General features: G+C 37.1%; 1 protein-coding gene across 6 annotated transcripts; it reads left to right on the forward strand.

The window, feature by feature from the left end:
• The first annotated feature begins 260,086 nt into the window (after nucleotides 1-260,086).
• PCDH9 (protocadherin 9) lies at nucleotides 260,087-971,178 on the forward strand. Of its 6 annotated transcripts, XM_072850104.1 has the most exons (4): nucleotides 260,087-260,630; nucleotides 261,841-265,010; nucleotides 707,359-707,434; nucleotides 970,612-971,178. In XM_072850104.1, the coding sequence occupies exons 2-4, from the start codon at nucleotides 261,975-261,977 to the stop codon at nucleotides 970,983-970,985; spliced, it is 3,486 nt and encodes a 1,161-aa protein (XP_072706205.1). In that variant the 5' UTR covers nucleotides 260,087-260,630; nucleotides 261,841-261,974; the 3' UTR covers nucleotides 970,986-971,178. The 6 variants fall into 6 exon arrangements, with proteins under 6 accessions (XP_072706205.1, XP_072706210.1, XP_072706208.1 ...); XM_072850109.1 differs by lacking the exons at nucleotides 707,359-707,434; nucleotides 970,612-971,178 and adding an exon at nucleotides 494,291-494,324; XM_072850107.1 differs by lacking the exons at nucleotides 707,359-707,434; nucleotides 970,612-971,178 and adding an exon at nucleotides 443,700-443,915.
• The last annotated feature ends 182,255 nt before the right edge of the window (nucleotides 971,179-1,153,433 follow it).

Genomic DNA, 1,153,433 nt, shown 5'->3' on the forward strand with positions numbered 1-1,153,433 from the left:
ATTTAATTCTTACTAGCCATTCTTAGTCTGTCTGCAAGTTGCATTTACTCTACCTTGTGAAACTAAAACAATGGGCTAAGCACACATTCTTGAAAAAGAAAATACAATTCACAGCAATTTTTTTCGTTTTACAGCACAAAGTCAATGAAACTTTTGTGCAACAACTCTGTGTTTCTCTGTATTAGAAGAGGTGAGTAGTGGTCAAAATACATTTATCATCCAGTATAAAAGCAGAAACTGATTTTCTAAACACATGTCCAGTGGTTGCGGGGGGCTCCATGACACCATCTAAACAGGAGAACTTGGCTGCTCATTCCAGGGTTATCCCTCAAGACTGTGTATCTATCTCCCATATCAGACCTGACTTTGTGTGTGCACCATTCCTCTCCTCCCTAAAGGCTGAAATAATCCCCAATTTACACAATGAAGGGACAAAGACAGAGAGCACATCACAAGTCATTTAAGATATAGTCTCATATTTATTATGCAATCAACTTAAATTGTTCGGGCATTTTGAGACTTCATTCTGTTTGGAGAAATGCTACTGGACATTAATAGTTGTTTTGGTTAAGCAAGAGTAAACCAAGCACATTATTACAGATCCATGAGATAGCTTCAATGTTTAATTTAGTGTAGTACAGGGTACATCTATCTGTAGGAAAAACAAGGTCAGGAAGTGAGATCAAGTATTGGATCACCAATTAATTAATACTGGTTAATTGCTAACTTACTGTCTCAGCCTATATTGGATCACTCTAACTAGCTCTCTAGAAGACATTGACAAGTCACAGTTCAGTGCAGAGTTCACAGCAGGGCTCCTCCCTAAAGGCAACATAGACAAGATTGTAATAGGTACTCGGGTCCTTTTTATTTAGCAGCTAAGATATAGCCAATAAATAATAGTGTTCATGTTTGCATGGAGTAACCCTCCACAAACAAACAAAATGGGTGTGTATCTGCCATATATACAAGACAGAAAGAGGGAAGGAGAGTGTGAGGGAAGAAGGTATGAAGGGAGGAAAGAAGAAAAGAAGGAGGAGAGGGAGGGAGGGAGGGAGGAAGGAAGGAAGGAAGGGAGGGAAAGGGGAAAAGGGGGAAAGGAAAAAGGAAAAAAGCAAAGGGGAAATGAAAATAAAGAAGGAAAAGGAAGAGGGGAAGGGGAAAGGGAAAATGAAGACAACAGTGAAAGGGAAGGGGAAAGGAGAAGGAGAAGGAGAAAAGGAAAAGGAGAAGGGGAAGGGGAAGGGGAAGGGGAAGGGGAAGGGGAAGGGAAAGGGAAAGGCGAAGGGGAAAGAAAAGGAAAAGGAAAAGGAAAAGGAAAAGGAAAAGGAAAAGGAAAAGGAAAAGGAAACAAGGAAAAAAGGACAGTAGTATTGCCAGACAGCAGTATTTCTAAGAACTAAAAAGGAAAGAAGACATGAATATCTAATAAACTTATATTAATAATTTAGCTTGAAATAAATTGAATTTAGGCCTTTTTAAAAAAAAAACCTTCCAATTAAATTTAAGGCATAGTTAACTATTATTGTCTACAGTATCATTTTGTAGTCAATACAAATATTATAAAGTGGAAATTAATAAAGCTGGTGGCACCAGAATTCAACTCAAACAAAGATTTTTATCTACAGAAAACTGTTTCTTCGATGGTTCCTACAGACTCAGTATTCATTATCACATTTGTTGTGTTTGAACATATTTTTATGTAATATGCCGTTTCCAATCCTTTAGTTGAGATAAGCAAAGCAAACAAGTGAAACGTGATATAGCTCAGAAAGAGAAATGGAACAGCGTCTTAAGAATGAGCACTAAAGTGCAGTTGCAGATAATGAACTTTTCATTTTTTTTTAAAATAAGGATTGTTTCTATAACAATTAGCTAAAATTACAATTAAAAAATTAAAATTAAATAGAAAAAGTGAAAATAAGGGCTTTCCACTTTTTTTTCACTCAGGAATGTTTTTTAATGAATTTTTATTTCATATTTATTTAAGTGTATTTACATGCCAAATGGAACTTCCAGAAGTACTCAAGCAGCTCTTCTGAAAGCTTTAGGTGTGTAGATACTTTGAAAATGCTCCCAGAGGTAGAATTCATCTGTAGACTGTATACACTTAACACTAAATAACTACACTTATGTAGTAGAATCGAAGATCCTTACACAATGAGGTCTAGTCACTGAAGCCTGTACAACTTTCCTTCTCACCTGAAATTAGACAGGTCTAGCTCAATGCAGTTGGCCAAAAATAAGCATTACTGTCCTTTTGGACACCCTAGGTTATATGAGACATCTACTCAGGGCTGTAAGATGTGGTTGCAGTATCCTTGGGAGACCTATGTTGTACTGAAGTGGTGGCTAGCCTTCCGGCAGAGCATCCAGTATGGCACATCTCATATGAAATTTGACACCTATGGATTAACAAGTAATTACACTACAATTTTTGGTCAGTACTAACCTATATTTAGGTTTCTACAATCTGAAACAGCATACCTGCTAGAGTCACACTTCACTTGCTTATTCATAAGCATCTCATCCTTAATGAGGCTGTAGGGCATCCGAGACATCCCCAGGGAGCTGAGAACTGTCTCTCAGGGCCTTTGGGACACCAGGCCATTCTAGGGTGGCAGCTGGCAGCTCTGAGTAATGCTCAAGCTAGTGCAGGGTTACTCTGATGGATCTAGATATTCATGAGTGAGGAACAGAAAGAAGTCTGGGTTACCTGTGTTCACCTTCAGATGAAAACACCCTTTTGAGATGACCCTTTAAAATTTGGTCTTTAGACATGTAGCAGCAGCTTCAAAAAGTAAAGCAGTCGAGTCCAGTTCTGCAGTATCTACAGTTTAGGAGTTTAGCTCCAGAAGCTGAATTTTTGATTAGGCGTTTCCCAGTTCACAGAAAGCAGAAATGGGAAACTTATGTGCTGAAGTGTAGGATTCACACAGCTCTCTATGTTGTGCTGAGAGGTAGCTGAGCTACCCAAAAAGAAGGCCAAATGGACTGGAATAGACTGAGTGTGTATCCCAGATACATGCATGCAGAACACTGACATGGCTACACAGACGGCCACAGACAAGGCGCTGCTTCCAGCAGCACCCACATTGAGGACCCACACCAGACACAGGCACAGGCAGCCACGTCCCCTCCTCCTCTTGGGCTGGCAGAGGCAGAAGGTCACTGGTGCAGCACACACACCACACTCTCCAGGTTCACAAGCACACTCACTTTCGCGGATCCCCCAAGCACCGGCACGGCCCCTCTGTGTGCCCAGCACCCCTACCTGGATCCCAGCCCCCCTTACCTGCCTCACGGGTCCCTGACTCGCTGGCTGGTCCAGCTGGGTGCTTGCTGCAAATGCTCCCCACAGGCACCCCACACTCGCAGGTCCCCCTGAATATCAGTACTGACCCTCCACCCTCCTGATACCCCTACCCAAACCTGGGACCTCCTACTCACTGGCTGGACCAGCTTGGAGTTTGCCAGTGAATCCACACGCACAGCCCATGCACACCCAGTTTGGGGAAGGTACAGACACTCACCTGCAGCAGTCGGCACCCAGCACACGGGCTGTGACCCATGGTCCCAATGCAGCTCTGAGCCCCTCACGCTGGTCCCTCCCTAGCAGCTGTTTTTTGGGACACACACTGCTCCCGCTCCAGTCTCTGGAAGTTAAAGGCCCCACTGGCTTCAGTAGCTGATACCACAAGCCAGGGATGCCCACATCCAGGTGGGCACCCATGCCAGCAATGGGCAACCAGTCCCCTCATGCCAGTCCCCGCAGTAGCTGGCAGTGAGTCCTTGCAGCACTGACACACATGGAATAGAGAGTGAGATTACACAGATACATTATTAAGAAAGGATTTAATAAGAAGACGGGACAGACTGGGGTGATCAGCCGCTGGGCTCGGTCAGATAAGTGTACTGACCAGCGTAGGTTTACACACGAGTGACCCCTTTTATACCACTTCTGCCTGATCCTCCTTTGTTCCTCCCCAATCCCCTTCCCGTAAACATTCCTTCATAAACTTTGCACAGTCCCATAGGCCCCCCTCAGGTATCCTAAATCCTCATATTCCTCTAGTTTCCCCCCTCTTATCAGCTGCAAAGACCAAGCTGGCCCTCTCCAAAGCTGTGCCTGCAGTTTCTCAATGGCCATCAATTAATAATTGGAGACTTCGGATTTTTCGCATTGCCTCCATTATCCCTTGCCTACCAGGTGTGTGTCCCTGTGTGGTTTTGTTTATCACTTCCCTCTTTACTTACAACTGAACATCCTTTTATGCCTTTTGGTCCACAGTTTCATTGTTATAGCTGTTACCTACCGTATGGTGCGATAATGAAATATGACAGCCAGTGTCAAGTCAAGCCTTATGGTGAGGCAACACTGAGTGATTCTGGTTCCTTGAAGAGCTAGAAGTCAAGAGAGCTTCTGGAGCACGCAACCTAGGCCAGTGGGCAGTCCTAAAAGTACGTTCAAGTTTCCAAGCTGTCAGTGATGACCAGTGACAGAGGCAGAGCCCTGAACATGCCTCCAGCTGATGAAGGCTCAGGAACATTAATCTCTAGTCTCTAGTGTCTCCCTCTTCTCCTCCTCTTCTTCTTCTTCTTCTCTCTCTCTCTGTCGCTCTGTCTTCTGTCTCCACCCCCAATATTACTGGGGTCCCCATCTAAAATTTCTTAAACCCCAAAAACATTCTGCAAAAAAAGTCTAGCTCTTATGACAACCATACAAATTTACATCTGCAGCTAAAATGCGTATGTCAGTATATTAATCACTAAGCTGGGGGTTTTTTTACATTACTAATCTAATACCACTTATTCCAAGTAGGCTAATATTACTGGATTTTTCTCAAGAAATATGATCTGGCCTAATAAATATGACCCGAAAAAAACAAATTTAAGGAAAAAAAAAAAAGAGAGAGAGCTCTATCCCTTCATGACAAAAAAAAATCAGTTCTGAACATTTTCAGGTTAATATAAATACAGTATATTGTAATATAATAAAGGTTTACAGGCAGACTGCCACAGTTATGTTTCAGTCAGCAGTTTTATAAATGAAATGTCTCATCAGTTTGCAATTCCATTTCCAAAATACAATCCGTATTTAGAGGTTTGAACTTGAAAGAAGGTGTTACAGAGTTTTCATAATCATGGGATAGCTCTATTAAAAGAACCCAAACAGATATTAAATAACAAATTGTATGAAAATAACACTTTAACACTGATGTTACTTTTATTATTCCTGTAGTGAGATAAATACATATTTACAATATATTTATTAAATCCACAAAATTGACGGTGGGGGCGGGGAGGAAAAAAAACCAAAACAACCAAAGTTAAAACTGAAATCCCAGACTATGATCTCAATTATATACTTTAATCAGTTTTCATTTAAATCACTTCTAGTGACAGTAGTATCTATTGATAGAAATACCTTGTAAAGTATTTATTATGACTAGTTTTAGAGAGTATATACTAGTCTCCTCTTCAGACCAGTTTAAGCGTTCAGTTATCTGGAATAACTTTACTAAGAATATAATTAGCATTATTTAACTTTTTTCTTTTTTTCAACATGCTTATTTTTATCATAAATTGACCAGAAACAGAGTTGAATATGGAAGAAGATTAAAAAAAATTACAGAAAGCTCTGAAGAAATCAATACATTTGCTCAAAGGCATAAGTATTTAATGTACAAACTAGAAAAATATTTTTTCTTGCTTGGTATAAAATCTTTATTTCTATAGACCTAGAAACACAAAATATGTATATAAAAGGAAGAAAAAAGTGCCAGTTTTATAATAAATTTCATCCCATCAGGAAAAAAAAAAGAGCAATAAATTTACAATTTACATGCATTTGGAATTCTGTTGCTTTGAAAAAATAAAACAAATATATATATATATATACTCATTCTGCACAGATTCTTCATTGAAGTAAATGAGCACAGCATTACTAAATAGAGCTACGGCCAGGTACACTGAATAATAAAGTTCTAAATAACAATCAGACAAGAATCAAGCACTGTCCTAATTCAAAAGGGTACACAAGACTGGAGGCATACCAACTCATCAAATCCCATAGCTTTTCTGACATTTGTGTGAGAGGAGATGTCTTCAGCACATGCCAGATCTGTACAAAACTACATCTAGACTACCTGCATACTTCTCCGTGAACACCATTTGTACTTAGACCACCAAGAGCACGCCTTGGTTCTCAGAGTTGTAATCCCTCTATTTGACACACACAATGTGTGCCATGCCAGAAGATGTCTCTCTGACCAATTTTGGAAAGCAGGATGAAACTGCAACCCTTCCTCATTGCATTTGGCCTTTTTTGTTTTGACAAAACATCCATATTTCTGCCTCTGGCCTCAATGAATTTACTTAGGCAATCTGAATTTAGAATCATATTTAAACTGGAAATGGAGAATTTTGCCCAAGGATCCCAGTAACTTTGCCACATATTTCTAAAAGTGGCAAAAAACTTTGAAACTGTGAGGACTTCCAAGTCAGGAATAAAAAAGAAAAGGAGTTAAAAGTGCTACATGGTGGGTGGAATTTGGCTGAAGATGAATAGATGGGGTTTTCAACACAAGAGGGAACAATACAATTATATCAGTTTCATTTTGCATGTGGTGGAGCAGGAGTTTCCTACAGGGTGTCACATATCTAATAAAACGCAATATGGTTGGCAATTTGTCATTGTTAATAACTTAGCTGCTTACCAGACCTTGGCAGTTTTGCTGACCTTATTCTGTGTTTTTGAGCAGGAAATCTGATAGCTCATATTCACATTTTCTTATTTTCATTCCTCTCTCATTTTTCTATATTAACTTAATTCTGAATAAAATACTAGTATATATTTTCAGAGAAGAGTGGAAGTATAGCAGTATATGGTTAAAAATGTGACTATAAAAAGAGAGTTGTGGCTTATTGCCTGCATTTTCCAGTTTTTCTGCATGAAGAGTCTAACGCCACCTGGGTCAAGAAAAGCTAAATACATGTACAATAATAGAGTCACAGAATCATAGAATGATGAAGGCTGGAAGTTATTGCTGGAGATCTAGCAAGGTCAGCTAGAGGAGGTTGCTCAGGGCCATGTCCAGTTAGGTTTTGAGTGTCTCCAAGGATGGAGACTCCACAACTTCTCTGAGCAACCTGTTCCAGTGTTTGACTACCCTTACAGAAAAAAAGTATTTTCTGTGTTTCAGCAGCATTCCTGCATGCTCAGACAGTGTTTCTATTTTTCTCCCTGGTCACCTGTTCCTGAATTTGTTTCTTGTATATTTTCTTTTTATGTTTAAGCTTAGTCAGAATCTCCTTGTTCACCCATCCAGATGTCCTGCTGTCCTTGCTTGAGTTCCTTCTCATCAGGATGGATTATTCTTGATCCATGAAAATCAACTATCTGTCCTCTACCCCGCATTTTTCCAGGACCATATCCCTTGGGATTCTTCCAAACAGATCCCTGAACAGGCCAAAGTCTGCTCTCATGACATCCAGGACTGAGATCCTGCTGTTTGCTTTGCTCCCTCCTCTCAGGATTATGAACACCATCTCATGGTAACTACAGCCAAGGCTGCTTCCAACCTTCTCATCTCTGACCAGTGCTTCCTTGTTAGTAAAGATGAGGTGCAGCAGAATGTCTCCCCTTACTGGCTCCTTGACCACCTGTGTCAGGCAGTTGTCATCAGTATACCCCAGAAACCTGGATTGCTTGTGTCCTGTTGTGTTGTCCCTCCAGCAGATATCAGGATTGTTGAAGTCCTTCATGGCGACCAGGGCTTGTGAACGTGAAGCTTCTTCTGGTCATCTGAAGAAGGCCTCATCTACCTCTTCTTCGTGGTCAGATGGTCTGTAGGAGACACCCACAACAATGTGTTAGACTGCCCTCTAATCCTTGCCCACAAGCTCTCAGCTGGCTTGACTCTTATCCCTAGGCAGAGCTCCGTGCATTCCTGCTATTCACTCACATACAGGGCAATTCCCCCCTCCTTGCCTTCCTCAATTAAAAGAGGAATTTGGTCTTGTGGTTTAAAATATCACTGAAAAACTTGTTCTACTCACCTAAATACAATTATTGAAGTTAATTGTCTTACAAGAATATTAAAAATGCAAACAATAATCTTGATCCAAATGAGTAGACAGAGATAGGACTTCATCACTGAGTCCATCAAACTGTGTATTAACATATGTACTTCCACGTACAAATACACACACAAATTAAAGCATATGAGACAATCTGAATGACATTGCTTTCTGAAATGTTTAAGGCAGGAGACATTTAGAACATAGACTCATAGACTCATAGAATTGTAGAATCATAGAATGATTCTGGTTAGAAGGGACCTTTAAAGACCACCTAGTGAAATCCCCCTACCATGGGCAGGGACATCCTTCACTAGATCAGGTTGCCCAAAGCCCCATCCAACCTGACCTTGAACACTTCTAATGATGGGGCATCCACAACTTCTCTTGGCAATCTGTTCCAGTGTCTCACCACCCTCCTCGTAAAGAATTTCTTCCTTATATCTAATTTAAATCTACCTTCTTTCAGTTTAAAACCGTTGCCCCTCGTCCTATCACTACAGGCTCTCATAAAAAGTCTCTCTTCATCTTTCTTATAAGCTGCTTTTAAGTATTGAAAGGCCACAATATCTGATCGATGACATGCATAAAATCAAGCCAGAGCTATATTAGTTTATCTAGTAGAATCCTAATGAAACCAAAGCTGATCTCAGAAAAGCAAAAGTGGTTGTAATCTTTCATTATCTTGATTCTAGACAAACCACTGTTACCAGAAAAATTAAAGTCAGTTAAAACAAATGGGGTGTAGGCTGGTCATGGTCATAACAGGAAAAACTGGAAGAAATGTAAAGGTTGAAACAAATTTGCTGAAGTAGGCATTCATAGGTTTTATATTGAAAAAATAAGCAAGCAAAACCGCTAAAACTTTAAAAGCGATCAGCCAAAGTCAATAACACGTTATTGTTATTGGGTGGAGACAAAAGCTCCAGATACCTAAGTCCCAACTTTTCTATTATCAGGATGGCCCTAATATGAAAAAATTACTTCCACCCACCTTTCTCTCTCTCTCCTCCTGTGGTATGACACAGTGAAGTCTAAAGATTTGTCTACTGCATCATGAAGAGAATGGTTTCAAAGGACCTCCCTATAGACCATAAAGGAGATAAATGGCACATAACATGCTCTTGTCAGTTCTTCAGTTTCTTGAGGAAATGGTGATGCCTCAGAAGTCTCTGTTTCATCAGGGAAAGTTCTTCTTTTGCACTGACACACTTGTAGAGGTAGCAAAACCAGCTTCACAAATTTGATTGCAATGTGTCACACATCAGAACATACCTCCTATCCAAAATGTACGATATGTTACCACTGTAAATAACTTTTAGGTTGACCCAAGAAAGAAAAGGCTAGGAAAGGTCAAAAAGATCTTATGATGATTATCCTATATTATGCTAGCTCTCCCTGGAGCCTTTCTTTCTTCGTTTTTTGGGGGTTTGGTTTTTTTTTTTCCTCAGCAGGATTTTGTCATAATACTGAAGAACACAGACATTATAACAATGTAAAGCATTATAAACAATGTGAGCAGTGTGACAAATTGGGGTTAATAACTATGTCAGTTTGTGAATAATAATCTTGCTTTCTGATTATCCTGGTATCTTTCAATATCTATTTTGAATGTAATTTTAGAGTAGCTAAATTAGTTCAGCATTCATTTTGAAGGTGGAATTAGAATTAATATACAAAATGTTAAGTACCTGAAGTTGGATGTCTAAATCTCAGGTAGCCACCCTAGTCTCCCATTGTAGTCAATAAAGAGAAATAAGAATATACATTTTTTGAGCTCATATGAGCATAAATGAGCATATATGGTTTCTGTCTCATTCTGAAATTTGTGTCTAAATTGTTGGGATAATCTTATTTTCCAGGGGATATATTTAGCTGCTCAAACGTATTCATCTACTGCCATACGAAATTTTCTAAGCATCCAAGGCATCCATGACACTTGGAAAATCTGACACACAGGTTGTAGGAGAGCTGCACTTTCTGGACCAGCAGCTAGAGGTCAGATATAATAATCAATGGCAGCTAAATAATGCTGAATATCAAGAAAAGTTAAAGCCCTTATTATAGGGGCAAGATGGCCAGAATGCAAAATCCTCTTACACAAAGTAGGTGTCACATCTAGGAAGCAGAGCAAAGAAGAAAGCTTGGGACATTTAGTAGCATGGGGATTTTGATAGAGGAATAATTATTGAGAAAATAGGACTCAGGTTGCAGAATCCGGAAAACTACAAAAACTGTCTGAACAGATGGCCACAGATGATTTACCAGAAGCATCTTAACTTCCTTTACCTATTCTTAGAACAGCATCCTCTCTAGGGAGCATTTGTAAAAAATAATCAGTCTCAGTACTATACATGAATGAAAAACATGCAAACAACATCAGTGGTTAACTGGGTTTACTAAAGTAACTGGGGAAAACCAGATATTTTTCTTGTTGAATAAGCATTTTCTTGAGGTTCTTTTTTTAAACCTTTGATGAAATTGTAGTAGGATTTAGTGATATGCAAAATTTGAAATTTTCACAATATGACTGCTATGGATAATTGTATCTGAGATCTGTAGAAATTTTGAGTACCATTTTAAGCACCTGAAATACTTAAAATATTTTGATCAGTTACATTCTAATATGAAACAAATTTAGGATATATAATACTTTTCTTGTGTAAAATTTTAATGAGACTGAACTTAATGCTCCTTTTACAATAACAGCATAGCATTAACTATGAATTTCTTAGTAAATGAGTCTATTGTAACCAAAATTGTAATGGACTATACACTTTTACCAACTTTATTCATATTTTGCAGGAGAAAATATAGGTGAGCACTGCCTGTGTTCATTGGATTAAAACTAGCAGAGTTATCCCCATCCATGCTATAAAGAGCTTCTCAGTTTACTCTAGACATTGCCTGTGGATGTGGCTACAGTCTTGGATGTGGCTGGAGACTCAGGAAAATAAGTTCAAACTAAGACTGTGAATTTAAAGTGGATTACTTAAACCAGATTAAACTCATATCAAAAGAAATTGAACTTATCTACATTTATGAAGTGGCCTAAGTAATCCACTATAAAAAATATTAAAAAAATTATTTAGGGTGGTTTAATTAATTTACTTTGAATGTTAATTTGAGCTATTTTTTTCTGAAAGATCACAAGTACACAAGCCTTTAAAGTTTAAGAAAACCAATATTTGATACAGAATACTTCAGAAGTCTCAGGTACCTATGTCTGTGTAAATCCACAGAGATGCATATCTATGTATAGATGTGAAATATAAATATAAGCATTTGTTTATTGTTATCATTAATTATTAAATACAAGGTGGCAAACTACTGAACTGAGAAAGTTTTATTTGATTCTATTAAATACAAATCATTCTAAGGAACAGACACACAGTTCAAACAATGACTAGTTAGCAATTTCCTGCCATGAACATTTATTTTCATTGTTTCTAAAACACAGCAAGAAAATTACAGCACATCCTGCTGAACTATGTAACATTTCATTTGTATTTTGTGTCACTCCATAGATGTAAATAAATTGCTTCAGGGTGCACTGTAATACTGACAACTTTTTGCATAGCAAGCAAGGTCGAATAGTTCAATATACAAGAATAACATTGATTCTGTATATTAGTAAATCAAAAGGTAATTCCTACAATTTTATTAAAATAAAATCTCTACATTTCCAGGTTTCTTTGATTTTTATATTCTTCCCTTCCACTCTTAACATAACAGATAGATGCACAAAAACCTTGTCTCCTAATCTCTTCTCAGTCTTCTTGCATTCTGAAAAATGAGGCCTTATTATCATGTCCACTCACAGAGCTAGGGATGTGACCATCCTACTCTACTCGGCACTTGTCAGGCCACACCTGGAGTAGTGTGTCCAGTTCTGGTCCCCACAATTCAAAACAGACACAGACAGACTGGAGAGGCTTCAAAGGAAGACCACAAAGATAATCAAAGGGCTGGAAAACCTGCCCTATGAGAAAAGACTGAAGGAGTTAGGTCTCTTCTCCCTGGAGAAGAAAAGGCTCAAGGGGACCTCATCACAGTATTCCAGCGCTTAAAGGGAAGCTACAAAGAAAATGGAGGCTCTCTCTTCACAAGAAGCCACATGAAGACAAGGGGCAATGAGTACAAGTTGCTCTGGGAGATGTTTCATCTTGATATAAGAAAGAAATTTTTTACAATAATCAGTCACTGAAACAACCTTCCCAGGGACATGGTAGAGTGCCTATCACTGGAGATTTTCAAGATGCAATTGGACAGGGTGTTAGATAATCTCATTGAGGCTGTCTTTCCCATGAAAGGTTGGACCAGATGATCTTTCGAGGTCCCTTCCAACCTGGGCTGTTCTACGATTCTATGATTCATTGTGATTTCAAAATTCTTCCTATGTTCTACACAGGAAACAAATTCTGAGTTATGCACTATACTAGTATATTTCATTTAGATACTTAAAATGGGTACCACTAGGGCCAGGGCTGTTTTAAATCTGTTTCTACCTATTGTAGATATTGTACATCTTTCTTTGTTGTTCCTTAATGCATTTCCAACAAACAGAGTAGGTACAATACCATTTAGCCTACTTTCATTAGCTAACACTAAATATGTCTTTGTTGACACTGTTTAAGTGAAATTGATGCCATTGCCACTAAATGTATTTGTACTTTTCCTGTAAACATGCTAAAGAGAAAATTGCCCTACACCAGTGATACATGGCTTCTGAAAGAAGGTCTCAAATCAAAATAAGCATTTTCCTACTTAATTATATTCATCTTCCATGTCAAATTTAATAAATTCAATACATTGTTTTTAAATTATGCCACTGGAGTCTTTAGAATTCATTATCATTTTTTATTTCTCTGTAAGTAGTCTTTTAAAGCAAATGTTGCTTGGGGGTTGAAATATATTTTAATTGCATATAATTAAACATCTTGGTATTTTATATATATTTAAAACTCCTTACAATGTGTTTTAGATCCAGCATTTTGTCATTTTAAATAACTCACCTATTTTAGATCCACTTTTAAATACCATTTGAAAGTTATTTTCTTTAGACAGGCCTTGTTTATTCCAGCCTTTATTTTACTCCAATTTTTAACTTAAGTTTATTAGATGGAAACTCTAGGTCTCATCTGTTTCGCTTAGAAAAACATTGATCCTGCAGTCTTAGCTTAAATTTCCTATTCTGCCTTTAGCAATTAGTCATTAATAGTACAGAAGTTTTAATACATAATTTTTATGACTGAATATTCATAACCCAGGCAAGATTTTTCAAGTAGTTTTCACAATTCTTTAAAAAATAGAATTGTTGATATTAATTTTCTGAAAATTGTAGATTTTATCCAGCTTTAGTACATGTATATGTAACTTTGTAAATATATTTGTGGGTATATACCACACAGTGCATACAGACATGGCAAAATCACAGTCTGACTTCCACTTCAAGGAAGGGTGCCAGGGAATTTGTACTGAAACATTTCTGTTGAGCAGAATACATGTAGAGAGATCACAAGATCCCCCAGAATATTGTAGTCAGTATCCTGTAGAGGTTCAGCCCACTAACATGTCTGGTATTATATAGGGTCGAGCAATGGCACATAGAGGAAATTAAAAAAAAAAGAACAAGTGCATAACATCAGCATGGCTATAGGATGGCTAAAATATTTAAAAGAGATAGTACTCAATTCAGTTATAAAGACATATGTGCCTAATAATATTTGAGATGCCTTGACATATCTTGCCTGACTACCATGTGCTAGCCTAGAGAGATGTGGCTTTTCCATAGTTCCTGTGTCATATTTCCCAGACTTTCATGAATGGCTAGGATACTCCAGGGGTATGTAGAGAGCATTGTGAAGCTCATTATGTGGTATTGAAAAGTGACTCCATTAGGTAGCTTGACTGTGTTTGGAATTTTGGCTGAAATCCACAAACTGGACACCTCAGTTAAGCACAGATGTTGGGCATCTAGCCTTAGTACAATGATTGAAGTCTCCTAATACAAGACCTTAGAAAGTCAATCACAAGTTCTTATTACTTGGAGTTACTGTCTTAGATGACTCTCATTCTTCACTGGCTAAGCAGAGAAATGGTAGAAGCAAGGCACCTATGTCTTCTTGGGAGCCAGTCTGTCTAGCCTTTCTCTGAAGTCGGACACCTGGTGAGGTATAGCTGGCTTCTTTTCTGTAAAATGTGGCAGTGACCATGATGCCAAATAGCCTTTTGCTATTACAGTAGTTGGAGCACTTTCATAAACTACTCCAGCACTCATCTCACCTCTGTGAAGTAAGGCTTTCAGCCATCACTCACTTCACCTCCATGCCCAATAAGATCATGAAACAGATCCTCCTGGAAGACAGGTCAAAACATATGGAAGACAGGGAGGTAATTAGAGACAGTAAACATGGCTTCACCAAGGGAAAATCATGCCTGACTAATCAAGTGGCCTTCTATGATGGAGTGACTGCATCAGTGGTCAAGGGAAGAGCTATGGCTGTCATCTACCTAGACTTCTGTAAGGTCTTTGATACAGGCCCCCACAATATTCTTGCTGGTACATTGGAGAGATGTGGGTTTGACAGATGGACTGTTAGATCGATAAGGAACTGGCTGGATAGCTGCATCCAAAGAGTTACGGTCAATTGCTCAATGTCCAAGTGGAAACCAGTAACAAGTGGTGTCCTTCAAGGGTCCATACTAGGACCAATGCTATTTAATATCTTCATCAATGACATAAGTAGTGGGATTGAGTGCTCCTACAACAAGTCTGCAGATGACACAAAGCTGAGTGGTGCAGTTGATTTGCCAGAGGGAAGGGATGCCATCCAGAGGGACCTGAACGAGGTTGAGGAGTGGGCCCATGTGAACCTCATGAGGTTCAACAAGGCCAAGTGCAAGGTCCTGCACCTGGAGTGGGGCAATCCCCAGTATCAATACAGGCTTGGGGATGAAGGGATTGAGAGCAGACTTGTTGAGAAAGACTTGGGGATACTGGTGGATGAACAATTAGACATGAGCTGGCAACGTGCACTTGTGGCCCAGAAAGCCAATCATACTCTGGGCTGCATAAACAGAAGCATGGCCAGCAGGTTGAGGGAGGTGATTCTGCCCCTCTACTCCACTCTTGTGAGACCCCACTTGGAGTACTGAAAGCAGGTCTGGGGTGCCCAACACAGGAAAGACATGGACCTGTTAGAACGGGTCTAGAACAGGGCCACAAAATGAGAGCAGGAACACCTCTCTTATGAAGAAAGACTGAGAGAGTTGTGGTTGTTCAGCCTGGAAATGAGAAGGCACTGGAGAGACCTTATTGCAGCCTTTCTATATATTAAGGGGGCCTATAAGAAAGATGGAGAGAGACTTTCTACCAAAGCCTGTAGTGACAGGACAAAGGGCAAAGGTTTTAAACTGAAAGTCCAGCCCCATGGCAGAGGGGTTGGTCTAGATGATCTTCAAAAGTCCCTTCCAACCCAAACCATTCTGTGATTCTATAATTCTGTGAAAGTAGGTCTCAATTCTAGATTGTATCATGCTTCTTAGATAAGACTTTTCCTACAAGCAAAACATTTAAATAGAATATTGTATTAATTGACTAGTAGAACATCTTTTTTCTGTGCCTGTTCACTGAAAACTGTTCACCACCTTGGGCAGAGTGATCACGAAATGACAGAGTTTTTGATACGTGGAGAAGCGGCGAGGGGGGTCAGCAAAACTGCCACCTTAGACTTCTGGAGGGCAGATTTCGGCCTGTTTAGGAGACTGGTCGACAGAGTCCCCTGGGAGGCAGCCCTAAAGGGCAAAGGAGTCCAGGAAGGCTGGACACTCTTTAAGAAGGAAGTCCTAAAGGCACAAGAGCAGGCTGTCCCCAGGTGCCGAAAGACGAGCCAGCGGGGAAGAAGACCAGCCTGGCTGAATAGAGAGCTCTGGCTCGAACTCAGGAAAAAGAGGAGACTCTACGACCTCTGGAAGAAGGGGCAGGCAAGTCAGGAGGACTACAAAGGTGTAGCAAGGCTGTGCAGGGAGAAAATTAGAAGGGCCAAAGCTGAGCTAGAGCTCAATCTGGCTGCTGCTGTAAAAGACAACAAAAAACACTTCTTCAAATACATTAGCAGCAAAAGGAGACCTAAGGAGAATCTCCAGCCCCTAGTAGATGGGGGAGGGAACACAGTGACCAAGGATGAGGAAAAGGCTGAGGTACTTAATGCCTTCTTTGCCTCAGTCTTTAATAGCAGGGCCAATTGTTCTCTGGGTACCCAGCCCCCAGAGCTGGAAGATAGGGACGGGGACCAGAATGGAGCCCCCATAATCCAGGGGGAAATGGTTAGTGACCTGCTGCACCACTTAGACACTCACAATTCTATGGGGCCTGATGAGATCCACCCGAGAGTACTGAAGGAACTGGCAGACATGCTCACCAAGCCCCTTTCCATCATTTACCAGCAGTCCTGGCTAACTGGGGAGGTCCCTGCTGACTGGAGATTAGCTAATGTGACGCACATCTTCAAGAAGGGCCGGAAGGAGGACCTGAGGAGCTACAGGCCTGTCAGCCTGACCTCGGTACCAGGGAAGCTGATGGAGCAGATCATCCTGAGTGCCATCACATGGCATGTAGAGAATAACCAAGGGATCAAGCCCAGCCAGCATGGGTTTAGGAAAGGCAGGTCCTGCTTGACCAACCTGGTCTCCTTCTATGACAAGGTGACTCGCCTAGTGGATGAGGGAAAGGCTGTGGATGTTGTCTATCTAGACTTCAGTAAAGCCTTTGACACAGTTTCCCACAGCATTCTCCTGGAGAAACTGGCTGCTCATGGCTTGGACGGGTGTACTCTTCTCTGGGTAAAGAACTGGCTGGATGGCTGGGCCCATAGAGTGGTGGTGAATGGAGTTTACTCCAGTTGGCAGCCGGTCACAAGTGGTGTTCCCCAGGGCTCTCTGCTGGGGCCAGTTCTGTTTAATGTCTTTAACAATGATCTGGATGAAGGGATCGAGTGCACCCTCAGTAAGTTTGCAGAGGACACCAAGTTGTGCGGGAGTGTTGATCTGCTTGAGGGTAGGAAGGCTCTGCAGAGAGACCTGGACAGGCTGGATCGATGGGCTGAGGTCAATTGTATGAGGTTTAACAAGGCCAAGTGCAAGGTCCTGCATATGGGCCACAGCAAACCCATGCAACGCTACAGGCTTGGGGAAGAATGGCTGGAAAGCTGCCTGGTGGAAAAGGACCTGGGCGTGTTGGTTGACAGCCGCCTGAATATGAGCCAGCAGTGTGCCCAGGTGGCCAAGAAAGCCAATGGCATCCTGGCTTGTATCAAAAATAGTGTGGCCATCAGGACTAGGGAAGTGATCGTGCCCCTGTACTCGGCACTGGTGAGGCCGCACCTCAAATCCTGTGTTCAGTTTTGGGCCCCTCACTACAAGAGAGACATTGAGGTGCTGAAACGTGTCCAGAGAAGGGCAACAAAGATGGTGAAGGGTCTAGAGCACAAGTCTTATGAGGAGCGGCTGAGGGAACTGGGGTTGTTTAGCTTGGAGAAAAGGAGGCTGAGGGGAGACCTTATCACTCTCTACAACTACCTGAAAGGAGGCTGTAGAGAGGTGGGGGTCGGTCTCTTCTCTTAGGTAACAAGTGATAGGACAAGAGGAAATGGTCTCAAGTTGCACCAGGGGAGGTTTAGACTGGATATTAGGAAATTTTACTTCACTGAAAGGGTGATCAAGCATTGGAAGAGGCTGCCCAGGAAAGTGGTTGAGTCGCCATCCCTGGAGGTATTTAAGAGACATTTGGATGAGGTGCTCAGGAACATGGTGTAGTGGTGGTCTTGGTAGTGTTAGGTTTACGGTTGGACTCGATGATCTTAAAGGTCTTTTCCAACCTATACGATTCTGTGATTCTGTGAAAATCAGAACACTATGCAAAAACTTTGTTTATAGTCTATATCCTTGGCAGTATCACTCAACCCTTTGAAACTCCCTGTTCCCTCTATTTCTCCATGCTTAAATCAAGGTCCTTAGCCTCTCAATGCCTTACCTTACCCTCTGTATTTGCTCTTATTTGTTGTTATTAACTCTACTCCAGTCTCCAACTGATCAGTCTCAATTGCTTACTTAAATTTTTTAAGAAACATTATCTCATATTTGAGAGGTACTCCCTGAATACTTCTGAAAAATATTTCTTTATTATTCCCTGATCTGCTGTAAAAACTCTCAACAACAGTTAAACTGCTAGTTTAACAATACCACATGCTGACTTAATACAGTGCCTCAAATTAACTTTTCTATGTGAAACCAGGTGATAAAATTCGTCTTGGATTTTGATGAAGAACTTGTAAAACAATGAAGCACCCTTTAGTGCTGTGTTTGTACAGTATTTAGTCCCATGTGGGCTAAAATAATAAGGACAAATTAATACTAACGAAAATATTACTAAAAAAGCCAAGTTTAGATTTCATATACATATGTGTGTTTGATTACCATGAAAAAGTTGTGATTTTGGAAAGATGTTACCTTACACTTTGAATATTGGTTTGCAGGATATTCCAGTTGCTTGGAATAGGGAATTGATTTACATTTGAGTATCTATCCTGCAAAATAAAGTACACTTCCCACCAAAATCATCTTATGATCAGATGTTTTGCCAAAATGCTTCAATGTAAAGAAGGAAAAGAAACAAGGGTACATTTAATTGGCATTTTAATTTTAAAATATTTTGGACTGTGGACATTACAAGTTATGAAACTTCATAACTGAAAGCAGATTCAGTTTTTTGCCTGGAAAGGTACAGAAAAACATGATACTTAGTCCAGCACTAAAAGCCATCACAAAGCGAGTATTCCAATTAATTCTCATAACCCAATGAAGCCAACTATTCAGCAAAATTTGTGCATTCTGTTGAATTTATGCATAGGGGCAAATTTCTTCCAAGGAACATTATTCTGCTATAGCTTCAGTTAAAGTTGAAGGTGTTTCTAAGTTTCCTAGTTACATTTTATTTTGTTGCACTCTAGTGTCCCCAGACAAAATTAAAGAAAATACTGAAAGTAAAGTGTTAGTTATATGTTGCTGCTGAAAACTTGGGAGGTAAGAAAAAAGACACCTAATATAATAGGAGGAATATTTTTCTGTAATCTGTCCATCAAAGGGAAAAATAAAAATACTTTTAACTTATCTTCCCACATTTTCAATTGTAAATCATTGCATCCCCTTTTTTCCTCTTTTTCTTTTTGTAGATTTATGGTATGTTACATTTTGTTTTACCTTTGCTACTTCACAATTTCTCCAGAATCTAGACTTCTTTTTTCTTCAGCTTTCAACACATAGTCAGAGACTCCAAGCTGTTAGCAACCAGAAGTCGTGTTTCATAATCCTTTTCTTCACTGCACAAAACAAAAGCTGTCATGGCATTTTTGTATTTATTCATGATGTTATTTATCTCTGAAACACTCAAAACAGTGCTCAGGAGAGTTAGTTTGAAAATGATATCAAGTTTTACTATGCAACAGCATAATGAGTGTGAATGAGATACAATGGTAAGGGATAAAAACTATTTGTTGATTTTTTTGCGGGTTTTTGTGTTTTTTTTTCTTTAATTTCAACTTATCCTTTTGAATCAGAGAACACAAAGGAAACAGTAGACAGTCTTGCTTTTACAGAACTTACGACACACACAGTTAAAATTTTATACTGTCTATAAAAAAGACAATGCAATGTATTGTGTAACTTAGGAACATCCTACATGCAGTTTGAACACAAAATATTCATACATCATTTATGTTTTGATTACACTCTAAGTGCTGACAAGGTACTGCATTTATGAATAATGCAAAGAAACTGAAAGAAAGGGCTTTTTAGATTCTGTTCTGAGCCTCTGTTTTTTCAGCCAAAATGATTAACAATGTAAAACATATGTCATTGATGGAATATGATTAGAAATACATTGTGTTCTTGACAGTTAACAATTGATTCCTGTGTGCATTACTGATGCAGTCATAGCAGATATAAAAGCTAAGTGTCAGGTATCTCCAAAAATATAAGACCACAGTCATTTCAGTAACACCTAGTACTTCTAACTCTATCTGCATAATGTTTTGCCATTAAAACAAATAATCAGACAGGAAAATTAAAATATAACTCTATGGTCTTTCCATTGATCAATTTAGTAAGCATTGAGAAAAAAAATGCAATCACATTAGAAATCTATTCCGAAGCGCAGTGCCTGATACGTAATTAATTCAAAAAGAAACAAACAAAAATAGCCCCCTTAGGAACTCATGTACCCCCATCCTGAGCAGTGAAGCTTAAAACTCTGAAAATTTGTTGTATTTTTAATTGAAATGCATTGCATGATTAATCTTGATTTATGAAGAATCTAATGTCTGTGCTCTTTTCATTTCCCTTTGCTGAAAATATCCTTAATCACCTTTTTAGTCAATATTAGAAAAAAATCAACATTATCACAGTTACAGTAGGTTCCCACATAGCCTAGCTCCAGCATAAGCAAAATTCTCCAACTGTTGAGTATTTCATGTTGGGCTTCACTAAGCAGTTAACCCCCTTCAATGAACAACATTTCTATGTTGAAGGATTATTTGTTTCAAGTGACCTAAACAGTTACTATAAGTTTTATATCCACAAATGAGACAATCCTTCTCATTAAAATTTAATGAGAGTGTTGTTTAATTTAGTCACTTTAACCCTATGGCGTCTTCTGTTGTAGGATGTTCCTCAAGGACTTCTATTCACGCCATTTAATTAGGATATAAGTCTATTCAGAGCTACATTCTATAATCAGAACAACACCAAGATGTGAATACCATATTCAGAGCTGGTCATAGCTACAAGAATTTCTGTTTTTTAAAAATAAACCAAAAACTGAAGCAATGTGCCTTGCGTGGGAAGGGAAAGTACTGTGCACAAACTATACCAGCACACTAAGACTTAGATAGGTATGTTAGTGTGCCACTAGACACTGACCTAAAAAAAAGGGACAACTTTTTTTATTTAATCAGTTTTTAAGAGTTAGGATGAAATTTACTCTGTTCTGCAAGTGTCTGTTCCTTTAAGGGAATTCTAGACCCCTTGTTCAGATATAGGTGTCTGCACTGTAGAGGTCTAAAATTTGGCAGGATTCTGCTGATGACCTCCTACCACAGATGAGTTCATTCCTCTCAGTATTCTTAAAGATGAAGGAGACGGTGCATTGCTAGGTTATGATGTTCATATACCACGGTGATATGTTAAAATATTCAGAATCAAACTGCTTTCTATTAGATACTTTTGAAGAGGTGCACCCTTGGCAATACCCAGCAAAAGAGGTTTAACTTCCCATTTCTACATATTGCTTAAAATAGTTCTGAATTGCTTGTTTGGGAATGCAGAGCATCAAATGCAAGCCATGGGAAGGCAGAGGAGTGTATTTTACACCTTTATTACAGCTTGCAAAAAATCTGCTTTCATTCTGACTGTGTCAATGCTATGGAAACCCTTCTTAACTCAAAAAGAGCACAGAATACTTTGGAGCCAAGGTGCAAGAAAATCAGAAGGGAGGATGGGACCATCAGTGGTGGCTCTAATGAAAAATGTATCCTCTAAGAATTACATGGAATATATGTTATTTATCAGTTGTGAATGGTAGACAGAGCTCTTCTTGATCAAATTCACTGAAAGTCCCAGATTTTGTCTTCTCTGTAACCTCCCAAGTCTTTCTGCAAGGAGAACCATCTACCTTGGAAAGAGGTTTAAATAGATTGTGATCTTCCTGATAAAGCAAGCAGGTAAATGCCTAACCTTATTTTGTGCCTTTTATTGACTTTGAGGTATATTGTAGTGGTAACTCTTTTATATTTTCAACCATTGTTTGTTTCCTATGTCAAACAGGATATTAGATTAATCAGAAAATCTTTGAGCATATGCTACAGGATGGAAAGGAGCTACCCAAAAAGTGTCTCCTGATTCTCAATAAAATTTGCTTTCAGGCATGAAGGCTTTTTCTAATCTTATGCAGTAATTAGAGATAAAAATATAAAACCTTCTACAAAATTAAGGGAAGAAAGGGACAAAGAAGCTAATTTTGCTTTTATTCCAAATAAGTCAGTTCCTCAACATAAGAGGAACTTTGATACATGTACAGTACCTGTTAATTTTTTTAACACATGTGTAGTTTTATCTCATGGGTAATGCTCCTTGAGATTATTCCAAATTGCTCTGCAATACCCCTTTTTATTTTATTTAGTTTAGCTAAAATCATATACTAGAACTGGTTACTAATCTCCAGTCAGGAAGACTTTTCCTGACCTGTAATCATACCAATACATTCCAGTTGAAAATGTTTGGAAAACTGTTCTCAAGACTCAGCAAGGCTTAATTTAATATCAGAATTTTCTACTTTTTTAAGCTATCAAATCTCCAGCAAGAACTGAATTTAATTTTCATGCAGTTCATTTTGTATTTATATTTTTCACTCAGAATGCACAGAGTCAGCAGGAAAGAGAGATGTATTTGAATAAGGGGGAGGTAAATACATGATTAAAATTGTTTGGTTTCACATTTTTCAGATGTCAGTCTGCAGTTTACTTTATAGTCAAAGTTAGCATGCTTTAGTTAGACTTCATAAAAACAGGTCTTGCATCTCTAAGATATCTCACATTAAAAAACCAGAAACAGGTGATGTGTCATCTTTCTCATCCTTTGTACTGTTTCTTTTGAGATGAAATGATCTTTCATTCTCACTTAACACCCAGCTGTTGCTCCAGAAGGGCAAGGACCTCCTTTAGGTCCTGCTCTGTATATGATAGACCAATGTGGATGGCTTGGACATCTTGTGATGTCTCCAATGGCAGTAGATGCCTGCATTTCAGCAACTGAACTGGCCCCACGAGTAAGATTTAACTCAGATTGCAGACAGCTTAAAATAGATGTCAATGTACAGGTGTTTGCATGTAAGCTAGAGCTCTAAGTTCCCATTTTTGGGCTTGAAAGGGAGCCTCCGATTAATGAACCTACTGGAATTCTGAAGAGCTACTCAGTGCACTCCAAAAAGAGGCATCTGTGTTTAGCCAGATGTCTTCTCTCTCAGTTGTATTTCCTATATTGACAGGATCTCCTGGGTTTTGGCATTTAGCTCCTATATAGACACCTGCCTTTAGACCCCTACAGTTAGTTATCAACAGTGTGGAACAGATTAACACCCCAGCAGCGTGATCTGTTTTACCTAATTTTAGCCATGGAAAAAACTAGTTTACTTGTCTAGACTGGTAGCCTACTTCTTTCCATATTAACAGATATTCCAGTCTTCAAAGAATCAATTATATTACTTGTCTTAAGGCAGGAGTAATGGCTTCCTGGAATGAATACTTGTCATTCATTGCAGAAGAAACATACATAATTAGGTTAGACTAATGAGGCACAATTAGGTTAAACTTCAGGAGACACAGGTGAGATGAGGCCAGTGATGTGTGTTTCTTTCTGTGCTGCTACAGCTTCTTTATCAGTGCACTTTTATGCATCAGATGTAAATTCTATTTATTTTTCTTCAATTATATGTCAGCTGATGCTAAAAAAAATCAGACTTTTTAAATTTTTACTATCAGTGATCACAATTCAAGGTTTTTTCCTGTTAGATATTATCATTAATGGCATCAGTTATCATATATTAAGACTTTTAACTGACTTCTGGATTATATACAAGTTGTTTCAAACTCTGACTTTACCAAAGGACAGGAACTTTTACAGAAAGACTAATTTGGATGTTTAAATATCATATGTATTTTATTCCCCAGTTCATTCTCTCACAATATTACATTTGGAAATAAATGTCTTCTCTGAGATAGAGCCATGATCTTCTTCCTTAATATTAGAATTAATGAATCTAAAGCAATATTGGAATAACACTATAGCAGAAAATGATTACATATCTCACTACTGAAAGATAATATGATTTGTATACAGAAAATTTCACCCACTAACTTATTCTTATATATAGCAGTACAAGATAACAGAATAACTGTATGAAATTGTCTGAAAAAAAAAAACCAAAAACAAAAAAACCCCACAAACTATTAAATTTTTATCCCCCCAACTATGCAGCTCCTTCTGCAGTATTTCTTTTTTTCAGGTTTAATTCTCCCTGAAAAAGTTACTGTAAATGACATCTTCATTTCAAAGAGCTATTTCTTCCATATATTCATTTGTAAACTCACATAACTCGGCCTAGATACTGAGTTTAGTAAGGGAGGGGGAAGAGCAGAGGGAAGTGACCTTAACTTTTTTTAGGACCAAACAGACACTCCAGGAAAGACACTGGAAAAATAAGAATAGCTGAATTCATGTCATTCAGGTCATAATCTGAACATGGGGTTGTACTAGTGACACTCTGACCCTTCTCTGTGGAAGAAAGTACATTCTGTGTCAGATCACAAGAGCTGGCAGTAGCAGAAAAGACAGTTTCTTGTTTGAGAAGTGACTAAGTTGAATCTTCAGCCACTGAAAGGTGAGAAAAGGAATCCCATTATGTAATTTTTTCAGTCATTTTCTGTTACTGTAGTATAACTTTTTTCTTCTGTAGGAAGCTTTTAAAGAAAATAAAGTTTTGTATATCATCTCTGATTTCTGTTGAATTTACACATACTTAATGAATTTTAAAAAATACTGATAGCTATTTACCTAAAAGAAAAATTCCTCACAAATGTCTTTCTGTTACAGAGAAATCATTAACCCACATATGATGTTCTTACTTTCTCAGTCTAAAGCCAATTATTCAATCTATTTTCAATAACACTGAATTCAGTTCTTGGGTGTTCATGAAAGCAATGTAAATGGTTACTACAGCAAGCATACCATAATGCACCACATAAATCATGCCCATAAAATAATGTAGGATTAATGACAAAGCATAGACAAAAGCTGAGATCAACTCCTGACAATTTGTGTCCTGATATTTATTAATGGGACTAGATAAAACAGAATCTAACTGTTGTCAGACTTGATCCCAGGCACTTGTTGGCTGATTCCTGAAGTGCCAGTATAAGGCAAAGGCTGATCACTTAGAAACCTTGTGCTATTTAAGAATATCACTACTAGGTCTGATCAAAAGTCCAGTAACTTCTGTTGAGCAGCACTAATGTAGCAGATACTTAAGGGCAGAAGTTACGTATGGATAGAATAAATTCTTCTTATTTTCCAAAAAATAGTAGATTAGAGACTTCCTGGGCCAAAAGCTGAATTCAGTTTCAATTTTTTTAGGTCCTTTTTAAACCCATTTGTGCTTTGTGTCTCCACAGCATTCTGTGGTGTTCAGTTCCATGACTCAACTGTGCTGTAAGGAAAAGTATACTTCTTTCTCTTTGTTTTAAACATAATGCTAGAGAATTTTGTTGCATGTCTTCTCTTCTTCTTTGGGGAAAAATATTAGACAATTTTATTTCTGGTGCAGCTTTTCAAACATTTCTTCCTTTCTAGATGTCTATTTCTTTATAAATACTGTGTTCTAAATCCCAGCCTCTTAAGTTTCTCCCCATACGGAAGTTATTATAAAGCTGACTTGCTTTTGCTCTCCTTTTTCTAGTTTTCTCTTTGAAGAGAGGATGACCAGAACTGCACACAACATTTACGATATGGAGGTACCATGGATGCTTTGTACCGTGATAATGGAGTTCAGAAAAACTAACACCTGTGTGGAAAAGATGTATTTTTACTGGGGAGATGAAAGTCAATGAATCCTTCTTGATGAAGATCAAAGAAGGGATGCATGGAAAAAGAAGCTAATATAAAATGAAGCCATAAAATTATATGTTTCTCCAAAAATTAAAATTCCATTCTTCCATAAGACATATAGGAAGCATGAGGAAAAGGTTTAAGAAAGCAAGTAGTTTTCTCTACTTTTCTGGAATTTCATCAAGCAATCGCAGCTATTTGAGTTACAAAATTTAAAGGAAATTTTAATGGTGCATATTCTATTTTACTGCAATTTTTTAATATATTACAGGGTTTTGCCTTCTTTTGTATTTTCAGTTAATGAAAGTCAAGTTTGATTTAATATTTTTGTACTATTTTTGCATAGTTCTGACACTTTTTCTTCAATGATGCAATACCTGTAAGAAACCTTGCATTTCACTTTCATAGTTATAGCTTCCCTGTGGTTTGAGACCATTTTTCATCTTAACAATATAGCCTAGCCCCAATATATTACATGTTTGTCCAGATTTTCCAGGAACACAATTGCTTTGGTCAGTCAGTTGTATTATTTGAAGGTATACTAATTAAGCTTTAGATAAATTAAATAACATTTGAATGTAAAATGATGTAAGACCCATTCTTATCAAAATTATCCTTTGAGTAATGCATCATCATCACAGGTCATTGCTCTGATGAAATTAATCTGCAAAGCCACCTGTGTGACAGAGCTAATGATATATTAGTTTGATTAATCATTAGTGATCATCAACAGCCGATGATGTATTAGTATGTTGCTCCAAGGATGGCACTATCCAGAAAGAATGAAATTCTATAATTAAATTATGGCACAGAAGTCAATGACAAGACCATAGTCTAACCCAGTCAACAGCAGGTAGGAACACCGGCACTAAATCAATTTCTCTAGAATTTTTTCTCTTGGCTTACTAGTGGCAGCTTTGCAACTTTGTTAATCAGGTCTCATTACCCTTGTGGAAAATTATATTTGCTCTAGTTCCTTCTCCAGTAGCATTTGGCAGCACTTACACTATTAAGCCCTCCAATACTTAGAGAGGGGAACATTTTTCACATAATATAAAAAAATGCAAAGCCTCTTGCCAATAGCACTGCTATGCTTTTCTGTGAAGGTGGCAAACTAGGCATCTATAAGAAATTTTTACAGTACCACATAAATTAAGTTAATAGACACTTTCCAGCTTTGCCAATTTTTATCTTTGTCATGGTAACGGTCAGCAAAAATTAGAGAGCAGCAAACTAAGACAGACAAAACATGTTGGATGAGTAGGCCACTCAGACCAACCTAATCATTTTAGTTTTAGGATTAGGTCACAAAATTCAGTTTGGAATAACAGAACTATGACACCATAAAATTACATTGTCCTTCCCTTATATTAGACAAAAAGTCCTCTGGAATTCTGCTTCTACTACTCAAACACCTTCTTTTCATATCCCACCTAGATGATAGGCACCTGTATCCATTTTTTTTCAGAATCATCCTTCCCATTTTAAGCTTCTCCCATTTCTTATGTCTAGATCCTTGGTATAACATCTCTAAACACGTGACAAGACAGATCCCTGTTTCTATGTTTTGCCCAATGTACCATGTGCTTGTGGTACAGACACACCACTCTTGGTATCTAGCTTTCTGTCATTCATCCTTCTCTTTCAGTCAGGTGGACTAAACTTAAGGACAAGACAAGAAAGCATTTCCCAAGGCCACCCAAACTGTAAAGCAAAAATTCTGTAACTCTTCAGAATAGTAGTTTGCTGGTGGCCTTGGTTACTGACTGGAAGAGGAAGAGCCTGTTTTACTATAGCAGTTAGGTCACAACCCTCAGGTCCTGCAGAGATTTATGTACAGTACAGGTAACCTAGCCTGAAATATGTTGGTCCATACTTCCCTCTCCTACTTCCAAGATCTCTGATATGACCATAAGCACTTTGGTACGCATCCAAGAGGTTTACATTAAAGTTTATGAAGAGCATTGTTTCCTATAAGACTTGTACCTCAAAGCCCAGAGAAGAACAGTCCTTTTCCTCTTCTTTCCCCTATTTTCTAGTGTTCAGCTTTTGAAATTTGTCCCAGGAATTCCTCAGGTTGCATTCAGGACACCCCTTCATGTAAATAACATCTAAGTTTTCTACTTCCAACTCACAAATTAGAAATTGCCAGTAAGCAGCACTGCTCCATATACTCTGTCCATCCCATCCAGGCATTACTGAAAACTGGTGGTGATACTAATAAAATCAGCCTTTATCACAAGAGAATCTGGAGGCTTTTTCACAAAATTCTGGGCACACATGCATCTGAAGAGGTCAGCTGCACATATGACTTCTAGGCCATAAGGGAAATCTTGTTGCACATACATGCTGAGTATATCAGGTCCCGGGCTTTTCTCTGGCTCCTCCAGATTCTGCTGCTTTTCTTTTTATCTTTTTGCTTGTACAATTCTGATCTGAGACCTCACAAAGTTAAGAGACTTTCTCATTAGTCTCCTTTTGACTGTGGCCAAACTGGCCATCAAAAGCAGCAGAGGACAGAACAGAACTTTGAGGTCCATTTCCTGGAAAAGATATTTTCATGCCCCCAAGCAGACCATTTATGGCACCTTGCACATTTCTGTGGAATCATATAGAATAGAATAGAATAGAATAGAACAGTTTAGTTCCAATTGGAGGGGACCTACAACGATCATCTAGTGCAACTGCCTGACCACTTCAGGGCTGACCAAAAGTTAAAGTGTGTTGTTAAGGGCATTGTCCAAATGCCTCTTAAACACTGACAGGCTTGGGGCATCGACCACCTCTCTAGGAAGCCTGTTCCAGTGTTTGACCACCCTCTCGGTAAAGAAATGTTTCCTAATGTCAAGTCTGAGTCTCCTCTGGCACAGCTTTGAACCATTCCTACGCATCCTATCAATGGATACCAGGGAGAAGAGCTCAGCACCTCCCTCTCCACTTCCCCTCCTCAGGAAGCTGTAGAGAGCAGTGAGGTCACCCCTCAGCCTCCTTTTCTCCAAACTAGACAAGCCCGAAGTCCTTAGCCGCTCCTCATAGGACATGCCTTCCAGCCCTTTCACCAGCTTTGTTGCCCTTCTCTGGATGCATTCAAGGACCTCAACATCCTTTTTAAATTGTGGGACCCAGAACTGCACACTACACAAGTACTCAATGCTAAATACAGCGGGATAATTACCTCTTTTGACTGGCTAGTCATGCTGTGTTTAATGCACCCCAGGATGCAGTTTCCCCTCTTGGCTGACAGGGCACACTGCTGACTCATATTGAGCCTGCTGTCAACCAGCACCCCCAGATCCCTTTCTGTAGGGATGCTTTCCAGCAACTTCTTTCCCAATTTATTCTTTCCCTTTATTATTTTCCCAATTATTCTTTCCCAATATATGTCCAATGTTACTCCATCCCAGGTGCAGAATCCAGCGTTTGTTCTTGTTATATTTATATGCCATTGACAATTGTCCAATGCTCCAATCTATCTAGATCCCTCTGCAAGGCCTCTTGTCCCTCAAGAGAGCAAACAGCACTTCCCAGTTTAGTATCATCAGTAAACTTACTAAGAATGCATTCCACTCCTGCATGCAAATGACTGATAAATATATTGAACAGAACTGGTCCTAGAATTGAGCCTTGAGGAACACCACTGGTCTCCAGCCAGATGTAGCCCCATTCACTACAACCCTTTGAGCCCTGCCGTTCACACAGTTCTTCACCCAGCACACCATTTACCTGCTCACCTCACAGTTAGACAACTTGTTCAGAAGGCTACTGTCAAAAGTCATACTAAAATCCAGAAAAACTACATCCACCACCTTCCCATCCCATCATCCACTAGGCGGGTGACCTTATCATAGAAGGATATCAAATTAGTTAGACAGGACTTTCCCTTTGTGAACCTGTGTTGGCTGTGCCTGACAATTGCATTGTCCTTTAAATGCCTTTCAATAGCATTTGAACTATCAGAGTGCTCTGCTTTGAGTCCCTGATGGTTTTTGAATCTGACCTCATCTTGATCTCTTTTTCTTTTTCTTCCCATTTATTACATCTGTATTTACATGGATCTCACTTTTGTGTCACCCTCATTTGGGGAAGACTTTGAGCTTGACAATATTCTCAGGTGAAAGACTCTCCTGAGAAATGGAGTAGAAACAATGGCCAGAGCAAAAATAAAGTAAAAAAAAAAGGCAAGTGTAATTGATAAATCTCCCAACTTTTAACAAACTACAGCTCTGGGATTTCTGAGCTGCAGCTTGTCCACATCATCAACATAATGTCCACATCACTATGTCTAATAGCCTTTAATGAACTTTTCTTCTGTGAATGTGTCTAATCTTTTCTTGAAGCCCTTTAAATATTTTTAAAAAAATTTATGGTTTTGAACTCGTTTATATTTTTGGTCTCCACAGCATTCTGTGGTAATAAATCTGACAGTTTAATTATGTGTTGGGTGAAGAAGTATTTATTTTTGTTTATTTTAAGCTTGCTGCTGTTTTAAAGTTCTCTGACCATCACATTGAAGCTGGACCATATTGTAGTCAGGAAGAGATGAGTCAGTGCTGAAATAAATGCAAGATTCATGGAGATGGAAAGGCATAGAGCAGGAAGGTGACTGGTTCAATTCCTTACAACTAACAATTGTTTTTGGCAAAGGAAGTAATGGGTTTCCCATCCTTACTCCTGGAATTTCTGCTACAATTTATGAATTATTTTAATAAAGAAACAATCCAAGAGCCATAGCACTCCAAAGTAGAAATGCCTACTGATTTCACGTGCCTGTGGGAGTCAAATGGCATTTGACAGTACAAAATCTAAATCACTTTCTCAAATGTAGACAGTCTCCACTACTGTGAATTCATTTGGCTGAATGTGGATGTTTACAAGACAAATATCTACATCTGAACTAGTCACCTTCCGTTCTTTTTGTTGTCAATGGGAAGAGAAGGAGTAACTTTTAGAGAGCAGTTGATTTCATCCTAGATTAGACATCCATATTTTATCAGATGAATCACATTCTAAAAGTGTCAGTTCTCCTACATTTTAGAGTCCTAGACAGAACACTAAAGTACTAAAACTTTCTTAAAACCATCCCTACTGTCTCTGACAATGAAACGTCTCAGGTAGAGAATCTGAATTTATAGCCCTGATAAATTCTGTGATGAAAACTGACTACATGGGATCATGTTGACCAACACAGTACTCTTCCAACCATATATGCTTGGAGGAATTGAAAAGGTGAGACTAGAGTAAAACACTCCTCAGATACACGATCTGGCAAATACCTATCTTGTGAAATGCCTAATAAACAGAAAGGAGGATGAGTAATTAAATATTCCCATCTTTCAGGTGGGGAAGGTCCTAAATCAGAAACCAATTACCAAAGACATTCCAAATCTGAATGAAGTCAGTTTGATCTAGATGGATCACAGCTGTCAATACAGACTCAAGTTACAGCAAGATGACTTTTTGTACAATTTTATAACTCTTGCTGAGAAGTGTGCCACTTCCTTTTCATGGAGAACCCCCTCTCTTCTTTTTCTGACATGGGTGGATCAGAGAAAAGAAAGGGGAAGCCCAGTGAAGACTAATGAAAATACAAGTGCTTATGGGAGGGGAAAGATACAAAATGAGAGGGAAAAATGGTGTGGGCACATGTACCTGAATGTACTACATTTTTGCTAGTGGGAAACAAGTTAAGTATGCTCCGGTACTTTCAGAGGAAAAGTGAAGAAAAAAGTGGACACACAAGCAAGGGATAGATAGAAAAAGAACATACATCCTTTGGTCTTCTCAGAGAGTCCTCTCCTAAGCTAATTGTGTACCTTTTTTTTCGGTGACAAGAGGCCTCAAGATGTCAGGAATGTCTTCCTTTCCTTCTTCCATGGAGAGATCCATTATTTCCAGATTACATCAGACACACAGCAAGACATATGGCCTGCATGGTCCCTGTGGTTGAAAGGCATGCAAGAATGTCTTCCATCCCTCCATCTATCCTGAGCTGTCAGGTGTAAAGTCCTAAATCCTGACATGGTCTTCACTTTCCTGCTCAGTATTAATCTTATCTAAAAATTCTTGCAGAGGCATCTACTTTCCTTACTAAGATAGGAAGAGGTTTGCTCTTACATTGTTCTTTCTAGAAGCTTTATGAGGTGTTCTTTCTGCTTTGATCATGAAAGTACTTTTGGTGCATTACTTTGGCAGCATAAATCACAGTTCAAGGTACAAGAACCTAATTTTTAAATAGTCTCAAAAAAGTACAGACAAATAATTTATACTATATGAATATATCCAAGAGATCTTACAATAGTCTGAAACAAAAGAATGGCCTCTACAGACTTTAAACCTCACTTGTCCTGTCTTAATGAAGGAAATAAAATTAAAAGAACCCTGAAATCTCATTGAGCTGGCCTGCTTTCCTCCCGGCTTTGTAAGATATTTTATCTTCAAAGGAATATAGAAGGCACAAACCCTGTGCACTTGAATTTACATAGCAATGAATAATTGTTCATCCTCAGAGGGAATAATCCAAGTGATCCTGAATTTGAAGTCCAGATAAAATTATCAAATTAAATTAGAATAGAAATTCCTTAAAATATGGCTAGTATAGGTAAAAATAAGCTAAGCAGTATAAACCAGATTATGATTTGGTTTTCAACAAAATAGCTCTAAATGGACAAGATAAAAATGGAAACTGAAATTACAATATGTCAACAACAAAGAGAGGATGCTATGAACTGAATAATTTATTTTTTCAAGAACTGACTGTGAGAGTCCAACAGCAAAAGAAATACTGTTATTGATATAAATGTTGGGACATCGAAGGAAAATTGCATCTTTTCTAATTTCTTTCAAATTATCTTCATTTCTAGTATGATATCCTGAGAGAAAATTCAGTCTTTTCCAATATCAACTCTACTATCAATGCATAATAAATATGAAATAGCATTCATTAAGTTTTAAGCTGCCAAAACTATATTCATAGTCATGTGAGATGAAAAGTAGAGGAGATGATACATCATACATCATAGGACTGCTCTTGTGAAAACTTTTTTGACACACAGCTGCCATATGTGAAAAAGGGGGAAACATAAACATCATAACCATATTGTCATACTTTGGTAAGTACAGTTAATTCTTAATAGACTCAGCATCAGTAAACAGAATAATTATATCAGTAGGAGAAAGATGTAAATCTGAGAAAAATGTTAGAAAAATACATGACCATACTGTAAACTTTGCTTTGATCTTATGAACTCCATGTGTTGTTGTAGAAAACCAGTTCCATCTCTCTAGAATAAACAAAAAAAAAAGGTGTGCCACGATTCCTCGGAGGAAATTACTGGCATTAGAAAAGCTATGGCAGGCAGGCAACACAACACACTTTCATAATACTGGATTCCTCTATTCCTGTTAAATGAAGTGTGACTAGGTCAGCAGGCCTAGCAGAGCAGATTCTGTCTTATTCCATGAGGTCCTGAACAGGCAAATTATAAAACAGAGCACTCAAAAATGAAAACTGTTGGAAAGAATACATGTGGTTAAGCCATGTGGGTATCTATGGCAACTGAGGTTTGGAGTCTGAAGCATCTCAGCCAGCAGACTTCCACACATGAAGGGATAACAGCGAAAGAATTGAAGGGAAAGGCAGAACTGGGGCTTACTCTTCTCAAAAAGCAAAAAAGAACAGAGATTTACTGTTTGAGATCTAAAACAAACAGCTTTGTGGGTGTCCAGCAATCCTACTAGTGCTGTAAAGCCAGTATTGAAAAGATTCAGTGTGGGTGTTTATCTCTAAGCTAGAAAATCGGACTCAATTTTTCTTATATATGTTTCAGCCTCTGTAGCCTCTGCACTACATAACAGCAGTCAAATAAATATTGGTATTCTTGTCTCAATATTGTGAAACTGTAAACTGTCTTTGTGTTGATTCTAAAGGGAATTTTAATCTCCTTTAGCACCCTACAGTAAATTTTATCCATACTTTATTATTACATCAGTAGATCAGTTTCATAGTGACAGGGGATGTCAAATATATAAACTGAAAATGTGATCGATCAGAAATTTGTGTTTAAATTTAACAACATTTCAAGCCAAAGTACATTCAAATTTACAATATGTTTATTTATACTTCTGTGTCTGTTGAAAAGACATACGAACTGTGCAATGTCAAAGAAAGTGAAGAATGCTCTGGATATTTATGTTCTTTCAAAGCACACACTGTAACACAATTTTTACCAGAAATTTATAGTCTTCCTCAGTATCAACACTTACTTTCAATACCCCAAAGTTAAGAAAAGGTTTAAAGACATTAATATACAAACAATATTGTCTCCTATAAGGTATTTTAAAAGTTTGATTCAATATTTTAAATGTTAAACTATCACTAATAACTCATCAAAATGAGTAGATTTGTAAGTCACATAAACCACTGTAATCAGTATTCAGTTCTTATGGATGATTTTCATATTTAAGTAGCTGTATTAATATCAGAAAAAGTAGGAAAATTTGCTAAGATTAGTTATTTTCATATCACTCAGGCACTAGTAAGAATCTGGAAAAGAAAACAGGTTGTTCATGGATATGCAATTGTCGACAAGGACTCTAGATCACCCAGTTTCAATTGTAGAGTAACTATGGACCCCTTCCACTCCTTTTAATCCAACTAGAGTGGCACCTGAAGGCAGTTCCAACTTTTGGCTTCACAGTTCCTAAAAATTATGTGTCTGAACAATCATTCAAAGAGTTACAAATATGCTCTAAAAATCTGTCTATAATGCATGGCAAAGTTACAGACTTCAGACATCCGCTAAGTCAAAACTGCTGAGGAGATCTGACTGCTAGAGCGCTCTACTAGTCAAGAAGAAATTATACTATAGTTAAACTCCCAGTGTTCTCTAAACAATAGGCACTTTCCTTAACGTGGGAGCCAACAAGTAAATTTTTTCCAGAAAACTGGAGGCCTAAGTAGAGCGTAACTGGAGAGAAAACACCAAAGCAAGGCAAGAAATGAGAAGAATTGACATCTATCTGCTTATTAAGTGATCAGATTTCACAACAAGGAAACAGCTGACCTAAATTCTAGCTCAGATACAACTCTTGAACTTGATAGGATTTGACCCCAACCCCAAGCTCCCACTTTTCAGGAAATATTCTTATTATATATGGACTTCAACACCCTTTGTTGAATCTGGGAGCACTTACAGTCCCAAATACAAGAGGCATGGAAGCGATGCAGAGATCTACTTTATATTTTCAAATTCAGGGCATTTTTTCACACATTTAACATTTCCCAAAGACACTATAACTTATATAGTTTGGATGACGTCCTTAAATTTAGGCAACAAAATTTCAGCCTCGCTTATTTTAGACTCCACTATAGTCTTTCTGGATCTGTTCCAAAATCTCCAGGCCAGCTAGTAAGTCATCTGTCATTGTCTTCAATTATGTGTATCATACTTGTCTAAAACAGTTGTAAGAAGGAAAGTTGTTCTACATTGATTTTGAATTTTACCTCAAATTCCCAGCAGTAAGTGAACAACATAACACAATCATCTCCAAACATTTTTGTTGTTAACAGAATGCAATATTGGTAATTGTTAACAAATAGTTAATTGCAGTTAATTACTGCAATTTCTGTGAATTTATATTCACAAGACCTCTACTTACATTGGCTTTTACTGTGATCCTGACTGTTCTTAGTTGCTTAGAAAGGTTGAGGTCAGCTCAAGTGGAAAGCTTCCAAGAAAAAGCTAGATGGTACAAGAAATAGTACTAGTGATTTAGTAGGCAATATTTTCCCCTCTGATTCAGCACTGAATCAGTGCCTCTGCTTTTAAGGGGCACTCTGCAGTTGTAAGGATGATATTTCAGATGAAAAATTAGTTCTAAGAACTTGACTTCACTATTTCTGGTCAAATAAAGTACAATCGCATATATTTATCTTGTCTTCCTTGCCAAATTGTCTCCTGCAGAGTTACATTTTGTTGTATACTTCTTTTTGTATTTCATTTCAATAAGGGTGGGGAGGGTTTTTTTGCTTTTCACTTTATGGCTTAAACTATTGAGTATCCACTGGGCAAAGTTACTTTGCCCCTTGAAAGAGCTTTCATGTTCTATACCCTTTTCAGTGATGATATTTTTCTAATATAATTTTTACTGCCTTATGGGTATTGTAAAGCATTGGAACAATGTTCTTAGGGACACTATAGAATCCCTTTCATTGGTGGCTTTTCAGAACAAGTTAGACAGACTCTTGTCAGAGACAACATCGGTGCACCTGATCCCATTTCAATACAGAACTGGACTGAATAGTGAGTGGTTTCTCATGTTCTTTCAAGCCCTACATTTGTCTTATTCTCACTTTTAGAGTTGATCAGAAGTGTTCATTGAGTGCTTTAAATAAAGTTGCCTCTATCCATGGAAAATGCCAGTAATAGTACAAATAATAAAAAATAAATTAAAAAAAATCCAAGTGACTAGTCTTCAAGTGTTTCAAATGATAAAAGCCTGAAATGAAAGAAAGTATAATTGTAGAAACTGTCAAGCAATTCCATACAGGTATGTCACTGAGTTGAACTTTGACAGACAAATACTGCTGACTTATGGTACAGTATAAATATATTGACCATCTACATAGTCACTTTTTCTTCCTGAGCAATAATTGCACTTTCTTTCTGCAGTACTCCCTCAACATTTATCAAAACACCAGAGGAAACAGGGAACACAATACCACAGCATCAGCCCTCAAGAATAAAGTTGATGCTGACAGCAATAACCACATAAGTCACTTAAAATACACAAGAGTTCAATACTAATATTTCATTAGCAAATAAAAGCAGTTAAATAGAGTCAAGATAAATTCTATACAAAGAATTTTGGGCAATAAAGTGTGTGTTTTCCTTCAAAAATGAATGAAACCAATATAGTATAACATAAATGGTTATGTGTGTGTAAAATATTCCCAATTTCTAATTTAATTTTGAGATTGATGTATATTTTGCCAAGCTAAATAGCGTCACTTATTTGACCTCTTACTTTAGGTTGTGCAGCATTAGTTCATTTACTTAATAGTATTCCTAAATATATTTTATTACTCCAGTGAAAATGATTTATCTACTAAAAAAAATTATGTACAAGAAAATATCTGGGGCAAGATCTAAACCACACATCTATCAAAATTGTTCTATTAAATTACATGGCAAGTAGCCAAATTGTCAACTGGTGTGAAAGACCTCAGTTTCATGAAAATGAGCTCCACCAACCTGTGGAATTATTTGGAGGAGTTTCTCTAATATTTCAACAGGCAGTAAAAGTGAATAAAACATAGAAAAGCATGAGAAAACAAGAACCAGTGAGGGGAATATATATATATACACTTTATATATATATACTTTATATATATCTCTCTCTATCTCCAGACAGTGTGCTAGCATAATACTTATGAGACAGAGAGTCAAAAAGCAAAAAATTTAACTGAAAGATGAATTACACAGGCTATCTTGCGTACTAGTGCTTGGTAATGACAAAATCAAATTATTGGATTAATACAACATGGTAAGAATAATCACAGTGGTCAAATTCTTTGAAATGGAATGGCTCCATTCCTCCTTTCTAGTGCAAATGACAGAATACTCTGTACGCTTATAAACCATTAAAGACTATGAATGCTTATAAACAATTAAAGACTGTGAATGTGTTTCAGCTGAGCTTTCCTTATTTTTGTTTGTCTTCAAAGGGTATTCTGCAGAATGACTTTATATCTGGAAAATGAATGGGAAAAACAAACTCACCTGAATTTGGGAGGAAATTAGTAAGTCAGTACCACAGGCTGACTTTAACACTTACGCTTATCCTGTCAGGAAAGAAAAAATTACTGTGTGACCTTCATGTCCAGTGAAAATAAACCCATACATCTCAGCTTTATACACTGGAAAGTAATATTGCATATATAGAGACTAAGGAATACTTTATAAATTACTCCTTTTTTTAAAGTAGTAGAACATAAAAGACTGCTTATGATTAGAAATGAGAGACAGATGAAGTTAATTGAATGCATTCCCTATCTGAAATTATTCACTGAGCTATATAGACATTAAGACTTCTGGCAGCTGCCAGCAAATAAGGGCAGGATTAATCTGCCTTGGTTTCTAGTCATCTGACTACGCATGTATGTTTGAGCTAATCACTCCAGGCTTTTCATAGTCTGTGGAGAATGATCAGTATCTACAGAGCCAAACCATCTTCCCTTAGGCATTTAAAAGAGGCCAATGAATCATCCTTAGCTTGTTTCAATCTACTATCTCAAAAAGGATAACCAGCTGAGGTACAGACCTGTAAGCTTTATATACCTGATCCTATATATACCTGAACCCTATATATAGGGCAGAAGAATGTCAGAACTAGTTAAGGAGTAAAAAAAAAAGACTGACTGAATTAGAAAGATGGATGAGATTTGGTGTTTTCTATAACAGCAATCGTGGGCACTATCAGAAGGAAAAGGCTTGTTCATCTTTTACTACCTGCTTACTTTTGTCCTTGGGCTATAATCTGTCAAATGGATTTGCAGACAGTATGACCCAAATGAAACATAACTGAAAATTTCACAATTTTATTTTTAAGCAGAAATTCAAGTAAAAATGTATTTGATATATTCCTCACTTTAAATGCATCATTAAGCTTTCATTTTATGCCAAATCCTACAGCTCTTACTTAGTCCATATCCAGATAATATTTGTTTTTGAAGTCAAGCATTTGGCAAAATATGTAGAGCCTGAAGAGACACGATGAATACTCCCAGACATTTTTAAAAATTAAGATGCCAATGGGATCTGTACTCTCTCACCATTTCAAAGGGACCATCAGTAGGAGCTGTAAAAGGCTTGGTTGTCCTAAAACATTAGGCTTTCTGCTGAAAGCCAAAAGTTCTGTTTGAGAAAAACCCAGGAATGACATCCTATTCCTATGTTCATGTCACAGTGGCCTTCTCAGGAGTTGCTATTTGAATCCTTATGTTCCTGCCTCAGGTTTCTGCAGAGTGAGTTACAGAATTTCCCTGAATCTCTTTACTACTAATGTGACCTTGGAGGAACTGTGATATATATAATCTAGTTCTTTTTTCCATTTTATCCAAGTTACATTTTTAAATATTCTGGCAGCGACAGATGTTTATATTCCAGACAAATATCTAGAACTGGCAGAGAGTTAAAAGTTTTCAATTTATACATTTTAAGGAAAAAATGGAAGGGGAAAAAAAAATATCTGTTCTTTAATTTACTTTGAGACTTTCTCCAGAACCTCACAATCAACAGAAAGACATTGACTCACCTTCAGTATTTGTCTCTGGAAAAGAGAAGGTTGTCCTTGTGGTTTATATGTACCTGGAATACTGCCTATTTTTCCTTGAGAAATGTTGGGCTCCTTTTATTGAGCTTTCAGAAACATTAAATCTTATGGTGCTATAAGTTTTCTATTGTTGCTTTGACTGTGTAATTTCTTCCATCTAATCAGTAAACTTCAAATGTTCTTCACCTTTACATCCTTTTTTGATCATACTCTAATACCTCAGCATTACTTTAAAAAAAAATTTTTAAAAAGCTCCATCTTCATCTTAGCCCTTGTTTCTAACCCCTCCTCCTCAAATGCTCTGTACACTCTTCTTGCCTTGCCATCTGCTTTACCTCTTTCCAGTCTGAAAGAAGTTCAGCCATATTTTAGCCGTTTCAGATGGCTAAAGCTTGGTTGCCAATTGCTCTCCAAGTGTACTCACACATCTTTCTTTCTTTTGTATTATATTGATCATGAGGAAGGAATTTTCTCTGATCTAGAGGCAGCAATACAAAGGCAGGGATCCTGTAACATTCACAAGAATACTTTCACAGCCTTTGTTAACTTATGAATAAGTAATACAGTAGAGCTGGCTTACCTTTCTTGTTTAAAAAAACATGTTGTTGTTGTTTTTTTTCTACAGGAACTACATTGCACTGGCTGATAAAGCGATTTGGAACCAAAAGCTTGTCTATTTTTTCAGTTAATAAAGATCTAATGGAAGATACTGCTTCTTCTGGCACGCTCTGCCTCTAAAATTCCATTAATGTCTTTGAAAAATGACTTTTCTTATTTTTTCACAGAACTATTTTGATCATGTTCTAGAAAGCAAAGTAAGCAAAGAAAGTAGCAAATCCTTTAAATATGTCCTCATCTCTCAGGTTATTTATCCCGTTTTCTTGCCTGTATCCTATCTCTTTACTGGTCTGGCTTCTTTGGCAGCTGGAGAAGAAATTGTTACATTAAGTAACATATCAGCTATATACAATAAGCTATATATCAGCATTGTTTAAATATAAATGATAAAACTGAAATTGAATGTTTTTTCTGAAGATGAAGACTTTAGAAACTGCTATAGAACACATGGAAAAAATTTGTTATAATGAAAAATCAAGATGAAATGAAGACAGATTTGAATAGGTCTAAAATATGAAATATAATACAGCAACATGTTGTGATTGGACACTAAAATAATTTGTGGGCCTCCACACTATAAGCCAAGGGCTAAGAAGTAGGTACAGAGAGTGTTTATTTTTCCGCTATTATTCCACTAAAACTACTCAGAGAATTGTTGGGTAGAAAATGCGTTACCTGTACGTAGGGCACTCGAATTGTCATAATCTTAAGCTATTTTGAGAAAAGAATGTGCTGTGAGGCAGAAGATTTGTAGAATCCTGTTAGACCTTTCTAATTGTCTTCAAGGTTGTTATAAAATTTTGAAAATAATTAAAAGAAAGTTATCTAACTGGGCCATCATTCCATTTATAATGATGTGGCTCAAGAGACACAGTTCAGTATTTGAGGTCTAAATCCTTTACAGAAGAATTTTGCAAAATAGTATCAGACTTCATTGTTTTCATTTAGTTAAATTAAATTTGTTATTTTCATTTAGACTACTACAAGTCATCTAAGGAAATTCTTCTTTTAAATTATAACAAGATTTGTGATTTCCTTTGTGCAAACTTCCCTATGTTGACATGGTGTTTAAAAACTATAAATGTTTTGAATACTGTTAATTGAACCATCTGACAATCTGGATGAATTATTACTTATTTGATATGTATGTTCTGTAGAATGAATTCAATTTGAGCTCATGGTAACGCATACTATCTAGGTTATTACCTAATCAAATATGGCTACAATAGTGTCCTGGTTTCGGCTGGGATAGAGTTAATTTTCTTCCTAGTAGCTGGTATAGTGCGGTGCATTGGATTTTAGTATGAGAATAATATTGATAACACGCTGATGTTTTGGCTGTCGCTAAGCGGTATTTACATTGGTCAAGGACTTTTTTTCTTCAGCTCCCCATGCTCTGCCAGGTGCCCAAGAAATGGGAGGGGGCACAACCAGGATAGTTGATCCAAACTGACCAAAGGGCTATTCCATACCATATGATGTCATGCCCAGTATATAAACTGGGGGAGTTGGCCGGGGGGTAGCGATCACTGCTCGGGGACTGGCTGGGCGTCGGTCAGCGGGTGGTGAGCGGTTGTATTTTTTTTTTATTATTTTTTTTTTTTCCCTCCCTTGGGTTTTGTTCCTCTTTCTCTCTCTCATTGTTTTCCTTCTCATTATAATTCATTATTATTATTATTATTATTATTATTATTATTATTATTATTATTGTTATTATTATTATTATTATTTTGTTCCAATTATTAAACTGTTCTTATCTCAACCCACGAGTTTTCTTACTTTTGCTCTTCCAATTCTCTCCCCCATCCCACCGGGGGGGAGTGAGCGAGCGGCTGCGTGGTGCTTAGCTGCCAGCTGGGGCTAAACCATGACAAATAGAAATACAGGTATACTGGTTCCATTGCTTGATTTGCTATTAACTATTTTTGACTGAGTAAGATTACTTTAACAAAATATAAGGGGGGGGGGGTAATAAGAACATTTAAAACTACTGACATTACTCAAAAAAACTTTCTGTGTTTAAAAACATTTATGTCTTATAGGTATGAAACATCTAAAGATAGAAGCAACTATTTAGCACCATTTACTGTAATAAGTAGTCTGTAGTAGTCTGTAGCTTTTACATCCTGTTTTTTAAAATCTCCTATAGCATGTACAGTTGAAAATAAATATTTAACTATAAAACAGAAAGGTAAAAATTGATTCGATACCTGTTCTGATGGCTGAGATATTTCATAATTAATTTTAGATATGTAATAATTAAGCATCACTCTAAGATGACTAATTTTAAAACACCTACCATAATATGTTCTTGAAGTAATGTCTTCTTGTGTAGATTTTAATGGAATGGGCAGTTTTATTATCCTCAATACAATAGCTGGTAATACAACACCTATTGCTATATCTATGTTGCTGTAATATGCACTCTAGTTCATCTATGTGTGTATCGCATTTGTGTGTCTGCTGTATTCTGATATAATGACATATGGTTAGAACTAATTGAATGTTTAAAACATGTCATTTAAATGCAGAATAAAATAAGTTAGGAGTGCTATGTCTTGCAAGGCTGCTATTGTCATTCATCTGAACCAACTTTTTTTAATTATTATTTATTATCTTACCCTCTGATTCAATTGGTACAGCAGTCCATTTTTTGTATGTGTTCATTTTCAAAACTGTGAGTGCATGTATATGCATATTTTCAATAAAATGAAAGACAATTCACCAACAGAAGCATTGCATAGCAAACTACATGTTCTGTTGCATTCAGAACAAGTAATCTGAATGCTGAGGATCTGCCAAGATTAGTCTTTGAAATCATATCATGTTGTCTCTTGTGCACTTACTGTATAATAACTTGCCGTAAAGCAAAACCTGCAGCTCAGAATCTTAAAAGCTCTTACAGTTTAAACTGGTCTGTGGATAACTCACTTAGATTATACTGATGTCATTTTCAAGAGTGCCTGATTTGATCCAAAACAACATTTATTTCTCAGACTCTAATTTTCCCAAAACACATAGACAGTAATAGGTAATTATTTTGGGGAGATAAATCTGTTTCCTTAGTGTAAATACATGTACTTTCAGTAAATTACATTCAAGTTTAAATAATGTTACTTCACTCATGAAGGAAGCAGTTCAAATATTACTTATTCATCTCACGATGGTCACAGGTATTTTAATGTAGGCACTTCTTAAAAGAGTAGAGTAAGACATACAAAGTGGAATCGCCTTCAGGAAAACTACAAGGCCCTTTCAGCTGGGCAAACCCATGGGAGAAGTAATTCTGTGGGTACCTGAATTAGATGAATAGGAAAGGCTGAGAGTCAAAAACCTAGTTAGACTGAGGGCTTGCAGTTCATCACTCACCGTCATTTAAATGCATGCAAGATACAGGTAAAGTTCTTGCTGGAGAGTCCATTTGAATGAGAATTGTGTACATGGCCCAGTAAGTCAGAACTGGCGCTTAGTATCAGGTTAAATATGGGCTGGCATGACAAGAAAGAAAGAAAAATTACTATCTGGAGTTTCATAAAAGAAGAAATTCAATTATAAAGGCATAAGTTTTAGGTCACTGAAGAAAACTGTAAGCTAGTTGAAATTATACAGAAGCAGAACTGGCCATGATCGAAGGCAGTGGCAAGCCAAAAGACTTGTGATAGAATGACAGAATAATAGAATCACAGAATAGTTTGGGTTGGAAGGGACCTTTGAAGATCTCCTAGTCCAATCCCCCCTGCCATGGACAGTGTCATCTTTCGCTAGACCAGGTTGCTCAAAGCCCCGTCCAACCTGACCTTGAACACTTCCAATGATGGGCATCCACAACTTCTCTGGGTAACCTATTCCTATGTCTCACCAACCTCCTCGTAAAAAATTTCTTCCTAATGTCCAATCTAAACCTACTGTCTTTTGGTTTAAAACCGTTGCCCCTAGTTCTCTCACTACAGGCCCTGGTAAAAAGTATATCTCCATCTGTCTTACAAGTCCCCTTTATACATTTAAAGGCCACAGTAAGGTCTCCCCAGAGCTTTCTCTTCTCCAGGCTGAACAACCCCAACTCTCTCCAATAAAAATTGGTAGTTGCTCATCAAAACTATTGTATACCTCAAATTTTAGGGAAGATGGGCACATTTTCTTACCTGAGAGCTGATAAAGTTTTTAAATTCATGTTAGGAAGGTAACTGTTTTTACATAGGAACCCACGCAAGGGAAACCAGTCAAGCTAGTCACTAGTGCCAACTTGCAACAGACGACATGTTCTTTGTAAGTATCTGGTGTATTAGGGAAGAGACAGTGTTTTCACACTGGAGAACCTGGCAACAGCCAGGTTGTTACTGTTTACAGCAAAGTGCCTACCTTTTTCACTCAACTTTTAACCTTGACAGGAGGAAAAGTCAATGAGGTCAAAGCAAAGCTAGGCACCTGTTACGATGGGTCACAAAAGGTAATAGCAGCCATTCACTAGGTAGAAAGAAAGAAACAACAAATGATGACCTGCAAAATATTTTTTGCCAAATGGCTCCCAGGTGAGTAAATGAAGTTGTGTCCTAATTTAAGTGTATGTCCTCTTGCAGAACAGTGAACCACTAGAAACAACAGTCATCTCACTTTACAATCTTTCACTCAGCCTCTTTTCAAAGGGGTATTTTCTCCAACTACAAATGCAGTGTATTTTCACACTGATTTTTTTTCACCTTCAGTACCTTAATACTTGTCTAGGATTTGCAAGTTCACATTATTTATAATTTATTGTGCTAGCAAATTATAGTCAACAAAAGAGATTCTTTTTTTTGGCAGCTGAATAGTCATTTGAAATTTATTTACAATCAATAAAATGGGAAGTGGAGCTCAGATTCACCAGTTAGTCCTTTGAGTTCACCTGCAATAATGGTGCTCAACAAATGCCAAAGAAGGAATGAGGTTGCAGAATGAAGGGAAAAAAACCACCACAAAACAGAAAGATAAAAGAGGGAAAGAGAGAGGAGAGAGGAGAGGAGAGGAGAGGAGAGGAGAGGAGAGGAGAGGAGAGGAGAGGAGAGGAGAGGAGAGGAGAGGAGAGGAGAGGAGAGGAGAGGAGAGGAGAGGAGAGGAGAGGAGAGGAGAGGAGGGGAAGGGAAGGGAAGGGAAGGGAAGGGAAGGGAAGGGAAGGGAAGGGAAGGGAAGGGAAGGGAAGGGAAGGGAAGGGAAGGGAAGGGAAGGGAAGGGAAGGGAAGGAAAGGAAAGGAAAGGAAAGGAAAGGAAAGGAAAGGAAAGGAAAGGAAAGGAAAGGAAAGGAAAGGAAAGGAAAGGAAAGGAAAGGAAAGGAAAGGAAAGGAAAGGAAAGGAAAGGAAAGGAAAGGAAAGGAAAGGAAAGGAAAGGAAAGGAAAGGAAAGGAAAGGAAAGGAAAGGAAAGGAAAGGGGAAAGGAAAAGTGCACTAATTCATACATTTTTTGTTTCCTGTGCGTCAAATACAAAGGAAATCAGTGGATAACTGGTATTCCAGAATACTTTTTCTGTTTTTCCTTTTTTTCCTGCATTTATTTTTTCCTTATCCAAAATCAAATAAAACTGTTTCCAAAATGACAAAGAAATTTCAGTTATATCTGTAATTGTGTGTTGACTAGATGTTTGACTCAATGTGGAGAGTATTATTAACCAAAGCAGGAAGAAACAATATCACTGAGCTATTTAAAATTTTAATAAATTTCCCTGGAATTTATACACATTTGATTGATAGAAACTCAGCAAATCATGGCAGGAGTTACTGATGAAATCTCAAACAGGTTTTATTATCACAGGCCCTTTTAGCTGCTGTTCTTGCATGCAAGGTAAGCAGATTAATGCAGCGAATACAGGAAATGTTTGAAAGCTGTTGATCACAAATTCTGCCCTAAACTATGTATTAGAGAGGTTGACAGAAACCCTTTTTTTTTCTAGGATTTTGCTAGGATTCTGGTAGAACTGTTATTGACTCTTCTGTTCTGACCACAGTTCCACCCAACACTATTTAGTGTGTTCTGATACTGTCCCATGACAATAACCATAGTTATGACCTCAGGCCTTAAGATCCAGTATGTATTTTCCTGCAATTCCAATGGGTCGTTTTGATTATGAAGTCAGGAAAACAAGCTTCAGGTGCAAAGCACTGGCCAGTTTGTATGATTTCAGCTTGAAATGCTTGTGAGCATCTGAAACTGAGGCACAAAGAGAGCGTGACCCTGAGCTGTGATCACCCAGAAAACAGGCAGAAGGGGTAAAAACCCTTCATCAACTGCTTCCTCAGTCTCCACTTCAATATGTCCCAAAGAATAAAAGCAAGTCAGCGGGATACTTCTCTTTCCTGTGCTTCTACAACACATAAAAGGACACATATGCCTCAGTGATGCTATCTCAATACGAGTAATGAATGATAAGAAAGGCAAAGAAACTGGGGCAGCATATTCAAGAGTCAAGAAAACTAAGCATTATGTGATTTATCTAACATCATGTCCCTCCTCTAACAAAATTACTCCAAAAGATGTCTCAGTATTTGGCTCACAAAATGTGCACAGAATGACCTAAAAGCCACTGAAATACTGAGGGAATTCACAGTTTCTAACGTATTTCATCCATTATGATCAGTAATTAAGCATTTTAAGAAACTTCATCTTTTCAGTAGGTATTACCCCTGTTTTGGATAGTTCCGTTTGTAAATGTAGTAGTGATGCCATCTACAGGTTAAATGGAGATGAATCAAAATACCCCAATATACCTCAAACCTGACATACTAATTTATACAAACTGAGGGTTTTATTAAATACATAAAAATAATAAGCAAACTAAAATATATTGAGTTGTCTAAAACACAAAAGAGAAGAAACTTTACTTTTCTATGCAGACTACATTACTGATAGGCATTTCTTCACCACTAATTCTTCGAGAAAAAGAGGATTTATGAATATGCATCTCATATCTTCATATTGATCCTCAGAGGTCAATTAATACAGTTTAATTAACCTATTCTAGTTCTCATTGCTACTACAATGGTGTCCTGGCTTCATCTGGGATAGGGCTAATTTTCTTCCTAGTAGCTGGAATAGTGCTGTGTTTTGGATTTAGTATGAGAATAATGTTGATAACACACTGATGTTTTAGTAGTTGCTAAGTAATGTTTATGCTAGTCAAGGACTTTTCAGCTTCCCATGCTCTGTCACGTGCACAATAAGCTGGGAGGGGGCACAGCCAGGACAGCTGATCCAAACTGGCCAAAGGGACGTTCCATAACATATGATGTCATGCTGTCCTGGTTTTGGCTGGGATAGAGTTAATTTTCTTCCTAGTAGCTGGTATAGTGCTGTGTTTTGGATTTTAGTATGAAAATAATAGTGATAACACTCTGATGTTTTGGTTGTTGCTAAGTGGTGTTTACACTGGTCAAGAACTTTTCAGCTTCCCATGCTCTGCCAGGTGCACAAGAAACTGGGAGGGGGCACAGCCAAGATAGTTGATCCAAACTGACCAAAGGGCTATTCCATACCATATGATGTCATGCTCAGTATATAAACTGGGGGGAGTTGCCCGGGGGGTAGCTCTTCAGATTCACTCCCCCTTCCCACCGGGGGGGGGGAGGGTGAGTGAATGGCTGTGTGGTGCTTAATTGCTGACTGCAGCTAAAACATGACTGTCCTTTTTCACACCCAATATGGACCATGAAGGTTTTGAGATAATAACATATTAACCAGAGAGTGTTAAGGAATTTATATCCACTAACAGTTGCAGGTCACTGTATTGCTTCATCTGTTCTCAATATTGGTTTACCTGATCTGCACCATGCTCATTTTTTTGCCATACATGTTAAAGATCAGTGTTGGTTTTTGCAGTTTGTGGTGCTCTGCAGTCATTAGTGATGTTTTGCCTGGGAGATTTGTTATTAAAACACTGGTCTTGAGCTTAATCTGGTATTTGAGCTTTGTACTGAAGCCATTACTGTACTTCAGGTACCACCTTGTGGAGACAATTAACAATTATATTTCTTCCTCTGAGAGCTTTTTTATGGAGGAAATACAAAATGGCACCTTTGCTACCTTCTTCTGTGATGTTTCCTCCTTCATTACCATAACTTTTCAGTATCTTGAACATCCTTGGATAGTTAAAATATTTCTATGGATATTTCTTGGGAATATTTTTTCAGTTTTGTCTAAGGTTAATAAGCAAGTTAAGAATATCATCCAGAGATCTGCCCCAAGGCTGGGTAGTTATGAGTGGCGAGGTCTGTGGGATAGCATGGGCAAATGCCTAGGACGGTGGGCACCTCCAGGGTTTTAGAACTCCACCCCTGAACAAGTGCAGAATCCTGAGAAATTAGTAGAATATTTGGAAAAAGTATGCTGTCACCCTGGCAATTCCAGGGAGACACAAATCACTGCAATGTGCTGGGGCCTGGCCCATGCCTACCGAGCCTTGTTCAACACTATTCAGTACCCTGAAGGGGAAGAGAAGGTCAGTGGATCTGATGACAAAACGACAGGCATTGTGGCTACTCCAACCTTGGCGACAGGTGCTGTGACTACTCCAACACCCGCGATAGGCACTCCAGCTAGTCCAACCCTGGTGACAGGCACTGTGGTTACTCCAACTCCAGTGACAGATACTACAGTTACTCCAACTCTCGTGGCAGGTACTGCAGCTGAACTCGTGCCCATATCAGTCACCCATATATACAAGAAGAAATCTTGGAAGCAAAAGTCACCTCATTTAGAAAGGGATCATGAAAAAGCAGGGCCATCGCAAGGAGAGGAGGAGGAAGAGCAAGAACTCATAAATGAGACAGAAACCATCCCATCCCTGTTCCTGAGTGAGCTGCGAGATATGCAAAAAGATTTCAGTTGTTTTCCAGGTGAACACATTGTCACCTGGCTGCTCCGATGCTGGGATAACAGGGCCAGTAGCCTGGAAGTAGAGGGTAAGGAAACCAAACAGCTGGGAGCCTTTTCTATTGACAAAGAGATTGGAGAAGGAGCACAAGCCTTCAGCTTCTGGAGGCGACTACTGTCAGCTATGAAGGAAAGATATCCCTTCAAGGAAGATGTTATATATTGCCTTGGGAAAAGGACCACCATGGAGAGAGGTATCCAGTACCTGAGGGAATTAGCTGTGCCAGAGGTCATTTATAGCAACCTGGACAATGAGCAGTTACCCAAAGATCCAGATGAAGTCCAGTGCACACGACCCATGTGGCAGAAGTTGGTACAGAGCGCACCAGCATCATATGCCAACTCATTGGCAATACTGACCTGGAAAGATGCAGAGGCACCAATGGTGGATGAAGCGGCTAGCCAGCTCCAGGAATACAAAGAAAGTATCGCTTCCTCCCTCGTCTTGGCTGTGGAGAAACTCTCCTGGGAATTCCAGCAACTCAAAGAGGATAGCTCCTACACTCCACCTGTACGGACCAATATGTCAGCTATTAGGAGTCAGCATTCTTCTGCTGGAGAGGGAGGATATAGAAGGTACACACCATGGGGCACCCTATGGTTTTACCTGCGTGACCATGGAGAGGACATAAGGAAGTGGGATGGAAAACCTACCCCGAGCCTAGAGCCACAGGTACGTGAGTTGCAAGGAAAAACAGTCACACAAGGGGGTTCTTCCAGGAAAACTGCTGCTCCAGTTTCCAGTGAGCAGTTCCCCAGACAGAGTAGAAGGGCTGATCTTACTCCTGATCTTAATAGAGGGACTTCTGATTCATATTTAAAAGAAGCTGGTAACAAATACTATGACCAGGACTAGAGGGGCCCTGCCTCCAGCCAGGTGGAGGAAGGGGACAACCGAGTTTACTGGACTGTGTGGATTCGATGGCCTGGCACATCAGACCCACAGGAGTATAAGGCTCTAGTAGACACAAGTGCACAGTGCACCCTAATGCCATCAAGCTATAAAGGGGCAGAACCCATCTGTATTTCTGGAGTGGCAGGGGGATCCCAACAGCTAACTGTACTGGAGGCCAAAGAGAGCCTAACTGGGAATGAGTGGCAAAAGCACCCCATTGTGACTGGCCCAGAGGTTCCGTGCGTCCTTGGCATAGACTACCTCAGGAGAGGGTATTTCAAGGACCCAAAAGGGTACCGGTGGGCTTTTGGTAGAGCTGCCTTGGAGATGGAGGAAATTAAACAGCTGTCTACCTTGCCTGGTCTCTTGGAGAACTCTTTTGTTGTGGGGTTGCTGAAGGCAGAACAACAGGTGCCAATTGCTTCCACAGCAGTGCACCAACGGCAATATTGTACCAACTGAGACTCCCTGATTCCCATCCGTAAGCTGATTCATTGCCTGGAGAGCCAAGGAGTGATCAGAAAGACTCGCTCACCTTTTAACGGTCCTATATGGCCAGTGGAAAAGTCTAATGGAGAGTGGAGACTGACAGTAGACTATCATGGCCTGAATGAAGTCATGCTGCTGCTGAGTGCTGCCATGCTGGACATGCTGGAACTTCAATACAAACTGGAGTCAAAGGCAGCCAAGTGGTATGCTACAACTGGTATTACTAATGTGTTCTTCTCAATCCCTTTAGTAGTAGAGTTCAGGCCACAGTTTGCTTTCACTTGGAGGGGCGTTCAGTACACTTGGAATCAAGTGTCCCAGGGGTGGAAACACAGCCCTACCATTTGCATGGACTGATCCAGACTGCACTGAAACAGGGTGAGGCTCCAGAACATCTGTGATATATTGATGACATCATCTTGTGGGGCAACACAGCAGAAGAAGTTTTTGAGAAAGGGAAGAAAATAGTCCAAATCCTCCTGAAAGCTGGTTTTGCCATAAAACAAAGTAAGTTCAAGGGACCTGCACAGGAGATCCAGTTTTAGGAATAAAATGGCAAGATGGACATCATCAGATCCCAATGGATGTGATCAACAAAATAACAGCTATGTCTCCACCAACTAGCAAAAAGGAAACACAATCTTTCTTAGGCATTGTGGATTTTTGGAGAACGCATGTTCCAAACTACAGTCTGATTGCAAGCCCTCTCTATCAAGTGACCCGGAAGAAGAACAATTTCAAATGGGGCCCTGAGCAACGACAAGCCTTTGAACAAATTAAACGGGAGATAGTTCATACAGTATCCCTTGGGCCAGTCCGGGCAGGGCAACATGTAACAACTGTGCTCTACACTGCAGCTGGGGAGAATGGCCCTACCTGGAGCCTCTGGCAGAAAACACCAGGGGAGGCTCAAGGTCGACCCCTAGGGTTTTGGAGTCGGGGATACAGAGGATCTGACGCCCACTATGCTCCAACTGAAAAAGAGATATTGGCAGCATATGAAGGGGTTTGAGCTGCTTCAGAAGTGATTGGTACTGAAGCACAGCTCCTCCTGGCACGCCGGCTGCCAGTGCTGGGCTGGATGTTCAAAGGGAAGGTCCCCTCTACACATCATGCAACTGGTGCTATGTGGAGTAAGTGGGCCTCACTAATCACACAACGGGCTTGGATAGGAAACCCCAGTCACCCAGGTATCTTGGCAGTGATCATGGACTGGCCAGAAAGCAAAGATTTCGGAATATCGCCAGAGGAGGAGGTGATGCATGCTGAGGAGGCCCCACTGTACAACAAACTACCAGAAAATGAGAAGGAATATGCCCTGTTCACTGATGGGTCCTGTTGTATTGTGGGAAAGCATCGGATATGGAAAGCTGCTGTATGGAGTCCTATATGACAAGTTGTAGAAACTGCTGAAGAAGGTGAATTGAATCAGTTTGCAGAGCTGAGGGCCACCTAGCTGGCTTTAGACATTGCTGAATGAAAAAACGGCCAGTACTTTATACTGACTCATGGATGGTGGCAAATGCCCTGTGGGGGTGGTTACAGCAATGGAAGCAGAGTAACTGGCAGCACAGAGGCAAACCCATCTGGGCTGCCGCATTGTGGCAAGATACTGCTGCCCGAGTAGAAAACCGGGTTGTAAAAGTACATTACGTAGATGCTCACATACCAAAGAGTCGGGCCAGTGAAGAACATCAAAACAACCAGCAGGTGGATCAGGCTGCTGATCTGGACTGGCAACATAAGGGTGAATTATTTATAGCTCGGTGTGCCCATGACACCTCAGGCCATCAAGGAAGATAGGTAACATATAGATGGGCTCGTGATCAAGGGGTGGACTTAGCCATGGACACTATTGCACAGGTTATCCATGAATGTGAAACATGCGCTGCAATCAAACAAGCCAAGTGGTTAAAGCCTCTCTGGTATGGAGGACAATGGCTGAAATATAAATATGGGGAGGCCTGGCAGATTGATTATATCACACTCCCACAAACCCGCCAAGGCAAGCGCTATGTGCTTACAATGGTGGAAGCAACCACCGGATGGCTGGAAACACATCCCGTACCCCATGCCACTGCCCCCAGAACACTATCCTGGGCCTTGAAAAGCAAGTCCTGTGGTGACATGGCACCCCAGAAAGAATTGAGTCAAACAATGGGACTCATTTCTGAAACAACCTCATAGACACCTGGGCCAAAGAACATGGCATTGAGTGGGTATATGACATCCCCTGTCAGAGTGGGTATATCACATCCCCTATCACGCACCAGCCCCTGGAAAAATCGAACAAGACAACGGACTGTTAAAGACTACATTGAGAGCAATGGGTGGTGGGACATTCAAACATTGGGATACACATTTAGCAAAGGCCACCTGGTTAGTCAACATTAGGGGATCTGTCAATCGAGCTGGCCCTGCACAATCAAAACTTTATGTACTGTAGAAGGGGATAAAGTCCCTGTAGTGCACACAAAAAAATGCTGGGGAAGACAGTCTGGGTTACTCCTGCCTCAGGAAAAGGAAAATCCATTCATGGGATTGCTTTTGCTCAAGGACCTGGGTGCACTTGGTGGGTGATGCAAAAGGATGGGGAATTCTATGTTTACCTCAAGGGGACTTGATTTTGGGTGAGAATAGCCAATGAACTAAATGGTATGACGTTAATTGCTATATAATACTGTATGTTATCACTGCTATGGTTCCTACATGCCATATCAATGGTATTACAGTAAGAATCACCCAGATTAATGAAGAATGAACTTTAATGGAACTGGACAAGCGCAGCAGTGATGGAACCAGAACTGGCTTCAGCATGCAACAATCCAACACCACACACCACCTCTCTTGCCCTGAAGGACTGTTATGACAGATGCAGCCCAAACTCATGGACTAAATGAACTCAATGGACATTTTAGAGGGATGGCCCATAGACTAAGGGAATGATATCTGTGTATACATATCAAAAGACAGGAAATGTGGTGGTGATTAATTGGAATGTATTGGAACAGGTAGGACCTGGGCATGACATAGAAGGTATAGAATAAGGGGTGGATACTGCCCTGGTTTTGGCTGACATAGAGCTAATTTTCTTCCTAGTAGCTGGTATAGTGCTGTGTTTTGGATTTATTGTGAGAATAATGTTGATAACACACTGATGTTTTAGTAGTTGCTAAGTAATGTTCATGCTAGTAAGGACTTTTCAGTTTCCCATGCTTTGTCATGTGCACAATATGCTGGGAGGGGGCACAGCCAGGACAACTGATCCAAACTGGCCAAGGGGCTATTCCATACCATATGATGTCATGCTCAGTATATAAACTGGGCAGAGATGTCCTGGGAGCAGTGATCACTGCTCAGGGACTGGCTGGGCATCAGTCGACAGGTAGTAAGCGGTTGTATCACTTGTTTTTTCTTGGGTTTTGTTCCTCTCTTTCTTGTTTTCCATTTCATTACAATTTCTTCTTCTTCATCTTCTTTTTCTTTTTCTTCTTCTTCTACTTCTACTTCTTCTTATTATTATAATTATATTTTATTTTATTTTATTTTATTTTATTTTATTTTATTTTATTTCAATTATTAAACTGTTCTTATCTCAACCTACAAGTTTTCTTACTTTTGCTCTTCCAATTCTCTCCCCCATCCCACCAGGAGGTGGGAGGGTGAGCAAGCAGCTGTGTGGTGCTTAGTTGCTGACTGGAGCTAAACCACAACAAAAGGTTACTTCAAATAATTTTTTTCTGAGAGGGGAAACCTCTGAATGTTGTCCATGGAGCTGAAATTTTATTGAGGCTTTAGTTATGTCAAAAGAATTAAATATTTATACAACGCAGAGGAAATGCATGCTGTTTATCTTTAGTGCGTTTCTTTTTATAATATGTAGGAGAACATGACTAAATCCATATCCAGACATCAGAACTGTAAAAGTAAAGTGGGAAAGACAGCAAGGGATGGAAGTTATGTGGAAAACAAATAACTATGATACCAAGTGAAACACAGCTAACTCATAACCAGTTGTGAAAATTAAAAAGCTTTCAGAAAGATTATTCCAAGAAACCACTCTATGATGCTATGAAACACTCAAGATGTTATTTTGGCCCCCTTTAATAATGTTTTTCCATTGGAATCAGTGAACTCACAGCTTCACCCTCTCACACACATTTAAAAGGACTTGGAATATTTCCCCCCCAAAGTTATAAGGACAACACCCTTCCTGTTTAAATGTGAAAAAAATATAATCATGTATTAAATATTTACAGGCTCTTTTACATTAACTGAACTCCTACGACTATGTAACTTTCAGTGCAAGTCTCTAAAAGACGTAGGTAATGCTGCAGATAGGAGCTGTATTCAGCTAAATACATTTCTAATATCACTTGGATGAGGGGCAGAGGAAAGAAAGGAAGGTGAGATAAAGGCAAGCTTTCCCTCCAGTAGACCTGGCTTTGCTGGAAAAAAGCTTCAAAGCTGTTTTTAAATCTGTTTCTAAAGAAGTAGGTTTCTCTAGAGTGTTTCCAAACCTTTATGTTGAAATGGGTTGTTAGGCAGTGCCTGAATATCATTATTCTGGAACAGCATTTGCAAAACATTTTCCTTGCTATCCCAGACCAAACAACTTTTCTGCATCAAAACGATCCTTTTTAATGAAAAGTGTAGATGTTTTTGCATACTTTTTTAACAGCTTGATCATATCTTGGCGTAATCAGCCTTGATGTAAATCTAGTCTACCTCTCAAAGGAGAGTGTTATACTGAATAAAAAATTGCATAGACTCTGGTTTCCCATGCACAGTTTTAAAAATAATGGTAAAGAAAATTATACAGAACTGTGCTGTTTAGGCAGACTTTTAATGAATCCAAGTGATTGATAGGATTTTCTGTAAACAAACAGCCACACAGAAGCAGTAAAATGGAAAGGAGGATTCATAGAATAGCATTATGCTAATCCCAGGAAACTAATTCTAGTGATGTACTACAACAGCCACTGTATACGTTCCATTCACCCAAAACAAGAAAATATACTGCAGAGACCACTCAAAAGTTTAGTGTTACCTTGCAGTGCTTTACAGCAAATCAATATAATATGCATTTCTAGTGCCAATATTAGGAGTTTGTAAGCAGCTATATAAGTTTGCCAGTTCCAAAAAGAGATGGACAACCAGTTTCTCTTAATTCATGGAGGGTAATATGGCACACATCTTTCCTAATCTACAATTTCTAATCCTAAGGGAACTTTCTCACAGCAATGTAATATAAAACAATCCATGGTTGCACGTTCTATGTGAGCACAATCCCCTGCATCCTCCTCTATTTGTCTTTCCCAAAATATTATTCTTCTCTCTTCCTTTTGCTCCACCACACATTACTGAAAACTTTTGAGCTTTATAAAATTTGCCACATTCTAATTTCAAAACTTACCAAAAAAGGAATAGACCGAGCCTTTGTAAAAAGCTTCAGAACATACATCATTTGTATAAATCTCCATTATGTATGCAATTTGGTTGGAATGCACACTCTGGTCTTAAACACATCTATACTGCTACAACAATTATGTGTTGTTTAGTGTTACAGTGCAATAACATATGTTTTTAAATTGATTAGACATTTTAACTATCACTCTCTGCTCTTCTCTAGCAGCACTTAGAATTGTAGAATCATAGAATCATTTAGGTTGGAAAAGACCTTTAAGATCATTGAGTCCAACTGTTAACTTAACACTGCCAAGTCCACCACTAAACCATGTCCCTAAGGGCCACATTTACACATCTCCAGGGATGGTGACTCAACCACTTCCCTGGGCAGCCTCTTCCAATGCTTGACAACCCTTTCGGTGAAGAAAATTTTCCTAATATCCAATCTAAACCTCTCCTGGTACAACTTGAGGCCATTTCCTCTTGTCCTATCGCTTGCTACTTGGGAGAAGAGACCGACCCCCACCTCACTACAACCTCCTTTCAGGTAGTTGTTGTAGAGTATAAGGTCTCCCCTCAGCCTCCTTTTCTCCAGGCTAAACAACCCCAGTTCCCTCAGCCGTTCCTCATAAGACTTGTGCTCTGGACCCTTCACCGGCTTCACTGCCCTTCTCTGGACATGCTCCAGCATCTCAATGTCTCTCTTGTAGTGAGGGGTCCAAAACTGAACACAGCATTCATTGTGGAGATGCATGATTAACACAACCAGTAGTCACATATCACAGCAGAGAATGTGGGCCTGGAGGGGGAACAAACGAAAGCTGCTGGTCAAAAATGCGTGATCAAAGTAACCAGAGATTTCAGGGACTTCTGTTAAAAGACAATAAACAGAAAAAATAAATGCATACACACAAAGAGGTCTGCAGTTAGAATTTGCATATGCAGAATATAGCAGAGGGAAAAATTAGTTTTTAATGTCATATTTCTCTACAACCCTATGTGGTAGAACAAATTCCTTATGTGGTACATCTATATAGGTTATGCAATTATGAAACTAAGTATCTTAATTATTAACCAGCTCTTATTCCCCCACATCTGTGAAACATCTGTCTTCTTTTATGTCATGAGGGCTAATACAAAGAAGAGGCCAAGCAAATTCTTCAGATGAAATTATCTTATTAATAGCATATAAAATACCATTAAAATATTTTGGTTTTTTATTAATAGCAGTAAAACACATTGTAATGAAGAGCTTGTAAGATGGCTTTAAAACAAAATTTTAAAACAGAAGATCATTTTTAAGGTTTGAAAACCTGTCAGATTAGAAACCGCAGAAAGTGTATGGACTGCTTGAAGGACCCAAGTACAGAAATAAGAGTATTCCAAGGGATTATTCCCCAGCAGTTGCTGTGTAATAACTATATGCTAATTACATATTAATAGATTTTAAAGTTAAAATGGACTTCTACCATCAACTGGCCTTGATGTGATACAGTTTACTGAGATTCTTATTCTCTGTGCCACTTTTTTTTTTTTTTTTTTTACATTCGATTAAAAGTTTTCAAGAATGAAGAGAATGCACCCTAGTTTCAGGTAACCTATTTTGTTGAAAATTGCTCTTATTAAAAAAAAAAAAAAAAAGTAATTGCAGTATGCATTCAGCTTCCAACTAGGCATTCTTGATTTGCTTTTATAGTTTAGGGTAATCTTTAATATCATAAATCCTATCTCTAAGTGACTTGGAAAGGTGCATTAAGTTACTTCCTGACCTTTTTTTGATAAGATAAATAAGATTCTCAAATCTGTCTGTAAGATATATTTTTCAGCTTCTGAAATACCCTGAAATCTCCCTTACAGCTGGGGAGAGCTTAGCTTTAGTTGTCTAATATTATCGACACCTGTACATGAATTGGCAGTCTGACATCCTTTTGCAGCTAACAGAGACAAATGGGATCACTAAAGGTCCAGTTCACCTGACCATTTTAAGACCTGTGTTTTGCTATAAATGCTGATAATAGAAATCTAGTTAGATTTAGTTAGATTTAGTAAAATCAGTCTTGCACTACATACATCTTCGTTTTGACAACATGGGTGACCAATAACTTGTTAACAATTCTTAACTGCTTTTAGATCAGTATAAATGACAAAACTGTTACTGCTAGGAATCTGCAGTTATAGCAAGTACGTGCCTGAGAAGAATTGAAAAGGGCATTATGTTTAGGTTGTCCCGTGAGCTGTCTGGTACGTGGGCTTGAGTTTATGGAAACCTGGGCATGTGTGTGGTGTATGGTGCACATCTTGGATTTCACCTGCTTGTGGTGGGGGGATGTGTCTGAAGTGCACAGCTGAGCTTTGGAATATGGTTGTTCTTCAAGCACTAGTAATATTTAAAAGGTCAAAATTATGACATTCACATCTGATCTGAATATGTTTAAAATATTTTCCACTATTTTAAACTACACAGCATGCACATTATTGTCTTTCAGGACAACAGCATACACTGTTCATAAAGGGAGTTATATGTTCTGAAGAGTGCAAAGATTATTTTAACCCCTCTGGGAAAGAGATCTGTGCATTCTTCAGAGAATAAGAAATTCCTTCAAAGGAACTCAACAAATTCTGTATCCAACCTCTAAGACAAATATTTTTAGTATTTTCCAGTACAATAATCACTAACAAATTCTATTACAGTGGGTCAATATGTAATACTAATCTATGCATAGTCACAAACTCTTCTCTTGAGCACTTTGGCAATTTCTTACAACTGGCAATGCTTATGTATTTATATATTTTAGAGACATGACAGAAACAGCCGATCATAAATATGATTTAGTAAATAAACAGGTCATATAACTTTGGTAAAGGTTAAATTTCAAAATGTTGCTTATTCCTGAAAGAAATACTAAAAGGAATAAAATACTTAATGTTTCCTTTTGCAGTTCATTTTTAACTGATAACTCTTAATGTAAGTCTATGCTGGACATGTATTTTCCTGACTTTAACTTCCAATCATGGAGTCTTCTTTGGCTTTCTTGTGAGATTAATCATCCCTTTAGGAGTCTATATTTTCTTCTCTTTGCAGTACTGAACTATATTTTCATCACTGGGTTTTTGTTTTGTGGGGTTCATTTTTTTGTTTGTTTTGGTCTGGTTTGTTTTATGTTTAATGTGGTTATCATAGGCTTTGCCTGTGCAGTTTTGAGGTAGAGAGAAGCTAGGTATGCAGTAGAAATGTTTTGCTCTGTTCCTAGTCTGCAATTTAGAGTCCTTTTGTTGAGATAATGGTCTTTGGGAGCATAATCAAACAGATAGTTTTCTGCAGGTGTCCTAAGGTGCCTACATTGCGTTTACAATAAATTTGGAATCACAAATTTATTTATGGTGAATAAAGAATTTCCAAACCAATGGAAAGAGTCAAGAGGTGTTCAGGAAGAGTGAACTGTTTTTTCATCTCTCAGAAATATTATGTACTTTCCCTTAGATTACCATTGGCTAAAATGCCAAACACATATCTTGGACAGGAAATGAAATAGCCTATACCATTGGTCAGTGAGCTGTATAATCATATGTCCTTTCTCTGTCATCTGATGACTAAAAAAGGGTCCTAGGACATTGAAGAGGTAGATGAACCCCTAAAATTTTCTCCCAGATAACTACATTAGTATATAATAAGGCGGTCAATAATTATCTTTTCCTTGAGATTTTGTATTGTTGTTCTGTTATATACACTTGCCACTGTATACTGAGGATAGTCAGAGCCTAGCCATCAGATAAGATCTTCAAGAGATCTAGATCAGTGAAATACCTACTCAAATATACTCTTTACATTTAAGCACCACAACAGCACTGAACTGCTCACCCTTGTCAGGACTATTCCGAAACATACAACTTGGGGCACATAATGAATTCTGCTAGGTGTTTTTCCGTGCGCTTTTGGGTTAGTTAGTATCTACATTACATTTAATTTCTATTTTTTGTCTTTTTGTGGCTCCTTAAAAGATATACCCATCCACTTTCCAAAAGATTTTTAGAACTAGAACAGTAATAGTCCAAAACTAATTATGACCTTTCTTTAAACTCATATAATGGTAATGTGAAACCAATATGTGTCAGGCAAAATCTATTTCAAACTCCACAAAGGATGAATTGACAAAATGGCTTAATATTTTCTAGTTTCTAATTTTTTGTATTAAACTCAATTATATTGGCAAAATATTCATATCAAAACACTTATGCTAATGAAAAAAATTAGTTCCGAGCCTTTAATTTTTATAACATAATTGCTAAATGACAAAGAATGTGGAATTTACATATGAGTCAGTTAAAGCATGAAGGACTCCGTGTTCTTAAATTACAGAATGATAATAAAAATAATAATACCTTTCATTTTTATAGCATTTTTCATCTTGGAGTATCAAGATGTGTAATAAATAGTAGTGATTCTTTCAAAATAATTTATGCAGTAAAGTTGCTGATAAGAAGTCACTATATTGAGGTAAAAAGTATCAAAAATCCTGGCATGGAGGATGCAAATCCAATGAAGTAAATGAAGTTCCCCTGTTTTTTTAGAGTAGTCCTTACATCAGACGCTTATGGGAAGTTCTCCGTAGTGGCACTGATGTGACTGAGATCATAGCAACATGAAATACTGAGAATGGACTTTATATACAGATTGAATTTTCAACAGCTACCAAGTACTTACAGCCATATGCAGAATGTACGTATCATTGAATGACTACTTTATACACAGGAAAGAATGTTCTACAAACACAAGACTAGTTAAATATTTGGTTCTAGGAAATTCTGTTAACTAAATTAACTACAAAAACATTTATGATCCATTTCAGATATTTAAATCTGAATAGATCTCATTTACAAGATGACATAACTCTATGTTCATGTTGCATTACTCTTGTCATGTATCATTCTCCTTTTTCATCCTTTTCCATTTACCATCAAAATGTTAGTGACTTTTACATATTTTCATGCAGAAGAACAGTATCCAATTCACTTTCAACTGTTAAATGTCATCAGTGATCCCTTTGGAACGAACAAAAGGGTAATTTGTATAAAGGGTAATATCTCCCTGGATGTTGTTTTATGACATGTCATGACCTGATTGAAAATCATAATTATCTTTAGGGAATAACTGCAATCTTTTGATCAATAGGCTTTCATGAGTTGGAACTGCTTGAAGTTTGGGCTCAGATTTAGATCCCTTTTTCAGAAAAATAAATCATATATTATACTGAGTCTGAGGAATTAAAATTAGTTTGAATTTAATATACTAGACATCAAAATAGAGACCATCTTTCTTGAAATTTTTAAATGGCCTCCTTTCACTGTATTTCTTTGAAAAGGAAGAAAAATCTTGCAAGAAAAAAAATCTTTTATTATTGCTTAAGATGACTGAAAAAACAACTCAAGCTTACGAATAGAATCATAGAATCATAGAATCATAGAATCATAGAATCATAGAATCATAGAATCATAGAATCATAGAATAGTTTGGGTTGGAAGGGACCTTCAAAGATCATGTAGTTCAACCCCCTTGCAATGAGCAGGGACAACTTCAATTAGGTCAGGATGCTCAGAGCCCCATCCAACCTGACCTTGAATGTTTTCAGGGATGGGCATCTACTGCCTCTCTGGGCAACCTGTTCCAGTCTTTCACCACCCTCATTGTAAAAAATTTGTTCCTTACATCTAGTCTAAATCTACCCCCTTTTAGTTTAAAACTATTATCCCTTGTCTTATCGCAACAGGCCCTGCTAAAAAGTTTGTCCCCATCTTTCTTATAAGCCCCCTTTAAGTACTGAAAGGCTGAAATAACGTCTCCCCAGAGCTTTCTCTTCTCCAGGCTGAACAACCCCAACTCTCTCAGCCTTTCTTCATAGGAGGGGTGTTCCAGCCCTCTGATCATTTTTGTGGCCCTCCTCTGGAACTACTGCAACAGGTCCATGTCTTTCCTGTGCTGAGGGCTCCAGAGCTGGACACAGTATTCCAGGTGAGGTCTTACCAGAGCAGATTAGAGGGGCAGAATCACCTCCCTCAACCTTCTGGTCTGCGAGTTGGCCTTCTGGTCTGCAAGCACACATTGGCTGCTCATGTCCAGCTTTTCATCCACCAGTACCCTCAAGTCCTTCTCCACAGGGCTGCTCTCAATCCCTTCATCCCCCAGCCTGTATTGACACCAGAGGTTGCCCTGACCCAGGTGCAGGACCTTGCACCTTGCCTTGTTGAACCTCATGAGGTTCACATGGGCCCACTTCTCCAGCTTGTCCAGGTCCCTCTGGATGGCATCCCTTCCCTCAGGCCTGTCAACTGCACCACTCAGCTTGGTGTCATCTGCAAGCTTGCTGAGGGTGCACTCAATCCCACTACTTATGTCATTGATGAAGATATTAAACAGTACTGGTCCCAGTATGGACCCCTGACTTGTCACCGATCTCCATCTGGACATTGAGCCATTGATCAGTACCCTCTGGATACAACCACCCCACCAATTCCTCATCCACCGAACAGTCCACCCATCAAATCCATATCTCTCCAATTTAGAGATAAGGGTGTTGTGGGGGACCGTGTCAAAGGCCTTACAGAAGTCCAGATAGACGACATCTGTAGCTCTTCCCTTGTCCACTGATGTAGTCACTCCACGATAGAAGGCCACTAGGTTGTCAGGCAAGCCTTGCCCTTGGTGAAGCCATGCTGGCTGTCTCGAATCACCTCCCTGTCCTCCACGTGCCTTAGCATAGCTTCTAGGAGGATTTGTTCCATGATCTTCCCAGGCCCAGAGGTGAGGCTGACAAGTCGGTAGTTCCCAGGGTCCTCCTTTCTACCCTTTGTAAAAATGGGTGCAATGCTTCCCTTTTTCCAGTCACCAGAGACTTCACTGAACTGCCATGACTTTTCAAATATCATGGAGAGTGGCTTGGCAGCCAATTCCGCCTGGGCTCTGGGATGCATCCCATCAAGTCCCATAGACTTATATATGTTCAGGTTCCTCAGGTGGTCACGAACCTGATCTTCTCTTACAGTGGGAGGGACTTTGTTTTCCCAGTCCCTGTCTTGCAGTCCATCCACTTGAGTGGTGTGGGAAGAGAGGTTGCCAGTGAAGACTGAGGCAAAGAAGTTGCTGAGTACCCCAGCCTTCTCCTCATCCATTGTTACCAGTTTGCCAGTCTTGTTCATCGGGGAGTACACTTTCTTTAACCTTCCTCTTCTGATTGACATACCTTTAGAAGTCCTTCTTATTATTCTTTGCATCCCTTGCCAAGTTCAGCTCCAGCTGCTCCTTGGCTTTCCTGACCCCATCCCTACACAACTGGCAATGTCCTTATACTCTTCCCAGGATACCTGTCCCTGCTTCCACTGCCTGTGCATTTCCTTCTTGCCCTTTAGTTTGACCAGCAGGTCTTGACACAGCCATGCTGGTCTCTTGCCTTCCTGTCCTGATTTCTTACACCTGGGGATCGAGAGCTCTATGGAAAGCATCCTTAAAGTTCTGCTCCCTTGTCCCTGAGGGCAGTTTTGCAGGGGGTCCTACTGACTAAGTCCTTGAACAGCTGGAATTTTGCTTTCTTAAAATAGAGCGTCCTGACTTTACTCTTTGCCTGACCCATATCCCTCAGGACTGCGAACTCCACCAGTGTGTGATCATTGCAGCCCAGGCTGCCTCCAATCTTGACGTCACTGATTAGCTCACTTGTGTTGGTGACCCTCAGGTCCAGTATCACATCCCCTCTGGTAGGGCTGTCTACTACCTGGCTTAAGAAGTTATCCTCAACGCACTCCGGGCATCTCCTGGATTGCCTACAGCTTGCCATGATACTTTTCCAACAGATGTTGGGGTGGTTGAAGTCCCCCAGCTGGATGAGAGCCTACGAGTGTGATGCCTCCTGTAGCTGGAGTAAGAAGGCTTCATCAATAGGCTCCCCTTGATTGGGCGTCCTGTAGTAGACACCAACCACAAGGTTCCCTTTTATTGCCTGAGTCTCTAATTGTTACCCATAAGCTTTCAACCTGCTCGTGGCTATTCTTCAGAGACAGCTCTCCACAATCTATCCATTTCTTGATGTAGAGGCAACCCCTCCACCCCTCCTTCCTCGCCTGTCCCTTCTGAACATCTTGTAGCCATCGATAGCCACACTCCAGTCATGGGATTCGTCCCACCAAGTTTCAGTAATGGCAACTAGGTCGTAGCTTTCTAACAGCACAGTGGCTTCCAACTCCTCCTGTTTGTTGCCCATGCTGTGTGCATTGGTGTAAGGGCACTTCAGGTGGGCTGTTGGTCGTGTCACCTTCTTAGAGGAACACACCTTAATTCCTTTGAGGTATTTCCCCGGTGTTTCCGTGTTGGCTCCTATTACCTCATGAGCCCCTGGCCCACCTCTGTAAGACTTCAAGTGTGCTGCAGTGTACCCAGCATGTCTGAGAGCAACAGGCTGAGGGCCCTTGCTAGAACCCCATCCCTCTAACCTTGGCATGTCATCCCACAGCTTCTCATGGGCAAGCCTGATATTATCCCCCTCCCCCTTCAAGTCTAGTTCAAAGCTCTGTCAATGATCCCCACTAGCTTATGAGCAAAGACTCCCTTTCCCCTTTAAGAAAGGTAAATCCTATCTGACACCAGCAAGCCTGGTGCCCTGTAAGCCATCCCATTATTGAAAAACCCAAAACTGTGGCAGTGACACCAGCCGCAGAGCCTTGTATTAATAGACAGGGCCCATCTGTTTCTGCCAGTGTCACTATCTGCAACTGGAAGGAGAGCGGAAAAAATAAACTGTGCTCCAGATTCCCTTACCAACCACCCCAAGGCCCTGAAGTCTCTTTTGATCACCCTTGGACTATGTGTTGCAGCTTCATTGCCACCCACATGGAAGAGCAGTAATGGGTAACAGACCGAGGCCCGTACCAGGCTAGGAAGTTTCCTAGTGATGTCCTTAACCCAGGCCCCAGGGAGGCAGCAGACTTCCCTAAGAGGAGGGTCTGGCTGGCTTATTGGACCCTCTGTTGCCCTCAGAAGGGAGTCACCTACAACTATAACCTGTCTTTTCTTCCTCATGGAGGTGGTCATGATACGGGGGGTAGGCCTTTCTGACCTTGGTGACACCTCTGGTGTAGATGGAATAAGAGTATGAAAGTTTGTCAACAGATCTAAAAAATGGGCTGCATGTTGTCTCTTTGGTTAGTGAAGTTCATACCAAGAGGGTTTTGGTTGTTTTTTTTTGCCAGGAAAAGATCACTGGCAGTCAATGCATTCAAATGCAGTCAATGCATTCTGTACATCATCTCTTGGTATGCAACCTCAGTAACTGAAATGAAAAAAAGCTAATGATTCTAGAAATCTTCAATTACTGTCATGCCGTAGTCATCTTATTCTCCTAGAAATGGGAACTTAATCAAAGCTCTAATGACAAGTTCCAGACATGGTAATAAAAGTAGTCTGAGTCATAGTGGCAATGTGTTGTCTTCAAACAAAAATTTTCAAATCCATTCTGCACAGATTTCCTCTTGGAAATCCCCTGCTGTAATCAGGAGAAATATGCAGAGCCAGCTGTTAAGGCACAGTGTAGGCATCTCTTAATTACATTCTTCTCTCTGTGGTTGCATTTAGCATTCTTCTAGTAGGCTGTGAAATTCTTATATGCACACAGCTTCTATATTTACAAAATACAAGTAGTCACACACAAACATCAATGAGCATAGTTTCTTATACTTAAAAATATAACAAAATATAAATATTCATATATGGCATCACTTCTTGTCAATTTGGTATTTCAGATTGAAGAAATAGTATGTGGAATTAAGTTCTGGAAGGTTACAGGATGATCATTTTTCTAAAAGACATCCTATTCTGTATTTCTTCTCAGATTTTAGTAGGTTTTTTTTAATCCAGAGATATTCTTGTCTCAGGTTGTAAATGTCTTCCTACAACATAGTCCTTGTCAAAATAGACAGACTACCAGTTCTACCACTAAACAACAAGGGAAACATACATTTGTTAGAAAAAACTAAGAAATATAGTAATAAAATTACTTATTGCAGTTGCCTCTTTTTTTTTTTTTTTTTCCCAAAACTTTTTGCCAAACATGTCTTTCATGGACTTTCTGTACTTTCAGTACACTATAGAGACAGATGATGTGCAGAATCAGAGCATATACTACTGTTATTTACAGGAATGGTAAGTCCAAAATATTCTACTGCTGCTCTGTGTTAGCAAAGCAGGTCTCCAAGACTTTTTTTTCTTTTCTTTCTTTTTATATGTTATTAGATACTTAGCTTTTTGAAGAAGAAAATTAAGATTCTATTACTTTTTATAATAAAACTATAACATCAGGTTTTCCCCAGTATACTGACAAACATTAGTCTTTAGTAATGTCTATACAAATAAATAGGAAAGGCCATAGGCCTTTCTCTGACCCTGGAGGAAGAACCATAACTCTTTTCCATACGATTAAAGTGTCTCCCTCTCCCTGAGAAGGACGGCCTTACCGATAACGCTACTGGGTAAGGTCCCTGGTCCATGTTGTTCCCCAAACTGTCCCTGTGTATTGTGCATAAAAGTGCAAAACCATGGATCATCACATACCAGTGCTCTGGGGCCGTGCCTTCACTCTGTTTTCACTAGCATAGATATAGTCTCTGGAGTATACCTGGAATTTATGTGAATATTCATGGAGATATTAAGTGCTAGTTCTTTAAAAGGATCATCGAATTTTAAACATTTTTTGGAGCTGAGTAAGTCTGTAGAAGTTCAATGGCATATAAGAATAATTACTTGCTACAATTGTCTCTTCTGATCTTAAAAGTACTAGTGTTTTAATGTTATCTAATTACAACATATACTAAGATATTAGTAATATGCAGTTACAATTGACCCATGTAACTGCATACACACACCCAAAAAAAATTAAATTTTCACTTCTGATAGCATAAACAATGCTCAAAGAATGTAGTGCTTTTATTTTGTCATTTGATACATTTACTTGAAAGAGTAACCTCAAACTTTTCTTTTGCCTCAGAAGTCTGTATCTTGTTTTCAAGGAAATATCATGCTTACTCTGTGCTTCATAGTAAAGACTGGATATTTTTGGTGATTCAGTTTCCTAATATGCAGGAATTAGCAGAAAATTCCTGTGTTTTGACTTTCAGCCTTTAAAATTAAAGGATAACTTATGTCAGATTCAAATTAATCAAAATAAAAAGTCTTTAACATGTTCACTAATATATTTTTTTCATTCTGTTTTTTATTGTTATTGGCTGTTCTTACTTTTTCTGACTTGATGGAGAGTACTGAAAAATTATTAAATACAAAGACGTTTTGAAAAGAGTAAAAAAATAGATTTTTCTCATAAAGTAATTTGCTCATTTTTATGTCTACTCTGGCCAGATGACATCTGTTTCCTAATTAGATGTATAATTCTAAGAATTGAATGTAGGGGACAAATACTCATATTTTAAGGTTCAACTTTCATATTCCTTAACGCAGGCTTAAAACTTGCTTTCGTGAACATCTTGCCAATAAGCTTATTCAATGAAATATTTACATACATCTAGCACAAATGGGATGCAAACTCAGCTAAGAATGCTTCTAGCTCTGATTTAAGCAAATACATAAAGACAGTTTTTGAGGTATTAACCAAGCTATACAAGTCATTGACCTATATAATTCACAGAACGGTACCAGAGCAGACTTCTGTCAGTGGCAGATAAACTTGTTGTTAAACAGTCCATCAGTTAAACAGTCCACAGCGAGTAAATCAGTCTGAGCCTATAGTAGGAGTATCTGACAACAACAACCCTGTCATGCTAATTGCTAGACCAAATTTTATGTTAGCTTTATGTGGAGATAAATTATTTAGAGCAAATAACTTGGATCAACATGAGCTGGCAGTTTAGAGTGCTTTAAGGAAGATATTTACTGAAATTAATTTACGCTTTAAGAATATGAACAGCCAATCAGAAAATGTGCACAATATAAGATGTAATTTTTATTTTTGTGTAAAGCTTATACACCAATTTTCATGTTATCTTTGTGTCTAAGGAGTCATCCAGAATCTACTTCTAATATAATCCCTAAAAAAATATAATTAAGAAAAGACAATGTTGATATTTTGTTTAAGTATTTTTGTCCTTATCTTTTTTCACCACATAGGTAGTTTAACTGTTAGACTGCCATAGGATATTTTTGCTTTTGCTAGGACTATGAATAAAGGTTATGTCAATATATAAAATCTAAAAGATTAATTGATCAAAGAAACCAGATATTATGTTCTTCTAGAGAAGTTCAAGTACTTGTATGAGAGAATATAATTAAAAGTTATTGCTCTTGCAGACCAAGTAGACCAACTGTAATAAATTGTGACCCAAATATTCTCATTTATAGATAATACTCTCTCTTACTTCCATATTTATAATGATAAACTAAGAATGTTTTTAACCATAAGATTAAAATAGGTCTTCATACAGTATGATTTTTATATAAAGCTCAGTTAGATTTTCTGCAGTTCACATTGCCCACTGTATCACTTAGGACATGAAGATCTAAGATAGTCTTTGGTCTGCACTGGTTTATCCCACAGGGCTAGACATCCGGCCATGGATCAAGATATGAGAGCCATGTGATTTTAATAACTCAGCTGCTTTCCCACCAGCACCTATCCAAGAGACACATACTTTTTATTTTAGCTTCCAGTTTCACATTCTGGGCAGGGTTTCACCACCTAGTATTCATTCTTGGAAGGCAGACTCCACAGTTCACCTCAACCCCTGGAATTCAAGTACTTGCTTTTCAGATCTGCATTTGATTTGTAATATCCCTTCTTCAGGAATATCTGATAGCTGGAACAAAAAGACAAAGACTGCTCAGAAGTATTCACAATGTGATCTTTCTGCCATTAAGAGCACAAAAGATACACATCGTTAATCTGGATGATTATCATGTCTGAGGGATTCCTGTTGGAAACACTGCAAAAGCCTTGCTTGCTTTCTCCTTTAGAACATTCCATAGATGGAATACCTTCCCATAGATGGATTTTTGATACTGAGGGAGCTCACTTTACCTTCTTTTCCCCTCACCATAAAGTTTTTTATTCATCTTTCTGTTACATTCCTTTTAATTAGCACAGTGTTGGCTCCAGCTTTTGTTTCTGATAGAGCCTTCTCCAGATAAACTAGTAGAATTTTATACAACTTGACTGTAAGAACTATAATACAGCCTCCATACAAGATTTAACTGATGCAGTTTAGGCACTGCATCAGGATTGAAAATGATAGTGCAGATGGTCAAACTGGGAAAGCAGTGCTTAATTTGATTCCAGTATGGCCTTTGTAACACAAGGTGTGTGAGACAATGGCATGTGACTATTATTGCCACTATCATTTCTAATGAGTGCTCAACACAGGGGCTTATGGATATATAAGTGAGTTTTTATAGCATTTTTTTCTTGATACTTCACACCCCACCCCACACTGATGCAGTTTAGACTAGCTAATGGCAAACTCGAAAGGGCTAAACTGGTTTTCTTCAGATTCAATACAAGTTTGCAATAATTTATTGTTATAATCTTGCAAAATATTTTTCACATTTCAGGGGAACATCTATAAACTCAGTTGCCTCATGGTCTATACAGTATTTTTGACTGCACTGATACTGCTTACTCATCACATTTCTCAAAGCCTAAGTAATGTATGGGTTTCTAGAATTTCTTCAGTCTTTTAATAGGATTTTTTATTTTTATTAGCTCATTAGCTGAGTTTCTAGTGCTGTTTGATTTTCTAGTAAATCTGCTTCAGGTTACTAATCTACCTTCTTTCCACATCAGCATCTCACCATAATTTTTATTCTAATCAATTGCAAAGATTAATTGAATATGCAGTCTTGTTTTTTTGATTAGTTCTCAAACCCCAAAACTTTTCTCCTTTTAGCAATTTGATGTTGGTGGTGTGTGTATGAACAAACCACAGTCCAGAAAAATGCTTTGCTCCTAATCTTTGGTGTTTACTGATACTTTAGTTCCTACACCCTCAATAGACAAAAAATAAAGAAAATTGAATACTGCTTCAAAAGCAGCAGTCCCTAAAAGTCAGTGTATATCACTTCCTTTTCAGAAATTAGCCCTTGATAGGGCAAAGGAAACTCTTGATGTGACAGCTGTTTCCTGAGGTATGCTGACAGCTTCTTCTACTCTCCAGTATCAGAGACAAACTGGTGCAAAACACCAGACCTTTCTACCATATCCTTTCTACTATATCTACTTATCTCAACCTCCCAAAAGGTCCTGTGTTTTCTGTAAACGGGATTTTCCTACCTCCTGTTCGGGGGAAGGCTTTTTCTTTTTCCTTCCCCTTCTCCCTAATGTATCTGATTAACATTTCTATTGTATACAGTAGGTTAATTAGCACATCCTTGTTTTCAGGCTGCTTGGCTCTGTTACAACTTTCTGAAGGCACATTGTTAGAACCATGAATATAATTTTAAAGAAACAGTAAATGTGCAGCCTTCTTTCTCAATTTATAATTGACATTATTCTGTAACAATCACCTGATGGCCACAAATGTGGTAAACAGAATGGGAACCTCTAGCTGAGTAAATCTCCTTCCTTCATCATCCAGTCAGTCCTTGGTTTTACATCGTCTATTCTTGGGGTCCCTACCACAGGAAGCAGACAAGGTTTCAGTTTAACTTCAAAAAGGATAGAATATATGCAGATTCTTAAGGACAATTGCAGTATAGGGATTTCTCTCTGAATACAAACCTTAAAATGTTTTGTCAAATGTAAGTAGACATTATTCTTTTAAGTACAGAAGAAAGAAGCTTCAAAAGGCCTGGAAGTGTACCAAATAAGCTTGCTACAAATCCATTAATAACTAAAAAGTGAAAGAGGATATGAACTGTTACAAGAAATATGTCTGACCTAACATTGTCATCCTGCTCACAGCCTTGATTCAACAAGATCTAAGTTCCATTGGAGTAAATGGGACTGCTGCATGTGTCTCAGAGCTTTACACTTTTTATAGTGGAAACATGAATATAATGAGGACAAGTAATCTTAATTAGAGTGTTACTAAATTGAACAGTACATAGGATTACAAGTGGCAATTCTGTGTGTGGCTATGAAATCTAACATATTAACATTCTTTGTTTCATTTTTTTCTTAAAAGTTTCTAAAGGATAGGGAAGAAAAGTTTTAATTTGGCTGACCACTTTAACTTGAAATCTGAAAAATATCTATTAATTGGAACTGTGTCATTATGAAACATTTAAATTTGGAAGAAAAATTATTGGAATAAATTTTAAAATAAAAAGACACATTTCATATGCAGTCAAAGAAATAGTTTCATGTAGCTTATGATGGTCATATTATAATAGCATTTCTTTCTTTTTTCTGTTTTGTCAAAAAAAATTTACTTTCACAGATTTGTACTGACTGAACGCTAATATACATATGTATCCTGATATAATCAAAGACACAAATGCAGAAGCCAAAAAACAATAGAACAATAGACATACTGGCTTCTTTAACTAAAATAAACTACGATATAGTGCAATGGTATGCATGTAAACAAGAAATATCAGATATTTGAAAAATATTTCAGATATCTCCCAAAATTATGATTTTTTACAATTTTTGTGTGACTTTAAACAATTATTTTTTTCTTAAAAAGTTGGCATTGAAGGTGGACCTGATAAGGAGCTGAGCCCAGAAGACCAATTCAGGGGTCAAGTTCAAGGTGAGTTAAAACCCTGCCTAATTCTGTAGGTATTGGAAAGACAGGTATTTATTTTTTAACTAATAACATATGCTACATGCCCAGAGTTCTGCACATGGTTATGACTAGAATTGTCAAGACTCTCTTCTGCTTATGACTGCATCACACTAAGTAGTTGGTTTTGTGTCTATGTCTTGAGAAGTGTTTGAACCAGTTTTTGACCACAGCTAACCCACACTGTAAGAGTTAATTAATCTCAGAGAAACAGTCACATCCATTTTTGTGTAAAATCTCTGGTCGAATAACACCTGGTAATATATAAGGCTAGTGACAGTGATGTAGCTGGGTTTTGTGCTCAATTTTGCATGAGAGATGAGTGGTTATAGTTTATGTTCAAGATGGAAAAAAACTAGATTCTGTGTCTTCTTAAGTCTGGATACTTCCTCTGGATTCAGATCTTAATTCCTCCTTCCCCAAGAGAAGAATGTAACCACCAGACTGGGAAAGAAGGAATGTATGTTCTCCTCATTTGTTAAATCTGTAGAACCACACAGAATGATATGAAAGACTCTTAGGAACATAGGGAAGGCAAAAGAGGGGGCATGATCTAGTAGCCTGATAAGCGGACTACTAATTTGGTAGAAAGAAAGTCCTTAAATCTGATTTCTGCTCCTACAGCTGCTTATGTGTTTTCCTTTTCATAATATACAAATAAAATGCAAAAAAGCCACTTTCTCAGATGAATGGTCCCATTAGTGGGTTAAGAGTCAAGGAACTTCTTATGCTTATACTCTCTCATCCCATAAATCTTAAATTCTCAGTGTCAAAGCTCTGTCAGAAGAGCTGGAGAGAAAACTCCCTCCCTTTCCACTGGTTAAGTCACTCTCCTGGGAAATGCAGGTTTGAACAGCCTCAGGCTGAGGAAGCCACAGAAATTAGATCTGTTACATCTTGAACATGTGGTCTAGGCTATCATATGAAAAGTGGACAACACTGGCACTTCCAAATGTGTTTCAAAGGAGGCAGAGGGGGGAAAAATCCCGTTCTCCACACAGAGAAAGACTGTCAGCTTAAACGGAGAAATTTTCACCCTGTTAATTGCCACCTTAAATAACCAGTGAATTTTGGGCAGTGAAGGATATGCCCGAGTTCCCTCTGCTGTTTTCTATTGGTTGTTTTGTGTGTTTCCCTGCTAACTGTAGTGACTAATGGAAATCTTGTTTCCTGGTGTTGAACTATTTCCCTAAAATGTAGATGGAAGTTAAGCAGCTGATGAGAAATTATAAATTTTATTCTGGGAGCCAAATGGTTGCATATGGATATGAGCCCTCTCTCTAATTTCCCTAGTATAATTCTGAGACTGTTTTTTTATTTTCCATGTGTGTGTTTCACATGAGTCTGAAGAATTCACAATGCACCTCTAGGTCCACTTTCTTTCCCTGACAGATTACTTGTCACAAAAACTACATTTACCTAACCAAGACTGGATCTCCTGCTACCTCTACGGTCAATGGAGACAGACTGACAACTAGAGAGCAATTCACCTCACCAATAGATTATTTTATCAAAGTCACTGTTCAGATATGCTTAGCTCTCTTTCGGGACTATAGAGAGTATGTAGACATTTAAACCAACTTAACACTATATGCTTAACTCTGGTATGCTTACATTACATGAATTCTACTTTATGTGCTGTTATATAAATTCATATACAAACTAGGTTTTAATAAAGTAAAATCTGAAACTGATCTGCATATAAACAGTTTAGAACACTCAGTCCTGATCCACTGGAGTAGCTAACTAGTGCCTCTGTACAGAAGTATATAACTGGTTGATATACAAACAGAAATTATACATTATATGGCAGTCAGAGATGCCCTATCGTTGGGATGCAGTATGGTTTTTTAGAGGTAAAAAAATGATCAGATCGTGTTTTTCTTGAATACTGTTGAAAATACGTTATTTTTTAAACTTTTAATTCTCGTTGTTTTCAGCCAGTCTTATAATGTTACATGAAGAAGTCTGGGTTGGTGACAGAGTGCTGAATAATTGCTCAGTACCCTTCCAAAAGAATTGGAAACAGGGGTACAGATTACAATTATTTGCCCTGGTGTTTTGAATTGATATTTGGAATACCTTGAATTGATATTTTTTACAGAGACAACTCAATTTGCAATGAAGAACTGCATCTAATGATTTGTAACAGAGAGAGAAACCATTAACCCATACAATTTCTATGAATTGTCTGCTTGTATATTGGGGGTGGGGGAGAAGAAGAAAGAAACACTACACTCCAGAATGTGTATAGTGCCAAAAGATGGTTGCTTTCTCTGTTAGATGCAAATTCCAAAAGAAAATTCAGGGAGACCTGCATGATACTAAATATTGTAACACTGCAAACAGTGAAACACTGATGCTCTGTGGAAAGTACAGACTATTTGGTGTGACTATTATATTTATTACATCACTACAGTAATGACAACATAATTTGATGGAGGCAAAATTTTACTAAACACTTCTGAAAGCCTATCTTTGCTCTGAACAAATTATTGTCTAATAATTAAAAAAACCCCTAAAAACAAAAACAAAAAAAGGAAATGCTATTATCCCTATTTCACTAGGAATAAGTCAAAGAAAACTAAACATTCTTCTTCATAGCAAAGTCACATCTGTTTCATAACCACCAATGAAAACAGTTTTTCTAAGTTTTAAGCAAAAATACACTAAAAGCCAAATCTCATGAGTCATGGGGTTGAAGCATTAAGGCCTTCTTTATTCTCCAGTTGTTCTTTTTTAAGGTGTTTAGTATTATGAGTGTTGAAATTCTACTTTTTCATAGTTCCATGAAATTGTTCAAGTACAAGCAAATGCATGAACATGAACAAAATAAGATCAGTCTTCATCATCAGGAACAGCAGTGACACTGCTGTGTCACTACACAGTACTAAAAGTGTGTATGTCAAAAGCTCATTTTACACTTGGTCCTGAACACTTCCTTTATGTAAGAAAAACATATCTCAAAACAAAGATTTTAAACATATTTTTTTACCAAAGGAAATCAAAATCATAATCTAATTATGAAATTGTTTAGATCTTGTCAAAGAAACCAACATTTCCTTTTAAATTTTATGTATCCATTTACAAAGGCCACAGCTGTAATTAACTGAAAAGGAAGTAACCATAATCAATATATGTGATTAGTGTATTTATATTCTAGACTGCAAGAGTTTTCAACTAAAGCAAATGTAAAGTTACAGCTGTGATGCTATTAAAGACAGCCTGGCCAAATTATGAATGGTACAGCATTAGCCTGTCTACACCTCCACCCCAGCATGAAACCTCAGAGTGCTGTGTGAGATGGCATACCTTATTTCATTTTGAAATGTGAAGAAAAAATTGTTGAAGAATGATTTTTCAAGATTAAATATATAAATCCCGATAAAAACAACTTCAGAACATCAGGGGTTTTTAATATAAGTCTGTCTTAGGTGTTGAAGAAACTATTCTGCAGGCATCATTCTCAGATAACTTCTTTTTACTCATATCTGCACACCTTTATTCAAGCTCAGTATCTACCAATTGCTGGAGTTAATTGCTTAGGAAGTAGAGTACTGAGTAAAGGCACCCCTCTATTCATGAAAATTAAAAAAAAAAGAAAACAAAAGTGCAAAAAGCTGTCACTTGTACATCACTTAACATGATTTTTATTACAGGTATGAAGGTACAATGCTAAAATAAGAAAAAGGCCATGATTTTTGCAGGTCAGTTGGTTAACGTCAATGGATCACTAGCTGGAGATTGAGTTTTTGTAGACGTGGTCAGCCAGTAAGGCACAGGGAACACAAAACTACATGTCTGACATGGTGGTATCCCCTGGTCAGAAGCCATCAAACAATAACAGTGGCAATCATGAGAGCAGCAGGAGCTTAAATCAAACCCTAACAGCAATGTGTAGATGGTGATCACCCCTGTGGATTCTTCCACAGATGTTTTCTGGCAAATCATCAGAGCTGCCCTTCTTCTGTGGCCACTAATATCACCTAGTCTTACACTCAGCTTGAAAAAGTCCAACTGAACAGCAGAAATTTGGCAGAGCTATAAGCAGTTGAGAACAGTGACTTGCAAAAGCAGGAGTAGTAAAAAACTGGCAGTACTACTATCCTCACATATGACCCAAATGTTGACCAGTATGTATACATCCAAACTCTTCTGTTTCACAGGAATTTTATGCTAAGCTTTTCTAATGAAGTAAAAAAAATAAAATTGGAAACCATAGATTTAATTTCATTTCTTTTGATTCTGCCATTTTTGCTCAGTTCTGCACATGTGTATGTGGAATCAGTGAAGCATGTTGTCCAAAGTGAATGAGGCTTTTAATTAGAATCAGTTTCTCCCTTCCAATAATTTTGCTAATTCCAAGAGCAGACCTGTATCATTTCTAATACTCCAAATGAGTAATATGAACTGGGTGGGGGTACATCCAGTCCTCAGACAGATAGACTTTAGATGATATCTGTATTTGATGTCTACATCTGAGCTCATTGTCTAGATTCCAATTATGGTCCATGCAGATAAAGGTGCAGTTAGAGGCAGTAACACATTTATTTTTAAAATAAGCATATAAAATCACTCCTCTGAACTGACCCTTGGAGAATTGTGTTTCTCTTCACAAACAAAAAAGAGAGTTAAGTTTATTTGCACTAATGACATTATCTGTATAAAAGGTTTATAAAATAATTTGTGATAAATCGTGTTTAAATTGAGATTGTTTTATTTTCTCCCATTAGTAAAATAACAGGTTTTCCCTCACTCTACAAATAGCCACTGCTCTCCTCTCTATCTTAGTTCAAAGTCTCTCCAAATTTACTTTTCATTGTTTTTATTTTTAATAAAATACTACTTATTCCAAAGGCACCATGTTATTTTAAGCGTCTTTCCCACCTTCTTTTTCCAGGTCATATATCACTAGTTTGTGCTTTCTTTAAGGGACCTCTTCTGCTCCTTTTGCTTACCGCTTCCACCCAAAATCTATTTGGTTGCTTCAAGTTTATTGTAAGTTGAAGATGAATTTACAGTCAAGTGATTATTCATCCAAATGTAGAAACTCAACATAACCAGCTGTTTGCCAACTAATTACCCAGATCAGCTAATCTTAATTTAGTTAGATAGTTTCTAAACCTTATACATCTACTACTCTTTACCACAAAAAGCAGCCTATAAACAAATTAGTCCAAACTGAATGCTAATCTCTGCTTTCATGGAGAAAGAAATATCTTAGGATTTCATTACTATTATCTCCTCAGTTCCTTGCCTGTACAAAATAGCACTGCTACAGGGAAGGTAAAAGAAGCTTTGTCTTCTCTCCACTGTACTTCTTTCAAGAACAGAAGAAAGACAGATATCTGTCGCAAGGCATTATTTGGCTGTTTGAAAATATCAGAGGCTCTTGGTGTCAGTTTTCATTTAGGGGAATCCAAAGTTTTAGGTACTTTAAAAAGTATATTAAGTAAGAAATGTGTCAGCATTTTGAGACTTTTTATTCTAGTTTTGTTTTTCCCGTAAGAAACAAAAAGACTTAAAATAATACTTCATTGTCCACAAGTAGAGCATAAAACAAAAACAGCAGACCAGTTCTTCATTAAAGACTTAACTATGATTGCTACAATTAATAGTGGTCAACAGAGTGCTAACAAAATCAGAAGCGGCAGATCAGCCTGTTCTCTTTTTTATGTGATTGAGTAAATTGAGATCCAATATGTTAATATAATTTAGTTAAACTATGATAATCTTCGACATAAGTGAAATATGCTATTACAATTAAAAATATACACACAATTCATGTACTGCATTTCAAATGGACTAAAATTCTCCTATAGACCTTAAAGCATAACTAAATAGAAAATGATCATCAAATCAACTGTTTCTACTGGAATCCTATAGTAATCAGTGTTTTTCCCAGTGCTAGCTTACTTTTTATCAATTGTACTGAGAAAGTGAATGATCAAAAATATTGCAAGAAACATGCAAAATTGACAAGAAGGTTCATAGGTTTGGAAAACCAGGAAGTGTAAAACACGTAATTAAACTGATAGAATTCTGCCCAGCTTTTCAAAGTTGGAGTATAGTGCCTTCTAAATCATCATACTGAATTACAAATCATTAAACTGCCCATATAATTGTATTATGCTGTGTAGTCATTCTTGAATAGTCTGCTACTCTCTACTAGGCCAAAGAACACAACATGACATCAATGGTCATCTCTTTCAAACCAGTTGTATTATTTAATTAGTGATGTGCTCCTTTTGATCACTACAAGAATCATTGTACCATTTCATTTCAAAAACTGTAAGTCTTTGGGTGATTGTTTTCTTAAAGTTTTTCCTATTTGATACATAAAGACTCATTATATACACATATGTTGAGTGGTCTGACTGCTGGGTTTAGCAAATTTTTATATACATATATACATCTTTCTTAGCAGTTACGAGGTAACAACTATGCCAGATGAATCCTGCTTATGAGCTCCTGAGATAAATCGCTATACAACCTGAAATGCAACTTCATAAGCCGTTTCTGTTCAGTCTTTCACACTGTAACGAGAGCTTTCTTTGTCCTTAAAAGGTAGTTGGAGGTCTTCCAATTTACCTATGCTTGTCCCAGTGTTCAATACCCATTATTTAACAGTAATACTACTGCTATGAGCTATAATGATGATAACAGCATGCACTTAACAATTACAAGCTAGAATTGCAATTGTTTAAAACTGTAAAGATTTAGCAACTTGCACAACAACAACAACAAAACAGAAATCAGTAGAGTTCACAATTATTCCCATAACGGCTAGTGTTGGAATCAAACCTGCATATAAATTGTGGGCACCTAGTAAACCAGTTCTCCCACAGGAAACGACTGAGTTCCTTCTGTTTGTCAAGGGAGAGGGCAGCAGTATTGAGAGGTGTACAGAAGAATATTGCATTCATCTAGCTTAGAACTCTGAGTAAGGGATACTGATTCTTACTCTATAATATTAAATAATTATTTTAACATATCAGAAGTTAAGATGTTATAGAAAATAGTTCAGAAACCACATTGCATTAGTGAATTTGGTTAATTTAAATTTAGAATACATTCTTCTTTTTGCTCATGTAAAATACAGTAGATTAGGGCAAAACTATAGAAGATTAAGCAAAACTATAAAACACTAAAAAATTAAAGTTCTCTTTAAGTAGCTGGTCATATACATAATTACCTGATATAATGCTTGTTTGTTTTTCATAAAAGAAAGCCTATATTTTATTTTTGGATCATTTAACAAATCAGCATAAACCCATATATATGTTTCAAGTGCATTAGTTATAGATAATGATTAATTCTACTGATCCACATTAGAAGAGTTTTATAATGGATGCTTTATAAATAGGAGGAAAACGACATTATATTTCTAGCTATTTCAATTATCTGAGTAGGGATAATTTTTAGGATGAAGTCTGAACAATTATAAAAGCAATATTTTTTCTGTGAAGTGTCGTAGTGTATGATGTCCTTAGTCAATGGACACAACTGCCATTGAAATCACTATCAGCTCCCTTGTGGTTAGGGACAATATATACCTTTGTTTGCAACATAGGCAATGTTACACATAAGCTATGTTGTATGCCATAGGGGAAAAAAAATGTTGATAATATGCTTCTAAAATCACAGATTCTTCTCACAGCCCCAAAGAGTAAAACATATAAATTCATGTGGGGTTTTTTTGTTGTTATTTCAGGTACCAGATATCTACGAAATACATTTCTCATCCATATTTAAACCTTGTATCTGGACTGAACTTATAAATGCAGTTTTGCACATTTAAAAAATTATAAAAAAACAAAACAATATTCCTAACTGGAATTTCTAACAATATTCCTAATTCCCTCACTCTCACTTATTTTCTTTATGAAGCTTGAGGGGGGAGGGGGAAAGGGCAGAAAAAAAAAGTTTCCCTTAGGAAAAAACTCCCTCAAAAATAATAGAGACAGAAATTAATTAAACAAGATGTTTCAAAATACTCTGAAAAATTTTATCTGTGTAAAGTTCTTTAAATAAATATCAGGTCAAAAGTGGTCTTTTTGTGTTGGGTCTGGAATTTGGGCAAATCCTTTGTTTCTTCTTTTAATGCTAAGGTAAGGACATTAAACCAAAGTGGTATAAGAATCTGCAGACTACAGTGGCTTTAATTCTTTCTTTATTTACTATAGACTTTGTCATTTGTTCATCATAATTTGCATTTAAATAATCTGTCCTTCACACTTATGTATTTTTTAATTTATTTTTACCAGGCAAGGTTTTACATTTTTGATGACCACTTCTGGGTTAGAAGATTGCATAGATTACGTGTTCCAGCTTTAGTTTACATACAAATTAATGTCACATCTGTAACAAAATGGTATGCTCTCCTATTGTCAAGCACTGTAGGGCCAAGGCTGGCAAATTAGTTAGTATTAGCATATAGACCTTCTGGCAGAAGAAAGTTTTCTACTTGGAGCTGGGCACTCAGCTGGGTCTGTCAACTCAAAGCTGCCACTGGCCTCATTATCTCATTTGTCTTAGTTAGTCTAAATTGGCATTTATGTCTTCATGGCAAATGTTTGTTTTTACAAATGAGCAATAGAGCAGTGAGTAGAAGACATAATATGAGGACTTTTGCCCTGAAATTTAATTGGAGAATGCTATAGCTGGTGACTGGCTTCTCTGATTTTAATTCCCAGGCAGTTTTGAAAGCTATCCTTCCTTTTCCTGACTCAGTAAATGTACTGTAAAGTTATGGAAAGAAAGGTTATGAAACTAATGTTAAATACATTTCTCTTCTCTCTCTTTTGGATTTTTTTTTTTTTAAATAATGTCAACATGTCTTGCAATGAAGTATTTTGGAAACCATAACTAGATCAACAAAAAACATTGCCACAGTCATGATGATGTGTGTACACCTCATTTAACAGTGCCGACAAGAATAGGCAGGCGGGAAGGTTATACATCTTATTAAATAACATCACATTACACTCTGGGCCACAAAATGACAATGATAGAATTTTCCAGTTAATCAGCATAGAAAGACATTGCACAAAAGAGAGCTATAAAAGTTACATAATATGCTTTTATGCTTAGTGATATCTGGCACTGTAATCTCACTTCCAGTCATGTTCTGAAAATGACATTTCTAAAGCCCATTTTAAGTCCTAAGAACAATTTCCTGGCATAAGAAAAGTCCTTTCCCCCCGCTTTCAAATCTGCGCACATCTCTCTTCAGAATGATGAATTACTATAAAGGGCTTTTGGCCCATCTTTCTGGACAATTATGCAAGAGCAAATGAAAATTATTATGCAGAATAGAATTTATTAACCACATTTTTCTGAAATATGTAATAATGCTGAAGTAGGGTTTTTTCCAATGGTACAAAATAATTAGAGAAATAAGTTATTTACCTTTTATAGAATACTTTTATGATTTTATCATCTTTCACTTAAGAAATGCTCTGCTGCCTAAGAGCTGAATTGTAGACCTGTGAATCAGGTTTAGTTCTGTTTTTCATCTAGTGAGTATATAACATAAAATGCATATAGTGCCTGCAATGCATGGTTGCCCTTTCCAAGCAGAGCAGACCAATTATGCTGTTGAATTAGGCCATGGCTTGCATATTCCCATCACGGACCTATGAAAATTGTCACTGCATAACTGGAAGATCTGGAGACAGGGAGGATCCTATTCCAGTTCAGCCTTCAGGCCCATTGACAGCATAATTTTTTGAAACTGAAAAAGTCTTCCTCTGAGTGTTTATTATACATTTATTACAAATTGCCATGTTTTTCAATGACATCTACAACTGCCTTTCATGAAAGACTCAATCTTATTAAGATTTATTAGGCATGCTGCCAGGTTATCTATACATTCAGGTCCTCCTTTAATGTACATATACTTTGCCTAGCTTATAAATAAAACTGAGGCTCAGGCTAAGAGATAGATCCTTGGCTGTTCACACAGCAATCTTGGACATATGCAGAAGTAGAAAATTAAGTGACCAATAAACTTTTAAGTCCAAAATGAGGCAGTATGTCATCTAACATCCAGAGGATAGGAAGCAAGAAAGTATGTTTTAGGTTTTCTAGTTGACCTCTAAAATGTTTTGGTTTTTCTGGAAGCTACTAACAAATGAGGTTTCTGGACAATTTCCTTAAAGTTTCTTTAATAGCAATATTTCTTCAATGTTATTTAAACATAACTTATTTCAAGGATTCATTCTGTTATTCAGAAACAGTACTTTACAGTATTACATAGTGCAGCTTCCTAGAAAGGTATGCATACTGTATTACCAGGTTATGGACTTATGTATAATGTTTCTTCTAAAATAATTGAATAGCTAGTAAGAATTATATGAAATTTAAGACATTTCATCATTTTTGCTATGGGGAAAAGTTAAGGTTGTTAACTTTAACTGAAGTTAAGACAAACAATTTAGTGATTTGTTAATTTTTGACATGAATATTAGTACATAATTAAAGCTTTTCAAATGTCATGTCTCTAATTTAATATATGCATATTTAAAATATATAAGTATAGGTGTGACATTTAAACAAAAACTTTTAAGTAAAGTAAGTAATTTGGACTGTGCTATTTACAAACACCACCATTTTCAGCAAAACAAGTCTTAAGTGGTTTGACAGGGAAAGATATCATCTGGTGATTTGTTACTGAAAAAATTGACTAATCTGAGGCCAAAATGAGTGTTTAACTATTATTAACCTGTTTTATGAACTGATTCTTTAATAACATATTCATTATAATTTGCACTGCCTGACTTCTGATCCCCTGCCTAATTTTTTAGAAGCAGCACAGTTCTTGTAAGATACAGCTTTTCCTGATGATCGGACAAACATGTTAGGACACATTGCATTACTTATTTAACACAATATGCCAAAAGCTAGAAGGATGCACTAGTTTAAAGGTGTTTGTGATTAATCTTCAAGGTAGAAAAACTGTATTCTCTTCAACCCCATCTTCACTGACCTATAACACTCTCGAGTGGAATCTGTACTTCATCCTATCTTCAGGATATAAAAAGAGACTGAAACCATTAGAAAGACAGGATTAGAGCACAAAAGTCAGAGCTAGAGGTAGGCCAACCAAGCAACTCCGTGATCAAGGCGTAGCAGTTGGAAAATAAGGCAACAAAGTGTCGTAAGAGGGGAAAGCTTGTGGAGAGACCAGAATTTGATAAAGTAGTTATGGAGCATTGATTTTTCAGTAGTATACAAACCTTTACAAATATGAGGAATCACAAAGACATGGAAGAAAGTCAGAGGACTCCTGACATACAACCGAGTAAGCAGAGACTTGAAGAAATACCAAGAAGACAGGTCAACAGGGGCAGCACAGGAGAGCACAAGCAGTCCAGAAGGCTTCTGGAGAGCATTGATGATAAGTTCCTAGCACAGATAAACAAGAAGAGATACAGTCTGCTGGACCTTATACAAACAAGGAAGCACTTGTCAGGAATCTGAAGGCTGAAGGCAGCTTTGGCTGCAGCAACCTGACCGGTACCTGCCGCTCCTGACACTTGGTACACAGTCTTGCCAAGTTATGATGACACCCGTTAAGGAACAGGGAAGCGTAACAGCACATCAGATATTCCAGATGGCAAAATCCGTTATTTCCTGGTGGTCAGGGATGCCTTCCGAGTGAGTGACTGTTCACTCAACTCTTGCTCGAATTTGACTAACACACAGCCCATGCTAACGCCTGTTGTATCCTGGCAGCAGCAGCAGTATTAGGTCAAACTGAGAGCAACAGGTAGGCAGGACCAGACATAACAATGGACAGAAAGAGATAAAGATCTTTATGCAGCCATTGCCACCTGCAGCTTGCTGTTTCTTGCAGTTAAAAATTCTTGCATATTGATTGCCTGGCAGCCTTTTCAGAATCCACTAACTTATGGAAATGGTAAAGACCAGACTCCCAAACTGAGAGCTATAAATACATCCCCTTATCCAAAAGGCTTTTGAAGCTGATCCAAGAGCAGCTGGACTGCTAAGGACTTCATGCTTCCTGGTGTGGTAAAGAGGATGCTTGCACCATGATGGAGGGGGAAGGGGGACCACCCTCACTGTTGGCTAGAGTAACTTTACACCACCTCTGCTGTTCTTCCTCCAAGGATTGAGTGACTCATGTAGTTTTTAAAGTCAGAGGCTAGGTTATGATTACTGTATTGCACACTGACTATTAAGAATTTGACCCTATCTGCAGAGAGTCCAGGTGACTGAAAAGTCTAGGTAACTGATATTTTAGGTAATAGGAAAACTATGCTAATTGCTAAAAATTCTGCACTATCATAAGCTATGCTGATTACTAAAATCTTTATATAACAATAAAGCTCTAAGTATAACTGCAACCCTGTAGCCAATTCTCATTCTATCAATGATCCTTAAAAGAACCTGCCTGTCCCTATAGTGTTGGGTAGCTTCGGATGACAACCACCATGAGATGGTAGAGTTCAAGATCTGGTGAGGAGGGAGTAGAGCAAATAGCAGGATCACAGATCTGTACTTCAGAAGGGCAGAAACTGGCCTGTTCAAGAATCAACTTGGAAGAATCTCACAGGAAACAGACCTGCAGAGAAGAAAGATCCAGGAGAATTGATTGATTTTCAAGGATTATCTCCTTCAAGCTCAAGAAAAGTCCATCTCAATGAACAGGAAGTCAAGCAAAGGCGCAGGAGCCTGCATGGATGAACAGAGAGCTCCTGACTAAACCCAAATATAAAAACGAACAATAGAAGAGGTAGAAGCAGGGACAAGTACATCTCTAGGAATATAGAGGCACTGTCCAAGTATGGAGGGATGAAGCTGGAAAAGCCATAGCCCACCTGGAGCTGAATCTGGTGAAGGACATGAAGGGCAACAAGGCCTTCTACAAGTCTATCACTAGCAAAATGAAGACTAGGAAAAATGTGATCCCACTACTGAATTGGGTGAGGAACCTGGTGATAAAGCATAAAGAAAAAAACTACATATTCACTATATTTTTACCTCAGTCTTTTCTGGTAAGATCAGGCTTAGGAATTCTTAAGTCCATGAGACCTGTGTGAAAGTCTGGAGCAAGAAAGACCCTCAGGGGAGGAGGTTAGGGAACATTTAAAAGAAAATGAACATGCACAAGTCAATGAGACCTGATGGTCTGCACCCACCAGTGCCGAGGGAGCTATCTGATGTCATTGCAAGGTCAGTCTTGATTATCTTTAAAAGGTTATGGCAACTGGGAGAGCTTCCTGAGGACTGGAAAAAAGCAAATATCACATCTATCTTCAAGAAAAGCAAGAGTCAAGATCTAGGAAACTACAGACCAGTCAGCCTCACATTGTTCCCTGAGAAGGAGATAGAGCAAATAATGCTGGAAACTGTTTTCAGACACATGAAGGTTAAGAACATGATTGGGAGTAGTCAGCATGGATTCTCAAAATCAAAATCATGTCTGACCAACCTGATAGCCTTCCATTGATCCGACAAATGGTTTGATGGATGAGGGGAGAGCACTGGATGTTGTTTATCTTGACTTTAGTAGGGCTTTTGACCCTCTCCCATAATACCCTAATAGGCAAGCTGATAAAGTATGGGCTAGATACATGGAAAGTGAGGTGGATTGAAAACTATCAGAGCTGCTGGGCTTGAAGGGTTATGATCAGAGGCATGAAGTCCAGCTGGAAGACAGTCACTAGTGGTGTACCCCAAGGGTCAATACTGGGGCAATACCGTTTAACAACTGAATTAATGAAGTGGATGATGAGACAGAGCGCACCTGTGGCAAGTTTGCAGACAATACAAAACTGGGAGGAGTGTCTAAAACACCAGATGGTTGTGCTGCCATTCAGAGGGGCCTCGACAGGCTAGATAATTAGGTTGAGAGGAATCTTATGAAGTTCAACAAGGCCAAACAAGTCCTTCCCCTGGGGAGGAATAACCCCATTCACCAGTGCATGCTGGGGGATGAAAAGGTGAAAAGCTGCTTTCCAGAAAGGGACTTAGGTGTCCTGGAGGACATCAAGTTGACCACAACTAAGCAATGTGCCCTTGCAGCAAGGAAAGCCAACAGCATCCTGAGCTGCATTAAGAAAAGTACCACCAGCAGGCTGAGGGACATGATCCTTCCTCTCTACTCTGCCCTGGTGAGACACATGTGGAGTACTGTGTCCAGTTCTAGGCTCCCTAGGACAAGAGAGATACGGACATGGTGACACAAGTCCAGCAAAGGGCCACAAAGATTATTAAGGGACTGGAACATCTGACATAGGACGAGTATCTGACAGAGCTGGGATTGTTCAGGCTGGATAAGGGAAGGCTCAGTGGGGATTTTATCCATGTTCATAAATACCCGATGGCAGGGAAAAAAGAAGACCAGTCCAGACTCTTCACAGTAATATCCAGTGACAGGAAAAGAGGCAATGTGCACATACTGAAATACAGAAAAATCTGCTTAAACATAAGAAAGAAAAGCTTTTACTGCAGGATCGATTCAACATTACAGCAGATTGCCCAGAGAGCCTATCAAGGCTACCTCCATCCCTAGAGATATTCAAAACCCAACCGGACATGGCCCTGAGCAACCTGCTTTAGCTGACCCTGCTCTGACTAGAGCTAGAGTAGGTTGGACTAGATGATCTCCAGACATGCCTTCCTACCTCAGGCATTCTGTGATTCTGTGATTCAGTGGCTAGTCCAGGCTCTGATATCTAAGAAATACAGTATCATAGACACAAAGCATTACCCTAGAATATGATCTCTAAGTGCAAATTGGATCCAAGACTAGTATGTCATTGTTCAAATTTATAAGAGGCAATTATATACAATTTTGACTCTGGAAACCCCCCAAGTTTAATTGCTATTGCAGCTGGAACACCATCCATATAGTGGCTTTTTAAAAGTTCTAAGAGAACAGAACTTGACCTGAAAAAAAATTGGGTTAGCAAAAGAACAGGCTGGAAAGGCTATCTATTGACCTGAGAAGCACTATTGGACCACAGTTTAGGATCAAGTTAGGAATAATTGTCATTTACCTTTAGATTTAACTAGCAACATTAGATGTTTCTATTCCTTCTATTTTCTGCCAGCTAGTAAATATTTCCTATGTGGCAGGATGCATAATATTGCTGAGCACTTCTGTGGCTTATAGAATTTGAAGTACCTTCAGAATTTGTCTCCAAATCTTTCTGCGCCTGCACTTCATTAAACACAATGAGCACTTCAGCATACCAAGGCCCCAACAAGCATTAATACTTCCAGAATACATCTCTCAAAATAGAGAAGAACTGAATTAATAATATAATTTCTTAGCAATTGTTAAACTGATGGCCATGTAAAGTGAACGTCTCCTCAGAGGGCTTATATTTGCCCTCAGGTACAAGATAAACCTCCAGTGAGTCTGTATCGTCACTAGATCTCAAAGACAAAACAGTAGCAATGGCATTGCAATTTCCACATTGATCATATGCCTTGTCACTGCCTAAAGGAAACACATTTACAGAAGAGAGAACTGTGCTTAATGAATCTTTGGCCCCTGTGAGAGCACTGCCAAAACCAAGTGTGTTAGTTCTTTGTGATGTGTACATCTATAAAGAAGAATCTGACATTGAAACAGTGCCACCACTTCATTTCACATAAAGGAAGGAAATAGCCATCCAATGACAAAGACTTGCAGTCAACAGCAACTCCCTTAAACAGATACCAGAAAGTTGGAACGTCCTACATCCCACTTTCCAGTATCTTGAGCCATTATGTCTCCAGGTCTCTCTTTTCACACACTCAGCTCAGAATCTTATTTTCCTGATAAAAAGCAAACATTGAGCCAGCATAAAAATTGGAATTTGTAACCTTGGAAAATGTAACATTGGAAGATGTAAGCCCAAGTATTAAAAGAATTCTGTTTATCAGAGCAGAAAAGCTAGTTGAAACAAAGGTTCCTATTGTAAATTTCAAAACTCAGGTCCTGCTACTTTTACTGCACTTCCACTATCATTGTATTGGTCTTTGCTTTAGACAATGTTTACATTTTTTAATTCTTTCATATTTCAGTCTTTTCAGAAGACTTCAGAATTTTGAGAGTTTTTTCCTTCTCCAGCAAACTTTGAAATGCTTATATCCTTATTGTCACTTTTTTTCATTTTTGCATTAAGAATGAGTTTCTCTTGATCACAGTGTTTGAAAAAGTAGTTTAAGGACTAATACTGTGTTGTGCTTTGTCAACAGTTGCTGATCTATGAGCCGCTAACTTCTGAAGGTTCCCTGGAGCCACGTTCTTATTAAAGAAGTGTGGAAAAGCTGTGTTCATTGTGGTCACTGTGTTTACTCCCTGTCTTTTTTTTAATAATGATTTACATTACTGAACAAAACGGTTGTTATAAATAAACCAACAATGTGTGTGACTCATGCTGGAGGACAATAAGGCATCGGATTCAAACTCCACAAGTCACCACCTTGTTATATGAAGTTAATATTCCAGTTCTCATTTTAGTTTGTGACAGGGTCTTTAAAGACAGACTTTAGGTGTTAGATCTGCTGGGGCAGGGGGGATTTTTTTTTTCTTTGTCTTTATAATGCTGTGAAGCTCTATTTGTGCTTGCATGAACCAAAGCTACTAATACGACACTATCCTTCAAACTCTATTTTATTTATTCACATTGTAGCCTTGTTATCAGGCAGGGGTTGACTGAGCTTCTCTGAGAAAAGAAGCCTCTGCTCTCCAATATCAAACAAATGTAAGTACTAATGTAGAATATGTCATTCATGTTTTCTTCATCTTATGGTATATCTGAGTCTCAAGAGGTTATGACACTCTTAGACTATTAACAGATCTGAAAGTCTTCTACAAGGATTTACTTACCTTTGAGGTGGAACTTGAGTCTGAAACTAAAACCAAGAGCACAGCAGAATACCACAGCAGAGATTTTAATTTCCACTTGTTCAGCATTCCTTCTAGTATGGACATCTCCAGTGCCCATTTCTTCTTTATGCAAATGCTTGAGCAATGAAGTAGGGAATTCTTCAATTCTTTGTTCCTAGCAGTGTCTTTTCTTAACTGTCTTACAAGAGACTGGAGGCATACAAGTTTGCATTCTGTCTAAATCAATAGTTTTTACTTTTAATCATATAGGTGTTCTCATTAGCGACAAATTACTTTCTGAATCTTGCCAAGCTCTTGGCCTTGGTGATATGATTATCCTCTTTACATGAAGTTCCTTTTCTATGTAGTCAGCTACAGTTCAATTTGAGGAGACATTACACTCTGTATGTGTGCATATATGTATTTACATATATTATTATTACTATTATTATTCTGGAATATTGTTGCAAACAGAATGGAACCCTGTGCTTTGCTTTAACCTTTCCATAACAGTGAACTATTAGAGTGTCTTGACAATGGTACTTCAATGAAAAACAACCTTCCTGCATTCCTGAAAGAAAGGCTTGCTTTTATACTCTCTGAACATATCTGTAGAAAGATCAACATAAATAAAGTAAATAAAACTAGCCATACAGATTCTGTTCAAGATGCCACCAAAACAAAAAAATTAACCTGGAAGACTGAAATCTACTGTTCTTCATCAGACTATTTTGAGCATCTTGGCAGTGAGTTCTACGGGACAAATGTTCATTTTGCAATGATATTTTTTCATTTTTAACTTTAAATTTTCTACTTCTCAGTTAACTAAACATACCCTTGAAAGCCCAAAACCATTTGTGTTCATACAAACCTTTCTACATTATTCACTTATTAACATCTACTAATTTGTCTCTACCTCAATAGTCAACAGAGACTCAATAATCTGTAAAATAGAGATAGATTATAAAAAAAGTTTGATCTGTTCATGATCTGCAACATCTCACAGCAATCTCATGACAAAAAGTACCTCAATTTTCCTCTAAGTCCAGAGAAATCAATGAAAATTTATATGAAATTAATTATTATTTGTGATAAGCCATAAAGAAATAATGTATGAAAAATATTTATGTGAAAGTGATTGATCGCTCTTTTTAAGACTTAAGTGCTTAAAGTGTTTCGTATATTATGCATAATTTTGTTGATCAGTTATAAAATGTTCTACAAATTAACTGTCTCTGAAAGTGATTGTCAGCACCTAGAACTTAATAGTATGCATTATCACTCTTAAAAATTATTGGACAAGTTTCAGTTGAGTATTTCATATAGTTTAAATTAGCTATGAAACAAAACATACCTAAGAATCAGAAAGTTGTAGTATGTCATATACCTATGCTAACATTTAAAACTATGCTTTGGAAGAATTCCTTCAAAAGCCCTATTAAGAAAATATTTCCGAAACCAAACTGTAAGTACTTTTATGAAAACTGAATAATATCTATTCAATATCAGTACTGAGAATCTTTACATTAGCAAACTCAAACTTCTGCCACTTATGAAATTTTCCTAGTAGGAAAGGTCAGATACTCAGAGATGTCTACATATACCTATCCTTGAATACCTGAACAACTTCTTATATTAAAAGCTAGGCGTGAATATCTGGTCCAACGGTAGCAGAGAAGCTTGCATATTCCTTTCTAGTGCTGGGCAACCATTATCCTCTGTCTACTGACCTTTATATTGTCATTAAACTCTTTTAAATCTGTTTCTGTTCTGGTTTTCCCTAAATTGCATCTTTTGACTCATATACCCTTATGACTGCTGAGCTCTCTGAATATGTTCTCAGAATACTTCATCAAGATGGGGTCAGCTTGCTACTGCGTTACTCAAAAAACTCAAAATCAATCCAGCAACTTAATCTAGCTACAGATGGTAACAGTGCTCTTTTCCTCTTGAACTTTGCCTTTGGAGTGAGTTGCTTAAGTTCTCCTTTTCACAATGTGCTGGCCGCATGCAGTCTTAATGGGATCTAGGATCTCAAAAGCAAAGAATCATAAATTCTAGACCAGGGTAACCTTTCACAGTCTTCTCTGCTGTTGGAAAACAATTTTTCTTCTTCTACCAACTTCTAACTACATGATAACTGTCACTTTAGATATATTAAATGTAATTACTTGTAATATGTGCAACAGTTTTTGCCATGATAATAGCACTTTTCATCCATCTCTAGTACCCGCACTATATATTTTTATGTAAGTGCATTGTGGACAGCTATCCCACAGTGCTGCAGTAGCAAGTCTCCAGGTAGAGTGAAATTTGCCTAATTTAGGCACCTAACTTTCACATACATTTTTTCCTGTAGAAAATACCTGATACTTTTCCATGTAGATAGATGAAAGAAGCAGCTGAGTACCACGGAGGAAGATCCTGTATAGCTATATTTAGATACCAAAATTTAGGCATTTAGGTGGGTTTTAATTAATGGCGACTGGAAAACTTCAGATGAACAAAAATAACTGTCTATTTCCCAGTGAATTGAATTGCTCTCTAAACTCCCTTCACTAGTTATTGCTAGATCGTCATTGACTGTAATGGTAACATAAATACCTAGATACATGTAGAATTGTGCACTGAGACAATTAAATTTAATTATATGCAATCAACATCTACAATCTACAATTTGGGAGCTGAATCCAGTCCCCAAGTACGAGGAAAAGCTGCTTAAGAATGGGATTCAACTCTTGCAACATTTAGATGTATATATTGAAGATAGCTCAAAATCTTGTCAATAACCCACAGCAAAGTTTAGATTCTAGATGGATCTGAAGAGCAAATGAAGATTCAAAGGTGCCTCCACAGTTAGTGCAGAGAATTATTGCTGATGGTGTTCATAGTGATGGATAAGGAACACGGAACTGGAAAAAGCAGAAACCGGAGGCTACAAATGCTGATGTATTAGTGCTAGAGAAAATCATATAAATCATAATGCAAAACTGCTCAAAACTAATGTAGTTAAACACTTAAAATCATCTTGTACTCTGAAAAGTTTATAACATCCTATTTTGATCACAGTTTAATTCTTTATCCTGGATGTTTTATGTCTAGCACATCTTACACTGGCTTTGCCCTAATTACCTAAAATAGTTCTCCCATAGTAATGTAAGGATTTCAATTTTACACCTACTGGATTAAAAAGCCACAACAGCAGGCTGTGTATGTGTGATTATTTCTTCAAACTGGATTTTAAATAATTTTAAACAAGCTTAGTCAGTTATTGTAACTGGTTTTTTTAATTATTATTATTACTTGTTACTCCTCTTAGTAATTCAAATAGTCATTTTCAGTAATTTTATATGTACTGTTCAGACTGGCCTCTTCCAGAATTTAACTGACAAATACACGACAAAAAGCAGTCTGTAGTTAGAAAGTTTTCTGTAATATTTCACATTAATATGCTGTAAAATTATTTAAAGCATTATAATTTCCTGCTCTGATCTGAGGAAACTGAGGCACCAATACCTAAAACAGGCATTGCCAATCACTAAACTAGTAGCAGAGACAGGATGAGAACTCTTTTGCTCTCAGTCCAAGAATAAAGTTTTCTTTATGAGTGGCAGAAGTTCTTAACTCATGGGCTTGAGATGTCTGCCTCTGGTTTCCTTATCAACATTTTCTTCTTCATTGCCTCCTCTAATTCTATCCTTTCCAGCTCTGATGTTAAAATTAATTCATCATGTCAGCTGCCTCTCTTTAGACCCCTAAACTGATGTGCCAATCCCCTACTCACAGCCCTACCAATGCGTGATACTCCATCCTGAACCTGATGCTTCAGAAGAATCCTGACTTGGCAAGTGCTGATACCTACCTCTCAGCCTACACTTCTTTTACAGACAATGGAGAGAAATAGTCACATATAAGACCTATTCACCTGACCTCTTTCAGAGCTCCATTACTGGAAAAGATTCTTCACATCTAGAAGTGCTTTCTATCTCCATCAATTATAAAGGGTATTTAAAGTAGCTAGCGCAGATGTAGATGCCTAGGTAGCTATTTTCGTATATTTAAAAAAATGTCACCCTGTCTTTTTTCTCTGTCAAAGTTGCCTAAGCACAGTAACCAACAATCATTTGAGACACCCAGAGATATATGGAAATCCACACGGGCCTGGCTTCTCTGTGTCACAGGACCTATGGGAGACCCATGACCTGTAGCAGCAGCTGCTGGCGGCCAGGCTCCTGGCCTCTGCAGACTCTCCAGTAACACTGGCCTCTGTAGGTAAATGAACTGACCCCAGTCAATCTCCTCTTCCTCACTTCCACTTCTGTAAATGTCTTGCAAACTGTGTTCAGTGAATATGCAAACTGTCATGCATCCCTTTCCTCCTTCTCCAACTAGTCCAGCTGCAGCTTTTCCTGTTCAGCCTCAAAACGAAAATTTGCTCTTCTTCCAATCTCTGCTGAGAACTGACTTCTTTTTGTTTAGCTTCTCCTGCCCTTCAGACCTCAATCTAGACACCATTTATGCAGCCACTAAATTAATATAAAGCTAGAAGTAAAAGAAGATATAAAAAGTATGTACATACCTATAACTTGCATCATATTTTTGATACATTTTTCATTATAAAAAATCCCGTGGTCCCATATTCCCCATTTTGTCCCTTCTCTCACCTTTCACCTTGCATCAGATTATGCTAAATCAAGAACATAAAATCTTTGGGGATTTTGCAAGTTAAAGTCTACCCTTGAAACAGGTCAACTAAAATGGCACATATGGCACTAAAATAAAAACACAGGCAAAAACAATGCTAATGATTCTTTGCATTGTAAAAGCCGTGCAAGGTCTTGAACCACCAGACCACGAGTCACGCACTAGCTTAAAGACAGCCATTCAGGTTGAGGTGATAAGAACATCCTCTTCCTACTTTTTCTATTATGTGTGCCCATTCATTGCAAGGAATACTCATATTCATGCACAAGCCCATGAGCAGCAGCAGCAGCAGTAGTGCAGAAGATCACTATAATGATACTTTTAATATTATCCACTTAATTAGAATTCAGAATTGTTTGTCTCTTGAGGATTCTCTTGACAGACATTAAAGAGAGAGACTACAGCAACACGTTTTAAAAAAAGATTGTTTCTTGAGGTATTTTTATTTCATTGTTATTTCAGCTCATTTCAACAATACAACTAAAAATCTTAAAAGCGTTGTTTCATAGAAATCACAGATTTTGGCCTCAAAATACTGAAGTACCACTGTTAGTTATTCTTTTTTTTTTTTCTTTTTTCTCTTTTTAAATTTTTGATTTAGAATTCCTGTACAGAAGTGGTTTATCAATGAGAGGAAAGGAAAATATATATAAGTATTTTAATTTCCCTGGGCTAATTCCTGGCCCTGCTGAAGTCAATGGAAAAATCTTAAATATCTTCCATGAAATTAAGATCTGACCTTTTTTTTTTTTTTTTGGTTTAAGGAAATGTGTCAATGTTAGGCATATGGTCTCTTCTGTGAGAGATCCGTTCACAGAAATGGTCTAAAGGGAGCTGCCACAATCTTTCTCCCACTCCCAATGCAAGAGAGCTTTCCATTATTGTCTGTAATCAGCAATATTTTGCTTAACAATTATTTTTATTTATTTTAGAAGTTTTAAATATGATACTAGGAAAAAAGAGTGATAGAAATATGGACAATTAGGTACATAGTAGAGCTCTTAGACTTAGTGTGGTTGCTCACACCTAGCAATTTTATCTGTTTGAGATTTCCTTGGAAATCCTGCCCAGCCTCTGGCTGCCATTCCAATAGATTATGAATCTCTCCTAAGTTCTCTGCTGTATCTGTTAGCTCCATATAGATGTCTCAGGCATTTGGGGTCCTCTCAGGTGGCACTAGATGCCTGTGTCTGGACAGCTGAGTCACAGTACTCAGGCAGGATTCTGTGCCAGGTAATGGACAGCTCTAATTGGGGATCCAAGCTTTCCTTATTATTAATGCAGATACTCAGAGCTTGATTCAACTACTCACACTCAGCTGCTCTGGGTACTGACTGAGAGCACTTTAGTCATCCTCAGGGCATCCAAGGCAGCCACACAAGTTTCTCATAGATATAAGATACAGCTTACAAAAGACCAATACCCCTCTAGCATGGTAGGTAGAGGTGAGGTAGGATACCCAAGGACGCATCCTTTGGTCCTAGAAAACTATGTATGGACTAATGAATTGACCCCTACATTTACAGTCCTGCCAATGGGAACTTAAACATCTGTAGTGGGATTCAGTTGACAAACATGGATATCTGATGTCATACAACACATTAGTCTGGTGCTGATAGATATCATAAGGAACCTACAGAAAACTTTCATTAGTTCATATCAGCATCTATAGGCTAAATAGGATGCTCAGCAGTGCTAAAATGACACTAGATGCCTATAGTAGACAACCAAAACTTTCAGTTTTGTTACCTGTGGGGACTCACTCACACAGAAAGTAGAATTACCCAAATAAACATGTCTAGTACTGTTTTAGATTAACTGTGCTATACCTACTGGCAACTGCTGCAGCTGAAGCTACAGCAGGACATCTTTCAGTTCCATGTAGATTTGGATTCTCTTAGCTGTGAGTAATTTTTTTGTGGAACTGAATCCTGCCCCTATACGTAGAAACCTATTTCTAACTGCAAAGGTATTGCATATTCCTACCATCACCTTTTTGAAAATTGACTTGCTCTGTTTAGTACCAGACTTCAGAATAAGGCTATGCAAAGCTGATCTCAGGTTACACAGGTACCTGTCACTTCATTTTGGCTCCCTGCTCTATCAGTCAAGATAGCTGGATGCCCCGTTTAAGTAGACTGAATCTCCACTCATGTGGATATAGATTTTAAGCATTTGCAATTGGTTTTCTACACAGTGAATAGAGCAAGATGGTTGCCTTACTCGAGTGAATTATATCATACGTTCCTTGAGATATCTAGACAACTTCAATGATTGAATCGTTAAACAGGTGTGTTGGGTTGAGATAAATGGCATCCTGGAATACCTATTTTTTTCTATTGACTATAAAAGGAGGGAAGATGAGTAATGCAAATGCCGATACTGCAACACAAATGTCTAAAGTTAGCTGATGTGCATTTTCCTTTGGGTTCCTATTTTTTCCCTTCTGCTCTTCACAGTGAATTTTATTACATGTTCACTAGCTTCTGACATTGTTCCTGCTTATTTTCTTTGATAAAGCCCAAAACCTAATGCTTTTCTTTCAAGTTATTTTTATGGAATTTTTCATAGAATCATAGAATCATTAAGGTTGGAAAAGACCTCTAAGATCATTGAGTCCAACCATCAACCCAACACCTCCATGCTTACTAAACCATGTCCTGAAGTGCCATGTCTACATGTTTTTTGAACTCCTCCAGGGATGGTTACTCCACCACCTCTCTGAGCCAACCTCTTCCAACGCTTGACCACCCTTTCAGTAAAGAAATTTTTCCTAATATCCAGTCTAAACCTCCCCTGGCACAACTTGAGGACATTTCCTCTCATCCTATCACTAGTTACTTGGGAGAAGAGACTGACACCCACCTCACTACAACCTCCTTTCAGGTAGTTGTTGTAGAGTATAAGGTCTCCCCTCAGCCTCCGCTTCTCCAGACTAAACAATCCCAGTTCCCTCAGCTGCTCCTCATAAGGCTTGTCCTCCAGACCCTTCAGCAACTTCATTGCTCTTCTCTGAACACATTCCAGCAACTCAATGTCCTTCTTGTACTAAGGGACCCAAAACTGAACACAGTAGTCAAGGTGCAGCCTCACCAGTGCCGAGTACAGGGGGACAATCACTTCCGTAGTCCTGCTGGCCACACTATTTCTGATACAAGCCAGGATGCTGTTGGCTTTCTTGGCCACCTGGGAACACTGCCGGCTCACGTTCAGATGGCTGTTGACCAGCACCCCCAGGTCCTTTTTGGCCAGGCAGCTTTTCCAGCCACTCTTCCCCAAACTGTAGCATTGCATGGGGTTGTTGTGAGCCAAGTGCAGGACCTGACACTTGGCCTTGTTAAACCTCATACAATTGGCCTCGGCCCATCGATCCAGCCTGTCCAGGTTCCTCTCTAAAGCCTTCCTACCTTCGAGCAGATCAACACTCCGCCCCAACTTGGTGTCCTCTGCAAACTTACTGAGGGTGCACTCAATCCCCCCATCATTGATAAAGATATTAAACAAGACTGGACCCAACACAGAGTCCTGGGGAACACTGCTGTGACCAGCTGCCAACTGGATTTAACTCCGTTCACCACAACTCTCTGGGCTTGGCCATCCAGCCAGTTTTTTACCCAGCGAAGAGTACACCTGCCTAAGCCATGAGCTGCCAGTTTCTCTAGGAGAATGCTGTGGGAGACAGTGTCAAAGGCTTTACTAAAGTCGAGGTAGATAACATCTACAGCCTTTCCCTCATCCACTAGGTGGGTCACCTGGTCGTAGAAGATCAGGTTGGTCAAGTAGGACCTGCCTTTCATGAACCAACGCTGGCTGGGCCTGATCCCGTGGTTGGCCTGCACATGCCTGTTGAGCGCACTCAGGATGAACCGCTCCATAATTTTCTGAGGTCAGGTCTGGTACCGAGGTCAGGCTGATGGGCCTGTAGTTCCCTGGATCCTCCTTCTGGCCCTTCTTGTAGATGGGTGTCACATTGGCAAGCCTCCAGTCTTCTGGGACCTCCCCTGTTAACCAGGACTGCTGATAACTGAGGGAGAGTGGCTTGGCAAGCTCCTCTGCCAGCTCCCTCAGTACTCTCAGGTGGATCCCATTCAGCCCCATAGACTTGTGAGTGTGCAGGTGGAGTAGCAGGTCGTTAACTGCTTCCTCCTGGATTATGGGGGGTTTATTCTGCTCTCTGTCCCTGTCTTCCAGCTCAGGGGGCTGAATTCCCTGGGGATAACTGCTCTATTAAAGACTGATGCAAAGAAGGCATTAAGTCCCTCAGCCTTTTCCTCATCCTTGGTGGCAGTGTTCCCCCCCGCATCCAATAAAGCAGGGAGATTCTCCTTGGCTCTCTTTTTGTTGTTAATATATTTGTAAAAACATTTTTTAGTATCTCTTACAACAGTGGCCAGCTTGAGTTCTAGCTGGGCTTTTGCCTTTCTAATCTCCTCTCTGCATGATTTGACGAGATCCCTGTACTCTTCTTGAATTGCCTGCCTCTTCTTCCAAAAGTGATAAACTCTCCTTTTTTGTCCTGAGTCCCAGCAAAAGCTTCCTGTTCAGCCAGGCCTGTCATCTTCCCTGCCAGTTCATCTTACGGCACATGGGGACAGCCTGCTCCTGCACCTTTAAGACTTCCTTCTTGAAGAATGCCCAGCCTTCCTGGACCCCTTTGCTCTTCAGGACTGTCTCCCAAGGGACTATCTCAACCAGTGTCTTGAACAGGCCAGTCTGTTCTCCAGAAGTCCATGGTAGTGGTTTTGCTCATCCCCCTCCTTACTTAGCCACAAATCAAGAACTCTATCATATCATGGTTGCTAAGCCCAAGACGGCCTCCAACCACCACATCTCCCACCAGTCCTTCTCTGTTTGTAAACAGCAGGTCAAGCAAAGCACCTCCCCTGGTAGGCTCACTTACCAGCTGTGTCAGGAAGTTATCTTCCACACATTCGAGGAACCTCCTAGACTGTTTCCTCTCTGCTGCGTTGTATTTCCAGCACATGTCCGGTAAATTGAAGTCCCCCACGAGAACAAGGGCTAGCGATTGTGAGACTTCTACCAGCTGCTTATAGAATGCTTCATCTGCCTCTTCATCCTGGTTGGGTGGTCTATAACAGACACCCAGCAGGATATCTGCCTTGTTGGCCTTCCCCCTCATCCTTACCCATAAGCACTTGACCTTATCATCATAATCGCTGAGTTCTACACAATTGAAACACTCCCTTACATACAGAGCCACCCCACCACCTCTCCTTCCTTGCCTATTCCTTCTGAAGAGCTTATAGCCATCCATTGCAGCACTCCAGTCATGAGGGTCATCCAACCATGTTTCTGTGATGGTGACTAAGTCATAGCTATCCTGCCACACAATGGCTTCCAGCTCCTCCTGTTCGTTGCCCATGCTGTGTGCATTGGTGCAGATGCGCTTGAGCTGGGCTATCGATTTCACTCCCAACATTGGCATGCCACCCTTCGGCTCCTCTCTAGTGAGCCTGGTTACATCCCCTTCCCCCTTCAAACCTAGTTTAAAGCCCTCTCGATGAGCCCTGCCAACTCCTAGGAGAGAATCCTTTTTCCCCTTTGAGACAGCTGGACTCTATCCATCGCCAGCAGGTCCGGTGCCATGTAAACATCCCCATAATAAAAAAAACCAAAATTCCACCAATGGCACCAGCCTCTGAGCCATGTGTAGAGCAGGTGAGTTTCCCTGTTCCTTTCAGTATTCTTCCCTGCTGCTGATGGGATTGAGGAAAACACTACCTGTGCTCCTGATCCCTCAACCAGTTGCCCCAGTGCCCTGAAGTCCCTTTTGAATACTTTTGGACTTCTCTCCATGACCTCATCATTGCCAACCTGCATAACCAATAGCAGGTAATAATCAGAGGACCATACCAGACCAGGGAGTTTCCTAGTAACGTCTCTAACCCGGGCCCCAGGGAGGCAGCAGACTTCCCTGTGGGATGGGTCTGGTCGGCATATTGGGACCTCTGTTCCCCTCAGAAAGGAATCCCCTACGACAATTACGCTCCTTTTTTTCTTAACAGAGACAGTCGTAATATGTGGGGCTGGCTGGCTTACCCTAGGCAACCCCCTGGATGGACCTTCACCTACATCCTCATTTGCCTGGCCCTCAAGTTCCAGAGCCCCGTATCTGTTGTGTAAGGGCAACTGGGAAGGTGAGGGAGGCCACAGGGTCCGCCTGCCGCCCCGAGCAGGGACCTGTTTCCATTCCCCCCATCTCCTAGGTCCCCTCCTTCTGCTTGGTGGCAAGAGTGTAGGGGATCCTCTGCTTCTTGTGGAGCCTCCATCTGCTGCCTTGGCCTCAGGGATGGTAGGGTGTGGCTCCACCAATCTATCTCCCTCTCACACTCCCTGATACTCCTTAACCTTTCCACTTCCTCTCAGCTCTGCCACCAGGTGGAGCAGATCACCCACCTGGTCGCACCAAAACCAGTTGTTGTCTCTGCTGCCCTCCGGTATGAGTGACAGGCTCAGGGGCTCCCTGCCGCTGGAGACCTGGACAGCTGTATGTTTGCGTGGGAGCTCCGTCTGGGTCGCCACATTCCTTCTGGCGATGGCTTTCGGGCGAGTGGAAACCATAGCTAGGTCCTCTCCTGGGAGGGCGATAACCACTAGTTGAGTTACCCTTTAGGGCCAGCAGGGGGACTGCATCCTACCCACGCAAAATGCCACGCAAACTGCCACGCCACGCCCTTCTGACGCGCCTGGCCCTGTTTGCCCGCCCTGGCTGCCGTGTTCCCTGGGGGCAGCTCTTGTATGTGAGGGGGTTTGGCCACCATCACTTGTGTCCCCGTCCACGCTGAGTCAAGGCTGCCGCTTGTCAGGAGCTCACTCTTTCCCGCTCTGGGGGGGGCTGGGGTACCCTCTCTCTCCCTGCACTTCTGCCCTCGCAGTTTTGCTGCCTTAGGAAGGGTCCCCTGGCATGATCCTCTGCTCTGGAGCCCTTCGCCTCAGTGGCTTTTACACTATTTTACTTCCTAATCACATTCCTAATTTATTTTGTAAATTTTCAAGTTATGCAGTGATATTTTACAAAGCAAAACCAGAAACCTTCTGATTAAAATATCTTTGCACGGAAGAGTTCAATCTTTTAAACAGCAGATATTATACTTGCTACCGTCTCTTTGATCACTTACAATATATGATGCTCATTCTGAGCTGATCAGTAATTTTTGTCTTTTGTAAAGAAGTATTTTATTAATTTGAAAAGTTTTGTCATTTGTATTACACCAAACTATTTATTAGAGATCTACAAGCTGTATGGAAATGATTTAACTCACACAACTTATATAGACTCGATTGCCTTATTAATATTCAACACACATTTGAATTATGGGAAAGAGAGATGCCTATTTCGAATGATCCATTTCCACAGGGGAATGATTTTTCATGAGAGGACGGGAAAGAAGGTAAATGCTGGCTCTGTGGGAAGATTGACTCTGGGTCCCATCCTGAAAGACTCCTTTACTTAATATGCTAGTTACCTCCTCAGCCATCCATATAACTTCTCTATATGAGCTCCTACGTACTGTACTCTCCACTGAGAAGGTGTCAACACATAATCAGTCTCCTTCAGGAAAGTGCTTGCAGTCTGGAAGGTCAGGGGCCAAAGCTACCCCAGAAAAAAACACTTTGCAATAAACTATAGCTGAAGTCTCTGAAGCTGTTATCACATGACCCTGTTTGACTGCCTTTTTGACAAAAATACTTTTGTTAGGTCTGCCATGGATCTACATGAATTTACACAACTTAATAGAGTTCTCATCTGAATGAATAGACATATGCTGGCCTAAAACTGGAATGATACCGAGAGAGATTATGATCCTTGCATACCAGATAGCTGTTCTGGTCAATCTCTGGCAGACATATGTAACAGAAGCTGTTAAAATTGTTCCTGGGGCAAAGCAATACATATTCACTTTTTTTTTTCATATGCAACCCAACCATTTTGTTGTTTGGGTTTTTTTTCATGTTTATTAACGGAAATTGGAGAATAATGAGAGTGCTTCTATTTAGGAAATAAGGGCAAATCATAAATTACAGTTTCTTTAGTTAGAAAGTGGTAACCAAAGACAGTATGGTTTGTATATATTAAGTAAATAAGTATATTTGAATAGCCTTTTGTTACTGCTGCTATTAGCAAATATCACTATTAATGTACTTATTTATACTCCATTGAGCTTTTAGAATCTCAGCCCACTTATACGCTAAAAAGCTATTTGTGTGTCTGATCAGATTGCATGTCTGGGGCTACAGGATGATCATAAATTACAAATTATTTGAAAGGGATGTACCATTGTAATATATTGCCCTGATAGATCCTCCATAAAGCTCACAACTGGCATAGAATCTATTAGTGTGTCTGATCAGATTGCATGTCTGGGGCTATAGGATGATCATCAATTACAAATTATTTGAAAGGGATGTACCATTGTAATATATTGCCCTGATAGATCCTCCATAAAGCTCACAACTGGCATAGAATGAGATCGTGGGGATGTTATTCAAGTTAAAGTTTCCATTCTTACTTGCAAAATCTCTGGAATCTGGCTTCTATTTACATCATACTTAGAGGAAAAGCATAGCAATGACCCTAACAACAAGAATACAGATTTAGTACTTCCCATTATACAGTGCTTTTCAAGATAACAAAGGAAAACTGTCTTAAATTAGAAAAGAGTCAAACATGGTATATATGTATGTTCATGAAAAGAGAAAGTAGGAAAGATGTTTCACAACTATACTGGGCAGTTCCCCAGAACTCAGTTACTAGAAACAGGAAGGAATCCTTTATAATCAGATAGTAGGAAAATTTAAGGAATATGAAAACAGTCATAAGTTTTTGCCTGTGTCCTTCCTTTCTTCTGGGATGGTGGTAGAGAATTAGAATAATTAACAGCTATCTTAGCACAGTAAGACAACTTCTGTTGAAAGTAGAGGGAAACTATAGCTCAGAGAAGAACAAACTATCTATATCAGCATAACTAACTACAAATTTCTGCTTCTTTTTTCTCTTGTAATTTTCTTCAATAAGTAAGCATATTCTACTATTTCTGAATAATATTATATGTAACCTGTTTCATGCCTGTAGGTATGGAAGGACCTGTGAAACAAATACCCTGTTTCCTTGCAATCCAAGGGGCCATACTGGGCCTCTACAGAACCTGCAGCAACTGGTTAGGAAACTAGAGTTCAGGAAAAAGTGGATTCTTTCAATGTCCACTAGCAGCCAGGCAGGACTCTTGACATGCAAAAAAGTTGTAAGGATTATACTGGAACACAGGAAGTATGGCATATTGATGTTATCAGCTTTAGAAGGGAGTTCCTCTTTATAGTAATGATAATTCAATGATATGTGGCAGGTATTTGTGATCTGTTTCAAAGGTTCTGCAAGCTAATGGAACTGATGCATGACAGATCTAGTTATTTAAAAACAAGAAATCAAACACCTTTGATTCATTTAGGAAAAATCTTTGCACTGTGCTCCAAATTTAAGATCTATCATCTAGATCATCCAGATGCACCAAACATATTTTGTTATTACACTGCAGTCACAATAAAATGGAACTGGCCACACACATTCAGTAAATTGAAGTATTCCTATGCCAGTGTTAATCCTTAGCGTGTGCAATTTTCAATTATCAAGCTACATGTAGTTGTACATAACTTTCAGCTTAAAAAAACCCAAAAACACTAAATAAAATCTCTGAATGCCTTTTCTATGATTTATGATGCCCTTTCATCCACAGATGAAGAAAGAACACACAGAATACTTGTATTTGCGACGGATCCCCAAAATAGGCCACATCATTATAAAGAGAAAATGCTTTTCCATTTCTAAACATGAAGACAGTAAACACTGGCCAAAATAGTCAACAGTAGAAGTGTAAGAAGTAGGTATACTATACATACTATATGTATGGCTTTACTGAAATATGGCATTAAATCATATCAAATTACACTGAATTGCACCCTACTTGAGGTAGGGTGTAGGGACTGTCATAGTGTACAGTGTCACCGTAAGTAAGACAATAGGGACCAGATTCTTCTCAGAGAAAGGTAGGCAACATACTTTGATTCCTAATTAAGTTGGTGTCCTAGTTCCTTCAGAACATAACTGGCTCTGTGATAAAATCATAGGGGCCTTATTCTAGACTCTGAGCACAATTGGTCAAGTGGGATTACTACAGGAGTTAGAGGAAAGCAATACTGTGTGTAATTTACCCTCACTTATACAGTATTTAAAGGATAATCCTCTGAAACATCTCATATATAATTAGTATCAAGCCCTTAATTCATCCTTCTGTATGCATTTAGGACATTATCAGTTATTACAGTCTTGTTTCATTGTAATAAAGGGCAAAAATCCCCAAATAAATGTCATATTATGTATAAGTTCCTTTCAAAAACCTGATCTCTGAGTTAGTGCTTATCCAGAGGTTTGAGTGCCACTTACTGAGTCAACAGCACCATTTCTTGTCAACCTGTTAGCTTTTTGTCTCTTTGAGTTTTCCAAGAACGTTCTAGTAGTGAGCAATTTTAATGTTAGCTAACCTGCATAACTGACTGGAATGAAACAACACAGGAGAAATGTTAAAGCTATGAGCCTTAAGAGCCAATCATTACTTCTTTGAAACCCTAAACCAAGTTTGAATTCTCATTTAGATGCTCCATTATAAAATAATTCCTGAACCAAACAAGACACTGAATTAAAATCTGCACTGCTTAAGAGTCTAATGTTAATCCACCAAAATAAATGAAAGAAATACTATACATTTCAAGAGCATTTTTGGACCAGATCCAAGAGGCATAATTTTCCCCCTCTTACAAAGAAGAAGTGGTTCTTCATGCAGCAGTTAGTTTCTGAGCTTCAGTGAAAGCTCTGAACAAGTAAAATGTTATCCTATATACATTGCTGGATCATGGTCCATTTGTTGTCCGCTGGGACCACCAGGTCCAGATATTATATATCTGACCGTATTTCAAATTACAATAAATGTCTTGTTTTACATTTCTGGCAGGCACTGATTTTTCAGAGAACTCTTATCTGTATTAAGTATCTGAAAAGTTCTTCATTTGCTTTCCAGCTGAAAATTAATAAATTCCACCAAGGGACAGATGCCTTGTCTTGCAGTCTGTGAGTATTTTCAATGCTAGAAAGTTCATCAATTTCATATATTTGAATGAGCAATGATGTCACCAAGGGTGTAACTGGTCTGTCTTCCATCAGACATATCTGAACCTCTTGTTTTGAATAGTCAATAGGGAGAAACAGGGAAATTTGGGCACAGGAGTCTCACCTACTAAAAATAACTATGACGTAGATGTCTAGTTAGGGAAGATGAACTACACTCTAAGAATCTGTCATGGGTGAGGACAAGAGTAAGTGGCAACCCACAGTGGATATAGATCCTGGGGTTGATTTAAGAACCAAGCAGATTAGAGCCTTTACTCCACTTCTACTCACGCACTCACACACTCCCTCCCTCCCCTTCAGCATTATGTTCACTAGGTCTGGACATTCTTTCGCTGCAGGGAGGTCATTGCTGGTCCAGGTCCAAAGTCATGTTGGTTCTTGCCATGCTGCTGCTTACAGTCACCAACCTCATGTATTACTGTCCAAAGTCCCTGGATATCTCCCAGCAATTGTCTCCACACAGCTTTCTGATCTCTGGAATCTTCCCCCACTTCCCAGATCTTTCCTTCAGCCAGGATCTTCACCTTCTTCTTTCACAGACCACTTCTTCCTAAATCTAGTCAGCATGCAGAAGCACAATACATGATCAGCCCCCTGACTGGTAGTTCTGTCTCATGTTGCTGTCAGCTGGAGGATTCAGGACATGCCACTTTGGTTAAGTCCAAGTTTTATCAAAGTTTTCAGACACACATACACTCAATTATATGCCATGTTAGCATCCACATTTTAAGCTGTTTTCTTCACCTGTGACAGGTCCTTGCGAGAAATATTAGGGTTTTCAGTTTCAGATCATAATACACTATGAACAACTGTGTAAGAAATGTCAGTATTCAGAGGTAATTCCTCCATGTTCAGAATCGTTGTTCTTCTAAATTTCTTCTAAATTTTTCCTCTGTCTCTGCAATGTTGTCTTTGGCAGAATAGATATAATTTTCTAAAAACTGGATTTCACACTGCAAGTACTTTTTGAGTCTTCATATTGTTTACCATCATTTTTTGCCTATGCCAGATGATGCAGCTATATACTCATAATGAGATAATTTATCAAAGTCAAAGCCATTAACTCATTTCAATATTTAATCACCAAATAAAAATTGACTAAGCAAAGCAGCAGTTAAAAAAAAAAAGATAAAAAGTAAGTTACTTAGTTTCCATAAAATGGTTATATCTGGAAGTCAAGAGTGAGGGTATAACTTGTACTGAAGTATTTTAACTTTTTCATAAGAGCCCTGCAGGGTACTATTCTAACAATAATCATGGAGGATTTCAGATACTAAGAGCTATAACCAAACCTGTGTGTTCAAGTTCAGGGGTTATACAGGAATGGTTTGTGATAAAACAAATGTCAGATTAAGACCTATTTATAAATTTAAATGCCATGATGACAAATTTACAAGTTATTACAAAATATTGCATGACAGAACAGTTGAATTTTTCAAAATTCTCTGTTGCTAAAGCTGGACTGTTCCATATTCTAGACAAAAAGCAGTATCATTTTGTCTCTTAAGAAATTTTTAGTACTTTTATTTTGTCACATTCTAGCACCCCAAATGTTCTGAATGTCAAGACCTATGAAAACACAAGTCATTATATGGCTGTTTGGTCTGAGGGTGAAAAATTCTGCCTACAGAAAACACAGGTACTCCATGAAAGCAGTACTGAAAACAAGGGTCAGAGAAGGCTGACGGATGGTTCATTTGTTTGATGAGGTTCATTGCAGGTCAAATAGATTTGTGTGTATACAGTGATCATAATTTCTCTGAAGCAGACAGACATCTCCGCTTATTTTTTATCTTCTTAAGGAGAGCTGATGGAGAATTTGTATTGCCCAGCTTAGAAAAAAAATGTGCTTTCTGTATCTCATGATAATAATGTATTGGAAATTAGTAGGATGATTTTAATTGCAAAGTCACTCAAAACATCCAGCCGACACTAGGAAAGTTCAGTGAAACCACTTTCCTTCTATGTTCTCTACCTTGCACAACCACAGAACTCAGTATTCTTGCTTCATTAGCCACATTTATAGACAAGTACACAATAAATATTTCTTCTTAAAACGGCCAAATCCTTTCCTGCAAAAGAATCACAAATGAATGCTCAGCTTAACTCTAGGTACACTAGTAGCTGTGTTTGAATCCTTCCTTCCTCCCTTCTTCCAAAGTTTTTGAAAACTTCTGGACTGGCTCTTCAAAAATTACAGATATGTTTTGGTAGAGCTATATCATTTATTCCTTTTATGCTTATTCTTATGATTAGCATTGACAATGCAGAGGTCTGGTAACCTTCAATGGGTGGAAGAAAACACATACTGGGTACTAGCAATGTCTCTTCTTAGAGAAAACTATTTATAAAAGTTATGCTGTTGCAGCATTTGTTTGAAATTCAAATTGTACTCTGCAACAGGTATTTTACCAGTCATAAATTTCAACTGAAGTGAATTACCGCTATAAAACAAATTGATTTTGACTTTGTAAACATATGCCACAAATATTTCACACTTTCAAGTGATGGGCATTTTTAGTGGATTATTATAATGAATATTGATTATTTCTAACATAAACCAGATAAAGTTAGTTTAGAAATGTTTAATGCATGGCAGTCAAAATTCTTAGTTCTTCTAGTGTTATATTTTTATCTAGAAGTGTATGAATTATACTAGCTCTTGAATACATATGCTGGTGGCATGAATGTGTACACCCCCTTTGCAAAATCCCCTTTCTCCTCAAAGGACTTTATTAGCCTACTGAGAAATTAAAGTCTACACTGAGAGCTGATAATGAGACAGAAATACTTAGAAACAGATATTTCTGTTGGAGTGTTCATTTACTGTATTACATATGTGCCTCACTCATTTCTCGTTCTTGCTATCGAGAGGTACATTTTACATTTCAATTTTAAACATCTATTTGTTGACAAAATACTTTAAAATCAATATTTTCTTGAGTGTTCCTCCCTCTCTTCAGTTCTTGGTGGCTTTGCTATTGGATTTTAAGAACTAGAAGGTGAAATGTATTGGATGACACACTCAGCCTTGTCAAATACCTTCTGCTTTGAAGGGCTTATGTAACATTGCAGATTTTAACAGATTTCAACTCAAATGATATTTTAGTAGATAAGTGGATGGATCAGACCAAAGAAAATAAGAGGCTCACATCTGAGACAAACCAAATTGATAAAAAGATTTAATTCAGTTGGGTCATAATTTCACACAATTTATTTTTTAATGCTTCCTTGTTTTCAGAGTATGTTTGTTTGGCCCTTGTGGGAAGGGCATTTGTTTTTATGCTTCTCTTCACTTTCTGATGCATGAATATTGCATGGAGAACAAAAACACCAGGAAAAAAAACACAAACAAAGGCTTTATTAGCTTAATTTCTGTGCAATAACATATAGATTATAAAGAACAACAGCAGCAGGAAACATTATGCAGGGCTATACTGACAACAGTGGTCAAAAAGCAGAATCACAAACTTAGTATCACGTACAAAATCTGTGACAAGTCTAAAATTGTATTCCTATGGAAAAGAAAAAAAAGAGAAAGGTTTCACAGCTCCATCCAGCAAAGTGACCATCAGTGATTATTCATGTTTAAATTAAGGACATACTTTAAATGCTTAGTTAGAGCTGATCTTGAAAGCTCAACTTCTTGTAAGTTCAAGTTTTTAAATTCCACAAAGTGTTTCATATGGGAATTCTGAGAAAAGAACTGTAACTTTGTCATGGTTTAGCTTCAGTCAGCAACTAAGCACCACACAGCCGCTTGCTCACCCGCCCCTCCCTGGTGGGATGGGGGAGAGAATCGGAAGTGCAAAAGTAAGAAAACTCGTGGGTTGAGATAAAAACAGTTTAATAATTGGGGAAAAGTAAAAAAAAAAAAAAAAAAAAAATTGTAATGAGAAGGAAAACAACAAGAGAGCGAAAGAGGAACAAAGCCCAGGAAAAAACAAGTGATACAACTGCTCACCACACGCTGACTGATGCCCAGCCAGTCCCCAAGCACTGATCGCTACCCCACGGCCAACCCCCCCCAGTCTATATACTGAGCATGACGTCATATGGTATGGAATAGCCCTTTGGCCAGTTTGGGTCAGCTGTCCTGGCTGTGCCCCCTCCCAGCTTCTTGTGCGCCCGGCAGAGCATGGGAAGCTGAAAAGCCCTTGACTGGTGTAAGCATTACTTAGCAACAACTAAAACATCAGTGTGTTATCAACATTATTCTCATACTAAATACAAAACACAGCACTATATCAGCTACTAGAAAGAAAATTAACCCTATCCCAGCTGAAACTAGGACAAACTTAAGAGTGGGCCTGTTCACATGTAAATATGTTTTAACCTCCAAAAGTGAACTAAAATAGTAAATCACAGATTGTTCACTTTCCATATAAAATTAATTTCACACTAGACCTTCATAAAATACATCATGTAAATTCACAATTTCATAATTTTCCTGGTGTTGCCAAAGCCAGTGCTCTAAGAGGACCAAGTCAGAAAAGTTCTATACGAAAGAAACAAATTGTTTTGCAAAAAGCTCCTTAAAATTAGTAAATCATCAGGGAAAAAAATAGCCCATTTTTGCCATTGATTACTCATAGATTTTTCATTATTTAGATTTCTATAAATTTGTTATTTTTAATTGTTTTATAGACAATAAATGTGAACAATTGCAGCCTGTGGATTGTTTCCCATAGCTACTCAAAATTTGCTGTAAGTGATTAGTCATCATCGTCACATGGTATTGTTTCTGCTCCTGGTATAGTTGACTGTAAAGAGAATAGCAGAGAATAGCAAACAGCAAATAACAAATATGTTTGTCCATATGTGAATACCTTTCTTCTCATATGACTAAGTATCTATAGAAAAAATGGTATTCCCCCAAGCATCCTTACAAGCAAAAACTTGTTCCTGTAAATATTTACAGTTTGAAAATAAAAACAGTTTGAAAACAGTTAAAGCAAACACCCATCTGGAATTTAAACAAATATTTGTCAACATTGTTTTAATACATTTCTCCATATCTGTTTGCATACATATTTTATCCTCTTAGACTTTTTAAAATGCAGAGGAAAAGCAAATTATGAACCATGGAGCTTTTAACCCAAATTTTATTTTTATATTTTATATTTTTTGTATTTGCCTTATTCACTATATGAAATAGAGCTAATGTTTTCTACAGGGGAGCCTGGATTGTTTTTTTTCTCATTTGTTAATCTTATGTTTTTAAAACCCATAGCAAGTACATCATATCTGTCTGTGAATTTTATCATTATATTCCCTGATTGTTGTCTTATGTAATATGGAAGGTAATCAACTATTCTTTTTTTGTTGAAAATCGCAAAAAGACTGGCATATAAGCTATAAGAAAGTAATTTCCTGAATTCATTGACCTTTCAATTGATATCATAACACAGCATAATCACTAGGCATTCAAATTAGCAATGTAACTCAACATAGATGGGTAACAGTGAAATCTCAAGGGTTTGTTGCCTGAACAAGATCACAGCACTGTAGCTAAAAGGGTAAATGTGCTTCATGTTTAGGGATGACCTTTAAGTCCCACAGCTGCCTATCATACATCTTGTTAATCAGCCCTGTTGTTGGGTTCATCTGCTTATTTTATCCTTTTTTGTGGAAGAAGTTTAGTTTTCAGTCAGGTCCGACACTTCTGCCATAGGTGCAGCACAGATCTGTGTGCTTTATTTTATCTTAATCTAGGCTCACAGTCATCTGCCTGAGGAGAATGTTCATGCACTGAAAAATAATTTAAAAGTACTCTTAAAAACTTGGTCTTTTAAATGAAATGTAAAATACAAGGAGAGTTTCATAATGCTTATTCTTTGACACATGTATTTGATTAATAGTAGGATTCATCCAACAGATTTTTAACTTCCTGAAGATTAAACACCTAACCTAACTGTTTACAGTCTGAATAGTCAACAGAGAAGAACTGGCACTCCCAACTTATTCCAGATATTTTAGTACCTAACCAAAGATGAGGCAAAAGAATGTCTACATAGAGGTGTCTCTCCCTTTCTGTACTGAGGATAGAGAGCAACAGCTTCTCTCTCTGATGGCAGGGAGAACTCCTCGAGGACAAGCAGGGAGAACAACTCCAGGACAAGCTTTTAGAAGAGGTCACTTTTGAGTGCAGAATTCAAGGTTTATAAGATTTTGGTTTTTACAATGCCTCTTCTATTTGCACTTACAGACTGTCTGTGGAGATGAAAGTGCAGCTGCATAATTTCCTTTGTCTGGACCCACAAAATCAGAAGTTTTCAGTTTGTGTGCCTGTGAAACTATATATACATGTGTACAGAGACTGAATACGTCTGGTAGGATCATGGTTCAGCATTAATTGTGTCCCATGGAAACAGAGGAGATACTTAATGAAAAACAAAATTAAAACAAAACAAAACAAAACAACTGATTGCCTTAACCAGTACTTAAGTCTATGAAGTCAAACTTCATAGCCATTCACTGGAAAAACTTTGGAAGAAGCCTAAGGAGGTTTGTTTGATGAAGGACTGGAAAATTTGATTCATTGATGTCTGACACTGGTGTTTGAAATGGGTGCGGGATTGCTTTCCAATCCTTAGCAGACAGGTGCCCACACCACTGAAAACCCTCAGCACCAACAAGAGAGATGTTAAGAACTGAATGCAAAAGACACTTGGACAAACATTCTTATCCTATAAAACACCTCCTCTGGGCATTCACAGCTATATTTTTGCTCCAGTTGAATTTCTAATGTTACTCCTTTTTACAAAATGAATTCTGGTAATCTAAACAAAGCCTATTTACTCAGTATTACCTACTGATTAGCTGATGATTCCCACAAATCTGCGATGTACCAAAGTAACATCCCACATGAGCTGACAATACATGACACTTGGTAGCCTGAACAGCAATACCAGAATGTTCCTCTTTGTAAAGGAACATAAGTGATAAAATTTTAGTTAGTTTTCCTTTTAACTGGGGGAAGAACTACAGTTTTGTGTACACAAATTACTCTGTTCTTTTAATTTTTTCCTCTCTGGCATATAAACTTTTTGAAAATAAGCAGTAATTTTCCGGGTTTATAACACTCATTATCCCCTCTGCTTATCTTGTATAGCAGGCTTGTGTTTTCTAAAAGGACATTTTTCTTCTTGTATTGCTGTTTACTTCTCACACAGTACTTTTACAGAGAAAATGTCACGTTGTGAAGTCTCCAGGTAACCTCCATGCAATGTTTTTTTTTACCACAACTTTATTTTACAAAAGGGCTTTTTAACAGCAAACCCAGTTCAAAGCACTGTAGAGTTTGGAAACAAAACAAAAGTTCCACAGTAAAGAAAAATCAATGATCTTTCAAATAAATCAAGATTAAATCAAATCAAGCCAGCTTTAACAGAGGATTTTAAAGCCAAACAGTGACTTGGCTTACCTGATAGCCAACCACAGGTACAACAGATCAGATGAATGCAGCAGTAAATAGCTGTACCCTCTCCAATCAGATGTTATAAACAAATAAAAAGATATTGAGTTAGCTCCTGCCACCTTTATTCACCATTGGCAGCCACTTATTCCACAGGATGTCTTTCTGATTTCAGTGGAACTAGACTTAAGATCCTATTTTATATAAGATTGCAGAAATTGACTTTTATCATCAATCAGATCTATCACTTTGAGTAACTGTGAAGTACTGAAAGTCAATAAACATATTCAACATCCCAATTAAATATTAGAGTGGCTAAATTGAAATTCAGTAAGCTGTTTCAAAATATGCAGGCCTTAACTACTTCCTTTTGCACAAAACACATGCTAGATAATTCTTTAGAATAGTATGTCTCATTAAACACAATATTTATGCATCAGTCCTAGTGGGGGAAAGGTTTATAGCACATAGTCAGTGGTAGGAGGAAAAATATTTGACTTGAACTTGTACATTTGTTCTTATACTGTAAGTGATTTTGGCATTTATAAACTGGTTCTTGTTCTGGACTCTCTAAATCTCAGCTAAAATGCCAGGTTAGTCATTAGCCATCCATTTCCCTTTCATCCAAGGGCTTTGCCCAGTGTAGAACTTGACACATTAGACAGTGTGGTGACATTCTGCATACATGCACAGTCTCAGTTTATTGTTTTAGTTGCCAGCTAAGCATGGCTAGTTTTGCAGAAAATAGCACATCTGTTTTATGAATTCAGTCATAAAGTATAAAGTGTTCATCATAGCTGAAAGGCATGAAGTTTCTTTTTAAGCTACCTCCAACATTGTTAGCAGATAGCTAGCTCACAGCAACAAAATATTAAGTTCCATCTCTCTATTGATATTTCATAGTTTACGATGTGTCTTGGGTAGTCTAATGTTTTAAATGATCATGAACAGCGTTTACCTCACAAGGGGGAAAAGAAGGGATAAGACCACATTTCACTAATAAAATACTACTCAATGTTCCCAGTGAAACATGTTCTCAGTGAATTCACTAGCCTCCCTAAAAGCTGTCAAACAATGAAAAATTTCTGGATATCTTTATCCATACAAAAATTTAACAGAAAATATGGGATTCATCTCACTTAGCTTTATTAATATAAAAGTTAGGCATCTAACTTTGAGCTAGACATCCACTACATGCTCGGTACTCTTCCATGGCAAGGAAGAAAGAGGGTTTGGATTTAGATATCTGCTTTTCGCATATCAGAATGCAGGTAAGAGGAATCTTATTCCTCATTGTGCAATACATTCGTTGCCCACTTTAAAAGGATAAATATTTTCATCTGCTATTGATATCAATAGATTTAGGAGGCATTTACCTCCATCTCACTGGAAGGTCACACCTCCAGTCACATCTCAAAGTGCTGCTTTAGATTCTCCTCTCAGAGTCCTATGGGTCTAGCACATACCCAGGTACGTTGTGTCATGGAACCTTTTTTTTCAGCTAGACATTGATTTCTATAAAATAAATGATAAAGTTCATTTTCAACTCTTCTATATTAATTCATCTGTATGATTACTCCTTTTCAATAATTTCATCTGGTTAGTGCCTTTAAACAACAGGAGAACATAGATGTCTTTACTGAGCATCAGGCAGGATGGGTCTTACCTTCCTGATTTTTCTGTTCATTTAATAATATGAATCCTCACAAATCACTGTATATTCTTATTGACTCTTACAGAGCCTTTATGGCAATTTGCTATGCGATTAGTGGTAACTTCAGGACAACAAAAATCTTAAACTTCTTGAAGAAAATACTGTTAAATGCCAGTATTTTTCCCAAAGCTTCTGCTCACTGGTGGCTTTTTTCAGTTCAATTTTCCAATGCAGATCATCTTCACAACAGCTGCACTAATAGCCAATACTCCATGCCAGGTCTTATTTTCTGATCCATAGAACACATTAAATCACTTTTACTCACTAGTTTGCCAATTAGGTTTTTCCACTGGATGAGTTTTCTTCATCAATTAAAATTATTGGTGATCATCTAAAGTCATTTCCGTAGTTCATTGCCACTATTTCTGTGCCACTATTAAAGCTGGCACATTATGCCTTTGCCAGCTGCCTTTAATCTGTCTACTGGTCTAAACAGACCAATGCTGATATTTAAGTTACAATGCTGGATCTCAGTCATGCTCTCAGTAACAATTTGGGAACCACTCCAAATTTACCTTTTTGTTCCCTTTATTTCTTCTGCTTGCTGGATCCTTGCTTTTCCCATACCTTGGATCCTGTCTATCTTCTGTCACATTAACTAGATTGATCTCTTATCCCTTCTTGATTTTCACTGGCATGGTTACTGTGTAAGACAGAGACAAATCTAAAACTTCTTTCATATAAATCTTATCTAGCAATTTCATGACATGCAAACCAGCATTACAAGTAAATATAAACAACCCAAAAATAATTATTTCCCCTCTTTTTTTTTTTTTAATGAAGCCAGTCATCAAAAAAAATATTGGGGCATAATCGTAATGTTAGTTGAGTACAACTGAAATATATGTTACCAACCATAGAGTAGTCTCTATTAACGAATTGCAGAATACAAATACATGGAAAGTGTTGCTCCAGCGCCATGCCCATGAATGATAAGTATGATGTGATGGGGTTTTCTGTTTTATTTGTTGGTTTTGGTTGGTTGTTTTGTTTTGGTTTTTTTTTTCTGAAGCACGTTCAATGTTTTTATTCTATTTTAGCTTCCTTTTTTTCCAAAGTCTTTTTAGAGATTTCTGTATTTTCTTGGTGCTTCAGGAATCTGCAGAATCTTGTTCAGTGCCTGAACTGAGAGGAAAGATGGGAGAAGGAAAGTATCATTAAGCTATTTAGCATGAAAAAGCAATGAAGTAATGTTGTTCACTACCCACTGCTTCTGAAATTCATTATAAAACTATTCAAGAGTAAAAATTAAATGAGAGTTAAAAACTAACCTGATCCAAACTGCTTTAAATTGATAAATAGTGACCACATCAACACCACAGGGCAGGTGCACTCTACTGTCTTGGATCTATAAGTATATGATCTGGAAGCATCCCAGATGCATGCCAGAAAGACACCTGGGTATGCATTTTGTCTCTGTACACTCAGGTTTCCTTTGGAAGGAAACCTGGGTACACAGAGAAAGAACTACAATGTGTTCCAGTCCGGATGACTGGAAAAGCAGGTGTACAACAGACCACATTTGCTCAGCAATACAGACAGCAATTCTGACTCAAGAACAAACACCTTTATCCAAAGCCTCTACAAAAGTTACAGGCATCTTTCTCTTACCTTGCCTGGGCTTCCAATCTTCTTTCCAAAAGATAAGATAGTTGCCTCTGCCATTGACCAAGACATATTTTTCTAATATATTACTAGTTTCTAGTCATGAAAATATTGGGGGGATGGGAGTGGATGTGGTGGTCTTTGACTTCAGTGCAATTTACAGTTTCTTTATTCCACAGTTGAAACTGCTAATATTGCTTGCAAAGTGTATGTGAGTGAACTGAAAATAATTTCTTTGATATTAACACACAAATATTACTAATGTCAACTTTTATTTTCTTTAGGAAAGCATTACTTATAGTGTAGACTAGAATTTGTTAATACCAGCACTAATGAATAATTTGATTCAATTTAAAATGTATATAAAAAGTCATTTATGAAAAACCTTATAATAAAAGTCTTTAATGAAGTAGCTTAGCTTCTCATGAAAATGCTAAAGTTTCTCTTTCCTCCTTTCTCCTTTTTTCCTATGCCATTCAATGCATAGGAAAAAGACAGTAAAAATCAAGGCATTTTCCCCCTTTTCCAAAGACTGCTACTAGTTTTTTACTTTTCTTCTCCACTATTCCAAGTTTTGGAAGGTACAACAGCAAAAGGAAAACATACAAAACAACATCAGCAATGAAAAACACTTTTTTACTATACCTACTTTTAGTGGCAGAAACAAGAATTTGGAATATTAAAAAAAAAATCAATGTAATTTAACCCTCTAACTAGAATCCCATATTTTACTCATTTGACTGAAAATATATTTAATTTTTAAAGCACTGTAGTCCCAAACTTCTATTACAGCAAAGAAATTGAGATGCCAAACTTTCTACATATTTATAGGTCTAATTACAGTGGTTCATTGTCACATTCTCAAATCTGGAAATTGTTTTAGGTAGCAGTTTCAATGAAAGTTCCTCTAACACGAACACAAAGATCTCCAGTAAGACAGTTTTCTTTATCAGTGTTAAAGCAGGTTGGCTACCTATGATCATATTTTTTTCTGATATTTTAATCAGAATTCTATCAATTTCTGGTTCAGCAAGACAGAGTTCATTTTGAAACATATTTTATTTAACAATAAGGTATAGAACAATACATCTACTAAAGTAAAGTAATGTAATTATCTAGGGCAGTTGAAATATTTTAAAAGAAACCACATAGTCAGTTTTTATAAACCCAATCATAAATTTAAAGTTAGACTGTAGTGGCTAAGCCACATGTGGTGAGTTGACCTTGGCTGGATGCCAGGTGCCCACTCATCTGTTCTATCACTCCCCCTCCTCAACTGGACAGGGGAGAGAAAATATAATGAAAGGCCCATGGGTCAAGATAAGGACAGGGAGATCACTCAACAACTACTATCACGGGCAAAACAGACTCAACTCAGGGAAATTAATTTAATTTATTACTAATCAAAAGTCAGAGCAGGGTAATGAGAAATAAAAAACAAATCTTAAAACACCTTCCCCCCACCCCTCCCTTCTTCCTGGGCTCAACTTCACTCCCAATTTCTCTACCTCCCCCCACTGAGTGGCACAGTGGGACAGGGAATGGGGGTTGCTGTCAGTTCATCACGTTGTCTCTGCCTCTCCTTCCTCCTCACACTTTTCCCTGCTCCAGCATGGGGTCCCTCTTATGGGACACAGTTCTCCATGAACTTCTCCAATGTGAGTCCTTTCCACGGGCTGCAGTTCTTCAAGAACTGCTCCAGCATGAGTCCTTTCCATGGGGTATACTCCTTCAGGAACAAACTGCTCCAGCGTGGGTCACAAGTCCTGCCAGCAAACCTGCTCCAGTGTGGGCTCCTCTCCACAGGGCCACAAGTCCTGCCAGGAGCCAGCTCCAGCGTGGGCTCTCCATGGGGTCACAGCTTCGTTTGGGTGCATCCACCTGCTCCAGCATGGGGTCCTCCACAGGCTGCAGGTGATATCTGCTCCACCATGGACGTCCATGGGCTGCAGGGGAACAACCTGCCTCGCCATGGTCTTCACCACGGGCTGCAGGGGAATCTCTGCTCCGGCGCCTGGAGCATCTCCTCCCCCTCCTTCTTCTCTCACCTTGGTGTCTGCATAGTTGTTTCTCTCACATATTCTCACTCCTCTCTTCTGGCTGCTGTTGCACAGCAATTTTTTCCCCTTATTAAATATCTTATCACAGAGGCACTGCCATGATTCTTGATTGGCTCAGTTTTGGCCAGCAGCTCTAATGGGCATAGAGGAAGCTTCTGGCATCTTCTAAAAGAAGCCAGCCCTGTAGCCCCCCTCCCCCGCTACCAAAACCTTGCCACGCAAACCCAATACACCACATTATTTCAGAGCAGAATCATTTTCTTCCATGTTTCTAAACAGTCAAATAAATGCCCTTATTTTTCACTGCAGCTGAACACCAATAATGTAACATGATGTCACCGGAAGCCTTGAGTGTGACCTCTCAGACTGTTGCACAGGCATTGGACCCCCATTTAAAAAGCTGTGTAAACACTAAGCCACTCAACAATACAAGGTCTAAAAAGTTACATGACTGATCGGTAATGAAATATCCAACATTAAATTATGTACTTCCTTTCTATTTATATTAAATGAGATCTGGAATTCACAGCAGCCACCCTGGTAATACTTGATAGATCCCTAGCAAACAATGGTAAGTGCCCAAGAAAGGATTTGTCAGTCCTCTCACATCAATTTTCACAGCTCACTAAACGATGCATTTTTTTATTCCTCTCAGACAGGGATTTAAAATTTAAAATTCTTTCAGGAACTCAGGCACTTAAGTGATGCTTTTAGACATGGGCAAATGGATCACTGTTTCTCTTAAATACAGCTCAGGATATACTCTTACACTGTACTTTTACGTCGTACTCTTTGTCATATCTACATCATACTCTTAGCATTAGTTCAGTAAACTGTTTTGTGAGCTTATATGCATTTTTATGCTGGTTTATTATTAGTTTTTCATAGAATCATAGAATCACAGAATGGTTTGGGTTGGAAAGGACCTTTAAAAGTCATCTAGTCCAACCCCCCCTGCAATATGCAGGGACATCTTCAACTAGATCACATTTCTCAAAGCCCCGTCCAGCCTGACCTTGAATGTTTCCATGTTTTCAATATCTTAGATCCTATTTCTCCCTCCAGTTCCCTCATCTTTAGGTTAAATGTAATGCAAAAAATGAGAAAGAAAGGAATAAGGTCTCCGTTATTGCTCACTTCAATTTTTCATCACATAAGTAAGATTAATCTTTCCCAGGATGATAAAAAATAGCCCAAGATTTTCAGTAATTATAAAGAAGAAGTAGAAATGAGAATTGGAACATTTTCACACCATGACAAAGCTATTGCATGTATCTGAGATATTCTAAGAATACTAAGAATTTATTACGTTGTCTTGTCAGGTTGCACATTCCCAAAATGTAAGCATCAGTAGCTGTCCGTTTCACTTTCCTGTAAAAATATTAAATTTGACTAGTTCATAATGTAGACCATTCAGTTTCCAAACATTTTTAAAATGGAAACTGGCTTAGAGATGATATCTTAGAAGATATTGTGAAGCTACTCTGGGAATGGAGAGTTCGGTCCTATTATCACAGATCAATTAAAAACCTGCATATACTTTTTAATGGCTCCCAAACTAAGTCAAACTTTGACCTGTATCAATTGACAAGCTTTATAAACTTAAAAATTCTACTCTAACAATAAGTTTTTTAATAGGAGTGTGGTAATTTCTTTCAGCAATCTCATAATAGAATACTTAATGATCACAGGCACAAATACTATCTGTTGCTACAATTTAGGATGCTCAGTTATATTCCTTCTGATAGTACATACACACTGATGAAGTAGACTGCTGGTCTGGATGTTAATAGCTTCAGTGTGAGAAAGGAACTGATTTTATTCATAAACCAATCTGTTCTTGTAGTAACAGAGAGAGCAAAAAACAAAGATAATAAGCTAGGGTGCTTACGTCACTGCAAAATAAACCTCTGTATTTACAGAAAAGAATAGTTATTTAAAATTATTAAAGGATATGTTTTGATAGTAGTCAATTAACACAAATAGGCACAAATTGCCTATTTGTTGTGTGTGATTGACCAAGCAGGTGATCTGCTATCTAAAATGCAAGCTCCGGGGCCTATTCTGGGAAAGAAAGAAAACAACAAAAAAAACCCTTCATATTTTATATTCTCTCTCTTGACAATGCATTCTGATTTGTAATTAGTTTTCAATCTGATTAGGTCATTTCTTGACTGTAAGAATATCTATGGCTCTATTTCAGCCCAGGCATTCTTGAGTTGCAAGGCTAGCTACTTCTGACAGCTGTATTTCCAAAAGATGTGTGTGATTCTCATGTTTTGATTAATTTAAGTGTGTTTTTGTAGTGGATTGGCCATGGCTAGCAGTAAAGCACCCACTTCTCTCTGGCCCCCAGCCTGCCGAGCAGGACAGGGGAGAAAATATGAAGAGCAAGAGCAAGACAAGTCATGGGTCAAAATAAAGACAAGGAATCCATTCTCCAGTTACTTTCATGGGCAAAAATGGATTTGACTCGGGGAGTTTAACTTAATTTAAAACATTTAATTACTAATTCAGATATCAGGAAACAAAGACAAACATTTAAACACTTAGGAAAAACACCTTTCTTCCCTTTCCTAGACTTAACTTCACTACAAAGACCCTCATCTCTCCTTCCCAGCCTCCACTCTCCTTGTTATCACCGCAGATTACACTCTGTCCCTTAGGTGAGGCGACAGGCAGTGCAGGAGGTTGGGGTCAGGGCACAGTGGTTCCCTTCTGCTGCTCCTTGTTCCTTACTCTTTTCTTCCCTTGCTCCTTCCTTCTTACTCATTTTCTCTGCTCCACCATGTTACCCAAGTGCTGCAGTCACTTTGAGGATGAACCTGTTCTGCCATGGAGCACCACCTACTGCTCTGTCCTCTTGTTCCTCTCTTGGCATTTTTCTACTCTTTCTTAAATATGTTTTCACAGAACCACCATAAACTCCTTCAGTTGGTTCAGAGATGCCACCAACTTGGCTGATGGGCTCAGCTATGTCCTGTGGTAGGTCTGTTGGGGAGCCAGCTGGAACCAGCTGTGTCCAGCACAGGGCAGCACATGGACTCTTCTCTCATAAGCCACCCTGCAGCCACCCTGGCTCCCAAAATCTTGCCACAAACACCAAGTACCTCTTTATGGGACTCTTGTGTTAAATTATATTCTTCACAGTGAGTTAAAATTGCTTTCGCTTAGGCCATTAAAACTTTATGTTTTGGAGTGAGCATGATTTATAGGGACACAGACAGGGTGAAAAAAGGTAGGAGGGGAGTGAATATCAGCTTTTGAGTAGGAAACTAAAGAGCTGGAATTAACATTTCCATTTCTTCTATATGGGAAAATAAGTCTGTTGATTACTTCAGTTTTCTGTAATCTTCTAACATTAATTTTTATAATCTTAGATCTAATGTTTTCTTTTAAAACCAAATGCAACTTTCATCAGTAAGTCAGAAATCCATGAAATAACTATTCTATAGCACTTTGCATCCATCTGTCCTAGAGAGTTTAATAAATCTCAGTATGAGAAATAGTTTTTCACAAATAAGAACATAGAGGCACAAAAAAAGGAAACAAGCAATATTAATTGCTGGGATAAACTCAGATGTCCAAGTCCCATCCTAGAAAACAAATCTTATAGCTGTCACCAAACCAGTTTAGTTACATTATGTCTCTTAACAGTGGATACAAAAAAAAGAACACTTTTTCTGAAACAGCTACTCTGAACAATTTTAATGCCTGCCTTACAGTGAGGTGAATCATGCCCTAGACTCCACTGACTATATCAACCCGATTTTATTGACTATGAAGTAAGACCTGCATGAAAAGCTCAGATAGGCACATCTAAACTCTATACTTAGTGAGACAAATCACACCTAAGACTTTGAAATCATTATGCAATACATTAAACACTTTTTAGTTTCATTCCTCTTCACTAAAAAATAAATTAAAATAATTGTAAGAAGTGTCTTGTTTTCTTAAAAGCTTTATATTGTTGCATGTCCTGGGATTTTTTGTTGGATCTTTGGTTGGGTATTTTTTTTTTTCATTTTTACCAAGAAATTAATAGCCTAAGAAAACCTAGGGAGAGAGGATAGTATAGCAAGGCAATTTTTGATCTTTCAGTAATTAGTTGATATATTTTTCACTGGAACCACTTATAAAAATTATTTTAGCTTGCCTTATATTTGCTAGATAGTTATAACAACAAATTAATTTGATTAGTACTGCTGCTTACTCCTCTTTCTATATACTTTGTTCCCCTTGTGGATTTCAATATATGCAAATATCAGCCTGTAATTTCTCTCTGCACCATGAAACTAATATCCTGTGATGGAATGCTAATTTAATTGAACTTACTTGGAAGTAGATGTTGAGCTGTCATTCCAACCAAAGTTTCAATAAATCTTGTCTAAATCCTGTGTAGTTCCTTAAAGAATAGTCTTTGCAAGCTCAGAAAGCTCTTCATTAATTTATTTTGATAGGTTTAGACATGACAAGAGAACACTTTGTATCAAACACTTGTTTAAACATAAGTTGTCATGATAGGGAAACAAACAAACAAACAAACAAACAAACTTCAACTATTATGTTCTTTAGTTCAGTGTTTCCAAGAACATGAGCATTATAAAGGGTCAATGTGCATCTGGTACTGAGGTAGGTGGCCTCTACAAACCACTTATTAAAAAAATGAACACAAATTGGACTACTCTTATATTGTATGTTGACAAGCATGATTTCTTTACTGAAATTTCCATTTCTAACAGTGAGATCCAAAAACTCTCTAGGAAGATTTTGCATGACCCTGCCCCATAATAGTTGAGATCCCCTGTCCTGGTATCACTTTCTACGACTGATTGGCTGGCTTTGTCATCAAAGTATAACTGACTGACAGCACCAACTATTCATGAGTCTTGGAAAGGTCAACAAGATGCATCTGGAATATATATTTGCAATTGAACTTCTGTTTGAAAGGTGAATTAAAATAATGGTACTGTAAATAAGGGGGTGCAACAGAATATAAATGACTTCTGAGAAGTTTCTTTAGTAGGAAGGAAAATGACTTGTATCTAAGGCATCTATACAAAGATTCATTTCCAAATTTTTCAGACTAAATCAAGCCTCTGAAACATGGTGTTTATCTTTCCAACTTTTCTGCCATAGCAGCCATGAAATGTCTCTCCTATACTAAACCTATAATTACAGGATTTTTCATGTTCAGTGTTATTGCCTAAAATAGAGAAAACTGTAAGAATGAGAGACTTCATTCCCAAACAATAAGAAAGAAATTCTCAGAATATATAGACTTCATAACTGAAAGGCTACCATGCTGAAGTTGAACGTTTCCACTTTAAAGAGCAGTACTTTGCACAGCATCCAGAGGAGAGGGTGATCTGAGAGAGATACTGGTAGCTTACAGACACTTCCAGGATAAATAGCCATCTCTGTACTTGCAGCAATCCTTCAGCAACTAGATCAGCATTAAATGAAATTAATAAAATTGTGGGGTTGTTTGGGTTTGTCCCCAAAGAAATACAGTAGAGATGAGTTGGAAGCAGACTCCTGAGAAAGACTGAGCAACAGAAAGCAGGAAATAAAAAACAAGCCAGAAAAGTGCATTAGTATCAGTATCACATAAAGGTAAGTAAGTCTACCATTTTCTAGGCTTCAGAATTACAGTTATGCAAAACTGCAGCTTTCACACTGACTGGCACAGAATCTTGAGTGTCAAGGCAAGGTGAGCAGGACTTCTAGTACCTCCTACGAAAACTGAATAGCAAGCTGTTTATCCTCAGTTCATCTGTGATATGACTGAGCCCTGACAGGACTTGAATCTGTGATCAAAGGGGGCACATAAACAAAAGTTATTAATGGTATAACTGAAGAAAGTATAAGCAAATCTAAGTATTTCCCCAAAGAGTTTACTGAAAAAAATACAGAATATAAAGTAATGCTTTCCAGCTTTACATATTCCAAAACCCTACAAAGAGTCTATTACAGGTGTAAAGGATTTGTTCTGTGAATACTAAAATGTTGATGGTTTGACTGGCCATATTTTCATTGATTATTATTTCTTGTATCTTTCCACAAATGTTTGAGGGTGATTGAAATACAAATGGATAATTGAGTTCTACAAACAAAGTATATTATATTATATTATATTATATTATATTATATTATATTATATCATATTATATTATATTATATTATATTATATTATATATTAATTACATTTATATATTTGTTATAGTTATTATAGTTCTTGTATTATTTGACATCATATGTGTTTGAAGCTGTGGACCTTTTACATTATATGTGGTCTAATATATATGAAAGATTTTGCTCCTGCCTGTTGCAAACTATTCTTGAATTCCCAAATACTTATATACTTTCAAGGCTTCAACTACCAAAGACTAAGAAAGCAACATTTAATTTTTGCTAGGTTCTCATTAAATGTTTGTAATTAAATGCAACTCTATTCAAGTCAAACGTGCTTCAGGGGAGCACAAATCTGGATGAATTTAATGGAATCTGGATTTCATATATTGATATACTTCTCATCAGTACACTAAATATTGACACTACCTTACAATGACATAAAGAGCTAAACTTTTCTAGGATACAAATACAGCTGACAGTTACATGTGACTGCAAAACAGAAGTTTTCAACTGTGTCTAAACTGCAAAATACATGCTGTATCCCATGGACGTGGTGCCTTCACTTTTCAGATGGTAACTCTCTTCTTGTCAGACTCTTTGGCTGGCTTTCCAGTCCAGCTCATTGCTAATTTTTTAGGTATTTATGAAAGTAAAACTAAAAATTATCATTTAAGCAAAGAAATTATTTACAAATTTTACCTAAAGTAAAATTGCTGTGAGTGCTGCAATATACTTGTCTAATTATATAATGCAAATAATTTTTGTATTAATTAAATAAATTTCTGAAACTTCTAGTTTTGTATCCTTGAACGTTTTTAGCAAGTCCACAATTACTTTTCTCTTCTGCTGATTTTTATTCAGCATAATGAATTGTTAGGCATTTTCCTTGACTTCTACTCTTTTCTAGATTGTCTCCAACTGATGCATAACTTTCTAGACATATGGTAACTAAAATGAGACAGAATATCAACTTGAAAACTTGCCAGTCCTGGGCATGTTAGCCAGTTATTTCATATATCATACAGATTATGCTATTCATAAATCACAATATGATATTAGGATGTTTTTATGCAACAGCATGATTTTTTCCATGCGTGTTCAGCTTATGATCCACAACTACCCCATTATATTTTGTTTCAATACATTGCATTTCTTTCTAGCAAATATCATTCTATGTTTTTCAGACCAAATCACCAAGATTTTCCCAAAATTAAATATGCAGATTTCTGACATATTTATATATATATATATATATATGTATGATCTATTCTACCACTGAAGTCATTAATGAAATTATTAAATTGTACCTGACCCAGAAGATACCATGCAGAATTCATCATAAGAACAGCTACATCAGCCTTCAGTTAACTCACAGAATGGTTGAGGTTGGATGCAATCTCTGGAGGTCATCTGGTCCAACCCCCTGGTCAAGCAGAGACACCTACAGCAGGCTTCCCAGGACCATGACCAGACAGATTTTGAGTATCTCCAAGGAGGGAGACTCTCAAACTCTCTGGGCAGCCTCTGTCAGTGCTCAGTCACCCTCACAATTAAAAAGTGTTTCCTGATGTTCAGAGGGAACCTCCTGTGTTTCAGTTGGTGCCCATTGTGCCCATTGCCTCTGGTCCTGTCACTGGGCACCACTGAAAAGAGCTTGGCTCTGTCTACTTTGTACCCTTTCTTCAGGTATATTAATGAGATTTCCCCTGAGCCTTCTCTTCTCTAGGCTAAAGAATCCCAGCTCTGTCAGCCTTTCCTCACATGAGAGATGATCTATTCCCTTAGTCATCTTTGTGACCCTTTGTTGGATTCTCTCCAGTATGTCCATGTCCCTCTTGTACTGGGGAGCCCATAACTGGACACGTACTCCAGGTGTGGTCTCACCAGTGCTCAGCAGAGTGGAAGGATCACCTCCCTCAACCTGCTGGAAATAATTTGCCTAATGCAGCCCAGGACACCATTAGCCTTCTTTGCTGCAAGGGCACACTTCTGGCTCATGTTCAACTTGGTGTCCACAAGGACCCTTAGGTCCTTTTCTGTGAAGCTGCTTTCCAGCTGGGTGGCCCCCAGCATATATTGTTCCATGGAGCTGTTCCTCCTCATATGTTGGACTTTATACTTCTCCTTGTTGAACTTCATGAGATTCTGTTGCATTAAAAGTTACTGTTGCGTAGGAGTCTGAGGCATTGCTGGGGGGCGGAACCCTCCTGTTGAGTCACGAGGTTCAGACAGGACCCCCTTGCTTTCTAATCCCCTTCTCAGAGAGGAGGACTTAGGTGCGGCTAAATCCAGTCTTAATCTCAGACTTGGTCAACAGTTTATTTCCTAAGGACAGTATATGTAGCCACCCATCAGAGTCAATGTTTGCCTGTCAGAGCTCTCTCAGGGCTTTCACTGAAACAGCTTCGCAAAGTTGATTAAGGCAACAGTGTTAAAGTAATTTGCGTTTTAAGTCCGGTCGCATTCAGTGTACTGAAATATCACAATTACCGATGCACAAATAACACAATACACCTTCAGTCTAGTTGCGTTCCATGAGCTACCACAGCCACACTTAAAGAATCTGGTCGCATTCAATGAGAACTATCACGGCTAGATTAATGCAGAGTGCAGTTTATTAAAGCAAGAGATACACAGGTTCTTTTGGATTACCAGTGATAAATTCACTGTCTGCAAAGCACGTGCAAATACCAAGAGTATGAGTAACACCGCTGGCTACAAACATGTTAAAAGATATAAAGCTACTCTATAGAGGTTCCCAAGTTTCCCGGGGAGGCACTTGGTATAATCAAGTGTTTGAATCTTACCCAAAGGGGTCCCGATGTGGGGGAAGAGAGGCTCAGCCTGTTGACTGATCCCAGAAGTCAGAGTGGTACGTGATGGTATCTTTCCTAGCATTCTCTCTCTCTTAAGCTATTTTATACTATTTTTTACCTTTCAGGTGGAGCTTGAGTGACTCTAGTCATACATACCTTCGTTAGGATTGGTGTAAAATTTTCTTGCTTCACTTTTAAAGGTATAAACTAGGAAAATTCAAAGTGCAAGCTCAGTGAGGGGTGGTCACACCTTGGAAGCGGGTAGCTTTTGGGATGGAGGTGTGTTTTAGTATTATAATGAAGTTATAATGAGCAAAGTTCACCAAAAGGACAGCATTTTGTCAAAAACATGACAGACTGTTGGCCCAGGGTAGCAAATATGCAGCTTATCGGTTCCACGGTACCTTCAAGTTCCCATATTATCACAGAGCCTGGCCGTGGTGTCTCCACACCCCTCCACTCTCCGGGCAGTTTCTCTCAGAGCCAACACGCCAAGTTCCCCTGGTGTTGCAGACATCTAAGGTTGCAGGCCTAGGGAACTTCCGTGGAATGGATTCCTTGCATGTCAGCCGCACTCCACCCAGGCAGCTTCTTCAATGTTGTGCCTTACTTAAAAGTGTGAATATAAGTTTAATTTCTAAGTCACCTCCAGCAATTATTCCACAGATTCCCATCAGCCTGTTTCTCCAGCCTGTCAAGATCCCTCTGGAAGGCAGCACAACCCTCTGGCATACCAGTCACACCTTCCAGTTTCATGTCATCAGCCAACTTGCTAAGTGTACACTCTGCCCATCATCCAGCTCATTAATGAAGATGTTAAACAAGACTAGACCCAGTATTGACCCCTGGGGTACACTGCTAGTACTGGCCTCCAACTAGAGTTTTTTCCACTGATCACCACCCTCTGGGCCAATCCGTTCAGCCAGTTTTCAATACACCTCACAATCTGCTCATCCAGCCCATACTTCAAAAGCTTCTCTATGGGATCTTGTGGAAGACAATGTCAAAGGCCTTACTGCAGTCCAGGTAGACAATAACCATTACTCTGTCCTCATATACCAAGTCAGTCATTTCATCATAGAAGGTGGTCAAGTTGGTAAAGCATGACTTCCCTTTGGTGAATCCATGCTGACTACTCCTGATGATTTTCTTGCCCTTAATGTGCCTGGAAATAATTTCCAGGATTAGCTGCTTCATCATCTTCCCAGACATTTTGATGAGGCTGATCAGCCTGTAGTTTCCTGGAATAACAATAAAAGATTCGTGCAAAAGAACAAAATTAAGGGCAAGTATATAGTTCTACTTCCCCAGAATACTCTCCCAGATTCAAACAACTGGTAGCTCAGGAACTTCCTGAGTGAGAGATGATGTCTTGCTATGCAATATCACACAATATAATTTTATGCCATGGATTTTTCTTTCACTTTTTGAACCTCTGTAACAATCACAGACCTCCTAGTACATTCCTGGATTTTGACAATGAAACATTACAGTTTATTCCTTGATAGCATTTGGCCAATAATCTTCACACGCATAAAGTATTTCATCTAGACTTTGACAGAGGACATTGCTTAGAAGACATTACTTTCCTCCTTTGCTTCTGAGAATATGGGAAAAAAAAGAGTAACATCATATCTGTTGGGGGTTCTGGGTTCCTACCCACAAGGAATATCAACCTGCTGTTGAAGAAAATGAGTCCAAGTCTAGATAGCTTGTTTGCACCATGTCCATGTGGACTACTACTCATCTGCTTTTTCTTCTAAGTGCTTACAACTAGTTACTGATTTTAATCTTCTTTGTAAAGGTCTTCAAGATCAATTAGCAAAAGAGGACTATATAGGAGTGTGGTATCAAAACCTTTTTTCAATTACTGTTTAGGTTTTCCCTTGTGCTCCTGACTGATCTCTAGGTAAATGCAGGGAGACATTAATATTGGAAAAGTGAGGTTTCTGTCAGTAACATATAAGAACAAGGATGCATTAATTCCAGTATTTCTATCATATCTGTGATTTTAAAAATGTTAAAAACCAATTAGAGCAACTAATAATCCTCACATGCTTGTACATAGCTGCTCAGACCAGCTATTCCCTTGTGTATCTTTCACATGCTTGTCATTGTGTAAAGAAGAAAAGATATTAATATAACAATAAGGCTGGAATTCTGATTCAAGAATAGAACTGAATGCAGAACAGAGAGCCAAAGATAAGAAACCTGGGGAGAAATGTTGTTTACTGAGACTCAGAAAAATTAGAAACCCCAACAAACCCAAAACTCTTACCTTCCTGGGGGTAATTTATCAGATATTTCTAAATATCTGATAAATACATTAATATAATAACTCATTCCAATATAAGGAAATTATTGGGGGGGAGGGGGAAGTAAAAAAAATGGTGCTTTTCCTGTGTTTGATACTAACTTGTTATTTGTTGCTTAGACACATTGCATTCCATTGAATTCACAAGTAAACTTTGAATTTTATTGGAAATCCTGCGTAATTTTCCATCTTTAAAGCCACTGGTATGTGTAGAGTGCTCCTGGGTTTGTAAACAGATGTAGAAGGAAAATGAAACAATTTCGGAACACATTGCTGAATTAACAAAATTAATAGAGAAATATAATCTCAGGCTAAGTCTAAATGGTAAGCTGGCCTTGAAGTGTACTCCATAAAATTAAGCAAAAATATGTACGAACTGTGATGGATTTGACCCTAAAATAGACACAAAACATTGCACAGCAGGAAAGCAATAGTAATAGTGATGAATTATTTCAGAGAGTAACAGTTTTGCATGACTTGTAAAATATATAAATGGTAGATCAACTAGGAAACAGCATTTGGACAGTGTGTGCTTTTGTAGGGAAACAGAGTTGCAGCATATACATGTGTGGTTCATTTACCAAAGGATTTCTGAATAACCTTGCAAATGACAACACACAGTCCACTGAAAAATTATAGCAGCTCTCCAGCTGTTTAATTTAGGATATGATAAACAGCATGCTGTTTGGATTTCTTTACAACTAGAAAGGATGAGATTCAAAATCAAGCTGCATATCTGCCTGCTCTTTCTGTAATTTCACAGTAGGGTTATCAGAGACTATTCAGTCTGGACTAATTGAAGAAAAGTTCAGTGCTGTTAGAAATTGGTATCTGTGAAGTAATGTTTCATTTCAACCAGGAATACAAATTGTTCTTTGTTTTATACTTGATATAATCACAGTAACACCTCTACAGAAAGGAGGTAATATGTTAGAATATTCAGTTAAGTGTGATATGCGATAAGTTATCCCTATGAAGCTTAATGCATTCATACAACAGGAACTACATGAAAGACATTTGAGAACTGTCTTAGCATTCCTTAGCAACTGCTGTGCAATGGCAGGACTGATAAACAAATGGAGGACATAACAAAATAAAGTCATGTCTCACAGTAAACAAAAACATTTTTACATTCTTGGGAATGGCAAACAGTTCTGCAGATCTTTTGTTTCATAATTTTATATCAATATCCAGTAATCAGGTTGATATTTTACAAAAGCCTACCCATATGTCTAATCAGTTAACACCAGGAAGGGCATAGACAACCTGAAAGCAGTATATATTTGAAGAAATTATACATGGAAGAGAAGTTTGGATTCACCATCTATTGGCATAAAGGGAGACTGCACATCCTAGATATCTATTTCTAAACCAGAATGATATGAGGCTTTTCAGACTTAGAAGTAAAACCATTTTGAACGGTTTGAAGAATTCTCTTTCCACCTTTATCAAAACCTTTGTTTAGAAGTGCCAATGCCTATTTTCACACAATGATTGGACTTTAACCCATCAAGAGCCAGCAGTTTGAGTAATATTTATAATCACCATCTAAAACAGAGTTTATGTTTAGTATCTTTTCATTATCAGCTGATAGCTTCCAGATACTTTCACTCTCCATAGAGTTAGATGAGGCTATTTATGGGTATTGAGATGGAAAATTGGGTGATATTTTATGCTATTTTCAGATCTATGTCAAAACTTCTGAAATTCTTACCAAACTAATAGAAAGGCATTTTCACAGGAATATGTCTCTGCTTGAAATGTCTGGTTCCTAACACTAAACAAATACAGAGTACCACAAAATAACAGTGACCTATTACTTGTCTGCATTCTTCATATTTTTGTGATCTTTGTATAAGGGAGTACAAGATAATTAAACTCTAACTCCTTGATCCTGACTGCAACACAGCCCAAGAACTGAAGAAAGAGTTCTTCCAGAACTAAAAATTATGACATAAAGAAAGTGCAAGATTTCAGGAAAATTCTTATCTGTTCAATTAGGGAAGGTCATATGGTACTGCTGCAGCTGCTGGAAGACGCATTAACACAAAAGATCTGTTTCACACTCTCAGAAATCAGATGGCTTCATTTCTTTAACTTGGCTGAGAAATAATAAAAACTGACTGCCAAGTGCTGCAGCAATCACGGGTGCACATCTGGGTCTTACTCAAATCTCAATTATACCTGTATAAATTAAAAGCAACTTGATCGAGGTCATTACATTTAGAACAATTTAAAACCAATGTAAGGTTAGAATTAAGCCAGTCATTAAAAAAAAATAAAATGTATCTAATAAGAACGTATCTTGAATAGATTTTTTTCTATTCTTCTTGACTCATTTCCTAAATCCTAAAGATACATTTGTGTAACATTTATTAAATGCTAAATCATGGTATAGTATAGATGAAAATCTTTTGTTTGAAGCTCTTCAATTCTAAATCAGCTAGAGACAACATATGCTTGGCTGCTCCTTTAAAACAGATTTTGGTATTCCACAGCTCAAAATTATATAAATGGTAATTTCAACTCTAGAGACCTGCAATGAAAAGACATGTTAGAGGTCAGATATAGACAAATACCTGAGCCAGCAATAAATAAAATATTTCATTTCACCTGAAAAAGTATGTTTATATCACACCTATGCTTTGACCTCCTCACTTGAATACTATTCATTCGGTACAAAAAACTACTCTTAATGAGCATCATGTATTGGCAAGTCTGCACTCCTTCCCATATCAATATAGCCATTATAGTCATACCAGCTTCTAAAACATGTGGAAGAAATGATGCAGTGGTCTATATTTCAAAATATCCTTGCTCTTTGGTATTTTGTATAATTATAGCTATTTGTATTGACTGAGCTCTTTGGTAATTAAAGACTCTTCACTCCTAATAAAAACTCTCTGCACACCTTCAGAGAGAGCATCAACCATCCTTGTAGCCATCATCCCCAAATTTTGGGGGGTCCTTTCACGTGGTATGTCCTGCCTTATTCTTTTAACATGTGCACACAGACAATATTCAAATGCAAAACAATTTTTCTCACCTCTTATCTTCCACTCTTTTGCTTACCCTAAATCAGTCAAACAATTGATTAGTGCATTATAAAAGTATAACTACAATAACAGTTGCAGTACAGTTAAATCTGAATTGTAGTTAGATACCTTACAAAGGCTATATCTCATCCCTCAGGCTGGAGATTACAAGGGTAGAGATTTTCCTGTGCATAACACTTCATAAATTATTCAGGACATTGTTTAGTATTTTAGAAATATCATTTAGAAAATATAAATAGTATTTTAGAAAGAGTCATATCTTTTAAAAGCATACAGTTAGTAGCCAGTTCCAGGAAACCAAATTCTGTTTTTCTAATATGAATTGAAGAGCAGCCATGTGGCTTTCATTCAAGCTTCACCAGTTGATTGTTATCTTTTCTGGAGTTAAACTGCTTGCTATAATTAATGCTGGCCCCAAGTAGCTGTAAGTTTTACAAATAGCATTTACTCAGCATGTCATCATAGGTCTCACTGGCCATGATAGCAGCATGGGGTCACATTAATACAGATTAAATGGTCTTGAAAAAATTCTTCAGTATTAAATTTATCTCTCCAGCTATTTTCTCTTACAAATAAGTCTGTTGTAGAAATAGGAAAAAAGAAAAAACCCACCAAATGCAAATAATGTTTGTCATCTTCCAATTGTCTTGAATTGCCAAAGTGCGGTTCATACCTATTCTTGTCTTTATTTTATATAGATTCATCTTTCAAGTGCTGTAAATCCATAATAAGGTTTTTCAATGCAGTATTTAAAGTGCCTGATAAAGTACACCATATTGAAAAGGCTGCTCACACAGCCAAAACACTTGTTCAGCTGTCTTCTTGGTTTCAACAGTATGCCCTTCACTATTCTTTCCAGTCCATCACATCTCATCTTGGCCACAGCAATATAAAATTAACAATGCTAACATTTAATTTGCTCTTTTTACTGTACCTGAAAGCACAAAGATGAGGTAAGGCATCTTGTTTTCATCTCAGTTACCAGATGAAAATTGAAGAGCTAATGGATATGTCTACAGAGTTTTTGTGGCCTCCTGGAATAGTTGTATATGTTTGCCTAGGCCAAAGAGGACACAGTACATATACAGTATATCTGATATCTATCTAGACACAGCTGATGTCTATGAGGAGCTGTCACTATTGAAAGCTATAATTTAAGCCATGCCCAAATTTTACTCCAGAGACAGCTAGTTGACTCTCAGAACAGAGAAAGCCCAGGAGTAAACCAGCATGAGTGTAATTTGCACAGTCAATGGACCAATGCCCTGGAGCAAAACTGGGAAAGAAACTGACCATATGGACACACTCATTTCTTAATCCTTTGTCTTCATGCCATATCCACTACCTTGGAATTTAAGACAACATTTAAGTTAGCTGCTAAAAATTGTGAGGTAATTGATACAACTAGTCAGTGACTGAATTAGAATGAGAAATCTGGTGGGTCTTAAGGAGCTTCAGTTACTTTGGCTAATTGGTGAGAAAATTAGTAACTCTTTTGAAGGCTGAAAGACTGAAGAATCAGCTTTCCCAGGAACTGAGGACAATCACACGCCTCCTCGAAGTACAAGATGTAGAAAACATCTCTGGTTTTCTCTATGAGAAATATACAAAACTGTGACCATTTTTATAGATATAAGTGTGTATATAACATAATATTCATAAATGTTTCTACTGCTGGGGAGTGAAAGAGAAAATACATATTACTGAAAGATTCAGACATAAGACATGTATGACAAAATCACCTACACAGCATAGACTATAGAACAAGTTAAGACTGCATATCTCATTTCCAGTCCTCAATACAATGTCTATATAACCTAATTTCCCATCCTTACAGTTTTATCTCTCTTATGATCTCAAGTGTGTTGCAAGAACATCTTCATAATCTAACTTAGTACTGCTAAACACCACAAAATTAGCAGCTGCACTGCTTATTAAATAGTTATTTTTTAAGTAAGTGGGATTTTGCACTGTTGATAATCACTGTGCACCGGCAAAAAATGGGACATTAAAACCATAGTGGTCATATAGGCATCATTTCAGTAATGACTCATGCCATTGCTCTGGTGTTCTGACCTCACTGTGCCTCCCTAGATCAAGTCTGGCATTATGACACTGATATCTTTAACACTAACAGCCCTCTTGAGACCAATTGAGGCAGCTTGAGATGATCTCAGAATATTCAACATTCAAGTCTTGAATAGCTTCTGATTCATGAGGAGGATACTTCCGACAGTCAAGCACTCTCCTCCAAAGTCTCAGAGGTGGTTAAAGAGTGAAAAAAGCAGGTAGAAGTCAGAAAGGCTTGAGCCTCCTTTATATGACACTTGACCTGGTTAATGTTAGTGAATATGTTATGGGCCAATAGAGCAGTCACTCACAAATTCACAAGGCTCTGATTTTGTATTCTTCCCATGAGGCTAGGATAGCTTTTGCAGCTGTGTTAGTTCAACTTTACCAAAAAAAAAAAAAAGAAAGAAAAAAAAAAAAGACAAGTGCCATTTAGGACACACAGGTTATTCATTGCATTGGTGGAGAGACAATATGATGTTTTCAATCTTCCTTTTATGTAGCTCGAGGCCTTGACCAAAATGAAAGTGTCAGTTATTTGCCCTTGTACTAATAATGAAGACATTACAATTGAAATATAGAAGTTAAAGCATGATAAAATCAAGAGTAATTTTTTTTCAGGCAGACAAAAAGGTACAAAGTAAATAGCAGAAGGTTGAAAAAGATTTTGTCTCAGAGCCAGATATTCAACAGTTTTACAAATTTTATGCTAAATGAAACAAAAATGGGGCACGGGGGAGAATTCATCAGTACTCTGTTGTAGAATATTCTTAGCTCATGGTCTTTAAAAGTGGCAAGAGGTTAGTACAGGCCTTTCCACTGGTTAGCTCTCTAGAACTTTAAATTATCTTATCACAAGAATAAACTAAAGCTGAGTTTTAAGTGCTCCTATGGGAATGGATGCCTGAAAGGATTATTATGGGTTTTGAAGACAGTGACCTCTTGGCCATCCATTTGAATCTAATTTGGCTAAGTAATAGCAATAAACTGTTACAATCCAATGAATATTTAATGGCATAAATAAAATTACATGTGTATTGTTATTTTTTATTAATGATCTAAGTCTGATTCTCCTTGATTCTTAAAAAAAAAAAAAGTCATATATCCATGTTACCATTTATATACAAATACATTTTAAAAGATAGGTCTATTACATTCTAAATTAGACATAATAAAGAACTGCTTTAGAAGACATATTAAGGCAAAGAGAAGGTGATACACTAAAGAGAAATGTGTGTCTTATTTCCTCTATACACCAATGTTTTATAAACAAGTGCTGTGAGTGCTCTGCAACTGAGTAGTAAAGTTGTAATCATGAACCTTTGCCTCTTTGAGGCAGTTAACAGATACATCCTAGAAAGAAGTCTTGTGACAGAAGGAGAGCAAAAAAATGAGACAGGTCCTTATTATCTCTTCAAACCTACTCAGCCAACTGAAAATAAATCTTAAATTAAACCCAGTGAATATGCTTATCATATAGGCCATAATTAATTGAAAGTCCAGTCTTCAAGAGGTTGTCTTTTGAGAATCAAAGGTTCCAGCTACTATGTCACTGTCCTTTTTAAACCACATCATTGTTTCTTAGATGAGAATGACTAAGCAAATATTTAATCCATCTCTTTATGGTTTTGATTGTGACAATTAACAGAAATCATCAAAGAACTGCAGTAATTATTGACCTGGCTCTTCTCACTATGAAATTTCAATACCATTGACTGAGGAGATTGTCGTGGTTTAACCCCAGGTGACAGCTAAGTCCCACACAGCTGCTCACTCACTGCCCCCCAGTGGGATGAGGGAGAGAATCCGAAGAGTAAAAATGAGAAAAGTCATGGGTTGAGATAAAGACAGTTTAATAAGTAAAGCAAAAGCTGTGCACGCAAGCAAAGCAAAATAAGGAATTCATTCACTACTTCCCATTGGCAGACAGGTGTTCAGCCATCTCCAGGAAAGCAGGGCTCCATCACGCGTAATGGTTACTTGGGAAGACAAATGCCGTAACTCCAAACGTCCCCCCCCTTCCTTCTTCTTCCCCCAGCTTTATATACTGAGCGTGACGTCATGTGGTATGGAATAGCCCTTTGGTCAGTTGGGGTCAGCTGTCCCAGCTGTGTCCCCTCCCAAAATCTTTTGCACCCCCAGCCTACTCACTGGTGGGGTGGGGTGAGAAGTAGAAAAGGCTTTGACTCTGTGTAAGCACTGTTCAGCAATAAAAAAAAAATCCCTGTGTTATCAACACTGTTTTCAGCACAAATCCAAAACATATCCCCATACTAGCTACTGTGAAGATTAACTCTATCCCAGCCAAAACCAGCACAGTGATGAATAAAATCACATGTTTACAAGGCTTAAAAATGTACCTCTGGGACCTGGCTGGTGCTCAAAGAGATGTTTGCATAACAACGCAAAGCCAATGAATGTGATTCTCAGAAATCTGAGTAGATCAAAGTCTTCAAGATCCTTCAAATCAGCTGAATCCGCAGGTCACTCCATGGCACTTCTGTATTTTATTTGCATAAGCAGAAGAGGCTTGGGGATTTGCTCATACTGGTCACAAACAGAAAGAAAACAATAGTTCCTCTTTTCTCTATATAGCACCTTTTTCAGAGGTTAGGGTGATGAGCAAATTAGCAAAACACAGTCTTTGCAGCAGTTTTTGAGAGAGCAGAATCATAGGACTTCAAGTGCTACAGCATACTGAGAGTGAAATATTGAACAGCAATGAATAAAATGGTATCTTGCACTAAGGTTTACCACACATCCAGTGCTGCTGTACTCAGCCATATTACCTCTTGTCTTTAAGTCTGTAACACACAAAGAATGCTCATAATTGAGCAGCAATTTCATCTTAGCTACTGTCATTGCGTGCAATTTCAAACTGGACATAAATATCAATGAGAGTCAGACACTTTTATTTCTGAATCATTAAGTTTATATAAGGAAGCTCCTCTCCAAAATATAATAGTTGCTGATTTTGGAGATCAGAGATTAAATATATGTAGATTTCTACTACCTGTACAATCACCTACTACAGAAAAAGTGCTTATAAAATGAAAAGTTTTATTTGGAAAAAAGAAAATTCTATGACAACAAAAATGTAAATTTTTATTGAATTCTATTATTCTCTAGTATGATAAAGTATTTTCATATACTAGTATGTTCTATTTTCTTCAAATGGGGGAAGTTTTAGCAATGTCTTCAATACACAAACCTGGGAATCCAGTTTGGCTATTTCTTTTTAGGCAGTATACCTTTAAATACTTCCACTGAAGAGATTTTCTGACAAGAATTTCAAGCTGAGAGGTTTTAGAAAGTGATTTTGTTGTTGTTCTTAATAAAACATAAAAGTCATCTGTATTGAAAGTAACTGTTTTGACTTTTTATGTAGAAAGCAGAAAGACTTTTTCTGTAAGGGCTGTTATTTGAAATATATAGATAGTTCCTGGAACTAGAATAATCATGCCATGGCATTTAAAAATCCAAGCACTTGAATTCTCCCCTTTTGCTTTTCACTGATTTTCCACTTTCTTTTACAACTACACAAAAAAAAATTTACAAAAAAAACAGCAGTGCTTTAATATATTTCCATCAAAAAATCAAAGAATTACTTTTTATTTTTTATTTTACAGACAGTAATGAAAGCAAAGTTGACAGATATTGCCACTATAACATGCTTTCCATAGTCATCTCAAGTGAATGCTGGGGTTGATTATTCACATTATTATAGTTCCAACATAAGAAGCTCAGCATATGGTAGGATATCATAAGTTACAGTCACATAACTCAGAAGTCAGAGGTCTGATACGTAAAGCAGGAATCAGAGATCTAAATACCTCTTTGAGGAGCACACAGAATATGGGAAGGCTTTTAAAAATTTATTTTATTTCCCTAGGCAATTCAGCTGCACCGAATTTATCCAGGAATTCCCAAGATAATAGAGCTTTTGCTTACCATTGTACCTTTGGCTATAATGAAAAACTAAGACGAGACTCAGTATTTCTTTTTTTTTGCCAGTCAGGAGAAGACAGCTTATTACTCACGGCCTGTGTACAACTTACATCTTACTTTCACACAGCTGTGTAAGCACTGACCTACAGAGACTTTGCTAAGCTTTCTCATACATCCTGGATCTCCTTGTTTCACATGAAAGCATAATTTAGAGTCACGAGCTTTTAAAATTCATGACTGTTTGAATCCCAAATACCTTTAAAAATAAACCTTTGTAAATTTCCTAATTAAATTTATTTAGCCTTGAAAATGGTGAATTATGGTGTTCAGAAATCACTAAAAGCTAAGTTCGTCAGCAGACTGCTTTGCTTAGTATATGAGCTTTGGTTGTCACTACTCAATGTGAGCCTCTGGAGAAAAGAAAATATCGTCCAGCTCATTATGTTAGACGAGTTAAGTTCCCTCACAACACACTTTTTAGGCATACAATATTAACTAGTAATCCACAATATTAAAATGTAAAAATTATTTTCTTTTACAAAACATAGAATCATAGAATCATTTAGGTTGCAAAAGACCTTTAAGGTAATCAAGTCCAATCATTAACCTAGCACTGCCAAGTCCACCACTAAACCATGTCCCTAAGCACCACATCTACATGGCTTTTAAATACCTCTGGGGATGGTGGTATTTAACCACTTCCCTAGGCAGCCTCTTCCAATGCTTGAAAACCCTTTCAGTGAAGAAATTTTTCCTAATATCCAGTCTAAGCCTCCCCTGGCACAACTTGAGGACATTCCCTCTTGTCCTATCACTTGTTACCTGGGAGAAGAGACCGACCCCCACCTCTTGACAACCTCCTTTCAGGTAGTTGTAGAGAGCAATAAGGTCTCCCCTCAGCCTCCTTTTCTCCAGGCTAAACAGGCTAACCCCAGTTCCCTCAGCCACTCCTTGGAAGACTTGTGCTCCAGACCCTTCACCAGCTTCATTGCCCTTCTTTGGACACACTCCAGAACCTCAATATCTTTCTTATAGCGAGGGGCCCAAAACTGCATACAGGATTTGAGGTGCAGCCTCACCAGTGCTGAGTACAAGGTGACAATCACTTCCCTAGTCCTGCTGGCCACACTATTTCTGATACAAGCCAGGATGCTGTTGGCTTTCTTGGCCACCTGGGCACACTGCTGGCTCATATTCAGCCGACTATAGACCAATACCCCCAGGTCCTTTTCTTTCCAGCCACTCTTCCCCAAGCCTCTAGCGTTGCATGGGGTTGTTGTGACCCAAGTGCACGACCTTGCACTTGGCCTTGTTGAACCTCATACAACTGGCCTCGGCCCATCGATCCAGACTGTCCAGATCCCTCTGTAGAGCCTCAAGCAGACCGACACTCCCGCCCAACTTGGTGTCATCTGCAAACTTACTGAGGATGCACTTGATCCCCTCGTCCAGATCATTGATAAAGATATTAAACAGAACTGGCCCCAACACAGAGCCCTGGGGAACACTGCTTGTGACTGGCTGCCAACTGGATTTAACTCCATTCACCACCACTCTTTGGGCCCAGCCATCCAGCCAGTTTTTTACCCAGTGAAGAGTACACCCGTCCAAGCCATGAGCAGCCAGCTTGTTCAGGAGAATGCTGTGGGAAATGGTGTCAAAGGCTTTACTAAAGTCGAGGTAGACAACATCCACAGCCTTTCCCTCATCCACTAAGCAGGGTCACCTTGTCATAGAAGGAGATCAGGTTAGTCCAGCAGGACCTGCCTTTCATAAACCCATGCTGACTGGACCTGATCACCTCCTTGCCCTGTACGTGCTGTGTGATGGCACTCAAGATGATCTGCTCCAAAACCTTCCCCGGTACCAAGGTCAGGCTGACGGGCCTGTAGTTCCCTGCATCCTCCTTCCGGCCCTTCTTGAAGATGGGCATCACATTTGCTAACCTCCAGTCAACTTGGACCTCTCCAGTTAGCCAGGACTACTGATAAAGGATTGAAAGGGGCTTGGTGAGCACTTCCAACAGCTCCCTCAGTACCATTGGGTGGATCCCATCCAGCCCCATGGAATTGTGTGTGTCTAAGTGGTGCAGCAGGTTGCTAACCATTTCCCCTTGGATTATGGGGGTTTCATTCTGCTGCCCATCCCTGTCTTCCAGCTCAGTGGGCTGGGTACCCGGAGAACAACTGGTCTTACCATTAAAGACTGAGGCAAAGAAGGTATTAAGTACCTCAGCCTTTTCCTCACTCTTTGTCACTATGTTTCCCCCCCACATCCAATAAAGGATGGAGATTGTCCTTAGCTCTCCTTTTGCTGCTAATGTATTTGAAGAAGTATTTTTTGTTGTCTTTTACTGCAGTAGCCAGATTGAGCTCTAGCTCAGCTTTGGCCCTTGCATAAACTCATGACATCCTTGTAGTCCTCCTGAGTTGCCTGCCCCTTCTTCCAAAGGTCTACTCTTTTTTTTCCTTAGTTCCAGCCAAAGCTCTCTATTCAGCCAGCCCAGTCTTCTTCCTGGCTGGTTTGTCTTTCAGCAGATGGGGATGGCCTGCTCCTGCACCTTTAAGATTTCCTTCTTCAAGAATATCCAGCCTTCCTGGACTCCTTTGCCCTTCAGGACTGCTTCCCAAGGGACTCTGTCAACCAGGCTCCTAAACAGGTCAAAGTCTGCCCTCCGGAAGTTCCAGGTGGCAGTTCTGCTGACTTCTTCTTCCTCCTTACTTCTCCAAGAATCAAAAACTCTATCAGTTTGTGATCGCTATGCCCTTCAACTGTCACATCACCTACAAGTCCTTCTCTGTTTGCAAACAACAGGTCCAGCAGGGCGCCTTCCCTAGTTGGCTCACTCACCAGCTGTGTCAGGAAGTTATCTGCCACACACTCCAGGAACCTCCTAGATGGTTTCCTCTCTGCTGTATTGTATTTCCAGCAGACATCTGGTAGGTTGAAGTCCCCCACGAGAACAAGGGCTAGCAATTGTGATACTTCTCCCAGCTGCTTATAGAATATTTAGTCTGCCTCTTCATCCTGGTTGGGTGGTCTATAACAGCCTCCGACCATGATATCTGCCTTGCTGGCCTTCCCCCTGATTCTTGCCCATAAACATTCAACCCTATCATCACCATCATTAAGCTCTAGACAACCAAAACACTCCCTAACATACAGGGCTCCCCCACTGCCTCTGCTTCCTTGCCTATCCCTTCTGAAGAGTTTAGGGCCATCCATTGCAGCACTCCAGTTGTGCGAGTCATCCCACCATGTTTCCATGATGGCATCTATGTCACAGTTTTCCTGCTGCACAATGGCTTCCAGCTCCTCCTGTTTGTTGCCCATGCTGCGTGCATTGGTGTAGATGCACTTCAGTTGGGCTACTGATCCTGCCACCTTTTTGCGGGGAGAAGCCCTAATTCCTATGTGACCTTTCTCAGGCAATTCTGTGGTTTCTAACACATTCATAACCCTTGCGTCTTTGCTGCATATATGTCCATCCCCTACCTCCGCTGAGACAGCAGACCAAAGGACTTTGCTAGAACACCATCCCTCAAACATTGGCATGCAGTCCCCAGGCTTATCTCTGGCAAGCCTGGCTTTATCCCTTTCCCCGTTCAAATCAAGTTTAAAGCTCTTTCAATGAGCCCTGCTAACTCCTGCACAAAGATCCTTTCCCCCCTTTGAGACAGGTGTACCCCATCTGTTGCCAGCAGGCCTGGCGTCGTGGAGACCTACACATGATTAAAAACACTGAAATTTTGCTGGTGACACCAGGCTCAGAGCCAGGTATTGATCTGCTGGCTCTTCCTGTTTCTTCCCTCATCATTCCCTGCAACTGGAAGGATAGAGGAGAACACTACTTGTGCTCCTGACCCCTTAACTAGTAGTCCCAAAGCCCTGAAATCTCTCTTGTACATGTAGTTCATCTGTGACCTAAAATTAGCTAGGAATGTGAAATCAATTTCTCAAGTGCCTGACACTGTCACATGTATCTGAGGATCTTCCTTTAAAAAAAAAAAAATCACAAAAAAACACAGCTGCTGTTACATAGTAGGTCCATTAGTTCTGATCTTGACTGGTATTTTATTATCAAAAAGAACAAATGATTGAAAAATCTCCAGATCTCCTTTTCCTGCTGGATGATGTTTTCTAGAGCTTGGATCATTCTCCTCTAGACTCTCTCCAGCTGAGCCCCATCTTTCTTGAAAATTCTTTTTCTACTGAGACTTTCCTTAGGCCAGTCATTGCAGAATATTTCCTTCATTTCTTGGAGCCAGAAAAAATTCCTTTTTACTGTCTTTTTCCTTTTTGCAAATTGGAGAGAAACAGTTATTTCAGGGTGAGCTTCATCCGAACCATTTTAGATTTCTTATCTTTGGATGAGATGATATTTGCTTTTAAAAATATTTTCTACACTGTTCAACTCAGACCTTGATGGTACGTTGAAGCTATATAAATTTAGGTGAGATAAATTCCACCTGATGTTCCAGATGACATCCTAGTAGTGTTCTACAGGACTAATGGATTACATTGCAAGCCATACATACTAGTCTTATGTTTACTTAGCTCCCTACAAGGTCTTGAGTAGGAGGACATTATTGACTTCAGTGCAACATGAGATATATGAGAAAAACTTCCTTTTTCAGAAACTTCTAGATTTTATTTGGGCTCTATTTGAATAAGTGATGATTTCTGCCTAAGGTAATACCTTGACTTGCTCCTAATGAACGTGTTCTATTTTTTCAGGCAGTAAGACATATAAAGATGATCTGAAAAACAATGAAAAATATGCAACCATTTACCTGAAAACTGAGTTAAAATAAATATTAAAAATTAATATCTGAAGTGGAACCTAAGTGGATTTTTATGTGCCTGTGACCAAAAATCATGAAAAATAATGAAAGCAATGTACAAAGTGTTTTCTAGATGTTTCATAAAGGTTAGGTGGTCACTGTTTTTTCAAAAATAATTAAATGCTGCTCTAGAAATTGGATCTGGAAGTCCAGAATCTATCCAAACCATACATTTAGGGTGGAAATCTATACATTTATAGTGGAAGATGTTTGCCAACACAATTTGAAATTCAGGAATGAATCCCAGAAATTGGCGGTAAGCAGCTTACGGTCAGTTTTAGCTACCAATTTCCCTCTAGATTTAAAGTGAAGCTTTTCATACCTAACACTAAGAACAGATTTACCATCTTTATTTGAACACAATAGAACATAGTTGTTAAATAATCCATGGCATTTAGAACCAGCTATGATGAAACATTGTTTTTTAACATTCATGTATTACTATGAATAAGTTAAGGTATGACTGCAATGCAGTCAGAGCAGAAAGTCAGGTGTATTGTAAAAAAATCCCAGGCAGCTAACCTACCACCTGCAAAGATGGTAGCCTGCAAAGATATATTTTCTGTATTACAGCAGATACATATCTTTAGTTTTCTGTTTATCACAACAGTTCTAAAGGGCTAAGGCTCACTAAGCTTTTTGAACAATTATGTAATGTTATGCAATACTATACAAACATTAAAAATAAATAAATAAATAAATTTCAATTCTTTAAATTCTTTGTTAGAATTTGTATCTCAGCTTTATTGGACAATTTTGCACAGTAGCACTCTGGGGTTACTAATATAGCCATAGAATTCCAGCATTTATTTTTACCATAAAGTATCCTTTCTCCTCTGCTATGGTAGTCATACTGAGGATCAAAACAGTTTTACTGTCGTCTTCTCTTACACTTTCATTTCTTCCCAGGTATACTTCCAATAACAAAAGCTTACATTTTTTTGTTTAGCTTTAGCCCAAAAGCTATGGCTTTCTCCAGGACTGCCTGGAGTCTCTGGCCACACTCTTTTACTCTCACTTTTCAGAATGAAACATTATCTGTGCAAAAATTACCTGTCTCTCTGCAATAAAATAAATCTGTTGTATTTCCCAGTGATATGTAACAAGTTCTGAACATCACAGAGAAGTCAGAGGAAATGGTACTTTCCAAGAAACTATAGTGTGCATAAACATGAGCTCTAGTTTTTTCTGTGGTCATATGCCAGGACCTGGATGCTGAATCATATTAGAAAATACCTGGCATCAGCCATCTCTCAAAAAATGTTTCTCTTTGTAGCTAAATGAAAAAGCTCATTTTCTAGGTGTTTGCTTCTTTGAGCCTATCTATAAGCATAAGTACCTTGTTTTCTTCTTAATTTCTCCATGATTTTGCACTTTTTCTATGGTTCAATAACAATAAAGTGGATGAAGTAATTATACATTTTTTCTTCAATCTCTGATATCAAGATTAAAACAAAATGTCCTCTTTAACCTCTACTTCAGTGTATGGTGAACTTTCCCAGAATCTTCATCTGTGCTGTCTGCATACTCAGTGGTGGGTTTTTTTTCATTTATGTTGAAGTCAAGTGAGTGACCACATATAATCTAATTATTTGTGGTATAGTTGCTGGTAGAAATTAAAAATTGTAACTTCTTCTATATATTTGCAGATGTATTTATCTGACATACTTATATTTGTGGACAAAATAATCAAGTTAAGACCCAAATAATTATCCTGCCTCATTTTTGTTACCTATGGATCTCTTTAACAGTACTAATGTAATTATTTCTGGCACCACAGTGCCTTTTGTATCAATTTTAATTAGTACAGTTCCTATGTACTTGTCCTGGTTTCAGCTGAGATAGATAGAGTTAATTTTCTTTATAGTGGCTGGTGTGGGGCTATGTTTTGGATTTGTGCTGAAAACAGTGTTGATAATACAGAGATGTTCTAGTTGTTGCTGCACTAGTCAAGGACTTTTCCGCTTCCCATGCTCTGCCAGGTGCACAAGAAGCTGGGAGGGGACACAGCCAGGATAGTTGATCCAAACTGGCCAAAGGGCTATTCCATACCACATGACGTCACGCTCAGTATATAAAGCTGGGGAAGAAGAAGGAAGCGGGGGACGTTTGGAGTGATGGTGTTTGTCTTCCCAAGTAACCATTACGCGTGATGGAGCCCTGCTTTCCTGGAGGTGGCTGAACACCTGCCTGCCCATGGGAAGGAGTGAATGAATTCCTTGCTTTGCTTTGCTTGCGTGCGCGGCTTTTGCTTTCCCTATTAAACTGTCTTTATCTCAACCCACGAGTTTTCTTACTTTTACTCTTCCGATTCTCTCCCCCATCCCACCAGGGAGGAGTGAGCGAGCGGCTGCATGGTGCTTAGTTGCCAGCTGGGGCTAAACCGCGACAGTACTTTTCAGCCATTCCTTCATTGTTATAACATCTTATGAATAACCCTTCTGAACCAATGGTACTTTATCCATTTTGTCAATATGCATGTTCTGTTCTGATACTTGCAATCTCTTATCGTCATGATCATTCCCTTTGTCTTTTCCCAAATGTTGTGTTGGCTTGGTCCTCTGCCGTGCAGTCTTGGATGGACTCCAGCTTTGAATTTCCCATATCTTTCTGTTTCAATATAATTCTTTGTAGTATATTCTCCAACAGTTCAAGAATCCTATCCATTCTCCAGCACAGTCAGTCTTGTTTGGGTAATTTTCTTTCCTTAGTGAAATCTTATTTTGTTATCTCCAATTTGTCTTCATCCAGGTTTTTTTAAAGTTTGTCTTGGTTTATTTTTTATTTTTTATTTGTTCATTTTTATTTCTATTTCATAATAGGGGATTCCAATTACTCCCCCAAATTGCAAGATGAGATCTCATCCATAGATGTGTTACAAATTTCTCTCTGCTTTTATTTTAATAAACTCTATTAAAAGCATCTTTCCATCTATTTTATGTGAAGTGCAGTACTTCTCATTTCTATAATAGTTATATAGTTAGCCTGCTCTGCTTGAATTAACTGAGCAGTATTAAAATCAGGTAATGCTTCAGAAATAGCTGCTTTAGAAATAAGACTGCCTCTAAATGTCTTCTTTTCTGCTGTCACCCATTTATTATATATTTCAAGTGAAGTTTAAATCTTCCACATTTCCAAATACTTTTAAGTCTAGTAAAATTTTTCATTACTCCAGTCTTCTTTTGCAGTTCTCATTTCAGTTTGGTTTTTTTTTGGTGCTGTGTGTTCCTCAATAATCACTGAAAAGTGAAGTGTCTAAGAATGGTGGGGTGCCTTGAGTCACACCAGATTTCTAACTGATCAGCATTATGAAGCATGGGCCATTGCATCTTATAACATTCAGTGACAATTAATTCAAGACAGAATATTCTTCCACATCCTAGTTTAGGCACGTACTTTAACAACTACCTCACCAAAATTTTAGGTATTTGGCCCCATGGAGGCAATTCAGTTTATCTAACATAAAGTTCTCTGCTGAGTCAAAGGAGGGACTCCTTTAAAGACAAGCAGAAAGACATACAGTTCATACAGATAAGGTGCCTGCTTTTTTTCATTAAATGTATAAGGAACCTTTAAATTCGTTCTTTCAAAAAGAAATTCAGTTAATTACGTCAAGTATCTAGCTCTTTCTACTAGAGGGAAATAATTGGAAATTATTATCTCAAGCTTCTTGTAACTCAGTCCATCTAACCTTCTTCACGAAAAGAGTGGAGAAAAGCACTTTTTGTCTAATAATCTACTAGTCTGAGCATTCACTCAAAGAGGTTGTTGTGAGGGGACTTAGTCATTTCCATAAAGGTAAAGGTGGGTTGCAACCACAGTTATATGGAGTACTGCTCTTCTCTCTGGTTAACTTCAGGCCATTGTGAAACCCAGCATGCAAGCGCCATAAGACCAACCAGAGGAGAAAGCCTAATTAATAGTACATACAGCTGAGTGTAAAAAAGACTGATGGTTTCAAATTTGGTCTCAGAATCCCCCTTGTTTTTTTTAAGGGCCATCTAACTGTAGTTTGAAATTAATTTTTACAATTGGACAAAAATTGCCCATCTCATCAGAAAACACATCTCAAGCATGTGTTGACAAACAAAATTAACTACATAAGGCATTTTCAGAATAATGAAAATTAGATACTCAATTAGATGTCTAATGAATTAAAGTACTTACTGTGTTAAGCAGTCCCCTAAGATAGGTGGACTAGGTTTCTCCCTGTATTTTAAGTGGCTTTTAGGGACACCAGATTCTATGTCTACCACTATCTCTAGGTAAATACTCCATTTTAATTTATTTTCTTGGCTTTGCAAGTTTCCTATAGAAATTAGTTCCATACAGTTTATAAGAAAGTATTTATTTTCATAATTTTTGAATATGCTACCTTTAATTTAATTGTCTTCACTGTTCTTGTGTACTGAGATAGACATATTTTTATAACTTTGCCATTCATTAGTTTAATCTCACTCTAAATGAGAATTTTTCTGTGATTGTGATCATTCTTATAATGCTACAGTACATTTAATGCATATTGCACTCTCCAGTTTTCACTAATGTGACATACTTTATGAGAGTCACAGCACAGCTTTGCTACAAGAGAAATTTACTGCTGTTCCCCTGCACACTGTATACAGGTCTATAGCACTAAAATTAACATATGTAATCTCTTAATGTGAAAATGTGTTTTTTATATGAAGACTATATAACTATATAAACACATATGCATAGTTCGACACTGCTGAACAAAAGAGAACCAGAGCCCAAAACTTGGTCCTCATGCTAAGTGTCACATACTAATTCATGTCCACAGTCCTTAAGAATGATACCCTTCAGACAAGATTTGTCTTTGAGTAAACTATTCAAAAAGACTGAAAGCAAAAATCAAAGATGTAGTTAACTATGAAGCAGCATGGGCAATCAGGGTACAGTGATTTCCTTGGAGTTCTCTTGTTTGCAATGCAGTTATACCCAGATTAATAAAAATTAATGTCTAAAGAGTGGCACCCATTTCTGAGTAATCTTGACTCAGCCGGAGTCAGTCTTGCTGGAACCCTGCTTAGAGTGACTGAAACACAGTATGTGACAATGTCATATAAAAATGTTTATCTGGGACAGTGGACTCTGCCATTATTTAAAAACTGGGAGGAGTGTCATAAGTCTCCCTTGTTGTTCTGATCTGTCTTGTTCTTATTTGCTCAAAGTCACTGGAGGTAGGTTTACCCTGAGCAATTTTAACTGGCCAACAGTTAGCTTGAAAATACATTTGAGACTAGTAGGAACATTGCCTTCAAAAACTTGTCCTTTGCTCCAGAGACCTGTTTACCAAGTGTCAATATATTTACATAGAAAACATCTAGTGAAGATAAGACCACACAGTTCCTCACTCAAATATTAATTTAGAAATTGGTAAGAATTAATAAAAATCGTCTTTTTCTGCCAACCAAACAATCAAACAACTTAAACATTCACTTCACTTTGGAAGACATGGGAGAAAGCAGCAAATGGTGCAGAGGCTAACAGTATTGTCTCTCTCACTTTTATTCAGTAGCGTGACATCTGCTACATTTGACTATCTGCAAGTCATAACACTTTTTAACACTTCTGCATAATGTTTTTGGAACAATATGAAGCATCATTAGCGTATTTCAGTTCCCAACATTATTGTCTCATGTTGCTTTATTACCATAATAAACTTGTGAATCATAGTAACTAACACAGTAGGGCTCCCACAGTGAATTCATTTTCATAACCTCTTTTGTTATCATAACTGTGATCCAGAAAATTGTAAAGTCAGCAGTTCTATACAGCTTATTAATAAAGCACATTACAGGGTTGCATTACAGCCTCAACAGCTGTATTATAATGAAACGCTCTACTTATAATTACAATTATGCTAACACTTAATAATAATTGGGCCTCTGTGTTTGTAGCTCATTTGCTCAATAGGAGATTGGGTCTTGTCAGAAGTAGCCATTCCCTCAGCAGGTGACCTGGTTGCAAACATAGCAGAGTTTAAACAGGGCATGAAGTTAGTAACGGCATGAAAAGGGCAGATCTGCAGGTGGGGTTACCATCTGTGAGGAAAAAAATGTGAAATAATGAGATATATGGGCTTCTCTCTTCATGGAGATCAGATATCCAAGGGTGAAAAGAGGAGAAACAAAGATAATGGATGAGAGAGGGAACAAGGTAGGCAGGTGAAGAGATATCCTGACATGCAATGCACAGCTTGCTATCATTAACAATATGTAGGACTACAATGTCAACAGTAAACAACTAGTTACATATGTCCCAGTAATGCTACCAACTTTTCTTCTGAAGTACAAAATTAATTTGAGAAGACTGGGAGTTTATTGTTGAATCTCAGCTTTCTCTTCAAGGGTGACAGCAGGGACCTTGGAGGCAGGTAGACTATTGTCCATTACAGCTTCTTGGCCTCCAACAAAAAGACACTGAAACACTTTTATCTTAATCAAGAAACAGCAGCAGGAGTCAAGCTGCAAAGCTATTCTTATACTCTAGACATGTAGCTGTGTAGTCTGGAAACTCTTATGTTCCTGTGGTGGTAGCAGGTTCTTCACAAGAAGCCAGCACTTCTCCAGTATGAAAAGGAGTGCTTTGCATCCAAGAATTTAAAAGAATAGAGACAACTCAAGTTTGTATGCCTCATTATTACTATCCCTAACAAATTACCAGAAGCAGAAGTGATGCACAGTCTTGCATTGTGAGATGAAGTTGCAGTTTCTATTGCTGTACCAGCCCTTATCTAGATCAAGGGTTACATCTGCTTTTGGACGCATGGTGGAAAGATGAAGATTCCTACTTCCAGTAGGAGAATCTTTATATGGGATTATCCTTTCCCCAATATTACAGATAGGCTTCTTGTGTTTGTATCGTGTAGGAATACACACATTGCGAACTCTTTTGGACAATGTGTGGAAATAGTGACTGCACAAGCATATCTTATACTGTATTCTAAAATTACTGACCTGTTCAAGGAATGTCTTTCATATTTTGTGGAAGAGTGTCTGGGAGTCACTGGAGCATTATCAACTACTGGTCTATTGCTAATGGGACAAAAATGTCCCTTCCATAGTCATTCTCCAAGGTATAGTAAGTGTGGTCTGGTGCATTCATACCTTCTCAGTGTGAGTACATGGCATGGGAAGAGGAGCTTATCTCAAAGTAGAATGTATCCTTTGCAGAATCTTCCATTGCAGTTAAAGACTTGTTGGCAAGAGGGAGAAGGAAGAACTCAGTTCAGCCTGAAATACTGGTGAATCTCTGATTCATGAAAGGAGGGGAAGCTAACAGCATGTTTGTAATTCTCAGTTGCTTTGATAAAAAGTAGAAATAATTAAAAAGGTGTTTTCTGCTCCTAACTTTATGTTTCTTCCTGCCAAATTTTCTTGGAAAAATGTAAGAGGATATAACTGTGGCTTGGGAAAGATCTGAAGGAGCATGAGGAAGTAATGAGGGAGCTCAGGAGGTTTGAAGCACTTAATTTGAAGTATACAGAGGCTGGATTACTGAAATAGCATCAGGTATATAACTTGATGTCACAATTGTGCATCAGAGATGCAGAAACAAGAACAGTCATCTGATTTGGTGTATACATCTGTCTTCAGTTAGGTTGAATGCTCCTTTGGAGGTCTTTATCCCTCTTCTTGAGGAGGTTTATACAACTAGCTTAGACTAATGTTTACCTGTTTAGAAGTACATGAAATGAATCTCACTCCAGGAAAACTGCTGAAAGATGATATAAGAATTAATCTCTAGAAGAAGAAAAATGTATTAAAAGTGGCCTTCAGATACTGAAAGGACAGAAATGGGACCATACAGACCCAGTATTAATTCATATCTCAGCCTTTCAGTGAGATTCTGAATTAAATAATATGAATGTCCTAATGCCAGTCCATGTTGGCCTAAAATAAGTGCTGTAACACCCCAGGTGTATACATTTCTAGTGGGATATTCAGAGCTAGAGAGATCTGGGGTCTTTATTTAGTGAAGCGACTTAGGCACCTTTAAAAAATGAATCTGTACTCCTACATGATGTTCCCACCTAGAACTAGAGTTGTGAAGACACAGTTGGTGATCCCTCAGAATTACTCTTAGATGCTGTTCAATTAAGCCCACAGTATGCCTTTCTTAGGATACATGAATATCACGATTCAAAAAAGCATGCTGGTGATATGTTTCTTTGATGGAACTTTTGAGTTCATCAAAAATTTCTGTCAAGTATTTTAATTTTTGTACAGGGTGGAGATAGCATAAGTGTCACATACCCATGTTGCTTTCAGTAGAAAATATTTCTAAGGGCAGATTCTGCGTGACAATCAGTGTAATGCTAAAGAGTTTAGTAAATCAGCATACTTTAGATGGAATGAGTGTTCACTGTACTCTTGTTTGCTTATAGGGAAATAACCTAGAAAAAACCTCTTTCAACTGTTCTCTGGAAAAAGGTATCTGGACTTACTAAAAAATGGAAGGAGAGAATAAGTTATCATCTCCTATGGAGGAGTGAATAATGGGGTTTGTTCACAGAGAAAAGTTTTCAAAATGTGGTCCCTTTAAAAAGATGAATGTAATTGTATTTTTATTTCTTACCAATTTGATCTTCGTTTTATTACTTAAGCATTCTTATCCTATCAGAGACATTTGTATAAAAAAAATTAACTAGTAGACTGATTTCAGATATTCTTTTACCATATAATATGTCTTCTCAAACTCTCCCACCTAATTCTGTAAGCTTGTCATAGAGTAATCATAGATTCATAAAATCATTTAGGTTGGAAAAGACCTTTAAGGTCATTGAGTCCAACCATTAACATAATACTGCCAAGTCCACCACTAAACCATGCCCCTAGGTGCCACATCTACATGCCTTTTAAATCCTCCAGGGATGGCGACTCAACCACCTCCCTGGGCAGCCTCTTCCAATGCTTCATAACCCTTTCAGTGAAGTAAAATTTCCTAATATTCAGTCTAAACCTCCCCTGGTGCAACTTGAGGCCATTTCCTCTCGTCCTATCACTTGTTACTTGGGAGAAGAGACCGACCCCCACCTCGCTACAACCTCCTTTCAGGTAGTTGTAGAGAGCAATAAGGTCTCCCCTCAGCCTCCTTTTCTCCAGACTAAACAGTCCCAGTTCCCTCAGCTGCTCCTCATAAGACTTGTTGTCCAGGTCCTTCACCAGCTTCGTTGCTCTTCTAATTTGCTATTTCATGTGATTTAGGAAGACAATTAAAAAAAAAAACAAAACAAAACCAAAAGCCCCATACTCTATTAAAATCAGATATTCTTTTCAAAAGACATCAGAAAGTACAATTACAAATACACATTAGTAGAGCATACACTTTAGTATATTTTTATCAGTCAAATTATTTTTGTAATCAGTAGGATAATGTACATGTGACATTATAGAATCATAGAATATCTCCAGTTGGAAGGGACCCATAAGGATCATAGAGTCCTACTCCCTGCTCCTCACAGGATTACCTAAAACTAAACCATAGGACTAAGAGCGTTGTCCAGATGCTCCTTGAATTCTGACAGGTTTGGTGCCATGACCACTTCCTTGGGCAGCCTGTTCCAATGACTGGCCACCCTCTTAGTGAAGAACCATTTCCTAATGTCCAATCTGAACTTCCCCTGATGCAGCTACATTCAATTTCCTCATGTCCTATCGCTGGTCTCCAGAGAGAGGAGATCAGAACCTCTCCCTCTGCTGCCCGCCTTGAGGAAGGTGTAGACTGCGATGAGGTCACCCCTAAGCCTTCTCTTCTCCAAGCTGAACAAGCCAAGTGACCTCAGCTGCTCCTCATAAGTCTTGCCCTTGAGACCTTTCACCATCTTGGTCGCCCTCCTCTCGACACACTCTAATAGTTTGATGTCCTTATATTGAGGCGGCCAAAAGTGCACACAGTACTCATGTGAGGCCACACGAGTGCAGCGTAGAGTGGGACAATCACCTCCCTTGACTGAGTAGCTATGCTATGCTTGATGCACCCCAGGACACAGTTGACCCTTTTGGTTGCGAGGGCACACTGTTGACTCATATTCAATTTACCGTCAACCCAAACCCCCAGATCTCTTTCTGCGGGGCTGGTCTCCAGCCTCTTCTACCCCACTTTGTATGTATAACTAGGACTACCCGGTACCAGCGGGATAATCCTGCACTTGCTTTTGTTAAATTTCATACAGTTGGTGATTGCCCAGCTCTCTAATCTATCCAGATCTCCCTGTAAGGCCTTTCTACCCTCAAGGGAGTCCACAGCTCCTCCTAGTTTAGTATCATCAGCAAACAATATACAAGTGACTCCTTTATCTAGATCAATTATAAAAACATTAGAGAGCACTGGCCCTAAATTTGAGCCCTGGGGAATCCCACTGGTGACTGGCCACCAGCCTGATGTAACCCCATTTACAATAAGTCTTTGAGCCCAACCCGTCAGCCAATTGCTCACTCAATGTATCATGGACTTATCTAGCTGTGTGCTGGACATTTTGTCCAGAAGGATACTGTGAGAGACAGTATATGTGAGAGACATTGATACATATAACATTGAAATATACTATTGGAATATATGTTCTCAATTTTCTTCGTCTTGAGTATTTTCGCTAATGAATTAGTGAATGATGGGAAAAGATTTGAGTAGGATTACATGAAATGTTACTTGCTATGATTAAATTTAGTCTAGACAGGAAATAACCCTGTCATACAAATGTCTTCCATCTGATCGTAATCATTTAGCTTCAGGTTTGAATGATTAAGCCTGATTTACCAAAGCTGTAAGCGAATTGTCTTCTTTTGATTTTCAGGTATTAGAGAAATGTACTTGCAGATTTGTATAACACTATATGGGTTTATTTATGGATTTATGGATATTACGATATTTAAATACATCCTTAAGCTTTTTAGATTTAGAATGGCTTGCTTTATATAAAGCCCTTCTCTGAAATGTGCCAGTGTTCCGTTTTGATTGTTTGCTCAGTAGATTTAGCATTCAAGAAAACATTTTCTTATTAGCTAGACTGCTTCGCTTAGGGTATTGTAATTCCATAGCAGAATTCTCAGTATTACTACATCATTGTTCATACATTATTATTGATTATACAATTTAGGGTCAGTGTATGGCCCTTATGTTTTAAATCTTAAAAATACATTGCCAAGCATTTCACTATTATGATTCACACTTCTGCAATATGGTCAACTGCTCTCTATTACTTGAGTCCATCAAAACTCAATATATTTTTATCCAGAACTGGTAATGGGCTCTTCTGCTATTGCTTGAAGAAATGGAAAAATGTTAGCCCAATAAATTGATTCTAGGATATTTTATAGCTGAAAACATCTGTCACTATATTCTAAAAGGTTTCCTTTAATATTTAATCATCTCTTCATGACAGTTAAATATATTGTTAAAAAAAATACATGGAAAACAGTGTATGCATTCTACTGCTCAGTTTTAATATTGAAAATTATAACAGATTCTAGGGAAATTATCTGCCAAATTCTACTGAATTTCAGGTTAAATTGTCCCATTACTTAAAACTCTTTGCAAGAACTGATTTGTCCTCAGTGTCCTCACATTGCATAGAAACTTCACTCATAGTCATCCAAACATCTTCTGTTTAACTTTTGGAATAACATATTACTCAGTACACATAAAGACATGCAAGTGTAGAAGGGTAAAAAAATAGTATTTTAAATGTCTAAGTTACTAAATAATTTTAAAAAACCTTTTTCTAGCTCTTGATTTTTTTCCTTTTTTTAGTAATTCATTCTTAAAGAATATCTATGTTCTTTCAATGTCACTAGAGACACCATTGTATTTTCTTCTTAACAACTGTTGAAGAGATGGCTCTCATTTTTTTCCTCCTTGCACAGCTTGGAAGGAAAGTTGAGTAATTAACATCAGCTAATTTTGTAAATTAATATATATATATTTTAAATTCAAATAACATGTTACGCTACATTGATGAAATATGTATTACATTAGTAGAAACTTTAAAATTAGTTTCTTATATTGTACAGAAACTGTCACCATACAAAATAAAGGAATTGGGAAAAACTGTGAAGAAGTATGTAAATTCATTTTCCTCCATATATCTTATTAATGCAAACAAGATATGACTTATAAAACTAAATTTTGGTCACAAGGAGACCTCCGATGGTGGTATGGCTCAGAAGAAAGATGAACTAAAAGTAATCAACATTATTTGTAAACTAGTTTCTAGTCAGCAATATTTTATTACAGTTTGAAGGAATTATAGTGTTTACAAATTAAAAGCTTTCAATAATAAAAACTTTCCAATAGGAATTTTTATCATAATTTTAGTGAATTTAAATTGAAGGTTCATTTGCAATATGAAAGGGGAAAGTCACATTTTACAATATAGTTTATCACTGTAATGTTTCCTAACTTTCTCATTATTTCTGAATAGTAAAATACATTGTTTTAAGATTATTATTAGTAATAACATATCAGTATATCAGTATTCTTTTAAAACCATAAATATTATGTAAGGTTCACTTTCATGAATTCTCTATTAAAATAGTGTCTTAATACATAGAACATGGCTCTATAAAAGAACTACGATTTGATTGGTCAAGAGTTCTGATAACATATTTTTAACTTTCCTATATATAAACCATAATATATTCAAAAGACTTCAACTAAATATATTTAACCATGCAACATTCTAATGACATCACTTATATACATTTTGCAAAATACTCTAGACAATAATATAGAAAGTTGAAGTATGAGAAACATATTAAGGACATCCCAGAATGTATATAAAAAATATTGAGATTTCATAATTATACGTGTTATATCTTTAGATGTTCAAGATTTTCTGCACAGTGACTGAAAACAGAAACATCAAAATTTGATAGTTCTTTTGATCATTTAACAAACAATATGCCTATTTTTCAAGCATCACAGGTTTCTCTTAAAATTCAGTAGAAGCATAGGTAAACTCATACTAGCATTACATGATATGAATATATTACAATTGTTATATTAACAGGCACTCTTGGTTCAAAATTGATGTTTTCCACTTGAGTGAGAATATGAATCCTAATAAAATATGCATACTTGAGTACGTAAGACCTAAAGAGCAATTTAACACTACTATGATGAAGTTACTTAATCTCTTACTTTTCTGTGTTACGTAGATGTTCAAGAGACAACTTCAGAAATCTATCTTTTAAGCAGATTTACTGTCATAATAAATGATCAGGTTAATAGCAATTCTGTTTGCAATACACTTTTTAAAATTGCTTGTCTGACTCACAGTACACTGTTCTCTCAGCTTCTGAATTTTAATATTTTATATTAAAAAAGAAACTTGTATCAAAAAGTAAATACATACAGATTTTTATTTATAGCAGTTTCATATTAATTCTTCAACTTAATCAATGAGTATTAAAACTGGAAGTGGCAAAACAAGTTCACACTTCTTTCTCCTTCCAGAACACAAACAGTAAATCATAACCATGCATAATTTCTGCTGTTATATATTGTAAAGGTTATGTTTATACTATGAGCTGCGAATTAGATTAATGAGTTTTCTCAGCACCATAAACCTTCTCCACCAAAACAGGAGCTAAATTGCAATAAATCACTGTTTATGTTCACATATTTATGGGACAGCAAAGATTTAGAGTTCCTCTACAGGGAAAACTACCCCAACACAAGAAGAAAAAAATTAGAGCTTCTGTATTGTAAGGTGGATGAACAGGGGCAAAAGCATGAACATTGTTTTCACTTCACTATAATAATGCCAGTAATTTATTAAAAGCAACTGCTAGAGCAAAGCTTTTTGCCAATGCTTCAGCCAAAGTGACAATACACCAACCCAATATGTTTTCTCCTTTTGTACCACTGAAGATCAAAACTATTAAATTACATCTTTTTATATTATTCTCTGAACAAATATTTCTTTTCTGTCAAAAAAAAATTAGTGATGGTATAAGTGAGCTGTATTCTTTATATACTGCGTACATTAAAACTCTTTACATGAGCTTGAACAGTATTATCTGTTTCTACATATTTACATTGGTGATTTCAGATTGCTGTGGACATGATTTCTAAATGTATTCCTCATAGAAAAGTACTGTAATTTCTGCATTTTCTTTCATCAGTCTTTCATTCTACATTTTCTTTCATCAACCACCCATAAAATTTTCTATTATCTGTCCAAAAGAACAATCTTATTAAGCCCTCTTTAATTTTTAAAGAGGGCTTTTTCCCTGATTTTTTTTAAATATCTGATCTTAAAACAATAAAATCTCATATATTTTTGTGGGAATCTTATGCAAATATGCCTACTTTCCAATGTCTATAGTAATATCTATTTATGGAGAAACACTTGAAATTACAACAAGAATGTTTTGTGGAGCTTTATTTTTTCCAACTGCTTCAAACAGAGGAGCAGTGTAGTGTTCACTCCCCTGCCCAGGCATAAATGCTAGTGCCAGCAATTAAAGGTAGTTAACAGCCACCCCTTTAACAAAAACACTTGCAGAGAAGTTTTCAAAACAACAAAGAAGGGGAACATTCTTATCATACCATGAATTGTTAAACTGTGGAACTGATTTTTATAGAATGTAGCAGATGGCAAAAACTTATATGAAATACAAAAGTCATCAGATAAGTTCAAAAAAGAAAACCATGCATGAATAGGAAGCTTTGTTAATGGAAGTGATATTTTATGCTTCCTACACTACAGCTTTGTATTCCAACACTCTTCTCTAAAGCATCTATTACTTGCTATCAACAGAGATGAAGTATGAAACTGTGTGGTCCTTAATTTAGATCATATGGTTCTTAACCATACAATGGTTCTTATGGTTCTTACTTTACATTCGTATGCAATTGCACTGTCTTCTTCATTTGCTAACCAGCAGGAACCAATCTGCTGCTACCTCAGCTGAGAAATGGTAAAATTGTGGTAGTTACTGAGTTTTTTATATAACAGCAAAGTGAATGCAAGATCTTTCCTAGAAATAAAATTACTCATTTTAAATTGAAGTGATTGGTTAATAAAAAGTAAGGTTTTGAAGGAAAAACTGTTTAGTTTGGATTTATATGCAGAAGGTGGCACACAAAGACACATGACCCCGCAAAGGTGGATTTCATTTTCAAAACTTTGAGAACCACTGTATGCATGGAAACATGTTGCTATGCTATAGATATTATTTCAGGTTTGTAGCTTCTTAGGGACCAGCCATGCCTTTTAAAGAAAATAAATCCCAAACCCTTAGAATCTATACTTTTTAAGAAGAAAATCATTTTGTTGCCTAGTGCAATACATTTCTGTTGCTCTTCCTTCTCCCTTGAACCTCCTCAGCAAGTTTACACATCATAACCTGGTTATTTAAAAAGACTGGAAAATGTCACTTATTTATTATAGTTAATGAAGAGAAATAAGACCTTCTAGTAAACAGTCAGTCTGATCTCTGCTGATTGTGTACTTCAGGATGCTATACCCATGTCCTACACTTGCCTATTCCTTGTCACTGATTGTAAAGGGAGCATACAATCACTATCTCAGACATAGTCATCTTCACTGTGGCAGCCTACATGTAGTCAGGTGATGACTCCCATCTGAGGAACAGTAGCTCTTCAGTACAACATGAAGAAACACAAGTGTTTCTTTTGACATGTAGAGGGTGGAGATTAATGATGTCCACTCTAGAACCAGAATGGTATGCTATGTAGTCTTACTCAGTTAAAAATTAACAAAAAAAACAAAGCAAAAAAAATTTCTCTAGTTAATCACCAATATCAAATGTTCTTACTCAGGTCACTAACTCAGAGTAGTGTCTAGCACAGGCAAGTTTATAGCTACAGAAAAAGTCAGATAAAAGATTCTAATGAGATTAAATTCCTTAGACACACTATAATAAGTCATCTAATTGTAATATTCAGCTACTCAGTTCATCACTTTTACTGGGGAAAAAAAAAAGGTTACTGTTAAGACCCTGCACATCAGAAGAAACAGAAGAAACAGCAGAATATTTTCAATTCAATAATTAATTATCCTCTTGATCTGATACAACAGGATCATTCTAAAGGACTGATACTTCTTATCAGTTTTTAAATGTATTTTCTCCTTGGAGATAGTACCTGCCATGCTAAAAAGCCATGTACACAACTTGAGGTGAGGGATAAATCTATGGATCCCCATTCATACTGGGTAAACCACACTTCTTAAGCAGAGACCATCCTTACACTTTACATCTATATGATATTGACAAAATGTTGCCACAGATGTCACAATTTCTATTCTATAGCTAGCGTTCCCACGCATAGCAGTGCGCATGTTTCAAATTCAATTTTCATCAACATAGCTGACAAATTCTGGAAACATCCAGCTCCTTATGGCTTAATTAAGATACTTCTTAGTCATCTGGATATGCAATTACTCATCTCTGCAGTTTTTCTGTAACAGAGTTAACCACCCAGAATCTTTGAGTTTTTAGCATATAAAGGCTTGCAAAATTTCAGAAATATTTATAGACTTATCAAATTTCCAAACTATGCCTTTTTTTCCCCTGGGATGAGCAATTGGTTATTGCATTCTCTGTCCCCAGAAGAAGCCTTGAGTAATCTAAGCTTTTCCAATTTTTTTCCAGTTCTTAAGTGGTTTGTGCACAAATGCTGACCTGATTCCTAATAGTATGGTTAAATAAAAAAGAAACCTAAAATTCAGGAGCATTGTAACTGTATTTGCTGGTTTTGTGAAAATTTTTTGTCTTTCTCCAAGTAAAATACAAATTTCATTTTTATTACATTGCATAAGAAAGAAGCAGTTTCTTCCATGACAAAGAAAACAAAGAAAAATATACTAATGGCAGGGAAGAAAAAATGTAAAAGTTCTGTTTGTTGACTAAAATTCCATTAAGTTCTGTAACATCTCTTGGTGTTTTGCTTCACTTTGTTTGCTAATCCTGCTGTTAAAGCTGCTATTAGGTACATCGAGTAAAATCATGTTAGACTTGCTCCAGCATAACAAGTCCTCATTTTACAGAGTTAAGGTCACATGCAGGAGTGTTAAAATAAAGAGTCATTTAATTTCCATAGTAACAAGAATAACATTGTTAGAAACAGAGATATATAGATATCTATTGTTGATAAAACTTGTGTCTTTTCAACATAACTTAAGATCATTACACTATTTTTCCTACTTTTCTGCCCTTTAAAAAGCATGCTCAGAAAATAGTCTGCATCCATTTCTCATGAGGAAATAAAGAATTTTACAAGACAAAAGTTTCTTCCCTAATGTTTTTTTGTGTTTGCAAGTGTATCCCAGCTGCTATCTGGAGAACTAGGTTGTTTCTTAGATAATGGAAAACCATATGCAATTTAAATGTCTAGATTGTCTCAACAGATAACGCAGGTATTACACTAAAACCTAAATGTTATGTGACATATATTTTATTATGATTTATGGACAATTATTTGCGACTTGCTGTAGTCTGAATTGTAATGTAGTGATGTACTGATGGGTAAATAGGAGGAAGGATAAACAGTCACAGGATAACAATGCATATACAGAATAGAAATTTCCATTTAAATGATAGTGACCATTCTCTACCCATCCTTTATTAGGCAAAAAAAAAGGTAAGGGAAGTGTATAAGGTACTCTCCAGAGAACTACAATTCATTATGAAATTATTGATTATTAATATTTTATTGGATTTCTAAAAAGGAAAGTTCCTTTTCTTTTTTAATTGTGTTTATAGTTACTTACTGTTTGGTGAATTAGTGCTGTTAAGTCATGCATTAGCTTGAACTTGATTATAATATATCTTTCTGAAGTAAAATGTGAAAAAATAGAAATAAATAGATAAGAATAGTGGAACAATTTGAAGCAGAGTCTGCCGAAATCATACTCAATTCATAGATTGGAGGTTTTAATTATATTAACTACCTTCAGAAGAAACAGAATGTAGTGTTTATACCACAATCCTCTTTGTGAATGCTAGAAGAGGGAAGTAGTTTACAATGTGCGTTACATAAAAAGGTGATCATGGCTGCCGCAGTGCTGCAGTCATCTTTGGCCAAGCAAGGAGCTCTGTGACATTGATTGTTACCAACAATGGCTTTTGAGTGGAATCAGTTCCCATAACTTTTAATTTTCTTCTAGTAAAACTTTTGGAAACAGCAACATTTTGGGCCAATGTAAGATGTGCTATGAGGGCATTAGATCATCTTTCAGCTGGTATTTTTACTTTCACACCAGATATAATCACTAGATTATCACCATTTTGCTATTTTGAATGAACTGAGTCATCAAACTACTTGACAAAAAGATTTTTGACATATTTATGAGTTATGGAAGCTAGAGGATTTTCTTTCTTTTTCAACTTTTTTTCCTACAACTAAGACACTTCCTAGCTAAGTCTTTCTGGATTGTCTCTTTTCCCATGGGGCACTCTCTTCAGGGGTTATTCAGGGCTTCTGCTCTGTTACTCACTTTATTTATCATAGATTTCTTCTGGACAAGGAATTATTAGACAATCTGGCCTATGGTCAGACTGTAACAAGCATGATTAATTTACTGTAATGATTAACTTACTACAGCCCTCTTAACTTACAATAACTATTTGAAAGATTAGACTTCTCATCTAAGCTATTTTAAGTCTCTCAGGAAGCGGAGATAAATAAACATGTAAAGAAAGTAACTTATCCCTTCTTAAAATAGGTGCCTAAGTTGTACAACGCTTCATCTAGGTGGCCTAGCTTCCCCCATTAACCAACTACAGTAGAAACCAAGACAAATAGCTTAGAGTAAACACTTTGGAGCTTTCTAAAGAATGCTATTTATACACCTCAGCATCCTATTCCAACAAGCTTCTTGTAAGTAAAAACCTACAACAAAAGATGAACCTGGTCTTGCTCTGAAACTCTTTATGCTTGGATAGACATATTGCTTTAATTATGAAGTAACTTGCTATTTGTTTTCTGTAGTGCAGACAGTTGTTTTTCAACAACATGGTTCTTCAGTGCAACAAACCTAACCCAGTAACACATGTGTAATCAACACTTCCTAACCTGACAGCTGACAAATTCTTGAAGCTCAATCCACGTAAACCAGTAACCTCTCTGGCTCCCTGAAAGATGCAGTGACAACACAGTGAGGATTATAAGAGTCTTCTCTTTCTTTCGCACAGATTTTGTTCTCCCTTATATTTTCATAGACACCATAAATGACATGAATAATACAGATGCTAGATTTGGCATTTCAAGTGTTTTGTCCCTGGCTTTTGTTAACTGTGGGACTCATGTTGTTTTAAACAACCAGATCAGGTGACAGAGAGAGTAAAATACAAAGAGCATGAAATAATTGTACTAGCTCTCCAGACTTAAATTACAAATGACACTAAAGAGACAGAAAATACCTATGTGACAAGAGAATCTTAATTGTGACCTAGTTGGTTTTATTAGAGTTAATTAGGTCAGTGGAGCTGACCTAATTTTTTAATTAATAAATTGATTCCAAAGGAACACATGAAAATGTTGCCAGAGTTTCATAAACCAGGAAGAATAATTACATTATAGAGATTACAAAAACAGTTTGCAACAACTAATTTTCATTTGAATAACTAGGTTCTTACACAACAGTTTTAAACTATGCTGTAGTGTAGCTACAGTGTAGGTGGTACTTCTTATGGAGTTTATATAAATATAAAACAGCAAGTATGCCTTTTTTTCTCTCCCAATTTCTCTAGTCAGTACTATTTGGGAAAAGTTTATAAGCATCTACTTTTTTATACCTTTCTTATATATTTCCAAATAGAAAAAATACAGATAATTTTAGCAACCAGAGGACACTATCAAAACTGTGGGTAAACTTCCCAGAAGTTTTTTCTAATGTCTTAGAATTAGTATAGTTATTCTTTATTCTCAATTTCTCTGCTGTTATTTTAATTATTTTCATTTTTATACTGCCTTAGAGAAGATTAAGTATTCCTAATAATTAGAGGATATTTTAATTGGTTTTGGATGTTATAAATAAGTCAGCAAGGTTCTTCCTTGGAAGAAAAAAATTGTAGACCTGATGAACTGTTTTATATTCCCAAAGGAATTCTGAACTCATTTAGGTTAAGTTACTGCTAAGATTAAACAAATTTTTTATATGCCTTACAATTTGAAAATTAGTTGTAAAGAAATTAACATAAGGAAAAAAAGTTTGATAACATGAGTAAGAATGTTCATATTACACCATAAATCAGTTTCTTTAGAGGAAATTTTAAAAAATGAGAATGGATGAGTAATTGGAAATCACCTTTTATTAGCACTAGATCTGAAGCCACTTCATTTCTGGCTTCACCTGGTCCATCTCTTAGTCTAGTAAGGTCCATTGCAAATTCTTACACAGTATGTAAGAGATTACACTTTATTGTGTCATCTTTGTGCACAGAAGAAACTATATAATTCTGATTCTGCAATGCCTTATAAAGGCTCATCATCTGGGAACTCCAAGTTTACAAGTTTTTGAGCCTGATCTCTCAAATCCCATCACACAAAACTTCTATTGAAGTCCAGGTATTTTAAGAAGTACAGAATCTAATACTTAGATACATGTAAACTATTACATTCAATTCAATACTACTTAGAAATATCTCATTTCTCTACTTCTTAAGATTTGTCCTGCACCTTACCTCTGGAGAGATTACAATCTTCAAAAAGCTATAAGAGATGTTGCCTGCAATATTTCTGTAAGACAAACATAGAGTCCAGAAATCAAGAACTCTCAATTCACAGATAAATTAACATGTACTCATAGACTTATTTTGGTACACTAACTCTGCTAATAACTGAGATATGTAATGAGGTAGGTATTTATTTTGTTAAATAATCCTTTTTAACTGTAAGAAACAATGAATTCTAAGTATATCATGGAGCATGATATAGTGCACGAAGCACCGGGTTCTGAGTCAGGAGATAAATGTTATGTTGCAGGCTGGATGTTATCATACACAAAATGTTGAGATCACTTCACCACTCTGTGCCTTTGTTTCCTTGATTATAAACTGGAACTTGTCTGTATAAACCAGGCTTACATTTATGTATTAATTTACTACATTACTTCTAAACTGACTATGATTATTATTATCAATTATTATTATTATTATTATTATTGGCAGTATAAAATCCTGGATATAGGCTCACCAGATATTAAAATTAATCTATGAATCTATGATTATCAAAAGACAATAAACCAAATAAACCAGCAATGAACCAAATTAAGATTTATTTCCTTTATAAAAATAGGAAATGATAATATGGGTTTAATGATACCCATGTTGATCTAAGATCTTTTAGTATCTTAATCATTTAAAATCTCCATTAATACTTCCTAAATTAGAGAATTAGTTGTATATTAATTTGGGACCCTGGTCAAGAACCAACAACAATTTCCAGGATCACGGCATGCTTTAGCCTGTGCCCATCAATGTCTTCCCAGTTCTTCAAATTATCCTCCTGACACTCAAAAATGTCACTGGTACAGTTAAAAGTTATAATGCACAGTAATGTGGCAACAGTAGTATGTTGTTTTAGACATACGCTATTAGTGAAACCTACCCAAAAGAACTACTCAGACAAAATGAATCTTGAACTGTATCTGCCTGGTTCCAGCTCTTAAGATTGCTCCAGCATCCACTGGGGAAAACAAAGCAGCAATGATAGTTGTCATGGGCAGGCCTGTCTGAAAGCACCAGCCTGAACTACATTGGTCCTGCTCTAATGGTTTAAATCTGCACAGGAAAGACACACAGAAGCACAGATGAACAGTTAACAACATTACTTCCTTTTAACACACTTGAGGAGAGACCACAGTGTGACAGTCACCCATATAGCAGTTGTTTTATTGGCTTAAGATATGGGGAAAGTCAAGGAGATTGGCCTGGGGCTACGTAAGAGGCCATTAGGGGCTTATCCAAAACAATAGTTATATCATTAGCTACTTGGAGTGGAATTCATCCATGGATGTCCAACACCATGCAGACTGCTAAACTGGAGTGGGAACAGCTGCATGTGGAGGCCAGGCTGCCAGCCAGTCCTCAGCCCCATTGAAAGGTCAGAGTGAATGTCCTGGTCCCCCAGTTTTATGGTGCAAGACACAACTGGACCAGAAGCATGGCTGGCATGAGTACATTTGTACAGAGTGTATGTTTGTCCCAGAAATCTTAGAACAGAAATTACTATACACCCACTATACCTATCCTGCTTAGTAAATAAATTTTAGATTTTATGTTCCTGAATGGTATGGTTTCTTCTTGTAGCCACTCCACTCTGTCTCCCTGTGATGGCATGCTATTATGTGTTGGTGTGTACTTTAAGAAATACTCCTGTATAGAAAGCGGCAATACGGAATTAAGTCTGTATAACTAATCAAAACCCCAACTTCATGGACACTATCTGTAGAGGTAGCCAAACACAATTTAGGGGCACAACAGAGTTTTCCAGTTTCCAAATAAAAGATATTTACCATCATTGGAACTGAGTCTTGGTGTTACTATCAGGAAGCTTGTCAGCACATATACTTATGACTTAAAGCAAGTCCATGGTATAACTCCATTGTTGATGATAAGACCACAGGTTCTTCATTGGCCTAATTGATGATACAAGGAAGAACAAGCATGATATAGGCTTTTCTTTAGAATCTTACCAATTTCTTTTAATTGGGTTTCTTCAAGATAAGTATGTCCTTGGGGAAGCAAAACCATGTGGTAGGATTCTTTCTTTCATAAATCTCGCTATGCTATTATAATTTTTCACTGTCCTCACCCTGACTTCTGACTACATTACTCCCCAGTTGCCCTTTTCATGAACTTTAAATTTTATTCATAACTCCTTAGTAACAGAAAACATCCCTAATCAACAACTAAATGTGAAGTGGAGAGAGAATGAAATGTGAAAGGCTAAAAAGTAGAAGCAATGCTTCAAAAATCTAGCTGAAGTTTTAAGCTGAGGGCTGACAGGCAGGTATATTTCAGAGTTCTGGTACTTACTTCATCAGCTCATAACAGCTATAATTTCCTAATTATATGCTCCAGTGCAATAATGAAACCATTTAGTTTTTCATTTTTTCCTGCAAGAAAATAATTTCAGTATCTGCAATGCTACTGTTTTGCTTTACCTCAAGATTCAGAAGAGAAAGACCTTAGTAATATGTTATCCTTCACTAGCTACCCATCCTGCTGCTGTAACATTCTTAAGTGTCATTTTAACAACTTTTTTTCTTCTTTCCCATCCTTTCCTTGCCAATTATCATAACTTTTCCTAAAAATTTTAATTTTAAAATTATTTTTACACCATGTGCTCTCTTACACTTTGGAGACAATAAAGTTCCAAGTTTCTTTCTGCATGGTGTATCAGCTCACACTATATGAAAATTCAGGAAATTGTTTGCATTAATCTTGATAAAAACAAGAACTTCATCTTATCTGCCTGCATATACTGAATTAATCAAATTTGACTATTGGAAAGAAAATTAATAGAATGTAAGTATGATGTGATAAGGTGCTATCATAGAGAATACTACAAGAAATGGGAGTTAGGGTTATTATGGCAGTAATAATGGGTAAGTTTTGATGGGGAAAAGTCTCGCGAAGTAGCCAAAGGTGTTCCTCCTAACCATGAACCAAGCCTCTAGAGGCTTGAAGCAATTGACCCAATAAGAAAGTCAGTAAGTTGTAGCACATGTTGGGAAAGAGATATACAGAGCACAGAGAAAGCAATCCTATTTCTAGATAGTTGTGGGGTTAATTGGTATGGGGAAAGTTTAGAAATTATGGGAAAAGTAAGTAAATTGTAGCTAGTATTCACAGATATTAAGCTTTTCTTCTTCTTCTTTTTCCTTTCTTTTATATTCCATGAACCTTGGGTGAACCAGTAAATTAGATTCTGTTTTGCAGGAGAGAGTTTTTGCCATTCACAATCAACTACTAACATCAGTGTGAAAGACTTCACAGATGCTAAGTTCTGCTATGCCTGTCATGTTAGTATGATCAGGAAATATGGGGCCCAGTGCAGAGATCCAGCCCACCAGTTCTGGAATTGTATAGTGCTATCCAAAGAGGAATGAAGTGACATAAAACCTTTCCCAAAGGACTGTACTTTAAAGGAACTGAATGAGTCTAAAGTTGTATCTGTACAGGAACTGGGATATGCTAATGGTAATTTCCTTGCTAGTACCACCTCCAATAGCACACTTGTCCCTGCCGTGCTGAATAGCAACCGCCAAAATCAATGCTCCTTTTCAGTCACTGACAAAAACCTCTGCCTTGAACCAGTTTGCAGAACAATGGACCAAGGAGGTCAGCAGCAATAAGCTTAAAAACAACAGTGAGGAACTGAGTTTCTCCTTGTGCTGTTCTGCAACTCTTTTCATGTCTCTCTAACATGATGGGCACATTTTAAACATACACAGATAATTTAGAAATCATGCAAAGATTCCAACTGACTTGGGTACCCAAGTACTCTCTCTCACTAGTAAGAACATGAGCCTCGTGATTCACAGAACAATATGTTACTGTCCTCTAACCAAAATTTTTACTATCCCCAGTGACAAGACAATTTAAAACACATGCAAGTCTACATAAGAGTTCTAATTGCTGTATTTGGCAACATTTTTTTTTTTAATTCTTTATCTCAAATATACAGGATCAGACAAACAAAAAAAACCAACCCCAAAACAACAAAAAACCCCGAAACAAAAAACCCCACTGTTTTTAAAGAGAAAGTGCAGCTTTTAACATTATGTTTTACTTACTCTGGCATTCTTTTTGTACTGTGCAGAGTAAAAATTATTAAGGATTACCTTATTCATGGAACAATATATACTACAAATGAAACATCAAAAGAATAGCCCTCTGTAGCAGATCATATTGTAATGCTTGCAAATACATTGCTACAGCCTAAGATTTTTGTACCTATATCTTCATTTTACAGGCAAGGTTGATAATGACTGTGCATATAATATATTTTATTTGGATTTGTAGCAAGCCTTTGATCAAGTTTTACATGACAGGCCTCAGCTTAAAACTACAAGCTTCAGAGATCCAGGTTAAGACACAGAAAAGGATAAAGAACTAGTTAAAAAATAGACTAGTCATTATGTAGTGGAAAAAAATAACTTACTGTGGTTTTATGTAGGTCAATGTTCATGTCTGAAAGTGTTAACATCTGCAGAATGTGTGAGGTAAGTAACAACACCTAACTAACTGCCCATAAATGCAAAGATGACAGAGAGTAAATGGAGAGGTGGATGGCAGCTTTCCACAGGGATGGTAGTGTGAGGGGAGCTGGGGTACATCCCCCTCAAGAAGCACAGCCGCCTTTTCTCAGGGGTAATTTGGGTGGCACAGGCCCACTGCTGCACTCAGGGGTGCTAGCAAATATATTGGGCATCCTCAGTTTATGACTGGACACCAGATTATCACTATGAAAAGCTATTACCTCTGTATGTGCCTAAACCATTTGCTTTCCTGTTCATTTTGTCATGACCTGTATCATTGGCATGGCCACTAGTGCCATCCCGTATGCTCTGCTGTGGGGCAAGGAGGGAGATAAGGATATGTTACGTCACTGAATTACCTCTCCTGGGTGAATATCCTTCAGTGAGCTGGATAAAGGCTGTTATTTTATGGCACAGAAAAAAAACCCAATAAAATTATATCAAAGTCTATAAGCTTTTAAAAATGCTTATATTTGTTCTACAGAAGTAAAACAGTTCTGAGTTTCTCATTTTCTCAAGGGATCAAGCCCAGCATAGGTACAGGAAAGGCAGGTCCTGCTTGACCAACCTGATCTCCTTCTACGACAAGGTGACCCGCCTAGTGGATGAGGGAAAGGCTGTGGATGTTGTCTATCTAGACTTCAGTAAAGCCTTTGACAGTTTCCCACAGCATTCTCCTGGAGAAACTGGCTGCTCATGGCTTGGACGGGTGTGCTCTTCGCTGCGTAAAGAACTGGCTGGACGGCCGGGCCCAAAGAGTGGTGGTGAATGGAATTTACTCCAGTTGGCGGCCGGTCACAAGCGGTGTTCCCCAGGGCTCTGTGCTGGGGCCAGTTCTGTTTAATATCTTTATCAATGATCTGGATGAAGGGATCGAGTGCACCCTCAGTAAGTTTGCAGATGACACCAAGTTGTGCGGGAGTGTTGATCTGCTTGAGGGTAGGAAGGCTCTACAGAGGGACCTGGACAGGCTGGATCAATGGGCTGAGGTCAATTGTATGAGGTTTAACAAGGCCAAGTGCAAGGTCCTGCACTTGGGCCACAGCAACCCCATGCAACGCTACAGGCTTGGGGAAGAGTGGCTGGAAAGCTGCCAGGCAGAAAAGGACCTGGGCGTGTCAGTTGACAGTCACCTGAATATGAGCCAGCAGTGTGCCCAGGTGGCCAAGAAAGCCAATGGCATCCTGGCTTGTATCAAAAATAGAGTGGCCAGCAGGACTAGGGAAGTGATCATGCCCCTGTACTCGGCACTGGTGAGGCCACACCTCAAATCCTGTGTTCAGTTTTGGGCCCCTCACTACAAGAAGGACATTGAGGTGCTGGAGCGTGTCCAGAGAAGGGCAACAAAGCTGGTGAAGGGTCTAGAGCACAAGTCTTATGAGGAGTGGCTGAGGGAACTGGGGTTGTTTTTCCTGGAGAAAAGGAGGCTGAGGGGAGACCTTATGGCTCTCTACAGCTACCTGAAAGGAGGTTGTAGAGAGGTGGGGGTCGGTCTCTTCTCCCAGGTCACAAGTGATAGGACGAGAGGAAATGGTCTCAAGTTGCACCAGGGGAGGTTTAGACTGGATATTAGGAAATTTTACTTCACTGAAAGGGTGATCAAGCATTGGAACAGGCTGCCCAGGGAAGTGGTTGAGTCGCCACCCCTGGAAGTATTTAAAAGACGTGTGGATGAGGTGCTTAGGGACATGGTATAGTGGTGGTCTTGGTAGTGTTAGGTTTACGGTTGGACTCGATGATCTTAAAGGTCTTTTCCAACCTATACAATTCTGTGATTCTGTGATTCTATGTTCATTTATGTGCATTGCTTCAATGCAAATTAAGTTCATAAATCCAAATGTAGAAATGTAAATAAAAGCAGATCAATTTTAAAGAGGTTTAGGTCTTTCACCTTTCATTGATTTCATCTGTGGGTACCTAGTTCTTAGAAAAAAAAAAAAAATCTGGTGTAATATTTAGGTACTTAAGCACTAATCAAAGAGCTTAACATAGCAACCTGAGCTTAAAAATTTGCACCATATCTCACATGTATACTGTAGTAAAACATTTGCATCACATACGTTTCAACATTTCAGAGATGAAATAGTTTTAGGTTATCATTCTGGGGAGAAAAAACATAATTTAAAGATGTTTGGGTCTGCAACAGGGCCTGAAGGCCTTACAGGAAAGCATGTACAAAGCTTAGGCAAAAGCTGTTTTCTACCTAGCAAATGGAATCAAATTTAGCCAATGTGGTAGCACTGCAATAGTGATTAGACAGAGCAGTTGGGAAGGTGACTTGTAGTTTTTACTGCTTTTGGCTAGGATAGATATCTACTTCTCTATCTTCACAGCTCCTTTAGGATTACACAATGTACTGACCTTATCATGCTGCCCTTTCAGTTTTATCCAGATGAAAGATTTGTGGAAAGATGAGAAGGGAGAATGAAAGTTTTGATGTTCCTGATTTCAGGTAGAAAGACATTTTTAAACTATCTGAATTTTTGTAATTTTTGTTGTCCTACATCACTCTTCAAAACTTTTTCCTTCCCATAGCAGGACTTTCCTCCATTACACTCCTGGAATTAACTAAATCAAATTGGGTTTAGTACCTTCAGAGAGCTTTATATATATATATATATATATATGTATAGTTTTTAAGAAAGCGTGTTAAATTTATTTAAATTTTCCAGCCCAACTAAATAATAAACACTGGAATAAAAATTGACGACACATCTTTGTAGGTGTCTGCCAATTTGTCAGACAAAAATATGTCCATGCATGCTATGTAGCTCATGCACAATGTCTCTCGCGCAGCCAAGATGGTGTGCAATCTGCTGCCTACAGATAGCCCGTTCATTCACAGCAAACCTTATGCACCCTGAAAATCATATACATGTTGTGGTAGGTAGACCTTGGCTGGCTGCCAGATGCCCACCCAGCTGCTCCCTCACTCCCCCCTCCTTAACAGAACAGGGGGAGAAAGCAACATGAGGAAACTCATGGGTCAAGTTAAAGACAGGGAGATCACTTACCAATTGCCATCATGGGCAAAATAGACTCAACTTGGGGAAAAATAATTTAATGTATTGCTGACGAAAATAGAGTCAAGTGGTGAGAAACAAAGATAAAAATAAGTAAAATAACATCTGTCCCCCAGCCTGCTTTCTTCCCAGGCTCAACTTCACTCCTTCCTTCCCAATTCCTCTACCACCACCTGGAAGGGTGCCAGGGGATGGGAAATGGGGTTGTGGTCAGTTCTTAATACTTTGTCTCTGCTACGCCTTCCTCTTCATGCTGTTCCCCTGCTCCAGCGTGGGGTCCCTCCCACAGGATACAGTCCTTCACAAACTTCTCCACTGTGCGTCCTTTCCACGGGCTGCAGTTCTTCAAGAACTGTTCCAGCATGGGTCCTTTGCATGGGGTGTAGTCTTTCAGGAACAGACTGCTCCAGCGTGGGTCCTCCAAGGGCCAAGGTTCCTGCCAGAAAACCTGCTCCTGTGTGGGCTCTCCATGGGCTGCAACTTCCTTCAATGGCATATCCACCTGCTCTGGCATGGGGTCCTCCATGGGCTGCAGGTGGATATCTGCTCCAATGTGGTCCTCCAGGGGTTGCAGGGGGACAACCTATGTCACCATGGTCTTCTCCACGGGCTGCAGGGGAATGTCTGCTCTGGTGCTTGGAGTGCCTCCTCCCCCTCCTTCTTCTCTCACCTTGGTGTCTGCAGGGCTGTTTCTCTCATATTTTTGCCTCACTCCTCACTGCCACACAGCGTCTTTTACCCTTTCTTAAATACACTTTCCCCAAGGAGCCACCACCTTGGCTGAGGGGCTCAGCTGTGCCCTGGGGTGGGTCCCTTGGAGCCAGCTGGAACTGGCTGTGTCTGGCATGGGGCAGCCCCGGCCTCTCCTCACAGAGGCCGCCCCTGCAGCCCCCGCTGCCAGAACCAGGGCACCTGCACCCAGTGCACACATTCATTACTCATGCAGAACATCTTTACTGTAGAGGCACAGTAATCCAACATAATTGTGAAGTTTTACCTTTGTTGTGTGCACAGACCATTTGTATAATGAGTGTGTGTGAAGTAAAACTGAATTTTGCCCATGTGATAGATATGCCTGATGCTGCTGAATGTTTAAAATTCTCAGATACTTCATGGACCAGAATTTGGAGTAGAAATGTGAGACCAAATTGTGAAACAATCAATCTTCCTGTTCAAAGATCTGAGCAGCAGAGCTCTTGTTTCTATATGAATAGTCCAAATTTGGCACACTTAAGAATTCCCTTTCTCTTCTGAGTTTTTTTCTTGTCAGAGCACATTCAGTTCCTCTTCTTGAACACCATAAATGGTTCTCCTTATCTCCAGATGCTTACTATTTTGTTCATTCACTAAAGTGTGAATATTTACACATTTTATTTTCTAATCCTACCTATTATGCATAATTATTCATATAGTCTTTGTCTTAATCCAAATGACATCATCTCATAGTGAGTTTTATTCACCAACTAATATTTCCTCTGTACGCAGTGAAAATTCTTCTTTTCATTGCTTTTTAGTCTATTGATTTTCAATATTACTGGCTGTTCATCAGTCCTTGCCTGTGAAAACAGATCATACTTAAGAATTTAGTTTACTTTTTCTTTATTGTTATTGTATGTGTTCCTTTTAATCAATTATCAGCCAAAACTGCAGTGTCCCACCGTGTTTCTCAAATGCCTCTAGGTAAACTTCTCTCTGCTTATAATACTTGCACTTCATGCAAGGGATATATTACAGTTTCTCTTGGAGAAGTATCCCCAATTCTACTAAGGTTAATTACTTTAGGTAGGTTTTCTTACAAATTGTTTTAGAGTATATTCTTTTGGATTTCTTTTAATCACAGAGCAGATGTGTTCACCTCAGAGTTTCCATGTGAGCAATGTCCTCAATGCTCTTAAAACTAAAGAAACAGCAATATACAGAAAATGAAAATTAGCTCACTTAGGCCCGGAGTCTATGCTTATGTTATTGCACAGAAACCTGAGGCTTTTTAATTGTTCATATCATGGCTGACATTGCCCATTCTGTTTTTAAAAAAAAGAGATGAAACTGTAGAATGCTTAATAGCACAGGCCACAGAACTGTATTGTATTTTTACACATACAGTAATTGGAGAAGGATGTTGTTCAAAAAAAATACTGGGAGAACATTGTTAGAGGTTTGATTAAACCTCTCCAACTCAGTAGGATAAATTGCATCTTTTATCAAAAATAGCAGAAATTATTAAACTTATTAGGGAAGCCTCCAAATTGAAACAAAATAATTGTAGTCACTTAGCCACTTGAGCTTTCTGGACAGAAGACCTCTGGGATATAATGTTAAAATTGCAGAGGTCAGAAAGAATTGAGAAGGATAAAAAATAGAAAACAGACAAAAATGGAGGGAGGAGAAGGAAAGAAGCAATCTAACCATCAGATTAAATGTAATTCTGAGGAAAGACTACAAAGATTTTGGGGCATAATAAGTGAAGGAAACATGTTTCAGCAAGCCAGGAAATTGTTTCTTGTAATTTCATTTTCGTACTATTCAGCAAGTCACCATTTCGCATGGGTTTTTGGAAATACAGACATTACCTGAAGAAGGCATTGTATCCTCTCAGCATGTTCTCCTCCTAACTGTAATAACCTGTAACATCTCAAACCTTTTAGTGTCTCACGTAAAAAGGGGTAATATTACAATCAAAAAATTAAAATTATCAGGTGATATTTTATAATTTCTTTTGGTCCTGCACAGCATTTATATGAGAAAACTGTCTTGCAGCCTTCATTTGGATTTTCATTGGATTCCTTCCCCCTCCATGTTTACCAAAGTTAATCCAACAAGCACTAAAAAGTTAAGATTAACACTTATTCAGGGACAGCAAAAAAGAGTTCTGAAGTATAGACACGTATAAACATCAGAATGCATTTCCATCCCAACAGAATCAGTAATAAGTGAGAGACAACTAAAACTTCAAACCAGAGCACAAGACTTTTTCAGAAATTTGTCCAGCAATCTAAGCCTCTGCAGTATGGCATCTGTCCTTCAGTCTTGCTCTCAGTCTAGAAACCATTCAGTGGTTCCCTGAGTTACAGCAAGCTCTGCATTGTCTCTTCTGAAACCCTAGGAAAAGTCTTTCTTTCCCTCATTTTGAGGAACAGTTATGCATCTGTTCCCTGCTTTTCTGAGATATCTGTTATGTAGGAGAACTGCAGATTCTTACCTCAGGAGCCACCACTTGGTCTTCTTTTTGGCCGCTGTCACCCTGTCCTGACCTGCAGGTGCCTAACCCTGGTGGACAAAAGCTTAGGTGGAGAAGGAGCAGGCAGGAAGCACCATGCTCTCCAGATGTCTCCATCTGACCCAGAGTGCAGGATTGTTACTTTCTGTGGGCTTGCCCAATCTTTTTGAAGAAGCAGTACATGAACAAATCAGATATGCCCTGTTACAACCACATACATCTATAGTTTCATGAAAATATTCCTAGAACTCATGCTTGAAATTGAAGATATGTGGAAAGCTTCAAAGAAACAGTTTTGTCCATTGACTTCAGGAGATGCAGTTATGTCACTGTGATTGTGGTATAAGAAAGCTATTTTGTGCTGACAAACCAGAGTTCAGATAGTTAATTAACAGTACATTACACTGAATCTTCCTTTTTTATGCTTCTGCAATTTCACTTCACCCAAATTATAAGATCTTGAGGCCAAGGATGGATAGCACAGGACAATCAGTATTCACTGAAGTCTGTTTCAGCAAAGGGTCTCCTACATGCTAACCCACAGAGAGTCATGGATGGTGAGGGAAAATGTAGATGCAAAGTTGTTTTGTTTTTCATACTCAGCTTAATTACAGATATATAATGGGGTGGCAGACTCACTGGGTGCCAAGTGTACCTGCAGAGAACAGAGTCCATTTTCAAAATTTGTCTCAGTTCAGTGAAGCTGAGAGAAGAATGACAGAAGTTATAGCTTTGAGAAGAGAAGCACAAGACTGGAATGATTTTCCCTTTAGAAAATAATTGTGATAATAAACATTTGAAAAAGAAAATATCTAAGCCTGAATATTTTTTAAGTATGTATTTGAAAAGTATATAAAAAAAAAAGACTTAATTCTGGTTACATGCACCTCTTACCAATTTGTTGCATTCAGATTACAGAATACTTGAATTCCCACCAGTTACACACAAAATCTTGTTATGTGCAAAAGGAACACATCATGTATACAAAGCTGAGAATTTATTGTTAGTCTCATTAAAGTCTTAACAGTGTAATCAAAGGACTATTACTCCAGTTACATTGATTTTAACACTAAGTCAAGTCATATGCAGGTAGAATGATGTATACACAAACTTTGTAGTATCTACCCCTTTCTCTGGCGTTATGCTCAGCCTTCTACTGCTCCTTTGCATCCTATGGTCAATGGCTTCAGGTCTTGGGGGTTTGGGGTGGCAAGTCATCAGTATACCAAGTCCTTTGATGGAAGAAGTATGATGCTAATGTTAACGGTTTCTTCCTCCTCACTCTAAGATCCACTTGGGGTCATTTTTATACATATATTATCACATTCTACATCACTTTCACCTGCAAGTCCACCATACATCTGAATTTACAGATATATCCATGACCCATACGCAGGACCTTGCACTTGGCCTTGCTGAACTTAATGAGGTTCACACAGGCCCACCTCTCAAGACTGTCAAGGTCCCTCTAGATGGCATCCCTTCACTCCAGCCTGTCAACCACACCACACAGCTTGGTGTTGTTGGCAAACTTGCTGAGGGTGCACTCAATCCCACTGTCTGTGTCACTGACAAAGATGTTAAACAGCGCCGGTCCCAATAACAACCCCTGGGGAACGCCACTTATCACTGGTCTCCACTTGGACATCAAGCTGTTGACCGCAACTCTCTGAGTGCGACCATCCAGTCAATTCCTTACCACCGAGTGGTCCATCTGTCAAATCCATGTCTCTCCAATTTAGAGACAAGGATGTCATGCGGGACAGTGTCAAATACTTTGCACAAGTCCAGGTGGATTATGTCAGTTGCTCTTCCCTTATCCACAAGCGCTGTAACCCCATCATAGAAGGCCACCAAATTTGTCAGGCATGATTTGCCCTTTGTGAAGCTCTGTTGGCCATCACCAATCACCTTTTATTTTCCATGTGCCTCAGCATAGTTTCCAGGAGGATCTGCTCCATGATCTTGCTGGGCACAGAGGTGAGACTGACTGGCGTAGTTCCCCAGGTCTTCCTTTTTTCCCTTTTTAAAAATGGGCATTATGTTTCCCCCTTCCCAGTCAGTGGGAACTTTACCGATCTGCCATGACTTCTCAAATATGATGGCTAGTGGCTTAGCAACTTCATCTGCCAGTTCCCTCAGGACCCGTGGATGCATCTTATCAGGTCCCATGGACTTGTGCACCTTCAGGTTTCTTAGATGGTCTTGAACCTGATCCTACAGTGGGCAGTTCTTCATTGTCCCAGTCCCTGCCTTTGCCTTCTGCGATGTGGGTGGTGTGGCTTGAGCACTTGCTGGTGAAGACTGAGGCAAAAAATTGCCAATATTTAAATAGGTGTGAATTTTAAAATACAAATTTTACTCAGAAAAAAATCAAGTTTTCTTTAGAAACCCTCAAATTCAGCAGGTGAACAACAAATATGGTATGTTTTATTAAATACTTCTGGTTTATACCATCTTTATGCTAGTTTCCTTTTATTGGTCATGACTACTCTTCAAGAGACAAAAGTAATTATTGGCTAACTATGATCTTTCCCACTGAATTAATGAAGCTGGTCACACTATCTGATGTGGTTAGACAATTATACTGAGGACTAGAGTGGCACTGTGAAGTGGTAACTGTTGTGTAAACAGAAGTTAATTTATGAAGTTTCAAGATAAAATAATCCTTCATATTTTCCAAATCACCAGCAATACTATTTCAACAGCTCTACACTATGCTTTCAAAAATGGATGCACTTTCAGAGAAATTTTTTTTATCACTTTGCTATGGTGATAAAGAAAATCTTCAAGATTACAATCCTTGGTTCAGAATATTATAGAGCCTCTGAAATAAGAAAATCAATGCTTATTAGACAAAGAGATGACAGAAAAGAGAGGAAAAGCAAGAAACTAAAGATAAAAGAAACAACAGGAGGTTGCTTGTTGAGCCTAGTGACCTTATTTGCTGCTCTTAATATGCTAAAAATTGTGCCAATCACAGCAAAAAAAGGGGAAAAAAGTCCTTTTAAATTCAATTTTTCAGCACAGCAGTTGGATATTGTTGGGTTTTTGTTTCCGCATCTGTTTTCAGCACTTTTATTTTTTTCCCCTCAGGGTAATACTTTAAAATACAACTCGGTGTAAGCTAAAATGGAACAAAACCCTCTGATTATACATGTGTAAGTTATTACTACTGACATGTATGCAAACTGCTAACTAGTGCTGTGTGCCCTTCATTCAGCTTGTATTATTTCCTTGACAAGCAGCACCTAAATTACTTGGGAAGAGTGAAATACAGCCTTGAACTAGTCTCAGAGCTTATTAAATATTTAATAAGTAATTAGAATCCATCAAAGAATGGACTTTACCTTACCTGTGACAGCTGGAGGCAAGAATTGTTTTACAACTTGGCCTGAAAAGTGATTCTCTATGAAAATGACATGAGCATAAGAGGCAGGAAAAAGAAAAAAACTGTTCTATTGCTAGCATTTAAATATAGAGTAATCTACAAGTAGCTAACTTATTGGCTTTTACATTTATTATTATGGGGCCCCAGGAGCTAGCACCTATGACTGCAGACATAGTTATATGCACTTACCTGTGTCTATGAGTATGCGTTGAGTAACATGGAAGGCTTTGATCAAGTTTCAGCTGAAATTCCATCTTTCCTGCTTGTGCTACCAACTATTTAGACACCATAATATCTGAAGAGTTTTAGTGCTGTTACTTTGCACATAATTAAGATGGAACATGTAGTTCTGTGCTACTTTTGGTGAAACATACATACATTCAGCATTGCATATAACTATCCTTATCCTGAATAAGAAAAGAAGCCTGTGTTTCAGTGAATGTGCTAAACTTAGAGTTTCTTTCCCATAATTCCCTATCTTGTATAAATCTAGATTATCAATTCTAAGACCTATCTATCACTTTTGTAGCATTGGAAACTATTCCTTTAAATATTTTTGGCTGGAGGGGGTAAAAATTGAAGAAGAGATGAAAGTTCCCAATAAATTACAAACTTCAGAGTAGCCTGAAGTAGGGGAATGAGTGGCTAAAAACTGTAACTGTGCTGAAAAATCCCTGAAAATGCAGAAGGTACCCAGGTGAAACAGTGCTTCACCCAGGGTCTCTGAGCAAGAAGCACCAGTGCAGAAGAACACAAAGAAAGCAACCTTATGTCATATGACAACGGGTCCCATTGCATTTGTTGCATTTTTTTCCCATTAAATCAGACAAGGGCTGATTTAATAAGCAATAAATTTTAGAACTCTGGCATTCTGCATATAATTAAGCATGTGGGAGACAGGGTTTCAAACAGTGAAATTAAAAAAAAAAAAGTATAACAAAATTTTTGAATGTCATAACTCTTAAGAGATGGTAGAAGCCATTTATCTCTGAGAATTGATAAGAATTGACCGAGCACTAGAAAAGGGTCTGAGAGATTCCTGAATTAAAATTAACCCTTAGCAAAGTAGCTAGAAATTTATCAAGCAAATTAAATTATAATCAATAATTAAATGTATAGAAAGTACAGAAATACTCTGACAGGACTGAAAATTCTAATTTAACCCAAGAAAAGGCACTCAATATCAACTGAATACACAGTTCAGAGCTCAGGAACACCAACAGTACACCAATTTTATCAAAATGAGTACAGGTTAAGACAATGTACATTAAAAAATTGGAAAAAAAAAAGCTGTCAATTGGATTCATTTGCAAACAGCTACAGTGAGCCCTATGAAGAAAAAAGGACAACTACAATACCTCTAGCAAAGACAAATTGTTTGGTGAAACAGTGGAAAATTGAATATAGGTAAACTATCACACTAAAGCAACCATAACATTTACTTACTTAAAAAGAGACAAAGTTGCCCAGACTACTGTTATAGCAGAAGCAGAATTAACACTAAAATACAAGTAGCGAAAAGTGAAATGTAAAATTCCAAACTTCCAATGGTCTGCTTATTACCACTAAATGTATACATGAGAAAGATGTATGAGGAAGATAAAAATAATAAATGCTTTTATAAACTAGGAAAAAAAGGATGTTGTTGGGCTAAAAATGCGTCTAGACAGATAAAACAAAGGATTGATTTTCATATTTGCTACCATAAAGCTTATATTTTAAACATATGTATTCCAGAATCATGTTCCCTGTAGCAGGGACATGTCTCCAAGGAAGTGTTAGAGTTATAAAGGCAATCCAAATGATCTGTTTCATGAGTCTGGTGGAGCCAGAGAATAAGAAAAACTAAATGTTAGAGTGTATATCTGATCATTCAAACCTCTCCAGTTGTTAAGCACCCCACTTCCGGATTAAAACAGAACTACCAGCCTGCTTCTGGTTTGAATCCAGAACCTGGGATAGACTGCTGTTCAGAACTAACACAGAATTCAGAAGACAAAATGTAGAAACAAATCATAGCCATTGATATAAGCATTCAACTGAGAGGATTTTGGTGTCTCCACCTACTAACTTTTATTAATTTTCTTAATTAGTCAGCAGATAAAATAGTTTCTGATGTTTTAAGTTGCCTAGAATAATATTTTTTTGGCTGAAATATATTACAGAGAGACCAAAAAAAAAGTTAACTGGAAGATCTGGGGAGGTGACAGTAACTTCCAACGAGGGATGAAGGATGGCCACAAGGCCACAAGGCCACAAGGATGGCTTTTTGCCATCACAGTTAGAGCTAGAAAAGGTTGTAAACCTTTGGCTTGGGGAAGGACAGAGCACAGCCTAGCCAGCTATGCATGCAACAAAAACTGTTAAGAACCCTGAGAGTTTGGTCAATATCGATCACTACATATGGCTCCCACTGGACTTGAATTCACTCTGAGCCTTTCACAATGTGTGTAATTCATTGGGTTGACTACACACAAAAAAAAGTATATGAGCAGTATGTTGTAGTTTTATTGTCTAGTAATATAGATAACTTTCTAATGAAATAAGGAATACTTCACATCTTTGGCAGAGGTTTCCAGAAGTCTCTGTGGTATTTATAATGAAGGCAGAAAGATCCAATGTTCTCATGAACTTTTGCACCTTTTAAGTTGGAAAAGTGAATGTAGATATCTCCAAGGGTAAAAAGGCTTAAGCAGCTCCAGGTAGTGATGAAGAGAGTGCATACCAGGGATAAGTTCAACTTGTCTTACAAGATCTAGATTGTTCTCAGACAGACATTGTCCATAATTGTTACCATTCTGATTGATAACTAGTTTAACGGGGTCCTAAGAGGCCCAAAGAAATAAGGAAATCCTCAACAATGTTTAGACTTTTATCTTAAAAAGTTTAACTGTCAATCTTGACAAGTTGATGAAAAACAAATTTCTTGTGCTTTATCAGAGATTATGACTCATACTGTTTTTCCTTCTGCTAAAAATGCATAATTGTTAGTGCTGTGTTAAAAAGCATTGTACATTTTCTGTAAAGTGTCTTAATTATTTAATATATTTCTTAGTAAAGCAGTGAATTTAGTATGGTGTCTGTTGTTTACCTACCCAACAGTGAACAGTAAGTGAAATAGAAACTATTAATGAGTGCAAGGTACTTAGCAGTGTCTCTGCAGGGTAAAGATATGTTCTCTCAGCCATTCTATCTCAAATGCAGAACTGACTCACTGAGCATAAGTAATATCTAAGCTACAGAGACTGAGACCTAGACCATTGCTAACATCTAGGCACATGATTTCTACTGATTTTAATGGAAGTTACGTACCTGTTTCTTGGGATTTGGCCTGCTTGACATACCTGTAATTACATAAAAAAGCACAGTGGCACATGAATGTTTCACATCCAGAACTTGTGTCCTAATAATTGAGCCTGACCTCAAAATTAATTTTATATCCTTGAAAACTAAATTAACCATTTATATTTACACCAGTTTCTGCTGGAGAAACCAATATATGAGACAGATTGCAACTGAACTATCCATTGCAGCCTTCATTCCATCATGGGAGAATTACATACAGGTGACTAAGTCACTGCAAGAAAAGAGAAGAGACCATGATGAAGTTTGAACAGGCATTGTTTTAATTGGCATTTTCTTCACTATGTTCCTCTGATGAAGGTGTTAGCAAAGGCAGCTGATAACATAAAGCTATATCCACACAATTCTGGCAGTAAAATTTAAGAGGAGAAAAAAAAAAGTGTGTTTAGTTTATATTCCCTATACCAAATTTGGCAACAATATGCCTGAATAAATATTACATTTTGTATAAAATGTGGATTATATTGCATTTAAAAAGATTCCAATAAACTGAACATTTTATGTATTTCTGAAAACATAAATGTAAGTAAGAAAGGCAGTACTGTCCTCTTCTGTGCTATTTTTACCTTTAGAAAATAACATCTTTCAATGCCAAGAATGAAGATATTGTTTGTTTGTTGTTTTCTCTTTGTTTTAACCATGTACCAAGGACAATCTTTGTTAGAGAAGCAGATGTGATGTAAAGAATAACTAATGAATTCAGGAGGAAGGTTTCATTGTGTAATTTCAGTAAAAGGAACTTACTTATTCAGTCTTTCAGGACCTGATCCATGTCTCATTGAAGTCAGTTTGATTCTTTACTCTGATTATTCAATACAGAATCAGCAGAGACAAAGTAAACAAGACACATCTTAATAAGTTCCATAGGGGCTACGATCTTGCCTAAGGAAATCAATATAACTTCCGTATCTGGTTGTCTCTCATTGCAGCCATTGTGCAACGAGTACCTTGTACCCTCTGGATTTAGACAATGAGAGCACTGATTTAATCTTGTCATCAGTGCACCAGTTCTCAAAATCCCTGTCTGCTGAGAAATCCCAAATACAGCTGAACTTCACAACCTGCAGCCTTCCATCATCTTCTGTATCTTCGAGTTTCTATCCGAGTTTCTCATCTCACAGAAAATGTAGGACTTCAGCAGAAACATAAGCCTTAGATACATCAGTATCCAGTTCCTTGGGATATGGCCCACCAAGACTTACTGCCTCACATTCCCCATTTATACTGTGCTTGGCAACATAATCTAAACCACTAAGTAAATGGGATGGGTTGACCCTGGCCAGCAACTAAGCCCCCACCCAGTCATTCACTCAATCCCCCCTCAGTGGGATAGGGGACAGTATGACAAAAGTGAGAAAAACTCATGGGTCCAGAATAAAGCCTCTTTAATAAGGGAAAGGGGAGGGGAGGGGAACAGACCAATGCCCAGACAGTCTCCAGCTAATGGCTACTTTGCAAAGACTATGCCCTGGTTTTATTGCTGAGCTCATCATATAGTATGGAATATCCTTTTTGTCAGTTCAGGTCAGCTGTCCCAGCTTTGTCCCCTCCTAGCCTCTTGCCCATCCCTATTCTATGTGCTGTGGGGACAGAGTGAGAAACAGAGAAGGCCTTGACTCTGTGCAAGCACTGCTCAGCAATAGCTGAAAAATTGATGTGCTATCAACCACGTGTTGATAACATAATGGTGTTTTATGTTTGAGAAAACATAAAACATATACCAGAGAAAACTGTATAGTCTGGTACTTAGGGATTCACCTAGGAAAGAAGAGTCCTATTTCCCATTCACAGGGCTGTTTCTGTATTTTAACAGGTATAACAGACTGAAACAATCTTATACTTGCCCATTTCTTTCTTGCCCAGTGAATCTTGAATTCTATATGCAAAATAGCACAGCTTTAGGCACTGCTTCTACCTGTAGAACTCTTTTATCTATTGTTTTAAGAACATGGTTGTGGAAGATGCATGTTGATATTCAGGTTGCACATTGTTTGTGGAAGAAATGTTTGATTTTAACAGAAGAATCAAGAAAATTTGCCTTTAAAGAGGCAAATGGCTCAGAGTTTATCTACATAAACTACAATTGGAGCAGATATATCAGTTTTAATTTATTGCTTTATTTCAAGGTAAATCAAGTGCAGGAAACCATCTTTTTTTGGTAATAACATAATTTGATAAAACATTTTGCTCATGAAGGCATAAGAATCTTATCCTGAGCTGAACCATTGCTCAGAAGCAACAGAACTACAGTGGCTGTTCATGTTTTTTCTTTCCCTTTAAGCATATGTGAAAGATCCAGGGATAGTCTAGCTCTTAATTCTTGTCTAGGTAATTACCTCCTAAATAAGTTAATCAGCTTTCTTACCTACTAAAAGGATGCATAAGTAAAAGGCAATTTTTGACACTAACACCTTGACATGAGGAATAATGCAAAGTGACTGATGGAACAACATATATAGCAATAAGCCACTAAGAAGATTCACTTTCCAGTTCTTGCAAATGTGATTTTAGATCAACTGCAGTTTCATTTCTTCAGCTACACTTTTTTGGCACTACAAAAACTTCTGAAGTACAATTTCTACATCTTTGACAGCTAGTGATGCTATATGCTGTCTTTTGCTGCTAATTATCCAGCATAATTTTCCTGATATTTTAAGACTATTTACAACTTCCTATTGAATCCCTGTTTCCAGCTATTTTTTTGTTATTTTTGGGTGCTGCATAGTAGAAAAACATTCAAAATGTTTACATACGGTAAACTTTATGGGTGGTTATCTGAAAGACTGTGTTCCTATCACAAAAGAGCTGATTGCCACTGTGCTGTACCTTGACTGTACCTTGGCTTGACTCTGAGGGCCACCACTAAGCTGCAGCTGGTGCAGCTGGCAGCAGCACACCTGCTAAGCAGAGCAGGCTAATGAGAATATCTCACACCAGCACACTTTTCTTTATGGTAGATAATAGCGCTCTTCAGCAGAGGAAAAGTCCTTGTCCCTATCAGCAAAGTCCAAACTCTGTGTGGGTCTGCCACAAGCCTGTTCACTGCTTGCCCTGAAATGACAGCTGCAGCTAGCATGCAGCATTACATAGTGAAATCCTATATTTACTTATTTGCCTTCCAAACACTCTTTTGCAATCTTTTGTATACTTTTTTATAGAATTTTAAAATACAGGCATACAAACCAAAACTAAAACTATACGTGTCTCACTACTTTACTTTCATATGTACAAAATGTTATGAATATTCCCCTCAGGTAACAAGTATACAGCTGGTCCCCATAGATTATGAAAATGGTCAGTCAATATTTGCTCACCTTCATTTAAGGAACAGTAGAATGGTTAAAAATTAGATGACTCCAGGAGACTTTTCCATGTCAGTTGTTGATCAGCTCTAAAGAGCCATACATTGGCAAAGTCATACCATGTAAAGTGTCACAAGCCTTTGGAGAAAGTGTGTTTTTATAAAGAACCTGTATATTATCTATGGATATATTTTACAAAACAAACACTTTATTAAATATGTATTGAATAAAATGTGTACAGATTTCTCATTTTCTAACAAACAACTACTGCTAGCATTTTATTCTCATAAGAAAATAGACTATGAATCTCTAAGATTTTGGTTAACAAATGCTTGGGGTGTGATTATGTGATAAAAAACCTTTTCCAATTATTTTTTCGTGTTAGGACACCCTAGGTATTATCTATTTACATAAGTTTTGTGTATTTTCTTATTGTATATAATGATTTCTTACCATTAGTCCTGCATCAAGACTGTTATTAACTAACAAACCCTCCTAGCAGAACAATTTATAATCTTTATGGAAAATGAGACAATATTAGTACTTATGTGTAGAAACTTTGAATTATAGCTCTAGCAAACAGGTAAGTATAATGATTGTGTAAATAGAACTATCCAACATTTCCTTTTACATGATTCACCCTAATTAATAGGCTTTCAATATTAATTGCCTGATATTTCACTTGCAGATTGATTAGGACACTGTTTTCATGAACACTCTGGAATTTTGCCCATATCAGCTTCAGACTTTTTTCTTCCTTTTATACTTTTTCAGCATTAGAAAACTCTGAAGAGACAAAAATGGCCACTTTGTTGACAGAAGTCAAAGTTTCATAACCTCCAGACTGCATTTTTTTCCCCAGATACTCTGTAAAGAGGTAGGGGAAAAGTACAGATTTTAAAAGTTCTTATTAACATACATTAGCTGGCAATTATTGAGTTCAGAATGTCATTCTCTAAAGTGATACTCTGAAACAACTTTGATGTCCTTCAACTTCTTAAATTGTTTAAAATCTGTACAAGTACTATAAAGCTGATTATTACTTATTCAATAAATTAGATAATTATTTGAAAATAATACTTTTCTTTCCACAAATCTTTGAACTCCAAAAGAATAAATAAATAAAATAAATAAATAAAATGTTGAAATTTAAAAAATATATTTGTAAGGCTTTTACTCTACAAAGTAATTTCTGGTTTAGTACTAAAGAAGAAGCTAGAAATTGGATGACTTGTAAATAGTTACTCCAAACCTCTATTGAAAGGAAAAAAAAAAAAATCTACCTTGTGTACATTGGAGTTCATGGAGTCCTCTGTTGCCTTAGACATTCTTCTCCCTAACCTTTTTAAATACTTAAATACTAATAGTTTTGTATGATGTTTCAGAATATTTATTGTAAAAGTAACAACCTGGATTGAAGAAAACATAGGTTTTGTATGTTTAGTGTTCCTAAAGTTGTTTTGAATCATTAGGAAAATATCACTGTGGCAGGAATGTAACTGTTACTACACTTGCTTGTAGTTAGCAAATTTTAGAACATGCCATCACCGACATGCAGATTGTGTGTCACTGCATTTGACTAAACAGAAAAACGATCATAGCATTTTGTAAGTGTTCCCTTGAAAAACTAAGGAGCAAAACAGCAATGCAGTAATGATAGTGTATTTGATAACCAGACAATGCTTACAACAAAGATCCAGGTTGGATGCAGATTTCTGAAGCTGCTGAGTTCGATCAGTTATTTCTGTTACTTAACCATTTCACTTCAACTACCAGAGTAACTAGTTAGAAAAATAATATTTAAATGATGTTTCAACCAAAGTTTTTACATTTTTTAAAAATATATGGCACAGAACTGTCATTCCCTGCCAAAGCTCTCTACCAGCATATCAAGTTTGTTAGTTTATTGAAAAGGTCTTAATGGCTGTCTTAAGTGAGGGACTTGGGAGAACCCCTCTGAACCAAGGCCTCCTTGCACATACCCAGAGGAGGTCAAGATTTTACAATTTCCTCTGTTCTTTATTCTTCTCTTTCTCGTTCTGTAGATTACATTGGAGGAGGCTCAGGCACAGAGAGGGAACAAATTAGCCTTGATCAAGTCCAGCTAGACAGTTCAGGAAGAACTTTAGGGCATGCCTCACATCGCACCAGTACCTCTCCATTAATTCAGTCACCATAATATAGTGAAAAACAAAGCAGAGAAAAAGAGTCATAACACAGTGATTCCTATATCATCAAAAAGATGAAATTAGGAACGGAAACCTGCCACCACTTTGAGAATACCTAAAGACTTTCACTAAAGTTAAATAATTTTACAGATGCTTTACAAACTAGAAACAAACTTTGGTCCTGAAGGCTTTGGTGAAATACATGAAGTTTTATCTGTAACTCAAGTTTCCCACTTCTCTGTAAGACAGTCTAAAAGGTTTGTTCCTACCTGAAATAGGACTTTTAAAAGGTGTCTACACTATGGTTAATTGAAGCTAAAAATAAGTATCTGTTTCTTTTGTAAACAAGAGTTGGCCTTGCCCTTGGTAAACCAAAGTTTACTGAAAATGAAAATGAGTAATTAACAATGTCTTCTCCCTTACCCCATTATAGAAAGCCTTTTATTTCCCAAAGAGGAGAACATAAGCTGCTTTAAACAAAACAGAGGGTAGCTGCAGTAATTTGAATTGTAGGCCATGCACAATTGAAGCTGGAGCTAATTCTGCTTACATTCATTCTCTAAGTGTGTGATGCAAGCTAAGAAAACAAAAGATTTTGAAGTGCTCCACCCAGGGCTGCAAGGGAATAATAACAAAGCCACAAGTAAGGCTGTTCAAGATACTGCTTTATAGTACATGATACAAAAAACCCCATACATGAACAGAGAAACTCAGTGTTTCAAAAGCCGAGGCCGGTACAAGGTATGCAGCTTTCAGCAGCTGTTTCAGAAACGCTAAGTTTCTTTGGGAACATGCCTGTCACAGTGTGGCAATAACTCGTGATTGCTCCTGCTCATGAGTTTGAAAGCACGCAGAAAGCATTGTTGAACAGCGATTGTCAGCGGGAGAAAATAAAAATCTAAACATTATTTTGCTGCATCTTAGTGCATTCAGTAGGTGCACATAAAGCATCTGTGCCTGGGCCTTGTGCTGCTTTCACTGTACTTCAGGCTAGTTCCCACTCACCTATGCTCTCTTCAGTGACAAGAGTGCAGCTTTGCTTACTCTGTTGATGACACTACACATCCCCCCCTGCTATGTAAAAGCCTATTAGCACAGGTACTTAGCAAGTGGTGTCAGGAAAAATCTGGGCTGTATGGAAATCAATAACAAAGCTTTTCATTGATTATAGTGAAGCTGGATTTCACCTTGCAAACCAGAATTCTTACACTTTAGCTTATTGCATTTCTTTTCATCGGCATTCAGGAGCTGAAAGGATTGATCTCGTGACACCTTTTATTTCTAATTTACTTATGATGGAAAATTCTTTAATTAAAAGCTCTTGTTTGGCAAAGAAAGAATTGTGGGAACTTATTTATGAAATGAAATCTCCGTGTTTACTATTCATATACACCCTGGCTTACTGGAAAAGCAGTTAGGACTTTTCTGAACATATTAATATATGTTTAATAAATTCCAAATCAGACTGAGGACATGCAGCTACAAATACTCTCTTGGTCTTGCTTGCTGTGAACATGTGGAAGGGATATATGATAAACGCACAGAGTTACAACCACCACTGAAATATGTGGTTGAAATATCTTTTATTTAGTGTCCTAAATAATGTTTAATGCTTAGTGTCGCAAACACTGCTTCATTCTTGAGAATAAAAGTCACAATTTTTCACATTTATTCACATTCATGGTGTTAATTTCAACAGAAAAAAAAAATTCTATTTAAATGCATTTTAAATAAGTAATCTGAACTGTTTGATAAAGAAACAGTAGATACTGCTGGAAAACTAGTATTTAGAACTGTTTAGAAGCCAATTTGTTTGTTTGGTTTTAGCATATTTTAATATTTCACTGAAGATAAAAGAGGTAATTCTGAATTTAAATATAATTTTTTGAAATTAACAGTCAAAAGAAGAGTCCAAATGCATTCACTATGGATCAAAATAGTGTGTTTCAAGTAATTTGATTTTCTTTACTTTGATGTTATTATTTTATGCATTTATTAATGTACATGCCAATAAATAATCTCACTTAAAGTATAAAAATTTACATTAACATACAATCTACTCTGAAATCATTGTTTTTACACCTTTATTGCCAGTGATAAGCCATTATGAAATATTTTATATTCATAAATACATTTAAACTTAGGACTGTTCAATTTAAAATATTTGAGCCAGACCTTTTTGAAAATTATTAGATAGGATAATGAAAGGAGCCACTCTTGATTCTGGGCCCGATCCAAGACCACTATATTTATTTCCACTGATTCAGTGGTGGGCGTCATCACACACTGGCATGGCTTGTCAACTGATTCTGTCACCTACAATTTCAATACCTAGTTTGAGTTGGCTATTCCAGATTCCCTTCATAGTCAACAGAAAGAAAAACGAAATTTTAGGGTGTGATTCATAGGACCACAGGTGACATGATTTCTGCCTAAGGACTGAAACTGTAACTTTCTTTGCCTATAGTCCACTGATATTTCAGATGTAGATGTGCAGATTTTAAGATTAACTCTATCAGGTCAGATGAATCCTAGCCTCAGTACCCCTTCCTTTATTCAAGCTATCAAAATGAACAATGTTGTACAAATGCCATAGGCCTTCATTGCCTCATTAGAAAGGGCAACAGCCTTCACACCAGTGACCCGCATGTGAAGGCAGGGAGGGAGGCAGCATGGCAGCAAATACCTTGCAGTGAATACAGGGAAGCTCTGAAGACAGACAGATTTCTATTTTCTAAAATACCAAAGTGAGGATAGACTCCCAGGTTCTTAGAGCATTGGCTATAGACACATAATGCACTAAAGTGCTGAGCTGTATAACTGCTGCAGAAAGTCAGTCTTTTATACAGTGCTTCCCTCTGCTTCAAGGTGCACCAGGACAGAAAGGTCTAGCTCTCAGAGCACCATGGAATGAATAGATTCTCAAAGGAGACCCTCATTTGCGAACAGCTTGGCTCATGTTTAAGGTAATTTCTGGCTCACTGCTAGGAAGTCAGTGAAGGGCTGGAGAATATTTATTTTGACTTTTCTCATACTTTTTTTTTTTTTCCTTCTTTTGGGGGGGACCCATAGTACTTAGACCTGGTTGAAAATGAGATTGTTTTCAATGTACTAATAATAAACTAGGAAATCGGGGGGGGGGCAGTAAAATTTCAAAGACTGGCACACATTTCCAGCCAAGTAAGTGCAAAGATCTTAAATACATCTTCTAATCTAAAAAAGCTTTCCACATTTACAGTAACAGGCACCTTTCACTCAAAGCCTAAGTAATCTTAGACCTTAATAGCTTTTCACTGCAACATGAATCATACTTTCCTTTACTCATCCCCAGCAATGGAAATGTGAATCTGAATTATTGGAGTAAGAAAATTATAGGTAATTTATGTTTGTTGTAGTCTTGTTTCTATGATTTTGAAAAAAGAGGGCCATAATTTGTAGCCCTGGTAACAGGGACTGCACATCCATTTGTTAAAGCTGACCCAACAAACTGCTTGTCCCTCTGGATTTTAGTTGGAGGGGGAAAAAAAATGAAAGAAAGAAAGAAAATGAGATTAACTCATCATTTGGGAATTTTCTTCTTGTTGTTATTGTTTAATTATTCAAGTAGCATTAGAGAATGAAATACTATGAAAGGATTTAATTAATAACTGTTTCTGATGGAGCTGTTTTTAATTGTCTCAATCTTAAAGAAAAAAATAAAGTTTTTCTTTAAATAATGTTTCTGGAATATTCAGATGATGACACCAAAAATCACCATCCATTTAAGAACACACTTAATTTCATCATATGCCCAATATCACCTATTCAGACTGTTACCTAAGAGCTGGTTAAACATTTACGCAAATCCAGACCAAAGAGTGAGAGTAACTGAATATGACCTGAAAAGTCCTACAAAGACCCCATTTTTTTGTGAAAGATGTGGATCATGACTCTCAGTTCCCACTGTAGTAAATAGAAATCAAATTTCTTTAAAGCTTACAAGAGGTGCTTAGTAACTTCTAGCATCTTGTCCTTGATTAGCATCAGTTTACAGCTGAAACATTGGTCTGTTAATTTAAATTGATTTGATGTGATGGAGCAGACTGTGTTCTAAATGCTTTTTCCTAAATCACACTCAATTAAATAAAAAGCTTGTGATGCGTTGATGTGATATCAGTGCCCACATGCTGTAGGTTTGTCTGTATTATACAAATGCTTCTTTTTAAAAACAAACCATCAATCTCTGTACTTCTCTATTTCCTTTGTATACCACACTTCTCTATACCTTTGAATACCTATATTCTCCTTTGAATACCACTGTTGAAAACATATCTATCCCCTGAAACATTCCGATTCTAATGACCACATTCCATTATCCACCTTTTCTCAAGCATGTTGTTCTGTGAATCTAGTGTACCTTTTACCCATTACCTCCCTGCATACATCCAATTTCTCAGCCATTTTGCACAAAGTAGTGAATTTCATCCTCAAAGTCCATTTACCACATATTTCTTCAGCTCTTAAATAAAACATTCAGTTACCTAAGCAACTGTCACACCACTGGATTTTGCTAGCCAGAAGAAAATGCATGCACCTATGCACAATCCCCATACTCTTTTTTTTTTTTTCCCCCCCCTCAGGTAAACAAAACCAAACCCCCTCTACTGATACACAGATTTGTCGAGACTATTTACTTGCACTCTATGTCAGGTCTGGATTGAATCACTGGATTCCATAAGTTTCTACGTCTCCTAATCCTAGTTAATGGGTGATATTAATTCCAGAAAACTTTCTTGGACTAAATTCTTTAGTGCAAAAACAAGTTAGATCCTCTTTATGTAATGCAACACAATATGGTGCTGCTGCTAACACTCTAAAACCTGTGTATCAGCCTCCTTGAGACATAGCTGTCTACAAAAATTTGGCTTGGAAATTTTTGACAAAAATTTCTGTGCTGCAGTGTAGTCCGATTTCACAATGGCAACATTCAGGGACAATGCACAGAAAAAGGAAGAACCACTGGCTCAGCTATGCAATTTCTCAAACATGCATACACACTTTTATATTACAAAAATAAAGCACAAATCTATCTAAAACTAAACATCCCAGAAAGTATTTACCATTCCTGTTCCTTTAGCAATAGAGTGGATTCAGGATTTAGGCTATATCTTCGAGGCAAATAACCCTCTGGCCTTGTTGAACTGCTCACCTGGCTACTGAAGAAGGAACTTCCCTGTTTGCACAGAGAACTTTCCCCTCTTAAAGCAGCCTGTGACTCCTTTCAACCCCCTGCGCTTATGCTGCAAATTTTCCAGCTCTGACATGAACACGCACCCTTTCAGCTTCTGGGCAGAGAGTTGTTCAAAGTCAATGGCCCTGCTGCTAGCAAGCCCATTGATCCACTGGTGTAGAGCCATTAAGTGTTGATGGCCCTTGATTGCTCTATCAAAGCTTGCCAGCTATAGTCTCTTCACTATGTGTCAACCTCCTGCTTTAAAATGAATGCTCTAAGCTGCACTTAATGTTACCTTCAAAATGAAGTGTAAAACACAACAGGGTATTCACAAAACACAAATGAAAATTATACATTGACAGCGACATAACCCCAAACCCTCACCACTTTTCTTGCGAATTAAAAGTATGTCAATTACTCTTTTCATCAATTAAAAGAATTTAAAATCTAACAAAGAAAAAGTGAAGAGCAGAGTTTGAAAGACTACCGCAAATGTGAGAATGGAACAGAGAAGTGCATCTCTGAGCAAATGGATGGATAATAGTGCTCTGACTTCATTGCAAAAAGGCCAATCTGTTACTAAGGCTGAGCTAAATGAAGAGCTATAAGAATCTTAAGTATTGTCAATCATGAGACCGAACTATCCTAAGGAGTCGAGTTTTATATAAGACTTTTAATGAGCTCAGCTCGACTCACTCTTTGGCACAGTGCATATGATTACTGATGATTCGCACACTAAATCAATGAGTACATTCTCATAATAAATTATTGACTAATTTCATCCCATTTCATCCCATTTCACCCAGTCAGGCATATAATTATTCACAGTTCTGCAAAAACACGGACTTGTTAAAATCCAAATGTGTATGTAATCACCAGTGCTTCTCAGATTAGTTTTAATCTGTTAACTAATAACATGCAGATTGATGTTCCAACTCAAACAACCCTCTCTTCATTGAAAGTACAGACATATATCGAAATAGCAAATGGATTTTATATTTTATCCTCTAAATAGATGCCAGATGCTCAGCTGGTGTCACCTGGTATAGCTCTATTAAAGGCAATGTCAATTTATACCAGCTGGTCCATGTGACTACATGTCTATGTGAAAGTGAAATTTTGTTATTTGTATACAGAGTTCTTTGTACCACTTACTTGATTCTTCTTTAATGATAGAAAATTAGAGTCAGCTGCATATGTTGTTTTGGTTTAAAAATAAAATGTACAGCCTAACATTGCCTTTATATTTGTCGAAGAGCTACATTTCCAAACAATACCCAGAAAGGGACAGTTATTCCCCCATGAGAAGGAGGAGCAGTTTTCAACTGAGTTAAAAAGGCAAGTGAAAACAAAACAAAAAAAGGTTGTGGGGGAGAACACAGAAAACTGTAGAAGGACTAAAACTCAAGAGCGGAAAAATTCATGCAAAAAGAATTTCAGTAACGAGCAATTGCAGTTAAAATGAGCTGCAATCTCAGATGTTTCCATACACTGTTTTTTTTTCTCTGTGTTTTCAAGAATGGCATGAATATATACAATAGACCAGTCTATCCCAGTGCTATATATGAGTTTTGGTAGGTAGCTTCTTGTTACTGCTTTGCAGTTGTTGTTTTCAAGCTGCTTTTATGTCTCATTTTGATATGCAGATAACAGAGGCTCAAATGTTAAATCACCTACCAAATAACATGACAATCTTATTTCATTCCACCTTTCAAAACATTCTCTTCTGGTTTTGCTTTTTTAAAGGAAAAAAAGCTCTTCCATTCAGATGAGAAACAGGGCTCCTGTAAGGCTCCTGACTAGGCTATGTAAACTAGTGGAATGATTCTGAGATTAAACCAAGTCAAGAATTTAAACACTTTTTTTTTTTTTACAATATTTTGATAAACAGCAAGGTTTTCACAAAGACATAATTATAAATAGAAAATATATATATATACACAACGGAGTGATCTAAACAGTGTAAGATTGCACTGAGACCAAGCCTTCCTCAGAGTCTAAAAGAGCTGTCTCCTCAGTAGATTTTTTTCCTCCTCTTGCTTTTAAGATATTATTTACATATACATGCAGAGAATTATGATAATGCATTTGCAAGTGTTGTGCCCAGCCAGGAAGAGTAAAGTAAATGCATCTGTTACCTACTCATGTGAAGAAATACCATAGGAGTGAATGCCCGATAAGCAGAAAATCCCTATACCACAGTGTGAGAAACTACCCCTGAAATAAGGACTGAGTGCAAGCAAAAAAGCTTTCACAGCACAGTATCAGCTGAAGCTGTGCTGCTGGGAGAACCTCTTGAAAAACACTGTCAATATCACTCTCAATGAATAGTTCCACCAAAGGAGGATCAAGAGAAGTCACCAAGAACTGGTGGCACAGTCACAGGCCAACGCACCTGTGACTATATATATTCCATATGTGTGTGTATATATATATATATATATTCTTGCGACTACATATATTCCACCCAGGAAATTCCGCAACAGTATATGCCGAAAAATCATGTTCTCAAAGCTGTTTTATATTGCCCTTTCTTTTTTAAATGAGCACTGGAGAACACATTCTGCCCAAAAGAACTTCAGTAAGCAACAGAGGCAGACTAGTTATCAGTTATGTCACAATTTGCCAGTAATCAGTGCCGATGACATCAAGGTTTCCTTCTTGTCCTTGAGTAGTTGACATACCACAGCATGCTAATAACTGGCAAATACTAAGGGCTTTCCTTTATAAATAGGTGAATAGCTGCAGGGGCTCAAAGAAAGTCAGAGGCAATATTAAATAGGAAATAATTAGCCATGGTAGAACAATATTTACATAAACAAATCAAAACAAGCAAGGTCCAGCCACCTCTGAAAAGGATCCTGGGACATACTTGAAAGCACTCAGCAAACTAGCTGTCTGGACAGAAAAGGAAGTCTAATACTTTATTCAGTTAAAATTAGCAGATGAACTTCAGGGGGCAGAAAGCAATTACTTGATTTAGAATTTGGCTCAGCCACACCCCAGTTATGTGATAGTGGTATAGATCTTCTGTGGCCACAAACAGGCAAACTTAGTCTTACAATTCACAGAGCTGTACTGGGATTACGGTATCTGCTTATAATTTTTGTGGGTACTTTATAGACTATTCCAATGCTGAAATTGCAAAGCAACTTGAAAATCAGTACATTAAAATTTTATGAAAGTGGATCAAAAAGATTATTTTAAAAGTTCTTCTGGGAAATGTTTATTTGTACATTCAACATTACAATATAAATTACGGTAAGTGAGTTAAAGATTCTAAACAAAGAGCATACAAAATGCTCAAAAATAATTCATTTTCCTATGTCATCACCTGTTCAAGAGGCATCTCTCCCTTGCATTTTTTAAGTGTAGTTGACAGCTAAAGAAATATTGCATAACACAGGCCCACTTGTCTCTTTCTGCCCGAAATAATCACTGACTTCAACTGAGCTCACCAAATTTAGAACAGCAGTGTCCAGAGTAGAAACTGGACCTCAGATATCATAAAATTTATTAGAATTATTTTAAAAAAATGGTATTTTTTGGCAATCGCAACTCAGAAGATTTGCAGACTTCCCAGTGGAGGAACTAAAAAAGAAAAATCTGCTGCTGGACCAAAACTCTGACAAGTATATACAAGATGTTTTTCTGTTACTGTACTATTATGTCTACCATGCATTGGACAATATAATGTAGTCCATTGTGCCTGTAGCTTTCCTCAGCTTGCAGTTTATAAAGTTCTCTGTGGTACTCATTATACAGCCTGCAGCCGCTAACAGTTGCTGAACATGTTTTTGAAGTTCAGTATTTGAGCCTTTCTTGCCCTCTGACAGACATTGAAAATGCTGTCTGTGGAGTCAACTCATTTAGTTAGAAGAAGATGTAGATATACCTAGTGGTACATATGTAGGTTTTCTTGAGGTTTTCTTAGAAACAATGTATCTTTATTTCAGAAGAAACTATATGCACTTCTCAGCTGGAGGGACAGTGGATCAGGCTTGGGGGATAATGAAGTGTTGGCAGCGGAGAGGCAGAGAGATTTGTTTTACAGAGAGTTTGTTTTACAAAGTTTAACTGGGGGAAGTATCTAACCTGACACTGTAAAATTTTTAAATGAGAGCATGTAATTAGGAAGATGATTCTATGATTCTATGATTCTAAGAAATGTAATTAGATCTGTCTGATGTGAAAACTGGATGAGTCATCATTTTCTGTAAGCAAATCATTAGTGCATGTATATTTTAAATATAAAGTCTAAGGAGTACATACACTGTCTGCAATATATATTAATTACTATAATCTTCTAAACGGGTGTCCAGATATTACTGGGGGAGTAGATAAAACTGTAACAGGGACTTGTCATTTTTCACAGCATTCTAGTTAGGGAGTGCAAATGTGGTATGATGACTGAGGAGCTGTCACTCATGGGAGTGTTTTTTTAAATGTTATACTGTACTAGGACGCTTTTATTTTCTACTGCTTCACTGGAGTGAGGTGAAAAATGATATATAGCTTTAAGGGATGGAGGCTATTTGTAACTGAGTGTACAAATGTTAAGGAAATCAGAATAAAAATAAAACGCTTAATGATGTATTTGTATGAGAGCAGTTAGGCCTGCACAGCAATATTTTTGCTGGCATTAATAGGTCAACATTAATGATATGTCCTCTGCTCCAGAATTAAGCTCTCTGCTGTGGGAATATATGCTCCTCCCTGATAATGTTTTTTTCTTCCTTGAGCATAAATTGTGTTCTTTGTTCAATGCACAGTAAATGGCTTTTGTCACTATAAATATTATTTGCTTCAAGACATGCATAATAATGAGTGAGTTTTATAACTGTGTATATATATATTTAAAGAGGTATATAATAAAAAAAATGATCACTTATCATGTCTCCAGATGCAGAAATCACGATAAGGGTAATTCATTTTTCAGCTCCCAGTTGTTTGTAAAATATTGTGTCTCTTTCTTAAGCTCTTTTATACACTTCAGAAAACTTAGAATAGGTTTATTGGTAGAATTGTGGCTTTTAAGTTATGAACAGCAACATTTATTCTGAAGGTTCCACATTTGTATGAACTATTCTATATGTATCTTTTTTATGTAACTGCATGGGATTAAGTTTTCAGCTATACATTCTATTTATATAGAAATATTCATAAATATATTGAGAGAGAAATTCTGAATCTCTAAAAGCAAATAGATGAGAAAATAAATGACCTACAAGTACCAGCCACTGAGTTGGTAATCAAATCTATAGCATCATGTCTTGAAAGAAAATCACGGGATTGCATATTAAATACTTGACATTATTTTCTTTGCTCCCAGAGAGAATATGACTTTCCTGTGCAAAACATTCAGACTGCAGTTTGTGTCCTGTGCTCTCAGCCCTCCAAATTGTTTAAGACTTTAAAATTTAATCAAGGGATTTCTTAATAGACGTGAAGGAAGAGTAACATCAGAAATACATTTGACAAAAGGGTAACAAATTTCTACTTAATTATTTACAATGGCCCTATACTGCTACTTAGAGACACAAAGTAGTCAGACTCCTGAGCATCAGATCCAACAGTCTGGAAGGACAAGGGCATCAATTCGTCCTCACATCATGCAAACAGTTTTCAAGATTGCATCTTGTTGATCTTGATGAAATTACAAGTCTAGGATCTGATGCAGCATGCCAGTAATTTATGATCACAGGTCACTCCAAGCTGAATGTTTTCAGGGCACATCAAGCCTACTTGTCATTTGCATGCAACTCATTTTATCAGATGTTTTTCATCAGGCCACTGGACAGACATTTGCAGTTCTGGGAGGCCTGCATTTTTTAAAAAATGACCTCTTTTCATCCATCACAACATTAAAACAAACATCAATGCAAAATGTAATATTAAAGCAATTAACCTATTATCTTCAGGTCAGGTGTTTGTTATTTTGCCATTTACAGAATGACAAACTCTCCCACTTGGCTGCTGATGTTTGGACTGGGCCAGCTGTCTGTTCTTTCTAAATGCTGTTTCAGTTGATTACTTGACTATGAAGTGCCCTTCTTCCTGCCATTTGGGACTACTCCTAGTTAACTCTATAGCTGAGCAATTTTCCCTACATTGCCTATTCAAGGAAAAAAAAAAAGGTAGCTATTATGTTATATTGTTCTCACCCTGCAACCTTTTGGACAGGTTTTCTTTTCCAGAGGAATCTGTCTAATTCCTAATGTACTAGGTGGAAAAAAATTAAGTTCTTTGATATTGTTATTTCTAATGTCATACTACTCACAGGGATCACAGGATTCCTATAAGAATAATAACAATTTAGAAAAGGAAAGCAACAAAGCAACATTTCTCAAGACATTTCAAAATTAAAGGCTAAATGATAGATGTTTGCCAAGCTCCGTATAGACTTCATGGAAGAATTTTAAATATTTGAATAATTCTAATTATGGGGGGTCGAGAGGAGTTTGCAACAGGAATAGAATTTATTTGCACTAGCTTAGGCGTCTTCACTCTATGTCAGTGCTAGTCATCCTAGTTTCAAACAGCTCCAAAAGGGAATTCATCCCATCCAATGACAGTCATCTAAGATAAATCAGAAAAAAAGCCTCCTGAGGGTTCCCATTTCTGTCTAATGACTAGGGGGGGAGACAGGATGATTCATTCAGATTTAGATACGGAACTGATGGTCTTCTGACATTATGCGGGATAAATCCTGCATCAGGCATATTTCTACTCTAGGTGCAGACTGCCAAGTGGGTCAAATCAGAAATAGTGTGGCCAGCAGGACTAGGGAAGTGATTGTCCCCCTGTACTCGGCATTGGTGAGGCCGCACCTCAAATACTGTGTTCAGTTTTGGGCCCCTCAGTACAAGAGAGATATTGAGGTGCTGGAGCGTGTCCAGAGAAGGACAACGAAGGGTCCTTCATCTAGAAGGGTCTAGAGCACAAGTCTTATGAGGAGCGGTTGAGGGAACTGGGGTTGTTTAGTCTGGAGAAAAGGAGGCTGAGGGGAGACCTTATCGCTCTCTACCATTACCTGAAAGGAGGTTGTAGTGAGGTGGGGGTCGGTCTCTTCTCCCAAGTAACAAGCCATAGGACAAGAGGAAATGGCCTCAAGTTGTGCCAGGGGAGGTTTAGACTGGATATTAGGAAAAATTTCTTCACTGAAAGGGTTATGAAGCATTGGAAGAGGCTGCGCAGGGAAGTGGTTAAATACCACCATCCCCGGAGGTATTTAAAAGCCGTGTAGATGTGGTGCTTAGGGACATGGTTTAGTGGTGGACTTGGCAGTGCTAGGTTAATGGTTGAACTTGATGATTCCAACCTAAATGATTCTACAATTCTATCTTTGCTGTGGCATACTTAGTGCACAGGTTCTGTATATCACAATGTGCTCTAGCTAGCTACCACACTGCAGATTGCTTGCTTCTATTCTAGAGAATAACAATGGAGATGTTTACATGGTCATATAAAAGCATTCTAACACAAGTAAAAAAGGATTATGTCTATAGTGCCCTCACAGTAATTTAAAACAGACTAGGTTCAAAGTATCTAACTTGAAACTATCTCTACTAATGATACCCACAACAGGCTAACTGTTCCAGACTATACTGCTTCCTTGATCCATTTAGAGACTACGCATTACCAGCCTAGAATGATTTTGATCTTAGTAGTCGACCTGGAGATCAAACCTAAGTCGTCAGGTACATCAACAGCAAATTGATTTGTGTCACTGTTGTGATTGCACTAGGCATATTTAGAGTCTCTGATGTTGCTCTCCCCCAGACCCTGAAACAGAATATTCCAAAAACGCATGTGAAAACATGTTTACTGAACAATCTGAGTAAAGTTGCAACCTGACCCTGTTTGGACCCATTTATGTACAGTTTCATGCTTTTTTTTTGGTAATTGGATGTGGTGCATAGCTTGGACTTTAAAGTAAGTGATATGGATGTAGCATTTTAAAATCAGCTCTCTTTTTCCTTCTTTGCTGGTATAACATGTTCTTTGCACAACCTTATGCTTTGTCTGTTTTACCTCATCAGCTTTCATGTTTCAACTACTATAATTAGATTAATATCTCTCTCTGTCCACTTTTTGCTATTCCATGTAATAAGGCAAACAGCTCCACCAAACTTTCTGTCATGTCATCGTATCATCAATCCAAACACAACAGAGGAAAAAAATTCACCTCTCCTGCTCTACTGCTGCCGAAACTGTCATACAGACTTATAACCCAGGTCATATAATTTCCTCCAGAACATTTTCCGTAACATTCATAGGAGATTAAGGTGCAAAGCACATCCAAGGGTGTATTGTCACCTATAGGAGGAATCCAAATTAGTCTTTCAAAAGTGTAAGGTTTGTTCCAAGTTCATATTTTTTCTGAGTGAAAGACCAAGTACACTTGGACAAAGAAGTTATTTCTAACCTCCAGCAAATGCAAATAGATATTACAACAAAAATAAAACATTTTCTCTATGTTCTGTTTTCCTAAAATATATGCCTATCAAGCTCTGAGCAACAGTACCAATTAAACTAACCATAAAAGCTTGACATTTAATGTTGAAACAGATAATAAGGGAACACAAGTGAAACCTTTCAGGGGAGTGAGGAAACTGAAGATGAGTCATAGCACCTGGAAACATCCATTGATTCTGTATGAGACTTAAAGGACAAATTACATGCAGATTATAAAAAAATAATTTTATAATAGATACAGCAACTTGGGTGCTGCAGTGCCATACATCTGTTTTATAGACTGCTGAATAATTTAGTAATGAATTTTAAAATTAGAATATGTTACAAAGGGCCATTAATATTGCATGAAGCATTGTTGAATTAAATGGTATCAAAATTACATCTGTTATAGGGTGTTTCTTCCAGTAATGGTCAACTATGTTTATACATAGTCACTGCTTTTCTTAATTGTAAGTATTTTAGTGATGTTCTGGAGATTGAAATCAACAGATGTTATATAGTATATAGCTCTTCCAGATGGCAAACACTCCTGCTTTAATAGCTTAAATCAGCCTTTTTTTTTATCATCAATACCTAAACCATCACTACAAAACTCTGTTTTTTTCTTGCAACTATCAAGTTGGAAAAAAATTGTCATAAATTTTTCAGCATGCCCTCAGAAAGATGACTAACGTTGAAGCCTTAATCCTGTAAATTTCTACTTGATTATGGTGCACGTCCGACTTTCTCTGAAGTTCCCCAGGGAAAGGTTTGGACAGTATGAAAACTATTGCCGTTGAAGAGAAACAGGCCCTATTTCTTTCTGTATCTGACCAAGTGTCACCATCTTTACCTTTTAAACTGCCATGCTCCTATGTTCTCATCAGACAAAAACACAAGACTTTCTGAAACAGTGAGTGGAGAATAAAACTTCCTCTTTGTTGTTAGAATATAGAAGAAGGATGTCTTATACAGTAAATTACTTTCTACTAATATGATATACAGTATTATCCTATAAGGATGACATTGGCCAGTCTTTATTGCTACGACTTATATTGATTAAAAAATCTTTTCTCATATTCTTTTAGTACATGCTGTCTTCATAATATGACATAATTACTGAAACTATTTCAAGATGCTGATAGACTCTTTCATTAGCATTTCAAAAGTAATAAAAGTGATTGCATCTGACCCTTTCGGTTCAGAAAGGCACAACCTTTGGCACAGCACTGTTGCAAACAGCTACCACTAACTACTTTCCTTATTGAAGCCTAATTACAGAGATTTAAGTATCTGCCTTCCCAAATACAAACCTATATTCATTTTGCTGTGATATTACTGCCAATCTCAGCACAGCTGTGAAATACAACAACCCAGCTTGCTGTACTAATGAAGCAAAGAGCTTTATGTTTAAAAAAAAGGTAAAAGTTATATTGAAGCCCAGATTTTTTTGGTTGATATTAAGGTAACTTCTATGTTTAGTCACCAGGTAACTACTTGGACCACCTTCTGCTTTGCCAAAGCTCACTGAATCAAGTTGACTTTGCAGGCTTCCAGCGAGGTACTTAGCATGGATGCACACTTTTTTTTTCTCCCACTCCCGCCTCAACACACAAGGTCATATCTCCACTCTTCCGTCCCTTGATGGGTACTCTCCAGCCGAAATCTGTTATGTAGCCATCTGTTTATTAACTACCAGTGTTCCGCAAAATGCATCTGTAAAAGAATCTAGATTTTTTAGAGATACCAGCTAGCACTTTAGAAAAACAATTTCCATTTTCTGCACCCCAGTCTTGACAGCAAATTCCCTCTACCTTCTGCCTATTTTGACCTTCCTTATTGAGCAAACATTGATCTTTTCCTTTGAGCTTCTTGAGTGAATAGTGAATGTTCCTCTGTTTCATGTATTTTTGTCTGTGCTCCAAAGTCCTTGCTGATACAATTGTTGTGGTAATGTATCCAAGACTTTCTAAAAGCTGTTTTCTTTCTCCTGTCTGTGACTGAATGCATACTGAGTATAAATCATTAAAGAATTGCAGTGCTAACAGAGGTCCAAATTTTGGAGACTGAACTGTCATCTTTAGGATATTGCAAAGGTTCTTCACTGATATAAGAGGGGTAGAAGGAAAAAACAGAACCACTTTTCTTTCTTTGTGATACTAAAATTTCTGAGATTAAATTTGTCCCTGTTATTAAAATTATAAGATCTCCTTAGTCCATTTGTTCTTGGTCTGATATGTATGTGTGTATAAATATATACTCACACAGAAAACAGGTGATTGCGGGCAACAAACATAGAGTATGAGTTCAGAGTTCAAATTCCTGGGCAGGTTCCTTCAGGTGTTACTGCCTGTCATTCTGCAGTTCACAGTATGTTGGTTCACAGGTGCCGCTCAGTTACTGGCTTTGTCTGGAAGTAGTTATACACTATACATTTTGGCAGTGGCAAAAGTTGGAGGAAGAAAGATGGTGTCCTTTTAGAGGAAGAGAGTGGAAACTTTCCAGGCATGATTCTGGCAGACAGGAGTTTTAGCAGTAACTTACAAGACTGTCTGTAAAAAAACAGATGAAGAAGAGAAAAGTATTATTGCTCATTTGCTATCAAGTATATTGTGTCTTCTTATTCATTTTTTTTAAACACATCATTAAGAATTACTGCATCCTACTACAACCTGAAAGTCTCAAATTTTAAGCCAGTGAGAGAGGGACTAACGTAAAAGATATATTATTAATATTATAAAGAGGCATCTGGTTGATAGAGAGAAATAGGCATCTGTTGTAAGACAGGTGTTTAAGATCAGCAGTATTGCTAACTTCAACGGTCAGATCATAAAAGTAGCTGACTGTGGAAGAGTTAAATAGACAATGAGCTATAGTGAATACACTATGAGCCATACTTATAGCTAATACAGCAAACTAATTACCATGGCAGGTAAATTACTGACAATCCCATGTCTTACATAAGTGTGTCAGGGTGTAGGTAAATTATCTGAATAGGCTATTGAGCTATTCTATGAGTCATTCTAGTTAAGCCTTGCTGAAGGAGACAGAAGGTGGATGGTGCATGCTACAGATACTGACAAAATCCATTCTTACATCCTTCCTTATTCAGGATGCTTGTAGGTAATCCACAATTCAGTGACATCCTGAGTATGAATACTTCCTATACTGCAGCTTAAATTATCATGTAGTCATGTAAACGTATCATATAGCTACGTATCATATAGATTATACAATAATAATTATATTGCATTAAAAGCACCACAATCATAATACAAATGATCAAGAATTCAACATTTTTGCAACCCATACCAATATTCAGTGGTTCTAAATTGTAAGCCTCAGGAACAAAATATGATTTTCACACAGATTATTCACTGTCAGCCAAGGCATTCTCAAAGGCACCACTTGAGGACAAGGCTCTATGTAGTATAGAATATAACTGAAATAAAATATATGAGAACACCAGGGAGAAATAAAGATGTCTTAAAAGGTCTCTAGGCACAGATATTTTTTTATATGCAAAATTGCAGTAAATGTCTATCAAACAATGCATAGAATGGCCTTAATTTTAATTCTTTTATCTTAAATTCCAAATGGAAAAGACATTAGTAATGTGTGTGCTGTTGTTTATTTAGTATAGGTCCATAGCCTTCATTACATTTCAAAGCATTATTTGCTGCTTTCTAGATTTGAATTAGTCTCTCAATCTTTCTCCAACAGAAATCTACCAGCTGTGACCATCAGTAATTCTTCTTTTTTGTCATAACAAAACATGTAGTGCCATATCCAGAGAAAAATTAGTCTGGTGGGTTCAGAGATGGGAGTCAGCAAAATTAAAGAAGGAATGAATTACCTAAGAGCAGAACAACGAGGCTGAGAACAGACCCATGCTGAGAGTGCCGTGGCACGGAGAGATGTGCAATGTAATCAGCATAACAAAAATAAATGCTATACTTCCAGCTGAAGAGACTCCAAAATTTCCATCCAAACACTATAAATGAAAACTACTTCTTAAAATTTCTGGACTTTTTCCATTTTCTGACAAGTTAAAGTACCAGTTATTATTAAAATTATCTCAAATTTTAGCAGGCAGTTCATTCTTTTTGTTTCCATTAACCGCAATAGACATGTGCTTTGCATCCCTACAAGAAGAGATATCCAGTTATAAAAAATAAAAAGTGCTATGCTTAAGAGAAAACATATTTTACACATCTGTCTTTGTCACCACCTCAAATTCAATGCAGCTTCAGAGATGATGTCTTTATGGATGGAACTTACCTCAAAAATTATTTCCATGACATAAAGATCTATGCTGACTTACTTACACTAACTGAGAATCTACTGTATTTTTTAATGGAAGGATCCTTTTCAGCATTGAAGAGAACAGAAGGATCTGCAACTTTATAGACAGAAAGTTGATGTACTGATGCCATTGAGGGGGAGAAAATAAGATGAAAAACCTCATGAGCCGAAATAAAGACAAGGAGATCCCTTACCAATTACTGCCACAGGCAAAACAGACTTATCTCGGGGAAAATTAATTTATTGCCAACTAAAATAGAGCTGGGTGGTGAGAAACAAAGACAAAAAAAATTTAAAGCAACACCTTTCCCTTTTTTCCAGGCTCAACTTCACTCCTTCATTCCTAATGTGTGGATAAACCTGCTCTGGTGTGGTCTTCACCATGGGCTGCAGGGGAATCTCCGCTCCAGTGCCTGGAGCACCTTCTCCCCTCCTTCTTCTCTCACCTTGGTGTCTGCAGGGCTGTTTCTCTCATATTTTTGCGTCACTCCTCACTGCCACACAGCATCTTTTACCCTTTCTTAAATACACTTTCCCCAAGGAGCCACCACCTTGGCTGCTGGGCTCAGCCGTGCCCTGGGGTGGGTCCTTTGGAGCCGGCTGGAACCGGCTGTGTCTGGCACAGGGCAGCCCAAGCCTCTCCTCACAAAGGCCGCCCCTGCAGCCCCCGGTGCCAGCACCGGGGCACCTGCACCCGGTACACAGACATAGGCCGCAAACAGGAAAAAAGGATTTTCACCATCAGAACTCTACCAGATGTGTATCACTGACGCTCTCTCTGTTGTTATGCGCGCAGAAGAAAATGTAGTCCTGCTAAAGGAGACAAAGTAAATCGTGTTAGTTCATAACCGGGAGTCAGCAAACTAGCCCTTGGTACCTCAGCGCAGTTAGGGCGTCATAGAAAAACAGCCTTTCAGAATGGCGCTTGCCTGAACTTGTGTCAAAAATTGCCTTCAGCCTCTGTCTGACAGCAACTCCGCAGTGTAGCGCACACATCTTACCTGCAAGGAAGCAGGGGGGAGAGCAAAACGTCTCACAGGACCTCTGAACCAAAAGTTGTTTCTCAGTAAGGATGTGATCCCACCTCAACCAGTTTTATAGCTCTACGGTATAGATATCTACACCTTAGCTGAACACATTTGTCACCCTTTACTGACAATGAGAGAAACAGGCACTCTTCAAAGCACAATTCATCTTACCGTTGAATAGACCCATTGGTTGGTATTACTGTGAAAAACATTCTCTATTTACCTATAGCTGATTTGGATTTAGCCTAAAAAAAATCAAGTACTGAAATATAAAACAGAAAATTCATGAAATCCAAGAAGCACAAAATCTTTGTACTACTCTGTTATACAAACAGTGTAGTGCCGGAATAAAACTGAGTAACTAGCTAACTGAAAGTCTTATTTTGTTCCGTTATTCACAAGCTACAAGCAGTACATTGAACCCACTAGACAAGTTCAGCCACAACAGAGAGGCCATCACAGTCACGACTGTGTAGACACTTAAACAGTAAAACACATGGCCTCCATCATATGCAACCCAGTTCCTAAACTTCCACGGGCTGCATCTTTCCTCAGTTCCATTTGCCTTTAAAATAAGGAAGAGAAAACAAAACAAAACAAAAGAAAAAAAAATTGCACTAAAAACATATTAAAGACTCAATTTAAAACTGAGAAAGGAGAAGTGTGTCCATTGGTCAGTAACTCTGAAAGGCACTGTGAGAAAGAGATGCTTTGACACACACATACCCATGCTCCTCAGCTCGTTCAATGGGATAGTAAATTTCTGTTAGTCTAATCCAGCGGCAAATGGCAATTCCCTTTACAAAACAGAGCTGTCTTGGACTTTGAGGAGTAGAGTCAACACTCTGCTTTCTTCCTATTCACACCTCACCTGACTTGGGAGGACTAGGCACACTGAATAACATTTATCCAAGTTAGTTTTAGGTATCTGACCAAGCACTGTTCCCGTCAGCCCCTCACGCAGTCAGTGGAGAGCTGAATCACCTATGGCAGCTCTGGTTGTAAATTAGGTTGTAATTAATTTGCATTAATGCAGGCCTGATTAGCTGCATAAAAATGGTCTCCCAAGGCCAAACTTCAGGCATGAAGGTGTAAGAGGGAAGCTATTTACTCCCATGGGCAAAGTTTTTGTCCAAGACATTCAGATGTGTTACAAAACAAATGTGCATGTGTGCGTATAAATATGGAGCTGTTCCAGATAGTAAAGTGGTGGTGCCTTAGCTGAAAGCTGAAAAATAACTGTTTTAATAGGTGAATTAAGGACAGATTCTTATCATATTTTGTCATGTGTTATATAAATTAAAACACAGAATAACTCAGCTGGGTTTAGTAAACACAGTCCTCAAAGTACTTGGTTTTCATAGGTTTTCAACACAAATGTGGGCAATGTTTAGTTAGTCAATATAATAGTGGGTTTTTTCTTGATATACAATAAGTGGCAATATCAGCATAGTGATAAACACAGACCTGTCTTGGCTAGTATTTGTGCCCTCCATTTCTGAATAGTCTGTCAGGCAGCCTGTCTAAAGCTTTCTGATTTTCTGAAATCGACAGTATTATGGAGCTGTGGTAGTCATTCCATGGCTAAGGTTGTAAGTACCTTCCATTATAAGCTCAATTAGGCCCTTCCATCTAATTTTAACATCAGACTGTTCTATTAGAAATTTCTCTTGTGTGGTGTTCTGGAAGAAGATGATTTTTTTTTCCCCTAGAAAGTTTGAGGGTAATTGGACAAGGCATTTGTGAGATTTGAGAGGCTGTAAAATCAGTGGTAATTTGCATTTGTTACATTATCCTAATGTATTTCAGAACAGCATATCCCCAAAACAGCATGTTGTAGAAACGGCAAATGTGGTTTATTCTCCTGTCTTCACTGAGGACTGAGGAGTTTATGAGCTTTACAGGACTAGACAGAACTACCAGGGCTAGGGAAGAAGCAGAGCTTAAAAGGTTCTCAGGAGCTGTGCTACTGTCAGAGCTTTTGTTTAGCAGGTACTCAGCAAAAGGAGGCCTTTGGAGCATCTTCTTGCTTGAGATTACTTTAAAAGACAGAATTAGGAATAAATAGAAATATATTAAGTTTTCTCTTACTAAAAATAACCAAATTCCCTTAAAAATCATTGACACTAATTTTCAGATATGTCTCTCCATTAGTTTAGAAAAAATCTTTATTAGAACATTCTGCAAGAAATAAGAAATTTGAAAGCCAGGAAATTGTAGTATTCTAAAGGAAGATTAATAAAACCTAAAAATCAGAAACTTTAACATTCTTATGTAAAGTACCAACACCTCACTTATTTCTTTCTCCTACCCTTGATCACCATCATGTAGCTTTCAGATATGGTTCAAATACCATGTATTGACCTCGACTTTTAGGTCATGATCATCTACTAAGTAATGAAACACAACTGCAAAAACATAATGTTAAAATACAGGTACAATAAAATACTGAAAATATATTACAAATTTAAGCAAAAAACCCCATATTTTTATGCTGTTCTATCCCCCTTTCCCTAGCTTATGAAGTATCTCGGTAAAGTTCTTAGAACACACATATATATATATCACATGGGTTTATCTTTATTATCACAGGTAATTGATATACTTTCTAATGTAAATCTCATGCTTTCATTTTTCACATTTTACTTTGAGGAAGCTAAGAAATAGATTTAGAGACAGTGCCATATTATAAGACTGTAAACTGCACAACAAAACATAGCCATTACAAGTTGAAGACCAAAATTTCCCTCCAACTAGCATACAGATCAAAGGTTATAATATTATGCACATTATTGTTCATATTAATATTTTATATACCTTACTGTAGGTTTTAATGTACTGTATTTCAGATACTTTTCAGTATTATTCATAGAACATATAATTTTGTCACAGAGCAGAGACTGATTATTAATCCACCTAGTATGGAAGGCATGGTAAATAAATTATTTCACCTGACTTCAGTCACCTAAAATTTAGTCACCATGTCCAAAGTAGTTGTCCCAAACTATTTATCCCATGAAAAAAGAAAACATCTGCAGAAGGTAATTCATCCCCATTGAAGGGTCAAAGATGCAGTTAATTTGCCTCAAAATAGGAATTCTGCTCTGTTTCAAGTGTTCTAGGATACCTGAGGCATCAAGATGGGATTGGCAAACATGACAAAAAGAGACCCCTTTGGAGACCCTTTGGAGTGGCTGCTGAAGCGACACAAGGCATACTGAAATATTTAAAACGTCACTAGATTACATATTTTGGGAACTGAATTCCACCCAGCTGTCAAGCTTAAACTAAACACACAACTTTCTTGGTGACTTGAATTAAATAAGAGTATTGCCACCCACACTCACAGACATAAACATGAGCCTAATGGGTGGGCTTGCTAGTCATGTGACTTTTTAAAAATTGCATTACCTGGAGAAGGTAGTACAGGTCTGCCAATCTACGTCGCAGTTGCAGTATAGTTATACTGTCACAGAGAAATAATAAAGGCATAATGAGTGACTTTTACACTAAGGAGAGCAAGCATAGACAGTTCTCTGAGTCCTTAACCTGTGAAAATATCACTATTTAGCAAAATAATTAACCACGTTCTAAAAACATGGTTTTCAGTCTCATTGACTTTAAGTATATGCTGAAACTTAACAATTGCCAAGCTTTTTCTGAATGAGAGCGTAAAAGATGAAGGATAAACACAAGAGAGATAAAAAGACATCACTGGAAAAAAATTGAAGATAAGTAAGCTAAAAATATTTTCTTCTCTCTAGAGTAATATATTTTCTTGGAAATACATAATGATCTAACTACAGTGACGCTCCTCTTACAATGAAAATTTATTCTTAAATGATTTAGCAATGGCAGTGTATGATGAATAAATTATACATGAAGATTAAGTAAGACAGTATTAGAGTATCAATTGCAACTTTTTTTTTTAACAGAATTAAGTCAAGGATACTTTAATGAGGGTTCTAACATTTGAAAAAGCCGTGAACAAGCTAATAGCACTAATGCATGAATCCAGTTTTACACAGATAATTTTGCAGTTTTCCCCTATATTTATAGTTATGTTCTAACCAGAACTGATATTATTTTATGCATCATATAGAAGGACTCCTTAAAAGAATTTAAGAAGTTTTTTTTTCTTGTGAAGATACAAATCTTGAGGTCTAGAGAGGCTCCTGTAATTGCAGATTTTTGGAAAGTCTGAGGTGCTTTGGGCAAATTTTACCAACCTACTCTTCCTCTTCATGAGTAAATGACATCATATAAATATTTGAATATAGTTACATGTGTCTACACTTAATGGACTACTGGAGCAATCAGTACTAACCAGCTGATCTAGTCTACAGGTTCCTTGTAGACCATGAAAGAACTTTGTGCAGAGATTTGAAGTCCTGTTTACAATTACCCTTCTAATTCAATAAACCATTAGACTCTTGTAGTCTAGTCATATAAACACCAAGTGAGTGATATGTAAGCTTCCTCAGTAATCAGCTGATGGCAATCATATTTTCAGTTAAGGGGATGCCCTGCATGCAAGTGTGAAAAACAGAAAAAAAAAAAATTGCTTCTGTGTTCTTTAATGGTTTCCTAAATCAATATGGCATATTTCATTCCATAGTATCACTCATCTTTCTTCAAACAATTCTAATTACTATCTATCAAAAGACTAACAAAGAGAACCCATCTCAGATCAATTTTTAATGACAGATCCTTTTAATGATTGCTATCCACAGCACACAGATTTTAGTTGTTAAGTTGACACAGAACAGTAGCTCTACTTTTCCTTTAAAATCCTCTCCCACAAACAAATCAACTGGCACTAAATATCAGATAGAACAGTAATGATAGCCTGAGAAACTGTGTTTCTTTAAAATAATATATATTTGATAGACATTAAAAAGATTGTTAAATCCTTCTCCTTTTGCTATTTGACATGAGCAGCCTAATACATTTCATTTTAGTCTACCTTTTTTTTTGTCTGTACATTAAATGAAACTGAAGAAATGCAGGGCAGACAACTCTTCATTCAGAGAACTAGTAATCTCACCAAGTCATAAGCCCTGCCTCAAATGAGCTATTGTTTTTAACTTTTCTTACACATCTGGGAGGCATTAAGCAATTTTTTCTACGAAGGAGACTTCTTTCTTTATCCAAAGGAAGTACTTTCCTTGAATAGTGTCTAAATAACAAGCCACTTTAAGAAAAGTATAAGCTGAAGAGCTTGTGTAATGGAAGTGCTAGATGTGGGTTATATGTGAGTAAAAGCCCATGGTGAAAATTCTACTTCTCAAATTTCTCCTGACTGCAGGAATCCTGGACACGGATAGAGATTCTGCTTTCTTTCTGAAGTTCTGTATGGTTGAGAGTTTTGATCTTTTACCGTAAATCTTCACTTCATCCTAACAGGATGCTAGAAAGTGTTATGTGGTCGGTGATATACAAGGTCGTATAAAGTACATGTTCTGTAGACTCTGCACAGGACACTTACCTACAATTCATAGGGCTTGAACTGGATTATTTCCAGGTCTTTTTCCGTCCTATGACCCTACTACTTGACCTCCAGATGATAGCATGTAAGATCGGTTCTAGAGGTTATACATTTCATCTCTAATACCCACAAAATAGCTTTGTCCAAGTTTTCAGTCCTATCACTGCACCTGCACCATGCTTCTGAAGAAAACTGTAAATTCAAAGGGTTGAAGTTTTGATGAAGTGCTTGAACTAGAGCTGAATCTGAGAAGAGAATCTGGCACTGATACTGAGGAATGTGAAATTCCATGCCTGAAGAAGGATGAGGAGATAGCTGTCTATAGGCACTGATTAAAAAGCATTTTTACAATCAGACACAGAATTGTGCTGCTTTACATTTCATTGCTGAAGTCTGAACATGCACTTGGTTAAATAAAAAATAACATTCCCGTTTATTCCAGTGATTGTAGGACTAAGATCCTGAGAGGACACTTGTCATACTCTTTAAATACAGGGCAAACCTTCTCAGCAGCACACACTTTCACTTACAGTTTTCAGAAGACATTACGTCTTATAGAAATTACAAATGAGAGTTGTTTCTAGTTTGCCATCTCCTGATACAGTTTAGTCTCAGAAATGATAATTGAACCATATATAGCAGAGTGGGTGAAAAGGAAGTGCCACAGCAAGAATACAAAGGCTACCTGATACATGATACCTTTCTCTCTGTCAAGTCACTTCTCATGAAATACTGACTGGTACCTTAAGGAAATTAGTGTGAATTATAGTCATGGGGAGCAGAGGGTAAGAAAGATGTTAAACTTGTCTTTCTTACTTTAAAGGTTATTTCTAATTTTTCATTTGATCTCCTTAATGAGATACCTGTTGTTACCCTAGACATACTTGCCTACTTCAACAGGTGACAGAATGAACCCCAAAGCTTCAAATATTAGAACATAATAGCTAGTTACAGATTTTTTAATAAGAATCATAAAGAAAAAACCCATCTACAAGTGTTCAGAGAATTCAAAGTGTTCAGAGAATTCAAAATGTTCAGGAGTGACCCATTCCTGAATTTTAAATGTTAATTTTATACAGCTGATTTTCAAAATAAAAGCATATATGCTCCAACATAAAGCATTACATGCATATTAAATAGCTTTACTAGTGAATATATGAGGCTGTTAAGAAGTCAGTCTATTTACAGTTTATGGGCTATGTTTCATATTCAGTGCTAGCACATAGTGCTAGTACTAAGTGTCAAGTTGCAAACATCACTTTGAACCTGGGCCTTGCATGTCTTTTCTGCTGACTTTCAGCTCAGCATTGAGCTAAATCCCACAGGTGGTGTTATGATAAATTCTTGCTTTTATCACAGAGCAGACAACAAGAGTCATTAAACTTTGATGACTTAAATGGGATAATGTTCAACAAAAAGATGCATGCAACCCAGAATATTTTTCTTTTAAGTTTGAGTGTGAAAGATACCATTACTTAGTAACAGATTACCCTGTAAAGGCTTTGGTAACTTGTCTGAGAATTATCTGAAGAAGTCGGCTGACAATTATAACAGAAAGGTTTGCTGAGACTCTTCTCTCCAGGATGCATGCACTCCATAATAAACCCCATAGTCCTTGTCCACCAGTTATCCATAGGAGGGGACCTGATGAAGAGCACAGGAGCTTTCTCTAGCCATCAACTTAACTTTCATCCACAACAACCAATGCATCAGTGATACAAGGGCATGCAGGTCTCTTTCCTTTATGCACATGAGGATCTCTCCTGAGTTAGTCAGTTCACATATAGTCTTGTATGACCGGAGTGAGAGAGACGGAAAGGTGGAAGTCAACTGCAGAAATGCAAGGATATTTCATGGCTCGAAGGAAATATTGTATGCCAGAAGAAATGCAAAGAAGGGTCTTGGGCTCTTTTACAAGCTTGTTCCCAAAACCCAAGGGTGCTCACCAGTCACAATAAAACTGAGACGGAGAAGCGTGTTGCAGGTATTTATTGTTTTACATGACCTGGTCTTCCATTAGCAGAGCATGACATGTTTATATATGTCTCTGAACACTGACTGTAAACCCAGAATGTACCGTTATGTTTTTGTAGGAAAAGGTGTTTAAATGACAGTAGAGGCTGAGCAGGAGCAATGACACCAAACAGTGTTGCATCCTGCTTATGAGAAGCAGTAACAGACAGAGACAGAGACCCGTGCCCTGAAAGGATACCAGAGGTTATATCTACACTGCTAAATGCACTCAGCCCAGGGAGTGCTCCCTGCCTACAGACCACGAGGTAGAGAGAGAATAGTGCTCCACACTGCTGAGCACTAGTTCACTAAAGCAGACTGGAGATGTCCACAATACATAGAAATCAGTGCTGGATCTTTTCTGAGACTCATGTAGGCAAGGTGTAATGATCTTTTTTTTTTTTTTTTCTTTCTCCCCAGAACAAAGTGAATAATGTGAGGGCTCTGCTGCAGCTCACCAAAGTGATCTTTTTACAGCATGAAAGTGAGGCCATGTATTGCATGCCCAGGGGTCTGTAGTTAGGGCATGTATGAGGCAGGGATAATATTGAAGGGAGGAAACAAACCTGCTTCACTCCTGTCTACCACACCTTTTAAAAAAATTTTCTGGATATGTTTGGAGGTTAGCTGCTTGATGCATTGTGAGCTTCAGTATGAATTACCATTCATGCAATCTGGAGCGGCAGGGGACCTGCACACTGGAGGGAATTTGGAACTGAAACTGATTAACACCAGAGATGTACTCACAGCGGGCAGTGAGGAAACATATTCAAGCTAAGAGAAGTTTAGGAGTACATATTCCCCTGTGTATCTAGGGAAAATGTACCTGGGATAGGTAATAGCTAATTATCCTTTCGACATGTATCCTTTTCTTTTGAATTCAGTCTTACTTAACACTAAGTGATTTCTTTTCCATGATGATGTGAGGCAAAGTTTAATCCCACCAGAGCCAGTACCAAGCTTTAGAGGGGAATAGGAATTCAAGGAAATAGTGATTATTATCACTTATAATGTTTTATACCAATGTACAAGAGCTTTCTGGATATTTTTTCTTTTTTACCTTTTAAAGTTTCATTACATAGTAACTATATTTTCTCTCCCTGCCTTGCCACCATATATTCAAACCTTCTCTCTCCATCCATCCATTAAGCATTTAGGTAGAAGATGACCTTCACAATTAAAATATCTTTTGCTCTTTTTTCAATGAAGTACAGTCTCTACATATTAGTGCTAAATAGACATAGCCTCTTCTTACTGACAGTGCCCTGAGCAATACAAAATTCCTGTTTGTCAGTAGACATCCCTGCTACTTCAATGCTTATCACTAAAATGAGGTAATAATAATAATAAACCTTCTTTTTTAAGGATGACACATTCCTCTGGCACTGTAACCTCTGTTGACACCATATGATCAGATCAAAATAAGAGTGACTTGAGGGAGTGTGGAAGAGCAAATGATTTACAGTGAATAATTTAATAACATTTAGCCTCTTTTCCATGTGTCAAGTGCCCACAAGTAGCTTAATACTTTCTCAACTATATTCATTACCTGCAACTATTCACCACATATTTTCTCTCAATAACATGGATTTTAAATGGTTCATTTGAACTGTTTATTTAAATGCAATATTATTTTTCTTGACATACAAATTTTGTTCAATGAATGGATAAATGCAAATGAAGTCAGGTATCTGGTGAAAATATCTTAGATTAAAAATTCACAATTTACTCTCTCAAATATTTGCTATGTGAGCAGTAAACATATTTCTAGTAGCAAGTTTTCACTAAATTCCTGCAAAAATTGTGAGTACAAATAGAAGACATTTAATAGCTATATTCTGTTTGTTAAGGTAGTCTCCTAGAAAGGGAAATCAAATCAACAAAAAAGATTAACCCAATTCTCCCCTCACCCCCCAAAAAACACCCCGAAGCAAAATCATGCCAATATTAAAATAAATAGGTCTGATATTAATTTCTCTCTTAAGCCAGTTTCTTCTGGGTATTCTTTAAGGTTTGGGGATAAGTTCTGATGTCTCTTTATTTTCCCTCCCTTTCTCTAAAGCACTCAGATATACACTGAGAAACCTTATCTGTGAAAAGCTATCTATAGCAGCATGGAGGTCAGCCTCACCTCTTGGCCAGGAGTCCTTGGAACAGTACTTTTGTAATCTGACCTTTTTTTTACTAGCAAATGTGACCGTCCTTTGGCAGAGCTCTCATAAGCTCTCCCTCCTCTCATTTCAAAGTACTTTACTATATGTTGCATATTCTTTCTCTAAAAGCTAGTTCAGCAGGAATGATCAAAACACATATTAAAGCCGTTTACCTGTTCTGTGCTTCTTGCAATATTTCATGATGGTAACAAGACTTTCCTTAGAAGGCTATTGAGATGTTACAGTGTTTACTAGTACCTACTGCTTTTTAATCCTATTACTCTTTTGCAGCATGCTGAACCCATTGATCACTTATTTGTATTGCACATGGACTCATTCAAGCATATACAAGGTTGAATTCCTCCAGCTGTTACTACTGTGATTGACCATAAAGGAGAAACAGCTCATGCATGACCCCTCTTTTTGTAACTCTGATGCCTGTGGTATTATTTTTCTTTAATATTATCTGTAAAGGGACTCAAAGTTTATTTTACCCAAAATGCCAAATTCACTGTAAAGCTAGATATGGATTTCTGCAACTGATGGACACAAGGTTAGTAAAAGGGCGAGGGGTTGAAACAGGTCATTCATCGAAAGCCATTGTACAGACAGAAGGCAGCTACTGCTGCTTCCACCTGATACGCTGGCAAAGGCTCTAACTGTTGCTCAGTTTCCTTTTTGTAGCTATATTCACAACTTTTAAGTTGCTGAGACTTGGTTGCCCTTTCCTTTCATGCCTTTTATTTTATCCTTATCACTTCAATATCTTTTCTTGAGATATTTGAAGGAAGGTAATCACTGCAGCAGAATTCTCAACATCTTTTTGTTCTTATCATACCCATACTCTCCAAAATTGGAAATGCCTGGTTTTAGACCAGCAGAACAGGCCTGGTGGTGATAACCAGGATCAGCCAAGAGTCCAGATCCCCAGACAAGTCTGTAGGGATGGGGAACATCCAAGGTCAAGCTGGGAAGTCATCAGCAAGCCATGGCCAGGATCAGGTCTGGAGACAGCAAGCAGGGTCAGACATAGCTCAGCAATTTCTGGGCAGGTCTACAGTGATGAGGCAGGACTGAGATCAAGCCAGAAAGTCAAGTCTGCAGTATGCTGTATTTACCCTTGTTTTACTAAACCTTTTGTTCATTTGAGATTTACTCCAATTACGATCGTCAGCACCTATACTAAAGTGGGAAATCCAAACAAATAGTTTGACCCGATAGACCGTCTCTTTTTTTCTTATTATATACCTAGCCATACCCTGTGGTACCTATAATGAGAAAGAAAAAAGTGTGAACTTTCTCTAGAACATCTTTTTCATAACGTCTTCTTGTTCACAAGGCAAACACTGCAGGTCTGTTTCCCTGCTAGCAGCATGGTATTCCATTTGTTTTGGGTCTGCGTGTTGCCTGATTCATAGCCATATTCTGTACTGTTTTCCCTAAGTATCTTTGGTATTATCCTGTTGAATACCTATTCTGAAGCAAGGTCCCATCTTCCACTATCTCTGTAGTGAGGGGATATTACTCTGCTTCTCATGCTGTCCCCTAAGTCATTCTCTGTTGCCGTTACTGTGTTTTATAAACAACAGATGCTCTGTGCCCCTTGCCCATCTTAACCAATTGCTGTCAAGATGTAGCATCAGAATAGGCCACCTTGGCAACAAACAAACATAAAATCCTCCATTACAAAGTCTGGACTATAGGTCATGCTTTTTCAGTGCTAACTGCTCTGGCTGGAGGTGTGGACATTATTCCAGCTCTTCTGCCTTTTCTCTGGGTTTAAAGAAACAGAGTTCCCAGGACACTTGTAATTCTGGCAAAAGAATTCATTTAATGAATTATGCTCCAACTAAACAAAATCATACATGTAGTCAGTGGGCAAGATTCATACCCATACCAATGCAAAAAAACAGTAGAAAGCAAAGTATGCCCTTTTACTATTGAGCTAACTTTCCTCCTTTCATTCATCCCAGAATTGTTTTGGCCATGAACTGGAAAAAAGAAAAAATCCTCCAGCATAAGAATAGCTGTTTTCCATCTTTCACCAGAGAAATTCAAGAGGTTGTATTTGGTAATTATAGGTCAAGCTTTAAAAAGGCATGTGAAGAAACACCAAATTATCTTACATCTAGTCTTACTGACTTGTCCTTAGGTTCTGCTGGTACTGTGGAAATCAGTACTGTTTTAATTAATTTTTTTCCCCAGGTTTTATGTTCAATGCTTTCTTTTCTCAGTGGAAGTTTTAAAATATAATTGTATATTTTTCTCTTAAAAACTATATTATATACTTTTCATCACATAGTTTACAGACACTTGCAAATTCAGGAAAGCTAGCTAAGGGAAGAAAGCTGTATTGTCAGAGAGTTTAATTCTGACTTTGCATTTTCATTGTGAAAGTGTGCAAGAGGCAGAAAATAAATTTAAAAAAATGACTGTCACTTTATTCCTTCAGTCATATCTATTACAGCTGAATCAAAAATTAGTTCAAAGAGTCCCATGGCCTGTGTTAAGTCTGGCAAGATGATTAAGATGATCTTTTCTGTCCTTAGAAGTTATGAACCTATGAAATTACTTATATGTGATATGTTGGAAAGTTATGCCAGTTTAAGCCTTGTGCCAACAAACTGAGTTTTTTTACATATGAGCATTCTTTTGTATGGATACACAGTTGTGAATTTTCTTTAAAGTGGACAGGAGAAAGCAGATTTGCATGAGTTTGCACGCCAAGGACCCTGAAGACAATACAGGTCAAATAGGCTCACAACTTACTTTTAACTTACACCTTCTTCTTGCCTCCTGGCATAATGATTGCACCAAATTACAGTCCTTTATACATCAGCAGAATGAAAGCAAGTAAAAAAGATTCCAAGTGAGTTTAATGGGAAGGGCTCTAATTTAGACGACCATATGAATAATTTTTGGACTTTTCCCATAGAAATTAATGGTGTGGAATGTCCATTAATTCACCTATTCCATCCCCTACAGTACAATAAATCTACCCTGGCCTTACGTGGGTCTATCTTAGATGAGAAAGTAATGAGAAGCTGTCACAGAAAGCACCTACTTGGCCAATGATTTGGGAAAAATTTCTGACCACGTAGGAGGGGAAATATATAACACATTAATTTAGACATATGACTCAAAAGTAATTTGCCATTCAGTAATAAAATATATGTAGCAATAGAAACCCTTCTAATGTGTCTAATTTTGCTATACCGTTCATAACAGAGATTGCACACAAAATTCAGCCATTTCCACCCATTTCTAATTTTCTAACAACCAGGTGTCACAGTGATTTCACTTACAGAATATTATTAAGATCTTTTTACTTTTACAATATTTTAGAACATGTTATTTTATAAAACAATAAGTGGCTACCATGATCATCTATCCGCTGAAATGTGGACACTAGGAAGAGACTGCACTGTACTAGCTACTCCACCATTGCTGAATGTAGAGTGCAGTCCCAACACCAACTCAGTATTGTTCTGCTTGTATAAGCAATATTCACATCAGTTCTTTTGGTTCAAGTGTCTTAATGGGAGTTTACATACAGCTGATTAATCCTCTGATAAATGAATTTATTTTTCCTCAGTCACGTAGCCCTGGAATATAATTTCTTATCTTCCAATTTATTCAGTGTGTGGCCACACATTTGTACAGGTCTAAAACACAAGTTTGTTTGCTTGTTTCTAGTTTAGAAGCATCCATATAACCTTCTAGCAACATATCATTCTTTCCATTATTTAATATTTTCCAGCCTTTATCAGTCTTATTCCATATTGTAATAGTAATGTGAAATAGATGGGTGCAAAAATCCAAGACTGTATCTACACGTAAGGCGGTCAAGGCCAGATCTCTGTTCCCCAAGCCAAGTTTTATGGACTGACTAATGCCAAGATTGTTTAAATCTAGCCACTTGTACAGCAGATTGGCTACATTCACAGTCTGTGGTATCCCTCTGACCCCAAGGCATAACCACCACTACTACTTAGAGAAAAAAATCAGGTCAAGTATCTGAAGTAATGTGAGGACTGTTTTGCAGCCAGTGAGAATGGTGATTTTATACCATGAAACATTTTGTAGTATGTGCTGAATGCCCTGAGTGTAACCTGAGGACAAACACAAGTATTTGAGAGTGTAAATCCAGCTAATACTCTTGGAAGAATGAGGACAGCACAAGGACCAGGTTCAGTTCCGTTCATATAGCTTTCTTCATAACAGGCCCTTAAAGAGAGCCATCTCTCTCACCATCCCCAGACACTGTCTTGGAGAAAACTATTTCAAGTGGTCTAAAACAGAATCAGTGGCTGATGGATACTAGTAGCACAGTGGCTTGATGATGGTGATTCATTACTTAAAATCACTTTCCAAGTCCTAACAGATTTTTGTTACATTTCATGTATATCATGTTATATGTTGTGGTTTAACCCCAGCTAAGCCCCACACAGCCACTTGTTCACTCCCACCCAATGCAATGGGGAACAGATTTGGAAGGGGAAAAGCAAGAAAACTCGTGGGTCGAGTTAAACATGGTTTAATAGGGAAAGCAAAGCTGTATGCGCAAGCAAAGCAGAATAAGGTGTTCATTCACTACTTCCCATTGGCAGACAGGTGTTCAGCCATCTCCAGGGAAGCAGGGCTTCATCATGCGTTAACGATTACTTGGGAAGACAAACGCCATCACTCCGAACGTCCCCCCCTTCCTTCTTCTCCCCCCAGCTTTATATGCTGAGCATGACATCATATGGTATGGAATATCCCTTTGGTCAGTCGGGGTCAGCTGTCCCAGCTGTGTCCCCTCGCAGCTTCTTGCACACCCTCAGCCTATTCGCTGGTGGGGTGGTGTGAGAAGCAGAAAAGGCCTTGACTCTGTGTAAGCACTGCTCAGCAATAGCTAAAACATCCCTGTGTTATCAACACTGTTTTGGTCACAAATCCAAAACACAGCACCATGCGGGCTGCTATGAAGAAAATTAGCTCAATCACAGCCAAAACCAATACAGTTAGCCTTTCTAATCTCTTAATTAAAAGACCCCATGTGCTAACAAGACAAATACTTCACAAAAAAACCCTAAACAAATTACGTAACACTCTTACCTTTATCAACTGAACATCCAGGATCACCAAATGCAGGTAACAGGCTAGCTTGGCAGACTCTATTAGCTCTAAATCTGTTGATCGGTGTTAATAATATCACTCTATTTAAGTTGGGTGGTGGTTTTGGTTTGGTTTGTTTGTTTGTTTTTTAATATTTGCATCCCATTTTAGCAGCACAGCAATTATTTTTCTCAGGATAAATGTCAGGCCAGCAGACCTATAGTTTTGTAGGTCATTATGGTTTTTAAACATTGGCACTGTGTCTGCTAGTGCTTATTGAAGTATTACCATGAATAATTAAAACTAAGCTACAACTGTCAAATATAAAATCACAGTTTATTTATGATGTCTTATTTTTTTCCAATGCTTTATTTTGTGTCTTTGTTTACTTCAGGCAAAATTCCACCTTATTTATTCATTTATCACTTAGCAGAATTCTTGTTTACTTGTGTGTCTGTGTGCAAATAAAAATAATAAATAATGTGCTGATGCTCCTATTCATAATTTCATTGATGTCTTTGCCATATGCTCAGATTAAAGCACTCACCAGATTTGCGCACAAATTTCCCTTAGTTTGGGCTGTCAGTGACAACAAGTGATTTCTCTGCCTTCCCCTGAAACAAGAGGTGTGGTCCATTTCACAAAATAAACTGAGCATTTACTTAAGAAACTCCTGCAAATTGCAGAGACTTAAGACACAGATGGTTTTGATCTTTTCTTCTTTAATTGCACATAGCAGCTTTTTTTAATATATACTTAAGATCTTACACCAGCTCAAAAGTTTTGTTAAGCATTCTGTGTCTCATGGTGCATAGAGTAGATTGCCAGTGTACTCTTCTGGACTAAAGAAACATTGCACAGTTGCTTGAGAAGGGCAATGGCCTAGTCAACAGCCACACCCAGCTTGGTAGTCTCCTCTGTCCTTCCAAACATACTAGTAATTATTGGGCACTGTACTTTATTAATATATTGTGAAAAAGAAGCAAAATCTACATTAGTTACGGTACAACATCCAAGCAAAATACTTCTATTTTCTGCGTAAGTAGCCTGGCACCTTCTTTTCAAAGAATATCTATTAAGGTCAAAGTTAGCATTATATGTATTTTTAACTGTAGTGAAATCAGCAACTGTATCCATATGTTACTTCTAATTCCAGTCTACAGCTACTGCTTATCAGCAAGGAGATTTAAAAAACATTGACAATGTCTTCCAATGCTAAAAATTTACTGGAAGCTTTTAAAATTGTCAGGTTCTTTGCAGCAAATGAAGTGTACTGCTTAGAGAAAAGCAAACGAAGCTAGACATGTACTTGATATTGATTCAGTCTACACAACAGATGGCAACATGGATGCAAATAAAGTGCTTGTCCTTTTATTATTATTAGTTAATATTTACATCACTGGAATGCCCAGAGGCCTCAGTCAGGAGCAGAGGCCCATTATGCTAGACACTACACAAATACGCACCAGAACATTTTGTTCCAGTATCATCTTTCTCCTGCTGCACACTAAACTCATTGATGACTCATTTGTATTGCCCAGAGAGTCATTCAAGCATACAGAGTGTTGATTTCCTCCAGCTGCTCTGAAAAGTTTATAACCTAAGCAGCGAAGGAAGGAAGGAAGGAAGGAAGAAAGGAATAAATAAATAAATAAATAAATAAAGGAAGGAAGGAAGGAAGGATGGAAGGAAGGAAGGAAGGAAGGGAAGAAAGCAAGGTTCTGAAATGCAAAATTTCACTTTGAAGGTTTTGCTTTGCATTTCTTGTAGCCCAGATATGTTGGAATACCCCTTCTTTCCTGTTTCTCAAGTTCCCTTCTTAGTTTCCCACTGCTCCACCGTGCCACTCATTTTCTTAATCCTGTCTCCTTCCCTTTGCTGCATTCTCCTAGCTTTTTCTCCACTGCTTTCATGGTCTGTGCTTTTACCAGAACATCACCGCACATCCTCCAAGCCTGGTAAGACACTAGGAGCTATATAGGAGTTACAAAGCATATGGTATTCATTGGCCAACAAAGACATCTGTAATTATTAACTAAATTACTGCATTCAATTTTCAAATTCAAAATGTTCTACTGTTTTCATCCAGAGTGTGATGTATTTTAATTATGACAATAAATGTGTTGCTGTATTGTATATAATTAGTTCTACAATACAACTGATTATTGTATATAATCAGTTCTCCACAGAAAAGCCTCTTTGGCAGTAATTTTTTGTCTGAGGACTGTTTCTAACAGGTAACAGGAGCAAGCCCCCCCAAATTCATTCTTGCCCTCAGCAGGTGCATCATTCTGTCTCTCACAATTAAGCCCTAGTGGAGTTTGAAACTAGATTTCAATCAGCTGCTCTCTGATCCTGTGAATGGGTCTCAACTACATTGGTATACAAAGTTTTTTTCTCTCCTCTTTTCCTGCTTTCTCACCTCTTAGAAGGAAAAATTGAAAGACCTTTTTTAGAAGTTTACTAAGTGTTTCAATGTTTAGGATAGAAACAGGAACCCACTATTCAGCTCATTTCAAATATGGTAGAAATCTGACTACCTAAAAAGAAGAATAGTTTTTATGATTTTAAAATTCAAGAGACGGAAAAATCAGGCTTTGTATGGAAATTTTGTTGCAACATAAATTACAAAGTACTGTAGTATTAGCCTTACAAAAAAAAAAATCTTAAATGCAAAATAAAGTATTCCTTTGCAAAATAAAAGCATTTAAACATTCAATTAGTATTAAAGAAATATTATCAATATCAGTGTTCCTGATAAAATGTAAAGGAACAAAATCCTTTATATTTGCAGTCAGTGATCATTAGGGTTCAGAGTTAATACCCATATTGCTACCTTATACCTCTTCAAAAATGTCACAGATAGTGATTTGTGCGTACAGGGTCACAGAGCATTTATTTGATGAAATGTTAAATAGTTTTATTGCTAGTAGTATCTTTTTTCAGTAACTTTTGGGGCTAAAAGAAATATATCTGCACAGATTGCTGACCAGTACAGCTTACTCTAAACTTACACTAGAAGATTCACTAAAACCAGTTAATAAGTATATTCACACTAAGTTTCTTTGGGAGCTATTGGCTAACATCAGGGAGCACTGAGGTCCACTAACAGTCATTACTGAGGTGATCCTTTGATTCATGTTTTTGTAGAGAAGAAAAAAACATGTTGGTAATATCAAAACCGAGGATAATTGATTATGTACAATCTTCATGATGCTACTCCTATGCAAGACTCGTAATACTGTCCCAGTTACTATTACTGTGCTGGACTACTACAGGAAATGAGAAGCACTGCAATATTCCCCCAAATAAAACATGCTGCAAGAATATGCTGTTCCATACAAATACTTCCCTTTTACTGATACTACCTTTTGTCAGGGGCTGTTGCTTGTAAAATAGTTCTGGTAGAATTATTTAGTTAGCTGTATTTACTGTAAATCAAATAGAAACACTAGGTCAAGCTCTCACCTGGAAAACTGGGGGAAAATTATATTAACTGCTTGTGTTTGATAAGTAATAATTCCTGATTCTTTAGTAATAATTCTGGCTTTAAAAAGAACAGGTAATAGTGAATGCAAAAATTAAACTAGAAGTTAAGATAATGGGAGGGGAAGGTTGATCCATTATGGAGTGGCAAATAATAGAACAATGTTATTCGTGGAAGTACCCACCTCAGGATGTTTTGACAACAGATACTGTCTCATGATCAGGAAGAGCTGTTGCTATTCAACCATTAGCCATCAACTATCCTTCCTTGTATCTCCCACAGCCTATTGTCCAGTACTGATAATCCACATTTTGGACAAGACCACCTCTTGTCCTTCTGACACATGCAGTTCCAGAGGATCAAGCAAAATTATTATTGCTCTCTATTTGGCAAGGTTGCCTATAGTTTTCTGGCTTCAAATGAAGCACTCCCAACTTATCTGAATATTGCCTTATAATACTGCCACCTTACTCAGGTCTAAAGCCATTACTATAATATCAAGTGTGAGACTGTAAATAGACACACATGATCCACACATGCTCCTAACTAATGAGATGAACATTTCTCATACCTTCTGGAATAAACCTTTGGATCAAATCCCATCAAGTAGCTCTAGTGGTATCAGTTACCTGACTAGATTCTATTGCCCAGCTCTTTGATTTATCTTCAAGTTTGACGCAAGCAACAATTCTGGAATTGATTTCCAAGCCTTGATTTTTGTAATTACATGTGAAAGTGGTAGCCTGACTCTGCACCAAAAATGCCTTAGAACATGTGCTGTCAACTGCACATGTTCTCCATAAGTCGCTAACACTAAAGCATTTTGGTAGCACAATATGAGTGTTACAGTAAACGCACAGTCAGGAGCCTATTATCTATTTCAGAGCAGTAATCTGAACTCTATTCAGCTGGCATTTTTGGCACACATCTAATCAGAAGTTCTTGCTCCCCTGCTCGTGCCAACTATGGTAATGCCATAACCCCTCACTGACAGCCTTGATGACCTTCCTTTATAGGCAGTCCAATTGCACAAGGTAAAAACCAGGAATGACAAGAACATTGTGTAAGGTCACAAATTCAGATGCTAGCAGTAAATCATAGGCTTCAAATGCCAATAAAGCTAGAAATAATGAATGCCACTGATAGCAGCTCTCAATATGAAAAAGTTATTTTTAATGTTTTTTAAAACAATGTAAGTATGGCTTTAGAAAGTCATACAAGCTTATTCTGGTGATGCAGATAGTAGCAGCCTCTGCAGCAAGGAGGTCAGATTCTATTCTGGTTTATGTCAAGGACTCAAAACAGTATTCCAGGTTGACACTGGGGACAAGGAAGGAAGAATCTGACCCTTAAAAGCTTGTATTAAAGACAGGGCAATGAGTTTATTGTCAAAGACACTTGGTTTCAATTTGTGTGTAGTTTAGCCTGTATTCTTATCATAGTTCCAGATGGTAGACATAAAAATATCACGCTTCTGAACTCCAGTATGACTTACTTTAGCTTTATTACAAACCATGTGTAATTAATGGTTTTTTTTTTCAATATGTAAAAAGAGGCCCAGATAGATTTTTGATGTATCTGTTCTGTATTGGGCTTGATCTCTATCACTGCTCTGTTTTTTATTGACACAATTTAACCATATACTGATGAGTCACTCTTACTTTAGCCTAGCATATACGAAAGAAGACAGGTTCAAACAGTATGAAAAAGCAACTGTAAGGCAGACTTATGTTGCTAGTATGGGTTAGAGGTGTTTTCTTAACTATTTTGGCATTATTTTTGACAAAAAAAGTTTTAATATAGTTTGCTGCTGAAAAGAGGACAACAGGCTATAGATTGTTTTCTGTTACAATACTTTATCAGCCATATAATTTGCCATGTGTCACATTTGTCAAATAATGCTTATTAATAAAGTTAATCTTCAGCTATTGGTTAATTCATCTGAAAATTCCTTAGCACCCACACATGATATAACCTTTTCGTAAACGTGAGTCATTCACTTAAACTAAAGAAATGTTTATGGCAGTGTGAAACATTAATTAGTTATCAGTCTAAAAAGATTCCAGGAATGAACGTTCAAACTCCTTGTATTTTAACAGATGACAAAGAGATTAAGTCAAATAATTAACCTTCATATGACAAAAAAATGTCATAGAGAACAAGTCTTTAGTGTATCTGTTAAACACAGAGAAAGAGCATGCAAAAGCAAGCACAAATCTAAGCAGCAAAAAGAGACGCAGTTATTTCTATACAGAAATATATTTTACATTGGATGTCATTCAAGGTACCTGTAGCCTTCAGTCTATGATTCACATTGCTTGGGCAGCATGTGCCAGTGCCACAGCAAATCCATTCCTTAGATTATAGTCTGAAATAAAACAAATTTTAAATTATGGTCATAGTTTACTAACCCATATTAAATAATATGATGTAGTGACTCTGCATTGCCTTCTATTTTGGGGACTGGCTTGTCCTTGGTTAAATAATGCCCTTGTAAAATTGCAAGGCAAAAATAAACTGTTTTCCTCTTAACTAAACAGAGATAGCCCTGTGATGTGAAATTACTGAAAAGATGTGATTTGGGGAAATTACAGTTCCTTGCTTAGTATGTATTGTGCATGCCCTACAGCCTTCCCTAACCAGTAGCTCCCAATTTCATTTAAATTGTAATGATTTCCTTTAAGGACAATTACGTTGCCTAAGAGCAATGTATGCATAATAATGCTGCTTTGGCATGGTTCAGTATAGAATGAGAGTAATAACTATTTATTAATATGATAATTAACTGTTAATGCTTAGCAACCTAATTATATCTGTTAAATAACTTACATTTTTGAGCCAAATTCTAGCAAAAAGAATTCTATTAAACATAATAAAAAACTATGAATATCATAGTAAAGGCACAGTTACAGTTTAAAGTGTTGGATTTTGACTTCACTTACATGAAACAGATTATGAATTTCTGCATACTGTGAACCGAAGTGGCTGTAAGGCCTTCCTTATTCTAATAGGAAATGTCTCGATGTTAGAATTTGGGGCTTATTTCAGGAAATGTATGAATGAACTATGAATACCATAAAATATGAAGAAATTAATAAAACTATGTGTACTCTAGAGGGTTATTAGAAAGAGTTTAGAAAGAGAAAAACTCTTTCAGCAAGAGTTGCACAAGTTTCACCAATGGTGATCTTAGTAAACTGTATTATTACTTTTCCTTTCTTTGGTTAGCAACAAGAACTGCCTTGATATTGAACAAACACATGGACAAATACAGCCCTGGCAAGGTCTTGGCTAGGAGCAATACAATTTGAATGCCATACCTCAAAAAGGTGGACTAATTGGTGATAGTCTGAAAGAGAAAAATAAGAATGATCAAATGCCTAAACGGTATAACCTATAACAGAAATGCATTTGTTTAGCCTAAAGAACTAAAAAACTGAGGAGGAACATGACAGTTTTCAAGTCAGAAGTTAAGCAGAATTGAGGAAGAATTGAATTGACTAGAGTTAGTGAATTGAACATGAAGAATCATCTTTAACTGAAGAAAGAAATGTTGAGGCAAGGCATTAGAATGTATTTCTAATTATAAACATAGCAAACCCATGCCACAGTTTTTCTGGGAAGACTGTAAAATCTCCATTTTTGGAGGCCTTGAATCTAGTTAAGCAGCTGCCAGGAATTACACAGGCTGAGCTGACTCTGAAGCAACAAGATGGCTCAGTCAACTCCTGGAGATGCTCCCAGCCCTGGGACTCTTTGGTAGTCTTTTCTCCAGAGCAGCATAATACGACTTATTCTTAAAAACATTGCGATTGCAATTTCCATTATCCCTGTTCTGTAGACCTCGGAACAAAAGCTCAGGAAATAATTCACCTCAGAATATCTAGAAGCACATATAATGAATCTAGGTACGCCAAAGACAATGCCATATCATGGGATTCTGTTCTCTAGATAACCCTTTCTGAAACATTTGTTTAAGATGGAAGTGGAAATTTTCCACCTTACTCTGTTTCCTACAGCATCTTCTTTTGTCCCATAATTTTGAGGACTATTATTTTTCACATTTGGTCTCACACTAAGCCTCCATACAAAGTATTATATTATAATAAAGTCTTTTTGAAACCCTGACAACCCCTAATAAACCCAGTAAGAATCTTCTGGTTTTTCCTTCCCCCAGCGCTTTCCACTGTTCATCACTCTTAAGTTAAATAAGAATAGAATAGAATAATTTTATGTGATCCTTTTGATCTCCTTTGGATAGCTCTGAAACTGGTTTTATAACCTACCTCCTATCAGCTTCATTATCATCATCTATAATTTCATTCTTCAGGATAAACAATACAGTATTTCAAATAAGTTCTCCCTGTCAACCAAACATAAGTCATTGAAGGTTTTAATGAAAAGCAACAAGCATTTGAATTTAATTTTGTTCCAGAATTAAGACCAACTGTCATCTGCAGAATACTGTGTCATATTAGCCAATGTCACTTAGTTGGCATAGACACTTATTGAACTAGTACACGTTTTCCCTAGGAATTCATTGGCATGCCAAGGTCAACATACAAGGGGTATGTTGAAGAAGATTAAGGATGATAGGCAATACAGGGATTTATTCAGAATCCACTGTAGTGATCCAGAAGTTTTATACTAACTCACTACAAACTAGATTGGACTTCAGAATATAGACATTACAAATGCCAAAAATTAAAATATATCTTAATAATGGTCATTTGAATCACAAAGATAATGGTAGGAGAACTGACTGACACAAAGTGTACTCTCAGATGTCTTATCAGCCCCACTCTAGAGAGTTTCATTTGTAAGAATTGAAGGAAGCAAAAAAGGAACACTGAAATTTGTGATCTTTCATCACAGCTGGAATAAATCAACTCTAAAATAAAAGGGCATAAGAGTAGCACTCTGCATTCTCCACACTGAGGAACCTCATCTATCTCTTAGAAAAGAAATGGATTCTTGGCAAACTGAGCTGGCTGACAGTGTTCTGACTTGTTTGAGCCAGCTATTTCAGGGTGATTCATTAAGATCTATTAACACAAAATTTAAGACCCTGACTCTTCACTTTTTGTTTCAGAATTAGGGGAATTGTACTTGCATCCCTTCAGTTCTCTGTGATGCAAAGAGAGAAAGAAGAAGATTACAGTTGCTTAAAGGAATCTAAAGCAGTGCTGGTTAGTGCCTATACAATATGATGACTTGACCCTACAGGTCTCACCTCATCCCAGATACAGTCAACTGGCCCTAACAGAGTGGCTCACAGATCCTGACTTAAGCATCCTCACAGACTGTTTTGCAATGACTAGAGACAGCTGGAGAAAGATGATCTACAAAACCATTTTGCAATTGTTAAGGAACTGCGTAAAGCTAGTCAATAGGAAATACTCCATACATACTTCTGGATGCAGACCTCCCTTCTCAGAGACAAGAAGCGTCTGTCAACCAAGGATCAGAGGCTAGGCCCATTCCTGATAGTCTGGAGGCTTAACTGAGCAGGCTTATATTCATTAAAGAGCAGATGTCAGCAGTGCTCTCTGACTGTATACGCTACCCTAGTGGCTAAGCGCACTCGCCTAAACAGTGAGGCTCCTGTACTGAGTTTGCAACTCACCCTGAGGAAATTCACATCCGCATTTTAGTCTGGGTGAGTGCAACATTTAGCTTTCATGTGTAGCTGAATGACCATATGAAAAGGAATGCAAGACTTGTAGTGGCAGGTAGAGAACAGGAGAGAAGGGTAACTCAGCAGCCCGGTTTTGAGAGTGCACTGCTTGGATGTGGAGGAAATTGGGTTCTGGTTGTTGTCAGTGTGCTTCTGATTTTCTAATCCAGTTACCATGCAATGTAAAAATACATAAACAGTTCAGGGCACAAGGATTTGAGTGCAAGTCTCTTTTTATCAGCAACATGTACCATCCACTCATCTGCAAAGCCCAGTTTCCTAAATTCTCTCCATCTGGTCCCAGGAATCTCATGTCTTTTTGCACATTGGTGCAGGTGCAGCAGTGGGAAACATCCATGACAAGTCAAGCTGTCATGGCTTTTTCCTCACCTGAAAATTGGAGAAGTCTCTCAAGAGCAAGGTGTGGGTTTAAATACTAAGCAGAGAAAAAAACTGGCACTAGGTTTCTCATTTCCTCCCTAAACTGCAAGTTGTTTGAACTGGGAGCTACCTGGCTGAGTACTGCTGAAGGGACACCTTTTCTCTGGCCCTGCATTTCAGTGGAAGTGTCCACAGCTGCTACTCTCCAGAGAAGGCCCATACCCTGGGTGTGCTTCAGGAATGCTGCGAGCACAGCTGTAGGACCGGGTTCACCCGAGGTGTCCATCTGCCACCAGCCCAGGTCACGATGGAGCACAGGTGAGTGCTGGTCACCTCACTCCCCAGGGGCCACTTCTCCTATGCATGTGTGGAGCACCTATGAACCTTTACAACTCAAAATTACAACATCAAACTAGAGTAAACAAGTGGTGGATTGTGTGCTTTTGGGATACATTTCCACATATTGGGAGAGGGTGGGGGGATGGTGGTGTTTGGTGCTCACTCTTCCTGGTTTGCACCACATCCTAGTTTCTTAATCTCCAGGCATTAAAAAAAAAAAAAATCCAAATGGATAAAAAATGGCTCTCCCATCCTTCGGCCTCATTCTATGCGGTGGCCTAATACTCTTCCTAGCAAAAATAGGAAAAGATTTGTTTGTATTATCCACAGATTACTGGTCATGTAATTTTTTGTAACTTGTCTGTAAAGCACCAGTGGAGCAATATAAATAACAAGGAGAAAGTAAAAATGAAAATCACTCAGTAGTTGATATAATCCTCTCCACATTGTTTTGTATCATTGAAAATCTTTTCTTGCCTCTCAGCATTTTTTTTCCCAAAAATTAGTAAAGTGGAGAAAGGTCGGGCTGTCATACGTCAGCCTCTCTAACACACTCTTGCTCACTTTCATTTAGTGAATGACATTGGACCTCACAAGTGATCCCAGACCATATTGTCTCTTAGTGTCACTTTGTTGTTATTTATTGTGGCGCTAGAGCCTGTATGCAGCAATTTGTAGAGTACGAAAGGCAAGGCTGCTTGGCACTCCTCAGCTTAGTGAAACAAAAATAATATCATATTCATAAATTAATACTCAAACACAAAAAAGATATACAAGTCCCAGTGTAAAAAGGAGAAATAAAATCACTGCTTTATTTATTATTTATTTTTCTCATAATGTTTTTCTGTCCTGGCAGAGTTTTCTTAGCACACATATAAATACAAACATGATTAAAAGTGTTGATGACTAAAAAAGTGTAGGAACAAAGGCATTGTGAAGAAGACTATAAGGTGACCTGAAGATACTGGGCAATTGGTTGTGGGAAAGGTATACAGAAGTAAAAGGAAAGATATCTGGAAATGGAAGGTAAAATTAATTAAAGGCTTACAAAGCAATATCCTTGTGAGATATTAAAAAAATGCCACTTTTTTTCATAAATATATTTATATATCTACATGAGCTCCATGAAAACAACAAAAATTAATACTGTGCTGATGTTCTCATTCATTTCAAGCTGATGAAGGATTTTAGAACAATAAAAGTAGTATGTTCCTTAAATTTAGGAAGAAGACATATAACATAACAACCCAGACAGAATAAGAAGCATATAGCACTGAAAAAAAAGCTTTCATAGAGGAAGTATTTCCAGTCTGCAAAATGACAAAGCAGACTGTAAAAAATGTAAAAATCAGTTTATAAATAAAAGTATTCATGACGATGTGTAGCTATATTCAAAATCTTGAGATGTTAACAAAATGTTCTCAGCATCTCGTTAATTTTCTACCATAATTGTAAATTAGTTCTAAGCTCTTTTAAAAAAAAATGATATCATAGGTAACAGTGTGTAGAATAATTGTCTCTACACAGCTGAAATTGACTTTATCATCAATCAATGTCACATTTGAGGCATAAATATTTGTACGATGTCACAGCTGTTAAATGATGTCACAGCAACACATTAGCATTATACAACACTAAAGAGTTGAGGGTCACCAAACAGTTTTGAGACTTTACATTTACAACTTTTTGGCCACTTGGAGCCATTTGATATTATTTTCTCCTCCTGATCCACCCATGAATAATGGAGAAATATATTTGGTACCTGCACCTGAGTTAATCACACTCACTAGTCTTGCTTTAAAATCAGTGGAGGAAAACAGAAACTTTGGGACCATTGTTCATCTCATTTTAAAGTAAGCATCTAAAATAGGTCAGAATTATTGCACCTTGAAAGGTCTTATTTCTGTCCCTTCATTAGAAAAGGAGCCTACAAAGGCTATATCAGATGTAGATGTCTCCACTGTAGGTTTCTAAAGTTAAGTGAGATGAATCCCACTAATACATTTTAAATCTTTATTTTTCTGTATTAAATCCTGGTTATGTGTGTTCAGAAGTACAGGTAATGCTCCTGTGAGCAGCAGTGCTCACTCTGCTTGCTTCATCAGATCTCCCAAGATTCTGCCAGAGCAGCATATAATATTCCAAATATATGTACACTGAGTTGTCTTTAACATTTTGGGTCTCAGTCAAAACACTATTGTCTTCAAGGTAATATTTTCTGAAGGGAATTAATTATTCATATCCTCAGAAAATGTTATGATAAGGAAGAACAGCTTATGTCACTTAACTTCAGACATCTAAAAGTTACAGATATAAGACTGAGCCAGTCACCCTAAGTTCCCTTGATAGTCACTGGAAAGAAATTGGCACCTCCAAAGGGCAATCCATCTGACTTATCCTAGATACTGACCTTAGGATGAGATGAATCATTCCCTTGAGGTGCCCATTTCTCTTCGTTGACTATAAAGAAAGAATAGGGTGAGTTAGGCAGAGAAATTTAATTTTTTTTAAGCCTAAACTAGGGCATATTAATCTTACCGTAGGAAGAAAAATGTTAGGCTCCTTTGTACAAAAAGCTCATAACAATAAAATAGGGGCCAAATTGAACTCTGTTCAAAACAGGGCAACAGCACAGAATTTGGTGAATTTCTTAACATGTACTAGGCTGAATATATACTCAGAATAATTGGACACTCAAGAAAACTCAGGAAAACTGTAAACAAGAAGGACTTTCTGATCAAACACAGAAAGAAAGTATCTGTTCCAAAGCAGTCACATATTACATATTTAATGCTAAGAATAATTTTAGGAGTTCAGACTTAAAAAAAATTGATAGATTAAATTTACCTGCACTTTTAGGGTAATAAATTAACCCTTCTGAAACTGGTGTCATACCCAGTCATACCATAGAAAAGGTTAAAGTCAACACCCTCCCTATACGTGGGAGACTTTCAATACAGAGGCACAGGCTTAAAGCCAAATGCAGAACCTGACCTACAGTGAATGCATGTTTGCAAGCTAGTCAGGGTTGGGTAGAGGGAAATGGTAGGTTTGGAAGAAACTGACTGGAATATAAAAGGAATAACAATTTATTGCTCAATTAATTTACAAGAATTATCCTATATCAATTAAATTATATTTAAAACTTGTAATTGAAATTGTTCCTAAAATATGGAAAATTGCTTGTAAAGTAAGGAAATTTATTTTGTCCTATCTTGAATTTCTATTGCTCTAACTTGCCAAATTGGGCATGAAATGATTTAAAGCTTTTTGCCAGGGTTTTGTGGTTGGTTTTTTTTCAGTAATACTAGCTTAAAATATAAACATCACACCTTCATATAAAGTGCAAACAAAACAAAGCATTCTAAATTTTTTAAACCATAAAACAAACAAAAAACTCCTCATGTGATAATATTTAAAAACTATAATAAAGGGTAATGTATGGAGGAAAAAGAAGGAAGATTCCTTACATTCTTCAGCTAGATATTACATAACTAAATATTTTCATAAACATGCATGACTTTCTGTAGAGCAAACATACAGAATATTTGTCCTGAGGTCAGTAGGAACATTTCCAAAATATTGGATAGGGTCAGGCTTTCAAATGTTTCTGGGTGTATTGAGACTGTGTTTTCTACCCAGGTTATTGCACTATAGATGCTCTCTTCCGTCACTCATTCTGTTCATTATACGGACTCTTATTTGCACAACACAAATAGCATACCTGATATTTTACTGAAAAGAGACAGGACTTGCATTGGTCGGGCATGGGGCAGGAAAGAAGGGGCACATGCATGAGCACTAGGGAGTAGGAGAGCACCGGAGTAAAGACAATGACAGACCAGGCTGTGCAAAGTAACACCAACTGAAGTACAAGACTAGTATCATGAATACCTCGACAACTCAAAAACTTCAATATCATTTGGCTTTAAAGTACATTTGACTACATTTAGAGTCATGATATAAATGCAGTATCAACAACCTACACTGAAAAAAGATTTTTTTTGGTCTGATTTTACAAATACATTTCTCTGGTGGAAAGTTAATACTCTAAGAAGTTCTTGGAAATCTCATTAAATCATCTTTGTAAAGCTGTATTAGGTAGGAACAACATCTACCCATTTTTTTTTCCCTAGCAAAGTCAAGTTATCTAAGAATTTGTTTTTAAACCCTGGTGAACATAACTATGCTTGCAAAATGTTACCCAGAGTATATGGCCTGAGGCATTGACAAAGGACAGAAGGAAAAGACTTCATCAAAACCTTGAATATATAGACTAAAGGAAAGACAGCATTATACTGTGATTCTGTGTTTGGGAGCACCACAGGGACACTGGAACTATGTACAATATGAAAGACATGATGCAAGATTCTATTTTTTTACTCTGGAGTTTATCAAAAGTTATATCAATGCTAACTAAATGAGACTAGGAGTAAAATTTTCCATAGTGATAATCTTGTTTCATAATGGTTCTTTTTAAGTGTCTACAGGGGACACTAGAAGGAGAAAGCCGTTCAGATAAGCCACAAGTTGGATACAGTATAGTTATTTTAATGGTGCAATAAGGAAGACAGAGATATGATCAAAAAGGTAGGAACTGAGCATAGAATTCCCCCAGTCCAGACTGGTGCAGGAGCTGAACAGAGTGAGATGGAGAAACCTGAAGGGAAAGCAGAGTAAAGGATATATTTGGCAAACATATCAACATTAGATAGCTTAGCATTTAACTTTCAATATAGCACAGATAGAGGCAAGTCCAGTCAGGAATATTTACCTAACTAAAAACGTGTACTTGTATGTAAAATGTGCTTTTTTCTTACACCAGATTTAATAAAATAATTCAACAACAACATAACATTTCCATTTTACAGATATCTTGGCTTTCATGAATCTTTCTTTTACTTTTTACCTACACACTGTATTCAACAGAATGTACCATGTTCTTTCATACTGGATAAGCACACAAAGGACGTAGACTCAGGCTCCACACCTGGCTGAACTACTCAGCAGAAATGCAGCTGGACTGTGGAAACCAGTTCTATTAAATTCAGCAGGTGTCCCTCAAAGTAAGTAGCTAGGAACTATTTATTTCACTCAGAGCAGTTTCTTTAATTTCATTCTTCCCGTGCACCACTGGTTCCAACAGGCCTCACAAACAACCTCCTATAATGGAGAAGACTTAATGAGAAAATGAAGCCAATGTTCTGGATTAATGCCTTCCAAAGTCTCAGGCTGTTAAGTAGGTGCCCAGAACAATTTTCAGACATGTTCTCTAATCATCAAAAGGTCCTTAGTATCTAAGCAATGACCTCAAGCATGATTTTATTAATGCTTATCATTAACTTATTGCTACTGCATTCAGATTTTGAACAGAAAGTTGCTGCCAATCAGCCTTAAAATAAGCTTAAAAATCTTCCTACTTGTATAAATGTCAGTTAAACTGCTTATATTTGATGGCAGGTTTTGACTATGAAATTAGAAAAACATTGGGTGCTGATGTACTAGTAAGCACAGGACACAATTATAATGACAGTATTTGTTACCATAAATGCTAGGGTATGCTATCAAACACAAAACTTCAGGGCGAAAGCTTAAGAATGAAACATTTAAAGTATGTTCTTTTCTTAAATAATGTACTTTCTTAAATGTAATACACATTTCTTATGATCACTGTAGAGGAAGTTATTCTCTAAAGGAACTTGAATACATAAGAGTTGGTGGTTAAAGACTTGCTGACACTGGAGAAAATCTGAACATGAGGATCGGGTGGAAAGAGTAAGGAGAATAGTGCAAGACGGGAATGAATTGGGTATGAAGGTTAGAGCAGAAAATTGGGGGCAATTAGTCTGGAACACTGCAGAGAGGCCATTGTTCCTGGCTAGGACGTTTGCTGAGACTGCAAATCACATATTTATTTATTTCTGCTGAACTAGCCTTCTAAGTAATAAAGTGCTGCAAGGGCACAGACCAAGAACAGTAACATAATTCATCTGAAATTAAGTCACAGCAACCAACTTATAGATAAATGGATAAAGAGCTACATATTCTCCTGGCATAAATTGGGTGTAACGTCATTGGAGTCAATGGAATTGTGTCATTTTACATCAGGAGAGAATTTGTTCTACAACACAAGCAATAGTTTTGGCAGTTATGTCCCATTTTCAGTAACACCAAAGCTACAGAAAAATCCCATTTGCAGTTTCTTGTTGATCTGTCTAGTAGTTCTGTCTAACGGCTAGAAGGGTCCCCCAAGAATTAAAAAAGAAATCAATTTCCCTGCTGGTGACAGCCAATGACAAAGGTACAGAATGAAATTCTGACACTATTTACACCTGGAAGTTTCACTGAGCTCAACAGCATTTTATGACACATAAATTTGGTACATTGTTTCCTATAGTTCTCTGCCATTTAAATGTCTGAATATTGGTGTAGTAATAAATACAACATCTGTATAAATGTAGATACTTTGACACCTTGATTCTATGACATTTCCTCCATATAGAGCTTGACCAATAAAGGAATGAGCTGGGAAAACTTGTCCAGACTGAACATTTAAACAGTTTTATTCCTTAACAAAATTTTCATATTTTTTTTCTTTAGGCATTTAGAAATTATGTTGCAACTTGCAGCAATGATAATTCTTTATTTCACAAATTGCAGAATTTTACAGGGATCCCAAAACACTTCAAAAATTAATTGAAGTACTTGTCTCTGAAGAGGCATTGCAATTCTTTTTTGCTCATATTTTGTTATGTATTTGTTTCTTTCTTGTTATCATTTTTTTGTCATGGTTCATTCTGATATTTTTCAGGTGAAGAAAGAAACTAAATCTCTTTGAGAACACGGATCTAAGAGCAGCATAAGCCTTACTAAGAATGTGCCTTTTATTCTAAAATATTTCTATATTTCTAATTCATATTTCTGACAGCTCATGGAATCCAATAGGAAAACAGAAATGGCTTTTGCCAAAAGGGAAAGCTTTGTTCCAGAAGGTATTAGTCATTTCCTAAATATTGCTGCATATTTCTTCATGGTCTTTCAACAAGCTACACGGACTTCTGAGAGTCTTGTACACTCTTTAAATTTCTTCTTCGGTCTGCTTAAATGCAGATAAAATAGGAAGAGAATAAGAAATTGTTATTGTCAATGCTGCTTGGATCACAGTCAGCTACTTACAGTTATGACAAGCACCTTTTCATCTTTTTAGTAAACAAGAAGTTTTAAACTGAGGCTGTCCATACCCTGATGTGTAACATTAATGACAGGACAACAGCTTACACCGGAGGCTTGTGGAATCTGGAAACTTTAAGAAAAAATGTAGCCTGCAGTGCTGAAGAATTCACAACAAATTTAGACTGTATGCTAGTGATCTGCCATAAACATATTTTGGTGCTGGAAGTACTGTGACTGTGCTACTGTCACACTAGGCTACATCTACAAAGGGACTTGCACACCAAGCATGGACATTGTGGCTTTATTATGTTGCTCAGAAACCTTGCTGGACTGCCACCTACTTCTATAGGCAACTAAAGACCCATTATTCCTTGTCCAATGATCTCCGTAATAGAGGTCCTGATGCTACCACACTGCTTTGTGCCTATGCCCTGGTAGGGCTGTTAAATGACTGGTCTCACCAGGTACTTCCAGTATGGTCAACTCTCTTTCTTATATGTTTGAACAGCATCACACAAAATGCTTTTATCCAGTATCTTAGCAGTTTCCTAGGACAGAGATTCTGAGGACTGAATCCTCACCTCTAACCTTGGCCTCGTTTGAGATGAATACTCTATTACTATATTGAGAGTGGCTGAGACTTTTCTGTAGGCTTCCTTGATCAGTTTTTATTTGTCAGGTTTTGGGTAGCAGTGTGTAAAAGAGGTGTCTCAGGCTCTTACATAAGAGAATTCTTGTGTCAGAGAAATAATTATGTCTTCTTGAGGAACGGGTTGAGGTCCTACCCTTCTCTATCTTCAGTATTTTCAAAAAGCCTGACTATTTCATGTGAATACCTGTTCAGCTTGCAAGTTTCTGTGACACCTCACTTTACCCATGCATTGAAAAAGGAGAAAATATAGTTTGTCTGCAGAGCTCTCGGAAGTTAGGTATTGCAGTACTTAAATTCTTCTCTGGATCCCTATTAATCTCCTTGATGATCTGGGAAAGAAGGAAATCATGCTGCATTTATATCCAGCACAACATCTGAATTTCAACACATTACTAGACTATAATTACAGTCAGGTAGGTAGAGATGCAGATTCAAGGTATGTATTTCTGACGGCCTCACATCCATACAGAGAGGTAAGTGAAATGTCATAGTTGTGCAGAATATGCTTCCTCTTTGTCAGTGACCAATACACAGTATTTGTAAATATTAAAACATTTTATTTCCAGTCCTTCTCTAGGTAATAATGGTTTTCAAAGTATTAGATTAAATTCACCTTGTTGAAATGTGATAAAACCAGTGGAGTTTCACCAGGAATGTATTTGATTTGGTAACAACAACAACAACAACTTTTAGCTATATTTCATTCATATCAAAGAATTCAAACTACTTTATAAACAAAGGAATGAGTTCAGATACTAATGAAATGCAAGCACCCATAGGTGAAATGCAGCAGATTTCCTCTTAAAAAAAAAAAAAAATAATTACATAACTGTTCAGCACTGGCAGTGGAAAAGAATCTCTGAGATGAGAGAAATTGTCTGCAACTCATTTTTTTTTTCCTCCTCAGAACACAGCAAAACACGTTGTGAAGTTTCAGGGTGAACTACAGCCACAGTTTTAGAAAAGAGGAAGGTTAAATTAGGCCCTTAACACATAAACAAATGTGTGAGAAAATTGACTTACAAAACCACTGATCACTAACTGTCTCAGCTAGGTTGAGAGCTGCTTGATGAGCCACTTATTTGGGTAGGGACACGGGACTGTTACTAACAGAGGTATATGCAAGGAAAGAAAAGGCATTCTCACAATGAAAGGGTTTAAGATATCAATAAAACACATGTTTACGGCAGTAACATTAAGCAGTTAACTGTGATTCACGGTTTTAAAAGCAGAAGTCATTTAGCTTGCTAATTACAATAACAGCTGCAAAATTGAAGAATCCTTCAACTATTTATGAGGTACAAAGACAAAGCATGGAGACAAAGCATTAGAACATTTGAGATCTGACCGTTAAGGGTTTGCTATTAAAACAGCCTCATCTGAGTCCAGCAGAGTCCCACCAAAGGGACTTTAGAAGCATTCTCAGTCTTTCCTGCTCAGTCCCTCTCTTGCATTATAGTTTTAGATCCTGCTGGTCCTTCAGCTGATTGTTTTAGCACATTGGCCAAGTGTTCAGCATGTGAGAGGCCTCAACTGGATATTGTGAATTGAATTCTTATATGCCTGCAGAAAGTTTGATTCAATGACATAGCAAGTCCTTTCACAGGATGACCAGCCCACAAACCACAGATGTCTAAAACAATTCATCTGAGTTGTGGCTTCTGACTCCTTTTCTGCAGATAACACAACCATGAGAAAGTGGGCTGTGACCTATGCAACAATTCCTGTTGGTCCATACCCAGGTCTATTTCCTCCTACTTTATTTTCTGAAATTCACTGTTTGTCTTCTATTTCCTCTGCAGATGTGAATCTGGTTTTGATCAGAATATATTATACTATATAACCTAGCAGATAAACAGCTGGTTCTGCACTGGGGTATATACATCTGGTCACGCCCCTACAAATATGCCAGGGGTGATCTGCACACAGTTTATGCTTAACAGGACTTTGAAAAATTCCCTGTATCTTTTGGCAGCAAGGGGGTTAGATTTCTTTCTGAGGAAACTATAAAAGGGTTGTTACTCTTGTTTTTTGAGGCACATCCAGATAGAAAAATCTAGGAAAGTTACCCTCTGCATAAGGAAGCAACAGTTAAATACACAGTGAAGGAACTTGAAGATGCTTTTACATAAAGCTGATCTATCTCACAAGATTACAAGTTATATTAAAAAGCAGTGCAGGGAAATGAAAGCCAAGGCACAATATCCATCAAAGTAGTGTAGCAAAGTGTATAAACAGCCCTTTGATAGCTATCAAGCATTGGATGCCACTGCAACGGCACTGGCGCTAAATACAATAAAATCCCGTAGTGGTCATCCACTGTCATATGTTGGGCAGTCTCATACTAAGTGGTACTGTGCATGCTATGCTATCCTTAGGAGAACGCAATTAACTCTCTCTCTCTGGAGCCTTGTTCTTCTTACTTCCCCTATGAAAAAGATTTCCAGGGGGAGCACGTGACAGAAGCCACTCCTACAACTGTCTGGACAACACCTGGGCGTTGCTCTTCTGTGGAATAAGTAAGGGAAAGGAAAGAGGTAGCTGGCAGATGCTCCCTCTGTGGCTGGGCAAGAGCACCTGGAAGTCAGGTTTCACTCAGTATATTACCTGTTGCCTATCTGCCATCTTAGCATATTTTTCTCAACAGCAATTAACTCTTGTTCCTCAGGAAGAAAGACTATAATGAAATCCACCATAGGAAACAGTCCTTGTCCTTTCATTTTGCATCCTCATTAGTTAAACATTTTGGGTAGGAAGGGCTACTCTGTTGGACTTCCTTTTCTGTCCTCTGTCCATCTCTTTTTTGCCCACCTGCTGGCCTATCTACATGAATAAAAACCACATTAAATATGTAATGGTTAGTGGAGAGGTAGTGAAGAATTTGCCACTAAATAATGTCATTTAGCTAATTAAGTTAGACTGCTAAGAAAGCTAATGATAGAAACAATAGTTTTGGCAACAAGAGCTGGGAACTGTGGAGAAGAATGTGATTGCTGCTTGAATCATATTCACCTTTTAAACTGCCATTTTGACGTTCATAAAGCAAGTACTGCTTGGCGGAAAAAGAGACTGCTTTCAGAGCTGCATAGATCAGTAATAACTACAGAATCAGTGGATAAAAAAGTCTTTTTAAGATTCTGGGTGTCTCTCATGCCAAACTCTGCGTTCTCCAGAGAGTTCAGAAGCTCACAGCCAGTGTCTTCTGGAAATGTGTCACCTTCGGTTGCTATTGATCAGTAGCTACCTACTGTTGTGTTGGAGATTTAGCTCACCAGCAACAAAGTATTGTCAGCATCAAGGGTGTTGCACAACAGTGCACAGAGTTTTTTGATGACTAAAGTAAAGACAGAGATATCTTTGAATAAGGTCAGAAATTACTCAGTGATAACATGTTTTCATGTTATCTGTGAAAGCATCACCATGGCTCAGTTGACAGAGGTGAGAGACTTCTCCAAAACACTGAGAAACAATCACATAAGCTACCTTGTTTTTTTAATACTGAAGAAAAGAGCTTCTTTCTCTTGTTTTTATCTTCATTTTTATCAAACTGAACTTGCACTATTTTACTTAAGTTTTATGTCATAGTACTTTGTGAAGAATGATTTATTTTTAATGTATCAGCAAAATATTTCCAAAAGGTGGTCTCTTTAAAGTACAAAAAATGGAACTGTGTAATAATTTCTATTAAAAAATGAAAATTGTCTGAGAGAACTATACATTTAAAAAGTTACACCTGTGCAAAAAATAACTAAAGTTATGGCAAATAGGATGCACACAAGTCACCAAAGTACCTACACGTACTTCAATTCAGTTTACAGTCTAGTCAACTTATGGACTTCCTGCCTAACCCCTTTCCTGGAAACCTGTGGGCTGTAAGATTTTGCATTATGTTCCCTCTCGAATTCAAGGTCCAAAACTTGGCTACAAGAAACTGTTATTTTTTGGCATACTCAGTGGAGGGAAAACTGTTATTTTTTGGCATACTCAGTGTGCAGGTTGCAGTATGGAAGCTGATTAAGGTAGCTGAGCAGTGCTAGCTGAAGCCTGTTCACAATACCTCGCTCACAACCTGCGCCTGCCACCTATCTGTTCTTCTCTGCAGCCCCTTGCCATAGATCATGGCAAGCATCTATTCAATCCGCTGGCAGGCAGTAGAAAAGTCCTTTTGAGACCATCGCCTACCATACTCAAGCGGAAGAAGTCCTTCGTGCTTTGAGTAATCATCTGACTTGTTTCCTTGAGGAATCCCTTACAAACCCACACATCTCCACAAACAGAGTGGTAAAGAGGGTCCTGTAGAAAAAAAATGTTGAAGTCAGGATAGAAGACACCATTACTAGGTATAGACAGTAAGATGATGTGTAGGTACTTTATCTCAGGCCAGAACTGCAATGGAATAGATTATTTTATCCATCTGTTGTGGACTTTTCAGAAAGCTGTATCACCATGGACCTGATTCTCTTTTGTCTAAGTTTCTGCAGTTATTTCCCATGTGGTTTCCTCCAACATTTACAAAAATCAAATTCAAATTAGAATAATGTTAGCATAGTCATTATCTAACTGGTTATACTTAACTTTGGGAGAGGCAAAGTTACTGAAAGGCAATATTTTTCTTTCCTATCAGCCTCATTTTTGTGACCAGTGACTGACTTCCTTTTGATTTTACAAGGGTATTTGCACTTTTATTCATGTTTCTAACTTTCCAACAGCGATTAGGAACGGTTGGATAAAATTTACGTCAGTGTCAGGCTATTAGTATATAATTAGTAAAGGTATTTGTGCTTGAGAGAACGCATCTGTGGGAAACTAGGGAATGGGGGGTACGGTTCTTAAAGTCTAAGGCCCAGTCTTAAACATATGCTGTATATTTACTGTAATGGGGAAAACACTGAGTTATTTACAAAACCTGGAAAGTTCTGCAGCCTGCTATTACAGGAGGCAATGTTCAGCAGGCTTCATAAAAAGATGTGCCCTTCAGACTACTCTCGGTTTGTCCTATCATGTCTTTTTCCATCTTCTGCCTTATAACATTTTCTATGCCTTGTAAACTGATAGGAATTCATTCCTCGATGGTCATACACAGAGGTTAATAAGCTCCCAGCAGCAGCTGACTTGGCATTAGAGAAGAAATACTCTCCCCTACGTCCAGTTCAGAAATGTTACCTTCATATCCCCTTCCGTGTTTTGGGAAACTGTACTGACACTAAGTCTTCTTCCACCTCAGTTCTTCTGGACTAGACTGGCAATGCAGTAAGTTTTTCCTCTTGTCCTGTAGCTGAGAGGCTGCTCATTGTGCAAATTGCTGGTCAGTGTGATGTGACATTGAGTCAGCCAGAGCCATGAGGTAGGTGTACCGACATTATTCCTTACGTCAAACCACAAAATAGGGCTTTGAGTGTTAAAAATAATCTTTCATTAGGTCACGGGGTAGGACAAGGTAACTATTACAATAGAGAAAAATAAGATTTTGTGGGGGAAACAGCTTAAACCATTTGAAAACATATCTCTCCCCTATCCACTGCATCTGTCCTTCCTTCTGACCTTGTTCTCCACCCAGCAGTTTTCAGCGTAGATTGCAGCAGACTCCCCCTGACTGTCTCAGAAAGTTTCCTTTCCGTCACCTCTGTGTCTGTGCTCTCTGCATTCTCGCCGGCTCACACACCAGCTGCAGGCTCCCTGCCTGCTCCACCCTGCCTGCACTTGCCAAAGGTTTTCCAGCAAAGCCTCTAAGCTTGCTCTCAGGGAAAATACCATCTCCCTCTCTCTTCAGAGGGTGCAAAATCCAGGACAAAACAAAGCAGCAGCTTTTGACCTTGCTGTCCGGTGCAGCCTTTCAACAAAACACACTGCGCACGGAAACTGTGAACAAACAAATAACTCAGGCTGTTTAACATGTCACAGTGACAGGGTGGTGAACGGTAGGAAAGGCTAAAAGAATTTAAGAGATTATTGGAGGACAAGCAACTAATCCTATGTGTATTTCTCCCACATTTCTTACATTGTAAAATGTCATTCACTTGTGTAGCGAGGAAGCAGAGAACTTGCTTGTTTAAGAAGAACAGATCAGGAAGGTACTGAGGATTTTTATTACTCAGAAGGCTTCCTTCTAAGGTGATAAAAGAACATAGTTATCTACACTGGCACAAGCAGCAAGGTGTCTCTGCCTTGTAATATTAGAGCAAAAATATGACACTTTCTGTGCCTGAAATTCATTTTTTTTTTATCCTCTGAAGACGTTGACAAATTCCACTATAAACTAAATAGAGTTTTGCACCGAGTGTTCAGAATGTTAGAGGTTAAAAATATTCTCTACCTCCTCCTTCATCTGTGCCCTGCCATTTCTATATATTTTCATACATACGCAAGTTTACATTGTAAAATGTTCCTAGCAAGAGTTTGCTGTTAAAAATGCTATGCATTATACCTGATAAAATGCTGTGATAAAATGGAATTACAAAAAGTGGTGAAATACACCTTGGACAGTGTACGATGCTGCCCTAGGAAATGTACCTCACAGGAAACTACGAAACCTGTAACCTAAAGCGTGGCACCAGTCAATCTATGAGGAAAACCAATATGCATGATGCCTGGGTTTCGTGTACTCAGTGAGCATATTCACATGATAAGGCTTTTTATCATTTGAATGTGCTGCACCAGAAATGAAAGGATAAAAAGTACACTGTCACCAATTTGGAATGTGGTCTGTAGCAGTCTGCCGGCAAGGAAGCGGAGCATAAATGGTTGAAAGGGAGATATCTAAATAGGCAAGGCTTTCTAAAAAAAAACAAACGTGGAAGAATGAAGACAATTGATATAGTTGGTCTTTTTTTCCTACAGATTTTTTTCAATTATAATCCTCAAAAGATTTGGAGATGGTAATTAATGTAAAAGTTTAAATGTCCTCAATTTACCTTCTTTTTATTTTCTTGCTCCTTGCAATTTAATACAATAATATGAGCAATGTTGAAGGATATTTTCTACCTTTTCCATTCTTCCAGACCCTCAGTTCCTTAAACAGTCATGAAAGCACCAAAAGAAATATTAAGCCCTGTAATTTTTCTAGTCTGACACTCTTCCAACACTCAGTTCTTTAAAGTTGCAGAATTTCTTCTTTCACCATCATGAAGCTTTCATAGTGCAAAGTTATGAATATAAAAATAAACCCTAACAGAACTATCACTCAGTGCATTGAACCAAATGGCAAAAATAGAGTAGGAAGAGAAAGGACGAGTAAGGGAAATAATAATTATAAAAAAAAAACAAACCCAAACTTTTTCCAAATTACCTGCTTTTAAAATACATGTATATATATACATGTATTTTTTGCTTGTGTGTTTTCTTCTCGTTTGATCTTTGCAGCACTGAAAAAAAACTGCAATATACCATTTATTTATATTTTTGGCTTTGAGCAAATGTTTATCTGCTTTTCAATAAACTCTACTTATAACATGTAAATATCTGTGGCAAAGACCATCCCCCTGGAGTGATACAGGATGCATTGCTAAGCAACATTTTCTAAGTTTGCCTTGGTTTTGTCCTTTTGTTCTCTCTCGGAGTTCTTTTTGTCGTTTGCTTTCTTACCGTATGAATGCCGAGGGAAGTTCCACGAGGGCCTCTTTCTGCAAATAATATGCACACAGCCAGGTAAAGACTTCAGATTTCAGATAGCCCACGCAGAAGATCATGACATTTATTAAATAACTTTGAATCTGATGTTCAGAAGCAGAATCCCACTGGAATGTGGGAATACAAATCCAGAGTATTTCCACTCTAGATTACCGTTACTCTCTGGGTGCATGGGTCTGCTGCAGGCTCAACTCCACAGCAGAAAATGATGAATTTTTCCACTTTTTTTCCTTCCTCTGCACTTTGGATTTTTTGTAAAAGAAATCTGAGCACATAGGCTAGATGAGAGCCACAGAGCACACCAGCAAGGTCCCTTAACTCAGGGATCAGAGGTGAGGACTTGAAGACATGCTGGAGTATGCAGACTTTGACCAACTGTTGACACAGCCTCAGCTTGTCTAAGTCTTACCTAAATAAAGGTAGAACACACATACAACAGCTCCTCATATCATTGAAAAACAAGTATAAGCCTGAAGGTCTGAAAGTGCATCTCCATACCTAAAATGTTTGAAAGTTATTAACGGACATATATGCTCTAAAATTGCCAACCCAAACAGCAGAAATGCAAGCACTCTTACGTTCATAGATTTGTGGTTGTGCAAAGTGTTCCCAATACAGAATACTCTGCCAAAAGCTAAAAACACAAAAGCAAACTTTTTGGCATTTTCCTTAAAAAAAAAAAAAAAGAAAAAAAATTTAAAAATTAAAAAAAAGGTACAAGCTGCTTCTGAAGCTGCCATTTGTGAATATGAAGCTTTTCAGCTCCTCAAATCATAACAAGTCTTCCTGCCTTGCTCTTCTACTGAGACCTGCATTTTCGTTGATGCCAGTGTTACGTATGACACGGCAGCAGTTTTAAATGGGTTTACAACTGACCAGCAGCAGTCAGAAATGGTAAGTTTCCAGATGCTTATGACAAAATGCATCTCTACAGACAAGGAAATCTTATATTGGTATGATACCGGCAGCTCCAAGGCAACCTTGACATAAATTTTCAGCAAACATATTCCTGCCATTGCTAGCTGTGCTATCCTATCAATTCAGTGTGATTATCTAGTCCAATACCAGGAATTCACATTTAATAGATGGTTCCAGCAGCAATCCTCTGACACCATCAGCTAAAGCTTGTTCTCACTATCTTCTTTACCCTCATCTTTATTGCTGTCTGCAAGAGAGCTTCCCAGTTCCATAAACTAGTATGTAAGGGCAGCTATTTGCTTCATAAACTCCTGCTGTTTCTCAACTGTTTGTCGGTGCAATGGGGGATTTTCAATACTGCTTGTAATTAACTATTACTGAGCAAGTAAAAACAGGAGTGAGAAGTGTTTGTTGTTGAAGTGTAGCAGAGAAAAATGTGATTTGTCAGGGTTGTTCCTTCCTACAGTTTTTAAATTGCACCATGTCTCTCCCAAAAATGAATTTATGAAAGACTATGGTATTTTTACCAGTGATTTCTACTTGTGGAAATGGAAATGCCTGGCTGCGCTCCAGAAAAATAAACCCTCTATGAACAGAAACAACCCCCCAACATTGCATATAACAGGGCAGTACTGCAAATGATTATAGGAGACATAGGCATGGCAATGCATGGGTAATGCTTGGACATCCCTACCCATTTTGCTACAAATATTCATTTGTAATGAGCTAACAAAACTAATTTTGGGCAAAAGTTACATTTTGGGAAGTAGTTAGATCAAGAATTTTACTTTGAGGTTTCACACTTGGGGCAATTGTATTTGTGTGATCTTTCCCACTGAGCACAGAAACCATTTTTGCAAGCACTGAAACTATTTGGTGGGGACAGTCTGAGACATTCTGGCAGTGCCTTTAACACTGAACTATATTGTCCTCTAAGGACACTGGAGGTCAAGGCATTAGGCCACTGACAACTTGACGACTGTACAACTTCACTGTGATACTATCAAACATCAGCATGTATTAAATGTAAATATTCGTGTTGAACTGGAAATTAAGCTTGAAAGTATGGTTGTATAACCACCAAATGTGGTTTTAATTAAACTTACATAGATGCTGCTCTCTTTCTCTTTTTGTTTCCTAATTTTTATCCTCTCTCTTGGTGTTGCCTTTGTTTCTGCTTCGTTCTTGGCCTTCCTGACTACAGCCCTTTCTTGTCAGAATACTCCCACATCTTTTGCTACCTAGTGCTCCCTAAACGTCTATCATCTCTACAGCTAAATTGCATAAAGCATTACTTTGCTACCAAAAAAAAAAATCTACTGCAAGGGATAACATTTTCCTATTTGATGCTCTTATGGACCGTTTCCATTTCCCCAGCTATCTCAAGATAGGAAGCCCAGCTGTTTGCTTTTTTCACTTCTTTCATTACAGTTCACACTTTGCCTCCATATACCCTGCCAGAGCAACTGTCTTCTACACCAAAACCCTCTGGAGATTTAGAAACATTAGTGATCATGTTAGAAGTACTAATGTGCAGAAAGTTACCCTGTATTGTGTATGCTGCCTCTCGAGTTCTGCACAGGCAGCAGTCAGTCTCACACTGCTCCTCTGTCTGAAAATAAAATAGAGTGGATGAAATAAGAAAGGCTCTGTGAAACTGCGGGAACATGTTTGTTTGCAACGCAAACAAACGCATTTGCCGTATAAACGCATTTACCAGGCGAACATCCAAATCCATCGGAGTTCTGCCTGACAAAGCACCTGTGCCTGCAAGGCCATGGTTGCTGTCTCTTTAGGAAGAAGCTCTGGATGCTGTGCACTTCTGCTGTCCTCTGCTCCTTCGTCCCTCGTAACTGAGTACGCTATCAGCTCTGCGGTCTCTTCCTTATCTGAGAAAGTGAGGACTTTTGATTACGCAAATGACAAAATCAGTTTGAAATAGCATTTTTAAATTATTTTAATTACTGTTACTACTGTGACTTGATCACAAAGACGACTATGGTCCTATCATCCTTGTCACCAAACTTTATGAGAGAGTCACTAGAATAGGAAAAGCTTCATCTGATTGGCATCCTCTTTCCTTTAGCTTCATTCCTGCAAGGGTTTGCAACTTTTGTCAGGCAATAATGTGCTAGATGCAGTAGTGGTTTTAATTACCTCAGTCACCATTCTAATACTATCATTATTGCCATAATATATGCCCATATAAATGTAAGCTTATTGTGGAATGCAAGTGATGTCAACCTTCAAAATGGATGGTCACTTTAATTATAACAGAATTATAAAAGGAAAATTGCTTTTTAGCCACTATTATCCTGCTGAAGATTTTATCTGTAACTACTTAACTTGACAGCTTTACTGAAACTTTGTTATAATTAAATTCCTGTATCATGTAACTGTCTTGTTTGATTTTATTTCATATTACAGTTTTTAATTCATTTAATTAACATTATAGCCTCATTAAGCAATGGTATGTTTTTAATGCAGCTCATTTGTAAAACAGATACTAAGTTACATTCTAATGGACCCATTGCACTCAAGTTCTATACAGATTGCACTCTTGCTTGACCCATGACTGAAATTAGACACAGCCTTGGATATCTGAATTCTTGCAAAATAATATGAAACTGTGACAAGCAGGAGTGGGATAACACATGAAATTTATCAGTCCTTCTTTGGCAAAGCAGGGATAGCAGAGGGTTGCAGAATGTGATGTTTGTGGTCTAGACAGAAAAAAACGCAGCTTCAGTTAAGGCAAACAATAACATTTTTCCTATCAATTTGTTATTTACATATAGGTTTTTTTGTTTGTTTGGCTGGTTAAGTTTTTTTGGGGTTGTTGGTTTTGTTTCTTTTTCTTTTAATAAAAAAGGTCTGATAAAGGTTTTGGTCCAGAAAATGGCAGAACTGAATTATAAAAAAAGGAGGAGGAGGACCTCTGTAACTCATCACCTGTTGATGGAATGAGGTTTTGTTAATTGTTGCCACTTGCTGCATCTAAGGTTGGAAATTGAAACCTCTTAGTAATGTCAAGTTGTCAATGTAAGATGACATTCAAAACATGCATCTCCTTTAAGTCCTTTCAAAGATATAATTTCCTACCATATGTCCCATACTATTGTTTGATGAGTTAAGAATTATTATTTGCTGGTTTTATTTAAGTTTTAAAAATATTTTTTATAAATTTCTTATAAATTGAATTATATTATATTAAGCACAAGTAACTAAAGGCAATTATTTAAATATGCTCTGGTCAAAACTAAATGATATGACAAATTATTCCCCTATTTTCTATTATGGCAATTATACATAATATTGTGTCACCTTAATTGAACTAAACCAAAGATTCACAGTAATAGTGGATGTTAGTTTAATTTCTTTAAATGCCTGTTATTAAATTAACAGCCTTAAGGCATCCATTTTGTTGTGACAGTGTATTAGGCTTTCTGGTGTCCCGAAAGCAAACTGTAATCAATAATACTTTTTTTAAAAAAAAAGGATAATTACTATGGCAACTGTCTATCTTCATGTTTTCACTTTGCTTGTCAAAATCTTTGTAGAAGAGATGTTGTAGATGACATGCAGTACATAAAAATATCCTCTAGATGACACTGTTTACTGCATTTAGAAGATGTGCAGGCTTTTATAAGAAATGGCTGTAAATTGAATGAAATACATTTGACAAGTATTGTTTGAGCCTAAGCCTGCTCTTTTGACGTCAGTGGCCAAGATTTCAGCAGTTGCAGTGAAAACAAGAAGAGCTTCTATATTTATCTATAAAACTAAACAAAAATCTTGTACTTTTCTTTCAACAGAAAGGACCTGTCTCTAAAATACAATTAAAATAGTTTTCATTGCATCCTAAGCTATAAAATGTACCATAGGAATGCTTCCTAATTACTGAAACTCCTTCTTACATACACACACATACTTAATTATTCTGGATGGCTTTGTTTAAAAATGACACTGTATAAATATTAATCTTTTTTTCCAACTATTCTTTGTTCCATGATCTACATTCATTGTAGCACAGTAAATTTGATTTCACTAGATCAGTTACTGCTATTTAGATGTAAATGTCTTCAAGGAGGATTAATTACTCTCTAATTCTGATTTTTTTTAAGTCAGCATAATGAAGATATTCTCTGACAGTTCTCTGATATAAAAAACCCCAGAAACTCCCCTTGTGCCTTCATATAACACAGTTCACAGTAGGTACAATTTTGGAAAATGTCTGGGTAATTTTTATGGGACTTGAACTAGTAAATGAGGTTAGGTTGAGCTCCAGGAAGCCATTTAGTGGTTGAAATGTCCATGCTCAAGTTGCCTGTCCCCCACAGGGGCACCTTGGTGGCCTCTCGAATATATGGGAAGAGTGAAAAATTCCAGAGTGCTGTCCTTCAAAAATGAATGAGAAGCCACTCTTTCCTTTAAATCAGTCAAAGAAGAAGGAACTGTGACTACCATGGTGATTTATCCACAAGCACAGGTAGAGCATGTAGCTGTACAAGTTGTAGCAATATTTAGAACAACTTTTCAATTTGCACCTCCCTACAGATTCTCTTAAAGAATGAAAGAGCCCTGTTTAGGAAACTGAAAGTAACTGTTAGTGGGAATGCTTTTGAATTACCTGTTATAGACCTCTTAGAAGTGGTAAATGAACTACCAAGTGGACTTGAATCACAGGCTGGAGATTCCTGACAGTTCTCCAAGGAAGCAGGAGAGCCGAGAGGTTTTTCCCTCTGTCCTGTGTGATTCGAGCATGCACCACCCTTCCATTAGCAGAGTATCTTAACCTGCAACTCGTTGGTTATTCGTGGAGGGTCAGGCTTACTGACACTACACAGGATTTTCTTCAGTCACTGTTTCATGCAAGGGATGTACACAGTTCATGGAGTAGGGAATGTAAGCCAAGACTCTCCTTCCAGTCTTATACAGTATGCTTGCAAGTCAGCGCACAGACACACACACACACACACAACCTGTTCCAGTAGGGCTTTAACCGTATTATCAAAGTGAACAGCGTCATCAGGAGACACAGTTAAGATGTTCTTCCAGAAATTAGGAGTTGTGATTTTGAGTCTATAAAGACAAAAACTGACTAAGTGCCTTCCGGGCTAAAGGAATATTAAAACCATTTAAACACAAATTTCATGGTTGTGCTTAAAAATAAGGTAAAACAAAATGCACTATGTTTTACACAAAGCTTGATTTTGTAGGCATGCACTGTTTTATCCAGTGAGAAGAGGAAAAGCATCTTATTTGTAGATCCTGATAGGGCTTGAGATATGTGTTGCTCAGGCCAAGACTAAGAGGCTTTTGAACAGCCACAAAAGTACAAGTTCAGCTTCTCAGAAATTTTAACTATGTAAATTGAAGCAAGCTGTGGAGAAACTTCCTCCAGTCTGATGACATTTAAGTTCAGGCTTTCAGGACTGCATTACGAGGCAGGTGCCTGTATTCTGTTCCTATATTACTTTAGACAACTAAGATCTTTTTAGATCTGCGTTTTGAAGCTCTGGTTTTTTTAGTCATGTATCTTTTCAGTGGTCTTACAGTATTATGTAAGATCTACTTCACATCAGAACAAGCAGTATCAGTGTTAATGAGTTTGTGACAGTATACTTTAAATCAGAGCTGCCTTAGGCTACGTGGGAACACTGACATAATCATTTGTAATGCTAACTTCATACAATTAAAGAAAGAATTATAAAAATGAGCCTCATGTCTGTATTTTGTGGGGACGATCTCGGTTTTCAATATTACTTCCTCTTAACACTACTGAGACATGCAGCTCCTGATCTTGAAATGAGTTCCAAGTATCTTAAAGCCCATGTTCAGGCAGAGCACATTTCAGATTCAATACCATTTTACTTTTTTCCCCCATTTTTAGGAAAACTGAAACATACGAGATTCTGAAAGAGAACCAATTAGGTTCAACTTCTGTAGCCTGATTGGAAGCTTACATCCATTTAATAAAAATAAAAGAAAATAGAGAGATTAGTCTTCAGCCATAGATGTGTCACTGCCAAAGAATGCCAAACTGGCAAAAGCTTTGGCTTTTACATGATGACATTTGAGATTAAATGCTTCCAGGTGACGGATGGGGCTAGCTGAGGAATACCTGGGTAATTGTTCCATAGAGAAAGTATAAGGCACTGACCCATCACAGACCAAAGTAGGATAACAAACACTTTTACCAATGGAATAGAGATTTTCACTCCTGTTCAAAGACTTAGATTCAAGGCCAAATACTTAATGGGAAAGAAAATCGAAGGCTCACAACTCCACTGGTTCTCTCATAGTAGCATAGGTATGTGTACAGAGAAAGATTCCTGCTATACCATCTGTAAAAAATATGTATCTCTAGGGCTAGCAGAGACAGTCTCTTCACTCACTTAAATGTAATCATGTTAATAAGAATTTCATAGTTTCCAGATTAAAAAAATTCTTATTTCTGTCAGTAATGAACAGCATATTATTGTGCTGAATACAACTGGCTACTCTCATCGTATATCCTGAAGTCCTCTGGCACTCACGTTGTAAGAAAAACATTCTCTTCAATAAGATTCCCTGTATTTCTCTGTCAAGAATCATCTGAACAGTAACGTAAGCCAAGCAATAGCTGAAGTTCACTTTTGAAATGAGTGGTGTTCAGTACATGAAATTTACTAAATTGTGCAGGTGTTTTGGAGGATTGACAGCAGTGCAGCAGTGGGAAAAAAAAAAGGCTTTGTAATTACTACTCCTCACTGGTGTGATAATAGCACAGGCAGGGTGGATCTGGTTTTACAGTGACTGACATACTTTGTAATGCCTGAAAGTAAAAGACCTCCCAGTTACAGAAATGAGATAAACTTAGCATTTTTGTATTACATCTTCATGTGTCTTCTCCTAGTATCACATGCATTTAATCTGAGCTTTCAGGCCAAGAAAATCTGTAGGTTTCCCTTTTTGTTGCACAAATTTACTGTCTTCAGTGACAGTTACATAGATATATACTATACAGAAAAAGAATGCCTAAATAGGACTCTGAATAAACTTGAGTTACTGTTTTCCAAAATATCGTATATTGGAAACAAGTATCCTCTCCTCATTGCAGGCCTGAGGTTTGCAAGCAGAGATATAAGCTAATCAGGCAGAAGGCCTTCAGTCTATCCAAGCTTTAGAATGATAAAGGGGAAAGACAGAGATATGAAAGGGAATCTAAGCACTGATCCCTGTAAATACATCTGAAAATAACAACTTTCTGGCATATGTCAGAACAAACTTTGCCAGGGAAAAAAGTATGATGCTTCCAAGCAATTCCTAATATTGCCTTTTTCCTGATTCTAAGGTGTTCTCCCCAGGAGAGAGGATTTTCCTTGCTCACGCAACCCGAGTCTGCCCAAGCCCAGTTGCTGGGCAGAGGGAGACCAGTGCCCTGTTAGGCTTTGCTGTGGACCACTGCAGTACCCTCCTGCCTCTGTTAGGACCAAAAGCAATCTAATCGACCTGTCTAGACAAGGCTTTGCTCTAGTCTGATCCCTCTCTTTGGTGTTGCTTGTGACATCCAGAAGTTTGACAAGGAAAGCAATTATTGATCAGTCTGAGGTGTGTTTTGCTCTGATAATTGTCTAAGCATGACTGAGTGATGCCCCTATAGATAGGTGCTTACTTATTTCCTGAGGCATGTCGTCCTTAGAGCGACAGAAACATTGATAAGGAAGAGGACAAAATGACTAACTTTGATGGAGTTTGTGTTGAAACATCTGCTGCTTGTCAACATGGGAGGCAGAAGCAGTGATTTATTAGTAGTAAAAAATAAAAACCAATGAAACTCTCTGTCTTATTCTTCTCATAAACTATTTTCTGACTATGAATGCCCAGTAAGTTCCCATGAAGAGAAAGTATTGCCCCATTATTTGTATATTTTTACTTTGCTTACATTATAACTTACCACATACATGATAACACATTCTTTATTAAGACTTTGAGTAACTTCTGCCTATTAAGGAATCTGGCCAATAGGTCACTGGCACCGTGAAAATCTATGGAGAAGTCAAATTGTGGATTTAGGGGTTTTTAGATTTTTTTCCTCTTGCCCAGAATCTAAATATTTTTAGGATACTGAACAGAATGTAAATGAATACAAAGATATTTGGTGATATTTCCTATTCCCTGAATGCATACCAAACACAGACTTATAATTTTCCCCCATTGTTTTAATGAGAGTAATTTCATTTGTATTAATCCTTTTTTTCAGGCTCAGCTCTGCATGGGCACTCTGCAGAGTTCTGGCTTCCACATTAAGAGGAGCTCCAAGAGGAATTAGCCCCCAGAAAGCCAGAATTGTCGGAGTACTGCTGCCCATAGGAGGAAGATACACACCTTCTCTTTTTCGGCTCTTGAGCCCTGAAGAACAAAGGTTCTTTGAAAGTCACAGCCATGCCACTGGGGCACAGAAAAGGCATGCGGTTCAGGAATCTGTGCTGTTCCCTTCAGTGCATATGCATGGTAAACGGATGGGCATAATCCACTCAATGAAAGGGTGTAGCTGTTGCAATATTTCTACCATCATATTGTAAAACATACCACCTCCAAAAGATAAAACCTTGAAGCCTTAGATCCCTTGGTTTAACTGGAATATTAAGAAACAAAAGTGTTAGAAATAAGAAGCAATCATAACAGCATAATGCTTTTAAACAGAAATTAGTCATCTGTCTGCCTGCCTATCTGCAATTTAAAGAATGAAGCTATGCCTATGTCAAACGAGTATTTTTTTCCCCAGAGGACATAGAGTTTAATCAAGCTTCACTACCTTAGTAACCTTTTGTAAATGGTGAGGCATGACTGACATCAGAGTAGGACTGAAAAACAGAAGATATTTAGGTTCAAATCTGGATGTAAAGATGTCAATCTCACTAATGCAAGTTAGTGTGAGTATATATATATTGATTTAAATTGAGCATTTTCTATTTTCTGTGCAAGCAAGGAGCAGGTCAGAAGTTGAAAGCAGAAAAACAAAGTAAATGCCTGAAGGAGGTCTCATTCCACGCTTTGGGTCTCATTCTGATCCTGTCAACATTGCATCAGTATAACTCCATCAATCAGATTTACATTACTGTTTTGATGGAAATGAAAATGCTTTAGTAAAGCTTTTTTCAGACATTGTTTTGTCTGAAAACCTTTAGACTCCCTTTCTTTTCCTGTCCTTTTCCTTCTCCCATTTTTAAACAATAAAGCATCAATAAGACATCAGGTTATTTGCAGGTCTTGGAATATTTTCACCTTACACAAAAGCACACTGGTTGGAATCTGCTTCTGTATTCTGATTCACCAGCTACTTCCATCATAATAAATAATATGAGGGTAGCAAAGAATAAAACATTTTTTTTCTTTTTGTGCCGCATGCAATTACATCTCTTTTAAGTGGTCCAATAATTGCATTTTAAATGGCACTTGTTTATTATTTTCTTTTTGCCTTATCCAAATTGATTTTTATTGTTTTACTAAATAGTTACTAAAGCTCTGTGAGGGAGAAAAAAACCCCAACACTTTCAAGCAAACAGTTCAAGTCTGTACATTAATCTGTACCTTTAAATAAACAGCAATAATTAATGGGAGTTCGGCACCTTGCTGTATTGTACAGTGACAGGGATTAAACACTGGCACTGCAAAATGCCAGTTTTCAGCTTGTGCATTTGTAGACCCTTCAGAGCCATGAACTGACATTTGCAATCTTTGTCAGTCAAAAAAAAATGGCAAATTCAGTTAAATTTAGTTCTGCCATTCAAATGGAATAAAGGTCGTCACCTGCCCCTTTTGTGATTCGATTATCCAGGGACTGAGTTTATTTTCCTGAAGAAAAACATATTAAAAGAGCCCAATTCTGCAACTATTGCCCCATCTCAGCAGCTCGATTGGCTTAAATTATTCATCATTAACTGACTTAGCTATTGTTGTTTATTTGAGAGTACAGATTAATATATAGTCCTGAAGTGTTTGCTTAAGTGTTTTTCCCTTCCTAGAGCTCTCACAACCAGTCTGAAAAACAATTAAATACATTTTGAAATTATAAAAATAAGTACATTAAATAAATGTAATTTATAATTCAATTATCTGGCTTTTTGAAATGCTGTAGTTATGTGTGGTTTACGTTACACAAAATATTTTTATTGACTTAATTTGAACTACTCATGTAAATAAAGACTCCAGGTTCAATCCCTACACCCGAGAAGAGAAGGAAACTCTGAAGCAAGCTCCTGAAATCCAAACCATTAGGTGTACAAAGTCTGGACAAAAGCAGCATGCTTGTAAGGAGAAACAAGCTTGTAAGGATATGCAGAAAACAGGGGCTCCACAATCTCCTCCATATGCTGCTCCCACCTTTGTGGCATTCTCCTCTCTTTTGTCTTCATAGATTCCCTGAAGTTTTGGGAGTTGGGAGCACCGCAGATGATAAGCATCACTTTTTGGCCCAGTACTTCTTGTAAGAACTGGATTTCCTGAGGTTACCATGAGACCAAATTGTGGCAGTAGCCCGAGTCAAGGCCAGAGCAATGCCAGTGCTAGTTTGAGCAGAGCAAATGTCTGCCCTGCGGAGGTGGACTGCTTCATGGATTAAATACTATCCGTAAGGGGGGGTGGGTGGGGTGTCCTCACTTCTTACCCGCCACACTGAACTCCAAACCTCTTCTCTTTCCAGGGACAACAACATCAGGAACACCTTGAAAGATCTCAGCAGAACTGGCAATTTGGCCTTGAATATTTCCTATTGGAGATGGGACCGAAGCTGTATTTGCTAATGATTTAAGCAACATTTAAGAAACAAGGCCTCCAGGGATAATATTAAGGATTGCCGAATAGCTAGCACATAACCTGCTATTTGAACACACAAGCGAATGTTTATGATCCATTTTTTCGCTATGCTGCACTGAAGAGGACATGCTATAGGTGCACCATAGGTCAGGTTCCAGTGTTGCGGTTCCATGGCACGAAGTAAAAGAGCTCGTTCATTAGCATATGAATCAGCTCTCCATAGAAAGTGGTAGAACTGCAGGAGAGGAAAAGCCATTTTGCTTTAATAATAACAGCCTGTAAGAGGCAATCCCAGGTACAAAATGATCAAGTGACCAGAGCCAGTTCAGTGAAGAATGATAGCATTTTATGCTCAACACTTCAAGATTAAAGTCTTTAGTTAGCTAAGCATAATGTGAATCAGTTTCATGTATAATGTATCGTGTGAGCCTGTAGCCAGTATGATACAATGTAAGCAATTCCATTTAGTGCAATTTGACTATAGCTAGTACAGAATAATTGGAGTCAGTTTCTAGCATGCTAGAATTTGAGTCAAATATGATATGGAAAAGAATTTGATACATAATAATACGGAGGCAAAGATAACAAGCAATGATGTGGATGAATAGTTAATATGCTATAATACAGAAGTCATTTTAACAGGTTATGATGCGATTACGAGTCCAGTGTTCTTATAAGCAGACAAAAGCCTAATACATCACGGTAAAGAAAGGAGACTATTAAGGAACAGTACAAATAATAGTATGTAGATGCATTTGAGGAGAGCATAACATCAAATACTGTAGTTTTCTCAAATATAAGAGCAAGCGAATAAACATTTACTGGAGGATAAAATATGGCTACTCAAGTGAACATGGGAAATGTTTCAGAGCAGTTCCTCACATTTCAGAGGCAACGTAACGCTGCACTGGGCGATTCCGACTCCTGGTCAGGAACTCAGCCCTTTCTATTCATTTTCTCCCATTATTAGAAGCAGTTGTGACAGTTCTAGCCCCTTTGGTACTCTGGGCCTCAATTTTACAATCTGTTGTGCAAACACTACGGTCTGAAGACCTGCCTCTTCCATGAGGTTAATAATGTATGATTAGTTAAAGAACTACAGCATTTTAAAGCCAGCACATAAACATTAACATGACAGAACTGCACGTAAACATCTTCAGCTTTCTAAAATAACTTCAGAAAACCGCAAAAATATTCTATCACTGTGACTTGTGACCGTGTTGGGTTTAATTCCAACGGCCACTAGCTCATTGAAATTGGACTTTTTTTTTTCTCTTCCTAACTTTTCATGAGGCTAACCCTGTGTACATGAGAAGAGCTCATTTATGAGCATGTGCTAATCAGTTCTGACTACAAGTTAAAGTCATCCCTGAGCAAACAGAAAACTATTCAGCTTAGCAATAAAGTTAAATAATTATTACCAGGCTATGTGATGTGACTACAATGTGACATTGAAATGACTATGGTGTGATTAGAATAAGAATGTTATATGGCTGTGATGTTACTAGAATGAGGCTATAAAACGTCTGTGATGCCATACTGCTGTGATATGACTAGTGTCAGGAAAAATGTGTGCATTATTAACGCATACATAAACACGCTGTATTTCAGAAGCAGACTGCATTACACAGAATGCTAGTAGTTCTAATTGTCTTCTTTATTAATGGCTGTTCTGCTTTGTATTTTAAAAGATGAAAGAGTTGCACACTTAATTCATTCACAGAATTCTTTTTCTAAGTGGTTTGGCAGTAAGGTTGCTCCTTCATGTCACTTGCTTGACTTTCAATGCTGGGGCTCTACCTATCCTTCCTGTATTACATAATGAAAATTTTTCTTAAATTATTATTAGATTCAGTTCCGTTTGCTACCATTACTTGATGTCATCAAAACCAAGATCAATTTTTTTCTGTGTGTGTCTGTAACAGGAGTCTTTTGGGCACAAGTACAAAGCACAGCAAAACTAAGTGTTTAATCTTTACACATCATGGGATTACAGGATGTGCAATGTTCACATACACAGTGTCTGCCTCCGTACGACTAGCAAGGATATGTACATTTATTGGTATGTACCACACAAAACCAAGCCATGCAAATTACTGACCTCTGACAGATACAAGCAGCTTCCACTATTAGTTAACAGTGCGTTGTATGTGCACATGCATATGGGAGTCTAAAGGTAGGAGCCGGCATCTGAAAATGTAAAATCTTCCAGGTAGGAACTTAGATCTTTAGCTGGCCAATGCTATCAACTGAAAATGTGTAAATTATCTAGATATAGTACCGCGTACAGAAAAAGTCAAATGCTGATGTTATCTTTGGGTTTTTTGTATGTTATCTATTTGAAAGGCTTAACCAGAAACAGCAGCCAGCGTGGCCACGTACCCGGGCATACTAAATTGCAGAGGTACTGTGTCATACCGCTTGCAAGTTCAAGCTGAGAAAAGCTAGCAATAAAAGCACAGTCAAATGAAGGTTCATTCATGCTTCAGAAAACGTTGAAAAAGGCACTACATATAATGCACTATATATAATGCAGTATAATCATCTTCTTGTCACACTTTTGAGGTCACTCATATCGTAATACATTGGCATTTTATTACACTGTCTTCCAGGCATGTGACGCTTCTTTGTGGCTAGCTGGATAATTTACCAGTGTCATTTACGGGGAAGGCGAAATGATCACTTTTATTATTTATCAAACCACAGAGAGGAATGTTTTCCAGTTCAATGTTTAAGCAGACAAAACCCAAACCAGCAGAGCAGCTCTCTCCTTCCTTCGGCAAGTATCTCGGCTGACCCTTCGGGAAGGGGAAGGAGAAGGAGAAAGGTGTGCAGGCGTAAATGGGAGCCGAGACAGGGCTGGAGTCAGAGCAGCGTGAATTATAGATGAAAAGACATGTATTAAATATAAAGTCGAACCGCGCGGAGGAGGGCCGGGGCACGGTGTTTCCTCCGGAGCTGCGCAGCGCCGGGCGGCGGCCGCGGAGGCTGCGCGGCCACAGCCGCTCCGCGCCGGACCCGCAACCGCACCGCAGGCGGCGGCGCTTCCCGCTCCCCCGCGCAAGGGGACCGAGCGCGCCCTGAGGCGCCCCCCCAAAAGACCCCGCACCAACCCAAACCCACACCAAATCCCCATTTTTCCGGATTACCCCGGGGCTACTCGCAAGCCCCATGATCCCTTCTGCCCCCTCCGCGCCCCGCGGGGCGGCCTCGACCCCTGCTGCGCTCCCCCCCCCCGCCCTGGGGCGCTGCGCCCCCGCCCGCGGAGCGCCCGCTCGCCGGGCCGCCGCGCCGCGCCTGCCTCCGCGCCCGCGTCCCCGTCCCCCGCCGCGGCGCGGCTCCGCGCATCGCGCCTCAGCCTTCCCCGCGGCGCGGAGCCGCTCCGCCGCCCGGCCGCCCCCGCCGCCCGGCCGGCCCGGGGAGCGACGTGCCCGGCGGCCAATGCCAGGGCCGCGCTCCGCCATCCACCGCCCCCGCCGGCGCGGGCCAATGCGGTGCGGCGGGAGGGGGGGCTTAGCGCCGCTCACACCCTCCCTCTGGGCTTATTGAGAGTTATATCAAGAATTTCAGTTCAGAGAGAGAGAGAAGGAGAGAGCGTGTGTGAGGGAGAGAGGCTGGGAGGGAGGAGGGAAAGCGCCGTCGCTTCCTCCCGTCACTAAAGCAATAACCTATTAGGATTTTTTTTTTTTTTTTCTTTTTTTGAGGGCAGCTATCACCCCAGAGATAAAGAGGGAGAGAGAAGCACCGCCAGACCAACTCTTCTCATTTCCAGTAAGAAGTTGCAGACTTCATGTAGCTGTCTCTGCTCTTGCTGAGAGAGGGATGGAAATTGTGTGCAGTGCAGAGTGGAAAATACCCCCAGACTAAAGAAGTGCACCGGATTTTTGCTTGCTGTTTGTTTGGGTTGTTGCGTGCACGTTAAACACCCGAAGGATCGCCGCTTAATAGAAATGAAACGTGGAGAGGATGACTAACGACAGAACTGTGAATTTGTTCCCTGGAGTTGCTAATTTGCCACCCCGAAGCAACACATATCTCAAGGAGGAGGCGTTTGGCTGCTGCTGATTTCTCCAAAACTGGTGGTTTACCAGATGCATTGTGCTGTATCTGCTGGAATAGATCATTGCTTAGCTGCAGCAGATCGTCAAAGGTAGACAACCAACGTAAGTGCAAAGTTACCCATACACTGTGATGCATTTCATTTAAAGGGGAAAAAAAAGCCAACACGCAGTATATTTATTTAGGGAAAGAATCAGTGTTTCGGATTCAGTTGATGTTGGTGGCAAAGGCTCACCTACTCGCTGTCTCTGCATCCCTACCTGCATCACTCTGCTGGAAGTAATCACGGGCATCAGCTACCGTGCAGCTTAATGCAGATAAGATTAGTGCTTAGGGTCTGCCTGATTTCACCAAACTGTAGGTGCTGGCAGCCTTGCACTCGGATAATTCGCGGTTAGCAGAGCATGCAAACAGAAGTCTGTCTGTCGCTTTCTTTTTTTTTCACCTGCATTATTAGTCTGCAGTATTTATGTGTGGCAGCTGCTAATAACATCCTGAAGGGAGATCAGTGTAAATGGGGAAAGGCTGCACCTTTTTTCCTCCTCTCATCACCAGGAATATATTCCCCCCCCCCCAGCCCCCAAAATCTGTAAACATGCTGGCTGCTGCTAAGTTGTATTTGGAATCTCCAGCCTCCTGATTTATATTGTGTTTAAAAACTAACAAATAAAGTTTAAGGTTATTAAACAGAAGGAGAAGTATCCAACATCTGGAGAGGAAACATTGAGCTGAGAGTGTAAGAAACTGTAAGTCCTGTTATTGTCTCATCAGTTAATAGGGATGTGAAGTAGCCAGTGACGACTGCTGCAGCAGCAGCATGTCCGGGTGGTTATTTCCCAGTATGATAGCTGTAGAGGGGGATGCAAGGCACAAGGAGCAGAGAAAAATCTGGTTTGCAAGAGCTAAAAAATATGTATGGAAGTAAACAACAAATTCCATTTGGCAGCTGACATAACAGTTAGAATCCATAAGTAGTGCGGGAAAATTTTTTACTTGCACCAAATCACTGGGTGGAGGAGGGCAGAGGGGGAATTCACGTTACGGATTACACGGTGTACCAAGAAATTATTCAGAAAGTACGTGTCGAAACTGTAGCTACCCTTAATCCTGCAAGTAGTTATTTCCATTCTCGCTCTGTGCAAATGCAGCCAATGGGATATTGGTGCATTTGTCCGGAAGGATTGCTTGTAAAAGGGAGCAGTAGGAAAATGTACTGCTGCAAGTGTGCACTGCAAAAACAAGTAGTAGTTGGAGATTGTGGATTTGTCATGCCTAAAAAACCAATAATGCTGTTCTGTGTGGTTGTGTTGACAGTGCTGTCTCCAAATAAGAAATGAGATGTAATGCATCCTGCAGTCCATGCACGCCTCCTCTTGCAAATCGCGCATCATTCCTCTCTGGAAACCTTTAAGTCCTAAAATCTGGGAAAAGAGAATAAAAACATTATCATGGACCTTAGGGATTTTTACCTGTTGGCCGCTTTGATTGCCTGTTTAAGGCTGGATTCTGCTATAGCTCAAGAACTTATTTACACTATTAGAGAAGAGCTGCCTGAAAATGTACCCATAGGGAACATACCAAAGGACCTGAACATTTCTCACATCAATGCTGCCACGGGGACCAGTGCCAGCCTTGTCTACAGACTGGTGTCTAAAGCAGGGGATGCCCCTCTGGTCAAAGTGTCAAGTACCACCGGGGAAATCTTTACGACATCTAACAGAATAGACAGAGAAAAACTCTGTGCTGGAGCTTCCTATGCAGAAGAAAATGAGTGTTTCTTTGAACTTGAAGTGGTGATTCTCCCCAATGACTTTTTTAGGCTGATCAAAATAAAAATCATTGTAAAGGATACTAATGACAATGCACCTATGTTTCCATCCCCTGTCATCAATATCTCCATCCCAGAAAACACTCTGATCAACAGTCGCTTTCCAATCCCATCAGCAACAGATCCTGACACAGGTTTCAACGGTGTGCAGCACTACGAGTTGTTAAATGGACAGAGTGTCTTTGGACTGGATATTGTAGAAACTCCAGAAGGAGAGAAATGGCCTCAGCTGATCGTGCAGCAGAACTTGGACAGAGAGCAAAAGGACACCTACGTGATGAAAATCAAAGTGGAGGATGGAGGTACCCCCCAGAAATCCAGCACAGCCATCCTGCAAGTCACAGTAAGTGATGTCAATGATAACAGGCCAGTGTTTAAAGAGAGTCAAGTAGAGGTTCATATACCAGAGAATGCCCCTGTGGGCACTTCTGTAATTCAGCTTCATGCTACAGATGCAGATATAGGAAGCAATGCAGAAATCAGATATATTTTTGGTGCCCAAGTTGCCCCTGCAACCAAAAGATTTTTTGCTTTAAACAATACCACAGGGCTGATTACAGTTCAGAGGTCCTTAGATCGAGAAGAGACTGCTATTCACAAAGTGACAGTGCTGGCTAGTGATGGTAGCTCTACACCGGCTCGGGCAACTGTTACCATCAATGTCACTGATGTAAACGATAACCCTCCTAACATAGACCTCAGGTACATAATAAGTCCCATCAATGGCACAGTGTACTTATCTGAGAAAGATCCCGTCAATACAAAGATTGCCCTAATTACGGTTTCAGATAAGGACACTGATGTGAACGGCAAAGTGATCTGTTTCATTGAGAGAGAGGTCCCCTTCCACTTGAAGGCAGTTTACGACAACCAGTATTTGTTAGAGACCTCTTCCTTGTTGGACTATGAGGGCACCAAAGAATTCAGCTTTAAAATTGTTGCTTCTGATTCTGGCAAGCCCAGTTTGAACCAGACTGCCCTGGTAAGAGTTAAACTGGAGGATGAAAATGACAACCCTCCGATTTTCAGCCAGCCTGTAATTGAGCTGTCAGTTTCTGAAAACAACCGGCGTGGTCTATACTTAACAACTATTAGTGCCACAGATGAAGACAGTGGGAAAAATGCAGACATTGTTTATCAGCTTGGCCCTAATGCCTCCTTTTTCGATCTGGATCGAAAGACAGGAGTTTTGACAGCCTCCAGAGTTTTTGACAGAGAAGAGCAGGAACGTTTCATTTTCACTGTTACAGCCCGAGACAATGGCACCCCTCCTTTGCAGAGTCAAGCAGCTGTAATTGTTACTGTTTTGGACGAAAATGACAACAGTCCCAAATTTACTCATAATCACTTCCAGTTTTTCGTATCGGAGAACTTACCAAAGTATAGCACAGTGGGGGTGATCACAGTGACCGATGCGGATGCCGGGGAAAATAAAGCGGTGACCCTTTCCATCCTGAATGACAATGAAAACTTTGTGCTGGATCCATACTCTGGAGTTATAAAGTCCAATGTTTCTTTTGATCGAGAACAGCAGAGCTCCTACACATTTGATGTTAAGGCAGTGGATGGAGGGCAACCTCCTCGCTCTTCTACAGCAAAAGTAACCATAAACGTCATGGATGTTAATGATAACAGCCCCGTTGTCATCTATCCACCTTCTAATACTTCTTTTAAGCTAGTGCCACTCTCAGCAATTCCAGGATCGGTGGTAGCCGAAGTCTTTGCTGTGGATATAGACACTGGAATGAATGCCGAGCTTAAGTACACAATTGTAAGCGGAAATAACAAGGGTTTGTTTCGGATTGATCCAGTGACAGGTAATATCACTCTGGAAGAAAAACCAACTCCTAATGATGTGGGGCTGCATCGCTTAGTTGTCAACATAAGTGATTTGGGTTATCCCAAATCCCTGCATACTCTTGTGCTTGTATTTTTGTATGTAAATGATACTGCTGGAAATGCTTCTTATATTTATGACTTGATACGCAGGACTATGGAAACACCTTTGGACCGGAACATAGGGGACAGTAGCCAACCCTACCAAAACGAGGACTATCTCACGATCATGATCGCTATTGTGGCGGGTGCCATGGTTGTCATAGTGGTGATATTTGTCACGGTTCTCGTTCGCTGTCGACATGCATCCAGATTCAAAACCGCCCAGAGGAGCAAGCAAGGTGCTGAGTGGATGTCTCCCAATCAGGAGAACAAGCAAAACAAGAAAAAGAAAAGGAAGAAAAGGAAATCTCCGAAGAGCTCTCTTTTGAACTTTGTGACCATTGAGGAGTCCAAACCTGATGATGCAGTTCATGAACCTATCAACGGGACAATAAGCCTTCCAGCAGAGCTGGAGGAGCAAAGTATAGGAAGATTTGACTGGGGCACAGCACCACCAACAACCTTTAAGCCTAACAGTCCTGATCTTGCCAAACATTACAAATCTGCCTCTCCACAGTCTGCTTTTCATCTCAAACCTGACACTCCAGTTTCAATGAAAAAGCACCACGTGATTCAGGAACTCCCGTTGGACAACACCTTTGTTGGTGGTTGTGACACCCTTTCCAAACGCTCTTCCACTAGTTCAGATCACTTCAGTGCCTCAGAGTGCAGTTCCCAAGGAGGCTTCAAGACAAAGGGCCCCTTACACACCAGACAGGTAAACGAGCACTTTTACTGGTCTATAAGTACTGCATACAAGTGCCCGATCAACCAGTATTAAAAGTGCCACTATGTTGTGGGTTTTTTTTGTTTCAGTCTAATTTAATTTAGTTATATTATGGGGGGAACAAAAAAAAAACCAAAACACACAAAACCACTTGACCCCTTTATCATTTATGTGGGGCTTAACCATGCATTTGCAAAATGCCTCTGATGCTTTGGGTTTTGAAGAGTACTGATTGTTAAAGGACTGTTATGCATCCGTACATGTGCACATACATGTGCATAAACAAAACTGAAAAAAAAAGACTTTTTTTTTTCTCCCCAGTATTTAACTGTCCAAATGTAAAAGTTACTGAAGAAGAAAAATTGTTTCCTTATATGCCAAATTTCAGTCAGAAAATTTGACTGTTTCAAGATTGAAGGGATATGTACATTCAGTTTCAAATTTCGAAGTGAGTTGGCTTGAGTTTCTTTTGTAGTTCAAGCTGATTTGGAACCTTGTTAAGTTAGCGTTACTAAAGGGGTTAATTTGTTTTCCTAACAAAAACAGCCGAATTTCCAAGCTACTTCATCTGTGAAGCACGTGGTTTGTTGGTAGGATATAACTAAGCCATATGGAAGTCTTCCTCTGTTTTGAGTTCAAAATTATTTTGTTGTAATAGATTAAAGTTGGTATCGCATAGACAGTTTGTTGCATATTTTTAAAAAATGGCCAAAGCATACTTTCGAAAGGAATGCATTCTCTGAATACACCTGAATTATGCACGAAAAAAACCACCTCAGCCCATTGTAAATATTTTCTCATCTTAGTAATGCATAAGTGATCTGTCATAACTCATTTTTAAACTGTGAAATACGCCATATGAAGAGGGATTAGGAGGCTGAGAAACTCATATTTCAACCAAATCCAGCATTAGTTTTTCTTAGGTCTAATAATTCCTTGCTAATAAAGATTTAAATGCGGCGCTGTCTAATTTATTTTATTGGTGCTTGCCTTTTGCCACCGAACTGGCGTGCCAGCGTCGCCTGTAGATGGCACTAAGGTACCATGTCGCTTACGCTGGCCCGGTGCCAGCCCTGCAGTAGCTGGGAAGCAGGCGGGGGGAGGGAAGGATCAAGCTGATATTACAGCCAAAGAACCTTTTATTTAATGATAGTTGCACCGGAGTGGTCAGTAGTTAAGTTTGCGTGTTTCCGAGGCAGCTTCCTTAGTGCTTCGCTTTCGCTGCAGCGACTTTGTAGGTGTCAGGGAGTCACGCTCGTATCCCTGCTGGCGCTGTACCCTCCAATTTATGGTGATTTGTCTGAATTTATTAGAGATATGAATCTTAGAGAATCAAGTGAGGCACATTTAGGCTTGTCTTTGCAGAAAGATTTTGACAGTAGCCAAGTTTAGGATAAAGTCATCCTCTTGCTGTTGCATTAGCCTTATCTGAGATGAATGTGACGTTCCTAGAACTGTGTCTTGACTTTGGGTGTCTGTAAGGTGTCACACTAACAAGATGCTAAGAATAAAACAAGCACTTTTGAGGCAGTTCTGCTGAAGTAACTGCTCTAAAACAACTCGTACTTACAACGAGACACTGAAAACATCGCAGAAGGTTGTCACAAAACCTTAACCTTTCTAAGGACTTTAAAGAAGGGTATACTCCCAGAGCTGTCTTCAGGCTGTTACACAGCACCATATACACACTGTCAGCATAAGTTAAAAAAAGAACCAATTTAAAAAAAAAAAACCCAACAAATTTATAGAAGAGCTCTGAATAAACTGTGGTTACTCGGCTGAAGTTTTCTCCCCAGTTTTAGTAATAAGATGTAACACCCCCAACCCACACGGTCCTTTTCTGTTCTGAGCTGTTGTTAATTTAGCTTAAATTAGCTTTCCAAACTCTATTAGGAAACTCAGACTTAATCCCCCACAGCATCTAGAGGCAGTTAAGACACAAAAAATTATTTACCTGACAGAATGTATAAGCTCTGCATAACGGAATTAAGTATGAGGAAAAAAGAACAAACAAAAACTACTGGCAGTATTCTCAGAGTTACTTGTGTTCATTACATTAAATATACTGGTTTCAGTTTAATAATAATATCAGTCATTATACCTGTATATGGACCTGATTCAAATTCCATTGAAGTCTTATTGAATCCTTTTTGAAGTCAGCAGATACGCATATCATATGATTTGGATCGCTCCCTGCAAAAGCTGTAATATTATATGTAACTGAAAATATAACTCTTTCTTAGGTAGACAGTTATCTAAACTGAGCTTGTGTCTTTTTATTCGGTTGGGAAGCAGATGGTGTCTTTTTTTTTTCCCTGATGGTAAGTGTTACAGGACGTAACTGTTTTATGCCCCCTTGTCACTTTTGGCTGGAGGAGTATAGCCAGCATAGTAGTAATCATTAGCAGCCTTCCTATTATTCTGTCTGTAATTCCTGAAATTAGGATGTATTTTAGCTAATATTCATTGGCACAGGAGTTAAATACACTTTCATAGGTCTTTTTTTAGATTTGTGATAGAGTATGGCCTTTAAGCAAAGTATTCAGGCTTAAAAATCTTACTGAATACTAGTGTGTGCTAATGCCACAGTATCTGAAAAACCTTTTTAAAAATTCCTTTAGGAAGAGATACTTAGTTCTGTGCCACTGTACTGTTTTCTTGAGGTTTAACATAATTAATTGCTCTGTATCTAATGTTAGAAGTTGTATTAAGCTACCTGTATATTTGGCAAGTTTTCTGTATGTGGTTTGCAAAGGGTGCGGGAATTGTTGTGGAAGATGTTAAGACAGGGAAAGAAGAAATATAGAATAATATATATCTAAGAAATACTAGCATCCTCTGTTTTTACTTACAGTTTCTTTCAGTCCAAGGTAAATACACACGCAATGTATCTTGCAGATACATTAATATTAATAGAGAGCTGAGACCGAAGTCCACACTTGGACTTCATTCAAGCAAAATCCCATTACTTTTAATGGGAGCTTGGCCCTAGAAATCTGTTAGAGCTGGGTCCTAAGTCAGAAAGCTTTTAACATTCAAAAATAGATTGTTCAATACAAATTTCTTAGTATTTTTTTGCTGGGCAATTTCTGTGCAATCGTCAGTAAATTCAGTGGGAATTCTGTGGTTAAGTCTTCACATGTCACTTTGAATTGCACAGGCTGATGTTTCAGAAGTACCCAGTATAAAAACCAAAGCCTTCTTCAAGTGCCTATCTTGCAGTAAACCTGGTGGATGCTCTGAAAAGAGCATTTTTGAATACTTGAACTTGGGATTGTTCTAAATGCTAATTCACATAATTAGGAGTATGGAAAGGATGTTGCACACCAACAGCTCATATAGCTAAGCTTCCAAAATCAGTGTTATGACTCATAAAGAATACTGAAATCTATGCAGGCTTCTCAATCAGTGTTCTTTTCAGTATTTGATTGAACTCTAAAATGCACTTCAAATTAATAAGTCACTACACCAAACAGCTACATAGAAATACAGTAGAAGACATGTTGTATTCTTCTGTGTGAAAGACCTCTTATAAAAAGCAAATAAAGAGACAAAAAACTCCTACTCAGTGTCATTAGACTAACAATAGATTAAATAATAAAAGAAATTAGGGCCAATTTACCATGGTTATCCCAGTTTTAAATGATAACAACTTCATTTAATCAGATTTGAAGTGCAGCAGTGACAAATAACACAGGTTTAAAAATATGTATCAGTATGGGTTATGAGCAAAACCTTAATTCCTAATCAAATAGCATTTAGGCATGTGCTTAACTTCCATCTAAAGTGGTAGGACTGAAGCAGATCCTTAAAGTCCAAATGACTTCAGATGTTGTCTTCAAGAAAGACAGCCGTAAGCACACTCTAAGCACTTTTCTGAATCAAGATGATAATTTATAAATTTTGGAAATGTGCACAGTTCTGGTAGATTCAGGAAAGCTAATTATATGTTAACACTGTCGTTTTATTTCTGTGCTCTGATGGCAGAAATTAACGATTTGGGGCTTGACTGACACATTAAATGCATTCCGTACTAAGGTATATTTTTAATCATATAGTCAATAACATAAGGTCTATGGAGCTTGCTTTACTCCTTTTTCAGTCAATGGACTTTTTGCCTGATCAAGGAATGAGTAGCCAGGCTCCCGCTGATCAATGCACATCACTTAAGCTTTCTGTGGCAAATGTAATTGATGTTATCTTATTCTGGAGTGTTTGAATTTGTAACTTTAGGGTTTATGTAAGAGAAAAGAAAAGCTGAAAACATTAATGACTCTTAATTTGATATGCTGAGAGTGGCAATTTCAAGGTGCATAAATTGATGGAAATCTGCATTGGAACAGCAGTGCAGACTCTATGTCACCTGCAAATATTACAATTCTGTAACCATAGCATTCCATAATTCTGTGTGCAGTATTATTTTTAGTGGCCTTGTTTTACCACTTATTATGAAAAAATACAATTCCATTGTTTCTTTTTTATGCTTTATTTGTTTTATGTGTTAGCATGGATATTAGTCTTGGGTGAGGACTAGTCACCTGGGAAAACATCTGCATGTAAAATTCAATTGGTTTTTTTATTTCTATATATTTATATATCTATACTAAAATATTAGAAATGATGAAAATGTACAGTGTATTTTTTCTATCCTTGTATAACTGAAAAATAGGTTAACAGATTTTGCTCAACTGTCTAAAAAAATTCATCTTTGAGCTGAGACCAAGCATGGAAAATTTCAGCTGAAAAGAAGAATTTTTCAGAAAGTTAAGAGCATGTGAAAACTGGGGGTTATAATGGAAATCTGAACATAACCCTAAGCTATAATACCATTTTCAATAGTGACAGTAGAAATGCTAAACTAGAGTAGGGAACATTTTTTGTATACAGATACAGACAGTAAAAGCTTAGCAAGCTTCATTTCTTTTTAAATGTTTCCCATGCAAAAGATTTTTATTGGAATCACTGAGGTCTCATCTGTCCTGAATGTGCAAAGCCAAAGTTTCACAAATGCTAATAAATGTGTGCCACACACTGGAGTGAGAACTGGATCCTGAGAGTTTAATGCTATTGGAATTTTGTGATAATGTTCTTTTGTATATAGGAACAAGGAAGGATCTTTTTAGTTTCCATTTCAGATTTTCACTTCCAAAGAATCTATTCTTCTAGCACAGCAAAACCATATCAGCCACACTTTATTGACAGCAATTTTATTGTAGCTAGAGGCTTACAGTAAGCTATTTATTGCTGTTCCCTAACTCGGTTGACAGCAATTGGGGAATTAATTTTCTTGCCCCTGATGTGCTTTCTTGGGTATAAACAACAGATGTTAAAGATATGAAAACTGTGACCCATTTGCATTCAGCACATCTTTACAGTCTACCTGTCTGAAGTGCAGGTTTCAAGTCCTAAATAAGATTGCTTCATCAGTTTTAGGATTCTTATTTTTGCAGTAGAACTGTTCGTCTATACATATTCTATACAAGGGCACATACATAACATCTAATGGACCAATCCTCACCTAGGCAAATTCAGTTCAAGAATAGCTAGGTTCAAGTTTCATTTACTTCAGGAGATGCTGTATCTTTTTACTCTAGCATTTAATTGCACCAAACATACAGAATATAACTGACAAAATGGACATACCATGTTCTGAAAGATCTAACAGGAATTACAGGTGGTACCTGAATTTTTGGTATCACTTCTCCCACAAAATATCGTGGTGGTCTGTAAAATCTATGCTCAGAAGTTTCCTCAGTTGCTACTCAAGTACAGCCATCTCACATAAATTCTGTAATGTCCATGTCTTTGCTGAAGGAAAAACAAACACACACAAAATCATATATTACTTTCTTCTTCTTTTATTAGTGCTTTGACTTTCCAGCCTGTGGTGGAATGTATGTAAAATGATTTATCTCCCTAGACTGATGTGGGCATTTAAGCAGTTCATTTCTGGTTTACATGAGGTAACATTCCATTGACTGGAAAAAGATTTCCCAGGCTGTAGATAAGAAATGAATGGATGCTATCATATTTTACTGAAGTATGGGGGGGAAGGGAGCATCTTTTGTTCATTTCCGTTGGTGTCTTTAAGCAAGACATTTGCAACATAAGGGGCTTTAGCATCTTACCTAACTGAGATTTTAAGTGCTTGTCTAGGCGCAAAATGCATATCATCTTAACTGTTCCTTTATAATTAAAATATCATATAAAAGAGTTCCTTCTAATATAGTTGCAATAATTTTGTTGTAATGGATTGTCTTCTAGTGTGCTATAAACTCTCTCTGGAAACAGAAATAGCCATTGCTGACAGAGTACACCTTAAATTGGTATTACTGCACTATTACATTGGTCGTGCGATTATGGAAACTTCAAATAAATAAATAAATGAAATCATTTTGAATAGCAACATTGTTGTAGCCATACAAAACAATGTGCAGATTATTCCTAGGACCTAAGGATTCAGGGAAGCACTGGGGCCACTATAGTTTTGATATTAAATTCATATTATCTTACTAAAAAAATCTGGAATTTCAAATTTTAGAAAGATTTGGCCTGCGTTCTCAATTTCATTTTCAGTTTTGTGAGTACCATGAATTATGTGTGACAATACCGAGAAAGGTGGTTAAAAATCTGGTTTGTAGTCATACTGAGGTGTCCAAGTGGTACCAGTCTCAAAAGTTACCCATTCTTTGTTTCTTCTTGTTGTTTCTTTTGCAGCTAGTGAGCTGGGGGGGAGATGTGTTTTATAGTCTTGGCATGGGTTGTCCTGCATCTTCTGTTGTACAGAAGGAAAATTGAGTAATTCGGCATTTGTCAGGATTTGTTGGTGTATAGTGTCTGTAGTTTCCTATGAGCTGATGTTGTAGTTTTGCCATTTCTTTTGTGAAATGCCACACTGAATTTTTTGTGCACAAATATTAATATTATTACTTGAAAGTTGTTCTGGATTATGCACACTTCTTGCTACAAGAGGAATATAAGGAGCCCTTTCTTAGAGTAACAGTTCAACATTTGAAGCTAAATCCAAAGTGGGGTAAATCTGCTGATTTACACCATCTGCAGCTCTTCCTGGTGTTAACTTCTTTATAAAAGCAGTAGGATGATGTTGAGGTAGTATTTCCAAAATCTAAAAAATATGTAAAATTACTCAGGAGTCAAGTGAATTAAAAATCATTTTATTTTGAGCTGAATTTGATAAAATGTGGAGGATCAGCTGTCAGATTTTTCCTCCTTCCTTTGTTTCCTCCCCCAGGTTCACAGAAACAAGATCTAGGTAGCATTTTAAAATAGCAACCTCTCCCCATTCCAAAAAATTAAATTGGATATTCTCACTGACTGATAGCTGAAAGAGGGTAGCTATTGATACTGATTTGTAAAACACTTAGTAGCCTCAAACCGATATTCGTCCATTCTCCCTCATTCCTTCCAGTCAAATTAAGTGTTAGATACAACTACTTTTATTTGTAATTTTGCAGGATATTCTTAGTACCTCCTAGGCTTTCATGTGTTACTAGTAATAAAATTCTGTAATTGGTTTTCTTAATTGTTATAAATTGTTAAATATCTGCCTGTACAATATTTTTGATCAAATGAGCTACTTTAGCCTATGTCTTATATGGTCATATAGCCTTTAAAACACCGAGAGAAGTAAGAGGAAGACCATATTTCAGTTGTGAATAGTATTTGCCATTCTTACAGCCTCTTGTTGATTGGTAGCTAGCAGTAATATCTCTTAAATGGCTAAAACTGATAGATGCAAATTTCTGTCTCATAATCTGTGCTCCTTCAAAACACATAAGGTTATGGAGGCAATTGTGTTTCTGATGTAAAGGTGTCTGTAGGATACGTATATTTCTATATATGACCTATATATCAGGTTATTATAGGGAGTGTTCACTCAGAATCCATAAGAGAAATAAAGGATTTGCTACTGAACTTAATGGTGGAATACTTTCACCACTGAGGTTTATGTGAGTCTCTATCTTCTCCTACCAGTATTTTTTGGAAGAAAGTTGTAGCAAAAGTTTGGTTTTACAGGAAGGGGTCCAGGAGCTCCAGAAAAGACTGCAGACTCTTGAATTTTGATTTAAGAAAACACCTCCTTCCTGTGTAGAATAAGATGCAGAGCCTGAAGTGGAGTGATATTTAATGCCTGTTTTTAGTAGCTTTCCATTCAGTGGGGTAGGTTTTGGGAATACTGTTGTTATGCCAGTCCCTCTTCTTGCAGCATGCAATGAATATATCTGAACATTAGGGTTGCTTCAGATACCCAACTTCTGATTGTGGGTTTAGCCTAATTTCTGTAAATTATGTTCACAAAAAGTATAATTTCCAACAGTATACTTAGCTGGTAGCACCTCTGCACACAGTACCTGATTTTGCTTCTGTTGACATTATGGTGGGATTCATCTTGTCTAACTTCTAATTGTACATCAAATCTAATCTGCTTCACTGGGTTCATGATTTACTCCACCCTAAATAAAGTATGCTGGTTTAAACTAGTTGCTGAAGGTGATGGATACAGATGGATAAAATGCATCCTACACCCGTGAAGAGTATGATCCAGTGTGATCCGTAGTCTTCACTTTACCAGTGAAGAGCATGATCCAGTCCAGTTTTCTCACTGGAGTCAAGAGAAGGGTTTTAAGGGTATGTATTTCTTTAAGAAAAGGTATTACTTGAATAGTGTATATGTTCACAAAAATACATAATGTGCACAGTTGCCTTTGGGAAAGTCTTCTTTAGATTATGGCTCAAATTCAAAGGCTCCCGAAGCAACAGAAAGAGTCTTACTGACTTTTTATTAAATTGTTATCTGGCCATTCGTACAGCTGTCTATTTTAAGAAGACGGTGCAATGAAACACCAGTTATGTTGTTTTGGTGCTGTGCCAAGTATTTCTGGTTTTCCTCAGCGCTGCACGTTCCTTGATACCTCATTCTGTGAATGTGAGTAAAGAAAAAGGCAGTTGTGAACTTTTGATCTCTACCCTCAGTCATATCTGACCATTCGCATTGTAGTGTAAAAATGCTTCTTTTACCTCTCTGGTTTAGGTGTGTGTCTATAGCAGTGTGAATTTTCAGTCATTTGTCAGATTGTTTCACTTTTGCCATTTCAAATATACAGGTCAAAATATCAGTGAAGTGCTAGTGTTACCAGTAAGAGAACTTGAAATTGCCTTCAGTTTGTGATAACAGTACCCTGAAACATGGATTGCATTGAAGTCCGCGGCATCCAGAGCAGCAGAAGACAGACTATGCACCAACAGCAAAGCCCTAGTCATCTCCCGTATTTTTAACAACTGCCAGATAAATAAAAAAACAAATGAACTCTGCATCTGTCTAAGGACAGTAAACCTTGCCTGTTGAAATTTAATCTCTCCCCTATACAGGAGATGGACATTCCTATTTGAGATTTCATCAGTTTCATTTCAGAAAGCTGTTACATCTGTCAAACATTTCAATTTGAAATGAACGCCTGATTTTTTTGCCTTTGTATGCTACAAGAGCACCAGGTTGTCAATCAGCAGAAATACAAAATGAGACAAGATAGATGATCCGCTACTATGATTGGCATTTTATTTTTATTTTACAACCCTTTTTTTCTTCCTCAAACTGCAATGATTTAAAAATGGCAATGCTTGTCTATACTGTGGAAACAGATGAGAAACATGGATATAGTGAAGGGAAGCCACCCTTGGTTTGCCCCAGTCCTGTTTGTCTTGACTTCTGATGGCCATCCTTTTGAGAGTACTGGTACAGTCCAGGTGGACATTGAAGCTGTAGGTGACTATCGCTATGAATTGTGTGAATGTCAATCTCGTGTGAATTAGATGAAAATATATAGTATGAATGAGATTTAAATACACTTACTTTTGTTTTTCTTCATTTTTGCTATAGAATTAATACATTGCAACAAACCTCATGCAGTCCGGTAGAGAGTCCGGTATTTAACTGGTAGAGCAGGACCACTTCTGGGTGGGCTGTGTAGGCTTTCAAAGTGCCTCCAGGCAAAGGGGTGGTCCAGAACCTTCAGCAAGTAATTTGATTCTTGTAACATTTTTGTTTTCTTAATCTGCTTCCCTGATTACAAATCAGAACTTTTGTTTCTTAATGTGATTTTTCAAATTCTGGACTAAGAAATTGTCAAATGGTAGGTGCTTTTCAAGAGTTTTAAGAAACTGATGCACTTCTGTGGTTCTGTGATGTGTCTATTGATAGCATCCCTGCTGAACATCCCTGGATTTCACTATTACTCAGCTTTGCTCAAATCTAGGCTTTGGCCGCCTTCTGTGCTTTAGCAGTTGATTAAGAAATATTCTAATCCGTCACAGAGTACCAAGAAACTAATGGCTTGTGGAGTATTTTAGTCTTCAAGCTTCCACTATAAATGATATAAAAAATAGTGTCACTTGGCTGATGCTTAAATACTTTCTTTTATGAGATATGGTCTCTGTCCTTTCTTGTTTCTCTTTTTAATCTCCTCTTTCATTCTCTGAGCACACTTACTTTCATAAAACATATGTATGCACGTATTAGAAATCTGAGATTTAGCCTCAGATGAATCCTATCACGGTAGAGAAGTAGCACATTTTGTGTATGATCTGTTGTAGCACACCTAACTCGTAACCACACATTGCTGTAGGTAAGGACTTTTAATGAACCAACTGGCTTCATTAAGATTCAAAGATTTGAAGCATTTGGAAGCGTATCTGGATAGAAGCATAATATGGGAAGTAAAACACTTTCTAAACTAGATAGATACTTGATTTGACTTGTTCTAGTAGATTTAAAAGAATCAAATTAGAATTAATTATAATTATTAATACAAATCTGAGAAGAAAATCCATTCCTGCAATATGTATCACACATTTTCCCTCTGTAGCTTAGTGGCATACTACATTTGGGTGGCAAAACTGAGCTGAAGGTTTGGCAGAGGAGAAACTAGGGCCTAACTTCATAACCATGGATTTGCAGAGATGTTAGCTGGGACAGCTCCTTCTGGTTATAACTGTAACTGAGTAAATGTATCTGACCCTAAGTTGCATGTCAAAATCTGAAATATGTTTAATTTATTGGACTTGTAAGTACTAAAAGCAGGTATAAGATGAACAGAGATGTCTGGTTTTGTAGTGTTATGCACCTGCATTTTAATACTGACCAAATCTGATTCACTTGTAATTGATATTATATAGGCATCCTAGACGTGCATTACAGAAGAGTGAAACTAGTTTCATATGGTATCGTGGCTTGTATGAAACATTTTCCTTCAGAGCAGTTAGCATCTGTACTATAGACATACACAACCAAAATCCTCTGTATCTATCTTCACTTACAGCTGCAGGAGTACTGTGCAGTACTGTAGTACCAGCTAGCCTGCTGGATTTCACCAGCTATTTTTGTAGCCATCCTGTATCTGTCATAGTTAAAACAAACAGACAATTCTTTAATGTATGTTTTGCTTGCTTGCTTTTTTTTTTTAATAAGATTGTTCATACTTTTCTCACAGATGGCATAATGCATTCACAATTTGTAATAGGTGTGGTATCTCACTAAGACTTATGATAGAAAATTGATTCTGAAAACAGCAAAAAATGTAAATCACAAAGCAGAACACTGGAGATTGCAACTCAGTAACTGGATAGTGCTTCTTGAATTCAGCCATTTGAAAGGGAGATTCGGATAAGAGATGAAAATATTTACGTATCTTTACATTTCAAAATGGTTAAAAGCTCAGTGTGGATGCCTGGACTTGTAGGAAAACTTAGTCTTTTAATAAGAAAGCTGGCAGTGGTGCTGTGATATACAGAATGTCAGTGATCCTTGAGTCTGCTTGTTTAAAGCAGCATGCTGAGCACTTTTCAGCAGAGCAGTTTCATGCAATGCCTATTAAGACGCTTTACAGATGGTGCAGATCAGCTCCAGACAAAGTGCTTCTTGTTGCCATTTATGATTTTTATCTGTCATAAATATGTCACAGAAGTAATTCCCAATTTCAGAACTTTCATTCTTTGGATCAGTGGTGACCACATTAAAAAACATTCCGCATTTCACTATCTCACACTTGGTATTTTTTAACATGTTCATATCCTAGTGCTAAATAGAAGCCTAGCTTGTGCTCAGTATTGTTGAATTTCATTTCGGGAAGCCTCTAGCTGCTGAAGAGTGTTATATCCTACTTCCTGCTGTCCTCAGTAAAGATAGTTGGGGGTCAGGAGAGCCCTCTGCACTGTGTGCTGCTGCCTGCTACTGCTCATGACATTTGGAGTCTGATAGGGATGCTGTGATAGCACCTTCAATTAAAAGCCAAAGGCAACAAGCATAACAAAGAGAAGCCTTAAGACTGCTTAACATTATGCTATTGCCTTGACTAGAATAAAACCAGCATGAGAATAAATTGGCTATGTTAGCTTAATTGTGATCTTCACCTAAGAGCTGCCCATGAGACCTTAGAACTAGCAGAAAACCCTAGCTGAAATATCGAGGGTTTTTTTTTGAGATTGCTTATATTTGTCATATTTCCATTAGAAAACACTAACACAATTCTGTTCCAGTTTTAAAGCCTTAAGCTTTTGCTGCCTGTTTTGGGTTTTCATTACTTTTACGTGTATACATTTACACAGATAATGAGAAACCCACAAAACCTGCATATCATTGCATGTAACATCGCTCTGCAACTATTTACCACCCCATTAGTTTTTTGAATAGCAAAGATAAGTAGCATTCTGTCATGAAATTTGAACTGCCACCACATCCAGCTGAAGCTTATAAGCCACAGCATAATAACTTTCACAAAGTGCATTAACTCTTGCATCAGAAGATGCAATCTTGTAAACACAAAAAATTCATGTGACTTTTTATATCTGTGAAGCCAATTTGTTTGAGATTTTCTCCTGTAAATTTTGCTGCTCTTAGAAATCTTTTAAAATACAAAGAGATAAATTCAGTTTTCGTGTTATTCTGCACAACTCAATTGACTGAAATAGACTTGATCTCATTTACATTTGGACTGTGCTGTACACTCGTTACTCTTTAAACATGATGTGCCTTTTTCTCATTTTTGTTAAGGCTTTATCTTCACTGAAAAAAAAGGTGTGTTTTACATCAAGATTGCTATTGTGAGGTATCTATCTAAATGTAAAATCCTTGTGGAGATAAGAGGCAGGTATTTTGTACCTTGATGTAGCTGGTCAAGGTCAGCCCTGAACAATACACCTGGGGTTGATCTCAACTGGCTATGTACAGGTTAAACTACAATACCTTATCATTAGCAGGATTTTATACTGCATTACCTACTTCAGTGTAAAACCATGTTACACTATCTCACAATGTAAAGGTGCCTTTGAGGATATAAATTACATGTGTACTTATTCTAGGTCCTTTTACACTTCTAAAGTGATGCAAAGTGAACCTACTGCCTGGCAAAACCATACAATTTTGTCCTGTGGCTGAAGTAAAGTCCTTGTTGGACTTTCACATTTATCCCTGGTGATATTAGCAGCAGTACCCCTAAAACTTCCTGCCAGGCTTGCATTACCATCTGGTATAATTCCAATGCATTTTCACACCTTCTTCAATGTTGGTGCTACCAATTTGCAAACTATGCACGATTGCATCAATGATTGCAGCTGCATACAATGGTTATAACTCAGTCATCCCCCCAAAGTGGAGTAATACGAAGTATCAAAATCAAACATTAATTTAACACAGGCCATTAAGTTGTGATGGTGATGTTATAGATGTGCCTGTATTCAATTTTTACTTCAGTAAAACACAGTGCTTTATAGGAATCATGGTCAGAATGAAACATTTCATCCACAGTCTACTCCATCTTGACAATAAATTAGTAGAATAGGAACAAATGCCAATTCCTTTGCAAGCGAGGTGAGCAGTCCGGAGCATGAGTTGCCTTCTCCATTTTTTTTGTGCTGTAGTTTGAATCTGCCTGCTCCTAAGAATGAACTTCTCAGTGTATGTCTCCCACCTTTGTTAAAGTGTCTCCTGAAATTGTCTGTAGGTTTGGATTGCTGTCAACCAAAGGGACACCTTTAAGTGTTTATTTTAGGTAAGCAATCTGGATAACCAGTTGTTTTATACCTCTTAAAATGTTCCTTTACTGTTGTCTCATCTCTTCATTTTTGATCTAAACTCAATGACCTTTTTTTGTACTTTCTATTTCTGAACTTTCTAGGTCATTTGCTTGCCTCATATCCTGCACAGATGCTCCACCCATCTAAGGATCCTCTCCTTTTCAATATATTTTTTTCTTCTTCTTCTTTTTTTCCCCCCACAAATGTACCTACAAGACCACATATTTGGTTCACAGTCAGTAGTTACTCAGTGGGAGACATTTCCCATTCACATGTGATACCTGTTTTCTGCTGCTTCCAATTATGCCATATGCTGGAAAGCCAACCTGTTGAACTATTGGAGTCAATGTTATAATCAAACTAGTTATGAAGGTAGCAGTGTGTCTCATAGACTGTTCTGGACATTGTCTGATTTCTGCCATAAGCAAAATACTGACAAGTCCTGCTTTGTTTCGCTGTTTTTTCAGGTGGCAAAAAGCTAGACATACATTCATTATATTGTAAAATCACAGCCTTTGAGGTCTTGCTGAATCTGCCCTACAGCTATTTATCACATGATTGCAGGGAATGAAAATAACATTTTTCCTTCTATTAGGAATATATTGCTAACCTTGAGGCAAGATAGTGCATAATTTTATGTGTGCCTAGTCTTGCTGTTATATATAGACTGTTTTGAGATGAATCAGTGTTATCATTTCCCAGAATTTAGCACAAGTGTTTTAGCAGAGCCAAGGAGATTTCATATACTTAGGCTCTTGGCTGTGACAGTGACCAGGGATCCCAAGTCTGAGTCACATTTATACTAATACCGTTTTATAGTCATGGAAAAAGGCCAAGAAAATGCTAATATAATTTACTCCCAAGTTAAGGGGTTTCTTTGTTGAGGTTAGAGCTGCATGTAGGCTATCTGAGCCCAATTCTGATTTCACATCTATTAATTTTATATGTGTGAAATTACAGCTATTTCAATGATGTTTTTGCTTGTAATCAAGAGTTGAATCTGTCTCCTCATGTCTGTGTGATGATCCCTCTTTCTTCCTCCTACAACCAGCAGTCTGCAGGAGACTCGGAGATCTCTCAGACTCTTTTATTCTTTCCTACGGTACCCATCCTTCTCTTGCAACTTCTTGAGTAATCTCTGTTTTTTAATATGAAGCATTAATTCACTTTAAATAGCAAGAATTAGGGAAACTGGGGCTCAGTCCCTCTCCACAATTACGGGTTTAATCATCAAGTTGCCTATCTGATGCTTTTATAAGCATAGCTCTACTATAGCTATGTACATAATACGTAGCTCTGATTTCTAGGTGTAGTTTGTTTGCAGGGTGACCTGCAGTGAGCAGTTTTAAGCACATTGAAATAATTTCTGATACTTGTTGTGGTTTAACCCTAGTCGGCAACTAGGTACCACACAGCCGCTTGCTCAGCCTCCCCTCCCCGGTGGGATGAGGGAGAGAATAGGAAGAGCACAAGTAAGAAAACTTGTGGGTTGAAATAAGAACAGTTTAATAATTGAAATAAAATAAAATAAAATAAAATAATAATAATAATAATAATAATAATAATAATTGTAATGAAAAGGAAAATAAGAGAGGGAGAGAGAGAGGAACAAAAACTCAGGGAAAAACAAAAAAATACCCAAGTGATGCAGCTGCTCACCACCCGCTGACCAATGACCAGCCAATCCCCAAGCAGCGATTGCTGCCCCCCGGGCAACTCCCCCCAGTTTATATACTGAGCATGACGTCATATGGTATGGAATAGCCCTTTGGCCAGTTTGGATCAACTATCTTGCCTGTGCCCCCTCCCAGTTTCTTGTGCTCCCGGCAGAGCATGGGAAGCTGAAAAGTCCTTGACTAGTGTAAGCATTACTTAGCAACAAGTAAAACATCAGTGTGTTATCAACATTATTCTCATACTAAAATCCAAAACACAGCACTATACCAGCTACTAGGAAGAAAATTAACTATCCCAGCTGAAGCCAGGACATACTACATAGACACTTTCTGCCATGGCCCACTTCTGAGCTACTTATGCATATAGACTGCATTTTTTTAGGTATTGTCTAAAGATACATGTTTCCAGAATGCAATTTCCAAGCTACGTAAATTAAGTTTCAATTTTTAATATTCGTGATACTTTAACATCTTAAGAACTGCAGGAAAGCGTGAAATTTACAGAGAAAAAAATTGAGGAGTATACTGATGAAAACAGTTGAATATGCAAATCAGGCTACATCCACTGTTTTAAGGAATAAAGTACTTCTGAGTGTAGAGTTGTTAGGATCGTCTGTGCCCTTAACAGGAACTTGTACAGTAATAAAATAGATGTCATTATTTTCTAAGCACAGGGGACAAAAGAATCACATTTTTAGTCCATGGATCTGTGGTAATTTGAGGTAGTTTAACACAATGGTGAGATGCATTATACGTAATCCAAACCCACTAGGGCTTCGGATTATGCTGTTCCAACTTGCTGTGTGAATTTTCCTTAGGGGAGTCCTAGTTGATTAAAGCTTGATAAAAACAAACATCAGAAAGGGAGAAGTTTGTTTTTACTGTCTTCTGGATTGGGGTAGCTGTCCCAAAATATAGGTATGAAAGCAGCAGTCCACTTTTGCAGACTTAGCTGAGGCAAAAATATTGTGATAAATTCTGTAGAACACACTCGGGCAAAACGCCCATTTGTTCTATTGAGAATTTTGCCTGATTAAGACCTGTTTTCCCCTTATCTCTGAGTTTCTTGAACAAAATGTGTTGACTCTGATCCAGTAAAGTAGAGCAAGCTTCTTAATCTGGCACATTAAGTAAAAGCTCAGCTGGGAAAGGAATGCAGTATTTTGTCTTTGCATTTCAATTGAGTTGAAACTTCTTATTTTAAGCTTAGGCTGTGAGAATCATCTCCAAGCAATGTAACATCATTTACAGAGTCAGGTGATAGATGTTTGGACTGAATACAAGTGTATAATGGGACACATCTTTCCTGTTAATAAAAACAAAAATAAATAAATGCAATGTTCAGACTTCCTTAATCAGTTCTTTCAAGCAACTCTGTTCTGACTTGCAGCACTCCTGCTGTTTCAAGTCATGGACCTTTCTTTTAACACAGACAGCGTATTATGCTAATCTGCGTGCTGGGCAAAAGCCCAGTTGAGAGTAGCTGAAAGTCTAAAAGAAGTTTCACTTTTGACCGCATCCCTGTTTTGAACCAAGATTGCTAATGTAGAAAGGCTTGCTACCTCTAGAGGTGTGGAGAGGGTCTTGCACCTCTTCCTTAAAACTCTGGCATCCTTTTTTCCTCTCATTTTGCTTCCTTTTCTCTGGGGAAATTACTCATGTTTTTACCAGTATAATAACCAAAAGAGTCGCACTTTTTATTTCTAAAACAAACGAGCATTTTTTTTCCACTTGTACTGAGACTTCAATCTCTGCCAAAAATCTGAAAAGAAATCACCAACTGTTCTGTAACTCTTTAAGCAATTACCATTGAATACACACACTATGGTTCAAAATGCAATAAATACTAAAACTTCAGCAAGGAAAATCTAGCACGAATCATAAACAAGAAACTGATGCAAGTACTAACATACTTATTTTTGATGGTAATACATGTAAATTATGAAATATAAGTACATCAGTTATCCCATGAATGATTTAGTGTATCATCTTATGACATGATGAATGAGGTGAGGCTGCATGTACACTGAATGCTTGTAATGTAATTTATCTCCCAGGAATACTGAAAATACTCAATTTAATATACAGAAGTATTTGTTAAGAAGCTTACCAAAACAATATGGTGGGCTTAGACTAAGATCATACCAGAAGGTCCATCCTTCAGTTCTCTGAATCATAAGAAGAAACAGATTGTGTCAAATGGAAAGTGAGAAATAACGTAATCTAACCAATCTGCACTTTGGCAGAGTCGTTGTAGGCTGGCTGAGGTTTCTTGACTATTCTCAGTTAAGGTAGGTATTTGACACAATAGTGAAGAGCTGACCATTTTAATTGTGAATATGTTTTCCTGGAAAGCAAAAGCTTTGGTAGTCTCAGAGGAGTTTATCGGGCTAGTCACACAGTGCTCCCCAGGGTCAACCAGCAGGGTGAACCAGTTGGTTGCATCAGTACTTGCACCAACCCTTGTTTGGGAACTGCAGTATTTAAGAGAGCCCAGGAGAAAAGAGATACTTGCTTCCTTTACAGTTTTTCACAGTTCCCCTGAAGCCTTCTGTCCATGATTCCTGTTGGTCTTTGAAGTCCATGCGGGTTTTTTTCTGTGGCTTGGGAACTGTCACTTTTTAGACATCTACTGATGAAAGTTTTGTGACTCCTGCTCTTTTTGCTGAGGTTGCAGACTTAGTTTTTCTGTCTCTTTAAGGTGCTTTGGCTTCTCTTCCTATTGTCTAACCAAAGGTAACAAGAGTATTCTTACCGTTTTCCTCTCTCTTGCCCTGACCGCAGGCTTACTTTTTTTTCACCTTTGCTGTATTTCACAGGAGAATGATCAAATACTCCCACAGAGTAACCATTATTTGTTATGAAGTGAATCATATGTCTGTTGCATGTTACTGGCTTGTGCTATTTTAGCAACAGTTAGTATTAACTATGTAGGCTTAATTAGCATATTTGGTTTTGGAATCTTGAACTAGAAAGCTTTCCTGTTTCCTAAAACAATCCATTTGGATCTGCATAAATGAGAGCTATTTCAAACAGAAGAGGCAAAAATACTTATATGGCATATAATGTTGCGTAGCTCCTAAAAATTAAAAAGAAGAGTTTGGTTATATAATTTATATAAATTTTAAAGTGTTTTACAATAGAGAAATATCATTACTGATTATTTCAGTAAAGGGTAGACTGAGGTAGAGAAACAACATCTTAAAGGCAACACTTATTTTCAAAGGCAAGAATAGAACGTGGATTAAAAACTACATACATTAGATGCAGTGGCCCTTATGTAGAATAGTTATTGAACTAGATATAAAATTTTGATGTTTTCATGGAGGAAAATGTAACAGTTTTATAAAGCTGAGAATGCCAGCACAAAATCAGCAGTTATTTGCATAGTATTGTCAGGGACAAATATTCTGGAGACAATTCAGTGAATCAGAGCTGTTTGATTAATCAAATCAAGTCTCTGTTGTAGCAATGCAAAGAGGTTATGTCTGCTGGCAATCTGATTTGAAATCAAATGTTTATGGATTAATGAACACAAGACAATTGCTTCTAAGCCTCTTTTCAAGCAAAATCTTAGGTCTTTAGAAATGTGGATAAGTAGGGAATGATTAGCCGGGTCTGACAGCACAAGTGAGAATTTATCCCCTCAAACATACTCTCTTTACAATTAAAGAAAATCCAAGCAATTAAAAGCAGCCAAAATAAAGCAAAGAACAAAATTTACAAGTTGTGTTTGTTATTTTAGTAACATATGGTAATGTAAGCAAATTGTAATCATAGTTACATTACATTCTAATTGAACGATAAACTTAACAGAGCTATGTCATTTCATATCAACTGAGGATCTATCTCACAATCTGCTTTTTAAAAAGCAGTCCATGCCTCATCTTCAAATGACCCTTGCACTTTAATGTATTGAAAAAAAAAAATCATTCTTTCTTTCTTAGCAGTTGTTGTTCATTACATTATCTTTAAAAACTGTGAACGATGTGCATATTATAAAGGGAAATGTGCAATCCATTTAAGCATAAAAGAAAGTTCTTCTGCTTTTATAGGAATTGACTCAGAAATAATTCAGGTACAATTTTGTGTTCCCTTTGGTCTCTTTCTTCTCTAAGAAGGCTCTCTGCTTTGGTTTGATACTAAATTAGTTATATCTAAATGCCACCTTCGTTTCTTCCCCCACTGAGCTTAACAGTTAATTTTCCAGGCTAGAATAAAGAAATCCTTGCTTTCATTTTTTATCCCATCCCCATGGCGCAGTAGACCAATAAGAAGCATATAGTTCTTACCGAGTTAAGAGAATAGGAGCACTTCTCTGAAGAAAATTGGCTGGCTTTCACTCACTACATAAAAAATCATCAATTAAAAATGGAAACAGCTGGAAATGAAATCTTCTTCTTGTCAAAGGTGAATATTAAAGTGCTCCCTCATTTGACTTTCCCTTTATTTGTTTTAAGATGATCTTCATTATTTTGCAATGACTCTCTTATTTGCTAAGGTAACAGCGATTAGCATTACCTGCTTGGGCTTGTTTTTGGAAAACTGACTATGCGTAGCATTTGATCTACAAGTAGCTGCACTGGCTTCTGTGCACAACATAACTGAATCCTAAGTTCATAAGGGGATGAAATTTTTATCAGAATGGTTTAGGGTTAGCAAAAGACTTCTATTAAAATCAGTGGGAATTTTACAATTGATACTAAGTGCTTTTGAAAAGCCTACCCTTTTGCCTCATGTTAGACTCATGAGGATCACAGAACTAAATCCTAAGGGTGTTGTCTGCTACTTCACCTGAAAGGTGATCTAATTTGGAGGTTAGCACATTTTAAATTGAAACATTAGTGATGACAGTAGCTAATCTGAAAAAAAATTAGCAAGACATAAACTACACTGTCTTAAAACTGTAACAGGTAGGTACTGTTTTGTGCAAGGAGAAACTCTCCATGAACTGACTAATTTGATCAAGTTTCATACTACATCGTCATCTCAAAGTTGTGATTCTTTTACTGTGTAATAGTGACTGTACCTCACATTTTTAACTTCTTACTTTAGTTCTATTAATTTTTTTTTGTTTTAGTTATTTTAGCTATATTAGTTTAGTTAGGCATAAAAATAAATCAAGAAAGGAGAATATAGTATCAGTCATCATGTCACCTTGTCACTATGCATGTGTACAGATATATACATGTGCATGTATGTACAGGATTATATATACTTGTTGAAGTATACTGAGGATTCTACCTTAAAGAAAAGACACGATGCTGGCCAAAGGTACATTATTCATGTTGCCTAAAGAACATGCACTGATATATAGTTAATAGATAAAGAGTCATAAGAAGGAAGTTCAAAGTCATTTTCAACACTTTCAGAAAGACCAACATTATTTCTCTTATGACTAACCCAAAACTGCTTTACATTTTCAAGTTGAGAAGTGAACCAAGTCCTCAGGTAGTGCTCTTTGTTTATGAAAACAGCTGAGGATCTAATTTAATGACATTTGAAGATTTATTTTACAGACTAAAATCAGATGTCAGACACTCCAATGAACCATCCAAAAATCTAGTGCAATTGCAGTCCTAATCAACGTGAAGCTTATCCCACAGAGGCCTATGGTATATATACATCAGAGGTGAATACATGCTGTAGGAATTACTTTAGACAAAAGCACTGATAGAAGGCAGAAGGGATGAACAGTTTGTAACTGCCAGGCTCCTTAGCAGGTAGTTCCCTGACTATATCCCTGCTGTTTCCAGTCTAAATGAGTATTAAAACAGCTAGTGATGTCATTAAGGCATCGGCTAGCATGTGAAGGGAGAGAGTTTCTAACTGGAAGAGATCATGAGGTACCTCCACATGAATATTTCTTACTCCATTTAGGTTTACTTGCATTTTAGTATTTGTTTCTTGACATAAAAGTCTTCAGGATTGGAACAACATGAATCTTTGTTCTTGCAGGAGCTGGGCAGATATTATCTTCAAACTTTCAGTCAGGGAAACACCGTGCTGGTATCGAGAGTGAGCTGTCAGTACCATGATTTCCGTGTGCAGGGGTGTAGCACTACTGCATTGTGCTAGAAGATAAACTCCTTGTCAGGAGCATGGCTTGTGCGGTTGGTCGTGGCATGGTTGGGTCCTGCCCATGCTGATGAGAAGGCCTGTCCTGAGCATCTCCTTAGACAAAGTCCATGTGTAAATGTAGTTTGGGCTAATGTAAGCAGCAGTGCAGACTGTTGTGACTTGTTTTGAAGTACATGGTGTCTGCTACTACTAGTATGACTTTGAGAGAGCTGCTAGGGTCAGAATTGGACACCCAAACCTTCTTTTCCAGTCAAATTTCTCTATCAGATATTGAATGTGTGTTGTTGCTCGGCATGCATTAAGATGTCTTAAACTAATTGCATTTGAGCCCTTTATTTTCATATAAGAAATTGCATTTTGCTAAGTGTTTTACCGTAAGAATGTCCCGCTGTTTTAAACAATGTTGCAAGGACACATGGCTGGTATTACTCATAGATAATTTCTGATTATATTTAGTATTATAGATGTTGAAATTTGACAGGGAAATCTCAACTATTTTTTAAAACTTGTCATAGAAAATAATTCCAGTTTTCCTTTCGGTAAAGAATGCGTTAAGTTTGGGTTAGGCTTCGGTAGTCACACCAACCTTAAATATGATTCTTCTGCACAGTTTTTTCCACATGTTATGCTCTGTGTACATCAACAGAAACAAAACTAGCTCAGTGATCTGGAGGTAGTATACACTGCACCCATGGGTGAGTAAGAGTGATTCATGCAACAGTATGCTAAGAAACGTAAGTGGTGTGTGGCAAGCATGTAGATCATGTAATCACTATCATGACTGCTATTCTAGTAGAAAGGATAAGATCTTGCTGGACTTCTGAAGGATGAGATAGTAGTGAAAGTACAATACTTCCAAAAGGCAAGTCAGCTCTTAGAAATAAAATGTTACAACTTTAAATATCTGAGATAACTAAGAAGAGGTTTATTTTAAGATTTCCTCTATTTTGTGGTTGATTGTGAAGCTTTGGCTGTTTCATTATACTCTGTGATTTATTTGCTTCTTTATTTCCCTATTTATTGTATTTCAGAATTAAAATATCTAAATATTCAGTCAGTTTTTTCTCAGTTAAAGATTGTGGTTGGATATGTCACTGAATACAGGCCTTAGTACAACTAATAAGCAAACAAGCTTTTCTGTAAAGGCTTCACTAGATAATCAATCAGAAATCCTGGCTAGGAGCTTGTAGCTGTTATTTTTTCATGTCAGTAGTATTAAACCAAGGTTTACACGTTTAAATTAATCAAGCTGATGAAAGGCTGGGGTTTTTTTTGTTTGTTTTCCTAAAAAAAATAGATTAATTTGACTTCTGTCTGCATGGGAAAAAAAGATAGGGATACACATACTTGATTTGGGATAGAAACCCTGTGGCTTTGTGCATGTGCATGTAGGTGCATGTGCATATGAGAGAGAGAGATCCAGACAGATTACTTTGCAGTGTAAAAACATGGAATTAAAAAGAGAAATACCGGTGTTTATAGAGAATCTCATATTTAACAAGAGCAGCCCTGGAAAGGAATGCTCCCAGTAATCTCTCTTTAACAGACTCAAGTGGAAGAAAGCCAAGTTGTTCAGTTGCACAATAGGTTGCAATCATGTGGGAGAGTTCCCAGTTGGGAGTTGAAAACTGAAAACCTGACATGCATAAGTGAATGAAGCTAGTGGTGTGTTGATTTAAGATTTTTTTCCCCCTCCTTAAAAATACAGCTGGGCTTCTGTCTTTGTCTGGGTATTGGAGAGCCGACACTTTATGAGACACAAAATTAGTTTAAAATTGACATTTTGGATGTCGGTGATAATTTGTCCTGATGTTATGGCTAGTGGTTGTAATTGTGACAAGCAGGCTTGATCCAAGTGGGCACTGTAAGAGCCAAATTTAATAGATGACCATTGTAATTTTCTGCCTTGTGGACAGAAGAGACTTTCCAATGTTCCTTCACCACAACAATCAGGGATTACTAAATAACAAGTCCACAGGATTGGGGGAGGATTGAAAGGATTAATGGAGTATGACAAAATTGCACCTGAGGGGGAAAATCTGTAGCAGTTTTTTGTATGGTGATGTGGTAGATCAGGCAAATTGGCAATTGTTACTGATCTTTACACATGCATGTCTTCAAATAAAGTGCGTGAAAGTCAAGTGGATGCAACATGTGGCTAAGGCTGTCATAAACATTTATGTCATCAACCACATAAATCACTTAATACTATCATTTTAAGTATTTCAATGATCAACTATATTAAGCATCAGTGGATTGTAGGTACTGTACTAAATCATTTTTTTACTCTGCTATAACCTCTTATCCTGCTAAACTAAATCCTAGAAAAGATTAAAAATGTAGGGTTAGTCCAACCCTTCTCTTCAAAGATAATTAAGGAATACAGTTCCTGTTTAGGAAGAGTGTTTCCAGCTTTAGAACTTAAAAATATGTATATATAAAAATTGGTTTGCAGTCTGCATTCATGTGCTGACCTGTTGTTAAATAAACCCACTCTATCCCTTTGATAAATATCCATTTCAAAACAACAATAACAATCTTAGCTCCAAGTCCTTATGCGATATTAATGTATTTTTAATAAACTTTAGCACTATCAAACATCAGAAGTTTGTTAACAGATACTTGGTTTCTTTTCACACTGGTTTAAACCAAGAATCCCACCACTGATGGCAGTGGATTTACATGAAATAGAAACAAGGAGAAGCAAGAAGAGAGCTATTCAGCTTTATTTTTAAAACTCTAACTTTTCTTTGGAAAGGAACTTATCTATTAAACTTTGTTTATTACCTCTCTGAGAAAAATCTAAACTTGGGAGTATTTTTTTGACTTAAGTGGAAGTTTTAGATCTATGTTGTGTTCATGATAGTTGAACTTAACCTTAGGAGCAAGATACTTTTCCTTTCTTCCCAGTTTGGTATAAACACAGTCTTTAGGGAAAATAGCAACTGGTGCAAAGGGTTAAACTTTTGCCTATGTAGAACTACACAAGAGAGAGAAAATTAAAAAAGAAAAATCACAAACACATCTATGTTACTGTCTGAGGTCATCTCTCAAGTATTGTGAATTGTTTAAGGAAATGCTTCTTCGGCAGCGTTGACTGAAGGTCATGTTGTTATTTAGGCTTTTTACTAGTGGAACAGCAAACGATTCATTAATTCCATTAGCCATCCTTTCTGTGCACTGGGAAAAGCAAATGTAATTGTCAACTATTCCTACTGTATACTTAAGCTGTCAAGGATCCTGGAAAGCTTCAGTTATCCTCTTTGAAGATATGAAAGGAAGGGGTGGGCTATTTTGTGTCTTTAAAACAGCAATAGGGAAAAAATGTGCCACATAATGTAAGCTAAAAGATTTCTTTTTAACCTGAAGTGACACTCTAATACAGAAACACTGGGCAGGTTTCTGATGGGTAAAGCTTCTGGTTATTATTATTATGTTTTAAAAAAAGAAGTCTTATAGTACAGCCTGTCAGCATGCCGTTAGTGTTTTCTCTAAACCTGTCTTGTCTCCAGGAGCCATTCCAGGGACTTCTCATTTCCCTTCCCTTCGGGTTCCTGAGGCAATCCATAGGTCTCACCCTGCTGCTGCGTGTGGTGGACAGGCAAGTGTAGCATGATAGAAGTTGGTGGGCATGCTGCACTCTTATTGCATATATATTAGGCAAAATCAGGGTGCATATTTTTATAGCTTTTCACCATGAAGTTTCTGGTGGGTTAGTGGACAGCAAAAGTGAAAAATATCAGGTGCATCTGCAAAATTATTATCATTTCTTCCTGCTGTTGACGGGGATGACAGCTGAAAGCCTAGTCTACTACATTTAGCATGAAAAAGCAAAGAGAGGTTTCAGGATTAGTAGCCCAGGCAAAAGTGGATTACATCTGAATTGGAGTGTCTGCCCTCTAAGTCATCACTGCTATTAGGTAGTGTTCTGCAGAGAGAGAGTACACTTTTTGTCCATAGAAGAGACAGTTATATTGAAAAGACAGTGAGGGTCTTTGGTGCAAGAGGGCTTCATTTTAACTATGGTGAAGAAGTCCAGGAAAAGTAGGTAAGCAAATCCACATAGGGTGGAATTTTGTCCACCCTCCCCGTGTGCTTAAAAGAAATAGTGTGCTCTCTTCTGCAGATCTTAAAGTCCCAGACATCCTTGGTGGCAGTTAAAAATCCACTGTCGGTTATTACACATTTCAGCATATTCCTTTTATTTTAGCAATAATGAATGCAAAGCTGTCTTGTCCTTTGCAATGCTTTGAGCTGTTCAGATAAGACATTGCAGAGTGGTTGGACACAAATCACATAACCCTACTGTGCTCTGTTTGAAAGGAAAGTACAACTTTTAATTCATTATTGGTTAACTAATTTTCTCGTATGCTTTTCCCACAGTTTTGAGTGACAGTCCCACACCCTCAATACATGGTTTGTTTAATTGTGGTGCCAAAAACTTGACTTTCTCTTTAAAGATGTAATTTTACATCCTGATTGTAAAATAATTGTTTGCTGCTCACTTTTCGATCATGAAAAAGGAAACACATTTTGCATACTTCTCAAGACATAACTTTGTCACTGTGTGATGATTTTTCTCTAAAACATGGAAAACTGTGGAAAAGGAGTTACATCTGTTGGGAAAGTTTTGCTCTGTGTGTGATATAATGTAATGAGTAATCATAAATGTAAAACAGTTGATGTGACAATTTCCTATATAATGATTATGCAGTAGTTAGTAGCCACAGTATACTATATTACTCCTGTTATGTATTTTGGAGGTGGACACTATGGATTCATAATATGGTTTAACTTGTATAAGTAGTATCAGTCCATCTGAGGGATAGTCTTCCCCCAGGTTGAGAATTATGAATTTACAGTGTTGATTTTTTGAATCTTATGAGCCACTACAGAGTGGAAAATATTTAAGGATAGCAGTGTATGTACTTCTATACGTTACTGAGTGTTAAGCAATCAATTGATTGTTAAATAAACTAATATATATAATACATTATATTTATGCAAAGAATAGCTGCAAAAATCAGGTGAAGCATTTCACTTTTATTGTAGTAATAGGCACCATTGCTATGTATTTATCTATGCATAGTTTAGGAGAGAAGAAGATGCTGTCAATGATTCTGTAATATTTTCTTCATTGTAGTGGCCACTGAGTTGAATAAGAATTCACTGATATGTATAGTAATGAATCTTTAAAACTATCATTTCTAATCAGTGTTGGACAGTGCAAACAAACAGGTGTCCTTTCAAAAATGGACCTTTGTACACTTTGAGTAAAGAACTACCTAAAAAGCGTATAAAGTAGTTGTACATTCCAAATGTATTAAATTCCATTTTTCCTTTGCTATATTTTGTAAAACATTTTCATTGTAAACAGTATGCCTCTCACACATGTCAAATCAAACCTCTTTATTTAAAAATATATAACTAATGTAATTGGAAGCTTATTGCACTCTCATGCAATGTATATATTGTGACTTCAAAAAGTCTGTACTGAACTTTGCTTAAACTACTAGTATGTGGATTTCTTTCAAATTTATTTTTAATTAATGATATTAAGGATAAGATCCTTTCTAAATGTACTTTAAAATTCACAATAAAGTTTCAGAAGTTGTTTTGTACAATGTTGAGGCTTTGTGTTGAATTTTCTTATTGAAATCTTTTTAAACTGGTACCTTGACTAAGTTCCACATTCCTTGAGTATGTGTAAATCGGTGTTTAACATAACATCATCATGATTTAAATCAGGTGTGCCATATCACAAACTACAGTATTTCCATTTACTTAAGAGCTGTCTTCACTGAATTAGAGATTGCTGATCTGTTTAACACAGCATCTCCTGGCACTTCTGTAATTTCTGCTGGAGATTCAGTCTGTGTTGAAGAAACTCTCTGTATTGGACTTGAAGAGTGAGATAAAATGTATACTGTATTTTGTGTATCAGCTCAATCCAGGAGACGATACGGAATGAGTTGGATGAAATAGTGGGGAAAACATAGAGAACAACATGTGTTTATTTTAGAATATCTAAAAATCTGATTTATAGCTCCCAATGGAAACAAAAAGTAAATATACAATATTGGAGAAAGATGCTATGGTATGGTACACAGTCAAATGTGTTGCAAGCTGTCATTTTTATTCTCCATATCTTTTGTTTTTAATGCTATTTTATTATTAGATGATTCAGTAGTGATTGAGGTAAAAATGTTAGTGGCCTCAATGGGGAATTTGCCTGAGTAAAAAGGTAATTAAGCTCTGTAGTGTTTGGAATAACGATTATTTTTCATTTCTGTCCTTCCCCATCTGGAAAAAAAGTGACAATTGTTTTGCTCAGAAGTAGAAGTTTCCATTTAGCTATATGTTTAGCAGTGACTGAAAAGGTTAAGCAAGAGGATGGTATAATTTTTCTTTTGAGGATAAAATAGTCTATTCCCCATGAAATTTACTACTATTTAGCTGTTTACTTAACCAAGAGAGGACTAGGCTTTTAATTTTATGGATGAAATTTAAAAAAACATTTATCATTGTCCCATTGATGTCACTATTAAAATTGCTAGTGACATAGTTTTAGGTCATCGGTGTACATGTTTGACAACGCCATATGGCCTACCTGTATTATCATGAGATTGTAATTTTTCAAGATGCTTTCACTGGCACTGTAGATCTGCATATCTGAAAACATACATAGCTTGATAATTCCCATTCAGAAATCCCAGTATAGCTCCTTAACTATGGTTAGCTAGATTTTTGCACATTAGAAATGTAATTCTGATGTCAAGTAAATCTGGTTTGAGAATGAGGTAGAAATCTATATGTCTTTCAAAATCCCCTATTTAACTTGTCTGTTTAAATAGGTAAAACTCTTCTAGAAATTATTTCTCACTGCAAAGCTTCAACTAAGGTCCAAGGCAAAATTAGACCTAATTATCTTAATGGCAGAAAATACTCAGCTGAATACTTTACTTAAGAAATGCCTTAAATTTAATTGTGCTATTCCTACAGAAAATCAGATCTTTCTTTTTGAGTGACTCCTTCATAAAAGACTGAAGAACAGTTTTGAATTGTCTTCAAAAAATAATCTGAAATTCAGGCTCTAAAGAGAGCCCTCAGATCTCTAAAGAGATAGATAGTTTCACCATACTTGGCTATTTTTTTCAGTCTTTAATAACATTTATCTCATTAAAGATCTGCTATAGGGTTAACTCAACACTCAATTACAGTGAAACACTGATACTCCAAATGAGAGAACCATTTTCACTTTTAATTCTGGAAATGGGAATGGATGTTCAAGTATTCTCATGGGAGGAAACACTGATCACCAAAAGGAGGTAGGATCATGTACTTTTCTTGCAAATATAGCCAGAGAACAGAAAAAATACACCAGCATTATTGTACAACAGAATAAACAAAACACTCACTGTCATCAGGAACAAAAGTCAGCGCATTGTCTGTTGCCTGATTTGACGCTAGTCTTCGCGTGCTTGGCTTGCTGGTATCTGAGACTCATAATTGTCTCTTGATGTATGACTTTGTGTCTTTTTGCTAAGGTTCACATCTTCACCTTCTCCATTATGAATGATGAATCTTTTTATTGCGTTACTACTGCCAAAGTTAAGTGATTAGCCTAATTTAGAACCTGATTGTGTAACCCAGGCTTATGTTAGCTGGCAGCTAAATCTGCGAGGGGCCCCATTCCATATCGCACTTAGAAGTGCTCACTGGTGTGCCAGGGCTTGTGAGAGCCAGTGCTGAATAGGTTGATCCCCTGTGCAGAATCTGAATTTAGCGAAGGTCGACGGCCCCTGCCTTCATTTTTAAATAATTTGATCTCAATGACAGAAAAAATAATCCCTGGTGTCCATAAGTAGAAGTCCCATCCTCAGTTTCATTTTATAAAATTTTATAATACTGCAATATCTTGGTAAAATAGTGGTAAAAACAAAGCTGTAGTTGAATTAGGGTATGGTAACTTTCTTCAAGTATTGGGATTTTTTTTAATAGCTACACGTGAGACTGATGCACACATTTCTATGCCATTTATTCATACTGAATACTATACACCAACATAAACCTTGTCTAGCTTAATAAGAGCCAGATTCTGGCAAAAAAAAAAAAAAAAAAGAGAGGGATTGGAGCCAGCTGTAGCAGGAGGGGGGTAGGATGAACTAAAACCTCTTCACTGATAGCTGTCATCAAAGGAAGAAAGAAAAACATAGTTTATTATGAACCCAGGGGAACAATTTAATTTAGTATTTGAACATAGATAAACTCAAAAACAATACCCTACAGAAAGAGCTCTAAATTAAATCTTATTTTGATCTTATGAACGTTATATTTTTTTGTTGTTGCAGGTTTTTCTATATCAAGTGATACAATCAATCCATGAAGTTAGATGTTAAAAAGCATTTAACAGTCAGACTTGGGCTGTTATTCTATATGCATGTATTTATTTAAATTTTATGTTCTCAATAGAAGAAATTATTTTGCTGAAGTTTCAGGAAGTGCTTCAGCATCTTGTCTTTGCAGCTTTCTTGAAGGGGGAATTTTCCAACAGCCATTGTCTAAATACCTGATAAGAGCCTGCTTCATAAGAAATGGAGTAAAACATTTTTGTCTTTGAAAAAGGCTTCCCCTACATTTTTGATGGGGAGCAGATTTGCTGGAGGAACTTGTTTGATTTCATTCTTGCATATTCACTTTGCATTTAATACAAAATGTTTTCTTGCTTGCAACATGAAGCAGGATCTTGTCACAGCACTGCAAAGGGAAAACACATAGTGGGCTTGGCATTCCCTGACAATGTGCTTTCATTAAAACTTTAAAATGTAAATGTATGGAGAAACGCATGTCATTTCCCCTCACAGACCTTCACAGCTATTGCATTCATTGCCACTAGTATGTGGCAGAGTTGTTCTTTCTTCTTTTTATAGCTTGTTTCCCTTGCAAATGTAACTATGTACAGAGTTATTTTTTGGAGTTAATGTTTTGCCAACCTTAGCTAATCAATAGGAATCTTATCTCCAGCTCTGTTAGATCATTAGCAGTTTAAATTAGTAACCAATGGTTAACAGATTTTTGACACTGCAATTTTTCTCCCCCCAAGTTATTTCTCAAACTACTTTGCAGTGCTATTTTCAGGTCACTACTCAATGTCTTATCAAAAGGAGTGGGTGGATTAGAATTCAGATACATGAGAAATGTTAAATGGAAATTGCTCAGTACTGCTTTGACTATGGCCAGAAATATGTTAATTAAAAACAGCGGAGAACATAATCCTTTTCTGAATCTAAATGGCTATGACAGTTTGTACAGTTGGGAGGCATGGGACATTCTTTAACCAGTTACAAAGCTGTTTAGATGGATCAGAAAATATAGTGTAGAAAGATTACACAAGTGAATCCAATCCCAGACGTGTCACATCATCCCTCCTTTTGCTTTTAGTTTCTTATTTTAATGTTAAATACTTGAAACACAATCTATCATTTGGAACATATGTTAATTACAAAATAACGTAAGAGCTCATTTTGCTGTCAGAAGCATTCCTTTTTCGGTCTGATAGTACACAGCAATATGCCTGACAATAGCATTATCAGTGGTTTGGAAAGCTTTTTTTGCTCCAGCTTCTTCAAACTAGCCTTTGCAAAGGCATGTTCAGAGATCACAGAGACAACTCTCATTTCATGCCAGAAAAATCATATGTTCCTTAGTAAGAGAAGGTGACCACAGAGGCCAGTTACAGAACCTATCCTAGGATATTTTTAATTTGCAAACAAGAATGTCACTACTCTGTCCTTCATGCGAGATAGCAGTGGAAGGAGCTGGAGTTGTGTGTGCTTCAATGACAGGACTAGGAGACATCATTTTACAACCTGTACACTTGGTATTTATCTCCATGTGTACTTTTAAACCATGGTTGTAAAACAATTATTTTTGCAATTGATATGCTTCTTTTTATAGAAGTCTCTGATAGGAGACTTATGGCTCTGTGGTGACATACCTGCATGCCACAGGGGTACAGTAAGAAAGCTTCAACAGTGTTAAGCCTCCATGCTTCTTTGTGATTTTATGCTTTATTTAAAAAAGTATTTTGATATGCCTTTTTCCTGGGTTTGTTTTATTGCTGTTTTTTTTTCTTCTCTTATGCTGGCCTAGTCTTTCCAGGCTTGCAAAATATTGATTTTTTTTTTTCCCTAATTAATTTTCTTTCTTAGATAGTCTCTTTTGCTGATATAGCTCTTTTTCAGGATGACACAGTATTATCTTGTTGGAGGCAAATGTTGACATCACCTAGAGTTATACCTTTAAAAGTGGAAATAGTATATTACTGTTCTGATCCAAATCACTATACAAATACCATTGTAAACATCTTTGCTATAGACCATGACAAGAAATTAGGTAGTCTGTCTTTGTAAGTGTGACAAGAATGTCAAGCTATGGTAGAAATAAATGGGAAATCAACATTATTTAAGGGAAAAAATAATTCACTCTCATATCCAAAAATAGCTGGTTGCCAAAAGTAAATATTTCACTTAAGTAAAGGCTTCAAGCCTTCTTTAAAAAGACCTATTTTAAGGATTTTATGCCCCCCCCCAAGATTTAAAATAATAACAATTTATTTAAAATTAGAATTATCAATAAAAATACCAACTTCACTAAGAAGAATCAGTTTTAAAACTCTTTTAAATATTTTCTGTAAAGAACTGGTGGCACAAAATTCTATGTAAGTGGAATAGTTTCTGAGAAAAATGCTGTCCTCTAGTATTATCAGCTGCCTGCTTCTGCAATTATCTTGGATTAAATTCATCTGACTGAATGATCTAATCACCTAGTTATGGTTAGTGGAGAGAAATAAACAATTTGAGGGTTTGATTTATCTAATTTCATCCTAAAGTAGGTGCCCAAAATCAGTCTTGTGAATTTAAACCCAGAGGTTAAGTAGCTTATGTGTAGACATGAGCTGTGACATCCCTGTAGAGATTTAAAGCTAGATGAGGTCAGTTTTTTCAGACCTCCTATTTTTTTGAGTGTTCTGTCTAAGTATTTCCAGCCTCAGTATTTCTCTGTCCAAGGCTATGAGTTCAATATATAGAATAAAATACATTACTTGCAATGCACTTCATTCAGAAATGTGGATTATGGAGCTGAATGTTTTCAGTGATGGCAGGCTGAGGCCTTCATAGTCATTGTGATTGCAATACCTTAACAAAAAGCATAAGTGATGATCCTAGCATTTCAGTTATTCTTTAACAGTAATGTAAAGTGATATATGTGTTTTTATAAAAATTGACCACTTAATGGCAAGTGATTTATATGTTGGTCATATAAATCATCTCCTTTGAAGAAAATGAAGGAGTTAATTCTTAGGATATTTCTAGGAGCAAACCCTCTAACCACCAACTACTTTGACCTATTTTTTAGTTTTAAAAAAAGGCATTAAAATTAAATTTTATGCTGAAAAGTGGCTCTTTTACCTTTGTTTCTTGCAATCATTGTCTTGCAGCCACCTGTGTCTAACTTGTGTCTAGCTTACTCATAAATTGGTATTTTTCTAACGGCTAGCCCAGAAAACTCAAATCTGAATGACAGGCTAGAATTCTTTCTTTCTTATACATCATCACCAATTATGTATGAGTCAGACAAAATTGCTCAATCAGGTTGATGACAATCTATCTTAGCGGTTTTCTCTTTCTCTGAGGAATTTGTGCTTCTGTAAGGGTTTCCTCACAGATTTCTTTTGTTTACTTTTTCTGAATGGGTGGGATTTGCTTCATTATTAAACCCTAGATATTGTGACTGGGATGGAAGAAGCTTTACTGAAATATTTCTGGAATTTTCTTCCAAATTTCACCTTACTGGAGCATCACTCCGGAGGGTATGGATTTTTATCTGTGAACCTCAGTGGCAGCGCAGTCCTGTCCAAGCCCCATCTCCATAACACCTTAAGGCACTTAACACCTTAGGTCTAGCTGGGTTTTTTTAGGTGTCAAGGATGCTGGGGATGGGGCTACCTCAGTTGCTCTGTTGCTCTCAGTATTACAGCTTTGAATCCACTACTTCCATTCTTTTTGTCTCCTGGGTGAAGAAGAGGATTTTAGCTTTTGATGACAGCAACAATAACCATAATGATAAAAAAATGAACAAGGGAACAGAAAAACTATTTCAAGCATAAATTCTGAAAGAGAGACCAACAAGCCAAGATATGTAATTTCAAAGACCTATAGATTTTCAATAAATGCACTAGCAAAATATTTCTTTCACAGCGGGATATGATCAACAGCTTGGAATTTATAAAAGACTCTGAGCTCTCAATCCATTCTTTTTTTCCAGCTGTTCTGCCTTTGGGAGCAGTGGAGCAGTCTGGAAAAGACTACTGCAGATGAATCCAGACACTCCTTTAGGAACATAGCAATGAGCAAAATATATCAGCATTTCTCTACTGACAATATGCAGTAGGTGATCTTTTTCAAAACTCTGTTACTCACACAGTATTAAAAAGACATACAAAAGCTTAGCGTGCCCATGGGGCTTGGGAGTCAGATTATTTCTCTTAGTGAGTTCGCATCCGTAAGTTAAGGACTGTATTCTGGATGTTAGCTTTGTTGGTATAATAAAGTCTCATAAAAGAGAAATATATATAAAACTAGATCCATTACCATGGAAATAGTGAAAGGTCATTTCCATGGAAACCATGGGAAGCTCTCATACAATAATTTTTAAGAAGCCTGTCTTTGAAGCTACAATGCATTTATAAAATGAACCTTGTTTTAAATTAAATTAAATCTATATATGTAAAGTGATAGACATTTTGAAAATCCTAGCTTAGTACAGCGATTTGCTGGAAAGGGAATGAATATCAAAGCCAGATGTGTCATTCATTTGGGCTATGGGGAAGCTGTTTGGTATCTTTTTGTGCCTCGTGTTGTAAATAGCTGAGCTTTTTTACTGAGAACAGTAACCTTTTAGGATTCGGGACTGAGGTTTCTGTTTTCCATGGCTTCCTTTCCTGTCTAAGCCTGATGCCAGAACTTCAGCCTAGGAGAATGCTTTCTAGTATATATATATATTTGTAATTTGAGAGCTCATTCAGGCACAGTGATGAGACAATTTGCAAGGATCTACCTTTATGAAGAAATTCTGTAAAATTAGTACAAAGAGCAGGCCTCTGTAGAAATATCTGTGAAATCCTGTGCAAGCTAATTTACCCTAATTTTTTGTTCCTTTTCATCCATCACCACAATCTTCTTAGATTTTTCTTTAGACAGTCTTGTAGGTAGTCCTTTTTAGAGACTTTTAAATAACATTTCGTAACAACTAAATAGACAATCAGCCTATAGGTGTTGTAAAAAATCTTATCTGAATAAGTAATTCTCCAGAGTGATTTTTTTCATGAGAGAGAATTTACTGTTTCTATAATGCAAGTATGGATAGGTAGATGAAAAAAAAACACTAAGAGATATTTAAAGGTGCTTTTATGATACTGGAGCACCCATACACCTGCCTTCAGTGTGGATTTCCAAGCAAATATGAAGTTAGTTTGTGAAATATTTGAAAGTTTGCTAAACTAGCTTTAAAAAGTAATTCAACTTCAGGATCCTCGAACACTGGAGGGTAAGAATCCTTACTTAAAATAATTTACATAAAATCATAATGAAGGTTGGAGCCAGACTACTTTCTTTTTCTCTTATCTCATCAGAATCACTGAAGCAAAAGTCAGGGCATCTACTTTTACATACCTGCTTTAGATTTGGAACAGCAGTAAGCTTTCAGACATCCTACTCCCCAGGGTTGCCTATGAAGTCAATGGGAAGAGTTAGTGATATCTAAGGTTAGGCAGACTGCACTACAGGTCCTGCCCACAGAAGTATTTAGGAGTCTATGCCCCATTAAAATCATTGGATGGAGTCACTTAAATGTCTTCCCGAGTCTGACTATGCAGTTACTTGATTACAGAGGAAGCCCGGTATTGCAGCCTGGGAGGGCCATCTGAATCACCCTTTATTTTAGGAATAACAGTAGTTATAGGGCTGTGGCTGCACTTTTCTAGAAGAGGCTCCGGATACTGTCCATACTTGCTTTCCTGTTGGGATTTCAAAATGCTTTCCAAATGTTAAACCTTTTGTTATTGTATGTTTGAGGGAGTTAAGGATCAAAAGTGTTAAGGCCAGCATTTCTAAGTTTCCACTAATGTGATGAAGGTTTATCAGTACTCATTTTGAAAAAGCTTGGGGCTGACTTCAGTCTAAGAGTCTAGGAGTCTAGGACAGGGAGTTCTTGCTGAAAATAGTATCCGCTAGCATCTGCATTAACTGAAAATCAATTTAAGTTGTTTATCAGAAGTTTTTTACAATTTAGAAGTGGGAAGGAAGACGTGATGTACTGATCTGATGGACGGGTCACTATGAATAAGGATTTCCTGATTTGACATCCTGACTTCCAAGGTGCAGTTAAACTGAAAGAGATAAATGAAAACATTGTGAGTTTTCTGCATTATTTGTCATGTCAAGGGGACAGCCTTGGTTGGAGTCATCATACAGTTTGTCACAAACTATAGTGCAGCCACGCACTTCAGACTTTGAAATTGGAGATTTTTCAATCAAAACATTTGCATTTTTTTAAGAGTAATATTCAGTGAGGCAATTGCAATGCAAGGTCTTGCCAAGAACCAGCTGGTGTCATTAAATACTCTAAATGCATAGAACACTGTTAAAATTTTTTTGTCATTGTATGCACGTATTGTAATACTCTCCATCTAGGAAAGCAAATACTTGAACTCACTCAGAGCATGTATTTAATTTATATTAATTTAGTTCAGTGATACTCTCCAGGATATCTTATTTCTTTTGCCAGTCCCAGATTGGCCAGATGAAGAGGCGTAGATGCTGTTATGTAGAAAGTCCACTTTGCTCCTTGATTGACTGAAGGAGGTTGCTAAACATTGGAACAGTGTTTTTTTTATTCTTCTTCACTGCTGCTAAGTTCCTCTGCTGAGCAAAGATACAGATCTTGATAGCAGAATATTCTTTTGACATGAGACCACCACAATCTCCCTGCTGAGTGACATTTAGGTTGGGATCTTTCAAAAAGTTCTGCTCACATCCCATCTTTATTCACTTGTCTTAGTTTCATGTACAATACAGAAGTCTCCTTTCATTTTTTAATTATTTGAGGTGTCACCACAATCTTATAGCATTTATCAGAAAGTGTCCTGCTCTACAGATTTGCTGGAAATCAAACCAAAATATTTTAAGAATTAAGTCAACAGCAAGTAAAAGTCTATCTTTTCTATCCTATATCTTTTGTCTTAAGTCTCACTTCTCCAGTCTTCCCCACTGGGAAGTTATGTTCAAAGTTATTATTGTTTTGTCAGGAAAGTTCTGAACTACATTCAACAGAAAGTACATATATACTTTTTAATTTATTTATTTTATTTAACCATCTACTGTTGCTAAGGAACTCTAGTTGTCTAGTATGTTGTCTTTGCATTTGGCCAGATCCAGAGCAAAGTCAAGGGGAGACTCAGAGAAGTTTCAGTGGTCTTTGGAAGAAACTTGTTTCATTTATATACAGCTAGAAATATCAGAAAGCAGTATTTGTAAGAGTTTGCAATGACATGAATCAATCCTAAGGCAACTATTGCAGTTATAGAATTTCAGTTCATAGGTATTGCATATGAAAAATAGCTTTGAAATCAATTGGGATGGAGGAGATGGGAAGAGACACACCAATGAACATTCGTATAGGATTCCCTTTGTGTCCTCCCATGGGCCAGCTTTTAAATATGTAGGTGACTTTCTTATCTTGTGTAAATTATGACTATTTCTAAATCATAATTTGGCTACTTTCAACCTTCCCCACTTCCCCTCCCCCATTTCTTTTTTCCAGCTAGGTTTTTAGAAGACTAATTTAGTACAGTGAGTCACCAGGTAGCAATTGTCAGTTGGCCCAAGCCTCCCCTGACTTTTACCATTCTCACTGGTGTAAAGGTAGTACTTTAAGTCACATTCTTCCATATTTTTCAGCCATTAAAATAAGGAATGAAGCAGGACCAGACCTGTTTGGTCCAACCTTATGGACCCAATCCAAATCTTCTGCAGATTTTCTCAGTGACAATACTGATACCACAATGTACTTTTCACCTTTGGTATTTGGAAGTACTAGATCTGTTTGTTTATTCATTTTTTAAAGGATAAGATTAATAAATGCATAAAAATGGGTCTGCATTTCTAAACTAATAATTTTCATCAAAGGAAGTAGGATATGTCATTTGATATCATTATAACTGACAGTGTTTAATTGACATTTTTGAGATTAAAAGAAAAGAAAAAGTTTTAAATTATTAAAATGGGTCAAATGGTAATTTGGTGTTTTGAGCTCAAGAACAAGAACCAGAACAGTATTTCTTTGTATATTTCTGCTCCTGATGATTTGAAAGTGGGAAATTGGAAAATATAAGTTTGATTTCTTTGGAGGATATTTATCTGCTGAAAGGTCAAACAAAAGGTTATCCTGAGATGACATTTTTGAGTATTATATGAAAAGAGGGATGATAAGGATTGTAGAAAGAGATGCAAGGAGTGAAGAAGCTTTATAAAAAGCATCAAAAGATAAATTATCCGTCGTTTCAAATTTTCAGGAGAATATATGCTAAAATGTCAGAATAAGAACATTTTAATTATCAATTTATCAGTAAAAGAGACAAAATATACCATCACCCATTATTGTTTATTGTCTGATTTAATATTTTGATTACAGACACTGTTTATACAGGCAATAACTTCAAGAGTGTACTGTCACAGCCAGATCCCATGTGCCTTGCTCTCTGCATTTGCAGAACATCTTACAGCATTAGCGCCAATTCTACAGACAATTACTTTTAGCAAATTAAAGTAAGTTGTCTGTATATGTGTTTCAACATCAAGTCCCTGGTTGAGAAGTAACTGAGGAAACCAGAGACAGAATTTTGAGTATGTCAGGTAGTAAACAAAATGTGGGAAGACGCAGCTGGCAGAGAATTTTAAACTAAAAGCTGTCCTCAGTCTGTACGGTATCATATGAATGTCAAAAGTGCTATAATTGAAGTGGAGATCAGAGAAGATTGGGCTTGAAACACAGAAGTTTATCGATATTTTTGAGTGGAAGGCATAATGAAAACCAAAAAAAAAGTGATGGTCATGCCAACGGAAATAAAATCTAGCCTCACCCACTGTAATTTAATGTAATTTATCGATTGTTCATAATATTTTTTTCTTATAGTAGTAATAAATATACATAGTGTGCATCTAAAGATTAACAGGTGTGATAAATGATATGCTGTTACAAAAGAATCTCAAGAAATTCCCTCCAACTCAAAATGTGACACTGGTCTCCTTAGGGGTATGCTAGGTGCAGGAGAAGGGCACAAGTGGGAGCAACCAACAGTAGAGGCATCCATTCATCCTGGACTCATGAAAAGCCCTCTGTCAGTGACACAAATTCGAGCTGCCTGGTAAGCACTGGTTAGGGGGCTGAGGTCGAGAAGAAGGGACCAGGAACTTGTTTCTCATCACCTCCCATATCCTCCCAGGGCACAGGGAAAGATCGAAGCCAAAGTGATTGTTTATTAGTGCCTGCAGTTACTGACACTAGATGGACCCACATTTATCTTTACCTGATTCTCCCCTGACATATTGTACTGCCCAAAGGTCTGACTCAAGTATAAACGTGTATGCAAACTAAAAATCTACCAGCATTTCAAAGTTACCCTTTAGTGGACAGTCATAGCATTGTCTGTGAAGATACAGTTCTTGCTTGTCTACAACATTAACCACACTGCCAGTGCTAAAGGAAGTGATATAAAGTATTTAAGACCATAACATAATCAATAATAATGCAAGATATAAGGCCACTTCTTCTATCACTGAAAAATCTGCTGAAGTCAATAAAACTGTGCCAAGGTAAATTTGGCTTTTCTTGTCCTTTCACAATATGTAAACATAGGATACACAACGAATAGTTACAGGATCCTGAGGATAAAATTCTGCCAAAGATACTTTCAGATCTTTTATAAGTCACTAGCATTGCTGTGCATGAACAATATAGCACAGGATTTCTTTTACTTAATGTTTGTATAGTTTAATTCTTCCTTTAATATTTAACAAACAGAATAAGAACCATTCAGAAGTTTGTTTTGTGGGGTATCCCATAATTTTAGTCTTTATATCTATTTCCACTTTGAGAGTTTTTTGGAAAGTCTTTTTATCCTTTCTATTCTTGTAATAATCCATTTATTTACAAGTTTTTACAGTTACAGCATTACTGGCAAAGTAAACATGTAGGAAATTGGTAATCCCTATCTTATTTTTATATTTTATACCCTTATGTATAATAAACTTGCATAGAACACCCTTTTGAAATCTGTGTGGGTGTGTGTGCATGTATCTTATAATTTAAGTAAGATGATATATTTGGTGTGGCTTACATTTTCCCTGTTCAGGTAAGTAATTTACCTACCTTTTTGTTTCAGAAAATTGTTACACAGTTTTGTGTGACTTCCTCCCATAAGGTTCCAGCTCATCTCAATGACATTTCAGTTTTTGTTGTGCAGGCATTATCTCTGTCATATAAATACTGAAGACTTTAAAACCACTTTTGTGTTGTTGTTGAATTTGTTTTCAAAATGAAGCAACAGCTATCATGTTCCCATTGATAATAATAGAGATTTTGTGAATGATTGCTGTGGGAGCTGGCATACTGGTGTAACACATCTATCTAGATCATCCAAATGGCATTCAGAATCCTCCCAGAGTTTGTTGGATCCATGTCCAATCCAAATTACACAGTGCTATCGGATATAACTAACTACACTGGAATCACTAACTTTGTGGAGCATTGAGCTGATAAGTGTACGAAGAGCTAACATATCTTTGTAAATAAGGATTAGAATTACTGTGTTTGGGATATTTTACATCCTTCTTGATATTGGTTTTCATTTCCATCACTCCAAGTTGCACGCAAATATTTTAGAGAGATAAGATTGCTGGAAATATGATCAGAAAAATTACTCTGAAGAGCCTGTAAAGTTCTGTACTTGCTCTCAATGACTTTCCTGTCAGTGTAGGTAGGAAATCAAAGATGGCTTTTCTAATTGCCAGCCCTGTGAATACAATATCTGAAAATCCATGTTTCTGACTTTCACATTTAGCTTACTAATAAAAATTCTGCAGTTCAGATTTAGATAAATAATTTTGCTGATGATGCATAAGATAGAACAGAAATTCAGCTCACTTTTAAATGATGGGTAATTCTAACAGTAGTAAAAACTTGGTATTTATTATTAAAGGAAACTTGCATGATTTTTAGAATGGCTGGGCAGATAGATCCTTATGTGGGGGAAGGGCAAGAATTGGTCAAACAATGACTTACACGAGTTTACTTTCAAATGCTGAATGTAAAAGACTTGACCTTAAGCCTACTGAAAAGAAGAAGATCCCCTCTAATTTCAGCAGTCTTTGAATGTTGGGCTGATTACATATTATAAAGCATGCACTTCTCTGTCCTTGTAAGTACATTTATGAGAGTTTGTAAGGTTCTACATGTACAATACGTATCATGATAATACCCTGCTGAGACCAGACATTCGAACCTGTCCTCCGTTGTACTTATTCTGGCTATGCAGATGTGAGGTCCAGTTACCAGCTGGTCTTGCCCTTAGAAACATCTTCATCATATTTTCAACTTAATATATTCCAATTTCATTATTCTGTAACAAATTACTTTTTGAAATCTAAATTTGCTAATTAACGCATAAGTTTTTTTCATGCCCTCAAGGAGAAGAACTTTGAATTGAGTGTACAAGGGAGGTATGAAAGGCAAAAAGTCATTATAAATAAACCTTTATGCTTCAAAAATAGTTTGATGGAATCAAACACTTCTTTGAAATAAAGCTTAAATATGCATTTGATACAACGATTTTTAATGGCTAGAGTCCATGGGTGTCATGAGACATCCCATTTCGCATTTCTTGGCAGTTTATAACAACTGATGCCATGTAAGTCAAATCCATCAGAGGACACCTTTCTGCAAATTTCTACGCTCCACCATTGCAGAGGTCCCTAAGGGCTCTGCAGAGACATGAGGAGAGATGTTTATTACGGGCTTCATTTATCGAAGAAAACAGCTCTCGCATTTAGTAGGAGGATCACAGAGGCGCAGTGAAACTCGGAGAAGTCCCTCAGCTCTAGATTTTAAATCTCCCAAGCTTGCTTGTTCTTTTATTTGTCTGTCATTGTGCACAGAACAGCATGACCACTGTTTGCCTCCCGAGCCACAGCTGCCGGCGGGGATAAGCGAGAGGCCCAGCGCAGCAGAGGGGAGGGGAGGATGTTTACACAGACCCAGCCTGCTTGAAGTTTATACAGGATGAACTGCTATTAGAGATGTATAAAATTGTTAAAAGGGAGCATTGCTTGTCATCTATTGGGGAACTTTCTTAACCTCTGCCTTGCTGTCTTTCTGCCTCGCCAAGCGAAGGATTCTCCACCTCCCTCCAGCTCCGCTGAATTTTCTTTAGCTGAAGCTGAGCTCATCAGGTGGTCGGCCCTGGAGAATCTGGTCAAGTGTTAAAACAGGCCAGGTCTGTGGCCCAGTGGGCAGCTGATGAGCTTTCTGCTCAGTGTGGGCAGTGGGGGCTTATTGCTGCTTGGCTGCAGTCACTCCCCCCTTCAGTAGTGTTGCCTCAGAATTTTTTCTCCATCAGTGTTCAAGCTGCTCTGAAAATGCAAAAAAAAAGTCCCTGAGCCCTTCTGGAGCTCCCCCTCCTTCACCCCCAATGGTCACTACAGATTTTGCAGCAATTGCTAGCGTGCAGTCTTTGGACTGCACACTTCGGTTTCTTGGGAGTGGCACACCTTTGAACACACATCCCAGGATGCTGGGTGGCACACACTGTGTCAGTCTTTGGAAGGTACAATTCCATTCTCCTTAGTCACTCAGCATCTTCAGTGGGCTCTTATCATCCCTCCTGGACACCCGGCAGCATAAATAAATAGCAATCTCTTTGCTCCCCTGCAACACCCTGATTATTGCAGTGTCTGTGCAAGGAAGAGGGAAAACCCTGCGTGTGATCTCATGGATACTTCAGTTGCAGCTTGGCCTTTTGCTTCTTCGGATTACCATACATTATGGATTACCAAACATATGTTTGTATTTTTCTCTAATAATATGCTACTTTATGTAAGCATGTGAAATTCTTCTCAGAGGTTGTATCCCCTGAAAGACAAGAACCATGTTCAGAGTGGGGTTCATCTCACCTAACCCTAATTGTCTACAACTTAGATATTACATCTGAGCTCCATATATAGTTGTAAAGAAACAGTAAGTAGGGTGTCACAAGCCATTTGATGTTTTTAACAACACAAGATGACCTACAGTTCCTTATTTTGCTCCACTGACTAAGCATACTGATGCTGTAGCATACTAATATTTCTTGCAGGATCAGATTATTTGGATTTGATATGTTTGCTCAGAGAAGGATCTGGTTCAGTATAACACATGTATGTCATAACACATTCCCCCAGGGACTGTTAATTGCTTTTATAAAGAAAGTTTAAAGTTGGTTTTTTTTAAAAAGGTGTTTGTAATCTAGAGCAGCTATGTTATATGGATACATTTTCCTTAATAGCATGCATGATATTTAAAACTATGCTACTACAAGCGGTGTTTGTATAACCAAGCACAAGCTTTTCCTCAAATTGAATCACTTTTTTGTCTCTTGTATTTAGTTCTTTTCAAGCTTATTTGTCTCTTTCATACCTGACTGTGTATTTTATTTGCCTATGGTTTCTTTCTCTCTATCTGCCAGTCTAATCTGTCTAACCTATTTTAGGCTTTTATAGCAGGCTTATCACTACAGTATCTAGGCATTAAATGCTTCAGTGCATTTCTGAAGGCTTTCATTTTACTTAAATGCCTTTGAACACACTTAGGAAGTGTTATTAATTAGAATCAGCAGCCCAGTACAACTTCAGGTACTAATTAGACATTGCCCTTCCATAAATTCTTTATAACTTTCCCAGACACAGAACATTTTAGCTAACTCAATAATTTGGAGATGGAGAAAACCATTGTATGTGCCTTTGTCAATCTTTACTGCGTGCACATTAGATATGACATGGTTAGATTATGCTTTTTTGTAGAAAGCAAACATAAGTCTTAAAAATAAAGTTCTGTGTCATCCAATGACAGTTCAATGCTAACATTTTGTTTCCTTTCATGTTTGGTATGGTTTAAAGGGTGTGTTTGCTTTTTTGTTTGCTTTATCTCTTTTACCTCATAGAAATAACTTGCCCAGAATATTTTAAACAACATTTCCTTCTTCAAAACAGTATGAATGTACTTATAAAAGTCCTGTAATTTTCAAGCTGAAAACTCAATAATGGAATGGTAAATATAATGTCCAAGCTTTTATGTGAGTATGACAAATTGTTTCATGCATCTGGTATTGTATCAATGTTCCTAGCACAAAACCCATTGAGCAAGCATTTAAATACTTTAAACATCTCAGAAAATATTTTACTGTTTATTGAAAGCTAGGCTACCACTGGGAAATAACAGAAGCTGTCCTTACTTCACTGGAAAATAAAACTTCCTTTGCACTGCTACAGCAGTTAGAGCTACAGAGCTTGGATGCACCTTTTGCCACCCACGGGCTGTATGAGTTAAGGGCAGCGTAATGCTGGTAGGCAAGGCTGCCTTGCCCTTCATCTCTCCACTGGAGCTACATCTGCATGCACATCCTTTCCCCAGAGGTTCAGTGTCAGGGTTGTTACTAGCAATCCACCAGCTGTAATCGCACTTCGCTGGCCTTCTCACAAGATAAGGAATGGATAGTGCTTTCTCCTGGTAGTTGTTCGGATACAAAAAAGAAGTCAAATATGAGAAACTTCAGTTACATACATAAATGCTTTCCTTGGCATTTTTTTAATGTGGTGGAGGTACGTGCAGGACACTTCAACAAATCACGTGCACTTAAGAAAATAAATTGACCTAATGTTATAAACTCAGTGGGGAAAAATACAATATGTGCTTGTCCTGGTTTCAGCTGCGATAGAGTTAATTTTCTTTATAGTGGCTGGTGTGGGGCTACGTTTTGGATTTGTGCTGAAAACAGTGTTGATAATACAGAGATGTTTTAGTTGTTGCTGCACTAGTCAAGGACTTTTCCGCTTCCTGTGTTCTGCCAGGTGCACAAGAAGCTGGGAGGGGACACAGCCAGGATAGTTGATCCAAACTGACCAAAGGGCTATGCCATACCGTATGACGTCATGCTCAGTATATAAAGCTGGGGAAGAAGAAGGAAGGGGGGGACATTCAGAGTGATGGCGTTTGTCTTCCCAAGTAACCATTACGCGTGATGGAGCCCTGCTTTCCTGGAGATGACTGAACACCTGCCTGCCCATGGGAAGTAGTGAAGGAATTCCTTGCTTTGCTTTGCTTGCGTGCGCAGCTTTTGCTTTACCTATTAAACTGTTTTTATCTCAACCCTCGAGTTTTCTTACTTTTGCTCTTCCGATTCTCTCCCCCATCCCACCGGGGGGGAGTGAGCGAGCGTCTGCGTGGTGCTTAGTTCCCGGCTGGGGCTAAACCACGACAGTGCTAAATATGAGCTGCTTTAAGTCTGATTCCGCGCTAATGGGTTTGAAGAATAACTCCTCTGTCTTTTGTGCTGTAAATTTTGAACTGCATTTTTTAACTTTGAAACTGTTACGATGAGAATGAAAATTGAATGTTAGATAGAGTAAATGTGAGGCTATTTATGAGATCAGGCCAAGATAGATTTGCTTAACTTAAACAATAATCTTTTATTTGCAGCGCATTAATCTTTGCACCAGAACTCTGTTTCTGCCTTGCATATTTCTTTTCTAGTGTGAGCACTCAGTATTGTTTCCTCCAAATAATTCTGCGAAAACCTGAGCCGGCTTGCTACATTTGGACAACATTCAGTTTCTTATGACCCATTTTTATGACCTTTTTCTTTCAAATAGGCCCTATACTTCATGTACCTCATAAAGTCAGACAAATGTGAGTATATTCTGTGATTAAAATTGCAGCTAGTATAGTTTAGCCTCTTGACACAAGTTTAAAATGAACAAGTTTTTCAAATTATTTTGGTTTTCATTACTTCAGGTGCTGAAAAAAGAACAAGTAGATGTGCTTGGTTTATTCTTTTGCATGAATCAACATTACAGTAAGGGATATACCCAGCATGTAAACTGAAGAAAAAAAAATCCTTCCTAACAGTAGCACTTATTGGTCTTGAAAATCATAGGAGATTCTTCCCACTATGTTTACTACAAAGAGATCAAGGAAGGAGTTTGCAAGACATTTAAACCTTGCTTAGATTTTGGCTAGAAATTCAGCACCAGCATTTGTCAGGAATGGGCCCACAGTGTTTGCAGAGGGCAGATCAAATGATAGTCATTGTTAAACCCCTGTTTAAAATTGCATCTGTATAATATCTGAAATTAATTTATGAATCTCTAAGGAAAGTGATAGTGCACTTGATGAATGCAACTCCAGAGCAACATGCTAGTTCTAAAGACGACTGTCTCCAGAAAGGTTTGTCTCCGCAGGCTGACTTCTCTACCTGAAAATAAAAGTATCATAGAAAGGTAGCACAGTGATTTATGAAATATAACAGGAACTGAATCTCAGATCTCAGAAATCTCCACATAACCTCTGCATGTCTACAGCTATCCCTGAAGTCATGATGCTGAATCCTAAAGAGCTAGGAAAGAAAGCAAGCTTTTGTCAGAAGTAGAGCCTTTGCAGTTCTTCAGGAAGGAAGCTTTTGTTCAGCTCAGTGCAGTGAGTTGCAGCTCAGCAGAACTTTTTGTACTTTTTTTTTTGGCTGACATTGGACTGCAGCTGTGATACAGATACCTTTTCAATGGATCTTTGCTGAACAAAATGAAAGGTTGAGACAGGGCAAATATTTTTATGAGGTCCTCAAGGGAAGTAGGATCCCTGGAGCAAAAGGAGTGATGATCATAAATTCACATAGTAATCTGACATTCACAGTTCACGTGAAATCTGAACTTTAAACTAAAGGACATATAGGTCACATTTAGTACATGGAGTGTCACGACCACAGCATCTCTCTTCTTTCCTCATTACTTCCAGTACAGCGTACCATGTACACAGCAATCTAAGTGAATCATAGCTCCTTAGAGAGTCAGATTCTTATGAAATAGCTGCTCTTCTCTTAAATAGTATTAGAATGAGTTCTTCTGCCAGCAGACCACCAACTCTACGCTGTCATTCATACACAGAGACTTATATGAAGGAGTGATCTGGAAGTCTGAACTGGGTATGTATCATCCACAGTATAACACACTGTGTGTGCTTCCAGTCGTGTCATTTGACATTGGAGCACCTGTTACTTCTTGTGATGCTCAGAATACATACTAATGCACAAAGAAATGCTATTTGTGTCAATGTCTACATTTAATGTATATTTGTATGTATACATACATTTCTGATAAAATTCAACATTGTAGCTATGCTTTAAGAATGAAAATTATCACATTATATAAACTGTAAACTTAGAAATACCTCACACATTTTCAGAAGAATACAGTTGTATGTATATTTTAAACATGTGGAAACTTCTTTCACTTTACCTAAAAGTGGTGTTGGCTGACGACAGGCATGCAATACAGCTTGGGGCAAATTAATTCTCTGAGGGTAAAAATTATCTGTCTAATTGGTAAGAAAGTTTTCTTTCTTAAAACTGATTGCTTTATTCATTCAGTGTAGTAGAGCAAGTCTTTATTGTGCAAATTGCATGCAAGTTGTTTGTTCTGCCCTTCTTTATTCCACAAAGATTTCTCTTGTTTTTTTACCAGAAAAGACTTTTTCTAAAGAAAAAAAAAACAATAAGAAAAGTAATTCTCCATTTAATCTGTTCCACCATAGTAGAATAGTTTCTCTTGAGTTGAACTTTTAGTTCAGGTTGAAAGAGTAAACCTTTGTTCATTTAAGAAAGCCATTTCAATTTTTAAAATGTATAATGTGAAAAAGAGCTTTACAGCTGAATCCACATCCATCTAAGCATTGCAGGGTTGCTTTCCTACAAGTGTGGATGAAATTCCTTATATTTTAATAGAAAATATGTTAGAAATATATGGGTTCAATGCCCCATGCTTTGTCCAGGGCAAGTGACTTACACAAATCTTTTTTCCAGATCTCTCCAGGGATCCCTCAGTAAGAAGGTTGACAGGGCTAAGCATCCTATCCGAAACATGAGTTGTTAGCTTCTCCATTCCAACTACTTTGCTCCTGGGCATTGTGGTCCTTCTAAACAGATGTTTTCAAACTGTGAGATGAACATGACTGAAAAATATATTCTCTTTCTTCTCTGTGTAATAAATACCAGAAATTCCTAGTAGCAGAATGTTTTCTCTCTCTGTAGGCCTAGCTGACCACTGTTGTAATAGATTCTTGATTACTTATGAAAAAGGGAGCTTTCATCCTCTTTGTTCTTTTCTTTAAAAATTGTTTAAAAGGCAGGTTTTTTGGTTTGTGATGACAGGAAGAATATACAATATTTTTCAAAGGAGTCTCGCTGGAAGTCTAAAACTTTCTGATGTCAATCGATTTAAAAAACTCCACCCAGTTCTCTGTTTCACTTGTACAACATATAGAAGAAACAGCTTATAGTGTCATTCCTACTGTCATACCTGCATCCACATAACTCCTTAGCATGAGAATTTAATGGCCAGGACTCTTGGATGAAAAGCAGTAGCTATTCCACTCTTGCTGTCTCTCTCAGACATTCTCTAGGTAATGTAGTATCTCTTAGTTGACATCATCCTAAAAATGTACCTTGGATGGATTTTTTTTTTTAAAGTGATAGTTTCCTGTACAGTCTGCTACATCCTGGATCCAGTTCAGTAGGGAAGAAGGTAATTTATCATTCTGTAGACTGATTTCATAAGATGGCATGGGTTGGCTCCTGCAAAGTCAAAATTACTGCAGCGTCTGCAAATACTAGCACCTGGGAGCAGTGGCCTTGCAGTGATCTCATGCCTAATGAATCACAATTTTTCCCATTCTAGAATTCTCCAAAGCACACTCATCTTCCAGTCCTCTCCCCAAAAGTCCGAGCCTCCAAAGACAGTACCCTGCCACCGAGACAATAGCTGTGTTTCCAAAACGGACCCAGTGGCATCATGCCATTGCATCTCAATGGATAAGAGGTCACATCTGCTGCTCTGGACCATCACTGTGAGGTCTCCACTTCCTAAGAGGGAAAGACTGTCCTACAAAATGCCCAGGTTCTCTCTGTCCCCTGTTCAGCCTAGAAAGGAGGGAGCGTGGTGGCGACAAAGCTGACTCTCTTAAAGTCTGACAAGATCTGTAATTCTCACTGGTTGGTAAAGGGAAGAGAATACATGCTGTTATGTGACTAACAGTGGTTATGAAAGATCTAAAAGATCCTTCTCCGCAGATTTTCCTGCTACCCAGTGGGAATTAGAAATGGTTGCTTGCAGTACTTTTCCTTATATGGCAGCAAAGCCATCACACATTTTGTTTCCCGACAATTTTGGCTTGTATCAAATGTGAAGCTGGCTCAGAAACAGCTTGTAAAAGAGAGAAAAGTAAGACTCTTAGCTCCAGTAAGTGCCTGAACACTCTTTCTTGTTAACTTGGCATGAGTGTCATGGTATTTCAACTTGACATTGACATGAACATTTCAATGGCTGGACAGTAAGCTCTCTGATAAAGCCATTGTCTGACTAGGAAACAAGCCTCTTTTACAGGGCAGCCTCTTTATAGCAATTATAGTAAAAATTAACCTTTCAGAAGTTAAGTTTCTGTTTGAGGGGCCAAAACAAGGAGTGAAAGCAAGGATTAATTTCCCAGCAACAATCTAAGCTCTTTCCTTTTCAAATGAAAATAAAACTCAGACAGGATTTTATGAGAGGTATTTAGATGCACATGAAAATATCAGTCTTTCAATTTTCCTAATTAGGTTCTGCTTCCCGATATGAACACAAACAAGGAGTCTTACATGTGGAAACAACCCTTTCTCAAATTTTGGAAAATTCAAAGCGAAATAAAGAAGAAACCCACACAGAAAATAATATTTTTTAGAATATGACAAGCTTGTCTTTTTAGGAATAGACTTTGACAAGAATTGCTTCATTATGCTTGGTATTTTTTGGCATGCGGTTTGAACATAGTACTCTTTCTGAGTATGCTGCATAAAAACATAGCTTTGATATGGCTTAGGATGTCTGTTCTGTGGTTCTCTGTTTATTTCTTAGTTTTGCATTAGTTGCCATTGTGTGTTTTTCCAAAATGTACATGCAACTCTCTTCATCTGTCTCTGCTTCTTCCTGTTCTTTGTTTCCTTCCCTTTGGTTATAAGCATTTTATATCAGCTTTCTAGAGTAGTGCCATAAAGTGATATCATCTGGAAGTTAAGTAGAGTCATTATGTATTGAAATGATTCCTAAATCATCTATTCCAAGTTAAGAAAAATCTGGGGGAATAAAATTTCTGTCATGGCTTGTAACTAATGTGTGAAAGACTTGCCCAGTACTGTCAGACAGTAAGTGATATCCACAGTGAGAGTCCATCATATTTAGTTTATTGGTTTGCAGTCCTTTCAGTTATATTTTTTTCTTTTGAAGGTTTATTATCAGTTCCTGTACATTCATCCACTTATTTAGGTTTCAGTCATCTTCCCTCTGAATGTATGATCTTAAACCATTTATTAATCTGAAGATTAATCTGCTTTTAAAGAGTACTTTCCCCCCAATTAGCATCAAGAAAGCCTTATTCCTTGCTGCTTTAGATGAATGCAAATTGTTTTGGTTTGTACGTGATGGCAAACTAGGACTTCTGCCAGTTCCCTTGATTGTTTTAGAGAAATTCCAGACAGCTAGAAAGTAGTAGCTCCTTAATGCATGTTTAGTATTGTAAGTCTCCTATTGATGATGCATTAATAACTGTCATCAGAAGTATCGTATAAAAATGTTGGTGTCAGCAGCGCTATGCCTAATGGCAGTCTCCTTGTGAACAGACTACAGAGAGAGGTGAAAAAGGATAGATGATTGTTTTAGACTCTCATCCTTTATTTAGAGGAAAAAAGGGGTGAGACTGTCACTTTAAATAATAGTTTTCTACTTCAGAACATAGTTTGTTGGTTAATCTCTCTTCATGTTATGCCAAAGTTGATTTTTGTGTACTAGAGACAATAAATGTAATGCGGGACCCTGATACATATTCATAATTTTGCTCTAAGGCTAAAGTGCTTTCCTTGTAAATTCATCTAGCTACAGATATTGTGAGCACCAAAAGCAATTACTTCACCCCATCAGTTTGGTCTAAAAAAGAATACCATTAAACTCCTTGTTCTATATTTATTGTTCTAACAGGGTACAAGAACAACATTCTGCTGAGACACCAGTGCAAGAACCAAAATTAGGATGCTTTTATTCAATTATATTTGACAAAGCTGGACACCTTTTTTTCAATCTGTAATGTAGTAAATTTATGTATCTATCAAAAACAATTCATAGAGCTCTCCAGTGTTAAACTGTGGTAAAAAGAGAAGGCTAGGCAAATTTAGAAAAAGAACAGTATGCTTTCAATTTGCAAAGGAAGACACGAAACTCAGGAAAGAATGCTAATTTTTCAAGTTGGTGTTTCTATTGTCTGTTTTTTCACTATATAACAGCTAGAAAGAAGAACCCATTGACTGGGTTCTGTAAGGAGATTAAAAAGATGTGTCCTGACCTCAACACTTACATATAACACAGAATTAAAATCTGTATAAAATCAAAGGGACAGTGGAAAACAGAAAAATGAGTTATTTTACGGTAAAGGACAATTATAAGTGAAAATTTAAAAAAGAAGAATGGACTGGTTTTCTATGTAGGTAGCTAGAAGGTATTTCGCCAAGCTTGATACATATATAGAAAGGTGTTTGTCTGAATGTGAATACAAGAAAGAAGTTGGGCTCACGGGCTCATCAGAGACAGAGGTCAAACTCTCAGTATGGAAGAAAATTTGACAGAAGGGTGGAAGGTCAGCTGTGAAAGTTCTTGAATATTAAAAAAAATAATAATTTCTATGGTAAAGTAAATAATATGGATGAAACAACCTTTAAAAGGAGCATAAAGCAAGGAATATGATGAAAACATCAGGCCAAGTCAATTACCTTTTGCATAAGTATGTTGTATGACTGCTAGTATGTCAAGATTGCAGTTGTTGAGGCAAGGGGGGACTGTGAAGATGTGAGATGGGGAAAAGCCATATGATAATTCTTCCTGTGTGCTCCAGGAGATATGATGTACCGGTGCTGGCCTGGAACTATCCTAATTCATGGAGCTGCCTACATTAATAACATAGCAGTCACTGATTCACTATGCAGTCAATGGACAGAGGCACCTCCAAAGCACCATCCATCCTAAACCAGGCAGGCAAAATAAATGAAATTAATCATTTTTCAGGGATTCCTATTTTTTTTGCTATAAAAGACAGTTTAGTGACTACCCCAACTTATAACATAAACATCTCATCGTAACATTATGCAAGATGAATCTTAACCAATAGTTGGATGGTAAATGTAGATTTTTACTGCAGTACTGCCAAAAGGTTCCACACTAAGTTACAATCTTGTTGTGCAGGTGCTGTAAAATACAGCCCTTTATACAAAGAGTCACGTATCTTTCTGTGCATGCATCATGCATCTTGCTTGGAGACTTCTGAAGCAGGAGTCTTGCGGACCAGAGGCAGAAGCTTTATGAGGTGAACCACAAAAAGCTTTTGAAGTGTTTCTAAGTGGGCTGAATTGTTTCCAAAGATGTTCATAGACCTTGTTTCTTCTCCATTTAATGGTATAAATTTCAGGAACTCTTTTTCTGTTTGGAATGTAGGTAATGTGAACTGCTGCAAAACAAACTGCTTTAAATATATTTGTATACCACATCAGATGAAATACACAATTAAAATTACATATTTACCATTAAAAATGGTAGTGAAAAAGAAACCTATTTTAAAAACTAATTTAACTGATTTTTGTTTTTTAATGAGTACTCCCAGTTTAGAACTGGTGTATACAGACTTAATATCTACAGTTTTCTTTTTTAAAAATCTGCTCTAAACAGTCTGAGAGTATCTATGAGAGAGTACTTGTAGCTGAAGAAGAATGTAATGCATGTGGAAAGAACATATTTCAAAGTATATACAAGGACAAGCCCCTATTTTTACACAGATTTTCAGATTTTATTCTTTGCTGCCTCAAGACAAAAAGATTTTCTCAGATAAATTAGAATTTTCATATTTAATTGTTTTATTGTTTTAAAAATTAACCTCAGGACAAAGTAGTTTCCTATACAGCACTGGACTTCTGGGTTCACTTACTACTGTGTAAGAGTCTGTATCACCTAGATCTGTATCTCAAGAAAGGACTCTCCAGAGGCTGAGCTACTACATGATGGTGAGGAATGGATGTGACATCTTGGTGGCATCAGAAATTTGGTTAGAAGCTGTTGTTGCCCATATCACTGTACTATCTCAGCATGACAGTTTGAATTTAGCTGTTGTCGCTATCTCCTGTGAAATAGGAAGTTGTTGTCCTTTCCTCTGAGCTGGCAAACATGCTGGATTAAGTGATTTGGCCAAGATGACATAAGAAATTTGTAGCTATAGTAGAAAATGAACACATGCCTCCTTAAGCCTACTCAGTTACTTATCAAACAAGATCATTACCCGTCCTCCCCCCCCATTTCATTTGTTTTCCATTAGGACAGGTGTCTCAGTAGTGTGCATAGAGAAAAGCTTTTAACTCTGCTGAAGTTGGGGTTATATGCCACATAATTCATAGCACCCAGTAGCGAAGATATAGTTTTATAAGATTGGTTAATTTAGGAGGAATGTTTCTACTTGGTGTCATATCTGTGAATAGGAAGTCTTGCCTAACTACCAAGGAACTGGAAAGAGGAGCATGAAGTACAGGGCCTCTAGAAACCCTTGCAATTAATCTAGGAGGGAGCAGACATCTTCATCTTTTTGTCATGGGGTTTTTTTGCTATTTAAAGTCTGAGCTGGTTTTGTATGTCAGTTTTAAAAGCATGACTTCAAATCCTGGTTGGCTTCTCTGTTCCTAACAAAGCTTCCTGCCCGACACATTGCCATCTCAACATGCTCTGTGTCTGGACACCCATTACAAGATCTGCTTCACGTGGTAGGACGCATTGCAAATGATCTGTTCCCTCATCTGTCCACGTACACAAGGGCTTTTTTTCCTGCAAATGCTTTTAGTTTTTTAAGCAAATTCTTGTTGGTGTGAGCAGGATCTGCCTGTGTCAAGGTGGGAGTGAGAACTAGATTTGATTCTGGATGTCCATCTGAAGTAGGTAATTCGAAGTTTAGCTTCTGTTCATCAGCAGTACTGGCCATCCATTAGTATTCAGGAAATATTTTGGATGTTAACCTCTGTTGCTTTAGTTACATCTGTACTAATGAAAATTCCTGTACAAGTTTCACAGGAAAAACTATCACCGGTAAATTTGAGATAGGGAAGCTTTCAATTCAGTGCTTCTAATAAATTCAGTAATATAAGAAATTAAAAGAAATTAGGTCTTTTCTGTGAAGATGCTGTAGTGCAAATAGGATAGTTAAAATGAGCTATTGCAGCCATTGTCAAAACCCCTTTAAAATAAGATTAGATCATTTCATTGTTGTACCATTTTCCATTGGCAAATTGTAACTTTGTTTTATGAGGCCTATTTAATATACAAATTTCACTGGAACTTGAAGGAGTGAAGTAATAGTTGTGATGATTTAAGATTAGAAGTGTTTGGATAAACACAGATGATAGTTGTAATAGATCTGAAGTGTCACCTGAGATTATATAACCTGATTTATCATTTCACTGAAGAATTGCAGATAACAGTTTACAATATATTTTCATATGTGGTCTTGTCATTGTTTCCCTTAGTAAATTATGCTCCTCTATATAACAGAAACAAGAGTTTTATTTTGTCCTGAGGACATGTAAGATTTATGGAAAATAGTTATTTTCTAGGTAGAAAGACTGATATTATTTGCTCATGCACTTTGATACTAGGAGGGACGGTTATGATCTTCATGTACTTGTTTATATTTAATGCATTTTGTTTCTCCTTCATGTTCTGGAGTTGCTAGAGTAACTGCATTTGTGAAAACTTGCAGTTAATTTAATTTCCATTTGCCAAAGTTAATAAAACCACTCTAAGAAAATTGCTTGTTTGTTAACCTATTCTAATGATAACGGTGACTAGACAGGTCAGGTCTTTTAGCTTCTGGAATCAGAGGGAGACAAGAAAGGATTCTGGTAGGAAAGTATAGTCTGTGCATAAGTGTTTTTGTGTAAGTATTTTTGCATAGATTTCCCAGCCAACTTTTCCAAACTTTACTACTAAAATTTAATGGCTTGTTTAAAAAAATTTTCTGTTTCAGTGGTCATGAGTCAGATAGATAGCTATTTTCTCTGCTTGAAGCAGCAGTTTGTTTGACATAGGAGATCTTTTTTTCTGAACACATGATCACAGAGAGCACTGCAGACAAATGAACGCACAGTCACTTTCCATCCTCCTGCTACACGTAAAGTGGTGCAAAGGCAAGGTTGCACCTTATTTTCCTCATTCACTCCAGCCTGTAGCCTTTTCATCAGGGGCACTGAGGTACGTCCAATTTTTGTTTTCTGATGCAGTCTCCTGCTGACTGAAATCTAGGTCGAAACCTTGTGACCTTACTCCACGTGCATTCTTTCTGCTCCTCAGGAGCAGTGCTGTTTCATGGCTGCACCGCAACCTCGTAGATCAGCTGCTGGGAGGCACGTGGCACGGGACAGTTTTGGCTGCATGTGAAACTGTTGTTATAAACCTTTCTTATGCAAGAGCTCCAGAGTTAATGTGCTTCCTGTTTAAAAACATCATATTCCTCCATGAGTGCTGAGGTATTTCAGTAGCGATCCAGCAGTGTCTCCTACAAGAGGAAAACAGCTTTCTGGGGTCACAGCAAAGGTCCTGCTTCTGGCAGTGGACAGCAGCAAGTGTCGAAGGAATGGTGTGATGGCGGGGAGATCACAGAGGTGACCTTCTGAGGTGGGAGGTTACGTATTTCTTGCTGCTCCATTCAGAGCAGTAAGCAGTTAGTACAGGTAGGAATCAGACCTTCTTCATTTGATAGCAGGAGCAGAGGGAGTTAACGCGAAGTAATGGGAAGTAGAACATGAATCAAGCAGGAGAAATATAGCTTGAGTTTCAGAGAAACTACTTAGTGGTAAGCTGTATTACAGAATCAGGCAGCTTCCCAAGGAGAAATGACGGATTTGTATTGCTTGTGGCATTTAAAAGTGAGCTGTGCACAGCACATGAAATACGTTAAGAGGTATCTATCTCACCATCTCTAGCAGAATGACAGATTAGATGAAGATCTCTAGATACAAATGTGTTGCTACCCAGAACAAGATTTAAATTATTTCCAGAATAGTTTAAATAAACACAACAGAAACAAAATGCATCAAGCTTTCTTTGAGACTGTAAAAAAAAAGTTTCAACTTTTTTTTCCTGTTCGTCTTGCAGAAATTACCTTCCTTCTGTGAACCATAGTGTTGCATGTATAGCTTAACTTTTATAACACTTATTCAGTGTTAAAAAGGTCATATAATAATCTATATTTGATTACATACTGTAAGATATGTACTAAAAATATATATGCATTTTTAGAGCACTAGGTGACTGAAAATATCTTGCATCATTTTATTTTACAAAACTAAATTAGTATGTACTGTATTCTAGCTAATGCCAAACAATATCTTACACCAACTCTAGCTCCACGGGAGTAGCATACTCTTCAATCTAAATAAGCATTTCATAACCTGGGCTTTCATTTTAAGCAGTTGAATGCATCTGCCTTGTGTCTTTTAATGAATACTTTGTCCAGAATGTCATACACTCTCTAGTGAATTAAATTCTCCATAGTCTGAAACATTTAATTTTAAAAATATTTAATATGCAGCTGCCTGCTAACATACGCAGCAAATCTCCATGTGAAGCTATCAAGTAGAAATAAGTCACTTAAAAACTTTGAGACATCACACAATTTTGCTATTGAAGACTGTTTAAAGCTTTAGGCACTTAGGTAACTTAATTTTCATACGAGGGAAGAAAGAGATTTAGGTATTCAGAAGAAGATGAAGTCAGAGAGTGCTGTGCCAGGTGTTTCAGCTGCAGGAAAGCTTAAAGCATGGAAGGAGCAACGTAGCAGCAAAGCAGACCTGCTGAATAATTCATCATTGTCTTACACACTTCTGCTGCTGTACCATTTTTTAGGAAAGCATATTATATTGTTATTGATTACAGCACTTGCTGACACGTTTCATTTGCTGGAAGGTGTGTGTGCATGCTTTGTATTTCCGACACTTACACCATCACCAGAGAAACTTATGTATGAGCTCGATTAAAATTTAAGAGGCTGGATGTTATACACATACATACATGCACACACATACTCAGCATTTATCCCTAACACTCCCAGTTTGGAGACGGAGAGCTTGCTTCATGTGTCAGAGGAACAATCTTCCCACAGATAGCGTTTTCAAAGTGATGAAAAACATTTCTTAAGGGAATACAAGCGCCTTTGCCTTTACCATAACACCACTGGGAAAGCGACTCCTTTGTTATACGGACCTGCCACCCTGCAGCACCACGGGAGCATGCCGGAAAGGACCCAGAAGCATCCTCTGCCACGAGAAGCAGCCCCACTGTGCTGTGATCACGGACAGCCCCTCTTACACAAGCCAAACCCCAAGGGTGCCCTTTACTTAGGCTGCTGCAGTTGCTGATACAAATAAACTTTCGCCTGTAGTTGGCTAAAGGCCAGAGGAACTTGGTGGCTGTTGCAGCTAGTACATGTTATTTGAACAATGAAATGAAATCCTGTTCCTTACATGCTTGAAAAAAAAAAAATATATATATATATGCATGCATATGTATAGAGAGAGAATTGAGGATCTACATAGAATATAGATAGAAGCGTATATAAATATAGATATATGCCATTATTTATGCTTTCAGATTTATACTGGAGCATTGTGAGATGTTTCATTTTTAGACTTCGGAAACAGTGAAAGATATTTTCCTCAGTTAAGGAGAGGGGAAGGGAAGAAACAAACCAGAAAAATTTTCTGAAATTTTTTTCATTGTTGTTTAAGGGAAATCTGGTATAGAAAAAAAAGGCATTGTGACAAAATCTAGATTGTCTAGAAACAGTATTGAGAAGATCCCAAGTGGCTACGGTGAGCTTTCTCTCAAATGTTGGGCTTGTAGGGGATCCTGTGCCAAATTTTGAACGGCACTTGAGGTTAACAGAGAATAAACTGCTTGTATCCTGGAGGAAACCCTTTCCTTACCTCTCTTTGCATGTCCAAATCCATAAATAGCAAAAAAAGACTATAAGCAGAACACAAGGGACCCTGAATGCTTTACTAAAAAAATAATCAGGCTTCTTTCCCCATTTTGAAAATCAACTTGGTGGAAATAAAATTCATTTTATACCAGGATTAATCCACAGTAAGATACTGATCTGTTGAAGCAAATGGCTGCTCTCTCAATGATTTCAAAAGAGTCAGGGCTCACTCCTAATAGCCAGTTTTCTCAGGTGGAAAACAGTGATTAGATTCATAAATATTTGTTTCTGCTCAGATTTTGGAAGAGCCAGTTCACATTTAGCAGGTGCAGAAGCTTAGTGGATTACACGATCCCCCATACATACACAGTGTAACCCTGTTTAATGTATGCAAACAGATTTTGCATAGCTTAGATGTTTTTAACTCTCTAAATACTAAATGAGGACTGCTCAGTAGAATACTCAGTGATAAGACTAGCAAGTGTTACTTGCAGGTTTGTTGGTTTGTTTTTCTCTTTCTCTTTTCTTCTTTGCCAGGAGGAGAATTAGATGGACAGTTAATATTTGGTTTTGCAGATTTTTTATTTTACCCCTTAAAACTGAGATGGCTTGGTGTGCTTGGAAGAGAAGATTTTAAATAGATTTCTTGTGGTTTGTGTTTGCAGTGACTGTGTATAGATATTGGATCAATATCTGAATAGAAATTTGTCAATATAATTTTACAAAACCATTCTTCAAAATGCTTGGCCTTTACTATGGCAAAAATGGATTAATGCAGATTTAGACATAGGTGCTTCAAGGTTTTGATGCTTTTGCATCAAAGACATCTCTTACTTCCACTATTTAGTTATTGTGATTTACCTAGAAGAAATCTATACATAGATTTAGTCAGTGCTTTGATTCTTGGCAGATTTAGTCAGTGTTTTGATTCTCGGTAACTAGTTAAAATGAAAAGCAATAGATCTCTGAAACTTATCAAGAATGTTAAAAGGTACAACTTAATCGTTATTTATTGTCTAGAGCTTTTGGTATGTCTGATTCATTTTCAAGACAAGTGCCAAAAAAAAGGAATGCAATGTATCTTTTCCAAAATGCTCAGCAAAACTCGCAATAAAATGGTAGTGATTAGTGCAGAGCAATGCTTACAGCAATCATATAGTGCCAGTAATTATACTTTGGATCCACTATAAAAACAAGCTGTTCCTGATGTGCTCCTCAAAAGTAGGACAAAATGTTCCCCATTAGTCTGTTGCTACTTAACATCTTTCTCCACGTCACGTCTTAATTTTTCTCTCATGCCATCTGCAGAAAAACATGTCTCTCAACCTTCTAGATCCTGAGATGGCAATACTCAGAGCTGTAAGAGGAATTAGGCCATGTGAGAAAAGAATCTTGTCATGGTGGTATTGTAGAGGCTTTTAAAAATATACAGATAAAGAACAAAGTTGCCAGCACTGATTTTTATCTTCAGTAAAAGTAATTATATCATTATTCACATATAAAGTCAAATATAAATTCACATATAAAAATAAAATATAAATCGTATTCTGTGATTTTAATCTATTTTTTGCTGCCAAACTATATGAATGTTTACACCTTTAATCTTGGCCTTGGTCATTAAGTTTTAGAGCAATGTGAGAACAGAATGCATTTTGGGGCCAGCTGAATGTATCTTCTTTCTCTAGAAATGGAAATATTTCATAAATAATTACAGGTAAAAATGTACTCATTGTGAAGTGCATTCTTGTAAGTGTATATATCTTGTATTCCACAAAGAGGGCTCCCACTAGGAGGGAGCATTGTGGACCGATCTGACAATCTGTATGTACTCCCTTGCCAGCATGTCCTCTGCAGCAGAATGCTGATGAGATGAGCCTGGACCCAGGTGTCCTGCTGGACTGACAGTGCAGTGCTGAGCATCCCACCAGCCCTGGCTGTCTCCAGGGGCTGCCTTGTACATTTTCAGCTCCTTTTTGTAGCAGGTGAACAAAGAGCAGGAGTGTGTTTCTGCTGCGGGGCAGCGCTGGAACCTCTCAGGACTGGTTGGTGATGAACATGGAGGGGGAGCAGTGCGGGAAGGACTTGAGTAATACACCTAAATTCATTGGGCTTTTCAGAAAGAGAAGCACTTGCGACCTAGTGACACAGTGAATGGTGGCATTTTTCTATAACATACTTTGCTTCCTGACATGATAACGCCATCTGTGCCCTAAAGACTAATGCCGCTCAGCTACACTGAAGAACTTGGCTCAAGAAACTCAAGGTATTATTCTACCTATGAGAAACAGGGCTGGTTTGGAAAAGATTAGAGCCCTTAGTGGGGCTCAAAACTGTACTCTGTAATACACAGACAAACTTGAAGCTTCACAGTGAATTATAACTGTCATGATTGTAGGGAAGCACCTATGGACAAAGAGGCAAGGCAGCTAGAAAACTTTGAATGTCTTTGCTGATTTGAGAGAGGAAAAAAAATAATGGGAGATGCAACTAAGGATCTTATGACAGGCTGAGACATGGTATGATGTGAAGTTTTGTTGAAGTCAGTGAAAACTGGTGGAGCTGAGCATTAAAGGAACATCTCACTCACCACATGTCCATGTGTCATGTGGCAAAAACCTGGAGACTTTTAGCATGTACAGTATTCTCCTCCTTTGGCTCTTTTTCCTATTTCAAACATGCTCCCTTTCTCTCTCCCCTGTGCCTTCATTTTTCTTTTTACAGTAAGTTTATTCTTTTGCTTAACAGTGACTATTTGATTAGCAGCTACTCAAGTACTATCCAACTTCCACTCCAGGTAGCAACAGTCCTTTTTCCTTTTTTTTGCATCTTTCACACTGGCTTTTTATCCTGGGAGTTTTTATCAATGCTGCATTTTTGCAACTCACTGGCATCACCATTTTCTTTTTTCCTATTCCATTTTACTTTCCATACCATATTTCATTCAGTACTGAGAAGGGAGATTGGCAGGTATTTTATGCCAAAAATTAAAGGGTTGGAAACAAAGGGTTTTACAGAAGCGGGTAGAATTATTTATTGTTGAAAAAATCTCAGTGATCTTTTAAAATTAATTGAAATACCCTCAGTACTGGAAGCCCAAATATCACAAGGTTGTGAAAGAGCTTAGCCTAAAGCAGACTGATGTCAATAGAAGGATCACAAGTGACTTATAGTCAATTGGTATTAGAGCTGATTGGTATCTGTGACACTTCTGTGAAAAATATGTCCCTCTCTCTGGGATTAACTAGCCTTAATTTATATTTACAGTGTGAATATAGCTGCTGTTGCCATAGGATATGATTGCCTTTCATATTCTGCAATGTACTATGTCATGTACTATACTATATTATGTAGCATGGTTTTAAAGATTTTTCTGTTTTCCATTTTACAGTTAAGAACAGAGGCATGCACTGCTTCTATGGCTTGCTCAGGGTAACATGTGGAAATCTGTTTCAGAGCAAGGACTTGAATTTCAATCTTGTGAGTCAGTGCTTTAGCACTCAAACAGTTGCTACTTTCTGACACCTGTCTAGTAATCAAAGACCAAAAAGTGAAGAAGGGTAAAATGCCTATGGTATACCAATCTTTATGTTGAACAAGAAACAGAGGGAAAGGATTAACCTAAAAAAAACCAAAACAACCCTTCTAAAATGTTCTTATTCTGTTGAAACTGGGCCACTTGTGCACCCAGGGATTCAAGAATCATGGATTTAGGACAGCAAACACGAAGGTGCTTCATTATATATCCTAGTGGCTGAACAACTCCCTGGGGACACAAGAGTCTTAGAGATCTGCTCATTGCACTGTTCAGGCATTTTATATTAGAAAGTTGTTAGGTAAAGAAAAAGAAAGGAAGAATAATGGAAATTAATTCCTCCCCCCCCCCCCAATATGCTCAAGTTAAATTTTAGGTATAAATGTAAGGTTTATTCTGCATTATTCCTGTGGTAAGTAGATATCTAAGACTGCTTAAATGAGAGGTTGCAGGCATGCTCAGAACAAATACCTAGAACATGGTGTGGTATGCACTCACAGTACAAATAAACCTGATCAATTTAGGAATTTTTTATCCTTTATGCAAATATTTTATTTTACTTTTGTTTTAAAGAATATTTTTTGTGCTTGCTGTGCATAGAAGAGGTACAATTATATGTATCTGAGTGACAGCTCTCTGCAGTTTACCATGTTACTCTGCTTCTGAACATGATGGATAATGGGTGCAGAGAGAAAATATGGTCAGCAATAATATTGTCTCTTTAATTAATTTAACGTAAATACAAGTACACATGGACATGTGTCTTCATGGACATGATTTCCACATAAGAACTGTAGAGCTATGGAGGAAAAATGTTTCAGCTTTAAATTCCACTGTTTTATAATAAACTAGACATAAAAATTGGGAGCCCTAGTAAATGTGTACACCAGCCTTATTTAAGGACTTGGTGTTGTTACAGAACACAGAGTTTCCAGCTATGAGATGGTATGTTTAGGAAAGCTTTTCGTGAGACACTGGTTTTTGAGAGCAACTATCTGGAAAGGTATGTGTCAGGATGCTGAGACACAGTCATATATGAACTTTACTGAGAAGACAGTCCTTTGTTGATTTTCTGATTAAAATATATGCTAATTGTTTGGGGGGATTTTTTTCTCCTTTCCCCTGTGAATTGGGGCAATGTTGGAATATTTCTAGAATAAAATTGAATTGGATTATCGCTCTTTCCCTTCCCTTCCCTTCCCTTCCTTTCCCTTCCCTTCCCTTCCCTTCCCTTCCCTTCCCTTCCCTTCCCTTCCCTTCCCTTCCCTTCCCTTCCCTTCCCTTCCCTTCCCTTCCCTTCCCTTCCCTTCCCTTCCCTTCCCTTCCCTTCCCTTCCCTTCCCTTCTGCCACTATCTTCTATGTCCATGTATATCTGTAAGGTGCTTTTTTCTATTTTATTGGTTACTCCTTTAACAAATTTCAACAAATATTCCTTCGCCAGTATTCTTGACAAGTTTTATTGCTACACTTCAACCTCTTCCTCCACTTAGGTGTAGAATAATGTCAGTCATATTTCTCTCAAAAATAAATACGGTAAATGCCATTTTTTTCCTCATTCTTCCTTTGGCAATATGCAGTTCTCTGTTTTCACTGTGAAAAAATGCTACTTTTTGGAGAATGGCCCTGGTTTGGAAGATTTCATAAAGAATATAGTATCATGGATTTTATAGATTTGGACAAGGCACAGCATCACCTTGACTGATACAGTGAGAATTTAAGCAATGGCTTGAGTAGATGTGCCTACATTTATGTGCATGTGTAATTTTAGAGCAGGATGCAAAAAATTGCTCTGTTTCAAGACTAGTAAATACAATCATAGACTCATAGAATCATTTAGGTTGGAAAAGACCATTAAAATCATCGAGTCCAACCGTTAACCTAACACTGCCAAGTCCACCACTAAACTATGTCCTTAAGTGCCACATCTACACATCTTTTAAATACCTCCAGGGATAGTGACTCAACCACTTCCCTGGGCAGCCTCTTCCAATGCTTGACAACCCTTTTGGTGAAGAAATTCTTCCTACTATCCAATCTAAACCTCCCCTGGCACAACTTGAGGCCATTTCCTCTTGTCCTATGGCTTGTTACTTGGGAGAAGAGACCGACCCCCACCTTGCTACACCTCCTTTCAGGTAGTTGTAGAGAGGGATAAAATAAAAATAAATAAAATGAAAATAAATAAAAGAGCTAAAGCCTGCTCTTTAGCTCTGAGGACAAGCATTATGTCACAGCTCACATCTATGCAGCTAGACTGTCTTTCCCGAAATCAAGGTGACCACTGTTCTGCAGTTTGGGCACTGTCCCCATTCCAAGGTAACCCCTGAACTATGCCACGGTGTAGTCTATGACAGCAATAGTGCCTGAAAACTGACAAGGACTGTGCCGCTAAACATACTGAATGTGCCCTACTCCTGTTTAGTTTATGAAGCTGGATGAACCTTTCATTTTGTATCATTCAATGACAGTGTAAGAACGCACACTACATACTGAGAAATGAGCTACATACATTATTATAGTTTTCTGCCCACTACACTGAATCTCAGCAGTCTCCTACTTCCATAGGGGTTGATATTTTGGGATTATAAACCCAGAGGATGATAAACCCCAGGGATTATAATCCCAGGGGATGACAAACCCCTGGGATTAATCATGGATATCCAGAACTCAAAGTCTGTGGATGCTAACTCAACTGGGGACCAGGCCCAAAAGGGACGCTTGGTTACAGGGTAAAACAAGCATGACTGACTCTAGGACACCACGTGTGTTTGAAAAGTTGTTATGAGAAAAAGTGGTCATACCTGAACAATTAAAGCTAATATGCTTAATATGCACTGTCTGAACATTCTGCATGTATTGACAGGTCTAATTACAACAGTCACTGTTTAAAAAAGAGAGCTTTTTTTCTTTAGCCATGTACATGCATGCAACCTGGGTGCATTAACTTGGTGGAAAGCTTCAATGAGTGAAAAATAGTGAATAGCAATCAGATAGCTATCTATCTTCTGTATATACTTTTTTAGTTTTGAAAAGGGAAAGTATTATTCAATTTCAGACATCGAGATGTTTTCTCTAATCTAATTGTATTCTTTTGTGGAGTGCTATTTCTTTTTCAGAGGTATCCCCTATTTCTCAGTTTTCCTATCTTATGTTATAAAAGACACCAGTATTAGCAACATATATTGCTGAATATTCCTATGTACTCATGGCTGCTTCTAAAATATTAATGTCTATTAAAATACTTATCAAAAAAGTTATTTTTTGTGCATAAGCACACACGCATTTTGATATAGAAACACACCATATATCTTCCTCCTTCCTTCCCTCCTTCCTGCCTTTCTTCTGTTCTTCCTTCAGACATAACTGCTTGCAGATTGCTCTCCTGTCTTGCCATTCAGCAGGGACATCAATCATTTTGAAGCTGAAGATATTTTCAGGAAAATACTCAGGTCTTTTCATATTGAAAGAAGCTTGATTTAATCAGAGATTTGAAAACTTCTTTTACCTGTCCATGGAGTCTATGAATTTGACTGCCCTTATGTTGTCACTGTAAAATAAAAGCAAAAATACGTATGTTTGTGAAAAAGACATTCCTTCAGTTTTGCTTTTTTATCAATAAAGCAGCTTGAATGGCACAGCATGGCTTCAGATACTGAGGATACATAGCCATGAGAAGTATATTGTTAATTTTATCACCTCAGAGAGAACCAGGCCTGGAATTCATTATTCCGTTTTGGTACTGGAGCAGAGAATTCAGCTGGGGCTGGCCTCTGCGTCTGCTTGGAGCCCCCCCAGAACACTCAGGACTTCATCTCTGAAGCTAGCTGAGGGATGATACTCTCAGCCCAAAGGAAGCAGAGTGTGTTTATTCCTTTTGTGTATTTGGCGTGCTCACTTTTCTTCTGAATGTGATAAAGTCAAATGAGGCAGGCTTTATAAACTCTGTGACATGGTGTGGCTCTTAGGTTTATCTAAGATCATATTTACATAAGCACGCTTGATTTTATCCAAACATTTTACATTCATATCCTGGTTGAAAAGACAGAGTCTGACTGCTTCTGTAGAGGTGACATGATACTCTGGCTGTACTCTTAGTCACCTAACTCAATCCTAATGTGTAGTTCCTAGAAATAACTCCAGTATTGACCTCTACAGGCCTTTCTTCTTCTGTGACTGAACTCTTCCTGAAGTGAGATACTTTTCCAAACTAGCATAAAGTCCCTCAGAAAAATACTTACGGAACCTTCAAAATGAAGTCAAAATAGGAACCTGTGCAACTAACTAGTGTTTTCCCCACTGCTATTGTACATTGCTGCCTTCTTGTTCTGTCCCTGTTGTGTTTCCAGACTAGAAACTGCTGGGGTGAAAAAGCTGGTTTTGTTGTTCCTGTTGCTGTCTGTAAAAAAAAAAATAAATAGTAGTTTATGGTGAGCAATGATAAGTAATAATATCCACTGATTTGGAAAAAAAACAACAACTGTGATTCCAGATTTGGGCAGACTGGTATTACGCTAGATTGAAATCCTTCCAATCATTTAATTTGTGGGATAACACAAGATTTAATAAAAGTCTTATCCTTATTGCATTGAAGCCAGTTCACACTCTCAGTGATTGCTGTGTGAACAGGATCAGCTTTTACGCATGCAATAAGGTACAACTCCTAGAGTGCTTTTTAAAAAAAAAATGTTTACCTCTGATAAAACCAAAATTGAATTAATTCTCCTGTTTTTTTCTGAGACAGTAGTGATGATGAGTCATAACTGTTACTGAAAGTCTATTTAAAAGCCAATGACTACCAACGCTTTAGTATCTCAGTTATCACAGAACTTCTAGGTTCATAAAGAAGGAAAGGCTGCATGCTGCTCTCCTTGAGTCAATGAGAAATTTGCATTGATTTTGATGGAGGCAAGATGAAGGCCCAAGTGCGATATCTTAGATCATACATTCTGGTTATCAATGATAAATATTGACTTCTTTCATGGCAGGAACTAAAGATTATTTTCCCCATTTTACAAGTGACAAAAATCAAAGCTGAGAGGTTAAATGACATATGTTCAGCCACAGGTAAAGAACATGGAAGAACTAATAGGCTCAGGGAGCTCTTGACGGTCAACTCTGAACTGAATCTTCCAGAAATTTGGCAGATACAGCAGGCGGCAGATGAGAAAGGAGGCATATACTAACTGAAGAGCCAGAGAAATGCACAGAGATTCTTAGTGGATCAAGTGAAGCATGGGCTAGAAAAAGGACAAGAAAAATTTCCATGCATTGAAACTGCAGTATATGCTGTTCCTAATGGAGGCATGGAGGAGTCCCTTCAAAGTCAGGACTCTAAGGCTGTAGGACCCCTGGCTGGGGAACCTGATCTTCACATTCACTACTTGATGAGGTTTGACAAGGTCATGCATTTCTTCACTGGCACAGTGGGAAGTAAAATTGTGATGTGCAGATACAGAAGCACCAAGTGAGCCTGCCTGTCTGGTATACTGTGTTTAGGGAGGCTGAGATTGATTTAGCCAGGTTTCTCTAGATGACAAAGTAAGGGAAGGAGCTGAATGAGCAGGCTAGTGGCCCTTTTAACCTTAGAACATGAAACCTTTTGCACTGATCAGCTTTTCCAGAAGGCCTTCCAATGAAAAAGAAAATTTCTTTAGTATTAAATGATGTAACCAGCAGGATGCACAGCACAAGGAAGAGGATTTTGTTAGCCTTTTGCCTAGAAGAGTTTTACTGTCTGGAGTTTCTGCAGAAGGGAAAAGAGGAAGAAAATAGTGGCTATAGGAGATACAAGTTGCACAAGCTAAATTTATATGTTATGTTTCAGTTTTCTGCTTTTCTTTCATGAGGGTTCTAGTTTACAGTAAAAACTATCTATCACGTTAAAATATGTGGTAAGGTTTACTTATACAGAGCTAGAAAGAACATAGTGTGTTTGCCTCGTATTCCCCACGACACATGTAGCATCCTTGTTACATAGGAGAGGAAGGCATGTATGTTAGGTATAGAAATTAGAAGGAGATGGGAAATGTCTGTAATTGGTCCCTAACTGTCTGCGAAAGAGGTGTTTCAAACAAGAAAAATGATCTTGTTAGGCAGTGGTTTTGCATCTTCATTAATAGAGAAAAGGAGAAAAAAAAATCAGAAATTACAATTCCTTTGCAAAAAAATAGTCTGAATGTACAATCATGAGCCATAAAGAAATGTGATATGCATTTCATATATATATATATAAAAATATATATATATCTGTATCCATGCATAACTATTTATAAATTCTCAGAATCACTGAGAGCTACTGGGCTGCTGAGGACTTATGTTAAAAAGATAGACTTGCATTTAAATGCTGATCTCAACTTTCCACTAGGGACCACTAAAAAGTCTTTCAGTAGAAAAGGCTGGGATCAGCAAAACATGAAATCATTATAGCTGCAGACTTTCTAGACCTGCTTTGTATTAAGCTTTTGAAAGGGACATTTGTTTAAGGATAAGATAGTTTTATCCTGCCTCGAATGCTTAATCTTCTGGTATGGCAGAACCGTGGTGTTCTTACAGCAAGGTCACTGAACAAGGACTGAGGCACATACCTGTCTACCCCCTCCAAACTGACACCCAACACATCCTGCTGCAATCTGACTCTTAAAGGATGCCTACACTAGGAAACCTTGAAGTCTGTGTCTTGATTCCATCATTGTTTACATCATTAGCATCAAAACAGACCTGTCTTAAGATGTAACATGGATTTAACACAGGTGAGGGGGCAGCCAGGTGAGAATTTACCTGAGTGAGTGCCTTAGGGGATATGCCAGCTTTTTCCTTCTTCACTTCCTTTACTACTGGCAAAATAAAGGTAATACTTCCACTGTCATGGAGCGTGTAGGACTTTTTCACCTTGTTAGGGTCTTTTTGAATTCCATCATAAATTTGGTCATACAATGATATTGTCATTGCCCTGTAGCAGCTGAGTGAGGGGCTAGCATGAAGTGACCTGCAGCACCAGGGTGACCTGCTATTAAATATCCAAGAACATAGCTCCAGAGAGGAAGGAATGTCTGCCTGCCCTGGATTCGGTTATAGGAAAAAATAAAGTACCTGCATTTATGGTAGAAATTTTTTTATTTGCACAATCTGAAGTGCCACTGAGGAATTACATGGGAACACAAAAGGGATCCCATACCAATATAATCCTGTGGAAATGTGGATGAAGAATTGTAGATCGTCTGGGCTTTACCTGTGAGCTGATTTATCCTCCAGCTGCACTCAGGTCATTGGGACGATTTGCAGACCTGGGTGGTCCCTATAGTCTGCAACCTACAGAAGACAGAGACAATGCTATGAAGAGACAGTTGGTAAGCTGATTTGCATTAGGATTTGCAGAGATAGAAAACATTCACAAAAGCTATACTATGAAAATGAACACTATCTAGAGTAACTTTTTTTTTCCCAGCATGTATTTTTGGAGTTAAAGAAACCCTTTGTCCTTACTTCTTGCTGCAAATCCCTTTCACCTGGCACGAGATAACTCCTCAGTCTTTTCTCACTTCTTCACGATTCTTGAAGAGGCAGCACATTCCAAGGCACTTCTTTTATACATTCCTTCTGGATCATTTTATGCTAATATTTGCCTTAGGTATTAATTTATTTAAAACAGGGATTTTCTCTGGGTAGCTTACCAAATTCACCCATCCAATATGCAAAAAACTGTAGGTGAAAACCATAGCAATCACCATGACTTCATAAGCAAGCTGATTCTTGCTCCCTTCTTCTGAAGTAAGAGTAGATAGACTTCTTCTGATGTAAAAACTGTGAATAAGAATGACAGATACACTAAAGGGTGTGCTAAAAAAATGTTTGCATGTACGTGGTAAGCACAGACCTCAATGAAAGAATCAGTTATCCCATAATAGCCATACACAAGGTCTTTGATTTGTTCATATACAAAACAAGACTAGGAATTCAACACATTGAGAGGGTCAGAGCTGAACTTAAGTTCGGTTGCCTGTTTAATATCTGCATGTATTAAAAATAGCAGCATAGAAGTTGATTGTTTAAGCCACTCATTGATGCATGCCATGTATCTGAGTCTATAATTTGGCATCTGGGATATAGGAACTGTTCTCACTAGAAGATTTGCTTATAATCCGATGATAAATGGCATAAGAAGTGGCTTTTCCTAGAAATGAAGGGTGGTCAAGGAAACCAGCTTTGAAATATTTATTCTCTTCCCCTTTTTTACAATAACTATGAGTCCACTAAAGTATTCACATACCTGATGAATGCTGAACAGGAACATTGTGACAGAAAGTGCTCTGCTTGGTAATCCAAATGCATAGAGGTAGATCGCATCTCCTGAGCTGCTGAATGTTAGCTATGTGTAGGTGGAATGTAAGAAAACAATGTCCGCATAGTTTGTGCACTGGTGTATAATTAGCCAAGTACTTAAGCTTTCCTTTTTATTTTTGATCTTTTACATGTGATAGATAATGTTCCATACATAAAAATGAGACAAAGTGCTCTCTATAATTCTTTCAGAGTATTTCCATTTATAGAGATGTCAGACAGCTTTTTTGTTATAATTCTGAGGAACATGAATGTCTGAGCCTCTGAACTGATTAACATCTCGTGCATGCGAATCTAACACAAAAGAATCTATTTACAGCTTGACTTCACAGCAGATTGCTACCATATTAGCAAACACCTTTAAGTAGTTTGAAAAAGTGATGATTTGTTATTTCCTGTAGGCTGTGTATCTCTGGCTTGTATATGGCTGCTTTTTTCTCTCTTTTAATGATCTCTCCATCATCACCACCACCACCACCAAAAAAAAAAAAAAAAGAAAAGCCTTTAATAGTTGCTCCCCGTGCTCCCCATGCTGATGGATAATATACACAAAAATCTTTTAAGGTGTGGCATGGAAACCAACTACTTCAGTCTATCTGTGGTTGTCTTCTCTAAGTTTTTACAGATGGCTGGAAGACAACCCATAGAATCTTAATTCACATTAGAATTTCAATGTGAATATGACTGACTATGAATAGAGTGTGTAACCAAATCTATCAGAACAAATTAGTAAAGAAAACTGTTTTGAAAAGATTTTTATAACAAATTTCTGTTTAGCTGTCTCTGCTATACATATATTATCAATTTAATATTGGATCGATTCAATTTTTGCTGTATAGGTAAAAATTTATGTGCATTAATTAGCTTACAGACAACAATAAAAGCAAAGCTGAATGAGCATTGAGACTATTTTACAATCTCATGCCTAGGAATGGTTATTTTGGGTCAAGGATATTGTGAAGGAGAGAGCAAGCAAGGACAAACGAGAAAGCTTGCTCGTTGCTCCTATGTTGCGCCTGTTCTAAATTTGGCTGTTTTCAGGGAATTCAATCCTAGCACGTTCAAAAGCATTGCTGAATGAACAAAAGCATGTCTGGGGAAAGGGGACCAGATTCTTAGTTGATGGCTGCACTGACATCAATTAAGCTACTGGTTGAAAATACAATGTTCTAGAAAACACACACACACATATATATTATATATACATATATCTTTATGCTAAGATATTTATATTAATGGAGGGAAAGAGGAAGAGGAATTAAGATAAATGTTTGCATTATAATGGGCATGGAGAGGAAACCTACTCAAAAGTAACACAAAAAAAATTTTATAGTTAAATATAGCTGTAGAAATGGGAAAATAAAGACTGCTAAATGTTTAATAATAAATTTGTAACTGAGCAGAAATTTCACAGTGAAATAGAAGGAAGATTATTTTTAGGACTCCACTCATAACTTGTGTGAGCTGCTTCCAAGCTGTCCAAAACAATATGTTGTGAGGAATTTTTTCGTGTAAGTGTACCTTAGCTAAAACCAATGGCTCTCATTGAAGAGTTTGCTTACTCTTACTGATAGAAAAATTACACTACAAAGAAAAAGTAAAAAAATGCAAGAAAAATATGTATCATCAAACACATATCACCATTATGCTTCAGATGATCATCATCCATCAGATGACGATGATGTGTATTTCCTTGTCTACCACCATTACGCCACTGACACAGTTGTGGTTTGATGGTTGATATTGAGAATGCCCAAATGACAAAATAACATGGTTGCAATACTGTAGTGTTATGGTGCTGTGAGTATAACATGATCCATGACTGAAATAAATTTATACAGCAGAAGTGCTGTAAATCTGAAGTTCTAGGACTGATTCCTAGCCTAAGTAAGTGGGAATACATTGACATTACAGTGGTTGGATACTTAACTTATTGTTTTATTGGTCTGCCATACCATTTAGGAGCCTTAGTCTTGGGGATGGATTCTGTTGCATTAGAAGTTATCCAAGCACTGTTAAGGCCACACCTGAAGTACTGTATCCAGTTCTGGGCTCACCAGTACAAGAGAGGCATGGACATAGAGTCCAGTGAAGGGTCACTAAGATTATGAAGGAATTTGAGCATCTCTCCTATGAGGAAAGGCTGAGAGAGCTGGAACTGTTCATCCTGAAGAAAATAAGTCTCAGAGGGGATCATACTAATGTGTATGATCTATACTACTAATATGTGTATGATCTATACATACTAATGTGTATCACAGAAATTAATGAGGTTCAACAAGGCTAAGTGCAAGGTCCTGCACTTGGGCCACAGCAACCCCATGCAACGCTACAGGCTTGGGGAAGAGTGGCTGGAAAGCTGCCTGGCAGAGAAGGACCTGGGAGTGTTGGTTGACAGCCGGCTGAATATGAGCCAGCAGTGTGTCACCACACAGCCAAAGCCAATGGCATCCTGGCTTGTATCAAAAATAGTGTGGCCAGCAGGACTAGGGAAGTGATCGTGCCCCTGTACTCAGCACTGGTGAGGCCGCACCTCGAATACTGTGTTCAGTTTTGGGCCCCTCACTACAAGAAGGACATTGAGGTGCTGGAGCATGTCCAGAGAAGGGCAATGAAACTGGTGAAGGGTCCGGAGAACAATTCTTATGAGGAGCGGCTGAGGGAACTGGGATTGTTTAGTCTGGAGAAGTGGAGGCTGAGGGGAGACCTTATCGCTCTCTACAACTACCTGAAAAGAGGTTGTAGCGAGGTGGGGGTCAGTCTCTTCTTCCAAGTAACTAGTGATAGGACGAGAGGAAATGGCCTCAAGTTGTGCCAGGGGAGGTTTAGATTGGATATTAGGAAAAATTTCTTCACAGAAAGGGTTATCAAGCATTGGAAGAGGCTGCCCAGGGAAGTGGTTGAGTCGGCATCCCTGAAAGTATTTAAAAAACGTTTGGATGAGGTGCTTAGGGACATGGTGTAGTGGTGGTCTTGGTAGTGTTAGGTTTACATTGGACTTCATGATCTTAAAGGTCTTTTCCAACCTATACGATTTTGTGATTCTGTGATTCTGTATAAATGCCTGAAGGAAGGGTGCAAAGAAGAGGGAGCCAGGCTCATTTCAGTGGTGCCCAGTGACAGAACAAGAGGCAATTGGTACAAACTGAAACACAGGAGGTTCCTCCTGAACAAGGGGAGAACACTGTTTCACTGTGAGGTTGACCAAGCACTGGCACAGGTTACCCAGGGAGGGTGGAAGTCTCCATCCTTAGAGATATTCAAAAGCCATCTGGACATGGTGCTGGGCAACCGGCTCTAGGTGGACCTGCTTCAGCACGGGAGTTGGATCAGATGACCTCCAGAGGTCCCTTCGAACCTCAAACATTCTATGATTCTGTGAAACAGGGCTGCTAACTGGTGAATTTTTGAAGCTTCAGAGCTTGCTTTATGGTGCTGGCCTCTTGCAACAATATGAAGTGTGAGGGCTATGTTAGGTATCCATCTGAATTTATCTACTAGAAGACTTTTTCAAACTGAAGGAAAATAAATGTTTGCCTTATGCTAATGTGAAAATTAGTCGTATAACACTTTATGTACAGTGGAAATTATACTTGTGCAAATAGAAGTATAAAGTATATAGCTCTGCTAACTAACATGCTAATTACTCTTATGGTAGAAGAAACAAACCGGTGAAAATGAAAGCTAAAATTAGAGACTTCACATGAATGAAAAATATTGCAAGACTGGGGTAGTCAGTGTTTCTAAAAAGGTTGTGAAATAGACAGTTCTGAATCTGAAGCTAGCCTTTGCTTGAATTTGAACCTTATCATTCCTCTTTAATTAAGAGGTCTATTTCCAGTAGATTGATGCTATTGAGACCATTCTGTGGTAATAAGAAGGTATAAAAACATTGTGTCCTGGGAAATATTGGTCATATGTGTGAGATTTCCAACGCCCCCAACACTTCTACCCATGAAGTACCTTAAATTACGAAGTATTAAGAGTAGGATAGAAAGAGCAATCAGAAAGAGAAAAGCCTGTATGAGAGGCTGACATCACAGCTTTTTCAGGTATCTCTTGAAGAGACTGAATATGGAAGGGAAGAGCAGGTGTTCATCTGAAATAAGGTCACCAACGAATAGAATACCAGAAACAGTTTTACTAAAATTGGGTCTGACTCATTTTGGAACAGTATGAAACATTTTTTTCTCAAAGGACCAGTCCTCAAAAGGATTTTTCTCCGAAGAGCTGGTTGGTCAGTCTGCTTTTAGAACATCATATGAAGGGACAAGGAGTTGAGAAGTGCTGTCATTACGCCATTCAAGTTTTCATTATAAAACCTTTGGTCTTCCTGTCTTCATGTGAGTAGTGAAGGTTTGCTAGCATGATAAAATGATGCTCAAGTATTTTGTCTTTTCAGTTCTATTATATTCTGTTCTGCCAGTCTTCAGTCTATTGTATGCCTACAGAGCATTATAAATGTATCAGAATATAGTTTGCGGTTTATCATTGTCAAAATATAATGCAGCTGTGATTAGTACCATAAATGCTGAAAGCACTGAAACCCAGTAAATAATACTAAATCTTTAACAAAATTACAAATTAAGAATTTCTAGTTGTTTACAAAATGTAGCCCTGTGTTTATTGTCATACACAAGCACGATGCTAAACAATTTTTAACAGAACAGACCTTAATGGTCAGAGATTTAACAAAGAAGGATATAATAGGCTGCCTTTTAAAAAATAATTTCTTCTCTGTGCCTGTCTGAAAAGTATGGCTATTAATCAGTCAGACATTGTGAATAACCTAAACATTGAGTTAAGTCAGGGAAGAGAGAAAATACACTAGAGTATGGGAGGTAAAAGAGTTTGGACACCTTGTGGTACAGAAAAAAATTGATTAGGAGGGTTTAGGGGTTCCAACTAAGCAAACGAGTTTCCTGTGTGGTCCTCTTTCTGAATTCTTATCACTCATATCTGCTGATGTCCTTTGCCAGCCTCTCATTCTTAATCCTGGTTCTCAGTCAAGTCCTTCAAGATGCTTTGATTAGTTTTCTTGATTTATTCTAGCCTGGTTAAGCTCAAATAGCTGTTTCTCATGTGGATCTGGCTCATTATTTAGCTCTTGTGCTCACAGGTTTAATTTTTTTAGACTTGTCTTCTCTTTTAGAAGAATTGACTAACACTTTCTTAGCAGAGCAAAAGCTAATGGAGCATCTCAAAGCAAGGTACATAGTCTTTTTTTGCTCCATTTTGGCAATATCAGATGATGTGTTAAACAGCTCTAAAAATCTGTTATGGCTGTGTTATGGCTGATATCACCTTTACTGACATTACTTCTAGCTATTCTTGTTTTATTACTTGTTTCAAAATGGAAGAAGACCTCCTATGAAGAACTTCAAAACTAGAACAGTAGAGATGGAAGGGGACCCATGTCTGCATTATTCTGCAAATCCTAATAAAAGTGCAATACTAAGTCCTTTGAAATCTTGAAGAATTTTACGTTGAGACCATTTTTACATTTCAATTTTACATTGATTTACATTTCATCCTCAATTTTGATGTTTTTCAAAGCATGTACATCAGCTACTAATACAGTTATGCTATATCCATGCATATTTTCAGTTTTGTTGCTGCATGTTCGGTTACTGATAAATCACAGAGGAGATCATCCCATGTATGATGTCTTTTACTTCTGATTAACAAAGGCAGCTGTATGGTTCACACTTAGATAAGATTAATATCTGTATACTGTGCTGGGGAATTTTCTTGCTAGCATGTTGAAGAAATCTGTTGGTTTTGTGTTACAGTCATTCACAAGGTTGATGATGGGATTCCTGATGCTACCCATACATAAGATTAATTTGCATTACAAAATACTAGGGACTGTTCTTATTAAGGATGACAATCCATTTCTATCTATTAAAATACCTAAAATGTTCTATCTTGATTAAAAATCTTAAACTATTACTACCTTAACTGATAATTAGTAAAATCCTTTATCAACTCCATTATCTATGTGAACAAACAAATGACAAACCAACAATTCATGATTTGTCTTTTAAAATACAAAAATGGGAAAAGTGGGATGGTATAACATTTGACTCTGTTTGCATTTGTCTTGGAGAAGGTTGATTCAGAAGATGAAACTGGATTTGTCAAAAATCTTTTGTCTCTCATGGAGTTCACTTAGAGCATAAAAATAATTTAACTTGAAGCAAGGCTAAAATCCTAATCCATTCCAAGAAATTATAAGACTGCTTTGGCTTTAGAGGTGACCACTAATTTATCCTAGTTGCCTACAGAAAGAATTTCTGAGAACCATGAATGTAAATGCTCCCAATTCATTTACATTGTAATGACAACCTAATCTGAAGTAATCTTGTAGTCCATATTATTTTCTTCACATATGTATTTTGTACTTTGACATTTCCCTTAAATCTCTGTTTTTAGGAGTGGATCTTTGTGGCTTGAGATATTTCCCTAACAATCACGAGGAGTTTTATTATGAACTTGCTGTAAAATTTCACATATGATTTATCTTCTTTAATTCTTGTATTTATCTTTGCCTGTGTATTTCAGTCAGTCATGTCCTCACCACGGATTCTCTGTCAAGTCTATGGACTTTGGTTTCTCTGTTGGAGCTATGAACAGGAGATATGGTCTGTTTAGGAAAAGCGCTCAGCTGTATGCCAAAAGCAGTGGTTATTATTTAGAATTAACAATGTTGGAAATGCAGTGCTTGTTTTCTTCAGTACATATTTTGGTTCTGTTTGAAGGCACTGGGCCAAAATCAGGAACAATATGAAAAGCTATAATTTTATTGATGTTGGTATATTAAATCCTCTAACTCTGAGGCTAAATTGGCCCATTGCCTGTGCATTTTAACTTTCAGAGGATCTGATCCCTGAGCAATGGACATAGAAAGCATTTGCCTGTCAGTCTTTTTCAATTACTTGAGAGTCAGTATGGTATATTCCTCTATAGCTGTAATTATAGTTCTCAAGGGATAGCCAAGACACAGAGCTTTCCTTTCAGACAATGCTTGTTGCCTCAGGGGGGGAACAATAAACATGCAGATATTCTTAGACAGTCACTGCCACTCACAATAGCTGTTCCTAGATGTATAGGATCATAATGCTGAGGAATTGTATGGTTTGTTGTAAGGATTTTTTTATATAGTTGTCAGCAGCCTCAAACTGCAAACTAGTCCAAAGACTGTATTCATTTATTAAGCTTCATCTAAGATAGTATCAATAGCCCATTGAAATGGTAAAGAGAGTTGCATAATAAGTTCACAAATATGCATACATCGCACAATTAATTTCAAAGTTAGTCTTGTCTGCCTGGCATTTCTCTTTAGATAAGCACTTTTAGATTGGTAGGTCTAGACTGAAGGTGAGAGATGGAGTCTGCTGAGGGTTGTCTTCTCCTAGGTCAGAACTAGCCCACGCACTGGGAAGAGCATAGGCAAAGCCACCCAAATGCTGATGGTCCTCCAGTGCCTTCCTACATTCTCCCTGAGGATCAGCCAAATTTGCTCATAATTGACTAGGAGCAAATGCTGGAACATCTTAGCACAAAGAATCATGGACTCTGTCCTCATTGAATACAGCTGAGTGCAGAAACAAAAGACTCAGCTATTAATGGAGTCGCTTTGTTCAGGATGCTTCCATGCGGGCAAGGTGGCCCTGGATGTGTGGTCTCGGGTGCCAGTCCGTCAGCTCGCTGGCTAGTGCAGATAAGGCCTTGGTGCCAGAATGAGCTGCCCTCTCCCTCTCCCTCTGCATGTGACAGTATGACCTGGCTACAGGAATCAGAGATAGAAATGGAAATAGTCTGTCATTCCTTGTCATAGGCAACTACTGTTCAGAAGGGAGAAAGAAGTGTTCTAAAGTGGAGGCAAAAGTGCATTCCTATTATAAATGTCATTTATTTAAATACCAGGATCACTGAAAGGGTATTTTATTAATTTTCTTGCTTTTGAAAAATTAGAGGAATATGTCTGAGAGTTTCACCTCAACGATCGCAGTACAGAAAGTGAGGAAACAGGTCAGCTGTTAGTTGTCAGTTTTCCCATTACGTTATACATCAGAAAATGAATTTCTCTGTGATTTACCATTTGTGTTGTTTATTGCTTTCATCCAGTTTTGGAAAATCCATTTTTTTAAAATTAATGTTAAAACCCCAGAATCCTTAATTCTGTCAGAATGTAAGTAAATTAGCAGAATTCATAATGAAATTGTTATGACTCCTTGTTCTGAAGGTAGCTTGAGTACTGTTACTAAGCCATTCTTTCAGGCAGTGCAATAGTTATTGGTCCAATAGGTTCTTTATCCAGTACATTTTGTTTAAGGTCTTTGTTCTTTTAATAAAGATAAGAATCCGAGGGGCTGATTACTTGCATTGTCTTAGGTGGAAATTACTAAATGGATGACAAAATTTTTCAGAGTTGTGTTTGAATAGGTTTGGATTCCTTTCACAGGAGTCTACACTTTTTCCATTCACAGAATTCCCACAGAAGCAGTGATCCTAGCATTTTATCTCCTTAAAAATACTTGAATGACTCTGTTTTCAGGTTTGTCCTAAGATTTTACTATGATCAGCCAAGCCTCTGTGTGACTAGAGCGAAGGAAGAGTGAAAGCTCTCTTCCATCTTTTCTTTGAAGCAGTGCATCTTCCTCTTCATGGGACTTTATGTGTATGCCTTTGTGTGCAGGGCAGAAATCGTTTGAGGATGAATACATGCTGGCAAAGGAAAGAGGGATTGTCTGGAGGCCCCGTGTGGTCTACATTTATAAAAATGATGACAAAAATGAGGACAGATGTGAAAAAATGTTCAGGTATTTTTAGGGACATATAATTGCTCCGCTCACTCCTTCTGTGGGTATCTGTGAATGAAAAGGTGGAGGATTAGGCTATGAATATTCAGTATTGCAATTCTTTCACTGTAAACTCTCATATGTGGGTTGTCCACTGTTCTTCTGCTGAGACAAAGGAGGAAAGAAAATGAGAATAAATTAGAGGTTTGCTGTGAAAAAACAATGAGCATAATGTAGTTCTTTTCCAAATCTGGATATTTAGTACTGCATTAAATATCCTTGTTTGAAAGATGAGCTTTGGAACAGGTGAGTTTATTGTAACTTTATAACTGAAAGGCAAGGGAGATCAAATTAGGGCTCCTAAAATAAATATAAATATCTGCCATCAAAATTAATCTGCCTTGTCTAAACTCAGAAGATAAAATTAGCTCAGTGCTGTCTGTCAGAAAAATAGTGGATGGATTTAAGGTTAATTATTCTTATTTTGTGACATATTTTTAACCACTGAGGAGAGGTTTTTAGTTAATAAGAGCATAGTAACTTTGCTTCTCAAGATCTCATCTCCACATCAGGTAAGTCACTAGAGGATAGATGTATGTGCTGTGGGAAAGAAACTAGGCTTATTACACTCATTGTTTATGAATTATTGGTCAAAGTAACCAAATTAACAACTCTTGCTCTTTAAATGAAGAAGACTGACAGTTGCTTTTTTTATTGCTATTTAACTGTATGTGCCTGTAAGTTGCTATTTAACTGTAAGTTGCTATTTAACTGTATGTGCCTGCAAGGTTTGGGAGCCTTAGTGATCGTACATAGTTTAAGTTCCATTTCAGAAGTTAAATCCTTAAAGTCATTTCACTTCTTTTTTATCAGGGGCAGATGAGTGCTGGCTGACAGTAAAATTGAGAGACAGAGACAGAATTTTCTCAGAGTTACTTTGTAATTTGTGAACTCCCATGGAACTAAAATACATAGAACTTGCACTAAATGCATTCTTTATTTTTGAATACCAATTTAAAATATGTGATAAGAAAAATGAAAAATAAATCTTTTCAGATCAACAGAATTTTAAAATTTTGGTAGGTTTGTTTTGATTATGAGCTTCTTCAACTGTTTTAATAATTTTGAATATTAAAATTAAATTTTGAAATTATATAATGAATGCATATAATTTAAATAACACCAGAACTAAAAGTAGTTGGCCAGTCCCTTGGCTTTATAGGGAAGTTTGGTTTTGTTGCATTCATTTGCACCTCTCCTTCAGGGATTACTGAATGTTTCAGTGCTGTAAAGCTGTATTTTTCCCCACCTCTCTCCTCTCTAAACTGTGCTCTTGGGCTGGTTTTAGTGAGTGTGCATAACTAACTTCCTTCACTTTGGTACAAATAAAATAAACTGCTGGAGCCTTTCTTCCCCCAAGTCAATAGCTGTGTAACTGCACGCCTTCTCCTTGTATTTATCTGATTGTACATATTGCTTTACGCAGAAAATACCTGCTTTATATGCTTATCTTCTCAAATATATTTTTGTTTTGTCTTCCTGAGTCTTAAGCCATATATATTTTTTTCTTTCTCAGAAACCATCTCCCAGAGAGAACTAGTTTCTTTAAGAGCTGCCCCTTTCAAGGTGACCCAGTGCAGACATACTCAGAGACTTTAATTTGTCTTTACCTTCCTCGGGCAAAGCAGAGATCACAATTCAGTAGTCTGCTGCCAAGAAAAACAAACAGTGACAACCTCAAGCACTCCAGACTTCTCAGAGAGCATTCAGTGTATAAAAATAACCAAATTCATATTTATTTTGTTTGCCTTTTGGTTTTAGAACATTTTGAGTCCACCTGGGTGATATTTTCAAACTCGTCCCTGCAACTAAGGAGCTGCATGTGTATTTTATTTACAAGCCACATGGCCTTCTTCCCTCAAAATGCTCATTCATTCTTATGACTAAGAGCCGAAAAGCACAGAAAAGGCTACAAAATGTATGATAAATCCTGAAAGCTGATCCAAAGCAAATTTGAAATGTGCAACTTCCCTTGGCCTGACTATTCCTTCCCGTTATTGAGGAGGGAGAAAAAAAGAGGGGGGCATATTTGCAGTTCTTTACCCAGTCATTTCATTCTCACTTCTGCTCCAGCAAAGGTGAGACAAAGGACAGTTTATCACAACAAATAATGTGTTGCTACAACAGGAAACTTCACTTAGTTCAATCAGTCTCATATACAAACCAAAAATTGAAGTTCCCCTGTGCAGATATTGTTTATCCTTATTGTACAAGTCTTTTTTTTTCACTTTTGTGACTTCAGAATTGAGCCTGAAATAAATAAAGTCAGTGTGAGTGAGCATAGTGTTATAGAGGACCACAATATGCTTATTTTAAATGGAAGAAAATTCTAGAAAAAAGACTGCTTACTGTCCCATTGTAGGTACAACTGAAGCTGAGAGAGTTGCAGTAATGCTACCTCTGCCGTTGCAGAATGGGAGCGGGGGAGCGAAATTACAGAAAAGCAAAATTTGAAATCTCTTTAGACAGCAGAGCCTATGAAAGCCAGCTTGCATAACAGGATGGAACTGTACAGACATTTCAAGGTGTGCAGCCCTCTAGTGTTTTAAGATCAAATACTGTGAATAGTGGGACCCAACAGCTTTTCTCCAGCTAAGGGAGCTTTCTGCTGTGCCAAACAACTTTTGCATTTTCGTTATTAGCTGAAGTGTAGCAATGAAGAGACCTGATTCAAGTAAATTACTCATGCATCAGCTGCTTGCAATGATGTTACTTATATGGAACAAGTTACAAGTTCCAGCAGCTTTTATAATCAATGCAGCAGCTCACTGAAGAAGGCATACTTTGTGCAGAGAGATTTTGTCATTTATTCTGTCAGTTCTGTAGTTGCCAGATATCGTATATCACATAAGATTTCTATATTGTGGTGCTTTGCTATAATCCTGAATTTCATTGAATTTCATTGAAAACAATAGAATTGTGCTCTTTTACTTTCAATATGAATTTGACCCATTGATCTAATTTGGTCCATTCTACTTCATCAGCCACTTCATGTACCAACTTTCTGAGGCAAAACGTTTCCATAGAGGTGCCTGCACACACATTATGGAAACTTAACTCAAAAAAACCCAACAAAACCCCACCACCACAAACCCCACACAATACAGAATTTTACCTATGTAAAAAAACACAAGATGAAAACAGTAAAACAGTTAGAGACTGACATGACACATTTTCTTTTTTGCCTCAGAGTGGAAAGGACACATTCTCAGGGCACAGCCTGCGGATCTGAATGCAGTACTTAAAGCATCATATACAGTTAGGGTATTATATGCTTTAAAAAAACCTGAACTAAAAAATAAACAAAAGGATATTAATAGGTATCAAATTAGAGAATTATAATTTAATGCAAATTTACAAGTAATGAAGAATAAGTGTAATTACCTAAATACACACACAGAGGTAATAATCTCCTGTGTTTAAAAAATTTCTTTGGAAGCTTTGGCTTTGTAGAACAACTTTGAGTTCCTAATTTTGAAAGGTTTTTTTTTTTACTTATAGTAGCAAAGTGGTGCATCCATAGTCACTGTGTTAGTCTCATATGGCATGGTAACGGGATATATAAGAAGGTATATATGAAAAAGATTTGATAAACTAATACACTAAGACTGCTTTTTTCCCAACATTTATTTGTAAATCTGTGGTTAAAAAACATTTTGTACATCATATTACTGCGAGTGAAAAAGAGATGCTGAAGATGCCAGGAAGAGAAAAATAAGGCAGCTTTAATTTTTCTCTAAGTTGACCTAAGAAACCAGAACCCTCTCAAGTTCCCAAGTGTGCCTGTGTGTGTTGGCTCTGTGTGTGGGGTGTTTTATCTGTGATGTTGGTAACCTAATGGCAAACATCATAAAAGCTGTACCAAAAAAATAAAAATAAAATTGTTGGCAGAGCATATGCAGTCACCCAGAGCAACAGAGGGGATTGTTCTAGGAGAAGTGACAAAGTTTCTCCTGGTATATACTGATTTGTCACTTCCCTTGGGAAATAAATACGTCAATGCATTTGCCGCCTTATGTGTAATAAAATACCCTTCCAGCCAAAGAAACAAATAAATGCTCCCCTCCTCCTTCTGTCTCCAGTTAATAAGCAAAACTGAAGTCAAATTCACTTTTCGTCTCCCAGCAATCCCTGAAATAAGCAGTGTCCTGTAATTTGATTCAGTTAAAAACTACCCTCCATTCCTTTATTCAGGAATGTCAAATCTAAGCTTATGGGAGAAGGATTTTGAGCGAGGGTGTTTTTTACGTGGGTACAGTTTATTTTGATTTTACATGCAAATGTAAATTTTACAGCAAATCTGAAGTCACGGCAAATCTGAAGTCAGTATGTGACCTGCGTACGTGGGCTTGCACCTCTGCATGGTGTGCACAGTATATGCAGTCCATAAAACAGGGTGCAGTCACACACTAGCAAACGGCATATTCATTGAATACTCACTGCAGAGAGTACTCCTTGAGTGTCCAGCAAAGCTACAAATTCAGCTTTATATTCTGACATGGTCCTCTATAGTGGAGACTACTGTAGAGCTGGACTGACAGCGCCCTTTTCTTGGTCTAGGCCATCTGTCTCTTGGACTTTATTATTCCTGGCATGGAGGAATTTAAGCAAAGATGGTTTGTGACTTTCTCAGTATTGCCACATTGAGTTTCCATCTGTTTTATTCCTGTACAAGAACGCATATTAGTGCTACCCCAATGAATATACGTGAGTTCAGCCTTGTTCTTCAGGTGTGCTTTATGGGAAGTGTCCAGCTGTGCTGAAGTGCTTTAGGTTTCCTCAGTTAGATCATTTCCATATTGCTCTCTTTAAGGAAACTATTGGTGGAATTTGATGAATGCAAGTTGAGTAAAACACAGTATTTTTTTTATTTTTAGTTTCTGGGGGGGGTTGCAGTTGTTGGCAGCGCTAAAAAAAAAAGTCATAAAAATTGGTGTCAAAAATTGTATTCTCTATAAAACCTTTGTTATGAAGGATCAATCTGAGCTTCAAAAGCTTCAAAAGCTTTTTTTTTTTAAGACAATCCTGTATTCTGTTGATCCAAAAAGTGTAACTAGCAGCCATTTTGTTGTATGCTTAGCTTAAAAAAAAAAAAAGGCAGGAATGGGAGAGAACAGTTGTGTTTAGTGCCAATCATTTATTCTTATGTTTCCTTTTGGTTATTGTTTTTTTGTCAGTTACTTCTGTTCCTTTTTGGAAATTTAGTTCAGTTAATTTGTGAAAGTAAAGATAGGGAAAAATAATTATAAATATCTGTGATATTCAGGAGATAAATTTTGCCTTTCCAGTTATGACTTGTTATTTGACAGTGTCTTAGTTCAGAGTGTCGCATCTTGAAAGCTCTACAGTCATTTTAGACCTTTGAAATCTCTTCATGAATACTTAATTCTGCATTTGTAGAAGAGTCTGTGCTGGAGAGATCTGTAGTACCGTTCAATCTGTTGCCACTAGCTCTCAGTGCAGATTGTGCAAGGCTGCAGAATAAATTAGTATTATTTTGAAACACCGTTTGTCCACTGGAATGTCACCCCTTCAGATCTTCGAACCGAGCGTGCGAAATAGCACCAGATGCAGACAGTGATGTATGTTCCGATGTGGTTCTCCCAATTATCGTCATGAAGCTCTCTTGCCTGCATTGATGTTTTGTGAGAAGAACAGAGAACAGCACTGGTTCCTGAATGTATGTGTGTGATGGATGGCATTTATTTTCATTTCTTTGTTCCTCTAAAAAGGGAGTGACTGGGTATGAGGGAGGTAGCTTTATTTTCTTGTATAGGGGAGATCCCAGGGCAGAGGGTAGAGACCACGTGGCAGCTAAGCAGGAGCCTGTAGCACGGGCAGAGGACAGGGAGCTGGTAAAAAGTGCAGGGAGCAGATGTGCTGCAGAAGTGCGGAGGTGATGGAAAGAAAACTTTTGAGGGACATAGAGGGTACTGCACAGAGTGTGCTGCAATCCAGATGAGTGATTTGGTCTGAAACCAAGCCTAGAGAGAAGGAATTACTTTCAAATATATGATTTGGGATACACTGAAGGGAACTTTCTTTATAATCCCGTTTTATTTCTGTTGTTTTGCTTAGCTGATTCTGAGTTTTCTCCGTTAAAAAATATTTGGTCTAATGTTAGTTCAAATACACTGATGATACACTGATACACTTGATTTAATGATTAAGAACCTGTTGGAGTTTTTCGGGTACTCCGTATACTGAAAGGGAGTACCATTTCAATATAAGTAAAGGGAATACTTCAAAGGTCTGGCTGCCTTTGGCTCTTGTCATAACAGATTGAGTTTTTCAGATCAGAAATGCATATTTATTTTTTTTAAACAACCTCCCTGAATTACTTGCTCTAAAAATGGATTCTGTAATCAGTGAGCTATCAGGGTTGGGCAGATGTAAATCAAGAATGGCATAGCCTCTGCCCTAGATTTTTTTTCCCTCCCCCCCTGCTTTTGCTTTTAAATATTTAGACTTTTTCCAAAAGAAAAACAAAACAAAACAAAACGTAGTTAGCATGCAAGATATTACTCTTTATGCCTGTTAGAAGTAGTGTCTTGAAGACCCTAATCTGCTTCTGGAAACTGTAAAAATAAGCAGTAAGAAGGAAAAAAACCAATATTAAATTATTTTCTCTTTTTCATAACTTCCAACAGAATTAACTTGTTTGAGCTATCCGTGTATGGCATCCTTAATGTACTGAATGCCATGCTGTTTAGACAAACCAGAACCCGTAATAAAAACAATTCAATTAGACAAGACACTTAACCACTTTACCCTTAAGTGTAAATTGATATGTGAACTGAACTCAGTGGAATTTTCCCACTGAGCTCAGTTGTGCTGGAATAGATAAAATGTTACTGGTTCGTGTACATGTCTTAAAAGTGAGGGGATTTGACACATGCTGCAGCAATTCTGGCAAACATTCCCTCTCACCCTCTTTTTTACTTTTGAATTTCCTGAGGGTCCTAATTAATAACGTTAGTAAGAAAAGCAGTCACAGTCTATCGGCATCCCTAATGGACTTTCATTAGAAGGGAGGCCAACTTCTTGCCTGTTTCTGATCCTTAGTTTATTGGCTGCACTATCTGGTTTGGATCTGAAGCCTTTATTTTCTTTCAAGATTTCTGTAATAATAAATTCCTTGCCAGACAACTCAATTTTCTAAATTTCATACTGTTAGCCTCTCTACAATTATGTGCTTTTTGGGGGCGAAAAGTTAGGGGGCTTTGTGGTCACAAATCTTCTCTTGGGTCACAACCAAACATCTAGCTTCTTAGCCAGAACACCTGAGAGACACAGAAACCAATATATTTACACAAAATACTGGTTATACATGCCTATAAAATAGCAGTTAATCAGCAGAACTCGTGCATAACCTTGGGGTTGGCTCTGTAAGAATAGCTTGTTTAAAACATCTCAGTGATTAAAAAATAATAAATACCTAGTTCTTACTTTGGCATTTGAGTAGATTTAAAAGCTTTTTAGAGGAGGTAACCTTGACTAACCGTGTTTTACAGATGGGAGGAGAGGGACGCAGCTCTCCTAACTTTGCTGAACAAACCAATAGCAAAGTTACAATTAGAAATTCAGGCCTCCAGGCTGCCTGTCAGGGCCGTCTGTGCTAGATCCCACTTACAGGCAATAATATAAAATGAAAGTTGTCTCAGTGCCTATTCTGGATGGACTATTATTAGTGTTGTGTATTTACAGAGGTTTGTGTCCTTTGACATTTACACACAGGCGTCACAGGTCGTAAGAGGTGCATAATGTAACACCAGCAACAATAAAGCAAATGCAAAGCGACTAGAAATTAATGGGGTTTATGGCAAAGACGCTTGCGTGGCAGACTTTGGCTCTTGTTCTTGCTTCGTTAACCATTGAAAGCGGGGAAAAAAACCCAGCATGGAAGAAGGCAGAAAATTGGCAGTAATCGATAAGGATAAAGAGCAATCACCAGAAATTCTGGAGGAGTGTGAGTAGACCTCTGGGAGCGTGAGGGGAGAAGAACTCCAAAGTTTAAGTGGTCGCAGGGAGAGGGGAAGTACATTGACACTGCAGCTTTATTTGGGTAACAAGAGGGAGGAGGTCAGAATGGAACAGTGACATGGACACTCTGGTTTAAATCAAACTGAGAAACAAAATGCTAAAACTAAACGAAACGCAGCAACTAATATTTTCCTAATAAGGCTATGTGACATTCCTGACTAATTTTAATGTGAAACAGAGTAGATCCCATGGTCAAGGTTTCCATGCAAATTTTAACTAAATCAATGTCAAATTTAAGCTCAGTTATGATAATTTTTCTGTACAGAGCAAGAAGAGTGCGTATCAGGACATTCCCGCCCCAAAACCAGGGGTGGTGAAGAAGTGACTGCTAGCAGATGGGACAAGACAGTGGATTTTAATCTTGTAGTCAGGCTGGGGTCTGAATGTGAGTTGAACAAGTCAGAGTATTGGGTGCAACACAGCACACAGCCAGTTGCTGGCAGCCTGCTGGGCTGCATCTCTCGAGAGGAAGATCAAGCACTCAGCAGTGGAAGGGAGAGACAATTTAGTATGGGAGGCTTAAAACTATTCAATTTAGGCTTCGTTTAACCTTCAGGACCTTTATAAAGACAAGAGACACAGAAAGTAAGAAAGGAGTGAGCAAAGAGAGATGGGAAAGGAAGGATAACTGAGTCAAAAGTGGAGACAAGAGAAAATGACTAGGACATAAGAGAGGATGAAGTGGAGGAAGGGAGAGAGGAGACCGTCTTATGCTAGGGGAGAAATGTGGAAGAAGTTTCCTTTTAGAAGTTTTCCACCCAGCAGTATCTAAGACCCACAATAAAGATTTCATTATTCGTACTACATTTAGCGGTACATACTAAAAGGTACATACTTTTAGCATCTGGGCTTGAGCCTGCCCTGCTGCACAGTGTCCATGGGGTGAGTAGGGGCGGTGAAGGTGGGTGCCCCGAGCACCTTGTCTCTTCCCGGTGCAGGGTGGTTTGCCCCGGGCTGCAGGCACAGCGTGGGGGGGATGCGGCCATGGGCGGCACAGGGCTGCGACCTATGCGGGGACTGGGGCTCAGGGTGGGCTCTGTGCTAGAGCGGCAGCAAGTCGGGGCTCTTGCGGCAGTGGGATGCTAGGGCATTTCTCAGAGGTACCATTCAGAAGTGGAAAGGAAGCAGAAATGGCTGCTGGGTGACTGACTCAGAGAGGCCATTCATACCTCTGCTCCACCCTTTCTCGCAGCTCAGGAGCTGTCATATTTTTAACCATCTTCATTATTTTGCTGCTTTCCTCTGGATGGACCTTTTTTTTTTTTTTTAAATTCTGCTTTTCGAGACAAGGCAAGAACACAGACTATTTAAGGTCACTGTATTTAAAGGCTTTATTTTCATTATTGTTCTCTCTTTTAGTACTCTGAATTCTTCAGGCCTTAATAATATTGTTGGGCTTTTTGACTACTGTTATACATGGAACAAATGGTTTTATTGAACTGTCCAAAATACTTTCCACATCTTTTTCTCTGAATAGGTGCACTTAATTTAGAACCCATTTGTACATAGGGGCAATTCACATTATTTCATCCAGTGTGTATTGCCTCTTGTCTACACTGAATTTTATCTGTTGAGTTTCTTAAGCACATAACTTTGTTCATCTTTTCTGAAGTTCTCCCTGGCCTTCTCTAATCTTGAGTAACCTGTGTCACTTTGAATGTGAGTTTTAAAGGTTCCATTAGTACTTTAAATGGTTTTTAATTTTTTGTTTTGTTTTGGGATTGGCAAGGCAGTATCAGAGGTACATTGAGAATACCTTTGTTCAGCAGAGCTGCAGTAATTGCTTCTGTCTCTTGTAGTTTGAAGAAAGTGAAATAAAGTGAAAGTACCCATTCATAACAAGAAAATGTGGAGTCAAATAGGCACAAAGTTTTTAATATTTAATTTTCCACATTATAAAGCAGACTCTTCTTCTCCGCCTTCCCATAAATGCAGAAATGGATAGGATTAATTAAACATTAAACCATTATTCTTCCTAAAAGAAAAGTCCTTGCTGGTCATTTTTGATATAATATATTCCCAAGGTGATCTTTCCCCCATCTGAAGTTTTTCCATCATTGGTTTAAAAAATAATTAATAATAAAGAAATAAATATTTTGTTATCATATTGCTCTTATCTTTTTATTGGAGGAGAAAGGGGTATTATTTGGTAAACCTTCTTTAATTAAATAATTGACTGGAGGACTGATTCCATAATGGAAATGTTGTGTGACATTCAGTGCAGGCAGTGATTTAGAAATTAGACAGGGAGTCTGTGGAAGGAAAAAGGTTCCTACGTCCTTAGGCTCTAGGGAAGAAGCATATTTACTTTCTAGACTGTTTGCCTTCTAGAAAAGGAGGAGGAGCAGGGAATGAAACCAACAGAATAGGGCCACTAGCATTTTTAGCTAATGGTATGCAGTGTCAAGAAAGTGTTATTTGTATCCGTGAGATATTGCTATGGGCTGACAGAATAAGAAAACAAGAAACATATGAAGTAAACTAAAGAAAGCAAAAATATGCCATCCAGGAAGAAAATAAACCAGAGAATTCCTTTTTTTTGGTATAAAAGTAAGTAAGTCACACTAGCTTAAATTACTTAAGGATTGCATTTTGTAACCATGAGCCTATGAACATAACTATGGCACTGGCTGTATCCTGTATTCTTTAATTTGTCTCTATTACTAGCTTTGTTACTTTGCAGAGTGTGCTTAGGCTAAATGGATAGTTCTGGTCTACGTTTTAACCATAATAGCACTGAATAAAAATGATTACTGACATATTTACACAAATTAATGCGAAAAAATAAACTGTCTTTATAGACCTACAAAATTAGTGGGTGGATGGGGTGCTGAGAGAAGGAGATGCCCATGTAATATATTTCCTGATGTGATACTGGTAAATAATGAATTGCCAGGAACTCTCTGGACTTAGGGACATAGAAAACCTTAAGAAACGGTCTGAGCATTTACCTACCCCCTTTATTGCTCCATGGAAGCTCAGAGGACTTCTACCGATCCTTTAACTCAGACTTTACCTACTCTCTTTTGAGCAATAACTCTACAATTTGTAGCACTTTCTTTTAATCTCCCAATGGTATATTTACTATCTTAGATCATATGTTAACAGCACAGTGAGTCCCAGAGGAGGAAAAGGGAGACCTATTGTTACTTGGATGTATAAAACCTTCTCTCAGGCGACATCCAACAGTAGTTTTCTAAGCTGAAACCAAAAGAAGAGTGGACAAATGATACAAACTTGGGGTGCAAATGTCAGTGGGAGAGGAAGTGAAAAGGAGATAGTGGCCCAATCACTGCTGTGAGTACAAGAATTCAATCTAAGGTAGGGTCTTTCTAGCTCCTGACTGCCATAACTTTGATTAACCTTGCAGTGTTTCAGCACAGGGTCATGCTATCCTGTTGACACTTTTCCTTTGAGATGTCAGTCACATTTCAATAACTTTCCAGTGTGGGCTTGTAAGTCCTGTCTCTTCATTGACTTTGAATGAGGCAGGTTGCTTATGAATGCAGCTTGAAGTGTCACTCAGATATTCTTGCATTGTGTTATCTTTGATTGACGTGTATGGAGTGGTGGAAAATTCAGGGTATCTAACTGCCCCTGTTTTGACAGTGAGGACCCTCTGTTTTTTTATTTTTATTTTTAATTCCTGAGACTCTCTTGCCCTTCTGATGATAATGAGATTTGGTACTGTTTTTTTCTTTACACTATTAACGAGCACAGGAGAGTCCTATCCTGCAGATGTAGCATCTTAGCATTTCTGTCTGGAGTTTAGGTTCTCACAGCATGAAAAGCATAAGCTCCGCTAATGGAAGATAATATGTTAATGATAGCAGAGAAAGCACTGGTTCAGGAAAGGGCATAAAAGAAATTCCTATCGGTTTAGCCTTCAAGATGATAGCTTTTATTTTATGTCTGGCTTGTGTAATTCCTAAGGGTTAGGCCCAAAGCCATTTAAAAAGGGCCAGCAAGAAGGAAGGAAAAGCATTTCTAGTTTTTCAATGTTTATTATTAGCAACATAGACTGTAGCTCTTTTTGTGGAAGTTTCACTATGTAGTAGAAGGCTGTGTCCCAGAACAGTGATTGTTCCAAGGCTGTGTTATTCAATAAGCTGATTTATAACATATGACTCCAGTTATAATCCAAGAGTTGCTCCATTTATTTTAAACAAAATAAATATTTCTCTGCTGTAACCACTTGAGGTTTATAATCTTGTTTTCAGGAGTGCCCTGGCTCTCATAAACAGACTTACCCCTCTTCCAGTGCTAACAGAAAATGCAGGGTCCATGGTGGAGGAGAGGAAAATTCTGTAATATAAAATAGTTCATATCTGTTTCATAGCGTTTCATAAATCTGGTTCCCAGGCAGTGGAGGAAAATGAGTAAGAAGTGGTTTGGGTTTTTTTCAGCCTACTACTATAGCTTTTTTGCTCAGCTGAATGGAAAGTGTATAAAACCAGCTAGTGCTGGAAACTAGATGTAAAACAATAGCAAACAAAAAAGTCTTTAACAAGCATAATCTGTTGTCAGTGAAAGGCGAAGACATCATTAAATTCACAACAGTGCTTATTTTTCTAATGTAAGTTGTGGAGGAAGCAGTCATGCTGAGATGTGAAAAAGGAAGCAAGGGCTGTATCCTGAGCATTGCCATGCCAAACTCTTGCATGCATGTCCGTCTCTGAGGCTGAACCTTGGTGAGATCTGTAGCCACCCATGTAGTGCACAGGGAGAGTGCCGTGTCTGGGGTGGAATCCACAAAATTTACTGCCATGAAGAGGGAGCTATTTAAGCAAGATAATAGCAGGGAGAAGGGGGTGTCTTATGGATCATCATATACGGTTTCAGCAGTAGGAATGAAAAATACCCCATCATAGCTCATAGTCTGATGGCTATAGCACTTTACTTGGCAATAGGAGTTGGAATACTCTTGAAAGACAATTGAACTGTATCCTCTCACGTTACATCAGTGCTTGAACTACTGGATAATTGGGACCAATGGTTCTTCCTGCAGCCAGGTTTTATTTTTTAAGTGGTACTTACAGTGGCACTCTGTATAGACCTCGATCTGCTACAGGTGCTTGAGAGTGCCTTAAGATCAAGCCCTCAGAAAAAGGAGGCAGAAGAACATCTAGCTTATTGATCGTGATGGGGCTTAAGTCTGTTCTGGGTATGAAACTGTTGAGCTCTGTCAAAACTGAGACTCTTCCCAGTGTCTTCAGAAGCAGGACCTTAAATGTGTGAAAATCTTCAGTGTATGAAGCATGGTGGGTTGATTTTGGCCAGATGCCCACCCAGCAGCTCTCTCACTCCCCTTCCTCAGCAGGGGACAATAAGGATACAGGGAAAATAAGATGAAAAAGCTCATGGGTCCAGATAAAGACAGGGAGATCGCTTACCAGTTACCATCACGGGCAAAACAGACTCAACTGGGAGAAAATAAACTTGATTTATTGCCAATTAACATAGAGTTGGATGGTGAAAAACAAAGGCAAATTAAAACAATACCTTCCCCACCACCATCGAGTGGTGCAGGAGGATGGGGAATGAGGGGTTAAGGTCAGTCCATAACAGCTCTTCTCTGCTGCTCCTTCCTCCTCACATTTTTCCCCTGCTCCAGCGTGGATCCATCCCATGAGCTGCAGTCCTTCAGGATAAACTTGCTCTGGCATGGGGTCCTCCACAGGCTGCAGTGTGGATATCTGCTCACGTGTGATCTCGTCCATGAGAGTGCCTGGAGCACCTCCTCCCCCTCCTTCTTCTCTCACCTTGTTATCTGCAGGCCTGTTTCTCTCACTTTTTCCCCTCAGTCCTCACTGCCTGTGCTGCATTTTTCCCTTTCTGAAACCTGTTTTCCCTGAGGCACCACCACCTTGGCTGCTGGGCTCAGCCTGCCCTGCGGTGGGTCCATTGGAGCTGACTGGAACCAGCTGTGTTCAACATGGAGTAGCCCCAGGCCCTCCTCACAGAGGCTGCCCTGCAGCCCTCCAATATCAAAGCCTTGCCACCTGCACCCAATACACCAAGATACAACACCTGAGAAAGGTAGATGGGTTCACAGATACTGTAGAAATTGGATTTTCAGGATTGTTATTTTGTCTTAACTACCTATGAAAAATTGTCCAAGTTTTGTCTTGGGATCAGGAGAATCCCAGTCTGAATTTGTAAGAAATAAGGAGACATTATTTTAATGAACTTGCCTTTAACTTACTATAAGATGTTGGACTAATCATTTAACAATTCTACTCAAAAGTTCCTCTTCCCTTTCTCTCTAGATTTTCTCTAATACTTATCACCAAAATGTTATGAATCTTAATTAATGTTTGCAGAAGCTTTGAGAACTTTGGCAGAACCAGTAAGTTCAAATTTGTCCCAAAACTAGTGCTTTGATCAGAAATTCCACCTTCTTCTTCTAATACACATTGCAAGCAGATATTATGTTTTGTTATGTGTCACTTAATGGTACCAAGATTAACCTTAGTATGCTTTCCTTATGGTTTACACACACAGAAAAAGAAAACTTATATATGAAAATGTGACAGGTACATATAGATATTAGTCCATTGGCTGGCTTGGAATCATGATTTTCAAATGAAAAGCAGATAAATGCATTCATAAATACCTAGATGCCCTTGCTAGTAATTATTTTTTATTATTATTTCATTTCCATGAGTAGTTACATGTGTTTCTTAATACTCTGATACCTCTTTAAACTGTTTGGGAAATAATGTTAACATGTTTTCCTTGTAAGTAGTTTCTTTTGATTTTTATTCGTTTATTTTTATATAACATATTGCATATAACATTAGTGCAAAAAATATGTATGTATGCATATGTCTATATTTGATGTGTGTAGTATAATATGCGTAATATAATTAAAGCATTCTTTCAGCAGCAACATTACAGCCACCCCAGTGATAGGAGCTAATATGTTCAAGAAGAGACCTTTCTAAAACATACCGAACCTCCATGTGATACTGACTTCATTCTTCATTCACCTGTCTTGAAATGTAGCAGAGCAATAAGAAAAAAAGAAAAAAAAAAGTATTTCCCAGTGGAAAACCATGAGCAAAAAGACAGAACGCTGTGACATGACTTGAGATATCACATTGGGGGCTGTTGTCTAACTGCTGAGGTCTGTGTATTATCACAATAAATGTTTGTGGAAAGTCTTTTAGCTATCTTTCTGAAGGAGGTGTTCAGGAGCAATTTTCTAATGTCATCATCTAATTTGTGCTTTAATATTCAATGCCTACTGAACTATTTCTCCTGACCTAAGTGCCTGTATTTTTATGCAGTTACTGAAGAGATTTAAGTGTGTAAGCAGGCAGGATCTCTCTGTAAGCTTGTGAAGGTGCATAACTTCTTTTCATTGTTAAGTTGCTCGTAAAAGCAACCTAACATACTGTAGGAAGTTGGATTTGCCAGATTCTCATAATGTAGGTGTAAATAAGTCGTTAAGTTAGGCTGAGTGCTAAGGATCACATTTAACTAATGTAGTCAAATATGTAGTGAATACTAACTAGAGAAAAAATGAAGGGAGGAACTAGATTTTTATATTAATCTTTGAGTGTATTTTTATTTAATAATCAGAATTTTCTAGGATTCCAACTTTTTAGAATTGTACAAATTCACCAGGAGATTTAGCTTATTTCAGGATGAATAGAAGAAAGATGTTAGAAGGCATCTGCCTCTGTATCCAGTACTTTTTACTCTTTGCAGCTGTCTACTTTCTAGTAGTCTGACTGAATCTCTCTCATATGTGCAAAGTGTCTGTGTTTAAGCCATTCTTGTCGGGAGATCATCTTCAGGTCTCATAGACTTGGTATCATTAGGAAGTCTTCCCTGATACTTTGCCAGCAGGGCTCTACTGAGGCTTGCAGGGTAGTGCTGTAGCTACAGGACTGCAGGACTGTACCACACACAAGCAGTGTCAAGATGGTACACATTTCTGGGATAATGACAACAAAAACTTCTTAATCACTTTGGAAATGAGTGAATAAATTCTTTTTTTTTTTTTTTTTTCATTTTGGTTTAGTGATTCTACCTGACTCTATGCGAGTGCTCTTTGACCACTAGCTGTCATCTCTGAGTTGATGACTGGAGCATTAGCCTACTTTTCCAACCACCTCTCATTTGTCCCTCTCTTCTGAATGCAGCAATGATGTAGTAGTGAAATGCTACTATTAGGTTAAGCTTTTCTTAGTTTAATTCCACTTTACTTCACTGTATAGGTCATATAACTTGTGCGTTAATATTTCCCTGGGAGAGTGGGAAACACTCATCATTTTGATTCCCATCAAGAAAAATAGCTTCAGCCCAGTTCAGAATATGTGCCCTAACCTGTTAGATGAAACAGCAAGAGCTTTTCGTGCACAGTGTCAGATTTGTTAGGTGTGATCCAGGAGTGTTTACTACTGAAACTGATCTAGCAAGCCTCCTTCATGGATTTGGATGGACTAGAGAAGGAGGCACTCAGTCCTGAGAAGGCAAGGGAATGGATTTCATGCCCAGATCAGACATATGACTGAATTACAGAAGCTTCATGGTCACTGCACATCCACTGAGCTTCAATAGCAGACTGTGTGAGTACTCTTAGCCAATGTTAATTGAAGTGTAATTAGACATGATCCGTTGATGTAGTTCAGCTCATGTGTGGTATGTCCCTATACTAAGGCCACTTAAGAGTGTGAGCAAGCTTACTTAGATAAGCAAAAAATACTGATTTGAAATAAAAGGAAGGGTTTTTTTAGGTTAGAAGTTTAGAAAAGCTTTTCAGTGGCAAAGATGGTTAAGCAGCAGAACTGTTTTGTGATATTGCTGTCACTGCGGATCTGGAAGACATGAACATGTTAGACATAGTAAGAATTGTTTTGGTATAAGTAGAGGCAACTTCCAGCTCTAGGACTAAAAGGCCCACAAAAAGAATTTGCTTGCCATAAGCCATTTAGCAGAAGTTATATGGTAAGCCTGTGGTGGAAGGGGGAACCTAATTGTGGTTTCCCTAACCCTGCCCTTCATTTGAACAGAATCTTTGGTCCACAGCTTTTGTTTACAAGCTTTTAGATATTTTTTCAATCTGTCTGACAGTATTTGTATTTCTATCCCATATACACATACTTCTTTCTGAATTCTATTTGTTACTTAGCCGTTTTCAATCCAAATTCTGAGCTAGGGTGGTTTTGCTAAGATTGTGGTTGCCAGAAGAACTGCAAGGAGAAGATACGTATTCTGTTTGAGTTCCTTCATTTAGTCGTGAGGGGAAATAAAATTATTTGCCTTCAATGTTTAAAAAATGTTCAGTATTTTAAGCAGCAGCTATCATTCCTGCCTCTGTATGCACATGTGGCTCTGGACAGAATAGCTGTGAGGAGTACACTTTTGCTGGAAGTCCCAGGGATGATTCTGGCTGGAGTTTCAGTGCCATAGTCAGTCCTGGCTTGATTCTTGCCATGCATTTACCCTGGGGCAAATACGGTTTTAATTTCAATAGCATTTGCTTTTTATTAATTTTACTTAATTTTATATTTTCATTTTAATTTCATTGGGGCTTTCTTCCTACAGAAAAGTTGTGTAGAAACTAGAAAATAAATTAAAAAGAATCACTGACACACTAGGAGACACACAGCTCAATAACTCATTAAGGTTTAGAGATGCTTATTACATATATTCTCAATTTTCATTCACAACATGCAAAGTGCAAACTCCATCTCTCTTTTGACTGTGCACTGTCGGTGAAATGGATTACATTTTTTCCTTGCGCAGGATATATTGTCTATTGAGATCCATGAAAATAAACACAATAAAAATTCCAATGAAATGTTATTGTATAGAATAAGTGGTTGCTTTTAAAGTCTCACTATTTCAGCTGCATTAATTGTACAAGCTACAGAGTTTAATATTTTTTGAGGAAAAAAATTAGGAACTTGTTTGAATTATTCATATTTTGAAAATGGCCTGTATGACAGCTATTTTCATAACTCATTTTTACTGCAAGTTTAGCACATACCAAAACTCCCACTGAATTGAGAAATTAGGTTAGTTATGATTTTACCTAAAGTATTTTCATGCTTTTTTTTAAAGAAATAGCTTCCTTACTGTTAATATGCTGTACATTGTCATGAATGGGCAACTACAGACCTATGAAATCATATAATGCTTTTCTTCAATTCATCAGGCTATAAGATTTTGTCCTTCTTAGCATTAACAGGATAGCTTTCTAATTAAAATATTTTTAATCTCCCTTTCTCTCCAGTGCAGGGAAAACCTAAGCCCCCACATAAATGGTAGTTTCATAATAAACGATGAGGAAACTAGTAGCAAAAAGAACAATATTAAGCCTGAGATACTTTTCCATTTTTGGTCTGTAGAAGGGGAGAGTCAGAAACTGAAAGCTGTCTCACTCTCCTGTCTTTGTTGTCCCTCCTTGGACCACATGGAAATAATTTGATAAGAGGTCTCAAGCACCTTGGATGCAAAGAGGGAGTAAGAACTGAGGGGCAGGATTTTTCTCTTCGGGGACCCATGTTGCCTGATGCATGCAGATTAGCCTGGATCTTGGTTTATTCTTCTCACAGTCTGAATCCAAACACTTAAACTCAGCAGCTCGAACCCTAACATCCTCCTTGGAAGAATGATGCTAGATCCATATTTATTCAGCACCTTTTTAGGAATCTCATTTATGCAATCAAAAAGGATACTTTACTTCCTCTGTTGCAGCAGCAATGTTTTTGTCCCTGAGTACAGCCAAATTAATAATTTCTTGATATATGCCAGGTTATATTGCTCTTTTCTGACCAAATAAACTAATTTAAATATGTTGCTTGTACTACACTTGGATGCTGACCCTAGTAAATTGTGGTGACATCCAGAAAATTACTCATTAGGAAGAGGTATTTAGAATAAATGAGCTGTAGATTGAAGGGGCAAATGTGCTATAAATCTCATTTTTTTAATGTGTTTGATTTAATTTATAGTCCCGGTTCTGGTCCGTCTTCATCTGGATATTTCTTTCTTCTTAAAAAGATTTTGAACAAAATATAAATCTATCTAGCAGGGTATTTTGAATATGTACTTACCTTTGACAGACCCTTGGGCTTTAAAGGAAAGTAAGAAAAGCATGTTTGCTCTAATAAAGGGATTTTTTAAAACAAAAGAAAAACACTAATTTCTAATGAAAAACTGCTAAACATTAAAAAAAAAAAAAAAAGAAAATCATATGCCATATGGCAATTATACCAAAAGATTGAATTTATTACCAAATAAAACTGTTGGCTTGTGCATTTCACAGTTTCCTCCATTCACAACCAGTGTGTTTTTAAAGGCTTTCTGTAGGGTTAGTTGCCCAGACTTCTGCAAAAACAACAGTTTGTCCTTATTGCAGGAGGTGTTAGGAAATCAAATCCAACTGGAGCACGGAATGAAATTACAGACTGGTTTTGTCCCAGCTGCATGACACATGCCAAGAGCTGATTTTTCAGTGCAGACATTTAAAGAAATGAATACAGAATTCTATTTGTTCTCCTACTGAATGAATTATCCTTATTGTGTTTTTCATACTTCAATGTGCTATTTAGTATTTCAGCAAAGTCACTGTTCACTTTCACCTTAGTGAAAATGTTTTTACATGTCATGTTTTCTTTTAATAAGTAATCTTTTAAGGAAAGAAAAAAGTAACAACCTATGTAAAACTTGAGTTCAATTATTAAATAATGTTTGTGTGTGATAGACTTATTGTATCAGTGGTAGCCAGATGATAGCCATAATGACTTAAAACAGCTTCAGATGTGACATGTTTCATTGTTTCTATTGTTTTATTGAATGACATTTTTTCTAAAAAAACCCCATGAGATTTCAGAGGGATTCAGTCACTGGCATTACAGAAAATTCCTGTGAAATTTCTTCTAATGTTCCCTGGTCTCACAGAGCCTGCTAATGAAGACTCACATCCCAACATGATTTTGAAACTTTAAAAATATGTGTTTAATATCTGAACCTTTGTGCCATCAATTTCCTTCATAATCTGTGGTTGTAATTAGGTCACATTATGGAAAGTATTTCCCTTCTTCCTCCCCCTCCCACCTACTGCAGCCGTTCATCTACGAAAGTGGACGTTTGCATTATCACCTCAGATAAGATTTGTACTCTGAAGTTGTGAGGCTGAGATGCAGTTAGCATGCATTTAGCATGCATATTTAGATGACATGCGTACAGAGCTTTCAATGTAGCTTGCATCCAAATTGTGAAACAACATTTTTTTTTTCTGCAGGCACTTACTGAATGAACTTTCTCGGTGTGTTCAGCAGTGCTTACTGCATTCAAATTCTATTGCCAAAAAGAGGGTGAAGGGATAAATTTGAAGACGTGAGATCCCCTCACTTCCACTCAGGCACGCAGTGTGACTCTCACAACTAAGTTGGCAGAGATCCTTGAGACATGAAAGGGAATCCTTCAGCAAGGACAAAGGTGTTTTTATTTGGCAGTAGGAAAAGATGCAAGGGAACACAATTAAGCTCCATACTCTTGTGCTGAATGGTTTAATTCAGCTATGTTCGTTCACCGATATTTCACTCCTGTTCCTGTGATTGGTATGGGGAGGAATACAGGAAAATGAGTCCACAGAAGCTCTCTTCACAAGGACAACTTACTTATCTATAACCTGTCAAATTCGCCAACAACTAGTGTCAGTGTATTAAACCCTTTCTGAATGTACTTGTGCAGTTTGTTCATCAGATCAGTTCTGTGAACAGAACTCATCCTTGAATCTCTCCCCTCTCTCAGGCCTCTCCTAATTTGCCGTCTTTGGCATTTAATGTCAAGGAAATAGTATAATGTGAATTTGTGAAAAATATTTTCAGTAAGTTCATGCTGATATAGAATTTCCCTGAGAGGCAACATTAATAATGGGTTGGCACAACACATTTGCTGGAGTGGGTTTGATGCGTTGATTGAGTTTCCGTGGTGCGTTTGTTGTTGCTTTGGGGAACATGCGGATATTGGGTTCAACAGACCATAGAATTTTGAATTAACCTCTCTTTTTCTCTTCATGAATATAATGGCTTTGCAATCTGTTCTTGCTTTGGCCTTTTATTTAAGGGAAGAAGAGAAGCTTTGATTTAAAAAAAAAATCTGCCATTTTTGAGAGCATTGTGAGGAAAAATAAATATACATAAGGAAGCATTGATTCATAAGAATCTCTTAGGCTACTTTCCCTCAAGAGTTTCCTACACTGATTCTCTATAAAATATTCAGTTTAGCCCTAAAGTGCAAAAGATGGAAACCATTAGCACTAAGTTCAGATATGGCAGCTCCACTTACACCCCTTGTTTAGGAGAAGCCTATGATGATTTTCAAAAGTCTTCTTGAACCCTGTTAGGAGTCTCATTATAGGTAAGTTTCTCTTTTCCTGGGAGTTGTAATTGAATAATGTAATTTTACAAGATGAAGACTGAAAAAAAAACCAGAGAAAAAAATATTTTTTTTTATTTCCTGCTGCTGTGTTCAGAGTATGTTCTGGTTGCCTTACTTTGAGGGTCTCAAAACACCAGAGCAACAGTCTGATCTTTGCATTCTTTCCAAAGCCTAAGAAGTTTCTTTTGTGTGTGTGTTTGTCTGAGAGAGCTATACACTTGGATGCGGGACAGGATAGCTGCTAATAGAAAATAGTAGTTAGAGGCTGTATCTATATTGCAAGGTGAAAAATGCACTCAGGGTTAACTTAAGGGAAAGTTGGTGTAATACTTACTAATATGGTGACTTGTAAACTGAGGCACAGAGTGAGTATGAAATTTGTGTTATTTAAAAATGGCATAACTGGCAAAGTACATAACCTTCTTTGCATATTATTTTTACTCCTTAGATTGTTATATTACAAAGAAAGTAAACATTAAATTTACTCTTTACCTTAAATATTTCACCATGTGTTTATTCTTTAAGCCCTGTTTGCTTATCAAGACACATGTTCAAGTTATTTTAATTTACTAGCTGCTTACTTTAGCTCAATCTCACAGTACTTTGGTTGTTCCTCTCACAAGCAAATGTTTAGAGCTAAGCTTTTAATGCAAAATAATAAAAAAATAGCCTGGGATAATATTATTATTTAAGGTTTTGGTTTTATTTTAAAGAAAATCTATTATGAAAACCTTTTCGAGTTTACTAGTTTAACTCTTCCTTAACAGCAAGCCATTGGCATATTCCTGAATGTTCTTTCTACTTAAGTGCTGGCCATGATTACAAAGAATTAATAAAGCTCTTTCATACCTTAGCGATTTGTTTCCTGAGATCTTCATTCAAAGTTTTGTGGGTTTTAGAGAGCGAGTTAAATTGGGAAAATTAAATTAACCTTTGGGACAGTCTGTCTGTATTCCAGACTTGCAGTAAATAACTTGGGTGAAATTTATTTGCTCTAGGAATTAGCTGAAATGATGCTGACCATAGATTAGCTCTTAAGAAAAAGGTGTTTAAGACTTTTAACATGCTTTTTCTTTTTTTTTTTCCAGATAGAAAGGCCCAAAAGTGGCAGTTTCCTTGCTTTTTTTATAAATCACTACAGCAAGCATAAAAAGGCTTTTCATTGGTTATTGTATGCACCAGGATTTTTTCCAAATTTTTTTGTTCTCCTTATTTTAGCTCCATTTTTTGTAACAGTGAGGAAAGCAAAAAAACTGATAAATAGGTCTTTGCAGCAAGACAGGCTTAAAGTAGCATAAGCATAGGGTGTAGCTGGAGGGAACTAGTTTTGTATTATCAACTGGTTTAACATTCCTGCTCTTTTTGCTCTTGCCTTTGCCCCTACCAGCTCCACAGGCAAGAGTCAGAATTGGTTGTTGAATGGACCTGATTTTCTGAATGGTCAGCACCCGTGAATCTCAGTAGGGTACAGAGAACTGAGAATCCCAGCAATCCTGTAAAAAGATAAGAAACATTTCTTTAATACTGTCTTTTCCACTCGTTTTATCTACCGGGCTCAGCTATAATAGTGACAAAGGAAAATTTTAGCAAAAGTTGTCATGGTGTTGCCAAGCCCACACAACTGCACTTGATTTGGTAATCCAACTTCTTGCATGACACAAAATGTGGGCAGTTTTGGTATCAGAAGATCACGCTGCTTTTTTACACGCAAATAGAAGGCACTTAGCTTGTCACCGTATGGAACAAAAGTAATTACTGAGGATGAAAGGCAAAGCAAGACAATTAGCATGCTTGTTGTTTGTCAAGAAGCAACCTTCTATATCTCAGAATGCTGTAATTCAGTTTTCATGATGAGGGTTTTTGGGAATGCATGAGAGGTAGTGATTTGAAAGATTTATTCATTTATTGCAATGACAAATGCAATGGAAACCTGTTCAGAGGCTTGCTTTATACTCAATTGCTTCTTGTAACTGATTCATTTATCAGGTATTTGACTAGGAGGAACTCAGTATAACATTATATTGATGTAGATCAGTGCAGAACAAAATATGTTGAATTTCATAGGCTTGCCTATACAGCAGAGCTGATTATCACTGTATCTTAAATATCAGGTATTTTCTTTGATAGTGTTTGCCACCTGTTAAACATGATCTTTCTGTAGTAGTCTCATGGCATGGTAATTTATAACGATAAATGTAAGGAAATTGTAGATATATAGAAACAGTGTAAAGATATTGCTCATAGTTTCCTGTCTTCTCTCATGTGATTTCAGTCAAGGACACAAGAGGGGCTATCCTTTTTTCTGTGGCAGAATATTAAAAACTGAATATGTTTTAGAGCATATTTTCACATGTTCTGTGATCTAGATTTAGCAAGACCAGCTCATCTCCATAGGATAATTCAATTTTACAGTCACATTCTTCCTTCATTTGTTTTCTTCTTCAAGGGAGCTTCAGCTCTTAAAATCATAAAGAAAATGGTCTCAACAAAAGCTCCAAGCAGAAGAGTAACTGGCCACACAGAGAGAATAGGTTGGCAGTCTGCAGCCCTCATGGTCCATATTAAGTGCTTTGATGCAACTCTGAGAACTAGGGATGCTGTTTGCTACCACAGGCTCTTCAATCCTGAGTGAAAAAAATCCTTAATGTGACATGAAACTCTCTTTTATCTGGGTTGCAGTCTATCCATTTTCCCCTGCTCAGGAAATGCCCCGGCATTTTCTCCACCCTCTGTGGTACATTGCTTTCTCTTCATGACTCAATGTATTGGATAGGGAATCTAGGGAGAATGAGAAATCTGGAATCCAGTGTATGTCCTTACCTATTTCAGAAGTCTCCATGTCACATTCGTAGGATTTATAGTTATTTTTTCTGAATAATCCTTTCTAATTCTGGGATAATGAATATTCAAGCCAATATTCAATATTCTATACGTGTTTAGACATGATTATGCTATTTTACTCTCCTTCCCTTTTCTTGCCACAAATTTTTTCTTAAATGTACATTTTGTGTGATATTCCCCTGTGAATGTTTCATATATGTAAAAATAAGAAGATGGAAAATTACAAGACAGAAATTGACTTTTTCTGAGCCTCTCTTATCCAGGAGAACATTTTAATAAATTTTGTGGAGCATACTTGTAAAATATTGTCTGCTAATTTTGAAATGATTGAAATATTCTGAAAATAGAAACTATGTAATTAAGTTAAAACTTAAGAATGTGTTGATAATCTTTAATAAAAAATACCAAACTTGATTGAAAAAAAAATTAAAACAGAAATGTTGTTGTATGCAATTAATGTTCTGAAATGGTATGCTGTACGATCATGTATCAGTCTGCTTCAAGCCATTTGTATGCCTGCATATGTATATATCTATTACTTACACAGTTACTATAGTACTGGAGTTATGATGAGAAAGTGAAGCCAGAGAGGATAGGTTATACCCACAAACCCCTGTTATTTTGTAGTTGACCTGGGTGATGTAGCTGTTGACTTACCACTTGCCAACAGAGCTACAGTACATTTTTTGATTGACTTGCATGAGAATGGCAGCAACTTGTCCAAGGGTTGTGTTTTTGTTTTCCTTTTGTATTTCAAAGACAACAGCCTTAATTAAGATTTGTGTGATGACATTAGCTGAATTTTTCTTCATTTAGTCAAAGCCTTTAAATTTCTTAATAGTGCTGTTTATAGTATGCTAATTTGGGTTAATTTTACTACACTAGATGATACACTGATTTAGAAATGCATGCAATAGTCCAATTTTGAGTGGAAGGAGACCCTTTCTTAGTTTATTCTTGCAGGCATGTATTGTCTGCTCTGACCTGCAATTCATGTAATAAATCATTTTTAACGCTGGCACAGGTGTCCTTTTGAGTTTAAGTATGCTTTCTGTTCATATTGTCTGCTATAATTTTTTTCTGATGTATGGCTCATTATCACATCATTCTGTGTGTGCAAGTATTTTTATAGCATCAGCTTTTGTAGCCATTTCTAGTTTCATAACTGAATTTGCTATACTCATTTTTGAGTTTTGTATTCAAACTGTATGCATGAGCTTTAAGATACCATATTCGAATCACTCTTGCAATTTTTCAGTGAAATTTGAATCTGTCTGAACCTGATTTATTCTCCAGTCCAAAAACAAATGGTCTGATCAAGTAATGGTTGAGAAAGTAGCAAAGAATTCCAGAGTTCTCTATAATTTCAGATATAGATAGCTACCTATGGCATTATGGCACTGAGGGCTTGACTCTGCAAAAATGATTTATAGTAGTTCTTAAACATACAGATAGCATTTCTAGCAGGCTGTGTGTATAAAGGACTACAGGACTTTCTCAAAAAAAAGCATTTGTTTTTCTCTGATATGAACTGAAAAAAAATCAGGAAAAATAATATCGTTGATGATCCAGTCCCTTCTAAAGCAAGATCAACTATACCTAGGTTATTCCTGACAGATGTTCGTTTCTTAAAGACACCCAACTGTGGGAACTCCAAAGCTCGCTTAGCAATCTGTTTTAGTGTTTCAGTAACTTTCCTTACTATTAGAAAGGTTTTCAGCATCTTGCTACAATTTAATTTCACTAATTCTTTATCACGGACAAGACATTCATCTTTAGAGGTACCTTTTATACATTAAAAGATTGCTTTCATCTTTATCTTCAGCCTCCTCTTCTTTAGCTTTAACAATCTGAGGTTGTTAAATCTCAGATCTTTCTTTGTTGGTCAACCTCATGATAGTTCTCCTTTGGATTTTTTCCTGTTGGTTTGTATCTCTTTGAGCTGCCCAAAACAGGACAGAAACAATCCATCTCACGTTTTCCCAAAACTGGAGCAAAGTAGAAGATTTATCTTTTGTATCCTGCAGGTAGTTTTCAGTTTTACATATCCAAGGAAGTGTTTCTTGCAACAGAAAGACACTTTAGATTTATTTCCAGATTGGATCTCGAGATCTTTCCATGAAAAACCTCTACCCACCTAATTGCTCTATATCTTGCATTTGTACAAATGTGTTCCTGCCTTTTAGAATTTTGCATTCTAACTGGCTTTCCAACACACTGGCAGGCCCAGTTACGTGTTTTCCTTAAATGCAGTAAGCACTCTCTCCATCACCCACATTATTATTAAACTTTAAACAAGCCTGCTAGAGAAGGAAAAAAAAAAAAAATTTTAGCAATAGCTTAGTCATGATTACACTATACGTAAGTTATCTAATCATTTTTACACCCGCACTATATTAGTACCACTTAAACCAGCTTTCCTTTTTTCTCTTTTTTGTATGTTTGAGAATTTTCTGTGAGGAAAGAGCTACATAAATGACCTTGCTTGCAACTCACTTCTCCACAAGGTCTGTTACCATCTTGTGGAGAGATTTAATTCTGTTGACATGATTTGTTCTTAAAGGATTGACTAAATCTTAGCTAATTGATTTTGTCTGCTCCTTACCTCCTTTTCATATTTCCAGCTACTTACAAATCATGTTGTTCTTTTGTTCTAGAACTTTTCTGAGACTTCATAGCTGACAGACAGATTTGTTATTCCTAAGCTCCTGCTTCCTTACATTTTTAAAGATGAGTATTGCATTTTCATTTTTTCCATTTTATTGATACTTCACGTGTCCTTCACAGACTGCTTTTCTGATGGCAACATGGTTCTGAAGTGGCTTTACCAGTTCTCTAAATACCCTAGGAGGAAGTTCATCAGGCACATCTGTTCTGAAAACTAATTTACTTAAGTACCCTCTAACCTTTTCTGCCTGTATTTTGAATTGAAATAATTCCTTTGTTGTTTGTATTAATTATGCTAGTCACCTCCTCATTGTTGACCTTTTTAATTAAAACTAATGCAAAAAACACATTAAACGCTTTGGCCTTCACAGTGTCATCTGTCAGTAACTTTTTTTCTCTATTGGATAGCAGAACAACATTTTCCTTTGTCCTCCTCTTAATCAGTTTGAATAGATTCAGTTTGGTTAGTGCAGGATGTGGATATTTTAATTATGTTTTATTCTCCCAGTAGGTCAGTCTAAATTTCCATTGAAGGGATTTTTTTTTTTCATTGACCTTCCTGTGTTCATGTTCATGCCAAAAGTCAAATTGCTGTTATTCCTGGAAAGTTTTATACAAGTAAATACACATTATTTTTTTTTAAAAAAAAAAGGTATTCAAGCTAAAATCAGGAAAAGTCGAACTCCAAAGACTTGACAGTTTTGTTTGCTGAGTGACACATTCAGCCCCTCATTATTCACACACAATGAAAGTGAACACTTCAGCAATTGGAAATCACTTTGGCATAATCGGTCAGTCAGAGGATTTGATGTGTGAACATTCCTGATTCTCTAGTCTGCTACTGAGGACCTTTTATATGCTGGAATGGTTTTTAGCACATCTAGCAATTTTCAGTCATAAGTATTCTACCACGAGAGATAAGAGTATTGTGAAACACGATATTAACATGAAAGTGTTAAAAAGAAACAAACAAGAATAAAAATAACATCACAATCTTATCTCTTTCAGAATTAACTTGAACTGATTCTCCTTCACTTGTTTAAATTTCATAATTTGTTAATATCATCCCTTTAGATTTACTCCTGATATTGTTTTAAAAAATTAAATACTTAGCAGATATTCTCCCTGGTATCCAGTTACAGGACGCGTGGGAATGGTTCAAAGCTGTGCCAGGGGAGGTTTAGACTGGACATAAGGAAACATTTCTTTACCGAGAGAGTGGTCAGAAACTGGAACAAGCTTCCTAGAGAGGTGGTCGATGCCCCAAGCCTGTCAGTGTTGAAGAGGCATTTGGGCAATGCCCTTAATAACATGCTTTAGCTTTTGGTCAGCCCTGAAGTGGTCAGGCAGTTGGACTAGATGATCGTTGTAGGTGCCTTCCAGCTGAACTATTCTAGTCTAGTCTAGTCTAGTCTAGTCTATTCTCTCCTCTCAGCACGTATACTGGCCACAGTGAAGGCTTTCTACAATTGAATTAATACAGGTCTTACTAAGCAGTACATTACTGGCAATATGTTTCTCTTTCTCACATTGTCACTCGAGTGGCATGATCTCAGAATGATTTTTATATGAAAATTTCACTAGTGGAATTAGAAATAAATAAAAAATTAAAAATTAGTTTGGTAATATCTGTGACAACACTTTCTATAACACTTCAGTAGCATCTGTTTGACCTTCTAGAAACAACTGTGCCATATGGCACAGCAACATCACTACAAGATGGCTGAAGAAGATGGTTTAAAGCAGTTAAGTGGGGACATTTAGAGAATTTTCATGAAGCAAATCCTTCAAAAATTTCTCTACCACCTGAAGCAGAATGAGGTTTTACCATTGTATGTGCAATTTGCAGGCTGTCTGTGAGCTGAAGAATGGGAAATTTGACAACCAAGAGAATATACTCCTGGATCCTTTTGTCTTCAGATGGGACAAGAGTGTTGAACATGACAATATGGATTCTGATAACTATTCATGTTTACTATTCGTCACTGAAAGAGGAGCTTCCTGGCTAGAGGAGACTGAGGTTTACAGTGCTGAAAATGTATTAAATCTGACCTGGGGAACTTAAAGGAAGACTCCACAGCTAGAGGGGAGATTTGTCTTTTGGTGCGTGTATAGGAGGGAAATGACTGTGGAATAATGTACTTAAGAGTTAAGTTGAATCTTTCAACTTACAATATATGTTCTTCAGAATGAATATATCAAGAAGCTTTTATTGGATATATAAGTAAAAGGACATAGAGTATCAGATACCCATGTAAAATACACTGCTATCAGGTCATAGGAGATTTCAGGATGTTTTGTTGTAACTAGACAACTTGGAAGAAAAACTTGCCCTTTGTTATAATACAGGTTGTCAATGATGCCAGGATTGCTAATGTACCATAAGCACTTACAGGCAATTTACTAAAGCTGTGATAACTAAATTTCATGCCAAAGATGTCTAAATTATTTGTGAGATTTTAACAGCCTAAAATGTAGCTACAATATTTTCTAAGGAGTAGAAAACATAAGAATATATTTTACAGTGACAGTAAATTTAGTCTAAGAGGGGAAAAAAAATTAATTCAGCAATATTTAGATAGCATAATGTTATTGCCACCAGGGTGGGACTTGTTGTTGTTGTTGTTTGAATGCCATGAACTGCTTACTGTTGCTTGGTTAGGTATGTCAGGTGCTAACTTGCTGTAGGCAGCACAGCAAGTGAAATGAGTGGAATGCTGTTACAGCCTTGGGCACCTAACATCCATGCTGTTTGTTAGCATCATCAGACAGGTAATTCTGAGTGTAGATGATACTAACTTATCATAGTCCCACATATCACAAGGGTGAAATCAGTCTCCCCAAGCTAATCCTGAAAGAGTTGACAACATATGCTAGAGTATATATGTTGTAGCTTTCATTATTCTGTTCATCAAATACTGGTTTGAATAGTTTACAATTACAGGCAAACAAAGCAAACAAAAACCAACCAACCAATAACAAAATAAACTCCAGTTTATTTCACTTTATGGCTTTGTATTTCAGAAAACATATTGTGTTAATCCCTCTGTTTTTGTCATATTTACAACATTCTTTCATAATCTTCCAGAAAATTGATAACCTTTGCACTAAATCTAAGAACTGAGTGGAGGCAATAGTCCCATCAGCCTCGTGATAACTGAAAACAATCTCCCCTACCTAAACAAGGCCTCAGATTTCATTGTGTATTTGGGGGCAGTGTGGCATGAGAGGACTTTTCACAAATCCTCCATTCTTCTAAAACCTTGCTTGTGTCTTTATTAGGCTGTGTTTCATTACCAATAGAACTCTTTTGCATTTATCTTTTGATTAAATTGCAGGTTTGTGAAAATGCTAAGTAGAGTTTAGCTGATGCTGAAACCTGCTGCAGATAGTGTGCATAGGGGTCAGTGTAATTCCTGCAATAGAACTTGATGCTAAAATTACTTGGCAATCAAAGTAAAATCTAAGATTTTCAAGGGGCAAATAACTATCTAGTATGTACCACAGTATGTGTGTAAACATTGTTCTCTGACTCAGATACACATTAATTTTAATAACCAATTTCCCTCCATAATAATATTATATTTTCCTGTTTTATTGTATCTACTCAGTTTATCAACCTTAAGCTCTAGGTATTATTATTAATAATAATAATAATTTTGTATGCACAAATGTATTGAGTGACCTGAAAACCAGATAAAATTTGAATTTTTCACTTTTAAAAAGGAAATGGTTGAAGATAAGATTAAAAAAACCAAAAAGCAAAAAACCTCCTATTTGGTTTTATGCAGTAATTTGTTCTTGATAATGCAGTGTCAAGGACAATTGTTAGGGCCAGATTATTACAAAGAAGATTAAATAAACCCCACCAGTTCTTTGGTCCTTTTTTGTAAGGTTGAGAGAGAGGTAGTTTAGTGGTTTAGCAGGACTCTGGAAATTAGGAGGAATCCATCTAGGCCATAGTATCAGGTCCACAACATTTGTTCAATATTTTTGAAAAGGACTGAAATGATTGCACCCTTCTCCACCTACACTCCGAGGTTCTGTTCACTTAACACCCATCCCCACAGCAGTTATGTTACAATAGAATTTTTGAAACTTGCCACAGTTTGTTCCTTCTGCTTCTGGAGGTCTTTGCATTTATTTAGTCTTGGTTCAATATTGTAACTTTTCAAGGTAATTCTGAGTAAGAAATAAAATCAACCAAACTGTGTGTACAATTACAGTAGATATTGAACAGGCTATGCTTGGAATTATCAGTGCATAGGTCATCATCTTAAGAAGATTTTATTGTCATGGGCTAGAATTTAGTGAAGTAAACTTCAACAGTTTGAATGGTGAAGCATTAAGACCTGCTACTTGTATTGAGAAATCCTCTTATCGATTTTATTTTTCTTGGAGGAAAATAGCAATAAAAATGGTTTCTAGAATAAATTTAATTTGCACGTTTTTTCTCTACTGCATAAAAGCATCCATTTTTAACTGTTAAAAAGCTGGTCTTCTTATCCATATTACCAAAACAGAACACTGTGCTGCTAAATTGCAGTTAAATCTCTGGCATAACTGTATTTTTATGGAGGTAAAAAGACAGCTAGCTGAATTGGAAATGAGAGAACATTTCTTTCTTTCTGTGTTGATACAGAGGACTCATTAAATCTCATATCAGGCTTGCAGGCACTGCAAAAGGACAGACATTTCAAAGATCTTCAACCTCTTAGGAAGTTTGGAAGTTAATGAGCCATCCCATAGTTATTATTTTGTGTTTTATCAGGGGTTTGCTCTGGGCTTTTATTTGATTTTCAGATTGTAGTGTGATCTCCTATGTGTGAGTGCTGGATGACATCAGCTCTAGAAATGCTGTGTTTTCCAGTAATGATGGGCTATACCAAAATCTTTTCATGCTATTTGAGTTTTTTTATGATCCTCCAAGTATCCCAACACCATCAAACATTTCAGACAAGTATCAACAGGGGTTCATGGAGTTCTTCACCATGCTTTGGCCATGGTGAAGTCTGTAGCACTAGGATCTGCCAGGTGTACTGGGACCTCCAAATACTCTGGTATCTAGCCATAGCATAAATAATGCTTCATCTCCTTCAGAGCCCCAGGCTACCTTTGGTCCCATGCTTGTCTCAGAAGTGCCCTGTTTGAGGTGTTTTGAAGTCAAGATGAAGGGCAACTAGTTAGTATGGGGAGGAGGGCATAGCTGCCTCAACTTCCTCCCCCTTGTCCCTGGCAGCTTGGAGAGGCCAGCGGGGGAGCACTGCCTCAAATTTAGAGAAGCAAATGGAGAACAGGAAGAAAGGGAAGAAAAAGACACAAAAAAAATTGTATTATCATATTACCGAAGGATCACAATTGAATAATTTTTGTCTTGTTTGGGGTCATTCACTGATGCTACTTCCCTTGTTGTTTCTCCCTCTGAGACAGTCAGAAATGCTTTAAAAAAAAAAAAAAAAAGAAGCTTCTTTTCTACCCAATATTATAAGGCTATCAGAATATTGTTCTAACAAACTCTTCCAGTAAAGAAGTGTATCAGAAGATATTTGAACATCTGGCAAACGTGAACCCACCCTCTCTAAGGCTAACTAAGAGCACCTCTACAGTCACTGGTGTTACACCATTAGTGTAGCTTGATTTATCCAACTTGTTCATGTAGACCTGTAAAGCATAGAAGTAGCATCACCATTAGAAATGATGATTTGCCTCGCCCATGTTATGTGTTTGAACTAGCAGGTCTATGTCACAGGAAACTGAAATTCATTCCTGGATGTCCTGGTTTCAGCTGAGATAGAGTTAATTTTCTTTATAGTGGCTGGTATGGGGCTATGTTTTGGATTTGTGCTGAAAACAGTGTTGATAATACAGAGATGTTTTAGTTGTTGCTGCACTAGTCAAGGACTTTTCCGCTTCCCATGCTCTGCCAGGTGCAGAAGAAGCTGGGAGGGGACACAGCCAGGATAGTTGATCCAAACTGGCCAAAGGGCTATTCCATACCATATGATGTCATGCTCAGTATATAAAGCTGGGGAAGGAGAAGGAAGGGGGAACATTTGGAGTGATGGCATTTGTCTTCCCAAGTAACCATTACGTGTGATGGAGCCCTGCTTTCCTGGAGATGGCTGAACACCTGCCTGCCCATGGGAAGTAGTGAATAAATTCCTTGCTTTGCTTTGCTTGCGTGCGCGGCTTTTGCTTTCCCTATTAAACTGTCTTTATCTCAACCCTTGAGTTTTCTTACTTTTGCTCTTCCAATTCTCTCCCCCATCCCACCAGGGGGGAGTGAGCGAGCGGCTGCGTGGTGCTTAGTTGCCGGCTGGAGCTAAGCCACAACACTGGATTAAACCAAGTCCTTTAGACATAACACTCACAAGCCAGTAGCAATCTTTCCATCTCCTTCTTTGAGCTTTTGATCAGAAACTCAGGGTCGATTTTCTTCAGCTAGAAGCATCCTTTCGGAGAATTTCAAACAAAACTCAAAACTATTCCTCTTCACACAGTCTCTCTCTTACCCTGCAAAAGTCTGTCCTTTATTCAGAGACTTGTATTCACGTTCCTCGTCTTACTGGTTTTGATTACTTAAATAAAACGAGAAAAACAACACCAACCATGCTTTTTCTGAAAATATATTTATCTTGAGTTAAATATATATATCTTTTCAGAAATATATTCTGAGAATATTTTTATATATGAGGTAAAACAAATACTGGAGTTCATTATCTTTTGAACCTAAGTAAGAAGTTAAAGAATGAGAGTCAGTTGAGTGAACTTTTTTTCTTATGGGGGAGGGGGTTAAGGAGGTGAGGAACTAAAAAGATATTTGTTTTATAGCAATCAGGCCTTCTTGTGCTGACATGCAGTGTTTTTCCACTCCAGTTGACATGGTTAGACATCCTCTGCCACCCTGGGGGATGTAAATAAGAGACTGAGAATTTTAGACTTTTTACTCTCTGGAGAAATGTACCCAGTATTTTAATGATTATTTAGCTTTCCCAACTGTACATTTGCTCAGATGTATGCAGGTTTAAATATATATAAATATATATTCCCTCAAATCTTCAGAAGACAAAAACACTTTAGTCTGTATGGCTTGTTATCATTTTCCTATACATTTTCCAGAGGTGTACTAGGAACAGCCTGCTGTACAGCTGTTCTGCTCCAGCTGAACAGGTTCGTAGGGAATGAAGAGCTTCGAGCAATTTGTAGGCAACGAAGCAAAAAAGAAAAATCCACAAAGAAGCAGCTGATGTTAGCAGCTTTTAAAGAGATTGAAAGAAAACGGAAAGAATAGGGAGTCGAATGTAGAACAGCAAGAGAGAACATGATTTTGGAAGAAATCTGAATTACTATTTTTCAAAACCAAGAAGCTACAGTGCTTACCTTATAAGCCATACTTTATCCTTTCATGCTTTTTACTGCTTGCTGAACAATGTCTACGCTTAGAATATGCAGACATTAAGCCAAGTCTTTACTTTCGTTGCACAAATGGCTAGGAGCTTGAGACTGGCAGCCAAAGTTTTGTGTTACAGCTTTGTCACTGACACACACCTAGGCCTCAGTCAGGAAAGTGTTTAGGATGTGTTAAATTTTAAGCACATGGTTAAATCCCACTACTTGCAGTAATACCTTTCTGGAATGAAACCTGCATGTTAAACTCTGCAAACCAATCTTGCAGTGCCTGTTTTCCTATTAGTAGGAAATAATAATACCTACTTCTTATGTCTGTTTTGAAGCTTAATTCAGGGCATTTATACACCACTCAAAGCAAAACTCTTAACATGAAAGAATTGTGGTTTATTACTATATTTCATTAACATTAATAGGAATTGTTATGTGTGTGTAGTTCAAAGAGATAAACATCTAAATTTTCATGGCATTACACAGTATTGAGAATTTTAAAGGGAAGACTGTCAGTGTTAATTGTCATTAAATCAATATCACAGAGTCAAGTTCAGCTCCTTAGCTCACATCAAATCACATGGGGATTACTTCAAGAGATCCTTTAGCGCTTTTTTTATTTTTGCTTTAGATATTTGCTCTCATACAAAGTGAGTGTGAGATATTAACAATCAAAACTATATATCAATATACAATTTATCTTCCAGAGGGGCCTATGAACTAAGGAAAGTGGGGATGAGGTGAAAAAAACTATGAACAAGGTGTAAGAGCAGCTGTGAGAATACTATATATTTTTATTTAGATGTTTTTATGCAGACATTGCTTAGAAAGAAAATAAATACTTCATGATGTACAGATAATCTGATAAATCATTAAAGAACAATGCAAAAAAACTGTGAGAGAAAGAACGAAGAAAAACACTTTAAAATGTTGTGGCTGCTGCATTTTTTAAAATACACGTTAGTGATTTTTTAATTCCCCATAAGAGTACGTTTGATATTCCTGAAGTATGTAATAGATGTGACGCAGTGTCACGGCGCAGAGGGACCCATTATTATATTTCATTGGTTCTTTTATTACCTGAGGGTGAGCACAGGCAATAGAATAAGGTGTCAAACTTACTTTTAACCCTTGGTCCTAGAAGAAGCTAGATGAAGGGTTTAAGTGTATTTTAAGTTATTATCCTTAGAACCGTCTCTCTCCCTCTCTGTTTGCAACTGGTGAACATCAATATTATCCAGTTTGCAGTGCCAGCCCCTTATATTGCATTCCACTTAGACCTGTTGTTTTCACCACAGGTCCCTTCGTGCTTTTTCCTCTGCTTTGTGTGATAAGCTATAGGTTTTGTCAGATAACTTCAACATGATTCCTGGTTAGGGGAAAAAAATGTAAAAAAAAAGAGAAATATTTCACTTTTGAGTGATGGTAAAAAAGCACAAGACTGGCATATTTTTTTGAAACATGCACAGGTCATAGATCAGACAGAGGAGTGTGCCACCCATGCTTAGAAAGAGGAATAGACTGTTCTTAAATACCGGAGGATAAAAAACTAGAGAAAATGACAGAATATTCTTCTATTGCAGAAATATTATGGGTGTATGTTAGTACTTGCAGTGCTGCTAAGCTTGTTCCTAACTGAGGTTCAGATATAAACTCTTTGTGGAGGTCAGACAGAGGGTAAACCAGGCTAAATCGTGCCTCTGCTTTAGAGAAGGCATGTGGACTGTGGGCCAGGAGAGCAGGGAAATTAATTTTACTATAAATTTGGAATGGAATCAGAACTATGTGTTTTCTCCCACTTCCCCTCCTGCATCCCCTGCCACACACAGTCTCCAGTCATCAAATAATGTGAAAAGTAATGATGGAGGCTGATGGAGCAGGGACCAGAGTGCTGATAGCCTTCCCTCTCTTCCCTGAGAAATTTGTGTTTTACAGTAAGATATTAATGAGAGGATGTTAGTGTCTCTTAAGAAAAAAAAATTAGGAGAGAATAATGTGGAGAAAAATAATGTGGAAAACTTTTTTTTAGCAGCTTTAAAGTTTAAGGAAGCAGCTCCAAAAGTCCATTATTATAAGCCAAGGAGATCTCTTCTGTGTTGGGTAAAAAAATATATAAGATCCTCCTATGACTGTGATGTTAGAAAGCACTGAAGGTGCTCATAGCACTAAGCAAAGTGATAATAAATATTTTACTACTGCTAACTGCTTAATTCACATTCACATTCTAGTGTTCAGATTCATTATTTTATTTTCCTTGTCTGAGAGTTGTTTTGGGGTGGTGAAGGATGGAAAGTGCTGAACTATCCTCACTGAAGCTGATGTCATTAAGTGTCCTAGCCTTTATCCCATACACATAATTCTGCCTGTAGTTTTGTTTGAGTAAAGCCAGCTCAGCAACAAAGACAATTATTTTGAGAGAACTTTTATGTTACAGCTCTTTATTTTACTACTGAGGGTTCTCTGTGTTTAGTGACTCCGTCTTGGGAATCCACCTCATTTCTTGGCTGCAATGACCTTTGTGTTTATGTTTCTTCAGTTTCCAAGCAGTCAGTTGGAAGTGACTGCTGTAGTATTAATATATTTATCATCAATTCATGTGACCTGAACATAATTCCTTATCCCCCCGGCCCCTTCCCCTTTTAAGCTCTGCTGTAATGCATTTTGTTGAAATCCAGGGGAAGTATTAGGTTCATTGCTTTTCAGAGAGATATGAGAGTTTATGATTTTAGGCTTCCATTGTAAATATATCAGTTTGCACTTTCTATCGTTGTACATTATTTTTTGTACTACTGCAAGTAGTTTGAACACATCTAATATCTGTTGATTATATCATGTCAGTGTTTCTTCCTTAATTCTAAAATAGTAATACAGTATTCTGCTTTTCTTAATGTTTTTCGACCATAGATCTGACAGTACTTTACAAAGGAGTTCAATATTGTTAGCCACAGTTTAGATATTGGGAAAGTGAGGTACAGGAAGGGAAATTACTTGCCCCAAATTAAACTAAGAAAGCTAAGATAGAACTGGGGATAGAGGCCACATTTCCTAACACTCATTACCCTCTTCTGCTTCCAAAATGTTGAGGTTATTATATTCCCATGCAGATAAAGAAAGAAGAAACAGTCCTTTAATGTGTGAGGAACTATTTAAACCACATCACATTCCTTAATTTTGTCCCTCAGTAAAATACAGTATCCTTGCTTACTTCTAAGGAAATTAACTGCAGGTTATTTAAAATTAAAAAAAAAAAAAAAAAAAGATATTTGTATGGATTTCTCCAAATATTAACACACTCTGTTTAAATTAAATTAATTCAAATTAAATCTTTATGTTGAAAATACCTCTACTGGAGAATAACCAGCTTTTTAACTTTGTTTTTCATTTGGGTCTGGCTTTTTGCTACTTTTACGTGGTAAAGATGAACTGGAATAAGGCCTTTGCTATGCAGCACTATCTGAGAATGTTCCTTGTGTATTGTCTAAATAGCATTTCACAGCACAAAAAGAAAAAAAAAAGAGAACATTTTAAAATCAGCTGCAAAAACATACACACCTTTTTTTGATGTGGCAGTGCTTCTAAAACATTATTTTAAATAACTAATCCTTTAAAAACAAGACCATTTCATTAAAAAAAAAATCCAGTCAGTTTACTAGTGGCATTTAAATGGATTAGTACCATGTTGTCTCTGTGATATATTCTGGTAGTCAAAGTTTAACAAGAAAATACATACCAAAACACAATCCGTGTTTGAAACACAATGAGTTTTTGGTAATAATTTACTGAAACTATATTTAGTTCACTAAAAGCTTATTTATATGGAGACTTTCAGGAAAATTAATCTGTAAAAATGAATTTAAAGTGGATTAGTTAAACCTAATTAAGTCCCTGTATAGATGTTCATTCAGAATAAAAATTGCCTTGATTTGGTTTAACTTAACTCCCTTCCAAATGAATTACGACTACCAGAGATTTAATGTAGTTTAAATAATCTACTTTAAAAATTAAATGCAGAATAATTTTGCTGCATGTCTCTGTGTAGACAAGGTCTCTGGGAGAAATCTGTCTGTCTGACCCTTTCCCAGATGTTAACATAGGTGTAGACATTAACTGAATTTCAAAGGTAGTCCGAAGTCTTGCAAAAGGTATTAAATCACTCTGAATTCAGAAATTACTTTTTAGGAAAGGACAGGATACAGACAAATAAGCTGTTTATATGGTATGAACTTATGGTAGGAGGGAAGGAATATCTTCTGATGGTACCTACTTCCAATAACTGTGGGGAATGTCTTGACTTCAGCTTCCAGGCTAACTTTTGGTGAGGTGAACATGACACCCTCCCCTGAGAAGGAATAAATTGGATAGGGTCATCCTCTATAGGGTGATAGGAACTTGGAACTTGGCTGGTAATTATCATAATTATCTGTCATCTGTTTAGAACATGATAGCTTCTTTATTCTGAGATTCCTGTTTAGATACATCCTGGTAATAATCCTGAATTACCAATAAAGTATTTATATGTTTCTTTGACTGTGTGTTTTTTAAAAGGCTGGTATTTCTTTCAAAATTTTAGAGTATCGCTACATACTACAGTTTTTGAGTGACAAATGACTTAAGCAGACATAAGGCCAGACAGATTCCTAAAGAAAAATAACACCCATTTCTGCCATAGCTGTGCTGTGCTTGAATGAACATGGAAGCTTGGGGGACATAGAGGTATGGTCAAAATGAATTTTGAAAAGACTTCTCCCATGAATGAGCTTCTTAGTGTTTAAAAATGAAGTCTTTTATGGGCAGGAGAGACTTACATTGCAAATGATGATGGTAGCTTTTGTGCAGATTATTTCATTGACTCTTTTGGAGCATTGTAGGTAACTTCTTCCTGTCTTGATTTTTGTCTGCCAGTTATGCAAGATGTTGCATGATTCCAATACTTTGCCTTCAGTTGTAGTGGATTGTATTTTTGTCAAGGGACTTAGGAACCAGCATTATTTGGGGCTAAAATATTTTGATCAGTGGTAGATTATCTCCCCTTACTTAAAGCAACAGAAAGATGGATGCTTCTGTAGGATCTCAGCTTGATAAATTTCCCAGTACATTGAGGATGTTGTCAGAACCACTGTCAGTTAAAAATACTGGGGGGGGGAGGGGGAAGTTATTGAAACTTAGGAGAAAGACTGATAGTTCTGTGTATGCAGTAAGCACACAATGATTCCAGATATAGGTGATTTCATTTTCAAAACATCAGCAGTATTATTGTTCTCTTCAATTGATTTTTACATGGCACAGTTTAAAAGCTGGGTTCATTTCTCTTCGCTTGCTTAGTAACAAACAACAGTGGAGAGCAAACTTCCAATCACTATAACAAGAAGTGTCACAGAAATGCTCATTTCAACACTACTAACATTGCACACTGATTGTACTATTGGATTTTGAAAGAAGAGGAAGGAAAAACAAAATATGGAATAGTAATAGAAGGAAACAACAGAACGATTTTGAGAACTGAGAACTACCTGGTAATATCCTTCACATTTCACCTTTATGTGAAATAAACCACAGAACTGTAATGAAAGCCATTACTGGTGCAATGAATGTACTTCTCTACACATATGGATCCACTCTGGAGTAACTGAAAAAAATTGTAATGGGGAAAAACAAAGTTAAACTGTGCAACTGCAGAACTGCAAACATATACTTGGCCCTTTCAGAAAAGGATCCTCTCTGCTGAGGGTCCCTGGCAGTATGAACCTGCAAAATCTGCCTTGCAGAAGTACCTCCTCCCTCGCCCCCAGGTACAAGTCCCCATCCTCTCCTCTGCCTGACCTCTGGGAGCTGTTGCTGCTTGCCGTGTCCACAGAAACCAAACCATACGAAACGAAGTAAGCAATTTTCTTCCAGCCAAGTGAGCTAAATGTGCTTCCTGGGAGGTCAGATGAACACTGGTACCTGCAGGCGAGGAGGACTGGGAAAATGTGCCCTGAGTGAAGGAGGAAAGGGCAGAGGGCAGTTTAAACCACTTTCGAGTACACCCAAACACTGAGTTCAGGTACAAATATGAAAATGTTTGTTGTCTGTAGAGGTACATATTTTTATTGTTCTTACACAATCATGCAATACATCTGGAGTCATATATCTGTTTACCTCACATTCATAACTTTGGAGTCGAAAATGCTTCTTCCCTTGTTTTTTGTGTTTTGTTTTGGTTTTTTAGTTCAGCATCTACAGTAAATATTGCTTTGTTAAATATTTTCTGAAACCTCTGAATTATTAAGGCATAAATTAGACGATTTAAGAGTAGAACATTGTTTATAAGAGTGCACTTGTCAGTATTGGGGAGGTAAAAAGAAATAATCCTACCATGACAGTAGTCTCCTGGGAAGATCTTACCTTCCTGATACCATCCATGTTTCTTGTGGTTGAGAACACTTGTTAAGCTGAAAGGGGGGAAGAGAAGTGCATGACATTTAGACTTGTTGTAACATAAACCATTTCTTATCTCTTCCCTCAGTCCCTCTCCTCTGCCGCCCTTCTGTCTCCATTTACAACTTCACTATCCCTCCTGCCTCCTGGGACCATAACCTTAGTGTAATCTGTTCTTTTTGCTTCCCTCTGCATATGTATGACAAACTGTTTCTTTTTTTTTTTTTTTAAAGTCTCAAAAAAAAAAATCCACATTTCTCTCAATGTCTGTGCTGCTAGAAGCTCTGTTCCTTCTTTTTTTCAGACTAAATCTTCTCCTATCTCATCTCTCTGCCTCACAATTCCCGTATCAGCCAGCCCATGGGGCTAAAATCCCAGGTGACACTACCAATTCAACCTGCTGGTTCTAGGTTGGTTTTTTGTTTTGTTTTTTTTTTGTCATAAAGTGGGCATTGTCCCATTGGGTTGTAGAACTGAACTCCTTTATTTCTTTTCTTTTCCCAAAAGACAACCTGAGAGATATTTAATTACGCCAGAATGCACTGTTCTTCCAACCTGGACTGTTTTTTCAGTAAGCCTGGAAAGCATCTCTATGCCATTATCAACTTCTCAAATATTCACCAGCCATTTTACTCACACTTGTTAGCATATTTAATGATTTTCATGTTAATTAGACATTTGGCAGTGTAGGTTTTCGTTTTTCAGATTCCCAAGTGAGACAAAAGTTCTTTGTCAGGATTTTCCCAGAAGCATTACTATCCTGGAAGAGAAGTCCAACTTGCACTTTACCCTATTTATATTTACAAAGTAAGCATCCCTGTGCCTAAATCCCATAGGGATCTAGTCTGGATAGGTGCTCTGCAAGGGAGCTTAACACACACAGACGGCAGTGAGTTTAGCTGCAAGTAGTCATGACCACAGCCAGTTTCATTCAAAACACGTTTAGAATATAAAGTGGTGCTGTCTTTCTTTTGGAGCATTTGCCCAGGAAGTAACAGGCTTGGGAAGACATAAATGATGCTAAGTTCCTTTATGGGTTTCATCCTACATTCTGTTGCTTCACTTCTTCAGAAGAATAAGAACAACAATATTCCCATATTTTGCAGAGTGTTTTGAGATCTCCTGTTGAAGACAACTGTTTAAAAAGCTATACGGATTTTAAAAGAAGCTTTGAAGCGTCCATAGTTTTGTATTAATAGTTCTGCAGTAATAGTTTCGAGGTTCAAATTAATGTTGTTATAAATGGCATCACTTAGATATGCCTTGTATGTTCCTAACTATGCAATCACCAAGCAAATGCAGTAGTTAGATATCTTATGGCAATTCTATGTGGGAGAACAACTAAAAGTATGAAGTTAATGCAGCTAAATTAAGGACCATTAAGCCCCTGTATGAAAACTCTTATTGAGAAGTAGAGTGCTTAAGGGAGGATTAAACTACAAAAAATAAAGGCATTTTAATTCAGAATGAGAGCATCTACATAGAGTTTAATGTGATTTAATTTCTTTGCATTAACTTCTTAGTTTTATTTGATTCATTTTAACCTTCCCAACTGCAGGCAGTCCCAAGTGATACTACTTTTTCATAAAAGTATAACTTTGGAAGCCTTCTCTTTAAAATTTTGTCCTTCTATCCCACTCCTTGCAAGTAAGCCGAGAAAATTATTGTTCAAAAAATAAATAAAAAGAAAAATAAAAATATACATTCTGTGGTCAACTGATTATGGCAGCCGACATGACCATCTGAGTGAGAAACTACCAAATTAAAAGAAACATATAAGCTAAAAGTAAACTCATATTTTACAAATAGAGGTTAACAGCTTAAGGGGAATTCAAAAGTTCATGAATGATAGACACAATGGAAAATCACAGAGAGCAGCAAAATAAAGAGCAAGATGGTAAAAGGCATCAAATACCTTCCCACTGAAACTGAATGGCTGAGTTCAAACCTGATGATTATGTCTGAAGTAAAAACCTTGGATGTTTGTGTGTTTGGCACAGCCCATGGTAAAGGACTACATGAAGCTGTGCTATGCCAAAGCTGGGATGCATCCTGTTACTGCATGCAACTTGTTCCCAATAGAATATTTCTCTTTATTTCTGTGGTGTCTGCTCAAGCTTTACTTACTTTGGAGGTATTCAGCATGGCTACCTGGTTGTCATTATATTGTCCCTTAACCAGAAATACCAACTCTGTGCAAAGAAATATATAAAACTGCCAGATAAACCATCCCACATCTTATACTCTATAGTCAATAGAAATTTCTTCTCAGTCATTAACATAGGAATTCTGCAATCTTTTCAGCACTGATAAGGCTGCATCATGGACATGAGCACTAATACTTCTGTTCACTGGAATCAACACTGTATGGGTTAGAATTTGAATAATTAGATTTTGGTCCTATTTTTGGCATTATAACAGACTGACTTAAGTGGCTTCCAAATATTAGATTGCCATTTTTTTTTACCCTGGCATTATTTATAAAATTTCATGGAAATTAACAGAACTGTGGCTATGTCCACTGGCACAGTAGTTGTTTCCAGTTACATTCTTCACTGATGTTTGTGTTATGCTGCTTATAATACTTAAGTAAATGGAAAAACAGCCATAATGATCATAGAATACAGTAAGAAATAGAGGCATCAATATCTCACATACAAAGCAAGTATTTTCTAATTGTAAGAGTTACTACATCTGTGAAGGACAAATGTCGTGCTGATTGTTATTGCTGGTTTTAGATTTTAAAGGACCTTGCTAATGTCTATTCAATGTATTAGAATGCTATTGATTTTTTAAAATAATAGCCTATACAATTAAGAAGATTAGATGATTCCTATCTTCTGTAGTTACTAGAGAGGTTTCTTATCATGCAGTATTGATATATTTGATGCTAAGTAGATTTTTTTTCTGTAACTTGGTCATTATTATTTTTTAAATATTTAATTAGATATTAACAGTAGAGAGTGGGGAGCAATATTTGAAAGCAGTGCAGCATTTCAGTTTAGGGCCACGTAACTAAACTTCAGTGCAGATCTTCACAAAGGTGTCCTGCTAGAAGGGAAGAAGCACAACAGTCTTCATAGATAGATGCCAAATCCCATGCATTTACTTTATCATGAGTTACAGTGGACTGCCAGTCCTGGGGCTAGGGCTTTTTCTTGTTCACTCGTGCATTTTGTTGTTAAAGTGTGTAGACTTGCATTCTCCATTTAGAGAAATCAATGCTTCCTTCCCTCCTCCCCTTTTTTCCCACTGCCGACCATTTTTCTTGTCAGTTTGCTTTCCCCATTGCTGGGTGAGCAGCTTATGAGAAATAAACCACTGAGGCACATCAAACCTTATAAGAAGGCCAGGGCAGTAATTCAGTGGCTGAGTTTTTTCAATCCATTCTCTTTCAAGTGGCTTGTTTAAAAACAAACAACAGAAATAAAACCTTACTGTGTCTCTTGTTGATATTTAACAAAACTATAGAAAGACCTTTTGCCTTAATAATGCCAGTGACATGCATTTTGTTTATCTTTCTAATTATTTATTTATAGTCGACATGAAAATGCTTCCCACTAGACATCGCTGACTGCATGAAACCCAGTTGTGTATTGCTTTTGTGAGACTTTCGTTATTATAGCATGATTAAAATAGTACATTAATTATTCATCCTGCTATAAAACTGGATACAGCAGAGGAAATAAATACATATTAATAATACATTAGTTATTAATCTGTATACTTGTCATTTGCATGAGATGCAAACTACATCTTCAGTTCATGAAGACCACCACTCGTCTGCTTTTTAAGTCCACTTACATCTGACTACAGTAGAACAAATGTTTGTTAAAGGTCACCTTGTGCTACAAATGAGTAGTCCCAAGATTAAGTAGCCAAAACAGCTATATTACAAGTTAAAATTTTACCTGACTGTGAGATATGGTGGTAACATAATAAAGCAGATTGGCCACTAGGCTGGGCCATGTGCAGTCAACTTTTAATCATTAGAAGTGGTAGAGTTTATGGTCATTTCAAGGGAGACACCTTCCTGAAGCAACAAGAGTCATTTTGACTTTTTATTTGTGAGTTTCCTTGTACACTGTAAAGGAAACTTTTATACTAAAGGGAAGCCAGCTACAGTTTGCTGAATTGATGAAAAATATTGTAGTAGTGGATATCTAAAAAACAGTAGGTCTGTTAAAGTACACCATGTGATTGGATTGCCTTAATAGAAGATTGTAAGGTTTTGTGCGGATAGCTCAAATGTGAGGAAGTTACACCTATTTAGTAGTAACACAAGGGGTTCCTAAATCTTTGCACATCAAGCTGTCATTTAGTTAAAGGACAGAGCCAATAGACTAAGAAGTAAAATTGCAGCCACTTAGCTGTAGCAAACTTTTATTAAAAGAAACCATTTGCTTTCTTTTTGGCTCAAGCTAGAATAAAAATTAGTTTATTTAATGTAAGAGCTGCTTGGCAAGATTTGCACCAGGAAATTAAATGTGCCTGGGACTGTTGATGCCAATGATGTCAACTGTCATGGAGTTGTCCATGGAACTGTCATGCTATGTCCATATTATTAAAATTTGCTACTCTACAAAAGAAGGTGGGTGCAGGCAAATTGCCTGTGGAGAATACTGTTAACTCCTAAAGTTTGTCTAAAATATAGTCTGGGAGAGGCCTAGTTGGCCAGGAATAAAAATATGCCAGGGAGTATTTGTGTAATTTAACAGGTAGTGGAGTTTCAGTCCCTTGGTACATTTGCTAGCACTGATGATTTTTCCGGTAGTGGTAGTGTTGTTGAGTGAATTATATTTTCATTCAAGATTTTAGTTCCATCATTAAATGGCATATGTATGACTTTTCTATTGCTTAGAGTTTTTAGATATATTTTAATTATTGGGCCAATGCATGTGAAGGGGAACTTAGATACTTCTGCTGAGGCTAAGTTAAAAACAGATATAAAATCATTAAACTGTCAGCTACATTATGGTTATCTTTTCACATTGTCTTAATATCTAACAACAACAAATAGAAACCTTCATCATGGGTGTGCAGTTTTAAAAGTTGTTTGATTACCTTGATTTAAAAGTTGTGTCAGCCAAGACAGGTTAAAATAATTAATATTAATATTAGTAATAGCAATGCAACAACAATAATAATAATATGTAGCTCTGACTGGGGATTTGCACTAATAGATCTAGAAGCACATGAACAAGAAAGTAAATATTATTTTATGAACTGTGAAAGTGAGACAGGGTCAAGTGGAGTGTCATGACCAGAATCAACTTTTAGGTCACGGGCAGCAACAGGAATAGGATGTAGATCTCTTGAATCCCACACTAAAGCTCTGTTCACTGGTACAGCACCCATGGTTCGGCAGTTAGGTTTCAATTTTTCCCAGATAAATTCTAAAGAAGGTTCTGAGTCATGTAACATGGACAAATAATCTTTAAGGGTAGTGATTAAAAACAATATGTGAAAGTTTATTAAGGTAAAATGGCTTTGTCACTTCCTGTCTCTCCTTTCTTGTATTTTCATATCTTCTTAGTTTTCTCTGACAGAAGACAGAGAAGATCACCCAGTCAAGAAAGCTGTCTGCCAAAAGACAGATTCACCTGTCTATAAACCCTTCCTGATTAATATTTTATACACATTTTAAAAAAAAATTCCAGTGGTGGAAAATAATGGTCTCTTTTTATGTAATCTTTTCAGTCCGTCATTATCCTTACTCTTGGAAAGTTGATTTTCTTAGTGTCTAACCTACATTTCCTTTGCTTTGAGTCCATAGTGTCCTCTTCACAGCTGGCTCTCTTCTTTCCAAATCCATTGTCTTCCCTTTTATATCAACTGTTGATATATTTGAAAATTGTTAATGATCTTAAGTATGGAAAAACTTGACTATCGAGTATATCAAAGACTGGATCTATTCCTTCTTTCACCACTATTTGCAAACCTTTCCATCACTTTCATTAGAACACTCAGGAAATGTCTTAGTATTTTTCCTTGAAAATGTGGTTATTTTCTTCCCTTCTAAAAGCACTCTGTTCATTACAGTGTAGACCCCTCTAGTAAGAGAGATAAAAACACATGAATGCTGGTGAATACGAGCTCACAAACAAGAAAAAAGCAAGCTGAAAAAAAGCAACACATTGATGTTGTAACTATTCAGCTGTTGTACTGCTGAATTTCCTTAATTTTAAAACAATGTTGCACAATTATATATTCACTGTTTGCTTTGTTTTGTAAAAACCCTGGAGTGATTTCTGTGAGAGGAAATGAAATGATCTGGCTGGCTGCTGAATGCTTTGACTGCTTTAGGGCACTTCAGTAGAAGTGGTTTTGCATTAGCTGTTTGGATTTTTTTTTCCCCTTCTTTCTTCTCTTCCTTTCCTTTATTTTCCATGGTCAAGTCATAAATACTTTTAGTCCAAAAATGTGATACCGTAGCATTTCTATAAGAATCATGTCCTGCTATTTGCTAACCTTATATAGCAACAGTGCATTCATTCAATTAGTTTACAGGGATGCTTTGGCAGTGCTGTATTTTCATAAACGCATGCAAATCCTTCTGTTTAAAGCACTAGGTTTTGTTAACTTCTCCAAATACGCTAATGGTGTTGTAGCTGACAGAGCACAAAAAATAAAACAATATCAGAAGAGTTATCCCTTAATTCCCACACTACTACATAGATGCTTTCCTTGTTTAAACTAACTCTTTACTTGTGCTTATTTTGGTAATGTTTATATTTGTAATTAAAGCCCCTCCCAGTTTTTTTGTAAGTTGTTGATTATGCTGCACATCAAGGTTGGTGAGCCGTAGAGAAAAAACCCCTGACACTCCTAGGGGATTTATTGGTGGGGGAGAGGAAGTTGGAGCCATTTCCCTGGGACTTTATAACACTCCTTTAGTTCCAGGAATCTGTAAATTTCCTTCAATTAGACCATTTCTCTAGAGCTACCACTAAGAACTGCTCTCTCTATATACAGGCATTTTAAGGTGTGGGGAAATGAGCAATGGAAAACAATATGTATCTAAAGCAAACCTGAAACCTCTAATTCCGAATAGAAAATGTTCCAGTTGTATCTCAAGACAGTGCAACTTTGATAAATCTTTTCAAAATCCACTTTGAGGGGAAGTTCTGTGGCATCTCTTTAAAATTTGCTCTTACTACACTGAAAGGAACAGTCTGCAAAGTAATCGGTAGAGTCTGGACAGACTAATTAAAAATTATTTCTGAAGATAGAGAAAGGTGAACTGAAGTTTGACAGGCTTCCTACCTTACGCGCTGGTCCGAATTATATGTTACTTGTTTCATAATATCGAGCAGCTACATAAGCTTCAGGAGTTACATAAGCTACAGTTTATGTAGGAGTTACAGCAGCTACATAAGCTTCAGGAGTTAAAGGTTAGGTGGTGGTCATATACGGGATATGAACTGAAGGAATATGGTTTCCTGAGGATTTGGGGTGGTTCTTGCCCTCCCTGCCTTTGCAGCCAGTTAGCTTTCTTTCTCAATAACATCTGTGGCTTCCAGGTTTTATGTGGCTGGTAAGGTCACAGATATTTTTGGCTGGGCATCATCATTACATGTACACTCATACATTCAGACACAAACGCACACACTCTCTCTCTCTGCCTAGCAACCATAGAAGAGATGTCCCGTTGGTCTAATGATAAAATAAAAATGCTATACAAGTGAAGCCACTGCTTTGTGGTTTCTTCATACTAATGCTTTGACAGTATGCCAAGGCATTGCGACTCAGGCCCGAGATACAAACGAAGTCTGGAGTGAAAAAGGAAGGAGAAAAAAAATGACAGTGTAACACTAAAGTGAGCTGAATGTTCTGAGAGGTGCTAGCAACTGAGAAAGGAAACAACGGTCTAATAGTCCTCTTTCATTTTCCGTTCTTGCTTGTTATCTTTCATGTTTGCTTGGAACCCGTTTTTATGAGTGAGATATGCTCTGATAAAGGAAGTGATGATACATGAAGTAGCACTGTGACAAAGCACAAAGTGATTATTGCCCTCACTCATCCTCCCTGCACTTTCACACCGTTGACGGTGTAACTAATAAGACTTACACTTAGGATCTCACCGTTGTGCTTTCTGCAGTAGTGCCATACTTGAAGAGTGATGGTCCCTGCTAAAGCACCGCAAAGTATTAGGTAATTCTCATACTATCACTCTAAACAGACACATCTTATTATTTCCCATTGTATAGGAAGGTTAAGTGACTTGTTTCAGCTCAAACAAGAAGTTATTGATTATGACTGGGAATTCATATACTTTTTTTTGGTACTTAGTTTACTTGAAATAACATTATAACATTAACAAACATGAAAAATAACTGTGCATATTTGGCATTTGAGGCAAATTACCAGACAGTGATAACTAAATTTAGAATTATTTACATAAGCAATTCACTTATCTGTATAAAAGTTTGAATTCTCTTTCTTCTAATATTGAGATTTGTTTTTCTGGTTCCTTCTCTTCATTCCCTTTGGTCTGGTTTTTTTCCCCTCAAAGTTAAAGTTATTTCATCCCTTTAGCCAGGATCTGCTCCTAAGTACTTTGCTTTCAACAAGAGACTGCCTTTTTGTAGCAGACGCCAGTTCCAGTCGGTGGGATTGTAAACAGAAAGTACCCATGACAACTGATTCATCCCCCACAGAGACCACACATAGTACCTAGGAAATGTCTGCACTTACAAAGAGTGGATCCTGTCCCCGGCCCAGGTTTGCAACACAAAGTGCCAGAACAGGTGCCAGGATAATTCCTTTTGGGTTGAACTTTATGAATACACTAATGTATGATGAGGAATGCAGTCTCCATTGACATTGCTGCCTGCATTCTCGCTATTTAAAGAACAAAGGAGCAAGCTTCAGTCCACAACGTGTGATCATTTCCCCCAATACCTGATTTAATAGGAGTAATTTCTACTTACACCGTGTCTTCCTTTTGAGAAGCTCACACTCTACAAACATAAATTAATTAAGCTTTATACTCCCTCAGTGCAGCATAGGTAGACTCAGGAATAGAGTGGTTTAACATTATACTAGTGTGCCAGCTGGGAAATACCAGAAATCTAGTTTTCTTACTTTCCACGTGTCCTGGGGCAGATTCAATGCGCACCTTAAATGCAAGGTCTGAAAAAGACCATGAGGAATGTGGTATTGGCAGTGCCACTAGGCTTACAGTTTGAGACAAGGAGCCCTGCCTGGAAGAGCTGGAGTGCATGTGGCAGTGAAGCGAAGGCTGATTCCTTGTGAAAAGGTGTATGCTAGAGCCTGCTGAGCTACACAGCCTTTCCAGCAGTCCTTGAAGAGACTGTCTGTCACGGTGGCCTGTGCAGTTCTGCCTTGTTGCCTTCTCTCAACTCAAGCCAAGTAAATCAGAGATACATCTTCCTTACAATTATTTCCCCAAGATCAAGATGGTGGCTGTGTGCGGGTATGGATTTCCTGGTGCGGCTGAAAGGGTAAGAGCATTTCCATTTGGCATCACCTGCTATGGCATATACTCCTGAGGTATGTGACAGCGATAAAAGTTCTGGCCAGTCAGACTGGTACTGTGTATACCCCCGGTATGGGACAGAGAACAGCCAGTTGAACTTAGGAATCCTGTCTCCCAGTTTTGTTACTATTAAAAGTTGTCTAATGAATACTTTTTTTTTTTTTTCCCTCTTTGAAGCCTTATTTTTTATGTGCAGTAACTTTTGGTTTTGTTTTTCAGAGTAGCAGCTCTGCACTATGTAAGTTATTACCTCACGCACTAGGACACTGTTGCTAAGAAAGTGAAAAGAGAGACTGTAAATGGGTGTGAGAAAGAAAGGGTTTCTGCATTTTAAGAGTAATGGCTAGAAGACAATTAAGGCCTAGCTTTTAAATCATAGGGCTAGGCCCATGTATACTGGGACTGCAAAATGGAAATGTTGCATTATTTTTAAATGGCTGAATATCTGATGTGGCATCCATAACAATTGCTACTTCTCTAAAGCTGCATAACTTACTGCATTGAAAAAAAGGAATGAAATTTAATCTACCTAAAGAGAATATATCTTGACATTTACCCACCATTAAGTATACATCCTAATCCCATGCTATCCATACACTTTGGTTTACAAACAAATGGCTCAATTAATGTCTCTTAAAGCCTTCTGGGAGGGAGAGCAGAGGACATGCACTGCTTGAGCAACGGTTGCTGAAGGCATTTTGATTACTTAAGCTTGGAATAGGCATAATATCCCAGTGTGGGGGGTCCTTATGCCCTGGCAGTGCTTTCTCTTGTCTTTCTGGAAAGTGTTTGCATGCTCCTGCAGTAACTCAGGCTGTTTACTAATCCCCAAGGGGAGGCTGTGACGATGCTGCCACCCAAGGAGATAGAAGCTCCTCGGGTCACTCAATACCTAGGGAAACATGAGGTGCTCTCCTTCTTCCTTTTGTGCTTACCCAGTAACCCTGTACAAATATCTTTTCCCTCTACAGCATAAGGGGGCAGCAGAAGACTTTTTTAAAAATAAAAACTGGATAAAATCAAATTATTTGATATTTTTAGCCATTAAAAGTCATCATGGATTTAATTCCTGAGACTAGCATTGATCCACAGCTAGTGTTTCAGAGGCCTGGAAGCCACTGATTTCTGAGCCATATAAATGTGTTCCAATCCTACCTTTTCTCAGTTCTCCCAGGTGAAGCTGATCCTCTGCTTTCGTGAGGCTTTTTTATTTTTCTAAGTCTGACAAGCAGCAGAAAGCTGTTCATTATTGTTTTCAGAAGTGTTTCCTCTGCTGGTGGCCGGTTTGATGTTCCAGTTGGCCAGTTATATGTTGTTAGGCTGTTTCTGTGCTCTTACTACCTCCAGCTAGCAGAAGGAACATCCAAAGATGTGAAACCTCTCTTAAGAGCTCTGGTATGCATCTAGCACAGAGTTATCCAGGATTATCAGAGTTCCATTACTCAGTATGGGTCAGGTTACATCTAAATTCTGTTGGCAATTCAGGGTCTAGCCCGAACTTCATGACAGACTAAAGGAGGGAAAAAAATGCAGTAATTCTACCATCAGAGTCAGTTTGCCCATCCAACTATACCATAAAACCGATTGGACTTGTCAGTTTGCTTTGTAGGGGTTCTGCTACTGGCATGTACCAGCTTGTCCTAAATGGAGACCACTGATCTAAATCAGGGTATGTTAAGTTTTAATATTAGCTATTACTTCTGTCACAGAATGAATCCTCCAAGGGAAGCAGAACTCAGAAGGGAAAGAAATACCTTTGAAGTCCTTTATCTGTACGTGTGATCACTAGCAAACTCCTTGAACAACACAACAGGAATCTTTCCAGAAGCTTTTGTAAATTCTAGTTGTGGTTTTACTAAAACTATTTCTTCACACTTCCAGAGCTTCTTGAGCAAGGGATTCCTTGTAATACCCACCAGATTGCTTTTTAGTTTATGCAAATTCACTGACATAGATTGTTGGTAGCTGAAAAAGAAAAAAAAAGAAATGTCTTTGAGTTTGATTTCCTCAAGATATTTCTGAGTTGCTACAGTTGCTACAGTCTGGGCATCTCTGCTCAGTTTAGTTTCCTGTTTTGGTAGGCGATAGCGTTAGGAGGAGGTGCTTGCATTTGTCAGAAAGTAAATTTAGTGTTGTAACTGTGCCATACTGAGATGGACTGAAGTGGTACAAAATGAAAGAGAGAAACCAGAAAAACAAGAGGTTATGATGTCAAATTCCCCAACTGGTTTTGAATTAGAAGCAGAAATATGCTTTGCTTTATAATTATGATTCAGTTCCACCACCGTAGTCCCCACCGCAAAGAAGGCCATATTTATTCTGTTGAAATATGGAAAACTGAAAATTCATTTTGATATTGTAAGAGGAAATAAAAAGGGCTGAAAGATTAATAATAGAATGTCAATGTATACATGTAATCCAGGCTTGAACCTGAGGGCAGTCCTTTCAAGGAGTTGAATGACATCTGTGTGTAATTTAATAAATGTCTGTTGTAACACAAGTGGAGAAGCTCTCAAATATTATTTTTGTGTTGATTGCTCAGTTCAATTACTGTAAACAAATAATGTAACGTTATAATAGTCACTGAAATAAATCTAGCCTAAAAGGGTTGGGAAAAGGTTGGAAATATCAAAGCCACGTTTATGCATAATTCAATGATTCGATGCCAGACTCACCTAAAAATAAAAGGCCATCCTTGTATGAGTATATCAGTAGCAAGGTTACCAGTTTCAAGAGCTTAATGACAACTTTTAGCTGATGGTTTAGATAGATTTTTTTTTTCCCAGCATAAATGTACACAAGTTACTGTACACACTGAAACACTTAGCAACAGGTAGAGGTTAAATATATTAATTGGTAAGCTTTTATTTCTATTTACAGACACTCCTATAAAGAGCTGGATTTACAGAGAAAAGACAGATGAACTAAACTGTAATTTAAAATGAAGCATATTTTTTTTGCCATTTGAAATAACCAGGTGCTCATTAGATAATAAACCAAGTTACTCTGGAAAGTCCAATGTCAAGACTTAACACAGTGTTCTAAAATATTTTTTTTCCCATTCTGTTTTTCCCACAGACTACAGCTGCTTTCTTGTATTAAAAAGGTTTTTTTTTCCAGTAGATCTCCATGTGCCTGAATTTTCATGCCCTTTTACCCCAGATTTTTCCTAAACCTCTTGCATAATTTGGTTACTTCATATCCCCAGCTTTTTCAGCAGCAGCAGCCTTCCCTCCTTCCCACAAGCTAGCCCTACCGAGAGCAATGCACTAAAGCTGAGAGGACAGGATGCAGCTGCCTCTAAAAGCCTGTCAATGATGCTTCTTTTTAAGCCACTGAGAACTGCTAGCACAGCTGCACAGTGAGGTGGATTTACACTTTATACTTTTTTTTTCTATATGAGGAATTTCTCAAAAGCTGTATAGAATAATGAGTTAACTGCTGATGCATGAAGGCAAATGAAGACGCTGCCTTATGCTTAATGGCATCCTATGGACAGCCCTGCATTTTAGAGCCAGTTTTTCTGGGGAGATGTTGTCTAGGTCAGATGCTGGGGTTATTCTTTGCAGGAAATTTGAGGAGTGACAGTGTGACAGTCCTAGGGTAGGAACAAATCTGTCTTAGCATTAAATCTACAGCTTGTAACTTACTTCCTTTGAGCACATAATTGCTTCAATCTTGACGGCTCACGCAGTACCAGTAGACTGCGGCAAAGCCGTTAATTCTGGGCTCTAATTTATGAGTTATGATGCATTTTAATATCAGTGCAGAATTTTTTATGCAGAGCAGTAGCTGGTGGCCTTAGTGACCAGTGTGCCCCCCTTTCCCAGCACTCCACTTTTCCCTGCAGGCTCCATTAGTTACTAGCTTCATCCAGCCTGAGAAAAGCAAAAGGCAAGGGAGCAAGCCTGGCAAGGCTGCAAGCTGATGTTTCTTTGCCTGCTTGTTTCCACTTTCCCTTTTTCTGTTTATTAAAGTTGTAGCTGTCATCCACATGGCAGCTGTGGCTGGTTGGAGGAGGGCAGCGAGGGCAGAGGAAGACCCAGGCAGTAGCAGCAGCGAAAGTGGATGCTGCTGGATATTTGTTGCTGTGGTTAAAAATGCCAAGTTAAAAATGTATCTTAACATTGCAAATGAAAACAAGTCATCGTGGCCTTTCTGTAATTTCCAGCTAGGCTGGTTACAAAAGAATCAAACATTCATTTGATGTGATAACAAACATCTGTCCAAATGACAGTCAGGAAGAGTGGGTGTACGGTTCGGTAATGACTGACTTAATGACTCAGACGTTACCTAACGCAGATATATGGGAAGAGGCTTGAGTTGCCCCTGCCCACATTCCTTCAAACCTGAAGCCAGATCTTCAAAGCTGAGTTCTCATCTTGAAAAAACAACAAATCATGGGCATGTAATTGAGCTTTGCAAGGAATTGCAAACAAAGGATTGTATTAAATTCTCTTAATTCCACAACTTTATTCCTGTAAGAGAATCTATTTGAATTTCTGTTTAGAAATTTATGTTTAATATATTTATGTTTTTCCATATACATCATGTTAAATTTTTCATGATTTGTGTTCTTGTGCTACTGCTTATGACAGAGGAAGTCGCCACCTTTAAATGGGATAACGATTTCATAAAAAAATCTCCTATTGCAGAGATCAAACCCTTTGCCTTGTAAACAGGCTGGAAAAAACATTCCCAAAATGATTAAAAGGTCTTTGAAAATGTAATTCTAACAATCAAAAACAAATTAACTACCAGTTAACACGATTATGTGCATTAAAAAGTGAGTATAAAGTGTGAAACCAGCAGCTTTGTATGATGTTAAGTTCATAAAAAGGAGACATCAAAGAAACCCACAACTATAAAATGTTAACAAAATATTTGGAAAATTAACTGAAAGTTGTACTGTAGGTGATTAGAATTCATTTAAAAATTATTTAAAAGAGATGTTCTGACTCAATTTTAATGAAAACACTTGCTTTGGTGACTTTAATAAATTGGGATTAGTTGGTAAGAAAACATGAAATGTCAGATGCTCTGACATGATAGAAAACATCACCTTTCAAACACCCAGCGGAATTTCAGAGTAGCTACTAATCTGTTACTTTGCCAGTGCTGGGAAGTGATTGCTGTATTTCCAGATGTCATCAGAGTAGTTTGAGTCATGCCATACACAAGTGAATTTCTGAATATTCTTATGAGCTTTTCCAAACAACTGAGTTCCTCTGGCTTTGGCAATTCTCTAAGCCATAGTTTAAATACCCCACAAACACATTGAGCATTTTGGGCTAAAGGACTTTAATCACTTAAATCACAGATTATGTGGGTATGTTCAGCACTTAGACGGGAATGAAATCCTGAAAACTCTTGATAGCTACCATTGTGTTGAAGTCCTCGTGTGCCAAAATATCTGCTGATAAACCTCCAACACTGCTGCATCAATATATGCATACAGCTGTTCATGTACTGAAGCTTCTGGCTTTCTAAAAGCCCTGCCTTTTGCATGTGGTATTTTCAAAGCAGGTATTCTTCCTCCTGGGCCCCTTTTCTCTTGGCTTTCTCAGGATAAGAAGGCAGACTAAGCCTCTACTCACATGTCCAGAGAGGCTGTCACTAGAGCCCCTGCCCAGGACACAGTATGCATGTTTGCATGGAGAGGGAGAAGTAGCAAGGACAGATGACATTCCCAGTTCCTTAGTTTTGCTTAAGAAGTAAAGACATGACATGACTCCTACTCCTTTTGGAGCACTTGACTCCGGAAGGGGGAGGGAGTGTGCTAGGAGGCACTACAACCTGAAGTTAGGTGACATACTATCTGAGAGGTGGAATTTACTCATCCCTTTCTCTTCTCCTTCCTTCTGATTACTTTCTGCATCTCCTTGTTCAGGCTGCTGGCTTTTGCAAAGCTATTCTCAAGCACTTAAAGTACAAGGAGAACCTGACAATGTAACACAGATCTACCCAATCCTGCAATTGGGTGCCAGACAGATAGGTCATCACTGAGTATTGAAAAGGCTTAGTCCTTCTTTCTTTTATCCTGAACTAATTAGCACTATCATTAGAAGAGTGGCTGCAGGCCATGACTCGCACTGCTGTTACCAGTGATGGAGTTAGACCAATATAACAAGAGAAAGTATACCCTTCACCATTAAGCCTCCTGTGAAAAAGGCAGCTTTTACTGGCATGTGATAAAAAAAGCAGTGTCCCTTTCCATGGAACAGCTTTGCATGTTGTTCTGGCAATGTTAGATCAGATAGTGAACCCGCTGAGAAAGCACTGAATGGGATTTGTTGGGGCAGCTGCCTTATACAACTACCTGGGTATAAGGGAAATGGTTACACCTTTCAAGTTTGGTACACAGGATTCCCAGAAGCCGATCACACTAGGAAAAAGGCTCACGTTTCATATACAGCAATATTAATATTGGATTGCTCTTTTTATTAATAAATTAGGTGCTCAATAGGGTGAAGGTTTTTCTTCTTTCAAGGAGTTGGCGTGTACTTTTGTTTGGAACAGATTAGAAATGTGATTTCACAGAGGAACTGTAATCTCATCTTAAATATTTACAGAATGCTAATTTTATGCTTATACGTTGGCAGAAAAACAGAATAGCATTAATTAGTCTGAATTATTTTCTAACAGAAACATGTTCTTTCCCTTTGGCTAGGACTATATTAGTGAAAAAAACATTCAGGCCCATTCTTTGGCCCTAAGATAATGCGACACAGTTTGCATCCATATGGCTGAATTCTCCCCTGTTCTTTAACCCTCCTCCAAAAGAGGATGGCCTGCTTTGTACCGCCAGGTGGAAATTGCTACTGGTTCCTCCTATTTCACATGCAATACTTAGGTGCTACCTGGGAGATGCTATTTGGCATGACTAAAGTATTGATAATTGTGTGCCAGTGCTTGACCCCATGTGTTTTATATGATAACTATATAGAGAGCCTGTGGCAGATGCCACACGACCAGCACACAGGGCTAATACTGAACGAATAGCTAAATACTTGTGCTGAACACAGAACTTAATTCACTGGTTGCCTACATAGATGTTAGACAAAATATAGCATTAAACCATACTTTTTACTAAAGAGACTCTCCAAGCATTGAGATGGGTTATGCGGGAGGCTGAGAAATGCCTGTTTGTGCATGTTTTTAAGTATAGGTTAGGCAGATATCTACTAGGCATACTTAATCCTGCCTCACATTAGGGAGATGGAAAAGCTGATGTCCTGAGGTTCTATCAGCGGTAGCTTTCTATAAAGCTGTGATGTTAGAAGGCTTCTTTGCTGGCAGCTATGGCACGTGTGGAAAAAATTTGCAAGTCTCTCTTGTACTGAGTAAACAGTTCCTAGGTTTTTTGTGCTCACTGGCATGGACTTCTAAAATAGTGATTTTTTTTTTTCCTGATCTCAGAAATACTGATGTTACAAGAGATTCCTTCAGGTATTTTGATACTGAGACTTGCGCTATATCTAGAAACTGATCTACAGCCGTAGATGCAGATTAATTTTTAAATAGCAAAAAAAACCCTTTGGAAATACATGTGTGCATTTTTCTTTGATGGCTTAAGACTGCCCAAAGGAATATTTCCTATTCACATAAGATCCTTAAAAAGATAAAATGGTCGACGGATCCTTTACAAGAAAAAGCCATATAAACATTTGAGTTCATATGTATTCAATATAACTGTTTCTGATCCATAAATTGAAATCTCTTAATCTTAGTCTCTTATCTCCTCTTCCTGCTTCCCCCCCTCCACACACACATAGGCTTTCACATAGGATTGTCTCAGGATACACAATGCTAGGAATTAAAACAGTGTTGCTCTCCCCTGTAAAATTGTTGGTGTTTTGGGATACAGCTAATATGAAATGTTACACTTTTTGGTTCACCGTTATGATTTATGTTTTCCTGTTTTACAGAAAGATTGCTTGAAAACTAAGTGGTAGATTCAATGAAAAAAAAGGATCCTTGGAATCCTAAGCACCAAAATCCTATCCAAAATCAGCATTAAAAATGAACTTTCATTTTTGTGTTAGTTAAACCTCTCACATATTCTATTGCAGTTTTTCTTTTGTGAGCATAAAAAGTTAGAAGCTTCTCAGATGGTGTTTAGTGTTTATAATGCATTTGTCTGGGCAGATGTGCTTGTAAAATTACCAAACCATTCAAAGTTATAAACATAGTTCAAATAAAGCTTCTTTCATCTGTGTGAAGGAGACTGATTCCTTCCTCTCCAGACTTCCTAGAACACAAACATTATTACTGCAGTTTAATGGATGCCACTGTTATATGTGGATTGTGACTGCTGGTTCTCCCTGCTTTTTTTGTTCCTTGGTATGTTTATTTATAGGGGAGTTATGAGACTGTGATTGAAGTTGGAAAAGACGGTCCCCTTGGGCTTGAAAAGTGACTGACCCCAATCAGCAGGGCTTGTTGCCAGTGATGCTGGAATCTCTTCATGAGTGAGTGGAAAGTAGTTTCCTGTCAAGTTTAGTTAGGATTGGGTTTTTTTCTTTTCATTTTTTTCTCTCCAGCATAGACAATCTTTGTTTTTATGTACAGTGTGATTCCTGTGCTGCCTTAAAGATACAAAGAAGAAAGCCTCTGTTTGAAATAGAGAGACTATTACAGCTAAATTTTGGTTCAATGGAGTTGTCACGTAAGAGCTTTCTATGCATTGAGAGATAGATTTCTCCAACAGCGAGTCCTGTAAGGGATCCTTAAAAAGTACAGACTTATGATTGAGTTTCCCATCACAGTCCGGTCTCCTTTATCTTCTGCCTCTGCAGTTTGAAACCAACTTTGATTGTGTCTTTGCACAATATGTTGTACAGGTGATATGTGAGGCTACACCGGTAGAGAGTCGAGATGTGTCTGATGATGCTGTGGCTGGATGAAGGAGTAAAGAACCTGCCTTTGAAGAAGGACATTTTCTTCATTCTCCAGTGAAGCAGCTGAAGGGGAAAAAAAAAGCAAACAAAAAAACCCCTTCAGTTTTCCACACTGGATATGTATACACTCTACAATTAATAAATGTGTGTTTAGGATTGTGGTTTGCTTTTCTTTTTTCATTTGTTGAATAAGTTTACAGAAAAATGTACTTTAGTTGAGGGGATCGGATCCATGTTTGACAAGACACTATTACCCTTTTCAGAGAGTGACTTCTAATTTCCTTTCAACATTCCTTCTGTAAAAAATCCATTTTCCTTTGCAATATTTTTCTTGGTATGATGGTCTGGCATTGACCCTTTACATTCGGCAGAACCAAGCAGATACAGTTCTCAAGTAGCCATTTTATTTCTGGATGTTGCTGGCTATTGTTCCTTTTATTGTTCCAGTGGTGAATGACTTTAACTCCTGTCATTTTCCCCCTCTAACTTCTGCTTTAGGAGAAAAAAAAAGAAAAGAGAGAAGGAAATTACTGAAGGAGAATGACATTTTCCACACTTACTTTTGATGGTCAGAGAATTTATTAAAGTGCTGTTCTTGACAGGATGGTTTCAATTGCAATTCAAGCCTGGCCTCAGATCTGAGTCAGAGCCTGGATCTGACTAGGACAGAGGGGGTTTTGCCTAAAACCTTCTCGCAGTTCCAACTACATCAGCTACAATCGCAGTTTCCTGTTTTTGAAGATTGTTGTCAGACTTGGTTATTAGATTAAAGTGCTCCAAGACAAATGGTGCTCTGTCATAGAAGTGCCAAGTGTTATTAATTATTAGTAAAAGTATTTAATTAGATACCACCTTGCTGGTAGTGATCATCTGCAAATCCAAGGGGCAAGCTCTGAGATGGTTGATTTGTGATTCAGTGATTCAAAGTGATGTGAAGCTTTTTTTTCAGGATTTTGGCCCATTATCACCAGGAATTGTGCTGCCTTATGAAAAAGCCAAAATGCTATAGTATGTCAGAGGATTGCTTTTGTTTCTTACACATCTCGAAGCGACTGCTTCCCTCTCCCTTTGTTTGCTACCTTTTGACACGCTTACAGCGAGGAATGATTGAATATCTGATTAACATCACATAAGAAGCATTTTTGCCCAGTTTTCTGACGAGATGCCGAACCAGTCCAAATCCCTTGAGTCTTATGTGGGAGGTAATCCCACGATCCAATGTCAGCATAATCCCCCCAAGACAGCTTAAATATTTGTAGTTCTTTCTTAAATCAAGAAATCCCTTGAGGTTTATACCAATCCCAATTTAAAAAATGACTTGACCTGAAAACCCTGGAGGAATGTTTGAATGAGGTTGTCTTGCCTCTGGCTTCTTGGCCAACTTGCTCTAGTAAGATATGAATAAGATATACAAGGTCATAATTTATAATATGATATGAAAATTATGCATCCAGTGAAAGGCTAGGGGGAAAAATAAGGGATGGCAATGGTGGTAGAGACAGCATTTATTGTGATTACTAGAAGGGGGCCTCGGTGGGCTGGGATTATTGTACTTTAAGTGAAATTGATTTTGTTCATGATTTGATTTTAATCTAGTTTAGATGAATCAAATTCTACAAGGAACAGATATTTAATTTAGTACATTAGGATGAAAAGGACATCAGTTCAGAGAAGTTTAATGCATATGATGTGATAAAAGCAGTATCTGATTATGAGAGGGTTTTTTATAGTAATTCCTTGTTATTTCATTACTTCTTGGGTATTTTTTTTTCTCTCCACATAATATTTTTATTAAATCCAGCCAAGATTCTAGTCTCCTTAATGATATTTAGGCTGATTGCCTGAGCAAAAATAATAGTAATACTAAAAATTGGAGGAGGACAGGGAGGAAGACAGAATTCCACACTTACCACACTGATTTTTGCTAGAGATCTTCTATTGGAACAAACAGAAGATCCTTGCTCACCTCTGGGGCACTTGCTGCAGGCAAGCTCCTTTGCAGAACGAGTCATAGCTGTCTTGTTACAGACTGCGGTTGTAAACAGAGAGTCTGTAGAAACCAATCTCCTGCAATTTTCCAGTCTACTGTTTTCTAATCTAAGGGAGCTGGAATGCTTTGCAATTTGGAAGAAGTTGGTTGCTGTTGAAGAGAGGTCTCCTACACTTTAGCAGTCAGGACCAGATGGATCTGTTTTCTTAGGTTAACACCAGAGTTGGAAAAGCCATCCATGCTGAGAATGCAAAGTTCAGCTTATATATATATATATGTATAATATATATATATGTTTCTTTTTCTTATAGAATAATTTGTGTCAAAATATTCCTATTTCTTTCTCTCATCCCTGACATCCGATTACTAGCGGCCTCTTGTTGGAGAAGGAAATACTGTTGATTCAGTGGTTTCCTTGCACCTTTTTAGCACTGTACTTTGGGTTGTTACAGATAAATCGTAGAACTAGTTTCCTCACTGAGGAATGTTTTCTGTTTGGATGAACAGAATTAACAAACCTTTTATATGCTTAAGGAAAAGATTTGCTGTGATGGAAAGGACTTTCTATTACCATCTACATTCACAAAGATCGGCATGGGTCACGGTGATCTGCATAGGAAAATAATAAAAAGAAAAAATGAAGGTGAATTCTTACATCATAGATGCAGGGCAGGGGTTGGTAGAAAAGCATTTTAATATATCAGTCTGGGAATGCTTGATTATATGTCACCTTGCTGTGCTTGCTTGTGTTAAAACAAATTATGAGTGCTTTTGCCCTCTTTGTAAAAAAAATATAATTAAGATTTTTCATTTGCTGAAATGCTTTTCAGCAAAAGGCAGAAAAAGAAGGAGAGGTGGAGAAAAAAAAACAACAACAAAACATCCTCTGCCTTTGTCCAGAGGATGGGACCTTCTCTTTGAATGCTTAAATCTAATCATGTGTCTCAGGCAAAACTATATCCCCCTTCAACTCCCCCTTCCGTATAACAAGTTGTTCCAATTTAAAACCAATTTAGTTAAACTGGGACACTGGTGGATAATTGTCAGATGCCTCCTGTTTGGAGGCAGAATTCACTCTAGAGAAATCTCTGGAGACGGGTTTATATTGACGTAAATGAAATTAAGATTTTAAAGGAGTGCACACGATCTGTAGAGAATACATCGGGTTTCCCCATTATTATCCTGTTTTAAAGCTAGTACCTATCACCTATTGCCCTGGCCCAAGAGCTGTGGTCATTGTGGTTCCCCATCAGAGGCTGAGAGCCACCATAGGAGCCATTTGAAGGACACATTGAGAATGTGTTCTGGCATAACAGAGAGATACTGTTTCCCTTTCTGGTTTGGAGGCTTGGCTCTTTTTTGGAATATCCAGTAAATAACACTCCCTGAGAGCCTGATGAATCAGCAAAAGTAGATGTTTTGTATTTTAGTATCTTACATAGACACTGTGCCAACGAGGAGATGTATTGTTTCTTTCTGTCCTTAAATACTTGTGTGTTGTAGGCAACAACTGCAATTTTAGCTTGTTGTTTTAAAGTATAATGCCTTTATCCATCTACATTGTTTTCTTTTCTGTCATTGACTAATTGGCATTGGCAAATAAGGCTGTATTGTTTTGGATCACATGAAGTTCACATGAGGTTTGAATGAAGCAGTGTTAGACATGGTAAGGGATAGAGCATTGAGTTTGGTCCGTGCCTTATCAATAATCTTGGATTTCTACCACCTGCAACAACTATAATTTCACTCCATCTCTTGCTTTTTCCTTGAGATGCTGGGAGTAATGAGAATTTCGTTGTCATTGCTGACTATAAGTCCTGTACTGAGATTGCATCAGTTCATTTAGCAAGAGCTTTTCAGGGACCTACTGGCAGGAATTGATTTCCTTATTTTGGTCCTTCCATTTTGTGGATTCAGCCCAAAAAGCAGTCTTCAGTGAAAGAGATTCTACTTTTATATATATTTTAAAAATTACCAGAACATGTTATGCTAGGGATTTTCTTTGTATGTAAGTGTATTTTACATTTACTGAATGCTTTAAAACATTTTATTTCACATTGCAATGCTAACTAGTATGTCTTTAGGAAGAGAAGGGTAGAAGGGAACAAACATGCAAATCTGGACATTGTGTTGATGAGATAAACTAATCACCTGGTGCCATTAAAAGCTTGAGTATATTCTTATTTTTATAGTAGCATATTTTCTAGCTCTTACTAGGCTTTAAACTGCCTGAAACCATGAAAGGCTATATTCAAAGTCACAGATGTGTGTGCGAGAATGCAAACGGGTTGACATGTACTTGTCAGTGTCAGCTGAGAAAAGAGCTGGCATGGATTGTTCAGTGGAACAATAAAGGAGGTGGTGTCTCCGGGACAATAGCATTAGCTGGTGGAGCAGATGGACTGCTAGCTTGGGAGGTCTAACTAATCCTCTATCAGAACAATGAACAAGAGTTTATGCTTTACTTGGCTAAACTCCACTAAAGTGAAACAGAAATGTTAATATATCAGGAATCCTGAGTTAGGGCCATCAAGTGCAATAATTTTGCCTGTACAGGCTGTTTGAAATGTGCCAGGACAAGTGAGTGTTTCAGCACAGGGATTCTTTACTGTTAAGCAAATCCAGAAAATTTATCCATATAAGCAAACTCTCGTAGGTGAAGTGGTAACATCATTTCTTGAATAAAGAACTTTTCACTAGGAGACTGTCTTCAGTTACTTATAACTTTGCCAAAATTAAGTTATCTGACATTTTCCTTTGCCAAGATCTGCCTAGGCTCAGGTTTTTGAAAATGTCTAGAGAACTATGAGATAAAAGCAAAATATATTACTAAAATAAAAATAATAAAAAACCCCCCTCCAAACAACACTCTTAAAACTGTTAACTAGAGGAAATTTAGTCCCTCTGTGCTTTGGAAAATGAACCTGGAATTAGTAAGAATGTATCTTTTGCTCTTTCTTTGGGAAAAAACACCCACATTTAGTCCACTCATAAGCACTGAAAAATACCTCAGTTTGCCCTGGCTCAGTAGCAACATTAGCATTTGGCAGCTAAAGTCTGTGATTTGTGTCTGAATTGAGCTTGCTTTATTTCTCAGAAATCACTGGTGTGACCTGACTGCACATGAACCATCCCTAAATAGCTGTATCCATGTATACCAGGGTGAGCAGCTCTTTTCTTCCAATATGGTCCTTGCAGAGGGCTCTTGGTCTCCAAAGGGAGATTCTTTTCTGTGTTTTCAGTATTTGTCTACTTGATGTCCAAGCATAACTGAGAATTGCAGTCTAACTTGGTTGCAGTGAGGTGAGGAACAGTTGTGGAGTAGGACATGAGGGAAGAGACACCTGGGTCAGCAGGAGGAAGAGATGGCAGGAGCCACCTGAGCGGCATAGGGTGGCCCATGGGTGGTGCCGGCTGCAGCTGCAGCTAGGCAGGAATGTAAAAACTGGAGATAAGAGCAAAGGTGATGAATGGTATTGGCAAGGTAAGCAGGGCTTATGAACCTGGGAGAGCAGTAGCAGAGACTGGACAGGAACAGTCGCTGAAGAAAATGTAGGTAGACAGGTTGGTGAGTAGCTAAGAGTTGGAAAAGGACTACGAAATAGAAGCTCAGAATTATAAAATATTCATGAGGGCTAATTGGAAGGCTAGAAGCTTGCTTCTGCAGGATTGCTCTGATATCGATGGTGAGAAAGCTAGATCAGCTGCCTGTGCCAGATATGCTGTCGCCCTCTTCATTGGCTGGAAAGGCAATTTAGCAAAGAGAACTTTTTTATGACTGAAGTTAGCCTGGCGACAAGTGACTTAAATGAAGCTCTCATTGCAGCGAAGGCTTGCTCGCTGTGTGTTATCTGTGCAGCAGCCTGCAATGCACCGACTCTGAAGTGCAGAATGCCTCGCGCTTGCCCCAGCAGCTGAGGCCGAGGGCTTTCTGTTCAGAGCCTGTGGGAGGCTGCGCAGTACCAACCACTGGAAAAAGCAAGACCCTGGAGTTCTGAAGTTTGTTTAACACCTCTCTATATTTGGTTTCAGCAGATGCACATCAGCTTTCCTTTGTGAAATATGCCCAGCAATGCTACTGCAGACTGTGATGTTGTGTGGATAAATGTTAATATTTAGAAAGAACTAATATTTAGAAAGCTATAGTGGGTGAATATAATATTTCTAAATTTTTCTAATATAATATAATATTTCTAATATTTATCTTTAGAATGTGCTATTTATATAATATTTATATATATAATATTTTTACTTTTTATTTATACATAATATTTATATATTATTATAATATTTATATAGTTATAATATTTATATAATATTTAGAAATATAATGTTTATATTTATAATATTATGTTTAGAATACAATATTTCTAAATATTTCTAATATTTAGAAAGCTATAGTGGGAGAATCAAGAACCCTTGAGGAAGTTAATATTTTGGTATCACGTCATGCTTTGAACAGCATGCTGGAAAGGGTGTATGGTGTATTCACTGAATAGTGAGGATAAAGTAAGCACAGAATAGCTGCTATTTAACAAGCAGTGCTTGATCTGTGCACTCAGTGAGAAGAAATAGCAGATGTCATTTACGTTTATGTACAGAGAGGGGAAAAGAAAACAGAGCAATTGTTATTCTGTCATTCCCTAATTTCTGGTTACCTGATTTTGTGGTATTAACAGTCTGCTGTATTATTTCAGCAGTGCAGCTTTCACTACTGTTCAGGCTAGGCCTACCTACTCATCTTCCTTACTTCAGAAGGCTTTCTTAAAAAAAAGAAAAAAAACAACCAACAAACCTACCACAAAAATCTTTGCTTTCTGGGAAGGGGTTAAATAACACAGGACTTTTTTCTGTCTACTTTGCTAATCTGGACACCGTGTTAGATTTACAATTGCCTATGAGGTTATCTACCCTGTTAAAGCTCAGAAGAATTTTCAATGACGCTCATTTGTAGTAATACCTGTTGGGGGAAAGAAAGAGCTTGTGCAATTACAACTTCTCTTATAGCCATTGCTTATCTGAGTCTGCCTCCAAGTCAAGGAAGCCTTTTCTGGCTTGAGCAGTGCAGTGAAGAATGACTCTGCTGCCAACAGAATGGAAACTCAAACCGAGATTGAGTTTAAATCCACAGCTGGGACTTGAACACTTGGCACCAGGGATCATAAGGTCATTGCAGTAAGACAGGGAACGCTCATGTGTAGTGTGTAAGAAACACATCGGCTTGCCAGTCCTTACTGCAGATTTTCACTATCTGGTATATGTGTGCTGTACAATAGATGCCCATCTTTTCAACCTGAAAAAAAAAAAAAGTCTGTATGAATTTTTTCTTTTTTATGGTCAGACAAAAATATTTACCTGCAGTAAATATCTATTTATGAGAGTTGTCACTTCCAACACAGTGGAAAATTGATTTTCATATTCTTTTTGACAAATAAAAGATACAAAATGTCCTATGAAATATGATTACATTGCTCAGGATATCAAAACTCACATAAATGAAGGCAATTGTGCTTTCTTTCTTCCTTTTTTTTTTTTTTTTTTTGTAAAACATTGTTTGGGATTCATGTGTATCTTTTAATGCCTTGCACATTCAAGATTATATGGCCACTAAAGTTATTAATAATATTAAATTCAGAAAAAACCCCCACAAGGATTGTTTGCAAAGGTAAAGCTATAGTAATAGATAGCTAGTCTTAAAGATTTGCTTTTCACTGTTTATTCCAGGTTAGGTATATTACCTTGCATAATTCTTGATAAATTCAAATGACCAAAAGAGAAAGTGCTGCTTTTTAGAGAGCCAGTGTGACCTCTGAAACTAGAGGTGCATATTAATCTTACGGCCAATAATCCTGCCTGAAAAATACATAAAATGCATTTTAATAGAATCAGAGGTAGTCGTTTCTTGCTGTGAAGGAAAGGTGAAAGCTTCACTGAGACAGAAAGCAGAGACCAGTCTGGCTTCAAGGACTTAGGGTAAAACTTGGTACTGTACAGGGAAACAGGCATGGGAGCAGATATGGGAATCTGCAGAGGACTGAGTTTGCAGGAATGGAGTTTATGGTAAGAGTTTATTAATGAGAAGAAACATTTAGCTGACATTATTTATAAGCTCTTTGTAACTTTTGTAATTATTAATGCACTAATCTTCTAGACATTGAACATGTTTTGTCTGTCTTCTGATAAATGTGACAAATTTGTCAGATATTAGATGTATGTACTTTACACAGTATATAAAGTATACTTTTAGAGATCTGAGTCCTCACAAGAGAGAGCTGTTGAACTAAGGTTTGAAAAACAGAGCTCGCATGGGATAACTGAAATGCCAGACATAAAGCCATATTAAACTGGGCTTCATCGGTTAAGCCTCTCACAGAGCTGCATGTGCTGTATAAAAACTAGCAAACCAAGCAAGTGGCATTCTAACTTTCACTTTCAAATGACATGATTGATTGCTTTTTTATGGTAAATAGGGAATAACTAGGAGCTAATAATGCAAATAATGCACACCAAGGATGGACTAAATCTATGAAGAAAACCATAAGAACTACAAAAGGTAGAGCTGAAACCTCTATCGCTTGATTTAAATAGCCTGTAACACTGGAGACTGTTAGAGAAAGGAATCCAGATTTGGGAATCCTATGGTTTGGAAAAAGTTCAGTCTGAACTGGATGAAAAATAAACCCTTTTGCAATTTGCTGAATCAAAAATTAAAAAAAAAAAGTTTCAAGAGTGCTGGCACATAGTGTTTTGAATTTAAATAGGCTCCCTGCAGTTGCTCAGTGAAGCTGGCATTCTTGACAGACCAGCAACTTCAGTTTAGTGATCAGCTACTTTGGGTTTTAGGATCTGTGGCTCTGATAGGAATTGGGATTCTTGAGGCTGTCCCCATTGCAGAATGGGAGATAAATACAGCAAGAATTGGACCTCTCAGCGCTTTCAGTCTCCAGGCTCCTTCACAGAGCACCCCTGGCATGACTAACTGCCCTGATGGGAGCCTTTAAAACTCTCTTTTGGATTCATCAGCAGTTCATCTATTGCAGCAAGCATGAACCCAAATATTTTTTGGGGTCAATGAATACACAGTCAGAGGAACTCCTCAGGGAAGCTGAACAGAACTTGCAGTAATAAGGAAAATGTCACTTTTCAGCGACTTACACTGAAACCTTTTTGACTGACAAATCCAGAGTTTATTCAGAAAACAATTTTTTTCTGGCCATGATATGTTGTCTCTTCTTCTTTTTTTTTTTTCTTTTTTTTTTTTTCTCTTGGCAGGACAGCTTTTCTGGCTGCAACTTTTCATGCTTCTCAAAATGGTGATTAAAGACTCACAACTGAGATACTGATTTACTGCTGAAAGGTCATACACCCCGCCTTCAATTAAGTGGTTTATCCATTCCTTATCACAAGATGTGATCATGTCTATGTAACAGTTTCCCATTCTGCTTCCACTTAGATCTGTGTTGCATCATTTGCTGACAACCAAGAACCCTCTAAATAAATAAGTAACTCAGTTTAACCTTCACTTTACACAATGTTCTTATGAAACATGTTTTGTTATTTTAAGGATTGTTCTGCCAAGTGAATAACACCCAACATCTTCATAAGTAAGTATTAAGGCTAGAAATATGGACCTGCGTTTACTTGGCACTACATTTACCTTGGCAAAATGAAGAACAGGTTCTTAAAATATGATAGGACAATAAACATTAAGCTCCCACCTCTTAACCTTTCATTCTGGCTTTCCATCTTTATGTATTAACCACAGTGCTTTCTTTCATTCTGATTTATTTTTATTGTACTTTCCCAGCAGACTTGCAGTAATGCTGCTTTCTGTGGCTCCTGTGTGCAAAACACACTCTTGAAGTAATCCAAATTTTGTTTATTCCATTTCAGGAGCAAGCGGATTTGAAGGGAAGTACCATGATGGCTAATTCTTTTCATAGTTTCTCTTACAGCAGGTTGCAAATTATCTTTGACCTCTATTGTAGGCAGAAGTATACTATAATGGCAAAAGAGTATTGATATATGAAGGAATCCATTAACTGTTTGTGACTGTGATTTTTCTCATCTATGGTGTGCATGTTTCAATATATAGTCTGCCAAACAAACCCATAGCTCATACACTCTACAAAACAGTTTCAGATGGTTTAACTCATACAGAATACTTTTGTCTGCTAAAACTATTGTGCAATTATGCTGCTGACATTTCAGCCATTGAAAATGGCCTTTCTTTGCTCTAATTAGGCAGCTGAGACTGTCAGCTTTTTCTATAGAGTGAAATTTTTATGAGATTTATGGTAGCTGCTTCTTCAAGAGGAATTACCTGTGAAAGACACATCTGAGCAGAAAAACTTGCTGCTGTGCAAACTGTTCAGGTTGTGTTTGAAGGTGTGAGGATTGCTGTTAAAGACACACTGGTGCAGGATGGATGGGTGGTGTTGCTCTGCCCAGCCAGTAAAGGCAGGGTAGTTTCACAAAGTCTTCTTCAAAAATTAATTGTATACATCCCAGGCTTGTCTGTGAGTACAACAGTTAGGGCTATCTTTCGTGGTGCTGTAGAGAGTTTCATGACCGTTGGCAGGGTACACTCTGTAGATTGTATTTAGTCATTGTATGGAGTAGCCTTCTTTTTGGTGCTTTTCTGAGGTTTGAGGGAAAAGGCTCTTCACAGCCCCTTCCTTCTCTGAAGCAGTGCATCTGTACACCACATGGCGGGATTTGCTAGCTCTTGGGCTCCTGGGTACTGTGAAGATGCTGGACTGTGTGAAGAACGAACAAAAGTGTTACACGGCTGAATGCCCCCAAATACCTCATCTACTATTTGCTTCACTTTGAGTTAAGTTTCTACAACTCTTCAAAGAACAAAGCCTGGTAAAGTTTTCAATTAAAATAGACAGGAGGGTGCTATACTAGTAGGAGTTGTTATTTTGTTACTGAGGAAAATAAATGTGAAAGTGATGTATATGAAAATCAGAGCTCAGAGTGTATAGTGTATGTAGTGCTGCAAGACTTACCATACAAGATATATCTCTGCTTGTCAGTGAGACTGGATTTTTAGGAGCAGATGATTTGATATTTAAAACAAGACAACTTGCCAAAGTCATTACTTTAGTATCTTCCAGTAGATACACTCCCTGTTCAAATCAATAAAATACCCATCCTCAGCTTTCATTAAACATGAGCCAAATGTCACCATCTCCTAGAACTGTGCTGTAAGATTACAATATGTAGCTGCCTTCTGCTTATACACAAGTAAGCTTGTGACAAGTTCACTTTAAACCAGATTTTCTTCCTCTTCCTTGCTTCCTCACCCTCCTTTCTTTTTTCTCCTTGCTCATAAGGATTTAATTTTCACTAGCTTGCCAAAAGCATAATTATACTTGCTGCGTATAAATACCCAGTGGAGATCAGAAGAGAAGACAGAGAAAGTAATTTTTAGAATTCTAAAAAAAATTGCAAATGTAAACTGAAAGTACCGACAGGATTGGAAGTATGTGGGCTGGATCACTAATTTCCAGTAGGGCAGGCTTCATTCAAGGGGAAAATATGGTTAAATTAGACACACTTAGGTAATGAATTACTTGCCTATCTCTAATGAGCACTTCAGATTACCTGCTATTAGAATTCTAGTACACCCAACCTAAATTTGGATGGGATACCGCCTACACAACTCTCAATTTCAGAAAAAATAATTCCATTTACTTTTTATTATACAGGCATTTCATTTGACTGTAAGATGTTGTGTATCTTAATCTAAAATGCTGTCAGTTTATGTAGGATTTAACTATACACATACGCAGAAAATAGAGGCTGGATTATGTGAGGAGTCCTTGTTCTTCATGTTAAATCGTGATTCACTGAATTCCGGTGAGGCAACTTTAGCAGATTGAAATAGCAACATCCCCAGAAACTTTTAGCAAGCTCTGTGTTTGGAAAAGAACAGAGTAGTTCTGTACGTTAGTACATACTAATTTTAAAGGTGTCAGGGCATTCGCTTATCACTTTGTGTAACCTTTGATGGAAGGTATGGACTGTAGGTTGGACAATGAAGTCACAGATACACATTTACAATATTTAGAGTTATGATGATATTCGCAGGCTGTATTCCTGTTAGCATGGCTTAAAGAAAAAGAAAATGCCTTCAGATCACCAAGGTGAAATTCGTATGGTCTGATAAGAAATCCCCTGTAGTCAACAAAGACTCCTGTTAATGCAAATGGACTTTATATTAGACTGAAAACCTTCTCCTTCAAAGCTCTTCCCAGCTCTGCAGTCACTTATTTTTATAGATTGCTTTTTCTCTAATTCTCTTTACTACAGAGTGTCTCTTACTGATTTCTTGTTCTCTATTTTGTCCTAATACCTTTCTCCTTCCGGGCTTTTATTCTGGATCTCACTATTAACTTTTGTAGACTTCCATTCATGAGTTAAATCACTGTCTTTTGTCTTCATTCAAATAACTCCTCAAAACTCGTCCCTTTTATGGAGCCTTTAGGGAGAACCCATTGACTTAAAGAAATCTGAAATGCAAATAGTATACTTGGCAAATATACAATATAGTTAATCACTTTCACTGGAAAACTGTGGTTTTCCAGCATACTTGGGAATATTCTTATTTCCCTTGTGTTTTTTCCATATGCCTTTTTTCTTTTTTGCATTCCACACTAGTTTTTTTGTTTACTGTCATTAAAGGACTTCTGAATTTGGTTTATTATCACTAACATTTTAAAATTTTTACACAAGGTTCCTGACCTTATTTCCCTATAATGTGTGCGACTCACACATGGGGTTAATGTATCTGTGTATAAAGAAACACACTAGATCTTATGCTTAAAAATACTTCGCTGCTGACGTACTGTCACACTTAGCTTTTATCAAGCAATCATATTTTAAAAACATGTATACAAATTTATCTGAATGTCTGACCAAGGTCAGAAGTAAAATACATGTTAACATTGCAAACACTAATAAATTGTCCTGTAATCTTTTCTGGTTTTTGAACATTCGTTTTATGTTGCTCCATGCAAGTATAATGAACCTTTTCTATTACTTTCTATGGATATTGCCGAAGGGTTCATTAGAAAAACACTGACAGGTGGATAGGAACACATTTTAAACCTCTCTGAATACACAAAAGATGAATAAACTAGTTGAAGGTAAAATATTTCTCTAGCCTTTCTGTATGCTTTAAAAGGTCTGTCAACCTTTCCCTGTCTGTGTCAGGTCATGAGTGACATTTAAGCAGCAATTTTTGTTCACATGTGGCATATTTAGGCTGTCTCTGGATTTCTCTTTAAAAATAAGAACAACCTCTTCCCCTGCCCAAACCCACAAACCCAAAACAATTCCATAATTACGCCATTTCCAAAGCCCTTTGTGTTGCCACTAGAAGCAAATATACAAGTCATTATTTTGTTATATAGAATCAATACTGTATCTTATTAGCAAGAATTTTGCGTACATGTAAAGATTATTTTGTTAGGATCAAAGATTACTAGCATCTTTTTAATGGTAAAATGTTTCAAATAACATTTGTCTATTATCACCAGAATAATATCATCAGAGTCATTCAGTTTTTAACAAATACAGTTAGATGCTAGATGTTGGTTTATACCTCGTGATACCATCACAAGAAGGGAAAAACTCTACTAATTTGCACTATGATCCTTTTGTGCATATAAGGCTTAAATGTTAAATAACTTTTTCTACTGATATTTTGCAACCAAAGTTGAAAGTAATAAATACAGAAAACATTAAATCTAAAAATATTTGAAATTACAGGCTCTGATTTTGGTCAGCTGAACTAAAGCTCAGAGTTAAATACAAAGGGGTTATTATTAATCTGCTTACTAATAATTGTGATTATCAGAAATGAAAAGAATAATTGTTGTATTTACTTTGCACATGGGTCCTCACAAAACAGCATGTTATCTCAGGACCCATGTGCAAAGTAAACATAACAGGGTACTTATTCTAATAAGACTTACTGAACGTCTACTCCAGCAACTTTCTTTTTTATCAAATGTGTGAAACCAAACACTTATCTATGAAGAAAATATAATGAGAAGAAAAAGTAGGGCTGCTTGGCATAAGATAATATTAAATGCAAGACGCTTGCATGATGTTCTCTTCAAGATCAGAAACTTGTTGGTTATCATTGGGTACGTTTCAACAGGAGGTCTGTTTTTTATTTTTGTCTTGAGAGATGTTTCTCTTTACAGTTGACATCAAGCTTTCACATCAAACCTTCACATGTATAAACAAGATCAAAAGTTTTGAAAAACTTTAAATTCCTCAGTCAGCATCTCTTTTCATGAGCACAGTCATAATGTTACTTTACACAGTGTGGTATAGCTGTTTTCCCTGATTCCTTTTAGTTATTTTTCATAACCATGTGAAAGAATTAATGGTGTTACACCCTGAGAAATGGAACAGCATCAGAAAATGGGGTAAAAGAATGATCTGGATAAAAAAGTCTGGATGGAAAGGTATAGCTTTCATGGATTGATAAGGAATAGACAAAATTATTAGGATTGTCATACTCTGTTGCTTTTCAGTTCTCAAACTGCTGTATTTTTTAAGTTAAAGAACAGTGGATCTTCATGCATAAACCTGCATCTTGGGTAATCTATGCAAAATCAAAGCTAGAGACAGGGGGATCAGCAGCAGGGGTGCTCCTGGAAGGCAAAAGAAGTGGGCTGTAAGAGACTGACAGGAAAGGTACTAAGGAAGAGAGGTCTTTGCATTAAATTCTCCTTGCAAGATCACACATAAGTACTTTGAAGAATCCCTTGTTTCATTTTGTTTTACTTTTTTTATAGATAACCACAGGATCAGACAATGAAAAATCAGTAAACCCTTACAAATTATATGATGGTTTTTGGATACCATATAGTCATTGAAGGGCCAGATGTTTGCTGGTGTGAGCCAGTACAGTTCCATCAACCTTATGGAGTAACTGGTAGCATCAGCAACAGTGGGATTCCAGGGATTTACATCAATTACAACTGATTTTCAGACTGAATTCCCTAGTTTTGTTTTATTTTATTTTGCCTTAATCTGTCCAGAGACTGTTTTAAGTACCATTGCATATTTCTTCCCCATGACTATCACATTTGTCTGACCTTAAAAAAGTTAAAGTTGACACCCAAATAGGATTTTCTTAGTGCACAAGGCATTGCAATATGCATTTAGGTGTTGTCTGTTTCTGTTTGACTAACTTGCTGTATAGTTCATCTAACTTCTCTGAGTTAAGCTGAAAGCCTTGTATCAGGAGCTGTAGCTATCAGTGGAAGTAAATGAGTTGCCACGAGTTACAACACTTTTTTTTGCCCCTTAAGCAGCAGTAGTCAGGAAGCCTGGGACAGGATAAAAAAAAATCAAAATAATTGGTTGTAAGAAATCTGAAAGTACAGCAGAGACGTCATTTTTTTTACAGGTAACTGTAGAATTTGAATAATTTAACCTTTAAAATGTTGTTTATTCTGTTGTGATCAAGAGGAAAAAATGTCACTCCTTTCTTTTGCTGATGCCATTTACAGGGTATGATTACAGATGCATGGTATAGGTGCTTGTGTACAAGGAGCCTTCATCTCAGTGAGGAGCCTTTCTGTGCGAAACAAATCAACCAGAACAATTAAAAAAGAAAAAAATAAAATCACACTCGGATTTCTTTAGCATCACTCTGGGCATTTACAAGGTGAAGAGTTTGGCTTGTGAAACTAGATAGGAAAAATCTGGCATAAACTAAGAAGAGCTTTTGGGTTTATAGCCAAAATCATGACCATTTCTTTGCTTTGTTAAATAAGTATTTGTGGTCACTCCATCTCTTGTACTCTGAAATTGGTTGCTGTCTCGGCACTACGTGTGACAGTGGCTCCCTGCGGGCTGGGGCTGGCAGCTGGGGGTGTCCCCATGGGGGTGGCAGAGCAGGTGGCCCAGCCAGAAGCAGGGCAGGCCAGGGAACAGCGGGGGCAGCCCCAGTCCTGGGCATCAGGCACCTCCCTGGGGACTGGCTGAGGCTGGGCTGGGAGTCAGGACAAGGGCTTGACAAACAGGAGGAGAACTGTTGATACGAGTGGTGATGATGGGTACCTGCTCTTCACAACATGTTGTGCTCTGCTTGTGCACCCTTTCCTGCGTGCGCAGTGGTGCACGCCATTGAAATTGCAGTCGTAGGTGACTAAATCAAAAGACTCATTAGGATGACTGGTTCCAGGTGCTGTAAAATGTTTTACATTTTTACAGTTTGCAACCTCCTGAAGTTGGAAAATCGCTAGTCTCTTGCCTTTGCTTGAGGAGATGCAGTTCAGACTATTGTTGTCTGTCACACTGCATATTAGCAGTGCTATGTGCTGCCTGGTACTAGTCATTGTGGAGCTGGGAAGTTCTTTACTACAAAGACCTTTATTCATAAAGTCATACCCATATGTGCTTTGCCAGCACTACTTCACCACTGGTTGGAAGATGGTGGTGTGCTGGCTGTCTTTAATATTCCTATTCTAGGAAAGCCAACAGAAATGTGTTCATGGAAAAGAGAGACTAAATCAAGGAGCAGATCTTTTACCCAGAACTTTGCCGTAGAACTTTGTGTGCTTTAAAACATGACTGATACAATCTGAAAAGTGGCCTCACAATGTGTTATCCTTGTGCCTTCTAGAAAAAATGTATTTTCTGGAATGTATTGTTTCACCAGGTCTAGAATATATTCTGTTATATGCTATGCCACTGCAGATAGTCCACTGAAAATACTTTGCTTGCCTTATGAAGCATGGCCTGTAGCATGCCTTAGGGCATGGCACTTGTGGGGCTCAAGTGATAGCTGAGTTACTGTATGTGCACTGTGTAGTTGCTTATACTTACTTCAACATAAACCAGCACATTTACACATTAGACAAGCACAAAATGGTCCATGTGGAACTACTTTCACTTGAGGCAAAGTGTCCTTGTAGAGGTCTGAAGTGTGAAGTGAATTTTATCATTTTAAATTGTACAAATAAGCAGAAAATAAAGTTAATTTGTATTCTTTTTCCTGTTTCAGGGCAGTCAGGGGGAAGGTTTTCCCTTTTTCTCTGCTTCTTTTTTTTTAATTTTTTTGGAAGGGTAGGAGGGCTAAGACAAATTACCTTTTTCTTAAGGGTGTAAACCAATTTCCAAAGGTATATAAAATATAATGAAGAATGTGGGAGAGTGAGCCTCTCAAAGCTGACTTGACATGTGTGATAAGTAAATTTATTTTGTGTTTTATTATGTGGAGCTTTTTGTTTAGATGGGTGGTAAGTGAAAAGTAAATAATAGTGTTGTGTTCATGGTCTGGGGTGAAAAAAAGACTATCAGAAAAAGTGCTATGCATTTCTTTTTCCCTGGGAAAGCCCTAGCCATTGGACATACCAGTTGTGTATCTGAATACATTCCAAGACGAATCTTATGGGTTGTATCACTTGCATCCTACTTGAAACACTGGCATATGCAGAGCCGTAGTTCAGTGTGGAATTTATCCCTTTACCTTACAGGTTTTTGGACAGGTTTGCTGTTCCTGAGAGTTTTTAAAAACTTTTTCACAGCTTACAATCTAGTTCTTTCATTCAAAATTGTATTTTTCCCTGAGGAGCTTTCTGAAAGATTCTCACCAAAACATAGTAAACAATTTGAATTATCTGGATTTAGTGATTCAGGTGGAAGTATCACCAGTGTGCAGTGGCAGATCTGAGACGACTGTGATTCATGAACAGCGGCAGTAATTCAGAGACCAAAATCTGGTCCTTTGAGCTTGCAACACACTATGACTTGCAGAGGAGTAAAACTGAAGTCTCTCCGTGGAAGGCATTGGAACTACATCTGAGAATGAAGCCACTATGTCCCAGTCACCATACTACAATAGTATGCTGCAAGTAAAATGCCTGCTGAAACAGCTGAGGATTCCTTTTGTCGCCGTGACTATGAAAGCTTTGGCAGTTACCTTTTCGAACCTAGAATGTCTGAGTTTCACGGAGAGCTCAGAACTGCTTAACGAGGGGTGGTCTCTGCACCTGCCTGGGCCTGAATAGACAGGGCAATCTGGAAATCAGCCTCTCTAGCATGTAGTTCACTATGTGTTAAGCCCCTGTTTTAATTTACAGTCCATGATATAGTTTCTTTGGCAGGGATTCATAAATCTCCATTTCATCTGTATGACTGCTGCATGATTATGGAGGTTTCTCTGGTGCTGCCTCTATCGCCACAAAGCCTGCCTCTTAGGACACGCAGAATTCAGCCGCAGGAATATCACCAAATACCAGTCCTTGCAGACACCTAGCATTATTGAAAATGTGCTGGTACCTCACATTGCTATGCAGGTCCATGGTCATTAAAATTTTACCATATAAACCCTGTACCAAGGAGGAATTGAGATCCTTGGCAGAAGGTGATCGCATATTTTATCAGAATCTTCTGAAAGGGAAGAAACAGCAGGTTCAGAGCAGGAAGGAACCAGAATAACATTCTCTTTAATTTAAATATAATATAATGTCAAAACCCCTGAAACTGACATTTATCTACTGTAGTTCATTTTAACTTTTTCCCCAGAGTAGCTCAGTGTCTGATGGTTGCAGAGCAGTTCAAACCAGTTGCACATGATACAATTTTCCTATGTTTCTCCTGCAAGGCAGACATTCACTGAAGCATGCCACACACAGCTAAAGCTATAGATGATAACATTGGTTTATCAGGGGTCAGACTTTAGATTAGTAGGTTTAGAGGCTATGCCATTTGTGCTTCCTAGCACCAATGCAGATAGAAACTGGCAGGCAGATAATTAATTAGAGTATTCTGCAGGTGAGACAATTAAGAAGTTTCAATTAAAAAAAAAAAAAATTAGCCAAGCCATTTATCAGCCAAAATCTTTTGGTTTGTTAGCAAAGGATCAAATGAAAAGAGTTTGGCCTGCTTGTGGTTTTACTGGGATTAGTTTTTATTCTTAATATTTTGCTTGTGTATGTCTGGTTTCCTTTTCAGTTACAATTAAAAAGTAATTAGAGAAAGAACATTCCAAAAATTAATTAATTTTTAAATATATAGGAAATATTTAAGAAATGCTTATTCTGGATTAACTAGAAAATATATGGAAAAGGTGAATTTGAGCTAAGTTTTCCAAAATTATAACCCCTTCTTTTTTCCCCTACTATCTGAATACATATCTTGAGATAACTGGTATACAGAAATTACACCTAGATCCCACTGAAGACGAAGACAGTCTTTCTGAGTTTCTCAGCACCTCTTATATTAGGGTCTAGTTCCCACAGAAGGAGTATCCAAAATATAATACTTTGCATCCACAGCCTGTTGGCAAACTTCAGATTCACTGGTTTGCCCCTAAAGAGAGGTAAGGTCCATAAGCAAATGTTTCTGGCCCATAACCTGTATTTAGATAAATAAAACATACTTGTTCCTTAAGTGAATAAAGATAACTACAAAACCAGACCTACTGCAGGTAAAAAGTATTTCCATTCTCATATTTCATGAATACATCAACTACTTCAGTGTTAGGTGGACTTCAATGATTAATGAGTTCAGGAAAGGCAAACCCCAATTTTCCTGTGGGTGGAAGAAGAAGACGACTGGCATCTAACTGTTCTTGCTGTAAAAGCTAAAAATGGGACTTTTTTCTGTAAAGCATTAGGACTAGTGCCAAACACTTCAAAGGTACTTAAAAGAAGCACAAGTGTTTTCATTATTTAATGAAATTAAGGAGCAAAAAAATTGTATTTTCTTATTGAGAAGTAATGTTTATCCCTAGAATTAACAACAGTGGGTATTGCATGAATGTTTCTTCTGGATTTCTTACTCTTTAATGTAACATTGGCTTTAGATCAGATGGCTAACTAGCAAGTTCTTACCTTACCTTTGTAAGTGTACATATTGTCACAGTGATTTTATTTCATTTATGAGTTAAAAGTGCTTGTGTTTTTCAGCTCTTGGCTTATCTTCTGGTTTTTTTTACAGATGAGTGCATCTTTGTTTATTTCTATGTCAGGCTAGCTTTGTCTAAATAGAAGTACTTTGTTACGTTGGCTTGCCCCAAGTTTTTTAATAACTTAAGCAATGATTTACATCAGGGAGGGTCTGGACTACAGTGAGAAAATGTTGGGAAACTACAGACAAGCAAAGATCTGTTGATGTTCAAAAAACTACCCGTCCTCTCTGAACAACTCTATATTCTGAGCTACAGGGTTTTTTTCCTTTCCTAATGTTTTATGAGTGAGGGATTCTGCATGTGCAAGAGTTACTCACACTTTTATGATTCTCTTGAAGCTCTGGAAAGAGCATGCGAATGGCAAAAGGGCTGTGGAGCCACCATCTGCAAAAGGAGGAACTGCCTCTTCCAGTGTGAAAATTATAGCCTCACCTTTGTCCAGCCTTGCCTTCTACAATACAAGCCCTCTGAGAAAGGAGGGTGGTAGGTAGATCATGGGGTTTGAAAAGCTTTGGAGGAACCGGTAGGCTTCCAGGAGGGCCTGCTTCTGGTATAATCTTGCAGATCAGTGAGCTTACTCCTATGGGTTCAAATGCATTAGAAATAAATGAACAAGGGATTTTGCATGAAAGATTTCTGTTTACTCTTCGTCTTTTACTGTACTTTGGATGATCTAGCTTTTTATATGGATAGTAATCATATATGAGAGAGGTGAGTATTATGAGTCACCTATAGAAAAATAACAGGTTACTCTTATCTGTTAAAAAAATATCTGCTATCCTTTCTGAATATGAAGAAACTACAAGAAATTCTACCATATGCCTACTTCCTATAAAAATCAGTTAGACAATGATACATCTGATCTCTGGTTAGTATTTGTTGACAGGGTTGCTATCAAGTGTTTTAAATCTGAAATTTGAAAATATTTTGGCACTGTCAAGGTTACTTTCCAAATATTTAGAATATTACTTTTCTTGGTTGTGCTTGTAGGAATGTTTCATATACTCATAGCTGAAGTGTACTTCCTTACCAAAAAAGATATGCCCTATTTTTTGAATGCATATAACCTTTTGAAACTTGTAACTTGATGAAATCTATTTGGACTTTTTTTCATGGATCTAGCAAAAGAGAGCTCTGTGATCTCAGTATTCTTTCTTTGCTTAGTATCAGGTTGTAGCTCAAAGCCTTCATAAAGCTCTTCAGAGAAAGTACTAGAAGAATTCCCATTTTGAGTACTAGCTAAATGACTTGTTTCTAATTTGTTTCATTTTCAAATTAAAAAAAACCCTATTTCACAGAAATATTTGGTAAAATCAAGTCAACACAAAACATCAATTAATAAAAAACCTGAACCAATCATCTGATTCAGGTGACGGGCATAATTGTGGTTTCATACAGTAAAAGTTGCACTAAAGTGTAAGTAAATGAGAACACAGCTTTCCCTACATTCTAGGAAACTTGGCACACTTCACTAAGGGCATTTCTACCAGCTATAATCATCATATTGTTATTATTTCTTGCATTCCCTTAGCTGTGGGAAACATGATGAGTAAGAGCAGTCTCATAATGTATATTGATCACCCAAGTATTAATCTACTCAAAAAATATTTACCACTTGCTTAGCACTTTTCTTTTCTTTAAACATGAAAGCACTTTTAAAAGGCTGAGTGGGTCTGTATTTTTCCATTTTACTTATGGAGAAAACGGAGCAGAGCACGGCTAAGTGACTTTTCCGAGTCACAACCTCAGAAGGGTGAGTGAAGTGACTTGGGCCCTCATGCTACCAAGGCTGGAAGGGGAGACAAACTTGGACAATTTCTTCAACCGTGGTTGTGCCTGCAATTTCTGTAAAGCATATTTTTGTACAAATGCCCCTCTAGATATTTATTCTCTGAAAATAACAGCTTCTTCTGTGCTTAGTCTCTCTCACAGCTTTTTTGTCCCTACCCATCTTCATGCCATTTCTAGCCTTGAAAAACGCATACACACAAATCAGCCACTGAAGCTTTCTAGGGCTGAATACGAGGTTTTCTTGTTCATCCTCTTGATCGTGGCGTACAGTCAATCTTAGGGAAAGGTGCTTGTAGGGAAGTCTAGTTCAGCACTTCAGCTTTACCAGACGTAGTACTTCATTTTTATCTCTTTCTGCCAGTACTCCAGCAGGAGTTTTCCAGGGGGCTGGGACGATGTTTTGCGAGAGATAAGATAATATAGTGCCCACACACTGATTCCTAAAAAGTGTGCTTTCTAGCATACCACATTGATAGCACAGCAAGTAAACAACAATAACTACCTCTCTGGCATACACATCCACAGCTATCGCTAAGGGACACTGCCATCCGAAACCTTTTCTTCCATGCAGTGCTGCACAGCTGGGCATGGGCACTGTGATTTATGGTCCACTGACTGCAGTTCCAGCTAGCCTCCTTTGAACCAAATTTTGCTTTTAAAACAACCAGTCTCTGCTTTGTTCTTTGTTTGAAAAAAAGATCAACCGAGTTTTCCACCAGATTTGTAAAGTTCCAAATCCTTTTGTTTCACTGACAAATACTTCTTCCATTGAGTCCTTTTACATATCAGAGTGGAACCATCCCCAGGGTGATTTAAAGGCAAAAGACAGAAATGGGCCACTCCAGGCTTCCTGTAAACAGTTTAGATGAGAACAATGTGCTAACAGTTCCATGCAGTTTTCAGAGGCGGCTGAATTTGCTGGATTGCTGAGTCACTGACAAGCTGTCGCGTGAACGAGACAATAATTTCTTTCAATTAGAAACTCATACAGGCAGAAATATCCTTCAAATATCGTGGAGGTAAAATGGAAATTCGGCTCCGTTTCAGCGCCGGATTCCTCTGCTGCCGTAGAGCAAGCAGCAGACGATGGAACTGTGCATCTACTTACAGACATCAAACTTCTTTCCTCCTTGTCTTTGTCTTTCTTCCTTTCAGCACTTCCTAACTATCTTTTCTAAATTCATTTTACTGTTGGCTGACTGTCACCAGTTGCCATAGCAACAACCTCTGGTAGCAGCAAGTCTGGGACGCCCGATGTGAGCATCTTCACATTTGAGCCGTGCCAAGGCCAGCTATTAATCCAGGGTTATATATTGGCTCAACACTGTAAGATTGCTCTATTTTTTCCCCCGTTACCTGGCTGCCAGTCTGCTTTTCCTGAGTTGGTTACTGCTCTTTCCTCACATATCTGTTGGGCAATCTGGTGCTAATTTTCATTCTTTGATCTTTTTGTGTCGGTTATTTTGGAGGACTGGTTAGCTGAAATATCTTTTAACAAAATAATATACAACACAATTGCATTAAAGAACCTCTTTTTCAGTATGGTTCTTAATGAAAAAGAAGGATTTGAGGTAATCTTATTCTTTGGACAAATATTCACAGTTTATTAGAACAAATTTCATTTGCAAGCTGTTTAAGTGCTTTGCATGGCGTAACAATGGTTAGTTTTTTATTAGGGTAAGGGGGAGAGAAATACATTTAATGGTAGCATGTTTGGAGACAGGCAACTAGTATGGAACAGATGCTAATGATGCAGCACCTAATGGCAGCAGTGGAAGGGTATAACAGTCTTAAATTTTTTTTAAAACCCCACACCCTCACCATAAAAAAACCCCTAGTAGCAGTTGAAACCTTGCTGTAAAGCAGAAGGAGCAAAGTGGTTAAGAGTAGTTGGTTGGGAAATGAGAGCTGAAAGAGAAAACTGCAGTGCAGTGATTGGTTTGATTTGCTGAATAAATTGCTATGTTCAGATTCAATTTGTATCAATAAGCAAAGCACTGTACACCTGCAGAGCCTGTCACACTTGGTATCCAAAACTCTGACACAGCTAGTCTTAAACAATCTTTTTACTGTTGTCAATAATTAAAGCCAAAAAAACCCCAACCACCCTACCAAAAAAACAACCACTAAACTTACAGTATTTGCGTTTTTATTCCATATACTTGAAAAAAGAGAGTAATGTTTCTTTGGGGTATTTCCTTAAAGAAACACAATACTTTTTATAAATATATGGAATATTGTAGTATTCTCAATGGATTATTTTAAAAGTTGCCAAGGGGCACTGTTCATTCAGTAGAAGGATTTCTCTTTATTAAACGTGACTGAAAGCTAGAAGCATAATGTTCTGTCTCCTTAATACAGTGGAAATTGCACTTTGATAATTTGCAGCTATGATGTAAAATGGGTAAATGTGAAGGCTTTTACATTTGCACCCAGGCAATTGATGTTTATCCCTGTCTGCCATCCTTGTAGCTTTTCAGGATTGAGAATAGCTGGTTTCTAGGGAGTGCTTTTCTTGGGTTTGGTTTTGTTTTGTTTCATTTTTTTTTTGGTCTCAACTTCTTCGGATATGTTTTGTGATGACCAATTCATTCAAAATCTGAACTCTCCTTTTTTTTTTTTTTTTTTTTTTTTAGTTTAGAAAAATCCCTGCAGGTTTTTTTGGAAGTTTGAGTTCAAACTGCTGTGATGAGAGTTTTCAGGAGAAACAGTACTGAACTCTTATAAATGATTGATGTAGAATAATATATCTGGAGAAAGGGCAAGGATGAATCTTGAGAGGAGGTATAATGGCTCCAAGGTGTAGAAACTTATTTGGACCAACCCTAGTAGATTTTAGGGGAATTCCTCAGGTATTTAGAAAGTTGCAGACCTGACTGAAAGGCCTATCAGCTTAATATTTTCTACTAGGGAATTCCATTTATTTCTAGGAGAATAGAAAGAGTGTAAATCAATTACTTGCTTGAGAGAATAAGTAGGGTGAGCCAATGCTGAGTATCTTTTGTCTTGACTCTTTGAGCTGCTACACTCATACCTGATTTTAGTCAGAATCTTGCAGATTCTGTTTCTTATGGTAAACATGCATCTTTTTGTGCAGCCCAGCACTAAGTACAAACTTTGAAATATTGCTTATTAATTGCAGTTGACATTTGTGAGCTTGGGGTCAAGCTACTTTTTGAAAAAATGCCTACATGGCAAATTTCAAAAAACATTTTTGGCAGCTGCAACTCAAAAGACCTATGGACAGTTCTATAAACTCATTTTCAGCCTTCCTTAATATTAGTTTAACACTCTAATGTTTAATCAAAGTGTTTGATATTTAAATATTAAACATTGCCATTTTCCTCTGGAAACTTAAACCAATATTAAAACAGAGTGAACACGAGCATCTTGTTTAATTATTGTTAATGGTCCAGGCAAATTCCAAGATGGAAATATCAGCAGTTATTACACATCTAAAGGAAATGCAATTCTATTTATTCTTGGTGACAGGTATTTTCAGCATGTGAACTTAACTTAAAATATTTTGAGCTGCTGTAGCCTTCTTCAATAGATAATTCCTTTACACTGGAGGGAAGTTTGGTGTCAGGATGAAAATGATGCTCTGTTTTTGATGACTGACAGAAACAATGTCAATTCCTAATATAGATAGGAATGACAGTCTGTGGTCAGAAGTATATTAACAATTTGGAATATACATCACTGAGTAGTCTGGGCTAAATTTTTAAAGACATGTAGTTTTGCCCTGCATCTAATGTGAGACCTTCACATTGTAGGTTAATAGTCTCAAAAATACCCAAATATGATGGAAAATTAGTCTTAGAAATTTGTACTTCCATGCAAAACAATATATTTTAAAGGCCATATGTAACTACTTGGATTTACTGGATCTTCTGCATTTGTAGGGAAAAAAAAACAAACAAAAAAGCAAACAAAAAAAGAAAAAGCAGGGGGAAAAAAATCTTGGTTTTCAGTGGTGAAATCCTGGATGAAATCCAGGAGGCAGTCCAAAAAAAAAAAAAAAGGAGGGTAGGGGAAAGACCTTTGACAGTGGGTCTGACCAATCTGTTAAACTGGGTTAAATTAAGTTCTTTAACCTCAATCTCTAACTTTGTTCACAGACCTAGTTAAATTGGTGGGTAGGCTGGCTCGCCATACTTCCTTCAGGCTACACAGAAGGAACAATTAAACACTCTTTTATGTAGTCGCTGCTGGAAACAGTAGAAGCTGTGCCACAAAGTGTTTGGCTGCATGGCAGAACTTGTAGCTACCCACCTGAAGAAATAAAAGGTATTTCTGAAACAGAAGTTCAGAGGCCAGTGGATTTATTGGCTGCAGCTGTGAAGGTGAGTGGCTAAAAGCAGGAGCAGTAGTCATGGTCATTCGGCTGTGAAGATGACAAAAAAAAAAAGTTCTTTCTGTGTTCTAGTGATTTTTTTTGCTGATAATGTTTATTTCTGAGCATGAAAGCTATATTTTGCTTCCAGTTTTTAGACAAAGTCAAGTGTCCTGACATTTACTGTAAGTAAATGGGATTGTGTGAAGGAAATTTTTGATGACTCCTTTGTTTCTCCTAACAGAAACAGCAAGCAAGTTTTCCAGTAATGACAAAACATTCAAGACAAAATATGCACGACAGCGTTAATTATTGCAGTATATTAAAAACTAGATGGAATGTTATACTCGTGTCATGCCTCAAAAGCATGATCTTTTCTTACATAATTTTAAAGACATCATTGTGTTAGAAATGCCATGGATATGCAGCACTTGCTGTACACAGAGGAGTTTGAGTTCCTGTCAAATCTCTGTTCGTTAATAGAAATCTTTAAGGCACTTAGGCAAAAGGGATTTGGTCCTGCGGTGCTGGTGTATGCTGACAGCTTTTATTGTTTTACTATACCTATGTTCTTGGTGGACAGGTTGTTCCCTGTCTTCCTCTAATTTTAGGGAGCTTTGCTCCTTTCAACTGTGTTGTTAATGAAGGTGAGGAATCTCTTCCTACACATCTTTATTGACTCTCAAGCTTTTGAGTGGAGGAATAGAGTTTTGATTTCTTGTTGTTTTTAGAACAAGCAGCCAAGAAGCATTGACTTATTGAACAAAAGAGATCAGACTTAGATGATGATGCAAATCATGATTCAGAAGAGGTTTTAAATGAAATGCCAATAAATATGATCGCAGGTCATACCTACTCAGCTATTTTTTTGATCAGTTGGCACAGCTCTGTATGTGTTTGCTACCCAAAGCCATTAAGCAATTTGTTTGTGATGAAGACAGTTAAACTGTAAAAGCCAAGTGCCTGAAACAGAATCACTATGCTAGTCATGCAAATATTCCTCAGTTTAGAGACACAGGCAGCTTCCTGAGGCTGTGGCTTCTTGATAGGTAGGTAAAGACCTACAAGTCAAGAAGAAATTGAGAGGATATTCAAAGATCTTTCTGTTTTTCTTGATTGTGAGGGAAAGGATAAATAATGAATAACAGCAAAACAAGTCTAGCAGTAAGAGGCGAGAGGCTTTTTCTGCCATGTGACGAACATTTGCTTCATTCATGCATCATCAGTCTGCAGCTTGTTGTCAGTGTTTTCCTTAGTCTTCTGGTACAGAGCCCTTGAGCATGCCCACACTACTTGTTCTTGGAAGTATATTGAAATAATGACTGTGATTCAGGCTGAGGTGCATGGAAAAGGGAGGGACTTCTAACTTGTAGTGACTAGATAAGTACTGTTCATGAGCTTGCATTTACTTGCTCTTTGCAAAGACTTTTTTTTTTTCCAAGGTGTTACCCTGCATGTGCTGCTTTTTACTTTAAACCAGATAGAGCCATTTACATCACAGGGAGTTTATGAGGAACAGCTCTTGAGGTGTGATTTGCTACTGGCTTTCTTTAACACAGAGTAATACTAAAATGCTAACAGATCAAAATGGTAGTATTTACATCGACAAAATGTAGAAAATAGATGCAAACAAGTAATTTATTAGGAGTTTGCTTATTAACCTCCTGAATGGTAAGAGCTGCATCAGTTCTTGCAGAGACTGGGACGTGTGGTGCTTGAGGGAGTTTACCTAAGGAATAATGTTTTGACACGCCTGGCAGGTGTATTGGTGAGCTTTCTGAGGTGGATAGCTTACACCTGTGAAAGGGATGTGTTTGCTTTCTCCCTTTTTTTTTTTATTTGGGAATGGTTGCAGCTGTCAGCCTTCCTCTAAATTCTACCACCCTAGACAGCTAGTATTACTGCTGTGCAAAACTCCAGTTGCACTTTCTTTGTCACATGCATTTTGGGATGGAGTCACCTGGTAATTCTTATTGACTTCCCCGAGAACTCATTTGCAACACACAGTCATTTTAGGTACTTGACAATGATTTGCTTGGTTATTATTTTATTTCAATCAAATCATATATTGCATGTCGCAGCAAATTGAAAAGATTTCATAAACACCTGTTCCAAGCTGTGGTTTTATGAGTTAAACTTAGATCTAAAATATTTTTAACAATGATTTTTTGTTATCTGTGTTTGTTTTTCTTCTTGTTTCTTAACAGAACTTTTTTTTTTTTTAATTTGCTCTGTTGGGATCTTTCAATTCCCATTAAATACATAGGATTTAAATATAAATTGAGAAATAGAGATGAGCTACTTGTTTATGAATGTTAGGGATCTCAGGTGATGGCCACCTGATTTTTTTAATGTTATATTATTTTTATATTATATTTTATTTTATGCTATATCTTTAATTGCCAGATAACATTATTTGCAATTATAAGTGATGAAGGCAGTGGGTCCCACTAGTGGCAATTACCTGCAACTTGTGCCCAGTTTGCATTCTAATCCATTGCTAGCAAGTGTAGTTCATTTTTTATATAAATGTCATGTGTTTCAAAATTTGTAGTCCAGTAAGATATGCTACTTTAGAGAACATAGGGACTTACAAAATCTTATGCTTTAAAAATAAAGGGAAAGGCTTTCCAAGTTTTCAAGCAGTTCTTTGCAGAGTGAAAGCAAATTATGTACACATCAAGAAAGCGGCGTATGATAGACACTAAGAAAAACCTGGAACACTTCTCTTTTTTTAATCAGATAGTTTGAAAATGTCAAATAAAGGCTATGTTGTTCTTTTTATTTTAAATAGAAATTTCTCAGCAATACGTAGGTAGCAGGAAGAAAATGTTCATGGATTGTTACGTTATAGTCACAGTTTCTCTTATTTCTCAAAATGCACAGATGCTGTGTCATTTGAAGATTTAGAAGTCACTGCATTTATGTTTTAACGATCAATGGCAGCTGTTGATCTGAGTCATTAATGAGATTTTGACTGCATCTGCATTTAAACCTTGTATATTCTACAAGAGACAGAGTATGCTTGGAAAATGAGATTTGTGTCATGGTAATAATAAAGAGTTTTACATGCTCAAGCTGAGAGGATTCACTCTCCTGAATCCTCTGCTCTAGCCTGTGGAAGGTTACACAGTACAAACTTTCTGTTAAATGAGAAGGGGCAGACTGAGAACTCTTGCTGTGATTTCAAATAGAGCCCTTTGGTCTATGAGCACATAGAAAAAGGCCCCTAGGTGAAGGTACCTGCCACTTCTATGTTGAGAGTAAAGTAGTAGGAAAGTCTCTTCAAAGTGAAAAGTGATTTTGTAGCTCACTCATTTATTAAAATGCTATCTATTACTTACTTTGAGGGCAGCAGAGTGCCTTGAGAATGACAGATTGAGTGCATACAGTGTCACTTGGGGGATGTTTAATATAATGTCATAGATATTTGGGTACATAGATATTTTCTCTTAAAAATGGCCAATAATGACCTTCCCAAACAATGTCCCAATTGTAATTCTGTTCTGTAAAATCCCTCCTTATAATTAAGTGTTCTTGTATTTTTTTTTTTAAGGTTGTAAGTATCAGTGGGTTTCTGTATCAGTAATAACTTGCTTACAGGTTAGTAGAGAAAAATATAAATCTTTTTTCAAGCTACAGAGTGAATTTCTAACAGGGTTTGCCTTCTTGCACACTGCCTTCTCTGATGTATGTATTTCATTAGCCTTTCTATCCTTTCACTCAGAGACTTGTTCTACTTCACATTCTTGGTAAATTGTTCTGGTTAATTTCTCCTTACCAATAGGCTAAATTAAATTCCTGATATAACAAAAAGACAGAATTTTCCAAATTAGAAGTGGGTGAATTTCTGCAAGAAAACAGAGTGAACCATGACAAAGTTTTCTTGTAGAAGTGCTATAATGTTGTATTTAGTCCTGTTGAACAAGGAGTAGTTATAGGCACCTCACTGAGTCCTTAGTAAAGCTGTATCTTTTTCAGGTGATTGCTAATTACAGTCTGAACAGGCTAATTGCTGTTGCAAAGCCCAAAGTACTGCCCATTAGGACATGTGAGAAGTAGCTTGGAAGAGCTATAGGAGGATGCTGACATGTAATTGTTTGCAGAATGTTGGGACCAACCTACTATTTCAAAGATCTCACTTTTGTGAAGACTAAATCTGTAAATTAGCCAAGACATTAGATAGAGAAGTAGCACACAACAAAGTAACAAATAAACTAAATACTAGCTTTCTTTCAGATACTATACACCTGCTACTGATTTCTGGTAAGGCAAAGAGTCACAATCATAACCACTGCTTTAGAAAAAATGTGCTAAATCATCCAAAGTCATGAATAACGGTTGCTTTATAGGTTATTCATTATTTGGAGGAGTTTTCTGTGTTGGAATTTGGCTGTCATGGACAGTTTAGGAACAGATACTACTTCTAATTTGGCTAGAGAAATTAAGTATGATGAGAGATAATGTTAAGGTTGACAAGAACAATAACGTCTTTTTGTTATCTCTTTCAAAAATTATCCAGTGCTGAATAAGATTATGTCTTCATCCCATTTGTCCTATACGTATCTTTGATTTGGCCAAATGCCTGCTCTCAGTTCTTCAGCATCATCGTCTCATTTACAGTGGAGAGCTTATCCTTTGGCTTTTGACATACTACGTTGCAATTGCAGCCTGTGTTAGCATTAAATCTTGCCACTTGGGCACCGCAGAACTTAATAACTAGTGAGAATTAAATGATTTCATACAAATAACTACAATTGTAGCAGACTCATTCCCTTGGAGAATTTATGACTGTGATTGTGATTCTCAGTTCTTTATGAGCTTGGTAGAGAACAAAATATCCATAGCCCAAATGTACCTTACCTCATCATGCAGATGTTGAAGAACTCAGACTGTAACATGTTTAGGACTTTTGCCATCTCTACTCCTTCATCCCATGTCAGGAGTTATGCTGGGAAGTCACAGAAGTCTCTTGTGATAATGGTGTCCATTTGCATCCTCTTCTGGTGAGATAACTGGCTGCTTCCTACTTTAAGATCCTTTGGAAGAAACAAGTTAGCTAAAAAAACTGTTCTTATGTCTGAACACTGACAGTTTTGAAGATTAGGAGAAGAGAAATGAAGAAGAATAGTTCAAGAAATAGCTCTGGTTACCATGAACTAAAAACCCAATGAGTTTCATAAACTAAGTAAAAGAAAGATCCAGAATGCCTAGTTCAGCAGTGGTTCAACAAATTCTTATTGCCCCAGAGATTGCTTTGCTTTTTCATAATTCCTCTTACTAGCAATGATAATATCAGGGAAAACAAACGAACAAAAATCCTGTGTAGTAATTGTCCGCTGCATAGCATAAGAGGACTACTCTGTAATGCCCCTTATAAACTTTAAAATTTAAAAGACCGACCAACCTACCTGGTTAGATAACTACTGGCTAAGAGCAAAATCATTATTTCAGGCCTCATCCTACAAACACCTTACACATGTAAGTAGTGAATATCATGGGATTAATTATATGGATAAGGGTTGCACATCTGGGCCCTTGTACATTTAGAAGTCCTGAGCAGAGGCTGATTTTGAGATATGAGTAGCTTTGTGGAAGCCATTACAAATGTGATATTACCTACATTTTAATATTGGAAAACTTTAATGTTCATTCAATATCAGACAGTAGATGTGGACAAAGGAAATAATAACAGAACATATTCTATACAGTAATACCCAGAGTTAAGTTTATGCTGCGACAGTAGAAGCAGAGAATTTGTTATTATTTTTGTTATTGCTGGGACTCTATGGTTTATTTTAGGACTAAAAAAAAAAAGGTATATATGCATAAAGCATATATTTATGTTAAATACAAGTTCCATTTATAAGTGTACTTAAGTATTAGTTATGTTTAGACTTATATTAAGTATGGTTAAGCTTTTTCAATTTTTTAATCATTTTCTTGGAAATGTGGCTTATGTCCTGATGAAAACTACAAAATAAAAAAGCTGTCCTTTACCATTGGTGTCTTCCAATCACACCATTCCTGATTGAAATCTCTGAAAAAAAGGAGCTTTTCAGCCTCAGGAAAACCAATTCAGAACCATTAAGCATAGCTCAATCTCCTGTACTGAGTGGAAAAAAAAAAAAATCACTTTTGGATTGAGGATAAAGCATAGTGTATGCCAAATCCCAAATAAAGTGTAGAGAAAGCTAGGAGCAAATGAAAGAGTTTTGCATAGAATTGAATACGATTGTGTATATTATATAGATAATGCTGTGATAGACTGGAGAGCATAAAACTCAGCACGCCTTTATTTCAGTATGCTCAAGAGCATCCCTAAGTTTCACCTCTGGTACTGAAGCCTAACTTGTAATTGGGTAAACTTTCCAGGTTTGGAAGGTTCACTTTTTAGAAGTGCTGACAGGGGTCTTGTAACATTCTGCACATTCACCTTTTTATCATTTTAAATAGGCATGAATTATCTTTTCTGTTTTGAAAAGACATTTGCCATAATGGAAGCAGATGTGATATACTTCTCATTGGTACATCTTCCAAAACTCATTTTCAAGTATATGGTGACACCAAACAAAACAGTGTGCCCTTTCTTCTGCTGAGCTGCTAAAATCTATCCCAGCCATATTTCATTCCATGCACATTTCTAGCTAATCTAATTGGATCTGAACTTCTAACATGAGAAGATTGTTTTCATGGTAAGAGAAGTGTATTTGTCCATACCAGGCACAATGTATAATAACACATACTCAATATGAGGTATAGGAAAAAAAGCACAATACACTGTTTTGATTTCATATGCAAAACAAGAAGATAGCATGCATTTGTGTAACATGAATGAGGTAATGTTATTGTGGGAAATGTAATTTTGCATAACCATAATTAATTATTTTATCTTTTATTTTAGTAGTTGGCTGACATTTATGCTTCTTTACTAAGAAAGGGAAAGTAAATTATTTGGAATTGTTTTCAGTAATTGTGTAGATTTTTCATATGAAAATACTATTGGACTTCAGGCCACGCTTTTTAGCTAATGACAAAATTTAGACCAGAGGACTTGACTTGAAAAGGTAGGTTGGCAAACTTGAAAAGGTAGTATGGGCATCTAGGTGAAAACTTTTTATTGCAAAATAGTGATAACTTAGCTAAATCTACCTTCCTGATAAGACATTCTGCTACTTCTTTCACAATATGAAATATTGAGAAAGAAGCTAACTTAAAATGAAGTGGTTGTTAGTAAAAAATAAAATGGACAAAATATGGCTGGAAATATGGTATTTATGCAGCATTAGTATTATTTGCATTTATTTGCATTATTTGCATTAGTATTATTAGCATTAGGGTATATTTTTTGCATTTGTGTAGTACTTAATAAGAAAAGTTACAATACACTCTTTTCCCAGTAGGTGGCTTTCAAATTAAAGGTATTTCATTGTTTCATAATTGTGGAATTCTTATCAATGAGAATTAAGTCTTAATTGGTATGTGTATTGTTCTTAATCTTTTAAATTTTTATTATCTTGAGCTCATGTTTGTAAATACTCATAGGCCGGAAACACCTCTTGTATTCCTGTGACACCAGCAGTACTCATACTTTTTATCATCCCACATAATATAGGATCCATTTGTTCTAGGCTTTTAAAATTAAATTCCTTGTTTTTGCTAAGCAGCCCCTCCTCTTTTGCTAATGAACATTGTACTACAATAGCATACTTACGCCAGAGTGTGTTCAGTGCATGTCCTGTGGACTGGATTCAGCCTAAAACCAGTCTTGCAGACTAACTGTAAACCCTCAGACATATCTAAACCATATGGTGAGTGCAATGTGGATGTCTCAAAAGACACGCTGACACAAATATGTAATCCACATGGTGGTTTGTAGCGTTGTGCAGGATATACCAGCTCAAGACGGGAATGGTAGAACATACACTTTTTATGCTACTTCAATATTTTTTCCTGGAAAAAAGGAGAAAATAATCATAGGACCATGTCTGATTAGTGAGGCATGCATCTGAAAGCTGAGAAAAAATGAACAGAACCAAAGCAGAGGCAATTCATAGAATCATAGAACAGCCCAGGTTGGAAGGGACCTCAAAAGATCATCTGGTCCAACCTTTTGTGGCAAAGGGAGCCTCAGTGAGATTATCTAGCACCCTGTCCAATTGCATCTTGAAAAACTCCAGTGATGGAGGTTGTTGGAGAAGGAGAGAAGACATCTTTCTTTGTAGTAGCTAGTCACATCTTAGCTCAATTGGGGCTGCCCATCTTCTCTCAAGTATTATCCCTGGGTCAGGTATCTTCACAGTCTCTCTGCAGTGTCCATTTCGTGAGCACTGTCTGAATTCAGCTTCTCTTCAAGGCAGTTACGTCCCTCCAGCATTTTGTTCACCTAGCCATCCCTACAAACACAGCTGTTCTATGTGCCCCCACCCCCAATATCTTCACTTACTTTCTAGTAACAGGTTTTGTGCTGGGTAGGTGTCAGACGAAAGCAACCGTAGCAGTTAATTGAACCTCTATAAAGATACCAGTATGGTTTATCTCCCTGCTATCTAGTTTAATAGCTTCTGTTGAATGAGACCTGTGACAAGTTGGTTGAATCTGAATCTTTGAAAATTGTAGGTGGTTTCAATGCTATATAATTAAATTGGCTTTTAGTATAATACCAATAATAATAAATAGACTACTACGATTTTCCTCCAAACCCTCTAACAGATACTTATAAAACTTAAAGGTTTTCTCCTCCCCCAGCTTTGAGAATGTAATGAAATTAATAACAGTGGTAGTAAGAATTATTTGAGAATACTGTTCAAAATCAACGATCCTGCTTCTACCAAGTATCTTTCACACTCTCTTTTTGATTCAGTTTTCAGTTAACAGATCTGATTTGAGGAAAAGCTCTTTTATGCTTGTGCCTATCATTATTTACTTTCACTGAAAGTCTTCATATAAGAAAGAACTAGGGAAAGAAAAGCTAATGAATTAAAAAGAAATAGTTTAAGAACAAAAAGGGGGAAGAAGAACACCTTATCTCGCTGAGCAGCAAGACAAGCAGAAAGGAGAAAAAAATGTGGTAAGGAAACTGTGGAGAATAGGAAGCATAAGAAGAAAAGTGTCTCTTTTTTGGAGACATTGCATATGTCTTCCAGCTGCAGGATGTGAAGCAAGATGTCAACAGCATAGCTGGAGGTTAAGGTAGGGCTTGAAGACAATTAGGACACATGGAACCAATTGTATAGCTGCCACAGAAAAAATGTATTTGGTTCTGCATCTAGAAATTTCACAGTTGCTCCAAACACATGCACAGTGCTATATAGCTTATGGCAATGGTTATACTAATTGACAATGGGTGAAAAATACAGTCAGCTAACTGGAATGGAGTGGGATGGAATACAATAGAGCATACGACAATTATTATGCAAAAGGGAAGACCGAAGTCCTAAAACTAGGATTTTGTAGGAGATACTAAGACACTAGGGTGGTAAATGGATCAGAATAGCAATTCATTATTACACAGTCTCCCTCCAAGACTGCCTCTTTGAACAGGAGTTAGCAGGGCTCATTGAAAGAGCTTTAAACTAGATTTGAACGGGGAAAGGGATAAAACCAGGCTCGCTAGAGATAAGCCTGGGAGCAGCACGCCAATATTTGAGGGATGGTGTGCTAGCAAGGTCCTTCGGTCTGCCATCTCAGTGGAGGTAGGGGATGGAGATCCATGCAGCAGCAAAGATGAAAGGGTTGTGGATGTGTTAGAAAATATGAAAGTGCCTGAGAATGGTTATGTAGGAATTAGGACTTCTCCCCACAAAAAGGTGACAGGATCAATAGCCCAACTGAAGTGCATCTACACCAGTGCACGCAGCATGGGCAACAAACAGGAAGAGCTGGAAGCCATTGTGAAACTGGAAAACTATGATATAGTTGCCATCACGGAAAATGACTCGCACAACTGGAGTGCTGCAATGGATGGCTCTAAACTCTTCAGAAAGGATAGACAAGGAAGGAGAGGCAGTGGGGGAGCCCTGTATGTTACAGAGAGTTTTGATTGCCTAGAGCTTAATGATGGTGACAATAGGGTTGAATGTTTGTGGGTAAGAATCAGGAGGAAGGCCAGCAAGGCAGATATCATGGTGGGAGGCTGTTATAGACCACCCAACCAGGATGAAGAGGCTGATGAAATATTCTATAGGCAACTGGGAGAAGTATCACAATTGCTAGCCCTTGTTCTCGTGGGGGATTTCAACTTACCAGATGTCTGCTGGAAATACAATACAGCAGAGAGGAAACAGTCTAGGAGGTTCCTGGAGTGTGTGGCAGAGAACTTCCTGACACAGCTGGTGAGTGAGCCAACTAGGGAAGGTGCCCCATTGGAAATGGTTTTTGTGAACAGAGGACTTGTGGGTGATGTGACGGTTGGAGGATGTCAGGCATAGCAATCACGAAATGATAGAGTTTTCAATTCTTGGAGGAGTAAGGAGGGGGGTCAGCAGAACTGCCACCTTGGACTTCCAGAGGGCAGACTTTGGCCTGTTTAGGAGACGGGTTGACAGAGTCCCCTGGGAGGCAGCCCTAAAGGGCAAAAGAGTCCAGGAAGGCTGGACATTCTTGAAGAAGGAAATCTTAAAGGCACAAGAGCAGGCTGTCCCCATCTGCTGAAAAATGAGCCAGCGGGGAAGAAGAGCAGCCTGGCTGAACAGAGAGCTTTGGCTGGAACTAAGGAAAAAAAGAGGGTTTTATGACCTTTGGAAGAAGGGGCAGGCAACTCAGGAGGACTACAGGATGTCATGAGGTTATGCAGGGAGAAAATTAGAAGGGCCAAAGCCCAACTAGAACTTAATCTAGCTACTGCCATGAAAGACAGTAGAAAATGTGTCTATAAATCCATTAGCAACAAAAGGAGGGCTAAGGAGAATCTCCATCCTTTATTGGATGCGGGGAGAAACATAGTGACAAAGGGTGAGGAAAAGGCTGAGGTACTTAATGCCTTCTTTGCCTCAGTCTTTAATGGTAAGACCAATTGTTCTCCGGGTACCCAGCCCACTGAGCTGGAAGACAGGGATGGGCAGCAGAATGAAACCCTCATAATCCAAGGGGAAATGGTTAGCAACCTGCTGCACCACTTAGACACACACAAGTCTATGGGGCTGGATGGGATCCACCCAAGGGTACTGAGGGAGCTGGTGGAAATGCTCACCAAGCCCCTTTCAATCATTTATCAGCAGTCCTGGCTGCTCCCCTAACTGGAGAGGTCCAAGTTGACTGGAGGTTAGCAAATGTGATGCCCATCCAGAAGAAGGGCCAGAAGGAGGATCCAGGGAACTACAGGCCTGTCAGTCTCACCTTGGTGCCAGGGAAGGTTATGGAGCAGGTCGTCTTGAGTGCCATCACACAGCACGTACAGGACAACCAGGTGATCAGGCCCAGTTAGCATGGGTTTGTGAAAGGCAGGTCCTGCTTGACTAACCTGATCTCCTTCTATGACAAGGTGACCCACTTAGTGGGTGAGGGAAAGGCTGTAGATGTTGTCTACGTAGACTTTAGTAAAGCCTTTGACACTGTTTCCCACAGCATTCTCCTGAAGAAACTGGCTGCTCATGGCTTGCACGGGTGTACTCTTTGCTGGGTAAAAATCTGGCTGGATGGCTGAGCCCAAAGAGTTCTGGTGAATGGAGTTAAATCCAGTTGGCAGCCAGTCACAAGCAGTGTTCCCCAGAGCTCAGTATTGGGGCCAGTTCTGTTTAATATCTTTATCAATGATCTGGATGAGGGGATCGAGTGCATCCTCAGTAAGTGCAGATGACACCAGGGTGGGCAAGAGTGTTGATTCTGCTTGATGGTAGGAAGGCTCTACAGAGGGACCTGGACAGGCTGGATCGATGGGCCAAGACCAATTGTATGAGGTTCAACAAGGCCAAGTGCAAGGTCCTGCACTTGGGTCACAACAACCCCATGCAATGCTACAGGCTTGGGGAAGAGTGGCTGGAAAGCTGCCTTGCAGAAAAGGACCTGGGGGTGTTGGTCAGTAACCGGCTGAATATGAACTGGCTGTGTGCCCAGGTGGACAAGAAGGCCAATAGCATCCTGGCTTGTATTAGAAATAGTGTGGCCAGCAGGACTAAGGAAGGGATTGTCCCCCTGTACTTGGCACTGGTGCGGCCACTCCTTGAATCCTGTGTTCAGTTTTGGGCCCCTCACTACAAGAAGACATTGAGGTGTCCAAAGAAGGGCAATGAAGCTGGTGAAGGGTCTAGAGCACAAGTCTTCTGAGGAGCGGCTGAGGGAACTGGGGTTGTTTAGCCTGGAGAAAAGGAGGCTGACAGGAGACCTTATTGCTCTCTCCAACTACCTGAAAGGAGGTTGTAGTGAGGTGGGTGTTGGTCTCTTCTCCCAAGTAACAGGCAGTAGGACAAGAGGAAATGGCCTCAAGTTGCACCATGGGAGGTTTAGATTGGATATTTGGAAAAATTTCTTCACCAAAAAGGTTGTCAAGCATTGGAAGAGGCTGTCCAGTGAAGTGGTTGAGTCTCCATCCCTGCAGGTATTTAAAAGACATGAGTACGTGGTGCTTAGGGACATGGTGTAGTGGTGGACTTGGCAGTGCTAGGTTAACGGTTGGACTTGATGATCTTAAAGGTCTTTTCCAACCTTAATGATTCTATGATTCTATGTCTCAAGGGAAAATGCAAACAAAACAAGCAAAGCATAAAGTAATCAAATAGTCAGAGATGGGAAAAATCTACTTCCAGGGAACTTTTCTCCAAATTATTTTTAGAAGTGTTGTCATGAGACATGGCACACAACCTCTCTTTCAAAACTTTTTAACAGTTAGTCTGCATAAGATTACCAAGAATATCAAGAGTTGTAAGTGCCAAGTTCTTCTTTGAATCTTGGTGAGGTCTTGACATCAGTGACATCCTGTGGCATTGAGTTCCGTAATCTAATTGTGTTGCATTAAAAAGTATGTCCTTTTATCAGATTTGGAGCTACTGCTTTTCACTTTCACTTAGTGTCCTTTTGTTCCTGAATTATGAGATGCAGGACTACAGAAGCTCCTGATCTATTTTCTCTTTGCCACTTACCATTTTTATCCTTTCATCATATCCCTCCTTATTCATCTTTTTTTCTAAGGTTAACAATTCAAATTTTTTTCAGTCTTTTCATATGAAGGCTTCTCTATATGCCTAATTATCACAATCACTCTTCTCTGAATACCTTCTAATTCAGTAATATCTTTTTTGTGATGGGGTGACCAGTACCTCACGTTATTCCAGAGGAAGGAAAATTGATTCATATAATGACATTATGTTTTCTTTCTTATTCCCCAGCTTTTTTCTTATGCATCTTAACATTTTATTTGCTTTTTTGACTGCAGCTGCACATCGAACAGGGCTCTTCATTGAGCTGTCTGTAGTGAGGCCCAGGTGTTTTTCCTACGTTGGTGCTCTTAATTGAGATCTCTGGTAAAGTGAATGATTTGTTATAGGTTGTTTTTTTGTTTTTTTTTGTTTTTTTCCACCAATATGCATTGCTTTGCATTTAAATAAATTATTTTCACCTCTTTTAATATGACCCATCTGTCTAGGTTGGTCAGTTACCTCTGAAGTTTCTTGTTTTCTTCAGACTTGGTTAACATAATTTTTTTGTGTTATCTGCAAATTTTGCCACATTGCTGTTCACTCTTTTTTTTTTTCACATTAATTAATATATTTTGAACACCTGGTCCTTGTATGGTGCCTTGAAGCACCCTGCTGTTAACTTTTTGCTATGATGAAAATTGACAATATATATGCATTTTTTTAATCTTTGAGAAAAGTTTTGCTTCATTTTCCATCATATCCCAAAATGACTTAGTCTCTAACTGATGTGGAGACTGAGTTAGTCTCTTGAGAGGAATATTGTTCTTGCCACATTTATTTTGTGACTCTAACAAGGTTAACGGCCAGATACCTTCACAATTAAAGCTAAATGTTTGAGAGACAACTATGCTCTTTGTGACCACAACTATGGAAATTAAGGACAGAGGATGGAAAAGTAGTTAATTCATTCAGTATGTTTGGCAGACACATTCAAAATTAAGATGGAGAAAGCTTTTAACATAGCAGTTCTTAACATTGTCTTGGTGAGAATCCTAGAAAACAGGAATCTAATCAGTCTAAACAGGCAGAGGTGTAAAAGTCTACTTCTTACATTCAAGACCTTGTATGAAAATAAGGAAAAAAAGGAAACTAGTGGTAAGGTCTAAGCAGCTGTTAATTTTCCAGTGTTTCTTTCAAAATCTGATATGAACCAAGATATTTTAAGATTTGGAATCCCCATAGTTCTTGTGGAAAAGGGGAAAGGCAAACCTATTTTGAGGCTTTATATGTCCTGACATCCCCTAGGCCTGCTTATTTCCTGCTATCTCTCTCTCTTTCTCTCAAGTGTTCCCCATCCTCTCCCTGAGAGAGTCTGTCTGCTTCATCAACCCTGACTGCCTACAGTATGCAACAGACTCCACCACCTTTCCTCACGAAGAAGATTGCTTGCACAGAGGAAGGCTCCTCAGACTGCTTGGGACACCTTGCACAGATGCATGCCACTGCCTTGAATTCAGAACGGACACTAAAAGAGATCCTGAACATATTGGTGGAAATGTGATCAGCCACCTGCAACTCAGATCCTACCTGTTTGGTAAAAGAACTATAAGGACAACTAGAACTTCTTGTGATATTGCCAAAGTTTTTTCTGAAGGAAATACAGTATTTTCCATACCATAGTCCACCCAACCCCAAAACAAACTATTTTGGGTGAAATGGAGGTTGACAACAGGTATCAAGTCTCTCTTTTCTGAGCAAGCCTATTAAAATGCTAGTAACCTCTCTACAACTAGTACTGGAACCTAACAAGATTTGAGGGTAGAACATGGAATATAATCTATGGCTATCTGTGGACCAATGATACATACATATATATATGCATACACATGTATATCTGTGTGTGTATATGAGTATATATACTATATATATTATTTTTCCTAGAGCAAGCTATTTTGATATAGTCAAATATAGGAAGCTGAATTATAAGAGAGTAACAGTAAAACTTGCCACTATGACCTTTTTTTATGTGCACAGAAACACAAAATTATCAGTATAATATAGCACAATCAAAAACTTAAATAGAGTTTCTTATTTGAAGGAAGAATAGGAAGAAAACTTGGTGCTCTTCACTTAATTTTGGAAGGTTCTAAAATACCACAGTGCTTGTGCAGCATAAGAAAGTGACAGGGATAGAACATAAATTGTACAGTCACACCTATTAATGAACATAATGTTATATTAATGATACTTTTGCATCAAATATGAGAACAGAAACTGTACTGTGTGCCACTTAGTTAATTTAGAGGGGAAAAATGTATACCAAAAATATGAGCTCACTGCAGTGAACAATTCAAAGCTGAATGCTTTTCACAATATATTTGCAAAATAAGCAGCAACATAATAAAAAGTTACTTAAGTCTTTACAGTTTGCTAGCCAAACCTAAGAAAACTACCTAACGTTAGGTGATTGAAGACTGAGTTTTGCAGAAACAATGCGTATAGAAAACAGTGAGAATACTGTGCCTGCTGCTGGCTTCGTACTGAAAATATCTGTGCTTTGCATTTGCTGTGGGTTAATATATCTCTTGAAATGTGTGTGTATTCAGATAGTATTAAGAGATAAATATATGCCTTTTTAATGGTGCATTGCCATTTGGGAGAATATCACAGAATACTTTTCAACATCTCTAGGAGGCTGTCACTCATTAAAAGAAGCCTGTAGCCCACTATTTTTCATGTAAACCCACCATGATAAAATGTATCAATAAATAAGCATTAAAACGCTGTCTGAAATAAATCCGTATCCTGATAATATTCCAGTGCAGAATCGGCACATTTTTTCACAGGATTTTTTTTTTTCTTTTTCCCTAGAACCTATATTAATGTGAACATAGAAAAGATTTATCAGTGCTTTTCAGGCAGGCTTCTTGGTTCCCTCCTTTCCTTAAAAGGCTGTGCATCCACATGCGTTTCCCCACACTTTAACAGGATATTAGAACCCATGAGAGATGCTGCATTTTTCAAATGGAATGTTTTAATACCTTCCCTGCCCCCATCCTGTTAGTGCTTGGTAATGACTTCTTCTTGGGGAGTGGTATCAATGGTTATAATTTGAATGTACAAGATGAGAGAAGCAACACAGTAGGAATAAGCTGTGAGGGATTATATTGGCTAACACACCTGTTTGTTTGGAAGGTCCTGTTTCATATCCTTAAATTTGTGAAAAGAAACCCATCAGCTTCAGGTCATGGGAGTTTCTGTAACTACTGGGAGCAGGCTTGGGTGGCATTTTTAGTACCTCTGCATTTCAAGTTTATATAAACCCTAAAATCATTATGATTTTTTTTTTTTCTTTAGGCTAAGCAAACTAATAGAATTATGAGGCACAAAAGGTAACCTTTCTGAATTTTAGCTGCTTTTTTTTTTTGCCTTTTTTTCCTGAGATTCACAGCTATAAAAAAGTTTCTGTGTAAGATTCTTGCTCATCTATCCTACACTTAATCAAGAAGTGGGACAACGTATTGTTGCTGCTCTTACTGGGGATTTTCCACTTATATACAATCATAGAGATGTCACCAAAATCGGGAATCAAACTCCTTAACACCAATGCAGTATTAAGAAGCAGGCATTCTTTATTACGGCACCAGATGCATGGGGGATCGTTCCACCTAGCGTGCATACCGCAGGTTACTTATGGTTACTTACCAGCCGCAACTTGTATAGTCCAATTACATACATATGCATCAAATTTCCCGGAATGATCATGCATACTCATTCTATTTCCCAGAACGAATTATCATATTCGTGTGGTCATTACACATGCATCTTTGAGCTCCGAGGGGCTTCTGTGGGGGTCTCTGGTGGTCCTTGGTGGTTGTACAGGTGTGTCCTTTAGTTGACTCCTTCTTCTGGACGTGCACGATCCCACCTTGCTTACGTAACTTGCTTCCCTTCTTCATGGTGCATGAAGTTAGAGTCACAATTGTCTTTGATGCATAGTAGCATATCCATAGCCATAGATGTACAAACACAACATTAAAGTATTGTCTACCCCGCTCCTGTCTCTATGTTGCTTAGTTACAAAAGAACGAACTAATCATTTTGGTTATGTCTGGTTACATTGACATAAACATGTGCAATTGTTCTATTCAGTTCTTAAAAATTCACTTAAAGGTAAAAATTCTATCAGTAAAAATCAGTAGGAATTTTGGTTTTTGCTTCAGTGGAACTCAGATTTCATCCAAATGTGACAAAGATGTAGCTGAAAAGCTGTTCTTTATGAACACTCTCAAATCACTTCTGATTTCACTTTTTTTTTGTGATGGCACTCTATTTTTCAAGGACATTGATTTTTTTTCCTGACACTTTTAATTATACTTGTCTATGTAAGACAAACTGTGATCCTCAAACCATCCAGTCAAAATTCTCATAGCAGAATTATGTATGGTTCCCAGAAGGAAACAGCTGAAAACACTAAAGCTAGATGGACAGATACATTAATTATTACATTAACTTCAAATATTTTTTTTTCTGTACCGATTCCACTTTGAGAAATGGAGGATCTATCAAATCAAGTATTTGACAGGTAATGTACAAAATATCATGCCATTTATCTGTTAGAGAATAAAATACTCTCCTAGCTGAATCTTACTAAAAGAAACTTCTATGTCTTCATACTAACAAACACAGATTTCACAAGATACTTAGGTCTTGCCTATGCACAAGATATGCATGCCTTATTCATCCATATTAAGTATTATTTTAAGTATATTAGTATATCGTTAGCAACATCAACAGGTGTGAATGTTGCCCATCCCTAGAGTGGATTGCCTTTTGGAAACATAATTATCAGAGTGCTTCCTTTGAATTTTCCTAATTGATATGGAACCTAGGGCTGAATCAGTGGCAATATTTAATCTTTTCCTATCAAAATTAAATATAGTATTGCAAATTCTTGTGATATATTCCCAAGCTCTTACTGACCATTCATTGTAAAAACATATCAAACAAGAGTGTCATTAACATTCAAGATGTTCTAGTCTGAAGACTTAAATGTTGTATTTATCTTTGTAGTTTTTTGAAAAGGATGCTGCCCTATGAATAATATCTTTATTTTAAAGGCAAGTCTTTAGTGTGTAACTTAATAGAAGTTAACTGCTTTTTCATTTAATAGCAACTGTCATAGCTTCACTCTCTAATTCATTTTTCATCGTTCATCTGGTTTTTGTTTAATTTCAGATCTCACTGATTTTGAACAGTGAAGTCAGATTGGCCTTTAATTTTTAGGTTCCACTTCATATTCCATTGAGCAGGTACAACACAGTGCCACTCATGCAATAGTAAGTTAGGGCTACAGGAGGGGGGAAAAAATAAAGAACAACACAAAATAGCAAAGTAATAAAGTTTGTACTGTCTCTTTCCTTAAAATGTAAAAATATATCAATTCAATTAACTTATTTTTATAATTTCAAAGGTATGTGTATATTCAAGGTACTGGAATTTTTTGTGCCAGAGTTATTTTAGGAAAGCAATTTAAAGATTTAGAGTACAGCCAGAAGTGTTGACAATAGTGTCAATGTTACATCATAGCTTGCTATTGTACAATATATTTTTTTTCTCACCAAAAGAAAAAAAAAAAAAAGCCATAGCACTTAATTTACAAATGAGACAACTGGTAAAAAACATTTTAAACCTGTGCCTAACTGTAAAAGAAGAATTTTAATGAAGCAGTAGTTAGCTTGCATGCAAACATTGCTGAATTGCCTTGTAAATTTTAACCAAATGTTTGAAGTTTGTCCATAACATTAACTGAGAAATGTGAGGTTTAAAATAGAGTATGTTATATAAGCTCTTCCCACCTCCCAGGAACTGGTAAATCCAAGTAAGTAGCCCTATCATGACTGTCAGTCTGTATGCCTTTATACAGATTCAGTTTAAAATATTTCTTGTACTTAAAACCTGCTTGGGCAGATCTTGCATCTTTCCATATCCTTGTGGTTCTCCCCAGATGGTCAATTCCTAGTAATGACTATGGTGGAAAGCAGATCGGATTAGGAAGGAAAGACAATGTTATGTTGAGTAAACCAAATTCCACTCATTTTAAGTAAACTTTTGATAAATAGGAATTAATTGTAATTGCTAGCTGTACATTTTTTGTACATTTAATGAACCATGGATAGAAATGCCTTATTTCTTTCAAAATCATGCTTTGTATGCCTATGTCAGCTAAACATTTTCCTGTACATTTAAAATAGATTTGTTGTCTTTATATTATTTTGTCTATGAGATCACCAGCATGTGTCCCATCAATGGAACTCCAAGCAAAAGCTTAACATTATAGTATAATCCTATAGTCTTTTCCCTACCATTAGTACACAGCACACTGCTTTTTTATGCTGTGGACAGTCCATATTCAACTATATATTGTTTTCATCTTGCATCTAGAAGTTTTGTCTAAATTGCATGCATTCATTTTGCAACTGAAATAGAAAAAAAAAATTTTCTTCTTTTTCTATCTCTCATCACCTTATCACATTTAACATTCTTTAACTAAATAAATTGATAGTTGATAAATATGTTGATCAAGCCTTTTCTTATAGCTTGGTTGAAGGGCAGGCTTTCAGAAGCTGATCTTGAATACCTGGCTTGCAGCTCTCAACATGTTGAATTAGGATGCATAATTTATGGCTGACATAATTTGTTGTGATATGTGGAAACAAATAGTTTTAACATTAAATCCTGATATAAAAGGAACTTGGTAAATTCTTAGATTGCTTAATTTGTGTGAGAGAGATGATAAACTAAACAAAATCAACGATGTACCAGGAAATCATTCAGACATTTACAGTATAAGCTTTTCTGTGTCCCAAGAGATCAAAAGAAAAGCATGTGAGTGGTGCAGTTGCCTGCTTCTCATCTTGAGACTTACCAAAGTAGTTGTCAGTGGAAGATCTGTGTGGAGCCAATCAGGAATCCAGTGTTAAGCAAAATGTATGATCTTTGTCCCCTTGGTAACAGTTGTGTTTAGCACAACACAAAATGTGTTGCTCTAATCATTGCTCTAATTGCACCTTTGTTGACAGTCTCAGAAGAAAGGTCAAGACATGGTTAGGATGTACTGTCTTACAGCTGCAGCCTCCTTGGCTGAATGCTGCAATTTATTGAGCAGCCATGTGCTTTTTAAATTCCACTAATGTTTTAGCAAATTCCATGGGTAAATACCATATGCATTTAATCTTTTTCTTTTCTTTTTTTTCTTTTATACTTTCCTACAGATAGTGTGCTTACTGTGTTAAATCTAGGTGAGAGAAAATGAAAGGTGCTAAACTATTGAAAAAATATCTGCAACCCAAACACTTCATAAATTCACTTACTCTTGACAGGCAGTGTTTTATACAGTGGAATATTAACACCACCTAGGCCAAGCTACTTTGGGTATTTGAAGAAAGTACATATTAGAACACCTAAGTTTAAAAATGCCTATTCCATATATAGTCATATTCTATGAGGTAGGCACTCCTAGAGGGTGATTCAGAGCCCTAAATTAGTTGACTAAAGTTAGACAGTGTGAATACCTCCCACAGTAGCAATATGTTGCAGAGGGACAGAAAGGAGACAAGTGAAGGGAGAAAGGGAGGAACAAAGTGATGAGGACTATAAATTAAGTAAGTCTACAGTGAACTTTAGAAACTGTTAGAAATTAGAAGTTTTTGACAAAAGGGAGATCAGGTTGCTTGGTATAGCACATACCTATGAAGATGCTACTTGGTTTAGAGTAACTGTAACAATAGTGTAGGTATGACAACTTCAACTGTGAATATCCATACATATATTTATTATAACTATATTACAATTGTTCCTGGAGTCCCCAGTCAATACTGGAGGACTAAAGTACATATATAAATAATTCCTGCTTGAAAGAGCTTACAAGAAAAATAGGATTCATAGTCAAAGAATAGGAAGGCAAAGGGGAGAAAGAATAATGAAATTACCTGCCCAAAGTCTCCAAGGATAATAATTCTTTCTTACTATAACATGGACTATAATCTATAATCCCCATGATTTCCATGTGTGAAAGCATTTATAATACACACAACTTTTGGGAATTCATTTGTTTAAAAAACATTTGCCTTTAGTAAAAGAGCAAGTATTTATACTCACAAGTAATGGTACCACAGTAAACAGTCTCATTTATGTTCGTACTGGTTGGGTAGAGCTCTTGAAAACGTAGTCCTTTCACAGTATTTATGGCTCTTCTGTTTTTGATTAAAATAATTCATTTGGGTTGTAGGCACCTTTTTAAAGAGAAATCAAGAATTCTGCATTCATCTGTCTGTAAATTTATTAGCTTATTAGTCACTGTATCAGTGGATGGCAAATCTCAATTTTTCAACCTCAAAACCAAAGGTTACTAAAGGACAGACATCCTACATGTTACAGACTTTCAATTTTTTAATTTGTATTTAACATCCATTTAGAAGTCTTTTTGGCATTTAATGGGATTGCCAAAGAGCTTTCTAGTCACGCATGGACATATATGTACATGCGGACTAATGCTTTGTATCTATCCATTTACCTATCTGCCTATCCATCTGTTATCGTATGTTGTGTAGGATAAAAACATTTGACATGTAATCATCTATTGAGATCCATATATCTCTGAGAAAGTTTCTGTTAGATACTGTCATTATTGTGCGCCTTATAAAAAAAGTATTGTGGTTTGGGGAGAAATGGGAAGCAAATTCTTCTGTTAAAATTCGTAGAGCCATTATTTCACTTGCTGTTCTGTTTGATGGACTTTTACTTTGCTGACTCACTGTAAATTGGCTCAGTTGATAAAGTTTTGAAAGTTCATAACCTTAGTTTTGGTAAAGCTAATATGCAAGTCATAGGCTGTAGATTCAGGGCTTGCCATTTGTAAGTACTGATGGTACCGATAGTCTGATATCAATCTGTATCTAGTGGCTACTTTCAGAGAAGTACATTATATTGGAGTACAGCAATACATTCTTGACAGTGTGTGGATTTCATAAATTGCATCATAGTTTACACTTGGGTTTAGTTTTGGCCTGGGCCAGCTGTTATTGACATAATGGTACTGTATATATTATATTGTGGATGAAATTGAGCGTCCTATGCCAGTTATTGTAAGTCTGTTTGATCTTACTGGACAGAAGGCTTCAGATGGATACCTGTTTACTAGCAGAGAAGTGCAAATTTCAGCTTGCATTCTTTTATTTGGTAACAGGCAAGAAAAATATTCAGGCGAGTTATCTTCTGCCTGAAAATATTGAAATAAATTTATATGGCCATTTATCCTATTCAACAAGAATATGTGATCTTTTGGTTGGCTACAGAAAAAGCACAGGCTGTATTTGATATCTGATGGCTATAGTTTTCTTTAGACAGGCTCATAAATTTTGCTTCTTAATAGAGAGAATGTGAACTAACACATGTTGCAGTGTGACGTATTTAGCAATGTGAGCTTTGTAACTAGTGAATATTGATATTTTTACAGTTCTAGAAAAAGTGCTTAAGTGTTAAAACACTAGAAAAAGATTAAGATTTACTTGTTATTGTAACTATCACTTTATAGTCCTTCCCCTGCCTAACTTCCCATACTTTTTTGTCATTTTCATAGAGAGAGTATTCAGATGTATTGGATTGAGAGTGTATCCTTGGGTAACAACTGCTGCAATCGGTCACTATTTTCTTTGTTCTGGAGTAAAGAGATAAGACCTTTCATTCCAATACTATGAAATTTCTCTTCACTCTGGAGTAGGAGACAGACACTATGAACATATCCGTAGCACTGGACATACCAGCCCTGCAAATACCCAAGTCAGGAAGCACGTTCCCAACACGATGCAAATTTCGTATTTTGGCAACACAAGGACATCTGCCATACCTCTCTTCCAAGTGTCCTGATAATCCTGGAAAGGAAATCAGGGCACATAGACTGGGTAGAAGATGGAATCATGTTCCAAGAGGATAAGTTTAGATGCAGCTGCAACATTTTGAGCTACTTATGCTGTGCTTGATTTTCTGTTCTCTTATAACATGCGTACTAAATATATGCATACTATAATATGCGTACTAAATATTTGCTTGCTTATGTACACACTTACTCTTGCTTAAAAGTGTTAACATTTTTATATTCCTGAGTTACAAAGCAGCGTACCTCAAAAATGCAGTCAAAATGCAGTAGTTTCTTAGAAAGTACTAAAGCAACTGGTTTCCCTTAGTAGCTGAAACTGTGTTTAAAAGAATCTCTGTTGAAAGAACTTCCTTTAAAACTGAGTCTATCTTTCTTTCAAAGAAAGGTGATTTGGTAAGAAAGTATAAAGAAAAACACTTGTGAAATGAAAGTGGCCATTGTAAAAAAAAAAAAAAACAAAAACAAAAAAACCAAAAAAACCACCCCAAAAACCCAAATAAAACCCGTGTTTTACCTGTTACCAGAATAATTAAAAACTGGTTGTGGTTTAATCCCAGCAGGCAGCTCAGCTGCACACAGCCACTTGCTCACTCCCCCACAGTGGGATGGGAAAGTGAATAGGAAGGGTAAAAGTGCAAAAACTCACGAGTTGAGATAAAGGCAGTTTAATAGGTAAAGCAAAAGCCATGCACACAAGCAAAGCAAAATAAGGAATTCATTCACTGCTTCCCTTCGGCAGGCAGATGTTTAGCTATCTCCAGGGAAACTAGGCTTCATCACATAACAGTGACTTGGGAATAGAAACGTCCTAACTCCAACTGTCCCCCCTTCCTGCTTCTTCTGCCAGCTTATATTGCTGAACGTGATGTCATATGGTGTGGAATACCCCTTTGGTCAGCTGGGGTCAGCTGTCCCAGCTGTGTCCCCTCTCAACTTCTTGTGCACCCCCACCCTACTCGCTGGCAGGGCGGTATGAGAAGCAGAAAAGGCTTTGAGGCTGTGCAAGCACTGCTCAGAAATAGTTAAAACATCTCTGTGTTATCCACACTGTTTTGGTCACAAATCCAAAACATAGCACCATACAAGCTGCTATGAAGATAATTAACTCTATCCCATCCAAAACCAGTATAAAACTAAACTTCAAGATATTATTAATCTCATTTGTTTGTTGAACCCTGTGTATTCCTCATATAAATATATACTACATAATAGTTTCAAAACTGGCTTCTGTTCTTGGATCCAGTGCTGTACACTTCACAAAAGCCCACTAATGTCTAAGTTATTATCCTCACAGAATGAAAGAGAAAAAAGGACATATTTGTTTAATACATTTGCCTTCACATTTTGAGTACAAAAATAAAATTTCCATATAAATATGCAGCTTCTGTTATAAACTGTGACTACTCATCTGAGATTATGATATATTTCTTTGGGTCAGCTAAAGATAGATAGGATTTAATATAGTGTAGCTCAACTTTTGTTTTTTGTCATTTTTACTGGTAGCAAGTTCATCTCATGCTTATGTTTCCATGTGACCTTATATCTATGTGAAGTCACATTTCATTTTTTGATGAATAAAGTCCTTCTAATTTCCTCTCACATCATCTGTAGGACTCATAAGTGGGGTGGCAAGTGTCATGTGGTTAGATCAAGAATATAGTGTATTTAGAACTTATAAGCACAATCGTGCACTTTGTTTTGTTATTCACTTTCCTTTATATTGTTTACATGCTGGGAATTTGCTTACTGACTTTCTGGAAAAATGCCAGGCTCAAAGTAAGTTTCAGGTTCCTCTTCCTTTTTACTTTGTCATTCAAATGCTCTTGTCCATTCAGCAGCAGGATGCCAGCTGTGCATGAATGCAAGAAGCACAGACTGCAGGAGAAGACATTTTTATCATAACTCACTGCTCTCTGTGGCTTTGCGCGTTGCTTATAGAATCATAGAGTGGTTTGGGTTGGAAGGGACCTTTAAAGGTAATTTAGTCCAAGCCTCCTGCCACGGGCAGGGCCACCTTCAACTAAATCAGGTTGCTCAGAGCCCCATCCAACCTGACCTTGAATGTTTCCAGGGATGGGGCATCTACCACCTCTCTGGGCAACATGTTCTAGTCTTTCAGCACCCTCATCGTAAAAAATGTCTTTCTTATATCTAGTCTGAATCTACCCTCTTTTAGTTTAAAACCATTACCCTTTGTCCTATCACAACAGGCCCTACTAAAAAGTCTGTCCCCATCTTTCTTATAAGCCCCCTTTAAGTACTGGGATACTGCAATAAGGTCTCCCCAGAGCCTTCTCTTCTCCAGGCTGAATAACCTCAACTCTCTCAGCCTTTCTTCATAGGAGAGGTATTCCAGCCCTCTGATCATTTTTGTGGCCCTCCTCTGGACCTGCTCCAACAAGTTCATGTCTTTCCTGTGCTGAGGGTTCCAGAACTGGACGCAGTACTCCAGGTAGGGTCTCACCAGAGCAGAGTAGAGGGGCAGAATCACCTCCCTCAACCTGCTGGCCACACTTCTTTTGATGCAGCCCAGGATATGGTTGGCTGCCTGGTCTGTTGAGTGCACATTGCTGGCTCATGTCCAGCTTTTCATCCACCAGTACTCTGAAGTCCTTCTCCACAGGGCTGCTCTCAATCCCTTCATCCCCCAGCCTGTATTGATACTGGGGACTGCCCTGACCCAGGTGCAGGACCTTGCACTTGGCCTTGTTGAACCTCATGAGGTTCACATGGGCCCCCTTCTCCAGCTTGTCCAGGTCCCTCTGGATGGCATCCCTTCCCCCAGGTGTGTCAACCGCACCACTTAGCTTGGTGTCATCTGCAAGCTTGCTGAGGGTGCACTCAGTCCCACTGTCTATGTCATTGATGAAGATATTAAATGGACCCCTGAGGGACACCACTTGTCCCTGATCTCCATCTGGACATTGAGCCATTAACCACTACCCTCTGGATGCAACCGTCCCACCAATTCCTCATCCACCGAACAGTCCACCTATCAAATCCATATCTCTCCAATTTAGAGAGAAGGATGTTGTGGGGGACCGTGTCAAAGGCCTTACAGAAGCCCAGATAGACAACATCTGTAGCTCTTTCCTTGTCCCCTGATGTAGTCACTCCATAGAAGACACTCCTAGTCACTCCTAGAAGACACTAGGTTGGTCAGGCAGGACTTGCCCTTGCTGAAGCCATGCTGGTTGTCTCGAATCACCTCCCTGTCCTCCATGTGCCTTAGCATAGCTTCTAGGAGGTCTGTTCCATGATCTCCCCAGGCACAGAGGTAAGGCTGACGGGTCGGTAGTTCCCAGGGTCCTCCTTTCAACCTTTTTTAAAAATGGGTGCAATGTTTCCCTTTTTCCAGTCACCAGGGATTTCACCTGACTGCCATGACTTTTCTAATATCATGGAGAGTGCCTTGGCAGCTACATCAGCCAATTCCCTCAGGACTCTGAGATGCATCTCATCAGGAACCTCGTTATTGGAACCTGTTGTTCTTAGACTGGCTAACAGTCTAATGTGGCAACGTGAGATGGATAGCTATTGAACACCAACATTTTAGAGTTCTGGAAAAAAAGCATGCTATATATATATTTTTTTTTAATTCGACAGCAGGGGGAAGGGGACTTTTCTGGCAGTTTTAACAGTCATTTACAATCATTTAGTTTAGTGTCTGTGGAAATATATAGTACAGCTCAGTTATGCTGTGAAAGCCTTTCATTGCTTGAGTGGTAGTGTTGAGCTGTCCTGCCTTATGTAAGCCAAATGTTTTCAATATGGAGCCTCTTGTGAAAATCTTAGGATGTCTCTGGAGGGACGTGCAAGGGCAGGGGCATATTGGTTTTGACTAAGGAACTTGTAACCATTTTTCCTAGCCAAATTATATATTACTAATGACAGCATTTCTACAGGGAAACACAAGTGAACGTACTGTAGATAACTGCAGAGGAGGGAGAGAATATATCATCTCCCTGCCTTTTGTTTTCAAAGTCTAGCCTTAGAAAATTAAAGGACAGGAGAAAAATAAATTATTAATAGTGCTCATGAAATTTTAAATGTACAAACATATCCTGAAATATAGGAGCAGGAGGGTGATAAACCCATACCCTTTCCACTTTTTTTCAGTAGTGGACACGTCCGTGCAACAGCACTCAAGCACAGCTTCTTACTGCAGGTTCTTTTCCCATTTTGGGAGTTCACTGCCCTTGTTTTGTTAGCCTCAGCATTTTGAAAGTGTTGGCTCACCTGCAGTGCTTGCAAATATATCACTGTCCATGCTGCCTTTGCTTTTTGTATTTACTGGTGTCTTATGCTTCAGGGTTTCTGATGCCCTTGAGAAGCTGTGACCATTTTTTACATCTGAAAGAGTGCCAATTCATTTATTAAGACAGAGTCTGTGAGACCTGGATAAATTTATTCTATCTAACATTTAATAAAACGTTAAATTAAAAATGTGACTTATGTTGTGACATACTCAGCATTACCCTTCCAAGGTTTATATTTGAATGTTGCAGGGCCCCACTCTCCAGAAGGTAACATGCTATCAATCTAGCTCTGAGGTGACAAGGCCACTGATGTTTTCCTGTGGTGGTTGTTTAATAATTAATTTTTCCTTGCTGATGTGTTCAATAAATAGATTGCAACATTTAAGACCAGTTTAATATGTTTATAGGTTCCTTATAAATTCCAGTAATGATAATAGTTAATAAGGGAATAATGAATTTGCACTCAAAGATCTCAAGTTCAAGCAAGCAAATTAAATCTGGCCTACGCCTAAGCTGTGGCTGCTGGGGCGGGTTGTTTGTTTTGGGGGTTTTTTACTATAAAATGTACCCTGTGTGGATAAGCCTATCTGGTGATTTGTTGAATTTCTTAGCGTTTCACTTGTCATATTAATTTAAATCTTTAATCTGAGGACGTGGCAGGCATATGAAGTGGCACATTAAATCAATATTATGTTGCAGACGATGTCTCTGAAGAGGTTGCCATTGTGTAGGGGAATGCAATAATAGGAATAATAAAAAGAAATTGCATTTTGATCTTTCCACATGTTATTGCAATGCTGTTCACCCGTTTTAAAAAACATACAGCTCTGCTTGTAAAGGCAATCCCTTGCACAGCGCTTTGTCACATACTCAAAATACAAAGTAAAAAAAAAAAAAAAAAATGAGTGCAGATGGGCAAGTCTTGTCAGTTACTATTAGGATTCGAGAGCATCAGCTTTACAAAGGGGGAGTCTGTTGCTTAACAGGCATTTGCTTGGCATTTAAAGTAGATGGTTGTTGGTCTCGTTAGAGTTCCTGATAGTCAGAGATAACCTCATTAAGAAAGTTAATAAAGGAGGAAGGTACATTTGGTTTATCTACTTGCTTTATGTCTCATCCAGGGCCTGATTTTCCACTTATTTTCAAACTTTTCTATATAATCACTTCAACTGGGGTGATTCTGTTGTTTCACAGCCATCTTCACAGGTCTTTATTATTGCACACACAGTACACTGGAAAAGGATTCAAAGCACTGTTATTCATTCCTGGCTCCAAAACTATCTTACTGAGCATCCATTCACTTCATTATCCATTTTCTACATCTGTAAAATACAAATCAAGCTGATGACCTCAGTAAAATGTTTGGATTAAAAATGCTGGATGAGAGCATATTATGTGAGATGTAAAACAGTGGGAAATTGGGGCATTCATTTTTCCAGAACTTTAAGATCTGATTTAAGATCTCCTTTTACCAGTTCTTTTTTTTAAAGTAAGTCTGCTTAGACAGGACCTTGCCAAAAATCTGTGATATAACCTGAAAAGCAAGGGGGGAAAAAAACCAAACACACACAACCACCACATCTATTATTATCTAGATTTTAAAGAAATCAACCTTAGGAAAGACTACGTATCTAAACCACCCCCTGGCAACCAATACTTCATGTGACACATCAAAGCATTTCTTTAGCCTTCCTCATTCTTGCCATAAACCAAGGCTACCACCTCTCAAACTTGCAGGAAAGGAAAAGCCAGCGAGGTAGGAAGTAATCATTGCCTGGGCAGCAGTTAGGTATACCTGCTGCTCCAGTTTATCTGCTGAACAACTTTTAGAGAGATCATAGGCTGGGTACCCATATGTAGGTGGAGAAAAGAGAAGGGCTTGGGAAATGTAGCTATTGTGGTTATTGCAGATAGAAAGCTATGCAGCTGGAAAATTATGTTGGACTACTAAAGAGTAGAAATAGGGTGGGAGGATATTGTAGCAAAATGTAAGAGAAAAACTTGGGCATGGGTGTATCATAAGATGATAAAAAGAGGTGAAGGGCTGGTAAACCTCCATTGCTATAAAAGAGTTAATTATTTAGCCATGGTTAGTGGGGACTCCATGTATTTAGAACAGTTACTACTTGTCATTAACTGGCACTAGCCTGTTTCTGGTTTTGCAGTAGCTGATTAATACTAACTGTTAGTGAGGATGTCTATCCTGAGAAAAGTAGGTATTTCACTACTGTAAGCTGATCAGGTGCTGCAAACTGGATTTGCCATGCTGCAACCCATCAGTGCCTCCTGCCATTATTGCAGTATTTGCCATTATCAAATTTCGACACACAATGACTCCTTATCCTGTGGTAAAAGACCATTGCTGACCCATTTCTGCACACAGCAGTTGCCAGTCAGTGGCTGGCAGTGACCTTTTTCTCCCAATGGTGAACGGTCATCACTGAGAAGCAATTGGCACTGGCCAGTGAATGCAAATTGCACTTACTGCATAGCAGGTCACTAACAGAGTATATTCTTCGTAGGCTCTTATTGTGGGGCAAGGAGCTACAGAAAGCAGTTAGTGCTTCCTGCCAGCTATAGGTCCCTAATTAGTTTCTGCAGTGACTTTGTGATTCACAGTGAGTGATGAGGAGCGATAGTTTACTCGTGGAGTATGTAGTGACTTCAGGTAAGAAGCCTGGGGCTGAGGAGATAGGAAATGTAGTAGGAAAATGGGATTATTGTAGCTAGAAATGAATCAGGTAGCAATATTATCTTTTGTAAGACTGAAGACGTAACAAACAAGCTAGTTAAGATTTTGAAGTAGGAGGAGAGAAGAAAGGGGGCAGGAAGAGGGATTATAGCACAGAAATCTTAGGCTGAAATTTTAAGTGGCTCACCCATTCATTTGCCTCGTGCACTCTCATTTAGTCTAACAAATGTCTTGATATTGCTTTGACTGAAATCCACTTAATATTTATACTCTGAAGACCCATTCAATTTCAGTGAAGTGATTCCTGAAACACAGTGGGAGATTCAAACTCATTGCATGTGTGTATACAGGACAGTCACTAAATTCCAAGAAATGCTATTTTCTAGAGGATGGAAGGAGCAATGGTGAGTGGCTTGACTGAAGATAAGCATTCGGAATAGACATGATAATGAGATTTCTCCTTGTTGTACAATAAGTGCATAGAAAGAATGGCAAGAGCAAACCTATCAAGTTGGAAATATTTAGGGGAAAATCAGAACATTTAGAAACTATTCTCTCTCCCAGAAACTGTAGGAAAAATTATTAGTAGTATCTTACTGATGCCTCCATATAGGCAAATGGGATAGCATAGCAATTTGTTTAGTATTTCTTTTTTTACTTCAATTTATGAGGTTAGCAATAACACTGCAGTGATGCAGAATGCTATGTGCAAATGTTTGCATGAATTACTGGCCCTTTAAAATTTATCCTGATCCTGCAGAAGGCAGGCAGGCATTTATTACAGTATTCCTTATTATTGAAGAGAATTTTACTTGATGAGTAAGATATCCTTTTGTAGCTCAAAATAAATTTTGAAGAGGGGATGACTAAGAAGTTGTATTTCATTACCTGTTAGAACTGTGATGAAATAACTCTTAAGAAATCAGCAAGGTGTGAGTTTTATTTAAATTGTACACTCAGTTGATTTCCATTCCCTAGGAATGTAACTCATGTACAATTAAAATTAGCTCAATTACAGTATGGTCACCTCTAGCTCTTGTTTTCTTACAGCTAGTTATTTCAGTGAATCTGGGAGTGACAGTTCCCACTCCTTGCACTCTGCCCAACACTTTGATCTGTGCAGGAAACCTTTTCTTCTACTAAGTGAGAGTCCTTCTTTAGCCTATCCGAAGTACGTTTTTTCTTTCCCTTAGTGCTCTCAGCCTGATATAATCATAACCTTCTCCAAGTCAATGTTAATATTCATTCATTTAGGGTATGGAATCCTATGTCCCTCCTTAAATATCTCCTATGGCTGGACATGCTATTTTAAAAGCCTGGGCTTGTTAATAAAGTATTAACTGTGAGGTCTCAGTTCATTCTATTTTAAGTTTATGAAAAATACCATTTCAGATCTACAGTATTGTAACATTTGAAAAATGCTGACTTGTTAAAGATAACCATTGCATATTTCTGCAGAGAATGCTTTGAGGATATTTTCTTTTAGAAAAACATCAAGTTTTAGGCAGAAGAAATGGTTCTTCTAACTCCATCTAGATTATTTCTTCCATGTTAGTGCTACTTTCAAAGGACTCTGGAGGTGTTTAAATGCCCACATAATAAATTTGATGTGGGTTTTTGGTACCTCACTTTAAACTTGGGATCAACACACTATTTTTCAAAAATAAATTTGCAAATAGAATGCAGCAGTTAGGTTTTCATTCACTGTCTGGGTTTCTTGATTTTCAGGCCATGCCATGGAGAATCAGAGTGGTATTCCCTCAGGGTCCTTTTTTAACAGTAGCCAGTGTCAGAGGGAAATTAAGGGAACTACAGAAAGCTCCAAAATGGAAACATAGCAACATTTCCACTGAGCCTGTTTCTATCCCACATTTCTAGTAGCAGAGATATGCACTGAAATATGAGAGTTTATTTTCTTACAAAAAAGAATGTGTACTGTCCAGTGTAGCAGTTGATGGTCTTGTTATCCATATAAATATCTAAACCTCCTTTGAATCCTGCTGGGCTCTTAGCTTCAGTGATGCCTTGAAGGAATATGATAAAACATGCTTCCTGACATCAACTTTCTCTTCTCTTGGGAATGAGCTACTCATTATTATGAGAAGGAATTCACCATGGTCTTCTGGCTCTGACAGACCTGATCAAATACCTTCCTACCAGAAGTGGCCAGCCTCTTATTCCCTGGGATTGAAAAAAATGTGCTTCTCCCTCTCCACTCTATTAATAGTGTTTAGATACTAATGGATTGATCTTGCAAAATTGAATTCATACCTGCTGACAGCTACCAGCTCAGGCTTAATTCAGTCAGCCATATAGATCATTTATGGACCATGGACAGATTCAGGGCAATGCTTCTTCAAAAATAAGTAAGAAAGTATGGTATGAACTCTGTATAAATCCACATCAGACGTATAACAGGTGGGTTGAAGTAAAAGTAATTTAGAAAAAAGATGGGTGTACATTGCAGGAATATGCAGATTAATGAAGTAATAAGGACAGAGGGCCAGATCCTCAGGGCATTGTAAATCATCATCACTTAGCTGAAGTTAGTGAAGCTGTGCTGATTTACAACACCTACAGAATTGATCCAGTAGCAAATCCTTAGTGATAATGTTGATGTTTTCTCCTGGTAACAGAGCTGCAGGCATCAGGGATGACAGTTGGTTCGTGGGGCAAGTTTAGAACAGAATATAGAGGAAAGACAACATGCATATTTACAGCATGTGGGGAACTTAAGGCTGGAGAAGACCTTCTGGAGTTTCTGTGTTCAGTTCCTTTTTACTGTTGCAAGCAATGACATCTTATCATCCCATTCAATTTTTTTCTTAGAAAGGAAGTGGTTAGTCGAGGGAGAATGATATTTTAAGCACAGCTTTACTCTGAAAAACAGACTGAATGGAACTTTTATCACATGCTGCCCTCTGGTTTCGTTTATGATCACTTTTGCATCTTTCATTTGAAGAAAGAAAATTATATGTTTAAAGCAGTATTTTTTATTTGTGTTTTTTTTTCTTCTTTGCTGTTGTGGTTTTGGGGATTTTTTTGTTTGGGTTTTGCTGTTGTTTCTTCTTTTTTTTTTTTTTTTTTTTTTCCTTAATGCTATTGTTAACCCTGTAAAGCTGGGGGAGTTGTGGAAGAACAAAGTGGATGGTCTTCTAGTTCATTCATCTTTCAGGATGTTAATAATGTTCTCTTTTCAGAGCAAATTTTTGTAAAGGCCGTGGGACCTATATACACTGCCTATGTAGCTAGAACTGGTAGCATTGAAGAACACAATACAAATGCACTACAGCTAGTAAATTGACTTGATGCTGCATTGTACTGCAGCATGGAGCTGCACTTAACTTACTATCTGAAGTATCTGTTAATCTGGGAATGTCCAGCACATCTCAGTCCACTGTGCTGTGTCTACTGAGAGAGGAATTTTGTCTGCCAAATCTTCAGTGCTGGCAGCAATACATGAAGCCAGAAGGACAACAGCTTGGCTTACAAGTAGCACGCTGAGTCTGCAAGGACTAGATAGATTGAAAGACTGTCTATTGACTTGTAAATTCAGAAAATTTGATAGTGAATCCTGTGGCATACTGAAAATGCAAAAGTGTTCTGTTTACGAATGTCATTTACAGATTAGGATTACGCTTTAGGTGAACATCAGGTTTTTATGCAGAAGTTCTGAATAAACTGAAAATTTTTGGTTAGTAATGAAGTGTAACTTCAACTCCAAAAACATTTGAAATTGTGTGTTGCTGTTTTTAGCTAGAGATTTTTACTTGCTTCAGACAGTTACTTGAGGAGTGCATTTGTGACAATGGTGTGTGTGTGTCTGAGATGTGAGAGCAGGAGAGAAAGGAGGGCTTTTTTCATCTTCCAAAATGCGGTTCCTGATAACTGAAAGAGAAGATAGCATGGATAAGCATTTGGTGTTCATTCCCTGAGCTCAATCTGTTTTATTTGAATTTATCAAAGTTTCCCTGTCTTCAGAGAAGAATGAAAATGAATATTTTGCTGAGAAATGTTTTATGATATTTCTAGATGTAATATTTTTCCCCCCCCTGGACAGCTTTGAGAGCCTCTGGGGTCTCTTTTTCTGATGTTTATCACATTCAGTTAAGGTACCATCAAATCTTTGCAAGGCAACGTATACAGAAATTGACTGTTATGAGAGACTAATAAAAGTTATCAAGCTTGTTGTCTTTCCAAAACGCTGTGTTCTTATTTTCTTGGTCAAATACAGCATATTGTGAATGAGAGCTGCTTTATTTATTCAACTAAATTGTTTTGAAAGAACAACAATAACAAAAGATTTCTGTGAAGTGTTTTGCTGGAGAACTGTATTTCTCCTTCTAGGAAAACATTGGGTCTCCTGCAGAGGAATAGTTATCAGCTCTTTGAAGTTTGGAGCTAAAGCGTACTGACGTTAAAGACAGTCTCCCTATGGTAAACAGGTTAAAATATCTTCATATTTAACTGGTGAATTTTTTTTTTTTTTTAGGGGGAGAGTTTTTTGTTTGTTTGTTTGTTTGTTTGTTTAAATACCAGGCTAAGAAATTCCAGTCATGAAGAAGTTCATTGCAGTAACTGCTAAATCAAGAGTTTGAGACAGGACACTGTCACATGCAGGAATAACATAAATTCAGACAATACTTTAAGTATCTGTAGTAGTGCACATGTTCACTGGCTCAGTATTCCTGAGGAGGGTGCACCAGAGCAGGTAAACTCCTCTAAGTATTTAGGAAAGTGGCAGTGTGAAGGAGCTTCAGAGGGATATGGGCCAATTTTATAAAGTGCTGCTTCCATTACCAAACAGTTGCATTCATTACCAGAAAAAAATAGTTGGGGAATGAATTGCATAGTTTCTTAAAGACCTCACACATATGAAAATACAATCTGGATAATGAAATCTAAATTTTGGAATCTGTTTGCTAGCTGTAGTATCTAACTAATGGAAAATGGTATATGTTAAATCAGCAGCAGTAGCAACACCCAACAGTTATTTTAGGATATCACCCAATAAAGGGCACTTTTTAGACTTATACTATGCAATTAAAGTGGTTAATTGAACTGAATTGACTATACCAAGGAAAGTGAGATTAAACTGGTAAACTTGACTATTACATAGATATGTTAATATACTCATTATTGTAGACTGAAACTCCCTTTTCATAGTAGGTTGCACTAATGTGAAGTTGTCCTGGTCTGCAGGGTGATGTACAAACTGTTTTCAATTCCCCTGGCTAGTACCTAGCAGTGAGATTCTGTCTGTGGATGTATTCCTGTCTGTGGTTTATACTGTATAAGACAACAGCTGAAACGGGTCTGCTGTACTTTGTTTATGATACAGAGTTTTTGATACTGTAGATACCAACAATTTATTTGGAACAGCACAATGCACATATGTATGGAAAATCTTAGATGCTTGGTCCAATTGCTTTGTGATTATCTTTATTAAAAAGATATTTAATTAGTCAGTACAAAACTGGTGCTACAAATGTGCTTAAGGACATCTGAGAAAAATGGATAAACAAGTCAAAACCCCTAAAGAATTAAATTAGGCTAACAAAACAAAAAAAAAAGAAATCCATTGATCCACAACTTAATAGAATGTAATCTTGTAGATCTGTGAATTTAATACCATGTTTAGTAGGACATTTAGAACAAGTTATATGATGGAGTCACTATAGGAAATGGTGACGTAAAAAGCACTGTAAAGAAAGATAAAAATCTGGAAGAGTCCTTAGGCAGACTACATTTCCATCCTTATAATAGAATATTTCTATTTTATTTGTTGCAATTCACCGTAGTGTGTTCCTTTAAAAAGATAGCAACTGGGTATTTGAGAAAAAGACTCTTGTTTTGCATTGATCTGGCCTCTGCACTTTGGCTCAGGTGGAATATCTGCAAAGAGAAAGTGTTTACCCCTTTGCTGGGAGCAGCTGGACCTTGTGTAGGAGGAGAGAGGGAAGAGGAAAGTGAAGACGAAGGATGGGACTTGCCACACAATAGAGACCTGGAGTTGGCTGGGCAGAGCAGGGAACAGAGGTGCAGCCAAGTTGTAGGAGGGATGGAGGGAAAGGTTGCTCTGTTTTTTTTCTGTTTGTTTTCTTCCCTAAGGGATAGTCACTTCTATGGAGATTTTTGCAATATGGCAAGCTATTGAAATATAGCTGATCTGAGAGGAAAGCATGAGGAAGAGACGCAGCAGGCAGGAGAGAGATTTGTCTATAGCTTTTTCTTATCTCTGTTACATTCTGAGTTTTTTCCATGTTAATGTATTTGTTTTTCCAACTTATTTTCTAATACAGCTTGCTCTAGAGAAAAAAAGGAAAAAGAAGAAAAAAAAAAAGCCTTATTTTGGATTGTTTGTGGAGCTCACCTGAAGGAAAAGGAATGGGCAGCCTTACTTCCAAACTGTTGCTGACTGAAGTCTAGTCATAGTAAAAAAAAAAAAAAAAAAAGTTGTTAGAGATGCTATACAAAAATTTCCAGATGGTGAAGCCTCAGGAACTTTTAGCTGAATTACAAGCAGTATGGATAACTGACTCTGATAGTTAGTTACCAAGACAGCAGCCACCACATCTGGTGACTTTCTTTCTTCCTTACCATCAAATGGGCTTGTTGTAGACGTAGGTACAGAATGGGACCAGACTTACTGCTGGTGCCAGTGTTTTGGGGGTCGCATGTTTCCTGCAGGGAACTGACCACTGAAGGATTTTTTTCTTTCATAAATGGATTTGCACCTGACACTTTGGGATGGTGGGTTGGGATGTTGTCAGGATATTATCTTGGCATTTATCCTCAAAAATCCAAATCCCGTGTTAGCCAGTTTGGTGCTATGAACAGTTCATGAGTTGGGAGCAACCAGCCATGTCTGACAACCACAATAGCAAGCATGATAACTTGGAAGATGTTTTCAGTATGTGGCATTCAGGTATTTTGACAGCATACATGCAACAGTTTTGAAGTAACTTATATATGTAATACACTTTGGGAAGTGACTGTATAGCCACTCAGTAAGGAAATATTTAGGGTAATGACAGCTACAGGTGAGTTACTGGGTCCAAAAGTGCTTCTGAGGAAACCTTAACATACTGCAGTGTACAGGTAGATGAATATTCTAAGAATAGGACTGTAGAGTCAGCATGCATGTGGATGTCTGTCTTTCTCTCTTTCCATAAATGCTGGATTTAGGGAAATTTTCTCAAAGTTATTCTCTCACTGGAAATGACCTTTTTAAGGTTGAAACAGAACAGAAAATACCAAACTCTTTCTACCTCCCTGTGCACTCCAGTCAGTTCATAAGGGCAGGTGACTCTTTGAGAGGTATTTGAAGTAGCAGGGTTATTTACCTTAGGTATTTACATGATTTCTAAAGCACTAAATTGAGAGTGGATTTTATATATTTTATTACAAAAGTAATTATATCTTCATTTAGATATGGACTGGCAATTAATGAGAATGAAAATGCAGAATGATTTAATACAATTTGCAGCTAGACAATTCAGGGAGTTGGGTAGGGCACGATAACATGTTCTCCAGTTTTTGTGCATAGTATATTAAGTCCAGAATGGGTTTGTGGCTTAAAGCCTTTTCTAGCCATCTACAAACAACAATTTTCAGTCACTATGATTAGGACCGAGTTTGATATGAGGTCAGCAGCTGATTCACTAAGTCGCTTGACCTCCTTTCAGTGTCTTATTTCAATACTGAATCCTGTTCTTTTTATCTTCTACACCATCAGCTGAGTTCACATCTGTTATGCTTAGAGGCTTTTCTACCACTTTGTGTTTTCTGTTTAGTCAACGGTACTCCCTTTTATATATGTACGCCTATAAATACATGTGTCTATTTACACACATGAAATTACTTCTCTTGTGACAATAAGACTTTGTATATTAACTGACATTTTGTGTCTAGAAGGTAAAGATAGTGCTTCCCATGGAAGAGCCAAGCTCAGGTCACATGGATGTCTCTTATGGTGTGTGTATATCTATGCTAAATTGCTTGATACTTACAAGGGATCCAGAACCTTTCTTGCAGTCTCTCTGCAGCCTTAACTCTGTAACAGAATTCTGACAAACTTGAAATTTATGTTTTACAGAGAATTTGTCAAATTGACTTTCTATGTGAATTCCAAACTGGATAGGTAAGACAGGACATTTTTTTCTTTTTTCTGCAATTGATATTTTCAAAATATTTTGGGAAGATTGGAATGAAATTTTTAAAAGGTTGACAGCATCAGGGCAATCTGACATGACATTATTTTATTATACTTTACCAGTCAGCCTAGATTTCATACTTTTTTTTTCTGGATGTCATAACATTTTTGACCATAACTACCTGTGGATAAGCATTACAGGCCTTGCTCTGCCAGTTTACTTTTATTATAGTTTGTGACGCTCAGAAGTCTGACATTGTGCATATACAGATTTTATTTTGGATATTCAAAGTCTTGATTGTCTGGGCAGTTTTTTGCTCTGTAAAATCAGTCTTACTGAAGTCAATAGGATTACTTGTGTGAAGGTAAGGGTTGTGTTCTTTTTCTTTTTTATTACATATATCTATTATAGTATTAATGAATATAATTTAGGTTATTGAACCTGGTAATTCTTAGTGTGAGTTCACAACAAGGGCACATTGGGCTGTATGAAAAGTTGTAAAACTTTAAAATAGTCAATAAACCAATTAATGTATCAACAGTATACACTATTAGGCAGCAGTGCAGTAATACTGATCATACAGCAGTCTTTAAGGTTTAATCTGGAAGAGCAATAAGATATACTGTTCTTTTTTATTTCTGCTGCTAATTTAAAAAGAAAATAAATTGATGTGAGAGTAGTAGAAGGGAAGAGCAAGTTTCTTCAAATTATTCTTTTCGAATAAATCACTTTTGAATAGGTCCTAGCTTAAAAACAACAACAACAAATATAAACAATGAAAATAGTGTAATTTAAGAGATTGCTTCAGCTTCTTAAAATGCAATTTGTTTAGGAAATTAAATGCCTATTATAATATTCTGAGTGCTATCAATGGAATTAAGTGAGGTTTTTATTTTCAGTAAATGACAAGTTGTGTAGCAGACTATGCCACACCCTGCAGTTTCTCTCCCCCTCTGTTTTAAGATTAAGAGCCTCAAGTATCATTAACAATCAAGGCAGGCTTTCCTACAGGAACAGTATCATTACAAATAAGTAGCTTAACACTCTGTGCACGTTAATGCACAGAACAAATCCTAACACCGATTTGCTAGCTCTAAAACCCATTAGAACACTGGCCCCAAAAGGGGAAAATCATTGAAAATGCACTAATTATCAGTCAGGCTCTTTGGAAAGATTTTGGATCAATGCCAGGCATTATTAAGATTTTCAGTAAGTTTAGACTGAGTTTTCTGTTTGGTTCTCTGAAAGAAACTTACAGGTAGAGAATTTGTTTTATGCATGTGTAAATTGAAACCTTATGGATTTATGGAAGTCTTTGTGTTAAAAGAAAATCCATATTTAGTAAGTTCCAGTGTACTGCTGGGTTAGGAAGTGATAGTACAGTGTGCCATCTCTGAAACATATATTCAGCCTGCGCTTGGGTCTTGAACCTGGCCCAGGTTCTATCACCATTGTTACTTGCCTGTCCTTTGTCAGGAAGCTGAAAAGAAGTCAGCATAAAATAATAAATAAGTAAATGTTTACACCAATGTCATGGCTGGTGCACTGCAGACTGTCTGGGGCGGGGAGCTTGTCCATGAAAAATGGACAATGTGTGAATTTATGGCTCTGTCAGGTCATTTTCATGGCTAAGGGAATGGGTATAGTGGTTATCGACCAGTGGAGAATTTATATCTAGGATTGACTATCGTTGTTCAGTACAATGGATTGTTTCTCACACATCTCATAAATAATGTGCAGCTTTTCATTCAAACTGATGAGTATACCAAAAAGTTGTATTTTCTGCTTTCCCTCTGCATGGTGTTGAAACAGTGATGACATCTTGGCACTTTCTTCTGCTGCTTTTACATCTATGAGGCCTGAGAGAGAAAAGAAGATAAACAGCTATAGAAGTGCCTACTTGTTCTTTTTTTTTTAAGCTGTCAGAAGCCATCTGTTACAGGATGTGTACCGACACTGTCTCTCATCCCTGGCTGAGCCAGTGGTGGGACAGGGTTCTCCACACTTTGGCATCTCAGGATGAAAATGTTTCAGGAAGGTGGTAGAAACTGAAGTTTCTGCTAAGTAAGTAAGTGGGATGTTCATTGGCTTCAGTGAAACTTAATTCATTTTTACAGTCCTGGATAGCCTGCCAGGGTCTTTAAAGCACATATTCCTTCAAATAAGCAGAGAAAAATCATCCTATAGCTGTTTAGTCATGTATGAACTGATAAAAGCAACCACTTATGGTCAGGTAAGATGGTGCTACCTAACTTAAAGAATCCATCATTTACCCTTTCTGTGAGAGGACCGTAGTCCTCCTCTCCTGTTCCTTTCAGCTGTGTTCATGAGAGAAGGTGAGAGGAGGAGGAAACAGGATGCTTCAAATAGCCATGGAAATTCAGTGTAGGTTTTTCCAGCCTACATTCTTCATTTGTGAGCAGCTTCCACACAGGTAGTGGCAGAAAATGTTGACTGCCAAACTTGTGGCTTTCAGAGATTATCAGGGAAATCATCAGTGTTAGGTATATAGAGTTATCATCAGTGTTAGGTATCCAGAGCTTCTTGTGGTGTGACTGTCCCTCTGTCCTCTTCAGAGCCAAGGTATTATTCACTCCTTTTCTCTGCTAACCGGTCAGATCCCAGATCTGCCTGTGCACTTAGTGCTTGTCTGACAACTGTGTACTGTGGTGGGACACCTCCATGGCGATACTGCAGCTTGAGTAGACATTCCCAATTAGCTTGAAGTGAGCCAGCTTTGCTTTTGCTAGCAATGTAGCCACGGGCAGCACATGGGAGCTATTTGCTGAAGTGCTTACTCAGCATCTGCTAGATGGGGCAGTCCTTAATGGACTGATATAACGGATACACTATTATGTAAAAATGTGAGCAGTAGCAACTGTGGTATAGTTTACACCACCATGGTAATATGTCTCCTGGGGATTTGCACCTCAAAATGCACTGAGAGCTGTGCAGGGTTTTTTTGGGGGCAGGGGGTGGTGTTGGCTTTGTTCTGTTTTGTTTTTCCCTTCAGCTTCATTCTCCCTCAGAAGAAAGACGTACCCATTCTTACGATGTAAAGCTGTAGCCTATTGTGTGCTTCTCAGGAAGAAAATTCCTTTCTACTAATTTCTAATGCTTTACCTGCACTATTGTACCAATGAAAGTACTGCATGGGTTTATGTTAGAAGGCATTCCTCTTTATAATAAGAACAAGTGTGATTTGAGAAGGCCTGAAGTGGATAAACAAATAGGTTTTTTTCCCAGCGCTTTATTTTAATTTAGTTTAGTATTCTTCAGGTGTGTTTCAACTGCTGTATATTAATTTGTTTTTTTTTTTTTCCTACGTCCTTGTGAAGGCAGTTTGCGGTTGCAGTTGCAGTAGATCACCAATCAACACTAAAATGTTTTGCCTGGATTTTGAACTCTTAATTTTGGGGTTAAAGAATATTTGGATTTGCTTTGGTTTGAATTATTTCTTCCTGCTGTTTGAGGAAAATACAATTAAGGCTGAAGCAAGATCTTTTTTGCTTAATAAAGGGAGAACAGTGTGTTCGATATGTGTATCTTTATTCTCAGATTCTCAGAAGTGAATTCATTAAAAGGGAAACTAAACTAGTGATTCAGTGATAAAGCAGCATGCTTCCATGTGGAAGATTTAAGTTCAAATTTACAGCTTTTTCTTCATGTTTTGGAGTAGCTGTTATTAAGCAGGCATATTGTAATTTCTTAACCATTTTCCCCTTGTCATACACTGAATTTCTGTAATTGAAAATGGGTGCAGAACCTCTATTCAGAGGATGAAACCTATTCAGGAGTTCCTACACCAAGCATCTGCTGTCCCATGGCAAGGGATCATGCTAGTAGAAATGTTGCAGAAGTGCAGGGTGAAACTATTTCTGAATGCAGGTCCAATGTTAGCTGTGTGAGACATTTTTATGTTTGGATTTGGGGTTTGTTTTTCTTGTATTTTCACTTGAAAAGAGAACTTAAGTGTAGCTGAACCATAATACTTTACCAGGCTTTGCTTGCTATAGCCTGCTAGACATAGTTCCCTCAGGAACAGCAGACTCCCCTCAGATGCTTCTGAACAGCCAAGATTTATTTTCCTTGACCTATGGATTTGATCCCAATCGACAGGGATCCTGGAGCGCAAGTGATACTCTGGCCCTTGATCCATCTGGAAGCAAATCCTGCCGCTATACAGCTGGTGGGCTTAGGCAATGTATACACATAGAAAGGTTCAAATAAAAGTCATCACTGACCTTGTTTGCTTATTTTAGCATGATCTTTTGTTATCTATTATGAAACTGAGATCAAATGCACAGTAGTGCTGAAAGCAAAAGGATGTGTGTCCTGTGATGAGGATCAGTAAAAGAGCTACATCTTGCTAGTGTGATAGGGAGTTAAATATGCCTCAAGATCCCATATATTTGAGTGACAAAGAGGCCTTGCCATCCTTTATGAGACTCATCCTTTATGAATTGGTATACTTTTCCCCAATATAGTACCTCCTTGCTGTATCACCAATGCCAGTGTAAATTTTGTGTTTAATCCCCCGGATTCTATCCGTGTGTCTAAAATGCATCCCATAAGCTCTGTGAGAGCTTACATCCAGTATTTTGAATAAGCAAGTAGGATTTCTTGAATAGTACTTCATTTGTAAGAATGTCCATGCATGGTTCTGTGGTTAAAATTGTGTTGATAGCATACAAATTTCTGAAGAGAAGAAAGATTACGTGTTCATGATTTATAAAGAAAAATGATTCTTCTTTCTCATGGTATTTACTTGTGGGTTGTTTGTTTGTTTGTTTGTTTCCCAATAGAACAGGTTGTGTATTTAGAGGAGGCTGTAAATATGTGTATTTTTAATAGTGTAATAGATCTGACATTGTGCAACTCATAAAAACAATATGCTGATAAAGCACTGGGCTGAGATCTGGTGTTCAGTCTCTAACTTCTTTAAATATTTTGAATAACCCTTGGTAACTCACTTATCTCTGTAATTAATTTCACATCTGCAAAGTAAAAGAGATTCTTACTTTTTCCCTTCCTTATATATTTAACTATTAAGATTTATGAGAGAAAGATTATTTTTTTTAAAGCATGTTTCTATTGAATGAATTGAACTAGCTGTATCTTATCTGGGTTTTTCAGATAATCCTCTAATTTAATCAAATGAGAATATTAAAAATAAGAATTAGTCCTTTTTTACTGTTGTGAAACAGAAAGGAGAAATATAGTCTTTTTAAGTATAATACAAATAGGAATAATTATTATGTTTTTTTAAATAGAGAACTTTATTCTTGCATCAGAATGAGGACAAATCTTACTTTCTTTTTTTTCCTTTTACAAATTCATAAACACTTTTCTATTTGTATCCCACTGAACAGTTTGGTTTTTACACGTAAAAGGATAGTGCTCGCTAAAACTAATATATATTTGCATTATATAGAACAGCATATACATTTTTAATGCCTTGCATTCAAATTCTAGCTTAAACTATTTTTATAGCTCTCCTTACTGTGAAAGTCATGTGCCATTTCATCCAGTGAGTGATTCCATCTCTAAGGTCTGGTGAAGAAAATAAACATCTAACAGCACAATCAACAACAATGTACCTTTCAGAACATCAGTATTATCCTTAAATCTCATTTGTCTTCACAGGACTTGATATAAAATAGTGCATTGTATTTCAGTCTCAGTGCGTACTGTTACTAAAATGAGTATTCAGGCAGCTTAGTAATGAGTAAGGGAAAAGCAAAGTTCTGGTTTGTTGTCCCAAAACCTAGCAAGTAAGTCCCTAAATAATCAAATATTGGGGTAAGATCTGGGAATAACTAATGAGCTCTAAACTGAAGGTTCTGCCACAGCTATGTAACATGGACACTTCCAGGGCCTGACAGCATCTGGGAAGACATTTTTAAAATTGCAGTTTTGTACCAAGACACGTACCTTTTACCATAAAAATGTATTTTCTTTACCTATTGAGGTACAAAAACCACTTCAGCTTCCAGCATAGCCTGCAAATAAACATTTTATTTCCAACATACATTTTCTTTTGCCTTTGAATAGGCAGTGTGTCTGAACACAAGTGCTTTCAGTGACTTTAACTATTGAAAGTACCCCAAGCAGGATTTAGATTATTATATAACTTCTGGATATTAGTCTGAAAGCCAAACAAAAATACCAGAGCTAAAATTCCTAAGATCTTTCATCCTATTTGGCAATAGCATATGTATGTGCTTCAATTTCTAAATTTTGGTGCATGCAAAATTGGAGTTTGATATTGTTGTATGACAACCACCTATTCTTTATGCTCAGTGATCAACGTTATTACTGCTGTGTCTGCAATAATGTTTATTAATGCTACTATTATTTTAAAATAAACATTATAGAATAGAATAGTTCAGTTGGAAGGGACCCACAATGATCATCTAGTCCAACTGCCTGTTGGACTTAGCCCCCTGATATAACTCAGGCTAATGCTGAGAGAACTGGATAAATACTTAAAATATGTAAAATCTTTATTTAAAAGGTAGATATTCATAAAATGATAGAAATCATTTCTATACAGACAGTATTTGCAAGCAATGACTTTCATACTAACTCAAAATTCAGGGCATCTCCAGTAGCTACCTGTTGGCAAGGCCAAATTGCACAAACAACTTCAAGCTAATTGGACAAGGGGAACAAATCCAACAGCAAACTGTTTACCTTGCACAGATCACTTAGTTACTTAGCTAAAGGCAGTAAAATACTTTTTGGTGCATGCTGATATAAAGATTCCCTAAAGTTAGACAAGGGTTTGAAAACTAGAGCTAGATTTGTCATTTTGAATTTTTAGTGAGTTTTAATTGTGTAAATGCCAGCTTCTCAAAATTCCTGTTGTTTGCTATAGAAGATCAATCCTCAGCTTGCATTAGAGCAACTATTTCAATATTCATGCGTGTTGCAGCCTTCCAAGTCATTGCTGCCATAAATGCAACCTTACTTTTCTCTCCTCTCTCTCTTTTTTAATATTTTATTTTTTGGTCTTTGTTACCGTGCACATGTTGAGAGTTGCTACTTTCACCTATAGGAATTTCTGTGATTCTTAGTGCTACAGTACACAACCAGCCATCTTAATGTAAAAGACCAGAAGAGATGTTTTGGAAGGTTTTCTACTTTAATTGATTAAGGGGTATTCAGACAATTGCTTCTGCTAGCACTTCTGTGGGATGCCGACATCTTAAACCATTGAAGATGTTACTAAAGTGGTTGTGACTATACCTTTGCAATGCAAAAAGCCTAAAATAGAAGAAAAAAAATCACGTGAGTCTTTTTTAAGGTATTGTTGCTATTTATAAAGATTATTTTAATTTCCTTTGTACTGATTTTATATTACTGTTTCAGATAAGTTTTTGCTGGTAGTTGCTTTCAGGTTCTACTTCAGTGGTATACTTTTTAATGTAAAAAAGAATTACTAAAATTTCAAATTTGGAAAATTTACATTTCATATGATGCTATTTGAATAGTAGTTACTAAAATATGGGTTGTTTTTTTTTTACCTTTTTCTCCTGGAAAGGATGAAAATGAAAGGCTAGCTTTGGAATCAGCTAAGTCTTAGTGTGATCTTACTTTTTATGGTGGGTAAAAATAGAAGGAATATCTTAGTAATTTTTCTTGTTCTGTTTGGGTGAACATTTTGGAATGGAATAAGAGATTTAAGTTGCTGCTTAGAAAACAAGTATCAGTCAACAGATTTTACAGCAAACTGTTTGCTTGTAGAGCCTTTCATGACCATACGCCGAGATAATATGGATAGTCAGTGTCTAGTCTGACCAGCATCTTGCTGCGGTTAATAATCTGAGCCTTTTTTCAACCATTTTTCTGAGTAATGTTTATGGAATTTTTTGTTGTGCAGGTAGAGAAATAGCATGTCTTTGTTGCTTTAAGGCAAGCTGAAGGCAATTACATTGAATCAGGTTTGGGAAAGATGATTGTATATGAGTCCAGTATCACCTACAGCCAGTGTCAGAGTTATTTTAACTTTCAAGTTCTCTCTCTTACAGTAACTTCTAGGTATTTGAGTACTGAGTCTTTTATCTCTGGCAATGTTTGAGATATCATAACCTGTCAAAAGCAAGTGGAGAAATTTTGGAATGTGCCTACAAGTCCTGGTCCACCAAATACATAAATTAGTATCTGTCCATAGTACGGACAACCGGAGAATGGAGTTGTGGGCATGGAGGAGAGATGTGTTGATGCATACTGAGAAGCTATATAAGCATAGAAGTTATAGTCCCTGGTCCCTAGCCAAGATGAGAAGTGAGATTGCTTTATAACTGTAGAGTTGCACTTTTTGTTTTGTGTTATGTTTCAATCTGTTTTGAGAATTAATTAGACAAATATTTCAGTGATACAATTTTTTTTTCAGCATCAATGATCTCCCACACATGGTGAACCATAAAATAGCTGTTATGCTGGTTTGATGGACAGAAACATGATAGGAAAACTTAGGTTAGCTTGGAATTTGCAATTAAATAGTATGACAGCTAACTTTAAGGCCAGTGACATTAACCCAATGCTGTATCAGGAGGAGTGACTTCAAAGAATATGTGACATGTTATTTCAAATCATTTCCTCAGTGTCCAAGAAGATCATCGTCTCTGTGTTTGTATATGTTGAGTAAAATTCGAGTCCCCAGATAGTTTGTCATTATTCATTCTTGTGGAAACTATTGAAACTGCTATTTCTCTTCAAATTTGGCACAATCTCTTGCATGGTTTAGCAGTGCTCTGTTTTAATCAATAAGTTTTTGTTTACTGGTATACTTTATTAATGTTCTTCAGTTAATTTATAAATGAATTTCAGAAGTTTTTGAAAAATGAAAACTTAAAATTGTTCTTTGGAGGATCTGTCCCTGTGTTCTCTCTACTATGCATAGTTTGAGATTTATTTTTGAAATACAGCACTTGGAAGTGTTCCTGTGGGGCTCAAACCATGCTGCTTGTTCCTCCTCTGTCCGTGGGAAGTCTTGGTTAGGCCTCAGGCTTGTCTCACACATGCACCAAATTATCATTCAGAACAAGACCACAGTGAGTTGCTATTGCTCAGAGTGTTAACTTAAATTTTAACATTCTTCAGTTGAAGGTCCTTTAATTCCCACTAACTTGGTGGGCATTTTTGGTAGAATCATAGAAATTAGGATTTATAAAAGCCTATTAGATTGGGTAGCATCAGCCTCTGCTGTAACAGGAATTCTCTAGACTGATTTGAAATAGTGAGAATTCAAAATCATGCAGCTTTTGCCTTTCACCTTACTAGACCGTGTTTTTTTGTGTGGGAAATCTGTTTTGGTTTTTTTTTTTTTTAATCTTTCTTTCTTTGCTTTTGTTGATTCTTAGGCTTAGCCTTCAAACAGCTTTTGTTAGGTATCTTAACTTTTTCTTGGTGTTTTAAGCCCTCACCTTAGAGGTCGATATTGCAAAGCAATGTATTAACAAGAGCTGAAAACATTATTAGATATTGGAACCCTCAGAACAGCAGTGAGATATAATTTTCCTGACTTCAGGGGAACTTACAGTTATTATTACCAACTAAAGTAGTATGCATGTTTATGTTAGTACATAAAAAAGTTTTATTTAAAAAACATTTGTGCTTTCAAAATATATTAAGTAGTATGTAAAGCTATCAGCCGTTAGCGGGTATTTTAAAGTTGTCATATATTTTGAATTTTCTAGTGCTGATGAAATGAGATAATTCATGACGCAATTTGCGGTACAGCATAAGTATATAGCATTCATCAGATAAAAATGGTTGCTGAGGAATTATACCATATTTAGTAGCATTAACTTTTTTGCCCTTTATATAATGGCATAAAAATGCTTCTGGAATGAAAATGGGTCTTTCCTTGAAATATATCCTCCATTAATATTGCTTGTAATTTCTATTATGTATCACCAATTATATCTTGGCATTTTGCCTATCATAGTGGATATGCTGTTACAGTTGCAAAACCATTTCATCTAGAAGACCTGGTGGCCTGGAACAGTGCATTACGTTTACAGCAGAGAGAGAATTTAGGGAGAAATGCAATTTTCCAGAAACTCCTGCTAATGGAGGTTGGATGCCTACCAGAAATGATGCTAAGGAGATCTGAGGTATGAGAGAAACAGAGAGAGAGACCTTCTGCTCAGTTGCCATTCAAGCTGTAACCTGCTATGACAGTTGTCAACATTGCCCTTTCTGATTTCTCCCAGTTGCATTCCATTTATTATAAGCACTTCAAAGAGACGCCTGCTGGGGAATCCAGAGGAGAGTCACTGCAGGAGTCTGGCTAACAGATTTAGTCAAAAGTATCCTTGCCCCCTGCTATGAGCAATAATTTAATGAGCACTTCACTACAACAATATCAAAATAGGCATGCCCCTTGCTTTCAGCGGAGGGAACAGGTGAGAAAAGCGGGCTTCCGAAATGCATCCTGTGTTTTTGCAGCTGGGATGTGGGCCCCTATCTTTTTGCCTTGTTACAGTGAACAGAAGTAAGTTAAAAGCTTGACCTGTTATACAGGTTGTGTAATGTTTGAAAGCAGACAAACACTGTAAGGTTTTTCTCACTGGCTCCCCAAAGATCGTTTTATTGTGGTTTTTTTTTTTCTCTTTGAAAATGAGAGACATGTGAGAAGGCCTGTATCTAAGCAGTTTTGTGTAATTTTGGAGGGAAGATGCACATTACTAAAGCAATAGGCAAAGGGAAATGTACAAATCTCAAACCTGTTTTGCGGAATGTCAGATAAAAATGAGTGGAGTAAACCAATACAAGGCCTGCAGAGTGTGGGAGAGACCTTTATTTAAAGTTAGTAGTTCTACCTATGGGATATCTAAGCAGCTTACTCTGACTGGTTTAGAAAGAGGATTCTTGTGCCAGTACAACCTCTTGCAACTCCATTTTGCTAGAGTGGAAAAAAATACATAGCCAAAGAATCACAAAACATTATTTAGGAAAAAAACAATTTCCTGTCTGAGAGCAGCTGAGCATGACTGTCTGGGTACTTGTTTAGGGGAGCAACATTGGCCCTTCATTTAAAAAGACACTTCTGAAAAGTACATTTTAATCTCAGTTGAAGCAGCGGAGCTTTATGATGCAGTAATTTTCCAAATATTGCGCAATAGTTGTTCAATGGTATCTCCTCCAAACTCAGGTAAAACAACTAAATGACTACTAAAAGAAATGCACAAAATGCACATGTGCACAGCAGAATCATCCACTGGAGTATGAAGAAAATAGCATTACCTGGTGAAGGGTTATGTAGTTTTGCAAAGAGAAGGTATTTGCATGAATAAATAGTTATTTATTTACACATCTAGTTAACTGTCTAAAATACAGATGTCTTAATACCTGGCACACATTTCACAGGCACAGACTTGACTATTTAACTTCTGAGCCACAAAATTTTCCTAATACTAATGTCCTATATACTCGTTATAGATCAGTGCCTGTCTTTTAGATTACTCACTAAAGTTTACAAAATCTGTTGTTCTATGATCCTAATTTAGTTTCTTTTCAAAGAGAAACTGTAGGAGGCCATCACCAGTACACTAATATGGGGCAAGCTGTTACTAATATCAAATCAGAACTCATTAAAACCACAATGTTGGAGATATCAGTCCATTATTAAAGTCAGGTTATCCGAGTGCATTTCTGTCAATGAAGAAGGTGAATAGTTCACTCAGGACTGCTAGTTGAACGTCAGTTCGTTACATCTTTAGACTATTTATGCCCCAGGGGCCTGAAAATTCAGTTTAACATATCATATAATGGAACGTCCCATTACATCCTGCCTTGTTTGTTTCCTGCTTTTTCTTTTCCTTCCAGTGAAGAAGGAAATCTCTTCTTTAGTTACTTACCAAAAAGCCTCTTTTTATGCAGAACAACATTATTGAAATGAACTTGATCAGTCTTATTTTCTCACTTTTTCTGGGTCCTACTATGACTTTTCAGCTTCACAGAGAACAGACAGCTGGCTTTGTAGCTTGTAGGAGTGTGGATATCACTGAGGTCTAGATAACATTAATGTGACTGGGAGTTAATTTGCTTGTCTACGTGCTCTGCATTGTGGGGTGCATCTTTAGGTTTAACAGTTGCGCTGGAAAAGCAGTCTGCCTTCAGAGCTGGGTAGTATGAATAAGAGGAGATAAGAGGATTCACAGCCAGAGTAATTTCTAACTGCTGCTGTTAAACCTTGATTTAGGATATTTCTGCACAGCTTGGCCCATGCTCGCAAAATGAAACTCGTGGACTGTGCTGAGATCATAGGCAGTGATTAAACATTTATAGTTAACCGTAGTATACTATGGTATTGCTGCTGCCCAGAGGCAAAGCATTGTAATGCAGATTCAATATAGCTGCTGCAAGAACTCTGAAACAAAAGGGGTCGTGGAGTCTCTTTTGCAGTACTGACTCCTGGCTGTTCTCAAAACTACGTGCATTTCTCTTCTATTCTTTATTTTAGTAGGAGGGCAGGGGGCAAAGTAAGTGGAGGCTACCAATAATGCTTCAAAAACTGCTGCTTCCATTCTTTGTCCGTCCTTTGCATCTGTCCTCTGCTTAAAGTTTACTCTCGTGTACGTTAGGTTACTCTGCTTTTGTAAACTGGTTTATGCAATTCTCTAACCCTAGTGCAAGTATGTAGCTGTGCTGGTGGTGATGGCTCAGTTGCAAGATAGATTGATTAATTAGAATGTCTGCTTGTAGAGGGCTACCATTTGTTAAAAAATGGGTGTGGACATTAGGATTTTAAATGCATTCCTGTCATATCTGTGATCCCTTTAGGTGTATATATGACAATCATGTTTAAAACAGGGGGGGTCTTTTTGTTTTTAGGTGATTATAAGAAATGATTTCTTGACTGCCAGCAGCAGCTGATATTATTCAAGAGTTCTGTGTTTTGCCTTGTTTGTATTTATTTGCATACCAGAGACTACTGTTTGTATAATAAGACCGCTTCTAGTTTAAGTCCCTGTATGGCTGATTGCACACGCATCGCAATGTGGTAGTTTTTTTATGCTATGTTGAGATCCAGTTCAGCTTTCTGTCTTGCAAAGTGTTGACTTGTAAATGTTCCCTGTATCTGAAGAAAACAGTAGGGTCATAGCAATGTGTTTTTGATGCTAAGTGTCATAATTGTTATGCTGTGAATTTCCTGATGCTGGCAGGTTGGTGGAAGAGGGAGAGAAAAAGAGACTTAAAGGACATAGATAATCATGTCTTCATTATGCACATGTAGCAGTTCAGATAAACAGGGGCTAGTTTACTGCAACAAATGGCATTGAGGAAAGAAAAATGGTTGTCTGCTAAAGTCTCTTAGAGGAGGAAATTCTAAGATGAGTTCCTGTGGGACATACAGAAAATACTTAAACCTTTTTTAGTCTGCATTTACTGTTACAGAATTGGAATTACACTTTAAAAATAACCTGTAAGCATGTATACAATGTTCTTAGAGAAGACTTTTATGATGAAATTATATAACCTGTGGTATGATTAGCTAGTGCCACACCTGGCCCTAATAATTAATATGATTTAAAAAGAAGTACCTGCTGGGAAGGCACCTACTGGAGGGGCAATTATGCGTTGGTAAATTCTTAATTCACATGCAGCTGAATATAAGCATGTCTGAAAGCTGAGCCTGACCTTTTCTCTGAAAAGGACTGAGGATTTCAGCTGGCTTCTTTGAGGAAAACATGGTCCGATTGGCCCCTGTATCAGATAAATGGCACCATCTCATAAAAGAAGTGCTGCTGCTATGCTTACTGGTATTTGTATTTTCTATGGAATTTAGCTGCCCTAAGCATTCCTTGAGTGGCAACCATGTTTCACAAGCACTTGACTCATGTCAGCATTTGAAAAAGGGAAGAAGTATATAGTTGTTGGCCAAAAAAAGCAATAAAAGGCAACACCTTGTTTTAATGCAGCATTTTGAAAACGGGGGTGATCTTTGAAAATTGTATTGTCTTTTTGTTAGCTTATGACAGATTCTATACAAGCCTGATTTGTCACAGTGCAGCGTCATCTGTTGAAGAGAATTGGGGAACCGCTTGCTGTTGCTTATCTTGCTCTTTTTCATTTTTCTTATTTCTTTCTGCTTTTGTGTTTACCCTTTCGTTCAACATAAAGACACCTTAAGCTTTACCCACTGGGAGGAAAAGTGAAGAAGAGGTGCAAAACCACATCTATATGAACATCAGCATGTCAGAAAAATAGACGTTTGTATCAGAGGAGGATTAATGTCTCTTTTCTAGGGCCTGGGGAAAAGGAAAAGGAGAGATGGAGCAACTGCAATACATAGAAAAGGAAATAAGGGCCTTTACTGGTAATGCTATTACAAAGTACGGGTGTGGCTTAAGGGTTAGGGCAGGGGACCGGGAATTAGGTCTCCTGGAGACATATGAGTTTCTTCAATTGACTTATCCTTGACTTTGGTAACTTTTTAGTGTCTCGATTTCCTTGCCCATATAATAGTATGGGGTTTTTTGTTTTGTTTTGTGTGGGTGTGGAGGGAATTGATTGTTTGCAAAATGCTTTGAAATTCTCAGATGGAGCCAAGTGACTCTTACTGGAGACGATTGGCAATATTTTTATACTTGCATTCTGCTGGGAAATGGCAAAGGACAGGTAAAAAGTAACGCCTTTCAAACCTGACTTTCACTGCCTTGCAATGTGTGTAATTGTTTACTGTGGTGTAAAGTGAGTGTAAAAATGCTGCTGAACTAGAAGAAAACAGCATTTTATGCTCATTTTTATCCAGGTACAGATCACTACACAAAGATCAAGACAGTAGCAAATCAGGCTTTTGTGGTAGATATAGGATACCCATGCTGGACAGGGTATGCTGCTATGCCCGCAAATTCCCCTGAGAAACCCTCTTTCTCCGCGAGGAAGATATTTCTCATGGGAAGTTTCTAAGCAATCAGACAACAACTTTCCTCTTTCTGTACAGTCTGCCTCAGTGATGGCTTGAGACCTCATCCTGAAGATGGAGCAAGAGAATATAGCATAACTTTTGAGCTAATGGTGCCTGAATTAGCACTGGTCATGAATCTAGTTTATTGCCTCCTCCTAGGTATGTGCTGTACCTGGTAGAGATAAGGGCTACGTTAGGGTCTATGCGCTGTCTTGCATTGAACAGTAAACCTGTGCTTTCCATTGCTGCAGAGCTCAAGATCCTCTTTTCTAGGTGAAATGACTCTGAAAGTGTGGCCTGACAGAAGAGGCAGTGCTTTCATGCATCCCCTTCGTTGCATACCATATTGCATAATGATGTGGGATTAAACTAATTGCATTCTCTTATCAGCTAGAATCCTTAAATCAGCTTGGACTCCATGTAGCATGGCTGGAAACAGGCCCAGAGAGGTAGAAGGCTACAGGGTTAGCAGAGTCTAGAAAATAAACCACTTTTCCCCAATATTAGTCCCACATGGGATTTTTTTGTTGGGTTTGGGGTTTTTTTTGGTTGTTTTTTGTTTTGTTTCATTTTTTTTCCTGATTATAACATATTGTCTATATACAGTGATCTTTTTTCTATAAACTGTGAAGAGATGGCTTCAGATATGTGGAAAATAGCCTATGACATGAAGTTTTAACTCTTCAGTAACATTATCAATAGAATCTGTGATTTTAAAAATTAAGGTGGGCTAATTCCCATGAAGCTCCTTCAGTATAAGAGGCTGTTAAAGACAAACTGTGTCTCATCCTAAAGTCGTAGTGCATTCTTTAGGGAATGCAAATTTTGAAAGCTTGCCAGGTGTATTTCAACTCAATAGTCAATATTTAGAGCAGATGCCTATTCTATAATTGATTGTAGTACAACAAATAGTATAACCGTGTTGAGAGGGAGACAGGTGATGGACACTGTTGATCAAAGCACTGATATTTACATATGTCTTCTCTGTAAAGGACCCTTTGAAGTTAGTCTTCTTGCTAATTCACTCACCCCTTTCCTTAGAAGGCAGCTTTGAGAGTGGCAGTGTTTAATTTTGAGTGAACAATATTTTGTTTGGTTATGACTGGGTCTCAAACATGATGGGATCCCAGCCCTGGAGGTCAGATTTCTTTGGCCGATAACTGACTCTGGGTGACTGCTTTCTGCTGTGATTCTGTGAACCATATCAGTATTGATCAGAATAAAACTGCTTTCATGTCTGTGATCTCTGACTGTGCTATAGAATAACTTTTATTTTAGCCAAATTGTGCTTGGGTGGTTTGCTGAAAAAGTTTTTCTGTTTTTTTGAAATCTTGCTTTTGTATGATATCTGGTGATATAGCCTATCAGTTTTGCATAAATTGGCAGGCTTATTTTATCAAGCTCTCTTAGGTAGCATAGTAAGAAATTCACCTTTTCCTCAAAAGTTCTCAGTGCCTAGTTGTCCATACACTGTAAGGATGTTTTGGAAAATTCTGTTGAAAGAAAAAGGTTGCACTTGCAGGCATGTTTTTTAGTGTCTTTGGAAAACTACATGTGCCAAAATGACCTGTTGTGAATGTTGGCATGGAGAGAAAGGAAAACAGGTTTGCTACACAATGCAAATCCTCGCAGTGCAACGCTTAGAGGGGTACAATGCAATGTTTAAGGAGATGTTTAATGGATCACCTCACTCTCTGGGATAGCAGGATAACCAGTGAAAGTCAGAGTCAGATTCTGAGGTGATCAGTGAAGCTTTCTGCCTGTGTATGAGAGGAGAGTGTGGCTTCATATTTTCACTTACCTGTGCCCCAGTATTACTGCCTCAGTTGGAACTGCAGTTTTTTAGTGGCTGACAGTGAGATGGCAAGTTTAAATAGGGATGTGAGGGTTGATTATGAAAATGTGCTCCTGAGGAAATTGAAAATTTCTATAGTGAGAAGTCCTCAGATGGAAAATGGTTGTCAGTAGCTACAGGGATGTTTTAGAAATCACCTGTGCCATGTTTAATGAATCTCTCTGAGCTCTCCAGCTGGGAGGATCAGACCTAAAAAATGAGAATGACTCAAAATAGGAAGCAGAAGAGACAGGGCGAACCTACTCTAGTTGTTCAAATAAAGCTTTGTGACTAATTTATTTTATTTCTTCAACAGCTGTAAAGGAACAGTTTGGGAATCTGATAGACCAATTAAGATGCGTGTGTGTACACATTCAATCTGTATTCTAACGGTCTATGGTTAGCTGTGTTATATTGATATATGAGCAAATTCTTTTTCTTTGATTTCTTTTGCTTTTTAAGGAAGTCTAACAGATATGACCCAGATGAGTATGACTTGTTTATTTAAAAAAAAAATAATTGAAAAGATACCCATTTAAAACAAGCAGCATGTTTATATAAAAATATAACCAACTTAAAAGAAGAAATGGGGTCAGTTATTTAAAGGTGAGATAATCTATAAACAGATTCAGAACTTGCTATTAAAATAGCAAAGCTAAAGAAAACACCATCCTTACTCAAGCATTGGCAATCTCGAAACAAATTGTAATTTTCTCTTGGTTCCCTATTGAAATATGTAGTTCTTTCCTAAGCAGTGTGCTACGTGGTTTACAGCTCACAGGTAATAGCAGCATCCTTCTTGCTGTAGAGCAGAAATCTGTTTTTTGCAGCCTTAAGTAAAGCAAATGGCAGCTATAGACAGCAGTAAAGCAGGCAAGGGTGGTCATTTTTTCCAACAAGAATGACTTTTTAACTTTATACTGATAAAAAATACACTTTCATGTAATACTAATGCTGGAAGTTTTTTTGGCCAATAGATGGAAGTGGATTATAAATGAATGTCAGTGAAACTATTCCAGGCGATCATTAACATCTCCATGACAAAGTATGTATTAGCGTAACTGTACTGTATATACACTGGATTTTTTTCAAAAGCTTCTTTGGCTTTGTAGTGGTGTAATGGTCTGTGCATGTTGCTAGTGGAGAATCTTATCCTTAGGTATGCAGTTCATTTAACAAGAAGTGAAGTAGTCAGTTATGTACGTGGATGTGACGTAAATACATATCTTTTAATATATGGAGTTCTCTAATGAGACATACAACATTTCACTGTTTTATTCTGTTCTGCTTTAAAAGTGATTGTGAGGGGATCTTGCCTCCCCGTGTTTCTTCACTATTTATTTATTTTACTGTTTTCTTCTAAGGGTAGTAAGCTAGGAGATGCATATTGTGTATCATGCTGTGTTTTCAGTTGTCATTTTGAGATGATCTCCAGACAGTAGGGTCAGACAAAAAGTGTATGTCAAATGGGCCAGACAGAATGAAGCTGGTCAAATGAATTAAAAATAGAATAAATAGATAAATATTCCAGACTTGTAAAGCAGTTGACTTTAATCTCTCAACCTTCTTTATTGCTTTTCTTCTCCTCACATATAGAGTTCCTTTTGAACTAGCAGGTATACTACACAGTGTAAGAACTTTTCATTAAGGCATCAGTTAAGATTTATTCCTAAATCTCAAAAATATCAGTATATTCATAACTTTATCATCTTACACATTAAAGATTATTTTTAATCAGATTTTGTCTCTCAAATGTATCTACATTGTTGTGTATTTAATTAGCATCTCAAATATTTTTTTAATTTTAGCAAAAAACAGTGTTTCACTGGTTTTTCATCTCTTGAGTAAAAGATGTGCTCAAACATTTCTTAATTAGTTATTCTGAAAATCTCACACTTTTTCAGTGCAGAATAGGTATTCCTATCTAAACATTTCAGCTACCTCATAAGGAATAGGTGTGTCTGTCTAAACATTTCAGCCACCTCATACTAGGAAAAATGTGTTGTACATAAACAAAAAAATTATTGATTTTTCTCTGACTGCATATCTAGGAAGCATGCATAGCAAAAAGTGTTTAGACGAAACTTAAATCTGAAATATAGCCACCCACCTATCTATCTTTTCCTGTATTATTATTTTTTTTTTCTCTCTGGCTATGGTACCAAAGCAGCTTCAGCTGTTACTGAATTTGCAAAATTACAAAAGCTGATACCTGTCACCCAAGCCTCACTGGGAGTGCCACCTTATACGGTAGTGTGAGAGTTTTACTGCACAAAGAGCACATCCCTGGTCATTCTCTCATGTCATATATCTGAACACGTTGACAGGATTTCTGCCCAAGGAGTTAAATTAAGTATCTGGATCCTGAAAGTAGACAGTGATCAGCATCCCATCAGAGAAAATAGCCTAATTATGATATTTTCACATGGCCTGAATAAATGAAACATCTGCAGCAGTATAAACTCACAATCTGCAGTAGCTAAGGGTTAAACACACGTCCAGATGAGAAGAAGGTTATCCCGGAATGCTCTTTTTGTGAGTAGTCTCCTGCCTCTGATCCTCCATAGTCTGCTCCCTCTACTGCAATGACCCCTTTTGCTATGATTTTTTTTTTTTTTTAATAAGTAGGTTATCTGAAGTGCTGGTTGTAAGGAAAATTGTATATTTTTAAGATAAGGGGTTCATAAACTGTAAAATACTGCATAGTTCAGGTAGGTTTGTTTTTGTTTTGTTTTGTTTTTTTTAAACATACATGAACTTATTTCTCAGAGGATAAATTAAATTCTCTGCTATGGAAGTGCAGAAGAAAATATATGATATATCTTGTTTACAACCCTTACAAGTGTGGTGCCTCTATCTTGACAAAAGAGAAACTTTCTTTAAAAAACAGGATACTGTTCCTGCTCCTTTCCTTACTAAATTCCAGTTTGACATGTTTATTCTCCCTTCTGGATCAGAGTTAGATTTTACACAAAATGAAACAGATTTATATTTATAGGTTAAATGAAGATAGGCCTATCTGGAGTTTCAACTTTTAAGACTAGTCAGGATGAATATCCAGCAGAACCCGCTTCTCTTTTATTCTAGCAGTGCTACAAAAGAGAGTAACAATTCATTTTGAAACTGGAGCACTAAAGTATCTTTAAAGATTCATATTTTATTTGATTTGACAAAGGTAGAAGACTGCTTTGCTTGCAAGCTCATGTCAGCTTCTGTTTTCTCTTATAGAGTGGAAACCTAAGTGGTTAAAAATGACCAGTTGCCACAGTTTATTGTTTTTTATGAACAATGAGATCTATAGCACTGAACAGTGGAATGAAACTCTCTCTCCTGCCTTAACTGTAGGACACTAAGACTCTGTGCTGTAAATCTTAGACCAATAGCATTCAAACATACTGTTATAAACTGACTCATATTGTCACTATATGATGAGTCTAGCATAAGATTTATGAAGACACAGGAGTATAGCAAAAGTCCTGAACTGCTCAGTTTCTTTAGGTGAGAGAAGGATGCATTTCAAGCAGGCTCTCATCTCCCCACCAAGTAATCTAAATGGCATTTATTTTAGATTTCGCTGATACAATAATTCATTCCTTTGTCATTATAATGTAGTCACTTTTAAAGATAATAATTTTATCTGAAGAGGTTAGCATTCAGGAAACTTTCCTGATTTCTTAAGTTTTTAGAGATGGATATTCCACTATGGAATAAAATGTGAAGAGAATTGAGAAGTGTGTGTATTTGTTTGTTTTTAATGGAATCCACCATTTCATACAAAATCCACCTATCACGCTACTCCACAGTTGTGTAAGCATGAGTGCCCAGCATGTGGTCTGGGGACTTCCTGCAGTGTAGTAAAAATTATTTTCTCTCCGATCATGCATGCTTGCTTCAGTTCGACCCTTGATGTTTCAGCAAGTTTTTGAAATCTTAGAAACCTGGTCTGAGGAAGAAGGAGAAGGTAGAAGAGCAAAATTTGAGTAAGGTAGGAGATAGAGAAGCCGCAAGAAATAGAACTGATATAACTTATTAAATATTTCAATGGGAATGTCTTAATCATTATACACTCACTCTTCTACAGGTTTTCTGGTAAGCAGCTCTTGATGTGTAAAAACTTGGGAATGTGTGTTCATTAATTTGCTTGTGTTCATAATGGGATACATGCAGTTTCTCAAAGGCAAGTCATGAAGGTTTGAATATTTTTCTGCTGTGTCTGGTAACAGAAACTCCAGTGAGGTAGAAAATAGGAGTTATGACTGTTGCTATCTAACTACCACAAATGCACCAGTATGACAAGGTGCTTACACTTGAAATATATACTTGTATTTCTCCTTGACCAATTTATCTCTTATTTAGAGCACAATCACTTTTTAAACTTCTTTTCTCACTTATTAACTTGATTAATTAACTACTTACGTACATTTCAAAACACAGCTTTGAAGATAGAGATGTTTTAGTTGTCTGTGGAAGCCAGAAGCTGAGGAAGTACCGAATATTAAATACTGAATGTAGTGTTGTTCTGGCATACTGGAGCTAGAAATCCTACTCTTGTCTTCCTCATGAAAAGTTAGTAATCTACAATTAGTACATTAGTAATCTACTGGATTTTTGTCACCTCCTACCATTTAAGTAAGGTCAGAACTGCTCTGTGTGGGGATATCCTTTAATCAGTGGAAGGTTCAGGTACAAGTAATGTGAACCTTATAAACAGAAATTTAAACAGAACAGTTTAAAAACAGAGATATGTATTAAGCTAATAGCCTGGTCTGGCAAACAAGATTTTTTTTTTTTAAATTGGGGCTGGTGCTTTCAGATGGATTGTTAATTCATTTTTAGCAGGTAACTGCCCATTCAGTATTGTGGGTAAAGTTCCTAAAATGCATCTTGCACTGCCCAGGTTCCTTTTAAAGTGACAGTTGGTATTTCATTTACTGTGATTTCAAAACAAACAAACAAAAATTAAAAAGGCAACCCTCCCAACTTTGTTCCGTGTCTGGAATCCTGTTCCTGACATAAGATTCCAGTGACAGTAAAAGGTGATAGTCAATATTCATGTAAACAGTTTCACAGGGGAAAGACTAGTATGACTACTTTAGGAAAGAGGAGGACTCCAAGCAACAGTGGGTAGAAAAGCCATAAATTCTATGAAGGAAAAGTGAGGAAAGCTTTTATATTGCTGTGCTACCTCATCTGTTACTCTCCACCCTTCTTAGGGCAGGATGTTAGGACAATTTGTTTCTAGAAATTTATGGTTAGTAGATTGAGACACTTCAAGATAAAGATAGATTCTTTTGGGAACAGATCAGATAGATATATTTAAATCTTAAACCATAGTCTTATAATAAAATTCACATAGACGGGAGCTAGAGGAAATATCTTTTGAAGAGGTTTTTCCAGATAATGGAATGGGGTCACTGTTTATAACAAAAAAAAAAAAATAAATCAGGATTGTTAACCTGTTCCTTAACAAAACTGCATGCTTTGGTTCAGGAGCTGCAAGATTCCTTGTAGAGCACAAAGTTAAGTATGTGACTGAGCTATTGCTGGGGTAAAGCCTTAGCTCCAACTGCTTCTGGAGATGAACTGTATGTTCTTATGAATTTTTATCTAAAATATCTTTTTCCCTCTTTAGCTCTTAGCTGCATTCCAAGAAATTAATCTGCTTTTTTATCAGACTGAAAGCTTGTGAGGCCTCATTTGGTGTTAACCAGTAAGATCTCTTACACAAATAAACAATTTTTTATTGCAGTAAATTCTATGAAAATAATTATTTTCTTTTTGGAAGGGGAAACAGTATCTTCTGTATCATCTCTGTACATTAGTTGCAAAAAAGAAACTGTTATGCATTAGAAACTCATGACTCCAAGAATTTTCCACTTTTTTTCTGCTGAAGATAATTAGAATTCATGTAACCAGACCTACTGTGAAAACAGCGTAAAGTCTGAATACCACAAATCTGCTTTTACAATAACAACAACATTGTTGCATATATAAAAACTGAGGTATTCATTTTAGTATTAAAAAACCAGAAAATAACCACCAGGTATTAATGTTCCCAAAGGGCTGTCAGTAATGGTTTCTAATAAAGCAAATGACTGTGTGTATAAACCCATACTTTCCCTTTGCACGTTAGGCAGTGAATGGGAAGTGTTAGCTCAGAAGGACTTATTGCTCCGCAGTTCACATGGTAAACACAGGTAAGGATTTGATTAAACAGCTTAAGACAATGTTCCTAAAGCCAGTAACTTCCTTAGGTCTTCTGCATGGTTTTCTGAAAGGCTATGCATTATAGTTGCAAAAATATTGCTTCTGACAGCAATGTTCTTCGTATCAGAGCATTGTCAAAACAGGTATATACATAAGGACAAGAAACAGCTGAAATACATGGCTTGCTGAACATATTGCTGGGCATGCTCAATCTGGCTATGCAACTGCATGGCAAAGCTCAAGGCAGTTGCACAACAGATCTAGTGACTTTGGGCAGTGAATCTATATTGTTGGAATTTTTTTTTTTAATAACTTCTATTGGGGCTTGAAATATGTTGTTAATATTTTGAGTAAGAAGGAGAAATTCATATCTTATGCACAGGAATTCACATTCAACTTTTGTATTTTGACCAACATCATTGCTCTGTACATACTAAATGATGGTGGAAGGTATTAAAAAAAAAAAAAAAGAAAAGAAAAAGTAACCTGTCTTACATTCCATTTCTTATTTGATTTCATAACTTGCCCTTGTAGTCATTGAGTCACACATTTACAGCATGACTGCTTGAGGAGTTGCATACATTATCATGCTGATTAGACAACAAAGAGACAGGACTGAGTTAGCATAATTGTCATATACCATCCGGGTATTTATTCTTCCTTACTGAAGTGAGGATGGAAATCTGTTTTTCATCAATAATAGAGGAGGGGCTTGTTTCAGACCTCTCTCTGAACCATTTCTGACTGTTCATACTCAACTGGGAATCTGGACCTCACGTACCTTCCTTCTTGTCATCTCACAAAACTTGACCTTGTCACTTGAGTGTGTTGTCTTTAACTTCTGCTCCAGGAAAAACATCTTAACATTTTTATAGTCAGGTTTAATAGCCAGCAGAGAGATAAAATTCTAAGACTAACTGATCTTGGCAGAAACTTTTGCTAGACGTATTTGGGTTAGGAGGCCAGTTCTTTTCTCTCTAGGAGGATAATAATAATTAACTTCTGTAGAATTGAAATGGACTTTGGCACTGTAGGCTTTTGCAGTGTCTCCTATCCCAATTTAAAATATGTCTAATTTGGAAATTTTGCACCTGAGAATGCTTAAGAAGTGAGGATCCTTATCTGAGGCCTGTAGAGGCACATGTGTGAACATTAAGTATTTGGATTTCTGAATGTGCAAAACACTCTTCAAATCTGTGCCTTGGTCTTTTTGTGACTTGGTTTACAGGTCTGTAGTATCAGTAGCAGTCGCAACTCTGTTGTTTTGAAGAATAGTTATGGGACAGATTCTCTGAGGGAGGCACAGAAAGTAAAGATTACTTGTTACTAGACAGGATCTGTGTGCCCTGCTTAACATGTAAAGAAACAACCTGTGTTCTTCCTTGGATCTGATTGACTTGGGAACTGCAACAGCAAAAATAGACACCCTGCCGTAAGTGATGCTGTTCCTATCTCTCCAGTGCAGATTCCTCTCTATTACAGACCCCCATTCCCATTTCCCTTCCCACCTCCATCATATCCACACGAAAATAGTTGAGCCACCTGTCGCAGCGTATCTGCAGGAATCAATTTTCATTTCCCACCGGCACGTGAACATCCGCTTGCAAGGTGAGTCAGTGGAAGCCGGCTGCTCCTCTGTTGGAAGCAGTTCATGAATTACAAAGCATCACTGCTGTGTTGTGGAGTGCGGGAAGGGGGGTCATATAAGTGTAAAAATGTCTGCTTTGCAAGCAGTGTTACTGTAGTTAGCAAAAAGTCACACCAGAGTGCAAAAGAGGGATTTGTATCACTGACTTTCCAGCCTGTGAAGTGCATTGTGTTTTAATCTGTAGGAATGGAAGGTATGGTACAGCCACCTGTCAGCAGCCTGCTACTCCATGCAAGAGTAGCTGGTAGAGTCAGTATTCATCTGTGAAAACATCTGTGTAATTAAGCTGAATGCCGAAGAGCATGAGAGTTCAGATGATAGTAGAAAGCATCAAATATACCCTTAGATAGAGAGATTTGATTATCACATGGTTTTCCCAGACTTGGCTACATAACTTAATAAGCATTGATCAATTGATAGGTGTGTATGCCAAATGCATTAAGAACTGTTTTACTGAAGTTAGGGTGGAAAGAGAAAGAAGTAATCTCTTTAACAGATACTTTCTTGTGAATATACATCATCCTCACCTTCTGTTCAAAACGGAATTATGTGGCTTTTTACTTTCCTTTCCCAGTTGCAATTAAAAAAAAAAGTATATTGTTTGTGGTATAAAATAAGAATTTAGTTAAAATAATCCTATTTCTTCTTACAAATAAAAGTGTATTCTAATTGCATTAATAACTTGTAGGTGGTGCATACTCTCATTATATCAGTATTAGATGAAGTATCGGTATGGTGTGCATAGGATGAGAATACCAATGTGTATGATGTGTGATTGCAATATGTTGGTTTTTGCAGAATGGAATTTTCTATAAAATGCCTACAGATGTTTTCAAAACAAACATGATTCTCAGAACACATGCTTTCCTGAAGATTAAAAGTGCATACAGCTGTTGGGGCTTGTTTGAGTTTTTTTTTCCTTTTAAATTATATTTTTATTTTTAAGGGATTGTGAAAGTCTTACATTAAGGATTAAATTGTGCTTAATATTAACTGAGAGTTATTGTTTTCTTTTTTAAACAAACCAAAACCAGATTTTGTCTAAAATAATGAATTCCAATTTTCTCTTATAATGTATCAGATTCAGCTGGGAAGCTAGTGAATATGAACAGATGTGGGATAAGTTTTGTGCTCTGAAGTTTTGTTGGGAACTTTCAATAGGAGCCCATTTAGGAGAAAGCCTACATGATTATTCATTTATTGCCTTTTTTCTATCATATTGCAATGATACTGTTCATGTCACAAAATTCAATTTCTACTATTTACATTTTAACCTCTGCATATAGTCAATTTTGCTATTGAAAAAAGAACTGTGTAGTGTTCCAGTAACTTGTCTGCTAACATAGTCGCTTGGTTTTGATGAATGGACTCAGTCTAAAGGATTCTCTACTATGATGTTTGATACCTCAAACAAATAGAAATCTGTTTTTCCTCAAGACATTGGAAGGAATCATTTATATTGTCACATATGAATGACTTGTTCTGAATGTTGTGTTTCCTCTGTCATACTGAGCTGCTCTTTTAAAGTATGCAGTGAGAACTTACTGGATAAAAACTGCTGTTCAGATAAATAATGATATCCCCAAATATTTAAAGCAAATCAATCCAGTGTGACTTTGTGTTTTGGGTTTTTTTAATAGAAATGACAGTACTGTTTTTACTAGCATTCTGAGCAGTGTTGAAAACTAAGAATAGTGGCCAGTCTTTTAACGTTAAATGTTAAGTCAGTATTATAAGTTAGATACTTTGACATGCACAACAGGCAAAAAACTGGTTTCTAGCTTAAATTTCTGAAAAACACTCAGAAATGTTTATTAATTAGCAATGTTGAAGACTTTTTTTTTTATAAAGACTTAACTTGACCTAGGAAGTACATTTGCAATGTAAAAATGTTTGTGTCTGTATTTCTTTTGTCAGTGGAAGAAAAGCATAATGTATGCACACAGTATTTCTTGTGCAATTAATTAATTTCCTATTCTTCGTGTGGGGTAGAATTTCTTGAAAACACACACACACGCTCGTCTGATTTGCCTCTCATTTTAATACTTGCATAAAGATACTCTAGGCTTTCTGATCTTCTCTTTTACATATTTCATTTTCCTCAGATTCTGAGAAGGCATTGTATTGAGGGAGTCAACTGGTACAATGCCAGCAATTAATGATAAGCCTTCCCTTGTCATTCTTTCTCTGCATCATTGTAGGCATTTATGAGTAAAGTAAAAGAACATAGTGTATCTGTGCTTCTGAATGCAAAATCCATCACTTCACCTTTTCTTCCAGGGAGAAGACGTGTAGTTGAAGAGACAGACCAGGACAACTGAAGTCACTAAGATACACATAGAAAACTTGCTTCTTTTTTTTTCTTTCTCCTTTTTTTTTTTTTTTTTTGGGGGGGGGGGTGTAGTGGAACTATAATATTTGCTCATAATTAGAAAAAGCCTTTGTAATACTGTAGTTTTAGTCCACTTACAGAGGTTTTTTTGAATGGGACTGTGTGAATGAGCCTTCACAGGCATTTAGTACTACAAACTGATGTCAGCAGGGTATCACACTAGATTTAGCTTAATAATGCTAAATGCAGGATCATAATGTTTGAGGAGGTTGTTAAATGTTTGCTTGAAGATCCTGTACAGCAAAGCGGTGTATTTCCTCAACTTCTCTTATACACATGAAGAAAATTTTTAAGGATTGATCTGATCGATCTTAGTGTGGTGTGTACCTATTCTGTGCTTCACAGAAAAGCTCTGAATGGCCCCTGTACAGGTAAAGGTTTTGAATAATATAATGTTTAGGGCTTTATGTAATGCTACTTCCATTGATCATCATGTCTTGTACCAGTCTTCAAGGTCCAGATTAAAAATCCAGTGAAGTCAGTAAAATACTTTCTTCTTGGTTCAGGAGATTTTTTAATTGATATACTCTTATTTTAATACTGCTTCTAGGGTTAAAATTTAAGCCTCTACACCCAGACTTCAAAAATATCTAGAGAGTCTTTAAGGTGACAAGAGATTTCTTGCACTCTAGCAGCTATCATAGCTTACAGTTAATTAGCACTGGCTTTCAGATTTTCAGTGAAGAGAAAAAAGTAAAATGAATCTTCTGATTCAGGGTAAAGAAAAGAGTACATGGACATAGTATATGCTAACTCTGATTCTCTGCTGTAAATGATAGTAATGGCCAGTAGAAGGACCTTTCCCAACTGTAGAATGTGGTTTTGGTACAACATGATTTTATTTAGAACTGAGTCAACAGCATATAGTCCTCTACTAGGGAAGTTTTTTTCTGATTTTTCTTACCCTTTAAAGAAGAGGGACTGTGTCTTAATGATTTTGCAATTGTGTGATGGTGCTAAGAGACCTATTACAACAAAAAATAGAGCTGTTACTAGGAGTATAGCATGACTTGTCAAAAGATTCATTTTCAGTAGATTTAATAGATTTCTTGACTGAAATCTTGACGGATGCTGGGTCTATCGAATTACTAATGTAACCTAGTTGGTACCTAGGTGTGTTATACAGGCTGTGAGGCAAAAAGAATATGACAAAAGGATGCCTATAAGAAAATAACACTACTGTGCCTTATCTTCTCTGGAAAAAATGATATTGTTTTGCAAAATATATATTGCGACATGGACAGTGAGTAGCTTTCACAGATAACCATCACATGTTCAATATAAACAGAGGGCAAGGTGATATTAGTTGATGATTCAGTCTTCTCCACATTGTGACAGTTTGAGATGGCCTTCCAAAATAAAACTCCACGGAGTTACTAGGATGTAACATTTTAAAATAATTTGTTTCTAAACATTTTATAAAATCTAGAATATTATGAGCCACATTCAGATTGCCTACTATACGTGTCTAAATTTTATATTTGTTGAATACAAATGTAGGGACAGTCATAGATAATAATTTCAGTGACTTGCTCTGTTGAACTGACTATCTGCTAGTGGAAATAATACCTGAGTACCATACCTAGCACTTTCAGTGTATTGTCTTGCCATATAATCCTGTTAGAAAATTAAGTAGGTGGATTTAAGTTGCCCATACACCATGGTTGTTTTGTGCATTTATAGAAAAACTTCTGTAGAACTCTTTTTATCTGTATTAAATTCTGTTGTATTTTTCCACTGGAGCATTGTTTGCCAGTTGGTTACTACCACAGATTTGATAGAACTATCAATCAGAAACATTGTAAAAAAGGAAAATAAAAAGCAAACAAAACAACACAGCAGAACTGGCTGTGAACAAAACCTATGGCCTTTTCTGTACTGTGGAAAGGACAGCTATCAGTATGCCCTCATTTGTTTGGATGCAACTGAGCTTCAAAAGGGTGAGACAGGTGTGCTGTTTTCAGGAATGTTAATTTATTATGTGACACAGTTCATAAACCAGCGGCTAAATGTGATAACGGAATGCATTTTGGGGCCAGCTCAATGTATCTTTGCTTTCTCTAGAAATGAAAATATTTCATATTTTTTTCATACTATTAACCTTCCGCACTTGAGATGCTGTGGCATCACAGCAGAGTGGAGAGCCTTTTCTGTGAGATGTGCCAGTATGCTGTCTGCTTGGCTGAGATAGCTCAGCACTTCAAAAACCTGGACAGATGGGGGCCATCTCATGAGAGGTAGCATTCTGCTGGGCTTCAAAGGAGCTAAGAGTTGAAGGTGGGGCACCGTATCCAGTTGACATACCAGTTCTAGTGCTAGCTTGTTTTAACAGCAAATGAGAAGATGATGGCACTGTCTCTCAAATCTTTATATTGACAGTTTTTAGAGGTAGAAAAAGTCTTTTAATAGACCTTTACTTCCTCCATAGTCCTACTCTGTCTGGTCCTAGTCTTTCTGCATGTAAATGTCCTAACCAGTACAAAAAGAACTTTCTTAATCCTCTGAATATCTGAGAATTTCTTCCATTTTTGTGTTTTTGTTACTATTCCTATAAAAATCCTAATGTACTTTCCTGTTTCTGTGGCCTTTATTGAAACATGAGTTGTGCTTCCTGTACTTCTTTCTGTACTATTCAACAGCACAGCTCTTTTTCCTCTTTTTAAAGCATTTGTATAGAAACAAATCAGCTGCATACAAATGGATCTGCAGTGACATACCTTCTGTTTGCACACAGCATAAAGCAGCCAAATTCTACAAGAGATCAAAGAGTTAGGTTACATGGGTAAAGGTGTGCATTGGAGACAGAGCAGCTGCTCCAGAGTCTTTTGAACTTTCATTTACCACCTCCCCTTCACAAGCATGGTATCATGGCAGCAGTTTTTCACAGCCATCAGAGACTGCATTCTTTCCCAAACTGTTACCAGATCTCTGATATAAGACCTCTGGCATATGCTTGCGCTGTATAATTGCAACTGAGCGTGGTTAGGGCTTACGCAGGTTGAGGACTGCATGTTGAGGATTGAGTTTAGCACTTACCAAGTGAGGTCACTGGAAGTGGGTAGTGTTCCTGTACGTGGGAAGGGCTCACTATCCATTTGCATAGCTAAAAAGCAATCACTTCTTCCATTCTTGCCCTGGTATAACAGTTCTGAGTTGTCCGAAAGAAGTGATATTAAAAAATACCACTTTGTATTTTAAAAAGTTATTTAATTTTCTTGCCCTAGGTGCAATTTGGAAATCAACTGGAAGGCTGTTTGCTCTTTCCTGAGTGAGTTGCGCCTACAGCACAGTCCAGTGGCCCCACACTGACATGGGGCTGTGCGCACAGCTGATTGTGACTGGAAATGAAGATGACTCTTTGTCTCTTCTGTCATGTTGAATTCTAGGACTGGCATTTAAGAAGCCCTTTTGAATGAGTAGCTTCAAATTGATCCAGTTTGTTGAAAAGCTTGAGGCCCACTGAATTGAAAAATAGCATTTGGATTGGAAAAAAATGATAGATTTCAAGTCACTATGCAAGCTTTGTGAGACTGGATTTTGCATTGCAGCAGTCATTTAGAGTGTGTAACTGCTTGTTTCAGCATTTTTCTAATTTAGTGACTTTCCTCCCGCTAAACTTAGAACAGAAAAGTATTTCTGTATGTGTGTGTGTATATACATGTCTCTGTGTGTTCATGTATGTATTAGTAACAGCTATATATAAGGAATAATTATTGAAATACCTCCTAATGTTTTAAAAGGGTTAGAAGCTATTTTAATGTGTTTTCTGAACATGTTGCAGTTGTGAATACCATGTGTTATGTATGGCTTTACGCAGACGGAGAAGTTGCAATATGTGGTTGAAACCCATGGTTATAAACCTAAATGCTGAATTGTAAGATTTGTGGATAATCATTTACTGTGGATTACAAATTTATTAAGACATTATCAATTTATCTGCTATTAATAAATACATGAATTGTTAATGGTGTCATGTGAGCACACAATATGATACTTTCATTTCTAAGATTTACTGTTTTTCCTTTCAGGAGATCTTATGACTAGATCTTATAGATTTTTTTCTAACAGTAACATAATGAATCAGCAATTAGCCTTCTGTTTGCAGAAAAACTTCAAGCTGTGCACTTCAAAATAATTAGATGTGGAAGTTTTTTAGTAAAGTTGCATGATGCATTTATTCTCTTTTTTGAAAACAATGTAGGTATGATGAGGACAGTTAAGGGTTACTGCTTAAACATTGATTTAAAGCACATATTTCCATGTGTTGTCCATTTCTCTAGAATTTGTTGGTTTTGATTAGAGGTTAACAAAAGGATTTGGAAAATTCCATTCCTCAAATGTCACAGCACTGATCACAGCCATACACCTAAATATTTATTGTCCACCTTCCCTGTCTGTCTGTTCGCCCGCCCCAAAAAAGGTTGCCTGCTGGGAGAGCAGTCTCAGGCCATACTGACAGCTTGAACCAGAAGTTTTCACAGTCCAAACAGTGGAGAGTTTACAGGGTAGTGAACAATTTGACCATGCGGATACGTACATGCCAGAGTTCAAGGCTGTGACTTGCTGCTGTTCAGATTACTAGGACAAACATAGCCATTGGGACCAGGATTAGCAATTTCATTAGAACACCATGTAAAATTCATATACTATGTCATTTGCTGAACAGGGTCTATATCATTATACATCTATTATATCACAGTTGAAGGAAAAGGAAAGTCAAGTAGTATTTATGTAAACAATATAACTAAAATTCTATAATTTTTGAGATGTCACATCATAATCTTCAGGTTTTATAATTTGCATGAGTTGCCTATGTTTAATCACAGTAACATGCTCCAGGGTGAAATGCTCTCATGGAAAACAGTAACAATTTGGCACTGTAATGTATTACAGTTTGACATAATAGAAAAAAACTCATAAACTCCTAGAAAGTTTGTAGACATTTAAGTGAAGAGCAAGAATAAAAATCATTATGATAAGTAACGCTAGCAAGAATAATATTTGGGATAAAATTCCCCATTTCAAGGTTTAATCTAATTCACTATTAAAAAATATGATGAAAATCTGATAGGGATGAGATGACCTCAAAGGTGCCTAATTGGTACAGTGGGTTTATTCTGCATGATACTGGTAACAGCTGGAAACAAGATGCTGGATTTAAATGAAACATTCATTTGCCTGAAATTTTCTTATCAGTTGCTAAATTCCAGAATGGAGCTGTATTCTGTTTTCCAAGGTGGGCCAGTAAGTTTTATAGCCTACAGACTGGTGTCCAAGGCAAGTCTGTTAAATAGCAAGGTCATTCAGACTTCCAGCTGCTAATAGCTGGTGAAGTTTTCATCTGTCCTCAAAGAGTACAGTACAGTGGTCCAGAGTGATGCTTCTACAGAAGGGAGACACATACTAGGACCATGGGAAAAAAATGGAATAGTTGCATCAAAGTGGTAGTTTACTATGGTTGCAGAAGGCGTATTCTTACAAAGACTGTAACTGTAGTTGCTTACACTTTTTGCATTTATAGATGCAATATGCCTGCGAAGCTAATCAAGGTAGTGACTTGCAATCTTGTGCTTAGTTTATGGGAAATCTCAGAACTGACATTTGGTGGCTACACGTAAATAAAATAATTTGCTCCCAAGAAAAAGTGTCATACTTAAAATTTGATATTTTTCTTTTCAAAATGAAAGAAGCCTTTGGCATAAAATTTATTCAGGGTCACATTTCACCAATAACCTGTTTTTTTCTTTTTCAGACCTGTACCTAGTTACACTTTAATATTTGCAGTCTCTCTAGATTGTCAACATCATTGTATAATAACCAACTTATTATAGAAAGCAGCAAATGCCATGCTGCCAATCACTTGTCCATCACACTAACAGGTGCACTGCCATTGTCAGTGTCAGGCTGAATACTGGGGATCAGTTAGACAGGTGGAGTAATTTACTCATCTTGTAGTGGCAGAAGGGGACACCTTATCAAGGAAAAAAGAGAAGTGGCTTCCCTTGGTGCATTTGGTATGTGGCTATATAACTTCGATTTATAGTCTCTGTGTAGAAACTAATGCACAGACTAAATTTTACTCTAAAGGCGAGGGGGGGGAAGTTCTTTTAGGTATTATGCAAGAATATTTGTTTTTCTTTTCTCTTCACCTTATCCACTGTCATTCTCACCCTCCCCCCTGCCCCCCATCCTGAACCTTTTACTGTTGTCAGTTTAACAGACTGCTACATGCTAAATCCTTGAAAGATCTGTCAGTCTATTGGAGTAAAAAAAAAAGACAAACTTCAATGAGAACTAGCAATTCGGTGCATTAAAAATATTTCCCACTGTGATTTTTTTTGGCAGGCTTTGGAACAGAGGTGGCCAGAGCATGCTTTGCCATTTCATCCAAAGGAGAATAAAAGTAGGAGTTATTACAGCAGTACTGATGCCAGTCTTCACTTGTCCTAATCTCTGTGGCCATGACAGCTTCTGGTTAATACCCAGAAAGTTTCTGGGGGCAACAGAGAAAGAAGTTGCTTTATTCACCTGTCTTTCTCTGTTACTATCAGTGTGCTGGACAAATTTTCCAGTATCATCTGTGACCTCCTGACTGGAGCTTTAAATAGGAGAGCTAAGTCTAGTGTGTTTGTACTTGTAGCTTCTGACTAAAACCGTTTGTGGTCACATACAACCAGTAATTGCCCTGGTCAGTAAATAAAGCTATTACTTATAAGAGGGATCTATGAGTCTTCAAAGTCAGAATGGTAGAGGCAGCCTCAGACTAAACAGTGGGAAGGAAGAATTCATGGTAATGGTTTTGAAACCTCACTTTTATTGCAGCGCAGAGAGCAGTGTCTGGTTGGTATACAAGATACACTGGACGTTAATTCTAAGTTATTCGCAGAAGCATTGCTAGGAGTACATGTACCCTCACACTAGAAAATTTGGGGTTTAAACAAACTTTAGCTTGCTAAAGTGTCAATTTTCTTTAGGATACTGCTAATAATAGGCTTGACCTGTGGGTTGACAGAGGGGTTTGTGGTGCATTGACTGTCTTGTTTAGCAAATGGGTCCCATAATGTCCAATTCCATCATCTAGATATATAGTTCAGCAATTCTTGTAAACAGCAGAGCTTTCCCTTCTTCTCTTCTCTGTCTACCAAAATGCAATGGGCAGTGCTAAAACTTCAGTCGGCCTTGGGCATAGTATCGCATTATACCTAATCTGATGTAATTACAGGCTGCTGCCAACAAGGATGCTCCCAGCCCTTACGCCCTTGTGCTTCCTGTTGCTTATCTTGTATCCCTTAAAAGGAAAAAAAAATGTTCTTTTCCACTAATCAGTAAGAACCAACTATCTCCTAGCTGCAGGAGTGCTGGGAGATGAAGAGAACTGGGATTATCCTTTTCAGTGGCAGGCAGCAATTAGGAGGAGGGTGAAACTGCACCTGTGCAGTCCTTTCCTGTTCTGCATCTGACCCTCGTGGATAGGCACCTAAACTATTTGCTATTATTCCCCATAAAATGATACAAGCCCGTTACCATCATGTGTTAACTTCTGTGATGAGATTTATTGACAGCACTGTAATGTTATCTCTGTTTAAGTAGTATGATGTTTACTGGTATTAAAAAACATTATCCCACCTGAACATTCTGTTTACCAGAACAGCATGCAACCCCAAAGCCTGTGATTGTAAAAAAGATTTTTTTTTTCTTTTTTCTTTTTGATGTAATTTATAAAGTTCAGAGCCATTGACAAGTTTGAAGGAGTTGATCCAGAACATTTTCTTTTAGGTTACTATTTTGAAATTCAAGCTGCTAAGCAGGAAAAACAGGAGAGTATTTTGCATAGATGGAAAAATGAAACAAAAGCCAAACAATGCTGAAAATAGCTCTTTATACTGGACACTTAAAGAAAACATTTTGTTTTCTCTTAAATCCATTTTGTATTTTAAGTTGGCATTCTTGCACCACATTAGAAAAGTAGGCTGAGAAACCACAGATCAGGGTCAGGTCCTGGAAATGAGCTTGAGGCTTTAGCTACACAAAGCCGCAGGGCTGGATGCACTTATTGGCTGGTCACATTCTGACTCTGCAACTAACACAAGACCTCCATATTCCAGGCTTCCCCCCTTTCTAACCCGTTTCTTCCTAGAGAAGGGAAGTGTGGGTGCACACCCTGACTGGATGCTAATCTGTATGATAATTTGGTATATCAGGCCCCTAAGGCATACTTAAATGTATGCAGCCACAAAATTTCCATCAGCATCAAGACTTTTGTCTCTGCATCAAGAAAACCAGAAGCCAGGTGATCCCCATCTCCAGGTGGTTTGCATGACAGGGCTGCCAATATGGAACTGAAGTTCAGTAGAACACAAGGCTTAGAAACAGAAGAAACTTGGTTTTGGTTAAGTGCCATTTTGGCAAAATACATGTTTTAGCAAATGCCACTGCCACTTCTGTTTCAGAAAGTATTTGACATCTGAGAACTGAAACACTAAGAACACCCTCTAAAGGTATAGATCAGGAAATACATTTATTGCTATTTATTCATAATAAAATGTTCAACAACAAAATGACTGCAAATATTTAAGTTAGATAAGAAACCTCTGCAATGACATAGACTGAAGATTTAGATTTTGCGTCCCCTATACATATTTTTCTCTCTTACTTGAATGGAGATTGCAAAGATTAGGTCAGTTATCACAGCTATATTGACTTTCTTTTCATTTTCAGAGGTACTTTTAAAGGTAAATTATGCTATTCACTGACAATAAGCATGCTAGTGTTCTTTGCTGCTTGCAGTTCTCTATAAATGAAAACTGTCTCTAACGCTGGCAGTCCAGCTCATTGCATGACAGCTAAATTCCCCTTTTTTCTCTCACTCTTACAGTTCAGTTTCTCAAAAAAACCCACACCACACCACCTCTCTTTCAATGCCTTTTAAATATTTCTTCTATTTCTGCTATGTAGTACAATCTAAAAGGAACGCAGTCTTTCACCAGTTCTGATATTATGGTTTCCCACCCAGTGATACAATTTTGTCTGAACTATAACCAGTGCTTTCAGATCTGGTGTGTAAAGCTAAGTGTCTGCACCCATAGTGAATTGAATAAAAATTGCAGTTAAATATACCCCATATGGATTCAGGAGCTGAGCCGTTAAGTGTCAGATCTGAAAATGTTGGTCTGTGTGTTCTGTAGCAATGAAGGGGAGAAGGAAAGGATAACATTAAGGAAAAATAGTGAGGACTTTTTTTTTTCTTTTTTTTTTGATCAGAATACATTTATGATGCTGTCATTAAAGCGTGCATGTGGAAACATCACTTTAGAAAAACTGAATTCTTTAACTACATGCTGCTGCTTCAGTAGCGAAGCTCTACTGTAAAATGCTAGGAAGTTCTTCCTTCATCACTGGATTGCTTTTATGTGTTCATAAAAGCTCTAATAATAACTTCATTTTTTGAGCTCTGTACACATTGCAGAATTCAGGTAGTGCTTACCACAGTTCAGAGGAGCTGTATACAGTGTGATGTGTTCAGGCACTGTTTTGTGTGTGGTTTTTGTTTTCTTTGTTTGATACAGCAGTGAATAGAGACACCAAATTTCAAAGGGTTTCTGGTTTAAAGAGTGAATACCTTTTTTCTGCCTGGAAATTTATATTCATAAATCTCATTGGCAAGATAGGGAAAGTAAAACACTTAGGATATGTAACTGTCCTGATGAAGATATACAGACCTCCTAAAAACTTAATCTGGTGCTTAGAGTACAGAAGGCTGAAATTTTGCTTATACAGCTAAAATTGTTACAAGATTGAAACCCCAGAGGCCAACTCCAGAGAGGAACCGTGTGCTCAGCTCATATATGTGTGGTGGTTTATTTTCAACAAATTTTTCAACAACTTGTCATTTAAATGTTATCACATAAAGGCACAGGGGATTTCTCATCTTCTGTTGTTAACTTGAGGTGCCATACTGGCAACTGCATGTAGAAAAATACTTTTTTTTTTTTTTTTTTTAAGAGCTCAGCTCCCTGTTCTTAGAGCATATTTTAAGAGATGTCTCGGTTGCAGTTTTTTGGGAGAATGCTTGTATTGCTGCCAGCTTACATCTCCCACTGGGAGCCACTGTGGAGCAGGGATTACCTCGAATAGGTTTTAGCAGATTAAACAAGCCACCAAAAAAAGCTTGTCTTTATTTTTTCTTCCTCTCTACAAATAACATGGTAGACAGAAGGAGATGAATTACAATTTAGTATGTCAACCATAACCAGCCTGTACCTCAGGAGGTTTTTTTCCAACTTTGCTAACATATAAGTAAGGTATCATCTGAAAACTCCTAAAGATAATAGCAAGTATGTATATAATATCAAACTTGTAGGAAGATGTAGCTTTTGCTAAGTTTCTGCACTGTTATTACATTATAATTTTACATTTCCGTTCTCAGTCAAATGTTCTCTTTTGTTTTGCCTCTGCTTTCTGGGACTGAAAGGCATTTAAATTTTGAAGCAGTGTATACTGACACAAACCAGTGATACTAAACAAGATTTTTGCTAAACAACAAATTTTGCTTGCTTTTACACTGAAGGAAAGAGCTTTTCTTTTTCATTGGGAAAAAAAGAGTAAAGCTTATGCCTGCATGCATGGGCTGTGGTTCTGTAGATGCAGTTGTGATTCTTGCTTGTTAGTCTCTGAGGGCTGTTGAAGTCAGTTGATGTTTTTGCATTTAAGGTGATCATTGAGTTTCAAGACTGAGAAAATGTTGTGTTTATGTACTCGGACCCCACACTTTACCTGGTGTAGAGAAATGCAATCCATGTAGTCTCTCATGGTGTATGGCCACAGATCACTGCCCAGTTTCTATCCATAAATGCCGCTCTGAGTGAATAAAGCAGAAGTGGCAGAGCATCTCTGAAATTCTACTTGGACAGTAAAAGTAAAATTCTATTTGAAAGATAGGCCACATGCAAAAGATTTTATCTTGTTAAATTGTTGCCTCCTGTCCTATCTGTCTGTAACTGTAGGCACTTTTCCACATCATAATACTACCTTCTCTGTTCTAGCTTATTCCCTGTTAGAATCTGTACTCAGTTTCACATTTGCCTCCAACCAAAATCTCTTCTTCAGTAACTCCTGCCATTAAAGGTGAAGTGATGCAGCTTGCTTCACTGATGTGTGATTACGTATTAATCATACAATACAAATTCATATTGTTGGAGACACTTTATAGGATTGCTTGCATTTTTCCCCTAAGTTGATCAAGGATGGGTATGTCTTCTGTTTCTTCTACAAGCTTTACCAACAAATTATTCAAAAAATAATTCCTAAGCCTTTCAGAAAACAACTGAATATCATTAAATTCATAAAAATATTTCCTGTTTCTAAAGAAGTAAAATGTTTAAAGTGTATGCTTAAGGTCTAGTTATAGATTCTCACAAATTTTTTGCAAGGGAAAAAGCAATCACTTAATGCTTTCCAATCCTGAATTACTGTAACAACTGTAACAAGTGTACCCAGCGAACAATATTAGTTCCTCTCAACCTTTGTATTTGTGCACTCCACATATTTTATAATAACATTCTTTATGCTGTCGTTGGTGATATTTTATACTGTAAATAAGAACAAGTGTGAAGCATGATTGCTAGTTATGACTGAATTGGGGAAAAGGAGAAAAACAGGTAATTTTCCCCAAAACTTGGCCTAAGCTTCTGAAAAGTTTGTTTTTAAAAAAGTTCCTTCATATTGTTTGGAAACTAAATTAACCTCTACACCAGTGTAGTTTATTGTGGATGAATGATAATGGGATTAATGCTCATACACAGAAAGCATGACACTGTAAATCATGTCATTCTTGAAATGCAGTCACAGTCAAAAAGGTAACTGTGCAAATGACAGCGTGGAGTTCCATATTTATTCTTTCTCAATGATTTCCCTATTAAATGTGTTTAGCTTGCAAGTCAAAAAAACATTTTTCTAACTGCCAGCTGTTCAAACCAAACTTGAGATCTTAAATCTGTCTCTCATCTCTTACCCACAGAATAGAGTTTACTTATTGAAACTTAGATGGCAGTCCTTTTTGGTGATGGGTGAGGCAGAAAAGGACCTGGCTCATTCTTCCACGTGGTAGTTAGAGTGACATTACAACTGCATTGTAACTAATTATGAAAACTTTGCTAGATTAGGAAATAGATGCAACTCTGTAAATAGAAGCTGTTGTGTGGACTGGAAATATGTAATTTTTGCATCTTACGTTTTGTCTGTGCATACCAAAGCCAGTTAGAACAAATGCAGGTGTCATTATCTTTCCTTTATGAGGAGAGAAAACACAGATGAGAAGTTGGAAGCTGGGTTATCCAAAGCCGTGAAGTCTTTTCATAGGTTAATGTGTACCACTTTAAGACTGATTCTCTTATCTCTATGGCTAGTAATAATCAAATATTTTAACTTCCTGAGTAGTTACCTTACAAGATAGCGCAGCTGTAAATTGAAGGGTTGTCAAACGGTACTTGCTTGTCTGGGAAGTGTATCTTTAAACTAATTTTTACGTGCACTGGGGTCTTTCCTATTGCTTTCCCTTTCATTCCTTACTAGTTTTCCCCAAAAACAGAAACCATGAACATCTCGATCTCTTTCATCTGTCTTCCCTAGAGAAGCCACAGCCTCCAGGTCTGCGTATGACCAGAATTATGGAACTGTGTAATCTTAACCAGGTGGTACATTGTCCATCATGTTTGTAGGCTCCTTTTCTCCCTGTTACCTATCTTCTTTTCCATGTAGCACAACTGGGCCAGTATTTGATTCAATAAAACATAAAGATTTAAAACAAAACTTTCAGTCCACACTTTTGCTAAATATTTTGCTTGACAGAAGCTTCATTACACAATAAATGAGTCTTTTGGAAACAGCCAACTGCTTCATATAAAACAAGCTCCTGTTCCTTTATTGCTTTTGGGGCAGAACAATGAAAATTCACTGTTACTGGCCACATCAACCTGAATGAAAGCCAAATAGGAAAATTGAAAATGATTGTCAAGTTCATCATATCTAATACAATAGAAGCAAATTAGAGTTATCTGCAGCAGCAGAAGTAGCAGCAGATTGCATTATAAATCATCGTATCATTGACAGTCAATTACATTCAAAACTTTTCAAGCATGAGGCAGCGGCAGTGTTTATCTACTAACAAACTTATTCAAGCCAGAAAACACAGTGTGGGTGCATGAGGAGAATTTCTTGGGGGTCTGAAGGTTTTGATTAAAAAAACAGTATTTCAGCAAAAGACATATTCCATGAAGGGTAGAAAGGATGGAGCCCGGTTTGTTGCAAAATTATATCTTTAAACCTATTCTGCCTTTCTTCTTCCACTGCAGTAAACCCACATTTGCCTGTTGTCTGGGAGAGCCCTCCAGTAATGTCAACTTCTCTCCAGTCTTCTCTGCTTCATTACCACTTCTGCTTTCACAATACTTCTAGCTCCCTTCTGAGTTCCCAGCATTTGCCCTCTTCCCTTGTTCTTTTGTTTGTTTGTTTGTTTGTTTGTTTTCAATTTGAAGAACATTTTTAGTTTGTCTCCTTCAGGAATGAAAAGCGTTCTGTAAGTTATTCAAAGTAAGTAACCTTGCATTTTGGGGAATCAGTGACTCACATAATGGATAATGTGATTTTAATTAAATAAATTCTAATCAAATACATTGTATAAAAAATAATATAAGTTGAGAGAAAAGTCTTGACAATATTCTACCAGTCAGTTTATTGTACAAACTCTGAGAATTGGACTGAATCCTCAGAATTCAATGCAATTTTTTCTCTACTGGATGTTACAATGGTTGTACTTTCTGGCTGTTCCCGTGGGCACCAGGAAGAGCATGGAGCAGGAGCAAAAACTTCAGGCCCTGAGAGGAGGGTTTGTGATTTTGCTGTAGTGCAAAAGAAGGGGAGAGTGCTCCATATGATGGTCCATCTACTTGTTTGATAAGCGTAGAAAGCCCTGAAGCAATAACAGAGTGTAGTGCAGGGTTAGTATTGATCTTATATCACACTCCTGTATGGGGTGGGAGAGGTTGTTGGGTTTTGGGGAGAAGGTCTTAAGTTTATATTTATTTTTTTCTAATCAAATCTGGGTAAATCTCCAGAGGGTCTCTCTTAGGATCAGGTCTCTTCATATTTTCGGAATAACTTGAGAAAATTATAATGCAATAGAGCAATGAATTGCTCTAACATTAAATTGGGTAAAGAGTTAAGGTTGAGAGCTGTGCTGCTCTTTTGCAGAATAAATGATTTATTTTTAATAAGAAACAAGAGACTTCAGGTCTGAGGTCTTCCTCCTGCAAGAGCTCTCCTTTGTGCTCCAAGTGCCATTGTCTCCATCCCATCCCAGTCAGCTGACTCCAATTATACTGCATGGAGACATGCCTGCAACTCATTCTCTATTCCAATCCTACACCACCAAGTAATTTTTGTCATTAGTCACCCAGCCCTTGATGTATCTGAGATGAGAGGAGCATGAAGGTGAAGAGCCAGCTTGTTACAGTTGTCACGCATCTCTGCTGAATTTTAGTTTTGCCACACCTGAGAACTGATCTGTGAGTCCCTCTAAAATTAACTAGCCAGCTGAAGCGCTAAACTTAGTGCTTCTTGGATAGTTAAAAGCAAAATAGAGTCAACTGCAGAAGGTGGTTCAGATATTAGGTGGGTTAAATCATGCTGAGAATCTAGAACAAAAACTGAGTTAATATAGGTACCATAGTTAGTTGCCTGAAGATAGGTAGGATGAACCTATTAAGGTTAAGATCAGAATGAACATGAACAGAAATTGTTACACTGGCATTATTTTAAAGCGCTAATAAATTAGCTGAACAGGTAGAAAAGAAAGGCTTGTGCATAATGGTGAAATCAAAAGTATGTGTGTGATTTTACATGTCTGGAAACAATAAAAAAGTCTCTTAGCTAATGTCTGTATCAGGGCATAAGGAATAAAAATGTGGATACTTTGGGTACAATTCAGATGCCTGAACATAGTTGTCCCATGCAGTTTGGGGTGCCCTGGCATACCCAAGTATGCCACTATTCTAGAACGGTGTAGTTGACTAATAGTCCTATGTTTTATCTATCCTATGAGACAGCAGATAAGTCATAATCTGTCATGTGAGGGAGTCTCTGAGGCATTTTAAATGGCATTAGACATCTCTGTTTAGGTAACTGCATCTCATCCAATCTTTGGACTCTTGTCACATTATGAAATGCCAACTACAAAATAGAAAACAATTATGTAGTCAGTGCAGTTTTTTGCTTTTGTTTTAGTAGATGTTTCACTGAGTCTGGGCTGAAACCTACATTTCTGTGGTTAGCCAAAGTTTAGCATATTTTCAAAGATTTTCAGTTTTACTAAGTCCTTCATACAATTCTGACTGTAAATCGTGTCTTTATTTATCCATCTCCTCTGCCTCTTTTAGCTTTTTATGAAACACTCTTGCACTCACTATTGAAATAGTGAATACTAAATTTAGTATGTAAGTAGTTTTGTAGAGGATTATGTTCCATATCCTTACCATATTAAGAAACTGTGGTGTTTGGCTTGCTTGTTTGCTTTTAATGCTTCTTGACAGCTGGGGTATGACAAATAAGCTTTTCTGTATGCTTATTTTTTGAAATTTTTGTATGTATGCTTATTTCTGAATTTTTGAATGTATGCTTATTTCTGAAATTTTTTGGGCTTACATTCTCCAATAGCCATAAATAAGCCCTGTTGACCCAGGTTATTGTACATTTGCTTTCACACATTTCACATACTGAGTTCTGTTCTGTGCTTCATTCCAATGGAATAGGTCAGGGTTAGTAACTCTGTGGGTGATATTATGAGAATCAGTTAAGCCAGAAGGACTTGATTATGTTTACAAATATATATTTCGTGACCATCATTAATAAAATACTAGATTTAAAAATTATGTTTTTGATTACTTGAAATTTATTACCTTTGTGTTATCATGAATACAAAAGCAAACTTGCGATAGGAACATTAGTTAACATCAAGAGTAGTGATTTGATCTCAACAGCATAAAAGACTATTCAAATCACAGTTTGGTTTTTTTCCTTTTAAATCCATTATTCAACTTCATTAATCTTTTGGGACAGTTCTTCAGTGGTTTTCTTTTTAGCTATAAAAAATAAATAATGTCTTCATTTTTTCACCTGTACTGAGCTACATGATCCTGCTAGTATTGACTGAAATTAGTAGGATACCTATCTTGCTTAATGCTGTGTATGATCCTTTATTTTAGATACTGGAATTGGTTTTGGAAACACAATTTTCTGCTTACTAGCTTTAAATGTTTGGTTTGATTTAATGTTCTGAGCAGACACGGACAGGGCTTTTACAAAGCCCTTACAGCACTGACATATTGTTAAGTAGTATTTAGATTGTAGGAACTCATTTGATACTTTGTTCTTGCTCTTTTATTGAAGTGTATGTATTGCCAACTACTATTTGGGATTATGTTCAAACTCTCGAACATATTAAACCCTCAAACCCATCCCATTTCATATTAATGCATCCTGAATTTCAGCCTTATCATAAGACTTTGTATTATAACAGTATCTTTCCTACAGTTACAGGCCCTTGATGTCCATCTTTACTAAATTCAACATGACCCAATTCCTGTACTTCCAAGGAGAAGTTTAAAAAAGCTCTTCTGTTTTGTAAAGTGACGCCATCTTTGTGGGTTTATTTTGGATTTCTTGGTGGATTGGGGTCATGGTGAGGTGAGGGCAAGTTTCTGTCTGTATTTTTAACTGCTTCCCAATGGGAAACAACTTATCTGTAAAAAGACCGATTAGAAGCTACGGAAATGCATATGTTCTCAAAATTTTGTAGTGAATAGACAACATGCATAATTTATGTAACACATTTGGGATTTGCACCTTCTTTCTATTATTTTGTAGGAAGGAAAATGATGGATTGTCAAATCATGCTACATGTTTTAATTTTTGATAGAAAGAGCGAATATGTTTATGCAAGGTCACTCAACTCCTGTAAGAAAGGTTATTAATGTGAGAAATTATTTGCTGAGGTAAACCACCTCTGTTAGACAGCAAAATTCATCACTCCAGTCTTGTTTAGGCATGTACAAAATACACTGTAAATGTTAAAAATTCAAGGGAATTAATGTTTTAGCCAAAATATTTTCAGGCCATCCTAACACTAACACTGGGGATTGATGAGCACTGGTTTTGATGATGTCGACAGAAATAGTTTCTCTGACGTGATCCAAGGTTTAGGTTGCCAAATGTCAGCTACACTGTGCCCACACGTGCTTAAGTGTGCAGTGACCCCGCAGAATGTATTTACCTTCCTCCTGTTTGCAAAGGAGTGAGACCAGGCTTGAAGGTAGTTATTGTGAAGTAGCTAACAAGTTGTAAATTGTGGCAAAGTGAAATTGCACCTTATCAGACAAATTATATGCCTTCTAATAACGCAAGATTTCTTTTATACTTATGCTTTTTTGTTGTTTTATTTTAAATACGTTTGCCTTTCATGTTGTGGTTGCATTTTAAAACACTTCATAGTTTGTCTGGCACCCAAGTCAGTCTTCTAGAGCCCCATTATATTAGTATTCATATTGTTCCATATATCTATTCTCTGTAGTTTTAAGGAAAACAATGTTGATTTTTTTCCCATTTGCTAGCAAGTCTTAAAAACTGTGTTTCCCAGGACTCCTGAATTCAAATTGCAATTGAAACTTCTTCAAGATGGTGATCACGGAACAGTATGCTAACTGTGTCTAGTTTCAAATGTTTTTCTGTCTAGATAATACAGTACTAGTATTTATACTAGTCACGTTTTTGAATGGTCAACTATTAGTACTTAAAGGGGAGAAGGTTATTCTGAGACATGTGGGATTTCCTGAAAAAGTGCAAAAGTTTTTGCAAAGAAAAAGAGAGTTACATGATAGGGTGTGGGGTATTGTTTTGACATTCTGAAGACCTGAGTTTATTAATCTGAGCATGACAATTTTTTGTGACCCTGTCCAACTGTCTAAGACTGACATTTTGAACATATTTGAATAACATGTTTGAATGTTATTTGAATTTTGTTATTTGAATGTTTATTTGAAATTAAATTTTGAAAAATTAAAAATGAAATTTTTATTTATTTGAAAAATGAAAAATGTTTATTTGAAAAATGTTTATTTGAAAAATGAAATTTTGTTATTTGAATGTTTATTTGAATTTTAATTTGAAATTTGTTATTTGAATGTTATTTGAAATTTGAATAACATGTTTGAACATATTTGAATAACATGTTGGAACATAACATATTGGTACATTTCACTCTTATTCCTCACAGAGAGGAAGATGCATAACAGTAGAATGAGGTTGATGGACGTTGACGAATTTAGGGAACAGATAAGTAGGCTCCTTGTGAAAGATCATCTGAGGTATATTGAGAATTGGAGACACAGAGTCTGGTAGAAGTACAGCTGCAAACCCTTTTGATAGGTGCAAAAGGGACAGGAAACACCGTAAAATACCGTTATGACTGCATCAGAAGCTCTTTGATAAACTGAACCAGAAAGAAATAATATAAAAATGGAAGAAAGATATACATAATTAGGCATAAGAATAGAAAAATAACCTGGAAATAAAGATAAAATAAAGTAGTGCAAAGTGAAAACTGTATGTTAGTTAGAAAGTGGTAGAAAAAAAAATCATGAAAAGGCTAGGTCGATCTCATAGACATATAAAAATGAGAAAATAGTATCTTTCCATTATAAAATATAAAGAAGAGAGCAAACATAGGATGATGTAGGAAAAGCTGAAGAATTCAGTGCTGTTGTTTGCTTCAGTCTTCATGCACCGTTGTGCAGAATTATTTGACCAAATAGCCAATGGAAGTGCTTTAATGAGTACATAGGGTACATGAGAAATGTGAGGACATAGGGTATATGATGAGGTACATGCTGAAGTATGGCTGCCTAAAATAAAGACCTTAAAAAATAAAATTAATAAATAAAAGTAAAAATTCATGAATGAGAGCTTTCTCTGAATTGTCTACATTTTGAGAAATCATGGAGGTTGAGGGAGTCCTTAAGGGTTATAGGAATGTAAATATATTACTGGGCTTCAAAATAAGAAACAAAAGAGAACCAGGGTGTCATAGCCAGTCTGACCTGAATCTTTGCAAATAGTCTAGAGCAAGCTATTAATATCTACAAGAAGTGAATTTAGCTCTAGAATGCTTTTGACAGGGTAACAGATCTATAGAATTCTGTAGATGTAACACAACTTGAGTTTAGTACACTCTTTCATTCTGTCCCATATGACATTCCTGTAGGCAAACTTTGACTATGTTTAATCAATATCATGTGATGTATAAGAATCAATCAGTTACTGTTAGTCTTACTTCAAATTATGAAGGCATGTCAACAGAGTCCTGCATTCGTCTGTCCTGGACAGAGTATTCTTTTCAGTGTTTTCATTAATAATTTTGATTATAGACTAATGTATCCTTGTAAAACTTGCAGATAAAATCAAGGTTTTAACAAAGTTCACATGTGTGTCATGGTTTAACCCCAGCCAGGAGCTAAGCACCACACAGCCGCTCGCTCACTCCCCTCCCGGTGGGATGCGGGAGAGAATCAGAAGAGTAAAAGTGAGAAAACTCATGGGTTGAGATAAAAACAGTTTAACAGGGAGAGCAAAAGCCACATTCACAAGCAAAGCAAAAGAAGGAATTAATTCACTACTTCCCATGGGCAGGCAGGTGTTCAGCCATCTCCAGGAAAGCAGGGCTCCATCACGCATAATGGTTACTTGGGAAGACAAACGCCATCACTCCAAACGTCCCCCCCTTTCCTTCTTCTTCCCCCAGTTTTATATTGCTGTGCATGACGTCATATGTTATGGAATATCCCTTTGGTCAGTCGGGGTCAGCTGTCCCAGCTGTGTCCCATCCCAACTCCTTGTGCACCCCCAGCCTACTCGCTGGTGGGGTGGCGTGAGAAGCAGAAAAGGCCTTGACTCTGTGTAAGCACTGCTCAGCAGTAACTAAAACATCCCTGTATTATCAATGCTGCTTTCCAGCACAGATTCAAAACATAGCCCCATACTAGCTACTATGAAGAAAATTAGCACTACCCCAGTCAAAACCGGCACAAGGGGGCTTTTTGGGGATCAGCATTCAAAATTTTGGAAAACACCTTTAAAATGACAAGTTGATATTCATACAAGTTTTGTGGGAAATCTTACACTCAGAAAGGAGAAACTAAATGCACCAAGCCAAAAATATCTGGCTAATCAGGTGATAGTCAGTCAGAAATGAAACATGAATTAACAATGTGATTCTGTAAAATATATTAACAGGATTACTGCATGCAAGGTGTGGAAAATAATTATTCGAGTCAGTGCTTCTGAGGCCATATCTAGTATGTTGTTTAGTTCTGGTCATCATGGTTTAAGGAAGAATTGGGCAAGCTAGAGAAAATCCAAAAGAGAAGAGTAAGAATGATGAGGGGTTTTGAAGACATGACCTATAAAGAAATGTTGATAGAATTTGTTTTATTTAATCTAGACAAAAGAAGACTGAGAGAAAATATGAGGTCTCTGTTATGCAAAAATTTGTTGCAAACAGGACAATGATCAATTGCTTTTTTTGGGCACCGAATGAAAGAGAATAAATTGGGTTAATCTACAGGTTAAGGTTAGGGTAAAAGACATAAAAGCCTATCAGGCAGTAAACCATGGGAATAAATTACCCACAGATATTTTCTTTCCTGGAGTTTTCATCAAGTTTGCCAAATGTCTGACAAATGAGTCAAGTATAATTGCTTTTCTTCATTTTATGTAGTTGAAGTAGATGTTCTGTGAGATCTCATTTCCCATTCATTAATATGAATCCAGGTTTATTTTGCATTTTGGTGCCTCAGTTTCTTAGCCTTAAAATACAATAATAATTTTTCTACATTTGGTAGTTGTGGTGGGAGTATATGTACGTGAAATATTGAGATTGCTTGGATACTGTGACAATGGAAACCATATACGTTTACACTGTAGAGTGATAGACAGCTACTATATGAAGTCATTGTGAAAATGACATCTCTTTGTCTTGAATTCTTGCTTTCTATTTCTGGGAGATCGGAAGATACAGTGGCTTCACAGAGTTGTAAAGGAAGTATCTAACCTCTTGGGACCCCTTGGACAATTTTTGGAGAAGTGTTATTTGCATATCTCCAATCAACTCTTTGGCAAGTATGGGAAAAGTTCCCAGCTGCCAGTTTTGACAGCCACAATTCTGGCAGCTGTTAGTCTTGAAGGGGAAAGAGGAAAAAGAGGAAAAAAGAAAAAGTAATATCACCGGTATTTTTGTAGACCTTGGGTGACATTTAATATTACCTGCTGAAAATAATAAAAATAAAAAGGCACAAATGAGAAGGAGAGAAAAGGGTTCCAACTCATGGAGCAGATAATAGTAATTTAGTATTTTAAAGCAACTCCATGACTATTTCATCTCTGAACAGTTCCACTCTCAGCTTGTTAAATTGAAAGTGGAAATAAGAAATTACAGGCTGAAGGAATGGGGTTAAAAATAAATCCTCAAGTGGGCTGGCAAACTGAAACTTCTTGGGGAAAAGTAGTTTAGCTAATGTCAATTTTCTGTTGTAATTTTCACAAGAAAAGGTTTGGTACTGCTAAGTATTTCTCAAAAGGGAGGTTACTATAATATAGAGGTAAAAATATATAATAATGATTATGTAGAATAAATAATTTTTAGGTGTTTGAAGGATTTAGAGACAAAACTTTATGAAAGGGAGAGATGCTGTTTCATATATTTTATTTGTACTTGCAATATTTTGAATGTACTTCTAAACAATAAAACAGACTTTCTTTAACTTTTGAATTAACTGTGTGGTAGTTTTAAGGAGAGATCATGATGTGGTTTGGCACTGGTTGCTGGTCATTTTAGTGGGATTCGTGTTTTCATTCACTAGGAAGGTACAGTCTTCTGAATGCAAAACCGATGTTATAAGAAATTTTGCTTGAGTAGGAACCACATAATTTGACCTGGAGGTCACATTAGATTTTCTCTTTATTGAAGTATCATGGATAGTATTAATCTGTATTTGTCTTTTGTTTTCTGCTATATGTTATCATGATGCATTGCCATTATAATAACAAATAGCCTGTCAACACATTTACTGGACCGCAAACCTCTTGGGATAATCACTGAATTTTCATCAAGACTGCAATGATTAGTGTTTCTGATTATGATTATCAAATAACTAATTAGCTATCATGTTTCAGAAAAGACATAAAATTAAAAATGTTTTCAGAATACATTAAGACTGAAGTTTTTAGCTACTTCCACTTTTTTTTTTTCAGAAAGCTTAGAGCATGTAGGAAGAAATGGAAGTTCCTAATTTTTATTGAAAAAGAGCTGAGTTGTCTCTCACTGTGTCCTGCTATGTAAAGACCTGTACTTATGTTCCTTCCCCATATTTTTGAGCAGACCTGATTAAAGAATATGGTTAAATTACTACTGGACTCTGTAACACAAGATAGCACATTTTGTTTCTGGGGTTGGTATGTTTCTTTTCCCTTTTTTTAATATTTTGTGCCTTTTTTGTGGATTTTCAGAAGTGTTAAAGTCTGATTAGATGTCACTGTAGAGGCAGAGAGAGAGCTCATCTTCACAGATTGCCTCACAGCGGTGCTGCATTGTGGTGCTGAGATGGTGTTCTTACCTTTATGTGTATTTTCTCTTTTTGTATTTGTACATGATGAAAGCTTGTGGTGTTGTTTCATTCAGGTTTCCTGCCTTCAGAAGTGAATGTCTGACCGGAATTTCTGGGTTTTGTTTTTTCTGTTTTGTTTTGTTTAATGATAATGACAGAGAAAGAAGGCAACACAAGGAACGCTGGAGTTTGTTAAAGGATTCATTACATGCAGTTCCAGTTCCTTGCTTGTTCCCAGAACTATTGTTGGATCCAGATACTTGTAATTGCATTGTTTTCCACGCTGTCCTTCATCTGTGCTCATTTTAAATGTCACAGAGAGAGGTGGTGACGTTATGCTAATTTGTAATAGATTCCAGTGTTACATTGCCCCATTTCTTTCACCTCAGCAAAGAGCACTTGCTGAGAAGAACAGAGGATGATTACCTCCCCTCTGAGCATGAACTAGCTGCTATGGCTACATGACCTTGGATTTAAAGAATAAACTCTAAAATTGCTGTGCAGAGGTTGTACAGGTTTTGTGCCTAAAACAAAGAAAGGATTTCAAAGAGAATTTTTTCCCATCTGTGGCTGAGTTTATAGATTCTTCCTCATACAATATATCTCTCATTCAGAAATTCCCCTTTCTAAGCTTGTGAGATCAGTTTTCAGTGAATGTGAAAAGAAATGTGGCTCACATATTTAGGATATGCTCTTTAAGAGATATCAAGCTTTTATAGGAGAATTAGATGAAAGACTAAGTATTGCAGTTTATTATGAGTTCGTGGCTGGAGTTAGACTGTACCTGTATCAAGATAAGGATCTTGCCTGAAAGATCGCTGTGGTTTGATCCTCCTGCAGCCTAAATGCAGGAATTATTGAGCTCCTGACTACAAAAAGACTCTCAAAGCAGCCCCTGAAACTATATCAATTCTATAGTGCTAGAATATAAAAAAAATGGTGGCAGGATCAAAGGCATAGTTCAGCCATTACTGCTCCTTTTAAAAGAGAACTGAACAGGGTCATGTGGGAGGACCCTATGAATGGTCGAATTGAAGGAAGATTTCAATCTCCTTTTGAAAATACACTGGCATTAATATGATTTTGAAGAGCATGAATAAGAAGCTCTACAGACAAAGCACTGCTGCAGGAGCAGGTTTTTGGCCTTTTTTATGTCAGTTAGAATTACACTGGAGCTCCAAATAAGAGGTGAGTAGAGCCTGAGGACATGATTCTGCATTCATTCCTCACCCAAAACTCCCCCTCACGCTCAGTGGGAGCATAAGGGGGAGGTTTGTGTTATGCGACACTGCTTCAGTTCTTGATTCTGGTTCACAGTGAAAGATAAATCCATTGTGCAACTTCCTTATTTCTCCTGAATCAAACAAATCAAAACCAAAGAGAGAAACCCAGTAAGCAGATTATAATACCTTTTGGGAAGAATAATCTGGTTTTCTCCAGATATGTTCTGGTACTTTGATTTTAAAAGATTAGGTGCTTCACACTTGGTGAAAGTCAGAGGCTATTGAGCTCTGTCCAAGGAATAACTGATATTTTCATGTAATACCTTTGATTTTGGGTCTTGACACTAATTATTTTATTTTCTTTTGATGGTTATCAGATTGTAAATGGTACTGAACTGAAATCTCTAAGACTATCAATGACTTGATGGATTTGGTTTTTTTCCGTCAGCAGAATAGGAAAAGTAAAATTGTGTCCTGAACAGATGCAGAATGAATGTCAATTGTAGGGTACTGTTGCATTTTTCCCTCCATCTTAAAGACAGATCTTATTTGTTCTTGAGGGAACAGAACTTAGCTTTGGTACCCCATTGGGCAAATTTCAGAGCAGGCTAGACTGTTTTGTGGATTGAAAATGAGGGAAAAAACAGTGATCTTGGTAAAAAAACCCAAGCTTTTCTGTCATACTGAATTTCTTCCTGTCTTCATAGTTATTACCTTTTTCCCCCTTGAAGCTTGTAATTGTTTGTTCTGCAAAGTTGGCAGAGAAGAAAGCTTAAGACAGTATAGAAAGAGAATTTTAATGTTCATTATATTGTTATGTTATATTATAGCCCAGGTTCATAAATCAACTTATTTCAAAATGTCATCTTTATCCTGATCTTATCACATTTACTATCCTAACGTCCAAATAAAGAATATGTTCTCTATCTAAAATCTAAAAAGAACACTTATGTGGGTGTGCATACGTATTTGTGCAGGTAATGAACAGGAGGTTTTTTGTGTGCTCAGAACGTCCCTAATTTTAAAGACCCCAATGCATTATTAAAATCTACTAAAATAAATCATATTTCTGTTAGATTTCTATTCCTATAAATTTTTAAACATATTTGAAGAAATATTGTAGTGAACTGTTTGATTACATGTCCAGTCACATCTGTAACAGCTGCTGAAATGCATCTGCTTTTGAGTGGATTGTGACAGGTGCTTAGAAAGGTATCTTCCATTAAAATTGTATTACAGTTTTTGTAACAAGAGGTAAATTTGAACTCTGAGCTAAAATACAGCTACTTTCCATATTTAGACAGGCAATCACTTATTTTAATCAGATACCAGTATTACAGTGTTGTACTTCACCTGTTTCAGAAATAAATTTCTGTTGAAATACACTACACAGGAGGTTGGGGATTTTTTAGCACTGCAGTAAGGTCATATTTCATATTAAATATGTAAAAGGAGTTAATTCTGCAGTGTAAAGATAAGTTCATAAAATTGTACAATACAAATAGTATGTTCACTATGCTTACAACGCTTCAGTTCTTTAGTAGAGTCAGTCTACTTAGCAGCAAATGCAATGAATTCCTTTAGCTATTAATGAAAATATCTGATGTATTCTTCCTACAGAAGTCTTTGCAACAAAATAGCATTCGTATTCATCTGGTTGTAAAGTTACAAATGCCTACATTTCTTGTCTCAATTTATTTAAAGCATAAAGTTGAGGAAATCACAGTGGCCTGTAATACATATCTGTAGAGCCAGTCCAGCATGTTATCCTATTGTAATTTGAAACCTTTCATTGCATTTTCCTTCTATGAAATAATAATTTTTTGGCAAGACAATAACTGTAGGCGAGGAAGTAGCATTGAAATATAATGGTTATGAACCATTTAAACCTGAGAAGCAGGCACAGGACACCTAAAAAGTGTGATCCATACCAAAGTGTTTCTGCATTCCTTTTGCTTTGTGAGTAATGACTTTAAATTGCATCCGGTTTGGATATAGTAAGATGGAGAGATGGATAGTAATTGAATGTGAATAAACTTTGCAGTTGGACTTTGAAATACAAGATTGGCTTTCCTAAGTGCAAGGTTTTGCTTACCATTCTGGAATCACTTGTTTCTCTGCATTTTTTTTCCTTGGCACACTTAATGCTTTGTTGGATTTTAGCTGAACTAGTCTGGCTTGTATATTACAGATCATTTACTAGGAACCTGCTGGGTTACTTTCAGAAAGGATGCTGTTCTTCAGTTCTTAATTAGACCACCAGCAATTCCATTGTAATCGTACATTTAATATATTATTTGCAAACCTTTGCCGGATTATTTTCAATGGGTAACTGAAATAGTGGTTTATTTTATATTTCTACAGTATGATGGCTGTTACATGTGCAACAAATACACTGTTAAACTTGAGTCAGTTCTAATTTAAGTATTATCAAGTAATACTAGTTTATTTTTTCTCTTTCCTAATTCACTTTAAAACAAGACATTTAAAAACAGTTCTGGTTTAAGAGTAATTTGCTCTGATATTTTAGGTGTGTTTAATTATGAATATATGCTGTGGAGCCGAGTGTTCTGAATGTATTCTAATTGGAATACAAAATGCAGTGGAAAAACCATTATCAATATTTGATATCTTTATGTCTCAATTCAGTTTTACGATCACAGTTTCAGAGTTAAAGGAACGGAATTATTCTTATTATGACATATATCCCTGACTCGATTGTCATCCACTGCTGGTTGTTGCTTTCCACTGTGGACACTGTCCCTCTTCCCAGAGGCCTGGAAGCCCTTGTTGGTGAAGACTCAGGCAAAGAAAGCATTGAGTACCTCATCCTTGCTTGTGCCTGCTGTCACTAAAATACCTGCACTGTTCAGTAACAGTTCCGCATTTTCCTTGTTCACCCTTCGCTATCAGCATCATAGTACAAAGTCTTCTTGTTGCCCTTGATGTCCATTGCAAGTGTCAGCTTTAGGTGGGCTTTTGCTCTCCTAACACCAGCCCTTCATGCCCTAGAAGTGTTTCTAAATTACTCCTTTTGTAACTTGTCCCTCTTGTAAATTGCCTTTTTTACATTGGAGCAATACGGTACTGTACAACTATGTAAAGTTGTGCAATATTTCATTATACAAGTTTATGTTAACAAATGAATTTATTTGGGATGGGATTCTGCTGGTAAAATTGCTTCAGACCTAAAGGAAAAAACAAACGTTGACATTTGATTGTTTGGATTCAGTTCACTTTTGTGCTAAATTCTTTCAAATACTTTTCCAAACAGATATACTACTTATTTTTAAATGTTCTTTAGTGATATACCATTTTAAAAACATCAGCCATTTTGCATAATGGAATAAATAAGTTTTTATGGCAACAGGTACAGTTCCAAGTTTGATAAGTTTAATTGTAAGGAAAATGTATGGTATTTTTCTGTGATTCATGCTATTTCTGTCAGCATATCTTCTTTCTGAGACTATCCTTCCAGCTTTAAGAAAAAGTTGAATGCTGGTTTTAACACAGTGTTAATCATCTTTCTAGAGTGTGACATAACAAACTTGTTACTACAAAAAAATGAAACTCACTGCCAACAAAAACTGTGAGTTTGTTTCTGTAGACCTAGCAATTCTTGAAATTTCAATTTCTGTTGGTCTTGTATAGACATGAAGATGAACATTCAGTAGAAGATCTTCTCATGACTTCCTTAAATCATAATTGTGTTGTACATAGTTGCAAGAATTTTTTTTTTTTTTTGCCTTCCACCTAATAATCTCATAGCTTTAAGGATTTATAGATGTGTTTGTGCACACTTAATGCTTCTCTGATTTACAAGTCATTGATAACAATTCTGAATATGACAAGACTTTACAAACCGTATGTGCTTAACACTACTAGTACATGATACTAAAAAGAAATTACAGCTTTGTAAATATTCTGCTCCTTGGTCTATTATTATGTTGTGATGTTTGCAATGATATAAGTCAGTGCATGTTTACTTGTATTTATTTCCTGTCATGGTCCAACAGCCTTTCATGGTATACCTCAGTCTTTGTCTGAGTAATTGTGTGCTTATTCAAATTGGTTGGGATGTATTCCAAGAGTATTTAACATGAACCAAACTTAGTGTGCATTAGGTATAGTGGATAAGAGTCTACATCCTTTTTCAGATAAAGACATAATTTGAGAACTTCGTAAGAATTGTTACTGACAAAAGTTGTTGAATAAGCAAAATGGAAATCACAGTCTTCCATCTTAAGGTTTCAGCCTTACAAATATTTAAAAGTCAGTTATGTGCTTTGCAGTAATAAAATGGCTGTTAATGGTAGTAAGATCCTTTTCAGGTGTAAAACTATATAAATATAGCCACATGGGATGAGTGTGTGTATGTGTATATATTTATATATAAACATACCTAAATGGTTGTTTGATTCCCTTCCTCCTTCCACAAAAGAAAGCCCTGTTTTGATCTCTATTTGATCTTGAAGAAATTTCCCACTTTGTTTTATAAGGAACCTGGAGTATAGTCCTTACCTATTCCTTCCACTCCATGTTCTTTAAACCCTGTTTCCTCACCAAAGGATGTGAAGAAATACATTTCCTGCAAGGCTTTTAAATTTAGAGCATGGGGTTCTTAATGAGGGAGTAGAAATTGGTGGTACTTGAAGCAAATAAATAAATAAAACATGGTTTAATGAGGAATAACTGGTGTAGCTGAGACAGTGCTAACTCAGTCCTGATGTCTGTTGGTATTTTAATGCATCCTGCAGCATAAATATAAGACTCCTGCCTCCTTAATTATAGCGAACACATTTTATAATGGTTCTATTGATCTCTTGTGAACAATGTTGATCTTGTAGGAAGGGTAGGTGGAGCAACTAAATAACAGCATACACTGTTATTGCTCTCCAGCATGGTAGTGGCACTGAACTACTTCTTAAACAAAAATATTCAATTATTTGTGTAATTGATGCAGCATATATTTTCAATATTCTAAAAAGTAAGTGAATATCGTTCTCAATTTCATGACTTGGACTGTTATCGGCTTCTGTCATTCACAGGAAATTACATCCTAAAATCTCAATAGATAACATGTAGCTGCTGTGAAAGCTAGTGAGATGAGGTAATGCTATGTAGGCAGTACAGATTGTCCCTGATTGAATACAGATTGAATATAGCATTTGGAAGAACTTTTGCCAATCACTGAAAATAGTCATTACATAATTAAAATGAAAGAAAAACCTTCCTGGATTGAATGACTTTTTTTTAAAATAAGGAAACTAATTAGTGATCTTAAAATAACAATGTTGTTTCAAAGTTGGATAAACCCTTGCAGAAAAGTGGTAACAAGGATCATAAAGTACAATCGAATTCAAGCTATTCTACTTTTCTTTCAATCACTATCAGCACCTTTTTCCCCCACAAATGCTCAGTTCTAGTACTGACAAGGAAATATCTGAATTTGGTTAGAGAAACTGTGCTTTGTATTAAGCTATTTTTAATTACTGATTAGATATAATAGCTAATCCCGACATACAAAACATAGAGCTCTGTATTTTTTTCCTGTTTTTGCACTGGTTTTGAATCTAATATTTTCTTATTTAAGTAGAGCTTGGAAACACAAGCTGACTGCACAAACTGTGTCAAATATCTCATTCCAAGAGATGGAAAAAATCCTTCTGACATTACTCACAAGGGGTAGTTTTGCATAATTCAATGAAATTGGAAAGAGTATTTGATAATAAGAATAAAGGTCAGAAGCGTGGGAGGAAAAAATGTCTTCCTTTTGCAAACAAAAAGCATAAGTACATTATGTGCCAAATATCATGCATCATTGGATGGGGGAATGAATTGTGTGGGATCTGACAAGTTCCCAGCACTATCTAACGGTATTTTAAAAACCTATGTTTTATTGTGACTTTGCAGAAATACTGTTTGTTACAATTTAGCAGATCCTTCAGAGAAATTGCATGCTCTTCAGGAAAATGAGCAGTTATAACAGGCAAGCATGCTTGCTTGTATGATTGAGGCCTCTGAATTCATTCTGTCTCTCTCACAAGGTAGAAAAGCAGCAGCATTTCAAAAGAAAACATTTGGAGTTTTGCTATACTGCTGTAGAAGTACACTGTTTGCTGGTGAGAAAGTAGAACCTAAGGGTCCTCTTCAGTGACCTTTAAGGCAAAGCAATACCCTACTGAAGTTGGTAAAACATTTTTGAGCATCTTTACCATTATCGAGTATTCTTAGCTTATGTATCCATTGTTAAATATTCCCTATCACAAGAAAAAATGTTGCAAAACTCATGAAGACTTATAACAAGTAGGTAGACTGGGGATCAAGATACCATTTTAGGAGAAGTTCGATCTGGGTCTGGACTCATTCATTCTGAATGAGCAAGGATTTTTATGGTGTCCTTTCTTTTGGTCTCCAAAGTCCTTGTTGCAGTTGTTAGCTGAGAAGAGGAATTGTTTATCAATTTGCTACGAACTAGTGGGGAGTAAGTCCTAACTCTGTTGTCTTCAATGCTGAGTCACACTTCTTCTGTTGATGCATGCTGAGTTCTGGTCTGCCAATAATTTGGATCACTGTAGGGTCAAAACTGCAGCCCTCATCTTGGCCTTCTGTCCTGCCTATTGTGACAGCCCATGACCCAACTACATATTATCTCTCATCTCTTTGAGATTCATATTATTTGAGGGTTTAAAGACTGCTGCCATATGAATGGGAGCCATGATGTAAATAAGTCATGGTATGTTGATAGCCTTTGGATGGGGAACAAGGCTTTGACTTTCAAGCAATATAGAAATAGGAAGGAACAGAATATGTGAGATGCTTGGGTTTATGTGTTCACTTATTCTCTTCAGAATTGGGCATTCACATTTTGTATTACCTTAAGTATTGTAACATATAGCAGTGTATATGGTAAATAACAGTAATCTATTTGGACTGTTTTAAAGGCACATAATTTCCTACATAGCTGGCAGTGAAGACTTTGTATATAGTCAGTGTATAGTAATGTAGGACTAAACAGAACTCTAACAGAGATCCCTGGTCTGGAGCTGAGTTTTTATGAACAATTCAGCTTTCCCATGTAAATTTATAGGACTTTCTAACTTACAGATGATTTTCAGTGATTTCTGTGGCTTGCTTTGTCTGGAGCACTTGATGTTATTTTTTCTGGCGTGAAACTTGTTATTGGTAATCACCTTGAGCTGTGAGTAGCTGACTAGTTTTTCACAATCATTTGGCAGTAAAATTCAGTGCAACTCAGGCTAGAAAAGTTGACAGTATTCTCACAACTGTGCATGAAATCCCTATGTGATAATTTCTCATTTGCAGAAGACTGGAAAAAGACATTATGAGGTATGTTTCTAGGGAGTCTTCATGTTTGTGTCACTGACTTTCTCCTTGATCACTTGGAGGGTTCTCTTTTATGTTGCTGTTTCCTCATTAAGTTTGTTGCCATTTTCAACAATCTGGTTTTTGCGGGGTTTTTGTGTTTTTGTTTTTTTTTTTATGATGTCTTCTATACACCATTAATTTATTAATACTGGTTATATAAAACTAAACAAGGTAAAAATATTTTACATTAATGCCATGAGGTAAAATGGTCCTAAAAATATGCTGCAGAAATACTGCTTTTCAGTCAAGCAGTTCAAAGTACTGATTAAACTTGGCAACTCTTATTAGATTCCATAGCTGGAAATTTGTGGCAGAGGTAGCTTAAGTGCTTTTCTATTTTATTTCTATTTTATTCAGGTTTTGGGTTTTGTTTTGTTTTTTTTTTTTGGTTGTTGTTTGTTTGTTTTTCTATTTAGCTCAGTGATCTGATTTCCAGAATTCTCTGTCAAACGACCACTGAGCATGCCTAGGTCAGCTCACATTACATGATCAACAATGCATTGCAGACACATTGGGCTCACAGTACCTGTCATTGGAGGGGTGGGATAGTCTTCATTTACACAATAATTTGAAATATTTACTTAGAGTATGCAGTTTATTGGCATGTGCAACATAGGTCTTTCATAGGACCTACCAACATTAGCAGATTTGCTACTAGTATCAAACTCAGTCATCTCATAAAATATTGTGATTATCTTTTTTTGGTGTTCTTATCTCATTTGATTAAAGACTTGTCCTTGAATTCAAAGTGCTTCCCAATTCTCAGTCAGAGCTTACTTATTTAACACAAGATGGAGGTATCTCCACTTAGCTTTTTTTCTTATGAGAGAAACTACTTATGGAGTGGGTTACTTAATCTATAAAGGTGGCAAAGCCAGGCCATTCTTATCTATTATTTCCTTAACTTTAAAATTGTTGTGACGAACCTCTAAGTTTCAAATTTAGCGTGGCAATAGTGTCAGTGTAAAACACCATTGTCCAACTATGAAGAGAATCTTGTTTCGACAGGTATGGAATTTCAGAAGATACCTAGATATGGATGAATTTAACTTCTCATTTTTTCACTTCCTTTAATTTGAGTTGTTTAGCCTTGGTTTATCATTTGGCATTTTCAGGTTGTTATGCTTATAACCATGTCTTACCATGAAAGATATTTTATTTGTTTCTTTTATGCAGCTCTTTTGGTCCACAAAAGACATTCAAACATGAAAGGCTTGAAACCTGGAGATGTAAAATTCCAGCACAAACCTGAAAGTTGGAATATATCTTCTGAGTCTCCTGGACTAAGTTGAGCTGCTAGAGTTCATCTACCCATACACATCCAAAAATAGTTTATCTCTGGGACTAGGTTTCTCTAGGAATGCTTAACGAGGCACTATACAGACTACGCAGATCTTCATGGCGATCTCAGCAATGGCAGCAAAGGAATGGGATGAAAAATGCATTGCTTTAGACTGGTCTCAGGGGAGAAGCTCCTAGAGCATAGATTAATTTGAGGATTGGGCTTGTCCGTTATCATTGCAGTTATAGGAGTGTGGAAGGTACAAATTGGAGATAGACTAGCCTTTTTTATTTTCCCCCCCATGTTGGAGGAAGAATAAAAAAACAGCCTAAACACCCCTAGTGATATCTCAGGTTGATCTTATGCTGCAGTCCAACAATATGATTGCAGCATATATATACATGCCTGATCAAATAGATACCAATTTAGCTATGGCAATGTTGTGTTCAGTGTGGGCTGAAATATTCTCACCCCTCATCCTTTGGGAGCTTAGGTAGACTGGTCTAGCAGCTGGAGTGTCCTCAGCTCATTCCACTACCATCATTCCCCAAGCTGCTTAGGTTATATTTGGGATCCAATTGCAGTTGCACGTGGCACTTCAGTGTAGGCATACATTCAGAAATAGTGGGAATATAAATTGTTAAATTTGGAAGACAAATGTGTTTAAACTTCTGGTAAGGAAAGTATAGATTTCTGTTTCAGTGTTGCGTTTGGTTTTGTGGTTTTTGTTTGTTTGTTTTTTTCCCCTAGAACAAACAAAACAGGAAGGATATAGTTGAATGTTCCTTTGGCTCATCCGGTTGTGTTTATAAGAATATGATCTGGATTCCTCTGGATTCCTCTACCCTTTCAGACCCCTCTGTGAATCTGAAGGTACATTTGTCTAAGACGGGAAGGGAGAAATTTAAGAAGTTAAAATAAAATATCCATAATTGATAAGAAACACAAAAGGGTTTCTTTTTGTGTGTGTTTTGTGTTTGATTAGTATAAGTGACTATATTGTGTTAGATGTGTTAAATGTTCAGTGGTTTACAATCTCAAGAAAAATTAAAATCTCTGTTTCCATGTACTCACAAACGCGAAGTGCATTCTATGAAATACAGATTATGAGGCATATATGCCCATGCACTCACTTTCTCTGAAAATTTGAGAAAATTCCTCTCCCCCTGAAAAGTTAGTCTTTTCTTGCATTTTCGCACCTTTGTACAGCAAGACATTAGTGCAGTTCTCTTATCCCCCCTTTTTATTACATTATTAAATGTTCTTCTCAGCAAACCCGGTTGGGCAACAGCTTTTACTGTGTGCTCAAATAAAAAACAGTATGGAAGAGCATACGAACATAGTGTAATACCTTAAAGTGTGAATTAGGAACCTTCAAACTGAGTTTGCTGCCTTGCCATTCACGGAAATATACACAGAGATCCTATTTTAATTGATGACAGTGTTTGCTTCTCTTACATACTTGTTTGTACAGTGAATAAAGGATAAAAAATGGATTTCTGAGGGGATCTGTCCTACCTGTAATGGAATATAAAGTTTTGTAATAATGAGCAGTAAAAATATGTATTTTCTTTTTAATTTTCTTTCCAACTCAAAGTTATACAGGTCTTCTATTTAATATACTCTTTGATCCTTTCTTGAGAAATAAAACTGTTACAGGATATTTGCCTTTTGCTGGTATGATATCTAGGCAATAATAATTACAGATTAAACATTTAACTTTTTTTAATATTGAGTTTCTCATTACTTTGCAGTCGGGTATGTATCATTAAACACCATTCCTCAAAATAAAGTGTGAATGGTTATTATTGTTGTTTTATTTTAAAATAATTACTTCCATGAAGGGTTTTCTTTTTCATTTTTTAAAGAAAGCATTGCATTGATCTTCTGTTTTGTAAAAACTTTTAACAAAATGAATTTTGTAATAAAAACAAACTTTAATTGTTATTTATCTCAACCAGATAAACAAGGAGTCTGCTGATCATGATAATTATCACCAGTCTGAGTTAAGAATTCCTTTTGCATTCCATGTCCTTGAATTGCTATTCAGAAACATCGCTTAGATATTTTCTCAGGAAAAAAAAATATAAAAAAATCCTATCAGTATTGCCAGTGAAGTAAACAACTGTGTCTAAATTGATATACGTAGGATAATTCCAGCTTGGGGTGAACATTTTGCCATATCTCATTTCTCTCAAAGGATGGGATCTCGGTAGCTGCACATGTGATTTTCCATGAGACCAGCACAAATTTTACTCAGTCTCAACACAGACAGTGAATCTTTCTATGAATAAGGATTTCTTCTGTGGTTGAATGTGGCTAAATCAATTCCTTATGATTAGAAGAAATAGAAGACACAATTCAGAGGAAATGAAACCAGATTATTATAAACAGAGAGGGAATTCTATGTAAGGTTAAGCACATATGTAAATGTTTGTCATAGTGGGGCATAATCAGGCAAGTCAAACAAACTGTGGAGATCATAAAATTAAAAATCCAACATCAAAAGGGTTCAGGATTCATCCTGTGAACTCCAGAAGTGCTTTAAATCTTTTTCTAATGTCATGTGGTCTGCTCTTTATCTAAGAATATACTTTTAATTAGGGGTCAAATCACTGCAGAAACTGGGTGAATCACAAGTATTCAAAAATAGAAATCCTTTCAGATTTATAGAATAATGCCTATTTTCAGGAAGCTTAATGGTATGTGAAAGCAGGTGGAAAATTAATATAGTTCACTTTACATCTGGGAACAAATGGAATTTGAGTACAGTGTAGAACTGGCTGGAAAATGAGGGAAAAAAATACTATTGCACTCCCCTCACACCCTTCAAGTGGGATTTTTTTTTTTTTCTTTAATGGAGGTTTCTAAAGCTTCCTCCTCTTCCCCTGTTCCCTTTACAGAGGACCTTATATATTTATTTTTCCTCACTCCTCTTCCCTTTTTGTTAAAACAATTGCATTTTTGGTTTTCCAGTGATTGTCTCTTGGTTTAGCCTGTGTCCTCTGGCAGTTGCCACAACAATATCTGTATTTTCAGACGTTTCAAATAAACAGTTGTGGTGCTTCTTCCATAGCTGCTACCTCATTGTGTTGAATTTAAAAAAGGAACTTTAGAAATACAATGAGTAAATGATTTACTTCCTCCCATCATAACAATTTTTTTTCATTGAAGGTATGAATGAATGAGTGAAAATTTATGTTAACTAAAATAATTTAATTAGCCTCAGTATCCATCTCTTTTGATTAATCCGTTAGCATACATAAGAATGGTCCTACTGCACTCTGGCCAAGAGTTGACCTAGCATATTACGTGGCCTTCAATAATAATAATAAAAAAACCTAGAAAATCAGGACAAATATATTGTGTATGTATCAACTATTTTTGTTTGTGTGGGTATTTTTGTTTTTAACCTTTGTAATCTGTGGTTCAAGTGCCTGCTGGATCAGGGATTGTATTTTATCTTTGTATTCTGTGGATCTTGATAGACTTCCATTCTGCAGTTACACGTGGAAAAAGACTTCTTTTTGTTTTTTTTCTGTGCATTTAGATGTACCAAATCTTATTTTACATTTCACTGAATTCAGCTGACAGCTGAAGTAAAGTAGTTGTTGTTTCTTTGCTATTTCTGTAGTTCTGAAGAGTTAATTTTCATCCGGGAGGTAAAATGCATGCACTTCATTTGTTTTCTGAGGTAGTTTTAGGAAGTAACAACCGAGCAGCGTATATAACTGATCATATAGTAAGGTTTTTGACAAAGCTTTTAAATTAGGCTATTTGATAACTGTTTTGAAATAGAAGACAAAATATAGAATAATGTTATACTGTCCATTTTAGGCAAACATTTTGAACTCAAAGTGTGAAAAATAGCATTAGGTAAAATACTCCACTTTTCCAAATGCTGTGATCTTAATTAAAATCCCACTGGAAGTCACATTAGGCTGTGTTTCAATGCAAGTAGCTGTTCCCTGTCACTGTCTTTGATGCTTCAGCTGGAGTAGTTTTACCAAGTCATCTGGTGTGCAGTGTATGAGTGTCTCTGGTAAGACTTATTCCTTGCAGGGATGAAACCCAAAAATCAATGTCAAATGGAAATCAAAGTTCTCAAAGTTTGAAGGATTGATGGAAAGAGATTTTAATGAGTGTGGATTTCAAGCTTTACCTTCATAAATTTGGCAGAAAGGACAAGCATGAAATTCCTGGGTGCAGATGTCTGGGAGAGATGTTTGAAAATAAGGAGGTTAAAAAAAGTTTAAATGAAAATCAGGAGTAACATTTTGATGGAAAGAAAGAAATATTTTTTTCATATTTTACCTGGAAATGTAACTCAGATTTTGAGGAAATTAAGTATATGCCAGTACCTTTGTGAAACTGGATGATAACCACATTCCAATTACCTCTCAGTAATAAGAAGCATAAAACTTAATTGCTTCTATTCAAGAACCTATTTCTTCTACTTTAAAATAAATAAAAAATCCCACCACCCAGAAACAGGGTTACTGAACACACCGCCAAGTTAACTGATTAAGTTAGAAGACCCAAACAAGGGAAAAATATTTCTGCGAGGTGAGGGAATTTAGCCTACTTTTTTTTTTTTTAATTTCAGCATGGCATCACACAAAATATTCTGTAGGCGAAGGTTAATTTTGTCAGTGATCAATTATAGCCATATGGAAATAAAACCATTTTAATTGGTAATACTGCTGTATCCATATTTTTTAATATAAACCCAATTTTTTTCTAATAGTTCTATTCCAATTTTTTTCCTGTTCAACACAGTCCAATTTTTCTGTGCTAAAAATTGTGTGCTTATGCCATACACTGGATATTGGCACTTTAAGGAGCTAATTTTAAACTATGATGGGCAAATCATTCAAGTGAAAATAAAGGTAGTTACTCTTTCTTCATGTAACAGTATCAAATGAAAAGTGAGTAATAAAAACAAAGGAGAGATATAAATTGGAAGCCTATTCATCACAACAGTTGGGTTCCATAACTACTAATTCTAAACCTGCGATTTACCTCTTTCAAGTATTTACTCTGAAATAAAAATGCAATTAAGAAACAAATGGGGGAAAAGAGTTTTAAAAAATGACTGCAATGAGAAAACCTTTATTGGAGCAGGTTATATGCTCTACTGAAGCAGGAGCTTGGTCCTTTTGATATTCTGGATTATTTTTTTTTCAATAGATATTGCATTGAAAACACATAGCCTTATGATATTTTTCAGAAGTCTGTGATAAAGATGTCCCTTTCGTATATGAACTTGGGCAACAGCCATGCCTGTGTTTTGTGAAGTACAAAGGCTTCACAGGTAGTGAGAGTTTGAAAGAACTCTGCATGCCACAGGCATAGTCTTTTCCCAGGTGTGATTTGAGAAAAGAGCCATTTTGTACTCAGCTGCGTGAAGCTAAAACTGGCAATGGAGAATCTTCATCCTTGGAGATTCCCAAAACTTGACTAGACAAAACCCTGAGCAACCTGGTCTTGGTCTGAAGTTAGCCTGTGCTTTGAGTGGGTAGACTAGATGATTTCCCGAGTTCCCTCCCAACTTAAATTATTTTACAGTTCTAAACGGCACTATATTTTAAAATTTGGCATAATGGCTGTGCTCAAATTGCATTTTCCTGATGTGACAGCACCATGCCCACACTAATGGCCATAGATAAATATTGTGCTTTAGGTCTGACAGCTCAGATGTCTAAAAACCATTGAAATTAAATATGGCAGCTCCCCACGGGCATCCCAGAAGCTTTTGCTCTATAGTGACCTAATCAGAGATTTACTTTCCTTTCTTGTTCCCTTCCACATTTTCATCTTCTTGAAAAAATGCTCCTGCAGTCCAAAGGTTGTCATTTTGAGTGGAGTTTGGCTTCAGCTAATTACGTGTGCTTGTAGTGCTCAGTGTACATGTAGTAAGCTTTGCTGTGGAAAGAAAAAGAAAAATCACAAGAAGTGCTACCCTTTTGGTTGTTATTTATTAGAAATAAGATTTTTTTGGAGAGATTAATACTTTTAGAGGATAGTTTCCAAAAACTACAGTCACAAATACAATGCTAGTTACAGGTATATTAGCCTCTATTTCTAAAAAAAAAATTAGTCTATACTGCCTTTGCATTTTGTGGCTTGTTTTGTTGTCACAGTTGTGAATTGTTAGTAGAGGAGCTAACTGGAAGAGACAAAACTTATGCATAGAAAGGGCTTTAGTAGGTATGAAACACTTCTTACTGAACACTGACAGAGCTTGACCCTCCACTTTCTCTCTACTGCCCGTACTCCACCAACTTTCCTTAGCCATGAAAAAAGCCTTTGCCAGTCCCCCTAAATGAGGAACCAAATGTGACAGCTCAACTGATGGTGTTGACACTGGCAGCAGACTTGACGGACGGCACCAAACCTTGCCATGGCCTATCTCCTGCTAATCAGCTGTTCGAAGGAACTCTGTGTGCCACAGGCACAGTCTTATCGGAAAAGGACATCTTTGTTGTTCACCCTGACAGCTGTGATGCAGCTGTTCATGGAGCGAACTGAGCAGAGAGGGGGAGGGTAGGAGGCAGAGGAGGAGGATTTAGAACAAGTGACAGCTCTGGTGTCTTGCACTGAAGCCGTCCTGAGCTATAATAAACTAGAACGGAGAAGAGAGAAGATGGGAATCTAAATTTATAAAATGAGAACATAGGTTAGGCATGAAACAAGAGGAGGAGTGAGAGGAAGGGAACAGGACTGCCCTGTGAGGGCTCTGTAAGGCAACTGGAGCTGTATGCTCTTGTGATTAATGCAGGCTGAAGGATTTAACATACAAACGTTCATGATTTTCTATAGGTCGTGCGTATGTCCGTGAGTGTTAATGGGGATGCGTGCCTGGAAGTCCCACAACTGAGCAAGACGTGGAGCAGCACGGGCCTGAATAATTTATTGAGGTGCCATAGATCTGATGGCTTTGGAGACAGGCTGAGGGAAGGAGTTTAAAAAAAAAAAAAGAAAAAGTGCTTGCTACTTGCTCTGAGTGATTATGGGTGGGAACGAAAGAGTTTGAGAAAATGCTCCTGCTGCTTTTCAAAGCAAATACCCTTGCTGATGCAGAAACTCTAAGTGGTAAAATACACTGTTGTTACAACTTTCTTATTTAAGCTTGTAATGTGTACCCTATTGACACTTTTGAAGACAGATGTCTAACTTAGTTGAATGTTAACTAGAAGGTACAGAAGTAAAGGTGTGGAATTGAGGATGTAGAAAATTCAGTTGAAACTGTGACATTTTCACTGATGTATTTTTGTTAGTTCCCATTAATTTTTATTTTCTAGTGGTTTGGTTTTGGTTTTTAAAGGAGAGAGTGAGACCACACTTTGGACCTTCTGTGATGATAAACTATCAATTTTAAACTTACCAGTCATTTCATAATATAACTTGAGAGGGGAAATAGAATGCAAATTCCGCAAATAAATTTTAAGATTAAAGTGGGTTTGCAATTTTTCAAAAAGTTGATCTCATTTAGAAGGTAAAATACCAGTTTAGATTAAATAAGTGAAATAAGGATGGCAGCAACATTCCCTTCCCTAGAACTCAGACTAAACACTTTTTAATGCTGAATGTAAAAAAAAAAAAAAAAAGTTATTAAACATTAATTGATTTTCCTCTGTGTTTTCTAGAAGCAGAAAGATTAAGACAAATATTTTGCTTGCAATATATCTGTCCTAGGCAAAGGTAAGGAGCGTTAGATTGCCTGGGAAAGCTTGCTTGTAAAAAGCTTCTGGTATAATTTTACAACTGAGTGGATTAGTTTGTGATAGCATTGAGATTTGGAATGTTCCTGCAAACTAATTCTTTTTAAGGTTTTCTCTTTTTATTGCTGATTACCTATGGGTTTTACTACATGCAACTTCTCTTTTCTCTACTGACATATAGACAAAATAGCTAACAGTATGCTGCAGTCAGTAGCCAAAAATGTCCCAAAACAGATGTTTCTATTGTTATAACAAAGAAACCACACATGTGCTTATACACACCAGTGCTTTGTTTTTACATTTACTACCGTGCTTGCTATTACCTCTTATCCTGCACTGAAGAAATCATCTTGAGTTGCCCCCCAAAAATAACATGTAGGCTTAGAATATATATCAAATATGATTTTCCTTATTTATATATATATAAAAAAACCAAACCAAAACACTCAGAAAAGATGAATTTATACTTCAGGGACTTTCTCAATAAAAAAGCCCATACAGATCCTTGCTCTACTTTATAGCAGGACTGCTCCTGCAATTTTTATTTGTGTGTCTATAATGTATCCTGTACCATATTTAAAGAGACATGCAATGCCTTATGGTGACATTTTGTTTATTTTCACTCCTGACTTGTGAGGTAATCCAAATTATTGTACTTTAGATATTCTTCATAAATATTTGATGTGCCCACATAACCTGAGGTTTATCTTTCAGATTTTATACAAGTCTAATAACAAATGTGAAATAAATTATTTGTGAAAGTGATTTTGCTCAGTAAAAAAAAAAAAAAAGTTTAATTGTTCACTCTAAATGGTTTGTCCATTATTTCAGACCTTTTTGTTAAGTTTTAAAATTTTTAAATAATTCAGCATACCATTTACAAATGAGTGGCTGTTTATATTTCTCCAGCCAATACTTTTCAAAATTGTACAAGATTAGTGTTTTTGAGTGTTTAGGTTTTGACATCTGTTCTGTGTAAATGATCACTCAGCTTAATATTTTTAATAGTAAATCTTATATCAATAGCTGTTCATAACTGATTTAAGTGCTCATTGTGCAACTTGAGATTTGGTAAATGCTTACTGTTATGTATTTTCCAGCTTTAGTGGTAAGAAAGGTTTAGAGGTTTGCATGAACTATCATACTTCTACTATTCCTGTGTTCTGAATTGTGTGTTTGCCATTGCACAGAAAATTGGTATTTTCATACAAGGGGCTTTTTTGTAACTTTATATTACTGGTCTAGTTCACTAAAAGTAGACTAACTTTCCATCTAATGATTTTTGCTATGGCTACATTTTTGTCAGTGGGAAAATTGTTCTATATTAATCTTTTTTTCAGTTGGTGATATAATGCAATTTTGTGTGGCTGGTGCATGGATGGCCACAGCTGAACCTTTGCACACTATGCTGTATTAAAAACATAAAATTAGACTTACTGTTCTTAATGGGTAATTCTTGTACAAGAGTTAATGATATCTTTCACTTTTATTTAAGTTATGCAGAAGCCAAGACAATATTGGTAGGTTCTTAAGAGTTACACCTTCACATACCTTGCAAACTGCCAATGCTTTTGATATTGAACAAACTTAGAAGCTGGGAATGTTAACTAACTTAAAAAAAACCCCAAGCTAGCCTTAAGGTTTAGGAAGGGTTGTGCCCAGAAGATGGACACAACCTCCCAGTCATGAAGAGATGACTTAGAAAGGCCTTTAAGAGTTAATGTGTTTAATAGTCCTGCTGCATGAGAGTATGAGCTGGGTGGCAAAACAGGGGGGTGGGAATTTTTAACCTTGTTATACTGTATAAGTGACAAATCAGTGAGGTGAAAGGAGAATGACAGTTTCTTTCGTTCTGTTTTCACCACCAATATCTGTTGTTTCTTTACTGCTGATGTGACTGAAGGGAAGCAGCAGAACACCCCTCTAGATACTGGCTATTAGACATACTTATGAAGAACAAATACATCAGTAAGAAATCTGATTTTTTATTTAGCATTTTTATGGTAGTGAGTTTTGTTTTGATCTGGGATCTTTTTATTGGAGATGATATGATAATCCACAAGCCACTGATGCCTACTGCAGTCATAATCTTTTGGATTTCTTCTTTCTCTGAAATTAAAATGTTGCCTCTGGATGCTGCAGATACAATCTGTTTGATGGCATGTCTATGAGTTTATGAGTTTCTAAGAGATGAACAGGAAGGAGTTGTTCAGAAAGGCACAGCTTTTCATCTAATATATCAGATACAGTCAGTGTCCATTTCAAAATTGTAAGTATATGTATTTTCAATGTAGGTAATAGATATATATTAGGAATGCAGCTACCAGAAGCATTAAAATGCTTTTTTTTTCTAAATAATGTTGTAAGTAGTAATAACCCATAAGAGGGAAGTTTCTGTGTCTTTTTTTCAGGAAGGGAGTTTCCATGTTTGGTTTCTCCTTGTTTATTTTCCTTTGTCTTCCTTGTGCTCTTCCTTGCTCTCAGTCTCACTTTCTTTCACATGTTCCTCTGCACTATTCCTGTCACACACCTGTTGCACGCAATGTTGCACTCTGTCTTTCTCACATGCATGCTCGCTTGCTCTCATGCTTTCTCAACCGCGCGCTCTTTCATGTCCTCTCTTGCACATGCTCTCACTCAGTGTCTTGCTTGATCATTCTTGCACGCTCATTTTCTTGCACACTCATTTTCTTGCTTACTTGCGTTCTCTTGCTTTCTCTTTCTCTCACTCTTTCGCATGTGCTCTCTTGCACGCTCTTGCTCTCTCACTTTCTCGTGTGCACTTTCTCTTACACTCACTCCCTTTCTCACTCATGCTCTTGCACTCTCATTCTCTTTCTTGCTCCTGCTCTCTCTCTCCCCCCCCCCCCCAACTTATTGTATCTTATTTTTTCTAGAGAAAATATGTCCTTTATGTTACCCAGCAAATGGTCAGGGATTAGTGATACAAGATAGTTTGATCACCAGGGATAATACTGCTTTATGAACCTTCTTAACTGGATTCACAGGCGAGATTTTTTTTTCCCTTCAAGGTGTCGCCCCCCTCTTCCTTCCACCCCCTCCCCACCTTCAATCACATCATTGCTTGGAGGCAAGAGAGTATGGGGAGAGGGGAGAGAAGCTCATTTAGCAGCGCTGGTAGACATAGGCATCACAGTACCAATCAATCAACACACATGCTTTCCCACTGAGACTCCCCTGTGACCTTGAGGAGTGTGACAAATGACTTAGAGGACAGAACAGACAGAAGGTTTGTGATAAACCAAAAAATTATGTTCTTCTGGGTGATGAAGAAAAATACAAATGAAGAGTGAGGGTAGATATATATTTGGTCTGAACAAGACTCGATAAATTCTGTAAATACCTTTTGCTGTACTGGCTGTGGCTAGAGGAGTTTACTGTCATGGTAATCAAGACTTAGTCAATAAACCTCACTGCAGTGTTTACAGTATTTTTTTGTGCAGTACTGCAGTACTTTATGGCTCTGAGCCCTCAAATGTGGCTGGAGGTTGTAGCAGTTATTGATAACAGATTCCAGAGGCAATATATCTCATCAAATTCATGTTGAGGGAAAATAATCAGCAGAGTGAATCACTTAACCTGGATTGACTTGACTCATTCTGAAATCTGCAGAAAGTTAACTCAGTCATGAGAAGGTTATTATTAATCATAAATGTTTGATACATTAATAAGTGCAGCAACTTACAGTCTGGCTGTAGATATACTTTCAGGAGAATTTTAAAAATTATTTTTACATGCATTATATGTTTTTATTTTTTAATAGAGCAGTTGAGTCAGCAATCTTTCTGTATCTATTATGTATCTAAGTATCTAGTGCACTATGGGAGAAGGGTGCATTTTCTTGCACCCACCAATGTGTGTCTAGTCTTAGCAGAAAACAATGTCTGTTAGGAGAAAGATATCTTTTGTCACATTATTCATTCTTTGTGTCTCCTTCAGAATGCAGATTGGCATTTTCATTACTGATTCCTACCCATTCCTTTTTTCTCTAGTTCCTTTGACCCTTGTCAACATGACTATTTGTATTTGTCCCGTGTTAAGCCCCTAGTAACAGCGATCACTATTACATATTTCAGCCAGCCAAATCACTGATACTCCTGGTTCTATACTTAGATTCCTCTTCTTTGCAGCTCAATAAGAAAAGTAGTGACCTTCTTGGTGAAATAGAGACTGCCAAATACACATCAGAGGTCAGTAATGCTTGTTCTCCATAATTGTCATTGCATTCAAATCCATACAGGCCATAAAATGGAATTTCTAATCTCACTGCCAGAGTTTAGAAAACTATTTCCATTCCAACTTTCTTTCATGTTCTGGGAAAAAAAGGTCTATTGTAAGCAAATTTGGAGACTGTATTTTCTCTAATGACAGGCTACACTTTCCAATTCAGGAAAAGGTATTTTGGTTCATTAAGTTCAGTAGCAGTGCTAGTAAACCAAAGGCTAAATGAAAGGAGGTGGCATGTGTTTCAGGAAGCAGGAAGTAAAGTGTCATCATCCTTCTAATGGTATTGAAACTGGTCAGATTTACTGGTAAAATGCCTAGATGTCCCTTGTAGCAGACATAATCCTGTATGTGTCTGATGTTTTAGAGTGCCAGAATTGCAAATCAGAAAAAAATAAAGCATTACCTTGTGGAGAGTTGAAATAATTTAGAGAAATATAAGTTTTATTCACTCCTCCAGTTTAAGGAGGAGTGAATTACAATCACTATAAGGTCCTAGAAAATGACAGGAGAAAGCAGGCTGTTACAGTTTCAAAAGATTTGTGTTAAATTTACCAACAAGGGATGTGCTATCAGAGGGCAGCAGGTACACATCAGGAAAAAATTCAGAAAGCTGATTGTTCCTGGGGCTTTTAATGAGGTCAGTAACCCAGTCCTGTAAAACAATTAATTTCTTCAGCACCTTGCTGAATGTAATTCTGTTTTGAAACTGTTAGGGTCTTCTCCTTCAACAGATGTAGCTGCACTTTTCATTCAGGTAAAGCCAAACTGGCACTGTGTAACTTTGCTGCCCACTCATCCCCTCATTTGCTCTAATGAGGGCCTTCAGAGCAGGTCTGACAATGGAAAATGACAGACAAGAGGGATTATAGATTAGTCCGAGGTAAAAAAAGAAATAAAAGCAGAAGACGGTTTAGGTTGTAAGCCATGAAGTATGAATTGTATTTACTAGGTGCTATGCTCTACTAATATGAGTAAATATTCATAAGTGTAGACAGCAAGACTTTGTATCCAGTAGATATTTATTCTGAAAATACCAGAAAGCCATTAAATGGTTTTCAAGAGCTTCTGCTTTTCTAAGGAAGATGGGTTTTTTGCACTGGATGTCATGTTGAAATGTTGTCTACTTTGAATTAATTTATTTTAGTTGGATCAAGTCTGTCTCTACCAAAAGTAGTTAACTTTAAAAAACTTTTGAAAGTATCTTCAAGGACAGGGAATCATTAGCATCTGGGTATTTTTATTAGTTTGGGAACACAAGTCATGTAGCTTTGTGTCTGAAAGAGATAAGGAAAATAGAACAGAGACTTGAACCCAGGTCATTAAAGCCCTAAGATAACACTTTAATCACTGTACCATCCATCCTTTGGAAGAAGATTATTAATGCAAGTATTTTCATCTTCTGCTTTTAAAAGTCACTTTTCTCATAAAATAGCAATACACCTCAGTGGAGAGTTTCTGCAGCTCCTGCCTGGATTTAATACAAATTAAATAATAGGTTCTTTGTGTTATCAATGCCAAAAGCCTTCAGACTGACTTCTGTTTTGGTTATCCCGAAAAAGAAAGGTTAGCACATTTGAGAATAGAATACATATCTCTTTATAAAATTTGTCTTTATATGGCAGAAGTATGGATCCATTTGGCTCATTCAATTTACTGTTGAAGGCATGAAATACTAGAGGCCAAATTCTGAGACAACTATATAGTCTATTTAATGGAAACACATAGTTTTGTAGGGTGAATATAAGGTCTGAATTTAGCTTTAAAACTAACAGGAACTCTGGGAAGTGTTAAGTATGCTTTTAATGCAAAAATAAACACAATTGTATTGGGGGGGAATAAAATAAGAGTTTTGAGGGGAGAGCACAGTAAAACTGGAGCTTAACAGACTAATCCTGTTCTTAGTGCTGTTGAACAAAACTGTATGCACATCAGTTTATAGATAAACTTCGCTGTAGCAAGATTTAGTTCATAGGAACATTATGAATCATAGTGATGTAATGTTTGTTAGAATGTGGTATTTTAGGTATAGTCTAATTTTGTGTGTCAGTTATGCTTCTCCATAGATTTATAACTATGGAAAACCTGCTATATGTGGCAACATAAAACCAAAACAAACAAAATCATTCTTGTTTTGTGGTATCAGAAAACAGATTTTAGGTTTTTCTTTTTTTCCCCCACCAAAGAAGTCCAGTGACAATGGATCCTGGTTGGTGTTTTGTAACCTTTAAATGATTGTTAAACTAGAATCACCATGGCTGGGTAAGGGTAAATGAATAAATACGGACAAACCGAAGAAGAAGAAGCCAATATATTACTCAATCAATGGTGACATTGATTCTGAATAGAGTTTCTTAAAATAGGTGCTCAGGAATCATGAGACCATAGCTGGAGTTAAGGGAAGGATGTACTGGAGTCACTGCCAGTAAATGTAAATTTAAGATATTGGTTATCCTTTTAGTTACAGATAAAAAACAAGTGGGTTTTTTTTGAAGAAAAAAAAAAGAAGAACCCCATAAAGGTTTGTGATCTGTATGTTCCTGAGTCCACCCTTAAGAAAGAAAAAGAAAACCTCTCGAACTGTAATGAAATGAATTTTATTTTTCACTCACTGGGCCCATGCCATTTCATTTCATTACCAGGACACGCTGAGCGGGCTGGAATCAGCAAGAACTACAGGCAATGCAAGTTGATGATAAGCATTTCATCATGGCCCTAAACATATTAAATTTTTAGCTATAAATTTTATCAGCATCTACATGGCTGGATAGCATTTCGCCCCCTTCTTTCTTCACCACTCCCCCACCCTGTTCTCTTTTGCTTTGCAAATACAACTTGTACTTGACTGTTCTGAAAACAAACTTTAAAAAATCAATAAGTAAAAATACATCTACAGTTTAGCTAGTGCAGTAATTATCATTCAGGCTATCTTCTTTACTTACTGAAAATGAGAAAATAAAGTTACAGCATGAGCAAGGGTAACAATAGACGAACCTCATTAGGTTTTGTGACAGTCTCCAGAAGATTTCCTCCTAAAACTAATAGCATATCCCAGGGGAATGTTTTTCAGTTGAAGACTTCATTCCCAGACATTTGGTCTTTATAGAATACTGATAGTGAAATAAAAGTTATAAATCTAAAAGAAAAGCTTGTAGATTTGATATTTCTAACAATATAGTCAATAAAATTTCACCAATTTCATATGGCTGTAATGGTTAAATGGCCAAAACCAGAAGTATACTGGAGTCTACAATGACATTTTTAATTAAAAGTTCCTGAGGATCAGGACCAGGAGAAAACTTAATCCTCTGCATTACCAGGTGATAACCCAGTAATCAATGACAGCAAAAAAGAGACATAGAACTGTGAAACAGAGGGAGCAGGTGATCATTTTGGTTTAGTCTGGAAAAGGGCTGGTCTTTTGGAGCAGTGCTCTGGGTAACTGTAGTAGCATCTTTAATGATGAGAGAAAGAAAGGTGCATATTTGAGAACTCTCAAGGCATGACAACCCTGGGGCTGGTTAGAGGCTAATTAGTTTCAGAAGTGAAGACTCTATAGAGTAGCTGAGGGAAGTTCTAATTGTGTTAATAATTAATTCTGTTCTTACATAGTACTATAGTACAGTTCACCACTGGAAATGTGATTTTAAACAAATATGTTCTTTAAGTTTTGCCTGATAGTAAATGCTGTCTGAGTGGTCTGCTGGGGAAGAAGGCCACACTCACAGATATGTTGACCACTAAAGCCAGCATGTCCAATTTACTGATGTGACTTGGGAAAACCTGAGAACTCATACATTGCTCCTCCACTAAGCAGTATAAGCTTGTTTTGAAGCTTGTAGTGCAAGAATCTAGGGGGCAAGAAACAGGTAGTGATGATAATTATACAAGCAACTTATTGGTCATGTAGCCGTACAGGGAGTAAGTAGGGAGAATGCTTCAAGATCCTAAAGAAGTTTGTAACAAGTGTATACAACTTCTCTTTTTTTCTCATCCTTTGTAAAGAAATTCATCCTATTCCTGTATCTGGTATTTCTGGTTCTTATTCTTACTGTTAAAAATAAAATATGTTTGCCTGTGAGGGAGTAAGGACTGACAAGCAGTGACAATTGGAAAATCAGTAGGCATACCTGGATATTGTTTAAAAAAACATCCTGTAGTTTGAGAAAAACTAATTGTTACATGAAGCCTGGAAATATGGCTGGGACAGGGTTTTCTGATGGTATCTGCACTGTGTTAATGTCATCATTGCTTACACTCAGAAGTGAAAAAGATGCATTGTTAAAGGAAAAATTATGGAAAAGCGCTTCTGTGTCAATAGTTATGTAGGTTATTAATATTTTTCTTTAAAGTAAGATTTTTATTATTAATTTTACTTCAGGTTTTGTTATATAGTATAGCTTTTTGACTAGATTTTATTGGTACAGCTCATCCTGTGCATATTGCAAAGCCTGGTGTAGGTGACATTTCTACAGGTTGTTTTGGGAAGACTTCAGGAAATAGCAGCTGCTGTTGCAATTCTTGGAAGTGGGGCAAATTATTCTTGAAAGAAAGTAGGGAGCCTAGCTAACTTCTAATATTGTTTTCATCACTGTGGTATCTGAGTGTTTCATACAAGATAGCAATAAAGGTTTTTCTCCTTCTTCCTTTCCTGCTGGGAAAAATGCAGCAATGGCTCTATAGACATCTGGTGCAACATGTAATAAATGATTAGAGCAGTGTCTATGCAGACATTGGATCAGGCCGTATGTGGCTACATTACATTTGTCTCTATGCAAGAAGTTTAGCATATAAGACGCTACTGTAAATAGGGAAGGAATAATCTGTTCTCTATGTTGTGTCCGTGGTCCATGTCCATGCTGCTTAAGCTGCAGCATTGAAAACTCAGGTTAAAATTTTCTTCCTATAATAGTAGTAAAGCATTGTCACCTAAAAATAGATTACCTGGAGACATAGAAGACTTGTCATCACTGGAGGTTTATTAAGGATAGAGTCAATGAATATCAGTTAAGAAAACCATTGACAGAGTTAGTCATGTCCTGGTGCAGGAAACAAGGGGAGGATGTCCTGCAATTCGTTCTAGCCTTTTAATTTCAGGACTCAAAGCAAACACTAACGGTGTTTCTTTCTTTAGATACGCAGTTAGAATTTCAGTTATAGGCATTTTCATACTTCTGCAAATGACAATCTCACTGACTTCTAACTCCTTCTCAACTGTATTGCAAATTCAAAGCTTAATTCTTTTTTTTTTTCTTCCTGCTAACTATTCAATCAATAAATTCAAGAGTAGTAACCGTCAGGTTGCTCAGGAATACTATCCCTCAGCATCCTACCTCACTAACAGATTTCAACTTCATGGCCAAACCACCTCAAAAGAAGAGGCAGCAAAATTTTCTGTTTCTTTCATAAAAATGTTTTGTTTTTTCCTTTCACCTATGATGTATTAATAAATACTTGAACTGTGTCTTTTGCGTACTCTTTCAAGCATCAACAAGGAAAAGTTCCTTCCAGTAGGACCCAAGACAAGAAAACTTTATGAAGAAGTAGCTGAAAGTTTCAGGCAAATAGGTGGTGACTAAATTCAGAGAGTGGCAAGGGCAAAATGAAAAATTCTGTAACCCTATCTAATAATTTCTTTGTTAGTCTTGATTCAGAGCCAGATAAGATCTTTATTCCATATGTCCTTTGATTTTACTGGAATTATTTTCAGTTAAGATACAGATGAAGACTTGTGTGTTCACCATCTTGTGTTGAACTCTTGACATATATAAAGCTACTCTTAGAAATATAGGAAATAACAAATTAAAAAATAAGTACTATTTTTAAAATGAGAAAATTCTTAAGAAACTGAAAACAATTATTTGGTTCAAGAATATTTAAGAAAATAAACTTTACATGAAAAAATAGTTTCACATTCTAAGATGTGAAAACCCTAAGTTTTCCTTAAACTAGCATGATCTTTATTATTCATTCAACCTCTTCCTAAACTCTCCTGTCCTCATTTCTTTCTTTTTGTTTTATTAATATACTAGCCTAGCATTCATTTCTCCTTTCTGTTATTTCTGTAATTTTCACAAAGGCAAATTAAATCTGTTGCATGACAGCATTATGTGACAGTTCAGTAGTTTCACAATTCCTACAAATATTCCAAGCCTATTGCTGTCATAAGTGATGGTCTTCTGTGTGACTTTCAGAAAGCAAAAGCTTTTTATAGGCAGCTGTGCTAGTTGTCCCATTCTCAGCTCTTCAAGTGAGCACAGTGGAAGAATTCTTTTCTGGTATGCCAAAACTCCCCAAGAAATCATCTCATGCACATCACGGATTGTACACCTCCTGATGTTGTGCAATCCAAAGCATCTTTTCAATTTCCACATGCCTCTGCTGTGCCTTTGGTCTCAGAACTTGTTTGTTTTTATTTGCACTGAATGGTCTTCAAACCAAGGCATCTAAATGTATCTGCAATTGCATGAATTTCTCATTATTATCTTATGTTTCCTTCTGTTTTCTTAACAACTTTTGTTCTGTATTACTGATGTTACCATTCTAATAACTATACATTTTTAAATAAACAACTATAATTAGATGTTTGAAGACAATTTCAGTTTCCCCTATTTGTATTGCTTTGTAGTGATATAATTTTCCATATGCCATTTTTAAATATTTAAAGCTACCTGGAAAATATCATTGCTAATTTGTCCCTCTGTTCATTGCTACTCTCATCAATATCATTTGATGAGTTATAAAGAAGTATTATTTCATGGAACGATACAGCATTAGACAAATGAAGCTATTTTGCCACTCTCCAAATGCTGTTTTTATTCACTTCCAATGAAAGATCTTTGAGTTGTGAAAAAGAAATATGAAGTTATGGAAACAAAGTACAGTAAGTGGTGGCAAACCAAATCATCATATTGCAGGCTGTCAACCAGCCATATTTTATCAGAAAATTTGGAAAATGTTGGCCTCTCAGTCTCTGTGTGTCTATGCAAAACTCATTTCTAGATTAAAATAACTATTTTTAGGTCATAAGTCCTAAAACAGGTGTTGTCAGCCGTCACTGATTTAGTAATAATTCTGCTCCCCTTCTGCACCCCCTTGCCTTCAATCTCCTTCTACCCCAAAAATCCTATGGAGATGAAAATTATGGTATATGAACTACAAGCCTCTTGTTGGTATGGTTATGTGGTATTTTCAGTTACCACCTATGTATCCTTATGCATCCATGTGCTGGAGTTTCTAAAATAGTAGTGTAAAATACTGGTAGTGTTGTTAGATGGTGAGAGAGGCCATACAGCCACAAAAAGCATGTTCCTTGGCCCTGGAACATGACTTAAAATAAGGCTACCATCCATCTGTCATACAGCATTGATTGAAGATCAGTACCTATTTTTACCCTTTCTAAATAATCACCTTTGAAAAAAGTGTAGTAATAATAATATATAATTGTATAGTATAGTAATAATAATACACCAGTCTTGACATTACCTGATGCAATCTCTTGAGTTTTTCAATATCCCTCCTCATGCATTCTCAACAATACTGAGTGAAGTGGGATAGTAACTTGTAGCTACAGTGCTCCTAATGTATGCAGCTTGCCTTATTTGCAATGAGATGCACATCCGACCTGACATTAGCCATAAAATTCAGACCCCTTTTAGCAGCGCTGTTATTGAGCCAACAACTTTCCAGTCTGCATGGAATTATTTCTTAGAACTTCACATTTTTCCTTATTGAGTCTCCTGTTTTCTGTTGGTCTAATCAAGTTTATCCAGGTCCTTCTGCATCAAGTCTCTTCCATCTGTTGTGTTAAGCAGTTGCCCATCTTCAGACTTGTTGAGGGTGTAGTCTGTATCATAGTCCAGTTTGTAAATTAAACTATTGAACAATAGGAGACCCCATATCAACCACTGGGGTACTCTGCTTATTACCGTCTGTTAGCCAGATGTCCAGCCTTTGGTTTCACGGCAATGCAACCAACTTTCATCCCACCTAACAATCCTTTTTTCTAGCCCATGCCTCTTCAGCCTTCATATGAAGAAAATGTGGGATGTAACATCTACAGCCTTACTAAAGTCAAGATATACAACATCCATTGCTCTTTGCAGCCAGTCATTTCATCACAGGTATCAGGTTGATCAACCATGACTTACTATTGGTAAATCCATGTTGCACATTCTGATTACTTTCTTGTTCTCATGTACTTGAAAAAGGATTCCAGGGAGACATATCCCATGATATTTCTATAGTCAGGGACCTATCTGAGGCTCATATCACTATCCTCTGAGTCATTTTTCTTGCCTTTTTAAGGATGAATGTAATGATAGCCTTTTTATAGCCATCAGGGACCTCATCTAATTGCCATGCAAGTTATAGACAGTGGACTATAGTCACATCAGCCAGCCCTTACAGCATTCTCAGGAGAATCTTGTCAGGTCTTATGGATTTGGATACATCCAATTTGCCAATATTGTCCATAAGCTTTTGTAAGTTTTTCTTTTGGTGTGAATAATACATAATTTCTTGCCTGTTAATTACGTCATAACTTTGTTTTTCTTTTTGATTTGATACAACTGATTTTTTTCATGTGTTTATGTAATTTAATTTTAGCAATCCATTTTTCATAACAAAACTGTTATCTTGAATGGTATTTTGGCTAAAGTTCTGGCTTCCAGAAACTGGCTTTACAACATAGTTTTGCACGCAAAAATCATGTAATTCATGTGATTTCTTCATGTATAGGTTCTTCTTCTGTTATACCACTTTTCTTTCATCTCTCTTTCTTTCCCCCTCCCCCTCAAGGCTGTTGTCTGTTGTCACCCTGCTTGTAGCCTTGGAACTTTAGCCTAGGCTGAGACCTTGAGGTTCTGCAGTAACCCAAACACTGTTAATAGATCAAATGGCTTGGACTAGTAGGTCATTGTTCTGAAATCATATATAACTCCTGAAAATTCAATTTTTACACTCTCCTATTTTTTTCTTATTATTTTCTGAGTCAGTCAAATGACAGGCAGAGTTGGTTAGCCTGAAGTAGTCTGCAGTGTACTTTTTCCCCTACCCCATTACAATTAATAATTTGCTAGGACACATATGCTACAAATTACATCTTTTGCCTCACAGATATGCAAACATATGGCAGTACATTTAAAAAATACACTTCTAATTCTGAACATTTCTCAGAAAAATCTGATTTAAGACACTTTCACATCTCAACTTTGAACCCTTTCAATGATGTTGCCTGAAGTGTAGATCACCAAGCATTGCATTATCATATGTAAAATTTGATTAACACAGTTGATTGTTTCTGGTAAGTTGTCTCTTTTCAATGGCTTTGCAAAGTTTGTTTTGGTTTGCAATGAGGAATTTTGTAAATGCTCTCAAACCTGCTTTTTTTTGCCTCTCACATTTCTGTTGAAGTACAGACGTCTGCATTTATAGTTACAGGGCAAATAAAGGACTTCTACCATCAGGACTTTAACCATCTCATCTATGGTAGGTGCTTGCTTCTCTTTAACTGACAATATAGACAGACTGCAGGACTCCTCCAGTTGCAAATGGCCCACAATATAGGTATGGCCAGAAACCAGATGAATGTCATTCATACAAATTTAATTAAATGGACACAGATGTTAATATCTCCTTAAATTCTCTTAGTTGGTTGTTAAAGTTCAATAATCCAGTGTGCACAGATCAAACTCAAGGTGCTGATTTTGGTTTAGATGTTACTCGCTCTGGGTTGCTGTTGTCACTGCTGGCAAAATATAATTGATTGATTTGCAAGACAGTAAGATTTTATGTGTCTGGCATAGGTGCAATAAATAGATTTCCAAGATGTCTGAAGAGACAGAATATAATATGAAGAGAAACTAAAAACTGAAAAATAGGTTAATTTCACTGGGACAAGAAGGGAATTGATAAACTGGGGGCATGGGAAAGGTTAGAACCCAAAACTATTAGAAGAAATTTAGTGCGTAATACTATCAATAAAAAATCACCCTGAAAATTTCATCATTTCATCCTTCCTTTGCCCCTCCCCAACCCAAATATCCTTTATAGGAACCCTCGCCAGTCATGGCAAAGCTTTCATTCTGGCCAACACTTGGACATTTTCAGGGTGTTTCAGCATTGCTGGCATCTTTCCTAAAAGTGAAAAGTGACATTTTTATAACAAGACAAAAATAAAAGAGGAAAAAAGTGTCCTAGTCACCCACTTCTCTGTGTAGAGGTTTCACATTAGTGGTTTTAATGCAATTAATCAAAGACTAAATGCATTTGTATTCTCTGAACAGTTAGTGAATACTTTCATATTTTCTCAGTGTAGCAGTGTGAAATGGTGCAGGATGCCAATGGATAATAGTTCTGGGAAATATATCTTTCATGCTAGAACAGTTCTTATGGGTTTTGTTTTAGATGATGGATTGCAAGTTCTCAGTCATTTGCAAGCCACAGGCTTTACATGTGCTCTCTACATTATCAAATTTCTCACTCAGTTTGAAAACCGCAGCATTTTAATTGAAAGGAATGCTAGACCTTCCTGCTGTATCAATGTGGGAAGGTTGTTTAACTCAGAGAAATAACCTTCCCATTTCAGAAAAATGAACAAATACCGTACAAATATTTTTACCTTAATAACCAATGGGGCTGAAAGGTGAGTTGGCACACATTCAAGTGCAAAATATCAAATAGTGAACCCTGTGCTACAAGGCACTCTTTCTAAATTCACTGACTTGGAAGAGATTGAATATCTGAGGGCTTAGTAATGTCTAACAATCGTGTCAGTCTCCCTAGAACTGCCATAGAAAATACTTTCTCCTTTGAGGCTAGTTGCAGTGTACAACAGAGATTACGGGATCTGTTTCAGTAAGAGAAGGGATCAGAGCAAGGGAATTGGGCATTTGTACAGCAGAAGCTCTAAGATCAGATAGGTGCAGCTCATCAAATGGTGGAGTTTAATTTAGCTCAGATCTCACACAGTAAAAGAAACCTCAGTAAGAAGTGAATGCTTTAGGGCCTTGACACTATGAAATGTCTTAAGATAAGCAGTATGTTGGATTTAAAAATAAAATAGGGACTCTATTTACATCCATACTGCCTTTTTCAGTTGTTGAAAATACTGCCTTTTCCAGTGGTTGGAAAGTTACTTTTAGAATGGCAACGCATACATAGTTTACACAATGTTTAGGCATAACTGCTGATGTATGAATTTTGTAGGTAATGAATTTAACTTCACAGGCTGCTCCTGATGTTCTGGCTCCCCTCTTCTTATCCCTGTTCTGAGGACCTACCTTTGACAAGAAAAGCCAAAAGCTTATTTTCATTGACTTAATCTGTGCAGGTTTCTAGAAACATGAAAACATTCTTTAAATGGTTTATTTTTCAGATATATTTATTATTTGAGTATACATTAATGTCTCTAGGGTATAGTCGATGTTTGTCATTATGGCATTTATGAAGACAACAGATTAATAACTGTGTAGATAATAAGGCTGACACTGAATTAGGGAGAATGGCTAACTGAGATTGAAATACATCTGGAAAAGTATCAGGTTTTGGATCTTCACCTAAATAATCACTAGTATTGTACAATCTACGTTTTTCATTTAAAAAAAAAAAAAGATTTAAAAGAAAGGTCTAAATCAGAAGTTTTGACTGCTGTTTTCAGTTGCGAATTTTATAAGATTTATAGAAATGTACTTACCCTGAAAGTACAGTTGTAAGATTGTTTTGTCACAAATTAATCTTTCTGGAAAGAAAGACCACAGTATGTTGTATGTCTCCAAGTCCACGCACTTATTTGAAGAAGCGGTTACTGATACTGTTCAGTAAATATTCAAGGCAAACAGTTTAAATCTGCAGTGTTTCAGTTAAGTAAATTTTCTAGTACACATCCAATAATTGTCAGGGGTGGACCACTGATAGGAAAAATCATTATATTTTATCCTTGAAGGTTCTTTGCCATGTTTTGTTTGAATCAGGATTAGTGTTAAATGGCTTATCCATTTTCCTCATAGAGACATATTTTCATTTTATTTTTTATGAATTGTCTACCATTAATGTGAAATTAGAAGTCATCTGGTAGACCTGAAGAGCAAGCAGTTATAGTTTACTATGAGCACTTTGTTTTGTCTCTCTTTCCTTCTTTAAATGCAATATAGGTACCTTTTATGGGCTTTATTTTGGTAGATGTCTAATGAACCTTTTCTCTAATAGCTCCCAAGGGAACAGCAAAGTGACTACTTTGGCAGGTGCTCCTGACCAAATCCTCTGGTTCTGTGACTACTTGTTCTTTTAAAGAACTTGTTTTCCTAAGTTTTAAAAAGTCAAGATCCTGCTCAATGTGCCCCTTGTGGAATGATAGCCTAGCTTGCAATACCATAAATCATCAGATCATTGTTCCAGATAGTGAAAAAGTACTGGTGTTAGCTGGCTGTATAATAAAGCTAGTTCTAATGGGAATTCATGTTCATCTCATGCTCTTCCAGTTCAGGAGAAGAATACAGAATGAGATACAGCTCCTGTCATATAATATTCTAGCTTTCTCTTTGATCTCTCAGCATCAGTTTTGACCACACTACTGCCAAAAAGGCAAGTTGTGCTCTTTTCCCTGCCTCCAGCTGTCTGTTCCTGCCACCTCTCTTGTGTCAGCACTAGTGATTGTTCAGCTGTTCTGGGAAAAATAATAATTTGGGGAGGCAGGTCTAGTTTTTAGTCAGTTCAAGGAACTGACATAACTGGTGAGCTACGTGATTTAAGTATTGACATAGCAAAGGATGTGCCCAGCAAAAGAGAAGAAAGTGAAGGCTGTCTTTCTGGTGGCAACGCAGTCTGAGATCACATAAACCTCGATGAAAGTTTACAGAGTGAAAAAATTATCTTAAAAAAGCTTTGGCTGGGGTTTGTGAATGTTTGCTAAACTCTGGAGTTTAGTGAATGGTAACTGTTTAATTCTGTTGATATCTGCCCTTGTACCCTGCTCTGTTACTTGCATTTTTGATTTTAGTGATATCTGAAGATTTCTGTTAGAACAACTGAATTAGGTAGTCAGGTTTGGTTTTCTTTATATTTACCAAGGTATGCTGATGCAATTCTTGATTCATTCCTATGTAGGAGTTTTCAAGAAAAAACTAAGTAAGATTTTGCTTTTAGTTCTGAAAGTGCTGAAGCTCAAGTTTTCTGGTGAAGTCAACAGAAGGAAGAATGGAAATTCTTTCTACTACTCTTGATGCCTTCTGGTGGTACAGTTTGTTTTCAGAGGAGCCTGGTTGTCATGGGAGACACAGTGGGAAATGTAGTGTTTTGAGCTAAAGACATTCTGAAGCATCTTTCTGTTGAACTCTGTGATGGTAAGAATATCACTGCATGGACAGAATATTAAATGAATACGTTGCTACTATTTCTATCAGCTGGACTTCTTAAAATTGTGGTTTGTTGTTTTTTTTTTTCTGTTACTAGATGTTTAAAAAGTAATACTGAAGAGTCCAAAATATGTGAAGTTTGAGTCACTAAGTAGTAGCCATTATTAAAGACAGAATTAGAAACAGAAAAATCAAAAACATACCCTAAAGCCTCACACATGCCTGCATCGGCCAGTTCAGCTTTAGCTTATTTCTTTCTACTCTTGTGATCAGTTTTATCAGTTGTTGAAGAAATTATCTTGAATAAGTATGAAATATTGAGAAAAGTTGTGGGTTTCTAAATAGCTACCGGGCTGATTTTCAAATAATCAGAAGCTGGCAGAAATCTTGAGGGATGCTTGCTTATTTCTTGCTTTTCCTAGGGCCAGCATGAATTGTTTGTTGTCAGTTTTGGTTTGCAGTCTGTTTTCTGAAATAAATAACTGCCTGTTCTTTTTTTCTCTAGAATAATGACCGATGCTGAATAATGTATGCACACAAGAAATTGCACATTTATTTTAGACCTGTGAAGGAATAAATCCACTGTAGATCCAGATCACTGAGTGTTCTTGAGTTTGTATTGTGGTCATTTCACAAAAGTTGTCAAGATGGTTGGAGAGAGGATACTGAGCCAGGCAGGTCCTTGAGCTGAACCAGTATGGCTGTACCTCTGGAGGTCATCAGATCCAATGACCCCACTACCTGTCACATGGCACATTGAAATATTTATGGCTGTTTGGGTTTTTGTTTTCTTTTTTTTTTTTCCCCCTTCTACTTGGGGTTACTGTCTGTCAGGCAGAAATGTGATGAAATGGGGTTGTCTTAGTCATGGCACCCTGTTATGTTGTACATGCCTGGACCTGGAAGCTAGGCAGTTCTGATTTCTGAACTTCTGAAAAAGTCTGACTATCTCTGTTGTAATTAGAATCATAGTACTTACTATAGATTATTTAATTTAATGCTGAAGTAGTAAATAAGTGATGTTGGCTTGTAAAACCACATTAGAAAATTTTAAAGGTGAGAGGGTCTTCCTCTTTAGTACCTGATCTTCATAGAAGATTTTAAAGTCGCAGGCAGCTTAATGTGGATCTTTAGCTCAAATTTTAAAGTCTTTTGCTTTCAACTATTGAGGTTTTCCTCCAATCCCCAATCAAATAGAGGCCAGGAATTTGACTTCTTCCTCCTACTTATCCAAATACAAATAAATAAGTAATATATGTATACAAAAGAGAGAGAACATAGGGTGACCTGCTTTATATAATACTTCAAATAAAAGCTATATGGGGTAAAAAGATTTGTGATACATTTGGTGATTAGAATTTGTTTGGGGACTAAAAACAATTAGTTGCATGAGCCATATAATTAATTTGAAGAACTTTGTGCAATACTACTGCAGCAAATGCTTTTTTGTAAAACATACTAGGCAAAATGTATGTGATCAAAAAAGTTAATCTATACATTTCCCTTCCCTGTCTTTAACTTCTAATATGATTTTCACAGTTTCTTTCAGACTTCATAAAATTATTTTCTTTTGGCACTAAACTGATCATTTGTATTTTAAGTTGAGGATTTAAAAAATTATTTTATTTTCCTAAATTCAGAATTTAGAAGATTTCCTAAATTCAGAATTTAGAAGATTCTGTGTAATTAAACATAGGAGTTGTATCAGAGCACTAACTGCAATCTACCTTTGCAAAATCTGACATAAGTAATTATCATGGTAAAATGGATTCTAAATTCTTTGGTGTGCTAATATTTTCTTAGGATAATATTGAATTTTATGAAAATAATGAAAAAGTTATGTTGGATTTCAGAGTTAATAAAAGCTTCAATTATATTCCTGTGTTATCAGCTGCTATATTACATCAGAGGATTCTGTATCACATCAGAGAATACTGGATTAGCAATAGGACACTAAATGTCAGTGTAATATAAAAATTGCACAACTGATATTTTTTAAAGTTGTTAATATAATAGACTAATCAAGTGAATGATTTTTATATTTTGTCAGTAGCTTAATGAAGACGCTCATCTTGGCTGCTTAAACTGAAAATGAGTCACAGAACAGTATCATCCTGGTCAGTCCTAGTTCTATATGATTGTCTTAGGCAAAGAGAGGGAAAGGAAGAGTCATATCTTATTTCTCTGTATTTTCATGCCAGCTGCCATAGAAATGAAAGCTGTAATAGATCTCTAATTTTTACAGTCTAAGCAATCCTTAGATGGTGGGGATCTTAAAGGAGTTTTTCCTCTTCTCTACATGGAATCCCTCACTATAGGAGGGATGACTTCATGATGACCCTAAATTCAAGGATTAAAATTGTTGCCTATTTTAGCATAGTATTACTAATTGTTAAACATCAGCCACTTAAAATGTAAAAATGTTAAATTAAATCAAAACAGGGCAAGCAGCAGTAAAATTTCAACTCAGGCCTAGAAGTAGAAACAGATGACTGACGCATCTGTGTAAGGGCAAGAGAACTTTATCTGAGGGTCAAGGGGAGGATTCTGTTTAGGATGGCTGACACATCTTTTCCGTTTTCTTGGTTTCCCAAGCAAGAGGTAAAATTTAGAAGTCAGAAGTGGTGAGTTTTGTTACTCAAGATTATGATTTCAGTACAATGATTGTGAAGGTATTGATAAGTGGAAACAGAAAATATTTAATACAGCACGTAACGTGAAATTTCCTTCAGAGAAACTGTGTGAGTATACCTGTGAATGTAAATTTCCATCAATAATAGCTGTAGTTAAAATTGTGTGTGCTTTCAAAAAAACCCCCAGAAACCACAACAACAATAACAACTACCCAACACACACCCCAAAAAACCCCAAACTCACACTTCCATTGTGTATTTGCTTTCAGTAACCAAACTGTAAAAATTTGGACTGATATATTGGATGAAAGATATTGGCTATAGACATAACAACTTTTGAAGAGCACTGTGTTAAAATGGGTCCACTGGTTCTTAAAAAATTAGATTAGAGAAAAATCTGTTTTCCAACTCTATATAATTTAACCTGACAAAACAGACTTTTCTCTAACCTCGTATGCATTGTTTCCTAATGTTAAGGATAGCTATTGGCATTCTGAATGTCTTATTAAGCTAATAGTTCTGTTCCAAATGGAAAGTGAATCATATCAGCCACCTGTCTGATGGTATGGACAATATCTTTGAACAATGATGATAAGATCCCTCTTGCTGAACTTTTCGACAGCAAAATGATAGACACTGAAGTTCAAACAACTACACTGGACTCCATCTACGGTAAAAGGAGCAGCACTTCCAGAAGGCAGATCAGCATAATACAAGTTGGAAAACTGAGTTACAGACCATATTTCTACCTTTGCCAATAATGTAGCATTTGACTGTAGGGAGTTGGGCACCCTCAAATTATGGTAGGATATGCAGCAAAAATACATGAATTTCATTTTGTGTTTGGTTTTGATGGGGTTTTTTTGGGTGTGTATATTGTTTTTTAATGGTTTCAAGAAGGTGACTAGTTTAGGACAGCATCCAAATTGTGGTGGACTTCAGAGACTTTGGATCAGACCTAAGATGTCTGTCTGATGTATTGATTAATCTACTCTGTTTTCATTCCAACAGTCCCTGTTGAAATACTGTCAAAATGAGGTTTTGTGCTGTTCAAAGGGTTCCCCCTTTGAAAATGAAAGCATTCGCTGCACTGCTAGACATGTTTTAAAGAAGAAATTCATCCGATGCTGTGGTACCTACAAACCCTATCCCAGCCAGCAATAAATACAAACTATTGAACATATGCTTTCCTGGCTAGCAGTCAGACTTTAGCAGAAATTCTTTTATGCATACACTCCATTTTGAGCTAATGGAATAGTGACAACATGTTTTCTATAGAAAACCTGTGTATGAGAAAATTGCTTAGACATGCATAATTTTTTTCAAAAAGCTGTCAAGGATTTGTATTGATGCTTGATGGTATGTTATTAACATGCTTACAAAACTAATTCAAAGGCAGTACAGCAGGGCTGTATATACTATTTGTGATAATATTACCATTGCTAATTACATTATATTGTAATACTCACTGATACAAATCAACTGCTGGCAATGTCAGGATTAGTGTGGGATGGTATAACAAGATAAGATTTTAGACCTTTGAGTTCAGTTTGGCATCATCTTGTTGAAAAATGTTTTTTTATCTTGTTCTTCAACATGACTGGAACATGCTTGCTATCAAAATTACTGCAAAGACAACATTATTTATTGACTTCTATTTTCACTTTAAGCTTGACTTTTATAGAATTAGAAAAATTTTAAAGAGATTTAAGACTATATTGTTTATTTAAAAAGGTAGTAATATTTATGAAGAAGCACAATAGGGAAGATGTCATTTCTTTTTTTCTTAACATGGTGATAATGGATGACAATGGGATCAATACAGATGAGTTAAGATATTTTAGGGTATGAATCAGCCTTTGACTGACTAGGCATGCAGCTGTGTTAATTGTATTACTAAGTATGTAATGGGTTAAACCTCAGTGCAACCCCTTCTTGTCCTTCTAATATTAACATCTCTGTAAGAACTGGGATAACATTTGTGACATTCAGACAGAAGAGAAAATAAGATCAGACATACTAGAAACAAGGTATATGAATAATTGAATAAGAATGTAATGATGTAGGTTCTTTATGTAAATCTTGACAAAATATTTTTTTCAGTTGGTGAAAGGGAAAAGTTACTAACAGTGGGCTCAGTCAATCATATCCTAGGCATTGTAATCAGGGTAACTTCTGAAGTTTCTTTCAAGCATTGCTTTGTTTCTTTGATATCCTGATGGTCTTCATTAGGATTACTTTATCACTATTCTTTATAGTGAGAAAAATATACTGATCACAATAAACTTCTTATGATTTTTTTCTGACTATTGTCAGAAGTTTACACTTATTTTCTTTGAGTGGCAACAATAATTACCTGTACCCCTCCCCTCAACCAGAAGACTGCTGCTTCCTTCATAATTTGTTCACTTCGTAACAGAGAATTGCTGTGCTACCTATGCAAATCTTTATCAGAAAGTCTCAGTGTGTTGTGTATGTTTATTCCCAGCATGGATTCGAGCTTATAGAATTCACAGGATTGGAGTCAAAGCATTAAATTGGGAAAAAATTAGTACATTGAATCATAGTACCAATTTCAAAGCTGAATCACATCTACCTTTGGGATTTTAGTAAAATGTAGCTTTGCATGACTAAAGAGTCTTCCCACCAGACTAGAGTCCTCTTCTGAGGTGTAAAGGATTATCCTTTGCAACATAATGTGCTTCCTCTGAGAGAAAGAGAAAATGAGAGAGATATTTTATTGCTTTTAAAGAGAGATTCTATTTCACTTCTTTTCTTTTTTTTTTTCTTTAGCATACAGTCACTTACCATTTAGAAATATCTGGAGATTACAAAAGTGTGTTCTTTTTTCTTTTTCCCATTGCATACAGTTTGCTAACTTAATGCTGCAGCTACTGAAACAATCTGTCCCCTGGATGTTGCTGTGCTTTCATCTAATTGACCCTTCTGTAGTTTCACCTGACGAGTTTCACAGTCACAAGAGGTGGTGTATAGAACTTTATAATCCACTTTTGGCACAGTGTATCCACTGAACAGGTGCAATGCAATGAACAGCAGTGTAAAGACCCAGTCACTGTTGGTCAGGTAGTGGTTTGAATCTTTGACCTTTTTAACCTTAGAGTAGTCTACCAATAAGTAGTCTACTTGTGGTTTTTCATAGATAAATCACATCTACTTTGAGCTAAATTGAAACCACCAATTTATTTCATGTAGGAGTAATCCACACAAACCTAAATAGTGGTCGTCTGTTTCTCAAGAGCCATACATTATTCTTTGTCTTATATGACCATGCCTTTCCTTTGCCCTTGGGATGAGGATGGAAGACGTCACAGATCGTAATTTTAGGCAACACTGAAGAAGCAAAAAACCACAATAAATTGCTATTTGCAGGATGATAATATAATCTTTTATGGTTGAAACCAGTTATAAACTGTCATCATTAACAGTCAGTCCAGATCCATTTCAGCCATAAAGAATTGTACTGTACTAGAAATATCAAGAGGTTTTTAGTTAATAATTGGATTATGTTGTCTTTGTGTGGATTGCATCTAGATCTCTGTGTTCAAAATAAGCAAAGTCTTCTGTTGAAATCATATATTCAGTACCTTACATGTGATAAAGTTTTATACCTGTCAAACGGTCTCACATCAGGAGATCAGCATTAATTAGACGTTACATAGACAATAAATAGATGAGAGCAATGAATTGACTGTAGAATATAAAAGGTGAACTTACTGTTATGTTTGCACTGTCTTTGCAGTGTTAGTTCCTCTTTACATCTCATTTTGACAGTTACTAGACAAGTACCAGAGATTTATTTAACAAAGGAGTCTGGGACAAAGGCAGGGAATATAGGTCCATGAGGCAATGGTGACTAAGAGGCATGACTCTAACAGTACAATTTTGATAGCATAGAGTATTATCTTGCAAGTACAGGGTTTGCATGGGGGAATGCACATGCTTTGAGAATAGAAATTGAATTACAAAGTCTCTTTTTGCTTTCTTCTGATGGGGTAGAATTTCTCTGTGATCTCCAAGACATTTCTCTTGCTAGATTTTCTGTGTTCTCTATTCACTGCTAACACCAGTACAGGTAGATTCTAGAGTAGGTTTAAAAAAAAAAAAAAAAGGATTGAAAAATGTACTTGGTTTCTTTATCTAACAAAATGTTCATTTGTCTTTCTAAAAATGTACTTAATTGCTCACACAGGAAAATAATTGCATGTCTTGTGAACCTTTCAGTTCTAACACTGACATTATATTCTTAGTTTCATTCTTTTTAATAAATTACAATTTGCCTTTTAAGGTTTTACTTCATCCTTTAGAAAGTGACTGTGCCTACGTGGGGGGTTTTTGTTGGTTTTGTTTTTGAAAACAAGCAAAATCGCTTATCTCTGTAACCGATGTAGTTGCTGCTTTTACTTTCTAGTGTTATTTTCCTCTTCCATGATGAGCAACCATCACCAGTAGGTATTATATATTTAATAGTTTCCTATGTGTTTTCAAGTCCTGTAAATTAAAGCATTTAAAAATAAAGGCAAGCTGTAGGCAAAAGAATGCTGAAGTCATTTTAAACCACGCTAGCTGGCAAAGAAGAGAAACCAGTGAGTTGACAAGGACTTATCTGGTGCTACTTCTTCAACTGAATATTTACTGTGGAGGTATTTTGTGTGTGTATTAATGTGTCAAAGTGCAACTCAGCCCATCACCCTTATTTCTCCTTCTTTCTGTCATCTGCTGGATCTTTTATTTCTTCACTGTAAGTAAAAGATCAGTAGTTCATTATGTTTGAATTCTTCATAAATGAAGGCAACGTTACAGAATCTTCACAGATATTGCAGCATCTTCACAGGAAGGTATAATCCTATGTAAGAATCCATGCAGAACTGTATCATTTCTAGACTGTATGCTGGTACAATACAACCTCTCATAGGCTCTTTAAATGAGCAATTAAATGCTGTGCTCTCCTGTCAGTTCTTTCTTATATATACACTACTGTGCTGTTGAAGTGTAAAAATGAACAAAGGAAATTATCCTTGCTAAGGCCTATTAATGATCAACCATAAACAAGTCTCATAGTTTTTCTTAGGACACTGTTGTTAGTACTACCTAATTTGATAGGTTACAGTGTATTTTATTTTAATTTCTGTGCAAGAGCCTCCTATACTATTTCAGTGGGAAAAAAAAGAGAATTACGGTGGGGTAATGATGCTACTGTATTACAGTGAAAAAGACAGTAAATTCTTTTGCATACAGAAATTTCTTGCTAGGTTTTGGTGTGTTGGTTTTTTTTTTAAACTGTATAAGAATTGTCATTTTCCTGAAATGAGTGACCAGCAGTCTGCAAATCAAAGTGATTTATTGAGGCATACAAATAAGGATTTAATTTTTTGCCTTTTAGGCACTGAAATGTCAGACATACATTGCAGGTTGTGTGAGGCTAGATGAGAGAAATGATCATTGAACCTCAGTCCCTTAACTCTTTATTTGCTGGGAGTGAGCAACGAGGCTGTTCAGAGGCCCTTATGTTTTGGTCCATTTGTTTCAGAGAGGTTTGCCTGATTAGAAAGTTTAAGCACACACATTTCAGTTTTGTAATTCAGACAGCTTAACTTCCACAGACACTGTGCAAAAACATCTGTACAAACTGTTTGAAGAGGTCAAAATTAAGTATTCAGTGTCCAGGTAACCAAGGTACCTCACAATCAGGGTTTTACTTGTGAAATTGAGCTAAACTTTTGAGGATAGCAAAGTACAGCAGGCTTTCTCAGACAAGGTGATGATTTCTGGTGTCTATATTTTTTAATATATGATCCTAATGGAAAAGGAGAGGGAAAAACTAAGAAGTTTGATTAATGGAAGAAGCTTAGAAAGAGCTAAGTTTGAGGACTGATCTCAGAGCTCTTAGGCTGGAAAAAACGTCCCATTAATTTTAGTGGGAGTTTTGACTGCACAAGGACTTTCAAGATCAAGTACTTTCTTGTTCATTAAAGGATAGATGGTAATTAGAAATAAAGCACAGAAAAGATTTTATATAGTATTGCTTTTGTCAGCTGAAAAAATCCATATTATTGTAGGAGTTTTAGGCTAATCTTCTCTCTCCCTTTCTTGCATAAAATGATGACACAGTAAGTTGTTTTCATTACTCTTAGAGGGCTGTGGTTCTATCTGTTCATTTTATTGGGAAAAAGCAATTGGCAAGTTTTTTCTGTGTTATCTTCCTTGCTGTTGGATTGCAATCTCATCTATGTTGCTGACTTTGTCATTTCCCTCCTCCATCCAAACTGTTTAGCTCAAGATATTCCCACAACATTTTTGTTTGTAAATGTTGGATGATAAATGAAATAAAAAGCCAGTGTGCATTTTGGTTGAAGGATTTTGCAGACATCAGCTCATGAAATAGAGGAATAGTTGGAAAGAAAAAGAGGAAACTGTACTAAATTTTACAGAAACAAATACTGCATGTTTTATGATGCCATAAATTATGTTGACTTTTGAACACCTTTTAGGGAAGAAACTATATATACTTAAGACCTCTTGAATCCAGCCCTGAATTTGAAATGTATGGCAGTCATGAGCCATTTCAGGAATCATGAATTTAGGTCATCAACTGATAGAAGTACTTTCTACACTGACCTCAGGGACAAGGGACTCATCTCCTGTTAGAACTTCAAACCATTCTTTGTAATATTTAAAAATATGTTTCATGTTACTGTTTCCAAACAGCTACTTTTTTTTTCTCCCTGCCCCCTCCCGTCAAAACCTTCTTTCCCTCAGCCTCTATCTGTAATTTATTTAGGTGAAGAGTATGGTCCAATTTTAATTCCAGTTGGAATTGCCACCAGTTGTAAGACTGACAGCAGGAGCAACGTTCTTTACAGCTTTCTACCATGTGCTGGTGGGCACAGGGAAGCTGTAGAAGGATGGGGAGCCAGAGAAGCTGTTGCAAAGCTGTTGCTTCCCTGGTTCTCTTTGCTGGCTCTGTAATATATAATGATCTCAACGATTCCCAAAAGCAAGGGTGAGAAAGACATATTTGACTTTGGATGTAGCAGTAGTCTGCTTTTTGAGAAAGTAGCTATGTAGAAAAAAGGCATCCTATTTAATGATGCCACACATTTGTCTTTTCAATCTACAATTGTTATATGAATGAGATTTTATTCCTGCTCATTCCTGTTTTATTTTGATGGTCTCACTAAGCTTTCAACTAGCAAAGGGGATGGGGGAAGCATTCATTATTTGTTGTTATTGAAATTACTCTTGTGATTCCTTTCCAATTATTTTCAGGAAACAATACTTATTATTTCTGCAAAGGTGACTTATTTCTGTAAAGGTGACTTTCTAACAAGTAAGAAGGTATTTGCTAATATGGCACACAGTGTTCCTTCAGAAACTCATCACTTTATCAAAGTGGATAAAACTGTGGAATATACATTCTAAAAAGAGAGCTTGATCCACAGGGACTCCCTCTCTGCTTTTTTAGCAGTTTAATTCTGTTGCCTTTGGGTGAATTGCTGTTCATTTGTACTCATGTAAATGAGGGAAACAATCATATGTAAAATATCAGAGGAGATACACGCAGATTTTAAAATGAGGCATTCTCAGTGGCTTTTACGTTTCTGTTAAGCTATACTTCTTAATCTCCATGGGTTTTGTAAGTGCCTTTTGATTCAGAGTGTAAGACCAAATAGCATTTCTGCTTGTGTAAAGCATTTTGGGTTTGGTTTTCTTTCAGATGAAATTTTAGATGACAAAGAAGGGACTTCCTGAAATTAGTTGGAATTATGACTTCAGATATCAGAGAATATTTTTGGTAGATAAAAATACTTAAGATGACTTTCTGCTTTCAAGGGGATTTCTTGAAAAAGCTTTCAGAACTGTGATATAATTCTCCAAGAACACAGAACTTATGTGAGATATCTGAGGTACCTGTTGGGAGTACTTTGGAAGAGGCATGTGTTTTCCATTACGAGTAAAAGTACTATTTGATGTAAAGTTTTCTGATGATTTTGCTCACTATGCAATGGTAAAGGAACGGATAAACCATTCTGTACAGAATACTAATGTCCTTTCTGAATATGGTGCACAGAACGTTTGCAATTTGGGCACATAAGTCTACAGAGAATTAATTTGAAATTGTCCGACTTTCCAGAAACATTGCTCTGAATATAATGTTCTCTCTCTGGGAAACTTTCTTTTCTCAAATAAAACAGAACAGTACAAAGGCCTGGTGCTGGGTTGATACCTGGGTTTCTGACTGTCTTTTCCAAATGCATGTGTTGTTCCGGCTTAGACTGTTCAGAATTATTGTGGTACTATTCTGCTGTGAGATTGGATAACCAATTCAGTTCCTACAGCAATATGCCATTTTGAAGGTTCTGCAAACTTGGTAACCTACTGAACTTTTCTTCCACAGTTCTCTTACAGTCACACACAGAGTCCTTATGTCTCAAGTCCTCGGAGACATGATATTTTGGGGTGTCTGAGTATTATACTCAGGAGGGAACCTGAAGTACATAGCACTATTTATATTCAGCAGTTAGTAACAGAGCATGAACATCCATTAATGCTCCCACATTAAACACAGCTTTAATTGCAGTTTTAAAGATCTGCTGGTTTTGCTTTTTAGAGTCTCAGGGTTGATTAATAATATCTTAATAAAAAGCTTAATAGTGCATTAAATTAAAAAAAAAAAGTTTCTTCTTATTATGAGACAGCGATTTCAGTTGGTAGTTCACTAAACAGAACAATAAAAACCCACCTGAAAATCTGTTGCCTGGCTGCAGCAAAATGTTATACAATCAGCCTTCAGAAACCAAACTGACGTTTGAGGTAGCACTTTAAATGTTACCACACATATGTTTGGTAACACTAGGCTATGGCCTCTGAAGTTTGTGAACCCTCATAAAAAGTTATTTATCTATCTTCAGTAGAAATTTGCTCACATTTTGCTTTCTATATTACCAATATTGGGCCACTGGGGAGGTGGGTTATCTGAAGAACTGTAGTAAGAATGACACATCTTTTTTATTTAAATATTATTGCTTTTTAGGCACTGAATTTTGGAGATATGCCGAAGTACTTGTGGGAGATTTGGGTACCTGACAAACCATGGGTGGTAAGATAACAGATCCACTGAAATAAATAAAATAAACATTTAATTTTATGATAGGTATTTTGGGCCCTGCTGTCACTGAATTCAATGGGCAAAACTCCTGCAGGGCTCGTAAGAAGTGCATTACTGCAAATTTATGCAAGTGTGTTTCCATTCTTTTCAATATTGTCACACTAGTGTGAAGTTGAAGTAATGCCTGTAGTGAACTAGAACTGTGCGGTAGTATCTGACAGGGGGAAGAGAGAATTGCTCAGCTGAAGGTTATAATAAGACCTTTTCTCTTATATTTACTCAGACAAATGAGCAGTCAGCTATTGCCCATCAGAGCAATTCATGGTTCACAGCTGGGCCTACTGTACCTTTCTCCAGGCATCCTCTTGTTAGTCTTGTTTAATGCTTGCTCTGGACTCCAACCCAGTAAGCCAAGGAAAATAACAATCTCTTTTTGAGCACCATGTGGACTTCTCAGAAAATGAGTCTGGCAGATGCTGTCTGTCCTCCACTTTCAGAGGCAGTAATCAGAGAAGAACCAGGGTTCAGGGCTTTGATTTCTATAGCTCTGCAATAAGGAGCAGCCATGGTCTATTTAGATGCATAGTTTCTTCTCTGTGCAGAACTCCAGTCTAGTCCATCAGTTTCCATGCTGGTTTTTTTGTATGAAATAAAGGACTGTAGCATCTGTCCACTATCTATGCTTTTTAAAGAGAGTCTCCTTAAACTTAATACCAGAAAACACCATGTAGAAGTTCAGAACTTCCAATTGTTTTAAGGTTAAAAGTAATAAATGCAATTTAAAATTTAGTTGCATCTTATGATACATTTAATTACATTTGTTCAACTATTCAAACCACAAGATTACAGTAAAAAGTTGTTTCCTTTATAATATAGGCCTCTTTCCCCAAAACTAAGCCCTCTATGGCACTTGCTTTAAGCTACACAAAAAGAAGAAAATTTCCTGGAAACTGGAGTTTCCAGTATAAGACATTAAATTTAAAACTGTATTTTCTAACTACATTCTGGGCATTTGACTTTTTAGCCTTAATAGTAGGCTATTTTAGCCTTAATATAGGCATTTCTGAGATAAGGGAATTGCTTTCATTTTTAAGTGTAAAATATTCTGAATAAACTTTGTTGAATCTCTATTAGTGTACTATAAAATTGATATAGATACATAAATCTAGATATCTATCTTATCTATCTCCTCTCTAGTGATAGAGAATGCTGTGGTTCTGTATTAATTCAGTAACACAAGAATTTTGAAGGAAATTTTGAATGAAAAAATAGCCATCATACACAGTTAGGACAAAGTAATTTCAAGTGAACACAATAATAAGTGGGATTCACAGTTGGACTAGATGATCATTGTAGGTCCCTTCCAACTGAAACATTCTAATCTATTCTATTCTATTCTGCTCCAGATGCTAGAAATTCAGGTGTCTATAGCTATATATAAATTCTTATTAAGGCCATGGAGAATGGTTAGACCACACTGAAGTGGATTCAGGCAGTGGAGTACCATATGAGACTAAACATGCACTTAAGCTCTTAGCTCAGTTTTGGGATGTCTTTTTTTTGTATCAGTACTAGAGCATAACGTTTTAGCAGAAACCGTCACTTCTAATATTTTAACTTATTGGATATTAATTACAAAATAAAGAGTCCTGATGTACTGTTTTATTTAAAGCTCTAAGAATGATATATATGTAATGCTTCGTGGTTGAGTCCACTTTTTTGAGGGAAAGTATATTATTCTATATATTACATTGTAAAAGCTGGTCTTTCAAGAGTTACAGGTGTTAGGGAAATCTTCATGCAAGTTGGATGTTAATTACTAGAAAGTAAGTTCTAAAGTAACTAAACAGGAAGAAAGTTCTAAGCTTTTAGGCTGATTTCTGAAAGATTTTATGGAACTCTCTCAGCCTTTCCCTAAGAATTGTTGTTCTTTGTCAGACATATATTTTCAGCTAGGTTCAATACTTCAAGAGAGTTAAACAAATGGTTAAACTATTTCCCATGCCTGTTCTAGGTTTTAAAAAATGAAAATTTATTCTCTTTTCTCTACCAGCAGATATTGGGCATGAAAAACTTTGGGCTTTTTTTTCCAGCTGACAACAGCAGCCTGGCTAATCAGTTTAATTAAAGCTTCTTTTCCATCCACGTGAATGTTAGGCTTTGAAAAAATCTTCCAACCCTTTACTTATGGAAAACATTTTAAGTATTTTAATTTATTTTTATCATTTTAATATTGATAGGTTTTCACAGTCTGAGCAATAACTAAGTAATGTTGATGGTCTGTAGAGTGAATGAGGACTGCTCATTTTGCAATGCATTATTGAGTATGAATAAGGATGTATTGTGTTCTTGCTTTTTAAAAAACAGTTGAATTACCTGTGAGTACTTTGCTCATATAAATAGCAATTACACAGTCTCTTTCTAAAGGATTCTTGGCAAAGCAAATCTCCATTAACATTATATGTAATAGAATCCAAAAAACCCTCTTAAAACAAGTTTCAGACCTAATGGATTTTCTATTTCTTGAAGTTAAATTTTAGTCATTGCCCTTAATGTTGGTGGTAGCTGGACCTACAGATTAAATGCAGAAGTTCTTAGGTAAGTGTCTGGTGTATCTGATTAAGCAGCAGTTCAGACAGCACGATTTTGTGGGGGAACCGGGCTGGGGTGCGATGGATGCAGGAATGGAAACACAACACTTGGTGATGAATAATCTAAAATGTATTTAGCATGTGGGAGGGATGGTAGCGTGTGGATAGCAATTTGCCTTTTAAGAAACCTATTCTACAACACACACACATGCATACACACACACACACGCAGACACCAGTCAAAGCTGCATTTCCTCCAGCCCATTTCAGACCAGAATGCGGTGGTACAGGACACTCACTCCAACTGTGCAACATGTCTGAATCGTGGTTGTCAGACAGACTCTTGTGTGCATGGTTCAGGCGCAGCCTTCTATGTGATGCTGGATGTCTGTGAATGTGTCCACTCATAAACCACTATAAGCCAAGCTAGTGAGCCATGTGGCCTCACTAGTCACGTAGCCTCAGGCCAATCTCCTTGATATCATCCATATGTAAGGCCAACTAGCGGTTGTCACGGAGGTTTCTATCACTCTGGTCTCCCAACCCAAACGTGTTACAGAAGTGCGAAGTCAGTAACAATTATATGATGTAGTTCAGCTAATGCAGCTTTTTTTCCCACCTCATACCAGGTTAATTTGGTTATTTGCAGATGGGCAGATGTAGTCACGGTCCCATTTATCTGAGCAATGCTTTTGGGTAGACTTTATCTTGTGATGTGTGATCAAAATGATCCCTTCTAAGAATATAATAGTACTTGGGCATTGATAACATTAACATCTGTTCCTTTGGGGTGGAAACACTCCCTCCCGCCCCAACACACAAACACATAAATCTGGGAATATGCCTGTATAAGAGGGAGAAAAACTGCATGGAATAACCAAAAGCAGGAGGCAGATTTGTGAAGGATATATTATGAGCATGAAGCTTACGACTGAGCTTGTCCTAAAATAAAAGAATCTTTCTTCAAGAGAGGAAAGAGATGCAGAACTGTAGGAAATGGGCTAACGTTAAAGGAAAGAATCTGAGACTATTCAACTATCTCATTTGAGTATGTTCCATATAAATGACTTGGTTTCCAAACAGTAGATCATGCAGGAATATTTTTTTCCTGTAAAAAGAAGAAAAAAATGAAGTAGCTTTTTCTTTGATGTTCAAGCTAGATGATAATAATTGCTTGAGTCAGGATTCTGAGAAGAGGAATGGTCTATACATTTTATTTTTTGGAGTTTGCATATACAGATATGGTTATTAACCCTGGAAGAAGTTTTCACAATTTGTATTTTGTTCTGATTATAACTCTCTGTACCTAGTAGCTAGTAAAAGAAGTCTCTTAACTTGGATGTAATTCAGGGATGTTGGGCAAACACCAATCTTCTTTGTAATTAGATTTTATTATGACTTTTCAAAAGTAAGCTGCTTTTTAGTTTAGAACTGTCTTTAAAATTACTTATGAAGCAGCTCTTTCAAATGAATCAAAATAGATGCTGGTCAATGAGGTACTACTACTCTTCTGTCTCAAATGTGGTTGCAGTGAAACTGAGCAACCTCAGGTTTATATAAAAATAAATGTTTACATATGTATCTTGACTTCATTTTTCTCCCTAATTAGTAGCATGCAATGTACCATTCTGATTTTTGATTCACTCGCTTGGTGCCTGCACCTCCCCTTAGGGATCCCAGCTGTTTTCCTCTCCTGCTGTAATTGAAATCAAACTTGTTCCAGCCTGTAATTGATAGTGAATCTAACCATCTAATAATTTCTATGAGACAGATGCACAGCAGAAGCACATGAAGCAGCATATGGAAAACCAAGTGCCCTACTGGGGTGAAGATAGATCCATTCTTATTTTGTTAAGCAATATTCCAATACTTTCATCAACTAGTTCACCTACATTTTAGTAAGTTAAGAGTGTGATATGTGTACAAAATTTGGAGTATATGCAATGTATTAATTAAAATGGTTAGGCCAAGTCTCTCTGTCCTCATGAAGAACTGTGCCTCCAGACTGCTCTTACATACTATCCTTACCTGTTCTTTTCTCTTGTGATGTTAAGGAAAAGTATTCTAGTGTCTGTCTCAGCATTGTTATGACAGCTCTAATGGCTCATATGGGAATGTAAATCTAGTTGTTCTCTCTCACCCTTGCTTTGGCATCTAGTGCAAATCATAATCTTGTATAAACAGTGCATCTTTTTGTCTCCGGGTGAAGACATTTGCTAGGAATCTGCCATTGGAAGCAGGATGCTGCTGTCTATCAGTACTTCAATATATTCCTGTTTTTCTTTCTCTGTTAAACAATATAATGCTTCCATTCTTAGTGAATAAAATAATAAGACAATCCTTTATCCTATATCTCTCCATCTCTCTCTCTCTCTCTGTATATAGTATATAAAAGAAAAGAGCATCAGTCATGAATTTTTGTATTTAAGTAATCTTTTTATATTTTAAAACATGTGGGGTGTTGGTTGATTCTTTCCCCTCTCTGTTGGGGATCTACTCTAGTTCCTACACTAGAAGGGTTATATAGTTTTAATAGCATTCTTCCACCTCTAGCTTCTCTTCATGACACAATATACAGTAATTAAATTTAGAACTAAAGAGAAGTCATAGGTTAATAATAACTTCATTGGCTGCTGGATTTCTTGAGATATTTTTGAGGCATATTTTCTTAGCAGAAATAATGTAATAGTCCCCTGTGTGGATTTCCTCATATCTGGTTTTGAAAGGAGCCTCATGTGTTCCTTCCAGTGCTACTGATAATGAGGTGTTATAAGTACATCTGAGTCAGGCAGACTAAGGCTTTGAGCGATTGCATCTGTAACTAAGACTGAAGACCTAGGTCAAGTAAAAAATCGCACTTATTCTGTACTGTTCCTGACTCTAAGTATGGTTGTCCTGTGTAAAGTTCAGCAGGATTTCTCCTGGGGTAGCAAAGTTCCTTTAGGTATATCTACATAAATATTAGCTTTCTGGTGAACACTTATAAAGAGATTTGGAGGAAAGCTAGTTATTCTGTAACTCCTCAGATTATACCTGGTTTCTCAGGGACCTGAGGAAAAATAGAGGTGAAATTAACTTCTTTACGCTGTTCACAATCACAGTGGAGATTATTCTCATTAAATATTTATCCACCATGGAGGAGGAAAAGAGTTGAGTAATCAAACAGTTGGTGTTAATTTAAATGTCATAACCACAATTAGTAAAACTGTCCTTGCAATCAAATTTTATTGTGGTTTCCCAATCTCTGTTCTGAAAATATCCTTCACTCAAGGATTTCCAGTCTGTGGGAAGAGAGTACAATATGGGTTTGACTCATCTTTCCTAACCTTTTTCCCCTTTCTCAAAATTCCATAAACTTTCTGTGACTCAGTGATCCCTTTATAAGATATATTACATTAATTTGGGGTTGTCAGTTGTTTCCTGTAAATAGATTTGCCTCCAACTTGATCACCCTCTACCCTGAAAGAATGATCTGAAGCCACTAGCTGTACTTTCTGTGTGACCTTAATGAAACCAATACAAGTGACAGCAGAGGGAGAAGCTGGTGTGGTTTTTTGATTGGCTGTGGTTGTTGTTTGTTTTTTTTTAACATCTGTTTACTTGTTTGTTTGTTTTTGTGGAGATGAAGCTCAAATAAAAAGTAGTGCAATTTTTTTGATGTTATTACAACATCAACTTATTTCATACTGTGTCAGATTATTTATCTGATACTATTTCTAATAGCATCATCAGAACACTTCAAGTAGTTAAAAATAGTTCTAATATTAACATGTGTAATGTTTAAACAGATTAGCTTTGATGTATGATTAGCTTTTCTGTGTATTACACAGAAAAAAATGATCTATTATCCATTGAATTATTATATAAAAATGACAAGTACTAAATATATTAAGCATGGCTTGTGATTATTCGTAATAGTCTTGCTATATTCATGGAGTACTGTTCTGTTATCATGGAGTAATCTAAGTTGGAAGGAACCTTCAAAGGTCATTTGATACAATGTCCTACCCAAAGAAGGCTAGTTTAGATCTGGTTGTTCAGGGCTTTGCCCAATCAAGTTTTGAATATCTTCAAGGCTATCTCCAAGGCTTGCCACAGCCTCGCTGGGCAGCCTGTTTCAGGGTTTGATCATCCTTGTGAAAATTTTTTCCTTCATATCAAATTAGAATTTTCCTTCTTGCAACTTGTCTCTGTTGCTTCTCATCCTATCACTGTGCAAAAAGAGTCTGGCTCCATATTCTCCAGGCCCTCCCATGAAGTGGCTAAAACTACAATAACTTTCATCTTGAGAGTGAGCACATGCAGGTCTCAGAGTCCTTCTTTATACTCTCCAGCCTCCTGACCAACTTGGTGACCCTTTGCTGGGCTTACTCCAGTGTTTTTCCTGCACTGGAAAGCTCAAAACTGGACACATCATTCCACATGCAGTCTCATACATGCTGAATAGAAAGGACGAATTGCTTCCCTGAGCTTTCTGGCTACATTTTTGCTGATGCAGTTTGTCCTTTGTTTAAGGACACACCACTGACTGATGCTGAAATGGTTGGCCCCCAGGACGAACAGGTCTTTTTCTGCAAAACTGTTTTCTATCCAGGTGGCCCCCAGCCTGCATTGCTGCATGGGGTTATTCCTTCCCGGGGTAGGACTCCGTGTTGCCATTGCTGCACTTCTTGAGGTACCTGTTGCTCATTTATCCAGCCTGTCAAAATCCCTCTGAATAGGAGCCTGGCCTTCCAGCATGCAGAGCACTTGCCCCCAGCTTGGTGTCATCTGCACGCTTGCAGAGGACGCACTCTGCCTCATGATCCAGCTTATTAGTCAAGACATCAGACGCAAAGGCAGCACTGTCCCCATTATCCACCCCTATTAACCAGCTGCCCGTTGGACTGTGCACCTCTGATCACAACCCTTTGAACCTGGCAGTCCAAGCAATTTTCCAGCCACGTGGTAGTCCACCCTTCCAAACCATATTTCATCAAGTTGTTAGTATGGACAAAAAAAAGTGTTGCTAACACCAAGGTACCCCTTTTTCTCCAAGGCAGATGTCTCATCACAGAAGCCAGTCAGGTTGGTCAAGCACACTTTGCCATTGGTAAATTCATGTAGGCTGTTTCCAGTCTCCTTCTCCTCCTTTATGTGCCTGGATGTGGCTTCCAGGAGGATTTGTTAAGTAGTGAGACCAGGCTGACTGGCCTGCAGTTCCCACAATGATCCTCATCCTTCTCTTCGAAAATGGGCAATTTTTCCAGTCATCAGGAACCTACCCCAATCACCCAGACCTTTGTAAGACCATAGACAGTGGCCTTGCAATGACATTGTCTGGCTTCCTCGGCACTGTTGGAGGCAGCCCATCTTGTTCTGTGTCCAATTTACTTAATTGCTTTCTACCTCAGTCTTCTACTGCAGGTAATTCTTCAGTCTCCTAGATCCTGGCACAGGCTTAGACAACCTGGGAGGCTTGAGGTAGTCCTTACCAGTAGAAACTGATGCAAAGAAGGCATCTAGTACCATAGCTTTCTCTGTGTCGTTTGCCACTAGGTTCCCTACCACTTTGAGTGGCGGCCCCATATTTTCCTTTGTCTTCCTTTTGCTGATAGTATAACTTTCTTTTTATGCCTTACCGTCCTCACTAGTATCAACTCCAAGCGAGCATAGGCTTTTGTAATTCAGCTGAGCTCAGTCAGGATTTTCCCATTATCCATGCTGACCTTATGCTGTGCTTGTTTGAGTTCCTGGGCATCACACTGGACTTTTCCTGTGCTTTGAGGAAGTTGTCATTGATAATCAATCAGCTCTCCTGGGCTACTTTACCCTCCAGGGCAGTGTCCCATTAGCCCCCACCACGTGGATTCCAGAAAAAGTTTAAATCTGCTTTCCTAAAATCTAGGTTTGTAATTCCCCCCCTCCTCCTTTTTTTTTTTTTTTTTTTTTTTGAGTAATAGGTCAACTGAGTGTCTCCTCTGGTCAGTTTGTCAGCCACCTGTACACCTGTATCAAAAAAACAGTTCTTGATGCTTGCTAGAAATCTCTTTAAATTTTTGTGCTCCACCATTTTGCCCTTTTAGAAGATGTTGGGGTGGTTCGTATCCCCCCTGAGAACCACCCTTGTGATTGTGAGGCTTCCCTCAGTTTTCTAAAGGAGGCTTCATTTCCTCTTCTTGATCAATAAGTCTTTATCAGACACTCATCATTGCACCCACCCTGATCTTGACCCATCAGCTCTGGACTGGTCACCTGCTCCAGTGCAAAGCTCCATGAATTCAAACTGCCCTTTTCCATAGAGTGCAACCTCTCCTTCTCACTTGTCCTGAGGAGCCTGTATGGGTTCCCTGCAATTTGTTTTCCACTCTGCATGTGTTTGTGTACAGGCACTTGAGGTGACCTCCCCAGCTGCACTGTGTTCACAGGGTATGTTCCTCAAGTGTCATGCCTCACTTGAGCACTTTCTCGCTTTCTTCTATCCCTCCTCTAAGTCTCAGATCTTTTGTCAACCATCTCCACATGTTTAAAGTCCCTTTCACTAGATTAGCAAGCCTCTCTGCAAGGCTGGGTCTTGCCCCACTTTATTAAAAATAGCATGACGTGGAAATATTTTGATATATATTTTTAAAGTGTACATACAAAATATCTATGCATATATTTAGTGTCTGCCCATGCTTAAATACTCTATGCAAGTTTGCATAGAGAACAGACACTGTATATATTGTTATGTGTTTGTGCACAGCAAGAGAAAGAAGAGAATGTAAAAAACTTCTTAAAGTACTGAATAATTATCTTTTTGTTTGGGAGTATTGTCTTCAGCTTTTTATCTCCTACATGCTTTACTGGCACTCTCATCTTTCAGACTGATTTTTCAAATCATACAATGTGGTTTTGGTTGTGTTGTTCTGAACATCATTGAAGTGTGAAACAGAAAGCAGTCTTACGTATGCCTGGCCAATTTGATGGTGATGGTTTATTCCTCTTTGTAAAGAATGTGTTCAAATGTTTTGGAAAGGCTGGTCCTGTATAGGGATTCAAATCACAGGAGTTAAAGAGATACAATAACTTCCATGTTCTTTTCTTTCAGAACTATAATCATACATAAAATAAATTTAAAAAATCATCAGCATATAGTATTATAAACACATTTGAACTGTATTACTGAATTGTACTATCAAAAAAGATATTTTTAAGTACTCCCATGGATTTATTTTGTTTAAAGGATGTTTTTATTTGGGGAAAAAAAATCATTTTCATGTATCTGCATATTTCAAGGAAGATATATCTATTATTTAAAGTTACTAAGATGCCAGTCTTTTGGGGGAAGGAGGATGCCACAGAGGTTATCCAAGTGGTTTTGTTTGATAGTATATTCATATGAGAAGTCTCTTGGACATTCCTGTTTGTATACCATCGTTTATGCTATTTTGTTTTCTTAAACCAATAATTATCACTGTAGGTGGGAGAGGTGAGGAAATATGCATGAGAACAGTTCTTCACAAGTTTTCTTCATCTGTCCTATGCCTATTAAAATAAATTTACTTTCCTTACTGAAGGAAATGCTTTCAGTTGACTTTTCCCTTGGAGGAGGAGAGAATTAAAAAGAATATTATGTTCCATAATTCAAAGGTTTTATGATCACTGTTAAATGCAAAGGTGGAATAGGATAAAAAAAGGGTACAAATGTGATTCTCAGTAATATCAATTTTACTCTTTTCTTTGGGATGTGCATTTCCTTTGATTGAAGATTATGGTGTCACAAAAAGAAGAATTCTTTTTTCTGTTGATGTTTACCTAAGATGATGTTTCTTACGTATCCTGTCTTATATGCTTCTATATGGGTAGTTGACTGTATTAGAGAGCATGCAGCATACTTTATAGTATCTATCTCATATGTTAACAGACCCCATGTTTAGACAACTGAATGAAGTCTTAGTACTTCACTGCCCATAACTGGAGCTTAAACACTTATATTGTGGATACCTAACTTCGGGTGTCTGAGCCTAGAGTTCAAACACAGCTTTCAAGTTCATCCTCGTTTTTTTTTGTTTGGGTTGGGTTTTTTGTTTGCTTAGGGGTTTTTTGTTGTTTTTTCCAAATCATATCCAGTGAATTTGTTAAAGAAACTTGGGAAAACTCTACTTACAGAGATTGAAGTGGTGTATGGATGCCTAACATTTTTGTCCATCTTTTTTGTGCCATGTGATATCAGATTATGCTCACATGGCTGTCACTGAGGGCAGAATTTGATAAGCTTTCAAATGCAGAAATTGAATAAAGACATGATATGTCAGTATAAGCTAGCAAGAGTGTCTTGTGGGGATAAACAGTCGTGATACATAAAATGTAATTCAGCATCATCTTTGTCAATGACTGAAGAAGCATAGATAAGGACACCTTTATCCTGATTAAAGTCAGAGGACATTTGCCATTGACCTTCATAATGCTTCTAGATTTTACCCACTCTGTTTGACTGAACTGGAAGTTGGCCAAGTATGTGCCAGTGATTCCTCTCATCTGTAGAAATTTAGTCTGTTATGGGTAAAAGCCTTGTTACTATTCCCTTCATCGGAGTGAGATATGCAGACATTACTTAATAGCTTTAAAAAGTTTTCCTCATTTGTGATGATTCACCTGATTTGAGCAGAGTAGGATCAAACATTTGTAGTGAATGTAGTAGCATCTGATGAATAAGAAAGAGGTTTCAATTTTTTGCATGCATGATGTATTAGATTAATTGTTTCTGGTTTAGGATTAATGAGGCTTCATGGATCGGGATAGAGTGGATAAGCAATCAGTGATCTTTGTAGGAAAGGAATGGAAAGTATTTTAGACTGAAATGTTTCAACAGTGCTGATTCTTTTAAATCAATTTACTGGGTTTAATACAGTGCTGTTTTGAGCTGTGATATTTCTTCTATATTGCAGCACTGTAAACCCTTACAGCCTGGACCTCCTTTAGAAGACTGGGTATATACGCTTGGGTACGTGAATGTAGCAATCAGGAAACAGCACAAAGTGAAATGGCTGTTACTGCATGTTCTTCAGCATGACAATGTACTGCAGATCACAGGGATTTATTACAAGCGGGGGGGGTTTTAGTTGGTTTTTTTTTTATTTTTTTTTTCTTCTCCAGATGATCTCCACTGTGCTTTTTTTTTATTGTGCTATTGCATTGACAGAAACAGTAAATCCATTAATAACTACCCTTCACTCACCAAATACTTCCTTAACATAGAGTACAATAAACCATTACATTTTGCTTCATACTCTTTCTGTTTCCCCTCCTCCCAACAAACAACCTGACCTCTACCAACTTTTTTTAGGTTCAAAATCAGAGGCTTTACAAAGATGAAAGCTGCCAAGTATATTTGCTAGCAATTCATTTGTACACTTTTCAATTTACAGAACCGGCCCTCAGTCTCAGTTTTTAATTTGGTGCTTTAGATGAAATCCTATTTGGGGAAATCAATGAGAGGTTAACCAAAGCCTAGGCAGCTGCAGTGGCTAGAAGTTGACAGCTTTGATTGCATGCCAAACTGACATCTAGGTTCAGTTTTTCTGTTTTACTTATTCCTCATCCTCCAGCCTTATGCCATATCACATGACATTATTCTATCAAGCTTTGATACTGGGAGGGTAGAATTACTATGCTTAACAGAGCATGGCTTGTTACCTTATCCTATAATTTTACAAAGTTGGAAATATCGAATGAAAAAATATATACAGCAAAAATAGATATTTAACACAGAATTTCTGACAAGGTTCCAGCTGCTATGCCTGTTACTCTGATACCCTTCACTGCTGCTGATTTAAATCACACTGGTGATTAAATCATATCATTTGTGGAAGGTAAAAGGTCAAAGATGAATTTATACAACACAAAATGATAAATACAAAGAAATGCATTATTCATACTCACTGCATACAAAATTAATGTGGGTCAGTTCATGTTTTCCACAAAATTTCTTTATCTTTTTTGTCTTTAAAAAAAAGTTATTGATTAATTAATATGGCAGTTAAACTGAATGTTAACAATGAAATTGAGACAGTTAATGTAACATGATGTAAATTTCCCTCTCCCATCTCACTAATGGATTTAAGTAGGGGAAGAAAACCATAAAACACATAAAGACAGTTCTCAGCTATAATGTTATCTACATATAGCCATGTGTATAGGTTATTATTTTATATATTATTACTCATGTAAAAGCTGGTATGCAGAGATCAGTTAAGAAAGTGAGCAAAGCATCATGGGAAGTCACCAACAGCCCTGATAACAGAACCTAGATTTTCTGTGAGCCTTACAGTTTCCATGTCCATTTTACCATGGAAATCCAGCCTCCAGATATCCATGGTACTGAAAACCAGGCACTGTAAACAATGTATAACAGAACAGCTTTTGACAGTAGTACAGTGACAGAAAGCAAAGGCCAGAGGGACAAAAATTAGAGACCACACTGCTGAGAGAAGGTGGGAGTGATGGGTGCCTGCTTGTAGCAAAGATCCTTTACTACTTGCATGAAAGCCCCTGATGTGCTGTACAATACTCATTGCAGCCATGGGTTATGAAATGTAGCTATGTGTCGAAGGCAAACACCTTTTGATAATGCCATTCCATTACAGGTATGAATAACATGGAAGGCTCTTTCGGGGGACCTCTTATGTCATGCTTTTATTTTATTCCAGTTGGCTGAATCTTTCCTGCTGGAAGTAGGTCTGAAATAAGAGTACCTATTTGATCTTGCTCTGATTAAAGTCAATGCAAAATTGGTTTTGAGTTTAACAGCATGAGTTCAGTTTATAGAGAGAAACCATTTAAGCCCTTCCAGCACATTTAGAATATTTCAAATGTGAAATGGGAACTCAGAAAATGAAAGCTTACGGGTTTTTACCTAAAATTCCTTTTTGCTAGGCATTTGTTAAGCAACCGGAGGTTGCTTTGACATGCTATTATTCACTGTAAGTTTGGATTTTAATGGAATGAAAAGCCAGAAGCAGTAAATTAGATCATCTTTCTGTATTTCTTACTGTACATTAAATACTATGTCAATATTAATCCCAGAACATAAAGCCATAGTGTGGTTTTCAAATGGTGGCCTATAAACTGCTAGTGACCCACTGTTTCGAAAAAAGTATGCAAAGAATAATTAAGAAAAACCTAAGAGGTTAAGTTAGTTATATTAATATTGAAATTATTCATTGTTGTCTGTGATTACAGCTGGCTGTGTCTTTTCCATCTTGTTGTCAAAGGAAGTAACAACTGAAATTAAGTACAGTATCAGCAAGAAGTGTTTCTTTGGTTTTGGGGGCTGTTATTTTTTTTTTTCATGAACATAAAAAATCTCCAATTAACCTATGGGATTTCTTTCCTAAATTTCCTTTGGGGAGTCTTCTTCAGCTAGCTGGGGTAATTTCTTTTTTTTAAAATTACCTAGTAATTTTAAGTTATCTTCTGCCATTTTTTTCTTTTTTTATGACAACAGAATGTACATTCATGTAAGCAGAGAACTGTTTATATATATCAACATAATAAGTGCTTGGCATGAGAATTTGGCTTTTATCTAAGGTTGGAAGTACAACTAAAAATTGGAAAGACTATAGAAACAGTGAGAGAGCAAATTCTGAGACGTAGATTGGTGTTTAAAGAGGTTGGCATCTAAACTGTAGAAGGCAATTCAAAGGAAAAACAAAAAAAATTACTTCATAGCTTCGATGCTGGAGAGTCTGTAAATACCTACGGTTTTTCAGGTAAAGTGTATCTAAAAATCTGCCAGTGTAGATGCACAGAAGCAACACCCAAATTGGCTGAACTAAATATTTTGCTGTCAGACCCGTGAATTTCAAATATGTTTAGGCACAAAGTGGTCGCCCCTGTGAACCATCCCTGTGAGAGGATATATCATCCAGCAAGTGGATTTTAGGAATGCGTAGCATGTGCTGACCATGCTGAGTACAGCATGAAGCACGAACCATCACCATTTTTGCTTGGAGATGGACAAAGGCAGAGCCAACCTGCAATACAGGACTCCAGCACAGTGGTATGCAGCGTTCTGTTGGGACAGAGCAGAGCACCGTCCAGGGAGGAGCATGTGTCATGACCTGTCTCATAATGATCATAGTGCACATCCTTTTACTTCACATGTGCAGAATTCAAGTTTTTAACCTATTTTATTTATTCAGTGAAATCATATTGGGCAATGAATCTGGCATCACAGACACTTAGTGCCTTTCCTTGAAGCTAGTGCAGTTTCTGTATGTCAGGGAACCCAAAATTTGTGGTGTAGGAAAAGAGAGAGAGCTCAAACAAAAGGAATCATGGCTTAGTAGCATATTTTCAGTCATTCTGGCACATGTGTGCTCTTCATTTTCTGGGTTCAGTTCCAATACTGTTATTTGCCCAAAGATTTTAATGCAAAAGCAGTTTTAAAATAAAGATATAGAATCCAGGGCAAAAATTCAGGTTATTAACCTCTAATGCACCTCCCATTAAAAACAAAAACAAAACCAAAAACCAAAAAAATCCCAGGTAATTTTTTTTGTGAACAAATGCCTAGAAGTTAAAAGAGAAGTGAATTAAGTTTTAAACTGTAGTGTCACAGAGATATTTAGCTCAAGACTGGAGGTATGATCAAGTCCAGGACAGAAATATGAATCTATTGAGTGTTTCCTATTGATCACCATTTCTCTTCTCCTCCATGACTAGCACTATCTGCCTGTCCCAGCACACAGTTGCAAATTCCATTCCAAGAAGCTCAATATATTACAGAATTTAGGAGTGTAGCTTCTTCATGAAGTCTGCCTTGATAGTAGGTACCTAGACACCTAATGTCCTTTACAAGTCTTTACAGAGCTCTATGGCATATTTAGAAACAAATTTCTGATTTCACAGGTTAGAAATTTCTTTTGTAATGCTCCTTAAAGATGCGGAAACATGACATTAGGAAGCTTTTGAACAAAACAAAACAAAAAGATGAGAGAAGAACACATGTATTGTTTTTGTATCATTAAAGAACCTAAGATCTCTGCAATTAATATATTCCCCTCCAAGCATTTAATTCCTACATAATAAGTAATACTGATTTTGAAATAAATTTGACAAGTTGAAATAAAGAACTAATAATTCTAAAGATTGTTTTACACTTTTATTGTAGTGACTAGATTGAGACTTAACAACTGATTGAAAATTACAAAGTACATAATCGTGCCCCAAATCTTTATCCTAACACTACAGCATTCAGAGGGCCTGGAATCACTGTCTGCAGATTATGTGCAACTTCCATTAAGTCAATGGCAATTTTTCACATCTTGTGTAATGAGACTTAGGGTGCACAGCTTCAATTCTGCATACATTTTGTTATATTGTGTTATCATGTGATACTTCATGATTCTTGCCCTTGGAACCAGCTGCTTCCTTATTCTATTTATACAGGTCATGCTGTGTAATCCACAAAGATTCTGTTGTCTTTGCTTCTGTGAGGAAAATATAAATTAGTTTGTTGTGAAACCAAAATACAGCTCAGCACCCCTCATAATATGCATTCTGAATTGCAAATGATAAGGATGTTAGGTTTGCAAACACTGGCAGGATATGTCAAAAGGACTGCTGCCTGGGCTCTCTGAAACAAGTTATTGAATCCCAGAATGCTAGCATGAAATCCATGGAAACTTTACGATGATTTTTGTAAAATGTCAAATTATGCCTGAAGACAGATGGACAGCTGTAACTCATAAGCACAGCAGGAACAGATGAATTTCAAGGTCAAATTTCATTCTGCAGTACAGCACTACGATTGATTTTTATTTCATTTTTAACTCCACCTGAAGATTAAAAAATAATGAAATTAGATTTTCAAGCTTATGCATGAGTGTCCATAGAGTGGAAGGGCCTTCTCAGAAGTCTCTCTTTTTTTCTCATGATTTGTAAGTATATATTTTTTGTGGCTATATCAATGAAGATGACTTAGGAGAGTAAAACTTCTGGGAACAGTGAGAATCTGTAATTTTGAAGGAAAGGAATTCATGACCAATTTTCATGCAAGTTTTCTTGTGCAAAATTTAAACTCATACATCAATTGTACAGAATAAATTTACAACAGCTCTATCAACCTGCTCGCTCCTGAAAAACGAAATCTGTAAAAATTATATGAGCTGCACAGGGGGGTGTCACAGCAAAAAAATACATCATATTTAACCCCTTAATATAAGGGTAGGTAATGAACTAAACAATCACCATCTGATACTTCTGGAAGCTTAGATTAAATGAGCTGACCTCTATTTAGGTCCCAGAAAATAAGATATTCTTACTGCCCTTTTGTTTGCTTTTGGCAACCTCTGCGAGGCCAAATGAATTAATTCAGGGACTCAAACATTCCTTCATCCTTTAGATCCCATTTCAGGAATGCTGAATCTGATGCTTGATCCACCTGTTCGGGGCTTGGCACAGGATCTCAATAAGGAGTAAGATTCAAGGACATCTTTTCAATTCACTTGATCCATCAGCTGATCTTGAAACAAAAGCAATCAAAGGAATTGCTTTGCAGTGAGGGGATGTCTAAGCATGGAAGGAGATTGCCTGTAATTTCAGGTGTCGTATTGTTCTGTGGAGATAATTTCTCATCCACTACCTTTTGGAAATTAAGGATGGGCTTCCTCTTTCCTACCTCTCTCTACCAAAAAGGTATTTGTATATTCTAAGCTAGTTATCACAGGCTTTCTCTATACTAGGTGTAAATTTTCAGAGAATGTTTATTTTCTTCTTCAGTAAGTTCTTAAAGATAACTGAAGTGAGGTGGTCCAGGAGTGTACTCGTTTCCAGCAAAAAGTCCAGCTTTTGAATGTCTAAGATCAGCTGAATCTCAGCCTGAAAAATGAATTTAAAACCATAAACGATAAATGCAGTGTAGCTGATTTTAATCCAGAGTTGCTGTCTTTGTTGCTAACAAGTGAAAGCTAGGTATGAAGTAGCGGAAAAACTGAACCAAGTCAAATACTGGCCTCTAAGCCTATTTTAAAATAAAGCAACCATATGGTTTGGCAAGATGTACTCCCAGAGATTATATGATAGACTTTTTGGTGTCGTAGATGTAATTTATTGAGGTTTCTAATTTGGCAATCATAGAATCATAGAGTGGTTTGGGTTGGAAGGGATCTTTAAAGGTCATCTAGTCTAACCCCCCTGCAATGAGCAGGAACATCTTCAACTAGATCAGGTTACTCAGAGCTCTGTCCAGCCTGGCCTTGAATGTTTCCAGGGATGGGGCATCTACAGCCTCCCTGTGCAACTTGTTCCAGTGTTTCACCACCCTCATCGTAAAAAATTTCTTCCTTATATCTAGTCTAAATCTACCCTCTTTTAGTTTAAAACCCATTACCCCTTGTCCTATTGCTACAGGCCCTACTAAAAAGTCTGTCCCCATCTTTCTTATAAACCCCCTTTAAGTACTGAAAGGCTGCAATAAGGTGTCCCCAGAGCCTTCTCTTCTCCAGGCTGATTAACCCAACTCTCTCATCATTTCTTCATAGGAGAGGTGTTTCATCCCTCTGATCATTTTTGTGGCCCTCCTCTAGACCCACTCCAACAGGCCCATGTCTTTCTTGTGCTGAGGAATCCAGAGCTGGATGCAGTATTCCAGGTGGGGTGTCACCAGAGCAGAGTAGAGGGGCAGGACCACCTCCCTCGACCTGCAACCCAGGATATGGTTGGCTGCCTGGTCTGTGAGTGCATATTGTCAGCTCATGTCCAGCTTTTCATCCACCAGTACTCTCAAGTCCTTCTCTCCAGGGCTGTTCTCAATCCCTTCATCCCCCAGCCTGTATTGATATGAGGGGTTGCCCTGACCCAGGTGCAGGGCCCTGCACTTGGCCTTGCTGAACCTCATGAAGTTCACATGGGCCCACTTCTCCAGCTTGTCCAGGTCCCTCTGAATGGCATCCTGTCCCTCAGGTGTGTCAACTGCACCACTCAGCTTGGTGTCATCTGCAAACTTGCTGAGGGTGCTCTCTATCCCACTACTTATGTCATTGATTAAGATATTAAACAGTCCCAATACAGACCCCTGAGGGACACCACTTGTCCCTGATCTCCATCTGAACATTAAGCCATTAACCACTACCCTCTGGATGTGACCATCCAGCCAATTCCTAATTCACCGAATAGTCCACCCATCAAATCCATATCTCTCCAATTTAGAGATAAGGGTGTTGTGGGGGACCGTGTCAAAGGCCTTATAGAAGTCCAGATAGATGACATCCGTAGCTCTTCCCTTGTCCACTGATGCAGTCACTCCATCCTAGAAGGCCACTAGGTTGGTCAGGCAGGACTTGCCCTTGGTGAAGCCATACTGGCTGTCTCGAATCACCTCCCTGTCCTCCATGTGCCTTAGCATAGCTTCTAGGAGGATCTGTTCCATGATCTCCCCAGGCACAGAGGTGAGGCTGACAGGTTGGTAGTTCCCAGGGTCTTCCTTTCTACCCTTTTTAAAGATGGGCACAATGTTTCCCTTTTTCCAGTCACCAGGGATTTCACCTGACTGCCATGACTTTTCTAATATCATGGAGAGTGGCTTGGCAACTACATCAGCCAGTTCCCTCAGGGCTCTGGGATGCATCTCATCCCATAGACTTATGTATGTTCAGGTTCCTCAGGTGGCCATGAACCTGATCTTCTCTTACAGTGGGAGTGACTTTACTCCCCGAGTCCGTGTCTTGCAGTTCGTCCTCTCGAGAGGTGTGGGAAGAGAGGTTGCCAGTGAAGACTTGAGGCAAAGAAGTTGCTGAGTACCCCAGCCTTCTCCTCATCCATTGTTACCACTTTCTCAGTCGTGTTCATCAGGGGGGCACGCTTTCTTTGACCTTCCTTTTCTGGCTGACATACCTGTAGAAGCCCTCCTTATTATTCTTTGTGTCCCTTGCCAAGTTCAGCTCCAGCTGCTCCTTGGCTTTCCTGACCCCATCCCTACACAACTGGCAATGTCCTTATACTCTTCCCAGGATACCTGTCCCTGCTTCCACTGCCTGTGCATTTCCCTCTTGCCCTTTAGTTTGACCAGCAGGTCTTGACACAGCCATGCTGGTCTCTTGCCTTCCTGTCCTGATTTCTTACACCTGGGGATTGAGAGCTCTTGTGCTCATGACTTAATGCTTGTAAAATGTATTTGTCCACAGGATTTGCGAAGTCTGCTCCCAATCTAGATTCTTCAATATCAGAAAGATATTGATATATTGGATGCATTGAGAGAATTGGAAAAAAAAGGGACTGGCATTAAAGGAAAGTTCAATATAAATAAGTATTGGCTACTCATTAGCTTGTGCTAAATGGATATGCAAATTATAGCCCCTAAAAAGGCCTTTTTGGACATCTTTGGAAGGTAGAATTATTTCACTTTTTTACAAAGTGGCATTTACTCAGTATTTTATACATAGAAGGATTTTTAAATGAATTTCACTAAAAATATCAATAAAATGAGTGTTGATATCTTTAAATTGGCTTATATAAATATTGTAGAAAAAAACAATGAAAGTATCAGTTCTTCAGATAACTGAAACTAGATTAGACAAAGTTCTCAAAACTGCCTTGTGGGAAATAATTTCCTCTAGAAGAAGAAGAGCGGTATGGCTATATTTATTTGTTTATTATTCTGTGGTGCTTAAAATCCAAAAATCTATATCTTATAGTTGAATCTCAGCCAAGAAGTGAAACTGCTGTGAGAACTAAAAACCACATCACATTTCATTCCAGCTCAGAATATTAACTGTCCCTTAAATACCAATTTAGGGTCTTTACTCAGTTCATTTTTCATTGTTCTTTTGATATGATACTTGCCAAAGCACTGTGTGTTGCATTCTCCAGACATTAAATGTCTGCATACTAAAAAAACCCCAGGATTTCTGTAATTTATTGAATGGCAATTTGTTGAATGTCTCTTGCTCTTTCACATTAGTAAATGTCATCATGTATGTCCTTTTCTTTCAGGTCTGTTAGGCTAAATGTAGCATACATTCACATGTCTGTAAGGCAAATCCATGACTTACATTTTGTCTAAATATTTTTTCTCACTGTGATTTTTGGAGTAATGTTTGGACTAAGATTCAGAGAAGTAGTAGCTATACTTTTGAAACCGCTGTCATGGTGTCACTCTTTATATGATAAAACAAACTTTCTGAAGTTCCAAACAGTTACCTCTGTAGAGTCTTTATATATTCTGGCTTTTCCGGCTGTGAATCAAGACCCCCTTAACAAGATTTCTTCTGATCTCTATTACTACGTCTGGCACAGATAAAGAGGTGCCTTCTAAGGAAGATAAGATCTAAGCTATAAAGCTCTTCAAAGATTAAAAACAACAACTTAAATACTCTTCACACTGGTCCAGGGTTAAGTGTAGTTTAATCCTTGTAACCACCTCCCCTTAACAAGTGAGTCACACATTTTGTATCACATGAAAGCTATAAGTGTTCTTAAGCATAGCCTGAGCGTGAAGCCATGATATAAATCTAGTTCAGCTGGGCAACAGTATGACTAATTTTTTCTTCGAATTACTGCACAACATTTTTTGCATGATTTCAGGAAAAAAAGTTTTGTTTAGTAAAAATAAAAATAAATTATTTGGTTTCATTTTCTTTCAGTTTATAAGTATTTTTGAAACATAGTGACCATGTTATTTAAAAGAGTATACTGTGGTCAGCTGTCTGGCTCTGTCACTGAGTGGTTCAGGTCAACAGCATTTATGCCTAAAGCCTTCTGTGGCAGATTTGCTTGTAGAGAGATTATTGAAACTGTCTAGAACAGACCCAAAAGGTAATATAGCAAGGTGAATGATCAGAGGTCTAGTATTGGAGGCTGCTTTTATTTGGCAAAATAGTTTACCTAGTGATATACAAATACATTGTTATACAACATGACAAATGGTTATAAATTCTTGAGTAATACCTATATTGAGCTACAGTTCAATAATTAATAAATAATTGCAAAATTAAACATAGGTTAAACCTTTGCTAATTTGCATTTGGCATTTCTTTCTTTTTTTTTTTTTTACCTTGTTGTCTCAGGAATGAATATAGTACTCAGCCCATGTACATTTAATTTAATTTACAAGTTCAGCCTTCCAGAGGTACTTATGCCTGGCTGTTGACTGAAGAGGACACTTAGGCAACTAGTCTTCTATCTTAAGTAAGAAAGGCTGAATACAGAAACTAGTATTTTTCTTTTATTCCCTTTCAGAGTGTTCTCTCATAATCCAGACCATTCTGTTATACAGGTAACTATAACTCATTTCCTTGACAATACACAGAAAGTTATTTTTGCAGAAGCTAGAAGTAGGATGACTCCCATACAGTAATGTGTTCAGCACCTTATAAGAAAACCTCATTCGAAGCACACCAATTACCAACCAGATCATGTAAATATATTTGCCTGATTCCCTCACTATAGCTGCAAACTGTAGTCCCGTATCTAATGAGTTAGTGCTGGCCTACTGTGTTGGCAAATAGCATGCTGGTCCTTTTCCAGTAGTTTGCCAGCTCACATGGCTACCACCCATTCCCTTCCTCTTTCCCCCACCTTACATCTCCTGTATCTTTTTAGTACCCTTGCATCTCCCCAGAGCTCTTGGAAGGTGGTATATTTAGAGAAAGGACAATTTCATGTTCCAGGAGGTTTTAAAACTGTAGCCAACTATGGCATAGCTGGCATGCTGAAGTTTGCAAGAGCATCTGTCTATAAAATATTCTGACTCTTGTTCTTACTGATCTCCGTTGGAGGCTTTGAGGGGAAGCTTGCAGTTCTTGTTCTACAAACTGAAAAAAAAAAAAATCCTATAAAAAAATTTTATTAAAAAATTTTATTAAAAAATCAAGTGTTTGAAACTTGATAGAAAATATATTTTGCTGGTACCAAAAAAGACAGTGGCAAGGCTACTAGTCTATCTTCTCTCTCCTGCTCACCATGATTTATGCTAAGAACTTGTGCCCTCAACAGAAAATTTGGAATAGTCTCTTTTCAGGATGAAGGCTCCGGAAATAAAGACTGTTTAATATCTGAAGTAAAAGTAACACTTCTAGTGTCCAAAAATGAATTATAAAATCTGAAAGTTAAAGTAATGAGCATCACCAGGAAAAAAAAAATAAAATCAGCTGTGTGGGTGTTAGAGAGGTTTCCTTATTAATTAATACTCTTAGATAACATTATAGAAAAGTCTATAATTCTAAGCAAGATCGGATTCCCCATAACGAATGGTTGGCTATGCCTCAAAGGCTATACCATTTACAAAGAAAACATGGGAAAATAATGGGTGTCAGGAAGTTTTGTCATTCTCAGTTTAAAACCACAAAATAATTTTAAATTTAGTCTTTATTTTTAAAAGTATTTACCAGCTATTACAAAACCTTTTGGACATCTCTATCAAATGTAATGACACAATTTTTATAGGCAGAATAAGTTTGGTGCTTTTACATTTTAGCTTATGGTGCACCTAAACTTCATCCACTATTTGCATGAAAAATGTATCATTACGTGAAGGTAATTAGGTATCTGTCATTGCCAGATGCTGTTCCTTTTTAAAGATGGTGACATTTCAGCATTGAATTACGACTGGATTTGAAGAAGGAGTTACAACAGACCTTCTCTACACTACTGCCTTATCATAAAGCACACTGTACCTAAGTAATTGTAGTTTTCTTCATGCCATTTGCAAGGGGTGCTGTTTAGGGTGAAAAACAGGACTAACAATTTGTGAGGAAAGCTGGTATTTTAAAGCTGGCACAAATTAAAGCTGCAGTTATGACTGAAAGTTTGCAGAGGCAGACTATGGAGTAGTTTGCTCCAGCATGTCTATCACTGCACGACTGGCTTCATTATCGGCCAGCAAACAAAGGAATGAAAGCAAAGAAGTAGAAATCAGAGCAATGGTCTTATCCTTTACTTTGAAGTTTTCAGTGAATAAAACCAAGAAATCATATGAAAAAATATCTGATGATCACTGCTTTGATGAATTCCTATGTTCAAATGCAGGTTGCCTGACCAGGTGGGGTTTTTCACAGGGAAGAGCTTCTGACTTACTCTTTTGCACTTCATTGAAACCCAAGATCTTGGAATGTGTCTATGGAAGCCAAGATCAAAAAAATATTTTTCATCACCTCTAGGCTCCATTTGAAAAGTTGATGGGCTATAAAATGTCTTTTTGCTTTGGTTGGTCTCCACAGCACTTCCTTAGCTGGGTATTTGCTTCATGTGGCATTAACAATTCCTATAGGCAATGTTTTAAATCACAGAGACTTTCTTTGAAATAAGATACTCAAAATGCAGGGATCCTGATTTTTTTCTGGATATAGGGGATGTTTTTGTTACCACATGTAACTGAATAAAATGTGGCAGACAGAAGACTGGAAAGAGTCAGAAATACATCTATTGACTTAGTATTTCCAGTTTTCATATATTGAATCCAAAAGACACTTGCTTGGTTCTGCTTATGTTATGTCAAATTATTACGATATGTGTCTCAATCATTTTCTGAGAATTTCCACTGTTGTTGTAAAATTGTTAGCGATGTGTAGGGTTGATACAGTAATATTTCAAAAATAATGAATGGCTTTTATTTTAGTTGTTGATTTTTGCTTTTTAAGCCTGTTTCTTTTTTTGAGTGACTGTGGTGTAGTACTATATTTTCACAGGTGCATAGATATAACGGTTCTTTTTGGATCTCAAAAAGGGCACACATATCCTATCTAGCTTTATGTAACTCTTCTTACAGTGTGTATGAGAGTGAATTGCTATACTAGGCAGAAATGATAATTTACATATGATTATAATGACAATGATTAAAAACTAAATTACACTGGGCCCAGAATATTTAAATATTGCATTTACAGCACAACAGATAAATCAGGAGTCAGTAAAACAGTAAAGGTAATACCTAAAGGGAAAAGTCCTATAAACTGTAAGCAGTTGCTTGCACACAGCACCCTCTCATCTTGTGGTCACTGCTAGATCTTTGGGTTTCTGACCACTTCCTGAACAGCTTTGTTTCTTCATGATGCAGGTGAAATTCAGGTCGTCATCCCAGCTCCAGACTGTGTCTTTTTTTAGGCTAGATATTGAATTTGGAAGAGACTTCCTGTATATCACTGCAGTTCTCACTGAGTTATGGTACCCCAGTAATAGATTTTCGGGTATTGCTGAAAAAGAAGTTAATGCATGAATTTGTTTTTAGCTCTTTCTTAAAACAACAACCGCAGAAAAGTGTAGTGAGTGCAGTAATGCACACGTACAAGACATGGTTTCACCAGATCCATCACAGGATGTTAAGCAAGTTTATTGTTTGACGTATCTTTATTAAAATGCAAATTATGGCATTTTCCCAAGCTGGCAAATTCTTTCCACTCAGCAGTGTGAGGCAATAAAACCCACACAACTGTATTCAGAAAGAATGTAATATTGCCAGGGCAATTTGCTAAAAACAGTAAAAATTTCAAACTTGGATAAAGAAAAATGATCAGAAGATTCTAAAAGGAAAGAAATAAAATCATAACCTGGCTTTCAGTGTTGCCATTCTCCTACCTTTCTTACTTATCAACCAGTATTTTTTTAGTATTTTTACTGTTCAGTACTGACCTGCATGTTTTGCAATCATGTGTTAGAACAAAATGACTCAAATAGCATCCTAAACATTTTTTTACAACAGCTCATCAGTATAAGTAATCTAGCTCATATATATTTGAATATGATTTACATAAATTGGAAGAAATTGTACAGTTACATTGCGAACTAAATTAAGGAAAAAGGGGAAATATTTCAGTAAAAAAACCCTGTGTTTGACTAAGGGGGTGGGCACTGAGGTATTCAACATGCTATGAACAACACAGCTTGAAAGACTTTGCAAAGTGTGGGTTAGTCTGGCCAGGACTGACCTGAGTTTTATTGGACTGGTCCAACATGTGATTGAAATGTGGGAAACACAGTGTCCTCACAGTTACACACGGCAAAGGGACAGGAGTCGTTACAGAGGGAGAGGTATGGCAGGAGGTGCAACTCAGCCATCCGTCAGCTCTAGGGCTAAGAGAAAGCTGATGGAGCTGGATGCTCTGCAGACTAAGGAAAATTAAATTAAGTCAACTTGTTGCATGTGAAATGACTTCCTCAACCCTGGTGTAGCATATTGAATTACATTTCCTTTGATCAATTAATATCTCTGTTAGCAAAACTTTTTTTTTTTTTTTTTAAATCCAACTGACAGAATTGGCTTAATAACATCTAACAAGCAGTTTAATATTCAAAGAAATTTACTATCATTAAATAACTACAAAAGTCAGACTGTGACACCAGTGTGAAGTTATACAAGTTAGAGAACATCTAGCAAGTCTCGAAGAAATGAGATTGTATTTAGCATAGGTAGAGACAGAGGAATAGTTACTGATCAGAAGGTCTCTGTTTTATAAAACGGGTGAAAAAGATATAAAGGGAAGTACTTAATGTTTCTTAACCTGTATGTGCGGGGGTACAGTACTGCAAATGAAGAGCAAATTAGTCCTCAGCCCTGGGATTATGTGATATGATAAGTAGCGCTAATTAATTATAGGTAAGACTGGGCTAAATTGGTTGGTATGCACTGCTGCAATTTATACAGAGAAGTCAAAATATTAGTGTAATGCTAGAATCAACCGAAGCCATTAAAATCTTGTTTAACAACAGAACTAGAAACATTAGAGCTCTTTTGTACAGTATATTTGTTACAAGGCATGCTGGATTGTTTAAAAAAAATTATAGAGCTGCCCTGGCTTTATTTCTGATTTATTTTAGAACCAGATAGTTGTGGGATTTACAGTTGCCAACATGGGAACTGTTGGACTCTCAGCAAACTACTCTGAAAATGGAGGCTGAATGGAAGGACTACTTTTTCTCATTAAGACCAAAAGGATGAAATGAGTAGAGTCTTGGCTGTGTCTCTATTGGCAAAGAGCTAAACAGGATTCTGAAAGAGTTTGGATGACGCATGATAAAAAAGAAGTAATGTTTTAACTAAACATGTAATATGCAAAAAGGATTACCCTATAGCTCCAGTGACTGCTTTTACATTTTCACAGTCAAAGAAGACAGACGGAGAAAGAGGCTGATTTAAGGATTTAGATCTTTATTTCATCCAGAATGAATGGGACTTTCACTTTAGTGGAAGGGCTAAACTTTCATAAGCAACAGCTTAATATTGGGGGTGAAATAAATCACTGCAATTTTAATAATCAAAAAATGGCAGACGAAAAGAACTGTTCAGGCTTTACCTAATAAAGAAAAGAATACCGTAATCATATCCCCATAGAGTCAAAAATATTTAACAGACACTAAAAGTCTCAACTCATTAGATTCTTTTAAATTAGGTTGTATGAGTACTGGAGACTATATTTCATGCTCATTCCAACCTTCAGGAAAACATAAGACATATGCTTGAAAAAATGTGCTGTTAAAATCTTAGAAAATGGAATAATTCAGCATTAATCTGGTTTGATAAAGCAGTCTGATGGTTTGATGATGGAATTTAATGTCCATTTTCAGGACAGCGGTCGTCAATATAGTCTACAAATATATATATTTAAAGTATAGAGTAATCTTTGATGAGGTAGGCTCAATGTTTGAAGATCTCTCAAATACAAATTATATACAGAAATCTAAGACGTTCGTATTGTGAGACAAAACTAAGTGGTATTAGTGGGAGGTTAATCTTCCTTGCCATGGAAGATTATACTTGGCATACATAATGACTGGATTTCTATAACTAGAACAAAAAAATATCAGAAAATGCACTTGTGTAAAATGTGAAGTCTAATCATCACATGATAAGTCTGCAAAACACAGTGACTAATCAGGTATACCAAGTTATTTTGTTAGGAAAAGAAATAAGCTATTGCCTAGAAAATGGGTGAGAGAACCAAAGGAAAACAAACCCAAGATATTTAATCTCTAATTGGCATTACTGACATCAGATCCTAAGAAATTTTTAAGATATTTAAAGTAGAAATATAAACCCAGTAACTATAATTTCAAGTCTTTCTCTATTGGAAGATAAAACTGAGCATTCATTCTCTCTCACTTTTATCAAGACTCCAGACTTCTCATTCCAAGCTGCATGTTTCTAAAATGCATCTTTCAAAACTTGACAGAACAATGGAATTAATCAAGACTAATGTGCCCTCATTTCAGCTAGTTCCTTGTAATCCATCAAAAATATTTCTGTAAAGATTGAATTAGACTAGAGAGCATTCTAAAAAGTTACAATTGATAATGACCATGTGCTTGAACTCCCAAAGTTTAAAAAATGTATATATATATGTATATATATGCCCAAGTGCAAACACACTTGTTTTTCTTTTTAAATTCCACTTTTTGGAGACATTATAATACTTTCGGTAATTTTATTAAATATGTTATAATTTTATTAATCTGTTATAGATCTTTAAAGTTATTACAAAGTAGTGGTCTTTTATATTTATTGTTTTATGATATGAACAAAACAAGCTTCAGTTTTGAGTGTTGTAGTTCTTTTTTGAAGATCCTTATTTGGTCCCTTACTCAGTTGCAGTTTTCTCTTTACCACCATCTTAGATTTCAACACAAGAAAAGAAGTTCCTCCTTAATATTACAGTTTTAGGGTCATAAAAAAATAAGATGTGTGTTCCTGAAGAACCTTGTCTTTTTCCTAGAATGTAACTGTTAGTTAGTTTTTGCACAAGTACTAATCATTCTTCTTCTTAAGAGCCATATATGAAGTAATTTTATTTTGTTTATATCCATTTTTCAAGTATACTGTACAGAATGGTGGCAGTAGGAGATTCCACTATCACTTTCTGTCATCATTCATGTTTGGAAATAAGGTTTTTTTCTTCTTCCTCCTCCATAGTCATCCAAACAGCTACTGCCTATTCCTATGACTCCTTTTTTTTTTTCTCTTTTTTTTTTCCTTATAATTTTTCTTTCTTAGTTACATTTTTATTCTGTTTTACTTTAAATTATTTTTATTATTTTTATTTCCCATTTCCTTTTTCTTTTTTGTTTGTTCATCTCAGAGATATTAGGACTTCTGTCATTAATATATCTTCCACAAGAACAGAAAAAGTTTTACTATTTTCCATTCAACTTGATGCTTTGCATTTATAAGGATATTTGCAGGTATTTTTCATGCCTCCCTTTCTATAACCCAGCAGAAAGCTTATGGATTTTTATCATAAAGTATATATTAGTCTCAAGAAACTGAGAAAAGTCAGTAGGAAGTATGGAACATTTTAATGTTTTAGTCTGGAACATTTTAGCTGTACAAGAAGGCAATGAGCATTATTATGAAGGTTAAACAAGAATAAAGCCTTAAAAAGAAACCCTCTCTTAATCAGTATTTTTCCAGATGATAAAAAGAAAGCCAAAGAGATGAAATTGACAAATGTAGCATATAATGGTCCTTCTTGGAGCAGTACTACAGGGGCCTCATTAGTAGACATTTTAGTACAATCATTTTTACCCCTGTGGCTGTCACTTCAGACTACTCAGAAAAGGTGGCTGTAGGAGCTAATCACAGCAATGCCTTTCTCAATTTTATTTTCCTTGTAAAAATGAGGCACAAGAGAGCTAGTAAGTTCTAATCGAAATCAGAATTATCATTGCCATGGATGCATGCTGTGTCTGTAGGGTATGTTTGTGTCAGTGGAAAATTTCCTTTTCCCCCATAATAAGTTTGGGGGCTTTAGAATTAAATGTAAAGTTGTGTTGAAGTCAGTATTCTAGTCAGTATTCTGAAGTCAGCACACATTTTATTCTGCTATTTTGAATAGCGTTTCCATCTTGCTGAACAGAAGTACATTTGTCCATTTATGTTTAACATGACTAACTGTGGTTGATAAGGGGAGGGGCAGACTTCAAGGAGATGTGCCATTTACATTGCACTTGAAAGTTTGAATGGGCTTTCTCTTGCAGGTAATTCCTTTTCCTTCAAAATTCCTCTATTTCTCTTACAAAAGTAATTATAACTACCATTCGCTGCTTGCAGTTTAACTGCCACCTTAAGAGACACTCCAAGATCTCCATTGCTCAAAAAATTGTGTAAGACCAAAGCAAAGCATTGTAATGATATTTTAAAGTGGGGGGAAAATCTCCATTTTATTCAGCTTCACGGAAGTATCCACCTGTAATGGTCCATCATGCAGATACCAGAAAAAGGGGGAAAAAAAAAAGAGAGAGATTCCTGAAATTCCATTCCTCCCACCATTGAGTTTATATGATAGTAATGGAGTAATAATCACTTGCTGTAGCAAGTATTCAAAATATCTCACCCTTTTTTCTCTTGGAAAATAAGAATTTGTTAGAAAGCAAAACAGAGAAAGAAAAAAATATTTAGAAAGTTTTGAGGTCCTTTGAAGATAGCTTTTAATCTCTGTTCATGTCCTAGAACTTTCTAGTTTTGGATGACTTTCTGGTTTCGAAGGACTGACACATCTACACTCTAAATGGTAAAAAGAAGAATCCCATCTTACTGTGTAAGTAACTGATGAAATATGAAGAAAAACTTGAATAATTTCTCACTGAAAGGGGATGATACCAGAGAGAAAAAGAGCTGAGTCTCTGTGAAAACTTAGGTTGGATAAATTAAACCTTGCTTTGGTTTTAGTACAGCCTTTTGATAATTGAGAAAATGGAGACTATATGTCAAATACCTTTTCACGCAACTTTTTTTTGTGTTTGTGTTTAATCCAGTTTTACCTGTCTTCTAATGTCTGAAAATGCTATTTAGAAGTTACAAAACTTTTATACCATGTTGATTTTTCTTCTGGAATGAATTATTAAATGTTACCATAACTAAACCTCTGAAAGTAAACAGAAACCACATGATTGTTCTTTAAGTCTTAGAAACCAGAAAACCTTTCAGTAAGTTAATGAACTATGATTTTCAGATATAAGAGTAAAGAACCTACTATGGCACAGCAGTTAAGTGTCACTTAATCAAGTGACACTTGCAAAGCAAAGCACATCAAGCAAAGGCGTGCGTGCTTAAAAAATGTGAAAATTTACGAACAGAAATTCTGACAGTATGCCATCAGCAAAATGGTTGTTCACTGCATGTGGTTCTTGCTAAGGCTGACAGTTGAAGAGAAAGGGTGAAGCTGTTCATTGATAAAAGTTGCTATCAGAATTACAACTAAATGCAGACTTTTTAGACACCACCTATAACGTGCCTACTTTATCCATGATTTCCCTATCTTTGGCCAAGGAAGAAAAATTGTGTTATGGAGTAATAACTGGGATAGAGCAGAGGGGTTTTTTTAGTGCTTCTAGTTATCCAGAGTGCTATTGAGGCAACAATAAGTAGGGAGTGTGAAAACAGGTAGCTATAATGGGAACTATTTTTCAACTTTAACTGAAGCTGGTGCTATCACATACTTTTTGTGATACTAACCTCTGTGGAAGTAAGCATCAGGAGTTATTAACCCAAGATGTTATACTGAATGAGGTGAAATTAAGGTCAACGGAAGTACAATAAATCTTTGTTTCATGAACGTCCAAGTCCAAGAGCAGATATTCTGAATACTTTTATTTGTCACCACTAGAACTATCTTTTTTTGGGGGAAACACTATTGTGGTAAAGATTTCCTAATGTTTTACAGGTTTTGGGGAGCTGAGAGAAGCAATTCTAAAGCTGATGTCTATAGGGACAAACACAGCTTCCAGAACAACTCTTGTAATTGAGACATAATTGTTTGTGTGTCTTATCTAACTGGAAAAAACATCTTAGCTAACTGATAGGAAATAACATAAATTAAATTTATTTATGAATTGTGAAATTATTCACCAATCTGCTGCATAATTTTATGACTGCTATATATTTATAAGGAGAAACATTCTGTCATAAAAACACTTGTATAAGTGTCTAACTAACTACTTCATTATGACTGAAGATCTCTCAAAAAGTATAGAGGCAGAACTGATTACTTTAAAAAATGGTGTAAAGGCCTATGCATGGTGTCCACTGTATATCAACTGTATTTTATTAACAAAGCATTAAGAATAGAAAATTCAGTTTTAAGGCAAGGGAGAAACAAGAGGAAGTGATTCTGTTACTATTAAACTTTGACAATTTTAATCATTTTAAGTAAGGTTTAAGTCAGAGATAGAAATGACAAAAGATACTGTTAGCAAGAGTACTTCAAGCAAGTTAGTACTTCAGGAGTTAGAAATGGGAGGCAGAAAGAATTTTTGATCTCTTCACATCAGTATGAGACAAGTATCAGAAAAGGACCAAAAGATGTAGGAATAGTCTATGGGTTGAGAAAGTTTTGGAGGTCATAGAAGGAGCTGGAGTGAAGAAATCAACACAGAAGCCTGCTAATACTGTTTCACTTTTATTGATAGTATGGATGATAATGTCAGTGCTGAACTGACTTTCTAGTCATTTGTCTGGGTTTTGTGTCTGAAAAACTATATAGCCTTCAGACTAATTTGTTCGTTTGTCTGGTTAATCAATTATCTGGTTCCTTCACTCAGTGCAAGGAAAGTAGCTTTCGTATTTTTTTTCCATTTGAGATCTAAGCCTTGTGTCATGGAACACTCTTATCCTTTCATCCTCTGTTCTTCTATGAAGATGGACATAGTGAGAGAGGTATTTGAAGCAGTTCTGTTACGGACAATAAATTACCTTTCCCACTGCCTCCTTCCCCCAAATCCTGTTGTCCATGTGCTATCCTGAAAGCATGAATAATTAGGAAGGCAAATACTGAAATACTGTTAAGAATTGATTACAAAATTATTTTAGAAGAAGAAACTACCTCATTTACAGATGTAAATCTTCAAAAACAAAACGTCTTTCTCTTGACTTTCCTTTAGTTTTTGTATTAAATTTTTCTTCTTTACAGAATAACAGAAAATTCTGAAATGTCATCAGCATTATATTTCTGTACTGAATTTTGTAAAGAAAATTTCATGTTGTCATAGGAAGTTGTATTTACATATAGCAGTGGCATGTTAAAGATATAGGGAATAGATACCATAAGTATTGCATTGGAGGAGCCGTAGATTCTTGCCACATTCTTGTTTCCAAGTTACATTCAGTGTGTCTTTGTGTGCTGGATTTTTGCATGCATGAACACTTTTGTAAGTAAGTAGGACAGACCTCAATGTGGGCTTACATATGAGATTTTAATGATTTTTCCCCCGTCATAATAATTTCTCACTATAAAAATGTTCACTGAGCAGTTTGGGAATATTCTTTATCTAAAAGAGTACATATTTCCTTCCTTTTTCTTTTTTAGTTTTAAGGCAAATAATGTTAATAAATTATGTTTGTATCACACCCCATGAATATCATGAAGGGCTCTGTAGTTCATAGTAATTCCAATTTGTTTCAGAGACTAAGTTTCAAGAGTCATTCTCCAACCTTTGGATAAACAACCTTCTATTATAAACCACAGTGTGTAATGTGTATTATTAATGATGCTCTCTTAGGGCTGTCTCTCTTGAAAAAAAAATTAAAATGCTCAATTGTCAGAATCACATTCAGAGTGAAGGAAGGGAGGGCACTAAAGGACAAAGAACCAGACTCCACACTACAACTCTATATTCTGTTAATGCAGATGTTGTAATTCATCTTTCAAGTCAATTACCCTGCTGGTGGCTTATGGGGAGAGCACAGACATTAATATTTCCAATAAACTTGATTCTAGTCAGATGAAATTTCAAACAGTTTTCAAGCGGGAAAGGAAATTAGGTCAGGAGAAATAGCCACTACAAATTAACGAGCCTGCTGATAGCCTCACCATTAGTATCACTATTTCCATAAACTATTCCGATGAAGTAGAATTAAATATCAGACACTATTTCACTGAATAAGGAGAAAATATAGTAATTATCTCTATTTTTTTTCCTTTTAATACATTGAAAAGTTTGCTGCTGGAGCAAGTGAAGTGTAGATTTTTAAAATCATTAAATACGGGAGTTTTGATGTGGCTCCTTTTTTTCTTTATCTATGCTTTTCTATATGCTAAAGCATTTATTCTGTAGAGAATTAATTGCAGGTTTGTCTCATGGAAGTGCTACTGTGTGATAGCAGAGATATCCAGAAAGAAGAGACAACGGGGGGGAGAGGAGCTTTAACTACATATATATACATCAATCTATTCTGTAAAATGATCGCCTAATAATGATTTTATTTTAGAATGTGAGAGATATGTGAGAACCATATTCTCTGTCTCTCTCTCTTGCTCTGTTATTGAAAAGCATCTATGTATCTATGAAATATATAATAATATATGTGTGTGTGTATACACACATGTATACATTTGTATACACATTTCAAGATGCCACAAGTGATTGTTCATACACTGAGAAATCATCTCAGGCCCAGATAAAGAAATTAATTCTAATATTCCCTCTATCTGATGTATATATGTACATATGTGTACACATATGTAGTAGACTCATATAGGCCAGAACTATAGGCAGTATTATCTTTGCTTTTCATGTCTGTCCAAGGGGATTACCTTAGAATCATTTTATACGGAAGGGAGAAGAAAACTACTGCAAAACCATGGAACTTCCTGAAAACTACATTGCCCTGTAAGAAAATAAAAAAGCAGGTGGAAAAGCTCTGTATGTTTAATGTTGCTCCTTGCCTTACTGTGATGAATCTTTAAGCATTTAGAAAATTTTGTAAAAGTCCTCTGAAAATTTAGAATGTAAACATAACATTGCAACTGAATATAGGTAGATCTCTATATACTAGGAAGTTAAGAGAACAATGTGATGGGAATGTGATGTGAGAAGACTCCAAAACCAGCCAGCTTCAAGCTTCAAAAGGACTCTTGACTGGATTGACTGGATTCATTAACAATGCACATTGCCAGTGGTTAGTACTTAATCACTGTCAATCATCCATAACAAGCTTATCTTAAATTAGTTGCAAGTGTACAATGCCACTGAAGTGATGCCATTTTAGTTTGTACTGATAGCTATAATCCATCAATCCAGGGAACAATTTGAGATGGAGAGCCAGAACAGAGTTTGCTGCCTTCTTTCCTCCCCATCCTTCCCCATAAAACACCATTGATGTTCTGTGCTCCTTTGCCTCCTCCCCAGAAGAAAATTGGGTGATATCAGCTTCTCTTAACACTTATTTTTGGGATGAGGGCTTGTTCTGGTTTTGCATATTCTGCAGGATTATTCTGGTTCCATCAGACACCCTGCCTGCCTGCTCTGCAGGATTATTTTGGTTTTACCAGATTTTATCATTCTTGCCTGCTCTGCATCCTTAGTTCTTATCTTGCAAAGTTTAATACTTGCACATTTTTTATGCACCCTGTTTGTGCTACTGTATCACAACTCCATCTGCTCCTTTGCAGTTAAGGCTATTATTTTTATATTAAAGCTTAGCTGCATTGCAAGATGTTATTAATGTTTTTGCAATGTTAAAATATGCTTATATACTGTACCTGGTTATGCTATTTTAGTGTGCTTATTGTTTGTGTTCCGGGCAAGTAAATACTAATTTTGTTGCTTAGTAGGCATCTAATTAATGCATGCAACAGGCCTCTATTTTGGCTACAGTAAAACCAAATCATGGTTTGGAGTCAAGACTATTTTAACATAGGTTGAAACTCAGTCCCATACATGCACCAAATAAAGGTTAAATCTCTAGTAAAGTTCTAATTAAACTCAATTTATGTTAAAAAAGGAGTGTCTCATTATAATTTGCTTAAGTTCAAATAGGACCTAGGTGGTGTATTTAGGAGAGACAGACTGAACTGCTCCTACAGAAGAATACACAGATATTAATGTTCTGAAAACTTAAGCAGGTATGAACTTTCTTCATCATCTTAGAGCATGAAGCCTAGATGGCAATCACTGAGTTTGAAACAAGACCCTCTTTCCCTGAGCAACAATTCAAAATCATGAGAGTCTTCCTTAATCACGAGTGCAAAGTAGTAAGAATTTTGACAATCACAAAGCTATTTTGAATATGCCTACGAAGACTGTGTGAACACATTTTTTTCTGTATTTTTCTCTTAATATCTATTCATCTAAAGCAGTAAATTTCAACTTTCTACAGATCATTTACTTGAAAAATTGAGGAGAGACTTGGAAAAATGTTGTAATTGGAAGAAATGGGGAAACTGTTGCTAACAGGAGGCACCTGGTGGTATTGAACATGTTGAATCTCCTGTAGCATTTTGCAAAACCTTACAGAAATTGTGTGCATAAGTTAACTGTGTGTGCTTAGGAGACAACTTTACTTAAAATCACTCGAGGCAGCTAAGCAGCAGATCCCCTTTGGCTGTTACTGTGTTTGGCGACATTAGCATGTCATATCTGTACACAGATATATTCAAGCTGTTTTTTTTGGGTTTTTTTTTTTACGGTTTAACATTGGGTACATTGCAGGCTTTCTTTCTCATTTCCCTTCCCCTTCCCTCCTTTCCTTCGTCTCTCTTTTTCTTTCTTCTAATATGGCAGATATGTGGAGTTTTATCTTTTGACTTTTCTATTAGGATAGGGTGGATAACTTGTAAGGGCTCTCACAGGAACTCAGGAACAGGAACAGGAAAGTGAGCAGCTAACAGTGCTTTACATCCTGATTCAGAACACAAAATTAAACTATTGATTTCAAATTATGCAAATTTAAATTTGGATGTCAGCTGCAAATCAGGTTAGAAAAGCTAGAGGTATTTTAGAAAAGTGTTCAAGGTTTACCTGAATGTTTTGTGTTCAAAGCAGAACCTGTTCAATATACAATGAATGCTTGATTGCCAGCCACCTCCTGGTTTATAATATTCTGATTCTTATTGTAAGGAAACATCCTTTACTTACAGCATTACTTGTTAAGGGCAGCCCAATCCAAGATACTTACATTCTTAGAGGTGGTTTTTACACCCAACTAAGTGACAGAAACCCCTGGAGGATTTTTCTGCTGTTCTTTTTCACTATTTCAGGCTACAAATAATTTAACATCTTTGAACCTCAGTTTGCAGATATGTAAAATAAAAGCTTAGAATCATAATTTCATTGTAACACTGAGATGCCCATATGGAATAGTATTGGACAATTTTGGAACATAAGTGTATCAATCAGCGTTTGGAATGATATGAGTTTTTTTCATAATATTCCCAAGGCTAATTGGGAAGGAAAGGGATATTGGCCTTCCCAATATGGCAAGTGGCATGGGGAACATGAAAGAACTATCTGCTTGACCAGCAAACTACATGAGACTTATGGTTTCATAGTCAAGTAAACTCAAAAATACTTATAATTATTATTCTTATAGCACATTCATACCATGGGGAAATATAAATATCCTTGCAATATAGAGGTCTGTCACATATTGGAGAACAGGCTTCATTGGAGTAAAGGTCAAAAATTCTATCAGCTTCAGTGGAACTAAGAATTCATGAAAGATTATCAACCCTATGATGTACATTAAATTTCAAGGAAAAATAAATTCTTGCTATCACCAGATGCTTTGTCCTTTTCTTAGACCAACTTATTGGGATCATATATGTTTTGGGCAAACTCCATGCTCTGCAAGGTGTAAAGTGAAAAATGGAAAGACACAAGAAATAATAATAACAGAATAAGAAACATTTGACTTGTGGCATTTTTCCAGCTTTAGTGGCATAGAACTTTAGAAAAGACTTATTATTTTTCTCCAGAAGTAATTCCAATTTTAGGGAGAACAAAGCTGATTATTCTTACTGTGCCATGAGTCTATCCATAAAATGTATTTTGTCTTGTTACCTAAAAAGTGTTTTCATTAGTAAAAAGTACAGAGGAGGTGAGGACAATAACATTTTGAACATTGGTGTTAGGAGATATTTTCCAGCTTCCTTTCATTGACAGTAAATTCTTTCAACTAAGTTCAAGAATGTGTATAATTACTTGGGTGAGATGTGGCTTTTTGTGGTAGATTGTCCTAGGAAAACAGAGTAGTGTCAGGTGGGAAAGAGACAGGAAAAGTTACTGGAAAATCTTTCCAGTTCAGATTTAAGAGGTCACATTTGAGGAATCACGCTCTGTATACTCTGTTTCAGGAAAACAATTTGATATCTGCGTCGAAATGCATTTTCAGTTAATCTTTGTCTGGAGGCCAGTGGAGTGCTGTGAATGTTGAATGTTCTTTGGCTAAAACACTGAGCGCACACCACAGCCATCCCTGCTGTGTTGAAGACCAGCTGGGAAAAAGATATGTACTCTGAAGTCCAAATAGTCAGAACAGGTCCCCTACTTGATAACAGCTGAGTGCTGTAGTGAAATACAGGTATTGCAGCGGGATTCTATTGATTTATACTGGACAAAACTGGTGCTTTTATCAAACAGTTCTGTGGTTACGCAGCGGTCTGTGTCAAGCCATAGGCAAAGATTTTCAGGAAGTTCCTGGCATCCAGTGAGACAGAGAAAACTGGTTATTATACCAGGCAAATCGCTCAAATCACTTAAGAACATGCCTGCCTCAGTCAGATGGAAAGCATATTCTCATTATTCGGATTATACTGCAAGCCAGCACAGCAGAAAGATTAGGCCTCACAATTTTCCAGGTAGTGTTTAAAATCTTTTCCCTAGCTAAAGGATATAGCTGACAGTTCACACTCCAGAGTCAAGTTAATCTGTAACATTATCCGCCCATTTTGCACTGAGCAGTCCCCAAAGCAGTTTGTAATATGCATATGAACTGAACCATTGTTGTGATCAAATTTTAAATACCCTTGTGAAATGGGAAAAAAGGAAAGATAAAATAAAACCCTGCTGCTCTGGTACTGAAGATTGACAGCAAAAGGAAAAGTATTGCTTCATTGAGTGCGTGGCTCTGGCTACAGTGGCTGCATTAAGTTGCTGGTGGGACTTCCTGTCCCTCCTCTAATGCATGGCTAATAGCTCAGCATTGACTCTGTAGAGTTGGGAGATGAAGCTTTCCTATTTCAGAATATTATGAAATTGCAGTGGTGTGAAATTAGAGTGATAGTTATTGTAAATTTGTTTCGGACAAGGATACTTGGTTAATATAGCTCATGAATGTAGTTCTGTGGGGTAGGTGTTTCACAGTAGCTCACCACTGCAGCAGCAACAAAGCAAAGTGATAGCAATATATATTACATTTTCTGAATTTGATGGCATTTAAAATTATTTCTTGTGCTGGGGATCACACATCTGTTTGAAAGTGAGAGGAGAAACAGAGCACAAGGAAACAATTGCCATTATGGCAAAAGGTAGAAAACAACACATCCTTGTTCGGTCTTCTGCTGGCATGATGCCCTCTCCTAGAGTGGTTGACACCATAATTAATTACATCCATTTGTTTCATAGTAGTGAAATTCACTCCTGACTTTACTGTGTACTCAGAATTGATCCCATTTGTAAAACTATATAATTCACTTTAATAGCCTCAACACCATCAGCATGCCATGAGATTAGTAAAAGCTTCTATACTTTATGACTATCTTGTTAAATTAAAGAGCTCTCTGTTAGTGTAGTCTCCACAATACAGGGTGAGTTAAAAAAAAAAAATCTATGGAATTTGTATTATTCTACTAATACTTCAGTTTCTTCTCTGACTTCCTAGCTATTTACTTTTTCTTATCATTGCCTCTAATATGGGTTATTCTTGCAAAAAGAAAGTTAGAAAAAAATATTTTTCTCTCTTTACCTCATATGGGCTTGGCAATATACAAGTATTTAATCCAAGTTTCCTCACAGAGAAACAGAGAAACCTGAAACGTATTTCCCCCTACTTTTCATAAACTATATTTAAAGTATTATTACAAAAAAATATGTCTCTGTTATTTGACAGAACGTGTTTTAGGAGCATGTTGAAACAATCTTGCAATTCAAGCACAGATAACTGATATGACTTTTGTAGAACTAATACTGGGTATTCAGTACTGAGATGTTTTTAAGGCAGTTTCTTTTCTCCCAAGGCTGCATTAGAAGAAAAAGACATTCAGCTTTTGGTCCTGCAAACTACTTCTGTAAACATCACACAAACAATTAAAAAAAGCTCATCATTGCACGAAAAAGGATGCAAGCAATGATGTAGCTTCCACCTACTATTACACGATCTTGGGCTTAGTGATACAAAATGTATGCTGAAGTCAACAAAAATGTTCAGTATCCGTTTGCTTTTAACATAAATTAGAATGGTGTATGATGCAACTAATATGAATTGTGTGTGATTCCAAACCAACTCCAAGTGCAGTTTATAGAGATAAAATTCTAGGATACTACTGAGTTTTCATAATCATTAGAAATTAGTATGAAAAAATAGTGTTACCTAGTTGTGCAAAATCAGCAACAAAACCATTAGTTTAATAATACTGTGGCATATGTCTTAATTGATTTACTCACTTTATTGTGAAAGGGTTTTTTATGTTAATATTCATGTATTTTGTCTTGAAAGAAATGTAATTATAAATTATGACACAAGTAGTATTTGTTTAGCGATTGGTCACAGAGTAATTCATTAATATTCAATGAGGTGTTAATTTGTGCAGGGCCTAGAGCAATTGTAAACTTCATTTTGCCTTTAGATGGAAATTTGTTGCAGTGCAAATGTAATTGTGTTTAATTGTATTAATCAGTCCCAAAGAGTATTTGAGGCTCAAACATATAGTGTTATTTTATTTTTGGCCTACAGTGGCGCAATATGAAATAGTTATCACGACAGATAATGGGTTTTCTTATATTCTTAACATCCTGCTCTACAAATACAGTTAGAAGCAACTGGGTTATTTTATGAAGACTTTGTTGTCTTTGCTATTTCTTACCTGAGTTATAAATTCAGAAGGATTTTTCCTTCTACTTTCTGCTAGAAATTTGGGAAAAGGGAGAGGGAGAAGGGCATAAAGAAGTTACTTTTGAGAGAGACGTTTTCAGAGCAACATTTGCTCACTCTGATTTTTTGGGGGTCTTTATTGGACTGTGACTATAAAACCTATTTATTTTGGTTTTAAACAGATAGGGTAATTCTTTTGTATGCACCTATACAGCTGAAAATGCATGGAGTTGCACGTTGGCAGCTGGGAACATCTACTTATATTAGGCTTAAATTAATGCGCTTTGTAAGTGGAAGTAGGCAAGTGAATCCCTGAGCCTTGTGATAATATGGATTTCTTGACTTTTCATAGGTAGTTCAGAGGGAGATGATACACAATGTGAAGGAACAGTAAGCTAACATAAATTGAACATGATACCCAAAAGGGTTCTTCTTCTAACAAGCTACTAATGACCTGCACTATATGATTATAAAATGTGCAAAAATAATGCTGAACATGCTGCATATTGAAGGTGCATAGAACTTTGCCACTGCAGCTAGTATTGACCTTTTTCTCAGACCTTATAATCTTCTTGTGCTATATTGTTTCTGGATTGTCAAGAGAAAATGGAAAATTAAGAGAGAGAAAAAGGTACATACACTGCAGAAATGCCCGTATCACCAAAACCAATTTGGGAGATCAGCAAGTAGGAATAACTGCAGTTCTCAGCAGTTCTTCCTGGAAGATTACTACCTGCTGAGAAGAAGAAAAGCTTGTATCACTGTAGGAGGACATCATGGAAGTAGGTCAAATGCCCACAGGTGACTGACCAATATGGATATGTTAATACATGGATCTTGCTCATAAATTTTCTTTCTGTTTGTTAGGGTTTTTTTTCCCTTTCTTTTTTTTTTTTGTTTTAAGTATCTTAATAGTGGGCTCCTTACAGCTTGCTAGCCATCTGTCATTTAGCAGAAGGCTTTTGATACCAGACTACTTGCAGTATGTTGATCCCTGCTTGTTATTCAATCCAAGTGATCTATTACCTGACCTTTAGTAGTAAAAACTGCATACTGTATTTTCACATGAAAGGATAACCTAAAGAAGTCTTGTTTGAAAATGATATTTCATGTTAGAACAGTTAACTGGATTGCCAGACTTGGCAAACTAGGATTATTGTTTTTGAAGCCATAAAGAAATGTAATGATAGGTTCAAAGTTTATTTTTATTATGTAAAGATAACTTGCAAAGGTAATTTCATTCATTGAACTGTTACAAAATGTAGTTCCTTAATAGCTTGTATAAATTTCAGCACTCCAGTTATGATTAACAGGAGTAGCTCATTTAGAGAGAACTGATCAAAAGAATGTAGGATTTTTTTATAGAATGAACAATGGAAGCAGTGATAGAGTTTATGTACGCTCAGGTGTTTGACAGCCATGAGCTTTTGGTTTCATGTGGTAAAACAAATCAGCAAAATAATTACAGCACAAATAGAGATAAAAATCGTGTTTTCAGAGCCGAAGTATACAGACTACAATAAGCTTTCACTGTTATCTAGCTTCAAGCTTTTTGATTCTGTATTCAAGATGGTGGAAATGCAGTTCTGAGCTATTATTTTGAACACTCTAAAGTTTAGTGTTTTTTAAATCTAAAACCTCATGTTGATTTAACACATAGGAAAACTTTGATCTTGTCTGATCATATCTCAGCACCAGTTGTTTAGGGGATCACTTGTACAGATATAACACCCAAATCTCTTTTTCTATCAAGAAATGAGATTCTGTTGAACATCAGTTAAGTTATGCCCATTTATTTTGGTAGATTATTTGCCCACAGGATTTATCAGAGGAACTTCAGTTTTGCATTTCCTTTATCACTCAAGCTAGAGAATCCTCTTTTCTGTTGATTTGAATTGGATTCACCTGTGGAAGACAGAACCGTTTTTTACAGCTAACCTTTCAAATCTGTTCTGATATGTCCAGTTGAAAAAAAGTATCTCTCATAACAATATTCCTTAATTCAAACCTGTCCCATTATATAACTCTTCCCACACGCCTGAAAACAAACCAACCCCAAAAATAATAAGATAAAACAAGAGGAACTCTGTGAAGTGGCACTTCAGAAGTTGTATCATATTAACACTGTGTTATCTGCTTATCAAGAAGATCTTCTCCTTAATCTTTTCCAGTGCCATTTGCTTACCTGTAAATTAATTGCATAATATTTTCAAATATGTCTGTGCCCTTGTCCTCTTTTCCTTTTCCCAGCCAAAGAGTGTGGCTGGTGAACAGTAGGTTTCCCCAGTTTACTTTCCAAATGGGAGACAAGTTTGACTTGGCAATGCTGCCAATAGCTAAAGCAGGCTGGGGGCACAGCCTAACTGACTGTCGCTAATTGAAGGGAGAAGACTAATGGCTACATGTAATATTTCCACAGTAATGAGAGCACTGCGCTGACACTGCTGTGTTGCTCTGGGAGAGAGTAAAATGTTTTACAGGGATGGCAAGGCAGTACCACTCTCAACCCCCTCCACCCACACAGCCTAAATGTCATAATGTAGTGAACAAGCTGACTTGGCTGAGGAATTTCAGACTGCTTTTTTTCCAATTCAAAATGGGAAGAAAATTGGGCCTAGTGGAAAAACACTGGCCAGCTACAACTCAATGCCAGGAGCACTGCTTAACTGACATCTAACGACAACCAAAAAAATGTCCCCATGCAGACCACGGTAATTACAGAGTCCTAGTGATGTCGCATTAACATGATTGCTTAAATTACTTTTGAAGTTATGCTACATTGGTGACAAGACATTGTTTCACCAATAAATAAGTGATACATCAAATTTAGTGTGAAGAGGAAGAGAGGAAGAACCTGTCCCAATGGGTTCAGTGTACAAGGGAAAGACTGGACAGCATCCACCGTCTCCCATCACAGAAATGAACAGGTTTCATTCATGAAGCTTTAACAAATCACTGCAAGATAGAGAGGGGAAAGGGCAGAATTACCTCTTTAGACTGTCCAAAAGCTGCTGTTTAATAGCTCCAGTCTACACTCAGATTTATTATAAAATATTTTTTCTCAATTGTACAGTATACTCTGGCTTAAAAATTATTTTTGCCAACATGAGCATGTTTACCGTTGCTTTCAAACTCTGTAACTAACTGGCTTGGCAGACAGACAGGTCAGCTATGGAGAAATGTGGGACAGCAGCTGCATCTGTCTGCCTGCTTTATAAAAGGAAAGGAGGAGACTTCATCTGAAACTTTATAGCCGCTCAGGGTAGTCTCACTGATCATTGTCCACCCTTACACATGTCCTATTCTAAGGAAAGTAATGAAGAGGATAATAAGGTGTGAATGGTATATTATGATGCATGAGATAGAAAAAAAGAGGAGGTTGTGTTATTCTAGGTAATTTGGAGAGGGTTATACATTTAGATATCTATCAGGAAGTTATTCAGCTAGCAGAAAATTTACCTTTGTAATCTGTTCTCATTGTGTTCCTTTAGACCTGAGGACATTAAGCTTTTAGCAACCAAAATATTACCATTAGAAAGCCCTTGCTGGAATTTTAACGTAGAAATGTATTTGTAATGTTCATTTGGCCCTCCCTGGTTATAGAATTGATAAAGTGCTACTTCCAGGCCAAGTACAAGTCACAGGTGACATAAATGCTTCTTAATTAATACCTTAACATCAGAGAAAGTATAAAACAATGTTTATGTGCCAAAGAATTGTCAAGGTCATATTGTTTCTGGAAGAATATAACTATCAGATCGCGGAAGGGTACTTGCTTGATATTGTCTCTTCCATTTGGTCCTACTGCAAGACTTGAACCTGTCTCATATTTTAGGTTTATATAGGTGCCTAATTGAGGTGCACTTTTTGTTCACTAATAGATAAATTAAGCCTGGATTTTCATACTATACTTATTTATTATTAATCCATTTGCCAAATTATCTGATTAACAACTTTATCAATGAAATGTAATTTAGGATTAGTGATGATGTTATGGCTATCTCTTGAGATTAGAAGTAAGCTTTCTATGGTATAGGTTTGGACATGGTGCGAGAGCTGGTGTTTATATACATGCAGTTTTCTCTCAGTGTACAACATGCAGACATTTGTTTGACAATTATTTGCTGTAACACTTTAAAGAAGTGATAGGATGCTACTGACAAAAAATTTTGCATGAGGGGTAGTTACTAAATTCATGTGGGATGAGGTATTCATAGGGTTAACGTAAAGGACACAGAGAATGAACTGGAATTGGTGGGGTACCCCTAGCTGTTCTTCAGTGTAGATCTCAACCTTAATCCATAAAGATTGTTAGAGCCTCTGGAGGGGCTGGGTGATAGTGGTGACTGTTATCCTAAAAAACAGATGGTAAAGTGAGTGACACCTATAAATGTGCAGGCTGTGTTACTTCACTGACAAGATGCTAAGCCCTTCTGGCACTAAAGTAAAAAGACAGGTGTTTTTGACACAAAAAAGTAGTATTGAAACTATGCCTCAAGCCATGTGGAGAGTTGGAGCCAATTTTTCAAGTAAAAGTAACTAAAAATCTAAATTGGGGTATACATGTAAAAGCACGACAGCTTCAGACCTTTCCCATCGATAAATTTTTGACGAGTTCTAGTGCCTGTCTCATGCCTGTAGAATTAGCCGATCGCCTTTCAAATAAAACTTTAATTTTCAAGGCTTGAATAGATGGTAGCTTTGCTCTGGAAATCTTGTGCAGCTCATTTCCAAGTGAATTAAATGGCAAGCAGTATTTTTGGCTTCTGTGATAAACCCTTTAAGTTTGGTGGTAGAATTCTTCAATTACCGTTATGTCTGCCTTAAATATAGTTTGAAGTTAATCAAGTATTCACATATCACATATTATAATTGTAATTAACAATGTCAGGTTTGGAGATTCGTGTGGCCAACAGGGAAACCACAATGGTGTAAAAACCGATGTAATGAGTATACTTACGTGAAAATCCATTATCACTTCCACAGATTACTTTGTTTAGAAAGGTATTAAAGTTAATAACATTTAATCTACTTGCTTGAATGTAGTAGTATTTTTCAAAAACCAATGAAAATAAAGCTTCAATAATCAAGCACTACCAGATGGTAAAATCTCCAGTGCAATTCTTTCTCAGAGAAATTAGGTTTCTATCTTTTTTTTCTGCTTTCAAATTTAAACCACCTATTTATGTTTATGGATGAAAGGAAGCTGTTAAGCAATAAAAACTGCCTCAGGTATTCACCAAAATAAAATCCAGTGGAACCCACTTTAAAAAAAAGAGAATAAAATGCATAAAAAATAAAAGGAAATGTGCCTTCTGCTTGTTGCCGTGAAGTGAAATGAATTACTTCCATTAGTTAAAAACTTTCTTTGCATTTGTATGACAAGGCTTTTATCTATTCAGTAGTCTGCTTCTCTTTTTCAACAAGCACAATGTCCATTAGAGTATACTAAAATAATCAGTGCCAGAATTTCCTGTTCTACTTCCGTCTTGACCATTTCCTTCATTTAGTCAACGTAGCTGTCTTCTTGGCAAATAGTCTGCTTGCACATTTAGATTTGTTTCGGCTACATAATTTATTATCACAGGTCTGGTGAAAACCGTGTGTCCAGCCACTAAGTGTTACTGATAACAAGGACACTTTAGCACTGTATTGTATTATGCTAAGAGAATTAAACAAAATTGTGATTAGAGGGTATAGCTATTTCAGTGGCAGGTGCAGAACAACACATGCAATGAATGACATGCTGGTGACCATTTGCACATTAAAATAAATCATAAAACAATTTTTGTTATTGTTTCTTATGTTCTCATCCAATGTCAATATGATAGAAAAGTGATATTTAACACTAAAAACATTTATGGGTCCAAAAGAGGACAGCACAAGAGAAAGAATGGCTCCATTGTCTTCTGTTGGGATTACTAACATAGGAGGGGGAAATACATTCAAGACTTTTTTTTACTTTTTTTTTTTCTTTTTCCATTTGAACAGCGTTAGATAAAACCTTGGGAGTAGGGACTGGAGCCAGGGACTTCCCTCTCCTCAGCCTGTGCTAGTACTGTTAGGCTGCCTCATTTTCTCTGCTTTCATGACTAAAAATTCTGCATTCTTGATTTTACAAGAGCTTTCTATAGGAAGAGCAGAGAATACTTATATTCTAGCCTGGTGATCAGGACATCCTCCAGGACTTCAGTACAGACTAGGAGGACCAGGTTTCCTGTTTCTTGAGTAACTGTCATAACCACATAAATACTGTGCTAAAGCTAGCCATCATAACCACCTCAATTTTCCGACAGCCATGTTTAAAAAAAAAAAAGTTGAATTTTTCTAGGGATGACTGTAATTTACTGCATGTCATCTACTGAAATTCAAATGAATGCGTATTCCAAGAAACAGTTTTTCACAGCCAGAAGTTTAGATATGGTGAAACTAATCTGCTTTTACTGGCATTACTAATACCAATAAGTCTCTTTCCTGATTGTTTTTTTTTTACACCTTTTCTTTACTATTTATGCACTTCTGTTACCCACAATAATCTTTCTATTGTGCGTTTGAAGCACCATATATTACCCAAGCTCATCACCGAATATATCTTTTAGTTTGGACTTGTTTGTTTTGTTTGCTTCTTCAAGGAGTGCATAATATATTGACATGTTTGATAGATCACTATCCTTCTTCTAACCCTCAGATAGTTTATTTATTTTCTAATAGTTCCCCAGCCAATAAGTATCAAAAATGTAGTATTGCTCATGAAAAAGTCATTTCCATTTCATGTCTTATAATTTTTGCTCACAACAACATGGAACAAGAGACTTGTTTCCCAGCCATCATTTCTTGTAAGACTGAGACGTGCATATGGATGTCTTTTGGATTAATGTCAAATTTGAAGTATTCTGTGACGTTTGTTCTCTTTCAGTAGTTGCAGATTTTCATCCATATTATCATTCACGGTATTCCAAGACTAACTAGAGGGAAATTCAGCTTTTCAAAATGTGAATTTTTAATTTGACCTGAAAGAACACTGGAATGCTTCTTCATCTGTCTTCGTACTTCACCCAGTTTGGCTTGGTAGACCCAACTCTCGGTGAATGTACTTGTTACCTGTATGTCAAGACTTCAAGTGAAATCAAATCCTTCACTGTGTGAAAAGTCACATTGTCTGCAGGACTACAAGTTTCTAAGACTTCAACCGAGTGTGTAAGCTTTAAAGTATAAAATTATCTCTGACTTGTATTTTTAATGGATCTGGCAGAGATATGCATAAGTAGCAGTCATAAAACTATAAAATATTTTAGGTTGGAAGGGATCTCTGGAGGTCCAAAGCCCATCTCAAAACAGGGAGCCCAAAACTGGACATATTATTCCCGATACGGCCTCACAAGTGCTGAAAAGAGGGAAAGAATCCCTACTCTCTTCAAGCTGATTACATTTTTACTAATACAGCCCAGTATGCGGTTGGCCTTCCATGTTGCAAGGCCACACTGATAAGCTATATTCAACATGTTTTCCATGAGCTCCTCTCTGTCTTTTTTTTTGCCAAGCCACCTTCTATCCAGGTGGCCTCCAGCCTGCATTGCTGCATGGGGTTATTCCTTCCTGGGGTAGGACTCCGTGTTGCCATTGCTGCACTTCTTGAGGTACCTGTTGCTCATTTATCCAGCCTGTCAAACTCCCTCTGAATAGGAGCCCGGCCTTCCAGCATGCAGAGCACTTGCCCCCAGCTTGGTGTCATCTGCACACTTGCAGAGGACGCACTCTGCCTCATGATCCAGCTTATTAGTCAAGACATCAGACGCAAAGGCAGCACTGTCCCCATTATCCACCCCTATTAACCAGCTGCCCATTGGACTGTGCACCTCTGATCACAACCCTTTGAACCTGGCAGTCCAAGCAATTTTCCAGCCACGTGGCAGTCCACCCATCCAAACCATATCTCACCAATTTATCTGTAAGGATAATGTGGGTGACAGTGTCAAAAGCCTTGCTAGCATCACTGTACACCTTTTTCTCCAAGGCAGCCACCTCATCACAGAAGACAATGAGGCTGGTCAAGCACATTGTGCCATTTGTAAATGCATGTGGGCGGTTTCCAGTCTCCTTCTCCTCCTTTATGTGCCTGGATGTGGCTTCCAGGAGGATTTGCCTAGTAGTGAGGCTAGGTTGAGTGGCCTACGGTTCCTCTAATCATCTTCCTCCTTATACTTGAAAATGGGCAGGAGGTATGCCTTTTTTTAGTCATAAAGAACACCGTCATGAGTGGACCACATAAACTTACAGAGGATTCTTGTTTCTTGGAAAGATATGTATGTTAAACCTGAAACAACAGTTGACTCCTATGCTCTTAAATTTATATGGGATTTTTTTAATTGACTAGTATTAAAAAGAAAAAAAAAAAGAAGAAGGTAATTCATATGTAATTCTCTTTGTCTAGAAAAGAAAGGCACGCACTTTTGGTCTAAAATTCAGCCTTGAAGTATCTTTTTGTGAAATTAGAGAACAGAGGCTTGGATTCATCTCACATACAGTCATTTAAGCTTCCTCTGTAGTTACAGTAGTGATGCAAGTGGATCTGAGGATAAATTCTAACACGTTAGGTGGTGGTTTACTTCTGGAACTGTGTGGTTTTTCTCCAAAGTCTAGCTAAGGAGATTATCTAAGTAGTTTACACTAGGTGACTTCAGTCATGACATCTAAAATTAGATGAAATAAAGATTATGTTTGAAGTGTATTTCATTTCACTGACTTCTGTCCTTCTGTATTCTAAAGACATCAAACTGCATTTTCTAATGTTTCTGTAGGAAGCAGCAATGCTTCATTAAGGGTGAGAAGTTTATAGAAATTATTATTAATATTATTTTTTAAAAAAATTAATTCCCAGCTGCTATGGCAATGAGCAGTCTATAGAGTAATTGATTGTGCTGTCGGATAAATGTAAGTTTGGGGATGTCTGAGTTGGGCAAAATTTAATTATGCAAAATGAAGTTTGCAAAGGTCACCAAGTCTAACACCGATAGTATATTTTATATGGGGAAATATTTCATGAGATTTTAAGCAATCCCCAGTGATCTGGATCTTGATTTTCTTTCTTATTTGAGAGAAGGCACATTAGCATTACATGCCACTGTCTATCACCATTCCTTACTAAGCACATCAACACCTTGCAATTTTCTCTTAAACAGAGGTAGATACTGGTGAAATATAACATAACCTCCTGGATTGCTGATATTTCCCTTGACAGTCTTCCATCCTAGTATTTGCTGATCTGCATGGTGTATAATTTAACATTTGATACCCTATGCGGATAAAATATATTCTCTTTAAATGCTGTATTTTGATGTATTTAAATGCTGTATTTTGTCTGTTGGTGATAAGACTGTTAATCTACCATTTGTACTCCTTAATGAGGAAGTAATGCATTTTTATGCATTTATTTAATAATTTCATAATCTTTACACACTATAAATTATTTACAAATAAGTTTATGCTGAAATCAACCTCAGAAACTAAAAACTCTTAATTGCATTTCATTAGATTACTCTGTAGAGTAGTATGAAGCCATTACATATATTGACTAAAATGTTAACTTCAATTTATTTAAACAATGGAATGACACCTGTGTGTCAATATTACCTCTTAAGGAATGTAGATCCTGCCATGTGCACAGACATTATGTAGGCTTTATCTAGTTCAATATTTCACCAAATAAATTTACTAACATATCTGTGATATTATTTCATGTTGTTTCTTGTTTATAAAGACAGGAGGCGCCATGTGATAGTCTAACATGCATTTCTCCATTACAAAGGCTACAGGGTTTCTTCTTATTGGTTGTTCCTTTAATTTGAATCTCTCTTTTAGAAGAAAATAGTTTTGCTTTAAAAATATTCAATGACAGTGAATCTCCTCGAACTTTTGATATTCTTTAATAATTAAACTTACTGTTAAATTAATGTAAATGGCTTTTATTCTGAGTATGTTGATTTTTAGTTTTTAATCATTTAATCTTGCTCTACTCGTGTCTGCCAGACTAAAGCATCTCCTATTAGAAAATTCTTAGTACAATTAAAGGTTATTATTTGGTTCGTTGAGATTCTCACAGGTACAGTTCTTGAGCCTTGAAACTGTCTTCTATAGTTCTCTGAACTCCCTTACCCTATTAGTTTTCTTCCTGATGTAAAGACGAATACCATATTCTAGTAATGGTCACCCCTGCATGAAATAAAAAAACCTAATGCATTGGTCATATTTTGATATGAAAATCTGCAATAACTATACGAGTTTTTTGAATATAATGTAGGTAAGAACCACGTTAGTCTTCTCATTTGCTGTCTTGTATTTGGAGCTCATGTTCAGGTGATTATCCATAACAGCCCTCAAATCCTCTTGGATGTAATTACTTTCCCACCTGTGTAAACATGGTCTGCAAGGTTTTCTGTTTCTTCATTGCCCACCACCGCTCCCGTCCCACATTTACATTTCTTACATCTGGTCATGTTGAAATACATAGTTTGCTTGGTCCCAGATTCCAATGTGATCCAAAACTCCTCATAATCAGTCACTTGTTTTATTTATTCACTTTCCCCTAATCCTTATGTCTTCTGCAAACTTCATCCCTAATTTCTTTGTTTCATCCATTCACGAAAATCTTAAATCACAGTGACAATATTTGGGGACCTGAAGGATACCAGTAGAAATAAACCTGCTTGATAATGATTCTATGTTTACCTTTACATTTTGGCACTTACTAAGTAGCCATTTTTTATTTATTTAATGTGTAAAGACTTGATTTTAGTGTCTAGTTTCACTAGTAAAATGTTGTGGAGAGACAGTTTGGGGTTTTTTTTAAGTAGAAACTGATGTCAATAAATACTATTATTTCTGTCATACAGAAATTAATCTTGTCGAAAAGAATTGTATTAGTTTGGCTGAATTTATTTTTCATGAACATATGTTATCTTATTTCATTCCTACTCATGTCTGCCTTATTTTTTGTATCTAAATCCCTACAGATATGTATTACTTTTCTTAGAATCAGAATGAAGTTGACTTCTGCAACCTTTTATATCTCCTTGCTTTTTTCTGTAAAAAAACCCAAACTGTTTATGGAATATTTTTGCCTTTGTGTCATCTTTGACTATTCCACCATGAGTCTTTTGAATTTAATGTCTATTCTTAAAGATGTTTTCCCTTCTGTTCTAAACTACATTTTAAAATGAGTGCTACTGTCTTTCTTGATCATTGTATCTTTTGGGATCTAGTAAAACATTTTTTCCTTTATCTGAATCAGATCCATTTAAAGGTATCTACTGTCTATATGGTGTCACATATGAATGTTTATGTACTATGCTCATTGCAGAACTGAGTCTTTAGCATAGAAGACAAACTAGAATTTTGGACAATAAACATCTCTTATTTATAGTACTGAAAGATCAAGGATCTTCACAAGAGCATATTATGAATAAAATATTCAGCACAAAGCTTTGCATAAAATTATGGTGCAGCGTCCGGTACATTCGGATAGTCTGTTACTGATTCACCCATACACAACTGTCCCCAACTCAGTATATATGAAGAGATTGCAGAGGCACTTATGATACCTTATTTCTTCCCCAAATGACCCCAAACTTTTCACATTACAGATGGAGAAAAGGTTAGTGCTCTTAGCATAAAGATAGCATTGTCTCTGCAACCCTCTACTCTTGCAAACAAGAGCACAGGAATCTGTAATGATCACAGTTATTCATGACCTCTTTTATTATTGTGTTATTTCCAAAACACAGTTTAGAACATTTGGCATCGTGATAGTAAATTGGCATAGTATTCCATGATGAATGCTGTAACCTGTTCAGTCAAGTATGATAATTCAGTTAACTTTTTTAGGCATAAAATCTGTGAGTTTATAATAAAACTGCTCAAAAGCATAATACCATTAAGCGTATATAAAGCTATTTTTCTCCACTGATATCTGCAGGATTTTTTTTAACTGCTGTTCAGTATGCCACTGAGCACAAACTGCTGCTATGTTTGTTCTGCCTTTGGATGGTCAAAAATATTATGTCATGCTTTTGGCTGGTTTCAGTGAGTATTGTGTCAGGTATAACAGTTGAGTTAGATATTTGTAAGATTGTGTGTATTCTTAAGGGATAGAAAACAGTTATCATAGCTAATATGATATGTGTTCCCCTCTGCAAACTGTTTTCCACACACCAGGGACAAAATTTAAGTTCTGAACTAATAAGCCCTTAAGAGATAGAGTCCCTACTAATTATAATTTCCAGTGCTGCTTTTTTATTCCTTTGTAATCTCAGTAACCATTTTAACACCTTGTCAGGCATTCAGGAACTTCCATCTGTGCAGCCTAGTGCATTTGTGAAATAAACCCATCTGTACAGCTGATTAAAAGTTGGATGTAGTCCATGTTTTGTCTTTATCCTGAAAGAAACAGTATTGCTCCAGCAGTTGTTGATGTAGGGCCTGAATACAGAGTGGAATGCACAAGGCTAATGGAGCAAAATAGCTTTTGGTGTTTTCATTTGTATTTAATAATTGTTTAAAATAAAATCAGAACAAATTAAGTGTGACAAGCAAGACCAATTAGAAAGGCTGCAGAGTTCAAGTCTGCAGTTAGATGCAGGAAGCAACTCTAGAATTACTGTCATTTCAAGTATGTGTTAAACAGCAAGGTGAATCCAAGCAGATAGCAACTTCATGTACTCTTCTTACTCTTCTACAAACATACTTAAATTTATTCTCAGAGTGCATGCATGTTTTTCATTGGTGTGGTAGGCAGTTTTCAGTTACATGTTTTTAGAAAGGTGGAGGAATAGATGTGCAATTCCTTACCTGCAAACTGCGTCAGTAGAATAACTGCATCTGACTACTTGATTTGCACCCATATTTGGTAGTCAGAGGTACCATCTCTCATATTTCTATTCATAATCTCACTGCCACTGCTAAAAGTTTTATGGATGCAAAGCTGTATCTTCAAAAGGTTGTAAGTGGTGTTCCCCAGGGCTCTGTGCTGGGGCCAGTTCTGTTTAATATCTTTATCAATGATCTGGACAAAGGGATCAAGTGCACCCTCAGTAAGTTTGCAGATGACACCAAGTTGTGCGGGAGTGTTGATCTGCTTGAGGGGAGGAAGGCTCTACAGAGGGACCTGGACAGGCTGGATCGATGGGCTGGGGCCAATTGTATGGGGTTCAACAAGGCTAAGTGCAAGGTCCTGCACTTGGGCCACAGCAACCCCATGCAACGCTACAGGCTTGGGGAAGAGTGGCTGGAAAGCTGCCAGGCAGAAAAGGACCTGGGCGTGTTGGTTGACAGCCGCCTGAATATGAGCCAGCAGTGTGCCCAGGTGGCCAAGAAAGCCAATGGCATCCTGGCTTGTATCAAAAATAGCGTGGCCATCAGGACTAGGGAAGTGATCATGCCCCTGTACTCAGCACTGGTGAGGCCGCACCTCAAATCCTGTGTTCAGCTTTGGGTCCCTCACTACAAGAGAGACATTGAGGTGCTGAAACGTGTCCAGAGAAGGGCAACAAAGCTGGTGAAGGGTCTAGAGCACAAGTCTTATGAGGAGTGGCTGAGGGAACTGGGGTTGTTTAGCCTGGAGAAAAGGAGGCTGAGGGGAGACCTTATCACTCTCTACAACTACCTGAAAGGAGGTTGCAGAGAGGTGGGGGTCAGTCTCTTCTCCCAGGTAACAAGTGATAGGACAAGAGGAAATGGCCTCAAGTTGTGCCAGGGGAGGTTTAGACTGGATATTAGGAAATTTTACTTCACTGAAAGGGTTATCAAGCATTGGAAGAGGCTTTCCAGTGAAGTGGTTGAGTTGGCATCCCTGGAGGTATTTAAAAGACGTTTGGATGAGGTGCTTAGGGACATGGTATAGTGGTGGTCTTGGTAGTGTTAGGTTTACGGTTGGACTCGATGATCTTAAAGGTCTTTTCCAACCTATACAATTCTGTGATTCTGTAAGGAACACCTCATCTTTAGAAAAATGAAAAGAAACAACAAAAACCCACCCAGCCAGGTAGGTTACTAAAAATTTCCGATGAGAAGACATGGATAGGGAGTGAATTATCCTCTCACAATTCACATGGGCATGTGGAAAAGAAAAATGAAGAGAAAGGGAAGGGGAGGGAAGTTTAAGAGACAGAATGAGAATCTTTGTCTTGTGGTTTTTTAGTATCCTCAGGACAATTGTTATCACACATCTTTCTCCTCTAGCATAGAAATGCACGCCTACTTTTGCATATCAGGAGGGATATAACAGAAAGAATTAATTCCACACTGAACTAGGATAAAAGTAACATAATGACATAGATTCTGATATATGGATCTGTGAGCTAACGTTAATGCAAGCAAATACATCTGCATCAGATGGCACATCACCACGCAAACATACTAGGTCACATTTTACTGGTACAATGCCAAGGACCTATTTCCTCAGCATTGCATAAATGTGTCTATATTGCTGATTATTCCAAAGGTATTTTGGACAATGCTTGCTCAAGGATACATGTCCTGTGTCCGCTTGTGTTATATGGGCATGCTCATCAATGCTGCTAAATGACAGGAGGTATGATATAGTGATAAAATAGTATTCATCACTGGATGCTCAATGTACTGCAAGACCCTTTAATCCTACTACACCAATAAAGAATGTCATGTGGTCTCATATGAAACCATATCTAGACTTCCTGAGCTATGAGTTAGGTCTATTGCCCTTTATTCCAACATAAGTATAGGACTCATATCCATTCTAACTATCTGCAAGGACTTCCAAAGTCTGTAGACTGAGAGAATTTTTCTGAAGTTACACAAGTGCAACAGAAAATGGAACATGATCTTAGGTTTTTAGGTGAGAAATATGGAGGATTTTAGCTAGCTAAAGATGCCAACAATACTACATAAAGTGCCATAACTCATAAACTGGAGCAACACACTCTTTTATACTGCTAAAAAAAAGAGATTAATAGGGTTTTTCTTTTTTTTTTTCCCAAGGCATTTACAGTAATGAACAGAGAAACAAGACCTTAATTATAATGTAGATGCAGATGATATTTATATTTGGTAGCAGTGTTATATGTTCAAAAACCAAAACAAAAGAAACCCCAAACCTCAGAACCCAGGGTAATGCTAGAAAGGAATGAAAATCCAGATGTTCCAATGAAAGAATAGCATAGGTGGGATTTATTCAAAGAATCAAGATAAAGAATTGTTTAAATATTAAAACTAATCTCCTTAGGTGTTTTGAGGGGTGGAGAAAGGTCGGTTTGGGGTTTTTTTGTTGTTGTTGAAGTTGAAAAGTGAAAACACATTTAATCATGGAATGGGAAATGGCAACTATAATTATACACTGCAGAATTGCTGCCCACTGATTACTGTTTTGTTGAATATGGTTCACTTTTGGTGATAATAACAATACGTCATTTAGTGGATTGTGAACTCCCTCAAGGAATTTATGATACAACCCTGGAGTTGAACAAATCCCAGGTGCTTGTATCTGACTTAAACTAGATAAATGCAGCTGCTTCCTATATAGGAAAAGTGTCACTAAAATATTTTTAAAATACTGTGTTTGGAATTTCAGTTTCAGGTTGTCCAGTTAAATTGGCTTGAATGCACTTTAATTTTTTTTTTCTTTTCCCCCAAGGGCACAGTTTAATAATGTGTAGGCAAAAAGACGATAGACATGGTTTTCCCCTTCCTTTTCAAACACATTGTTTGGTCTACACAGTGCTGAGCCATCAGCTTCAGGTGTTTCATCTTTACCTTCTCACAGGTGCAGAGGGCAATTCATTCAGGTATAACCTCATAATTACCATTATTTGAGGAGGTTTTCCTTAAAGTCAAGGTACATGACTGGTGACTCATATTCTGGTTCCTTTAATAGACTAATGTACAGAAAGCTTTCTCATTCCATGTGGATTGAATGACTAAGGGTGCTCCAGGGAAGTACTGTACTGAAGACAACAGAAAGAATTAATTTAAGCAATATGTCACATGTAAATCCCTGTTGCCTTTTCACACCAGAATGTTAATTCTAGGGATACGTGACCCCACTGGAGTTTGTGTCAGTCTCAGACAGGATAATATAGAGGTATAGCACAACTGAGGGAATAACTTTTAGGTTTGAATAATGCTGACTTCAATATGATAGTGACAAATTCACCAGTGGTTCCAGTGGTTTACACTGGTGTAACATAGGATGTCATTTGGGTTATGAATTGTATAATAAAGAGAATAACTTGTCCCAGTGTTTTTGCATGAATGATAAACAAGGCAGTTTTATATACAGTCTAATTTATTCAGTGCAGTGTCAAATCAAGCTGAATGTGAAAAAAAGGTTTTGGTCATCATGTTTGCAATCAACTAAATTTAAGGGGTTAAGACTTAACATTTATGTTTGCTTCCCCAATATAGTTCCTGAGCAGAAATCTTTTTCAGCCAAACTGTTTGAGCAGCTGATCCAAACTCATTAACGTAACAGTATTTCAGCAAAAGTCATGCTGGTAGCTATTGGTTCATTAGTGCCTGAATCCAGAAGGCATATAGAAATAGTTAGAATCTACTGACAATCTTGGCTTTGAATACGATGCACTTATAAATAGTTTAACAATGTTTTTTGAGATTTTTGTCTGTTTTGAGACATCAAGATTACAGGGTGTTTGATAAGATTGCTAATAGATCTACTTTATTATTGTATGTTTATTTCTCACACCAAGTTACAAATTAGATGCCACTTACTAAGTATGTATTTATTCTTATCTTACTAAGTCATGGTGTTATACCAAATTTATCACACAATTTCATTGACTAAAAGTGACATCTGTAGTTATGTCAATTAATGTATCACTCCATGGTGTAGTTCTAATAAGATGAAGCTAGAGACTTATTTGGCGCTAGGAAAAATCATGAACAAGAAAAGTTGCAAAGTGTACCAATACAAAGAGTAAAGTATGTAAATGGTCAGAGTCCAGAACAATCATCAGAGAACTGGGGTAACCAAGAAATCTGCCAGTCTGTAGGACACGATGACGGGATGCCATTGGTCTGAACAATTTATTCCACCCCTGCTTCATCTTCATGCTAGATTCATGTTACTAGATGGAGTGTGAAATGCAGAAAAGGGAAGATCCTGAGCTGTGGCAGCAGGAGAGAGGAGGTAGGGTAAAACAGACAAGAACCAAGGCATATTCAAGCAGCATCTCAAAAAAAGAGCAGTGGGTGAAATTCCCTAAGATACCTGTTAGCTGAGGTAACCATATCAAGCTTGTAGGAATGTTCTTAGTCTTCAAGAAATTCATCAAGCCTAAATGGATAACTACAGATTAAATTATGCAGGTAGAGCCTGACAGCTGGAACTTGACAGCTTGACAAAGACTGGGACAAGATGAAGTGAATGTGAAGCAATTACAAGAAAGGAATCTTAGACACATTTTTTTTCCTATTTTAATCCAAGAATGGCTTGGATTTTCAGGAATGGCTCCTGAAAATATTTTAGTAAATTGAGCAAATAGCCATGGGCCATACCATGCATATTCAGAGAAGCACCTTGTAACATGTTTACAACCCACTGAAATACACATCTCAGAAACATTCTTCAAACTTTTCTAGATTAGATTTTTAGGGGTGATTAATTGCACCAATAACTCCCTGGATTCCTATGGACCACAGAACTTGTTTTACACCAAAGTTATATGGCAGTAAACACAATCCCATGTATACTCCATGGTATTTTAAAACATTTACAGAATTCAACCTTCTCATCTGTTGTATATAATCTCAAAAATAAAGATGGTCAGTTAGTATTGAAATAGGTTATTTTGCATGCAAATAAAATTTGTAATTGGAAAGAAATTGTCTTTATCTTGAATGTTATAATTTAGGAAAAAACATATGTTGCTTTTAGAAAATATGGAATTTCTTTCTTCTGCAGGTGTTTTCCTACCACTAAAGGGGGATTAAAACAGGAACTCTGACTACCTTTTGTGTTGTATTAGTAAAGCTTTCCTACTGTGCTTTCCAAGTTGTCTAATGGACACACAATTCATCAGCTGGATGCCAAAGTTTCCATGACACTTGTATTATGGTATTAAATAGTTTCCGTTTCAAGTGGTTTAACTAAAATTAGTCCTTGGAGCAATTCTGAGAAGCAGTTACTCTTTGCAGCAGTTTACCAGGTCTTTAGATTCTTCTTCTTCTTTTTTTTTTTTTTTTTTTTTTTAATTTAGTGTGATATTCTTAGGGTAGATTTCTCTTGAAAGACATGGTTTGACTGCAGAAACTATCGTGGTGTATGTATGCATTAAAATAACAGCTCATTTAAACTGTAATCACAGAGGGTGAAACTGTATTTGAACTACTAATGTACAGAGTAGCTACATGTGGTTTATAGGTCAAAGTATAATAGTGTGAGCATTTTTTGATTGGGACAAATTGTAACCACGGTTGTCAACTTGGCTCCAAGAATCCCACGCACTTGGGGAAAAATAATAATGTGGTTTTTAATGATGCCAAAGTAATTCAGGATATTGCTTCACCAAATATTAATTCTTCTGTGCAAGTTCCACTTTCCTCTTAGTGCTGCCCCCAATTAAAGCTTTAAGCACTTAACCTGTAGTTGTGAAAAAAGCGGTTTATGATGGGTGTAATCTTACTCCCAGAGGTCTAATTATCTCAGTTGGTTCCCAATTAATCCATGAAGTTGTTAGGTCTTCCTTTTAATTAGATCTGTTCTTCTTGAAGAACAGTTTTATTTTTCATATTTCACTTTATTATTTCCTTCACTGGAACCCTGCAGGGTGGGAATTCTACTTTGAAATGTTCTTATTTGTTTGATTGCTGGTTGATGCTTAATGAAGATGATGTTCTTTACCCACAGCTTGCATTAAAGTTCAGTTTGGAGATTGGAATGCAAGTCCTTTAAGCATGAAAATTAAATGTAAATATGTACCAAGTGAGAGAGTGAACACTTCCTTTGTTCTAAAGCCATTATTTAAAGCGTGGTTTTTTTCATGTTAAGGCACAATTATCCTTGGTCCAATCTCACAAAACTGAAATTGAGATAATTATAAACACAGTCTGAATTAGCATTCTACTAGGTTTTTGCGGGTTTTTCTTTTTTTTTTTTTTAATTATTTTATTAATGTATATATTTAAGAAGATGCATATATGAGGAAGTTGGATATAAAGTCATGTTTTCCTTCTCACTTTCACCTGTGAAAACTTTTTTTATATAACAGGGATCTGCAGGCAGGAATAGAAGCTTCATTAAGTAGTCACAAAAACATCCAGTAAGTGGAATATTATCTGAAGACTGTTGGGAATTTCACTTACCCCTCCACTCCTGTGTCAGCTCTGCATGATAGAAAGCTATATTGGTTTATCTGACAGTGTCCTTTCCTCTGTTGTCTCTCTGTGATATTCCCTTGCTGTATTCCATCAAAAAATCAAACAGTTTATCCACTGGAACTGTGACTCACTTCTAGGAAAAAAGTGATCATCTGTGGTCTTCTTAACTGTGGAATTTAGCTGGCCAGTGAAACCCTATTTGATGTATGTGTTATACAGTTTCACTGACAAAATATTTTCTTCCCTTGAAGTACAAGTCTTTTTTCAAACCTGCATCAGTTTGGTAAATGTTTATTCTTGTATTAGTTTTACAGATATTGAAATAACTGTCCATTCAGAATTCACTATAGCATTTAAGAATTACTTAATAATCGATTAGTACTTCAATTATAATAATCAGTTACTTATATATAATAATAGTATATATAATAATATATAATATAATAATATATAAACTTATATATTATAATATTATAATAATCAATTACGTAATAATCAATTACTATTTATGCATAAATAGTAAAGTTCATGGATGAAAGCAATATTCAGTAAGACAGGAATGAAAATAATAACCAAAATAGAATCATAATTATTGTTCATAGATTACACTCGTCTCCACAAACATGCATTTTAACATAATTACATAGGCTACATAAACAAGAATGGGAAATAATTGTTATAGAGAGAAGAGGCTCTGATATATTTTCTACAGTAATTGGTGGTAGTGTAGTGTAGTGTAGTGGTGAAGTAGTCATCATTTTGTGGTTTTAGGAGAAAAAGTATATTAAAATACTGGGTTATCTTGTGCCTGGCTGTTAAGAGGTCTTTTTCTTCTATCAGAAATTAAGAACTGTGAAAATAATTTATAACTCCCTCAGATTTCATTGTATCCCTTTACACCTCAAACTTTGCATAGACCCTTTGTCAGGTGGTATCCATATAGAGAAGGTGGTGGTATTTAAATGACTAAAGAGAACAGCAAGGAAGAGCCAAGAAATGTACATTGTCTTCTTCCTGACCTTTAGATATTAGTTAAAGAGTGGAATTCTGAAGGTTTGTTTCTGGTCTTTAGGTTTTGGTAGGTTTTAGGTCTAAGAACTTACCTCACTGATGTTTTTTTCTTTCTTTTGCAAGGATCAGTGTGACTAGTAGACAAGAGACACATGTGGCTAGTCTTAAGGGGCAATGTAGAAAAATGTTATAAGAGATTGTCTGTGAATATTTCTCCCCTAAGATGAAATAATTGGAAATGTGTATGTGGATATGCTGTATCTTTGAAGAAACTTGCTTACTTAAAGTAATCATATGGATTTTGTTTTGAAATTCTTCAAATTTCAGTGCAGGCATTTCTTCTCTGTTCTCTTACCTTCATGTTCTCGTAACAGCTTGTAATTCTGTGACTTCCATAGAGATGGCAGTCATTCTAGAAATGTCTAGCTAAGTCTGTAAAGGAGAAAGTGACTTTAATACTGGTTTAAACAAGCAACATAAAATACTATTAAAAAAAAAAGAATTCCAGTGCCTACATGTAGCATAGGTAATTTTCTGCTGATGTGATGTGCCTTTCTGCTCTGTGCAAAAATAGCTTTATTCTTAAAAACAAACAAACAAAAAAAGAAAAAGCCAATAAAACCTCCTAAGCCTTACTCACCTTCCTCTTTTGTTTTTTTCCTAGAAGCAAGGAGTTCAAGTTTGCTATTTTATTCTTTTCCCAAATATGTAGACTACATCTAATATTATCAAGTAGGGTGACTCAATAGACCACCTTAGAGTGAAGCAACTGATGCTGAGGTCTTGACATCTATACCCTATGAATTTTTAGAAATTTGCTATGTCTGGCTCTTGTCTGGTCCTGTGCTGGATGCCCTGGAATTCAGGAGCTCATCTTACTGTTCAGCTGAATTCACCAGAAAGCCAGTTTGTGCAATTCCAAACCTCTCCACACTGTAAACCAAGACTCAGTCAGTAAACACAAACTGTATATTCATTTCTAAACCTCATTCCTGATTCAAACCAAAATGCTCATGTAGGTGAACCCCTAGACACATGCAGGTTTTAACTGATCTGAATATAATGTGGATTTCTGGCAGTCCAAAAATATTTAGTATAGTTGAACTATTGGTACCACCTTGTTAATTTTATTGAAAGCTGTATGTTACCTGATTTTCCTGCTAATGCGTAATTAGTTGCATAGTCTGCAACTGAAGTAACTTTTTAGCTTCTAAGGGGAATTTTTTAATAAACATTTTAAAAAAAAAGCCCCCCAAAAAAAAGGTTTATGGCCTGGTGGAACTGTGGCAGGAAATTGCATGTTGTTGTAGCTACATTTTTAGGAATGAAAGTGTGATATCACACTGCATTGCTGCCAAATTGTATCTAAATGTTTAAGTGGAAATGGTAGTGAAATGCCCCAACATTTTTTCTTGTTGAACTTCACTTATTCTGGTGGCTGAACATTTAAATGTGCAACCATACTAACTATCCTAACATCAGGTGTTTTTTTTAATTATAGCTACTGTGCGCAACATAGGTGTATGAATATTCTGCTAAACTCCCCAACTGCCAAACCTAATGTAACATGAGGAGAATGAAGGGAGCAGAAAGCTGGTGTTATAATGGAGATTGCTGGTATTGGACCTTGCTCCTGCCTAATCCACAATGTTTTGACCTTATGGGGAGGCCTTCCATCCTTTTCATCTACCCTAATCTTAAACTTTCACCATGTTATCATGATCTCAGGTCTTCAGGCTAGCAGTGATGCAAATATATTTTAGCTAGTGCCATTGATGTGCAAAGCAGGTGGCACAGGGGATGAAATAGTACCAGCTGCTCCACTTTCTGTCTCCATTAGAAATAATATCTTTACTGATACCTATGCAATTGGAAATATTGGAAAAAAAAATAATTTACTTTGAAAAATCATTGGAGTTTTCTAAGACAAATCATGGGATTCTGCTCCATACAGGCTCCATACAAGCCTGGATATAAAACTTGCCAGTAGATGGCATGACCCTGCCCCTCAGTTATCAGTGCTCCCTAAAGTAAATGAAAAGAGAAATCAAGTTCAGCCCCAGAGCAGTGATCCATGAAAGTTAAGTACACTTCAGGGACAATGTGATAAAGCCGAGGTTATGGCTGTTGGCAGGTAGATTAAAAGGGAATGAAGAAAATAGTAATTTTGTGTAACTAGAAGAATTTATACAAATATTTTAAAAAACCCTGATATTTTTAAAACATTATTTTGTGGTATAGATTATTTCTATTAAGTGTGTGAAATTTTTAGGTTGATTTTTATTAAAATGGGGTTCCTAATTGTGAAGTCTAACCTCTGAAATTGCTCTGACAGACCTTTGTTCATTATGCAGTAATTAGAAAGGCACCATTAGCATCTATGCTGTGAACTTTTCAGTGTAGTTCAGGACACATGGTAGTATAGCCAATTAAAACAAAAACATTTAAGTGGGAAGAAAACTATTAAAGCCAATTCATTAGACCTGCATATTTTGGGGTCAGTGGTACAGAACATGCACATCAAAGCAGAAAAAGCTTGAGTTGCTAATATGCCCCAAAGCACTGAAGTGAGCAGCACTGCAGATTGTGAATTTGAGAGGTAGGGCAGCCTTAGGGTACTGATTACATTGATGAGGATATGGTAATGACTTAAGCAGCTGTCAAGACTTACAGAGACCAAAATCCACAAGGATGTGTGGCTAAGTAACAGATGCCTTTAAAACTGTATGTTTTGTTACTGTTCAGTAACTTACAGCAAAACTTTAATGAGGTGACCTCCACAGCATTTTGTACATAGATTAGTTTTTTTCGGTTTTCAGAAGCCAGTTTTTTTACAGCAATGGATGAGCTCAGATATGTCTGATTTTCAGAGCTACCAATACATCTGTCAGATCAGAGAGCAGAAACAGGGGAAGAAGGTGATTTGGAAGAATACTGAATAGTAAATTAATTCAATCAATACAGGGTCTTTTCAATGCCTTATACAAATCCAGCTGAGAGCAGACACCAATGATGCTTGAAGGTCTCAAGGCCAACGCTACACTGGACAAATGCGGTCGGGTTGGTCTAACATCCAGTCATATCACAAATACTTCTGACAATCTGACCAAAGCCTGCAGACTGAGAACCAGCAATAGAAATAGATTGGTCAACAACTTGAAAGAATCTAGTGACTGAAATCATGATTTGTTTTCAGATAAATTTGTTTTTTCTCACAAAAGTTAGCCATCTAAAAGTTAGGTACTAGGTCAAAACTAGTCTTCCCAGGTCTATCTATGGTCAATGTGGAAAAACAAGCATCTCAAGGGAGTGAATCATGCTGCCCTGGGCATCTCATTGCTGATGTTTGAATTATTCTCTGGAGGATCTTTCTCTTTTGTCTATAGAGGTGGACTGAATGAGTAATTTAGATTTGATGCCTAACTTGTGGAACGCTAAAATAACAGGTAGTGGAAGAGACGTTAAATAATAATGTGCCTGTGACGAATTATCCAGTTAGTATGACTGTGTAACTATCTGCCCATATCCTATCCATTTTTCTGTATTCACATATTCCAGGACTTGCAGACCTCTTATTAAGTGTATAGAGTCAACTGTCTTTTTTCCCCATGCTGTAGTTCCTACAAATGTTCCACCAATAAAACTGAATTGTGCTACTTGGACAGTATTGTCAGTAGTGGGGTGCAAAGTGGTATTGGCCTCTGGAGAGATGTGGGGAATCACTAACACCTGACCTCAGTTAAGCTTATATAAAGTGCTGAAAAGGCCTTATACTGATTATAATAATTCTTCAGGGATCACCATCCTTCCCTCCTGCAGCTCATGTGCAGCTCTTTTAATGAGCAGCTCAGTGATCTTGTCCACAGAGAGGCTAGAAGTGAAGATGGTTGAGAACCAATCAGCAATGTGATTAATCACTGTTAACATAAGTGCAGGGTACTGCCGACTGTTGGTACGCATTGTTTGATTTGAATGCATTTATCTGGGAAGGTGGAAGTTTCTCTTTATTCTGACTGGAGCAACCCTGCTGCTTCCAACAGCTGCTGAAATCAGGCATGTTTCATTGCTATTAATTCAATGCAAGAAATCATTATCATTGTGCTGAGGTGATGGACAGCTGTTGTTCCTTCTTGTCTGAATTCTAAAGTCAAATTAAGATGATCCATATGCTCCCAGTCAACTAAACTTTTACTAGGTAAATGGTTTTGTCCTGGTCAGAGTTCAGTGCTGTCATTTTACCTTGCAAAATGATGCAGGAGGTATTCAAACAAGTAAGACTCAAGAGTAAATTAAAAAGTGCGTAGTTCTCCTTTATACCAGATGTGAATAGCTCTCTATGCTGATACTCTGTGATAAAAATCAAGGATTTGCGTATCATTCTTGCATCTCAAAATTACACTGCCTTTCCCTGCTGTTTTTGTCAGAACATTATTAAGAATTTTTTTCTTGCTTTGGCTCCCCAATGAAAATGATGGATAGTTACTTCCTTTTGCTGTCAGCTAGCCAGTGAATAACCAATTGAGAGTAGGAGCGTATAGGACCAAGCTCCTTTCCATTTCACAAAATCTTAGACTTTTAACTGGGAAGGCAAGCATTAAATCTACCTTAATCTATTTACTGTAGGCTGCCGTCCATCACCCTGGTACATGAATGCCTTCTAAATGAAATAAAGGGCAATAAAGAATCTGTAGCTGAACAATAGCACTCTCCTTGTTTGAGATAATTAAAAACCCCACCATGCTTACCAAAGGTTTTTATTGTTTGTGGAATGATTTGCTGCCCTCCCCCCCTCCCCCCCCCCCCAATTATTAAGAAATAGATTTTCAGTATTAAGTTCCATTTGTACAGTGAAAGGCTTTCTTTGGACAATAATTTTGTAGAACTTTATTTTGTAGAATTTTATGAAATAAAGATCCTCAAGCTTTATATTTCTGAGTTCTTCTGAGAACCTCTTTCATAGTCACGCAGTTTCCAAGTGGTATTTTGGATTCATACCTACCATTATAATCTAAGTGTACCTCTTACAAGGAAGGAATTATGATGACATTATGTGGTTTTGTTTTATTGTGGTTTTTTTCTGTTGTCATGAAACAATGAATTAAAGTAATACAGTTTTTATGATAATTTATGCAAACATTATTTTAGATCAAAAAGGATAGTTCTCTAAATTGCTAATGTTTTATTGCTATTTTGACATGATTTTTTATAGCTTGGAAGCTTATGTTTTGTTTTCTGAATAATTAGAAGCTATAAGGTGGTGGTTGTTGTAGTTATTATTATTGTTTTCCTTCTTCAAAATAGATGCTGTTAATTTAAGTTATCATATAGGTGGCATCTGTACTCAACTGACTAGAGAATATTGCTGAGGTGACTGTTTTGTTTGCATATCATCAGGCTACATGCAAAAAATTGTTCTGTCTTCTGCTTTTGATAGCATGTAGCAAATGGGAATATTTGGTTTATGCAGATATTTATGTTTTTTATTTACGATTTCAATTCATGAATTCTTGAATTCTTGTCTTTAAGCTTTCCCTTCATGTGGTATTAGTGATCTGATCAATATAGAATCCACAAAATTTTGACTGTTTCAGGTTGATGGTGACTGTTTAACCAGTGATCTGTAGACTGATTGAAAGAGGTTTTTTTATGATTTTTTCCTCCCTCTTTATTAAAGAGTGATAGTGAGAAATCTATGCAGAAAAGTACGACATAGAAAATACTATAGAAATGTAAATATAGTTTTTTACATTCTTAAAAGAGAAAGTTAAGAAGCCCAGCTATCCTGAATAGCAAAAACAGAAAAGTTAATATAAACATTTATCAATGTGTATCTGAAGTTTTATGTATATATGTTTTGCCTCCCATATTTACTTGCCTGCAACACGTATTCATTGCTACTATTTTTTGCATATCCCATGTTCATTTTCTACTGTGTCTATAGCCATTTAAAGTGTTTTGTTTGTTGCTCTGGTGGTTTAAGAACAGTAAGTAATATGAAATGTTAATGAAGTACTTAGTAACCATAATAGAATACCTGCTTGTACTTTGATTGACAGATCATTATATGAAATAAAAAAAGTCTCAATCAATAAATTCCCAGCTATTTGTCTAGCATAAGCAAAGACAGACTATTAATGGTTCCAATATTTCTTAGAATACCAGCCAGATGGAGACTAGTGAATACCTTGTAAACAAAAATATGACATATAGTGGAATGTTGGCCTGTTGGCATGAAAACTTGAGAGTGCTCCATTTATGCACTGCTGAAATAAACTAATTCAGAAAATTAAGCTCATAAATAGTAATTATTTTGGGGATTACTGGTAGTATCCAGAGCATCAGCAACCAATACCAAGAATGGACCATTAAAATAAAGTTTTTTGTATTATAAGGGCAAATAACCTGTGTCACATGAGATAACAAAGCTGTTTTCATAAAACCTATCCTGAAACATGTATATTGTAATTCTGCTTAGAAGAGGCACTTAATTTAGATGGCTAAGCCAAACTTACATGTCCAGGATAGCATTTTCATGATTAGGAAGTTAGATTTCATTTCTAGAAGTAAGCTTGGAGCCCTGGTCTCCTTCTTAATTCTGTCAGCGTGTATGACTGAGTTCACAGTTCCATGAATCTCCCTGTTCCTGAATTTCCTTGAAGACTCTGCTGACTTGATCGTAGTCAAGCCACGTTACAGAACAGTATGTGGCACTTTGGACAGCTGATGAGCTTTGGCTGAAGTAAGAATTGAGTCCTCATCTAAGATTACATCACAAGAATAACATTTAACATATGGTAAAAATTAGATTCCCAAATTTGAGTGTAGTTTTCAACTCATTTAATTTTACCAGCTTTTGAAAATGTGTTTCTTGTTGCTTAATTTTCAAAATTATGCTCAAATAGGAGCTATTTAATATATTTTAAACCAGTTGTTTTATATAATCATCTAAATCTCAATTTGAGAGACTATTGAAAATGCTTACTACCTGATCTTGAAAATGTTGTCCTATCTTTTAATTTTATTTGGGAAATCACAAATTATAATAAGAACAACCTGTTTCTACTTCAGTATATATATATTCTGAAAGAATCTTATAAACAGTTATTAGACAAGGATTAGTATTTATTTTTCATTTTTTGCTTGTTTGTTATCAAGGAAGTCTTTTGAAAGCAGTAACCTTAGTTGTGTGAGTTTTCCTAATTTTGCGGGGAGGAGTCTTGCTGATAATTTGTGATAGCTATATGGTTACTCCCAAATTTCTTGCATGTTTGAAGTCAACCCAACCATTTCTCATTCTCTGTATTTAGCTTTGATTTGACAATTACCTCTTGACATCTTGAAGTTTGTCAATAACTCTTTGCATGCTGGAATATACAAAATGCTTAAGAACTGCAACTATTTAATGATGCTTCATTAATTTCAGTGGAATGCCGGGAGGCATAATTTCAAAATGACATACTGATATCACTGTTCTGGGAATACGTCATGTTCTACAACAATTACAACATCCGTAGGGCAATAAATCAGATAACTATATTCCTCTAGGCCCAGAAAATGAGCTAAATCGCTGTTTCAGAATCTTTTCCCAAGCTCATTTAAAATGAAAAGGATTGGAAAGGAAACATTAGTACAGGATTAAATTGAAAGGCCAAGTGAGGTATATATAGGTACAATAGAAGGGCATCATGGGGACTGTGAGCAGGACTCTTACTGTCACAGTATACAGCTAAAGATAATGCGAATGACAAAAATGAGCAGTAAATAAGCTATAGCTATGGAGAAAACTGAAATAAGAAAATAAAATAGGTACTTGTGTTCTCTGCATTTTAAACAAGATGATAGCTCCTCAATTTTCTTCCAGCTGTGGGGGTAGGGAGAAAAAATAAAAAAGAATAAAACTCTCTGGCCAATAATTCTTTTAACTCTTGATGTGGCTCTGTCCATAATGATATTCTAAGTTTGTATCAGTTTAAAGGTTTTGATCTCTTTGAAATACTGTAATGTTCTGAAAAAAAATCATAGCATACCAAGGGATATCTCATTCAGGAATTATTCCTTTATTATTCATGCAAACACATACACACACATTTATTATGCATGTGTGTTTGTGTATATACAATTCTATCATTTTTTTGCTATTTGCCCCCCAACTTTCATTTAACTCTGCTTAATGTAAAATGACACAGCAGAATTACCAGGTTGTCAAATAAAGAAAAATAAGTCACTTAAATAGGAAACATTATAACTTTGTAACAACAATCTTTAGTATGGGATATGCTATGAAGTATCATAATAATGTGTTACTTGTGAATTGCTGGTCTTTTATTCATTGTGGGATGTGTGTGTGTGTGCATATATGTCGCTCTATATGTATATACATACCTACAGATGTGAATATATATATGTATGCACACATATCTATCTATCTATCTATCTATCTATCTATCTATCTATCTTTCTCAAGTTTGTTAAGGCTGCCACCTTCTTCAGAAAGTAATACATTAAAAATATTCATGCACCCACACACATATACAGAAAATTTCTAACTTTTTATTAAACCACTGATAGGGAGACTTGTTAAGTAATTTAGTACCTTGAAGGCAAGAGAATTATATATAATATGCAGAAAATATGTCAGGGGTCTGCTTCACCTTTTATTGTTATGTAAACAAAGAGTTTTCAAGTTAAAGACGTTTCATAGTTGTAAAACTATTTAGAATTGTCCAATATATTTAAAATACAGGAAAATACTGGAGCATAAGAAACTGCAAATCATATAAATAAAGTGCATATTTCCAGTCCAGTGGGTTGATTCTAGAGATTGGGAAATGTATCTGCAAAAATATTGACAATTTGCTGTGGTCCTGGAGACTGGGTAAACTGCAAATATTTCTTCTAAACTAAGATACAGAAACAGATTTGGGATGAACAACAATGCCAATATTTCATTGTTTAGTTGGACTGAAGGAAACTGTGAATATGATGGAATCTCCAAAGTACCTGTGCTTCTGAATTTACTGCATTTACTGACACAGTGAGAAATCCATTTTATCTGTAGCTAGTTTAACTCTTGGGGAGAACTGATTAGTATATGTCAATGAGTCCTTTTCATATGTGAAGATACACCTCCCAGCACTGATAACTAGTCCCTAGAGTTATTCATCCTTTCATGGGTATGTCAGAACTGCAAAGGGATGAATCCTGTAGACATAACTGAACTTTCAATTCATTCACTCAGTACTAGGTATGATAAGACCTACATAATCTTGCAAAATGCTTCTTTATGCTAGATTCCCTGTTACCACAGTATGTGAGTCTGCTAGATATAATTAGTAAAGTACAGCTGTGCAAGCTGCAGTGCATATGCAATCCCATGCATATAGTACATGCAAACTATGCAATAACACCTTTGGTTGAAGTATACACATACATGTCTCCTCAAAATTGCACGTATGTAATACATGTAAACATGTATACATTAAAATGATGTCATAAAGCATTAAAGAATTATTTTTCTCTTTTCCTATTTAATCTGCCCTTTTCTTCATGTGAAATTGATTCATAATCTTAAATAGCCTACCTGGCAAACATTATTAAAATTAAATATATATATAAAAGTACCTGTGTTCCAGGATTCTCTATCAGTTAATTAAAAAAAAACATAAAATATTTTCTTGTTTGTGAAAAAGTGCATATATTGGAGCCCTTTACTGGTTAGCACACTTCAGTAACTAAAAGTGTTACTGCTATACCATACTTAATATGATCAAGACCTGAGTCCTTGTAGGTTGTCTTTTGTGTCAATCTGCAATAATAACCCAGATTGTGGTACACGTAGAAGTGCATTTTCTTTTTCTAATCTAACTTTTGAGGGAAATGCTGGCCATTATAGGTTTTCTATACAAAGATTGGGTTGACATAGCATACATTTAATTTCTGATATTAGATAATTGAAAGGATGAGGCTCAGTTGGTGACAATCCAGAGTAGAAAGTTGAAAAGAGTTCACTACAGGCAAGCTATGACAATGAGCAGATGTCTAAAGAAAATATAATCCCTGAGGAAATTTGTAAAGAACGGTGGTTGTTCAATCTAGACAATACCAAACTTGTGTGGACATAACAAGTAAAGAATAAAATCAGCAAGGGAGATTTAGATTAGACATTAGGAAATATCTTGTAACAGTAAGGATGCCTAAGCACTGGCTTAGAGGTTTGAGGAAGGTTTTGAAAACTTCACTGATGAGAGTTTTTGAAATTAGATTGACATCAGTTAGGACAGAAGCAAGTGTAGTTGTTTCTATAGAGGGGAAAAGGGATAGAAAATGTGATCTTCTGAACTCTGTAATAGCCTTTTTCTTCCACTATTACACACTCTGAGTCTTCTCAGGATTTCTTTCAGTCTACTGAATTAGGTAAAATATATAGGGATTTCTTTGTTAAAGGGAGATAAATGTTTTCTTTGGTGTTTTTAAAAGAAATAAATTATATATATATATGGGTCTATTGTCACCTCATGTCATTTCCAAATGGGAAACTGGTCAAAAATGTTACTCTTAAAAATTATTTTGGAGAAGTGTATAAAATATGTTGTTTTCTGTTCTAATGAAATTTGCATTTTTAAAAAATTCCCATAAGCAGGTAGCTGTATTCTTCTATTATCCTTTCCTTGCTGCTTTTTCTTATAGTTCAAAGAGACATGTTTTGATCTGGTTTCTTGTACTTTTATTTTTTCCTCTGGGTACATGATAATGAAGTGTACATGGAAATAAATGTTTGGGCATTTGAAGTGATTAGCTATGAAAAGAATTTGAAGATGTGACTGAAATTTTATTGGTACTTTGAAAAACAAAACATGAAAATAATGATGTTTTGCAGCAGAATTCCCTAGAAATTCCTCATAGACAGAACTGATTTAACAGTGTGGACAGTTCAGTTGGCTCTGAACTGTTGAACAATATGGTACATCTAGGACAAGAAACATGAACCAGCAGCAGGATAGCTGCTTTTCTCTTTCCCATCCTTAAAATGATTCCTAGCCAAAATGTTATGGGAAGAAATATGGTTTATATGTAGTGGATATTAGAACCAGCCTATGGCTGAATCAGAAAGAATTAATTTAAACAGGGAGGCTAGGAGGGAGTTCTTAGGACCTGAGTTGGGTATTGGGAGGTTAAAGGGCTAGAAATGGAAGGAAAGACTGTAAATATTGGTTTGACAATGGATTTACAGTGGTCTTCAGGTTACAAATTTTGGAACTAATAACGTACTGATTTTTAAAAGGGATTTTATGTTATGCAGACATCCTTTTACTGATGTCTGCATTTTTCCTAGTCAAATAATATTCTGCATTAATGTGGCATGTCTGTTTTGATTTGGTTTTAAGGGAGCTGTTCTAGGGATTTAAATCAAGAAGTGAAATTGCTCCTGCGCTGTGCGCAACTTTGTAAGTGATTAGTAAATAATATAAATACCTATGTCATTCAGTTAATTGACACAGGTATAAAGTTGTACAATTGCAGAGACAGAAAAAACCTTCAAGCAATCCAAATGTAGCAGATAATTATTTTTTCAGAGAAGTAGATTATGTCTGAACAGCAAGAAAGTAGACAGAGGAGACTTGTCAAGACACAGAGGGAAAACTATCCCAAGTGGCTGACTGATCACAGAAAACAAACTCTCTCCAAAAATAATGAGATTGTGTGAAAGGATGGAGATGCACCTCAGTTGGTAGAAAGATGATAGATAATCAGAAAATATAATTTGGACCAGCCAGCAACTAAGCACCACACAGCCACTCGCTCACTCCCCCCCAGTGGGATGGGGGATAGAATCGGAAGAGTAAAAGTGAGAAAACTTGTGGGTTGAGATAAAGACAGTTTAATAGGTAAAGCAAAAGCCGCCCATGCCAGCAAAGCAAAAGAAGGAATTAATTCACTACTTCCCATCGGCAGGCAGGTGTTCAGCCATCTCCAGGAAAGCAGGGCTCCATCAAGTGTAACGGTTACTTGGGAAGACAAATGCCATCACTGCAAATGTCCTCCCCTTCCTTCTTCTTCCCCAGCTTTATACGCTGAGCATGATGTCATGTGGTATGGAATAGCCCTTTGGTTGGCTGGGGTCAGCTGTCCCAGCTGTGTCCCCTCCCAGCTTCTTGTGCACCCCCAGCCTACTCACTGGTGGGGTGGGGTGAGAAGCAGAAAAGGCCTTGACTGTGTGTAAGCACTGCTCAGCAGTAACAAAAACACCCCTGTATTATCAACACTGTTTCCAGCACAAATCCAAAACATAGCCCCATACTAGCTACTATGAAGAAAATTAACTCTATCCCAGCCAAAACCAGCACAATTGGTTTTAAGGAATTGTGGTTTAACTTAAGCTTTTCTTCCTTACAAATAATTAAGACTGATTCCTCTAATGCTTTTATAGCGTGCAAAGTTTTAACCCCTGAATTTAATAATCTTGCAGCTTCTGTAAGTTAAACTGTATTTCTCCATCTCACAGAAAAGATTGGCCTATTAATAGTGTCCTTTTCAACATACGGTATTATATTCTGTCTGTACTTAAACAGGACATGTTTCTTTTTTTATCCTGAATCCCACTTGTACTTCTAAACTGATGATGCAGAGTTATCAGCATTAATTTTGTTACAGAAATCTTGCCAGATCTTTCTCATTGCCTAATGATTATCTGTGCTGTAGCTTGTATTCTATCAGTTTCCCAGAATTCAGTGTTCTTTTAACCTTATTGAGTGATTTATTTTTGCACTCAGCAGGCTCTGAATATTCATTTTTTTATATCACAGAACTGGACTTTTACATGCATCCGTTTTTGCCATTTTTAAAGTGCAGCCTCTTTTAGACTGTTTGTGGTCTTTTTGCAGAAATCCTCCACATCCTCTCTGATTCTATCATAGGAAGGATGGAAAGTGTCTCTAAACAACTTGCAATTCACGATTTTTACATTTACCTGGCTTCCTTTAAATAAAAATAAAAATATAAAACTAAGAATTTATAAAATAAAAATAAAAATAAATCTTCCTTCTCTCTTGAGCTAATGGTATCTTTACAACATTAAGGAAATTATGCTTCCTCAAAAACATTCATCCTATTTCTGCATCATCCCCACCTTGCTAGTATTGACAAGCCAAAAAAACATTAAGTTAAATGCCTATGGCTAATCCTTGTATAATTCTGTTGAAGGTTTATATAAAATGCGTAAGCATGCTGATGGAAAAAAATCATATAGCCTACACAAGCAAATGCTAATAAATTAATATTAAGGTAATTAAGGCATATATGGTAGTGTCTGTCAAATATGTCATGGGATAAAGACTGAATACAAATTAATTCATCTACTAGTACATGGGGAAATAGAAGAGCCTATATATGATTTTTTTCTTTTTTTTTTCTTTTTTTTTTTTTTTCTGTAAATAGGATCCAGAAACTTTTCTGCAGATGATCAGGAACTAAGGCAGAGAACTTAAAATATTTGAGATAATAGGAGAAAAGAAGCTTAGGATCTGCCATTATTTGTAAAGAAACAAATTGATGAGCTCAAATAAAAGTTCAGTGCTGGAAGAATTTGAGTACTTGGTAATAGAACATTAAGAGTTTTGCTGGGAAAAGAAAATCCATAGAAGAAGCCTGAAATTGTAATGGGTGATATGATAATGCCATTTCTTATAATTCAATTTGCCAGGTATAAATTTACTCATGTTTTTCTACCAAGGGAGGTGCTGTCCAGAGCAGGAAGAGTAACTGAAGTAAACTTTTAACAATCTTTTTCTGTTATAGACATTTAATGGAGTTTAACTGGAGTTATGAATAGTTAAAATTAATCAAACCAGTGTGCCTATTAAAAGCGGAGGGAATCAAAACTAAAGTCATTCCTTTGATACAGTATTGTTATGACAAGTTCACCAACACAAGGTTAGCAGTAGCTTTACCACACTGCAGTGTTCACCTTTCTACTGACTGATCTTTATGCAAGTTTATAAGCATTGTGGTTTCTGATATGTGTGAGACTCAGAAGTGTAAATAGTGTGGGTTTTTTGGAGGTGAGTAAGACAGTCTTGACCTATGCTTTTGGAAAGTAAAAAGTATAGAAATACTCAAAAGTGTGATTTTTGCAATTTATACGAATACTGTCCTTGTGATTAAAATCTCTGTGGAACATGCTCTAGTTTCTTCCTGAAGATGAGAAGTAATTTTACTCCATCAAAATATTTTAACATATTATTCACAATGTAGGTAGGATATGAATTCATGATTATAGGAATCAAAAGTCATTTATAGTAAATGTATCATTAATATTTGGCACTTCCAGATATTAAAAAATCTTCCAAAACTGTTAATCCCAAATCAGCTGAAGACAAGTGAAGAACCACAGTGATTTTAGTGAACTTCTCTGGCACCCCTAATACACCACATTACAAATTGAAAACCTGTTCTGTTGCATTTTAAAGCAGTTCGGTATCTTTGATATGCCATGCTGGAAAATGTTTTTCTCCTTAGAAGCCAAAGATATTTAGTATGTACTTTTTGTCCTTTACAGCAGTGCACTCAAAATTGTAAGTGTGATTTCTTGTCTGTATCAAAAATATTAGAGATTTTTTCTTACACGCCCACTGGGCTCTTGGACACAAACTATCAGGATTATAAGGGTCTACTAAAGAACACAGACAAGCACAAAACAAAAAGGAAAAATAGTAATACATATGAACATCAAAATCTGTGGTGATTCAGGCTGCAAAGAATTCTTGAAATAAAATCAACTTTTACTTCTTTAAGACTCCAATGCATCTAATGTACAGTATCTTACTCTCTTCAGTTGTTGAGATGAGCAAATTATAATTTTGGTGATGTGACTGAGGAATTGATTCGTATTAATCAACTTTCAGCGTACTTTCATGAAAGGTACGCTGTGGTAAGGTTTAGGTATTTTTGTATAGAAAACAAGCAGGTTTTTTAACTTTTACATAGGAGCCATTTTTCATAACTTTACCTTTGCTCTGCTTTCACTATTTCTTTTATTTTACAACTTTAGGAACATTCCAGATAAATTTAATATAGCTCTGGAAGCATGAGGAAAAGACAGTAACAGATGTTTTCTCACAGTTTCTCACTCAAGACTTTGCATATCAATCTCATATTTTTTAGAATGAACCCACATACAGTCTTTGTCCTTCTCAGCCTCCAACTGTCAGTACAACTATGAGATTAGAGGCTTTTCCATCCTAAAGTATACATTAAAATAGCTTGACCGTTTGATATAGATTATGGCAAAATAAACAAAATTGAGTCCTGGAAATGCATGGAAGCTGGCATGAATCTATCAGCTGTTGACAGATCAGGAGTAGGTGGCTGACTTTTAAAAGGGATTTGTTCTTCTCATCACACCTATTTCCAGTTTTCAGTTTATATTCCTGGTAGATTACATTTCTGAGTTGTTCTGATGTTTCAAAAGCATGGAAAATAAAATCTCTACTACATATTTCATATACATTATTGTTGTCTTTTACCAGCTTGTAATTCAGAAAACTTTCTGTTTATGGAAAAGAGGTATCTACGTCTACTTAATTTTATTTTAGTGTTTGGTTGCTTTTTTGGTTTGCCTGGGTATTTAGCTGAATGTTGGCTGTTAGCTTTGGCTCCTCTGTGGTATCTAAAAGGCTGAAAATTGTGTTTAGAACTGTTACTTGTGCAGAACAATTGTAGAATTACAAATAGACACAAAAAATTATCCCAAGCCTGGGGAATACTAGAAATTTTTCATCTCTTGTTTTTTCTATAAGTGAATTGTGTAAGCCTCTTATATTGTATGTGATCTAGATAGATACTCCATTTTAAACACGTTGATTTCCTTTGGTGTGCTAGTGAGCTTCCACAGCCTTTTAGGATCAAAGACGTGTGGAAAAGAGAAATGTATGATTTTAAAAGCTGAGAGGAAATATATTATTGAGGACATAGCAAGAGATAGAAATTAACTTACTCCAGAGATAAAGAAAAAAAAACTTGATAATGTGGAGGCCTCTATTTCTAGATATTGGAGAAGGTCTTTCACAACAACTATAGGAGAATACACTACCTTGGACTGAAAATATCTTAAAAGAGAGTAGGTGGTTTGAGATAGAGTGCAAATAGTGTTTTAAGGACAGTTTGATTTTTTTAAAAAATAATTAAATAATTAGTAAAATTCTCTGATTAAGAAGTGCATAAAAAGCTTCTCTTCTATTGTGTTTTCCCCCTTGCATCTTCATCATAATGACATTTAAAGCCTCATTATGTTTTTAAAGTGAAAAACTTCATCTTAAGATGTATGAGCATGACAGAACAACGCTGTATGGTTTTCCTTTGAAGTTCTGAAAAAATTCTTCTCATCACATTGTGTGACAATTTCTTAATGAGAAGATGTTGGTGGAGTGGAAGCTCAATAATTTTCTGTGTGAGTGGCAAGGGTTCCTTTGAGTTAAAAAGACTGTGAAAGCAAACTGTAATGTTCGTATTGATCTATACACTATCTATAGCTGTCTTTATTACGTTTGCTTATTTTGCCATAATTTATTTATGACTAAACTACTTGGTGGAGTCTCAGGAAGACCTAAAAGGGATTGTCTGGTTATTAAAAAAAACCCCACAAAACTGAACCGAAAACCTTATTTTAATTGTTAAAAACCTTAATAGTATAAGAGGCAACTCAAAGGGGTAAAAGAGCAAATAAGACAAATATAATATGTAAAAAACCTGCCTTAGCATAATACACAGTTAACAATCAGTTAACTTAGGAACAGATTATAAAATTGCGTGTTGTTCAGTTGAAATCTTATCACCACTAAATTATTTATACTTCAGTTTAAAAAGTAAATAAATGCTAAGGGTCTCATACTTTTTTCTTTTTTCTGAGAAGACAAATATAATCTTTTGCTATCAAAAGCTCTGTATCATTTATGAAGTAGATTTCAGCCTGATTTGTTTTAAATTAAATTGCTTAATAAATTTTATACACAATCTGGAGACCCATGAAGGAAAATAAGTAATCAGTTATTCATTGTTTCATTGGAAAAATGCAGTTTTATAGTAAAAAAAAATTAAAAAATCGTTCAGGAGTAAACTGTTCCCATTAACCTTTGTGGTAACTCTCTTGAAGACAGTATAAAGCTGTAGATCCTGGAGATACAGTGTATCATGATGGGCAGATGTTGGTACTAGCACTTGACATAGTATTGGGCCCTTCATGAACAAATATCAACTCCCTCTTCTGTAAAACCACCGTATAGACAAATGTCTTGAAGTGCTCTATCTGAGCAGCCTTTCCGTGAGGTTCTGGCGCTTGCCAGTCTCAGTCTGACTACCATTGGACTCTTCTTTGCTCTGCAAAGTTAGGCACACCTGTGCAAGGTGGCTGCAGTAGTCTCGGGAACAGATCTGCTCACACAAATTGTCACAGTGCTATTGACTTCACAGGAGCTATGATAACAGTCACTGCCTTATTTGATTGCTGTCTTGTTTGAGTGGATAACCAGGTTTAGCAGTGATTTACATTGTCTTTGCAGGAGTGTAAATGATTACTCAAGGTAAAACACCACAGACGATCAAGTCTCACTTCAGAAGTCTACATTGAAGAGACAGACTTTTTTTATACACATGGTGGAATTTAATATATAAACAAACATCCTTTCAGTGTACATGCTTTCTAATTAGGGTTTTTCAGAGTTGCTGTTTTATAAACAACTTTTTTCATGGTCACACATGATGAAAATCTGCAACAAACAGGAGGAAAATTTTCACAGTGCAGTATCTTTTTGGAAGTATCTGCTTTTTCCCTCATTACATGAGGCTTCAATTTGTATTAATTAAAGCTACTTCCTGGGTGGTCAAACATACAAGGTGAAAATTTCATTAGGATATTTTACACTATAGCTAAACACCCTGGTGTTTTATTGCTAATTTTCACATTTTCGCTGCAGTTCCTCATTGCTTTGGTGAACTGTGAAATTATTGTTTACTCCTATGAAATGAGGTAATATACTTTAGTCTGTTAAATGGGAGATATTTTTTCTGAGTTCTGATTTCAAAGTTCAGTGTTTATGCTGTTTACATTTAAAAATAGTCTTATTTCTACTCTGCAACAAAAGAAATGAATAGATGTCATCCTTTCACCACTTATGCCACTCTGGATGAAGTGCATTCCCTCTGGTGTTAACCTGGTTGAAGTAATGAATGTGTCTAACCCGCGGTCTCAGAATGTACCCATTAACCAGAAGATCCCCTTTAAAGGTCCAAATCAAACAACAACAAAAAAAAATAGAAGTCCAATAAGGTAAGCTACAAAGTAGCTTGTTTTAGAGTTTGCACCATTGCCTACAGGCTAACAATTTTCTACAAAGATTGGCTTTTAAAATCCCAGCAAACGTTCCAAACTCTGTGTTGGTGCTTAGTCTGTGTTTTTTCCTTTGGAGGGCTGTGGAACTAGTTTTGTGATGTGGTTTAAATCAAAAGTTATTAAAGATAAAGGGGACATTGTAAAAGGAAAGCAAAGAAAACAAAGCAAAACAAAAAGAAACCTGACCAACCCTATACATTGCAAAGTTGACTCTTGCATTAGCTTCCCTCTGGCAAAGAGGAGATATTATTTCTCTAGAAATTGGTTGCCTCTGATTAGCCTGGGTAGGAATTGTCTCACCCAACTCAGTTGTCTAAGAATTGTTGTCAAATTGTAAACTGGACATCTAGCTCCTCCTATGGTCGGTGGAATGAAATTGACATCAAGTGATTAATACCCTTCAAAAGCAGGTGTCTGAGAGTGGTGGGAATTGTCTGGAAGAAGTCTTTGGACTGGATAAAAAGGGAGCCTGTATACATAAATGAGACTTAGATGACTAATTTTAGATGGGTAAGGCTGAAATGTTTTGCTGGCAATTAACTTTAATACGTCCCTTGCTGCATATACAGTATCTCATACCTAAGTTATTTTCAAGTACTTGGTATTAGAACTCAGTATCATTTCTCAGTTGGGTTACAGGACTAATTCACAAAAATATTTAAGAATACCTAATGGAGGGGACATCAAGTATTTTTCCTTTCTTTCCTAAAGTACTTCTAAGAAGTTTGCCACCTTATCTTATGTTCAGAATTTCAAAGGAAATTTTGCTTTCTCCTTCCTTATCTATGTGTGTGGGGCGGGGTGTTTGGGGTTTTTTTGGGTTGTTGTTTGGTTGGTTGGTTGTTTTTTGTTGGTTTTTTGTTTTGTTTGGCTTTATCTGTATCTAGTATTCTTGGAAAACATATGCTTACATTGGGAATATCTGTTTTCTGATTCATTTGGTCACAGAAGTATTCAGATCTTTCATATCAGTTTTCCCTATTAGAAAGTATAAGTAATGGATTCAAGTGCCTTTGCCACACAGATCTTTGAATACTGCCATGATAAAAATATTTACCACTGTAGAAAGCATTCATAGTTTTTGCTAAGGAAAACTTGAAAAAAACACGAGTTTGAAGATAAAGGAAAGCTCGAGACACAAACTTCATAGAGGTAATATGCTGTTACATACTAATGGTTAATTAAGAGCAATACAAAGTTATGTTGCATTTTGTTTGTGGTATTAGGCTACCTGTTACAGTTAGTAAAAAGAAACAGCCTTTGGATACATGGGCCCCTTCTTGATCCTATTATGTACAGTACTAATGCAGCTATTTGTGAAAGCTATTTGTGGTAAGCCATGTCTTGTTTTAGAAGCATTGTTATAGTGTCATATGAGTGATACACCTACATTTAATTTCACTGCTGTGGTGGGATAGCCTTGGCTAGGGGATAAACTCCCACCCAGCCACTCAGTCACTATTCCTTCTCTGTGGGACAGGGGGAGAAAATCGTCTGAGAAAGCTGATAGGTTGAGATAAAGACAGGGAGGTTGCTTACCAGTTACTGACTTGGGGAAGATTTAATTTCTTGCCAATTAAAGTAGATTTGGGTAGTGAGAAACAAAAACATATAACAAAACCACCTTTCCCCCCCTTTACCCATGCCCAACTTCACTCTTGGTTCCTCTACCTTCCCCCACCACCACCCCCGCAAGAAGACCAGAAGGATGGGCAATGGGAGGTTGTGGTCAGTGCCTAACAGCTCCTCTCTGCTGCTCCTTCCTCCTCACCCTTTTCCTCTCCTCCAGCATGGGTCCTTCTCATGGACTGCAGTTCCCTTAGGATAAACCTGCTCCAGCGTGGGCTTTTCCACTGGCTGCAGGGGAATCTCTGCTCCAATACCTGGAGCATCTCCTCCTCCTCCTTCTCTCACCTTGGTGTTCATAGGGCTGTTTTTCACCCTTTTTTCCCCCTACACTACTCTCTTGTCCAGTGTTTTGCCCTTTCTTAAATATGTTTTCCGCAAGGCACCACCAGCTTGGCTGATGGGCTTAGCTGTGCCCTGTGGTGGATCCATTTGGAAGCAGCTGGAACTGGCTGTGTCTGACATGAGGCAGCCCCCCGCTACCAAAATAGCACCGCTACTGGGTGCTATTTACACCCAGTACAACTGTTCATAGAAAAAAAAAAATGCCATGTATAGCTACCTTAAGTGTTGAGGATGTTCTGAGCGAATATTTCCATGAGATTTCCTTCCTGGCATGAACAAAGATTTGAGAGTGAGGTTGAAACCAAAGCAATCTAGATTTCCCAGTGCATTTGCAGTATGAATTTAGAATTTAGTCCTGTTGAATTCTCAGACTAACAAATTACCATTTCATCAAAAAGATGTGAATTTAGGAGGCAGACAGGACTGTAAAGTATTTTCAGGTTTTGCAATCATATGTGGTTTTTTTTCCTGTTTTAGATAGTTATCTCTGTGTATGCAAAGAATGAAAGTCTCTGATCCCAGTAAGTAATTTTTCACTCCATTGCTAGAAGAAATGTTGAAGTAATTGCAGTTTCAGTAATAGTCAATGAGTATTTGTAATTGCAAGTTCTGTGACTACTACATAGAACCATATATTAACCAACATATAGAACAACATCCATATTTGCCTGATCATATTGTTAAGAAATTATAGAGTCCCTCAGTCTCATTTAAAGACTCTGTAAAAATAGCCACAATGAACATATCCCCCCCCCCCAAAAAAAAGAAAAAAGAACAGTAGTACTATGACTGTATAAATGGGGAGAATGGCATAATTTACAATCGTTAACCTGACTGGGATTTGACAATTCATTGTAGCCCTCTTAACTGTTATCTTTTACAGAAAGAAATTTTCAATTTGCACAATTCATGAGATTGTGTTACTGTATTGCATGGTAATTTTTTTTCTTTTTTTGCACTTCATGTTATAAAAGGGTAGTTTGTGAATCTAATAGTCAAAGAAGAAGCCACTTTCTGTTATTCATCCCAAAGACAAAAGAAAAGAAATCTTGCTCTTGCCTGTCCCTCTGAAAACAAGCCTAGCCTAATCATGTATATTTAAGGCGGGTGACTCGTGTGCAGTTGACATTTGTAATGGAACATCTTAAAAGCATAAGTCTTTTCCAAAGTGACTTGGTCAAAATTATGATGAAAGTAATAACATGATTAAACCTGGTATTAACATCATTAGTGATAGTATCTTAGAAAGGGTTTAAGTGTTGATGGTATAGGAAACCTTTGTCTAAATCTTAAAATATCTCCATGTTGCAAGACTATGTAATTAAGGCAGTGACCAAACATAGTCCTTGTAAAGTATAAATTGTATTTAAATGCAGATTATTCTCCAAGTTTTGTGGAGTGTTTTTTTCTTCATTGTTTGTGCAAGTTATTTCAGATGGACAACCAGATTAAGTGAAAAAACAATAGACTGAGACATGGAAAACAATCAAGGTATTTTCCCTTTCCTAGCTAACCTTTCTAAAATCATGCTTGATCTTCAGAAACAAAATGAAAAGTGTTCTCTTCCATTAATATTGAGAAAATATTTCCCTTGGTATACAAGAAGTAGTGATAGATTTAAATAACATTGTGCGTAGAAGAATTCTCGATGGGAAGCTTTTATTTCTTCTTGCAAGTAGCTAGTATATTATCTCCTGAATAAGTATAATGGCTAAGTAAGTAATCCATACACATGCACAGCATTTTAAGAAGGTATGAGCTAGTCCACTCACAGAACAGAAAGAGGACACTTGGGGCCCAGATTCATGTCACTTAATATGAGGCACTTAACTGAGACAGCTGAAACACGAGCGCAGGTGCTCCAAGTTTCAGTGGTCAGAGTGTGACTGAGATCTGAATTGACTTATCGAGATACCTACCTGTCATTACTGACTATCCAGGCAGCCTAGGAGGACAAACCTGAGTATTTTTAAAGGCTCAGCTTAGATGTTTTCTATTCCAATGGTTTTTGGCTTCTGCTAACAATGACGGGAATAGAATGAACTATGATTTTTCTTTTCCCCTAACCATCTGATATTGTCGATATAACAACAAAAGTAACAATAACTGTGTTCAAGTTATCTCAAGGAAGTAAGCCTGAGAGCTGTGTCTCTAAAACCACTTTAGTTAAAGGTCAGTGTTCATTAGTGTGGAGTCAACAGCACTCTGATAAACCTCTTCGTTTAAACTAAATGACAGAATAAAAGCTAGTAGTACACTAGTGAGCATTACAATAAAACATGATGTATTGCATTTATAAAAATAAAAACAACAGACTGGAAAACTGGATAATGCTTGCATTTGATATATTACAAGTGCAGTTTTATTCCTATTTCTGCTTGCAGTCTCATATGCAACATTTCTGTTGCTTAAATTGTATAATTAACAAGCACTGGATTTCATTGCTTAAGATAAAAATATGAGACCCAGGTGGATAAAGGTCAGGAAATGCATAGCTCACAATAGCCTGTGAAAGGGTGGTAGGTTTGGAGAGGGGGAAGAGGCGGTGCGTGGTACATTTTCTCGGTTCTGTAGGAATGCATGACTGACTTACCAAGTGCAGGCGATTTGGCAGATCTACTCCAGCAATGATTTAAAGCAAGAAAGGAACTAACCTCAGGAAGAACAATGTTCTCAACACTGAAAACAGTATTAATTTAAACCAAAGGTGAGCAGAGGCCAACTTTTTTTTCTAATCTGCATGCTAGCCTTTCTTCTAGACAGTTATTGGGATCTGAACCCCAGATCAAAAATAACTTTTAGACTGAAAGCAGCCAGCATTTAATCTAGCTAACCAGCATGATAACATTTTCTTGAATTACTTTACTAATAAACTAAAAGCACAGCAATCGCTTTTGGAGGATGAACATGGAATTGGAATGAAAAATGAGAAAATGCTGAGAAATAAGAAGGACCAGACCAGTCTGAAGTTAAAATTAGTTCTGGATTTCCAGTTAGGACAGCTCAAGTTTTATTCCTGCTTTAATACTTCAGGACTATAATTGGTTAAACAATAAAATTCCAATTCATAAGTGAGGGGTTTTTTATCATGGCTCCTGTTCTGTAACCCATGAAGGAGATTATAATGAAAAAAGTAGTTGTTTCATGAGTTGGAAAGGGATCATGAAAAGTGGGAGCTAAGATACAGGTATAAAGATAAAATAAAGCTGTTGCTTTAGTAGTTTGGATCAAATCTCACACATATCTAGCTGTTCACAAGCAGAGGTTAAGTGCCTATTCCAACTCCTGAAGTAATCAATAACAACAAATATTGCAGTCAACTTTCTGTAGTCACTTCAGACATTTCAAACCAGAAGCACGCATAAGAGAACTCTAAAGATTTTTGTTTACATTGCAAGTATAATAGTATTATGTTGATGAAAAATTGATTATGGTTTTGATTATTTGTGTGTCCAGGTTTCCATAATTGCTGACAGTAGAAGGGACTTGTATGTTTCATTTGAATAGTACATTTATTTGAAATAACAGTTTTAAATATCACAGTATTATGTTTAGATTAATAGTTGAGGCCTCTGGATGCCTTTTCTCTTGAAAACCCCAAGAAGTTGAAAATTTCCCCATGAATCTTATTTAACTTTTAGGGAACTCCCACAAATCTTTATTGTATTTTTATGGTTGATCTCCTTTGAGTTGTTTCACCAGGTATGCTGTATTGAGAACTTTGGATTCCTGTCTCATTTTAGATACTTAATCTCACATTTTTACTCCTTGGTTAAATAAATTTTTAGAGCTGAAAGCATGTGAAGGCCTACTTCCTCTCTGGAAGATAACAACATACCAAATATTGTCTGGCTTCCCTATTTTAATGTATAATAAACCCAAACTGGTACACAATAGAACTCTAATTCAAGACTGAGTGTGATACTTTTTTTTTTTTTTTTTTCCCTTAAGAACTGTATAGAACAGTATAAGAATTAAGGACAGAGGAGGTCTGGTGACTCAGCTTGAGGAGTGAGGAGCATTAAAATGGTAGTGTATGACAAGTATTTTGTTGCTGAGTTCCTTCAAAGATGAGAATTAGCTGTGCTTTCAATTGTTTTTCATTTCCGTGTTGTTGCAGTGGAACTGTAATTGCTTTCTGTAGGCCCAGAACTTCATCCTCTCTTACACAGCAACATTGCCTTGCACATATAAATGTTATGTATATTAACATAAAAAGAAATGTAAACACACTCCAAAAGTCTTTTTAGTAAGTACTTCCAATAAGTAGAGCCAAAAGTTACATGTCATTCTTTCTCTATATATATATTTATATTTTATAAATATATTTATATATTTTACAAATACTTAAAAAGTAATTCTTTGTACACCTCTGTATATCCCACAGCAACCACAATTGGCAAGCAATCAATCATTATTTTTTTACAGTAAAACTGTCCTTAAAATTTAAGCTGTTCTTAAAACTGGATGGTGTAAGTGACCACTCCAGTGACTAAAATAAGTTTATTTTAATTGGATCACCTAAAATCAATGGCTCACTGTAGCACTCTGTGAATTTGGAGATACTTTTTTTAAAGTGTTTTATGATGTTCTATCCTCTGAAAATGACATCCGAAACACCTTTTCCTCTAATGTTGAGACATTCTACTTTCATGGGTATATGAGAGTATATGTGTGTGCATGTGTACATTCATATTTTTAGACATCTGTATTTATAGTTTTGTGTATCAATTGATTTTTCAGTCAGTGGGAAAAAATAGAGGTTCCGTAAGCATCATTTGTAGAACGTTCAAACCCAAACTGGTATGTTTTCTTAAAAAAGAAACTCATTTGGTTAACTGGTTAATTTGGGTACTCTGAACGTGCCCCTGTTTAACCAATATGGGCTGTGTTTGAAATTGTTTTTTTGTTGTGTATTTAATACTGGATAGTGTATGGCCAATCAGAGTAATCAGACATCTACAAATGGAGAAAACTAAGTGTATCACTCACACCACCTCCTGCTGCCACTTATTGCATATGTTCTGATGCTTTGCTCAAAGCAGTTAAGTTCCTATACTAATCTTGCAAGATTGTTCCAGAAACAAATTAATGTCAGTGATTAATTTCTTGGTATTATTTTTCTTCAATAGTATTTACCTATTATTTCTACTTACTACAGTGTGTTGTGTTTCCATAATAATTTCTCTACTCCTTTTGCTTTAGTGGTTTTAAATTCTATATAGACTATATGCACACCTCCTGTGTGTTTGTTGCTGTTCTCTGAACTTCCTTTCAAGAAAAGGATGATGAACAAATAACTGAACTACTGTTGCAGTATGCTAGAATAGAAAAGAGAATATTTTCTTTTTATTCCATGGTGCTTTTGTTACTGAGGTCTAAGCTTGCATTGGAAAGCACATAGCCAATTTAACTCTGTTGGAAAGTATTTTTCAACATCAGTGCTAATAAAGTTTTTAGCTTCCATTAAACATCAATGTTTAGAATTATTTTACTCCAGCTGTAGTTATCAAACTTGTTGTTGCCCATAGTTTTAACTTACTTTATAATAATTTCATCTTCTGTTACGATAAGGTCATCTGTGATTTTTGTTACCTATTTACAAGGATAGTAAAAAATGTTATAAATCCTCGTCGTGTTCTGAACAGAGGATATATCTATCTATTATTACTCAAAGTTGGCCTTTTCTTGGACTATACTTTTGTTGTTAAATGACACCAAAACATATTTATCTTCCAAATTTAATTGTTTTAATGTGTTTCCTCACAGGACTTTTCCTGTTCCACCTTCTGGTTTCTTCTCTCTGGTTAAGCATTCTAGCAGCTCTCACATCTTAAGAGGCATTAATAAGGGCCACCTGCCACTGTGACTCATTTAAAATGTCTCTGCACAGTCTAAGATGAGAGATAATAAATATGTCCAGGCCATGGGGGATCAGAACGGAGCCATGAGACAGTGTTGGTCAGCATGATGGGCAGTGGTCTCAGCATGACAGCAACCTAACCTTATGCTCCATTATTCCTCTGTGTAAATGCTCAGCAAATGTCACAAACCTGTATGTACGCTGTAAGCAGTTTGTGGCAAGTACCACATGCTGCTGTAGGTCTGCACATAACCACCACAGTGTTAGCTTTTAACAAATATTTTTTTATACCCTTCAAAATATTTCTGAACAATTGCCAAAGTCTTTTCTACCAAAAAAATCTCACCACTTCTTTTGTATATATTCAATAAAAAGTTAGACATGCTTTTTTATTGGAGGAGAATGGATATGCCTCTCCCTCCTGTAGTTTTGGAATATTAATTCATTCAGTCATACTTCTAGCTCTAAGCATCTCTAGGTAAATTAACTACTTAAACTACTATTCCTTCTATATGTTCAGCACTTTTTCTGGAAAGGTTTTCCCATTTCCTTAGTAACATTTTCTCTTTGATGATAGTACATGTTACCCCTTAAATATACAAAGTGTGTTTGCTTTAATCTAGCATGTAGTTGAAGAGGATACAAACAAGCAGTGGATATAGCTTTGTAAAACCTTTATGTAGTGAAGGGCATGGCAAAGGCACTTGTCTTTGCAGACTAAGAACATGTGTCTGTTTCACACCGAGAGCGTAATTTTGTACATGGCAAAGAATGCATTCTTGTCATATTGTCTCATGTTTTTTTTTTTCTTTTCACATTTTTTTTAAGTTGAAACAAGGTCAGACAGTCTTCGGAGAGTCAAGCTAATGCAGTGCATCTGATTTCATTATGTACCCAAAATTAAAATAAAAATGAAAATAAAACCAGAACCATTATTTAACAATAATGAATTTAAACAAAAAAAACCTCAAACCCCAAAAACACCATAATGGGAAAACACTACTGAGAAGAACTGGATGCAGCTGTACAAGAAAAAAAGAAAATATTCTTTTAATAAAATACACTAAATAATACAGAATATTTTCTTAATTCTTAGATTTCACTTTCTAGCTGATTTGCTGGGAGTCTGATGTATGCCTTCTATTTATTGTAGCATATTTCTTCTGAAGTATTGAAATGTTCCTTTCCAAATGTTCTTGGCATTAGAAGCAAATTTGGAAAATAAAAATCTGAAATGAAGCAACTTGATACCTTAATCAACCCTGAATTCACAAAATGTAGGCCACACAGCAAAGTCACTGCTGTTGAAAGGAGTAGATCTGAAGTTCAAAATACTTCCTGCTTCCCCATATCAACCTCCAGAGAACAAGGATTCCAAAAAGGGCATCAAATTCAGACTCAGCTGGACTGTGGAATAACATGAATCATCATTTTTTTGTGCAATGTGAATGTTACATTTCTGTAGAAATTCTGCCAACTTTGCTTAGATGAAACACTGAAATGCCAATAGCTACAAATTAAGTAGTGTGAGTGGAGTGAAGGCTTGTCTGGAGGAGCAAAAGTTGTACTAGTAAGACTGCTCATATAGTAGATAAAAATCTTCTCCCCAATTTGAGTGCTAGGAATGTTATTAGTCTTAGAAACATTATCTGTCCTTTGTAATGTCTGTCTGACTGTAAAGCAGATGCTGGTTTTATTCTACTTTTCTCAGGCAATCATTTTCTATTTTCTATACTTCTTTCTTTAGGTTGTCACTCATCATTTGGAAATGATCAGAAACATTCCTTGCCGCCAACCCAACCCAGCCTAACACTTTTAGAACCTTCCTCTGTGCCTCCAGAGAGCTAGCAGATAATTTGGGTTATTCAAGTATACTGATTCAAGGACTGAGTGCAGGTGTTCATTCATCTGGCCCATTTCCTTTCTTACCAATAAATGAAAAGATGGTGTTTACCCGTTGGGAAAAATATCTTTGTCAAGTGGCCATATAAGACATTTCAGGTTAAATGTTATTTAACATGTTAGGCGTTTTTGTTTCCAGCCCATGGTAAAAGGGGCATGTTATCAGAAAGACATTTTGTGGTATTTTCCTACTTCATTAAATATTGGTTAGGAAAGGAAAGGGAGATAGTGGGGATTTTGTTTGTTTGCAGCTTCAGCTCATCAGGGAAGTACAGTGTAAGTGACATGTAGTAAGGGTCTCATGTAGCAGAAAAAGGTGGAAGAAAAAGATCTCAAAGCTATTTTATATGCTAAGTTAAGTGCTTGTGACTGAGATGCAGTTAAAGAGCAATTGTATCGTTTGCAACCAGAACTTCTTAGAAGGTTTTTGTCACCAATCCGTTGCTTCAGAATAAGCCTTCTTTTCCTGAAACAGTATATAAGTTGTCAAATGTTATAATCAAACAGCTCATCCAGGCTTATGGCAAAATTAAAAAGCCCTGGGGATTTTCTTATGGCTAAAATATTCTGTCTCACTTTTGATCACATCCCAGAATGTACTGTGACTTCTTAAGTTGTGACAAGACTGCTTCTCCTTTGTCATTTTGTGGAATTATAATTGACTTCTCAACCCAACCACCATAAATTTAGTTGGGGGGCAAGTTTCAGTCTAGAAGCTTAGTTTCACTGAAGCATGTGGAGTCCTGCATGGTCTCACTAGAGCAGGCAGATGCCAGAGTTTTAGCTGTAAGGCAGAGTTTTCTGTATTCAAGGGATTGCATCCTTCCCACTTGGATGTGGTGTCCAGAGCATAATTCTAGAATTAGTCTGTTATCCCCAGGGTATTTGTAATTTTAACACACATTTTTCCATACTGTCCTCCTGTGTATGCGCGTATTCTTTGATACATACAATGTGTATGTATATTAAGTTCATGTGCATGTGTCTACCCACATATATAAATTGCCACATAGGAAGCACTGTTTATTCTTTTCTTTCTCATCTTCTGAAGTTTCATTGCCAATAGAAGTGTCTTAAAAATATCATGTTCACAAAAATGATCAAATAAAGTTTAAAACAGTTTAAATATTTGTCCATTAAAAGAAATCTTTCCACTGTATTTGCTTTCTATGTACATTAATCTCTTTGATTTTCTGTACTTACACTGTTTGACTCTCTTGCTATGCCAAATAAACACTTCTCAGAAAAGACAAGGAGAACACAATTTGAAAAGGGCAAGGCACGTAGACTGAGCAAAGCTGGTGTCAAAATACTAAACACCTGCTCTTGTGACACATCCAGTATGATAAGACTACATTTTCTTTTGGGCTTAATATTAATGTGATCCTCAGAGATGTCCAGTATATAGTTTTTACAGAAATCTGCCTTAGACTTGTCTTGGTTAGGTATTTGTATTTGGGTGAACAATAATTCCTCCCCACAGATGAGCACAGAGAATAACTGAGAAAAGTGTCTGTAGATAGCAACTTCTCTGCCAGATCTTGATGGTTACTCATCCCTGTGTAATTGTTTGTAGTGTTTCATGAAGAGCCGGTTAATCCCTATAGGTTGTGTAAAGTGATTCCCTGTGGATGATCTAATTGAAGTAATTAAGGTGGGTTTATTATCACTGCTTAGTAACTGGACCCATAGTCTTCCTGTTGTATTCTCAAATTGAAACAAATGCTGGCTAGGAAGAGTGATGGGTATTTCTTCTTTACAAGTGTGGAGAGAATTAAGTAGTATCAAAGCTAAGCTGATAATCAGGTGGGTGAGTCAGGGGTTAATTTGCAATTAGAAGGTCTTCAAATTTATTAGCTGCTTTTCCCTTAATTAAATTTCTGTTGAAGGTCAGTTTTTGCCTTGATGGCCTCTTTATTTTATCTGTTAAAAACAATGACTCTGATAAAAGGTTTTGCTGAAGCCCAGAACAGAGCACAAGGAAAACTTAAGGGAGCATATTAGCATGTAAAAGTGAGGGATTCATCTCCAAGGTCACAAATTTCATGAAGTCCTATAGCTTCAACAAAAGTCAGTGATAACTAGGCCTATGCTGGTTAGGCAAGTACTGCATCAGGGCTGTAGCACTGCCCATGGCCTGCTGCCTCAGAGGGACTGCTGACATAAAACTCTGGAAACCTTGGTGCCTCTTGCTCCTTTAAGCTCTACCATTACTGTTTTATTATGTTAACTGTCAGGTATATCGCGTGGATATCTGAAGGTTTGCTTTTTATCCAGTAAAAATATGTCTGTGATAACACACCGTTCTTGTCTTCATACTTAGTCTTTCCTTCTTATTCTTTGGAGGTGAGCTCTGAGCTATAAAATGCAAATACAGGTAGCAGACCCTTTCTGTTGGCTCCTCTAAGCTTATCAGCCTTTAGCTAACACAATTTTAGCAGATTATAGTATTTCTCAGATTGCCACACCCTTTTAAATCAGGTTGGTTGTCCATAAAAATCGCAAATGAGACATTAATAACATGTCAGTAAGAGTCAACAGGAATAAGTGTCTAACATACCTTTGTCAGTGCTTTTGTCAAAATCAGGAGCTTAGGCTGTCATACAAAACTTTTGGGAGGATTATATCGAATACCTGCCTATAATACTTAGTTAAATGCAGTTTTCAGCCTAATAGATCCAGCATGTTTTAGGTCATTGAACTATTATGAAGGCCTTGCAATTTTTGGTAGGCTCCAATGCACTCTTGCCACTCTTTTTAATCTCAAAATGCTATTGAAAACCGTCTATGTATAGTTTGTTGAACTAACTGCAGAGCCACTTGGCCTGTGAACAACCAAGAACTACTATTCAAAGCATGACCCCAAAATAAGACATATCTGTATTCAGGGTCATGTTTTCCAGGGTCCGTATTTCTTCAGGGACATGTTTTCAATTGGAAAACTAAAAAAAGCAGTACAAAAGCTTTTGCTGTGTAGAACAAGTTCTGTTTTTTTAATTGGACTTAGCATTGCACAGTATTAGATAGGACGACTTTTTTTTTCCAGCTTAATTGAAAGAAATTGTCAACATCCTATCTGCAGTTAGTTACATAAATGTTAATCATGAATAGCTGGGTTACTGTCAGAGAAGTTACTCCATATTAACAGTTTGCAGTCAAGAGACATAATTTGGCCTCTAACTGGATATTTTTGCACTCTCAAAGACCTTCAAGCTACAGGGGAAATTGATAGTCTGAAACAATTAAAATGGACACATCTCATTAATGTTTTTAGTCAACTGTTGTAGTATCAGTCCTCTCTTGATTTATCTGGGAAAAAATGAAGTTACTGAATCAGGATTGTCAGAAAGATCTGCAACTTTCTCTTTTCAGCTGTGAGAATACATACAGTTGATTTCTTTTTTTAAATCTCTGCCCGAACCTCCTTGGAATTGAAGTTAGGGACAAAATCAGAGTAAAAAAACCATTTACTATAAACCACTCCTGCTCCTGTTCCTCTCTGAAACTGCAGGTGTGAAAGGAGGGGAACAGCAAAATGCCCGTAGCTGTACTATTTTGGGAAATGTAACACTTTGGAAACCAGCCTGGCTGTAGCTGCTCCCGAAAGAGGTCTTGTGTGCACATCAGAGGGTGTGTGTGATGGATGTCAGGCTTCACCTATCAGCAGTTTTCACTACTCTCACTCTTCGTGGTGGCAGCAAGCCAGAGCTGTTTTCCTTCTGGCTTTCTTTTACAGGTTTACCCCATCCCTGTTGCAGGGTGAGCAAAATATTTGTCTGTCATACTAAGGGCAGTAAAAATTAAATTTCACCTGAAATCCTGAGAAGTGTTGAGATTACTCTGGTTAGATACCAGTGTTCAGCCAGTGTGGTGCCGGGTCCATGTGAACTCATGGCAATAGATGGGGATCTTCTCTTGTGTTTTGCATACGTTGCATAAACTGCTCTCAGGCAGTACACAAAGGAGCACAAAAAGTGCAATAAAGATCAGCACTGCAGATAAGAGCTTTGCAGGAGCATTGAGGAAGAGATTTTTACCTTAATTATATTTTTTAAAATTCTAAAGGAATTTAGACTCCTCTTGGCATGCTTAGATTCTTATGCCAGCCATCCAGAAAGGAGAGGCATGTGCTCCTCTAGGATATGATGAGTCATGGTTGGCATTTTCTTTGTAATCTTTTTAAGTTCATGTAGTTTTGATTGAAATGATTTTAATTTCTTTCTTTAAGAAATAAACTTGAAATATTGTTTTCCCTGATAACTCAGCTAAGGGTTCTTACAAAAGGCAAAACATTTTTTATGGTGATCACTTTGCACTTACTTTCTACATATTATCTTATGAAAAGACAAGCTCAGCATAACTTGCAAACTTGCATTCGTTTGAAGTATTCAATAAAACATGAATGTTCTGTGTGTATATATATATACACACACATATATGTACAAATTTGTATGTATATATTTGGAAGCTTACAGAAAAATAGCATTAGAAAAGGTCTGGTTTTCTTGATCATTGTGCTTGTCACATACAATTTGAGACTTGGCTTCTGTCTTACTGAAATACAGCCGTGTGCTATAGTGAAGGTTATAGCCAACTAGAAAAATTACGATGATTATTTGATATATTCTTTTTATGCAAAAATCAGCAACACGTTTACACATCAGTTTGTCAATAAAAAGTCTGGTTTTTTCATTTAATTAATCTGAAAACAAAAACCCAAAACATTCTTTTCAAGAAGAAAGCCATTAACAAATTATTAAAAACTGAAAAATATATACTAAGTATTTAAAAACATAATTTTAAATGCTGTGTAATATTATATGATAGTCTTCTAAAAATGTAGAATGTCTGTTGCAAAACTCAATTTTTTAGAAAAAAGATAACTTTCCCTTCCATCCAACCCCCCCATTATCTCCGTTTTGACCAGTAAAGAAATAGTATAATAACTAACTCACACTGTCAAATCTGCTATGAATTAATGTAATTAAAACAGTGTGTTCTGATAAATCTTATAAATAGTATAAAAGCAATGCTGTACTTGTTGCTCTTCTAGATAAAGCAATGCTGAGCATTGATAATGGTGTTGGAATGGAGAAACTTTGTTGTCTTTTCTGTGTAGTTCTAAAAACTTTATCTAACATAGTCAAATCTGTTGTTTTACAGCATTGAATCTGTGTTGTCCTAGCCACACGCTGTTTATCCAGGTTTCAGACTGAAGTCAGTTTTCAATTCAATTTTTCCAGTCATATTGAATGACTGTACACAGCTTCTGTGTGCTGTGCAGCCATTTCAGCAGTAGATGGTTTCCTCTCTTTCTATGTTTGGTATTTACAGTTTGCAAGGCAATCAGAATTTCTGAATTAAAAAAAAAAACCCTAAACAGTGTAGAATGCGAAGATATAATATTGTAAAAGAAACAGAAGTGGGATGAGAGAATGTTTTGAAAATTGTCATTGAACAATGGGATTCAGACATAGCAGATAGTTTGTGTGAGATTTGGATTGCAAAGTTTAAGTTTTATGCATCCTGTGTACAAATAAACTTTCAAAAAAGTTGTGAATTTATTAAAAGATTGCAGAAAGTCTGACACCCTTACACTGTTCTGTTCTTACTTTCTTACTAAGTTTCCTTACCTGAATTTAGACATGCAAATATGAGCCAAATGACCCAATCCATGTAAGGAAGTAGGTGCCTACCAACCACAATTAATCTCATTTTAAGATGAGTCAGATAGATCACATGAATCATGCTCTGGACCTACCTGCAAAAGAAGACAAGCTAGCTAGCTTGCATTGAAACATAACTTCTAGACATGTGAAGTGAGATGAATAGTATCAAAGTATTGAGAGAATGTAGGTACATATGCAATATTTATGAAATTTGCATTTTAAAAATTTAAACATTTAGTAATTATTGAGTGGTCTTTATTGGTCTTTGTTGGTGACATTGAGTATCCTGAATTTTAAGGATATTTGAAAGAATCAGTATGATGTACAGCTGAAAAAAACAAAACCACTGGAAAGCATGTCACTTAATTAACTATACCTTAGAAGTTATACTTAGAAGTCCTCTGTGCCACATGCTGCATCCCCACTTCTCAAGGCTGCTGCTATCATACTAGGCCAGTAATTCTCTACATCATCATGTTAGAGTCCATGTAGAATAACTGCTTGTTACTGCTATCTATGCAAAAGTATGGTTCTACCATACAAAGACAAACAAAAGTAATAAAGATTAGCCATAGCCACCTGGCCAATTAGAGAAATTGCTGTCAACTCAACCAAGTAGAACAAAGCTGCAAGTCCAGGAAAGCTCAGACAGCACACCTGACAAGCTGCAGTCCAGAGGCCTCGCAGATTTAGTACAAAGCTTACGCCTGTTACTGTCAATGACAATACTGTATTACCAGGCTACACAGTTACAACATGTAAATGGCAGTGATTAAATGAAATTATGGTAAATAAGGGAAAATAATGACTAATGTGTATTTGACTTTGAAAGAAGAAAGATTCATCCCGTTCATTTTGTTGCTTTACACAAATATCTGCTTACTGCATTACACCACTTGCAGCATAGATTATTTTTATTTTTCTATTTCCTTATATATTACTTAGATATTTTTATGTGATTTTTGACATAAGTATGTACAACATCCACAAGGGGTTGTCTGTAATAAAGGCTCCTAAGCCTTTGATATTACAAAGCATCAACTATGGTGCAACTGTTTTAAGAAGGGAAATGGAATTGCTTATTTTTGGCCATTAAATCAGATTACGCTCTCGCAATTTGAAAGGCTGTACAAGAACAAGTTGTCTGTTTAAAAACTTTACCATTAATGTTGCTATTCTGTTACCGGTTTACTTTTTAAAAGTCACAGTGATCGCATTGGACGTGATTCTTTTCTCACACAATTGTCATAATAATATTAATTTCAGTGGAATTATTCTTCATTTGCCCAGTGTGAGCAAAGAATCAGATTAATTCACCAAAATTATTTTCTTGCCACGTTATAAGAATTTATTATTTTTCCCTGTAAGACATTATCATAATTTTAGTAGGGAATAAGTTAAAATAATCTTCATCCAGTTGGGCAAATAGAGTCAGCCTGCTGCTGTGTTATATAGCCCGTCTGTTCTGCCAACTTATTTTTGATGAGCTTCTTAGAAATAGCTGCTTTTATGCCAGTGACTTAGGGTAGGATTGTCTGTAATTATGCTCTTAGTAACATTGCAAGTATAAAGAAAGAAGGGGGAAAAAAAAAAGAGACATAGGTCTTTTATAGGACCTCTTGTAGGCTTCTGTCTCATTATGTTAACAATCTGCCTAGAGAATGGTGTCAGATTTAGAGAGCAGACGAGATTGATTTACTTTTCAGGCCCTTCTACCCAGCCTAATTATTGCGTTACAAATGGCGATTCTTTCACCCCTCTGAAGGAGCACTTTGATTAGTGTCTGCAATGCAGGTGCCAGGGCTTAATACGGTAAGTGCATGTCAACTAGTTTCTTTCATCACATAGTCAAACTGTATAAAACAGCCATTGCACAGTAGGATCTGATACATGGTTTTACCAAGGCTTATATGAGCTTAAAATTGATAGGGTTAGGACAGCTACAAAATTTGCCATCTTTTTTTGTTTAATGGTTTCTTTTGTTATTGTAGTAAACACAAGAACGATGGGTAGATGTGAAATGGAAATAAAATTAAGGTGAATAGGTAGTTTACCATTGTAGAATTTTATTAAAATTCAGATCAGATTTCTCCCTTCACCCTGCCCCCAAGACAAGATTGAATGGTTTTTCTCACAAATTAAGGTATAGTTTCAACATTACAGGCTCTCTTCTTTGCTCATGTACTAGGTGACTTGACTTATTGAAATTGTTTTATTATTAAGCGATAGTAGAGTGATGTTCTTTTTAGTTGGTTAAAGATTCATTTATAAATAGCATTTTTTAGCAGTTGACAATGACTAGGTAAATACAGCCTTGGATAAGTAAATAGAAACACAGGATTTTATAGTTAGCACTAATTACTTAAAAAATTAAGAATCAACATTCACGCCAGGATCCATCTTAGACACTAGACTTCCTATCAACTTCCTATTACAAGTTTCTCACTTGTTTGATATGTTACCTCATTTGCTAGTGAAACACTTTTATCTTTTTTTTTTCACTTTCTGTGCACTAAAGGAGAAGAACATAGAGAATAGCCAGTGTAAGATTCTTTCCTAAACAAATTTACATAATCTAGTACTAAAAAAAGAAAGGGGGGGAGGGGCAATGGGGAAATTGTAGGAATGCTGCTATTCTGAGTGGCACACAAAGGTGAGGCTTCTGAGATCACTGAAGATAGTGTGATGTTTCTCAAACACCTGTGCAATTGAGTTCTTGGCTCAGAGAACACCAGCTTCTTCCTCAGCTACCTCATTTCCCTTGGATCTTTATTATGGACTCTGTCAATTCTCATCCCACATTTAACCAGCATTGCATGTTAATAGATATCGTTTACACCTCAAGTGACTTTTCCATGTTCAATTTGATACGTGTTCCTTTCACATTATGTCTGAATATATTCTGAATTATGCAAAAATTGTTAGGTCTGCTTCTTAGCTATTTGGTATGCAACGTATTTAGTGTAATTATCAGGAAACTATATCAGTAATCATTGCAATATTTATTACTTATACAACAAATATATCCAATGCCCATTAATAATGCTTGGTAATAATTTGTTTTATCTTAGATTCTTAGATTTTTTTAACTTTTATTTTCTCATTATGGATCATCATATGGAATGTACCTGGCAAAAATAGTATTTGTATTATATTATCACAATTCTTCTAATTTTAATAAAATAAATGGAAAATACAGAGAGAAATATCAAAAGTTAAATTAAAAATATGCAACCTATAGCCTTAGTAAAATATCCCGCAGGGCTAAGATCTCACACAATATACCTATTTATTTTTGGCAGTCCAGTAATTGATTTTAATGTACTCAAATTAAAATTTTGTGTTTTCCCAACTAAAATGAAACAATAAGATTATATTTTCACAGCTGAACTCACTGTAGTTGCCTGTGTTAAACACTATACAGTCTTAATATACATGTAAACACTTGCTGAAACCAGACATTAGTGATGAGTAGGAATATAAGAACTTAGAAATGAGAGCAGACATTTATAGAAAAATATTCCTGTCCACCCATATTTTAAAATTAGACTACCCTCGTCATATCTTAGACTACAGTAATATTGACTACAGACTTTTTACTCAACTTCCATATCAATCTCTTGAGAATTTATTTGCATTTTCTCCAATATCTAGATCTCATCAAACTGCATTTTTTAAACTTGTAGTATAGCTATTCACCCTTCTGTAAGACTTTTCCTTTAGCCTGTGAAGTTATTTACAATATTGTTGATGATTAATTTTATGTTTTTCTTCTGGTTTTTTTTTTGTGTGTGTGTGTGTACAGTATTTCTGTGCAGAAGTTTTTATAAGCCATGAAATCCTGATTTCATCCTCTTCAACTTTTCCATTTTTTTCCCCTGCATCAAGACCATTACCAAATCATGAGGTGACCTTCTTATGGAACTTTTTTCCTAAGAGTTTTTCCCCTTTGTCTATATATTTGAAACATTTTACTAGTTATCTTTGACCTCTTTTCTTAATCCACTTTTACTCACCATGCTCCTCTGGGCTGTGACATTCCATTTCACCCAGACATGTAGCACAACCTCTTTGCACAATTAAATGGACAGCAGTGAACCTTAGTCCTCAATAACTGCAAATCAGAGTACACTGAATTATTTAGCTGGGATCTTCTGTAAGAACTTTGCATGTTGTAAGACTTAACAACTGTAAAAATAATTATATTATCACTGTAGTTATTTTTCTGTTCATATAGTATTTTATTGGTTTAAATCTCCCCACAACTAATGTTATGTCTTTAACCCTCATCCTGTGCCTATGCACTGCATGAATATGGTCTAAGAATTCCAGAAGTGACAGGTGAATTTAAGACACTATATTGCTAAATAAAAGAGATCCAGAGACTGATCACGGACCAGAGGCTGAGTCAACATTTGAATTGTGTAAGGGTATCCCCCTCTTCACAGCAGATTTCTCTTGGACATCCAATGGGTTTGGATTTTTCAAAAATAAGAGACTGAATGGTGCCTGTTTTTAATGTTCCTTGTAAAATCCTGCAAGGCAAGTGCAAGGTATTTTGCAGATTTTTGGGGTTGTCTTTAAGCTTTGTTTTGTAATGTTCCAGAACTACTCATAACTTCCCATTTTCTGTCCTCAATAAAAGTTATGGAATGCAACATAGTGTTATAAAATACTCCCTTTATGTTATATGCCTCTCGTAAAGGAATTCAAAACTTTTATAAGCATGAAGGAATTAAATCTTGCACAAACATATTAGAGGCTTTTAATTTACTTTGGCAATCTGGAAACTGAAGCAGATTAATGTGGTCTGAAACACCAAATAGTTAAAGAGCTATTTAAATGCTAACGGTATATGGAGGTCAACATTTTTCATCCAGTTTAAACAAAAGGCAACGAACAAGCAAACAAGCAGAAACAGCAATATAATTTAGGGGATACAGGGTAAATGCAAAAAAGCCAGGAATAAAAGATTACTATGTGTACTATTGGACATTAACTCCCCTAAATTTCTCTAGTAAAATGGTATCTGTAACCTTATTCTTTTGCTACTTTTTTCTATACTGACTCACTAAGTCATATGCAGTCTACGAGGTAGATAATTTTAGCTTTTGGGGATGGTGTTTATGCTCAGAGTGTTTGCAGAATGTGTATCACATGCTTGAGTATAATTTAAAAAACAACCATAAAGGGGCAGTGCCACTCTGACATATGCATCTTGCAGCAGAATGAGTTTCATACGCTTTTAATGAAGTAGTAGTCAGGAATTTTAATAGACCACACTTTCTCACATATACTGAAGAAAACTTACAGTAACTGGGAATAGAATTTGACTGTATATTTTCAGCATTTTAACTAACTAAATAAGAAAATCCAGCTTAATCTCCAGACTTGAGAATTTTAATTCCAACCTTTGATACAGATTAGGCAATTACTTACTTTTTGCATTTACCTGCTCAAATTAAAGTATGAGGAGTTTCAAGGCTGTAGCAACACATTATCATGCTTGCAACGCTAATTACAATGTAGCTTTTTTCAATAGCATGAGAACACGAAGATCATTTGTGTCATCATTCTTGCTTGATGCATAATTATGACACAGTGCTTTAATTTGAATTGTCCAAAGGAAGGTTGAATTAACCTCCTTGCCAGTAAATATAACAGCTAGGTTTCTGTTAGTTCCCTGCAGAGATCTCCAGGCAATATTTATCAGAAATTTCAAGTGCAAAATAAACTGTTGTGCTACAGCAGTCAGTCTGCCCAGTGATATGTGTACAGCTGTAATAAGTGGCAATATACAGTTAAACAGTGTGAATTTGATCCTGTTAGACCTCTCCTATCAATAATGCTTGAACATTTCAGGTGTTCTGATGCACAAACGTTTACTTCATAAATACTATTTTTATGGGAGTGCGTAGCACATGATTTTTTCCTATGGTAGAAACCAACTATGTTTCGTAAAGTTATTTTCAAAAAGGAATTAATGCTGGTAACAGAAACACTGATGCTTTGTATATCTCTCTTTTCATTACATAATTTATGATTTGAATTTTTATTCACCTGTCCAGATTTGTTAAAGTGCTTTTATGTTCTTATCTTAAGGATATCTTGAAGGTTGGCCATGGAGTCTTGTTCTGGCTTTCTAAGGTTAGGAGGTTTGAAATCATACTGTTTCAGTTGTGCAGAGACACTTAAAAGTAATAACAACGGCAACAACAACAACAACAATAATAATAATAATAATAATAATAGACACCACAGCTGTAAAAGTGAGCTGAGGCTCTGTAGTGCTCAGTGCCAGCCCAGCTCATCTCCAGCGAGCTGAACTGTTTTGTCAACAGCTCCATCTGCAGCCCATGGGCAGCTGAGTGCTGCGCGCTGCCATCCAGGGATGTGCTCGCTGAACACAGTTGTCTGTTAAAATTAGATTTGAAAGGCAACACCTTAAAACACCTTTTTGCGGTTGAAATTTTGGCACTGACAGGTTTTATATGATTTCTGAGCGTATAGCCGTAGGCTCTGTCAGCTGAAACTCACTCGGAAAGAAGCAGGGAGGGAGCAAAAGGAGAAACGAGCTATCGCTGTTGCTGAAGGCCTGCAATCAGGCATAATAAACTCTCCAGTCAGCAAATTAACCTGAATCTTTGATTATTTTTTTTTATTTTCCTTTCCTTTCTGTGAATATGCTTTTGTTTGCAAAGGCCACTTCTAAGCTTTTAGCCACTTGGTACCATCTCCCTTGTGACGTGAGAGTGAGAGCAGTGTAACTCATTCTCCCAGAGCTGTGATTTTAGTTGTTTGAATAACTTGTATTTGCAGCGGTGTCAAAGTCAGCAGGGTTTCCTTCAGGGTGTGGGGCAGAAGTTAGCATTGCTTTGGTCTATTTTTAGCCAGGGTCTGTAGTTTGGCAACACTAGAGGGCTGTAGAAGTCTTTTCTAGTCACCTACAGGTGACAGGTTGTTTGGTTTGGTTTGATTTGGTTTGGTTTGGGTTTTTTTCCGGGGCAGAAAGTGGTGGTGCTAATGGAAGTGCTTGTGTAGGGCAGGAGGTATAAACGCACATCCTAAACAAGTTTCAAACCAGCAATAGTTTTAAATGTCTTTAAATTATCAGAATGCAAGGAGTTTAGTTATGAGTGCAATTATAACTATATCTTTATATGTCCTGACTTTTAATAATGTAGTAATTGTCATTACTTTATAGAATCATTCAGAATAACATTTATCTCTTCCTTGCTTTACTTCATACTTTAATTAATAGCAAGTGAGTGTGGGCTTGCACTTTTGTTTTTTTTTTTTTGGGGGGGGGGTTAGATTCACTTTCATACACAGAACTATTTCTAATGCTCCCGTTTCTGTATATATAGTGTTAAAATGCTGTATGTTGTCTTCAGAACACCTTCAGATATCTTTTTTGACCTATTGGTGCCCTTGACAAATTAAAATGCCATTCACAATGGACAGCAACATTAGTCAGTAGGCAACAGTCGTTCCCTGGCCACAGAAAACAGTACACACAAAACCTTCCCTTCCCCTTTTCACTTTTCATGACAGCAATCCTACCCACATGTCTGTATAGATGGATGGGGTTTTGGTATATTCTAAAGATTAACAAATTTAGATCACTTCAGATAGGTGTGGAAGTGAATTCTGCAGTGAAAGAGCACTCATATACCTTGTCATTAGTTCCCTATCTTTCACTCGAAGGTGCTTCAATGCTGTCAGTAATCTTAACACATGGGGAGGGAGTCAGTCTCTCAAAAAAGCAAGCTTCAAGTCATTTTGGGCTTTATAGGTCAAAAGTAACACTTCAAACTCCGCTTGAAAAACAACAGGCAGACAGAGCAGATTTGGAGAGCAGATGTCAAATACTCATAAAGGGATACAAAGCATATCAAGCAGAATGGCACCTTCCTATACCAGATTGTTTCCAGGTTGATTTAAGGTGCAACCCAATGTAGGGCTCATATCAGTAGCCAGATCAGTTACTTGATAAAGAACTGTTTGCAAATGCTAAATTATGATAGCATATCATAACATGGAAATATAATTATGCATTAAAAGAAGAGAATAGTTTATCCTCATAATTTTGTGTGTTACAAGGTCAAGTAAGATTGCATTCAGAAGGGAGCAATACTGCTCAGTATACTTCAATTTCACCTAGAAAGAAGCCACCTCTGTCCAAAACCCCACTCACTTGGCATTGTTATTACCATTGTCTCTTTGGGAAAGGGGCAAGGATTGTAATATACTTCCTTAGAGATCTCAAATAAGATTGGAGGATATCAGAAGCAGAAAAAATCATTCCTACATATTATTCTGATCTGCTGCAGGTCTTTGCAGAGTTGTACGTTTATGTGAATTATAAGGAGAACTATTTTTTCTGGGAACAATTCCCCTTGCTTTCAAAGATATAGAACTCAAAAATAACTATTCCATTTCAAACATTAGATTTTAAGATCTCTTAATAACATGCTATATGAACAGTATTATTAGTATATTCAGGTTCTGCTCTCTAGATCAACCCTTCCTTTTAGATGCAAATTTTTTTTTTTCCCTTTGTATCACTTTATTGTTGCAATAGATTTCATTTAATTTTATACATCCACGGCATTTTTGGAAACTGCTACAGTATGCTTGATTTGCTTAGATGGCTCAGGACATAAGAACAATCGACAATTTTCATAACACCTTTTGTAAGAGGCCCTAGTATGTTTTATAAGCTCAATCAACACATGCTTATATTATTTGTGAGGCCATTTTACATCATGATGAAAGTCAAATATCTATCGAGTAGAGAGTGGCAGCTCTTACCAATGTGTGTTGACATTACTTGACAGTTTAAAATAGGAAGTAAAGAATGCAGCTTCCAGTCTGCAATATTTCTGGTAACTCTTACTATGGCCAGCTTGTTAACAATGTTTTTTTCTATTGTGGATTATAATCAAATGGATTTTGTTTCAAACTAGCATAGAATAGCAAAGCTTTTGCTAGTGTTTTCAACTGTCAAAATACAGTGCTAGTAGGTTTTGTTATCAGCTATTGCTGCCAGGCATTCATTACAAGAGAGGAAAACAATAGGTACTCAATCTGGACAAAGGGGGAAAAAATCTGACAAAGCTGGAAACATAAATCACAGTTAGCACTATCCCAACAATCCTTCTTACTTTCTTCCTGTTAGGAAAATACTGCAAAACTGAACAAGCAAAGTGGGATGTGCTTTTTCTAAACTGTCCAGAAAAGGACAAGTTAAACATGTATAACAGATTCCTGCTATTACCACAGCTAAAAGGAAATTTTGGGAAAATGTAGTTCAGGTTTGCAAACTGTTACATATTTTATTCCGATTTGATGGTGCATACGGTATCAGTAATGTTTATAGGGAACTTGGAAATCAACTAATCATCTGATTAAGGAGCATCAGGGCTTATTTAATTATAATGATTTTGCTTGGCATCAAGCAGGGCTTAATATCCTGTGAACTGACCATTCTGGATGATCTTGTTGAGCTCTTTGTAAGATTAGTGCATTACTGGTGTGTCCTTGAAGAACTGAAGGTAAAAAGAAATTTTGTGGTACCAGTTATTTAATTTCTTTTATTGATTTATCTGACAATATAGCAGGTTTTCCAGCATCAAGTGTGAATAGCATGACCAAACAGGTTCATATTTGATTATATAAATAAAGTGAGAGCTAAACTTTGAAACGTGAAGAAAATGAACCAAGAGGGCTTTTGTGCTGCATGAGGGAAATTGGTTCTTGTTTCTCTGTTACTTTTTGTGTTGAGGAATTAAATCATAAACACAGTAATGATACAGCTTTCTGGTGCCACATAAGTTGCTAAGTGGTTGGTCATAAAGAAATAAACGGCTAATTCTGATCAGACTTGGTAAACAGATATAAATTCCACTGTGAGCACTGTAAAATCCTGGGAAGATGGACCATACAGATGGGAAACTACTGCTTCAGGAAAGCAGTCACTTTCACAAAGTGAAAACTTTGTGGAGAGAAATACTGGATAAACAATGGAATGTGAGCTCACAAAAGTGAAAGGTTTTTAGAGATGTGGCTATACAAATATTAAGTAAGACTCAACAGATTATATTACCCCGGCTCTTGGCATTAGTATGACTATTTGAATGAATATTGTGTCCTATTCTGGTGCCATCAGTTAGAAAAACAAAACACTAAATGTCAAAGAAGCACAAAGAAATGATTGAAAGGACTAGAACACGTGCTTTGCAATGAAAAGCTGAGATTAGTCTAAAAAAAAAAAAGTGGCCTTAGTAGATATTTGATTAGAAGCTATAAATACCTACATGGAGAACAAAAATTTGTTAACGTTGGTCTATGAAGTCTGTAGGCAGGAAAACGTCGAAGTGCAATGGCTAAAAGCAGAACATAGACCAAATCAAACTAAAAATAAGCTGGATATTTTAACTAATACTGGAAACTACTTTCTGATGCAATTGATAGATTTTCTGTCACTAGAAATAAAAATGTGACCTTTATTCATTTTCTTCTTTCAAAGATATAGTCTAAATCAAGCTTAAATATTGAATTTGAAGCAGAAATAATTAAAGTGTAGTATCTATAATATACAGGAAGTCAAATAACCACAATAGTATTTCCTGTCCTTAGAAGTGCATTAACCTAAAATAGAAAGCATGCACACTTTCTGTTTCTTTTAATTTCCTTTCTATATCCTAACTGTTAAACTATGTGCCAATTTGTTGTCTACTCCTGAAAATACTGTGTGTAGAGAGCTTCCATTTAAGTCAATAAGATTAGGGGATATTAGGGTCATACCCTTAATATAAAATATAATTTATTTGGATATTGGCTATCTTCCAGTTGATACCATAACAAATTCTACTTACCTGAAAGCATACAGATTTTTTTCTTCCACTCAAGAATGTATAGCACTGCACAATTGACCAAGTGTATTATGGGAGAAGTTCATCTTTCTATAGAGGATTAAGTATTACCCTTCCCCAGAGGCAGAATGCCAGATTGATTTGATGGACCAGTTTACCATAGCAAATTGCATATTCCAGAAGCACTTTTGACCAAGAGTTACTGCACCATCTGCTAAAAGTCTGATATCTCTAAATTTAGATGATCAGTGCAGTCAGTTTGGATAGTAAATTATTCATTTGAAAATTGTAGTGGACACTTCACCACATGAAAGCCTGCTTCTGCTTCTGAAATTTTAGTTAAGTAGGATAGAAAACTGATGGATAAAAGCAAATACATTTTTCACTACTTTGAACCTATACAATTACTTACATCCATAGAAAACTATGTATCAGTAGAATCACAATTACAATGTGAATACACTAATTTGACACTCAGCACAATAAGTTAATGAAGAATGAACTCAGGCAGTGCAAACTAATGGCACTGTGATTACATTACTTTGGGGTGACAGTTTATAGGATGCAACATCACACTGTGTGTATCTTTAAACTGTTCTATCCTGAGACTGAAGGAAAGCAACACAGAATGTGCAGCTGTAGATTTTTTTAGTTTTTCTTTCCCGTTACCTATTTGTCCTTGGATCTGATGGGGTATTGTGTAACTCCTTTGAGAACAATGACTGGCGACAAGCCTGACTTGCTGGTTAAGCTGTGTAAATTGACAGTGTGTCTGGGCTAAACTGGTGCTAGGCCAATAGTTTGTGACTGCCCATTGGGCCAAAAAATACAAATTGGAAGTGTCTCATAGGCTTGCCATCAAAACTGAAGTTTTCTTGATTGTGGGATTTGCAGACAGCCCACTCCTGTACTGCAACATGTCCTAAACCCAGATTTAAATGACAGCTGCAGACTGAGCTAACAAGTTAGGAGTTCTCACAGGTATTATGGGGTTTGCTGGTAAAATTTTTCTGTCATTTGGTTTCTAAGTAGCCTATGCACCAACAAATTAGAGTATACCAGGAGTAGTGAGGTGAGTATTTTTGTTTTGTTTTGTTTCTTTTACGCTTCCTCTTGACAGCCCTTGAGACAGGATGGACTGCATCCTCACAGGTTCTGTGCTTCTGTCTCAGCATTTCAGGGTTTGGCTTTTCCAGATCTCTGAAACAGGCTTTGCTGGTACTGTGGACCCATGCAGGCTATCAGCAGCTTCAAAGCCTTTGTAAGCCTCATGTCTAAGTAAAGATGGCATTTCTAAGTAACTTTGAAAGGTAGAATTAAGACATATGTACATTAGGAAATTTCAGTGCTATTTCAGATATAATTCATGACGGAGAATTAAGGAAGTAGCTCAGAGCTGACGCTATTTTTCAGTATCATCCACAGGAGCCAGGGGATGGTTTGTTACTCAGGCATATGCGTGAAAGCAGGATAGGCAGCACTTTTAATGGTAGATGGTAGCTGAATATCACATAATGTACAGCATTCAGAGGCTTGACTGCTTCTTCAACAGTCTTGCATTATAAGTTGTTGATTTTTTAATTCAATTAGGTAGGTGTATATAGTGTTAGGTAGGATAATATAGTGTTACTATGGTGTGCTGGCACTGGGCTCTCTCTGTTGCTGGGGATAGATGTTTCTGAGAGAATTTTCAAATCAAGAACCGTGATAGTTTTAAACTAAAACTGTTTTTCTAGTGAATGGTTTTGTTTGAAGTCATGGGGTGAACACACTGAAATACCCATTGCTGATTTGGATATGTGTGTCACTGATAGTTAGTGCAATTTTTCCAAAGGTATTAAATAAAAATTTAAAGATAATGTACATAGAGCTTAAGTAATCATAAAAGCAGAAGTCAGAATTCTGTAATGTTTAATTTATGTGGATGCCTTTCTGTTTTCTTTCCTTCCTGATTAACGATGAAAAATATTGGTCCAATAAGAAGTTTTTTTATTTAGAATAAAAATGAAAATAACTGTAATGTGTGGCTTGTTGGGGGGGTGTGCTGTTTTCTTTTTTTTTTTAAGTAACTACAGACTGCATGTACATAATTATGAAACACGAATTACTTAAAGGTCACAGAAAAAGTTTCCAATTTTTTTTAATATCCCATGGTTTCCTTTTTATAAAGCATTGTAATTAAATTCCCTATCAACCAATTTCATGTGTTGTCATTTCACTGCCTTATTCTAAATGGAAATATGTAGAATTTATGTTGGTATAGGACTTCTTATTCTGCTATTTGCTAATTTTGCTGATTGACACATGTCTGGAAGACTCCTTAAGAAACAATATAATTAGTCTATTTGCATTGCCTGGAATTAGGTGACCTTTGGCTTTGGCAGTAATTAGACTCTCCCTGCTGTACACTGTACTTGCTGGTAGTCACTAACCAGGCAGAAAAGGAGTCCAAGTGACTCATTTAGTGAGCTACAAAAGCTTTTCAAATGTCATTAAAATGAACAGAAAATTATAATTAGTAGTGTGGTATCATTTTATGGATGTCCCCCACAGATAAAATGTGGCCAGAAGCAGTTATTTACCTAGCAAAAAAACCCCCTTAAAATAAATCAGTATTTTCTTGGGCACAACTTCTGTAGCCTCTAATTCTAAAATCCTTCAGTGCTGCAGCACCTGAGAACATGTGCGTGTTCTGAGTGTTTTCTTCTCAGGAAGTGTGTATGTCGGCATACATACTGAGCTTAATTTTTACCGAAGGTGTTTATAACTTGTTCTCTAAGGCTACTGAAAAATTTATGTAGCTGTGTATATTATTTATATAATCCAAATATACATCTCTTTTATAATGCTTCAATGTCATTAATTACTTTTTCATAGAAGATATTAAAAGGCAATATGGTAAATTTTAGAATAATATTTTTTACACTATTCACAGAGACTAAGAAAAATGACTAAGAACCAAATTCCCAGGTACTTGCAGGCTTGATCATATATGGATGATATCTTTCTGCATGAATCCAGCCCTGCAATAAGATAAATCTGGATTGCCATTACGACAAATTGAAGGTGCATGCTTTCATTTCTAGCAGTTAATTGAGGCACCCAAGTTGATAGCCTAGATTAAATAGACTCCTAGTTTAGGTCTCGCTTCTGTGCTTCAAGCGCATGGTAGAATGAATCAAAATTGTAAGGTACCCGTAGTAACTGACTCACCAGAACTGAATTTTACACAGAATATCAGGACTGTGTTGAAGATTCACCAGTAATGACTGCATTGCATCACTTGGTTAAAATAATTGATCTATGTGTTTTTGTGATTGGCTTGTAGCACTGTAGCGTTAGAAGACAAATGAGGCATATTTACAGAACAGTATTAAAAACCAGAAATTACCATAGTCAACTAACTTCCATGATATGCTCTCCTTTCATTGATCATAAAGGGTGTGAGTTAAAGTCCTATAAATTCAGGAATGCTGAATACCAACAAAGAGAGGTTTTTTCAGAGGATAATTAAAACCTTTTTCTGGGGGGTTTGCAAACATCAGTCCTCAAATACTTTTGTGAGATAAGTATGCATTATCCATTTTTATATACACGTCAGAAGACTTATTGTCTTAGTTGAGTGCACTGTATGTGTACTATAGCCTTGCATGCAATTTTATGTCTCCTTTTTTATAAATAAGCACCAGATGTTGAGAATGTCATTTAAATTCAAATTAATGTTAACATAATGTAGAATTATATACATTTGAATTAAGTGATTTTTTTTAATCTAAAGCAACAGATATGTTTTTCACTGCTGGCACCACTGCTTCAAATCCTTAACCAGCAAGTTGTTTGGAAAGATGAGCAAGGTGATTTTTCTTCTTAAGTAAAAGATTTATTCTACATTACTTTAAACATCTAAGTCCCACACCTTAGAAGAGTCATCTTTCTGTGGTCAGAGGAGATAAAATAGATACACTGTTCTGTAGAGATGCCTATTTCTCTCTCTAACTACTTTTGCCTCTGAATAAAAACTTAAGGGTAAGTTATCCAGGATGTCTAATTTCAACTTAAACATCTGATTCTTAGATTTCAAGACTGAAATACTTTCATCACACCATTCTCTAAACTTTGACAGCTGTGTCTGAGTATCATCAAAGAGCTCAGCTGAAAGAAAAGTTAACTTCAGTACCTTACATTGCAGTTCTGTAGTGGAACCCCACACTGAGTTCCCTTAAAGAAGGCTAGAGCCCCATGTTACCATGCTACCCTTGTCTTTCAGTTGTTTGGGTTTTTTTCCTTTTAATCAAGAGGCCAGTTTATTAGAAGTACATGTACAGGTGTTCCTCACTCTCTTGTCTGAAAGAGTTAAAACTTTACAGTGTCGCAGCTAAGATTTCTGAGCACTCAGAGAACCTGAATCAGTTTTGACAGTAACAGTAGACGGGTGGTCACAAAAAATGAATAAATTCATTTAGAAAATTCAGGATTTGCTATTAAAAACAGAAGATTGACAACTTGCAAACTCCTTTTTCTCAGGCTTAGAAAAAATCTTATTCTTCACATTTCACAGTCTTTTGAAACATTGGTTCAGTGAGATGTCAAACTTGTAAAGGTAACTTTCAATACAAAATGGTTATTTTCACTTTTTATTCTGTATTAGTAATTTTGCCTTTTTAAAAAATACCCATCACAGAAACAATCCAGTTATCAATAAAATTACATCATGTGGATGCACACCTCAAATACTGTTGGCAGAGGGCTAGCTTTTAATAGATTCAACTGTCTGAAAAATTAGGCACCTTACAATTTTCTGATGAAGTAGAAAGATATAGGCACCTCCACAGGCTGCTCAGTGTCACCCATTTTTGATATATTTGTATCTAAATACAAATACATCATAAACTTTGTTCATTTTTAATATTATTTTTTTACAATATATATCATCAGTTACATTGAACAAGTTTAGACAATTAGCTGAGATTGGATCCTTAATAACTACTGTTAGCTGAGATGTGTGCTGCTCCAAAAGTTTCACATTGTTTAGCTGCCAGTGGTAAAATGTGTGAAATTTTGTCTCTCATTCAAAGTATAAGAATGGAAAGCAGCCCCTATACAATGTGATTCATCCTAGAGACACTGACATTTGGTTGTAGTGTTTCACTAGTTCCACAAAATATTCATCAATCTCTATACTGAAACAACAAGAAATCTGAAATTCTTAAAGGATTCTTAACTGAGGACTGCTCTGAATGATCTCCTCTGACCAGACTTGGACAAACAGACACTACTTGGCTGATAAAAACCCCAAAACAAAACACAGATTTTTTTCTTTCATTTTAGTAACTTGATAGTACCTCTCAAGTTTATTTTAGAACTTTCACTATCCAGCCACACATTTTAGTTCATAAGTTGCCAAACATGATGATGATGTTTCATTTTTATAGAAGGAAATTATATAGTACAGAAGTGAGGGGCAGGGAGTAAAGCTTTAGACTAACTGATTCAATGCCATGTCATGTTACCTTCCTTCATGAACAGGTTTTTCTGTTTGTCATTTCAAGTTTACTGAATCTCTCATTTTGTGAGCTGCTAGGCAAAAGTAAATGATGTTGATTTGCCTACTTTAAAACAAAATTATTAAAAAAATATTCAACAGAAAATATTTGGCTAGCTGAAGGTTAAAGAAATACAGGCTGGTACTCCTTTCTACGTATATTATTATTTTGGCAGTGTTCCGTGGATCTGTGGAAAAATGAAAAGAAATACTCCCCCCTCCCCCCCGTGCCCTTTTTACAGATTCCAAAACTGTCATTTCAATACCTTCCTTGGATAATGAGACAAAAATAAAGATCTTTACGAATACTTTGTATAATATAAAATCTTTGTGTGCATTTCTAGAGTGTGGTCTATCTACCTACCCATCCACAGGTTTACAAAGACATGTAAATACACAGACCTGCTGTACAGATACAGATACGTTGGCTGTGAAACTGTGAAGTCTTTTGTCAAGGGTATTTTAGGCCAGTTTTTTTATCTGAAGTTGTAAATGAAAGCTAACTAGATGTAATTAGAATTTATTTTTTTTTTAATATAGTGAAACATAAACTTTAATACATTCCATGTATGGTTAAGAAGGATTTGAAGGATAATGTTGGATTTTATTTGTTTGGTTTGGGGGAAAAAGTATATTATCCATGAGCAACTTACCTGAATTATGGATGATGTTGGTGTCATAGTTATATTAATGCCACACCTGTTAAACGTGTTAAGATACCAGGTGCAGAGTGGGGGTTGGTTGAGCATGGAAAGTGTTTGCATTTCATGTGCACAGCATTTACTATTTATGCAAGTTTAAATTTGCCTGGGACAACTTCCATACAATTAACATTCAGTATTTTCAAATTCATAAAGGGCAAAAATACTTTTCATCACTTTCAGGTTAGACTGTTTCTAATTTATTTTCCTAATCAACATCTTAAAATATAACCTTCTTACTTATAAAATAGAACGTGAAATTGTCTCTAATTGTAGCCCACAAAAGGTTCTGAATGTTAAACCTACTAGAAAACTACACAAAGTACTATCCACAGAGAATGGCCTTTTCAATTGCTTTATATTTCAGAATTGTTACAGGAGAAACAGTAACAGGATATGCTTGCATTTAGAAGTCCCAGAAGTACAACAAAGATGGTTGTAGATTTTTTTTTTTTTTCTGTGCATAAGGGATGGAAAAATTTTCCCCCAAAAAGGATGAAAAAAAATTCTGGCTTTAATGATTTTCAGAATGTCTCTAAGTTCATTTTACTTTAACCACTTAAAAAAGACAATAATTAAATTTGTTGCAATAGCTTTTTTGAAATTTAGTTTCAAAAGTAATTTGAGACAGTGGGAAATGTAAAAGAAAGACTTCGTGTTATGCCACGAATTTTCTAGTACTCTAGAAATACCCACAGATGCATTTATGATGATATCTCTAGCTCAGAAGGATTTGTAAATTACAAACCTGTGAAATTAGGAATTTAGAAAAGAAACAGTTACTGACCCTTAGCTACAAAGGTATCTAAATCCTTTATTAAATTCACTGTTAGCATTATAGGCTCTGGAACTATTGAGAAGAGGATTATGACTATAGTTTGGCTCTGGATTAGATTTTGAAGTTATTTACTAGCATTATCTGAAAGGTGTTGCAACCCGCCTCCCTGCAAAACAAAAGAAGTGTCAATATCAAACATTGTTTTATCCTCAGATTTTAGTATTATTTCTAATAGTATTTAATAGATATTAATATTTCTAATAGATTTTAGTATTATTTCTAATAATAAGTAGTGGAATTTGCTCTAGCTATAACATAGATGCATATGAGCTATCAATTCTATTTTTATACATAAATATTGTAATTGGAGTAACCCATATTAATTTGTATTATTTATAACAAACAATTCCAGCCTGTTGGCTGTTCTTTTAATCTGCATTAGTTTTAATTACCTAAGAAAGGAAACAGGGATAGAGTATTTAATCTGCAAACATTTTTCCCTTCTATATTTCTCATTTCTCTACCAAGAAAGAAACAGAATACTTAGAAGTTCTTTGGAAGTTATTAAAACAAAGTGTCATCAACAGCCTAAGATGTTAAAATAGAAAGTTGTCACTGACATTTTATCTATGCAAAAAAGATTTCTAATCTCAAGATGTGGAGGTAAAAATGACAGATAAACGGTAAATAGAAGTACAGTATAAAGGTGTCACTTCTCTTTTGCATCCCCAGCTGCTTTCCTCCTCAGCCTTATTCAAATTTATTGCTGATTTTTTTCAAGGCTATAAAATCCTGGAGTGTAACACAACCTCACATAATGCTTCCCTCAACTTTTATAGCAGAGGTATGATTTACTATTGCAATAAAACTCTGCTATCAAGTATTTTCTAACTGCTTTTATCTCTTCTGTTGATGAATAAAATGTAAAATGAGATTCCCATCTGAATATATAATTGAAGACAAAGTTACTTATTGCAAACTACTTTGGGAAGCAAACTAGATTTAGGTGTGTTAGTTTAACACTGACACAAAAACGTCTCACAATGTATAATTCTTATCTAGGCTTTGATACCCAGGAGCTTCAGAATTTAAGCAGACTGGTAAAACCCGCAAGACTTTGTAATAGCAGGGGCATACAGTAATTTCTGTGTTTGACTTCTGCATCAAACAATTGGATCTTTACTGCTGTTTTCATAATAGAGTTCAAATCTGATCCAAAAGCAATATTGCCCAAGCTGTTTCTATATATTCCAGTTACGCTTCACTTTTTTTGATCAAGATCTACATTTCTAAATGCTAGAATTCTGAATTCTTTGCAAAGAAAAAAGGCATAAAACATTTCATTCATACAAAATATTGTCATGCACCAACAAGCAAAATAGATTTTACACCTGCTCACTTTCCCTTTCATTCAGTACTCATTAGCTTTGCAATACTTTTCTCAGCAATGTTGCATGAAGATAAAAATAGAAGTATAAAATGAAGAAAGAAAAAAAATAAAGAACAATACTGCATATTTCCTCCAGATGTGAGTGCTTTGAATGCCACATCTTAGAAGCTTTGGCATCCATTAAACATGCTGCCCCCTGTGGCTTAAAAGGAAGTTTAGTTGATATTAAATTCAGTTGAGTTTTTTTCACAGGCCTCTATGGTGGAGTTGCAGTTTAGCATAAAATAACAGCTTGTAGTCTAAAATGTGTGGCATGCAGAAACTGTCAGATGCGCAGTGTGGACATAAAGAACGGAGTGTGTTCTAACTTCCACGTGCAGGGATTTCTGCATGCAACTAACCTAGGCATGAATGGAGATGATAGCATACCCTGCTGAGTTGACTTTTGTGCTTTTATTGCAGTGCTCTTACCAGACTTACATACTGTTTCTCTGCTGGTTTCTCTTCTCAGATGAATAGTGGGAACTGTGTTTACTATTTGCTACCAATTCTTTCTCCTGTTTGCTGCCCTGTCAGATTTATTTGAAAGAATTTTTGGAGCAGTGGAAGAAATGTTATAAAAAGGCTGCCGTTTATAAGAAGCATTTTTTATTAGAGCTTTTTGAAACCCTTTTTTTAATTTTTTCATGAATGATATCAAGCTTTTGAAATGTGTCTTCCTTCTGAATTGGAACCAAGTCTGAAAATTCGTATGAAGGGATTTTAAAAAAATAATTTCAGATTAATTGCTTTTATTTAAATTCGATTTTGTACTGTAATACACAGAATAATATAAATAGAAAATAGAACAGGATGACATTTCATGGCTGCCTGTGACAGCGTGGTTTTGGATGTAGACCTCTTTCAATTCTATGAATAGTATTTTCAAAAGAAAGGATTAAAGGCAGTTGACATCATCAGCTTTTTGCTTCTTTGAAACAAAATTTCAGCAAAATTACAACACTCTGTGAGCTGTTTCACTGTTCCAGTAGAAAATGCTTCCAACATTTTATTTTTCTCCAAAATACTCCACATGTTTAATATATGCTTTAAAAAGTTACTTGTAAAAGTAATTAGACTGCCATTTTGTAAGTAAGGTGTACACAGAACAGCACTTTCCGTTTGTGCCGCCATTTTTCTTCAGCATGATTTACTAGAAAGTGAAATTGTGCTGCTAACCTTAAATTGCTCTTATAACTCAGTAATCCTATAACAATCCTCTACTTGCATTTTTCTTCCCCTTTCTATGGGGTTTTAATTTCAATTGAACGAATGGACCATCTCATTTTTGGTGGCAGCTATTAGTGAACTGTGACATTAGCAGACAGAAAAAGGCAGGGTGCAGAACCAGAAGACTGTGCACTTACTGCCTCGTGGCCTCATGGAAGCTAGCAGAGGATTTGAATTAAGAAAGAGAATAGCAAACAGCAATGCTATACTAAAGGACTGTGCTACTCAAGCTTTTCCTAACTAAGCATTACTTAAAGAAAGACAAGAGGTTTATGTAAGTACTTAATAAGTCGATCTCATGAACAGTGTAATAATAAGCCTTTAGAAAGGAAATTTTAATTACAACTATTTCAGAAATCAGAACCTGGGGCAAACAAAGGGGAAGAGGCTTGTCTGAAGTCAGCAACCAGAGCAGGGTATAAAATTCATGTTTCCCAATTTTTAGCCACTACAGCAAATGCCTTCTTAACACCAGAGAAAGTGTGTATAAATCACTTATCTCACTTAATCAATTGTCTGCCATTGCAGAGGAGTTTGGATTGGTAGCATCTGTTTTTCTCATTTTCTGTCTGCCTTTGGCAAAAAGCTTAGTCTTCTGAGAACTGAAGTGCTAACTAAAGTCTTTGGGCTTAATTTAAGAGCTTGTGGGTGACGCTTAATGGTTTATGATATATGGGAGGTCAGAGCAGATGATCTAATAGTCCCCTCTCACCTTAAACCATATGAAACTATGTAGACTCCTGAAATATGATAAAGCTAGTACCAATGTCACAGATCACGGTGATAAATGCTGAACTAAACCTTCTGCTTGGCTGCAGCCTGAGAACAAGACTGACTATGAGCATCCCAGTGCTGTGAGGAGACTCGGCCTCCCACTGCATGCCAGAGAAGACCAGCAGCAAAGGAATCTGAAATAGCTGCACCTAATGTTATAGCTGGCATGCTTTATAAAAAAAGAAAACTGTTGGAAAGTAAACTCATACTTGAAAGAAGTATTCTAAACAGTACATTTGAGAGTGTGGCTCGCCTAAATGAAAAGTTCACAGGTTTTGGTCTCAGGAATGAGAACTGTTATACATGGAGGACGTTAATTCTTTTTCAGAGTCTTTTGGTTTTGGTTTAGCTACATAGGCTGTGAATAGGTTCTCTTGAAAAAGGTTATTACTGAGTCTCAAGGAAGGGACTGAGTCCTTTATGGCCACTGCGTTAAGGAATTTCTGGAAACCAGAATGTAAGTGGGTTTCCAAAAGGGTCTAAAACCATTTTAATGTTATCTTGCACCCTAGTGCAGGATACCAGTGAAAAATTCTGCTTGAGAAAAGGGTTGCATGTCCTTGATGACAGATTGAACAGTATGTTTCAGTCACAGCAGGCTAGAAGTGGAGAATCCATTGAAGTTTGTTGAAAAACTACTGTGGAATAGAAGCTAATTAGAAAATGCTTCAGAGGTGGGATAATTTTGCTTGTGTGGAAATACGCCTGCTTTCTGTATGCATATTCCAGACAGGAAAACAACTGCTACTCTCAGATGTGTAGAGGCAAAATAAAAATAACTGAAACCAGATTTAGCTCCTGAGATATGTACAGAGGCATCAGAATTGCATTCCACTCCAGCTGTTGTCACCCTTTTCCCCATGCCCTCTCCTTCACTGAGCAGCATGACTGCTTTTGCTATTGCTTTGAAGATTTACTCAGCAGGTAGGTCTTGTGATGTGGGATGCTGCACTGCTAGCTCTGCTGCCCTTGTGCAGTGACAAGAAGGGCCTAATACCTTATGAAGATCAATAGAGATGCATTTAGGGGAGAAGAATTTTGTGGATAAGCTTTATTCTTTTCTTCTCTTTTTAACTCAAATTCTCATATACTGTCATTAAAACATAGGTAGGGATAAAGCAGTTAGATGATCATTGTTATATTCTCAATGGAAATGAATGGAGCAGGACTGCATTTTATAAAGTGTAAGGAAAAGATGTTGCTGTAATCAAGATATGAGATAAAAAGATGGATAGAGATTTTAGTTGTGTAGACATAGCTGAGAAATGGCTTTTTAAATCTGTGAAACAGAAAGACTCCTTAAAATTTAGGCAGTGTCTGCATGTAAAGACTTAGAGAAAGGAATCTAGAGAGAAACATTATTTAAAATATCATTCTTTTAAGTGACACAATATAAATAAGGAAAGCAATCAGAAAATTGCAAAATAACAAGCAACTAGCAAATTCAGTTCCCATAGTTCCTACATGCAAACACAAATTCTAAATCCACAGAATTCTTCAGATGGAGATTATAACATTCTTAAGAACTAAAGATTAAAAAAGAATACTGTCCTAGCCAAAATAAAATTGTTTAAGGAAAAATAAATCCAATACACATTTATGTTATCAAACACAGGTTCTTTCAGGAGCACAAAACTTTCCCTGAACACCCATATTGACTGAGAGACTGTAAATCTCTTAGTCTCAGAAAGAAACCAAAAATATAAATGCAGCTTCATGGAATAAATTCTCAACTGGCAAAACTGGGATTTTGATGGGGTTTCAACAACATATGCTTGGCTGATGTAAACTTATTCTATAGAATATTGTTCTGCATCTTACTCAGAGTTTGTGCCTAACCAGATCTTTAGATTGTTATCCAGCTTCCTTCTTTCCAGTCTCAGTGCAGGTGAAGACCTGTGTCATTTGTAATCTCATTGTGACTCTACAGCTCCGTTAAAATCTGTTTGGAGGTGCTAATGCACCTTCTGGCTATATTAGAAATGGATAATTGAAACAGTAAAATGAAATTGGCTTGTATGGTACAAACTCTTTCTTCTTATAATCATATGGTTCTGTTACAAATATTTTATTAAAAGAATGTCATTACTATGAAAGGTGGGGGGCTTGGGGGTCTTTGGGTTTGGGGTTTTTTTTTGTTTGTTTGGTTGTTTTTTTCCCCCAGGCAATTCAGCAGTATTCATATTTGTCACTATCCAAAAAGAAAGAAAAATAATCTACATAAAATTGCACATAAAATTGAAGAAAACTAAACCACATTTTTACCTACACATTAAAACTAAATGTTGACTTCTATTTATGTAAATGCACCAGAGTGCAGAGAAATCTTATGCTTATATGTAGGGAAATCTTATCCAGCTAAAGAGAATGAATATCATTGAAGGACATATTAAAGCTCCTTTTGCTTTTTTAGCTTTGCTGAATATTAATCAGGGGGGTTAAGGGTTTCCCTAGCAATGTCACACTAACTAAGGGAACCACATCCCCCCCCAGTCAAACACCATCACTAAAATAAGTCAGTCTTGCCATGATTTTGCAAAAGTTACTCAGCCTGGCACACTATCTCTTAGATTCCAGGAAGAGTGATTTCCCTTTCAGCTCTTTTGGTGATGAGAGGTTTTTTCTCACTCTTTGTATTTAGCAGGCATCAGGCTACGAAATCACTCTCAGCTATGTAGTTGGGATTGACTTCTTCTGTCAGCATTATGTCACTTAAGTGTGTCTTCACTGAAGAGGTTTTGGGTGTATGTGGCTTTTATATCCAATCCCACCTTACATTTGTAAGATTTAAACCTCACCGAGGCATTCTATAAGTGTAAATCAGTTGTGATATAGATCTCTGAATTTTCCTGAGAAGTCCTCTCTTGCTTCCCCATAAATGTGATTTTACATTTATTAATAGCCCTTTGCCATTTTCTGCCCAGATAGCATATTAGGTTTTCTTCTTATGACTGCTGACTGCAAGGAAATAGTTAACCTAATGTGAAATACTAATTTCCAGCTATAAAGTATAGCTGAATCACAGAGTATAGCTTCTTTATACACTGAAACTTGTATTTTGTGTTAACATGCATATATTGACAATCACAGGTTATGCATGTAACTTAATAATAAGTTTTGGCTGAAATAACACATGTTGGTAACCGAGCATTTTGAGGTGATGGTGGGTTTAAGCACATAAAATTTAGCCTTCACTCAGAGGAACACAACAGAAAACTTAATTAGGTTTATTTCTAGGTATGACACAGAAACTAATGACCTTGTGTTGATAACAAAAGACAACCCACTTTTTACATAGACAGTGTTGTATTTGTTCAGTGCCCCCTGTATTATTAATCAAGAGGTGGAGATGGAGTCTGACAGGGGACAGATGAAGTTGTTCTGGAGTTGTCCTGTTTCTTCCTTGCTGGGATGAGATACCAGATAGCAGAGAACAATTGCTCACCCTCCATGAAGGTCCGCTTGCACATGGATCGACTTAATTGACTCTCCTGCTTAATACTTGAGGCGATGTAGTAAGTTGATAGAACAGGTGGTATCTCTTAACAGATGGATACTGCATGCTATCTGTCTTTAAAGAACCGAAGCGATGATTTTGATTTGCTTATCTAGTATCTTGCTGTAACTAGGTTTTGAATGAGGTCATCCTAATTATGAGTCATTTCACAGCTGAGTGACTTTATTCTACTATTAGTAAGAGTGATACTAGTCCTCTTTAGTCACATGTATATCTGTTACTGCCAGCAAGTGTCCTTTCTTTCTTCCACCCCAATAGTTAAGGTCTTTCTGGCTGCTATTTGTTTCAGCACAGTAAACATCAGTATAAAACAGCCTCAGTTTACTATGTGTGTGGGAGGAGGCAGAGGGAAAAGTAGAAGCTCTCTGTGTGCATAGATGAATTTCGGCCTTATCCACATGCAAGCAACATATTCTTCTCAATGCTGGATGTTGGGAATTCAATGTCAATTGGTTTATACCTTAATTTCCCCAGTCTAAAGAGGGCATGGAGTAGGATATAGGGCAAATAATTCTGCTGTCTGGTGTAAGATTAGAAGTTTGTGAAAGGTGGGTATGCTTTTACATTTTACCATAAAATTAAATTGCATTTACTGGTGGGTAAAAGTGTTGTGAACTAATTTCACCAGTTCATTTCAGACCTTTTCATTTAAACTGACAGAAGCAAATTATGGTGCTATAGCTCATTCATCCATGATTTCACGCTCCTGCACCCTAGGAAACAAGAGGCAAATCTCAATGGGTTTCTCCGTGGTAAAACATTTTTAATTAGTAAATAATTCTGAAGCTGCACATTCAAAACAAATGCTCACTAAGCAAGCCATATTGTCACTTCCAATCACAGCACTTTCAGATTTCTCAATGACTGCGTGCATAGGTTCAGTTTTCACAGTGGCTTTCTCTCCAAAGAGAGGAGAGAGTCAGTCCTGAACGCTGTTGTTGTTTCTTGCCAGTTAGACTAGCATACAAATTGAGCCAAGTATGCCTTTGTGGAAGCATTTCAGTCTGCAATCCATGAGACTTATAAATAGAAACTAAACAGTAACTGCTGAAAAATGTGAGGGAATGTCAAACAAATATGCATTTGGTTTAATGGAAGTGTGGTCAAAAATAGTGTTTTCCGGTGATGGCTTTAACAGGCAGAGTGAAAAACAAACTTGAATGTCTTTTGTAATGTCAGTTTGTTTTTTAATTCATAAAGAAGAGAAGCAATTAAAACTCCTGGGCTAGGATAAAGAGGATATAAATAAAACAAACAGGAAAAAACTGAACCACATTTCCAAAAGATTTTAAAAGACTTGGCAAAGATGATTGATTGAAAAAAGTTGTATAGAAAGCATAAATTTTGTTTCCAATTACTTTGATCTTCTTCCCCCCAGCAGGACTATATCTCATACTTGTGTGGATGTCTTGGCAAGATGTCCTCTCTCTGTACCTGTTTGCAAGTTGCCATGGTATATCCACTAAGAACAAAGTATATTTAATTATCATTTTCATGTTGCAGAATCTAGCACCCAGAAGCCAATATTAATGTTGCTACTGGAAACTCAATTCAGCCCCCTTGTGTGTAGGAATTACAATACAGTCTTTAATTACCTAATCATATATCAATCATTATTTCCAGAGAATCTTGATCCTATTCAGTGCACAAAATATTCAGTCCCAGTTAATGAGCTAACCTCAGTATTTGCCTTCCTGGTTGTTGTTCACTATATGTTGATGTTCTTTGTCGCAGTGTTCATATCCTGTTTTGAAGACAGAGCTATTAGTTTTCTCACAGAATTTGCTATGACATTTATCACTACTGTATCTGAATGTTTTGCAAACATTAACACATTTATTCTTCAGTGCAGAATCAAAAGGCTATTAGTACTCTTTGTGGCTTTGAAGAAGCAGAGCATAAGCCACTGTTGCATGCATGATCTCAACTCTCAGACCCTAAATTAACCATTCAGGAAATAAAGAACAGAAACTAAAGGTGAAATTACCTGACTTCAGTAACATTTCATCTGACTTAGAGGAGGTCATGTAGACATTGGTTTTAGTCAATGGAAAGTAAGCGGCACTGACAGGAAGTGATTCATCCCATCTTAAGGATGATGTCTTAAACGTGGCATCCTTGGTAAATGCCCATTTGTCTCCACTGACTTGAAAAGTAACCTGTTCTTTTCACCCTAATTGATCATTTATAGAAAGTGTAACAACTTCCCTAGTACCATATACATATTTTGTATGGTGAAGGAAAGGACAAAATCTAATTCAGAGTGGGATTCACCATATAGCTTTTCCAGGGGACATTTTTTAATCCTATAACCTTTTAATACCTAGATTTGAAACAAATGATCCATTTCTGATCACTGTAATACTATTCACTACTAAATTTTGGTTCATTCCCAGGAGAGTTTTGTCCTATTGCACTCAATCAGGGAATGTTTTCTCTTAGACGGTTTCTTTTCTCAGTGGATTTTTCCTTGTGTCTTCCACCCATTTCCTAGTCCTAACTGTGCAGGTCAGCTGGAGGCTTTTCTCCCAATTCCTTGTAACATTTGCTTCCTTTCACCACCTTCCTATTCTCCCACTGGTAAATACGAATTGATATCTATTCTTATTTTGTCCTTGGCTTGTCATACAGCCTTGGTCTTATCCACTGTCTTTATGCTGCCTTTCATTTCATTCTTCTTTCCTACCTAGAAGTTTCAGACTCCTTCCCTGACTCCAATCCTCCTCCTTCTGTCCAGTTTCAGTCATCTCTCCTGTTATGTTTTTATTTCTAGACTCAGCTTCCTTGCCACTTCCCTGGTCACAGTGTACATGCCTTGCATCCTCCGCAGAGATCTAGCTCACGTCCCCATGGCAGTCTAACTATTGCTTCTTACATCTTGCTCCAAAAGACAAAAGAAAGTGTTGTTTTCCCATAAATGACTGTATTCTGGAACAATGTAATGCATTAAAAATGGCATTCTGGCTTGTTTTCCTGGATTTTTACTGTTAAAAGGAGAGAAATCAAGAAATTAAAAAAACCTTCCACATTTAAAGACATTATGAAGTCTGGTTGAAAAAGTAGCTGCCTTGCTAACTCATCTCCCCCAAATCACATGTGCTGCAATTTACAGGAATGAAGCAGTCCTATAGTGTTTACTTTCTTCAGTCTTCCATAGTCTAAACTGCTGCAGAGCAAAATTAACCTCCTTCTCATCAGTCTCCTGCTGCTCAGAGAGTTCTGAATAGCAGCAGGAAAATATGACAAAAGACTCTTGTCAGTTTTAACTCTGCTGTAGCCTGTCAAATCTTTGGGTTACAAGCAGTGGCACTCCAGCTGTCTGTCTGCTGATTTAGAAAGCAAGCACTGCATTGCCTTCATTCAGTTTATAGTTTTGAGACCTTCTTTTCAGAATTTTTAAAAAAGCTTAGATTCTGCAGAAGCTGATAAGGGCCTGGAAGGAGTGAATATATTCACTAATAACTCAGAGCAAATTTCCAGATTGACATTAATTTGATTCACCCATATAAGTGGACTGGAATTAAGTATTACATTGCATTTTGATATCCTGATATTTCTTTATGATTAATATCTCACAGAGTGTAATGAAATTAACCCAAGTACTAGAAACATCACACGAAAGTGATCCTGCTGAGTATTCAACTGAATGAACATAGATAGGCAAATGGGCTCTTTTAACATTTGAGTGTGTCTCAGAGGAATTATGTGAGTATTGGCATGTAGGAAGCGAAAGCATTAGCCACTTTCAAAATATGCTTCTTCTAAGACTTTTAAAAGATTTTTTTTTGCCTATACACAGTTATGGTTTGTATTATTGACATCACTTAAAGGATTGCATACAATGATGCTTCATGTGAGTATCAGATAGAATCCTCATCTTGAAATCCTCTATTGCCTGTAGCTTTCTTGTCACTTCAAAACAAAATGACAAGTGAAGGAAGATCTTTACCCTGTCAGGCTTCACTAATGTATTGCAGCTCCTGTAGTGTTCTCCTAAAGTGTCAGAATGCTGTGCTGAATGTAGGCACCATTCAAAAATATCAGCTAGTTCACTACCCCCAACACCTATCCTTTACTTGAAAGCATTTTAGAAATAAGCTGTTGTGTTGGAATTGCTTTGCCCAAGTCCTTTAAAGACAACAATTGCAAAGAAATCAAACTGCCCTCTCTCTCCTTGGCCTGGAAAGACCTGAATATTCTGGCTGTCTCTGCAGCCAACTCCACTGGAATTTGAAGAATTACTTCAAAGTTTCATTGTCGGTATACCAACCCCTGTTAAACTCTGGACAATGCTTGGGGAATTAGTTTCAGAGCAATATTTAGGGTCTAAAGGAGCATGTCTGTTTAATCTGGCAAAAGCCATCTCAGCAGTATTTTTAAGCCACTGAGGGAATTTTCAAATGCTGGTTTCTTTGTTCTTCTTCCTTCTGGCATCTATTCTGAATTGCTCCCAGATCAGAGAGATGTGAAAGTCCCTTATGATTAACGGTGTCTTTGTGAGAGTGTGTGGGTCGCCCTGTGCCAGACCACTGCCTTTCATTTCTTTAAAACTGTTCACCTGCAGATGACAGACAGTAGAGTGACTGAGTGACAGCTGTTAGAAGGAAGGTGAGAGAGAGAAAGCTGTCATTGGAATGTTGGCAGATTCACAAATATGTGACTATTCTTCCACACTTATCCTAAGGAGAAATAGTAGCCACTGAACTGGGTATTGCTTTGCATAATCTCTGCCATTTAGGCACTGGAAGAGAGAAAAACTTCTAGGCATCTTGGGTCATCTGCCTTAGTTAGAAGGTATCCTTGCTATTTTGCTCTGCTGGTGCCCAAGCTGCTGCAACTTTCTGTTTTCAAGTGTTGGTAAACAATTTGAGAATAGGTGATGCTATTGATTAAAGCAAATAGGGCAAAGATTAAAGCTTCTGATATCCTACCACTTCTGTACTCAGACAACTCTAAAAGAATTTGAAGTGACACTGTTGGATCCATGTGTTTTTACGTGGACATCTGTATACTGTGACTCTCTAAGTTAATTAATATGTCTTGTACTTGGTAGGATTCACTCATCTGAAAAAAAAAAACCTCAAAACCAGCAGCAAGGGTTTAGAACAATGTTTAGATACCCTTACTTTTAACAAAAAATATTAGTCTGGTTCTAAATCATCATTGCCTTCTTCACCTTTGAAATGGCAAAGCATGGAAGCTGACATATTACTCATTTCTTCACCAAAGTATGCCTAAAATATAGAAAACCTGTTTCTGGAGTTTACAGGGAAATTGTTGCTAGGCAGAAGGATTAGGATTTTGCAAAATATTTTTGTTTTAGAAATGCCTGGGTTTCAGCTCAGTCCTGTTTCTTGTCAGTCTTTTAAAAAGTGTTATTTGTACAAGTTTTTCAGAGATATCTGTGCAATAAACCTTCCAAACCCCTTGTATTACCTATTATCTAGGTGGGTTTTTTCCAAGATGGGTGGTGCTTACTGGTTCATAAGTGAGATTCTTTCCTGATTTGCATTAACAAGGCTCAGAACCTTATTATCAATACGATTTTCTATTTCTAGACATTTTGGAGACTTTGGTCAAGATCCTGATGCAGAACTGCTATATAAGGTTATATAAACTATGGATTTTGTATAGAAGTGTGCCAAAATCATTGAAATTAGGCACATAGATGATTTAGTTAAAGATACTGACTAAAAAACAAACAAACAAACAAACAAAAACAACCCACAAACCTCAAAGATGATATGCAAACATAAACCTAATGAAATTTTCCTTGAGGGCAATCCTGGAAGGAGTTTGCTGTTGTAGTACTGTATATGAAGCAGGGAGGGGTATTTTCACTTGAAAAGTGATGTAAGCATGCAATTTTCACTTAGATTATATTATTGCAAGTGGATACACTTGCTTCTTTGACATAATTGTGATTCTATAGACGTGTGCATGTAGCCATAGTCTTCATCAACACATGTCATTTATAAGTGCACCCAGTGCTGTGCTGTGTAAGCACTTTCGAATTCAGGAGTCTCTTAATCATGGAGAATAGATTTATTAGAGAAAGGGAAAAAAATATTTTTAATTAATAGAAATAAAAATGGATCTGTTCTTTTCTCCAAAACAAAGCATAAATGCTGAGAATAGTAAGTGGTCTAATTGTAATTCCAGAAACCTCTCATGGTATTTCTTATTTATTTATTTAGCAAAATGCATGTGAAAATTTCAACTCCCTTATCTAATTAATTCTGCTCACTAAGATTCTAACTGGCAAGTCTTCTCTAGGCTGAGCTTTTGTGGTTTTGCTGTTCATATTTCTTAATTATTTTGGTCAAAAAACTCTCTATGTTCATTTGCCTCAATTAATTTCACTCAGTTATGACTGGATCCCAAGCAAAAGTCATTGAAGAAGAATTTTCCATTGGTTTCTGCTTCTTTTACCCTCTAGACTCTTTCGCTGGTTTTGCCAACATGTCTGCTTTTTTGGCACACCTGCTTTTGCTGCCTAGATTGTGTTAGTTCTCTCAGAATCAATCGTGAGCAGCTTGCAACCAAATGCCTGATTAAAAAGTTAGCAGACCTTGAGTGCAATTACTTCAGCTCTCTGGCATTCACGCATTAAACCCAGTGTTAATTGTTTCTCATTTTTGTAACGATCCTTATAATAGGATAAAAACAGAAGAGATCATTTCTTGAAGTTAAAACAGCAGAAAATAAAGACATTTACTCTGATTAATCATCTCAATATGAAATTAAACACAATCACAAATAAACATAGAGGGTCTTTGTGCTAGATACCAGTGAAAATTGTCATTGGTACTGTTTGAAGTATTTATTCTGGAGGCTGGCACAACCCACACATTTGTCATATCTGAGTTTAGACAGAAAGCAGGATTGAGCAAAGCAGTTTTTGAGTTGCTTGTTTGGAGGAGTTTCACATCATTATTTTATAAGCAATTTTGGATATTATCATAGATAAACATCCATATCATGTAGTATGTATAATATTCGTAATGTTCCAGAAATGAATAGTTCTGTGGTTTCACTTGGACTACCAGTGTATGATATGTTATCACTTTAGTAATGATTTTTGTATATTTGAAGAAATCTTAGTTAAAAATATCTTTAAAGTGACAATAAAGGATAGGCTGAAAACACAGTGAGCTGAGTGATATCATAGACTAATGTCTCTTCTAAGATCAAAACAACCCCTGTAATTATTGGAAAACTTACATTTAGGTATTTTCACAATTATTTAATAGAAGCGTTTACGCAGAATAACCTGTTCTTGCCATTACTTGATAATGAGTCTTCCAATGTTTATTTTCCCAAAGATGCCCTAGCTATTTGCAGGTAGATGACTACTGGATTTTACAAGGAAATGTCTAAAGTGGGGAGGAGTAAATGTAATTTCTATTTGTTATTGTTTTAAAAAACAAAGCATGAAAAGGAATATCTTAAAGTAAAATTTATCATCATAAAAGTGAAATTAGGAGATTAAAGAAAAGAGTAATAGGTTATGAAAAGAAGCAAAGGAAAGTCTGCTTCTTTTTTTTTTTTTTTTTGTAGAAGGAAAATATATCCCTAGAAACAACCACAAAGCATAATGATTTTGATCCATCAAGCAGGACACATAGCTAACCATAGTAATCATATGGAGCTGTTACTGATACCTTTGTTATTTCCCCATGGCTCTCCTGTTGTCTTTAGTTCGTCCAGTCTTCAATCAGATTGTAAATTTTGCGAGGGAACAGCATTCTTTCCCATGTTATTTAAGTATTACCTCTCACAGTACCACTCTTCTATTTTCTCTTCCATCCGTCCCCTGCTCAGTGTTAAGCCTTTTACAATCAAGTAAATGGAAATTATAAACATATTTCTTCTACCTCGCATTATAAAATAATAAAATATTTATTCTTTGGATAGCATTTGCCATCTGAGCATCTCAAATTCATTTGCAAATATCATGTTAGCTCGTATCAGCATCATGCCTAGCTGAAAAAAGGCAATGATCTTTCCCACTTATCAATAAGCAAAAATGTTGAGTGTTTCACATCACTGGCAGCTGACAGCAGCTATCCACTGTCAGGACATCCTCAGTACCTGGAAGATAGACCCCAGGTACCTGATTCTGAGCCTAATGGGAAACTTTCTATTGATTACAGTCACTTAGAGTTTGTTACGCATTAAATCTGTCACAGAGTCACTCTTCTAACTCCATGTCCTGTACTTTAACCACGTGATCACCCTCCATCCCCTGGGTGAGAATGACTGCTTATATCCTCTCACATGTTGGCTTCTCTGTCATTTTCAGTTTAGCTTAGAAACTCAGTATCATGAATTCTTTAGGATGCTACTTGTCTGACCTGGCCCCTGATTTTAATTGTTAAGATTCAGGCTAGCATTCCAGATGGTCCCCTCTACAAGGGCTGCACAAACTGGACCTGGTTGGTGTTTTTCTATTTCTAAGGAAAGTGCCAGCTGTTAGTAATTTTGCTTGTTACTGAATATAATTTGAGATTATACTAGTGGGCAAAGTCCTAAAAGGTATTTGGCATTATTGCTCTGGTGAATATCTGTAGCCAGTGTTATTGAATAAGCAGTTTCATCTATGCCTGATAGTTATTTTATAGGGAAAAAAAAAAAGATGAAAGAAAAAAAAAATCAAGAAATTAGAGCACATCTGTCTTTCTTTTCCTTCCATCTGTCAACCCAAGGCATGTACGATATCAATTTTTTCCTAGTGTGGGAAACATTTGGCTTCCTCATTATGAAGTTAACTATATACAGTTGGATGTTGGATTATTTTTGTTATTTTTGCTGTTGTTATTAGGACTGCTATTCAAAATACATTATCCAGAGGGCTTCTAGTTTCAATTCTAGAGATTTTGAACTGTGCATTTTCCAAAGAAATAATGATAAATAAACTTGCCTCTATGGAGCAAAGCCCATACCCTCTGGTCTTTTTCAAAGTACACACAAGACATTTCTCTAATCTGTTATACATATGTGTTTTAGGTTCTTGTTTGCATTCGATGCAGAATGAATTATTTAATCATTTTGATTGTATTCCTTTCAATAAAGCTAGTTACAATAAATATTAACGATGACTATTCCCATGGAAAAAGATAATTTTGTGATACTTATCCAAATGTAGTCTTACCTGCTTTTTTCCCCAATTCCAGGATACCTTCCAGAGAAATGCCTGATACTGAAAGCACTGATCTAACTAGCCTACCTGCTGTTTTTCTCCAGCACATTGTTACAGCTGTTGTCACTCTGCCTCAGTGCAATGTGTGTGCTGTTTTAAGGAGCAAAGGGAATACATCTGTGCCAAGTGGGACTTCTATGGCTCTTCTATAACCTGCATATACATGAAGACTGGTCTGGCCAAATGCGATGCATGCTTGATACTTTAGTAGTTTGGCCATTCTGTCTTTGCATAATGGATGTATTAATAGAATAATTACCTGTCGGTGAAATCAGCAATCCTGACTGCAGTGCAAGGCCTCCATTACATTCTGAAGAATAACTGCAGTATTTGGCCTTTAATGAAACATGCCTGTCATTTCATACTGAAATGTCAATCTCACTTTGACTGCAGCATAATTTTTGACTAGGGTTTTTTGGCCATTCAGAAGTTGAGGGCATGCTTCATAAATAGTTCATTAACTACACATAAGAATTTGATCTCCATTTAGAAACTAGAGAGATAAGCTATAAAAAGAATATATATTTAATTGATTCTAAGAAGTTCAAGAACAGGAATCTGCACACACACACAAAACACTGACACACAAAACACTTAATGTCAAACCTAAGTGATTATTTAATATACTTAAAGCTTGTTTAAGTAGCCATAATCAGATTTAAATTTTTATATCCAAAGAACACTTATTAACACACACTGGAAAAGAAAATCCAACACTACAAGGCAAAAAAGTAGATTATGTATGATGAATGTCTTCAGTACAAAAGATAATATCTGTGAGTAACATAATTTAGGTTTAAAAGAGTGCTAAAGTCAGAAATATTCAGATCATTGACTGTTAGATGACAAGAAAAACTTGAGGTTTTATTAGCTTTAGGGCTCATGAAGATGCTGCTAGACTAATCCTAATACCATTGATAACAGTGAGAAACTTTCCAGTGACTTTACTAAGTTCTAGATTAGGCCCATATTTATTCCTTCTAGAAATGAAATACAAAATTCTGTGAACAAGTATTAAAGTCTCTCTCTCAGATAATTTTCTCAGCCTTGAAGTTGTTTTGCCTGCTATTTTCACTGCTTTTTTACATTATTAGTAACCGTAATGTAATAATGACATCTTCTTCCTCTGCTCATTCTCTCTAAAAAGAAAACTTTCAATTTTCAGATTCTTGCTGAAGTAGGCGTGGTTATCTGCCATTTTTTACTAGTTATCACCCTACTTGCAGTTCCTGTGGAAATAGCTCAGACTTCCATATCTGTGATCTGTCAACAATAAAGATCAAACCAGGGGGTTTGGATGCATTCTTTTCATGCCTTGTCAACCTGTGAAGACTGAGATAAGGTGGCTTCCACAGGCGCTGAGCTCTGTGATGTATTCTATAGTCTGATAACACCTTAAATCTCAAAGTACCACCATGCATTCTCTTCCATCTGTCATAGTAGTACATGTCAGAAAGGATCCTGATCTACTACTATGTGAGAAATTGATATTAAAACAATAATGCAAGTTAGTTCAATTTGCCCATAAATATATATAATTTATGTAATAATTGTTCTAATGCTGAATTCTCACTCAGAAATGCGTCTTGTCTGTTCTGTAGATAGCTAGTAATGTAACGTAGAACATATAATGACGTAACAGCAATACTCCATTAGTTTAGGTTTAGATACATCCTCTTTGGAATCCTTTTGTTTAATATTCTCTGGAAAACAGAGACAGATAGGGCATGTGTATATAGCTTTACAATATTTTTGTGAAGTGCAATTTCATTCCTTTGTGCCTCTGTGTTTTTCAAGCTTTTATTTAAGTTAATATTGTTGCATAAAATGAAATGTGAAACAGAAAGTTTGTGCTTGTCAGTTTGCCTAATGAAAAGCTAGCATTTGCAAAATACATATAAATTACCCTTGAAATGTTAGTAAGCTTTGGGCTCAAAAGTCAGCAGTCTTTGGCTATCTGTATTAATAGACGTGGTTGTGTGCTTTAGGTGGAAAGTGCACAAATAAGTCCATCAGTTTTAAACATTGGGATCAAAGGTGATGGCATCCAACAAATTCTGTGAAATGAGAAACTTGCTAGTATGTAAATTTGAAAAAAATATGCACCAGTCACTAAATGGTTTATGTCCAAAGTAACTGTCCAATGTCCTACTTTTTCTAGTTTTGTAGACAGATAATGTTGGAGAAGTCACAGGTCATGATCGTATGAAGGTCTGCAGTTTTGAATATGTTATTTAGTGAATCTATTTCCAGTAGAAGCTAAGCAGGAGTAGATGGTTATTAGCATCAGTTGATGTAACTTCAAAGACTTCTGTAAAGTTATTCTTTTTAGATCACTGAAAAAAAGAAAGAAATTCACCAGTGTGAGTTCACTTTACTAACATTAAACTCAGCTGGCACACATTAGGTTAGATCATCAACATCAGAACATGAACAGGGACTATCAAACGTATCTTTCAGCTTATTCCAAGAGGACCCATGACATTGGCAGCATTTTCTAAAACTATCCAGATAGTCAGAGTTCTTGTTTTCCACATAACTTTTAATGTGTCAAGAGCATGCCATATGTAATTTCTGAAAAATACTGAAAATTAGATGAAGTCTAATAATAGTCATTCGTGTCAGCTCTCATTTGACTTCTACTTGAGGCCAGCAGAAAATACATTTCTAACTAGTTACTCTCACAGTAAGATACCTGTGAGAGTATCTGCTGTTTTGGTAGTACAGTAGTACCACTGTCCTCTCTGTGTAGCTGACTTCCATGCAAAAAGGTCTTATTGTTTCCTCTTTCTTTTTTTGTCTTGTTTGTTAATAGATAAGATTTTACCTCTCTTACTGGCTAAGCTGCTGAAGATCTTTTATCTTTTTTTCTAGAAATCTCTGTGTGGAAACACCTTAATATGCTTACTCTTCATTTTGTGTCTTATTTGGGACTATAATTTCATGTAGTAAAGGTTTGCCCCAGTAGTCAACATGGCATAGGAATGAAAGACCCATGATCAAAACAAAAAAGCCCATTCAGCCACTGAAAGTCCTAACATTCTCTGTGGATTTAGTTTTCCAAGCTTTCACGAGATATACACCAGGCAGATGTACATATGTGTTATATGTGGTGGAAGAAGAATTTGTAGTCAGTATTTGTTGTAATATGTATTGTTCTCTGAAGAATCCTAAGTGAAAAGCTGGGGACTTGTTTGTTTGTTTGTTTTCTGTAGCACATTTGCATATAAGAATTGAAAACTCCAAAGCTTTGGGAGTTTAAATAAGAAAAAAAACACCCAAATAAATTTAGAAATCTGCTCTTAGCAAAGCATTTCCTGTCCCAAGTAACAAAACATAAGTTTTTATGGTGCAAATACATTATTATCTAGTTCCTTTTGTAGTAGAGATGCAGATATGTTTTAACAGGAGTGTTTTAATTAACTTATAGTGTGTGCAATTGATTGGGATAATAATATTAGTTTCAAAATTAAAATATTATAGAAATTGCATCTTTCCCAGGATGCACCAGCTTAACCGTATTATCCTTGACAATCATGTCCACTTTCAGCTTTTCCAATGTGGATCCATTTGTCTAATGTGACAGCTATAGTGTCCATTGTGTTAATAGATGTACAGCTGCTTTCTAGAATCATAGCATGTAAAAGGTTTTATCCTCAAAGGGCAATGCTGCTGCTGTTTCTGCTCTCTGTGCTTGCAGGAGAAGACATGACTGATGACTCAGAATTAATTGTAACCCAGTGAGCTGTCAGTGACAGATACCCACTACACACACTAGTACTAGTTCAGGAAGCAATGTTCTTATGTACTATTCCCCCTACAGCATCCCTAAATCGAGAGCCTCCTTCCATGCCCTCCTCCCACCCCCATGCTAACACAGGATATCCTTAGAATCTTCATGAGAATTCTGGGGTTTTTTCTGCATATATTAATCCCTGTTCATTGAGGAGAAATATGATCTTAATTGTATTTCCTCAAACTCACATAAAATAAAAGTGAAGATTGACATCGTGATGTTACGAGTACTGGTTGTTTTAGAGTGTGATTGTTTAAAGGACTTCAAATTTTCTTTTTTTTTTTTTTTTTTTTCTTTTAAAAGCATGTTAATATGACTACTTTTAAAGCTCTATGATACAAAACTTCCTAGGGAACAACTGGTCATTTGCTGCTAGATCTGTGGGGTTTGAAGTAGGTTTTTCTTCCTCTTACATACGCAATTAAAAATTAAGTATTCAAATCCTGAGGTTAGTTATGATATAGAGTGAGGGCTGCGTCACCCCAGACAAAAGATTGCTACCCTTACACAAGAGCTGTGGCCTGCTTGATTTCCAAGGTTATATGCGGTACTAAAGAATGTTAATGGAACAGAATACTAAAGGTTTTTTTATGATAATATTCTTTTTCCTGAAAATCACTGGAAAGTTTCCTGCTTCCTGGTACTGCATAATTCTGCATATCTGCTGTAGTGACTGACTGTGATGAAAGCATAAATACACAGCACTTCTATAACAGTAATTATCAGCTTCAACAATAAGATGCAGTATCAAGAACGATTATTGACATGATACCACATATATCAGTTTACTCAGTACAATTAATAAACCTTAGTTGATGGAATACTTCTGTAACTAATTAAATACTATAAACATATTTTATGTTAACATTATAAATATAATTGCAAATATAGAAGTCAATATTTTCATTATTTTCTGTCATTCATATAAGACAACAATAAGGTTATTTTTATAAGCAGCCTCCAGTTAATGTACGTTCCTCAGATGGGAAATATTCTCAGTTGTTTTTTCTCACATTTAAAAATGTAATTTATAGTTAAAATAAAGTCCCAGAAACTTTATTACCCTGTTCACATTACCAAAACCAGATGAGTTTCACAGAATGTAAATCAAGGCAAATTTATTATTATAATTAAACTTGTAAAATTTCAGCAACAGCTGTTTCTACATTTTAGTAGTTCATATACATTATTGATCAACACATGCTTTTACTAATGTAAAACTTCTGAGAGTGTAGAGAAGTTATGCTGAGTATTGTTATAATTGGTACAGTGCTTCTGCAATGCTTCTTCAATTGAGTGCACTTGTAATGTGCATTATCTGTCTTGCTAGGAGGAGCTCATCACCAAAATCAAACTAAACAAACTGAAGATCACTGAAGTCTTTAAATTACTAAAGATCACATAAAATATAATTCTATTACAACTAAATTCTTTATATGTGAGTTTCTTTGCATGCTGTAATACAAATAAGCTCTTCTTATAAAATGTGCCAGAGCAACAGATAAGGCAGTTCACAGTCAGTACAGTATCTTTTTGTTGGTGAGGTCTGTTTCATCGGGTTCTTGTATCCTACATACTTAATGGCAGCTAAAATTTCAAGTGTTGAATATCTAAAGTTGGGTGTCTAAATAGTTATGAACATAATGCAAGATCTACCTTTCTTTGGGCATTTAAATTTGAAAATTCTGAATTTCATGTCTCTCTACTGCCAAGGAGTATAACAACAGTGTTGTCAAAGGGATTAATCTGTCTTAAATCTTCTAATACATGTCCTAAGTTTACCTAGTCATCTATAGTCAATGACTGAGCACAGACACCTCAAAAAGGCATTTTACTGTTATTTTACAATCATATATTTTTTAGGATGGCATGAATGTTCACTAGAGCTGCCTCTCTTTCTCCATTAACTACAAGGTGTTTAGAAAATTATCCTAGATACAACACTAATTTTTAATAGTTATCTACAAAATTATTACATTTTTAATGAATCCCTTCTCAGGGTTATTTTCCACAGACTTTCTGGTAAGAAACATGTAATAAATATAGCAAACTGTGGTTTACTAACATCTAGCCATTTGGGTGAATAATGTTTCTGAACATTAGCTTAGTTGTCTACTGGCAGCACACCTGGCTATTTTCTTTTATGTTTTATTGTGTACAGCAGTTTCCGTCTCTTCCTCCCACTTGCCTTTCCATGCATCTGAGATATTAATTTTCCTAACTGTAGGCTTAAACTGATTTCTTGAGTCAGACAATTAATTCAGGAGGACAAGGGCTAAGACTGAAAATGTTGAAAATGTATTAGTATTTTACCAGAATCCCAAGTTGAACAAGGTAATACTCTGATTTAGACTAGATTAAATTGTAACAGCTTTCCTGTTAGGTCAAATTTACTTTGCAGTCAAGATGACCGTAGATAGATAACAATGCTTATTATGAAAATGAGTAATTGCCTTCTAAGTGGATATTAGGAAGGCAAAACTTAAAATAAAATATATAATAGTCCTGTGTTTAGTGTCTTTAGTTAAAGTTTTTTCAGTCTTTAGAGTGTCCAATTTTAAAAAAATAATAATCCAACAAAACCCAGGAAGAATTTATGTCACAACAACTATAGTTTCATGAAATAAAATGAAGGAACATCACTGCATATACAAAGGAAGAAAGTGATATTACCTCAAAAGATGAGTGAAACCATAGGATTTGACAGCAGGTCTTTCTTCGTTCACTGTCTCTGCAAAACTAAAACAACTCCCAACCAGAAAGGCTGTTTATTCCCCATGTTTAAATGTGCTTGGGACCATCAAGCAGTCATTTCCTCTGCGGTCAGTGAGCAGACTGTAATTGATATATTTTCACCCTGAAGAAAAGGCCAGTTCTCTGCAGCCTAAGTAGCAAGAGAGATATAGTAGGTGATTATATTTATGCTTCCTTTTATTATATTACAGTGCAGTTTACTGATTTCTGTGAAATTTTAGTACTGCAAAGTTGAGCAGAAGAAATCAAATGATTGTATGGTATAACAACAATTTACATTCTGAAATCAATACCAACGTTGTTACCTTAGGGGTTAAAACCAAGTAAATACCCAACCACTCCAGCTATTTGTATGAGTAGCATGGTATGAAGACATAGCATGAAGATGCAGTATGAATTGGTTTTTTTCTTTTTTCGTTCTTAGTTTAGCCTGAGAGATTGATGGAAACCTTATCTATCTCCATTATCTTGGTTCTGTGGGTAAGATATCAAGATGGGCATGGAGAATGGGTTATCCTGTGATGCAAGTAGAATCCTTGAATAAGGACTGCCATGGGGACTGCACGAGCAAGTTTAGTTTAGACGTAGCCAAGAAAAAAATAACCCTATTTCTCTTAGCAAATTGCAGGGATCTATGGCACAATTTGTACATAAGGCAGAGTTGAGCCAAGGTTATCTGAGAGAAGCAAGGGTGACTTTTACTAAGAAAGTAAAATGTTTTTATCTCAGATTCATATTCTTTTTTAAGCTTGAGTGAAACACAAAGGAAGAAGGTGTGTATGAGTGATCACTGAGCTGAATTATACAAAACCCTGTTTGAGGTGCTTTGTGGCCGTCCTGTGAGACGCACTACAACTACATGCTTTCAAAGAAGGTCACAGTCCAGAAGTATATTTTCATTCATCTTTCCAGTTTGGAAAGGAGAAGGTAGATTGTAGATCTTAGGGGGCTTTCATTAAGTCAATCAGAACTGAAAAAATACATAACAAAACTTTGTTTATTTATAAAACAAACTAATACAGCAACCACATGTTAATTCAAAGACCTTGCCAATTCTTTCTGTGGAGCAAATACAAACATTTTTTTTTTTTTTTGTAACTTTCCTGTTGTATTTTAGTTTAAAGAGAACCTCCTAATCCCAGATCACACTCTTGCCACATTAAAAGGTGCACTAATTGTGCTTCCAGTGTAGGAATTTAAGAGAAAAGTGTGGTTTATCTTAACAGAAAAGAAAGGTTTAAACTATAGTTTGTTAAAACTGTATTTTAAAGCTTGGTGGTGCCCAGCACATCTTTTCTTTTCCCCTCTGAAACTGTTATTACTCTTTTTTTTTGTGACTTGATGACTTCTATTTACAGGCTTGATATAATTTAAAAAAAATAAAAATCCATTTTTAGTACATGAACCAGGAGTCTTTATTTTGATTCTGAGAGGAACAAACTTTATCAAGCAGACATCTTCCACAGAGGCCCTCTAAAGAAGCGTAGTTTTTTCTTATGCCCTTACAACATTTTCTTAAATTTGTGCAAAAACAGTATCTTCTTCATCATCATAATTTCATAGGCTTTTTAGAGTATTTGTCTACTGTTTACACTTGATTTTATTTTAATATGTTTCTTCTCCCACTTCTTTATTCATGAGTGGGGTTTAAGTTTCAGTAAAGTATGTCATGTACAGATTCATGTGTTTATTTTCCATAAAGGTAAATTGTTTTTTCAAGTTTCTCTTTTAAACCTCCATATAAACAATCTTTCCATTAGGCAGATATTCCCAGAATGTTTTCTTTGTCTTTGTTTTCTTTGTCATCTTAACACAAAGTATGGCATAATAGTTCAGAAAGGAAAGGGAAATAATTTTTGTTGATGCAAAATCTCCATATCTGAAATAAAAGATCTCAACGACAATTGAAGATGTGTCATGCTTGAATATATATTCTGATATGCAAACATATGGCCCATTCTGTAAAAGTTAATTTGACTTGCTCTGAATCAGATGTTTTGGTGACTTCTGCCTGTCTGGAAAATCAAGGACAGAAATCAAGTCTCTTAACTTACAACTATATTGAGTGGAGAAGAGGGCATTTTGTTTAAAGTACCTGATTTGTAAACTCAGAAGCCAGCTCAGTTGCTTAAAATTCAGGAGGTTCTATTTGCAACAACCCAGTGTAGAAATGTTTTTCTAATTATAGCTTGTTTTACAACAATGGATAGGATCTGTAGCCAAATCTGTCCCTGTGAGACATTCAGTAACGGAACAATCGTATAATTATTTCTTGGATCCCTGATTAGCAAAAACAATACAATACTTGCACAAAGCTTGAAAGTCTGGTTTTCAGAATAAAACTGTTTCACCATGCAAAAGCTCCTCTTAATGCTGATTTCTGGAACTTGCTATTTGATTCAAGAACATAATTGCAAGTAAAATGCATTTTAGAAGTGAGTATATGGTGGAAAGCACTGAACAGTTTTGAAAACCAGTGTTTATACTTCCTATGTTAAAGTTCTGTTTCCAATGCAGCTCATAACGTATCTGCCATAAGACATTTCAAACACTCGATATCACATGGCATGATCTTTCCTCTACTTCAGACTTTCAGCACTCAGGTCAACAAAATAACTTACACTATTTACAGCCCACTTTCTGCCTGTGCATGAAGGTTTCTGGGAAAATAAGGCAGCAGCAAAAAGCTTAGTCTCACAAGCAGTGCTCAAGCCTCACTGGTATTGGCCTACCTTTTCTAGAAATCCATGCTGAGGTACAATTCCTACCAATTCTTTTGTTTAAGTAAGGATTTCAGGGTAGTTTCTTCCAAAGCAATAGATTTGTATGAAATGAAATTACAAATTCTGGTATCAGAATGTGTTTTATACAGCTAGGATTGTCAGAAATAAAGTACTTCAGTATACCATTATGTTTTCAGCACTATTCAGAATTATGAAACTGCTCCAGATATTTCTAGATTTTCTTTTATTTTCCATTAGAATTCACAAAATCACATAATCACAGAATAGTTGAGGTTGGAAGGGACCTCTGAAGGCCATCTAGTCCAACCCCCCTGATCAAGCAGGGACACTTAGAGCTGATTGTCCAGGACCGTGTCCAGATGCCTTTTGAATATTTCCAAGGAGGGAGACTGCACAACCTCTCTGGACCACTTGTGCCAGCGCTTAGTCACCCTCCCAGTAAAAAAGTGTTTCCTGATGTTCAGAACCTCTGTGTTTCAGTTTGTGCCCACTATTACCTGTCCTGTCACTGGGCACCACTGAATTCCTCATATCAAGACAACAGAAGTGAGAAAAATAGGACAGAAGAATAAGAGGAAGCAAAAATAACAAGCTGTGACTAAAATATATTTTTAAAATGTTTTCAGTATCTCCACGTAAAATATTGTAATGAAAAAAAAGGCAATATGCTATGTCAAGCACAGGTTCTACTTTTCTGTGCTTGATTAATAAGATTAGGAATATCCCCACTTTCTACCATCTATTCCTCCCCTCCACCCAAGAGGTCTTGTTGATATTTTTACTGGCATTTTCAATTACCACAGCTATTACTTATATCCACTTATTCCACAAATTACAATTGTTAGTAAGTACTAGGTATGTATTTGGTTTTGTTGTAGCAGGAAAGAATCAGCTAGACTAGTTTCATGTGTGGTTGATTTGATATAATTTTGGTTGTTACTATGATTAAAAAAAGTATTGGCTGGCTGACCACCTGGTCCGAAAACAGAAAAAAAAAAAAAGTGTTTCTATTACGCTTGAGCTGTCCTTTTACCAGCACCAGAGTTTGCTATCCTTTATCGCCATCTAAGATACAGAATTAATTCTTCTCTGTATCTCTTGTGGGTGTGAAGTCATGCTTCACCTGGATGAGCTTTATAGAATCTGCTGCAATAGGTGATTAAAAGAAGAATGATCCCATGTAACTGATACCAGTTGTTTTCTTGATTTTTAAACTCAGCCCTGGTTCAAAAACCTATTGAGTCAAATTGTTCTGAATTATATATTGAAATTCTTTTGACACAGGTTAAAATCATATTGTTTCAACTGAATTTTCCTTTCAGTTTGGGGTTTCACATAACAATGATCTGATATTTCCCGATTAAAAATAAAGACTGGATGTTTTTCAGGACCTGAAGAAAACCTATATTTCCCCCTCCCCCCAGATGATGGTTTATGATTGAATATGTCACAGATTTTAGATTTGAATTTTGGCCAAGTGTTGTGGACCTGAACCATAACCCTACCTCATGCTGTATATAATCCTGCATATGTTGTAGCATAATTAAAATTGTAATTACTTGTTATCATTAGTCCCAGTGTTGTACCAACTATAAACCTCATTACTCAGAATAACTTGATTCTGTCTTTAGGTGAAAAGAATTCAAAGCTGCATTTGGTTGCATGAGGGAGTAGATAAATACAAACATAGTCTGAGCATGTTGTAGGATTTTATTCTGAAAGAAGAGTCCTTGATACTATTGTAGAGAGTAGAAATTCAGTGTACAAGTGAGGGGGTCAGCCTGTGTGCAGGGTGCAGGCTGCTGGGTGCGAGTGTCTGTACCTTCCCCAAACCGGGTGTGTGTGGGGTGTGTGTGTGGGTTCCCTGGCAAACTCCAAGCTGGACCAGGCAGGGAGTAGGAGGCCCTGGGTCCAGGCAGGGGTGTCAGGCAGGTGGAGGGTCCATGCTGGTATTCTGGGGGACCCGCGAGTGTGGTGTGCCCATAGGATGAGTGCTGCGTGTTTGCAGGGAGCACCCAGCTGGACCAGCTGGCGAGTCAGGGACCCATGGGGCGGGTAAGGGGGGCTGGGATCTGGGCAGGAGTGCCAGGAGGGCAAAAGGGGCCATGCCAGTATTCAGGGGACCTGCGAATGTGCATGTGCTTGTGAACCTGGAGAGTGTGGTGTGTGTGCTGCACCAGTGACCTGCCTCTGCCAGCCCAAGAGAAGGAGGGGACGTGGCTGCCTGTGCCTGTGTCTGGTGTGGGTCCTGAATGTGGGTGCTGCTGCAGGCAGCGCCTTGTCTGTGGCCGTCTGTGTAGCCACAGCCATGGTCATGTCAGTGTCCTTTCTGTGTGTGTCAGAGTGTGTGTGTGTCTGGGATGCACGCTCAGTCTCAGTACTGCAGCAGCTTTGCTAGTGCACAGGAGAAAGTGGCAGATGCATCCCTCAGCCTGGGCAGAGACCCCAGGTCCCCAGGCATTGGGCTGGGCTCCAGCTGCCGGGCAGGAGGGTCCTGGACCAGGGCAGCTGGAGGAGGAGGCCACATATCACATCACTTAACACCCTCATAAGGTCCCAGTAGATTAAGTGACAGTCTTCTGTGGCAATTAATATGATATGCCTAATCTTAAACGTTTGCTTTGAGTCTCTCTTTGTAGAAGGCTTTTTCCCCTCGTAGTTCTGATGGCACGGCTTAGTCTAAAGTTTCTTGGCAGACTTCATGCTGTCCGTTCATCATCTCTGGAACTGGATCACTGTTTATGTGACCTTTAGATTTTTTTATAATCCTTTATGATTTGTGGGGTCCTCAGTGAGAGGCTCAGAAAGCGAAGCCGACATACTTTTTTCTTATCATTTAAAGTATGAATTTAAATATTTATAGCACTATCAGCTAAGAAGTTGCCAGTATTAGCGTTAGGCCTGTGTCATTTTACTGGCTGACTGGTCACCTGTCACTATAGAGTCAGAGCAGATTTTAGTATGAGGTTTAGATGAGGTTTAGTATGAGGTTTATTTTAGATTCTAGTATGAGGAGGTTTTGTTACCCAAGATCAGTATTTTTACTATATAACTCATGAAACTGGACATTTTTGTAATTACGTATCTTTCTGTTTATTTGGGTGGTTAATTAATTACAGGGGTTTAATTATTTTGGAGAATTTAAATTGAAATTTTCATCTCCTCCCTTAATTTAAGGATTTATTTTCTCAGTCATTCATATTTTCTCATAGAGTCTTTTAGTTTAAAAAAAATGAAAATAGCCTCCTTTTCCTGTGCTTCTTACTGATTTTACTAGTGACATAAATTCTTACTTTGGAAAAACAGATCTCTAAATTTGGGTTACTGAAAATAAATGCAGAAAGTTCTCTTTTCTGATTTTAAGCTGTGTAGTTAGTTATTATTCTATTTTGTTCATATTGAAGGGAAAGAGCCTGCTAGCAATTAAAAAAAAAAAATTTTCAGCATGGCAATCCCAGAATGAAAAAGCTGTAAGAAAAAGTAACAAAGTGTGAGGTAAAAGTTTGCTTAGTGACAGTATATAGAGTTAGATTCTCTGTTGATGTAAACGAATACAACCCAATGACTCAGAGGATCTATTTGGTTTTGCTACAGCTGGGTTCTAATCCTAAAGCTAGCAAAGGAACTTAAAAGCAAAATGCTAATTATAAAATCACAGCCAAGAGCAAACAGTATTACATTTATTTCTGTACTGAATTACACAGTAATCCAAAATTGACTTAATCAACTATCTATGTCCACCCAAGGGAGATGAATAAAAAGAAACCTGGTAGAGGATATTGATCATCATGTAAAATGGTAGCAATTATCATTAGCAAATAGTTTTTAATAAGCAAACATACAGTTAGTACTATTAACTTGAGGTTTTCCTCATTTAAAAAAAAAAAGTGTAAAAAATGAGAATCAGGGCAAAAAAAGGAGAGTCAGGGCCTGATGCTTTTTCCATTAACTTCAGGAAAACTTGGATTTGGGATGGATACAGGACACCTGATTTTAACTACTTAAAAACTGGTAACTAGTGGAAGATACCTGTTGTAGTATCTTCCTGATGTTCTTTTCTCTATTGAGTCTGTAGAAATCTTGAATGATTAACTTAGATATAGCCCGTAACTTTCAGATGGCTAATATTAGTAAGAAAGTAACCACCAAACTAAACAGTTATTAAGCTTAAGGCAAACTTTGTGAATCTCTTCTTTATTCTAAACCAATCTAGCTAACCAGATCACTCAGGCTCCCTGCTGTTGAAACTCATTTTTGTAGGAAGATGTGCTTAACTTAATTTAACCACTCTCTTGAGATGCTCTTGAACTAGTTGTTTCCGATGCTTCAAAGATGCAGTATTTTGATCCATGAAGACCTGTAATATTCTTTTCATGAATCCCACAGTCACGGTTGCTAAACAATTTGCAGCAGTGCTATCGGCTCTGGAGCTCATGGGGAATCACTGTATCATTCTGTGGCCACAATTCACAAAGTTGGGTTATTTCTCCAGATGAGAGAGGTTCAAAATCAGTGATGGTTAACTAAACCAAGTGTACACTGCAGGTTGATTTTTTTCTCTTTTGAGATGACTGTGGAGGTTTTTTTAACAAGTTCAGGAAAATTTGTAATTCTGGCTGTCATTCACTGTGTTGTTTTGAACAAAGTATGTGCTGTTTATTTTTGTTTCTCTTACCAGAATGAAAATTGCTTATTCCATCATTACATTCTGTGATTCTTTTCTGACCACTGTGATTTCACAGATATATTATCAAGCCTAAATTTCCATATTAGTTAGATAATTGATATCAGTTAAATATTCTTATAGTTATGTATTTATATATCCTTCTATTTCTGGAAGATGACAACCATTTTTAGTGGTTTGTTTAACTTGATGGACTTTTTTTTTTCCTGTATGAACAGTAATAATACAGGTTTTAACCACAAAAATATATGTCATTTGCTTTTCATAACATAGTTTGCAATGGTTTCGGCTTCTCAGAGAGAGTTTTTATAGATCATGCTTTCAAAATTATGAGAAATATAACTAACTGTCTACTGATCACTTTCTTATGAGAAGCTTACTTCACAGATGAGCATGTGCAGACCTTTGAAATTTGGCTCTCCTGCCTGCCATCTTCCCTGGGTTGCTCTAAAAGCAAGCAAGAACCAAAAAAAACCAGGCAAACACAATAATAACAATTGCCTCATAAGCATTGCCAGGAATCTATTTGTATGTCAAAAGTTAAAAAAAAAAAAAAAAAAAAAGAGTCAGTAGAAAAGAAGAGCACTAATCAGCATGTCCTGTGCTCTTCTTTGTAGTCCCAGCGCCGTGTTACATTTCACCTCCCCGATGGCTCCCAGGAAAGCTGCAGTGACAGTGGTCTGGGAGACCACGAGCCAGTGGGTGGTGGAACCCTGATCTCACACCCTCTCCCTCTGGTTCAGCCGCAGGACGAATTCTACGACCAGGCTTCACCGGACAAGAGGACTGAAGCTGATGGCAACTCCGACCCCAACTCGGGTGAGTCACTGTCAGTGCTCTGCTTACCTGAGTTGCTTTGGTAACTCAGTTACTTTCTTTTTCATCCCTTTGAGCTCTGCAATGGTAGAGAAGTTTTTAAGTACGTGCGTGAATATTTGGTCATGATAGCTCATAACGTCTGGTAGGAAATAATGTAGTTTGCCTGAAGTGCCCCATGTAATTTGACTGTAAAAACAAAAATATATCCAGTGAGAAAAAACAGCTCCAGAGAAATTGCACAGTAAGTGAGAACAGCTGGGAAGAAGGAAGTCCTACAAGGTAGCAGGTTTTTCTTGATGTTTGCAGTGCTGTTGCTGTTTAGCATTGGACTTTGTTTTAGGAAAACCATTTTAAATACACATTTAAAGAGCAAGGACATGGAGATTGCGCTATCTGTTAGAGTAACCTAGAAAACAGTAAATCAGTGAAGCACTAAAAAATATAAAGAATCCAAATTTCTATAACAAACACACCTACAATTTCCCCTTCTAACAGCAAGAACCACGGGGTTTCTTTGATAGGCTGGAATGGCATAATGTTCTGCTTTTTGGAACTGTCGGATATTCATTTTTATACAAATATTAAGTATGTGCAGTTTGTCTGGTTTGGAAATTTCTTCCTTTCTTCTTCTTTCCTTCTCTATAATAGATTTACATTATTGCAGTATTTGTGACAGTCAGTACTAAAAAATGAAGCGAGGTCTTAACCAATACTGTGACTAGTATTTTGGCATTAGAATTAGAGACTTGGACATACTGAAAACTGGGAAGGAGCAGTAACACTGCCCTTAAGCCTCTTGTTTTCTGTCTAGAATGTGGAGACAAAGGTTAAAAGTCTTATCTGTGCTCTTGGAAGGTAATTGAACTTGAGTTCTCTTGCATCCCAGGAGTATAGAAATAAGAATTAGTTTCTCCCTCTGGCATTTCTCCCTTTTGTACAGATGATTAAATTGTCACTAGGCCTGTACAAACCAGGAGGGAAGGTGGCCCTGGTATCTGATGCACAATATTAAGGTCCATGTTCTCATTTGGGCAGAGATGGATCTGAATTATGACATTTAAATCATGGTAGATGAGAATGCAAACTGTGGAATATTGACCTTAGAAACATTTTTCTCCTACTTTTTATGGGAGGACAGAGAGGGTGTGCTGGGTGAGACTTTATGAAGAAACAATTTGAAATGCTTTACTCTCTCAGAGTTGTATTATGGTTCCTTTTCCCTTTTCCCCTTCTCCTTTTTTTTTTTTGCTTGATATGACACCTGCATATTATTTTCTTTACCAAAACAGAAATGTTGTTTGAACTATGATCTTAAACCCTAAATCTGTCGAAATACAAAGAGCTATAAAAGAATAGCAACTATGAATGGATTGGCTCTGGAGCAAGAATGTATGTCTGCTTAAGTAAGCAAGGAGCTTAAGTGGAATTATGCTGTTAATTCTCTGACCATGTATGAGATGTGAAAGATTTAACGAGATCAGAGAAGAGTTTTAAGGCAACATTGCATGTTGGCACTGTCACATTGGCTTCACTGACTCCAAATTGCACATCTCTTCAAAATGTGACATAAAAATCCTCCAGGAGAGTTAGGAAAAATGTGCTTAGTAAACTTTATACCAAGTTATTAAAAATGTGTTTTTAGAAATTTTGTGTCAGGCACATTGTGCAAACCTGGTATATTAATCATGATGATATTCATGCCTAATACAGACACTAATAGAAGATTACTCAGAGTGAATAAGTATTCTTAAAACTATATGAAAAGTTTTAATATGTCTGTGGTTACACCCGTTTAGCCTTGGGGATGCTAAATTCATGGCAAATTTATGAAAATCTAACCATCAGGCTGCACTGATGATTAATGAAGTATTGAAGTATAGGTTTTTCACCTTTTATCACACTGAATTAGGACAGACATTGAAATAGTGCATTCCATATCTCATCAAATCTCACAAACTAAGAAATGAATGATACGGTCATTACTGTGACAGAAATCATCCTAGGAAAACCCAAGGCAGGAAGGGAGTGATGCTGCCCATTAGGTGGATTTGACTTTTATATCGTATTCAGTATCAAGTTATTGCCTAGGCATTGTGTCAAAAGTTATTTTGCTACTGGAGGCACAAGTTTTTGGATGAGATGTGAAATGGAGTTTAAAGCAGTTTATGGTTATTGAAGATACTGTGGCAATTTTCAGAAAAGAAAAATGCTATCTGGTGATTGAACAAAATTACTTTGTGGGTATTTACATATGTTCATGGTTAAAATAACTGACGTAGTATAATTTCAACATTGTATTCTTTGACACTTCTAAACTGAATTTCTAGTTCTATTGCAGTGAAATGTTAAATAGTTGTTGTATTTAACAGCAGAAGTAGTTTCATTTCAGTGGCTGTTTAAGGGATTGCTGTTTATGAAAATACTTGGGGCATGCTGTGGTAAAAGATACAGCTATAAAATAAGGAAAAAGTCTTAGTGGAGAGTAGTAGTATTAGCATGTACATGTACCGCTGCCAGTTTTGGATGATAAATGTTGCAGAACAATATTTTATTTTTATTTTAAATATTTCAACTGAAGAGAAATCAGTGCTTATGGGAATATTTTCTAACAATCTCCAAGAATAAAATCTGCACAAAAAATACAGATTTATCCCACTGTATATTTATGAAAGTTCATTCTAAGTAAAGGTTTGCTTCAGCTCATGGGGAATATGATGTTAATCTTGATAGTAAAGTCCTTGCCTCCTGGTGAGAGCAATTTTGGTTAATGACTTTAATGCTCAATGAATTGTGTGGTTTATTATTGTACACTGTGAAGCTGTGTGAATAAAAATGCAGTCATTGTTTCTCAATATTAGCATGTATCTATTTTAATTATACTTGAAGAGTGACCAAGGCCCAGGTCTTCAAAATCTGAAATAGGAAAAAAAAAGAGCTAAAAGTCTTGATAACTTATTACACAAAGGTATGAGAAACCTTATTGCCACATTTTATTGCAATTATTAGCTTCTACAGAGACACAAGAGCTACAATTACATGATTTAATGAAAGAAACATACACAGTGAGAGTACATTCATCTAGCTAATCTTAAAACAGCAATCTCTTTCACTGGGGGAAACTGAAATGAAGAGAGACGCCAAACACTAGCATTGTCAGCCACACACTGTCACTGTTGTTATGAGGGAAGGGCAACAAGATAGAAATATGAAGTAAAAAATAACATTTATATGAACTTTAAAAGTGATGTGTATAGTTCAAGTTTAGTTTGTATCACTCAAACCTCTCTTCTTTGTATAGAGTCTTTTATTTTAACTTGAGAGTTTCATTCATTTCTCGAAGATACCTTTTCCATTTCACCATTGTTAATTGATCAGTATTAATTGATTGTCAGAGGACTATGATGTTAACCCGCCAGTTGCAATTTCCTTATATTTCACCTTTGTCTCATTTGCACCCTGCTACGCTTTGTAAGAATTCTTCCATCACTGAGCAACAATTCACCGTGTTTAAAAACAACATAATGCTACAGAGTGACACCAGCACTGTGGTTTTGTTATGCATTATTAAATGATAATAACAACAAGTAATTCAAATTTACTACAGGAAGTCTCATTATTCAAGAGTCATGGTTATGACGACTTAATTTTGCATACAATATTGATTTGTAAGGCAAGCCCTAAGTATGTTATAACATTTTATTGCATTTAAATGCAGTAATTAACAACCTTAGCCTTGCCTTGCTGACCATGATTTTGCCAGAAGCATGGGCCAAGAGGAACGGAAAGCAGCATGACATTACCTGGCTACATTGTTTGTCACCATGATGACAAACAAAAGAGAAAGATTGTAAATATTATAGTGTTGAGAGTTTGTAAAAAAATCCAACAAAACAAAACAAGGCACATGCCAAGAAGGTGATTCTATAATTTCTTGAAAATTAATGGTTTTGAATAATCTGAACTGTGCTTTGGTGTGTGGAATGCTGACCTCTCATATTCTCCAAATGAACACTACCTTTTGCATTTGGAGAGTGTGTATATTACACTTCCTGTAAAAACTAAAAGAAGATATTCCAAAGATCAATCAGCTGATTAAAGTTCTTTACCTTTTAGTATATCAGGTAAGAATTTAGAAAACATAAAGTTTCTCTAGGATCTAAAAAAAAAAGTCACTGTAAAATTATGTTTACTGGTATAACTTTATAGCCTCTCTTACTATCAAAAATCTTGCTTTTTAATGGTTTTAAATTTGTGTATCACGAAGTGCACTTTTAACACAAACATATTCTGCATCATCAGTTACATTAAAAGTGTACGGCTTTCTGATATATTTTAATGTGAATTATTTCTTCAGTAATCACTCAAAAGAAAACTGTGTTTTTGTTTGCCAGCAGTCAGGTGCAGAATGTTATTTTTCATTACTATAAGTATGGTTTTCATTGGCATAAAAAAAACCCCCAACAGCTTATTAGTGAAGAATTCTTTTTTCGCTATGGTTTAGTAAAGGTTGTCAGGGACTTAAATTTAGATTGGAATTGTTAACGTATCTAAGGGTTTCATGTGGCAGAGCTGTGTGACAGAACTGTGTGAAGGAAAAATGTGCCTCCTAGTGTAAAGAAGGGGGAAAATGCACTTTCATGAAAATGCTTGATAAATCACATTTTGATAGCTGCAAGCTGTGGATGTGATTCATTTTTCTTCAAAGAGATAAAGAGGAATAGCATATATTTAGTGGAGTGTTAGAACTGCTCAGGGGAGAAAGCCTACTATACACTGTGGATGAATCTATGCAATAATTCCAATGGTTTAAAACCAGACAGAAATATAATATTTATGTCTTCTGATACATGTTTATGGAGCTAAGCAAATGCTTGCCTAATTTTTACACCTCATTAATAAGTAGTATCAACAGATGTTACATAACACAAAGTAATAGCTTTATAAAAACACAGAGCTGTAGAAAAAATTGTAACAAAAACACTGCTTTGAAGGTCATCCTTTTTACTAATTCAAATTAAGTAGAATATTCTATTATGTCCTAAGTTATTAATTACAAATTCCAAAGCAATTCCATATTCTTGCAAGTAATGTTATAATGCTGTCTACTCATAATACTGTTTGTGGATAGCTTTTTTATTTCCAGTACATTAAAAATTTTATGGATAAATGTGGCTGATCAATACCCGAGTTCCCACATTTTAATAAACCTAATACTATGGTGGTTTAGTCAAGTAATGTCAGGCGTATTAAATCATACTATAATTCCAGTAATAAGTATGAGTATCTCTGTGGCAGTGGTTTAATTATGGTTAAAGTTCAGAGTAATGGCAAGACTGTCTTGTATTACACTTGGTCATAAGATAGGATCCCATGTGGAGAAGCTAAGCCTTTCATGCAAAGAGCTTTGGTTTTACAGTGTCACTGTCATTACACCCAGTGGGTGATGATGGTTTAACCTTGAGGGCATATGCTCTGCTTAATCCTGCCTTTCCTTTTGCTGCCTCAAAAGTGTCTTGTCATACTTGGCAATATTGGAGTCCATAGCTGAACATCCTAAGGTATAGGAAGAAATGTTACTCTGTTAATATTTAGCTCTAGATAAATCACTGTCCACAGTTATTCTTGTGTTTTCATAATATGATACTCTATGTGAACTAAAATAGGAACATTTGCCTTTGAGTCATTTCCTCCATTTCATTAAACACAAGTTCATACCTCACACAGAATCTAACACTGTCACATTTAGCTACAGGCAAGTAGGAGTAAGAAAAACTGGAGTCAAGTTGGTGAATTAGCCTACTGAAGAGCTATAAAATAGTCTGAAGTCTGAATTCAATCTTAGCCCATACACTTATTTCTTTAAAAAGATAAATAAAATCTGAGAGGCATAAGAGGTATTGCTTTCTCTTTACATCTCTTTGCTGCCTCATTACAGTGAGGATTTAAAAACTATCTTGGTTTAGAAAAGCCACTGCGCTACATCTGTTCCTGTTCTACTTTCTTTTCCCCCATACACCAAAGCTAATTGGAGTGTGAATCAGGATGGCATACCATTGAATGGGCAGTGAGAGGGGAACTTGTCCCATTGCTTCTGTAAGATGAACACCTAATGTGTCTGAACTTTCTAGCTGCTGCTGCCATCCAAGATGAGAAATTGCAGGTCCTCAGCAGTGAGCTGAAAAGGCTAGATGGGGCATGGGGACTATTCAGACTTGTAAGCAACATTTAGAAAGGTTAGAGGATTAAAGGAAGGGGAAGGTTGCACGTTAGGTGAAAGCTGGTGCCTGATACCTAGGGCAGTTTAAAACCACATATGCTTTTGCCAGTGGTGCAGGCTAAAACAAAAGACTGATTTAAGGAATTGCTAAGAGTTATTTTCTCCTATCGGTAAGAGTTATCTTCTCACAAGGCTTTTCTTCTTATCACAATAAGCCCAAATCTACTGCAGAGATTCATAGATTTTTTAAGTTTTAAAGCATTATTGTTACCTAGTTAAACCTCTGTCATAGCACAGTGCATAGACTTTCACACAAGATTTCTTAAATCAAGCCTGTATTTCAAAATAGTCCAGTCATTTATTTCCCTTGGTGTTTGTATTGGGTTTACATGGCAAGGTTGGGGCGGGGGGGGGGCTGCAGGGGGTGCTTGAATGAGAAAAGACCAGCAGCTGCCCCCCATGTTAGACAGAGCCAGTTCCCACTGACTCCAAAACAGACCCACTGCTGCCCAAAGCTGCACAGCAGCCAGGAGAGAGGAGTATGAAAAATGTGAGAAACAACCCTGCAGACACCAAGGTCAGTGAAAAAGGAGGGGGAGAGGGTGCTCCAGGCACCAGAGCAGAGATTCCCCTGCAGCCCATGGAGAAGACCATGGTTTCCCCTGCAGCCCATGGAGGACCCCACACCAGAGCAGGTAGATATGCCCTGAAGAAAGCTGCAGCCGGTGAAGAGCCCACACAGGAACAGGCTCCTGGCAGGAGCTGAAGCCCATGGGGGACCCACGCTGGAGCAGTCTGTTCCTGAAGGCCTGCAACCCACGCAAAGGACCCATGCTGGAACAGTTAGTAAAGGACTGTATCCCTTGGAAAGGACCCCATGTTGGAGCAGGGGAACAGTGTGATGAGGAAGGAGTGGCAGAGACAAAGTGTTATCAACTGACTGCAACTCCCATTCCCTGTCCCACTGCACCACCTGGCAGGGAGCAGGGGGAAGGAGGATTCAGAAGACTAGGGAATGAAGGAGTGAAATTTAGCCTGGGAAGAAGGAAGGGGTGGGGGGAAAGTGTTTTTAGTTTTAGGGGTTTTTTTGTTTCTCACAATGCTACTCTATTTTTAATTGCCAATAAATTAAATTAATCTTCTCCAAGTTAAGTCAGTCCTGCCGGTGACAGTAACTGGTGAGTGATCTCCCTGTCCTTGTTTCAATCCATGAGCTTTTTAATCTTATTTTCTTCCCCTGTCTTGCTGAAGAGGGGGAGCAAGAGAGCAGCTTGGTGGGCACCTGGCAGCCAGCCAAGGTTAACCCACCAGAGTGTTAAAGTAGGTACTGTATTCCCAGTCTGAAAGCATTTACCTTCAGTGTCTAGCTCTTGTCTGTGAGACTGTACTGCCCTTTGTCAACAGGAAACCTTTGACTTCCAGAAGTGTGTAGATATTTGAGGCCCAAGGGACTGCTTTGACTAGTACAGCCTCCTGCATAATACAGGTCAGAAATCTTAGCCAATAACTTATAAAAAAGTGCATATCTTCTGCTTGTATCTACAGCATATGTTTCAGAATGATTCTTTAATCTAATGGTCTTCAGTGACAGAGGAAACAGTATTCCAATGTTTACTGACTTCAACTGAATCAACTTTTCACCTTTTATTTGATAAACTGGATGTTCGGTCTCCATAGTTTAGACATGATGCTCAAGTCATCTTGGATCTGTAATAAATTGGTTAGTTCTTTGTAGTATTTTGAATGTTGCAATATTTTGTTCTTGAGCACTTTTCTTTTTTCTTTTTTTTTTTTGCATATTGGTACCATATCTGGCCAGAACAGAAAAGAACAGTGAATCATTCAGTCCTTTCTAACACTTTTACAGATAAACGACGTAGTCAACAGTTTCAAGTTAAATATTCACAATAAGAAAAGCAAAACATAACTCTTCTAAAACACAGACTTTTTAAAAATCAGTTTCTGTCTTTAACATTCATTGTTTTGACCTGAGTGGGTACTTTTCCATGCCTCATGAGCATGCTATTTAACAGTCCTTTTTAGCAGTAGAACAGCAATAGATTTTTCTATTCTTTAGAGACTTTCCATCGGAAGTAAAAGTAAAAAGCACAACTGAATACATGTATCTTTAATAATGGTTAAATATATTAGAAGGGCTTTATTAGCATTCTAGGTGCTCTATCAGATAACTGTATTTGAGACGATGCACCTTTTAGAAGTGTGATAGTATGATTATGGCAGCAATATTTGTTTGAGATTTTTTAGGTTGCTTTTTCTGAAATTCAATGAAAGTTATTACTGCCAGCTATGACTCTTTGTTACATTGATACTAAGACTCATTTTCTGATGTTTCACATTCTGTTTCTAATGGAGTCTTAGCAGTGCAACTCCTATTCACAATGGCAAGCACTTACTTGTTTAAAAGAAAGATTATAGTTGTGAGAATAAAGGTGTCGAGTTTAGCATGGAATTGTTAATTTCAGCATTCAAGTGGTTGCAAATTGTAAGTGGAATTAGAATTGCTGATGGCTCCAATGAGAGGAATAACTCCATGCAGGAGGAATAACCCCATGCAGGAGGAATAACCCCATTGCACCAGCACAGACTTGGGCCTGACCAACCAGAAAGCAGCTCTGCAGTAAAAGAACTGGGGGTCTTGGTGGACAACAAACTGACCAAGAGCCAGAAATGCACCCTTGAAGAAAAGAAAACAACCTCCTGGACTGCATTAGGAAGAGTGTTGCCAGCAGGTTGATGGAGATGATCCTTCCCCTCTGCTCAGCACTGGTGAGACACATTTGAAGTGCCGGGTTCAGTGCTGGGCTCCCCAGCACAAAAGGGAAATGGAAATACAGAGCAAGTACAGCAAAGGACCACAAAGATGATTAAGGTATTTGAGCACCTGTCATATGAGGACATGCTGAGAGAACTGGGATTGTTCATCCTGGAGAAGAGAAGGCTTAGGGATCTTATTAATGTGTGCAAATACCTGATGGGGTGGGGGGAAGGAGAGTAGAGATACAGCAAGACTCTTCTCAGTGGTATACCAAATGAAAGAAAAAGGGGCAATGGGCACAAACTGAAATACAAAGAAATTCTTTTTAAACATAAGGAAAAGAAAGCACCCACACTTTCTTACTGTCAGGGTGATAGAACCAGGTTTCCCAGAAAGATTGTGGAGTCTCCACGCTTGGACATTTTGAAAATTGAACTGGACATGGCTCTAGTCGACCCTGATTTGAGCAGGGAGGTTGTACTAAGCAATCTCCAGAAGTTCTTTCCACCCTCAATCATTCTGTGATTTTTCAATCCTATGAATTAATTAAATTTGTTTTGTATAGACTGTGCAATACAGATGTGAAGAAAGAAGGAAAGAAAAATCTGTATTCTCTAAGGCAAATTAATTATAACTTGTAAATTTATGGTAGGATATCTTGTGTAGTACTATACACAGTATGTAAAGCAAAATAAACATAACTACGTACAATCCAAGCTACTGGTTTCTAATCCAGTTGCCTAAACATAACAATGTAGTGCTCTTTGTGATGCCATAGGGTATGCAACACGTCCACATCTGGCATATATGCCACAGCAGCTATTTTCTGTGGGAAATCAGGCAGGGTAATGAAAAGATATCTCAAATTACACCAGAAGCAATTATAAGGCATCTGTATTGAGACTCAAAATCTACACTAGTTTGCCTAAACACTCTTTACATAGAAAGACAGAGACCATGGTAGGCTTCATAAGAACATAATAAAGGAATAAGACCAATGGTCTGTCTAGCCCTGTACTTCGTGTGTGCCGTGGAAGAAGCTATCTATGGAAAGTGCTTTAGCTCCTAAGGTAGATATCTGAAATTGGTCAAGTAAATTTCATAGAGAAGTGCCTATATCCCACCACAGGTTATGGATGAAGGCTGTAGTAAGTAGCCAAGAAGTATGTGGGTTAGTTCCAGACGTTAATGATGGAACTTGGCTCCTTATTATAGACTCCTGAATTTGTCTGCTTACATGTAGAGATCTAAAATTTTAGAAGTGTCTAAGCTCACTTTTTAATTTGTTGAGCACTAGAGCTTTCATTTCATCTTAAAGCAGGTACCTAAAACAGGCTGGCTAAATTTCACTCTAGAGTTCATTTACCACATTTCTATTGAGTGTAATAGGAGCTCAAACACCAAACTCACATATAGATATTTGGGATGGAATTTAGCTCCAGAATGTAGATGTATAGGGCTCAAATAATTTGTTATACATAGGCATCTGGTGCTACTTGAAATACCACAAAGTTACCTAGCTCGTAACTGCATTCCCTTCTTTCACGTTTGACATCCACATGCAAATATCTTAGATACCCCAGGATATTTCTAAACCGGCATTGCAGGCTAATGGTTAGGCAGAAGTGAAATTTAGGTTGAGATTCATTCAAAAAGAAGCTAGCAGATTTAGGTGACTACTGGTATGAGTGCAGGTATTATGTATGCAACCTCTCTACGTATCTGTAACTCATTCAGATGTGAGTTAGACAGTCTGAGCTCCCATTGTAGTCAGCAGAGAGCTAGTCAATATCATAATTGAGTCTAGATACCCATTCAGTTACCAAACATGTGTCTACTTTAATGTGAGAAGCATAGTTTTCCAGACTATATTGACCAGATTGCCACTGTGTATAGGGGAAGCTTAGACACCTAAATTTAGTTGATTTCAACAAATCCAACCTTTTGTGTGAGACGAATCCCAGCTGTTCTTGTTGCTAAGGGGATACTCTTGTCTTTTGGGAGATCTAACAGCCTTTCTTACCTACCTGTGCAAACATTTTTCAAAGGAAAAAGGCATTTTTTATTTCCTGCCTCATTTTTACAGTATTAATTGAATACAAATACCAATTTGCATACCTTCCTCTTCCTCTTTTTTGGTATAACTGAAGTTAAAACATCCTATCTTTTAAAGCACGGTTCTAAAGAAAGATCTATAAAAACATTTTTGTTCTCTAATCAGTTTTCCTTCCTGTAAACAACCACCAAATATTGTCTGGTAAGTAGTATAAGTCTCATGCCATTTTTAAAAATAGCATGTCTTGAAGTGAAGATTTTACATTTTGACTCTTTAAAAATGTCCATATGGTACATTCATGGAATCCAGTCACAGGATATTGAGTTCCTTCCTTACAGCAAATAGCTTGATAAGCTTTTGCTTTCCAAGAAGGAAATCTGGTCCTTTGGTAGAAAAAGTCTGTCATCTTAAGAAATACCCTTATACATCAGTGTCTTCAGACTTGACCTAGTCTTGTCCAGAGACTAGGTGTTCATTTTGTTTATTTTGCTTATTTTATGACTTTGCTTTTTGTTTTTCTTAGATTTTATGTTTGCTTCTTTGTTGTAAATCTAAGGAGAAATCCATGCATATGAAGGGAGATTCCCTGAACAAGGTCTGAAAGTTCTCTTATATAGGTAATGAATATTCTCTTTTCTTTCAAATATTTGCCTTCCCAAGGAACGCTTTATGTTTCTGTGCATAAACTTGATCTGTTTGTCTTAAACAAGAGGAGAAGGAGGAGGAAAGATGAACTAAGTAGACTGAAAACAAATAAGGAAAGATATTTACAGTCTAAAACATATATAAGTAAACCTTCTAGAAATAGGAGTAACAATTGAATCTTTTCTTAGTCTACTGACCCAGGTAAATACATGTCAAAAGAAGATAAGTAGGGAGAATGAAAATAATAATAGAATGCTTACTTTGTTCACCATACACAGCATGTTGTATTTTTTTTTTGGTGCCAAGTTGAAGGCATGTCTTCAGAGAGAAGTCATCCAGATGTGGTAACATCATAATCAACCAAATGTAGGGCATATTTACCTTTGGCAAGGAAAGGAAAATATGTACAAAATCTTTACCAAAGCCTGAAACCTTGTTTTTTCCCATCTGCAATCAATTAAATAGATAAATAAAGACATAAATAATACTTCAACTCTTCAGAAAGGTTAGAAAATTTTGCAGTTTTAGCAAAAAGATTTTCAATATAAACCCCATGCTACATCACCATAAAATTTAATAAAATGTTATTCTTTGTTTCATAACATCTGGTCATCTTTGGGAGAAAGCAGAAAAAAATATTCTCTTGCATATACCTATATATTATTTTTATACCTTAATCAGTGTAGTTATAGCTACATTAGCAAGTAATATACAGCACAGTAGGAACAGGTCTGTGTGAAGCAGCTGGTGCTAAGGACACAACGTTTACTGAGTACACTTCTGTGGTGTTTACTCTGGACTTGTGTGGTCCCTTGAATGCCCATTAGTTACTGGAGAATAATTCTAGTTTCATTTCAAACAAAAGGAATGCCATTCTTGTGCTCCAAAAGGGCTTCACAATACAAACCCAAGTGTGTCAAATGGAGATGACTAGGCGATTTGTGTCAAAAGTACACCCCTGAAAGTTAATGTAGACATACTGTTTAATAACATATATTTCTTTCTCCATGGGCCAACTCACCTATCATTTTAAAGAAATTTACATTACTGAACTATCATCCAAATACTGCATGCTTAAATATTCCCAGCATATTTATGGTGGTTTTAAAGTTCTTCACCCTGGAAAACCCACCAAAATGTCATTTTCGAGATAAAAGTTGAAATTAAATTCTATGTACCTACCGTTTAGGAGAAAGATTATTTTTGCTTTCTTGGCGATATGCCCAATTACTCTTTTAGATTAGATCTCTGTTGTCTTCAAGATCTAAGAAAGTGTTTAAGTTCGTTGAGAAAGATTGAATAACTTCTTTCTTTTACTTTATCCTTACTGAATAGTACTGAAATATTTCATTGCATAGCTGCATTTATGGAAAAATGTCATGGAGATAGCTATTGAAGACATACTTTTATATTAAAAAAATGCATCAGTTATAAATTATTCATCCATCTAAAATAACTGGAAAAAATTAAAACCTTCTCAACTTTATAATAATTGCATATTTTTTGATCCAAAAAACTCCTGGTGATTATGTTTATCACTTTACATGTCCTGCATTTTTATGTAATGTAGTAAATGTAAAAGCTTATGTAAAATATATATGACTGACGTTACAGTGTGGTGGAATAATTGACCAGTTTTGATGTTTAGCTTTTACTGAATATCAACAAATCTGTCCTGGTTTCGGCTGGGATAATTTTCTTCCTAGTAGCTGGTATAATTCTGTGCTTTGGATTTTAGTATGAGAATAATATTGATAACACGCTGATGTTTTGGCTGTCGCTAAGCAGTATTTACATTGGTCAAGGACTTTTTTTTTTTCCTTCAACTCTGCATGCTCTGCCAGGTGCCCAAGAAATGGGAGGGGGCACAACCAGGATAGTTGATCCAAACTGACCAAAGGGCTATTCCATACCATATGATGTCATGCCCAGTATATAAACTGGGGGAGTTGGCCAGGGGGTAGCGATTGCTGCTCGGGGACTGGCTGGGCGTCGGCGGGTGGTGAGCGGTTGTATATTCCCCCCCCCCCCCCTCTTTTTTCCCTCCCTTGGGTTTTCTTCCTCTCTCTCTCTCTCTCTCGTTGTTTCCCTTCTCATTATAATTCATTATTATTATTATTATTATTTTGTTCCAATTATTAAACTGTTTTTATCTCAACCCTCGAGTTTTCTTACTTTTGCTCTTCCGATTCTCTCCCCCATCCCACCGGGGGGGAAGTGAGCGAACGGCTGCGTGGTGCTTAGCTGCCGGCTGGGGCTAAACCACGACAAAATCTTTTTCTGTAAAAGAGAAGTGGTCAACTACTGGATTTAAAGGAAAGCAATTTATTAGTCAAAACATGTAAGTTGTTCCAATTTAAAATGTACTTAAAATATGCAAGCACATATTTCTGTATTACCAAAGACTTACACTGTAACACAGCAAAGACCTACAAAAGAGATTTTATTTTCAGTAGAGAAGCCAATATAATTTGGGTGGTTTGGGGTTTTCTTTTGTGTTGTGGGTTTTTTTTTTTATTTAAAGTATATTGGTTTTGCAAAAATGTAACAAAAGAGGCTGTTTTTAATTGGTAGTGTTATTGCAAAGGCCCTTGAAACCGAGCCACTTACTAGTTGTTGTGAGTGTGAATGTGATCTGGCAAGCACAGCGTAGTCATTAACTAATGGATTGTAGCTACAGTCTTTCAATAAAAATGTGTAGGTGGTTAGTAGTACTGTAGTGTTACCAGAAATTTTAAAGTAATTTGTAAGTTAACTTGTGAAATTAAAAGTGCAATCAAAATTTTCCCTGCACTGCTGCCTTTTTCAGCTGATTTAACTGCAGATTCCTTGAATCATTCAGAAGAGGAACCAAATGACTCAAAAATAATCATCCACACCACAGTGGATTAGGTGTTTGGATGATAGTTTCAGAGTTTATGTATTTCTTTTCGTAAGAAATGAAAGGAATAGTGTGAGGTAATTGCTTTGTGCATTACTCCAGGTCTAATTTTTTTTTTAATTTTTTTTTTTAGTACTATACATACATGTCCTTTATTATTGCTTCATTATGAATGGAAATCATATATTTTCAGTTGTAAACAGACAGTTAATAATATAAATCTCTATTTGCATGAGCAACTACACTGTCTGGAGACATATTAATGATACTTTTTGCAGAACAGTGAAAATATCTAACATATGTTATAGATGAATATAGGTCACTATGCCAGCTGTAACAGATAAATATATGCATATCTATGCATACTGACATGCATAGATATAACACGTTCAGCTAGGGTATAAAGAAGTTCAGATAATCTAGACTTTAACTAATGATACTGACCTTTGGCTATCCAACTTCCCTTCAGCATTTAAAGAGACAGCATGACTGATCTTAAAGATGGACATAGTGTAAAATAAGTTGATGCATCAGTGGTTATGCTCTGTGGATACTCTGTGCAGTCTAAGCAGACTCTTAGGGTCATATTTTCAAGAAATTCTAGCTAGGAGCCTATGCTCACAAGCTCTATTTATGAATAGATGGACTGTTGTGTTAGGCATAGTGCCTGTGCCTATCCAGTTCATCTCTGGGATACCTAACAAAAATAGTCTCTTTAACCCTAATTATGCATTATGGACACTGAAGCCTCCTAGCCTATAATATGAGTCATGTCTCCAAATAGATCAAAATCCTTTGGTATTATAAATATGTGTTAATAGTTGCTTTCTATCCTGAAAGTCAGACAGCATTTTTGAGCTACTCTGTGTAAATGGCAGAAGAAGAGGTCATGTTGAAAGAGGAGAATAGGATGAAAAAGACAACTTTAGAGACACTTGTGAGCTTATCCATGTTATTTTGCAAGCAATGACAACATTATTATGAAAGAGTTATACTTTGAAAGAAGTCTGGTTAAGCAAAAAATAATGAAGAATCCTAGAATGGCCAAATAGTATGTTGCTTTGCATGCTTTATTCACTCTTGGGCTTAAGGGTGATCAGCCGGTTCCACAGGAACATACATGAATAAATAAATAAGAAATCTTTATAAAAGCACAATAAAAGTTAAGGAAACATTTAAGAAATAACAATTTGATCATTTGGAAGATATCTTAGTACAAAAGAGACTCATGGGTGACAGTCTTTCATTTTCAGAACATTTTCTGTGACCTTTTATGTCTCTATCTCTCTCTTGCTTGCTTGTTTGACTAAAAGTATATTCTACTATTCTGTCTAATTTAGTTCAACTGCTGTGGGTCTTCACACACTAAAATAATAAATCCTGGTAGCACTGTATGATGATGTCTGTCTATATCTCATGTCTTTTATTTAGAAATCAATATGTTTGGGTTGGTGATAAGATAGAATGTATTTTTCAATGGGGCAGGTCCAGACATGACTGTTGATATTGCCTACTCTGTTGTACAAGTTTAGGGAAAGAAAATGAGAGAGATTAGACTGGTGTTACTGGAGAGGCAGAGCAAGGAATGGCTTCGAAGGTGTCAGGTAAACTGCCAGCTGGATAGATTATGCACAACAGCGTAGGCATGGTATATGAAAAATGAAGTGCCGGGGAACTGACATTGGTATAGGCAATTCTTCCACGTACATTGAAACATTTTAGAACAGCTCTGTGCTGCTCAAAAGTCAGAAAGCTGTTTTATTTATGGCTCAAATATGTCCATGAATCATTCTGTCAACTGAACAAACTTGAAGAGAAGAATGCTTGTCCTCAGAAAACTGCAAAATTCCAGAGCAAACCAGAAAACAACACAAAGTGAGAAAGAGAGCGCTTAGTTGAGGGAGAAAATGAATGTCATATTGCTTAATTCAGCCTCCTTCCTTTTTGGTCTTGTCAAATCTTTGCCTATCACAAGATGCCAGCCTACTCAATGTTGTGTTCTGCTACAAGGTATATGGCGTCTCATAAATCTGGCAGTTCACTAACAGCAGTATTCTACTTTTCTACCCTGGTTGCCCATTAAAATCTGTATAACTAGGTTGAGGCTATGAGATCTGAGGAGCACGTCTAGACTAGCCAATGGTGTTAAACTGTCATGGTGCCAGATGTAATGCTTAAGAGCAGATAGCACTGACCTCCAAAATGTATTGAGGAAATATTTGCATATTGCACATCTCTGCTAACACTAACAGTAGTATAAGAACAGGTTTTTGGTTTTCTTTTCTTTTCTTTTTTATATCATACGTGGTGTTACTTCCTCAAATGTGTCTAATTTCTATACATTCTGAAATTAAAGTATAAATCATATGTAAATGAATCTCTTTAATGCAGCAGGCATACAGAGTGGTATATTCAGTCAGGAAAATATGGTAAAGATGACAAAATACTGTTTTTTTCAAATAAATTTGGCATATATTTCTTCTTAGCTCAGCTTAAATAATTGGGTCACTTAAATTATTTTACTAGATGAAAAAATTCAAATCTCTTTTCCACTGGAACAGATAAATGACTATAAACTTGGGTTTAGTGTCTACCTAAGTCATTAATGGTGTTTTTGTTTTGATGGAGTTTATTCCACAGCTTTGATCATTTGAATCAGCCAGTCACAATCAAAAAGGGTGGATTGGTGTAGCTAATTTTATGTCTCCAGATGATGCTTCAGTAAAGTCCCAGTTTAAAATAGTTGAGTCATGACCAGTTAAATAAATAAAATGAAAATAAATAATTGAAATTAATCTTGAGCTTCTTTCTGTAGTTGAGGATCAGCTTTGCTGATAATCTGCCTTCTGAAAGGTTTGTCAGACTAAGCCATTGATCTGTGTATTAAAGGGCCAAACTGCAAGCAACTTGAAAATAGTGCTTTCTACTGTAATAGTTCATTGTGCCCCATAATAGAAACTGGACAATTTTAAAGGTGAGAAAAGCAATTATTTTCATTGTTGGGGTTTTGTTTATTTATTTGTTTGTTTGTTTTTTCAAGGTGCTGCCTTTACAGGCAAGACATTCGAGGAAAGTAGTCCTTAGTTATCATTGTAAGCACATTTGTTTGATGATCAGGAATAAAAAGTTAATTAGCATAGAGATCTAAACTTCTAGCCATGTGTGCACAGACATGCATGGATTTTCCTCCTTATCCAACAAATGTGGTTTTAGGAAGCACCAGAATGATCAGCTAATTATGAAGCACTTTGGGTATTTCTAGATCTAGTTTTGCATAGTAGGTTCTTTGATACACTGTACTAATCAAATCATTTCTATTCAGCCATATGAAGTGTAATAAAGAATGAGTACCTTATCTATTGCCATCTCCTATTTCCTCAAATCTTTTAATGTGTCTCTTACAAAACTTTACCACATAATGCCTTTTCCAAATAACAATTTTAATTCATAAGGGTAAAGAAGACCTACCAGTTTTATCTTCATTAGCATGTCATGTGGTAAACAAATTTGGCATGCAAGAATTTCCCTGTGTTAAGATTAATTCAATCATTAGACTAACATTTGCTGCACTACAAATACCCATTTCAACCTATTGAATTTATTATCTAATATCTGTGGGCACTGATTAGCAGTTTTGCTCATTATCACTCTGAACCTGCTACATAAATCATGGCCTTAAATTGTTTGTGTGATTGTTCCCTGAACTTTTTTTAACCTTTCTGGCTCAAGTATTTCAACTAGATTTTAAAAGATAAATATTTCATTTTTCATGTTTAATCTTGACTGTAAATCAGAACAACATATGAAAAATTCTCTACAACTGCATAGAAAGAGCCTCTGTCTCATTACTCAGCCTGGCTCTATGCTATGAAACAAGTGTGTACATTTTTATTTTGCTAAATACTTTTATATTTTTCATCCTCATTCGCTTAATATTTTTTACATATCCCCCCCTCCTTTTTTTTTAATATATCAGATGTGGTTTCCAGGATTATATAGAGATGTATTTGTTGTAGGTGCCCAGGTGCTGGCAGCGGGGGGCTGCAGGGTGGCCTCTGTAAGGAGAGGCCGGGGCTGCCTGTGCCGGACACAGCCAGTTCCAGCCGGCTCCAAGGGACCCACCGCAGGGCACGGCTGAGCTCCTCAGCCAAGGTGGGGGCATCTTGGGGAAAATGTACTTTACAAAGGGTAAAAAATGTTGCCTGCCAGTAAGAAGTGAGGAAAAATGTGAGAGAAACAGCCCTGCAGGCACCAAGGTGAGAGAAGAAGGAGGAGAGAAGGTGCTCCAGGCACTGGAGCACAAAATCCCCTGCAGCCTGTGGTGAAGACCACACCAGAGCAGGTTTATCCACCCATCAGGAATGAAGGAGTGAAACTGAGCCTCAAAAAAAGGGGAGAGTGAGGGGAAGGTGTTGCTTTTTTTTTCTTTTTCTCACCACCCAGTTCTATTTTAGTTGGCAATAAATTAAATTAGTTTTCCCCAAGTCAAGCCTGTTTTGCCCGTGGTGGTAATTGTTATGCAGTCTTCTCATCTTTATCTCAACCCATGAGCATTTCTATCTTATTTTCTCTCCTGTCCTGTTGAGGAGGGGGAGTGAGAGAATGGCTGGGTGGGCATCTGGCAGGCTGCCAAGGTCAACCCACCACAAGTGGTAGTTCAAACTAGTTGCCTAGGAAAAAGTCTCATAGTTTAGAGAAAAATGTTATTCAATAAATACTCATCCTTACCAGGAGAAGATCCCAGTTAAAATGTTATGACCAGTTTTTAATCTATCCTATATTCTTCTAATTTCTAGCTTTCCACTGTCTCAGTTTCTATTTTATCTTCCTGAGGATGCTCTAGTCTATCTAGTCCATACTTGCATGTAAGAGAAATTTGTCAGATACTAGCTCTGTGGCATTACCATACAGAGGAATTTTGGCAGATGTCATAACTCTTCTTAATTATACATAATGAAGTTTTGAGAAACTAATGTCTTAAATGTATATATATCTGCATTTCAGAGAAGGATTCTGTCATGTCACTGAGGCAACTCTCATAAGTATAAAATTTCAGAACAGGACCTATGCTGAAAGAAGTACAGTTCTCCCCCTACCTCCACCCGAGGTTTTGTTCAAGCCTTTGCTTCCTCAACAAAATCTTTCCATGCGGAACAGCAAGCTTTCTCCTAAAAGAGCTGTATTATTCTGTAAGTGTTTCCCATCTAGGAAGGCAAGCTTCCTTAGTGACATATGAGAATATTATTTGAGTCATAAAGCCAAAGATAATAAGCCATGTCTCACCTATATTAGGGTCAGCGGGGAGAGGTAGCAGCAAGAAACTAGGATTTATTAGGCACAGATCATTTTTCTGTTTCTTATGTGAAGAAGCTATAGAGAGCCTAAGTCAGTCTGCCATTTCATCTCCATACAAGGGCTGTAACCATACCATTCAAATAAAACACTTCTATAGTATAAGGTTTTGCTTTCCATACAAGTAAAAGGGAGCCTGGGGAGAAAAACCGTAACATTTGCCAATCCGCTTAGCACAACAGAAGCTCTTACAGGTTCCATATGACCTGTGCTGTGCTATCAGTCACCTCATTTATACTGTTTCCCAGAGATTTTGAAGACTGGTTTACACAGTGATAGAGTAAAATGACAATGCTTTGCAATATTCATATTAATTTTTAAAGGATATTTTTCCTTTCAGTTCTTACAAAACAACAGCTATAAATAAAAATGGAAGTCCTGCATTACTGTCATAAAAGAAAATTAAGATATGGATGCCAAAAGCTATCTGAAACATGTAGCAGTGCTACTTTTTGGATTGATATCTAGCTTTATCTTAAACTTATTAATGTAAGAATCTCACTTTATTGCTTCAGCAGAACAAAAATGTTGGGTTTTTATAGTTGTGGGTTTTTTTCTGGAAATGGAGCAGGAGACATGGCAGATGCTTTGTACTGTATTCTCTTTCCCTCCTTCCTCTCTCAACTATAATACATTGGCATTCTGAATGACTTATCCAGAAACTATGAAAATGAATTCTGAATATTAAATAATGCATATCTAAACCTGAAAAATGCATTTTAGAAGACTCAAGGGTTAGAGTCTTTCAATTCACATTGCACAAAACTTTTTTTAATCCAACAATGCCATTACCATTTATTTCCAGGTGAGTATATTTTTATTGCATGCCTGTATCTGGAAAAGCATTCAGATCTTTATTTTTTTCCTAAAATTACTGCCCTGACATACAACTGTGAATAGCTTAAAAGGAAAAACTGTAAACAGCTGTCACAGAATACGTTGATGTTTCACAAGGCATTGCTTGCAATCATTTTTTTCAAAGTACTGTAAGAGACTCTGCTTATGTTTCCATTATAGAGAGCCTCATTCTCTGCTAAATAGTGTGTGGATCTTTTGTCCCTGGTGCTTTATTATTTCATCCTTTGGATCTATTTTTCGCTTGGTTGAATAGTCAACTATTTAACATGAGTTCAGATAACCTTTGAAAATGGCTTTTCCTGATGTTTGCTATGCAAGACCTGTTCTCCAAATGCAAGCAACAGCACTCTTAAGAGGATTTTTTGTTTGTTTTATTTTGGTTTTCTTTGATTTTTTCTGCCTTTCTTTTTCCTAATCTGACTACAAGGCACATTTAGAAGTGTAACCCCACAACTGCTTACATCACTTCCACCTTCTGTCTGTGCAACTGAAAATCCAGATGTGCAATACAGTGAGCAGAATAAAGATGTCAAAAAAAAGCAGAGAGTAAGAGATAAATGGAGCGGTCTGGTCAGGGTGTCCTGTTTCATGGTGTTAAGAAAGCGCCTTGATTCATTATGTTATAGTATATCCTATGAGTCAGTGTCTCAATTTTTACACAGAGTATCTTAGAACCTAGTCACCCATTGACCAGGAGTATCCCTTAAGCATATATATAGATGATATTGAACTCTGTGTCATTGTTTTTACTAATATTATAGTTTAGCTAACCTGGAAGATGCTTTCTGTCTCTCCAGCAAAATCTTCAGAGGTAAATTCCAAAATGCTACACTTCCAGAAAAATTCTGCTCAGTTGTTTGATATTTCTAGGTAGCTTATGAACTCACAAGATACCTCCCTTCCCATCAACTGAACCTATTCCTATTGTTAAATAATTCCTTATGATATAATGATGTAAATAAAGGCAATATTACAGCTGTCATAAATGCAGTTGAAGTTCTAATTTCTTCTGCCATCAGGATTTGGCAAACGTGTTGCCTGGTTAGTATGGCAATTCTGTTTTTACACAGGGTGTTTCTGTAGCCAAGGAGAGTTCTGCCATGCAGGTTAACTTCTGATAGAAGACTGATTCCATCTTTTGATCTTCATGGTATTCCTCGAATGGGTTGCATTCTGAGCCATACAGCAAGAATAGTATCTGATTCCCAGCAAGCAGTTAAAATTGGATTATAGTTTATCTAGACCTGATATACGAACATGACTACATAATCCCCTCATTAGAATTGTTTAGCCTGTTGGGCTTTACAAAAAGTTCAATATTCATTTCAGTCAAAACACTATTAAAATAAAACAGAATTTAGAAGTCAGTAATTTGAAAATCATGATTCTTGAAACTAAGCTTTCTAAACTATTCAGTTTATTGCTTCATCTTTTTGAAATTTACCTACAAAGGAGGGGCACAGGATTTTTAGTTAGTTCAGGCAAATAAAATTTTTTCATGTGCTACTCCTTCTTTACAGAATTTTGCAAAGTACAGCGTTGTCTGCATTGAGACTAAAACATGCTAACCACTGAAGATGGATGATGGTGTGAGTTGAACTGTGGTGCATGAAAAGAAAAGTGCTTTTTTAACCACTCACAAGCATTACATAGAAACATAGCTCATGATGCTAGGAAATAGCACGCTTGCCTTTGTGGTAAGTGCTGATGATCAAAACAAGAGTCCTGAAGATGAGAAGGTTACTATATCTGTGACTACATGTTATGTGAGATTTCTGTATTTAGGATATGTTGAGAGAATATGCCATATGTTTTATTCAGTTCTGATTTTAAGTTTGTCCTCCTTTTTTTCCCCCCCAATATTGTGCGTGTGTGTATGTATGTATTCCTGAGGTTCTCCCCTTTGAGTGTAAAATAAAATAAAAAGTAATAACACTGAAAAGCCGATGGGCAAAAATTGATTCATAAATAGAGAAGGTGGCATTCATCTCGGCGCTCTTATTGGAAACCTAAATCTCAGTAAATTTGTAGCCTAAGGATACAATGGGCTTAAAGGATTTCTGTCTCTGAAGAAAAATTAGAACGCCTTTGAGGTAAGGTAAATGGAAAAGGTTGTTTGGGCAAACGTGGAGCTCTAGCACTATTAAATGTTAAGCACCATCAGGGGGTATCTCAGTCATTAACAAGAGTGGCATGTTGAAGATTGTTTCAAGCATGAGAAGAGTTATGGATGGCTATGTGGAGGTGGCACAATGCCACAGGGAAATTATGTCAAGCAAAAAGAAGATTTTTTTAAACTTATTGTGGGGGAAAAAAGTACTGAAATAGCGACCTTTCTTTACGTACTTTAGAACCTTTTCCCCAAAACAAACCTATGTTGTCTTTTAAATGAAGCTAGTCTGGAACGCTAACTTTGAATTCCATTGTATAACCTTGTGCATACCAGTCCACTTTGATCTTTGGCATATTTTGTGTTCACTTACAGTGTAAACATAAGTACCAACTTAATCCAAACATAAGCATGTTCACTTCAAATCCAAGTAGTTAGCAGTCTTGACTGACTTGGAAGAGTTTTATGGACCTTGTGTGTTAGTTTTGTATATAATTAAAAGGGATCTCAGGGGTTCTGCAGGCAGCCAGTAAGTTAAGCTATCTGTTGTGAGAATAATGTGTTGCTATCTAGGGAAGGAAAGATTTAGGAGCCAAGCTAGGATCCCTGTTTCAAGCCAACAGAGCTTGAGAAGTGAGCAGACATGAAGTGTTATATCTCTAGGCAGTAGTTACCAGCTTTCTCATTATGCTAGCACATCCTCCTGGCTGCTCTGCAAAATGGCCCTGAGATTAGAAGCTCTGCAGGAAGCTATCTGTGTTCTCACAGTTGGAAATATGTTGTTAGGATGACAGCAGCTACATGGAAAATGGGTATTAAGATAGTCTTCGGCATCAAGAATATTTTGCTTTCCCAGTTTGCCTTAAGGTATTGCTTAGAGAGAATAGCAGGTAGTGTGGCCTGTGTTGTAATCCTATTTGAGAGTAAATAGTGAGAAATACCATTTTAAGTTTATCTTCTAAAGTATAGTGTACAATAAATTGTACTGTGGGACAATAAATTGTACTGTGGAAGGACCTTAACATTTTGCTCAGAGTGATCATTAGTTTAATATAGAAATACTCTTCCATATCTTCACTACTTCCTATATCATTTGTTATCACATAATATCCTTGCAACTACTTGTATTGGGTTTATGTGGAAAGATTTGCTAGTGGGGGGGCTGCAGGGGTGGCTTCTGTGAGAAGATGCCAGAGGCTGACCCCATGCTGGGCAAAGCCAGTTCCAGCTGGCTCCAAGAGGGATCTGCCACTGGCTAAAGCTGAGCCAATAGTGACATTGGTAGCACCTCTGGGATAACATATTTAAGAAAGGGGAAAAAAACCTGCTGTGCAACAGCACCTGGGAGAGAGGAGTGAGAAAATGTGAGAGAAACAACTATGCAGACACCAAGGTCAGTGAAGAAGGAGGGGGAGGAGGTGCTCCAGGCACTGGAGCAGAGATTCCCCTGCAGCCCATGGTGAAGACCATGGTAAGGCAAGCTGTCCCTCTGCAGCCCATGGAAGTTCATGGTGGAGCACATATCCACCCTGCAGCCCATGGAGGACTCCATAACACAGCAGGTGGATGTGCCCTGAAGGAAGCTGCAGCCCATGGAGACCCCACACTGGAGCAAGCTTCTGTCAGGACCTGTGACCCCGTGGGGGATCCATGCTGGAGCAGGTCCATTCCTGAAGGATTGCACACCGTGCAAAGGACCCATGCTGGACCAGTTCAAGAAGGACTGTATCCCATGGATGGGACCCCATGCTGGATCAGGGGAAGAGTGTGAGGAGGAAGGAGCAGAGACAACATGTGGCAGAGACAACATGTTGTGGCAGAGACAACAACTGACCGCAACCCCCATACCCTATCTCCCTGCACCACTTGGAGGGAGGAGGTAGGGAAGTCAGGAGTGAAGCTGAGCCTGGGAAGAAGAGAGGGGGGAAGGTGTTTTTAGATTTGTTCTTATTTCTCATCATCCTACTCTATTTAATTGGCAGTAAAGTAAATTAATTTCCCCAAGTTGAGTGTTTTGCCCATTATGGTAATTGGTAAGTAATCCTTCTGTCCTTATCTTGACTCATGAGTTGTATTTTTTCCCCCTGTCCTGTTGAGGAGGGGGAGTGATAGAGTGGCTTGGTGGGTACCTGATGGCCAGCCAAAGTCAACCCACCACACTACTAAGGTCAAAGATTGATTATCTATAGGAGAGTTGACAACATGTTGCCTTTCAGTTTCCTTTGAATTGTCATTAAGAGCTGTGCAGCCCACAGATTACAAGGTGTTATTTATCTTGCTGTTACTGTACACTGGGATTTTAACTGTTTTTTTTCATCATCTTTACTTTGGACCCTATTAAAAATGTAGTTGTTGTCCCTTTTATAGTATTCTGGGGTATGTTTGATCCCTTGAAAATGATCCATAGGATAAAACATCTCATCAGTCCACTTAGCTTTTGTCTACCCTTTTTCATCACTTTTGATCTAAAGCAGAATAGGAAACTCTTCCTATCTTTTTTCTCTTTGGTCTACTTGTACAAATTACAGTTACTTTAGTCCAGATTATGCATACAGTTTTAGGTACAGATTCTGAAATTGCCATTTACTTTGTGAATACTTTCGTAGGTATATGTAGAACAGGGATTGTGTCTCATTATTTTTTCTACAATGCTAACACCATTTGACAAAAAGAGATATATTAATAGAAACAAAATCACACTGATATGCCAACTGAAGTTTGAGCTATCATAAAGCATGGATGCATTAGTTCCAGGTCTGCCAGACGCTTACTGGTGTCAACAGTAGAAACATCAGTCCTGAAAGAGTTTATGGGTAAAGGGGAAAAAGTGCTGGACTGTGACCCAGATTATCACACATTATCAGTTTTCTCAGATGAGATGCAACTACATATATCTTGACACCTTTTCTACTAAATAAACACCTTACTATTGATAGTTATTTTGATATGTAATTCATGTAATTTGAATTACTAAGCCAACTAAGACTGTAGAACTGAATGTAAATTCATGTTGATAAATGTGAATAAATGAATGAAAAGTAATGGCCATTATATTGAAACTACATTGATACCTCAATTATATCATGATCTTTTGATAGTATTAAGGAAGGAAAGAATCCACTTGTTTGGGATACAAGTAGGAAAGAAGGCCTTATTAACAACATTATTATTAAATGTTGCACGTGTTCAGAATATGTAAACACCTTAGCAGAGTAGTACATGAAGGGTTAGTGTGACTTGCAGTGTAGTGGCAAGATGCAGGGTGGGTAAATGGGACTTAAGTCACTCATTTTTCATCTAACATTGTTCAGAAGAAATTCAATTTCAAGGAATGACACAGTCTCAGAAATTGATAACATAGCAAATATATATAATCATGCATATAGAAAACTAACGTGGTACTTTACAGGATTTGCTAAGCTCTTTTCTGGTGACAAAGTCATTCTACAATTCTTAACCAGCTTGTTCAGGGTATTTAGTGTCTTTAAAAATTAAAACTCATTATTCATATTTCATATTTAATATGAGCCTTAGAGTTCAGAGACTGAAAAGCTGTGGAAGAAAAAGATCAGTTTCAGACTAAGATGTTACTCCACTAATCTTGCAGAAACAGATCCAGGTGATGTGAACTTTTATACAGTTTGCACTTAAACATCCACTTGGCAAGAGGAATTAAAGATAAAGAAATGTGTATAAAGCCTTGAAGTGTTGGATTCATTCCTTAACTGCAAGTTTTAGGCTACAGATTTAATGCATAGCTTCTGAAAATGTTAAATATCATACATATTAAGGCAACTTAATTCAGATTTAACAGTAGGAGTTTTGGAGGCCTGCCACGTACCAAGTAAAGTGAGAGAGGTAAGCACTCCCTCAATGTTAAGAGGAGCCATCACTCAAAATCATTTCTACCTAATTTAAAACCATAGATTTGCACACTGAAATCCTATGGAAGATTTGTGCTTCAGTCAAAAGTTTACATTAAACCCAGAATAAATCGTCCCAATTACAGCATCTATGTATCAGCACAAGAGATTTTTGCTTTGTGTTTTCAGAGTTTGAATAAAAATGCCTGGTAAAACCAATTGAGGCCATTGCCCTTTATGAGATTTTGTTAAACTGTGATTATTGAATATAAAGAATAGCAATATCAAGACATTATTAATAATAATATAATATCTGTTTCTTCCAAGCAAGTGTGATATTGATTGGCAATGAATAGCTGTAAAGCAAACTTTATATTACAGTATTTATTATGAATGTGACTTACAATTAATTAAGGGATACATTTTGTCCTCATTTACAGTATTGAAGTTCTCTGGAGTTGGACATGCTCATTAATAGCAAAATGAAACTCTCAATTTAAAAGTTTCATGATTCATGTTTTTGAATAAAGATGTTATTCTTGTCAACAGAGTTTAAAGCATAGATTATGTTTACAGGAATCAGATACTACATCTTTTGTAACACACTGAGATAAATTTTTAGGTATTTGATTTAGGAATAAATTAACAAACATAAAGGAGACTTTAGGCACCTATATTTCATGGGAGGGTACATGATTATAGAATCACAGAATCATTAAGGTTGGAAAAGACCTCTAGGATCGTCTAGTCCAACCATCAACTCAACACCTCCATGCCTACTAAACCATGTCCTGAAGTGCCACATCTACACATTTTTTTAACTCGTCCAGGGATGGTGACTCAACCACCTCTCTGGGCAGCCTGTTCCAATGCTTGACCACCCTTTCAGTAAAGAAATTTTTCCTAATATCCAATCTAAACCTCCCCTGGCACAACTTGAGGCCATTTCTTCTCATCCTATCAGTTGTTACTTGGGAGAAGAGACAAGACACCTACCTCTCTACAACCTCCTTTCAGGTAGTTGTAGAGAGTGATAAGGTCTCCCCTGAGCCTCCTTTTCTCCAGACTCAACAACCCCAGTTCCCTCAGCCGCTCCTCATAAGCCTTGTTCTCCAGACTCTTCACCAGCTTCGTTGCCCTTCTCTGGACACGCTCCAGCACCTCAATGTCTCTCTTGTAGTGAGGGGCCCAAAACTGAACACAGGATTTGAGGTGCATCCTCACCAGTGCTGAGTACAGGGGGACAATCACTTCCCTAGTCCTGCTGGCCACACTGTTTCTGATACAAACCAGGATGCTATTGGCTTTCTTGGCCACCTGGGCACACTGCTGGCTCATATTCAGCCGGCTGTTGACCAGCACCCCCAGGTCCTTTTCGGGCAGGCAGATTTCCAGCCACTCTTCCCCATGCCTGTAGTGTTCCATGGGGTTGTTGTGACTGAAGTGCAGTACCCGGCACTTGGCCTTGTTAAACCTCAAACAATTGACCTTGGCCCATCGATCCAGCCTGTCCAGATCCCTCTGCAGAGCCTTCCTACCCTCAAGTAGATCAACACTCCCACCCAATTTGGTGTTGCCTGCAAAGTTACTGAGGGCACACTCAATCCCCTCATCCAGATAATTGAGAAAGATATTAAACAGAACTGGCCCCACTACTGAGCCCTGGGGAACACTGCTCATGATCGGCTGCCAACTGGATTTAACTCCATTCACAACTCTCTGGGCCCAGCCATCCAGCCAGTTCTTTACCCAGCGAAGAGTACACCCGCCTAAGCCATGAGCCACCAGCTTCTCCAGGAGAATGCTGTGGGAGACAGTGTCAAAGGCTTTACTAATGTCCAGGTAGATAACATCTACAGCCTTTCCCTCATCCACTAGGTGGGTCAACTTGTCGTAGAAGGAGATCAGGTTGGTCAAGCAGGACCTGCCTTTCATGAACCCATGCTGGCTGGGCCTGATCCCCTGGTTGGTCTGCACATGCCTGTTGAGTGCACTCAAGATGAACTGCTCCATAATTTTCCCCAGTACCAAGGTCAGGCTGACGGGCCTGTAGTTCCCCAGATTCTCCTTCCAGACCTTCTTGTAGATGGGTGTCACATCAGCAAGTCTCCGGTCATCTGGGACCTCCCCTGTTAACCAGGACTGCTGATAAATGATGGAGAGTGGCTTGGCAAACTCCTCTGCCAGCTCCCTCTACCCTTGGGAGGATCCCTTCCAGCCCCATAGACTTGTGAGTGTCCAGGTGAGGTAGCAGGTCGTTAACTGCTTCCTCCTGGATTATGAGGTGTTTATTCTGCTCTTTGTCCCTGTCTTCCAGCTCAGGGGGCTGAATACCCTGGGGATAACTGCTCTGACTATTAAAGACTGAGGCAAAGAAGGCATTAAGTCCCTCAGCCTTTTCCTCATCCTTGGTGGCAGTGTTCCCCCCCTGCATCCAACAAAGGAGGGAGATTCTCCTTGGCTCTCTTTTTGTTGTTAATGTATTTGTAAAAACATTTTTTAGTATCTCTTACAACAGTGGCCAGACTGAGTTCTAGCTGGGCTTTTGCCTTTCTAATTTTCTCTCAGCTTGACTTGATGAGATCCCTGTACTCTTGTTGAGTTGCCTGCCCCTTCTTCCAAAAGTGGTAAACTCTCCTTTTTTGTCTGAGTTCCAGCAAAAGCTCCTCGTTCAGCCAGACCAGTCATCTTCCCCTCCGGTTTGTCTTACAGCACATGGGGAAAGCCTGCTCCTGCACCTTTAAGACTTCCTTCTTAAATGCCATTATGCCATTTACAGTCCAGTTTTCATAGGTTTTGATAAAGACACCAATTGGAGTGTTCCACAGTTCTGTTACTTTCTCTTATCTTGTATATCATAATTTCCTTTATGTGGCTAACCAGTAGTTAACACAGCTGATGCCCTCCTGAGGAGTTAGAAAACAGCTGAGGCATATACCTGATCCCAGGAAGCTGAAAATTTAGAAAATTAGTTTCCACAATCTAGATGTAGCTCATACTACCAAAGAACGGTATTCAATAAGTCAGTACGCTGAAGAAAAGAATGTCTAAGATTGGGAATTAGAAATGGTCAGAACAAAGATTTTGTATGTCACTAGACTTAATTGTCCATTTGTGATTCAGAGTAACTTTCTACAGCAATTCAGAATTAAAAATCTAGTTCTAAGGTTAAATTTAAATAGCTTCTGTGGACCTGAATAAGTAGCTGAGGCATTAATAATGCTGGGGAAAGAAAATAGGAATGTTTGCTTTTACATAATAGCCTGTTAAATGGAACATTACCCAAGAGAGTGGGAGATTGCACAAAAGATTGCTTTGGGGAAAGAATGCAAAATTCATAGGGTCAGAGAGATGAGTATTGAATGATTCCCCTGAAAGAGGTGGATACTGTAGTCTTGTCCTACCGCAGGAAACTGCCTTGGCCTTCAGTGCTCTTAGAGAGACCACTGGATACATTATAACCATAAAGATACAATGTATAAAGAAAAGCTTTAAGATGAGTACCAGCTTATGCTTGTCCTGCTCCTGCAGTATTTCCCTGGGTTAACATTTTTCACTACATGTGGATATCTGGAAAACAAAGTAGAGAGGAAGAACAATGGAAGGAACTGGCCATGTATAGTAGAGAACAAATGCTTTCAACCAAGTAATAAGTGGGGAGAACCAGTGCAATTTTCCCTTAGTGCAGAGAAGATGAGGCAATTGTAGAAAAAGGTTTTTTTATAGTGTACCTTCTTGGAACATAGATTGGACAACCCACTGACAGCAGTTCCACAGTTCTATGACATATGAATGACAAAGCCTTGTTATTGGTCTTGGTCTGAATTCAGCCTGTAGGCAGGTTTGGTTCACTAGGGACAGTGATAAAGCAAAGATGACAAGAAGTAGTTAGTAGAAAGAAGAAGCCAGAAGTATAGCTAACGATTAGGCCACAGAATCCACAGGTATATCAGTGAATACATGTGCACCAATCCAAAGAGACACAGCGAGACCTCAGTGCAATGCCAAATAATTTCAGAATTCAACTAACCAAGAGAAACTGGACTAACAAGTAGGCAGTATTGCCTTAGAACCTGTGAACTGGCTAGGGATAGGAATTAAGCATAAAATAGCACAATTCAAGGATGCAAACTGAAGAGGCAGTGTTCAGAATCAAGAATGAGACCCAAGAACTCAACAGGCAGAAAATTACAAAGCAGTCTACAGCTTTCAGGATATGCTTATGCAGCTCTAACTTGGAGACATCCAACTGGTCATGAGGCATAACAGGCATGAATGAACCAGAATTTGTGTCCTATGTATATAGCATCCAGGTACTGTCTGGAAAGTGACTGTCCCCTCTAGCCTTCTGTCTGCAGGCAGGCAATGATTTGTTAGGTGATCACACATTAAACAGTTTGGATAAACAGAACTGAAGTGTTTTCTTGGCTGCTTCAACTATTTCAGTTCCAACCATACCAACTCCTCTGTGGGCTTCACTACACTGAAGAGGAACAGTGAGGATGAAAGAAACTGTGGATATTCACTATTCTCTTTGTAAATATATCTTCCAGGGTAAAAGAAAGCTTTGCAGTCAGTGTAGAAACCTGCCAAAGAGGTCAGAAATAGAATTCAAAAATCATCCAACACCCTGGTTTTGCTATTTATAGTTGGGGAGAGGAGGAAAGGGTTTAGTCATCAAACTACAGTCTCATTAAGGAACAATTTGATAAAAATTCCATGTGGGAAACCTTAAGGATTTCATTCATCCACTTGATTTTGCATACTCTCCCTTGGGAAAGGTCAAAATTATTATGCCATCACCTTTTAATTAAATTGAATCCCTAAAGATTATTAATAATTTAATATGCAATCATATAATCTTCTTTTGATTATTTCCCCCTGAAACTGATACCTTACTGGGCATCAGCAAAGGTTGCTGAACGTCATACATCTAAGTTTATGAAGAGTCAAAACTTTTACACTGTAAACATTTTTCTTTTTTCTTTTAAACCAGTAAGTCATCCTCTACTATACAACTCAAGTGGAACACCCAATCTTAGTAAAATATGAAAGCAATCTCCTGTTGCTAGAACAGGCTGCTTCTATTTCGGTTGCTATGGAGCTTTACAAGTAATCAAAATGCAGACATGAGCTACGACACACCGCACCTCACGTGTTCCATTGATAGAGACTAGGGACCCCAAGTCAGTGAAACGTGTACAGAGATGTTATATTCCCATATAGGCAAACCCTAAACTTCAAGCAAGAATTAAAGTTAACCTTAAAAAAGTCATTATGTTGAGTTTTCATACTATGGGCACTATACATTCATGCTTGTAAAGAAAATTTAATAGGACTTCAGTAAAACCCAACAGTGCTTACCCAATCCCGACAGTGCTTACAGTGTCTGTTTCTTAGTGAGATTTAGTTGCAGAAGATCAAATATTGCAGAAGAACAAATGATGCAAGCATACATAATGATACACTTCTATGTTATTAATACGATTAGATGCAAATTTCCAAAGTTATTTCAGTGCTTCCTCATGTTCTTTATGTAACAGAAAGTTTCTACTGAAGTTTTCTCTTTTTCTCAGAAAGTTAAAGATTTTTGTTGCACTTTGTGAGTACTTAGGTAGGTGTATGCTTTTCTGTTTGCTTTCCTTTTGTTGAATATGTTGTATGTTATATTTTTCTTTGACTTTTTGCTTAGAAATTTAAGACAAAAGGTAGGTAGCACGATTTTTTTTTGAAGCATGGAAATGCTAGATATAACATAGTTGATATTTATTAATCCTGTACAGACATGTTCTTGAAATTAAACCAAAAATATAGATAAAGACTAAATGGAATATGAACATAGGGAGGATATGCATCATTTTAAATCTAAAAATTGTCTCCTAAGGAGTGGTTTTACAGTATGTCAAGATGGAATCATTTAGTTATTCCTGAACATGAGCAATATATTTTTAAATGTAAATCACATTCAATTTTGCCATCTTATATGATCTCATAAGAAAAAAAAAATCTTTGAATTATTCCTTTCTTCACTATATGTTATTCATAAACTCCATTTTATCAACTAGTGAATGATTTGAAAACACTCTGACTAATAATTTAGCAGTAGTAATTGTTTAGTAAATTAGATCTTTCTCTAAGGTTTTTGCTAAGTATTTAGAAACATAAGCAAAAATATTTAAAATGGGAAAAACCTAAACAAAGAAGAATAATTAAGAAGCAAAAGGAGATATTTTGTAGTAACAAGAATGCTTTTCATTGAACATTTTCCTAATAAAACATATATATTTTTATTTTAATGACATGTAACAACTCTTTCTGACATCTATTCTACATTTGCCTTGCATTTTTTATTTCTCTAGTTCCTTTTCTCCAAGTATTTAATGCCACTCAGGAAAGGAAAATTGAAAAGGAGTTAGGTTGTGGCAAAATCATTTATGTCTCTTTAGGTTTGCCCCATGAGAATGCTCACATAATAGCCCAAATCCCCCTGATTTAGGTCTCACAGTTTAACTTGTCAATATGTAATTATGATTCCAAAACAAAACATATTACTTCTCAGTTTTAGTGTGGTTTCAACCATGCAGAATGGAGTAGAAACACCCAAGGCTGGTAAGAGGGATTGTCCCATTAGCAGTTTTTTATATAATGACCCATGGGACTGGAACTATACTTGTGTATATCAGTTCAACAATCTGAAATAAGAAACCTTTTTAGATCCCCTAATTAATCTAAAAGAACTGGAACTTTTAATTTTGATTACCACTAATAAATTTACAAAGCAATGGAATATTTTTTACATACTTATTGTTTATTGTTCTTTAACAGTTTTTGGAAATATCTTCACTGGCAGACTGGCTAAATAACTGCCTCCAGATGACATTTTTGTCACATCAAAGCATTTTCTGTTACAGATTGTAATTGATTTTTTTCTTTACAGTTTTATGATGGCTTAACACTAGTATGGATTATCAGTAGCAGTGCAATTTCCCTCACATAGTAAAGGGGATCAGTTAAGGTAACACCTCTTCTATTAATATATTTTTAGCAGCTCAGCCAAAAACATGAAAAATGTTCATGCTTTCTCAATTTTTATTGCTCTATCAGCCATTCATCCTCACCTTCATTTTGGCAACTGGAGATCTTTAATCCCAGCAAAGAGAAGTTACTTGTTAAAATGATTATACTTAGTGAAGTTGTTAAGTGTTCCTGTTTACTGTACTTTGATAGATTACATGAGTCTGTGGGCCTTCTATTAAGCCAGTCTATTTTAAAAAACAATAACCACAGCAGTGAAAGGCAACTACATATACATTTTTTTCTATGCAACATCTATCAATTTAATTACTATAGGTTCATTTTGATCCAGCTGGGGACCCTGGTGGCTCAAGTGTGATCATCAGTTGGACTGTATTTCCTCCTCCAGTCTCTTCTAACTGAACCACAGCTTTTAATGCTGAGGAATCCAAGAGCTTCTGATAGGAGGAAAATTACCCACTATTACTATTACCCAGTACCTAATTTGAATATTAATGACAAGCATCAGTCATACACTTCAAAAATCAAGAATATATGTCATTAAATTTCCTTCAAAGAAGTTAGTTTATATTTGTGTCATTGGCATCCCTGAGATTGTATCATGAGCAGTTGTCTTCAGGCAGCTTGAGAAGCCAGACCTTCAGCTAGCAAATGGCTGGTTAGCACAATATGCTCAAGAAAAGTCTATCAGAGGGGTAGACTGTACAGGGAATTGTGTCAGGCATATCCAACTCTTTTTTGACCAACCTTCATTAAAAACAACCAAACCATCACCTTCTAGCTCCATAAATTCACATGAATAACTCAAGTGTTGGTGGTTTTCATTTCCATGTTTTATTTTACCTGAAAGTTTCCCAGGTTTTATTACCCTACAAATTCCTGTGATACTGTAATGAGCAGAGGACAATTTTAGGCCTGCTGCCACTGATATTAAACAGTAAAATCATACAAATCAACTAAAACATGCATTAAATAACAAAGGTGAAAAGCATCTGTGCTACATTTTAATGGAGTAAATCGTTATGAAGGCCAACAAATTATATAGTGAATACTGATTTTTAAATAATTGCTTTTATTTGTGGACTAGATGATTGGTTTTATGCATAAGTAAAAATCTTAGAACAAGGACCAAAGTTTTTTCTAGTGGCTTTCTACTGATTAAGAGAATTATGCAAGCAATTCAGTTTAACTGGATATTACTGTGTTCTTTGCTTGAATGGAAATGCTTTCTATTTATTGATATTCCATAAGCACTTATTTTTTAAAATCTCATATTGTGTTTAAGTTGTTGCATTTTTCCCTGTGCATACAACTCACTAGTTTTCATTTACACAAATATAATTAAGTATGCACTGAAGCCAGAATGATTTGGAAAGTCAAGGAAACAGGAAGGAAAATATCCTTTTTAAAATACAGGTCTCATAACAGGTTGGTAAATGTGAATTTTTTAAGCAAATGCTTAAGTTTAAGAGACAAAGTACGGTAAACACCATGTTGTGTTTGGTTGCCTTGGTAATAGCTTTATTCCTGCAGCATATCAAAACATCTACTTCAGTTACTTGGTAACTATGAAACTTGCTAGGAAGTGCATGATAGTAAATCTTGAGATATAAATTGTTAAGTTCACTTTAATAAAATATATTCTACCTCCTTCCCAAGTTCTTTAAAAATATTGCATTTATGCTTATCGCTCATACATTCGCTTTAAGTTCCATACCTCCACTTTCCTTGCTTTTTGAAAGAGATTACATATTCTAATATATTAAGAATGTGGGGTTTTTTTCCTGTGATTAGGAAGAAAAAGCTACATTAAGGGTATTTGGAGAAAAATAGACAATTGGAATTAAGGTTTATTCCCTCAGCTGTCATCAACTCTATTGTTTGGTTGTTGCTATAGTCTTTAAGCAAACTGACTGCATCTTGACAATGACCTCAAATATAATGTTAATAATAATAAATCTTTAAATCTGACATGACATTGAATAGAACCATATTTAAAGGAAATTCATATTATTTTCAGAGGATGATACAAGGGAAATTTTCAGAATCTGGGAAGAAAATGTTACTTAAACAGAGTTTTCATTTGCAATTCTCAAGCTTTTCAAAGAGGGAGTAAGTATTGCTATTCAAATAACAGTGTGATCACAATATGGATATTTACTTTCAAAGTTTTGTAACCTTCTCTTTCCTTGAGAAATAAACTCAGAAGAAATACATATTTCAATGGAATTCTGGCTTTAAATATGGTTTCAAGAAATACTCTTGAAAGCTTATGTTATATTTAATTGGATTGTATTCCTTTAAAATTCTTAATTTTTGACCAGAAAGCTATCAGACTTTTCTGTTATGACCAGTGCTCTGTAAACCATTTACTGCTTATACTTCTGTCACGGTTTAGCCTCAGTCGCCAACCAAGCACCACACAGCCGCTCACTCACCCGCCCCGCCGAGTGGGATGGGGGAGAGAATTGGAAGAGCAAAAGTAAGAAAACTCGTGGGTTGAGATAAGAACAGTTTAATAATGGAAATAAAATATAATAATAATAATTATAATAATAACAATAATACATTGTAATGAAAAGGAAAACAACAAGACACAGAGAGAGAGAGGAACAAAACCCAAGAAAAAAAAAGTAATGCAACCACTCAACACCCGCTGACCGACACCCAGCCAGTTCCCAAGCAGCAATCACTGCCTCCGGGCCAACTTCCCCCAGTTTATATACTGAGCATGACATCATATGGTATGGAGTATCCCTTTGGCCAGTTTGGTTGTGCCCACTCCCAGCTTCTTGCACACGTGGCAAAGCATGGGAAGCTGAAAAGTCTTTGACTAGTGTAAACACTACTTAGCAACAACTAAAACATCAGTGTGTTATCAACGTTATTCTCATCCTAAATCCAAAATACAGAACTATACCAGCTACTAGGAAGAAAATTAACTCTAACCCAGCTGAAACCAGGGCAGTATCCACCCCTTATTCTATACTATCAACATCATGCCCAGGTCCCACACTTTCCAATACATTCCAGTTAATCACCACCACTTTTCCTGTCTTTTGATATATACACATAGATATAATTCCCTTGGTCTATGGGCCATCCCTCTAAAAAGTCCGTTGAGTTCATTTAGTCCATGACTTTGGACTCCATCTGTCATAACAGTCCTTCAGGGCAGGAGAGGTGGTGTGTGGTGTTGGATTGTTGCATGCTGAAGCCAGTTCTGGTTCCATCACCGCTGCACTTTGCTTGGTTTCATCAAAGTTCATTCTTCATTGATCTGGGTGATTCTTACTGTAATACCATTGATATGGCATATAGCAACCATAGTAGTGATGACATGCAGTATTATATAGCAATATAACATCGTATCATTCGGATCATTGGCTATTCTTACACAAAATCAAATCCCCTTGAGGTGCACAGCAGAATTCCCCATCCTTTCGCATTACCCACCAAATGCGCTCGGGTCCTTGAGCAAAAGCAATCCCATGAATGGGCTTGCCTTTGCCTGAGGCAGGAACAACCCAGACTGTCTTCCCCAGCATATTTTTTATGTGCACTACAGGGACTTTATGCCCTTCTACAGTACATAAAAGTTTTGATTGGGCAGGGCCAGCTCGATTGGCAGATCCCCTAATGTTGACTAACCAGGTGGCCTTTGCTAAATGTGTATCTCAATGTTTGAATGTCCCATTGCTCTCAGTGTAGTCTTTAACAGTCGGTTGTCTCATTCAATTTTCCCAGAGGCTGGTGCATGATAGGGGATGTGATTTACCCACTCAATGCCATGCTCTTTGTCTTTGTCAGGCCCAGGTGTCTATGAGGTTGTTTTGGAAATGAGTCCCATTGTCTGACTCAATTGTTTCTGGGGTGCCATGTCGCCACAGGACTTGCTTTTCAAGGCCCACGATAGTGTTCCGGGCAGTGGCATGGAGTACGGGATATGTTTCCAGTCATCTGGTGGTTGCTTCCACCATTGTAAGCACATGGCGCTTGCCTTGGCAGGTTTGTGGGAGTGTGATATAATCAGTTTGCCAGGCCTCCCCATATTTGTATTTCAGCCATCATCCTCCATATCAGAGAGGCTCTAACAGCTTGGCTTGTTTGATTGCAGTGCATGTTTCACATTCATGGATAACCTGTGCAATAGTGTCCATGGTCAAGTCCACCCCTCGATCACAAGCCCATCTATATGTTGCATCTCTTCCTTGATGGCCTGAGGTGTCATTGGCCCACCGAGCTATAAATAATTTGCCCTTATGTTGCCAGTCCAGATCCACCTGAGCCACTTCAGTCTCAGCAGCATGATCCACCTGCTGGTTGTTTTGATGTTCTTCAGTGGCTGTACTCTTGGGTACATGAGCATCTATGTGATGTACTTCTACAACCAGGTTCTCTACCTGGGCACTAATATCTTGCCACAATGCAGTAGCCCAGATGGGTTTGCCTCTGTGCTGCCAGTTGTTCTGCTTCCATTGCTGTAACCACCCCCACAGGGCATTTGCCACCATCCATGAGTCAGTATAGAGATAAAGTACTGACCAATTTGCTCAGTCATCAATGTCTACAGCTAGCTGGATGGCCTTCACTTCTGCAAATTCGCTCGATTAAACTTGTCCTTCAGCAGTTTCTACAATTTGTCATATAGGACTCCATACAGCAGCTTTCCTTCTCTGATGCTTTCCTACAACACGACAAGACCTGTCAGTGAACAGGGTATATTGCTTCTCATTTTCTGGTAGTTTATTTTACAGTGGGGCCTCTTCAGCACGCGTCACCTCTGGCGATATTCCGAAATCTTTGCCTTCTGGCCAGTCCATGATCACTTCCAAGATACCTGGGCGACTGGGGTTTCCTGTTCGAGCCCATTGTGTGATTAGTGTGACCCACTTTACTCCATGTAGCATCAGTTGCGTGATGTGTAGAGGGGCCCCTCCCTTGGAACATCCAGCCCAGCAGTGGCAGCCCAGGTGCCAGGAGGAGCTGTGCTTCAGGACCAACCACTTTGGAAGCAGCTCGAACCCCTTCATATGCTGCCAATATCTCTTTTTCAGTTGCAGTATAGCGGGCCTCAGATCCTCTGTATCCCTGACTCCAAAACCCTAAGGGTCGACTTTGAGTCTTCCCTGGTGTTTTCTGCCAGAGGTTCCAGGTAGGGCCATTCTCCCTGGCTGTTGTGTAGAGCACAGTTGTTATATCTTGTCCTGCCTGGACTGGCCCAAGGGCTACTGCATGAACTATCTCCTGTTTAATTTGCTTGTTGTTGCTCAGGGCCCCATTTGAAATCATTATTCTTCTGGGTCATTTGATAGACAGGGCTTACGGTCAGACTGTAATTTGGAATATGCATTCTCCAAAACCCCACAATGCCTAAGAAATGTGTTTCCTTTTTACTACTTGGTGGAGACATAGCTGTTATTTTGTTGATCACATCCATTGGGATCTGACAATGTCCAACTTGCCATTTTATTCCTAAAAACTGGATCTCCTGTGCAGGTCCCTTGACCTTACTTTGTTTTATGGCAAAATTGGCTTTCAGAAGGAGTTGGACTATTTTCTTCCCTTTCTCAAAAACTTCTTCTGCTGTGTTGCCCCACAAGATGATGCCATCAATGTATTGCAGATGTTCTGGAGCCTCACCCTGTTCCAGTGCAGTCTGGATCAGTCCATGCAAATGGTAGGGCTGTGTTGCCACCCCTGGGGCTGTTGATTCCAAGTGTACTGGATGCCCCTCCAAGTGAAAGCAAACTATGGCCTGCACTCTGCTGCCAAAGGGATTGAGAAAACCACATGAGCAATATCTACTGTAGCATACCACTTGGCTGCTTTTAACTCTAGTTTGTATTGAAGTTCTAGCATGTTCAGCATGGCAGCACTCAGCAGTGGCGTGACTTCATTCAGGCCACAATAGTCTATTGTCAGTCTCCACTCTCCATTAGACTTTTGCACTGGCCATATGGGACTGTTAAAGGGTGAACGAGTCTTGCTGATCACTCCTTGGCTCTCCAGTCAATGAATCAGCTTACGGATGGGAATCAGGGAGTCTCAGTTGGTACCATATTGCCTCTGGTGCACTGTTGTGGTAGCAATTGGCACCTGTTGTTCTTTGACCCTCACAACCCCTCAACAGAAGGGTCCTCCAAGAGACTGGGTAAGGTGGACAGCTGTTTAATTTCCTCCTTCTCCAAGGCAGTTATAGCAAAAGCCCACCGGTACCCTTTTGGGTCCTTGAAATAACCTCTCCTGAGGTAGTCTATGCCAAGGATGCACGGAGCCTCTGGGCCAGTCACAATGGGGTCTTTTGCCACTCATTCCCAGTTAGGATCACTTCATCCTCCAATACAGTCAGCTGTTGGGATCCCCCTGCCACTCCAGAAATACAGATGGGTTCTGCCCCTTTAGAGCTTGATGGCATTAGGGCAGACTGTGCACCGGTGTCTACTAGAGCTTTATACTCCTGTGGGTCTGAGGTGCCAGGCCATCGAATCCACACAGTCCAGTAAACTTGGTTGTCCCTTTCCTCCACCTGGCTGGAGGCAGGGCCCCTCTAGTCCTGGTCATAGTATTCATTACCCACTTCTTGTACCTATGAGCCAGGAGCTCCTTCGTTAAAATCAGGAGTAAGGTCAGGCCTTTTACTCTGTCTGGGGAACTGTCCACTGGAAACCAGAGCAGCAATTTTCCTGAAAGAACCCCCTTCGGTGATTGGTTTTCCTTGCAACTCACGTACCCATGCCTCTAGGCTCGAGGTAGATTTCCCATTCCACTTCCTCGTATCCTCTCCGTGGTCATGCAAGTAAAATTGTAGGGTGCCCTGTGGTGTGTACCCACTATATCCTCTCTCTTGAGCAGAAGAATGCTGACTCCTAATAGCTGAGATGATACTACTCCGTACAGTTTGAAAGTAGGACTTATCCTCTGAGTTGCTGGAGGTCTTGGGACAGTTTCTCCACAGCTGAGACAAGGGAGGAAGAGATACTTTCTTCGTGTTGCCGGAGCTGGCTAGCCGCTTCAACCACCGTTGGTCCCTCTCTGTCTTTCCAGGTCAGTATTGCCAATGAGTTGGCATATGATGCTGGTGCGCTCTGTACCAACTTCCGCCACATGGAAGTGCACCGGACTTCATCTGGATCTTAGGATAACTGCTCGTTGTCCAGGCCACCATAAATCACCTCCAGCACGGTTAATGCCCTCAGGTACTGGATACCTCTCTCCATGGTGGTCCATTCGCCTGGGCGATATATAACATCTTCCTTGAAGGGATATCGTTCCTTCATAGCTGACAGTAGTTGCCTCCAGAGGCTGAGGACTTGTGCCCCTTCTCAAATCGCTTTGTCGATAGAAAGGGTTCCTAGCTGTTTGGCTTCCCTAGCCTCTAATTCCCAGCAACTGGCCCTGTTATCCCAGCATCGGAGCAGCCAGGTGACAATGTGCTCACCTGGACGACGGCTGAAATCTTTTCACATATCTCGCAGCTCAGTCAGGAACAGGAGTCGGGTAGTTTCCATCTTGTTTACAAGTTTTTCCTCTTCCTCCTCTCCTCATGATGTCCCTGCTTCTTCATCTTCCCTTTCTAAATGAGCTGACTTTTTCTTCCAAGATTTCTTCTTGTGTATAGGGGCGACTGATACCAGCATGAGTTGGTTCCCCGGTTCAGCCGCAGTACCTGCTGCAAGGGTTGGAGTAGTTGCAGTGCCTGTTGATAAGGTTGGAGTAGCTGCAGTGCCTGTCATTTTGTCGCCAGGTCCAGAGACCTTCTCTTCCCTTTGAGGGTACTGAATAGTGTTGAACAGGGCTCGGTAGGCATGGGCCAGGCCCCAGCACATTGCAGTGATTTCTGTCTCCCTGGAATTGCCAGGGTGACAGCATACTTTTCCCAAATATTCTACTAATTTTTCATGATTCTTCATTTGTTCAGGGCTGAAGTTCCAAAACACTGGAGGTGCCCACTGTCCTAGGCATTTGCCCATGCTATCCCACACACCCTGCCACTCATAACTACCCAGCCTTGGGGCAGATCTCTGGATGATATTCTTAAATTGCTTATTAACCTTAGACAAAACCAAAACAATATTCCCAAGAAATACCCATAGAGATATCTTAACTACCCAAGGATGTTCAAGATACTGAAAAGTTATTGTAATGAAGGAGGAATCATCATAGAAGAAGGTAGCAAAGGTGCCATTTTGTATTTCCTCCATAAAAAACCTCTCAGAGGAAGAAGTACAATTACTAATTTTCTCCATGAGGTGGTACCCAAAGTACAGTAATAGCTTCAGTACAAAACCCAAATACCAGATTAAGCTCAAGGACAGTGTTTTAGTAACAAATCTCCCAGGCAAAGCATCACTAATCACTGCAGAGCACAGCAAAGTGCAAAAACTAACATCGGTCTTTAACATGTACAGCAAAAAAATGAGCATGGTGCAGATCAGGTAAACTAATATTGAGAACAGGTGAATCAATTCTGTGACCCACAACTATTAACAGATATAAATTCCTTAACATTCTCTGGTTAATCTGTTATTATCTCAAACCCTTCGTGCCCCTCATTGGGCACCAAAAAGGACTGTTGTGGTTTAGCCTCAGTCGGGAATTAAGTACCACACAGCCGCTCGCTCACCCTCCCTCCCACTGGTGGGATGGGGAAAGAGAATCGGAAGAGCAAAAGTAAGAAAACTTGTGAGTTGAGATAAGAACAGTTTAAAATTGAAATAAAATAGCATATAATAACAACAACAATAATAATAATAAATTGTAGTGAAAAGGAAAATAACAAGAGAGTGAGAGAGGAACAAAACCCAGGGAAAAAAACCCAAGTGATACAACTGCTCACCACCTGCTGACCGATGCCCAGCCAGTCCCTGAGCAGCGACCACTGCCCCCCAGCCAACTGCCCCCAGTTCATATACTGGGCATGACATCATATGGTATGGAATAGCCCTTTGGCCAGTTTGGGTCAGCTGTCCTGGCTGTGCCCCCTCCCAGCTTTTTGTGCACCTGGCAGAGCATGGGAAGCTGAAAAGTCCTTGACCAGTGTAAGCGCTGCTTAGCAACAACTAAAACATCAGTGTGTTATCAACATTATTGTCATACTAAATCCAAAACACAGCACTATATCAGCTACTAGGAAGAAATTAACTCTATCCCAGCCGAAACCAGGACAACTTCCATCATCTTCTGAGTGCTTTTCTTCTCAGGATTTTTACATTGTCTTGCTAGGGATGTCCACCAGTATCACCCCTCCCAAAATTTCCACTTTCTTAAGATTGTGTCACACTTTGTGTTTTCAGATCATTCCTCCTACTGTCTTGTCTCTAAAATAATGTTGTTTGTAATGTAATTATAACACAAATGCATTTTAAGTCACTGAGTTTTAAGTGTTCCATAATTAATATGTCAGTGTACTTGAATTGTAGTTTAGATCTTTCTGTTCTTAAGGTATGGTAAAAATGCAAAGGATTTATGCATAATTGGTAAAATAAGTCCTAATAAGCTCTGATTTAATCTCATCTTTTACTTTTTGTACAGTTCCTGTCTTGGGGCGCCAATAGATATTAAATGCCTACTTTGTTTAAGAAATCTAGTAATGTGCACTGCAGTTAATTTATTTAGGAACAATTACTAACTGGGACTTAGAAGAGAACATTACTACTCCTGTCCTCTTGCTGGGGGCACACAAAGGGAATGTGAGTGACAGCATGCTTAGTGGTGGTGAGAGGTTTCAGTCTGTTCTCAGAAGTGGCCCCCCTCAAAACCCAGAGGGTACAGAACACAGAGAAACACAACTGCCAAGTAACTGGCCCTGTCAGTGTGTATCTAATGGAAATGTCTTATGAGAGCTGCCTCAGTGAAGGTGACTTTAGAGTAATATGCAAAGCATTATAAAGTTGTATTAATTCCAAATGCTTTTGTAGGCACTGTTTTGGGGGGGGGGGGTGGGTTGAAGAAAGACTTCTACTTTTCCAATGAAATATTTGATCTTATGTAGCTCTTCTGTATAGCTGGAATTGTCTTTTCTGTTTTCTGTAAGACATCTAGAAGTCAGGTGTTTGAACCAGCCAGAGATTTGATGCCTCTGAGAGTATGGAAATCTAGACAGTCTGTTTGAACAACATATAAGTTTATTTTGCTTTCAATATTATAATTTACATGGGAACTTTTAAATTAGATAATAAGAGTTGCTTTTCTACTGCCTTCAGGTGTTTTCTGTACCATTGTCTTATTGACAGATTTCTCTGTAATCCCTAACACAAAATTAAAATCGACCTGTAAAACAAAACAGCTGTTAAGCACTCAATTCACCCCTCACTAACAGCTTTTTTTTCTCCCCCTCCTTTATTCCTTCCTAAGTACTTCAGTGAAACTATAAAATTATTCAACGTTAGACTGTAAAGATAGGTTAGTTTATAACTTGGTATCTTCAGAGGTAACCCCTACCCTAATATTTAACTCCGTGGAAGAGAGAGAAAGAAACCTGTTGATTTGCAGCACTGAAATAGGCTTCTGCTTCTATAGTAGCTGCAATATGTAAAAATCATAAATTACAACAGTATCATCTCTGCTGCCAGCCCATAACTCCTATTATGTACAGCCTGAGTTCTCTTAGAAATCTTCTCCCCACATGAATACTGTAACCCATGATCAAAGTGCCATGTGGTCTTCTCACAGAGAATTTAGGCTGTCTTAAATCTCTCATTTTAAGAGCAGCTTTAAACAGATACTTCATTCATTTAAATCTTTGGGTGGTTTTTTTTTCTTCTTTCACTTCTTTCATTTTTTCAACACTATTTTGGAAGCAAGGATTCCAGAGCTAGATACAGCTTTCCAGTAATACACTCACTGCTTATATCTATGCTGGCCCTATTTAAGTGCTAGGCCCTCTGTACTCCCTGATTAACCTCTGTATATCCCTATTGGTACTGTGTAAAAAAAGCAAGAATGAGAGAAACATCCAAGGAAGAAAAAAAAGGTGATTCAGTACTGCACACTGCTGTGCAAGCTCTGAAAAGTGAAGAGACAGACTTAGACTGCAGAAAGGTTCACAAAGATGCTTAGCAAAGGAATAGTCTCTCAAGAGAACACAGCATTTTGTGGCATACAAGCTTCATGAATTTGAAGGTGGTTGAGCAATTCAGTCCTAGCTAGCTTGCTATGTGGAGATGGTGATCTAGCATAAAGACCAAACACAGAAGTACAGATTATTTAAAATTTTCTTTCTCTAAGAAATTTGATGAAGTAGGATAATACTTTGGCTAAAGATGCAAGATGCAGTTCTTTAATTTTTCTTTTAGTCACAACTAAAACAAACAAACAAATAAAAAAAATTTCCTGCCTGCTGCCTTTTTTATCAGAGTAGAACTGTGGTTTTGAAATTCTAATGCATTGAGTCATTATTATAATTTTAAATATTTATTTTAATTTATTTTTTCTTAACTGATTAAAAGGAATAGGGTTTTCTTTCAATATATACCACGTTTGTTGGGTGGCATATTCTGTTTGTATATAGAAAAGTATATAAAATTATGGTCACTTACATTTTAGCGAGTATTAGCTTTTAGATCAATGATTGATTCAAACTTACTGAAATTTCTGACCGATCCAAGGCAGAACACCATTAGTGAATATCTTCTTGTTGTTGTTGTTGTTCACATAATTAATTTGTGAAATATTAGTCCATGCAATGATAGAATAAAGGCTTGAGTAAAATCAAACTTTTTATAACATCTCTGAGAATTACCATTATGTAATAATACATATAATGACTTTCATGATTTAAAATGATACAGTAAATTATAAGAAAATGACTGCTTGATGAAATCCAGATGGAAGCTTTTTGTCTCATTCGGGTTTTCTCCCATTCCCTCTGCTATGCCACCAAGCCATTCTAGCCATTTCAATTTACAAAAGATATTGAGAGTAATATGATGAGCTTAATTTAGTAAACCACCTAAAAAGACCTAATTTAATCCAGAGGAAAAAGTCTGTCAATATTTTGTGTTTTGTTTGGTCTTCAGTTCAGAAAAAAAGTTGAGCATTTAAATCTTATGTAAAATATTTTAAAAATCTATGTGCAGATTCCAAATATTCATTTTCCTAGTGTAAAATCCTACCAGATTTTTATGTTTTGGTGTGGCTTTTGTTCCCTCTCAGCCTCTCAGTTTCTGATACAGATAGAAGTGTAATGATATGCTGAACAGAGCAAGTATCAGATCTGGCAAGGGCTTTCACTGACTTGCCTGTAATTTGTATCCAGTTATCCCTCAGCCTCAAGTTTTGGGTTAAGAAGTTTTCCTGTGAAAAATAATTCTTGGTTTCTTTCTCCCCTCTCTACTCAGCACTTCTCAGTACTCTTTTAAATTAAAAAAAAAAAAAAAGATGCAGGTAGGCACAAAATTCCTATTCTAAATATCCACCAGTATTTTGATACCAGTGGTTAAAAAGGGAAGTATTGATACTTTAGTTAGGGGATAATAGTGTCAACCTAATAATTGAACTGCATGCCATGGTGAAAGAAGTTACAATGCTTAGTCATCACATCAACTATATAGAATCGCAATTTTTGTACAGAAAGGAAACCTCATGTGGTAGCGTCCTTACTATTAGACTCAAAAGAAGTATTGAAAGACAAACTAGTCATATTTGTTGTCAGCTGTAAGTGCTTTTGTATTCTCAAGTAGAGGAATACATTATATTTTTAAATAAATAGCATCTTTTTTTTTGCATGGCATCAGAATTAAGACTGTATTTTAGTAAAGCAAAGGACAACTAATGATGAAAGGAAAGACAAATGGTGTTGTGCAGTTTGGTTGGGCCTTTTTTACTTTTTCTTTTTAACATGTTATGTTTTAAGTTATTGTGTCTGGTTGCAGTGGATTGAGCACGTAATAAAAGAAAGTTACATCCTCTGCTTGCTAGCATTATTATTTTCAGTGTTTAAAAAGCCATTAAAATTCCGAGTCCTTTGTCCTGTCTTCCTTCTAGTACTACTTCAAAAAAACATTGGAAGAATTAAAACACTAAAAAAAAAAAATCCTTAGAAAATTTTATTAAAAACTTCCAGCAAGATTCACCTCCTCTTAGTCATCAGTCCCTAATTTTCTTTTTTGGCAAAGCATTCCTGTCAAGATACTACAGATTATATTCACAGAATCACAGAATCGTGCAGGTTGGAAAAGACCTTTAAGATCATCGAGTCAAACTAACACTGACAAGACCACCACTATACCATGTCCCTAAGCACCTCATCCAAACATCTTTTAAATACTTCCAGGGATGGCGACTCAACCACTTCCCTTGGCAGCCTGTTCCAATGCTTGATAACCCTTTCAGTGAAGTAAAATTTCCTAATATCCACTCTAAACCTCCCCTGGAGCAACTTGAGGCCATTTCCTCTTGTCCTATCACTAGTTACCTGGGAGAAGAGACCAACCCCCACCTCTCTACAACCTCCTTTCAGGTAGTTGTAGAGAGTGATAAGGTCTCCCCTGAGCCTCCTTTTCTCCAGACTCAACAACCCCAGTTCCCTCAGCCGCTCCTCATAAGACTTCTGCTCTAGACCCTTCACCAGCTTCGTTGCCCTTCTCTGGACACGCTCCAGCACCTCAGTGTCTCTCTTGTAGTGAGGGGTCCAAAACTGAACACAGGATTCGAGGTGCAGCCTCACCAGTGCCAAATACAGGGGCACGATCACTTCCCTAGTCCTGCTGGCCACACTATTTTTGATACAAGCCAGGATGCCATTGGCTTTCTTGGCCACCTGGGCACACTGCTGGCTCATATTCAGCCGGCTGTCAACCAACACCCCCAGGTCTTTTTCTGCCAGGCATCTTTCCAGCCACTCTTCCCCAAGCCTGTAGCGTTGCATGGGGTTGCTGTGGCCCAAGTGCAGGAACTTGCACTTAGCCTTGTTGAACCCCATACAATTGACCTTGGCCCATCGATCCAGTCTGTCCAGGTCCCTCTTAGAGCCTTCCTACCCTCAAGCAGATCAACACTCCCACACAACTTGGTGTCATCTGCAAACTTGCTGAAGGTGCACTCGATCCCTTCGTCCAGATCATTGATAAAGATATTAAACAGAACTGGCCCCAACACAGAGCCCTGGGGGACACTGCTTGTGACTGGCCGCCAACTGGAGTAAACTCCATTCACCACCACTCTTTGGGCCCGGCCATCCAGCCAGTTGTTTACCCAGCGAAGAGTACACCTGTCCAAGCCATGGGCAGCCAGTTTCTCCAGGAGAATGCTGTGGGAGACAGTGTCAAAGGCTTTACTGAAGTCTAGATAGACAACATCCACAGCCTTTCCCTCATCTACTAGGTGGGTCACCTTGTCGTAGAAGGAGATCAGGTTGGTCAAGCAGGACCTGCCTTTCCTAAACCCATGCTGGCTGGGCTTGATCCCTTGGTTATCCTCTACATGCTGTGTGATGGCACTCAGGATGATCTGCTCCATCAGCTTTCCCTGTACCGAGGTCAGGCTGACAGGCCTGTAGTTCCCCGGGTCCTCCTTCCAGCCCTTCTTGTAGATGCGCGTCACATTTACTAATCTCCAGTGAACTGGGACCTCCCCAGTTAGCCAGGACTGCTGGTAAATGATGGAAAGAGGCTTGGTGAGCACGTCTGCCAGTTCCTTCAGTACTCTCGGGTGGATCTCATCAGGCCCCATCGACTTGTGAATGTCTAAGTGGTGCAGCAGGTCACTAACCATTTCCCCCTGGATTATGGGGGCTCCATTCTGTTCCCTGTCCCTATCTTCCGACTCGGGGGGCTGGGTACCCAGAGAACAATTGGCCCTGCTATTAAAGACTGAGGCAAAGAAGGCATTAAGTACCTCAGCCTTTTCCTCATCCTTGGTCACTGTGTTCCCTCCCCCGTCTACTAGGGGCTGGAGATTCTCCTTAGCTCTCCTTTTGCTGCTAATGTATTTGAAGAAGTATTTTTTGTTGTCTTTTACAGCAGCAGCCAGATTGAGCTCTATCTTGGCTTTGGCCCTTCTAATTTTCTCCCTGCTCAGCCTTGCTACACCTTTGTAGGCCTCCTGAGTTGCCTGCCCCTTCTTCCAGTGGTCATAGACTCTCCTCTTTTTCCTGAGTTCTAGACAAAGCTTTCTATTCAGCCAGGCCGGTCTTCTTCCCCGCCGGCTTGTCTTTCGGCACCTGGGGAAAGCCTGCTCTTGTGCCTTTAGGACTTCCTCCTTAAAGAATGTCCAGCCTTCCTGGACTCCTTCGCCCATTAGGGCTGCCTCCCAGGGGATTCTGTCGACCAGTCTCCTAAATAGGCCAAAGTCCACCCTCCGGAAGTCTAAAGTGGCAGTTCTGCTGACCCCCCTCCTCACTTCTCTACGTATCAAAAACTCTATCATTTCGTGATCACTCTGCCCAAGATGGCCTCCAACCATCACTTGGCTCACAAGTCCTTCTCTGTTCGTGAACAGGAGGTCCAGCAGGTCACCTTCCCTAGTTGGCTCACTCACCAGCTGTGTCAGGAAGTTATCTGCCACACACTCCAGGAACCTCCTAGACTGTTTCCTCTCTGCTGTATGGTATTTCCAGCAGACATCTGGTAGGTTGAAGTCCCCCACAAGAACAAGGGCTAGCGATCGTGAGGCTTCTCCCAGCTGCTTATAGAATAGTTCGTCAGTCTCCTCATCCTGGTTGGGTGGTCTGTAACAGACTCCCACCACAATATCTGCCTTGTTGGCCTTCCCCCTGATTCTTACCCATAGACACTCCACCCTATCGTCACCAGCATTAAGCTCTAAACTATCCAAACACTCCCTGACATATGGAACATTCCTTCCACCATAATGTTCCTGGAACATTCCCTCCACCATAAAAAATTCATGCTCCTTAGGAAAACTTTTTTAGAAGACCTGAAACAAAGTTTCACATGGCTTTGAAATATACTTCATTACAACAGCTTATTAGCCCCCAATGAGTCAGAGGATATGGCAAACAATAGTAATAATGTGGGCCAGTTTGTTATGAAAGCCAGAAACAATTAATGATCAAAACAGTATTTCAAGCTTACGCAAAGAACAGTGGCAGCTCCAGCGGGCAATGGCGTTTTAGAACCTCTGTTCCTTTGCTTTGGTTAGATTGGGTTGAGAAAACTGTTTCAGATAGTTCCATATGGTATACTGAGGGTGAAGGAATATTGCACTGTATTCTGAGCAATTACATAATCCTGTACTATTATAGACAGCTTCACTTTCTAAAATGACCACTTAAAGGATATATTAGCTTAGGTAGCTTAAACAAAGCAATGTAAAGCCAATTACATGTATTTATAAATCAATTGCAGAAGAGTATTCAACAGCATTGGTTATTTTTCCTATCTCTCTCAGTCCTATTAGAATTGTCATCTTTGTGAAGTGTTATAGGAACAGCTGCTCTATTTTGATCTTAAAGACTCATTACTTTTTTCTTCTATCAAATTAAACTATTTTGGGTTCTAATTTGTTCCTATTTGATGGTATATTGTACTGAATGAATATATAAAAAGCTCTGCTGGTCTATAAGAATAAACATTCCATGTATACTTACAGATAGATAGATAGAAAGATAGATAGACAGCCAACCAGACATAAAGCATTAATGGAATCTTAGCAGAGATTTGCATTTACTTCAGGAGAATGTAGATATCCATTACCACAAAGATGGAGAGAATATATAGCAGCAATAAGGCTATCAAAGTGACATTTTCCTAATAACTTTCATTTCCAATACTCATATTTTTATTTTGCCTTTAAATTAATTACTTGGAAATTACTTGAACACTAATGTTTAAGACCTTTCAAATATTTAGATAGTTCACTAATTCTACTGGCTCTCTGCCTACTTATAGAAAAAAGAAAAAAAATGTTGTCCAATCTACTTGGATGTTTGGTCTGAAAACTTATGTCTAGTATGAAGCTGGACCAAAAAAAAAAAAAGAAAAGAAAAGAAAAAAGTTTACTTACATTAGTAATTATTTATCAAAATTGTGTTATCAAAATATGTTATCATGAGTGTTATCAAAAATATGTAGATGTACAAGGGAATGGTGCACAAAAAGTTGTTTTGGGGTGTGAGGGTTTTTTCCCCCAGTTTTGGTAATGAAAAATTTTACCTATGTAAATTCTGTCCTGACCTGCATGCAAAATGAAAATGTTTTTAATGACATAACTTGGTAGTAAAAAAACTGTTCCTGTACCTGTTTTAACTCATGTTTGAGCTGAATGCAATTAAAAAAGTAATTAATAAGAAAAAACAGACTCTTTTTTATGAGTTTCTTTAGGGTTTTTTGCTTATTCTACCAAACAGAATACTGAAACAGTGCAAGACACGCAAGGGTAGGAGCGTTTCCCACTTCGCTCATTGTTAGGATTAGTATGATAGCAGCATACAATGTTTGGTTTATTTATTTAATGAGTACTTTTACGTGGCCTTAAACGTGGCCTTAAACTGATGGACCGGAGTAATTTTTTGAATGACTATGTGTTCATCCAACATTTGGATGTAGAAGCACTTTTGTTACAGAAATAATTTCATTGTAGTGGACGGACTGTTTTCTTCATCCATGTAAAAAATGTATCCTCTATTTATTTCAGGATAAGGCACTCAAGGAGTTAACTAAACCTCGTTTCTATGGTGAGAAAAATAATTGGTATTGATTAGCAGTTGGTGCAACATTGCTGGAAGGGTTATTAAAGCCCTAAAGTACAGTACAGAATGATACTGAAAGCATCATGTACTCCCTAGACTGTCCTATACTAACCATTCCTGTGTTCGAGATGTCCTCCTGACTTTGCTTATGATTCTCAGGAGCTTTGTTATAGTTAGTGATTTCAAATTCTAAAGAACATTTAATTAGTTAAATGGGGGCTAGGGTGAAGGGGAATTACCCAGATGTAGAGGCTGCTGTCTTTCTCCTCAAACAAAACTTGAGAGCTATTTCATTAAGAAAGAAATCATTAAAGGATTGGATCTTATAGCCATATCTTTCATGCAGCTTCACTGTATGTGATAACAAAGTGACAGCAAGGGACTGGAAAGTACATGTTTCTTTCTTTCCTTGTGCAGCTATTTTATATTCTCAGTCAATGTATCCTCACAGTGAGCCAAGAATACACTGGACTTCGCATAAGTGATATCCCAGCTAATCTACTCATATTTGTCTCTTATATTTTAAGAAAATTGCTTGTCAAGAAATTCTTTAAAAATTATGCTAAATATAGAATTATCTCAAGGAAAACTTGTGTTAAAATTAGAACAGAAGTTGCATATCATGAGCTTAAATCTCTTTTCACTTAGATTGATGTTAATCCATTTTTTCTGTATATCAAACTGAATGTAGTCATCATGACAGTTTCTGACTGTTTCAACAAAAATGAATGTAGTTCAGTAAAAATGTCAAGCACAGTTAACTGCTTTAGGACCTTATTTAGACACTAGGTAGTGACTTAGAACAGTGTGGTTGGACTCTGCCTTGTGCTTGGGTCTGACTCAAGAGATGCTTCTCCTGTGCTGCCAGGTGTTGTGACAAGTCGAGGAGCAATGGATAGGGAAACTGGGGGGAGTCTGAGGGTGATATTGCATGGTCCATGGAGAGGTCCCAAAGGAAGTTTCCAGTCCCTGTGGCTTCTATACTTGGATTACCTTAGTTTAGAAAATTTGCAGTTGTTAAGAGATAAACTGCAATTTCATTGAAAAGTGTAGTAGTATTTTTTTAATTCAAGTTCTTTGGTAGTAGACCATTGTAATCTCCTAGTAGTACAATTGTTCCAACCTCAGTAAATTGTTTCCAGGTCTTAGCACAACCAGGTGCTAAAATAGACTCTTCTAACAGAAGCTGAGCAAGCAAAGAAATGCTGTAGCAAAGCTCCACATTTTTCTTCTGCTATTTCTCCTTAACTTCAGTGTACTTCAGTGTCACCCAGTCTGCATGAAGTGGTTGGGATTAGAAAAATCTGGTCCAACATCTAGATTTTTACAATTAGATATAAATGTAGTAATAGAATATGTATCCATGCTATTTAAGTCCATATGTGTATACATTGTTGCTATTAGTAACAATAGTATCATTTTCTCACTGGTATAAAACTGTGTATCTATTGTATATTATTGAAGTTAATAAAAAATTCTTAAATCTTAATTTTGTTGTAAGGAGATAAAGTGGATCTATCATAACAGCATTTTTGCTTAACTTAAATGAATTCTCATTCAAATTCAAACTTGTAAATGTACTACTTAGGAGATACAGGGTAGAATGAATGTAACTGCATAATGCAGTACATAGAGAATAGCTAAGTAATAGAATTCCTTCTTGCCAGATACGTTGGGAGGCACTTGGCTATCTATAGTAACACACTAGCAGACTACCTAGATTAACTAGTCTACCTGCACAAAAACTTTAATCAGGTAAAAATTTGAAATAGCCAATCTACAATAAAAAGCTTTATTATCTTTAATTAAATCCTTCCAAGTTAGCCTTCCATAAGTGAGAGGAAATGAAACATCAGCTGGCCATCACGAAACAGACAGCTTCACAAACACAGAAAGCCAAGTGTGTTGGTGGTTTTGTGGGGCCACACTTGAGTTTTAAGTTACTATATAAAGGTAATACTTATTTGCAAAAATTTACTCCAAAATAGTACTGTCGTTTCTGATTTGATAGGTGAGGCAGTGCTTATCCTGTCCTTTGAAGCTATTACTATTGACAGTTTAATGTTTCTTTTTACAAACACTTTTACCTGGTGACACACTGCGATACTTTCTTTACCATGATGGTATTATCCTTCAATTTTAGGGTAGAAAATGACACAACATATGCTATGATTGCTGGATTGCAGTCCATTGGGACTAACGTATGAGTAATGCTCATAGGGCTCTTTTGAAAATATTGTTTTTCTTTTATTTTCTCCTGTCCCCTCTCTTCAGCTCTACTACCTAATATTCATTTATTGCAATTTAATTTTCCAGGTATTACCAGAGTTCCATCTATTTTAAAAATAAACCCAAATATTGTGCTTTACAGATGTTCTAAACTTCTATTCAGTGATGAAAGAACCTGCTGTAAAATGTTGAAAGAACTTAGCAGTAACTTGAACAAGAGTTGCCCACTTCACATTATATGGTGACAAATTACACTGAGTACTGAGGCTAAGTACTTTGAAAACATCCGCTAAACAAAGACACAAGTAATGATAAACTAATCAAATGCTTTTGTGGATGACTGTCAGCCAGCTTTACCTAAGAACAGACAAGCTGTCAAATCAAGCTAGTCATTGTTAGGAGTTACTCAAGAAAGACTCAAGAAAGCAGTTCATTTGAATCTGTTTCAAGTAAAATAATACCTTTTCTACCAATTATTTGATCTGAAAAACACATAGATAGAAATGCATCAACCCTGGATTCACATCTTGCCATGAAGATAGTCCTGTAAAACTTCTTGAGAAAATTGCAGGTTTCTGTCTCAATGTTGAACAGTTCACACAGAACCTTTGCTGTTATCTTAGGTGAAAGAAGAATCCACTATATTAATATATTTATAAAACTTCTCATGTGTGTCCATTCCTTAGTGAATGATATGTTCCTGTGGTCTATTTGGAGTCATGTGAAGAGCAGTAGTTTATCTTGCATTACAGTAGAGAATTTAACAGTCTACAAATATATACAAATAGATCTGCCTGTTGTGGTCAATATGATTATTAGGATATTATACTGCCTAAAACTTAACTGATAGCAAGGGTATACATAGTCTCCTTACAAAAGGATGTAAGTCACTGTCATGTCAGTGTGTGTGTCCTATGGGGAATGTCTTTGACCATTTAAATGTGAGAGGGTTAGGTGCACAACATAAAAGCAGGAGGAAACACTGAAAATAAGCTTTCCACCTTCTTTGGACCAAGAATTGTCCTACAAGCAGAAAAAACCTAGGCCATGTCCCTTCACCATAGCCAGGAAATGTTACCAAAGGTAAAGGTGTATCCTTTCATTATGATGGCATCTAACAGAGCCAGGAAATTAAAATTCCCCTTAGCACCTTGTTAAACTGTAGAAACTGCACAGTAAGTTATAGGTCTTTTTGATACGATTTTGAGTTTCCCTGCATTACCTGAGGTTACCTGAGTGTGTTTAAAGAGCTGTACTTAACAGAAATGAATCGACAGGGCAGCTATGAGGCACCTGGTGGTGCAGAAACATGTTAAATGGTTCAAAGAGAAGCTGTTCTTTACTCTGTTTTGTGGGCACAACGTTCTTTCTAACCCATCAGTCTTCAGTACCTTCACTCAGGTTACTGCACCTTATTGGTTTGCATGAAATAAAGGAATTTATTGCATTTTCCTTTGGAGCTTCGTTATACTTTTCCTTCTTATAAAGTGAACTGCCCAAATCCAGCTTCTTAACAGTAGTAAAAATACCATAATGAAATGGAATCTCAATGAACTGCATTTAGTATAGCTGATCAGAGAATTTTGTAAGAATTAATATTTCATTTAAAAATAGAAAAATAGAAAAAATACATATATTTTTCCTTTTTGTATCACTTCTTGTCTTTATCCGTCAGTAATGTTTATTTGGATTCTTAGCTTTCTGCATTCCTTTTCTCAACTATCTTTGTTTTTAGTGAGAGTTATTTGACACTTAAATGTGAAGAGAGAAATGTGTCTTGAAAAGACTTGAAATGTGTCTTGAAATGACTGAGTTTAGTTATTTGGAACAATGTAGCCTCCTCACTAAGGACTTGCAATGTAAATTTGAAGGTGTTTACCTGTATTCTGTAATGAATTTACTACTAGCCTCCTCCATGGTCTTGGATATGTCAAATTTTCACTCTAGGCTTATCTTTGTCTTCAACCTTTGTGCCTGATTTTTACAGTTCAAATGTAAATCAGTTTGGTCAGGAGCCTTTTCTTACTTTATGGCTGCCCAGCACCTGGTCACTAGAACCTTAATGCTACAATAATAAGAATAATAAACCAAAGCAAATATGAACTCATTGCAAATAGCTTTATCTTCTAGTCTCTAAGTTTGTATTGGAAGAGAGAAGATTATGTCTGGTGAAACTCTACTGTTGCTCAGGAATAAGTTGAATTACTGTGTGCTCTTTAGCTTGACTACTCAAATGACTAAGTCCACAACTGTAATGGGGATATTCTTTATACACATTAAATCTTTCTATAGTGAATTCTTTTTTTCTTTGTAACTTATGACTTCTGAAAGATGTGAAATGATTTAATCAAATAGGTAGAAAGAAAGATAGGGAAAAATTGTGATAAGCATGAAATCCAATGTAAGATGTAATTTTCCACCAATTCGGTGTCTGCTTTCAAAAGATATAGTTGGGTAAAGGTTGGGGTTGAAAATAATTAGTTTTGTTGTCTGTGTTTGCAGGGTGAATTGGGACACAACCTGAACAAATGATGTTTCTTGTAAAACTGTATTAAAGCAATTTCTAGAAGAAAATTGTGGAAAAGCAAGACATTGTGCTATTGGTGCGCAGGTCTCAGGAGTTTACAGTTGAAAATATTAATGATTTTTGCATTAGTCTTAACTCTAGGAGATTAAGTCCTTTTGAACGAGAAATGAAATGGCAAATTGTGCCTTCTTAAACCATATACTAATGAGATTTGTATAGGTTTCTGTAATTTTAGTTGAATTTTATTATTTTTTCCCCTAAGATCTGTAAGCCAGCTCTTAATCATTGTAAGACATTTGTGGAAAAATTCTGTAAGTCATTACCAATCCTTTTTATTGTTTCTTTCAATGGAGAAACTGATCTTCTGTAGTCTCTGGCTAGTGTCACAGTGAACACAATAAAATAAATAAGAACACGGTGATATTACCAGGACAGGAAAGGGGAAATTTATATCCTTTAAGTAATGCAAACAAAGCAATGCAAAGACCTGATTTTTTTAAACAAGGAAAGCATATTCCTCTATGTTAATTTTCATAATTTCAGAAGCATATGCAGGACCTTTTTCACCCCGTCCTTATTCTTCTATCTGAAAAGCCACAGTTTCATGTTAAAGAGATGAGTCTTAAATTAAAGACAGCCTCCAAATATTGCTGGTCTGCCTCCTGCTGCTGCCCAAGAAAGGTAGATGTGAGGCACCACATGTGGTAGACAAAATTCTGCATTATGGCTGGATTGGAGGAGCAGCAGTGACAGGGACAGCACCAGGACACTGAGTATTACTATTGCTATTTTACTGTTTTATGTTTGTCTCTTCTGATGTTTGTCTAGTGCTGAAAGAAGATAGGGACAATTGAAGTAACGTGACCTATCACCTCATATATGCTGTGGCAGTTCTCTCTGTGTGCTATGGACCCAATCACTCCCTGGGTAGCATAACATATAATTTCCATTGATTTTGGTGGGAGTTGAACAGAGGCAAGTAAGGGCAAAATTTGGTCTTTTGGCTGCCGTTATTCTGTGCATGAAGATTGCAAAGGCAAATAAAGGTCTCTGTGATTCCCTTCATTCTGAGTAAACTACTGTGTGAAAAAGACTAAAAAAACAGAAACTTGCTGCAATGTCATTATCAGTTTGAAGCCCCAGCTTGTGTCACTGTAAAAAGAAGGAGAACATAAGCCAAGTTTTTGAAAATGTCAAGAATTATCTCTGCTTTGTCAGATTTGAGAGTGGCATCATGGGGCTTAATTAGACATCGTGTAATAGAAAATGCAGGGGTGTTAGTCAGTAGTGAGTGTCTTTCACAGAGATATAAACATTCATGCTGCTACATTATTCGACATCTTTCCAGTGAGCTTGTGAATGACCTAAAATATAAAGAAAGATTATTCTGCTATGAAATGTCAGTCTGATGCTCAGGTATAATTCTTCCCTTTTTGTTTCTAAGAGATTTTTCTAAATCTACTAAAGGAATCAACTACAATGATTAGGATTTTTAAATATAAAACCTTGGAATTCTTTAACTTGTGTTTTGTTATGCAAAAACTAAAAAAATCCATTGTGTAATTCTGAAAATATTATTTTACTTTTTTTTCCTTTGTTTTTAGTTTGTAAGACGTTGAAAGTATTGTATTCACAGAGTTCAGCTATGCTTTTCTGAAAGTGTATATGCATGAGCCTCATAAAAAGCCCTGGTACAATTAGATACAAAAGTTTTGCAGTCCCTTGAGTTTTGGGCATGTTTTTGAAGAAACTTAGCTTTAGGGACATGTCATCTATGAAAATTATAAGAAATAACAAACTTAAAAATCAGTAAGTCCAAGATAAAACCTGGTACCATTTTTTTTTTCCCCATTTCAGATTTTATTCTTTATTCCTATGCAACTTATTACAGCTTTAGATAATACCAGACTGAATTTAAAATAATTCCAGAGGGAACATGCAGAGCTAATCATACCGGATTATTTGGCTGTTAATGGAAGGTAATAATGGATGAACCTTTGCAAAATGCCACCTAAGATTCATGGTTGTAATAATACACTTTCCCTACTGTGATGCTTGAATGGATACTAAACTGTGATAGAAATTTAGGACAGATTATGACAAGATGCATAATAAGTGGGCTGTTTAAATTTTTTGCAATAATCATGGAAATAATAATTAATAAAATAAGAAGTTTCCACTCCAGAGGTGGGATTGCACTGATATAAAACTGCTATGTGAAAGCAGAAGCCTCTTTCACAGTACTTGAAAATCTATATCCCTTTCAGTTGCACTGGTTTACAGAATGGTTCTTTCTTCTGTATATCAGCAATTACTATTTTCCTTCAGAAATTTCAAGTATTCTTTGTTCAGTTTTTGAGATTCTGTATTTGAGATTATGCTCCTCAAACCTAAGATTACACTTTTTATTTAACAGGTTGCTGTAATATAAACATCTTGTATCCTTACTGATATTAGGGGACTAGAACAGCTTTTACATAGGGTAGTGTTCTGAAGATTGATCAGAAAATGAGAAAATCTCTTCCCCTGGGCCCCTATATTTGCATACTGCTTCACTTCACTTGATGTATGGAAACACAAATGATAGAAATACAGAAACTTATGATGATGGACACCATAGTAGATCTATGGAGAAATGCATGACAATATTTGTTATGACATCTACTTCTGGGTTAAAAAACCAAAACATATCCTTCTGAAAATCTCAAAAACTACAGTTTATACCTGTTTTTATTAACTTTGAGCTATCCAACAATTAATGCAGTCATGCATTAGTCATGCAAATATTTTTACTAATATACTACCCCGCCACATTTTGCCATCACTGAAATGGAAAGATAGATATTCCATATATATATATATATATATATATGTGTGTGTGTGTATACATTTGGAGTATACATAACCCTCATTTTGGGTATTTTTTCAGCTTTATAGTGGAAAACTTTCAAAACCTTTCTTCTGCTACATCAAATATATGCAGCTGGGATCTTCCAAAAGAGAATTAAGTCATGGTCTTCTGAATGTTCAGCAATTAGATCTCCTATAGATACTTTTATCAGTATGTATATTAAGATATATTATTCCATACTGTGTCTGTTGTGCTGAAAGCTAAGTGATATATTTATTGATATTTTCATTGTCTTAAGTTCAGTGTTGCTGCCAATCCCATGACACATGTTATATTGTAGAAGCCATTCCAAATTTTTAAGGAAAAAATAAATCTAGGAACAATCTACCAAGGTATGTACTGAAATGATATTTTATTAATGTATAATTTTAATACATAATACATATTATTCTCTCTTTTTTTTTTGCTGATTCTTGTAGTACCCTTGGTATTACAATATCAAAATACTTTGCCATAGTTGAAGAGCATCGTAGGTATAAGAATATAAGTAAGTAGTTCTTGCTATTGGAATAATTCCTTAAATAATTCTGATCTGTCTAAATCTTTCCATTGCTCCCCTTTCTGTCTGTGAAATTTGTAAGGTGAAATCAGACTTTAGGGACTTCATTTCTGTGACTGATATTGAAAACCTGAGTATGCAGGCCTCGCTGTGATGCAAGAGACATATATATTTTTCCCATCTCTTATCTGAAGCCCAAACCTAACACAGTAAATCAAAAGGCAATAAATAAATAAAAATAAAAAAAACCACCAAATGCTTATGTTCTGTAATATACAAGCAGAGTTGCTTCATCAACCCCTGTGAAATTTACTTGCAAGCTTTATCTTTTGTTACTGAAGATGGTATTTAGCTCTTAAAAATGAACAGCAGTAGTACTGCAAGAACTGCAAAAAAAAAAAAAAAAAAAAAGAGCGCTCTATACCAGAACAGGAGAGAGAAAGAAAAGGGTTATCAGAGTCTTCCTATTCCTAACTGCTGCCAACACATTTTGTGGATTCTGAAATGCTAAAAATGGGACACAAAGCCAAACAAGGTAAAAAGCAAGAGCTGTAGTTGTATCCATTCAAAGTAGTTGAACATAGGTTTTATCTGGTTTTATTTCCTATTTTATAATTACAGAGATATGCTTTAGCCCAGCTGGAGTTTGGAGTTTCTCTATGACGAAAATGGAGAAAGCACCATCACTACAACATGCACAAGTTTTCCTTTTACTGGCTCATTAGAGGAAGTGTCTGCTTAGTGATCCCATCTCTAATTGTTTACACCTTTTAAACTTCTGCTGCATGTGGAGAAATCCCTAGCTCTTACATTAGAGATGAATTATGCTTTTTAAAATAAAACCTGCCAGCTTAGGGTTTTCTTCTGCATGGCTTAAAAAAGCAACAAAACAAAACCAACAAAAAAACCCCACACAGACAAAAAAAACCCAACCACCAAACAAAAAACCTGAGACATCTTTAACAACTAATTTCATAACAACTACTTGTTTCTCAATTTTGCAAATAATGTGCTACCTTGTAGCCTGTCACATTACATTATATCCATCAAGTAGCACTATAGCACCTGATTTGATGTAATGTGTAATGGGATGTGAAGGCAAGTATTAGGTATGAAGAGAAGGGTTTTTTAAATGTCGAGGATGCATTTCTGTGTTTGTATATCCTCACTTATCTTACTATTAATGCATAAAAGCCACATTTTGCTCACATTAAGGGTTTGACTTCAACCCACTATACCAAAGACATTTTGACTGCAGAATAAAGCTGTGTCCTTAGCTCACCCTGCCACACTACAACACATTGCTGTCTGTTACGTAACATCAGTCATTCTTTCAAAGACTTGTCTGTTGACATTTGAGTGATTTAAAGGTACTTTAATTCTGGAGAAAAAAAAAAAAAAAAGGATTTTTGTCTCATTTTATATCATCTAGGCTACTTTTGTGCATGTACTTATGAACAGGGTGGTTTTTCAGCCCTAAGCAAAGCTTGTGAGTCTTAGAAGTAACTTTCATTTATTTTCCTTCTCCACCATTTGTTATAAGGAATAATAGACTAAGAGAATAATTTGTGTTCAAAGGAACCTCTGGACTTCATCTAGCTTAACCTCTTCAAAACAGGGCTAACTTCAGAGCTAGATCTGGTAATATGACCTTTTACTTTTTAATGTCTAAGTATTGTATTACCATAGTTGTTGACTATCATACAGATCATGTAACAGCATCCAAATTTTTCACTCTATACATGCATCTTTTATTTCTACTAACCTAGTGGTTTGTATTTGTGTTTTGTGCATCATAAACAAGTTGTTATGCCTAAGCAAATAATATAAGAATAATATGGAGTAATAAAATATTATTAACAAAATTACACATGAAAATAATGTATTGTGTTGTTTTATATGTTGAATACTTTTTTTAATGTGTAATAACGAAAAAAGGCCATTTTTGTTTTAATGATGACAGCAGGTCAAATTGCAAATTGAACTGATTTTGGTCTTGTTCCTTAGATTCTGTTATTTAGAACCTCTTGAGAACTATTCCCAGTCTTAGGTAAGGCTGAAGGAAAATGGTGCAGAAAGTTATCCAAATGTCTTCCCTTAATAAGGAAGACATGCAGATTTTATTTTAGCAGTGCAGGACATAGTGTCCTGCTTTACTTAAAACTCAGTCTATATGGCCAAGTAGCTTCAGCATCTTTCTATTTTAGTATTTATTCCTACTGTTCTCTAAGAAACTTGACTCATATTTCCACCTACAGGAGGATGTGTATCTGCATTACAGAAGTATGGGTTGTAAGAGACCTCAGGAGGTTGTGTAGTACAGCCTCCCCAATGAAGTCAAGAAGTCAGACTTGAATAGTGTCTATATCAGGTTATAGCTGACAAAAATGATCTAGCATGATATAGATAAAACTATATCATGGTTTTCTATACCTGAGTCTTTAAAATCTCCAAAGATGGAGATTTCACAGCTTCTCTGTGTGACCCGATCCAGTGCTGTACCAAAGTTTTTTGTAATGTCAAATGTAAATCTCCCAAGTCACAGCTTCTAGCAGTTGTTCCTTGTTTTACAGTTTGCCACTGCCAAGAGTTGACAGTTACGGTCATAGATGTCCTTTAAATAGTTGTAGGCTTATCCTCCTCTTAGCCTCCTCTTCAACAGACTGAAAAAACCCAGCTCCCTCAATTTCCTCTGGCAGTCAGGTACCTCACTACCTTGGTCGTCTTCCACTGAGTACTTTCCAGTTTTCCAGCATCTCTCTTGAACTGAGACACAAAACTGGACACATATTCGAAGTGCAGCCTCACTGGGATTGAGTTAAAGAAGATAATAATTTACCTCTGTCTGCTGACCACAGTTAGTCTTATGTAGCCCTGTTATGTGGTTTGCCTCATTTACAATGAGAGCACACAGTTCGATCCTACTTAACCTGCCATCCACTGCAACACCCAGATCATTTTCAGTCAGTCTGCTACTCAGCCAGCTGCTTCCCAGTCTGTATAAGGGCATGGGTTTATTCTGTCCTAGGTACATAATTCTGCTCTTTTCTTTGCTGAACTTCATGAGATTTCTGTTAGACAAATCCTCAGCCTTGCAGTCTGTCATCTCAGGGTGCTCTTTTAATATCCTCAGGTGAATCCCATCCAGTCTCATGTATTAGGTCTACATTTGTGAGCCCTAGGATATATATATATATATATATATATATATATATAAAAATCTGAGAAAGAATGTAAACACAAAGTACAGGTTTCAGCGTGTGAGGAATATAGCTGCTTTTCTCATCAATAGGCAATAGCTTTTCACTATATCCTTGCCCTCACATCTTCCTGTGAGCTACCATCTCTAATTTCATGCTTTGATCCTCATCTAGTACTCATGAATAAAACAGGTTCAGGCAATACTAGTTTCATATATGAACCACAAGGAAAGTTTCATTCCTCATGGATAATGCAAATCCAAAAACTGACTGAAGCATATTTCTTGTTGTGCATTTGTTGTTTTTTTTTCTCTTTTTTTTCCTTTTCTTTTTTCTTTTTTTTTCTTCTTTTAGATCAAAGCACAAGTGCTATGGATTTTCCCAGTTCAAAATCCAAAGACAAAACTTTTTCATTTAAATGTTTTTGACTAGTAAAGAATTCCAAAGAATAGAAAGGGCAGAAACAAACCACTCTGGAAAGGGTGGTAAACTAAATAGTGGTAAATTGGGTGTTTATAAACACTTTCTATTGATACCATTTGTGACATCAGTATCCATAAACAATACACAATTGGACCTTATCAGTAGCAGTACAGAGAATTTAGTTTATTCATTATTAAATAAACAAATCTGTATTTTTGATGTGTCACAGATTATGCGGTTATATGGAGATACATTTTCTTCCAAGGAACCAATTCCTTGTTCAGTTATTATCACTCCATTACTTTTTCTATTTTATATCATCCTTTTTTCTATATGTAATGTTGACTCCATCTTTTGTGGAACATTGTTTCCTTAATTAAACTCAAACAACCACCAGGAAATTCATGGGGAAAAAGATAATGACAGCACTAAGCAGATTTTTTTCATCAGTTCAACTAGATTTTTACTTATGTTGCACTATTTTTATCCCTCTAAAAATTTGATTTGGTGGTGTTCTGTTAGCAAGACAGATGATAGATACAAAATTTTAGTGCCAGATGTGATTAGAATTGTTGTGGGTTAATGAATTGTCACATAATATTTTGGCAAATTCTGATGGAGAAATTATATACACTTTTCACTTACTGCCTGATAACTTTAGTGATCTAGAAGAATGTGTCAGTGTTTCTACAATTTGATGTGCAATTGATTTCCCCATTACCTCATGCCATTCCCTTAGGAAAAGCATTATTGAAAATGAGAAATAGAAAGGAGGAAACTTTTTTTCCCTGAAAACTCAGTCATATAAATTGTTTATAACACTTCATTAAGCTAGCTGCTGAATATAAAAGGCTTACTCTAAGCTTTAACATACTGTCTTCCTTGACATGGAAAATTGACTCTTTCTACTGTTTATGTTCAGGAATGTATTCAAGATAAGCTACCAATACAACACAAAGGGAACTGAGTGTTGGTAAATAACTAAATGCACCACCTAACAACCACTGGCTTTTTTTCTGTCTGTTTACTACCGAAAATAGAGACCATTTCTAGTATCACACTGTTGTAGCATTATCCTTGGACTATGCATTTTTGCTAATAAGAGTAGTGAGGGCCATTTCTGAATTGTTCTAGTTTTACTTCTACATGTTTTTCTATGTTTCTCACATGGTGAAAACTAAAAAATAAGCTATTATTGTTTTGAGAAAAACAGAGCATTAACAATTATTTGAAAGATATTCAGTACTAAATTTCTTTGACAATATAGGATTATAACTAAAGGAATATTGTGATGACCCAGCAATAGTCCATTACCAGTCAATTTCCTTAATTTTTAAATGCTGCTAATATCCTTATGACACAGCAATTCTTATTGCTCTGACAGGTTATTAAAAGAAGTAAGTAATTATACATAATGAAGTGAAATATTGTCACAGCTCAATATCAGATAAAACAGGATGCAAAGAAAAAGTTATGTGGTTTTTTTCCTCATGGGAAACCTTCAGCAATGAGGTTTAATTCATGTTGTGTATTTGGTCTTTTACTTTTCACCTTTGTTTTAAATATCCTTATTAATAGCCTGAAAATACAGAGAGTAATGAGGTAGATATGTTTGCAGATGACATATTTAACATCAAAGAGCTGCTTGTTTGGGATCAGAGAAATCACGGGGTTTTTTAGATATCCAAGGGAGCTGAAACAAATGGTAAATGAAACTTAATACAATACATTCAAATTGTAGGAAAAATAGCTTGTAGTTTAATCCAGTCATATAATTGATAGTCTTTTAAATTGGATATACCAACTTAAAAAAATAATAAATTTATATGTATAATGATATAGAACTCATGGAGCAATTCAGCTTAACATATAGATGTAGTAAAAAAAAAAAATGCAAGCTTTTAGCATGTATAAGAAAAGGGCTAGCAAAGAACAGAAAAGATATCATAATGCTTTAAATACCTCTTCTAGAACCCTATGTAACACTGACTGTCCTGTATCTTAAAGGATATCACAGAACAAAAAGAGGTTCAACAATAGGTAATGCAATCATGAAGGGTGTGGAAAAGTTCTGTTGAACGAAACTGAAACTACTGCAAAAGAAAATGAGCAAATGAGGAATATTAGAATAGTTTTTCTGATTTATGTTATAAATCACATATTTCCACAAGGCAAATTCTACAAGAAAAAGAGGACAGTAAATTGAAATTAAATGTGCAATCCAGAAATGCTTACAGGTTTACTATTGTTTTTCATGCACATGTAAATGGATTATAGAGCTCATTAAGACAGGAGACGTGGTTTAGATCAAATATTGAGGAGGTTTTTAAAAAAAGAAATAATGACATTGACAGCACATTTAACTTCTTGTAACAAATTATAAACCATTGTTTCGAAATGAATATTTCAATCTGAAGGTTAAAGTGTTCTCTGTCTTTTAGATTGAATAAACCTAGATCTGACTGTTGTAGGTTTCTTATATCTTCCTCTGTCAGAGGCAGGATATTGAACTAAATAGATCTTGGATCCATTCCAGGGTATCAGTTCTCTCTTTGTGCTCAGTGCACCATGTGTTTATAGTAAAGCTCTGTTAATACCAAACTAAATGAGGGTTCCCTGTAGTGAGGCACAGTCCGTATTTCAGAAATTCAGAAGGGAAAAAGAGATGGGAATGAAGCCAAGGAAGTTATTGATGAAGGGAAATACATGATAGAGGAAATGATGTAGATGGTAGGTATACAGAATTTTTCAGTATAAGCTCAGGCGAAGGAACAGTATGGGAGATTCAACTTTGATTTAACTTGACCCAGTCTTCAGTTAAATACCTAATAACTAAAGTAAGACACTTTCAGCTTTGAATCATATTTGCTTCCTTCCACATGGAGAAGAGAGGTTACTAAGTCAGAGGCTCATTTTCTGGCAAATTTAGGTACAAAGGTAATTCCTGGCCCCAAATTCACTTAGTTATACATGGCACAAGTATTTGCCATTGCATAAAAAATTAGCTTGTTTGAACTCTTTTCCTAGTCTAAGTAGTTTTGCCCAAGTCAGTCCCCAAGGTCACGTTGTTCAGCTGGTAGAATTTGTCATCCCTAAATAGTTCATCTATCTGATATATCAGATAGACCTCTGTGCAATTGCTACATTTTCAGAAGATACTGTCTTGGCAGCTTTATAGTTCAGATTGTTCCAGGCCTTTTTTTTCAGAGTCTGGCACAAACTCACAGTCTGCAAAAGTTTCATAAACATTTCTAATCAACCAATCTAATCGCACTGCTAATAGCTGTCATCAAATCTGGTGTCCTCTGAATTTTAATTTTCAGATTTATTCTGTTGTAAGCCTTCTGGTCACTATCAAGGTAAACAATTAAGAGCTAATCTGCCTGTTGCTCAGCCATCAGTGAGTGCTGAGGAGATGCTAGCTTCATAACAAGAGAATGGTTTCATCCTTCATGCACAGTTAAGAACTTGCAGCTGACTTGGCTGCGTTTGGGGCTCAATGGATAAGAGTCCATTAAATCATTAACTGTTAAGAGTCCATTAAATCATTAACTTTCTTTCTGGATATAAGTTTTTTAATAACATGATTACAGGGATCAATGGCCAAGAACATCTGTCCTATTGTTGCTGTACCAATACCAAAAAAATCTATGCCAAAAGTTTCTGGATAGAGTCTTCCATTCTCTTAGCAGGCCTGACACCAGGAAATGTATTCCTTTCCTTTTTCTAGGACCTTTTTTGCTTTTAATCCATCTCCAAATATTTTAATATAAAGGAAGTTTTCTTTTCATAGGCAAAATATTTGTCCTTTCCAAAGTGCTCATGCAAGCATCCTTGCTATCTCTGACAGAAACTTTCTAGGCCTGAAAGTAACAAAAAAGTTACTGAAATATAATTTATTCCATTATTTCAAAAAATGTGAGTTATGTGACCTTAGGGCTATCATCTTCTTCCTGTTCTTTATGTTTCTTAGCCTCATCCGTCAGCAAATCCTGAATCTAACTGTTAGATGAACTGGGATTCCTAGTGTCCTTAAAGATTCTAAACCAGTATGTACCAGGCTACCTAGTAGCTTACCAGTATATCTGACTAATTTGTGCACCAGATATGCTGCAAATTTATTCTAATGTTAATTCTGTGAATTTCATGAAGTCCGATTTAAGCCTTAGCTGACTTCATTTTTTTCTGGGCCACGATGGCCTTAGTTGTCTTCCCTAGTATTTTCTGTGCCTTAATTCACAGGAAAATTTCTGTCCTAATTTTACTAGTTTTTGCCTTGAGAAAGTCTATCCATTTTTTAGGGCACTGAGAAAGGGAACCCCCATTCCTTTATGTTTTTTCTGAAGTTTTGATTATTTTTTCAAGTCTTTAAATGACAGGGTAATTTTATTTTCATTCTGGTATGGAAGATAGAGGATCTGAAAAGAAGAAAAAGAATCTCCTGTTCCCCTAGCTATCCTTGCATCATAAGCCTTTTTCCCCCAGTTCTTTCCTTCTCACAGGTGCTCTATTTAATTATTATTTATTTGATTAATTACCCCTCTAATTGAAACAGGAGGGAAACACACACTGCATTGAGATTCAGTCATACTTGTGATTTATTTGACTGTTAGGCAAAGTTTAAGGAGAAGTAAGTAAGTTTAGGATAATTAAATAAACTATTAGTATTTATAGCTTTAAAGGGAAGAAAAGATAGGCCTTTAAAGCAGAATGCAAATACTAAATTTTAAAAAATGCATAAGAAAATGTTTTCTAGTTGAAAAGTATGCAAAGGTCTTGGTCATATCTCTATTATGGAAATATTTATTGCAGTTTAGATAAAAACTTATTTAAATTAATTTTAACATAATCAGCCCTTTTATGTTCTGACTAAATATATTGTGTTAAAAAACAGTAAACAGAACACAAAGACTTGAAATACCCTGATGTGGCCTGTACAATACACAGTGCCTAGTGAGAGCTATGAGTGTTGATTTACAGAGAGTTTTACCAATGTAGCCTAATATAATAAGCAGCACCAAAAAAGTCAAGTGTGAAAGATTACTTTTCTGTTCGAAGTAATCCAGAATATTATTGCTGAGATTGTGGAAGTTATCTGCTAAGAAGTTAAATAGCTGAGCCTTTTACTTAATAAATGGTGCACAATAATCCAGTGTGCCAGACATCTATAACCAAAGACTCATTAAGCCAAGCTAATTAAATAAAAACAGTAAGCCAAATAATTAAAATGAAAGTCATGACCTGCAATGACCCCAGGTCCTGTCTATGACACAGAATTAATCTTTAATCATGCCTAATGGCTGCTTGCATATTTAATGCCTCCTACAGTTACTATCGTCCCCAAAGGGAATCCTTGGTTTCTTTCCTTCTTTCAGTAGTTCCTTTGGGAATATGTGTTAATTGATCTTACAGAGAAACAAAAGTAGTTCAAGTTTTCAGAGCTTTTCCTTTCTCTTTTTTTTTTCTTTGATGACTGTCAGCAGTGTAAGTGTACATAAACTTTTAGTTGCGTCCTCAGTGGCATCACACGTAAGACTAACCTCAACAGTTACTCAGAGAACTTTAAACTTTAGGTGTTGCGTAAGAAATACCTAATAACTAATTTGCTGATCACATTGTTCAGACAGCATAAGTTGCATTTAATTTGGGTGAATGGAAGTGACAGTTTGACCTGATGGTTCAGGTCAAATTTAATTTCTTGCCGAAGTGACTAAGTTAGCAAAACTGGCAGAACCATATCAAATGTGCTATGCTAATCTACCAGATGTTTTTCAATAATATTAGAGGATTTAGAAATTTTGTTGCCAATCTTGTTGTTTTCTCCTGCTCTGAGCAGGAGGAGCTTGATCATCAGGTTTTGTATTCTTTCTTACATTTATTCCATTCTTTCATTCTGTTCAGTTTTAGGAGGGAAGAAGGTGTTTCTCTTACAGTTGTAGACCACTTTGAAGGAGAATATACCCTGTCAGAATTTCATAGGCTTTTGTCATGGTTTAACTCCAGTTGGCAACTAAGCACCATACAGTAATTCGCTCATTCCCCCCTGGTGGGATGGGGGAGAGAATTGGAAGGGTAAAAGTGAGAAAACTCATGGGTTGGATAAAGACAGTTTAATAGGGAAAGCAAAAGCTGCACATGCAAGCAAAGCAAAGCATGGAATTCATTCACCACTTCCCATGGGCAGGCAGGTGTTCAGCCATCTTCAGGAAAGCAGGGTTCCATCACGTGTAATGGTTACTTGGGAAGACAAACGCCATCACTCCAAATGTCCCCCCCTTCCTTCTTCTTCCCCCAGCTTTATATACTGAGCATGATGTCATATGGTGTGGAATATCTCTTTGGTCAGTTGTGGTCAGCTGTCCCAGCTGTATCCCCCGCAGCTTCTTGTGCACCTGGCAGAGCTTGGGAAGCTGAAAAGGCCTTGACTCTGTGTAAGCACTGCTTAGCGACAACTAAAACATCTCTGTATTATCAGCACTGTTTTCAGCATAAATCCAAAACATAGCCCCATACGAGCTACTATGGAGAAAATTAACTCTATCTCAGCCAAATCCAGGACAGCTTTGACACTGCCAATGAAGTTTCTAAGCTCACAGAATGCTTCTCCCCTTCACTGCTGCAGAGAAAGATAAGTATCATGAACTTAGTTTAACTAGGCTGCAGCTTTTCCAGGGTAACATACATTTAAAGAAACTGTGATAACGTTGTCCTTTCCTGCAATCAGTTCCACCTTTGGAAGGGCTGCTGTCTCCATGGAAAAAGTGCCATGGAGCTAGCAAAAAGAGGTTATCTTCTTGTAAAGACAAACCTTTTTAAAAGAAGGATCTTCTATTCTACTTCCAGTTATCAGAAAAAAAACCCACTTCTGAGTGACCATTGCTAAGCACCTATTCAGCTATGGCAACATGATAATCTATTAGGCATACTAAATCCATGACTGCCAAAAAGAAAGAGACTACCATGGGAAACAGAAGAAAACTATATCACACAGCTCAAAAAACACCAGCAAAATATGAGATGGTACTTTAAACACCCCAAAATTTTTGTGTTCTGTATATCCAGATAGATGTTAGGGAAGGTTTTTTCCTCCCGGTGTATTATGATCTCTTTGATGATGGGAGAGTTGTTATATATAAGTTTCTGTGGCCAATAACCTTGTTCTGCATCCTCCTGCTAATGTGATTTGCCATTCAGCTGTTTCTCTTCAGCTCAGCCTCTAAAGGAGCTATGAGATTTCCTTTGTCTGCATGTCTAAAATCAGGCAAGCGTAATTTTTACATGAGATTTTATTTTTTTCCTTCCAAGTCTGACAGAGAGAAGACACTTGAACAATAAGTAAATTTCATTATCATCCTAATTCAGTAAATCATTTAAGCATGTGCTTAGTCTTCCGTATCTTGTGGACTTCACATATCAGTTATTAAGCTAGTGTAAATTAGCATAATTTCACTCACAACTGAAACCACTCTGATTTACACCAGCTTTAGGATTGGCATAGCCTCTGTATCAAGAGCTGCAGGTGGTTACTGAAGAAACTTGAATTTATTATTTATTATAAAGTGTCAGAGTCCAATACTCTCTGATCAAGTCCTTTTAGATATTCCATGCTTGGAGGGTGTAATGTTTAAATTTAATGCTTATTTGAAGGCAATTGATGTTACACGGGATTTCTGATTTAGTGGAGCGATACAAAATATACTGAAAACACAATACAAATGTAAGTTACGCTTAGTAAAATATAGCAATTGCAATATACAGTTCAATCACAATACCAATGTGAGTCCCATTACCAGTCTTTATAATATGCTCAGCGAAGTGAGGTTTACATCCTGTGTGAGCTCATTTTTCATTTTTCCCTGTATTTTCAAATTTTCCTATATCTTCAGATATAGGAAGGTGTAACGTGTGCACCATTTGAACCTATGAACCCAGCAACTTCATGTTTTTTCTCTGTTTACTTATTCTTCCAAGTGATTATATTAATGGTCATAGATGATTTAAATCTAGAAAGGAGGAAAAAGTCAAATTTAGATAGAAACATGGGGCTATGTCTCAGCCCATTACAGAAGTACTGAATAAGCACAGCACCAGCACAGAATTAAATGCAGCTAAGCATTACGAAGCTAAAGCAGAACAGATCAAAAGATATGCACATCTATATCTATACAGAAAGAAAAAGATGTTCAAAGGACCCCAAATCATTGTTTTAGAGTGCTTATTGTTTTATTTGAGCAACTTTCAGTCCCCCTCTTTTAGGCAGTGTAGATAAATTGTCACTTGCATGAGCAAGCACCTGGCATGTATGAGGCAAGTCAAAGCATTCAGAAATCCAGAGATTGCACTGTTACTTTGGGTGAACTCCTGAATTCATACTATATAAATATTTTCCTACACCTGGATTGGAAGATACCTTTCCAAAAGATGAGTAATCTTGAAATGGTAATGGTGAGTTATGGTTACAACACATGCAGGACCTGGTGCAAGGCCTTACCATGATCCTGTCTTCCAGTGATTACTCACCCACACAGCTGTAAAAATCAAGTCTTGTTTCAAGACTGAATTTGTCTAAATTCAGGTTCAAGCCATTTGATATTATTTTTCTGTCTGGAAGACTGAAACTTGCAGCTATCAGACGTCTCGCTCTGGATGTGCACGTACTTGCAAACAATGACCGAGTCGCACACTCACTTTTCTCATAGATGACCTCTGAGATGGCTTTTGTGTTGTCTTGATATTTACTGAAGTGTGCATGCCTGGTTGAATTTTTATCATCTAAACCAGTGTCAAGTCTGCAAAGATGAAAATATTTACTCTGCTTATAGCACTGAGTAGAGGTCAATTATTTATGTTGATCCCCAAATACTTGTTGAGGTACCGAGTGAGCTGGGGGCTCCCTGGGGCCAGGAGCAGCGGGGACTCCCCATGGGGTCTGTCAGGGCAGGGCCTGGCATCCGGGGCCCGTCCCACCTTCCAGCCAGGGACAAGGCAGCCAGGGGCCACTGGGGCAGCCCCAGCCCTGGGCACCGGGCACCTCACTGGCGACAGGCCGAGGCCAGGCCAGGCCATGGGCCCACGGGTGGGCCTGGCTCAGCGGGGCCTGCGACTGGGCAGGGCAGGGCTGTGGGGAGCTGGAGACCAGCCCTGCTGCCATGTCACTGGAGCAAGGGTTGACAGCCCCAGGGGGCTGATGTGGGGTCCTGGGCCTGGGCAGGGATGGTAGTCCCGTGAGTGCCCTCAGGACCTTGACAATCCTTTTCTAAGCCACTGCTTTCTAAGGCTCCTAATTTTTAAGTACAGCTTGAATTGTTAATTCCCAGGTGCATTAGCTTTTATTTGCTCTATTAAAATGCATTTTGTTCAATGGGGCCTTTGAGCTCAGTGATCTGCATCATTCAGTAAAAGTAACGTGTCCTTAGTACTTATTACTCCATCAATCTTTGTGTCACCTGTAAACCTCACTAGTGAAAATGCTAAAATATCCAGTAAACTACTGGTAAAAAGTACAGAAATCATGTTGGATTTACAAAACCGCTCTGCAGGACCACAGCAGGACTTGAGTCAGTAGGCCAGCACTGGCAACAAGGGAAGTAAAGGAAGAAAAGAAAACCCTTTGCCTTCCTTTTGTGTTTCAAGTAAGGTGTTGTGTTGTGTTCACAGTGAGAGGAGTCATTTGGCCACTGATTCCTCTGTCGCTCTTCTCAGGTTTTGGGTCATTTAAGGACATACGGACCATTGTGTCAAATGGAGGCTGAAAGCAAGGTGCTTGGTAGTTGCAACATGGAGTGGTGACAATGTGTGGCTGTGCCTTCACAATGTTTTGAAGCAGTGCCTCAATACCAGTGAGCTTGTGGGAATGATAAAGTGATGATGATGATGATGAAGCAGTGTCAAAGAGGTCAGTCTGAGAATTTACAGTTCTGGATGACTCTGTCTGCAAGGTCAAATTGTGGTATACTTTAACCATTCTGTATAATGATCTAGGAGAATTTTTTTTTTTTTTCATTATTAACTAGAAAGTTTTATTATCTTTTGTGAACTCCTCTGTCAGATGCCTAGCACCTGCTCACTGCAAGTCACTCTCTTTCCAGCACTTTATAAAACCTATAGGGGTTTTGAAGGATGATAGGCTTTCTTATTTTAGTTTTTTAAAGCTATTAAAGCTTCTTTAAACTACTGGACTTATTTGATAAGAAGTCCTGCTGTCACATGTTTTTGCTTTTTCTAAATCAAATAGAACACACAGAGATGAGCTGTACTTGGGGACTGAAAGAACAAACAGTTCATCTTATGATCTGAAATGTCTGCTATGAAAATATCAGCATCTTCAAGACACAATAAAGTGCTAGCAGTGGTGGAACATTACAATGTGAGTTTATATAACTGTTTGCCTCTGTCTTTTCCTATGCTCTCTCTTTGAAGTAGGTAGGAAAGTAAGCACACAAAAGTGAGCTAAATTAATGAAAAGCATAAGTAGAACATTTGCATTGTCTACTCATGTGTCATTAGGATGGAAAGCTTTATTTAAGTGCACCTTTGTCTCCTACCCAGACAAGTAGGATAAGTCTAATGAGTGTGAGCAGCCATTGGTTGTATCCATATAAACCCTACCTGTGCCTTTTGTCAGGCAGAAAAATAATGATAAAAAGGAAAGAAGATTAGCCTTTGACAGTGACAATTCTCTATAAAAGACTTAACAATCATTGATGGTGTTTAATGTATAACTGTACTGGATAACATTTACCTTTAAGATGAAACTGCATAAAGAAACAAAAGCATTGGCTTAGCAGGTTTTAGCTGTAGTTGGACATTATATGCTACACAAATCCCAGCAGAGACTGCTGTTCGAAGACTTCATTGTTATTCAGTTTGTTAACATGACAATGATCAAAGATATCCAGGCTAAACCACTCATTTATTCTAATTAAAATAACTGATCTGTTATAGGTTTTATCCTTACAGTGTGTATATCTAGCAAAAGAGTAATTGGTAACCTTAAAATGTTACAGAGAAAGGCATAGTGCATTCTGTCTCCAGGGGCACTGTGATTTGATGCAGAAGAACCAGAGTTTTTAAAAGCAGTCCATTTTTGCTTCATCTCACTTGTAATAAAAGCATTGGTCATTTACTGAGAGGTGGACTCCTGGCAGTTGACCAGGTAGCTTGACACTTTATTTCGTATTACAGTTGAAAATATGACAATAAGAAATGGCACTAAGCAGGCTGATTTATACCTTTTATATATACCTTTTATACTTTAAGCTTTCTTTTGTTTCAGAAAAGCACACAAAGGCAGGATTTATGTGATAGTCCAATTGATTTATTCGAATCAGAAACAACTCTGTGGTATATTGTTTCTTGCTACCTTTTATTTACTGTGTGTCATGTCCTGCAAATTATTCGTATTTAATTTAAATTACATGACCTTTTAGAATTGCAAAATAATTAAGTGTCTTTTTTACAGTGAGAGATGGGCTGGCATTGAACTGATCAGCTTGCTCAGCAGTTTGAACATCATCAAAATATTCAACCAATTGCTTAAAAATAAAGAACTGATGAGTGTGCATATCCTTTTCCATTTTATACCAGCTCTTACACCACTCTCATCTCAGAACCAACCTCAGCAGCTGTAATTAGGTTTGAGAATGATAAGTGATACAGTCTGCCTTCTTTAGGAACCTAATTTAAGTTGTATGATTAAAGTTATGTGCTGTTAAGTGTCCCAGTCTTAAATCTTTACCTTTGGTTAGGCAAGACTATTGTTTTATTTCCTGTGTCCAAATGACAGTTATTGGACAGAGCAAAGGACAAGTTAGGGTGGGGATTCTTTCGGTGGGGAAGTAGCGAGTGAAAATACCATTATCGTGAAAGTTTTCTGGTTTTTCTTGCATTCACTCAGCAGGAACCAGCAGACCAAGTGTCCTCTGAGAGTCAATGCGATTCTCTCCGTCTTGGAGAGAAAGCAGCACTAGTATAGTATTCATGAACAGTTAACAGCGCCGGTTCACACCTGAGACCTGCATCCCACCTAGGTGGGTGCATGCCTTACTTAGGAAGTGCAGCTGGGCATCAGGCTCAGCTGGGAAACTGTACTTTTAGCTGCCACCTCCAATGTATGAAAAGAAGGAGCAATACTCATATACTCAGGCTCTGGTCTCAGCTGTGAAGCAGCAATTACAAGCTGAGATAGCTACAAGCAGATTTCCAACTGGTGCTGCCTGTAACCTGCCATTCTATCTACTTGATGTATTGGAACTCAGGAGACTTTCCTTTATGTCTGGGAAACCAGGTGAGTATCAAGAGATGAAATCTATAGTCTGGAATTAAAGATTTAAAAGTATGTTCAGTTGGTGAATTAGAGCACAGACTTGAGACAAATACTAAGCCATAGCCTATTTCCTGTCCTTGGCTGCATCTCAGAACCAGCCACAAATAATAGTCAGAATTGCTATAGCTGTCTGAAATGCAGGTGTCACAGTGACTAAATCTGAAGTCTGGATTGTTTCATTGCCCTTTGCTAATGCATTTTTGTTGTTGTTAACAAAGAGTTAATAAATTTTTCTCCTTTCTTCAGGAAGAAAATGCTGGTTGACACATTACTATTCTGCTGGGATTGTGTATCTTTCCTCACAATGAATTGTCTAAATACTAAACTACATTTTCACATTTATAAAATCAAGGTCAAAGCAGCTGCTTGCTATATTTGTAGCAATGACGTTTGTAGGAAAAAGGTGTGCCTAACAATCTTAACAGTGTAAACTTCCCCTTTATTTCTGAAATCCCAATTATTTTTTCATACATCCATTCCCTGCCCCCCCAACCCCACATGGTTTTATAGTCATCTTAAGTGAATATTGTTTTTTTTCTTAATAACAAAGTATAAATAATAGTTTTCTGCTTTTATTAGATATATGAAGTGGCACTGAGGACAACTTAGCACAGCCCAGCTATATAGAACTCGGATTTACTTCAACGGAGTCTTATGGCAGAGATAAGCTGAGTTCCTTGTTTTTAGCCAATTCTGTGAAACAAGGAAGATTTTCTTTGTGACACAGAATCTTGTTCCTCAAACTTTATCTCCCTGTCCATATTTCCTGCACAGAACATAGCTGTAAAATAGTATTTATATTCAATTTCCTCCTGCAGTGGCTTAACTCTGTCTTGCAGTTTTGTCACAACAGGTGGTGGAAAAAAACCAAATAAGCATACGAACACAAGAAAAGCCTCAAGACATGAAAATAAACCAGAATAAAAATATAGCAATGTTATTAATTTCTACAGTGTACTGTGATATAATAAACAGACTAAGAACGAATGATGGGGATAGAAACTATATATTAAGTAAGGACAGGAACACTTTAAAAGCACTGCTTCTTTCTGTCAGAAGCAAATCAGGCTTACCTTTTCCTGACTTTTCCATCTTGTTTCTCTTTCTTCTCTCCCTTCCTTACCACTTAAGCTTTTCACCCCATCAGTTAGGCCAACAGCTGAATCAGCTGTTGATGGAGATAAACATGAAGTGAGAGAATGAAACCTAGCAGTGAGCAGGAGCTCAGTGGCTGGGCATAGAGAGATAAGTAGATAGAAATAGAGTAGCAATCTCTTAAAATGATAATGAGAGATAAAGTGTTTATAAGTCATGAAATGATAATTGGGAGATGCTTATGGTTTTACAGCTCCCATTGACAGCCTGGCGTTCAGCTTTCTACTTGGAAAGTATTATGACAGAGCATCTTGGAACTGTCCAGCCTGAGGTCCTTCCTTAGCAGTTTTTCTACATTATTTTGCTCTGTTATTCTTAAAACATAAAATTAGCCACCCAGCTTTCAAAGAGAAAGGAATAAAGTAGTCACAGAAGAGTATTAGTACTGTCTCCTTTACATCACTGACTTGCCAGTTCCGAATCACCACTCTAGAGATGCCTCCTATCTCCATTAAGCATATGGGGAACTTAGGATCCTATTTTTATTTTCTAACTAATAAGTAATGTGGACCAATACAAATAAATTGGCAAAGGCCACAGTGTTCATACCATGAACATTTCAGAGTTGTTATTTTGGACTGGTTTTATTTTCATCTTTTAGATTAAATGCCTGCTAGTGGTTAGAATGCATTAGAAATATGTCTACAGTAGTAAGCGGAGTGGCCCGGTAGGAGCAGATGTATAGAGTGAAAGAGGTGGTGTTGAGGACCCTGTGTCATTACCAAATATGTTTTGGGGTGTGTATGTGTGCTCTTGAGCGTAACTCTGGTTTGATCTTGTGGACTGAGTACCCATTACGATTAATGGTAGCAACTAGAGTGTCTTTTGTGTCTTAATTTCATCCAAGAAAAATTCTGTTTGTGTGCTCCAAGAATTCTCTATGCTGTGAGTCAAAGAGCAGTAAATGGGTAGTTCAAGAGATTTCCTTCCAAAGTGCACTCCTGATCAAAACTAAAATGCTAGTGTAGATGTGCCCTACTTAAAACATCTAATTAGACTATGTGAATAGATACTTAATAGTTAAATCTTGACTCATATTGAAAACTACTTAACATAATAAATAGTCCTATTAAAATCAATAATGAGACTGCTTCACAATGAAGTGCTACCCAATATGAGTAAGAATATTAAAATCTATCTTAAAGTAGTAATAACAGTGTTCAGGATCCATAATTGATGGACTCATTTGCAGACCTGAATTAATATACGAGCTTTTGTCATACTGAAAAAGAGAAATTTAAGCTGTTGCAGTGTGTGCGTTATGGCTTTTGTTCATAGATTTTCTGGACTGTAATTGTTTACTTACCCACGGTTAATACAAACTTTAGTTAAAACCAGTCATCCCAGTATTAAACATTCACGGAAGCAGCTGATTACTGACAGCAGTTAATATAGTAGTGATTGAAGAGCACTTTGAAGGTATGTTCTCCAAAGCAGAATGTTTAGGACATTTAAGCTTAAAGGAAATGGCCAATGGCAAATAAAAGATTTGTCTTATAAGATTGCTAAAGTCACTAGTCGATGCCAAGCAAGGTTGACAAGAATAATAATATATAATTCCTTTTTTTAAAAGTAACCCCAAAACTCAGATGTTTAATTATTGATCCAAGTAATATTTTCCTTTCAAACTCATCCGGGGGCTAAGAGCCATTAGTTAAAGCATCTGACAGAAACTCTTCCTAAAGGATTAATGAAATGAACTCTTCAGCAGTTTGCAAAAAAGGATTTTTACACTAGTAGATTAAAGAAAACAGACATGTAAAGCATACTGATTCACTTAGAAAGAATAATAATTACGCTAAGGTTTCTTCCATTCCTCCTTTCCCTGTACACCACTTCCGAGTGATAAGTGGTACATTAGTCTAATCCAAATGGTAATTAATGTTGCCTGTGAAAACAAAATAATTTTCAGGCCAAGTCTGCTACCTTTATTCATACTTTATTACTTTACCACCCAGTATGTCTGTTTATATAAATAAGATTGAGTAATAAGATATTGCTAATTTTAAGGAAAGATATGGAAAGATATAATTACGGACTGATTGTCTCTGTCTTTCTCTTCTTGTGACTGTTTAGATGTTTGTGAATTGTGTGTATGTAAATATTTCACAGTGCTCAATGTCTTTATGTTTATAAGGCATGTGTAAGGTATGCAAGTTCTGTTATGGCCATCTTAGAAATCTGTACCTTTTCCCCCATTCTGTAAAGTCAACATAGAAGTTAAAAAGAATTAGATACCTTAAATGAATTTTGAAAAACTAATCTGGTGCCTGTCTGTATTTCTTGAAGCCTAACACCTTTAAAAATTGAGTCCAAAGTGACTTTGCCAAGATATTACTGGAAGAGAAAGGACTTTAATGCGGGTCCTAGGTTTACACCCCAGCCCTTGGATCACTTCTTTACAGTATTTTTTTCAGTCTTTCAGTGGTCACAATTCTTATATATGTCAGTAGGAGCAAAATTACTAGTATTGGAGTTATAAGCCAAGAGGGGGAAAAAGCCTACTTAGATAAATGTTATTTTGCACTCTTGCAAGCCGTTTTTCAGTAATCCACTTTATGTTCATCTCCACCCTATTGAATTGTGGGATAAAAAAGTACAACTGACATAATTCACCACTGAGCACCTAAAGGCAGACTCTCATTTTGAGAGTGGTGAAGTAGGAAGACAAAATTAAATTGGTTTATTTTAAGCCTCAGGAGCTGTAATGTTGGCCTATGCCATTTTACCTAAACAAGTATTTTCAGTGTTTTGTGTAGAATCAAAAAGCATACATAGGAATTCCTATCTATTGTAAAATTAAATAGACATTTTCACTTGAGTATACACCAGGAGTAAAATTATGGCCCCATTCAATCTGATGAAACTTTTTTCAATTGACTTCAGTGGGACTAGGACTTCACCCCAGGAGTGTACTTTCGGGCTAGCTAACATCTTTTTTAATGTACCCCCTACATAGCCTATTAAATATTCTTGTCATTACAGAATACAGAAGAGCCCATTTTCCAATTTGTCACGCTCTGACGAGCACTGTTTCATAAAGCTCCCCTCAACCCCTGTTGTTTCCTACTTACTAGTTAGAGCATGAAAAAGCCAGTGGGTCAGAGGTTGCTTTCTCAGTCGTCACGTATATCTTATAGCAGCTAACGGGGTATGAAGACTTCCTAACGGGCAACCTGAATTTAGTTAGAGGCTTTTGACATACCTGGTCCATCTATTATTCGAAGATTTTTATTATAGGCATGGTTTAGTAAAAAAACATGATTTGAAACAGCTGGCCTATGGAAGTCATAGGGAGAGAAGGCACCATGGGAAAGAACAGAAAAAAAAAAATTCTGAGCATCTCTTATGCAACCAGAAAAGAAAGAAAAATGATGCCGGGTGTTAATGTCTATATCTTTTGTCACTCCTTACAAAAAAGCCATTTTTAAATTTGTGGAGCATTTCAATAACTCTGAAAACAGATTACCTTGGTACATTCGTAGAAGCACCCTAGAGTCTGTGAGTACCGATGTGTGCTGCCATCTTTCTAACAGTGCTGTGGCTATTGCTGTTCCACAACGCTGCCTACAGCTAAATGGGGTGCAGAGGTGAAGGAAAGAAACATAAAAACAGTTATTTTCCCCCAATGATGTTTACTAAGGAATACAGGAGGGTTGGATTTCATCACAATTAAATTTGAGAGGGTAAAATATGACAACTGAAATAACATTGAAACTGACTGCAGGTTTTCCTTGTGAAGAACGTGAACTGCTGAGAGCTCAAAGCAATTTACTTTGGATTTGATTGGAAAAATTAGGATCCTTACCTGATGTAGTTAGTTTAGTGAGCATTTATCTTCTACTCAGATATTTATATTTAATAAATGTTTCCATTTCTTTGTGAAAATGAAAATCTTAATGATAAATTCGGGGTTGCCAAAAATCTGAATTAACTACCTGTTTATTTAATTGTAACTGAGAAAATATACGGTCCTCTGTTCTTATAATGTTCCTATCATACAAAATACATCAAGAACCATATAAATTAACAAAAATAATAATGGATACAGTCTCATGAGCGCATAATTATTTGCTTCGTTTTTATGGACACATTCAGAAACCTAATCCCATGTGATCAAATCCCAGAAATTAAATTAAGTTCTCTAGTTTTTCTCTCAAACATTTTAATGATCAGCACAGATTTTCAGCTGTTAAAAAATGTGTAGGTCATAGTTTGAAGGAAGATAAATAGAAAACAATTGTGGTTTTAGCTCTCAGAACTTCTATTGTTTTTTTTAATTTATTTTAATTTTTTTTTTGTTATTTGCTTTTTAGAACTCTGCATTAATCATATACTTTCAACATAGTGTTTTCCTCAAAATCACCCACAATATACTGCTCCAAATTTTCTGATACAAATATGTGCAGGCCTGCACTTTATTTTACTGCTTGTGTAGATTAAAAGCTCTGCTTGGGATTTATCTTCAAAGCATTCTACAAACAAAGCATTCTCCTAACTGTATTCAAGTGTGCAATCATTTCTAGAGCCTGAAGTGATTCTTGCTTAATTTGGGAAGGTTTAGGGACTTTTTATGTATAATAGAGCTGGTTAATATAAAGCACTAGTACAGGCCTGATCCAACAACAGGATAAAAAAACCCTCTATGCCCTGCATATCTAATGTACTCGACAGTTTTCAAGCTGATTTACTCAATATATTGTATTGTTGCTATGGTTACTCTACATTATGCTGTCTCACACATAGCCAATATATATGTAAAGATAAAGACCACTACGTCTTTACATCAGAGGATTTTATACAGTTTATCTTTTGGGATGTTCTAATTCACTGCTTGAAAAGTTATTAATGTATATGTACAGTATTCATGAAGAAAATGAAACAAAGCCCTTTCTTTCCTTTATTTATATTCAAGAAACTCCAGAAACCTCAAATGCTATTGCAACCCCATTGTGTGAGGGGTTATAAAAAATATATAGTAAACCTTTTTAATTTTTTAAGCAGTTTAAAACACCAAACAAACAAAAGGATTGCAGAAGAGAAGAGTTTATATCCCCCTTTTACAGCCAGGAGTAAGGTTGGAGGACTGGGTCATTTAATGAAATATCTTGTTAAAAATGGGTTATCTTATTCCTGTTCACTTTTGTTCCCAAATACAGCTACCAGAAAAGTGGGCTAAGTGAACTGGGTGTGTGATTTGGTGTATGTTTGTTTGAGATTTTAAAAATTTATTTTAATTCTAGACTCCTATCCAGTAGACTCTCTGTTACACCCAATTTTATAATACAAATCAACCATGTATCCGTTTATGTTTTGCCTTTAAAAATCAAAATAAGAACCACACCTTTCAGGATGTCTGGGAACAAGCTCTTAATAAGGTTTAGTCTGACCACTTTTCAAGAACATCATTTTAGCAACTTCATTCCCTTTTGTTTTCACTATTTATCACATTTTAGATAAATAAATGGTGAGATGAATTAAGGATAACACCACAGAGATTCTCCATCCAAAGGGCAGTAGTTAGATACTTGAACTGAAATACTTTGTTGGCAATGATAGCGGGTCAGTCTTTCCCTGTATTGGTCTCTTTAATGTCTATGTAGTTAATTAACTGTTTTTACCATAATTTAAAAGAAACAAGACTAATTCTATTGCTGTTATTAAAGTGAAAGAGAACTGGCCATGGTGAATATATGGATAGGTGACTATCTCACAGTGCTGAAAGCCAGATGGGAACAGAAAGGCACAGGGCAATATTTGTAAGCAATGCAAAGCTGTCCTTTTCAACTGAAAGCTAAAAAAGGGATTTGCCTCTCCAGTAGGCAGTCATCCATCACCTTTTATATAGATTTTTTTGTACATATCCACATTCACAAGAGTTAATGTGAGCATACGGAATTGGGTAGGAAAGAGAATGTAACTATCCTGTTCTTTGGATATGCAAATTATTCCAATACATAGCCATAGATTTAAAGGAATTTTGGGTCATTCACAAAGACTTCCACTTACCTTTTAGTGCTACAGAAACAAATGTGCAATTAGAGTTTAGACAGGTCTTAGTTGCACCACCTTCTGTAGTAATCATTGGTTTAAATCAAATAATATTATTTTCTTTACAACCTACAGAGCCTAGTTTTATGCATTCCTTGGTTTATCAGTACATTTACTCTCAGATTTTCAGTCTGGCTAACTAACTGGTAGAAGTAATAGTTAATGGGATAAAAACAGTAAAGGAATCAGTTTAAAAATCGGCAATCTCAGAGGTGTTTGGATATCAGCCTACTTAAAAGCATCCTTAATGTGTATTCTTGAGAGATTTTTACTGGTGGCTTAAACTGCAGCTAATCAATTTCTCGTTCTCACAGCATTTCTTGTACACCTTAAATGCACAGAAGGGAAGAACAAGTATTTTCCATCTATCCCTAGCTCTTTTCAAAGCTAGATTAACTCTGTTGTTAACAGAGTTAATTTCCATCCATCCCTAGCTAAATTCCATCCATCCCTAGTATTTTCCATCCATCCTAAATTCCATCCATCCCTAGTATTTTCCATCCATCCCTAGCTCTTTTCAAAGCTAGATTAACTGTCTCTGAAACTCCCTTTAAAATCTCTGCAATCCTTACAATGAAGAAATGACAAGTAATGAGATATGTGAACCATAAAGAGTAGGATACTGAGCCTTTCCAGGGAGAAGTGCAATTCCCAGTCTGAAAAATTAGAATATGCTTGGAGACCTAGAAATATTTTTAGTAGGTTGCGAAACTATAACTGCAAAAGAACAACTGAATATTCTTATAAAGATTGTAGTTACTTTCTGTTTAATAAGAATGGTTCATATACCCTATTTCCTATATTGCATTGCCATCTATCTCTCTAATATGAACATTCAAAAAATGCAAAGAAACAGGGTGACTAGATCTTGTGTCATGCCAAATGAAGGCTTTTTTCCCATCTTTACTGGTATATTATGGGAAAAGAGATGTCACTTGTCATTGTCTTGTTTTCCTAGGGGTAAAATAACTGAATTAGGAAAGCACTAGAGATTTATAGATGAAAAGATAAATAAGAATCATTATTAGTAAAAATTTACATTCTTGTAGTATCTTAGTTGCAAGTTGAAATTTAAAGATATCACTGTTTTAAGGATAGGGTGATAGCCTCATACATATAACACTTAAAATATGTTTATAATTTTTATCATTTTCATGATGTTCCTGGAAAACATTTAGCACTGTGCATGGACTAAATTGTGTGGATTAAATATAACCAAAGCGAATATTACTATTACAATGTGCAAGTCTGCAGCCCAAAATCTAGCACAATTTCTCCTTCTGCAAGTAAGATTCAGGAGAGAAATCATTTAACAAATATTTATATTTTTTCCTCATATCCAGGTGTACAGGAATATGTTAAGGAAGAGCGACCAATGATTGCTGTTCTAACTTCAGCATTAGGAATTAGTTTCAATTGTATACATATTTTTTATGACCTAATCCACCCCAAATATCCTATGCTACTGTGGATATGTCATTAAAACCTCTTTCAGGATCTGAGTGTTAGCATTTAATTGTCATCAACCTCCTGTCTTCAACCCCCCTAAGGTTGTCTTCAACCCCCCTAAGGTTGTCTTCAACCCCCCTAAGGTTAGATACCTTTATACCTCTAAGTGACTATGCCAGCATTTGTGGCTATATCTATATTACAAGGTGAAGAGAGGGCTTTACTTCACCAGCTCAGGCGCCCAATATTTCTGACCACGTTGTTTTCTATAGCACAGCTGCGGCAAAGGCTTAAAGCACCCCCACAATACTTAGGAATTACTGTATAGTCTGGGCTATTCTGTCCTTGGCTGTGATCGTGCTTGGTCAATAAAATTACAAGAACATGCTAACATGCTGAGAATATTTAAGAGCTTGGGCTATACACATATCTGAAAACACCCTTGAGGGTTTCTAATGTAAATAGGGGGTAAGTCTAGCCTTGAAAGTTGGCATGTATGCTTATTAAATTATTGGCAGGTACCATATGTCTTAATTCCCCTTCCACAATTCTGTATGTTAAAGATAGGAAAGTAATTAAATACTTAGAATTGTAACAAAAATCATAGATAGGCCCTTCATGTTGCTTTCACCTAAAACTGTCGGTAAAAAACTTTCTGGTTTATTTGCTTTGTTTAAAAAGTGATGTGGTCCAGACAAAGCACCTGCACTAGACAAGGACAAACAGTGAGAGGAAGCAAAAGTGATAACCAAGGACATTCTGTCTATTATGATATTATACTGAACTGTCAGGAAAAATTAAATCAAAAGGTTGTCTAACCTCAGAGGAGAATCATACAGAACTTTAGCTAACGTATACGCTATTCTGCCTTATTTTTACTTTTAATCAACTCTTTTTTTTCTGTGCTCTCAATTTTCAGTGTTATTCAGGACTGACAAATGGGCAAACGTAACACAGATACCATTTCAAAGGATGCAAGGCAGGCTAAAAACTGTTCAGAAGGGGATATAAGGCATCATAGTTTGCTCAGCATTGGTTTTACTGCCACATTAGACAGAGAAGATATATATATCATAACTGAACTGTGGTCACAGTACAAATATTAGTGAGGGAATGTTCCAGTACAAAATGCTAGTGTGAATTTTTAAAAGCTGTCTTAATCCAGTCAAAAAATACAAAATGTACTTTGGACAGTGTTAGGAATACAGATGGTATTTCAATAAAATATACCTAATAGACATAAATGAGTGCTATCAATCATTGTTTTAGATCTTCAGAAAGTCAAAATTTGGGAAAGAGTAAATGTCTACCTAGAAAGCAGTCTACAGTGAAGCTTTTGTAGTTTGAGTAGTGTCAGCAAAGGTGCCCTCTTCAAAGTCAGGAAATTTTAAATGGCTGTTTCAAGATGAAAGAGATCGTATTTGAAATTGTATATGGCTACTTTTGGAGTTTTATGTGACCCTTCTGTGTCTTAAATAACCTTGCTGTATCTTCCCACTGCTACCATCCTCATTCTGTATTTTCAGTAATGTTGTAGTATTATTATGTATGTACTTTGCTGATGTCCGATTGCAAACAACCATTGCTAATCGGCTTACTCCAGCTTCCATATATAACTTTTAAAGAGCTTATGAAGGTAACCCATTGAGATTAAGGAGGGATAAGGCCTGTTGTTTTCAGGTACCTGACACAGAGATGGAAATGAACCCACCTTCCCATACAGTGAAGGCAAAAGTAGAGCAGCTTTCTATCAGTAATTCTCATTTATCTTTAGTGTGTCAGATTCAGCGCTTTATTGTCAAACTCACTGCCTTATCACTGCCTAGTCTTGTATCAGGAATACACCAAGAATTGAGTTGCACGAAGTTCAAAGGTTGAATATTTGGTTCAATATGTAGTAGTATGTTTTTTTCTTTAGTGATTTAAGGTTTTCCTTTATGAGGTTTAAAGAAAACTATTGGCATAGTAATAAGTATTTAGAAAACAAATGTGAAGTTAAAGAGAAAATCAGTGTTTCCTTTAGAGACAGTGTGGAAGTACTGAAGGTGAGTGAGGAGAAAACAAAAACCTCTTCTAAAAATCAGAGTTTCCACACTGATTTCACAAATACTTCAAAAGAAAAAGTGATTAGTAAAGTATTTCATAAAGCATGTTTTATACTTTCCACCCAGTGCAAACTCTTTTGGATTATAGTGCAAGAAAACAACACTGAGATCATACCATTTAACTGCATAAAACATCCAACATCTTTTTTTTTTTTTTGGTTATTATTGAGAAAAGACAAAAAATGTATGTCAAATTTTAAAAAAAGATAATATAAAAAATTATACTGAAATGACACTTGGTACGGTTTAGGACACATACACATTTCTGAAAACAGACTAATTTCTTAGTTCCTTTATCTTATTCCCAGTTATGCGTTTTCTCTACAAAGGGGTAGTATTTAAGAAGCTAGTACATTTATTGCACTCATTTGCATTTCCTTAGTGGCAAGATATTTTGTCAGAAAAATGTTTAAATATGTAAATATAAAAATATCTTTAGGATTTAATATGACATTGCTGGGCAATGTCATATTAACATACAAATTATGTTATATAAACATACATAATTGTGTAGATGTCCATCTTCAGTATAATTAAGACGAAATACTGGTTCTCAGAAATTTTAAATCGGAGTATTTGGGGATAAAACAAGTTTATTTTGTACAGCATTAAAATTTTCATTTTTCTGAACATCTTCAGGTTTTCAGCAGAAATTAGAAATAAAAACATCCCCCACCCCACCCCCTCCGATAGTCTTTAAGTGACACTAATATATTGCCATTGACTCCCTGTGTTGTTTCTGTGTTTCAGGCTTGTATACACATAATCAGGCTAACTGAAGTGCTAGCCATGTCAGCACAAAGCTCAGAGCAAACTCATTTACCTTCTTCTTTTGAGTGTCCTTCCTCTGTCTAACCAATCAACAGCAGAGTAAAACATTTTTTTCCTCCAACCCATGAGGTGTATGAATTCATCGAAGCAGGTTACTCCTGTCTTTCCTACCCTCTCAAGTTTGAGGTGCAGACAGTGACATTCAGGTGCTCTGAAATGATGACAGAAACTTAGGAAGCCAAAACAAGTAAAATCAGAGGTATTTTGAAAAAGTAGTGGTTAAAAAGTGGTAAGAGTAATATAGATTCTCCTTTCCAGCATATATACACACACATACACAAATATAGTATAATGTCCACTGAATGTGCCCATCTATCTATTCACCTTGTAGTACTGATTCTTGCAAACTTGCCAAGTCTAACAAACATCTTTGCTGCAAGAACTGTAATACTACCTGTATCATCTATTATATCTGTGACATATGTCACTGTTGTTTTGCTATATTAAAAAGAAAAGAAACTGTGTTTGCTTTACATAAGCAAGTACATTAGACTAACGAAGTTAAACTTTCTGAAGAGAACTTAAGGAAACATAGATAGCAGGAATGAAGTTTTAATTTCTGAGTATCGCCAACTCATCCCTGCACATTGATTAAACCTAAGGAGACAATAAAACATGGCTGCATGAAAGTAATGTTTTGATGTCTGATTTTTTCTAAGATATCATGAAAGGAAGATTATTTTTCCTCTGTGGATTTTTTTTTCGTTATGTAAATAATTGCCTTCCTCTTTATCTGATCAAATCCAATTACCTCAGATCTTCCAATGCCCAAGAGCTTTTTTCTTTTTGTTTTTGAATATTTCTCTGTATTAAAACATTAGAACTCTTGGGCAAGTGTCTCCTGTTTTCTACTTTTGAAAAGTCTTCAAGTTCCACTGTTGAACAAAAATGTTTAATACAAACCTTTTGAATCTAAACGTGCTTTATTTCAGGTAGATAAAGAAACTGTAGGTCAGAGATTTCAGTTCCCCTTTTTCTCTCTTATGATATTATTTCCCGTGATGTAACTAGGCTTGTGGTCCCCACTGAGAAGTCTAACCAATAAAGAGAAGAGAAGCACAGGCATCCAAATTTAATTTCCAGGAGTCACTGCAATTTTTTTTAATGTCATATTTTTAAAGAACTGAAAAAATGTTTTGTTTTGAGCTTTTTATTTTTCTTTTTTTTTCCCCCTTTCACTAAAAAAAACTCATCAGCTGATCAGCTGTATCCTGCTGATGGTGTCTTGAATTGCGGGCAAGATCTCAGCACTGCCCTGTAGCTATGTGAGATGAAGGTAACTGCTATGGGAACACCTAGGAAATAAGTGAAAATGTGTGTTTCACACTAAACATATGAGACTTGGCAGATTCTATAACTATTCAGGCTAAAATTTTCCATGTTGGCTAGTCACCTCAGGACGATGACTTGAAAAAATCTGCCAAAATGGTTCAGCTGTTTCCAGCAGCTAGGCTGGAGAAAAATGTGTTGTTTTTTCAAAGCTAAATTGTAAGTGACCTTGAAATTTGGCAGAGGAGTGGCATTTATGTCATGGATGTTTCTTTTGCTATCCTGTGACAATCCAAGCAAATTTAGCCAAATTGAAAAAGCACATATGTTCAGTAGATACTTACCAGGACTTCACTACTATTACCTCTAAAAAAAGTCACTGAGCATGTTTTGGTCTCTTACAGTTCCTAGTACTGTCCAGATGATGAGATGCAATGTTCAAATATGACAAAAATACTTAATTCAGGTCAGAGATGCAAGGGTGAAACTGATCACACCTGATGTGACCTGCTTTGAGCAAAGGCTGAATAGGAACTCAAACGGGAGCAAGGGAATTGGTCTCTCTTTCACTTGCTTTCTCCCTGTCCCAGTCCCTTTTCTCCTCTCCCTCTGCAACGTGGCTGAGAAAGCCTGCTAGGTCAGGTACATAGCATCTAAGCAGCCAGAGACATACATTGGTAATAGGAGTTTGGGGAGGGTTTGGCTGGATAAGGAACAATCAAGAGGGCAGCTGGGGAAAGAGGCAGTGAGTGAACTGAATTAAATTGAATGAGGAATTATAGGACACAATAGTACACAGCTGCAGATCAGGTGGAGAGCAAGGAGGGTATAAAAAGAGAAGGTTACTTTAAATAACGTGTAATAATGATATCTGACATAAAAAGCTGCAGTGCCATGGCAGTTTTCTCCCAAGCCTGGTTGATTTTGGTACAGTATTTCCTCAAAATCACTCCCGTTGTTGCTGTAAAGTTAAACTGTATAGCTAGAATTTTCCATTTTCCTTAAGCGGGGTATTGGTTTCTCTGAAGAAATGGTGCATTTCAATCCCTCTCCATCTGTCAGTATTTGAGGAGTTATTAACTTAGTTTCCTTTTTCTCTGCCTTTCAAAATCTGACATGGATTTGTCCCACATCTCCCAGAGGCTTCCATGTGCAATTAGCCATTGGATTCACCAAGTAATTACTTCATTTTTCATGTAAAATGTGCTTGATTTATTGTATACTTGGGAGGGGATGGCAGAGATAGGTCAACAACAGTTAGAGGAGATTAGCAGAGAGATTCTCTGCTGCTGTGGTAGCAATCAATCCCTGGGGAAGCTGACTGTGCGGGAGCAGTGCCACTCGAGCCTTGGTAGTGGTGCACCATTTGACTTTGCCACTTCTCTGTGGAATTAATATGACTGACTGCCAGGCAGATTTTAATCCCTACCTCGCTATAGGAGCCAGCAGATTGTGGAAATGATGGAGGTGTTTAAAGAATGTGCTTGGAAAAAAGCAGATACTTTTTTCTCAATGGGAGTTGTGAGCTGTTTTAGAAACTATCTGCCAGGCAGAGTTGTTACAGTGTACTGGGGGAAAAATGTAGACTGTCATATCTTTTCAGACAGATATTATTTGTACTCACTGTTCTGGGTTAATGGTTTTTTAAATAGTAGTTTCAAAATAGTTATGCTAGAAAAATGATATGGAATAATGAGACTTCTTTTTTTTCTGAAAAGCAAAAAGCATGGAGGGACTTTTTAGCAAGAAGCATGAGCTGCTGAAGATATATATGTGGTAGATTAAGTTCTGATAAAACTTATAATGAAAATAATTATATAATGAACTCTCCAAAAATTTCAGTTTTTATGGAACACCCCATATTTACTGTGCTTTTATATCAAATGTATCAGTCCTGATAATGATAATGTCTTTGTTTTTGTCACTCTCTTGTTTTATTTTAAAATCCTTCTAAGATCTAGATTTTTAAAATTGAATTTCAGAGATTAGAGGAGAATTATAAGGAGAACTAAATGTCACTTTTGAGGATGAAGGTATTTAACCATAGGCACGATTTACCAACAAGCATAATACATTAAGCACTCCTTAAAATCTGTGACAGGTTATTGGAATTTTTTTATTAAAAAAATAGTAAGTACTTTTACATACAGAAGTAAGTATGAAAAAGACATTGGTAGGTGAATCTGTACTGCTTTTGTATATGAGATCAAATAAGTGACCAAAATAGTACTATTTAGCTTTAAAATTAATGTATTTGGATGCTCCTCATCTACTAAGCTTGTGCTGTCAAGTCTGTCTCTCAGTATTCCTTTTATGAGAAAATAGTCAGAACTATTAGATTATGATGGTGGATGCTTATGAGCTTTCTGAAGATAATGAAGATAATTTGTTACGTGATTTTATTTTGTCCTACTTTGGAACATACTTAATTTTTTACTTTAATTCTATCAACTTTATAAATCTAATCAATGTCAGTATATAAAGAGGTCATTGCACTGAGAAGGATTTTTGCTATCACATGATATTTGTGATACACAAAAAGCTCAGCGTGTACATATGAACTCAGTATTCCACAAAAGTTCAATGTAAGCATTAGGAAATGAGAAATATATATGTACCAATTATAAAGATGCAGTAAGACAATATGATGTTAGAACAGAGGACAGTTCAACACACTTCCGGTAGTTAACTAGCTTATACTCCAAAAGCAAAGGGCAACTTACTGTCCCAAGGACCATCCCCTCCTCCCCTCCCTGAGAAATAACCAGTAATTGCAGTATTTTTCTTCAATTTGTATAAGTAAAGAGGATGACCAACTAAATCTCTCACTAACACTGACTTACAGTACTCTGGGAGTGATTACAACTTGTACAGGATTCATAGAATTACACAACAGAAGTTTTAAGTAATCATATATTTCCTGAAAGTTTGCCAATACTGTGAAGCAATTTTGTCAGAAAAGCTTTGTTGAGGATTAGTGGGTGTCAGTGCTGGCATGCAGACATGAAGCAGTCCCGTCTTGGACTAAGTAAATCCTATGCATATCTATAGTCAAATAGGTGTATCTGGCATTTTCAGTGCATAACTTTATTTTCTATATCCTTTTTTGTTGTTGTTGTTTTTCTTTAGCAATATTGTACAGCATTTTCTCATTGAAGGGTTTTGTTTTTATAATTGTCTATGTTTATATAATTTTATTTCCAACAAATCACAAAGTTAAAGCTTCTTTATTCTTCTTCCCTTTATTCTAACTCCAAACTTAAAAAAGAAAAAAGAAGAAAAGACCTCCAAAACCAGATTCCATAAATTTCTATGACATAAAACACATAATATATAAGAATGCTAAGTGATGTCAGTAAGACTCTATGAGTAGAACTTCTGATACGCTGATGGGGTTTGAATGTCTGATTTATGTGCAGCAAATGCAGACAAGTGATTAAAGTGCAAATGTACCCTTTTATTCTAATTTTGGAACTTTTCAATTTTTCCTGTGCAGTAGAACAGGAAGGCGAAAACTGAATTCCTGTATTAGTAGTGAAAAACAGCAAAATGTCTTCCAGCTCTGAATTGTGAATCATGTATGTAGAACAGCTTGCTTGGGTATTGCCATTATAGGATTTGAAAAATGTTGATCAGGAAAAAAAATAATGTTGTCTCTTAAAATAATTTAAAAAATCAGCACTGATCAGTAGCTGTGACTGTGTGGTATCAAAGTTATGGTTACCACAGTTTTCCTATGTGATTATAGTGGGCAAAATCTGTGGTAGCATCCTAGCAGTGTTTAGTAAATATTGATTTTTTGCATGCATTCCCTTTCATTCAGGAAACATAACGTATGTGCTTACTGATATGGGGAGATGAGAGAAAGTAAAAACAGTTCAAAAATTCAAATTGTAGTAATTACTTTGGGCCTAATGTTTTTGTCAGCATTGCTGGAGGTGTTCTGTCTTAAAATCCACCCTTAACCTTAGCCAGGATGTCTTAAAATTGATGCCAATTTTTGGCTGGTCATCTGAGTTTGCCCAGTTTGATCTGATAATACAGAAATCATCTAGATGCCTACACTCTCTATTTTATAACAAAAGACTGAATAGTGCTTTTGCAGCTGATATAAAATACTGATAGTAAATGTGTATATCAGAGACAGTACTGGACGTTTGTAACTAATATACAGGTTTTCTATTAGGCCAGTTTTGAACTATGTTCTTCTAAGATTCCCTAAGCAATTCAGTAGCTGGTAAGATAAACTTAGCTTTAGGTATTTAGTGTTTTCTTGTAGCATTTTTCAGAAATCAGAAGCTAATCAAACAAATCCTGTCTCTACGAAAAAAAAGTATTCTATTACCCATAAGGGAATTAAGAAACAAAGAAACAAACAAAACTCAGCCAAACAAACCCCCTTCTCATTACTTTAGAGGTTAGTTGTCTTAAATATTTAATATTTCCTCAGTTGTGTTGTTTGTTTTTATTTCCCCTTTACTGTCACTGCACTTAGGTGCCATTTAGGAGGAAAGTAAGATACAGAATATATTTGTTTTCTATCCTTTGTGATCCGTGGTCGGCTTTGTGATGGGTGACTGCCTATCCAGTATTCTTAGTGCATGTTGGAGAGGTATCAAAGAACACCCAATGATATTGATTGCGAGGGTGTAGTCACGTCAGAGTCCTGACCTTAATGGAGCTGTATTCCTTCATGAGGAATGTAGTGGAGTTACATTATTGCTACAGTACCTGAAAATGGGGTAGCCAGCCAAATGTCTTCTAATTCGTCTTTATTCCATCACCAATACAACATTTGCTGCAGGACAGTTGAAGAGCTGAATCCAAGATTTCCCGTTCCTTTGTATTGTCTCAGATTGTCTTCTCTAGAGCTGAATGACATTTTCTCAATGATTATGTTCAAAACGTGTGTTTCCATTATCATGGAACTATTTGCGAATTTCAGATAGTATTTAATTAGTATCTTGAGCTGAAAAAGATGCCATGGCTTTCCTTTTACACAAAGCTTCAGGGGCTAAACTTTTCAACAAGAAACAGAGAGCAAGATCCATTCTGTGTCTGAGGAGCTTTAAAATGACTATTTTTCATTTTTCAGTACAGGTCCCTAAATATTAGAGTCTAAGGATTTTAGACTTGGATTTTACTTAGTATATCCTGCTGCAGCCATTCTGCTCAATATAGGCAGTTATTCAAATAATTATAGGACTCAAGAGTGAAAATGTTGCTATTGCCTGATGATTAGAGCATCCATCCAGCAGACAAACATGCAGCTTTCTGTTTATCTTCCAGTTAATTTTTAATTGTTTATATAGACTAGATTGACAGGACCTCCCAAAAATGTTTCTAGCATATCCTTTTGTGAAGAAGAAGAATTAAAGAGTCACATCCCCTCAGGCAGGCAAGCAAATAAGTCAAACTTGTGTTCTCGTAAGACTGGTCTGTTTCTAACCTTGTTCTTCCTTCTCTTTTGCCAATTTTGAAAATGCTGTGATTTTCACCTTAATTTACTCTGTTTTTCTTAATTTTACAAATATTTTAAGACTTTATATCAAAGAATATGAAATGTATTGCGTGTTTCAGTAGCACAGGCATACATTGTTTTAGCCTAGTTTATTTTTGTTTGTTTCTTTCTTTTGTTCTCTACATACTCTATTCTGACTCTTATCATTCTGTGTAAAATATTAGCTTATCTACAATTACTACAATATACAATGTCTCGTTTTACACTATTTAGAAGATTAATCTGTGTAATACTTTTTAATAGATTGCTTTTGATTTCCTAAATTTAACTTTTTGCACTTTTTCCTCAACTGATGTCAAATTGATTAGACACTAATGCATTGCTATGTCCCTAGACTGTTTTCATCTGAGAAACAGAGGTAGGATAGTCACTTTACAGCCCTCAGAGACTTCCAGCTGAAATGAGTTAATGTGAAAAAGGTACTAAAGTGTCCCTGCTTTTTTGTCCACTCTGCTCAGTCATAAGAACTATTAACCTTTGATTAACCTTTCTGTTAACTATATATTTTCAAATTCTTTGTAAGCTCTCATGAGAACTGAAGTCTAAATTTCAGCTAATGTTCACAAAGTGTTTAATTTTCAGGTGAGTAACCTGATTTTCAACAATTAGACCATAAACTTCAGAAAAAAAAAAAAAAGTTCATGGGCCATGCTAACAAATAGACATTCAGGATAGCTGTTTGTAAAATATAACTAATTAAAACCATGGATGTGAAGTGCATTCACTAAAATATGATTCAGCATTGGCTGAATGGTCTTACCTTTCAGAGGAAAGAGAGTGTAGGCTCTGAGCAAGCTTCTCAGCAGTGTAGGCAAATTGAACTTTGTCTCCTCTGGGTAAACTGACGTACAATTTATTTGGTCCTTACTGCAGGTGACATTGGAATTACATTTTGAAGGTGGTGTCCTAGTCTGTTGGGAAAAAGTCTACTCCAACCAATGCATTTAACCAGTTCATTTACATTTCTGCATAAATTCCTCCTTTAGTGTTTTATTACCAACTCCTTACTTCTTTATGCTCACCACTTATTTTATCCTCCTCTTTTTTGCCACATGTTTCTTTTACTTTTAGTCTAGGGCTATTCTGATATACTTTGAAAGGCTTTGCTCATCTTATCTGCCTCTCCTTTCTCTCCTTTTCTTCCCTCTTTTTTTGACCTGTCTCTACCTGTTCCATAAAAATTCCTATTATGCCTTATGCCTCATCTCTTTAAATTAATCTTTTCTGACACCTTCTTCTGCTAATCTCTTCTTCATTTGTTTGCTCAGTCTTTCTGTCTCCTTCCCTTTACCAGTGTCTCTGGTTCTTTGTTTTTTTCCTTGTATGTCTCATCTGAGCCTCCTCTGGGGACTTGTGGCTGATCTGCCCTTCAGAACTGACCATTCGCAGACAGACATGATGAACAGGACAGAGGGGTGGCAAGGAAGCACCAAGTAAAGAAAGACAGCAGTTGCTGTTCTTGTGGTAACTACAGTGGGACAGCTAGGTAGTTAGATAAGTAAGTGAATAAATGTGTCAGGCTTTCAATCACAATATATGAGAGAAACAGACTATATTTCTGAAAACTCTCTGTAATGCTGGGACCAATCTTGTAAAATGGTATATTCTTGATGCACTTGGATAGCCAATCACCAAAAGTAAATAAGCATCAACAAGTAATGAAAAACAAAATCAAAACTATAATCTAATCTGTGTGAGAAAGGGGCATATTTGGTTCTAAAGGAAATTAATAACCATTGTACAACATCGTTACTTATTAAATTCTGAAGCTCTATCACAGACAATTCAACTCCTTTTTCATTTTCCATTACTTTCCATTTATTTGAATATAACACAATAATTTCTCTAGCACGATGGTGATAAATTAATGAGAACATGAGCTTTTCAAAACCAAGAACTTATATTTGTCTCCCTATTTATGACTCATATTTCTTGTTTACATAGCTAAATAGTGATGGATAAATAAATTGCTAACAATAGCTTATGATGGGAAAACTTAAGTTGCCAGTAATAAACATTTCATGTGGTGAGCTATATGAAAATACCTCAAATCACTCACCTTCAGGAAGATTTGTGGTAGTTTTCCAGCATGTGGTGTTTTCAGAGAAAGCACACAAAAACTATGCAATACAGAGACTTTTTTTTCCAGGTGCAGCATTTATGTGCTGAAAGCAGACATGTACAGAAAACTATACATGAAACTAGAGGTGGAAAGGATGCTGGCACATACAAAATCAAAGTATCAAGATATCAAGATACTGTCTTTTGGCTTATCTTTGGTGATGGCTGCAGACAAGTCCTATCTCACCTTTTTTCTGCAGTCACATATCTATAAATAGGTGAGTTTGGTACAGAAACTCCTAAGCTGGCATATCTTGGGCCTAGAAAAAACAAAACTATTTTGCACAGCTCTGTGCCTAACTGATAACCCCTGACAGGAAAATGAACACATACATAAAGTTTCTGTATCTCAACTCTGTTGGTAGGATGAACACAGACATAGTATTTCAGCTCAGAGGTCCATTACCCAATGTAGGTGAGCAATGTATGTCCTAGGTTCAACTGATTATATCAGGATTATAAAAAAATTCTAGTAATGATGGATATGCTAATGAGGTTATTTAGCTAGCAACACCTAAGCAAAAATCTCAGGTTTTGATTAATTTAACTGAGATTTCATCTCTTTAGCTTGACTTTAAGAATAATTGCATTTTTAAATGAAATATGTGTATGTAATAACTGTACATATGTTTTAAAAAAATCAGTGTCAATAGATTTTACATGAGTATATGGAAAGTATCCAGAAAAGTTAATCATATAATAATGATTTTCCCGAATAGGAAAAAGGCAGAGTTCTGAAGGCTACTGTATTTTGTACAATACTAAGCACATTGTCAATACTAAATATATTAAATCAGTTCATGTATTTTCCATCAACACAGAAGTGCTTCCTCTTATCTATTTCACAAAGCTCAAGAGTGTGCTTTCAGATAACAGCTGAACTCCACAATAGATATCATATTTTATCTAACCACCATCCCCTGGTTGACCTGTAATAGCAGTATTGTAATACAGTTGTGGTATGTTGTAATTTTCACAGGTGGGTTTTTTCATTGAATAGAATGCCTTTTGTTGGAAGTCTCTTTAGATATACTATTAAAAAAACAACCAAACTTCTACATTTTGTTGTCAACTTTTTATGCAAAAGAAGGTACAAAAATGATGAGTGATGTAATGCTGCATTTTTTCTTTCATTTAGTTATTTAAAAAATATGTAAACTAAATATATCTCCTTTGTTTGAGATATGCTGGAAAGTGAGAAGGAAAAATCCAGTTCTGAATGTCAGAATGGCACATGATGTGACTGCTATTCAGTATCAAAATGGCCAGTATAGCCATGATAATTTTTTTTCTGAATCTTACCAAACCACATTACATTCTTAATCTTATTTACTCTGTGATTCATTGTACCTTAATTAATCTCAACATGTTTAGAACCTTAGTAGATTTAAACTCATCAAAATTATCTTCTGTGGTTTTGCTCTTTACACAATACAAAGAATAAGTAAAAAACACAATTTGGTGGTATATATCCTTGATTCCTTATTGTAGATACATACATGCACAATAAGCTGTACATGGACAAAATGAGGCGAATTCACACTGAGAGGAAGAAACTACACAGCAAATTATCATGTTCTTAAAGTTTTCTTATAGGGTAACTTTGGCATCCCTGATCTCTTTGGCAGTTTCTGAGGTGTCTTTTAATTCCTGCTTCATGTTTTTAAGCTGGAATTAAGGGAAGAGAAAGGGAAAGAGAGGGCAGTTAGGAAATTAGAACAGAAATGTGCAAGAAATGGATTTCTGTTAGTTCTTCCATCTATCCAAAAGCGGTCATGTTTAGAATGGTATTCCTATCCTACAACACCTTTGCTTAGTCTAATCTAAAAATACTTTGGTACTTACAATATGTAACTACTGTTGCATGCTTGAACACATGTGCACCTAACACCTGACTTTATCAGTGTTGTGCTGTGTATCAGTACTGTACTTAGAAACTGGACTGATACAGAGGTAGAGGTGCAGAGTTACAGAGGCTGTGTAGACACAAATAACTTGTTATTTATTGAGCTGCTGAAAAGCCCTCAATGACACTTCTTCGCATTGTTCTCTCTACTATTTGTTTCATGCTACTCAAATGCTTTGTCAATAGTTAAAAACTGAACTCAGTATGAAAGTGGTGTGTCAGAACAGTTGTGAGTCTCACAGATCTAATACTTCTGTTCCAGTTTCAGAATGGCATTGTATAGTTTCTAGAAACAACTGACAGGAAACTTCTGTTTATAGCTTGGTGCAGAAGCGGCAAACCTCATCACAGTCCATTTCTTTTCAAATTGCTCGGGAAAATAAAAGCTGAAAAATGTGAAGAAAATGCTAAAGAAGCAATTTTTCACTCTGCTAATGATGTTCTACAACACACAAAGCCAAATACTTCATTTTATCTCTGTAAGCGTAACTCAAATTCAGACTTGTAAAGGGTGTGAGGGAAAAAGATTTAAACATAGGTCTTGGTTTAATTTAGAACTGATTGCTCATTAATCTTTGGAATAGTTACCCAAGCTGTTTTCCAACTGCAGGGGAGGCAATTGGCTGCTAGCATCAAACCCTGCTGTGCAGTATTCAGTTCTTCTTTGGTACAATATTTAGCCTTTTGTTCAATGTTTACATACACAAAATTATTGAGGAAAAAATTGCTTAATGAGCTAGTACAGTTGGATCAAAGGAGTTAGACATTCAGTGTCTGCAAGTGGGTAGCCGGTGTGAACCCACTTGAGTTGTTAGATGTAACGCATAATTATTTCACACTTTTGATTTGGTGAGGCAGAAACCTCTGACTCCATGGAAACTGAGGAACTGCTTGAGTTGCTGATTCAAAACCAGGGATAAGATGTGCAAAGACTAGATTTAATTGTGAATTATTACTTTGTGCCTTCTCTGAACCACAAGAATTTGATTTTTCTCTTCTGCAGAATAAAGAAGCAACACTTTGTAGCTACGGACTGAAAGATTGTGTGGGATGGTTAAGCCTATTTTAGCTTTTGGCTTTTCCTGGTGGCTATATCAGCTGGCAATGTGGAAATGATGAACTCTGATGTGTCCTTTCCACTAAGCAGGAAAAGAATTGGCAAGAGTGATTTCCAATCAAGACACACATTGTATGTTTGCTTGAGCAGGTGGGAACATTTCTTTTGGCTCATTTAAAAAAGACAGGCTATTTGGTGACCCATATAATTCTTTCTGCATTGACTGAGGTTCTTTAGTTTGAGTGACAAACTGAATTCTTTGAAGGTCACATAAAATGTTGAATGTTGTAATGTTGGTCACATTAGAAACCAGACCATGAACTATCCATCTGAGAGCAGAGCTGCTAACTGACTAGTGACCTTGGTTTAATATAACTTTTTTTAGCTTAAAAGTATCATGGAACAGCCCAAGTTCATCAGCCTTTACCTTCTGACTTGGCACAGAAATAAAATACAAGAGGAAAATAATAGTATAACAAGTGTTGAATTACAAAAATTCTGTTTTCAGATGGGTATTTGAGACGAAAGAATAGTTCTGTACACATGTAAAAATGTCAATATAAAATTGCTGTTAGTGAATTATCAATCAGAATGGTATTTATTTTTGAGAAGTAAATGCATTTAAATGTTAGTATTATCATGATTAGAAAGCATCATACTAGTAAAGCCCAAATAAAGAAAACATATGAATTTCAGGACTGCTGGCCTCCAAGTAATTTCAAGGAGCCTGAGGACAAGGACTTTTCATGTTATGTTCCTTTTTATATCCCTATTCTGGCAGCAAAGGACAAATTGAGTAATGGGAAACTCATGCCAGTCAAAAACATTTTATTTAGTGTAATCCCTTGTCAGGCTAATGTAAAAGCATATATCCTATTTTAATGGGACTGCCACTGATCTGTCAAATAAAAAGAGTAAGTTGTGCAGCTTAAACATGTTAGTGTTTCTGTCTTGAAAAGACACCTAAATGCAAGCTATGGCTGCTGTCTACAGCCATATAACCAAAACATCTGACAATAGTCAGCGAAATTAAAGCAGATGTTCTACCGTGCAATCAAGTCAGATTTAAGAGAGTTTTACCTGTTGTGAGCCCTACTATTATAGAGCCAAAAATTTTAAAGGAAGGAATATTCCATAAGGGTATAAAACAGAATAGTCATAACAGGTACTTTCAACATATGTATGGAATTTTAGTTACTATTACATCAGCATAGATCTATGAATTCTGTAGACAGATACTATATTGCATTAGTTGTCTATCTATCCCATTTGATATATAAGACATACGATTTTGAGAAATAAATAACAGATTTGGGTTTCACTGGTGAAATATTTAATCAATTTTTTCTGCCAATTCTGCAAATTTAAAAAAATTCCCTTTGAAAATAATCAAGGGTCATTCTCTTTTCTTTGTTGATAAAGAGTGATAGCAAAATTATACATATGTATGAAACATAGGTTCTGCACCACAGTCATGGAAATGGTTTTTGTATATTTATATATATTTATAGTCATAGTATATAGTATAATATGTATAGTCTCATATGGTATGAAATACATCTGTTTTCCACAGAAAAGTTGAAATTTCTGTAATGGTTATATTAGTGAAAGCCAAAAGCTTCTGTCTGAAAATTTGTTCCCCTCGTAACTGGAATTTTCTGTGGGAAATATGTAACCATGTTTAACCTGGTGTGGGAGTATCATGTTGCAGTCTCTTCCCTCAGAGTGTTGGCTCTGAAGGAAGGTAAGAAGCTTATGGGTAAGAAGCAAATCTGACTGTGTAGGCCCATTTGTTCAGACAGGGTGTCTCACAAGCTAGCTGTTGAGCACCTTATAGATGGTAGAAACAGACAATCTCTTATCTCATCTGTCTCATTCCAAATAGTCTCGTATTATTTTCAAGCCTTATTATGCTCCTACCATGTTTAGCTTCTTATCATTTAATTCTTCTAATCTGAATGGCTAGCACCAATTCAGAAAATAAAATATTGAGATACCTGTTTTTCTTTCTAAATCTTTGCCAGCAGAACAGCCAGATCCTTTTCTCTGCAACTCTATACTATTCCCAAAGCATTACTATTTTATGCTTTTATCCATGGCTGTCAGAGTAAACGCATGAACCCATGTTTACAGGTGTTATAAATATATATGAAAACATGCTAAGCTCTTATTTTACAGTACTGTGACTTTACCAGCCCAGAGATGTAATGGTAATAATGTGATAGCCTTTAGAGATCACATATTTGGGTGCTTCTCTTGTTCTGTGAACACTGAGAAATGACACAACAATTTCACCCAGTGAATTATTTCGGTTTGCAGGTATGTCCACATGATCTTAGTTAAATATGAGAACTCTCGTGCAAAGCCTCATTTTAAATTAAAACATGAATTATTTTTCATGGTTTCAGACATTCCCAAACTAGTAGTATGGGGTCCTTTCCTTTTTTTTTTTTTTTATTTTTTTACTGACCAGACATAAAAAGGGGTCCAAGACATGACAGAAACAAAGGACATCTGTCAAAAGTCTTTTTGAAGATGAAATTAGAACCATTAACGAGGAAAAGGTGGTGGGTCAAAGGCTTCCATGTGGTAATTTAACTGCATGAAGTCTCCCTATGCTAGGGAGACAAAGTAAAAAATTTAACCTATTAAATAGTTAGACACGCTTTTTAAAATTTTACTGGGTTGTTGCCAATCAGAAGTGAATTTTTGAGTCTGATATTCTTGACTATCTCATGTCCCAAGCAGCCACTCTGTAGAGTTATTGTCATGACTGTTTCTCACCATCAAACACCACAGCTTGACAAACTCATTTCATCCTTTGTTTTTATAATCAGTGCTTCAACTCTCATTTCTTGGCTTCTGATTGTGGTTCTTTATGTGACTGATTGAGCCAGTGATCCCTGCTCTTTCAATGTGTTGCTGCTTAGATGGGATATTTCATTGTTGGTCCCACTTGAAAGGATGACTCTCATTAACAAAGTCTGTGTTGACTGGAGATCAGTGTCAAACATCATTTCAGTGTCATGATTACAGGGAAGACTGTTCTACCATTCTTCTTTGTGGACAGCATTTCTCTACTGTACTCAACATTTCAATATTTCTACAAATAATCAATATATCATATATGGAAGCAACATTTTAATCTAAACCACACATTTTATTCTATCTTGGATTAATATCCAAATATTGACAAATAGAAACAGGTGAAACTGTAGAACCAGTCACAATAAAGATATTCTTCAGGTATCACAAAAGACCTGGCATACCGGTAATGCTATTATACTCTCTTAGTAGATGGGTTAAGCTAAGGAACATTTCATAAAATATGACATCAACAATAATAGTGTAGACTAATCATGAAGAAATGGCAAATGGAATATGGCCTCTGGTTATTAACTAAATAGCACAGGCAGTGTTTCTGTTTTCTCATTAATATCTTAAGCAATAAAATGTGGAACAGTGGCTGAACCTACCACTTTGGGAATTATCAATAGTTTTAATCATAGCAGATAAAGAAGTCTCTCAGCTTTGCCTCAGGGTCCATTACTTTCCTAAGCAGTACAAATCTGCTGATATAAATGCCTCTGTCTGAGGTCTTCCTACTTAATTGTAACCACTACGTACCATATGTATTCTACTGTCTCCAGCTAGGTGTTATTAATACAGAAGCTCTGCATGTATTATCCATTGAATTGCACTTCTTCAGGGAAATATAAATTAAATTGAATTATTACATACTTCCTTAGGTTAGTAATAAATGAGAAAGAGAAAAGAGAAGTAATCTTTGTTGATACACTAATTCCTTTTAAAACAGGGGGATTCAAATCACATTAGGATGACATGTAAAGAATTCTTATAATATTAAAAAGATATTTTCTCAGCCTTAGCAAGGATCAGTTAATTTCTTTTAATACCATTCTAATTTCCCATATATTATATTCAACTTAGCAACAGAATATTCAGCTAGCCCCAAAGAATACAGGAATAAAAAGTTATAAATTATATAATCCTCCAGATACCCCTGATTAACCAGGAAATCTTTTAAAAAAAAAGGCGAGCAAAAGGGAACATTAAGTGTCTTTTTCTCTAAGCACAGTATTCTGGGTTTGAATTGGTGCTAGTTTATTGGCACACAAAAAGCTTTCAAGACATAAAAGTTGTCCTGTGAGGTTAGATGTCTGTCTAGTATTGTTAGTATTGGATACCAATACCAACACTGTTAGTATTGGAAAGTGATGGACTGTATCTTTGCCTGGAACTTGCATTTTAAATGTCTATATTTTATTTTAAGAAGGAGTCAAGTGTATTGGTTCCTAACTACAAGTTTTTTTAACATGAAATGCTGAAATACTTATTGCCAGCCTGTGTTATAGACCTCTTAATTTGCACAGAACTTTGGAGGACTTGCTTAGAGTAGGATTTTGCTTTGTACTGTGAATTTTAAGAAGTATGTACTCATACTAATGCAAAGGATGACTCTCACACAATTCATAAGATTATGACCTGCATAGAAACAGCCATTCAGATGCAGGTTTACTAGATGCTTAATAAACTTGCAGTGCTTATGCTTTTGAAGGTCTTTCTTTTAAAAACTTTGCTCAAAATGAGTTTGATCTGCTGCAAATGTACAGAACTATATGTGCCCTGAAATAATTAAGATTTCAATGAGTAAACACATATACAATGTATTGTTTGTACATATTTTATATACTTTCTATGTATGTATATATCTACATGTATATATACATGCATACAAACTCATGTATTTTATGCAATTGATAGATAAAAATACATTCTTCTTGTGGGTTAACCCTGGTAGGCAAGAGTGGGCCCATGTGAACCTCATGAAGTTCACCAAGGCCAAGTGCAAGGTCCTGCACCTGGGTTGGGGCAATCCCCAATATCAGTACAGACTGGGGGTTGAATGGATTGAGAGCAGCCCAGTGGAGAAGGACTTGGAAATACTGGTGGATGAAAAACTGGACATGAACTTGTAACGTGTGCTTGCAGCCCAGAAACCCAATTGCATTCTGGGCTGCATAAAATAGCAGCGTGGCCAGCAGGTCAAGGGAGGTGATTCTCCCCCTCTGCTCTCGTGAGGTCCCTCATGGATCATCCAGCTCTGGAGCCCCCAGTAAAAGGCAGACATGGACTTGTTAGAGTGGGTCGAGAGGAGAGACATGAAAAGGCCCGATCAGAGGGCTGGAAAACCTACAAAGAAAGGCTGAGACAGTTGGGGCTGTTCAGCCTGGAGAAGAGAAGGTTCCAGGGAGACCCTGTTTCACTGCGGTGGGTTGATTTTGCCTGACTGCCAGGTGGCCACCAAGGCGCTCTATCACTCCCCTCCTCAATGGGACAGTTGGAGAAAATAATGTTAAAAACTCATGGGTTGAGATAAAGGCAGTTTAATAAAGTAAAGCAAAGGCCGCATGCAGAAGCAAAGAAAAACAAAAAGATTTATTCTCTCATTCCCATCACAGGCGATCTCCAGCCACTTCCTGGGAAGTAGGGCCGCAGTATTTGTAGCCTTCAGAAGACAAACACCTTAATAACGAATGCCTGTCCACTCCTCCAACTCCCTGCCTTTTCCTCCTTTCTCTTAGGTTTTATTGCTGAGCATGACGTCGTATGGTATACAATATCTCTTTGGTCAGCTTAAGAGGCTATGTCCCCTCCCAACGTCTTGCCCACGCCCAGCCTACTGGCCTTGGCGGGGGGAAGGTTGGAGAGGCAGCCTTGATGCTGTGTGAGCACTTCTCAGCAGTAGCCAAAACATTGGTGTGCTATCAACACCCTTATAGCTACAAATACAAAGCACAGCATTATAAGGGCTTCTACAGGGAAAGTTAACTCCATCCCAGCCAGACCAAATACGTGTGGCCTTTAAGTATATGAAGAGGGCTTATAAGAAAGGTAGTGAAAGACTTTTTACCAAGGCCTGTAGAGACAGGACAAAGGGAACAGTTTTTAAACTGAAAGAGGGTTGGTTTAGTTTCAACATGAGGAACACATTTTTTATGAGAATGCTGAGACGCTGGAACAGGTTGCCCAGAGAAGTTTTGGATTTTTTTTTTCAGGAATTTTCCCTCTCTTCATCTTGATAAGTTTTGTGCTAATTATATTGCTTCACTCAATGGTGAGAAAAATATTTTAAATTGGGATATCACAGGATGGTGAGTTCTGCTCCTTTCAAGATAGCATCCAACAGTTGGTATTTCTCAATGCAATCAATGACTATATCTGTTCTTCCATAACGGGTGCTTTCCAGTTCAGTCAATGTGATCCCAGTTCACGTACACATTACTTCAGAAAGCATACTTTGACCAAATTGGATCTGTTCTTGCAGTTTTGCACTCGGTACAGTGTCTGCGTCTAGTTTTAAAGATGCATCGCAACCAGCAGTGCAAACACATCCAAAGAGTCTGCATCTTCTCTAAGAGTGAAACTGAACAAATGATCATGATCCATCCCATATTAACATAGAAACTTTCCTAATTTTAATAAATCAATAGCAAGGCATGACCCAGGTTTTATTTACAGAACATTACAGGTACAACGAACCAAAACAGAGATTACTGCTGTCTTGCAATGCTTCTGTAAGCTTCTTTAGAAATGTCTCATTTGAGGGATACTTCTCTTTCAGTTCTACAAATAGAAACTGGTAAAGGCTTGGGTTGTGTTTTTTTTTTCCTTCTTTTTTTCCTTCCCATAGGTCTTCATGCTTCTGCTTTTACTTAGTCTTTTTTTTTTTTTTTCCTACAGGGAGAAAATGAATTGTTTCATGAGGGAGTAGATTAGATCCTTGCAAAAACTTAAAAATGGAATTTTGCAAGTTGTTGTTATATCTGACTGTGTGAGTGTAAAAGTACAGAAGTGCAGTGGAGCATCAAGTCCAGAAGGTTAAGGCTGAAAAATCTGCTTTTTATTAGCAAAGATTTAATGTCAGGCATGTTTTTTTTTCATATTTTAGGCTTGAAAGAAGAACAATGAATTTATTTTTTGCTAGTGTTTTTCCAAATTACAGTAACTTCTAAAATGTAATGTGTTGTAACTTGCTGATTGAAATAAAAATATGTAATTCCATTAATAGAGAGCTCCTGGTTTGCTTAAGGGCATACAGTAGCAAAACCCCTTTAGGCAATTACAAATTGTTATATACTGGATACAGGCAGTAGAGAAAGTCTCCTGCAGCACCATGTTCTTTAAATTAAATCTCTAGTTTATTAAATTAAGTCCACATATGATTAGATACTTTTATTTCATTATGGAGCTGTGAGAGAAACTTTTTCTTTGAACTTTGTGGGAGGGGTGGTAGAAATCCTGACTTCCACAGTCTCAAGGACAAAGCAAAGCATAATCTTTTCATTTTCAGGATATTTTTAAGCTAAAGAGGGTCACATCATTTGTATGCTGACATCCTTCCTATTGTTTTCATTAAAGAAAGAAGAATGAGAGTCTGAGAAATCTTGAGCTGCACCTGATAAGAAATTTTTAAAAGATGACCCCAACCTGTGGAGGATGATTTATGAAATCATGGTTTTCATTATTAGACTTAGTGCTGACTCTGTTGTTTTTGATTGATATACCTGGAGCTTATAGGCTTCATTTTTTTTTTTGTCTAAAGCAAAGAGCAAGGGCATTGGAATTTTACTGGAGAACAAAGTTATGTAAAAGACATCCAGGTACAGGAACAGGTATCGCTGAAGATAAAAGGGCTACAGAGAAAAAACATTCATGCTTTTTAAAATACTATTTAATGCATGTAAAGTTTACATTTTAAACAAAACTTTAGGGATAATAATATTGAAAAAAAGAACAATTAACTTTTCATACACAATCACTGAATGTAAGATATTCCAGATAATTTGATTCCCATCTGTATATCTATCACTACAAGCAAAAAGATAATAAAAAATTCCCTTAAAATTCCAGAAAAAAAAAAATCCCAAATGCAGAAACTGCAAGAAAAAGTAGTATAGTAGTCATATTTACTCATATTGGTATATGTGTGGTGCCTAAACTGACAATATTGTGCATATCTCTTCTATTGGGGTTACAAAATTATATGACTGCTGTTTAAGATACTGAAGATGTCTAAACTGAGTTGACAGCAAAATATGTCCTACATTAAGCTGTAGTTTAAATTTCATAGACAGTTCACCCATCCTGTTATCAATGTCCAGACAAATGACAGTGTAATTTGTCTCTCATTTTTAAAAGTCTAAATTGCCAGAGTAATGTTTCTCTGTGAAGAAAAAAAGAATCCTGTAGTTTTGACTTGTGCTAAATTCAAACTAGAGAGGGAGAAGGTTACTTTCTTTGGAGAGCTAAGAGAACAAAATTATTAATGTATTTTTATGAAATGGAATTATTGATTGACAGTAAAACATATTTATGGAAAACATGATAGGAACATGTAATATAGTAATATTTACTATAGCTGATAGTTCTTGTGCAAATTAAATTATGGAGGAACATAACACTCTGAAAGAAAGATGATACTGTGACTCACCTATCAGGGTCCAAAATATATTATTAATATTTTGTTGTCTTCTGATACTTAGATTCACAAGTGCTGATAGATATGGCACCTATTGCTAGGCATCATAGCAGCTGAGACAAAGAACTTTACACTGGAGTTTTCATCCTCGTTTACTTGCTGTAAAAAAAATCCACTTTACTGCAGAACCCATTGGAAATGAACAATGAGGACAATTAAGCTAGATGCAGAATGAAACTACTACTACAGCCAGAACACATTATCATACATCAGTTGCACTGCAGTAACTGACAACAAACTTTAAACTTATGGATTTACCTGCATTTGCTGTGGGCTAAGAACATGCAGATGGTTACTTACCACACAGATGGATTGACTCACCTGTGTTTGTAAAACCTAATTTCCTTGATTGTATGCCTTAGCCCTAGGTAAGCCCTCTTGCACCAGTAAGAGTTAAGGTGCATATACCCACCTGAAAAAGAAAAGAAGGGGGTAAGGGAGATGTGGAAAGATGAAAAATGGAAAAGAGGTTCTTCTGATGAGAGGGTTCTAAATCTCTTCTTTACTTATACCCATTTATGCATATGTCTGAATATCATGTGCATAGTGGCTTTTAGACACCAAACTAGTAATAATTCTGTTATTAACATGTGCTGTGCAATAATAGCATCATGCTGTAAGGTGAAACCTAATAAACCCCAGTCTGAGCTACTGATTTTGGGGAAAATACTGTAGACACTATTTGCATTCTACACTTCACATATGCATACAGTGTCACTAGTATTATAATACATTTCAACATGAATACAAGAATCCTAGTGTGTTTTTAGTATGTGCAAAATTTTGTACTTTTAAGAGGCTAAAGTTTTGTCAAATTGGTATGAGGAAATTGCTGCTCTGAAATGTCATTGATACTAATTAGACTATTGCATAAATTTCTTTGTGCAACTGTCTTTTTTTAGCATAGATTCTAAATAGTGCCCATAATTGCAGTGCTAAGCATAGTAGAAAATAGTCATTATACAGTAGTGATATGAGTGAGGAATTGGTGAACTTCAAGAAACTGAAGATATGTTCTTGATACCTCAATTAAACATCACGAATCTTCTAGATCATCAGAATAATAAAATGAACCATTCTTCTAGTGCCTATTTGTTTTTTATTGGTTCAGTTGTTTGTGACAATTTTTTAAAAATAAACAGACATATATTCAGCTTCGTATTTTTGTTCCGTTTTGTTTGTATGCATGAATTTTATTTTGTCTGACTAAGTACACAGTCCAGGAAACTTATTTCAATAAGTTTTTGGATTTTTTTCTGATGTGTTTTTTTAATTGAAGCAAGCTATACTGAACCGTATTCAATATTGAGTAGTACAAGTTTCAACTTTATTGTGATCTGTAGTCTGGTAGATGAATAAAAGGTTTGGGAACCATAATAAGGTAGCTTGCTTGACAGTTGGCTACTAATATAAAACTGTCTCAGGACTGGAAAATCTATTCCATTTCTTTTAATGTAATTGAGTAAGCAATTTTCCTAATTTTTAAACAAAATCTTTCAATGTTTCTTCTAATAACAAAGTCACAACCCATAGATTTGTAATCTCATAAGTTTGTATGCAGGAATTTAGACAGATCCATGTATAATATATCTTCTTTCTGCTACAGAACAATTTGCTTAGGCAAAATATGTTTTATTAGCAGAGTTTAGGGAATTTGTCCGGTTCATTAATCCGCATCTATTGCTTTTTTGCATGAAGCTGACTCTTGCTTGTGTTTTCATTAGGCATGATCATTCCACCACAGTCCAAGAAAGTGGAAGCCCCTTCTTTCCGATTCAAATCACAGGTCTGTCCAGTCCTAGTAGAAAAATGAGTTTTTAGAGATATATCAGGTACCTTTTTTTTTCAAGTTCTTATGTGAATTCATACGTTATTTATTGTAATTCTACAAGCATTATAAAAAATAACACATAAAACCAAACAGACCTTGTTTAGGACAGTCAATATGATTCTGAACTAAAGAATTGGTGCAGTGCATGGCTTCTGTGAGTTGTCATGTAACTCTCATCTGTGTAGATGAGTCCATGCCACTTCATACACATTTTGTTTTGCCCTTTTTTTAAAAGCCATAATACTAATTTCAATAGCTTAACTGATTTTAGTGGTGTTTTTTCTTGAGGTAAAACAGGGACATTTTTGTACAAGCAAAGGAGAGTGCACTACTTTTTCATTAGTTTTCTATTTGGTATTTCAGAAAATTATATTACAAATCTGACTCAGCTGGAAATCTATACTTTTTTGTCACATTTATAACATTGGAGAAAAAAATATGTTGTATTAGAATAAAAGTTTTATACACCCTGGGACAGTTTTGATCTACATTAATTTAGACTTCTTAAATTCAGCTGTCATCCATGGAATAAGACATACTCAACCATATTTGTACTAAGTTAGAGGACATAGGCACCATGAGAGTGTGATCCTTCCTATCTGTTAGATGACTATTTAAGACACCTCTGTACTGTTCGCTGATTCTCCACGTGGATTGTAAAGGACACTAGGATCACTACTGAACACTTAAGTTTCACTTAAACATGTAACTTTTAAGAGTTCTAAAGTTAAGTGAGATGATTCACTCTTTATGTCCTAAACTATCACTTTAAACTAATAAAGCTGCTCTAACATATCTGAGAAAGCACAGAATCCATATGTTCATGAATTTCATTTTCAGTTTACAAACAGATTTGTAAAATGGCAGCACATGCATTAATTTTCCCTCATAGAAGAAAAAATGTTTCTCAATTTACTCTGAGCATGAAGTATACCAAGAGATAAGATAGAATCATCCACAAGGACATAATATTGTTTTTATCAAGGGCGATGATAGATTTTTTTTACATGATCTGGTTTAACTTAATTGCAAAAAAAATAAAAGGCTTCTTGATATAGACCTCAAAGAAAAATTATCCCTTCTTTTTCCTATTTTTTGTAAAGGAACTTACTAGGACCTTCAAAATTTATTTTAGAGTTGTTGTAGATACGAGAAAGATATGTTAATTATCTAAAGCATTGATAAATTATGTCTTTATAGTACCTAGGTACCCAGCTTTCTTCATCACTGTGTTTGAACATAGTATCTTCTCTGAGGCTTCTAAGGGATTGGAAATAGATGATTCCATAAATCCAAGAAAGTATGTCCATTATGAAAGACTATTTATGAAATTCAGAAACCCTGAATCACCTTATGTTTTATGAAATTCTAATCCTTTTGTAACTTTTTTTTTTCCTTGTTGCAAGGTAAAGTACCATCCTGTGCTGAACCTCTCTGAATCAATTGGAGGGAAATTATAAGTAGTGGCATAATAAACAAGTAATTTTTATTCCAAGTACCTATCTTTAGATACTTTAGGCTTAGCCCCAGAATGAGAGAATTAATTTGTCTGGCATGTGAAATGGGCATTTAATAGCTAGATGTTGTTGCTTTTATTATCTCACCTTGGAGATGAAAAATCTGTTGGGATTTCAGGTATAAGCACAGTCTAAGAGAATGTACTAATGATTTAGGGACAAAGCCTTAGCCATTACACAGGGACAATTCATGGTTCCAGGGGATAAAGAATTCAATCACTTTACTGATACTTGTATCCTGTTCAACTAGTTTCCCTTTCTTTTAAGTAGGAATTTTGATCCATGAGGAACCATGAACAATTTCATTTTCTTGTTATGAATATAAATTAATAGAAAAAAAATATATCTCTAATGACAGATAAGTTTTAGTATTGCATTCTCTGCATTGACAGCATTGATTAAAATTTCTTTCCCAGACTTCATCCCTGGAAGATTATAGTTTTTGGATATACTTCTGGTAAACATAATTAAACAATAATTAAATATTTCTAGCTGTGCTGTTCATCAAAAAGAAGCAGAGATAAAACATGTGTTTCTTGCAATTAGTAGTTTGAGTTCGTCCTTTCATAATTTGGTTCTGACACCTGCTTAGGCAGAGCCAAGTTTAATCTAGAAGTAATTTTCCTACACAGTACTTTGCACTGGGAGGAAAAGCATGAGGCCAAGACCTTCTTTCATATAGATGAGAAGCCTAGGGAGAGAAATGCTGTTACGTCATACAAGGAAGATAAGCATGAATGTCATAGCTTTAAGCACAAGCTTGTCTGGCATTTTAAAATCTTAGAAAAGCAGAACTTCTATGTATGATATGGATCAAAGATGAAGCAGATCATTAATTTAATAGAAGTTGGAAATTTTTGTAAAAATGGTAATATAATCTAGAAGAAAATGCTTGCTGATTATGTTATCTTACTGGGTTGAAATTCTACCTGCAAATTGAATGCTATGTAATCATACTGAGTCCTTCATTAAAAAATGAAATAAAATCCCTTTATACATGACAAGTTGACCCAAAGACTCGTAGACTAGTTTTCAGTGCTTGTCTTAGTCTTCTTGACCAAATCGGAGAAACTGCAAATCTACACTTTAATATTAGGAGAAATGTCTCATTGCTTAAGTCAGAAGTCCCAAACCAAGGGTTAGAATTTGTGCTTGAATCAAGCTATTGGTTGATGTGTTCTTGACATTTTTTTTTTAATTGAAAGTTGGGATTTTACTCTAGACATAAAGTGGCTCACTAAAAGCAACAGCTATTCATTATAGCCAGCGGTTCTCATTTAAATCCAGTACCAGCCTGAGCTTTGAATACATGTCATATATTTTGCTGATTTTCCAAAAATATGTTTTCACTTTTATTGTCTTTCTACTGGCAATTATTTTATATCCTGCCTCAACCTTTACACCTTACCTGTTGTAAAACAAGGAGGAACCCCATAAAATATGTCCAGAATTATCTTTAACACACAACACAAAGTTATCTTACACAGAGAGAAAGAAATGTTGTGCTAATTAATTTTAAAGAGGAAAGCCCTTCTACACATAGAAAGTTGGATATCAGAGATGGCTGTAATATTTAGAAAAATATATGAATGTATAAACGTGCACTTTTATTTGCTTTTGTGTCTCACACTTTTTTATTTTTCTGATTTCACAATTTTATAAAACACGTATTTACTTATTAGTATTTTGACTACGTGATGATAGTAATGAAAGGAGGGAAGATATTAAATATTACCATTTTTACTATTGTCTCAGGGTCCTTTGAGAGCCCCCCACTTTGGGGGCAACAGTCATGAACTAAGCATTTTTCCAAATCCCTCTGACTTCCCTTTGGTCTGCTGCCTGGGTAGGGTTGGTCTGAGGTTGCCTGGATCTTAGTAGCTTACTAAGTCTCTTGACAGATTTGCCCATGTTGGTACCTGCAGTATCTGGCTCACTTTTTCTCTGTGTAAGTATATACAACTTTGAGACACTCCCCAAATATAATGTATTTATGTCTAATAAAATTTACACTGAGTAGAATTTAGTAATATGACATTAAAAATTAGCAAATCCTATGCTAGATTCCCAGAGTTAGAGCAAGAATAAAAGAGAGAATAAAACAAGAAAACTCTAAATAAAATAGTGTTCCCCCTTTGAGCACTGTAAATGAACCAAATTTCAAGTCTGTAGCCCATTTTCCAATAATTTGGCTGCAACTGCCCAAAATAGAATTTCCCTTGTGAGGAAGAATCCTTTGCTTCTTTGTCCTGGATCAGTGAATTTTCTCACCTCTTGTATTCAGAGGAAATCTTGTCTAGGGAGGAATTTAACATTTTATATTTATTTACTCAGACATTTTTGGTTCCACAGTGGGTAAACCCTGAAGTGAATCTGTAAATTGGAAGTTAAGTCTCAAGACATTACATCCATCCAGATTTAACTAGACTTTAGTTATTACTGTTAACACTTATTCACAAATGTAATCTGCCTTAATTTCAAAGGCTGCTACCTGCGGAAATGCTCACCACTGTAAGGAAGTTCAGATGGCCCAAACTTAATCTCTTCCACGATTTATTGTTATTTTATCTGAACAACAGATAGGGGATCAGTCTGGATTTCTGGTTTGCTAAAAGTAATTCATGTTGGAGAAGGAGTTTACCTAGCCAAAACAATAAAAAGCATGCTGCAAAACAGGGAAAATAATATCTGTGTACAAAAGTTTCAGATAAATTATTATTTGACTGTCCAGCCCTGATAAATAGACATCCTGAATTTTTGAAATTGAAAAAACTCTTCTACAACTTAAGTACATTTTGCCTTGAGGAACTTCAGTCAGTTTGAACCTGAAATGCAGTCCAGGGATGAATATTTAATTTCACTTTCCTTATAAGTGAAGTTGAATCACTTCTACAAGTCTGTGGGTGACAGTTTCAAATTTCAGCTCAGGCAGGCAATCATCAGAGAATAACATTACAGCAGGGCAAAAAGTTGGTGACTCAGTAATGACATTTTAATATTACAGAGAAGTAGTAAAGAGATCTGCAGTCCCTTGTGAGAGCTTCTGTTGACTTATTAATCAATATCATCATAACAAGCAGCATATGTAAATTCATACAAAGAGCCAGTGCCTGAGGATAATGGAGAAATGCATTCCTCACATTTTCCTCGGTTTGCAGTTTATGGCTTTTTCTTTATAAATGATTCAGAGCAGTACTATTTCAACCTGCAGCCCAGATACAAGCATTGAAGGCCCTGTGATCCACTCTTGGGACTTTCATACTTGTGGTCAGAATTACTCACATTTATCTAAACCCCAAATTAGTCTTCTCTGGGGTATCTCCTTGCCTGTTCTAGGGTTAGGGTCAGATCAGAACATGGCTGACCACAATATTGTTGCAATTAGTGTAGGGGAACCTACTAGCCAAGCACTGGTCTTCACCGCTGTCTTCATAGGCTGAACCCTCATTAACCATGTCTGCATCCAAGATCCAGCAAAGAGTTTGGTGCAAAGGAAAGGGATCTGTCACTCCAGGCAGAAAAGAGAAATGACAATAAATTAAATTGAATTGAAGAGGAGTGAGAACGTAACTTTAATTTTAAAACCTTGCATGGGTTTGCAATATTTCATCGTGATGTAACGAAAATAAGAGACAAAACTGAGTCGTGATGGTGCGATATCATGGCATAAATCTGACGCTGACAAGTTGTTATGGCAAAACAATTACATGACCTCTTAGTTATTCAGTTGCAATGTTGCAGTGTGTCCTGAACAATCACAGAAGTACATAAATAATTGTTATTTGTGTTTACAAAATAACAATGAGTTGTGAGTTGTGAAAAAATAATATTTCTATCTAAAACAATGAAAACTCAAAAAAATATATTTTTAAATTGATGTAGAAATGCATCTTTTAATAGTTTCAGATTAGAATCTTGCTTATTGCCTGCTTATCTCCATTTGGTTTCATAAACGATATCTTTCCTGTATACAGATATTTGCATATAGGTATTTGTGTGTGTGTGAGTGTGTTGGGGGGTAAGTTTATGTGCAGTTTTCTTTAATATTTCCCAGGGGATAGTTTGCCCACTTTTCCTGTAAGATTTCTAATAAGATGAACAGCTTTACTGTTTGGATTTGAGAAATTAGTAGGAGGAAGGAAATAGAGGAGTAAAGACCAGAAAGTAAAAAAGGACAAACTGGTATTTAAAATAGTGAGCCTCATACTAATTCATTTGTTCGTATTAGTTTGCTTCCTAGTCATATGTGATAGAAAGGAACAAAATAGTAAAAATTAGGCTCATATAAATTGGAGAGGGAGCATCATCCCTCTTTCACTACTTTGAAGGGCAGTAAAATGTGCTAGTTTTTGTCTAATTGATTCTAGCAGATTGGTTCCTGTAGCTTACTGAGATCAGTGGATCTCCTCATACATTGCAGACCCAAATATTAAGTGCTTTGCTGGATATCATCCTAACCACTTAGCAGAGTCTCTGTGGTCATAAAAACAGAACTTTAATTGAAATCAGCAGTTGGGTCTGAGTATTAAAAAAAACACAAAAAAACCTTAAACAATCCTCCCCCCAGTAATTGTCCTTCTGATTTTAAAACAATTTTTGAATAATTTTTGGTTTTAACATAGATCTGTGAAATACTCAGTTAAAGAGTACTCCTAATGTGGAGTAAAAGAGCATTTGCTGGCTCACCCAATGATAAGGTTGCTTCCTAATTAACATACCAAATATAGATGACTGTCAATACAATAGATCTTGCATGCTTCACAATAAAGGAAAATGCATGTAACTCAAAAGGGAAATGGAACAGAAATGAAATGCTAGTGTTAATTTTAATACATTTTAACAAACTTCAGATAGCAGTCTTCAGTATACAACATCCTTTTTAGATTTTAAAAGAAGCTTTAATATAGCATTAGTTTTAACTCTAGCATAAAGGTGAATACCTAAGTAAATCTAGGGAGGCTTTTAAATATTATCGTTGATGTGAATTATAATTCCTTTTGATATTTCTTACCAAATAACGTTGGTCAATTTTGTACTTCAAAAAGTCAAGTTTCCCCTTAATAAATGTATTGAGATTATGCTCTGTGTTACTTCTTTGAACGGTAAGTGCCTAAATAAAGAAAACAAAGTGGAATATTATTTTTGCCAAAGGGGTGAAGGGAGGCAGAGGCTTCTTGATGTGGTAATAATTAAACAGTCACCAAAGGGTGAATACTATTTGCACTGAAGTGAACATATTAAAATATTGGTAATATATCCTTGAAGTATGTACTGCAGGGACACTGGTAAAATATAATTTTAGAATTAATTAATAAAGCAGATAATTATTTAGACTTTTGATGTTCAGTACGTCTCTACACATTTTCTTCTACTGAGGCATAACTAAGAAGAGCTTCAAACAATATTCAGTACCTTCAAAAACCTTTTTGCTATCAGGAAATTTGTGTTAATATTGGCATTTACTGGGACTATGCTGTTGAAACTGGAAATTCAGCATTCTAGTCACCTTTGCCTTCAGATTAAAAAGGATATGCTATTAGACTTTTTCTTTTTCATTTCTTTCTTTTGTTTCACTTTGACACTTTATTTCTTTTTATTTTCTAGTCAGGCATCTGTAACTTTTCCACATGCTATGTAAGTGTCCTCAACAACGTAGAAATCTGTTGCCATTTCCTCATTATATGTCTTTTTGGATTGCTTGAAAATGGCTTTTTGAGCTTCTGCCATGAAGTATTTGGGAATCAAATCCAAGTTGTGTGTGTGTCAGATAAACCTCCACTATTTCAGAGGCTGTGGGTTTGTAGGTGACAGGTGAACTGCTGCAAGCAATTTTTTTGCCTTAATGTTTATGATAGTCTGTCCTCTTAAGGTTTTTAGCTTTTCTGATACAGAAAGTTGTTGTGCCCCAATGAACACAGTCTGTTTATGCTGGATTAGGAACTGCAATATCTGATCTTATTTCAAAAATAAATTAATAGTGAAAATATCATCCAGATATTGATCGTTATCTCATCCCATTAAAACTGTTGATGTAATTCTCACTGATTTCAGTTGAAGAATATCGACCACAATTTTTGTTTTGATCCATATTTTTGCACAAGAAAGGATGGACCAGTAAGAAACAGGCAAATCTTTTACATTAAAAAAACCCCAAACAAAACAGAAAGAGTAAGCTTATACAAATAGTAGTATTGCCAGAAAACAATATTTTAGTCATAGCAAGTTTCTTTAATTGACTTTTATTTTTCCACCCAAGAGAAGTAAATGGGGTAGTTACATATTGCATGTTTGCATTATATCAACATAGAATCCTAGAATCCTAGAATCATTTAGGTTGGAAAAGACCTTCAAGATCATCGAGTCCAACCATTAACCTAGCACTGCCAAGTCCACCACTAAACCATGTCCCTAAGCACCGCATCTACATGTCTTTTAAATACCTCCAGGGATCAGGACTCAACCACTTTCCTGGGCAGCCTCTTCCAATGCTTGACAACACTTTTGGTGAAGAAATTTTGCCTAATATCCAATCTAAACCTCCCCTGGTGCAACTTGAGGCCATTTCCTCTCGTCCTATTGCTTGTTACTTGGGAGAAGAGACTGACACCCACCTCACTACAACCTCCTTTCAGGTAGTTGTAGAGAGCAATAAGGTCTTGTCTCAGCCTCCTTTTCTGCAGGCTAAACAACCCCAGTTCCCTCAGCCGCTCCACATAAGACTTGTTCTCTAGACCCTTCACCGGCTTCATTACTATTCTATCTATATATATATATCTATCTCAGCTATAACTAGTTGTTTTGTGCTTCCACCAAATCCCCAAGTACACCCACGATTGCCCTGAATATTTTCTCTAATCTGGAAGGTACTGCTATCAAGTAGAATTTTGAAAAAAAGACCTTGATGTAAAAATGATGTTACCCTGTGTTCCTCATAGTGCAGAAGACTATAGAATGGAATATGACTATCAGTACCCAGGATATGTCTTAAAACATACTAAATTTTATTTTTATTTTTCTGTAAGCAAGGAATGTGCATTTCCTCACTAAAACTGAAAGCAAGAAAAATCAGTACCACATTATGTTAAATAGTTAATGTTCTTAATTTTGCATGCATCTTTTATCATGACACTGAGTTGAATTAGAAATGATAGGAAACAAATAATGATCTAAAAGCTTAAGTAATGATTCTGGAGAATTTTATGTGGCTTTCAGAAGAAGATTCTCAGTCCATGCTATGTGTTAATTTAACAATTTTAGCTATAGTCTGATAGCAGCGACAATATAGAGCATATGCAGAATAAATATTCAGTAGATTTACATTTTTCATATGGAATGTCACTTACTTCTTGACAAAATGAGAAAATTGTGTATCATCTGCCCTGCAAAGTTGTGGATTATGTCTGTAAGACAGCTATAAACATATTCATAACAGCCTCTATCCCAATTTTGGTTGATTTAAAGGCATTTCTGAAGTGCAAAGTAACTGGTCTGGTCCTGTAGTTGCCTTGAGATTTTGTATTTCTGTAAGTGCCCAGACTTACTAAGAGCCCCACAGCAAGCATTGCTGTGTCTGTAGTAACTATGTTTTGTTTTGTGGCTGGCCAGTCATGTTGGGAAAAGCAAAGGAAATGAAAAACTGTTGTGCACCATGGGAGGTGGACAGCTCATTTCCATAATCTCTTGACCTCCCAATCTGATCTTGTGTTTTCAGCCTTTTCAGAGCAATTTATGTTTTCAAGGCATTTGCATAGCTGGCCTCCTGCAGAGCCGCTATCCCTGGTTTCTGGTCTAGACGTGTTCTGCTAGTTTGAGCACTAAACATTTTAAAATTTACTAATTCTGACAAGCAACTGGTGACATTATGATGGAAAGTACATTTTTAAAGCTATTAAGTACTTACTGTGTATATATCCTATATTTCACTTATCATTTGACAGCAGAGTAATTGCAAAATGAACATTTAGATTGGATTGAGGGCACCATAAGCTAGAACAGCTGTGGGTGGGAAGAAAGACAGGCTTGGTGGTACATGCTTTGCAGTATGTCAAAATAATAAATAAATAAAGTCTGCCACGCTGACAGAATGCACAAGGTAGCAATGGTACTTTCTTGTTAAATCTTCACACCTGACCTTTTATAGCACTTGCCATATGACAGGTTAATTCTTGAGACTCGGGTGAGTGAAATCACCTTTTGGAGTATCAGTTGGAATATGTGCTATTCATTGAGTATTGAGTAGACTGCGTAGCAGCTCTCTTCCACCCTACAAACCTTAATTAAGTTTCTAAAATTGGTGTTGGTTAGATGACTTATTCTTAAATTTAAACACTAGTTTAAGTATTTTGCTAGATCATCATCACAAATACTTATCAATTATATTTTACTATCTTATATAACAGAAATGTCACAAATATTTATCAATAGTATTTGTTGCAAGCCTTCACTTAATTGCAGTTTGTGAATACATAAGTTTGTTATACAGCCAGTTTTATTTTCAGAAAACTTGGTTAGGAATGATGTTGGGACTGTACAAAGGAAAGAAAATTGTAAACAGTCCCTTGAGTTGCCCAGAAAAGAAGACTCAGAAACCTCTATAAGCAGTCAATCCCAAGCTTATTTTTAGCTTGAATATTAGGTTTTTCAGAAAATAGTTCTCAAATCAAATGTTTTGAAATTACTATATCCCAAAATATTGGTGTATGCCTTATGTATTTCTTACCTAAATGTAAATTTTCTTGTTTTGCCAGTTTTAGTGTCAAATGTAAACTCAAAAAATATTGTTTCTTTTAATTTTGGGTCAGAATAGTTCAGGTCCTTTTAATGAGGTTGGCTATTTGCCTCATTAATGTAATTGCATTTCTATTCTTCATTATTATCTTCAGCACTAGGCTGTTTTCCAGCAACAATTGTTATACAAGTCATACTAATTTGTACGTTTTCACTGCCCTAATATTCCACTGAGATACTACTTTAATTAAAACATGACCTTATTATTCATAACTAAATGTGAAGCATAACCTTTTATCCTCAAGGAGTGTCATCAAAGGTTGCATCTTAGTTCTGCATCAGATCAATGACTGTCATGCAGTATGAAGCTCCTATCATCTGTGAATGGCACCCGATGGTAATTTATAATATTACCTGCCAACTCATCTATCTTTAGAGACACACTGCAGTCATTCTCAACTTGCCTTAGATGCTTTCATTTAGCACTGCCTAACCATCACTCCCCAATGATAATCAGGAGACAATTCATGAAATTAGAGTGAATTACCATGTTTATGTGTGTCTGAGTATGAAAGGCAGTAAGCAAGTCTCTGAAGGCTGAAAGAAGTTTGTATATGCTGTACCATCAATTTATTTTGTTATTGTAGCCAGAGGGGAACCACTTTTGTTTTAAAAGGTGAGCAGTTCTGCTTCAGAGTTAGGGGACTGTGAAGCAAAACTGAATGGTCGGCCCTATGTCAGAGGAAGAGTGAATGGAACACCCTGCAATAAAAATAGCTAGCCTCAGGTCAGCATAAAAATTCATTACCATGTCAATTGAATATGCTGTAAGAAAAACAACTAATGAAATAACCAAATGAACTGCATACTGTCATATATGAATGTTAAGTAAGGATTTTTTCCCTAACAATAGAATCTTTTCCAAGAGTTAAAGCTATGGACTGGAAACCGCTAATTTGTCCATAAAGGATATCATTATCTGCATCACTGTGTATGATCCATTCAACAGCTAGTTCCATCAGACAAAACATCCTTATGCAAAGCATCCCTATGCACTGACAAACATGCAGTTCTTTGGGTTCCTGTTCTCCACTCAACCTTGTCATTTGATGGGCCTTGTTGGGGTGGAAGGGATAAGGATTATGGAAGTGGAAGGGTTACACATGAAAATGTAGAAGCTGTTTTAAGAGTGTTGCTGGACTTGGATAACCATGGTGATTTTGTCCTTATTGCAGCTGGACATCTTTACAGGGAATTAATTTGTTTTACTTTTATGTCACAGCCAAGCTAAAAACAAAAGTACCCTTCTCAAGCTAATACTGTTAAAAAAGGTCATTTAATGAAATAATTTTGTTTGCTTGTTTTCCTCGTTGTTTGGTACCAATTGATTACTCACATAACATTTAATAGGACTAGGTCTAATCAAAAGGTCAACTGACAATTACTGTTACTCTCTGGTACTGTTTAACTCGGCAGAACACACGTGGCTATGGAGCCAAGAATTTCTGTAACTTTTTGCAGCTGTAAAGGTATTCTTAATTTTTTTCAAGTACTCACCATTTCTGTGAGGATCATCTAGAACAAGGTGATATTTTACTTTTTTGTAGCACGATGAAATAATATTACAGAAACTTCAAATTTATAAATTTGCAAAGGAATAAAATTTTAATATTGGAGAAGTCTTAGTATAATTAGAAGGCTCAGTAAATTGCATGTTGTAGAATATATAAGCCAAGTTTAAATTGACTGAAACTACAGAAAGAACATGTACTAATAAAAAAAATCTGATTTTCTACTACAAATTAAATTAGTTTTCATAAAAATCCATGAATTTTAAAATCAAGTTTCAAAGACCCAGTGAAAGAATCATTACATTCCAAATAATAATAATAATAATAATAAAAAGTTACTATTTCTACCCATCTTGGAAAAAGGCAAACATTCTAATTCAAAACAGTAATTCACATCATATGCATTACACCAGCTATGCAAGAAGCTATTTCAAAATCTCCCAAAGTATTACTCTTTTTCCCTTCTGCCTCTAATTTTTCCAAAGTTCAGTCATTGGCATTTCATTTCTTAGACAGCCTCCCACTGTTGTAAAGCATGCAATCGTATTAATATAGCATCAATACTTAAGAAAAAAAAAAAAAAAACCCAACAAAAAAAACAAACCCCCAAAAGCCCTACATATGTACACATTGATAAAAAGGAGAAATGGTGTATTGTGATAATCAGTATTTTCATTGTACAGCTTACTAATGCTTTGCTGAATGCCTTATAGAGGAGTTAAAAAAAACCAGGTTAATTCTGCCATGAGAATGACCTATGGAATAGTGTTACGCACCATAACACTGAACTTTGTAATTGCCTTTGCTTAGGTTTTTTTTTAATCTTCAAAACATAACTTACCTGGAATGTTTCACATTCCTTTTATTGAATGTTTCATGCTAGTTTGCCAGTTAAGAAGAAAAACATTTTTTCTTCTTTCAAGGCAGAGGGTTTTCTAAATCTTAGCAGTATGTCATTTTGAGAATGTACTTGAGAACAGAAAAGAAAAATAGTAATAAAGCATGTTCATGTCCTAAGAACTGTCTTTAAAAGTGCTATGCTGAGTTCCATGGATGTTTTTTAGTGAATTCACAAATTTTACTTAATTTCTAAGTGAAAAATATGTATATTTTTCCTGGCTTTATGGTCTTTAATGATCAGTTTGAGCTTTAATTTAGGTGGTGAAGATGCCATATTCTAACATTAACCTAAGGTTCCATTCTTGACTGGAGTCTTTGAGAGTGCTACAGTAAAATAGTCAGGAAGAATAATAAATATCTGCTAAAGGAAGCTTAACCTCCAGTCCATCAGGATTTACAGGTCCTTTTCAGCAGAGCTGCTACCAAGACATTCCATCTGTACCAGTACAGGGGGTTCTGCCTTTGCAGATGCAGGTCTATGACTTTGTCATTTTTTAATTCCCTGACATTCCTGGAAGCCCATTCTGAATGAGTCATGTCCTCCAATATATTAATTGCTCCCCTCGGTTTGGTGTCATCCACAAACTTGATGAGAATGCATATCTTACTTGTTTGGACTTACTGTTGTTTACCTGGGACAGATGCAATTAAGTCATAATAATTTGTGCAAAAAAACAACCTTTGGGGGAGTGTGTCTGTGCGTATGTTTGTATATATTTTTAGAATTGCTTGAGGTAACTGTATCAAACATAGAATAATTAGGGTGCGACATTTATTGTATTACAATTTTTTTTTCTCGATCGTTTTTGGAAATCATAAGCATCATGAGACTTCCAACATATACCATTCAAGTTGAAGTCACACATTGTAATGCAGTTTTTCCACCTACGCAGCAGAAATCAGTGGTTTACAGGTCAGCCATCCTTTTCCCTAGACTAAACTGTTGATCTATTACAGACACCAACTCGAACCTTATCCAAGCTTTTTTTTGTTTGTTTGTTGGAGCATCAGTCTATGAACATGCAAAATGTTTTTCTTCTGAGTTACCAGAGAACTCAGGAGCAGGTAATACCCCTTTTTTGATATAAAGTACCTTTGTTCTTTTTTGCTTGCTAGATCCTGCCTAAATACAGTATATCAGTGATTTTAACATTCTACTCATGCAAATCTACCCACCAGGTCTCAGTAATACTGGCTAGATCATAAAATAGCAATTCAAATTCCAATTTCTCTTTTTTATTACCCAGGCTTCTAGCATTCATATATAGGCAACTAAAGCATTTGTGTTCAAGCTTCTTGGTGCCTTGATTAATTTTATTCTTGACATCTTGATTTTGTGCTAAATGAGTGTTCATTTGTTTCTTCTTTCCTCGGTAGTTGTTAGTTTAATGTCCTTTGACTGGCTGAGTCAGCTGATTCTCCGCGAGTTCTATGAATTCAGATGGCAGTGGTACTAAGATGGACCATCACCAATAAATTCTTGCACAATGACTAGAGATGCATAAATAATCTTGTTTTTATGCTGTGGATAATATTTATTTTAGTAATGTACGTCAGGCATCTGGTCTAAGCTGCTCTATAGGCCTTCTCTATAGTGAGTGGAGAAAGGTATCTCCATTCTCCAAATTTAGAGGCACTCTTAAGAAGGAATAAATAATCATCTGGAATTTCTCTGCTGGTGGAAGAAAGAGCCTGGATAAAGTCTCGTTAACTGGAATACCATCTCTCATGTTCAAGGGTAGGACTCATTTAATGATTAACTGAGTCACCTTCTGGAAATGGTTATTTCTTTAAATTCACTAGACATTCCAGCACATTGCTGACATTTCTAAGTGAAGACAGTTGAATCTCACCCAAAGAAAAAAAAAATCCATCCTATTATCTGTCTGTTAATGCAGGATACTCTTTCTATCGTCACTAATGAGTCCTTGAAAAAAATATATTTTTTTTTTCCAATTCATTAAGTTCTTTCTGTTTGTGAGCATCCATGGTTATCCTGCAAGACAAGCCAGGCAGCTGTTTTCAGCTATTTTCTGTTCCTTCCTACAAAATATGATTTATTTCCTATAGGAGGACCTTCTCCACATGTGGAATTTTCCCTGGACCTCTAAACCTGTGTTTCTCTTGTCTTGTTCATTTTCATCTCCCTGCTGTCATCTAGAATGTTTCCATATCTTCTAACCTGTAGGGTTAAGTTGGCACCCCCTTCCTCTTGTTTCCACTCTTTCTTCAGTATAAAGTGGGTATAATTCTTAAATCGGATTATCAAAATCTCATCCTTTGTAGTGCTCTTTTTTATTAGAAGATACATACTAACCCTAATCTCTGCAATCCATCATCTTTATTTTGCAACATGGCCACCTTGTTTGTACAAAGAAAGGTCCTTTTGACTTCAGGAAATAATTAAAATAGAGCATCAAAACCTCTTGTAGGTCATATCCTCTGTTTCTGTGCTTACCAGTGCAGTATGAAGCAAATGACCATACCTAGAAAATCTATTTTCCTCTTTTAGACATTTTGTTTGCCTGTTCCTAATAGAAAGTGTCCTGCATCTCAAATTTCTTTTGTGTCATTTCTGTAACCACTTACTGGCTTCAAATCTTAAATAAGATTGTGCACCAGGTTATTCTGATTTTACATTTAAATCACAAAACTTTTTTTCTGCTATCTACTGCTTTGTAACAGTTCTTCCAGGCTTTGGGGGGCGGGGAGAGGGGGCGTATACTGTGATTAAATTAAAGCTTATGATGTGATTAAAGAAGTGGTTATTACAGTCTAGTGTCATAGTAAGGAAAAATATCTGGGACTTTCCACAAAAATTGTTTGTGGAAAAAGAAGTTAGTCTTTAAATGACCTGGAACAAGACATTTAAAATAGTTTCTCCTGTTCTGCACCAGTTCTAAGTCTGCTGACAGCATGCTGAGAAGAAATCACATTGAGTCAACACCCGCTACAGGCCTTTGTAATACTTTTGTTTCAATTAAACAGTTAGAGTCTCCTGGAATAAAGAATTTAAGAAGAAAGAAAACTTAATAACCTGTTTTGCAAAGATTGAAATTCAGTCCTTAAGTTCATTCAGTGCCTCAGTTTCCCCATCCATAAACTGAAGATAATTATATCCCCATTTAAAACTCATTGAATTATGTTGATAAGAGAATGCTATAGGAGAGCCAAGCATTATTATCATCCCTATTACTGTTACATTTATAGATTGTAATCTGCATACTGACTCATGATATGAAAGCAATTACTTTGTGTAGTGTCCTATGACTGAAAGTACAGTATGGTATTAAAGGCAAACATGTACAATTATAGATTGCCAGCATACCAAAAAAAAAAAAAAAAAAGGGAAAAAAACCCAACCCACCAAACCCTAGAAAAGTTCTTTCTTTGCAGATAATATGCGACTCAAAGTTTGCTTTTCCCCTGATAGCTCAATGCTGGAGCTTTACCAGTCTCCAGGGGAAATCAAGATCTGCATTTAAATAAAGATATTAATAACTGGAGCTAGGTTTTATTTTGCAAGGATGGTAAGTGTTGTAAGGTACTTTGTATAAGAGAACATGTGAAGTGAATACCAAATGACATTCCAAAATATTCTGAAGAGTTCATCTTTTGTCATTTATCACATCTTGTACAGTAAATTATAGGTTATATCGTAGGGAGTCTAATAAATGCATTATTCAGGAGTTAGTGGTGGAATTCTGTTAAAGCAATTCAAGTTTAACTTTAGTGTGTATTGCTAGGACTGTTCATACACTAAGAGGCAGCATATGTTCATTAAGGTTTGTCACCATTACATAAGAGAGAAACAGAAAAAAGCCCCAAACAAACAAACAAAAAAACCCTAAAGAAAATAAACACCCAGCAAAACAATTTTATTGGTATAAGCAGGCAGCTGTGTAATTTAGCCTGGGAATAAATGTTTAATGTGAAATGAGAGTAACAATCTTCTGAAGATTATGTAAAGGTTAGGTTAAGGAGACTTTTGGGCATTATGCAAACAGAAATCTGGTTCCAGAATTTAGTGTGAGGGACAAGAAGCAAGAGGGTTTGCAGTGATACAGGGCTGTAGGGTGGTGAGCAGTGGTCAGATCCCTGTACCATACTTCCATGATTATCTTTTTTAGTGGGAAATCCTCAAGAAGTGTGACATTTTTCTGAGTGTTAATGGGGTGCACCAAATTATAGTTTCCATCTTTACATCTAATCACTTTACTTAATAGCACAGGACATTGTGCTGCACTTGGGCCCCATTGCCAGTTACAAAGTAAAGAATCAAAATCCTCTTTGCTGTTAACTAAATCTTGTTTCATACTTCATCGCAGACAGTTTTGAAATTCCTATGCCTTTTTACCCTTCTGGAGCTGTAAGTCTTTTTTTTTAATAGTACTTTGAAATCATCATTTTTTAAGGTGGCCATGAAAGATGTCATTTCTACTTTTAGACTGCATAACTCTGCTCTGTCCAACAAAAAATACTGCTAGGGATTTAATTCTCAAGAAGACACAGTCAGCATATTTCCTCCTAATTTTGCTTACAAATACTATTTCTATCTGTGTGGACTCGGAAACTGAGAACTGGGAATGATCCAAAATCAAATTGTTTATATTCTGTCAACTTACTATGCCTTTTGATTTCTCATTGTTTAAACTATATAAATCTTTTCAAAGCTTTGCTATTTAAGATTGATTTCTCAAGACAGTGTCCAGCAGTGCAAGTACACGGAGGCGATCATGCTTCATGCTGTGGTTAATCTGCTTTAGGACACACCAAAACGCGGCTGTGTGAAGTAGCTGACTCAGCTCCTCATGAATTTCCCTGGCTCTGGCTGGGCTGGCTTGGAGGTCAGAAAGGGTCCCCGTTATTAGTGGGTGGAGATGCCCTACTGATGTTTTCACCCTCCAATAGTTGGTCACAGGAAGGATTAAGCAGATGATGGTCTTTGCCCCTACGTTTCCTCTTCCAGCTGTAGAGGCTGGTGCAGGAGCAGGTGGCTCCCTGCCTTTCCAGCACCACTCCTCCTTGTTTCAGCTGTGTGAGTTGGCTAAGAGGAAGGGACTAGTGCAAATTTTCCTGTATTTTGGCTTCAAATCCCATGTGCAGTATCAGAAACATCTGGGAAATATTGCAAAAAAAGATAATATTTTAATATTGAACACAGGGGGTTAGATCACAACATAAGAAATAAATTATATGAGAAACCTATTCTTTAAACAGAGTAATAAAATTTCTGAGGATTCCCATCCATCAGGACCTTGCTTAATTGGTGTTTTTACATAGAAGTAGAAATTGAGATACCTGTAAGCTAAGACAGATACTAGCAGAGTTTAGTAGATAGCATATCTGGTTTCAGGTGAGTTTATCTATATACCATTCATGTTTTTCAGGCAAATACTGCTCCAACACATATTAATTGCAGTCATGATCAATTCCTGGGCTTACGTAAGATGTCAGTAAGTGCAGAATCAGGTTTTGTCTTTGGCCTGGCCTTATCCTGGTAGAGTCAGCTTTAGTGGAAACTAGCTGCAGATAGCAATTCTTTTTTTATCCTCTAACATTTTGCCACTATTAAAATTGTGACAAAAATGAATTAAAGAATACTGTCACTTTAGCTGTTGAAGTGATAGCTGAAAGTAGATTAATACTTACTCATTCACGCATGAGGGGGAAGAATGGCTGAATGTATTTGAAGCTTTGTCTTTTTTAAGTTATGATCCTTCTCTTCTCTAGTGAACCTGTAAGTAAAAGAGTACCGTGCCCCAGAAACCTCTGATGTGTAATATTCATAAATAAAATGACACTAGAAAAAAGATCTTCATCATATTTTCACTTATATTATTATGCTCTCAATAGCTGTTTCTGCAGCACTTTCATTGTGAGACAACATAATGTGCTTTTGTCAAAGCACAATGTTTCTTTGTGCTGAAAACAGGTATATTGCTGTCCTCATTAAAACAAATTAAATTGTCAACCATGACTATATATCTAATTATTTAATTTGCTGGCTTTTTCTAAGGAGATGTGGTGAATGGAAATTATTTATAAGTCTGACTGAAATGCTGCTTTCCAGGCTTTCAATATTCGATATATACTGATGTATGTCCATGTAAAGACAGTATTTTCTTGGCTTTATTGTACTTTCTGTTATAGCAAGGACTCTTGGGGTCAGACCCTTTGCCTGCATAAATCAACAGAGCTCAGCTTGCTCTCAGGCACCAACTTAATTTCATTATGCATTTCTCTAATAAATACTGCTGCTTAAAATACGTTTATAAAATACTTTGAAAAATATTTGAATATTTGCTCAGCAGAGTAAAAGTAACCTAACTTTTTCCATTGAAAGAATAAACCTTTTTTTTTTCTATTATGCAGCTGAAAATGCTGAACAACCAGTAATAAGAAAGCAAATTTAAGGAGGGGGTGGGGGACAAGAAACAAGAAAAAATGAAAATTAGGGGGAAAATATTTAATGGAGGAAAATATTCTGAAATACAACACTGAATATCTTGTGAGCAAAGAGGAAATAAAGATATACCATTGCTGTAATGATAAGCTACACTGGGGCAAGAGTTCATCAGCTGAGATCGGGCTTAGTGAGCTTACTGACAAGCCTTATGTTTTGTTTTCTAGTATACAGCTGGAACTGTAAGAACGGATTTTTCAGGAAAGAGGGGTTTTTGTTAGAAAACGCAAGTTCAGCAAAATCATTGTTCAGAAACATGCCAGTTCCAGTGAAGATTGCCCCAAGAAATATTTCCTACATCCATCGATCATTTTCAGAAAAGAGAGAGGAAATACCTACTCTGTAACATTCGGTAACTGGCATTCACTGGGATACTGAGAAAAGTTTACGCCCCTGCTTTGCCTCATTAGTGTGAGGGACTTGAACATAGATCTCCTGGGGGATGCACGGCTCCAGTCCCTGCTGGCCCCTTCTCGTGAGTTTGTCATACTGGAGTGGATGTAGCTCTCTCCCTACTCTTGCAAAACTTTGAAAGGTCTTTGTTTGTTCGACTGTGGTATGAGAAAGTTTATGAAAACTTACAAAGTAAATCTTGATGGGAAGATTATTTCCTGGGTGGCTTTATTTATGGTGAAGTCTGGTTTACTGCCACAGTTAACAGTATGTCCCTATCTCAGATCGGAGCTTGCTCCCAGTAAGTGATCAATAGGCCTTGGATTCATTAGAAAAGAAGCTTAGAGTTTTGGATATAATATGAAAAATATTTATTTCTCTCTTGTTACTCTGTGTAATTTTGTGATGTTCTGCTAAATGCAAATTGCTCCTCATTACATTATTTTGGTGGCTTGTTTTCTGCTGTTCGTCCACATGTTTATTTATAAATAGATTACTATATATGATAGCAATTACAATGTCAGTAAGAATAATAATCCAGCAAAGCAAAGCCAATAATCATTGTGAAGAAGTATATAGGAAGGGCTAAATTAATACCAGAAAAGTGTAGTCATGCTACAGTGAAAAAATACCCACTTAGGATACTGTGCTTATGACAAAGTCTCTCAAGCATTAATAACAACAAGCTCACAACAAGAAAATTTGATAGTTGAAGGAAAGGAGTACTAAATACCTATTATTATAGCAATGTATATTATTAATGAATGTAATAAAATATGTGAATTAGTAATACAAAGGAGAATAGCATATGAGGAAAACTTAATGCTAATAGTGTTATATGGGAGGAGGTGGAAGCCCCATTACTTGAGTTATTTAAAAGGGGAGAAAATGCAGCACTTTAAAGAAACAACCGGTGCTGCAGCTTTTTGTGCCAGACCAAATGCTACACTGTTCTTGCAAAATCAGACAGAAGTGAATACTGAATTTAGCAGATGATGATGGCAGTTTGAGCCAGGTGCTGAGTTCATAGTATCACATAGGTAAGCTGATCTTTTGAGAATATCCTGAATGAGTCCCAAAGGAACTGGGATCCAAAAGATTTTTTTTTTATTTTATCAGTGCTAATGACCAGACAGTGAAGAAAGACAAGCTTTCCCAGCGACTGTACGTATTTCAATTCTGAAATGCCCTTAAGATATTTATTTTGCTCCAAAGACTGTACAGAGAAGGCAGAGCAACTTAAATGCATTTCTTTAAAATTATCTGAGTGCTTTATGTATCCAGAATAACTTGGAATTTGGAAGTGGATTTACGCCATTATAAATCTTTGTTGTTTGAAAAAGGATGAAAGGGACAGTACCTATGGAGGCATATGTACTATGCTTCTGTTGCTATGTGGGAAAAACACAAGAAAGAAGATTGGTCATTAGATTGTGTGGGTTTACAACACATATTTTCTCTCCTTTCGTGTGATAATATATTTGATACTGTTTCCTAGCAAAAAGTGGTATAGAATATTAATTTTTCATAGGTTCTCAGGGAGTATAATGAATAGCATTAGATGGGGCTTGCATACTCAAATATATGCTTACTTTGTAATAAAGTCAATTTGTATTAAATTACTAGTTTTCAAAACAATTTTGTTTCAGCTTGAACTGACATTTTCAGAGTCAAGGTAATTTAAATTTACCAACTTGACTGCACTTCTTAATTCAAGTGTGCATTTGAAAAGATTGAAAAAGCTGTTACAATAGCTTAACTCTAGCTCAACAATTTGAAAGCCATGAGTAATAGAGAGTTAAAGTCATTCCTCTCTCAGCACAGGCTGCTAAAATAATCTGAGGATTAAATCTAGCATTTTGGAGGCACACAAAAAAAAAAAATAGAACTGATACTTTTGCTGCCCATCCAATTCTTCAGTGAGACAACTGGGCTTCCAGGCTCTTCCAGTAAAACATAAGTAAGCTCTTAATGCATCCACAGAAGACCTGTGGGGAGGTTTGTTTGGTTGGTTGGTTGGGGTTTTTTAGTTTAATCAGGAGGAAGATTGAAAAACAGAAGGAAAAAACCAAACCTTTTTCTTACCTCCATACTTTTCTGGACTGTCCTGATCACATCCAAATGGGATTTTTGTGAGGAAGCTGAGAAAAGAACATATTTGAAATTGCTGTAACTCTGGGTGGTAGCATCATTAGATGTCTACAGATTTCTAGATTTTAAAAAACCATCCAGAAATGGGTCTGATAGACTACTAGACTCAGGGAAAGTCTATCAGATTCCATTTTGCAGGCTGTACTTGCATTCTCTGATCTGTTAGGCAGTGTTCTTAATCTATAATACACACAGAATATCTTGTCTTTAATATAGCTCACACTCACTGAATATTGATAAAATAAAGTGGGAAGCAAGAGAAAGAACATAATATCATGTTGCAGATTCTTCTTACAGAGTGTCATTGCCTATGGATCTGCCAAGGTAGGGGACTACAGCTTTAGGACTGATGTTAATCCATTCTTATTACCTTTCTCTTCACTTTCGCATTTGTAAAGCATACGTATATTAATTATTTATGTTTTTTAGAATTAAAATTTAAAATATATTATTTATTTTCTGATTTAAAAAAATAAACCACTGTTGTTGTTTTTCCAAAGTTACTGCTTGATGATTTTAAAAGTTCGCTTCAACCCAAATAAAGGTGAGGTATACTGATAAATGAGCTGTGAGTGACTTCGTAGTGAATTATTCATTGATATACATGAAGTAAGACGTCCTTACTACTTTTCAGAATCCTGGCTCTTGCATCAAGATCAAAGCAAACATAATTGGAATGATGCTAACAATGCTATAAAATATAGAACACTAAGAGATGGAGGGCCCGGTCCCTTCAGGTTGTAGCAGAACAAATCTTGAAAAATAAGTGCTTTCACAGCTACCTAAAAATCAAATATAGGAAGCTCTGTGGAATATTTTGACAGTCTGTTTATCAGAAATTCAGTGTGTCTGGGAGGAATTTAGGAAATCTATTTACATTCCTGCTAACTTTAATACGTTAAACAATACATATATAAACATATGTGTGGTGGCAAGAACCTGTGCAGTTTAATAGTGGCTCACTTTCTTTTACCCTACAGTTATGTACTTTCTATCCATCACAAAACACTGGAGAATTAATTTGGAGTTATTCTGGTCTGAAATACCTGGTTTTGTGGGCTTCTGTCCTTCTGCTTGAGAATCTCAGAAGTATTAATGAATTTACTTATAAAATCTTCATGAACCAGTGTTATTGATTTTTCAGCACATATCACCTGTGACATGGAAAAACTTAAGTCCATATTTTTCTTTGGTGTAAATTGCAAGAAAGCCTATGAAGTTTGCCCAAGGAAATTTCTAGACTTACCAGAAACATGGACCCAGATATTTCAATTTTCTCACTAAGGAGAGATCTGTCTCTCTTTGGCTATTTCAAAGTTGAGATGAAATGCAAGAGTGAATCCCATTTAATGGGTTAGGCTACATGCTCCAGTCATATCCCAACTTTATTCTGGGATGAATTCTGAGCTATTTGCTCCTACTCCTTGATAAGTAGACCTGAGTTTCTAGGTTAAAAGAAACTGTGTTGTTCTCCTGCATGATCCCTGAGAGGAATGATTGGGAAACCAGGTGTATAGACCAGTGTTGAAGAGCACCTGTCATGTAGGATATAACTTCTGTGTATCCTTCTTGACTTCTGTGATTAATTTTTTTTTTCTTGTTGTTGATAGAAGGTAAGCTGAGAAACATACCATTGTCAAACTTGCTCTATGTAGGAAAAGACACTGAAGTGTTTCATGGTATCTTTTGCTTTGATATTGTCACTGATTTAAGGTTAACCACATTTGTGTGTCATCTGAGACAGAAATCTCTCTACAAATCTATCAGAAGGCAGCAATTCCTTTGGGAAGTAAGCTAGGGTTGGAGCAAAATTAATGAGTCAGAGACTATGCTCTTGCAAGTCTCTGGACACTAAATCTTTCCTGAGATGTGCATCAGAGGACAGAATTTGACCCTTAGCAACAAATCTGAATAAATACAGAGGATCAGTTACTTTCTTTGCATAGTATGGCTGGGTTTATTTAAATTAAAAACAGGAAGACTAAAAATCAATTCCTAAATATTTAGGTTTTTTGCAAGGACTTCTTACAGAAAAAGTAAATTATCTCCACTTTTGTGCAAAGGACATTGAGTTTGACCCATTACAGTGGTATCAGTTAATACCAACTATGATGCTGGGTGTCAGAACTTATGTTATCATTCGAGATTTTCTGTGTCTTTCTTCTGTGACTTACTTCCACTGTGACATAGGGACAGTCAGTGCTTCCTTCATGTTTTAAAAAGACAGAAATCCTATTTTGTTTACACAGTAAAAAAGCAGTGAATACTTGCAAACAGAAAAATGCCTTTCAGTTAAAAATTCATTTGTTCACTGAAAACTGTTACTTTTTAAATGTTTACAGTACTTATTTCCCTAAAATAGTTTCCCATATGATTCAATCCTATATCTCCCTCTCTTTTGTAGTTTAGATCTTCCTTGGTCCTAATAGTGCAGTATGAACATGTTTTTTTCCTCTTGCCTTACTCCTACACATCTCTAACAGGAGCCCCAGCATACTTTGTACTATATTGTAAATTTATGCCTGGATTTATCCATCTGATTTAGGGCAGCTACTCGAAGCGCTGAAATTAGGGCCACAATTACCCAGTTTTTCTCTATGAAGAAATAGGCATTTCCAGAGGAGTCTGTCTTTTCATAGAGGTCTATAGGAACCTACCATGTTTTCAGTAATTACCTGAAGTTAAGCTGGCTAAACTGAGCCTTCATTCCTATGCAAAGTGACTGTGGATGGGCAGATCTGGAGATTCAGTTTGAAAAGGGAAGTAGCAATGCAAGTTTCTCCGTAGTGCCTAGCCAGCATGCAACAATCCGGAGGCCATGCCTATGCATGAGGCCATGGCTATGCATGGCTAAGCACTGAATGCTTGCTCGTTCAGTGCTTGACACTACTGCTCAGGCTGCCGAGAAATATCACAATTCTTCTGGATGTTTTATAAGGAGGACAGGCTTAGCCACAAGGAAGTTAACTACGACAACTCCGTTTCAAGATGAGAGAAAAAGGAAACATCAAAGAATTAACTTCAGTTCGATGAATAGTGGACTATTGCTAAACCAATACAAATGCCAGCTTAGGCACCAGAACTGTTTAATTTGGATGTGTGCATTCAATTAGTTTGGTGTTATTCTGAGTTTTGTCAAATGCCTGAGAAAATCTTATGAAAATGGGTTGGTGAAGAACGAGTGTGGGAAGTTATGACCAGACAGTGATTTGGGAATCAGCACTGAAATTTTAAGTCCAGAAAAAAAAAGAAAAAAAAAAGTTGTTATTTCATCTCTCTGTCTTTATTCATAACAAAACTTGTGGGAGTTCCTTGAACTGACTTGATCTTTAAGAATAGTAGCCAAGGCTTGTCCATCTTTTAAGAAAAAATGTTGAGTATTAATTTTGTTTAAAAGGTTAAATAATGAAGTACAATTACTGACAAAAGTCTGGTTTTAGTTAATACCTTCAGTTAATAACCTTTAGTTAATACCTGTTTGAGAAACTGTAATTAAAATATCATGCCTTATTTCTAATTCTGATTTGTCTTTATTGTTGGTTCTAACTTCAAGGAGTCCTTCTGCCTAAGAGCAAGGAACAAATAATATGTTTTGATAATAAAGGCTAAAAAGAAAAAAAAAGAAAAAAAAAAAAGCTTAGAATGGAATGGAAATCTGAAAGAAAGAGCCTGGAGCACAACCAACATGAATACAAAGTGTCAATAAATTTGTACTTTTTATCAGTTTAAAAAATATGGATATCAAGGTGTTTATTCACATCTCATCAATGAGACAGAGCTGGAACGTTGCCCCTCTTCCAATTTAATGGAATTTAGGTATTAGCAAAATGAACCCAGGAGGCTGTGTTAACCTCGTAATCAGTCTTCCATGTCTTTGTATATAGTTAGATTTTATTTCAAAATGTCTCAATTTTACAAACATTAGAAAAATCACCCAGGAAAGCCTCTGTATATTCCCCCCTTAACTGTCTTAGGGAATTCATTCTGCCATTGCTGCTGAACAGAACCCTTCCCAAAACAATCCCCTTGCAACTTCTCAGCAGCACAGCATTCTGATTTATGCTAGCCTTTCTATCAATAAGCTAACACATATCAAGACTGCAGAATGTCTGTTCATATTTGTGGTCACAGAATATGTTTATTGCATTCAAATTTTCCTAAGATGTTATGTAAAACTGAGCATGTGCTTCAAAATTTCCCCGATCTGTTCTGATGTCTCAAATGACTGAAGCAGGCATGTTAAAACCTTACCTTGGGCCACTACAGTTTACTGAGTAGATTACATCCTGCCTAATTATTACCAGGACTGTAATTCCACAGAATCAATAATTTTTGGAGCTCTTCTAGGGGTCCATTTGAATAAAGAGTTGTAGTGTTTATTTCTTTTTTCCTTAATATGTTTTACACAAAGCTTTTTTTGTCCACATCTGCCCATGTTGGTGGTTAATTCACATTAGGTAACATGGAAAATATGGAAAATTTACCTTATCACGTATGATTTATTTCGTATTCTTTTTCTGGGGATGTATAGTAGGAAAATGTGTTGAAGTAATAACCTATTTTACTGACAAAAATGAGTACCACAAAACCCAATAATCTATATTCTTTTTCATCTAAACATGGCATAAGGCTGTTCCTCCTTATAAAGCCTGGAAGGCTGACCTCAGTCTTCCAAATCTGTGGTCTTTCGCATATGACTTTTTAGGGACTTCACTCCTAAGTGAAATTGCATGGATTTTGTTCATTACAGTAAACCATTGTTGTGGACAGATAAGTGTTTTGTAAGTAATGATAACTTCTGATTTTTTTTAAATGAGTGTAAGCTCTATAACTGGCACACTTAAAGTACAACTTATCACAGTGCAGCTGTAAAATGACTGCAGTGAATTCTGTCTCCCAATTATATATTAGTATTTTTTGTTTACAGAATGCTTTTAATCTACATATAGTAAGATGGCAGGAAGATAAAGTGAATTCAACTTTTTTGTTTAATTTTGCTTATTTCTTGGTTCTGCTCAGAATGAATAATTTTTACCAAGGGAAGGGGGAAAAAAAATCCTTCTTTTTCTTCTTAACTACCTTTTCCATTTTCTAGATTTGATAGCCTTTCTAGTTAATCAGAGAAAGGTGAGTGCCTTCATTACATTATGAATGTGCAGCTAGTACTTTCTATTTTTTTGGGTAATGTTTTAATGTTAATTAAATGTTAGTTACTTTTGCTAATTTTAGTACACATCATAAGTATACAGAAACACACGCACATTCCAGCACCACACTGAAACATGGAAATACACTGTGGGAAACATTAATAGTTATAAGGCTAGCTCTATAAAGAGAGAATGGTTCACTTAAAGTATCCTTATTCCCCAAGTATCTAGATATTCTTTGCAAGTTTGTTGCATTACCTATGCCCCAGAAGGAAGAAGGGGTAATTTTTAAAGAATGTGATTCACAAGAACTTTAAATGTATATAATTTTTAATTTATTTAGTAGCTTATTGTGCATTTGGCATTTTCTACGGAAGAGCTTGATTTACTTGAGGAAAAGAGAGGAGCAACAAACCCAGAGAATTTAGACTCCTATTTAGCTTGGGGTTGCATTGAGCACTGAGAGGAGTGTCCTTTAAGCCTCACCTTTTCAAGAGTATTGTCCCTCTCACTGGATTCATAGGTGAACATGTCCTGAAAATAGGGATTCAAGCCAATCTCTTCACACAAAATACAGAATAACAGGGTTCTGCATATTTTTTGTAACAGTTCACTGATTAAAGAACCATTCACTGTATGAGAAATTTTTGTTTAGATCCTTTTAGTGCTTGATGAAACTTGAATGCATGTTTCCTACAAGATTGCATCAAGTACTAGGCTATAGATATATTCCAAATAAAGACTTTCAATCTCTGTTGTTCTTTCTCTGTTGTACTTGTAGGATCTATTTAAATATTTGTTGGAATGGAAAAAAAGATGGGGCAGAATCTTATTTCATAAACTGAAAAGGCTGAAGACTTCTCCAAAAGGATGGTATATATGGTTTACAATTTATTTCTCTTTTTCTCCTGAAAATGAATCACTGCACGGATAGAAATGCAGACGAACTAGAAAGATGGCAAAACTGAAAAATACGTGATTCCATTCCCAGTTCCCAGGACTGGTTTCTGAAGTCAATGATTTTTGTATAAAACACATAAACACTCCTGGAGGCTGTGACAAGAATGTTGAAATAAACCTCCTGGACAGACCAGTAGATTCTGTCAAGCCATTTATCCTGTCTGCGATGACAGACAGCCATTTGAAACCAGACTTTCTTCTTGCCCTGCCAGACCATGGCGACCTTCTTCTCTCCCTTTTGGGCCTTCATGATTCCTTCAGGCCTAGTCACACAACAGCGGTGCTTATAGCAGGCCTCATCCCTTTTTTTGTCTTTCCTCTGCAATTCACAAACAAGTTTTGTTAACATTCTTTGTAGAAATGGCTTTAATTGTTGTTTGTGCTGAATGTGGTAGATATCTCTAAATCTACTGAAAGAAAAGCCATGCAAGAGGCCATGAGTACCATATGATCTTTGATCTGCTTTCAGATTTGAAGGAGCAATTTTTCCTATGGTGGTGAATTAATGTGTATAATGGCCAGGCTTCTGTATGTCTTGCGGGTCACTGGCTGATAATGCCTAGAGTTACAGTTGCAGTTTAGTGTTCTGATGGCTTTGGCCTCAGCAGTGGCACTGGGGCACCCTATACAATCCCTAGTGCCATTGCTATCATCCTCAGATAGGCTTTGAGTATGGATTTCCATTATTTCAAAGTTGAAGGAAGGCCTGAATCAACAGGACATATTCCCTGGCAGGGCCTCCTACTTCTGCACGTGAACTCATTTAGACGTACAGGGTCCGAAGTGGAGGTGGTGTTGTAAGGTATGTGCTTCCAGGATTTGACAACAGAAGGCATTTTCAAAATCCTGTCTTCAGCACCAAAGTAGGGGATCAGCATCTCTTCCCTGAGACCTATTTTAGATCTAGCTTATTATTCTTTTATAACTGATGGAACTTTTCTCATTTACACCAGCTGAAGATTTGCATTAAGTACACACTAACTTTGGACCATTGCATGCTTTCACAATAAATGTTCATCTAAGCATAGCATGTATTTAGCTCACTATAGCTCATGGAAAAATATGGGCCCCGGCATTAATTACGTATTATTGTAATAATTGTATTAATTTTGTAATTGTAATAATAATTGCCTTCTAACTGTGAGTGTAATTGAGTGAAAGTGACGGCTGTACCTCTCTAGCTACTGTGTTATTTTGGGTTGAACTTGCTTAGTAAAGCAGATCCTAATGCAAGAACAGTGCATTTACAGGTTGCTCCCACATGCCTTGAGGGCTACCACTCAAGCAAACAGAATATTGAGGTTGGTAACACTGGCAATAGAACAAGTTTTAAATGGCATGAAAATGACGACATGAGAATAGGAGCTTCCAGGAGGGGTATGTTGTGGTTGGAGTGCAGAGAGAAAAATAGGGTTGAAGCAGCAGGTTATGCTGGCTTTCCTTTCTAAGCCAGCAACACTTCAGATAACAAATATACTCTAAGAATTCCTCATTCCGAATCTCAGCTTAACTATCAGCATTGAAATTTTTTCTTTTCTGACCTCGTTTTCCTAACTCTGCCTGCCATCATCTCTTATAATCAATACTTTAGAAGGGTACTCTTGCCAATCAGTCTGTATTGGAAAACTATAGATCAGTCTTCTGTATGTTTTCCTTGGGTTAGAATCACTTCAGGCAGGTAAAACCTTTCAGGTGTTCCTAGCAGTTAGAAAAAACTGCAGCTCTATAACTGGCTCCTGGCATTAATTTTTATAAATATATGGCAATTCACCTTTCACTGTCTCTTTCTCCATATTACCTGCAGTTCCCTTATATAGGCTCATAGACAACCTAGATTTTTCTTGCTCATTATTTAATCCAGTTTTGGTATTGGATTTTTTTTTTTTTGAGATATGGATCGCCATTACAAATACTTTATTTGAAAATTTTTGTGTAATGTATTCAGTATGTATTTCACTAAGTCTCAAAAAATTTAGAATGTTATGCATAGTAAAAACAAAAACCAAAAAAAGTGAAGTGATTTAGATTTAAGAATGCTAGAATATCTAATTTAATGGTAAAATTATTTTTCAGACTTACGGACTTGTTTCAAACCAGTAGCTTACATATTGTAGCCAAAAGCCTTTCAGGACAATTTAAAGTCAAATTCAGGATGCAGCTGCATTACATGAAGAAGAAATTAGAACATCAGAAGACAGACACTTATACCTTCTTTACTCCTATTTTTTTATCTTCCCTCTGTTTATGCAAATTTTTAATATCTGCAGGTATCACAATTTGGCACTAAGTGTGTGATACTGAATTTAAATTGAAATGCAGCAGGAAGATATTTACTAATTGCTGCGATGATAGAGACCTGAACATCTGAATAAATTTTATGCTAGATGATAAAATTCTGATGAAAAAGAGAGACATGAACTTTTACTTAAACTGGTAGATAGTGACACAGTAGATTAATTTAAAAAGTTTAGATACACATCTATGCATCCATGTACTAATTCTATTACTATAAATGGTAGTCTGTTCTATAGTTTCACTGAGCTTTGGCTCAGACTTTCCAGACTTTCATATTGAGGAGACTACCTGTCAGAACTATAACAATGGCTGAACAAAGACACCCTAGATTTTTCTTGCCATTTTAAAAGTACAGAGCTCTTGATCATACGAGAACCTATCAGTATGAATGGCTATGGAGGTGTCACCGAAAAGCCATGTATTTTGTCTTCATAGAATCCTAGAATCATAGAATCATTTAGGTTGGAAAAGACCTTCAAGATCATCGAGTCCAACAGTTAACCTAGCACTGCCAAGTCCACCACTAAACCATGTCCCTAAGCATCGCAACTACACGTCTTTTAAATACCTCCAGGGATGGTGACTCAACCACTTTCCTGGCCAGCCTCTTCCAATGCTTGACAACACTTTTGGTGAAGAAATTCTTCCTAATATCCAATCTAAACCTCCCCTGGCACAACTTGAGTCTGTTTTCTCTCTTCCTATTGCTTGTTAGTTGGGAGAAGAGACTGACACCCACCTTGCTACAACCTCCTTTCAGGTAGCTGTAGAGAGCAATAAGGTCTCCCCTGAGCCTCCGCTTCTCCAGGGTAAACAACCCCAGTTCCCTCAGCCACTCCTCATAAGACTTCTGCTCTAGACCCTTCACCAGCTTTGTTGCCCTTCTTTAGACAAGCTCCAGCACCTCAATGTCTTTCTTGTAGCGAGGGGCCCAAAACTGAACACAGTATTCAACCGGTGCCAAGTACAGGGGGACAATCACTTCCCTAGTCTTGCTGGCCACACTGTCTCTGATACAAGCCAGGATGCTATTGGCCTTCTTGGCCACCTGGGCACACTGCTGGCTCATATTCAGCCGGCTGTCAACCAACACCCCCAGGTCTTTTTCTGCCAGGCAGCTTTCCAGCCACTCTTCCCCAAGCCTGTAGCGTTGCATGGGGTTGCTGTGGCCCAAGTGCAGGACCTTGCACTTAGCCTTGTTGAACCCCATACAATTGGCCTTGGCCCATCGATCCAGTCTGTCCAGGTCCCTCTGTAGAGCCTTCCTACCATCAAGCAGATCAACATTCCCTCACAACTTGGTGTCATCTGCAAACTTACTGAGGGTGCACTCAATCACCTTTTCCAGATCATTGATAAAGATATTAAACAAGACTGGCCCCAACACAGAGCCCTGGGGAACACCACTTGTGACCGAACACCAAGAGGAGTAAACTCCATTCACCACTACTCTTTGGGCCCAGCCATCCAGCCAGTTTTTTACCCAGCAAAGAGTACACCCGTCCAAGCCATGAGCAGCCAGCTTCTCCAGGAGAATGCTGTGGGGAACTGTGTCAAAGGCTTTACTAAATTCAAGGTAGACAGCATCCACAGCCTTTCTCTCATCTACTAAGCAGGTCACCTTGCCATAGAAGGAGATCAGGTTAGTCAAGCAGGACCTGCCTTTCATAAACAGATGCTGACTGGTCCTTATCACCTGGTTGTCCTGTACGTGCCACGTTATGCCGCTCAAGATGATCTGCTCCACAACTTCCCCTGGCACCAAGGTCAGACTGACAGGCCTGTAGTACCCTGGATCCTCCTTCTGGCCCTTCTTCTGGATGGGTGTCACATTTGCTAACCTGCAGTCAACTGGGACCTCTCCAGTTAGCCAGGACTGCTGATAAAGTATTGAAAGGGACTTGGTGAGCATTTCCACCAGCTCCCTCAGTACCCTTGGCTGTATCCCATCTGGCCCCACAGACTTGTGTGTGTGTAAGTGGTATAGCAGGTCGCTAACCATTTCCCCTTGGATTATGGGGTCTTCATTCTGCTGCCCGTCCCTGTCTTCCAGCTCAGCGGGCTGAGTACCCAAAGAACAACTGGTCTTACTATTAAAGATTCAGGAAAAGAAGCCATTAAGTACCTCAGCTTTTTCCTCACCCTTTGTCACCATGTTTCCCCCCCCCATCCAGGAAAGGATGAAGATTCTCCTTAGCCCTCCTTTTGTTGCTAATGTATTTATAGAAACATTTTCTATTGTCTTTCATGGCAGTAGGCAGATTAAGTTCTAGTTGGGCTTTGGCCCTTCTAGTTTTTCTCCCTGCATAAGCTCACGACATCCTTGTAGTCCTCCTGAGTTGCCTGCCTCGTCTTCCAAAGGTCATAAACTACTCTTTTTTTCCTGAGTTCCAGCCAAAGATCTTTGTTCAGCCAGCCCACTTTTCTTCCTGGCTGGCTTGTCTTTTGGCAGATGGGGACAGCCTGCTCTTGCGTCTTTAAGATTTCCTTCTTGAAGAATGTCCAGCCTTCCTGCACTCCTTTGCCCTTCAGGACTGCTTCCCAAGGGACTCTGTCAACCAAGCTCCTAAACAGGCCAAAGTCTGTCCTCTGTAAGTTCCAGGTGGCAGTTCTGCTGACTTCTTCTTCCTCCTTACTTCTCCAAGAATTGAAAACTCTATCATTTTGTGATCGCTATGCCGAAGATGGCCTTCAGCTGTCACATCACCCACAAGTCCTTCTCTGTTCACAAACAACAGGTCCAGCGGGGCACCTTCCCTAGTTGGCTCACTCACCAGCTGTGTCAGGAAGTTATCTGCCACACACTCCAGGAACCTCCTAGACTGTTTCCTCTCTGCTGTATGGTATTTCCAGCAGACATCTGGTAGGTTGAAGTCCCCCACAAGAACAACGCTAGCAATTGTGATACTTCTCCCAGTTGCCTATAGAATATTTTGTCTGCCTCTTCATCCTAGTTGGGTTGTCTATAACAGCCTCCCACCATGATACCTGCCTTGCTGGCCTTCCCCCTGATTCTTACCCATAAACATTCAACCCTGTCATCACCATCATTAAGCTCTAGACAACCAAAACACTCCCTAACATACAGGGCTCCCCCACTGCCTCTGCTTCCTTGCCTATCCCTTCTGAAGAGTTTAGGGCCATCCATTGCAGCACTCCAGTTGTGTGAGTCATCCCACCATGTTTCCGTGATGGCAACTATATAGTTTTCCTGCTGCTCAATGGCTTCCAGCTCCTCCTGTTTGTTGCCCATGCTGCGTGCATTGGTGTAGAGGCACTTCTGCTGGGCTATTGATCCTGTCACCTTTTTGCGGGGAGATGCCCTAATTCCTACGTGACCATTCTCAGGTGCTTCCGTGGTTTCTAACACATTGTGCTGGTTTTGGCTGGGATAGAGTTAATTTTCTTCATAGTAGCTAGTATGGGGCTATGTTTTGGATTTGTGCTGGAAACAGTGTTGATAACACAGAGATGTTTTCAGTACTGCTGAGCAGTGCTTACACAGAGTCAAGGCCTTTTCTGCTTCTCACACCACCCCACCAGCAAGTAGGCTGGTGGTGCACAAGAAGTTGGAAGGGGACACAGCTGGGACAGCTGAACTCAGCTGACCAAAGGGATATTCCATCCCATATGACATCATGCTCAGCATATGAAGCTGGGGGAAGAAGGAGGAAAGGGAGGACATTCGGAGTGATGGCATTTATGATGTGGTGCTTAGTTGCCGGCTGGGGTTAAACCACGACACACATCCATAACCCTTTTGTCTTTGCTGCCACATGGATCTCCATCCCTTACCTCCGCTGAGACGGCAGACTGAAGGACCTCACTAGCACACCATCCCTCAAACATTGGCATGCTGCTCCCAGGCTTATCTCTAGTGAGCCTGGTTTCATCCCAGAGTAGTAAAAGTGCCACATGAGCCAAATATGCTTGTTAGGTTTTTAGGTTCCAATTTTAGAACATTGGTGTGCCACCCTCAGGCTTATCTCTAGCAAGCCTGGTTTTACCTCTTTCCCCCTTCAAATCTCATTTAAAGCTCTTTCAATGAGCCCTGCTAACTCCTGTGCAAAGATTTGAGACAGATGTACCCCATCTGTTGCCAGCAGGCCTGGTGTCATGTAGACTGACCCATAATCAAAAAACCCCAAATTCTTCCGGTGACACCAGGCTCAGAGCCAGGTATTGGTCTGCTGGCTCTTTCTGTTTCTTCCCTCATCCTTCTCTGCAACTGGAAGGATAGAGGAGAACACTACTTATGCTCCTGATCCCTTAACCAGTCATCTCAAGGCCCTAAAGTCTCTCTTGATTGCCCTTGGACTTTCAGTTGCAATGTCATCGCTGCCTTCCTGAAAAATCAATAATGAATAATAATCTGAGGGCCGTACCAGGGTAGGAAGTTTTGTCTTCACATCTTTAGCCTCAGCCCCAGGGAGGTAGCAGACTTCCCTAAGAAATGGGTCCAGTCTGCATATTGGGCCTTTTGTTCCCTTCAGGAGGGAGTCTCCTATGACAATGTCTTCAAGTCATACAGAATACCATTAATTATTTTATTTGCTTTTTCATCCATTCCTCTCTGCTCTTCTGTACTTGCTGACAGCCGTACTTAGTGGCATGACACACAGCCTTCCCTGGAGCAGTGCCCTTTGAGCATGAGCATATATGTGCTCAGCTGGATGGAATCTATTGCTGTAGGTCATCACGTCCATGTAGGCAGCCATTTAAAGGAGACTGATTCACTTCTACCCAGGATGTAGCAGGACCCTAAATTTGTGCTGACAGCATTGTCAGTACTAAGCAGAGAAAACTGTCCAGCAAAAAAGTGTGAAGATCAGGATACTCCCCTGCTACTCCTTACTTATTATTAGCCACAGTAATTGAAGAATATTGCTTTAGTTTCACATTCTGTTACTGCATTAGTCTAAATAAAATGTCAGGGTTTTGACAGTAGATGTTACAAGTCATCATTTGAAACACAGAGTATTCACATATTGTTGGTAGTTTGGACATTTCTTTTGGCAATTAATATACTGAACCACACATGATTTACATAAGAGAGTATATACTACATGAGTTCTTCGTTAAGTTGGTCTAAGAAATGCAGTCCTAGTACATGTAAGCCATGTCACTGTTATGGAGAGGACACATTGGCTGTTCATCTGCTATGCAAAATGCAGTCGTACTTCTGGTAAGTCACAGTTTACAGTCTTCAGATAATGTTCCACAGTGAATCAAAGTTTTGCCATATTTTTCTGTTGATGCAGTTTTGTTGTGTTCAACTGACTTTTCAATTCAAACGAGATAAGTACTTACTCACTTGTCTCTTACCTCCTGTTCAGCAGGAGGGTGGAAAGAAACAAAATAAAATGGTAGCCAAACCACTGAAATTAAAAGTATGTTTTCTATTACAATTTATAAACAAAGAAATCAGAGTCTATCTAAAATGAATAATCTTATTTTTATTCTTACCTCTCTCCTTCTGAGGCATGAAAGCAGAGTAATAACTAATGATGCTCTCTTTCTGTGATATTATAGCTTAATTATCTTGTTGCTGCTTAGCAATGCCATGGATAACATTTTGAATGAGTCATGATTAAATCAGTTTTGGTTTCCATATGGTAATCTACAGGAAGAGAGCTAGTAATGTTGCAAGAACAAGTTAAAACCTGATTACGTGCCTGCAACATCAGTTTTTTGTAAAGTCTCATTGTAATGGTAGGAAGATGTCAGAGCTGAACTCACTCTGTACTGTCTGCTCATTGCCAGGGCTGGGGGAAAAACAAGTCTCCATAGTCTCAGTATTTCGTAAACAACATAATTCCATTGAGAATGGTGGATGTTCTAGAATTCCTGTATCTTCCTCCGTGTCATAAAGAAACATGTCACAACAGTCTTAAAAAGCCAAACATCATAAACTGGTCAGAAATTTTTTAGAAAATGTATACTCTAACAATTGTACTAAATTAAGAGAAAATGGAAAATCTCCAAGAAGTTTATGCTGAGTACTCTGTTGTCTCCCAACAAAACTGTATTTTAAAATGGGTATGTGCCATAAAAGTGTATTTTCAGCTTCCTGTGTCTCTGGCAGATGAGCACAAATTAATTTTTTCTATAAGCATGCAAGCTTCTGAATCCTTCACTGAATTTCACCAAGGGCAAATAACTGCTATCAAAGTATTTTCATGCTTCCATAGCATGAACTGCAACTAAACAGAACTCTTCTACAATATTAGCCAATGCAAATCAAAATTGTCAGTATTCTGTAAGTAGAAGGAAAAATATATTATTGGTCTCCATGTTTGAGTGAATCCATGTGTGAGGAGGTGTTGCAAAGGCATTTGATTTTCTGACTCATGTCTGTGTTTTTTTTCAATATATCAATTGCTTCACCAATCTATAAAATAATCAGAAATTTCAGAATGATAAATTTCTTTTCATATGCCTGGCTATTTAAATTGGGTTTATAGCTTCTTTATTGACAGGAGAATTGAGTTTGTGAACACTTTAATTTTCCTTAGCAGTCATTGCTTTCTCTTGATCCTGCAGTCCTTACTGAAACAAAACACCCATTCTCACTGAAATAAGGGCTACAGAGTCCTTGCTAACAATTTTATCCAGTGAAAAGGACCAGTTGCACAATGCAAAACCTCTGAATTATGGTTAAGAAATCTTGAATTCTCTTAATAAATCTGCCACTGACTATTGTAAGACTTAGAACAATTCATATAACCTCTGTTTCCATCTGTCTTTCCATTCTTTGACTGTTTTGTGTATGTAGGTAATATTAGCCAATGGCTTGCCTCCTCACAAGTTTTCAAGAAAATCTTGGATACCTGGTCTCAGTCAAGAACTCTGGAGACATACTATCAAAGAAATAATAAATCAAATATATAGGATGCTTGATAAATGACAATAGTTTATTTTTATGGGCATCAAATAAATTAGACTTGCAGTCTACTTGCAGAAATCTGTATCAAAACAAGAGTCTTTTTCCTGTCAGCTAATTATCTTTAATTTCTGCTCAATCTTTTTTTTTAATTTATTTTTCTGCTTAAGAAATATAGTTCTTTATCTGCTCACTCCCACCTGCAATTACACAGAGATTGAGGAAAAGTTGCTTAACGCTGCACTTAACTATCCTTCCAGCAGCACATATCCTTTAAGACCTGTGTTTACTGACAACACAGTAAGCAAATGCTGTGAAGGTTAAGCAGAGAAGTTAAACAAAAAGTAATCCTCCTACATGGTCTTCCAAGGGCACTGCCAGCAGGATGGGAGGATGGGAGTCTGACATTCAGTAAGCGTTCTCTGAAGGAGAACTGAAAGATACAGAGAAAATATCTTTTTTCTCTCTTCACAAGTATGCCCATGATCTTTATTGGCATTTTGCATATGGTAGTTACTTCTCTCTAACAAACAATGCTTATGATTTGTTATCTTTATGGAGAACAACTACTGATCGAGGTATGTCTTAAGGCACTGTATATTTACTTCTGATGCTAATCCAAGGGGAAAAAATAGCATTCTTTCACATAAATTCATGATTCTGAAATACAGATCATAGGATTAATAAACCAGATGACCCATGCATTTTTCATTCTTTCATTCTCCAAATTTTTATCAGAATAAAGCACTATTTCACAGTTATGTCATGGTATGAAGGTTCAGTTACAGGACCTCTTAATCTAGTACAATAGGACAGAGTATATTTTGAGGAAAATGAACACTTTGTGCTTGTAGTTTGGCCTTAACTTGTTAAAATACTTAGGTCTAAATTGCTTTTGTAAAAATAAAGGGCTCTGTATAAAAGACAGAAGAAGAATTATAAAGGAAGAAATGTATGTTGTTGTTATCCATTTCATTACTAGTATTTGTGGTGAATATTTGAAGCAAGGTACTTGCTACCTTGAGGACACTTATGTAAAGTGCCTGTGTAAAAAAGACTTATTAGCATACTTAGCCCTTATTAGTATACTTAGTTCTGCTAAAGACTGCATTGCAAAACAATAGGACCTTCAGCTAAAGTTATTCATAATAGCCAACAGAGACAGAATACTTTGTCTGTTTCTAGGAAATTAATAAACAGGCTGTTGTTAACCAAGGAAGAGGAAATTATTTCAACAGCTAGGGAAATTTTAGCATTCTGCTACTGAATCCCAAAGGAATAAATCCAGATGCATTAGTAAAAGTTCTTCATTTTTAAGTCAGCTGCAGCAACTTATGAAAACTCATTAACAGAGAGGAAGGAAAAAGGGGACCGAATACCTTAACAGTTATTTCTTTTCCAAATACTTTTTTCTTACAAATGATTACTTACAAAGGCTTGCATTGATGCATTTTTAATCTCTCGTCCTAACACTAATTACTTGCATCTTTAATTACTACCCAAGTCAGGTCAGTGCTTACATATGAAATTTAGGTTAAACCAAACTCTTTTAGAAAAGTATAACTTTCAACTGTTTGCATTTATTTTAAAATATTATTAAACTATTATTGTTTTAAAGAGAAGGGTCTTAGTATTAACTTTGTGATGAATCTCTGTGTAAGTGGTAATCAAGATACCATGTGAGTGGTAAGGAAGTATCTTCATTTTCACATCTATTAGAATGAATTTACTCTGACTATCTCTAATATTACTGAGTCTCATTTTGGAGTAGATGTTTATCTTTCTTTAAGCAAAGCTCACGCAAGTGAACTGTGAGAGAGGAGGATATAGAAAATAAATTCGTCATTACATTTTTTTTTTTTTAAATTATCTTGCCCTTGATTCAAACAATTACCATAGTGTTACTCAATAAACCTTTCTTCACTGGCAGTGCTATTACATTTAACAGGGTTTTCAGCTAGACAACACGTTTTTCTGTAATGCTATTTTGTATCGTCACCATATCATCTCATGCAAGAGTGGGTAATGGAAATTAATATTGTAGTGATACCCAGTGACACTAATTGGACTAGCTTACTTCACTATTATTGAGGAAAGAGGATTGTCTAAAATTTGTTTAGAGGACTTGCAGGAGAAACAAATACAATGCATGGTGTATGCATTTGTCTGAGCTACTAATAAATTACTTGGCTTTGCAGAACGTTATTAAAATACCTAAGTATATGGTGCATAAAATTACATTTTGTATAGGATTGAAGAGAAACAAAAGGAGCCAAAAGAGTAATGAGAAAGAACATGAGAATGTGTAAGAACATGAGTGGATGATTGCCACATGAGGAAAAAGGTCCACATCAGCTTGAGTGACACACACTTAAAAGTAGCTTTCCTCATTGTAATTGCTGTCTTGAAAATGCAGAAGATTTACTAGTTATATTTAAATTTGTCTTTTCCACTTATCATAGTCAAGAATTAAATAATCTTCCCTGGATAAAGCTAAAGGGATTATTTCATAAGATACTAGATAGACCATTTTATTTGCTACTGATTTTATCGTCAGCTAAATCATGCCTCCAGATAATCCAGCTGCATTATAGTTTGTGTAAAGTAAACATGTCTCCAGCCAGTGATATCCATATGGTCATTGAAATGGGCTTCTGGGACTTGAAATGGCACTTCTTTTAAATATATATGTACCTACTGTGTATTCGAGTTTAGTCTCAAGCTATTAATAGGATCTTTTATTTGTTCATAGTCTTCGCTGAAAAAAAGCTATTATGCATTTGTTACAAGGCAGGTGCTGGGAATACTTGTATGTGTAACGGCATATAGTATTATTTTTTCATAAGGTGTGAGTAAAATAGCTCCAGGCTTTTTTAGCCAGAGGCCTTTTCTCAAGGTACGGGAGCTATTTCATTCCTCACTGAGATTACAGTAATGTTAATGGGGAGTGAGATATCTCCCACCTTCCATCCTCCCAAACAAGTGGTAGGTTTTTTAATTTGGTTCCTTTCAGCAAATATTTGGAAGAAAGGCTGTAGTGTGGGTCTCAGAATCCCAGAGGCTCACAGAAGCCAAACTATGTCTATTTCCAAGTCACATAATTTTTGGTTTTGTTTTTTTGGGTTGCTTCCCCCCAACCCCCTAGATTTTGTTTACTTTTAATGATGTCGTGACTCTACCAACATTTTCCTGTAGTAACTGAGCTTTGTAAAAACAAGGCTTTTATTTTGGTCTGAGTTTATACTTGAACTAAAGAGGATGAGAGATTGTGCATGTATCCACTCCAGTGCACAGCCCCTAGGAAACTTGCATAAAAGTAAAGATACTGGAACTTGGAGTAAATCAAAAATCAGAAAACCAGATTAACCTCCTCCGACTGCTAAGCCTCAGGGAACCAGGTCACAAAGAGGCAGAGCTATTATAATTGAAATAATGGTGTTACGTACTGTAAATATAGACCAATGGGACTGTAAAAATGGCTGTCCATTGCAAATACCCCCTCTACCGCACTTGTTGAAAGGTTAGATGTAGACTTTCCTTTTGATATGTTTGCATGAATTTGTACAGCGTGATTGGAGTTGATCAAATTTAGCACAAAAGATGATTCGTAATTCATAGTTCATGCATTTTGGAGTTTTTACGTGTAAAACAGAAAGCTGCCACTTTCTAAATGTTAAGTATACAAGCAAAGGGCTAAGTGCACTCTTACTGTATGCATTTCCAGTAGTAGCTGGAAACATCTGCTTTGTGTGTCTGGGAATGAGGATGCCACGAGCCGGTCTTGCACTGTCAGTGCTCAGACTCTCACACTGTATAGAGCTAAAAGACTATGTCATGGCAGGAAGGATGAGAGACACAAAAAAAATCACATGTGCATTATCTTTTGAACTTACTGATTTCCTGTCAACGAACTCACACCTCATGGATTTGGAACTGCTTTCAGAATGAGTTCACATTCTTATCAGAGTTGACAAAGTGACAGGGGAATGAAAAATAAATCCCTGTTGTTTCCTTGATTTGCTTTCCTATCCCTTGCATTAAGATTTCATGGGATCAACATGGAAATATGGCTTTCTTTGAGACTTAAAACAAATCAACAAACCATTGAAAGAATGAAAACAAATGCTTTCAGTAAAGTACTTGATTTCTTTTAAAGAAATAATTAACTACCTAATTTACTTTTAATACCAGTTAGTTTTAACATTATTTATACTCAGTAATTCTGCAGAAAATGTACTCCTAACTTGCTAACCTATCAAGCATATCTTATTGAATGATTGACTATTACTTGCTGCAAATATGTTTGAGTGTTACATGAATATTGCAAGTTCATCATATAGCCACATGCTCAGTATCTGGGGCAGGGCAGATTCACTTCTAATTATTCCTCCTTTTCCCTTCTCAGCCAATTTTTTATAATTCAGTATAACCATTTCCTAATTTAGCTTAAACATTGGATATAGGAATCTTCTAGATGCTATTGACAAAGCCTTAGAAGAGCACATTTAAGAATAGCATGACATTATCTGTATTTACAGAGTGAGTTTTGTCTTCTGAGGAGCAAAGGCTTAGGTGGGAAAATAAAATATTTTGAAGTCTGCTTAAAGTACTGATCCTAAGAATGGCCTTCTAATGGTTGTATAGCTTTACTTGAGTGTGGGTATTTTTACTCCAGTAAAGTAAAAGCAGGATGCACTGTACCATTCTCATTTTGCAACACTTTAGGTAAGTAATGAATCAAGCTCTTCTTACCACATAAAAAATGTCTTACCCACTCCTGAGATTAGTTTTAAAAGAAAGTCATATCATCTATTTTGGACAGCTATCTCGAGATGAAAGAATTGTCTTCTGGAAATACCCGACGATATAGACTGAGTCTGAGGCAGCAGTGAATAGTAGATATGCAGCTTTTAGGTGGATAAAACTAAGGGAGATGCATCTCACTTTTGTTTTTCTCACACAAAAAGTCACAATAACTGTGGTATAAACAGACAAACTTGCCTCTTCTTTATGCTATGCTAATAGGTCACAAACATCAAATTTGACACGTTCAGCTGATGAGTGGTAACTCATTAAGCCAAAGTTATTTAGCTACATCTTGATTTTTCCCTTCTCTTTCCTTCCCTTGACTTCCCTCCCTTCTTGAAAAAAGGTTTCTGTGCCTCTCACCCCTGCCTGATATTTTCCCTATTTAAAAAAAAAACAAACAAACCAAAAAATATTAACCAGAAGCTGCCTCTGCAGTGAACTCGGTGGTGTCCATGTATCAGACACGCCTATCAGATAAGGTCCCTTGGGAATCTCAGGTGCAGGTCCATTTTTGACTTTCAAATAGGCTTCAGGTGTGGAACAGATACTGAAATGCTCAGATTAAGTAAAGTAGCCTCTGTGGTAGCCCCTGGCTCTGAGCAATAGCAGAACTTGAGGCAGCTATAGGCTTTCCTGGCAAAACCTGTCAGTACCTGGATATTAATCAGATTTCTATGCTATTCCTGCTTAAGGTACTGTCTCGTCCCACTCGGTGGGTTGCAAGATGGGTGAATCTTTTTGATTACCTGGGGATTTGTGTACCGACAAAGGCCGATCTCTGCTCGGCAGAGCCGCAGGCCGGTAGAGTCACGACAATGACTCAGAGGAACAGTCAGCCTAGCAACTTTATTAACTAGCAAACTACAAACTTAACGAACTAGCAAGCTCAGTGAACGAACAGAGGCAATTTGGCAATGGAGCTATTTTCCAGGCAACCCGTCACAATTCATCCAAAACTCATATGCCCAGATATATGTATAGTGGAAGAGTAGAGGAAAAGAGAAATGAGAAAAGGAAAAGAGAAGAGAGGAAGATAAAGAAAAGGAAAGGTATCACCACCCTTGGATCCCGCGATGACGGTGACAGACATGGCAATCCTCCGGTGATGGGCGCGCGCCGTTCCCTGGGGAAGGTGTCTCTTTATACTCTAATCCCTGCCTCAGGTCACACCCCTGGAGGACTTATGTTGTTCTGGTCCTCAAAGGGTTGCAGGTGCTGGGGGGTGGGTGGGTGGTGGTTTGCGAGGAGTTTCATTCCAAGTTTCCGGTGGTTGTAGGCCCATTCCTTAGATAAAACTCTGTGTGACCTCTGGCTATAGATGGCAACTGTGCATCCTCCAACGCGCTCTTCTCCTCCCCTGCTAGCCAACTTGGTGCACCGTATCTTGATACAATATTTGAGACAGTACCTCTTTCAGTGTCTCACAAGACAATACCTCTTTTAGTCTCTCCTCCGAAAAGCTCTCCCCATCCCATGACTTGCCGTCGCCATGCAAATCGCGCCTCATCTCTCCACAATGTTTGAGACATTAACTCTTTCAGTCTCTCACAGGTATATTCTATTTCCACTGGACTTTGTGCACTATTTATTTTGTCTATCATTGCCTAAATTTTCTGTCTTTGAAATATGAATTTTAATGCTTCATTACTAACAAAGATATTGCAAGGCTGAAATTATTAAATAGTCTAAAGCAATCTGTGTCTATGGTGACAGAGGTCAGCTATTTATTAGCTTGTAATACCTGGTTAAAAGAAACCATTTATATTTTACTCTGATGTATCTGTTTTAGCTGCATGAAAGGAATAGAAAACTTTGCACGTGACCCTCAGGTACTTTCTCTGAGTGACATAACTGAAGGATACTTATATGAGGGCTGGAGTTTTTGCAGAAACAATGACAAATACAACATTTTCATTGATTCAGTACCTTTCCACTAATAAAAATGTTATTTATTGAATTTTTGGGAGGAGTGAAGGCCAGTTCTTCATGAACTACTTTGCAATTTATGCTGTTATTTTGCAAAAGCAATGCTCTTGCTCATATTTGTAAGCTAGTGGTTTTGGGAAAGAGTGGAGTGATAAACTATGCACAAGGACTTTTGCACTGATCTTGTCTGCTGGGCATAGGAATGTGTGTTACTATGAGCTTATATTTAGAACATAAAGAGCTAGCCTTCAGGAAGTCTGAAAAAGAGAATTTATATTCAGTATTAGCATGCAGAAGTGAAATATAATGGTATATATAACAGTGTATTACTAAGAACAAAAGACTACAAATCACAGCCTGCTGGGGATGCCATTTGTTAAAAAAAGTGAAAGAAGGAAAGGGATAAGGAAAGAAGGTGTACTTGTCTAGAATAGAGTTAATTTTCTTTATAGAGGCTCATATGGTTCTGTGTTTTAGACTTGTGACCAAACAATACTTGATAACTTACTTACCAAACAATACTTGATAAACACTTATGTTCTAGCTTCGCTAGCATCAAGGCCTTCTCTGTTTCTCACTGTAACCCCCTAGTGTAAAGACTGGAGGTTGCACAATAGGTTGGGAGCTGGCACAACCGTGCAGATGACCTGAACTAACCAGAGATACTCCATACCATATAACGTCATGCTTAGCAATAAAAAGGAAAAAATGAGATTTTAGGAAGGTTAGGTATCTTTTGCTCAGGAACTTGCTGGGCATCTGTCTACCCTTGGGAGGTGGTGAATGATTGCCTTTGCATCACTTGTTTTGTTCTATTTTAGTCTCGCTTCTTCCACTTATCCTTCACTTATTAAACATTTTTTTTTTTTAAATATAGACACCCAATTTTTCTTGCTTTTATTCTTCCTTCCCTCTTCCCCCATCCCACTGGGCAGGGGGGGAGAAGTGAGCAAGCACCTGTGTGGTGCTTAGCTGCCCAGCAGGGTTTACCAACAACAGAAGGGAATGAGAAAGGGAAGGAAAAAAATCGTACTAATTTCTGATGCTCATTATGCTAGGGTATATGGATTTGTCATTTGTAACATATTAATTAAATTGTGAGTGAAAAGAATTAAAAAGGGCAGTGAATTACTCTTGTTGTTAGCAGGTATTTCAAGATTACAATTTCAAGAAAGAAAAAAACCTCTGTTTTTTGAGAAAGCATAGCTTTGTACTCTGAGTTATACAAAACTATATTAATCTTGAAACTGTAACTGTTCCATTGTGTAAAGGATTGAATTATGAAACTGCTTTTACAATCCTTACTATTTTCAGGTTCTTTTGACTGCTTAATAGCACCACAAAGCAGTTATCATTTTTGAAATTATTGAGCTCCTTGGCTATCCATGTAGTTGCTCTTAGAAAAGCAGATCATATTTCTATTCAAATGCCTACTGTACCTTTTTATACGTAAACTAAACTTAGGAGGTTTCACTGAGAGGAACACATGCTCTTGCAGTTTATCCCTAATATACAAACACACATTTCTTTCTGAACTGCATTAAAAAGATTTTCTTCACGGTTTAATTTATTTATATTAGGCTCCTGTCCTCTGACAGGAAGCTGGATAGATGATAGAAACTGAAAGTAGGCTTGTATGATAGACTAAACAACAAGTGTGACCTTCAGCGGCAGCCTGCAAGACAAGATTTTTAAAGTATTTTTCTTTAAACAGTGTTACCTTACTGTACATCTAGATGAAATCTGTTAGCTTATTTGCAATGGAAAACTACTTTAAAACAAAATCACATAGGAACTAATCCCTTCTAATACATTGATGCCTCCACAAATAGCCCTTGCTATGTATCTATCTGCTACTTCCTTAAATAACTCTATCTTTTTTTCATAGCCCTATTTCCAAACATCGATTTCCCTTTGGCTACCATACTCCATCGGTTCCTTAAATCTTGGTCAAGTTTATTTTTCTTCAGTCCCATTTATGCCTCTTTAACCAATTTCTTTGAAGTGCCCTTATCTGAACTAAATATGAATTTGTCTACATTGCTGAGAGACAACATATATAAGTTTTCCTTTTTTATTTAAGGTTTTTTAACTGTCTGCATAACTCTTTCCCCTTAACCCAGGGACAGACCTGACTAAGATTTTTTCTTGCAGTATTACTTCTGCTAGATGTAGTAAATGGTAAAAGCCTTCATGGCTTTCTCTGCCTTCAGAAGCAAGAGAGTACTTAATCAGAGCAAGCTATACTCACAGGAAGCAGAACTTTATTGACTGGAAAGGACCACTGGAGGTCCTCTGTCTGACCCCTGCTCAAGGGAAGTCCAGTTAGACAGAGCTGCTCAGGGACATGTCCAGTTGCATTTTGAATGTCTTGATGTCCCTGTAGAGAAACCCCACAGTCCCTCTGGGTAATGTCTTCCAGTGTTTGCTTACTCTTATGGTAAAGAAAACCCCATGTCCATTCAGAATCTCCCATTCTCCAAGTTGTGTCCATTGCCTCCAGACCAGTCACCATGTACCTCCAAGAAGACTGGCTCCATCTTCTCTGTGCCCTCCCACAAGGCATATGAAGACAGCAATGAGGTGTTCCCTGAGTCCTCTCCTCTTAAGGCTGGAAAGACCTTGCAGCCTCTCACAGCCTCTCCTTGTACACCATGTGCTCCATCTCCCTCACCAGCTTGATGACCTTTGCTGGGCCCACTCAGTGTACCAGTGTCTTCTGCTGGGGACCCCAAAACCTGGCACAGCACTCGAGATGTAGTCTCACAACTGCCAACCAGAGAAGAATTGCTTTCCTGGACCTGCTGACTACACTTCTGCTAAAGCATCCCAGATTGCAGTTGTCTGTCTTTGCTGCAAGGGTGCGCTGGTGACTCACGTTCAATTTGTCCACCAGAACCTTCAGATGCTTTTCCGTCAAGCTGCTTTCTATTCAGCCAGCCCACAGCCTATAGTATTGCATGGAGTTATTCCCTCCCAGATGCAGGATTTTACACTTTGTTGAACTTCATGATGTTGCTGACAGCCCATTCCTCACACCTGTCCAGGTCCCTCTGAACAGCAGCCCTGCCCTCAAGCTTATCATCTGTTCCTCTCAATTTTGTATCATCTGCAAATATGCTGAGAGTATCCTCTCTCCCATCCTCCAGGTTGTTAATAAAGTCATTGAACATTATTTGCCCCAGTAATATTGCCAGTTGGCTTTTTTACTGCTGATCACTACTCTGTAAGACTAACAGTCCAGCCAATTATTTCTCCCACTTTATTGTTAACTTATCCAGTCCATAGCTTACAAATTTGGCTTTAAGAATACTATTCAAGACTGTGACAGATGCCTCACTAAAGTCAAAATATGCCACATCCACCAATCTCCTCTCATGCACACAGCCAGTTCTCTCATCATAGAAGGCAGTCAGGTTGGTCAGGCACAATTTGCCCATAAGGGGAGCTCCGTAATGAGTATGTTTCCTGTCATGATGCAAACAGCTGTTCTGAGGCTGGCTTTGTTGTAGGCTAAATTGTGGGAAGGAGTGTTTTTCTGCACAAAGAGCAGAGGGGTGAAAGAGGCCTTTGGTTCCAGATATTTTCTGTGTGAACATCATGACATAGAAGGATCACTTGTCAAGTCTCAGTCCATCTTAAGTATGATACAGGTCATGATAGAGGCTTACGTTAATTTGAGTCTCCTGTCCCCACTCAAGGATCTTCAGCAGAAATTAGCCAACTCTATGAAAGACTGGTGCTCCTACTCTAAACTGGGTGATATACTTTGCCTTTTTTCCTGCCCAGTTACACATCTTGTCTGATTTATCTCACCTAACTTTACCTTATTACCTAGATTACCTCTTTAGCTACTGAAAAGAAGTAGGCTTTTCTAAGATATGATTCAACTAATTTATTACAAACAGCTACCTGGCAGTGAAATCAGATCATACTCTAAAAATACTAGTTCTTTTTGCTGAGTATAAGGAACTCTGTCTTAGATGTAGATTTAGTCAGATAAATCTCACATAGAAACATTTCTTTTTTAATTTCCCCAGGATATTTCTATTACAATTTAGTTGTTATTAAGTGGATAGGAGAAAGTATAAATCTAGATTTTCCTCACTTCTAAAATATTCCAAACCAGAGGTTCTTGAAGATTTTGTATAGCTTATGGTACATTGTGTCTCACACTAATAAATATATGATTGAGTTTCCTTCTGGTGCTATTAGCTGTGTTCTATTTGCAACATCTGAACCATCTGTTTCTTTTTGCTGCTGCTAGCCATTGTTTAGGTATTTTGGAAACATGTCAGTTTTTTAAGGGATCCAATCTTGCCTGAGTCAAAAATAATGGAGTTTTGCTATTGCCTTCAATAAATGCAGAATCAGTTTTCAGTCTTCTTACTCTAATGTGATTCTAATTATGTTGCACTTTTGTCCTTCTTCTGTGCTTTCCCTTGCAACATTAAACTTAATTTGTTAATTACCCAACATTTGCAAATTACGAGGCAAATCTGGAACTCATTTTATTTCCTTTGCTGCTTGCTCCGTGTCCTCCCTCTTATACAAATAGAGTGATAAGCGTATGACTATTTTTTGCTAAACTTTGTGTCCTTTATTAAAGTCTGGTGTACAGTGTAGTCTGGTCAGTGTACCTTAGACAAATTACTTTACTCTAGCTTCGCCCTGATTCAGAAAGATACTTAGGGTTACAACTATCCACAGTTGTGCTAGGAATAATATTGAATTTAATGAGACTGCTCATGATGAAGGTTAGGGTTGTCTGTAATTATTATTTGGTGGCAGGAGCTGCTTTCAGAATAATCTATTACAAGGATAAAAGCATTTATGAAATACTATAAATACTGGAATAGCCATTTACCTAATGCGAAAATGGCACATCTAAAATAGTAAGTTTTGAATAATGAAAGTGATTTAAATGCAGAATTCCATCCTTTACCTGTATTTCTTGAAATATTGCTGAGCACCACATTTCTACTGAGGAGGGGACTACTGTCAATCTGAGATTAGCTACAAAGAATATATTTTGAAAGATTATTCAAAGTTATATATTGAAAAAGCCAACCAAACAAACTGTTTTCTGCAAGGAATCAAAACCTCCTTTTAAGTTTTCTCCACATCTGCTCTATTCATGATGTTCTTCTTGATACTGTCAACAAGAATGTCAGTTGTAATGCAGATATCTGTCCAACAGGAAGTGAACTGAGACCATAGGATCAATTTTCATACGGAATTGAACAGCCATCAGTCAGTAATGATGTTTCATTTAGACATATTAATGAACTGGATCATGTACAAACTAATGGTCTGTCAGAAGTTGAAAGGTCATAGTCCTTTTATCAGTCTTTATACCCTTTAGTACTCTGAACTGTTTTTTTTTTTCATTTTCCTCCTGTTTTTTCTGTCAACTTATTATTTTTTATAATATTCCTTTTTAACTGTCTTCTAAGCCTTGTCCTAAGGCCTTATTTTTCACATGATATTTTTTATTTCATATTTATATTGTATCAGGCACATTTCTGTCCTCAAATTTGGCTGGATCTCTTGGGCATTAAACTAATAAAACTAATAGTAAATAACGACTTCATCTCCAGGCAAAATTAGACCTGAAAAATGGAAGTAGCAATGCTTGCTTCTCCACAATCATCAGAATGATTGTTTAACTGCTCATAGCCTCTGGATGCACCATCCTGGAGGTTCGGATATCAGATCACATTTAGAAGATTTCCAGGTTCAGAGTCTTGTCTCTGCAGTGGGAGTTCCCTGATGCTCCAAGAATCCTTACTGTAACTGCAATGCTGAAGAGCATGACTTAAGCCAAGGATTTTGGGCTCCTTCTTCCAAGAACAGAGAGCAATGAGGATCTGGCAGCCCTGCAGCCAGGAGTCTGGGACTTGAGGAATCCTGTTGCAGGGCCTTCCACCTGCTGGCATCTGCCTGTAGCCCCCCAGCTCAAACCTCTGTCTGTCACCTGGTATCTCCTGGCTGCAGAGCATATTCACGGTGTGCACTCACTGATCACTTATACTCCATAAACTAGAATGATGTTTACATTTCTTATAGTATTTTTAGGAAACTGACTTCTGACTATATTCTGGCCTGCTCCATTACCTCTGGCATGAATTTTAGTAGTCTTAAACTTTCTATAATATCAAACTTGAAAAATTATAGATTTGCAATATTTCAGTGTCTTTCTTCTGTCCTTTCATGGCGACTTCTACAGTCATTAGTAGAAGGAAAATTTGCATTATCATTCCCTTTTGTCATTTCCTGTTATTGATTACATGCCTTACTGTAATGGTCATAGTTTCAAAGATGAATCTCTGATTTTGGGTATGTACAGCTATAACTGTTCAAGTAATAAAAATGCTTGCAGTTAGAAGTGTACACATGGCCTATAGGCTGAAAATTCAAGTTTGAGCCAAAGCCACCAAATTTGTCATTCTAGAGTCTCATCAAATACACATTCTTTGCCTCCATTCAGCCTTATCCCATGTCTTTCTCACTTGCAAAAATATCTCCATGTAATGAGCTCTTGGTTATTCTCTTATTTTCCCTTTTCTCACTCCTAAGTCTATCTAGAGCTTCCAAGAATACTTACTGTAAATGTACCACCATCCTTTGAATTAAGATGTGCTATGGTAAATGTAGGCATATATAATAATTTCCAGCTGCCGCCTTTTGAAGTTTAATTCACATTCTAAACATGCCTCAATCAACTCTTGAATTTGCCACTAAAATAAGGATTAAGTATTCATTTGGCATGCTTATTATATGTTGGCTACTGCTATGCCAGGGGAACCAGCTGGACTGTAGAATAAAAATCTCATATTGGATTTTCCCAAGGACTTTTTCTTTAAAGAAACAAACAGAAATAATCAGAAAAAAAATTAATAACAATACAAATGTTTACAGCATGAGTTGGAAAATGTGTTTGTCCTTGCTGCTGGAATCATTTATCCTCACATTTAAACCTACTGTTTTTGAAAATACATGATTTATCTTGGCATGAAATTCCTAAGACCTGCAGCAGTTTGAGTTGCTCCCATTAGCACATGAAACACTAAGTCTCAGTGTTATACAGCAGGTGCATCTTAACTGTAGTTCAACGTATTTCATTCCTTTTATAAAAATACTCTAATTCACAACACCTTTACCTGATAAAAAAACAACCAACCAACCCAAAAAGCCACCCCAAAACATCCTCAAAAGTCCCAGTTATTAGAAGAGGGCATTGCAATTTCTTTCATTGTGGAAGTTTTCCAATAGTTAAAACTCTTTTTTTGTATGCCTCTGAGCTACAGTATGTAAAAGTCAGTCCTACTAAGATATAATTAGAAGTGTAGGATAATTCTAATGCTGTTTTACAACTGATGAAATCTGCTTCAGCTCTGTCTACCACCTGATTACCATGGAAACCATTGCTGCCCAACAGAGTAATTCTGATTAAAAGGAATTATTATTAATCTTCCCAGTCAAGGGTGGATGGAGATTTGGACAGTTTATGTTAAAGTTTTTGGTACAGGCTGAAAGGTTCAGTAAGGGTAAATATTAATTCTTAGTGTGTTAGAGAGCAAGAGTATTTTTTTATGAGACAAGTACAATAGGCTGTCCAAAAATCAGATATTAGCAGGCTGCAATATCAGCTGTGCACCATCCAGGAATTGGACATAAATAAAGTTAGTTTTCTGGATGGTAAGGAGCTATAGGAAAAGCTGACATGAGAAAATTAACTGTTTCAAGGGTAGTCAAATCTTAGTTTAAAACGTAGTGCTGGAAGGAAAAAGTAGTACTAATGTTGTACACAGGTTAGCATTTAGACAGGTAAATAGCTGGTTTTGCTAAAATACACTCAGTTAGAAAAGACATTTTGTTTTTCTTTTATTTTAAAATATGTTTGATATACAGAGACAATAGCCATGGTTTGTAATAAACATTGAAATCTACATATTTTACAGAGGTTTGAGAGGAGGTCATAGAAGACTGTATCAAACTTCTGCTATTAGAACGAACATAATTCCTTGTTTATGGTAAGACCGTCAAGGCAGAAAAGAGGCCACCTTTTCCAGGAATTCCCTGTCTCTTGAAACAGGTTCAAATTGAACAGCATTTGGTATTTCTAGACTAGAGAAGTTTTTCAGTTCACAAATTCATGTTTGTAACAGACACCAATGCCACCAAAAACATGATACTTGTACACTGAAACTGTACAATTCCAATTTCCCCATGGTTCATATTCCAGAAGGGCTAAAAAGAAAGGATCCAAAAACTCAGCAAACATCACAAAGCTGGAGTGATAAAACAATGTATGAGGAATCTATATGGAAAATAATTTAATAATTTTGTTCTGTTTTATGTAGAACAAAAAAAGTATTTTTACCTTTTTATCAGTACATAGCTGTTATTTTACTTATTTCCTCTCTCCTTTAATGGAGGAAAGACAATTAGGCACTTAGGTCCCAGTGAACTCAGCTATAATGAAATACATAGATATTTAGCAATTAGTTGTCTCAGTCAAGCTATTCTTCCAGGCTGTTTCTGTAGACAATGGAGATAAGTACCTTCAGACGATGATTTAACTCCATTTTAAAATGGTGTAATTAACCTAAATTTCAAAATTTTTTTAAATTTCCTTTAACTATAAAGGCAGCATGGATTATATGTTCAACTTGCTTTTAGAAGACTAACCTAGGTGAATGAATCTTGAACTTGAGGATCTTCACAAATGACCGAGTGACTTGGTGGTTAACCACTTGTTCTCTTTGTCTTTGATATTGCCCCGGTGACTTTTTAAAAAGCACAGGCCACACTGGTTTAAGTATTCAACTGCTTATAGTTTTCTTTGTAGAACAGATTGGAAGATTAATATCAGGCTGGGATGGAAAGCTGGTGGGAATGACAGGGAATGGATCATTGTTAGTGTAGCAACATATTAAAGCCACACTAACAGGAGGGTTGTTTTGGGGTTTGCTTTTTGCCTTTTGTTTTTTTGTTTGTTTGTGTGTGTGACTGGATTAATATTGACTAGATAAACCTAGTTATTTTCCTGTATTTTGTATAAATAAAAAATGAAGAAGGAAACATTTTGCCTAGTCTAATGATTTGGAAGATGAGAGGAAGTACTGATACGTTGAAAGCCAAAAGCATGGAGGCACTCTGGAACTCATCATTGTACTTTATAATATCAGACTCTCAGCCTCCCAATGGGAAATAAAACAGGACTTATTTCTTATTGTCTTCACCCTTGGTGGCCAATTAAGAGCCTTTTTAGTTCCAGCTGAAGATTTGGCAGGTCTACTGTTTTGGCCACAATGTGGTGAGGAGTGTAATGAAAGTTAAAGTTAAATTAGAGTTCAGCACCTGTGGCTGGCTTGTGTCTGTGATCACATTTGACACTATTCCAAGGCAGAGCCAGAGTGAGAATGTTCTAATGTGTTTCTTGGCAGTCAAAGTCACCTTAAATATCAGTTAATACATTTATCTTTTCTCATTTATATAGTTAGCTTCAATGCTTTGACTTCCATCTTGCTCAAAGGGACAAACTAGGACCTTGGCACGTTTCTATTACCACAGGTTTGGCTGAAGGAGTTATGCAGATTGAAGAGAAATTTACTTTCTAAATGGCAAAGATGAACCCATAGCAGTTATTGAACTTTATTGTGAGGCACACTTGTTATTTTCTTAAAATCTTTTTTGATCTCCTATTTGAATGGGAAATGATTTTTCTATTCCATGAAGCCTTTCAAGATTTTTTAAGTTTTGTGGTCTGTATTGAATAAAACTGAGACTTTTGAAACTTCTCAAGAAGAAAGTGAGACCTGTTTATCTCAGAATAGCCATTTTTATGAGGAGTATTATACTTTCAGAGAATGGGTAATACCTGTTTTTCAAAATTGCTGTCAATGAGGTCAAGCAGACACTCAGAGCTGGATCTCTAGAGTAAGTAAAATAAATCAATTTATTGACTCTTTTGGGTTGGGTTTCTCTCAGTCTTATTGTGGTTGTCCTTCTTTGAACTTTTTATTAAATAGGCACTGGAACAGGATCTTGAATGTAGTTATTCTTTAGCAGGAGGAAGTACTCTAAATCCTTCATTTTATGTAGATCAATATGCCAAAATAATGAAGTAGATAGATACACTTAGAGAGCAAAAAGGGACAGTATTTATCTTACAGGCAGAATCTAGGTCTGAGCTACCTATCTAGACTCTGATTACAGGCTAGAGAAGAAAAAGGCAGTTCTAGGTGTAATTCGTCTTACCCTAAAGCAGATATCCAAGAGATCAAATAAATTTAATGCTAACAGCATCTGTTTCTCTCCATTGATTATAAAAGAAACTAGAATGATTAGCTCTGTTGTCTACATCGTAGTTTTGTTTAAAGTAGATAAGATTAACTGTACCTGTGTTGTCTCTATGGTCTAATGTTTTGACTATTCATCTGGAAACAGATGGGGACACTCCGCCCCCTTGAAAAGACTGTAATGGAACCACAAAATGATGCTGATACTTTACAGAGAGATTAGGTTAGCAGTAGAAAATGTCTGGGGTAGTCAAGTATACTAACTTGAGCAAGATGTGATACTGAAGGCAAGTGTTCAGACTACACATTTAGGAAAACACAATACATTTAATTTTCTCTTAGTGAAATACTCATAATTCTTGAAAGACTTTCTAAAGCTAAAACTATGCTGCTTAATTACTTACTTTCTTAACTATTACTCTTATTTTCTTACCAAATTTGTATATATACAAGGCCTATTAGAAATAGTTAATGATTTGTTCTTTCTGTACCTCTATTGCTTTCAGTTTTAAGGATGATTACATTACAGAAATGGTATATGAGCAGTAATAGATTTATACAATACTGCCCTTTGACAGCATCAAAATGAACCACTGATATTAGTGCAATACATGCGTATAAGTATTTATGAATGTATATATTCAACCACATAATACATAGGTAAATGTATACTTACGTAGGCATAGGTATAGGTTTGCATATCTGTTATCTTTCCTTCTTAGAAATGGGACTTACAGTACTAGTCAAGACAGATGTTCTCATACCACAGTAGAAAGATCACAGGTTACATGCTTGTTTTTCATGATTATATAATTTTAACCTTCATCTCAATCTCTTTCTAAATGCATCTCTACTAATATATATCGGGAAGTTGCTTATTTTATTTCTGTTTGACTTTTGGGGGGTGTTGGTTTCGGTTGTTTATTGGAGGGTTTGTTGGGGGATTGTGTATTCTCTTTTTTAATCCATCTATTTCTAGGCTACTGCTAGGGAATAATATATAGTATCTGTTGCATCTCCTATTTCAAGGCATTTTTCTTAGCAAAATAAATGTTAAACCCAAAATTAACAAACCCAATCTAACTGGAGGAAACAAAGGCGCTATAAAATTATTTAAATAGGAAATCTGGGGCACTATAATGTAAGTCATGCCTAAAATGTGTGTTGAGGCAGAGTTCTGCTTTCATTCATATGCAAATATTATGTATTTGAAAGGGAGGGAATTATAGGTGGTTTATTACCTATTAAGATTTATCTGTCCTATTATAGCTACAGTCCAGAGGGTGAAATGCTACAGAGAAGATCTATTAACACAGTTGACTAAAAAAAGAAATAAATTTAGAACTGAAACTTTAGATAATGGGTCGTTGCCACAGTTTTCAAGACTGTAGTTTTATCTGCAGTACTGTACCGCTATTACAGCTTCTGCTGAAAAAATACTGCAGTGAAATTTTGCCTCTAGAAAAAAGAAGTGCAATTCTTGCTATTCAGGAGTAGAGAGCTGAGACCAGATTGTGCTTTGGAATATCATAGCAGACATTTTTTCTACCCTTGTTCCAAAAGGAAAGTAAACTATGCCAGTCATGGATACATGACTCATTACTTCTTTCTGCACTAACTCAGCTGTGCTAGCCATTTCAGGGTGACAGTTGAGTAAAAGCCCTGACTGTGTCTCCATCCACTCTTTCCCACTTCTCCCAAATTTTCAGGAAAAGATGCAGCCCATAGATATAGCTCTTATAAATGCTTTTGGGTTCATTTTACCCTTTTCTGGCCTGCATGCTAACACAGGTTATAGCAGATAGCAGTCTTGTAGTAGATTCAAAAGATGAATACAGATCATTCCATGAATATTGTAATAGATAGAGGGGTTCCTATGTTGAACTTATGTTTAACTAAATAAATTTGGTGTACACGCTAAGTGCAATAGGCATTCTACAGATAATTTTTCTGTGGACATGTGCTATCCCTTATGAAATTTGTGCTGGTTGAAGAAATGCACCTTATGAAATACTAGAAATTTACTGATTGTTTAATCAATATTTGAACTGTCTAGTCAAAATAAAACCAAAGTTATTATTAGTCAAATTACAGTGCTAGTAACACCTATAGACAGTTGTATTAAAATACTGCTAATTCCCAGTAATAAAACGGTGAGCACTGATGCATACAAAGTTTCTCATATCCATCTGCTTTTGTTGATGTTATGGTCACCCTCCCAGTGCTCTGCTGGATCCTGAGGTAAACAGCACCATTCTCCCTCAAGGAGAATGGGAGGCCATTTGCATTATGCACAATTTACATTACAGAACAACATAATACATCCTTCATATTCAGTTATGAGAACTCCCTCTTTGGCAATTTTCCCTCAACTTAACAAATAGAGATATGTTTGTGTGAGGAAATTTGGCAGCTTCTATCTTTTAAGAAATGTTGTTTCATTTTAAATTTGTGTTAATTCAACTTGGAATTTTTTCTTATCCAAATGAATAAACCACAGCTGTAAAGCCATGTTTATATCCTTTGTCAGTGATCATATCAGCTCCAATGTATTCCTTAATTAAGATATCATGCTAGTATGGTAGTCAGTTATCAGAGAGCAACCAACTGGAAATACAGGAAAAGGACTGAGGACATCATCACCCTCTGATGCAATAGTCATACATCAATGGACGTATTCCAGGAACCTGAGTTATTACAGTGGCTGTGCTGTGAAGAGAGGATGCTAAGGCTGCCTTTCATTTGACTGCTATATGAAACGTAATCATCTATCATCATATGAATGATACGAGGGAAATATTGCCAGGAGAAATGCTTTCTGTGATCTAGTGTAATAAAATATAAGCCTATATACTTAGGAAGTTACTTAAACAGGGAGACTTTTATATCATATCTTTGGCCTGCCTTTTGTCTTAATGATTTCATTTAAACTAATATGATATGAAAGGTACTTGACAGTGTATGATCTGAGAGCTTTACTGTGCTAGTGAAAAAGGAAGAAGTTAATCTCATGAAAGTTGTTAATAAATCTTAAAGTATTATCAACATTTTAACATATTATTCATTTTCGTATGCTATTAGGGAGAGGGGAGTTGGCTAATGTGATAAGAAACCAATTAATATGATACAGAAACAAGTATATGATAAGACCTTTGTTCAGAATATTGCTGGCTTTAAAAAAACCTCCAGGGCATTCATTCAATACCTTGTTCATTGCAACTGTGATAGTTTTTTATAATGTCCACCATAGAAGAACATAGGGATTTGTTTGTTTCTCTTTATACAGCTTGCAGCATTATCAGTGATGGAGTAACAATTTGGAAAACATTAGATTACCTCTTTCTCTGAGAACATTTCCATTTCCATCCCACAGCTAAAACTCATGGGTAACTGACACATTTTAATTGTATTTTAAATACTCAGCTCAAATGTTATTCCGTCCATTTTTGTGTGTGTGTGTGACCATTTGGAATATTGCAATTATCATCCCCAAAAATACAAATACTTTATAATTTAACATGAAGTGAAAGAAGTGTCTGATTGCATGCTTCTTTTATGAACCTCGTGACAATCTTGTTTTTGAGAGATGTGGGTCTCAAGTGGTTCAAATAATATGCGTATTTATAGGCACTGAGTATGCTTCAGTAAACACATTAGCTTGAACACATTCTTTAAATACAAATCCTAAAAAATCTTATGTACTACTAGATGTTCTTATATTCGTGTTCAGCAATCTATACTTGGCCAAACGGTTTATCAATAAATAAGAACAAAAATAATCAAATATGTTTCCTTTTTATTGATGCTATTGTCCTATGCAGTACGGTGTTTCAGTGATTTCTAAGTGCATCATTAATATTCCTACTAGAGTTTAACAGTGGTGAAATTTAAAAGGTTAGGTTGATAGATTTTCCTTTATTTTTTAGTCTCTTTCATGTGCTGCTGCTTAACGTTTTATTATACATAATGGTTAATTTCTCCTTACTAGAGATATTGGTTTCCTCATATATTGTTAAGTCATATTGGAGTTCTGTATCTTTAAAACATGCAATAAATCCTACTTTGAAGCAATATTGAAACTATTTTGACAGACATTTGTCATTTTGGATTGTGATTTATGTGGGATCTCCAGAAGTTTGTCATGTTGTGTCACTGTAAAACTATAGTATGTAAGACAATATATATTTCCATTTCTGATTTTTCCCAATAAGTCAAGTCTGTTAATGGCTGCATTAAAAAAAAAGGTGGAATATTTTTAAAAGGAGACAGTTAAAGAGGAATACAATAAAAAGAAAAAAGGGGACATAAGTGGTGCAGAGCAGGTGAATAAGGAAGCTTGATGCTATCTCATAACACAGATAGGCAAGACATTAAAAGGAAATGAACAATGGAAAGTCAAAAGCTAATGAAAGAAAGTGAAAATTGCTCTTTCCATACACAAAGTGCATTTTCTTTAATTTCTTTCTGATCATAAATTTGGCACCCTGTGCTGGAAGAGAGGAAGACTAGCAGATGCTGCCTTCTAAGGCATGTTCAAATATGTTCTCAGCTTGAATTTGGAAGGCACAGCTGACTCGATTTTAAAACTGGGGAAAGAAGATTAATGCAAGATTTAAAATCTGGGTGACAACAGTTAAGGGAATCTAATCATATTTTTAGTTAACAATTTTTTGAATTGGTTGCCAAAAGGAAATTGTTAAACACTCATTTGCTTTTTCAAAGTAAAGAATTAAAGCCTTCACCAATGTGTTTCTTTTCTTACTTCCCCTCTCCCCACAAATTAGATGAAGTTGCCCTTTCTGAAATAGATGCTGAACTCAAGGAGCCTTGAGAATAAAGCATTACTATGTGTATTTTAATTCTATTTTAATTACACTACCTTAAATATTTTCTTTTAAATTGTTCTTTTGTGAATTGCATTTTCAGTTCACTAGGTTCTATTCTAAACATCACTGAGCTTGTAATTGTTTGAGGCACAAATAATAAAAGCTAATTTGTTGACATTCCTTGAAACACCAAGGAATCCAGCCGAGACTTAATGGATTTCTCTATCCCCTCCTTAAGAGGCAGTTTCTAGTTTAATTCCTTCTCTGGCAAAATATGTTTCACTGATGCATAAATTCTAAGGGATCTAAAGGTTATGAATATAGGTCTTTGCTGTCCTATTTATTCATCCAGGGTCATGAAAGCTCAGCCTGAGATACTGATCTCCTTTTAATCTTTAAAACAAACATAGAGAATAAACAGAATGAACTAATTTCTCTGTGTAAATGACAAACACATTCAATAATGTTATTTACTACTATTAAAATTTTTATAGATACTATGAGTAGGACCTACCAAATAATCAAAATACCTGCCTATTGTCATATTAAATCTGCGAAATGTGAAAAGCTAATCTAAATGGACTTCTTCCTCCGAATCGTCCAAACAACTGTGTCTTTCTGAGCTTGTTGTCTTCTATATTATTTTTAAAATAAGTTTCCTTGATAAATACATACATTATTTAGCTCACAAGCTGCTTAATAGTATTATTCAACAACATAATTGCTAGCTCTGATCGCTATATGATATTTTCCCTGGATCGTCTCAAAGTCGTTTACTTATTTTAGTTGCTGCATTTCATAATGCTCTGAATTTCTAAGCATGAAGTGGATTTTTATTTTTAAAAATTATTTATAATATGACTAGTTGGGACTGATATAACTGCAAGAGAAAATTGTAAGAAAAAATGATAATGTCTTAGTGACTGATCTTTAAATGCTTCCAATCACTGACACTGTAACTATCACTGATTTTGTGATTCCTAGGAAATTTGTGAGTTTTGTAGTAAATTTAAAAATTATTATTTTTACCTGTGGTTAATGCTCCTCCGTCATGTCTTCATGTAAAAAGTGATAGTCAAGAACATTCTGGATAGAAACAACTAATTTCTTGTTTCTAAGGGAACAATGTTAATTTTAACTTTCTTAAGCATATAATGACAAAGAGCAGGAGTGCTGAAATCAAGCAAGGAGTGGGAATGTTCCATACAATTCTCCATCCCATGTTGTTGCTGTCAGCTGAACTCAGGAAAAAATTTTGAGGGGCAAACCCAAAGGTTACAATTCCTAGGAAATAGAAACCCCTAAAGACATGTACATATACATGAAAAACACTGAGTACTTTAAGTTTGGTGCCCACATCTGAGATGGGTGTGAAATTTTCCATTATAGTCAATGGAGATCTAGCTACAGCAAGTAAGCACCTAAGGCTTGATTTAGCTGCTCACACAAAGGTGCATGATACTGCATATGATAGAAATCTGCATCCATCAGTCATGTAAGACAGATAGCCCCTCCAGCTTTGATGGAAAATTTCTTGATGAATTCCACTAAAATAAAAAATTTTAAAAATCACTTTTTGTTAGTTTATTCATTGCTTAATACTCTTCTGCTTAGCAATAATCAATTTCTACACTGGCATAAAGCCCATGGCTTTTACTCTCCTAATTTATCCTCTTGGGAACCACATAAGTGCCCTGCAAAGCTAAAAGTTCATTTCATCCTTCTTTAATTGCACATTAATTTCATGTAACTTTTAGATGAACATCATTGAAAAGCAAGATAATTTGACCTATTCTTTTATAATTAAAGAACTACAAATGAAAAAAAAAGCACATAAATTCTCCTTATATTAATGAATTAAGCTTTTAATCAATGATTATACATTTAACCTGCCATTTAAAACTAGGATAATTATAGGTTAGCTTTTTAATTTAGTTGATAATCTGCTAATTTTCATTTAATAAATGTATTAATTAAAATATATAGTGCTTTATCTTTATTTCTATGTGACAGCTATCAACCTAAGTTGGTAATTTATGCAGTACAACATCAGAGAACACTCACAATAAGTATATCATTCTGTACATAGTTTAGAGCTGTCATAAAGGAAGGCTAGCAGGCATGATTGCTAAGATTAAAATATTAAACTGCAGTTCTTTCAGTGGTTTATTAATCTGCAAAAATTTAACATAAAATCTTATTCTTGCTACAGTTGGTCTGTGTCTACAGGGTTTTTCTTTGTCTCCCCACCTCTCAGCACCCCACAAAAAGGGCTGAACTTGAGTTCGAATTCAGCTGTTTTAAAATCTGAAGGTAGATGGAAAATTTGTAAAATATAGCCTTGAAACCCCTGCTTAAAATGGAAGCTGTGCTGGTGTTGAAGGGAAATACCCAATAATATGTTCTGCTTTAAATTAATTTACCTTTTATTAACTCTTAATATTATGTATGTGTACTGGGCCTGGCTAGGATAGAGTTAATTTTCTTTATAGCGGCTCATAAGGTGCTGTGTTTTAGATTTCTGACCAAACAATACTGATAAAATACTAATGTTCTAGCTTTTGCTGAATAGTGTTTGCATAGCATCAAGGCCACCTCTGCTTGTCACTCTGCTCCCTCAGTGAATAGATTGGGGGAGTGCACAATAGGTTGAGAGTTGACACAACCGTGCACATAACTTGAACTAACCAAAGAGATACTTATACCATATAACATCATGCTCAGCAGTAAAAGGAAAAAGAAGGGGTTTTAGGAGGTTTAGGCATCTTTTGTTTGGGAACTGGCTGGGCATGAGTCTACCCTCGGGAGGTGAAGAGTGATTGCCTTTGCATCATTTGTTTTATTCTGTTTTCTTCTCTTCTCTTTTCTTCCACTTATTAAATAATTCCTTTTTTAATCTTCTTTCACTTTTTTTTTTTTTTTTAATCTTGACCCCAAGTTTTCTTACTTTTATTCTTCTTCTCCTCTTCTCCTATCCCACTGGGGGTGGGGTGGGGCGAAGTAAGCGAGCAGGTGTGTGGTGCTTAACTGCCCACCAGGGTTAACCCACAACAGTATGACACTTTTTTTTTTATCCCAAGAAAAAATAATTTATGGCTATATGTTCATGTCTAGTTGAGTCACCATGATTAAAAGAAGGAATACAATATTTATTAATTCCTTTATGGTTTTACAGTGAATGAAAAAAAACCCAAAACAAACAACTGTCCAACTCATCTTGTGATCAATTTTTTAAAGAATATTTGAAACACTTCTTTGATTAAATTATGGAAAATGGATTACAGACTATGCTGAATTATGTAGATTTGCTCTAATCATTGTAAGCACTCCTAAAGCCAAACATGTGAGATGTGTGTGAGGGACAAGTCATGTCAGCTTTGTGATTGACTTTTAAGTGGAACTAAGGGGAATAGTAACTATGAAATAGTTGGAGTGGGGTTCCTTACCAAGCTGGTAAAAGAAATCACACATCTAACCAATATTCCAAAGTCTTGGCAGTTCCAAGACTCCATGAACTTTTGTCTTCTTGTTCCTGGTTATCATATCCCCATATATCTATTTCATTACTCCTCCTCTCCCTCATCTTCTAAGCCTCTTTATGCTTCCTTCCTACCCAAACTGTTTATTTAATTCTGCAATAGCGCCCTACCATTTTCCCATCACTGCAACAAATTATTTGTTGCAATTTATCAAAAGATCTTTTTCAGATTTGAACCTTTCATATGTTTAATACAGTGCAGATGCAGTAGCCACATGTCCCTTGAACTATTAAGTTCATGTGAAAACTGATGGACTACAGACCCTCTTGGCTAGTACCCTTGTGTGCTGTAATCACTTTGGTGTACATCTGTCCAAATTGCTCAACGCTGTGAATAACATTTTCTTTACTGCTTTTCTCCCATGGTAATGGGAGCTCTGTGTGTATTGGAGTAAGTATCAGGCAACACAAAGGAGGTAAGAGATGACAGAAGCCAATTTGAGCGCCTTATACTAAAAGCAAAAAGCATGCTTTAGAATGTCTATTGTATGCTACAGTGTTTTTCTTGAGATCTGTACCTGACAAAAATCCCACATGCTAAATTAATCACTAACTAGAATCACCAATCCTAATTCACTTTTTAAGTACATATTCATTTTAAGGTAAACCACCCCATGGAATGGAAACAAGCACACTTAGTAAAGTTACTTTTTAATAGTATTTTTAATTTCACAGAATTATCAGTCTAAAGTCACAAGTTTACCATATCCAGCATACATTACTTATTTTCCGTATCTAGGTGCAGTACAGTTTTGTTAACACTTATTTTTATTACATTTCTAAATGCATTTAGGAAAACAGATTTTAATAGATCCTTCATATGACACAAGGTTAAAGTTTTATGCCTGTAACGAAGGATATGGATCATATAAAGACAAACATTAAATCTGATGCAAGAGTAAGGAGTAGAACACTTGTTTGCAACCTCTACACAAAGACTGTAAAGAAGAAAATTAGTTTTCCTTAAGTAAACAATATTTATTATAATGACTACTGGAGCATAAGGTTTGGGGACAATTATTTCCCAGGTGTTCCTAAATGACCTTGAGAAGTGATCATAATACAATATTTGAGAGGAGTAAAAATTGTTTTTTGCTATATTCTGGACACTGCACAGTGAGAAAAGTAGTAAAGAAAATAATGCTTTGAAGACAGTGTAGCTCATGTTTAGTAGAAAGAAAGCAAACCTCATCTATCATCTTTGCAAAAAATCCCCAGACATGGTCTTCTTCAATGATCCTAGCTAGCCCTGTCGTATTGCAATATTGTACTGTTAGTTATTATCTGCTGGTATCAGACTTTGTCTCTCTGGAGCCTGTAAATAAGCTTTGCTTTCATACTAACACAACACAGTTACAGTGCAGGCGGTTGTGTTACCTTTGCTGTTATGTGGCTGATAGTGGCTTGGCATATGGACATGTTCATTTGATCCTTATTCCATGTCATTTCCTATCAGTGTAACCAAGAAAGTGCATTTGTAATTACACTTCCTTTCTGCAAAAAGGCACAGTACTTAAATGTTGGTTAGATCTGTTTAATAGCTTATCAGACATAATAGGTTTAGTTTTTACTAGGAGCATAAATTCATAGCATTACACAATCTGGTTTTGTTTATTTAATCCTATCATTTTAATCTGTGTACTCATGGGAGCTGATGTCCATGAAATTTAATGAAATCCTGATCTTGCTAGTGTCAAAGGAATTTTGTGATTGTCTTCTTTTAAATAAGGAATTCACACAAGATATTCAGGGCTTCTGTGGATTCAGATTTCCCTCATCTTTGTTTCATTTAAAAATCATTGCTTAAATAATGTCTCATCTACAAATTTTTATTCATGAATGAAGAAAATGGCTTTCTTCTTAATGGCTCTTCCTTAACAGTTTATGCTTCTATAACATCTCTCAAAAGCATTTTCAAATGCTTTTTTTCAAAAATAAAAATGAAATTTTACCAAAGACAGTGAATTCATAAGCAAAAGGCATGCTCCAAAAAGTTACTTTTAAACTATAAGATTTGTGGTTAACATCAATCTAGCTGGTGTTGAGAAATATTTCAACTCTTATGCATAAAAAGTTGGTGTAAAATTACAGTCTCAGCAGTATCTAAATGAGATCCTAAAAATATAACAGTTAATTCTTGAGACATTCAAAACATAAACATCTGGACATTGAAATTAATATTGTCTCTCCCATCTTTGGTCTTTCTTAGACCTTTGTTACAATGAAAATGTGAAACCTAGGGGCAAGTGAGCTGTATGTATGACATTATTTGTGCAATAATAATGCTAAAAAACATCAGACTGGGCAGCTACTCAGCCCCTTGCAGAACCATGTCACATCGTTCCAACTAATGATTTATCTAGTCTTTGCTGTAGCATCTGCAATGACAGTGCCTTGACCAAATGCCCTTAAGGAGCTTATTTCTGCAACCAATTGATCTTAAAGTTAAGAACTTTTTCTTATTTACTGCCACCACTTTTCTGTTTTTTTGCTTTTGGCCAATGCCCCCTGTCTTTACCATTTTCTAGACTAAATAAATCCCTTCTTTCTTTTATATATTATTACCCTGAAGGTATTTAAAGAGACTCATCATGTCCCTAGAGTTTCCAGTTTGGTAGATTACACTAGATCATTTAGTGTACCTTCATATGGTTTATTTTCGGGTTGTTGTTTAATTTTCGCTATCAATCCTTGTATTCCTTTAGTTTGTTCTGTGTGACTCATTATCTGGGAGAAACAGCATTGCAGATACTGGGCAACAGACTCATGGTCAGGACATGCAGCTTCCCTGCCTAAAGCAGAGTAGTAAAAGTGCTTCTCTTAATGTTGAATGTAGTTGCTGTCCTTGGGGTGCTGCTATCATAAGAGACTGACCCATGGGGTATGCTACATAGTGCAGTCCCTAATAAAGGGAGAGGCACAAAACCAAGTAGCACTTAAGGCTCCATTTAGACTTTGGGAATTGTTTTGTGAGCTTTGCCATGGTCTACACTGAGGGATGAAACTTATCCCATAGTTGACACAGAGTTATTGAGGAACAGCGAGGGAAAGATTTACTCAGGATGCTCATACTACAAAATGCCAGTCAGGTTTTGTTTTGCAGATTCAGACTGGTGTCAGACATTTACACTCTGTAAGCTTTCATCTTCTTTTTAATTCTGTTGTGATACTCTTCCATTACAGCTAACTATGCATCCAATTGTACACATGCTCTCATGGAAAGGCAAGGTAATAATTTCTACCTGGGCTGCTTCTGAGGGTATAAATTTGGGTCTCTTTGCAGCATGTTGCATTTTAGCATTCCTCCAGTGATGAGACTTTTGCTGCTCCTAAAAGTGAATGGGCCTGGAGAAACCAGGCCTGATGTACTTCGTGTCCCCCTCAGCTGATAGCTTTATAGATGCCTTGAGGACGAGATAGATAAGTGTACAGTCTTTCTCTGTGTATGTATGTGCTTATAGACATACTCTCCTCACATACCATTGGAATATAGACAGTAGGGAAATTACCTCCAACGTGTCTTAGAAATCTCAGCTGCAGTGTAATAAAGTAGACCTTGGTTTTTATGTGTTTTTTTTCAAATTTTGTTTTGTTTTCTTTCTCTAAGTGCATGCAGCTGAGGTGTTGACTACAATGATGTTGAGTACAAGCGTGAATATTTACATCTAAACAGAAAATAATCTCCAGAATTTCAAGGGAGATTTAAGACTTTCATGATAGTATTACGAAGAGAGCAGGTAGCAGAAATCTGCCAAGCTTTCTAGTGCTGCTTTCACCTTGGATTCATTTTTAGCAGTTGGCTGCACCTGCACCCACCCTAAGAGGCTGATACCATGCCAAGTGGTGCAGAATGGCTCATGTGCATAGCATTACTCAGGGCTACCCCCTCTCAGACCAGACTCGCTGCACCCATGCTACATAGCACACGGTCCTGGCTCTCTGTAATGTCTCTATCACCCTAAGATAAAGCAATCATATCTTGTGTGCTTTCTCCGGTCAGGGTGTCTGAAATACTACGAAGGGTATGCTGCAGTCCTCAGCATGAGAATTTTAAAGCACAGAAGAGGGTGTGAGGGTGGCCTCTCCTTTGATGTGGCCTGAGGGCAGGCAGGAATGCTTGCAGGTACACAACCTGCGGGAAGCGTGTTAGAGGACTGTGTAGGGCAAAGGAAGCAAATATGGTGTAGTTGTGTCTGTCCAAATGATCCCTGGAGCAAGCTGTCCTCAGAACAGTACACAGGTTTTCTTTTGGAAACAATTAATTGGTTTCCTCTAGAAAATTATGAATTAACTGAGATTTGTGTAGTAATGAAAATTAGGGAATGGGGACCTGGAAGTCAACTGGACAACAAAGTTATGTAGCTTACATAAAGGTATTTGCTGAGTATGGTTTAAGATGTTAGTTCTTCACTCCTTATCACTCATAAAATTGTATTCCATGGTTTTCTCATTTGTAGATTGAGTTGGAGAATGTGATTTCACATATATCAAACTGTTTTGCCTTGCACGTAAGGCAACAATGCATTTTACCCTGGGTATCTATGAGCAGTGGTATTTAATGATCAGACAGCCTTGTTCAAATGAAATATCAATTACTTTAACAGCAGATACAGAATTCCAGAAAAAAAATAATATTTTAAACAAAAAAATGATCTATGTGTGGGTGTGCTAACGCAACATTTATCACCCTTTATGGCAACTCAGGCAATTTAAGATATGCTTCTTCCTACCCCAGTGTGTCAGCCTGCTTCTTCTGAAGAATGTCCGTTCTCTACAGAAAAAGCATAGATCATTAATCCCACCGTAGTATTGTATCCCACCATTGCATTTGTATATATTTTGCAGACCATTCCTGTGCAGATTTAAAATCAGTTTGGGAGGTTGGTATTAGGAAGAATTAATTAAGTTGATAATTTCAGCATTGTCCCTTAGCAAATCTTTATCTGTTTATTTACGTATGGTTTATCTTGAATCATTCGTTTGCCTCCTACTTGTAATCTAATTAACACAGCTGAACTCTAATGTGACTGTTTAAATCACTGTTTAAATCACAAATGTTATAATGATCTGTATATATTGTTTATTAATTGTGGTTTATTGCCTGCCAAAAGGAATATATGTTGAGATTTCAGGGTTCTTCTTGAGCTTGGCTGTGGAGAAAGATATCTTAAATATGTATTCTCTATTTCACTATGAGAATCATACCAAAGGCAAAGCAAATTTTACATTCTTAGAATATTTCTAACTGTGTTTATCTGCACAGTAAATACTCATCTCTCCTGTGTAGTGTCTAAAGAAACTCCCTGTAACAAAAATTGTCAGGCATGATAAAAAAGGTGAAAATAACAAAATCAAAAGATGAACACAGTCTTTCCTATGGGAACCAATTTTCCAAGCTCTGTGGGTTCTTCTGTTTCATTAAACATATCTGAGGTAAAGGGGCAAGGTCCTGCATCAGTTGCTCTGTCCAGTATCACTGCAGTGCTATATGTCAGAAGAAAACTTTGTGGACGAATGCAGTGCCAGGCTGACTTCCAACTTGAGACTAATAGAACAGCATTGCACCTTCTCGTATGGCTGTATTTTGAAATAGATGAAAATTTGATCTAATGATCAGTTGACTTTTTTATATCTTTCAAGGCTTTGCATCTAGCCATTTTGAATTTCATTCCCTACCTCATTGCCTAGTAGTACACATATCCATTTTACAAACACATCAATGTCAGTTCAGTTATCGTCTGTGAATTGGGTATAAATTTAGGATGATGTAGAGATATATTCCTCAACAGAGCAAGGAGCAGTCAGTGATATTGAAGGCTTGCTCAGACAACAGAGAAAGAACATGGCCTGGGATTTAATACATTACCTATTTTATTTTTAATATTTATAATGAATATGATTATTCATGGAAAATTTCTGAAAAATTAAAATATTTTAAGAGTTGTACCAAATTTTAGGAAAATATTAGAAAGGTTGGAAAGGAAAATATTGTTAGGTTCATTATAGCCCGGTTAAAAATATGCTGTTCTGAGAACTAAATTACTGGGGGTTATTTTTCTTCTGCTACACTCTTCCATTATTTTTCTTCTCAGAGAGCCATCTTTTCTTCTTCCTCATAACAACTTCTTGTTTTTACTTCCTCCTAGCTACACAAGTCAAAAGTAATGCCCACTTTAAAGTTCTATATATTGGCTTAAAGATCAACAGATCCAATAAATTAATGAGTAGTATGGATCTCCTCTCTTTGACTTATTGCTTAAGACTATCTTCAGATATAAAAAGAAAGGTTTTGCTTCCTAACTGGAAAGATTCTGTTAAAAACAAAAGGAGTAGAAAGATGATAAGTAATTCTGGACCTTTTAAGTAAATGGCAAAACTTTCAATTGACAACAGCAAAGGCCAGGTTCACCCTTCCTTCTTTGTGAGGTTTAAACAAAGCATGAAGGTAACAAGCTACAGGAAACTGGCCAGGTCTGCCTTCTTGGTTGTATTTGTCGCCCATGCATTCCCACATCGCAGATGGGAAATTGTAACTATAACTGCTATGTTTCCTTAGCCATAAAAAGTCTGTAGTGGAAATACTGATTCAGCAGTGGTTTAACACTTGCATCTCTCTCTCTCTCACTGACTTGGAATTTTTATAAGTTCTTCATTGTGACTTGGAATTTGAGCAGATGTGCAGAAAGATGAACACATCATTACAGAGTTCTGAGGGATTTTTCACATCGGTGCATTCTAAGCTGCTTAACTAGATGGCTTTTTTTTTCCTTTAAAAAAAAAAAAAAAAAAGAGAAGAACATGAAATGTAAGCATAGGGAATCTGTCATATCTGTACTGATATATCTATACTTTTGGCCTGTAAAACTGGAGTTTTACATGTGCTTTCAAGGGAATTGTAGAGGTTCTACACCCAAGAGATAAGACAGTACTGTAAGACAAATAAAACAGGGTGAAAGTCATCTCTGGACTAAGTATTTCATGAACTCAGGAGAGTTACATCTGTCCTTATCACAAGGTTTAAACACCAAAGGAAATTATAATTACAGTACTGTAAATATACATAGTACTTTAGTCACAAATAGTAAGTCAAGGTTACCTTCTCCAGTCAATTTTTAATGTATTGAGAGACCTAATTACAAAAGTGCCTGTTTCCCCTTCAGCTGACTAAAGGCAGCACAAAAATATCCACTTCCACTGTTCATTCCTTGTCCTAACCTCCTTCACAATCAACTCAGCTTAGCGGAAGGAGGAATTCTTTAAAAAGTTTCAAACATTTACAAGATAAAGGGTGACATATAGAAGATAAAGGGAGATGCACTACATTTGTAAATTTAGAATTATCTCTATTTTTACATATTTTAGTTTGCTTAATTTCAAAATTAATTACATTGTTAATTTAAACATAGACAAGAATACAAGTCTACTCTCATTGATGCAAAACTTCCTGAGATTTCTAAATGAACAGTTCTGAACCAATCTGTCTATGAATTTCACTTTCTAAGGCCATTCTTCTAAAATTATATGTAGTATCTTATTGGGTGTTAATGTAGGTTGGTATTGTTTCACTTTGCATATTTGTTTCTTAATGTTGATTAATTTTTAATACAAATTAAGATATTTACTGTCATGTCATATATTATTTATTATGCCACATAGAATTTGAATTGAATAATGCAGAAAGTATGTGATACTAATGATAAGCAAACCTTTCTGAATGAAGTAAGACTGAACTAAGACCTTTAATAACATTGGCACATGGCATTAGCTGTTTTGCAATTTAAATACTGGAGTTGGTTTTGGTTTTTTTTACTTCTTATTATTCATGTTGATCTACTTCTTCCTTTCATAGTATCACCTGTGAGGGGAATCAAATTTACCAAAAAAATAATGCACTATATACTTTTTCATATAGTATACACTTTATAGTATATATAGCATACACAGAAATTTTCTGACTTGATCACAAAATAACGGTGCAAATCTTCCAAGAATGTGTTTTCATCAGATTTCTGCTTATTTTATGGAAAGCTGAAACACATTTCACTGTGTCTTGAAACTCATGGAATTTTACTTTAGGAATGTTAGGATCTTAAAGATCAGAGAAAATCTTGCTGGCTGTATTTGAGAAGTGCAACAATCATTGCAATTGCATTGGGACTGAAAAAACTATAGATTTGTTATAGTGAGGCTATAAAAATAGAATGTAAAATCTATTTGCCTATAACATATTCAATAAAGCCAAGAAGTTAAAAGTATATTTTAAAATGGTATAGACTAAAATGCCAAAACAGGATGCCAATTTATAGAATATGTTCAATGGTGTGTCAAGTTTATAAACATGTTTGCAGAGATTTTCAGTGATTAACAGTGGCATATTCACTAATCTCTTCTTGGCTATTTCAGGTGTGTATTCTTTGTATGTAGCTATCTAAAAATGCATACCACTATTTTAATCTGTCTGAAAATTTAGCATTGAGGGCCCAAATCTGCTATTACACATACCTGAACAAGTCCCTTGAAGTCAATAAGAGTTAAGTGTGAAAGCATTTGAGGGCTGATCAAGCCTCAAGGCTCCTCCGTGAAATTCTCAAAGAAATTTAAGGTTAAAGTGATTCAACTCAATGAGGTTTCAATAGTGTATGAAAACAATAATGTCATGCTAGGCTTAACTCTTTTTACTTCATCAGAAGCCCTATAGTCAGTACCTGATAACGTTTATAAAGGTTAAACAGAATTTTGAGTAGTTTATTCTCACCTCTCATACTGCAAGTGTTAGCCAGCTGTAAGTTTAAAACATGACTTTGTAAGAGTTAGTTGACTCTTCTAGCAATAATAGGATAAACATGAAAATCTAATCCCATGTATCCGGAAATATATGTCTTTGTGCACACGGTGACTATTGCAGAAGAGAAGTTACCGTATGTTTTTTGTTTGATATTAAAACACTGTGATTGCGACAAAGGATGGCAATACAGCTATTTTTACTCCTCCTGTTTTCCACAAAAGTGCTTACTGCAATTGTCCTTCACTTACTCCCCCTCATCACACCCACAACACACACTCATTGTATAATGCTTTATTGTTTAATCATTCATTTAACAAAGGTTTTAAGGCATGAAGTTTAATTTATCAATTGTGTAGGATTCTCCTCCTCCTCCTTTCTTCTTCTCTAAAGTTTGGTACTTCTTGTGCAGTGATGTGAAGGTAAAAACTGAAGTGTTGTTTTATGTATTTCCTTAGGCTCTTCTTTTACATCAAAGAAACATAATCCTTTAAAACGCTCTACAGTGGAATACTGTTATCTCTTTTCCTGTGGAAGGAAGCCAAATTGTGGTGCATAATGATTAATTTCAATTTCATTACTCTTAGAAGTATCTAAATAACTGTATTCAGATCAATATGAAATAAAACATGTGAAGTAGTTAAAAAAATGGAAGGATATACAATCTAAACATTATCTGAAAAATAAAAATCTTGCATACATATATGCTCTGAATTTCTTGAGGGTTTTTCCTTGCTGAGTTTTTGGGTTTTTTAGGTTTCAGGGAAAAGACATAATGTGGCAATATATGGGACTGAGGAAAAAAAACTGGTGGTCTTGAAGTTTCTCATAGGTTTCCAGCAAAAATAAGAAGAGGAGGTTTATTAGAAAAGTGTATAGAACAAAACCTGTTTAAAATTTCCTACAGCATTTCATGAACTTTGTGCTGGTGCTCTTGCTTTCAATTTATCATCTAAACATATATTTTTTCTCATAGCCACCTGTTGAGAAAAAAGATCACAGTAGTTCACTTAACAGGTTTGAAAGGGTGCTTTTTCTTTCCATAGACTATCAACACCTCACTGTATTGTTCAGCATTTCAAACATAAATTTTGTCTTCCTCTGCTGTTCTGTTACATTTCTTCTCACAAATTCACATTCGCTTGGTCTTTCAGGCTTTCGGTTCTCCAGGATTCAGAAGCGTCTTACCTAAGTTTAGGGATTTAACTATACAGATCTTAATTTGCCTGTGGAAATATGGGGCTATGCCAGGCCCTTTCCACTGCTTAGGAAGGGTAACTGAAGGCATCCTAATTTATCTGTCTGAAATAAGGACCTAAAATTAAGTAGTGATCCAGGTTCTGTTGCCCCAAATTTTTTGCGTTTCTAGTCCTTTTTTTAATTTTTTTTTTTTACTTTACCTCTGAGTTATGTAGTAATTGCAGTAAGTCATAAATAGAGTAGTACTTTTACTAATGCTGGTGAACAACTGGATCTCTGTCACTTGTCCAACATATGTTATTTACATATAACAAGTGCTGCAACATGGTTCATACCCGCATTATTTGGGACTGTGTCCCTCCAGTCCCACAGACTGGCTGTGTCTACTCCACACAGCATCAAGATCTGGGTTTCCTTAGAGCTTCAGTTGGTACTCCTGTATGAGGCATTAGTACCAGTTCAGAACATTCTGAACTGATGTGAAGGCTGTGTTGCAAACCATCAAAGCAACGTTTTTATAGCATGAAACAGAGGATGTGTGTTGTGTTTCAGATGTGGGCATATGAGGTCCTAAAGAACGCCAAGGCTTTTTTAGGCTACCAGTGTTAGCCTGCTGGGACAGTGCTGGTAGAGAGCAGCACAAGGCGAAGGGATCCAAAACTGCTGTGGTTACATCCATGCTGAATTTTAGGGTCTCTGACATTAACCGCCCTGTGAGCGGCATTGGGGTTGTGTCCTGGCAAGAGCTGTTAAGAATGCTGCAAATGCTTCTGCAGTCACGATGGCTAGTGCTCCAGCTTGCTCCCCAGTCTCATTTATTTAGCGGTACAGATATACTCTGTGTTTATTTCTTCTTATCTATGTATTCCTATAGCACTCCTGAACAGTTGCATCACTGTTCTAAAGGCTGATGCAATCTTTGGCATTTAGCTGACTTTTTTCTACGTTCTATACGAAGATTTATCTATATATATATGTACACACAAACCCAGATAAAACTGTGTTTTCAGTGCTTTCAGATATTATTCAGTGAACTGAAAAAAATAGCCTCATACTTAGCGTTTAGAACTATATCAGCATTTCTTTGCTGTTGTTACTTATTTTTCCCCTTTCATTTAACATTTCTCCCACCAGTTCAGGAAACTTTTGAAGTATTTGCCTAACCCTGGAATATCTGTTTGTACTGTTTCCTGACTTTGTTCATCAGGTTTTATAAACCATAAAGCAGATATACTTTATAAACCATAAAACAAACTACAGTACCGGGTTTATCTTGGCGAAAAGAGCCTTAATGCTCTAACAATTTTTCCTTTATAAGCAATGTCCCTATTGCACTGCGGGTGCCAAAAGCATCACATGCTTCTATTTCTTAATCTCTTTAGTAGACTCTAAATTTTAGTTGTGATTTATAGCTTCTCAGTAACTAGTTTCTAGTTTCATACTCAGCAGTATCACAGTCCTCAAGTTGCTGACCTGCTCAGCAAGCAGTTTAGGGGAAAATTGTGGCACCTGGCTGGTTTTCAAGTGTGCCTGGACCTCCATTATTCTGGAACTCCAGGGTTCGGTTATTTCAAACCAAAGCAACTTATCCAGAAAACTTAAATAATAATTAAAAGGAAAAGAAAGAAAAGAATGAGGAAGTGAATTTGAAACAAAAAAACCCCTAGTGAACTCTTAAGTACATTGACCAATATTTGGGGTACTGTCTAACAGGTCGTCAATGTGGTCTAACAGGTCGTCAATGTGGTATTTATGCCTTCTATCCTTGTATTGTGTCATCCATGTCAAAGCTGACTCAAAGGAAAATGCAACATGAAGATTCTTTTTCTGAAAAGCTGACTGTGCCATTCAAGGTTTTGACCTTTTCCTTTTTTTAGTATTAATATCATTTAGAAATAAAGCTATGATTTTCAAATAGTAGCTTACAAGTCCATTACAGGGAGAACAAAAACTAAAGAAAAATGCCTTTTTTTGTTAATACTTTTTAATATCCTTCACCTGATCAGGGACTAAAGTTGAAATCTAAAACTGATTGCCTGGATGCGTTGAGTTGAGACTCCTTTCTCTTGAAAGAGAGGGCATGTGTAAAAGTGCCAGTTCTTTACTGATTATCTACTTTATTACTTCATTTTTGAACATATCTACCTCGCTAGCTTTAGGAAAACCCTGTGCAAGGTATTAACACTGCACATGATTTCATAAAAGATGGTAATACTGAGGTGTCCAAGACATATGACAGCTTTGTCCAAAGTGTCAGGCAATCTCAAACAGACCCCTTTTTAATGCCATAAAAATGCTAGGTAGGTTCAGTGTTCAGAGCAAGTCAGCTCTGAACAGTTTTGTGGTAGAACACTTTTGCACACTTTGTGCTGCAAAAGATCTGGAGTAAGTTTCTGATGAACTATGGCTGTCCACCTCCAGTTACTCTCTGTATTGTCAGTGGAGATAAATAGGCACTTTTAAGGAACAATTCATGTAACTTGGTTTAGATATCCCCTTCAGTACGAGATGAATCACATCCAGGAATTTTCTGTTTCTCTGGAATGACTGTAAAGGAGTTGTTGTGGTTTAACTCAGCAGGCAGCTAAACACCACACAGCCGTTTGCTCACTCCCCCACAGTGGGATGGGGGAGAGAATCGGAAAAAAAAAGGCAAAACTCATGGATTGAGATAAAGACAATTTAATAGGACAGAAAAGAAAGGGAAAATGATAATAATGATAAAAGAATATACAAAACAAGTGATGCACAATGCAGTTTCTCACCACCTGCTGATCAATGCCCAGCTAGTTCCTGAGCAGCGGACCCCTGGCCAGCTTTTCCCCTAGTTTATATACTGAGCATGTTGTCATAAGGTATGGAATATCCCTTTGGTCAGTTGGGGTTAGCTGTCCCAGCCGTGTCTCTTCTCAGCTTCTTGTGCACTCCCAGCCTACTCACTGGTGGGGTGGGGTGAGAAGCAGAAAAGGCCTTGACTCTGTAAGCACTGCGCAGCAGTAACTAAAGCATCAGTTCATCATCAACATTATTCTCATCCTAAATCGAAAACACAGCACTATACCAGCTACTAGAAAGAAAATTAACTCTATCCCAGCCAAAACCAAGACAGGAGCCTAACTTGTCTTCACATACAGACACCTCTGTAGCATAGAAACGTAAAGCTATTTGACAGAAATCCTGCCCTTTCTGTCTGCTAAAGCCTCAAATTTATCAGTGAAAATTATGTTTAATCTGGGCAGCAACACTGGTGTGGATTTAGCATTCAGATGGCATTAAAAATCTCTGCAGACTAACTGAAAGTGCCAAAAAATAATCCACAGTTTTAACCTTATTTTAAAGTTTTGTGCCTGTAGTTTACTTATTTGATAGTAACCAACCCATGATTAATATTTACTGCCAGCAGTTGCAGCAGCCTCAGAGGAACTATTTTTTTACTACCAAATCTAGAAATCTTAGTCACCCTACATCAGGAAACTTTAAACAGTTTTTCCTTTGGGAGTCTTTCCCCTCCAAAAGCTACAGAGGGATACATTGCCTGCTTCTTGTGCTCTAGCTACTCTTTACTGCAATATACCATCTTTCCCATAGATGAACAAACTGGACCAGTCTTCCATTAAGGGGAACGCTGATCTTCTGGTTTCTTCTTGCTAGTCTCTCAATCATTTTGTCTTTTTTTATTTTTCAACACGCCCTTTTAATAAATTAGTTTCTCTCCATTACACAAAGGAAAAGTAAATATATTCAAAGACTATTCATGCCAAGCCATGTGCATAATTTAGGGGTTTTCAGTGAACTTGCACCCCAGGAATCAGGGACCACCTGAGCTGATAGGATTTGTAAGACTCAAAAGCTGGTTCATGAACAACCCTTTTGTATGGAGAAAAATTGCTACTTGAGAAAGCATTCCTTGCAACTTTATTTGTCTTTAACTCTGTATTTGCTAGCTGACACTATACTTGAAAGCGTTTTTTAATTGGGCGGGGGGGGGGGGGGGTGTTTGGAGGTTTTGTTGTGTTGGTTTTTTTTTTTCCCAGGGCATAAGGAAACATTGCTTACTGTCCTGCAAAATAATAATTGGAAATGTTAACATATAAATTGCGGTAGATGGTCAGCAGGTTCAGATAAGTAAATTCCTGCTCTGATAGCCAATAAATGCAAGCACTTTAAACTTCTGTTTTATTTTTATATATCAGTGTGACTCTTGCTAGAGATTCAACCAAAACTGTTTGCCTGCAATGAGTCAAGCTAAATCTTTCATATAAGAGATCAGCTGTGACTGTAGGGAGCTTACTTGATTACTTTGGAACCAGGCACAATGAAAATAAACATTTTTTCCTATGAAATCGGTATGTTATAATCAAATAGTTAAGGCTGTGATGTGTGACAAAGTCCTGAATTATGTTTTCCCTAGATTGGGATCACATGTGAGGCAGCAGCAGATTTCTCCACGGCTATTTGCATTAGATGAACGCTGCTCGAGGGCATGGCAGTGGAATTGGCTTCCATCGCTTACACAGTTATATAATGTACTTGGAATGGAAAAAGGATGCTTCTCCATTAGAGAATCCAAAAAGCTGTGTCCCTTACTGAACCTAGTGTTTAATATGCAGGGGAGAGCCTTGAGAGGGGGAAGGCAGGGAGAGAGTGAGCTGTAACATAGTGCTCTTACATAGCTTCATAACAGTTTGGGTGTTTGCTGTTTTCTTGGGGTTTTTTTTCTTTTCCTATGCTGTGCCTGAGCATACTAATTGCTTCTTTTCCTCTTCCTTGTTAGTTCTGTAAGTGCTTCAAACACTGTACTGTGCATAATGCCTTACACTGAAGGTGAAAGTGTGAAGGTCAGCTGGTAGGATGACATCTCTTTAGAGGAAAGGTTTTAACCTCTAGTATTCTTTACACATGTCTTTTCAGTTATATCTGTACTGTGTATTTCACTTTTAACTTGAATGGATGGTCTGTTTCCGAGGGACATTGTTTCTTTTTGTTCCTTTGTTGGGTGGTGTTTTTTTCTAACTGGTGTGTGTAGGTCATGTGAATTGTAGCCAGAAGTTTTCCTTGGAAGCCTTGGCTTGAATGTGTTTGAATGAGGGGCCCAGGCACTCTTCTGTAAGAATGCCTTTATGAAAGGCCCATTGTTGAAATTTTGGAACAGTGGAGAATATATTAGTGCAGTCCTGAGATATAAAGTGACTGTAAAAATGATAGTATGGCACTATGTATTTGTGTTTCCTTTACTCTTTCTCAGATGGGCTCAATTATCAGTCAGAAAAAAAAAAAAAATCTTTTCCAAATGCCAGGTTGACAGAATCAGCCTAGAATTGGACAGCCAAGCTAATATGTGTTTTCTGATGATACATACTTTGTGCTTGTAACCTAATTAAAATCTTTGTTGCTGTCTGAATTTGAAAAGAAATCATGCTCATTTTCTTGTATGTGAATAGTGACAGTGGCAAACTCACTTTCCTACAGAAAAAATGAGTGTGGGAAATAGAAACAGTAGTCATTAATAAGATCGAGATTTACCCTTATCATTGGTTTGACCTTCTATCTGCTTTCAGTCGATGTTCCTGGTATGCCTTGTAAAAGAATTTTAATTCACGAGACACACATAAAACCTGATGACTATTAGGTATTGAAGAAAATGAAGCATTTGCACTTATTATTCTGATCTATTAGCTGTCAATGATATGCAGGTGTCTTGAATAGATAAAGGTACATTTTATAATAGTAGTTATAAAGGATACTTATAAAGGGTCTGCCTATAAATCACCTGCTGTACCATGGCTGCATCAAAACAGCATGATCTTGAGGATACAAAATGATGAAGATTTTGAAAGTGAATACAAGTAATGTACTTTACAAAGCCAATTTGTATTTATTTCTTATAATTTATTTTATTGATAGGATATTAATATTGGCAAGTCTGAGATACATTGTCTTTCTCTAAGTTATGGTGTTCTAATGCTTTAAGTGCATTTTTTATGATTAAATACAAACATGATATTGAGTTAAAGTGTTAGGAATGAAGCATTTTAGTGCAGATGAATTTAACATATTACATTTTTCACAGCATGTCAGCATTAATAAGAACTCCAGTATATAACAACATGAATAGTGACATCTGTGTACTATCCATTAGGAAGATATAATAAATCAAAAATCCAAGTCAATCAACAAGAATATTGCAAATAATTGTAACTTTCAAATACTTAAATTAGGAGAATGAATACTAATGGTTAAATCAAATTACATTGGCATATACAGTTTATCAGTACAAAGCACAACAGAAAAATGTGCAGTCATTTATAAAGATTCAAAATACTGGAATTGTTTTTAACCTCAAAAGAAAGTTTTGGCATACTTAGTATGAAGTAACTGGACTGCTGACTAACTATTATAGCTCTATTTTCCCTGAATTTTCAGTTCACAGTTTTGATCTTCAGAGCTAAAATTGCTTCTCAGATGGTGCAGTTTTTCCATATGTAGTAAGCAATAATACAATTAATTTATTGTATATGTCTGTTGCTAAACAGCTACTAATCAGGTATTAGAAATAGGCTGTCACAGAGAACATCCTTTATTTGGTTTCTTGTTTTTCCATATCTTAGTTACCTATTTTTATTTTCACCTATCCATCCATGTGTTTATCTTTTTTTCCCCTTTGCCTGCAACATTTGGACTTATAATATGGCTTATTTTGGCAATAGCTGGCCCATATAACAAAATATTATGAACAGGTGTGTAATCATAAATATTTACACTTTCCTTTATGCAGAAATACTTGTGTATTAAAATTACACAAAAGCTATTTACTAATTTTATATCAGCATAATAATAATGAAATGATTCATAAAACATATGCACTGTAGTTTTATACCAATATATATCCCTCTGTACATCTGGCTTTAATTAGTAATAGGTAAATTACTGTAATTTTAGCACAAAAGAAATACATGTGTCACCTATGGACTGCATAGTATTACTGTATCCACTTACCCTTCACCACAGATTTCACACACAGGGCTATACTAGATGTGAGAAACTTTATCTCTACTGATACTCATTTTTGTTAGCATAAATTCAATATTTGTTTTGATTGAGCTATACATATATATTAAAAAATTCTTAGACACACATATGTATGAATTGGCCAAAGATCATTCTTAATAGCTATATATATATTTTAATATATGGATATAGGTATAGATATGGATATAGATACACACACACCCCCCTACACACACATATGCACAAACCAATGTATATATACAGTAACTCTAAGAATAATCCTCATATCATCCTAGAAACAGATTTCTTTTGTTCTGAAAAGCCTCTGTTGTTAAAAAAGCCAACATACCAACAGTCAGCGAAAAGGATATGTTAAACAATCAGAAGAGTGAGAATTGGGACAGAGGGAGATGAAACGAGTTGCCAGTGATTACAGAGGGAGTCTTTGGCAATCAGGAAACTGGACTCAGATCTCTGCAGTTTCAGTAAGCACCTTAACCACACATTTTCTGTGTTGATTTCCTTCCCATATAAAGAGTTCACCAAAATTAATTAAGTGAATATGTTGTAAATGGGTAATAAATAGATGGAGTTTCCCCTTAATTGAATTAGATGAAATCATGAGATCTGAGCTTTTTTTTTGGAAGCTTATTCATTTACTCTTCAGCAGAAAAAAAAAAACAGTTTTCAGACAAAAAAGTACATTCAAATTTGCAGATGTCCCTTGTCCTGGAATAGAAAACATGTGTGAGTTAGTAGCATACAGACTGGCACTGACAGTAGTACAGGTTGCCCATTGAGATCACAGTGAGTCAGGAGACAATCTGCTTTTAAGCAGAGATGCAGATCCAAGGCAATGACCGTACATTGCAAGAGGAAAGTGATGATTTGTCTAAATCAGGCCTTTATTTAGCCAGCTGGTGATAGCCAGCACCAGCTGCAGTGGGACGGATGGACCGGATTGTCCGGCAGCTCTGCCTCAGGTCACAGGGGAACATGGACCCACCTGAACCATCAGAGGACAAAAAGCTACACCAAGTGGAAGCAGAGAAGGATCTTGAAATGAAGTTATATCTTAGGCCACTTTTTCTGTAGCAATAGGTTGGATTTGCATGTCAGAAAATACAAACAAAATTGCATGTTCACTTTCTAATATGACTCTTTGCTTTTTTGTATGGCTCTTAACCATTTAATTAATGTTGAAGGTATTGCAAGTAAAATATACAGTACTTCATCGTTGAGACCAACTGATGACAAATTGTTATTCTAAAGAATATTTATTCTTGTCCCAGTAGCTTTAACTCTTAAGCACGTGCACCTGTTTCTCATCTGGCAGAACAGTAAATCACTAGAGAACACACAAAAAAACATTTCCTTCTTTCATTTACAGATTTGTCTTTACTATTCTTTTATCAGTTGTTCTGTTTCTGAGTGAGTATTGAGTGGGTAGTGTCAGGGTGACAAGGATCTGTAAAATTTTAGGATCCAGTACAGGGTTGTTTGTATAAGATGGGTAGAACTTTTGGCTAACAAGGAACTTAGTTGAACAGTTGGCAAGTGGCTAGTCAATTGAAAAATATTTATATTCTAATAGAAACAGAATGAGGAATCTGTGTGGTTCATAGAAATGAAATGTGCAAAATGCTTTGTTCGCACTTTAGAGTGGATATGCTTGGCATCATTTATGAAACGTTAATAGTAAATATACTTTTACACAAATGGTTTATCACATCACAAAACCCCAAAAGACAATATGCATCTGACTTTTCACATGTGTAATGATTAAATAAACCTACAATGTGCAAAAAATAAAAGATGTTTCACTCAAATATTAAGAAAAACTAGGCTTAAGTTTTTCCAAGCAACCTGAATTTGATCCTTCTGTGTGGCTGAGGTACCTTTTCAAGGCCAGATTTGGTACCTGTGGAGCAAAAAATAATTCAGGTGTTGTATTTTGGGGGAAACATACATGGCATCCAAAATAAAAAGAATCTCACATTTGTTTCTGCACCAGGTTGGTTTTTTTTTTTCCTAATTTTTTATTGTAACTTGTTTTTTATATTAATGAAAGAATCAAGATCTCATCTGGTATCACATGTCTTTAAATCCTCCTAGACATTTATCTGTATCTAGAATGTGATTTGTATAGATGGATCCAATCCCTGGTTAGGCAGGAAAGCCTTTCGTATAACTCCAGATTGGTATAAAAATGATCTTTACATTCCTCCAGTCTTTAGTTGTTTGGATTCCATGCTGCTTCTTGATAGGTATCTTCTCTTGCTTCAGTGCTGTAGTTTTAGCATGGCTTTGTTGATTCAGTTCAATTATCATTTTTCCAACTTATTTCAACCAGTCTATTTTTATAATCTTTCAAGTCCCGTTTGAGTTCTAACCTTATTTTGGAAATATGTTATCATTTTGTCTCAACATTGTTGCTTCAAAAACATTTTTTTAGGATTGAGTTTTTCATAAAATCATCTGTTTCTTTTTGTTTGTGGTTGTTTGGGGTTTTTTTGTTTCTTTGGTTTTTTTTCAAAATAACACAGTATGACACCCTTTAAAGTAAATAGCATTAACACAATATAAAGTGTTCCATGATAGTTTGCAAATGGGTTATTTAAAGCTTATTTACAAACAGTTCCTTGCATCCATATCATGTATTCAGTGCATTAATAGGTTTGTCATTTTTACTGCTACAAAAAATTACAAATGTGCTATTATTTTGTCACTATAAATGTTTCTATTATATCCTCTAAACTTGAATGGGCTTTGTCTGGTGTCTAGTTTCAGTGATGGAAGAACTTACAATTTTTTGTTAGTGTTGGTTTCATTAACATTTTAATTAACTTTTTTTTTCAACATTATTATGAATTAATGAATTCTTACTACTTTAAAACAAAACAATGAAAATATAAAACAACTCAATCAATTCACATATTTAAAGGATCAGGCAAGTGGAAAAAGTCTGTTCTATGCAGACATATAGATTTAATTATTTAAATACCTAAATAATAAATATTTATGTAATGTTATTTAATAATAAATAATTTTTAAAATATTTAATAAGCAATACATTACTATTAGTTTTTCATTCTAGATTGTTGCTTAGTCTTCATCACCACATTATCTAATCACCTAATTTAGCTCTAATTTATCTCCCACATATGGTTTCACCAGGGTAAAGCAAATTAATCTTATTTATTTAATGTTATCATTTACAGTTTTAATTCCCTCCTACTAAGCCCATATTTTATATGTATATGTATATATATAATTATAGTGAATTACTGATTTTCTTGGCTGTTGTTTTACCTGCTTCTTTACCTGCTTCTGAACACAAGAGTAGAATTATATAATATTTCAAATCTAAAAAAATGTTTTGTTGTTATTATATTTTTTTACTCTGTTTGTCTGAATCTACTGATAAGATTACACAAAATAAGGCATTTTCCTGTCATTCCCATTCCTATTTGTCCATATGTCACAGTGGCATTATCTTTAGGGCACCTGTAAGCAAATATTTTGTATGAATTCTCCCTATTTTTATTTTATCAGAAACTTTGTCCAAGAAGCTACCACAGGTTATGCTTACAGAATTTGTTTTAGCACTTATACATAATCCTGGTCAGTAAGCTCCTGGCAAAAAATGGAAATCCTATGAACCTAATGGAAATAGAGGCACCAGAGCATACTTTGGTGGTTGTATGTCCTCACACGCACAACCAGTGTTCTTTGCTTCCCCGGATGCCCAAAGTCAAAATAATGCAATATAGTAAGGAAGAGGATGAAGAGATAGGGATTCTATGAAAGAAAGTAAAATACTGTGATTAAAATAGTTGAATCTGTTGAATGTAAATATGACTTGCATCTAGAAAGCTTAAGAGGCTCTCTAGTTCCTAGCTAACATAACAAACATGTTTTCTGAATGTCCAGAGTAGCTCTCTGGACATTCTCTGTTTGTGTGCTCTCACAAACAATTATGCAAATACCATGGGACTTGAAGCAAGAATATTTGTATGCATGCTGGTATCTTGTTGGCAAGACTGGACTCTTAAAATGCATTTCTACACAGTATATGATGAATTATTCTGCAGATTAATCCTGTTGTTTGTAGGTTGCTGTAGGCCACTCATGAAGCCATGAGCATGGTCATTCAAATACAGAACACTTATAAATTTTGGCATCAAAGAATACACATAAACTTCTTGCCATGCAACACTAACTTGAAACACTCAAGCTGAATATTAATGTCTGTGCCATGTGTTGTGAAAGAAGTTGTTTTTTCTTATGAAAGCAATGAAACACGTGACTGTAACTGACAATTCTTGTTGACACTGATGTGCTTGAAACATCTACTTTGTTCACATAACAAAAGAGAGATGACAGCAATTTCTAGATCCAGGAAAATGATTAAAATAAACCATAGTGGTAGTTTAAAGAAATCACACATGTGGTCAAAATTATAGGTTCATATTGTGGAAGATGATGAAGTTTTAAACTGATCATATCTCCTTCCTTTGGTGCACTTAAATCTTAAAAATCCTTGAAGAGTTTGGGGTTTTTTTTATCTATTTTAAATGTTATAAATATATGCTCTTCAGTGCTAAAACACTAAGTGCTATGTTAGCTTGAGTGATTCTTTATGAGTAATAATGCCCTGACAAGAATGGAAGTGCTGGCAAACCCCTGATTAAAATGTTGTGAAGATCATGGCTGTTATACAGGGCTTTTAAGCAGGAGTCCCTCTGCATCTGACTGTGATGCTGCTACGAACAGTGAGATGCTGGGGTGTCTCGTGCCTGGGCAGGAGAGGGGTCTATGAATTTAAAGAGGACATGCTCCATGTAAGTGCAGCAAGTCAAGATACAATTTGAAGCATGTTTATGAAAGCCTCTGTTAGAAGGCTTGGATTTAGGCTTGATCTGTACATTCATTGTGAATTAAATTTTATTATAACGTGGATAAAATGTTTTGTTCTCTGATGTCGAGTGTGGTTGCAATTTCAAATCTGGCTTTAACAAACATTTTCAGCTCATTATTTCTAGCCACCTTTTGAGTAGTCACATATTTTCTACAGAGCAAGGAATACTTGTACAGTAAGAATGTAGATGGAAGCAAACAAACAGGCCATCCAGAAAGCACCTGTGCTGCTCTCCCAGCAGGATCTCAATAATGGTATTTGAATTCAGTGATTGAAGCGGTAAGATCTCCTAGCAAGGAACTCATATGCACTTAGTGACTCCCTTTTAAAAATCCATTTGTAATAAATTATTTCATGGCATTCCTTTAATTATTTACGATACCAAATGGTCATTCAACATTCTGACTCATGGCTTGATCCATTTACGTAAGCACAGCTATGCACTGCATGGCTTTCAAATGCACTAGGCATTTTTACTTTACTCAAGCCTGGTTTAAAGTGCCATAAAACTGCAAGCAGAGGCCAAAACTGATTAGCTGGTTTAAAATCTAAGCCATACCTTAAGACTGTAGCATTGAAAGTATGCCTATATTTTTTATATAAGTATGTATATTTTTATATATTTTATATGCCTATATATTTTATATAAGTTTCTATAAGTATGTATATAAAAGTAGCTATACTCTGTTCAGAGTAAGGTTGTTTTAAATAAATATGTAAATATTGTTTATACTCTTTTAAGACTATAAAAAAATTAAACTCTTCTTAGGGTTTTTTTTTTGTTTACTCATTCTCCTTAAACATGCTTACTTGATTAAAATTCTGTACTATGATTAAAACATAAAATAATACATTAATGATAAACTCAATACTGCTAGCATAACTAGTGAGGTTGCATTACAGATATTTATCTCCCTCTTGGGAATTAAGCTATGGAGAGCTACCAGGACAATCTTCTGCAGTAGTTAATAAACCCTTCAGTAAATTATGGTCTATCTTGAAGAAATTGTATATTCAGAATGGAAATGGACCTGCTTGCAAAATTGGAGCATATCCTGGGATAAACAGCATTGAGGTGAAGAAACCCTTTTTTTTTTTTCTTTTTTATGTAGAAAACTAGCTAGCATCATTAGAGTGTTCAAATATGACATTGGCAATTGAGATGAGCATCTGGTAGCATTTGATAATGGTCTACCACTGGAAATAAGGCAATATATTTCTCCATAATGGTTCACTGTCAACAGTGCTCATTTATGAGTGAAACAAGATGACCATTTATTTTCCCAGTTGGGCAATGTTGCAGATTTGTGTTCTGTTCCTTTCGGTGAAGATCTTAAATGGCTATTAAAGATATATCATTGCAAACTAAGTGCATTGCTTTCACATACTCTGTGTGACAATTCCTTGTTGTAATTATGTTTTAATGTCAAACACTTTGCAGATATATTCACATAGAAATATATCTGAAGGTGCAGAATCCAGCTCTTTCCTCCTTACTACAAATACATGCTTTCTGCATTGAAAGGGTAAAAGCATAAATTTTCTGTTGTATGCTGGAGGAAAGCTGTGAATTGTGTTCTTTTAACAATGTAAAAATCAGCTTAAAGCTGATTCATATGCAATTAAAACAGCACGTTTGTTTCTGCCACCTCTGAAGTAGAAAATGCTCTAGGGCCTGGATTCACCACCAAACTTATCTAAGGGAATGTTGCTGAACTATGCACATTTAGAAACTACTCTTAATTATGAATCATATGTTACTTTTTGTTTCATTTTCAGCGGTGGTGGTGTGTTTCTGATTGTAGCAGAAATTCACAAATGTTTGGGCGAACACCTAATGTTGGTTTAGGTCAGGATCTCGTGCCTCTAGACTTCTTGTATAACTAAGAGAGAAAGCAGGCATGCTTCTACACTGCAGGAGTAGCTGGGCTAGCTCTCAGCCTCCTTGTGTTGTCATAAGATTATGACAGCTTTGTTAAAAGCTTTCTCCTCTTGTCTCATTTCTAGTGTGTTGAGAGGAGAAGCTAGGTAATTCTAGTTCTCTATAGGAACATCTGTGTTGAAGTGCCAGCTAAGACCAAGACAGTGTGTCAAGAAAGACTGGTAAATGGCAACCATTTGTCATTGCAGTAGTCTGGATTTGATGATTTAGAAGATCACTTCTGCTGTGCTTTTCCTAGCTAAGATACTGTGCAAAAGTCTGTGGACTTTATATGATCACTGAAAGTGTAACACACTTTGCTGAACAAAGTAATAGTGTACGCTACTCATGCTTTTTCGGTTAAAAAGATCTTTTTCTTTTTTCAAGCATGTGTGTGTACGTGGGGAGGGTGAAGGACAGTAAGCTTGTTCATGATAAATGAGTTGCTGCAGCAAAAGGCATTGTATTGCTTACTATATCTACTCGTCGTTAAGGAGAAATACAGTTGTAACAGCGTTTCAGTTTCTGCATTACATGCATTTAAGTGCCTGTCCACTAAGGACGCCTGTTTCCACTGATTCAAGACAGGAAATTTGGCATATTATTCCCCAGTGCTCTAAACGTGATGTTGGCTTCTATTAAATGCTGCCAGACAGGCAGAACAATATTTGAAACAAGACTGTTTGAACTAAAATGTAATTGGACTCATTTAAAGTCTTATTACAATGAAATCTGACTTCCTCCTTGTAATTTGACTTGTAGAAACCTCTCAAAAAACATTACCTTTTGCCACAGGCTGTAAATTTAAATTCTGCACTAGGTAAGCATAATGAGAAAATAAAGTTCTGATATGGCTGGAGATCATATCAGCTCTGGCTTGATTAATTATTTCCACACGATCAATCAGCACCTTATTTAGATAACTGGAGGCACTCACTAGTTCATTTGTGAGAGTAGAACAATGAGGGCAAGCATTTATATGGTCAGTCAATACTCCAATTAGTGTTGGAAAGTCAAATGCAGGTTTGAAAATAGCTAGTAGAAGAAAAGGGACTGAAATAACACAGCAGCTTCTCTGTTATTAGATATATTCCTTTCTATGATTACACTGCAGTGACTCCACTCAACCTCCCCAAAAGTATTTGCCTAATCTTTCCCGTTATCTACTTCATAAAAAAAAAAAAAAGTTTCTGTATACTTTTAAAACTAGTTAAAATAAATACCAATGCTGCATTCACATAACAACCCTCAATTTTGTAGCTGTATATCTACTCACTCAGTTTCCACTTTAACAGGACTTATTTTCACCTGCCAGACAGACACTAGTTATAGGAGGTAAAATCTAGGAGTAAAAATGGTGCATTTCAAAACCTCAAAAATTTGCAAGGCACAAGTTATAGAAAGGATCAGTTACTGCTCCACGTACTGCCTGGTGCAGGGATTAATTTGCCTGAAATATGTGATGGCCAAATCAGTAGACTAACTTATGCATTCAGAATAAACTCCCTGGCCACACTGTCAGATATAGGGGGATAAACTGGCAGAGGTTTAGGAGGAGCATTGTCCAAAATTACATTGCTGTCATTCCCCGTAGCATCTAAGCACTGGCAAATGTCTGTACATGAGAAAAAGAGAAATAATCATTTTATACAACAACATATTTCTCCACCTTCTGCTTGAGAAAGGAAAGAAGCCAAATTCACAATCTGACATTTCAGCTAAACCATTTTTATCAGCATCAGACCGATTTTGACAGAATCTTCTATAGGTGAAAAGAAGTTTAGAAAATTAACAAACTATTTTTAAAGAAAATTTTTGAAGTTTTGAAATATTTAAACATGTCTAATAATAATTTATTATTGCTGTTATTTTTGTTTATTTTTTCTATATAATCTAATATCATTTGAACCAATTCATTAGGGTATGAAATAATCTATGAAGCAACATTATTACATTTTTATTAGATATTAAGTAAGGCAAGGCTTGAAAGGAGAATTTTCATTTTGAGACTGATGGAAGAAAAAGGCAATCTTTTTGCACACACATTTCTTAGGTGACAATAATATCATTACTTTTCTTAGATTTTGACATAATATAAGACTAACATATTCTATTTCTTTTATATTTGATATCAGTTTTTGTCTTTAAAATCATGTCTCCACATCAAGCAGAGGTTAATTTAGATGAGATGCCATCACAGAAATCACGATCTCAGTTGCAATTCATAAGTACTTTGGAATAAATATAAGTACAAGCATCATATGGGGAAGAAAAAAAAGGGGCTCAAAAGCCCTCCATTAATCAATTAAAAATGAAGCTGAGGAGCCTCCTTGTTAGATCATTGAATTGGCTTCCACAGCAGTTATTTTTGCTACGGTGTGTGTTCCTGGAATTGCCAACCTTTGAGAGAGAACAATGATTCACTGTTAACATAAATGAAAATATTTATCTTAAAGTGTACACGTAAACATGTAAACAAAAAAATATTTGCATACCTCGGTACTGTGAAAACTAAGCTGGTTTATTACTTGTTCAGTACTGGTGTCCAGTAGAAGTTTTCTCAGTTTCTTGGCAGACTTTTGAATCATTTGTTAAATAAAATTTTCAGCAAGCTACACATTGGTGATCTAAGAGACGATCTAGTTTACAAATCCTTAGTCTTGTGTGACGTTATCGGGCAAAAGTTAGGTAGGTGGGAATTAACGAGAGATTTTTATCAGAGCTGTGATTATTTTAGATAGTAAATGCAACAAATGTCGCAGGGAAGAGCTATTCTGCTCACATGGGTTAAAGCAAATCAGAACAGAAGTGGTTTATCAATTTTTGAATTATATGTAATTAATGGGCTAATTGGTGAATCATACATTTGCGATCAATCTCAGCAATACATCAGATGAAGCATAATACTAGACACCTACCAAATGTGAGTGTACCCCTATATATTTCTAACCGCCATCCAATAATCCCAGGAAGCTCTAACTGCACACACCCAACCACATGGTTATGTGCACACCCCATCTCGTCCATGAGTGGGGGTTCCCCTCTTGTTACACACCTCCCAGTGGGGTTGCAGGTGTGCTGGCTTTAGGTGTGACCTCTACCCATGCTGCTCCCTACAACCTACTGCTGCTGCAAAAGGTCCATTGGGCTCACACAGGTACTCCAAGGTGTGGGTCCCAGAGTGTGGCAACGTGCAGTGTCATCCCTCTAGCTGGAGTGCAGCTGCCTATGCTGTTGCATGGGGAGGAGACTCCTCCCTGTGCAGGAAGAGGTGGGGATGGTGGTGGGGTGACTTCTGGCAGTGTCATGTTGTAGTTAGACTGCTGCGCTGTTACCACTTTTCTGTTCCAAGGTGTCCCCCCCGTCATGAAATGTCACGCTGCTTTATTCTTCTGGTCAAACTGATTCCTTTTCTTGAAAGTCCCTTTCCAATTCTCTGATTACTGTTTAATGTGATTGATGGTAATTTCACCCAAAGCTTGTCATTGATAATTTCCTCTTTAGGGGTCTCTGGTTTGGGGCAACATTGTCTCAGAATAGGTAGTTTAGGATATTCCATTGACACACTGTTAAAACTTACTTTCCTATCTGTTGTTATCATCTGCTGTTAACCTGGGCATGTTAGCAAGAAGATTCTTCCATAACAACTAATCTAAAAAGGGTTAAGGAGAAAAGCTTCCAAGAAAAGCCAAGGAATCTCAGGGAATCTGTTAATACCTGGATTTGGACACATACCCTAATATTGAGTACCTTTGGTCTATTAGCATGGCTATACCTTTCTTGAGAATGAAGTACATAAAGTAGAATTTGGTTAAGCTTCCTCTGACAAAGCAAGAATTTATTTACAGGATAAAAAATTGTTGAAGGTGTATGGAGGGCCAGAATAAGAAGAGGTGGTTGTATCTTTTACTGTGTCTCACCCGTACCCTCTCCAGACTGATTCTTTTCCAACAACTCCTGCAGAAACTGTTAAAGTGCTAGTGTATGCCCTTTACACATGGCCGTAGGCCAAGCCGTAAGATTTTGTTATAATTCTCCTTTCCTACATCTCTTACCATATTGAATTTGTCCTTGGAATGGATGGCATCATTAAGAGTGAAGATTTAATTATAGCCACTTAGAGACAACTTAAGAACTGTGGTTTAATTTACTGCAATTTTAAAGTGGAAGCTAGATGGTAGTTCAGAACTTCAGCCGTTTTAAAACACTGACACGTAAGACACTTAGTCAAAGGTTTCTGTAGTGTAAATTCATTCTCAAGGAGAAGTGAAAGGAGTAAGGAGTCTCAGACGGATTTTTTTTTTTTTTTTTTAAAGCACCATTCTATGTACCTAAGAGTAATCTGATTAAATCTTTTCAGTATACTGGATTTTTATAACTGACCTACTGATGTCTTTTTAACTAGTCATTTTGACTGCGATTCATCTTGCTTAGCTTTAGACATCTACAGTATACACATCTGCATCAGTGATGGTTTGCCCTTTATATTTAAGAGAAAGATGTCCATTTTAGGGCATAATTCATCTGAGTTATTCTAGATGGCTTCTTTAGGTAGAAATGAATCATATGCTAGATAAAACTATTTTTCATTCTTTATAGAAGACACCTAGTGTGATTAGCTCAGATGTAGATATTTGGTTTTGTTATAATGAAATCCATTCCAGTTGTCTCATAAACCATAAAGCATTTGCTTCTATTTAAAATACATGTCTACGGGGGTTTTGATAGACTTATTTTTTATATCTGACAGTATCTAATTGAATCTTATTACTTTAGTGTCTGTAATTCTGGGCTCTCTTTTCCAGTCTCTATACATATGAGTTTGAAAATATCCATCATCTGTCATACTACTGAAAATCCTGTAAACTCTGTTAGCCTATGCCAATTATATATCCAGATTGAAGTGAATTATTTCAGAGTGATTATTGTTAAAGTTTGTTGTTGTTGATGTTGTTGTCATCATTTTTTTTCTCTGTGTAAAGAGATCCTGCTGGGCAGTCAGATATCTCCAGGGATTTTGATTACTTTTTCAGTTACTTGAATGTATTACAAGTTCTCCATTTCCCTTTATATACCAAGAACAGGGCAACATAACATAACAAAATGTCCTTGTACCTTAATAGAGAGTAAGACTTACAGACTAGTGTTGAGTGAATATGTGTTTCTCCATTTGAAATCAGTGAATAATCACATCCTTAGCAGTTTAGGAACACTGTCACTACAACCAGATAATTTCCAACTCTAAAATATTCAGTGTAGAGAAAGAAAAACAAAAAAAAATCCCTGTGGCTTGGAAATGAAGAGTTGATTTTGAGCTGGCATACACCATGCCTTCTTTAGGTAAGATCTGGCTGGTAAATGTGCTTCATTTTGTCATATTCCACATTATTTTCTCATTCAGTCATTTATTTCTACGTAGAAGAAATACATTTCTATTTAGAAGAAATACATTTCTACAGCTAACCTTGCATTAGGTTGTTGGTTTCTCTAAGTTAACGGTATTGGTGGTTTTGGCACTGGTACAAATTTTGTTTCCAGTTTCCCCTAGTAGCAGGCTAGCACAGAAATGGCCTTCCCAGCCTTCATCAAGGCTAAAAGCTTCTATGTGAATATGTTAGAGAGGAAAGCAGGTAGGATCAGATCCTGAAGACCATGAAGGAAATGTTATAATGCAGATTATAGAGGTTTTTCAGTTTGTTTATTTGTTTCAGTGTATTTTATATAACAGGGCACTGCACTATCTTGTGTTACAAGGCTAGACTCAGCCTAGAAATGAATAAGGTGGGAGAATATGCTTCACTTCAGATGAGTGGTGAGCCTAGCACACATCTGAAAGAAAGGAAAGCACATTTCATGGTTTTAAACAACATTTTACCTTCTCTATAGTTTCCTGCAACTGGCATACCGATGTCTTGAACAATGCTACTTGCTGGAGCTGTGGAAGGGCTAACATCAGAATTTCAGAGAAAAGAGAGTTTTGTGCTATGAACATGTGCTAACACTGTAGCTGGGGTGACAGACACTAATGGGGAACAAAATTTCCTCATTCTTCTTCAGTCTCCTGTTGCTGTCCCTGCCCTGCTTAGCATTATGGTGACATAACATTACTAGTCAGAATATTATATAGCTTAATTAAAGTTGCTGGCTCCTTCAAAAAAGGTATATTTTTTAGTTTTCAGTGATCTACTCTTGATATTTGGCTGGTGATAGTGATCAGAGAACCTTTGCAAATGTTCTTCAGTGATACCTACAAGAAAGTAATAACTTGATACCTAATGTTGTGATGAAAAACTAGTCCCTAACCATACTGCTTTCTCCCTTTTAAAATGTTTTATTATAATGAATCAATCTTCATTTTGGGCATCTTTGTATGGAAGTACTTGATAACCATCTTTCAACAACAACAACAATATTAACTATAGAACAATGTTTTATTCTAAGGGATACTGAAGGAAAACACCATTTCCCTTACCATTGAATGTATTTTTTTCTCTTGCATATATACTTCCACTGCTCTCACAATTCTCACTGCTCTCACTTATTTTTAGCTTTGACTTAGTATTAGCTAGTACATGTTATCAGCTTTAATACATTTCAATACATCTTTGCTTTCTGAACTTCAGTTTGTAACTCTATGCATATAATTGAAATTAATTTAAACCTCAGCCTTAGCAGAAATTATATTTAATGGGCTTCTACTATCTGCCTTAGTCTGTTTACACAAGAAAAATATTTTTTCCATTTGATGTAGGAATCGACTTAGTAAATTCAACAAGTTTTAAAGAAATTTTAAAGCTGGGATTTTAAGATAAAACATTAGAATATTTCTTAACAAGATTTCTGAAGCATGCAAACACACAATCCAGTATTTTTGAACTACATGATATTCCTCAGACAATTAAAACATTTTCTTTTTTTGCCAAACTTTTCCATTCCTGCAGAGTCTACAAATCATTAAAAGTGTCCTTTTTCTTTTTCTTTTTCTTTTTCTTTTTCTTTTTCTTTTTCTTTTTCTTTTTCTTTTTCTTTTTCTTTTTCTTTTTCTTTTTCTTTTTCTTTTTCTTTTTCTTTTTCTTTTTCTTTTTCTTTTTCTTTTTCTTTTTCTTTTTCTTTTTCTTTTTCTTTTTCTTTTTCTTTTTCTTTTTCTTTTTCTTTTTCTTTTTTTCTTTTTCTTTTTCTTTTTCTTTTTCTTTTTTCTTTTTCTTTTTCTTTTTTTCTTTTTCTTTTTCTTTTTCTTTTTCTTTTTTCTTTTTTCTTTTTTCCTTTTCCTTTTCCTTTCCCTTTCCCTTTCCCTTTCCCTTTCCCTTTCCCTTTCCCTTTCCCTTTTCCTTTCCCTTTCCCTTTCCCTTTCCCTTTCCCTTTCCCTTTCCCTTTCCCTTTCCCTTTTCCTTCTTCTTCTTCTTCTTCTTCTTTTTCATCTTCTTTTCATTTTTCAGAAAAAGGTAACTGAATCAGGATGTAATTATTTTATTTCCTGAAAGCAAGACTTGGAAGTCAGTTCATTGAGCATGATTGTGTCTTTACAATTCTTTTTCATGTTTGTTCTGCTTTGCCCTGGGGTGTTTTTAGATAAAAGTTATGTTCATAACCAAATTAATTGTCATTGGTTCTTTGTTGTCAGGTAATCTTTCAGTGATGTCAGAAACCTGAGCACATACACAATCAAATTTCTCTAATTTAGAAGCTGTATCATAAAAAGTTTTAGTACATGCTAAAATACTTGAAAGTAGTATTTAGTTGCTGACAAGGTCTTTTGTCACCTATAAAGAACTTAAAAATTACAACTGAGCAGCCAGCCTCTCTTTACAAGAGTAACTTTTAATAGCTAGAAAATTTGCAAACTTCTTTTTAAGCATAAGTTACAAAGGAAACTGGGATCCTACCTCAACATCCTTGTGTATTCACATCTGACAAAGTGAAATGTCTCCTCTTGTTCTTAAATTAATTTGATAAATGAGAATAAGTTGTTTACTATTTTCATTACATAACCTAAAGACGGCATTATGACTTGCACGTAGCCATGATCACTGACTGAAGTGTATTTATGCATTTTCAACAACCCTTAGTTTTCAACATGGGATTATTTTTTCATGCCTAGGATCTCGAGACATGATCACATGGAGCCTGGACAGCTACTGTCCACCTGCAAGTGGTGTCAGACCACATATGAAGTTCACATGATAAGCAATTTGTCTGTATGCATACTAGTGAGACTAGCTTTACTAAGCAAATGGTGTAGAGTTATCTCTGCATATTTGGCAGTGAGTATGTATGTATGGAGGGAGAAATTTTTTCCCTGTGAAGACAGTCAAGAGCAGAAATAAGCTGCCTGGGCAGTCTCTGCGGTCCCCATCCCTAGAGTTTCTCTTGACTGGGTAAACCCTGAGCAATCTTGACTAATCTTATAGCTGATGCTGCTTTGAGCACAAGCGTGGACTAGACACCTCCTGAGATCCCTCCCAACTTGAACTCTTTGACTGCTCAATTCTTTTGTGCAGCAGATGTGCTGTGACCAGGACCTGCTTTCTACCATGACTTAAGTGTCCAGAGCAGGTCTGGTTAGTAACAGGCAAAACAAATTTTATCTGCTGGTGTTAAAATACCTGATCAAAAGGAGGTATTTGCCAGCTCAAGTACTTTGTCAGTGGGGGAACATCCAGGAGTGCCTCTGTGGCTCTGGAAGTCATTGTGTTCATCCTCGTGACCTCATTTCACTGCTTTCCAGCTAGCAGCTGCAGAATTGAAGGGGAAGCCTCAGGTAATACAATCACTTTGATTGAACATGTGCTGTCCCATTTATTTTCTGGAAGTTAAAAGAGGTCAAAAAGGAATTTCCGCATGTCCTATAACACAGCTACAAGATGACAACTTGGCCAAGGACTGGTTACTTTTCTTTCTGTAAACAGAAATAAAGGTTGCTTTCACATTTTTTACATAAAATAAACAAGATATTTTATTTTTCAAAGAGAGGAATTAAATATTTATGAGGAAGTAGGTTTAGATTGAGTTTGTTTTGGTTTGGTTTGGTTTTTTTGGGGGGAAATGGAGAAGAGAAAGTTTCCAGATTTTGACCCATTTGTCTGGAGTTAAGAAGGCAAACTGATTTTTTTTTTTTAATTAAATCTCCTGGCTATAATGTCTTCCCACAAATAATCAAGTTGCCTTTTTTTTTTTTTTTTAGCTTGCAGCTTTATTATTTATAGGACCTCCTGATAGTATTTTACAATGTTGAGTGTGGTACTTTATCAGATTCTTGTTCTTGATTTTTCATCAACTTGGAAGTTTCCTTATAAACAACAAAAAAAGTGTTCATAGTTGGATTATGCTCTAGTAATACTTTTTATTTGTTGCATTAATTCTCCCATAAATAGAAATCTAAGAGGTTTTTTTAATCATTCAGTAAAATTTGTACTTAATGTATTTTACTTCTGACATGTCTGATAAGCCTATAGACTAGCCTGTAAACACAGACATGTTGGTGTATTTGCTATATTTGGTAATACTTCTGTCAGTGTGTCACTTTATACCTTAAAGTAATTGCCTCTGAAGTTAGAGGTGGTTTTTGTTTGTTTCAAAAAACATGCAGCTTAGGGTTTCTTGAATTCATAAATTGTTGATGTAAATGCATATTTTCTAAATTAAAGTTGATTATTTTAATGATATAATGAATATAATAATAAATTAGTTATATTATTTTAAATACAATACCTTTTTCTCTGTATAATTTCATAAACCTGTAAAAGTCTGTTTTGTGCATTTTATATTAGTAGAGGCTCCATGTCCCTTTTCCTGATTCTATTCTGTAGAGAACTATTGCTTCATAAGAAGTGAAATCTGTTCAATGCTCCCCTAAGAGATCTGTCTTTTATATTAAGGCTTTATACTGTCATTCATAAACAAGTCATTGAAATACCTTCCACAAAACTTGTCTATCAATAGCAAATCTCTAGTGACAACATAAGCTATATTTATACTAAATAAAACATCTCCAAGGAATGTTTCCAGCCACTGGAACTGAATTGTCTACATTGTTAAATTGTTAGACTTGTCCCTCACATGGTTCTGACCCAGGCCATATAAGACTCTTCCAAGCAGCTCCTAGGCACAGTCCAGTAGTCAGAGCAGACCAGAGACCATCCCCAGTAGGCAGTTCAGATGTGCTTTGTCCTGACCTGACTGTTCCGGAGAGCAAAAGAATTAATAGCAGCAGCACAAGCTTTCCCACACTGGTGATCTCAGTGCCAGAGAACAGTCCCAGGATATTTAAGTCATAGCCTTAGAGGCTTGTTCTACTGTCTTTTCTGTATCAAAAATGTCCAGGTGAAGATATTTTATTCCTTTATTTTTGTTTGTTTGTAATATCATTTGCTCATTGTTTTGGAAGTTTGGGGAGGGGTTGGTTATTTATTTATACCCTTTTGAGCTACTTGTACATAGCAGGGTCAGATAGATGGATCTATTGATATATTATTGAGAAAGTATTCTGCAGGAAGGTCTTTACCAAAACTGGATATTTTGCACAACATATGCTAGTTTTCTGCTTTTCCTCAATCTCTTCTGGATCAAGTCTTTTCTAAATATAAACCAGTCAACTTTTCCTCACCATTGTATGTTCCATCTTGAGCTTTGTAGACAATTTTGTTCTAGGAATATTACTGTCTAGGTATTTCACGTGAAAAGGATTTGAACCAGTCATCACTACATAAATTTATGTCCTTAATTGAATAGTAGGAGACTGGCACATGAGTGAAATATTGATGTATAATGGTTGTATAACCATGTGGTAAACTATGTTAGTAAAGCGCATGCACAGCAGGACTTTATGTTTTGTTTTAATACCACACTATAAAGTGGGTAAATGTCAGAGAACCTGGTTCATTCTTAACGTGAAAGTTCATTTTTCTTTTGCTCTCTTATTGATTTGAATATATTTAGATTAATTGCAGCAGAACATGGATACTTGAGTTGTAGTAAAGTTATGTAAAGGAAAAAAAGAGGTTGCACAATGATCAGATCTTAAAGTTGGGTATGATCATATCATTTCTTGGTGCCAGAAATAAGAGAGGAAAGGAGAGTAGTATACTTACATCTGAACTCTATGAGCTAACGACTGCTATATGAATCAGAAATGGATTGTTCCTTTACTGAAGGATCTGAAAAGCCTTTATAAAATATTATTATATTGCCAAAGTGTTGAATGACAACAATTCCAATATTTCATGTTTAAATCCATTTTCATTTAAACACACAGTTTTGTGCTCTACTTTCTGCTTGGGGCTTTTCAGCAAAGTTATTTCCATAATCATTGCTATAAAGGGGAGTTAAAAATGTAGCCCAGAAACACATTTTGAATGAGTATTTCTATTTCTGTGTAATTCAGCTTTCTTGGGAAGTATATTTTTAATATATAACCACTTTTGCTTATGCAGAGAGAAAGAATTTAACATCATTTACAGTTTTGTTCCCAGGAAGGTCCATTTTCAGTCTCCCTCCAGCAGCATTACTCATAGAACTATTAATATTGCTTTGAAACAACTTCTGAAGCACTTGCAAGTGTCTGGAGAAAGAGGGAGTTTCAGATTTAACTCTTCTGAAAAACTGTGAGGTCCTGTTGCTACCAATTACTCTATTTTTTGCTATAAGTTTGCCATGAATTAGACCTATGTAAAACTCAAAGAATGTAATATCGGATTAATGCAGGCTATTTTCCAGATTTTTTCCTAGGTTTTGAGAGAAATAACCAATTCTTTACAAAGAATTATTAATAGATTCCTAATGATCTCTTAATTCCATGCATTGGCTTTAGGACAATACTAAGTACAATTTTCCTACACTGGTTTCTAAATCGTATTCTGAAATGTGATTTATTTGAGGTTTTCTCTGTCCTGTCATTACATCTCACCAGTACAAAATTACTACTACTTCTCAGACATCTGAACGATCTACCATTTTTTCACTAAGTGATTGCTTTTGTTAGCTGCTGTTTAAATAGTGTACGGTCTGTGATGGTCTGTGATAACTATCTGCATACTGATTACACTGTACCTGTTGACATGTGTAAGAGAGTAACATTCTGTAAAAAGTGAACATGTTGATATAAATTTCCACATTTAACCTATGGCCCTTCAGAAGCCTAGTCATGGTTACTGTTTATTTCAGACATCTGCAGCCTTAGCTATACTCTGGGAGGATTTTTATTTTTTTTCTTTCCATATGATATGCATACTGTTGTCTTTTGGTTTTATTTGACTTTTTAAATGCAGTTCAGTAGAAAAATATGTACTAAGCTGTGCAGAACACAAGTGGTTATGTGTGATATTTTAAAGAACCACTCCCATGAACATTCAAAAGACATCATTGGAAATAGAAGTGCTCAGAGATCTTGTTATAATGAGCATTCAGATAGACATAGTTTCTGCCCAAAAGTGCTGTCTAGACTAAGACCAGATAAAATGATAGATTGAATGTGATGAACAAGGCATGGTGAGTAAGAATCATCATGCCAAAGCAAACAACACATGATGGATGTTACTTGCAGTGCCTAGGACTTCACTGGAAGTGCTTATATATGATAGAGAAAAGCAAAATATAAAAATGTACCCAGAATAGCCAGCAGCAATAACTGGTTCAGAGAGAAGTTAGGAGAACAATTCAATGGGGAATTCTTCAAAATATCTGCTACTAAATCCAGTGCTATGCTCTCACTGATCTTATATAACAATAGACATTACAATTTATCTGTCGTTGCAGGTAGTTGTATATTGTATGAACTTGCCAGTAATACGTTGCAGACAGATTTTTACCTCATTTTTCTTTTTAAAATTATGTAAAAAGTTCTGACAAGTTTCAGACAGATTTTATTATTATTTAATAGTGTTTTGAATTTTAAGTTCTTGTGAATCAGCAAGTGTTGAGAAGTAATTTTACAAATACCCAAAAGCCTAAGCAGTGGAAATCAGTGTATCCAAAATTTTGTAAAAAATGCCTGCTGGACTTAAAGATATGGATTATTTCTAGCTAGATGCTGATATATTGTAAATGCATTGTACAGCTTCAGTGACATTCTCCAGCAGGGGAAAATGGAAGTTCCTTTCAATTCTTTTCTAGTCATGTTTTAAGTGTCAGAGATAAGTTCTCTAACTTTAGGTGAAATTCCAGTGCTAAAGCACATTCACTACTGGAGGACAGCTTCTTCATTAGGTCACATATTTTTAGTGTTCTCTGTAATGTGCTATTCATTGCCAGGGGAGATTTTGGGAGGAGAAATGGGAAACAGAGCAAAAGGGTGAAAATAATTAGGAGATGCAGATTGGAAAGCAGTACAGTTAGGAGTATATGTGGATGATGCATGCATTTAGATTAGTATCAGTGTTAACTTTTTTTTTTGAGGAGACCTTCGGAACACAGTGAAATGAGAGAGTATGGTTGGTACTTCTCTAATTTTTTGAGTGAAAGGAGGTTGGTACTTCTCTAATTTTTGGAGGACTGAAAGTATTTGGTGATGGTCAACGAATTTCTGTCTTCTGTTAGTTATAATAGATCTTACTAATTTAAGATGGGTTCCTTCTCCAAGCCATGGTTCTGTTTGTCTACAGAGAAACATCTTACTTTGTGCACTTCATTTACTTTTGTGTTTGAGCACATGTGGGTGTGAGTAGGCAGGATAGTAGCCAAGGTTCACCTTTCTACCAGAAGCTGAGCACATAGTATGTTCCAGGTTTCTGCCTACCAGAATTTGACAATAGTATGCTGCAGAGATAGTTACCTCATTTTATAGCTAAAAATTTGGTTTTTAAACAGCTTATTAGGCTGAAAGCTAGCAATTAACTGAATTCAAAACTAAACTAATTAAGACTACTTTAATCTATGTGATGCTTTAGGCCATATATCTATTTTGTGTGGGAAGAATGAAAAAAAACCACCTGTAAAACCTTGCTTTCCATTATGAAAATTTTGTTTTCTGTGGAAAACAAATGGGTGTTGATGATCCTTTCATTATGAGGAAAAGATTATGTCCGTAGAAGTAAAATACAATGGAGGTAATTTGTGAATACTGACAATAAATTACACTAGTTACAAATGATGTATTTGAGGAAACTGGAAATATCACAAACCTTTCTTTAAATATTGATGTTCATCTCTCATGTATTTCATACTAAGGATTTTTCTATATTTGAAATTAGGAAGACCTATTTTTGATTAAATACTCCAGATGAACTCTTCTGGATTAGCTGGTTTTCTTACCCTGTTTCTGCTTTAACAAAATTCTTCTGTTAAAATAGGAAAATGTCTAATCTGAAGCCTTTCCACATAATTAATCCAGAGAATCATAGCAAATGGGTGTGAGCCAGATGATTTAGTTCAGTGTTCTGCCCTAAATCAGTAAAGTTGTTCTGTTTCTGATTTTCACCATAGATTATTTCAGATTTGACTTCATTTGCAGATAAGGTCTGAGGTGAGAAAACACTTGTTTTAAAAGATAAGATTTAGAATTTGGTTAAAATATAAGGAAAAAAAATAATCTGAGTTTTAAACCAATCTATTTCTATGGGCACTGTGAACCTTTTATGAAATTCTAATGAAAAGTTGCTCCTTCCTTACAAAAATGTTTATCGAAATAAGTTTTTAAGTAGCAATTCTTGCAAAAGAATACCAAGAAAGTGCATTCTCCTTTAATCAGGGAATGGGGTGCTGAAGAACTAATGTTTTTAGAGAAGGAAAATTAAGTTTGTGGTTAGCTTATTTTCGGCGAAGCTTCTTAGTGGATTAGAAGTTGTCTACAGATAGGATTGTCTATGTAATTAGGCTTAGATTCATCCTATTACTTGGTACCTTGTCAGGTGCCTCACTGGAAGTTTATTAACTGCTAGCAAGATGTTTTGTAAGAGAAGATAGTACCTGCAGAGAGTGATTCAGATTTTAGTTATGCAGAACTACCTAAAGATGTGCTCACCTTTGACTGTACTTGTTCTTAGATGCGTCACTTGCCAGAAGTGTTGGTGTTATGAGTCTAGTCACCAGATTCTGGACAGGGGAACAATATAAATTTCTGCAGTAACAATATCCTTTTCTGCAAGTAAATTAGATTTCTAAGCTATTTTGATACTGAAAAGCATTTCTAGACAGACCAGGTTTTGCTGAGATGTTTTAATCTGCCTTCCTGCAAAAATATGGCATGTTCCTTGTTGAGCCCTAGTTCTAATTTGGCCATGATCTGGCCTAAATTAATCAACTAATTGATAGTCTACAACGGAAAAATTTCCAAAAAAGTTAGGTTTTCTAAGGTCCTTGATCTACAACAGTGTGAGATTCACCTCATCTAACTCTGACCATGTAAATGTTTGTCACCTAAGTTTAACCTAGTCAGGATGCTTCTATCACCAAAAGAAAGAAATACGCATCTTCAAGGGAAAATTGATGCTGTCTGTCTTTGAAAATCATTTTGGAAAGGAAGGAACTGCCATTTGCAGGTAACAGTTTGCAGTGACTATCCACTAGCTGATGTCACTGTTACACATGTAAGGTTAGGTGACATGAATCCCATTGATATCTAAAATTCTGAATTGCTGTACTCTTCTGCTGTTAGTCATAGCCTCTTGTAATAATCTACACAGAGCAGCTCGTGACCAGAATGTTCATGTTTGGCAGTTTAATGCTGCATACAATATTCTTTCCAAATATAAATTTTCTGCATTTATTTTTATTTTTAATATGTTGTTATAAATATGTTTTCTGACATTCAGCCTGATCATCTTTTCCACATGTTTCGAAAGTGCTTTCTAAAAAGTGTTCACACAGTTTATTTTCTGAATTGTTCAGTTCACTCAGAAAAGCCATTACTCTGTAAAAATGTAGTTTTTAACCAAGTTTATTTTTATTTCTATTTTTACATTTACCATTACAATTAATGTCTCTTGTTCTTTGTGTATTCTTATTAAGTATTTTCTTCCTCTTTGTCTTTGCTTTTGGTTTCCAATATTTGCATGTGTAGACTTACTGATTTAATTTATTTTAGTCATTTAGTAAAAATTTTGATGTCTGCTTTTCCTCTAATTTTAAAAAAATTAATTAGTTTTATCTTTGTCTTATTTTTACAAGTCCATTTGTTTCCTAAGAAAAATGGTTCAGTCTTTGTAGCTAACCTGGGATTCTGTTGGTGTATATTCAATTTCCTTCTTCACATAGATTTCCAGTGCCACTTTGGACAAATCACTTGTGTCTTGGCAGTTCATTTCCTTCTACTGTGCAGAGGATAAATCCATTAGTCTTCTGCAGATCTCATACACGATTCCAGAATGAGCCAGGGATAGTCTCAGGGTCTTATGCTTTTCTCAATATCAGCCCCAAAATGAAAATACTGGTCATGACTGGCTGGTCATTTCTTGCTAAAGTTTCTTTCCTGCCTTTGCTGTTCTCAAAGCCACTGGGAATTCCTTTCATAATCTTCACCTCTTTTGTGTTGTTTCAAGCTGACAACTTTTTTTGGATCCCTGAGAGATGGGAGGCTGCAAAATTTTAGCAGGTTTTTTCAAGGAGGTAGACAATAATTTTGCCAGGTTTGTTCTTTCCTGAGAGTCATTAGGAAACCACAGTGTAGTCAGGGTCTTCAACATGCAACAGAAGTGGGAGAATCATTTTATTCCTGCTTATACTAACTGATGAATAAAATCAGACAGGAATCTGGAAACAGGAAAACACTTAGGCATCTGTGGGACATGCACACAAGCATAGAGGAAGCCTCTTCCTAACCATGAGTGTACAAGAAATGTGGTTATTTATGGCAAAATTTTTACACCTGAATATGCCATAAATTCTGCTTAAGTAGTGCTGTTTTCTATTTTGCTTTTTAGGCATCGAGCTACAAATACTGTTTCAATGCTACTCTTTCATTCCTAGCGTTCTCTCAATTTCACCACTTGCAGGTACATGGCAAAGGCCTCCTTTCAGACAAGTATCTCTATTCAATATAGAGCTTTAATTACATGATTACATTTTTAAGCTTGTGTTTAAGTTTCACAGAAGTCAATGGCCCTTAAAGCACATGCTTGAAGATGAGCATGTGCTAAAGTGCTTCTCTGAATGGAGATGGATTTAAACACATGCTTAAGCGCTTTCCTGACTCAGGGACCAAATTATATTCAGGGCTAAAGTCAGGTAGCTCTAGTGAGATCAATCTAGCATACACAGCTTTTATTTTTAATTTGTTCTTTATATCTTAGCCGCTTTTTCCTCTAACATTTCCCATTTGATACTTTGATATTATTTATGCTCTTTTAAAATTAAGACTGTACGAGTTTGCAATCCTTTTTTTGAAATTAATCACACTTTGCTGAAATTACGTATCTCAGCTTGTCATCTCACTCTCTGATTTCTTGTAACACTGTCATGTAAAGCTGTCTTTCATTCCTACCCCACACAGTGTAAGCAAGATGTGCTAATGGAAACCACTCTGGAGCTTCATACCTTATTACAAAATAAATCAGTCAGGTAACTGTTATCTACATCCATTAAAGTGTGTTTGGATATAGAAATAGATGGACAGAGGAATGGAGATAGTGAAAAACAAGGAGCATTCTTTGGTAGTACATTTTAGTTGAAACTTCTGTTGGATGTTTTAAAGAAATTGAAAACAGGAAAGAAGGTTTGAAGGTCTAGACATTAATAATTTCTTATTTATTCTAGATGAAACATGGACTAACCCTCACTGGTATCCAGGGAAACACTACTTGAACATGTGCACAGCTAAGGCTAGCATTAGAGTCAAAGCATTTTGGAATGTCGTATATGTTGCACTTATTAAAAGTAATGCATCATGTTGCCTTGCTCTGTGTGAATCCTGATGCTTAACTCTGCTCCTGCCAATCCAAGTTATTCACAAAACAGGCACTCTGCTAATGGTATCTTTTTAAAAATCTGGTTGCTGGCCAGTATTTTCTAAGTTTCTGCCAGGAATGACTTGTATATATGCCCAATCTGTAGAACCGCACAGTGAAAATCATGTTGGAAAAAAGCTTTTGGGGTTCTGTTTATTTTTGTGCTGTAAGTGAAGCTACTCATCTATTTAGAAAGTACCTTTGAAAACTCAAAGCTTAGTACTTTACATGAGACTTTTCACTCATATTCAGTGCCTCTGGCTTACAAGCAAGTGTCATATGGTTGCAATTAAAAGGATGTCACAAAAACTTCATTGTAAGTAGGGTAACATGCTCTTAAGGGGGTTGTTTCAGTTTCCAGTGCTTTGAGTCTTGCTGGGGTTGGGAGTCACATCTTTCACAGCTAGTCAGCCTTCCTGCTTTAGATATGTCAGCTGACAGGGTGCCAGTTAAAACATCTTCTGGAAATGTTGACAAGTATCTGAAGGGAGAAAGCCAACTGCTCCAAATAAACAAAGATGACTGAGGAATAGGAGAGGTGAGTTTTGCTCCAGCAAAACTCAAGCAATCAAGCAGACTATGGGTGGCATTTGAGAAATGTTTCTCGTTGAGGGATAGGAGTGGGAAGGATTTTCAGTAATTCTACCTTTTGCTGTGGGAACGGCCACAGGTTTGCCAAACATGAGACAGAAATAGGGACAGCGAGTAATTAAAAAAAAACAAAACAAAACAAACAACACTGATAGCACCGAGGTGAGAGAAATATAAGGAGATGTGTGACATTCCTGCTTATCACAGAAGGCTAAAGCTGCACAAATTTGGTCACATTACAAGAACAAACTGAATTTGTGAGGGAGACTCATCCTGCATGCCTACACTCTTAAAATGCATAGCTGCAAAATTAGTTGGATGTGTTCACGAAGAAATGCCTTGCAGAGCTATTTTCTCATTATGAATTTGTTAGAACAGGGGCAGGCATTTGACTCAAGTTCTCAGTTCATTTTGGCACATGTACAATCAAATTTTCCTAGATTTCAGCATAATCTTTACATCTACTATGCAAAGAGAGCAGGGAAATCAATCTGCAAATTGCATGTTCGAAGGCTATAACAACATATTACCATTTGGTCTTCCTTCATGCAAATTTTTTTCCCTGACAGCGATTATTCTTTTTTCCTCATTCATTTTAAGCCTTTATTTGGCAACTGTACTTTCCTTCCCATACAGCTCATGTCTCAGTGTACACTAGTAATTCAGCTCCGGCTGTCAGAAAATTTAGCAATTTAATGCGCTGGGCACAAAGTAGCTATTCTTAATTATTTTCCCATATAACCCAAATATATTATTTCAGTTATGAACATTAGGAAGAAAAAAATCCTGCTACAGATATGATCCTATTTCAGTCTGTTGTATGACTGAACTCATCATTACTTCCATAAAAGCCTTAAACATATTCCCTTTACCATCTGTGTTAAAGTTCTTATAAGGAGGGAGGTGCTAAGATTCCAGCTGATGTTCATATCAACTAATATTTTAGCTTTGCTGAAAAAACTTTAGTTGGTTATTTGGCAATGATGAAGATAATTTACTAGGTTAGGTTTATAACAATAGTATCTCCACAACTTGTAGTAAAATAAAATGAAAATAAAAATACTTAGCAGTTTATAAAGCCAAGAAGAAAATATTTTTCTGAAATTAATAATCTTTTTCCCCAGTGAATTCTGCTTTTATACAGGGGGAAATCTGTTTAGAATGGCAAAGTTTAGTAATGCATCTGCTTTACTGTCTCTCTTAAAGGTGACAGGGGTCATAATGTTGAGAGTTTTAAATATGCAAGTAGTACCAAAGGCATTTACAATTTCTGGGTGGTGTGCTTTTTTTTTTCTGATTCTAGAGGAAAATTTTACAAATTTGTTTTGTCCTTTTAATTTTTGTCAGTTACGTTGTTTCACTGCACTCTGCCTAAAACATACTCATTCTTTATGAATTTAAGATATCCTTACAATATCATATCCTGCTAGAGTTGTACTAATCTGATTTTTAAAAGCAAACAAACAAAAAAACCCAGAAAAGCAAAGAAAACCACCCCCACCCCCACGCCCACCAAACCACACCCTCACCCCCATTTAGATTAGGAGACCAAAACATATGTCTGAGGAAGATTTAGATGGGAAAAGTTCAAAAACTTACCATATGGAAAGTTTTTTTAGAAAAAATATTGATATTATTTAACAAAAGTATTTTTTTTCTTAATGGGGTGATTTTTAAAAGTGTAACAGCAGAGTAATTTTGAATAGAGCAAGAGCAGTGTCAATGTCCGGCTTGCAATGGCATTAGTCAGAAGAGGGGTCCCTCTTCTCACTAGATTTAATGATGTACAGTGACTTGTGAGTGTCCTGGTTTGTCTGGAGGACAAAAGGACTGCTGTGGTCTAACCCCAGCCGGCAACTCAGCCCCACACAGCTGCTCGCTCACTCCCCCCCCCCGCAATGGGATGGGGGAGAGAATCGGGAGGGTAAAAGTGAGAATACTCGTGGGTTGAGATAAAGACAGTTTAATAGGTAAAACAAAAGCCGCACACACAAACAAAGCAAAACAAGGAATTAATTCACTACTTCCCATGGGCAGGCAGGTGTTCAGCCATCTCCAGGAAAGCAGGGCTCCATCACATGTAATGGTTACTTGGGAAGACAAATGCCATCACTTCGAATGTCCCCCCCTTCCATCTTCTTCCCCCAGCTTTATATACTGAGCATGACATCATATGGTATGGAATAACCCTTTGGTCAGTAGGGGTCAGCTGTCCCAGCCGTGTCCCCTCCCAGCTTCTTGGGCACCCCCAGCTTACTCACTGGTGGGATGGGGCGAGAAGCAGAAAAGGCCTTGACTCCGTGTGAGCACTGCTCAGCAGTAATGAAAACATCCTTGTGTTATCAACACTGTTTCCAGCACAAATCCAAAACATAGCCCCATAGTAGCTACTATGAAGAAAATTAACTCTATCCCAGCCAAAACCAGCACAGTGAAGGTGTGACCACATCATATCAGAGGAGCTCACAACACCTCAGAGGAGCTCTGAGACAGAGGACTGCGTTGGGGGACCGTTGCTGGATCGGCTAAACCGCAGCAAAACCGCTCAGGGAAGGGAGGGAGGGGAAAAAAAAAGGGGGGGGGGGCACGGAGAGAGAGGGCAGCCATGCCCCAGCCCCTGAGCAGGAAGGAGGGAGCTCCTGACGAGGGCCCGGCTCTGACTCAGCGTGGGCAGGGACAAGAGTGACAGCGGCAATTCCCCTCCCGTACAAGAGCAGCCCCCAGGGAGCATGAGCGACCAGGAGCGCAGCGACCAGGATGGGCAAACAGGGCGTGACACGTCGGAAGGGCATGGCATGTCAGTTTGACCGTCAGTTCGTGCAGGCAGAGCGTGTAGGGAAGGCGAAGGCACCCTACTAGCTCAAGAGGAACTGTGAAAAGTGAGTTCATTCGGTAGTCCCCATCCTTTCAGAAGAAACTCAGCTATGGTCTTCACTCGTCAGAAAGCGATGCCCTCTGTACTCGCCTGAGTGGATGTGGCTACCCAGACGGAGCTCCCACGAAAACATGCGGCCACCCAGGTCTCGGGCTGCAGGGAGTGCCTGGGCCTCTCGCTGTTCATGCATGGCAGCCGTGTGGACAGCTGTGTGAGGTGCGACCAGATGGATGATTTGCTCTGCATGGTGGCAGAGCTACGGGAGGAGGTAGAAAGGTTAAGGAGCATCAGGGAGGCTGAGAAAGAGATCAACTGGTGGTGCCATGCTCTGCCTCCCCTGAGACAGGAACAGGAGCAGCAGCAGCCACCAGTAAGAACCCACGATCAAGGGGATCCTCTATCCCCCCCCTCACTGGGCTGAGGGCAGCAGCTCAAAGGAGGAGAGTGAATGGAGGCGAGTCCACACTTGTGGCGGCAGGCGAAGGCCCTCCCTGCCCACCTCGCCTCCCCAAATGCCTCTGTACAACAGGTATGAGGCCCTGGAGGTGGAAGGCCAGTCAATGGAGGATGGGGATGACAGTCTATCTACACCAGAGGTGTCGCCCAGGTCAGAAGGACGTACCTCTCGCATTAACACCACCTCCACAAGGAAGAGAAGACGGGTTATAGTTGTGGGTGACTCCCTTCTGAGGGGAACCGAGGGTCCGATATGCCGGACGGACCCTCCTCTTAGGAAAGTCTGCTGCCTCCCTGGGGCCTGGGTGAAGGATGTCACGAGGATACTCCCTAGCCTGGTACAGCCCTCGGACTATTACCCTCTACTGCTCTTCCATGTGGGGGGTGATGAAGGTGCAACACGAAGTCCTAGGGCAATCAAAAGAGACTTCAGGGCCTTGGGACGGCTAATAAGGGACTCTGGAGCACAGGTTATTTTCTCCTCTCTCCTTCCAGTTGTGGGCAGTGACACTAGAAGGAACAGAGGCACCCAATCTATCAACTCATGGCTCCGTGGCTGGTGTCATCGCCACGGATTTGTTTTTTTTGACAACAGGATGGCCTACACAGCACTAGGTTTGCTGGCGTCTGATGGGATTCATCTTTGTCAAAGGGAAAAGAGAATCTTTGCTCAGGAACTTGCAGGGCTCATCGACAGAGCTTTAAACTAGGCTTGAAGGGGGAGGGGAGTAATATCAGGCTTGCCCGAGGGAAGCTGAGGGACAACGTGCTACAGTTAGAGGGAGCGGGTGCCAGCGAGGGCACTCAGCCTGTGTCTCTGAGATGTGCGGGGTACACTGGGGCACAGCCGAAGTCGAAGAGAGTTGAGCTAGGGGATACTGAGGAAATGGGAGCCAAGAGGGAAATGCCAGTGAAACACCTCAAAGCACACAAGGGGTGTTCTTCTATGAAGGAGACACGGATGACAGCCCAGCTGAAGTGCCTCTACACCAATACATGCAGCATGAGCAACAAGCAGGAGGAGCTGGAAGCCATTGTACATCAGGAAAACTATGATATGGTTGCCATCATGGAAACATAGTGGGATGACTCACACAACTGGAGTGTGGCGATGGATGGCTATAAACTCTTCAGGAGGGATAGACGAGGCAGGAGAGGTGGTGGGGTAGCCCTATATGTTAGGGAGTCTCTGGATAGTTTAGAGCTCGATGATGGTGACGATAGGGTGGAGTGTCTATGGGTAAGAATCAGGGGGAAGGCCAACAAGGCAGATATTGTGGTGGGAGTCTGTTACAGACCACCCAACCAGGATGAGGAGACTGATGAACTATTCTATAAGCAGCTGGGAGAAGCCTCACGATCGCTAGCCCTTGTTCTTGTGGGGGACTTCAACCTACCAGATGTCTGCTGGAAATACAATACATCAGAGAGGAAACAGTCTAGGAGGTTCCTGGAGTGTGTGGCAGATAACTTCCTGACACAGCTGGTGAGTGAGCCAACTAGGGAAGGTGCCCCGCTGGACCTCTTGTTCACGAACAGAGAAGGACTTGTGAGCCATGTGATGGCTGGAGGCCGTCTTGGGCAGAGTGATCATGAAATGATAGAGTTTTTGATACATGGAGAAGCGGCAAGGGGGGTCAGCAAAACTGCCACCATAGACTTCCGGAGGGGAGACTTTGGCCTGTTTAGGAGACTGGTCGACAGAGTCCCCTGGGAGGCAGCCCTAATGGGCAAAGGAGTCCAGGAAGGCTGGACATTCTTTAAGGAGGAAGTCCTAAAGGCACAAGAGCAGGCTGTCCCCAGGTGTCGAAAGACGAGCCGGCAGGGAAGAAGATTGGCCTGGCTGACTAGAGAGCTCTGGCTCGAACTCAGGAAAAAGAGGAGAGTCTATGACCTCTGGAAGAAGGGGCAGGCAAGTCAAGAGGACTACAAAGGTGTAGCAAGGCTGTGCAGGGAGAAAATTAGAAGGGCCAAAGCTGAGCTAGAGCTCAATCTGGCTGCTGCTGTAAAAGACAACAAAAAATACTTCTTCAAATACATTAGCAGCAAAAGGAGAGCTAAGGAGAATCTCCAGCCCCTAGTAGATGGGGGAGGGAACACAGTGACCAAGGATGAGGAACAGGCTGAGGTACTTAATGCCTTCTTTGCCTTAGTCTTTAATAGCAGGGCCAATTGTTCTTTGGGTACCCAGCCCCCTGAGTTGGAAGATAGGGACAGGGAGCAGAATGGAGCCCCCATAATCCAGGGGGAAATGGTCAGTGACCTGCTACACCACTTAGACACTCACAGGTGTATGGAGCCTGATGAGATCCACCCGAGAGTACTGAAAGAACTGGCAGATGTGCTCACCAGGCCCCTTTCCATCATTTACCAGCAGTCCTGGCTAACTGGGGAGGTCCCTGCTGACTGGAGATTAGCAAATGTGACGCCCATCTTCAAGAAGGGCCAGAAGGAGGACCTGGGGAACTACAGGCCTGTCAGCCCGACCTCGGTACAGGGAAAGCTGATGGAGCAGATCATCCTGAGTGCCATCACATGGCATGTAGAGGACAACCAAGGGATCAAGCCCAGCCAGCATGGGTTCAGGAAAGGCAGGTCCTGCTTGACCAACCTGATCTCCTTCTACGACAAGGTGACCCGCCTAGTGGATGAGGGAAAGGCTGTGGGTGTTGTCTATCTAGACTTCAGTAAAGCCTTTGACACTGTCTCCCACAGCATTCTCCTGGAGAAACTGGCTGCTCATGGCTTGGACAGGTGTACTCTTCGCTGGGTAAACAACTGGCTGGATGGCCGGGCCCAAAGAGTGGTGGTGAATGGAGTTTACTCCAGTTGGCGGCTGGTCACAAGTGGTGTTCCCCAGGGCTCAGTAGTGGGGCCAGTTCTGTTTAATATCGTTATCAATGATCTGGACGAAGGGATTGAGTGCACCCTCAGTAAGTTTGCAGATGACACCAAGTTGTGCGGGAGTGTTGATCTGCTTGAGGGTAGGAAGGCTCTACAGAGGGACCTGGACAGGCTGGTTCGATGGGCTGGAGCCAATTGTATGAGGTTCAACAAGGCTAAGTGCCAGGTCCTGCACTTGGCTCACAACAACCCCATGCAACGCTACAGGCTTGGGGAAGAGTGGCTGGAAAGCTGCCTGGCAGAGAAGGACCTCGGGGTGTTGGTTGACAGCCGCCTGAATATGAGCCAGCAGTGTGCCCAGGTGGCCAAGAAAGCCAATGGCATCCTGGCTTGTATCAAAAATAGTGTGGCCAGCAGGAGTAGGGAAGTGATTGTGCCCCTGTACTCAGCACTGGTGAGGCCGCACCTTGAATACTGTGTCCAGTTTTGGGCCCCTCACTACAAGAGAGACATTGAGGTGCTGGAGCGTGTCCAGAGAAGGGCACTGAAACTGGTGAAGGGTCTAGAGCACAAGTCTTCTGAGGAGCGGCTGAGGGAACTGGGGTTGTTTAGCCTCGAGAAGCGGAGGCTGAGGGGAGACCTTATCACTCTCTACAACTACCTGAAAGGAGGTTGTAGAGAGGTGGGGGTCGGTCTCTTCTCCCAGGTCACAAGCGATAGGACGAGAGGAAATGGCCTCAAGTTGCACCAGGGGAGGTTTAGATTGGATATTAGGAAATTTTACTTCACTGAAAGGGTTATCAAGCATTGGAACAGGCTGCCCAGGGAAGTGGTTGAGTCGCCATCCCTGGAGGTATTTAAAAGACATTTGGATGAGGTGCTTAGGGACATGGTATAGTGGTGGTCTTGGTAGTGTTAGGTTTACGGTTGGACTCGATGATCTTAAAGGTCTTTTCCAACTTATATGATTCTGTGATTCTGTGATATATTTGGGGCAGGAGAGGAGATTCGGGCTCACTGTGTGTAAAGTATGAGATTGCTGCATTTGTATACCTTTAAATGCCTTGAGCAAAGAAGGCATGAGAATAACCTAACCAAAGTATATTTTCTGTTTACAATTTAGTGTCACAGAACTATGTCTTAATTTGGGTTTTCCACTAGTTGCTCGCCTCAAAATAAGCTTTGTTTCTGAAGTCTTCCTGAGATGCTTTTGTACTTTCCTGACAACAGTACCAATGGTCATAGCTGGTCTATATTTGAAGAAATGGTCTATATTTTTAAGAAATGTGTCATATTGTCAGTATTAGAAAATAATGGGGAAAAAAAGAAATACGGACTATTGCTCTTATATCGAATACATAGAATTTTATTATTTCTCTTGATACGGAGTCCTGATTAATCATGTCGGACTGAATAGTTTCTCAGAAGTAGTGTGAAATTTTTAATGCTACCACACAGGAATTTCAGCTTAGAAGTGGCTTACACTTCCTGCTCTGTGAAGGTCATTATTAATTAATTTTTTTCTGCATGGATGAAGAAAAAAAATAACAGTAATTCTTCAGTGGATATAGCTGCATTAGCATTTTGGTTTGGATCAGTTGGGTTGTTTTAAAGCAGTTCCTCTGTTTGTCCGGGTTTTTTTCTGCATTGTTTTGATCTGCAGAGCAGCCTTACTGCACACAATTCTGTTATAAGGTAGACTTCTTTCAGAGAGAGCTAACCTCTGGCAGGTACATACCAAATGCTTTCTTACTCCTAATGGGATAAGGCACCTGAACCAAACACTGGACCTTTGGGGGGCTTCAAGCATACAGTAGGAATGTTCAGTCCAGGAGCCACATAGAATATAATTCAAAACAACCATCCTCCCTCACCCAGCAGCTTTTGTAAGGGCCTTGGTACTAATGGGTGGGATTTACTAAACTACTCCCGTTGCTCCAAATTACTTGCTATTGTGGGCATGGCCAGCGGTTACAGACAGAACTCCAGAAGCTGAAAAGGAGATACCTCATCCATTATGACAAAATAAGCCTAGCTGTGAAAGGGTTGAAACTTAGGTTTACTTCAGTGAAAATTCAGCGTAAAAGGCATTAAAACATCTACTCCAAATTTACAACTTTCTTCAAGAAGTATGACTTTTCTGGGGGAGGGGACAGAACTATAATTAGCAATTCTGATGTTTTTAATCCTATCTGAGCACTGAGGCACATTTAGTAACACAGCCTCAAGGTGTGTACGATTACCATTTTCAAGTTCTAAGCAGATATCTTCTCAAATCTGGCATTGTGAAGTGATATTTTTAATAACTAAAATGAAAAGCATGTGTTCTATTATCAAAAATCTTCTTCACAATTCTTGTCCATCTATTAAATTCAAACCATTGTATTCCTGTGCAGTATACTTCAATTTATGCAGAAGAAAGAGTGGTTCGAATTGTACCCATTTACTCTTAAGATGCAAAATTTGGAACAAATGGAGGACTCTAGGAGTGAAATTATGAGATTAGCACACAACTCTTGACATCAGTTGAGAAACTCATTGTGAGAGTGCAGTTTCTATCTGCTTAATACATGCTGGTGGTGCTTTTGTGTAGATGGAGAGCTGTATTGATTCAGTAGAAACACACAGTGGGGGTATGTTATTATGTAGATTATCTCATCAGTTAGCCAATATAGGAATGTAGAAGATCTTAACCTGAGTATTTGAGAAAGCAAAGTGGTAGTCCAATTTGAAAGAATTGTCTTCAGCTTGCTCTCAAAGACTCTCTGATCAGAGACTGTATCAAAGAATTGTCTTACCTTTTGGGTGTGTTAAAAGTAAAGATTTTTCAGTTGCAAGGAAAAAAAAATACTTTGACAGAGGTGGGATAATTATTTGAGGTGTCAGGATCAAGCTGCCTGGCAATACATATAAAACAAATATGTTTCTATGTTAGTAATTAGAGAGGATTATAACAGATTCTACAATTTATATTAATTACTTTTACCTTGGATTTTTCCTATGTAAATTCAAGTGCTATTCAAGTACATGAGTTAAGGCTGTTTTCAGTGTATTTTCAAATCACCCAAGATTGTTAGTTTGAAATCTGTGTTTTAAATTTATGGAAGATTGGATTTGTCTTCATTCCTCTGTGGTACAGATTTGTGAGATCTCTGTGTGGAAACCACTACTTTAAAAAATAATGTCAAAAGCATGCTCTTTCAAGTACAAAGACAATGCACCTGTTTTTGCGATCAACATTTGCTCAACATAAAGAGATCTGCAAGATCTGCTGTATGGCAATCATGAAGGCGATAACCCCTTATAAGCATCACATCTTGAGATTAATAAACACTCTCCTGGTTTCAGCATCTGGAGTGTGAGTTACATTTTGCATAGGATGACCTTGGTTGAAGCACCAAAACAGAAGTGTGTGTTACTGAATTTATGACTTGCCATTAGTACCAGCTACAAGGAAATAACATGCTTCGTTGTTTTCTGCTTTCTTACTTTATCAATATTACTTTACAGGTTTATTCATCCAGGAGATACACAAAAGAGCATCTTTTCCTCTGTTGTTCTCAATGCTGTTTCTTTTAAGATAATAAAAGGAACACTCTCTGAAAGATGTCCTCATACAATCCTTTTTGTTCTAGGGCCAAATTCAATAGCTGCTGATGTCAGCTGAAAGATTCATATTGAATTCATTGAGTGCCTAACCTTTATTAACCTTTATCCAACATGAGATACTACAGGTAACCTATTGCAATAGACAGACAGCAAAAGGTAGCGTACTAGTAACTTCTCATTATTGTACATATTGGGTTTCTGAGTTCGTGTGCTTCCATGCTGGGTCTTCTGGATGTTTCCTTTTGAATGCAATTCATCTTCATTGGTTCTGTACTGAGAGAACAGAACCTACTTACCAATGTTATAGCCAGCAGTATTTTTGTTGTTGTTCATGAGGGCACGACTATTTTATTTTTTTAGGGACATACTGTGTGTTTTCACTATTATGAATGATGACATTGCTAAAGTGGAAAAATTGTAACTGTCATATATTTTTATGGATTGCCCAAGCATTTTGATTTATTGTAGCGGCGCCTTTCAGACTGTCCTGGAGAAGGACAAAGGTGATAACCATTCTGTGTGTGCAGTGTTTCTTAGCTGCTATTCATAAAATCTTTAGAGTAGATATAATAGGTCCATGGTCCTCCAAAACTGGCTGACGTACAGGCAGAAACATTAAGGAAATAATAAGCTGTGAACAGCAATATATTTTTAATTTTTCTGAGGCAATGAACAGCGTTAGAAATCCTGTGAGGCAACATGTTGCCTAAGAGCCAAAGGTGGGGAGCTTTAGAATTTGCATCCTGATGATATAAGATAATATTCTGAAGATCCAAAATCAATGCTGGTTTAGATCACATGATGGAGTTAAATTAAAAAAAAAAAGTGCATTCTCAGTGAAATAATGATGAGCAAAAAAACAGCATGAAAAGGAACAGGTTTCCCAGAGAGGTCGTAGATGCCCCATCCCTGGAAACATTCAAGGTCAGGCCAGACAGGACTCTAAGCAACCTGATCTAGTTGAAGATGTCCCTGCTCATTGCAGGGGATGTTGGACTAGATGACCTTTAAAGGTCCCTTCCAACCCAAACTATTCTATGATTCTATGATTCTGTTTTGAGATACAGGGCCTGATTATTTCCCAGTGAAGTTTTTCTTCAAACAGTTTGTACCCAGTGAGTGCCTTCTGATTCATAACATGACTTAGAGATTCCCATCTGTTGAACTGAAGTATTCCACATGGTAAGTTTAATAAAATAGCTGAGTAGCACACTTCAGTACCTAGTCACATAATAAAGCCATATAGTTGTGGATTTTGAGACCATCTGTATTGTGAATATAGCAACAAGTCATTCACATCATTTACCATACAATAACAGTCAGGGAGCTATTTTAGAAGCAATGGTCCTTACATTGCAGACATCTAGCAAGAAACTACAAAATACAATTTATTTACTTCAGTGCTTCACAAAGATTAACTTTATCCTTGGGAGGCTAATAACCCTAGGCTCCCTTAATAGTCCATGGAAAGACATAAGCTCTTTCAGTTGATTCTGAGCAGAACCCTAACTTGAAGGATGCAGATCATTTAGAAAGAGTACGGAAGATATCAAGAAGAGATTTCAAAACAATGATCTGCTTGTAAAGATTGTAGAAATTAGACTTGTCATGAAGGAGAGATGACGGGGGGATATGAGCATTTTAAAATACATAACAGACTGCTGCAGCCTGTTATCCATGTAGACAGTGAATAAGACAAAGCAATAATGCAGCAAGGAAGATTTATATTAAACAATAGGAAAAATCTGCCAGAAGTACAGATAGGAAAGCATGTTGAAAGAATTTCTCTGAGTAGATTAGAAAGCCTCTGTCATTGGTGGGCTTTAAGAGCAGGTGAGAGAGACGTCTGTTAGGAATGCCATAAATATAACTGATTCTACCTGCAGAAAGGAGTAGACTAGATGACCTCTGGAGGTTTCTTGAAGTCCTATGATTTTATGGCTTTCTCAAGAAGGGCCCTATTTCATGGGATGGATTAGGGAGATTTGTCTCTTTAAATGAACTTTAACTTTTGTAACCATTCCTTGTTTAGTGTGCAAGAATATTCACTGACAGGTTGTCAGGACGCTGTGTTCCTGCCCATAAGAGATCATCAGCCCATGGATTCTATGCTTGAATTCTGCCTATGAATAACACTTCATACATAATGCACATGATACTATATCATCTTCTTACAATACACATACATACATATTAAAGCATTTGATGTTATTACCATCAGTATTGTCTTAGCTCTGTCTTAGCTCCTGAGAGATTTGATTCCATGGTGATTCTGTTTTTACTATGATAATTCAATTTACTAATAAAGTGTTCTGAACTGTGAGTCAAGTTTTATACCCAGTTTTCATTCTAATATTTAAAGCTTTTTCAGTCATTTCTTCACTCACTACTCCTACTGAAAAAGTGCAGGCTTCAATATCTTTTCAATGCAATGGATTTATTTTTGTCATTTATATACATATGTAGTAGATGACATATTGGATTTGTTTCTCCCTTCATTTTTACCAATGAAGTAGAAAATAATTCTTGTGAACTAAGATCATTTATTGCAGATTTGTAATTCAATACTATTTGTCTCCATTATTTGCTTATAAAGAGTTTTGTGGTTTTGATTCTACAGGATATGTTAGTATGTGCACCCTTTAGGTGCAAACTATAATAAATATTTTAAAAAGTGAGAGATTAAGGTTTCAAATGAAAAGATATGTGGCTATTTTCACATTTTAAGTTAATATATAAGTGAGATTATTCTCTTTAATCAGCAATTCCTTGAAATTAAAGTTCTTTAGTATTTCCCCCAACTTGAAATTCTGAAGAAGTGTTTAGAACTGAGATCTTACATTGCCATTTCTTAATGTTCGAATTAAACCTATAATTTTTGCAAGCAATTTAATTATGATGTAGACATAAGATTGGAGTTTTGGTTTAATCAGACTTTTAATAATGACAACACCAAGTGTATTGCTGATTAACAATTTTTCAGTAGGTACAAACCCAATGAATTTCTGTCCAACACTACCTTTCGTCCTTTTGTTATGACATTTATTAAACTCTCCCAGGTATTTTAATTTAAGTATTTTACCAGTTTATCTGGTAAAAAAAAACCCAACAAACCAAAACAACCAAACAAAAAAACCCCAAACCCAAACCTCTATAAGTATTGCCAAATGTGTTGTACTAGAGAAGTATTAAATAGGGAAATATTAAAATGGTCACATACTTGCCCTCTCTTTATTAGTATTGCATTTAAAGGAAAGCTCATGAATTCACTAAAAGTACACAAATGTGAATGCAACTGTAGGCATTTTAAATTTAGCTTCCTACAATAATAGTTCAAGATCATCCTAATCTTGCTTCATTATACTTTAAATCACACTTGGCAAAACTATGTATAAGTGTTAAGCAATGTGACTTCCTATTTGTTTTTATTTTACTTATTTTCTTTATTTTCTTTCTATAAATAATGAAAAGCAGTTAATCTTTCCCTCCTGCCCCCCACATAATAGTGCAATAGGTGCAATATAAAGAGCCTGCACATCCCCCAGCTCAGCTGAGGTGTTCTTCTGCTATTGGAAGCACACAACAGTTATATATCATACAGCAGCTGAATAAAAACCCCACATGGCTTGGTTAATTATGTGGTAAAGCCATTTACTGGAAAATCTGTTATATTTTCTTAATAGTAGTAGGAGGTCCAGCAAATGAGAATGGTCAATTATTGTCATGCAAAACATTAGCAAGTTGCATAATGTCCAATAGCACAGAGGACATAAATTAGCAATAGTATGGGCAAGAGAATATAGAATTTCATAGCATTGTGTGAAGGAACTGCAGACCACCTTCATTGTCATTCTGCTCAGCATTTTTTTTTGTTTTGTTCTGTGGGCATACTTTGCTAAGAAAAGTTAGATGATCTGAATTCAGGCCGCAGTATGTAAATGAGTAGAATGTTGCAGAAGTTTATATTTTTTAAAATCTTTAGTCTGTTGAAAATTTTCCTGTAAACACATTATTTCTGGGCATTTTCTACAGGAGGAGAGTAGTGCCAGTTCTTTAGGGTTACATGTTCATATGACTGGAAGCATTTTTTTCTTAAAATCCAGAACGATGGGAATATACATGAGAATATAATCTTTTATTACAAAAATAAATAAAAGCCTAGTACTTGTGATCTGAGGAAGAAACCTAGAAATGAAAAGTTATCTTAAGAACTGAAAGAAAGCAAAAGGCATATCTAACCAACCAAGTATGATTTTTTTTCTTTTCTTTTCTTTTTTTTTTTTTTTTTGGTAACCTAGCATGAATTTTGATCCTGGACTCAGGATTTTAAATGTTTGAGATTGGCAGTGCTTCATGTGTGTAGTCTTCTTGGGAGAAATTTTCTTTCAGCTAGTACATGAACCATGAAATTGCTGAAATCAAATGGAGTTTCAGGATTGTACATAGAGCACAGGCAGTTTTTCTTTGTTTACAGCAGTGGATAAAACAATGTGCCTGATGAGCTAAGCCAAGGAGAAACATTTCTGTAGAGATATGTTGTTTTTTTTTTCTCTTGGATTGAATCAGTGAACTAAATTCTCTGCTGCTATAAATTGTTGCAGGTTACAGTTTTGTTAAAGGATTGCTAGTGTGCAGTCTGTGCATCTTCCATTTACTTTCCTGTGCTTACTGTCCTATAATTCTAGCCAGGGTTCTCTCAGAATTAAGTTTACCACTGATATATCTGATTCCCTTGACAAAGCCAATTTTGGATCACTGAGGACTTCAGAATTGGCATTGGACTACACAGTGTAGCAAAGGAAGAAAATTTATTTTGCATGCATTCCTCCAAAGGAAATAATTAAAGGAGGAAAAAAAAAAAAAGTGGTTGGAATTGCTTTGGGATAGAATTAAGTATCTGATGGAAAAGCTAAGTTGTTGTCATTGGCAGAAAGATATGGACAGTATTTCTGAAGAATTAACTGATATTAAACTATGTCTCTAGCAGGAGTAATTACATTTTGTAGATGATGATCTTCCTAATCCCCATAAACAATAACAATCCACAGTAGGTGCTATAATACTAATGATGATTATGTAAAAAGTGTATTGAAATTCCAATTATTTGAACTTTTTTTTTTTGGATGATGCTTTGTTGTGGAAATTCAATCTAATTAAATCTTTACAGGTTAGAAGGTATTTTTTTACACAACTTTGTTAAATGACTGTGGTAGTTCAAGCAATTATAACTATCAAGATCATACTTTTCCCTTTCTTTTGTCCATCATATCCTACAGAATGAGTCAGTTTCTTAAAGCCTCTAATCATTTAGAGGAGAGACAATAGGCAATGTACTTAGGACACATGATAAGGGGATTTTTCTTTGGGGGAATTTGCAGAAGAAAATTGCCAATTTTGTTTTTCCTTTTTCTCCTTTTTTTTTTTTTTACATATGAACTCACTGGAATTTGCATGGCAATCAGGAAATGTTTTGATGAGTGTTAGGGAGATGTCCTCTTAAAAAGTAAAAGAAGACCATTAGATTTGGGAAACTAATACCATAGATTCAGAAGACCCAAAATGAATTAGTCCCATAAACTGGAGTACCTTCACTTATACATTAATTAACATTATAAATAATTATCAAGAATTTGCGCATGTGCTAAATTTTATTTTACACATAGTAAGTAGTTTCACTGAGTTCAAAAAATGTATTTAATTCCATGTGCAAGTCTTTTCAGAGCCGGCTTCTGGCTGCAAGTTCTACAGTATAATCTCAGGCATCCATACAAGAATGAATGTAACATGATGAAGAAAAAGAACATGATTTTTGCAGTTGACTTTCCCTTAAAGGAATTAAAAAAAAAAAGCAGGTGTTTGACAGGTGCTCAGAGATTTGGAACATTCGAACTGGTCCCATTAGAACAGAATTTGTGGGACAAGCATGGGTGAGATGATTCACGGTAAATGCAATCTAATTCTACATCTGTGGAGTTTATTGCATGTGTCTCATCATATCAGATTTAGGTGGAATACCTACTCATTTGACTTTCTACTTGATATCCTGTTTCTTACAAATTATCCTTCACTGTCATCTTTAAGGTTGCCAGAATGGACTATCCCACTGCCATTGTCATGAGCTTGAAACAAGCATGGGTGAGAGGGTAACAGAGAAACTTCAGCAGAATTTTTCATGTATGATGCTGCTCAGTGTCATTTGCTGTAAAACCTCTAACTATAGTTCTGGTGGCATGCAAAGTTTGTTGATCCTAGTTTAATTTTCCTCCTTGATATTCTTTTTTGTTAAGACAAGCAGAAGAAAAGTGGTAAATAATAAAAGTCACTTGAGTTTTACACTCAGTTCAAATTATACCTCAGAATCCTGTGAAAAGAGGTGTTTGGAAGAATAAATATAATATTTTGGGGGCAAAATATCCAAACCAAATATCTTCTAGCCAAGGATCAACTATTTTAATTCACAAATATGTGTTGGTACCTCAAAAGATCTGCAGTGCAGATTCCTTACGCTCCTTTCTGTAGCTTGATCTTCCTAACTGGATTTTCATCTACAGTAATCTTTCTTCCCTTTTAGAAATGGCAGACAGTTACATCATGAAAATTTCTATTTTCTGTTGGAAAAAAAGAACATTTTTATGGAAAATTTTCAATTAGACCTAGCACATCTGTTATAAAATTTATTATTTGTTCGTGCTAGCTCAGGTAATTGGTTTCTTACTTCTGTTTCTGTTTGACCTATAGAAAAGTCTGGCACAAACACATAGGCAGGTAAGATGTGTATGCCATAGGAACAGATGACATTAAAAGACACCAGTGTATTTGAGAAGCTATGATATATTTTATTTAGCTATTTTATATTGAGCTTAAAGTAAATTTTAAAAGTATTATATAAAGGGATTGTCGGTGGTAGTTCATATAGTCCCATAAAATGTAGCAGTGCCTTGTTTAATAAAAACAGGATGAAACTTCTCTTATTCTTCTTTTCCTATGGGCTGAGAAAAAAAAAAAAAAAAAAAAGAAAACTAAAGAGGTAAAATATCATCAGGCAAATTATAACAGGTTACATTAGTGAGACAGGCAAAACTCTTAAATGTGAAAGTCAGATGCACTGCTGGATTCTAGTAAGTGGATTTTCTATTTAGCCAGTTGTTTCTCTTCACAATATTCAGCCACCTAGTGACTGATTTGTGCCAGGTGGCATTTCTCCAAATATGTGATATTTCCATGTCTCTGTTCACAGCTTTCTGGAGACAGACAGATAAAAATACACCAGAATACTATTCTACCAGTGGATAGATGAGAATGCACATGAAAATGAAACTAATTTAATAGCAGCCTAAAAATGCAGTAGAAAGGAAGAGTTTATTAATGATTTTAGGGTAAATGAAATTGGTGTTAGAAAGCTAGAGAAAAGCTCAGACAACATGTTAAATGTGTTTTTAAAAGGGAAAATGTGCAAAACAGAAGGATGGATCTATACCAAATATAATAAATCACTGTATTGTAAAACCAGAAAATAAATAATACTGTTAACCTCCCTCATTTTCAGTGTTCATAGCATCTTATAGTGAACTTTAAATAACTTGCATTACAGTCAGCTGCTTGAAATAAAAGACACTAGGTGACTGTCAGATTGACAGAGCTGTCTTGCTTATTTTGAATCAGAGAACCCAGAAGTTTACTGTAGTATACAGTTAGTCCCTACCAGTTTGGAGCTTCAAAGGTAGGTCTCCCACACAGAGCTGCAGAAAGGCAAAGAAATCAACGTTTCCTGTTTCCTTCTCTGTGCTGAAGACTCCCATTCAGGAACTTGAACAGGGCATATCTGGCCACTGTGAGACTTCATCAAAGGGACTTTGTGCTCAGAGAGAAAGAGTCTTGCAAGAAAAAAGCTTGGAGGTGATCTCCTTACCAACTGGGAAGGAATATTTTCATTCCCTTTTTTTAGTGGGTCTAAAATAGGAGCCACATGTTGGTGATATTACAAGGTTTCTGAAAGGGAAGACGAAAGATCTTAAGTACACTGCAGACAAGATGTCCCAGAATAGTGTATGAGAAAAATGATTCATAAAAAATTGCCTTTTCAAAATTTGCCTGTTCAAAAATGATGAACAGTTACTGTGGCTTTTATTGCAAACAGTTTTGCATCTGAATAATTTTTGTAATACTTAATATTTCTGCTTTCCAAACTGTCAAAGCTACTTCTTCTCACTGTAGATTTTATAGCAGCAAAAGAACAAAGAACAAAAGAGCAATGCATAGCATACTTAACCTGTAGTTGATATCTTGGAGTTTTGTGTATATTCAAAGAATAGGACTAGGCTGTAGCAGAGCATTAACATGTTCAAGACACAGAAAGGTATTCATTAAGAGCACCTTACTCTTGCTCCTTATACAGTTTTAGACTCCCTCTCCACTGTCCATGGAGGAAGCCTGAAATTAGCTTTTGTTAGCATTTCCTAATTACCAAAATATAGTTATCTGGTATTTTTTAGAAAAGTTCATGGGATTGTCAAACCCTGCTGTTTAAAAGTTGTAGAAGTTAGACCACTAGTGGATTTTGAAAAATATGTTTTCCTCTTTATTTTGCTGTCTCCAAGGTTTTGTAGCAGTATTGATCTTCATGTCAATGCATCATTATGTTGTTCTGTGGGACCACTCATATCCTATTGCTATGTAAGTGCAGACACTGAAAAAAAAGTGTATTTTTAAGGAAATAATACTTGGATTACAAGCAAAATCAAAAGAAGGAAAAGCAACAAAAGGAACTTCACTTAAATCTACGATCAATAATATTTGACCTTATCCAGTGTTTAATTGGTTGATTCTTTAAGTCTTTAAAATGGTGGATTACTTACCCGGGTTAGTGAAGCTGCTTTACAGCAACTATGTACCTTTGTATTGATCAGGGCTGTGTGCTTGGTCATGATTACACTGTAAATGAATAGTTCAATTGGAAAAATTTACTTGAGCACTGTTACCTTTTAATAAGTCTCCACATGTTCACAGATTGGTGCAAATCTTCAGTTCTGTTCCAGAACCGAAAGATGCTGAAGCAATAATATTATGAGACAATTTATAAGGCAGTGTTATCAAACTGGAGAGATTAAAGTTGAAGTAGAAAGGACTTGTGAGCTGTGAAGTTCGATGGAGTTCAACAAAGAGCTGTCAATACTTTTGCTTAGTTTTGTTTTTCTCTTTAAATTTATTTCACTACCGATATATGCAAGTATACATGTGTTGAAATACATGCTTACCCCTGCACATTTGTGTGCCTACACAAGTTTGGATGTGTCCTGTAAGTAGAATTATGCTCAAGCAATTGCATTTATACATCTCCTTGTGCTTTATGTGGTCTTCAGTAAAGAAGGAATATTTATTTTTTCCTTTCTTGTTCTTGTTCTTGTTCTTCTTCTTCTTCTTGTTCTTGTTCTTGTTCTTCTTCTTCTTCTAGTTCTAGTTCTTATTCTAGTTTTAATTTTATCCTTGCTAAAATTTAGGACTTCAGTGGTGGATGATTACCAGCTACTGACAACAGACATTTAGCAGTTAGAGATACTTTGCCCAAAAGAACTAAGATGCTTATTACCTTTAATTTTGTTCATTTTCTTGACTGCATTAAATTTAAGTATATTTCTTCAGCTTCTGTGAAATATAATAAGTGAAATTAAAAGCTCTTTAGATTCTTCTCTTAAGTCAGTGTTACCTTCAGAGTATGTCTTTTTATTGCCTTCATTAACAAGAATTTCTCTACTTACTAAACCTCCAGCTTCAGGAGGATTCCAGTAACATCACAGCCAAGTATAGAAATCCTAAAAAGAACTCATTACCTAAATTGTGTGCCCTTGCATTATTATACAAATAATTCAGCAAAAAAAATCTGTTATCATTAAACAGCCAGTTGGCTCTTGTGTGCTGGTATGCAACCATGATGACTTCAGCTGAGGAGATATTTAGTGCTGCAGTGCATAAAATAAACACATAACTGTTGACATGACATATTTAGGACAAAAGAAGCATACATACAGTATTTAAAAGGAAAATCGCATGCTGAATATTTCTGAGTTTGAGACATTGTACAATTTGTTCATATAAATCCTTTGCAGAGTTTATTTTTCAGTTATGAATTCAGAGCATACCCTACAGCACATTCTCATGCAGGAGCAACTAATTGAGGGAATTCTTTCTATTATTTATAGACATTACCTTAGCTTAAAATTCCTCGTATTTCACAAACAGTTTCTCTAGGATGGAGGAAGAGAACCTTGATCTAGATTCTCCAGTTAGATTCAGTTAAATTCATGTAACATTACTAATTCTCAGCCTGTGTAACAACACTGGTTTTGTCTGAAGAAAATGTTCTTCTGAGCTGAGAGAGTATGCTGCATCTTTTAATAAAATTAGTTTTCACTGGAAACATGGCGAGACAGCAATTACAGCAAAGAATGGGTATAATGGAGTATGGATTGCAAAGCATATGAGACAAGAGTAGAGGAAGCTTTAAAGATAGCTGATTACTTGAGACTGTTTTGTAGATTGTAGATTCATACCATAATCAGTGTTCATAGTGCAATTGAATAGATTTATCTGGAAAAATTCTGTTGTCTTAAGTAAAAAATTATTTACAACAAAGAGCCTAATTGCCTAATTATCTGTGTATGTGCGTATAAAGGAAGCCAATAAGATATTTATATGTGGATTTTTTTTTTCACTTGAAAGACAGTGTGTTTTAACAGTGAAATCTGAGTATTTGAACAGTGAAAAACTTATTTTCTTAATGTAAATAATAAGTATAGCAATTTTTTGTCCTACAAGTTTCGTTTTCTTTACCAGACATACCTTTTTGGTATGGAAGACATTTTTCTTCTGGGTGACCTTTCAAACAATCATCTGTAAGCAGACAAGTGTAATTAATCATCTTCTGTTTTCACTTTTCAGTTCCACTAGGTATTTGTGACAGGGTAGTTCATTACAGTCTTTTCTTTTGGAAGTTGCCTCAAACTTTTTTTCTAATGAAAGGCTTTTATTTTTCCCCCTCCTTTAAAAAAAAAAAAATCAAGTGTTTCTGGAAAAGTCTTGACAGAAAAGTGAAATGTAAGCAGTAATTCCAAGCACTGGATAAAATGTGACATGGGCCAGGATACTATTTGTGGCAGTAACATTTGATGTAGGAAATTTACACTTATATGGGTTTTCAAATGCAGACCAAAATCTCAGGGAGGTGGGGGTAGGGGAAAGTTCTTGCCCTTAGTCCAAGTTTATTTTTATTAACTGAACATTTTTAATAGTTTGTTCATATATATAATTCCAGTCAACCAAAATTACATTTCTTTTTTTATTAGCAGAAAATTACACAAATTACAACAAAGTCTTTGATGTATTTTATTGGTTTTACTACAAACACTCCCTATACAATAAATATGCCTGGGACTGTGCCAAGGCAATGAGAAAAACTGGATAGCCTGCATCTACGTGAGCCAATGCAGTCAGTCTCCGGAGCAGCATGGCTGCCTGCCACCTGCCTGCTGGGATCAAACCCTGCCCCGTGCTCTCCCCTCGCTCTCCCCTCGCCTGGGAGCAGTTGCTCTGGGAGAAAACCACCCCAGGCACAATCTCACTCAGGCACTGGGTTTTTTTCATTTACTGACTGTGAGCCACTGCAACAACTGAGAGGTTGCATTTAGTGGGTTAGCCTTCTAGGCTATTTGACTGGGTTACCTAAAATAACAGGGAAAAAATAATCCCAAATCTGAAATAATCTCTGTTAGAGACATATATATGGCTAGACACCTGTTTTCAATCATACCCATTTATCTCATCTAAAGAATATCATCGAGTGATTCATAAAGGTTAATTAATTGAAGATTTTATATACAAAGTGCATATATGCAGTGACGTAGAAAGCAAACTAGTGTTTGAAACTATTTCCCCCTAGTCAACTTTGTGAATAAAACAAAAAAAACCCTAAAGCTAGACTTTATTTTCATAATGATAACTCAGATCTAGTTATTATTATGAAACTCTAGTGTCATAATGATAACTCAGATCCCAAAATTAAGTTAAAATAAATCCAACTATAATTTATATTTTTTTCATAAACTTAATTTGAATGAACCCCCACTTATGTAGAATTTCACCTGCATTATTGGAGGCTATCCTCTGAAAAGTAATAAAATTAATTTTTACTTAAAATTTATATTAGTCATATGCTCTTTCCAGTCAGTTTATTTAGAAACACTTTATTTCATACTTGTTGCTCTGCACAACTTCTATAATTCTGTGATTTGATTTAATTTCCTCTCCTGTGCTTAGCATGTTCACTAAGGAGGGGAAGAAATACTTTTCTTTGTGTCTATTTTATCTCAAAATTCACAATTCTTCAAAAAAAATTTGTTTCTTTTTTTTTTTTACTTTTTAAACCTGTAAATGTTTTATAGTTGGTATTCTGATATTATTTTAAGCTGTGAAATAGTTTTAGCAGTATTTACAAAACTACACATGCTTACCACATAATTAAAAAATCTGCATCAGAATTTTGAATATTTTTCCTTATAATGGATTAATGTCTTGAAGAAGTTATCTTTCAACAACATTCCTTCACATTTAATATTTATAATCTGATTTCTTTTTCTGGATATCATGTATGCTAAGAGGTGAAGGTATAGCAGAGAATATTATATATGAAAATTTCAGCATGAAAATATGTGAAAAACTGAAAATAGTCCAGTGATTAGTTTTAAAATTTCTTCTGAAATATCTTTCCTAGTAAACAATTAATTTGTTATATTTATTACTGGACTTTGCAGTCAAAAGTACCATGGCATTAAGCAGGAAAAATGTTGGTAAAAGATGTTAATTGCCAATTAAAGCCAGGGATTCTGATATTATTTATACCACTAAACTTGAAATAATGTTAGTGGAGCACTTACCAGTTTGACTTCAATTTCAGATTTTGGCTGAGAATAGGCAGTATCTCAGATAAGTATCTGAGAACATTTTTCTTTAAAACACTTCTTAGATGCTTCAAGGGGGACAAACAAAAAAGGGGGCCAGCTGCAGCTTTTTTCAGATAACAGAGAGCAGGGAAAGTGCCATTGTCATTCTTTATTCGTTGTTTAACCCTTATTATTTAATAGAATCATTGAATCATTAAGGTTGGAAAAGACCTCTAGGATCATATGGTCCAACCATCAACCCAACACCTCCATGCCTACTAAACCATGTCCTGAAGTGCCACATCTCCACGTTTTTTGAACTCCTCCAGGGATGGTGACTCAACCACCTCTCTGGGCAGCCTCTTCCAATGGTTTACCACCCTTTCAGTAAAGAAATTTTGCCTAATATCCAATCTAAACCTCCCCTGATGCAACTTGAGGCCATTTCCTCTTGTCCTATTGCTTGTTACTTGGGAGAAGAGACAAGACACCTACCTCACTACAACCTCCTTTCAGGTCATTGTAGAGAGCAATAAGGTCTCCTCTCAGCCTCCGCTTCTCCAGGCTAAACAACCCCAGTTCCCTCAGCCGCTCCTCAGAAGACTTGTTCTCTAGACCCTTCACCAGCTTCGTTGCCCTTCTTTGGACATGTTCCAGCACCTCAATGTCTCTCTTGTAGTGAGGGGCCCAAAACTGGACACAGTATTCAAGGAGTGGCCTCACCAGTGCCAAGTACAGGGGCACAATCACTTCCCTAGTCCTGCTGACCACGCTATTTCTGATACAAGCCAGGATGCCATTGGCTTTCTTGGCCACCTGGGCACACTGCTGGCTCATATTCAGGTGGCTGTCAACCAGCACCCCCAGGTCCTTCTCTACTGGGCAGCTTTCCAGCCACTCTTCCCCAAGCCTATAGCGTTGCATGGGGTTGTTGTGACTGAAGTGCAGAACCCGGTACTTGGCCTTGTTAAACCTCATACAATTGACCTCGGCCCATCAATCCAGCCTGTTCAGATCCCTCTGCAGAGCCTTCCTACCCTCAAGCAGATCAACGCTCCCACACAACTTGGTGTCATCTGCAAACTTACTGAGGGCACACTCAATCCCTTCATCCAGATCACTGATAAAGATATTAAACAGAACTGGCCCCACTACTGAGCCCTGGGGAATACCACTTGTGACCGGCCACCAACTGGATTTAACTCCGTTCACCACAACTCTCTGGGCTCAGCCATCCAGCCAGTTTTTTACCCAGCGAAGAGTACACCCGCCTAAGCCATGAGCCACCAGCTTCTCCTGGAGAATGCTGTGGGAAACAGTGTCAAAGGCTTTACTAATGTCCGGGTAGATAACATCTACAGCCTTTCCCTCATCCACTAGGAGAGTCACCTGGTCGAAGGAGATCAGGTTGGTCAAGCAGGACCTGCCTTTCATGAACCCATGCTCACTGGGCCTGATCCCCTGGTTGGTCTGCACATGCCTGTTGAGTTCACTCAAGATGAACCGCTCCATAATTTTGCCCCGTACCGAGGTCAGGCTGACAGGCCTGTAGTTCCCCAGATCCTCCTTCCAGCCCTTCTTGTATATGGGCATCACATTGGCAAGCCTCCAGTCATCTGGGACCTCCCCTGTTAACCAGGACTGCTGATAAATGATGGAGAGTGGCTTGGCAAACTCCTCCGCCAGCTCCCTCAGTGCTCTCAGGTGGATCCCATTCAGCCCCATAGACTTGTGTGTCTAGGTGGCATAGCAGGTTGTTAAGTGCTTCCTCCTGGATTATGGGGGGGTTTCTTCTGCTCTCTGTCCCTGTCTTCCAGCTCAGGGCGCTGAATTCCCTGGGGATAACTGCTCTGACTATTAAAGACTGAGTCAAAGAAGGCATTAGGTACCTCAGCCTTTTCCTCATCCTTGGTGGCAACGTTCCCCCCCACATCCAAGAAAGGAGGGAGATTCTCCTTGGCTCTCTTTTTGTTGGTAATGTATTTGTAAAAACATTTCTTCAACACCAAAAGCTCATCTGGATAAAAGAGGACTTCTGTAAACTTACTTAGGGACACTGGAAATTCTCCAGGGAAATCCTGTGACTCAAAAAAAATTCTGTCTATATAAGAGCTATATAAACCTGATCCTCATGACTAGACTACCAATAATTCAAATCAAACCATATATAAACTGGCATTGGGTCATAGCAAAAGATACAGCTGTTATTGCTGTGCAGTGATGGGTGGATTTATATAATAATGTCAAAAACTGATATTGATTCATTAAGGTTCTGCTATTTTCAAAATAAACAACCTTCACCTTGCCTTCAAAATCTGGGGGGAGGGAACAGTTTCACTTTCTTGGTCTAGATAGATATTTCAAAAGCTCATTCCCTGATACTTGTTATACCCACAAACTATTTGTGCTAGCTGTTTGCATGATTTACAGCAGAAGGGATTCAGCCTACATGAGAAATCATTGTCTGGAATAAATAGTACAGTGGTGGTATGCACAGCATAGAAAATAACCTGAGGTGAGCGGTGGCCAAGAGGGTGTGATGCGAGTTAAGTTACGTATGCTTTACTTATAACTGTTTTACCTTTCTTTGTCATGTGTAGGTGACATGGTGCACACTGTGAATCTTAAGCATTTGCATTTCTGTTCCAGCTTCAAGGAGGGAGAAATACTGTGTTCTGTATTAATTGGGTATCTTTGGCTCAAGCTTTTAAGTGTGACAAATGGAGATGTGCCAAACTGCCTGAAAGTAATTCGGGCTGTCAGTGAACCACAGTGGCTGCCAGTTTGCAGACAATTTCTAGTCTTCTTGGGTCTGTCACATCTCTTTCACACTACCTATTTACCATCTGAATAGAGAGCCAGCACTCTACGACATAAATAAATGTATTCGTCTCTAACATGAGAGTGTTTCTGTGAAGGACTTGTGTTACATTGTGCCACACATCATAAACCAACCTGAGCTGCTGCAATGACACAAATTGGAGACAGGTCTCCTCAAGCAAGCAACAATTAAAGTGCCGCTGGAAGCCAAAGAACGTAATTAATAAGCAGGCGACTTTGAGGTTGCCACGTAATTTTCTCATGTTGGAATGGTGTTTGTGTTAGATTAGCTCATTCTCTCCAGGACACCTGAAAGTATATTTGCGATAGAACAAACAACTACCCCTGTGGATGCAACAGCAGAAGGCTTTGTTGCTTTATGAGTCTGGTCCAAAGCAGCCTTATGCTCCTTAGTTTACAGGAAATCCAGGGTAAACCTTTTATTTACAAATAGGGAACACTTGCCAAAACAGAATAAAAAAGCAGCTGATTAATCAGCATGCAGCTTTCATCTTGAAGGGCCTAGCTGCCTGGACCTTTTTAACATTTGGAAGATTAGCCTTGGTGAGAGAAATGTTGTGTGGAAATGTCTTTGATAGTTCTGTGATTAGGTCTATTATGCTTTGGAAAGGGGATAGCACCAGGTTTGAACAAGTCTGCATGATAGAACAGAGAATGTTCATGGCTGGGGAAAAAATTGCCTTGTTATAGATCTGTACTGCTGCCCTTTGAAGTAAAATGAGAGGAAAGCTTGTTCTGGTACTTCAGCTGATAAAATTTGGTTTCTGGAACATGACCAAGTCTCAACATATATCATCCACGAGAAATAAGGCAGGCAAAGGATTGTATTCCTAAATAGGCTTGGAATATCTTGGCAACTGCTAAGAAAACACAAATAAGGAACAGTGCCCTGCTAGTTCGACCCTTAAATTATGCAGCTGTTCATTACCAGAACTATATATCTCATGCTGCCCTTTGGAAGGAAGGCATGGTGCACAGAGCTGGAACAATTACTGAATTATAGTACAATAAGAAAGACCTCCTAAAGTGTCACATGCATGTAGAGGAAGATAAGAAAGGCCAGCTTAAGTTCTTGGCATTTTAAAGAAGGCAATCAAGAAACCCTTTGAATTCTTTGGTTTTCTTTCCCTGCAGTTCATCTACATTTTTATGCAAGTCTGACAAAGCATCCCATTCATGTGTCAGCACTCTGGTCTATGGATGCATTAGTGTTTATTACAGGCTGAATTTGCAGATGCTACCATTTGAAAACAGTAATAGAGCCAGTTGTGTGGCCTTAATATTTCTATAATTACTAATGATTTTATGCTTCCCTCCCCAGTGCTTCTGAAATAAAACCGGCTACATTAGCATGGTCAAGCATAACAGTGCTCAATACAATCCTGTAAGCCTAAATTGTTTTGCCATAACAGGCTTTGAATTTCATTCTGAAATAAAATATGCTGTGTTAATCAGCTTACCGTTAATGAATGATTTGAGTGACATATTTGGCACATTCTTTCACACTTAGCTATGATCTGATATTTTATATTAATTACACATAAAATGTATACTCTGAAGAGTGTGCTGGAGTGTCTAGAATCTTTTATATTTGCTGATTTGAAAATAATATGCTGTATTTTTCAACTCTGAAAAGTTTACCCAGGACTATGGTCTGGAAATTAGCCTAATAAATTAGCCTAATAAATAAAATACATTTTTGTTTTCCTTATAGTTATATTTTAATATATTGTTTCTCTTCATGCATTTAATTTGTAATGAGAATATCCATAATCATACCCATTTTTTGATGAAGCAAAAGTCATACAATATTTCCAGTTAAGATACTACTTATCCAGAAATAAAGCCTGTTGATAAAAAGTAAGAATTGCACTCTCCCAGTATATTTAGTATGATAGTGTTCAATATGGCTGTGTGTTAAATGCTTCCTGATTACCTAGAGAAAGGTAATTTAAAAGTACATCAGGTTCCCTCTTTTATTTCATTCATTGGGAGTAGGAGATTTCAGTTATTTCTATGTTTTAAAATTAAATAAAATAATTAAGAGATGCTGGTAGACTAGTAGAGCATTTAAGGATGTATGTTTTGTTGTTCATCTGTTGGGTTTTATTATATTATTTTGTCCAGAGTTATGAAGGCGATGGATTCAGTAAATTCTCTGTAAATCAGAATCAAATTCTAAGTAATCATTCTGTAAAAATATGCAAAGGAATTATTAAGGAAGATGAATGTTTTAGAATCTGTCCCTCTGTTGTGTAAATATTATGTGACCTACGAAAAAGTAAAAACAAAGCAAAACCTTTTGACTGCAAAGAAAAAAGGAATTACTTGCCCCTTAGAGGATCCAGCTAACAGAGTCTGTATATCTACAGTTTGGGAATGATGTGTGAACACAGAGGGAGCTCTGATGGGCTTACAGAGCAGCTATGCCTAAGAAACAGCATCACCATTATCAGAGCTGAAAGACACTTTTATTGCTTTTATCTCAGACGCTCTGTAACTATGTTCATAGAGTAGCTTTACCAGAACTTCTAAGGATTGTGTGTGAGGGTTCTTGTGTCCTTTGTCTTATATTCCATTCCTTTTGCTCTGCTGTAAGCAAGTCATTAAAAGCTTGTATCACTGCTAATATCAGTAAAATCTCTGTTGCGTAGACTAGGCAGAAGTCACTTTTCCCTTTGCTGCTTTCCTAGTGACCCAAGAATAGGATGCCTGAGAGCGGAAATAATTAACAGTCATTAATGCTTGTTGCTGACTACTTGAACAAGCACCTAATCATTGCTCAAGTAGTAAAGTGCCTACATTACAAGCGAAGGTGTAACTGTCTTCTGCAATGACAGCTCAAAAGTCTTTTAAAGATAAAAGACTTTTAAATAAAAGTCTTCAAGACATCTGTCCATCTTCTACTCAGTTTCCAAAACTTAAGCAGACCTAAATCAGAAGCAAACAAAGCCATATGAAAATCCACCATCAAGAGAGTAACTGTAGTTCTCTCTTTGTCAAAACCATGCTCTGGTGGAGGAGCCCCTGCAGAGAGCTTGTGTGCAGGCTTCTGGTCTCAGGGCTACATGCTCATGATGCAAGTTACACGTGGACACCGCTGTGCCTGCACAGCTCCTGTTCTGACTGGTGTTGGGTTGTGAGTAGACTTGTTGTTTATTATTTGATCATGTTACTTGTTTGTGGTTGATAGATAAGGCCAACAGAAGGGGAACTTCAGGAAAAGCAAGTGGGTTTTGAAAATTTTGTGGGGAATGAGAGAGTTCCTGAGAGGAAGCAAGAGATGAAGGCTTATGGTTTGAATGGAGGAGAACAGAGGCTCGTTAGTCCCCTGATAAATCTGCAAATAGCATAGGTGTTATTTTAAAAGTAGAAACTATGTTATTAACATCTTGACAATACAGATTTGAATGATATCTGCAGTTGTAAATGAAAGCCATTACTAGGACACTCTCTTAGATTGCTTGCTGAAAATTAAACTAGGAAAGCTTGCCATTGCACTGAGAGTTTTAAAAGTCTCTCTGATGGAAGCTCATTTTAAAAAAAAAAGATATATTTATCCATATTTCTAACCATGTATTTTATCTGTTTTAGGAATATGTTTGATCTCATGGAAATTTTGTTTTTAGATAAGAGAATTGCCAAACCTAAGGTAGTTCTGGATACCTTTCAATTGGTAATGTTATTACCTTTCAAGGTTCAGAGCTCTGGTTTTTATCTTGCAGGATATGGTTTGAATAATGTGATTTGACATGTCTAGATATTTGAGCTGGGTCTCCCAAATTTATCTGTCTCTTTAATCTATAAGATTTCTCTACTTGCTATATCTTATTTAGGGTGATAATTTATTATAACAAGTAAAATGCTGTGTAAATGTTTTGAGCGAAAGACAATCCTTCTATTAAAATACAATAGCTCATTAAGTAATCAGTTTTTGTTTCTTGTCCTGGCAGTTGTCTGGATAGCAATAATTTATGTTGCAAATGTATAGTTACAAATAATCTGACCTCCTTTCATTGTTTTTTATATGGCCGAGATTGAATAGTATTGGCTTATTATGTGTCTCTGTAAGAGACAGGTACTGGGGGGGAAACCTAACTTTAGTGGTGCTCTAACAGTTGATATAGCTGGGGATCTGGTTTATGACTTCTGTGAGCTGTTCTGCCTTGAGAAGGAAAAAAAAAAGAGATTTACATTCATTTTGTGATTCTTTGTTCCTATGGAAATTGAAGAGACCTTGTTTCTATGAGATGAATTTTAATTTTTCATATCTCTTGAGAATGAATTTCAGGCACTATGGGAGAACAAAAGAGAGCATTTCTAAGTAGGAAGAGTGCTTTCAGCCCAGACACAGAAAACATGACACCCCCCCACAGGTCTGGCTTGCTAGAGGGGTTACTAGTCTGTCATCTGTAGCACAGTTATCTCAGTACTTCTTTTGAGTGACATAAGAAGACTCAAATTCGGGCCTGTAAGCTGCAGATAACTTTTCCTGAGATCAAACAGAAAAAAGAATGTCTATTTTGGCTTTAAACATTGGATTGTAAATATAGTGCTGTTGTTCTTATTATTGACAAGTACTTCTTTGCACTCTCCAAATTCTATCATCAGCCATTAGCTCTAGACAACCTAACAGGAGTTTTTTTTATTCGCAGCAACTTTGAATGCTTGCCTTCTCTTTATGGCTGCTGCTGCTGTTAAAATATTTATATGTTTGATTTTAAATAAATAAGGCCTCTATGTTTCTCTAAATCAATGCGGTTAAAAAAACCCCTTTCTCCCAGGGAATTATGGATGAATGCCAATTTGGCCTTACAATAAAAAGGCACTTTCCTGCTGGAGATCTGTAAGCTCTGGCTGAAATATGAGGATGATTCTTACAGTGGTTCTAGGGTAACTTAGGAGTAATTCAGCTGAAGTCAACTGATATTGGTGTAAATGAGATCAAAATCAGCCTTTGCATATATGAAACAAGCACATATCTTATCACAAGAGTCACACTATAACACTAGAAAAGTGTTGCAATTAATTTTTCACTAAAGATTTGAACGCTGACAAACATTTCCTTGATAGCTGTCTTAAAAGAGGACAAAAGAAATTTGAAAGGATGTATCATGTATCAGTGGGCAATGAACACAAAGAATTCTTTTGTTGTGGCAACAATTGTTTACTTGAATCATGAGACAAATGGAACAGCTTGTGACAAAAGAGAAAAACATATCCTGTGTGAACTGTCTTATTCACGAAGGAGGGAGACCCCCTCTTTCAAAAACATCATTGTTATTGTTATGATTAATCATAGCATGCTTTACACGAACCCCATCCTTCAATGGCGCATTGCTTCAGGGAGATGTCAAATGGCTCTCTCTGAAAAGAAATTGGTTTGTGAGTTTTATTGTCTGTTCTTCTTGGTTTCCTCATTTAACAGTCCAGAAGAGGCTTAAGTACTTATAAGGCATCCATTGCCATGGTATTACAGAGCCATGTAATCCACAACCCACTGCATTACCCTGTAAGGTATGGAAATTCAATTATCCTCATTTTATAGGTGAGCAATAAAGACACAGAGGAACTAAATGACATAGCTAAGGTCACACACATTGTCTTTGATTCAGTAGATATTTTGAAAGATCTGTCTTCTGTTGCTTCAGCTGTAGAAGCTAAGGAACCCATGTATACATCTGATCTAGGCACTTTGGGTAATTTAGTAGTCAGCAGGGAGAAGTAGACACTTTCAGGGCACAACTCATCTCATTGTAAAGTAAAACCTAAAGGAGTTCAGATGAATCACATTGTAAAAGAGCCTGTTTAAAGAATCCAGATAATTAGCTGAAAGGTATTCTTCAATTACAAATGCCAGTATTTCATCAGATCATTCCTACTTCTAGTACCTTCTACTAGATGAGATTTTTCAAAAGTAGGTGAATGCTGGACAGCATTCATACTGAAAAATCCCACCTTCTTGCTAAGAATTCTCAATGCTGCATATTATTTCTGTAAGGAATTATAAATCCTTTTATCTATCTTGTATTAGAAACAGTACATTGTGACTATAGTGTCTTAATACTTTATTATGGTGCAAACTTCTATTGTACATCAGCTACCATGACTGTAATCAGACATTAAGAAATGAAATGTAAGAGTATAAACTTCCACTAATATGCATAGTAAAAATAAGTCTACTGTTTTTCTGGTGGAATTTTTGTTAATATAAGAATCAAAATGTTAGGAAGGGGCTCAGTAGTCTGTTATCATAGACACCATATAATCAGATTTATCCTCATGACTAACACTATCTCTTAATTTACAAGGTCATTTTATGTCTCTATTTGTTTACCCCTGCTCTTCACCTTTTTCTCGCTCTGGTTTCATTCTCCTAAATGAAGCAAGCTAAAATCTCCTAGTCTTGCCTAATAAGAAAGACTCCTGTCTTTCTTTCTTTCTTTCTCTAGTTCTTTTGATACAATAACTTGGTCTTTACTGATGGTACTTCCCAATTTTGTGTCAGGGGCACTTTGTATCAGCCCTTCGCATATATTTATATCAAGGTTAGTACTGAAAATATTATTCAGGATTAGTTCTGATATTGAATTGTGTGGAACCTCTCTCCAGCCCCATACTTCTTCTTTCAGCACCATCTCTTCACTCCTTGAATCAACCTACAGGTTCTATTATCATATATTCTAGCTAAACTAAAATAATTTCCTATATGGCACTTCATCACAGGCTTTACTGAAGTCCGGAGAGATGAGATTTACTCAATTTCCTTTGCTTCTAAAAATGAAGTAATTTACTATGGTAATCTCACATTATCTACCATTTTTAAAATTGATGTGGCAGATCTTCCCATTTTTCAGTTGTCACAGTGTTATATTTTCCTTTTTAATTCTGTTTAATTCATTCAGATCAATTCTTATAGATTTGTAGTAACTTGTGCTCGCTTTTCTCTCCTCTAAGATTAGCTGTACATTTGTGACATCCCAGTCAGGTTGCACTTATCTCATACTTCACATATTTATAAAATTGGTTGATGTTGTGTTTGGATTTTTCCTCTGATTAATTGCGCCTGTTTATAGTAAATGTCTATCCAGTAAAGAGCAGGTATCAGACAAAGACACATCAAGTATGGACAGGGAACCTTAGGTTATATGCAACACAGTTAGCATGAAGTTTAAGCAAAAATTTCTGGTTGGTGCTGTGACGGCTGCAGGCCATGCTGAGGTGGGCATTTGTGCAGACAAGTGTTGCAGTCTTACTTAATCAGCCCTGTCAATAAGGAGCTCTTACTACCTCCACTTTTTGCTGTAAAATAGTAGGACCCTGAAGGTTTACTTGGTAAACTAATGTAGACCCAGAGAATACTCTGTCGATGCATAACCATTAGGACAAAGAACGTTTTTAATGTTACTGCCTTCTGGAAAAAGAGCACTGTAGAAAGGATATATGCAAGCCATCAGTGAACAAATTACAAAGATTTTTATATCATTCCCATGTTCTTTGACAACACAGGTATACCAAATGACAGAGTGTAAAGTTCCTTTGAAAGGCAAACTACTGAGAAGTTGCAAAGTGATTACCTGAGACTGTGGAATAGATTAATTAACACCGAAAAAAAATGCACTGCTTAATAAAAAGTTTCATATTCAAGGTGTCTGCCAGGTGTTTTCTGCTTTCAGTGTTATTTTTCTCCCCACAGCAGGGAGCAACATTTTCCATTTTAATCAGGAATACTGCTAGCATTTAATGCCAGAATGGGGGACCACATGCAACTTATGATGTAATCCATCTTTTCAAACTCTTTTGAAGGGTTTGTCATCTCACCTTGCACTCCACAAGGCTATTAACACAAGTGGAATTTTCAGTTGTTGACTGTTTTTCAGTTTTGTTGGCTTGGTCCACTGTCCTACAGCTACAGCTTTGATCCCTTAATACTTCAGAAATCCATAATGCTATGGTGATGGAGATCTGCAATACTGTGAAAGTCAATGCTGTCCCTGGTATTGCTATGAAATTCCATTCTATTTTTGTGTGACAATGCAGAAAAAAATGAAAAATTTCTCTGGAGAAATTGTCCTGAAACTCTTCAGCATGTGTTTTGAGACCATCTGAAAACCTCCTACAGTGGAGGCTCTGTTTTGTCCAGATGGAATCCACTCACAAGTAACAGAGCTCAGGAAAAATTAATTACTTCAATGGGCTTAATTTTGTAAGTAAAAAGTCAGCGGTTTGATATAGCAATTAGTTTTAAAGAAATAATTAATTGTGTAAAGGAAGGTTTCCTAATCTGTGTGCGCACATTAAGAGAGCAAAGTGATGAAGTGTTATGGCAAAGCCGAGGGTAGGACATAGCTCCATATTCAAATGCTAAATTTAGCTATCTACAATGAAGGTGTGTACATAAGTTAGGTGCCTTAACTTCTCCTTATGGTTAATGGAGATATACTCAAAACAGTCGGTATAATACAGAGAGCTGTTCAGATTCACTTCTGTACATTTGGTTTGGTGAATTACTATATTGTATTGACTGGACCAACAGGATTGACAGGATCTCTGCTAATTAAAATGAGAGATTAGAAAACACATGTGTCTATGGTTCCCATGTAGATATACACATTGTAGACATCTAAATTTTGAACCTGAATCTGAATCTCAGGTCTATATTTGGCTCTTCTGTAACACTTCATCACCTTGATCTTTTAAGTTGCAAATATACAAGATGAAACCTTCTCTTTGCATAATCAGTTCAGATGACTGTCCCTAGAGCTGAACCCTAGGGTGGAATGAATCCTACCTTACTTATGACCCTGTATTTAAGTAACCTTAAGTTGTATACCTAAATAAAGTACAAAAAGACGTCCCTCACTCATTTTAAGTGAAAACTGGTAACTAAATTCAGTGATATAAACATGTAAGAGAAGGACTTACCATTCAGGCAGCTGAGAAGATGGTGGGAGGAAATAGTATTTTGGAGAAAAAAACAGGAATACTGATGAGACCTGAGTTGAAAACATGTCAAAAAGAGAGCAAGCAGAACTATATATAGACAACTTGGAAGAAGTGGAGTCTTGAGCTGAAGAACTTGTAAAGGAACAATTGGTGTGGTATATAGGGAAGCTAAATGCTAAAGGAATGACTTGTAGTTCACAAGGGAATTAATCTGTTTCTTTCAGTACATGCCTTCCTAAATCAGGCTTGCCAGTAAAATATATTTGGTGTTCTATAGAGGCAAAAGACCCAGTTTTACACCCAAGGAAGGCAGTAGCAAAACGCCAACCTATTTCAAAGGAGAAGAGGTATGAGTCCAATGAATCTGTGGAGAAACAGCTGCCTGTCTCTGTTATTCCACCAAATAAATTGGCCTGGAATACTTGTGTTTGTCTACCAATGAAGTATTCTGGCATCTCAGATAGATAGGTCATTGTGCTCATAAGTGTTTGGCATTGTTTCTAAATGACTTGCTGCCTCTGAAGTTACCATTTAAAAAATTAACTCACTTGATACAAGGGTAATAATCTTCTTAAATGTGACTGTTAATTCTCTCATAACTACAATTTTATAATAGTTCCCCTTCTAAAGGTAAATTGTTGGCACAAAGTCATGCATTACTGCCTGAGGTTTGCAGGGAAAGACTGGGTGTCTTACCCAAGTGTCAGTGATCCTTTTCATCGTTCTTCAACTCAAATCAGTCATTGAACTCAAGCGCAGGACAAAGTTATTAACAGAACTATAATTCTTAGGTGTTTTGACAAGGCATTTTATAAATGGTAATTAATATCTGCACTGCAGTTCCTGTTAGGGAGGTGAAACAGTGGAAATGTTAAGTGAACTAAATCTGGCAACTGGAATTCTTCATTTACTTTTCATATTTTGGTAAATCAGCTTTTTTTTATGCAAGAAGAAATATATATGATTTCAGGTTGTTAATCTGAGTTGCTTCACAGTTTTTCAATTCTACAACAAGTTCAGTAAGCACAAAGCCTTTCATACTGTCCATTATTTTCAGAAGCTTGAATGTAATAAGCCTACAACATACCTCATCAAGTATGTGTCCAAAAATATATTATGCATTGATTTTTTTTAATTTTTTCTTTTTATTATTATTACAAGATGGAAAATAAAACCAGTAAATTCAAATACATGAAATTACTGTTTACCTTTATGTCTCAAACTGGAGCAAACAGAAAAGGTCCAGTGAACTGCCAAGTATTTGCAACTCGTATGTTATAGGAACTGTCAGATTCTTATATGATTGGGCAAGGGATATAAGTTTCTAGACACATTTTATAACAATGAAATTAATTCTAAAGACGTAAGTAGGTCTCAAATCTTGTCTTTTGGTATTATACAAAAACAATGGTTTAAGGAAAGCAAAACAACAGTTTTTCTTGGTATGCTCCTGCCCAAAAATTGCTTTACATATGAACCAAAATTTCCAAATTTCCAATGATTTTTTTTGATTACTTGAGAAACCAAGCTGTGTACAACCATAAAGGAGAAAGTAAAGAGCCTATTACATATGTAAGTGTTCATGATCTGTGCTCATCGTAACAATTCTTCCTTCAGCACCTCTGTCAATCCATTTTAATCCGTTTAAAAAACAATAGTATTTGTTAAAATTTGTTTGCTTAAAAAAGTTCAGACACCTGGAGATGCCATCCAGGATATTGCTCTAAATGTGTTAGTGGAGACCTACCATACATGCACTTTGTGCACTGATTTCAGACAATCTTTCTACTATGTACTTAGATTTGGATGCAACTTAAAGTGGTCTTCTTTCTAGCTTCTCTTGCATGAATAAATATAATACAATAAAAAACAAGTGTAAAAGGTGTGGAAGGCTTGGCTTGCTGAGATTTTTCATGAAATAGAAGACAAAAGAAACTTTTCAGCCTCCATTAAATGTGGATTCACTATTCATGTGAACTATGGTTTGATTTCCTCTAGAATCACAAAGATTTTTTTCTTCAGTCTTCCAGGTAAGATTTGGAAGCCTGGAAGTATAGCTTTTGCCAAGGATTACAATAGGACTGTGTGACTAACCAAAATTATTTGGAAAATAGTGTATACAGATATTCCTTCCATATTAATTTTCAATATATTGAATGTAATGACTAAACGAGCACAGATTAATTTTCAAGCATGGTTTAATAAAATGGAAGTGTTCTGACTCAGGAACATTTGTTTAATAGGAGTTTTACTGTAAACTATATAAGCTCATTAAGAGGCTTATGGATATCTCTTCTGAAAGAATGATGCAAATGAACATAGTTTTTAAAGAAAATGAAGGAACTGTATTAGGGTTGTAGCTCAGACATAATGAAGGAAAGCACTTTCTAGTATTCTCTGTGTAATATGACTGCAGTTCTGACAACTCAACTGGCACTGAACTGAGTTTTACAAAATGAACTAAATGAGATGCCATTATACAAGCAGAATTAGGAAATGGTTCTTTTGTCTCTGGATTAGTTTAATGGCATCTCTGACATCTGTGTCCTGTGAAATTTATCAAGCATACATTTTGTGTACAATGGAAGACAAAATCAACAATATAATCAAGCTTACTAGGCACCTAATGCAAGCACTTTCTTCTGTTACATACTTCAGTTATTCAGATTCATGTCTCCTAAGTTAGGAGAATGAGTTCCCAGATTTAGGTTCTAATTCTGCGAAGAGAAATGTACTTCAAAAGGTCTTTTCAGTTAAGCTATTTATTTACATAATAGCACTTAAACATAAGGCATCTGCCACAAATTTGCAACAAATTCAGTTTAACCTAAATTTGATTTTGGTCTGAATTGTACTAAAGGAAAATAGGAAAACATGAAAGTGACAAGAAACATACATTAGTAATAGGGCTTCATAAAAAAGACGCATTTCAACTTAAACTTAATGTTTGTTTAGACAGTTGTAATTAACCTAATTATGGAATGAATTTCATATTTCTGTGCAAAAATAGTCTTAATTATATTTCTTAATTAACATTGCATTTTTAAACACCATAGTATATGTTTGCATTTTCGTTCTGATCTTAGATTAATTGCTGTCTGGAGTACGAGATTTGTAGCTTTTTGATATTAGTGGGGTTTTTTTCCATTTGTCATTTATTCCTTAAAGTAGGCAATTGATTTTTCCTCTTTTTTATTCAAAAATCATGGGAAAAATGTTTACTTTGGCACTTGCTGCTCTACAGAGTTTAATCTAGTGTTAAGAAAATAATACTTAGGAAATAGGGCTGAATGTTTAAAAATACAACTAGATGATACGCAGAAATATACTGAAATATGGGACCATATTGCTGGAAGTCTGAAAAGGTTGTAGGACAGTGAAGTAAGTTGTATGCTTATGGCAAAATAGCCTTTTCCATAAAAGTTAGTTTTAATGAAGAATGCTAGTATTTGTGATTAAATAAGAAGATAACTCTTGCTGTGGTCCCTGTCCTGGTTTCCTCTTTACATGTTTCTGTGGTGCATAATAAGAGTAGTAAGCTCATGTTTTGGAGACTCTGTAGTTCTCCAGTCTTTTTCATCGAGTTCTGTTGGACACTCAGCCTACTGCTCTTTCTAGAACTTGCTTGAAAGAACAGACTTTTATGCAACTTTAAAACATGTGGTGTCCTTTTAAAGAAAAAGTTACATTTTATTAGAATACAATACCTCCTATAAAAATATTCTTGCAATAGCATAAAGAAACCCTTGTTCTTAAGCTATCAAGTATATATTAAACTAATGGCTGAATATTATTATTAGTTATATTTCAAGATTACAGGAAAATTGGTAATACCTGGGGCTTACAAGAGAACTGGAGATATTTGGGGAGAATTACTGAATAACTCATCAAAGAAGATTAATAAAAACTAACAAAACTACTAGAATTTAATAGATGGTTTGAGTTTCATTAATCCTGTGTATGGGCTGAGAATATCCTGGAGATAAGTACAGTAAATAAAGCCATATGCGTCTTTGAATGTAAAGTTTTTCCCTAATTTAAAACTCAAATAGATTTGTAGTGCAATAAACTTACAAAGACACCTTTCTTAATCTGGCCCATAAATTTAATAATTTTCACTTTTTCTCAGTTTTATGTTTTCCAGGCTTTTAGTTATATTATCTGCCTTACTTTTAAGACTTTAGGAAACCTCAGCAATCACAGTCTTCTCTCTCTTATAAACAGCAGCATTTCAGGGTCTTCCACCTATTTCAAAGTTTGGAAACTAGAACAGTTTTGAAGTATTAATTTTTTGAAAGTTAACTTGACTATAGCAGGCTCCCTCTAGTAAGACTCTTCCAGGTTTCACAGAATATTCCTTCCCGAGTATGCTTGAGATGCACTGCCATTTGGGTATTTTGGATAGTGTAGCTGCCTGCTGGTTTATTCACTGGCTGCTGGAACCATTTTGCTTATAATGGAAAAACTTTATTCAAGTGCATTTTCAAGAGATCAGAGTGAATTAATCTAACATCTTCTGTAATGGCAACAAAGATCTAGACTCATAACATCCATTTTAAATACATAGAGCTAGATGTAATCACCATCCACAGATTCCCTTTTTATCAATGGACAGAAACTCACACCTCTAGAAAGTGAGCCAGGTCTTCAGAGACCTGAATCACTTTGTGCAAATGCTTCTCTCTCCACTGATAACAGAAGGAGCTTAGGATGACTGTATACCCAGCTTGAACACAGCAATTAAGTTGCTTATTTTGTGAGTGATTCCATTCACTTCAAAATGCATTACTCTATTCATTCCATTCTGTTGTTAAATGAAAATAAAGAACTTAGATGGATAGATAGAATATATATATAATAAGTATAAAAGTAAAAATACAGAAAATATATGTGATATATATACAAGTGAAACACATTATATATTTTTTTGTACAGATGGCACAGTACATCATATATATGTATATGATGATGAATTCTGCTTTTATTCAGTTATGGATTAGTAAAGCCAATACCCTTACTTCGATAAAGTCACAAGGTATCATGCCTGCCCTCAAGGCATGATCTGTATTTATCACAAGTCAGAAGATCAGGCTTTTACTGTAATTTGAGAGTGATTGGTAAAAACACTCTTTAATTTAGACTTATTTTAAAAATAATAAAAATCAAATTAAATTCAAGTTGACTGGTTTTATTTTTTCTGCTGTACATTAGTTAATGGTCAGGCATATAGCAGCTGCATAAAAAGTTTACAAAACTGTACAGTGTTGAAATAAATATTGTTCAGCTCAGTTTCATAGCATTCTGCCAGTCTTTCTCATTTTGAATAACACCTCTTTTCACATTGAAACCTAGCTTTTCTCAGATGCAATTTGTAGAAATTACTCACTAAAATTTGATTTTGTGATAAACAGTTGACATAATCTTCCAAATTGAGACTTAAGTTGTTTCTGACTGACAGCAGGTTCATGTTTGGGGCATATTAATAGATCAGAAAATGTGACCATGTCAAAAGTGGTGCTGTCTCAGCAGGTTGCCTGCAAATCAATTCAACAAAATATTTTGATCAAGTACTATAAATATTTAGGTGTGAGAGAAAAAAAGATAGTAAATGATTGTGACCATGGGATGCTTTATAAATATTTTATTATAACCATCCATCATCACCTTTTGGGAATAAAGACTTTTTTAGGCAGCAAAATGAAGAGCTACATAACGAAAAAAGATTCATGCTGAAAATTAATATTATTCCAAATACTTGAACACTGACTGTGCTTTGGTCTCATTAAGTGATCCAATCAAATTTAGAAGGTTCATTTGGATCCTCTATGGAATTTGGATTTGTTAGATCGTCCTGCTAAAATTAAATGTATGGGAGGAAAAAAAATTAATTTTGAGGAAATAAGATTAGATGAGATAGGATTCTTCGTAGGAGTAGCTTCAGTGGACGAGAAGATGGATGAGTTCCATGCCATGCTGAAGATGGGTGCAAATTTATTTATATTTTTTTGCTTTTTGTGTGCCACCAAGTCTGTCTAAATAACAATATCCTCTCAGGGAGAGAATCTGTTGTTCTGCCTGCCCATGTATTATTGTATTTGGACTATCTCCATTTGCAAATGTTGGCTTTTCATCTGTGACCAAAGAATGAAATCTGTATGAGAGATGTGTAAAACATTTAATCTTTATTTATTTGTTAACAAAAGGGGGTTTTGCCAAATCCTGTTTGCACTTCTTTTCTCCTGCTCTCACTGGAAGGTAACTGTTTGCATCCACAATGTGACACTTAAACAGAGAATCCAAATTGCAGTTGTTTGTGTGGGGTTTTTTTGTTTGTTTGTTTTTTAATGACAGAATGCATTAAACCAGAATAACAATCCCAGATATTATTTTGTATCTTCTGTATTTCTAAAGGCTACGCTACAATTGCTACATTTGTCAGCGAAAGTTTATGGAGTACAGTTTTATGTTAATGTTTGCTGATACATAGATTCTTAAGACCAGAAAGAGCTGCTAGATTATCTAATGAACCTACTTTTTTAGATTTAAAGTTGCACCTAGTTATAGTTGCACCCAAGATATAAAGTTGCGCCCAGTTAAATTCTGAAAAAAAAAGAAGGGTGGCATAGAGATCTGAACTTAGGCAATGTGCAATCCATGTTAAGTAAGAGAGCTGGGTTTTTATGACCAGTGAAGAGCACTGAATCATCCAGGTTTGAGCTGTTCAGACAGTTCAGCACCACTCCAGATCATGACTGCTTTGGAACGCCTCCTGTGGCATCTTCCTACACCCTTGCTTGCATGGACCATGCCCTTGTGATTTCAAAGAGTGTTCTAACCTGCCTGCAGAATGGTGACAAGTCTAACATTAATCAACTCATCTATCTATTCATAAAGACTGACAATGCTAAGCAAACTTGACCCCTAGTATCTCACAAGCTCGGCAGTTGCATAAAGTGTATTCAGTAGAGATTAGGAAATGGACTGCTTCTTATCTTCTGTGGACAACTGAGGGCTAGAATTTGGTTAAATCTCTGTGGCTTTTCAAGCAGCCAAGAGGAACTATCACTAGGCTATAAAAATATATTTCTTACTCTAAGATTTCACTAAGAGTTAAGTCCCAAATAAATTTAGTATTAAATAATTTGTGTTATAAAAAACCCAGAACTAAACCAGAAGTATAATACCATGCAGCTGAACCAATTTCAAGGGTGTGTTTAGATGGCAGGGGCAGAGAGATGTAAATGTGGCCTGCTTGTAGACTGAACTTTACATTTCCAAACAAGCTGGTTTGGAAGACTTCATGGGATTATTAACAACTCTAAACTACTAAACTCTGCTGAAATTCCTTATGTGCTTTCTCTAAGTGTATTTGCTTAGGCATAGCAACATGCAAACTTAGTCTTGTGACACCTGCCCTGCATGTAGCTGGACAGTAGATAAAGCACCCTTTTTGTTCCCATCTGCAGAAATAGGCCACAAAATTCCTTCCAAAGTGTGTGTAGGTAAGCAGGTCTAGGAAACCAAGGGCTTTATTCTTCAAAGCATTGTAAAATGAATTCCATTTCTTGGAAGGTGTCAGCTCTTGGAGGGTGTCTTGCTTTGGAAAATGCAAGGAACTAAAAATTTGTCTAGGCTGCCAGTGCTTCAAAGTGTGGATTCTATGGTACATGACTATTTCCTGAACATGCACACATGGAAATGCATACAGATTTATATACATGTATGTCAATGCAGAAAAAGTAATTGGAAATGGGTGCAAAAAGTTAGGCTAGATAAAAATAACATTGACAACAGAACCATTACTGATGGAGGTGTAGCTTGTAAATGGCAAAGGTATTAAATTTCTAGGAAGGATAGCAGAAAAAAGCAACCAAGCAATCTAAGTAACACTCCCTTTCATTGTAGCTTTTGCACTGGAGCAGCTATAGGTGAAAGAAACTCAAGACAAGAAATACAGGATACTTTCTAATAGTGATCATGGTGTTAACAGACACTTTTCTGCAGTAGATTACTAATTTCAGCATTCCCTAGGTGTGTAAGAAATCATAGTATAGTCTCCTTCTCTGAAGGAGGGATTACAGAACTGTTTCTCATTTACCAGAAGAGCTCTTTTTACCAAGATTGAGGTTGATTCTTGCATATCTATAGGACAGAGGGGCCAGAATCTATCAGGAAGAAAAGGGAACTGGAGCTGAACCTTCCAGAAATGTTCTAACCACAAGTGGCCTCTGCACAATGTTTGTAACAAAAGGCAGGTGTCCTTTCTGTAACCAGCCTATGGGTATAAACTGCAGGGGGGGAGGAGACGGGGGACAGACGGGGACAGCGTACTGCACTGCTGTATTGTTCAAAGCTACAACCTGTTGGCATATGTTGTTAAAATGCCAACCACATTGAGATATTTGAGGTATGAAGGGAACATTTACTTTCTTAACTCTGAAAAGATTTAGTCATGAAGTAATCACAATCATCAGAAAATTGAGGCAATTCTGTGTAGAAGCAGAATTTCAAGTAGCTGAATAATCTTGCATTTCAAAATTTAGCTGCCCATGGAATCAAAGAAGTCACGCATGATTTTTGAAATTATAGTTTGGATCTTAGCGACATTTCTGTGGAACCCATCTGGATCACTTAAGTACTTCACATAATTGTGTAGAAAATCTTCTTCTGCCAGGCTTTCCTGTCTTTTCAGAAAATACTTTAGTTGCTGAATTTCTGGGCAGTACCTCCCCCACACCTTTACGACCCCTGCCCCGTGTCGTGTCCTGCCCCTACCCCCACCCCCCCACCCCATCTTCCTGTCCTTCCTGTTACTGTGCTAATTAAGCATCCTGGCAGCTTATCTCTGCTAAGTAATGCAGATATAGGCTAACCTTACAGTATTATTTAGTTCAGTAGTGATGAAAAAGAAGCTTGGGCCAAGACAGGGAACAGGAACTAGCAGGGGTTTCTTGATCTATATGTGAGTACAGAGGATGCAGCTCCAGGAAGGGGAGAGAGAAGCAGCAGGTTACAAGGTGGGGGTAATAAATTGACCAAAACTGGTAACAGCAATGGTAGGGATCCAGGGCCCTTGGAACAAGGTGATTTGGGGACAGAATGTGATTTTATCAGCACTGACTGTGCCAGGTGGAATGACCATGAACAAGCCACTAAAAATATATTTTTAGTAGTCACTGAAGACTCTTGCTGTTAATTAATAATACCAAGAAAACACATGCAGCACAGCATGTATGTGGCTTTGTAGTCTTGGATTTTTTTTTTAACAGACTGGAAATAAAGAACAGTCTTTCTCATTTATTTGGCTGATATTTTAGACAAAAAAAAAGTCAAAAGAACCTTTTTCATTATAAACCATTTTCCAGGTTTTATATTTATTATATACAGTAGTTGCAAAACCTCTATGAAATGTAATAATGCCATTTCAATTCCAGTATATGTGGGGAAGGCTGTAAAAACATGTGGTCTCAGAAAAGGTCATTTAATAAAGTAGCCCATGAAAGCTTAACAAAGCTTTCTGTATTTGGGTTTAAATAGAGCTGAAAATGTTGTTGCTGTTGTTATCTTTTCTTTTTTCTTTTTAAGATGCAATATGAAAAGTTAAGTAAATATGATTGCCTAAAACACAGCTATGGCCATGTTCAAATCCACTATACTTAATGTTAGTGCCCTCAGGCAAAGAGTACCCATTCATTTTTTTTGAGGACAAAAAGTCTCCCTGAGTGGAACTTATCATGTGGTCTTGACTCTTTCAGAATTGAAGAATGAATTTTCTGGCTTTAAGCAAGAGATTTTTAAAGAAGCAGGTTGAAAAGCAGCTGGTCAACACTCCAGAAACTAGCTGCTAATTGCAGCAGTAAGTTAATCAATGAAATAGCAGTTTAGCTTCTGGGTATAATAAAAAGAGATAAAAGACCACACAGAAATTTTAGCATTAGGGTATGACCAGCTTTTGAGTGGCATACATTATTTTCCTTCTTATACCTGTCTGCTTTTAAGTAGGCAAGTCATGCATCTGCTTGACAGCTATTAAAAGAATAAAATAACAACAAAAAAGCATTTTGGGGTGAGATCTGATATAAATATTTACAAAGACAATTTAAGGGAGTGTTTGTTATGCATTTTTGTGTTTGCTTTCAAAACATTTAGCTCCAGAGACAGATGGCTTGTACAGTTTTATCAGCACTTGTGTCATTATATATTCAAGCAGCCAAGACTGATAACCAGCCTCATGTATTACGGATTGTTCGGAGAACAAATACTTTGAAAAAAAAAACCCCATATACCAATAAAGTACTTCAGTGTGGAGAAATTTGATACAGAAATTTCAGTGACATTTTTATGAAGAGAAAGGAAACAAATTAATGCAATTATAAAATTAAAGCAGCAGGAACAGGTTTTTAAGTGGTGTCATTGTATGTGGAAATGAAACAACTTTAGAAAATTGGGTGAAAGCTATTGTTCAGCAGTGGTGGAGGAGAAAGATAATTACCATTAAGTCAACATTATGCTTTCTCAATACAAAGCAGCCAACTCTTCAATGCAAGCTACCCCCAGAAGATCTCTCTCCCATCATACTGCTCATGACCATTTCGCTTTATGCTACTGAATAGCAACCTGAATAATGAACCTTAGAAAAGAATGAACTGTCTATACTTGAGAACATAATTACACAAAACAGATGCTGGAAAAAAGACATATTGTTGAAAGATTGTCTTTTTTTTTTTTTTTTTTGTAGGTGAGGTTCTTTTTTTCCCAAATCCGTTTTTCATCTTTTTCCTATATCTCATAGTAGGACATTAATAGAGTCCCCTAAATCATGATCATCAGCATCATTAGCACTAATATTTACAAAAACATTATGCTTGTATCTAAGGGCCTTAACTGGAGATCAGGTGTGACAGGCACCACATGTATTATGAATGAAGCTGCCTTTTTCCTGAATCAGTAAGCATGATAATTCCTTGTAGTGGCTCAACAGTAAAATATATTATTTTAAAAATCTGAAATTCTAAAAAAAAATGCTTTGTGATTTATTTTTCTCTTGTGATGGCTTACACCAAAAGTGATTAAAATAATAATTGTTAATTATACATTAAATGAAGTATTGCAAGGCATTTTGTTAACTTAAACCCCACATTATTTTCATAAGTAAATCTTCCTGTATTTTACAGATTGGAAAGCATGAGTCAGAGTACTTGAAAATATGCATACTCACTTGAGTAGGAGGCTGAACTTGTTCTCAATTCTGGACATGCATTTTATTCATAGATTTTTACGTACAGGCATATGTAGAGGTGTATGCAGATTTACAACATACCTCACAGCTATTTGAACAGTTATACAGCTAAAAGAAGTGTCCTACAGGGGTTCTCCTGGGATTCCCAGTCCTCTCCTAAAAGGAGAGGGCCTCAGTCTGTATACAACTGTCACTCGGTGTAACCTACATCCATAAACAAATTGTATATGGCCCACTACAGAGGCTGCCATGGTTTTGCCTTTGCAATCTCTGCATAGGGAAGGTTGACTGGAGGAGGACTTGCACACAATAATTAATTTTTGACGTCTAAGTGGGACAGTGGTATTTTGTTAAACCAAAAAAACCCAAGGAGCTGCTCCTCCTGAACAGGCGATCATCTCAGCATTGCTACCATCTGCCGCTCGCAGTAACAGATATCTAAATATTCCAGTGCTCTCCAGAAAGTTTATCAACTTAAAAATGGCTAAAGCAAAGTATAGTTATAATCCATTCTGAGTTTAACAGCATTAACTGCCTAGAATTGTTACTAAAGAGAGCAAAACACATGAAGTAAATCTTCCAAAGAGCTTGACATATAGCTTATAGGGCCATATGCATATTTAGTCCTAAGTAAAACCAGCTTATTACTCATTTAAATTTTAAATGGAAATAAATATCTTATCTCTTGAAATTTATTTAACTAAACAGGAAAAGTAACTTATGCCCTTCAGAACTATAGTACTGAAGGCTCTCCTGTTAACCTTTTATTTCACTGTAGACTGGAAGCACAGAGTGCATCCACTGTATTTCTTGAAATGTGTCATTCTGTGGTGAAGGGTTCTCTTTGTGTTTTGAAAGTTTTAATCCCTGCCAAACCTTTCCTTCTTGGTCAGCAAGATAGTATTGTACTATGAGAGCAGGCAGGTTGAAAATAGTTATGCCACTTCTCACTTTCTTCCTCTGAAAATGGGAAAAAACTAATTAAAATTGAAATTCTGTTGTCAGCAAAAAAAAAAAAATCAGCTTTTAACCTATAGATTAACCTTTGGAAATGTTAACAATATACCGTGACTACTTCCTTTACTTATTATTGCTTTTTTTTTGTAGTAAGTACCTGCCTCAGTTTGATTATAACTTCATACTAAAGGATTCAAAGAAGAGCTTTATAGAAAAAAGACTCTCTCTCTTCCAGGGAATTATCACAGTTCTCATTTTAGAACCAAGATTCTTGGTTCCATTGAAATCTCTGCTAAGCTCCTACTTTACAGTCGCTTTTTCTTTTTTTCCTAATGCTTCTGGTTTAATTATTTCATTTTGTATTGACCCAAATGGAAAGTAGCATTGATTCTATACATTTTTCATGTTCTAGTTGTCAGCGATAGGACACTTTCTTATAAGGGGAATGCAGAAGCAACTTTTATTATAGTTTATCATATTCTGTCACATCAACAGCGTACTGGATATTCTCCAGATATTGAGGAAGAGGAGCTACTCAGAGATAAGAAGATTAACTAATTACATTGTAACATGTAGAAATATGCCTGATTGCATTTTCTATATGTGTGTGTGAAAGCAGTGGCTGATAATCTGTGGAATTTACTACCGTAAGTTGTTGTGTGCCAGTTAAAAAAAAAAAAAAAACCACAAAAAAACAAAACCAAAAAAACAACTAGGAAAGAATAGAAATTTCCATAAAATTAATTGGGATAATTTCAGTATTCAGAAAAAGATCTCTTACTAGTGGCAATTTATTGCACATGCATGGCGTAAAAGAGAATGAATTATTCTTTGGCATTGTAACACAGAAATCTTTGTTAGAGTGTCCTCACTTATCATTTTGAGTCTCAATTACATTATTATAAAAATACACATTTTTTGCTGAGACACTACTGACATTTTTCTTCTGATTAGTACTGCTTTTTAAGATGCTTCATAACTTCACTATTCATGCCTATCTGCTAAGGTTCTTTCTCAAAAATCGATCTATAATTTCCTTCCTGTCACTGGGCTGTTTAATCAAGGAAAAACGTCTCCTTAACTCTTTGAATGTCTGCAGCACTAGCCAGTTGATTTATTCTGAAGTCAAAAAAGGCATTTAAAAATTCTTGCTCAAAATTACAATACAGTTAGCAAAGAATCATGACAAAGCATATCTCAGATATTGAGAAGTATCTAACAAAGGCACAAAAAGTGATTTCTCTGCCTTTTTCCTGGCTTGCCCTTCCTCATACATCCAGTCTGATCAGATGAGCAAATTCAACCATTTAGAAATGCAATAAGTCTGAGGGGAATTTAGTGCTGCTGAAGACATGGGTGACCTGTCTGCTTGACTGCAAGATGCCTGCAGCTGGCCAGCTGTGTCCTCAGTAGTGTGTGAAAAATGATGTGGATATTTAATATGCATAGAAATTCAGCAGACTTCATTTCTGTCTCCTGCAGTCTCACATTCCTGACTTACAAATAATTATGAGAACAGTTCTTTATCAAGCGTAAGATTTACATGAGCCTTCTTTTTTTTATTTACTGTTTGATTTTTATAGTTGCACAGCAGCTATCTGAGACGTGTTTAATGGTCAGAAGAATTATAGGTTTTATTCCCTTTCCTGTTGCAATGTTTTGAAGTGTTTCATGGTTTCATATTAAATCCAGCAAAGTTTAACTTCTTTCTTACTTATTGGGAGTGTGCATCAGAGTTTTATATACTGGGTAGATGTCCAGAACTATTCACTAACCCAAGTTTGTAAAATAGTAGACATTAGAATAATCTTGCATATAAAGCATTCCTCTGGGCAAGCCCATTTTTGGATAGTATAAATGTTTCTCAGTTTGTGATAGGCTGTTAGTTCACCAAGGCTCTGCAGCAGTAAAGTGAGTTGAAAGCAGAAGAGAATATGTCCAGACTATAGGCTTTTACAAGCAACATTAATTCTCACTCAGAATCTGCAAGGGTATGTTTACTTCCTCTGACATTTTCACCTACCTAGCTCTATTTTCTTAGTGTGACTGAAAAAGGCAGTTAAATTTATTCATAGTAGGATCTGAGACTGATAACTTAGGGTTAATTGAACTGTATTTCCACTTTTGGAAACTACGTAGGTAGCATACACAGAGAGTATATACCCTACAAAGCAACTACTCTAACAGAATGAAAACGTATCTAGAATTTACCAGGACAATATTTTGTTGCAAAATCATTGTTAATTTTCTCATGAGGTATATGTATAAATGTAATGCCAAATATAATGATCTAATATTATGTCTTTTTTTCTCTCTCTTCCTCTTTCTGTTTGTTTTTCTTCTACAGATGGGCCTCTTGGGCCACGAGGGTTAGCTGAAGCTACGGAGATGTGTACTCAAGAATGCCTGGTTTTGGGTCACTCAGACAACTGTTGGATGCCTCCCAGCTTGGGCACATACCAACAGCCAAAGTCTCCTCTCTCCACCTTTGCACCTCAGAAAGAATGGGTTAAGAAGGACAAACTAGTTAATGGACACACATTGACCAGGACCTGGAAAGAAGATAGCAACAGAAATCAGTTCAGTGACCGAAAGCAGTATGGTTCCAGTGAGGGCCATTTCAACACTGGCAACCACATGACTGACATTCCTCTGGCCAACTTGAAGTCTTATAAACAGGCCTCAGGAGGTGTTGAGAGTCCAAAGGAGCATCAGCTATAAGAAATGGTTACTTTGGACCAATGACTTTAGCCTACTTAGACTTGCTAATACTGTGTGTGTGTCAGAGCTTTATGTACTGGGTAGACCTCTAGAACTATGCTTCACCTAGCAGAGATATGCATATCTTTATGTTAGCACCGTGGAAGGTATGATGTCCTGCAACGTGAAAGAGTGTTTCTACTAGTTGTGTGGTTTTGTTAAATAGACATGATTAAAATCTGCAGAGATCTCTCCAGTTTGCAAATATCCTTTTTTTGTTTGTTTGTTTTTTGACCCTGGACTGCTGCTATGAACAACAGAAGATGTATTTGGAGAGTGAGAGAGTGAGAAAGTTCAGTGGATTGCAATGATTGAAAAGCATATCCAGTTAGAAAATTGTGCTTTTGTTGTCATTGATCTATGCTGGGACCGTTATACTTGAGATCATATTGCAAACAAAACAACTGAAACTGTAAACATTAAACCTATTGTGCTATTAACAATGTTAGTGGACACTTATAAGTCGATCAGTGTTCAAATACTTGTAAATAGAAACAATTATTACTTACAATTTTTGTGTACTTATAACGTTCACTTGAAAAGATACTGTAGCATATTTCTGTGTTTCACAGTTGCTTTTTACTTTCTTTCATTTGCTTCCTGTTGTTTTGCTTTTATTTTCAGTGGTGGTGTTTCTGTGTTAGTAGTCTGTCTGACACACAATGTTCCAAGGAAATCAAAACACTTGTGTTAGAAATGAAAAAAGGAGTGGTGGGGTGGGAGGGAAGGTTGGTTGTAGAAAGGAAAAAAAAAAAATTTTCTTTCTATGTAGTAGCAAATGATGCCAGCATTCAGGTAGAATTTCTTCTTCTTTTTTTTTTTTTTTTTTTTTTTTAATATTAAATGAAAGGACTTGTGTAAGGGCTTAAATATTTAGCAATTTTTTTTTTAAAACTTCCATTATGTTTTGTAAAACAGGGAAACTGCAAAACAAAAGAAGAATATTTAAATTTGTGGTGGTGAGTAAGAGGGAAAGCTGTTCTTTTGGAATCCTTGATCAAATTAGCTGCAGTCTGTCATTTAATGAGTAGTAGCTGACATTGATCTCAGCTGGAATATACGGAGGAAATTCTACGGGAGCAAAATACAATCATCATGTTTTTCCAATTGGGCAGGTGTGTGTCTATACCTAAGACAGTTTGTATTGCTGAAACAGCAGCATTTGTGTTGATCTTCATCTGCGTTAATGTTGTAGTAACACAAGTGTTTTTAGACCATAGCCACAGAATATTTAATGTGTTGTGCCTTCATGATGTAACAGAGCATTCTCCTGGTAGGCTAGTTGGGGGAACTAAAGGGTTAAATCTCTAATTATTGCTGTTTAACTGTTTGTTATCATAGTTGGTCAATGCCTGGCAGGTACCAGTATCATGTCACCTCAGTCAAACCAGCAGAGTGACTCCTAATGTTAATAAGATCTAAGTTGCACGCAAAGCAAATCCAAATCCAAACATTTTTAGATGGTTTTTGTTAAGGCATGACAGATGATTTACACAAATAAATAGCATGCAAAAAAAAAAGAAAAAAAAAAGTCCTTACAGAAAAAAGCAAAAGTTACTTATGCCACAGTGAAACATAAAGTAACAAATTTACTTTAACAAAGTACTTAAAGTAACAAATTAAGCTAATCTGAAGGTGATTTTAATTCTTACCAAAAACACAAGCTTTTTTTTTCTTCTTTATTGTTTTGTATATAGCAGTTCACTTTTTTTACTTTTTTTCCCCTCCACAGTATAAAAGGCATAAAAATGGGTTAGGGGTGCATTGCTTATTGCAGTACTTATGTCAGTTTGTGAGGGATGTTTGATGACTTTGACAGAATAAATATCTAACCAGTTATCCTTGTTACTGCTTTGCCAGTTCAACATTATTTAGTTATTCAGCTCTTGCAATAAATGTTCTGAATTCCTGATTGTGTTGTGTTAGTTCTTGGGCAGATGCCTAAGGGACTTTATTCCTGTTAATTTCTCTTTCTTTCTACTGCTGTTGGTTGGTTAGTTTCTTTGTTCCATTCTGAATTTCCAACTATTTTTCTAAGCATATCATGGTCCATTTGGTTCATACGAATATGTATAAGAATGGAATATACAACAAAAGATAAGTCCTGAGGGCCACATTCTGTCATTCCTATGGTAAGTAGGAACTTACTCAAAATGAGTTATTTGAATTGGGTAAAGTGCTACTTACCCAGCACAAAGGTGACAGAATCTAGCCCAGATTTGTTAGGCATACTTAAGGACATGTAATAAGCATTCTTGCATGAGTCTTTGTAACAGTACAGTGGTAGCATATAGAAAAGTCAGCACTTACCACACCTCAGTCTTTCTTTTGAGAGTAGAATAAAGTCATATCAAAATGCGGTAAATACTTTCTTATAAGGAAAATTTGTGTGGATATATAACCCCTTTTATTGCAGCAGAGTGAAAAAAGAAAAAAGAAAAAAAAGCCTATCAACCTTGAAAAAGACATATCAATAAAAGTAACCTATTTTTGAAGGTGCTGAGTTTCAAACCAGAGGTGCCCTGAGTTCTATATTAAAACCAGAAATACAGTAATAATTCGAAAACCCAAATAACACCAACTATTTTAAATTAGGAGTGCCTTTTAAAACGTAATATATTTGAAAAAAATTCTATCAAGGACAGAAAGTAAATGATGTGACTATTGCTACAGAAAGAGAACTACATTCTTTTCCAACCCTCAATACTTTATGCTGCCATCAACCTGTGCAGGAGGAGCACAAACAAATATGATTTAAATTTCTAGCAGGTGAAAATTTTCTCATTTACTCAAATTTTCTTTTTTGTAATTTTAGATTCTTAAGACCTTACCCAACTTTTAAATATATATTAAAAAAAAAAAAAAAAAAAAGACAGGAAAGAACCAGAGAAAGAGAGAAAGAGAGAACAAGAGAAGGAAGGAAGGGAGGAAGGAAGGAAGGAAGAAAGAAAGGAAGGAGGGAAGGAAAAAGGTATCTGCAGCACTGAGAACTGTATCTTAATCCCATTTAAGCCAAAAGAATGCTTTCCAGAAGTTTTCACGGAATCTGGATTTGGCCCTAAACATTTATTTAGTAAGTGCCCATTCATTCACAACCATTTGGTTTGCTCAATCAGTAATATGAGTACTGCTGTGTAAAACTCACCAATTAAGGAAAAAAAAAGAAAAAAAAGGTTAAATTTTTGACAGGAATTCCGTGATATGTCAGATGAGGAGCTTTAAAAAAAAATTTAAAACTCCCACTGCACAGAATGAGGCGGCAGCTGAATATTAGTGACTATTCAAGTTTACTAGTTTTGAGGCTAAACATTACTTAAAATTAATGGTAACCTGGCATGATATGAATGCCTCTCTGATGCCAGTTCTAGCTTTTTTTCTTCAGCTAGGAAGACTGAGTGTCCTTTATTTATTAATGCACACATTTGAAGGACTGCCAAAAAGATAAACCAAAGGTTTCTTCAATAGTCCGTTACTTCACTGTCACTGACCAAAGCCCTTTTTCCAAATATAAAATGAAAAGCATGCATAGATATAGTTATTTAGTCCTACTTAATCCTATGCTGTGCCAACTCTTACTAAAGATAGAGCAGTAGGGTCCTCTCTCCAAGGAACTGTCTGAAGGCAGACAAAGAAATACATGGAGCAGAATTAAGGAGGATGCAGAAATAGGCATCAATTTTAACAAATAGATATGAAGAAAATTATATCCACATTACTTGCTTAACGTGATTATTACCTTTTAGCAAGTTATTAATAGGAATCCTGATCAGAAAGAATCTTAAGGACTTGAGAATGGAGTAGACTAAAGTCTAATGGAGAAACTCAGGAATCTTTGGATACACAAATGGCATAAAAGCAGGAGATGCATATCTGTGTGAGAGAAAAGAACAGGAGACATAAAGACTGATGTAGCTGACAAGAAAACAAAGAAATAGGGAAAAGAGGATCACAACAGCGATCAGACATTTAATCTTGGGATGTTTTGAAGAAAGGGAAACACTAGTAGCTTTAACGAAAAAAAGGACACAGTGAGAATCATGGGACATGACAATAGGTGGTGTCATGGGATACATGGGACTCATGACATGACAAAAAGCATAGGGGTAGGGTCTAATAGTCTTAGGCAGTAACATCTGATACCTCTAAATAAGTTACAAACGTATTCCTACTGGTATGAGAGCACAGCAGTGATGTCATATCCAGTTCAGACAGAAGAACAAATAGTCTGTGATGACTGATTTCCCATGACCACACAATATTTACCTGATTCAGCTGATAAAACTTTCTTATGGCATGTGTCCTCGCCATAAAGTAAAGTAAGCAGGGAGAGTTCTCTACAGCATGTGTGCTCACATGTGCTGATTCAGACAGTGAAAGCAACTGAGTACTCATGGCATTATCTCTGAATACTCAATTCTTTCCTGTTTAATACACTTCAGCAAAACTGTGTTCCAAAGTCTCTACTTTAGTTAATTTATATGCTTGCAGTCCTCGCTACTGTGATGAAAAATTTCAAAATGGAAACCAATTCTAGAGCAGAGGAAGATGTTTTAGTATACAGAAAACATGACACAATATCACCCAGAGGTGTGAATTAGCTCAGTATATCGTGGACAGTTAAGCTCTAACTCAGTTAATATTAGTTTTATTAACTTTCACTGCTGATCACCTTAGTGGCCACATCCGTCAAATATAACTGACCTATAATCCAAAACCACCTTTGACTTCTCCTCTTGCTCCAAAAAACCTCTCATTGGTAGATGCTTCCTTGTAAAACTGTAAGATATCCTTTTTCACACATTACTCGGGTAGATTGATTTTCTTCCAGTTTGGCTTCTCTGAAATATAATACCTTATAAGACACAGCCACTTATATTATAAACTGCTTTTCTTGTGAAAGCCCATTTTATACTTTGTTTTCAACCAGTTGATTGTAGTAGGATTGTAACATAGAGAGCCAGATTCTGATCCTTCAGGCTTTATTGAACCTCTTACGAAGCAAAATATCAGGACCTGTCCCATAATTAGTAACAGAAATAGCAAGTCCTTTAGTATGCAGTGGACTAGCAAATGCTTGAGAAGAAGCAAATTTGTAATTTCCATGTTTTTAAAACACATTGTAGCTTATTTATAAACTGAAAATAATGTTAATAAATGCAGAATTATAAATTGTTATATTTTTTAATTGATATAGACACATCACTTTACTGGACACTAATAGAACTTATGTGCTGATACGTATCCTCATCCTGACAAATACTGTGCAGCTCTTTTGAGACACTGAGTGCACTTAATTTCTTTAGAACACAGCAGTAAGCATCCTCTTGTAGGAGAAGCTCAGCATTTCACAGGACTGGGTCCACAATGAGAAGAATATCTCAGACATGCATGTCATACACTAAGTTTTGAGGCAAGAATGCTTTCTCTAACTGCAGCATCTCATGGCTCTAACTACAGCTTTAACTTTATACTGTTACCTAATTGTACAATAGAAAAAGTATGTCTTTAACTACCGGAAAAGATCTCAAATTCTCACTGTATATTATGAAAAGAAAGAACTGAAAGAAAGTAATGTCTCTCATTTTAAAAAAATAAGTTGTTTGTTGTTGGTTTTTTTTACCACAGCCATTCTTAAATCCACCTGTTGTGCCTAGGTATTGCAACACATTCTAATATTGCATGGCATGTAAATAGATACCTTAATTACTCATAATGATATGATTATATACACACATATATATATAGAGATTATATATATATATACTTAAATATTATCAATCACATAATTACTCAGTATTATTTAATGGAATTTTGGGACTATGGATTTTGTTGTTTGATGTACTTTAAACTGTATGAAGCAGCATATTCTTAAGACTACCCTCACCAATGCTTTTGATTATTTATTCATTAAATAAAGTGCTTTCTTTTGCTTGTTATAATCCTGTTTGTACAACCATGTGATAATGTTAAAATGGGTAAGTACTGTACGGGAATTATAACTGTTTCTTTTCCTGTCTAAATATATACCTATAACAATATTTATTAGTGATCTGAGTTTTAAGAATGTGTCTTTTAATGTGTTTACTATCTCTTTACACACGGTCCAAATTTAAAGAAAAGCTGAGGTAACGTTTCTTCATATGACTCTGAATGCCCCAATGGCTTTTAAATGTCTTTTTGCCTTTATTCACATGTGAAATTAGGATGAGATCTGTACTTTAAGTCAGCCATAAAATAAATGCATAATACAGTACTTAGGGCTTGCTTACTGTAGCTATCATAAGTGAACCTACATTCTTCATTTCTCAGGTAAAGATGCCTCAGATGGGAGAGGGAGTACATATTTTGAACAGTCAAATTAACAGAATATGAATCAGAAATCTTGTACACTAAAGAGTGTTTTTTTCATGATTCACAGTCAGCTTCCATCTTTGTTTTGTAGAGAAGATCAACTGGAATGTGTGCCTTTTGAGGAGCTCAAACATTTGTTGTGGATAAAACTGAGAATTGTTTTTGGTAACCCTTAGTTATATCAAAGTAAATGGGAATTTTCTTGATTATTTCAAAAAGCCAGTATTTCATGAGCATTTAAATGTGTATTTGTTCAAAGGGAACTCATCTGCTTTCTTTTCACTCACTGCAATATTCCATAGAAAGATTCTTCCCTTCCCTCCCCTCCCCGTTCCCCCACCTTATTGCCTTGGATGTTTTCTGGAGAGGTAAGTACTGCAGTGCCATGAAATGGTAGACTGAACTTGAGACAGTTGAGGGTTCCTAGTGCCTACTCAAATTGGACAGTACTTTTAAGTCCCTTGTTTACTTTGTAGGGAATGCCAGATGGGTACTATTTCCACCAGCTACTTCCTAAGGCTCCCTCCTACAATTTGCTTTCTCTTGCATTACATGAAAACCCACCTGTACTCCTCTAAGATTGCAACATTAAGCTGAATCTGTTGCCATGTTATATTTACCTGTACCACTTCCTTCTTAGAAGATAGGCATTTTTTTTCTTTAGAGAGGCATTTTCAGGTAGGGAATTGAAAGTGGGATCTGTGTGGTCCTGCAGCTATGCAGACATTTTTGACATCTTGTCACATTGGTGCTAATAGAAAAGAAGGCTGTTGACCTCATTGCTTTCACAATGGAGAACAGGACAGAGAGTGAAGCAGAAAGACGGGAAAGGGAGGGGATAGCAGAAGGCCGTATGTGTTATGTACGTTTTAGGGAAGAAGTTAACTACAGCAGCAATGAAAAGAGTAAGTTTAAATGTGATGAGGAAAATTATTATGAAGGCCCTAAAAATATGTCCTAAGTCTTCCTATCTCTGTAACACTGTAAGAAATGACACTGCTATCTGAATAGGCTTGTGTACACACAGCACATTTAACACTATTTTCTTGTGAAAAAGGGGTACTCAGAATTATGGCAAGGCTGCACCATTCTTCTGTTGAATTTCTTCCATTTGGTATTCACATTCCTTCTAAGAAATGCTAAATTTTTTTGAGACATTGCTTTTCTGCCTGACACATGTATATAGAGACCAGAAACAATACTACACAACTTCAGTAACTGAGCACTGAGTTTGACTAATGAATTTTTAATATCAAATGCTTATAAAATCATTAGCTATGGGTAACCTACAAATAATCCATAAGCCCAAATGAATAAGAAATTATCTATTACCAATTTGCAAAAAGAAAAAAAAAAAGACAGTACACAAAGGATTGCACTCCTGATAAACAATTCACTTTTACCTCCCACTCCCCTGCAAAAGGGCACAGATGATAAAGATACAGGTTTAATGCCATAAAGTGATTGGTGGATTTCTTTTCACGTGCAACATTCTGCAGAAAGCTCTAGGTTGTGAAGATGTTTGTGTTTTCATCTGATCTTTAAATTAATTCAATGTAAGATTGAAGAACTTCAGTCACATAAAACCAAAAATCCAATATCACTTTAATAGAATTTTTTTTTTTTTTTAATTGCAAGTCACTATTTAATCATTATGTTACAAGCATTATATCTTTCTTAGTATTGGGTAAGGAGTCTCTTTAAAGAGAATATTCTTCAGGTTTATGTATATTACATTGTATTTTTTATAATGCGGGTTTATAGTTTGTTTTCTTTTGGGGAGAGAAAGTTTGAATTCTGTTTACAATGTTTGTTTGTTTTTTTGTTGTTTTTTTTTTTTTTTTTTAATTTTTTTCAGGAGTATTATTTGCCACAGGGAATGGCATAGGCCTGTGCTTTTACTGCATGGTTGTGCACTCCTAGGACACTTAAGTTGTTTTCAATAGGAAGTTGCTTCTACATTATTGATAAAGATCATGCATAATTACTGTCCACCATGTGGTGTTAAGCACCCAAGAGAAAAACGAAAAAGAAAAGGAGTCAGCCACATAAATACAATTATTTTATTCACACACACAAAACTGTACTGTGTTATGAAAGCAAAATTTGCAATAGTCTATTCATTCAGCCAGAACTACTTACTTACTGATGCTGACTGATTCAGCAGCACACTGTTTGTTTCCTTCTTTAGGAACCACACCAAATGAAGTCATGAATAGTTATGCCTCATGGTGGGTCTAAACCTCATTCTGAAAATGATTTGAAACATGAGAAGCCTCTGGATATATGGATTTGGTGGGGGGAGACAATCTTAGGTAGGTCTCTGGCTCCTTAGTGGTGCATAGTGGAGCAACCTTTTAAAATAACCTCAAGTTCTCTAAATTGTAAACAGCTATGTTTGAAGATCTCCAGAAAGAAACCTTTAATTCCCAAGTTTAGACGCACTAGTTCTCTGCTTTACGGAGAATCGGAGTGCAGAACTTATTCCAAACTCTGCAGCTGACAGCTGTCTCTGGATACTTTACCATGTCAAATTACCCATCACTAATATTGAAAACATGAAAACCTATAAGCAGAACAACAGTGAAAGAGAGATTGAATCTAATATGTGCACCCTCTGGTTAAAAGGGGGGAGGGGGGTGGGAGCAAGCAAACAAACTTTGTGGAAGGATGGGGGAAAGATACATTCAAGATTTTTAGATGTTTCTTTCTTTGTAAAACATGTAGCTACAGGGAAGTATATTGCTAATATTGCATTTTCTTTGGATGCCCTACTATGTATGGTTCAATTACAATGCTAAAGGCTAAACTCAATAAACTTACAAGCAATAATTCTACACAAATATGCATTCAGTTAATATATAGTTCTTGTATGGGAAGTATAAAGAAACTGAGTTTCTCTGCATTTTTAGAATATCAAATGCATGATTACTGTTTATAATAAGCTTGCAGTCACAGACTCTGTAATTCTTTAGTCCTGAACAACTGCATAATTACTAATTCAACTACATTAGCACTGGGAGCAGACATGGATGATTTCAAAAGGATACTACTGATTTAATGAGGTCTCAGTCTATACATTTCCAAAATTACAGAAATTCTGTTTAACAACCATTGATGCTTTTGGGTATTTGAACCAATAAATCAACGAACTACAAACCAAAAGAAGCATTAAAAAATGAAAACAAAAAGAAACAAGAATGAAATTGCATTTTTCACAATATGCAGCTACCAAAATATTATTTCCTGACTAGTTTCCAACAGTCTGGCTGGCTTTACTATGGACTGGTTGCTGCTGAATCTATTGAATACCTAAAGCTGCCATTTGTGTCAGTCTTTTTGTATTTTGAATGTTTATGGCATTGTGAGTATGCTAGAATAAACATGACAATAGGCCATGGACACAGAGGAGCTATTCTGAATTCATTGCCCTTCTCTTGCATTTGCCACCTCTTTTTTTTTGTGTGATAGGCAGCAGCTGATGAGATCCTGAGGTTGTGGGGTTGGTATTTTGCCAAAAGTAAATAGTTGACAGCTCTGTCTAGAGAGGAATTTGTAAAATTTTGTGAAACTGCACTTTTTTTCTTGAAGATGTCTTCATTCTGCAAAGGTCCTTGTATTAAAAACTCCCTTTGATTTCAGTGGGAGATGGATTAGCTCAAGCAGCAGTTTTCATGTCAGCGGTCATTACCCCAAATAAGGATGAAAGGATATGTCAATCAGAGACATCATAAAACCCTTAAACTCATATGTCCCCAAGTAATCCTGCTGTGTAACCGACAATTACTTTACATAGAGGAGTAAAGGGGAACAACGATCTTAACACAGAAAGATTCAGACTGCCTAAATTATAGCATGTAGTTGCAGATCTACCACACAGCACCCAACTGTACATCAGCACTACCTCTTCCCATCGGTACTAAAATTAATGGTTGACCTCCATCAGTTTTAATGATTTTTTAGTGCTTACAGAGTAGGCTCTACACATGTTCATAACTTCCGCACCCATCTTTATCCAACAAGCTGCTCATGGACTTAGACAAATGCTGGCTTCATCGATATGTTCACTGCTTAAAATCAATCAGATCCTTATCCTCAAAACAGAACTTCTGAGCCTGAATTGCAAGTGAATGGGGACATCTTAATCTCTTCCTAAGAAGTGGAGAATGGTGAGAGCTAAATCACAACATTTGCCTTCCAGCGAACAGACATTCCGAAGGTCAGGCTGAGCACTATGAACTGAGTAAGAGTGTCCTCAGCTTTCTTTTTAGCCCCGTCTAGGAACAAGCATTGGTAAAATGGGAGGCAAGAACTACCTACAACTTTCTTTAGCATTACCTAGAGGTGTTATGTTACATTAGTCACCAAATGGTAAGTCTACAATAGGCTATTTGTTACATGAGCTCCTACTGCAGAGGGATTTCATGTAGGTGGCAATGTGTCACATGTGGGAGAACCTCCCCTGACTTCTTCTAGTGCATCCTTGAACATCAGCACAGCTATGGGACCTCTCTACACTCCCACTACTGAGGGACCTCTCAGAACCTCCACCGCTTCTACTGGGGGCAACCGACCTCTTTAGACATCCTCGGAGCACCTTATAATCACTATCAAAAAGCTAGGATGAGCACAGGAGTGCAGACTGATGTGTCTTCTTCAAGCCAGAGCACTCTACTTCCATGAGGAGTGCATATACTACCACAGGAGAATGAAAGAAAACAGTAAAAGATTTACCTGAGAGACCTCCTCAGATGTGAAATGTATTTCTTTACCATCTTTAATTTCTGCTGGTGTGTGAAATAGGCACATTTTTATTTTGTTATGATCTGCCTGCTTGTTCCTAGTCTTATTCTAGTAGCATTTCAGCCTTCTGGCTGCAAGAAATGGATGTCAATGTTCTTGTGTAGTCTCTCACTGTTGCTACCTATCTTTGCTCTACTGCAAAATCTCCTAAAATATCCAGGGTGAGTGACACACTTTAGCAAATCATAAGCCTCCTAATCCTGCAGGACCTCCTTCTCTCTGAGTCTTTGTAAAATTGGTGGAAAGACCACTCCTTTTCCTCCTTTAGACCCTCAGGCAACCCAGATAGTCCATGAATTCAAAGTTTTGCACAACAAAGTATGTCCCAAATATGATGTTGACTTGCTTCAAGACTTGCTGTAGATTGCCTTTACATCAGTGCAGGCAATACCTCCATATTTTGAGAGGAAAAATCCTGCTTTTCAAGGGTGTCACAGGGTGTACGCTTGTAGAAAACTATGCAGAGCAGCTGCTTTCACTAAGTGTGAGCGCTTTTGAAAGGAGCAAGAAGCCAGGATAGGATGAGATGAGTGTGGCTGTCTGTAAAGAAAGGGAAGAAAAGGGAAAGAAAAAAGAAACATGTTATACTTGATGTTTGTGCTTGCTGTAGCCAGATCAGGGTGGATGTCTTCTTGAGGAATGTCTCTCTATGATGTCTGAGACTATTATGCATGACACAGGATAAGTAGTACTAGACCTTGTAAATGTTGATGCAGATGTTATTACTCTTCCCCCCAAAAAAGTGGGGAAGAGTAGGGAAATAACTGCAAAGAAGAAGGAATACGCAGTCCAGTTTTGGGTTGTCAGACCCACAGAGCAGGTGGACTGCTGTGTATACGCTGCAAGTGAAGCTCTTCCCTAGAACTCTGGGAGATTGCTTGGTGACCCAGTAATGCAGCTTTGCTGGAAGGAGCTAGAATTATAATGGTAGTGCTAATTTAAGCTTAGAAGGGAGGTGGTAATACACTGGGAGGCTTTCACTTATAGAAGTATTTCTTGACTTCAAGACTGGCCTCAAAACTCGTGAGTTTCTCTGGAGTCTGAGGAGGCCAGGATGTCTTGAATGCAACAATGCTTCAACACAACCACCACCAACCGTGGTGATGGACATCCTGATATACTTATATCGCCACTTTTCTAACCTCTCTGAACTGTAACTTGCCTCTCCTCCTTTGTCCATGAGCGGCACCTCCTCCTTGTCCAAACTTTGCCTTGTCTGACCGTAGATCCACACACAAGTTCCTGTCTAACCAATCACATTAGCCACGTGTTGCTAGACTCAAATTTCCATTAAAGCCTACCATTACCTGTAAGCAATCTCCACCTAATCTGTGCTTTTTCTGTGTCAATCAGTCAGCTCCACTTCCCCCAAAACCCCCAAACTATTCTGTTCATTAAGGTCCTTAAAATATCACTATAATTCAGGTATCAGGATTAGGCATGGATGGTTGCAGACTGAGTAACAACAGAATCTGGGTGTCTCCTCAAAGGATTTATTTTGGACAATCTTGATTGGTACTCACAGTCCAGGCAAAACTGAAGTAATGGGTATGTAGCCAGTGAAAACATATTATGAATACAGCTAGAAGTTGAATGTTAATTGTAATATATGTGAGAAGGATGAATTGAAGATGTTGATGTTTTCTAAATCTCAGTGTCTAACTGCAGATGCCTTCTGACTATAGATTTTTTTTTTGGGGGGGGGGTGTGTATGTGAATGTGGGGAAGAAGCAGTTGTTATAACTCTGATGAGTACTAGGACATCTAGAACCCTGAAGGACATTTACTTTTAGTCAGATGAGCCACACATACTGTGACCATTATTTTGAAAGAAAAATAAGATGGAGGGGTTTTTTGAATTTTTTTATTTAGTCATGGGACAAATGGTTTCCCTATATGTTTACCAACCTCTGATAATTAATTTCACAATGGGAATTTCAAAGCCAAAAAGTAAAAATAAATAAATAATTAAATAAATAACATATAGTGAAAAGAGACAATATATTAATTCCTGTCTGACTAATATGAGTTGAATACTATTAAAATGCCATAGAAACATTTTATTTTACTTGTTAGATTGAAGAGTTTTATTGGAAATCCAGAATGCAATTGAGGGCATACATAAACATATAATTTAGTTCCAGAAATTCAGAGATATTGAAAGCCTATTCAAATCTATTGAAGATAATTAAGCCTTTTCTATCATCACTTAGAATTCAAAATAATTTTGTGAAATAATTCATTAGTTTGACTATTTAAAGACAAAATTTGAAACTAATTTTATTAATTAAAGTGAGGCTTTAAAATTAGTATCTAAACATTTAACTTCTGTTGCTTCAACTACAATTAATGCAGACACTTAAGACTGAGTTTCTCATCAACTTAAGTGTGAGACAATGCCTACTAGGTGGTTTTCACAAAAGGATCCCTTCTCCGACATTTACCAAATTCTTTTTGTTACGTTGTCCTCCAGGAGTGAAGAGAATGCCTCTCGTGGTATTATCCTGAAATATTCTAAAGGATGGAAAAGAAAAAAAAGAAACAACAAACAAAAACCCAAACCAAACACAGAGCAGTATTAGGATGTCTTTTTGCCACTTGTTTCATATATAGTCCTAAGGGTTGCTGTTGATTTTTTTTCTTTGATGTCTCCTTTCTTTACTATGGATGCAATACTTCTGCTCAAATGCGCAGGATCACAGGCATCAGAAATGCCTCTGAGTTGCTAAATCCAGATTTGCATTCTGCCTCCATAGGGGAACCAGATCCAGCCATATAAGCCTCCCCCACCTGCACTCTGTAAGGAAAACAAACGCAGAGGTTAGTAGGGAACAATAAGGACCTCCTAGCTGGAGAGCCCTGTCCTTAATAACGGGTTAGCAAGACTATGCATGCTTCTGCTAGTAAGTTTAGATTCAAATGAGTCTCTTCAACCCGAACTGTGGTGTACCAATCCTACCCGTCTGCCACCTTAGCAATTTTTATTACTTGAAGTTGTATTTCAGTGTATCCTTGAAGTGGTTCACCTATCTGTCCCGGCTGTATACTGCTTCTTCAAGTCCACAGCACACCAGCTGCTGCAGGATGCTGGTGTCTTCTCTCCTAGATGTGTGACCAGCCCAGTGCAGCTGTTCTATGATGATCATGGCTACAGCCCCTGGAACATAGCTCTGCTCTGAAACTCTTATTGCAAATTTTATCCTGCCATCTGATGCACAATATGGTCCACAGATGGTGCAGATGACATTTGTCTAGGAGTCATATATGTCGTCACTAGTTCATATCTTCAAACCATTCAGCAAATTGGATAAGTGCTGCTTTATGGACTCTTAATGTGATCTACCGTTTAACATTGAGCTGCTATTTGACCTCAGAGTAGCCTGCATCCTGAACGTCATGATGCAGTACAAAAAGTTGCATTTTTTCTTGGACTTTTTAGAAGAAAAAATGGTAGAAGAATGAGGGGAAGGGAATATTATTGTTTTCTTCTAAATGTTTGTTCGAGATATTTTTAGTGTGGTTTCCATTGTTTAAAATAAGAAGCATTCCACTTACCTACTTCACATATCTGTTAAGAGTCAGTACTTAACAGGTACAGTAGACTTGTGTTTCTCATGTATTGCTATAAACTGTTAAGTGCCTCATGTAAGGGCCAGACTTTGATCACAGCAGGCAGCACGGACTTCAATGTCTTACGAATTTAAGTGTATAGATAAACAAGTAGGCTGACGCTGACAGAGGACATCTGCTTATATGTAACAAATGCTATATATAACTAAGATTATAAAGCTTATCTCTCATGTTCATATCGTTCAGGACAATTAAAAAAAAAGAAAATTTTAAACCAAACAGACAAACCCCACCACCGCCTCATCTGCTAACTTACTAGATTACCCCTCTTTGCTTTGTCTGTGGAGAAAACTTATAACATAAGGAGAATGTTCCATCTCAATGGCTGCCTTCCTTCTATTCCCTTGCCCTCAAGGAAAGGGCAACCAGTAAAAGCTCAAGATTGCGCGGGGCTAGGCTTCAAAACCTTTATTTCATTGTCACTGTCTGGCTTTAAGGTTGCAGATGTGGTAAACCCTCTGACAGCCAAGTGGATGAAGAGCAGTTACTTCTGCAGTGAACCTCAGTTCTGCGGTGACCTTTTTTGTGGTCCCACTACCCACAAAAGAAAGGGAGAAAAGAAGTCTGGATACTCTATCCCTGCCTTTCTATACCCTGCTGGAATGAAAGGTTAAATATTATTTATGGATGGTGGAATTTCTCCTTCATCTATTTCTATGGAAGAGAGTAAAAGAGAGCTCCCAACTTCAAATTATGCTATACTAATTAATTACTGGTATAGAGGGTAACTTATTCCTTCAGGTCTATTACAAACTATACAATGCTAAGCTTTTAAATTTCTCTTATGGAAAATTTCTTCTGGATAGCTGTGTTGTCTTCTTCTGGAATACTTTTTTTCTTTTTTTTTTCTGGTTATAGTCTATACGACTGTGGATGATCAGAGCTGACCGATGTTTTAGGTGATGGCACTGTTAAATCACATACTACTTCCATACTACTCTTTCTTTTGCAATATTTTCTATTCCATTTTAAGATTTCTTTCTTTAAGAAAAAAAATCTGAATTACAAAATGAACATATGTTTCCAGTGAGCTTCCCAGGTGTTTAGCCTCAGTGACTACAGTTAATTTAGAACCCAGAAACATATATGAGTAATTCAACTCAAATTATTCCTTATGATGTGTTTTGCCTATAACATACCTTATCTTTTATTCACTGAATCTCCTCTTCATTTGTCTAAATTTCTTAGTTCCAATTGAAGTTCTTGTCTTTTGTATTCTTCTCTGAGGATGTAAGCATACAACTCAAAGTATTTTATTGAATTGACTTAACAGGTATATGGGGTCAATTAGGTTTCTACTGTTTTTCATACTTGGCTAGTTCCTTTGAAAGGTAATATATCGCTTCCAGTTCTTTCCTTGAATATGACTGTACGATAGTCTTAACAGTCTGCATGCGTTCCTCATATGAGGGCATGAGATTGTTTACCGTCTCATCCAGACTAGTAAATAATGCTAGTGCTAATAATGCCCAGTGTAAGCGTATTTCCAGTTTAACAATGGATCATTTTTTCCCTCTCTGAGGTTTTATCTCCTAAACAGCACATTATACACAACTGCCTTTAATCCTCATCCTAATCACGCGTCCTTAAAGGCTTCATAGAAAGTCCACAAAATGGTATCTTGAAACACTGAAGGAAGTATATGTACTAGTTTGTCTTTATTATGTTGTTGGCATGGCTAGAAACATTTAACTTACTTTATACTCTCTGCATAATTTAAAGTGAGTTGACAGAAGAAAAGAAGAAAAAAAGTGTTTCCTAAAAAGTAAAATAAATCATTAACTGCTTACTCCAGCAGAGACCACATTGACTTTCAGGATTTTTCTTCTTTTGTGGCTACACAAACAAAATTAAGTTCTATCCTCTGTATGCTACTCTCCATTAAATATTGCTATTATACAGTGGTGAGCCTGTTTTTCACAGGTAATGAATAAAAGTGTTTGTAAATAATATTTCCCTTCCTTTCCTGTCCATCCTCATAGGACCAAAGCCAGCAGTGAGTGAAAGGACTTCCAAATACAAATATTTCAAACTAATTGAAACCCTTCCTCTAAGTATGCAACAAGTCTGTTTTTCTCCCTAAGGATTTATTAATTTTAAATTTCTCTGTATATACTTGTTTTTTTCTACTTTTAAAATAGCCTCAGAAGATGTGCCAGAAATTTACAGTACAAATAGAATGTGCTGCAGGGGAACTGCACTGTTAACTGCAGAAAATCACAAGTCATCTACACAGGTTTAACAAATACATTTCTGATGCTTGATCTGTGTCAAGAAAAAGACAGAGCATAATCACTTAATGGCATGTCTGTGTAGACATAAACAAAGGTTTAGCTGATACTGCTTTGGGGTATTATGACTGACTCTGCTCTCCAAAATTCTTTAAGTGCTATTTTCTAAGCTTCTGTTTTAGAGCAAAGATTACGTTTTTAGAGTTAAAATACAACATAGCTGTGCAAAAGTCACAGTCACTGTAGCTCAGCTATGAGCTGAGTCACTAAAACTCAGCGATGTCACAGCGATTTCTGTTACTTTGTTTCTATTTATCTTGTTAATATTACAGTAAACTTAATACAGATGGATTGCACATATTTTTCAAATAATACAAACTTCGGATATCAAGTTCAATAGTTTATTTTTGCTCCAGAAACTAAGAACCACTTGTGCTGATTGACTATGCAATCGATTTGATAGATCAGCCAGTTTTACACTAAATGAAGAGTTTCTTGCCTCAGAGAGGGGAGGCAAGAATTAATGAGTTGAATATTTAAATGAGTTGAAATTATGTTTACTTACAGTTGAATATTTAATATATTTTACATATTTCAACAGACTCTTTGAGTGGATTGAAGATGGGAGCTTTTTTGACATTAAGATTTTCAGAGAAGGCAGATACTCTATACATTTAAACAACTTTCAAGGCTCAGGCAATTCAAATGAGAAAAAGATCAAATGTCTCATTGAGTCACTTTTCCAATTCTTTCATTGCCTGAAGATGATAAAAATCCTGACTCATTTGAGTTTCATTTCTAAGGCAGTTTTGAAAAGTATGATGATATATAACTGTCATTGCGTGGTGTTTCTAGAGGTTTAGTGATGTGATTTGTGTCTTGTTGGGTGAGCGCGTTGCATGTTTATGTTTATTGACAATTCGGGTAATCTTATAATGTTTGGGTTTTTTTTTCCTGTTTGCTGAATATCTCACAGTAACTGCAGGTTTCTCTAGGGCTTTTGCCATGGTAGTTTGTTAATCTTCATCCTTTCTGGAGAACATTTCCAAATTACTTCTTGTTTATTTTGCCATGGTAGGTTTTTTTGGGTGTGTTTTTTTCTTTTTTCTCTAAGTAGTGGATAATTTTTTTTAACACTTTCACCTCTGAAAAGCCTTTTGCTCTGATTTTAACCTTCTGCTCTTTTGGAGAGAAGCAGATTAGCAGAAACAAAAACTATGTAACTGAAAAGTTAAACAGCAGTTTATTTTTGCTATGATGTAAACTCATTATTTTTTATTATTTTTGAGAGAAAAATCATAGGAAAGTTCTTATATTAATAAGAGGCAAGTTTTTACTACGATGACTATTACTTGCTCTGACTGACAGGACATGCATAATGCCTATAGATTTTTAATGTAAAATGGGTGCAATTTAGGAAATGCCGTTGCTGAAATAAACTGTTCACAGATTCAAGAAAGTAATGAAACATTTTATTTCCTGTAGGTCATGTTGCTACAATGGTGGGGAAGTGTTGATATCCTTATCCTTATCTCCCTTGGCTGTTTCAGTACGAACTAAAGGGATTTTCCTGAGCCAGTTCTGCCAGCTGGTATATCCCAGACACACCCCCCAGGCAATTCAACCACCCCTGAATTATCACAGAATCACAGAATTGCACAGGTTGGAAAAGACCTTTGAGATAATCAAGTCCAACTGTAAACCTAACACTACCAAGACCACCACTACACCATGTCCCTAAGCACCTCATCCAAATGTCTTTTAAATACTTCCAGGGATGGTGATTCAACCACTTCCCTCGGCAGCCTGTTCCATTGCTTGATAACCCTTTCAGTGAAGTAAAATTTCCGAATATCCAATCTAAACCTCCCCTGGCGCAACTTGAGGCCATTTCCTCTCGTCCTATCATTTGTTACTTGGGAGAAGAGACCAACCCCCACCTCTTGACAACCTCCTTTCAGGTAGTTGTAGAGAGTGATAAGGTCTCCCCTCAGCCTCCTTTTCTCCAGGCTAAACAACCCCAGTTCCCTCAGCCGCTCCTCACAGGACTTGTGCTCTAGACCCTTCACCAGCTTCGTTGCCCTTCTTTGGACACGCTCCAGCACCTCAGTGTCTCTCTTGTAGTGGGGGGCCCAAAACTGAACACAGGATTCAAGGTGCGGCCTCATCAGTGCTGAGTACAGGGGCACGATCACTTCCCTACTCCTGCTGGCCACACTATTTTTGATACAAGCCAGGATGCCATTGGCTTTCTTGACCACCTGGGCACACTGCTGGCTCATATTCAGGCGGCTGTCAATCAACATCCCCAGGTCCTTTTCAGCCAGGCATCTTTCCAGCCACTCTTCCCCAAGCCTGTAGCGTTGCATGGGGTTGTCATGACCCAAGTGCAAGACCCAGCACTTAGGCTTGTTGAACCTCGTACAATTGGCCCCAGCCCATCGATCCAGCCTGTCCAGGTCCCTCTGTAGAGCCTTCCTACCCTCAAGCAGATCAACACTCCCGCCCACCCTGGTGTCATCTGCAAACTTACTGAGGGTGCACTTGATCCCTTCATCCAGGTCATTGATAAAGATATTAAACAGAACTGGCCCCAACACAGAGCCCTGGGGAACACCACTTGTGACCGGCCGCCAACTGGATTTAACTCCATTCACCACCACTCTTTGGGCCCGGCCATCCAGCCAGTTCTTAACCCAGCAAAGAGTACACCTGTCCAAGCCATGAGCAGCCAGTTTCTCCAGGAGAATGCTGTGGGAGACAGTGTCAAAGGCTTTACTGAAGTCTATATAGACAACATCCACAGCCTTCCCCTCATCCATTAGGCAGGTCACCTTGTCGTAGAAGGGTTATTATGAAGGTGCATAATGAAGGGTTATCTTTCAGGAACATATTTCACCCTCCGTTCTGTCTTTTCTTCTTCATCAGGAATGGAGTTGAAACTAAAGCTTGTGTTCATTCTTACATTGCTGAAAGAGATAGATGCCAGGAGAATGCCTTGTTTAACAGATTGGATGCTTTTTTTCTCCTTTTCCTCTTCATCTTAGGTATGCATTCAGAAAAATATGAGATGCCTAAGCATGAAAAGAACTACAGTTCTATATTCTAACATTTAATGTGCTTTATTGAGTAAGACTGAGACCTTGCTTCCAGATGCAGAAACACCTTATTAATTTTACAGTGATGTCATATCATAAAATGTTGCAGCAGTCCTATGAGCCAGGATCTGAGCCGTACAATTTAGGGTGCAGGTGTAGTATATATGTATTAGCTTTAGTTCTTTTCTGAGTGGGTTATAACAAGGATTAAGACTTGTTCAATTCAAACATATACTGCTGATCTGTATTACAGAAAAAAAAAAAAAAAACACAAGGGAAAAAATGCTAAGAACACTAATTTCTGTTCTGCTAAGAACGCTATGAATGCCGAAGCTCCGGAAGCGTTAGCAGATTTCTTGAACTCCCTGCATCTTCTTCAATCACAACTCCTGCCTAAAAATTCCTCTGCTGAGAAAGGAAAGGAAAGTAGAGCTGTCAGGCTGTAAAGTCAAAATGCTCAGTATTTAGGAGGACTGTTTAGACTGTCTCAACTGGATTAGCTCCCTGTTCATCTGCAAGAATGCAAGAATTAGCTCCCTGTTCATCTGCAAGAATCTTCTACAGAAGTTACTGTGAGAGCTGAAGAGCAAGGAAAGCATGAGCTGCAGCAGAAAGAGATTTCTGTCTCCTTCACTGGGATATAAATCCAGCTCTCTATTATGCTTCTGTTCCACTTCTCACACAGAGAAATATTCGTATTTTGACGCGTGACAACAGAACTGCATACACACGGTTTTATATCATATCTATATCTGATGAAGTTTGCCTATTGTCATGCCTTGATCATTAAACTTTATTCAGTATTTTTATTTTATATAGCACCTAAAATATGATATAGCTCAGTTGCCTTAGTTTTGGGGGATTTTTTCTCCGTGTGCTATTTTCTGGGAAGGGAAAATACTTTTTCTTAGGGCTGATGAGAAAGTATTGTTAGTAAACAGTGTTTGGGACCTAAACTGACACTCCCAGCAGGAAATCATTGGGATAGAATAACTGTCTCAGTGGGACACATGATCTGGGGGGCAAACAGCAGTGCTGTATCACACTGAAGTAATTTAAGATGACTGTAGAGCAAACGAGGAAATCTGATAATATTTTCCCCCTTTTGAGATTTAGTGTAAAGATTCTGTAACAGAAAGTTGTCACCCAGCAATGTAGAACAGGAAGTTTAGAATAGCTCTTTTTTAAATAGGAAACTGCTTTAATTTCATGTGAAGAAGCTCTATGGTTTTCATTGTTAGGCTGAAAGCAGTGTCAGCATTTCTATGTTGCAGTAACCCTGACCATAACTTTGTTGGGAAAAGAAACTGTAAGACTGCTTGCAATGGCAATCATGCAGACACACTCTGCAGGCAAAATTCTGGACTTACTCCAGTCATTACACATTTGGAAAGAGCTTCACACAAAGGTATTTTGTGCATGAATAGTCCAGAGGAATAGGTTTCTGGACCAACTGGTGTGTAGCTAATTTTAAAAAGTCAGTTTACCATAACAATTATTTTATGGGCTATAGAGCAGATCTCATTAAAGTGGGGAGAGAATCATAAATTAAAGGAGAACCAAACACATTAATATGTCTAATACTGCCTCTTCTTAACAGGAACATTACAAATGGTAATGAGGACACCATTCGTCTTTGTGGGGGATGGTGGTAAATATGGTAAAAATAGAAAAGTGTTATATTCTCAAGCATAATTTTCTGATGTTATTTCTTCTGTACTTTTTTTCCATGATACTACATAGCAGCTTTTTTGTACTCAGAGACAATTAGTGTTGTCATCCTAATTATTTTGTTAGGTTATTTTCTTATTATCTCATTACTTTCTCCTTTTTATAAATGCTTCTGTATAAGTTAACCATAGTTTTGCCTCTGCTGGAGCTTGGAGCATTTAATTTTCATTACTATCCATTCTCTCATGTACCTTACATTTTTGTTATTTTTTCATTTTCCTGTAAGTCTCAAAACATCTGGGATCACCTCGTTGTGTGTAACAAGTACACATGTATATATGTTGGTGCATTCACAAGCTATTTAAGCTAATTGGATAAAAAGGCAATGAAAAAATCCAAACCAACAGATATATTTTTTTTCCTATCAATCTGAATGCATACTTCTCTCCAGGAAGCTCATAAAGTGTATCCAGTGCCCAGAAACACTACAATGATATGTAAAAATTGGGGGTTCACTCTAATAACACAGTAAATCACTGTATGGAAGACTGAAGATCACCTGTATCTGATTCAATGTGGTCAATAACTGAATCATTAAGCTTTAGTTTTGCATCCTTATTTCCAGATGTAATATATTTCTACAGATTTGTATATATTTACAGTACTGATTATTTAAAATATTACAAAATTACTTTTATCTGTTTTCAGGTGCTAAATGTATTCATTTAATATTCATTAAAAAAAAAAAAGGGGGCATTTTTGTATACCAATTGCATTTAAATCCAGAGATATTTTTCTGGTCCTTTGCTATTCAACTTTTATTCTTCCAACTTCAGCAGTAAGTATTAAAGAACAACAATAGTAGTCAGTGGGAGTTTTCCCATTGAATTAAATGTAATCATACTTAGATCTGAGCTGAGTACGTTTGAAAATCTCACCCACTATTAAGCAATTCTGAAAAACACCACAGGGGTGCCTGTAAATCATCATTTGCCGTCCAAAAGGGAGAAAACTCTTCTCAGCCATTTTTAATAATGGTAATAATAGCTACTTCTTTCATACTGCTTGTATCAGTAATCTTGGATCTCTGTGCAGAGGAGGTTGATTTCATACTTCCCAATTTATGGATAGAGAGATGGAGGTACAGTGAGGGAAGTGACTTGTTCACCTCAGCATTTGTTCAGGTTTTCAACACTGATTTATGGCCCAAAGCATTGTTACAACTCAAATGGCAATGGATAGAAATATGTCGGCAGTGAACTGAGCTGATTATTGACCATAATGTCAGCTTATAATTTCAATATGTAGAGGTATAGATACCAGCATTAAGGTTTCTTAATTAAAAAAGGAATTTTATCTCCTATAGCAGATATATTACATGAGTTTGCAGAAACAAGATTGATGGAAAATGTCAAGTAGTATTCCATATTTAAGTTTTTTATTTATAGGAAGGAAAGTAAGAATAAATCCACTTCCAACTTAACCAGTTTACCTGAAAAGAATGCAGACCAGAATTCACATAGCCACAGAGCCAATGAGCTAACAGAGTTCAGTTCAGTTCATGAGATCAGCAACTAATATCATGTTAGTTGTCCTACACAGCCTACCTGGACTTCCAGTGCCTTTCCTGAGCATATGATTCTCCTGTAGATGCTATGCTATATTTTTCATCCTTGTGGGGATATTTCAGGTAACCTAGAGTATTTCAAAAAACAGTAGCTTTCTTCTGTGTTTAGGCAACTGAATTAAGCCCTTAATGTTCTAGCTGTGAGGAAAAATAAATAATATTGATAACTGATTTTCTTGAGAAATGATGCTAGAAGTAGCAGAAAAGAAAAGGTAGCAGGTAACAATAAGCATAATCATACGCTTATCTAGACTCTTACTAGGAAGTTTTATAAAAACAATTAAAAACAAATACTGCACAGAGAATGAGGGTATTAACCAGAAGAAATGTGCCTGACCAAAAGACAAAGTACAAAACTCAACAAGTTGATTAATTAATCATTAGTAAGTGCAATCCCATTTATGCCTTATAACATATATGCTGGAACATTTTTAAGGAAATAAAGACAAAACCACCCATAAATGAACACTTGGAATGAGAAGAATACTTTGATGTAGAATTAATTTAATCTCTTTGTATTTCTATAGCATAAACACCCAAATCTGAGCTAACAACTGCGATCATACTTTATTGTCAATGGAGAGAAATAAACACTTTCACAGAGCCAGTAAGTCAGTCTCGTTTAGACATCTGTATTAAGAGGAGATGAATCTTGCTTTAGAACTGTTTCTCTCCACTGATTAAACTGACAACTTTCCTCTTCTTACTTTCATGAGGAAAAGCAGGTCTCAGACAATGCTGTCATTTGATATCCTCCATCCCATAGAGCTTTCATTTGTACGGTCCTGTAAAAACTATCTCTGTTTTATCTATTTTATATGTAGGAGAGAGTCACTGAAAAACTCATGGCACTGTAAATTTAATTGACGTGAGCATCCTGAGCATTCCCAGACATGTATGTTTATCCTCTTAGATGTGGCTGCATCAATGACAATATATTTGAACTCCACCATCCCTGGAGGAGTTCAAAAACATGTAGACATGGCACTTCGGGCCATGGTTTAGTAGGCATGGAGGTGTTGGGTTGATGGTTGGACTAGATGATCTTAGAGGTCTTTTCCAACCTTAATGATTCTATGATTCTGTGATTCTATATGTAAGAATTTGAATGAGTGTCAGCCCAATGAACATCAGACTGAGTAAAGCATAAATAATAACAGTAGGAAGAATAGGATGTCCATTTTGGCTTCTAGGAAAGAAAAGATGCTGACTTGTGAAGTCAAGGAAGGGAAAAGTGAGGTCTACTTCGAATACTTGCAACTTTTCTCTATTATCATCTCGGACTAGTGTAAAAACAATAATTGTCATTTCTTAATAAAAAGAGAGACAACATGTCTCTCAAACAAAACATGCATGTGGCGTTCAGAAAGGCAGGGACTAGGAAAAGTATTATTTGTATCTTCATTGGGGCATCTGGACACTACAGTAATAAAATAGTAAAGACTATTTAGCTGATAGATAGTAGGGAGGAAGATAAAATTGTGCTTTAGTGTTAGCTCACAGGGGTCAAAAAAGGGAGGAATGGATTCTGTTTCTACCTCCCTCACTGCCTAGGTATGTTATTAGCAGACTGTGATTTGATTAACATAGATAGGCTCATGAGAATTTGACCCTTAGACTCATTATCCTTAAAAACCTATTCTGAGTCTGACCTAACGTTTAAATACTCTGATAACCTAACAAGAAAAGTATTGTAAAAATAATAAATATGGTTCTTTTTTTTTTTTTTCTTTTTTTTTTTTTTTACTAGAGAGCTGATGGTCAAAAGAAAAAGCTATAAAGAAGAATAGACTACATGGTCTGAAATCTAAATGAAGAGACATAGCAGTTTCCAATGATAGCAAAAAAAATCAATAATAGGATACTAGCTGTCTTCATATTGGCCTGTGTAGTTGGACAAGATTTCTGGAAAATAAAATTGATTTGAACTAAAGCTAGACAAATCACAAATATGTATGTAGCATAAAATCTATAAAAGAAAAAAAAAGAAAAGAAAAAATGTAACAATGCAGAATCAGTCTCTGCTTTCTCCTGATCACTTTTTAAAAAATCATCATTTACTGATACTTAATTATTTTGCAAATGTACGTGTCTTGTTCTGCTGGAGGAAGAATTTATTGGGTTATAAAAGGCGAAACATAGGCTTAGTTACACAGATAAAGCCAGAAGATTAAATTTGCCTAATAAAAATACATAGTGATAGCCTATTTTATTGTAGTGCTGGATACACAACGTACAATTGCCATTTCAAAATTACAAAATTATGTTTTTTCCTTTAGCATTATTCCTTAAGACAAATTACTCTGAATAAATGTTAGCACATGTTCAATGTCAAAAAGTGTCCAAATATTATTATATATTTTTTCCTGTAAAGAAGAGAAAAGCTTATAATCCATATGGTAAAGGGTGAACTGGTTACAGATCTTACTGTAGCATACCTCTTGAGCATTCGTTTATTTAAACTGTAAGAAACAAATGAAGCTGAACTTCCTTCCTCAGTGTTGATTGTGTTTGCTGACCTCTGCTAGGGCCAGCAGTACTGCTGTGTGATGCTGTCACTTCCTTCACAGTTGTAACTTGGCACTGTGGCTACTGTCCCTTCAGCAGGGATCCCTTGATTTGGTGGAAGATCAGAAGGCATTGCCTGCACCTAGTGTATTTATAAACTCACATATGTTACTGTGATTCTGAATCTTGACTGTCCAGGGTGATAGAATGAAAAATAACAGGGTTTATACGTGCCTACATATATACTTTTTAAATTTATTTTTTTAAACAGCCTGTTATATTAAGTCTATTGTTTAATTAATTTCTCCTCTCTTCAAAATCTTGTTTATACTGGATTTAAATAGTGCATTTAAATATTGCAGCACATGGAATAAAGTAAGTATTTTTGCCAATCCTAATCACTTCATACACAATAGAATTGACAATTCCTATAGAAAAGTGATGTTTTGGTTCGTTACACTTTGCTTACTTTACTTTCAAACAGCACTTTGCTTTTGTTGCAAGATAAAATAATGTTAAGGATCCAAGTATAACTCTGCTGTTGGTCAGGTTTCTTGAAATGTATCTGCATTTTATTTATAGGTATCTGTTTGTAACTACTGATTATTAAGATAAAAAGTTTATTTGCTCTTTTTGCTAATATTTGTCACTCATCTATTTTTTTTTAGTAGCAATTGGAAAGCACAATTCAAAACAAGAATTGGGGTGTTTACAGTGTGAAATGTTTGCATAACTTTGAAAGCATTTTATCTGTTCTCAGTGCTATGAATACTTCTCAGTAAGTAAGAGTATTATTTAAAACTTAAATTATTCTCAACCAAATAGATTCCTATGTAAAGAAATACAATTGAGCTTCATAGGGTTATTTTATAAGCATCAGCAAGGTGGGGTCTTTAGAGTACAAGAAACAACCATATTGAGGTTATCAGAGGGTAAAAGGTAGGCATGGTGGACACAAGAAAACACAACAGAAAGGAAGGCCTGATTTGAGTGCACCAAACCCAAAGTTATTAATTTGATATCCTAGGATTCTGAAACAGTCTTAATTGAAGGAAATTTTTTTGCCACTACAAAAACATTAAAACCTTCCATTAGCTAAGTCCAGAGAATGCCCAGAGAGAATATTGACAGTTAACAGCCTCAAAACACTTTAGGTAGAAATTTTTATATGGAGCTGAAAATAGCTCTCATATTTCAAGAAGTTACCATTCCTTTCTGTGGGTCCAGTTATAATTTTAGGGTTGATCAGAGGAGTTCGTACTTCAAGAGAGCAAATAGCTGCCAGAATTCTCCAGTGGAAAAAAGGAACAAAAAAACCCCCAAAGCCAAAACAAAACACCCTCAAGTATTATATGTTACCAGAGTTTAAATCCACAGCAGAAAAAAAAAGATACTGACTTGATATCCAACAAAGATTAAGCCATTTGCTGCACTCATGTAGTTGACTTAGTTGGAGCTTAGTCTTATTTCAAATTAATGCAGACCCAAACTTCCTCTCGTTCATGAAGACAATCTTTGACTTAGTCTACACTTAGTGTTGGCTTATAGTCGAACCTAGGCTCTTAATAAACTGAAAAATCTCAAGATACTTGTGACCATTCATATCTAACTTAGGAACTGTGAGCTACACCAAAACCTCTCCCATGCTTATTTTTTGTGTGTTCCTATTTCAGTAATTCATATATTCATATTCATATAAAAAACATAATTATACATATGCATATGTAATGCATATGTTAATTTCAGTATTCATATATTGCTCATCATATATATCACAAAACCTGAACAAAGCATACATGTCACAGGAAAAAATTCAACCACCACAAGTGAAGATAAACATGGCATGGTAAATCAGCCAATAGATTTGATATTACTGCATGTGATGCTTGAAGAACTGCATTTAAATTATTGTCTCAGTCTTGTTCTGATTTGCACTAACTTTCTTATGGAATAAATCTGTTGTCTACCGTGATTCTAGACTCTTAAAATGGTGTAAATCAAAACAAAATTTGACCCTTAAAATATCTACTGCAATTTTTTGTTACTTTAGCGTAGTTCTATCCTTTGCAGCCTGCTAAGACACAAAATACATAGGAAAGGGTGATGTATTACATTTTTACTTGTCTATCACATTTCAGAATGTAATTTTTAAATACACAAACAAATGAAACAGTTATACTTAGATTCTGAACTGGTATTTAGTAAGAGCACAGTATTCATAATTGCCTTTCATTTTCCTGTTGTTGCATCTCATGATATGTTTGCCCAACGAATTTAAAATATAACCCTTGCTACTACTGTTATATATCATAATATAAAATATCTTCTGCAACACTCTAAATAGGATAGGCATTACTTTTATTAGCAATGGGTGTTTGCACCTGTACAAGTCAGTACAGGGGCAAAATTGCAAGACTAAGGCTTCTATAGTATTTTTTTCTTTTGTGTCAGAAATTGCAAGAAATTGCAATTATTTGTTAGATGTGATTTCATGATGACAATATGATAGTAGGGAACAGTATATCACTGTATGCTTGTCTTATTTGCACTTTCCTCATTGAAAGTCTGCTAATGATCCAGAAAAAAATAATTAATAAATGATGTATGAGTCTATATGCTTTCAACTTTACATCAAATCACATTGGCTGAAATATTACAGTAACCAGTAAGGTAACCACCTACCTATTTTCAGTTTTACTTTGAAAAATGAAGGCTTGCTAAAAATATATACTATACTTTAAATTGTAGAATTGCTTTTTCCACAGCATTACCGTTTCTGAATCCAAACTGCCAAAGATCAGCTCTGTCTATGAGCCTCTTTGAGATGCCTGAATATTTTTTTTTTGTTTCTCATTTATAAATAGAAAAGGGTGTGGAAAAATGCATTTCTATTCAAATGAATCCACTTCTACATAATAAAACAAATGCTGCAATGTGATCCTGTTCAAGCAAAAAGCTCAGGAAAGCAACTGCAAGCTTTTTCTTACTTCACTGCTATACTTTATTGCTGAAGTAAAACACTTCAGGGAGGTATTAAATATGCATGCTATTCTTTTTTCTAATTTTAGTGTGAGAATTACCCTCAGAACTGTGTTTATACAGTATGCAGAATGTAGCAGATCTGTGGCAGAGTTAAGAAACCCATGAGGAGGTATCAAAGTTTATGCATCTTACTTCAAATTAAATCTCTGTATCATTGGGGTGTTTTTCTCTTATCTTTTATAGAGGCAAGGAAATGGGTTGAGAAATCTATTAGGTGTCTTGTGCTTCATTGTCATTTTTTATCCTTTAGTTTCTAAACTGAAGAGAACCATTAAAACTGTTCATGATAAGCTCTAAAATGTTATTTGCTATCATTTGTTTTTACAGTTCTGTGAGGTATTTTGCTTTTTCTAGGAGTCCTGACTTGGAATAATTTTAAGTATCTGCATAAAAAAAAAAAGTGCCTTACATAGACTCCTTTTGTGAGTTTTTAAGGTTTCATTTAAGAACTAGAAGGATCAATCGGAAGTCAAATTTTGCAAAAACTTTATGTTTCACTAGGACTTGATATTTTTTAGTGGGGTTAATTTACAATGGTCATTGCCCAAATTCCTTTTCCAAATGCTGTATTGTTTATTTACATCTTTATTTGAAATTGGAAGTTAATAGTAATGTAACCTTAAACAAACAAACAAAAAAATCTAAAAATGACACTTAATTAATTACTTTATTCAGGGAGGCATATAAGTACCTTCTTCAAACCAATTACTTAATTTAGAGTCCCATCAAAGTCAGTGGAAGGTAAGCATCTCCTTAAAGTTAAACACGTATTAATATGCCTAGAAACAATGTCTACAAATACATATTTGGAAATATGTACATGGAAAGTTGCCTGGCAGAAAAGGACTTGGGGGTGTTGGTCAACAGGGAGCTGAATATGAGCCAACAATGTGCCCTGGTGGCCAAGAAGGCTAACAGCATCCTGGCTTGTATCAGAAATAGTGTGGCCAGCAGGAGTAGGGAAGTGATTGTCCCCCTGTACTCGGCAATGGTAAGGCTGCATCTCAAATCCTGTGTTCAGTTTTGGGCCCCTCACTACAAGAAAGCCATTGAGGTGCTGGAACATGTCCAAAGAAGGGCAACGAAGCTGGTGAAGGGTCTAGAGCACAACTCTTCTGAGGAGCGGCTGAGGGAACTGGGGTTGTTTATCCTGGAGAAAGGGAGGCTCAGGGAAGACCTACCGCTCTCTACAACTACCTAAAAGGAAGTTGTAGCGAGGTGGGCGTTGGTCTCTTTTCCCAAGTAATAAGCCATAGGAGAAGAGGAAATGGCCTCAAGTTGTGCCAGGGGAGGTTTAGATTGGATATTAGGCAAAATTTCTTCACCGAAAGCGTTGTCAAGCATTGGAAGAGGCTGCCCAGGGAAGTGGTTGAGTCACCATCCCTGGAGGTATTTAAAAGACATGAGTACGTGGTGCTTCGGGACATGGTTTAGTGGTGGACTTGGCAGTGCTAGACTAATGGTTGGACTCGATGATCTTGAAGGTCTTTTCCAACCTAAATGATTCTATGGTTCTATATTTGTAGGAATGCAACATTAATTTGCACATCTGATGACAGTTCAGGACTGTGACCAATTGAGAGTCAGTGAACTCCTTGCAACACAGCCCCAATAGCTTATTAAGGACACTTAACTAGGTTGTAGGATACTAATGATCAAGCTTTTGTTTCTAGTCATGGACAACCATGAGAAAATAGAGATTTCACTACTCAGTTAAGTGCTCTGAATAATTAGGGTTTTTTGTGATAATACAAGATATACCTGCATGAATCATAGAGTGAATGAGTCCTTCATTTGGGCTGAAGTTTCTGCTAACATCTGTGTACATAAAAGCTAAATGATGAAATACCTAATGGGGTTCTCTCTTGCAGGCCTGATCTAAATTCCATTAAAATCATTGGAAAACTTCCCACTGGCTTCATTCACCACAGGAATCTGCTTTTACAGTTTTCACTCAGGCAATGCTCCCAGGGGACTCAATGTGAGTTGTACATGGCCAAGACCTAAATAAAAAGAAAGTAACTTGGGCAACAGTCTTATTAGAGTAATCAAATGCATTTCCTATTTGTTACATTTAACATACAGTCTTTCATAGGCGAGATTACACATAAATGTCTTTTATCCAAACTGACAGCAAATCCATTTGAAAAAAATATTCTCTTCCATTATGTCTCTTCATGGTGTTGTGTACAACCACATGAAGCTGAAGTATATGAGATAGACACAGTATGAAACAGCTTAATCAAATATGGCAGCATCATACAACTGCATTAGTAATACAAATACAACATATTTTTAGCATATCTGCCACTATCAATCCACTGTTGGACACAGGACTCCCCGTGTGTTACATCTCCTGCAGTATCTGGTTAGTCTGTACACCTGCTGTTCTCAATTATCTACCAGGTTCTGTCTCTCTGCAGTACTGTTTAGTCTCTTCTGCTGGGATTCCCAGGCTTTGGCAACCATTCCAGAACTGTCTTTATCAATCTGTCATCTTTTCTTTTGGTGACACACTTGTACATTGCCATTGCTGCTCTGGATCTTCTCATATGTTATTTCACATTACTGTCCAATGCATTGATTTTGCTCCTTAAATATTAACATAATTCTTATTAATAACTTATTTCATTCTTTGTGGAGCAACTTATATTCTGAGTTTTTTTCAGTTGTGGAAATAACACAACTAGATTCGTATTATTAAAAGGAAATTGTTGTATCAGTTTTATAAACTTTCTTCCAGAAGGGTAAATGCACTGCTGTGCATACAGTCAACACAAGACTATGCACTATTTAGATCTCACTGACAGTTTCAAAAAGGTGTTCAGTTAGGATCTTATACTTTTTACCAGAAGACTGAGATCTGCATTCAAATCCCTGTCAGGTAGAAGAGGATACATTTTCCAAATCCTGGGTGAATGCTCTAGTTATAGTGTTAACGGCTAGCATGATGTAACATGTTCATTTAGGTTTAATTTGTTTGTCTTATGTGTCTGTTCTTTTTGCTTGTTTTGGGCCTCAGGTATATTCCATGAACTCTATCTGCATTTGAACACTACAACTGGTTGAAAAAAGGAATTGCTCCAATGAAAAATGTGACTAACATTTCACAAATGTGAACATTTTGCTGAATGACTGAAAACATTTCTATTTCTCTATAGAAATGACAGTCAAATAATCTCGTTTTGTAACCAGCAATTGGAATAGTGGAACTCTGATAATTTGGGACTGGAAGTGGTCTACAAATCTTCCCTTTTCTATATAATTGAATTCAGTCTGGCCTAGAGCTGTGTTAAGTCAAAGTTTTTAATGTATAAGGGCTATTCAGTGATAGATACTGTCTCAGCCAAAATGAAAATAAAATCCTCACAATAAACAAGAAAAATATACTAATTGTCACTAGTTGGCATTACTGATTGGCAAGCTTAAACAGAGAACAAAAGGTCATGAAGAGTGGATTTTATCCTCCACACCTTTGAAAAATATATAATCAAACAAAGCACAGCTATCAGCATAGTTTGTTTAGCACTAGTTACATACCCATTATAGAAAAGGCATTTGCTGTGTTAAAATAAATAATGCTTAGGTTTATGAGATTAAATGGAGTAGAAGACTGGTCACAAATATGTCCCTACATCACAATACTGTTAAAAGGGAACATAGACTTATTTTTTAATGCTATTTTTAAAAATATACATAGAATTTATAAATTATATAGATATAAAATTATAAATTACATATTAAAATATATACATATTACATATTTGTTTTATATACATTTGTATATGCTCTATATGTTTACATATTTGTATATATTTGCATGCACTCATGTGTGTGTGTGATTCCAATAGTAAAAGCAGTTACTAGGCTTCTGGTTTTAGCCTGATACTTGCAAAAATATTTTATTAGTTTGTAAATAGGTTTCTTGGTGTGTAGGTATGAGGGAGACAAGAAAGAAAAATTCCTGATTTTGAGAACCTCTGAAATATGTAAATTATTTATAGGTGAGTAGAACACTGAACCCAGTAGGTACAGATAAGCTCCACTTCTACTCTGGAAGAATGTAGAACAAATGTAAAACCTTATTTTCCCTTTCTGAAAAGGACTGGAACTTCTGGAGGTGTGAGATGCCCCCTTATGGAATTAAAAACTGGGACAGTAGCTAAGTTATTAATATATTTTCAATTATATGCACAGGTGAGAAAAGAGAGTGATCTTATAAGGTCCTTTTCATAAACTGATCAATCACCTTTATTTTCAATGAGAGATGAGGTCCCCAAGCACCTAGAAGTTGAAGTGCTACTATAGCAGTACTCATGTAATTTCTAGTGATTTTCTCCCTTTTCCTGTATTTTTTGATTACTAACTTTTAAAATCTGTGGCTTCATTTTTTTGAAACTACTTGGAGTTTACAGCTGAGGTCCTCCCGCAACTTTTCTAGGTTACAGGCGTTAGAAGACATCAAATCTGATTTATCTGCTTCTGTTCAGGGGTTGCTATACTTAACTCTAAGATGTATCCCTCTAATTTTGTAGGCAAATGCAAATTTTTCAGGAGCTAATATAACTTCTTAATATGTCAGCTTGACCAATGTCTCATTGTGACGTCTTTGTTCATTGATTCAAAACCTATCTCACACAGCTACTTTAAATATACAGTGATAAGATTCAAGTCTGCATTCACTTCTGGCCATCTCTTTACCAGAAATACATTGATGAATTGAAAAGAATTAAGCAACAGAAGCAGTCAGGGAATTAAACTGATTTGATTTCAGATAAGCAGAGATTAAAAGAATGTAAGTATTCACAGATTTGCTAAGAGACAGAAAAAGAGGCTCCATGATAATCCCCTGGCTATCACTCAAAGATGTACATACCAAAGATAGAAATGGAAAGGACCAGAGAAAAATGTATATGTAGTAGGAAAACAATACAATGAAATTAAAGCAGTCAAAGTTGATGTGAAGATGAGAAATTTCCGAGCCTGAGATTGGATGTATTAAACTATAATTGTGGTGCAAAAAAGCTATATCAATGGGATTATTTAAGTGTCCTGGTTTTGGCAGGGATAGAGTTAATTTCTACTAATACCAGCAGCTGGTATAGTGCAGTGTTTTGGATTTTAGTATGAGAATAATGTTAATAACACACTGATGTTTTAGTTATTGCTAAGTAATGTTTACATTGGTCAAGGACTTTTCAGCTTCCCATGCTCTGCCAGATGCACAAGAAGCTGGGAGGGGGCACAGCCAAGATAGTTGATCCAAACTGACTAAAGGGCTGTTCCATACCATATGACGTCATGCTCAGTATAGAAACTGGGGGGAGTCGGCTAGGGGTTGCTATCACTGCTCAGGGACTGGTTGGGCATTGGTTGGCGGGTGGTGAGCGGTTGTATCACTTGTTTTTTTTCCTGGATTTTGTTCCTCTCTCTCTCTCTTCTTGTTTTCCTTCTCATTACAATTAATTTTATTATTATTATTGTTGTTGTTATTATTATTATTAATAATAATAATAATAATTTTGGTTGCCATTATTAAACTGTTCTTATCTCAACCCACGAGTTTTCTGACTTTTGCTCTTGTGATTCTCTCCCCCATCCCACCGGGGGGAGCAGGGTGAGCGAGCAGCCGAGTGGTACTTAATTGCCGACTGGGGCTAAACAACAATATTAAGTCAAACTGGACAAAACATAAATACAGAGGATAACTCTGTGAAGACAAGAAAAGCAGGAAAAAATGACTATTTAAAAAGAAAGCACTTCTAATCTCTTGATTTCATGACATAGATACTAGAGATGGCGGAAGAATGAAGCCAAAAACAAGTGTATGTTAAAGCTGAATCAAGTAAGAAATATAAGGTGCTTGTATTGTCTTGAGATTACAAACAAGAGGACAAGATTGTTCATGTCATGGAGTTCAATCGACAAAAATCCCCATTAACTGGAATTTTAGTGCCACTAAGAACTCTTTAGTGCCACACAGCATCTCAGTCTGCTTACTTTCTAGAACTGCTTTACACTGAAAGTCATTACTTACTTTTCTCTTAGTCTGAATGCTTACTTACCAATGACACTTAATTTGTCATGCCTGCTCAGAAGTGCCTGGATGAGGGAACAGGTACGTGTCTTCAGGCTGGAACTCAGATGTGACTCATATGCGTGATCCAAGTCCACTGAGAAACCCCAAAAGATAAATGTGATTTGCCACTGTCAAGTTTGTGTATAAGCATCATGTCTCATTTGATAACTGTGATGTAGCTTAAGCATGAAGTAGGAATTTGTAAGCTTGGTTTTTTGACCCTGTCAGATGGCAAGGCTTTGAACTTGCATTTCCTAGGACACTGCTGTGACAACCAATCTGTGGAGTATCCTCAGTAGGAGATCTTACAATTTTTGAGGCTGCAACACTGTGCAGTTATGGATAAGCGTGTAATGGAGTTAGAAGAAATGTAAACTAATCTTATGCAACAGTTAGGGCCCACATGTAGGGATGGGACTATCTGTAGAGAGATTACAAAAAACATGGTAGGCTCAGATGCTATTTTCAACTTTTGTTTTGTTTTTTTTTTGTTTCTTCTATTAGAAAGAAAAATCCCTATTTGATTAAGTCTTATCCTCTGAAGGTAAAAAGAAAAACTGAGTTAGGTAGATGAACATGGTGTATATGCCTAGCATTTCTTACCAGTTCTTACACCGAAATTAGAATCTGCATCTTCGCTACCTCTGTAGGGAATTTGATCACTCCTCTTTTGCAGGCACCTAAATTTGGCTATAATAGTGTTTAAATTATGTACCTAAATTAGAAGGTCTGTGTTCGACCTACAGTGGTATTTCATTAACTGAGGTAAACAAACATACACAAATATCGATTTAGTAAATATGTAATCATTTGCCTGAGCTGAAAGTGTATTAATACATGACTTACATTAACATGTATTGACAGGTATCAATACATAATCTATAAAGAAAACTGGGTAAATGGCCACATATGGCTCATATTACAGTATGTTACTGGTAGAATATAATGTAAGAAATTTGGTTATATGCAGTCAAAGAGCAAATAAATTCACCTCTCTGAAATAGAGAAGAAGAGTTTTGCCTGTGTTAAAAAAACAAATAAAGGTACCCTACAAATGAAAAGAGGAGAATAAAAACTATGGAATAACTGATGTAGTAGAGAAAAAGAACAGGAAAATATAAAATTAACGTATCTTATTTGGCCTCAACATTTTTTATGAACTTAGAGGTTTAGGTTTTGGAAATTTTTTTTTAAACAATTATTCTTTCCTGAAATCTGTGAAAACAATTTTTTTATAACTTTTTAAAATCCTTTCATTAAATCTATTAATCTATTTGTAATCTCATTCTTATCCTTCTTAATCAGTAAAGATTATTATAACAATTGGCTTAGTTGTGAATAACATATTGGCTTCAATGGGTAAGGAAAATACAAGTACAGTGTATGTGTTTAAAGGGAAGACACATTCTATTTAGCACACATTTGGAAATAGCCATATGTTTCCACAGAAGAGTCTAGTCTTTGGGAAAAGGGGCAGTCATATTTCTTATGGCTAGGAGATAACGAAATCCCTTGGTTCACTTAAGAACTGGTTTGGGCAGAGAATTAGCTCATTCTATTTAGCATCTGGCCAATTTTACATCTTTTCCTGAAGTTCAAAGACTGTAAGCCTGGAATCTGTAGGAGCACTTGGTTATGTGTTGAATGCCAACACTTTTACTCCTGAAGTCTTTTGGATGCACTAGATACTGTCTTCTGGGTTTTCTGTAACTTCTTGTAGCAAAGTAAACAGCTTCTTTACCAGCACTACTTTTATTTCCTGTTTTGCAATGGAGAAGTTGAAACTAAACAAGCAAATAAATTAAGAGAAAACTGATTCCATTCTGGTGAATCTAACCGTATGAGAAAAGTTCCTCTATAGCTTACTGCTGTGTATCAGTATGACCATTCCTTCAGCCTTGCTAAACAGATTGTCTGCATGGGCTGTTGCCATTTCCTCAAGTTTTAGTCATCTGTAGTACCAGCAGTGACCTAGATCATAAGTTCATCTGCTCACATCAATCTGTGGGTTTTTTAGCTCTCTGTATCACGTTTACATGTCAAGGTTTTGGTAGCAAGAGGTTTGGCTACAAGGACAGCTTCTGTGAGAAGACACCAGAAGCTGCTCCCATGTCGGACAGAGGAACCTGCTGCTGGCCAAAGCTGAGCCAATCAGGGATGCTGGTAGCACATCTGTGATAACATATTTAAGAAAGGGTAAAAAACACTGCACAACAGCAGCTGGGTGAGAGGAGTGAGAAAATGTAAGAGAAAGAGTCCTGCAGACACCAACGTCAGTGAAGAAGGAGCAGCAGGAGGTGCTCCAGGTGCCAGAGTAGAGCATGCCTGTGTAGAAGACCATGGTGAAGCAGGTTGTTCCCCTGCAGCCCGTGGAGGATCGCAGTGAAGTAAATATCTACACTGCAGTCTGAGGAGGACCTCATGCTGGAACAGTTGGATGTGCCCTGTAGGAAGTTGCAGCCCATGAAGAGCACACACCGGATCAGGCTCCTGGCAGAAACTGCGGCCCATGGAGAGGAGCCCACACTGGAGCAGATTTTCTGGTAGGACGTATGACCCCGTGGGGGACCCATGCTGGAACAGTCTGTTCCTGAAGGACTGCACCCCATGGAAAGGACTCATGCTGGAGCAGTTTGTGAAGAACAGCAGCCTGTGGGAAGGACCCAGATAGGAAAAGGTCATGAAGGACTGTCTCCTGTGTGTGGGACACCATGCTGGAGCAGGGGAAGAGCATGAGGAATAAGAAGCAGCAGAGACAAAGTGTTATGAACTGACCACAAGCCCCATTCCACCTCCCCCTGTGTTGCTCAGGGGAAGGAGGTAGAAGAACTGAGAGAGAAGTTGAGCCTGGGAAGGAGGGGGGAAAGGTGTTTTTAGATTTGTTCTCATTTGTCATTATCCTATTCTGTTTAATTGGCAATAAATTAAATTAATTTTACCAAGTCAAGTCTGTTTTACCCATGATGATAATTGGTAAGTAATCTCCCTGTCCTTATCTCTACCCATGAGCTTTTTGTCATATTTTCTCCCCCTGTCCTGTTGATGGAGGGGAAATGATAGAGCAGCTTGATTGGCACCTGGTGGCCAACTAAGGTCAATCCACCACACTCTCTCATAAAGTGCCAGGAAGGAAAAAGGTCAATAATGACTTACCTAGAGTCAAACATGTCCACCATGTGCCTACCTCAGTGTCGTGGTTTAGCCCCAGCTGGCAACTAAGCACCATGCAGCCGCTCGCTCACTCCCCCCCAGTGGGATGGGGGAGAGAATCAGAAGAGTAAAAGTAAGAAAACTCATGGGTTGAGATAAAGACAGTTTAATAGGTAAAGCAAAAGCCACCCACACAAGCAAAGCAAAACAAGGAATTCATTCACTACTTCCCATTCGCAGGCAGGTGTTCAGCCACCTCCAGGAAAGCAGGGCTCCATCACGCGTAATGGTTACTTGGGAAGACAAACGCCATCATTCCTAATGTCCCCCCTTCCTTCTTCTTCCCCAGCTTTATATACTGAGCATGACGTCATGTGGTATGGAATAGCCCTTTGGTCAGTTTGGATCAACTATCCTGGCTGTGTCCCCTCCCAGCTTCTTCTGCACCTGGCAGAGCATGGGAAGCTGAAAAGTCCTTGACTAGTGCAGCAACAACTAGAACATCTCTGTATTATCAACACTATTTTCAGCACAAACCCAAAACATAGCCCCATACCAGCCACTATAAAGAAAATTAACTCTATCTCAGCTGAAACCAGGACACTCAAACACATCCACAGCCGATATTCTAGTCAAAGCACAGCAATGTCTTGCTTCATAGAATCTAATCCCAAACCAGCATTGCATACAGAAATTGAGATTTAGACATTAAATCTTAGCTACAGGTATACATGGTTTAGTTGTTTTTTTTGTTTCCCCCCCCGCCCCCCCGGCCCCAGTTCTATTATTGGTGCTCTCTGTGTGCCCTACGAGAACACAGCAGATCAATACCTGATGTCACTGGCAAAATTTTGGTTTTTTTGATCATGGGTTGGTTTACATGACACTACGCCTGCTGGCAACAGATGGGGTGCATCTGTCTCAAAGGAGGAAAAGGACCTTTGCACAGGAGTTAGCAGGGCTCATTGAAAGAGCTTTAAATGAGATTTGAAGGGGGAAAGAGGTAAAATCAGGCTTGCTAGAGATAAGCCTGAGGGTGGCACACCAATGTTCTAAAATTGGAACCTAAAAAGCTAACGAGCATATTTGGCTCATGTGGCACTTTTACTACTCTGGGATAAAACCAGGCTCACTAGAGATAAGCCTGGGAGCAGCACGCCAATGTTTGAGGGATGGTGTGCTAGCGAGGTCCTTTGGTCTGCCGTCTCAGCGGAGGTAAGGGATGGAGATCCATGTGGCAGCAAAGACAAAAGGGTTATGGATGTGTGTCGTGGTTTAACCCCAGCCGGCAACTAAGCACCACATCATAAATGCCATCACTCCGAATGTCCTCCCTTTCCTCCTTCTTCCCCCAGCTTCATATACTGAGCATGATGTCATATGGGATGGAATATCCCTTTGGTCAGCTGTTCAGCTGTCCCAGCTGTGTCCCCTTCCAACTTCTTGTGCACCACCAGCCTACTTGCTGGTGGGGTGGTATGAGAAGCAGAAAAGGCCTTGACTCTGTGTAAGCACTGCTCAGCAGTACTGAAAACATCTCTGTGTTATCAACACTGTTTCCAGCACAAATCCAGAACATAGCCCCATACTAGCTACTATAAAGAAAATTAACTCTATCCCAGCCAAAACCAGCACAATGTGTTAGAAACCACGGAAGCACCTGAGAATGGTCATGTAGGAATTAGGGCATCTCCCCGCAAAAAGGTGACAGGATCAATAGCCCAGCAGAAGTGCCTCTACACCAATGCACGCAGCATGGGCAACAAACAGGAGGAGCTGGAAGCCATTGAGCAGCAGGAAAACTGATGTAGTTGCCATCACAGAAACATGGTGGGATGACTCGCACAACTGGAGTGCTGCAATGGATGGCTCTAAACTCTTCAGAAGGGATAGGCAAGGAAGCAGAGGCAGTGGGGGAGCCCTGTATGTTAGGGAGTGTTTTGGTTGTCTAGAGCTTAATGATGGTGATGATAGGGTTGAATGTTTATGGGCAAGAATCAGGGGGAAGGCCAGCAAGACAGATATCATGGTCGGAGGCTGTTATAGACCACCCAACCAGGATGAAGAGGCAGACGAAATATTCTATAGGCAACTGGGAGAAGTATCACAATCACTAGCGTTGTTCTCGTAGGGGACTTCAACTTACCAGATGTCTGCTGGAAATACCATACAGCAGAGAGGAAACAGTCTAGGAGGTTCCTGGAGTGTGTGGCAGATAACTTCCTGACACAGCTGGTGAGTGAGCCACCTAGGGAGGGTGCCCCGCTGGACCTGTTTGTGAACAGAGAAGGACTTGTGGGTGATGTGACAGCTGAAGGCCGTCTTGGGCATAGCGATCACGAAATGATAGAGTTTTCAATTCTTGGAGAAGTAAGGAGGAAGAAGTCAGCAGAACTGCCACCTGGAACTTCCAGAAGACAGACTTTGGCCTGTTTAGGAGCTTGGTTGACAGAGTCCCTTGGGAAGCAGTCCTGAAGGGCAAAGGAGTGCAGGAAGGCTGGACATTCTTCAAGAAGGAAATCTTAAAGGTGCAGGAGCAGGCCATCCCCATCTGCCAAAAGACAAGCCAGCTAGGAAGAAAAGTGGGCTGGCTGAACAAAGATCTTTGGCTGGAACTCAGGAAAAAAAGAGTAGTTTATGACCTTTGGAAGACGAGGCAGGCAACTCAGGAGGACTACAAGGATGTCGTGAGCTTATGCAGGGAGAAAACTAGAAGGGCCAAAGCCCAACTAGAACTTAATCCATCTGCCTACTGCCATGAAAGACAATAAAAAATGTTTCTATAAATACATTACCAACAAAAGGAGGGCTAAGGAGAATCTCCATCCTTTCCTGGATGCAGGGGGAAACATGATGACAAAGTGAGGAAAAAGCTGAGGTACTTAATGCCTTCTTTTCCTGAATCTTTAATAGTAAGACCAGTTGTTCTTTGGGTACCCAGCCCCCTGAGCTGGAAGACAGGGACGGGCAGAAGAATGAAACCCCCATAATCCAAGGGGAAATGGTTAGCAACCTGCTACACCACCTAGACACACACAAGTCTACAGGGCCAGATGGGATCCAGCCAAGGGTACTGAGGGAGCTGGCGAAAGTGCTCACCAAGCCCCTTTCAATCCTTTATCAGCAGTCCTGGCTCACCGGGGAGGTCTCACTTTACTGGAGGTTAGCAAATGTGACACCCACCTGCAAGAAGGGGCAGAAGGAGGATCCAGGGCTCTACAGGCCTGTCAGTCTGACCTTGGTGCCAGGGAAGGTTGTGGAACAGATCATCTTGAGCAGCATCATGTGGCACATATAGGACAACCAAGTGATCAGGCCCATTCAGTATTTGTTTATGAAAGGCAGGTCCTGCTTGACTAACCTTCTACAACCAAGGTGACCTGCCTAGTGGATGAGGGAAAGGCTGTGGATGTTGTCTACCTCCACTTTACTGAAGTCTTTGACACTGTTTCCCACAGCATGTTCCTGGAGAAGCTGGCTGCTCATGGCTTGGACGGGTGTACTCTTCGATGGGTAAAGAAATGGCTGGATGGCCGGGCCCAAAGAGTTGTGGTGAATGGCGTTAAATCCAGTTGGCGGCCAGTCACAAGCGGGTTTCCCCAGGGCTCAGTGTTGGGGCCAGTTCTGTTTAATATCTTTATCAATGATCTGGATGAAGGGATCAAGTGCACCCTCAGTAGCTTTGCAGATGACACCAGGGTGGGCAGGAGTGTTGATCTGCTTGAGGGTAGGAAGGCTCTACAGAGGGACCTGGACAGGCTGGATTGATGGGCTGGGGCCAATTGTAGGAGATTCATACAATGCCTTGTATGAGGTTCATACAAGGTCCTGCACTTGGGTCACAACAACCCCATGCAATGCTACAGGCTTGGGGAAGAGTGGCTGGAAAACTGCCTGGCAGAAAAAGACCCGGGGGCGTTGTTCGACAGCCAGCTGAATATGAGCCAGCAGTGTGCCCAGGTGGCCAAGAAGGCCAACAGCATCCTGGTTTGTATCAGCAATAGTGTGGCCAGGAGGACTAGGGAAGTGATTGTCCCCCTGTACTCGGCACTGGTGAGGCCGCACCTTGAATCCTGTGTTCAGTTTTGGGCCCTTCACTACAAGAAAGACATTGAGGTGCTGGAGCATGTCCAAAGAAGGGCAACGAAGCTGGTGAAGGGTCTAGAGCACAACTCTTCTGAGGAGCGGCTGAGGGAACTGGGGTTGTTTAGCCTGGAGAAAAGGAGGCTGAGGGGAGACCTTATTGCTCTCTACAGCTACCTGAAAGGAGGTTGTAGCAAGGTGGTGTTGGTCTCTTCTTCCAAGTTAGAAGTGACAGGACAAGAGGAAATGGCCTCATGTTTAGACTGGATATTAGGCAAAATTTCTTCACCGAAAGGGTTATCAAGCATTGGAAGAGGCTGCCCAGGGAAGTGGTGGAGTCACCATCCCTGGAAGTATTTAAAAGACGTGTACTTGGTGCTTCGGGACATGGTTTAGTGGTGGACGTGGCAGTGGGAGATCAATGGTTGGACTCAATAATCTTAAAGGTCTTTTCCAACCTAAATGATTCCATGATTCTATGATTCTAACGGAAGACAGAACCCACAGTCAGACTTACATGAGCATAAATAACTGTATAGAGGGACTGGAATGAAAAGTATAGGTGAAAAATTCTTCTTGTATGGTTTTTCTACATGATGAAACTTGCTTGTAACAGTAACTATTTCAAATGCTAGCCAGTGTCAGATCACTTGGAAGTAAGTCCTTTCCAAGTACTAGGCCTGAAACATGAAGTCCTGAAGAGCATTCTGACCAGTATGAAGAGGTATCAAACATAGTACTAATCCCAAATATTCCAAGTAGAAATTATGAAGGTGGCAAAAAAATTCACACTAACTTAGCTTTCTGTTTATTCTTTGCTCTTGTGCTGCTTTTGGCTGGAATAGATTTAATTTTCTACATAGAAGTTAGTATGAGGCTATGTTTTGGATTTGTGCTGGAAACTGATGATAATAAAGGGATGTTTTTGTTATCGCTGAGCAGTGCTTATGTAGAGTCAAGGCCTTTTCTGCTTCTTACACCACCCCACCAGAGAGTAGGCTGGGGGTGCACAAGAAGTTGGGAGGGGACACAGCTGGGACAGCTGACCCCAACTAACCAAAGGGATATTCCAGACCACATGACATCATGCTCAGCAGTATAAAGCTGGGGAAGAAGAAGGAAGAGGGGACGTTTGGAGTGATGGCGTTTGTCTTCCCAAGTAACCGTTACGCGTGATGGAGCCCTGCTTTCCTGGAGATGGCTGAACACCTGCCTGCCCATGGGAAGTAGTGGATGAATTCCTTGCTTTGCTTTGTTTGCGTGGGCGGCTTTTGCTTTCCCTATTAAACTGTCTTTGTCTCAACCTGCGAGTTTTCTCAGTTTTACTGTTCCAATTCTCTCTCCCATCCACCGAGGGGGAGCGAGTGAATGACTGTGTGGTGCTTAGTTGCTGACTGGGGTTAAACCACGACAGCTCTTTGAGATATATAGTAACCCTAACTCTGTAGTTCACAGAACATCACTCCTCTTGAACTGGAGCACATCTTGTCCTTGAATTCTTCTTCATACATCTGCTATATTAGATAAAGTATCAGAAGCTTCTCAGCTTCTCTAACCTGTTTTGGAAAACAGACATGACTTTTTTTGAAGTGAGAATGACAGAAATTAATGGATGTATGTAGTATTAATTGTGAATATTAATTGAGTACTTGTGAAATGTAAAGTTGAACAATACTTTTGAAAATAATTACCTCATTTCAGCTTCCTACATCTATATTTAGACCCTTTTAATTTTATCGGCACCTGTTTGCTACTTCTGCTTCATAAAGGTTTGTACAAAATCTGGAAGGTCATCTCAGTGACACGGTTTTGACTGGCCCCAAGCTGCTGATTATTTTGTAGGCTCCGCTTAATTCTCTCTTGTTTTCAAGAAAGCCATGTGTGCCTACAAACGATGTGTAATGTTTGTTATTTCTGGATGAATGCACTTAATTATCTCTAAAAATCATTTAATCAACAGATGTCTCCTCCTCCTTCCTTTGTACTAATCATTCTCCACATTTGCAAAACTTTTTTTTTCTGAGTCCTTGTGTTCACTTTCTTCTTATCTCTGAAGGATTTCTCCTCCAGGGCAAAGCTCTCTCAAAACCAAAAATTTGTAGCTGCTTAAAGCACACCATAAAAGCTTTGCAAACATTGTCTGGTGCATGTTTGAATACATCCATGAGATCTGTCCAGACAGTTTAAAGGAAAAAAAGAAAAGAGGGGAAAAAAAAAAAGGCTCATACCTTTAGTAATTGCTGCAATGTGTTGTAACAACTAATGCTTCAAAATACCCTACAGTACTATTAGCACTACATTATGGGTAAGAGATCAAAAATGTTCAGGGTTCACAAATCAGGAGGTGAAGAAAGGGAAAGTTACCCTTGTAAGGTTAACATCACAATTAATAGAGGTTACGTTTTCTGGTAAATCTTAATGACTATATGGGTAAAAAATTTAGAATCATATTTCAATGTAGAAAGAGAAATAGAAAGTATTGGCTTCACAAAATGACTGTCAATATTGTAGAATCAACATATTTTTATACAATCATAACTTTTTAAGTGCTGATACTGCAATATTTTAATCTATTGTTATTATAGTACCTGTGAAATGAATAGTAGTAGTACTGAATAATCAAAAAAAGGTGTATTTTGTTTATATAGTGTGAAACAAAACATTGTCAGCTAAAACAAATTCTGCTTTTGTTCTTCAGAGAAGCACAAGACTCTGACATGACCACTTAGGTCATAAGAAATCCAGGAAAATAGTTACCTATAATTGCTTAAAAGCATATAATTCTCCAGTTTGAGAGAATTATTTTCATGCTTTTGGCCAAATATAAAGCTGAAATGATGATCAAGTCTGAAAGACAAAGCAATGACACAGTTTTCAAAACTACATTTCTTTTTAGAATCTGTTTATTCACAGAAATGCCCCATAGGCTTGATGGCATAGAATACAGTCCCTTAAAGAAATAGTGTTACAGAAATAGTAGTCTTTGACAGAAAATCCTAACAAGTTTTTTCAGCCCCATAACCAAGAAAATTGCTCTCCACTTTTTTTTTTAATAGTATGTCATTTATCAATTTGTATAAATTCATATAGCAACCATATCCACTTGTCTCAATGAGAATTTCAGACAGCTTGTTATCATAATTCATGCAGGCTTATTTTTCCTGGATCCTGCATCCCAGTATATATTACAGAAGAGAATACTTTTCAACACCTATTTATTTTAGTATTAGTACTACTTATCACTGTCTTATTATTACCCATGGTGCCTAAAAACAACTGCTACCTGTCAAGACTTTACTGGTTTTCATATGGTACAAACACGTATCGAGATAATTGTCCTTTCTCTACAGAGCTGACATTTTGAATACAGAATAGGTGGATACAATGTTTGTTACAAGGTATGTATTTCATATGATAAAATACAAGTATAAATGGCTCTATCTGAGTTAATCTCCCATCATAGTCAATGAAGAGAAATAGGTACTCTTAAAGTGCAGACCTAATTTAGAAATCAAAACCAAGTAAAAGGTATTGCAGCATATGCATGGCTATTTCCCTTCATTAAGTACAAAAGGATTCCAGGCATACCAGCTCAGACAGAGACTTCTGCAGTGTAGACAGTGTAAGTTACATGAAATAAATCCAAGCCAGGGAGAGAATGAAACTATTCTTAAGGACACTGTGGATGTTTCCACAACCAAAAGACATAATGAGGGAAAGGAAAAAAACAGCATCATTTAGCATTACGTGACTTAAATATTTTAATATTTTACATCATGGTTTTGGTAGAAAATATCTGTACCATATATAAATAGTAAATTCAGACCTGGACTACATTGTATAATTTTGCTAGTACAGCCATTTTGGAGCAAAATGTCTGAACTGTTAAAACCAGGTATTTTGCTGGTTTAACTAATATTACATGGGGAAATTGTGCAAATTTGCTAACAGAAGAAAGTCCTTTTGGCATATAGTTTCTGTACACATGGGTTCTGCTGATATAGCTGTGGTTGTATTGCTATTATGGCAATAGACAGGCTGTAGAATACTCAAGCCTTTCAAGGAAACAATTGCAGAAATCATTAAGAAAATCTAATTTGCATGGGACCCAAGTTCCCTAAACGTTGGCCCCCTGTTAAGAGTCAGTTTGAAAGATAGTCTAGTGCTAGTTAACCTTAAATACAAATGTTAAGCCTTAAGGAATAAAGGCTACTATCAAAGAATGGATGCAACATATTTATTATGTATTGAAACATCAGTGTGACATGGTGATCTTCAAGACATTAAAAAAAATAGATTTCAATGATTAACTTTTTGTCTGGTAACATGCTTGGCAACAAAAATGCTACCTGAAACAGAGTTTAGATTATTCTGTAATAATAGGACTATTGTACATTTACATGAGTATTGAGACATTGGACAAAAGATGAGTGATTATACAAGGTTTTGAACCTTTTTTATAGATCCTAGGGAGCCATCATATGTAGGAAACTACTTACTGAACTGCAGAGCAGTTATCTTTAACTACTAAAGACTGAGAACATTAGGGTTAGATTCTTGTCATCACCGCCAGATTTTCTCCAGCTAAATATTATGTGTACAGCAATCTCATCTAATCTTTTTCCACAATAAACAGAGAAATAATGGCATCTTTACAGAGTGCAGATCATTGGGATGGGAAGAAACATAGGATCTATACAGAGAAGAAAACAATCATCTTGCTGTAGTTAGTTTCCTAAGTCCTACTTCTTGTAGTGTTCATAGCAGTTTCTCTCAATGTGGGAGAGGTTTGGGGCCCTCCTCAGAAGCTTTACCTTGAAGCTGATTGCAGGTCTTGTTCCTCAGGCACTTGGCCTACAGGTAAGGTCAATAACAATATTGAGAAAGCATTGCTCTGTCTCTTCCGTTGAGGTTGAAGCACTGGCTGAAAGAAACTGGGGAGAAAACTGAGCAAAGAGGAGTAACTCTTTGATTTACTAATGAAAACATGGTTATTGAGGGAAGAGAACCTGGAATCAGATCATTGCACTATGGCTTGCTTATGATTTTTGCATCAGTCACAAACATGTATATTATGACTCTCTGGTTACTGTGAAAACTGGAGTATCTCTTGACTTAGGAATGCTTTTTTTGGGTCTAATATTTGTATCACTAAACTCAGCCTTCTGAGAGAAAGAACAAACTGTGTTTTAATTTAAAAGACGGGTTTGGACCAGTATTTATTTATTTGGTCATAATGTCCTTAGGGAAAGAAGTACTAGTGTCAGGACACAGTCAGATATGACTGGCTCTTCATGGCGAGGAGGAGAGTTTATGACCTTGGAAAAAGTGACAGGCAACTCAGGAGGACTACAAGGATGTTGTGAGCTTATGCAGGGAGAAAATTAGAAGTTGGGCCACAGCCTAACTAGAACTTAATCTGCCTACTGCCATGAAAGACAATAAAAAATTAACAGCAAAAGGAGGACTAAAAAGAATCTCCACCCTTTATTGGATGCAGGGGGAAACATGGTGACAAAGGGTGAGGAAAAGGCTGAGGTACTTAATGCCTTCTTTGCCTCAGTCTTTAATAGTAAGACCAGTTGTTCTTTGAGTACCCAGCCCCCTGAGCTGGAAGACAGGGATGGGGAGAAAAATGAAGGCCCCATAATCCAAGGGGAAATGGTTATCGACCTGCTATACCACTTAGACACACACAAGTCTATGGGGCTGGATAGGATCCAGCCAAGGGTACTGAGGGAGCTGGCGAAAGTGCTCACCAAGCCACTTTCAATTCTTTATCAGCAGTCCTGGCTCACCGGGGAGGTCCCAGCTGACTGGAGGTTAGCAAATGTGACACCCATATACAAGAAGGGCCAGAAGGAGGATCCAGGGAACTACAGGCCTGTCAGTCTGACCTCAGTGCTGGGGAAGGTTATGGAGCAGATCATCTTGAGTGTCATCACATAACATGTACAGGACAGCCAGGTGATCAGGCCCAGTCAGCATGGGTTTAGGAAAGCCAGGTCCTGCTTGACTAACCTGGTCTCCTTCTATGACCAGGTGACCCACCTAGTGGATGAGGGAAAGGCTGTGGATGTTGTCTACCTCGACTTTAGTGAAGTATTTTACACTGTTTCCCACAACATTCTCCTGGAGAAGCTGGCTGCTCATGGCTTGGACGGGTGTACTCTTTGCTGGGTAAAAAACTGTCTGGATGGCCAGGCCCAAAGAGTTGTGGCGAATGGCGTTAAATCCAGTTGGTGGCCAGTCACAAGCAGGTTTCCCCAGGGCTCAGTGTTGGGGCCAGTTCTGTTTAATATCTTTATCAATGATCTGGATGAAGGGATCAAGTGCACCCTCAGTAGCTTTGCAGATGACACCACATTGGGTGGGAGTCTGCTTGAGGGTAGGAAGGCTCTGCAGAGGGATCTGAACAGGCTGGATTGATGGGCCGAGGTCAATTGTATGAGGTTTAACAAGGCCAAGTGTCAGGTTCTGCACTTGGGTCACAACAACCCCATGTAATGCTACAGGCTTGGGGAAGAGGGGCTGGAAAGCTGCCTGGCAGAAAAGGAACTGGGGGTACTGGTTTACAGCTGGCTAAACACGAGCCAGCAGTGTGCCCAGGTGGCCAAGAAGGCCAACAGCATCCTGGCTTGTATCAAAAATAGCATGGCCAGCAGGACTAAGGAAGTGATTGTCCCCCTGTACTTCGCACTGGTGAGGCCGCACCTCGAATCCTGTGTTCAGCTTTGGGCCCCTCACTACAAGAAAGACATTGAGGTGCTGGAGCGTGTCCAAAGAAGGGCAACGAAGCTGGTGAAGGGTCTAGAGCACAAGTCTTCTGAGGAGCGGCTGAGGGAACTGGGGTTGTTTAGCCTGGAGAAAAGGAGGCTGAGGGGAGACCTTATTGCTTTCTACAACTACCTGAAAGGAGGTTGTAGAGAAGTGGGGGTCGGTCTCTTCTCCCAAGTGAGAAGTGATAGAACAAGAGGAAATGTCCTCAAGTTGCGCCAGGGGAGGTTTAGATTGGATATTAGGCAAAATTTCTTCACCAAAAGGGTTGTCAAGCTTTGGAAGAGGCTGCCCAGGGAAGTGGTTGAGTCACCATCCCTGGAGTTATTTAAACGACGTGTACATGGTGCTTCGGGACATGGTTTAGTGGTGGACGTGGCAGTGCTAGATTAATGGTTGGACTCAATGTTCTTAAAGGTCTTTTCCAACCTAAATGATTCTGTGATTGTACACTGTTAAGAGAAGTTGGGCGTGGCCACCTCCTCCAGCTTCCCGTGCCCAGGACCCTCTTGCTGTCTCGTCCCACTCGGTGGGTTGCGAGATGGGTGAATCTTTTCGATTCCCTCACTGTTTGTGTACCGACAAAGGCCGGTCTCTGCTCGGCAGAGCCGCATGGTCGGCAGAGTCACGACAATGACCCAGAGGAACAGGCTGGCCAGCAACTTTATTAACTCACGAATTCCACAAACGGACAAACTTAATGAACTGGCGAGCTTAACGAACGAACAAAGGCAATTTGACAATGGAGCTATTTTCTGGGCAACCCATCACAATTTTTCCCAAACTTGCATGTATATTGGAAGAGCAGAAGAAGAGAGAAGCAAGAAAAGGAAAGGAAAAGAGAGGAGGAAAGAAAAAGAAAAAGTATCACCACCCTTGGATCCCACGATGACGATGACAGACGTGGCCATCCTCCAGTGGTGGGCGCGTGCGCTTCCCTGGGGGGGAGTAGGGGGGGCATGTCTTTTATAAGGTAATCCTCACCTCCAGGTACGCCCCTTCAGGACTTACATGGTTCTTGTTCTAGAAAGTTCTCAATCTTCTGCGCAGGCACTGGGGGAGGGGGGTGGTCGCGAGGGGTCTCTCGGTCGGTTGCAAGCCCCTTCCTCAGATCAACTCTGTGTGACCTCTGGCCATACATGGTCAGGTCCGGCAGAACCCGGAACCGCGCATCTTCTGATGCGTTCTCCACGTCCCGCTCTCGCTCTCTCGCTCTCCCCCACCCCATGCTCGCCAACCTGCCGTCGCCATGCAAATAGCACCTCAAGTCGCCACAATGTTTGAGACATTAACTCTTTCAGTCTCTCACACTTGCCTGGCCGCAGGAGCCCCGCCTGTAGCCTGGGGACCCAGGGTCTCTGCCCAGGCTGAAGGACGTCACTGACGCTTTCCCCATTTTACTAGTGAAGCTGCTGCAGTACCGAGACTGAGTTTTTATCCCAGACACACACACGGACACACAGAGGACATAGACATGACCACAGCTATGACCACACAGATGGCCTCAGACAAGGGGCTGCCTCCGGCAGCACCCACATTGAGTACTCACAAAACTGTTATCCTGCATGTGTGAGGTCATTTACCTGGTGTGCGAGATGCCAATATACACAGAGGGCAGAGGTATTTTTACTTCATGTCTGCACAGAGATGGGTGCTAGGTGGTAGCTCCACAAAGCTAGCACAAAGTTTGGTCATACAGGAACAGTATTTATACAGTCTAGTTATGCATATGCATAAGTAACTACACAAAGCAGTTTCCTATTGGTCTACATTTCTCTTATTTCAACTTAAAGCTGCAGTGCTACTTTAATATTCTGTGCATGCTCAAAGGTGAGGGGTCTCTGCTTGGGCCAGGGTCTCCAGCGCAAGGCGTGTGACGTAGTATTATAATGAGGATAGTTTGCATGAGGGTGCTTCTTATCACACTTCTACTAGTTGTTTCAGATGGTTCCCAAAACATCTTAATTGGCTTTCATATTTCTCCAGGATGTGCTTTACTCCCAAGGACAGTAATTCTTGTTTAGACCTTCCACTTTCCAGTCTAATCCCCCTTATCAATTTACGTAAGCCCTGGCCTTCCACCAGCTCCTGATAGACTACAAGTCCCCCCTTTGAGACTATGAGACTTCTTTTCATAGTCCTCATATGTCTCATTATTAGTTCTCATTAATAAGTTTTACAATTAGTCATCTAACACATTTTAAGGCACAATTAACAACAATACAGATGATTATCATGATGATTACAATTATAATAATCGTTTGAAGTAAACTTGCCAACTATCCAGTTAGAGAGAATCCAAAACTTTGTAATACTTGTTTTAGAGGCCTGAACATTTCTGCTTGATTTTGCCACTTGTTTTATTTTGTCTTTTTGTTGATCTAAATGTTCAGTTCTATTGGGGATATGGATGCAACAGCCTTTGTTTTTCAGTTTTAGGTATCCACATACCCTGTGTTCATGTAATAAGGTTAGCCTATTCTGTAATGTCATTTTTGAAGTTTCCTGTAACTGAGTGTTTAAATCTTGTAATCCTGCTCTGGTTGCATTCTCTGACCATATTCATTTCTGAAAAGAGGTAATTTGGAGACTGAAGTAAGCTTCAGTTTAAATCTAAAGTTAAAATTTCCCACTCAAAGGGATTGGCTGCAGATTTAGGTAATGGTAAACAGGACATTATACTGCTGACATTATGGGTCCTTCCAAACGGTTGGACAAGTTTTAAGACTAGATTTCTGTTACAAAAAGTAAATGCTAGGTTAATCAATGTCAGAGATACAATTTTCATTGTAACCATGTTAAATTAATAACACTTTCCAAGAGTGTCCTAAGAGTAATTTCAATAGTAGTTTTCTAAAAGAAAAACCTTGATACAATTCATCGATGGTCCCTGGTTAGTCAGAGTTTCAGTTCTCCAGTTGGCATAGAGGTCCACTTGTCTTGGTCTGGCGCCTTCTTTACTGTAGCGTAATGAATCCAGGAGTCGATCCCATTCACCTTTACCGCAGTGTAAGTTTTTAATAGCATTGTATAAGGTCCTTTCCACTTTTCTTTCAAGAGGGAATCTTGCCCCTACCCCCCTTTTCTCATATCCCCCCCAAAATACCTCTTTTCAATAGCATTGCACCATTGTGCCGCTTACTGCCCACCTGCAGGAGAGGAGCTGAAGGAGTACCTGATCAACAGGTTGGTGCACACTGGAGTCCACTCAGGTCTCTTCTCCCTGTTGGATGTGGCAAGACGAACCAGGCAAGGCTCTCAGCTCATTCCCGTGTGAGTTGCCAAAACTGTTATTCCACAAGTGTGAGGTCGTTTACCTGGTGTGCGAGACGCCAATGTACACACAGGGCAGAGGTATTTTTATTTAAAGTCTGCGCAGAGATGGGTGCTAGGTGGTAGCTCCACAAAGCTAGCACAAAGTTTGGTCATATAGGAACAGTATTTATACAGTCTAGTTATGCATATGCATAAGGAATTACACAAAGCAGTTTCCTATTGGTCTACAGCACCAGACATAGGCACAGACAGTCATGTACCCTCCTCCTCTTGGCTGGCAGAGGCAGAAGGTCACTGGTGCAGCACACACACCACACTCTCCAGGTTCACAAGCACACGCACATTCGCGGGTCCCCTGAGCACTGGCATGGCCCCTCTGCCTGCCCGGCACCCCTGCCCAGATCCTAGCCCCTTTACCGGCCCCTGATGGGTCCCTGACTCTCCAGCTGGTCCAGCTTGGAGTTTGCCAGTGAATCCACATGCACACCCCATGCACACCTTGTTTGGAGAAGATACAGACACTCATGCCCAGCAGCTGGCACCTGGCAGCCGGGCTGTGACCCATGGTCCTGCTCCAGCACTGAGACCTTCACTCACCCTGGTCCCCTCTAGTAGCTGTTTTTTGGGACACACTCCGTTCCTGCTCCAGTGGCTGGAGGTTAAAGACTGCAGTGGCTCCAGTAGCTGACACCACAGGTCTGAATCCAGCAGCTGGCACCCAGTCCCCTCACGCTGGTCCCCCCAGTAGCTAGCATTGAGTCCTTGCAGCACTGGCACTCATGGGATAGAGAGTGAGATTACGCAGAGAGGGCATTAAGGGAGGATTTAATAAAACAGAACAGGCTGTGGTGATCAGGTGTGGGGCTCAACCAGACAAGGATAGTGATGGCCCCATTTTGCACCTGACTGGACCTTTTTGTACCTCTTTCTGTCTGTTCCTGCTTTATTCCTCCCTTATCACCCTCACTTGCACCAGCTGGCACAGTCTCACGGGTGTGATCCACACACCCCCACCCCCAACATCCCGGACCCTCAGATTTGCATCCTTATCACCTGCAAAGTCTTGATTTGCCTAAAGTTTCTTGATAGCCCATCAGTTACTATGACTAGCCAGGTTTGTTTCTTGTCTTTGTCTCCATTATGTTTGTCTGCCAGGTTTTTATATCTGTACATTTTGTTTATGGCTTCCCCATTTTCCTTAGCAAGCCAATTGATAATGTTCTTGATAAATCTTAATGAAATAAACATTTTCACAAACTCATATACCCTTATCAATTAATGTGACTGATCAGGTTTGAATCTCCTACGGCCCCTCCTATCACTTGTCAGTGAGGTTTGTGCTCTGTATGTTCTTGTTTATGGCTTCCTACTTTACTTATCGTTTTTTGCATTGAAAAGGCTGTTGCCCAGACATTCTTAAAGGAGAAGACACTCCTTCCGCATACATTTACCAACATAAGTGTTATTCAGAGGAATATAACAAGGGTTTGGTATATGGATAATTGTGTATGTTTATAAGAAGCTGGTAGCCAGAAACTGAGGGGATGCTTACTTACAAAAGAAGGACAAAAAGACATAGGGGCTTATAGGAAAGATACAGAGAGACTTTTTACCAAGGCCTGTAGTGACAGGACAAGGGGCAATGGTTTTTAACTGAAAGAGGGTAGGTTTAGATTGGATATAAGGAAGAAATTTTTTACAATGAGGGTGGTGAGACACTGGAACAGGTTGCCCAGAGAAGTTGTGGATCCCCATAATTGGAATTGTTCAAGATCAGCTTGGATGAGGCTTTGAGCAACCTGATCTAATGAAAGTTGTCCCTCTTTATGGCAGGGTGGTTGGACTAGATGGTCTCTAAAGGACCCTTCCAATGCAAACCATTCTGTGATTCTATGATTCTAGTATTCCAGCTGGAACAATAACATGTACAGAACCAGCAAATATGTGAAGAGACTTTAGACCAGAAATTTTAAGTAGACTTTTCAAATAATTTATTTAATTAAATATTAAGAGATATGAACTGCACATAATTAGTTCTGAAGGTAACAACATCTAGTTTAAACTCTACTTTGTGAAACCTTTTATTGCTACCTATACTGTTAATAGTTGTGGGTTTACAGTGCTAGGAACCCCATGTTTTTGTTCATCTTTGTTTCCAATATCCACGAATTTTCCCACATAATTATTACAGCATTCTTTTTTAATGGAATTTAAGTAATCTTTGAACACTAGCTTTAGCCTTCCTTCACTAGGGCTCTGCCACTTTGATCCTCCTAGCACTGTGGTCTGTTCACATTATCTAAGGACAGTAATTGTGAAAATGTCTTTTTTATCTTAGTTCACTTTCACCTTGTACTTAATTCACAAGGATACAAATAATTACACCTGCTGAAAACTGATGGAGAATCAAGCCCAACTGGTTTCATTTACACCTATGTTATGCAAGTGAATATACCACACAGAATGCAAGGCAATTGAATAGAACAGAAAATGCTGGTCCAGCTTTCATAGAATGCATAATAAAGTACTTCTCTATATTTTTCTGCCTTCCTTAGCTGTACATATAAAGAGGAGTAGAAGAAGGAATTTTATCCTGGGTTTTCTGCGTTATTAAAGTATGGGGAGGAAAGAACTATAATCTCCTATGCCAGGCATATGAAGTATCAATGGAAGTGAAGTAGGTCTAATTCTGATTCAGATTAATTCTGAATTTGAATTAATTCTAATTCTGCTTTGAAAGAACTTTGGTCCTCATCCTGACTCTTTTGTGCTCATTTTTGGAACTGAGAGCGTTATCCCCAGTTGTGCAATAGAAACAATTTGTTCCAGGGTCCTTAGCCAGTAGTGTTCCAGAAACAAGATGAACTACAAAGCAATTCTCCCAACACGTTTGTCAGAACAATGTGATACATGCCCAAGTGCAATAGTAGCAACAAAGCACTGGTGATATTTTTAAAGCACCACTTAGTTAAATTGTTCTTCATGCAGTAAATACAGCGTCAGCTTCGCAGGCCTGTGCTACTGTGTTGAGGGACATTAGAGTTATGTAGCAGACACTGGAAACAAAGACATGCTTCAGGCATAACCAAGAAACCTTGGGGGAAAAAAAAAATTCCAAGCAAATGAGGAAACAAAAGGAACCCATGACAGATAACGCAGTAAAATATATTGGATCAAAAGCTATTTGTGTTTCTTTTTATGTAAATGAAAGTTCTAAGGAAATTTTCTGCAATAGAATGAGTGGATTGAGGATTTTATACCAAGAAGAAAATGGTAGCAATAATAAATAAATAAGAATGTGAATGAAACTAAACTAAACTAAACTAAACTAAACTAAAACTTTCATTTGCCATGATAAGAAAAATTGATCTGTAGTTACAAACAACTAGCGTAATTAGGAAGGACTGAATAGCTTTACTTTCTTGGCTATTACCAAACTAGGTTATTTCTCTGTTCTGATAGACCTATTCAAAGGGAAAAGGTATTCCAGACATTGCATTTACTGCCCTTTTAAAGCTCTAAATCATAAATCTACATATATGAGAGAGATGGGGAAAAGTTAATTTGTTTATGATATTAGTGCTTAATTATTTGTTGTGTGAATTGTGGTGCAAAACAGCACTTAATGGAAATACTAATGAGAATGTTACTTAAGTTTATATTGCTCTTTGAAGGACTAAGAATGGTTTATTGAAAGAAAAAGTCCATTGTATTTGCAAATATATGTCTCAGCTTCCAGGCTTACCTGAGTATAAAAGCTGTAGTGGTTCTTTCTGCAACACTTTCAGCAGGTACAGGTATGTCTCGCTGTTCCACAACAATGATGCTATGGACTGACACATTCATGCTCATGTTTTTTAGGTAGAAAATCCAGTGTAGGTATGCCTGTCTATGCCTGCCTCTGCTTGATTTCACAGGTAGGGAGGCTGTGGAAGAATATCTACCATTAGTTTGTCCTTCCTCTCTATTCTCCTGAAGGAAATGAGAAACTGGCTTTAGAAGTCAGATATTTTTTTTATATGTGCTGCCTGATAGTTTAAAGCATTTGATTTCATGGAAACATATCACTTAATAATTCTGTGATTTGTGTCCTTCATCCTACATTGTGATGGAAGTGGTTTGTGATCAATCAACAGCATAGATTTGTCACTTATCAAGTAACATTTTAGTAATTCTACATCCCAGTTTGCAATCTAATAGTTTTAATGGCAGAATATTTTTTTAAAATCTGGGTATAGTTTCAGCCATAGGCATAGTCTGTCTTTCTTTGTCCTTTGCTTGAAATCACATCAGTCTATTTCCTCCACTGATAGCATTAAATTGTGAATTAAAACCTTTTCAGAGAAATGGGATTATGCAGCACTGAGAAAGGCCTGAAGAGTCACTGTATATAGAAGGACACTACCTAACATTCCACTTACCTGCCCTGTATAACAGTGATGGCTCTTGTTTGTTTTAAGTTGCTTCTACAAGTTCCAGGTCTTTACTGAGGATTGTTCATGGATGAAGATGCTTTGGGGAGGGGGGAGGGAGGGAGGAGAGGAAACCATAAAAGGAAAAAACCTGTATTAATATGGATAGAAACGACAACAACAACAACAACAAAAGACCTGCTAAGGAACTGCTGACAGTCAGTCAGCACATTTAAGTTATGGAAAGTGCAGCCCATTTAGTAATTGCTGCTAGGGATTGATAGTGGAACTGGATGGTTGTAGAAATGTGGAAAAGAAAAGATGAGGTTGAAAAAGGTGGTCTCAACAGAATGATGACAAATGAGACAAAGAAAAGCAAACAGAAGCTAAAAGAAACCAATGTGGCTTTTTTTCCTGTTTGTTTTTGTTTTTTCTCAGAGAGTACAACAGCTTGGGCAATGTAAATAGAGTTAAATATGTACCTGGTATTTTCCTAATGTTATTTTTAATCTATACAGGTATTTCTTTTTGTTTCCTGTTTTTCTTTTTTTCTTTTTTTTATTTTTTCCCAGAAATGCTGTATTTTTACAAGTTGATTTTTGAGATAATCTCTCTACTCTGATGCATAGAAAAAATTGCCATGTACAGTGTTTCAGGAAATAATGAGTATACTGTATTGATAAAGCACTGCATGGAAACTTGTATTTTAAAATTATTTTATTTTGTAGTATTGCTTTAACAAGTAGATCCATGAGCCCTATAACTAACAAAAAGAAGTGCCCTATGCATCTGGAGCACTGATCAAAATATTTCCCCAGACTGATAAATTTATAAGTCAAAGTCAAAGTTTTTATTCACAAAGTCTTGCAATCAAAGTACAGCAAATGGTTACCAGTTTGGGGTAATAATGCTCTTTAATTTGTTATACAAGAAAACTGAGTCTTATCTATCCCTTTTCTCTGGTGTTATGCTCACTCCTCCAGTGTCCCTCTGAGTCCTAAGGTTGACAGAGCCCCACTTCTTCAAGTATAGAGGTGGTAGGTGTCACAATGATTAGTGGCACCCAGAGCTGTAGCTGTGAGGATATCACTGCTGGTGGTGGTGGTGTGTGTGTATGGGGTCACTGACTCCTCAGTGCTGTGGTCTGCTTGTTGCCATCTTTATTTTTTTCCTAAGCACTGTCTGTCTCTTACTTATGGTATCCCAGATTAAGCTTGAAAGTTGCACAGCAGCATCCCCCCAGTCTTGACTGACACAAAACGCTACTGTGTGTTCAATGAAGGGACTACCTGATACCTAAAACAATCTCAGAGAAGCCCTGACACCCAGCACTGTCACATAAACACAACACCTATGGCTGTCTGCTGATTAAGGTGAACATCATATTTACTGAGCTACAATCAGGTCTCCTTCCATCTTCCTTCTCTCTCCCCTGCCCCCCTGCCCCCCCCCCCCCGCTTTCTTTTATCTCTCTCCACCTTCCCTTTTCCCTCTCCCTCTCCCTCTGTTAAACTATAAAACTTTATGAAAAAAATTACATTTGAAAGTTTAAATTCTGAAAGTTTACCTTTAAATTGAAGTGTTTATTAACAGATATAAGTGGGTTTATGAGTTAATTTTTTTGTACGTGTACTACATCTCACTGTAAAGGCTTATCATGGAAAGGCCTTATCTTGGAAATAGTATCATCCTAAATCTACCAGTCTTTGTAATATTTTTAACAATACTGATACATAAAATCATAATGAATAGCATTTCTAAGCACAACACCATATTCTATAACCACATTGTTTCACGTGCTACATTGTAGCTATTTGCATTAATTTTTAGCACATTTACCAGTCTTATGCTTTCAATGACTAATTTAATCTCTCAACATTGAATTCTTAGGCCACTACTTTCTGAGGAACTACAGTGACTTTCCATCTGATCTATCATATAGTAACTCCAGATAAAAGAGTAATGTTGCACTTACACTTCTTTATAGCTCCTATCTTCTGTAAAAAGTCTGGAACTGCTTCATGGAGATCTCTGCAGGATTATTTCAGTTTTCCCTTTGAGGAATTTCAAGGATGTTTTCCTTCAAATAGGAAGGATTCTATATTTCCATGACACTTTCACCATGAGAGCAATGTGCCACAGTCACACATGACAGAAGACACTATAATATGTTTACACATGAGATGCTATATCGCTGCTATTGAGGTTAATCCTTTAGTATTTTCCAGTAGCACTTAAAATATTTGACTGAAGGTCTCATTCATGTTTCTTTTTACCCAGTTCTTCCAAATAAATGTTCAGGTTCTGCACTAGCCTGAAATAGACCTAAAAGTACCTTTTAGATATAGAAAATACAAATTAATATTTTTCATTTGTGCCAGATTTTTCTTCAGTAATACAGTTTATAACTACTTTTCTGCAAATATTTAGAACTAAAAAATAAGTAAATTAGTACCTGACTAGACAAAGTCTCAAGATCAAGCTTTCATCAAATTGAACCTAGTTTCTTTAGCAAGCTTTTGAAACACAAAATTTATTAAATCACTGGTAGTTTCAAGTGCGTTTACAAATGAAATTGCAGCCTGGTAAATAACGTATTTCCATTTCTAATAAAAGACAATAGTGTTTGTACTGACTTGACACTCCTCAGGATGCTCAGACTCTTCTGATCTAGTCTTGGCTGAGCTAGTTTTCGCTTGTTGTAACAATTCCCTAGTCATAAGGCAATCTCTGGCTCCCTTCCCTTTAGCAGTATAGACATAGTCTATCAGACAGGCTACAAGGAGTTGAGAGAAATCTGTCTGACATGCAGGGAAGATAGCATCTGAACCTCATGGTAGACTATGGATGGTGAGGCGAGCAAGCCAAGATGCTGTTCAGCTCAGAACTGAAAAAAAGAGACATTCTGACTTGTTAGATAAGAAGGATGGTGTCATGGTTTATCCCCAGTCAGAAACCAAGCACCACACAGCCATTTGCTCACTCTCCCCCCCGGTGGGATGGGGGAGAAAATTGGAAGAGCAAAAGTAAGAAAACTCGTGGGTTGAGATAAGAACAGTTTAATAATTGAAATAAAATTTAATAATAATTATTAATAGTAATAGTAATAATAATAATTGTAATGAAAAGGAAAACAACAAGAGGGAGAGAGAGACAGGAAAAAAAACTAAGAAAATAAAACAAGTGATGCAACCACTCACCACCCGCCGACCGATGCCGTTAGTCCCCAAGCAGCAATCACTGCCCACTGGCCAAGTCCCCCCAGTTTATATACTGAGCACAATGTCATATGGTATGGAATAGCCCTTTGGCCAGTTTGGCTGTGCCCCTTCCCAGCTTCTTGTGCACCTGGCAGAGCATGGGAAGCTGAAGAGTCCTTGACTAGTGCAAGAACTACTTAGCAACAACTAAAATATCAGTGTGTTATCAACATTATTCATATACTAAATCCAAAACACAGCACTATACCAGCTACTGGAAAGAAAATTCTTATAACAGGCTATATTAACCCAGTAGAATGATAAATCTAATATAAAAAGATTGATTTTTTTTAAGGGTAGGTTTTGGGTTTTGATAACTGTATAGAATAATGAAGTAGAGTACTGAAGTAGCATGCGATGGATTAGTTCATGTACGATTTCAGCAACAGTGATATGAAACTTGATCAAGTCAGGCTTGGAAATGTGTGTGTATAACTCTAATATGTAGAACATGCTTTCCTGAAAATTTCTCAGCTTCTTGGAGATGGGAGTACTCGTACAACTCCAAATCAACCAGTCCTAGGACACATACAACATCTGCTAATCACTAGTTCAACACTTTCTTTGTTAGAAGAATACAGAAATAAAGATGGAGCTGACAGAAGGGTGAGCTCAGACTTATAATGCTTAAGCTCAGACTTGTATATGCTTCTGATAAAAGCCAACTTTACAAGTTCAAAATGATTGCATTTATAGAGAGCAATTAATCAAGCAAGGTAGCACTTTTAAATTTCGATGTATTGTGTTCAATGCTCCTTTAAATATTTTAATACATGATGCTGCATACATCAGCAGGCCAAACTGATATAACAGACCAAACATACAGATAGAAACAATTGCAGGACTTACATTTCTCAGGATAACAACAGTAATGGCAGCTGTATTGCTTACTGTGTGGGGTAACTACAGGAATAGCTACTAAGAGAAAACAGGTGGAACGGAAAAAGTATTTCATAACTTCACAATTTAAAAGTTAACCCTCCAATATGAGCTTTTTATCCAGATTCCTGTTGTATTATGTGGTGCAAACTGTACCGTTAAAAACAATCTTTTAGTAACAGATTTATCATCCACCTGGCTTAATACTTCCTTATCTAAAAAAAAAAAAAAAAAAAGAAAGGAAAAAAGGAATATCTAACCCTAGATGAATCACTATCTGGAGGTCCTTAGTTCTGTCCACTGAGTGCAGAGGGAGTCTGGATGACACCTTTTGACTACAGAAATAACATTGATATAGATAAGCTTTTTTAGATTAATTCTACCTATGCTTGTACATGGAAAAGATTATATCGTCCTGAATAATCACATATTCTGGAAGAGAATTGTTCTAAACAGAACAGCAGGATGAATACTGTCAGAGGAGCAGATGACTCCTCCATGTCACAGATATCTTAAAGGTTGATTTCACCAGTGATTTATAGGCATACAGTGGAGTTTCACCTGTTAAAGGTTCATTCACCAGACCAGATCTTGCAGTGAGGCTGGTGTGGAGAAGGACACATCAGTTGGCTTGCTTTTTTTGGGGTGATACATGTAAATACTTCAATATTTGCCAACCACTAGAAATTTACAGTGGTATGTCTTTACATATGTTGAAGAAAAGAAAGATAGACTCATGAGAGTTATCTGCTGCCAACATATTCCAGATTTAATCACATAAAAAAGAAAAAATAGATGTTGTACTGGGTCTGGATGGAATCATAGAATTGTATAGGTTGGAAAAGACCTTTAAGATCATCGAGTCCAACCGTTAACTTAGCACTGCCATGTCCACCACTACACCATGTCCCTAAGCACCTCATCCAAATGTATTTTAAATACTTCCAGGGATGGCGACTCAACTGCTTCCCTGGGCAGCCTGTTCCAATGCTTGGTAACCCTTTCAGTGAAGTAAAATTTCCTAATATCCAATCTAAACCTCCCCTGGTGCAACTTGAGGCCATTTCCTCTTGTCTTATGGCTTGTTACCTGGGAGAAGAGACAGACCCCCACCTCTCTACAACCTCCTTTCAGGTAGTTGTAGAGAGCGATAAGGTCTCCCCTCAGCCTCCTTTTCTCCAGGCTAAACAACCCCAGTTCCCTCAGCCACTCCTCAGAAGACTTGTGCTCTAGACCCTTCACCAGCTTCATTGCCCTTCTTTGGATATGTTCCAGCACCTCAATGTCTTTCTTGTAGTGAGGGGCCCAAAACTGAACACAGGATTCAAGGTGCGGCCTCACCAGTGCCGAGTACAGGGGCACGATCACTTCCTTAGTCCTGCTGGCCACGCTATTGCTGATACAAGCCAGGATGCTACTGGCCTTCTTGGCCACCTGGGCACACTGCTGGCTCATATTCAGCCAGCTGTCAACCAACACCCCCAGGTCCTTTTCTGCCTGGCAGCTTTCCAGCCACTCTTCCCCAAGCCTGTAGCATTGCATGGGGTTGTTGTGACCCAAGTGCAAGACCCAGCACTTAGGCTTGTTGAACCTCGTACAATTGACCTCGGCCCATTGATCCAGCCTGTCCAGATCCCTCTGTAGACCCTTTCTACCCTCAGGCAGATCAATACTCCTGCCCACCCTGGTGTCATCTGCAAACTTACTGAGGGTGCACTTGATCCCCTCGTCCAGATCATTGAGAAAGATATTAAACAGAACTGGAATGGAATGGAATTAATTTTCTTCATCATAACCCGTATGGTGCTGTGTTTTGGATTTGTGACTAGAACAGTGTTGATAATACAGCAGTATTGTGGTTGTTGCTGAACAATGCTGACACAGCATCAAGGTTTTTTTATTTTTCCACTCTGCCCCACCAGCGAGTAGGCTGCCGGCCAATGGGGTATAGTGAATAAATTACCTCTTTGCTCTGCTTGCATAATCAGCTTTTGCTTCACCTGTTAAACTGTCTCTGTCTCAGTCCATGAGGCTTCTCGCCTTCCACCTTCTCCCCATCCTGAGGAGAGGGGAGTGAGCAAGCAGCTGTGTGGGCACTTAGCTGCTGGCGGGGGTCAACCCACCACAGATGTAGATATAAAAAAGGAGACAATAAAACAGATTAAATACTTATTCGATGTGAGGCTTCTTCACTTCCATGATTGTTTTCATAAGCATATGCTTGTTTTATTTTTGATGGTATTGCAGTCATGATAGCTTTCAGTATGTTTGGTAAATTAGAACCTGTCTTTAGTTCAAACTAAAGACACCAGGAGAAGATATCAATGTAAAACTAACAAGAGAAAGAAAAGATAGCTGAGAAGTATGTGCAGTACAAGGTAGCAAACAAACACAAATAATTCGTAATGTAAACTCTTCTGTATCAAACAAGGTAGAACAGTCCACGCTGTCAATAAATCCTAAGGGAGAAGCAAGTAAGAGATGTTACCTGAAAAAAAACTGCTAAAAACCTGAGAGGAAAATATGACAACAGTTTTCTCCTATAACATTTTAAAATAGATTTTTTAAGCAGTGTTTTATACTGAGTGAAGGAATGAAGTTTTAGTAGTTACAAATTCCTAAGGCTTTTTTGATACAGTCTTTAGTCATACTAGTTTGTGCCAATCACTTTCATAAGCACATTATGCTAAATTAGTCAAGTTGCAGTCTAGTACTTTATCACTGTTTTAACACGATCGATCACAAAATACAACTTCTTAAATATTTTTTCTCCTTTTCCTTCAATCTATACTAATATTTATTTTAACATTCTTTTAAAGTAACTTTAACCATAAAATTAAAGTAATAAAGCCAACTGTGAAAAAATGAAACTGCAAAATGTGCATGTGTGCAGTCACTGAGCCAGGACAACAGTGTTGTGTAGATACTTGTGCATGTGTTCCTTCATTCTACTCATAATTTGCTGTTTCATCTGGTTAGATTAGTTTTCAGATGTAAAATGACTGAGGAAGTTCTCACAGGAAAAGTTACTTACGCTTTTTGCAGTCTTTGCACCTTTGAAATTTCAATCACAGGTATTCTTCTCTAAACTTCATTCCAATAAATTTACCAGTATGCATATATGAAATGTAATTGTATTACTTTCACCTGCACTTCCTCTCTTTGTAACAAAAAGACAGGGAAGACACACACTGATTTTTTACTATCTACTTCAGTCTCTGCAGACATTTTTTCCATTATCTGGAAAAGCACATCTCTGGTGCAACGGAAGAATGCCAGTTCTGTAGCTAGGATATAGCAATTTTCAGGAGCCTTAGTTTTTTTTCCTTTAATCAGACTTATCTTTTCCCCTTTGACTTAGAAGATGAATAGAGGTTTCTGAAAACATAAATTCTAATCTGACTCACTTCTTCCTGTTACTCATTATTAAGCTTAAACTTTAAAAGGCGCCATGATCTGAGACCAGGAAACTTACCTATTGTTTCAGTTCTATTCAGCTAAATACAAGAACCTTATAAAGTTCAGTACGCTGAACAACTAAGTGTTCTTTAAGTATTTATTAAGACTAAGACTGCAATTTTTATTCGAGTCATATTATTACTGAAAAATATTATTGATGATCTACTTTAGATAAGAACTAGCAAAACAGAGTTAAAAGGCTCTTCAGATATCCAGTCTTTAGAAAATTATAATTCTAAAGTACATGGAGGCCATTCTCCACAACCCATTTCCTGAATTATTTTTCTGTACCTCAGTGTCTGTTGCAGAGTGTCATGGAAATCTTCATTTTACAGTTTTAAATAGCTTACCTATTTTCTAGATATCATTTGAAAAAGAATCTCTATTGTCCAGAAAAGCCAGAATAAGCCATTTTGAACTAGTGTGTCAATTATAAGAGAGTGCTGACAGCAGCATGCAAAATAGTATAGTGAAAAATTCTTTCACTTTCACCTGTTCCCTCTTGAGATGATCAGCAAGAAGTCATTAATGGAACTTTCCACATTATGCTGTAAAAGTGTTGCTCCAATAGAAAACGTTGAGGTTTTAATAAAACTTTCATTTAAAAAGAAGAGAAAAAGATGCTTGAAAGATTAATAGCATAAGCTCTTATTTTATTCAGTGTAACCATGCTATATTGCAAGGTTTATGTGACACAGAGTTACAAACTGTGTGTGCTTTAATAAGGAGAGTATGCTATTATAGTTTTGCTGAAAGGATGGAAACATATTTCATGGATATAGCCAAAATACTGTAGCCAGATGGTGCATGCTTCACTACAGCCAGTGTCATTACTAAACACTTATTTAAAAGCTGTGGGAATTTTAAACAAATGTGGTTACAGCACATAACCAAGCTGAAGTCAGTCATGTCAAAAGATGAGCCAATAAGATGATGTTAGGATCCATTTTTTGTTTAAATGAGAGCTTGGATTCAAGGCCAGATCAAGGATAGAGTAGATGTTCCAAGGTTTTAGAAACTGCTGTCACAACAGTTTAACCAAAGTGCCTAGAAACTTAAAAATTAATCTCTTGTCCCAAAGCTATCAACATCCTGGACTAAAAGTTTATTATTATGAATATTGGCACTCTGATTTTTACCTCTGTGAAAACAGAAGCTGAAGAGAGACACCAGTCAGCTTTGGACCTAATCACAAATCATAAATTTATGAAGGAGTTTCATCTAAAGAAATCAAACTAAAATTTTATTTTGTATGTTTCAAGTATTGTTCTTGAAATTATTATTTCAGTTATCTCTTTCGATATGAAGCTATCCGGTTCAACAATGGAGTAGAACTAACCCTTTTATATCTGACTTAGAGTTTGTTGGGGTTTTTAATGCTTTTTCCTCAAAACCTGCAACTCTAAAAAGATAACATTTTGCGATCTCAATCTAAAGAAAGTCTTGTGCTTGCTCTTAAAACACTGTTATGTCTTCTTAAATATGGAAGAATTTATCTGGTATATCCATATATGATTAGGACTGATCAAAATACTTGAAATATACATTTAAAGATGTATATGTGTTTAAAATAGAGCTATATTAGCTTGCTCAAATGAAATATTGATACAACTAATCAATGCACTGCAATAAAAACACCTGTGCCACAGAAACTGCAGAACCGTGTTTTTGAGCAGTAAGTTTATTAGTAGTGTATGTAGAAATACAGTAATTTTCTGTTAATCTAAAGTTGGTTACCACAGTGCTGTGCAATTTCTTCCAGGATCCTTAGTAGGACTGGTGATTTCTCTCTCTAACATTGATCTATTACATAAATAGACAAAAAGCTTCAAAGATTTTCAGTTACTGAGATGGGCACTTCAAGAAGCCATTCAAAAGTCTTTGCAAGTACAGCATCTAATAAGAACTTTCTGTTCTTAGATATGATCTTTAACCACAATTTCCAAGGCAAACTTCTCAAAACTACACTGTAGACAAACACAAGTTATGGGGTTCAAATCAAGAGTAAGTGCATGAAATCTCATATCGTACAGAAGGTTATACTAGATATTCTAATGATCCTTTCTGTCCTGATAACCAATGAATTAGTGAACCTTCTCTGAGGTTTGAATTTCACTCCCCATTACAAACCTACACTCTGGAAAAGCACTGAAAAACATTGGTAGCAGAAAATAATATATATCTTCTTAATTTTTATGAAAACCTTCAAACAATCTTTTTGTTACTTAACAGTTAAGAATATTCCTATGTTCCTAGCTAAATGATTGTAGGCTTTTTATATATTTTAAAGAAAATTACTCTTTTATTTTCTCCCAAGAGCATCTTATATCCATTCTCAAAATTAGGTTGGCAGATTTTGCAAGTGCATAAGAATCTAAGCTCTTTAATGATGCTGGAATTTGTAGTGTGATCTTTGAAAGAGGAAAATTAACAGTAGAATGTGATGAATTTTACGTAGTAATTATTCTGTGTGCTTTGACAGACAGATTTGAGCAAATAGACTGGGATTCAACTGGGGTAATAATAGCAGATAGTTATATAATTAGGACATTAGTTACTCAGATCCCATAATTCAGTTAACAAACGTCAGTAATATGTGGGGAGTATACATGGGACCTAGAAAGTTCAAATGTGTTTGTTAAAAACTGTGATTTTGACATGGTTGGTGAGCGTTTCAGATTTGTAGCTTATTGTGATATTCGTTTTTTACTCTTCCTTATATCCAAGTTGTGCTTACTTGCCAACTGGGGTTAAACCACGACACCAGCCATATGAGAACAGGAGAACAATCTGCCTGTGACAATGCAGTATATAGATAACTCTGCTATGTACCTACTTAAATGTAATGGCCATTGATTTCCTATATGAGGATCTCTGGGTTTTTTATAATACATGTAATGTGGCATGTCAATTCTGCAGTTATTTAACACCCTGTGCCAAAACTACAGACCATCCTGAATAGATTGTTGGCTCAATACCTTGTCAAAACTGTACTTAGAGCAGGAAAATTTAGCTGATTGGGACCTTGTTTGTATAACCCCAGGAGTCCAAGCCAAGCAGAAAGTCATTCTTAATGATAACTGTTCTCTCTTAACATATTCAGCAAAACCGATAACCGAACTCTTCAGTGCCTACAGAAATAAAAACCTGAATACTATCAAGGTTACTTTTTTTTCCCCCCTTTTTTTTTCTTTCTTTAGTTATGAAAGAAGTTGAGCCGCAAAGAGAAATTTCTCATCTTTCCGAAACACATGTTATCCCATTAAATGAAAAACATGTATGAGGGGAAGGACTGGAGCAATCTTAATGGAAGAAGTAGCTGTTAGACTGAGTCCAAATGGGGAAAAAAATCTCAAATTATTGCATGATATAGTGAGCCAATAATCCTGTTTATAAACATATTTGTCTACAATTTAGCTGTAAAACCAAATGCACCTGAGATTCTTAATACAATCCATATATCACACTACAAGCCACTGGACTTCTAAGAGTGAGTCGCAGACCTACTTTTTTGCTTTTTTTCTCTTAGGAAACTAGTTTATTGCAGTCTGGAAACAAGTACACCTTATTTTCAAGATTTTTCTTATTACATTTTGCTGTTGACATAATGGAGATGTGAAAACTAACACAAGGATGCTGTGAATGGCTGCAAAGTCGGTGCTTAATTCTGTGTGGGGGAAAAAAAAGTCCTTAGCCATTTTCAACAATCCTTTTATTCTTCAAATTGGGTATTATGATAACTACTTAAATCAGTGATACCATCTGACTCATCATTCTGAAAATTTTATGACTTGCAATGTAAAAATAGTTTACTAGAGAGATATTTTTAAAATATAATATATTTTTTAAAAAAGCTAAATATTTGTGATTATGTCTTTGGCTATTTGCATTTATAAAGCTTTGACCTTGTACTCCTTCAAATTAATTGAAAATCCATTTCTGAAGCATACTTTATTTGTGTTCTGCTACAGCCATACAAGTACATGGCAAAGGTACAACGCACAAAGCAAACCTCTGTATAGGTTTGATTTCAAAGAGGTGGTGTAGATTTCAAGTCACACTAAAAGTGTTGATCACTGCAGATCTCCATATTGAGAATGTTGGAGATGCAGTCTTGCCCTCAAATCTATAGTTATAAGGATAGATTTTCCTTTATCAGAATTTCCAATCACACTAGTAAAAGAGGTGGGTACAAGGAAACAAAGTCATGATTCCTAATGCTTAACTTAGCTTTTCTTGAAGCAATGGCAATGTGGAGGATGGCTTAGTCACTACCTTTTGACAGTGATTCCTGTTGAACTTCCTAGCATGGAAAGATACCTGGAAGACAGAAGCCTCCATTCTTTCTGCATAGAGATGATTTCTAGTGAAGATTCCTAAATTGGGGGCCATACCTGTCCATTCCAGATAGATAGCCTATGAATTCCCAAGCATCAAGGCAATTACAGTCTGGAGATTTATAAGATTAAACTAATAAACTTATTACAATGCAATAAAAATGAAGAGACAAGTAGATAACGTGTGGGAGATAGAAAAAAGTTTGGCAGAAAGCTTGATGTTACCAGAGTATTTTGTACATAGCAGATACATATAAGTGTCAGAATGTGTTTTATGATATGTAGCTTCATTTCTGGTTACAGACCACCAATTCCCTTCACAAAACTCTCTCACTATTTTGTACGTCAGCTGTATTCTTATAATTGAAATTCAGTCTTGGCAATTTATGGCATATTTCCAGCACCATCCTGTACATACACTCACAGTACCCAGCTTAGCCTTCTATGCCATTTATCTGAAATGCATAATATGTGAATGCGTTTTAAGATGACTACTGCAGATTTGGATGACTTCGGTGAATTAAATGTAATAGGCATTGACAACATCCATATTAACAGTTCCTTTGGAGCAGTTTTTTTGTAAAATGTCAATGCAGATTAAGAATAATGTGTTTTGTACATGGAACCTACTAAAATCAATGCTACATTGCCAGAATAGTGCATGCATAATACAATTAATTATGAAAAAATATGTAAATTTACAACAACTATTTTATTAATATTAAAATTAATCTGCACACATTTTCATCAGACTATGCAACACATTTTAAGGTTAAGCCACAAAGCTTTTTGGATGCCTGTGTTCACTCTTTGGTTGATCTTGACATCCTTAATGCCATCGCTGAGCTCCTGTATGGACTGGTCAGTATCTAAAACCTTCATTACCAAGTTGTTATCTACCATACCCATATTTGTGACTGCAGATGTCAGGCATGCTCCTTGCCTTTAATCAAAACATTGCCATCAGACACTGGAGTAATTAAAGATTCAAATTACACCAGCTCCCAATCTATATAGCTTAAATTCAGAGACATCCTCCTACCATTTAGATACTCTCTCAGAAAAAGTATGGAAATTCTAGGTGATGCATGCATAGTTTAGGCTGATTCCAATTAAAAGTTACCACGTCCAAAACTTTAGAATGCTGGAGCATTACACTGTTTTAAGATTAAAGTCATGCTTTTCTCAAGACATGTTAAAAGAAAGAAAAATCTTTATTACAAAATCCAAAACATATGATGTACAGTCAAGTGGCAGATGTGATAGAAATAAATTTTAAACTACACACAATTTTCTTAAAGTAAGATCCAGTTCCAAAGCTTTCTCCTCCCTTCTCTGTACACAACTGATGGATTGTGGATGCTTACCCAAATCCATTATGTTAATTTCCCTGGGTTGCAATTACAGACTTTTGGTGAATTAGGCTTCCTTCTGTACTGCATCCCTTTCTTGAGGTTCTATTGATATCTTCCTCTTTTAAAAAATTGTCTTTTACTTATTTAGTACCTTTGATATCACCTCAGGTTGTGCACTGTCCTAACCACTTTAGAAATTCTAAGAACCCTTTGGTAGACTGTCATGTCTTAAACTTGACTCAACTATTAAGAAATCATTATCCATTGAAAGATAAACACTTTCCTGTCTAGAGAAGCAATGAGCTACTCTCATTGTAAAGCCTCTCTGTATACAGAATTCTGTGGGACCACGTGAATTGACAACCATACTTGAATTAAATGTGCAAATGGAGTTAATGCATACGTTAACTCCTGATCGAGTCCAGAGAAAAAGGCTATGCCTATACTTCAAAATAAAAGAGGGTCAGGGACCAATCCCTGTCTTAGAGCTCATGTGGAAATAACTGGCTTTCATCAACAATGCCTAGAGCATATTGTCACAGAGCTAAGACAAACTGCAGATGCATTAGCACTTACTCCATTCAGCTTGGGTCTCCTTTGGATCCCAAAAGAAGCCCGCACATCCATAAGACACTATTTTGTGCATGTTTTTTCATGTAAAATGTAATAATGTGAGGATACTGTTGCAGTTCAACAGAGTGGTATTTTTATGGTATGAAACTGAAATTATATGTTGCATGCAAAGTCTACTGAGATAGTTTTGGAAGACTGTGTTGCAGTAAGGGAGCCAAACCCTGTTCCAATCATACTCCCCCTTGAAAATGGTCCCTTGCAGCTGATATCTACTGATCAGAGCTTTAGCCATATTTCTGGGAGCGCTTGTTGACAGGAGCAAAATTGTGCACAGTGATTAAGCTAACACTGGCTGAGTACTGTGGATTATCAGGCTTGAACTTCCACCATGACTTTCTCAAGAGTATGGATGTAGCCAGTAACAGTAGATGATTTTTGTTTTATAATGAGTTTGCAGACATCAAGCTTTGAGGGATATTATAACATTATTGTACATTTTTAAGTAGTGATGTCCCACCTATTTTACCAGATGAACATGACTCCTTATGCAGTAACATCTTCAGAACAAATTTGTCAGATGTATTTTCCATGCAATACAGCTAGACAAGTACTTTTTCAGTACTATCTTTAGGAATATGTGGGTTTTAAACATTTTACTCTTCAGAGTGGTTTACTGGGAAAAGTATTCAGCCTCTGTTGGGTGTATTAGCCATTAAGCACCCCACTGAGTGCTCTGTAGTAAATGCCTCTCATTCACTTTTATTTGAAGTATGGCACATTGAAAACATAATTAAATACCAACTGAGTAGATCTTCTGTTTTTCAGGGTTGTCTTTTTCCCCATTTTAGGTTAGTGTCATAGCCACTGAACTGTAAAACAAAAGTGAGAGTCAGTCCATGTAACCTGATCTGCATTGGGACATATGGGTCTAGGTCTGTCTAGCCTTGTAGTCATCTGAAGGACATCTAACCTACACTAAGAAAGATTAGATATAGACTACGTCATTGCCTGGTGGTCAAGCCTTAATATGTGTGTAATGAAAAGAGGCAAGCAGTTGACTGGATTTCACTTTGCAGGTTTGCAAAATGCATATGTCTCTAGATTAGCTTTATTGAAAGCTTAGACACTTACTTTAGGTGGCTTGGATTGCCTCTGGGCCAAATTAGGTGCACCAGATGTCACTCTCAATATCTTGACTTTAATGCTGCCTTCTCTTTGGAATCAAAATCTAAAAGTGATCTTGCTTGCCTTCTGAAAAGTAACCACGAACTGACCCTTAATACTGAATTTAAATGTGCTAAACTTATTCACAGTCATCTTTAAATAACAAAATGATACAAAAAAGCAATTAACATAAATTAAAGCATAAATTTTAAACAGCCAGCTCTTAAAAAAATTCTAATCAGACACCTACTGACTCAAGATCTAATCCTGCTGCCATTGAAGTCAGGTCATATATTATTTTAATTTCTTCCAGCTAGCTTGCTAGTTTCTATGTCTTATAATAGCATATATCACTGCAGCATCTTAGTGTCACTGAGGAAATAGTAACTGCTCTAACAACTGGTCAGTGATCCAATTTTTTCTCTCTGCTTCTCGTAAAGCAGTTAGACCTAGGAATATATTTTTATTTATTGTGTTTTAAACCACATCTTATCTCTTCCTTTTTCTCGTCTTCTGTTTTAATTTCTCTTCCATTCCTCAGTGCCATCTTCACTGATATTTGGAGGAGTTTATATTTTAATTGAAAGGGTGTTAAATTTAGGCTTATTTTAGTCTAGTCAGATAAAGCGTTGGTCTTGTTGTTGATAAAGTGTTGTACCACAATTTTTTTAACTTCCTCAGTATTGTCAAGCTGACAGCTCCTACAGAAAACAGCTGTAAATGCAAGTCATCATTATGAGGATGGACATACACTATGAGATATCTCAGGCATTAGAGATCAACAGAGATTAATTTTGAAAGTGGTTGATATGGGATGACTGTTTCAGGAGTCATCACATTAAGCAGTGTTCTCAGAGGAGAGAGTGGTGATTTGGTTTTGTATATATGAATAAGGAGATGCCCACATTCTGAATTTGCTTAATTTTTTATTGTTATGGTGCTGATACAACAAAGCCAAATATTAACAAGATTCAAGGAGACTGCCAAAATGTGATGAACTATCACTACTACGATGGAATGGAAGGGCATCTTTTATTAGCCACTACTGAAATAAATTATTAATTCTCAGTAAAGACTCATCTGGTGGGCTTATCTGAAAGAAAATAGGAAATTAAAGAAAACAGGTAGTTCACTTGAAATCCACGACTTTAAGAAATTTTATTAACAAATTAAATGGGATGTAACTGGTGGAAGATAACACCAGAGACATATACCAAAGAAGCTGCAAAGGATGGCTACCGGCTGTTCAGAAGGGACAGGTGAGGAAGGAGGGGCGGAGCTGTTGCCCTCTACATCAAGAAATGGATAGAGTGTGAAGATCTGTCTCTGAAGAATAGCCACGAGCAGGTTGAAAGCTTATGGGTAACAATTAGAGACTGAGGCAACAAAGGGAACCTTGTGGTTGGTGTCTACTACAGGCCACCTGATCAAGGGGAGCCTATTGACGAAGCCTTCTTGTTCCAGCTGCAGGAGGCATTGTGCTTGCAGGCTCTTGTCCTGCTGGGGGGTACTTCAAGTACCCTGACATCTGCTGGAAAAGCAGCACGGGAAGCTATATAATCCAGGAGACTCCTGGAGTGCATTGAGGATAACTTCTTAAGCCAGGTAATAGACAGCCCTATCAGAGAGAATGCAATACTGGACCTGATGGTCACCAATGCAAGTGAGCTAATCAGTGACATCAAGATTGGAGGCAGCCTGGGCTGCAGTGATCATGCACTGGTGGAGTTCCAGTCCTGAGGGATATGGGTCAGGCAAAGAGTAAAGTCAGGACCCTGAATTTCAGGAAAGCAAAATTCCAGCTGTTCAAGGAGTTAGTCAATAGGACCCCCTGGGAAACTGCCCTCAGGGACAAGGGAGCAGAATAGAGCTGGCAGATCTTTAAGGATGCTTTCCATAGACCACAAGAGCTCTCAATCCCCACATGTAAGAAATCAGGAAAGGAAGGCAAAAGTCTGGCATGGATTATTCAAGACCTGCTAGTCAAACTAAAGGGCAAGAGGAAAATGCACAGGCAGTGGAAACAGGGACAGGTATCCTGGGAAGAGTATAGGGATGTTGCCCGGTTGTGTAGGGATGGGGTCAGGAAGGCCAAAGTGCAGCTGGACCTGAACTTGGCAAGGGATGCAAAGACTAATAAGAAGGGCTTCTACAGGTACGTCAGCCAGAAAAAGGTCAAAGAAATTGTACCCCCCCGATGAGGCAAGGCTGGCAAACTGGTAACAACAGGCAAGGAGAATGCTGAGGTACTCAGCAACTTCTTTGCCTCAGTCTTCACTGGCAACCTCTCTTCCCACACCGCTCGAGTGGATGGACTGCAAGACAGGGACTAGGGGAGCAAAGGCCCTCCCCCTGTAAGAGAAGATCAGGTTCGTGACCACCTGAGGAACCTGAACATATATAAGTCTATGGGACCTGACAAGACGCATCCCAGAGTCCTGAGGGAATTGGCTGATGTAGTTGCCAAGCCACTCTCCATGATATTTGAAAAGTCATGGCAGTCAGGTGAAATCCCTGGTGACTGGAAAAAGGGAAACATTGCACTCATTTTTACAAAGGGTAGAAAGAAGGACCCTGGGAACTACTGACTTGTCAGCCTCACCTCTGTGCCTGAGGAGATCATGGAACAGACCTCCTAGAAGCTAGGCTAAGGCATATAGAGGACAGGGACGTGATTCGGGACAGCCAGAATGGCATCAGCAAGGGCAAGTCCTGCCTGACCAACCTAGTGGCCTTCTAGGATAGAGTGACTACATCAGGGGACAAGGGAAGAACTACAAATGTCACCTATCCGGACTTCTGTAAGGCCTTTGACAAGGTCCCCCACAGCATCCTTCTCTCCATATTGGAGAGATATGGATTTGATGGGTGGACTGTTCAGTGGATGAGGAATTGGTTGGATGGTCACATCCAGAAGGTAGTGGTCAATGGCTCAGTGTCCAGATGGAGATCAGTGACAAGTGGTGTCTCTCAGAGGTCCGTACTGGGACCAGTACTGTTTAATATCTTCATCTATGACATAAGTAGTGGGATCAAGTGCACTCTCAGCAAGTTTGCAGACGACACCAAGCTGAGTGGTGCAGTTGACACACCTTAGGGACAGGATGCCATCCAGAGGGACCTGGACAAGCTTAAGAAGTGGGCCCATGTGAACTTCATGAGGTTCAACAAGGCCAAGTTCAGGGTCCTGCACCTGGGCCAGGGTAACTCCCAGTATCAATATAGGCTGGGGGATGAAGGGATTGAGATCAGCCCTGCAGAGAAGGACTTGGGGGTACTGGTGGATGAAAAGCTGGACATGAGCAGGCAATGTGTGCTCACAGCCCAGAAGGCCAACTGTATCCCGGGATGCATCAAAAGAAGCGTGGTCAGCAGGTTGAGGGAGGTGATTCTGCCCTTCTACTCTGCCCTGGTGAGACCTCACCTGGAGTACTGTGTCCAGCTCTGAAGCCCTCAGCACAGGAAACACATGGACCTGTTGGAGCAGTTCCAGAGGAGGGCCACAAAAATGATCCGAGGGGTGGAACACCTCTCCTATGAAGAAAGGCTGAGAGAGTTCGGGTTGTTAGGTTGGAGAAGAGATGGCTCTGGCGAGACCTTATTGCAGCCTTTCAATAGTTAAAGGGGGCATATAAGAAAGATGGGGACAAACTTTTTAGCAGGGACTGTTGCAATAGGACAAGGGGTAATGGTTTTAAACTAAAAGAGGGTAGATTTAGACTAGATGTAAGGAAGAAATTTTTTACGATGAGGGTGGTGAAACACTGGAACAGGTTGCCCAGAGAGGTGGTAGATGCCCCATCCCTGGAAACATTCAAGGTCAGGCTGGACGGGGCTCTGAGCAATCTGATCTAGTTGAACGTGTCCCTGCCCATGGCAGGAGGGTTGGACTATACAACCTTTAAAGGTTCCTTCCAACCCAAACTATTCTATGGTTCTATGATAAGAGAAAGATATAAACAAAAAAAGCTTTCAGGTTAGTTTAAGGAGACTAAAACAAATAGGCTGCTCAACTACCACAAATACATAAATTTTGTATGTACTAATTAAGACCAGTGACACCTTGAGTCTCCTGTTTATGCACATTGCACTATCTACAGCACAATTTAGATTCTCACAGCTGTTACCAAAAGTCATTCTTAGTCCATTGCTTTAATTAATGTATGCCCATTATCAGGATGGTAGTCTTTCTGTGAACAGAAAGTCAAAGGAGAAGATGTATCCTTAGTGAAGTCTTTAGAGCAATTTGCAGAAAACTGAGACATTAAATATTTTCTACCCCTAGTGAAGTTCTTTGATCTGTAACAATAACAATGACATCTCTAAATACAACCTTGAAATAAATACTTGAGGGCTTGCAGATCTGGTGCATAACAGAAAATGTCATTCACACTAACCAGCTGCTTTCTCATTTCTTAATAAAGGGGTGTTACCTAGAACATATGGTTTTATGATGATCTAAATATTCTTCCAAGATTATGAAAAAATATCTCTTGTTAGGAAAAAATATATAATTAGAACAACTTATTAAAAAAAAAAAAGTGGGAAAAAAGGCAGTTATACAGGTGTGGTTTGAAATCAGTGCATTCTGTTGAAGAAAGCCTGCACAACCTACTTGATACAGGGTCTGCAGTTGTCTCTCTCTCCCTTTCTCTCCTTATTCCTCTCTCTATGTATATTGTATAGCTATATAAGATATATAGCATAAAAATATATGTTGTGTTTAACTATTTTCTTTTGGTGAAAACACGTACTTTACCATTATGCTATAAAAAAGTTAAGTACATAAACAAAAACTACATTAAATCTGAATTAAAAGTAAAAATGTAAGATATAACCACAAGGAAACTTGTACAGGAATATTTAGTAATCATAAACACATATATTACCACTCCTGAAAATTAATTCTAGGTGTTGTACTTAAAAAAAAAAAAGAAAAATCTGTAAATATGTGGATATCCCTCACTGAAGTAACAAATTATGATTACATTTCTCCAATAACCAAATACTTCTGAAAAATACACACCAAAATATTTACATTATCTGCCAGTTAGGAAAGGATAATTAAAAGCAAAGAAAAGAGGAGGGCACAAAGAACTTGAAAACTCCAAGACGACACGATGTAGTAGATATATTTTGCCTTTTTTTTTTGTTAAACAGGCAAGCAAAGCCCTCTTCAGCTCATTTATGTCCTATCAACAGAACAATGAATACAAGTTTTAAGAAGTACTAATTTCCTTCCCAAATATATCAATAGTATGTACCTGCCAACCCTTTATCTAAAGTATTTCTAATTCTTTCTCTCAGTGATCACATGATGAGAATTTAAAAATGGACTAGAATATACTTAGAAGCTAGTTTATTATATAGTCTGAAATCATTATGGTGGAAGAGCTTAATGTTGCTCTCTATAGGATTCATTCTTGGATTGGATTAAGTGATATGTTTAATGCCTTGGTATATTTAATACGTCTTTTGATCTGGAAGGATGGGTATTGAAATTGTTACAAAACCAGTCAATAATAATCTTCAAAAGGAGGTAGCAATGTATGTTACTGGGTAATACTGTGAAAACAAAGCTAAAGTGGATAAATAACAAGTAATCAATATTTTTAAGAATGGGAACTACTGATGTATATCAATCTGTTCTATACTAATAATAGCTATATTAGGCTTCAACATGAAATGTGTATAAACCCTCAGAGTAAAGAAGGGCCAAAGAAATATTAATTAAAAATAATACTGCTATTATGAATTATCCTGTAAAGATGCCATCTTCAGCATGTCACATACATGAAAAAAAAAAAGGAAAATAATTGAGTTATGGAAAGGTTTCTATAAAAGTTAAAATTAAAAAAATTACAGCAAAGGCTGTCAGCATTGAATTCTGATGGTGGACAAATCAGGTTGTGTGCCCACTGTCAGGTCATTAAAGTGACTAGATTTTAAATTGCCACCCAACATTTGAAGTCTCTAGCATTCATCACATTTTCAAAGTAAAGTAACTTGGATTATTAGTACGTAGTTTAAAGAGTAATGCATAATTCAACTGCTCCTGCTGACTTGGTCACTGCTCAGATCACAGATTTAATGCTTTCTTTTAGTTGAGGACATAAATAGCGGTGCATCCCAGTAAATATGATTATGCCATTAGTAGTAGAAGGCCGTAGACTTTGCACTGACCTGGCTGCAGGGTCTCAGCACTTGTCTGAGCTTGTCCTGGCCTGGCTGGTTTTAGTTCATCAGTACAGCCAGCAGACTTCAGAGAGCAATTAATCTCACCCTAAAGTAGACATTTACATTTGACCAGCTGATTTGTGGTTGCTTTAATTATATTATTGCAGATTTCCCCCACGTACTGTAGATGTGTCCCACTGCTCCCTTTCTGATTTGGCAGTATGCCTGTGCCAATTTTCCTTGTGACAGTGTAACATAGCCGGTGTTGGGAGACAGAGACCATCTAAATCCTTACTAGGCAGACCTTGATGTTTCCTGATAAAAGGACACAGAGAATTTGTAGGTAGCATAAATTTAGTCTGAGCTCAATCTACCTAAAAACAATACAGTTACACATAAAGTCAGGTCTGGCAAATCTTCTCGACTTTTAGACTCAGGATTTGCCAATTCAGGGAAGTGCAGATATGATCAGAAGGAATAGGAACACTTGCCTGAGCATAGAGCTTTAATATGTCATAAAATATCTTGGAGGTATGTTGTATTTTTGCTAATTAATCTGCATCTTTCCACACAGTTTTATTCTCTACAAATGTTTATATTCTGAAAAACATAAAAGAATAATTTATAATATTTCATGTCTATAAGTTCATTACATAAAAAGGGAGTAAAAAAGAAAAAAGCAGGAGAATCTACAATAACTCAAAAACAAGTAAAAAAATAAGAACTGGTATAATTTTTTTTATGTGGATACAAATTTTATATGCATATATTTAGAAAGTTATAAATATATTTTACATGTACCTGTCACAGTACTGGATATTCAGGTATTCTTATGTTTGTTAACATTGTCTATTTGATTAAAAAATAATTCTGAGCTCACTAAAAATTAAGAACCAGACATTAATACTGAAGTCAGTTATACACAAATACCTTATTATTCATAAAATTAATGAACTTAACTTTAAACAGTTAAGAAATACACCTATAGAATAAATCCATGAAACATTTACAAAGGCATCATTTTAGTGAATAAGAAGGGTCTACAGACACATAAATCTATGGATCAGATCCTGTAATTTGTCACAGCCCTGCTGAAGTTAGGGGTATAATATTTTTCTTCAAATGAAAATACATTTCTAAATATTTTAATTCTCTATTATATTAATTGCTTGTTGTCTCAATCTTATCTACAATTTTCTATTTTATTTCTAATTATATAGAATTGTTTTGTGTACGGTCTGAATTTTGGTTAACTATTTGCCATACAATGCTTTCTAACACCAGCTATGTTTTTAAATCTATGCAATGAGTTTTAGCTATGTGACTCCCATTAAAGTCAATGGGAACTGCACTACTAAATCTTTGTTTAGAAATCCTTTTTGATTTCTTTTCTTCCTGATTTCCAATCCTTTTTGAAAATTTATGAGCAAGAAATGAAATAAAAAAGTTCAGTGGCTACAAAAAGAGTCTTTGTTTGTTGTCAAACTTGCTCAGTATTCAGTTGCTATGCTTGCTGAGTTGCAACCTATGTGCTTCACTGGACACCATAGTTTCATAATTGGCACTGCTGTTTACTTCTAAAACCATCATCCACCAATTCCTGACTCCAGGGATAATATGGAATGGGCCTTGATGTGCACAGTTGTTTTCAAATTAGGACGGAAAATTCCAAGAAAGAGAAGGATACATCATTAAAAACACCTTAACCCCCCCCCCAAAAAAAAAACCATACACACACAAAAAAAGAAAAGCTCCGTTCATGTTCTGGGCATTGCTTTTAATGTCCAGTCAGAAACAAGTGTGAGGCTACTTTGCAGTATACCATGTATTTTTGTTTACTTCTCTGGAACCCAAGGAATGAGTAATATAGAATAATGAGAAATAAAAATAATCCCAAATACACAGTCTGGGTTGTGTTTTGTTTGTTTGTTTGTTTTTTTTCCCCTGGACATAATCACTAAAAGAGACAGCATACTTGTAGTGAGCACCATCTGAAAGCATTGCTTCGCAAAGAAAGTACTCAACAAAGGATGTTCTCCATTTTATAAATATAAGACATGAAGACAAAAGAATGCAAAGCCTGAAGCCATTACAAGAGTCAAGTTAGAAGTATTAGACTACAAAACACTTATACATTATTAAGTATCTCAGCTGTGGCATCTGAGTACTTGTTAATTCTCCTTTCCACTGAAATAAAAAAATTATTTGTTAATCATTAAATGGGACAATAATTCCAAACAAAAAAGAAAAAATCTAAACATTTGTGAACACAGGAAGTTTTGAGATAATATAATTTCAGATATCCACCAAATACTTTTCTATTTTGGAGTAATCTCTAAGGTATGCTAGTACTTCAGGGGTCTAACTTGTGTATACCACATGCTTAGGGTTGGTATAGTATGTTAAAAGGTGTTTGGGGGTTGTATATGTAAGGAAGAAGTGTGAAGAGGCAGAAGGGAGAAGGTAGGCGTGTGCAGTCACCTGCACATTTACAGCATGAAGGAGAGATTGGAGTGAGTCTTAGACATTATAATTTCTTTACTTTGAGACATTACCATATACACGCTCTCCTCATGATTTACATGTATCTCTTGGGTTTTAGTAAATAACTTTTTTGGTGACCTGTTTGGCACTTGTGAGCAATCACAACACTTCTGTTTGGGGTGTAAAAGAAGGACTGTGCCCTCTGAATTTCAGTTTTTGTCCATCAAGTGTCTTGCTGCTTCATTGACACCACCCTTATCCTGCTAGTTTGCATTTTTAGTTAGGTAATTTTGTCAATGCATGAGCGTTGGTTTACTTAATAATGTTAGCTAAGCTGAACATTGAAACCTTATTTGTTTTGACAACGTAACCCTGGGTCCACAATAGTGTCAGGACCCTGAGGGCACTCACAGACCTCACTGCCCCTGCCCACCCTCTTGGGGGTCCCTCCAACCTTCCCATGGCCCAGGACCCCATTTCAGCCCCCTGGGGTCATCAACCTCTTCCCCAGTGATACCACAGCAGGGCTGGTTTCCTGCCTAGCCATGGGCCCCACTGAGCCAGGCCCACCTGCGGGCTTACGTCCCAGCCCAGCCTCGGCCTGTCCCTGGCCCCGGGAAGGTGCCTGATGCCCGGGGCTGGGGCCCCTGGTGCCCCCGGTTGCCCTGCTCCTGGTGCCCCAGTCCACAAGGAGCAGCTGGTTGGTGCAGTTTCCTGACAATAGTCACCTTGAAATTGCCCAGGTTCATGTATGGATTACCCTGGGATGCTATCCAGCAATGAACTACCCACAGCTTTGGCATATTTCACTTAATTTAAGAATTTACCTCTACATAAATCATCCTCTGGGTGCACCTATGCTTCTGTAGAATAGCAAAGCTCTTAGCCAAAGTGGGTCAGTTATTAAGATATAGTCACAAAATTATTTTTCTCATTTTCTTTGAAACCCTTATGCACATGGAAACTGTGCTAAATATACCTAGGACTTATATTATTAGATAGAATCCCAGTATCTGTATTTCACACACAAACTCCCTTACAGAACACTTACAGCTTCTCAGGTGCTGAAGTGTATCAAAATGCACAAAAAATGTCAAGGAATGAAGTGAAAGTCAAGAGGAGTATCCAATGGCACATATTTCCAGTAATAAATCTCTCTCTCGCACTGGCTTCCCCCCAAGTCTTCAAGCTTGCAAGCAGTTTCAAGTGAAAGTCATGTGTCACATGGCAACAAAAACTCAACAGAGTGAAATCCTAATAATTTCCATTGACTTGGCTTCATTTGCTGCTTTCTCAGTGGTACCAACCTCTGTGGAAACTTCTTTGAACACGAATATATTCTTATTGTTTGATAGTTCAGAAGACAATGAGGGACAGATTCCACGTTTTTTGTTCTGTGTGTAAAATGTTCAGTGATTCAGGGGACGTTGTGCAGTGTAGATATTGTGCAGCGTGTGGTGAAGGCACCTATTTCTGTACTTTAAGCATCTCACATAAAACAGACAATAAAAGAGCCTCATCTATATCTATGAGATAATGTGAATAAACTCAATAGGCAGCACCTGGTAAAAATATATCCTTGGAAATATAATGCAATATCCTAAGGTAATTGCATAAATGTGGGTCACCTAATACAATTATAACTTTATAACATGCCATTACAGAGGCAAAAAATCTTCATGCATGATTAAATAACAAACTTTGTCTGAACATACTGAGGATTTTAAAAATTGCATCACTCCTTTTATTTCAGTTTCTTCTCAGATATAAGATGAGCTTTATATAGCCTTATCTGCAGTTTTTAATTTACTAGGTAGTCTTAACATTCTCTCAAGGAAGAGATGAAACAGAACTGAGACCACTAATGCATAAAAATCTCTTTCCTTCTTCTTTAAAGACATGGGACAATACACTTTTAGGTTTAGTGATGTAGCTTTCACCAACATAATTCCTCATTATTCATGACATTTTGTCCATTATAGCATGAGATTCCTTGGAAGATAGAAATAATCATCCAGAAGTAGAGTCTAGCTAATTATCTATTACCTGAGAAATCGAGTTGGTATAATGGATGAAACATCAATTACAACAATTGGCGGTGTCTACTGACAGAAGAAATGCATCTTTAAAATTACTGTACCAGAAATCTCAGAAATCTCAGTCTTCCTTACCTTGCCTTCTCTAGCTGGGAAGAAAGCTTGTTTGCAGCAGAAATTTTTGTATATATATATAAATTAAATGCCTAAAAAGTAATTATGGAACATTACATAAACATTAGCTTTGTAGAATGTACAAGCTATTGCCTTATTTCTTACCCTTTTCATAGAGCAATTAGTGATTCTGTATTAGCTTAGGAGGTACTATATGAAAGGAACTTAATGTTTTTACGTTTCACTTTAGCGCATTTTTTAAACATATACTATTAAAAATTGTTTGAACTTTGTTTGTTTGTTTGTTTTAAAGACACAAAATACTTTGATTGCATATTAGGGTTAACAAAAGGGCAACATAATATAAATGCTTCTACACCTAAGCATGACCACTTAGCAACTTTTTCAGTCCTAGGGCAGCTAAAAACATTGTTAATTAAAATTTAAAAGTAACTAGACAACTGTCCACTTTGACAGTTGTACTGGGGACTTCTAGGACAGCTGGAAAGAAAACAAGAAGGATAAGCAAAGAAGTCTAGAAAGTGAAGGAATGGATGAAAAGAAACCAGATACACGGAAGTTAGAAACAGACTATGAAAATAACAGAATTAGATAGGGGCAAAGTGCCAGAGTCAGGGCATTTATGTGAAAAGATAGAATATAAGACATTTTAAAACTTATTTTGATTAAATTTGAGAAATAAGACCTGAGGAGAAAGGGAGATGTCCTACATTAAATGTGAATAGATTCTACTGTAAGAAATTTGGGCCTGAGTTCTGCCTCAGTGAGGCAGTGAGAAATGTATATAATATATAGGCAGGATTTGGCCCTTTTTCTTTACCATTTTAAGGTGCTTGAAAATAGAGAGAGGTCAGAATAAAAGAAGACAGCTGGAGGATTATAGGCGTAGTCTCTTTTCTCTATAGTCTGTTCTTACTTTCTTTAATCCATTTTGAGCTGTGTTTCATTTGCTCTATCAGGAAAGGTTACAAGTTGGCATTCTCATAGGAAACTGAACTCTGTTCTCAGACCTGGAAAGGAAAGGGAAACGAGTGCTTAGGTACTAATCAAAAGTATAGAAATGGCTGTAGTTTTCTGATGGAATGGTGCCAAAGAATATTTGAACTGAATCAGTTTTTCATGTGCCTGTCTTGTATCATATCATAGTGGAGGTCAAAACTGGCTACAAATTTTTATCAAAATACTACTTTTTAACTAAAAATTTTTGTAACATTGGCTTTCCTGTTTGCAAGTATTATTATCCACAGAGGGGGAAAAAAAACACAAACAAACAACCCTAATCTGTAAAATAAAAGTATTACACATGAAACTCCTTTTTGTTTTGAGAGTGTTCAAGGGATCTGTATTTGTGAGCTTCTGCGGGTTTAGACCTTTGCTCAGTTCACAAGCTGGAGAGTACTCTCATGAGAAATTGTCTCCTCTTCCCTAAAACAAAAGCCATGATTAACTCTTAAGACATACATTCTCAACAGTGAGTGATAGCATGAAGATTCAGCCCTATGGCAACCAAATATCAGTGTCTTGAAGAAATAAAAGTATCTATTTGAATCTAATCTAAAAGCTAAGCATTTTCCCAGAAACTTTAGACCAACATGATTTCTTAGATCTGTTCCAGAGGCAATATTGTTTAGGGAAAACCATCTATATCCCATATAATCACTTAATACTCTTTAGAATGTTCTCTTATGGCAGAAAGTTTCCCAAGAAAGATTATTTTTGTTCAGGTTTTATTGTACTCTTACAAGTTAGGAAAAATGAAGCACATGAAGAAATGAATTGACATCTTCAGGAAATAAGCTAGCTTATACATAAGTGTATTAAAGTGATAATAAGACAGGTACATGGTACAATGAACCTCCAAGGACAGGAAAAAGAAACGGAAATGAAAACTTGTATGAAGAGATAAGGAGGGCAAGTTAGGTTAACAAGATTGTGCTTATGGATGATTTGATTTCAACCTATTTCAACCTCCCTGGTATTAATTGGGAAATCTCTGAGGCATGCTGTAAAATGGAGACAAAATTGAAAGATTTAGGATTTAGTAAATGATTGCTTTCCTAAACTACTGTGTTAACAGACCAACATGGAATCTTTTTTGCCTAATCTAGATTGAATTTTAGCCAGTGACTAAGGCAACAGTGATAAATTATTGAAACAATAGAAGACAATAAAGTCAAATGTCCACAGTCCACAGTACACTTATTTTGCTGCAATTTTAAACTAGTGTTATTGTACACAGAAACAGAAGGCACACACAGAAATTGGAAATATGGAATAAGAAGACAACGGTAAAGAATAGTGTAAACAGTGAAGTGAGGAGCAGTAGGTGCTATTACCAAAGAGACAGTAAATTGTAATATAATATGGGTTGCTTGATAATATTTTGAAACAAATAAAATATCGTGACAGTGTAATCTACCTATAAGTCATTGATTTAAAAGGGCTGTGACATATATACAATTCTAAAACGTATTTGATGTACATGAAGTCTTAAATGGTGTAGACAATGTCATCACTAGTTACTGTTTTCTGTCTACCACGCCTAATATTACAAGAAGGCATAAATGGATATGAAGGGAAAAGACACTGGACTGTTGTTATCTAAAAAAAATGACTGGACCTGTTGTGTTCCTTACACAAGTCTATAGCAGTATACAGATCCCCCTCCTGCAATAAGTATCATGGCCCACACACCTAATACATAGTATTGTAAAAAAAAAAAAAAAGTCCTTACTCTGAAGCTTTAGAACTGTTTTATGATCTTGCTGAAAAGTAGTATGATAAAAGACTACAGAATCTTTAAAATCTTTACTAAGTCTTGTTGATTGAAGAAAGTAAAAGTCTGCAAATTAATGAGCATTGACATAAAGAAAGGCAATTGTTTCTTAGGAAACAAGTGCCTGATGACTTTTTCTTTATATTTGCTACAAGTTGTACAGGTGTGTTGTTATTCAAGAGACATAGCTCCTTGCTGAAGCCCAAATTAATTACTTATTTAAGACACAATTTTATACATGAAGATTTGTTGTTTTGTAGTATGGCATTCAGAGTCATGAGATCTCTGGAGTCCTTTTCCTGATTGATGTTTCATTCTGTATGTTTTAAAAAAGCTGAGTTAAAATATTTGTAAGATTAAAAAGAAAAAGGAATAGCTTTGAACAATGACTAGTATTTACAAAGAGATTTTATTACAGTAACTGAACCCTGCTATTGGTATTGGATAGTAGCAATACGTTTGGTGCAGGTATGAGATAACCGGAAAAAAAAGAAAAGTATTTTCATCATAGCTACAAATGTCCTGAAAAAATGAATCTGTAATTCTGGTATACACAAATATCTTTCTGAGAGAAGCATGGTCATACAATCAAAGTGCTCTGATCTTTAATATCCTTGGATTCAGTTCATGGTAGACATTGCTTAAATAATTTAATGGGTCTATGCTTTATTTCTCTAACTGCAAAATGAGATAATATTGTTTCTCTATACTTTACATACTTTGTCTTTGTAAAAGTTAAGTTCTTCTGATTGAGATATTTCTCATAACTGTATCTATAGTTGTAACACAGTGAGAGTCTGAATTTAGTAAGCATCTCAATGTTATTTTGTCTAAAAATAACACAAAACATGTATTTTAGAAAGTCAGGTACCTAGAACATCATCCCAAACACTTGATTTGATAAGTTAAATAATTAATACTTAATATAATACACTGAAATAGTCATTAGAACAGAGACTGGAACTTAATGTCAAGTAGCAGCAGGAGAAGGAGGGATGCTCTGTGAAGACAGACCAGGAGGTGAGGGTGACCTCAGTGCAGGAAGAAGTAGTCACCTCACTGATGAGGGTGTAGTCCCAAAGTAAATGAGAGGGGTTATCACTAAATTTAAGGTTACAAGTTTCCTGAAACTTAAGGCTACAATATGGAAAAGTGTGTTGAATTTCATGATTTAGAAAACAGTTTAAGTGAGTAAAGGAAAAGGATTTGGCACCTCAATAGAATTAAAAAAAATAGGGTCATCATTTTGGCACTCATGCTCATACAGGAACATTTATTGCCTGGAGCTCCAGTAGACTCTTGCAGAATTTATAATACCAAATAATTTTTTATCTCTCACTGGTGTATCTGTCTCAATACTATAGCACCTGAACAGTGAAGATTTTCAGGACTATTTTAATGTGCATTTCAATAAGAAAAAAGTTGATTTAGCATTTTTTAACTTCATGTCTTTTTCAGTTAAAAGTATTCTGGGAACTGTAATGCATACAAGATGGAATACCTTCTCAAAACTGGAGATAAAAAGAGGAACCAAGTTCATTCTAGAACAACATCTCCCTATAATAACAACAACAACAACAACAACAACAACAACAACAAGAACAACAACAACAACAACAACAACTGTCTGAGACACTTTCACTGTCAAAGACAGTATATTGTTCTAGACAGACCAATGGAAGACACCTAGATTTATGTACAGTGAGGTCTTTCATCTGTCTCACATCCCAAGGGAGAATTCTAACCAAAAGGGTGTAGGGCAACCTTCCAAAGTATATAGACTTTTAAGGAAGTGAAAGCCTACTTTTCTTTTAAATCCTACTAATACCTTTGCAACTCTGGTCTGTTCTTACTCTGGTGAATACAAATTATTCAGCCTTAAAAGAAATTTCAAAACGAGACTGAGTCAACCCAGTCTCTAACTGATTGGAAATTTATTTGTACCAACAATGCCTTTTAAACATATGAAAAGGAATTAATCTTTTAAATGGCATGTAGGACCTGCTATTGTAAGTAATAAATTTTAAAAAGGTTTGAACATTGATATAGAGAGTCTTTTTGGCATTGTTGTCTTGTCCTGCTAGGTAAACATTTGCTTAATCTGAACGATATGATAATGAGAAAATTACTGACACATTAAAAAAACCAACTGATCCCATATATCAGTTATCAAATGGTTTACAGAAAGTTACCTTTTACTATAAAACAATACAGAAACAAAAGTTGACAATGCAGTCTGACATGATTTGCTTCTAAAGATTGTTTTCAAATGCATTTATTTTTTCAGTTCTACTAACTGGAAAAAAGTAGGAAATACAATCAGGTAGTAGAAGGCATTTTTCCTAGTAACACAAGTATTACACCTACATTTCTTATTCTTGTAACTACAAGGAACGTTACTTTCCATCTCTTTCCTTATACCTCTGAATATTTACATCTTCTAACATTATGCAAAATTTTGAACTTAATGTCATACATTTTATTAACTTATTTTAAAAGGAAAACTATGTGACATTCAATGATTTTCTATTTATAAGACACATTTATTTTCCCTATATACATGCGAATTTTTAAAAAATCTTAAAAAGAGAGAAATCAGTCTAATGATTCCCAATACATTTTTTACCAGGTTGAATAAGTGTTAAAACACATGAGACAAAAAACACTTCTAAATCACTGCTTCTCATATATTGTGGCAATTAACATTTGTGATACAGAAACTAATGCTTATGTCTGTGTCAAATGTAATGAAACTATCTGTTGTTATTATTCATCAATGTTCTATCCATTTTCCCCTAAGAAATATTTAGTAATCTAAGGAGCATATGTTTGTGCAAATTATATTCTCCCTTAAGATTTTGTAAGAAGCTCATGAGAATAAGCAATTACATGGTACTTCTTTAGCTTAAACTTTTAGATTAATCACAGGAAGGTTTTGTGCATAACCTTATTGCCAAGAACACGCTTTAATGTGACAGGTTTATCCTCAATTAGGTTTTGCTAAAGAGTCTTCTTTGTATTATTATTAATGTTTTGGTTTAGTATAAAGATAGTGTATTCTCTTTACAGATATACTAATGTAAAAGATATTCTGTTGAGTATACTGCTTTTAGTGAATAATTAATTTGATTTTTTTTTCTGATTGGTTTCTTTTGTATGCACAGCCTAGCTTTTGATGATCAAGATGACAAGATAATACAATATCATCATGCAAATACTGTAATTAACAGGTAAGTCCTATGCCGCACACTGAAGAAATGTATCTTTTGTAGTTTTATCTTATTGTTTGTAGACGTCAGCTAAACCCTATTTAATATTTTTTCTCACAAATAATTTGCATTTTTGAATGGTTCCATGCCTTTAGTTTGAGAGAGAGAAAAAAAACTAACTAAAAATTCCAGTGTTCTGGGCTTTTATTTGACATTATCAAAATGTACCACAGAGGCAATATGTCATGCTATGTCATAATAGAAAATGACAAGCTCTGTACAAACACACAAACAGCAAATCTTTTATCTGGTATTAGTGAAGTAAGTCGCAAAGGTATAAATGTCTTCATTTACAAAGGGACTAGATACTATAACTAAAGACGAGTGAAACCTTTTAAAGAGAATCTTTTAAATGACTACATGCTCACAAAGTAGCATGGCAGAATTAGAATGGGAATGTTCTTTGCAATAAAATAGATGGCGTCACCGTTTAAGCAGTTGCTTTTTCAGTGATAATTGTAGATTCCTTCAAGTTGACTGAGCATTCCGACTTGACTAAGTGGCACAAAGCAAAGGGGATTTCTGGTGTGTCTGGAGCACAGAGGAGAGCTTTCCAGTGGCAGGGCATACTTTACCAAATAGTAGATTACTATGAGAATATATTTACCATTGCAAGTTGTTCACCGGTGAATTCTCAAGAAAAGATTGCCAGTTGTGAATAAGCTTTTCCAGCTGTCCTCTGAAGACAGATGTGCTCTGTAACAATTGGTGCAATATAGAGAAAGAAATGAAGCACTACAGTACAGAAAGGAGTAGGATATGGCCTGTAGTCTCACAGAGGTTGGAGTAATAATAGCAAGGATTGCAGTAACATAGGTATCACTTAGAAATGAAGACCATTCCCCAGAATAAGACAGTACAAGAACTCATATAGGTGATCTTCATCCAGGTGAATATACAAAGAAAACATACCCTGTTTGAATATGGATTTATTTGGATTATAGTAGTATAAAGTAGAGGAAAAAACCCAAAGAAATAGACACTATAGAGAATTATATTTTATTTGTTAATTTTTTATATGTGTGGTCATAGTATGTTGCTTTTAGTAATTTAGGGTGGTATTTGTTGCTTCAACATATCTCTGTGAGATGTCTAAGTCTTAGCTCATTGTTTTAGCTGCAGTTTTAAACAACACAGAGATATAATAGCTGTCAGAGCATAAGTTACCTAAGCTAGAGCATAAGTTACCTAAGCTATCTCAGGCACTTATCTTAAGGTACAATGATAAATTGTTTTATGGATGTGGGGTTTTTTCCCACTGATTATGAAGAGAGCTAACTCAGGCCAGGTAATTCCTCCCTCATGACACTTCTCTGATGACAGCATGAATCACCCTCCTGAGTTCTTGTTTTCCTCTGTCCACTAGAGGAAGGAAGGCAGATAATTATTTCATATGGATGAAGGGGGAAGGATGTAGTCCTTGGTTCTCAAATGTTGCTGAGTTCTGCTACAAGTCTATTAGATGATATAGTGATTATCTTTTACTTTTTTGTCTATTTTTCTTTCTGTTAACAGAATGCAAAATACTGAGAAGAGAAACTACTGTTTTCCATCTAAGAAGCCACCCAAATCAATTTGAGATTTATACTGAGGTTTCACCCAAAAAATTAATTCAGAAAGTAATAAAGTACAAACATGTGCATAAAACTAACCTTAACTCCCATGCTGGTTTTGTCTGGGGTGGAGCTAATTTTTTTCATAGTAGCTTGTATTGGGCTAAGTTTTGGATCTGGGATGAAAAAAGGGTTGATAAACACGTGTATGTTTTAGCTATTGCTGAGCAGTGCCTGCTGAGCATCAAGGCCTTTTCTAATTCTTACACTGCCCTAACAGTGAGTAGGCTGGGAGCGGGCAAAAAGCTGGGAGGGAACACAACTAGGACAGCTCACTCCAAGTGATATCCCATACCATTTGATGTTGTTCTCAGCAATAAAAGCTGAGGGAAGAAGGAGGAAGGGGGGATGTGTGGAGTCATGACGTTTGACTTACCAAGTAACCATCACGTGTGATGGAGCCCTGCTTTCCTGGAGATGGCTGAACATCTGCCTGACAGTGGGAGGTAGTGAATGAATTCCTTATTTTGCTTCGCTTGTACGTGCGGCTTTGCTTCACTTATTAAACCAACTTTACCTTGACCCATAAGCTTTTTTGCTTTTGCCTTTCTAATTCTCTTTCCCATCCCACCATGGGGAACTGAGTGAGCAGCTGTGTGAGGTTTAACTACCTACCAGGGTTAAGCCATAACCACCCCTAAAACCTTATGAATAACCTATTTTTCAATGATTTGTGTGGTGGGCTGGCTTACCTGTGGCAAATGCATTTGCACCTACAAGTATATTTAGTATTACTTTGTTATTATCCTCATACACTGTAGGGATAAAGTGACTGAAGTATTCTATGAAAATATTAATCCCTTTTTACAGAATTACTAGGCTAGCAATAGAACTCCTTGTCATAAAAAAAAAAAAAAAGTCTGATTAAATTTAATCTCTAACCTTGCATCCCTCTTTAGAAAGCTATATATTCATTACAGGAAGTTATTCCAGTCCTTTAGATGTGCACAGAAGCACATGTGCATGCACGCATGCACACACACACACACACACACAAATCACGGCTCTATAAAATGAATTTTTGGGACAATTTGGAAATTTTATTTGAACAGCTGAACTATTTGCTTACCAGGGAAATTTTCCACAGATAGTTACAGATCTGTTGCTGAAGTATCAATTCCATTAACAACATAAAGCAGTCAGTGAAGGAAATATGTAGTGGTTAGTCACTTGAAATTCTGTACAAATGAATGATCATTGTGATCAGATATGTCCAAAGGTCAACGTGAGTTCTGCCACAAGATTCTAAGACTTTGACACAGCTTGATCAACCTCATCTAAAACACTCCATCTGAGCCAATTAGCTTCACTTTAGGTATTGGCTTGGCTTCTTTTCATTAATGGTTATGCACTGCTGCATTATTATTTGTTTGGTTGTGGTTTTTTTCATGGAGCCTCAGATATTCAACATATTAACTAAAGAGACAACTGTTTGAACGATATGAGCTTCCTCTATGAGGATAGTGTGTCAAATGAGCTTTCCAGTAGTATTTTGTGTCTGAGAGGCAAAGTTTGAATAAGAGTTACGTAGTTTATTTCAGCATGGTAGCACTGTTTACTAAATGCAAATTTTACACTAAAATACAGTGAAAAGAAAACTTGGATGACAAATACCATATGTTGACAACTTCTCCACCTATAAAGGGTATCAAAAGTTATCCACAGAAAGAAGTGTCTGTAAGTCCTTTTAAAGCTATGAAAAAATAGAGAATGAAGGAAAAAATTTTTTTTTTTTTTCCTAGAAGTGTTATTTCTGGCCTGAGCAGAAACTAGAACTGAAAATCTCTATGAAAACTCTTTCATAAGATTAATTTTGTAGATCAAAGAGTAAAATTTATACCTTTTTAAATTCTGTTAACAATGATAATGATAGTTCAAGTAAATTTTGCATATTAAATTCTGTTTTTCTGATTGTCTTAAGAAATTCCTAATTATAAATACTGATATTAAATTTGTTTTCTGACAGTGTTAATCTACTGTTATGTTGCTGGCAGAAGAAGACACCGATGTGGTCTTTTAGTCCATGGTGTTTTTTCATCCTTTTCATTTTATATGCTACTATTCTTCCATAAACATTTTAACCTGTGCAGGCAGATGAAGCCATATGGGTAGATCTCAATCTTAAACTGACATAGCGGCACATACTTCAAATGCTATGTGAGCTTAGGGCTGAAGTTGTAAACAAGAATAGTTTTCTGCTTGCATGCTAGTATATTGTAATTTGAATTGATATCAGGTGATGTTCTCAATTTGGCAGTAAACAAAGGTTACATAGTGTGGCAGTAAAACTAATTTCTTATTGTGCTTTCAGGACCTAAAGTATAACATAAAAGAGTTAGGGTCAAGTTTTCTCCCCAGGTTTTGCTGATACACTCATATTTCTCACTTGTGCATGCTCAGTACATATGCTAACTGCTCCTTTTCTAAAGATCCATTCTATTTCCCTGATACCAGTTTAGGTTTAATACCACCTGCTAACACCAAAAGGAAGCTTTAAGGCAAACAATGCCAAACTGCCAAAATATTTTACACTGTGATTTCCAATTTTACAATTCAAACTACAGTAAGCTTTAAATAAGTTACCCTCTGCTATATATGTGAAGTTTTCATATTATGGAATTAAGGTAGATAATGCTTGCATATTATGCATTCAAATGTAATTTAAAAAATTAAACTCTTAAATAAATCATTCCTTAAATTGAGGGAGATGGTGGAGTTAAAAATCCAAGTCTGAAAACTACTAACTAGTTAATAACTATTCAAAATATAATCAACACTTTGGATCTTGTCATGCAACCAGGATAAACGCATTCCTGAAACCAGGAGGAAATTATTTCTTTGTTAGAAGTCTCTATCAGAAATGAAGGGGAAGTGCATTATCCCCTAGGGGCCAAGTCATTTGCCTGCAGCACTAGCAGAAGTATTGAAGTCATACTGAAGGTAGATAACCAAGAATCCCGTTATGATCATCATTAGTGGAGGGTCACACCCCTGTGTATTATGGATAAAAACTGAAATAATACACAAAATTAGGATCTGGATGAACCTAAATTAAAAAATATCTGACATTAAGTAAATTGTTTAAAGGTAGTTTCTAAATGTGCTTAATAAATCATACTTTTTTTTAATATGTCCCATATTAGCTCCCTCTTTCTGATGGCTTAGATGGCTTATCACATAAGTTTACAGAACTGTCAGAATAAAGTAAAAATCCTCTTGTGGCACAGAGAAGTAAGAGAACTTACAGCTGGACTGTTTTGGTCTTCAAATTACCTATCATCTGTAACAGAAATATATTGTCATTGCTAAGTGCCTAAACAGCAATGTATTTATTTCATTCAGTATTTTACTTATAAACAATGCTATTCTGTGTGATTGTCAGTAGTTAGGATTTTTAGTGTATCCTACATTGATTTATAAAGGAGAATAGTCCTCTTCTGCATGTCTCACTGTCTTTTCCATCTACTGTCTGGTCCTCTAGAATGTAAAACAAGAGAGCAGATGTATAATTTGGGAATGTCACTAGCAGCACTAAATACTGAGTGTGTTTTGTTCTGGCACAGTTTATGTAGAAACCTACAGTTTTCCCAGCCTCTGCTTCTCATTTGCCAATTATGTGGCTTCCCCTTGTGCAAAAAGACATTTTATCATGTGCATGCTGTTTAAATTAAGCCAAATGGCATATTCTGGAAATAAAATTTATAGAAAACAAAATTTCCTAGGTAAGTATATTATTAATATAACCTGCAAAGAGAAAAAAAAGCCAGATCGTGTAAGCTACCTTCTCTGCTTGACACTCAAGGCAAGAAGAGCTAATGAAAACTGTTGCAGGAAGCAGGGACACTGCTTCCATCTTCTGCTGTTGACTGTTGCAAAAGAAAGAGAAAAAGGAGTTTGGAACAAAAAGAGCTTTTAAAAAAAGAATTCATTTCTGTGAGAAACGAGAAGTTTTCTCTGCCCCAAACATACCAGGTTTTGGGAAGAGGAGGAGCTTGGATTACAGCACTCCCAAGGTATGAGAAAATTTCACTCCAGGACTGTAAGCAATAGAGCAGAGGTGAAAGTTTAAGGCAGAAAAGGTTTAAGTGGGAGACACAAAGAACAAATAAATGTGTAGAAATTGAATGGCTGGATGTCAGAAAACAAAATCACAAGATGTATCAATTTTGGTATTTGTGTGAAAATTACTATGTAAAGGACTGAGATTCTTAGGGAAAAGCTGGTGTTAAGGTAGAGCTTCCACATTTTTTCACTTCTTCAAGCACTGCAGATACATATTTTCTCCTTAGTACAGTTGCAGACTAAATTTGCCTTAAATATGATACTAACTATTTATCTGTCTGTGTGTGTGTTGCTAGCACCACCAGACTTATTCCTTTCTTCTGGATAATACTGACACTAATTCTACTTTGAGAATTTACAAATACTTGTTCCTAAAATCTGCAACAGTTAACCTAGGTAGAAGGTTTGAAGGGATAGAATAGTGAGACAGTACCTTAAGGAAACAGGAGGAGATGGGAGAGAGGTAGATTAAAATAGCATATATTGAGATAAATAGAAACTTCTCATTTACATGCTTCTTTACAAATATATGCAAACTATTTAAGCTCATGTTATTGCTTATTTCTATCCTAGAAGCTAAATCAAACATCAACGCTCATTCTTATTGTCAATAATTTCATTGAACATAGATTCTATAGATGCTTTGCCAAGTAGCTTTTGTGTAGACAGTCTTAAAATAATAAAGTATGAGTTACAAAGCCTCAAAGACATTCTCTGACTACTAAATGCACAAGATATTAATTCTGTTTGCCAAGCCTTAGTAAGCTTTGTGATTAATTTGCTGGTAAGGGTAAATAAATTTCTACCTTCACCTCTTTGAGAGTGCATACAGAAAGCAGGTGGAGAAGTAGTCAGGATTTTGAGGTGGTGATAGGAATCATGACACAGTAGAGATGTTGAAATGTTCACAGGTAATGCAGCTGGATAAAAGTTTCAGCTGGACCTCAGTACTTAGGGTAGATAAGTGAGTGCAAAGAAGATCCAGACATGAAGGGAGCAACAGGAGAGGCAAGGCTAAGACAACACAGGCAGAGATTACTTGAGAACTCTACAAAACCTGAGGCTTAATGAAAGGAAAAGAAGGAATTGAAAAGGAGAGGCATTTCAATTGCCATGCTTGGCTAAGGTGGAAACACTATTGCTTGCTGCAGATGCTTGTTGAATGGTAGAGCTCCAGTGTTGAGAACTTGGAAACCCATGACTATCACTTCCTTTACATTCTACTATTATCAAGACATCAGACAGATGGGGTACAAATTAACTGGAATCTTCATTACATGCTCTGCTTCTTGTTTGTATCATCAGACATTTAGTCATTGAGTTTCTTTTCTTAGAGTCATTTTTCTTTCCCTACTCAATGGTATTTACTTGCAACATGACATTTACTTGTAAAGTGACACTCTTTTTCACCCTCAAGTGACATTTCTATGGCACGTTGTGCAAATGTTTGGCAAAGATTTGCTGGATCGATTAGAAGAAACAAAGGAAAAACATACAACACACGTTGATATTCTTGTTGCTGTGACTATTGTTTTGAAATACTGACAGAGAATTTTCAGGCTTTTCTGTCTTCTTGGCAGCAATATTAAAAAGCTTGCCCAACTGCAACACACATACTTTCACCTTCATTAAACTGGATCTGCAGACTCCTGATGAGGGAGGCTGCATGTCACCTTTCACAAGATGAGCCGTTCTGAAAACAGCAAAACCATTACAGGGCAGTCACGCATCAATCATGGAATTGGATGTACTAGCTTGCATGTATAAAACTGACCTTACAGAAGTCCTTTCTCCATCACAGTGGTCAAAGAATCATTTCCCCAATCATTTCATTTACTTAACTATTGCATTCATTTTTAAGAAAAATTAGATTTTCAGGGAAATCCTAAGCCTGGTGGAATACTGTCATTTTAAAGTATCAGTTTTCCATTCCTCTGGTAATGAAAATTTTCTAAAGAAAAGAAGAAATCTTCTAATGAATGAAGAAATGTGTTTATTACATCAGGTGACCTTCAGGAACTGTTTGCCATGTGTTCTTTTAGATTTGTGCATTTTCCAATTCATTGCGGAAAAAAGAAAGAATTAATCTGTTCTTGGCAAAAACTTAGTCATTAAAGACCCCGTGCTTTTGTCTGAATCTTTAGTTCACTAAATTTGGCACCACTAGATCATAGTTTTTAAGCTCAATTTTAAAGAAAATAAAGTAAAAAAGCACCAAGTTTCCATGTTGGCTTAATGATTTTAAATAAAATTTAAAAGTCACAGGAATAAAAGTTGTCTGGATGTTTATGCTAAACAAAGGAAACACTCATCCAAAATGAGAAGCTCCATTAATTGTCTAACCATAGTCATCTAGAGTCATTTTATGTACCTAAGAATGTCTGGGACATCTGCACAGTATTTGCAATACACAGCGCAGGCCCTTGTGGGATACTCAGAGGCTTCTAGAGCAGCAATTGGAGGCCAAAAGGAATACTTTAAGGTATCTCAAATGGCACTAAACTCTTTAAGTCCAAGATACCTGATTTTCTCTTGCCTGGGATTTTTTTTTTTGTGAGAGTGAAATTCATTGCCTAGTGTTCTGCATCACACCAAATATGGAATCATTTTCACACTTTCACTGAAAGGTTTTTTCCCCCAATTTCCTAGTTTCATCTATGTAATGAAGATTTTCTCATCAGATCCTTTATATATTCAAAAATCACTCTTAGGTAAAAAACTGCTCCTCAGAAAGGATAAGTCAACTAGATGTTAAACTGTATGAGCAGACTTAAATTAGTCAGGTCCCAGACTCACCCCACCTAATTATACTCAGTTAGTGCCTTACTTCAGAGGTTAACTGATCCACAGTTTTGACTCTAGCCCTAATTTAGTTTGGGACTCTCTAGTGTCTCATGTGACATAGAAGTGAGTGTTATGGTAGTGCTCAGGCTAAAGACATCCAGCTAAAGACATCCAGAGAGTAAAAATTACTATCTAAGCTCTGCCTTGTCTCTTGAAAGGAAATCAGTCTTCACTTGTTTTAAAAGGAGCTTTCAGTAAGTATAAATCTTAGTTCAGTGCTTACATAGATAGAATGATCCTAGCTTTTAATGTATCAGAGCACTGCTCTCATATACTCTTAAGTAGAGGCTCCATTCGACAAGTAATTGCATGTGGCTTGTTTCATTTTCCTAATTGTATTCAGGTATGGCCCTTCTATCAGACATAATGATAATTTAGTTGGAGAAAATACAGCCTTTCAGACATGAGGCCAAGAAAAGCTGACTATTACTGAAGTGTGGCCATCCACCAGCAGCTGGTGGTCTGGAGTAAACCCTAAATGAGAGCACCAGTGACAAAAACAGACATACTCACTAATTTAAAGACGCTGACATAAATTCTGCAATAATGTCCAGGTGTTTTCCCCAGCTCACCAGTATCATGTCAGTTTGGTCTGAGCTGAGTTTCAGACAGATTTCTCTCATTCACGGACTGTTGTTCCTATTACCAGGTCTTTATGAAATATATGCCTCTTTATGCAACTTTCTGTAATATTTGCAATATAGTAAATTCTTTAATAATCTGATTCTTGTCATATGGTTTAGTTAATGATTTTCCTGAATTTCTTAAATCCTGATTATGAGTATGTGATTTTTTTTTCCTTTATGTGCTGGGATGGAAGCCTTCATTTTGGATATCATGAAGTCCTTTCTTGTTGTGCTGGTTTTGGCTGGGATAGAGTTAATTTTCTTCATAGTAGCTAGTATGGGGCTATGTTCTGGATTTGTGCTGAAAACAGTGTTGATAATACAGGGATGTTTTAGCTATTGCTGAGCAGTGTTTACACAGAGTCGAGGACTTTTCTGCTTCTCACACCACCCCACCAGTGAGTAGGCTAAGGGTGCACAAGAAGCTGGGAAGGGGGACACAGTTGAGGCAGTTGACCCCAACTGACCAAAGGGATATTCCATAGCATACGACGTCATACTCAGCAATATAAAGCTGGGGGAAGAAGAAGGAAAGGGGTGGACGTGTGGAGTGATGGCGTTTGTCTTCCCAAGTAACCGTTACGCGTGGTGGAGCCCTGCTTTCCTGGAGATGGCTGAACACCTGCCTGCCCATGGGAAGCAGTGAATGAATTCCTTGTTTTGCTTTGCTTGTTTGCGCAGCTTTTGCTTTCCCTATTAAACTGTCTTTATCTCAATGCATGAGTTTTCTCACTTTTACCATTCTGATTCTCTCCCCCATCCCACTGCGGAGGAATGAGCGAGCGGCTGTGTGGTGCTTAGTTGCTGGCTGGGGTTAAACCATGACACTTGTCATAACCTCAGGAAGGCTCTGGAAGTGCCCTTTTTAATGATGGAAAAGTAAATAAAAGGATGAAATTACAACTGAGACCAATGCTCTGAATTGCTGCCATCCTGTGAGTATGATTCCATCTGAATTATTTTTTATGTTGGATATGAATTCATGCAATATAAAGCAGAAGTGAACAAATAATTTACTTCACATTATGAAAATGTTAGATTTTTAAATTAAACACAGCAGGTTGGACAATGCTGAATAGATTTTAAAAGGAATTGCTGCCCACACAATAACACACATCCACATTCCTATTAGCATCAAACAAATTGTAGCTCATGTAATTTTTACCCTATGTAGTTTATATATTTTAAAATATTTTTGTAGTATATGAATACACAGACTTGTTAAGGCTACATGTAGACTATACCTATCAGACAGTTTTCCTCTGGGGAGCTGTGTGCATTATTATGATATTATTTTCTTTATTTATTTCTACCTTTAAGAAATATTCTGTAAGTGTTTAATCTTTCACCACCACTGAATTCCCCAAATGAGTTGTATGTACTTACAGATGTAGTAATAAACTCTATATTAACTTTCAAGAAACTAGTTTAGCTAAAATTAAATTACATTGCATTTTAAATATATTTATGGTGATAAAACTATGTAATATTAAAGGTCATATTAAATATTAAAGGGTGGTAGTTACAGATAATAATGAAATATAGAAATAATATACCATAAGTTCTGATAAAGCAGGAAATAAGAGGGTAATCTAAAGCAAATAAAACAAAACTGCCCAGAAATGGAAACTTTCACTTTCCCAGTTCTCGGGGGGAAAAAAAATCCTTGTGTAGTTAAAATTCAAAGATAAAGTGGGGGGAGGAGGGGTGGGGAGAAAAGAAGAAAAATAATGAAAATTGTGAAAATGCTTTCACAATATGAAAAAAATGGAACCACCTAATCAAGGTGCAAAGTACAAATTCGTGTTAAAATAAGACAGGGAAAGAAGTGTTAGTGAATTTTGTATTGTGTAGGCAGATGATAATGATGTAATAGCTGCTAATGCAGTAAATCTTATTTCATTTTAAGTTTTGTACCAAGGTCTGATACAGCGATAAACCTACACAGATTTAATATCCTTATATGATGGCATATTTGACCACATGAAGTTTCAAATATATATAATACAGAACTCTGAGGGTGCAATTAATCAACTCAGTTGTACTACGAGAGTTCCAGTCTCTTCCTTTCTTCTTCTTCTTCTTTTTTTTTTTTTTTTTTTTTTTTTTTAATCAGTTTCATCTCAATTCTCTGAGCACTGTTTAGGGCTGCTATCAGTGAATGTTAAAGTACTAGCATTAACTGCAGTCTGTTAACAGGTGTTTATCTAGTTATGCCTTGGAGTGAAATATATCTCTTGAGACTAGAGTTTGAAGGAACTCATTTGCTAGATAATTTCCTACAAGGGTGTATATTTTATTTTATTTCATTTTATTAATCTAATAGAAACTAGACCTAGGATCTAATGACCTTGAGTTAGATGACACTCAGGCAAAGACACAGACTGAGATAACAATACTGCTTATATAATACATTGTCAGCCATAGGCAGCCATTGCCAAACAATTTCTGGTCAGTGCCCAAAGTCATGTGATTAAATTCTGGCCTTTTCTGTTAGACAGAGATTGATTTAGCAAACACTGCACTTAGTGTTTTCTAATTTAAGTCGAAGATCACCCTTTGCTTCTGTGAGCTGGAAGAGACTGCCTTGCTTCATCTGTTTTTTAATCCTTTCAAACTGATACCTGAGAACCCCTTAGGCACTTCAGGTAATTGGGGGGGATATAGGGAGAATTCATAATAAACAATTGTCTTTGAAGGTCTTGAGGGAAGACAAAAGAAAAAGGGAAGGACTAAAAGTCAGATGAGACATCACCTCAGTGAAAAATTGTTATGTATATGAATCATTGCAAAGTATGTAAGTGCATCATTTACCAAAGGTACAGGAGATTCTAGAGCTTTCTGAAGCCCACATGAAAATATTTTTCATTGTATGTAATGTATAAGCAAAGTTCTTTAAATGTGGTGATACGCCAAAGCTGCTTTTCCATGTTAGATAATGAATAATCAGTTCTTACTCAAAATTTCCTTGGAATTCCCTTTGCAGATTTTTTCTCCTCTTCTCTTCTCTTCTCTTCTCTTCTCTTCTCTTCTCTTCTCTTCTCTTCTCTTCTCTTCTCTTCTCTTCTCTTCTCTTCTCTTCTCTTCTCTTCTCTTCTCTTCTCTTCTCTTCTCTTCTTTCTCTTTCTCTTTCTCTTTCTCTTTCTCTTTCTCTTTCTCTTCCCTTCCAATCATTACCTATTTTCTGTTTATTGCAGTTTGGTTCTGGATCCCAACACACTCCAGCTAAGTCCAATGGCCCAGATTCTTGAAGAATTTAGAAACAAGGTAGGAAAAAAGACTTGACACAAGTATTAGAACTGTTAAAGATTAGGTGCCTGTTTGTAGAAAAGAACTAGTTGGAAGGTTATTTTGGAAAATCTGGACACCACCACTTCTTATTTTGTCAGCATTTTTGAAAGGAATGAATCTGAGTACTGTTTTTCTCATGGCTCCCTGTTCTGGGTGCATAACATAATTACTGGATCAGATTTTTTGAATTCCATATTAATTACTGTTTGGGGCACACGCCTCTGGGCATTCATAGTAGCTCTGTGCTCTAGAACCAAATTTTTTGAAGGAAGAGTTGCAATGTGCTTAAATTGGTACATGCTAGGACTTAGATAAATGCATACCACTAGGACAGTGTTTTAGGATAATTTAGAGAGCCTGAAATTTTATTTATAAACCTAAATTCAGGACTGCAACCTATAAATGCTACCTAGACTTCACAGGCACTGATATGCCCTAGGTGATTGAGACTTTTGTCAAAACTTTCCCTGCAGGCTTAAATTTGAACTACTGAGCATGCTTAGTGTAGTCTTCAATTTCTTCAGCCAAAGACTGTTCAGTTAAAAAAAACCAACACATAAATATCCAAAACTCTCTTTGTTCAGATAGCTGAAATGAATCTTACTTTACTGAACTAATTTCAGTCTCTTTCTGTATAACTGGTGATCTTTGCACAACCACTTAGTGGCCAGGTCAGTCTTTCAGAAAGGTGCCCAGATTTTTAGACCTTCTTCTCCTTTAAGAAGTTTGGATGCCCAAACTTTGAGCAACTTTGGTTGCCAACCTGACCTTGAACAGTTCCAGGGATAAAGCATCCACAATTTCTCTGGGCAATTGTGTCTCACCACCCTTATCGTAAATAATATCTTCCTTATGTCCAATCTAAATCTACCCTCTTTCAGTTTAAATCATTGTCCCTTGTTTTATCACTACAGTCCTGGGTAAAAATGATGATAGAAAATGTGACCCTGGTGCCCTCCCCTTTCCATTCAGCTGCAAGGGAAAAAAATGAATTTATATTTTCCTGTCTCCTTAAGTTATTTTTCTTAAGTTTTGCCTTTTTTATCCAGTGCTTCTCCAGTGTATAACAAAGACAGCAAGTGATGGCAAAGACCAACAGAACTGGAATACCATGTCTTCATTCAGGACAGTCTGCAGTCAAGGGAATTCTCTCTGTTTAATGTAGTGAGTTTGACTTAGATTATAGATCAATAGCAAAGAGTTTAATTCAGACCACAATTCAATACACAAAACTTTACTGTAATTTCTGATTATTATATATTTCAGATATTGCTATCACATGTATTGTACTTTGACTATAGTGCTATCTTGTTTCTCATATATATGCAGACAAATCACATTGCTTATAAGAACACATTCCCTTTTCTTCCTAATTTCTTTCTAATGTTTGTTATTCTTATTACTATTATTATCATTCCTTATTATAATTTTCTTCTTTGTTGTTAATCATTATAATTTGTTCTGGTATTATCATAATGCTTAGAAATCTAAGTTATATTGTAAGACCCCCAGTTGTATCTGTGCTGAATAACACAGGAAAAAAAAAAAGTATAAGTTTATAACGCAAAGGACTTGGAAGTTAGTGCAAAGCAGTGATTCAGGCGCCAATTTAAATGCTTTAAGGTATCTAAAATGTCAACACAGAATTGGAAATAGGGCATGAGTCTGTGAAAAACCCAAATCATTCTAGATCAGCAGCTGAGGACCAGACCAGCCATATAACATTGAAAATGGCATTAGACACATATTGCTGGATCACTGCCAATGTGAAAGAAACAGCTGTATGTGTCCTATACAGTATCTATGCATTGAAGTACTAAAATATAAAGAACATCAATGAGAGCTTCCCCTGATTAGGGGTGGTGTTACTCAGGCTATGTTAAGAGTATGCAAGGAACAATTTAACTAATCTGCTTCCACTTTAACTATGCATCTTTGGTAAATGTAGAAGATGTAAGACTCCCAAAACAAGGCTCCTTTGGAATAGAGTGGAATGATAAAGAACACCACCATCCAGACCCTACAGTGATACAATAGCAATAATATTTTATCTCCAAGAATTGTAAGCCGCAAAATGTCTTTTATCTGAAAGGGGATGGAACGTTTATTTATGTCTATTCCCTACTCATTTAAATTACAGACATTTCTCAGCCTTGTCTACTCTTTAATGCTGGTTTTGACCTATGTTTCTTTTTCTTTTCCTCAAGTGTGTGATATTGCACCCATACTGGTCAGGCCAGATAATTAATGGTGGGTTTTTACTGCAATTTCAGAAAGCAGCTTTAAAAGGAAGCCCCAAAGTATGCAAGATCTGAATGTGGTCTAGAGACAGGCCTTCTCAGACCCTGCAGAGTTACTGGAGTTTGCCATGGGTCATTATACAGAAAGAATAATTATTGAATGGAATTAGTCTTTAAAAACTATTCAAAATTTCTTTTCATGTTTTCTATGAATTTAACACCAAAATTTATCTCACACATATTACAGACGTTCAAAGAAACTAGGCAGTTTATATATACACAAAGGCATTAGACAAATAAACTTGTAAAATTAGGAACCCTTGATAAACAAGTTATAAACAGAAATAAGAGTTACATTTGCAAGTATTAGTTTGACTGTACTGATCTAGCCAACTTTTATTTTATTTAATGGGGTTAAAAACCACTGATAAGTCTGGGTCAGCCATTCTGGATCTTAAAAATGACCAAGCTAATATTTCTGAAAGATAATAACCTTCTTCAAAATAAATTTAATTTAAGATGAGGTTTTTAAAGACAACCCTCATCTCTAGGTCTGCCTGTCATATGGTAGGCACCTTCAACAGCATATTTGCATCTGAAACTGTTTTTCAGATTGTAATACACTTGTTCATGATTTTTGCAAACTGTATTTAAACTATTTTATGGGAAGAATATAAAAAAAAAGCAGACTCAAGCATACATTACAACTATGCCCATGAATATCCCAAATGACACTGGAGTGAACCACTGCTCACCTTGCCTTCATTTCCAACAAAAGCGATTTTGGTTTTGGTGTTACACATGCTACACACTAGTTGCAGGTCTCCCCTACTCAACACCAACAGATAGAAGGGACACTCACCATCTACTAAAGGGACTAGCCAACCAAGGAACACCCAGTGGGCTCACCGGTCAGTGCTTATAAAGAACTGAGAAAGGCCACCCTCACACTGAGGGTGAATAGCTACAGCAGCTTATCATGAGCCTCTCAAACAGGTGCAGAATGCCACCAGTCAACTAATATGGGACTACACTAACTCTATTTATAATCTATTACAAATAAGCAAAACTTATTTTTGATTGCCTTGTTTCTTTGTGTTAGGTCAAGGCCTTCTTTCTTCTGTTTTCTTCTACATTCTCCTGTCTTTGATTTTTATCCTTAATAGCCTGATAGTTATCACGCAAAACCAATTTCGTTTGTCCAGTCAGGGGTCTTGTCATGCCTACCTCAGTATTGATCCTTATTTCTCCTGTCTTATGATTTTGACATCTGTCACCTCACCTGCTCTTTCTTCCTACTTTTTTGTGATCTTTGAACTGGCTTACTTTTGTCTATATTAATACTGTGTTTGACTGAATACAAATCACACTGAATTATTCCAGGGACAGCTATTCATCCCAGACCTTTCTTTGGCCTCTTTCCATCTGGTTATTTTGGGGTCTACACAAGGGCAAACCAGAAGCCACAGTGGGAACCAGTTGGTCTCCCGGTGTGGAGAACAGTGAGAATGAGATTGTAGGAGTTGTAAGAGAGTGTCTGCATGACATTTAGACCTTCTTTCTAAGAAATAAGTGATTGGATTGCTGGGCAGGAAGGTGGCCCATGAAAAAGCCTTCTGTTGTGAAGTGGTCAGTGAAACTGAAAGGAGGTAAAATATTGCAATAAAGTATATATATTCCAACAATTTCCCATCTAGATTGGGAGACTGCTTCAGATTCACAAATCTAGGCATCTGTAGTGTAGGGGCCCTTATATGAGGTATGTGTCTAAGCTCCATTATAGTCAGCCAATACAGCCAACAAAGCTTAAAGAGCAAGTTCATCTGAATACAGACACCAGAGGTTCCAGTCAGTTGCTTTAATTTAATTGTCTACCATCATTTGAGAAATCCTAGGGTATTTTTGTATGTCTTTACAGAAGCACAGAATCATATAGGTTGGAGAAGACCTTTAAGATCATCGAGTCCAACTGTAAACCTAACACTACCAAGACCACCACTATACCATGTCCATAAGCACCTCATCCACACGTCTTTTAAATACTTCCAGGGATGGCGACTCAACCACTTCCCTGGGCAGCCTGTTCCAATGCTTGGTAACCCTTTCAGTGAAGTAAAATTTCCTAATATCCAGTCTAAACCTCCTCTGGCACAACTTGAGGCCATTTCCTCTCGTCCTATCACTTGTGACCTGGGAGAAGAGACCAACCCCCACCTCTCTACAACCTCCTTTCAGGTAGTTGTAGAGAGCAATAAGGTCTCCCCTCAGCCTCCTTTTCTCCAGGCTAAACAACCCCAGTTCCCTCAGCCACTCCTCACAAGACTTGTGCTCCAGACCCTTCACCAGCTTCGTTGCCCTTCTTTGGACATGCTCCAGCACCTCAATGTCTCTCTTGTAGTGAGGGGCCCAAAACTGAACACAGGATTCAAGGTGCGGCCTCACCAGTGCTGAGTACAGGGGCACAATCACTTCCCTAGTCCTGATGGCCACGCTATTTTTTATACAAGCGAGGATACCATTGGCTTTCTTGGCCACCTGGGCACACTGCTGGCTCATATTCAGGTGGCTGTCAACCAACACTCCCAGGTCCTTTTCTGCTGGGCAGCTTTCCAGCCACTCTTCCCCTCTTTTTTGCCACTCCCCCCGTCTTTTAGTTGCTGGTTCAGAAGCATGCAGCTCTCTTGCACATCCTGTGTCAAATATAATAGCCCTATATGGCTATTTGGCTATCCTAGTATGTCTCAAAAGGCACTCTATGCCCATGTTTAGGCATCTGAATCAATCTATATGTCTAAATATTTTATATAGTTTAAATTTAATATAGTTAAATTACAAAAGTACAAGACAGGAGTCTGTGTAACTGTCATTACTTGAGTAAAATCGGTACAGAGAATCACTAGCCTGACCAGGGATCCTTTTGGTTAGCTAAAATCAACTAAATTCAACAGGGGTTCATCATATAGATTACTTAGCTGAGTACATAAAACTAAAAAAATACTCCAACAGACTAAAGTACTTGATAAAGCACAATAGCCCATAGTCAACATGATTACATACACACCTAGCATACGCTTAAGCATTTTACTGTTTGAAGAGCAAACAGAACCATGCAAGAGAACTAACTGCTTTCACATAAGTTGCCTCCTGTCTAAGAGTGAGAATCAGTGTGTCTCTGGCACAGCTGTGACTGTCTGTTTATACCAAAACAACCATATATTTAGAAACAGAAGGGGATTGGTCAGAATAAGAGATATTTGGAAGAAAATAATATAATTATCAAATTTCTGTTTGAAGTTTATTTTACATTTTTAAAATTTTATTACAATGTTAGAATAGGGGTTGGCCCTGTCATGAAAAGGGGACATGTTTTAAAATTCACACAACATTTTTCACTAAATGCATTATAAATGATTGAATAGGCCAACACTTTTCACCTTTGAAAAACATTTTAGATGCCCATAGTAAACTGTAGGCTGCTTCTGCAAAGGCAGCTACAACCAATTAACAGATGATAAACTACCTCTCACTGACAAATGTTGCTGAGACATATCATCTTTCTTTATCATTTACTCTTCTAATTTGAATAGAATTCTAGATGTAGCTAAGGGTTAAAGCTAAACTCTGAGTCATAAATTACGTATATTATGAGATTATGTGCATTTTTTGTTTCTGTTTTGGTTTATGTCTCTCTCTTTTGCCACAGTTCAAATTTGACCATAGGGTTTTATAAGATTTATCTTTCCCCCCCCCCCCTTTTTTTTTTTCTTTAACTTCCTTCATTTCTAAATAATGCAAAGATCCTGGCATGTACCATCTCTGACAAGTCAGAATTATTATTTCTAGAGTACTGTCAGGTTAGATAAGCTTTCCATCCTGTGTTAAAGCCTGAGTTAGAGTGTTTAATTCTAACACAACCTTCCAGAATTTGACAGCATGACACTAGGAATCTACTGATACATGGAGGAAGTACATCTGGAAATTGAATGATTAATAATTGAACTTTTGGAATATGCCTCCCTCTGCAAGTTTCAAAATTTATTAACATAATGCATGTTAAATGATAGTATAAGGTTTCATAGCATTAAAACTTTTCTAGGTACATGATATATATATATATATTATATATATATATGTGTGTGTCTCTCTATATATTTATATGTGGGTAACCAGACACATAGCACTGTGTAAGCATTAAAGTTATGTGCGCTCCCTATAGTAAAATTATTATTTCAAACAGGTTGCAGAAAGTGTTTTTATCATATTTTTTGTTTTGTTTCATTTTTTAAAATTATTATTATTATTTCATTACTGATTTTCTGTTTCTGTTAATACTGGAATTTTATTTTATATACATTTTTGGTTTTCTTTTAGTATATTTGTTAGCTGTTGAAGGTCAGTTTTATTATGGTGTAAACATGGAAATGTGAGTGGCATATCCCTGTACCTAGAAAGACAATTTGACCACAAACCTATGGAAATTCATGGGAAAACTAGTGATTTACTTAATTCCACAATTATGAATAACTGAAAAGGGGTGTCTGTGTCACAATAATTTTTTTAGTACTTTGCACTATTCTAGGATCTAAATAATAAACAAATTCTCAAAAAAAAAAAAATTGGAGCAACAGATGAAAAATTATTGAGATTTAGAAAACTGATTTGGAGCAAAAGACTGAAGATGATCAATTTATTTAAGCCTTAAAAGACAGTCTGATTACACTCCATTAGTACCTAACATGAAAAAAATATTTCTAAGAAAGATACACATTTTCCAGTGCAATAAGGAAAAGGTTTCTAAGATCCAGTGAGTAGGAAGTAAAGCTAGATAAATTTAGAATAGACCTGAAAGACAATTGTGTAATAGTTATGGTTTTTAATCAATAGAACAATCTAGATGTGTAGGATTCTCTCTCACATGAAGTCTTTAACCCAAGAAAACCAGTTTTTCACTGAAAAGTCTCTGTCTCATTGCAAAGCTATGAACTTGATGGAGGAATTTTCAGATGAAATTCCAATGGGCTTGGTTGTAGAAGAAGTCAGAATAGATTAAGGAAGTGATCCTTTCTGATCAGAAAATCTATAAACGAGTACACACCGAAATAACTTCTATAATCTAACAGTTCTCAATTTGTGGTCTTTTTTGGCTTTTTTTTTTTTTCCTTTTTTCTGAATTTCTCCTTGGGAAAAGAAAGTGACATCAACTTTCTACTTTGCTGATGCTTCAGTAAGTACTCTCTGGCATGTCATAGCCAGGGAATGAATCATGTGAAGAGAAAATTTAGGAGAAAAGAAAGCTGAGACAAAAAGCAAACCAGCTAGAGCTTTCTAGATTTCTTAGAGTGCAGTGAAAGGTGAAACAGGAAAATTTCTTTGTTTTGTGCTCAATTGTAGATTTCTGTGAAATAAGATAACAAACTAAAATGTATTTAGAAAAAACAATAGTTTTTTTCCAGTTGATTTTACCTATCTTGTGACAAAATAGATTGGGATGTTTTTTGTAGCTTGGTACAGTGATGAACGTATATTATAATCTTGAAAGAACAAAATTTAACAGGATTGCCTATGCTTGTTGTAATTCTTTATGCTTAAACCATTTAAAATATATCCTACTTCCATCTTCCATACCCACCTACTATCGTACCTGTCTCAACATTTACAAATTCCTAATTCCTTGATGGGCAGTTAGATATCCCTTGGCAAACTTCCACCTAGTAGTGTGCAATAGAGAATTCTGTAGGGCTCTGATTTGTAACTTTAATCAATTGTTGTGTCAGACAGATGCTTCAATTAATGTGATTACATTTATATAGGTAGAGGCTCCCAGTCTAGGAATATAGCACCGAATTTCTCACATTAAATGAGATTGAAATTCCAGACGGTATTTTTTATGTCTCAAAGTAAAATGAATTTCTTGCAGTCTATAATTTCTTGCAGTTAAGGACTGCTTTATGACTGTTGTTGGTAAAATGCAAGGCTAGATATAGCAGTTATTTTGCAAGTGAAACATTTCTGCTGGTGAATATCCAGATACAAAAGCAGAGAATCACACATACATCTAAAATATTGTAAATATTTTCTTCCTATGTCATCCAACTTGTCCTGATCTTTTTAATTTTTAGCTCAGTATATGTTATGTATTTTACATACTACAAACCTTCTACTAAAGTGGAGCATAAAACTTATGTGTAATTTCAAAAAAAATCCACATATTTTCTAGTTCTCTTCTCATAGAATATTAATGGTGGTTATTTAAAGATATTTAAAAGAAATTCAGCATGACTAATATTGCAAACAACAACATTTATTACATGGAAATTGTCCTAGTAGTTAGATAGATATTTTTCATTAAAATTACTATCTATTATTTATACTACTGACTAATAAATAGAGCTAATGAGTATGTCTTCTAGTAAATATCAATGGTTTGATCTAATAAAGGATGTGGGGATTCTGAAAATTGGTTTCTGAAGAATCTAACTTTATGCTGGAGTGGGACGAACATCTCTGACTTAGGTACCTAAACAACTATGCAGAATACCAGCACAGCCAGATACCTCAAAATGGGATCTGGAAAACAACATTCAAGAAAGAAAAGACAGAGGCAGAGGTGTATCTCTTTCTAAGTTGTTGCCAACAGGACTGCTGCTTGGAATTCACAATCTGGAGTCCTCTCTCAAAAAAACCCCACCCCACCAACTGAAAACCAACCTACACGCCCCCCCTCCAAAATCCCACAACCAAAAAAACCCCACCCCTCAACTTTTCTATTCAAGTCTGGATAAGAATTTGTAGTTCTGTTTGCTACTCAAAGGTCTGTTGGTGAATTTTTTGGTGAAAGTAGACCAAAAGGCAATTTTCTCTCTTTAAGAGAGAATATAACCTATATTAAATTCTGCTTCCTTGGAAAATGTCCTAACTTGTGACTATAACAGGCATTGAAATAATCTCCTTTTGGTCCAGTCTTGCTGTGTAATTTGTAGGTTCTGAATTATATTAGGCTTTGATCTATTCACACTCATAAGAGTAAATTTGTCTGAGATATATACAAAGGTGCAGCTTTAATAGTGAGGTGAGCTTCAGTGATGAAAGGAAAGAACTAACATAGGTTAGGTGACTTTGAGTTAAAGGGAAAGATGCTCAGAAACTAACAATTTTAGCCTGTGAGGTCAAAATTCTGCCAAATTCCCACTCCAAGGACTGTGGTTGCTTGTTGCTTCTAATGTGTATTATGTTTTCACCTGTTATGGATTTCATTGTCACTTTGTTTCCGGGAATTGGAAATTAGCTTTGAAGAAACAAACTATTATTTGTGAATATAAATAATAAATAAAGACAATAAAATATATATTTTAAAGTACAGCATACATTAGAAACTAATTACATCTCTTTAGGGTATCACTAACCACAGGTAATTACCATTGCAGAATGTAGATTGCCATTTTGTTGTCTGTATAATGAAAGTTTAGACTCCTTCTTGAATTTCCTTTGTTTTCTGTAACCATGATTTGGTATTTACAATATTTTAAGATAACGTACTTTTTTCATGTTGTTTAAATTCTTAAGGGGAAAACCCTTAGACCTCAATATTGTAATTTTGAGACTAATTTCTAATGAGAGTTTTTTAGTTTGACCGTTTTAGGCATTTCTTGTTCATTATCTTGTCTGTGCCTTCAAACATTCTGGAAGGAGATATTGAGATGATACCATTTCTACTTTTAGCATGTCTGTTTTATGTACATTGCTCACTTCTCTAAATGGAGGTAAGGAGAGCAAGAAGGAATTGGCATCAGCAGAGTATTTATTGCTGTTATCAGATACTCTCCTCCACCATACAATAACTCTGTTTTAAAAGGACTATTTTTCTAATTTCTCTCTGTCTCTCTCACATATCATGCATCAGGGTATGATTTCATGAGGATCTTGTCAGAGAAGGAGATTAGAAAGGATCAATAAACTGAAATGAAGGGCAACAATGACCTTTCAGTAGTGACTGGCACATAGACCTGGATTTAACCAGACATTGACAAGACTGGGCTGCAGGAAGTTCCGCAGGTTATTTCAGCTCACGCCCACCAATGGCTACTGCATTAGCTGTGAACACTAATTAGGTTAAGCAAATACTAGAAAGAGTACAAGAAAAATGTGATTAGAATTACTGTGGATGACTGCGCATTAAAAAAAAAGTCAGATGAAAAACTTTTAAAGCAAACAAATGCTAATCCTTACCTATGAAACCAGAGACCGGGAAACAGAAGAAAAATTATTCTGGAAATTATATTCCCCCCTTTCTTTTTGTCTAGTAAAGCTGTGAGCATGAATGCATATACATTGTACCATGCCAGTATAGCATTCGCTCTTTACCATTGACCTTAGAGAGATAAGATGCCTACCTAACTAATATTTGGTAAGTTCTCTCACATCAAAGATGTAAGGTAGGCTAGATATGTTGAAAAAAAAACATTGAACTCATTGTGACACTTGAACAGCAAGACCTGTGTTCCTTCATGGTCCACAATGGCCAAAGGTCTGAGATTATCAACTGTCTTATCCAAGGGAATATAAATACCCTTTTTCAGACAAATATCTATACATGTAACAAAGATCAATAGAGTCCCCTGCTGCTGTTATCTTTGTAATTTATTGAACAGAAATGGCATGAACTACGTATTCAAGGTGAGAAACAAAAACGTTCTGATAAGAGATGACTTTTACTGGTTTGGTCACAGAGTATAATTTATGCCTAAAAAATTTAAATTTTGGTACTAGATATGTATGTATTGCCTCCAATATAACAAATACCAGTAAGCAAGCTTTGACAATGCAGGTATGAATTGCTAATTCCAATAATTGTTATATATGATTTGACCTCAGATATTGAGGAAATAAGAGTAATTAATTCCTCAATTCCAGATTGTCAAAAGTTAAGAAATACAATGACTGATGGCTGTAACACCTTCTAGATCTGAGTGTTGTCTCATTCCCAGAAAGACAAGTCAGAAAAACAATGGCTGCGTCTTCATTATCTTCAGTAATGAGGGAAGAATCCATTGCATTTATTGACTGAAAGTTCTTCAAGAACTTCAATTATTTATGAAATCTTGAATGAGTCAGAAGGGTATCAGTTTTGTTATTTAATAACTTAAATGATTAAAGATTCATTGTTCAAGCATTCTTGATCAAGCAGAAGCAGTAACGCTGAAAGTCTGAAGATCCATTCTGTTAGATTGTAGGCAGCTCCTACAAGATGTTTGAGAAATATCTTTATCTTTCAGACTTGAAAAGCTGCCATCTGGAGCTGTATTCCCACTTTTTACTGAGTAGCATTCTCTTGGCTGAGAAGCAAAGTTATAAGTTCTTTTGGGGATAGCTTATTTATGTACTCTTAAGCTTCCCTTCACCAAGTAATTTTCAGTGCTAGTCAGTCTTCCAAGAGCAGGGATTCGCGGAGGCAAATCTCCACAGATATTGGAAGGCTTTTCATGTGGAATGGTCTGGATAGCCTGCATAACCAGTTAATCCACCATTTTTTCTTTTTCAGAGTTTTTGATTGGTATTTCGTATATACTGATAGGAAAAATAAACTGAATGAGACTGGAGCCATAGTCCCTTGTGGAAACTGGTATAATACAGTGAGATTTGAGATAGACCACATATGCAGCACCAGTAGACACTGTGTTCTTGTTGTCCATGCGTGTGACATGGCTGAAATACCTACTTGCAAAAAAGAATGGTTTTGCAGAGGCAACATACTGGTAAAATGCTTTTTTTCAGGCCAGTGGATAAAATACTGTATGAATAGCAAATCTTAAAAGCACAACTTGGCAGCTCTAATTAGCATTCACTATTACAGGCACTCCAAAATAAAGCACTAAAATATTTTTAATCTCAGCGGGCTTTGGGGGTTTATAGCGCTTAAGTGTTTTTCATTTTATTTTCCTTAAATCAGGACATACTCCTTTTTGTGACACAGGATTAAGTCCAGAAATAAGAAAATAATTTCTGTAGTCCTGGCATTAGTAAAGTTGCATACGTCTGGCCGTATGGGGCAGTAGATATTTTGGAAGCAAAAAATAATGTTTACTGTGTTTGTGCCAGAAAAGATGTTTAGCCTACAGCTATTTCATGGCAATATTAGTGTCCAAGATCTGTGAGCAATGGAATATATCTTGCTTGCTGGTGAACTTTTGTTGTTATTTGCGCATGGAAAATATCAGCAGAAAGAAAGTCTAAAAAGTCCTTCTGTTAGAATATTAATGGCATTTCAGGAATGACACTAAGCTTAATGATTTACCATACATTACTGCGGATAAACCCCTTTAAACTTACTTTCCACCTCCACCCCTTTTCCACTTGGCCTTTTTCTCTCTAAGTAGCAGTGATGCAGTGGAATCCAGCAGAGCACAAGCTCAACTGATATCTGTCTCAATTGATTAACTGTCTAGCAGATCTGATTTTCAGAATAGATACCCAAGAGAGCTCCAATTCATTAGTGGTCGTCCACATGTGATTAGAAACTGTGGGAGGGCTAACCCCCTCTTTTAACTGATCCAATTTCATATTCCTTGTGGTCATTAAGTGTGTTAATGGTAACTTAGCACCTGCATTAAGAAACCGACTTAACAACATCCTATAAATGACTTTAAGTCAGCAGGTGCCAAATTTACAGGAAAAAAATGACATGATTGCTGCTGTAATGTTACTTCAGGAGGGATATGAAGTAATAAAATGTTGCAATTGTTTAATCTATCACAATCAAAGAGTCATCATTTGATGATAACATGATTGTTATATTATTACTATCCTTTGTTACTGATTGCCCCTTCTTCACTCAAGGGTATCATTCCTGTTTTATGTTAATAACTACACTTTCATTTATACTACTTTGTAAGGAAGTAAAGCTTCCCACTTTCTTCACTATAATGAGATTGTGGATAGCAGGCTGTATTAGTTATAGGTTGTGCCAGAAAAGCCCACAGATTTTTTATTCTTGTGCTGTATATATACAGACATTTTGCTTGAGAAATCTTTCTGTAAATCATATAAAAGGAAGCTCTCACTCTAATAACATGATATTTCTAATGTTTTCTGATTCCAGCAGGATTGGCAGTACTTTAAATATATTCCGAATGCTACACAATGCAGATTTTTGGATGGATTATACTTAAATTTTCATTGTTGTGTTATTTTTAATGAGGGATGTAAGAGTAAAATTTTAGTTTAGAAAGATTGTCCAAAATGTTCTCCTTTCTTCCCCCAAAATACATGTGCAGATGACTGCTACCTAAATTTCAGGGCATGGCTAAGTTCCATAAATACAAATTCTTAGAATTGTACCTCTTCACTTGCCAAAGCCTGCCCCGTTCTGAGCAGCCATATGCCTAAACCCTGTTGGTTTCCAGAAATTAACTGGAGAAATGTCTATGCTCCCTAAAGGGTTCAATCTGTGAAGCATTTTGAGAATGAAGCATTTAGCATGCACCTATTGGATTAAGTTGTCATACAAAATGGAGTTACTCTAGGCTTGTTACTGCACATCAGAGTAATTGGCAATAATTTCCCCTAATATCTGAGGAATCAAAGAGATTTTTGAGAGGGAAACAGGTCTATTTTAAGCTATTACACTGGGTACCCCATACAGTTAAAAGACAGAAGGAAATACCAGGGTGAGAACTATTCCTTGGAACTGGTTAGCATTTAAAAGAATTTAAATAGGAGAATGTGGAAGATATAGGTAAGGAGAAGAAAAGAATAGAGAAGGTGAGAATGAAAGAGAAGGGTTTAGGATAGATGGCTGGCAGGATAACAGAGAAACATCATTCTCAGAAAATGGTTGAAGTTTCTAATGTTTCTAATGTTACAGAAAGTCAGCCTCATTGGCTTCTGGGCATAGCCATAATATACAAATAAAGTAAGTATAAACTTTAAACCAAATGCTCTTCAGAAAAGAAAAGAAGTGATGATTTGAAATGAAGATGTACAAATATAGAAAGATATTTCTCCTTTCCAATAACAAGCTATTAAAATTTAAAAAATTTCACACTGCACATACGTTGTGCCACTGACAAACTGCTAGACCCTAGATATACCCTAGATGGTTCCTTGAAACACTGGAACATACAGGGTCAAAGAATAACCATCATAATGTACTGAGGGGTATTATAGTAACAGAAAGACAAGCATATCTAAGAAAATAATTTGAATGCCTGATTGCTATCAATTGTTATCTCCTAGATGAATGTGGAGCTCTACTGACAAAGTGCACCTCTTTCCTCCTTTCCTGGAAAGCAGTAAGCACTTCTCTTGGTTGTGAAAGCATGTAATTTTCTATTACCCTACAGGAATGGTAGGGAAGAGCTTTCTTCCTACAGCTGGACTCCACGCTTAGCTGAGAAGTGCCAGCTGAGACATGGTGTTAAATGCCACTTCTTGAGAGAGATTGAGGCTGCCTCCCTCAGAGAGGAAGAAGTGAGCTCTTTGGTGTGGAGCTCAAGCCAGAAGCTCCTTATTGTTTTACTTTACAGGAATGGTGTTTCCTATGATGCATCCTTTGCTTATTAATTTCTCAGGAGTCAGAACCCTTTGGGTGATTGGCTTTAAAAACAATAATTAATAAAAGTTGAGTCTCATATAAATATTTACAAAAATGTTTATACATATATGCTTATATACTGATATTAGAGTTGTTTAATTAGTTCAGCTGAACTAACAGATTGTCATGACTGACATAATGGTGTGTAATCAGCAAGTTGCTGTGTCAAAGCTCAGAGTTCAAATTTAATCCACGTGGGAAATGTAGCACTCTTCATGCTTATGCTTGATGCCACACTATTTTTCTCTTGGGAACCGACAATACAAATATAGTTGGTTCAAGAAGGTTAAAATATGATTCTATTAATATTACCTCACACAGTAAGTTTATATAATCCTTATATTCCCGTCTGTGTCACTTCTTGATGCAGAACAAAAGTGTTGCGAGACGTTCTTCAATTATGTAGTTAAAGGAAAAAATGTTGGAGCCATCTGTAAGATTCCACTGTAAAGAAATACCAAATGTATTGTATTTTTACACTTTTTGGCAAAAGTCCAAGAAATTGCAACCATAACTGTAGAGAAAACTACAAGCAGCAATCTGAGGGGAACAATAAGATCATGAACTTCAGTAACAGTGATTGGGTCAGAAGATGGGCATTTGGCTTCAGTCTAGTAATGGGAGAGGAAAGGGAATGTTACAAGTATAGACCTAAAAGCTTCATAAGACTGTAAGAGAATGGCTAAGCAAAACTCCCCAAAATATCTTTTTTGCTTCTTGGTCTCTTTTTCTGATTTTCTGATCTTCTTTGTGCAAACTCACGCAGGCTATAGTGGTAGAAATAATTAATAATTATCCTGCCCTAGCCTTTAGGAAAACTTAAATCTGTTGAAACTTTTCATTAGTATTTCCCTGCTTGTCTCTTTATTTCTTGATGAATTTCCCATGGGGAAAAAAAATCATTATTAGCTGACTAATGAATACCTGGGTCATAAATATAAATTATGAAGATTCTGTAGACAACTATTAGGTACAAAGTGAACCATTTAATTCTTCATTAACTCCTTAGAGTGAGTATTCTATTATCTTGCCAAGTGTTGGTTTTATTAGTAAATTTAATTTAATGCTTATACTGCTAATAGAATATCAAAACAGATATAAAAACAGCTACATAAATAAAAACCTGTGTAAATAGTTTTCATAGAATTCCAGCCAAATTCTCAGTTAGTGTAAACTGATTTTCCTCTGACAAAATCAGTGATGAAATGCCAGTTTATAGCAGGTGAGGGCTTGGCTCTTGATATCATAGAAACCGTATCTGTTTTGGGATTGCACTTGCAAATTGCTACAAGCCTGGTGCATTGATATCCTGCTGTGAACAATTCAGACTGGCATTTTTTTATTTCAGTGCAAAATGGGAAATGTAGTTTACACTGAGAGAGCTTAGAAATGCACGACTATAATGAGAGCTATACAATGGATGAATAATTGGGAATGTATAGTAACTTCAACTGATGTAGAAAAACATATTCTGCTGACTTGTTCTCCCTTCAAAAAGTGTTGCTTTATTCTAAGCAATGGAAAATTCTTGATGCATGAAAATTGATGGATGAAGATAACTATCTTACTTTATACTCTACTGTATATATATATGATAAATTTTCATAGGTTACCATTTAAGTATCTATGTGCTCAATATGTTATTACAATATTTATGATGATGATCAGTGGAGAAAGCAGCAAACTGTCTTTACCTGGTCGCAGGGCTTTGAATCAGCTGCAATGTTCCACAGGAAAAAGAACAATGCTCTGGAGCTCAGGGTAGGACAAGCAGTGAATGGGAAACATGACATATGCATATGTGCATTTGTCAGCACATATGGAGACACCAAAATTCAGGTGTTTGAATCTTCTACTGTGTCCTACCCCTATAATTCTTTGGCAAAAATTTGTCTTCAGCAGAGCAGCTTACTTGCCTGGCTTCTGGGCTCAGAAGGGTTTTGAAATCAGGTGGACTCCAAGTCCCCTGAAGGACTAATTCTAACAGGCCTTTTAAGAACAAGCCTACCAGGAAGACTGAGCCCTTCACAACATGCAGCTGTGCCTTTTCCTTTTAGAGTGTTGCAAAAAGAGTTGCTTGCTTTTTATGTACTTACCAGTTTGAGTCCTCACAGCAATTCTCAGAGCAACTACATCTATATTATTCTGCATAACAATATTTTGTCTTTGTACAACTTAGTTTGTCTAGTTGAAGTCATTTAGAGCAGAATCAGGTCTTGTATGCACACTTCAGGAATGAAGACAGCATTTTTTTCTGTTTGGAGAAGGTGAATATTCTTAATAACTAAGCATAAATACATGATGTAATGTTGTTACTATGTATATGCTTTCATGATAACAATACTTTGGATGATCACATGATGTTGAGGGATTGTGTTTTTTAAGTTACATTCATGATTATTTGTGTTCTTTATGAACATTAAATTTTGGATCTGCAGATATAAATTTATATATCTGCCAGACATGTAATTTTTGTCTTCATTTGCCAAATAGTTAAGATTTAAGTAGTTTTCTGACACAATACTCCTTTATCTGTAGGTTAAAGGCTTATATGTTTCTTTTTCATGTTCATTTTTCCTTCCTTCTGTCTCTTTAAACTCAAAAGGAAGAAACAGGAAACGAGTGCTTTGTCTGAATTTTGCTTGAGTTAACCTGCTTTGTTAAAAACTTCATACTTAGGCAGTGTTTTTAGCAATGATCAAAGGTTTAAAAATTGCTTATGTTCTTACAGAAGCAGTTCCACTATGAGTAAATATTTAAATGTTGGGTGGGACCTCAGAAGGATTCTGGACCAACCTAGCAAAGCATGGTCAGCTATGGGGCAGATCAGGTTCCTCAGGACTTTATGCAGTTGAGTCTTGAAAACCCCCACAGTCTCACTGGACATACTAGTCCACTGGTTGACTGCTTTCCTTATCATGAAAAAGTTTTTCCTTCTAGCAAATCTGATAATCTCTTGGTTTAGCTTATGCCCATTGCATTTCACATTGTGCTTATATGATGTATTGGTGTGTGTATGTTTGGAGTGGTTTTCTTTTAAGTAATTTCACACATTTCCCTTAGAGTACTGTCAAACAGACAATTGAATTAGCAGACCTGAAAGGTAGCACCAGTTTCCTGATCAGGGCACAAAGCAGTAAGAAATTTCTTATGCTGGCTCTGTCAAAAACAAAGCTATATTCTTCTGATAAATTCAGGTGCACAGAGATATCTCACAGTGCCTTTACAATAGTCATTCTTAATGGCTGCCTTTAGATATAATTTTACTTTTTTCACCCCCCCATCATTTTTCACCAAAATTCCATGGACTCCTTTTTAAAAAACTTTTTGTTTAACCTATTTTTATAAAGGGGTTTGCATTCTCAGGCTATGTAGTTCTTATTGTCCTACTCTCCTACCTGTTAGGAATTTAACACTTAAAACACAGGAGACTCTTTTCTTCAAGCTTTTACATTCACAGTGGAATACACAGATTAGAAAATATAAACTACAAATAAGAATCACTGCCCTGAAAGTTCAATTGAAATCCTAGTTTTCACAGTCCTTCTAGACATGCTATGCCAAAAGCTGAGATTTCGCTGAGGTTCTTGTTACACCAAGTAACCTCCACTTCTGCAGATGTAGTTGTGCAATATCATTTGATTGTGCTCTGTCCAGTAGTGTCCTGCTTACCTAAGATTTTTGTCATTTTTTTCTTGTTTTCCTTTTTTCTTTCAATGTATTTCCACCTTTTCTGTCTTCTTATAAAAGTACTTACAATTTACTGGGTCTTCTAATTAAAGTGAAAGACACTTGTTTGCACTTAAAAATGGCTTTCAGTGAATTCGTCATGTACTGGTAGTAGAAGAACCATCTTTCAGTTATTAGCGCCTCAGAATAAACCTATGGTTAATACCTTATTTACACAAACCGAAGACTTTTGTATCCATGTTTGGCGACCTTGAAGCTGCATTGTGTTCAGTGCCCTTTTTATAACCTTAATTACCAGGGAATACAGAGCTTTAAAGAAAGACTAACATTTCACTTCAACATCCACAATAATCTATTATAAAGCCAGCTAAGCCAGTCCCCAAATACGGAGAAATGTTATTACATGCTCAGCTAGCTGTCAAGGGGCCATGAGTCAGTGGCTTACAGTTATCAAAAATAACAAGGTTGTTGAGAATTTCCTCCAACAAAGCCAGCCAGCTTATGAAGGGATTAAGCTCTCTTTGATTAGAACAACTGGAACACATCCTGCCCTTTTAATTAGCATTCCCTTTCACCTGGTTTAGGCTGGTAATTTGACACTCTTACTAGCCAATGCAAGAAAAGTCTTGCATTTTTTGCCTACCCGTAAATATTATAGCAGTAGTATATTAGCATGCACTAGCTAAAATGCGAACAATCTTAGATATCATGTTCAAAGGCCTATGAAAATCACAAGGGCATAATGTCAATAGATACAGTGTAATAATATACAAATGCAAAGTGTGACAGGAGGCTCCGTGAGCCTTTAGGCACGGTACATTGCCCTGAGGCCACAATCTTTTTACCTTCTATCCTAGACAACCAAAAAGGTTTTATGTCAGCTTTATTGATATTTTAGAGGTTTACATTTTAATTTCTAACTTAAGGCAAGTCACTCATAGCAACCTCTGTTTACACTGGTGAAGGAATGAGTGAAAAATATGTTCAAAAAATGAAGCGTTGATATGAAGACAGTTTGGCGTGGAAACACCATCCTTGCCATGTTGAAAAGAAAGAGAAAAGGGTATTTCATTGGAACACAAGTACTGGTACCTTGAATTTGGATTGCCTGCTCTCACCCTACCTCTGTCCTCCCTCTCCCTGCTCTGATACCTCAGTGTTGATGGGTATTTGGTAAATACTAAGGAAACTACAGATGACCAATGTGCTCTCCTGACTTCAGTTATTTATGCAAAAGTCTGAGTGTTATACTGAATAATTACCGAGTGAAGTGTTTGTCAATGTTTTGCAAGTTCCCTCCTTTCTCTGGTACATTTCATTGACATGGATTTAAAATAAACCCCACTGTATGTTGTTCCTCATTGTCTCAGTTCAACTGCCTAAATGTGTTCTTGAGAGTCGTGCTCTCCCTCATGTTCTGTCCTTCCCTCCTTTCTTCTGTCCTTCTTTCTATACAATACCAAGTGCAAAAAATTCAGTTTTGTTCAGCATAAACAGTGGTGACAGTCAGCTAAGTCTGTCTCATGTTTCAAGAGCAGCTGCTCATCTCCTACTCTCCACCCACCAGACATTACTCCACTCTCAGATCTGCCCTGCGATCTGCTTGTGTAGTCACTCCCTAACTCAGTTCAATCAAAATTATCTGTGTTAGAGAAGTTCTAACTTTTAAAGAGTTTGAGGTAACCAAGATCCTGAACTAAAACATTTTATATTACATAAATGTATTAATTTGATTTATTTTGAAAATGGGTGATCAAATTCAATAAAATATTCAATTCTTACTTTTATTTTCTGGATGTCTTATTCCTAAAAATACAAAACTAGCATAGGATCTGATTTATTATATAATCTTATGCTACAGCACTAAACAACTAATTTGAAAATATATAATTTTTTTTTTTAAATAAAATATCTGAAATGTTTGATTTCTGCAGATCAACAGGACTTAGATTTAATGTTTTGCCACCTAAAGCTATTACTGTGTCTCCTGTCACCTCTTCACTGTCCTGCAAATATATGGCCTATATTTTTGAAGGTATTTAGACCTTCATTTTCAGTTCATGCCAGGATTTTGGGCTCACTAGAAATGCGTGAGGAAGTTTAGTTACCGCTCCTCTCAAGTTTTGTAAGTTGACACTGTACTCTAAGGGCAGTAGAGCTGATTATTTGATGTCTCACAGCAGTATTAGATTGAAGAAAGAATGCTGGGAATTATATAGAGTAGCCTCGCTTTTGTCCATTGGCCTTTTACTTTAAATGCTTCATCTCTTATTGGGTTATTAGGTCGCCTACAGGCAGGAAGCAGTATAAATTACTGTAAAAATCAGTAGCTGAAACTGCTCTTCTCTTAGCGCACTTCTTGCTCCTTTTCACAGTCTGCATTTTTGTGTGACCCAATCCATTCTGCCTGACAGAAACATTCAAAAGATATACTTGAAGTTGAGTTTTCAGACCTCTACAATGTCCGAAACCATTTTATAAGCTAAGTTGTGCACACTTAAAAAGTCTACATTCTAAACAGACAAATCCAATCCATTTTCAGGGATAGCATTTTGGAAAAAAAAAAAGTTCAACACGGAGAATATTTCTGGAGATTAAAAAAAAGTAAAATTATTTGCCCTTTAGAATGAATGATCTTCAGAGAGGTGATCAATGTAGTTTTATGATTTAAGAAGAAATTCTGCTTTCATGAAAGAAAGAATTTTGTTTCAGATTACCTGTCAAAAATAAGATACCTTACAGTGATGTATGAAATATCACCACAATTATTTTTCTCCTTGATGTAAATTTTTAAAAGATGATGGACATGTTTTGGTTTGAGCATAGTAATTTAAGTCACATACATCATTGTAGTCTTTTTGTAACTTGACTTCCTGTTTCTTGTTTTCCAGTGTTAGGGGGTTTTATTAATGTATCTTGGGATGTTAAAATAATTTGAAAACCACCTAGTTTCAGACAGACATTTTCAAAAATAAGTTTTCTTGAAGGACAAGACATAATTAAATTAAATAATTTCTTTTTTCTCTTCTTTTTATAGAGGTTTTTAAGACATTTAATGTTCTATAAAATAGTATTTTTTATATTGTGGTTCTCTAATATATGAATAACATAGAATTAAAGTAATTCAATGGAAGATGTAAGGTAGCCATCTTGTTTCAAGAATATTAGTATAGAAACAAGCTGGATAAGTTGTAGTATTAAAGATAGTAATAGATGACATTATTTGGAAACTGGAAAAGAGGCAAACAAAAAACACTCATGGATTTATCCAGAATGTGAGGAGAGGTGAAAAAGACAGGATATGACTGTGTTTTATGCAGTTTCTTAGACATTTGAGTTCTTTCATATAACAGGATTGCGCACAGAGAAATACTGTGAAAAATATTGTTTGATTTCTCTTTTATGTGTGCCATGAACACCTAATAAAGAATTAATTACACAAAAAGGAAGAGCACACTTGTCGTTTGCTGGTATGACTAGAATAACACTTTGATTTCATCTGTAAATCTACACGCATCAGATTAAAAAAAAAAAAAAAAAAAAGGTAGAATAACATCTAGTAAACAAATTACCTGGGAACAATTCAATTGCTAGGATACTTTGCTTGTGTCCCACCCACACATGTGCCCATATACAGACACAGACATAGTGTGCACACAGACACACATACATTTGTGTGTGTTTATAAAGGAACACACAGACATATATATATACTGGAGAGAAAAATATAAGAAGACTTCACTACAGGTAGAAATATTCGTATATTTTACCAGATATCTACTTGTGTTCATCTGTTCCCAACAGATTGTTCCTTTGCTCCGTTGATGCAACCAATGTAATTTCGGGATAAACTAATGAAAGTTTTTGTGTTCTTATTAACAATTCATAGCTGAACTTCAACAATAAGAGAAGAGAAAATAACCATTGTTAGTCTGTGCCGATGTAATTCAGTCTTCCAGGTTGCCTTTCTCTTGCCTCTGAAGGGGAAATTTTTAAGAACATACTTCTTTTTTCTATAAACTGTTTGGAAATTTAAAGCCTGTTTTTCTTCAGATGTGTATCTATACTTTTCTTAAGTTTTAAAGGACATCAGACTTTGGGTTTTCAGTGAAGTTTATTAGAGATAAGCTTCAGCTGTTAGGTAAACAAATACACAGTACAAAACTCTGAGGTGTGTGCATATGATGGCAATGCAGGGATACAAAAGAAAAAGGCTGGCATTAGAGCCATGTTTAATTACTGCTAAATAAAGGAGAAAGGAAAGGAGCTATTTAAAGTCAAAACAATATATCTCTGCTTAAGCCCAAATATATAACACAAATTCTTTGTTAGTGCGGTTCATAACATATGATTAGATGTCTGATGTACTTATTTATTGATGTACTCATTTATTGTGCATCACATGTACAATAAATAATACTAATTAAATTATGCTTGATCAAATTAATTTGATCTGGAAGGGAGGGAACTGAAATTACTTTCTTGGGTATGCTATAAAAGTTCTGCAGAATAAAAATAAAATCTTTTTATTTAGGCAGAATAGAGGAGGCCCTCTGGCCCTCCTATATCAGAAAAAGTTCAAAGCAAAGTTTATCACAAAAGATTATTCCTTCTACTTGTTTTAGAAGGCACTGATACTGCTAAAGGATATGAATAAGACATGAATATTTAAAAGGAATACATCATTATGAAATACTTCTGAAATAACTTTAATAATAATATAGATGCCAACTGGGAAATGCATACTACAATAATTAGACTGTTTAAGGGCCTGGTAATAGGTTGAGTATTTCAGCTACGGTTAGCTTTGTATGAATATTCAAAGATACACAAATATGTTTGGATTACATTACAAAGTGGCTTTTATTAACCAGTCATCAAACAATGCTTCCTTAATGAAAATATAGATATGATTGTTTCTTTAAAGTTTCCCCTTTTATATGATACTTAACTTGCCAGTATTCCGTAAGTGCTAAGATGAGCTATCGTATCTACCGAATTCTAAATTTTAATCTGCACAGTTAGTATGACTCAGTATGCCAATGAATTTAAAAAAAAAAAAAAAAAAAGCTAAGAAAATACTATTTTTAAGTACCTAGAAAATGCCATCTGAGCATAACAGAAGACTTTTCATGATACTTGTTCACAACAAATTTTGGAGATCTTATTTTTTGCAAATTGCAGGTGGTTCAAAATAAAAGGAGAATTAATTCTACTGTAGTTAAGATAAATTAAAATTAAATCATATAATGATTACATTATTCTTCCTATTACTCATTTTTAGCAATAAATGGTGTAGAAAGCAGTATAAACATAGCAGACGGGTGGACTCCTCGAGTTGATTTTGTCAAAAAAGGAATGCTTTGCAAACAAATCTTATGCAAACTCTTTCTCGAAAGCTCAAATATATATTGATAGCATTTATTCCACTTATGTAAAACACTCCTGCTAGCTATAAATTTGGTAAGAATCAGAACTGTCCAGATGATACTTAAGGAAATATTCCTCTGGTACTTGTAATCTTGCAGAAAAAAGAGAGAACTGCAAAGCTCATGAGGGAGATGGTATTCTGTCTAGTCATGGGCATTCACAGGTCATGTCCATAGTTTATGAGCTGTGCCACAGTGTACCTCAGGGTATTAATCAACTAGATTGGCAATCTTTGGAAGCCATAGCTCCATTTAGCCTCAGTATATCTAGCAACATTGAGAAAACCAAACATTTATATGGGGTGCAGAGGAGTCTAGTTTGCTGGATGACTACTTCCATTGAGGAATGGGAGTGGGGACAGAGAAAGAGAAGCTGGGAAACAGTTTTGACTCCCTGAATCTAAATGCAGTGAGGGGGACAACTTGACATTTAATTTTAGGCCTATCGTTTAGCTTAAGGGACAGTTGATAACAGTACATATGACTCCAAATCGAGCAGTTTGGTATCACATTGAATATACATTGAATTCTTATTGAATATACATTTTGTGTGCAATTGACTGCAGAGCTACATTATACAAAGCTGGAAAATTTGGCCTAGCAGGCAGATATTTTGGATAAGACTCTCTTATTACACATCTGTACTTTTCAGCACTTATCTAAACTGAAAATTCTCCATATATTATTACTTGTTATATTATTCGGATACCAATTGTTATTATTATTTTTCTGTGACAGACTTTTATTTGTGGAAGCAGCTGCAGCACTGTATTCATAATTGCAAGTTACATAGTATATAGGAATACTGCATACGATAATACAATGTATTAAACAAGGTAAAATTACAGCTCTTAAGTTTCTCTTTACTAGAATTAGTTATCCAGCAGAATCAGTTCTCTGCTAACTGGCTAGTGAAGACAAAACACATCCTACTGATGTGCTGACAGACATCTTTCTGCAAAAGATTAAGCATTAGAATTGAAATGAGCTGCAAACAAATTTGGTGTCTTATGGCTTTGGAGGGATGAGACCTATGTCTATCCTAGCAAAATAAGAATGGCATGGTTCTTTGGCCCTGAGGCTAAATAACGTGGAAACAATTTCATCCATACAGCTATAATCTCTTCCTCTGCAAAATAGGTTGGCTCTATTGAAATGGAAAGGAACAAACATCTTAGCAATAGTGCTTTCTTGTGATAAGTCTCAGGAATACCTGAGTTTTTTACAAGAAAGCACTGCTTGACCTGGACCAAAGCTATGCTAAGAATTGAATAGTTTGGACTTGTGCCCTGGCTAGCTCAGCATTTTAAGTAAAGGCATAGCTGGCCTCCAATTCATATACACATACATTGTACAGTGAAAGAAACAGGCAGGACTTCTATAAAAACCTGCACACTAACATTCATCATTCTGTTTGCTATTAAAAAAAAAAGACCAGCAACAAAACACAACAAAAGCAACAAACAAAAAATTCCCAAACAACCCCCTCCCCCCCTCAAAAAAACCCCAAAACAAACAAACAAACAAAAGGCCTACTGCATGCTCAGTGTTTTCCTTTTCCTGAGTAGGCTTGTCTCTCTGGTCAGTATGGGCAACAGCTGAATGGGTTAGTTTGAGTTTATATACTTCTTCAATTAAATATTATGTTCCCAAAAGATTTATGTCCTAATCTTAACATTTATGTTTTCTTTTTCTCTCTCTTAAAAGGCTTAATTGATCTTTTGTGACTGTGGGAGGAAGATAATTGGAATTATCAGCATTTCAGCCTTCTGTGGAGTTCTATGAAAATCCTAATATTAAGCAAGAGTTATATTGATCTGCTGGTAGACTGCACACCAGATGAAGTTCACATTGGTTCTCTTACTTCTTCCAGGACAGCAGTGTTGGGAAGATGCGAGGCAGGATCATTGGCTGTCAGTGAATGCTTTACCAGATAATGGACGATTATTGTTACCTAAAATAGCTCTGGTATTTTCAAGAAGCATTTTCATTCTTCAGTAGTCAGAAGTATGATTAATAAACATAGGGCCTTCTTTATTCCTGGCAGCTTTTCAGCATCAGAAGGCTGAGTCCTTCCTCAGCTAAGTGTCAAATGCATGTCTTATTTAGTTTTAGTTATTTAGCTTCATATACCTAAATATACTAAAATGGAAGCAAAACAATTTAGAAAGGGCTGCCCCCAAAGATTTCTGAAACCTGTAGCTGTATCAAATTGTCAGTATTTCTTTAATATTTCTGAGATATTTTAATAATAAAAAAGGAAACTGCTGTTTTTAAAGCAGCAAAATTAAAGTTACTGAAAACATTTTTTTTATGCGGTTGCTTATTCTAAATTTAGTGTATTTCTCTATAAGATCATTCTTTCATAAGTTTAAGAAAACTGAGAAACATAATTATATAATGGTACTGGTAGTTACATTTTTTTAATGTTTCTTTTTGTTCTTCAAATGAAATGGTATACATTTAAACTGTGTTGGGATTATGCTTCATGCCACTCGAAAGAACCTCACTTTGCAAGTAACCTGGTTGTACTAATCAATGATTAATACTCTGAGTTGGGGATAGAAGACATAAATGTTGACTGTAGGAAAATTTTTTAAAAAAAGACACTTTTTACTTCTGGATACAGCCAGGTACACTGGCTTCATTGTGCCATTGACATTCACTGTGACATTGACGTTCCTTGTGCCATTTTGGGCATTTCTTGAGAAATGACATGGTAAAGAAATACTCCAAAGAAGGGGAGTAAAGCTGCAAATTCAATACATGTGTAAAAATCAGATTAGCTGGTAGATGGATTTAGGGAATCCTTCATATGCATGAGTCATGGGTTTCATTCCCTGAATGAAGCTGTGGGAAAAAAATCTCAAAGAAGGAAGCATCTAGCTATTTGATAACTTTTCTTCTCTGATCTACCTCTTATTAGAAATAACTTCCTCATATGCCAAATACCTCTCTTTGTTTAAATCTTTTTAAAACTTTTCTTTTTCCCAAGAAGATCCCTTCTTTTATCACTTCTTTCCAAACAGGCATGATAGATCTGAAATGGACACCACCCTGGTGTATTACTCTTTTTGCATTCAGCTTGCTGAAGATTGACATAGATTGGGCTCCATTTGCTAGGGCCTGAGGGTACTCACAGGCTTCAGTTCCAGATCCCTTGGGGCTCCTTCCACCCTGCCCATGGACTAGGACCCCATGTCAGCCCCCTTGGGGCCATTTTTTAGAATTTTAGAAGCTTTGTGAATGAGAATGTGTCATGCAATAAATGTGCATTCAAGAAAGGAAAATGTGGTTTCTTTGCAGACTTAGGGAAAATCCCATTCACTTAAACTAAATTTAGGAGGACAGTACCTCTTTCTGGGAACCATCAAAGGCATATCACCTTCTCCCACTGATTTCTAGAAACCTTCACACTTATTTTAGAATGACTGGGAACTTAAAATTTAGATAGATTGGATCCATGGTAAAGCTGCACAGCAGTTTAATGGTAAAAAGTGGCACACTTTGAATGGTGTAGCACAACTGGACAGGAGAGAAAGTTGTGATAGGATATGATATGATACAACATCTCAGATACCTATAGATGCTTATGTTCAGATAACTGAAATTCGGAACTAAATTTCATCATGTCTATGATTCATCTCTCGTCCTTTTGTCAACTGCCCTAAGGACATGGCATTTCCTTTGTATATCTTTTGTGTATCCCCAAAAGACTTGGGAAACTGAATCATACCATTTATAGTGACAAATCATAGAAAGTTGTCTAAATCTGCATGGAACAGAAGATGATTTTTGTTATGATAGGGCAGTATGCAGTATGTAGGCACCAGTTAAACCCCAAATCCATTAAGAAAATAAGGACTATTTATCAGGTATTTATGAAAAAGAGAAAGTTAATTGAAGTACTGCTGTAATTGTTATGTTTAACAATTTTTAAAAACTGTCAGGTCTCATAAAGTTTTTGTGGTACTAGAAGGTGGGCCATGACTGACCGTAAAGTTCAGAAAAAATGCACTGGATGAAAAGAACCAGTTGACTATGCAGATGGTATTTTCACTGCTAGGGAAAATAAACAAAAATTAAACAAATACTTCAGATAATCCTGAATAAAGAAATGGTTTGGTTTTGAAAAAATGCATGCTTCTTTATTTGCTGTAAATAAATACTCCATTGATGACTTTACTGTCTGAGATTTGTGTTGAAATATCATATTCTGAGCAAGTATTAGAGAATATGCCTAGACAGTGAAGTGTGAACTCATAAATGTGAGAAATTGTACTTAAAGCTATTTCTTATTCTCCTAAGCTATGTTCATGCTTTGAGCACTGTTGGCTAATGTTACTATTCTTAATAAAATACTCGATATCACTTACTTCACTACTCTTCCTGCCCTAATAATTACTTGCTCCACAGATCAAACATCAAATTCTAATGACATAGTTACAGCACATGTGAATGTTAAGGTATTCAGGCTCTGGTACTTCAAATAAGAAAGTAAATTTCAGAGTCAGTAGGGCCTATACCTAACCAGTGTTTTCTTCTAATTTAAACTATGAGAACCATGAGAACTATGAGAACTATGAGGTTAAGAACCTCAATGGATACTGTCTAACATAGCTCAAAATGGAACAGGGATTCAAAAATACCACCCAAAATTAGTTTTAACTGTATGGGTTGATGCCAACTGCTTTAGTCCTGGTAAAAACTCTGAGTCATAGATCATAAAGCATTGCTATATGCACACATCTTGATGATGTTGCACTACCCTGTGTCTCTGAAGAATATTGAGCTGCAACTCCACAATATCAAGAACTTCTATAATTTTGTTTTTAAACATGCCATTGCTCTCACAACACCTTACAGAGGAAAAGCTTAGACTGAGTCATCTTAGATGCCCTCCAGCATTTGTTTCTGGTAACTCAGCAAAAACCACAGGTTTTTCTCCTCTTAGGGTCCTCTACTATAAAATTTGTACAGTGCATAGGAATCTAACATCCTTCCTCCTAAATGACTTCCTCCTGCTTTGAGTAGCAAACAATATACAGTTTAATTATATTCCTTCTTGTAATGAACATCTTGAACTTTGTGAGGATGACAACACTTTACACTTACAGAAGGCTTATCTTTAGGAAATCTAGCTACCATAATCATGGGTGGATACTGCTACTGTGTCTGAGATGACTATAAAGTCATTCAGGCCCAACTGAGTCAAATACTGCTAGAATACGCTCCCATCTGTCAATGATAGTAGTTGGAGTTAAGCCCAACTTACAGAGATTTATGAATTTAATACAAAAAAGTAGAAAGCCAATAACTCAATGGTTTAATGGAGTTTCAAAAATATGTGTCTTCTAGTGATAGTCACCAAAATTCAGAGGAATCTTCTTTTTCTTGTTGCAATAAAAATATTCATTATGCCTTAGAGAAAACATATGAGTGCAGCTTTCCTAATACACCTAATAACAAGTACAGGATTGCTGAGCTAAGGAAAAAAGAGAAAGAATAGCATAGCATAGCATAGCATAGCATAGCATAGCATAGCATAGCATAGAATAGAAATCTTTCAGTTAGAAGGGACCTACAATGATCATCTAGTCCAAACGCCTGACCAATTCAAGGCTGACTAAAAGTTAAAGCATGTTGTTAAGGGCATTGTCCAAATGTCTCTTCAACACTGACAGGCTTGGGGCATCGACCACCCCTCTAGGAAGCTTGTTCCAGTTTTTGACCACTCTCTTGGTAAAGAAATGTTTCCTTATGTCCAGTCTAAACCTCCCCTGGCACAGCTTTGAACCATTCCCACACATTCTATCACTGGCTACCAGGAAGAAGAGATCAGCACCTCCCTCTCCACTTGCCCTCCTCAGGAAGCTGTAGAGAGCAATGAGGTCATCCCTCAGCTTCCTTTTCTCCAAACTAGACAAGCCCAAAGTCCTTAGCCGCTCTTCATAGGACATGTCTTCCAGCCCTTTCACCAGCTTTGTTGCCTTCCTCTGGAGGCATTCAAGGACCCTCACATCCTTCTTAAATTGTGGGGCCCAGAACTGCACACAGTGTTCAAGGTGAGGCCACAGCAATGCTGAATACAGCAGGATAATCACCTCTTTTGACCAGCTGGTTATGCTGTGTTTGATGCACCCTAGGATGCAGTTTGCCCTCTTGGCTGCCAGGGCACACTGCTGACTCATATTGAACCTGTTGTTGACCAGCACCCCCAAGTCCCTTTCTGCAAGACTGCTGTCCAGCCACTCCTCTCCCAGTTTATACTTGTGCCTGGCATTAGTCCGTCCTAGGTGCAGAATCTGGCATTTGGACTTGTTAAATTTCATCCAATTAATCAGTGCCCAATGCTCCAATCTATCTAGATCCCTCTTCAAGGCCTCATGTCCCTCAAGAGAGCCAACAGCACCTCCCATTTTGGTACCATCAGCAAACTTGCTAATGGTGCATTCCACTCCTGCATGCAGAACGTTGATAAATACATTAAACAGAGCTGGCCCTAGAACTGAAGCCTGAGGAACACCACTGGTGACCGGTCATCAGCCAGATGTAGCCCCTTTCACTACAACCCTTTGAGCTCTGACCTTCAGCCAGTCCTTCACCCAGCGCACCGTAAACCCACAGTTAGACAACTTGTCCAGAAGGGTGCTGTAAGGGACAGTATCAAAACTCTTACTAAAATCCAGAAAAACTACCTCCACGGCCTTCCCTTCACCCACTAGGCAGGTGACCTCATCATAGAAGGATATCAAATTAGTTAAACAGGACTTTCCTTTTGTGAACCCATGTTGATTGTGCCTGATGATTGCATTGTTCTTGAAATGTCTTTCAAAAGAAAAAAGAAAAAAAAAAAGGATAAAACCCAGTCTTCCTGTCCTTCTTTGATGTTTTCTCATGAACAATACATTGGTTTCAAGGTAGGATGTCCTCTCTGTAAATAAATAACAAAAAGGCTGTGCTGAGTGCCTGACCTGTTTCTAGCTACCTATAAGAAGAAGGGAAAGGTGAATTTGATCAGTTTTCTTCCACCAGCATCATGTAAAGGAATGACGGTTCACACTTTGAAAATTTCTTTGCAGGATTGAGGTTACACCATGGGATTCAAGTTTTATAGAATAATTTAATAATTTCAGTTGCGAGGGGCCTGTGAAGGTAATCTGATTTAAATTCCTTCTTAGCTAGATTTGACTTTGAAGTTAGAGAATGTGCATAAGGATCTTGTCCAGTTGAGTTTTGGGTATCTCCAAGAACAGAGATTCCTGAGCAATTCTGGGCAACCTGTTCCAGATTTTGACTGCTCTCATTTGAAAAACCTTTTCCTAATATCTAACTTACTGCAACTTTGTCCACCGATTCTTCTCCTTTTGTTGTACAACTCTGAAGACTGTGATTCTGTTTTCCCCATAAATGCTTTTCAAGCTACCAAAGACACCCTAGCCTTCTTTTCTGTCCTTATATGTTGTGCTTCAGGTCCCTGATTGTTGTGGTGTCTCTCTGTTGGATTCACTGCTCTAGACATGTACTCTAGATGTGCCACATAGAGAAATATAATAACTTCTGCTGACTTGCTGGCTAGACTCTTACTAATATCTGCCAGTTTCTGTTGGTCTTCTTTGCTAACAGCACACTTTCCTCATGTTCAACTTACTGTCCACCAGGATGTGTAAAGTTGCTTTCTAGCAAGACAGTGCCCAGCTTGTATTGTTTCACCGAGTTATTCCATTCCAGGTACAGGACTTTGCATTTGTCTTTTTTGAACTTCATAAGGTTTCTGTTCACAGTATGTTCAACCTTTTGAGGCCCATTTGATTGGCAGCCTTAGTCTCTAGGATATCAACAGATGTCCTCAGTTTGGTATCATCATCTGTGTAATCAGATGGGACTGGTTTTTTTTTGCCTAAATATAGATATTTACTGGCATTTGAGACATCCTGGAGTAGTTGAGATATCCCACTGGGATAACAGTTATAACACAGGACCTTCAGAAAATTATGTACCCTTTTGCACCAATGAAAGCAGACCAGAGTGAGTTCCCTATGCCACCCAGACACTTATGTGTAAGCACCTGAAGTGACCAACTATGGTAAAGTAGTCCACATGCACGTGTTGACATGTGAGATATCTATGCTGTCATTATAGTCTGTGGAGATCTGGAACTTTGTTCACTTGCCACATACAGGTGTTTAGTGTCAGATGAGATCTTTAATGATGTCCGAGGTGTCTGTGTGGAGCTAGAAGATATAACAAAAGACCTGCATGGGAGACCTGTGTAGTCCTGTACTGGCACTTGAGGTCTAACAGGACGTGACAAAGCATTTCATATTGATTGTGTGCATATTTTGGAAAAATGAATCCACTATTAAAGTAGAGCTGATGAAATCTAAGGAATTACTCAGTTCAGCCTTTAGGAGACATGTAAATGTAGTCAACTGAACAGCTTTCTAGCCTGTATAGGCTTAATTCAGTTGCCTAAATATAGGTTCCTGGTGCCATTTGAGATATGCTAGGATATCCAAGACATCGACACAGAAGTGACAGATGGTACGTAAAGCAGACCTATATCTTCCTGGAGTGGCAGCTGGAGGATTTGCAGATAGCATGAGATGAACACATTTAAAAAAATTGTATGAGTCTCAGTGACGGTATTGACCATAAATTTAATCAGTTGACTTAAACAAATGCACTTCCTGCAATTTTACTTGCCCTAGAGTATACAAGCCGTCTCACAGGTATAATACTTAGGCCACAATGCTTTCAGGAGATCTGTATAGTTCTGAAACAGAAACTGCAGGACAGACAAAAAAATGCCCCACACCGAAAATGGCACTAGTATTCTATGTCTAGGCAACTGAACTAAATCCTGCCTAATGTGCGTGAATCTGAATTCTACCTCCATATAAGATGATAAAGTATACAGAAAAGAAAAGTGAGGAGGAAAAAAGACTAATTAAAACCAGAATGACCCAAGTGAACACAATATTGATGTGGTTTTTGCTGATAAATACGTAATTATGCACTGTGAGCCTTATGTAACACAGAATACATTGTGCTTTACGTTTAGCAGTATAAGGCAAGAAAAACAGAAAGACAAAATAATGCTTATCAACCAACCCATTTAAAAATCTACAACATAGCAGTATTTAAGCAACTACTTTTTTTGTTTTTCACATAAAACTTCAGAGCAATAAGAAACAAATTATTTTTTCACCCCATTTACTATGCACAAAAATGGTAAAACCTTCAAGACTTTTCAGAAATGATACCCCTAACAGAGATACCAGATGTGGTTTACAAGAGCATAAATCTTCCATCTGCTACATATACTAGTGTCTGTGCCTTCACGTTTCTGCTAAAGATGATCCCAAACTCTTTTATGAGAAGAGCTAAAATGATGGATTTGGTACACTGGGAGAAGAAAAAAATATTCTCTTTACAGATAAATGCTGTTGAAAGTTCATAACTTGAATGTGGGTGCATTCAGCGGGTCACTGCTGGAAATCCAGGAACATATTAAAAAGAGGTAAAAAATATCTGGTTCTGAATTTATACATTATATTAATGAGTATTGTAATGCTGCCACACATAACTCACCTGTGATTAAGTTTGCAACAATTTTACAATAATATTAATGAAATAATTATACTTTTAAATAACTGTATGTCCATCCAGAACCACAGAAGAAATCAGGTAATTAGCAGAGCTGAAATTAAATTTACTCACCTACAAGCAACATTCAGGGGAACTTGTCCCCTGTCATATCACTTAATTTAAAGTTTGTTGCCACTTTTCTCTTTTTATCTGTGTAGTGCCTATTGATTTCAATTGCACCTTTGCCTAACTCTAGAGCTTTTTCCCACTTCAATTTTCTCATGTACATGGAACAAAGAATTTGTGTTATTGACTTTAAAAAAATCATCATTTTCCCTTCTTATGTATTTTCTTCTTTAAAGTGTATCTTCAGATTTACTGCCATCTCATCAGAGCTGGGAATAATCTTGATTGCAGCTGGAGGTTGTGATACAATAATGTGATATTCAAACAACATATATAAATCCGAAATTTAATTTATACTCTGGACAGCTGGTTGGATTTCTTACCATAATTTGTCCCATCCAATGCATACATTCTTATTTTGGAATTTTCATATTCCATGTTCATCAACCTCATTGCTTTCTTATAGTTATTGCCTTCCAGTTTACTAACAGTAAAATAGTGTCCTATTTCCTTGGTTAGGAATGAATATGAAATAGCTTTGACTTGCAAATGTTCCTTTTTTTTAACAGGAAAGAGGACAATAAGAATTTTATCTAGAAAAAATGATCAGGTTTTAAGATACTGTGTTTAAATAATACATCAAAAATACAATGGAGGCAATGGGTGACATAAAAAAGAACCATGACGGTTCATTAATCTTGTAGGTATATCACACAGTGAAGGAATGACAAGATACTCAATAATTCTGAAAGAAAAGATAATTTTAAATGTAAGTTTTAGTTTTTGAAGCAGGTGTATTTAGACAGAGTTGAACAGCAGAAAGAAGTACAGCTTAGCTTGTTGCTTTATATATACATGTATGTGTGTGTACATCTGACATTGTGTTCCTAAATTAACATCTCTGAGGCTGTTTGAAGGAGGTACGCTTTAAAGACGTATGTAGGGATAGGTTTTATTTCAATTGACTGTTCAGAGAATTGAGTGAACGTCAAAGTTAATGGAATTCCGAGAAAATTTTATTACAGAGGAGAACTTTTCAGGACATTATTCCTATATTTTCTAGTGAATATTATGGTCTGTGAATTATAGTTTGTACTGAAAATAATTACTGTGTAAGCTTACATTAAGTCATTTTTGAGGGATCTGGACATCTTCTGTATCTCAGATTTCTTATATTACACAAATATGTAGTTCAGAAAGCTGGCATAGTCTCTCTAGCATTTCTGCGTTTCTCACTCCCAGACCAGTATTTTAACTTGTATAGCTTGGTTTGAAGGATGTTTCTTGCAGCATTCCCCCCCCCCCCCCCCCCCATTTCCTTTTCCTCAAGCAGAACAATCAATTTTGTTCTAAATTTGCTCAGGGTTATCCTGTTTTACTTTATTTTGGCTTGTTCTGTTAGTTGTCTATTCAACTAAAGGGAATTTGTGTTTCTGCCTACAAGCTGTTAGTTTGTCCTACGTTAATCCTATCATTTTCAGTGTAGAACATTATACCATAACTCGGTGTATAAAGCCTCAGTAACCTGTAAACATGAGTGCAGCTTAGGAATCAAACTTAAGAATTTCATTGGTCTTTTGATGATTTAAAGTCTGAGGAGTCTAATCCATTGAAATCTGGCTACTACAAGACAAGCACTCACAGAAGGTCTAGTTGGCATATAAAAAACCATGCATGCATAAATACCACATGTAATTTTAGCATAACGTGCAATACAGATATCCATGAGAAATAAATCTCCATTTTAAAGAAAGCAAAATATATTGATGAACTATTGATGATATCAGAGTTCTTTCTCTATATAAATTAATTTGAAATTCTTGAGCAATAATTCAGATGGAAGGACAATTCAGTCTGTCTCCCTAGAATATTGGATCAATAGTTAACATTTCAAGGCATAATAAAATGACAACTAGTCTGGAAGATAATATTGTAATCTTTACAAATCTTCTGCTTTTCACAGATTTTCATAAACTGTTTAGTACTGAGCCTTTGTATATCTCTCATGGGAATATCTCCTAAATAATTTATTGTCATCAAGAAATATTAATACTGTGCTTTTATGTTGCCCATCTATGGGGCAACCTGTCTGAAAGAAGAATGAATAACTTCTTAGGAGTACTGAATATTCATTGAAGCATGTATTAACTGAAGTCAATAGGATGTTCTTTAGCATGCTGGAAAAATAATGAGATGATTTCACAATCCTCTGATTTAGATAAGTAGGTTCTCTACGCTTTGTACAGAAGCATATACAGATCTGCATGAGAGTCATTATTTATTTTTTGCTTAATTTCAGTGGATAATTCTATTCATATTTATAAAAGGTAAGTAAAACTAGCTATGATTGTAATTGAAAAAATAGGTACTTCAATATCTATAATTTCAACATGTCAGTGGTGCCCTGCAACAATAACAACGTGTTTCCAAACTCCTGTTTAACACAGGACACTGTGACAGATTTGTCCAATAATGTAGGACCCTTCCTTTTTATCTAGGAAAATGTCATGTTTTGCTTTCAAACTCAGAGCAATAATCTGATATCTGAGTTCAGGGACTGCATTTTCAAACCATCATATTTTAGTGCGAGCTACTGACAAGCTGAAATACGAAAAATATGAAAAAGTCTATCAACAAAAAGTGAATCCAAAGGACCTTTAAAAGTAACCTTAAACTGAGTAACTGATTGCAAGCTTACGATATTGGAACTGCTCACAGCTATCTCCTAAAAGACTTCTGTAGGCTTCAAATACATTTCGTAACAGCCTAAGTAAAGCCAGCTAGCCCAATTTTTGCAGTATCAGACTTGCCAAGGCACCCAGATGATCTGTGCAATCATATGGATTTATGATCCAAGAAAAGTAGAAATTCCATGAGAGGAAAATAATAAAAAGAGAGGCACCGAAAGAAATACCAGTTTCACACAAAAAAATAGGAATTAGTTTGTGATAAGTATTTTCAGTTCAGATATGTTCATAGTTTCAGAACCATTTATTTTATAGCAACCTTCTTATTAGGCTTCCTAAAATAGTTATAAAATAGATGCTATTTTCCCATTAGATGACAAGCTCAGCCTAATGGGAGAAGAGTTCATTTTTACCCCTGGGATTTTACTGACTTAAGGATATTGTGGCAGCTTGCTTCAGTTCACCATGCAGTGTAAATTCACTGGCTAAGCACCAGATCAAAGAACTACAGTACTGTTCAAAGTGCTACGAGCGACAGTCTGACTTCCAGAAGCATGAAAAGAAAAGGAAGGGAAAGGCAAAGAAGTAAGGCATGGGACAAATTGCTAAAGGTTATAGCATAGTGGCAAAGCCTATTGATATAATGAAAAAAGCAAACAACAAAGCCAGACTATAACTCTCTAGTAGCAGTTTTCTTTTCATTCTTATGGGGAAAAAAAATTAAAAATAAAAAAAAATATGATCCAAGTATTTTATAAAACGGTAACAGTAGTATTGGAGAGGCCAGGTCATGAAGCAACATAAACTATTGGCTAGAACACTTTCCTGGAAGAGGGACTATTTGGTATAAATATCTTCTATGAATCTGCAAAACCATGGATATGAACTTTGGAAAAATCAGGAAAAAACCTTGGCAGGTGATTGCTGTAACAACCAAGCTACAGGATGTTTTCAAGTCAGTGATGAAGAAGCTTGTCTTTTTCTACTGTGTGCATTTTAAGACAGCAAATTATATTTTTCACATATAACTTTAACAGTCTAAAGTTAAAATATTTATTTTACACTAGTTGTATTGCTGCATTCTCTAGGACAGTGAGCCAACTGGCATCCTGTAGCTTTTTATGGTCTGAAGAAATCTTCTCTTCCTCTGCGGTATTACCATAGTGCTTTAGCCATATGAGCAACTTGGAGTCCCACTATGATTCCACTGGCTGTAGGTATGGAATCTCCTAATGGAATTTTTACATCCATTGGTGCATGCTGGAGTCTAGCATTCTCCAAATCCCAGTATACAATACAAATGTGCAGTTTAAAAAAAAATCGCATGGGAATAAATTATGTACATAGGCAAAAGAAGAAAAGCATATTTCTAGCTTGCAGGTATATTGAAAAACAAATTTAATAACTTGAAGTAAAATATAGAACAGTTTGTAGGAATTACAAGTAAAACTGATGCATAATTGAGTTGTGTCCCACAGGGAGACATTCACCTCAAAATTAGTACTTGAACAGATGAAATACTTGCTACAAAATTATGGTAATGCTGTTTACACCACTCAACTTACTACAAAAAAAAAAAAAAAAAAAGGAAAAGAAAAAAATAGAAGAAAAGAAAAAAAGAGAAAAACTAAATCTCTGTGAAAAGTTTCAGACTCATTTGATAAGAGAAAACAAATCAGATATTTTGTTGGAGAGATCCAGTCTTTAGATTAATTTAGATAAATTTGTTTCGTTTTGGACTTTTTTCCCTATACAGAGAAGCAGATTACAGTTAATTTTACTACAAGTCCAGCCAACTTCAAACTGCAAAACTGCAAAACTTGGAGGCATTTGTGTCTAAAAGTAAAATCCATGAAACTTATTTATTGGCATTTCCCTACTTTCAGCAGATTTCTGAGATACAAGCATTATTACCTGTTTATATTGATTTGCATTTGCAAATTATGGCAATGCTTTAAGACGAACTGAGGAACTATATTCCTGTGTTAGGTAGTCCCTCACATTTCTTTATTTCCATTTGCTCAGTTTATTTAAATGCAAGGATGGTGTACAAGGACTGCAGAATGCATGCTAGTGATCTGTATCGCATCCTGCTATTGGCTGTAAGAACAAAACGGAATAAGCCATGACACTGGAAAAGTGATATTTGACAACACTGCTAAATAAAAGAGGACCAAGGAATGGTGTTTGTTTTCTGAGTTCTAGTGGCATCCCTAGTCTCATTTCTCATTAGAGTCAGGTCATTCTAGAAAAAAAAATAGAACAGTCAAAAACAGTCGAGGAAGACGTTAATGACTGTATTGGGTATGGAGGGCAAGGTTTTGGCAGAAGGGGGCTGCAGGGGCGGCCTCTGTGAGGAGAGGCCGGGGCTGCCCCGTGCCAGACACAGCCGGTTCCAGCCGGCTCCAACGGACCCACCCCAGGGCACGGCTGAGCCCAGCAGCCAAGGTGGGGGCATCTTAGGGAAAATATATTTAAGAAAGATTAGAAATACTGCACAGGCAGTGAGTAGTGAGGAAAAAAGTGAGAAACAATCCTGCAGACACCAAGGTGAGAGAAGAAGGTGGTGGGGAGGGGGAGAATAGGTGCTCCAGGCAGTAGAGCAAAGATTCCCTTGCAGCCCATGGAGGACCACAGTGGAGCACATAACCACACTGTAGCCCATGGAGGACCACACGCTGCAGCAGATGAATATGACCTGAAAGAAGCTACAGCCCATGGAAAAGACCCACGCTGGAGCACGGGAAAAGTGTGAGGAGGAAGGAACAGCAGAGAGAAACTGTTATGGATGACCCCCCATTCCCCATCTCCCCTGTGCCACTCAAGAGGAGGAGGTAGAGGATTCAGGAATAAAGGAATGAAGCTGAACCTGGGAAGAAGGTGTGTGTCGGATAAGGTGTTTTAGTTTTTGTCTTTGTTTCTCACCATCCTACTCTTTTTCCAATATTAATGGAATTAATATTCCTCAAGTCAAGTCTGTTTTGCTTGTTACAGTAATGAAAAAAATACAAAATATAGCAAAAAATAGCAATGTTTACTGTTATTTCTTTCCCACCAATCCAGGTATTGGTACCTGATTTAGCCTATCATTAAAAATGCCAATCTAGAAAAATGCCAGCACTTATTACATTATTGTGGAACTTGAAATACTGGAGTGATATTTAGTTACTAAAACTTATTATTTTAGAAGAGTAACTCATACAGTAGAGTGTGGTAATTGTGGGTAACATTTTCTAATAGATCAAATATATACAGTAAATCTAGAAAGGCTGAGGAGTGCATATCCACTGCCATTGGACAAAAATCTGTTACTGAATACACAACATTTCTAATCCTGTTAAAACAAGCTGTCCACAACTGCAGGCTGCATATGTCTTCATTTAATAAAAAGGCAGAAGCACATTGTTCCCATACCATTCTAGAATTCCTAATCCCAGCATATAGTGTATTTCTTCATTGCTAAAGAACTTTTAATGGATAGATCAGGAGAATAAAAGAATAAGCAAATGAAAAACATAATTCCCATGCTATCTTAGTAGCAGAATTTGAGCAGTCCTGAAAGATACCCTGTGCATGCACATACACCCACAGAGAAGGCTGTGGGTGGTAAATTCATTGACAAACAGTTAAAAATAAAAATCAAAGCCCCCTTGGATAATTGCTCTTGTTGCCTGCTTTCACAGCTGGCATTTTCTCAAACAAAAATGACGTACCCTTTTCCAATGTAGACTTTTAGGACAACAGAAATGTTCAGCTATTTACAAACCTAGTAAACCATTTCCAGAAATGTTGCACCTAGAACGTTTTTAACTTTCAGGGGTAACATAGGAGAGAACCAGCAGAACAATAACAGTCACTATAAATTTTAAAATTTTAGGTGAATTTCTAAATTTGAACTAAGTTAATTGTGATCAGTGTCTCTGTACAATGACACTTACAAGGAAATCAGGTAAATTAAAGTTGTTATATGATATGATAGGATGAAAATCCTAAATTGTTTCACTGCTTTCCAATGAGCAATCTACAGTTATTTATGTAGTGAAAAGTCATTTCACAAATTCTGTGATGAAAGCATCTGTAGTTCTTTTAAGATTCAGTTGGTGAGTGGAGCAAAACCATTCCCTCAACCGAAATTATTCCCTCAATTGATTGGCCTGATTGGTGAGTAACAGCAGCCCTCACTTGGTATGCAGCAAATGAATGATGTACTCCAAGTGCTTCTTTTTTTCCACTGACTATAAGTGAATCTTTGAATGACAGATTTTTTAGTCTGCATTGTTGATTTCAACAGCTGGATGAGATGAATCCCCTGGCCATACTGTTCCACAAAATCTTGGAAGGCATTAATAACAATTTAGTTGTACAGAAAGCGCAGAAAACATCTTGAGGATGTGTTTCTAATTAATAGATTTTATTCTAATTAATAGAGAAGAATTGATTGGGAATATTGAGGTGGGACCTAGTTAGGTAGATTAAGTAGGAAATGTTTACATTCATAGTCTTCAGAATTGGAAAGAGGAAATGCAATAGAATCAAAACAGGAAGGTAGGCTTGAAGAGAAATAGGAATTTGTATGAAAGACTTCCCAGTAGGTGTGTCACCTTGTAGAGGAAAGTTTGAAGTGTTATGAGTGATAAACCTGGCTACATTGCATGCTTTTCATTTAACTCAAACAAAATGGAAACTGTCTTATTGAGACAAAAATAAGGATGGAAACACAGAACAAAAATGAAAAAAATAAATAAAAGACTAACTGCTAAATAAAATGAGCTAGTAACTGTTCTCTGGTTTTCACTAGCAAGCTGGCCACATAAGTAATATACAGCACTTAGCTCTGGTTCTGATATAATACAGGGACTCTGTTGCAGTGGGAAACTGAGGCTGTATCTACACTAGCAAAGTAAACGTGGCCAGGAATATTTCCTGGCACTGGTGTCAACTAACACCATATAGCTTATGTGTAGCTTGCAAACTGAACTTCCAAAACTGTGGATGAAGGCAAATTCTCTATTGGACATGGCCCCAGCAAAGTTATAACTCCCAAACTGTGCTCAGGAATAGCCAGTGCCAGTTTGTAATGTGCCAAAACCCTGCCAGGGGATTCTCTGGCAATTTGTGAGCACAAAGAATTGTGTTCCCGTGCCTGAGACTGGTCCTACACGTAGCTGAATTTATAGACATAGCCTGAAGATATGCACTGTTGGCTGCAGTGTATGACAGGAGGGTATGTAGTGGGGATGGACAGTGTAAAGTTCACTGCAATAATTTGGGGGAACCGTAGAAAGCTGAGGGAACCAAATCTGATATAGTCTTGTTCAAATTATTGAATTGTGCCTTCGTATTGCCTCAGGCAGTATGAGATGTAGTGAGCCAAACCAGTGCCAAATGATGTGTAAACAATTATCAATATGAGCAACAGGTGTCCCATGCCCTATTTTATTTAGTAGCAGAGATGTGGCTGGGAAGTTGTGGGGGCTTCTATTTGTTTTAATAAAAAGGTCATCTATTATCATGTGGTTAATGCAGTCTGTCAACAACATCAGCACAAGATCAGATCTCATCCTTGAATGAGGAAGAAGAGGTTAGAGAGAACTTCAACAAATCACAGGTTTTCAGATTATCTGGAACTGATGAGTTTCAGCCCACACTATTTAAAGTATAAGCTGATGGAATCCAAGAACTATTAGCAATTATTTTTGAGAACTCATGAAGTCTTTTTGAAAATACTTGATCTTCTATCAAAAGTCTGGAGGAAAGCAGTTTTGTTCTCATCTTCAAAAAGAGGAAAGTAGGGAATTATACACCTATCACCTTAACTTTGACACCCAGGTCAAATACTGAAAGAAATATTTGGAGACACCTATAAGAAAACAAGATTAATTACAGCCAATATGGGTTTATTAGGAATCAACCAGTTCCTATTTATAAAATTATGGAGAAATTGTAAATAAAGGAGCAACAAAGATAACATATATCTTGATTTTAGTGAAGTCTTAATCAAATTGGGCAAGGCCATAAAAAAAAGCAAGCATAATAGGCAGAAGTAACCAGGAAGTATAACCTGGAAGATATGAAACAATCTCTCTACTTGCTCAGTGCTGTAAAATCTCAGCAGGGATACTGCTTCCAGTTTTGGGCACAACATTTCTAAAAATCTTTGGGCAACTGTGAATAGCCAGGAAATAGTTAAAAGAAGGATTAAACATCAAATATTTGGTCTACAGGTTCAAATGAGGAAACCCTGAATAAATTAGTATGTGCAGTTCAAAAAGAGAAAAGGAAAGCTGAGGAGTGAAAGCAGTAAGCAGCTTCATATGCATAAAAAGGTATCTGTAAGAGAGAACACAACAATTTTATTTTCTTTATTCCAAAGAGCATAGGCTAAGAAGCAGCAAAGTTTAATAGCACCAAGGAAAACTGGACAGTAGGAAAAAAATTATAATTTAAATGCTAAGCCCTGGAATGGATTATTCCAGGGATTCAGGAGCCTCTTTAACTGAAAGGCAGACAAACATATGTCAGTAGTGACTACACCTACTTGATGGAATACCTTATCTTTTGGGGTCCCTTCTAAATTTATGATCTTATGAAGTACAGTGACCTTTCATAAACTGTCAGCTTATATTTCTGTCAATACTCATAGGACGCTTAAACCTGATTTTACGTTCCTTGATTCCTTTTTTGTCTGTGTTATTTTTTTAACTCAATGCTCCCACCTTTTGGCATGTTGTGATGTAGTTTAATAAATCCAAAATATCATGAGGACCAAACTGAAACTGGTTTTTGTTTGTTTTTAGCTTACTTTCAGGTTCTACTGGTTTACTGCAGTACAACATATGTGAAAAACTGTTATAAGTATCTTGACTTTACAGACAATATTAAAAAAATGGTCAAATGCAGTGCAGAATAACTAGTGAGATCTCAGTGGAATACACTTTCCTAAAATATGAAGAGAAAAAGTGATGAAATAGAACAGTTCAAATTAGTTGTTGGGAACTGATGTAGACAATTCTTCCTGTGGCCTGTTTATGAATTTTTTTTTTTAAATTAAAAAAAAAACCCCAACACTTTTAATTATATACTTAAATATTAGGGACATAATTTCCAGCTTGTAATGGATTGTGCCTATTGCATTATAAATTCTGGTTTCTCATTAGCCGTGCGGCCTTTTGTTAAGTAGGAAAATACAGAATGACAAAATCAGCGATGTCTGTAGCTCCTAGTCTTCAGGTAATAGTTTTCTTTCCCATTACTTCCTCCTTCCCTTTATTGAATCATATGGTGGAAGTGACCAACTACACAAGGCTGCAAGAAGTGGTGGCAGACAAATGATGACACTAGCAGCTGTTCAGAACTGCAGCTTGTAAGGAACGCAAAAGCAGCTGCAACATTAAGCAGCAGCCAAAGTTTGGAGTGCCACTGAACATGCAAAAGAAGAAGTGAGGACAGATGGGTTAGTGAGGTGGACAAAAATCTTGATAGGCCTCCAAACAATTCACAACTGTGATGAGTATCAAATAATGAATTACAAACACCTGTATTCAGGAATGCATTACCTTATTGACAAGTATTTAGAGTTGATAAAATAGATTTATTTGTGATTTTTTTGAAAGATCCCTGCCCATCACTTCTTTGCTGATCAAAAGAGCTCTCACATTTTTCAACTGTTTCTAATTTTCTCATGAAAAAAATGTCTTTTTCCTCTAAAGAACCTTTTTTTTTCCCTGAATCAATTTTACTACAAGAAAAGCCACAGACTACCTTACATTTGATTATTCCTTCATGAATGAAAGAATTTAGAATATATTTGGTGAAATATATTTTTGAAGCAGAAATACTTAGCAGAAAGCTGGTGGTTTCAACAAAAAACAAGAACTTTCCACTTTTCTTTGTAAGACACTAGGAAATAATGACGAAAACTAACATTACATCTGTACTCTGCATGACTCAAATTGACCTGGGATGGCAAAAGCGTAGCTGAATGAGATAGTGAAAGGGGTTGAACTCAATTATGTAGACAGGAAGCTCAGACAGATGTTTTATAACATAACAACTTATATTGCTTGATAGTATTGAATATTGATACTACAATTCTATACACTTCATTTTCTGAGAGAAAACTGTATTTTTGATGTTTGGGATTTTTTTTTTGGAGGGTGTTGGTGGTTTTGTTTGTTTGTTTTTTTTTTCCCAACATGGGATTAAACAGATACTGAGACTTTAAAAGTTTCTAGGGAAATGGAATTGTCATTCTCTAGTCAGCACTACTTTCTAGTGCTATTTTTACAGTAGTTTCCAAGTCTTGATTTTTTTTTTTTCCTTTAAAGGCTCATTGAAAATTGTTTTGAATACATACACTCCTATTTGAGGTCCAAAAGCGTTTTCCATCATTCTGAGGACTTTATATATATCTGCCAACTCATGAGCTCGTGACTGCAAAATATCTTTTGCTACAGCTGTTGAAATCAGTAATACAGCTTTCTTGACATTATTTCTCATAAAAAAAGTGAACTGCAGCTCATACAAAAAGTGAAATGCAGCTATCTACTGAATCAGTAAACTTCTTTTTTCCCATGTCTTCTGTCTTTACAACGTTTTTGGCCTCTAGCCCTAGTGTAGTTTTGCTGCCTACACATTTGATAGCTATAGAATATTTAATGCCAGAGAAGAAAGGGAAAAAAAAAGCTTTCTGTCCTACTTTATGTTCTAGTACTGTCACTAACTCTTACAAAAGAAGCATCTTGCAGTCTGCATATAGGTCTTGTAAGGAAAAAAATTAAGTTAACCTTTAAATACTATAGGTAGTTGCTGCCTTCTGCTTCACTGAAACATTCTGGAGGAAACTTTCTTACAAACTGTTCTTGAAAGTTACACAGTATAGTGTGTTGCTTAACAAGCCACAATAAAGATGTACAAATACTGAAAACATTCTATTCTTGAAAATATTATGAAATCTTCTGCACAGATGGACTGGAGTTTACTTACAGCAACCTCTGAGTGTCATAGACATCACTCTTCTCTCAGAGATGGAGACACAGCAACAAAAATATCCATCAGGAGCTAGTTTGACAGATCTATATCAGTTATGATTGCAACCAGATGCTATTTCATCGATGTCACCCAAACATTAAAAAATGTTACAATATCCTTATTACTGTAGGTATATCTATTTTTAGATGTCTGATGGGGTATTTCAAATACAGCAGCAAAAAATGTCAATATGCAAAGGCCTAATTAATTATGTAGTTTACTTAAAATGATGCTCGGAATACTTGCTTTTTGGCACATATGTGGAGACAACATACACACCACTGGATTCTCGTTTGAGAATCCCCACTGTTGAGGTGCTGTATCTCAGCTGAAGAGCTCTTCTGCAATAGCGTTCTAGTAATAGTCTAGTAATAGTCTATGGCCATGTATACAGAATTGCAGTATATTGCCAAGTATTTTTCTGATAAAGGGCAAAACACTGCTAAAACTGGAATTAATCTTATTATGGTGAGTATGAATACAAATGACATAATATTCCTTTTGTTTTGATTTTTTTCTCTACTATGTATAAAAACTCTATGTTTGCTATTTCAAAAAAAATCTAAAAAAAATGGGCACTAATGACATTGTTCATATGGGAAATATCTTTCTGAAAACCATAGGTAGTGAATAATAACCTAAGTAGGCAGAACTGTGCCACAGTAGAGTAAAACAATAACTGTTGTGAAGAAAAGCACTCAATAAAGTAAATATCATTCTACTGACTTTATGGAATAGTACATGTGTAATGTCACAGCAGGTGGCATTTTAATTATCCTCAAAATAATATACAACACATACCATCTTTTGACTTAATCATATGACAGTACTTATTTGTAGGTCCTGCTTATATATATGTGGGTTCTACTTGTATTACAAGAATCAGTGGGGATTTGCACTTCCCTTCAGCTTCTACAATATCTTGCAATAATTAGGAAATGTTTAAATGGGTGGATGCAGAGGGGCTGAATTTATTCCAGTAACACTTAGGGGTGGCTGGATGTGAGACATCTATAGTCTGGAAGCCAGTTACTTTGATATGGCGTTGTGCATGAGCCAGTATACCCTACTATACAGGATAACTTTTTGTCAGAAATGTTGACCTGCTATCAGCATTTTAATTTGTTCACAGGGTGACTTAGAATCAGGATCAAATGCTCAGTTTCTGAGGAAAATATGAGGACAGTTATGTTTTCAGAATGCTGATGAAAATTCAAATTACATTGGTTAGTTTATGCTATTCATGGTAACATAAACTGAGCAGAAGACAAAGTTCCCACTGTAGATTCTACTTGAACCCATGGCAAATTCCTTAATCTAGAAATATGTATGTAAATCTTGAAAACATGGCAAAAATAAGTCTGATTGTGTTGCTGAACAGAGGTGGGGCTGAGTAAGTGTTTCATGTTCAGCATATAAGCTTGCACAAAGAACATTCTGCACTTCTCTGACACTTCATTTTTAAATGCAGATGTTTTGTAAAGTTCATAACTTTAAGGCTTTGGTATTTTCCTTTTTCTAGGACCATAGTGGAAGGATTTGACATAATTCTTACATCTCCCTTCTGTTTTATGGATAGGACTTATATAGCCAGGTACTTCTTGTAACCACTTTTAATCATTCATTTCTGAAAAGGCAATTATAAATTACCTATCCGTGGTAAACATTTAACCTCTCATGTCAGCAGGGCCTATCTTGTTGTCCTAAAGAGATTTTAGCTGTGAAGTGCAGATGGATTGTATTAAGTGTTTCAGCTCCCTGGAAATTATATGAGCATCCTACCAACATCAGTCTAATCAGACTATTTCTACTCTTCTGCCTTAAATAGCTTCAGTCCAGGACATGTATAGAGAGGGGAAGAATTGCTTTAACAAATTTCACTAGCAACTGTTCTTCAAATGATACAAAGTGACATTGCTGGTGAATAGAGGGTGCTGACTGTTATCTGTGGTAAATAACATCTCTCACCAGCCCCCATTCAGCTGCCAGTTAGCACAAAGCCACGTCTGCATGACTTTTAAAGGGTCTGCATTAATACACCCAGCCAATCAATGGTTTCTGCCCCTTCCACAAGGACACTGGTCTGTTACCATTACTAGATGCTGTCAACAGAAAATGACACAGGAGTCACAAAAGGTAAAATGGTGTCAATTTAATCAGAGAGCAGACAAAAAGCAAACAATGCTGCCCTGGAAAGGAGTATAGCAAGGAGATTCAGAGGTTGGCGTAAGCTACACTCGGCAGGTCCCATTGAAACCAGATTGAAATTCAACGATACAAAATCCAGCAATGTGACACAGAGGATGAGAGCTGTTGTTTCCATTCAATTAAAATCAGTGACTGCTGCTGGCATAAAATAAATTTGACAAAATACCAAGAGAATCTGTATTGTAGGTCAAACTATTTTCCTTCTAAACTGAAAGAAAATAACAGTGGTAAATGAGTTAGTGCAACTGTTGTCTAAATTACATGAAATAATAATTTAAAAAGTCCTCCTGCAATTTCCTGTTCACTGTGAAGTTAAACAAAACTCTACTGATTGAGATGATTCCACTGTAAAAATTAAGCAACTAAAAGTGTTTACATATTTATGAAAATAGGCTGTAAGAAGTTTCAGATTCTTCTTTTTGGAATTCATACTGTGTTGTGCACATAATTTCTCAAAAACTTGTTTATTTTCAAGGATGTATAGAAAAGTAACATGATATCAGTTCATGTTTGAGTGGAAAATTGAATATATGGGTTATTATCAGGCCATATAAGGCTTTATAAAAAATCTGGTTATGCATTTCTTTAATGTGGGTAACCTATACAGTCAGGATACTGTAACCTGACTGTACGTCAACACAAAGTGTGCAGCTTCCTCCTTCCTCTCTGTGATCTTTCTTGTAAAGTTGTCCCGGTTTCAGCTGGGGTAGAGTTAATTTCCTTCCTAGTAGCTGGTATAGTGCTGTGTTTTGGATTTAGTGTGAGAATAATGCTGATAACACACTGATGTTTTAGTTGTTGCTAAGTAGTGTTTACACTAGTCAAGGACTTTTCAGCTTCCCATGCTCTGCCAGGTGCACAAGAAGCTGGGAGGGGACACAGCCAAGATAGTTGATCCAAATGGACCAAAGGGCTATTCCATACCATATGATGTCATGCTCAGCATATAAATCTGGGGGGAGCTGGCGGGGGGGTAGCAGTTGCTGCTCAGGGACTGGCTGGGTGTCAGTCAGCGGGTGTTGAGTGGTTGTATCACTTGTTTTTTTCTGGATTTTGTTCCTCTCTCCCTCTCTTGTTTTTTCCCTTCGCATTACAATTTATTATTTTTTCTTGTTGTTGTTCCATTTATTAAACTGTTCTTATCTCAACCCACAAATTTTCTGGCTTTTTTTCTTTCAATTCTCTCCTCCATCCCAGCGCGGGGGGGAAGGGTGAGCGAGTGGCTGTGGGGTACTTAATTGCCGACTGGAGCTAAACCACACAAAGAAAGCCTTGATGCTCAGTCAGGGAGGGATCCAAATAGTGTCTGATCTGATCTGTTTGGGTTAAGAGAATGATTCTCACATGTCCTGCAGCCTATATGCAGGTTTACAAACATTTAGGCTCAGGTTCTTTTTGTCCAATGTTGAGCACCAAGCAAGAATTCCTACATTTCTTTTCTGGCATATATAAATTCAAAAGGCTATTTGCTGTTCCCAAGCTCTGGATCAATTAGAGATGTTGTGTGTCTCTCTCCATGGATGACAGGAGAAATGGAAAGCTTAGTTTTCTAATTTTAGGTGGGATAACTTTGGTCCTTCATGTGTGTACACAAAAAAGAATCATGAGATGAACTATAAATGTAATTGTTAGCATTCAGAAAACTCCCCAGACTCTTCTGTCTTCCATGTAAACTATAAAGGTGAAAAGAGATTAGAAAAAAAATCTTATTTGGTCATAAATATGCACTTTAAAAATCAAATTGATATAAAAAATCATGGTCAGGTGAACCAGCTCTTTATCAATTACTGGTAATATATGAAAGCTTATTTTAGTTATCTCTTTAACTAATTTCCCTGTTAAACTTTCCTTTTCTGTTTTATTGATTATTTATTGGGGTATAGCAAGGATTTTTGAGTATTTGCAAAGAGTTTTACATATATATAATTACTTGACCTACATATTATGACTAGAACTGAGTTGAGTATTTTGAAGACCTTTCTGGTCATCTGCATATCATTTCTGCATGTAAACTACTTAAAAAATAAATGAAAGTAACTAATCAAAATTACTTTGTAAGATGTAAAGTGACGAGGGCAGGTGCCAGCCTGGTAATAGCTCTTCAGTAATATGGCATCCTCCTGTGAAAAACAGCTGGACTGTGATTTATGAATGAGGATTCGTTAAAAAAAACATCAGTATAATCTTGCACAGACAATTAATCTGGTGGGAAGCCACCTAAACTTGGATCCAGTGTAAGGCAGACTGCTGGTCTTCTGAAACAGCGTAATCACTCTCCTTGATGAGGGAGTAACTTGTGTTGTAAGTAGTCACAAGTAGGCAGTGACATGAGTTGAAGATATAACTACCTAAACCTAATGTGTTGTTCAAAAGGGGTCACTTATCTTCAGCTTTAGCTATCCTAACATCAGGTACCTAAAAGATAAGCAGTTATTATAAACTAGTTGTCTGTGACTGCTATAAAACAGATGGAAAGAGGCCTTTCTAGGAAGACAGACACATCCCAGACTAAAACTTTGGATGGGATCACTTGTGTCCTGGAAGCACATCTTTTGCTCTATTGACAGACATTTTGTTTTTCAGCCTAAGCTCCTTATTTTCAGGAGCTTTAAAGTTACATAACATGAAATGGAAGCCTAATTTAATGATGTTAATTTCTGAGCAGCATCAAGGTTTACACGAAAGTGTGATTTTAAAAAGCTACTTTAATGAGCTTTAACACTGTAACGTATCTGAAAATATGTTTGGAAATTACGGTCATGGTGATGAAACATTACTGAGAGTAAGAAAAAGAAAAATTTAAGAAAGTTTTTCCATCTTCCAGTGTACAATCATTGGATCTCATGTGTGACAGAATTTTATACTTAGATTTTATCTATTTGAAACAATATCTTTTCTAGGGAGTGTGATTCAAATTGATTTGGATAATAATACCTTTAGTGGATCTGAGAAGAGAGGAAATAACCTTTCAATATTGATTATTGATGCAAATTGATTTACATGAATAGGAGATTAATTTTACTACATAATGATACATACATTATAAACAAATGCAATGCAGTTTTATTAGCCTATCCTTAACATATAAAAATGATACATTTTGCACTCAATTTATTTTAGTCTTTCTGACCAATGATTGTCTTTTAATGTTTCTCTGCCTATAGGTTATTCACAGAGAAGAAAGCAAGATACTGCATGACATTTTACATTACAGTACACTTATGGGCTCAGAACATTTAATGTAACACTAGTCTTTTACGTTTGCTTATATTTTGTATCTTGCTTTTCTAGAGATTATTTCATTTTATATTACATTGTAATAACAGCAACTACTAATGATGTATAAGTGTATATTATAAAATTTGTCTTATTATTATTTTTATTTTTATTATATAAATTTATATATATTTATATATGTATATATGTATACATTTATATTATATCATAGTGGACGTAAAAAGCTGGAGGAGACATTTCTTTACTAGAATACGTGATTTCCATTGTATCTGACTTTTTACTGGCCTAAGTCTAGTAATTATTTTTAAATGGACAATTGATATTTGATTTCTAAATCACACTATAACAGGTTGATATGAATATGGATATACCACTGAAACAGTAGATGCTGAATAAATTTATGAACCTCCAGGGTGCTACTCAGCCATGTAACCTATGTTATACATTCCCTTTTATGAGGTGTGATGGAAAGTATTCTGTTTTTCTGAAATAAAGAGTTATTCAGGTGTATACAGACTTCTTCCAAAATAAATGTAATGAGACTGTCTAAAAAAATTGCACACACTGTATTTTGTGGCTGAGAAATAAAAAACAATTAGACACCCTTGGAAAAAAGCACAGTGCTATTAATTTCAGTATAATAAAAATGTTGGAGCTAGAGTTGTAAGAAATGGGATTCCAGAGTCTTGAGAGATGTGAATGAGCTTCTGCAGATTTCCAAGCCCGTTCCTGTTTACCCATCAGGCTTCTGTATGAACTAGAAACTGAAGTCATTGAATTACTGCACCTTCAAAACACCTAATGCCTAACTTTCTGAACTTGGGAATGAGTGGAGTCACTGAAAATCTGATATGACAATCACCAGATTCAAAGTTTGAGTCACTTTCCAAATATTCATATTTAGTTTGCGGTTGATTTCTATGTATCTATACTATAAAGTGACTAGCATTATAATTTTTTTAATGTGTAAGGCTTTGTCTTAATAACTCTGCCAGCAGAATTCTTTAACATTAATGAAAACAGAATAGAAAAAAATGGCACAAATATTAAAAAACAAATTATGTTTAAATTGTGGTTACATACAGAACAGTAAACATCTTAAAAAATTCACCAAACCCCTCTACTTGTCTTGTGCTGGTTTTTGTTGGGATTTTGTTGGGTTTGTGTGTTTGTGTCTCTGTGTCTGTGTGTGTGTGAATGGATCCCAAATGTAGCCACTATGGGCACTGTTCTTGTTTTGTTATAAATCCAGGTTAAAAACTTTTTCCAGGCAGCATTTTTTCCACTCTTGAGGTAGAAGTTTAAATTAAATCAAGTACATCCTGAAAATTCTTATTTCTCTTCTTGAATTCTTAAGGGAGTCTAGATGATTAGTTCACATGGGTCTACATAGCAGAAGTCTGGTTATTAAGGTTAATCCCATCCTATACATGTGTTTGAGGAGAGATGTTACACTTGGTTTCAATGCAGATGTCAGCAAAATCTTGAATATGAACCAGCAATAGAGAGTCACAGAAATACTTTGATTGACTTCTAGACTTCTTTACACTTTATTATTCTTGTTTTATTTGCACTATGTTGAAATCCATAGGATGAGTTTTGATTTGTTGTATTTTTAGAGTAGAGCATTTACTACCTTACTTATTAATATAGCTTGGACATTCAACACCTTAAGAGAAAGCAGTCTGATCTAGTTTTTGATCTGATCCTTTCATAGCATTTTTGTAGACTAGGATTTCTGAGCAGAGAAGTGTATTAAAATGTCAGAAAAAGAAAAGACATTTCAAAACTAGTAATACAATAGATGACATATTTTGCCTGTTTTCAAACAAAAACCTGCCTATTATTGATGCGGTAAATGGTTTTTGGTTTGAATGGATGTATTTCTCAACTTCACTGACAACTCAGAGGGAAAGAGAATAACATGCAGGAGTACTTATGCGACAAAGCATCAAACTTTAAAATACAAGGGGACTGGGACAACCCAGCCACATATTACAAACCACTTCTCCGTGGCTGTGTTAGATAGAAGATTGTGCTCATACATGAATGTCTGCAGAAATAAAGACAAAAAAAATACAGTTCAGGAGATGTTTCTAATAGTGGTACAGCTCAGATACACAAGGCTTATATCCCAAGTTATGTCCAAGCCTATTTTATGGCTATTTTGTAATTTTAGTATTAAACTTTACAGATGATATTTTTCTGTAACTTCATTCAGTGAAAAATGTAATTTAACTAGATTCAATTGTAAAGGACTTTCTATTTGATCAAAGGAGTTGTTAAAATCGTACAGGACTGCAACTGAGTGTCCAGACTGGATGAAGCCTTGAGTAACTAATGCAATCTCATAGCTGACCCTGTTTTCAGCCAGAGACCTCCTGAAGTCCTTCCAGCCTGAACTATCATACAATCCTAGTCAATTCTCATCATAGCAATACTTTTTTATTCCTCTCTGTTCCAAGAAGTACATAGAATTTCTATAGTTCAAAAGTACTTTTTTGCTTATCTATACATAGTGTCATGAGATACATATGTCTTGTTCTGCCTCTGCAATGTAAACTGTGCAAGAAAACATACGCAGAATCGTCACTGAAATCTACAAATCTTCAAGTCTACACATCACTATAGTTTCTACATGCCAAACAATGAGGTATTTTCCTTCTCAGGAAGCCATTTTGTATTCTCTTTTTGCATTTACTTTTCCACAGCTTTATAACTTTTGTACAATAATTGCCTCAGGAAAGGTAAGAGTTTGAGTATGTTATAGCAAAAAGGAGGGAGAATCACACAGAGATCTGTAAATTAAGAACTATTCCACATTATGAATGTGTCTCAAAATCTCTGCAAGAATGAAAATGTAACAATTCAAGGAAATAAAAAACGGTCAAGCTGAGGGCTGTGTGAGGAGTCTTCATCAGTACAAGAGAGAAACAGGTCCTGAAACATGCACATGTGGAGGACAATAGTAGTATTTTCAAGAGGCAACAAGAATATTGTTGTGGACACCCTAAGAACCTTTAAGAGGATATGAGAGAAGCTGTGTGTGCAAAGAGGATCTGAGCTGAACCCTGAAAGACAGAAAGGCAAAATGCAAAGTTTGGATGGAAGAAAAGAGCTATTTAAGACACATAATTATATGTTGACTTTAAAATCTTTATTCAGTTGGTTTTGCTGTATTGAGATTCTATTTATTTCTGATTATGATATCTAAAAAGAGGAAAAGAAGTTTGAAACCAGTGATAATGTGTTCAATGTAAAAGAAACGATTCTGCCAGTTAAGGGGTTTTCAGATGTGTATTATGATGTCAGTGCTGGGTTTGGGCCATTTATTTATTTGAGTGGATTGCCTGCATAGTCTCCACTTTTACTGTTGATCCAAAAGGAGTGAATGAATTTTTCTTCAGCATATGCAGCAGGCACACCTTTATTCTGGCTCTCTGATACTTGGGAATATTAGATACTCCGCCACTCAATTTTTCCCCACTGGGACCAGGGATACACCAGTTTTAAGCTGTTGACTGTTAGCACTGAATTCTTTTTAATATTTAAAAATATTTTAACTCTACCTGGTTTTTTTAGCCAAAAAAACAAAACAAACAAAAAAAGAAAGAAAATGTTGCTTGTGGATTAAAATCCTAGCTGAAGTAATTTATGAGAAGCAACTGACTTTTGTTCTTTGTGATGATGATATACCAAACCTCCTTGAAAACAGTCAGGATCTAGTACTTCCACGTATTCATATCCTTCCTGAAGATGACAGGAAAAAAAAGACCTTGGTAATACCTACATCCAGTTTTTGTTTCTCAGGAACAGCGTAATTAGCTTCCATGTTTCCAAGTGGATGAAGTAACAGATCAGCTCTTGATGAAAAAGTTTAAGAGCATCTCAGACTTCAAATGAGTTTATCAGGTCAGTTGACCACATATAGGCAGGACCTCCCATCAAACTGCCTTCCGTGTTACAGACACAGCAAGGGAGGAAATGATGCTTTCCCCCAGGGTGCTTATTCAGGTTTCAAATACCTGATTCAAACAAAGGGTTTTCAGACTCTCTCTTTCCATTTTAGGACTATAGTCACCCTAAGCTATTTCTATTGTCATTGAAAGACTATAGCATGTTCCTATAAGTGATTCAGTCCAATTCTGACTGCCATTTCTGAAATATTTTTCCTCTTTCTCTCTCTCTGGACAAAAATATGACTAAGGTTCTAATTTAAAGCTTTTCTCCAATTGCACAGAAGGAATCTGGCTCCAAATGACCAGTATCTTCTTTCAGAGTCAGGTAACAAGAAAGAAGAAATATTGAAGAGTGAATTATGGCATATTTCTTCTAAATCACTCATGTCTTTTCAAAGATAATGTTCATATGAGATTTTGCAAACATAAAGTAAAATATTTTATAAACAATATACATTTCAAAAAGTTGTGGTAGTCATTAGATGCTTTCTACTTTCGTGGCCTCCTTGTCCCAAGATACTCGTACAAATGGGTTACAAGTTCTCTCAAAGCTTGTTGCCTTGTACCAAAGGTATGACAGCAAGTGTAATTTAAAAGCACATTCAGAAAGGGAACATTACCATCTTTGGACTCTCTCAGAAACACTTCTGTCTTCAGTACTATCAAACTGTGGGTTTGTACTATCCGCTTCACGTCCACCTGACAGGTCCCTCTGCCACATTCCCTATGCCTTTGGTCTAGAAGTACAGATTTGGATAAATTTAATAGGCTTGTCCTGAACTTTATCTTCAAATGAAGATAACCTAACACCTGCTGAAAGAAATATATACTGGTTACCAGAGATGGCATTTGTCTGGATAATCACTTCAAGAAGAAAGAATGGTTTTCTTAGAATAACTACTTCCTTAAGCATTCTTCCTCCTTCCATTTTTATTTGTAATGTTCTAAGTGGTGTGAAAGTCTTGCTGTATGGTGGAAATCGTTATTCATGAGGAATCCAGTCTTGGATAAATGCACAAACAGTACAGGCTCTTTAAGAAAATGTTTTAAAGCATCATATGTACTATAGAGTAAGTAATTTTTAGCCCTGTTTAAATAAGTGCTGTTTGGTGCTTAAGGTTGTTGTATATTGAATGAAGGGTTGAACAAACTCTGAAAGTTCTTTCTCATTTCCCACTACCACGCATGCATGGGCAAAATCAGACAAGCTAGGAAAATAAAGAGATAATGAGAAAATAAGCATCTATTTACATTCCCAAGAGGCTGTATTTGTTCAGATGTGATAGTTCCTCTGTAACTTTAGAGGTTAAAAGGGAGATTTCACCTGAAGTCCTGGGTGAAGGGCTATTGATCCAGAAGAAAGGAAAAGTAAGAAAGATAGCAAAATAACCTTCTTCCCCAGAGGTACAAAAAGTATAAAATTAGGTATTTTTTTTCTAAAGTTCCCCATCCAAAACAAGGAAAAAAAAAAGAAAAAAACACACAAGAAAAAGTATGTAAAATTTTAAGATGGGATATGCAAGAAGAAGTTGTCAGTACATAAGACAGATCCTGTAGGTGTACAGTTTTTTTCTGGACAGACAGATAAACTGACAGATACTTACAAACTTCTATGTGCATAGGTAAAACAAGAGCTTGCTATTCTGAAGGAGTAAAGAGGATGGAGCTTTTTCAGGATTGTGGAGTATCTTATTTCTATTTTAAAGCTAAAACATTCTGAAAAAAAGCTAAAACAAACCAGGATTTACTATTTTTTTTAAACAAAAGTTCCTAGAATATCCTGGTACATTATTTAAGCACATTTATATTTACAGACAATCACTGCAACCACTAATCAAATGTATGGAGACTTAGCATCTGAACTTGAATGAATACAATTACACATTTTAAATGGATGTCTAAATAACTTATGTATTTATTCCAGTATGTTTTCTTTCTTGTAATCTTTCTAAATGCTGAGGTAAAAGCTTCTTCTTATTATGCTGTTTTTACAAAACCTTTTGTTAACCACTTCATGTATGTCGTGGTTTAACCCCAGCCAGCAGCTAAGCACCACACAGCCGCTCACTCACTCCCCCCTGGTGGGATGGGGGAGAGAATTGGAAGAGTAAAAGTGAGAAAACTCGTGGTTGAGATAAAGACAGTTTAATAGGGAAAGCAAAAGTCGTGCACACAAACAAAGCAAAGCAAGGAATTCATTCACTTCTTCATTCACTTCACTACTTCCCATGGGCAGGCAGGTGTTCAGCCATCTCCAGGAAAGCAAGGCTCCATCACATGTAACGGTGACTTGGGAAGACAAACGCCATCAATCCAAATGTCCCCCTCTTCCTTCTTCTTCCCCAGCTTTATATACTGAGCATGATGTCATATGGTGTGGAATGTCCCTTTGGTCAGCTGGGGTCAGCTGTCCCAGCTGTGCCCCCTCCCAACTTCTTGTGCACCTGGCAGAGCATGGGAAGCTGAAAAGTCCTTGATTTAGTATAAGCTCTACTTAGCAACAACGAAAACATCTCTGTATTATCAACACTGTTTTCAGCACAAATCCAAACCATAGCCCCATACTAGCTACTATGAAGAAAATTAACTCTATCCCAGCCAAAACCAGCATAATGTAAAATCGATGAATATCAGTGGAAGGCTATGCTGAAGCTTACTGATATAATTTCTGATTAAGAGTAGAGAAGTGAGAAGAATTTGTACTTGTTAGTTCTTCTCTAATGTCAGTATTATGTGGAGGTGGGCAAACCAAATTTATATATTAGAACATAATGTTATGGTAAGAACACCTAAGATGGCATATTACTGCTTTAGTTAGATAACAGAGATGCACTAAATATTGTAACAGGCACATAGCACAGAAGAACACACTTTTTATTCTTTAACTGGCCAATCTTCCTCTGTTATTTGGTCCAAATCAAAGCCTTGCCTGGCTTTTAAAGCTAATTAAACTCCTCAGTTTTCAAAAGCCTTTCATTTCATCATTGTTTCTTCAACTTACTAAATAAAGCGGATGGTGACATATTTCTATTCTATACAGCTGTACAGGAGCTATTACAGTACGTATTTGTCATACAGTCTTGCTAATTGAAACATAAAGTGCAGATTATGCACATCAAAAGCACCTTTCCAGTGACTAAATTAATCCATGTTATTCAGAGTACAAACACATTGCTAGTGGTTCCTTTAAGAAATCTGGCTTTCTAGATCAGTTAAACATCAAACACCCCTACTTTGCACACAAAGTGCCTTCATAATAAACAAAATACGCCACTCAGATTTTATGTCTCCCTCATGTTATGGAATCTTTCTGTAGAAAGGCTTTGGTGACGCCTCGTGGAAAATGGAAAGTTCTTTTTTCAAGTAATTCTGCAAATATTATCAAGTATTTGTTTTTCATTTCTCATTGTAAGATGCATTATCTAAGAGAACAGCTGTTGTATCTCTGTTATGAGTCTTTCTCTCTAAAGGTAATAACCCATTATTTGTGCACGACACCTATTCTGAGTCACGGTATAAACTACCATTTCATTCCTTTAATTATTTAAGGGCAGGAAGGGGGCATTAATGGCAGTATTTCCATTTTGGTCTCTGTAGTTGTGAATGTCTTTGTCAGCCTTAAAGCAATTTATCTAGCCTGAAAGAGTGAAGACTTGTGGGAGTAGGAGAGGGCTGTTTAAATGGGATTGGAAATAACTTAACTCTGAATAAAATTATGTGCCTATGTTGGGTCAATTTACCACCAATATGCTTTTTGCATGTTACTGAAAAACAAGAGAGAATGGAGGGTGTAAGAAAGACAAGAAAATTAAATATTGTAAACATCCATAAAGAATCAATTTAAAATAAAAGGATTTTTTTTTTCTTTCTAACCAGAAAAGGATAACATTACAAGGAAACAGAATTCTATATGTTGTGTATTCCTTTTTCTCTAAGCATCCTTCACTGGATGCTTTCAGAATTAAAATTTGGGTTGGACCACAGTTTATGGATACAGTATGGATGCTCTTAGTTTTCTTACCTGGATTTGTTCAGAGTGGAGAATACCTGGTTCTATGGAAGACTTTATGTGAAATCTAGATATCATAATAGAAAGATTTTAACATGTAAATCAAATACATATCTGTTTTTTGTTCTCTTCCACTCCTCTGCTGTACCCATTGCCAGTCAATGAAACAAAGGAAGGAAAGAGAGCAGAAAGGCATTCATGATGAAGGCCAGTTTTGCACTTAAAGCAGGAATGTACTTGTTATGTTTGAAGTACAACTTATATTCCCCAAAATTACACTACTTACAGCCAGCACTTACTGTTTGAGATTTTGGATATGGATAGAATTTTCTTAGAATTTAAAAGTAAATCTTTTTTGTAGTATATGAGTTAATTTGAAAATTGATTTAAGAAATTTAGCACTTTCTATCAGAATTTGTAACTGATAAATAATAAATATTCAAATAATAAAATAGTTCTTCAGACCTGTTGCTTGGCAAAATCTCATTAATAGTTGCTATGCAGGCATTACTTATTATCTGAATACTAATTTTACGATTATTTTTTTCTTTCTTTTTTTTTTCTGGTATTACACATAAATGAGAATTTAGTTTCAGTGCCTCGAAAGACTGACTACTTTTTTTCAGAATAGCATTTAATTTCATTTTTGGACACAAGAAGAGTACTATTTTTAAGGAGATGTGTAGGGCTAATTTTATTTACTTAAAAATTGTTAGTGTTTATGCTACTTTCCATTCTTTTTCCTTCTTTTGAATACCTTCCCCAATTCTACTTTTTCATATATATTATGCAAAGACAACTCTACTTAGTACATCTTTTTCTGTCCTTGAAGGAGAAGAGCGAGTGTTATATAGCCCCAAATTTTAATTTAATTCCTTTAGATGCTCATTATACAGGACCTAGAAGGCTAGAACCTTTATCCTGTTGATTTCAAATGTTCCAGAATTTCAAGTTCTTTCTGCTTTTGCATAAATAGGTGAAAATGAGAAAACTCTACTCCAGTCAGAAGTTCAAAAATAGCTGATTAGGTTTTATAGAGCAAAAAATCTAGCAAAGTCAATCTGTGAGCTCAATTCAAGTATCCTCTGACAAAAGCATCAAGGTTAGCTGAGCAGAATAGAAGTTATAAGAATATATTTATCATTCTTATTATCCTTTTGTTATTCTTACTTGTTATCTGCTGCAGATTGCTAATAGCAGGAACTTGACAGAAAAGAATGAAGGCATAGTAAAGCTAAAATCCTTTAGTATGTTGGTAGAACAGTTCACCTGTCTAATTGGTTTCTTGTTTCAGGTTATTGTAGATAATGCAGTGGAAGACACATCTGTTTTCTTAGGAGTTTTCAGAATATTGTAGTTAAAAATGTTAGCTTTTTTATCTAGAGGAATCAATGGCCATATTCCTTTGCTTAAAATTTTGCATTTCTTCATCTGATAGTCGTTCTGATTAGTTTCCCTCCCTTCAGCTCTGTACAGTAACTCTCTGTCAAGAGATACTGTAGAGTAAATTTCCAGAATCAATAAGGATATCTCATGTCATTCCCATTTTTGACTGCAGGTATACTCTTTAGGTATTTGGCACACTGAGAATTTAGTAAACTTGAAAAAACCCTGTTATTTGGAAGTCTTGTGGGATGTCATTTCGATATATCATTAGTTTTTAACATGTCTTTTCAACCACTGTTATCCGTGATGCTGTTGTTACTCATTTTCATATCAAAAGTGTTAATTAAAGTTATACAACACTTAGTGAAAAGGTTTAATATTATAAAATGTTATTTCATTAATAATTTGTTCATTACAATCTCAGATTGATTGCTCTTTCTTTTCTTCTTGTTTATCTACAAATGAATCTTTTAAGTTAATTTACTGCATTTATTCATAAAAAGATTCTTATTAAATGTTCTAATAAGTTAAAAAAATTATTATCGGAGTTGTAAATTTTTTGCAATTTGAGAAAACTGAAGGTATATCTTACAGGTGCTCGTACATGATCATTTTTATCTCTAGCTTTGAATTAGTTTTCTACATCTATCTGATTTAGAGATGCTTTGTAATAGGGTGGAAATCCTGTACAGTTAACACTAGTACTGTTTCAGGTGATCTAGTTAATGTTGATAGCTATAATGACTTAAGGAGCTTTCCTGGATAAAAGGATTGGTTGAATTAAAGATAAAGGAGTTTGCTTCAGCAATGAGAAGCCTGGTTAAAATACTGGCATTCCTGTAATGCTTAACAGATACTACCAAGTCTAGTCTTCATCAAGAAACTGAAGAAAATCGTTGTTCCCCCCCAAAGTATAAATATGCACATTTATATGCATGTATGTCACATGTACATAAATATGTTTTCACTTGTAAGCATAGTACCCATAAAAAATATGGAAAATACCCAAACCAAACCCCAGAACAGGAAAACGGGCAGGGAATAGTACACTGATTTTTGAAAATCCAAAATTAATAAAACAAGCCAATATGTGTGTGCATGTTTGTGTATGTTTTCAAGTGAAACTCATCTTTAGCACTGTCTTAGCATAGTCAGATTCTGTACAGAGGGTGAGAATGCAGTAATGCAAATTTCTTTTCAGTCGGTTTTGGCTTCCTCCTTCCTCTGTTGTATGTTCATAGTATATACAAATATAAGAAAGCTCAGAACTTAGAAAAGACCTTTTTTGATGTCCAACAGAAATATTGCTTGTATTTCCCAGGAACTTATTGAATTTTCTCAGCAGGTTGCTATGTTCTCCATGCTCAGCAACAGCCAGCTCTTCACTTCCCTATGACAACATCTAAGCTCCATAAAGGACCCATTGCCTGTAGAATCCTAACCACAGTCCTTATACAGAGGAAGCACACTCATCAGACACCATCTGATAAGAACATCATAGGAACATGATCTGTTCCTCTGGTGGGGTGGGTTAATATCTTTAACCTAGTCATGTAGAACTGTGATAACTGAGGTCTCAGCCCAGTCATAGTTGATGTCATTCTTCAGCAGTTTGTTAGCCAGTGGGAATAATACAGCTGTATTACACCAAAAGTCAAATTGTACCAAAATGTACAGAAATATCACTCAGGAACTGTTTTTGATGTTTTGCTCATCTCATTTCTTCTTGCTTGCTAATAACTGTTGCCAGAGATTTCTTTCACCTTTCTTCTAACCTTTTTCCACTTTAGCTTGTTAAGATGTTTTTACTTTTTTCTTTTTTGCCAAGATATAAACTTTTTCATAGAAGTCAAAACTTTTCATGGAAAATACTAGTTATGATAAAAGTTTCTAGGCTTCAGGGTGAAATTATTAATTATAGAAGGCCACTCCATAGAATAGCCACAGGCTTAGTGGTTCAGTTAATCATCTCAAGAGTGAGCAAAATTTTAATGTCTACACTAAGTTATTTAAAGCAAGAATTAAGTTTGGCTCTTCCTAAAGTCAAGCGAGTACTCTACATACCTCTGTGTCCTTCAAGGGATTGTTTGCTTTATGATAAAGTTCAGTTTTATGCTGGTGCAAAATGAAAATAAATTTCAGTCTCAATCTCTTGACATTATATATGTGAAACAGAATTCTTGTTTACCAGACAATTTTAATATTTCTCATAAAATTTCCTTATTTACTTCTCACAACCCCAGCCTATGGTGATCTCCTGCATTCTGGCAGCTCAAAAGCTTATTGTTCATCTTTACCTTACAATAATTCAAATGACATTGTTCTGGGTGTGAAATCTCGGGCAGTCCATAGTTCTTTTCTGATGTAAATATTCACAAAGGCTCCTTTTCTTTGAATCCAGATAAAAAGTGATATTCACAACATTCTCACAGTACAATGGAAAAGTAGAAATAAAAGAGTACTTAACATAAGCACATGGAATATCAGATTCTGTCTAAACGTATCTAAAGCATAAATCCTACAGTTCAGCTGACAGTTATATTTCAACCTCCAGTTCCCCAAATGAAGGGAAATTATATAAATGGGGCAAGTAGAAGAGAAAGAGGGTTCATTTACTTTGCCCAAACATATTACCATTTGGAATGACCAACAGTATCCCCAATAGTCACAAGCTGCTTCTCTGCAGGTCTCCCATGGATTCTGTATTATACCTGCCAGCTTCTTGTACCTTGGATATCTCAGAGGAACTCAGATGACATTTCAAGCTTCTGTTTAGGCTACTGATTTGGATTCTGTATATCTATTTCTTTTTGACCAAGGCTAACATATGAATATAAGCCTGAAATAAAATTATTTAGTACCACAGGCAGCAAGGTCATGTAAATCTTTCACGTACCCCTCATCAGTGCTATTTCATTCTGAAAATGTTACTATGATGTAAAGTTACAATAAGTAGAGAATGGTTACTACATGTTTTGATTATTTTATTTTTTAATTACAATTAATAATTATAATGGTAATTATGTAATCTTACACTCACAATAACATACACTTAGAAACTACCTTTGATATCTACATGTGTCATGGTTTAACCCCAGCCAGCAACTAAGCACCACACAGACATTCTCTCACTCCTGCCAGCAGAATGGGGGGAAGACAACTGGAAGGATAAAAGTGAGAAAACTCATGGGCTGAGATAAGAAAAGTTTAATGATTGAAATAATAATAATAATAATAATAATAATAATAATAATAATGTAATGAAAAGGACAATAACAAAGAGAAAGAAATAAAACCCAAGAAAGACACGTGATGTAAATGAAAACAATTGCTCACCACCAACCAACTGATGCCCAACCTGTACCCAAGCAGCAGCCCGTCAGCCAACCTTCCCCCTAGTTTTACTGCCAAGCATCATGACATCATATGGTATGGAACATCCCTTCAGTCAGTTGGCGTCAGCTGCCCCAGCTGTGTCCCCATGCAATTTCCTGTGCACCACCAGCCTACTTGCTAGTGGAGTGGTGTGAGAAGCAGAAAAGGCCTTGATTCTGTGTAAGCACTGCTCAGCAATAATGAAAACATCCCTGTATTATCAACACTGTTTCCAGCACAAATCCAAAACATAGCCCCATACTAGCTACTATGAAGAAAATTAACTATCCCAGCCAAAACCAGCACAGTCTCCCGCCCTTAATCCATACAATTTGTGTCATGCTCAGGTCTCACACTATCCAATACATCCTCATTAACCACCACCACCCTTCCCATCCATTGATACAATACACAGATATCATTCCCTTAGTCTATGGACTATCCCTGTAAAATGTCTGTAAAATGTCCATAATGTTCACAAATGTCCACAAAATGTCCACTGAGTTCATTTAGTCCATGACTTTGGGCTCCATCTCTTATGGTGGTTAATCAGGACAGGAGAGGTGGTGTGTTGCATGGAGTTATTGGGCACCAAAGCCAGCTCAGGTCGGGTCACTGCTGCACTTGCATTGCTTCTTGTAAGGCTGGTCCTCCATTGGTTAAAGTGGTTCCTTCTATAGGAATTCCTGTAACATGCAACTCAAATCATGGGTTACAACAATTTAAAGGTATTTCCATTACAATCTGCATGCCCAGTCCCTTTGGACCAGACCATAGAATTTAACATTGCAGTGAACTCCTTCCCTTGCCCCTTCTCCAGCTTGGACTTATCCACAGACTGCAGTCCCTTAGAGTTGTACCTGCTCCAAGTGGAGCCTTATGTATGAGCCACAGTCTCTGCAGGGGTATACCTGCTGCAGCATAGACTTATCCATAGCCACAGTCACTTTGAGGTGCACCTGTTCCAGCATGGCCACAATGTCTTCAGAGATATACCTGCTGCAGCGTGGCCTTACCCACAGCCACAGTCCCTTCAGAAGTAAACCTGCTTCAGCACGGTCTCACCCATGACAGCAGTCTCTCCAGGGGTGTACCTGCTCTGTCGTGGGCTTATCCATAGCCACACACTTTGAGGTGCTCCAGCATGACTTCATGCACAGCCATTGATGCTTCACGGTGTACCTGCTGCAGTATGGACTTATCCACAGCCACAGATGCTTCGAGATGTACCTTCTCCAGTGTGGACTTATCCTTGGGCCACAACCCCTTCAGAGGCATACCTGCTGTGGCACAGACATAACCACGACCACAGATGCTTTGAGATGTACCTGCTCTGGCATGGGCTTATCCACGGCCACAGATGCTTCTGGGTGTCCTGCTCCCGCGTGGACTCATCCACAGGTCACAATCCCTTTGACTCAAGTTCATACTGGAGTTCCAGCCTATCCAGTACAGCAGCACAGAAACAGCAGCAATGCCCTGGCCACCTGCCAGCCCAGGCGCATTGCCATTACTGTTATCAGAATGTTCCCAGGCACAGCAGAGTAAGATGATAAACAGTACAGCAAGCAGCAAAAGCAAAAAGCAGCCACTAGCGAGCACTAGACTCAAATGTACAGTAAGGCAAGCAAGCCCCATGGCAAGCACAGAAGCCTGCCGATTAATAGCTAAACAGCAAAAACAACTATAAATTTGATCTAGCACATTCCAGTCAAACCTGTTATCTTGAACCCTTCGAGCCCCATGCTGGGTATCAAAAGTGACTGTGTTTCCACCCCTGGGGCAGTCAGTTCCAGGTATAGTGGACACCCCTCCATGTGAAAGAAAACTGTGGCCTGCACTCTGCTGCCAGAGGGATCGAGAAAAATGCATTGGCGATATCAATTGTTGCATACCATTTAGCAGCCTTTGACTCCAGTTCATATTGGAGTTCTAGCACGTCTGGTATGGCAGCACTCAGTGGTGGTGTGACTTCGTTCAGGCCTTGATAGTCTGCTGTTAGCCTCCACTCTCCATAAGATTTTTGCACTGGCCATATGGGACTATTGAAGGGTGAATGAGTGTTACTAATCACTCTCCAGTTGCCAGATCAACTTAAGGGTGGGAACCAGGGAGTCATGATTGGTGTTATATTGTCGCCGGTGCACTGTCATGGTGACAATTGTCACCTCCTGTTCTTTAACCCGCAGCAACCCCACCACAGATGGATCCTCTGAGACACCAGGCAAGCTAGACAGCTGTTTAATCTTCTCTGTACTCAAGGCAGCTATACCGAAAGCCCGCCTATGCCCTTTTGGGCCTTTGAAATACCCTCTCATGAGGTAGTCTATGCCAAGGATACATGGGGCCTCCGGACCAGTCACAATAGGATGCTTTTGTGACTCATTCCCAGTTAGGATTACCTCAGCCTCCAAGACAGACAGTTCTTGGGGTCCTCCTGTCACTCCAGAAATACAGATGGATTCTGCCCCTTTGTAATGTGATGGTATTATAGTACATTGTGCACTGGCGTCCACTAGAGCTTTATACTCTTGTCGGGCTGATGTGCCAGGCCATCAAATCCACACAGTCCAGTAAACCCAGTTGCCCCTTTCCTCCACCTGGCCAAAGGCAGGGCCCCCCTATTCCTGGTCAGAGTCTTCATTACTTGATTTTTGTAACTGCAAAACAGAAGTGCCTTCATTGGGGTCAAAAGTACGATCAGCTCTTCTACTCTGCCCAACAGACACTGGAGCAGTTTTCCTGGATGGATGCTTTTTGGCTGTTGTTCTTCCTTGCAGTTCCTGTACCTGAGCTTCTAGTGTCCAGGTGGGTTCACCATCCCCACTTCCTCATGTCCTCCCCAGGTCACACAGGAAGAACCACAGGGTTGCACATGGTGTGTGCCACCAGTACCCTTTACCTTGAACAAACAAAGGCTGACTCTTAATAGCTGAAGCCTTGGCTGGAGTGCATAAGGAAGACCTACCCTTCTCAGCTTGCTTGGACATTTTTTGGGTCAGTCTGTCCACAGCCGAGACACAGGCCCACATGGAGGAAGAGAGATTGTCTTCATATTCTCCGAGTTGTCTGGCTAGTTTAACTATAATTGGTGCCTCTGTGTCTGTCCAGCTCATTATTGCCAGGGTGTGGGTGTATGACATCGGTGCATTTCATACAAACTTTCGCCACAGGGACCATGTGCACAGGATTTCATTAAGGTCTTTGGATGCCTAGTTGTCATCCAGGTTGTTATAGATCACCTCCAACACAGCTAATTCCCTCAGATACTGGATAACTCCTCAATGTTGGTCCATTTGCTTCGGGAATTTGCAAGTTCTTCCTTGAAGGGATACCTGTCCTTCACACCTGACAGGAGTCATCACCAAAGACAGAGAACTCCTGCCTTTTTTCCAATCCCTGTGTTGATGGCCTTATCCTTAGCAAGGAATCCTAGCTGCTGGGCTTCCTTACCCTCTAATTCCTGACTACTGGCCCCAATATCCCAGCATCCGAGTAACCAGTTGAGAATTAGCTCACCTGGTTGACGGCTAAAATCTTTTTGCATATCTTGCAGCTCACTTAGGGATAGGATCGGGTGGTTTCTGTCCCATTTATTATTTCAGTCTCTTCCTCTTCCTGTTCTTGTGACTGCTTTGCTACAGAACAGGCTGCCTCTTAGGAGAAGCTTCTTCATCCCTTACTAAACGAGCTGACTTCCACTTACGTTGTTCTTTTTAGTTATAGGAGGGACGGATATAGTGTCTGGTTTAGCCATAGTGTCTGTTGGTGTGTTTTCCCTCTCTTCTTCCTGAGGCTGCTGCATAATATTGAGCAGTGTTTGGTAGATGCTGGCCAGGGCACGGCACAGGGCGGTAAGTTATGGCTCTTTGGAACAGCCACGGCTTTTTTTTTTTTTTTCAAGCATTCTACCACTTCATCAGGATCCTGTAGTTCTTCAGGAGTGAAGTTCCAGACCACTGGAGTTAAGATGTTCTCTAGATACTTGCCCATATTATGCCACATGCCGTGCCCACCTATGCACATACTCTTGCGGAGCCTGGGTCATATTCCTAAATTGCTTATTAACCTTAGACAAAACCGAAGCAATATTCCTAAGAAATACCAATAAAAGTATTTTAACTACCCAAGGATGTTCAAGATACTGAAAAGTTATCATAATGAGAGAGAAAACATCACAGAAGAAGGTAGCAAAGGTGCCATTCTGTATTTCCTCCACAAAAAAACTCTCAGAGGGAGAAGTACAATTGTTAATTGTCTCCATGAGATGGTACCCAAAGTACAGTAATAGCTTCCGTACAGAGCCCAGATACCAGATTAAGCTGAAGGTCAGTGTTTTAACAACAAATTTCCCAAGCAAAACATCACTAATCACTACAGAGCACAGCAAATTGCAAAAGCCAACACCAATCTTTATAATGTACAGCAAAAAAAGAGCATGGCGCAGATCAGATAAACTAATATCAAGAACAGATGAATCAATATCGTGACCCGCAAGTGTTAACAGATATAAATCCCCTCTAATACGCTCTGGTCAATCTGTTATTATCTCAAACCCTTCGAGTCCCACATTGGGCACGAAAAAGCACTTTTGTGGTTTAACCCCAGACGGCAACTAAGCACCACACAGCCACTCACTCACCGTCCCCCCCCGGTGGGATGGTGGGAAGAGAATTGGAAGGGTAAAAGTGACAAAACTCGTGACTTGAGATAAGAACAGTTTAATAATTGAAATATAATAATAATAATAATAATAGTAATAATGACAACACTAATAATAATAAATTGTAATGAAAAGGAAAATAAAAAGAGAGAGAGAAATAAAACCCAAGAAAGACAAGCGATTCAAATGAAAACAATTGTTCACCACCAACCAACTGATGCCAAACCAGTCTGTGAGCAGCAGCCCTCTGGCCAACCATCCCCCTAGTTTTATCGCTGAATATGATGTCATATGGTATGGAATATCCCTTTGGTCACTTGGGGTCAGCTGTCCCAGACGTGTCCCCCCCCAACTTCCTGTGCACCCCCAGCCTACTTGCTGGTGGGGTGGTGTGAGAAGCAGAAAAGGCCTTGACTCTGTGTAAACACTGCTCAGCAAAAACAAAAACATCCCTGTGTTATCAACACTGTTTCCAGCACAAATCCAAAACATAGCCCCATACTCGCTACTATGAAGAAAATTAACTCTACCCCAGCCAAAACCAGCACAACATGTAAATTTAGCAAGTCGGTAATTTAAACCAAAATTATTAGTCAGTGTTTGAAAGTAATGTAAACAGGCATGATTTCTGATTTAAATAACAGTAGTACTTTCCATGGTTTCTGAGCATTCAGGAAGACTTTAATTCTTTAAATGAGTTCCCAATGCCAAAAGGAAAGTGCAATTTATAGCTACTGGAACATAAAGTATCTGCTATGTTGTTTTTCCCTATTGGGTCTTTATTTCTATCAGAAACAAAAGCAGGGGTTTTTAAACATCATTCTTATCGGGCTTTGTGGCAAAGTGTCTCAGTTCAGAAAACTGTATGAATTGTTTACTTTTGTCTTTCTCTTGCTTTACAAAGAGGACCTCACAAAATTTCTTTCTGAAATATCTTCTAAGCCACAGAATAGGAATTTCCTTTGTTGCCTAGGAAACAGCTTTAGGTAAACCCAAAAGCCACACTCAGTTTGGTATAAAAATGTTGACATGGAGAATTATACTGGTATAAGTTCAGAGTTTTAAGTGTGCTGGCATATATTATGCTGGTGCAACTGGTAAAATTTCTGCAAACATGGATTGTTACTGTTGGTAACAGGCAACTCTATGTTATGAAGCTTTCTGGTGGGCCCTTTGCCAGAAGGGCATTGAATAACATTATAGACTCAGTGGATGGACTCAGGAATTTTCTGCCAGGATGTTTGTGAACTGATTATAGGTCCTTCATAGGCTACATACTAGTTCAAAGGGATCATTACTTACAGGAGAATCAGGCCAAAAGTTTCAAGTGTCTGCTTTTAAAAAAGTATCAAGATCAAATGAATTACAGACCCACCAGTTACACAGCTCCAGACAGAGTAGTGTGAATTTGGTAGGTGCCATCAGGATTTCTTTGGATTACCATCTCAGGTGCTTTTCTCAGGACACACTTTACTTGCCTGACTGTTAGCATCTAGTGTCCTTTAAAATGTTCTAGAGCGTACCTCCTGTAAGCCCCCCGTATTATTTGCCAGACTGTTTGGACTGTCCTAAGTAACATAGGGCATTTCAAACAGTATCAGATAAGTAAATTTAGGCAACTGAATAGATCCCAAAGTCAAAATATTCAATGGAATTTGGAGCCATTAGCCTTCACATTAGAGAACTTTTCATTTCATTTATTCCTGTGCAGGAGTCTCATGTCATTTTAGGTGACCCATGGAACTCACTGCACCTCTAGCTACATCATATCTATCAGTCTCTGTGGATGTCTTGGACATTATAGTGGCACCAGGTGCCTATGTTGTCTAAATTCTGCCCTTGATTTCTAAAAGCTAGAAAACTGTGTCTGAGAGAATTCTTCTGGTGACCAGTTCAGTGCTCACACATATTCACCAAGTGTCATTTGTGATGCCCTTCAGCTGCCTGGCTGCCAGGCATGCCCTGCAGACTCAAGCACAGGTATGTCTTCCACAGGTCTTCTGACATATCTACTAACACATTTTGGATGTTTTGGATACCCTAGGTTCTCCAAAGATGCTTAAACTCCCTGTACAATCAATCAGTGGAGACAACTAATCTGTCCAGGGGCATTGATCTGAACAGTCTGAGACACCAATCTTAGGATGAAACTAAATGAACCTGGAGGTGATTTTAATCTTAAATCTTAAATTGCCTGAAGGTGATTTTAAACTTAAATAGCCAACACACAAGTTTTTATCAGTGTTTCAAATGCTGTAGGATATCCAAGACTTCCACATGTGGCTGATAAATATGTCTTGGGAACTGTGGGAGACCTGTGTTCTGATGTAGCAACTGGAACACAGACAGGATAGCTAAATGCATTTTTAAAGGTCCTGCAAATGGACAGCTGAATCAAGACCTTAACTTTTGGAAACCAAAGCTAGGGCAGAAGAATCCCACCACTGGCCCAGTGGAAAAAGAAGGCTGAAGTTGACTGGAATTATCTGAATTCCTGAAAAAAGACTGAACTTTCAGTCATTCAAAGAGAGGACTTACATGCCTGATTCCAGGAGAGGATTAACGCTGGTGAAATCTGGCTACCTCTACCTACCCAGTGGTAAAATATAGATGAGTATAATTTCAGATACATCATGCTCTTCACTCTTCCCTGTTGTGTGAATTATGTTCTGAGAATATCTGAAAGCACTGTGGTATGGATATGTGCAGATAAATGCAAGTTTCTCTATGCTCTGATGTGTCTATATCCTGGGCTGATATGGCTGTAGGCCTTCTAAAGTGAAGCTGGTTCATGGCCAACTGGTTTGGAGCATATGTAGAGTAAGTCTGCATCTTTCTACATATACATGTGTGTACCTACACCCTCTTTCATTTCTATAAAGAGGAGAGGTCTGATTATAGCAGAATTTATGAAAAAAGTTTTGAAAATAAAGTATGAACTTCATAAGACCTTCTGAGGAAAAACCTAAGTTTTATTATAAATGGGGAATGAGTCCATAAAAGGGATAATGCTGAAGCCCTTTAAACATGTGTTTTGATTTATGTAGATGCCCTTGAAATGTTTGGGATGAAATATACAATCCCTATACTAGGATTTATTAATTTTACTTAATCTTTCTGATGGCTGCATCACATAAAATAATTTGTCTCTGCTGTTTCAGGATGTGTTCATGATACCAAATACTAAAAAATCTTTTCAAGAAAACATTAAAATACTATAAAAGAGATTCAGGTATTGTATCCCACTGACGGTTGCCCTGTTCAGAAACTTACCTGGGACAAAATCTGAGATTTTTTTTCACATTTTAAAAAAAAAATTTGTGTTCAATCATTAGTTTTAATATGATTACTTTTAACATCCTTGCAAAACAGCCGGTGTGGGAGTGTGTAGTGTGTGTTTGTGTGAGAGAGAGGATTAGAAGAAAGGAATACAAACAACCTTTAAACATGTTACTTTTGTAAAAAGTAGCAAAATAATGCATTTTCTGGAGACCAAGCTGACTGCTGGATAGAACATCTTGGTACTCACCAGCGATGCATAAATCTTTTGAAATTCTCTCACTAATCATTTATTGTGCTCTAGCTGTTTAGTATATTAAAAATATATATAATAAAGTCCAGAACGAGTCTTCTTACATGATACTAATTATGCCCATAAAGCTTCCTATGGGAGAGTCAACCCTGATTAAGTACTTTCAGTGCTATTAGCTATAATAAATCTAATATACAGTTGGCTTTAAGTATTATTTATACATACACAATTATGGGATTGGAGTTTCCAATTCCTTTAAAAATTTGTTAAATTTTTATTGGTTAATAAAAGTAGCATCATGCACTTTATGGTGAATGTGAAATATATCCAGAAATTCTGTAAACTTACTTTTATCATAGTTGCCAAGATGTTGTCCTGGTATACATAGGCTGTAACAAAATATTAGTCACATAGCTTTGGGAGAAAACAGGTCACAAATAACTTGTTTTTAGGGTGAAGATAAACTTCTACTCCACTACCAAGAACAGGTTGAATCTTTTATCAATATTTTATTGGATCAATTAATTTACAAATAGTGACAATGTTGTGAGAGGAGGAAATCCGGAAGAATCTTTGGTTATGTAGCTATTGTACTGCAATACAACTGTAATGTCTAGAAGGCTCTGGCTAAATTAAGTCAGAGTTAAATTCAGAGCTGTTGATAAAGTAGTAATAGACAGACAATTTCTACAGGAACTTGCAGTCTAGGTTGCTAGATACAGACCAAGTTAATAGTTTATTTTGCGATACAGACCAAAGCATACGATGTGCTTACCAATATATATGTGTAAGCATGTAAACTTAGAAGAAAATAGAAAATATATTAAAATTACATTTTTATGATTAGCCCAGGCTTCCCATGTAAATAAAAGCACGTGTTTCTGGAATCTTTTGAAACCTGATTCACCTTGTGGGGATGTATATCAGTTTTAATAGACTAGACAGGGTGATTTCAATTATACATGTTTGTACCTAAAATTTGATGAGATCAATTGAGGTCAACAAGTAAAACTGGAGGTATGAATCACCAACTGTACACACTGCATCTGTACAACTAGAATGAACCTTGTCTTTATCTATATGTTTGTTTTTTTTTTAAAGACTTTCTTTAAAATATGTATTATAAGTTATTTCTCCTTGTTCTGTGAAAAGTAATACACTTCAGCTTTCATGGGAGTTGTCCTGTGCTTTGGTTTGCAGTAGTTTGCTTTGCCTTTTGTTTAGCTTAAGTAACTTTGGCAGCTTAGAATGTTTTTTCTTTGTAAAGCATAGCACATCCTACATTTTTATATAAATGATTGTTAGTAATAATAATATAGCTATATTTTCTATTAGTGTTAATATTTACCAAGGGTGAAATTCATTCCCTGTTCCTTAGAGAGTCTGAGTGATAGGCTTTTGTATAAAGCACAACAAAACCAAGAAGGGAGTATACATAAATATGAGAGGTTATTAACAGATAATTCATATACTTTGAATTTTACTGAGAATAAGTCAAAGACAGTAATACATTTATTTTCATTGTCTAATCCTAATGTACAAGTAGGCTCAGGGTTCTTAGGAAATGAGGTAGTTTATTCTTAGCACAGCACTAGAGCTTCAGGAAGAACTATTGTCCTTGGTTGTCCCTCCAGTTTTGAAAGTCCATAGCTGTGAACGCAGATGAACAGGCTGAGTGTATACAAGGGCACAAAGACTTGTTACGAAAAGCAACTTATAAAGAAATTGATATCAGAAACATGACAGTCCTTGAGGGCAGTAGAGAGATCATAACAGAAATAGTGTTGTACTTAACAATATTTGTTTCCTGTGCCTTGGGCAGAATAATTTTGCTGCTGATGTGCTCAGTGAGAGACACAATATGATCTTTCAAGATATTTCATTTGTAATATAAGACTTCCGGTTACCATTTTTTTTCCCAGTCTAAATTACCAACTACAGAAAATATGCTACAGTAATAATTTCATTTTAAATAAAGTTCAAATTAATAAGCTGCCTGCTTTTATGGCAGAACACTTTAAACTTTCACTGTTCATCTGTTGTCTTGTTTTTAACTATCATGGCTTTTTAAAAAATGCTTTGGAAGCAGTTTTGTATTGGGTTTGCAGGGCAAGATTTTGGTAACAAGGGGGTTACAGGTGTGGCTTCTGTGAGAAGCTCCTAGAAGCTTCCCCTGTGTTTGATAGAGCCAATGCCAGCCAGCTCCAAGATGGACCCACCACTGGCCAAGGCTGAGCCAATCAGTGACAGTGGTAGCACCTCTGGGATAACATATTTAAGAAAGGGGAAAAAAACCCTGCGCAACAGCAGCCAGAAGAGAGGAGTGAGAATATATGAGAGAAATGAGTCCGCAGACACCAAGGTCAGTGAAGAAGGAGGGGGAGGAGGTGCTCCAGGCACTGGATCAGAGATTTCCCTGCAGCCCATGGTGAGGATCATGGTGAAGCAGGTTGTCCACTTGCAGCCCATGGAGGTTAATGGTGGAGCAGATATCTACCTGCAGCCCATGAAGGACCCCATGCAGGAGCAGGTGGATGCCCCCGAAGGAGGTTGTGACCCTATGGGAAGCCTGCGCTGGAGCAGGCTCCTGGCAGGACCTGTGAACCCATGGGGAGAGGAACACATGCTGGAGCAGGTTTGCTGGCAGGACTTGTGATCCCGTGGGGGACCCACACTGGAGCAATCTGTTCCTGAAGGACTGCATCCCATGGAAAAGACCCATGCTGGAACAGTTCGCAAAGAACTGTAGCCTGTGGGAAGGACCCACATTGGAGAAGGTCATGAAGGACTGTCTCCTGTGCGTGGGACACCATGCTGGAGCAGGGGAAGAGCGTGAGAAATAAGGAGCAGCAGAGACAAAGCGTTATGAACTGACCACAACCCCCATTCCCAGTCCCCCTGTGCCGCTTAGTGGGGGAGGAGGTAGTGAAAATCAGGAGTGAGGTTGAGCCCAGGAAGAAGGGAGGGATGCGGGTAAGGTGTTTTAAGATTTTGGTTTTATTTCTCATTACCCTACTCTGATTTTTATTGGCAATAAATTAAATTAATTTTCCTCAAGTTGAGTCTGTTTTGCCTATGATGGTAATTGCTGAGTGATCTGCTGTCCTTATATTGACCCATGAGCTTTTTATTGTATTTTTTCTCCCCCTGTCCAGCTGAGAAGGGGTAGTGATAGAGCAGCTTGGTGGGCACCTGGTGTCCAGCCAGGGTCAACCCACCACAAGTCTATAATATAACCCCTTTTGACCTGAGCAACTAGTCAAAGTTCAGGATTCAGTGCATTGTTTCTAGTAGGAGAAGATAATTGATTAAATTGTATCAGGAGTTTCTGATGCAATTTTGGTTGTTTATAAAAGAGGTATAAAGTTTTTTATCCCTGAACCCAGGGTGACTCGAACAACAAGGGACTTCACTTTTACTTCCTATACCTTTTCTACTGGTCTACATATAGTTCCCCAAAAGCTTCCCTCCCAACCCCTGAATTCTGCTGCTACTATCTGGCTTCTGCACTTATCCATGATTATTTCTCTGCTTTGTCTCTCTGCTGGCACTTCTACTCATGCACTTACAACTAAACTTAGAAATTCTCAGTGTTGCATGCATCCCATTTAGGTCATATTCTTGAGCAGATTTCACGTGCCTTTGCTTGACAACAGACTTTTGCCTTCTGCAGATACTTGAATTTCAGAAAGATACTGAAAGATACTGCAGATACTTGAGTTTCAGAAATTATTGTTTCTACAGTATTAAATGCAGGACACTGATTATGACCACTAGTTTCAACAGTATTTTCTTTATCTCAAAGAAAGGTTTATTCACATTTCTATAGCTGAGTTACCAAATATAGCTGGGCTTACCAGTATGTGACTGGGACAGGTAATCAAGGTGGCTACATAAAGCAGGCTCAAAGCATTAGCTTAATCATTATCAAACTTCTGGGAAGAAATGACCTGTTTCACTTAGCACTTTTCCAGAAAATACCTTGGCACAGTTCCTAGCAGAATGCCTTTCAGGTACTGTTAATATTAAGAAAGTGTAGATGTGGCTACTCACTATAAGGGGCAAACGGAAGGAGAGCAAAATTTGGTTATGTGATCTGGACCACATCACTTGGCAAAAAGTTTTCTCTGTTTTGTTTTATTTAAACATAAAGGTATGAATATATACCTTAGGACTAAAAATGGCAGCCTGTATCTGTAAGATGAAGTGCTGTTCACATCTTTTTCTTCATGGGTTTAGCTGTCGAAAGTGAAGCCTCACATGTGTCTGTTCACTCTTTACTTTACCTTTACACCCCACAAGTAGAGGAATATGATAAACAAAGCAAGTGGTATCCATACTTAGATTTGTGCTAAGTTGTAGGAAGCTGGCTAGAGTGGGAGAGTCAAGTGGCTATGTCTGAAATGCCTTTTGAACTGAAACCTGTCATCCTGTCTACTGTACTTTTTTTCATTCCAGTACTCAGATTTAGTCCTTGTGGGACTGTGGGACAATCCAGCACAAACACTTTATGTGCATGATCCCCTTTATCATAGTCTCTGTTACTGTCCTGTCTACACTGTGAGCACTAAGATTAGCTAATCAGTCACCACATATTTTGATGGGTCTGAAGTGACCTATCTCAGGTTGACTAGCTGTCTGTGGGATCATCCCTATAAGGCATAATTATCATGTGTCTACATGAAAGACAGCATTTTAGGCAGTCTCAGGATGGGCTATCAATGGAAAACTGTAAATACCTCCTGCTTAGCTACAGATATACTCTAAAGGCAATGGGCATATAAATTTCTGGCCTGGATCCTTTCTTATGTTCATACTTTCTTGTGGCAGTGCTGAGGTAACTAGTGCTTCATTTCTTCCTAGTGTACCTGCATGACATATAGTCCCATTACTTACTTTCTACCCTTTACTTTGTACTTCGTGGCATCAATCACCTAATCAGACAGAATTGATTATACTTAATTGAAAAGTCATTGTGGCATGTGTTCTGAAGGAGTTTGTGGAAGTATAATAGATAATGGACTTCTATAATGAGAAATTAGACACCTTGCTCATACTTAGACATTTCAGACAGCTAGTGCTGAGTTCAGCTGATCAAACTAGGCATCTATTGCCATTCAAGATGCTATTAGTGTATCTCTTCTGTTCCTCAGACACAGAAAACAGGTTTTCAGATGGTGATGTTTAGTGCCTACCCACTCCATGAAGATGTCTCAGACATCTTTGGGTACCATAAATGTGTAGAGAAATAAACAGAGTTCCTAAATTTAGATGAAGTGAATGCTACTCAGGATGATTTCCAACTGTCCTGTGATTTAGCTTGTTTTTGTTTTGTTTTGTTTTTTTAAATGAATAATTGCCCCAAGACTTCTTTTGTTTTCTTTATTACTACTGCTTGTTTATGGATGCTGTCATTGATGTCTGCATATTTTCTTAAGCTAAATAAACAGCAGGAGGATTTTATAAAACTGTGTAAATAAGCAGATACTTGTGAAAATTTGGAAATGTACCAATATGTTAATTAATGGACAACTAGATAAATATAGTAGACATCTTTCTAACAAATTGATTTAGCTTCTAATCCAAATTTAGAGGAACCTATGCTGACTGCAAAGACATTTTCTCATAGAAAAATACAAGTGAAGGATCAGCAAGGTGTATGTGGACTGTAATATGCTTGTAGCTAACACAAACTTACATCTACCAATATGCTAAGTTCTGAACCTTCATACTAGGTGAACTTGCCTGTTTTGTGGATGCTTCTACAATTACAGCAAGTGGTCACTTTTCTACTGTGTGTAAGATGAAGAAAAAAAAAAGTAGGGGGACAAGAGTATCATTTTTTCTTAGGGTAGTTGTATTCCCTAGTGATTCTACTGAGTGATGGAGGTTTCATATAAAGATCAATGACATTGAAAACTGGTTTATAACTCAGTTTGACAGCTAGTATGGTCTCAGAATTGCTCTGCTGTAATCTACCCTGTCTTCCTTGGTTAGGAAACATTATCCCAATTACAGCTATGCCAAATGCAAGCAGAACAGATGCTCCTCATAACCAACAACTAATTTCTAACTGCAAGTTTATAAATGTAAAAACACTGATTGCCAATTCAAAGTGCATCACATCAATGGTTAAAAGAGAAAAATGTTTGTTAAACTATGATGTGACCTCATCAAAGCAACTAATACAGACAAGCCAAAATCTTTATTGATGTTTCTGGGGAAATGGGATTACAGTGATAGGGCCAGGTAAAGATTAAACTAAAAGGTGGAGGAAAGCCTGACAGAATCCATTCACACAGAATTTCAGTTCCAGTTGTCTCAGATGGAGAAATATTGTCCTGGTTTTGGCTGGGATAGAGTTAATTTTCTTCCTAGTAGCTGGTATAGTGCTGTGCTTTGGATTTTAGTATGAGAATAATATTGATAATACGCTGATGTTTTGGCTGTCGCTAAGTGGTGTTTACATTGGTCAAGGACTTTTTTTTTTTCCCTTCAGCTCCCCATGCTCTGCCAGGTGCCCAAGAAATGGGAGGAGGCACAGCCAGGATAGTTGATCCAAACTGACCAAAGGGCTATTCCATACCATATGATGTCATGCCCAGTATATAAACTGGGGGAGTTGGCCGGGGGGTAGCGATCGCTGCCTGGGGACTGGCTGGGCATTGGTCGGCGGGTGGTGAGTAGTTGTATCTTTTTTTTTTTTTTAATTATTATTATTATCATCCCCCCCCCCCCTTTTTTCCCTCCCTTGGGTTTTGTTCCTCTCTCTCTCTCTTGTTGTTTTCCTTCTCATTATAATTCATTATTATTATTACTACTATTTTGTTCCAATTATTAAACTGTTCTTATCTCAACCCACGAGTTTTCTTACTTTTGCTCTTCCGATTCTCTCCCCCATCCCACCGGGGGGGAGTGAGCGAGCGGCTGCGTGGTGCTTAGCTGCCGGCTGGGGCTAAACCACGACAAAGATACATTAAATAGAAGAGTTACAGTAGATATAGAGCTATAAAATAAATTAATACCCACTGAATAGCATATACCTCTAATTTCCACATAAGTTAATCATAAACAACTTATCAAAACTGGCAAGTTAGACATGTAAAAACAAAAAAAAAGTAAAAAACACATTCTTACTTCTATGAATGCTATCCTTCAGGTACTAGCAGTAGTGCATTAATAAATACTTTCAGACAGATGAAAAGTATTTCCTGTGAAACCGTAAGAACAGTTGTACCAGGTGTCTAACCCAGTATCATGATACTAAATGCATTTAATAGTGGATGCCTAGGAAACAGAATAAGAATATAGCAATCTATATAAGTTCTTGGAATAGTTTATTTTTCTACATAGCATATTGGCCACAAATAGTCTAGAAACAGTTTGTTCAAGATTTTGTTCAGAATCAGAAAAGTAAATGTTTCTTTGTTAGCTAAAGGAATTAGAAAAAGACTATAAAACTATAAAGGTTTAAGGAGAAAAAGAGGGAGATGTTGATTTGTCAAATTTATCGCAGATACTGACAACTACATTTTTATTTCTGTGGGAATTCTCTTGATCATTTCTCTTTGGTTTTCCAGTCAGCCTGTACAACCAGAAAACAAAAATAGCTTGTTGGTTTTCATTTAAAAGCTTTATAAATTGAATGAATAGTGTAGCATTCTTTACTTGTCATCAGCACAGGTTCCTCAGAAGCATGTAATAAATTAACCTGTTGATCCTTGCCACTGGCTTCAAGCTTGGGATGGGAACCCGAGTTTGAACATCCTCATGTTAAGAAGGATATTGAGGCTGGATCTCCCAATTTCTGAGTGAGTACAAATACGATATGCTATTTAATAAAGATAACTGTATCTTTAGTTTTTCAATCCTTGCTTCTACATTTTTCAATGAGAGTAGAAATGGTTGCTGAATGTTGTGTTGACCTGATTTTTTAAAGTGTTTTAGTTGTACTAAAGAATATCTCCCATTCTATATGAGGCCTTGAGCGAGGCATGACTATGCAGATTACTAATGGGACTAAGTATCAAACAAGTGTGTAGCAGCTCAGCCATGCCAAGACAGCAGCAGTCCTGGCCATTCATGGCAGCAGCATGCTATGTATCTTGAGAATTTTCCTAGGGCAATCTTGTGTGTCAGCAATCTCTTCTCAGGATGTTCTGAGGATTATAGACTTGAATTTTGGTACTTAGGTTACTTCTGAGTGCTACATTTGGTGCCCAGGAGCCTCAGATCTGTGAACCAAAGCTTAGACTAGAAATTTTGTCTGCTTTCATACCTCTTAACTTCAAGTTGCTATTTTATTATTTTCAGTTGCAGATACTTTGGAAGCATGGAATATTCAGAGACTATAGCATAATTGTTCTTTATCACAGATGTATTTTCACTTCTTTGCTTCCTATTGTATTCCTGAAGAAATGGTTCAGGCAAGGGATATTTTCAGGAAGAGAGTCCCAGAAGGGGTAATTAACACAAGTTCCCAAGTCTGGCTTAATGAAGTTGTCAATTTCTTTGAAGTTTTACAGCCAGTGGGGATAACGTTTTATCCTTTATAATGTTCTGGAGGAGTGGAGGACTGGTAACACAAAGAACCTGAAACTGCATTAAGGGGCAGTGCTGGCTTATGGACAGGGCAGATTACACTGAATTTAAGAAATGATGTAGGGCTCTGATCAAGACAACAAAATGTTTTAGTCCTACCTGTACTGATTGGTTAAGATTGACTAAATTGTTGAGAGATTACCTGTTTAGGAAAATTAAGTTTTATATCTTTTTATTTTCTGGTAAGCTTTATAGGCTTGGTTTTGTTCAAAATTATTTTTTTCTTATGAAAGCTAGCTAATTCACTAAATAATCCACTATTAGCTCCTGAGAAAAGACAGGTACAGGTACAAAATTACTAAAACCATTATGAAGTTCAGAGACTGAAGCATGAATATCCATCCTGGAAGGAAAAGACTTTGGCTGCCCATTCCAAGAGGCAGAAACTTACGTGGAAGTTTTGCAGAGTCCTGGCATTTATGTGGAATAAGTGCAATTAACCTAGCAATTGTGGCACAATTTATCGTCTTTTTTTAAATTTTTATTTTTATTCCTATGTAAAGCATATTATAAAAAATATTTAAACAAGGAATTAAACAAAAGCGTAATATGCCATTATATAAAGCTAACACGTGCTTACAGTTTGAATATCGTATGCAGATCTGGTGACCTCATGTCTGTCCATTCCTCTCTCTAACTATATGACCGTAAGTAGATACAGATGTAAAATATACATAGAATTTTACATAATAGAAGTATTTGCAATAGAACTACACAACACAGAGAGATGAGGAAAGGTTTGAAACAGTTTCTGTACAAAGAAACATGAAATACACTGGACTTCTAAGGCTGCAAAAGACATTGCTGGGAAAAAGGTGGAAGAAAAAGGGGAAAACATAATAGGGAATCCATGATATGTATGACATACAGAAGATAAATGAGGAATGGAAATTAACTACATAAGATTTGGATGCCACTGAATGAGAACAAGCAGCTAATATTTTTAATGAAACTGAAGAAAAGACTGTCACGCAAAATA

The sequence above is a fragment of the Ciconia boyciana genome, chromosome 1 (genome assembly GCF_034638445.1).
Source record: "Ciconia boyciana chromosome 1, ASM3463844v1, whole genome shotgun sequence".
Lineage (NCBI taxonomy): Eukaryota > Metazoa > Chordata > Aves > Ciconiiformes > Ciconiidae > Ciconia > Ciconia boyciana.

Excerpts from the sequence above, each read along its gene's own strand:
- PCDH9 (XM_072850104.1), top strand. The coding sequence starts at position 261,975 with ATGGACCTTAGGGATTTTTACCTGTTGGCCGCTTTGATTGCCTGTTTA. Across the intron at positions 265,011-707,358 it reads GCCCCTTACACACCAGACAG|CCGCAGGACGAATTCTACGA; the intron begins GTAAACGAGCAC and ends CCTCTGGTTCAG. Across the intron at positions 707,435-970,611 it reads CAACTCCGACCCCAACTCGG|ATGGGCCTCTTGGGCCACGA; the intron begins GTGAGTCACTGT and ends TTTCTTCTACAG.